Source organism: Lynx rufus, unplaced genomic scaffold (assembly GCF_022079265.1).
Source record: "Lynx rufus isolate CCGP_SWC_20201006 ecotype Redwood Valley unplaced genomic scaffold, mLynRuf1.p SCAF_3, whole genome shotgun sequence".
Taxonomy (NCBI): Eukaryota; Metazoa; Chordata; class Mammalia; order Carnivora; family Felidae; genus Lynx; species Lynx rufus.
Genome location: NW_025814845.1, coordinates 62359601 through 63513033, shown reverse-complemented (window position 1 = coordinate 63513033; position 1153433 = coordinate 62359601). Strand labels below are relative to the sequence as shown.

At 37.9% G+C, this 1153433-nt stretch overlaps 6 protein-coding genes and 1 pseudogene across 9 annotated transcripts; 2 read left to right on the top strand and 5 right to left on the bottom strand.

The window, feature by feature from the left end:
- Positions 1 to 24540: 24540 nt before the first annotated feature.
- Positions 24541 to 24675, bottom strand: LOC124521307 (thymosin beta-4-like). The gene has a single exon (XM_047092407.1). The coding sequence runs from the start codon at positions 24673 to 24675 to the stop codon at positions 24541 to 24543; it is 135 nt and encodes a 44-aa protein (XP_046948363.1).
- Positions 24676 to 129908: 105233 nt separating this feature from the next.
- PRKG2 (protein kinase cGMP-dependent 2) lies at positions 129909 to 222121 on the top strand. Of its 2 annotated transcripts, none has more exons than XM_047091930.1 (18): positions 129909 to 130369; positions 152671 to 152837; positions 157379 to 157492; positions 159118 to 159223; positions 162702 to 162765; positions 170473 to 170550; positions 172058 to 172152; positions 175639 to 175707; positions 180367 to 180465; positions 182143 to 182209; positions 184258 to 184394; positions 186501 to 186590; positions 188898 to 189039; positions 205645 to 205808; positions 210181 to 210303; positions 211481 to 211543; positions 219165 to 219231; positions 222026 to 222121. In XM_047091930.1, exons 1-18 carry the CDS (start codon positions 129909 to 129911, stop codon positions 222119 to 222121), a joined length of 2202 nt encoding a protein of 733 aa, XP_046947886.1. The 2 variants fall into 2 exon arrangements, with proteins under 2 accessions (XP_046947886.1, XP_046947885.1); XM_047091929.1 differs by having other exon boundaries at positions 182143 to 182296.
- Positions 222122 to 256627: 34506 nt separating this feature from the next.
- Positions 256628 to 280753, bottom strand: BMP3 (bone morphogenetic protein 3). The gene is made up of 3 exons (XM_047090715.1): positions 280429 to 280753; positions 264016 to 264926; positions 256628 to 256819 (listed from the first exon to the last, which is right to left on the bottom strand). Exons 1-3 carry the CDS (start codon positions 280751 to 280753, stop codon positions 256628 to 256630), a joined length of 1428 nt encoding a protein of 475 aa, XP_046946671.1.
- A 60637-nt stretch (positions 280754 to 341390) lies between these two features.
- On the bottom strand, positions 341391 to 928232 carry CFAP299 (cilia and flagella associated protein 299). 2 transcript variants are annotated; one of them, XM_047090627.1, is made up of 7 exons: positions 928122 to 928232; positions 915250 to 915380; positions 699248 to 699338; positions 660030 to 660089; positions 419389 to 419531; positions 357724 to 357853; positions 341391 to 341486 (listed from the first exon to the last, which is right to left on the bottom strand). In XM_047090627.1, the coding sequence occupies exons 1-7, from the start codon at positions 928230 to 928232 to the stop codon at positions 341391 to 341393; spliced, it is 762 nt and encodes a 253-aa protein (XP_046946583.1). The 2 variants fall into 2 exon arrangements, with proteins under 2 accessions (XP_046946583.1, XP_046946584.1); XM_047090628.1 differs by lacking the exon at positions 660030 to 660089.
- A 44682-nt stretch (positions 928233 to 972914) lies between these two features.
- On the bottom strand, positions 972915 to 993769 carry FGF5 (fibroblast growth factor 5). 2 transcript variants are annotated; one of them, XM_047090430.1, is made up of 3 exons: positions 993366 to 993769; positions 985389 to 985492; positions 972915 to 973516 (listed from the first exon to the last, which is right to left on the bottom strand). In XM_047090430.1, exons 1-3 carry the CDS (start codon positions 993724 to 993726, stop codon positions 973169 to 973171), a joined length of 813 nt encoding a protein of 270 aa, XP_046946386.1. In that variant the 5' UTR covers positions 993727 to 993769; the 3' UTR covers positions 972915 to 973168. The 2 variants fall into 2 exon arrangements, with proteins under 2 accessions (XP_046946386.1, XP_046946387.1); XM_047090431.1 differs by lacking the exon at positions 985389 to 985492.
- Positions 993770 to 1051475: 57706 nt separating this feature from the next.
- On the bottom strand, positions 1051476 to 1055641 carry PRDM8 (PR/SET domain 8). The gene is made up of 3 exons (XM_047092081.1): positions 1055423 to 1055641; positions 1054192 to 1054423; positions 1051476 to 1053779 (listed from the first exon to the last, which is right to left on the bottom strand). Exons 1-3 carry the CDS (start codon positions 1055639 to 1055641, stop codon positions 1052173 to 1052175), a joined length of 2058 nt encoding a protein of 685 aa, XP_046948037.1. The 3' UTR covers positions 1051476 to 1052172.
- A 57931-nt stretch (positions 1055642 to 1113572) lies between these two features.
- Positions 1113573 to 1114803, top strand: LOC124521096 (keratin, type I cytoskeletal 19-like; annotated as a pseudogene).
- The last annotated feature ends 38630 nt before the right edge of the window (positions 1114804 to 1153433 follow it).

Here is a 1153433-nt window from a genome sequence, read left to right as displayed (position 1 = left end):
TATACATCAATACTGGCATTTTGTGGCACTCTGTAAATTATAACACTGGAGATTTGTTTTGTTTTCTGATCAATATTTAAATTTGTGTTAGCCAAACAACACTCATGTGATTACGATGAGATTGGGAAAGGAAACAAAAAACTGAGACACTTTGGAGCACGTACAGGATTGTCATATTTAATTCCCAAAAGATCAATATATAGAAGATTGAGTGAGTGGAATCAGTGGGTATTACATAAGCTTCACTGGAAACTTAATGTAAACAAAAAAACTCCAAATATTAAATAGTCGTCTGGATAGTTTCTCCAGTTTTTTGTTTTGCTTTGTTAGTAAAAAGGGCCCCATTTATACAATACTTGCATTTTAGAGCTGGAAAGGACTTAAGAAATTATTTCATTCAACTTTTCAAGGATGACAGCAAATGACACATTATCTATGTTGATTTCTCAATTCTATGGTGAAAATTAATCTGAAAAAACCTTATTGTTGATTATAAAACTCTAAGATGCTCACTAAAGAAAATATGGTAAATACAGACAGTCTTACTTAAATCTGGTCGATTTCCTTTCAGAATTTTCCTATATACCTATTGCGTAATATCTGATCACAAAATCCTTAACAAATGTTTTTAAAATTTTGGCATGGCATTTCATTAGTTGGATGAATCATAATCAATTTAATAGTTTTATAACATTTTTGGACATTTTGATATTTTCTGAAATTTTATAATGATAAATAAAGATGTACTTACTTTTCTTTGTGTGTGCCTCTGATTATATTTCAGGATTAATTTCTAGAGATGGAATTTTTGTCACAAGGTAGGGATTGTTCACCTGCTTTTCAGAAAGTATATTCAATAGCAGCATTAAGGAGTCTGGTTTATCTTTCTTGACTACAGAACTTTGTACTTTCCTGAACTTTCCTAATCATGTTGTTTCAGGTGCTGTAATCAGCTGAGGATTTGCCTATATCATTTTGGAGACAAGGGAACCAAGATCTAGACTGTGCAGTTGAGTGAAACCAAGATCCGCCGTGTAGTTGAGTTGCCCAAGTTCATACCATTAACGTCAGGACTAAAGTTAGAACCAGACTCCTTGACTTCCAATCTGGTGCTCTTTTGCTATGATTCTTTACCTACTCCTTAACCAGCTATGTTTATCATTATGGCTCTCCATTTCCTAATCTGTTTTCTTTTCTTTTTTTCAAGTTTATTTACTTAAGCAATCTCTTCACCCCACTTGGGGCTCGAACTCACAACCCTGAGATCAAGAGCTGCATGTCCCACCAACTAGGCCAGCCAGGCACCCCTGTCCATTTTCTTTTAAGACATTTCTTGATGGCTACTAAGATGCCAAGGTGCTCAATATTTTATGATGTGCCTTTTCATTTACTGAGGAAATTTCTTTTCCCTCTATGCATCCAAGTACCAGGGTTTCTAATAGCTTGCAACAGCAGTATCATCTTGTTACCTTGCTAGAAATGCAAAATTTCGGGTCCTATCTGAATCTAATGAAACAGCATTTTAACATTTTAAAATCCCAGGGTGGTTTACAGGCACACTAATATTTGAGAACTATTGTTCTAAAACATTTGGGTCATCTTTCCTACAACATGATACCCGCTGATTTTTTTTTTTTTTTGGACTGTCACGTCAGAGGGAAATAAAAACATGTATTTAACACCCTGAGTTGAATTGATGGATGATAACACTTTTCCCAAAAACATGACTACATAGTTCCTGGGCAGCCATTATAAGTTGGTCCAGAAGTAAAACAATAATATGCTTATGGATTTTTTTTTTTTTTGTCTCTGGAAACCCATTTCTACCACAAAAGCCACAAATTTGCTCAGAAAATAAAGGAACACAATATGAAACAGAAATAAAGAATTTTTAGGTTATTAGGAAAAAAAATTATTTGGTAAAACCAAACATCTTTTATTGTCTTTTGAGGATATTTCTGTAGGGACTGTGTTGAAAATATATCCTAAAACACACATCCAGTGAAGTTAAGAACATAATACAGATTTCCCCCCTCCCCGCCTCCTAGCAAATCTTTGTTTTATGAACAGAATTATTCTTTAACGCTTCAGATTCTAAATTTTATTAAAAATTACGGCATTTGCTCTTTAAAAAGTTGTCAATTTGATGATACGAATGTTGGAGAAAATCTTTGAATGGAGAGCTGGAATCTTTTGTTATTTTGCTGTGCCTTCCTTGTTCCACCATTGATTACTCTTTTTTTTTAAAACAAATTTTTTTTTCAACGTTTATTTATTTTTGGGACAGAGAGAGACAGAGCATGAACGGGGGAGGGGCAGAGAGAGAGGGAGACACAGAATCGGAAACAGGCTCCAGGCTCCGAGCCATCAGCCCAGAGCCTGACGCGGGGCTCGAACTCACGGACCGCGAGATCGTGACCTGGCTGAAGTCGGACGCTTAACCGACTGCGCCACCCAGGCACCCCTCACCATTGATCACTCTTTAAGGTGAGTTTTGTTTTTCCTTCAATGGCTTGTGTGTAATAGGGAAACTTATAAATGGTTCATGGGGTTTTTAATAGGTCCAGATCTCTATTTTGACCTACCTCTAAGTGAGGTCCAATGCCCATTGATTTCACAGGGAGTTCTCTGAGAAAGACTGATCTTCCGGCTGCAGTAGAGAGAAAGGTAGAGTGTACCAATCCATCGACTAAATTTTTTTCAAGGCTTACAAGGAGTCAGAAGAAGCTCTAAGTTCAAAGCTTTTGACTTTTAAAACATTGGTGTAAAAAGACCCTTGAAATTTCAATAATAAAACACAACCTTGTGAAACAAATTATAGCGACTCCCAACATTTAAGAAAAGTTTTTTTTCTGTTTTTTTTTAAGTATAAAGTCACTTTATAAGATTTAATGAAAATTTCTGTACAGTAAAAGATATGTAGTTGAAAAAATTGTTTTCTAAATATGAGATCCACTGATTTGAAGTGATGAAATCAAATAACTCATATCATGGTCATGAGTTTATTCTCCCCACCCATCTCCCCATTCCCACCTCCAACAGATATACCCTGGACATTGATTCAATCATAACTTCTAGAGAAAAGCAAGTTAAACTCTTTACTCACAAAAACTATCAATTCCATTGCAGCCCAAACTTCTTTAACTTACAGAATAATATTTCTAGTTTCCCAAATGCTCACAGAGAAAGGAGAATAATTCTAACATAACTTTTTTTTATTAGAGCCAAAGGGAATTTTTCTCCCTCAATCCCACTCTTTGTAAAAATTGATTTCTTCTTTACAATGTTGATAATCAATAAAAGCCTTTACTCAAACTCCCCAAAGTGCGTGGTAACCCAGCCTTTTGATAAATCTAGGGACTCTCTCAGGGGTTTCCAGGCCAAACCACCCCACCACTTTTATGATGATATATGAGGGTCATATACGGGGACTTACCCAACATCCTCTAAATTAAAAGTCATTGGAGCAGGTAGTTTAAGGAATAGATTTATAACAAGTTTCAAATGAAACAAAGGTATTCCTCACAGCTGTGAGCCATCTGCAACCAATTTGCTCATACTTAGAGTATATTGAAGATAAATATTATCCCCATACCCCCTTCACCCCCTCAGCACATACAGAGACTCATATAATATGCCACCCAGAGGAACCTTAATGTTTCCAAAGCATACAGCTGTTCAGCCTCTCTTTGGCCTTTCTCTTGTAGTTCATATCAATTTCAAATCATTACTACACTTATTATGCAGACCCATACATTGTTGTTTAGCCTGAAAATTCTGGTTAAAAAATTAAGGATAATTTAATTGCCGTGCGTTTCACAGCTATGACTGATTATTCAATGTGGTCACAAGTAATGTTAGAATCGTAGTCTGGATAATTTCCCAGAAGGATGCAGAGAGAAATATGAATACAGAGCAATGTATCCTAGTGGTCCAGAGCAGGGCTTGGATCTGACAGACAAGGCTTTCTACTTTATTTTCTCAACTATAATCTGAGGATATAAATATAGTTTAACAACTGCTCAGGTCCACTTCTATACAGACTTTTTTCAATAAATATATTGGAAACTCTTTTTTGGAGATTTGAAACAATTTGAAAAAACTTGCAGGTGAACTGCTATAGTTTAGCTTAGAGATCTCCCAAATATTGAGTAGAAGGTATTGTTGTAAGAACAGAGCATATAATACATAAACATCTAAAATATCTTCATTGTTTATGTTATTGAGAAGGCTTCCAGTCAGTAGTAGACTATTTATAGTTAAGTTTTTGGGTGGTCAGAAGTTATATGTGGATTTTTGACCATACAGGGGTTACTGCCTCTCATCCCAAGTTGTTCAAGGACCAACTAGAGGACCTACCTCATGGGGTTCTTGAAAAGATTCAACATGATAATGCAAGGAAAATCTTCAGTAAAATCTCCAGGAGGTATTTCGCACACTCAATAAAGATAAGTTATTATTATTATCTTTGTGAATGAGAATACATTCAATGTTACTTTTATCAACCATGGTAATAGTATATAGTATGATTTTATTATTAATATATATATTTATAATATACAATAATATGTTATGAATAATATATAATGTAACATATAATCAAATGTTAAGAAGTGAGTAACTTTTTTATCTGTTGCCTCACAGCACTGCATCCTACTCTACACAACACAGACTGACATTTATCCCAGCATTCATTTCCCATGCTTCATCTTCTATAGAACATTAGCATCTAGTAAAATGTAACAGGTCACACACACACACACACGTCTCTCTTGTTCTCTCTGTATAAACAAGAGAGAGAAATGCTAGGTTGAATATAACTAGTCTTTCCTGCAGAGCTTCCCAGAGTCTTTAGTGTGCTGACCATCACTGTCAATTTCAGCATGGTAGCGGGGATTGTGGCAGGGAAAGTGGTGGTGGTGATGTGGGCTTAGTTTCCATTATTTCTCAATCTTATTTGACCAAAGGACCCTTTTTATTTTCCCTTCACAAAAATTCCCTATATATGTGGCACATTAAATGGTCTGAAGTTGGTCTTAGTCAGTTTGGCTGCTATAACAAAAGTACCACAGACAGGGGTGGCTTAAACCACAGAAATTTATTTCTGACAGTTCTGGAGGCTGGGAAGTCCCAGATGAAAGCAGCAGCAGATTCAGTGCCTGGTGAGGGTTTGTTTTCTGGTTTACAGATGGCCATCTTCTCGCTATGTCCTCATAGGGAGGAAAGGGTGAGGAATTCTCTGAAGTTGCTTTTACAAGGGCACTTATCCCATTCACGAGCACTCCACCCTCATGACCTAATCGCTTCCAAAAGGCCCACCTTCAAATACCATTGTGTTGGGTATTAGGTTTCAACATATGAATTCTGGGAGGACACAAACATCCAGCCTATAGCAGTGAGGTATAAACATGGGATACTTAATTATTGTAGTTTCCTCCTTCAAGTGCACACTTCATGCCCTAATGATATAGTCAGATCCCACAGCTTTCTGGCCATCCTAGCCCAATCTGATCCGCTTTAAAACTTCAGTCTCATATCCAGTGCAGTACCATTTTCTTCCCCAGCACAGACATTTGAAGTCGGGAGGGGGTGGGCTGCCTTTTCACCTCTCTTTCTGGGTTCGATTTTATCTGTGTTGGGACTGGAAAAAATGAAAGGCTACAAAGAGCACATGTCCCCCCCTTTTTTTTTGTAGAAATGGAAGTGCAATTTTTGGGGGGACAAGGTTAACAGTGCTGCCCTATCTGTGACTTGACATGACAGGCATTCAAATGTTCATTCTCCCAGAAGGCTCTTGTTTACATTCTCTGAGATGTGGATCTTCATGACATAATGCATCAATGAGATCTTGAATTGATTTCTTTCAACGTTCCTAAGTTCCCACCTGCATGGCAGACCCTGCAGCCTCTCCCTTCTGGGAACCCCTTGTCAACTAGCTGCCCTCTTCGATGGGGCACTATGGCTCAGTTCAATGATCTTCTATAGGAGCAAAGTTTGTTCCACTGCCCTCCTCTCCACCCTGCTTCCCCTCTCCAGTGCTCCTCAACCTAGCCCAGATAGCCACAGATGGCCATCCAGCAAGTTCTCCACATAGGTAGACATTTCATTAGGGGATTATAAATCTATCTCTCCTGCTTAAAAGCATTACCAACCTCAAAGGGAGTCTTAACCATTACTTCCTTTACCTGGCTTCACAGAGAGGAGAACGAAGAGCTAGGGTACTGTAGTGAGAACTTGTTACTTTAGGTCCTTGAGCCCGTGTCTTCCCTCTTCTTCTCCTTCCCTCCCTATTCTTCATGCATAGAAAATGGGATTGGGCTTGGATGATGATGCCAGTTATTGGAGGTGGTTCACATGCCACTTACTAAGCCCTAGAGATGGTAGGAATCTGGTCTCAAATTGCTTACAATTCTCTTTATTCTTGACAAGGTGGATTATTCCTGGCTTTGGGTTCTGTTGAACAGAAAAGTTTGCTCAACATTTTGTAACAACTGTTAAATTCTTACAGGACACTGTGGGGGTCTGTGAGACACAGTTTAGTAAATGTTACATTCTAAGTTTCATGAAGACAGGGACTGTGATTGTCTTGTTCATGTTGGTATCTTCCAGAACTTAACAGTAAATGTTTGTTGAATAAACACATAGATAAATAAAGGATCAAACTTAGCCATTCTTTAAATTTTAGCATGAATAAAAATTACTTAGGGAACTTGTTTTTAAATATAGATGTCCAGGCTTCAGTGGCAGAGATTCTCACTTAATACATCTGAGGAGGTAGGATGTACTTTGAGAAATACTGACTAGTCCATGGGTAGGTTAATTTTGTATGGTTCTACACCTACTGGTTAATGATTGCTTAAATACACATTTGTAATGCTCCTTCCAGACACTCTCTCTTGACTGCATATGAAAAATATATGTACAGACAGGCAGGTACAAATGCATACATCACTCATAGGTAAGAGGGAGAGGAAATGAGGCACAGGACTGACGTCTGAATCAATACTTTAAGACTCATGAATGTATAACTTCATGGAAAATGACATTGGTAAGTCCTATAACCATTTCTGACTTTCACATACAGGTAAAAGTTCCTTTCCTTGTTGCGATGAAATCACATGTTTGAATGCTGCAAGTCAAGATTCCTTAATTCCCAGGGTCCTTGTCTGTGGTGAAACCCAGGAAGGAGCCATGGGTGGGGCTGTGGGGCTTCCACTTCGCAGGTGGTACCAGTTATAAGAATAAATTATGGATTTGACTCTCTAGAGTTTTCAGTACAATATATTTCACGAGCGCAGAATAAAAATTGTAACCCCAATACTTCCAAAAAGTGGTCATCATCACTGCAGATGAAGAAAAATCTGTTTAAACTATACACCAGGGGTATGTGAACCCCAAAGAGTCTGAGTTAATTTGGAAAGATTTGAATAACAAGGATAATATTTTTAACAGAAATGAACTCAATAGCTACAACTTGTCATATTTCATAGATTTATTTAAAAGATGTTTTTATTGAAATATACATAAAGCAAAGTGCACTTCCTATATTTATTTTTATTCTCAGTTGTATAACTGAAATTCTTTTAAAAAGACAGAATAAATATTCTAAGATATATTTGTTATTTGAAACAACGTTTCCATCATAACCATGTAATACATCCTTGTAGAGGTGAATTTCACCAGAGTACATTATTTTGTAAGTCATGCTGTTTTCAGGTGTTCTTTAGATAGTTAGGGGACATATGATATTTTGCTATCAGATAAAACTCAGTCTCAGGGAACCATCAGGCAAAATATAAGTAAAGGAGGGCACGATTTCAAGGGTTTAAAGTTATGAACTTTCCAGAGCAAGAGTCAGAAAGAACCTATAGTCTTCAAGCTTATGAGTTATGAAACAGTTCTGATAGTCCCTTTGCATCAAAACTACTGCTTAGCATTGGAGCTATGACTATAAGAAATAAATTCAGGAGGATAGATACCAAAGCTTTCTTAGATACAAGCAGAGATGCACAAATGTATGGCATGATGTAAATTATGTGATTAAAAAATAGGTCTTCCTACATCAAAATAAAAAGCTTCTTCACAGCAAAGGAAAAGACTAACAAAACTAAAAGACAACCTATGGAAAATAGGGGGAAGATATTTGCAAATGACATATCCATTGAGGGTTAGTATCCAAAATATAAAAGGAACTTATACAACTCAACACCAAAAAACCAAATAATCCAATTAAAAAGTGAGCAGAAGATAAGAATAGACATTTCTCCAAAGAGGACATACAGATGGCCAATAGACACATGAAAAGATGCTCAACATCACTCATCATCAGGGAAATGCAAATCAAAACCACAATGAGATATCACCTCACATCTGTTAGAATGGATAAAATAAAAAATTCAAGAAACAGCAAGTATTAGCGAGGATGTAGAGAAAAAGGAACCTTTGTGCACTGTTGGTGGAAATGCAAACTGGTGCAGATACATTGGAAAACAGTATGGAAGTTCTCCGAAAAATTAAAAATAGAACTATCCTATGATCCAATAATCACACTCCTGGGTTTTTATCCAAAGAATACGAAACACTAATTTGAAGGGATATGTGCAACCTTATGTTTATTGCAGCATTATTTACAACAGCCAAGACATGGAAGTAGCCCAAGTGTCTGTCAATAGATAAATGGATAAAGAAGACATGATATATATATATATATATATACACACACCCATATATGTATATATATATATATAATAGAATAGATATATGATAGAATATGTATGATATATATATATGATAGAATAGATATATGATGGAATATGTATGATATATATGATAGAATAGATATATGATGGAATATATATGATATATATATATCATATATATATATATGGATAATACACGATAGAATGTTATTCAGCCATAAAAAAGAATGAAACCTTACCATTTACAATATGGATGAATCAAGACAGTATAATGCTAAGTGAAATAAGCCAGCCAGAGAAAGACAAATACCATATTATTTCACTCACATGTGGAATTTAAGAAAGAAACAGATAAGCAAAGGAAAAGAGAGAGAGAGAGAGAGAGAGAGAGAGAAGCCAAAAGCCAGACTCTTAACTACAGAGAACAGATGGTTACCAGAGGGGAAATGGGGGGATGGGTGAAATAGGTGATGGAGATTAAGAGCACACGTATCCTGATGAGCACTGAGTGATATATGGAAGTGTTGAATCACTATATTGAACATCTGGAACTAACATAACACTGTATGTTAACTACACTAGAATTAAAATTTAAATATTTTTAAATAGAAATATTTTACATAAAAATGTTTTTCTACCAAGAAATAAATGGACAAAATTAAAATCTTCTATTATGAAATGAAATAAGTCATTTGTGGCTGCATCTTCTACTTTGTCTCCTCTCCTCCCCAACCATTCCCTCTTCCCCCACCTTCCTTCCTTCCTTCCTTTTTTTTTTTTTTGTGCAATTTCAGATTATTAATTTCTATTTGGACAGCCTTAAGCCACTTATAGAGGAGACACTATAGTTTGGATAATAAACATGAACTGCTACTTAATTACTAAGTCCCTAAGTCCTATAAAAGAGGTCTTTTTTTGTAGAGAGGCTATATTAATATCTTTGATCCCTTGGGGATGTATCTTGGAGTGGGTGGGGAAAGAGAGAACTTGGGGAAAGGGATGAGGCCAGCCATTTCAATCACTTGTGAAATCTACTTAAGGTAGGTAAATTTATATGTTCAAAGGGTTCCTAAAATTCTAATTCCTTTCAACATAGAGCTGTGAATACTTTCAGAGTGGCTACAGAAAACCCAGAAAACCTAGTTTGATCTAGGACCTAAGGATAGCCTTCAAACATCAACAGGACATTTGGATAATCTCTCTGATGTGCCAGATAAAGAGTTGGGGCAAAGAAAGGGTATCAGAGTCCCCAGAGGGCGGGACATGACTTCTGGGGGGTCACTTAACTGTGACTGTAAACCCCAGTGGCTTGCTAGCATTGTCCAAAGCTTAGAATTATTTATTGGCTGTAGGGAGTGGCGTTTGGCACAACTTTGTGGTATATTTTATATTTTGACCCAACTGCTTCCCAAATATTTTATGGTAAAGATTGGTGAATTTTGCCTTTGTTTTTGTTGTTTTACTTTTTCAAAAAGAATGTGACATACATGTTGTCAATGTAAAAAAAAAATCAATCTGTCTGCCTGGACATAATTTCTAACACTGAAACTAGACATATTCCCCACTTCATTACCTTACATTGTGTTCAAATCCCTGCCGGGATCCCAGCTGGAACTGCAGAAAGGTGTTAGCTTACTGAGTAAGGATAAAACTAACCTCTTGTGAGCTATAAACCCATAGTGTACAAACGTAGGGGATTTTTATATAATGCCAAGTGATTTATGAATGTGAAAGGGAAATTTTAAAATGTATTCTATCTCTAGAGCTCTCTGTAACCGTTAGGATGAAAAAAATTCAGGAGTCCAATGAAATCTTTTAAAATGTTTATATTGCTTATTTTTTCTTTGACTCTTCAGTAGAAGTACTCATGCAACAGAAAACATAAAGACACATAATGATGGAAGGAATAATTATGACCTAAAATTCCAATTGTGAATCACTATTAGGCATACATTTATGTGTCCCATATGAAGCTAATAGCTTTCTCTCAATCATACCCAAATACTTTTCTGCTGAATTAACATAAGGACATCTTGCATTTTACTGTCAAATTTATTTCTCAACTGTACTTCCCCAATCCATTCCTTTATAAATTTTCATTAATTTACAGTTTTAGGTCTGTTCTTAATGATCCAGTGTAAATTGACGACTTTATAAGTATTCACAGCCTGGATTGTTCTTCCTCCTGATTCCTAAAATGAATCTGTGTCAATAAGAAATAGAGAGGAGCCAGAAATAGGCTGGATACTAAAATGAAGTGAGTAAATTAAGATTTTAAAAGTCTGCCCATGTGTGTCTTTTTTTAAACTGATGTAAGTCTCTAAAGTTGATTGCCAAAAATAGATTATTTTTTGTTTATTCATAACCTGACTCCAACAAAGAGACAAAGTTAAATTTTATGCATCAAATAATTAAATAAATATACTTTATCGAACTGTTTTCTAACTCCTTAAGTGGGCATGACCTAGTAAGATAAATTTTACCAAGTTTTCAAACGAGTCAAATGCTAACCTTTGATTCTTGGCCCCAAGTATAGCCTTATCTTTGTACTAGCTCTGTATACTATGACTTGGAGGTCAGCTGTGTATATCCCAAGCGAAAGCACAGGGCAGTTAAAGGATACTGGTAAACTTCTATAGCCTGTATTTTGATTTATAGATGTATCTTGTTATGGGCTGAATGTTTGTATTCCCTCCAAAATTCATGTTGATTTCCTAGCCCCCATGGTGATCATATTTGAAGGTGGGGACTTCGGAAGTGAGTATGTTTGGATTATATCCTGAGGGTGGGACCCTCATGATTTGATTAGTGACCTTCTAAGAAGAGAGGGTGAAATCTCATTGTCTCTCCACCAGCATGTACTGAGCAAAGGCCATGTGCAGACACAAGTAAAAACGTGGCCTTCTGCAAGGCCTGTCTGCAAGGTCTGTCTTCTCACCAGACACCAAATCTGTTGGTGCCTTGATCTTGGGACTTCCCAGCCTCCAGAACTGTTGAAGCCACCTAGTCTATGGTATTTTGTTATGGCAAGCTGGGCAGTCTAAGAAAGTCTGTTAGGAATGTATTATTCTGTTGTAACAAACAGAAAACTCCAGGAGAGTGACATAGTGTAAGGGTCTGACATTAAGCTTTTGATGGCCTTGCCTGGGCATCCATTTCAAAGATATCTATCTTTAAAAAAACATATTGTTAGCTGTAAAACACAGCTATTAGCAAAACAACAGATAAGGAACTGGGCCACCCCACCCATGAAATTTCCCTTTCAGAAAACCCTGGTGACTAAGATAACTGACTACTTGGGTTACCTTGCCTCTACTCTCCTGTGCCCTCATTTCCGCTCTTATTCTTCAAATTAGCCAATAATGGGTGACCTGGGGGAAACCCCAGACACTCCACCCTTGACCCTCATTAAGGCAGACTCCCACCTCACTGCAGACCCCACACCTCTCTGTGTGGCCCTTAGTCATGCTGTGTACCCTCCAGGACTTGTGAGTAATAAATCCTGTTCCATAAAGTATCCTGATGGTTTTTGCTGAAGTGTGGTCATTATAGGAACCCAGCCCAGCCACAGCATTGGCCCCAGTGAGGGAACAGTCTGTTGGGGCTCTCTAGGAGTCATACAGGCCCAGGTACGTGTATCAGACATTCTGAGCTGAGAGTGTTACCGTCAACAGCCTAGGACCCATAAGTGGCTTCAACATTAGGGTTTATTTGTCTCACACACACACACACACACACACACACACACAAAAGCAGAGAGAGGTTGCCACTCCCTTGCAGGTATGATGGCTCAGCAGTGCCGTCAGCGAGCCACTCCACCATCTTTAACATTTAAGCTCTCATTTCCATGCTCGTTGCTTCATAGTCACAAGATGGCTACAGCACCTCCAAGCCTCCTCTTTGTGTTCCAGGTGTGAGCAAAAGGGTAAAATATGGTTGCAGTCTATCTTGTCTTCCTAATGAGGCCTTGCCTTTTCGTTCCGGAAAGATTGCCCTCACCTGGGATTTCTGTCTCTCGTTGGCTAGAACTAGGTCACATGACCACTGTAATCTGAAAAAAAAAAAAAAAGCTGTGTCCATCTATAGATTCAGGGATCCTTTAGTAGAAAAAATATATTTTATTTCTAGTGCCCCTTGGACAATCTGCATCCATCTATGCCCTTCTACACATAAATACACTCTATATTGAATGCATTTATTCCCTCTCCAAAAAACCCTACCCCCTGCTATGGCATTCTTTTTGAAGTCCAGAATGCTCAGGGGGTATATAGATCAGTCAGATCTGTGTGTGACTCCACTGTCCTGGGGGGCTCATCACCCCACATGGGCTGCGTTGACCACTGAACTTTGGATGTGCCTTGGGGATGAACACGTGAGATATCAGCAAGCTATACCTACCCATTCGTATCCTTGATGTCATCTACAACCCTTGCACTGTTGTTTGCCGTTTTGGTAATAAAACTGAAGTGAAAGCGACCTTGAACCGAGTCCAAGTTAGAATTCTTGCAAACTTAGATCAGACTTTGTGGTGTGGCCTAACTCATTGGCTTGGTTTTGCCGTGTCTATGAGTTGTCAAGACAACTGCTGGATTCAGTGAAGAAAATAATCAGTTAAACCTGTTTGAACTATGTGTGAATGCAGACAGCCTGGTCAATCTCGTAATAGACGCAACTTCAGAGTTTTTGTTTTTTTGACACACGAACTCTAAACAAGCCATGACAGACAAGTAAATAAACAAATACTATCTTGAATCTACTCACAGCTTTCACTCGTACTTGCTTCGAACATGAGACTTTTTAAAGAAGTGTTACCAGCCTCTCTATTTCTCTTGCAAAGCCCCCACTTTTTCCCTTAGATTCAGAAGAAAATGCAAGAATTCCAAAGAAGTGGGCCGTATCCCACATTTTTATATTTCATTGTGAAAACAGTGTCGTCTGATTTATGTTCCCTCTGTGACATGTAAAAGAAAGGCCCTGCTTGTAGAGCACGAGTTCATTGCCACCTCTGTCTTCTCTGTGCACTTTACTGCCTTGACCTAGTTTCTGATCAATGGGAAGAGAAACAATAAGAAATGCTTTTGCATCAGAAGCTGATGAAATGAAACTTGTCTCATAAGTGTCTCTCTCAGTCATTTCGAACCCATATTCGAACCCTAGGCTGTGCCTGTGGGTTACTAGGCACAGATAGTGTATGGTTGCCCCTATTCAATTCAGTAAATGCAGGAAAATTCTTTTAAAGAATCCGTTGAGTATAGGTGTGGCCCTACATTTGCTTATCTCTGGGCACTATAAGAAGATGTGGCTTCTGGGCTCTTAGGAAGCGCTGCTGGAGCAGAAGCTGCATTTACTTTCACCACTAGGGGGCAGCACGGCACAGAAAGTGTGGAGCAGGTCGATGACGCTTGTCTGGTTAAAAGGATGCAAAGTTTTCTGGGGGCCTAGGGAGGGCAAGGAAGGAGTCCTCAAAAAGCAAACAGTCAAAAAAATAACCTCTACAATTAACCCTGTGAACAAATTAAACAGATGTGCAAAGATCGCCACATGCCTTTGGAATTCATGTGGCTAACTATAGAGAAAAGTAGATGACTGTATTTAGATACTTATCCCCCTTACCAGCAATAGAAGAAGATACCGACTACTTGGTTAAACTGAGAGCAAGGTACCAAAGACAGGAAGAAAGTTTAAAATCTACCCCTGGACACTTTGGACCCTTAGAGCATTTAGAACCTTTGGAGCTAGGTTTTTAGGCCCGTTCTATCATTTACGAGCTTTGTGATGCTGGCCAGCTTGTTTAATTCAATAAGCTTCAGTTCGTTCATCTGGGAAATGGGTATAATAGCTTCCTCATAGAGGGGTTGTGCGTTTAAATGGATTAATGCATAAGAAGAGATTAACTCAGCTAGTTAGCCCTCTTCAATGTAGGCTCTGACTGTGCTTAAGGTGATCCCCACAGCTCATTGTGGGGAATAAACTTGGCCCTGCCAAAGTCTGTTCAATTCCGGAATCAGGATCTGAAGGAAGATACTGGCAGGAATAAATGGGCACAGCAGGAGAAGGAAGGAGAGGTGACCGAGCAAGCTCTGTGGCCAACATTCCCTTCCTCCCCGAGCTCCTGGGCTGTGGCAAGCTGCCAAGCTCCTGGCAGGACGCTGCGGCCGCTGATTGGTTGGCGGTGTCCTCTGGGCCACTTGCGGAGAATGGGCAGGCTGGGAGCCCCGTGCAGAGGCAACCTGAGGGCGCCAGAGCGGCTGAGCCTTACTCCTCATCCTTTTGCCTTTATAATGTTCTATTGAAACAAAAAAACCATTTAGTTCCTCTGCCTATTTTTTAATTGGATTTTGTGTGGTTTTTGTGATTGGATTGTATGAGTTCTTTATAAATGTTGGATATTAACCCCCCATTGGATACCTTATCGGATTTATTCTTGAAAATGTTCTCTCCCATTCTGTAGGTTGCCTTTTTATTTTGTTAATTGTTTCTTTTGCACTGCAGAAAATTTTAAGTCTGATATAGAGGTGAAGTAAGCCAGACAGAGAAAGACAAATACTGTATGATATTCCTTATATATTGAACTTAAAAAAAAAAACAACACTCAAAAAACAGCAGAGAGTCGAAAGGTCATTTCTAAAGGCTGGGGGAATAGGAGAGATGTGGCTTAAAGGTTCATACTTGCAACCAGCAGAGAGATACATCCTGGGGACCTAAAACACAGGACAGTAACCATGGACAAAACCATATTGTGAACATTAAGCTGGCTAAGAGAGTAGATCTTAATTGTTCCCACCACCGGAAGAAATGATAATTGTGTGATGATGGGGTGTTAGCTATTTCTACAATGGCAATCAGATTGCAATATGAATGTATCAGATCAGTATGTTGTGCGCCTTCCGTTTACCACAACGTTCTGTAAATTTTATCACAACATTTTAAAAAGGTAGAAATACGTTCTGCTGAGTGTGAAGCTTCAGTGACAGACGGGAAAGGCGAGAGCGGGCAGTTGAGCAGGGCTGCCCTGCCTCCTATTTTTATTATCACCTCCCTGGGGACTCTTCTTCCCAGCTCCTTTCTCTCCTGCTACTTTCAGTCTTGCTTCTGAGCTTGTCAAACTCCCCATCTTGCTGACAAGCCTTTCTGTACGCCATATATTGGGAATACAGTGACGAAGGGAGGTCAGAGCCCTGTGCTAATGAAACATACTTTCTAGTGGTTACGTTGCAGGTAAAGGCAGAGGTTGAGTGCATAAGATGGGGCCATCAGGGAAGGCTTCTCTGAGAAGGTGACCTTAGTGCTGAGACCCAAATGGTAAACGTAAGCCATCTTCTTGCAGGTCACAGTGTTCCAGGCAAGTGCAAAGACCTCGAAGTGGGCTTGTTACATTTGAGGGGCAGAAACAAAGCCCAAGGGGGTGAGTGGGGGGAACACGGCAAGAGATGATGTCAGAGACTGGCTAACCCTCTGGCTAATTCATTAGGCCAGGATAATGAGTTCGAATTTGCTTCTAAAGCAAAAGAGGAGCTGGGGAGCCTGGGTGGCTCAGTTAGTTAAGCACCTGACTTTTGATTTCAGCTCAGGTCACGGTCTCATGGTTTGCGAGTTGGAGCCCCACATAGGACTCTGCACTGACAGCATGGACCCTGCTTGGGACTCTCTCTCTCTCTCTCTCTCTCTCTCTGTCCCTCCCCTGTTCTCTCTCTCTTAAGGTAAATAAGTAAGCTTACAATTTTTTATATATAAAAAAGAGGAGTGCTTTTTTATGCCTTAAGAAAATGTTCCCTCTTTCAATGTCATAGATAGTATCTTATGTTTTCCATCTGTTTTGCAGTTTGGGTTTCTACTCTGAGGGCCCTACTAGATACGTGACTCCTTTCTGTCCGTGCTGTACGGAACCCTTGCAAGAGGCAGGACCCCGGGTGGGTAGAGTTCGTGCTCTGCAGCTGGAGCATCTGGGTCAGGAACACTCTGATGTCAGCGGGGCCTGGCTGAAGCGCTGGCAGACAAGTTTCCCTGCTTGTGGTGGCTCCTGGGATCCCACTCGGAGCACAGGGAAACATAAGAAAGCAAGGACCTTCTGTAAAAATAAAGCAAAGCCACATCCTTTCTCTGTTACCAGTAAGATTTATTTCAAAAACAATTAAATTAAATATTTTTTATTAGTTGAGCCGTACTAATAGCTACAGCAGGGGCTCCGAGAGGAAGATAGAGGGAGACATCTGAATTTCCTGACATCTGGAGCCACAGCAAATGACTTGCTCAAATCTCAAGGGGTGACATTTTTTTTACAAAGTGCAGTAGGTCACTTTTCCCTCATTAATAATGTATTATGTGACCCGGAAGGAGGAAGCTTTCCAGAGTCTCTGTCAATAAACTCAGCCCATAGTCACTTTGGCCCCCCTCCCTGCCCCCCACCCCCAGCATGGTGCTGGTAGCTTAAGTCCAGTGTCAAGGCAGGGGGCATGTAAGACCATACCACCCTGAACGTGCCTGGTTTCAAATGATCTCAGAGTCAAGGCAGGGCTGTAAGTTATGCAAAGTTATTGGTGACTAGGGCGTAATATCCTCCCGTTCTAGCAGAAATAGGATTCTTATAGCCAAGTATCTTATCTTGCAAAAGACTAGATTTATTCTTCCTTTTATTCATTTAGCTCATATTCATTGAGCACTTACCATATGACAGGTGTGGAATGAACAACGGTAGACAAACATATTTTCTTGGTGAAACTTCCAGTCTGTATAAGGATTTTAGTCTTCAGGGGCTTGGCAGCTCATACAAATGCATGTGGGTGGTTGAGTGCTATTGTAAGCACAGTGGTAATGACACTGGGCCCCAGTGTTGGTTATCAGTAGAGTGGTGGGGTGTGTGGCAAGCTGCAGAGTACTTACCCCGTCTGAAGGAGTAGATGTTACTCGCTCTAGCATATGGTACCCATGTAATGAAGGCTCACGGTTGCTGAAACTTTACCCTGCAAAACAAGAAGGAAAATCCATATTGCTACATAAAATATGCTCTTTTATTTTATTTTGTTAGTGTTGATTTATTTTTGAGAGAGAGAAAGAGAGAGCTAGAGAGTGAGTGGGAGCACAAGGGGAGGGGCAGAGAGAGAAGGAGAGAGAGAATCCCAAGTAGGCTCCTCACTGTCAGCACAGAGGGATGTGGGGCTCCATCCCATGACATGAGCTGAGATCAAGAGTCGGATGCTCAACCAACTGAGCCACCCAGGTGCCTCTAAAATATGCTATTTTAAAAATGTAGGCAGTTAATTTAAATTTTTGTGAGGAACAAACAAAATAATTTTATTTAGTTGCTTATATTCAAAATTAGTGTAATTTACATAATAACATATATTTCTCACCTATATCTACAAACATAATTCAGATTTTTGTCAAGACGGAATAAAACATATCCATATGTATATACATATACATATGGACTTATATAAAGATATATATAAAACATTTATATATATATAAATCCTTTTTATATATATCTTTATATATTTTTTATTTTCACATATCATTTTAAAGATATCTTTATACCTGTATCTGTAGAGTAAATTTGACCATTAAGCTTTTAGTTGCATCCTCTGATTTAGAGGAATAAATTTTTTCCCTGACATACATATATAATATAACATAAAATATAGATGCATATATTTAGTATACAGGAATAAGATGTAATATCACAGTCAACTTCAATGAAAACACACTGTAATTTATCTTTGACTGACTGCCTATATAAGCTTGAAGGGCTTAGAGGAAAAGTACAGGGCAACTTGTGGCAAAGCAAAAAAAGAACAGATCAATAGACAAATTCATTAGGAAAAACGTGGGAAGTGTCTCTAGTGTGAAAATGACATAAAGAAAAAATCCCATCTACTTCCGTCATTATGCATGGGATTATCACAAATACGAGTCTCAAAACCACAGCCTATTTCCTCTAGGTGAAACAGTCTAGAAAGAAGATCACCTCCTATGGGGGAGGAATGATATGCATTTGTAAACTAGATAGATTTATATAAACCAAAGAAATATAGCCAAAATAATTGGAACCTCCCCCCCCAGGCCACTTCCTGAGTAAGGATTAAATCATTGCTTTCGCTTTAGTCTAGAGCATCTTTGTCGGAACTCATTAGCTGCCTTGCAGTCTCCTTGACTTCCAAAGAGAGTGCATGTGGAGGCTAGCAGCTGAAAGGTCATCTGGGCAGCCCTGAGGCCGCCTTAGATACGAGGTGAAGCAACTCGAAAGAAGGAACGTTAGCAGGTACAAAACCAACACGCATGTAACCCCCGGCAATTCCAGGGCAGCCCTTCTCAGACAACAATAGCCAGTGTCTTAATGGAATCAAAGATAGCCCTGAAGCTTTGATGCACCAGCTACTGCACGGTGACATGGGTCCCTCTGGCTCTGGCCAGTGATGTCAGGAAAGTACACATCTGGAAGTGACATCACGAGGACTCCAAACGTTAATTCTTTCAGTGAGAAGAAGTTGCTTTCTTCAGAAAAAGATGAAATAGGGCAGGTTTCTCAGGCAGATTCTCCACCTCCAAGAAAGGTAAGGAGTTTCCTTGTATAATCTAAAACAACAAAACAGAGAATAAGTCATAAAGAACCAGCTGGAAATTCTCATATGCTGAAGTTCTTAGCCTCCTCTATTTTGACGAAGCCAGAGCACAGATGTGAGATCTGACATGTTGTGAGTGTATTCTCCTCGTAACTTCTTGTATGGCTTACTGCTTCCATGCACACCAGCCTGATTGACAATGGCCAGTCCCTGCTTTGAGGCTGCTGAACCCCATTTTGCCTAAAGAAGTGCCTGGGAAGTGATGACTCCATCAGGGGTCATCTTTTCTTCCTTATGAAATTACTTAAGAGGGTAGGGATCTAAATATCTCAGCTCCCTCACCTCTTGACAGGATAATTCTGATGTATATGTGTTTACACCTTTCCCAGAATGTCTCAGTTGGAATAAACTCTTGTTTCCCATTGAGGTAGCCGGCTTAATTATGTGCCCCTATTGCCTGCCTTATTTCTTTTATTTCATCTATCCCTGAACTCACCAAGAAATTGTGTGCTTCTCAGAGGAACCCAACTGATACACACCCCTACTGAAATCATTTCCCTCTCCTTAACATTATATGGAAAGGAAGCACATCTTCTCACAAGGGAGGGGAACTGCAGATAAAAGCCACCTAAATTTTCCTATCAGCTATGAAGCTGCATGCTGGCTACCTACCTATGCTGACTTTAGGATTATCAGCCCTACCCTTGCTTAGTTTCTTGTACCCTCTCTTGGGCTCTGCTCTGCTTGCCGTGTAGGAGGGATTCAAGTTTAGGACAAACCACTTAACACTGTCCCTTCCCATCTAATGGAGGATGGTGGTTGCGGATATTACAAAATACTCCCAGCTAAAAAAACACCGGGGAAACGGAGTTTTTATGTCTAAATGAGAGGTTCTAAGATGATACAGAAATCAAATTTTGCTCTGCTTAAGAAAAATTTGAGGTGTTTACTAAAAATACATTCCTAGTCTCAAGCCTCAGAAATATTGATTCAGAGGGTCGACGGTGAAATCCAAGTATTTGCATTTTTAATAAGTGTAGCAGTTTTTAAACATGGCCGTGTATTTTTTGACACTTCTTACACTAACACCTGCTTTTTTATGTCCCCTCTGTTTGACTCTGGGCATAGTCACTGCTTGACCGAAAGCATATACTGAAAGGGATGCGGTGCAGTTTCTGGGCCCAGGACTTAAGAAACCAGTAGCTTTCACTTCCTGTCTCTTGGGATGCTTATTGTTGAAACCAGGCCACTGTGCTGTAAGGAAGCCAAGCAGCTGTGTGGTGAGGCCCTTTATAGGTGTTCCAACCAAGAGCCACAGCTGAGGGATGAGTCAACACGCAGCCACAAACCCAACACACGGGGATGAGCAAGTTTCCAGAAGGTTCCAGTACCTATATGCGGGGAACCTTCAGGCAGCACTTACTGCCATCTCATGGAGCAGAGGTGAACCAAGCCTGACATGTCCTGTCCACAAATTGATGAATGACTGCCGTTGTTTTAAGTCACTGTTTCAAGGTGGTTTGCTAAAATGCAATACTAACAAAAACAATAAATTCTCCAGGTGATGCTTAAGTAAATGGCTCATGGACTTTGAAAAATATTCTTTCTGATAATCAGGTGTGTACAAAATTATGGGGTAAAAGCTGTTAAAGAAAAAAGATGGTCAGTAGTGAAACATAGAGGAAAGGTATTTTTATATGAGGTCTCCATCGATAATGTGGAGTCTACGTATTCAGATACACTGGAAAAAAATGTTTTTTGAAACGTGAAAACACAACTTAATTGGTTCCTTTCCTCAATCCATCCTTTTGTGATGCTGAGACAACGGGGGCTTTTGATCTTGCCCATCATATATTTGTTCTTTGGTATCTACGGACACCTCCTTGGTCCCACGTCTGAAAACACAACCCACTGCTTAGGGTTTCCAGTGACCACAACTACCAGGCCCCTTCGTGTGCACCCTTCTGAGCTGCTTCTGTCTCTCCTTAGGATGGTGCCGCGACATCCTGTCTAAGCCTGTGGTCACGCTTTGCAGCTACTTCTACTCTGCATTCCTGCCGCCTTCCTGGGGCTCCACTGAGAGAGGAAATAAGGGACGTGGACCAGTTTTAAGACAAAAGAGGCATCTGCTGTTTGCTGTGGCTAATGGTTGCCATGAGGGAATATGTGAGGTGCCAGACACCCTGATATTTCCAAGAGGCTCCTGAAGTGAGACTTGTTACGTAGACGCTCCTGATATTAACCGTGTGGAACAAAGGCAGAATTTTACAATATATTATAAAGGTTAAGCAGAATGTATCTGTTGGGCTGGCCTTACAGCCTGCCGATTTGTTATGTTCTGACTTTGCTAATTTGATTTATGTGGGGAGTGTGTGGGGCAGTCACAAAGGGAAAACAGAACAAAGAATTAAAAAAAAAATTTTTTTTGGAACCGTAAGCCTATCTGTGAGGTTTATGGTGTGTTTTTTTTTTTTTTTAATACTATCCCAGTAAAGAAAAAGGAATAAGGAGCAATATAAAACTTGAAGAAAAAAAGATTTAAATCTAGTTTTAAAGAGGGAAGTTTCTCTCTGTGTGGAAAATAATCAGCCATGCAATGAAGCCCAGAGCCCAGAGTCCAGGGCTTAAAGCATCATGCCCGAAAAAGAGGGGGAATTGGAAAGAGAACTCAGTAGGAGAGGCCTATGAAGCTCAGATAAGTCAATTTATAGAGATTTAAGCAAGCAGGCTTTCTTTTTTTGAGGTTTATTTATTTAGGGAGAGAGAGAACGAGAGTGTCAGCAGGGGCGGGGCAGAGAGAGGGAGAGAGAGACAATCCCAAGCAGGTTCCACACAGTCAGTGTATAGTCCAACAGAGGGCTTGATCTCATGAAACTTGAGATCCTGACTTGAGCGGAAATCAAGAGTTGGAAGCTTACTGAGCCACCCACATGCCCCCGGCAAGCAAGCTTTCTGATGACCATTTTGAATTTTAAGTTCATCCTCAGACTCAAAAGCAGAAGCAACTGAAATTCACAATCAGCTCTTCACTTTGCTGTTTTTTGTTTCATTTTTTTTTAACGTTTATTCATTTTTGAGAGACACAGAGAGACAGAGCATGAATGGGGGAAGGGCAGAGAGAGAGGGAGACACAGAATCCGAAGCAAGATCCAGGCTCTGAGCTGTCAGCACAGAACCCGACGTGGGGCTCGAACTCACAAACCGTGAGATTATGACCTGAGCCAAAGTCGGACGCTCAACTGACTGGGCCACCCAGGCACCCCAAGCTCTTCACTTTGACTATAATTCCATTGCAGAGTAATCATGAACCCTCCTACTCAGACATAATCACAGCTCTCTAAGACTTTAGCTCCTAAAATGTTAATTAAAACCATATATTAAACTTAGGGCTACAAAAAATGAACAAGGGACAGAGAAATGCAAAGATTTGCTAGATGAATATAGGTCAACAGGGATCCAATGAAGACGAAGAATTCAATGCAGATGTCCTATGTGCAGTCAGGTCCCTGGATCAATGCTGTTGCTTTATTAGGAAAGGCTCATTTGCAAATTGAGAAATAGACCAGAGAACTGGTCTGACATTTTCCATAATATGAAGTATACCTTTCCTTTGGAAGGTACAAATGAGGGCATTTAGGGGATGCAATAGAGTGAGGAAGTATTTATAGTTAGGAATTCCATTGAAGGTGACAAAACAAAACCATCTTTAATTGGTCTAAAGCAAAGAGAGAAATATTTGTTCACAGAACCAACCAGTCCAGGGATAGGACTAGTGCAGCTCTCTTTAGGGCTTCAAATTATGTTATTAGGACTTAGTTACCCTCCTCTCTTGGCTCCGACTAGACTCCAGCCTGGAAGCCCCAGGTTCAAGTCCAGTGGGAAGGAAAGCATCTCACTTCGGGTCAGGCATGATTTCATGGTTCATGTGGTCAAGCCCCAGCCCCAGGTCAGTGCAGAGCCTGCTTGGGATTCTCGCTCTCTGCCCCTCCCCCACTCACACTGTCTGTCTGTCTGTCTCTCTCAAAATAAATAAATAAAAACTAAGAAAAGTGAATGGATAAGTAAATTGTGTCATATTCATAGAATAGGATACCATAGAGTAGTGAAATTAGTGAACTCCAACTACATCCCGAATCATGAGTAAAACTGAAAACATAAAAATAAGGTAAAGAAGTCAGATGTAAACTAATGTGTGATTACATTTATATAAAGTTCAAAAACAGGGTACACTATAGTAGTTATGGGTTAATATTTGGGTGGTTAAAAGTATAAATAAAGGCAAGGAAATAATTACTAACAAAACCAGTATATGTTCTTTTGGGTAGATGCGTTGTATTTTGCAACAGAGTATAAGATTAAAGAAAGAGATAACCATAGGTTTCGGGAAACTCAGGAGAGCATAAGCAGTTTTCCTCTCCCCTTGGCCTGTATAGTCATCCTCTCCTGCTGTCTCTTTTCAATACCATCACAAACTTTCCACAGTGATGACCTGAGCTTCTGTCCTAGAAAAGTGGCAAATAACATTATCTCCAGAAGTCGTCTGTTAAATTATGTTATCTAGTGAGTTAGAAACGAAGTCAGTGTGTACTCTACAGAGCGTTATATCACCTGGCTCTATCAATACGATAGGTTGTAGGTTTCAAGAGCAAACGTGAGACAAACTTCAGCTGCAAGGAAAGTGGAAATAAGTGACAGGAGACTGCACCCTGAGAGTTTAACCCTAAAATCCAATAATGAACTAAAGCAGAGATTTGCAAATTTCTTACAACTAATAGTGAAGATTTATTTAGTATTCATTAAGGCTAATGTGCTAAAAGCCTTACAAGCACTATCTTTATAACAACGCTGCAAATTAAATGGGATTATTTTCTCTCTCTTTTTTCCCCCATATTTTAAAGCTTTTTATTTGCATACTGAAAAATTGTGCATTCCAGTAATTAAAGTCATTTGAAGAAAAAAATGGTATTCTGATTAAGCTGCATTTTACAGCCTGCAGGACATCTTGGACCAGCTTGGGTTTTACTCTAGATTTCGTCCCCAACTTCCTCCTTCACCAAGCTGGAAGGTCTTTTCCTTCTCTGCCAGTCAGACAGGCGGCTGGGAGAGGCAGGGGTGGCCTTCACTGTCAGCGGTTCTGGGTTCTTTGATGTGAAAGGGGCAGCATGGCCATTTAAACTTGATCCAACCCCTTTGCATCTTACCAAGTTAAACAGCTAAAAGAAATAAAATAAGAAGACGATGCTTGTGGAATGTACAGTGCGTATCTGGCAGTGCGTGCCTCACTATGATTTGCCTGCTTGCTTCTCCTGTCCTATCATTTCTTTTGAAAGGGGTGGATTTTTCTCTTGAGACTCTATCTTCTTCAATTTCAATTTACCGAACTTCTCAATCTCAGCCATATTGGGTTCGCCAGACATGGTTGCAGAGGAAGCAGTGAGGTGCACGAACGAGCGAAGTCCAGTCTCCAGAGTCGTCGTGACCAAGTGCCTACGTGGGATTATTTTCCTAATATCGCAATGGAGGGATGGTGTGGAGGGCATTTTCGATCAAGCCCTCCATGTCACATGGCCAAGAAGTGGCAGAACTAAGATTCAAAATGAGACCACCTGGCTCTTGAGCTCCTGCTCTGAGCTCCCACATTATAATCCCTATACTAAAGGGGTACAATGGCTCCCAGACCTGAGCAAGACTGGAGGGTTCCACGGTACATGGTGTTATTTAGCAACAGAGGTGTGGAAAAGCAGAGTAACTTGGGAAGGCCACTTTGGGCACTATTCAGGGAGAGGAAGACCTACCCATAGATTCTGGTTTTCATAGTCCCTTTGGTTTAAGGCTATTTCTACATGGAGGCTGGATATATCAGGTTTTCTTAACCTCATGATATTAAACATTTTCATCATGCAAATTATCTCTTGTCTTTTGAATTTTTAGTTAGCAGGCAGCTTTCTGATTATAACTTGGCTCTCCAAAAAGAACTCCTTAGAATTTGTAGTCTGTGCTACTGAGGGTATTCTAGTGTGTATGTGACAGCTCTATATTTGTCATTGTCTACTGAAGTATCAGAATTCTTATTTATACATTAGCTTCTTGAGCTATGTGATTGTGATTTTTTTTATAAGTTGAGCTTTCAAAGGTGCATTTACAAAAATCTGCTTTCTGAGCCTGAAAGACTGAGGACCAATCTCTAAATATTGGCAAATTCATCAGGTAAAGTTTTCATATGAAATCTTTTGGGCAAATAACGCATTGACCTTTTTTCATTCAGATCTTAAACTTGCTGTGGGGTTTAACTTTTTTACATAACTTCCGTAAGCATAACAATTCACTTTATCTGGTGAGTAATTGTCACACCAGTTAAATACCAAATAAACCACAATGCCATTAAATTTAGTGAAGTGATATGGTAAGAGGTTTGGAGGAGAGCTGTGGACTGAATTGTGCCCCCCCCTCCCCGCCCCAATTCATATGTTGATGTCCTAACCCCCAATGTGATGGTGTTTGCAGATGGGATCTTTGGGAGGTAAATAGATGGGGTCATGAAGGTAGGGTTCTCATGATGGGACTAGTGTCCTTATAAGAGGAGATACCAGAGAGCTTTCTGTCAATGTCTCTCTCCTTCTCTCTTCTCTCTCTCTCTCTCCCCATGTACACAAAGAAGTCATATAAGCACAAAGACGGCAGCTGCCAACAAGCCAGGAAGAGAGCTCTCATCAGAACTAGACCATGCTGGCACCCTGATCATGGAATTTTAGATTGCAGACTGTGAGGAAATAAATGTCAATTGTTTAAGTCACCCAGTCTATGGCATTTGGTTATGGCAGTCTGAATGGACTAATACAAGGAGTCAGTGGAAGGCACCCCTTCTTTGAATGAGTGAGAGATGCTTTGGCTGGGGTAGCCAGGCTCAACGAAACTCAAAGGCTATCCCAAGAAAATGAACAATCCACATAACATCATCTTAAAGAGAAGAAGTCTGAAACACTGCCTTTGTTTCTTTTAACACTGCCTTACACCTGGCTTTCCCTATTAGACTTTTTGTTTTGTTTCGTTTTGTTTTGTTTTTGTTTGTTTGTTTTCTGCATGTGTTCTATTCAATGAAAGAGTGGCACTGGTATCATCAGCAGTTAGAACAATTTTAGAAAGTAAAAAATTCAACTCACTAAAAATGTTTCATTACATAGTATTCCTTTCATAGATCATTCTTTCCTTTCTGGAAAAGGATCAGGCTATAAAAGCTTGGGAATGCAGTTAGCAGGACTTTTAAATGGTGTTTGATTTTTTTTAAAAAGCCCAAGCATCTGACCATGGTTTTTCCAAGTCAAACAGCAGTTTAAAATCTAAGAGACTTTGAAGTCAGAGGTCTGTAATGCTGTGGGCTACTTCTCTCTCTCCTGAAATAGTAAGTGAGATCAGATGAGAAAATTGGTACAGATACTGTTTGTGTTTCTCTGCATTTCTTAAGAGTCTGCCCTATAAACCTTACTTAGGTATATAATACTCTGAGCCACTCTTTTGAAATGTATAAGAAGAATGTGTAGGAGGAAAACTTATTTAACCACAGTTATTACTTTTAAATATGAAAAAGTATCATTTTCTTTTTGCTTTTCAAATAATGAATGGAAAGACCCAGAGTTTCAGAAGGCCACATAGCAAGCCACGACAAATCTTGATTTTAAACGCACAACGAAAGAGGTCTTTTGAAAGGATACAAAAGTCTCAATAATACTAGCTATCCTTTACATGGTACTTAAACCATTCATAATCTTTGCTATGTTGCACTATTTTTTGTTATTGCAGGACACCAGATGAAGATATTTGCAATGGATGAAGAAAGTTACTCAGAGTGGTTGAGTAACTGAACAAAGCTATATTACTTATAAAAGGCTGGGTCAGGGGTGCCTGGGTGGCTCAGTCGGTTGAGCGTCCGACTTTGGCTCAGGTCATGATCTCGCCGTCCATGAGTTCGAGCCCCATGTCGGGCTCTGTGCTGACAGCTCGGAGCCTGGAGCCTGCTTTAGATTCTGTGTCCCCCTCTCTCTCTGCCCCTCCCCCACTCATGCTCTGTCTCTCTCTCTCTGTCAAAAATAAATAAACATTAAAAAAATTTAAAAAAAGTGGCTGTGTCAGAACTCTCCAACCCCCTGTCTCCATATCCACATTCTTTCCGCTATTATGCCACATGACACCCATAATGATATCTGCATTTCTGGGAAGACCTGATAAATCTATCAATAATTAATGATTTATTCTGGAATAGTACAAAACTCTCATTTGTCTATTACTGAAATTCTTTACTTTTTAAAAAAAAGTTTGAGAGAGAGACTGTGAGCATGAGTCAGGGAAGGGCAGAGAGAGGGAAGGAGAGAGAGAGAGAGAGAGAGAGAGACAGAGAGAGAGAATCCCAAGCGGGATCTGCACCATCAGCACGGGGCCTGATGCAGGGCTTGAACTCACACTGTGAAATCATGACCTGAGCTGAAGTCCAGCACTTAACCAACTGAGCCATCCAGGCACCCCTTGAAATTCTTTCAAAGCAAAGCTGATTTTAAATAAAAACTGATGGTCAGTGTGTGCAGGGAAGGAAGGAAGGCCAGAGGGACCGAGGACTGTTTTATCATCAGGTTCTAATCATGTCATGATCACCAACCATCACGGTTTTGATCTGCAGAGCTTATAGTAATCACAATAATTCACATTTGTAGAGAACTCTACTTTTTAGGTCTGATATAAATTGTTTGGAAGAAAACAAGATAACTGACTGGATCAGAAAGGAAGTCATACCATGTAAGTTAGATCAGGCTTCTCTGGTCAACCTTGACTGAACCAAAGTTTCTATAGAAGTGGGAACTTGTATGTCATGAATGGTCACCATGGAAGCAGTCAACCTGCAAAATATGATAAATACAAAAGAAGTTTGAAATTGGGAATTGGTTCATTGTAACAATGCATGAAATACAGAGGGTGATGAATTTGAAGTAGTTATAAATACCTTGAATAGGAGGAGGATTACCTGAAAAACTAGGGGGGAAAAGCATTCATGAGCAGTTTCCTGCTCTAAAGAAGGAAGACTGTTAGTCTGCCTGAACAAATGTATCCCTGTAGAGAAGGAAGGAGACTCATTAGTTTGCCATATCTTCATGAAAATGCTCCCAGGATAATCCAACTCCCCGAGGTCTGATTCTGTATTCTCTGAGCAACCTCCCAATGGTAATTGAGTTTCTCAAATAGATTTCTCTCCTGGAAAGGAAATGAGTGGACAGACTGACATGCCCATCCAATCTGCTTGACAGTGTAATTTTTCACTGTTAATTAAGACCCTGGCTCCTGCATATGATGTAGTTGGGTGATGTGAGTCAGGGCTCTTTGGGCCTGACTTCTTGTGGGAAAGTAAAAATCAACGTCCTGGGTCTGTAGAACTGATAACAGCAACCATTTACATTTATACAGGATGTACAGTTTACAAAGTCTTTTGACCCATGCCATCTCCTTTATCTCTCACAGTGTCTGTGAGGTAGTTATTTTGATTTCTATTTTATTAAGATTTAGAAAGATTGGGTGAAATTTTCAAGGCCATATAGCTAGAGGAATATGGGACACAAAGCTTTGGGTTTCTGACATTAAATCCAGAACTTCTCCACCTCCAGGGGCAGGTGAGTACATAAATGCACAGAGACTCATAAGATGGAGTTTCCAACAAGTTGCAGCTCACTGGCATCTTGAAACAACAGAACCTGGTGGATAGGGGATGGATCTTTAAAAAAAAACTTACTTAGCCATCATCCCCAATCTCCCCATCACCTCCAGCCCTAGAAAACCACAAATCTACTTTCTATCTCCACAGAGTTGACTATTCTCGAAAGTCCACACAAATAGAATAATACAATATGTGGTACTTTGTGACTGTCTTCTCTTATTTAGTATGTTTTCAAGGTTCATCCATGTTGTAGCGTGTATCAGTATTTTGTTCTTTTTTATTGCCAAATAATATTCCATTGTATGGGCATACCACATTTGGTTATCCATTTATCGGTTGATGGACACTTTGGGTCGTTTCCACTTCTTGACTATTGCGAATACGCTGCTGGGAACGTTTGTATACAAGTGTTTGTGTGAAAATCGCTTTACGTTTCTCGTGGGTATATAACGATGAGTAGAATCACTGGATCATAGGCTAACTGTGTGTGTAACTATTTGAAAAAGAGATTACTTTTCCAAGCAGCTGCGTCAGTTGATATTATCACTAGCAATGTATGAGTGCTCTGATTTCTCCCCATCCTTACCTGCATTTGTTATGTCTGACTTTTTTGAGTATAGTCATTCTAGTGAGTATGAAATAGTGTCTCACTGTGGTCTTGGATTACAGTTCCCTGATGACTAATGATGTTGAACACCTTTTCATTTGTTTGTTAGTCATTGGTATATCCTCCTTGGAGAAATATCTATTCAAACCCTTTGTCCATTTTTTTAATTGGGTTATTTGTCTCTTTATTACTGAGTTGTAACAGTTCTTTATGTAATCTAAATGCAAGTCCCTTACTGATAATTATATAAAATTATGTAATTTTCAAATTGTATAAGCTGAAAAAATGTGTGTTGCCTTTCTTCCGATTACGTCCTTTAGAGCACAGAACTTTTCAATTTTGATGATATCTACTGTATCTAGTTTTCTATTTTTGTGTTTTTGTTTTTGTTTTTGTTTTTCTGTAGCTTATACTTTCAGGGTACACATCAATCTTTTTGTTTTGTTTTGTTTTGTTTAATTTTTTTTTCAACGTTTATTTATTTTTGGGACAGAGAGAGACAGAGCATGAACGGGGGAGGGGCAGAGAGAGAGGGAGACACAGAATCAGAAACAGGCTCCAGGCTCTGAGCCATCAGCCCAGAGCCTGACGCGGGGCTTGAACTCACGCACTGCAAGATCGTGACCTGGCTGAAGTCGGACGCTTAACTGACTGCGCCACCCAGGCGCCCCCACATCAATCTTTTTGAATGACAGGATAATCTGATTAGATGATATTGTTGCTGTGAGGAGATAAAGTATAAAAGTGTCAGAGGATAAGTATTTGCTTTCATGAAATTTGCATTGTGATGAAAAGAAAAACTAAAAAGGTAGAAACCAATAAAGGAAGGATAGATTAAGGGTTGGTAAGGGATAAACATTGAAACTGAAACTTCAACAAAACAACAGCTTGTAGCTAGCAATGTTTATCGTCCTTTGTCTTTGTAGTACAAACGTAATATCAGCAAAGTACATCCACAAGACAATATGCTTCGTTTTTATTTTATTTTTAAATTTTTTAAATATTTATTTATTTATTTAAAAAAAATTTTAAATATTTATTTTTGAGAGAGAGAGAGAGAGAGAGAGAGAGAGAGTGTGTGAGCTGGGGAGGGGCAGAGAGACAGGGGAACACAGAATCTGAAGCAGCCTCTGTCCAGGCTCCGAGCTGTCAGCACAGAGCCCGAAGTGGGGCTCAAACTCACAAACTGTTAGATCATGACTTGAGCTGAAGTCGGATGGTCAACTGATTGAGCCACCCAGGTGCCCCTAATCTTTATTTTTGAGACAGAGATAGAGAACAAGTGGGGGAGCAACAGAGAGAGAAGGAAACATAGGATCAGAAACAGGCTCCAGGCTCTGAGCTGTTAGCACGAGGCCCGATGTGGGGCTCAAACTCATGATCCTTAGCTGAAGTTGGATGTTCAACCGACTGAGCCACCCAGGTGCCCTGTATAAGACAATATACTTTAAATCTATTTAAAAAAAAATTTTTAGAGATGGAAATAATCATCGCTGTTTTATACACTTGTTTTCAAAACCAGTTTAGATCAAATGAGTTGTCCCTATAGATTTGTATAAGATTTAACTATTTATTTTAAACTAATTTACTTGTGTTTATATATCATTACTAAGATAACACCTTGGTTTATACATAAGTCTTAAACTTCCTCTGAAGTTTTCATTTAACATAATATAGTCTCTTTATACAAACCAAGATACCTGTAGCTTCGACATATTACACAATTCGATTTCCTTTCTGGTCTGCTGACAGGTATTTTACGAGTAGCAACTGCAATATCCAGTAATCTGCTGCAAGAAATAGTGTTGATTTCATTAGAAAATAATTTGCTTTTCAAAACATTTTTTTTCATATACTCTAAGCACTCTCTAATAATATAACTTAATAATAGAGCATCAAGGATAGTTCTGGTTACAGTAAAGAAAAAATAAGTCAGTTCAGGGTGGGAAGGAAAGTGAGTGGAGAAGCTTGCTTCCCTGGGCTTTTGCATATGTATAGACAGCTATGATGTGCTGGCTACTCTGTAGTTAGCTTTGTATCTGGGTTTATGTTTATTTACTCATCAAAATTAAATTTGAAGTGCTGGTGGGCTGCAAACTCCAGGAATGCTATGGGCATAGAATTCAAACAACAAGTGTTTAATTAAAGGTCCAACTGAACTGTTATTTTGAAAAAAGAAATCTCTTTATTAAGTCACTTAAGCCTAGGTAGTATTAAGCAGACACTGTATTTAAGAGTGAAGTTTGAGGCTAACTTTGAAATAAATTAAGTGCAGGTTAGGACTTCTTGCCTTCCCCATTTATTTTCAGTTTTTCTCTTTCAACCGATGCCAATTTTATTCTTATGCACAAATGTTTACCAGAAAGTTCATCTATGGTTGATCCTGTCTGTTAATATGAAATCCAAATCGTCCTAGCATTTGGGCCATTTTCCCAGATTTTAGGATATTTTTGTAACAAAGTGACTTTAGGGTATTTTTGGTCTCACATCCAACTGATTAAGTTTTTTAAAGGTAACTTTGCTGCCAGAGCCAGGCGCGCGCGTGCGTGCACACACACACTGAACAGAAAGATTCAGGTTCTTCTGTTCACTGATTTTCAGTGTTTTGTTTCGCTTCTGAAGAGCAGAAGGCAAAGCTTATGAGGCCGGAGAGGGCCATTATGCCTTCAAAAGCATCCTGCAGGCAAACTAAGACAGCCTGATGCAAGGAAGTCAGAGCTCTCTTAGCGACCTTCACTTAAAGTAGCTGGCTACTCGCTTGGGTACATAAAACACACTGACTCAAGTGCCCTGCATGATGAGTGTTTACTGCCCACGGGCCACTTTCTAATTCTCTCCCTCACTTCTGCTTCCACTATGGAGTTGAATGGTTCCCGAGAGCAAATCATTTTCAACCTTAAGCCTATCATGCCAGTTGCACTTGTTCTTATCACTATTTTTTTTTTTAACGTTTATTTATTTTTGATACAGAGAGAGACAGAGCATGAACGGGGGAGGGGCAGAGAGAGAGGGAGACACAGAATCGGAAACAGGCTCCAGGCTCCGAGCCATCAGCCCAGAGCCCGACGCGGGGCTCGAACTCACGGACCGCGAGATCGTGACCTGGCTGAAGTCGGACGCTTAACCGACTGAGCCACCCAGGCGCCCCCTTATAACTAATTTAATTTAATTTAATTTAATTTAATTTATATTTATTTATTTATATCTTATTTATTATTTATAACTATTTTAATGTAATTGAATTGAATACTAGGTAAACCAAAGAAGAAAAGAGTACAAAAAGAAAAAAAAAGGTTTTGTTTTTATGAAAATAAAGTGAAATATTTTTGAAAAAAATCTAAAATAAAGTCACTTCGAAAAATTGCTGTGGGGCACCTGGGTGGCTCAGTCGGTTAAGCATCTGACTCTTGATTTCGGCTCAGGTCATGATCTCACAGGTTCCTGAGTTCAAGCCCCATATTGGGCTGTGCTCTGACAGTTCAGTTCAGAGCCTAGTTGAAGTTTTCTCTCTCCCTCTCTCTCTTCCCCTCCTTGTCCCCACCAAAGTAAATAAATAAACTTAAAAAAATTGCTATTGAATTAGTATGTAAAATGAACCATAATTTTCTTTTTAGAAAAAGGTGACAAAAAATTAAACAGAGTTATTTAACTAAAGTCTGAACTAGAAGGTGGCCTAATTGCATTCATTCATAAATTTACCCATTTATCCTATGAACATTTATTGCTTACTATGTGTGCTAGATAGCTGAGTAGCCAGGAATATCAAAACAAGTGTCACAGATCTTAAGAAAATAATGTCTAGTGGGGGGAAAGGCGCTATAAAAACACATATATTGCAAGAAAATGTGACGACTGTATAAAGGAGTATTCTGCAAGCCTAGAAATGTTTAAGCAAACATGTGCCATCTTACGGTTGCCAAGGGACATTTAAAAATAATTTTCTCTCTTGATAATGTGAAATGTGTTATCAACATAGAACGGTTGGAAAACAGATAAAATGTAAAGAAGAAAATGAGAATCATCTCTAATGCTACTACTCAGAGAATTATTGTAGTTTTTTTGGTGAAATTTTTTCAAATCTTTCTGTCTCTATACATGTACCTGCACACATATATCTGATATTATTTTCATTGTATTATATTATTTAACACTAATATTATGTAATATATATGGACTCATACATAAATATGAGTTCTTTTTTAAAACTAAGGTTGAAAAACAAGTTTTTGTTTTTGTTTTTGTTTTTGTTTTTAAGTAAGTTTTAAAGGGCCACAAGTGTGGCTCAGTTGGTTAAGCGTCCAACTTCAGCTCAGGTCATGATCTCACAGCTGGTGACTTTGAGCCCTACCTTGGGCTCTGTGCTGACAGCTCAGAACCTGTACCCTGCTTTGGATTCTGTGTCTCCCTCTCTCTCTGCCCCTCTCGCTAGCACTTTGTCTCTCTCTCTCTCAAAAATAAATAAGCATTAATTTTTTTTAATAAGGTTTAAAAGCAGTGACTACACAGTGTTCGATATTAAAGTACCTTTTCTGATGTTTCAAATATCTACAATGAGGATAATAAGTAAACAATAGCAGACTTACCAGAAGCCAGCCTAGGAGAAAACGAAAGAAATGGGCTGTCATGTCTTACATTCTCAGTTATAAGTACCAACTGTTTGAACCACTTGGTAGAAAGGACTGATATTTTTTCACATCAGTTGACCCCTTTGAAGTCACCTGAACCACAATGGCATTGCAGGATACTGTAGATCGAAACCACTCACAGCATTTTAGGATTTGGGAAGGTGATTTCACTTCTACAAAACAGATAAACTCTCCTACTGAGGGAAGATACTGCGAATCCCCAAATGCCCACAGATTAGTGTCCTCCCTCTCCCTCACCTTCCTCACCCCCCTCATCCCCCCCCCCCAGGAATGGCAATGGGAGGAGGGGAGGGAGGCTGCTCCCGGGGCAGATTCAAGGCTGGTGAAGTGATGGTGACCGATGGCCAGTCTTCTCTCACTTTGTCTCTCAGAAAGGGGGCTCTGGCTGTGCCCACCTACAAGCGGTGTGCTACCTGAAACTCAGCCTCATGATTCTGTGGGCACAGTACCATGTCTGTGAAATGACGGACGCAGAATTGCTTGAAGAAGTTTGAGGCCCTCTGTGTTTTACTCCCAGTTTGCTTTCTGGGGACCTTCCTGTCTGTGCTTCTTCATCAGTGTCAGCGTTCCATTTCCTTGGTTAACACTGCTTTCCTCCACAAGGGAGGCTCCCTAGGGCTTTGCTCGGGAGCACTGTGCCCACAAGGAAGGCCAGGAAGGCTGCTGCTCATTGGGCACCTGGGTGCCTGGAGCTCACCTGATGCCTGCGTGTGGGGGTTTAGGATACCATGACGAATTAGTGGGAATCTGTCTGTAAAAGGCCTGCTTTCAGCTTCTCTGCTCTGGACTTTGTTCTCAGGCTCCACCCTTGCCTGGAAACAGAAGCTCTAGTTCTCCTGATTTCCTGTCCCACTTCATCCTGGATTCGTTCTGTGATCGGAGCCAGCTTCATGGGCGTGTGATCTGTGCAGTTGCACGTGGCCGTGTGCTCAGAAGAGCCTTGCTCTTCACATAATGTTCTGCTGTTAATAAGTTTTGAGGAAGGATCCTGCACTTCCATTTTGCACAGGACCCTACAAGTTATGTAGCCTGTCTTGTCCGTGACACACGGTGATGGTCCAAGGTAGCCCATTCCCATGGTCTCCCCTGACACAGTAGCATGGCCCGAGACCCTGTGCAGAGGGAGGCCAGCCCGGTGTGGGGGAGCGGGTGGTGAGACTATGCCCCTTCTTGCCAAAATGGACACAAGTCACCCATAGCTAGAGGGAGATCAGTGACTCCAGCTGAGGCTGCCATCGAGATGGCAGGATTTGAGAAGTAATTCAATAAACTAATTCGAATAGAGCTGTTGGGAGCGAGGACTGACTTCATCATTTCTTCTCCCAGACAATGTTTAATTAAGAACAAGGACAGAAGTAGAGACCCAAGCAGTGCCCATCCTCTGCTTCTGCATTCTTGGCAAACCTAAAGCAGACCTAAGATGGTCCGGGGAAGATTTAAATTGAATGTGACTTTGGAGTTATGAGGCTATTGGATAAGATGAAGTTTTTACTTATTTGAGAGTGATTTATTATTTCGTAGTGACCTGGAAAGCTATGACAACTGCCCAGCATTCATCCAGGGTAGAGAAAAAACAAGTCTCAAGAGCGGGTTCAAAGAGAGAGTGGCAAAAAGGAAAAAGCTGCCTTTTGTTTGCACTCTATTGAATCCAGCGTGTTTAATAGATTAGACATAAAAGCCTCATTGCCTTAAGGCCAGTGGGGGGATGAGCAAGTGAGCGGATCATGAGGGCATAACTCATATTAAATCATGACGCCTGCTCTTTTTGTTCACGAAGCTAGCTTCCAAATCATGTAAGGACTTATATAGTCCCTACTAAGGTAATAACTACCAATTTTGTACCAAGCAAAGTACTTGGACTTTGCTTTGATAATCGTCACTAAACATTGATAGAGAAACGTAGTGGAATGAGCGCTTGGTAGTTCACTCATTATATTTTCCATCCCCAAAGACTCGACCTGTGTTTTCTTTACTCTGGTTCCTTCTACAAAGTTTCCATTTTCTTGGCTCTTAATATCCTGTGTAAAACACCCTCTCCGCCTGCCACTCTAACCACCGCCCCCCCCGCCCCCGCCTCCCTCCTCCAGGGAGACCGAAGGGCTTCTGAGAGTCTGAGTTTGGGCAATATCACTTCCCACTCACCCTGAAAAGTGTCCCCTTTTGAGAATTAAGTGGGTGGGGAGAGAATAAGCAAAAAGTTGAAGGATGATCTCCCTCAGCGAGGATCCCAATGCCAGCCGCCTCACCTCACCACACAACCTCTGCCCGTGTAGTGATGGCCTCTTCTCCCTGGCTACTGGTTAGAGAAACCCCACGATGACCTAACTCCATCCAACCACGTGTGAAAGACTGAAATCCACACAAGAAAGGAGCTTTGTGAAAATTGATGCAGAAAGTGTAAAAGTACAAGGTATATGAACACCAAACCTATAATGGTCAAAATTTATTTGAACACAGAGGACATTCCCTGAGAACATACCCTGGGATAACATAGATTCACCCAACACCCAGTTAGCATCCCCTTGTCCTGGATCAGCTCTGCCCTCATTTCATTGACTTTGTCATAATAACACATTTTACATGTGTGAAAGTTTTACACATTTTCAAGTTTTGGGAGCTCATTTCTCAATATCATCAGTGGGGTTGTTTGTTGATTTGTTAATTTTGTGGCCACCAAGTAAGATTCATGTATCATTGTTGTGTTTTCTCTGACATAACGCAATTCTAAGCAATGCGTTTGAATTTAGAGATCGTTTTTCCCAAAGACTTCAAAATATGAAGGATGGAATGAACTGAAGGGGAAAAGCTTGTGCTGCTATGAACTGGGCAGCTGGGTTCTGTGCTCTGTCTGGCCCCTAACCAGCGGTGCGATCTTGGACCAGTCAAATAATCTCTTGGGATTTTTATGTCCTTACTTGTAAAATAAGAGGATTAAACTACGATCTAAGATTCTTTTACTACACTCATTTCATTACCATGGCTGTGTGCTTTTTTCCCTATTTGAATGCATAGCTTGATATATGAATTCAAAGTTCACATTTTATGGCATTGGTTGCAACAGAATACAATGTTTCCTCAGTTGATTCTAGTCTTTCCCGTAACTCTTTCCTCTTGGAGCAACATCCAACGTGGTTTATAGGATTGTTAATGAATTTATACGGTAATGGATGATTTAAACTCATTCCTATCCTGATGTTTATATTATGCTTACATCATCAACTTTCAAACTGTTTTATGGATGTCTGCACAAAAAAGAGTTAACACAGCAGGCCTGACTACTGTCTTATGAATGGTTTGGTTGGCCTCTGGGAACTTGCCTTTGGGGAGGGTTCCGGCCATCCTGACTGGTAAGAGTAACTCACTGTGTTTAAATTGTTTCTATAAACAATTTGGTTGACATTGATGCCTAGTATTTCTTCTGGAAAGTCTGGAATCTTGGCAGCACGAGGCAGAGGATGCTTGAGTAACTATCTGCCAGCAAAAATCCTGGACACTGAGTCTCTACTGAGCTTTCCAGGTAGACATCTCACACGTGTTGCTGGGTGACTCCCCTGGGAGAGGACTCTTGAGAACCTGCTCCTGGTTTCCTTCAGGTTCTATTCCATGTGCCTTTTACTTTTGTTGATTTTTCTTTGTATCATTTAGCCATAATAATTAATTATAACTGTGAGTATGTCTACGTGCTGATCCTGAGGGATCATCAAACCTGAGGATGGTCCTGGGAACCCTCACCCTTGGATCCTTGATTCATTTTCCCTCTATCACTTCAGGGACTGGTTCATTTCAGAGCCGTTTCTGGTAGGAGCACTTCTGGTAGGAACAGTTTCCAGCCCTGCATAGACTAAATGAATGAGCTGGCCCTTGTAATTGACCCAGGATGTAGGAATCCTGTTGCCTTTTTATCCAAGTGGTCTCATGAACATGAATATTACAGGAAAGTGGTTTTCAAACTTACTTCCTCTGTCATGGAATCCTTTGTGTAGAGGCAGAACTTATGGGAAAGGCAATGTGTAAAACATTTCAAAGTAAAGGCTTCTCTGCCTGTGGGAAGCTCTCAGAGCTTTGCCTACTTGGCATTCTACCCTCTTCCTGACATCAAGCTAGAAACTATGACTCGGAATTTCCTTTTTTCTTTTTTTAAATCTATACCATAACTATGAGCATTCTACATGTTTATTGCCTTGCGGAGGGAGGGAGAGAGATGGTGATGTACTTTTATTATTCACCAGTCAACTTGTAAATGACATAAATGGAGTGACGATATTAGGTTATGACAACATCGTATTTATGCCTTTAACCAGCAAGCCTTATAGGAGTGCTGGGGGAGTCATAGATGCCACAGTGAGAGGCACAGCTGAAATCCCACCTCTGTACCTGACTGTTTTCCTGCACTACATCAAAGAGAGTAGGGAGCCATTTTCAAAATGCCTATCATGAGCACACTATATTATTTCATTTAATTCTTAAAAAAAACATGAGAGGTACTTTCTCTTCGTTTTATGCACCAGGAAGCAAATTCTCACATTGTTGGCAGAGTTGAATCTACCCTTGACTCTTTTTGCCATAGCACATTTCATCCCCGGTTGTCAGCCTGTCGGATCATGTACTGTTTGACCTAACAGTCCCGCTCACTAACCTCATGTACTGTGTTCCTTTCTCTTGTGGCTGCTGAAATCCTTTTATCTGAATGAAGAGTGACTGGAAGGCCTTACTTATGGATGCCAGGTGAAATAGACAGGGCGATTAGGAGCGAGGCATATGGTCATACCTCCTCAGAGAGGCAACGTTGAAATCTGGATGAGCATGTAGCCAAAAATACCCTCACTGGTCCGTCAGTCCTTGCTAAACTGGGTGCACAGGAAATGTGCTTTAATTACCACTGGCCATAGCTCTCTGAAAGATACTTTGCTGTTTGTGGCTGCTTCCTGGTCAGCCAACTGCCTTTATTTAAAAAGGAAAGCTGTGTTCCTGATAGCTGCTTGTCAGCCTGAGTTTCCTAATTGTCTCCAGTTTCTCCCTTCCTTGAAGTTGTGCTTCAGTGAATCCATAAAGCATTATCCCACTTCAGCCTGCCATACACCAGCTGTCTGGGATGCAGCTGTCACCCTCCAGTGCACGTGAGCGGTCCAGCAGAACGACATTACTGTGTGCCCTGGCTTCGCTCCAAGACTGTGGGAGGACATCAGCCCCCTTGGATGATGGAGAATTGAAGAATGAAGGAGGTTAGGACAAAATTCATGGTTGTAAACACCCAATCCATCAGCAAGGTGTGGTCATAGCAGGTGATGTGTATTTGAACTGGAGGGGTAACTTGGATCCTTATTTTTCTTTATTCACTCCCCCAGGGCTTAAAGACAGCAGTGAGATAGGACATGCTTCTCAACACTAGCTACGAAGAGTGCTGGTATTAGGGGAATTCAGCTCTGGATAAGAGGCGAGAGAGACACTACAAAACCAGCCAGCATGGCAGGAAGGGTGCGGTTGTAGGCAACAGAGGGAAGTGCACCGTTCATTGGCATAGACCAAAACTAAGCAGAAGCAAAAGGATTTAGTTTGGGCTTGGGGAGGTGTGTGGAGAGATTATTAAAAGAATTACACATCTAGGTACTATTGTACATTTAAACCTTACCATTTATGAGGTATGTATCATCAACTTTTCCCTTTCTTTCTTTCTTTCTTTCTTTCTTTCTTTCTTTCTTTCTTTCAGATGAGTAAGTCATAGCTCTGGAGAGTTTAAGAAATTTGCCTGAGATAATATGATTAGCGCCAGCATCATTAGAAGCAGGATATGAACCTGGTTCAGCTGAAGTGCAAGTCAGTACCTATCAACTATGACACACTGATCAAAACCAGGGCAGCAATATCAAGGTGAAATTACAAAACTGAATTCTCTATCTTCTCCCTCGAATGAGTCTTCCTTTATTCATTCCGTATCTTGGTTAATGACGCCATGATTCATGAGCTTGCTGAGTCTAAAACCCACCTTTAAGCCTCCTGTAACACATTTTTGCATATTTTTCTCCTCGATCACTGTAACTGGGCATCCCTAGAGTGTAGGGACTGTGCTCCACACATTTGTATATCCTAGTGCCTAGCACATGGCTGTCACATAGTCGGTACTTTAAATGAATAATAGAACGAATAAATGAAAACCAGAATATCGTGGCGGTTCCATAGTGTAATGGTTAGCACTCTGAACTCTGAAAACCAGAATATCAATGAAAATGTGTTTCTTTTTATTTGTAATTTTCTCCCCTTTTAGAACTAATTGATGGAGAATTTTTCACTCAGGAGTATCTATTATGGTGGTCATGGTCTTTTGTGGCAGTTTACAGGATGTGCAGGAGGGAAATGACAAATGCACAATATGTGTATGGTTTTAATAGTCACTAATTAAGCACTGTGGATGGGCATAAGCCACTGGATATTATTAAAGAAAATTGCTTCTCCAAGATACTTAAAGAAGCATTTGATTATAAGGGCACCTGGGTGGCTCAATTGGTTAAGCGTCCAACTTCGGCTCAGGTCATGATCTCATGGTTCGTGGGTTCAAGCCCTGCGTGGAGACTCTGTGCCGACAGGTCAGAGCCTGGAGCCTGCTTCGGCTTCTGTGTCTCCCTCTCTCTCTGTTCCTCCCCTGCTCTCACTCTGTCTCTCTCTCACTCTCTCGAAACTCAATAAAGATTTTAAAAAATTAAAAAAAAAAGAAGCATTTGATTATGGAAAGCTGCTTTGGGCATTAAAACAGGATGCCAAAATTCATACTGAACATGAACTTTTTAAAAAAATTTATTTTATTTTTTTTTGCCTGACATAGATGCTGGGTAAATGTGCATCCTGGCTTATTTCCCTTCATCTGTACGTAGTTTAGCAGAAATCAACAGGCAAGTTTAGAGCTGTGTGGCTGATCAATTCCACCTGTTGGATCGCAGTGCCATACCCGAGTCCTGTGTATTTGTTTCTCACCATTCCACAAGCCTGGGAATAACTATGGGCACATCTCTTGCATTTTTCCAAGCAGTCGTTTGAGAAGACCACTTTTCTGATTAACAGGAAGTCTGGAATCCCTCTCTGAATGCCTTCTCCACCCCATTAAATTGTCCAGCAATCATGAGGGTTCAACTAATTTGGGGAGAAGAGCTGGGATTAACCGTGCTTCCAAAAGCCGAGTACAAGGAAAATCAGCAAAGTGGATGAGTTCGCTTCTGCCATAGTTCTTGGCTGATGCAGTTCAATGTCAGATGGTTGGTGAGTGGCTTGCTATCTGTCCAGGACCCACTGGTACCATCTGCTTAGAATCCTAGGCTAGAGCTCTTTCAGTTTATACACATGTGGCCAGTGGCTGTTACTCAAAGCACAGCCACGGGCTGAGCTGTAGAGTACTTTCTGGCTTCAGTTACCTCTATGTTGGTACCAGTCCTCTCCCCAGTTTCTCTTAGGAATTTCTTTACACTCTTGTGTAGAGTGAAGGCCATTAAAATGAACTGCGCTTGAACAATGTAGAGTCTCTGATGATATTTGCTGCCAGTAAACTCTAGTTGAAGCCACTCGGCCCACTGGTTTCTCTAGCTTGCGCATTCAGATAACTACAGGTTCAGTCTTCCTCCCTCCTCACCCCCAAATCCGTAGGCTTATTAAGCAAATAAATTCCACTTTTTCCCCAAAAATCAGTTATGCTTTTCAGAATGTTTTGAGGAGGAGCTTATGCTGCTCCCTCCTCCCAGAGCAGTGGGTGTTTCACAACGAGAAGGCCAACTCCAGCGCTATAAATAAATATGTATTTAAAAAATCATTCTGGGGTGCCTGGCTCAGTCAGTTAAGTGTCTGACTTTTGGTTTCAGCTTAGGTCAGATCCAAGATCATGGGATCGAGCCCGTGTTGGGCTCCATGCTAGGCATGGAGCCTGTTTAGGGTTTCTCTCTCTCTCTCTCTCTCTCTGTCTCTCTGTCTCTCTCTCTCTCCCTCTGCCTCTCCTCTGCTTGTATGCACACTCTTTCTCTTTCTCTAAAAAAAAAATCATTATATTTTCCTCCCTATCTCTCTTTATCATGTATAACCTCATAGAAACAATTCTCCATTACTCACAGTGGGAAAAATCACTAGAAGCATCCATCAGCACCACTGTTCTTCACAACAGATTCTATCATCAGCATCATTGGCCACAGAAGGAATGGCACCAGGTGTGTGAGGATGGGCTGATCCATGTTCTTATGATTAAAGAAGCCTGTTAAACTGATTAAACATCAGGTCTACTGTTGATGAGCTGAGCATCCCTGAGAAGAAAATCTCTCAGACATTTGTATGTGGTAAGAATTACATTTCTCCTCAATTGATTATTGTTTATCTTATGGATATTATGAATGTAAAGTTTGGCTGTATCCTCCTTGGCTTGAAAATTCAGAAATGAATGGATAGGACTTTATGGTATGTCTGTATTTCTTCTATTATATCCTCTGATTTACAAGGAATAGTTTACCTATACCTAGCAAATTGACTCTGCTTTCTTTATTCTGTTGAGTGGACACATTTCCTTAATGTAACTTTAAACCTCTAAACATATTTGAATAGAGATTATGTTAAAAAAAACTCAGGATGGGTTTGTAGTATCTTCTCCCTACACAAGGGCAATTATTAGTACTGTCTAGTTCAGATGCACTTCCAAAAATTAATCAGTGTCATTTATAACCTGTGCTGAATTTTATTATATAGTATGATAATATACCTTAATGGACAAAATCCCATTGACAAGATAATAAACTTTTGTTTTTTTACATCTCAGAGGGAAACAAACAAGGCCATTTGGATTTAAATACAGAGATACATTTTGCATCCACTAAAGAATATATTTTTAGTCTATTTAAAATATATTCATGTATTCATCAGAAGATGACACCTCATATGTAATGAAGTTCATTTGCTTATGCACTTCCTAGAACTGGTCATGAAGTCATGTCTATGTACGGACAAAATTAAGAACCATGGTATTCTATCTGCAACTACTTAGGCAATGTTAAATAAAGAACTGAGAAAGTGCCCAGATAATTCAATACAAATTTCCCTTCCGATCCATATACTAAACTCTGGTTAGCTCATTTGGTTAGAATATGGCTTATTTAATGTCAAAACCAGGCTCAATCACTTCAAGCAAGGGCCAGATAATCGTATGAAAAGAAACATTTGATGCTTCAGCCACAGGCTGTATGCCCAAAGCCAACAAGCAATCTCCCAAATACGTGCTCTGAATCTGGAATGAGAAAAGCAGGCTCAGATTTCCCTGGCATGGGCCTGTGGTAACCGGATCATATCTGAAGGACAGGATATTGCCTATGCTGATCATTGAAGTGCACACCCAAGAACCAGGGTTTGCTTATACTACATCTAAACTTTATTCTGTTTCCTGAGGGGTTCATCTCACCAGCCTGATCATGTCTCCTATTCTTTCTCTTAGGTGCATTATTGGTCGTTCCCAACTTTGTGCCATACAAAAATGCAATAAGTAGATCTCTTCTATCTTCCCTTTTGTCAGATGGCCAAACAGCCCAGGGCCAAGTAGAAATCCGTAGGCCTGGCACTAGGGATCTCCCTCTGGGTTGACTGGGCACTTTCCCCTTAGCTATAAACCGTCCTGTCTCCATCTCCTTTGCAAACATATCTTGCATGGAAAGAACACATTGAAGGCTTCTCCCATTCCCCACTGCCCCCACTCCAGGCTGAACTGCTATCACACGTAGCGTTTCTCCTTACTATAACTCTTGCCACTTCATTTTTTACTATGTTTCTAGAAGAGGAAATTCTCTAAAACAGTGTGTTTGTGGAGGGTCTTCTACACGGGGATTGGACTCCCCAGTGGAATATAGACCTCAGTCTGGTCACAGTGAACAATGTAAACACATCAACCACCAGAGAAACAGGGCACATATTAGCCCTGTTAATTGCATCTCTGGGTTTTCCAAAGGAAACTTTACAGAGGATGGTTATTTCCCTGACGAGGGAGGGCTGGTCAGGGGGATTGTATTCCAACAGCCTAAAAAGGCTGAGGTGAGAATCCCAATGGTATTTCCGTATGTTAATACTATAATCATAACTAATTATGATCATAATTAAAACTTCATTGAGCACGTATCCTATGTGCCAAGCACTGTACCAGGCACTTTATATACATCATTGTATCCCTCCGTGGACTCAGAAAGGAAATATTAGAGGTCAGGGTAGTATGGACAAGGTGAACTATAGGAACTTCTGTGAACTTTTATAACTTCCTCGTGTGCTCATCTGATTTCTGTTTACCTTTGCAATAGACTTAATTCTTTAACATGGTAGGGTTTTTTTGTTTTTGTTTTTGTATCGTTTTTGTTTGTTTGCTTGCTTGCTTGCTTGCATTTTGTGTTTAGGGGACACAGAAAGGTGTAGGAAGCCTTCCGTTTGCTGCAGAGCCCATTTTGTGGAGAAGAATGCGGGGTTGGGGGAAAGAGTGGCAACGAGAGAATCCCGGAGGCAGAGGTCTGCTGGAAGATGTGTGAAAACTGGCTGTGGGGATGGGAAAAGTCCTGGGGTGGTGCGTTCCAGCCCTCCTGGTGTAAGTTTTCCCACCACGGCCAATATCAATATACCGGCATGATGTCCCTGGACATGGGGAACCGGGAAGAGATGCATGCACGTGTCTTCTGTGAGCTGGCTGAGAGCCAGCTTCTGCACAACCCCACGAAGAAAAGTTCCAGGAACTCCCTTGGGTCCAGAGATCCTAGCCATCTGGGGTCCATTTAATGTCCCTGACTTAGCTTTGAGCTTCTAAAGCTAAGCAGTGAATATTCATCTTTATGTCCTCAACTTCTAACACAGCATCTGACACATAGCGTGCTTGTGGGCCGTATGGGAGACGGGAGCCCAGATTTTGAGTTTGGCCTCTATAGTCGATTGAGTGCTTGACCTTGAGGATGTCACAATCTCTCTAAGCCTCGTTTTCTTCACTTTAAATATTGGAATTTAAGGCGGTTCTTCTCTCCCACCATTTTGGGCTCTGAGATGCTGTGAAAAACACTATTACTTTTCTTCAATCAAGATACATGTTTATAGTTTTCTGATTTCTCATATATTTTGTAAACTTAATTTAATGGAAGTTATTCTTTGTGAATTCATGTGGGCTCTTATAAATGCTTCTTTTTTAAAGAATTTAAAAGACAGTGGTAAATTGATCAGGTAAGAATTTATAGAATTTATACAGCTTCACTGTACAAAAGCAGAACATTAGTTTTTGAAAACCAAGTTTCACTTCCTTTTTTGAATTCCCATTCTGCTCTCTAGGAGAAGATATAAAATCAAGGAAAAGTATACATATAAAATCAAAATCAAAGAAAACCCCACTGAATTCTGCAATTTCTCACGCAATTCATGACATTTCCCCCTATCTGGGTACATGGAAGTTTGTGGCCTACTATTTTTACCTCTGCAGAGGGAGGATCATTCAGAATTCATAGAGGCAGCATAAATTTGTCCCAAAGGCTGTTTACAAACACATATTGGAACGGAGCAGGTTATCCTGAAATAATCAAGTTAGCAACTCATGTGGTCTCTCCAAGAGCTGTTGGGCCTTGGGCTTATCTCAGGCTGAAATTGACCATCTCCAGCCATGTGGACCAATGAGGGTGCTACTGGGGAGTACAGTGTTTATTCTTTGCCCCCGAGGATCTTCTGAGATGATGGATATGTGGAACAGGAGGCTCACATAGGAAGTCAGCAGATAGAGCAAACTCAAAATATAATCGCTCCCTCCCTAAAAGAAAGGAGACAACGTAGCCATTTTTAAAGGCCCTCTAGGGCTTAGAATCAACCTAAAGGAGGAATGGGAAACAAACAAACAAACAAACCCTGAGAGAGGGTTAAACTCAAGGGTTTAACTCTTCTTGAGTTGTAAACCTGAACGATTGAGAAGATAGCTGAGTTTCATGGAGTTTAACTTAGAAATGAATAGATTGTTTTCTTTATGAGCTAGAATTATGGCTGGTAGCCAGAAATCAAATTTTGATTATTGAGCTGCGAATTGTTAAATTCCTACTTAATAGAATAATAGTCTATTTTCGCATTTTGTTAGAAATTGACGTCAAGATCCTCAGTCTTATGTTTTTCAAATACATCTATCTTCTCTTTTTTGGAGTGGACATCTTTTCCACTTTTAGATTCTCAGCATCTCTGTTTTCTGTAATTATGCAAAAATGAGCAATGTTCACATTTGCAAATCCTCTCAGTACTTTGGGAAGGAATTCATCTCTGTCTGGAGATTTTTGTTTATTTAAAGCCACTAAAAGCTTTATTTCCAACTGCTTTCCACTTATGCTGGGTTTCCATTCCCTTGCCATCATGTTTGTTCAAGCCTTTTTAGCTTGAGGATGACTGCTCTTTGTGGATTATGATAGCTTTATACTGAATAGATAGATAACCCTTATTTACTGTTAGCATCAGTTGTGGTTGATAAATGAAGGGTTGTGCTATAATTAATGCAGCCCTTTAGATCATATAATCCAAGTGAAGTGGAGACTTAATATAAATATGCAAATGAAGTTAGCCAAGAACACTTTTTAATTGATCTAGATAAAGTAGTTTTGCAGCTTAAATAATTTGGATACTCTAAGTGCCCCAGTTAGTTCCTTTACAGACCAGTGTAGATCAAGTTCCCCCTGAGAGATATCCCGGTCAAGATAGAAGTCCTCTCGTGTCTGGAATACACTTGACAATGCAGGATGTACAATTATCGCCTCCAGTGCTGTTGACAGGAACTGATGAAATAGAATTTTCAGAGTTTGTTTGCTTGTAGGAAATACACCTGTAGTCATTCTACAAATAGGGAGAAAGCCTGTGTGTGAGGACATGTGTTTTAGTTCTCTCAACTGTCAATACTAAAAATAGATTACAATCAGGCATGTTAAAGAATAAGTTATCTTTCTATTCTCTTTTTAGAATGTTATTTTTAAAAATCATTGTCATGTAAAGATATGATACAGGAGCATGCAACCAAAAGCTATTACAGAGCTATGTTAGTTATTTCATAAAAATATTTCTGTTATTCTGGATTTTTGGATGTTGAAGGTAATTTTCAGCTTAAAATTTGTAATTTATGGTGATCTGTTTTCTCATTCTGAACAAATATTCACTTTGGTACCTAATTTTAGATCTGTAATCTTTCATTTTTTTTTTTTTTTGCTTAAAAATATCTCCCACAAAACCAAGATCTCTCCTCACAAGGTACCATATTTCCAACTGATATTTTCCTTATTATTCCCACAAAAGAACACATTTCAATCATTATCTATTGAGAAGTTGTGATGTACAGAAGCGTTTCATAGCTATGGTTTTACCTGGGGAAATTTGCTCAGCCTCCCTGAGCTGAAGATTCTTTATCTCTAAAGGAAAAATAACAGGTTGGCTCACAGCTTCACTTTCTGGACCCAGTAAAGTTAAACAATGCACATGGAGGTATGTTTTAAACTATCGAGAACAATTTAGATAGTTGGCCTGACATGCAGGCTTTGAGTAGACCACCCTCTGTTTTATTTTGGCCCCATCTTACTCATGATGTGTCTTTGGGCCTATTTCTTTCTTCAGCTATAAAATGGCGGGGGGTATGTACCCAGTTCATTACATGGGTAACTGCTATTTTTATTATTGATTTATACTGTTATTCATTATCAAGATTTATGCTAAATAATGTCTCTAAATAACTATGTATGGGAAGGGACACCTGGGTGGCTCAGTCAGTAAAGCATCCAATTCTTGGTTTGACTCAGGACATGATCCCAGGGTCATGGGATCGAGCCTTGTGTTGGGCTTTGCACTGAGTGTGGAGCCTGCTTGTGATTCTCTCTCTCCCTCTGCCCTTCTCCCCTGCTCATGATGTCTCCTTTTCTCTCTAAAACAACAACAACAACAAAACGATGGGGAATTACAGAGACTTTTTAAAATTAGCTTTTGCTTTTAATTGAAAGGTACTAATTATTATTTTTGTATTTTCATTTGCACGAGATTTATTTTGCAGCCATGAGTACTATGCTGGTGTTTAGTTTTGTAATTGATAGCATTTTGATTTTTTAGCTTAAGTAGTATGAATAAAAAATACAGCATATAGCAAAGTCTTAAGTACTGTGTCACATAACTAATACTGTGAAGAAATGTCAGCTCAAAGATACAATAGCAGGAACTATTAAATGTCTAGGACCTTGTAGGCATCACAAGATGCTGTGCATGATTTGACAAGACAAATTAATAAAATATTTTTCTTTTCTTCCAGGTTTTAAAAAAATATTATTATTTTTTTCTTTTCGACATCTATTTATTTCAAAAGAATAGAATTTAAGAGTAATCTTTCGAGGGGCGCCTGGGTTGCTTAGTAGTTTAAGTGTCTGACTCTTGATTTTGGTTGAGGTCATGACCTCATGGTTGTAAGATCAAGCCCCATGCTGCGCTCTGTGCTGGCATGGAGACTGCTTAAGATTTTCTCTCCCCCCCCCCGCCCGCTCCTCCTTTGCTCATGCTCTCTCTTTCTCTCCCTCTTTCTCTCTCAAAAAAAGTAACCTTTAGAAAAAGAGCTTTCCCCAATTTATGCTCTTTCCCTTCCTTACCCCAGTAGGAGAGATTTCTCCTCTTATATTTAAAAGATGCCTTCCACATATAGCTGCATCATATATATATATATATATATATATATATATATATACAGGCATCAGGGAAATTATCTTGGTGTCTATGTTTTGGGGTGTCTAGTGTGGCAAGATGTGGGCAGAGGATTAGGATGAAGGTAAGAACATTCGCTAGCACTAAAAAAATAAAGATAAGAGATGCTATCTACCTGTATAATAAGTTCTTGAGTCTAGTTTTCCGGCAACATTTCTTACGTGTTTTTTTTTTTTTTTCTTTCCCCTGTGAATTTCCACCCCTATGGCTTCCCTTGTGGTTCATGGTAAATATTCCAGTTACTACTGTTTCATAACAAACCACCCTCAATTGAATGGTATAGAACAATACCATTTGATTGTGTTCACAGACTCTGGGGGCCAGGAATTCTGACAGAGAACAGCAAATATTCTTTTCTTTGCCCATTAGTCTGAGGCCTCCATTGGGAAGAGTGGAAAAGCTAGTGGCAACTTGAATGACTGAGAGCTGGAATCATCTGGAAGCTTCTCCACTCACACATTTGACTCCTGGGCTGGGTTTACTCAAGTTTAGCTTCATCTGGAACCATTGACCAGAATGTCTATTTCTGGCCTCTGTATACAGCTTGCGCTTTCTCTTAACAAGGCGTTTCCTGGCAGCTCAGGACTCCACGAGCAAGTGCTACAGGAAACAAGGTGGAAGATTCAAAGCCTTTCACGAACTAGCCTCAGGGTAAAATAGTGTCACTTCTGTCGTAGTCCATTGGTCAAAGCAGTTATAAGTTCACCCAGAGTCCAAGAAAGTAAACACAGACCCCACTTCTCAATTGAAAAGGTGTCAAAGAATTTTCAAGTCTCTTTTAAGACTGCCTCTGGATACAATTTCACTTCAGCAACCAAAGATCGGGAGTGAATGCATGTAATTGATCTCTCTGGACCACACATCTCAAGATAGAAATCTTGGTGAGAAAAGTGAGACGAAATATGATGTAATCTAAGAGAGGCAAGATTCTGTAGTAGGAAGGGCTTTGGGTGGTGAGGACCAATGAGCCCAAATCCTGTAATTTTCGCTTGAGCTTTCTGACTTCAAGCATCAGCTTTCCTGTGAGGATAAATAAAACTTGTTAATCCCCACAGTTGGCATGAAGAACCACTGAGATAAGAAGATCAGTATGTGGCTTTTATTAGCATGGCAGATTTCCAAGGCAAACCCAAGGCAGAAAAAGATAAAAATTCAATAATCTTTTAATATTCAGTCTTGATTCAGATAAATGAATCACAGGTATATCTAGAAGGGAAACTATAACAATCTGATCGATGTCAAAGTTCAGTTTTATCATAAGCCTTGTGGTTGACAATTGGGCCTATATTTTACTGTTTTAAACACCTATGCCACCTCCTTTGGCCAATCATGTATTTTGACCACATATCAGAATTACCTATGAGATAAAGGTATAATAATACAGCAGCAAACATTTATTGAAAGCTTACTATGTGCAAGATATTATTTTAAGCACTTTACCTGGATTTAATCCTAAAACCATATAATTATTACCTACCTATTAGGATAGAGAAACTGAGGTTTATGGGATTAAGTACTTGATGAAGTTCCGGAAGTTTGTAAGAGATGAAGCTAGAATTTGAATTCATCTAGTATATATTATGCTAATTAATGATCCGAAGACTTGCCTATTTGATAGCCTTTTTTTGGATCATGCCAATATGACATTAAATTGAGTTCTGATTCAATCTAGTTCATTTAACTCAGTGAATATTTAATAGACAACTCTTCAGTCTAACTGAACTAATATTTGGTAAGAAGTTAATATCAACCAGGCACTGTCATATAGTTGACAAGATAAAATTTCATTTTCAATATACTTATAGTCTATTAGAAGAGAACACATAAATAGATCATTGCAATACTGGTGGTAAATTCCTACCTAGTTGTAAACATGGTGTGAGTGTTATGGAGGTTAGAAAAACAAGCCAGACACAGTATGTGCCCTCAGATACTTGTAAATTTCTTGAAGAACTGAATTCTATTAACACAGTTAGACTCATCAAATAACCCAGGCAATATCCATTCTGGGTCTTGATATATGGTTTCCGATGATTCTTGATAGTTTCTTTACATTTCAAGATGGTGCTACTTGATGAAACATTCCATTTTTTTAATGAATGTAGCTAAAACTGTCAGAAAATAAGCAATGATGCCTTTAATAACAGAACAGCTAACTATAGCCATCACACAGGATGACTGTCTTGTGGATACACTGCCTTTTATTTTCAAAGGGTTTATTGCAAAAGAAGAAAGCTATCCCTGAGAATCACCTCTTGGATGGTTAGTGTTTTCAGTTAGTTATGTTTTGATCTGTCCATCCATCTAACAACCGTTCAACTCCATGGAGTATGATAACTTGTTCACATTGACTGTCAGTTGTGCACTCAAGCTGACTCAAACTGGTCTGCAAGTGACAATCGTTAAATTTCTAGGAATTTGCATGTTTTAAATACAGTCATTTAAAAATTAAGTGATATAAACCTACAACTAAATGAATTAAAAATAAATAAATAAATAATTTAATTAAAATGTTCAAATTAACAAGTTAATTAATTAATGCTCAAACTTCGTCATTTCATAATTATTTTATGACATTTCAATATTACCTATGCTCTTAAAGTTATTTAAGATTATTGTGTCTGCATAGTAGGAATCCTACATAATGATGAGTTAATTTGCATCTTTTTCCAACTCCACATTCAGTGACATCATGTTGGTAGCTTGAAATCAACCATAATGGGAATATTTACATTTTAGGAATTAGAAAAAGTACTTTGGTATATGTCATAGAGTAAAAATGGGTGTGGTCAGTGTTTTAAGTAATAGTGAGTTCTGAATGTGTTTGTTCTTCATTTGTTTTGTAATGAATATCTTTTATTAACCATTTAGAACAAGCTAAATATATTTGATAGTTTTCAAAAAGCGAACCATTCTTGGAGACTTCATAATTAAAAAAAAAAAACCCGCAAAACCAGTCTAATACAGAGTCTCACTGTATGCGGCAACCACTTTTAATTCTTGTTTCTTCTGGTAAAGCTATTTTCATATTAAGAAACAATATTTTTTAAGACTAAGGTGCATAATGTAACATTTAAAAAAGTTTAGATATAATTGTCATATATCATTGTATGAGTTTAAGGTTCGTAGTTGATTTGCACCTTATATGTTGTGATATATAGTGTTTTATATACACATATATATGTATATAAAACAGTGTAAGCTAACACCTCCAACCTCAAGTCACATAATTATAATTTATTTTTTGTGGTAAAGACATCTAAGATCCAGTCTCTTTCTTTTTAAATAAACTTTTTAATGTTTTTATTTATTTTTGAGACAGAGAGAGACAGAGCATGAGCAGGGAAGGGGCAGAGAGAGAGGGAGACACAGAATCCGAAGCAGGCTCCAGGCTCTGAGCTGTCAGCACAGAGCCCGATGCGGGGCTCGAACTCACAGCCTGTGAGATCATGACCTGAGCTGAAGTCAGATGCTCAACCAACTGAACCACCCAGGCGCCCCTGATCCGGTCTCTTTGTTAGCAACTTTGGAGTATACAACACTATCCTGCTCAGCTGTAATCACCATGCTGTGCACTGGGTCTGCAGAACTCACACTCATCTTCTTGTTGCAAGTTTGTGCCCTTTGACCAACAATCCATATAAGAAACAATATTCTTTTTTTTTTCTTCTTAAATGTTTATTTTTGAGAGAGAAAGAGCGCATGTGCCTGGGCATGAGCAGGGTAGGGGCAGGGAGGAGACAGAGGATGCAAAGCGGGCTCTGTGCTGACAACTGAGAGACTGATATGAGGCTGGAACTCATGAACAGTGAGACCATGACCGGAGCCAATGTAGGAAACTTAATTGACTGAGCCACCCAGGGGAGCCAAAAGAATATTCTTAAAACGCATATGGCAAAATGATTGCTTTTAGACACCAAGATGCCAATATTATATCATATTTTGACTGCTTGAAAGTGATTAAACAATTTTCATTTAAATTATTATTTTTTTTCAAATAGAGAGGCGCCTGGGTGGCTCAGTCGGTTGAACTTCCGACTTCAGCGCAGGTCATAGTCTCAGAGTTCGTGAGTTCAAGCCCCGCATCAGACTCTATGCTAACAAACAGCTTAGAGCCTGGAGCTTGCTTCGGATTCTGTGTCTCTCTCTGTCTCCCCCTCCCCTGCTCATGCTCTGCCTCTCTCTGTCTCTCAAAAACAAATGTTAAATTTTTTTTTAAATAGAAAATAACTTCTTTTGGGGAGTCTGGGTGGCTTAGTTTGTTAGGCTTCCGACTTCGGCTTGGGTCACAATCTCACAGTTCATGGGTTTGAGCCCCACATCAGGCTCTACACTGACAGCTCAGAGCCTGGAGCCTGCTTCGGATTCTGTGTCTCCCTCTCTCTCTTCCTATCCTCCACCTGTTCTCTCTGTCTCTCTCAAAAATAAATATTTAAAAAAGGAAAATAACTTCTTTTAACTTAATTTTACTTAATATTCATAACTAATCATGATTTTGTGAACTTGCTTTTAAAAGTATGTCCCTTCAAATCTACAAAGCAAAGGTTTTACTGCAATGAGCACTTGAAATTCCACAGACTACCTCCATCCAATTTGATTCTAGAATTTGGAGCTGGTATTATTTTCTCTTAGAATTTTGAAGGCACTTCTCCATTGTCTTCTAGTAGCCCATGCCACTGTTGGGATGTCTGCTGTCTTGTACCTTTGTACTTGACCTTCTTCTCCTCCCAGTTTTTCAGATCTCCTGTTTATTTTTGACTTCTAAAATTTCAAAGAAAAAAACAAAACACCTCCTTTGTATATTTGTTTTCAATTCCACAGGCTGGGAATTCATTAACTTTTCATTTTCTTTTAGCTTTGTTACAATTTTTTGACTTCACTTTCCAACCAAGTTGCTTATTATTATTATTTTTAAATTTCAGGAAACATATTTTAAATTTTCTGAAATGTGTTTCCAAATCACTTTGTTTTAAATATACTATATGCAACATTTACTTGGATTTTACTCTATTTCCAGTCTGAGAAACTTCTTGTCACAATAGATGCCTTTTATACCATTTATTCATTGATATAACGTATATATTCAGCCTTAAAATTGTCCTTTTATGTTATGCTCTTTGCTTTTCGTTTATTTTGCTGGGTCCTTGATGGGATTCTTCAAGCTGCAAACCAGTGCCTCATAGAAAAATATAGCATGGTATTGAGATTTGTTAATCTCATAACCCATAGACTAAATCATCTTTTGTTTCTATGTACCTTTCACACCAACCCTACAGTCCTAGAATAATGCTGAGTTTATATTGTGTATTTAATAGATGTTGTTTATTTGACATTCCACTATATGTTTGCTGTATAGAGACTGTCAGGGACCTAATTTATTTAATTCCCTCCAGTTCTTGGTGTTGTTAGGCATTACTGAATGAATAAGTGGTAAGATTAACTCACCTAAAAAATAATTTTTTAAAAAATAAATTGTTGCCCCAAATTAACTTGTATTTGTTGCCCCAAGTTAACATATGGTGCAAATACATCAGAAAACCTAACCTCTTAGCCTGTAACACCATGATCTACAGGATATGAGAAAAGCATTTGTGGGCATTTCTTGGGTTACTTTCTTTGGAAGGAACTGCTATTCTCACTTACTATTACAGTATTATTTTTCTCTGGGAATACCAATCTATAATAGAAGTCAGTAAGGGAAATTTCCTTTATAAAAACTTACTTTATGATCAAAGTTCATAGAGCCTATCTCTTCCATAAATAATGCAATATCTATAAAAAATAACAAAAATAACCATTACGCAATTTTCATACTTATTACTTTATTAGATTTATTTATTTATTTATTTATTTATTTATTCATTTATTTTAATATAATTTATTGTCAAATTGGCTTCCATACAACACCCAGTGCTCATCTCAACAAGTGATTAGGTCTCTTTTAAATACGAGAGACATTTAAATAGTTAAATGACACAGGTTAAAGTATAGCCTAAGATTTTCCCAATTTAGTCCCATTTTATTTATTTATTTTTTTGACTCTCCCTTAATTAACCTGGTGAGATGAGTTTGAAATCTTCAGTCTCATGTGAGCCTGAGCCAAGTTCCCAGGTCATTAACGTCTCAGTACTTCTGGTTTCTCAAAATTTTCTCTTTAAAAGTAATAGGTATCAAACTCTTTAGAGGAAGAGATCTAAGACGATTCAGATTTAACTTTTGTGGATCCAAAACAGTATGCTCAGTGAGTTCCTACAGGCTTTTTTTTTTTTTTAATATTTTTTTTTCAACGTTTATTTATTTTTGGGGGGACAGAGAGAGACAGAGCATGGACGGGGGAGGGGCAGAGAGAGAGGGAGACACAGAATCGGAAACAGGCTCCAGGCTCCGAGCCATCAGCCCAGAGCCTGACGCGGGGCTCGAACTCCCGGACGGCGAGATCGTGACCTGGCCGAAGTCGGACGCCCAACCGACTGTGCCACCCAGGCGCCCCTCCTACAGGCTTTTTAGGTGAAAGTTGATTCGCACTTGTAACTATGCAGATTCTGGGCAAATTTTCACTCACGTTGCCTCCAATGGATCTAGAGAATTTGCTCAGCTGTCTATCTTGTATTCCTTCTTTCATACTGCCTTCTTTCCTTCATATTTAGATGGGAAAGGACAAATTAACTCCTATCTTAGTCTTTGACAATATTCCCATCAACCTTTCCTGGTTCTTTTTTTTTTTTTTTTTTTTTTAATTTTTTTTTCAACATTTATTTATTTTTGGGACAGAGAGAGACAGAGCATGAACGGGGGAGGGGCAGAGAGAGAGGGAGACACAGAATCGGAAACAGGCTCCAGGCTCTGAGCCATCAGCCCAGAGCCCGACGCGGGGCTCGAACTCCCGGACCGCGAGATCACGACCTGGCTGAAGTCGGACGCTTAACCGACTGCGCCACCCAGGCGCCCCTCCTGGTTCTTTTGACATTTGCATTGTCTGATGGAGTAATAAGGAGGGGCATGGAAGTTGGCCAGGAGGTAAGAATGATGTGAGTGGGTTGTGTGTATGACACCCTCAAAAGGATCATCAATAGCTTGTGTCAGTCCTGGCATACAGTTATTAGGAACTGGAGTGGACATTTCAGTGTTGGAATTGCCATCAGACCCAACACTAGACTAAAAGGGTTTTGAGGAGATCACACAGCAAACCAGCCCATCTGCCTTCCCTTCCTCCCCTCCAACATTACTCTGTGCCAGACATCATTATGGTAAACAAAACAGAAGTGAAGGAGAATGACAAAGAGAAAATATACATTCCAGATAATTTACTTATCTCCTGTCTTAAGAGGTAGTAAGTGCTGTGAAGAAAAGTAAAGCAGGGAAGATGATCAAATGCACTGGAAAGAGGGAATAGACTATAAGCTCTATCTAAACCTGCTGATTTAGAATATACAAGGGTGTGAGAAGCCAGTATCTGAATTATGAATAAACTTCCTGCGGGCTCATGATGCATTCCAAAATTTGATCTAAATAAAATTCCTTGGGCTGCCCTGTATCTCTTAAGTAAAGAATGAGGGTTACCATTCTTCCCCAAAAGTTTCAAAGATTTTGTTGTTCATTGAAGCTGTCTTTCTCCATTTGCTTTTCCTATGAGCAAATACTGAAAACTTCGTAGCATCTTCATGCTCTTTTCTATGGCTTTTATGCTGCTATCTGAGGGTTGGCATTTAGAGGAGATGGCGAAGGCAAGAAATTTCAGTCTGTAAGGAAGATGCACTGATTGGTTTCAATAAAATAACCCAGAGAAGATGAGTTATCATAACAAAATAATTAACTGTCATATTACTTTATTCAATTACATTGCAGTGCTTTTGTTTGGACTTGAGGGTGCAATTCAATTTCTTTTTGCTAAACACGCATGGTTGTAAATTTTTATTATCTTTATCTATAGAACCAGACTACTCAGGATGGCTCTAACATCACATGACCTGTTGATTAAACATTTGGACAGAGCAATAAATCTGGATGGACTTTGTCCAGTGCTCTTATGAGTGAAAGATTAGAAACCGAGATATGAAGCAAATGATTTAATGAGTAACCCCTCCTCTTCCGAGGAAGTGGGATTGTGGCTTGCTCTGGAGAAATGCAATGGAAGCACAATTCTTTCTTTTTAGCTTCCCTTAGACACTTCAGTTTTCTGTCCTAGTGGAGCCTACAGTCCTCACATGAGCTAGATGTTTGTGCAGGACACAAGAGTATGCTTTTCTTCCGATCTCTATCTGAACCAAGGTTAATAGGATAGAAATGAGGGCAGGAAACGAGTAGGACATTTCCCATTACTTTTACAGGAAGCGTGGGTTATTAGTTTAACTGTCTTTAAAAAATTACTGAACACCAACATTATTTTTATATTTTAAGCATGCAACTTGAATACACTTCAGTTTAACTTTGGCTACAAGCAAAGAGGACATACTGGGATTTAAACTGATGAAGTAAATATATTCTCTTTTCTGTCTAGAGAGCCCCATCCTTTATTGAATGGTACTTAACTTTGAAACTGATGGTATTTTGTTGTAGAGTTTGGGGAGCTAAGTAAATGAGAGACACCTTGACATTGTTTTGAAAATTCTGAAGTTATGTTCAGAAGACCTGAATTCGAATTCATACTACTACCCATTACCTATGTAGCCTCCATTTTTCTTGGCAAAAGTTGGAGTAATACATAAATCCCAGGATTGTTGGGAGGATTAAATAAAAATAATTTGCAAAAGCCTAGGCATACTACCTAGAACAAGCTCAGTGATGCTAATTCATATAACGGGGCATGACGTTTTGTCCAAGAATCAGTGCATATTATTGACTTGGTGAAGCTTCCTATGTCTGTAAGAGGCCTTTCCAATGGAAAACAACAGACAATTTATTATCAGTTATTTTAGTAGAAATTTTACACTTACTGGGCTGCATTTGCTGGAGGTAACCATACCAACCAAATGCCAAGACCTTTGGGGCAACACGCCATAAAAGAGCATCCATGCATTTGAATAATGCTCTTTATGAAATGAAAATCTGCTTCAAAGGACAATCTAAGACTTGCTTGATTCTGTGGGGTCTCAAGATAAAAGAAAATGATGGTCAGTGTGTGTGGGTAGATAGTGAAAGAGGCTGGCGTGTGTGTGTGTGTGTGTGTGTGTGTGTGTGTAAGAGGTGGAGTGTTTATCAGGACTCTGGGCTTAAAAGTTTCTGCATATGTGAAAAGCCAGAGCAAGATCACATGCTGACCATGAGAATGTAATTGCCTTGCGTTAACTTAACATCTTCAAGCCTGGGAGGCTCTTAGTAAACTGAGGCCCTGTTTTAGGCAGCAGCAGATTAACTGTCGTTAGATTCTTTCAGTCTCTGGCTGCCACAATGTGTGACAGCAGCACTGACATTCATCTCCATCCTCGCAGGCAAAGGCTAGCCTTAACAGCTCTACCCAGGAGTTGGAGAGAATGTAGGAGAACGTAGGATGTAGGACGGACGTGCTCTCTTGTTTCTCCTCACAATTCAGGAATATACTTATTCCTGGGGCAGAGCCCTCGCATGCTTGTGTGGCTCACCTTCCAGACCAGCTGCAGCCAGGAGGCACTATGACTACCCAGGCACGGTGCGTGCCTTTCCATATGCTGTCTGTCACTAAACTTGGCACCACGCATCAGACCAAGGAGACAGAGAGTTTGTAGTATGTGGTCAATTTACAAATGGTTTCCTAATAAAAAGGACAGTCTCAGTGGGTCTTTTATAAAATATAATTCCTGGGACGCCTGAGTGGCTCTGTTGGTTAAACGTTCGAGGCCCGCGTCGGGCGGGCTCTGTGCTGACAGCTCAGAGCCCGGAGCCTGTTTTGGATTCTGTGCCTCCCTCTTTCTCTGCCCCTCCCCCGCTTGCACTATCTTTCTCTTTCTCAAAAATAAATAAACATTTAAAAATAATTAAATAGAATACAATTCCTTGTTTTTAGATCCTATCTTTACATAGAACTGAGTCAGCAAAGCTTTTTTATTTTTTTTTTTTTAATTTTTTTTTTTTTCAACGTTTATTTATTTTTGGGACAGAGAGAGACAGAGCATGAACGGGGGAGGGGCAGAGAGAGAGGGAGACACAGAATCGGAAACAGGCTCCAGGCTCTGAGCCATCAGCCCAGAGCCCGACGCGGGGCTCGAACTCACGGACCGCGAGATCGTGACCTGGCTGAAGTCGGACGCTTAACCGACTGCGCCACCCAGGCGCCCCAGCAAAGCTTTTTTAAAATTCGTCTTTGCTTATTAAACATTTCATCAACCCTTTACAAATGAGGGATATAAACTAAATGATTAGAAGTGGGAAATAAAGTAGTACCATCCAAAATGATAATATTATTCCCATGTCAAACAATTTTAGAAATACCACCATTGTGTTTTCTTTAGCCCATTAGTGAGACAGTGTGGTCTGTTTACATTTGGTTTTTCAATTGCTCCTTGAAGGAAATGTTTGTTACGGTGTGGACTCTTTTCGAAAAATTTGCCCATGGGGCTAGAATGTAACATTCTGGTGTCACAGAACCAGTTTGTCTTCAGGCATTTTTCCCTATAAAGGAATACAGTCCTATTCAATACAGTGGTTTGTTTCACAGCAATGCACTTGAAATGTAGGACGGGGGGGGGGGGGTTGGGGGAAGTATCAACATAATCCAACGTCTGGCTCCACACTTGTCAGTGTCTCAGACTCACTGGGGAAGGTAATGAGTAAATAAGATACAAGTAAATGGTTAAGCAAGGCAGCACTGCAGCACTCTGTGCTAGATGAATCGCGCAGACGGAGAGTTTTAGGAATGAAAGACCAGCCAGTCAGATCAGGCTCATGTGTGGGTGGAGCTTAAATCTCTCTCTCTCAGGTCTTTGGACATTACTTGAAAGTACAGAAGGATGGGGCGCCTGGGTGGCCCAGGTGGTTAAGCGTTCAATTTCGGCTCAGGTCATGAGCTCACGGTTCATGGGTTCAAGCCCTGCGAGAGGCTCTGTGCTGACAGCGCGGAGCCTGGAACCTGCTTCTGATTCTGTGTCTCCCTCTCTCACTGCCCCTCCCCTGCTCACGCTCTGTCTCTGTATCTCTCTCTGTCTCTCTGTCTCAAAAATGAATAAATGTTAAAAAAAATTAAAAAGGACAGTACAGAAGCATGGACTGAAGTGGGTGGAAAGTGGTGCAAGCTTGATAAACTTGGCATAGCAACAGTTCTAGGGTTCATAGACCTAAAATGCCATGGCCGAAGTTTTTTCTGAAGCGGTGCTTAACACTCCTGAGTCTTCCAGGTGGGGACTCAGGCCCTTCATATGCCCAAGTGAGGATCTCTAACTAAAGTCAAGTCTGTATCAGTGATGAACTGAATAGTACAGTGACTTTGTTTTTCTGCCTCATACCACTACACAGGTGAACTTAATTCTGAGTCCAGGTCATGAAAGCAAGCTACATTAGGCCGGACAGACTTTTTTTCTATCCCAGTGAAGGATTTGGGACGTGATGTGGACTCTGCCATGATCGTTACAGTCTGCGATGCAATCTATATTTTCTCTTTGCAGAGATAATATTCATTACTGGAACCAAAGCCCGCCCTGAAGACTTGTGTCTGGCCCCGGGACTCGTTATAACAAAGTGTTATAGTGTTTGGTGTAGAGGTTGGGTTAGATCTAAGGATGATATGCGTTGAAGAGCATTCTTAGAGCAAGCAGTGCGAGTAAAGTCATTCAATCTCAACCACTTTCACTAAGGCTCCCCTTTACCTTCAAAGTCCCCGTTTAAAAAAAAAAAAACACAAGTTTTTAACTACAAAGTATGGAAATGATTCCTTGGCGTGTTCTCCCTGATGCCAGCCATCTGGCAGGACTATTTTTAGTAACAGAAGCATATTTTAGATATTATTTGTTAATGTCGGGGCCACATGTCACCATCTTCCAGCATTCTGGGGAATGCCAGGGCAAGATAACAGGGCTGATTCTCATTTTCTTCCACCCCAGGCCTTAAAAAGCAAATATTTGAAGGCTTACATGGCCATACAATGTGAAGTAGGAAAAGTTGTGTTCTGACAGAACCCTTTAAGAATAAACAGGGTAACCCCAAGTATTCTCAAGATAAAATTGAAACCTCACTTACTTCATCTCTTATTAAAAGAGGTTTCCTCAGACCAAACCTGGAAGGAATGTTTCATTTTCTTCCACTCTAGAGTCAGTGAAAGATCTACTGTTAGGTCCATTTCAGACATCGTCAGAAATTCTAAACATCTATGAAGCACATGGGATCTGAACAAATTCAGGATTGTGTGGCTCAAACACGCAGTGGCTCCTAGTAGCGCCGTTGTGGCATGAGTCCTTCATCAAGTCGGATTTATTTTTGAAGCTTTTGGGAGTTTATTTCTCTTAGTGTGACTGCCTACATCTCAGAGCTCAGGGAGAAAACGGCAGAACCCAAAACATTTCACCGGCTAGAGTCAGGTCAGATTATGTCTTTCTGCGTGACTGAGGCATACTCTATGGAGGTTGATGGCCATTTCATAGATGAGATGTGAGTATGCCACACAACCCATACTCAGTGATTGAAAGAGCTGCATTTTTACTAATGCTTCCTGACATTTTTCTCACTAGTTCTCAGTCCGCGGTCTGTGTTCCATAGATGGCAAGCCATCTTACCTGATGTTTTTGATAAGAAAATGTATTGATTGTTGATATCCCATCAATCTCGAAAAATTTTTCAGATGGTTTTGTGATTCTCGATATTTATAAAGATGGTTTCAGCTGAAAGAAATGAGCAATAATCCTTCCCCCCCCCCCCCCCCCCCACCGCCTAAAGTGATGTGGCTTGCCTGGACCTTGATCTGGGAAAAAGGCCACAGTTTTGTTGTTGTTTGTTTTTTAAGGTAAGGGAACATGTAGTGACACCATTCTGGAATGACAGAGCAAGGTGACAATGCTCATAGTCGTTACATAGTAGCTGAAACTAATGGAAAGTCATTTCTCATAAGCCACCTCCTGCATTAACACACACCTTTTAAACACAGAGGTCACTATTCTAACAGACTAAGATGCTTTGCTGTTGTTTTGCATGCAGACCTTTATTGTAAGCTTTCCTCCTTTCAGACAAGTTTCTGCTATTACAAAAACAGCCATCTCTGATTTATATTTATGTAGTACTTAGTATGTGGTAAAAACAATGTATTACTTTCCTGTGTTTAAATAGAGATTTTCCTCCCAAAAGAAGAAAACTGAATGGAATTCAGTGTTCTATTGGATTGAAATGGAAAAACAAAACCCAAAAAAACAAACAAACAAAAAGTTTATTGGAATTTAGAAAGAGGTGGCCTACCAGTAAATTCCATTGCTAAGCTGTAGATAGATGCTTTATTTTGCTCACAAGATTTTGGGTAACCAAGAGAAATTTGAAAGAAGACAAAACAAAGGAGACAGAGAGAGACAGAGAGAGAGAGAGAGAGAGAGAGAGAGAGAGTCTATCACTTAGTAAATTTCCAAAAGAAAAACCCATATTTCACATCTAGTTATGTGAAAAAACACCTATTCTCCCCTGTGGCCCATTGAAACAAATTGTTGGAAACAGGACCTTTCCTTTGTATGAGAAAATATGCATTCCACACTTTAGGTAGAAACGGAACATGATAAATAATGTGTCTGGGGAAGATGTGGGAAAGATTTGCTGCTTGAATATGAAGGGAATGCATATCCATGCCATGGTAGATTGGGGTTGGGGGAGGGGGAAGACATGAAAGAAAAGCAATTCCCCTGTATCAGGGGCAAGGGAGCACACAGGGTCGGGGGTATTCCTTGGGTCTCTCTCTAAAGATGTCTATCGACACACCTAATGAAGATGAATATGTTGACTCTATGAACTATGCTTCTTGTGGAGCACAGTGGAGGTAGTTGTTCTCTGTGCCTTTGTCACGAAATTTCTGGAAAGTTTATATCCAGACAGTAATGATTTATCACATAATCTGTCAGATCCATAGATCTTTTTTAAAGACTTGCTAGTTGAGGCTGATTTAAGTCTTCTACCTAACAACCTGGTTCACAGCATTAGTTTGATGATTAGGATACGCCCACTGCATCCCCAAATGGCTTCCCTGGCAGTCTCCATCGAGAAGGCCCGTAGGATTCTTTGTCCTTTCTCTGCTTCTGTGTCTCCTGATACCTCCTGAGTGTTCTAGCCAGGCCTACCCAGGACCGATTCTCTCTTGCAATGATATACACTTCAAGGGGCTGTGGCTCTTCCGTGTGAAACCCTGTGCTACTTCAAACCCTTACCTGTCTTATTATATTAGTAACATATTAGAATTATCAGTAGATTAAAATTATAAGTAATTCTATATTATTAGTAATTCTACTTGGTAATTACTAGTATTACTAGTAACTCTACCATAGTATATTAGAATTAAAGGTGGTGGACATATTAGAATTAGTAGTGATAGGGGCGCCTGGGTGGCTCAGTCCGTTAAGCACCTGACTCTCGGTTTCAGCTCAGGTCATGATCTTAAGGTTCATGAATTCAAGCTCTGCTTCAGGCTCTGCACTGGCAGCATGGACCCTGCTTAAGATCTCTTTCTCCCTCTCTCCCTTCCCCTCCCCCACTCACTCTGTCTCTCTCTCTCTGTCTCTCTCTCTCAAAATAGACAAACTTTAAAAAATATTTAAAGAAAGAATTAGTAGTGACATATTACTAACATATTAATATATAGTATATAACATAACATTAATATATTTGTATATATTAGCAATAGATCAGTCAGTCATTCAGTAAATAATCTTTGAATGCTCATTATTTGCCCGATACTCCTTTAGATCTATGAACAAATCTGTTAATAAAACAAGCACAAATCCTTGTGAATGCAGAGAGTTACATTCTACTGTGGGAAAACAAAATGGACAATAACCATAAAAAATAAGTAAATGAAATAGTTGATGACTGCAATGGAAAAATTAAAAATATAGCAAGACAAGGAAAATTTCAGTAGTGCTGAGGAGGGAATGGGAGAGAAGTTGCAATTTTATTTTTTTAATTTTTTTTAAGTTTTTATTTAAATTCCAGTTAGCATACAATGTAATATTAGTTTCAGTTGTACAATACAGTGATTGAATCCTTCCATATATCACCTGGTGTTCATCACAAGTACACTCCTTAATCCCCATTACCTATTTAACCCATCCCTATACCCCCATCAGTTTGTTCTCTATAGTTAAGAGCCTGTTCCTTGCTTTGCTCCCTTCCTTCCTCTTTTTTTTCCCTTTGATTGTTTGCTTTGTTTCTTAAATTTCACATGTGAGTGAAATCATATGGCATTTGTCTTTCTCTGACTGACTTATTTTGCTTAGCATAATACTTTAGCTCCATCTATATCATTGGAAATGGCAACTTCTTCTTTATCCATTCATCAGCCTATGGATACGGGCTGTTTCCATAATTTGGCTACTGTAGATAATGCTGCTATAAACATAGGGGTGCATGTATCCCTTTGAATTAGTATTTTTGTATTCTTTGGGTCAGTGTGATTGCTGGATTATAGGGTAATTCTATTTTAACTTTTTTGAGAACCTCCATACTGCTTTCCACAGTGGCTGCACAAGTTTGCATTTCCATCGACAGTGCAAGAGGGTTCCCCTTTCTCCACATCCTTGCCAACACCTGTTGTTTCTTGTGTTGTTGATTTTAGCCATTCTGACAGATGTGAGGTGGTACCTCATTGTAGTTTTGATTTGCATTTCCCTGATGATGAGTGATGTTGAGCATCTTTTCATGTGTCTGTTGGCCATCCCTCTGTCTTCTCAGGAAAAATGTCTATTCATATCTTCTGCCCATTTTTTAACTGGAGTATTTGTTTTTTGGGTGCTTAATTTGATAAGTTCTGTATAAGTTTTGGATACTAACCCTTTATTGCATATGTCATTTGCAAATACCTTCTTCCATTCTGTAGGCTGCCTTTTAGTTTTATTGATTGTTTTCTTTGTTGTGCAGAAGCTTTTTATTTTGATGTAGTCCCAATAGTTAATTTTTGTTTTTGTTTCAATAGGTTGCAATTTTAAATGAGGTAAGCATCATTGAGAAGTTGAATTTCGAGCAAAGGCTTGAAGGAGAAGAGGGAGTTATCTGGTGACAATAGATCCAGGTAGGGAACAGTGAGTGCAAGAGTCTTAAGGCAAAGAGCTACTTGATACGTTCAACAAACAGCAAGGAGGCTACTGGAGCTGCCACAGAGGGGGAGAGTGAAAGGCTATGAGGTCAGGAACCAAAAAGACCCTCCCTGCAGGGTCAGGGAGCCGATTATGAGTGTCCCTAAAACATTACAAGGCTGTCATTACAATGAGTGAAATTGTAAACTGTGATAGGGTTTTAATCAGCAGAGTGACATGATCTGATGCACATCATAAGACAATTACAATGGCAGGGCACCTGGGTGGCTCTGTCAGTTAAGCATGTGACTTTGGCTCACAGTTCATGAGTTCGAGCCCTACATCAGGGTCTGTGCTGACAGTGTGGAGGCTGGAGCCTGCTTTGAATGCTGTGTCCTCTCTCTCTGCCCCTTCCCCGCTCACACACTCTCTCTCTCTCTCTCAAAAATAAATAAACATCAGGGGTGCCTGGGTGGCTCAGTCGGTTAAGCATCTGCCTTCAGCTCAGGTCATGGTCTCACAGTTCGAGCCCCAAGTCTGACTCTGTGCTGACAGCCCAGAGCCTAGAGCCTGCTTCAGATACTGTCTCCCTCTCTCCCTCCCCCTCCCTCACTCCCCCTCCGTCTCTCTGTCCTTCAAAAAGAAATAAACATTAAATATAAACAAACAAACATTAAAAATTAAACAACAACAACAAAAAGAATTACTCTGGCTACCTGGGAACAGAGTATAGGGGACAAGGGGAGAGGGTGAAAAACCAGATGCAAGGCTGCCTCAGCAATCCAGGACAATATAAGGTAGCAGTAATGGTGGGCAGAGCTATTCTATTCTGGTTACCGCCAACAGGATTTCCTCCTGGGTTCAGTCACGTCAGACCCTGCAAGACTCCTGAGTGGCATCCTTTGGGGACCACTCCTCTAGAGCTATTTGACTGTGGGTATGTATGTCTGTAGCTCAGGTTAGATAAGATGATGCCCCTATTCCTTTGCTTTCCCTTTCATTTTCCTAATTACACATCTGTTGTGCATGTTCTTCCTTGTTGATGATCTCCTTCCTTTGACACTTATGGAAAAAATAAAAAATTATTTTCTTAGCAACTGCACAAATCAGACCCAGTATTGGGCACTTTAAATATGTATAATGAATTAAATAACGTTTACCATGTGCTTACTAAATGTCATGCATTGTGTTAAACACTTGTATGTGGCTAATCTTATTTAATGCTCTCAATAATCATGTGAAGCTACTGGTATCATCTCTTCCTGCGGATATTGTGTCTGCCCAAGACAATCTCATAAGCAGCGGAGCAGAGAATCAAACCCAAGTTTTTCTGGAGCTTTTAAGTATTTTGCTTTCCATTTACTCCTCACTCATGACCCCCAAAAAGCTGTGAGGTAAGAACTATTGTCTTCATGTAAGGCTAACACATTTCCAGTCAACATATAGTTATTTTTCATTGCTAACATGTATGTATGTGCAGACTTTGTCCAATTGGTTTATTCATTCCTTGCATATAGAAAAATTGAGCATATGCCGCAGCATCAAGTATGATGCCTCAAGCACGGTTAGGGTTGAGTAAATACAAGTTGATTGATTTTGTGCTGTGTTGTTTCATGACATCATCTTACACCACATGCAGGGTCAGATTCTACTTCGTTATGCTCCCCAGAGTACACATTGCATAGTGTGTGTTCCACAAATGTTATTCACAGCATATGTTTGTTACTTAATCTATTTCTATCTTTGTGATTCTGCAATGACTCTTTCAGCTCTCACCCAGCTATTTTGTCTGCTATGACTCTTATGAGAAGAAACAAACAATATTTTTTTTTCCAGAACATTTTTATTGTACTCCCACTTGGGCAGATAAAAATGAAACTGACATCAGGCCTCAAACAACAGCAGTGTTCACATGGACTTACTTTTCCTATCTTTACCCAATCTCCTGAGATCTGTACATTTACAGCGTTCTTAACTCCTTCAACAGGTCCTGCAGGGGAATTGGAAAGGGATAGATAGTAATTTTAGCCGGGTCATGGAAACATGGGCAGGTATCACTGGCTGATATAAAGAAGAATATAAACTTATTTGCTAAGCTAAAGGTCACAAGCTCAGGTTTGGCTCCTGAAGAAATATACGAAATCCTACAAAGGATTATATGCCAAGGACACCCTAGCTTTTTGCCCTTCATTGAATAAACCGTTCTCCAACCATGTTGGATATCTCCACTTCTGAGAAACAAACAAGCAAACAATAACTGCAAAAAGACACTAAAAAGCACATTACCCATCACCTAATGAAGTATTCTTCCCTTATCCTACCTTATAAACATTGAATTTCTTCTCCCAACATATGTCTAAGTTAGTCAGGACTGGTTGCCATAATGAAATGCTGTAGACTTGATGGCTTAAACTATAGAAACATTTCTCATGTTTCTGGAGGCTGGAAGTCCAAGATCAAGGCGCTGTTTGATTCATTTTTGGTGAGAACTCTTTTCCTGATAGACAAACACCTTCTTGCTGTGTCTTCACATGACAGAGAGAGATCTGACTTCCCTTCCTCTTCTACAAGTGTGCTAATCCTATGTGATCATGACACTACTCTTATGACCACATTTAACCTTAATTACTTCAGTAAAGACCCTATCTCCAAATGCAGTTTCACTGAAGGTTAGGATTTCAAGATATGAATTTTGTAAGGGAGGCAGAATTTAGTTCATAGTAGAATCTGTCTTTGCAATTTATCTTAAGACTGGGATTTATTTATTGAATTGTTGAATATAAATTCTTCTTATATTGTCCTCACTAGTGGTTATTTAGGAGTGATCTTCATCTGGAATAACTGAGTGCTACATTATTCCTACTTTAAGATGAAATGAACAATAACTTTAACAGTGGAAACACATACTTAAAACCAGGCTTGGGGGTCCAACTGCTACTGTTATGAGTGTGACATGGGAAAAATTTCATTAAAGATTTAGAAAGACCCTAAAACAATGAGACAAATCTGTTATACTATTAGCTCTAATAATAGTATAGACTAATACTGTCTATCATTAGTCAGATCATCCTTTTCAGGTCTACTAATTTCTTTCATTTAGCAAAGATCTTATAATAATAACATTCCAAGCTAAATTTTAATATCCATATTTTTAAAAAACCATCATATCTTTGTTTTATAATTTAGTCAGAATAAAATCATGGCATTAAACCAGCAATGGCAGGAGAAAAAAGAATATTGTTGATTTCTCCCTCATCTATATCTTCCTGACTTTCTAAATGCCAGGTTTTGATCAGTTTATGGAAATAGCTGGCCAATACAATGAAAGAAAATAAGGGTAGTCAAACTATTTTTTTTTTGTTATCAAATGTAAGTAGTAATGACTGTACTGCTTATTATTCTTCTTGAGCCAAACATATAAATTGTTTTCAAAGGCACGTCTAGAATATGGGCTGCCAAATGCAGATCCTTTTGATAAACCTCTGAAGGAGGAGGGGGTTTGAGAGATCTTTCAGCTTAACCATTTTTTGGTGGCTGAAGCAATTACAGCAGAGGAAGGTAGGAAGGTAAGAAGGAACCCACGCCCCGCAGAACCTGCACTAGAATTGGAAACCCGGTTTTATCAAGTTGTAATAAACTTATCACCAATATCTCCCCATTCTAGATTTACATTATTTCCAAAATACACCTCCATGTTCTTTCTCTAGGCAATAAAACATACCAAAACCACTAACACTGGAAACATTTCATGATGAAAAGTGTTTGAAATCCATGTAGTACTCTTAAAAGGGCATGAAACGTGGCCTTTCTTACTATCCTAAGAACCATATGATCATGATGTCTGTCAATTGCTACATTAGGGTTTTTTTCTTATAAATATGCAGTTTTTAAAAAGTGTCTTAATGTTTATTTATTTTTGAGAGAGAGAGAAAGAGAGAGTATGAACAGGGGAGGGGCAGAGACAGAGAAGGAGACACAGAATTCGGTGCAGGCTCCAGGCTGTGAGCTGTCAGCACAGAGCCTGACCTGGGGCTTGAACTCACGAACTATGAGATCATGACCTGAGCCAAAGTTGGATGCTTAACCCACTGAGTCACCCAGGCGCCCCATAAATATATAGTTTTTTTAAAAAAACAATAATTTTTTAGATTTAAAGAATTTTCTTGAAAGATTGTTTTAAGTTTTTGTTTACCAGTTCTGTTCCTCCAACTCAACTATTTTACTTTAGATTCCTTTCCCCAATTTGTGAAACTTGGCTCCTTTGTTCACTAGCTCTGAAGAATCTATTCTTACTAGCTAGATTTGGTGATTAGTGTAGGTGAGACAATGGCATGAGCCTACATACATATCTTCAGCAAAGAATTGGTGGATTGCCGCCAGTTTTTTCTAAAGGCTTGTATTCTTGCATTTATAGAATTATAAGAATATATCTGCATATCATATTTTCAAAAACATATTGCAATAATTTCCTATTTCTAAGTGGCATGTGATATGAAACAGCTGAAATGTTTCAAAAAATGTGGCAGATATATTAGAAAACACATGTACGTGAAAGACTTAAATTTTGTATTGGGTTTGATAAATAGCATGAGACGCTCAGAGAGTCTGAATATTTTCCAATGTGTGATATGCTGAGAGTGCTGTCATATTTATGTGGCTGTATGGTCAGACTCAAGCATGAGAAATGGCTTGGTTTTCTCATGCAGAGTAGACAGAGTCAGATCCACTCTGCTATTGAATTGAGTTCAGATACGGTAGATGCAATATATACATATATAATATTCATATATGTGCCTTATGTAACTGTAAATGTAAGTATAAACCCAGATCCACATATAAATATATAAATGATTAGGGCTCTGACAAGAGATGGGCAGACTTTAGACTTCAGGTGAAGGAGCTCTGGAAAAGGGAAGGAGGCATTGAGAAAAATGTCTCCGAAACAATAAATGAACAAATCCAGCACAAAAACAAACAAACAAACAAAAATGAAGACAAATCCACTTTGCCTCCCTCACAGTTGCTTTCTAGGACCCTTGATGAACCTGGGTGAAGTCAACTGGTAGGAGGTTCGATTTCCAGAACCAGGTTGCATAGGATCAAATCTCTGTTCCATCTCTTACTAACTGTGATTTGGGAAAAATTACTTAACTTCTTTGTGCTTTTGTTTCTTCATCTTTAAAACGCAGATGATGATAGTGCATTCCACAAGGATTGTCATGAGGACTAAGCCACTAAAAGTATGTAAAATGCTCAAAAACATGGAAGTGACCTATCTCAGGGGGTGGGCCTAGGCCCAAATACAGGTGATAGGGAGGATGGGGCAGGGGGAAAGGAAGTGTTTTTTCTTGCTGTTCCCAAAGTTGATATATTTTCTAGCTTTGAAGCCTGAAAAAAACAAAAACAAAAACAAAAAACAAAAGCAGTAGAAAATACTACATTGGTAAAACGTTAAGTTTGCAACCTCAAAACGAAAAGCCCTGAGAAGTGGGGGCTCCGTGGACCTCATTGTCATAGTCATTTCACAGAGGCTCCAAGTTTGTTTTATTGAAGATGGAAAATCAATCATTTCCCAATCAAATTACAGAGGAACAGATGAGTTAACATTGTTTGTAGACCTTTCACTTCCTGACATTTGGGTCACAAAAGAGAAAAAGCACTCAGCCTTTACTTTATATGTTACTTTCTCCCCTTTATCTGAGAACAACAATCTTCCTTCCCCAAGTCAGTAGGGATCTCTGAGAGTGCAAACTGTTCCCTGTGCTATTGGGTACTTTTTAGAAGAGCATTTGGGTCATTATAGCAAGACATGATGAGATGAAAACAAAACAAAACAGACAAAACAAACGTGTTTTATAAGTAACTGTCATAAAAGTCCTATTAAAATACTTTCTCTTTAAGATGTAAATTAGACATCTTGGGGTCTTTTCCTTTCAAGATCTTTCTAGAAAGCACTTTGAAAGACACAACAAAAACAATCACAAACCCTCTCAATGATTTCCAAGTAAATGCCTCCAATAATGTTTATGTTTAGGCTTTTGAGGCCTTGTCATTATACTGGGAACTCTTTTCTCCTTCAAAGATGCTAGAAATTTCTCTCTCTCACTCTTTCATTAACATTTTGGAGTAAAGCAATAGAGAGCTTTATGTCCTTAAGGTATTGAAAAGGGCATAAATTGTTTCTTTCCCCAAGAGCACGTATTTTGTTTTTCATTGATTAATATTTCCCTGGAAGAAGTCTTAGAGGAAAGCAAGGTGGGGTGGACATTTATACTTTAAATATTGACTGAAATGTAGTAGTTAATGTGAATAAGCAGTGTTATCTCTCTAAAGTCACAGGACACATAACATCATTGATTTCACCAGGAAAAAACAAACAAACAAGATTTGAAGTAAAGGTTTCAATTTTTAGTTGTGTACAAAGAAATGGGAATTCAGAGGTTTTACATATTGGACTTACAAAAGTGATCGCCTGATGTTTCATAGCAAGAAAGTGATTTATAATTAAAGCAAATATGAAAAGGAAAGGTTTGTGCATACTTAGGTGGCTGGAATACCTTTCTTCTTTGATCAATTACCAAATGGTTGGTAAATGCGACCAAGTGAATTAATCGAATAGCCCACTGGGGAAACAGTTTGCAATGTCATTTTCAAAGTAGCTACCTAGTTGCTACTAATGGTTATTCGCATATGTATGTTGGTGAAGGAACTAAATTTCCACAAGCAATCTTCCATATCAAATCAGTTGCACTCCAGAATCCCAAGAGTTAGAGAGGGTAAGAAAGGACTGTGGAGGGGAGTGAGCAGAGGAAGGAGAAGTGCAGGAAAATTTGCTTGAAAGATCAGGCAGACAGCTGAGCCTCAGGCTGTTCTAGAAGGAGGTATTCAATGATTTAGAAGGATTATAGGGGTTAAGGAGTGTTTGTATAGATAAAGGTGAAAGTGAGAGCCATCTGGAAAGACAGAAATTGAGTTTGTGATAGAAAGGTCACCATTTCTATACCTCCAGGCCTGACTTCTAACTGTTAGCATCATAGATTCTTTGCCTGAAGGCTTTCTGACTGCCAGGGGAGGCGGGAAGTAAAGGGGAGTTCCTGCCCCTGGGAAAGGGGAATTAATTGCCTTCCACCAGTCACTGACAGGAGCTGCTGGAAAAAACACCCAGCCCCCTCAAGGGATAATTGTGGTAAGCGTCCTACAGTGATTCCCAGGGCTTCCAGTGGGAATAAGCCCCAGCTGCTTACCACAGAAACTGGCTTGATCGTGCCCTTGTAATTGGCTTTCTTCTCTCCTGGTCTCTCTTCTTTACGCTCTGCGAGGGTTTCCTAACTGATCTATTTACACTTGAATATTGTCCCAGAGTCAACTTCAGGAAGAACCTCAAACGAGGACTATCAACCCAGTAATACACTTGGACAAGAGGAAGACATTTTTTGTCAGAAGATAGAAATTGGCAATGCCCATAAATTTCCTTCTTTTTCCTCACAAAGGCCACCTATGTATACAGATAAGGGCAAATTAATGCCGTAATAATTCTTTTGAGCCATAGTAGTTCTTCCCAGTCTCTCCCTTTGGCACCAAAGGACTGATGGTCTCAGGTGTCATTCACCTTCCTCCTCCTGTGTTTAGTTGGTGAAGATGAGCCTCAGGAGATACGCCACCAGTGAGGAAACTCAAACCTTGCTGCCTCTGCTCCTGTTACTGGCTGCATGGCCAAGTGCCAACTTCTGCTGCCTTGAGCGAGAACTAGGCACTAGGCAGGTTCCGTCCGGGGTTGTGCAGCCCTCCTTCTCACATCCAAGCCCACCACTGCTCACCAGATGTTCACTGATACCCCGGAAGCTGGAGATGGCTTGTGCTGCTGGAATCGAACAGCAGAGACCTCACAGTCCTTCCTCTCACAGCTCCTAGAAACAGCTCCTACAAGGCAGGCGGGCCTTCACATGCTTGTTCTTAGGCTGCAGTCGGCTGCAGCTTCCTCCCAGGCCTGGATAAAAGCTTACTCCCTCTACTTCTCCCCAGGGTACCTGCTGCCTGGCCATAAGCACAGCATGACTTCACTATTCAGAAGACACAGATCACTCATGCAATGTCAATTGGTCCCATCATCTCACTGGGTATTGACATTGTCACAGCACAGAAAGAACTAGTCTATACTACCTGATTTCACGTAACTTGACAATTGAGCCTTCCTTTGATCAGGGGAGGAAACATTTCCCTTCTTTTGGAACACTGGGTGGGCAGGGGTAAAGAAGGCGGTGCTCTTTTCCCTTCACTGTACTGGAGTCACAAGCCACTCCGTGCTGCACCCCCTCATCTTTCTTCCTGGGGGAAATGCTCCAGACTGCTCTTCATCCATCCACGCTTTCCTTTTGGAGTCCCCGGCGAGGCGGAGATCTCCTAGCCACGTGTGACGCTCAGGATTCAGAGTGCCACCAGGGGCTGAGCAGATAGCCGAGGGCATGACCGGGGTCGCAGCGTTGCCCCATAAGAGAAGGGAGTAACGTGCCCAGACTAAGGCACTGAGGGGGCTGGGGATAACCAGGTGCAAGCATGGCAGGGCACCAAGTGAGACAGGACCCTAAGCGAGAAGATTCCCCAAGTGTAAGAGGACAGTCGTTCCAAAGTGTTGAGAGTCTCCAAGGGGCCCTAGGAAATATCCCTCTGTTTCCTGCCTGCATCCTAAACAAGTACAGAAGTAAACGAGAAATGAGACCAAAATACCACTTTTATTTCTGATAGAATTAGATGACTGTCTTCCTTGCTACCTTAAAGCCTCCAAGGTGGAGATCCCAGGTGGAGACATCATATAGGGATAGAGAAGGAGACTGGCCCAGATGTGTGAGTGAGGAAGACTATAGTTCTTTCCAGTCTTAGAACTTATCTGACCATAGCAGGGCAAGTTGCTAAAATAGAACCACCTACCCAAGCCCTCTCCACATTCTTGACCCACAGAAACTGTGAATGATGTTAAATGATTGTTACTTTAACCCACCAAATTTTCCAAGTTTTTTGTTACTGTTGTTGAGAAATAAGTAAAAGCCCACTTTCTCATTTTGGAAAACAATTTGATAACATCATTAATGGACAACGCATGTTACAATTGCTATTAGCAGCCGTATGTGTATGCATGTGTGTGTTTAGGTATTCCCCAGCTTAGTGCATCTTTACAAATTTCCAGTATTATCAGTTTCATAGTCCAGCTAACCAGTGGTATTCCCAATGGGCCTGAACTTCTACATTTGTATCAATCTCCCAGAAGACGCCAATGCTGTTGAGGCAGGGACTACACTCTGAGCAGCAATGCACTACGCTATATTGTTTCTCATACCAGTTGCTGGCCTAGAATTCTGCCAGTAGGTTGTGGTTGTACCACTCTGGGGAGAATGAATTCTCACCGCCTCATTGGACTACACTACAGGTTTTCCAATGGGATCAGCACCTGCCAGTAACCACGTGCTGACACTGCACAGGAAGGCTTTTCAGATCTTCCTTCTCCAGGTCTGTTCTGTTACTGTCAACCCTCAGGCCAGGCCCTGTTATAAGAAATGAATTTCTAATGTGATGTGGCTCTGAACTGTGGCCAATATGTTCTCCTATCCTTATGGATGGGATATATTTAAAATAAATAGAAGGGTTCATGTTTATTAGAGTTTTCCAGGCTTCTGGTAATTCTCAGGAATCTCCATCAGATAAAAACTTGTAGGAAACTTTAATTAGGTTTTCCATAACCTTCATTAATGGGGGAATAACTATGTTATCAACATCCAAACAACCAATAACCACATTGGGTTGATATCTATTCTTTTTTTTCCCTCTTATTTTGATTTTAATTTTGTTGTTGTTGTTTTCTTAAAGTGGACATTGAAATACTCATGCATTCCTGTTTTAGGTGTCAGTTAACAGTGGAGGGAAGTTAGGCAAGATTTTAAAATATGGTAGCAATTCAATGCTTAAAGAATGACTCCCCCATGCACCCAGGTTTGCAATGGATTATAGCGAAAAAGCAGGCGAGGCAGATTTCCAGGACAGCAGGTCAGGCAGGGCTCTCGATATTCACTCAAATGTACAAAAAGGCCAAGACTGGAATTCATCTCTCTGTTAGTCCACTGTGGATGATGTTGCGAACCTCCTGATTTTAGCAGCCCTGAAATGCAATTGGAACAGCATTTCTTGAAGTTTCCATGGTGTGATGAGAGCTTTATGCAATAAAGGATGGAAGGTGCAAGAGAAGAAAGGGTAACTCCATTTTGGGAAATGCTAGACTAAAGACAGCTAAACAGAATGTTTTCCTGAAGGATGTCCTACAGCCTTTAAGATGGCCACGTGAGTGAGTCTTCAAGTGGGAGTTAACTACTGTATGCCTTTCTTTTCCCCAACGGTTTTTTAAAATAGCAAAACCTCTTTTTTTTTTTTTTTTTTTGGCATGAGTTAAAAAAAAAGAGAAAAAAACATGGCTTGGGGCAATTCTCTAAAATACCCAACTCTCTTTGAATATCTGGTGAGAGTCTTTTAGGTGTTTTCCGTTCAAATGCCTTTATGAACTGCATAAAAGCCGAGGGTAGGTAGTGGTAGAGTCTGTGACAAAGTGAAAGATTTTTCCCAATCTAAACACTTTGAATTATTTTTTTAAGATTTAATTTTTAAGTAATCTCTACACTCAAGATGGGGCTCGAACTTATAATCCTGAGATCAAGTGTTGCATGCTCTACTGACTGAGCCAGCCAAATGCCCCTCTAAAAACATTTAAATTCAAATTTCTAAAAACATTATTCTGGCCAGGTATGTTAGTTGGCTACTTCTGTGTAATAAATTGTCCTAAAGAAACTAGCATTTTAATCTTTATTTATTTTTGAGAGACAGAGCACAATTGGGGGAAGGGTAGATAGAGAAGGAGACAAAGAATCCGAAGCAGGCTCCAGGCTCTGAGCTGTCCGCTCAGAGCCCGATGTGGGGCTTGAACCCACGAACAGTGAAATCATGATCTGAGCTGAAGTTGGATGCTTAGCCAACTGAGTCACACAGGGGTCCCAGAAACTAGCATTTTAAAACAAACCTGTATTAGCTCACAGTTTTTGTGGTTCAGGAACTTGGGAATAGCTTAGCTGGGTATTCTGGCTGAGGTTCTCTCTCTCATAGCATTGCAGTCCCAGAGTTGCCGTTACTTGAAAGCCTCACTGGGGCTACAGGGTCCCTTCCGAGCCCATTCATATGGCTATTGGCTGGAGGCCTCAGTTCCTTGCCACATAGGCCTTTCCATGGGACTGCTCACCACTCTAGCTTTCTCCAGGAGTGATCTAATAGAGACAAAGAACAAAAAGAAAGCTGTGGTGCTTTTACGTTGTTTCTAGTTTCTTGCAATCATAAACTAGATTGCAGTTAACATCTTTACAATTAACTATTTCAGACATGCACATTCATTTTTTCATTTTCTTAGCATATGTTTACTGCCATCATGACTCAGATGTTATCTCTTCTGAGAGGCCTTCCCCAATCTGTTTGAATAGACCTCTCTCTGTAACTTCTCATCCAATTATCCTGTTTTACTTTCTATAGGATTATCATTGTCTGAAATTAATCATTTATGAATTTCATTTCTCTGACAGAATATAAGCTCCACGAAGACAAAGATTTTGCTTGATTTGACCATTACTACATTTCTGGCATCTGGAATAGTCCTTGGCATGTGTTATGTGCTCAGTAAATATTTAATGCATCCATTAATGCACAAGAGTGTCTGTTTTCCTGCCATTGGCCCTACACTATCATTAAGAAAAAAATTCTTCAAATAGGTGAACATTGACATCTTGTTAATGGTATCTTTTGTGTCTTTGCTCACTGTTTGGGTTGACCTTTATTTTTTTCATATGTTTACTGATGACTATAGTTCTACTTTTAAAAATTGCTCTTAACGCCTGGGTGGCTCAGTCGGTTAAGTGTCCGACTTTGGCTCAGGTCATGATCTCACGGTTCATGGGTTTGAGCCCCATGTCAGGCTCTGTGCTGACAGCTCAGAGCCTGGAGTCTGCTTCAGAGTCCGTGTCTCCCTCTCTATCTTCCCCTCCCCTGTTCGTGCTCTGTCTCTCTCTGAAAAATAAATAAATGTTCATTTTTTAAAAATTGCTCTTGGGGCACCCAGGTGCCCCAGTTGATTAAACGTCTGACTTAGGCTCAGGTCACGATCTCACAGTTTGTGACTTCGAGCCCCACATCATGCTCTCTGCTCTCTGCACAGGCCCCACTTCAGATCCTCTGTCCCCCTCTCTCTCTGCCCCTCCCCTGCTTGCACGCTCTGTCTCACTCAAAAAAATAAACTTAAAAAAATAAAAATAAATAAAAGTTGCTCTTTCACGTTCTCTTGGGTAGCCATATCATAGCGTGTAGAGTTATCAAATCCCTATCATGCACCTGAAACTAATGTAACATTGTCAAGTCCATGTCAATAAAAAAAATTGCTCTTTCACATTCTTTTCCCAGTTAAAACAATCAGGGCATCCGTTCCTTTTCCTATTGATCTGTAACAGTTCTTGATATATTGACTCATTGCTTGCCACTAACCTTGCCGAGGCAAGTTATTCAAAATTAATTTCTCTCTGCAGGCCAGATCCTTGCAGGCAAAGACTTTTCAATTCCAAAAGGACATTGACAGGCTGATAGTTTGAATAAGAATGGCTGAAAGGATTCACTCTGTTCCTAGAAGTGTGCTTCCAGCTGCTATTTGCAGAATCCAAGCCCTTTGTTTGCTCTGCCTGGGTTTTTTCTGCCAAAGGTCTTTAAAAGTACTTCTTTATCAGACCAATGTGACAAAGCTGGGCCTCATCATTTGAAGCTGTGCTTCAGGGAGTCCTTAAAATAGTCCTCCTGCCCGGTCCTGCTTGGGGCTGCCCTATTTTAGCTGACAATTATGGAAGTTCCTTGAGTGTCTGGTGGTCATCCCTTCCCCAAACGGGGTCAGTTCCATAGAGCTAGGCCAAGATGAATGTCACTTTACCATTGGAGTCCCCGGCTGCTCATTTGCTGTTTAACAGGTTCACACGGGATGTTGTTGGAAATGCTCGAGCAGAAAGTGACTTCCAAGGTAGATACAACTCTCAACATGTTCACAGTTGGGCCCTAAGTTTTGAAGTCACCTTCTGCCTGCTGGCATCTCAAAGGGGTTAGCTTCCCTGGTCCAGGGAAAGGTTTCTTCTTTGTCAATCTGTGCAACATCGGATTAACAATTTGCGGACACACATTGGGGATTGCTTCCAGCTGGTCTGCATGCCTGAAGAAACTCTTTAAATAGGAGTGTATTCCCCTGAGCCAGGTTGGCGTATCTTGATACTTTCTTTTTCTGTTTCTCTCTCTCTTCCCATCTTTCTATGAGAAAGAGGAGCGTGGATTATGACACATGACAAAATATGAGTAACTATGTATGGTACTATATAACTCTGACCTATCCTTTTAGTGATGAGAGACTATATTATATATACCGAGAATGGATTTTAAATTAAACTATTATAATAGCCGTTTCCTCTTTTTAATATAGCAGGAAAATAGTGAGACTTTTAAACTTCAGCTCTAAACTAAGTTTCTAGTTATTACAAGATGGGATCATTGCAGCTGGGCAGGCATGGGCCAGTGAGTGAAAGGTCTTCGTGTTGCCAGTTAATTGGGTTGAACTCATGCTGCTCACTGAACTTTATACGGGTGTAATTGGGACGTGTAAATGTAGCACATCAAAATCAAAGCGAGTCTTCTATAAAAGTTCCATGTGAAAAATCAGAAACTCTTTGCTGTGTTTATTATTATTATTATTATTATTGGCCTGGCCTCTGTTCAACATGTAATTGAATTGGGCCAGTGACAAAATCTTCTACTAATAGATGATTGCAAAATTGTTCTTCTTGAATTGTTAATGCAGATATGAAATTGAGGTCACGCTGTTAATTCTTTTCTTGTTTTTGTTTTTGATTGAAAACAGTATGATTTTTGGATGCTTTTCTCCAAGAAAGAACAGTGCTAGTCATAATCTTTTATTTCATTTTCTGAAAGAGCACCTTAACTGGGCCATGGTCATTTTTATCTCCACTTGGGCTACAGCTGAGAATTTGAGTGTATGCAGAGTATAAATTTCAGAGGCCCTGGTAAAAATCTTGTTTTGGAAACGACTAGCAGTAAAAGATCCCTGGGCTTCTGTGGCTTGCTGCTAGCACACCCTTCTTCCATCAGCTTGATGGACACAACTCCTTCTTTAGAAAATAAACTCTACCAACTTTGCAAGTCTGTTTTTTCTCCTTTTTTCTTAAAGAATGTTAATTTGTTTTTGAGAATGAGAGAGAGAGAGAGTGAGTGGAGAAGGGGCAGAGAGAGGGAGACACAGAACCTGAAGCAGGCTCCAAGCTGTCAGCACAAAGCCCGACACAGGGCTTGAACTCACTAACTGTGAGATCATGACCTGAGGCAAAGTCCGCTGCTTAACTGACTGAGCCACCCAGGCTGCCCTGGTTCTACTTACTTTACCAAGGGTAAAGAACCACGTCTCTGGGCGGGGCTGGGGTGCTAACTCCTAGTACGAAGGAAGAGCAAGTTCTACAAATACCCTATAGGGTTGAGGTACTTTATAAGCTGCAGTGGCAAATGCACCCAAAGGCTTGTGCTTTAAGACATGCTGTAGTAGGGACCATTATGGTCTTCACCTGCCCGGACTTCTTTGGAAAGCTACCATTTTTCATTTTCTATATTTCCTTTTCATTCCCATTCTTGCTTGTACTTGAGTACTATATTTGTTCTTTGTATACTATCTGCAACTGTTTGAGGAAGGACACTTCACATAAAATAACAATTAATAGCACGGCAACATTTTCAGCCAACTAGCGCAGGTTGAGTAGATCTTACTAGCACATTTACCTGTCCAGTGGTGTGTTGGAGATGACTCACACTGGCTCCTGAGAGCTGATCTGCTCATCTCTTCCCAACCCCACATTTAGTGGTGTCACATTGGTAGTTTGAAATTAGCCATGGGACTAGTCAGGTGTGATCACACCTTCACAAATCAGTTGTGCCCTCCTGCCCCCCAAACCCAGTTGTTAAACATTTCTCAACACATCGCTGCCTCTGGTCAATAAATGAAAGCAAGAGGGCAAAAGGGAATCATGAAAATCCACCATTGGAAGACTTTATGACTGGTGGAGCAGTTACATAGACAGCTACTTCAGTCACCTGACAATCCATGTAAACTGAGACTATAAAGGATGAGAGCAATTCTTTTGAACAGTGCAACAAGATAGGTATATCTAAGTGGGTTTTCTTTCAGAATGATCACCATAAAAAATGATGCATTGATCCTACTTAGTTGTCCTTACTGAAGTTATTTTGGAATTAGCCTCTTCTGGAAACCGGTTCTAGAGGAATGTTCACGAAGCATGTACATGTTTTATTACTACATAGTCTAACGTGTAACATACAAACTGCTTAAGTATCCTATATATATGTATCATAATATATAATTATATAATAATAGATCCTAATCCTTTATATCATAAATAAGGATATTTAGGAATCTGTATTCCGACATGCAGCAGGTGACATCAGCTAGCATTTCTCTTTTAGGTTCTCTTTGGCCTGATGCTGCTGTGGTTCTCAGCAAGGCTCCCAGTGGTCCATTTTCTTTGCTTGAGTGGCCTTGGGCAGATGAGCCAGCCTCATTCCTAAGCAGCTATGTAACAAAAACAAACAAACAAAAAACATCAATCTCCTCTTCCAGCAATCACCCTAAATCTCACAGGATTCTTATGGGGCTCCCTTCCTCAGGAAAAGTCCTTTCTTCCCAGTAGAGGGAGCTGAAGGAAGAGAGGAAATCGGTTCTTTTCGTAACACACTCTAATCCCCCAAAAGATTGTCTTTCTGGCTCCCATTTCTCCTCTTACATGGTTGAGGGGTGAGAGGGGGAGGAACAATGCCTTGTCCTGACACTTCAAGACTTGGAGAGGTGACTGGACCCAAAATCTGACAGGTCTCTAGGAACTTGTCACCTTTTCCCTCAGGGCCATAATTGTTTTAAAACAGAGTCTCATCCAGAACCTAATACAGGAATCCTGTTGCAAAAAAAGATTTTTTTTTTTTACAGCTTTTATGCTTGGGAATTCAATGTGTGAAACATGGAGGCCACACATGCAATTTCTGAAGAGTAACAGAAGAGTAAACAGGGAGGTGTGTGTGCGTGTGTGTGTGTGTGTGTGTGTGTGTCTGTGCGCGCATGCCCCCAGGCACAAGCTTGCACACAGGAATCAGAACCTTACTCTGTTTTAGCAGCTCACAGAAATCTCCTCAGGGCTGCTCATATTTCTATTCATTCATTTTTTTTGATCTCTGATTTTATCTTTACTCCCTAATCTTTTGAGGAACGCTCTATCATATTTTAGAAACTTATCTTTTAGTAGTCTTCTTGCCACTTGGAAAGAAAATGTGTAAGGTCAAGTCGAGAAGAAAAGCTTTGAGGAATTGTGTGATAAGTAACATCTACTCATTTTTATCCTGTTGGGAGAATCGCGTTCACTTAATAGATGCCATTGACTCAAAACAGCTGGACACAATTTTAGAAAAATGGTAGGAATGCTTGAAATTTGTTTCTCATCACTATTTCTCCCTCTCTCTCTGTGGGGTCAGTATCAACACGTGAGGAGATAGATGCATTTCACTTAGAACTGGCTTGAATTTGGGGCTGGGATCAGAGCTTCCCTGCAGAAAGACTGGTGTCAGGAAAGACTGGGGAAGCAGGGAGATGGGACCAGAATGGATTCTGAGGATGGCAGTGGCTCAAGCAGGGGCAGGTTAGGTGGACTTGAGAGTCACCTGGATATAAAGCAGGATGAGTGGGAGAAAGGGCATTTATGGAAGGAAAGCATTTAATTAAACTCAATTTGCCCACAGCCAGCCCCTGGGAAGCACTGATGCAGGCTGAGGGATGATTGGCTCCCGGATGTAAGCCACTGTATAAATTTTATTAAATGAATAACACATGGGAAAGGGCTTAGATGCGTACCTGACACATAATGGAAATTCAATTAGTATTAGTTTTCCTTCCCTTCCTGCTCTTGATGGTGCTACCAGGTGGCACATAAAACACATTGTGTGAGTTGGGTCAAAGCATCACTGTGACAATATTGTTTCGGCAGCATTTCCAGTGCAGGTAAAAGTTGAACTCAATGTGTGAAACGGCTGAGTGAGAAAAATAGCAGTCACAGATCAGGTGAGAAATAAAACTATACCCTTAGCTGGAGTTAAGAGAGAAATAATAGGGGTCTAGTTTCCCTCGGGGAAAGCAGAAGTATCTGTAGGCTCAAAGCTAATATCCCTAGGGGCCAGTCCATGAGCCAGTGGCCATGACAGTGAGATGTACACGGAGACTAAGGAAGAATATTAGGAAGTCATAAAAAAAATCAGGTGATGTGCGAGTCCGTGGATAATGAACCTTAGCATTTGGAATGCATTCAGGAATTAAGTCCAATTTCTATCTAAGGAGGTCAGGATGCATAAAGCAATAAAAAGCGCAGAGATTGGCAGCTGTCTGCTTCTGTGTGTCCTCTGGTTGGGGCTTGGAAATAGGGGTTGGGTTTTGGAAGTCTTTCACTAGCTCACTGGGTCTGTTGTGTGTCCATTGTTTGCATTATCTTTTAGGGTTTCCTCCCCATTACAATATTTACAACTATTTGAGAAAAACTAAAAACCAAAACTTTCCTCTTTACTATTTAACCAACCCCTCAATCTTTAAAATAATTTTCTTAATGTTTTTATTCATTTTTGAGACACAGAGAGAGACAGAGTGCAAGCGGGGGAGGGGCAGAGAGAGAGGGAGACACAGGATCTGAAGCAGGCTCCAGGCTCTGAGCTGTCAGCACAGAGCCCAGTGAGGGGCTTGAGTCACAAACCTCAAGATCATGACCTGGGCTGAAGTTGGCCGCTTAACCGACTGAGCCATCCAGGCGCCCCAACCCCTCAATCATTATTTACATATTGCAAACCCCCACACAATAAGATAAAATTAAATTAATAAATTTAATGAAATGTATTAAGTAATCTGGGAGCACCTGGCTCAGTTGGTTAAGCGTTCAACGTCAGCTCAGGTCATGATCTTGAGGTTCGTGAGTTCAAGCCCCATGTTAGGCTCTCTGCTCTCAGTGCACAGCCCACTTAGGATACCCTCCATCTCTCTTTCTCTCTGCCCTTCCCCACTCCCAAAATAAATAAACATTAAAAAGAATTTATTAAATAATCAATAAATTATAATTAAATTATTAATTAATTTCCCACAACCTATAAAGCCCTTCTTCTCCACTTGAACCTTAAGACCTAAATCAGATGTCACTTTATGACACCATCTCTGACCCTTTCCCTCACGAAAGTTAAGTTTTTCATAATGCACTGTAACATTTCAGGACTTCCAAAAACCTTGGTTTGTGTAGTGAGTCTGCAATACTCTCTTGAAGCAATGTTGACTTGACTATCTTTGTATTTATTTGCAGGACAGTTGTTTTCTGCTGTTCACAATTCATCACCACCTCCCCTTTTTGTGATAAAGGTAACTTATGTTCCCCTGGGAGAATTATTCCTCTTGCATATACAATTTTGTTGGGGATACCACTCAACATGTCTCGCCTTCCCCTAGTCCAGAGGTGGGTATGTGAACCACAACGGTCAATTGGACTCTAATGGAATGTGCTGTAGCTGTTTAAGCAGAAAGGAATTTATTACAGAGAACTGTACTTCCAGGAATTACTGGCTGTATAAGACTAGGCTACAAACAAAAGTGACTACCATCAGAAAGCTGAGGAATTAGGAAGCCATGATGCCAACTTTGACTTCCCATGGCAACTGTTGACTCTAGGAATGTTCCACCTTAGCTGTGACCTTGAGAGTAGAAGCCACTGCTAGATTGTTGTCTCCAGATCCATGTCGTGTCTGCTGGGACTGCACCAACAAAATGGATGATCATGTCTTGCCTCTCAACACCTATTAGGCTAGTGGCTGGATATTGGGACCTCGGTTGGAGCTTTTGTAGAAAAGTCAAACACCTTGACCTCCATGCTCTGGAAGAGAAACCACAGAAGCAGTGCATATGTGGTATCCACCTCACTCCTGCCTTTCCAGTCTCACACAAACGCATGGGACTGGCTAAAGAGTAAATATCTTCTGGAATACCAGCTGCAAGGGAGACTGCAAATAGATTTTTTAGTTTTTAAGCCTTTATAGTGAGCAAAGGGACCCGGGAATAAGGCAGAAGGGATAGTGAACATCAATCCATCATCTGAGCAACCGTCCCTCCCCCCACTCTTTGACTCTTGAGCCTATGAAGAAAAATGGTTGGAGCCAACTGGTCCTAGTGCAGTGGTTTGAAGATCTGCCACTTAGATCCCAAAGTGGCCCTGCTTCCTGTCCTTTTAGGCTTCTGCAACTGCCAGTTTCCTTTTGGGTTTATGAGCCTCACCATGACCTTATGATGATTTCCGTTTCACTTGTAGTTCGCCAGAGTTGAATTCTGTTATTTACAATCAAATGCCTTAACGGATACATTTATAATCACAGTTTCACAATGTCAAAAATTCTCAAATTCTAAAAGAATGAATATATTAACTCTGCATTTAGGGCTGGCTACAACTCACAGGTTTGAGCAGCATTCTTGGAATTCTGGTTTCCTGGAACTCAAAACGGAAGAAGTCCCCAGAGAGCATCTAATCCAATCCCTTTCCCCCTTTTTCAATGTGAAGAATTTGAAGCACAGAGAGCTAAATTCATTTCTTTTCTTGTCAGATACATTGCTTTATTATTGACATTATAAGAATTCTTCCTGAAATAGTTCACCTATGTAACAAGCACAGCCCTTTTAACAGCATGGAATTATCCTTGGAAGCAAAGGTAGATAAACAAAACAAAACAAACAAACAACAACAACAACAACACTTTTTTTTTTTTTTTTTTTTTAAGTAACAGGTTTGGGAGCCTGGGTGGTTCAGTCAGTTAAGTGTCTGACTCTTGGTTTCAGCTCAAGTCATGACCTCAAGGTTCTTGAACTGGAGCCCTGCCTTGGGCTCCATGCTGACAGCACGGAGCCTGCTTGGGATTCTCTCTCTCCCTTTCTCTCTCCCTCTCTCTCTCTGCCTCTCCCCCTGCTCATGTGTGTGCGTGTTCTCTCTAAATAAATAAATAAAAATAAATAAATAAACATTTAAAAGATCACACCTCTTCTGAAGAAAAAAAGTAACATGTTGTAAGTTGTTCTTGTCATCAGCTAAGAATTTTATTGTAGAATTTGTAATCATACTTGTGAAAATCCATAAACATCTTTTAGAAGTTTCTTTGATAGGAGACAGTGGAATGCTTTTGGGGTTTTTAATGCAGCTATTGATCTCCATCCACTTCTTAAATTTTAAAACTACAATGAGCCCACCTGTCAAAGCATACTGAAATATAAACTTTGCAAATGATCCGGCCGCAGTCTTACATCCTATGAAGATTTCAAGACACTCCATGTCCTCCCCACAAAAATAGTTTCTGATGAAGAATGTTCAACTATATTTTTTTATAGTAGTGGCCCAAAGACTTTGAAAAACATCCTCAAGAAGCTACTACAGGAACTTCTAATTTAATGATTTTTAACAGCTGTTTCTGCCTCTGGGCCTGTAAGCGGAATTTGATTTCCCTTGAGGCAATTCCATTAATTTGTTTGTATTATTTTAGGATGGCCAATATACTTTAGCTGGCTGGGTCCTGACACTGAGAGCTGTGTGGGTGGCATGGCGATTCTGGTCCTAATCAGTACTCCTCTGAGGGCGTCCGGGCAAGACCACCCAGACGAGTGGGTGGTGTCAGCAGGGTCATGCGCCCAGCCCCTCCCCCCCTCCCCCCCCCTCCCCCGTGCACTTAGCATTGGAGCACTTCTGCCAAGCACCCTGGAGAAGTTCTCAGGATGGGAGGACATTTGGCAGTTTCCTGAGGTGACAGAGAAATATAATCTCCTTCAGTTTGTAATGTGCAGACCAGCCCTCAGGTGTTTAAGCCCACGCCTGTTGGGATGCCCTTGCAACGCAAGTCAGGATCGCTGTGCTCACGACGTCGCTTGGCTTTAAGAGGACTTCATCGTGGCTTCAGATTCTACATCAGAAAAATAAGGATAATAGTACCTGCCCTCTGATTTCTCAGTGCTATTATATGTATAAGATGTGGGAATCAAGATGAACACGTTTAAAAAAATATTGTGTTGGGGCCAAGTGTGGCCCCCCACCCCTAACTATTCTGCTTTGGCATAAAGATTATTTTAAGTTCAGAAGCAGTCAAAACTCAGCAAATTCGGGAAAAGCTCTTTTCCTTCCATACAACTGCCTAAAAAGAATTTAGAGGACCTGCTCCAGGAAAAGAGCTATGACCATAGATAACTACTGTAGGATATGAACTAGGCTTGGTAGATGCGGAGGAACCTAGCAAGACCTGTTGGATCGAAGCCCTCCATGTCCCATTGTTTCTCAGTGACCCAGCAAGCATTTGTTTACAAAACATTTATTCTTTATCAACTTCTTGTGAGTTGCATTCCTTCCCTTTGAATTCCCATACCCCTTACCCACTTCTCCTCAGTTCAGGAAGACATATATACATACATATACCTCAGGTTGCCTGACTGTCGTTGCAATTTCCATACCTGTGTGGATTCCCTGTATATACAGTATTAAATCTGATTTTCTCTTGTTAATGTCGGTTTGATTCTTAGTCTGGCTAGAAGAACCTTGGGTGACAGAATATTCTTGTTCCCCGACAACTGCTATGCACTTACCGAAAGTTTTCTTTCTTTCTTCTTTCTTTCTTTCTTTCTTTCTTTCTTTCTTTCTTTCTTTCTTCTTTCATCTATCTTTTTAAGTTTATTTATTTATTTTGAGAGAGAGAGAGAGAGCATGTGCCAGCAGGGGAAGGGCAGAGAGAAAGGGAGAGAGAGAATCCCAAGCAGGTTCCATGCTGTCAGTGCACAGCCTGACGCGGGATTCAAACTCACAAACCATGAGATGATGATATGAACCGAAGTCAAGAGTCAGACACTTAACCAACTGAGCCACCCAGGTGCCCTCCCTACCTCAAAAATTTTCTTTTAGACAAGAATCTAATATTATTCTTAATGAAAAATTCTGTGACTTATAGATAATTCCCTCTCCATACAGTGAGGTTAAGGTCAGGTTTCTTTTTTTTATAATTTGATTGCCAAAGGAGAATTTCAAATTGAAAAAATTAGTTCCTTGAAGAATCTGAGCAGTTTGGTCAATCTGAGTGATTTATTTCTGATTTAACAATTTTAGTCCATTTAAAAAATAGTGATGCAAGGCATAGTATGGTCAGTTTAGTTCTTGTAGCCAAATTAACTTGTTACTTTCCAACATAATCAAACTAAAAATGATGCATCTGAATTACTAACAACATGTTCAAATGATTGATTTGGTGCATTTTGTCACAAGGACATAGGCTTTGTATGAAAAAGGAATTAAGAAATGAATCAAATTGTACAAGTGAATGGGCTCTCAGTGGTTTGTGTTGGGTTACATTTCTATCATAACAAGTCATTACGCAGGTTTGCCTGACTCAGAAGATCAAGCTTTCAGAAGCAGATTACTCAGCAATTGATTGAATTGTAAATGACTCTCAAATGACCAAAACAACTGTTATAATCTTTTTTATTCCCCTGTATGTAAATCTACATTTTTATTTGATTATTGTTGCTGATTTTTGGAGTAGGCAGGACTGGAAAGATGTGGGTGTGACTAGAGGCTTTAAAAAATATATTTGTTTTCTTGTTTCAAAAATTGTACATATCCATTGTAGAAAATGTGGAAAGTTGGGGCTCCTGGCTGGCTCAGTTGGTGGAGCATGCAACTCTTGATTGCGGGGTTGTGAGTTCGAGCCCCACATTGGGTATAGAGATTATTTAAATAAATAATAAAAACATAAACTTAAAAGTAAAAACATGGAAAATCATCAAAGAATGAAGAAAGGAAAAGAAACCACCTTAAATGGCACTATTCAGAGCCGGTCATATCTAACATTTTGGTACAATTTTTTTCTGTTTTTTGTTTCCTACATACATATATATTGCATTTTAAAAAATATACTTTACTCTGTGATCTACTTTTCCTCAACATTAAACATTATTTATTTGTTCATTTGATGCATATTTGTTGAGTATCTTCAATTATATGTTTTTAAATGCTATAAAATATTTAACACGGTCCACATTTTATTAACTTGTAATCATCAAAAAATGGAAAAGATGTGGCTTTTTTATATCTATTGTGTGTCCTTCCCTGGTTCGACTCAGTGATATATCTGAATCATTCTCAGTTGAATTTCTAAAGACTAAAGTTTGAAGAACTCATGAAAATCGTAAGTATTGTCACTATCAATGAGTATATGAGCCATTTTTTAGGTTAATCTCTTTCCAATTAAAGAACTGCTAGCCATTATCATTGAATATGGCAAGAATCTATAGTACATTGAATAAATACCTTAGCAACAAACTCTTTTCTACAATTTTAATAATCTTAAATCATTAAATATTTTTATTGAAAATGATGAAAAGTCATGATGTCTGCATTTTCCTTTACATTCAAATAAATTCAATAAACATTTTATAGATCTTGTAACACACAAGACATTGAGAAAAAGGATACAGGGATGGATATGACATGATCACTACTCACAAGTAACTCACATTCTAGTTGAGGACCCACTTATGAATGTAATTATCATTTACTTGGTGTTATACTAGAAATACAAATAAAGTGCCATGGCAGCTCATAGGACTTTGAAATTAATTTTGATTGGAGACTGGGAGTATTTAAATTGTGGCAAAATACTCATGACAAAATGTACCATTTTGGCCATTTTTACGTGTACATACAGTTTGGTAGCGTTAAATTTAGTCCCGTTGATGTTCAACCAATTTTCTGAAACTCTGGATCCATTAGACAGCAATTCCTTATCCACCTGCCCCCACTCTTTGGCAATCATCATTCTACTTTCTCTTTCTATGAATTTGAGTACTCTAGATTTTTCATGTAAGTAGAGTTATGCAGTATTTGTCTCCTTGTGACTGGGGTTTATTTCACTTAGCTTAATACCCTCATGGCTTATCTGTGTTGTAGCATGTGACAGGATTTCCTTCCTTTTTAAGGCTGAATAATAGTCCACTATAAGAATAGGCTGAGTATCATTCCCTTGTATGTATATACCACATTTTGTTTATGCAGTCGTCTGTTGATAGATACTTGGGTTCCATCTTGTAGCTATTATGAATAGCACTGCTATGTACATAAATCATGTGTTTACAAGTAGATATTTTAGAATATTGACTTAGTGTAGTACAAGCATAATCTTCTTCAACATCACTTAAGATATATATATTTAATAATCTAATGGAATCTGAAAACATACCAAGACATTTAAAACCATTGAAAGCATTTTTTGGGAGGTAGGATTCCTTATAAATAATTTCCTTATTTATATTCTATTTCCCAGACCCTAGAGTCATAGTGATTACAGATTCAGAAGGATATTTTTAAAGATATTTAATATATCACTCTGCTTTCAGGTTACCATTATTTAAGAATAATTAAATTACAGTCAGTATACTATGATTTCAAAGGCAGAGAAATAGTCTAATGCCTATTAGCATGGTTTTCAAGAAATAAACACTGAAAAAAAATTGATTATGGGTAACACTTTACCCAACTAGAATATTCACTTTATCAGAACACAATGAGTGTTCCAATGCTTTTTGACTATACTGCAACTATAAAGAATTGTGCTTCAAAGGATGTGAACCCTTGTTTTCATCAAATGTTGAAAGACTAAAAACGGCATTTGTGTGTGGTTAATTTGGGGTAGAATGTCCTCAGCCAGATGCAAGAACAGCATGATTTCAAATAGGCCCTTTCAGGGCTGAACTCAACCCCAATACAGGAGGCAAATCTTTTTAGAAAGATGAAGAATTCCTCAGCCAATGCAGCCAAGTTTCACCAACCATAATTTTTACTGTTATGAATGCCTTCTCTCAGGATTTTTGTTCCTTTTTTTGGAATCTGTTAAATTGCATGGTGAGGTCTTTTTTCACCACACACTAACTTGTGGTCCCAAGCCGACGAAAGGCCTCGTAGCGCATCTGTGTAGCTGATAAACAAGCTCACAAAACAGTCACAGTTAACAGCAGAAAGTCCTGATTTTCTAAGTGACAGAGGTCCTTTTAGTGTGGGAGGAGGGATGCGCGGTATCAGATGAAACAGCAAATATCCAGGCATTTAGATGCATTACCTGGGGAAAGAAATTTAATGAATCCTGTTAGTTTCACTAACCAAAAGCGAATCTTTGTATCCTTGATGCACAATGTTATTTCTTTGGTCCTTTTCGGTTTGTTAAGGAATTTATATTCGACCTGTAACCCCCCCTTATTTGTTCTCCCTCCAGGAGTAAGTGGCTGTTATCATAGCCTGATCTTGTACCTCTCTGTTTAGACTTCTGTATGTGAAAATCAGCAGGATTGCCTTCTTGGATAAAAAAAGACTTGGTTTTATATTTTCTGTATCTCAGCACTCTTTAAAAAGGAGCATGACAGATACGAGAGGCCGGAATGCAAAAGTCAGAGCCTATTGGCAAAGCTGGTGATCATGGCCAGCTAGCGTCCATGGCTTCCTATGCTAAACCCCATCCCTGAGTGGGTAATATCTGTCCTCTTTCATTCCAGCTCCTTTCCGAGGGATATAATTTTGTCACATGGGCACTGTCCACCAAACCAGCCTGAACAGGCAATGAGTTGTACGATTGTATACACGGGCAAGGGCCTCAGGCGGAATTGGAGGCTGTGGTACACAGTGACCCCAAATGGGGAGAGATTTCCTGGAAACTGAACTTTAGCCCAAACCCAGGAGTTTAAAAAAGGTAAGAAAGTAAATGTCAGCTTCTACCACTGGAATAAGTTATTGACAGTGGATTAGGGCAAAAAAAAAAAAAAATCGTAGTAATTATCTACACATCCCTATCAACTGTCTTTTTCTTCATTTAATACTATTTCTACTGGGTTTTGAAATGGTTTCTCAATGTTCTCATTTGTGTGTGTATGAAAACTATATACTTTAAAAAATAAATGAAAACATAAAATATAAAAACTTTGATTATCTGCTCATTTGATTTACCTGTTTTTGGGCTCGAAGATCTCTGTAACTAGAGACTAATGGGGACTCTGTAAACTAATTTGTCATAGAACTTTTACTGCCTGGAGAACTACAAATAGAAGATATTAACAAGAGATGAGGCATATCATCATTTCTTTCTTCTTTACTCTGAAACTAGTGCTTTTAGGAAAGACTTTATTTCTTTGTTTCACTTTGATCAATGCAACATATTTGGTGGAGGCATATATAACTCCTGGCCTACATATCCTTAAAAAATTCTTCTGAACACATTCCGAAGATAGTAAGGGAACATGAAAAACTAGTACAGAAGCCTTTACTCAGGAGAAGAACTGGATTCAAGTTCTAGCTCAATTACTTAGCAACTTTGTGACCTTGGGTAAATCTCTCTGCTTTTCTCTGCAATCTAAGAGTAATGACACCTGCCTTACAAAGTTGTTTTACGGATTAAATAAATAGATGTGAAGCACTGAATGAGCTAAAACACACCATACAGATTTAATACCTTATCAACATAAGATCTAAGTGGGTAAATTAAAAAAGATACCAAGCAAAGGAATTCCTATTCTGGGTTTAACATACTGAACTGATATGTCGAATACATATACAAATAATATTTCTTGAGAGCCTCTAAATACTGTTCAAATCATGGTGTTATTAATCTCCTCTGTAATCCTGTGAGGTAATCAGTATTCTCCCCTTATGCAGATATGAACCCAGGTTCATATAGAACCTGGGTTACCCTGGTTCTATTTTTATTAGGTGGTAGAATGAGGGTTCAAACCTTGGTCCATAGAAACAGACGACTTGATGGCCTGCTGTCTCAACCACTGCTTTCTACTGGCTTTCTACTGGGTGTTTCTGATGTAATTGTATTCCTAAGAATGCTGTGAAATATCTTGGGAACTCCTAAGAGAGTCTAACGATATAACCTTCGGTTCTGATGGCTAAGGTTTTATAGAATTTATAGTATTCAAGTATTTATAGAATTTTTGTGATTCAAAAATAAGAAAATAAGAAGCAGAATGCATTAAGTACTTACTGTTTATGTGTTACTCATTTCACCCTTTTGACCCCAAAAGATAAGCTGTTCTTTGAAACCATCTCCACTTTATGAATGAGGAAACTCTAGCACAGGAGGCCAACTAACTTCCCTGTAGCTACACTCTGGTGAGAGGAAGGAGGGGCCTCGTCCATGGACAGTTTGACTCCAGAGGCACATGTTATTAACCACTACATTGTGTCTCTGATGGTCTGTGGAGACGAAAGCATAACCTCAGAGTCCTTGATTCATATTACTTGATCCTAAGCAATATGCTTTCACTCTGATGTTATTCTTTTCAGTCATCATTTACATGTGCGAAAAACATAAACTCAGTATCTCCACATTCATGATTTGCTGTCTTACGCAACACATACATTATTCTCCCAGGGCCCTGGAACACAGGGAATATAAATCACGGAAATATGATTTAGATAGATCAGTCCTATCTCCTTGCCTTTTCTCTTTACTTCTGCTTCTTAGGAAGATATGTGAATGGATGGGAGTAAGCATCATCTTTGGACCAAGACCTGGCTGCATTCTGGCTCCCACATACCGGCATACTAGCCAGGGCATAATGTGACCTTAGGCAGGTAGCTTCATATCTGCAGGCCTTGGTTTCCCCATTTACAAAATAGCTATATAATACTTACTTGAAAGATTATTGTGAGGAGCAAAGGGATCACTTTGTAAAGCACCTTCCCTAAAGTAAATGCCTAATAAATATTGCTCACTGAGCAATATCCTTCCATTTTTGGCTCTATTGGAATACACACTAGTCATCCAAGTATTTTTACCTCCGGCTTGTTAAAAATCCCCAAACCACCAATTTGTCTGAATTTCTCGGAATATCTGATACCTAAAAAGGGTTTTAGGATAGTCATATATTTATTGCTTTTCACATTGCTAATGATACTGGCAGTCACAGATGGTATCTGATGGCCCAGAGGATGACCCCATGACAAAACCTACTTTAAGACTGTTCTGCCATCTCAGGACACCTGGGTGGCTCAGTCGGTTAAGCATCTGGCTTCAGCTCGGGTCATGATCTTGCAGTTCACGAGTTCGAGCCCCGTGTTGGGCTCTGTGCTGACAGCTCAGAGCCTGGAGCCTGCTTTGGGTTTTGTGTCTCTCTCTCTCTCTTTGCCCCTCCCCCGCTCATTCTTTCTCTCTCTCTCTCTCTCTCTCTCAAAAATAAATAAGCATTAAAAAAAAAAGATTGTTCTGCCATCTCAATGACCAATGAGTTTAGCTGACATGAGTTGCATTTATCACTTAAAAACTGTCAAAATCATTTATTGGGACTAGCATTCTGTGCTCTGGTTCCCAGAGTCATAGTGATACCAAACTCAGAAGGCTATTTTTGCGATAACAAAGTGGGGGAATGTAAAGGAACATTTCTGGCTGCTGTCTCTGGATATGCGTTTTGTTTGTCTGTTTTTTTTTTTGTTTTGTTTTGTTTTTTTTTTTTTTTTTTTTAGCAAACTGATATTCCTGGACAGAGAAACATTTCTTTGCAGATCTCTGGAAAATTTGTTGAGTGTGAAGAAATATTTTATGAATAGAAGAGACTGCCAGAAGCCTTGAAAAGAGGAATTCCAATGGTAATTTTTGCAAGAATATAGACATCAATGTCTTTCCAAGTTAGAAAAACCTGGGGGGAAATTGTCTAATATGGTCTGGCACATAGACTTCCTAGTTTAGGAAATGCTTCCTTGTTGGTTCTGGCAAAGTCAAGGAAATTAAACGATGAAAGAGACCCCTGAGGGAACTAGAGCATGTCCAAAGTGAGAAAGAAAGCAACGTGAAACTGAAGAACTCTCATGCCCTCCAACTTGTGAAGATAAAAAGAAATTTAAGAAAGAAGAAAGCAAGCAAGCAAGCAAGAAGGAAAGAAAGAAAGCAGGGAAGGAAGGAAGGAAGGAAGGAAGGAAGAAAATAGAAGACAGGTTATTACACTGCCAGAGGTAAAAGACAGAAAGAGGCCCTGAACCAAATAAGTGATGATTATATGCCAAACCAACTTTCCCCAGCTGCAGACCATGAAAATGAAAAGTCAGAGCACCAAAGGGCTTCCAGGCAGCCTAATATGGACGTTAGGCTCTTATCTGGTATAGTCAATTTGCAAACACAGATGAAATCATCTAAGACTTAACCTATGTCCAGAAACCAGATAAACTTTGCATATTAACAAACTGAACTAGAGATCAGGGAAAGCAGTAGGCTTCCTGGAACTTAGGAAATGGCAGACACCCAGTTACAGCCAATGCAAAAAGGAAAGCAGTGTGAATTTCAAGGAGTGGCAAGACCTAGCCATCTCCCCAGACAACCACAAGGAAAATGTTGACACTTTGCAGAACAGTAACTACCCCTCAATACAGTGAGAACCTGTGGCAGTGGGAGCACAGTGGTACTTCTGAGAGTAGGATCGCCTGTGATTTTTGGTGAAGAATCCCAAAGAAACTAAGTTAAAATTTTTTTTTTCAAAATAAAAATGAAATTGCATATAACATTGACTTGAGTTTAAACTGCATTTTAGAGCACGAGTAATGCTCCTTCAAAAGCAAAACACATCAGTTCTCAGCATTTTCCATATATGGTTGTTAAATTCTGTATGAAATTGGGCAATTAGATGTGTGATGTGCATGGTAGGATTTTAATCCAGTTAAAATTAGAACAATAAATTATCAGTTCCCCAACATGAGAGTAATAAGGCTACTTAACCAGGTAGGATGTCTAGAATGTTCCTTGGTATCAATTTTAGCTGTGTTTAAATATGTAGGAAAAATTAAAGGAGGAAAATATGGGATTCTAAGGTGAATTAACTAGAAAATTTTCCTGCTAGGTAAAGAAACTGCCCTCCTAAGTAACCGTTGGCTAGGAGATTCATAAGAGCTTTGAGACATTGCCAAAAATATTAGGATATCGTTTGGAATACAAAGTCAAATCTGACGACCAAATACATTTAACACTCTCTGTCAAAAAGTAGACTTGCTCATTTCAATATTTATTCAATCGGGGAAACATTTCTGATGTGCATGAAATTTAACTTTGCAAGACTAAATTTATTCTGGTGAAAATATTGGTATTTAGCAATGCAACATTACACATAAAAGTAAATAAACTATGGTATCTACCTATGGGAGGGTGCTATGAGGTGCACTTGATTTGATTTTTCAGAAAATAGATCAGGTTAAACTTGGACAAGAATGTACTTTGGAGAACATATTTTGGCAGAGATATTGACTGGAAAGTACTACATCTGAGTTTGATGTGATAATGTGATCACTGCTGTTGGACTTCCCAAAGGATAATCTGAGAGAAAAATAAGTAAATAAATAGCTGTGGTAAATGACATCTAGCTCATCCTTGTAGTGCTAGAGAGACGAAGTATGTTTTCAGCGAATGTTTATTTTTGCAAGTACTCCACGTAACCGGCACAGCTCTTATAATTCACTTAGTAATATCTGGACAGCCTGCTGCTATAGACTGAATGTTTGCATCTCTCCCAAAATCTACATGTTGAAACCTAATCTCCAAGTGATAGTATTAGGAGGTAGGATTTTTGGGACATTAATAGATTAGAGAGGGGAGACCTCGTGAATGGGATTAGTTCCCTTATAAAAGACACCACAGAAAGCTCTCTCATCCTTTTGTCATGTGAGGACATAGGGAGAGGACAGCCATCTTAAGAACTAGGAAGCAGGCTCTCATTGGACTCCCAAAATGGCAGGGTCTTGCTTTTGAACTTGCCAGCCTCCAGAACTTTTTGCTATGTAAACTACCCATCTATGGTATTTTGTTAGATCAGCCCAAATGGACTACAATAGTCTGCAGTCATAAAAACAGGTAGTAAAAACACTTAAATTCAGTTAAGTATGGCTGTATCAGTCAGTTAACTTTGCTGTGTAACAAACTGAAACCTAGCGACTTAGAACAACAGCTATTTATTTAGTTCTCTGTTTTGTAGGTCACCAGTTTGGACTGGGCAGATTTGAGCTTGGCAGTCCTCCCTGTGTTTGCTGATATCGGCTGGTGGTATAAGCTGAATTGTGCCACCCTTTCCTTGACCCCTCAAATCCATATGTTGATGCCCTAACCCCCCAGTACCTCAGAATGTTACTAAATTTGGAGATAGGATCTTTACAGTGTAATTAAGGTAAAATGAGGTCATTAGGGTGGTATCCATGATTGGTGTCCTTACAAGAAGAGGAAATTTGAACACAGACATGGAAAGAGAGAAGATGATGCAGAGATATAGGAAGAACACCTTGTGAACATGAAGACAGCTATCTATAAGCCAAGGAGGGAAGCCTGGAATGACAGATCTTTCCCTGATAGCCCTCAAAAGGAGCCAACTCTGCTAATACTTTGATCTCAGGCTTTTAGCTTCCAGAACTTTGAGCAAATAAATCTGTACTGCTTAAGCCAGCCAGTCTGTGGTATTTTCTTATAGCAGCCCTAGCAAACTAATACGACTGGGCTCCCTTATGCATCTGTAGGCAGCTGGTGTTTTGGCCTAGCTGGCTGATTATGATGGCTTCAGCTGGGATATCTTGAACAACTGGGGTCTCTCTCCATGTGTTTGTTCATCCTCCAGCAGACTACCAAGCTATTTCACATGGCATTTGCAGATTTCTAAGAATCAAGAGCAGAAGGTATAAGACCTTTTGAGGCTGAGACTTAGAACTGGCACAGTATCACTTTTGCCATATTTTATTGATCAAAACAAGTCTCAGGGCTAAAAGAGATTCAACAACTAGGAAAATAGACTCCTTTTCATAGTGGAAGGAGATACTGGGTACTTCAGCCATTTTGATACTATCTACATACCATAATAGACATTCGACACTATGGCACTAAAACTTCTACAGAGTAGAAGTGTGGGTCAAGATTATGCTTCAATATCAATTCTGGAAATCTCTTTGATGAAACTTTCCATCAAAATTATACTGACTAGGTTGTCATACAAATAACAGGGAGTAGGTTGTTATATATCACAGACGCTTTTGAGTACATTCTATCCCCATAAATGAATAGTCTGTTTCAGGTAGATGCTAACATACAAGACTGGATCACTGATTTAAAAAAGAAAGTGAAATCTCTATCCAACAGTCTGGTTATTAGACCTTAATTTTTAAGATTATTATTGACAGCAGAGTTCATCTGTGGGGGTTTTTTTTGAATAAATTTTTAAAAATGTTTATTCACTTTTTGAGAGACAGAGCATAAGTGAGGGACGGGCAGAGAAAGAGAGGGAGACACAGAATCCAAGGCAGGCTCCAGGCTCTGAGCCTGCGACTTGAACCCACAAACTGCAAGATCATGATGTGAGGTGAAGTCAGATGCTTAACCCAGTGAGTCACCCAGACACCCCTCATCTGTGTTGTTTTAACACAATGAATTATCTGGACACTTTTTTGGGTATTTTAATATTACCTTTTTTAAGTGTCGTCCATTGTTTGGTAATTGTTTAATATATTCATTTATTGAATAAATATATGTTGAGGACCTTATACCTGCAAGGTGCCAGTAATACATCAGCGAACAAAATGGACTTGATCTTTACTTTCCTAAAATTTTAGTAAAGAAGATGATATTAAATCACTAAAAAGCACCCATAAAATATAATGAAAATTGTAAAAATTTCTTTGAATATAACATAAAATGTACAATAAAGGATCGCTTGTTCAATAAACATGTATTGAGTGGCTTATTATGAGCCAGTTAATGTGCTAGGCTCTGGAAATACCAAAATGAATGAGTCAGAGATGTCCCTTTCTTGATAGAGCTCCCTTTCTAGCGTGAGAAAGAGCCCAAAAGACCAATTAGCTAATTTATTTAAAATAAACAAAGACTGGGGCGCCTGGGTGGCGCAGTCGGTTAAGCGTCCGACTTTAGCCAGGTCACGATATCACGGTCCGTGAGTTCGAGCCCCGCGTCAGACTCTGGGCTGATGGCTCAGAGCCTGGAGCCTGTTTCCGATTCTGTGTCTCCCTCTCTCTCTGCCCCTCCCCCGTTCATACTCTGTCTCTCTCTGTCCCAAAAATAAATAAACGTTGAAAAAAAAATTAAAAAAAATAAAATAAACAAAGACTAATTAAAAATAAAACAAAATTAATGCTATAAAAACAAATGAACAAAGAAAAGGACAAACGTAGGACTATCTGTAAAGGGCTGAGAGCTGATAAGGTCTCCAAGAGAAGGTGATATTTAAGCTGAGATCTAAAGATGAAAGAAGCTGTCATTTTAAGAAGAGGTAGAAAATTTCCAGGCAAAGGAAACAGGAAGAGAAGAGCGGTGGGGGTGAAAGATCTTGACATGACAAGACAGACATCTTAATGGAAGTCCAGTGATTATCGCTATTGCAAAGTAATGAGCCCCACGAGCTGGAAGCCAGATCTTGCAGGCCTTCATGGGAGGGAGAGAAATCTGGATTTTATTCTGATGAAGTGGGAAGCCATTGAAGGATGTTAAGCAGAAAAGGAAACATGTATTCTAAGAAGAGTCTACTGCTGTGTGGAGAATGGAGTAAGAGGGTTATACTTCCTTGGAGAGCAAGAGAGGAGTAGGGGAGTTCACTTTGGACATGACTATACTAACCCCATTGAGAAATGAATGTGGTTGGATTGCAAGTGTGGATGGCAATGGGCAAAAGTTGCCATGAATCAGAAGCCAAATCAGATGTTTCAGGAGGTCAGTTCTGATCAGAAAATGAATAGCTTACCTACTCTACTATTTTTTAAAATACATTTATTTTTATACCATTTCTCTATTTTGACTGGAGAAAAGCAGAGTTGAGAGTTACTTTAGTTGGTGCAAATAAAATGTCAAAAGCAATGTATCGGTCCACTGACTTCTTCAAAAGAACTAAAAAATGTCATCATTTTTATATTTGGAAATTCACTCTCACTTTGTTCTGTTTTGATCTGTATGGTTTGCTTTAAAGATAATACTGTAGCTACTCTGGCCTATATGTCTTGCAGTAGCTTTTAACTAAACACATTAAAATTCTGACCTGTAATAATTCATTTTTGACTATAGCGACTTATTTTTTCTTTTTACATTTTCGTTTACCTTGGCTCTCCTGTTAGCCTATAAGCTCCTTTTCAATGTTTGAACAATCAAATTCTTTGGTCCACAGGTTTCATAAACTTAAGAAGAGTAACCCATTCATCTTTCGATCTTGAGCAAAAGCATAGTGCATGAAATAAAATAGATGCTCTGTCTGCTTGTAGGATGGAATTTGGGTGTCCTGCCCTCAAGGAGTTTGCTGGTGACTTGGCGGGGGGGGGGGAGTCAGTTGCATCAAAGATGACACAGAGTGTAGGGGCGCCTGGGTGGCTCAGTCAGTTGGGCGTCTGGCTTCGGCTCAGGTCCTGATCTTGTGGTCGCGAGTTCAAGCCCCGTGTCAGGCTCTGTGCTGACCGCTCAGAGCCTGGAGCCTGTTTCAGATTCTGTGTCTCCCTCTCTCTGACCCTCCCCCCGTTCATGCTCTGTTTCTCTCTGTCTGAAAAATAAATAAACATTTAAAAAAACTTAAAAAAAAAGATGACACAGAGTGTTAATAAGCATGATAGGGGAAGTATGTTGTGCTACAGAGGTAAGAGAGAGAAAGGAGGAGTATTTGCTCATGGAAGTATCAGGGATATCATGAAAGGGGATTTAATTCCAAGGGAGCAGCTTCATGACAAGAAGAAGCAAGGGGTGTTCAGAAGTTATAAAGTTCCAAAAATCCTTAAATGCGCTAAAATGTACTGAGAAGATGGGCATTATAGAAAGAGACAGAGTCTAGAGATAATCAGGGTCAAAAACACAAGATTTTTAGGTCATGTTATGGAGTTTGGACTTTATCTGGAAGGCAGTAAAGCAGGGGGCAGGGATAGGCCTTAGCATGGATAAGCTGTCTCAAGACAATATGATCAGACTTCCATTGTGCAAAGAGCACTTTGGCATTATAGTTGGAATGAGTTCAAGTACACTGGGAGGTTGAATTTGTAACATACTCCGGCAATAGAACAGATGAGAGAAGGCTAGAACCTTCAATAAAGCAGAGACCATGGAAATGGAGAAGCAGGGTTGATTCAAGAGATTTATAAGATGGAATAGAAAAGACTTGATGGCTAGATACAAGAGTTTGAGGAGAAGAGCCATTGGGAAGATTCCAGATTTATTACTCAAAAGACAGGTAAATCATAGCAAAGAATCAAGGTAGAGAATATAGGACTGGTTGTGGGGGAGTGGAGCAAGTTGACAGTAAAGATGAAAAATCAGTCCTTTGTGACATTTTGAGTGTGGGGTAACTGTAGGCCTTTAGAGTAGAGGACTGCCTCTTAGTGTCCTATATAACAAACAAAGGCAGTTTTTCCTAAATGTGTTCAATAACATTTATATCTTTATTATCTCTGTATAGCATCTTCTGTATTGTATTGTTATTTTTTTCACCCCTTAGAAAAATATTCATTTTTTTCCCTGCACTTTCCATCCCAATTAATGGTGACATGTTCTACCCACTTAACCAAGCTCATCACCCAGAGTCAATATCAATTCCTCTGTTTTTCTTACCAGTCAGATACAATAGATCACTCAGAATTTTCTTAACCCTTCCCCTTCCTTCCTCCTTATGGTCACTGTTTTGTCCAGTATACCTGCCTACTGCCTTATGCACACATATCTCCAGCCCTTGCCAGATAGTTTCTTTCTCTAGACTCTTATGTTGACATTCTAATGCTATTTCTGCCTTTACATTTTCCTGGACTACTTGTCACTCACACTATTGCCAGATTAACTTTTCTATAATGCAGTTTGAATCCTATCACTTTGTTAGTTAGAAACATCAATGACACCTCATTGCTTGAATGGTCATGTAGAAATACCTTCATAATTCATACTTCAAATTATTTCTCACTTCACAAATGATACCTACATTGTGATTCAAAGCCTCTCTGATATATTAGTTTTATGACTTTGAGTTATTTCAGGTAGGTTTTGGACAGGGGAAAAGGCTACCACCACTAGCCCACGTGCTTGCCCGCACACACACACACACACACACACACACGTTAGATTCAGTTCCAAAATTAATTAGCCAAGGATATTGTTATGAGTTGAACTGTGTTTCACCAAAACATATGTTAAATATGTTAAATATGTTGAAGTTGTAACCCTTGTTACCTGTGAGTGTGACCTTATTTGCAAATTGGTCTTTGCAGATGGGATTAATTTAAAACGAGGTCATTAGGGTGGATCTAATCCAGTGGTTGTCGTCCTTATGAAGAGGGGACATTTGGACAATAGTCACACAGGAAGAATGCTAGGTGATAAGAGAGGCAGAGATTGAAAAGCTGTAGACAAGACAAGGAATACCAAGGATTGATGGCCGTCCCCAGAAGAGGCAAAGAGGGATCCTCCCTTTCAGGTTTCGGAGGGAGGTGGAACTGCCGACCTTTTGACTTCAAACTTCTAGCCTCCAGAACTGTGAGACAATACATTTCTGTTGTTTTAAACACTGAGTCTGTGGTGTTTTTTCCCAGCAGCCCTGGGAAGGTGATAGAGATGCCATACCTCACGAGATTCAAAGTGGCCACAGCGCGTGGCTTCTCGCAGCCTCCAGTATTTCCGGTGGATGAAGCCGCTCTGGTAGCACTGTGCCAGCGATGGCACAGATCTAGAAAAAGTACCACCGCTGCACTTCAGTGAGTAAACTTGCAATAGCATCCCTGAAGAATTTACAATCTTTGACCTTCCGTTCAAGAGAATGCTTGACAATTGTTGCATTCTTCTGGTTCTTGATCCAGATTCCAAGTTGACAAAGCCACAACTTCATCCAAAGGAAGAAACAACAGTGGGTCAGGCATCTTTGAGTCATATCTTTGCCTCCATCTCACTGCAATGCCCATTTCCATGCAGACTCCCTTTTCAGTAACAACTGTAAAACGTTCCCTAGGCTTATATTCAGAAGGTTACTCGTCTTCGTCTTTTCTTCCACATTGTGGTTTACTTTATCAAAGTCTTTATATCTTACTTTTTTCTCTGCAGGTATTTCAGAGAGTTCGAACAAAAGCAGTAAAATTCTGGTCATGGGGCACCTGGGTGGCTCAGCTGGGTGAGTATCTGACTTCAGTTCAGGTCATGATCTCTTGGTTCATGAGTTCGTTTTGAACTGTTGGTTCAAACGGTTTTTTGGCCCCTTCCTAAGCTAGAGTTCTCCCTTAACTTCCCTAGCCAAATATTCATTTTCTCCTCCAATTTCCTAGAGAGTTTTGCACTCTTATTGTGACTTTGTATATTTTAGTTACTTATTCATGTTTGTGGCCCCAGTTGGTTGAATTCCACAAGACAAGAAATAGTTCTTCTTTCCACCTGTTTCAATAATGGCACATAGTAGGTGCCCAATAAATATTTATTGAGATGATTAGTGGATGATGAATAAGTGCATGCATGGATTATAGAATCACAGCATTTCCTATTTGTGTTCTAGAAGACAGAGACCTTGGCTTTTGAAATTTTGGATCCCCAGGGTTGAATAAGTCTGTTGGTTGAAAGAATGATTGACCAATGAATGAATACTTGAATGGATTATTATAGTCGATGAGAAGGCCAACATGTGGCAGTTGGGTTGGGAGCAAGTGATGAAAGATCATGCCAAAAGCCAAGTTTGTCTAATCTCTGTTAACCTCAGATTGAATGCGACTGATCCAGCTTCGTGGAAGGGACTATAATTTCAAGATTGAGTAAATGAAAATATTAAAATTGAGGAACAGTTCAATTTTTTCATTCATTTATTTATTCACTTACTTATTTACTTACACTTTATTTATTTATTTATTTATTTATCTATTTATTTTTGCCATTGTTGGAAGCCTATGGTTGGGGAAGCCAATCAAGCCACTGGGCTAAATCCCAAAGTCAGTCACTATGGTAGATGGGACCGCTTATGACATATGAAGTAGTATGGAGCTGTATTCACAGCAGTAGTTCTCAAAGTGTGGTGCAGGGACCCCTGGGAGTGCCCAAGGTCTTTTCAGGGAGTCACAGAGGAAAACATTTATTATGACAATACTGAGACCTTATTTGCCTTTTTTGGTTCTTATTCAGTGGAATTTCCCAGGCATTATGTGATATGTGATATAACACAAGATAGAATGCAAAAGTCAATGTGCAAATCCAGTTATCTTCTCCTAAGCCAAACATTAAAAACATTTGCAAAAACATAAAACGATACTTCTCTTTCAAATTTTTGGGGAAATAGTTATTTTTCGTAAAATGATATCATTTGTTGTTCATATTTAATGGTTTTACACTAGTTATTTTAAAATAAATAAAGATTTACAAAAGTTCTTGGTTTTAATTTTGAGCATGATAAATATTGATAGATATGGCCCACATAAATATAGTATGTTGGGGTCCTCAAGAATTTTAAGAATGTAAAAGTCTTCTGAGAGACCAAAAAAATATGAGAATCACTGAATTAGCCAAACGTGGACTACCAAGAAATTTCAAAACACACTGACCCCTCAGTTGGCGTGTAAGTTGGGTATAGAGGCAGAAGGCCCATCACTTACATAGTTTAGGAACTCTGCCCTCCTTCTTACTTTATTCCTTTGAACCTACTCCCTCCACAAGGTCAACTCAAGTCTGTTTCTCTAAGAATCTGCAATTAGAACTGGATATTTAATCTCTGGGCTGAACCCAAACTCTGTCGTCCATTCTCCCAACTGCAAATCCCTCAAAACATTCTTCTCTCGGCACCGTGGAGCCTCAACTCCTACATAAAGTCTGTTCAAGGAAAAATCATTACAATTAGCTTCTGGAGAGTGTGCTAATTATGTAGTTTCTGAAATGTTCTCTCAATAAAGGAGCCATTCACTAATGGGGAAAAATAAAATAACTCCATCACTGTTGCAGAATTTCTAATAATATATTTTTATTAAATTTTATATTTTTATTAATTAAAAAATGGATCTTCAAGCATTTAATTTTTATTAAATTGTCAAAAACAATGTGGTGTTCACCTCTGTTCTTATAGCTAAGTAGCCCAGCAACATTTGCACATTTGCTCAGGAAATATTTATTGATCATCCACTCTGTGTTAGGTACATTCTGTGAATGTTTGTAAACATCCAGCCTGGAAGATGTTGTGTATCCTGTGGCTGGTCCCTGATGAATAGTCACCAAACGTTGGCTTTCATAATATAGAATGACTAGAGATCAGAACAAACTCTGTGTAACATTTTTATTACGCTTCATTAACATAGGTGTCTGTTTCAAATGGACCGCACTGACAATTAAATTGGTAGCCTACTCTTTTTTTATTTAATTTTTTTTAATGTTTGTTTATTTTTGAGACAGAGGGAGACAGAACATGAGTTGGGGAGGGGCATAGAGAGAAGGAGACACAGATTCTGAAACAGGCTCTGGGCTCTGAGCTGTCAGCACAGAGCCAGATGCGGGGCTCGAACCCACGAACCGTGAGATCATGACCCGAGCCGAAGTCGGACGCTTAACCGACTGAGCCACCCAGGCGCCCCGGTAGCCTACTCTTAATTGGGTCTTCAAAGGGAAACAAAACGTGTAAATTGCAAAGTCAGTAACAAAGTGGTCAGAGAAAAGGAGAAGGTTAGGTAGTTTAGGTTAATTCATGGTTATCCCCACCGGCAAGATCATAAAATGGAAATAAACAGTGACATCTGACAATGTGCTAAGATGGAAGGCCACTGAGTTGTGTTTTACTGGCTTCTTCATGCAACATTCTGGCTATAGATACAGGCCCAGATTTGATTTATTATTTGCTGTCTTTGAGCAGATGGTTCTGCCTGGCATTGTGGCATTAAATGGGCTCCCTTAGTGGTACACTGTTTACATAGACTGAACAAAATCTGGAAAACAATTTGCCCCATTGAAGTACTGAAACAAAACAGGATTTTCAATTACTCTTATTTCAGGGAGATATTGCCGACTGATTAAATGAAATCTGTGGAGTCTGGAGGACTTTCTGGGAGGAAGAATCAGTTACAGACCATCCGGGTTTGAGAAATAGACAAGTTTATCTCTCTGGTAAGGTAGTAATGAATTTAGTTTCCCTTGAATGGTTATTTGAAAAGATAATTGTAATACAGTTCAAGCCAGGTTTCTGCTTTCAAGGGCCAGGATGGCAAATAATAGCCCATATCTACATGGCATAATAGTCTAAGCGCCAAGTGAAACAAAACACAACACAACACAACAAAACACTCAAGTTATTTTCATTTATCTTTCATTACTTTGGAGGTAAAGTTGTCACTATTTGTAGTACAAATTAGTATATTAGTATATTTGTAATACAAATTAGTATTAGTATATATTAGTATACAGCATCAACAGCAGGCAAAAGAAACCAACAAATAAAACCCAGCCACTATTAACAAACAGCTTATGTTACCCTAGCTATTGCTAGATGGGCATGGGTGTTCTTTTAAAATTTATAGCTAGGGCTGCCATTTATAGAGCTGTTGCTATGTGATATTTCCATGTGTTGGGTACACGGCATCTGAAAGCCAAAACAGCTAACCCATCTCTAGTTACTGTACACAGGTTGTCCTGTGAGAAGAAATTATCTCCCGGCATTCCAGAACAATGTTGCCTTCTGGCTGGAAGTTATACTTGAATCGGTATTGACATTATTCTTTTATTAATTACTATCCACTGAATGACTATCACGGAGAAGAGCTCACCTCGACTGCATATGAGTTTACAGTTTAATCCTAAAACAGGTACATGAACACATGATTATAAACTTGCTTGATAAATGCTGTGATCCAGGCAAAGCCTCAGCCAGATTCTGACATTAGGGAAACAGGTTTGCGGTGGGGCGGGGGGGGGGGGGGGGGCGGCCCAAGTCTGGGTGAGCCTATGTCAGAGTGCAAGCACAGGTAAAAGTGAATGTATTCGTTTGCCTCTTTTTCTGTCTCACCCCTGTACTCAGTCTCAATACTGATTATAGGAGAGCATCATGTTCTCTCACCTTCCGAATCCTCAAAATCATCTTTTTCTCTCATGAAGACTTGCCATCAGACTACAAGTACCTCCTAGTCATTGAACCTCCAGGCCAGTCTAGACCCTACGGAGCTCTCAGCATTTCTGGAGTGGCCAATGGAAAGAGGCATGGAGGGCTGCCCTCTGAGGTTTGCCACCAGATTTGTGGGCCAGCATCAGTAGTATCACCTGGGAGCGTATGAAAAATGCATTACAGCATCTCAGCCCCCTCCCAGGCCTGTTGAATCAGCACCTACATTTTACCAAGCTCTCCAGGTGTTCAGATGCACACTAAAGTTTAAAACACACTGGTCTAGGGCCTCCTAGGAGGCCAGTGTATTTCTCCGGCATGGACACAACCCAAGGCAGGCTACAACATGTAGCCATGACATGCTAGAAAGCCACATTAAATATTTGGGAGTTTACCGGAAAAGCAGCAAGAAGGCCTTGGAGGCCGAACTGCTTTAGGATTTTTACGGGTCCTATACATTCTGACTTCTGGAAGCCCCACCTCTTACAACATATAAGCACATTCAAATATATTGGCATCCCATTCAACATGCAGACATAATTTTTTTTAAAGAGTGAAAGTTTTGTACAATTTAAAGAGTTGAGTTTTTATACGACTAAATTATTCCTTTTGTTTTCTGATTTAAAATTGATTACAGGGGTGCCTGGGTAGCTCGGTCGATTGAGTGTCTGAGTTTTGATTTTGGTGCAGGTCATGATTTCATGGTTGTGAGATCAAGCCTTGTGTTGGGCTCCCCAGCGGGCGCGGATCTTGCTTAAGAGTATCTCTCTCCATCTCCCTCTGCTCCTCCCCTGCTCTCTCTCTCTTTCCTAAAAAAAGAAAAAAGAAAAGAAAAACATTAAAAAAGTACGATATATATGTATATACATATAAATATAAATATACATGGGCACTTGAGTTGCTATTTGGCATAGTATCAAGCTTTATAGATATTTAATTAAACGTTTTGTAAGTTTTTCTTTTGTAGTATGGAGACAATAATTTTTTCCAGGTCCCACGTAATTTTACAGGTCCTTGGCAACCGATGGCCCTATGCATCATGGCTATATGCTTGTTAGATTAATGGGCTTTGATCAGAGAAGTGACAAAGTCAGCTTACTGTTCAAACGAGATCACTCAGCAGTGTGGAGAGTGCGCTGGGGCCGGACGGGAGCAGGAGTGGCTGCAGGGAGACAGTGAAGGGACTGTCACAGCAGCTCAGGCAAGAGATGAGGCTGATGGTGGTGATGGAGAGAGTCCCGTGGATATTAGCGATACACGTGTGGCAGAATTGTCAGGGCTTTGGGATGAAGTCTTCGTGGAGAGCGAGGGAGAGGAGATAAGGATGACTCCCCGAAATCCAAACAGAGAAATCTAACCGGAAAATGGCTTATTCATATGAACGACTCCGAAGGAAGAGTTAGTTCTTGGGGAAAAGATGTTCCTTTACTTTTGGACATGTTGTTATTGAGTGGCTTGCATTTGGTCCCTGAGTGGAAATATTAAAAAAAAAAAAAAAAAAGGCAGATGAACAGTCTGTTCTGGGATCACAGAAGAGAAGTCTGACCTGGAAACATCAACTTGGGAGGTGCAGATGGAGGTTGAAACGAGTGTCTCTATGCTCCTCCTTCTTTATTGCAGAACCAAAAGGGGGCACTACCTTCAAGAGAATGGTCACCCGCAGAGAGGAAGGACAACCTTTTTTTTACAGCAAGGACTTTCTTTTTTTTACAAAAAAAAAGTTTTTAATGTTTTATTTATTTTTGAGAGAGAGACAGAGAGAGAGGGGGACAGAGCATGAGTGGGGGAGGGGCAGGGAGAGAGGGTGACAGAATCTGAAGCAGGCTCCAGGCTCTGAGCTGTCAGCACAGAGCCCGACACAGGGCTGGAACTCTGCAGCCATGAGATCATGACCTGAGCCAAAGTCAGATGCTTAACCAACTGAGCCACGCAGGCGCCCTGAGGACTTTCAACACCTATGTTTAGAAGCAGACTCATGGGAAAAAGGAGCTTGAGAAGGAACAGCTAGTGAAGAAGCAGAGAAACTCTAGAGAATAAAGCTACTCCCATACGGAACAAGTAATAGTATTCAGTACTGTTGAGATGTCGACCAAAACAGACATATTTCTAAAGAAATTAGAAATATGGAGTTCATCAGTAATCTTGGGGAAAGTATTTTTGGCAGAGTGGTGGGAAACCAGATTACCGAGTGTGGTAGACAGAATAACAGCCTCCCCCAAAAGTCCATGTCCTAATTTCCAGAAACCGTGAAGTTGTTACATAAATGGCAAAAAGGACTTTGCAGATGGAATTAAGGATTTTGAGATGAGGGGATATCTTGGAATATCTGGATGGGCCAAGTGTAGTCAAAAGAGTCCTTAAAAGTAAAAGAAGGAGGCAGGAGGATCAGAGTCAAAGAGAGCTTTGAAGATGCCAAGCTGTTGGGTTTGAAGATGGAAGGGGACCATGAGCTAAGAAATGTGGACAACCTCCAGAAGCTGGAAAAGGCAAGGCAAGAGATTTTCCCTTAGAGCCTCCAAAAAGAATGCAGTCCTGATGACACTTCAATTTTAGCCCAGTAAGACCCATCTTAGAGTTCTGACCTCAAGAACGCTAAGAAAATAAAGTGTCTGTTGTTAGTTGCTTCAAGCCCCTAACTTTGTGGTAATTTGTTAAGGCAGCATTAAGAAACCGATATGCTGAGGGATGCCTGGGTGGCTCAGTCGGTTGAGCATCCAATTTTGGCTCAGGTCACGGTCTCACAGGTTGTGAGTTTGAGCCCTGCATTGGGCCCTGTGCTGACAGCTCAGAGCCTGAAGGCTGCTTCCGATTCTGTGTCTCCTTCTCTCTCTGTCCCTCTCCCACTCCTGCTCTGTCTCTCTCAGTCTCTCAAAAATAAATAAAACGCTAAAAAAAAAAAAAGGAATGGATACACTGAAAATCAAAGGAATGACAGAGGAAATGAAGACAGTGAGTATAGGTGTTGGGAAATTTGAGGAGAAGCTGTATAAGATATAATGGAAGGCATTGCTTAAGGTGGGCGAAACTTAAATACATATACATATATATGCTATAAGGTGGGAGAAACTTAATTTTCTAAGATATACATTAGCACACAGACACACATATGCTAATGGGAAGATATCAGTAGGAACAGGTAGATGAAAGATTCAGAAATAGAATCAGGAGGTTAAGGAGCAAGTGGGGCAGGGAGGGACGGAGAGCACAGACAGGACGAGGGCTATAACATCCTAGGGGGCAGTGAGAGATGAAAGAACGTTTCTTGCTTCAGATGACTTTCTAGATTTGGTGTGGGGATACTCAGGTATCCCTTACAGGTAGTTCCTTACAGATGAGTTCTACCTACATTCTCTGTGCTCTAATTTCCGTGTTTAAAATAAAAGTAGGGGCGCCTGGGTGGCGCAGTCGGTTAAGCGTCCGACTTCAGCCAGGTCACGATCTCGCGGTCCGTGAGTTCGAGCCCCGCATCAGGCTCTGGGCTCATGGCTCAGAGCCTGGAGCCTGTTTCCGATTCTGTGTCTCCCTCTCTCTCTGCCCCTCGCCCGTTCATGCTCTGTCTCTCTCTGTCCCAAAAATAAATAAACATTGAAAAAAAAATTTAAAATAAAAGTAATAATAGTGATAATAATTATATTATCTCATAGGGTCAAGGGGTTAACTGCATGAATGCATGTCCAGAGAGGTGTTCACGTGCAGTGTATGCACTCAACACACATAGCCATCATTATTACTATGTTCATTTTCTAGAGCTGTTGTAACAACGTACCAAACCCTGGGCGGTTTACCAAAGAACTTTACTGTCTCAGAGTTCTGGAGGGTGGAAATCCGGAATTGAGGTGTTAGCAGGCTTGCTTCCTTCCAGGGCTGTGAGGGAAGTGTCTGTCCCAGGCTTCTGTCTTTGGCTTGTAGGTGGCCACCTTTTGGTCACCTCCCACCACCTCTCCTCTATGTGTGTCTGTCTTTATGTCCAAATGCCAGTCATATTGGATTAGGGCCCACGCTATTGTCCTCCTCTTAATTACACCTGCAGTAACCCTATATCCAAATAAGGTCATATTCTGAGGTATCGGGAGTTAGGGCTTCAGTGTATGAATTTGGAGAAGGTGGACACAAGTCATTCCATGGCCACCATTATTGTTTTCTCTCTGAAGAGTCAGTAAGGCCAACTACCACAAATAAGGGTGGCAAGATAAGGGTTTAAAGAAAGAGGAAAAGATATACTGTTTTTATTATAGGAGAAAGAAGGCTCACCAGGTAAATTGAGCATGATTATCAGGGAGTATTTAGTAACCCAGACGAGATTGGTATCGAGAATATATAATGGCATAAAACTCAACTCCTCATTATTGCCTATGGGGCCCTGTGTAATCTGAGCCCAAATTCATCCTCACTGACCTATCTGGTGTCAAGTTCATCCATGCTCACACATTCTAGCCACAATGGCCTTCCTCTGTCCCTAAAACTCACCAAGCTCCATCTGTCCTCCTGGCCATTGCACTCTCTGCCTGGTGTTTCGTTCCCCTAGATCTTTCTGTGGTGGGTTTTGCTTCATCATTTAGGCTTTCCTCAAATGCTTCCCGTTCAGAGAGGTCTTCTCTGACCAAGTCTCAGAAGTAGTCCTACAAGTCCAACCTACATCACTTTGTCTTATAGTCATTATAATACCTGCTATTGGTGAAAAATGTCTCTCAAATTTGTTTCTTTTCTACCTCTCCTTTCCCAGAGTCATTCCTTTTTCCCCTTATTAATTCCTTTATTCAAATGTTCCACTCCCCTTCTCCTTCTCCCATGGAGGCACATATTCCAACGTGCTAATTTTGTGTCTTTTTATTTGTATGTTGTTTTATAAAATGTGCATTATTGTATTTTATGCATAATTTTAATTTATGCAAAAGGTATTGTTATATATGTACATCTCACTATATTCCTTCCATTTTTACTAGACACCATATCTTTAAGGTATATTGTTTTGCTTTGTCAATATCAACTCTGTAGTTTCTAAGTGTAGTGCTTTGGCACATATCCACCAATAATTTACATATTAATCCTCCCAGAGATGGACATCTACCTATCCTCTAGCCCCTAACCATAACAACACAAAAGAAGCTCAGTAAATATCCTTGAACATGTCCCTATATGGATCTGTGTCAGAATTTCTCTGGAATAAATAGTATACTCAGAAGTGGAATTATCACTGAGCTATACATATTCTTAATTAGAGTAAATTGTGCAAGGTATCTCTCTAGAATGGCTCTGCCAACTTAAGCTCCTACCATGGACCTAGAATTTAAATTCCATGAGAACAAAGCCTATATTTTCCTTGCTCCACTAGTACTCACTATCCAAGTATACGGAAGAGAAGGTCAGAAATGAGTTTCCTCTAGGACGGGAGTTTTGTCCAGCTTTTGAAAGATACAATGTTGGGGAAGGTACCAAGAGTGTGAAATAATGCGCTGAATACTTTTCAAAATATATAGATATAGACATACCTGCTGGATCAAAAAAATACAGTGAGATTGCATTTGTTTAAAATTTTATTTCTCCCAGTCCCTACCCTATCACCTCTGGAAACCACCCATGTATTCTCTTTATCTATGAGTTTTCTTTTTTTCTTTCTTCTTCTTTTCTTTTTTTGTTTTTTTTTTTTACTTTTTTTTGTTTTTTGCCTTTTTGTTAGATTCCATACAAAAGAGTGATCACATAGTATTTAAATGTCTTTCTCTGTCTGACTTATTTCACTTCGCATAATGCCCTTGAGGTCCATTATTGTTATTGCAAAAGCAAGATTCCATCTTTTCTATGACTGAATAATATTCCACTGTGTGTGTGTGTGTGTGTGTGTGTGTGTGTGTACACACACATCACAGTCTCCTTGTCCATTCACCCATTGGTAGATACTTAGGCTGTTTCTGTATCTTGGTTATTGTACATAATGCTGCAGTGAACATGGCAGGGCATGCGTGTATCTTTTCAAGTTAGTGTTTTCATTTTCTTTGGACAAATTCCTAGAAGTGAGATTGTTGGATCATATGCTAGTTCTATTTTTAATCTTTTAAGGAACCTTCATACTCTGTTCCATAGTGGCTCCACCAATTTGCATTCCCATCAACAGTGCACAAGAATTCTCTTTTCTCCATATCCTTGCCAACATTCGTTATTTCTTGTCTTGTTGATAACAGGCATTCCAACAGGTATGAGGTGTTACCTTATGGTGGTTTTAATTTGCCTTTCTCTGATGATTAATGATGTGAAGCATATTTTTATGTACCTGTTGGCTATGCGTATGTGTTCTTTGGAAAAACGTCTATTCAGATTTTTTGCCCATTTATTAATGAGCCTGTTTGGTTTTTTGCATTTGAGTTGTATGAGTTCTTTATATATTTTGGATATTAGCCCCTTACCAGATATATGATTTACAAATATTTCCCATTAGGTAGGTGGTCTTTTCATTTTGCTGATGGTTTTCTTTTGCTGTGAAGTAGCTTTTTAATATGATATAGCCCACTTGTTTATTTTTGCTTTTGTTGCTTTTGTTTTTGGTGTCAGATTCAAAAGCCATTGATATGACCTACGTCAAGGAACTTATTGCTTATGTTTTCTTCTGGGAATTTTATGTTTCAAGACTTATGTTCAAGCCTTTAATCCATTTTGAGTTAATTTTTGTGTATGGTGTAAAATAGCATTTGAAGTTCATCCTTTTGCATGTAGCTGTCCAGTTTTCCCAGCATCATTTACTGAAGAGACTATCCTTTCCCCATTGTATATTCTTGGCTCCTTTGTCATAAATTAATTGACCTTATAAGCATAGGTTTATTTCTGGGCTATTTGTTCCATCAATTTATGTGTCTATTTTTGTGTCATCACCATACTGTTTAAATTACTATAACTTTATGATATAATTTGAAATACAGTAACATTTAGTATATATTCGGTATATAGCACTTCATATAAACTGAGAAAGAAGCTGGGCAAGGACAGAAGGAAAGGAAATAGAGAGTCAAGGAATTAGAGGGCACTTTAAAGTCAAAAACACATGAAAAGACAGTAACTGAGCAAATAAACTTGAAGGATGGAAGGCTGTAGTCATAGAGTGTACCATCTTATCTTAGCCTGGCTTGTCTAGATAACAGGGCCTGAGGCCAAGCTCACATGCTAACTCTTCATTACGGGGTGCTATCCTAAGGAAGCAGGAGTAAGGGAAACGGGAAATGAGGAGAGAAGGAGAAAAAGAAGATTCAAGGTGGTACGTTACCACTTTGTTCACAGATTCTAGAAAACAAATCTGTTTGCTGAGTCATACTAGAGCAGCCAGAATACAGAACCATTACATCTTTGAACAGCTTCAGGGTGGGCAGAAGAGGCAAGCAATTATCTGCTGGCTTCTTCCTGGTTCCTGTCTCTCAATGGTCAAAGTTGACTCCAGAGGGCATTAATTCTAGTGTATCTCTAGGATATGTTTTAGGCCCCCTCTAGGTAGCAGCTGGGGAAGCTGGAGCTTTGGTTCCAGACAGGTGAAACGTGGGAGTTGGAATAGCTGAAGCTACCTCTACAGTGGGTGTTACAGAGGCTATGCTGGTCTGTTCCTCACTTCAGAGGAGGCTGAAGTCAGTGGCAGTATTAGCCTAGGCTGTACATCGATGGGAAAGGCATGAGGCACCGTTATGACCATTTGTGTCTGAGAAGCAAGGCAAGGGGCTGAAGCCTTGGGGGCGGGGAGGGCTGAGCTGATCTGGGGTGCACATATACTATCTGAATCAGTGATTTTATTTATTTATTCACATTTATTTTTTAATGTTTATTATTTTGAGAAAGAGAGAGAGAGAGAGAGAGAGAGAGAGAGAGAGAATGCGTAGGGGAAGAGTATAGAGAGAGGGAGACACAGAATCCAAAGCAGGCTCCAGGCTCTGAGCTGTCAGCACAGAGCCCCACATGAGGCTCAAACTCATGAACAGTGAGATCATGACCTGAGCCAAATTCAGACACTTAACCAACTGAGCCACCCAGGTGTCCCTGAATCAGTGATTTTAGAGGAGATTCCAGATGTGACTATGGTAGTGAATGGCTGAAGCTGAATGGAGATGAAGGGTATTGGATATGAGGACTAAGGAATTGTGAGGTCAAAGCTTTGAATGGAAAGTCTACGTTGACTTTGAAATAGCATAGGATGGTGGGATTCCAAACACCGTGAGTTAATGTATAGTTAATATACATTGGCTGTATTATTGAATGAGCCTCCATAGCCAGAAAAAAAATCACTGTTTAGGAAAGTCAACACACTATGGACTGAAATTAAGTATATGTAGATAAAACTAAAATGGAATGTATTTATATGTTAGTCTTTTATAGTAAAACTTACTATTATCTGATTGTTAATTAAGCAGATTATTAACCTGTAAGTTAATTGTGTCATTATTCCACACAACTGTTCTTATTCCAGAGGGAAAATCAAGAACATATCTCAAATTCTTTCTACAGAACTTTGGAAACCTAAGTACAGTTCTTCTGGGTAATAAGTCATAGCTCACTCTATCCTGAGGATTTGGGCCTGCCGTGGGTGCTGTGGGAGACACAGCAAAGATGAACCAGATGAACCATGCCCTCCAGGTATTTACAGTCAAGCAGGGGTGATAAGAAATGTAGATAGATAACAATAATATAAAGTAGAAAGTGACAAATAGCATAAAAAAGGCTGAGATAAAGTGCAGTGCTATGGGAGTTCTGAAGGCATGTACCTAGAAGCAATGAGGGAGGCCTTGGAAAGAGAGAGAGAGAGAAGGATGGGAGGGAGGGAGAGAGGGAGGAAGGCAGGAAGGACAAGATCTTGGGGAAATTTAGAATGAGTGGAAATAGGATGGAGGAGGGAAGACTCTCAAGGAGAGCATGGGCAGGACACTGGTCAGTTCCAAATGGGGGACACATGTAGGCCCTGGCTGCTGCCTAAAGGGACTGGGAAACCAGTCAAATGTACTCTGGACTTAATGTGCATGGGGTTCATTCTCCTCTCCTTCAGGAATCAGCAGGGAGGGATTTGGGAAATGAGAGGTCATTGTCCCCCCTGAAGAGACAAGGGTGGAATGGAGGATTGTGCTCCCGGAGCTGGGCCGGAAGATTGTGTGATGTTGGTAGTGTGTTTCCACAGAGGAAATAGAGACACCGACTGCAGGGGGCTCTCTCTCAAGTCTCTAGTGTCTTTGTAAGCGAAAAAAAAAAAAAAAAAAAATATATATATATATATATATACACACACACACATATATAACATTATATAATATAACGTATTATATATTATATGTATATATTGTATATACATTATATATATTACATTAGGTATATAAACTTGCACATATGTATAAATTCATGTTTTTATTTATAAAATAGAAGGAGGAGATAGTGAAGGGGAATTTTTGATTCTTTTCTACATATTAAAAAGATTTCAGCTATGTATGTATGTACTGAACATGTAAGAATTGCTATAACAAAGTCCCTGCTCTGAGGTCTGATAGAAGAGAGGCAGACAGTTAACAAGCATTTGTGACTTGAGGCAGCACGCTGCTTTGGGATCCTAGAGGACAGAGACACTATCCTGCAGAATCAGTGAAACATCATGGAAGAAATAAGTGGCTTTGAGGCAAATAAATGGATTGTTGGCTGCAGGGAGGTAGGAGACTGAAAGACTGTGGTGGAATCATTTGGCCCTGTTTTATGACCATATCGAGTGATGCTGGCATCTGGAGAGGAGGAGCACCAAAGGCAAACGGTTTTTTCCCTGGGTCAGGGTTTGGCAAAGCTAATATGGAAGAAGGGCACAGTGACCTAAGGTTCTAGTCTTAGCAATGGAAATGGCTGCCCGCAGGGTCAGTGCAGTAAGATAAACAAGACAGAAGACAAAAGAAGAGGAAAGGAAGGAAGGGAGTAAAATCAAAGAGATGGTGAGAAACTGGAGGGTGGTTTTGACCCTCTCACATCCTCAGATCTCCTGGTGATTCTTAAGAGAGAGCTCAGCTTGAGCCTGGGGATGCTCTGAGCTGGGGCTTAAATGCAGTGAGCACGAGGCTGAGCTGATGGGGTGGCCTGACAGAAGTCTGTGTGCAAGGGCAACTAGGGAGTCTCCCATGAGGCAATTTATCCCAAGATAACAGGATTCAGGCTGGATGAGCTTGAACCAGAACTTAGTCATGCAGGGGCTTGGGAGTCTGACTTCAGCACGGAAGCATTACTGTCCCCTCGGATGCAGGTCCCTGTGAGAAAGAGAAAGTGGGAACAATCTAGAGATTTTGTAAATTCAAGGCTGCCTGATACTTCCCCGAACTGCATGTAACACAAAGACGTGTATTTTACCCCCCAAATCTCCATGGGCCACCTCTGAGCTTTGACACCATGAAAGCCCTAGTGCTCCGGCGATAGTGTTTGGCAGAGACCATGACTCCCAGGGGAACAGAGGCATACCCAGTGGAAGAGGGTTTATTCATGAATCCAGGTCCTGCACCACCAGTAGGCCCAGAGAAACCTTGTGGAGGTGACCTGGAGGAGGCTGTGCTCCACTGTCAATGACCAGGGAAGCAAGTGGATTTCGGTCTTCTTACTCTCTCAATAGAGGCAGAAGCCAAGACTTTAGGCTCTGGAATTAGATCACTTCTGCAATGTATTAGTTCTATGAACTTGATCAAGTTATTTAACTCTTTGAGCTTGCTTCCTGAGGTTGGCTTCCCTCTTCGAATTGACATAGTAAATGAGAAATTGCACGTATGCCTTTAACACATGGCACAGAGTCAGACCACGAGCACAGTTCCCTCTGTCTGAAGGCTCTTCCTCCTCACCCCTTGCTGACTCTTAATCATCGTAAGTTTAAATGTTATTGTTTTCAGAGAAGTCATTGAAGAGCCCTCATAGCAGACTCTAGATTGCCTACCCAACATCCATTGCCACTTTATCCTCTTTGTTTGGGTATCGGCTCCTCAAAAAGTACAATTCTGAAAAGTTCAAGGGCAGATTCCGAACAGCCCAAGCCAGTTTTGGTAATCCTCCTTCCACGCCCAGAATTTAAGTGTGGGCACGTGATTCAGTCTGAACTAATGACAGGTGAGAGGAAGTCTGCTTGGAGGTTCTAAGAAAGATGTGTCCACTCTTGAAAAGAGACAGACTTTGTTACTATTGGGCATTGTCAGGATTACCTCTCATAACAGGGGCTGGCCCAGCCATCCTGGGACCATGGTGGGAGGTGGAGGCCGACCCAGGTACAAAGTTGGCGTGCTGGAAATGGCAGGGAGAATAACAGAAACAGCCCAGGTCTACCCTGACATCACTGCTGAATTTACTCAGCCAGAGCCTCTCAACTTTGGGATGTCTAGTCACATGAAACGGTAAATTCCCTTGTTATTTAAGACATTTTAAACTCGGTTAGTTATTGATTGTAGTCTTCTGCATCTGAATTATAACCCCATATTTTTTGCTCTCATATCATTTTCTTTCATAGCATTTTTTTTTAACATATATGCTGCTTTTGTGCTTATTGATTTGATACCTATTTCCCCCACTGGGCTGTAGATTCTAAATTACCAAGATAATGTGTTAATTTTGAATTCCCAAATTTTAGCATCTGGCCTGAGGCATGGGAGCTGCTTAAGCACATTTGTTGAAGTAATGGATAACACCTCAAACACAGTCACTTTTCTCCTCCTCCTCCTCACCATCCTAGGATTGCTGGGAGGGAGTTTAAGATCCCCCTCCAGCTCTGACTAGCTGGGTGACCCCTGGCAGGACCCCATCAGTGGTTTTCAAGCTTTTGCCTCCAGGAATGGTAAGAAAATACATATTACATGGTTGATCAAATATACATATATACACATATTTAACCGAAAAGAAAGATATACAGAGCATATTTACTCTTATTACGCATGATGTATTCTGATATTTTTATTCTATTTCCTTAAAAATGTGGACCCATTAATTAGCAATCTACTATTTCTCCCCAAAGTGAGGTAAATGAAATGTAAGGACTTTGAAAATGCAATTTTCTTCTTTTTGTTGTTAAACGGTTCATAAAGATCCACTCTGTTGACTTAGAAGTTCATTATTACAGTGACTTCACAAAGACTTAATTATTTTTCCTTTTCCTGTAGAATCCTTCCCCAGACCATCTCTAGTTGGTCTATTTTGAAGGCCTGCATAAAATGGAAAGTCTCTGGCATGTGTTCATGAAAAAGTACTTTGTACTTTTGCTTATTTTTTTTTTCAGTTAGTACAAAAACAAACAAGACTACATTCTTCCTCCTCTGAAATTTAATGGTCCCATTCAACATATTTTACATCGGCCTCGTTTCTATATAAGTTTATATATGTACCAGTGCAGGCCAGTGTTACATGAGTCCCACCGCCGCCATGTGGTTTGAAACCCAAGAGAGTTGGGTTCTGACATTCTCTAGAGGCACAGTGAAGAATAAAAACTCACTGTACTTCCCATTCCTCAACACAGAAACTGCCCTTGTCCACGGTGGATTTGCCAGTGAAATTCCTCTGGGGGCAGGAGGAAAGGGGAAAGCCACACGAAGATCTCACAACTCCAGAGCACAGCAAATAATGCGGTATATATATATTTAGAAAACCATAATGCAAGCCTGGGGGGTGGGGAACCCCCCAAAACAAAAAAACCATGTAATCAAAAGCCCATACCAGCCTGGGTGATCCCTGCTAAAGGACCTACAGATTCCGAAGGTATAATCTCTGCCCCTTAAAACTCGATTCAAACCACGACCCCCAGCAACATGCGACATGGCAAACTGGATGCGAGTTATGGCTCCAGAGTCCCGGAAGAGCGCATCTCCAAGCTGCTCCGAGGTCACGTGTCTTCTAGAAGGGCATTGGTGTGACCCAGGAGAGCCCGTCCAGGATACGTGCGCCTGTTTGCGCTCTGGGAGGGAAGGCGAGGTGGGATGGAGCTTGGCCGGGAAAACAGACCAGAGAGGGGTGGGAGGAGAGGGAGGGGAAGGAAAAGATGAACACGTCCCTGAACTTTCCTCTCCCCTCGTCCCACACACTTGAAATAGAAATAATAATAACAACATAAAAAACGCTTTACAACCACGATGTTATCTCCCTACTTAAGTTGCCTCACTCTGGAGGGTATGGGGTATAAAGTGCAGACTGCGGCTACCGCCGCTAGCTTGTCTCGGGAGTAAAGGTTCTGGCCGGTGTGGGTGCGCGCGCGGGTGACCCCACCTTTTGGGAAGCCGGCTCCCGGCTCTTCCACGCAGTAGCCCCGGCTGACCCTCCCCCCTCCCCTTCCTCCTCTCCTCCCTCCTTCCCTCCCTCCTTGCGCGTCTGCTCTGCACCGGCCCCCGCGGAGGAGGCAGGCGGCAGCACCCAAGCCGCCGCAGCTCCTGCCCGCAGCGCGCTCGCCCGCGCCCGCGGATCCCACGTAGCCCGAGCGGCGGCAGAGGCGGCCCCGGGCCCGCGCCGCGCGCCCTGCGCACGGCCCGGGCTCGCTGAGCTGCCCAGCGCCGCAGGCGGCTGGGGAGGGAGGCGCGGGAGACGACGCGGAGACGCAGGGGCGGCGGCGCCAAGGTGACAAGCTGCGCACCTGGAAAGTTACCCGGCTGTCTGGTGAGGTTCGCGGGCGGAAGGTTTGGGCGCCCGGGGCAGCGCAGGCGGGGGACGGGGTCGGGGCGCGCGCGTGTGCCTGCCGTGCGTGCACTGCGAGCTGTGCGCTTCCGTTCCACACCCCGCCGGTCTCGTGCATGTGCTGTTTGTGTGTGGACGTGTGCACGCGTTGCGTTTGCTTGGTGTGGCAGCCTTCCGTGAGCTCCCGGAGGCGAGGGAAGGCTACTTGATTTTAAGAAGCTTGGCTGGGGGCGGCAGGGGAGAGCTCAGCCCCAGTGGGGATTCCTCAGGGTTGTCAAGCCTTGAGCTCCGAGCAGAACGGCGGTGGAGACTGTCGCTCCGGGCGGGGGGCGGGCGTGCGCTCCAAGCGTCGCCTAGCCCTGGGTAGCTGCTAGGAGACAAGTACTCGGGCAAGGACTTTATGAGTCCTTGTAAACTTGTGTGGGTGTTCTGTGGCACTCCCAGCACCGTGAGGCGCTTTCACATCGCTTGCTCTGTATTTCCCAGTGATGAAAAACCAAGAGCAGACAAACAGAAAACAATAAACCAGCCACTTAGGGGATGAGAGAGAAAGCAGTGGGTTCAAGTTGAAGAACTAGGGTGCGAACGCATGGCAGTTGAGGCCAGAGATGAGACTGGAAAGAAACAACTCGGGCAGAATTAACAAGTAGAAAGGTCTGATAGGAGCCTTGGTGTCCTGATCTTCACCTTGTTCTCAAAGTTCCTAGGGGCTTTTTTATTATAAAGGAAGAGAGCAGCATACAGCGTCCCCCCCCCCCCCCCCCGCAGTTCCTTACAAATTATTGTCTCTTTTCTTTGCAAGTTTCTATTTAACTACAGGACAAGGTGCTCATCCCACATAGAATACAGTATCTGTTGCCAGCAGTCCTGTTTAGTGTGACACGGGAAGAGTATGAACTAATACGGTGGAGATTTCTCTTTGGAGAATTAGAGGCCATCCTCCCTACTGAAATGTGTAACTGAGAATAAAATATACGAAACGATGGTACTCAGAGATCTCTCTCTTCCGTGTGAAATCGTTAACTCCAGTCCTCTGGAATCCTTGCAGAATCCTTACAAGTGAGGCTAATTCACCACACAGTGAAGGCGTATGTTGCTTGGATGTTGCCCAAATCTTTTGATCTCATAGTGTCTTGCTTCCTCTGGGCCGTTTTCCTATCAATTATTTCCTCTTCTATGTTTTCACCTACTCTATCTATCTTCACTGCTTCATTATTCCAGGCTTACAAAGACTCTCAAGTTTCCACTGTTCTAAAAATCCATTTCATGAACCAAGATACCATCTTGAAATCCCTACTCTTAGCATTAGCTCTTGTCAGCTCCTTTGTCATTGGCTTTCTATCCCAACTCTTGTGTGAAAGGCTAAATCCAGTGCTTTTCCCTCTGGTATAATTTGTTTTGATGTATCTGTGGGATGTGAACCGCAGCCTGCTTACCTCTTGAAAACCTTATCTTCATGGCCTCTGTGATACTTCTCCTCGATCTCTTACTTGTACTAGCATTCCTTCCCTGTCTTTGTTATTTGCTTCTCCTGCACTTCTATAAATAATATCCACAGGTATTTTCTAGATGTATTTATAGAATAACAGAGGCGTTCCTTTCTTTTCTCCCTTAGTGATCTCATCTGCTAATGGGACTTCAACCTCTCACCTCTGTAAAGCAGTCTCTTGCCTTGAGCTCTTTTTTTTTGCTACTATCTGCTACACATTTCTACCTTGATGAAATTCAGGCACCTTGCACTCAACATGTATAAATTCAGCCTGATTACTGTCTCATAAAGTGCACTCATTCCTCTGAATTAAGACAGTGTCACAATACTCAGCCCATAGTTGGTGCTCTATTCAGTTTTGAATGAATGAATGAGTTAATAGTAGTGCCTTCCTCCAAGCCTTCTAAGATAAAAATATTGGAATTATTTTTTTTTAACCTCCCTCTGTGTGCACCCATTTAATCACCACATTGAGGGATTCAACCCCTGCAGGATTCCTCCCACCTTTGCCATATTTTACCGTGAATCCACTCACACCCTTTTCCACTTTTGCCAAAACAATAGCTTCTTCTTACTTAGCATATCTCTAGTTTTTCTTTCAAATGTCATATAGGCCTAGACACTTTCTCTCCTCATGGCCAGTCTCCTGGGACCTTTCATCCACTACTTCAGCTTCAGCCTCTACTTAGGTATCAAAGATTGCTACATATTTTCAGCTCCCCCCTTCTGGGTTTCTAGTCCCTCATATCTTACTGTCTACCGAACTCCTCCACACCAAAGTTTCCATGGGTCCTTCAAACTGAGTGTGTCCAGGGGCGCCTGGGTGGCTCAGTCGGTTAAGCAGCCGACTTCAGCTCAGGTCATGATCTCACGGTCCGTGAGTTCAAGCCCCGCGTTGGGCTCTGTGCTGACAGCTCAGAGCCTGGAGCCTGTTTCGGATTCTGTGTCTCCCTCTCTCTGACCCTCCCCCATTCATGCTCTGTCTCTCTCTGTCTCAAAAATAAATAAGTGTTAAAAAAACATTAAAAAAAAAAAAGCTGAGTGTGTCCAAAGTTAAACTCACTGTCTTAGGCCTCCAAGATGCTCCTCATTTTGGTTAATGACATCACCTCTTACCCAGTTGCCACAATGGAAATTTCCAAATCTTTGTTCTCTTTCTTCTTATCACCACTCAAATTCCATCAGTTATAATCTCTTGACCTACCCATATAGAATTACATTTCTCTGTCTTGGCCTGTCTATATGATACTTCAGCACCCCAAAATAGCTGAATGGAACGCCACCACATTTGGCAGTGAACATATAGGATATGTGGCATTTGTAAAATTCACTATGAACATTCTGTTGGGTGGAGAGGCACTTCGAAGAGAATCAACCTCAGGAGTAGCTGAAACTGTAGCTCATATGACTGCCTGACAAGGGAAGATTACTCTCCAAACTAATATGTTGTGGATAGAGAAAAATATCAGTAGATTAAAAACTGAGCCCCAGGTCATCAGTTACAAGGTCAGATGGGCAGATGCTTTTAATTGTGGCATTGATAGAATTGAGCTGTTCTCACAAGGGCAGCTCTGTGTGCTTTCCTTCAGGGAGAAGAAGCAGGGATTTACATACTTAGTGATGGTTAATTATTTTCTAAAAGAACTTTGTTGAAACAAAGTTAAGGATAACACCAAATGCATCAGTTTCATATAGACTTAGAAGACCGTGTAATTCACTCCTCTGATTTCAGGGTAAAGTACCCTTATCTTGGAAAAGAATCTGTTCTGTGTTTCATTATTTATTAAAGGGAAGCAAATTGCAGCCTTACCTATGGCCACAACTTTTACCAAATCCCTGATGATCATGGTTTTCTCTTCTGGCTACCATGGAGATGATCCATTTTTATCTTGAGTTCAAGAAGTTCAAGACACTAGAATAGGGTTGGGGCTATGGCCTTATCCTGTCCTGAGCACCTTTTACTTGGGTTGGTGCAATAACCTCTTACTGTTTCTCTTCCTCTATGCTCTTTTCACTCCATTCTATATTTATAGCCAATAAAATTATTTTATTTTTCTCAAGGGCACATCTGACCACATAACTTGAAAAACACTTGACCTCCACTAAAATCCAGATACCATCACATGGTATATGAAGTTCTTCTGCATCTTATTCCTGCATCGGACTTTTCATTTCTCATGACTCTCTTTCTCCTGTCATGCATTTCAGCTATTTCCTGGATATGCCGTCAGCCTTTTTGCATTCACTCCTTAATACATGTTCTTTTTTTTTTTTTTAATTAATAGACTTTAGTTTTTAGAGCAGTTTTAGGTTTATAGAAAAATTAGGTGAAAAGTACAGTTTGCATATATTCCCCTGCCCCCCCATCCTCTATTCTTAACATCTTATATCAATGTAGTACATTTATTATAATTGATGAACCAGAATTGATACGTGATTATTAACTAAAGTACCTAGTCTGCAAAAGGGTTCATTCTTTGTGTTGTACCTTCAGTGGGGTTGGACAAATGTATAAGACATGTATCCACCATTACAGCATCACACAGAGTAGTTTCACTACCCTGAGATTCCCCCATACTCCGCGTATTCATTCCTCCCTCTCTCTCGCCAAGTCCCTGCAATCACGGATCTTTTTACTGTCTCTAAGTTTTGTCTTTTCCAGAATGTCATATAGTTGGAATCATGCAGTATGTAGATTTTTCAGATTGACTAATTTCATTTAGTAATATGTATTTAAAGTATTTAAATATTTAAAGTATTAAAGTATTTAAAGTGCCTTCATGTCTTTTCATACTTACTACTTTTCAGCCCTGAATAATATTCCATTGTCTAGATATACCATAGTTCGGTATATCTAGATATACCTTCCGTCTGTTCATTGAAGGACATCTTGATTGCTTCCAGGTTGTGACAGTTATGGATAAAGTTACTATAAATATCTATGTGCAGGTTTTGGTGTGGACATACATTTCCATATCAGTCAAATTAACACCAAGGAGCATGATTGCTGGATTATCTGATTATTTAGCTTTGTAAGAAACTCCCAAACTGCCTTCTAAAGTGACTATGATTTCACATTCTTATTAGCAATGAATGAGAATCCTTGCTGCTCCATGTTATCCCCAGAATTTGGGGTTGTCAGGGCTTGGATTTTGGTCATTCTGATAAGTGTGTAGTGGCATCTTACTGTTGGTTTAATTTGAGATTCTCTCATGACATATAACGTTGAACACCTTTTCATATGCTTACTTTCCACGTGTGTATCTTCTGTGGTGAGGTATCTGTGTATATTTTTGCCCGTTTTTCAACTAGATTGTTTGCTTTCTTATTGTTGAGTGCTAAGAGTTCTTTGTATATTTTGGATCCTTGTCCTTTATTAGATATGTGCTCTGCAAATGCTTCCTCCCAGTCTGTGGCTTGTCATTGCATCCTCTCAACAGTGTCTTTGCAGAGCAGATGTTTTAAATGCTAATGAAGTTCACCTTATAATTTTTTTCCTTTCATGGATTGTGCTTTTGGTGTTTTATCTAAAAAGTCATCACCAAGCCCACTTAGAGTTTTGCCTATATTGTCTACTAGCAGTTTTATGGTTTTGTGTTTTACATTTAGGTCTTTGAAATATTTGAGGATTATTTTTGTGAAAGATGTAAGGTCCTTGTCTAGATTAATGTGTGCACACGAGTATGGGTGGTTGTCCAATTTGTTAAAAAACCATCCTTTTCCCATTGAACTACTTTTGTTCTTTGTCAAAGGTCAGTTAACTATATTTGTCCGAGTCTATTTCTGAGCTCTAGTATGTACCATTAACCTATTGGTCTATTCTTTAACTGATATCACACTGTCTTGATTACTGCAAGCTTTATAGTACTTCTTTCTTTCTTTCTTTCTTTCTTTCTTTCTTTCTTTCACTCTTTCTTTCTTAATAATAAGTCTTAAAGTCTGGAGGTATCACCACTGACTTTGTTCTCCTATAATATTGTGTTTATTTAGTACGTACTCTTTGATCAATAAGTTTTTCTACTGAGTTATTTTGTTGGGTAATGTTAACAAGTAATAATAGCAATGTTTGATATGGTTTATCTCATTTGACCCTCTAATAAGTCTAAATGATATGTATAGTCATTGTATCTGCCTGTAGCTCTATGTGTCTGTCTATCTCTTCTATTATTGACACTTGAGCCCCACGTCATGCCCAAGGGCATAGATATACTAAGTGAAAATGCTCGGATTGAGACTCTGGCTGTGTAACTTTAGCCAGCACTATACCATCTCCCATATTTACAGATATATGTATTTATATCAGACTCCAGATGGGGGAGAGAGAGAAATAGATATTATCTAGATCAGAGCCAAGATTTTGGTTTCAAACTACTGTAGAGCTGGAGGAAAAACAGACAACAAAACCTAATTCCTCCCACGCTGGCTGTCAGGTGTTAATCCACCTGCAAGAGCCTTCAGGGTTTTGCTTTTCCTGTGTCTTTTCTAGTTACTTCTCGTAATGACATTTCCGAAGTAGTTATCACATTAACGTAATAATAATTAAAAAAATTATGTAGGTTTCCTCTCTTCCTGCCAAATGCCACAATGCATTCTATTCCTCTTGCCTGTTTCTGGGTACAGAAGAATACTGCATTCACAGTGAGTCATGTTTTTTTATTGTCTTCAAAAACAGTTAGGCAGGCCCCTTTGGTTTCAGGATTACACTGCAATATGTGAAAACAGGTAGGGACAGTAGGAGGGAATTATGAAGCTTAAGGAGTCCTTGCAATCCTGTAACCTGGGCTGGGTCATTTGTGATGCTTTCTGGTCTCCATGTTTTGGTGGAGTTTCCCTTATCAGGGTAGATTTCCCTAAGATATTCCAGAATGACTTCTTTTCTTCATGGAAGAGATAAACCAGGTCGAGTTTAGGTTCCCCTAACCCCAGGGAGTAATTGGCATCTTTAAAGACTTCTTGTCTGGAAGGCATGCAGCATGCTAGACTTTGTCCCATCCAGCAATGATTTCTTCTGGAAGTTTCCTTGCACCAAGACACTCGATGCCTTGTCTCCAGCCACACACTGTGAGAGCTCCCCGGTGCCTGCTGTGTGCCAAATATTGTACAGGATACCTAACAAACGTAATCTTCATAATAATCCTATGAGCTGGGTATGACTTTCTAGATGGGGAAACCAATCTAGGATTCTAAGGCGTTTGTAGAAGGCTACGCAGCTGGGAAAGGGCAGATTGTTTTCCTACCCCGGCTGGCTTGACTCCATTACTTATGTTAAATTCTGATCTTCGTCTCCAGGCTCATTTCCTTTTACATCATGTCTTGCCCCCTGATTCTAAGAATGACTCTATTAACCCACAGTTTCTGGATCGATGGAGAAACAGCTTCTGTTGCCAGCAATACATTCTCCTTGTGGCTAGCAATACATTTTTGAGAAATAGATTACCTATCTTAGTGACGAATATAGGAAACAGAATGAATCTAATTAGGTTTTGTGAAACCAAACACTTGTCTTGGCTTGAGGGACAAGAACATTTAAATGAGTGAACTAAGTAAGAAATCAGACTTAGTGTTGAGCCATTGGGGAACTTACTTATATATCTTAAATTAGTTACTTGAAAGATGAGCTAGGTACTCTCGTTTCACCCCTCTTTGGAATTCTAAATAGCTTGAAAGATTTACACAGTTTCTAAACTGTCTTCATGAAAACCAGAGAATGGTTAGTGTTTGGGGAGAATTTAACACCTACCTAATTGTGTTTCAGGTTTGTAAAATTATTGGATCAGGACAGAATATTTTGAACACCATACATACAGCAAAAATGTTTCTAAAGCTTTTCATGTTTAGAATGCTAGCCCTGTTTTCTCTGTCAAATTTATTGCAAATTCATGGAGTTATGCCCCTGATATAATACATGACAGTTAGGTTTTAGTAAACAATTGTTCTATGAATAAAGATTGAGTTAGTTTGGGGAGCCTGGGTGATTTAGTCAGTTAAGTGTCCGACTTCGGCTCAAGTCACGATCTCATGGTTCATGGGTATAAGCCCAACTTGGGGCTTTGTGCTGACAGCTCCGACCCCCTCCTCCACAAGCTCACACACTTTCTCTTTCTCTCTCAAAAATAAATAAACATTGAAAAAATTTAAAAAAAAGATTGAGTTAGTTTAATATTACATTTGAAGGTTTTTATGCTCATTTTTCTTTATAAAGCAGCTCCTTTTCCTCTGACCATTCCCCTCCTTCCATCCTGCCGTGGTTAGGAATGCTTGTCCATGGACCCAAAAAGCATGTCTGGAAGATGCTCACTGCTGCGTGTTAAAAACTTGTGCACACATTAATTTAAGAAACCTCTGGGGGCACCCATCTCATGCCTGTCATTCAGAATCTCATTCAAGTTCATTCCTAGGTCCCAATCTAACATCTTCTTTATTGCTTATTTGGGATACAGGGGTGTCCAGGGCCATGACTATGAATTCTAGTCTCCTCAACCTTTTTATATATTCTTAATGTATAAGAATAATAAATGCTGCCAAGTCAAGAGAAACTTAGAGATTAAACCTGCCACATCTCTGCTACATAGTAAGGCAATTCTCTGGAGGCCAATGTTTATTAATGACTACTTGGAACCTGAATTCTATGAGGACTATCTGGGTATTGCAAGATTACTTTTACAAGTACATTTATTTTCTGTTTGTACCATCCATCTTAGGTGATATGCATTGGCTACTTGGTTGCATCTGTTTGAGGCTTAGAGGCTGTCTTACATCTTTCCATGTATGCCTTTATTGTTTTAGAGATCACGACTATTCTGGGAGAGCTAGCAATATCAGTCTAAGCATTTCATTTCTCCTTGAGTTTGAAATTTGGAGGGAGAGAGGGGCAAGAATGTGTGGCTTATATAACTACAAAGTTTCGTCTAGCTCTTTGGATATTATATAATGAGAGGTAATTTAAGCTTAGTTTACAAGTGTTATTATGCTTCTTGATTAAGGCTGTCAAAAATTGCACATGCACAAGTATGAAGTTTAAATAGGTAGCCTAAAAAGACTTAAACCTTATGGTAATTAATCAAAGCAGTATTTTCCAAACTCACCGTTTCAAGTTCTCTTTTGTGGTCTTGCTCAGGTCTGCTTAGTATCTGCAGATGATTTTTATTTTTATTATTTATTTTTTAAGAACTTTTAAAGGGTTTATTTGTTTTTGAGAGAGAAAGAGTCAGAGAGAGAGAGACAGAGAGACAGACAGAGAGACAGAGAGAGAGACAGGGTGTGAGCGGGGGAAGGGGCAGAGACACAGGGAGACACAGAATCCGAAGCAGGCTCCAGGCTCTGAGCTGTCAGCACAGAGCCCCACTCTGGGCTCCAACCTGCAAACTGTGAGATCATGACCTGCACCAAAGTTGGATGCTTAACTGACTGAGCCACCCAGGCGTCCCTCTGTAGATGATTTTTAAGAAATTTTCATTGAACTGACTCAGTAAATCTAAATGCCTAGTTTATCTTTCACTTAAGCAATAATGTCAATGAAATCGCAACTTTGTGGGGGCAATTATTTATATTTCTAATGAATGTTAAAATAAACACATAGCTTTGAACTAAAAAACAACAACAACAACAACAAAACATTCTGAATCAACTAAAATCACCCTGATGATCCTGATTTGTGTATCACATTCTGAGATTTGCTGGATTAGTGACCATTTTGGGGACTTCACTGAGCATATTCTTAATAGGAAAAGAATGAGCTCTGCGCTCATACCTCATCATATTTTGGACAACCTTGGCTTTAGGATATAAAGTAAAAGAAGTCAAAGAATCCGCATGCCTCTGTTTTACTTTCTAGTAACTGCCACCCAGCACTTTTTAACAGCGAGCCCTATCCGAAATGCAAAACATACTCGGTCCATAGAGCGGGAGCAAAGTGTTAATAAAGCAGTATCGACTCAGTCTCCTTCTCCAGAGGAGTGCAGATGTGCTGCTTTCTAACTCGGGCGTAGTTTCTCGCTGTAGCTGCACAGAGCGCTGACAGAGCGGTGACATTTCCAAGCCTCTGCTTCTGTGGCTGCTCATTTGTGTTGCATCTTTGCCATGCTGACTTCCAAATTGCAGTCTTGTTGTGATGCTTTTGACAGCTGTCCAAGGAGAACGACCAGAGAGAACAGCAGGTAACTCAGGCCACTTGTGCAAAATGCTTAGGTGTGACACCTGTGCCATCAAAGGGACAGGGAAGAATGAATCCAAGGCCAACTCATGGAGAGATCAGGGAAATCAGTCAATAGCTTTGCTTCCGGAAGCAAAGGGAATTTATTGCTTATCAAATAATGATGGCCGCTGTGTTTCTATTTATGAACCAGATCGGAATGAGGAGTGGTGGGGGCTGTGGGGTGGTGAAGTTCCACTATGTAATTGCCGGTTCTCTGCCCTCTCTCAGGTCCTTGAGCAAAATGGGAAATGGTTCAGTGAAACCCAAACATTCTAAGCATCCAGATGGCCACTCCGGGAACCTCACCACCCATGCGCTGCGGAGCAAGGTGACAGAGCTGGAGAGGGAGCTGAGGAGGAAGGATGCTGAGATCCAGGAGCGGGAATACCATTTGAAGGAGCTGCGGGAACAGCTGTCGAAGCAGACCGTGGCCATTGCTGAGCTCACGGAGGAGCTCCAGAGCAAGTGCATCCAGCTGAACAAGCTTCAGGATGTGGTGCATATGCAGGGAGGAAGCCCGCTTCAGGCCTCTCCAGATAAAGTGCCTCTTGAGGTCCACCGGAAGGCCTCGGGATTGGTCTCCCTCCATAGCAGGAGGGGAGCAAAAGCAGGGGTATCTGCTGAACCCACCACCCGAACCTATGACCTCAATAAACCCCCTGAATTTTCTTTTGAGAAAGCAAGGGTCAGAAAGGACTCCAGGTAAGAAGTTCCCACACCCTTTTGACTCCAGTAGCTTTAAGATTATGAAAGACTAGGGTGATATTTTTTAGGCCACCTCAGTGGAAAAGAGATAATAACCCTTTCAGATTTGGGGATAGAGGGACTTCTAAACTTGGTTTGGTTTGGATAAGCAAAACTTTTCTTTAAATCAGGAATTGCGTGTTAGCCAGACTTTGGTTTGTGGTGCGTATAACTGAGGAGCTGAGTTTATGAAAGTCATTTCCATTATCTCGAAAACCCTAGGGGAGTGAAGAGGTAGTCTTAGGGATTCTCCCCTTCTCTCTGTCTATAGGAGGGGATTTAAAGGTGTACACAAATCACAGTGAACTATGAATACGTATAGCAAAACCTGCTTGCTAGCACTTAGTCAGCCAGCGTCATGAAGAAGGAGTAAGTTGGATCCTCCAAGGAGGAGGAGTCCATTCATTCGTCTCATAGGTGAAGCTGAGTACTACCACCTGCCAGCCACTGTGTTAGATGCTAAGTGTATATTAGTGAATAATAGGCACAGAGCCTTTCTCGGGGGGGAGATAGACAGTATACACAAAAACAGGGAGATGCTGTGTAATTATTAATTGGGATACATGATATGATGGAAAACAACAGGATAGTGCGGGTGTCTGCGATTAGGGAGAGAGAAAATCAATGGAAAGTATTACCATCCAATTTTCTTTTCAACTTCTGTTCTTGAATATCTCTTACTTAACTCTTCCTTCTCAACTGCAGTTTTTCTGCAGACAGAATTGGGATTCTCATGGAGGCCTGGCTGAGGAGGTGACTTTTATCTGGGACCTGAAAGAGGGAAAAAAGCATAGAGGAGGTGGAAAGGGCATTTCAGAGAGAGGGAACAATGGAAAGTTAGAATTAAGTTTGAAAATAAAGATTTTTTACAAGAACTTATGAAAGTTTATAATAGCATTCTTGCACGTGTGTGTGCACACATGTATGTGTGCATGAGTGTGCGTGCATGTGTACATTTTCTAACTGAAGGTTGAATTTCTTAAACAGGAAAGATGAACTAGAAACATCCCAAGTTAGGGTCTCATTTCTGCATTATTTTTATTTTATTTTTTAATTTTTTTAATACTTATTTATTTTTGAGAGAGAGAGAGAGAGAGCGGGAAGCAACAGAGAGAGAAGGAGACACAGGATCCAAAGCAGGCTCCAGGCTCTGAACTGTCAGTACAAAGCCCTATGAGGGGCTCGAACTCATGATCAGTGAGTTCACGACCTGAGCCAAAGTCGAACGCTCAACCAACTGAGCCACCCAGGCGCCCCTGCATTATTTTTAAGTGAATGAATATTTATTAGATAAAATTAAATCTTGTGCCTTGATAATGTCTTGGCTGAGCCTGAATTTCTCTCGGAAAATGCAGTATTTGTGAATTTAAAACAAATTTTAACTTACTCATAAACATGAGTCATATAAATCAACGTAAAACATCCGACTTAAACAAATAAATGATTAATTTTGACAACAGAATTACAAAGGGAGGTTTAATTCATCAATTTGTTGACAGTCACATAGTGAGTGATCAATAAATATTTGCTAAGGAAACAAGTCATGCTGGATTATTAATCATAATACTCTGTGGCTGAAAGAAATCTGATTAATGTTAGAGTTCAGAAGAATTTGTTGTAAGTCAACAGTTTTATTATTAGTTGGTTTAGAAAGGTCTTATCTATTCCCTTTGCAAAAGTAACATTTATTTTTAATGGTGTGATTTCAGAAATTATAAATGTTACAAACTTGTGCTTCAAAAATTGGATATCATCTAGTGTTCTCTGTTGATATAACAGATATAAGCATATATAGTAATATATATGATATTACACATTGTGCGTTATATTGTATTATATTGCTATTTCTGTTTAAGCACAATATATTATTATTTATCCACAAAAATCTTTCAAATAGGAATGTTATTGTATATCTGAGAGAAGCATGAAAGAATTTGATAGTCAATCATCTGCTTTGACCTTCTCCCTACATACTCTACCAGGTTTCTCTTGAGCAAAAATCATGTTCAATTATTTTGTTCCAGAGACTTGACCATCTTGAGACAGAACACCATTCTCCTAGTGTTAAGTGACTGAACAATCCAATATAAACATGTTCCTTTGTGTTTCTTTATTAGCTCCATTATAACCAGGAAAAGAAAATCAGTAGTTAGGTACAATTTCTAGAAAAGAAAATCAGTAGTTAAGTACAACCACCTATCTTAGTGAGAGGGACAAGGGAGGGAAGATATTAGAGCTCTTGAATAAGCATTGGCAGTGATTCCCCTCATCATAAAGGGAAGCCAGATGGGTACAAGTCTACATTGAGGTCATGATGAAGAAATAGGCTAATGATTTTTAATGATTAAGTCCTGAAGAGATCAGACTAGATCATCCCTGCCCTCATATTCCACATATACTTTCATAGAGCCTTGTGCTTCTGAATTGAAAAATTAATTAGAATTTGGGAATCACTCTTTTTCATTGATTGGTTTGTGCCTCAGGTTCTACAAGTAATGCCGTGCTCACCGCAAGTGTAGCTGCCATCTGTCACCATACGATGCTATTACAATACCATTGACTGTATTCCCTATGCTGTACCTTTCATTCCTGCGACTTACACATTCCATAACTGGAAGCCTGTACTTCCCACTCTCCTTCACCTATCCCCCAGCCCCCTCCTTTCTGGCAACTAACTACCAGTTTGTTCTTTGTATTTGTGGGTCTTATTCAGTTTGTTTGTTTGTTCTGCTTTGTATTTTAGGTTCTACATATAACTGAAATTATACGATATTTATCTTTCTGTTGACTTATTTTACTTAGTACCATACCCTCTAGTTTCCACCCATGTTATCACAAATGACAAAATCTCATTCTTTTTTATGGTTGATATTCCACTGCATACACACACACACACACACACACACCCCACATCTTCTTTATTCATTCATCTATTGATGGACACTTGGGTTGCTTCCAATCTTGGCTATTGTAAATAATGCTACAGTAAACATAAGGGTGTACATACCTTTTCAAATTAGTGTTTTCATTTCCTTTGGGTAAATACCCAGCCGTGCAATACTGGATTGTAGGGATTTCTATTTTAATTGTTTGAGGAACCTCCGTACTGTTTTCCATAGTGGTTGCACTGATTTACATTCCCACGAACAGTGTCTGGGGGTTCCCTTTTCTCTGCATGCTCACTAACTCTTGTTATTTATTGTCTTTTTGATAATAGCCATTCTGACTGGCATGAGGTGATCTCATTTTGGTTTTGATTTATATTTCTCTGATGATTAGTGATGTTGAGCGTCTTTTCTTGTGTCTGTTAGCCATTTGCATATCTTCTTTGGAAATAGATTATGTGTTTCTGACTGGAACTCCTATCTTCTGAGATGGGGATTATGACCTAGAGAAGTTTGGGAAAACTATGTAGACAACACAGGACCTGTGTTCAGTTTTAGGGCAAGGCCACAGAAAATGAGAATGTGCCTGTCAGATTGAAGTGGGCACAATAGGGTCACTCTTAAACCGCACTGAACCAACAGTATATCATAGTCTTTTGTAGTGACTTGGCTTTGTACCTACTGACCATTTTTGAGCTTCTGAAGCATGCAATTATGTGGGCACATAGACTGTTTCTATAACAGGTACTCAGCCTTATTGAAGCATCATAAATCATGATGAGTCAGAGCACTCCAGTATGTCAAATGCTCTGATCTCTGATTTAAATTTATTATGGTAAACAGCAGAGGATTTAGAGCTGGAAGAACCTTAGAGATTGTTTCACGCTACCCCTTTTCTTGGAGAAGGGGGGAAGCAGGTGCAGGAGAGTTGCTGGTTATGCCATGGTAAGTGGCAGAACTAAGATTAGAATCCAAGATTCTTGACCTTGAAACCAGTTATTTTCATTTACAATCCTAGTACTTAGAACTCCCCACAAAAATCAAAGGCCTCAAGTCAGGCCAGTTTAGGTACCAGCCTGATTTATTTTGACATGCCACACTGCTTGGTGGGAAGAACAGTGGTGCTTCCTGGCTTCTTCCAAGCATAGCTGAGCAGAACTTATCCATTGCATCAATTCACCACGTGCTGGATCCTCAGAGATCGGGCCTGTGTGAAGAGGATACAGGGAATGGACTTGATCCACCTGATAGCATAGACTGTGGTATCCTTGGGGGGAGCATGAGTGGGTTCCCAAATGAGTACAGTGCTTCTCAAGACTGAGAACTGAATGTCACTGGCAAAGGAGGGTGAGGAAGAGTTCAGATAGCATTTCTGTCCATGTCTGACCTGCCTTGAGTACCAAGACAACCATGTATTCAGAGGTCAGGCCTTTCACTGAAATTGAATTTTCTGTTTATGTAGACATTGTTTAGCAAACTTCAGCATTGGCAGAGCAAAATTACAAGCTCATGCTGAATGTCTGGTGGAACACAGGCAAATTAATCAGAGACATCTGGCAAGTTGCTAGTATGACTGCCTTTCGCTAAGAATGCAAAAACTATCATTTGAAACCATTGTTCTTCCCTGAAAAGGAAAGATAAAACAAAGACTTGCCATCTGACTTCAGACGTTGACTCTAGTTTTAGGAAGGACAATTAGTTTCATTTGTCACTCCCATCCCAGGAGCAGAATAGGTAAAAGTGGAAAATGCTAGTGAGTCATCCATTTAAATAAGATCTACATCAAGGGATTGAGGAAGAGTATGGTTGTTATTATTTGTGTTTCCTTTGTAAAGCAGGGCTGAGTATTTGAATGTGCAGTATAGAAATGTAGCTCCTTTATTGGGCAGGAGTGTTTGTATGGAATGACTAAGAATAGTACTAATAATACCATTTTTATATCACTAATTATGTGCTGGGCACCATTCTGAATGCTTCACAAATACTGGATTATTTAATTCTCGCAACAAACCTATACGATAGATATGATTATTTTCACCCTGTTCAATACATGAGGAAACTAGGACATGCAAAGTTTAATTACTTGCCCAAGATTACACAGCTTTTAATATCAGAACCAGTATTCAAATCCAGAACATCTGCTGTCTCAAGTCTGTTCTAACGACTCCTCTATACCACTTTTCCAAGATGAAAATTACATTTTAGTTGGGAAGCCTTGTAAAAATTCAAATATATAATTAGAAATAGATGCTTTTCTAATGCTTTTTTTTTTGTATGATTACAAACTGCTTCTGGCTATTGTTATTTCTCCCGGAAAATTATGCTTCCAGAAAGTGCTGCCCTGTTCTCAGTTCGCAGTAGAGGAAAATCTTGCTGCCTATGGAAGGGAAAGAAACTTTTTTTTTTTTTACTTCCACGAAATAGCAACTTAGATGCTGCTTTTTCAGAAGTTCCATGTCTAGATTTCACATCAATAGATTATTAAATATTTTAAAGAACATATGTACAGACTTTTAATAATCAGTTGGATAGTTAAAAAATTTGTGCATATGCTTATAAATACTATTGCCTTAACTTGAGTCTTCTGAAAAGCAGAAAATGAAACTCCCTATGTAAGGAAAGAAAGAAGAGAAAAGTGTAGTTGTGGGGTGATCTGATAACAAGAAGCTGTGGGTGATGGCAGCGGGGTGATGTATCTGATGAAAGTTGTCAGAATGTTTGAAAACAGAGGTTCTGTTCTACAGAAATGGTGTGCATTTAGACACCCCAATCAGACCTACCTACTCAAGGATGAAGTAGGAAAACCGTTACTGTTTAACTGCTAGATGTCTGTTGTTTTCTCAATGTTATCTCATGGAGGTAGGACACTTGCCTAATGAGGTGAGTGTTGCCTTTCCATTGCGTCAAAGAAGATGAAATGAAAGTTCAGAGTCATTCAGCAATTTGCTCAAGGTCCTGGTGTTGGTAGTTCCTTGAACCAGGTTTTAAATCTGTGTCTGCCTGATGCCCAGTGTGTGTTCTCTACCACGATGTGCACAGCTCATACAGAAAGTGCAGCCTGCAGTGTGAATGGCTGCCCTTGGGGGTGTGTGTGGAGGGGAAGTGGGGGAGGGTGGTGCTGTTTAAAAAAAAAAAAGAGAGGTAAAGAGTGCAGGCAAGTTGAGGAACCTGCCTAGAATTAGGTGGCAGTTGCCTGGACGTCTTGGTGAAGTTAAGTAGGTTTTGGCAGACTTTCTGAGTCCTGGCCCCAGTCCCTCTCACTTCCTGCCTCTGACTTTCCTTCTTTCTGTCTAAGAGCCAAAGGCCCTGGGCTCCTTCTCACTGCGCACCCACACTCGGGCCCTCTCGCAGCTTCTGTGATGATCTTCTGCTTGGTTCATAGCCCCTCTTTGTTCCTTCTCACTTGATCCTCAAATCTGTCAGTCTGCCAGTTGCCAGGTGTTAGGAAAAATGTTTCCTTAAGCCTCAGAACACGCTGGGCACTCAAGGACTCATTGCTGCGAACAGTCAAGAGTCCAAGTGCTTGTGTAAGTTCCCAGCGGACTCCAAGCCACCCCTCACCTTGTGGTCTACGTGCCTGAGAGTCCTAGCAGGTACTGTGATGTTCTCATACCACCCAAAGACCAGTAGCCTTGGCTCGCAGCTATGTAACGTCCAAGATTTCCTTTAGTCCTCAGGTTAGCACATTCGATTCAGCAAATATTTATTGAATATTGAATTTCTTAATCATAGAAGCTCATTCTTTAATTTTGTTTTTCTTTCTCTTTTGCTTCCCTTTTCTGTATGTCTTTCTGTCTCCTCTCTCCCATTTCTTTCATGTATACTTTTATAAATTTTTTTAATGTTTATTTATTTTTGAGATAGAGATCATGAGCAAGGAATGGGCAGAGAGAGAGGGAGACAGAATCTGAAGCAGCTCTGAGCTGTCAGCACAGAGCCTGACATAGGGCCTGAACCCATGAACCGTGAGATCATGACCTGAGCTGAAGCCGGATGCTTAACCGACTGAGCCACCCAAGTGCCCTTCATGTAGACTTTTATTTTGTTCCCTCCAAATTTTCCTCCATTCTATGAGAGTAGTCAGTGGCCACCAGTACCAATCTCAAGTAGCCATCACAAGCCAGGCACACTGCACTATGACTGAAGTTAGAATTAACCTCATTTATTTTCACAGTAAACCTGCCACCTAAGTATCCTTGTCTGCAGCTTAGCAGGCATAAGTAACTAGCCCATGGCCACCATTTGTAGTGTAAAGCTGTTTAGCCTCACCTCGTTGTCAGGACATCTGCTACTTAATTAGAGCCACTCTGAAACCTATACTCATTTTATTTTGCTTGCTATCATGTTAATTTATACAATATTTGTAGTAGTTTGTGGGTCTGCTTGGCTACAAATAAGTTCCTCCAGATGAATTTAGCAGTGCTTGCCCTGAACCACTGTCCTGAAAGCCTGAGCAGTAGCCTCCAGCGCCCCTCATTTACATCTTCAAAGTGCCTTCTAACTCGGTTTTTTCTTACAGACATTGCATGCCTTTCTGGACACTACCCATTTCCTTGCTAGATTCACAGGAAGAGTGTAGTAGAAATAGTAGAGTCAAGAAAACAGTGAATTTTTTTTTTTTTTTTTTTATCCTCGGGGCTTGTTGGATCAGAGGGAAGCATTGCCATTGACCTTTGCCTCCTAATGAGCACTGCAGCTTCCAGAGGAGCCTCCCTTTTCTTTCTGGAAGCCTGAGCAGCTCTGCTCCTGTCACCTTGTTTTTCTAGGGTTTGAATTGCAATAGAATTCTCAGGAAAGGGAAAATATGTGAAGCCCAGGATGAAGCTTTTCAGTTTTTAGACTCTTTTTGGAAGTACCTTCTCTGTGAAGATACATTTCTTGTATTTATCTTTTGATTAAAACTGTTTCCTTTTCTTAAAATCTCATTTTAAAATTATTTGTCTCCTCCCCTCCTTGACTCTCCTTTGAATTATTTTTTAGTTATAGACATTTTAGTGCAGTCTTGTTTGACAGGATTTTTGTTTGTTTGTTTGTTTTTATTTTGTTTTGTTTTGAGACCTATAGCCAGGAATGGACAGAGGATATTATGTATATAATTCATAGTAAAATGTGAGTGATCAAGAACTCTCAATTTCCATTCAGTCCTTCCAGGAGTAGATGTTTGTCATGTCAAATTAATTTTAATTGGTAAATTTCAGGCAGCAGTTTTTATCATCTTTCTGGGGTTTATAGATCAAGCTCTGGGAAATATGAAAGAAAGAAAGATCTGTAGCTTTGAGTTCCCTTTTTCTAGACTGGATGAGGAAAAGGGGGGTAAAAAGTGAATAGGTAATAGAAACTAGGGAAACCAAGGTATATTAGTTTTCTATTGCTGTGTGATAACCTACCACAAACCTGGCAGCTTAAAACAACACATATTTGTGTCTCAGAGTTTCCATGGGTCAGGCATTTAGGCACAGCAATTAGGTCATCTGCTCAGGGTTTCACAAGACTGTAGTCAAAGAGTCAGCTGGCTGTGTCCCTTTCTAGAGCTTTCTAGTGGAAGAAGCCCTCCTCCAAGCTCACATGACTGTTGGCAGAATTCAGTTCCTTGTAGTTGTAGGACTGAGGTCCCCATTTTCTTGCTGGCTGTCACCAGAGGCTTCTCTCAGCTCCTAGTGGCTGCCCAGAGTTCCTAGCCATATTCTTTTCCCCAAGCCCATTCACAGCGTGGCATGCTTCTTCAGGGGAAGTTGGAGAATCTCTTTACAGTTGACTAAGATGAAATCTTATGTTACACATATGGGCTGACCCTCCCATCACTGTTGCCATATAATGTTGGCAAGGAGCAAATCACTGGTTCCATATCACTCAAGGTTGAGGATTATACAAGGCTTGACACCAGGGGGTGGAGATCATGGGGCCATCTTAGAATTCTGCATACTACACTAGGCCCTTGTGTTTCCCTGCTGTGAGATTCTCTGGCCAAGAATGTTGGCCATGCTGGGTATGTAAAGCTATGTATAAAAAGTCCAGAGTCTTGTACATGTGTGTTCCTAGCAGTATGTTGTGAGCTATTTATAGCAGCCAAAATGTGGAGACAACCCAAATGTCCACTGATGGATGAATGGATAAACAAAATTCCTTCTTGTTTCATGCTACAACATGAATGAACCTTGGAGACGTTATGCAAAGTGAGTAAGTCAGACCCAAAAAGACAAATATTGTATTAATCCACTTCTATGGCATACCTAGAGTAATCAAATTTGTATAGACATAAAATAGAGTTGGAAGTTGCCAGGGGCTGGGAAGAGCAGAGAATGGGAGTTATTGTCTCATGGGTACAGAGTTTTAGTTTCGGAAGATGAGAAATTCTAGGGTGGTGATGAATGGTGATGATAATTGCAAAACAATGAGAATATACTTAATGCCACTGCACTATGCCCTTGAAATGGTTAAAATGGTACAGTTTATATACAATATATAATGTATATTTTGCCACAGTTAAAACAAAAGTCCAGAGTCTTGGGGCTGACTTGACAGCATTGCCCCAGTGGCCTGGCTAGGACATGTTTCAGGTTCTGTATGGTTTCCTGGGAGAAGGGACAGGGGAGTAATGATTTTCTCATTTCTGTATTTATTTGTAATATTGCGGCAGAGAATAAGATATGGAAAAGTCCTGTGACAAACGTTAATTGATTATTGTTAATCAATCATTGTTAATTATTTGATAGTAAATGATTCATTGCACAATGAACCTTCAATGGAGTCGTGTTCCCAGTGCAGTGGGAATAGAGGGAAAAGACAGTTTCAAGCTCCCTTGCATCTTCTTGTTTACAGCTGTAATTCTTAACCTTAAGTGCACATTGTGATCACCTGGGGAGTGGTAAAAAATACTGATGCTTGAGGTTCAGCCACCAGGGAGTCCTATTAAATTGGTTTGAGGTGAGCGCCCTGGGTATTAGGATTTGTAAAATCTCCCCAGACGGTCGTAACGTGCAGTGACAATTGGGAGCCAGTATTTGTTATAGGAACAGGCCTCCCTGCAGCTGACTCCTGAAATGTTCAGTTTGATGATTTAAGAGCAATACTCATTACAGACTTTTAAGGGAACTATTTACCATTTCTACCTAATTACCATGCAGCACAATGATGATTATGCATATCATTGAGTGTGTCAGATTAACTTCCTTGTAAATTTTAGTTGTTTTCAACATTTCGTTACTAACCTCTGTTGGCTGATGCTCATGGGAATAGGACCATCTGCACACATTTAAGAAAGGGAGAGAGAAATCTTTGTTGTGAGCATGAAGTAACAGTGAACATGATTAGATTACAACCGTATTTAATTACATGGGCAATAGGGTAAGAAAGTTGACCGGAGAGTCATGCCCATTTTCTGATTACACATGGAATGACCTCATCTTTCACATGCTAGTTTCTCAAATAATAAACTTGTGCACTTATTTTTGTTTTCTTGTTGGTTTATTACTCAAAAGATATTTGGAAGAAGGAATTAAAGAGATGCTTCTATGCTTATTATCTGTGTCTTGTTTGGTAAGGTACTGACATTTCTTGTCTCCATCCTTGTCTCTGTACCCATAATTTTTAAACTAGGAGAAAGAAATTTTTTAAATGTATATTTATTTTTGAGAGAGAGAGAGAGAGAGAGAAGGAGAGAGCGAGAGAGCGTGCACAAGCGGGGGGGGGGGGCGCAGAGAGAGAGAGAGAGAGAGAGAGGGAGACCGAGAATCCGAAGCAGGCTCTGCACCGTCAGCATGGAGCCCGATGCAAGGCTTGAACTTCAGGAACCTTGAGACCGTGACCTGAGCCAAAGTCCGATGCTCAGCTGCCTGAGCCACCCAAAGAGGAAGAATTGGAATGTGCTTTAGCTTTCTTAATCTTGTTGAGTTCCTACTGTTTGCCAGGTGCGCTTATAGGTTTAGATAAATAAAAAGATGTTCAAGAAAGCATAGTCACAGCATCGGAGATTGCAGTCTCTTTGGGGAAACTAAAATGTATTGCAGTCTTGTGTGGTTCATATTCTAAGAGGTGGGTGTACAAAGAAAGGAGGGAAGGTACTATGCCTCGTGGGATCGGGGAAAGTTTCATGGACAAGAGGATCTTGAGATGGATTTGATTGGAGGAATGGCTGGCAGGGAGACAAGGGGCTTGGCCCATTTGGGGACCTGCGAGTAGTTCAGTGGGCCAAGGGTGCTCTGAGCATGGGGAGGCCGAACAGGAGGACCGCCAGCAGTTTGACCGACATTGTGTAGGGTCTCCCTTAAATAAAGGCAGTCTTCAGTATAGTTTTTAGGGCTGTTTTGACTCGAAGGTTTTTATATTGCTGGTAACTTGCTGACTTATAAGAGTAATAGCTGTCCCTTAGGTAATATATTTTATGTGTAGGGCGCTGTTCTTAGAGGTTTACATTGTGAACACATTAAACTGTCATGGAAATCCTATGCCCTGTGGACTGTGTTTATTATCATTTTACAGCTGAGAAAACTGGAGATTAAATGACTTGCCCAGGGTTCTACAGTTCATAAGGGGCAGAATTAGGAATCAAACCCTGGCATTACAGCTTCAGATCTAGTGCCCTTGATAAATATGCTTTACAATATGCTTTCTATTTGTATATGTAATTAAGCTATGAAACACCACATGGGTTGTATGGCCTCAGCTTCTATGCTCACAAGAAATTCTTGAGAGATGACAGAGAAGGCAGAGGCCACTGGCCCCTGCTTTGCACTGAGCCTTATGCAAAGAAGGTTGCAGGGTTACGTGCTATGACCCAACAAAAGCAAACAGTGGGAACAGAGGCCTCTAATATTCAGGACCAGGGAAAGAAGATGGAGCACCCTATATACCAAGAACTGTTGGTGGACTTTGACAAGTTAAACTTCCCGAAGCAGCTTAGAGAACAGAAATGTATTGCTTCCAAGAATGTCGGTTATGAAAGTGGGGGATGTAAAAGGATTACAGGAAAGATCACCAATGCTGCCGCCAATGTGCACGAACTGGAGATCCAGACCTGCTGGAGGAACTTTGAACTGAACTGAGCCTCTTTGTTTCTCCCTGGTTTCTTTTCCCATTCCACTCTTGCCCTCCAAAAACGTGCCATGAGTACTGCCATTACCAGCTTCTACTGCTGCCATTTTTAAAGTATTTACTGGCAGCTTATCTTAGTGTGCATGATATTCCTAAAAAGTAGATCTGATTACCATGCTCTGTTCATGGAGGACAAGTGGGAAATTTGGAAAGGTTCAGTGACTTGTCCAAGGTTATACAGCTAGGATGTGGCAGAGCAGAGATTCGAACCTAGGATTATATATTTAATGTTTTATTTTTAGTTTTAGTTTTGAGACAGAGAGACAGCACGAGTGAGGGAGGGGCTGAGAGAGAGACACACATACAGAATCCAAAGCAGGCTCCAGGCTCTCAGCTGTCAGCACAAAGCCTGATGCGGGGCTCGAACCCACAAACTGTGAGTTCATGACCTGAGCTGAAGTTGGAAGCCCAACCGACTGAGCCACCAAGGCGCCCCAAAGCCATATATTTTTTTAATATTTTATTTTTTAAGGGGTGCCTGTGTAGCTCAGTCGGTTAAGCGTCTGACTCTTGGTTTCAGCTCAGGTCATGATCTCATGGTTTCATGGGTTCGAGCCCCGCTTCGGGCTCTGTGCTGATTGGCGTTCTCTCTCTCCCTCTATCTCTCTGCTCCTCTCCTGCTCATGCTGTCTCTGTCTCTCTCAAAAGTAAATAAACAAGCCCTAAATTTTTTTTTGCTGTTTTTTAAAATTAACTTTTCAGTGAAGTACACAGATCATGAAGTGAACAAGCACAGGTAACCAACAAACAGATCAGGTAATAGAACATTCCCAGCACCACAGCCCCTCTTTCTCCCTTCTACTCTATACCCATTAAGTACCTCAAAGGCAGCCATTGTCTGTACTAGTATTATTATAGGTAACTTTTTGCCTATTTTTGAATTGTATTTTAATGGATTTAAAGAGTATGTACTCTACAGAATCTAGCTTGTTTGGTTTACATAGCTAGATTCATTTATGTTAATGTATGTAGCCGTAATTCATTAATTATACCACAGTTTATCAATTCTACTATTGTTGGGCATTTGGTTAATTTTGGTATTTAGCAATTTTGAGTGTGACTTCCATGAACATTTTTCCATGTCTCTCTCTCTGTATATGTTTACCTATATCTATATCTCTCTATATATACACATTATGTCATGTATATATATGATTTATGATGGGTATATATCTAGGAGTGGAATTGCTGGGTAGTACAAGGTGTCTAAGTTCACATTTAATATAGATTGTCAAGCAATTTTCCCAAGTGGTTGAACAAATATATACTCCCACCAGTAACCTATGAGTATTAAGTTACTCTGCATCCTCAATGGCATTTAGCATTGTCAGTCTTTTTCATTTTAGCCATTCTGGTGGGTATGTTGTGGTATCTTGCTATGGTTTGGGTTATCTTTTCCTTGATAATTAACAAGGGAGGGGCATCTGGGTGACTCAGTGGGTTGAGTATCCAATTTCGGTTCAGGTCATGATCTCATGGTTCGTGAATTTGAGCCCCACGTCCGCCTGACAGTGTTAAGCCTGTGTGGGATTCTTTCTCTCTCTCTGACCCTCCCCCACTTGTGCTGTCTCTCTTTCTCAAAATAAGTAAAGGAAAAAAAAAACAAACACACAAACAAGGTGAGCCCTTTTTAGAAGTATGTATTTTCCATTGATGTCTGTTTTTCCCCATAGCTCTGCAGTATAACTGTTGTCTTAAATTAGGTATCTATGGGGGCACCTGGGTGGCTCAGTCGGTTAAGCATCCGACTTTGGCTCGGGTCATGATTTCACGGCTTGTGAGTTCAAGCCCCGCATCAGGCTCTGTGCTGACAGCTCAGAGCCTGGAGCCTGCTTCAGATTCTGTGTCTCCCTCTCCCTCTGCCCCTCCCTGCTTGTTCTCTGTCTCTCTGCCTCTCAAAGATAAGTAAACATTGAAAAAAAGTATAAAAAAAATAAATTAAGTATCTATGTATGTGTAGCTGGGTTTTTTTGACTTTCAATTCTGTTCCCAAGGTCTTTATTGTACATTCTGGTGCCAAGAGTATCTTCTCTTAATAATTTTGATTTATAATAATTCTTGGTACCCATTATTTTAAGTCTGCCAACTTTGTTGTTGTCCTTCAGTGTTGTAATGGCTATTCTTCGGCCTTTATGACTAAGAATTTTAGAATCAGCTTGTTAATTTTCATAAATTTTTTTTTCAGAATGTCAATTGGGATTTAATAGACCTTGATCAATTTTAGTAAAATTGATACCATTAAAAAATTGAGTCTTCTCATCCACATCTATGATATATGCTTCCATTTGTTTCTTTTTCATTTCTCTCAATATTTTGTACTTCTCTGTGGGGGTCTCACACACTTTTGTTACATGCAACCCTGTATAGTTGATTTTTTTATCTTGTTAAAATGATGTAATTTTTAAACTTTCATTTTTAATTATTTGATGCTGGGATATAGAAATATAATTGAATTGTTTGGAGAGCTTGTATCCAGTGAGATTGTTGAAATAACTTGTTAATTTTGATAGTTTACTTGTACATCCTTTTGAATCTCTCACTTATGCAACGTGTCTTTAGAAGGAATGGCAATTTTATTTCTTTTCCGATGCTTACATCTTTTATATTTTTCTTTTTTTTTCTTTGTAATTATTTTTCCCACTCACCTTATTAAATTTGCTCAGACTTCTGGTTTAGGGTCAAATTGAAACAGCCCATTTCTGATATCTGGAGGGAAACTTTCAGTATTTTACCGTGTGAGATAATGATTTCTGTTTTTTGTTTTGTTTTGTAGATAATGTTTTATAATTTTGTAGATAATGTTCAGATTAAGGACATTCCATTCTAGTCTATTCCTAATTTGCTAAGGGCTTTTTTAAAATTTAGAAACCGGGTGGCCTGGCAGGCTCAGTCAGAGGAGCATGTGACACTTGATCTTGGGGTCATGAGTTTGAGCCCCACATGGGGTGTAGAGATTACTTAAATAAAACTTAAAAAAATAAAATTAGGAATCATATATAGGTGTTTAATTTTATCAAATACTTTTTCTGCATCCAATAATATTTTGCAGTTTTTTAATCCTTTATTCTTTTTGTGTGGTTAATTACATCAGTTAATTTTCAGTGTGATTTAGAATACTTACTTTACATACTTGTTTTGTTTTCTGACTTTGCACTTACCATCATTAGGGATATTAGCCTTTAATTTTTCTTTCTTGTGATGTGGGTTTTGTTCTCAGGCTATTCTCATACTATAAAGTAAATTGGGAAAAATTATTCTTTTTTATTTTCTGGAAAAGATTATATAAGATTAATGTTATTTTTCCTTAAGTGTCTGGAAAACTTAGTGGTAGTGTCATCTGGGTCTAGAATTCCTTTTGTGAGATATTTTTATCTTTTATTTAATTTTTTAATTGCTAATTTTTACTTCTTCTTGTGTCAGATATGGTTTGTTGCATTTTTCTTGGAAGTTTTTCATTTCATCTAAATTTTCAAGAATTGGTTACACTATCCATTCATTTTTTTCATATCTATAATATCTATAGGGATGTCTCCCTTCTTATATTTGATATTGATAATTATATGTTAATATATATGTTTATATGTTAAATTATATGTTATTTATATGTTAAATTATATGTGAATATTAATAATTATCAACACATAAATTGTATGTGTTGGTTCTCTTTATTGTACTTTTTTTTCTGTTTTACTATTTTCTGCTTCCATTTCATTGTTTATTTCCTTCTCCCTTTTCTGAGTTCACCTTTTTTTCTAGCGCTTTTAGGTGGACACTTAAGTTATTCAATTTTATCTTTCTTCTTTTCTAATGTATCTCTTTAATACTGTAAGTTTCTTAGCGCGATTTATGTGCTCCTCACAATTTTTGGCATGTCACATATTTATCATTTATTTCAAAATATTATCTGATTTTCCTTCTAATTTAATCATTGATCAGAGGGCTATTTAGAAATAAATTGCTCAAAAAATGTTCAATTTTCAATTCACACTCAATTCTCAAACATTTGAGAATTTTTTGATTATGCTTTGTTATTGATTTCCCTAGCTTAATTGTACTGTATTCAAAGAACATATTTTGTATTTTTGAGACTTGCTTTATGGCCCACCATATGGTCAACATTGATGAAGGTTTTTGTGCACTTGAAAAGAATGTGTGTTCTGAATTTGTTGAATGCAATCTTTTGAAATATCAGTGAGGTCAAGAAATTAAGTTTGATAGTCAATTGTTTAGAACTATGTTCTAACTAATTTTCATCAACTTTTTCCATTGGTTACTCAGAGGGATGTGTTAAAATCTCCTAATTGTGGATTCATTTATTTCTTCTTTTATTTTTGTCAATTTTTTTCTATATTTTGAGGCTATTTAATTAATTGCATACACATTTAGAAATATTTATATCTTCCTGATCATACCAATATGAAATATCCCTCTCTATTTCTGGAAATGTAATTTTTTTGCACTCTACTTTCCAGTATCAAGAAACATTTTCTTCATAATTGGTGTTTACATAGTATAAACATCTCTTTCTACCTTCTTACGTTCAGCCTTTCTATGTCATTATGTTTAAAGCATACTTCTTATAAGTAATACACATTTTGTGTTTCCTTTTTACTTTATTTCATTTTTCAGTCTGACAGTCTTTAGTGTTTAGTGTTTTTGTCTCTAAGTAAATACAAGTATTTGCATTTAACTCTAACATAATACTATTTGTTTCTTATATGTTATACTTCTTTGGTTTCTTTTTAAATTAGATGTATTATTAATTTTTTTAAGAGAGAGAGAGAGCAAGTGGAGAGGGAGAGGGAGAGAGAGAGAGAGAGAGAGAATCTTAAGCACCTGATGCTGAGCTCAATCCCACCACCCTGGGATCATGACCTGAGCTGAATTCAAGAGTCAGATACTCAACTTACTGAGCCACCCAGGATCCCTGAATTAAATATATTATTATTCCATTTTCTTTTCTGTTAGCTTCCATTGAAACATTATTTGGCTGATCTTGTAGGGGTTACCCTAAATTATAACATCTTCTGTAATTTATTAAATTTCTAATGTAGATTCGTACTTGCATCACTTCCTGTACCTTAAATTATGTTTACTGCCACCCTTCCCCCTCCTCACAACTTGGCTGTGGTTCTCAAACATTGTATTTATCATACATTTTATTTTATTTTATTATTTTTTATTTTTTATATGAAATTTATTGTCAACTTGGTTTCCAAACAACACCCAGTGCTCATCCCACCAGGTGCCCTCCTCAATACCCATCACCCACTTTCCCCTCTTCCCCACCACCTATCAACCCTCAGTTTGTTCTCAGTATTTAAGAGTCTCTTATGGTTTGCCTCCTTCCCTCTCTGTAACTTTTTTTCCCCCTTTCCCCTCCCCCCTGGTCTTCTGTTGAGTTTCTCAGGATCCACATATGAGTGAAAACATATGGTATCTGTCTTATTTCACTTGACTTATTTCACTTAGCATAACACTCTCCAGTTCCATCCACGTTGCTACACATGGCCAGATTTTATTCTTTCTCATTGTCAAGTAGTATTCCATTGTATATATAAACCACAATTTCTTTATCTGTTCATCAGTTGATGGACATTTAGGCTCTTTCCATAATTTCACTGCTATAAACATTGGGGTACAAGTGCCCCTATGCATCAGCACTCCTGTATCCCTTGGGTAAATTCCTAGCAGTGCTATTGCTGGGTCATAGGGTAGATCTATTTTTAATTTTTTGAGGAACCTCCACACTGTTTTCCAGAGTGACTGTACCACTTAAACACGGCATTGCTATTATGCTATTACTTCTTTATAAAGACAAGCTTTCTTTAGTCATCCACATTATTACTTTTTCCATTGCTTCTTTCTAACGTCTATTAGTTTCCATCTGGGATCATTTTGTTTGTGTGGAGCTCTCCACTATTATGAGTCTGTTGCCAATGGAATGACATTCTAAAGTGTATTCATTTCACTTGTATTTTTAAAGGCAATTTTCACTGGGTAAAGATACTGGAAATAGGCATTTTAAAGCTTTTTGGAGATATTCCAAATATCTGGCTTTCATTATTTCAGTTGAGGAGTAAGTCAGTTATATTGTTGGTTATTTGAGGTAATGTATCTCTTCTTTATCTGCATTGTAGATTTTTCTCTTTTTATTTGGTTTTCAGCAATTTGACTATGATGATCCTAGGTATGGTTTTTTTAAAGATATGTTTTGTTTGGAGTTCATAGTGTATCTTGTCTGTGATTCAATATCTTTTCATGGATTTAAGAAGATTCTTAAATATGATCCCTATATATATTGTTTCAATCCAATTCTTTCCTTTTCTTCAGGGAAGAAATTACACCTATGTCCAAATTCTCTGTGATGACTCATACGTCTTCTATGTTTTGTACTGTTTTTGTTCTTGTTGCACTATTTTCCATCCTATATTCTCTCTAACTGCCTATGTAGATATATTCTACCTGCTTATAGTATTCAGTTTCTAATCCTTTTCAGCTGTGTCTTGCAGATTTTAAATTCATCTGTCGAATTTCAAGCTTCAGATGATGTATTTTTCAGTTCTGGAATTTCCATTTGATTAAAGCAAAAAAAATTGTGTTCTCCACTGATAGTCTCCATTTTGTTTTTGATTTTATTAAAAATAATTAAATACAATTCTATTAAAGTCTGTCTGACACCTACAATATCTTGGTCTGTTAGGTCTGTTTCTGTTGTCTTTTTTCTCTTGGTCTTCAGTCATTTGGTCTTTTCTCCTGCTATGTCTGGTAACTTTTGATATTTTGCCAGATACTCTTTAGAGAAAAACTCTAGAGAAAATTTGAGTCTCTAGATTTTGTGAACATCCTATGGAAAACACTTACCTTTGCTTTTGGAAGGCAGGCTAGGGGCAAATCATTTTAACCAAAATAGGAATTTGTCATTTTGAAGTTGGTTTTCAGTCTTTTCCTGAGCTAGCCTCTTTTGGGCTGCTGTATTTACTCATAGGTTACAGCCTTGCACTTGTCCCATCTGAAATCTTGGATGTTTACCAGGATTCTTCCTTCATGGGGTGCCTTGAATATTGACTCTGGTCTTCCCGATCCTTTGAGACTGCCAAAATTCTGCTCAGCGCTGACTACAAATCAGCAAATGCCTTGAAGGGAAAAGCAGATACGAATGTCAAGCTCATATTATCTCTCTCTCTCTCTCTCTCTTTTTAATGTTTATTCATTTAGAATAATAGAGAGAGAGAGAGAGAGAGAGAGATAACACGAGTTGGGGAGGGGAAGAGAGAGAGGGAGACAGAATCTGAAGCAGGCTGCAGGCTCTGAGCTGTCATCAGAGCCCCATGTGGGTCTTGAGCTGGTGAACCGCCAAGATCGTGACCTGAGCTAAAGTCAGATGCCCAACTGTCTGAGCCACCCAGGTGCCCCTATATTCTCTAGTGGATCATGGCTTTTCAAGCTGTTATGTTGATAGGTCTCCAGTGCTTTCAAAGCAGGTTTGCAGTATATTAATTTAATTAGTTTTTGTAGTTGTGTGAGTAGGGAGAGTTGTTCTGATAATAGCTTGCCTATCATAGTTGTAGAAGGAGCAGTAAAGTTCATACTTGTAGGCACTGCTATCTGTTGCCTCTTAAACAGATAATTCAAGAGAAGACCCAGTCCTTCAAAGATTTATAATCTGGTTTGGAGGAAAAGTCATAGAGACAATTCTTTTCTAATAATACAATATTATAATATGGTTATTCAGTAAATTAAGTTTAAAGAATTTGAGGCCATGGACCATGTTTAATAAATTTTTATATCCAAAGTAAATGTTTGATAAAATTTTTGAATTTAATAGACATGAATATAATACTCTAAGAGTTTAGAGTAGAGTTAGAAGATTGTGTAAACTACAGCATCCTTGCCTGGATCATAATGGGATAATTATAAGGTTTGGGCTGGTTGAGGGGAGAAGAAATTAAGTTAAACTGGAGGAGAAAACAGAGGCTAAGCCTAAAGATAAAGCTGGCAGGCATAGGAGACAATGAAGATACCAGCCTGTCTGTAGCAAAGGGTTTGTTTTATGAAGTGAGTACTAGATGGATGGAGTAGAGCCATGTGGTGGGAAATGGTGAATACCAGATTGTGGGATATTGATTTTCTTCTATGGGCAAAAGGGTTTTCAGACTACTTCCATGGAATGTTCGTAGAAGTTAAGCCAAAAGAAGAAGTAAATATAACAGACATTGAGGTTTGGGAAACATTGGTTTAACAGATTTGTTTACTGAAATATTTCTTTGAACTCTGAAAGTATGCATTGTAAATTTCCAAAATTGTTCAAACTCAGCACACTCTTGCTTATAAAAGAAGAGCCCTTCCTGGAACATATTTTGGGAAATTAGGATATGTGGGCATTGATGAAACACTAGCTGGAATGTTACAAGATCATGGAAGGCCCATGAAAGATGGGGCTTTCTTGGTACTGTTCACAGGTCTACTGCTTGCTCTGAGAACATGTAGCAAAAGTATTTTCTCAGTATATATTAAATGAATGATTTTTTGGCTTTAGAGGATAAAGAAAAAATGAGATCAGAATTAAATCAGTTTTTTTTAGCAAGATTAATCTGATAATATAGTATAGAATAGAATATGAGGGAAAGAGGCTAGAAGCTGAAATGTTAAAAAAGAACGTATTAAAAGTTTTCCCGACCTAAGATTTTTTTTTTCTTGGACTGTGGCGACATCTTTGAAAATGGAAACTAAAATGGATAACAATATTTTGTAAAGAGAAATGACAAGATTTGGTGATAAATTAGTTGCAGGAAGAAGTAAGTTTTCAAGGTACTCAAAAGAGTTTGTATGGCTCTGAGTCACTATAGGGCAGAAGGAATTTCTTCATTGTTTTCTAAATGTAGCCTAATGATCTGATGGATGCGGTTTTGAAGGAAGTATCCAATCCCATGAAAGTTTACTTTATGTCTACTTTATGTTTGAGAACTTTCTGTGTAGAAAAATAGCACAAGTTTTGAAACAGTAAAGCTAGTGATGGGAAAGAGTTTGAATGAAAGATGCAGAAAAAAAAAAACCCTGTTTTTAAAAATCATGCTGAATTTGGGGCACCTGGATGGCTTAGTCAGGTAAGCGGCCAACTCTTGATTTCAGCTCAGGTCATGATCTTACAGTTTATGAGATCAAGCCCTGCATCAGGCTCTGAGCTGACAGCAAGGGGCCTGCTTGGGATTCTCTCTGTCCATCTCTCTGTCCTTTCCCTGCTTGTGCTAACTCATGCTCTCTCTCTCTCTGAAAAATAAACTTAAAAAAAAAAAAAACTACATAAAAAAATCATGCTGAGTTTGACTGAAAGCAAGTATGTTGTGCAGAGTCTAACTTAGCCCACAAATTCACTTTTCTGCCAGCTCAATAATTCTATAACAGCTGCATATAAAGTATGTTGATTAAAACATTTGAAAGTTATGGTAATTAAGATTGGGTAATTATTTGAAGCTACTTCTCTTCCCAAAGAAAAGAGTATTTCAGGATTATCAACAAGAGGGCCTTGGATTTGAGGAATGAACAGGTTATGAGACTGGAAATACATATTCTGTGTAGTCTAGATATGCTAAGAGTCAAAGTCTAGGAAAACCCAGACTACTACCATCACCTTCTGTGTCTGATCTAACCTAGTGAGTCCCAAGGGAACTGACTGCCTTGGCTCAGAAGAGGCAGGGGATGGAATGGAAGCCATACAGGCTTCAGACTCACAGACTTGGATTTAAATCCTAGAGGGAATAAGTTGCTTGCTTTTTAGGTTACTTATCCGTAAAGTAATAATAGTGATTATTTCACAGGATGGTGGTAAAGATTAAATAAGATATAAAATAGCTAGTACTATAGGCACTATGCATGCAAATATACATGAATAAATGAAAATAAAAATGAGTACTGTGTTGTAGTTTCTTAAATACACCTTCTACCAACCAACCAGATTTTCTTTCCACCTAAAAAAAAAAAATCATGTATCATGTTATTAACATTAATCTAGGGATCTTGAGAGATGCTACACTTGTGATGATGGCAGCCAGGAGTGATAATAAAATTGATGTAATACCAATTACAGAAAACTATTCAAAAATACTTTCAAAGGTTTTACATGTAAAGTAGGGCAGTTACATGGGTCAAGTGTTGGTGGGACTAGAAGAACAATTTGTCCTTGCTGGAAAAGTTGTAAGTACTAGAATCTAAATGAGGTAAATCTAAATAGCAAAACATGGTTTTCATTAATTGTAACGTAATCTCTTTTTGCCATTACACCAGCGAGAAGAAGCTCATTACAGATGCCCTTAATAGAAATCAGTTTCTGAAGAGACTGGATCCTCAGCAGATCAAAGACATGGTGGAATGCATGTATGGTAGAAACTACCAGCAAGGGAGTTACATTATTAAGCAAGGAGAACCAGGAAACCATATCTTTGTGCTAGCAGGTGGGTTTCACAGGTTTTTCCAGTTCCAGTTCTTACATAACAAATATTTTGCCTATTGCCTTATGATTTTTTGCAAACATTTATAAAAATGCAAAACCGGTTGCTCTGTTTGTATGAAACCATAACAGAACGAGCTCATGAAATAGTAACATTGTTGACCTAATCGTAATGGTGATAATAATATTTACTGAGTGCATTTTATGTGTCAAGCATCCTACTGAGCACTTTATAGAGAGATCTCATTTCATCTTCTCACCAACTCTGTTAGGTAAGTGCTGTTATCACCTTATTACTAATGTGGACTTTGCCACAGAAAAGTTATGTAACTTACGCAAGGCCACAAAGCTCATAAATGGTGGAGGTAGAATGCAGATGTAGATAATCTGACTCGTGTCCGTACTTCTAATCACAATGCCACCTACCCAGCAACTGCAAAAAAGGTGTTTCTATTTAAAATACTGCTGCTTATGTTGACATTTTTAGGTTGTTGTAGCCGGATAAAGAAAACAATTGTTTTTGTGGTTCTGTAAAATATTTGGGTTATATACGAATGCTTTCAGAAGATAATTTAGGTACATGTAACCAACATGTGAATCAAATGGAATGCATTAAGATTAAAACTGGTGTCTTTAGAACCATTTAAATGGTTTTCTCCATATACAATTATAAGAACAGGTTTACATGCTGGGTAGATTTTAATAATCAGATAGGCAAAGGATTTCTTAAATGCATACCAAATGCATGCCTTATAGTAGTACTCAAAAATGATTTTTGTTAGATATAGAGACAAGAAATTATATGAACAGGGTGTATGTTTAGTGAACACCTTCTCAAATTCTGAATTGCCCCAACTTTTTGAGTTTTAGGGAAAAAGTTAAGGTGGCTTACCCAGATGGAGTGGTAAATTGAGACATGCTGTGGCCTTTTATTTTATACTGTAGTTCCTGGCAACCTAGGAATGCTTTCATGATTCTTGTTTCCTAGGGGGCCTTAGGTGTAGGGCAGAAGTCGCCATTCCAAACAAATTAATAAATATGTATTGTTGTATTTATACCATATAAAAGATTGTTTTCATATGCTCTGATTCCTTAGACATGCTATTTTCATAAATATTGGTGTTTATTTGCCATAAACGTCTCTGTAGACACCCCTAAAATTATACAGTCATTCTCAAGAAATTATTCTCCCAAGAATTATTCTAATTCTATGGTCTGAATTTAGCCAACCTTCAAGTTTTTGGGGAAGATAATCCAGGGCAGTTTCCCCATCTTTCAACTTTTCTCTTGGCCATTTCATTTCTACTTTAGCAACACCAGAAACTCTGGCATGAAAAAATAGATCATTAACTCAACAAATTTTTATGGAAGCTGTTAGGAAAAGATGAGAAACTCATGTCAGCCCATCTTGTTCCTTGCCGATAACTCCAATGAAAGACTAGGGAAGAGAAGAGTTAGAACAGAAGCCAGCATCAGTACAGTCATTGACATCAGGGTTACAGCACACATGGAAATGAAAATTGGACAGTTTTTTATTTGAATAAATTATGGTGTTATCTCAGGACTGACTTGCCTGATTTAACTGATTGGGCAAATTAGTTAATTAAAAATCTCCCTTTTATAATATATGGCATGAATAGCAAATATTAAAAGCATATTTAGCTTAAACTTTGATATTCCATATAATTCTTTAGTATTTCCCAAGTCCCATGGGTCATACTCAAATAGAAAAAAAAACTTTAAATGCACTGAGACCCATGATACAAACTTGATGGTACCACTAAGTGGTTTCAGTGGAGTGGAATTTAGTTGTAATGAGAAATTATTAAATTTTGTATTATATCTGTAGGATTTGGAGCCAATGCAGCTTTTTTTCTTACTATAATGTAAGTTCTATCAGAATAAGTAATTTAAAAAATTTCCTCAACATTTTTATTCATTTTTTGAGAGACAGAGAGACACAGAGTGTGTGGGGGGGAGGGGCAGAGAGAGAGGGAGACACAGAATCCGAAGCAGGCTCTAGGCTCTGAGCCATCAGCACAGAGCCCAACGCGGGGCTCCAACCCACAAACCCGCGAGATCATGATCTGAGCCGAAGTAGGCTGCTTACTGACTGACCTGCCCAGGCGCCCCCAGAATAAGTATCTTTTGTGTCTCTTTGGCAGTTGTACCAGTTCCTGCTACAACATAGGTACTCAAATCAGATTTGGTGAATGAATGGCTGGGCAGAGATGATTCAGAGCTGCTTAGTGGTGAACTAGGAGAAGGAAAGATGAACTCTTCAAGGGAAAGAGAATAACCTACCATTTTTTCCCCCTCAAAGAATGGAGGTCTCTTTTGCATGTAGCTTTTTGTTAGGTAAGGTTTTATTTACACTCATTTTCAAAAGGAAACGAGAAGAGAATCACTGGGGCCAAATAATTGTGAGGAGGTGGCCTCAAATACTGCCTCTCCCTTTCCTTGATAGGCACTCTTCTTTCTCATTTTTATAAGACTTTATTTTTTCTAGAGCAGTTTTAGGTATGCAACAAAATTTGGAAGGAAATACAGAAAATTTTCCATATACCCCTTGTCCCCACACAGCCATGGCCTCCACCATTATCAACATCACTCACCAGAATGGCGCCTTTTTTTTTTTTTAAATCAAGGATGAGCCTATATTGATATATCATCAAAGTTTACCATAAGTTGCTGTTGTACCTTCTATGGGTTTAGAGAAATGTATAATGACATTTATCCATCATTATAAAATCATGCAGAGTATTTTCACCATCCTAAAAATTCTCTGTGCTCTGCCTGTTCATCTCCCCTGACCCTATCCCTGGCAACCACTGATCTTTTTATTTTCTCCATAGTTTCCCCTTTTCCAGAATGTCATATTGCTGGAATTATACAGTATGTAGCTTTTTTAAATTGAATTCTTTCACTTAGTTGTATATGCACTTGAGGTTCCTCCTTGTCTTTTTGTGGCCTAATAGCATCTTCCTTCCTTCCTTTCTTTCTTTCTTTCTTTCTTTCTTTCTTTCTTTCTTTCTTTCTTCTTTTTCTTTTTTTCTTTTCTTTTCTTTTTTTTTTTGAGCAGCAGGCAAAAGTTTATTAGAATACAAGATTAGAAAGGAAGACTAGTAGGAAAGCTCTCACTCTCTTTCCAGAGAGGGGACATTTGAAAGTGAATGCCCCTAAAGCTCATTTCTTTTGAGTACTGAATAATATTCCATTGGCTGGATGTACCACAGTTTCTCTGTTCATCCATTAAAGGACATCTTTGCCATTTCTAATTTTTGGCAGTTTATAAATAAATCTGCTGTAAATATCTGTGTGCAGGTTTTTGTGTGGATCAGAGGTTTGAACTCCTTTGGGTAAAATGCTAAGGAGGGCAATGGCTGCATTGTATGGTAAGATTATGTTTAATAGAAGAAAGTGCCAAACTGTCTTCCAAAGTGACTGTCCCGTTTTACATTCCCATCGGCAATGTAGGAGAGTTCCCCTTGTTCCATGTGCTCACTAACATTGGGTGTTGTCAGTGTTCCAGGTTTTTGTCATTTTACTAGGTGTGTGGTGGTATTTTACTGTTGTTTTAATCTGCATTTCTCTGATGACGCATGATGTGGGGCATCATTTCACATGCTTATTTACCATCTGTCTATCTTCTTTGGTGAGCATCTGTTAAAGCTCTTTGGCCCATTTTTTAATCAGATTGTTTGTTTTCTTGCTGTTGAGTTGTTAGGGGTTTTTGTATATTTTGCCAAACATACTTTTATCACGTGTGTCTTTTTGCAAAAATATTTTCTTACAGTCTGTGGCTTGTCTTCTAATTCTCTTGATACTGTTTTTCTCATGCACTTTTCTTAGCAACTGTCATTTATTACTTCATGTCAGTGATTGAGGGTTTAGACAACAATGCAGGCATGGTGAAGTTACTTACCCAAGGTTACACAGCCAATGATTGGACAGAGCCAGGCTGTCTGACTCCAGGGCCCATGCAATTCTAATTATGACAAGTTAGTCCTTCTGTTAGTGTGGACAGCTAGGATGTGTTTTCAAGACATACAGTAATTGTTGTGTTCCTTGGACAAAAGAAATAGTTTTATGTGCTACATTTTCTTGGGGTAGAATGAATTTTAAATACAACACTTGCCATCCACTGCTTCTGGAGAAGAACTTTGTAGCAATGATAATAACATTAACAATAGCTAACATTAACATAGCATTTTCTGTGTGTTAGCCATTGTTCTAAGTTCCCTACCTATGTTAACTAATTTAATTCTCACAGCAACTGTCTGAGGTGAATATTATTATTGTTATTATTATTATTATCCCCATTACCGACAAAGAACCCCAGGCAGAGTAGGGAACCCCTTTCTTTCAAAGTGATCAGCTAATAGAGAGTAAGTGGGACAGCTGCTTTTAGTCTACACTGTCAACCACTATATTATAATGAGAATCATAAGAGATCTTGCCTGTATGCTTTGTGTACTTTCTGATTGTCTTACTTTTGTAATTTATTTGGATTATTTGTGTTTTTTCTTAAATTCTGCTTGACAGAGGGTCGACTAGAGGTGTTCCAAGGGGAGAGATTGCTGTCATCCATCCCTATGTGGACCACGTTTGGGGAGCTAGCCATTTTATACAACTGTACAAGAACTGCCTCTGTGAAAGGTAACGGGATGAAAGGCTCTATTTTTGAATCGTTACACAATGTTTATGGCAATCTAAGTCACTACTATTGCCTGCTGAGTATTTCTGTCTCCCATTGTGCCCCATGTGCTCTTGTTAACAGAAATGCTATGCTTACAAAAGAATTTATTTTGAAGCACTTGTCTAAATAATTCAAATTTAAGAGAACTTTTCCTTCAGGTACCTGCATATGAAATATGAAAATGGCTTTATATTACTGAATTATTCCAATATTTGCTTTAATTACCACTTCGCTTTTTTTTCTGTGTAAACATCTGCCTTTGGTTCATCCAGAATGTTAGCTTTTCATTCTCTGTGATGTTCTGAACATATTATAAACCAGAAAAATTAATGAAACCAATGAAAATATATAAATAGCCAAAGGGAGGTGAATTAATTAATGAGAGTTTTCCTGAGTGACTCCTGGGATTAGTTTAAGGCTTCTTGTTTTTATTGACATTATTCATGGTTATCTTGGGCATGAATACTTAGATGTGTTTCTCAGTGTTTAGGACTGGGTTAAGTGTCTCAGAATTGCTGCAGTTTTGATTAAAAAATGCAGATTCTGGGGCTTCACTCCAAACACAAATCAGAATCTCTGGCAATGGAGCTTAGGGATCTGAATTCTTTTTAAAGTTTTTTTTAATGTTTATTTATTTTTTAGGAGGGGAGGGACAGAGAGGGAGGGGAACAAAAATCTGAAGCAGGCTCCAGGCTCCAAGCTATCAGCACAGAGCCCAATGCAGGGCTTGAACTCACAAACTGTGAGATCATGACCTGAGCCGAAGTCAGGTGCTTAACCTATTGAGCCACCCAGGTGCCCTGTATGGATTTGTATTTTTAACAAGAATGTCAAGATAAATCTAATTCATTCCAAAATTTAGTAAACCAAAGCTTTGGATTTTGATTAATTTTATAGGCCCTCATTACTTTTTTTTTTTTAAATACAATTGTAACTTCATCTAGATTTTTTAGAGCTGCTACTTCTGCTCTTCTTCCTGTTTAGATTTTATTCTTGCTTTCTATGTCTTTCCTATAAAAAAATTGTCTCAAACACTGTTTTGCATAATTTCTATGAAAATGATTTGTATGTACTTTATACAAAAGTAACCATAGAGATCCTTAAAAATGTATTGGCTCTCATTAGCTACAATGTCTGAACAGCATAAAAATACATAAAAACATACTCATACACTCAGATCTTTAACTTTCAATTATCTACTTGTGAATTCTTCACTTTCTGGATTAGCTACAGGCTGGCTGGTTTTCTCTTGTATCACAGCACAAATCTGAAATACATCCTGATGATGTAGTATGTAATTAGGAATTGCAAACTAATTTTGATATCATCCTAAGCAAAACATAATTAGAAAGGAAATCTTTTGCTACTCACTTCCAAATCATGGTTCATTTCAAAGCCAAAGATGATTTTATAAAATTACCCACTATTTATATCACTGCTTCCTTCCATTTGCATGTTAAATAATGCAATTTCCAAGAAATATCATTTGATGAGAATATATGAAAAATTTATCAATTAACATTTTGGACTGTTTTCTTAATGTGGGGCTAAACAATATTTTATTATTTTCTTGATTTTTCTAAAGCTATTACCAATGTTAAAACTTGGGCACTAGATCGAGAGGTATTCCAGAATATAATGAGAAGGACAGCTCAAGCTAGAGATGAACAGTACAGAAACTTCCTCAGAAGGTAAGAATAACACATTGTTGGAAAGAGTAGAAGATGGTGTAGTTATATTGTGGATATGTTGGTTTTATCACAATAATTACTTTACTAGAGCTTTCCTCATTTAAGCAATTTCCACATGACTAAACCAAAGGAACAAAAGTATTCCCTTGCAGTAAAGGCCACTATATTAAAAAAATATATACTTAATTCCAATTAGCCTTGCACACTGATTTATTTATCTTTCACTAATTTTGCCCTTGTATTGATGGAGTCCTTGTATATAGTATAGAAAAATGTGTAAAAAGTCTTAAAATATTCATCTGGGTTGCTCAGTTGACTTTGAAAGATAGCCTGTAATTTGGAAGTGGATAGCAAAAGATCATCTTTCTAATAATGCTTTGCTTAGACTAATATTAAAATTAATTTATTTTGCTATCTTTAATTGCTTTACCTGAGACATTATTGTTCTCATTTATATAACCACACCATCTTCCAAATTACTATTATTTGTAACAAATTAACTTGCCAGAAATGTCACTGTGTGTGTCTTGATGACACAGATCCTTGGAACATATTTTGTGACCTGTTCTGTGCCCCCAACAACTTGGGTACATCAATTTAGAAAGAAACAAATACCTATCTAACTGAAAAAGTCAGTTATGCGTATACAAAGTTTGTTTGTTTTTTTTGGAGAATATACATTCTTTTTTTTATTAAATTTTTTAATGTTTTTTATTTATTTTTGAGACAGAGAGAGATAGAGCATGAACGGGGAGGGGCAGAGAGAGAGGGAGACACAGAATCGGAAGTAGGCTCCAGGCTCTGAGCCATCAGCCCAGAGCCCGACGCGGGGCTTGAACTCACAGACCGCGAGATCGTGACCTGAGTGAAGTTGGACGCTTAACCGACTGAGCCACCCAGGCGCCCCTGGAGAATATACATTCTTTAAACTATTTCTGTGTTATTTTTTTGGGGGGGGGTTGACAATCTCTAAAGCTTCAATACATACTGTAATGAAATGTTACCCATGCTAAGTGGTAATAATAATAAAATATCCCACAATTTCCAAAAATAAATTCTAAGCTCTTTTTAATATTAGTGATTTTACTTTGCATAACTAGCCTAGTATATAGCAAGGACTCAATAAATATTGATCGGATGTCTTTTTAATCATCAGTAGAACATTGTAGGCGTTGAGGGTTTTCCTACAGAATCTTGCTGATTTGCCCTCCCCAGAGATAATATTGACTCCCGGCAGAGAACTGCAATAATGATAAGTAAGTGCCTTACCTATATGCCAACCAATGCCTTAGCTATCATGTTGTGGGCTCTACCTGAGTATAGGTAATCTAAATATCCAGTAACTGAGCAATACAGGTCAGCATTTAAAGCTAATGAACTACACTCATGCAAAGGCCAAAGGGGGATAAATAACTCAACCAGTCCTTGTGGGTTGCCTCTGAATGTGTGAGATAAAACTTGAATTACTAGGGATAGCGTTTCATTCCCTTGGAGTCTAGAGTGTTCTGTCTCAGTAGAAGGACCGTGGAGAATTTACTAGTACATAAACCTTCTTTCCTTTTGTCTTCCTTTTGTTATCTGATTCATCTATTCATTTAACAAATACTTATTGCTAGGCGCTAAATATTGTGGATTCAGTGGTGATCCAGATAAACCTTATTGTTTTTTTTATATATATATGAAATTTATTGACAAATTGGTTTCCATACAACACCCAGTGCTCATCCCAAAAGGTGCCCTCCTCAATACCCATCACCCACCCTCCCCTCCCTCCCACCCCCCATCAACCCTCAGTTTGTTCTCAGTTTTTAACAGTCTCTTATGCTTTGGCTCTCTCCCACTCTAACGTCCTTTTTTTTTTTTTTTTTTCCTTCCCCTCCTTTTTTTATAGTGGGGAGACAGACAAAAGAGTTTTCCTCATATCAATTTCCTCACTAATCCCCAAAAGTGATAGTTTATAGAAGAGAATTTTCACTAACATTATAGACTCCCATTTGGACCAGAAGTAGAACTTTCACAATGAAGAGTATGTTAATCAATGACAAGTTCTGGTTACCATTTTACCTTTTCATTCATAGGAAGGTAGATTAGAAACTCTCTTTGTTTCATAATATACAATGAGCTCTTTCGTTTTCCATTTACATCTTTTCATTTTGAAGTATGTGATATCTAGAAAAGTTACATAGTACATATGTAAGTTTTAAAACATAATAACAAAAATGCCCAATCTAAGAAGTGGAGCATTGGCAAAATGGAAAGTTCTTTTCCTGTGGTCCCCATTCATTTCCCGGCCTCCTACATGCGTCTCCATGGAGTGGCCTGTATTTTGAAGTTTAGAAATCATTCCTTGGTAGTCTTTATTACTTTGTCTCTAGCTTGATTTAATTAACCTATTTTTCAACTTTAAAAAGTGTTATTTTTGCAACTCAACTTTTTATTCAATCTTTTTTTCTATTTTTTTTCTATTTCATCCATCTGGTTAAGTTCAGTCATTCCTCCTGTTTTAGAGTTTGGTTATCTGACTCTACTACAGTGTATTTATCTGTTCTCCAATTGGGGCATGTTCTGCAGTTACAAATGATTCTGATACAAACATTCTTAGCCACGTGTCCTGGCCACGTGCCTCCCTGTGAACATGCCCAAGGATCAACTAGAGCTATTATTTTAAAAAATTGGATCCAATTATGTATTTTTGGAGTAGCATCATTTTTTCTTTAGGAGTGTCAAATTTTAGATGGTAGGAAATATGTTTTTATCTTACAGTAATTATGTCAACGGTCCCGAGTAAAAATGGGTAAAGTAGAGGAGAAATTTCTCCAAAGGAACAATTTAATCATTTGATTGGCTAATCATACTGAGTGGAATTTCTGATGTTTTTTCTCAAGTAATAACTTTCAGTAATCCATTTCATTCCTGATATTATTACTATATGTAAAAATGTTCCTATTACGTGCCCCTGGCTACCATTAATTTTAAAAGTTGGTACAGTATGATTAATAATCAAGATGATTTCCATGCTAATTCCTACATTCCCCCTGGATTCAGCCTTTACTTAATTACACAGATTTAGATGAAAATCATATCCTCCTCTGAAAGCAGAGCTCCTCACCCATGCTAATAAAAGACATACTGAGATGTGGCAAGAAACACATTTCTGGGTGTAATTCACTCTGAAAACCAACAACAAATATAAAGTGTTTTTTTCCTTCCAAACAGACAAAATAAGATTTTTTTCCCTTTTTAGTATCTTACTGTCTTTACTTATTTGCCTGTGATAAATATCTGTGATTACACGTGGTTATATAATTTCAATGTATTTGAAATTCAGTTGTTTATGTGTGATATATTTTGGAGGTTTACTTTGGAAAAATTAAAGTGCATTATATATTTTTTAGATGCAGGTAAAGGTTTTTTGAACTACATAGAAGTGCATATTTAATTCAGGAAGATAATCAAAGGTTTCTTTTTAATTTTGAAGTGTATCCTTGCTGAAGAATTTACCTGAAGATAAATTAACCAAGATCATTGACTGCTTGGAAGTGGTAAGAAATTTTAAAGGAAAAAATACATTTTATTAAACGACTTTATTTAAAAAAATTTTTTTCTTAATGTTTTTATTTTTGACAGAGAGAGACAGAGTGTGAGTGGGGGAGGGACAGAGAGAGAGGGAGACACAGAATCTGAAGCAGGCTCCAGGCTTTGAGCTGTCAGCCCAGAGGCCAACGCAGGGCTTGAACCCACAAACTGTGAGATCATAACCTGAGCTAAAGTCAGATGCTCAACTGACTGAGCCACCCAGGCATCCCTTATTTAAAGACTTTATAATTTAGTTGTTATTAGCACTGTAAATGAAAAAAAGGAAAGGATGGTAGGTGGCCTGTCTGCAGAGACCAGGAGCCTTTTTCTATTGTGTAAAACCTTAGACCAACTCACAGGGAATTAAGGGGCTGGGATGGGTTTAGGCCACTCTTCTGAAATGTATAAAAGGAAATTGGATTTGCATGTGTAAAATGACACTTGATTTACATACTCTAACCTTTTTAGTATATTTTGTGAAACTAATCTGCCTTACTCAAGAGGCATTTGATTTTCTGCAGTTAACATCACAATCCCCTGTAGAGTTTTCCTAGTATAAAGGAGTCAATGATGTTTCATTAGGTAATGGTGTAGAGGAGGATATATTGGAGCTTTAGGGGACAGCTTTCTGAATCAGGCTATGAAACAAGTCCATACTTGAAAACTCTACACCATGAAAAGACATTTTAAAACCCTCTGCATTTAAGAAGCACTTTACCTATTTTAACATCTAGGGGAAAACAGCATAATGGAATGTGTTCAAAAACTCATATGAGGCATCACCCAGATGGTTGGTTCTAGTCCAAGACTAGCCAAGTTTTTTTGTGAATAAATCTTTTATAACATGTACCTTGGATTCTAATGATATGCATTATATGAAAACCTCTTCAGATTTCAGAGATTAAAATTCAAAGCAAGAAATTTCTCTCTGATTTTTGGTGTGTGTGTGCGGGGAGGGGGGGCGGGGGGGGTCAATTTCATTGAAACCAAAATGGCTTTAATGGAATTTGAAGGAGGTAAGGAATAATAAAGAAGTCACATGTTGACTTTAAGTGTTTATAAAGCTGTTCGCAGTGGGAGATATAAAAGTCTCTGCAAGACTGATTGTTGACAGATTCATGCCTCTGTCAATCACAGTATACAATGCAAACTAATATCTGTTGAGAAGGGAGCACTGACCATTTTATCCTTAAGTGTAAGTGACACCAGTAATGTTTCCATTTACAATTCATGGAACCTGTCCAGCAGTTTATCAAGGACAGGCCGTGATGACACAGTGCCTGGCCTTGTGTCCCCAGAGTGTTCAGAAATGAAGTCATTTTCAAGAGGACTGCTTGCCCTGCATCTCTTGGGATTTTCCCAATGTAACATAACCCAATCACAGATGTTACAAATTAATAATTCATCCTAATTTCTGAGAGTATGTGTTTTTTTTAAAACTGGAGTAGACCTATATTTTTTTGGTTAACTGAGAAAATCTGTTTTTAATATAATACTAATAGAGTAGATTCACCAGAGGGGGATTCCATGCTGACAGCAAATATTAAAATTTAGTATCATTAAAAATAAATGGTAAATTAGTCATATTTATAGCAGCCACAGGCAATAGCTGCAGAATATATAGATGGGGCACAAGTCCAGTATTAATTAACACACAATTTGAGTTTGAAAGTTCTCATCTTTTAAAACACCCTAGAAAGGCTTTATTATATCTCTGCATTTGCAGACAGCAGCACAGTTTATAAAGGGCTCTTTATTCGTACCTGGCAAACAAATGTGTCTCTATAGCGTGTGAAAATTCTCAAATGCAAAAGTGATTAGCAAGGGAGTAATGGGATCTATTTAGCACTAAGAAAAGCACATAATTTACCAGCATAGCTTGGACTAATGACCCGTCAACGGGGTCCTGACAACAGCCAATCACTAATGCATTGGAGTTATAACAGAATGCCTGCTGAGTTCCAGGACCAGCTGTCCCACAAACTGGCTCCGTGATCTTTGACAAAAACAGCCTGAATCTGGCTTGAAGTTTAGGAATTGATTTGGGAGGGTTTTAACTTTTGTGTGGGGGCAGGAAAGGGGTATTGGAATTTCCCACCACGACGCAGTTGATCTGAAGTGTTTGTTAAGACTTTGACTATTGAACATGTAGACCAATGGCTCCAATTATTCAGTGTTCCAATTACATATCTTGCTTTAGCTTAAATCACCCAGCCCTTTCAATTCTAGAGGCAGACATCCCCTTTAAGCCTCCTCTTGTGTTCTGATGGGAAAATAGTACCAACATATTTGAGAATTAACTGATGAACATCACGAAGCATGATACAGATTTTGAATGCACTGAAAGTGTTAATGGTAATGAAAATGATAATGTGAATTCTGCACCCACCAGTTGTGCAATATGGAGCACAAGAGTGGAAGGAGTCTCTGTTCACACATACAGGAAGCATGGGATTTGACTGTGGTTGATTGAAATGTCACTTCACTCTTTGTTGCAGAGCTGTGGTATGTGACCCTGTGGCCCCCTGTACTGAGACTCTGACATGCCATCTTTCATGAAACTGGGGGTGTAGTAGGAGTGGGGTAGGGGTGGGGTCATGTAGAATGTTGTTGCCCTTCCTTACTCACATCACCTGTGGCGCTGCTTAAAAGGCAGATTTCCAGGTACCACCCGTACTTACCGAATCAGAAACTCCGGGATATTGGCCCAGAAATGCACACTTAATACGTTACTTGATTCTTATGCTTATTAAAGAGAATATTTGAGAACCACTAGTTTAAAGTTATGAATAGAATACATATATTTAGAGCCTTGCCATCTCTTCATTCAGGAATTTTCCATTTTTCATAATTTAAAAAAATCTGGTTTTCTTTCTTATAGTTCCTGCTAATACCTACAAAACCAGAGGGTTTTCTCATTTTAATGATTACATCTGGAGTCATAAAGAAAGTTGAGATAATTGTGGATTTTGCCTGTTTATGGACCAGTTAGCTAGAGGTGGGGCAGCTAGGTGCAATAGAAAGTCCACTAGTCCGAAGTCTGGGGATTAGTGTTTATGGTCACGCTTCTTACACTAATAGCTGTCAATTAATTGTGGTAAGCATTAGAGTTTTCTCATCTACAAAATAAGGGTGAGTAGTCCATATCTCTAAGGGCTCTTTCAGTGTTTCAGTTACAGAATTCTAAACAGTTGGCTCACCCAAGTTGGAGGAATTTCTGTTGGTTTTCATTTTGTGGGCTCTAGTTCCTTGGAAAGAAGCAATCTGCTGCTAAATTTTGCCTGAGTGGTTGATGAGGGCCCACCTGGTCCAATTGTATTTGCTTTAAAATTTCTAAAGTGTTTTAACTGTTGTACTTGGGTGAACAAAAAAATGTCGGTAACGACCCAAATAACTGTATCCAGTTTTTTAAACAACCAACATGGGTTCATAGTCATATGATGTGGGGAGTGTGTGTGTGTGTGTGTGTGTTTGTGTGTGTGATACATCTGATTGTGCATCATCAATACTTCTTTGTAATGAAGATTTCTGGCCACACACTAAAGACTCTAAGGAAGTCTTAGGCTTGCGTTTTGGTCTTTGTTCTCCATCACCTTTGGTTTTTCTTCTGGTTTTCTGTATACTGTTTATAGGCATTCAAGTTCTAGCATTTCCTAGATATCACAGAATGAGCATTTTCTTTACAGTGAAAACCTCTTTGCATCGTTCATTAGCTATTGCTTTTGTATAGTTTTCTTCTGACCTTTACCTCTTAGTCTGCCCTGGTATTGATTTCCTTATTTTTCCCTCTTGTTATACACTCAGTAACTACTCTTAGGGTTTCCTGCACATCTTTTTTAAAAACATCTTTTTCAGGGGTGCCTGGGTGGCTCAGTCGGTTAAGGCTTTGACTCGTGATTTTAGCTCAGGTCCTGCATGATCTCACGGTTCGTGGGATTGGGCCCTGAGTCTGGCTCTGTGCTGACAGAGAGGAGTTTGCTTGGGATATTCTCTCTTTCTCTCTCTCTCCTCTGCCCCTTTCCCACTCGTGCTGTCTCTCTCTCTCTCAAAAATAAATAAATAAACGTAAAAAAACATCTTTTTCAGACTCTGGGTCATAGCTCATTAGTAGATCATGAAATTAATTTGTAGGAACATTTTTTAAAAGTATCAGAGTAGTAAGTATAAGTATTATTTGAATATGTTTTAATTTTATATAAATGTCTATATGTGTGCATACTCCCGTACGTGTGTTTGGGTGTACAGGTAAAATGTATTTCTTACTGTAGGTCACAGTAAAAAATGCTTGAAAATCATTGCTCCCCCAGATAGGATCTATGGCTTCTTGGTCCTATAAGGGACCCCTTTGCAGTGTAACCACAGGACAATAACCACACTGTTTGCATTTCTCTTTTTGGTCTTGGTGACCACCCTGGCTAGACTGGCTGCACTCCCCAGTTGGCAAACACTGGCCAGTCTAGCATCATAGCCAGTGCTTACCACTATATATTTTTGGTCTGACCTACATCCACAGCCTTTTCTGATCTATGAAGTTACTGTCAACACACTGGGAGGTATTATTTATCTTCCTCCCAAGGTTTTGGGTGACAAAGAATCATCCCTAGGAAAAATACCACTAGGAAGGTTGCCCCTTAAGAAACAATAAAGCTCTTTCTCAGTGTTCCCTTTTAAGCTTCCCATTAGCTTCTCTGACTGACAGGAATTAAAGCCTCACATCTGCACACACCACACGCTTTATAATAACTGAAGGACAACCTACCAGCACTTCAGAAATTCTCCATGCTCTCGAGGTGCCTGGGTGGCTCAGTCGGTTAAGCGTCTGACTTTGGCTCAGGTCATGGTCTCATGGCGCGTGAGTTCGAACCCTGTGTCAGGCTCTGTGCTGACAGCTCAGAGCCTGGACCCTGCTTCCGGTTCTGTGTCTCCCTCTGTCTCTGCCCCTCCCCCACAGGTACTCTGTCTCTCTATCTCAAAAGGAAATAAACATAAAAAAAAAAAGAAAGAAATTATCCATGTTCCTTCTGTTCCATGTTCTGAAGGGACTAGGAGAGACTATAGAGCAGACTCTCTGAAACAAGGACATCTAACACGACGCCAACCTTCCTAGGGAAGAGGAATGAACATTAGCTGCATAACAGATGCTGAGCTGCAGTGGCATGGTCACTCACTCAAACACCAAGGCTCATGGCCATCTCAACTGCAAAATTGAGCTTGGAGGTGGTGAAGGTTTGTGATAAAGCTAAAATAAGAAGGAATGAAGAGTTGGAGTAAGCACACTGTGATGCAAAAGACTCAAAATCTCATTTTGCAAATAAAGTAGAGGTTTGTCTCTTGCTCACATAACAGTCCAAGGAGGATAGTCCCAGTTGGCTATACAGAGTCATTCAGGAACTCAAGCTAAAGGCCTTACGATCCTCTCCCAAGATCTCTCTGTGAAGACACATGCCTGATACGGCTCATAGACCTGGCACGGGGGGGTGGCACACATCACTTCTGTTCAGGTTCCTTTAGCTAGAAGTTAATCACATGGCCACAGCTACCAGGGAGGCATTTTACCTGGACAGCCACGTATACTGTGGAAGGCTTGGACAACTGGCTCCCAGCCTCTTTCACAGGGATTAACCATCAACGGGTGCCTAGCATGTACCAAGTATGCTATCAGGTGCTTTAAATACCCTCTTTCAAAGTTAGGTGTGGTAGGTCATACGGTTTTAATTTTATAGCAAAGTAAACTGAGGTTCAGAAGATTGAAGTGACAGCCTAGCAAACCATTATCATCTTCCTCCTCAACATGGCAGTTATTAATTATTTACTATGTTTCAGGTGCTTTCAATGCATCAAAACATTGTCTTTTATTGGCTTATTGTGGTAAGGCAGAATGGACTCCCCCCCCCCCCCGCTCCCCCCCCCCCAGTGTCCCAGACCGCAATCCTTGGAATGCGTGAATATGTTATGTCACCTGGCAAAAGTGACTGGGCAGGTGTAATTAAGGTTCAGGACCTTAAAATAAGGAGATTATCTAGATGGGATGACTATAATTACATGAACCCTTAAAAGCAGAGAATTTTCCCTGGCTGGAGTCAGATTTAGCATAAGTGGAAGTCAGAGAGATTTCAAGTCTAAGAAGAATTTGATGAGCCATTGCTGGTTATGAAACGCAGGGGGCTCTGTGCATGGACTTAAGAGAGATCTTCAGAAACTAAGAGGCCAACAGCCAGTACAGAAATGAGACCTTATCCTATAACCTCAAGAAACTGAATTCTGCCAACAACCTGATTAAACTTGAAAGTGGATTTCCCCCCAGAGCCTCCAGAAAGGAACACAGCCTGACACTTTTGAGTTCAGTCTTGAGAGACCCTTGACAGAAAAATCCAGGTGAGCCATGCTGTGCCTGGACTCCTTGACCCACAGAAACTGTGAGATGATAATGAGTATTTTCTTTAAGCCACTAAGAAATGTGTGGTTATTTGTAACAGCAGCAATAGAAAACTAATGTGCTTCTCTAAATCTTTGAAGGTAAATGTTCTTATTTGAACTTTATGCATTGTTTTTTCCCTAAGATATGCATCTTTCCATATGTTGAAATATCTTGTAAGATGTATGTAGTGCTATGTAAATAAAAGATAGGTTTAGTCATATTAGAAGTAACATTTATTTCCAAAATATAAGTAGATTTTATTAGTCAGTGACCAAAATAGATACTGAAATACAGCAGACATAAAAGTGGCTTTGTCTGGATTTTGTTTTTAAATCTAAAAGAAAAATAAGAGAGAGCTATGATGTTAATTATGCCTTTTTAAATAAATGAAACAGGCCCATTTTTGTAGAAATAATTAAGAGTTCCATTTTGGTTCTATGACTTTGAGACAATGTTAAAGTGGAGTAGAGGTGGACAGTCTAATCCATCTTTCGTTTTCTAAGAGACTGTATTGCTCTATCGGTCTGACATATGGATGAATGGCTTTTCCCTGCCCAAGAATTCTCTGATTACACACACACACACACACACACACACACACACACACACACACGAGGGAAACAAAGAAATATGTGACAGTTTGAGATTCATGAGGATAAACCTACCTTGAAGAAGAGAATTTACATGTGAAAAATTCTAATGTTGATATTTTATGATGACACATCTTTGAAAAGAATCCATAGGAAAGAGCTACTTCCTCTGTCTGTAGAATTTTCCTAGCCTTTGCCCTTCAAGGAATTAGAAGTTGACGCTGATATTCCTAATGTCCGCTGGGGATAATATTTTCAATTTCTTAGATATTCTTTTTCTAAACACTAGGCCCGGTTTCAGGCTGTTACAGATCACTGAACAGTTTGTAGTTAGATTCTTTCAGTGAAAGCCCACCTGGATGTCAGTGATTAGTGTTTTGCTTTTGTTTCTCTGCATGTTCTTTAGTCTCCATGCCTGAAAATCAGTCTTTCTGGTGAGTTCTGTGAAAGACAAAAAGAAATGCAGGTAATAAGGCAAAAGTCTCTTTACTTGTCTACAGTTTATGACTGCAATGTTTAAGAAGATTACAGTGACAATAGGCAACAAAGAAAAGCAGCAGGCATGGGATGCTCATTTCAAAGACATGGGGAGTTCTGTTACATTTATGCCTTCATCTGGATGTCGCCACTGGATTTAACATTTTCTTTTTCTCTTATCCCAATAGGAATACTATGACAAAGGAGATTACATTATTAGAGAGGGCGAGGAAGGAAGTACCTTCTTCATTTTAGCAAAAGGAAAGGTAAATATGAATTAAAGCTTACTTAAAGTAAATCATGGAAGTCTTTTCACATTAGTTTGCCCTGCACCACAGCACTGGAAAGTCTCTGTATTGAACAGGTAAAGGAACTTCTGCTCAGAAGAGTTCCTTGGGGTTTGGTCTTAGCCCTGGGTTTGGGGGCATAGGAGAGCTGTTCTGGGTTCTGGCTGAGACAGTAACTTCTTAGTGACCTTAGGCAGGTCCCTTGACTTTCGTTGTGTTTAAAATGACTAGATTCTTTCTCAGATCCCTTTTGTCTGTGATTCCCAATCAAATCAATGATCCAGGATCAGGGCTGGAAATTTTTTCCATCCAGCAGGGGTGACAAGCAGCACGTGGAGGAGAATGAACTTGTCAGTGGAGGACAGCAATGGCTGGGCATAAAGCTGTAGAGAGGGCTCGGAACTTCAGTTCATATACCATAGCTCAAGTTGGTTTGGGTGCTGATGAAAAATTTATGCTAGTATATGCAGTAGATTTTTCTCTTCACTTAAACTGTGAGTGGATAACATGTTGCCAGTTGTTCCTATGTTGACTCTTTACAATGTTGCTGAGAGATAAAAGGCATTTGTGAAAGACTGAAAAAAAAAGAGTGAAACCTTGAGCAACTGCATCCATAACCTGTCCGGTTTTTACAAGTATTCTTTCTTCCATGGAAGTGTTTATCATCAGGCACTGCCCTTTGTAAACTGGTTGGTTGTCGAACCTTGAACTGGGCCCCCAGTGAAAGAAAAAAAAATAACAAAATGGTTTCAAACCTCAGAAACTCTTCAACACTCAGAACATTTTTTTTTTTTTATCATTCCTCTTCCACCTGGACCCGATGCTTTCAGAATTTCTAATCAACAGGAAGCAACCCTTGTGATTATGTTGAATTGGCATAAGACTAGCCACATACAAGGAATATTGAAGTTTTTGTTTGGTTCTGCTGTGGGACTTCTTAAACCTTCCTGGGCCATGGATCACAGTGAGACACCCATGAAAGTTATGACCCTTCTCCATATCCACATTTTACACCTAGGTTTAGGGGGTAAAACAGAGGATTCAACAAATCAGTCATGGACACTAGATTCAGAATTCCTGACACTTAGCCTTATTCTTGATTAGTTTTGTCAACTCTTTGGCTTTTTGCCATAATAAAAGTTCCCACAGGAACATTAGGATTTGCTTTGAATATTCCTAGGAAGGAATTGCTAGATTCACATAAAATTTTTTTTAACTTTGGGAGGTGGGATTTGAATGGAGAATCTTTCTCTTACAGATGGGGAGTCGTTTGGTCATGTTAAGTCACAGGATTTCTCAGTCCCTCCAAGTGAATTGCCTGTAGTAAGATCGTCCTAAGTGCCGCAAAGTTAGAGCAAAGGCTCTTCTATTTCCTTCTTTCAGTCAAGTTTATATAGATTTGGAGGGTCTGGTTGAATGAATACGTGCTCAGATTTTCTTTTTTTCCCCCTTCTCTTTATCTTTTTAATTGTTTAACATCATGTAGGTAAAAGTCACCCAGAGCACAGAGGGCCACGATCAGCCACAACTGATAAAAACACTGCAGAAAGGAGAATACTTTGGAGAAAAAGCTCTTATCAGGTGAATCCACAAAGTCTATACCATACTTAAAGAATTCTTTTGTTGTTTTGCATGTGTAATTACTCATTCAGAGTTGTCAAATTGAGCTGCCAAATTAATGTCAGCAAATATCCAGGAATTAAGAAAAAAAATAAATTGAATTCTGAAAAAAATTCATTCTCATGCAGGAAATAAGTACACTAACTGCACAGAAAAGAAATGGGAAAGGCTTAAATTTGCTAGTGAAAATAAAATTGGTATCCCATTCGAATCTTTAGTTTAAAAGAGAGTCACAGAGGGGCGCCTGGGTGGCTCAGTTGGTTAAGTGTCCGATTTAGGCTCAGGTCGTGATCTCATGGTTTGTGAGTTTGAGCCCCATGTTGGGGTCTGTGCTGACAACTTGGAGCCTGGAACCTGCTTTGGATTCTGTGTCTTTGTCTCTCTGTGCCCTTCCCCTGCTCACGCTCTGTCTCTGTCTCTCTCAAAAATAAACATTAAAAAAAAGTTAAAAATTTAGTCAGAGAGATTAAAGACATGAGAATTACAATTTTTTTAAGAATGAATTTTTATATTTCCAAGGTTTGAAATGTTGCTGTTCCCCCTTTAAAAATTATCAAATAATAACTTTCCATGTTTTTTGTGCTTTTAAATTACTATGTTAAAAGCAATATTTTCTTAAGGATTTTTATCAGCTCATTTTGCAAGTTTCAGAAACAATCAAAATAGTGTGTAGGAAACTTCTACCTGACCCTTAGGTCTTTGGAAATATGAGTTTATCTACTGTTGATCTAACTTATGGAAGAAATATTTATAAAGATAAATCAAATGTCTCAGGAGATGCTATGTACTTCCTGGAATTCAGAAAACAACTTCAAGTCTAAAAACACCACATTTTAAAAAATATAAATCACTTTGTAAAAGATCAAATTAGAGTTTTGAGCAATACTGTTTGGAGTTACATATGTTTTTAAATGAATACTTGAAATTAGTTAAGACATCCCTTAAACTTTATATTATTCCTAAATGGTTGTTATTTCAAATGTATGCTTATAGAAAATGAGTATTATTTCTATTCATTTTCTTCCTTTTTAATTTTTGTCATGAAGTCCTAGTTCTGCTGATTTGTTTGTCATGATAATATTAAGTACAGAGCAAAGAAAACATGTTCATAAATTACTACAAGACAAATTTGATTATTTAAAAATTATAAAGCTCTTATTTTCAAAGGAAAAACACATAAACTTAGTAAGTTAAATTATGACTACTTTGTAAACATTTTAAAAATGGAATTTAAATGCAAGTAAAATTTTTTCTTTCTCGTTTTCTAGCTAGTAATTAACTTGTTTCAATAACATGGAAATTGTCCTTTGTAAAATTTTTTTGTTTGTGACTGAATACAGATACATTCATGTAATATAATTATGTAATTTTATTATTCAAAACTTCAGTGTATTTGTTTTTAACATTACTAGATTACTTTTTTCATACCTCCCAGCGAAACAATTAAAGTTTGAAAGTGCAGAGAACTTTATAAATGTACTACAGCGTCAAAATAGCTGTTGAAAGGAAGTATATTGTCTGATTTTGCCGGATCTGCAATGATTTACTCTGTATGTCACAGCTAGCCAATTACAGTGTTTTCCACTGAGAAACATGGGAATTCATATTTACTACAGATACCCAACTCCCTAGGCATTTGAAAGCATGAAGCTAAAATCAGTGAACAGGAGCACTGAATACAAATGCTTCTACATTTTTGTGCATTTTTATGCTATCAGTTTTTAGGGCCACTGACTGTGACTCTATATTCCTTATATTCTGTATATTTCCGTGACTTGACATTAAATAGTCCCAGGAGTTCTTTCAGCATTTTATGTACAACAGTAAATCCATGGCACTTACACAGTTATTATGAAAGAAACATGTGTATTTATAAACACCTAATATTTATAAAGTGTTTGCAGAGAATATTCCTAGTCAGTCTTGACACTCACAAGTGAAAGGGAGGCCGCATCATTCCTTTTTTTGAACTCACAAATCAAATTGGCTCATATCCTAGATCATATGTGTATGTATATGTACATATATATGTACACGTATATATGTATATATGTGTATATAGATAGATAGATATAGATGTCTCCACACATACACATTGAGTAGTGACTGCTCAGCTCCCAACTCAAAAGCTCATCAACCCGGAATGTTTTTGCTGATGTCTTCTGGCAAGGACCCTGTAGACATGTCAGGAGCTGTGTTATGTCAGAAGGACTCTGGATGTCACCTATGTGAATAGGGGACTTCTTTGGAATGAGAGATGGGCCACCGAAGTTTTCCTGTCCTATCACCAAAGGAAGATGAAGGAACTGTATATACCATGTGGTTTGCATGTTTGATGAAATCGCTCAGAGCAGGCCCAATATGTTTGTTCCTCCCAGTTACCTTAAATGAATCTCACAGCACTGGGTACCATATGGGGGTACCATTTTTCAGCGTCTTATTTTGTAACTAATAGAGGGAGGAAACTCATATAAATAAAGGTCTCTAAAGAAATACTTTACCTAATGTTTGGCCTATGGTATTCATTAGGTAATTAAATTTGCCGTCACTAGATCATATGCTGTAATTCACTGAATCTAGGATATCGATTTTGAGAGGCACCATTATATAATGTACCCCTGAGAAAGAAAGACAATGCTATTGATTACATTATGATTCATCATCAATTGTAGGACATGCTCTAATTTCAGAGATTCTAGTGAAAAATGTACATCTTAGGCTTTATGCAATTAAAGTATTTTAGTGTTTACTTAATCTTTGGGTGATACGGCACTAAAACCACTTTGTTTGGGTTTTATTCTTTTTTTAAGTTTATTTATTTTGAGAGAGGGTGAGAGAGAGAGAGAGAGCAAGTTGGGGGAGGGGCAGAGAGAGAGACTCTCAAGCAGGCTCTCTGCTGTCAGCATGGATTCTGATGCGGGGCTGGATGCAGGGCTGGAACTCATGAACCCTGAGATCATGACCTGAGCCGAAATGAAGAGTTGGACACTCAACCAACTGAGCCACTGGTTGCCCCTGGGTTGTATTCTTGATTGGCTTTTTTATTGTATATTGATTACTTGAATGTTTTTCCAATAAATTTGTTTGATTAGTTAATTTCAGGTTTTGGCTGCTTATTAATTAGCAATTTCCATTTGATCAGAGGAGAGTTATTTTATTTTGCTGACACAAAGCACAGAATGAGATTTCATATGCATTTGTAGTCACCAGTTCCTCTCTATTCCTGTGCAATTTGCCTTCTTCTCTGAATTCCTTATTGAGATAACCTTTATTGGGACACATTTCAAATCCTTTTTTGGAAAGGGGTGGAGTATGTTATGATTAAAAAAAGCAGTCTTTGGAAGGTTTAAATGATGGTGTTTCATAAAAAAAGTAGCAGATCCTCTAATAAAAATGGATGTGTAATTTCTAACCGTAGAAAATTGACTTTCCTGGTTTTGTCTGCAGTGAGGATGTCAGATCAGCTAACATCATCGCCGAAGAAAATGATGTCGCATGCCTGGTTATAGATCGAGAGTGAGTATGCGGATACTGTCTGGGAAGGCAGGCTATTGCCACCTTTGAAGACTTGGCCTTCTGTTACTCCGAGGGCCCATCTGTCTTCTCATTCATCAGCACTTAGAAATGCTGGCCAATCCTCAGCTGCGAGTATATTCTATTAAAATTCATGGGGAGGAACTGGGCCTTCTGATCTGAATCTGTCTGTGGCAGTGGCAGATGCTGGCAGGCTAAATATTTTGTGTGCAAAGTTTGTACATAAATATCAGCAATAGACCGATTTAAATTCTGCATCTTCCAGAGAAATAAGCTTATTAGTACTCTTATAGATTTTCTCCCATACGATATAGTGAACCATTCCATAATTTATTTCTAAAATGCTGTAAGCAGTCAAAAATTTTTTTTGAACAAAACCTCTGTCTCGGACATGATGTAAAATACTCATTATTAGCTATACATGTATTTCCAGAGAAGGTTTAACATTTGCAGTAACTTGCAAGTGACGGCTGTTAATACTAATTTCTAAATGTCTCAGGTTATTTTTCAGAAAAAAGTCTTACTATGTGTCCTTCACTCACTTCAGATCATATTTGAATCTGGCCCTTTGAATCTCTCACTAATGAGTTGAATCTTGATCAGTTATCCAGATATCATAAAAGGAAATGCAAATATACCAAAGCTAGGCCGTTGTCTAAGAAAACTCATAGTAAAGGGCACCTGGGTGGCTCAGTGGGTTGGGCTTCAGACTTTGGCTTAAGTCATGATCTCCCAGTTTGTGGGTTCGAGCCCCACATCGGGCTCTGTGCTGACAGCTCAGAGCCTGGAGCCTGCTTCCAATTCTGTGTATCCTCTCTCTCTGCCCCTACCCCGCTCTTGCTTAGTCTCTCTCTCTCTCTCTCTCAAAAATAAATAAACATAAAAGAAATTAAAAAAAAGAAAACTCATAGTAAAGTCAAAGAAATAGGGTATACCCATATGAAATATTAGCAAAAAATAGTAAAATGAAGAAGTATCACAAGGGAGTATGTAGTTGATTGAACATAACATTCATTGAATCAGGGGTTTAGAACTGTAATGAACTTTAGAACACTTTTTAAAATGTTTATTTGTTTTTGAGAGAGAGAGAGCAAGGGAGGGGCAGAGAGGGAAGGAGACGGAGGTCCCCAAGTGGGCTCTGTGCTGAAAGCTGAGAGCCTGATGCGGGGCTCGAACTCACGAAACCGTGAGATCATGACCTGAGACATAGCAGACACTTAACTGACGGAGCCTCCCCGGTGCCCCAGAACTTTAGAACATTTAAAAAAATCTTTTTATTGTGGAAAATTTCACACATATTAAAAAGCAGACAGGATGGTATTATGAACCCCATAATGCAAGTCCAGAAATTATCAATGAATGCCTTATCTGGATCCCTTTGCCACCCTCTCTCTGCCTTCTCCATACTATTTTCAAACAAATTGCCAACATAAAATGATTTCATCTATAAACTTTAGCAGCATTTCTAAAGGATAAATGTTATTTATAAGGCATGACCACAATAACATTAACATACCTAAAAAGTTAGCAATATTCCTTTTTTATTTATTATTTTTAAACGAGGCATAATCAACACATATTTAGGTGTACAACATAGTGCTTGAATATATGTATATATTGCAAAATGACCACCACAGTAAGTCTAGTTAACATCCATCACCACAGATAGAACAATAATCCTTAATATCACTGAATTATTTTAATCTCTGTTTTATGGATAAGAAAAGAAGTCCCAGATCGGTAAAGGGTTGTCCCAGTGATGCTGTCCTGTGTTGGACCTGGAGCTACTGACCGGGTGTCCTGACTTCCTTTTGGAGTTCTTTCCACTGTGCCATTTGACTCCCATAGCATGTATTCAGAAAGAGGGGAAATCACGACGTGGTAAAGTGGGCAAGGTTTAATTTTGTTAAGTGTGGACATGGGGCTTAAAAATTAATAGGCAAATAGGAAATATAGAAGTCACTCCAGGTGAAGTAAAACTTAGAAACGAAGGCATAGGGCTAGAAAGTGCACAATAGGTTCAGATAAAGGTAATCTTTGGATGCCAGCTCAGAAATGGAAAATACATGAGTGCGGTATGGTCCTGATAATGCATTGCTTCGTATATGAGTTCATTAAAAATATATGCATGCACTGAATAGCATTAGCTGTGTGGTAGAATCTTATAAATTGCTCTGAAATGCTAGGACTAAAAATACGAGAGAAAGGAAGAATTCCTTTCCTTTTTCTTCATTGTAATCACACAAGCAGATGTTTATACAATGTCTCATATATTCATAATCCCTGAAAAGGATGCAATTATTTTATAGAGTTAATATATTATTTGGAAGTTTATAATTTTAAAATGTTCAACTTACATGTTGATTCTCTAATAAACAAAGTATTGTATTAGGCTCGATGAGACTTAAAAAGTTACATGCATTTCTTCTATCAGTGAGAGAAGCTGAGTCTCAGCTGTAACTGGGTTGACCTACATCCTGGATTTCCTGGACAGTTCTGGTTGGCCCAGCGTATTTGTTATTGGCACCACCTTTCAGTCAGAAAAGTATTCAGTCTGAATCGAAAATGATACGATCCTGGTAGCTATGACTAGTAGACTAAGTTAAGATCCCATGATAATCATCCCATAGTACCTTATCTACACTTATATCATCATTCACATTTTATTGAATTGCTTTATTTAACATCTGTCATCTCACTGTTCTATAAACTTCATGAGTCCGGAAACACTGACTTGTTCACTGCTGTTGCAGTGCCAGCAAATGACATAGTCCTTGGCAGACGGCAAGTGCTCCACATGTTGGCTGAATAAAGGACACCATCCTTGCAATGAAATACAGTGACTGAAAGCCTTTCTCTCTTTATTTCTTCTTTCCTAATGCGTTCTTTCAAAAATGCTTAGAATGAATACACTGCAAGGAGGAGAGTTCAAGTTTTCCTATTTTTAGGTATAATGAAATGTGCAAAATGGCAGTATCTCTAAATATGTGGAAAGTGTTATTTGTGACATCTTCATCATTCTTTGGTTGTTGGGAAAGATCTCAAGGAGCTGATTATGTCAGAATGAACCATCAGTACCATCAAAATGATTACAGGCTGTTTGTCACAGCTAGAATGTTGTAGCTGTTTACATTTACTTTAACTCTAAGTTGTGGAGAATTTCTCGGAGCCTGTGATACCAGTATCAACTATCTTTAAAAGAACGAGATTTGTTTACGATACTTTAATTAGTTTAACAGCAAGCAAAATAATGGTGATGTATAGAATAAATAAAAGCAAAACAAAGTGAGGTGCCTGGGTGGCTCGGTCGGTTGAATGTCTGACTTTGGCTCAGGTTGTGATATCACGAACCACGAGATTGAGCCCTGCATCAGGTTCTGTGCTGACAGCTCAGAGCCTGGAGCCTGCTTCAGATTCTGTGTCTCCCTCTCTCTGCCCCTCCCCTGCTCACGCTCTCTCTCTCTCTCTCTCTCTGTCTCTATCTCTCAAGAGTAAACATTAATTTTTTTTTTAAAAAGCAAAACAAAGTACAAGAAGTATTTCCCTTTTGCTTGCAAATTTCACCCGTTGGATATTTGAAATTTCGTGGCAGTGCTCTTTGTTTCTCACTATTCTATCAGTCCATGGAGCAGGATAGAAAAGAGTGGAGAGTAGATCTGAAAAGAAAAATGGAAAATACCAGCACAGTATATAAGATATACTTAATCATGTGAATGTATATTGGGGTCAGTTCAACATGGGGAGAGGTCTTCAGGGCTAGGAAAGCAATAAATGGCAACAGTACAGTAATGAGATGGCTCTGGTTTATTAGTTTTAGTTGTTTTGAGGTAAATTTTCATTCCTTTAATTTTTTATGCCCAAGTGCTTAAGATTTACCAAGAAGATTAAAGCATAGTTTCTAGAAGGATACTATATTGCAGTAGGTAAGAGAAGCACCCTAAAAAGTCACAAATCAAGGTAGATTGTCAAGTGTAAGGGCGGAGAAACATTGAAAAGATAGTCGAGAAAATATGTTTCACTGGTGAGGAAGGGGATTCTTTATTTTTCACGTGCAGTGCTTTGTATGAGTTCCCGCAGATAGTTTGGCGGGGATGGGGAAAGTAGATGGGGCAAGGTCAAGTCTGATCTGTGAAGGGCGAGAGAGGGCAAGGGAAGATATTGGTGGGGCCTCAGAAAACTACCAAGATAAAGTAAAACATGTAGATTTAATTATGAAGGAATGTGAAATGAGGAGCATTATCGAGGGAAAAGAAAAGATAAATTTTTTCCTTGATTTTTAAAATAAATAGCTTAATTTGATGAAGCAAAGTTAGGAAAATCTGCAGTCCATGTAACCTGTTGACTCAGTAAACAGATTATGTAGACTACTTCCTGTCCACTGTCCTCTGGGGGGAAAAAAAATTGCTGGTAAACCTGAACCACAAGACAGAAAACTCCAGAAATATTTTCTCTTTTCTTTGTTTTCATAAACTCACAGGATAAATTGTATAACTTCTCCATTTATGGCAACTTTAATGTAATATAAATTATTGAAATTATTGAGAAACCATTTACAAAGCCATGAATAACCATACAGATGGTCTTTTATGAGCTTGAGAAAATGTCAGGTTACAATAGTAACTGTTTATTTTATTCACTTAGGACATTCAACCAAACAGTCGGGACTTTTGAAGAACTCCAAAAATACCTTGAAGGGTATGTGGCAAACCTAAACCGTGATGATGAGAAAAGACATGCAAAGTAAGTGGAGGAACGTTTTCTTAAGCCTCATAGGACTTCCAGCAGTAGATGAAAGAGCACAGGAGTGTGATTCGCCATGTACTAATAACTTTCTGTGTGCCATCACTAGAAAATTTGGGGGAGTTCTTTTAAATTGATCTTCTACAAAGAGGATGCTACTTAACACTACTAGTGTAGATATTATTTTAGTCTGCAAGTAGTCAGCTTTGAGTAGTAATGTTAGGGAGACATTTCCTGATAGGCGGCCTTGGGATGGGAGTCTATGTCTGATGACTTAGCTCAAAAGGAGATTAATTCAGAAATGGAAATGGAAACCACACAAGAATGCCAACGGACTAGTGTAAGCCATTCATTCTGATTCCAGGTAGACAGCTGGGGTAGCATCAGCATTATTTCAGAATATAAAGGAGTTATTGCCCAGGGGTGTGTGTGTATGTGTGTGTGTGTGTGTGTGTGTGTGTGTGTACAGGAAGGAGTTGGGTAATAATAATAGTAATAATAACAATAATAATGATATGGTAATATTGATGAAGAATTTTGTGCTTAATAGAAAAACTACTTTGTAAAATTAAAATTTGAAAATCCTTTACATTTTATAGAGTAAATACTTAAGAATATATTCACTTAAGAAGCTGGAGTCAAAAGTTCTAGAAAACTAACATTTGAAGTAAATGAGAACATTCAATCAGAACCTCAGAATTTTTTTTTTTAATTTTTTTTTCAACGTTTTTATTTTATTTTTGGGACAGAGAGAGACAGAGCATGAACGGGGGAGGGGCAGAGAGAGAGGGAGACACAGAATCGGAAACAGGCTCCAGGCTCCGAGCCATCAGCCCAGAGCCCGACGCGGGGCTCGAACTCCCAGACCGCAAGATCGTGACCTGGCTGAAGTCGGACGCCTAACCGACTGCGCCACCCAGGCGCCCCAGAACCTCAGAATTTTTTTGCTATGTGGTGTTTTTTTGTTTCTGTTTTTGTTTTGTTTTGTTTTTGTTTGTTTCCTTTTGGCAAGGAATGTATTTGCAGTTTTTATGTCAAAGGCCTTTTGTAGTAAGAACAATTTATGAATATGTAATCCAGAGCAGTAAACCTTAATTAAAAGAGAAAAATGAGTATTTCCAAATAATGATACTTAGCTACAAAGTAGGAATGTATTTTTCATGTTTGACTAAGCAGTTATTCTGGTTCACCCATGGAAAGCTTCGAAACCTGACAAAAATAGCAAAACACAGCAAAGATTCTCAGCGTGGCATTCTCCTGTATGTGTAGCAAAGGAATGGCTCACTGGTTTTATTTCCTCTCGTTGATTCTTCAGAAACAACAATAACAACAACAACAACAACAACAACAGATTTATTGAGATATATTTTAAATACTACACAATTCAGCTCTTTTTACCTCTCATTGATTCAGTTTGACATTTGTCTATTAATGTGTGTGTGTGTGTGTGTGTGTGTGTGTGTGTGTGCGTGTGCAAGTTTTTTGTTTGTATGTTCTATTGTTTTTCTCCCCAGACATAACTGAATCTGATCCTCTACAAGTTGAGACAGCTTTTGTAGCAAGCATGGGTAGTAATTACTGGCAGAAATAATACTATTGTTAAGAGTGGGATTTAGGTGTGGCATGACCCTGGCCTGACTAAAGGAGTGTATGCAAAGTTTCGCTTTTCTTATGCAGGAGATCCATGTCTAACTGGAAGCTGTCCAAAGCACTCTCTCTGGAGATGATTCAGCTGAAGGAGAAGGTGGCCAGATTTTCCTCATCATCCCCATTCCAGAACCTTGAGATTATTGCAACACTGGGCGTTGGTGGGTTCGGAAGAGTTGAGCTTGTAAGGGGTTTACGTTTCAAGCATCTGAGAGAAGCCTTTTGACTTTTTTTGTTTTATATTCCAGGGTATCTTGGAGGAATATATGAATTGTTATTGCTATCTTAAATGTTGCTTTGAGCTGAAATTGAGAAAGTAATTTTTCACTCTGTGTGTTGTATAGTAGCAGGTCTGTGCTAATAAGTAACTTGTAATCATATAGGTCGTATTTCAAGCTTCTTGCATCACATCCTTTTGTGATTTTTTTTCTTGATTATAATTTTTGGAGAATGTACCAAGTGAGCACTCCCAGAGGCTATAAAACATTAAAAATGTATTTTCTAACAGCAAAATGTATACACACACACACACACTTATGACCCGTTAACTATATACTAAAGAAAAGAAGAATGTGTCCAGGGGAAGTGCTATAGAAATAAAATCTTTAATATTGTAGTTTACACAACTCTACCGCCATGTCTGTATTTGGCTTTCATTATCTTATTTTGGGATTGCTCAAGATTTTCCATCAGAAACGAAGAAAAGAAGATGAATTTAAAGAAATATTTAAAGAGCAGCCTTCTGTAGTGGTGATCAGGACACCTGGGAACTTATCCTGATTTGGGCTATATTTTCCACATCACCACCTCTCTGAGCTTTATAACTGGCTTCCAAGGAGTAACAGAGTGGTATTGTCAGATCAAGTGCTCTGAGGAAACTGTAGAATGGAGATCTGTGACCTTACTGGGTACAGATGGCTCTGAACCCTTGGCAATTACCAAGTCCTTCTTCGTCCAGCAGATTTTTCACGATTCACTGTACATTAACCTCCGGGAACCAGGCTGACACCTTCATCTGCTGGATGGCCCTAGACATGAGCAGATCTGACATGCTGCCAGGAGACCTGGATAGTACGCTCCATACCCAGTCAGTACTTCCTCTCTGATGGGTGAGGGGGAAAGAAACTATTTCTTGATAAGCCAAAGAATATTTGGCTTTTTTTTTTATGCCATACGGAGAGACAAGGGCACTATCCATCTGCAGTGGTATTTTTCACCGAAGATCCTGGCAAAAGGATTGAGTTAACAATCCTGAGATCTGGTTTTTTTTTTAATATAGTTAGATGATAATAATTGAAACAATAATTCCAATAATTGAATAACCCAATAACAAGCCATAGTTGAAACAATAATTCCACCACTGATTTAAAAGTCCCAGGCAGCACCAGCGGCAAATGTGTGCAAAGTATGGGGTGCAGCCATTTCTGCACAGTTTCGTTTCTTGTCAAATATAGTCTGCTTATGGAGTCTTAAGCCTATCTGAATAAACATCTCTTAAATTTTTTTTTATTTCCTTTCAAGGGAAAATTTTGTTTGTCCATCTAAAGCAGCAGGCTTCAAAAGAACTCCCTGCACCGATGGAAATGTTCTATCCCTCTGCTATCCGGAGGGTAGTGACTAGCTGGATGTGGCTGGCAAGCTTTTGAAATGTGCCTAGTGCAACTGAGGAACTGGATTTCTAGTTTTAATTAATTTTACATTAAATAACCCCATGCGACTACTTGCTGTTGTATTGGATAGCACAGATACGGGTTTTGATTGAATATGTTTTGTTTGGAAAATCAAAGAAGTGAATCTTCAGACAGAACAATTCTTGGCAGTTCTGGTCAACGTTTTTTAGATCACACACTCAAAAGTGAATAGATTTCTAACCATTAAATCTAAGTAGAGGGTTTTTTTTTCTTGTGTTAATGCAAAGATTTTAGGGCCATGTTCCAGATACGTAAACTCTTCTGGAAATTACAATGAAAGGGAAGGGTATACACCTGAATAAAACTTAGTGCCCCGAGGGATGAGTGGTTGAAAGGTCACATACCATTTAAATATGAAAGAATTTTAACTCTCACTGGTTACTATTGTTTTATACAGACGTTACAAATCTTTCTTACTAAGTTAGTTTTGACGGATCTTTCTCTTCTTACTTAGGTTAAAGTGAAAAATGAGAATGTGGCTTTTGCTATGAAGTGTATAAGGAAGAAGCACATCGTTGACACTAAGCAACAGGAGCACGTTTACTCAGAAAAGAGGATTCTAGAAGAGTTGTGTTCTCCCTTCATCGTGAAGTAAGTGAGCATTTGGCCCCCGGAATTTGGACTGTAGGCTCTTTTGAATGTTTTCATGCAAGAGAACAGAAGAGGGAGAGAAGACCCCACTCTGAATTCTCCATCCCTGTCACAGCAACAACACACAAAATGTTAGAACTTTGAGGTTTGGAGTCAGGAGTTTGGATTTTTTTATTCTTAAGTAAATCTCAGGAAAATTGTGTGTGTGTGTGTGTGTGTGTGTGTGTGTGTGTGTGAATATAAAATTATTGTGGAATAATTTCAACTGATTATTTAATCCATACCTACGGCAGAACTTAGGAAGCAAAGAATTCACATGAAGCCCTCAGAGGACATGCTGTTGGTGAATTTCTGCAAGAGGTGGCATTTGGGCAAATGGAGGCTGCCAGTGAGCAACAGAGCGCAGTCCTAGCAATGCCTAGATGCTGAAAGATCCATCTCCTTCCTAATAGTCACTGTTCTTTCTGTGGTTATGCCCAGAGTTTAGAAGAGATATGTTATTCTAGACCACAGCTCTCTTTACTTGTGATTCATCAGTTGGTGGTGTAGGCCAGTCAAGACATTTATTTTCATACATGTCCTGACCTCAGAGTGTAGCTTTAGTGATTCCTGGGTGATATAAAGTGCCCCTATAACGAATAGAATTTATGTCTTTTGATCAAATGTCTTGAGAGAATCTTCCTGCCTACCCGTATTCCCACACCCATTTTCTTTCAAGACAAAAAGGTTTGAACCCAGGCAATGCTGGCAATAGAGTCATCCAATATTTTTGATGTTAACTATGTTTCCAGAATGCCCCCCCCCCACCTTTGATCAATAATTCATTAACAAACTATCGTGAACAGCTTTGGGGCATGGATTGGATTTTATTCCTGTTCTCATTTCTAGCTCTTTGCAGAATGCCTGGCATATAGTAGGGCAATAATAACATAATAATCAATGTTAATAACACTTATTCAGAAATTAACATGTGCTAGACACTCTTCTTAGCAAACTATGTGGTTATATATATATATATCTCACATATATAATATGTGATATATATATTTAAAATATTTTTATTTATTTTATATATTATGTATGCAGATATATAACCTACATTAAATTAATGTATAATTAATTTATAATCAAATGAATATACATATATTCATCTGACCTTTATGATATGAGGTAAACGTAATGGTTGTCCTCAAGAGCAATAAGAAAGCTGGGTTGCACAACTAATAAATGGTGGGTCAGGGATTCAGACCTAGGCATCTTGGATCCAGAGCCAACACTGAACCACTTTATTAGATTGCTTCTGCTGTCTGCACATGATCGGGCCACTAAGCCTTCACCCACTATTGAAATATGGCACCCTACCCAGGTGCCACATCGGGATTGAGGCTGTCGTTCCTACACCGTCTGGGAGTGTCGCCAGCTGAGGACTCTAGCTCTAGCTCAGTCCTTTCCTGGCCATTGCTTTAAGGTAGAGAGAGCCACCTTGCCCAAGATTCTACTCTGTCTCCAGATACATCCTGCATCCAATTATGGCAGAGCTCCTTGAGGCTGAGGCTTTTGTTGAAATAAGAAACTAGAATAGCCCAAGTCTCCTGCTGCCCAAGTGTGTCTTATTCCTCCCCCGTGGATGTTGTTCCCAAGTACACTTCCCACTAAACTTACTGCTTACAGGTCTCTGTCTCACAGTCTAGTTTTTGAGACCAACCAGAGGACATAAGAGACATAAGACATGGGCATGAAGGCAGCTCATAAGGAGACATATGCAGAGGTCTCTGGGCTTCTGGAGAAAAGACAGACTGTATTTGGTAGGTGGGATGATGAGCTTGGTCTTGAGGAAGGGATAACACTATTGCAGTGAAACTGAGATGAAGAAGGTTACTCTGTGTGGAGAGGGAGGGCAGTCTGAAGAAAGGGGTTAACATGTGCAAAACAACACAGGAAGAAAGATCAAGGAGGATTTGGAGGGAAGTCCCATGTAGCTGTAGGATGTTTGGAATGAGATGAGCACCAGTGTTCTAAATGTTATTGGTGATGTTCTTAAGCAACTTTAAAAAGCTTTCAAAAATAGATTTTTAACGATAAACATGTTTTTATGTGTCTTCACAGATTATATCGTACTTTCAAGGACAATAAGTATGTGTACATGCTTCTGGAGGCCTGCTTAGGTGGGGAGCTATGGAGTATATTAAGGGACAGGTAATGGAAAAGGATTATAAACAATAACCTGTGTTCTCACATCTGATCTAAGGGATGATCTACTTTATTCATGATCTATATCTGATCTACTTTATTCATGATCATTTAAAGAGATAGAAGGTCATTACGAAATGGTTCTAAGAGAATATTATGACTTGATAAAATAGTAGTGGGGGTATTTTCTTAGCTAACATTATAATTATGCAATAGACACCCTGTAAAGCAGTCACTGTCATTTCCATATTAGGGATCGAAGAATCCCAGGCTTCAACAGGGTGTGAACTCTCCACAATCACATGGTTAGTGTGAGGCAGGGTGGCTATAAGCCGAAATGTTACTGATTCTGAATCTCTCCCAGGGAAATGAAGAAAGGGGGTGGGGAACATGAAGCCCCCACTAAAAGCAGAGTAAGATTCCTGCGAAGATTCAGTTTTACAGAAGGGGTGATTCCTACATAATTGAAACCACACATATTTATTGAGTACCACCAATGGGGCAAGGCTCCATTGTGGGCAGTGTGGACATTTTCTAGACAATGTAGACTTTTCTAACCAGAAGGATAAAAACTATAAATTTTTCTCCAATAAAGTTTAGATTTTATTTGGGGAGATAACATAATGCGAAGTTTTAAAACGTTCCATTATTGCTTTTAAAGTTTATGTATTAATTTTGAGAGAGAGAGCACATACACGCATGCACAGGCAGGAGGGGGGCAGAGAGAGAGGGAGAGAGAATATCCCAAGCAGGCTCTGCACTGCCAGCACAGAGCCTGACGCGGGGCTCGATCTCGCAAACTGCAAGATCAGGACCCAAGCCTAGATCAAGAGTCTGAGGCTTAACTGACTGTGCCACCCAGGTGCCCCAAAACATTTTATTATTTAGTGTGTACACTACATATGACAGAAGAGTTGGCAATTTGTAATTAAATGCCAAATGAGTGTTGACGATTGTAAGCTCAGAGGAGAGGAAAGATATAAAAATGTGATGACAAAGGAAAGACTGGAACTAAATTCTAAAGGTGAACAAAATTTGGGAAGGCAGAGGGGAAGGAAAACCAATGTAAAATACGACAGGAAGGCAGAAATAGAATTATGTCTCTTTGTGGATAATTTGGAGCAGAATTATCCCAGCAAAACGGGATGGGAAGGTAGTTTGCATGAGATTGTGGAGGTTAATTCCAGGCCACACATTTGGACAGGTATTACTTGGGCCTGTGGGTCTTAACTCTGGCTTCTTGTTACAATCAAGTGGAGAGCTTTACAAAGTCACAATGCTGGGCGTTAGTGCCAGAGGTTATGATTTGCTTCATCTTGGATGGAGTCCAGTAAATGATTTTTAACTGTCTCTCAGGCAATTCTAATGTGCATTCATAGTGGAGAATTACAGACCGAGGTAATAGGAGACTTTTGAGTATCTGAGAAGAGATAGATGTGTTTGTGTTAGGAACATATTTTTGGATGGATCCCAATGGGGAAAACCTGGAAGGGTGCAAAGACTTGTGCATGATACCTACAAAAACATTTGCGTCCTCCATCATTGCTTCCACTGGCAAATCTGCTTAGGAAGGGAGTTGCTATCTGTTAGGCACTGTGTCTGATTCTCAAAACAAACCGTGATGAGTAGTAAACCCATTTGACAGAAAGGGACCTGAAGCTAGGACAGTCACACAACTTGCCTGAGGAGATGGTGATGGAAGACGCCGGAGTCAAAACCAGTTTCTCTTATTCCAAAGCCATACCCTTCTCTTACTGCGTGCAGCAAATTACTGACACATTTTAATAACTAAGTGTGTAAACCCACGGATAGTGCTGCCACAGGGCAACTCTAATATCACTGAGCTACACTAAACAGGAAAGAGTTACGACCCTGTTCCTACATGGGTTATTGTTAAGTGCTATACCAACAGGAAATGAAAATGATCACTTGAGTCATTTTTAAGTCAAGCAATAAATTACAGAAATCTGCTTTAAGCTGCCCGTTAAAGTAGTTGCATTTCCTCCAGAGTTTGCCAGAAATGTCTAAAAAAGGCTAATTTTTCTTACGTTTCTATTTTGTATGTTCATATATGATTACCAGAATGGTGTTTGGTTGTAGACACTTTAATTTTAACTAAGTACTTCTCGCTTGCACCAAGTATCCCCCTAAATTTCTTTAGTGTAATTCATTGGTGGTACAAAATGCTACTCAGTGTTGATACCCTACAAAGCATTCATGTTGTATACATTTACCAAAGCAATAATTGACATGTAGAATAGATAATAAATATGTGTGTCTAGAGCATTAAGAGGGAAAATGATTTCATTGCAGAGGCAGCTTTGATGAGCCCACCTCCAAGTTCTGCGTGGCTTGTGTGACAGAAGCATTTGATTACCTGCACCGACTAGGTATTATCTACAGAGACCTGAAACCAGAAAACTTAATTCTAGATGCTGAGGGTTATCTTAAATTGGTAAGACAAATTCTGTAACTTACAGTATCATAAGAGCTATTTTCTAAACACAGAGTTGTGTCATAATTGCAAATTTGTTTATATTTTGGTACACTGGTTATTTTTACCATGGGGGATATGCCCTGTGGCATTGGCACCATTAACACAGAAGTGTTACGAGTACATTCTTTTTGGCTTAGAAATTTTATATTTCAACCATATTTGTGATTGCTACAAAGGATTCACTTAATAGAATGCCTATAAATTGGATTCTGTTAATATTTTTGTTTAATAAATTGAAGTAGGTTTTAATACATTCCTGCTGTATATAGGGACTGGTTCTAAGGAATAAGGAAAGAAAATGATTGTCTTTCTTCTGTCCCGAGATAGCCACTGTCTGTATAGGGAGAAAAGATACACATGACAGGCTTTCTTTTTTTTTTTTTTTAATCTTTCTAGGTGATTCTAAAGTACAACCAGGACTGAGAATCACGACACTAGACTCTAGGCTTCTTAAGAACAGAGACTTTCCTTGATATCCGTCTTTATAATCTCTAATGCCTCACATAAATCCCCTGGCAGGTCACACTACAAAAAAAAAAAAAAATGCTACCAATCACATAAACTGCTTTCAGTGTGAAACTATAAGAGAACTGGGCAGTCATAAGTGAGGAGAAACCAGGGCACTTCGGACCTCAGGAGAGAACCCCATCAGGATGGGGAGCCCAGGCTGAGTTTTCCTGAGTTTATTTTGTCAGTTTGTCGGGAACATTAAACCATCTCTGAATGTAACATTTGCAAAGATACTAAAAGTTTCTCACGTCAAAACTTTTATATATGGAAATAATAGCTACCATTTTATAAGCAGTTTAGTGTGTTATGTGTAAAGAATTGTGCGAAACATTTTGCAATTAATATATTTCACAATTGATGAGATGGGTTTTATCACCCACATGTTACATAGAATAACATGTAATTTAGCTTATTCCTATTTAGCCTCAGGAATTAAATTTATTATGTGTAATTGCTAAGTGATTCCCCTCCATAGTAAAGGAGTAAAATAAGTCCTTTCATGTGAAATCTGGTGTATTTCCAAGAAACATTTTGATCCATTCAAGCTTTATTTTGTCTGTGAAAGACAGCTTTGAGAACTGGTGAGGTACTAACACAGGCCTCAATCACTCCTCTTTCTTCACAATTCCTTCGTTGGCTATGCCTCTTGCAGCTATTTAGGGAAACTCTTTGGAACATTCTAGAACTAAAGCCATCATGAGTTGTGCAGACTATCCATTCAATTCATTCCTTTTTTTTTGTAGTTGTTTTTTTTTTTAAATCTATCATTTAAAATATGATAGCATATGGGGCGCCTGGGTGGCTCAGTCGGTTAAGTGGCCGACTTCGGCTCAGGTCATGATCTCGCGGTCCGTGAGTTCGAGCCCCGCGTCGGGCTCTGGGCTGACAGCTCAGAGCCTGGAGCCTGTTTCGGATTCTGTGTCTCCCTCTCTCTGATCTTCCCCCGTTCATGCTCTGTCTCTCTCTGTCTCAAAAATAAATAAACGTTAAAAAATTAAAAAAAATAAATAAAATATGATAGCATATTCATTATTCACAGACATGGAGGTCAGTAAATATTTCTCCTGTTTGCCATTGTTATCCATCTAGCTAACTCATTTGCCAACTAGTTACATGAAGAATGACAGCTAAAGCTAAAGCCTTTAGAGATTAAGACATAAATTTTCAATATTTCCATTTCTGGCTATATATCAAACTCAATGTACTGAAATCCTGTCACTACCAAGTGTCTAAAAATGTGGATAAAACATGAAAAACAGTATTATGTGCATGGCTGACTTTATCAGACAGCACTAGGATTCCCCTGAGGTGGGAACCAGGCTTGAGCAGGAGTATAGCAGAGAACTCAAACAAGGAAGCTGCTGTCTTGTGGGCACCCAGCAGTCTAGATGACCTAGAAGTTGGATTTTAGTAGCTGCACCTTCTGAGAACAGGAGACTAGGTTTTGGACCTAGGAAGTGTGGGAAGTTGAATCACAGAACGTTTATAAGAGGCAGAGATCACACAGATTACACTCTTAGAAAATTAGAAAACAAGGAAAAAAGGATTTAATTTATAAAGACAGAGTGCATGCAAGAAAACATGCTTTTCTCATTATTGAGCATTTGGTAGAAGAACAGAAGAGTCCCCTTTAGGAATTCTTGGCTATAGGCTCGTCTTCATGGAGGTTGGGTGCTCAGTCTTCAAAGATAGAAAAACCTATGCAAGAATTTGAAAATGGATTCATGTTGGTAGCATGCTCAGCTTTTCAAGAATCAGTGGACATTCTCTTTGGATGAAGGTACTCTTAACTCAGAATACAAAGAACTCCCAGAGATAAAATCCTAGAGAATATGAGCTCACATTTAAAAAAAGACAAAACAAAAAGTATATATGATGGAAGAAAGTACCATGAGCATTCCTTGGCAGACATATAAGTGCCTCATATATTGGAGTAATCAGACGCAGAATGTAAAATTGATACATCAAATGCCTTTTAAAACATAAGACAGAGAATTGCAAGTGAGTAAGGAACAGAGAAAAAATCCAACAGGTTTAGAAAAAAAACTAATCGATAAAAATTCTATTAAGGACTTAAGAATATATAATTAAAATTATATATCCAAGGAAGTTTCATTAATGGTGGAGTTGCATGCATTGGACTAATCTTCTTGTTGAGATTAATTATAATATACATGTAAAAATGTGTGAATGACAGCAACAAAAAGTAAATATTCAGAGCTTAAAAAAAGGGAACCATGCTGGGTGAAAAAAATCCACATTGCTACAGCTGTTTCCAGCTATTCATTTCAGGACACACTTCGCTGTATAACGCATGAGGTATAAATCTTTAGTTAACATCATACCTAACAGTGAAATAGTGAACAGTTTTACATTAGACTGTGAACAAGATAGGAATATGTCTCCTACATTTTTTTTTCAACATCATAACAGAGGTCTTAGCAAATGTCATAAACCAAGAAAAAGGAATGAAAGGCCAACGATGAGAAAGGAAGAAGTTACCTGTCTTTATTTTCAAACAACATGATTGTTTATGTAGAAAAGCCTAAAGAATCTACCAAAAAGGACTAGAAATATTAAGCGTGATTATCAGTTCAAAGTCAATATATAAATAAAATAAGTCAAGTAAGTCAATTAAACCAATTATATAAATAAAAACTGTATTTAATATACTAACTTCAAAAATTTATAAATGAAATAAAATACCATTTACAATAACATCAAAAGTTATAAAATAAATTTGAATACACTTAACGTGTAAAACTGTGTAAGACCTCCACACTGAAAACCACAAACTATTGCTGAGAAAAAAAATATAACTAAATGGTAAGGTATAAATGTTCATAGATTGGATAACTCAATATTTGGCAAGATGTCCATTCTTTCCAAATTACAAATTCAAGGCCATTGTGATATAAATTGGAGTAGGTGCCTTTTTAGAAACTGAGCCATTTACTTGAAAATTTACATAGAAACACAGAGTTTAGAAAAATTAATAATCACTTTGAAAAAAGAACAAAATTGAAGAATTTATATCTGACACTATAAAGCTACAGTAATCAAGAGAGTGTCATGATACAGGATAGACAAATAGCTTAATCTAACAGAATAAAGTCCAGAAATAGACATATAAAGTCAGCTGATTTTTAGCAAAAAGAGAAAAGCCAAGCTTCTCAACAGACAATGCTGAAACAACTGGATATGCATATGTGGAAAAAAAAAATGAACCTGACTCCCACTTCACACAATACAGAAAAATGAATTCAAAATGGATCAAAATAGACCTATAAAGGTCTATCAAAATAGACCTATAAAGCATCCAAAAGTAAACACACAATAGTATCTTCACAACATGAGGTAGGCAGAGATTTCTTAGAATACAAATAATAGTAATCTTAAAAATTTTGTGCTGTTATAATAAAAATTCATAGACTGGATGACTTAAATAACAGGCATTTATTTCTCATAGTTAAAGGCTGGGAAGTAACAAGATCAAAGTGCTGGCAGATCTGGTATCTGACTCGTCAGAAACCACTTCTAGACTGAAAGGTGACTTCTCATTCCTTCAATGAGAGAGAGAGAGAGAGAGAGAGAGAGAGAGAGAGAGAAAGAGAGAGAGAGAGGTAGACACACACAAACAGGGCATGGGGTTGGGAGGCTCTTTTCTTATAAGGGTCCTAATTGCATCATGAAGGCTTTACCCTCATGACTTGATTACCTCCTAAAGGCCCTACCTCTAAATACCATCATATTGGGGATTAGGGTTTCAACATGCAAATTCTGGGGAGACACAAACATGCAGTCCATAATAATTTGACTTTATCAAAATTAAAAACTTCTGATAATTAAAAGACACTAAAAAATGAGTAGGCATGCCATAGACTGAGAGAAAGTATTTGCAATACATATTTAAATGACAAAGGACTTGATTGTATTGGAAAATATATAAATAACTCCTACACCTCAATAATAAAAACACAACCCAATTTTTAAAAAATATTTATTTATTTATTTTTGAGAGAGAGAGAGAGGAAGAGAGAGGGAGAGAGAGTTTTCCAAGAAGGCTCTGCATCATCAGCACAGAGCCTGAGGTGCGGCACAAACTCACAAACTAAGATCCATGACCTGAGCTGAAATCAAGAGTTGGATGTGTAACCAACTGAGCCACCCAGGCACCCTGAGACAATCTAAAAAAAAAAAAAAAAAAAAAAAGGTCAAAGATCTTGAAAAATTACTCCACAAAGGAAGACACTGGAATGATTAATGAGCCATATCAGTTGTCAACAAGGAAATGCAAATTCAAACCACAAAGAAGGACCATTTCATATCCACTAAAATGACTATAATTTAAAAGACTGACAATACCAAGTGTTGGTGAGGACTTTCTCCTAAATCTCTAGTGGAGAAAGACTGAAGAATAATTTGTCAGTTTTATAGAGTCAAGCATACACCTTATCTATGACAAAAAAAAATTGACTTATGGGTGGAAACTTCACTCGTTGGTATTTATCTAGAAAAACTGAAATCATGTCTTCAAAAATCTTGGGCAAGAATATTCATAACAGCTTTATTTCTAAAAGTCCCCAAGTCAGAAACAGCCAAAATGTCCATAACCAATTAAATGTATAAAGGTAAAGGGATAGAACATTAAGGAAAGGAATGCTCTTCAGTGACATAAAAGAATGAATTACTATAAGCAACAATGTAAGATGTAACAATGTAACAATGAATTTTAAAAACCATGTTGACCAGAGGGAGTCAGATACAAAAGAGTATCTTCTGTATGATTACATTTATTGATATTCTAGAATAGATGGTATGAATCAATACAATGAGTGCTTCTGGGAGAGGCATTTGACTGGAAAGAGGCATCCTTCTGACCTATTGGGTGTCTATATCTTGACTATATGGTAGTTGTGGTTACATATATAAGCTACATAAAAATTAAATGGACTATATGCCAAAAATCTATGCATATTATCGTTTGTAAATGATACGTTAATTTGAAAAATGTAATAGGTTAAATGTCAGATGATTAACAAAGAGAAAAACAGTTCACTGAAAGATAAATTTAAATAATTTTCACAGAATGTTGCATAGAGAGACAAAAAAAGATGAAAAATAAGAAAATGCAATGAGAAGTTCTTAAAGTTTTGAACTGGAGTCCAAGATAAATGTAATATAGAAAGTGAGGGAAAAGCAATATTTAAAGAAACAACATCTGAGAACTTTTCAGAAATTATGAAAAACACTAATCATCAGGTAAAGGAGCCCCAACAAATCCCATCTGGGACAAATTGTATATGCTGTAGCTCTATCTTTGTGTAACAAATCACTCCAAAATGTAATGGCTTAAACCAACAAGTCTTGTTTATGATCTCTCACAGTTTGTGTGGGTCAGAATTTGGGGAGTGGTTCAGCTGGGTGGTTGTGACCTAAGCTCTCTCATGAATTTTCAGTCAAATGTTGGCTGGGGATTCAGTCACCTGGAAGCTTGTGTAGGACTTGACCAGGGCATCCAAATCCAAGGTGACTTACTCATATGGCTGGGAAATTGATGTTGGCTGTCAGTTGGGGGCATTATGGGCCTCAGTAATGGTTGAATGTCTTCACAGCATGGCAGCTGGCTTGCCTCAGAATGAGTCATCCAAGGAAAAGCTACGATGCCTTTTAAGACCTACTCTCAGAGTCACATCTCAGCACTTCCACTATATTCTGTTGGTCACACTGGGCCAGCCCTGATTTACTGTGAGATTTATTGTGGCAGAGGACAGCAAAAACAAAAAGAGTATTAAAAGCTATCAAAGAGAAAAGACAGTTTACATATAAAGTAGTAAAAATTAGGCTTTCAGTTGACAACGCAATTGCGACAAGAGAATCCATAACACAGTGAGAATTTTTTAAATTCTGACAGAAAATAACTGATAAACTTGAATTGTAAATCCAAGTCTTTCAAAAGGGTGAAATAAGGGCATTTTTAGTCAAAGATGAAGGGTGTTTACCACCTTTATACAAAGGATGTGCTTTAAGGGAGATGAAAAGTGATCCCTGATGAAGGGTCTGAGATGTCACCTTAGAAAGATGGTAAACATGTTAAGTCCTTTAAAATTATGGTGTAAAGTAATCATTCTCATTCTGCTATATACTCTTGAAAATGAGAAAATGCCAAATAACTGAACAACAGCAGCATGAAAACTGAGTGTAGGTATAATTGGAATTAAAGTAGGAGACAATGTCAGTCATTTTAAAAGAAGACAGCAAGAGAGAACCAGGAAACCCAGGAACCAATCCAAAAGAAAGTACAAAAACTGAGAGTAGAAAGAAATCTAATATGTGTAGCCTGCTCTCCAGATTAAAAAAAATAAAGATCATCAAATAGGTTTAAAAATAAAAATCAGTTCCATCAGGTTTATAAGGGACAGACATGAAGCATGAGGATACAGAAGGCTGGAAGTTAAAAGGATAAAAAAAAATGATGTCTGGAAAATAGTCAACAAATGTAAATGCAGATTTCATTGTTAGGAAAGAAGTGATGCTAGAGATAAAATCTTTACCCTTTGATGATATGAAAGATAATATGAAAGTCCCGATCTTTTATTTGCCCACCAAAATGCTTCAAAAATAAGCAGAATTTGAAAGACATAATAAGGAGAATTGAACAACTGTAGGAAATTTTAATATACCTCTCAGAAATTGATGGAACATTCAGACCGAAAGTCATTAAAGCTTTAGAAGAGGTGCACAGCACAATTAATAAACTTGATCTACTGGCCTTATAGAATATTGTTCCCAAGAGTTGAAGAATACGAATTAATGAAATTTGAGCATACACTAGGCCATTAGCAAGTTTCAGCAAATATGAAAAATAGGAATTAGGTTGTCGGCTGGCAGCCCAGCTGAGCTGTCCCACTGAGGGTTCCTGAGGGGACTGCAATAGAGGTGTGTGTGTGTGGCGGGGGGGGGGGGGGGGGGGTGTGTGCCTGGTGACAGCACAGCAAGAATGCACATCTGGGTAATGGACACTAGGCGGTCTAGCCTTGGACATCAAATACTCCTTGTAAGGCTGACCTTGACCTCATTCTACAAATTTTGATTAAATGGTGTTTCTCGTCTTCCTACATCATTTCTTGGCAATATCTGTGAGGAATCAGGTATCTAAGGACAGCAAGAAAGGAATGGCCTTTTATTTTTTCCAGCAAAGCACAACCAATTAAAGCCTGGAAAATAAGGACCTACGTAAGAGAAAGGTCTGGGTTTTAGAAGTGTCTCTGTAGAGGATGTAGGGATGTGCCTTTCTGTGATAATTACAGAGGATGAATTTGTAGGATGTGAGGCATGAAGACTTCATTCTACTCTTCTTCCCCAAGAGGAAGAGATTGGCTTCTGCCTGAGATTGCCAGCCAGATTTGTTCCCAAATGAATCCTACCTGGGCCAAGCTGTCTCTCAGTAAATACACTGAAAGGAAATTAAGGATTAGCAGATATTACTAAAAGAACATGAAGAATCTCACATCACCATCTCTGACCCGTCCATCCAGTAATTTCCTGTATCTTTCTCTACTTTCAAGGCCAAAGAAAGCTGATGAAGGCAATAATGGTTAAGGGTCTTACTTCTGGTTATCATGAATGAATCAAGGACAATGTTAAGATGCAGGACAGTAGTTAAAGAAAAGCCCACCTGTTCTCAGTCCAAGCAGAATTAGTGTAGTAGTTAGCCTTCTTGGGTTTGCTCAGGAGAAAACTTGGTAGTCATCCAGAAAATCAATAAACATTCTCTATGGTTGTGCTATTAACTCATCACTCATCAGTAAATGTTGTATATGGTCGTGCTATTAACTCATGTGAGTAATGCTTCTCATGTGGTAATAGAGCAACTTAATCTTATAGTGAGTATTATATAGGAAAATACAATGTAGAGCATATTACACATTGATACTGTTGCCTGCTTCTTTATGACCTGTCTTCCCCTCTATTCTAGTAGCCCCATGAGGATAGAAACTTGTGCTCTGGTGCTTACTGCCAGACTTAGCACATTGCTAAGCATATAGGAATGAATGAAAGATTCCAAAATAGGAGCATAAAAGTTTTGTTCACTGATATCAATGTATTTAAGGTAGAAATTAAAAGCAAACAAAAAACAGGAAGAAACCGACAACAAAAATCATAAATCATCTCACTGGAATTTTAGGGATATTTCAAAATAAGTGAAGAAGACACTTTAATGAATATTATAAAACAGAGTTGCACAATAGATACTACATATCAACGCATGTGGGTTGTAACTAAAATGATAGAGTGATATTTATAGTCTTAAATGTTCCAACTAGGAAACAAGAAAGGCTAAAAAATTAATGAGTTCAGCATTCAACTTAAGAAGATGGAAACGGGAAAAACAAAATAAAGCCAAAGAAAGGAAGGGAAAAAATAAGCATATGACTCAATAAAATATGAAATAAAAGGGATACAGAGCCAAGGTTGATGTTTTGAGAAGACTAATAAAATTAACCAACTGGAAGTATTGATCAAAAGAAAACAGAAGAGATACAAATACCATTATGAATGGACATAATTTCAGTTAAAGCAGAGATTTATGTGGTTTAGAAAGTATTTGGGCAACTTTACTACTGCATATGAAATATGTATTTATTTATGTAAATGCTGTATATATATGAAGAGTTGGGTTCTGGTGAGAGCTCTTTCTGGTTTGCAGATGGCTATCTTCTCACTGTGTCCTCACGTGGCAGAGAGAGAGAGAATCTTTCTTGTGTCTCTTTTCATAAGGGCACTAATCCCATTCATGATAACTGGCCTAATTTGTGGCCTACTTACCTCCCAAAGGCCCCACCTCCAAATGTCATTATATTGGGGTTTAGAGCTTCTACATAGGAATTTTGTAGAGACCTAGATATTCAGTCTATAGCACACCACATCCAGAAGATTCACTTCAAGGACTTATAATTCTAATCATATGTGAATTCTTTCAGAAAGGAGTAAGAGATAATTTCCATCTTGTTCTGTGAGGCTAGTATGAACTTGGTTCTCCAAAGGAAGCTCCTTGGGAAGGCAAATGAATGTCCCATCTAGCCATCCAGCTCGTAAATTTAGTGTAAAAATCAAAAGTAAAATATTAGCAAACTGAATACAAATTATAACAAGACATCATAACAAAACTGGATATATCTCAGGAACTCAAGCATAGTTTAACATTAAAAAAAATCTATTAAAGGGGCACCTGGGTGGCTCAGCCTGTTAAGCATCGGACTCTGGCTCAGGTCACCATCTCTCAGTTTGTGAGCACGAGCCCCGTTTCAGGCTCTGTGCTGCCAGCTTGGATCCTGGTGCTTTGGATTCTGTGTCTCCCTCTCTCTCTGCTCCTCCCCCCCTCTCAAAAACAAGTAAACATTAAAAAATTTAAAAAAAAATTCTGTTAAACCAAATCACCATTTTAATATATTAACAAAGAAAAACAACGATATAAACATCTCTGTAGATGCAGAGAATTTTTTGATATGTTTCTACATTCACCTATGATAAAATCTTAGCCATTAGGAATAGAAATAAATTGTATTAACCCAATGGAAGATAGGTAACAAAAATTTGGAGCAAACACCACGCATAATGATGAAACAGTAGAAGTATGCTTTTAAAAGTCAGTGAAATAAGAGCTTCTGTGTTTTACTGGAGGTTCTAACCCAATGCAGGAAGATATAAATAAAATGGAAAGATTGAGGGGCGCCTGGGTGGCGCAGTCGGTTAAGCGTCTGACTTCAGCCAGGTCACGATCTCGTGGTCCGTGAGTTCGAGCCCCGCGTCAGGCTCTGGGCTCATGGCTCAGAGCCTGGAGCCTGTTTCCGATTCTGTGTCTCCCTCCCTCTCTGCCCCTCCCCCGTTCATGCTCTGTCTCTCTCTGTCCCAAAAATAAATAAACGTTGAAAAAAAAATTAAAAAAAAAATAATAAAAATAAAATGGAAAGATTGAGACATAAACAACAAAACCTATTTTCCTATGTGACAGGATTATATAGAAATCCAGAGTGTAACAATAAATTATTAAAATTAAGTGAAGAGTTTAGTATGATTCTGATACATGATTAGTAATATGAGAACTAAGTGTGTTTTTAATTATCAAAACCACAGTTGATAAATACAAATACAAATACCATTTTTAAAAAACATGTGAACATATATATTTTACATGATAGAAATAAAAATATAAGTCTAGGACTAAGTCTAACAAAAACGTGTAAGAGCTTTGTTGAGGAACTTAGATGAATTCATAGAAAGACGTTAAAATATGTAAATTAATAGGCTCATTCTCTTTCTTCTGGGCACAGAGCTAGACAAGGCACCCCATCCTTCCTTGTGGCCAGGTGTGGCCCTGGGGCACAGTTCTAGCTAATGAAGTGTGAGCTGACATGCTGTGTACCATTATCAGACCTAGGCTGATAGTGATCCCTGCACACGATCTTGATGCAGTCTTTCTGCCTTGCGGCCAACAAATGCCGAGATTTGAAGTTGGCAGAGCCATAACATGGAAAGAGCCCGTGTCCCTGTCCCAGTGCTTGAAGGTCCCCCTACTGCTCAAGAAAACTCATTATGAAAAGAGAAATAAATTAATGTCGAGCTTTAAGCTCTTATACTTTCTTAGATATGTTTGTTACGGTAGCTAGAGCATTAATTACTGTAACTCAGAAAGAGGTACTAGGTTTAAAAATAACAAGACTCGGGGCGCCTGGGTGGCGCAGTCGGTTAAGCGTCCGACTTCAGCCAGGTCACGATCTTGCGGTGCGTGAGTTCGAGCCCCGCGTCGGGCTCTGGGCTGATGGCTCAGAGCCTGGAGCCTGTTTCCGATTCTGTGTCTCCCTCTCTCTCTGCCCCTCCCCCGTTCATGCTCTGTCTCTCTCTGTCCCAAAAATAAATAAACGTTGAAAAAAAAAAAAAAAACAAGACTTGACATCACAAAGATACGAATAGCCTCCGAAATGATCTACAGATTAGATACACTTCCAGTGGAATTCCAGAGAACCTTTCCTTGAAGTTTGGAAAACTGATGCTAAAGTTTATCTAGAATAACCAAGGGCCGAGAATAGGCAAGACATTTCTGAAGACAAATAAGAACAGGGTGGGAGGAAACTCTCTCAGATATCAGAACTAATTATAATGCTGTAGTTCAAACTAATTACTAATGTGGGGGGAATGCGAATTGAAACCACAGTGATTCGATGCTTAAAAATGGCAAAAATAAAAGTCGATATCGCTAAAGGATGGCAAGGATGCTGAGCAACAGGAATGCTACACATGCTGCTGGTGAAGGGAGTGCTAATACAGTAGGATCCCTAATGAAAGTAATTTGACAATATGTCGTAAAATTGAAGACACCGCATCTTTGGCCTTGTACTTCTCCCGTTTTTCATCTACATCTGCTAGGTAACATGGAAGATGATGCTAATAGAAGCATTTCTATGATAGCACACAATAAGGTTTAAGACAAATGCCTGTCAGCAGCGTAACAGACCAAAAAACCATTGCATGTTAATTCAGTGGTGTATGATACAGCAGTGAAAATAAACACACGCCAATATCAATCGAATTCACAAGTATAATTTTAAGTGAAAATGGGCATTTTGTGCAAACTAAATATAGGGTTTTTCTAAAATTTTTAGAAACAAGAATTTATTTTACTTAAGGATTCTATGCGGTATAATTAGAAACGAATACGAGTACCTGACCAACACAAAAGTCAGGATAGTGGTGGCCTCTTGGTAACACGCAGGAGGACACCAAGCGAGGAGCACACAGGGCTTCTGCATTGGTTCTACTTTGTTAACCTGGTGGTGGGTACAAGGGTGCTTTTATGCCCATGCTTTATAACCTGCGTGTATGTCACCTTATTTTATATGTATTGAGTTTTTCCTAACTTGAAAAATAAAAGGAATCATCAGGTTCAGCTATATTCCTTTTCCCAGACCATTATCAGCTGGATTTATTAAGTAACAACTCAGCTTTTCCCACCAATGTGCTTAAAATATGCTGCTTCCTTGCCCTTAAAAGTTGTCTGCTTCCTCATCAATTTATGTAAAATGGGAAGGCTCCCTTTGAAACCTGGTTCAAGTCTCACCTCAAGTATCCATGACCTTCCAATACTTTAATTTTTTCATCTTTAACATTGAGGTGATAGTCCCTAGCTCACAAAACTGTTGTAAAGATCATACATATACATTTACATATCTTACTGAAACCAGTGTTAACAGTTATCTCTCCATGCAGCTTTTTTCACCAAACAGGTGTTGAACATATGCTGTGTTATAAATGCTGTAGGGGCTACAAAATGAATAGGACATAATGCTTCTCTTCAAGGAGCTAGATGTACTCACACACAACTAGATGATGCTGCATGAGGGATGTAACTGTGGAGTATAAACAATGTTAAAGAACTTCATAGGAGAAGAGAATTAGTTCTGTAAATGCAAGAAAAGCTTCAAAGAGGTGGTGGCATATAAGATGAGCCTCAAAAGATTTTTTTTCAGTTTGTGCTCGTGCACGCAGAGCTCCTCTTGACCTTGCCCACTTACTAGTAAATGCTCTAAGTATTTCAGGTGAGTCACAACACCCCCATAAAAATGGGCTGTTGCCATGAAAGACTCATCCATTCCATACCCTAGCCTCCCTCACTCCCTGTTCCATACAGTGGAAGCCATCCACTGTTGCCTGTTTTAGTGGATGGACGTTAGTATCGCAAGGACGTGAAATCATCTTTGGTTATTGCAGACAGGATAAACAGATTCCATTTTACCCTTGTCTAGACTTGGGCAAAGTAAGTGACCTGAAAATTCCACATAAATATTTTTTTGGAATGTTATGTCCCCATGAATCATTTGGCTTAATTAGACTGGTCATTTTGTATCCACTTTTTATGTGACCAAGAGAACCAATATCTGACAAATTTACTGACCCGGAGAGAAACTTCTGGGAAAGAAGCTAATACTTACTGGACACAGGTCCAGCAAGCCACAATGCTAATTTTTCTACTTCTGAATGATGCAATCACCGCTACAGGTTTAGAAGCATCTTAAAACCTTCTAGTTCATTAAAATCTTTGGAGACTTAATGCTTTTGAATTCCCAGCATAATGTAAGCTGTTTTTAATAATAGAAATTTAATAGAGACAAGGGAAAGCCTGTGTGTAGCTTCTCTGGATATTCTTCTTGAAAGCCCAGTTTTGTTAGAATTTCTTTTCTGAACAGTGGGGGGTCTGTTTTCTTGCCTTCTAGAATGATTGTTTTAAGACATTAGGACATGCATCACCCTTCTTTATCCTCCAGCAGTCTCTTAGACAAAAAACAAATCTGAAGCTCTTTCTGGGGCTTGCCAGACCAACACATAATCTGCCCTCATCCACTGTCTCTCTTCCCCTCATGCAGGGACCCAGCCACACTGGCCGTCTTGCTGATCCTTGAACTTACTATGCATGTTCCCAAATTCTGGGGCCTTTACACTCCTCTTTCTCTGTCAGAATTAGTCTTGCTTAGATTTTTATAGAGCTCTTTTTCTTATTTCACACAGATTCCTGCTGAAATCTGCTCAAATGCTACATCTTCAAAGAGCCTTTTTGTAGTCATCCTATTTAAAGTAAAATTCCTATTGATCTCCATACCTAACTCTGCCAGATGTTTCTTCACAGGATATGTCACTATCTGGCATTATTATATGTGATCTTCTATTTTTATGCATATTCTCTTCTTTCTCTTGAATGTAATCTCTGGGAGAAATGGGGCTTTGTATCCTGGTGTTTGGTACATATTGGTATTCAGTAGATACTCATTGACTGAATGAAGGAAGAAGCTTACATTTCTGTTGCCCAGAAGAGATAGTGTTAAAAGAAGACTGAGGCTTCATGGTGGAATCCAGAGTGGTACAAGACAGAGGTGGTATGAATGTCTATAGAGAATACACAGAACTTGACGTCAGAAGATCTGGGGCCTTCTTTATTAGGCACGTGACTTTGGATGGGTCTGAGTGTGGATTTCCTCTGACCAAATGGATTAAAATAAAGTTGATGGGATCAAAGGAGAGAAGTGGTAAGTTTTCATAAACCTTAAAATCTTAATACAATTATTGCCATCTCTGTGGGCCAATATTCAAATATTACAAAAGCAAACCCAGCTGTTCGAATTAAAATTCCCCACTTTCAGGGCTGGAAAACTCTCCTAAACATCTAACGACCTTCCAGTCATTTTGAAATGGAAAACTTAAATACAATGAAACAAAAAATGAGTTGAAAGGCTATTACGAAACAACAAAATGTAATATTTCCATATGTGCATGCACACAAATGCAATTATAAGCATTGCTTTCTTGTCTCTTAAATTTCAGTCTTTATAAAATTAGCTAGGATTTTCATATCAGTTCTTTCTCTGAGGAATAAGTAGATAAGCTAATCTCAGCTGGTTACAGATTTTAATTTCATAATATACTCAGTCATCCCTTAGATATCATCTTTATGAGTCATTTTGTATAGATAAAACAGTAAAAGCCAGCTTCAAATTAGGCTGTTTAAATTCCCTTTTTCTAATAAGGAAATCCTTGCTGTTGTATGATAAGTACTAAAAAGCATTAGTAAAAAGCTAAATTCCTAAGAGATTTAGGGTAAAACAAAGACTTTAAGTATTAATAGTCAAATAAATAAACGAGGGCTGGATTTTCTAGTTCACTGACATACTCTTTTAGGTGAGGGCCTCTTTTGATATATTCGCTTTATTTTCTTTTGGCCGATATTATTGCCATGTTATTGGGATAGTCCATGTATAATGAAACTATTAACATGTGCATGTTGAGGCCCAGGTATAATTTGTGTCTCTGTTTACTTCAGAGAGGTGGAGGGTGGTTTTATTAAAATAATATCTGTATGTATTAGAGATGAAAAGTACATGCTAAATAGCCCCTGTGGACAGAAACCAACTGTTTGTTTTGCAGGGCAGGATGTCAGTCATATACACTGCCTCCATTCAGTGAGAGAGCCTTCTGTTGCTCCGGCCTTCTTTCCTGTCTCTATTCTGTGCACAGAGTTAGTTCGTTGAATAGAGTCTCAGAGAAGTGGAGGGCCCTATTCGGAAAGGATGGATGAGGGTAGCACTAATTCATTACCCTAGGAGAGTTCCTGATCCTTAGTCAGGGCCAGGCTCAGATATTACCTCCTAATGACATCTTCCCTAGTGGTCTTCTCCCTTATGTTCCAGAAGTCTGTGTTTCTGTCCCTCTGTACAATTGTCTACTGTGTCATGTAGCACATATAATAATATTAATTACATATGTATAAGTATTCCCAATACTCTGAGTTTCTCCTAGTCAGCTCTGTATCTGTAAGCCTAGCACAGAGCCTGGCCGATAGTGGGTGCTGACTGTGTCTTTCCAGAACAAATAATTTCGTGCAGGTGCTATTCACCACTGACCTCCCTGAGAAGGACTGAAAGTGTACACAGTCTGGCCAAAGTTGAGATGAGATGATCCCAGCTTTTTCTTTGGAATGCCAAAATGTAAAGGGGTGTGGACATTGTTCATAATGGTTTTTAAAGATTGATCAGAATTTTAAGACCCCCTTTCTTTTTTTCAATAATGTTCCCTTTCCCAAACTCTGAATTCTGTTAGTATTTTTCTTTTTATGATGGAGCTTGAAGTGCACTAGGGCCGATCTCTTCCCCTTTCTTTTCTCTTCCTGATGAATATACCACCACTGATTGGAAAATTATTTGTCTGCTTGCTCTGAGCTTCACATTTGTTGTAATCGTCTACTCTTGCTAGCCATTCCTCTTATCCTCTAGGGGTCTTGGGCATAGAGGGTGTGTGCATGGAACTTTCTCCAGTGTAACTAGATTCATACCTGGACCTACAAAAGAATACATGAGAGTGTCTGGTGTGTGTGTGTGTGTGTGTGTGTGTGTGTGTGTGTGTGAAGGGGAGGATGGAGGTATAGACAGAAGATAGGAAAAGTCAGAGGGAGACTTAAAGAACATGAGTTTTATGGTCTCTGAAAATGTCTTCGACATTCTTTCCCAGGTTGACTTTGGATTTGCTAAGAAAATAGGATCTGGACAGAAAACGTGGACATTCTGTGGAACGCCAGAGTATGTAGCTCCTGAAGTCATTCTCAACAAAGGACATGACTTCAGTGTGGATTTTTGGTCCCTGGGAATTCTAGTGTATGAGCTCCTCACTGGCAAGTAAGTACATTCAAGTTCACAGAAGTGCCAAAATAGTTTACTAATGATAAAAATATATAATTTAAGAGTTTAACATTTTATAAATGTTTTTGATTCGATGTGATGACTCTCCCCGTATGTATGTTTTACATGTAGCATGCTTGCTGGTTTGTAACGTGGAGAACACATTCAGGAAGGTACGAGAAAAGGAATACAGAATTTCTATGGTCTACCTAAAATGGCAAGGCCTCTTTTCATGGATAACATACTAAGGGTGTGAAGATTTTGGTAATCCTGTTTTAAGAATAAGAAAAGGAATTTCAGTTGTGGGCTGTTATTATTTCCTCTTGTATATATTTTTTGTAGTTGAGAAAATAGTAATCATATTTCAATTAAATCTGTTAAAGAATGAAACTGCCTTTAGCCATGCTTTTCCATCTTCCAATAAATCATTAATGAGAAAAGCTAAGAGAAAGGAAAATTACTGGATTTAAATTTTAATCTCCTTGTCATCTGCTTTCTAGAGGTGCTAATGAACAGACACCAGACACAGCAGGAAGTTTAGCAGTGAAAATTGAATTATCGTTCCTGGAGGGATTAAAGGGCTATGTTAATGAATCCAAGATCCCAAATATTCAACACACATGCACACGTACACATACATGCACATGCATTTATACCCACACGTGCACACACACATATATAGGCTTTATGTAATACTACTTCACGTTGTGAAACACTTTGCAAGTTTACAAAGCACTTACATGTGTGTTATCTAGTTTTGCTTTCATAAATCTATGTGGAAGTTAAAGAATTTTTATTATTTTATAATTTAAATCTTTATTATGATTATCTTATGATTTAAATTTTATGGATTAGAAAGCCAGGACCGATGGCTGCCTGCTTAATATCAGGGATTTGATCCCAGATCTTCTAACCCTAAATGTGACACACTTTCCATTCCATGCCCATGCCTTATACATATGTTTTTCTATTTTTTTAATGTCTATTTGTTTTTGAGAGAGAGAGAGAGAGAGAGCATGTGCATGGGGGAGGGGGAGGGGCAGAAGGAGAGGGGGAGGGGACAGAGGATCTGAAGTGGGCTCTGTGCTGACAGCAACCAGTCTGATGCAGGGCTGGAACTCACGAACTGAATGGTGAGATCCTGACCTGAGCCGAAGTTGGACATTTAATGGACTGAGCCACCCAGGTGCCTCCATATGTGTTTTTAATGTAATGCATGGACATACACACATGATTCAGTTCAATTTTCTGCCTCTGTTTCAAACTGTTTCGATCATCCCTATAAACTTTTATAAACAAATGTTGTCAGTCTTATATTCAGGGAGGATTTGCATATGGAGTGACATAGGAAATACTGGAGTGAGTTTGTTGACGGGGATTCACGTCTCTACACATACTTAACGAGTTTCATATGGGGCGTCTGGGTGGCTCAGTCAGTTGAGTGCCAGACTTCGGCTCAGGTCATGATCTCATGGGTTGTGGGTTCAAGCCCCACGTCGGGCTCTGTGCTGACAGCTCAGAGCCTGGAGCCTGTTTTAGATTCTGTGTCTCCCTCTCTGTCTGCCCCTTCTCAGCTCACACTCTCTCTCAAAAATAAATAAACGTTATGTTTATTTATTTTTGAGACAGGGAGAGACAGAGCATGAATGGGGGAGGGTCAGAGAGAGAGGGAGACACAGAATCTGAAACAGGCTCCAGGCTCTGAACTGTCAGCACAGAGCCCGACGTGGGACTCGAACTCACGGACCGCAAGATCATGACCTGAGCTGAAGTCAGACACTTAACTGACTGAGCCACCCAGGCGTCCCCCCCAAAAAAAATTTTTTTTTAATTTTTTTTTAACATTTATTTATTTTTGGGACAGAGAGAGACAGAGCATGAACAGGGGAGGGGCAGAGAGAGAGGGAGACACAGAATCTGAAACAGGCTCCAGCCTCTGAGCGGTCAGCGCAGAGCCCGACGCGGGGCTCGAACTCACGGACCGTGAGATCATGACCTGAGCCGAAGTCGGACGCTTAACCGACCAAGCCACCCAGGCGCCCCCCAAAAAAATTTTTTTAAGAAGAGTTTCTTAGGGGCACCTGGGTGGCTCAGTTGGTTGAGCATCCGACTTCAGCTGAGGTCATGATCTCATAGTTTGTGGATTTGAGCCCCAAATCGGGCTCTGTACTGACAGCTCAGAGCCTGGACCCTGCTTCGGGTTCTGTGGCTCCTTCTCTCTCTGCCCCTCCCCCACTCACACTCTTTCTCTCCCTCTCTCTCTGTCTCTCTCTCAAAAATAAACAAACATTAAAAAACAAGTTTCATAAAATCTTGAACTTTTACACTAAAGATTCCAATGTTAGATTACCTGTGGGCTATAGTCACCTCAGTGTCCACATACATTAAGCACACAGATACAGAAGATTATATTATCTGTATTCATTTTCCAATATTAGTTGCTTAAGATTTTGAAGAAAAGAAGAGAAAATTGTCCAGACTGTCATTCAGAGAGAAAGTTTCTTAAAGTCTTGGGACACAAGGAGTTCTGTCTCAAGAATTTGTTCCTCATCCCTCAGAAATTTGCCAGCTGCATTTCTAAGAGACACACGTGGTTCTTGTAGGTAACTAGAGAATATACATCTCAGTCTTTATCAGCTGGAATAAACGGCTGCAAGGAGTAGGGAAATCAAGGGAGCGAATAAGGAAGAGGGGAACCTCAATAATGTGGATTTGCTAAAGTGGCTTTGAGCTGTCAAAAAGAAGTTGAGAAATTATTTTTGTAAAGTTTTCAGGGTAGGGCAAGAGAAATGTTCATTTTAAGTGACCCGAACCCTAGAGTCAGAAGGTAAATGAAAATGAGAAAAGAACTGAAACAAACCAAAACACAACAGACACAACATAGCTGTAAATATGTAAGTATTGAAAATATAGCGATACCTTTTGTTTCATCCCTCATTTTCTTTATAAGCAAAACACAGACTTCTGTTTCACACTTGGTGCACCAACCTAACTTCAGGTTTATTACTAAGAGTGGGAACTCTTAGCAGCAAAAGTTCTCAAGCATGTCCAAGATATTGGCAGGGTAGTTCATGAAAGTCATCTTTGCTTTTCTGTTATCCAAATTCAATGGCCAATTCTCAATGCTTTCTTACTCACCTCAGGAACACTTTCCTTGAAATATTCTCTTCACGTGGCTTCTGGGACCTCCCTTTCTCTCATTTCTTTTCTCACACTGGTGGCTCTACCTCAGTCTTCATTGCTGGACCCTTCTCATCCTCCAGCCCTCTCAGCATCAGGCCGCTTCAGTCCTTGATCCCTTTTCTGTCTACTCACTCCTCAGTTGGTATCATCAAGCCGGAAATATCATCTGATGATGCCCCAGAATCATACCTCCAGCTCTGACCTGTTTCCTGAATGCCAGACTCCTAAATTCAGCTGCCTGCTTAGCCTATTTGGACATCTACAACATAACTCTATTTGGATATTTCATAACCTGCTCTGTACCCCTGCACCCCCACCTCTGGCCCCCACTCCAGCTTTTCTCCTCTTGGTGAACGCTAGCTCCATTCCATAGGTCAAAACACTAGCATCATTCTTGAATCCTTTTTTTCTCCCACACACCACACTCACCCCATTAGCAATTCCTGTTGGCTTTACCATCTAAATAGATCCAGAATCCAACCACATCTCATCACCTTCACTTCTACAATCCTTAGTTCAGGCTACTGGGCCTTACTTCCCCTACCACCAGCGCTGTCACGGGTCATTTTTGACACTTTTTTTTTTTTTTTTAAAGCTTACTCTGACTGCTGTAAACTCCATCATCTGACTCAGAACGTATCCCTAGGCCCTTACCATCATCCACTAGCTTCACATGATACGGCCCCCATCTCTTCTACTCCCCACCTCCTTGCTTACTCATTCTGCCAGCAACCCTGCCCTCACTGTTCCCAGAACATCCCAGGTCCCGCCTAACTCACGGCCTTTGTACCTGTTATCCTGCAGTCTTTTGCCTGCAGATAACAAGTGTGGCTCATTCCTCCCTCTCTCCACTGATACCGCCGCTCAATTGTCAACTTATGAAAGAGGCTTTTCCTATCCACTGGGTCTAAGAAAATCACACCTCTCTCTGTCACTCTGTCTCCTCCTTTATTTTTCTTTTTAGTGATTATCATCACCACCTGACAAATTATCTCTTGTGTATGTGTGTAATTTGTTAAGTGATGTGAAACTAATGAAACTATTTTCCTGCATATATACATATACTTTTTATTCAATGTCAAAGGAGAAAGAATGGGGGAGGGTGGAAGGGAGGAAAAGAAAAGAAACTCAGTTGTAAATGGATCTGAGAAGTTGGTCCTAGTGTCGTGTTTTGGCTTTTCTTCAGCCCTCCCTTTTCCGGGATTGACCAAATGATGACCTACAATTTGATTCTCAAAGGAATTGAAAAAATGGATTTTCCCAGAAAGATAACAAGAAGGCCTGAGGATTTGATTCGCAGGCTTTGCAGGTGAGAATGAAAATTAAAAGCCCTAGTTCCTGGGGAAGGTGTGAAGTGTTCTCATTTCTGTTTCCATGCATTTTAAAATTAGGTATAGGTTTACTTTTTGTACTTTTCTATGTAGCTAAATCATATTTAAAGAAAGTCATTTTCTGTTTTGTACTGGGAATTTGAGTTTACTTCATGTTTCAGAATCATAGTACCTACTTACAGTTTAAAAGAGATCCACATTTTTCAGCTCATCTTTGAGAATCGCCTTTATCTGTTAGAGGGCAAAATGAACCTAAGTTTAATAAAGGATTATCAACTTACCACCTTGTTATTTTGAGAGAAAATCAGTGGTGATGATCAAATGTTCCTAAAAGCCCTCTCAGCCTTCATTTTAAAAAACAGTACTTCTCGGGGCGCCTGGGTGGCGCAGTCGGTTAAGCGTCCGACTTCAGCCAGGTCACGATCTCACGGTCCGTGAGTTCGAGCCCCGCGTCAGGCTCTGGGCTGATGGCTCAGAGCCTGGAGCCTGTTTCCGATTCTGTGTCTCCCTCTCTCTCTGCCCCTCCCCCGTTCATGCTCTGTCTCTCTCTGTCCCAAAAATAAATAAACGTTGAAAAAAAATTAAAAAAAAAAAACAAAAAAAAAACAATACTTCTCTAGCCTTATTTTAAATTATTCTAAATTTCTGTTTACCCTTAAAAATAATTTATTGGAGAACAGAAGACTTCTGGACTTTGTGTTTTAACTTTATTTTGTCACTGTTTTCTTTTTTTTTCATATTTGAACTTTTTTTTTTTAATCATTACCATTGAGTAAATTTAGGATGTGAAACCTAACTGTGGGCTGCTGACAAATTTCTGCATGTTTCTAAGATTCCAGCTCAGATGTAAATGATTCTTGAAAGCTTTCTCTGGTTTCTTAGCAAAGTTGGTAAGATAGCATCCTCCTGTTCTTTTAAGCATTTATTCATAGCTCATTTAAAGCACTGGGGTATGTACGTCTATATACATACACACATGCCAGAAAGGGGCGTGTGGTTTTCATCTCCCTTTACTCAGCTGCCTGGTCTGTGGATATTGTTGAATAATGAATGAACAAATATATATATAAAAAATGTTAAATTTTAATTTAAAATTCACTGAGGCATAATTACTATAAATTGCCTTTTCAAAAAACAATTTTTTTTTTTTTTTAGGCAAAATCCAACGGAGAGACTTGGAAATCTGAAGAATGGAATCAATGACATTAAGAGACACAGGTACGTAGCTAATTCTCTGCCAGAAAAAAAAAAAAAGAAATTTATAGAAAAAAAATGAAGCTTCTCTCAGTAGGTCACAAGGGTCCCTTTACGGATGCTCAGTTTCTCCTTTTTGGTGGTTTTCTTTTTAATTTGTGTTTTACTAGTGCAGTTACAATAATCAGTCTCATTTCTTTACTGTTGGAAATTCACATCAAGAATGTGAATCACGTCTTTAAGTTATAGTGACTTAGCTTTTTATACACTGCTATTCTTATTTTTTAGTATCAACTTGGATTCTATAGACGAATTAATTTTTAATTTTGACCTTTGATTTATGAGTAAAGTACAATATAGTCTCTGTTGTCAATATTAAAGAGAAATCAACTGTTAAATAGTGTTCTTTTTTAGTTTTAGTAATAATATGTATTTATTTTAAATATAATTTTCCTCTGACTAGCTCTCCAAATTTTGAAGCCTAGTGTTGTATTTCACTTTTGGGGTAAAGTACATTGATTTCCACAAAACCTCAAACAGTGTTTTAGCCTTATACAATAATCTAATATGCATCTCTTTGGCTCTGTGGATTTCTAAAGCTGGTCTTTAGAACCATTGGTGACTTGCATGAGTTATCCTCTTTGATGTGGTTGCATATGAGGAGTTAAAGCCTTTCAGATTTTTTTTTTTTTTTAGAGAGAGAACGCAAGCAGGGGAGAGGGCAGAGGGAGACAGAGAAAGAGAGAAAGAAGAGAGAGAGAGACAGAGAGAGAGAGAATCTTAAGCAGTCTCTGTGCTTAGCGTGGAGCCCCATTTGGGGCTCAATTCCATGACCCTGGGATCATAACCTGAACTGAAATCAAGAGTCAAACGCTCAACTGACTGAGCCACCCATGTGCCCCCAGATTTTTTTTTAAATTGATGCCTAGCTAAATCCTGCAGTCCTCAAGATGTTTTAATTTTCCTCATGGTATACAGATATAAAATATCGCCTGTTGATAGTACTATTGATAAAAGAAAAACTAAATTTGAGAATTTCATCATTGAAAACGTGTGAACCCGCTAAAGTGTTTTCTGTTCAGAAATGAAAACACCTCTCAGTATTTCATTCCTATCTGGATTTTTTTTTTTTTTTTTTTGTACTGAAGAAGCAGAGGCATATAAATGCAGCATGGAAATAAAGGGAGAGAAGCTTCTGAATAGAAACACTATTCATTTTGCTTTAACAGTAGTGGTGCAGCTTCAAAAAAAAAAAAAAAAAATCCCCTGCTGCCAGCCCTGCTCCATCTATTCATGAACTTACTTGAAATAAAGCCATGTATTCAACATTGTAAATTCATATTGGGCCTTGCCTTAAGGGTGTGTTAGGAGGGAGGGAGGATGATACAGACTCCTCTGCGCATTTAGAGACATCAAAATGCTTTTGGTATTTTATTGTTCTTTGTGATCCTTTGGATTGCCCTCAGTGTCAAGCTCCTTATTTGTCTTAGATTCCAATTTATCTTTCTTTCTCCATGCTGTTATCACAATTTCTGTTCTCATTATAAAATGACACATAAGCCCACTATTCATATTAGGCAAACAAGTGTCCTGTCAGTTAAAGTCATTCTTCCAGTATTATTGTCCTCCTTTCTCTCATTAAAGAAGCGTCTTCAGTTTTGCTCTGGGATGGTTGGGTTAACAGGCTCTGGTTTTATCTTTTATTTCTTATTTACCTGAGGCTCATTTAAATGTGGCTGTCAAATTGTGATTGGGTGCACATACAAATTGATACTAAAGGCTTTTCTCACGTCAGCGTGGTAATGAAGAATTTTGAATTTCCTTCCCTGTGGGGATTAATTTACCCACTCTTCTTAACAGGCAGGATGTTCTTTGCCGCATTAGGGTACAGAGTGCCGCACATGAGATAGAGGTCAGTAATGAGATGTACCAAATTTACACAGTGCCGTTCAGTGAGCCCCAGGAGCTCAAAGACATCATTTCATCTGATTTTTGTAGTGCTTCTTATGATACAAAGCTGAGGCAGGGGGGACCTGAAAAAGAGATCTCTCCCTGCCTTCAAGTAGGAGGGTTCTAAAACCTTCCACATGTCTCCAAGGCTTAGAGCTTCCCTACTCAGTATATTCTTGGACTTAAAAAGAATATCTTTCTGAAATTTGCCATCAGATTTTCCCACTCTTCTCTAAAGTAAAACATATGCTTTTTTCTTAGAGAACCATTCATTTTAAGTTTGTATTTAAAAACAATACAGTTTAACATGGCCTGTTGTTGGTTGTCCATTCTGAGTTGTCACCTGAACTAAAAATAATCAGAGCGCCTCCCTCCCCTATTTCTGAGCTAACTTATAAACTAGGCACCGATCACGTCTCCCAACACCTATCTGAAAAGAGGGATAATATATTTGTAGGGTGCAATTAAATCTTTCCTGCTAGATAGGGGAATAATTTGTTTCAGGTATCTTAATGTTACCCTTAATAGGTCTAGCCACTAAAATTACTTTCAAAGAATAGCTTCTACAGGGCTTCTAAAAATGAAGAAGCAATTTATGTGCCATTGCTGCTAATATTTTTTTGGTGAATATTTTTCCCACATGAATGCATGCTGGCACTGGCATTACTTAAAATGTGGTTGGTGTCAAAAGGCCAAGTGTTAAGTGAATGGCCACTCATGTTAAGTAAATATTGCCATAAGTCAAATTGTAACAAGTACTCAGCGAAGAATGTATAGGCTCTTTGATTCGGTAGAGTAACAGCAGTGATTTTTATTAATATTTATGGAGTAGCTTCTGGGTAGAGAGCACTGTAAAATATGTTAAAAGAAATTGTGGCGATATCTGGTGGCAAAAGAAAAGAATCCACATAACTGTGCACCTAGAAATCCCTAAAAATGGAGCCTCAGTCTATGCAAAGAAGCTGATGGGTGGATCAGGGAGAGGACTTCTGTGGTTTTGTAGCAAGAACAGAGGAAGCCATACAGTTGGGGCTGCTGTCTGACTTTCACTCTTTGATTAGTGTCTCAACAGCTTTCACTAAAATGGCCCTTTTGGTTAAGAATGCCATCTGAAATGGAATGTACTAGAGCCTTCCCTCTGTTTATAGTACTTTTTGTCTTGCTAAGCTTAGACTTGGAATGGGGAAGCCAGAGACTGAATGAAGACCAACTCCAGGGGTGGGAAGAGATTAGAAAAGATGGAAGAGTGTAGGGAGCCTGGGTGGCTTAGTCAGTTAAACATCCCACTCTTGATTTTGGCTCAGGTCATGATCTCACCATTTGTGAGTTCTAGCCCCGTGTCAGGCTCTGTGCTGTCAGTGAAGCCTGCTTGGGATTCTCTGTCTCCCTCCATCTCTGCCCCTCCCCAGTTCACATTCTCTCTCACTGAAAAATAAATAAATGAACATTAAAAAAAAAAGATGGAACAACATAACTTCTGGCGTGGCTCACAGACAGGAGTGGGACAGCCTCCCAAAATCACCCAGCCTTCAGCCTCCCATCTCTACCAAGGCCCTGCCGCATCACGGCCCCCTGTGGTCATGCTCCACACAGCAGCCAGAATTATCCTTTGGAAGTGTGCTTAGATTCCGTCATTTCCTTAGAACTTTCTTTATTTTCTTCTTCCTTTTTTAAATCTTTTTTTAAGTTTATTTATTCAGAGAGAGAGAGAGAGAGAGACAGAGAGAGGCACGAGCGGGGGAGTGACATAGAGTAAAGGAGCAAGAGAATCCCAAGCAGGCTTCTCACTGACAGTGTGATGTCACTGAGAGTGACTTTTTTCCTCTTCCTACTTCGATTTGACACATTTTATTAAGTTTGCTTTTTTAATTTATTCTGAGAGAGAAAGCAAGTGGGGATCGGGAGCAGAGAGAGAGGTAGAGAGAGAATCCCAGGCAGGCTCTGTACTGTCGGTGCATGGGGCCTGATGCAGGGCCGAAACTCACAAACCATGAGATCATGACCTGAGCCAAGATCAAGAGTCGGACGCTTCACTGACTGGGCCATCCAGGTGCCCCTTGCTTAGAACTTTCTAATGGCTTCCCATTAAGCATAAAATCCTGATTCCATACTATGTTCTACAAGGCTTACGTGGCCTGGCCTCTGGCCAATTCTCAGATACCTTATTTTTTGTTCTAGTTTCCTCTCCATTCACCACCCTTCAGCTCATTTCCGTCACTTCCTTTCATTTAGGGCCTTGCCACGAGTTTTCCCATGGATCTCCCCTCTCTTCATTCCAGCCGGTCCTAACGTCCTATCTCAGTCACCCCCCACCATGTTATTCCCTTTTATCTTCCTAGTACTTACTAGTATCTGAAATTAAGTATTAGTATTGTTTATTTGTTTTGTTTATTTCCTTGTAAACTCCTGTAAAAATATAAATATCCTAAAAGCAGGACCTTTGTTTGTTTGTTTGTTTGTTTGTTTGTTTGTTTTTGATGCCTGGGACCAAACTGATTTTCCATAAATTGTGCTGGCGAGCTTTTCAATAGAAAAGATCAGTGGGTATAGAAGAGTATTATTACATGTTCCTTATAAGATTCCGAGAGACAGGATACATTATTTACATCCAAGAGAAGCAAGGCCTCCTTACTTCTACTGTTGCATTTCCAACCCACCAAGTTTGATATGTGTCCTAAAGACCAGATCATTACATTTATTTATTTATTTATTTATTTATTTATTTATTTTCTTCTTTTTTTTTTTTTAAATGTTTTTATTTACTTTTGAGAAAGAGAGATTGGGAGAGAGCAAAAGCAGGGGAGGGGAAGAGTGAGAGGGAGGCAGAGGATCTGGAGAGGGAGGCTGACAGCACAGAGCCTGATGCAGGGCTCGAACTCATGAACCATGAGATCATGACCTGAGCCAAAGTTGTACACTTAACTGACTGAGCCACCCAGGCACCCCCAGATAATTTTATTTTTAGATTAATGATGTGGAAGCAATAAATAAAAAGAAACTTCATCTGGCTATCAGCTTAACCTCATTACAGATTATTGTAAAATACCTTTTTATCTTGGAGCTTTTTGTATACAAATCACCAAGAGCACCACCAAGGTGGAATGATATTCTAAGACATGATAGGAAGAGGTTATGCATAAGTGTCTTCTCTTGAAGAGTCATTCAGTTATTCAACAAACATTTATTGGGGCGCCTGGGTGGCGCAGTCGGCAAGCGTCCAACTTCAGCCAGGTCACGATCTCGCGGTCCGGGAGTTCGAGCCCCGCGTCAGGATCTGGGCTGATGGCTCAGAGCCTGGAGCCTGTTTCCGATTCTGTGTCTCCCTCTCTCTCTGCCCCTCCCCCGTTCATGCTCTGTCTCTCTCTGTCCCAAAAATAAATAAACGTTGAAAAAAAATTAAAAAAACAAACAAACAAACATTTATTGAGCCTGGTTTGATGACTAGTCTTGCTCCTAGTGTCAGGGACACAGAAGGAAAGCAAACAGATGAAAATTCTTGTCCTCATGGAGCTAGCATTCTAGCGGGGAAGATAGGATGAACAGGATAACTAAGTAAAGTATATGGCAGATACATCAAATAGCAGAGAACTAAAGCAGGAAGGAGGATAAGAAGTGGGGTGGGGGGGTATGGAAGTGAGATGTTACATTGGATGGTCAAAGAAGACCTCACCAAGAAAATGATCTTTGAGAAAAGACCTGACAGTATTGAGGGAACAAACCACATGCAAATCTGGGGAGAGAACCATCTAGCTTTGAGTGCAAAGGTCTGCAAGTGGGAGCATCTCTGCCTTGTTGGAAGAACGAGGAAGAAGAGAGGAAGGAAAGTAGGACGGTGGTGAGGTGGGGTATGGGGTGGTGGTGGAAAGGGTGGTGTGCAAGGCCTTAGGGGTTACAGTGAAATCTTGGCCTTTCACACTGAGCAAAGTGGGAAGCATTGGAGGGGGGGTGTTGAACAAAGGTCTGACGTGATCTGACTTATGTTTTAAATGATCACACTTGCTGCTCAGTGATTTCCTGTGGACAAAAGCAGAAAGACCTCTTGGGAAGTTATTGCAATAATACAGGTGAGGAATAGTAGTGGCTTGGCCCATGCTGGTAGAGTGAAGGTGATGAGAATTTTTCACATTCTGAATTCAGATAGATTTTGAAGGTAACACTGACAAGATTTGCATTTGGACTGAGGTAGAGATGAGAGAAAGGATAACTCCAAGGTCTTTGGTTGGAGCAACTGGAAGAGTTGAGGCCAGCTCGTTGGGGGAACATTTGGACCTCCAGTGTGGGCCTGCTACATGCTCGATGCAGGTTAGACACCTACTTAGGAGATGGGGAATAGCAGCTGTAACTATTAGCCTGGGAAGCAATGGAGAGCTCTTGATTGGAAATAGAAATGGTTAACCAGTGTATAAATGCTATCCAAAGCTATAAGACTGAATGAGTTTACCCAGGAAATGAGGGTAGTTGAAAAAAGAAGGTTCAAGGACTGAGCCCTGAAGCATACCAATTTCCTTTGGAAATAGCAGTGGGAAAGGAGCTACAGCACCCAAAAAGGTAGGAGAATAACATGTCTTGGAAGCCAAGTGAAAACAGTATTTCAGGAAGCCTGAGTGATGAACCATGGCAAATGCTCATAGGTTAAGTAAGACAAAAACTGAGATTTGAAGACTTCACAGGAGTGAAGGGGGTGAATGCTGATTGCATTCAGGAGAAATACAGGTGCAGTCAGGAGAATATTGGTAAGTAGAGGGATTAGATCATTCTTCCAAGGAGTTTTCCTGTGGTGGGGGGAGAAAAATAAAGTGAAAGTTGGATGGGCACTCAGGTCAAGGGAGGGCATTTTGGGGGTGCCTGGGTGGCTCAGTTGGTTAAGCGTCTGACTCTTGATATTGGCTCAGGTCATTATTTCAGGATTCGTGAGTTTGAGCCCCACGTTGGGCTCTATGCTGACAGTGTGGAGCCTGCTTAGGACTCTCTCTCTATTTCTCTCTCTCTCTCTCTCTCTCTCTGCCCCTCCTGTGCTCTCTCTGTCTCTCTCTCTCTCTCTCTGTCTCAAAATAAATAAATAAAATTTAAAAACAAAGGGAAGGTGTTTTTGTGGTTGGAAGAAATAAAATGCCCCCATACTGATGGGAACGATCTAGCAGGTAGACATTAAAGATTCAAGAGAGAGGACAATGGCAGATACATGTCTCTGAATAGAGACGTCTCCAGATCAAGTACCCGGTGGAGGAGCTGAGCTGAGCTTACCGAGTTAACCCTGGTGCACCAGGGATGCAAGCACACGGATGTGGGCAGGCAGGCAGATATGCTGGTAGGGGATTGTAGCAACTCAGTTTTTTTCAGTGAAACAGGAAGCCAGGTCACCATTTGGGAGTGAGGATGGAGGTGGGGAAGGTTTCTGGAAGTTTGAGGAGGGAGGACCAAGTATGAATTATGAGTCTAGGGGAGTGTGACAATGGGTGGGACAACAGGGAAATCTAGACCAATTGCTGGGCAGCATTAACTGCCCCCTTGAGGTTAGTGGGCATGGATTTAATGTGACAGCAGACAACCAGACAGACATGCATTTTTCCACCGGCCACTTGCAGCTGCACTGTCGTGGGTGGGGAGAGGGCAACAGAATGGACTGACAGACACCTTGATGTGTTAAGAGTTGATCTGGCGAGTAATATTCCTCTGTACTGTTTTTACTTCTCAGGTGGTTAAATGGTTTTAATTGGGAGGGACTGAAAGCGCGGAACCTTCCATCACCTTTACAAAGAGAGGTATGGTATCTACTCTACTCCATTTGTTCTAGTTTCTGTTTTTATAAGCAGAATATGGGTGTCTTTGTGTGTGCCACAGTTTAGATTTTTTAATCGGTTTTTAAAAGTCAGTGAAAATGTCACAGCAGTTGTGATTATAGGGACTAAATAGCATTTCTTATTTGATGGCGATTAGCTCAATTCTCAGGAACCAGTTACATATAAATCTAAGTCCCCATGTCGTTGGTGTTGGTCAGACTGACAAAGGGCTCTAGAAGTATATAATATGAATCATACGTATTATTTAAAATTTTCTAGTTAGCCATAGGAAAATGAAACGGGTGAAATTAATTTTAATCACTACAGCGTATTAAAAACTTGCCGTTTTGATGTGTCATCGATATAAAATTTTAATGAGATGTCATGTTCATTTTTCCATACTGTTTTTGAAATCCCAAGTGGATTTTACAGTTACAGCAATCTCACTTTGAACTAGCCACCTTTCACGTGCTCAGTCACCACCTGTTGCTGGTTGGACAGCCCAGCTCTAGAGAAAGCAGATCATCTGCTAACTTGCAAGGGGAAGAATGACTCAGGAATGATCTAGGTCAACACCCTACAGACTCTATGCAGTGTTCTCGTTACTGGAATTTTAAAGATCTGTGACTCCCTCGTACATTTTTAGATTGACATCTCAGTGTTTTCATCACATGCTTAAATTATTGTGAAGGATGTGATTTCTAGTTTGTTGTAAATATTGACATTTTGAAGTAAAACATTCCTCCTTTAAATATATGCAATGTGATCTAAATACCAGTGAGATTTGATGCCCATCAGCCACTTAAAAAATACAGACAGCGGGGCTCCTGGGTGGCTCAGTGGGTTAAACATCTGACTCTTGATTTTGGCTCAGGTCATGATCTCATGGTTCCTGAGATGGAGCCCCACCTTGGGCTCTGCGCTGACAGCTCAGAACCAGCTTGGGATTCTCTATTTCTTCCCCTCTCCCCCCCACCCCACCTTATGCTCTTTCTCTCTCTCTCTCTCTCTCTCTCTCTGTCTCTGTCTCTGTCTCTCAAAGTAAAAAAATATACTTAAAAAATAAAAAATACTGACAGCAATATTACATAATTCTTTTTTCTCCTTGAATTTATATTTTTATATTCCCATCCTATTTTCCCTAAAAAAATTATTTATGTAAAAGTATTCCTATGCTTGCCAGTATTTGAGTATTCTTTAAATGGCTTCGAACTATAGTTTTCTAAATTTTAAAATCCCTGTGAAAAAACAGAAATTTCTGTGACAACATAAATATTTCTTCTGGATTCAGTTATAATTACATTTTTATAGCATTGAGTATCAATCAACAGAAATATGTTATAAAATTTTAAAGTAAGTATTTAACAAATATTTCCTGAAAAGAGAGAAATGTCACTTATTAAAAAAATGGGATCAGGGGGTGCCTGCATGGTTCAGTAGGTTGAGCGTCCAACTCTTGATTTTGCCCGAGTCATGGGATCGGGCTCACTGGGCTCAAGATTCTCTCTCTCTCTCTCTGCCCCTCTCTCCCACTCATGCTGTGTCTCTCTCTCTGAAATTAAATAATAATAATAACAATAAAATAACAATAAAAGAATGGGAATGGGTTCAGGGTCCACATCAATTCTATTCCTTTTTAAAATTATATTGGGTGGCTCATTGGTTAAACGTCTGACTTTGGCTCAGGTCATGATCTCACTGCTCATGAGTTCAAGCCCCGCATGAGGTTCTGTGCTGACAGCTCAGAGCCTGGAGCCTGTTTTGGATTCTGTGTCTCCCTCTCTGCCCGTCCCCTGCTTGTGCTCTCTCTCTCTCTCTCTATTTATCTCTTTCTCAAAAATAAATAAATACAAAAAATATTTAAAATTATATGGATATAAATGCTAAGAGCTGTGTTCACATAGGTAAGTGGGAATGGAAGGTTTTATATTAGCAGTGTTGCTTTGAATACCTTATGAGTGATCTCCAACCTCCTCTAAAAACACATTATGACCTTCCATAAGTAGTATTTGTACTGATTTATCAGCTGAGAGTCCAGTTGTGTACTTTTAAATTTTGTTTGCAAGCAAATAATTGAAAACCATCTGATTTGTAAAATAGGTTAATTCCAGAATCATTTCACTCTTTGAACAGGGTCAGTGATATTTTAAATTGACCCTTTGGCATTCTGGAAACTTTATATGGGTCAATTAACCGTATAAAAATCCACTTTTATAAAGTGGAAAAAGTATTTAAAAGTGGCAAATTTTGATTTTTTAAAAATATTTGCTGTTAAAATGTTTTTCAATCTGAAAAAAAAAAAGATATAATTTCTACCACTTTTTCTTTTGGATGTACCTCCTCAGGCCAGGAAGCTTCTATTGAATGTAATGCAGTGACCAGATCCATTGAGGCTCAAAAACGATAATTGGTAGGGGCGCCTGGGTGGCTCAGTTGGGTGAATGTCCAACTTCGGCTCAGGTCACGATCTCGTGGTTCATGGGTTTGAGCCCCGCATCGGGCTCTGTGCTGACAGCTCAGAGCCTGGAGCCTGCTTCGGACTCTGTGTCTCCTTCTCTGTCTGTGCCTCCCCCACTTGTGCTCTGTCTCTCTCTATCAAAAATAAATAAATGTAAAAAAAAATTTTTTAATGATAAATGGTCATCTTTTCCTTACATGTAACTTACCACTGGTTGCAGTATAAAATCGTTGTTCAAATATAAGAAGAATTACCTGTATATAATAGCTTGCTCAGTCAACGTTCTCCTCACCTTTGGTTTAATTCTTCCTCTATTAGCTCAGTGGACCCACAGACCACAGCTACTTTGACAAGTATCCCCCTGAAAAGGGTGTGCCTCCAGATGAACTGTCAGGCTGGGATAAAGACTTCTGACAGAAGAAAAGATGATTACTGCCGATACATACAGAAGAAGAGTGTAAGGACCAATAACCCAGTAGTGATCATTTCTCTCTTTGGAGTATTATAATATCTTTTGGAAGACCATTAGGGAAGAGGAATCCCTGGCCATGAGCTGGGTGGACGATGTGGCTATGAAGGTGGTTCTGAATTATAATGTCTCATTTAGATGCTGTGAATTATTCATGTATTCTATTCTTCGCTTTTCTCAAATGCTGAAGGCTATCCTATTCCCCTCTCCACAGTCTGAACCAGTTGTGCTGATGGGGCACCATTTTGTCTGCAATCTGTTGCTCCATCCCAATCATACTTGTCTCCTTTGAATCCTAATAAGGTTTAAAAAGTGTCTTGCCTTTGAGCAACTAAGTCACGCAAATGGAAGGAAGAACAGGGGTGAGCTTTAGAAGGCTTCCCCTGTGACAGCAATTCCAAGTAAGCATTACGGCATCTCAAAGTCGTGGTTTGCAGAAATCTTTGTAGTCCATACAAGCTCTTGATTTTCACCTGCATTCCACCTAAAAACATGTTAACATGTTTCTGGTGCTGGTCTGGGAAAGGCAAGTTTAAGTATTAGTGGTACCACTTCCTAACATAAATGAGTTAATTCATCCAGCCAGTAATTATATTCCATTGGGGAACTTGGAAAAAATAAAGCAAAAAATATTTTTCATTCTCCTGTGACCAGCTGTGATACCTCAGAGACTTTTCAAAAGCCTTGTTAAAAGTAGTTATAATGTGTGATCAGGTGATGGGCCTTTGGAAAGGTTTTATCTTATATGCTAAATATTTTCCCAATCAAAGTAGAAAACGCGCAGGCACAAAATCGTGAAGGCTTTTTCTTCTCATTAAATATGGAGGAGAATAATTTCTAATGGGTCAGGTTGCTGACTCTGAAACCCTGAGATATTTTGGCCAGTTCTATGAATGTTGCTGTTAATCAATCAAGAGTATAGAATAACCACAGTTAATTTTTAATGAAAGTCCCATTGACTAATGTTGATGCACTGTAATCACTGTTGCATCAATAACTTTTTAAGGAGATTTGAGTCATGGATGTGTTTATAATTTTAGATTTTTGAGGTAGGCAAGCACCTCGAGAAGTCATAGGACTTAAGTAAAAGGGACATCCAGGATGTGCCCTTCTGTCTTCTCACAACCTTCCAGATGATGAATAGACTAGTTTCAATGGCATTGGATGCCAGTGCCTAAGAAGTTTACTAGAGAATGTTTTTATGTATCGACCAAAATCCTACCAAATGGATGGGAAGCAGACTTTCTCTGTATCTTTTTGATCTGGCAGAGTAAAAATAACATCTAAGTTCCTGCATTATTCAAGCTTCTGGTTATATTTTCACATGCTAATGTTCTATGGGAAAAGCAACCTCTACCCACTCTCCACCCATATTTTCAGCATTCAGAAAGAGTCAGCTATATGCTTCCTGAAAAGTCAAACCAGTTAAGTGAGGCCCAACCCAAGAAGGTGCATCCTTAACAAACTGAATTTCCACATTTAGAGAATCCTTTTGCTGAACCAAAGAATTTTTGTTTCCTGGAGTAGTATTTTTAAAGATTATGTATTGTACATAGACAAAGCATTTTTAATAGGATCAACATAACCTGCTTAATGAATTTCTAAGATTTTTAAGAGATTTTTATTTGCATTTGGTTTGTAAGCATTGTATGTTTTTCATGTATATATTTTTAAATTGCCCACCTATAAATGTAGAAAATTTATGCATTCGATGGATATTAGAATTATATAGTTATAATAATAATTAATATTCTCGAAGGAGATCAATAGTGGTAATTCAAAAAAGACTTACATACATACAATAAAAACCAACTGAGAGTACTACAGTTTTATTTTGCCTGTGATTGGCCATATCAGTATACAATCTCCACATTTGATTTTATTTTGTTTCCTTTACAGTACTTAATAAAGATGAAGAAATGAACCATCATATAATCCCAATAATTCCACTGTTTCCTAGCTGGGTGACCTTGGGAAACTGAGTTCACTACTTTGAGTAGAGCACTAGCTTTCTCACCCGTAGAAGAAGGCATGGTAAAGTGGTACCTACTATAGAGGCCTGTTAAAGGCCTTAACAAAGACACCCAAAGAGTCCTTTGCTGATATCTGTGAAATAATCAATGCTGCATAGGTGGGAGCTACTGTTACCATCTCTGGTAGAATCAAAGGGGACTTAATAACCATTTAGTCTTGAACCTATGTATCATTGATATCTGTATGTACAGTTGTTCCAATTAAAATCAGTATTTATCTTCTTCTTTTAAATCATGAAGTAAAGAAGAATTCTCACCAAAATGAAGTGCTTTATTAACAGCTCACCTACATTTCTAAACTCTAATTTTTAATGAATTAAGGACATATATGTGTATATATATTCTTAGAAAATACAGCCCATCGTATTCCTGATCATTAAATCATTCTTGTCCTCTCTTTTCCAAATGCAAGGTTAAGTTTTCATTCTTGAGGCTCTTCTCTTTGGGGCCAACTTTTCACAATTGTAGTTTCTGAATATTTTCTCTAAATATGAAAATGTCTGGAGAGAGAAGAATATAATGATGAAAAGTAAGAGTTTTGAAGTTAAAAAGATCTGGGTTTGAATTCTAGCTCTGCCCAGATTTGTGTGAACAGTAAACCATATCTTTATTCATCTGTAACTCAGAGAGATATACATGTACAGCTTTGGAGTATTGGGCCAGAATATTAATACTTGTAGGTCACTGATAATAACCATTTGCAAATAAATATATACATATATTTCTTTTGGCATAATAATAAATCCTTGTTCTTTATTGCTAGGCATTGTGCTAGGGGTATTTACATCTTTTATCTGATTCACACAAGATTCTAAAGTAATCATAAACGTGCTGACTGTTGATTGCCCTCAAAGCTAGACATTGGCTTCCATATACATTTCATTCACAATTTCACTGTTGTGGTTTTTCATAGCTTAGTCCCAGTTATTATGACTATATAACAACCACAATTTAGTTGCTTAGAACAACGGTCTTATTATTATCCTAGATTCTGTGGGTCAGGAATTCAAACACACAGAGAAGATGGCTTGTCTCTGCACCACAGTATCTGGGACATCGGGGGGAAAGACTCATAGACTGGGGTAACTTCAATAGCCGGAACCTAGAATCACCTAAAGCCTTGTTACTCACTATCTGGAGCCTAGGCTGAGGACACTCAAGACTAGGACTTCTGACCAGAGTGCCTGCACATGTCCTCTCCACAGCTTGGATTCCTCACATTGTGGTGTTCTTAAACTAGTCAGACTCCTTTCATGGAATCTTAGCGTTTCAAGAGCAAGCATTCCAGGAAACAAGGGAGAAGCTGTATATTTTTTTATGAACCATCCCTGGAGTCACATATTCTGTTGGTGGAAACACTCAAAGCCCACTCAGATTTGATGAGAGGGAACATAGACTTCACTTCTTAATGAAGAGAGTTTTAAAGAATTTGCAAGCAATTTTAAAACCTGACACAATCCACTTTCTGGTCCCAGGTGAGTTATACTATTATATACGCAAAATAAACACATTCCCTCCCAAGAGCCTCCCTAAAGATATAATTTCATTACAGCATCAGGCACAGGCTTAAGATCTAGGATCTTGTCATCTAAATCCATTCCGGTATGGATAAGGCTCCTCAGGTGTAATTCCTTGGATATATTCTTTTAGGTCAAAAAGTATGTGAACTAAGTAAACAAACCGTCTATCAGCACACTTCCAACATTGAATACTAAGACCATCAAAGGATAAGCCAACAGATACTTGCATTCAGAGAGAAGACGGGAGGCACAAAGCAGTTACTGGTCCATCCAATTCTGAAATCTGGTCTGACACATGGTACCTTTTCTCTGCTTAGGGCTCAGCCAATACTCCTGGTGAGTTGTTCTCCATGGCTCTTGGCCTCATCTTGTAGAATCCTGGTTCTGCCTTTTGAGTCATCCTTCCTTTTGCATAAAATATGGCTGGTATTTGCAACTGAGCAGACTTCTTAGCTTGCTTGCAACTGTTTGGTGGTAGACTTGAGTTTTTTTTCAATTTGTCTGTCTCTGTCTCTTTATTCCAAGCTGATATGTTTCCTTTAAAAATTTTGTGAGTTTCCTCTGTATAGATCTTTGATTCACTCCATTAGACAAATGCTATATTCACAAATCTTTCCTGTGAAGATGCTACAGGGAAAATAATTCTTAAAAGTTCTCTTTTAAAAGAGGGGGTGTGCACAGCATATACTTAATATGCTCAGAAGGCCTTTGATCCATTTGAAAGGGCCAGGTAGATAGCTTCAAAGATGGCTTTTAGTGATCACCACTATGGCATTCATATCCTTTTATAGTCCTCTCCTCTTGAGTGTTAACTGAGCCTACTGACTTCTTTCTAACAAAAAGAATAAAATAAAAAATCACTTCTAAAATCTGATTAGAGAGTGACTCTACTTCTATCCTGTTCACTGCCTCTTGCTCTCCCATTTGCTTGCTCTGACAGAAACCAGCTGCCATGACCTGAGCTTCTTTATGGAAAGGTCCATGTGGCCAACAGCCAGTGAGAAAATGAGGCCCTCAGTCCCACAACCCACGATGAACTGAATCCTGCCAAAGACCACAGGAGTGAAATTGGAAGCAGATTCTCCTCCAGATGAGACTGTAACCCTGACCTACACCTTGATGTTAGCCTAGTGAGAGTCCATGAGTCAGAGTAGCCAGATAAACAACTCCCATATTCCTAACTCACAGAAACTGTGAGTTAAGAAGTGTTTGTTGTTGTTGTTGTTCTTAATATTTTATTTATTTATTTTGAGAGAGAGAGAGTGCATGAGTGGGGGAAGGGGCAAAGAGAGAGAATCCCAAGCAAGCTCTGTGCTGTTAGCTCAGAGCCCTATTCCGGGCTTGAACCCACAAACTGTGAGATCATGACCTGAGCCAAAATCAAGAGTTGGATGCTTAACCAACTGAGCCACCCAGGCGCCCCAGTGTTTGTTGTTTTAAACTACTAAGTTGGGAAGGAAAAATGGTCCTAAAGTGGGGAAAACAAGAACTACATGGACATCAGAAGACAAACTCAGATCCCTAAGGAAAAACTACAATTTGTAGTGACGAACCAGAACTCATGAGGACAAACTGGAACCCATGTCTGTCTTTCATGGTTGCCAATTTTGTCATATGGGTGGCCTACAGGATAAGCTGCAACCTTATACCATATACCTGGCTTGGGATTTGCAGATGTTGAAGGCTCAATCTGGCTGGAGCTGGAGGAACCAGAGACTGGCTCCTGCCTTTCACAAGTAGGTGACAGGCAGATCAGCAACAGTGCACGAGCTGCCAAAGTGGCTTGGTCTTACATGACCTCCAGAGTATAAATACGGCTGCTACTCACTTTTGCGTTTCAGATCTTCGGCTGCTTTCTTCTGTGGCAAAGTCTATCTCAGAACCATACAGAGAAGGTAATCCTGGGAAACACTTTGTTTCTGGCTTAGCTATCTTGACACAGTACAAAGTCACTCATTTTCATACCTAGTAAAATATATGGTATATAATTGTTATTATTATCGGATATATTTAGTTTGAATTTTTAAGTTACGAGATTTTCTTCCTCTCTTTCGACCCAGTTGAGTTATCAAAGTGTACATAGAGACAGGACACACGACCCAGTTGAAACCAGCAAAAACAATTTGTCTTCAGATGATTTATAGGGAAATTCTAAATTGAAGAAGAGCTGGAGTATTTTCAATTTTGAAAGACTTAAAACCAAGATTTTTTGTTTACTTAATTGTTGGTTACTACATTAAAAATGGTATAATGAAAAGTAACATGAATTTGTTTTGATACATAAAACTTCCTCAGTAAGGAAGTAGATATGCATTGAGAAAAGGAAGAAAAAAGGCAGAAGAAAATATGACGTGATGGAGGAAAAACACCAGCAATGCATCAATCCTGGAAACCACGTAGAGCAAATGGGGCTTCTCTCAAGGGGGATGGGAGAAAGCCAGGCGTCACACCAGAAGACAAGCTGACTATGAGTCAACTATCCAACCCTACTATTTAAAATTCAGGAGGATGCTCAGATTGCTAAATGGATCATAAAACGCAAGATCTGGAAAGTTGCCCTTTTCTATATTCTGCTTGGCCTGTCTCTTTCAAAGTCTGTGCTCAGTTTTGCATTTAGGAAGGATAGTCGAAAGATTAAAGTATGCCTAGAAATATTAAAAATTCAATCCACGAGTCAAGGCCAAAGAAAGTAAAGAAAGACTAATGAAAATACACAAATGAATATTTTTCTTTTTGAGAGTCCATAAGGATCAAAGGGAGTAAGGGAGATCCTCTTATTCTAATGGATAGTGACTGTGAAGAAAAATATTTCCTATATATCTTAGTTAACTCATTCATCAAATATTTATTGGGCACTGTTCCAGGCACTCCTAGATGTTGAGGATACAGCACAGAGACAAAAATCACGATCCTAATATAAACTCATACTTACTAATAATTAGGTTAACAGTGATGATCTCTAGGTGGTATGATCGTGGATATTTTTCTTCGATGTTTTCTGTTATGTATTAGATTTATACTTTATAGTAAGGGACAAAATTTACTTTAAAAAATAAATTTGAATCAGATAAGCTAGATATCAGAAAGGTCATTGAAGAAAAGGACTGTTGAACACCAACTACACATTTCACTGTGTCACATCACTTTACAGGAAGCTGACTGACATACCATGTCAGGCCTCTCCAGCATTAAGCGCCTACTTACTTAATTCTTTGAGTCAAATTTTTACAGACTCCCTGTGTTCCTTACCTCTCAATTCTGATGTATTTCCACATGTTGGGATGCAAAGTAAGCCTTCCAGTTGAGAGGGGCAGGTAATTTACTTCTTTCGATGGTTTTAGCTGTTTTTGAAAAATACAGTAAAACCTTGGATTGGGAGTAACTTGTTCTGCGAGTGTTCCGCAAGACGAGCAAACGTTTCTAATAAATGTTAACATGATAAATGAGTAATGTCTTGCAACACGAGTAGTGCGTGATGTCAGATGTCACATGATCACAACTGAGCCAATGGTTCTTGAAATTTGCTTTGATATATGAGTGCTTTGGATTCCAAGCGTGTTTCCAGAACCAGTTATGCTCACAAACCAAGGTTTTACTGCTTTTGCGCCTTGTTTCTCTACCTTCTTCCTTATCCATAGATAAGGCATCTCCTGACACAAAATTCTCTCTGTTAAATGCCTATGTGTGAATCAGTTAATTAATCAACTGATTGATTCTCAACAAATATCTGACTGACTACTTTCTGCTAGACACTGGTGTTCAGCAGTAAACAAGATAGGATCCCTTCCATCATGAAGCATGTATTCTCATTGCAAGAGGATAACAGTAATTTATTAAACAAATGGAGCACATTACATAATTGAACTCAACATAAAGTTTGGATGTACGTGGAAAAAGTGTAAATTAAAAAAAAATGCATCTGTAGCTGATCTCATCTCCTTTGAGCTTCCACCTACTGGTTAGTGGGAGGGACGTTTCAAAAGTCTCATCTAGTTTAAAGTTAATCCAAACAAATAATGTGAACAGTCTCTCCAGGACAGTGGTTCTAAAATTTTGGTGGGTATCAGACTGTGATAGGAAATGATACAAAGCCTAGGCTCCATTCCACTTCCAGAAGCCTGTGCCTCTGTGGGCTTTAGTAGCTCCCAGATGGTTCTGATAAACCAATCACCAAGTATGAGAACCATTGCTCTATAAAATGCTCAGTCTCTCTTCGGCTAAAATGCTCAAATTCTCATTTAGCCTCTCTCCTAATTTTATCCCTGGCCAAAATGGAGGATGAGTCAAAGCTCTAGGGCCAGATAACTACTTGGTTGCTATTTGCTTGTTGTTTGGGGCAGAAGTGTATGGCGGGGGAAGGTCATTATCTGTCCTCTCTTAGGGCTGAGACAGGCCCTAAGTCCTCCGTCGATGCTTCAGGTTCCTCTTGGTTACTGCTGGCACTAGGGGCTTTTGGGGTTTGACGATGATCCCTTCCATGTGTAGCTAAGACCTGCTTTTCAGAACTCAGTACAAAGCCACCTGCTTCCTACTAAGGTAATTCCCTCTGATAAGCTTCCCTGGCCAGACCTACAGAGTTCTAGGTCCTGTTTTTACATGGCACCCTTGTAGAAGGCAAAGGGTCTCAGGATAACTATATAGTTCTGGGCCTCATACAGTGGGCTATGCTGTGCCCCCATGGTTACTATCTGTGTTTAGCTTGTGATGAGACCCGAGTGGGGGAAAGAGGGGCTTCCTCTCCTCCCTCTTTCCTTCTACAGTCCCCACCGGGTAGAAAAGGGCAGGCTTCCTGGTCTTTCTCTTCTTTCTGAACTTCCCTATGTACATAAAATTCTCTGATCTCTTCCACAAAAACCTGGTCTTTTATAAGCTAAAAGAGATAGAAGAATTTAGATAATCCATTTTCAGGACCAAGCTTGCCTTTTGAATTTCAAAAGCTTAATGTTACCTAAGACTTTCTTAGTGCAACCCTAACTGGCATTAATCCTAATCAGCAGGTGGATGATTCTAGAAAGGGGCCAAGATTTATTCGCAGAAAGGCAAAAATAAGATCACATTAATAACTTAAAAGGAGAATTATTTTCCCTTTGTGAAAATGAACAGGAAACTTTCATGACAGTGATAAACTCTATTAATATAATTAAACAGGCTTCTTTGACAGAGTGGGGCTGAGAAGAGGTGAGAACAGCTTTGCGGCTTTGAGTAAGTGGCAAGGAAATGCTTTCCTGGGTAGGTGACATTTGAGCTGAGACTTGAATGGTGAAAGGAAACCGCCTTGAGACAGTCTAGGAAAAAGTGTTCCAGGCAGAAAAATCAAATGCAAAAGCCATGAGGTATTAATGAATTTGGCATGGTTGAGAAAAGAAAGAAGTCTTGTAAGTTTCCAGTATAGTGAGTGCTCAGGGAGGTAGGCAGGACCAGATTGTGAGAACCTCATAGGCCACAGTAAAGAGTTGGGTTTTTATCCCAAATGAAATATGAAGCCATTTGATTTTTTTTTTTTCTTTTGGAGCAGGGGAGTGACTTGATCTGATTTATGTTTTCAAAAGATCACTATGGTGGCTGTGCCATGATGGAGCGTAGACTGGGGAATAAAGGAAACAGGCAGACATGTGAGCAGGCAGTTGAATTATTCAATTCAGGGGAAAACAAATGGAAGCTGGCTTGGACCAGACTGTCACCTGGGTCAAGTACAAGGAGCAAAGGGTGGGACTTCTGGAGAGAGGTGACAGGATTGGATGTGAGGCATGAGAGAAAGAGAAGAAGCAAGCACGGATGATTCTTGGGGTTTTCAAGGTTCTAGGTGAGTAAATATACATACACAGGTATATGTATGTGTGCATATATGTATATGTACATTTAAGTCTATATATGTGTCTAGATATATAATGTAATTAAAAAATATCCTTTCCTCTAAGAACAGTTTTCAGACTGTGGTCTCAATTATTTTTAGGTAGGGTTGCTACATATTGATGATCACACTGTTTGTTCAAGGCAGAAAGAAAGGATTGACATTTTAATCACTTCCATGAAAGGTGGTGTGCCAAGTACTTGATACATGTTATCTCACTTGAAGTTTATGCCTGGGCTTTATGAAGTCATTATTTCTACTACTTTATTCGTGAGGAAACTTTTCCCTGGAGGGAAAAGAAACTAACAGACTTCAAACATTTGTTCAATGAACATTTTTAAATGACCTACCCGTGTGTGTTATATTCCTAGTTGAGGATAAGAATGGGTATCCTCATTGCCGTATACTATGGCATTAAGACCATTCACTGGAAAAATAAGTTTTAAACCCTCCTTGTTGTGTGGTCTATTTTCTTGGTGCAAAACTAGCCTTTCATTCATTAAGTTCAATCAGATATAGCACCTGTGGCCAAATATCTTCTCAAGCATACACTATATCAATAGGGTGTCAGTGAAAAGTAGTTAAAATATATCATGTACAAATAATGTTATTATGGTTTTAGATGGTAGAGTGTGACCAGGGTGGGGGTATTTAAACTTAGTTTTTTCTCTCTCTTCATGCCAAGTTCAACTTCTGCTGCCTTTGTGTTTTTCTTTGTAACAAAGCAGAGCTGGGGATGCCAGCTCTTCTATGCAGCTGCTCTAATAATGGCCTACAGTTGTTAGTTACATCACATCTTTCTTCTGCAAGAGTCTAAAATATCTCCCTTCTATGGGTAGACCCAACCCACAGACTCCAATGCGGCTTTCATAGCACTCCTCGGTTAGCTTTTCTGCACTTTTTTCAAACTTAAGTTCACTTCTGGGTATCCCTAGAAGGATTGGGCTATCAAATTTATCTCCTATTTTCACATAGGTCTTATTGGCACTTTTTTTTTGCTTCTATTCCTTGCATTCATGGTGTGCAAGTAAGAAAATAAATGCACAAGATAATTTTTAATGATAGCAAATATATATTCAAAAGATTTCTGACTATTCAGGAAAGTTGCCTACAGAATCATGTTTATTCTTTCCTCCAACTTCTCTATAGATGAAAAGGGCAACCTAAGGATATGTGGAAACAAATTGGAAATGCACACAAGCCAAGTCTGAAAATACAGACCAGAAGGAATGACAAGCAATATCATTTTGGTTCAAAATGATGTACCGGTATTAAGAGAAGAAATTTATTTTCTTGTAAACTGGGGATGAGGGATAATGCCAAAAATTTGGGAATACGTGTGTAACCTCCCCCCAAAATTACTTTAGGCACTGAGGGCAGCACACATTCAGAAGAGTAAAATCTAGTATGCTTGCTAGATATTGGGTCATATCTCACACCTTCCTCTTCCACCTCCACTTGCCAGATTCTATTTATCTGCTGTTTTTTTCTACCTGAATTAAAACTCACTGCTCCTATAACTCTTTAATCAAACTCTGGGCATTCATATTTTCAACTTCTACTATATTAGAAGCTTTGGTACTTTCCACTAAACTTGTCTAAAACACTGGTCCTCATCCTTCATCCTCCAAATCTTGCTTCTCGTGTCATTTCCCTATGGAGGGGGCAAAGAGCTGTTAAACTCAACCTCCGTGGCTATAGAGGCCAACTAGCTTATATAAAGGCTCAAGTATAAATTCAGCACTTCCAATTTAATACTCTGTTCGGGACTTCCGTATTCTATCTCCCTTCATTCTTCGCAGGTGGTCTATACAATCAAACCTTGACCACTCCATTCCTTTGGCCCATCAATTCTTTTTATTTTTTTAATTTTATTTATTTATTTATTTATTTATTTATTTATTTATTTTTAAATATGAAATTTATTGTCAAACTGGTTTCCATACAACACCCAGTGCTCATCCCAACAGGTGCCCTCCTCAATGCCCATCACCTACTTTCCCCTCCCTCCCACCCCCCATCAACCCTCATTTTATTCTCAGTTTTTAAGAGTCGCTTATGGTTTTGGCCCATCACTTCTTACAGATGACTTTGCCTCCTACTTGATGTTAAATATCACCTGTATCACTGTAACTGCAAGTCCCTACCTTCAGACCAGACCTTCCTGCTGAATTCCTGACCAGTAGGCCTCTGATGGTATTCACCTAAATTTTCTAGTAGCGACAAACTCAGTTCAAAACTGAATGCATCCTCATGCATCTCCATCTCTGTTCAGGTTAACGCCATTTCTTGCAGGATTATTTGAGCTCTTCAGCATTGTTCCTCTTGCCTCTGGCCTAGATTTCTGTTGGTTAGCATTTGTATTTTTGTTTCATTTAAATTTGTCTAATTTCATTTTGCTTAAAAGTGCTTCATCCAAATTAAAACTAACTTTGATGTTGAGTTAAATTTTAGATAAAGGGTCTTAAGAGTCATCCAAGAAGTGCTTATTGTGTTCAAAGTAGATTAGAAAAAAAAATTAAGCACACAATGCAATAGAACTAGAACCAATAGTAGAGTAACCCCCAACTATTCAGTAGGAAGTAAGATTTGTTTTCAAAATGACTCTATAGTTTTAAAAATAATGGGCAGCCTGAGTGGTTCAGTTGGTTAAGCGTCCGACTTCAGCTCAGGTCATGATCTCACGGTTTGTGGGTTCGAGCCCTGTGTCAGGCTCTGTACTGACAGCTCAGAGCCTAGAGCCTGCTTCAGGTTCAGTGTCTCCCTCTCTCTCTCTGCCCCTCCCCCACTCTCTCTCTCTCTCTCTCTCTCTCTCTCTGTATCTCTTTCTCAAAAATAAAATTAAAACATTAAAAAAAATTAAAATGACTTCAAAATATAAGATTTCATGGGGGCACCTGGGTGGCTCAGTCAGTTAAGCATCTGACTCTTGATTGCAGCTCAGGTCATAATCTCATAGTTCGTGAGTTTGAGCCCCACATCAGGCTCTGTGCTGATGGCACAGAGCCTCACAGAGCCTGCTTGGGAGCTTGGGATTCTCTCTCTCTCTCTTTCTTTCTCTTTCTCTCTCTCTGCCCCACCCCTGCTCATGCTCACTCTCTCTCAAAATAAATAAATAAATAAACATTTAAAAAATATATATGATTTCATGGTAGAAATTAATAAGAGCATGATCAATACATTTGAAACACCTGTGGGATATAGTTAAATAGTACCTAGAGAAAAATGGTTATTCTTACGTGGACTTATTAAAACACTATAAGAATTGAAAATAAGTGAACTCCATATTCACCTCAAGAGGCTAGAAAAATAAAAAAAAAATCCTACCGATTACAAGAAATTATTTTATTGATTAAAGCATTACTTAACACAAGAAAAAAAAAACCTTATTCCTTATTACAGGCAAAAGTTAATTTTCTTAAAAAGATCGTCATAACAGGGGCACCTGGGTGGCTCAGTCAGTTAGGCTTCTGACTTCGGCTTATGATCTCGCGGTTCGTGAGTTCGAGTAAAATAAATAAATAAATAAATAAATGATCATCATAACAGGAAACAAATATGTAAGATTGACCTAGGAAGAAAAAGAAAACATAAATAATGATGCCAGGACTAAGAACAGGAATAACAGATTTGGGTTAATGTAAATGAGAAAATAAATTACAAAGGTAATTTCCAAGAGCATGTAAATTACTAAAAGTCAATTCCTGTAGAATTAGAATATCTGAGTAGTCGAAAATTAAATGGTAACCACTTATCTCCACAAGTCAATCAGCTTAGATAATTTAATAGTGTTCAATAGACAATTCCGATGACACTGAAATCTTTCTGTACAAAGAATTTCTCAATTCACTCTCTATAACCATGATAGCCAACTACACAACTGTTTTGTATATAACAACAAAAATGTGCACCAATTTTATTTATAAAAATGGATGCAAAGTCCTAAATAAGATATCATAATTCAAATCCCAAACTATATTACAAGATTCACTGTACAAGGTAGAGTTTAGCTCGTAACTATTTAGGAACGTTTTAACGGAATTTGTAAGATAAATGTATTAATGGAAAAATATATAATCATATTGATAGGCAATTTTTAAAAGATAAAATTTAGGATCCAATTGGGAAAAATCTCTTTGTAGAAGATCAGTATTTTTCAAATGAAACTGAAAAATTGTTTCTAAAGTTGATCTGAAATAGTATATGCAAAAGAAAAGTAAAAAAATTTATAACTAAGAACCTTATTAATAATCTCATCCTTGTGAAGAATTTACAACTTCCAAGTCATTCTCATCTGAATTATTAAATTTGATTTGAAATGTAGATGGGACCCATACTGCTGCTCCTTAGATCAAGCCGCCATTATCTTTTATGTTGAGTATTGAAATCGGTGCCTCACAGTCTCACAGCTTCTACTTCTGGCCCCATTCATCTATTCTCAATACAATAGCCCAAGTGATCTGTTAAATATAAGCAAGATTACTTCTCTCTACAGAACTATAATTCCCATCTCTTTCAGAGAAAAAGCCAAAATCATTCTTTCCCTATAGCCTAACCCATTCTACCTCCACCTCTGTTAATTCCCTCACTTCCTGTTCCAATTATTTCTCCTGCTCTCCTCCAACCACACTGGGCTTCTCACTCTTCCTCACATATGGAGGTTATACTCCAATCTCAGGCTTTTTTCCCTGGCTCCTGCCTCTGATCCATGCCTTTTCCTCATACATTTACCTTCTTTAGACTTTGACTGACTTTTGATTTTGATTTCTCACCTCTTCAGTGTGGTTTTTCTTGATGACTCTCTTTAGAATTGCAAGCGCCTTGGTTCTCTTTATCCTTCTTCCCCTTGCCACTTTCTTCCACAGCATTTCTTGCTCTCTAATATGATACACATTTTATATATTTGCCTTACACGCATTGCCTATTTTCTGTCTTACTCCAGTACAATGTAACCTTGATGAAGACAGGCTGCTCTATCCCCAGTGTCTAGAACAGTGCTGAGCAGATGTGAACTCACAAGAATTTCCTAGATAAATGTCTGAGTTACAGATGAGGTAACCGATCCCAGCATGGTTAGATAACTTCACCTATGGTAGCCAGACTTCATTAGAACATCCATCTTTCTACTCTCTAATCCAGTATATTTTTCCAACTCCTTTTTTATCACTATGATATCCATATCATAAATTTGAATTAAGTGTGAATTTGTTTAGGTTGTTTGTTACTTTTAGATACTTTCAAGTGAACAGATTTCGTGTTTTTTTTTTTACACAAAAACCACAGAATTTAGAGTATAGCTTTAATCTGTTCATTTCTCACAAATAATTCCTTTTTAGAATTTTACTGCTTTGTTTTTTTTTTTTTTTAATCGAAGTTACAACCTAAAGAAGACCCAAGAATGTTCAAATTAGTATATTGAATAGAGGAGCACAGTAGACCAAGTCGTGTATAGATACACAAATGCTATTTTTATGAATGTAATGAGATGTATAAAGGTTCTCTAGAAATGCCATGATTTGCAGAAAATTCAGGGGATGTCATCTTTAAATATTTATATGAAACCCTCAATATTATCCAACATTCTGACTTTCACATCAAGCTGCAAGACCCAGGCTGTCCTTGTACATTTTTGCCGAAGACTCATTATTTATCAGGGAACTAAAAGAAAATAAGGGTATTAGATTAGTTTTCAGCTGGAACTGTATACATTAAAAGGACATCTGTAGGGATAGGTGATATTACATATTTTTAAAGTATTGAAAATATACCTGGGACTTTTGTTTAACCTGAAATTTTCCCTAGTCCTGGAGGTCACGCATAAGGCATTCCTTTACTGTTCAGTTAAATAAGTGATTATTTTCCCAAGTTTGTCTTTTAAATGTCTCAGTCATTCTCAAGCTTAATAATATAAAGGTTGACGGAACTGGAGGGTATTATGCTAAGTGAAATTAGTCAGAGAAAAACAAAAATCATATGACTTCACTCATATGAGGACTTTAGGAGACAAAACAGATGAACATAATGGAAGGGAAACAAAAATAATATAAAAACAGGGAGGGGGACAAAACAGAAGAGACTCATAAACATGGAGAACAAACTGAGGGTTGCTGGAGGGCTTGTGGGAGGGGAGGATGGACTAAATGAGTAAGGGGCATTAAGGAATATACTCCTGAAATCACTGTTGCACTATATGCTAATTTGGACATAAATTTAAAAAAATTCAAAATAAAATTAAAAAAATAAAAATAAATACATGAATAAATAAATAAATAAAAATAATATAAAGGTTGATGCAGGGGAGCCCTGTCATATTTGTTACAAACTTGAGCTGTTTAGAGGGGAACAATAGTATTTATACTAATACTAACATATTAGTATAAATCTGTGCGGTGATATTTTCTCTGTTTCCAAATGAGGATTAGGTTGACTTGACTGATGGGAAGCCTCCTGGGGAAGCTGGGGTGATTCATTTTGTACAAGTAAAGCGAATGATCTTGAATTTTAAAAAATGGGAGTGCTCGGGTTATAGCTGCCATTCTTTGTTCTATTTGTCTTATGTTTAGCCGTGTCTCATTTGTGTTTCTATCTGATGGCTCAAGGAAATGCAAGTCACTGCTAAAAACTGCACATTAAAAAATAAAGCATAAAAAAGAAGGGCAATTGCAAAATTTGCCACATTCTCTGTGAAAACTGACTGAAAAAATAAATAACGTGACAAAAGCACTCTTGAATATTATTTCCTGAGAAGGTTTGAATTGAGCAAGAGATGAAGAAGAATTCCATTCTGGATCCATCTGGCATTTAATCCTTTAGATAACATTAAGAGGTAAACCTATGTCTTGATTTTTTTTTTTTTTTTCCTATCTCCTTTGGGCAGAAATATCTGACTAAGAACAGAGATGCAGAGAATATTCTTTGTCTTTAAAAATAATAAAGAGAGATAGAGAGACAGAGAGAGAGAGAGAGAGACAGGAGAGAATAGGAGGGGGAGAGGGAGAAGGGGGTCCAGGAACACCTAAAATGCAATTTCAAATGTTTACTGAAGAGCCTCACAAATGGATAATTAGTTCACAACAAAAGAGACAGACAAAATCCTTTGATCTCCAGTCTTGTCTAGAATTGACCCCACTGGAAGCAAGGGCCACCTAAGAGCCGGTTCTGCACAGTGGCGGCGCCATATTCTGCTTAACCCGAGGGTCACGGGGTACGCATAGAGGCTAGGATGCACTTTAGCATGCCTTCTTCTCTGCAGGCTAATAGCTGGACTCCATCTAGTGGTCAGAGTAACAAACTGGGATTTAGCTGCTTACGTAGACCAAACCAAAGCAAAAAGATGGATGCTGTTCTTGAGATTTGACTGTTGCTGTTGTCCGAGGGTCTGAGGTGACTAAATAAAAGAACAAAACACAGAGCCTCTGGGTCCTGGTATCAGATACTCTGATACCTCCTTTTATAGGTAGGAGCCTGTAGTGGCTGAAGCCCTGTAGGCCATGCAGGGTTTTTGCTCACTCTGATGGTTTTCTGAGATGCATTTTCTTGTGTGACACAAGGAAGAGGGCAGAAACAGTAGTGGATGGAGTGTCGGAGAATTGTTTCTGCTGTGTGACTCTGGGCGGGTCTCTGGAGCTAAATATCTGTGGGACAGTTTCCTGGTATCTAAGAGGTAAGACACAGAGCTTTCCTCCATTCATCTACTTAATAATACCTGCCAGTCCCGCGCCTGGGTGCTTTGGGGGCTCAAGGAGCTTACAATTGAAGAGCATAGATAGATAAAAGTTTAACGTATGCATCAAAAATACATTATAGAAGGTGCAAAGTTCGGTACTGGAAGACCACAAGAGAGCTCCAGACAGAGTTGTCTAACTCCTTATAGGTGGTAGGAGTGAGAGGTGACAGAGAAAGTGAATGATGCCTGTGTCTGTGACTGTCCATGTCTATATCCATATCCATACCTACTCTCAATGTGTGCTTTCATATAAAACATTTATACATATACTCATACTTGCAAAAGCCAATTTTAAATTTTCAAAATCAATAAAAGACAAATGACCACCTGGAGAAAACATTTGGAACATGAACAGCAGATAAAAATTTCATATTGCTCATGTATTCTTACAAACGAACAATTTAAAAAACAAACTCCTGGGGCGTCTGGGTGGCTCAGTCGGTTAAGCATTCGTCTTCAGCTCAGGTGATGATCTCATGGCTCATGGGTTTAAGCCCCACACTGGGCTCTGTGCTGACAGCTCAGAGCCTGGGGCCTGTTTTGGATTCCATGTCTCCCTCTCTCTTTGCCCCTCCCCACTTGCACTCTGTCTCTGTCTCTCTCAAAAATAAGTAAACATTAAAAAAAATTAAAAAAACACAGAAAAACAAACTCCTTAGTCACAAAGTGAACAAAGGACACGAACAGGTCACTCTCAAAAAACAACTACACATGTTTAAAAAATCCATGAAAACTGTATTTAAGCTTACCAACAATTAGATAGATTAGTTCAGCCTTTAAATAATTCAATTAGTGGGGTACCTGAATGGCTCAGTTGGTTAAACGTCAGGCTCTTGGTTTCAGCTCAGGTCATGATCTCACATGATCTCTATCTCTCTCAAAATAAGTAAATAAACATTAAAAATAAATAAATAATTAAATTAGCTTGCATTACTGATTAATTAACTAAAGTTAATTGTTAATAACAATAAGTTAAAATTTCTTATTAGAGCAGCAAAGTTTAAGATGGTTGAGAGTCCCTAATATTGAATGTGCTGTGGGGAGAGCAGGCTTTTATGCACCGATGACGGAAATGTACTCATTGATCTGAGTAAAGCTTAGTAATGTGAATCAACATAAAAAGATTCAATTGTCGGGGTGTATCTAAAAGAAACAACTGAATAGGCAACTACACAGAAATGTATTTGTAATAATCTTCATTGTAGGATATTATATAATAGCAAAAAAGAAAAAAAAACACAGCAAATACCAACCATAATAAATAGTTTGCTATTTAGGAGTGAAAAATAATTGAGGTATAGCCACAAAGTACGCTGCTAAATTGTAATGAAAATTTGTGCAGATCTGCATTTATACTGTAAAAAATATTTATACTATGCTAAGGAGAAAATAGCTTACAAAAAATGTGTACAGTGTGCCACAATTTTACTGAAATAATAAACTGCATATGTACATGAATTAGCATGGGGAAATATCCAGAAAGATATAAATTAAAACATTACTAGTGATTATCTCTCAGTAGTGAAATTATATATTCCACTTTCTTTTTATACCTTTCTCTATAGTCTGTGTGTATCCCACAATTATGATAGATTACTTTTATTATCGGATAAACCAATTAAGAAATTTTTATTGAAGATGAGAATAAAGCCTGAGCAACTGGGACAAATTTCCGTGAAAATCTCTAACTGTGCTTTCTACAATGTTTCCTAATCTGAAAGTATAATTTCCTGCTTCGGTTTATAGTACTGCAGAGGTAAATAAAGGGACTAACAAAAGAGATGTATCTTTCACAAGCCATAAAAGTTCCATTTCACTGGTGAAAAATTCTCTCTTCTCATATCCCTTAGGCACTATATTAAGTCTCCATATGGAAGGAGGTAAAAGGGAAACTTGCAAAGACACAAAGACTGTCTCTGAAGGAGGCAGACTAACCAAGAGGGCTTGCATGGTCGGGACACACACCCCCTGCCTGCAGTCATCTGCCCACGTGCTGGTGCATGTGCTGTCGCCGGGTTCCCATGGGCTCAGTGACATCTGTAGGCCTCCTATCTCTATACTCAAGGTTCAGGTCCTGAGTGTCTCTGACCAGTAGAATGATTTCCACGGCTTCTCTGAGGACAGTCTTTCCTGGTCTTTACTATTGTTGTCAAACTTACTGTCTGCTGCTGCAAGGAGCGAGACATACTTGAGTTTGATTCATAGCATTACCATTTCATGTATTTGTGATCCCTGTGCCAGTAACTGAACTCTCTAAAATTTCAATTTCCTCATCTCTGGAGCAGGGATGATACCCTTGCATCTGACTCTTGGGAAGGGTGACGTGACAATAGCACCCGGCACTAGGCTTGGCACATAGTCAGGTTTCTAGAAATGAACATTAAGCCGTTCCTGTATGTTCAAGCAAAGCAGATATTAACCCCCATTCAATATAAGTTGGATGACCGTCCAGTCTATCAAACAAGTAAGATCATTCCTGAGAGTGAAAGGCGGGGGAGTTCTTCAGTTATGCTGATGCGAGATGTGATCTGGGAGCTGACCTGGGCAAATTAAGATGGATGGCCATTCTGGTTCTTAATTTGATTCCCTTGAACTGTACAACATTCAGGATGGTTAGTGCATTATTATCAGCACTAAATGTGAGTGAGTGCCTTATGGGATGGGGGCCAGGAGAATCTGATGATGCCCTGACCACATATCTATGGTGCACTTAGGTTGCATTACCGTTATTTGCTTGCGTGTCAGCGTCCCCATGGTGTGTTGTGTGACTTTACATCCCTGGTGCCTAGCATATTGTATGTGCTCAATAAATGTTGATTGAATTTATGACCAGATGCCCTGGAACTATTAGTGTCAGATGCCAGGAAATGGCTCCTACACTATCCGGGTGGTTCCTGGCTGTAAGCCCAGCTTCCTAGCAGTTGGATAATTGCACCCTGATGGTCAGCCAGAGGCAGCAACAATCATCTCCACTACCTGTTGGGTCAAGAATAAAGGTTGCGACTGCTGCTCTCCTGATGCTGTACTGGGACTTTCTGAAGGGGAAGGACCCTGGCTTTTTTGGCATTGTGTTGTCTCTCTCTGCTTTACCTGCTGAATCACCTGTTGAGTCCATTAGACTGTGAGCCCTTTGAGAGCAAGCAGCAAGATGACCTTGCTTATACTTGTATTCTCAGCTCTATAAGAGGGCACAGGGCCCAATAAATATTTGTGGGATGAAAAAATTTTGAAATGGTAATAGTTAAATAGTTATGAAATAAAGAACCAAAAATTAAAAAAAAATTGGAAAGAGTATTGTAATTTGCATATAAATTTGGAAAGTTCATTTATCTTTGGGCCTCATTTCCAATATCTACAGAATGGGAATAAAACCCTCACAGTGTGAAAAAAATATCTCACAGTGTGGCCTCAGGTATGCCAGTTGTCACCAAAATGTATAAAGTGTAAGTAATATTAATAGCGCAAGTCTGTAGATCATAGTGGCAATGCTAATAGCTTTGGATTCAAATGCATCAGAGTTCAAATGGAATCTATCTACCTATAATTAACTATTAGAGTTCGAACATTTTAAAATATAATTTATTGTCAAGTTGGCTAACATACAGTGTATATAATGTGCTCTTGGTTTTGGGGGTAGATTCCCCTGATTTATTGCTTACATACAATACCCAGTGCTCATCCCAACAAGTGCCCTCCTCAATGCCCATCACCCATTTTCCCCTCTCCCCTGCTGTCCCCCACCCATTCAGCAATAGCCAAATTATGGAAAGAGCCTAAATGTCTATCAACTGATGAATGGGTAAAGAAGATGTGGTTTATATATACAATGGAATGCTACTTGGCAATGAGAGAGAATGAAATCCTGCCATCTGCAGCAATGTGAATGGAAATGGAGGGTATTATGCTAAGTGAAATAAGTCAGTCAGAGAAAGACAAATATATATTTTCACTCATATGTGGAACTTGAGAAACTTAACAGAAGACCATGGGTGAAGGGAAGGGGAAAAAATAGTTACAAACAGAAAGGGAGGGAGGCAAACCACAAGAGACTCTTAAATACAGAAAATGGAGTTTGAACATTAACTTGGCTTATCCAAGTCTCAATTTCCACTGCTGTAGAGATAAAACTAGATTTTTAAAAAATGTTTATTTTTGAGAGAGAAAGACAGCATGTGCGTGAGGGAGGGGCAAAGAGAGAGAAGGGACAGAGGATCTGAAGCGGGCTCAGTGCTGACAGCAGAAAGCCCAATACAGGGTTCAAACTCACAAACTGTGAGACCATGACCTGAGCCGAAGTCAGACGTTTAACCTACTGAGCCACCCAGGCACCCCCAGATTAAGCTATATGTTGTGAAAGGAAATTAGTATTTTCTATTGCTTAATAAAGATATTATTACCAATATTACTATTCATATCAAAGGTTACTTTACAGTCTTAGAATTTTATGAATTTGTTTCCATTATCTACATATCTATTATCTGTAAAGCAAAAGAGTATTTTTTATTTATAAAATATTTAACATTCTTATTCACAATTAGAAAGCCAGGAAGGTTTATTAGATTTGTATAATTGGGGATTGAGGATAAATTGATAGATACAATGTATAGAACCCAATAAATACTGAAAGTTCTTATACAGTACACAAAATACTTCCACAAGATTCATAATGTTGGACTAAACTATGAACTGTGGGTAAGTTTTCATGCATTACTGTGGATTGCATTTATTCCTCACCATATTATTTGGGGGTTCCCATGGATGCTAAAAACCATATGTAACTCATTTACCTGGCTGATTTAAGAGGAGTTTGATAGCTTCCAAAAGTTTCCACTCTCTCTTTTTTAGCCAGAAAATCAGAATGCAGGTGCATCAGAGAGACTGGAAAGAGTTTAATGTAGATTTGTTGGGTGGGGGAGAATACTGGAAGAAACACTTTCTGTAAATGTGTGTGTGTGTGTGTGTGTGTGTGTGTGTGTGTGTATGAACTCACAAGCATCTCTGTCTACACACCACACATAAGAAAGAGGTAATAGAATAGTGCCCTTCCTGCATTCAATGAAAAGACTCTGACAAAGAATCTTAACAACTTACTCTGAGCCATGGAATAGTTTCAAAGCAGGTGCTTAGACCTCTTTACTCTCTGGTCCTTAGAAATCTCTCATTTGCAAAGTCTACTTAGTTTACTAATAAGTCCAGTTACTTACTAGTTTCTCAACCAGAACTTGTGAACACTTCTCAAACTTAACACTTTATATATCCACATGGTATTATATTATCATCTTTATTACTTATCACTGCTCACAGTTTCCACTTATAAAATCTTACTTCAGTTATTACATTTTTACTCAAAACTGGTTGTAAGCAAGAATGAATAATTCAGCACTCATTTTCATTTATCCATTCATGTCTGGAGATGGGATACTGGGAAAAAACCCCAGGGCTACGTACACATTTTGGAAACATAACTAAGATGTATTTCACACATACGATCCCATCCTCAGTCCAGAAACATTAACACTTTCAGTCTGTTGACACAGGCTTTTGTACGCTGGAAAGTTAAGAAATGCTTTTTAGAAAGGTTTTAGAAGAAAATAAGTGCCCCAGAAAACAGAAAGCAAGAATGTTGTCTGGGTTGTAGAGACCGAAGTTTTCCCTTCTAAAACAGAGACTCTGGACAAACACTCAACATTATGTGGAGAAGCAACAAGACTTGAAATTGATGCCTTTGTCTAGTTTATACCCACAACTTTCTTTTTCAGCCTTGAGAATGGCTGCCTTTCTGACGTAATTATTTTTAACTGTTTATTACCTATTTTGATAGCAATCTATCTCAAAGGAAGGAGGACTGGTGATATATCTGTATCTTATAAAAGGGACTGTCACCTTTTTGTAAGATACAAATATATAATTTTAATAATATTACGCTTTTTTTTCCAGAACATTTACATGGTTTTAATCAGCGCCTTTCATTTGGAAAGTCATTTGCTTGTAGAAAACATATTGAACAGAGTTATTGTCAAAAAGGAATTGAGATAACTTGATGGAAAACAGGATAAAATGGTTTAACAGTATTTAACTTCACCTTTCTATCTATTATAATCATTATCATTATCATCAGCACCATCATCTATTAGGTACATGTATTCCAAATGTTCAGAAAGGGCAAAGGACCAGTTTCATGCAAAAGTGGACTTAATGAGTTAGGAATAACTGTGGAAAAACTTAATGTTATCATACAAAGTTGTTTAGAGTCAACAGAAAGGCAAGTTACAAGTGTCCTGCCAGGTAGGGCAGCCCAGCTGGGTTTGAATGGTAATTAACATCTGTATTACAAATAGCAAGTGAGTAAAACCTGTACCTTGGGCCAGGACTAATGACTTGAGGCAGCTTTTAGGTCACAGAGTGATTAACATGTAATTTTAAAGAAGTATGGATTCTAAATTACAGTTTATAATAACTTTTCACTTTTATTAGTCACAAGGGCCCTCGCATCTTTCATTGATATTCAAAGCCTACATATTGGATAAGAATCTACTTATTTGATAGTACACCTTGTTCAGATAATGGATATAAAATAGAAAACATTTTCCTGAAGACTCAGTGAAACTGCTTCCGTTTATCCCTTAGATCAGCACTGTCCGGGAGAAGGTTCTATGATGATGGAAATGTCCTATATCTGCCTTGTCCAATCAGATAGCCACTGGCCATGTATGGCTATTGAGCATTTGAAATGTGGTTTGTTGGACTGCGGAACTGAATTTTTATTTTTATTCCAATATTAATTAATTTAAAGTTAAATAGCTCCATATGGCTAATGGCTACAGTATTCGTGAAGCTTTAGATTCAAGCTCTCTTAACTCTTTTGTTGCTAAGGGCATTTTTCTGAATGGTTTCACGCTATCAGATGCTGGACCTTTAAAACCTTGGCCAAAACTAAAACTCAAGCTTCCTGTCCTCCAAACTACTGAAGAATTTCTTATTTAGATTCCCTCCACTTGCAGCCACCAGTGTTTTGGTCCATTAATGAATAAGTTACCATCTAGGACCTCTTGTCTCTAGCAGTAGTCATGATAACAGTCTACCGATTCTCAGGGGTTCAAAACAAGCATCTTTTCTCTTTTCTCTTTCCTTTCCTTCCCTCTTTTTTTGTTTTAAGCGGATTTACAATCAAGCTAATTATTTTTCATCAGTTGTAAATATCTAGCATGTGGCTCTGTTTTTGCATGAAGTCAATAAACTTAAAAGAAGACCTTTTCAGTAAGTACATGTTCAATGTGTAGGTTCAATCATTTCATTTTTCTTTGTATCCTAATTCATATGTGTTTTCCATCATCTGTATATGCCTGATAACCACTCTGGAGGCTATTCGACCTTCTCACAAATTCAAACCATTATTCCAGAAAGCTGCAAGAGACCCGGGAAAGAATAATAATGAAGTCTAAGATTCATTAAGATCTTTTAAATTTAAAATACGATATTTTAATTTAACTCAGCAGACTCACGTTTATGTGATTTGTCCCTTGTTCTCAAAGCACTGGGTCATTTTCTTATGTGTCTCAGGTGATTCGAAGCAGAATTCAGTAGAGGAGTCTGCCTGCTACTAGACAGAAATATCTCATCTTAACAGTGAGCCCTAGATATTGGTTTTCTAACTAGAGAGACTGGCGTAGGATTTTAATATAACCTCTAAAATGCTCTGCTAGGGGAAATGGGAACTGCTGACGACATTACAGGCAACTATAACTTCAAAATGCTCTCATCCCAATGTATCACAGCTGAAATTTCTCCTCGCAACATGTGGCTATCCCTTGGAAGTATTATAAAGTGAGTTTCATATTAAAGGCAGTAGAAAGCACAGCTCCAAAGGGCTCAGTTATCTCTTGCCGCACACCCCTGGCCAGGCGGGCCATCCTCTCCGGCATTATAAAATCATCCGAACGTTACTAACACCTCTGGGGTTTCTGATTCATGTTACCGACACCAGAGTGTAGGCTCTAGATTCCACACAGCGTTTTTCTTACTGGTTCAATTGGCAGAATTTTGATATTGTGTCATTAATTTCTTCCATTTCTAACAAGATAATTTAATGAAATAACATATGTTGGACCCAATGTTGAAAGTATGTTCATGCACACGTATGTCAGTGTTTATAGCGATGGAAAATCTCCAGAAAGCAGGGCTGAAGTCCTAAAAACACCAAGATGTTTCTCTTAAGTAATTCCATTTTGGGAAAAGCTCTGTCACATGGTTCTTGCACATAATTGCCTCACCTCTGGACTGCTGCATTCACATCTGGCCTGAGCCCTCATGAGGTGGGGGTTGGTTTTGACTGTAACCTGATGGCAGTTTGCCCATGTTTTGAGTCTGAAAATGTAGTTGGTTAATATTTTGAGTCAAGGGGTTGGAACATAACCATACCTCGCTCCCTGCTTCAGTGACATTGCAGTGGAGCCAGTGTGTGTGTGAGATATTGGGTATGGGCTGGGATGAAGGGAATGTGGGGGAGGAAAACACCTGCTACTCTTGGATTTTAACTTCTTCAGGGCTGGATTTCTTATTGCCCTCAGAGCAGCATTTCAATGTCCCAGAAGGAAATGAGAACAAAATGAAAATCAAGTTGTTGCAAACTAAAATGGACAACATTGAGGGTGGGGGGGGAGGAGTGGGCTTCATATTTTAACCTTGTTAGTTACAGCAGCCTCCTATCGTTTCACAGAATAGACTTCTCTCTCCTATAGGCTGCAGCTCAAATACCCAGACCACTATGGGCTTGGACTCAAGGAAGACCAAAGTTGGATTATTTTTTGCCACATCTTCTGAGGGTCCAGGAGGAAACAAGAATAATAAACAGGGCAGAGGAATTCTTACAAAATAGCTAACTGAAATGATCAGTGTATGTCATATTTGCTCCTTTTAGATTTATAATAAATGTTCATTATAATCAAAAATGTGATAGGAGACAGTTCATATAACAATTTATGTTAAGGGAGTCACTTTTACCTCATTCCCCACCTTTCCATAGTGGGGCTCCATTTCTACCCCACTTGCTAAGAAGGTACAGTGGTCGAAGACATGCCCTGCTCCATCCTCCTCTGGGGCTTCTCCCCCATGGGAAAGGAGCAGCTACCCCAAATAGTGAAAGAGTGAAAACTGGCCATCCACCAGGTGGCTCATATTTCTCAGTAGGGCCAGGGTAAGATTTAAGATTATAATAAAAGATTATAGTCTTGTTCTTTTGGGCTCTTCACACTTAAAGGGATGTAGGGAAGAGCGTAATTTCCCATTATGATAGCACTGTAGGAGTTGGAGGAGGAGGCTTTTAGTGATACCTGACTTCCAGTTTCCCCATACAGGGAACAAGAGTCCTGTGTACTCCCTTCTAGGAAAGTATCGAAGCAATATTTTCGGTTCCTGTCTCCATCCTTTCTTTTTAAGGCAGACAGCTTACCCGACTGATGATGGGGAAAATGGCAACATTTTCTGGGAAGAAAAATGGCAACAGTTCAGTCCCTACTTGACTTTTCCCTTTTCAGAATTATCTACTCAAAACACACCTGTTCCATCTTCCAGGACCTTAGCTCATCAGTCTCCACATCCCCTGGGACTGGCCTACAATTGGGCAGGAAGTTGAACTCAGGCAAACAGCCTCAGATCTAAACACTAACCAAATATTGCCATTATTAAAATTTATTTTTTTTGTTCCCTGATACCTTTGCCTACTTCCTCAGTATTTCTCAGAACTCTCAGAATATTTACTTTGATGGCTTTCTTTAGGAAGAGGCATCTGAAGGAAAGTGGAAGAGAACAGGACAATCAGAACAAGTCTACTACTACTGCTGGAACCCCAGCTGTGACACCAGTATGGCTCTTACCTTGGTTAAATCAATTATTCTTGATGGATAAACTGGGGATAATGCTGAGACCATCCTTCTGAGTTCAAATGAGGACTCATTCGTAAAAGTGTATAAAGTACATTTAAGATACCAAAAAAGCTAATGTTATAGAACATTTACTCTGCATTATGAATAGTTATAAGTGTTTCACATGTAATAAGTAATCCTTTCAACTCTGCAAGGTAGGCTCCGTGTTTCATTCTTATTGTACACACGAGGACACTGAAGTATGGAGACGTTTTATAACTTCTGTAAGTCCACACAGCTAGTACTGACAGAGTTGAGATTCTGATGCAAACAATCTGGCTCCAATCCTGAGCTCGTAACTTCCGTGATGCATTCTCTTTACAAATAGTGGTAGATAAATTTGGTTTTTGTTTGTGTTTTAATTTTATTTGAATACTGTTGACACGCGATGTCACATTAGTTTTGGGTATACATCATAACAATTCGATGAGACTATACATTATGCTATGCTCACCACTGGTGCGGCTATCATTTGCCACCACACAATGCTATTACAATTCCATTGACTGTATTCTCTGTGCTGGACCTTTCCTCCCTGTGACTTATTCATTACATAACTGGAAGCCCATGTCTCCCACTGCCCTTCACTCATTTTGTCCATTCCCTCTGTCCTTCTGACAACCACCAGTCTATTCTCTGTATTTGTAAGTCTGGTTCTGCTTTTTCTGTGTTTGTTTGCTTTGTTTTTTAGATGAATCCAGCTCTTAAAAATTATTTTTTGCTGTTAAAATGAGAAGAGGAATGCTTCAAGTATGTTTATGAAAGAGACAAGAGTCTGGCAGACACCCATCACACAACAGAAGTGAGACAGAATCTGTGACCTCCTTCCAAGTTGAGGGATGGTGACCTATTTCCTCAGTTCTTTCTGATGTTCTTCCCACTTCCCCTTTCATTATTGCTCTTGTTGCTGTTTTTTCCTAAGACATAATCAGGACTGAAATGCTTAGGAGTTGTGATTAATTAAGGATGTTTGGATCCTAGAATCTAAGGTACTAGAGCAAGAAGTGATTTTAAAGACCACCTTAGAGAAAGCTGAGGCCACCAGGAGGTGAAGAAACATAGCAAAGCACACAAGCCCAGAGCTGAGCAATGCCAGGGCTAAAGTCCGGGGTTACAGCGAGTGCAACTGGAAAATACAAATATTAGAACCCAAATTAAATTTTAAAAAGTCATACTATGAGAACATCTATTTGTATGTGTGTGTGAACAAAAGAGCATGAAGAAAAGATTCGTGGATTCTTAATTTTGTGTGTTGTGAATCTAAATGTATAACCCTGTGGCATTGTGCTTTTTCTTATTGTATACTCTGGTTTTATTGGTTGATATTCACTTGAGGATAGTTACATATAGCTAACCTCCAGTTTTGAGACTGTGTACAATTTAGATACTGATGCTCTGTATCAACAAGCACATCTCCACCAACCGTGACAGTTTTGTGCAATGTGAGCTAATCCTGGGTGATACTAAATAATTTTTAGGAGGATGCGGATTTGTGCTCAAAGTTCTTATTCTCTACCCCAATCTCCACCACATCTAATAGCCACAAAGACCAATCGTAAGAGATTTTTCAAGGCAATCCTCTGGCACAAATACCGAGTCAACCTATTACAATAGCAACTCCTTTGCAAGCCCCTCTTAGTCACAGAACTGACCACCTTGATGGTATGATAACCCAGTCAATATTCCTCAAAGGCATTTGTCATCCTGGTAATAACTAGCAGTGCCAGGATCACACTGGAAGTCAGTTTGATCTCAAAGACCATGTTCTCTCCATAATGTTACAAAGGGCTCTAAATACCAATTTTTCCAGTAGTTTGTTGTACGGCCCCGGGAATTCTCAGAAGCTCAGTATATTGTCTTCACGATTCTTTTTGGTTACAATTTACAGACACTGGCTCAGTTCTGCTTCAGAAGAGTGAGCATTTTATGGAGTTTGTAGGAATATCTCATATAATCCAAGGACAGGAAGTACAGTTTATGAGAGACAAGAACAGAAGCCATAATATCATCAGGAAACAAGGCAGCTACTCTCCTTACTCTGTGAAACTCCATGCTTAATCTGTGCCCATTTTTTTTCTCTGAACACTGGTTTTTAAACTTTTTCACATACCTGGTGCAAAAGAGTTACAACCCTCTTCGGCAGCATTGCTGCTAAATATCCTCCCAGCTTTACCAATATTGTTTCAGCTTTTGTTCCATGGCCATATTTGTCGTGTGTCAAGGAACCCATCCTTGTTGATGGCAGCCAGATTTTAAAGGAGGGCATAATCAGCAGACATCCAAATAGGTATAAACTATAGTATATCTATATTTCCCTCTTTGGGAAATGAGAAGACTCGATTTGATAATAATAATAATAGTAATAATTGATAGTAACTAAGTCTTTATTCTATTTCAGGCACTTGGCAAAATAATTTACACATCTTATTGCACCTTGTAACAACCTTATGGGGCAGGAAGTTTATGCCCCATTTTAAAGGTTTATTATTTTTGAGAAAGAGAGAGAGAGGGCACGAGCAGTGGCAGAGCAGAGACGGGGGCACAGAGGATCTAAACCAAGCTCTGCACTGACATCAGACAGCCCAACACGGGGCTCAAATACACGAACTGTGAGATCATGACCTGACCAGAACAGGATGCTTAACCCTCTGAGCCACCCAGGTGCCCCATAGATAAGTTAAATGGGGCACAGATAGGTTAAGAAATTTGCTCAACATGACCTCTAAAGTGCCTTCTAATTCCAAAATGCTATAGATTTTAGTTAAATATCACAGTCTGAATAAATCTGATATACATTAAGTGAGTGAAAATAATATGAAAATATATTTTACTTCTTGATCTCAGGTCATTCTTTTTCTTAAAGACAAAGCTAGTACGTACACAAAAATAATGCAATATAGTTTGATGATCAGATTAATTAATTTAAATACTTATCATCCCAAAATGTACCTAGAACATGGTGATAATAAATGATGAAATACCAGGGGATCAGGCACCCAGAAAAAATATCTCCAATGAAGAAATGGGGACTTTGTGGTTAAAGAAGAAATATAAAACCAAACGCAAAAGAATTCAAATTGAGTTACTCCAGTTTGGAAGACATGTTTTCACCTCCCGGGTGTGTTTCTGTATTGTTCCACAATGTAATCATGCTTTGTTGACCATGGGTTATGACGCTCCATTCATGGCACCATTTGTAAATATTTAACTCTGTGCCCAACCTTTGTAACCTCTTTTCAAATGCAGCACAGTTGAAAAAGTTTTACAAATGCAGTCTTTTCCAATTGTAGTAGAAAAGAATGGGGAAACATTCAATTAAGTAATTTTTATTTTCATACTGTATAATGAAAAGCTCTCCATTACTGGAAGAAAATGATACAAAGTCAGCAAAGCTTATACATCAGTAGTGAAGTGCTCTGCACAGTTTCACTGCAATGTGCCCCTTTAGTGGATTTGACTAAAGAACCAAATTTCATTTTGCATGTAATAACTATAGTAAAAAGAATTTTTCTCACCATTTAAGGATGAAAATTACCATTATAGAAAGACAACAGTCATTAAATAAATTAAAAGCATCTTTAAAGTTTTCCATATATATATATAATATATATTTTAAATCGCCATTAACTGTACAAGCATTAAATTCTGGACTAAGACATTTACAGAAACTAGTGTGAAAAGCTGAAAAGAAGGCTGGGTTTTTAGAAAAGGGGTGGTCATTTAATCGCCTATATACTACATTAAAATACAATTCTCCAGGGGAAAAAAAGCTATACAGAGCAGTCAGATTTATCCCACATTTCTTATTTAATTTTAGACCTAATCTTATACATCAGGCGTGCATAGCTATTCTTTAAACCAACCTTGATTCAACAAGAAGTCAATATCCAGATACTAGTTATTTGTTAGCGCAGAGAAAAGTGAAAGGAGAAAGACTAAACTGAATAATGTAATTATAGAAAGAAATTATGGAAGACTGATAATTGTATTATACACATAGAATTGTCTATAAAAATATTAAACAGGCGACAAGAGGCTTTTTTTTCAGAAATAAAAACATCTATCTTAAGTGAATAAATGATCATCAGTTAATATATAGCTAGGTGAATGTAAAAATGTATCTGGAGTATTACAGTCCTGACATCTGGGGAGTCCAACCTTCAAGTTTAAATTCCACAACCCCAAATCCTGTAAATTGTATACATTATCTACACAGCTTACAATAAGATACTTTGAAAATACTATATTGACATCAGCAGCCCCTGAATTTGAGTTCAAGAGAACAGTTATTGAAAAAAATTTCGTTTTTAAGTGACTCTGTGTGTGTGTGTGTGTGTGTGTGTGTGTGTCACATCTAGGAGTGGGGGTGGAATGTCAGTTTGGAAAGAGAAGCGGGGAACAGGAGAGAAGAGGGAGAGATAGGCAAAGATGCATGATTTAGGAAATGGCATTTCTAAACATAATTTCTTTTCTTACACCATTGCCATTTTTATATCAGGAGATTTATAAAAAGTCTATGTAAAAATTATGCATATACCAGTACCTAAGAAATTGTGAAATAGTCACTTAATTTTCCAACTATTTCAAGTAAATTTTTATTAGTTAAAATATTTCATTTATTTCAACCCCCTCGACTGAAAAGAAATCTTCCTTTATTTTTGGGGAATAAAACTTTCCCTGTTTATGTCCTCAGTGTGGTAGTGAAATGATGGTTATGAGGCCACACAGCCATAATGACTGGTCAAAAAATATTTTGATTGCTAAGAGACTCCCAAGATGATTCATTGTGTTGCAATTTTGTTATATAAGTTGCTAATTAAAATAAAATCTTAGTTATTACTCAGAAAGTTTTATTATTGAGAGACTTTCCTGGCCATTGTAGGATTTAATCTGTAGTAAGTAGGCATCAGTTAAAATTAAGAAAGGTAACAAACAGATATCTAGATAGAAGACTGAAAAGTAATGCTGGGAATAGCTAGAGATGTTGGTTGATATATATCTAGAGAAAAAAGCTAAATTAAGAATTTCCTCATATCTACGAACAAAAAAGAGGTTTCTTTATTGAAAGATGGTATGACTAGGATAAGATGGCCACACACTGGCTCACTTCTATTACATAGTTTTGCTTTCAAATTTTTGATAAAGTTTGTTTGTTTGTTTGTTTTTAAATGTTTATTTTTGAGAGAAAGAGAGAAGAAGAGAGACAGAGAGAGAGAGATGGGTGGGAGAGGGAGGGCAGAGAGGGAGACACAAAATCTGAAGCAGGCTCCAGGCTCTGAGTTGTCAGCACAGCGCCTGACGTGGGACTCGAACTCACGAACCATGAGATCATGACCTGAGTCAATGTCGGACACTTAGCCAACTGAGCCACCCAGGCACCGCTCAAATTTTTGATAAAGTTTATTAAGAGTAAGTCCCTTACCTATCTCAGTTTGAATATTTAAAATAATGCTACCAGAAAAAAAAAATTAACTCTAAGAAACCATAGTAACTCAGGCACCAGAACTTAATTTATTAGTTCTAACTAGTGTGTCTCATTCATCGAGTTCATATATACTCACACCAACCTCTGTGTCCTCCAAAAGTGTCAAAGCGCTTCTTTCATGGTAATCATCTTCAAATGGATCTCCAAAAATAAGTTAGAAATTTAGAAATATGACTTAAACCACGGGGAATTCCATACTCACCCCCAAAGGCTGAAGACTAGAATGTTCTTGCCTTTGGTTTATGAACAGAGATATTTGTAGTATTTTTAGATCTATTGGTATCATCCATTTAAGGAAGATGTGTACAAAGTAGCTCATATTCTAAAACCCAAACTTTTAGGGTCAGAAAGTTCTTCTGGCTCAACTAGCCAACCTGTTCATTTTACCAGTGAAGATGCTAAGACACACAGTTAACACAGTGCCTTTTACAAAATAAATGCTCAATAAATATTTATTACATGATGGACCACAATAGGTAGCTATAGGTAGAGACAGAACAAAACCCCACGCCTTCTGATACTTCACAGCCTCTGAAATGGCTTAGTTGTCTCTCATCAGCGGAGACTCAACCAAGAGGAGGGTTGGCCACAGATAGGACATCAACAACAACCCATGGTCTGAAAACATCGTTGTCACACATGCGAATTTGGAGAAAGAGAGATTTTTGAAACATGTTTTCTAGGGCAAGGTGTAAGAGGATAGTTGTGACAAATGGAAGTGGGGAAAAAAACAAAGTGTCTATATTTGACTTCCTTTTTTTGGTGAATAATTTTTAGTGAGCTTTGCTAAAGTAGATTTCATGGCTGAACCTTGATCCATGTGAAAAGGTGCCTGGACCTGGACGTGGCTGAAGAATGATATTCAACACGTGATGGTGATTAATTTGGTCATTTCAAGAAACCTCCAATATTCCATCCATTTTTGAGCCTCAGGTATTTATGGATTGCTTCATAAGAAGTAAAAGCATATCAAGAGAACCCAAATTTTTATTTAATTTAAAAAATTTAATTGAATTTTTGAATTCAATTTAAAAGAACAAATGAAGGTATTTGTGAAAAAGAAGAGGAAGTACATGTGGGTTTTTGAAAAGTGGGCTGCAGGTTCCCTTTTCTAGGAGGCAATGAAATGAAAACAACTGTATTTCAAATTAAATGGCTGGGCCAAGTGGTAACTCTCTGCATATGCTCTTGGATCACTCTGTCCTTTTTGGTAAAGTTCTTATAATTGAATGGTGCTTGCCAAAACATGAAATGGAAAACACAAAGAATCCTGTGTAGATTGAACTATAAAACCATGTTAAGCAAACCTTCCTAGAGAGGGGACAGGCACCTGGCAATGTACACACATACATATACTCTTAACACTCAGCCCACACTCTCCACTCACCTATTCATACAATTACACATGGAGGAAAAACACAGGTAAACAAGAGTCTTAACAGATTTGAAGATAAACATAAAAGTTGGTTGGGTTATTTAGCACTTGCTGAGTCGCTCAGGAATCTATGGCAATAAATCTACTTCAAAATATGAAAAATTTCTATTCTCTATGAGTAGAGATAAGTGATAAGCTATTGGTGTTTTTCCAACCTATTTTCAAAGCTCCTTACAAAAATAAATCAGTGTGTCCTCTAATAGCTCTGAAAAAGAGTTTGAGTGATCATTTTTCCTTTGTGAATTTTTTAAAAAAAGAAATAAATGTCCATAGTTATGAAAATCTTGCATTTAGTTACATTCAGAGACAAACACAGTCCAGTTCTCCTTGATGGAAATCGGCAGTCTGTCTGCTCATTCTCTTTGACTATAAAAAATCTTTTGGGATGAAATGCATTGGCAGTGCAAAACAAGGGTGGGGGGGAGAGTCCATTAAATAAAGTAATGATTGAATTAAGCACCCAGATGAGTTCTTTGCCAGGTTATCTGCAAGCACAAGACTCTACTGTCATATTAGGATACACTTTAAGTACCACGTTCTTATTCTCATCAAAGAATAAGATACTGAGTGAGGACATCTTTTCTGGCACACAGCAAGGCTCAGGGATTCCAGGAACGACGCCCACAGCTCTCACTATACTCTGGATGGTAGCATGGTTTGATGGCTTCAAAGACTAGAAAAGAAATGGGAGAACATATAAGTTAGGTGGAACTCCTTTCCCACTCTTCACTGTTCATCCCTAAGGTACGTACGCAACGAATTCGTTTCAACAACTTTATAACGCTCTGGCATCATTACCCGTTCAGCACGATCTCCTATACCCTCATCACCAACATGGTTATCATTTATTAAGTACCTGCTACGTGCCAGGCATGTTATATATAGTATCTGTGATCCTTATAACAAAACTACCATTTTTAAATATTTTACAAATAAAGAAATAGTCTCAAAAAGCTTAAATGACATGTCTAAGGTCAAATAACTAGTAAGTGGTAGAGTGGGTATGTGAATCCAGTTATCTAAGCCGGAATCGCTTAACTAAAAACAATTTAGTTGCCAAACAGGGGATTAACACACTCTAGGGTGTTTTCAACAACAGGACTGCAACAAAAACCATTTGTTCTTGATTCTACGCTAATCATAATGAACCCTAGCAAACACCCTATTTAATTAACATAGACATATTATTACCACTGCTATAGCGATAGTTATACTTTGTTGTTAAAATACAACCAAGCACATCAAGGAGCACTGATTTATTTAGTAGTCGCCACCAGGATGAACTGGACGGTAATCACTCCACTGTAATTATTCACCTCTTCTTCGGAGCACAAATCCTGGGGTTAAGAAGATCACCCCATTGGCCACTGGGGGTCACTGTTGCTTCATGGGTTCAGACTTCAAGGCAGTCATGTTAGAAGTGTTCCAAGTGTGGGCCATATATATCTTCTGGGAATATTCTAGGGGGCCGAAGGTTATCTCATGGATATCAGAAGTTTGACCAAGGAAGAAAAATTTGTTCCTGAGAAAATGCCAAATGGAACCATTAACATCCATGTGAGGCAAGTGGTTTTCTTTAGAGTGCCAAACAGCTCTGCTCAGCCTTAAAGGACAGTCACTTTTCCAAGCCCAGAATGTTCGGGTATTGCCAGAGTGGCATGAACTTCTTCAGGAGAGATGCCACGCTTTTCAGCATTAGTGTTCCCCAATGTCTCTCTAAGGCAGGTGAAACAAGTTTTGTTTTAAATATATTTAGAACCAGAAATTTGGTAACTTGCCAGAGATCACATGTCAATTCAGAAGTGGGATTTAGGCCAAAACTCTGGGTTTTTAATTTCAAGACTTCAAGCCATGTTTCTCATGTCTCAGAGGCACCTCTGAGTTGATATTTTAATTTCATACCCCTAAACCTCCCAGTACGGGAAACTGGAACAAGTTAAAAGGTTAAGGTACATACAAATCAAGGGAGAAGCAAATAATATAGAAAGCTGGCATACCACTAAAAAAAAAAAGAAAGAAAGAAAGAAAAGAAAATGGATTATTTTTGTTAGACAAAGGGCAAATCCGATTTGCCTCATCCCATCTTTTAACTTTAATTAAAGAAATTATCTATACATTAGACTTTAAATTTATTGTGAAGGGCCATAAATCATTTAAAAAATGGTCTTGATGAGGTGCAACTTTTTTTTTTTTACTCTTTCTTCCTAGAAACTTTAAGTATATGTTGAAAAGAGTTGTTAACTTTCACTCAATTAGCTTTGCAAAGCAAGGTATTCTCCCTTTAAGAAAAGGAAGTCTATGTTGTTCTATTTCAGGTATCTTGTGCCTTGCAGCATCGCCAAAATCTGTGTAACTGACACAAACTGTAATTGGTATTGTACCGTAGAGATCAATAACCACTGTCGTTATTTCATCAGTATTGGTAATTTCCAAAGAAAATTTTTGCAGCCATCCACTTTTCTCTATTGATTTATTCCTAAGACTCAGTGATCCAAACAGCTTATAATAATGTCCCAAAGGATTTTTTTTAACCATAGATTTTCTGACATTATTCTGTGACTTTTTATGTCTTAATGACTCCTATAATATTTAAATTTCATAAGAAGTGCATCTATTTAAGTAGAAGAGGTCTCGAAGGATAAATACTGCTCTGCATTGCTATTCTCCAGTGCCTGGAACAGTATATGCTCTGGGCACTGAATATTTACTAAATGGATGAACTACTTCTAAGAAATATCTTACCCTCCATCATACCTATTTCTGTGGAAATAATTCCCATCAACAAAAATAAAAGTTTCTGTGCAAATGACCCAGAGTAGATACGGAAAATATTCATGGGTGTTTCCTAGGAACATTCCTGTCCTTTTTTTTTTTTTTTTTTCTTAAGCTCTAACTCACAAATGATAGATTCAGAAACTATGAACAGTCTCTGGTGGGCTCGCTGGAATTCAGGAATGGGCCCTTGATTCTGAGTTGGTGTGTCTTATCAGACAACTTCAATTTTCTAGGGAGTTTCCCCATTTGACTCACTATGGAATCCTCTGATCAGGCTGCCATTACCAGGAATCATTATGTCATGCACAAAAGATTCATGCACTAATTGCTCATTTGAAGCACGCTGCCAGTCTATAATTTGTTTGTTTTTGAGTTCAGATCATGCTTCTCATGACTCTCTTGATATAGCTTAATAAATTTGTCCATCCCAACTGCAGTCTGTGTTATTTCCCTCCCTAGTATCTGTTTTTAATGCAAGTACAACATGACTTTAACATCAGTTGAGGTGATTTTTGCTTAGGTAACTCAGTGCATCAAAATTTAGGATTTTTGGGTCATCTTTTCATGACCAGGGATTGGAATTGGAAACTCAGGAAAGTAATTTGAGGGTCTATCACTTTGAAGTCATTACATGTGAATTTCTTCTTGATATAGGATATTTGGCTCAACGTGTTTAGATTCTTTGCTGCCCAATTCTATTGTCTTTGCTATCCTTAGCTTCCGCACGATTAACTCCATTCCTCTAATCCTTCTTGGTTCTCTCGCATCTCGGTCAGCAACAATGGCTCAATCATTTTCATTTCATTTGAAAGCTCTGTTTTCCATCTCCGCTAAGGTGGTGAGGGGGAAGCAAAGGCATACGACTTGGCCTTAGCTATATGGGTATTTTTCATCTCATGGCAGAATTCCAAGGGTCTCTCCCTGGGAGAACAGATTGGCTGTAGGGGCTAGAAATCAGAAAAATCCATGCGGCCGTGTCTGTGAATGAAATCTGCAGTGGTCCGGCCCGCACCTGCCAAGCGGCGCCTGATGTCCTCGAGTTGAATTTGATTACAAATGCATTAGCAAGGGAGAGTGTGTCATCAGCTAAGAGCCTTCATTCCTGACCTGGGCCATGGGGTTTTGCTCCACACTCTCCCAGTCCAGCCCACATGGGTGTGATAGCCCAGAAACTATCTAATTGGAATCAGTGAAAGGGCAAAGCCTGGAATTTGGGAAAGGCAGCACACAGCTGTTCTGAATTACAGAACAGGTTGTCGACTTTTGCAGACGGAGAGCCCCGCCATATAGAGCAGGCTTTCGAGAAGGAGGCCAAAAGGAAGGAGGGCCAGCAGAGGAGTCTGGCCTGGGAGAACTTTTCTCTGGGGCAAAATGTATATCTAAAGTCTGAAAGTTCTTTGGCGCCTCAGTTATTCCACATGTGTTTGTACTGATCTGGTCAGAGACCTTATTTTCCTCTGTTGCTTCGACTGTATTTTTCTCTTAATAGCTCGCTCTGGTTACCATGTTGGAAGCTGTACTGATAATAGCAATGCTTATTAATTACCCCTAACATAGCAGCTTCGTATTACTTCATGTTACCCATCCTTTTGGTTATCACACCACCTGAAAGCCACAGAGCCTGGAAGGCCGAAAGTGAACCACTAGAAAGCCTTAAAAGTTAAGCCGATTCTCACAAGGTGATGAGAGACGGAGAACTCCATGTAACAGCCAAACTTCCACTCTCAACTTGGCAAAAGGAAATCTCAGGCTCAGAGAGAAAACTCCACACTTCTCCCTGTTATGTCTCCCTGGAGTTCTGATGCCATTCCAAGTTTTGACAAATATTATGATGAGTTCAGTTGTTGCAACCAATGCTGTCCTGATTCTATTACTCTCCAAAGAAACGTTACTGGAAGAGCTTATAGGCTGTTGAACCTGCAGGGAGAGTCCTATTTTAGGCTTTGTGATGTTTGAAAAGGGAGTAGAAACATTTGTAAAACTTTTCCTTGTCTTACATCTTTTATTCTCTTGATCCCTTTCCCCATTTGGTCTTCCTTCAGCCCCCTACATTGAATTTTCTGTTCTCCTCGGTCTCAACAATGACCTTTAATACAAATATTAATAGCAAATACTTATGGAGTGCCTACCATGTACACGGTGTTCTACTGTTTTGTTTACCCACTGTTGTTATTATGTAGAAACTATTGTTTTTATCATGTACTATTGTACCCATTTCAAAGTTGAGAACACTAACATACAGCTGACCCTTGAACAATGTAGGTTTGAACTGCATGGGTCCACATATATGTAGATTTTCTTTTGGATAAATTCAGTAATGCAAATGTATTTTCCCTTCCTTATGATTTTCTGAATATTTTCTTTTTTCTAGCTTACTTTATTGTTAAGAATACAATATAGAATACATGTAACATAGTAAATCCATGTTAATCTACTGTTTATGTTATTGATAAGGCTTCCGATCAACAGGTGGCTATTAGTAGTTAAGTTTTAGGGGAGTTAGGACTTACTGATGGATTTTTGACTGTGCGAGACATCAGTGCTCCAAACCCCCGTGTTGTTGTTCAAGGGTCAACTGTATGAGTTCTCCCCCAAACCACATTTAGCCCTCAATTTTGCTACTCAAAGTGGGATTTGTGGTCTAGCAGCATCAGCAACACCTAGGAGCTGCATTGGATACGCAGAATATTAGACTATATGCCCGGAACCACTGGATCAGAACCTCCGTGTTCCCAGGCAAACTGCAGCCGCATTACAGTTAAGAAGTCCTGCTACAACCAAGCATGTACATTTAATCATTCTGCTGCATTAACACACTTCCCTCCTTAAACTTATCTGTTACTCTTAACTTATCCCTATAAGTTTTATTTTTAATTTTAATGTTTATTTATTTTCCCCCAGAGAGAGAGCGCAAGTGGGGGAGGGGCAGAGAGAGAGGGGGACACAGAATCTGAACCAGGCTCCAGGCTCTGAGCTGTCAGCACAGAGCCCGACGTGGGGCCCAAACCCACGGACCAAGAAGTCCTGAAGCTGAAGTCAGAGGCTTAATCGACCGAGCCACCCAGGCGCTCCCCCCCCCCTTAAGGCTTTTAAATAATTATTCTTTGCATCACTGAGAACCATCATGAAGAACTACCAAAGCAATGGCAGGGTTTTGCATAGTCAGAGCAAGATGGAAGGGGTAAGACGGGGTAACTGTGGCAGAGCGGAGACCAGACCAGGTCTCCAGAGTGGGTAGTTGAAAACTCACTGAATAGCTCCATATTGTCATGGCTCCCTGGGTATGAAAATTTGGAGTCAGGAAGAAAAATTATTTCCCCAGGCTACATAGAAGAAACTACAGTTTACGAGTGTGAGAGATTATTTGGAAAACTCACAGACCCACTTAAAATCAGTCATCCTGGATTCAGAGACAGATTGTGAATTCATTTTGTCTCTCAATGCCACAAAGCAACCCACACTATAAAGATTCATCACTGTTAACATTCTGCATCTTTGTGGCCTGCTTTTCAATGCTATCCCGGGGCGTCTGGGTGGCTCAGTTGGTTAAGTGTCCAACTTTAGCTCGGGTCAGGATCTCATGGTTTGTGAGCTTGAGCCCCGTGTCAGGATCTGTGCTGACAGCTCAGAGCCTGGAGCCTGCTCGGATTCTGTCTCCCTCTCTCTCTGTCCCTCCCCCACTCATGGCTTTGTCTTTCTCTCTCTCAAAAATAACTAAACATTAAAGAAAATTAAAAAAAAATAAATGCTGTCCCAATTGGCAAAAGTTTTGTTTGACAGTGATATACCCTTTATGAATACTTAGACAAGATAAGGCTGTTTATATCATAGCAAATGTATATAATTCTTATTTTGTGTTTAGATTTAAAGAACATGGAGTCGACAAAAATCCTTGGGAGAGACAAGTCTTAGAAGATGTAGAAAACTTTTTCTTCTGAGACATTCTAAGAAGAAAACGCGATTCCAATCAAGTTACTGGCCCGGAGGCTGACCTGCTTTTGTTCGGCCAGACCTTTATGCATGTGTTCCATTAAACATCCCAATGAGCATGACACTAGAACATGAACATGATAATTTAAAGATCTATAAGTAGAAGTTGCTCACTCTTTGAGGCAAAAGATTTTTTTTCTCTGTTATTATGCAACAGCAAAAGTTGATTCCCCTCAAGTTTTGAGAAAAAGAACAAAAAAACCCCATCTCTATTCTTTCTCTGAATTCTATTCCTACAGCCCCTTTTCATTGTATGTCAGAGATTCAAACTGTTATAAGCTAAGAATAGAGGTTCAGAGATAAGCCTAACTGAAGGCCAGAGGGCACCACTGTACTTTACTAACTCTAAATTCAAAGAAAATAGTCACTTGGATTTGCTGTGCAAGGCAGTGGTGGGATTGGGGAAGCTTCTGAGAATATATTCGTCAGGATACTGAGTACTGATACGATACAGTACAGTTTCCACTGATTTTGGAAGAGACACAGGTAAGCTCTGACCGGATGAAGTAAATTTTGGAAGAAGCTTATAGAGTCCACGTACCCTATGTTACCTTTGTTTTTGATGTTTATTAGGGAAGCAAATGAAATAAGCATCTGGTGGATTTCATGAGGTGAGTTTACCTGGCCCAACCCTGATCCTGACTCTGGTGGGGCCAGTTCATCTCATGAGAAACTATTTGTCAAAAAATTCTGCACAGGGCATCGATGCAATTAGTCCTTTCCCTTCCTCTTCCCCATGACATCTAGTCATTCTCTGAATATCCTCTCCAATATCAGCCTTCTGTCGTTTGCGGCTTGCTTATTGTGGGCAGATACAGATTTGCCCCCAGCTGAGTAGACCACATGGCTGATTGCACTGTGTTTGGAAGAAGCACAAAACACATATTTTACATTTTTTCTCATATCCTTCCTCATACCGATACTGACTTCATATCACCTTAGCAACCATTAAAGAAAAACCAAGCGTAACCATTCTTGCCTAGTACATGTCAGAAGGCAATAAATAAGTGTCCAGATGGATTTCGTAAATGAAAACACACTCTCGGTCAGTGTGTCTTTCTCCTCTACGGAAACAGGAAGTATAGGACAGAGAACAACGGCTACCTTTGGCATGGGGAACTGGCATGCTCCGGAGCAATAATAGGCATCGAAGGATTTGGGGGAGATGATCCATTCACTCCAGCCAATATCCGCAAAGTCCACTTTAAGGTACCGCCTGGCACAATTGCGCGGTTCAATCCATTGCTTTCTTCTGGCCTTCTTCAGGGTCTGCTCATCAAACTGGAGAGTCTGGCTCTTCTGGGGGGGTCCCTTTCTCTGTTTCTTTTTGTTTTTAGTCTTCTCTGGGGCCTGAGTCTGAAGGGTCTTGTAAGGCTTTCTCTCCTCCCATACCCCGTCCTCCCTATACTGATATTCTGCCCCAGGAAGCTCGTTGTTCTGCAGAGGCAGCAGGACCCCAGCCGAGCGCTTCCTTCTCCGTTCAGTAGAAAGGGCAGCCTTGATATGGCCGTCCGGTCTAGGCACAGCTCCAATGGGGAAATTCCGGTGCCTCTGCAAGCTTGATACCACACTCTCCGGCTCAGAAATGGCAGCATCGTTGGCATACACCAAGATATAAGGCTCGGGGAAGGGCAACATCTTCTTTGGCAGCTGGTGTCCTTTGGAGGTAATGTTAAATCCTATGAGGAACTCTTCATTTTCCTTGGCCCTTCTCAAGAGCTGAGTGATGTCTTTAGACAGCCAGGACCCAAGGTCTCGATGAGATTTGGCTACGTCTACTGAAAGGTGACCGAGGTGTTGACTTTGGTTTCTGTCAGATTTGAGGATCCACGCAGAGAGATCAATCAGAACGTGTTTCCTCTGAGCATGAGGTGAGCATCCTCGGGATGCTGGACAACTCAGGCTGATGTTTATTAGCTCTCCAATATAGAAATAGAGTGTGGCAGATAAAATGTTTTCAGACTTGGTTAGAGAAGTCAGGTTAAAGATGTGTAGTCCTTTGCTTCCAAGGGTTCCTAGGAAGGGAAAAAAAAAAGAAGAGTAAACAAGAGTAAGCAGGAACCCTACCTGCCACCACATACAAAAAGAAACTCAAAATGAGTTAATGGCCTAAATATAAGAGCTAGAGCCATCAAATTCTTAGAAGAAAATATACAGGTAAAATCTGCCTGGCCTTAAATCTGGCGATGGATTCTTAGATAATGACACCCTGGATATGAGCAGCAAAAGAAAAATGGATGAAGAAAATATTTTCAAATCATACACCTGACAAAATGCGGTATCCAGAACATGTAAATAACTCTTACAACTCAACATCAGAAAGTCAAAGAAACCAATACAAAATGGCCGAGAACATCAGATAGACATTTCTCTAAAAAAGATATTTAAAGGGCCAACATGCACATGAAAAGATGCTCAACATTAGTAATCACTGGGGAAATGTAAACAAAAATCACACTGTGGTACCATTTGACATACACCAGCCTAGCTATAAGAATGAAAAACAAAATAAGTATTAGCAAGGATGTGGAGAAACAGGAACACTTTACATTGCTGGTTGAAATGTAAAATGCTTCAGCTGATGTGGAAAAGTTTGACAGTTCCTCCAAAAGTTAAACATAGAGATATCATGTGAGCCCACAACTCTATTCCTTTATAGACAAAGGTAGTGAAAACAAGTATTCAAACAAGTACATGTACATGCATGTTTACAGTAACACTATTCACAATAGCCAAAGGTGGAGACAGCTCAAACCTCCATCAACGAATGAATGGAAAAACAGTGTTCTATCCATGCAGTGGAATATTATTTAGCCATAAAAAGTAATGAAGTGATACCTGCCACAATGTGGAGGAAGCTTGGAAACATTGTTAAATGAAAAAAGCCAGCTACAAAAGGTCACATATTGTATGACTCCGTTTACATGAAATGTTCCAGAACAGCTAAATCCGTAGAGACAGGATGCAGACTGATGTTTTCCGGGGGCTGGAGGCATGCAGAATGGGGAGAAACCTCTTATTGGGTAGGGGGTTTTATTCCAGAATTATAGAAATATTTTGGAATTAGGTAGACTTGGTGGTTACACAACCTTGTGAAGATATCGAATGTTGCTGAATTGTTCACTTAAAACATAGTTTATTTCACGTTATGTGAATTTCACCTCAGTTAAACAAACAAAAATGATAATAGGAGTAATTTTAAAAGCTAGAGAAAGATTAAAGCAAGGATTCACCGTTTTTACTGATTTGCTTTTTCCTTTCCTGAAGCACTACAAATGTGTGTAAGTTGTAACACAACAGTAAACTTACTGGTATGAGAGCTGAGAGCTCTGGCTTTTCATTACGAAACTACCAAGAACTAGTCCTGTAAATCTGGCACAGGATTGGAATATCTTCTTATTAGTAGGAGTGTATAGCCTACTGGTTACAAGCATTGATGAGATTAGATTCACCTTGATTCAAGTCCTGACTCAGCCACTTTGGGCAAGCTAGTGTTCTCATTCATAACATGGAGATTGTGTCTATATCTACTGCCATCGGCATTAAACTAGATGTGTGTAAAGCAGTTCATAAAGCACCCAGAAAGGGTTTCTCTAACTATAATTCATTATTGTTATTAGTGTATTATGGGATTATATCTTCTTCTACCTGCCTCACAAAGTTTACGGTGCAGAATGGGGGTAGGTGAGCAAGACCATCTAACTCAATATTCAGGTAACATGTGCGGAACAATGAGCCACACATTCAAACGTGTCATAAAGAATTAACACTGTTGCGGAGCTTGCCTGGAGTTTATGACCTCTCAATAATTCAAGAGTTGAATAATTTCTTCTTTCGATGAAATTACTGACCTGGGTCAAATTGTGTTCCAAGTCTTCAGAAATGAGAGTAACAGAACAAGAGATTGATTAGGAAGGGAAGAGGTTGGTTCCTTCTCTTCAGATCATCTACCAAATTAGTGGTAAGGCTGAGGTTAGACTCAAGAATGCCCAGTCCTGGGACCAGCCACCAGAGCCCGAGTCCCCCTCCGTGCACTTGTTCCATATACATACTGGTTTCAGAAACATATGCGCACTTGTGAGATTATGTTCTTGATCAAAAACATATTTCAGTAAAAACAAAACATTTCTACAAAGACGTGGAAACTTAGAATGAGTTCCCTAGGTCCGCAAGCACAAGGGAAGTGCAATGGGAAACATATTTTACTCATTTTTAACACCGTGTGAAGGAAAAGGAGGAAGCTGCCATTTGTGCCCATTTGTATAATCCATGAGACCAGGATAATATTTTACAGACCTTTACAACAAAGCCATGGCATCAGGGTTGTTCAGAGACTCTAGCCTTAATTCGTACCAGTCACTGTAGCATATACTTTTACCCAAACTTCTTGTAGCAGATGCAAGTTTAAAATGGAAGGAAGAAAAGTCTCTGTTCTAAGTATGTGGCAATCGAATGGTTGCCAAACAGACATCCTGGCAGGGAAAAAATGAACTACATGGGATCTGGGTGGTAGTGTCTTAATGGGTAAAGTAATAGTGCTCCTTCGCCCAACAGTTTGCTTCAAAATGTATCCTCCTCCTGGAAAAAAAAAAAAAAAGTTCCCTCTTTCAAACTGTTTCCAGACACCTTGTGACCTGCTGTTAAGCAGCCTCCACCCCTGTGTCTAATCTTCAATATCCTCTCGTAAATGCTTCAGAATCTGTCAGGCTGCCTCTTGTGATGGCTCTCATTTTAGTTCAGTACACTATTTTGAAGTCAAAGCCCCATGGCCCAGGCCCAGCTCCACCACACCCACTAGCTGTCCTCAGGCAAATAATCTAAGCTCTTTAAGCCTCAGTTGGCTTTGTTATTATTTATTTATTTATTTATTGACAGAGAAAGACAGGGGAAGAGAGCGAGAGACAGAGAGAGAGAGAGAGAGAGACAAGAGAGAGAATCCGAAGCAGGTGCCACGCTCAGCGCGGAGCCCGACCCCCCGGCTTGATCCTACGACCCTGGGATCATGACCTGAGCCAGAATCAATAGTCTACGCTCATCCTGATTGAACCACCCAAGCGCCCTTCAGTTTGCTTATTTGTAAAAAGAGTCCAACAGCATCGACTGCAGAGGTGTGCAAATTAATTGACAAAATGCAGGCAGAGCTTGCAGCACACAGAAAATCTCAATGAATGTTAGCTAACTAGAACGGTCTGTCCGATATGGTGGTGACTGGCTATTTAAGGTTGAACGGCAATGTGCTGTTCAATGTAAAATGCACGCTGGATTTCAAAGACTTAGTACAAACATGAATGTAAAATATGACATGAATGTAAGTTTACATCGATTGCATATTAAAGGATAATATTTGGATGGATGGGGTTAAATACTGTGATAGATACTGTGATTTAAAATAAGAAATACATATATTTGGTCTTTGTCCTGTGTCTGTCACAGAGCTCCTAAAACCCTTGGAATTTCCTAGGTGATGAGAACTATACAGGTGCCTTTTGTTATGTTAACAAGGTGAATTTAGAGGACTGGTGGGGATGGGGCTGGTTGCAGGGGAACCAACCCACTGATTAGAGGGTTGGCATTTTTAGTCCTATCTCTGATTCACAAGGAAAGAGGAGCCAGAGGTTGAAGCCATCACCAAAGGCCAATGATTCAATCAATCATGCCTATATGATGAAGCCTCCATAAAAACCCAAAAGAATGGCGTTCGGAATGCTTCCAGGTTGGTGAATACATGGAGATTTGGGGAAAAGCAGCGCGCCTGGGCAAGACATGGGATCTCCACACCCTTTCCCCCTACCTTGCCCAATGCATCTTTTCCATCTGGCTGTTTCTGAGTTGCATCCTTTTATAATAAACTGGTAATCTGGTAAACAAATACATTTCCTGAGTTCGGTGAGCTGCTCTTGCAAATTAATCGGACCCAAGGAGGGGGTCATGGGAACCTCTAATATGTATGTAGCCAGTTGGTCAGAAGCACAGGTAACAACCTTGGCTTGTGACTGGCATCAGAAGTGGAGGGTGGTCTTGTGGGCTGAGCCCTTCGCCTGTGGGATCTGATGCCATCTTCAGGGAGACCAAATTGAATTCTCAGATACCCTGCTGGTGTCTGAGAATTGCTTGCTGGTACGGGGAACTTCCTCCCCTCTCACCCACACCAGAAACTGGGTACTGAACATTTTCAATATAATCGTATGTTATTAAAATTAATTTCACTTGTTGCTTCTCATATTTTTAAGTGTGGCCACTAGAAATTTAAAATTACATATGTGGCTCACATTTGTGGCTCAAATGAAAATTTCTGCTGGACCATGGCAGTCGAGGATAACCACCACTTTTGTAGTCACATATAGTCCAAAAGGGAAGAAAAAAGGCATTTATTTCTTTCCAAGTGCAGAGAAGAACTAGGATTTTGCTAAACATGAATCCTTAAACCAAAAAGTGAACCGGGCAAAAGATTCCCTTCTTGGAATGCGACATACTTTCCTTTACCAAGAACATTAGATAAAGATAATTTTGTTGATTACTTTTTAATTTTCCCTCCAGCTGTAGCTAATTGGTTCAATCTGCAGTCAAAAGTCTAAGGTTAACAAACTGCTCCAAAATAGAGTTAAAAGAGTTAAATGGGCAGTTTAGCGACAGTGCTTTACGGCATAGCGATTCTACACATAGCTTCAGTTGTGTTATTTGGGTATCTCACATGGTCATCCACTACAGCCAACAAAGAACCAGAAGCAAAGCAAAACCAATGTTTCGGTTTAACAAACATGAGGGTGTCGAACACCTCCTAGGGACTGGACCCTGCCCTGGGTCTCAGGGCTGCACAAATGGCCGCTGCTGTCCACACTGTGGCAGGGGGGAAAAGACCGATAAGCAATAAGCAGGTAGTTAGGCCATGATGATGCCACTTGCTGTCAGAGGTGTGCACTACATTCTTGGAGTAGCACCAAGGGGGGAGCAAGTAACTTTGCGCACGTAAGGGGAAGAAGGATACACCGGGAAGAGTTAACCTTTGAACTAGACTTTTAAGAATGAAGGGAAAAGAGGAAGTTGGGGGTGGGAAAACGGAAGGAGCACGTTCTGGCAGTATGCAATACCGGAGGTATTTGCATAGCGATATTTCCAATGTTTTAAGTAGACATTTATAAAATATCCCAAATTAATCTAGATTTTTGAAGCCCTAACAGACATCTAAGCTGCTGAAATTCAGAAAAGGGATGGCCAATTCTAACTACAGGATGGCCAGCTCCTAACTACAGGTGCTGTATTATGCCCAGCACTCAATGTCTTTGCCATTTCTACCAGGCCAGGGGGCGCATTAGCCCTGGCTGTTCGAGATGACCTCGACTCCCTCTTTGTTCTAATAATAAGCTACAAGTCTCAGCCATTTCGCCAGAACATTTTTTGACTTCTCCAACCCATACTTTATTTTTGCCTTCTTTAACCTTAAAACATTTAATTTCTGTGCAAGTTAATGCTCCTTCCCTCCAAACGCCCCATCAAATGCTTAGTATTTACAATGGATGAAAACAGGAATAAGAGAGTCGTGCAGAATTGCATGGAGTTGAGTGGAGAGGAATAACTAAGGAGATAAATACCTCCCTGAAAGTGGAAATAAGTGATAATATGTATTCAACCACTCTCATGCTTTTTATCTGATGGAGTTTTAAAATTAATTTAACTTTTCCAAATGAGAGTCTTCACATACTTAAGAACAGGGGTTTCGCAGTAGGCGTCTTGCTCTTCTCCCTGGGTAGTTGAGTCTTATCTACAGACACAGGTATATATGTTCAAATACCAGTAAATGAAAAATGCTAGAGTGCTCGCTTTTTCTTTTCTTCTGAACTATTCTGATACTTAGCTATCTGGAATTATTGAATTAGAACCCCAAGGTACACTTTCTGATTAATAAGAACAAACTGACACACTAATAATATAAAAACAATGGTGGGTTTTATCAGGTGAAAAAAAAACAATAGTTAACGAATTTTCAGGCTGTCTGTAGTCTTCAGGTACCAGGAAGCATTAACTGCCACACCAATCTAACTATATCTAGAGTTGCATGCTTAATTCTGGGTGTTCTCTTTTTAACCAATTTATTGATACAGAAGAGAGTAACCAAGATGTTGACGGGTCTGGAAACTGTGTCTTACAAGTTTGAGTTGAATAAATAGAGAATACATGGTCTGAAGGAAGAAAAAAAAATAGTTTACCACCGTTATGAAAATTGTTTGCAAATAAGGGGCTGAAGAGAGATTGGGGTTTTTCTTTCCAGGGTCAAAGATGAGAATGAGGTCTAAAGGTGAGAGTTGAATGGAGGCAGTATCCAGACCAATATGTAATGACTTTCTAAGTGTCTAGTACGATAGGGAGACCCTTCTGTGGGACTGAGCAAACATAAGATAGTCCTAATTCAAGACTATTGCAGGAGGATCTTTTTCTGATATGGAGGGTGTGGGAGGTGCACTAGATAACCTCTCAGATCCCTTGCAAGGAACTGCAACAGGCTTTATTTTCAGCTCTTCCTAAGGAAACGTTTTTGACGCCAAAATATAACTACCAATAGGTGGTGCTGTTTTCTTACTGTTTTCTGGCACTGGCACAAGCTTGGATTTTCCTTGCTTGGGAACACATCAACTGCAGTCTAGTTAGGATTTGCCATTGGCATTATAATTTTTTGAATTTTCTAAAATCATCATGTCTGTGAATTTAAAAAGCCTCCAGAAGTCAGGTGAGTTTCAGCCACACGCCTATTCGAACACCTGTCAGGGTTTTGCACCTGCTGCTGTTTCTTCCTAGAATGCCTTCATCTGCCCTGCTGTCCTTGATAATCCAGACCTGCTTTGTTAAGGCAGAGAAGCGGCCCCACTCTTGAGGCACGCTTATCATGACAACCCACTCCTTCGGTTGGAATCCCGCTTCTAATGCGATTTTCATCATACTGTCACTCCTTCCTAAGACCAAGAACTCCTTAAAGGCAAGGTCACCTGTAGTAACTTTTATCAGATTCGTCAGCCCCAAGCATAGGGCTTAACTCTAAAGCAGTACTCAGTAAATGCTGCTCTCATGAATAAACAGACTGAGTCCAGCCTATTCATTGTAGAAATTCAAAAAACGAAGCACCAGCTAGGTAACATTGATTTTGGAGAGAAGCCCAGGTCTTCTATTAACTATATAGAATTTTTTAGGGAGTTTGATTAATAGATAAAGGCAGAGGATTTATTTCTGTTTTTATCTGAAGACAAAGCATCTAAGCCTAATAAAACCAAGGACTCAGTAGGAACCTGTAACTTAGGACAGGCCGTGCTATGGCAAGGTTCAGCTCCTGTCAAGGAGTAGCTGAGGCGGTGCCCAGGGAGTGGTAAGTTCACCTTCGTGCTGGCCCATGCAGAATGTTTTCAGAGGGAATTAGGACATATAATGGAAAGCTTTCTATGTAAAGTCTGATTTTAAAACAAATAGCCTAAATGAAATCTTGATGATTAGTTAAATCCCCAGAAAGCAGGAAAAACATTGTAGTCATACAGAAAATACGTAACTAAGGACAAGTTTTTTTCCCCCCACTTCTTTCTCCAAAGTACAACTGCTAGAAATGCCGGGGTGCCTAGGAAAGAGTCGCATACACCTGCAGCCACTGGCTGAGTGCTTGTGGATTACTGACTCCAGACTGCTGCTTCTCTCTGCCACCTTCAGCTCTCAGGCAAAGGCAAGATGGAGACTTTCTAAATAGAACAGAAAGTCACAGAATTTTGTTTTTCTTGCAGAGTGCCGTCAAACGACTGAGTTTTATGGGATTCCAAGACAACCATTCTCTATGTCCAAAGTAAAACATGGCCAAAGATGATATAATGTAGGTTTCTCTAGAACAGCAAAATGTTCATTAATCAGTTTATCTACTCTTAGCCTCTGCCCAAGGGCATTCCTAGACTGTGAGCTCTCAGAGGGCAGACCCGTGTCCTAATAAATCTTTGAACTCTTAGTACTTTGCACAGTCTGGAGTATTTATATCCTGAAAAATATTTGTCAGATGTGTTGAATGAACAACTGTGTAAACTCACCAGATTCAAAAATGTTTCCTACTTAACACCAAAATGAAAAAAAACCAACTTTCAAGTAGTTTCAACTTCCCAAAGTCAGCAGAAGCCCTTCTTGGGCTTACGTACCATATGGCGTTATGGCGTTTCCTTTCAGCTCATTAGGAAAAAAGCATTATTAGAACAGTTGTATATAAAGTAGAATAGCATTGCCATTTGACACGTACATAGTAAAATGCCTCATGGAAACTTCTCTCATGGCAAGTTTATTTTTAAAGGATCTTTTGCCTGGCTAATAGCTTTTCTACTATCTCTTCTTATCTAGTCCCCTGAACATCTAATTCAGCTCAACTGAAATATTTACTGAGTGCCTGCTATGTGGCAAACTACACCAGATCCTCAGAACACAAGAGTGAAATGAGATATGCTCTTTGCACTTCAGAGACTTGCTTTACACATTCCTCTTCCATATCCCCCTTCTAGCAGGTCTATTAGGCTCCAAACTCTCTGAAACTATGACAGAAGGGTAAGAAGTCTTTATTAACTTACTTGAAAGCCCACTCCAGAGAAAAGACTACCTTAAAGATGCTAATATACCTTCTAAAGTGAAAGAAGCCTGGTATTATATAAATTAATAAACCATTTGTCCACAGAAAGGTCCACTGAAAGCACCAGATGAGATCAAGTCTCACACGTGAATCAATCCTGGATTTTAGAAGCTGGTTATAAGATACTCAAAACCTTAGGGACATGAGGTTAGACAAGTATGTCTCGAACATGCATCAGAATCACCTTGATGGCTTGTTAAAATAGAGATTTCTGCGTCCCACCCGCAGAATTTAATTCAGATGGTCTTGGGTGGGCTGGAGAATATCCAACAAGTTCCCTGGTGACACTGACACAGCTAATACAGAGACCATCCTTTAGAACATTTAACCTCACTACAACAAAGTGTAGCCATGCTCACTCAGCCATCAAGGCCAGGACAGAAATAGTACCTTCTTGAATGTGGGTTTGGGGTATTATGGATTGTATTACAAGAGGACTATCACCTGTTTATATTTACATTGTTGTTGTGTGTTACAAACAATTGCACGTGAGCCCCATTTTATGTATGTTTATGGCTTTGTGGGAAGCTAGAGAGAGACACCTTTTAAAATATTAAAATATCTCATTTATACAGAGCTTCTAAACTTTTAATGCATTTTCCCAATTGAGTTTTACCGTCTGTCTTTGAGACTGGCACAGTAGGTATGACTTAACCATTTGATAGTTAAAGAAACTGAGACTGGCAATGTTAGATAACTTGATTAATTAGCAATTCAAGCAAGGTTAGCCTTTAGATCTCTTAACTCAGCCTCAGGTAATAGAAAAATTAAAGTACCAGGAATCTCTTCTTTGCTTGAAAACCATTTACCGTAACCCATGCCTAAGTGTAGCCGTTACACTTAATTCAAATAGTCTTTAGTTTAATTCCATGCAATATTTTAATTTTAAATTTTCTTTGAAGGAAAAGCAAATAAGATCGTATTGGGTCTCAGTTGATTTACCTGTAAAATCAGATGATTGGACAAAGAATCTTGCATTTCTACAACTATTGGATGCCTTTACTTTATAAAAGGAATATTTAAAAGAACTCACTCAGTAGAGTAAGAAATACTTACTGAAGATGGTAACCGCGTAGCATCAGTTTGTCCCCAAATTTTATTCCTAGTGGGCCCAAATAAAACCTAGGCACTGCATTTACTGTGGTTCTGTTGCCAAGAAAAGATGGTCTGAAAGGTAAGTCCATCACTGAAGGACTCAATAAACACACTGCTCAATTAGCTCTATGACTTACATGCATAGGTGTTTGAAATAAATAAAGAGGCATCTATGCCTTTAAACATATCATCCCGGGGCGCCTGGGTGGCGCAGTCGGTTAAGCGTCCGACTTAGCCAGGTCACGATCTCGCGGTCCGGGAGTTCGAGCCCCGCGTCAGGCTCTGGGCTGATGGCTCAGAGCCTGGAGCCTGTTTCCGATTCTGTGTCTCCCTCTCTCTCTGCCCCTCCCCCGTTCATGCTCGGTCTCTCTCTGTCCCAAAAATAAATAAACGTTGAAAAAAAAAAACATATCATCCCTAAAAAGTGTTTTACCGAAAGTACTGTTTCAGGTACCAATATGCTAGGACACAACCACTACTAATATGTGGTAGACCAGCAACTTCATGCATTTCTAAACAGTCCATATATGAGCGCTCTTCAGTTACACTGTCATCATTTAGTACTGTCTAAAGTAGATATTATCCTGGTATACTCGTGTCACTTGGTTAATACTATGTCAGTGTTTCCATTACATAATTCTATGTTCATGGGCTCATAACCATAACAATGCACTCTGAACTGAAACTTGGCATAGGAAGTTCAAGCTGAAACTGTGATGCTAAACTTATTTCCACTACCACCACTAAAATCAAGTTAGTAAGTTACTAATTACTAGGATATACACACTGAATAGATGGGAAAACCATCCAAATTTGGAGAGAAAACTTCTGATGTTGTAGCAAAATTTCCTGGGTAGCAAATAGAAAGTATATGCAAAGTTGCTCAGTATTTTTCACTAGGCTTTTTGATAGGTACGATTTTTATTATGTCTAATAAATACAGCAAACATTGGTGATTATATAAGGGATTTGATAGGTGTCTTGAGTGTATCTGTTTTTTTTTTTTTTAGTGTCTTTCATCAAGATACTACTGGCGATACAGTTAAACAAAGTTGTGTGTGTAATCTCCAGTGAATTTTTCCACAAATAAAGTAGCTTTTCTTTTAAAAGCATCATACTAGCTGTGAACTAATGCAGATCAAGTCCAGAGAAGACAACAATGGAGGAGAATTCATAAAGAAACTGGGAAAATGGGAATTTAATAACAGAGAGATTCTATGATTACATTCAGAGAAGTTTAAACCATGAAAGCAGGAAGATGATATGGTGCCAGTTGGACCCAAGTCCAAAAAGTAAAAATGGAAGTTGCCATCCTGACATAGGTATTAAATGGGAAATGAGAAACGAGACCATTTCAGTTGTGATATTTACTTGCATTTTGCATATCTTCCTTTCCTGGGGAATTAGGAAGTGTCCGAACCAGTGTTTCCCCAACTAGATATCTTAGAACCATAATTCTCTAAAATGCTCTCTCAGAGGGAAAATGATCCACTCTTAGGAGGACTCACTATCATTTAAAGGCCCTGAGATTCCCATAGCAAATAAGAATGATCGTTTTTTTCCCCAAACTTATTTGACCATGGGACCCAATTTTATGTAACACCTGTTAACATCTTCCAAAGACACCTTTAATAAAATTTTCTCCTAGAAAATTAGACTGGAATATTAGAAATAATAGGTTTTGAGCTGAGCTCACTCAGTATGTTTGAAAAATTGTCTGGTAAATACAGTGTGACATCCATGTCTTCTTCCATGTAAGGGGGGTTGAACTTGCTCTCTTTAAGGCCTCTTCTACATATAAACTTGTATAATTCCAAAATGCCTAAGAGCAGATTTGACATTCATGTCCCTATTTAATTTTTAGAGAGATCTAAACTGGGTCACTCAAGTGCTCATAAATATCATTGCTTGCATAAGATATATGTGACCACCTTAATATATTCTTAATTATGTATATATTTTTAATGTATAAATATTTCCTGAGTGAATTACCTACGTAGGGGATGTTTTTCCCACTGACCCTCATGGTCTCTTGGCTTCTTTGAGTGTGTCTAACTATACTGAAAAGCCAGATTTAAATAAATTTTTTTCATGTAACTCATTCTCTTTCTCTTTTCCATTAGTATGGATAATCAAGAATTCATGGTATTATGGATTTTTAAATGTCAGAGATTGTAAAGCTGTCTTGCCCATTACAGTAAAAACTTCATTAAGGGCTGTCATGTATTCAAAGTAGTATGTAATTCACAGCAGCCATGTATACACCTCCCTTCTCCAGATGTACTGTTGTCTTTTGAATACAAACGTTAGATAACCCGAGTGCTCTTTAATTTCAAGCCTAGTTTCTAGGTGCCAGAAATTTTAAGGTAACTACGTTTTAATAACGTTATTATATTCCCTTGCCATTAAACCCATTAAAAGTGATGTTCTACCACTGGCCCGTGCATTTTACAAGGATGGCCCTACTGGAATGCTCGATTTGCCCTTAACTCTATCTTTTCCAAAGGCTTACATTTTAGCCTCGCACTTCAAAATCACATCAAATGATAATCCTTTATTTTTAAATAGTTTTGGTCACAGTAGGAAAGACGCTCCCTTTCTCATTGAAGGAAAATATTCACTTTTGGGTCCGGATTACCTCAATTTTCCAGTCTGTGTGATTTTTTTTAAAAAGGTGACACACATTCACCGAAATGTCATCTTTTTGTAGGTACATTTCATGAATTAAAGTAATGATACTTTCCTAATAAGAACATGTGTGATTTAATCACTTTTCCTAAAGAAGTTAAATTTGTGAAGAGGAAATATAAGAGTAAGTAGCTATGGGAATAATGAGAAACTAATGAGCACAAAGCATGTACCCTAAAAAATCAGGCCAGGAGAAAACCTTCTGTGAAATATTCTTCTTTTTACACACAGTAGCCACGGACAACCTAGACTAAGATTAAAATAAAAGCTGATTTCATATGCCTCTAGTGTTCCTACAAGACGGTGTGTTTTTATAAATCTAAACTGCTCTGTCGTCAATAGTTTTGTAAATTACTTCTTACAAAGGAAAAGATAAAACCTATCTTTATGTAAACCCTTACACATCACAAAAAGACTTATGAGTGTTCCAAACTTACGGTTTTGGCACACCCACTGCATAGCATTGAGGGAGGAGAAAAGGGGTTAGCAGAAAGTGTATTTAGGATGAATGCCACCCACCATCAAGTAATGGTTTAAGTAGAAAGTAATCAGAGGGATACCACAGCAGCTACATTTCAACCAAAGATATTCTAGGTTTAGAACAATAAATAATTTTAATCAGGTATGTTCCAAGGAGCAAATAGGGCTCTAAGGCTATAACTCAGCCTGAATAAGCACTTGGAAAGTCTGCCTGATCAGCAGCCACTCCACATACACAGCACACCATCTGACCTTCCACTAAAATTTGTAACATCGTTGCTATAGAGAAGCCCATGTGCTGTGAAACCTAAACACCATGGGCTAGAAAACATATCTGGTTTATTAAAGCAGACAGCATCTTTCACCTATATCAGAACATACGTCGCAAGACAAAGAGAGTTATGGAAACGCTGATATGGACAGAGGAGAGGGGCACACAAAAAAAGCCTTAGCACCTTCCCCAAATCGTGCCTTCTTAGAGCCAGAACTGCCTTATAATAAGGTCTTTTTAGTGTGTTAGTAACTAAACACTCTTGGAAGGGGTCCAACATGAACCACCTCTCCAGGAGTCTCCGATGCGGTAACATGACACTTAAGCTTCCACAAAAACCAGTGTCTACGTTTGATGAATAAGTCATTAAGACAGTCTCTAGGATGCTAAAGGGATTACCTTCCTTATCAGGGCACACAGCCTTGTATATATGCTTCAAGCTGCAATTCATCATTTCAAGGGAACTTCTGGCCTCCGTATCAGAGTTTATCATTTGATGGTATGAGACCAGTGAGACTGATAAGGGACACTGAAATTATAATGCACAGAATGAGCGGAAGCCCAAAAGTCCAAGGGGCCTGAGTTATTCAAATCCTTATCCATCTCCCACACATGGTTCACTCAACCTAAAACAAACATACAAACAACTATGCAATAGGTGTGAATGAAGCAAACTCACAATCCACTTCCAAACCCTGTGATTCATACTAAAAAATGAAACTTGTTGATAAAAAAAAAAAACATACTATATGTCTCTTGGGTGCTTTGGCTACTCCCTAGGAATATCACACACACACACACACACACACACACACACACACACTATCAAGGTAAGAGCGACTTGAGTATCTTCATTTACTGCCACCTGCCTTGCCCACCCAACTTCTTTCCAATTCCTGTTGTTCCCACGCTGCTCCTTCACTGAGCTCTGCTCTCAGAGTTGCACTGAAATAAACAAGGCATTCGCTGGTCTAGTCAGCTGTGAGGATAGGCTCAAGTGGCTGGCATACCAGGGAGAGGGCAGCCCTTTACACAGTATGTTCATGGTTTTAAGAAGAAGGTGAAATCTGGTTCAGCTCAGACTCTAGCTAAAGACTCTGCATTAGAAAGCATAATTCACATTTATTGTAAATGTCATCATGCCTAGGAGCTCTAGAGTGTATTTACAGTGTCAACCTAGGGCTTTCCTTGATGGATGCTTTGGTTTTCCTTTTTTTCCAGGAGTCCTACATATCAAAGCTTCAGGAGATTTCTTTCTAGTGATTCTGACAGAATGGATAGAGCATGAGGCCAGGCCTCCTTACTTGAAGATTCTTGGCTATTTTTCACCGGTTCACTGAAGACAGGCTTTGCAAGTTACATTTCCCTTTATCGTGAATGTAGTGAACAAAAAAGCCTGATGCGTCTTCAAAGCATATAAACCGAGTCAGTGTCCAGGAAACTTTCCCTCAAGCTGTTAGCACAAGGGAGGCAGGCTGTTAGCATAAGTTATTCGCTTCACCACAGGGGACAGGAGAAACCTTGTTAAACCATGAATCTCAGTCCGCAGTGATCTGTGTGTTGAAAAATGGGATGAGCAGATTTTCATCGGCGGATTCCAAGAGGTGTTTACATCCACGCTGTCCACCCCCGCCCCCCTCAACTCCTCCCAGGGTGGAATAGGTACAACCCCTATTTGCCCAGATGGGTTTTAAATAATCAGAACACCAGACCACCTGGGTTCGTTTGTGTGTTTGCCACCAAGGGACTATCAGATAGAAAGTGTCAAATACAGTAAACACAGAGAACTGTGCAAGTCAAGAGGGGGTGCAAGGTCTGGAGAAGCGACTGTCTAAAGGGCGAGGGGAAGGCGTCTAGTTCCAGTGTGACTTTTCTCTCTGGTGCCTCGGGTTGGCATAAAATGACAGCTGCCTTTAGGTAGACATGGCTAAAGCCCAGTCCAAGGGAATTTCCGCTGGCTGGCTTAAGAAACATCAGCACGAGGGACCCCGAGAGTGCTTCAGACACCCAGCGCCGGAGGGCTCCGCTGGGCAAGGGATAGCCCCTCACCCTTTTCCAGGCAGTTCCTCCAACCCACCCCTACCTACCGGGCTGCTCAGCGCCTTTCTTCTCTCCAGATCTCCCTCTCAATTCAGGCTCTAAAACTGGGATTACTCGCTGGCGAAACGCGGGGTGTGACGGGACCGAGGGGCTCGGTGGGCGGCTGCACAGGGTGAGGGAAGGTCTCTAGGTCGCATCAGAGAGAGGAGAGCAGACAAAGAAGCTGTGTGTAAGTGTGTGTGTGTGTGTGGGGGGGTCCCAGGAGAAACCTGCGGCGGGACCGCGGAAAGGGGGCGTCTCGGGCACTCACCTGATGCTCCGGCTCGAAAGCTGCGAACCGTGTTGCCTTCGCGCAGGGGTGGGGGGCGCAGGGGCTGAGAGCCCCGCTCGGAGGACCGCTGCGCCCGTTCCGCCTCGGCCCTGCCGCCGCCGCTGTACCTGTCATAGAGCCGCAGCATGTGCTCCGACACCTTGTCGTGTGGCTGCAGCACGGGGCCGGGGCCACCACCTGCCGTGCGGTCTCCTGGCACAGCCCTGTGCGGCTCCGGGACATTGCGCGTCAGTCCCTCTCCCCGCGCCAGGCTCACGCAGAAGCAGCCTAGCCACAGGCACAGCAGCCGGAGCGCCCCAGCCATAGCGACGTCCCGGCGCCGCGCGTCCGCTCCCCGCGTGGCGGGGGGACACGCCGAGGGCGCGAGGGGCCCGCGACAGAGCCGAGGGTTGAACTTCAAATTAGCCGGGACGAGGGCGCCGGGGGCTCCAGGCACTGCTTGAGCAGGACACCGGCAAGTCGCGCTTTTTGCCCTGGCCGATCTCGGACCGGCAGGTGGGCTCTTCCCGGGCAGCCGCGCGGACCTCCCCGGGGCAGGGCGCTGCTGGAGCCGTCCTCACTGGTACGCCGAGAAAGAGCTTCAGTCGCGGCGTGTGTGGCCGGGGTGTTTTCAGGATCTGTCTCTATCCTCCCTCCCCTCTTTATCTTCCAGAAGAGCCAGCCTAAGCGGTGACGCTGGGGAAAGCACCAGCGCTGCGTCCGGCGCACTGCCGGAGCCCGGGTGCGCGCAGCGGTCCGGAGGGCGCTCGATTGCCTTTTCCAGGGATTGGAGCGGCCGTGGTGCGGCAGGTCCGAGTTTTGAGTGTGTGTGTGTGTGTGTGTGTGTGTGTGTGTGTGTGTGTGTGAGAGAGAGAGAGAGAGAGAGAGAGAGAGAGAGAGAGAGAGAGAGAGAGAGACTACTTCGTTCTTTGGCTGATCCGTACAGTCCGCAGCCAATCTCGCCCCGTCCCTCGCAGGCAGCTTGGACCCTGCTATAGCCGGGAGAGAAGGGAAGGGGGAAGTAACCAGCAAACCAGCAGGGGGAGAGAGAGAAGAGGAAGTAGGGGTGGGGTGGTCGGGAGAGGAGGAAGAAAAGGTAGGAGGGACAGAGTATTTTTTAATCCCCTCAAGAATATTGGTTGTGTCCCGGCCTTCAAGAGGGCAGAGGAAAGCAAACTTCCTCCTGGCTTGTTTCGCCTCTGATACCAGACAAAATCAAGATGGGAACAGCATCCTTGCCTCCTTTCCTGAGCCTCTCCTTATCTAAGTTGTGGACCCTACACCTGTGCCCGGTGGCCACCTCTTCCGGTCTCTCTGAGGGCTTACCCATCTACCCTTTGCATCTCTCCCCAGGAGATGAGTATGTGTGAGTCAGTGCATCTCAAAAACTAACAAGTAAACACACCACAACACACACAGTTCACCACTTCATTCCCCTTTAAAGGGGTTTCTCTGCAGGAAGGTGGGTGAGGATGAAACACAAGTACCTCTGGGGGATCCAGGAATCCAGAGCAAGCTGTTAGGGTTGCTAATTCTGAGACCTTTACTCACTCTCTCTTTTCTTGGCTGTAAAATGGAGGTTGCACTATTAGTTAACATTTTACCCCATACTTCTCATGCCCTAAGCACTCGTTGTTCTTTATATTGCACCTGTATTTTTTTAAAGCACTCTCTACCCCCAATGCGAGGCTCGAACCCACAACCCTAGGATCGAGAGCTGCAAGCTCTACCAACTGAACCAACCAGGCGCCCCTCACCTGCATTATCTTTAAAGAATTTTCACAAGGAAGTCCATTTTACAGATGAGGAAACTGAGGGAAAAGGACACTCCTAGATGGCACAGCTGAGCTCCAAACTCAGGGAGTCTGACTCCTGGCCCTTACTGTTAATAATGAAATTAGCATTTAAATTGACTATTCAGGGACACCTTGGTGGCTCAGTAGGTTAAGCGTCAGACTCTTGGTTTCAGCTCAGGTCATGATCTCACAGTTTGTGAGTTCAAGCCCCGCATTGGGCTCCATGCTGACCGGTGAGTGTTGATAACTTGGAGCCTGCTTGGGATCCTCTCTCTCCCTCTCTCTCTGCCCTTCCTTTGCTCTCTCTCTCTCTCTCTCTCTCTCAAAATAAATAAACTTGAAATAAATAAATTGGCTTTTCAATGTGACAATTCTGTAAATATTCTTAGCAGGGAGCCTGGCCTGGTGGAGTAAAGCCAGCAGCCAGTGTCTGTTGCAGCTATCTGTCCCCTCCTTTGTAGCAGAGTCAGGCTTATCGAAAGGAAGATAGGCTCCTGGATCATACTGGCCTTCCAAATCCCAGTTTTTTTTCTTTGAAGGGGAATAAGGACACATCCTTTTTAGACTTTTGTTCGGATGAAATTGGAAAGCAGTGCTGAAGTGGCCAGCACGCTGACTAGCCTTTAACAAGGGCTCAATCTCTTTTTATCCCAAACTTATCCCAAAGGCAGAAGACTACATTCTCCCCTCTCTGTCGCTTCTCAGCCCCTTGCGGTTTGGATTTTGCCCCCAGCCATCCCCAGAACTGTTCTGCAGATAATAACACACACTTCAAGGGTGGTTGGGAGGATGGAATGGGATCGTGTGTGATCTTTGCTTGGCATAAAGAACATAATAGCTTTTGTGATTAATAATAAAGACCCAATTGCAAAATTTCAATAGGCCCTGGGAGCTCTCTTCTGCGGATTTTTCCCTGAGAATCTCTGGTTCTTTTCCTCTCCTTTCTGCTTTCCCTCAGCTCTGTGAGTTGCCTCTTCCTTCCTCCTCTTTCCATTGTTCCTCACATCCTCATATTCTTCCCTGGAAGATGCCAAATTGAGAAGAAAAATCTTCTTCTGCCTTGATGGTCCCCTCTGATCTTTAAATACATAGTCCTGGGTCTCCACCAGCCCCACTCTGCATCATCAAAATTTCATCCCTCTCCCTTTTGTAACCATCCCTGAAACTTCTCTTCCATTAGCTTTTGTGTATATATCTATGGCAACCTTTGTTACTCTGCACTTGACATAATTCTTCATTTGTAGAAGCTATGCTGTGGGGTGCTCGGCTTGACAGCCTGTCTCCAATGCCTACCCTTCCACTTCTTCCTAGATGCATGTACTTTCCCTTTCTTGTGCTTCCATTTTCTTATTTGAGCCATAAGTACGAAATAATAGTTCCTGTCTCACAAGGCTGTTGTAGAGAATCATCGGGCAGTCCATGTCAGGAGATTAGTACAGGGCCCACCACATAGCTAAGGCTTCAGAAACTTCAGCCATAAGCTAAGATAATTGCTTGTATGTTTCCGTGTAAAGCCGAGGCCAAGCCACATCCATCTTTATATTTCAGTGACCAGCCGTCACATTCAGCATAAACAAAGTAACAAGGAGATGATAAGTAGGTAGAATAACCCCTAGCTGGGACTCTCAGCTGTAATTGCAAGGTTGGAAAGGAAAGTGTAGATGAAAGCCAGCAAGCTGAAAAACACTGGTGGCAACCAAATCCTGGACCGAGAGAGGCTGATTTGCAGGTAGCCTACACCCAAGGAGACAGAGCAAGGGACGAAACAGATGAAGCCCGCAGCCTCATGTCCGGCAATGACAAATAAATGGCATCCATGCCAGACCCTCTGAGTGACCTGCTGGGGAACTGAGAGCAAACTGATTTGGAATTCATAGTTCCTTCATCAGAACATCTGGAGATGCCATCTTGTGATACTTCAAGATCATAGCACAGTGTTTCTTTTATCAAAGGCTACAGAATCTTAGGTCTGGATGGATTAACTAGTCTCTGCATGCTGGCATCTTTAGATGCCTTCTCCCCGAAGGAACAAATCCTAGGACTCCTAATTCTGGGTGAGCATCTGGCTTACTTGATGTATGGAGGATTTAGAGCTATTCAGAAACAGGAACTTCAGAATTGAATATAATGGTGGTACAAGTGCCTGTGTCTGATTTTTTTTTTAATTGAGTCTAATTAATTTAAATTTGTTTTATATTTCAGTAATAAGAATTTCCCTATTTCATGCTGGAGAATAAGTGTTACCACTTCAGTCAACCAGTGAATCAGAGGACACTTATCAGCCCTTTTTCCTAAAAAGAAAGGTGAAGTAAAGAAAGGCGTTTTTATAATTAAAAATCACAGCAAACACTAATTTGGAATTTTAGTGGATTCCATTGAATTGGGCTCTATTTGAGACCACAAAATCCTGTGTGTGTGTGCTTATGTGTATTATGTGTGTCTTTCAGTTCCCTTAAGCACTTTATGCCTTTATTTCCTAAAAATTCCATCAAAAGGCTGCATTAGCAGTTGGGAGAATATGGAAGGAGAATGTGTCTTAGGTTTGGAGGAGTTTACCTTCTAGTAGGTGAACCAAAGAAGCCCACACGGGACAATTAACAACTAGTGGGAGAGGGATTAATCCAGTGTTCAACCATGTTTTGTAGACCATGTGGCAATTTGCTATGTCAGTAAGAGGAGGAGATGAGAGGGAGATGGAGTAGCCAAGGAAGATTTCCTGGCAAAGTTGGGGCCTTATTCAGCCTTGGAAAATGGGTAACATTTTAGAGTCAAACATAAAGGACTTGCAGTTTAGGAAAGAATAGCAGTAAGAGAGGAGCCGTAGAAGTGAGAATGAGCTGGCCATGTTACGAAAGCCATGTCCCTTGGGACAAAGGCTGGCCTGACTTTACAGAGTATATACCCTGGGCCGCACAGGAAAATAGGGATGGGATGCAGTGTGGAATGAGTTTATGGAGGACCTGGAATGCTTGACCAGGGGGAAAGAGGGAACTTTAGAATGTTTTTGAGAAGAGAAGGCTTCCTAATGTCAAATTCTCCAAAATGGTCTGGAAAGTTTTAGTAACTAATGAATGTCCTGCCTCTGGAAGTATATACACATAAGGCAGATGACAACTTAAAGACAGTTTAGGGCTGATTCAGATATCAGCAGGCTGATTGAAGATATTTAATGTCTTATTAGCTGCAAGCTTATTTGGGGGGGGTCAATAAAATATATACCTATATACAAAATTTGTATCTGTATCTCTCTGTCCATTTGTATATATCTCATTGACAGCGGCTTAAACGCACAAGAGTTTATTTTTCCTCCTGTTGTAAGAAGTCTGTAGTGAAGGAGCTGTTGGTATCTGTTCAGTGGCTTGACAAAAGCCATTTGTAGTGTTTAAAGGACTCAGGTACCATTTCTCTCTTTCTTGCTGCCTCAGGGTCGCCAGATGCCTCTTGCAACTCAGCCATCAAATGCTTGCTCAAGGAAGAAAGGAGAAGGAAAGGGGAGGTACCAGCTATATCTTTTCCTTTTCATCAGGAGAAGCAAAAGCTCTCTCAGAGCCCTGGCAGGTATCTCTTGTATCTCACTGGTCAAAATTCTATCACATTTGTCACCTCTACCTGCAAGACGCTTGATTTCCCAGTCCCCCTTTCCTCCTGTCTGCACAATGCCACTGCAGGTAGGATCTGCGTTCAGTCTCCAAGGAGGAAGGAGCAATGAAAACTGCGAAGTAACTAACAGAGTCTTGCATAAGGACCCTTCCAACGTGAACAGTCTATATATCTTATAACCCATTTATGAGTCATTTCCTATTCTGCTTGTAAACTTGTTTAGTTTTTCTCCAGTCCCAAGCCAAAAACACACATCAAAACTTTTTTCCTTATCTATTTCACAGACTATCATCCTATCACTTTCCTTTCCTTGATCTTTGAACTTCTTTAAAAAGTTGTCTACACCTAACATTTCACTTTCTCGCTACCTCTATCACATCGCTTCATCTGATTCCAAACCATTGGTAATTTGATCGTTGTACTCACACTGTTCTTGTGTTTGGCACTACACTTCTAATCACTAAACCAACAGCTCCCCACCACCAAGTCTTCATCCTCATTTATCTTGAAGGGTTTGACACTATTTACCACCCTTTTTTGGAAACTCTCTTCCTTTTTATCTTATGTATGTGACGCTATTCTGGTTCCTTCCTATCTTTTTGATTATTCCTATCTTTGGTTCATTCACTCAACAAATACTTAGTGTCTGCTGTATTCTTGACACTTGACTTGGTGTTGAGAATGCAAAAATTAAATAAAATGGCCCCCGTCTTCTGAAAACTTAGCTGGGGGGATAGGAATACTGTCACTTAAGAAACCTTAAGATAATATTGATAGGTTGCAAAAGGCAGAGGTGCTAGGAGGAGGGGATGATGCTTGAACTGAGATTTGAAAGTTAAGTTGGTGGTTTTCCAGGGTTATTTCAGCTAGGATATTCCAGGAAGAGGAAGTTTCAAGAGCACAGAAATGGGAGAAGCCTTTCCTCTGAGATCCTCATTCAACTTCATACCAATCATTTTCTCCAATTATTCTTCAGCTAACTCACTGTAGCCATGCATTTTTACTTATTTACTAGGAACTCCAAAAATGACTTTCCTAATCTAAACTTCTCTATGAAATTTCAGACTCCCGTTTTTTATAGACTTGTGGCTATGCTGTTGGCATCACAAATTCTGCGCATCGGAGATGAAACTGATCATCCCCCCACCCCCACCTTATTCTGGGTTTCCATTCTTCTATGAAGGTGGCATTATTGTTTCAGCCATCCAGGTTTCCCATCTCACCTCTCTCTGACCACTGTGTCTAATCCACTGCTAAGTCACATAGAGATTATTTCTTTGATCACTCTTCCATCTGCCCTCCTTATTTTTATTGCAAGCTCTTTCATTAAGTTACTCATTTATTCTAATCTAGACTAGTTTGATAGTCTCCCAAATGGCTCCCAGTTCCTCTTCATTCCACCTGTATTTGATGTTTTTTTTGTTTGTTTGCTTTTGTTTTTGCTATATAACAGGTTAGCACAAACTTAGGGACTTAAAACAACACCCATTTATTATCTCACAGTTCTGTGAGTCAGAAGTCCAGGTGGGATCACCTGGCTTCTCTGTTCAGGGTCTCACATTCAAGATGTTGGGTAGGTGGTGTTCCTATTTGAACGCTCTAAGAAAGAATTCTCTTCCAAGCTCATTCACATGTTAGCAGAATTCAGTTTGTTACAGTTTCATCATCTTGCTGGTTATTACCAGGGCTTGTTACCAGCTTTCAGAGGCCACCTGCCATTTCTGCCATGTGGTCCCCTCTATCTTCAAGCCACCAGTGGATAGGATCTTACATGGTACATATAGTACTTCTAATCTCTTTCTCCAGAAAGATATCCCATCCTTTTAAGGGACCTGCCTGAGCTCAGGCCCACTGGGGATAACCCCCCTTCCTCAAACTCAATTTTGCCACATCACATAAGCTAATTACCAGAGTGACAGTCCATCATGTCCATAGTTTCCTCGTGCAGAAGATGGAGGCAATTATGCAAATGACTAAGAGTCATTTTAGACTCCTGCCTGCCATAGCAATCATGTAAATACTGCCACTAGATTTATCTTCCTAAAACTTAGTTCGGTGGTATTTTAAGCTTTCTGAAAAAGCAATAAGTAGTTACTCATTACCAATTAGATTTAAACAAGACAAAATCTCCGTTTAGTATTCGTAGCCTTCCATGATCTGTCCTCAACCTAGTTTTCTTGTGTATCTCTACTCTTTCCCAATACTAGATGGTCCTTTATTACCTTCCCCACTTGTTATTTTCCTATGCCTGGTTTGTGCTCCTCAAGACCCATCTGAAAATGCCACCTTCTTTTATGAAGTGAGTCCTAATCAGTCCAATGTCTTGTGAACTGCATTTAGTACTTCTCATAGCACTTGAGAGACTCTGTCATGTGCTACTATTGTTTACTTTATAAAGAAATGGCTGCTTCTCTAGTAAAACCCAGCTCCTTCAGGGTTGGCAGTAATGGGAGAACATCCACCTGGGAAGAAGGGCTGGACTCTTATCTAACTCTTCATCCTCGGAGATTTTCCATCTGTCTGAGCCTTCTGTGGCTGATTCCATTTTTTCCTACCGCGCTTCACTAAAGGATTCTGCTACTCTTTTCTCACTTATTTTGGCTAAGTTTTTGCACACAGCTCATCCTTACTTTTTGATTTTTGTCACATAGCTGAGGCAAGCCTAGAGCTTGCAAACAACAATTGAATAAAGGTTCATGGAAATCGACATGAGGAAATCAACACACAACCCCACAGTCTGGCTTACACTACATTTTTGCTCTCGGTTTTCTGCTTTTTGGGTCTTTTTCTTCCTGGCTCCTGTCCTATCATTATTTTGCTAACAGTTTTTTAACTGAACATCCTCTATGGACCAGAAATTCTTTCAGGTGCTGGAGATAAAGCTGGGAACAAAGTGAATGCTTGTGTTGTTTGTTTGTTTGTTTGTTTGTTTTTTAAAGAAAATCTAGGGTTAATACAGTAAGACCCAGAGAGGGAGAGGCAGGTGTTTTCTCTGTCATTTGTTCATAAATATTCACTGAGTGTACACCATAAGTCATTCACTATTCTAGAAGCTGGAGATATAGCCATCCAAAAGACTTTGAAATCCCTACCCTTGTGGAGTTTCTATTCCAAGAGAAATGGACAATAAACCCAAACCAAAAAATATATAAGAATTTCACAGAATTACCATGAAGATAATAAAACAAAGTGGTAGGATCAAGAATGGTGTGGATATGGGGAAGGGAATGTTGGCAGAGGTGGTGTTCCAGGATGGTGAGGTGGTCAAGAGAGGCCTGAGGATCCAACATTTGAACTGAGACCTGAATGATAGCAAAGTCAGCTTTAAGATGGACTGGAAGAAAAATGTTCCAGATCCTAGGAAAAAAATGAAACTGAGAGCCTGCTGAGCCCTGTCCTGTGATTGAGGATCTCCCACTTTCTTAATTGAAAATAATTAGACACTCAAAGGGTTTTACTCAAAGCCTTGGCCCTGTTCTCTATCCTAAATAAGAAAATCAGACCGGAATCTAGGGCATAGACTTGGGGTTAGGAAGAGGTGGAAGCAACACATTGATCTAATTTCTTATTGGATGCAAGAACCTGGGAAACAGGGACAATCATTTATCTACCCCCATTGCCTTCCCCTAATATCCTTATACCTCATTATATGCTTAACAAATAATTGTGGGACCGAATCCAATTGAATAGCGAGTGATAAGATGGAGGGGTGTTATATCAAATATCTCCCACCAAGAAGATTTGTAGTCCTATGTAAATATACAGACTAAAAAATATGTTTATCTTCCTATAATATGAAATGATTTGACTTTAGTCTTCACTTCCTTCCTTTTTTTCTGTATTCTTTTAACTGTTTCTCAACTTTTCAAGACATTTTTTTAAAACTTTAATGATATTAAAATTAAAGATGACTAAACAAATATAATAAGGAATAAGAATTAGCTCCTTGAGGGCAGAAACTGTATTTTATGTATTTTCATATTAGCTGTAATCATAACAAATAAATAAACAAAACCAAAATTGGTATCTGGGGTATATCTTCTCAGCCTTCCTTTTTCTATGCCTAGAGCGTAGAATATTTGCCTATGTTAATTATATCTCTATAATCATGCAGTATTTTGACCTTTCCTGTTTAATTGAAAAGGAATTCTATTGTGAGCGACTGGATTTCTTTTTTATGCTATTTTATACTCTGCCTCCTAATTAACATATCAGAACACACACACACACACACACACACACACACACACACAGATTATATAACTAAATGACATGCCTAGTCATATATCCCCTTGTGTTACTCAATGCCACCTATACTGAAAATTTGTACTGATAATGGTGCTGTGAGAATTTACAACTACACCTACCCTGCCCCCATCCCAACCCACCAAAATGAAAAGGATTTTTAGGGATTGTACCTATAACAACTGCTATTCTTCTCCTGGTAGAACGTTTTGTGTCTTGCTTACATGACAGCATGAGAAATTTTGCAAGCCCACCTTGCAGGCTGTTCTTCCACTGACTGTTAATTTAGCCCTTGTGATTTGATGGCTGCAGCGTCTCCCCAGGTGATGTTCAGATGTTCTCCCCATGTTGTCAGATTCTTGTCTTTTGGGAAAAAATTATTACTTTAAAAAAGTCTTTTCTTCTTACAATTCATCTCTCCTTTCTGTCCCGCTGTTTTGGCGATCCCTTCCTGAGTTGGGTTTCTAAAAGCCTAACACTGAAATTATTCTGTGACGAAGCAATTGTGCCATACATAATTCCACTCCTATTTCCATAGCATTTTTCCAGGTAATCATGTCTCCCAACTCCATTAAATGCAATGTTGAAGTACATGTGGTTCCCTGTTTTCCTCTCTCTGCCTTTTGCTGTCAAGGTCAAACCCCTCTCTACCTTCTCCCGCTTTCCTATTCTACTTCCTTTTGTTCCTCTTCCTTCCCACCAACGCTTCCCCTAAATACAGCCCAGGAGATGGCTGGCAATGGGACTGTGGACTGAAGAGGTTACTGACCATCCAGTAACCTGGAACTGAAAGGCACAAGAGGGAGGTGATCTCATTTGTTACCTCAGCAACCCGGGGACCCAATCATTGCCATGGTTGCAAGCATCTGCCTTTTCACCCTGAAGGTTTCCAGGTGTAGCTGCTCAGACGACCCATGTAAAACCTTAACAAGATCAATTCAAGTTGTTTAGGCATGGTGACGAGTGCTTTAAAAATATGGACACATGGGGGTGTAGAAATGATAAATATCACCACTGGGAACTAATTTTATTCTTTACTTTTGCTTCAGGATTTCCAGGTGTTTTTCTGTCGTTTCTTCCTTGAGGGAAGTCATTTTAAACTGCCCCTGGATATCTGCCCACAGAAAAGCAAACAGCTTGCTCTGACCACAAATGATCACCACCAACTCCTCCACCCTGTTTTTCAATTTTTGAACTCTAGGGTAAATACTTGCCTTATAAAATTAAGAGCTAGATAACTCTGGCAAGGAGCCAGGTCCTGCGAACCAAATCTTTTACTGGCAATGAAGAGTGATTGCATCAATGCTATGTAAATATTTCAAGTATCTGTGTTGTCAATCCTAGTAACTACTGCTGAGCTGTGAACAGAGCAGGAGTATCTGGACGGTGCTAGGTGACCCGAGTAGAATTTGGCTGAGCAGGAATTCAGATTGAATGGAAGCTGACAGACCCTAAGCTCTGCGAGACCAAGGGTGACTGGTTTTCCAGTTTTGTAATCCCCACATTTACGCTAAGTATGCGACACATTTTCAGCGAAGTACATATTTTGGAGGAAATGCACATAATTAAAAAGGGATTTGTGATTACCTTTGCAGCTAGGTCAGTATATATCTTTGAATTCTAAGGAACTGACGAGGAACAGCCTCAAGAATCTGTTGCTGTCCTGTGGTGGTTGTTCTTGCTTCAAACGACTGGTGCAAATTTCCTCCTAAAATGACACACAACTAAAACCCAATGTTTATTCTCTTCAGATCAGTAAATTCCAGATTTTAATGTTTTCATAAAGCCTTCCTAAATGACTCAAGACCATTATTACTTGATACATAAACACATGAGAAGTGAACTGACCACATAAAGTGGGCATTTGTGTACATTTGCATCTCTATGTCAAACATAGCTTCTTACGGCTGGGATAACTCTGTGCCTACAGTAGGTATTCATTAAATATCCTTTAGAAGAGCGGCTGAAAGAAGAACACATAGAATCAGTGACATCCTAATGCTGTCACCTAGGATGGCAGAAAGATGCAAAGAGAGGCTTCCTTTTTTTTTTTTTTTTTAAACCCGGGCATAGTCTATTATTATGTCTCTGCAGCCTCAGCAGAGTTGTACAGAGGAACTTCAAGTTGATAGAAATTTGTTTCCTTTTTGGGGTGCCTGGGTGGCTCAGTCGGTTAATGGTCCAACTTCAGCTCAGGTCATGATCTCGTGGTTCGTGAGTCGGAGCCCCACGTCGGGCTCTGTGCTGGCAGCTCAGAGCCTGGAGCCTGCTTCGGATTCTGTGTCTCCTTCTCTCTCTGCCCCTCCTCTGCTCATGCTCTGTTTTTCTCTCTCAAAAGTAAACATTAAAAAGATAAAAAACGAGGGGCGCCTGGGTGGCGCAGTCGGTTAAGCGTCCGACTTCAGCCAGGTCACGATCTCGCGGTCCGTGAGTTCGAGCCCCGCGTCAGGCTCTGGGCTGATGGCTCAGAACCTGGAGCCTGCTTCCGATTCTGTGTCTCCCTCTCTCTCTGCCCCTCCGCCGTTCATGCTCTGTCTCTCTCTGTCCCCAAAAAAATAAATAAATGTTGAAAAAAAAATTAAAAAAAAAAAGATAAAAAACGAAGAAATTTGTTTCTGTTTTTGATAGTGGAAACACGGTACTAATTATCTTTCAGTGGTGTAATTGGGAGGGGAAAAACGTTCAATATTTTTCTCTGTGCATTCAGACCTTATACATAATGTGTGGTTGCCTTCTCCAGAGCTTTGAAATGATGCATGCCATAAAATACAGGCAAGTGATTATATAGCAAACCTCATGGCCTAAGTTCCTAGTTCCCGCTTTCCTCTTGAGTCACGTGTAATAGACTGGCTATGTGAAATTACAGAAAATCAGATTAAGTCCTAATGAAGAGCAATGGCAACCAGGAATTTGCTGGTGGTTTCAGATTGTTCCCTTTCCCCACTTCAGGTTGGAAGAGATCTTGAGTGTTGTTGAACTTGGAAATGCTGTGGAAAATGTCATCCTGCTAGGTGAAAGAGATCCCACCTGGTGGCAGTTTGGATTGTATTCTCAGCACATTTCAGGAGACAATACACTTGCTAACAATACTTGGGCACAAAGAATGTAGTTATAAAATGCTCAGGCAGGACCCCCTCGGTCCTGATGTCAGGTAGTTTTGGGCACCAAGATGACTCTTTCGTTTTTATTTCTGTCCTTATGACAAAGTAAAACCTCAGTGTACTGGTTGATGTAGTAGGACAGGAGGCTTCTCTCTGGGGATGGAGAGTACAGGGGGAAACGGCCCCCCCAGTAGTCGGCTTTGTGAGCTCTGAGAAGAGAACAGACTCTTCATCAGCGAGTTAAAGAGCTCCTTTCTTTGGACTCTTGACATTCAGCCAGTTTTCAGGATCCCCCTAATAAAAGGTAGATATTCCTGGGAAGGCTAACACCTTGAGCATTATCAACTGGTGTCAGTTAACACTTTGAGGGAGACTTTGGAGAATTGCTCAAAGTTGGTAGAGAAAGAAAGAGAAAATGGAACCAGCACCTGGGATGAAGTATTGCCTCCCTGACTCTGTCATCCAGGATCAGCCCTGCTTTAGTCTCCAGAACAAGTGGACTTCTGTCTTACCTCAGTGGCCTTGGGGAAGTCATTCAACCAAGCTAGTTTCTAGTTTAACTGTTAATTGGAGAGAGTGATTATTCTTTATCTCATGAAGGGTGTTTGGAGAATTTATGGTCTATAAAACATTTGCCATTTTCAGTGTGAGGAAGTTCATAAGTACAAAGTGTTATTATTAGTTTTATTATAGGATTGGAAAGGAGAGCCAAGTAGCACCTCAGAGTAATATTCTGTGGAAATATTTCTCTTTACTTCTGCAGACAGGAGGCCTTTTGTATCTATTTTCCATGTCATGGTAGAAGTCCTGCTAAATACTGAGTGTAGATTAGGTCCTGATCTAGAGGAGATGTTGTTGGCATTTATTACCTAACACAGGTGTTTTATGGTGTTTCTTATCAGGGAGTAATAATGGCCAAATGTATTACTGAGCCCTGCTCAAAGTCAGTCTTGATAGGAGTTTTTAAAAATCCTCTGAAAAAAGTGGGAAGGCCTTCTCTTCCACACCCACAGTCATACGATTATCCTAGTGCACAATGGCAGGCCTCACTCATATTCCTGCCAGTTTAGAACAATCGCTTGCTTACATTCTCTAGCTCTTTCCACACACAGAAATAGGACAACAATATCCAAGGATGGCCTGGGGTCTTCAAGCTCCAGGAATCTATAGTGACTGTTCAGAGCCTAACATCTTTAACATTTGAACTCTTCAGTCCAGAATTTCAGGGCCTCTTTCAACAGCATCATTTCTATTTACATTTTTCCATAAACTCAACACACCTAACCATTTTCTAGCAAATGGCCTGCCTTTGTGTAAACTCTATGACTGTAAGGACAGTTATGGCCTCAGAACCATGAAAAGCATCTGGTTCACAGTAGCTGTTCAGTAAAGAGTTATTGAATGCATGAATAAATGATTTAAATCCTGAAATACTTTTCCTCATTCTCTCTCGTAATCTGTGTTCCTTGAATTGTCAGAATCTGGCTCAAAACCTAATTCCTTCAGGCAACCTTTTAACTCCGTGTGATACATCTTTGGACATGCACTGTATGTATAATACTATGACCTCCTTGATTGAGCCCACCTGATTATAGATGCCATTCTACTTATTTATTTTTCACTTTTTTATTTATGAAACATGTTTATTTATTTATTTTGAGAGAGGGAATGAGAGCACACCCACTTGTGCGCAAGCAGGGGAGGGGCAGAGAGGGAGAGGGAGAGGGAGAATCCCAAGCAGGCTCCACACTGTCAGCGCAGAGCCTGACAAATGATGAGATCATGATCTGAGCCAAAGCCAAGAGTCAGATGCTTAACCGACTGGGCCACCCAGGCACCCCAGTTTGTCCTCCTATTTCGACTCCATACTTAAGTTTGAATTTAATTCCCCCAAGCTGCTGTTTTATAAACGCGAGTGTTTTATTTATATGTAAGGAATTCCTTATATGTAAGAGAATGGGCCTCAGTGTCAGAAGCCAGCCTTGTTCTTTTGCCTCTCCAATTGGGATTTTGAGGTAATTTGCTGAACCTCCCTAAGCCTTAGTTCCTCTATATATTACACATACACACATTTGTACGTAATATTACTAAAATACTTGGAGGATTAAATTAATAAAACCATTCTCTCAAATCTCTACCGTTCCTTGGGAGTGGAAGCGGGTTGCTAAGTGATTTCTGCAAAGATTTGTGCATAGAGGGTATAGTATTATCGGGGAGAAACAAGGTTAGGAGAGGATCTTTGCAAAATTTATCTTGTGGTCCTGAATGAAAACTTTAAAGAATGCCTTAATGTTTTCTTTTTGTTTTAATTCTTGTTTTGTGGACTCTTTTACAAAACCTGGTGTCCTTAGCATAGTGTTTTCGAGGCATATATATGGCATAGCATGTATTCAGTACTTCATTCTTTTTCATTGCCAGGTAAGATCCCTTACATGGATATACCACATTTTGTGTATTCCTTCACTTGCTGATGGACATTTGGGCTGTTTTTATATTTTCATTATTACAAAATAGAACTGCTGTGAACATTTGTGTACCAGTCTTACCTTGCATTTTATGATTTCCATTTATAGGAAGTACCTAAACAGGCATGTCCATGGAGACAGAAAGCAGATTAAGGGTTGTCAGGGCTTGGGAAGAGTGATGGCTTAATGCGTATGGGATTCTGTTTGGGGCGACACAAAGATACCGCAAGTAGCTAGTGGTGATGATTGCACAGTGGTGTATAACTTTAGATTGGTTTAAGCGGTAAATTTTATGTTATGTGTACTTCACCATACATAACCACAGCCTAGTGTAGTGCAAAGTTAACATAGTTTGACTTGTTATTGACTGGATAACTTATGCCAACAATAATTGGAAGGATCCTGTAAATCTGTGTAACACTAATATTCCCTTTCACCATGCAATCTGCTGCAGGGAAGAGATACTTTAGTTAGGGTGACCAACTTGTGTTGGTTGGCTCAAGTCTATCCTGACTTTAGGGCTGAAATGTCCATGTCCCACACAATCTCTCTGTCCTGAGCAAACCAGGGTGGTTGGTCACCGGATTAGAGTTCTCTAGAGAAATACAACCAATAGCACGCACACGCACACACACATACCGATAGATATCGTCTGTAGATCTATCAAGAGATTGATCTATCGAGAGACTTCTCTTAAGCTTCATACCTGGTTCAGTGTAGGACTCAGCGTTTAGTATATGGTGGCTACAGAGACGGTAACAGCGTCTAAGAAATTACCACGCACTGAGCACTTTCACAGGCTAAGTATCGCGCTAGTCACTTTGATCCCCATAACCACCTGATTATGTTGTGATTGTTAGTGCCCCCACTTAATCAGTGAGGTAACCAGACTTGGGGAGGTGGTTAACTGAGATTCCAAGGTCAAACAACTAGTAAATGGAAGAACCCATTGATTTGAACCCATGGTTTGAACCCGGCCACTATGTTCCTAATCCTTCTAGCGCATTGGCTATATGGAAAAATGAGTAGAGGTTAAAGTCTCTAGATGAAGCTCATTTTGAATAATTATTGAACCTGTTATTCCCTAACTGGAAGGCCTTGGTCAAATTATTTAAGTTTGCTAGGTTTCTATTTCCCTATATAATGACTGAGTAACAGTCATTATAGTCAATCCTCATCATTTGCAGATTCTGTATGTGCAAATTCACCTGCTTGCTAATATTTATTTGTATCCTTAAAATCATTTTTTGGCACCTGTGAAGTCATTCATGGACGTGTGCAGAGTGGTGACAAATGTGATGTGTCCAGTGTGCACATTTCCAGCTGAAGTGGGACAAGGAGACACTCTGCCTTCTCATTTCGGCTTTCATACTGAAAACAGGTGTCCTTTTCAGTCTGTTTGATGCCACGTTCTTTTCACATTTTTATGCTTCTTTGTTGGTGATTTTGCCTCTACTATGGCCCCCAAGCATAGTGCTCAAGTGCTGTCTAGTGTTCTTCAGCATAAGAAGGCTTGAGGTGACTTATGAAGGAAATACATGAGTTATATAAACTTTATCAGGCATGAGTTATGCTTGATTGTTGGCCATGAGTTCAGTGTTAATAAATCAACAATTTATAGAAGATAAGGTGTCTTTAAATAGAAATATACATAAAACACGGCTATGTATCGATTGGTTAATGAAAATAACTGAACAGAAGCTTGCAGGAACATAACCTTATGTTTCTTTCCCCAGGAGCATTGGTTTTCTGTCCTCCAATACAGTGTTTGTGGTGACTTTACAGAAGGTGACTATTGTATAACAAAGAATTGACTCTATTTCTTAAGATTATTTATAGATTAAATAAGATAATCTAATGTGCTTGACACAAAGTAGAAACTCAGCAAATTGTAATTAGATTTCTCGCTCTTTCAAGCTACTGTATCACTTCGTTTTATGTTTTTTAAGTTTATTTATTTATTTTGAGAGAGAGAGAGAGAGTAAGAGCAGGGAAGGGACAGAGAGAGAGGGCAAGAGAGAATAACAAGCAGGCTCTGCACTGTTAGCACGGAGCCTGATTGTGAGGTTTAAACCCACGAACCGTGAGATCACGACCTGAGCCAAAATTAAGCGTCTGATGCTTAACCGACTGAGCCACTCAGGCGCCCCTCGCTTCATTCTATTTTAAAGATCATTTAGTGCAAATCTTACTAGGTTGTTCCTATACGTCATTTCTAAAAGGTACCTTTGAAAGTACATGGTATAAATGAATACATAAAATAGGTGAAGGCTATTAAGAAGCACAAACTTCCAGTTATAATACAACTAAGACATGGGGATGAAAAGTACAGCAAAGGGAATGCAGTCAATGATATTGTAATAACTTTGTATGGTGTCTACCTACACTTACTGTGGTGAGCATTACCTAATGTATATAATTGTCAGATCACTATGCTGCACACCTGAAACTAATATAATATTTACATCAACTATACCTCGATAAAAAACAAAAATTGAAAGGAAAAATACATGCTATAAACTGTATCTCAAAGAAAGAGAAGAAAACATTTTTTAGAATGCTATAGTTGGAGGATATATGGCAAAAACTGTTGCCTCTTAGACCTACTGTAAATCCTCATGTGTAGATAAATAGTACCTCATTTTCTTCTTGGTCATCCCCGTGGATCGTGAACAGCATTTAGTACAAAAAGGAGGTTTAATAAAGTGAATGAGTGAATGAATGAATGAATGAATGACTGCTACCCAGGTTCTCAGAGGGGTGTGTGCGTGTGTATTTAGATAAAGCACATTGCTCTTTTTATTCAAGGTACATAGCTAGTGGGTGGAGGGGCAGGTTAGGAAAATACTGTTCTTTCAGATCCAAAGTTATTTACATTTTATCCTTAATCTTTAGCCTCTAACATTAAATGCGGGATCCTTGAGACCTAGTGTGTTCTGACAAGGAGATCTGCTTTATGAAAGGTGGTGAGTCTGTCCGTAAGTCGATGTCCTTAAGAATAAATAAGGGGTCATTCTCAAATGTGTTTTTCTTCCTCCAACACTTACTTGTTTTTGGTGTAATGAAGGATATCTCCACGAATTGTAAAACAAACCGTTGGCTCTAATGCAGCCTATGTTAACATTAAGGATCTTACTGATGAATTTAAGATAAGTAACACGGAAGCCTAAGAACTACTCTTGACCCCAGTGCCTGGAAAGCTGTGAGTGTTCTGACATGTCTTATCAGTTACCACCGGTTTGAGGAAGAGTTACTGATTTCTTGGTTTTCTGTAGTTCTTAGAACGACTTAGGTCATTTACATTAAGAAACTATTCTCTATCACGTGGGCTTTCTTAACTGAAAATGTCTCATCATTTTACAATCTTTCCTTCCTCTTTTATCCTCTGTCTCTAATTATTTCCAAGTTCTTCCAGTTCTGTTAAAGGTCTCATCCATTTAAAAATAGTCTCATTGACATCGCTCTAATTCACATTTCTTTGGAGAACAATGTCAATGCAGCTCAGGAAACTCAGGAAACAGTTTCCCAACCTTTCCAATTCTTGATTTTCCTTCTCTTCCATCCAGTTTGTATAGACCTAATCCACAGTCTTTCTGCAGTATGAATTGATTCTGCCTTTCCTCTGATAAAAACACATTTAATGGTTCCTTGTCATCCATTTGATGAAGGATGAAAGGTCCAGGTAACTCAGGGTATAACCTTTAGGGGAGTCTCATGAACACGTTTCTACGAGCTGGCCATAAAGCTTACGCTCTATCCCTTCTTTGCTCATGGCTCTATCCCAGGATCCAGCAGGGCCTGGGGCATAAGGAAACACTCATGCACTGGTTTTGATTGAACAAATCAATTAAAAAACAGATTTTTAAATTCTATTTGACTTGGGTTTAACTTCTAAATGAAATATGTAGTTCTAGGACACTTCATGTCAAGGTACTGGAGTCACATACGGAGGTACTTTAAAGGAGACAGGAAGGTAGGAATTTAGATCCAGCTCTGCTTCCCGGACAACCTACAACACAGTCAAGTTTCCTGAACTTTTTGCCTTCATACATTAAGTTGTCCCGAAATAGCAATGGTGCATGGATGACTGAGTCCATGAATATATCTAGTTTTTTGTTTGGTTGCTTTTAGTTGTTGTTTTTATTTATATTCCAGTATGGCTGAAGTGGGGAAAGGCTGAAACAATGGGAGTATGACTATTTGGTTTCCTCCTATTTCTTCCAGGCCCAGTCCTAGTGAGTCTCCAGTTTTCTCTCCTAACACCATTCAGTGGACACAAAAGGTGAGTGGAAGTCTCTCCACTAAGTATTTCATAAACTCAGCTTTTTCTGCCTCATCTCCATTGCATCTCTAGTGATTCTGCTATTCTGCCCTGTATGTGGGTGCTCTAAGACTTTTATTTCTAAGCCAACTTTTACTATTAGGGGAAGGAGTAGTGGGTGCCTGTCTCACCAGGTGCAGTATCATTTCACATTATGAAGGCGGAATAGATCAGCTTTTCCATATTTGCTTCTATTGGGAAAAGTCTTTCAATCCTCATCAGTTGACTTCTCTACCAGTTAAATCTTGTGAATCCTTCCTTGGGTTTGACAAAGGCTGGGCTCAGCTGTGACTTTTTAAATCGGCTCTCTCGAGATGTCCATGCTGCCCTTTTCTACTTCTTTCTGACCCTTTTGTCCCTGCCCCTCTTCCTTTCCTCCTGTCCTCTCTGCGTGTTTGTGTTCTTGCCCAACATCTGCCCTTGGACCACAGGGCAAGTTCCGCTCTGGGTATTGTCTATTTTTTTTCTTTCTTTCTTTCTTTTTTTTTTTTTGCAACATCTCCCTCAGGGCAATAAACACAAATTTGCATTTCAATAGCAACTCCTGGTTATGTTTAAGAAGTACCACCCACAAATAATTAATATCTTAACACAAGAAACTCTGTGGTTCCCCTTTCTGATCAGTCTTTCCTCTGCATTCAGAAGTGGCGCTACATCTCTCACACATTGCTTGCCATGAGTGCAAGTGAAGCTTGAAATAGCCATGTTTGACTGTGCTTTTCACACACCTTGACCTTGTGATGAAGGTTCTTTAGCTCCTGGTTGAAACTGCTCTCTCTCACCTTTTTCCTCAGAGACCACACCTTGTTCCACATAAACCACCTATTGCTTAACTTACACAGGGAAGCAATGCTGACTCCCTTCTCTCACTTCACATCTGCAGACAATCCCTGGAAACCATCAGAAGGAAAGATAATTGAAGATTCTCCAACTTCCTTCTGTAGGAATGTTTACATCTCCTTTTTTTCATTCTCCCCTTAACTTCATGCCCACACCTCTAGATACGTAAAGGTAGACTGAGAGGGACAAATTCTGTGTAAACATACCTGTGGCTTTTCACTTTTTTCAAGGAAGTGAAATAAAACTTACTTGTGTACATCATTTGTAAATTCCACAGTACTCCCATTTGAAATTTATAATAGCCCTTTGGGGTAGGAAGGGACATTAAATTATAATATTATGTCTCTCTATATTTCCTGAAGGAAGAAACTGAGGTTTAGAGAGGTAAGGTAATAATTGCCAATTTGCCAAAAACCAAAAAATTAAAAAGCACACATAACACATATGATTTTGTAATGTCTATCTTTTTATAGCTCAGGATCAAACTCATTATTTATTCATCCGGCTCACATTTCTTGAATTCCTACTATGAGTGAGGCTTGGTGTTGGGGTTGGTTGGGGTGTGCTTATGTTAGATCGTGTGGCTTAAAGTTGTTCTGCACATGTCTGAATAAACCTGTCTTCCTCCCCCCTGCCCCCCCTTAATGCTTTGACTCTACTTAAGCACCACACAGTTGGTTCCTGCATCCTATGCCATCTGTCCTTCCATAACTGGAGAACTAGTTTTCTTTTTATTTATTTATTTATTTATTTTTTTTTTCAACGTTTATTTATTTTTGGGACAGAGAGAGACAGAGCATGAACGGGGGAGGGGCAGAGAGAGAGGGAGACACAGAATCAGAAACAGGCTCCAGGCTCTGAGCCATCACCCCAGAGCCCGACGCGGGGCTCGAACTCACGGACCGCGAGATCGTGACCTGGCTGAAGTCGGACGCTTAACCCACTGCGCCACCCAGGCGCCCCAGGAGAACTAGTTTTCTAACAAGTGTCAGTTATGATCTTTGTAGCTGTTTACTGTAACGATTCCTTCTCAACAATTAATGGGTTCTTATTTGTTGGACTCAGATTTTCTTGCTCACACACTTTTCCAGATTATTCCTTGTATTTAGGTTGTCTTTTGGGGAAAAGAAGAAGTCATGCATAATTATTTCCTATCCCATTAAAAATATGGCATATTGACATTTCATTTGCCAACATTTTATTAGACATTAAAAATAGGAAATAAGATACTAAATAAGTATCAATACTTAATAGACAAACCAAAGAAGAGAATAGCAAACATGTCGTTGTTTGTTTGTAATTCTTGAAATACTTGAAATGTATTACTTGTACATGTAATACTTGAAGCAATTTGGTCCTGGTGTAACAGGCAGTTTCATTCATTTAAAAATATTGGAAGGGGCGCCTGGGTGGCTCAGTCGGTTGAGCGTCTGACTTTGGCTCAGGTCACGATCTTGAGGTTTGTGGGTTCAAGCCCCGCATCGGCTCTGTGCTGACAGCTTGGAGCCTGAAGCCTGCTTCAGGTTCTGTGTCTCCCCCTCTGTCTGCCCCTCTCATGCTCATGCTCTGTCTCTCTCTGTCTCTCAATAATAAATAAACGTTAAAAAAATAAAAAAAAATACTGGAGACAAAGGGTGCCTGGGTGGCTTAGTTGGTTGAATATCCTACTCTTGATTTTGGCTCAGGTCATGATCTCGAGGTTATGGTTTATGGGCTCCAGTCCTATGTCAGGCTCTGCACTGGAGCCTGCTTGGGATTCTCTCTCTCCCTCTCTCTCTCTCTCTGCCCCTTCCCGGCTCGTGCTCTCTCTCTCTAAATAAATAAATAAATAAACTTAAAAAAAAAAAGAGAGAAAAAAATTATATATATGGAGATAGGTAACGAGGAAGATGTGATAATGCCGTCCGGAAGGGTTTTCCTTTAAATGAGCAATTAAAGTTATAAAATATTGGCAACAAGAAATTGATAAGAATGTGTTCTTGTTAAGTTTCTTATACAGCAATACAGTAGTTATACATTATAAATTAAAAGGTAGAAGGTAAGATAATTTTCTAGGAATGGGTTAAATTACATCAATAAATCCATAGTTCAAATATAAATTGTATACCCTTCTTATAGTATAGAGCCATTTTTGAAGTAAAATGGCAATATCTCTGTATTGGTCTCATCTAATGGTCAACTAAATTGTTTAATAGTCAGCTTAGATAAAATACTGAATTAATTTTTAAAACATTTTTTTTTTTATTTTTGAGAGAGACAGAGAGAGAGACAGAGCAGAGCATGAGCAGGGGAGGGGCAGAGAGAGAGGGAAACACAGAAAATGAAGCAGGCTCCAGGCTCTGAGCCATCAGCACAGAGCCTAATGCAGGGCTCGAACTCACAAACTGTGAGATCATGACCTGAGCTGCAGTCAGATGCTTAATCTACTCAGTCACCCAGGTATCCCACTGAAATAATTTTTTATTTTTATTTTTTTTTTTAATTTTTTTTTTCAACGTTTATTTATTTTTGGGACAGAGAGAGACAGAGCATGAACGGGCGAGGGGCAGAGAGAGAGGGAGACACAGAATCGGAAACAGGCTCCAGGCTCTGAGCCATCAGCCCAGAGCCCGACGCGGGGCTCGAACTCACGGACCGCGAGACCACTGAATTAATTTTTATTGAGAACTTAGTATGTGCTAAGGGCTATCCTAAGAACTTTACATTTGTTGCCTTTCTAAATTATTTTAAAAACCTAATACAAGACCTACTATTAGTCTTCATTTTATAGCTGAGGAAACTATGGCTCTGTGGGGCTAGATTGCATTCCCTGGTTCACACAGCAAGTAAATAGCAAATAGGGACTGTGTCAAGAACCCCAGGCAATCTGGTTTCAGAAACATTAACTCTTGCAAGTCCAAGTTCTGTGAAACACATTTTGAAAGGAAACCCTCACAAAGCCCACTGATGGTAGATGAAGCAAAAACTTATTCTAACCATGTTTTCTAACAAAAAACTAGGATACGTAGTTTGACAAATACTGTGGCACATGGGGACTACTACTCAGTAGAGTAATTGCCTGAGGTGAATAGGACAGGATGTTTGAAGTCAAGGTTGTCTCGGAAAACCTTGGGAGATGTGGTATCATATATATGCTCTTCAAGATGTTAACCATAGACCTTATGCATTAGGTGCAGATTTGACATTGCTCCTCTAGAATGGAATACTATTTGATACTCTGTTTCAAGGCGGTGTCAGTGTTCATCTAGTCCTTCACCTAGAACTGAGTCACTTAATCTGTTGACTTGGTTGTAATATTTAAACTCTTGATAACACGTGAATTGATAGAATGTTACTTACCTGGTAGAGCAGGAAACTTAAAATGGTTGTTGTATTATTTATCATTAACTTTAATCTAGACTTGATGCAGCATTATGGTATATTTTCCCTGGTCAAATGGAATGTTTGCTGAAGATTTTCTTAAAAATGAAATATTGTAGGGGCGCCTGGGTGGCTCCGTTGGTTGAGTGTCGGACTTCAGCTCGGGTCATGATCTCACCGCTCCTGAATTCAAACCCCACGTTGGGCTCTGCGCTGATGGCTCGGAGCCCGGAGCCTGCTTCAGATTCTGTATCTCCCTGTCTCTCTGACACTTCCCCCGCTTGCGCTCGGTCTCCCAATCTCTCTCAAAAATAAATAAACATTAAACAATTTTTTTTAAATGAAATATTGTACACTGGTTGTTATTTAGCAATTAAACATAAAATCAAGGCAAGGCGAATGGGGAGAAAAGAGACATTCTTGCTCTTTTGTTTACAAAAAAAAGAAAAACATTTCCGAAAGAAACATTGCCCAGTTCCATACTCCAATAGAGGTTACAGCTTCCTAAATCACTTTTTTTGGAAAATTCAAATAAATCTGTCTCTATTTGAAATTTCAGGATGTTGTGTAAGTCAAGTCTTCACACAGAAGAGAAGCAGCAGCAGAAACAGAGCTTGAATGTGGCCCATTGTCATTCTTGCAGGCCCTAATCTCCTGCCGTCACTGATATTTTTTTTAATTTTTTTTAACATTTATTTATTTTTGAGACAGAGACAGAGCATGAACGGGGGAGGGGCAGAGAGAGAGGGAGACACAGAATCAGAAGCAGGCTCCAGGCTCTGAGCCATCAGCCCAGAGCCCAACGTGGGATCGTGACCTGAGCTGAAGTCGGACGCTCAACCGACTGAGCCACCCAGGCGCCCCGTGCCGTCACTGATCTTTAAAGGAATCTTTTTAAAATAAATGTGAAAAGTATAAACTAGTTCAGCTTACTTGAAAGGCATCTCCAGCATCACCAGTGATACAGTAAAATACCATGAAATAGAAAGTCTAGATTCACTTAGGTTCTGGTGATTCTGAAAAAATGTATCAGTAAAAAAAACCCATCCAGACACACCTCAGGAGGGATGAGATAACTAGGCAGAAAATGTTATATGCTTACATCACACTGTTTTATCCAGTTGGTTGTATATGTATTCCCAGTGATAATTTATGTGTAGAATTTAGAGTATGTAATTTTAAGATAATCAGCGAATGAGGGTGAATGCTATACTTATGGAAATATGACAAGTGGATATTATAAAGACAATTTCTTTTTTTTTTCAGCTCACTCTCCTATGTATGTGACAAATACAATGTAGAGCCAGTTGTACCTTTAATTGTTACATTCACAATCTTTTCTTTCAAATGTCACCCCCCCAAAAAAATGAAATGAAATGAAATAAAATAAAATGCCACCTGAATGTGAAGGTCTTTGTTCCACCAAAAAAATAAAAGTAGCAAAAGTAATCACATGAAATATTCTTAGAAGCAATGGCAGGGTAGATAAGAGCGTGATCTGGGGCCCCAGGGCGCGTGCTCAAACCCCAGTCCTGCTGCCTGTCATCATGTGACTCTGAGAAATTTACATGGCCCTCGTGTGCCTCAGTTTCTGCATCTGTAAAATGAGGACAATTAACAGCACTTCCTTCAAAGGGCTGCTGTGAAGATTAATTAAAATAACACAAGTTCTTAGAACAGTGTAAGTGCTACCTGTTCAAATTATCTGCAAAACTATTCCCTGATGAAGCAGATTGCAGGTGTGCAGTCACAAAAGTGTCTCGTTTTCTTTTCTTTTTTTTTTTTCTTACAAATTTTCACAGAGCGTGAATAGGGGAGGGGCACTGAGAGAGGGAGACACAGAATATGAGATGGGCTCCAGACTCTGAGCTGTCAGCCCAGAGCCTGACATAGGGATCGAACTCACAAACTGCAAGATCATGACCTGAGCAGAAGTCGGGCACTGAACCGACTGAGCTACCCAGGTGCCCCAAAAGTGTCTCATTCTAATTGAGGTATGTAAGCTGTTTCTCCAGAAGCTAAAAACAAGAACCATAGCCTCGTCAACGTTATTGCACCTGATGGATGAAGAATATATCAACAGGTATATTTGGTATTGGCCAGGGGAGGCAAAGAACAATTTATTGGTGCAAAATTCGACCTGGCTGCCATAAATGGTGCTGAGCAAACTGGTTCTCCTTGTCAGGTTGAGTCCCACTGTGGAGACAGACTAACATGACTCCCGAGTTAATCCGAACCCCTTTGAGCTTACTCCATGCTCACTCACTAGGCCCCTTGCTGAGAGGAGTTTGGTTTCTTCTGTGCTGGGAAGGGAATAGCCTGGCCAGCCAACTTGAGTATTACAATGTTCTTGGCATCGAGATTTCTTGTTATAATTCTTTCTATGATTGCATTCTGGGTCATATCGAGTTCTTGTGAGTTTTACTTAGAAAGACCGTATAATGTGCAAACATTTTCAAATTTGAATGTATGAAACTATCATTCAAGAAATTTTGTTTTGAAACATACTAGATTCTTGTCCCTTTTGCTTCCACAACACACACACACACACACACACACACACACACACAACAGGATTTGGCTGGAAGGTCTGGCCTGAGGTTGAGGAACCTATGTTATTTATTAATAGACACCCCAAGTGATTCTGATGCAGGTAATCTTAGACCCCACTTTGTACTGGATTATTGAGGAATGTAACTTTACAGAGAGATCAGGGTTTGAAACAAGCTCTACCTTCTTCTAAAGTCTTTGGATTTGGGAGCAAGTTATTCAACATTCCTGCGCTTCAGGTCCTCGGCTTGTGAGATGGGGTATATTGCAGGGAAAGTACCTAACATGGTCCTCGAGTGGCAGTTCTTATGACTTTATCAATGTGTGGTGGACTTTCAGAACTTATTCATCTCAAGGAGAAGCAAAGGATCTATCAAAATGCTCCAGGGGCAGCTGGGTGGTTCAGTTGGTTAAGTGTCCAACTTCAGCTCAGGTCATGATCTCACAGTTTGTGGGTTCGAGCCCCACTGTCAGGCTCTGGGCTGGCAATAGGGAGCCTGCTTGGGATTATCTCTCACCCTTTCTCTCTGCCCCTCCTCTGGTCATGCACTCTCTCTCAAAAATAAATAAATAAACATTTAAAAAAATGCTCCGAGGGGCGCCTGGGTGGCTCAGTCGGTTGAGCGTCCGACTTCAGCTCAGGTCACGATCTCGCGGTCCGTGAGTTCGAGCCCCGCGCCGGGCTCCATGCTGACAGCTCGAAGCCTGGAGCCTGCTTCCGATTCTGTGTCTCCCTCTCTCTCTGCCCCTCCCCCGTTCATGCTCTGTCTCTCTCTGTCTCAAAAATAAATAAAATGTTAAAAAATAAAAAATAAAAAAATGCTCCGAACTATGAATGCTCAAGACTAGAGCTCAGAAGAGAGTGACCCCACCAAGAAGCCTGCCCCCTTCAGAGGTCCTGTCTTTTCTATGCACTTATTTTAAGCATCTAACCCACAGTGAGTGCTAAATGGATATCAAGTTCCTTCTCTCAGGCATGGGCAGTAGCATCCTTCCTGAGACCTTTTACTACGTATCCCTTTATTTCAGAATTTGCAACTTGACCAAGTAAAGTTCCAAAGCACACGGTGGTACCTCACACTTTTGTTCTGTTTAGGGGAAACAGCTCTCAAATTAAAGTTAAAAAAAAATTGTCTATTTTTCAATCTTACCTCTGCAGCTAAAAAAGTAAACCACAGCCTGGTGATGCTTTTATTTATATTATGGAGTTTTTCAGCTGGAAATAAACTTAAAATCATCTGGCCTTTGTCTAATGTAAAGATGAAGACACTTAGAACTGTGTCTTGATTCCTGTTTCTTGTCCTTTCTGTTACTCTATTTTTTTAATGGTCCTCTGGATAGATGTGTCACAGCTACTCAGAGCGCTTTGAGCTGTGAGCATGGGTCGGGAGTGGCAGGTTACACATTGACTGGGTTCTGTCCACGGTAAGGAGTGGCCGTGTGAGTGACTTTAGACAGCTTTGCTGTGCTTCCCAGATGAGAATCTGACAAAGTCCAGGCACTTTGGATACCACAGCATGCTGACAAATGGCTTGACAAATGGGAGATGTAAAGAGGGTGCTGGTGGGTGGGACAGGAGGCTAATTCTCCCCTTGGGAATATTGTAGACAAAAGCTAAGGGCTACAAAATGATTCCTGAGTATGTGACTTTTTAAAAGCTTCATTTGACTTAACTGGAATGCCTCTTTTTGTCATGGGTTATTTTGTGTTTCATTTGATATGCGTTGGCAACTATCAGAGGATTGGTCCTTTCTATTATGAAGGCTAAGTTAGAAATTCATTTTAGTTTTAGATGGTGAATTCATTATGGAAATAAGAGGAAGTGTGCTTTGTCTATTCCTTATAGCATTATAATTTTTTTCTCTGTAAGGTATTGGGAACTGAGAATTATATGCATAAGCGTTTAGACCTTAAACTTGGTTTGTACACACTGAGAAGAACCAAGGTTCAGCTTGATACCCCAGAAATCAATTTTTCACTCCAAGCTTTTCTTTAACGTTTATTTATTATTGAGAGAGAGAAAGAGAGAGAGAGGGAGAGAGCATGAGCAGGGGAGGGGCAGAGCACAAGAGAGACATCGAATCCAAAGCAGGCTGCAGGCTCTGAGCTGTCAGCATAGATCTCGATGCAGGGTATGAACTCATGAACCGTGAGATCATGACCTGAGCTGAAGTCGGACGCCCAACCTTCTGAGCCACCCAGGTGCCCCATCACCCCAAACTTTTAATAGGAGTATTAAAAATCCATTTCACCCTCACAACACACTTTTGTCTACTCCTGATTAACGGATCCTGATTCTGTGACTAATTTTTTATATCCTATTTGGCCAAACTACTTTCCAGAGAATGAGGGATGAATTATGTGTGATCTGTAACATTGGCAAACAGTGCCATGTATTATTTCAGAGCCTTGATGGAAGGACAACAATAAGATAGTAGTGGGGACGGGGAAGACATGAGAAGGGAGGAAGGATAGAAGAAAGGATAGGAAGGCAGATAGGAAGTCAGAAAGGAAGGAGAGATTGAAGTAAGAGGGATAAAAGAGAGAGGGAGAAAAAAAGACAAACGCCAAGGAGAATGAATAGTTTGGCTACATTAAGGGCTAATGGGAAATGGTGGTTTCTGGGAGAGTGAGGGCTTAGGTTAAGTAGGGGGAAGATCATGGGAGAGGCAAAAACTCTGTTCCTGCTCATCTCTATCTTTCTAGGAGTAGGGGCGCCTGGGTGGCTCAGTCGGTTGAGCATCCGACTTCAGCTCAGGTCATGATCTCCCGGTCTGTGAGTTCAAGCCCCACGTTGGGCTGTGTGCTGACAGCTCAGAGCCTGGAGCCTGCTTCGGATTCTGTGTCTCCCTCTCTCTCTGCCCCTCCCCTGTTCATGCTCTGTCTCTCTCTGTCTCAAAAATAAACAAACATTAAAAAATAATTTATCTTTCTAGGAGTCAGTACAGATGCTACCAGACATGTCTCCCCGATTGACATATTTATTGACACCTGTCTACCACATGACTATTCCTTTGTGTTCTGCTCACCTACTCCCGGTAGAAGCATCAGGGGACTCAAGAACGTCTATGTTTGATTTCCTTAACTCAGTCTCTTGACACCATTCAGTGTGCTCTAGCAGAAAAAAAGTAGGATTTGCAATGTAACATATCAAACTAATGGCACACGTCTTCCATATGTCTACAATGTGATCTTGCACAAATTATAAAACCTCTGACTCAGTTTCCTCATCTGCTGAATAGGGATAATAATTGGCTCTTAGAGTGGGGTGCTGGAGGGGGCTTGTACCAACTCATGAGAGACCAGAGTGCCCATCTGGTCCTACGTTAGTAGATTGAGACTGAAATATCAGTAATGAAAATATTCACGCTAGAGACGTTGGCAAAGACTACAGATTGAGACCCTGCTTCTTTCCAGGGAACCTATTGTTAAACATGTATTAGTACATCTCTGCTTATGGTAAGATAATAAATAGTTTCTCATCAATTGCAGGGATGCAATATTAATTTTCCTTTACCTGAGCAATATCTATAGAATAATGTATCTGAAAACTTTTGATCTCAACACCCCTAGATAAAACAGAATGACCATAAATTGTTATTTGGAAACACCCTTTCATATTATTATCTCCATACTTAGTTTATGGAATTTTATGTATAATTCTGTTGTTTTCTGTCTGTTTCTCTTTCAAGACAGCTCAAAAGAGATTAGAACAAATTCACCTCTTTCCTCTAATACTCCTTACACGATGAATAATACAATGTTCTGTGGAGATCATTATAATATTGCATTTTAGTGATGATTTTAAATGTGAGCATACATAGTTCAACATCTTTTTGTTTGGTTTTTGTTTTATTTATTATTTTTTAAGTTTATTTATTTTTGTGAAAGAGAGAGCACAAGATGGGGAGGGACAGAGAGAGAGAGAGAGAGAGAGAGAGAGAATCTGAAGCAGGCTCCAGGCTCTGAGCTGTCAGCACAGAGCTGGATGCAGGGCTGGAACCCACTAAGTGTGAGATCATGACCTGAGCCAAAGTTGGATGCTTAACCGACTGAGCCACCCAGGTGCCCTGTTTTTGTTTTTATTTTTGAGAGACTGGGGGGTGGGGGTAAACATGTGAGTGGGGGAGGGGCAGAGAGACAGGGAGACAGAAGATCCAAAGCTGGTTCTGAGCTGACAGCAGAGAGTGTGATGCAGGGCTCAAACTCATTAATCGAGAGATCATGACTCCAGCCAAAGTCAGACGCTTAACTGACTGAGCCACCTGGGCTCTCAGTTCAATGTCATCTTTAATGGGTTTTGATGAGTTACAAGCGTAACATGGTAAGTTGTATGGGTTTAACATATATAAAAGGCAGGAAAAAAGTTTCTTGAGAGAGATGGCCTTTGTGATCTGTAAAATAGGGTCAGATCTCCCTGGAAGGAGGTAAGAATAAAGTATAAGATAGATGGGTCAGAGAAGTCTTAACTGCATGAGGAAGGGCAGAAACCTGGGATACAGCTGGAGAGATTTGTGTGGGTAAGGAGTTTAAAATACAGTTGGAAGGTCAGGCTGAGACTACATCTTAAAAGGCAGACAGAGGAGTTTGTACTTCATTCGCTGCAGGAGAAGGGCACTGGAGTAAAAGTCATCAGAACTCTACTTAGGAAGACTGACTAGGTAGTGTGAAAGATGCAATGGGGAGAGAGCAGACCGGAGAGTAGTATAGGTCTCCCCTAGCCTTAGCTGACTTGTCTGCCCCGTGCGGACAATAAATAATGTTCTCCTTTAGGGGTTATTGCCATGATCAGAGGCAGTCATGGTTGTAAAAGAAGCACATGAGCCTGGCATCAGATAGATACCTAAAGGACCCTCCCTTCCTTCCAACTCTGTCTTCCTATAGTTGACTTTTTACATTCCCCATAATAATAGCATACTTCAGACACAATTGGGAGCTGATAACATACAACTGGGTGGAAAAGATGCCAGTAATCTGTAAAGACACAGATGGAAACTGTTTTCCTTTAAAACACTTAAGGGCAAGAGAGAGATGTGTGGGAGGCAGACCTGCCATAGAAATACTGTTCTAGTATGTAGGCTCTGATTCTCAGCACTCACGTAATTAGCACATCTTGACAGGGTGAAAGCGGCCACCCAGCCTCTCTCTTTGAAGGGGCAGAGGTCAATGACAGCTGCTGCTCGGGCCTTTGTGGGGGGTGGGGGTGGGGATATGCTGCTTGAGACCAGCTGGGGGAAATAGATCCGCGGGAAGAGTGGTCACTCAGTGATGAGAGCTCCGTTCCTTTTTCTTGTAAACAGTGAACACCCTTGAAGGCCCATCTGCACTGTTCCAATACATTCTGCACCTGGGTTTTTGTTTTCTTTGCTGAGGAACAGTTGCCTGGTATGCACCAGGAGTCCCCATCTGCCTCACAGATAGTCATGGAGCTCTTGACTGTGTGCATTTTATCTGAGAATGAGTTACTCAGTTCATCCCCACTCCAAACAAAAGTCTCCCCCTGGCCCCAAATCGCAATTCTATGAATGTTTCAGTGGCAGAATTCTATTGTAGTGTCCGGTAAAAAATTATGTACCTGCACACGATGTAGAAATGATACACTTCTTGCCTGGTCATTTAATTAAAGTCTCCTACTTTTTCAGACTTCAACTTCAGATTTTTTGGCAAACTTCAGTGTCTGCAAAAACACTGTTCCTCCGAAAATTCCAAAACACTTTACATTTGTCACTTGGTGAGAAATACTGAAATTTGTATTTTGTGAGTTCAAAAAGCAGGAAACCAAAGAGTCAAATACTTGCCAGCACCCTTTTGGAAAGCCAGAGGAACAGAGGGGCAGATAATTTATGAATCCGTAAGCGCCCCAATTCTAATTCAGCCTACTAAATTCTTTACAATGTCTTTTTGTGGATTGTTCCTTCCTGCCCAGTTATTGTTGCATACAGAGTATATGCCTTTCTTAAAAGGCAGCAGCATCTGATGGAGGGGTGCTCTTTTGCTCTTTCCTCAAGGAAGGGAGAACCAAAGAGATTTCCTGTCATACCTAGAAATTCCGTCTATTAACTTATTATTCTGAAAACATGTCTGCCTAGATCACTGGAAGTGGCTGAGCAGAGCTGGGACCCCAGTCTAGAGCTAAGGAAAGTAGTCTTTTAAAGAGAGTGGACTTAATGGACAACAATTTTTGCTACACTGTACCACTAGGTGGCAAATCCTCTAGCTAAGTGTAGGCTGATTCCTGTTCCCCATTCTGGGTCCTAACAGCACTGGCAGTGCGATGTGGAAATCGAATTGAACTCTCTCAGCCACTCCTGGCGACTCCGAAGTGCCTTTCCACAGTGAAGAGGGCACCACTGAAAAGCAGTTCACAACAGGTTTTGACGTTTACTGCCCAGTGTGCTTAAATGAACACACCAATTCCATGAAGACACGGGTGACAGAAAGCTTGTGTATGCTTTTGACAGAATTTTATTTGGTTTGTCCCTGTCCAAGTATCTTTACCCTTAAAACGAGGGCTATTATGTACCTTACAGAGTTGTGGTGAGAGTTAAGTGAAATAACCCTGGAGAGTTACCTGGTGAGTACTAGCTTGTCAATTAATGTTTGTTCAAAGAGTGACTGAATCAGTCAGCAACCAAAATACAGAGAGTTTCCCTGAAATGCCATGACTTGAACATTGCCTTGCCCCAAAAGGGAGAACTTAAAAAATTTTAAATTATTTTACAAGAAAGTAGACAAAATTGTTTTATAAAATATGTGTGTGTGTGTGTGTGTGTGTGTGTGTATGCACAAAACTTTCTTCCAAAACTTTCTGATGAAAGGTGACTCACCTTTTGGAAATACTCTAAGAGTGGATTATCATTGTAGGTCCTGGATACAGGTCTATTATGAATGCAAGAGGCCACAGTAATTCAGTCTAATTATATATATTTTTCCCTTTGAGCAAGGACTAGGTGGGTTTTTTGTTTGGTTTTGTTTTAGAGATAGTGAGCATGAGTAGGGAAGAGGGGAAGCAGGAGAGAGAGGAAATCTTAAGCAAGCTCCACACTCAGCAATGAGTCTGATGCAGGGCTTGATCCCACGACCCCGGGATCATGAGCTGAGTTGAAATCAAGAGTCAGATGCTCAATCAACTGAGCCACCCAGGGGTCCCTGATGACTAGGTTTTTTGAGAACTCTGTAGTTGTAGATGATGAGACATAAAGTGTACAGACTGCTCAGTGTTCCTTAGATGTTTAAAAATAAAAATGTGGATAATAATGTAAATTTACCCCTGAGTATTTTGAATAATTAAATAGTCCATTCCATGTTTAAGATTGCTTCCAGGATTTACAAGGTGGGAAACTTCATTCCATCATTAAAAAAAAAAGCTGTATAAGTGGAAACAGTTAGGATATATGATGAACATACAGTCTTTTAAAAACAAATTCTCCAAACTCTATCTGTCATGGTCAGATACTTATATTTCACCAACAAAATTCATTAGAAGACAAAATAAACTTCTGTATAGTATAGCCCAGCCAGCCCAGCTCTGTGATATAATTCATTTTGTAGATGGCACAATTACAGAACAACTTTTCATGTGTTTCAAAACAAAGACTCCTAAAACAGCTCCCGATTTAGTCCAATTAGGCATGTTTTTGGTTTATTTGTTCCTTTGATGATAATGTTCCTTGCGTTTCACTGTGCATCTTATACATCATTTTCACTACGTTTCTCTCTTCTACATCCCTGTGAAGTGGGTTCGTTATGAAGAGGGAGACTCCGAGACTCTGAGAGGCTGTTTGTTCTCACCTACGTGCCTGCTGTGACTTGGCAAAATCAGGGTTAGAACCCAGGTCTCCTGACTATGAGTTCAATGCTCACTCACTCTGCAAGTCTGTAGGTCTCTCTGTGGCTTTAAGAAACTGGCTTCGGATACGGATTAAGTGAGTTTTAGCTATAAAGAGGAGGCACCGCTCAAGCCCTGTATCAATTCAATTGCAGAAATAGTAGAGGAACAGGTACTAAGCAGGTTGGGGCAAGAAAAATAAAGGAAAAGATATATCTGGAGTAAGACGAGAAAGAGGAAAAAAAGAAAAACGGAGGAGAAAATGGATGGAGGAGGGGGAAGAGAGGGCCACTTATCAATTTTCAGATCACTTCTTTGGATTCTGTTGCCTTCCACACCCACAGCTCTTATGACACCTTCAGGTGCTTCAGCCATGTTCTTCCATAGAACACTGTTCCTCTTTCATTGCGGTATTTACCACACTACATTACATTACTTGTTTAACCATTTCCTTACTTTTTGTTAAGCCCCGTAGAGACAGGTGATGTCTTTCACACCATTAATATGGATATGCAATATGTGCTTACTATATATATTTTGAATGCATTTATAAATAGGGAATAGTATCATACCTTGCACGGCTTGGATGCCACTAAATTTTGGTCATGTCTCTTCTACAGGCAAAAGATCTTGAAGCTAGGATGCTTGCTTGAAAGTGAATCTGAAATGGTTGGATCTTCAAGGAGTTGCCACTTACATTAATGAAATATTTGCTATTATTCAGAAAATGTAATGGATATTAAAGACTTTAAATGAGACTAGAGGACAAGTTCCTCTCTGTTGAGGTGTAATTGTTTTTTTAATTTTTTTTAACGTTTATTTATTTTTGAGACAGAGAGAGACAGAGCATGAACGGGGGAGGGGCAGAGAGAGAGGGAGACACAGAATTGGAAGCAGGCTCCAGGCTCTGAGCCATCAGCCCAGAGCCCGATGCGGGGCTCGAACTCACAGACCGCGAGATCGTGACCTGAGCTGAAGTCGGACGCTTAACCGACTGAGCCACCCAGGCGCCCCTAGGTGTAATTTTTTTTTAAATGAATGATTGCTGATTCTACTCCATTTCTTTATAGTAAGTTTTCAAATTACATAATTGGCCATGATTTGCATTACAGCCATCTTAGAAAGTGAGTTTATTTCATAATACTGAATCTGTTTGGTAGTGGAAAGTTTATTTCTTTTTCTTCACTAATTTGATTAGGAAGCCCATTTCATTCTCTTATGATAATAATGGCTCTAATGCTTTTGATCTGTGCCCAAGGTCATTTATACCTCAAGAGCCTTTATGCATCTTTTCTATCTTGTTTCACTTCCTGAGTTTAAAGACGATCTTTATTAAAATATCAGGTATTTGAATAAGAAAACAGGTAAGGAAAAAAAAGGTCTTCCTGAGAAAGAGTTTCTTTAATTGAGTTTTATGTTAGAACTTGTAAGAAGTATTTGAACTCTATAGAACCCTAGGGCAATTCTTTAAGGGCTTCTCTGTCTCCCTACTATTTAAATCTTACTTAAACTGGAGGATAGGCACATGTTTTTAGAAGATGGAAAATCATAAACTGCAACTCTTCAGCTTACTCTGTATGTGAATTTCTTTCACTAAATTGTATAATATGAATCATATTATTAACATCAGACTCAAGTAGCTGTTTTGTTTTTCTGAAGCTTAGGACCCATTTAAAATTCTGACTTTTTGGGATAGTAATCCCAGTTCACTTGGTGAATAGTCCAGAAACGTTTCTAGCTAATGAATAAGTCTTGAAATCATATGAAATTTGAAAGACAGCTGTGTGTATGTCTGTGACAATGCATTTTGAATTGTAAAAAATTTCTTTTAATGGACATCTTCTGATTGTGCATGTTAATATGGAGCCCTCTACACAGAGGCTAGACAATTGCTAGGCTGGTATAGGGTCTGGAATTTCTGAAAAGAAAACACAGTTTTAGCCTAGCCACTGTCCTACCTCCATGTAGAGGGCTCCATATTCGCTTACACAATCAGAAGACACCCACTGAAGGACATTTTTGTAACTCAAAATGTATTTACATTGTTCAAACTTCAAACAATGTAAACAAATATACATTGAAAAGTGTTATTCCAATTCCCACCTATCTCATACAGATGCACTATAGGTAACCACTTCTGTTAGGCCCTGTTTTTCGGTTTCTAATGTGTGCTTTAAGAAAGAGCATCTACTATTGGGGTGCGAGAGTGGCTCAGCTGGTTAAGCCTCCAACTCCTGGTTTCGGCCCAGGTCATGTTCTCACTGTTTGCGAGGTAGAGCTCCACATCGGGCTCTGCACTGATAGCACAGAGCCTGCTTGGGATTCTTGCTCTCGCTCTCTCTCTGCCCCTCCCCTGCTCTCTCCCTGTCTCTCTCTCTTAAAATAAATAAATCCATTAAAAAAAAAGAAAGAAAGAAAGAGCATCTACTAACTGCTTAGTGTCAGGGATGCACTAGTAACAAATTACAGTCTAGAGAGTGAGGCAGACAGCAAAAACTCACACAAATAGTAGAATTATTACAAATTGCCTTACATTTCTTAAATAAAATAATGGGTATTGAGAGGTCAGTGGTTCTCAAACCTGAATGGGGAGCAGAATCACTTTTTTTTTAAAGAGTACTAATAGATCTACACTGTAAAAATAAACTATACACTATAGAAAACTATACAGTAAAAACACATATATTCCCCAAGTGCTTTTCCCCAAAGGTTAAGTTGTAATATGTATAGGTATTGTTCAAGATATTTTATATATAAATTCAAACAGACTTATAGATACATATATAATGTTAAATATGACTTGTTATCTCAGAATTTCTGCTGAGGCTCCAAAAGTCTAGAACAATAAAATAGGTACCAAGTTCTCCCTTCATAGTAAAGCAAGATACTAGATTGTCTATATAGGGTGTACTCAGAAGCCTTAAAGTTTTGTGTGGCCACTGTTGGCTCATTATCCATTACAAGGCTATATACAAAAAGAAGCTTGGGAGAACATTTCTGGAACATTGTGTTTCTGTTTATGGATTCCTTTCCTCACTGGGGTGGGGGGGGAGTGGATTTGGGGGATCTTTCCTCTTCATATTAGCCCAAGTGGGAAAGCATGTTTTGTGAGACTTACTGACAGATTGTGACCTGTGTCATCTGGAGTTTGGAGGGCACAGGAATCCTGACTTGTGTTTGCCAAGTCAAGGGCAGTAGACTCTTGAGGGACAGAGATGAAGAGATGATAGAGGGTTGCAAGTGCCTATTTTCTGAGGGAGGAGATGTGGACAGAGGACAAATGTGGGCGGGTGAGAGAAATCCTATCAGGAATCATCTTAAAATGATCTCATCTAAGGGGACTGCTTGGAAGGACCATGTAACCTCAATAGAAGATTGGACCCTCTGAGTCCAAAGGCTGAGGGAATGACCTAAGCAACCAGCCAGGGAAGTATCCAGAGACCAGCAGTTGGAGGTCCCCAGCCTGGACACTCTGATCTCAAAAGAAGAAGAGTATAGTGATTGTGCAGCCGCCACAGCCAGTGGGGACCAATGCCAGATTATAACTGCACAGCCACCTACAGCTGTGTCCCTTCCCCTTAATCATGTCTCCTTTAAAGCTCAACCTTAGAAAGATCAGAAACAGTGGTATTAAGTGGTGAGAGGAAGACGATTATAGCAAGGAGACTAGAGAAGGAGCTAGTCACTTTCTTCTGTTCCTCTCCCCCATTCTAGGCTTCTAAGCCTCAAGCCAGCTATAGTCTTGGGGTTCGGGAAATGGGGTGTTATTTTATTTTAACGTTTTTACTATTTTACTTTTTACTTAAAAACTATTTTATTAACACCTATTTTATGCAAAATTCATACTTCCAGTGCTCAGATTTTAGGGAGGGGATAATTTTAAGTTAAATGTTTCATTGTTACCCTCAACTAGTGTTGGTAAAACTGGATCTCACCTCCAAAAAAACCCCTGATTTTTGGCATTGGTCAATTTTGTGGTGTAAATACTTCCATTATGTCTAATATCAAGCTACCAAAGCTTTAACAACCAGTGTGAAAAACCTCTGAATAGTAGACAAATTTAAAACGAAACTGAGCTGGTGCGAGCTCAGTTGACATTGTTTTTGAATAAGCAGAGAAGAGAAAAACTATAGGATAAGTTTATCATTATGGAGTCTTGGGTGGGGATTGGTGGGAGCAAGAGAACAGGCCCAGAGAATGAAGTTAGCAGGGAGTGATAAGAAATAATTACATATCTGTATTAGGGTTCTCCAGAGAAACAGAAACAATCAGGACATCTCTTTCTCTCTCTCTCCCTCTCCCCCTATCTATTATAACGAATTAGCTCATACAGTTATGGAGGCCTAAAATCTGTGGCTGGCAAGATAGAGACACAGGAGAGCCAATGGTATGCTTCCAGCCTGAGTCTAAAAGTGTGAGAACCTAGAGAGCCAATGATGTAAGTTTAAATCTAAGTCCAAGTCAGAAGACAATAGAAGACCTATGTCCCAGCTTGAAGACAGCCATGCAGAGAGAAATTATTCTTTCTTATCCAGCCTTTTTGTTCTACTTAGGCCTTCATTGGATTGGCCGAGACCCCCACACATTAGGAAAGGCCAATCTGCTTTACTCAGTCTACTGATTCTGATAGCAATTTTATTCAGAAACACTCTCATGGACACATCAGAAATAACGTTTAACCAAATATCCGGACACCCCTGTGGCTAGTCAAAGTTGACACATAAAATTAACCATTACAGTCTTTTTATTATTGAACTCAGCTCACTGAGTTTAAGTATCTATGGAACAGGATATTAAAAGTGACATCCCGAATGTTGGCTAAAGCTGAAAGCTGAAAACAATAAGAGATAAGTATTCCCATATTCTAAAGAGAATTGCTAAATTGATCTCCTCTTTTTGCATGGTAAATGAACTTGTCTCCTCAAGTAGCAGGATTTATATCCAGCATATAGAGGGATAAATTATAATTTAGAGAGATCAAGTTTCTAAAGAAATGTAGAGAAGTAGAAAATATTTTGACTTTTCTTTTCCCAGAGAGAAGAAGAGGCTGTTTCTTTTCTCAGCCAAATAACAGCCTCTAAGTCAAGAAACATTTAGGAGGCTGGGCAGGCATGTATTGGAATTGACTGGGCTACAGGATTATGCGCTGAAGTAGCCATGGGCCCTGACCAAAGCATCAGGTATGACCTCAGTGCATGTTCCCTAGTGGTGGGGAGTCTAGGTTACAATAGGGATTAGTGATCACTTCGCACCTTGAAGATCCTGAAAGTGGGAAGCTAGCAGGTTGAGGAAAGAAGGCCACAGTTGGGTAAACTGCCCATTAGCAGGGAAGTAAAGCATGTTATTTCTTGAAGATAAAGGAGCATGTAGGATGGTGGCTAGGTCTAGGCTGTCTTGAAAGGAGAGTACCCCAGTGGGCTGCCTGCTGGGCCAGGGCACTCCAACTAAAAGGGGCTCTCTCATAATTTTTAATGACAGTGTCCCAGTCTAAAGGTTTTGAAGCATAGAGCTAGGATGTAGCTCAGCATATGTATTTTTAAAAAGATTTTCCAATTATGGCTAATATATTAGGCCAAGGTTAGATGCTATCGGATTTGTAGATGGTAACCTGTTTGAACATTCCTCTACAACAACCTGCCTCATCACTGCCTCTCTACAAAAATAAACAATCTAGAAATAGTACACTTTTTCAAGCTTCTTGGAGACCACATATATAAAAATGCAAATGAGAATATACATGCAATTATAGACATGATTTCTTATTTCCCTTACTGCTCGAACAAGCGCATACTCTGTGACTTCCAAATATAATCTTTTTCTTTAGCATATTGGTGTTAAATTGCTGTATTCCTGGGAACTGACAATCAGCTACTCAGAGAAGTTGTAACTGTCCTCACTTCCACCCTTGTTTCAGAAATTAGAGGGATTGAAGTGCAATCACATATAGTTGTTTTCTGATATTTTCTTCCTAAGTTTTAAGTTGATTTCACTCTAACATTTCAGCATCTTCTCTCCTTTTCAGTGGTCTCAGTTCAACACACACAGCAATCATGTCGCAAAGCAGAATATAACATATAAATGGTGTACACGCATACTTTTCTCAGGGGAAAAGTATACGTGTTTTAAGGTATAATTCTTTTTCCTGCATTTCAAAATATCACTCATACTATAAAGAGAACGGCAGTAGGGTTTAGCAGAGCAAGCTGTTACAGATGAGAATAAATCCTCTCTGGCCTGAGTACACATCCTCACTGAAGCCAGCTCAGTTCTGACAGCCGTCTGGAGAGCTGAGCTTCCCTAGGTGCTTTGGGGTGAATGTAATTCCTGACATTGCTTTTCCTTATTACCATTTTGAGATACTGCCCAGGGAGATGGCCAAGATCCGTGCTTTTAGGACACACGGCTGGCTTCGGTCATTTATTTATTAGCTTTGATTTTGAATCTATTGTCAAGGTCTATCTCTGAAAAGTTGGAGGAAGTGAGGAGCTTTCTTAGAGGTTAGCCCATGTGACTGCCCAGAGATCTGGAGCAGGACTTTCCGGAACTGTACAAAGTCTGGTTGCAAGTTCTTTTCTCCAAAAAGAAATCAAGCAATAAAAACCATTAAAATACACACAGATCTATATCTCTGTATTGCTTCTTTTGAATAAGGGAACGTCTTAGTTTGTTTGTTTTTGTTTTTGTTTTTTCACAAGAAGAGATAGATAAAGATCCCTATTCCCTTAGTTCCACATGCCATCCTTTCCCTTCTGTCTTGAAACCAAATTCCAGGCTGCTGACACTGTTCTCCTCATTTCTTCCCCCTCAGATTCCTAATCTGGTGTCGTGATTTCACAAACAGTCCAACATAATAAAAGATTCCACTGATTTCCCAATATGGGGACAGTGACACATATTCACGCCCAGACCACATCCAGTTCAGAGTGTGATGATCATATGTGTGTGGATCCTGCAGAATTTTTGGTGTTCACATTTTGTACTGGAACAGAAATATTTGAATGCGTTCAGATTCTTAATTTCGCTCTAAGAAAATTTAGCCCTTGGCCTTCTGGAGTTAATTTACTACACGTATTGTTTCCATCATTAAGGGTAATATGACTGACCTATTGCAAGTGTTTGGATGGACAAACTGGCAGGTTTTGCCAAACTGCCTTTTCTACTTTCTATTGGCAAAACACTATACAAGTCTCAGAAAGCCAGAGACTAAATAAGATTTCAGAAATGAAGCTTTGTTATGCAGACCCTATGTAATGCTGGCCCCAACACAGGGAACTAGACATGAGCCTATTTAGAATATTGCCATCCAGTGTCCAAAAGATATATTACAGTTCTAGCTTATCACCTGCCACTAGACCAAATGGATTGCCATGTTCTCGAACATGTGCAAAGCTAAGTGCCCTTAAAGTATAACTCTGTCTATGGCCTACATTTGGACTCAGAAATGAAGAGCATTTGCTAGTCTATGACCTTGGGCACAATAGCCAGTTACTTACAAAGCTAAGGGTTAGGCTATGGATGTAGTCAGAGATGACTGCCTCAAAGTTTCCTGAACTTTCCCGGATGTCATCTTCTTCAAGTTTTGTGAGTATTAGAGCACATAGTATACAAAAATACTCTAAAACAGTGCCTGGACATCGTAGGTACTCAGTAATATTAATATCTTTTCCTTTTGCCAAATAAAAATATGTAGAAATCATTCTAAGGGGGTGATACAGAGGTCACTTGCATGCACCTTGTTCTATGTATTAATGACATGTTTGGGCAAAATTTTAGAAAACATTTTAAATGACCCATCATATTAAATTATAAAGTTTTAGCCCTTGGAAAACTTAAAGCTAATAAAGGCACTGTGTTAATACATGTGCATCAACACAACAAAACATATTTTTCTCCCGGGTCCCCTGTGAACTCTGTGCCACTTTCAGCAGGTTTGACGTTGTTTAATGGATGCCACCATCACTCTCCTAGTTTCCCAGGCTGGAGGTCACTGGGGCATCTATAGTTTCTTCCCACCTCACTCCCAACAGGTCTCTCAATCATGTTAATACTGCTTCCAAAATACGGCTAGCATTTGTTTCCTTCCTTCCAGACCTCTGTCACTGCCTTATGATTCTTGCAGGATTACTGCGGTTGCCTCCTAGGTGACTCCCCTGCCTCTCATCTCTCCAGTCCAGTCTACCCATGACATTGAGCAATCCAATTACACCCCTGCAGAAGCTTAAACACTAACCAAGCCTCTCATTTTTTTTTCCGTCTAACCCCATGTGATCTAATCTAGACACAAAAATGTTCTTCCTTCCATTTTATCTTACCTCAATCCTATTGATTATCCAAAAGTTTCCACACGGTTCTCCTGGGTTTGTCAAAAGATAATACAAATGCATGGGTAGAGTGTGTGAGACCTTTTGTGATCTGACTTCTGTTTATCTCTCCTTCTTCATGCTTCACGCTTCGCATCCTGCTTCAGATATTTTGTGTCAGCAGGTCTAATCCCTTAGAGTTTCTCAAACTCATCCTGTCCTCTCTTAAATCCTTTTATTGTAGATGCCTCACTTTTGCCTGGATGTTTCCTTCTTCAGGACTTATCTCAGCCATCACCTTATCTATCCAGCCTTCTAGATGTTTCTTCTGTAGACTATCAAATAATCTGGTGAAAACTTCTGTCATACTTTTTATCCCACTTAATTCAAATAATTTAATTATTTATTCCTACTATGATATTCTCAGTTCTCAGAAATTCTTGGAAGTTCTCAGAGTCAAGTCAATTGACCACAAGTCAGATCACTGGAAACAAATCATCAAAAGTCAGTTAGCTCCTTAGTGAACTAACCAAGTTTGAAATGGCTTAGAATTTCGGCTTCTTAAGGGCAAAGCCTTATATTATTAATTTAGGTGTACTCAATTCCTATTCTAGTGCCCAGCAGAGCTCGCATTCAATAAATGATCTCCCTAATATAATTTAATTACTAGTCTCTTTATGTCTCCAAACATTGTTAGTTCCAATGGCAGTGATTTTATTTTTTTCATGAAAAAACCATTTCCCAACAGTCCCATTTTAGAAGCAAAGTCAATATTCTGTAAGAATAATGAAGACATTTTCATGTCAACAAGTGATTCTCTTTTCCAAAAATATTGAGCCAGTTTCCTTATCCTTTTTCTTTTTATATGATTCCCACTTCAGCCCATATAATTTGCATTTTCTTTGGCTAAAAAGTCCCGCAGCCCAGGAGGACATTCTGAGAACTTTCATGTGGTTATCATTTCTTGGAAAATCATTCCCCTGCATACATATGTTTGTCACGTTTGTCTTTCTCTGTCTGCCTAGGGCTCTGGGTTGACATTGTTTAGAGACTACAATGTTGTCATTTTCAAAATCAGAAAAAATAAGCAAATCAGAGGATGGGGAAACAAACATTGGAACATCCTTAAGGATCCATATCAACCATAGGAAAGCTATCAAGACTACAAGTATTTCATGGCCTAAAGATTATCTATAGCATTTATTGCATTGTATGTCATTGATAGACCCAGATGATACTGTTGCATCAGAAGATTTTTATGATAGCTGTCTTTCTATGACCATAACATGATATTTAGTCATTAGTACCATAAAGATAATTCAATAAAATTTGTTTCAAAAGTCTGAAGCACTCTTTTTAAAGAAGATCAGGTATATTATACTAGGCCCTCTTTAAACTGGTCAAGAGGAGATGACATAAAATGAGTGTGTTTTCTACACTTATTTATTCATTCCTCTAATGTTCCTCTGTTCCAACAAAAGAATTCTTGAGTATTTATTTAGTGCAATGACCTGGACTCATTCAAAGATAAAAGTCAAGATTCTTGTTGTTGAAAAACTAATAGATGTAATAAGGACAAGGCAACATTTTTGCATAAAGAAGATAGAAACTAAAACAAAATGAAGAGATAAATGGTAAAGAAAGCACAGAAGAGAAAAATGACTCATTTCTAGCCACAGAAATCAGAGAAGGCCACTTGGAGGAGATGGAGACGGATTTCAAATTTGAAGGACGACCAGAATTTCAGCAAGTGGAGATGAAGGGGATGCACATTTCAGAAAAAGATGTGCCTAAGCACAATGGTGGGCAAGTAAGGCTCTGATTTGGGGAATGGCTTATAGACATTTCTTAGGTGTGTAATGGTGAAGGAAAATGGTGGAAGATGTCTGCAATGAAAGTATAAAGTCTTTTGTATGTAAGGTAGAGTCATTTGAATTATACTTGGCAGGTGAAGGGTGGCTACAAAGTCTTGAGTTGGAATAAGGGAGTAGGGATGTTCTTAAATTGATTAACCTAGCAGCGCATGCGTATTCACTTTCATTTGCTGCTGCACCAAATTACCACAAACTTAGTGGCTTAAAACAGTACAAATTATAGGTCTGTAAGGCGGAATTTGAGGCAGGTCTTGCTGGGCTAAAATCAAAGCGTCGGCAGGACTGCATTCCTTTCTGGAGGCATCAGGGGGGAATGTTTCCCTGTCTTTGCTTTTTCCAACTTCTAGAGGCTCCTTGCATTCCTTTGTCTCATGGCCCCCTTGTTCCATCTTAAAAACTATGCCCTTCTGATCCTTTTTATTTAGTCACATGACTAGTCTCTGATCACATGGCAAAAAATTTCTTGATTTTAAGAATCTATGATTAAGGTGGGCTCAGTTGAAATCCATGATAATCTCCCTATCTCAGGGCCCTTAGCCTTAATAACATCTGCAAAGTTCCCTTTTGCTTTGTCAGGTGACCATCACGGGTTCTGGGGATTAGGACATGAACATCTTTGGAGGCCAGTATTCTGTCTTCCACAACGTAGATGGGTCGATGCTAGGAGGAAACTTGTCCTGAGTAACTAATGAGGCTGCATTTGATCTAGCCTAGGCAAGGGATAGTACAGAACTGAACTAGGGTAGTGGTAGTGAGAATAGGAGACAAAGAAAGTGTTGATACAGGGATCAAAGATTTAATAGATGATCTCTGAAATGAAGTGATAGTTCCTGGGTATTGACAGGAATAGAAATGTCAGGAGAAAGACAAGTTTAAGAAAAAAAACAATTATGAATTCCATTTTGAATTTGTTGAGCTTGATGTGCTAGTGAATTATTCAGGCAGAAAAATTCAACAGGCAGTTGGAAACATGCATCTGAATCTTGGGAGACAGGTTGAGGCATATAAATATTATGGTAAAGATGTAGGCCCCTATAACATGGGACTACATATACCTCGCTTGACTATGTGATACATCAACTTAGATATAACATCCTTACATAATGTTTATCATAAAAATAAAAAAAAACAGATTGCATCTTGTCACGTGAATGCAATTAATGGAGCAAAATTGGTAGTTCCCATATCAACTTATAATTTACAACATACTCTTATTTTATGTTCTTAGCTTTCACACTGATATGTAAAAATATGACTTGGCCTTTAATATTTTTGCGCTAAATTTCACTAGATTTAGTCAATTTCTTTGGCATTTTAAAAAAGTAGTTACTTTTATTTCAAAGAAACATTTGAAAATCTCAAAGATTGCTATCTCAATGTAAGATCAGGGTATTGAGGTTTGCCTCTCGAAAATGCTAACAGTGGAGATAGGATCATCTGAATTTAATTTGGGGGTTTAGTCACCTCTTTCCTGGCCTTCTGCCTGTGCTGTTCTGCCATTGCTTACTGATGTTCCACCGAAATGAACAGAACATTAGGACATGTTTTATATTGGGCAATAGGAAGAATTCTGCACTTTGGGGTGTTTTGAATTGTTCAGTATCCATAAAAACGACAGCTGGAAAAAGACATTAGTGCTAGAAAAAGAATGTATCGTTTGAAGATGACTTTAACCTTATAAATATTTTCTTCTTTCAATATTTAATTGCAAGGGATTGTTTCAGGTATTCTATGAGTTAATTTAGCAAGGATGGATAGTATCCCTCTTCTTCATGTGAGGAAGCTGAAGCTTGGAAAATTAAATTATGATTTACTTAAAATAATTCTGCTAACATGGCACATGAATGCAGGTCTCCTGAGTCCACAGTCATTGCTTTTTATATTATACTATAGCTGTCTCTCAATCTTAGAAGCACTGTTCAAGATTAGAGAATAATGCTGCTCGTGGCTGTTTGTTTGTTGTTTGTTGTCTGTTCCTCACTGGAAGGTAAGATCCCGGGGTTAGGGACTTTGACCATATTGTTTGCCACTCCAGTATCAGGGTGTAAGAAGATTGCCTGGCACATAATAAGTGCTTAAAAAGTAAGTATTTGCTTTCAGGGCACTTGGGTGGTTCAGTCGGTTAAGTGTCCAACTCTCTATTTCAGTCTTGGCTCAGGTCATGATCTCACAGTTCATGAGTTCCAGCCCTTCCCTGGGTTCTATCTACACTGATGGCATGAAGCCTGTTTGGGATTCTATCTATTCTTCTCTCTGCCCCTCCCCCACTTGTGTGCTCTGTCTAAACAAACAAACAAACAAACAAACTTTAAAACTTTAAGCAAAAAGTATTTGTTCTCTGGCACTTCATGTTCTAGGACAGTTTCAGATGTAGGCCTTCAGGTGTGATGAGCTGCGCACTGACCTTCGTCAAGGGGATGACTGAAGGAGGGCTCACAAACTAGTCCTCAGCCTATGAGTGCGGTACTCTGGTACGATACTCAAAACTATGTGACGTTAGCCAGAGAATGATGAAAGAGACGTGCCACTAAAAAGCAGCTCAGAGTAGTTAAAGAGCTTACGTAAACTGCAGGGGGTATATTATCAGAAGATGAGGTTGGGTCTTCTAAGGCTAAGGTCAGTGAAGGTTTCTGGAATGTGTTGGCATCTATGGTGGTGGAGAACGAAGGCATATGGTACCTTCTTGCTTGCATTTTTATAGCTATGGCTGGGCAGAGCTATGGTTAGCAATAACAGTTGCAGAATAATTTGGAAAATGTGTCTTTAGGTGCAGGTATCCAAAATCATAAGTTTTTATTACTTACATTTCCAAGAGCCCCTTGAAGTTTTTTATTTGCTTGATCTGCTTCCCCTACCACCCCAGTGTATGTATATATGACTTTCTAAGTTTTCAGCTTCCTTAGTACACTTTTGAACTTACACCAGAATTCCTCATTATAACAGTTAATGCTTCTTAGAGTGATAATTTGAAAGGAACACTTACCAATTTAAAAATAATTGACAAATTAGGGGCACCTGGATGGCTTAGTCAGTTAAGTGTCCAACTGTTGATGTAGGCGCAGGTTGATCGTGATCTCCAGGTCTGTGAGTTTGAGCAGGTCTGTGGGATCTGCGCTGAGAGGGGGAGTCTTCTTGGGATTTTCTCTCCCTCTCTCTCTGCCCCTCCCCCATTCGTACTCTAAATCTCCCTCTCCAAAATAAACATTTAAAAAACAAAATAAAAAATAAAAATAACTGGCAAGTTAAAAACTAAGAATTTGTTTCATAAGTTCACTGATCTTTTAACTTTGACTAGTGCAATTTTTTTTTTCATTTTTACATGCCAGCTATGGAATAAATACACTGCCAAGAAAAAAGACAGAAATTATTTTTCACTTTTAAACATTACTTATTACATAATCAGATTAGCAAACACCTACTTATTTGATTTCCTGAAAGAAGTAACCACAACATATTACTGGCTGAATGTTTATATTTCTTCAGCAGGAAATTATTTCTGAGAAAAGGAAATCTTTCAAATGTTGGGGTTTGTTGTTGTTGTTAAAAGCCACTTCAAAATTAAATGACATATTATGCTTCCTTAGAAAGTGACAGTTGTGATCTGTAAAAAATAGTCATTATTAAAATAAGATAATATTAAAATCAGTGATAAGGATTGGGAGAGCCAAATCTGGTAGTATCCATGGATCCATTTTCCAAAGGGTACAGATAGAGCACATGAAATGTTAGAGAAATTAAGAGTCCAAACTAGCCAGGTAGAGAAAAGTAAAACTAAAAGCAGAGACTGAATGACGTGTAACATCACAGTGACCAGGTACCCACTTCTCAGGCTTCTGGAGGCTGAAACCCATCAATGAGGAGACACTGCTTGATTGCTTTATGTTTATTTGCTGATCATCCTTAACTGATAAACAGGTTCCATATTACTCTGCCAGTAACTTACAATTTAAAGCCTTCAAGGAGGCTGCTATGAAATGCTCTCACACTAACAGGACCTGCCACAGGTTTTCTAACCCCATAAACACGAAAACACTAAACCTAATAGAGTCTGGAGGGAACTACTGATCAAAGGCTGGTGAAGTGGGTTGAGAAACATAATTTGTCCTCAAAAGCAAACTTGTCAAACTGAAGGCAGATCTGGAGGTGGTTCATGAATCTACTCTCGTGGCCTCACTACACAAAAGCCTGACTTATACCAGTAGTTCTCCATTGTGACAGTTTTGCCAACCATGTGATTTTAGGCAGACATTTTCACTTGGCATAATTGTGGAGGAACTGCGACTAGCTAGAGGCTAGGGATATTGCTGAACATCCTACAATTCACAGGATATTCCCACTACAATAAAGAATTATCCAGCCCAAAACATCAGTAGTGCTGATGTTGAGAAACCCTGATCTATACTAACTAGAGAATTGGACAGGGGTCTCTCTACTGTATTGTCCTCTCCTTTCCCACCTTTATTTATCCTTTTTAAAGTTTATTTATTTATTTTGAGACAGAGAGAGAGAGGGAGAGAAAGCCAGTGTGAATGGGGGAGGGGCAGAGAGAGAGGGAGATCGAGAATCCCAAGCAGGCTCCATGCTGTCAGTGCAGAGCCCGACATGGAGCCCCGACTCACAAACCGTGAGACCATGACCCGAGCTGAAATCAAGAGTTGGATGCTTAACTGATTGAGCACCCCGGCACCCCCTACCCACCTTTATTTTAAAAATAATGTCATCGTTTGTCCAAATAAAGTATTTCTTGAAACAGAAAGCTGAAAATGCACAGAAGTCTTGGAACATCACTAGCACTGGCTCCTATTATTACTCTTTGAGATGGCTCTTAAGGCTTTTAAACATAACTTTAAGACTCTGAAGAATACAATTTAAAAAACACTGCTCTCTGACATGGCTACCACTGTTCTAGCACCCCTAAATAACTGGAAAAGAAGAAGAGGGGCTCCTTATAGTGGTATTTTTGTGGGCCCCATGTATAATACCCTTGGGAAGAGATAGGAATAATTTTGGTAAAACTGTCTGCCAGGAATATCAATTGTCATGGTATCCTTTGGTGTTTGGCATCATGAGCATATGAGAAAGTCCCACCTCAGTGAAGGAGAGCTACGCTATAGACATGATTTCTAAGGACAGCTGCATGCATTCTGGTGTGGTTGAGGAACAGTTGGGAATAGAAAATCCAAGCAACATCCAAGTGCAGAGTGAGTGGAGACAATGGACATTTCACCTGCTGTGGTAGCAAGCACAAGGTTTAGATAGACTTTACTTTATTGGAGAATTAATTAAAGAGCTAAAATTTATTAAGTATTTAGTATGTGACAGGTGTTAGTAAAATTCTTACCTTAATTGCCTTTTAATCCTTATATGCTCCTGAAATTTGAAAAATTATATTAAAGATGATGTAAAAAAAAATCATTGTCAACCGTAAAAAAAAGGAATGAAGATGAGCTTGCCCTAAATATATTAAAAGCTGTAAGAATAAAGAAATTAAAGCATGCAGTGACCCAGGAATACATAATATAGAGACACTAGAAATAAGCTAAAAAAAAGGAGTGAATTTATAATGATAAATTTGGGATTTAAAGTTAGTCAAGAAAAAATGGATTATTTTGAAAAATACTGGGGCAAATGAATAGTTACTTGAGAAAAATTTTTACTAAATTTCTGTATCATTCTTTATATCAAAGTAAATCTCAAATGGACAAAAACGTACATCTAAAAAATGACCACAATCGTGTCAGAAGAAAATTTAAAAGTAATTACTATCTTGAAGTGGGGAAGTCTTTCTGTCATGAAGTACAACAGCTATGAATAAAAGCACCATTGAACTTGACTACTCAACATTTAAGTCCTTTTGCACAAGAAAACTTACCGTAGAAAACCAAATCACAATAAACTGGGAAAAACATTTGCATCACATATATCAGAAAAAAAAAATGAGTTCTTCAGTATATCCCAAACTTTTCCAAATCAATTAGAAAATAAAGAACATAAAAAAATAACATCAAGCTAATAGGCAAAACCTAAAAAGATAGTAAAGGTATTAGATAAATATACAAAAATAAGCTTAAACTCACTTAAAATGAAAGAAATACAACTTAAAATTGCAATGGAATACAAATATTTACCTATCAGAGAAGCAGATATTGAAAAGATTGCTAATACCTATTATCAATGGGGGGGAAGATGCACTTCGGTGTTCACTTTAGGGTTATGAACTGGTGCAACATTTTGGAATGTCAATTGGATAATATCTCTCAATGTTTAGACACACCTGCCTTTTGATCCAACAGTTCCATTTTCAGGAATTCCTCCTACATATATGTTCACTTCATTGCACATAATACATGGAAAAAAATGTTAACAAAATCATAGTTGGTGACAACAGATACTTAAACATCATCAATACCAGAGTGGTTGAAACATCATGGTACATCCATACACTGGAAAAACATGCAGTTTTCAGAAAGACTGAAATATGTTCACGCCCATTGAATCTTCATTTTGTTTAAATGCCTAAAACAATAGGTACCCAGAAGGCTCTTAGTAAATATTTGTTGAAGCGAGTGGATGACCCTATTCTATGTGTGGAGCAACAGGGAACTACATAGAGTGATGATCCCAAGTATTATAAAAAAAAAAAAAGCCACATATGCATGCATGCATCCATGCATGCACGCTTGCACGCACGCACAGAGTTTTCTGGAGAAACAAACTGTCAGCAGTAATATCTTTTCTGCAGTGGAATAAGTATCAGGAAGCAGGGCTGGACGTAGGGTGAGGTGAATAAGGTACCCAGGGTACAAATTTGAAGAAGTAGCCTGAGATGGTCTCCTTAAATTGTGTGTTATCTCACTTGTCTTACCCTATCCCTGACCTGTGAGGAAGGAACTTCACTTTTATCTATGTTTTCAATTCTGTTTGAATTATTTCCTATGTGAATGCAACTGTAATTTTGTAATTAACAAGAGGAATAAACAAGAAAAAAAAGCTTCACAAAATTAGAATTAATTGGGATTTCATGGTATAAGAGGACAGAGGGTGATATTGAAACATTTTAAAAATAGAGCTAAGAATAATTGTCATAAATGTTGCTACAAAACTAACTTTAATTTTAAATGAATATTATTAATAATAACGAAGCTTTATGCCACCAGATTACACTAATAAACACTGAAAAATGTTGGGAGTGGTAATGAGATGGCTACTCGTTTATCAGACAAATAAAAACAGAAATAAAGCAGGGTTGATATTTTGAGTTTCAGGGAAGAAAAATAGGATTCAAGTTTTAAGAAAAAGGAAGTCGAAGGTTCTTTTCCTTTAGTAAAGGTACAATCCATGCTGACAATACCCATGGAGAATAGCAAAAGAGGAATTTCAAAATCAATTAAGCAAAAATGGTTAGATTTACAAGCATTAAAACTGTTTTTGGTAAAAAAAAAAAAATCTTGGTCACATCTTTGTTAGCCTTTGATGCTCCAAAACACATGCATTCATACATATGTACATACATACATGAATTTATATATAAAACAAGAAATACAGGTCTTGGATAATATGTTATTAAAGCTTAAATACATATTAAAATAAACAACATGCAGGTTTTTTTCAACCATCTGTGGAACATTAAATTAAAAAAAAAATAAAGCTAACTGTAAGCTAAGTTACAAGAAAATAAGAATAAAATCCTCAAAATAGGGACTGTAAAGGCAAGGTTCTTTGGCAATAATGCAATAAAATTAGAAAACATGCTCAAAGCATAGATAAAAATAAATATGTTTACTTTGAAATTACAACAAAAACCAGCAAAAATTTTAGGCTAGAGGCAAATGCAAATAGTGCAAATATGGAATATGTATAAAATAAGAAAAATGAGAACAATAATTCTCAAAATTTGTCTATTGTGGCCAATGGTGTTCTCAGAAGGAAAAATTTTGTGTTAACGGGTTTTGTCGTTTTTAAGAAGCAGAAATAAAAATAAATGACTAATTACATTTCAAAATTTGGGGAAAAACAATAAAACACGCATTGAAAAAGGCATGAAGAAGGATCTGATGAAAAATAAAAATAGAAACAAAATTAATGCAAAACAGAATCTGAATCAATTCAAAAGCAAATGGTAGGTACTTTAAAACCAAATCTCTTATAATTAAGAGAAAAGGTATAATTAAGATAAAAGGTATTTTAAAAATAGGAATTAGACATTTGATATCACAAAAAAGTAAGTACACAGGGAATATATTATAAATTCTGTACCATTCTATGAAAACATATGAAAAGATTTCAATGAGGTAGATTATTTTTCTGAGAAAAACTTAACATTCAAAATTGGCTCAATAAATAGAAAACAGTAATTTCTCTAATAAAAAGTAATCAAAATTTTGTCTTCTGAAAAGCTTTGAGCCATGTGGTTTTACTGTTGAGAGTTATGTCAAACTTTAATAAAAAGATAACCCAGATATTTACATAAAAACTTTTCTGAGATATGGAAAAATCCAAATTAACTTTGTTTTTTTTTAAATCTGTTAAAGATAGTATTTTTTAAAAAAGTATATTACTTTAAGAGAATGAAGACAGAAGCCATAGACTGGGAAGAAATATATGCAGAACAAATATCTGATAAAGGCCTCGTGTCCATAATTTAGAAGGAACTCTTAAAACTCAATAATAAGAAAACAGGAGGAAAAAGAGAAGAGAGGGAAATAAACCACAAAAGACTCTTAAAGATAGAGAACAAACTGAGGGCTGATGGAAGTTGGCGGGTGGGGGATGGGCTAAATGGGTGACGGGTACTAAGGAGGGCACTTGTGATGAGCTCTGGGTGTTGTATGTAAGTGATGAATTACTGAATTCTACTTCTGAAACCAATATTGCACTATATGTTAACTAAATAAAATATAAATAAAAAATAAATTAAAAAAAGACAAAAAAAACTGCAAAATATCTGAACAGATAGTTTACCAAAAAGATATACAGATGGAAAATAAGCATGTGAAAAGATGCTCGACATCAGATGTTGTTAGGGAATTTCAGATTAAAACAACAATAAGATAACATTACACACCTAGTACAATGGCTAAATTTCAAAACACTGACACCACCAAATGTTGTGAAGTATGTAGGACAATAGGAGCTGTCATTCACTGCTGGTTGTGTAGCCACTTCGGGAGACAGTTTGACAGTTTCTCACAAAGCTAAACAGTCTTAAAACCATATGATCCAGCAATCATATTCCTAGATATTTACTCAAATGAGTTGAAAACCTACATTCACACAAAAACCTGAGCATGGATGCTTATAGAAGTTTTACTCAAAATTGTCAAAACTTGGGAGCAGCTAAGGTATCCTTTGATTGGTGTATTGATAAACTGTGGTACATCCATCCAATGGGATATTTTCAGTGATAAAAAAAAACATGAGCTATCAGGTCATCAAAAGAATGGAGGAAACTTAAATGCATATTGCTAAGTTAGAGAAGCCAATCTGAAAAAGCTGTATGCTGTATGATTCCATAAATGACATTCTGGAAAAGGCAAAACTACAGACAGTAAAAAGGTAGGTGGTTGTCAGAGATTAAAGGAGGTAGAGGGGGAGAGATGAGTAAGTGGGGGGCACAGAGGATATTTAGGGCTTCTGGTAGACACAAAATAGTATGTATCTATCAAAACACATAGAACTGAACAACACAAAGAGTGATCCCTAATGTAAACCATGGACTCCAGTTAGTAATTTTGCAATATTGATTAATCAATTGTAATTCATATAGCACACTAATGCAGGATACCAATAACAGTGGAAACTAAGTGTGGAGAAAGGAGGTATATGGAAACTATATTTTTCAGGTCAAATTTTCTGTAAATCTAAAACATCTAAGAAAATAAAGTCTATTAATTTCAAAAAAAATTTATAAAATTCAATAGCCAATGTCCATAAATAAATTAGAAAAGAAGGAAAAATAAAACAACTATATATATAGAAAGCATTTTCATAAACAGAATTGCAAAAGTCTCAAATAATAAATGAGTAAACCAATTTGGACAGTTTATTGAAGAAGCCACTCAAGAAGCATTTTTTTACCTGGAATGTATCTCAAAATTTATACATGCAGCATATCATCTAATTTTATTTCATTTTATTTATAAAAATAATTTCAATTAATGGCAAAACTTCGTTTGGAAGGAAACACTGACGTCCATTTCTGGTTAAGTCTCAAAACAAAATTGGGAATAGGAGTATATTTCCATCCAATATTAAAATATTAATATTAAATCGAGTCAACATCATACTTAATGGTTTCTAATAAAGTGTGTTTATAGTACGAGTTTCAAGAGATTTAATAGTACATATTTCTTCCCAGCTCATAATCCCTCTTTCTCTAGAAACAGGCCCTTGAGGAACAGGGATGGACCTCTAGGTGTTATGACTACCTTCTGACCTTGACCACTGCTGATTGATCCAGAGATAGACACCTGACCTTCCTGAGGCTGATTAAGTTTGCTCTCCTGACAGACAGAGACTGGGAAGTAGTTGTAACTCAGCTTTATAACTGGAAGTGTGTGCTAGTTAGACTTCCAGAATTCCTTTTTATTTTTCTTTCCTGAGTCTTGATTTTCAACTCTGTTGGATTCTAGTACATTCTTCTTTCTGTTTAAATGTGTGAGATGTTTTTGTGTGTGCGTGGCTTGCAAACAACAAAAAACCTCAAGTAATACAGACACTAATAGGTGTTTTATGGTGAAAATGGGGGGATGTTGATTAGTGGACAATTTGGGAACTTAGATTATTAAACAAACTGAAATCTCTTTATTTTGGAACTTCTCAGAGTCAATAATAGGTCACTTATTCAATCACAGAATTTTTCTTGGAAGAAGATACTTTTAAAAGACTAGTATGCTATGGAACATACTTAGGACAATACTTCCCAAGTGGTATTCCCAATAAATCAGCAGCAGCATCTCATGACAGTATGATTCCAGAAAGGCTTGGCCAATTCATGTAGCATCTACAACAATCTATTGGTAGCTGAGGGGAAAATCCATTCACAATAGCAGCTGCAACAGGAACAATAAAATCATAAGATCCCTCAGATTCCTTTTTATTCCAAACTAATGGATTTCTTGAGGGAAGCACTTATTTGTTGTTATGCCCCTAGAAATGTATCTGGGCCGCACTTGGTCCTTCATAAATAAATGAGTATATATTTCCTTTTAATTTCCTTGAGATTAAGAAAGTTTATGGTTACTATCTGTGGTTGAAAGCATATTATTCTGGGAGCTACAATAACATTGAAGAAGTTGGTCATATATCAGGTAGCTTTGATTATGTAATTGTTTATCCCAGACAATTGTGTTATAAAACAGGAAGCATACAAAGAGAATATTCATCCTATTGCTACTGCTGCTTTGTCTTCTGTTGTCACCACCAGTGAAAAGGGGAGAAATGAATTGCTGCTCTATGATTGAGTACCTGAGCATCCCAGACTTCTCCCTTTCCTCTCTCCCACACTCTCTGCTCCATTCAACTGGATGGATTGCTGTGTCCCAGAATTACCTGCTTTTCTGAAGATTCTCATTCATTCACAAGGTTACATAGTGGCTGTAATTGTGGGGAATATATTCTGTACAGTCTGACCATTTTAGATTTTAAATTTTTAATAGGGGCTGGGCTCCTGAGTAAAGCTGGGTCAAGTGTCCCTTCTCTGGGATTCTGGACTTGGGGAAAAGAGAGAGGAGAAGGGAGGGAAGGGATGAGGGAGGGAGAGAAGGAGACAGGGAGGAAAAGAGGGAGACAAATGAAGGAAAGGAGGGAGGAAGGAGAAGAGAGGAGAGGAGAGAAGAGGAGAGGAGAAGGGAGGGGAGGGGAGGGGAGGGGAGGGGAGGGGAGGGGAGGGAAGGGAAGGGAAGGGAAGGGAAGGGAAGGGAAGGGAAGGAAAGATGGAAGGAAGGAAGTTGTGTGTCTGTTGAAAGGCAGTTCTGTTGGAAGAGAAAAATGATGCACTGAGGAACACAATAATGAGATAGAGCAGTAGTTCCCATAGTGTTCAACTTTGATTATGATTATATGATTTTTCCTAGGATTCAGACATATTCCTTTCTTTAGCTCTGGGAGACACCTCCATGTTTTTATAATAAAGATTCAAATTGGATTTCTGTCACTTGCAAGCAGAGTCTTGGATAATACACTTAAACTGTCATTTGGAGAAAATTACACTTAACTTACAAAGCTATTCTATTCAGCTGAGGGAGTCTATAAATAGATTAGAAAAACAGCAAGGGAAATCATAGATGTTTTGGATTTTGAAGAGACCTTCAAGAGCCAGAATCTGGAGAGATAAAGTGATTTGGCCAATTACCATCATCAGTTTGCCAAATAGTCTGGTTCTTAATGCTCTTTACTTTTTATTGCATTGCTCAATTTCTTGTTTCATTTCCTTTTGGTCGGCTTGCTCATTCTTTGGTCCTGTGTCTTTGGCGCACTGCTCTTCTGCTGATTCTCACATACATTTCACATATTCCCTTTCTTTGGCCCTGCATTTCACTGTTAGTATCAGGTTAAATTACTTTCTTAGTGTATCCTGTACTCAAACATAACAGTTCTCTAATTGCTCTCTATTCTTTACTGGGTTTAAGTCACCTTAATGAGCTTCCATGAAGGGAATTTCTAGTCTCCAATAATTGCATTAGTTTGACGTTAGAACTGTGACCTCAGAGCAAAATAAGACATGAGAAATATACTCGATACAGTCAGATGCCACTTAAATATTTATAGGTGTTGTGACTCTGCTGATAGAAATATGAAAACAATGCAAAAACAGAATGAAACCTTACATAGATTCACTGAATTTCAGTTGGTCTGGGTGGATACTACAAACTCAAAGCAGACTGTAAAATCAGGTACAACAATATGTGAATCCAAGGCTCTTATACAGCAAGGCAACCCACATTTGAAAGGCATGACATTGGAATCCTCAGAGGTCTAGATGTGGCTTAGCATTGGCTGAAAGGGTCTAATCATGAGAAAAATATCCTGGATATTTTTGGTCTACATCCCAAGGTAAGGGGTGAATCGTATCCCTACAGAATTCATGGTTGAGGTCTTATCCCCCAGTCCCTCAGAATGTGACTGTACTTTGAGACAGCCTTTGAAAGAGATAAATTAAGATGGGGTCATTAGGGTGGACTCTAATCCAATCTGGTGTTCTCATAAGACGAAATTTTGCTATGTGAACAGACACCAGAGATACCTACACAGATGAGACCATGAGAAGAAATAGCAAGAAAGATGCCATCTGCAAGTAAAGAGAGAGGCCTCAGCATAAATCAAACCTGCTGACACCTTAATCTTGGTTCCAGTCTCTGGAAATTTAAGAAAATAAATTTATGTTGTTTCAACCACCCAATCTCTGGTATTTTGTTAAGGCAGCCCTAGCAAATGAACACATCCCATAATCCAACTCAAATCTCCATGCAGTACTTACTAGAAGTAAATTCAGTTCAGAAGCTAATGTAAAAAATTATTTGTGATGAAATAATTGATTTTTTAGAGTCTTAGACCTTGGGATTAATGATAGGAATAGTCTGTAAATATATTAAGTATTTTAAATATTTTATAAATACCCATACTTAAAAATATTTAAAATAGTTAAAACATTTATGAAACACTGGCATATACTCTCCAATTTAAATTGTGATATTTGAATAATTAATTTAGACATGATTTCAATTAAGTTTTATAAATTTACAAACCATACTGAAACTTTTAAGAGAACATGAGTCTTTATATTTATACATTTAAATTATTAAACTTACAAAAGTTATGTATATGTATATGAAGGCTTATTTGCTAGTTACATTTTGAAATAATTAGAAAATTGAATGTAATGGAGATCACAAATAAAATTTAAAATATTTAAAGAAATTTAATTAAACTATAAAAGAACTCATAAAATGACAGTAAAAAATTTCACTGTCTATAGATAGAACAATAAAATTTATGCAAATACTTAGAATATAAGTAACTAGAGTTTTGAATTTATAAATGTAATAAATCAAATACTTACTTTATTTCAAAATAATCTCAGAATTACAGAAATAGTATAGCACAAAGACCTTTTCCCCCCGAAATATTTATAAATAATTTGCTGACATGATGCCTGTTGACTCCCAAATGCTTTAGTGTAATTTCCCAAAATCAAGGATATTTTCTCATATAACCACAACATAATCATCAAAAGTAGGACATAGACATTTTACATTACTACATTTTACATTACTCATCTTCAAAAAAATTCAAATTTCACCAATTGTCCCCAAATCCCCTTTATAGGATAAGAATGTAATTCAGAATCATGGGTTGCATTTGATGATCACGTGTCTCTAGTTTCCTTCAATCTGAGACAGTTTCTCAGTCTTCTGTTTTCAAGAACTTGACTCCTTGAAGATCTCAGGCCAGTTATTTTGCATAATGTCCACAGATTTTTTTTTCCTGAGTTTTCTCTTGGTTATATTCAGGTTATGTAAATTTGGCAGGATTATTACAAAAGTGATGAGGAGTTCCTGTGTTCATATTACTTGGTGGGGAACAAATTCAGTTTGCCTCATTACTAAACACATTCTCTTTGATCACTTTTTGAAATTTACCCAAGGGATACAGGAGTACTGATGCATAGGGGCACGTGTACCCCAATGTTCATAGCAGCACTCTCAACAATAGCCAAATTATGGATAGAGCCTAAATGTCCATCAACTGATGAATGGATAAAGAAATTGTGGTTTATATACACAATGGAATACTACGTGGCAATGAGAAAAAATGAAATATGGCCTTTTGTAGCAACGTGGATGGAACTGGAGAGTGTGATGCTAAGTGAAATAAGCCATACAGAGAAAGACAGATACCATATTGTTTCACTCTTATGTGGATCCTGAGAAACTTAACAGGAACCCATGGGGGAGGGGAAGGAAAAAAAAAAAGACGTTAGAGTGGGAGAGAGCCAAAGCATAAGAGACTGTTAAAAACTGAGAACAAACTGAGGGTTGATGGGGGGTGGGAGGGAGGGGAGAGTGGGTGATGGGTATTGAGGAGGGCACCTTTTGGGATGAGCACTGGGTGTTGTATGGAAACCAATTTGTCAATAAATTTCATATATATAAAAAAAATAAATTAAATAAAATAAAGACCTATTGAATAAAAAAAAAAAAAAGAAAGTGGTGTCTTCCAGGTTTTTCCATCATTCCCTCTATAACTAATACATGTTTTGTGGGAGATACTATGTAAATATCCTGTTCTTCATCAAACTTTGCTTTTATTCCTTTCTGTGGATCCTTATGGGCTCATAATTTCCTGCTTTCTGTTGTTTTCATTATTTTGATGCCCAACCTTTCTCAGGTTTGGCCAATGGGAACGTTTCCAAGGTAGATTCATTATTCTTTTGACAAATCCCCTTCATTTTTCAAGAACTTCTTTGATTTCTGGTACAAAAAAAAATATTCTAGCCTTTGTATTTTCCCTGTCTCAGCCCAGGACATTTTCCCAAGGATTGCTATTTCCTTTTGGTAGAAAATGGTGGTGACAAACTAAGATCTGGGTGCTATATGTGCTCATCCATATAGGGTGTTGTTGCTTTGAGGCCCTCTCTTTGAACTGAGTGAGGGAAGATGTATATGTACATACATTAACATACATTCTGTATCTGTTGTATATATTGAAAATGATAAGATCACACCAAAATATCCCATTCTAATTTAACACCACTCTACTCATTCTGAGTAGATCTACCATCTCATGTCGGGCCATCAGTTTCCTGCTGAATACACCTTGCTCACCCCATTGGAACTCTGACACTCTGCTCTGGGCTTTCCCATTCCCACATAGTGAGCAGATTTCTACCTTGCTTGGCCCAGCTGATTGCCTTAGTACTAGGTTGTTTAGAATGGGAAGAGAATAGAAAGAAGAGGAAGAAACTAATATTAATTGTTAAACCACAAGTGACCTCTGAATAATATCTTTTCTGCACAAAAGCCACCTGCAAGGGCACATTAGGAAAGCATGCTTTTCTCTAATGAAGTCCTCACTTCTCTAAAATTTTTCAGTTTCTCTTAGATTTCATTGTCATGGGGTTCATATTGTCCAGGCACATAAACATATCAAACACTTCATTCATTTTATACATCATGTCATGGGACATTTCAGAATTTATTTACTCATTTAGGTCTATTGAAAACTTTGTATTTATATTTTTTTACTCTTGTTCTTCAATTTCAGACCTCTTATCGATATTCAACAAATTTAGTAGACAGCACTGCCACATGGTATGGGTTTTGGTCCACTATATTTGGCAACAGTAGGACCTGGAACATTTTTGTTTTGGAAGATCTGAGTTACAATATAGTCACTAATTACTATATCTTTAAAGTAGCAAGAAGATTCTCTCCCATGAACTGTTGCAGTCAGCTTCAGTATTTAGGGTAAAAAATTAAAAAAAAAAACTCAAATGGGATTAATATCTATACCACACAAAGACAGTCAAGATTATGGTTTTCTTTCTAATTTCTTTATCAACTTTTATTATTCTAATTTGCCTTCCAGCTACAGAGCTCATTTATTATTCTAATTTGCTTCTGGTTACAGCATTCATTTAAATTTAGCAAGCCCATTAGGGGGGCCATCTAGCATGTTGGTAGTTAAGTCTTTCTTCTGGAAATGTGGTCAAAAATGACAGCTTGAATGTAGAGGTCTGTCTGGATAGGGATTCTAGTAGAGTTGTCACCTGGGGGAACCTAAAATATATAAATCATATTGTCAATCAGTCCAGTCCATACAGATGATGGGCAGTAAATGAATTTTCTTCTTGCTTCAATGTTATAGTAAACAGAACAAAAAGTGCTATGGCCATGGAGACATTTTTGTGTTTCCTCTCAGATTCTTTTTCTTGAGAGTAGTGATAATTCCAATCAGAAGCTTTAAGTCCCTGGGCTGTGACATTGCTGAAAATATCTAGGGTCAAAACAGTCTCCAAGGCTCATGCTTGTCTAGACTCTACTAAACCCCAAGGGTCACTAACTCTGTAGAATTTCCAGTGAAGGACTTTGTAAACGCATGTGATCACAAGTTAATAAAACTAAAAGAATTCTATCCTAATTTCAAAAATTATCCAATAAAAAATGAACTCAAGTTTGGAATTGATTCAGACTAGTGGAAGTACCTGACCATAGTGGGTTTAATGAAAAGCTTCTGCTCTGTTTTAAAAACTATCTGAACTGCTTTTCCCCACCTTCAAATTATAATCTGTGAAAAAAGATTTGCTCCTTTTACCTTATTCAGGATAGTCTGATAGTCAGGCTTCTACAGGGCTCCTGTGGGAACGAGTATTCACTATGTGGTATTGATAAGAGAGTAGAGAGAGATTCTGAAAGAGTTGGTAATATCTACAATTAGCAAATATTATTCAATGCACAAAAGAATGAAGTTACTTGCTCTTTCTTCTTATAGGAAGAGATGATAAGACATTTAGATGTGGGACTGGAGGAAAGTTTTGGTCCTGCCTTGTTCTTGTGGTACTAATTTCTTATGCTAGAGAAAAAATATATTGGACCCATCTCTTATTAAGTAGAGTCAGCAAAACTGTAAAGACTGAAATGGGCAAATAAAAATAGTGGGTGTCCTGAGTGACTCACCCAGCCAAGTTTTTTCTGCCTTTCATTATTTTTTGTGTTATTTTACAACTCTTTAAGATGTGGAAAACTTGATATAATGCAAAATATTCTTGTCTAAAAAGATGCAAATTAATTGTACCCAGTAGAATTCAATTAAGTAGTCCCCTGCATTCAGTCCTATTTTGCATCTATTTGTAAATTAACTTCAGTTTTTCTTATTCCCTATATATGTTTTGCTCTTAGAATTCTCCTCTGAATTGCTTGCAACTTCCTACTGGTTCCCTCTGTAATTAGTAAATTAAATAAAATAGTTGGCATATTCATTTCATATCTGTATGAGAGTCATATCATTTTTACATGAGAGTTATATCCTTTTAAGAAAAATTATTTCGGAAACTACAATGCCCAGTGGATTCACCTGATGGCTGAGGAACCTGTATTGTTGGAGGAGTGCTGTACCTCATGCATGACATAAGTCAGGGCATTTCTTGGCTCCAAGAGGTAAATTCTCTGTTGTAACAGAACTTTCACTTTGCTGATCCTCTATTTCTTTACATATTTTCCATTTTACTACTTTTGTGTTTTGTTTTTGTTTTTGGAACTTTTACAATCAATAAATTATTCCCTACTGGTGACAGTAGTGATTCAGAATTGGGATTTGTGGCCAAAATTTTGTGATCTCTGTAAATGGAGTAATAGATTATAGAGATTTATTCTTTCTTGGATGTAAGACAACAGAGAATCTGATTTATTAGTATTTTATTTTATTTGTCTACTTGTGTATTTTGAGCTCAAATTAAGAATCTGGTGCTTATCAGGAAAGGAAACAACTTTTTGATATATGGACTGATAATTTCTTTGTTTACTTTTGGCCTGTGGCTAAATGTTAAAATTCCAGGAAAATGAGGAAATCAAAGTTTTGATACTTGATATATGCTATATGTAAAAGGTTATTCTTATAGAAACTCAGAAATATTTCAGACATTTAAGTTCATGCAGTTAAGGTAAATTTTTGGCAAATTAGACGAGTCTAATGATTTTGGTATAAAAAAAATCTTATAGTCTGATTTATCAGTGTTGGGTGTAATATAAGCTTACATTCTATTCTGCTTGGGTTTGCTTTTCTTAAATTTATTCAGGTATACTGATCAAATAAGCTAACATTATTCCTACACAATATTTAAGATAATGAAAAATGTAAATTTGTATTCAACAAAATCAAATCATTATTCTGATAACTTTATTTCAATGGTAATTAGGTTTTATTTTTAGTATGTCAACTAGAAATTAATTCCCAAGATCTTTATAGATAACATAAAACCTTGGCCTGCTATCAAGTTGAATTATATAATGAATATTCATTTGATATCTAGATAATTTCTAAGATAGAATACTGATCATTTAATGCCTAATTATTAGGCATCATTTTAAATTTATATACTTTTGCTTATATCTCATGAAACATTCCCATTTTGTCTCTTTAAAAAGGTATGTATGTGGCTGAAGAAAGTTGCAACATAAACTTGGCTTTCTGTTAAAATGCTTTTGGAAGAGAGATCATTGTTAACTTTCTGCCTCTAGTTTTTTCTATGAAATAGAAGTTACTTTACACTATATATTAACTAACTTGAATTTAAATTAAAAAAAGATGTTCTACACACACAATATTGCCATTGACAAATATATAATTTTATTATTTCCTTTCAAAAAAAAAACCCAACAAATAAAGCTGATAGGAATAACAGAAGAAATAGAAGTTACTTTGGTTAAGTTTCAATTAATATGAATGACTGAGTTTACACTAAGTAATAGGGACAGACTAATACCACTGTTTATGGGCTTTTGTATTCCAAAGAGAAAGTAGTTTTGTCTTATAGAGGAGGTTTTAAAGTAGTGGTTTTATATATACTTATACACTGTATAAATATATACAGTAGTGTTTTTCAGGCCTTATTTTTTTTTTCTTTTGCTCCTTTTCAGAACCCCTATACAATCTTGAGACTTACTGGGGACTCCAAAGAACTTTTATGTGGGTTATAACCAACATATTGGAAGTTGAAATTGAGAAATTTTAAAATACTTACTGATTCACTTGATGAGAGCAATGATGAATGTGAATTAAAATGTTAACAGAAATAACATCTTAATATTAATATAAAAATTATTTTGAACTACTGGATACACTGAGAATTGCTTTGATAGAAAAATCAAAATAAAGGGAAAATTTGGAGATAAAATTTACTTGCCTTGGTTTATAGTCCTTGAGTTTGTAAAGAAGTGATGAAATGTACTAAAATTTTAGTAATGCTTGCCTTATCTTGGTGGGCTTGCTTTCTTTATTTACTGGTTCATTCCTTTGCCTACTATACAAAAGATTTTTTTTTTTCTTTTTGACCTTCTGTGTAATCTCTAGATAGCAAATATTCTGCATCTTATAAGAATATTTTCCTGTGCTTTATATTGAATTTATTACATTCTTGATTAAGAAAAAGAAAGAAAAGAGCAAAGAACAAAAATTCCTCACTTATAAAAAATAAGGTCTTTACAATCATTTTAATGTCCATATTTATTTAAAATGTTTTATTATTTTAAATGTTTATTTAATTAAATATATAACTCTGTATTATATGATCCTATCTTAATAAATGTCCAAATATCCTCTGACAATTTTTTTTTCTAATTTTTGCTTTCCCATCATTGGATTCTAAGTATAGAAAAAATTAAACGAAACTTTACACCTACTTTATACTTACTTTCCATGACCATTTAGTTATTTGCATAGGTTCCATTAGAAGCTGTTAATTTTTTTTTTTTTAATCAGGGTGTAATTATACAAATGGAAAAACCAAGGTTTTGCTCGCAATGTCGCATTTGAAAATAATGCTCACTTAATCAGGTAGGAACAGCCATTCTTCAGGGATTAAGTTTGACTTCACTTATGGAAGCAATGCCTACAAAGCCCTGGCCTACTTCTTGGCTTAGAAAGTCTAAGAATATTATATATTAAATAGATGTAACCTTAGTATATTTGGGGGACCTTGAGAAAATAGGAATTTACCCAAATTTATAGGTATTTCAGGTGAAATACGGTGGAGAGCATTTCTTGGGCTTGGTTTCCTAGCCTCAGGTCAACAAATAATAGAGGGTTTTAAAAACCCAATTTGAGATTCCTTATGAAAATTTCCAGACACAATTTAATTTAGTATTTGTTCAAAGTTGTATGGTTTTAGAGTTTACAAAGGAAACTTAAGGTGTCCTATATGGTAAAATAACACTTTCACTGCATTTATGTAAACAACCAGGCAAATCTAATGGCACCAGTCTTATTTTATAAGAATAATCATTCTTTGAATTTATTATGCTAAAAAGAGGAAAGGAGACTGTCAGAAAAAAATTGAGAGAGACTCCGAAATGGGAAAAAAACAAATAGCAGCTATCATGACTACTCACTCATGTAGGTTTTCTCATCTTTAACTGGTATTACAAACCTGTAAGTTGTAGAAATCTGATAATAATGCAAATAATTCATGTCCATATAAATGCAAAGTAGTGTTCCTTAGAATGCACCTGATTTTTGCATTGATGTTGACAGGCCAGTTTTGTGTCTATTTGTAAATTCATTTCAGAATTTCTTATTCCCTTTTCACATCACTGCCCTTTGAATTCTTCTTCACACCAATCATAACATTTTACTGGTCGCCATTAATTAATGAGTTAAAAATCTTTGACACATGTTTATTTTATGTCTATATGAGAATCACGATTCTACCTTCTTTTAAAAATTATTCCTTAACAACACATAATAAGAGTTCTAAAAACAATTTTACATATACAACAACAATAAATGATGCCATTGGTTGAGAAAATTCAGTACTTAGGAAAAACTCTGATTTCAAATTCACAGCACTTTAAGGAGCTGCTAAAAGACTTCTACTTGAAGGTCATTACTAGTTCCCAAGAGAGATGGGACTCCTAGCCAAATATAAAATAGAAGTAAAACAAGTTATTGGGATAAGATCAATAGGTATAAATTACTGAGAAATAATACTTGATGGAACAAAGTAAAAAGATTCCAATATTACTTCATAAAATCCTAGAAAAATTACAGATTTAAACAACATATCAAGGAAACCATAAACTAATCTAGAAGGAAATATAGGTCAATATTTGTTTCAGTCTTATGTAGAAATCTTTTTAAATATAGAAACGCAGAAGAAATCAGAGAGGGAAATTAATGGTTTGAACTATAAAGTTTAAAGTAAAAAAAAAAAAGTTAAAAGTAAAGTTTATAAAAAACTTTATAAAAAAGTAAAAAAACTTTATTAAAAAAAGTAAAAAAAAGTTTATAAAGTTTAAAGTAAAAAAAAACCATTAAGTTAAAAAATAGATAGCTAAAATATAATATGTCACTAAAAAGTATGATAGCCAAAGGTTTACTACCTTTTATATATAGAATACTTAAAATTCGATTAAAAAAAAAACCTTACTAAAACTCTATATAAAAGTGTGTAGAGGACAATAACAATTACAGAAGAAATATAATGTGCTAACATGCATATGAAAATGTTCATCCCTAATAACAATAAAAAAGAAAATGAAAATGACTCCAAATAAAGGTGAACTATAAAATCAACAAGCTTAAAAAGTATGCAGAATAAATAGGGCATGGTGAATGGTCAGCCTTCAATAGTTTAGTAAACTGATATTGACTCATGCAAAGTAGTTTGCCAGTATCTCTATAAGGCTTTACTATATATGTATCTATCTTTTCATGAAACATTTTCCAAGTTAAGAATCCATCTTAAAGATTAAATCAGAAACTTAGTAATAGACAGTTGTTATTTAAACTTGGAGAGAAAAACAGAAACCAACCTAAATGTCCATAAATGAGAAATTCCTATGTAAATTATGACTACTTCATAGGAGAGAATATTATTTACATTGGTTTACAGCTTGTTTTTTCACTTAATGTATCTTGAACATTTACTCATACTAGGACCTCAACCTCACTAAATACAGCTTTATTCTTTTTTAAGACTCAGGTATATTATTTCACTGAGCTGATGTACCATAATTTATGTAACCATTGCCCAGTCATGGGCATATAGATTATTTCCAGCTTTGAACTATTGCAGGGAAAAATGATATTCTTTTAGGACGTCCACTGTTTCTAAGTTGATACACAAGGAAGCAATATTCATTCACTGAACACCTTATTCATTGGCACATTAAACACATTTTCTTATTTAATCTCCACAACAACCCTTTGTGAAACGGTTGTTTTTATGGATTTTACAGATGAGAAAATAGAGGTAGAAAAGTGCTCAGAGAGATTGAGCAATTTGCCCTAATCACAAAACTGATAAGACCTATTTAAGTCTTACTCATTTTCCCTATTTAGGCCCCTCTCAAAGGGCCTTTCCCTGCTTGAGTCCTGGTAGTTATTCCTGTCCCTTTCCTACTCCTCCTCTTGTTCTACCAGCCCCTTCCAACTGCTTCCATGTATTTTGGAGAGTCCTCAGGTCTTCAATTTTTAAGTGGAATTCATTAAAAGATTTATGATTTCAATATCCTAAACTATTATTATGCTACTTGGTGTGTATGACCATATGTGTTTTTTTGTTTGTTTGTGTTTGTTTTTTTAGCCAAATACATGAAATTTGTCAGACTTTTGAAATAAGTTGTATTTCCCAAAAGATTAAGAACCTATCCTCTGGAGCAGTGTCATGTGCTCGTAAGGTAGTTTTCTGGGGTACCAAGTTGGGGCTACCATTTGTTTGATTGTGTTTTACACTGAGATATCCCAGCCAGCAAAAACAATTGAGAAGTTGTCAAGATATTTTCCACTCTTGCCAATGGCCTTGATCACTGTTCATGCTATGTGTTCCATGTTCCAATAAACTTCGACATCCCTTACTCTGCTTTGGGATTTCAGTGCCTCAGAAACTCTAAGCATCTGCTGGGGTGGAGAATGGTTAAGAAGGAGCCGTGGGAGTTGACGACTGGTTCAACTGTTGAGACCCAGAAGAAATCATGCTCCCTTTGAATTAGAAATAATCCCTTAACTGTGGTTTTGCACCTGCAATGACTCCATGCCTGACTCATGGGTTTTCTGGTGTCTGTTTCTTTGTCATTAACTATCAGGTCTTTGAAATCATGGAGGACACAATTCTTTTGTTCTTATTTATTCATTTCATTCAGCCAGGAACCTAACCTTCCACTCTTTCTAAGGCTTCTCATTCTAATTTGTGACAATAAATTTTGCAAAAAAGTGAGCGTGAATTGGGACTAAACCTCTCGTTCAAATTTCTCCTTTCTCACTTCCTTGTTGGTCTTATACCTTTGGTATAATGTTTGATTAGGCTGCCATTCTAGTTCGAAGCTTAAAGCAGCATTTTTTTCTTTGTCATGTATGTTTTATTGGGATATGTTCTTTTCACTGAAGATATTCAACTTGGAAGTGTTATCATTTATACTCTTATTACTAAGCACTAATATACAAACAATAATTCAAAATTTTATATTTAACCTTTTTCTTTCCTCCAGCTCACCTTTCTTGTCCCACACTTCATATATGAGTTCATACATTGGACACTTAACAACAATGTGCTTATCTCTGGGGGTTGTTCTGTAATACTGCATATAAAATTAAAATCAGTTTTTCAGGTCAAGAGGAGGGCATAGCATTTAAGTTTTAGGAGTTCTAATTCATAAAAGCTAAGCTCTGTTATGTAATTTTTAATGTATTCCTCAAGGCCATTGATTTTAGCAGCAGTTTGTTGAGTAAATACTTAATTTATATGTGGTAGACTTTCAGTTCAGGTATACCAGGTGATTGCCCAGGGGAGAAAATGTTTAAAAGCTTCTTAGTATGTGGGTGTTTTAGGGCTATAATCAACCAAACATTCAGTAATTTGGGCAGCAAAACCAGAAAGTTGGCAAGGCCTCAGCTTTACTTAATAACTGTGCCTGTGCCACAGTTAAAAAGGAACATTTACAAGAGGCCCCGGAGGAAAATCTAGGAGCCAGAAGAGTGGTGTTGGTAATTCAGTGTCCCTTGCTCTATTAATTCAAGTTTGCGTGGGGTTTGAGGGAACACTGTTGGAGACTTTGAGGAAACCATACCTTTGCTTAAACATATTCTATTCAGTATGGGTTGTTTGTTTGTTTGTTTTCCCTAAATATCCAACAGGAAATATATCTGAACTCTGTAAAAAGACAGATTGTAAAATTGCGAACCTTCACTAGGAGGGTGGAGCCTCAAGAGATTAACTTCGAATCATCTGCGGACAGCCTGTAGAAATGTTATGGGCCTCCATTTTGAGAGGAAGAATTTCAATCCTGTGACAGGCTCCCTCTCATTTTAATGCAGTCAGTGAACTGGGAGGGAGCATTAAGGAGGCAATTAACACCTTTCTTACTAACAGCAGCAAATACTTGGGTGGGTGTTGCTGGGAGGAACAGAACAGAGCAGAGCTGTGATAAAATACCACTATAATCTTCCTCTAGATTGACCAAACAAAAATATGTTTTTATTGGTAGGAGTTATTTTTAATCTTAAACTTTGTTCATATAGATATTATTTTGCTCATAGAAAAAGAAAGAGAATGTCTTTTTTAATCTGAATTAACATACCATGATGACCATACATTTACTTTAAAAAAATAATAAAAATAATAAAAATATTTTTCTCGTTCACCCATGGACGTAACATATCACCACTGCCCTGACGCCCAATGTCACCACTCCAAAGTTCAGCGAAGAGCCCCCAGGTTTAATTCACCTACCAAGGAGGGAAAAGCACCAGAGTCAATTACTCTGGTAATTGCTAAAAATAGCAGATTAGCTCTACATATGTTTCTAGTGCCTAAGATCCTAAAATATTTTAAAGTTAACCTCAAAAGTTTCCAGGATTATTTTTGGCCCTACTATTCATTTCTTTAGCAAATATTTAATATTCAATTTATTCATTCCACAGATGTTTACTGAGCATCTACCATATGCTAGCACTGGAGATACAACGGTAAAGTGACCAGAAATGTTCCTGCCCCATGTTTCAGTTTATGCTTTATGAGTTTCTGTAGCATATATTGATTCATTTGAGTTTCTGAACAAACCTACCTGACAAAGTGATTCTTGGTGAGCTAGTGATGGCAGCAGTTTATCCATGGAAGCATCTAGTGTGGTCAGTCATATTACCATGGAGGTTATCCAGAAGTCTTTGGTATATGGTCTATACTTTCTAGTCTGCAGTCTCAGGAATGTGTAATTTGGGCTACTTAAAATTAAGACTGTTGAATTAAAACTTGTTTTAGAGGAGCAAAGTTTGATTACTTTAGGGGCATACAGTAAGGTGAAACCAACAGCTCACAAAGTATTACTAATTTACTAATAAAAGAACAATGGATATGGAATCCAGCTAATCTGTAGGATCACCTGAGGAAACATTTAAAAGTACGGATTCCTGAACCTTCCCACAGATCAGTTCAGTTTGAATCATTTGGGGTGGAGTCTAGGGCTCTAATTGGTCAGTGTGCGGAGAGGGAAAGGGGAAATCCTTTAATGAAGTGACAGAAATCGCTCCTAATGAAGCCATCGTGGGTTGGACACTGATGAGGAGCACTTACGATAATAGTTTGCATTTATTATCACATTTTATGTTTGAGCAATTACAGTTTTCAAAAGGACAGGTCTGGATTAGGGGTGTCCTGTTGTACAGTGAGGAGTATTGATGTATAAAGAGAAAATAAATACATTCTGCTAAGTCAATGTACAGTCTGCATTGCACGTGCCTTTCAAGTTCTGTGACACTCAGGATGGATCCAGAAAGGTTTATTCTATAACAATGTCTTTTGTTTTGCCAATATCCTACATCAAATAGAAGCCACACATTTCTAAGATATCTTAACATGTTTTTTGTTTGTTTGATTGTTTACCAGCCATTTATCAAGTGACTACACTCAAGTGTACTTTATTAGACATTAAACAAAAATAATTAAAGGAGACTCTGTCCTATGAAATTTCATATTTTTCATACTGATTTTGTTTTGCACACCAAGGGAATTTAGCCCGCAGAAGAATAACATCCCCTCCTTTAAAAATTGTTTAATCATTTTCATACTCAGAAATTCTGATTCTAAGTCATGACTCAAATGGTACAGATTCTCACTGAACCGTGTAAAATGACAAACAAACAAACAAACAACAATCCCCCCCCCCAAAAAAAAACCCTATTGGATTTGGCTTCTACTTAGAGTTCCATTTTCTCTCAGATTTTCTCTGCTATTACTCTCCTTCCTGCACCTTGATCTCAACCCTGGTTGCACATTAGAATCATCTGGGGAGCTTCTGAAAGGTAGAGATGCCCAAGCCTTCCACTTGGACCAGTTAAATTAGAATCTTTGGAGGTGAGATCAGATGTTATGTATTCTAAAATTTCCTTGGTGATTCTGACAGCTGGTGCATGCTCACAACTCCTCTTTAACCCAAAGGGGCTCCTCTCCCTTCTCATGCAGCCCATGCCTGGTCCTTCCCCACCCATGTATATGAGGCTCCCTCCTATTAGAATATCCCTTCTATTCCAATCCTCACGTCCTCACCATACCTATCCCTTAAGATCCATTTCAGATGCTATCTCTTTCATTAACTCATTCTTGAATGCCTTAGAGCGAAAGTAAATTGTGCCTCTTCTCAACTCCTTAGAACTTTTTCTGTCCCTCTCAGCTCATTTGTTAGGTTGCCATTTCTGTGCATATTATATTTTCCCACCTACCCATCAATGAACCTGTAAGCTTTTTAAGGGCAAGAAACCCACCTTTCTGATTCATTTTTGAATCTTACAGTGCCCAGCAGTTACTCAGTAAACATAAGATTAGGAAAAGGAGGATGAATGGAAGGGATGCCTGGGTGGCTCAGTTGCATAAGCATCTGATTCTTGATTTTGGCTCAGGTCATGGTCTCGTATTTTGTGAGGTCAAGCCCTGCATCAGGCTCTGTGCTGACAGCACAGAGCTTGCTTGGGATTCTCTCTCTCTTCTTTTCTCTGCCCCTCCCCTGCACATTCTCTTCTCTCAAAATTAATAAATATATTTAAAAAAAGGAGGATGGAAGGAAAATTGAAAAGACAACAGACTTACCAATGTTCATTAAGCTCACATTTTTCTCTATACTTGTCCAGCACTAGCTCATATTCTCTCTCTTTCCTGAAGGTTGGGGTGAAGTGAGACTTCTCAACTACTTTTTCCAAACATATGCATTCTCTAAGTTTTTTCTTTGCCTGAATGATCAGGTAGTTGCAATATTAAAAACTTCAACTCAGAAACTTACTAACCACAGCAGGACCCCTACTCTAGGCCTCTTGGCTTTCACCTGGATTGTTGTTATGCTGGCACCTTCTTTAGTTTGTCCTCCTTAGTCTGTCCTAGTGTACACCCTCTCCTCCCTTTAAAACATAACTTTCATCCTGTTATTTTCCTATAAGAGCTTTGATGTATCCTCATTTCCTACCAAGTCCAGTCTGAGATTCTCATCAGCACTGCATTCAAGTCTTTCTATGCTTCATTCCCATGACAATCCTTCTTCAAGCCAATACATCAGCCAAATCGAACCAGTGAGGTTTTCCTCTGTCAACCTTATCTTTGCTAACTGGGGTCACTCCTGGTATTGCCTGCCTCACCATCTCTATGAGTTCAACTCCTAATCATTCTTCAAGTCCAATTAAAAGATTACCTCCTCTATTATCATCTAACCATCCCCAACCCTGTCCTCTATCATGCCCTCTCTAACCGGCTCCTACCCCGGATCAATAATCATCTCTTCTTCCGTAGAATTCCCAGAGTATTCCTCTTTTTGCAAGATATCACTTTCTGCCTTATGCTTATATTTTTTAAAAGCATGTATTATTTTTCATATGTCTGTTTCCCTAAAAATGTTATAAGCTTAATAAAGGGCAAGGGTTGAACTCTTGCTCATCTTTAGATCCCCTATGGTGTCTCATAATATTTACATTTAAGCTCCATTACTAGTTTCTGCTAATAATGAACTATGTGACTTTGAGTAAGTAATTAAACATGTTTGAGGCAATTTACTCATAAATTAAAAGCATGTTCTAATTCAACAGTCTTAATTTGAGATAGTTTAAATTATATATTCCTGGGTTTGCACAAGAAAACTTGAAAACACATACCAAAATTAAAATTTCTGTATAACCTTTACAAAACCTAAAACTACGGTTGCAAGAACTGTTTCTGCTGACAAACTCCTGCAGTTGTGTTTTCCCAGCTTATTTGGATTAACATAGAACGAGGTGGCTATTCCCATTCTGGCTATCATTGCTATCTGAAGTATCAGAGAGAGAATCTGCTTCCCAACTTTTAATTAGCGTAGGATTATTTTTGTGTGTTTGAGGGAATCATTCAACCATTTATTCCATGAATACTTATTAAGTGTCTATTAACCAGGCATTTTTCCAGGTGATGGGCTCTCACATTTAGTGAATGGAAGAGGGGAGAGGAGAAAAGCTGGTGACATTAAGGAAGATTTTTCTTTTCTTTTTTTTTTTAAATATTTATTTTTGAGACAGAGAGAGACAGAGCATGAACGGGGGAGGGGCAGAGAGAGAGGGAGACACAGAATCCGAAGCAGGATCCGGGCTCTGAGCTGTCAGCACAGAGCCCGACGCTGGGCTCGAACTCACAGACCGTGAGATCATGACCTGAGCCGAAGTCGGAAGCTCAACCTACTGAGCCACCCAGGCACCCCAAGGAAGATTTTTCTTATTTTTAATTGTTTTATACAATCTGTCTCTCCAATTAGTAGATCAGGAAGGCTTTAGACCACCTAGGTTATTCTAAGACTCAAGGAAACTCTCCCATGGTTGATGCTTCCTAAAAGGAAAAGAAAAATGCCTATTTTTTTTCATTTGTCCAGATAATGTAGGGAGTGAGTGCAAAGTGCTTCCACTCAATCCTTCTAAAGATAATACACTGGAAACATTTTGGTGGGTGTGAATCACTCAGACAAGCATTCTTCATTCAAAAATAGAAACTAACTTTATTTGTTCCAGATGTTATACAGCTGCAGGGAAGTTAAAGCCAGTGGTCCTGTTTTCAATGCAACCAAACTCTTATTGCATTTGGAATTTCTTAACCAATGAACTCATATTACTTGTTCTAAGATCTGCACAATTTTCTTTTTTCCACTGTTACCGTTCACAAACAACTATGTTTCGTGGGAACCACTTTTCAGAATTAATGAGTGTACATCTGTCTTGTGCAAAGACATCCTGTTTATCACAATTTCCACCTTTCATTTATCTTGACCTTTAAAAATTTTAAGCATAAAATATTGCAAAGAGATCATCTGAAGGAAAGGAAAAGGAGAGTTGAGTTGTATTGTTCTTACAATATTTTAGAGTACATTTTGGAGTTATAAGTTATGGTGTTTATTTTAGCAAGAATTTCAAATAAAATTATTCATAACAATGTTGAGTATAAAAATGTATCTTATCATTGTGCATTTGTAATTTAAAAAACTTGACAACTTATTTTTTGATTCTCCTGTAGGCGTGTCTACAACAGATACTGTATGGGTGCACGTAGGAGAGGTACATGATAATTTCATATCTAATCCATAAAAATCAAAATATATTTGAGAACGCTTATGTTTGAAAACAAGGGTGCTAGATCTCTTGAGATTATTGTCTTTTTATGGAGAAGCTTTTCTCAAATTGTGGTTCATAGATCATCTGTAGCAGAATTTCACTGGCTGCCTGTGAAAATATGTATGTCTGGGACCAGTGGAGTCAGAATCTCCAAGAACTGGGGCTGTAGAGGGACCCTAGAAATCAGGGAAGAGCAACAACAACACTCACATCTTCCATTATGAACTAGAAAACCCTGAGAAGTTAAGTGAATTTCTCAAGGTCAGTCAGTTAACAGTAAAGTAAGGCATAGAATTTTGCTTATTGATGCTGAAACCAGCATTCTTTTCCATTAGGTCATCTATTAGTTTTATCTTCAAAGAGATAAAATCAATATAAAAATTAAATACATATAAGTATCTAAATATTATCAGGTGTCCCACCAATAATTTTTTTATAATTAATTCTCTTAGTAATTCCTTCTTCTCATCACTAATTAACTAAACCCTTGTTCTTTCTCCAGGATTTGGAAATACCTTTCCTTCAGACTCATCATGAATCTTTTGAATTATAGTCAAATTATAATCAAAACCTTCCTCCCCCAAAGAGGAAAATGTTGTATTTCATGTATTGCTGACTAAATCTTTGAAGTATCATGATTAATTATTTAGGAAATGAGTGTTTTAAATTATTTAAACCATGTTCAAATAACAATTTGTATTCAATAATGATTCCACAAAGACTATAAAAACTATAATTCATGACATACATTCTTGAAGTATATATATGCTGTTAGTTAAAACAGAGCCTTAAAGCTTAAAGTAGTTTAAGTGTGATATCATTCAAAACTGATTCAAAAATTTACTTCACACATCTTAATGAAGCTGTTAATAATTTTATATCTTTAGCCCTCTCAAAGTCTCTGCAGATGTAATTTATTAAGTTTCCTGTACTTTGCCTCAATTTTGACACTCATTTGTGATAAGGAAAGGGGCACCACTAGAGAGAAGATGTGTTGGTATTCATAAATTCATACTAAATATGGCCCCAATGATTTTCAAGTTCAGTTCTTCATTTTACTAATGAGAAACCTGAGACCAAAGGGGAAAAGAAAAAAAGGAGTAGTGTTCTTTTTTTTTTTACTTTTATTTATTTAAGTAATCCCTACATCCCATGTGGGGTCTGAACTCACAACCCGAAGATCAAATGTTTTATGCTCCTCCTATTGAGACAGCCAGGCACCACAAGAGAAGTGTTCTCTTGAAGGAGATAGTGTTGTGTCAGAAATGCTAGCTGTCTACCCAAACCTCTTTTCTCCCTTTTCCAGAACTTCTGATTTCAGCTAAGTGTTTGACCACCCAAATAAAGATTCCATATCCCAGCCTTCCATGCAGATAGATATGGCCATGTGACTAAGCTCTTGCCATGGAACATAAGTGACCCTTTGTGAAGTAGCTTTTGGAAAACTTCCTTAAAAGGTACTGCGGGGGTGGGGGGGAAGGGGGGATGTCCTTTGTACCTTTAAACTCCTTCCATGAATTCTGTCTGGGATGTGGTTGTTTTGGCTGGATTTCTGTTTTGGCCCATGAGGATGAGGTCCACTTTGCCTATAGACTGTGGAGCTGCCATTTTAGATTTGGAGTCACACTATCTAGACTCACACTTAAGAGAGAAAGAAGCTTCTATTCTGTTTAAGTCACTGTGTTGGGGTTTCTGTTATTTGGAGCTATATCTGATTGCAGACAACAATCCATTTCTTACTACAAAATTTCATTTATTCATTTTTTGAGCAATTTTTTTAACATTCTTTGAGTTATTGGGCAATATTTATGAGCAAGAAATTACACTAAGTAGATATGAAACAAAAATCATTTTGTTTTTTCAATTTTAAATTTCTAAGAAGTCTTGGAAAAGTTTTTAGAACCAGACTCCCACTTTCCTTTGGTCCATCCTTGCCCTTATCCTAGGCATATCATACAATTCCTATTTCTTTCACTATAAGGATTATTTTTCTTGACTTGGATTTTAGACTGATGCTGTCATGTGAATAACATGTTTTCCAGAAGTTACAAATAAGATGCCTAAGCAACTCAAGCACAAATGACTTTAAGTTTTAACCTTCACCTCCAAACATATGACAAGCCATGATTAAAAGTCATGATGCAAACAGTCTTTGAAAATATATAAATATTTGTCCTTGAACAAATTCAAAATACCATGGGACATGTCTTTAAAATATTCAAATAAAATATATTTTCTAAGTTACCACTTAGAAATACACTAAGGGCAATACTGTTTTCAGTGTTAGTCACATACAAAAAGGGACGTTAAAATTCTGGGAACATTTGTGAGGTGAGAGTCTCCCTTCTGTAAATGATTCATCTATCCACTTAGAGCAAAAAGTACTAGACATCCCCAGGATCAGAGCACACAAATGCATTGCTCACTGGCTCCCTGATCTAATTTTGCTGGTAGGCACAAAGAAGCATTCTCACTTGTGAGTTCTATTTAAATTCTCTCAAACTCTTCCTTATTGATTTTCAAAAATTTGTTAAATTTGAAGGTTTTTTTCTTTAAGAATAATGCATGCTCTACATTTCAACATAGTCTTTTATTTCTAGATTCAAATACTGAAGAATGTCAAATATTTAATAGATTTTTTAATAATGGAAGAAATGCAACAAAATTTGGAGAGATATATAAATGTAAAAGCAGTCTTACCTTTGGATCCACATTGAGAATTTTTCTGTCTCTTTTGTATTTGAAAAGTAAGCCTTCTAGATTATCAGCAATCACTTGATAATTGGGAGTTGAATTCCAAACAGCAATATGACTGTCCCAGTTGTAAAAGCTAGAAAAATAAATATCTATTAGAAATGTATATGTATGATACAATAAATTGACAAATATATTTGAGAAAATATTTGAGGCAATTCAGTTTCAAGATAAATGAACTGCATCATAGTTTGTAAAGCCATGGAAGACACATGTGTCATTAAAATTCTTGCAGAAGAGGGGGGCCTGGTAGCTCAGTTGGTTAAGCATCTGACTCTTGATCTTGGCTCAGGCCATGTTCTCACAGTGTGTGGGATTGAGCCCCACATCGGGCTCTGCACTGACAGTGTGGAGCCTGCCTAGGATTCTCTCTTCCTCTCCCTCTGCCCCTCCCCTGCTTACACTCTCTGTCTCAAAAATAAATAAATTAAAAAGATAAAATTCTTGCAGAAAAGATTAGGCTGGGCTATTCTCAAATTCTTTGAATACATATTTATGACTATTTTGTATAATATCCTCATTTGGACACTCTAGGCATTAGGTTCCTATTCCAGTATTCTATTCCCTAGGAAGTCGTGGAGAAAATTGACGCATTCTGAATCTACTTCTTCCAGCTCAGATTCTTCAGGGTCTTAAGAGTATTCAGGGTATTAAGAGACTGTTTACTGGAAAGAAAGGCAGGCTAAGTCACCTCTTTTCATTCAAAACAAATTAATTCATTTCTTTCAGGCTTTATTTTTTAATAATATGTTTCCCAGGGAGCGAGGAAACTCTGCGAGTTTGAGAGGTTACCATAGGCCAGACATGATGTGATGTATTCTATCATAACACCCATATGAAGCTGCTCTCATTTCACAGACAAGGCAAATAGACTAGGAGGTCAGCTGGCATGGCTGAAGCCCTGTAACGAATACATCATAGGACTAATATTTCAACCCAGATCTGTGTTTCAAAGCACATGTGTGTTCTTTCTACTGCTCAACATTGCATACATTTTATCCTATTCCTATTTTTTGTGCTTGATCTATGGAAACCTCCCACTTTTTTTTTATGTCTTGCTTTATACCTATTTGTCAAAAATTAATATGTTACTTAAGATGAGTTGTAAGAATTCTCAATATATTAATTTCACAGATCTTATTCCTATTAACACAATTCTAACAGTATGTTAGTATGTTCAAATGTTAACATGTTTCTCATATGTCTAATATTATCCTGTATCTGTGTTGTTTTGCCCTTTGTTATTCCCTTTACTCATTGATTAAATGCACTCTGAATGAGTGTTTTCTGAGGCATTAATTTTTGTGCTATCACCTGAAAACGTAATGTTTACCCTCAAAGTTTTCACTACTTAGAAAGGATTCACTACATCGATCATATATTTATATGATTGAGTGCATATTAATTAGAACCATTTTCTCTCTCCCCCTACTACTTTTTCTATGGTCAAGACACAGGAATACCTGCTCCTTCTGAAGCACAGAGTTAGGAAAAGTGGTTTTCTAACTATCTTTGTGTGCTCAGTCTGTCCTCCCCAAGAGAGCAAGAATGACTATTTGATTAGTAAATAGAGGAAAGATGCTGAGTACCCATGACTTTCTACATCCTTACTTTACCTACCCTTCAAAAGTGAAGTTTATCATGGCAGGCTCAGCCCTCAATAGGTTGATATTAAGGTAGCAGCCTACAGCACTGGTGATAAATTCAATACAGTGGTGAAGGTATTAGGAGCCAATCTGACTATGCACCCAGGCTATATTCTCAAATTCTGTTTAATCCATAATTAAGATAATTTGACCTCCACCTAACTGGCTATTCAGTTAAAAGATTGCTAAATTGGAATAGGGGACATGGGTGTGATTCAAAATCTCATATATGTCTCTCTAAATAATTATTTATGAGACATATAGATAGGGATAATCCCAGTAAAATGCTTGAGTCATAGCTGTGTTTAGAGTGGCATGATTTATATCACACATTCCTGTCTTCTTGCTCTGATCTCAAATTAAAAATCTTATTAAAGTCCAGGCAGATTTTATATATATATATATATATATATATATATATATATATATATATATAAAATATATATATTTAGATTTTATATATATTACATATATATGTATATGCATATGTATGTATATGTATATAATACATATATATGTATGTGTAATATATATATATGTGTGTGTGTGTGTATATATATATATATATATATATTTATATGTTCTTTATACAAAAACTTAATTTGGGGGTTGCTTAGTTAGTTAAGCCTCCAACTCTTACTTTCAGCTGAGGTCATGATCTCACGGTTATCACATAGTGAAAAGAATTTCCTTCTTGTTTTAAGGCTGAATAAATATTCCATTGTATGTATAGACCACATTTTCTTTAAAAAAATTTTTTTTAATGCTTTATTTATTTTTGAGACAGAGAGAGACAGAGTGTGAGCAGGGGAGGGGCAGAGAGAGAGCAAGACACAGAATCCGAAGCAGGCTCCAGGCTCTGAGCTGTCAGCACAGAGCCCGACGCAGGGCTCGAACTCACAAACCGGAGATCATGACCTGAGCTGAAGTCGGACGCTTAACCGACTGAGCCACCCAGGTGCACTTACATTTTCTTTATACATTGATCTGTGCATATACATTTAGGAAGTTGCCACATCTTTGAATAGTTTCTTCTGGACTGCATATAGTTGAGTTTTTGTTTGTTTGTTTGTTTGTTTTTGTTTTTAGATGCATTCAGCCACTCTGTGTCTTTTTACTGACATTTTAATCCATTTACACTTAAATTATCAATAGGAAAAAATTACTTGTGTCATTTTATTAATTGTTTTCTGATGGTCTTAGAGTCTTTTACCTGTCTTCTCTCTTGCTGTCTTCCTTTGTGTTTTGTTGATTTTTTTTATTGATGCGGTTTGAATACCTTTTTTTTCCCTTTTGTGTATCTTCTATAAGTATTATTTTGTAGTTACCTTGGGGTTCACATAATATCTTATAGTTGTAATAGTCAATTTTAAACTGATAATAACTTAAGTTCAATCACATACATAAAATCTACATTTTAACCTCTCCCCTTCATGAACTTTGTATTATTGTTGTCATGGTTTACATCTATTCATAATGTGTTATCTTTTAATGTTATTTTTAGTTCTATTTTAACTTTTAACTTTTATAGTAGAATTAGGAGTGATTTGCCCACCACCATGACAGTATGTATTACATAAAATAGTTTCCTACTAAACAAAATGCTTTTGTATTTTGTTTAGCATCCTTTCATTTCAACCCGAAGGACTCCCTTTAGCATTTCTTGTAAGCAGAGTGATGAACTCTCTCAGCTTTTCTCTGGATAAATCTTTGTCTCCCTTCATTTTGAATGACAGATTTTCTGAGTATGCTTTACTAGGTAGCTTTTTTATTTTCTTTCAGCACTGTGAATATATCTTCCCACTCCCTTCTGGCCTACGGGGGCTTCTGCTGAAAATGTGCTGATTGTTTATGGGAAAGGGGGTTTCTTGGAGGTGACAAGTCATGTTTCTCTTGCTTCTTTCGAAATTTTCTTTGACTTTTGACGATCTGATTATAATGTGTCTTGATATGGATTTATTTGGATTTCTCTAATTGGCATTCTTTCAGCTTTTTGGATCTGGATGTCCATTTCCTTCCCCAGATTTAGAAAGTTTTCAGCCATTATTTCTTGAATAAATTTTCAGATCTTTTATCTCTCTCTTCTTCTGGGAATCCAAAAATTTATATATTGGTCCCTTGATGGTATCCACAAACACCCTAAAGCTTTCTTCATTCTTTTATATTCTGTTTTCTTTTTAATCCTCTGACTTAATTATTTCCAATGATCTGTCTTTGAGTTCACAGATCCTTTCTTCTCTTTGATCTAATGTAATGTTGGGCAAGCAGACACAACCCACAGCTGCCTACTTCTTTCTGGGAAAAGAAATGTTGGAAGAGGACTTGTAGAAGTCAAATGGCCTTTTTTTTCTTTTTCTTTTTGGTACAATTAATATGTTCTTTACCTCCATGGTTTCTGTATCATACTTTTTAATATTTTCTATCTCTTTGTTGAATCTCTCACTTTGTTCATGCATTGTTCTCTTGACCCTAGTGATCATCTTTATGACAATTATTTTGAATTTTCTTTCAGGCAAATCGTGTTACTCCATTTCTTTAGAATGGAGATTTATTTTCTGGAGATTTATTTTCCTTTTTATTTTTATTTTTTGGAACATCTTTGCTTGACTCTTGATTTTCTTTGACTCTCTCCATTGATGTCTATATGTTAAACAAAGCAGGCACCTCTCCAAATCTTCATGGACTGGCCTCATACAGGAGAAAACTGTTACCAAGAAGCCAGGCTACAACTTCTAGAGTCCTCTTCCAACATTTCTTTCCCCAGAGAGAAGCAGGCAGCTATGGGTTTTGTCTGCTTGCCCTGTAATGAGCAGGGGGGCATTATTCTATGGTGCTTACTAGCCCAAGTCACTGCCTCCCTTCTTCCCTAGGTAGATAGGCTGTGCTGGTCTTGAGCTCAAAGACTGGCAAGATAGAAGTCAGTCCTCTGGAGAGCCCTCTCAGAAAAGTTGGGGGTTTGGATATACAAACCAACTCCTTCCTCCCTTGGGAGAAACTGAGAATTAGGAGTTTCTTTTTGATCATAAGGTGCTGTGTCAACAGTAAGAATTCTGGTAGAGGGTATCCCAAACCTCTCTACTGGGTTTGGTCAGTCTGGTTTTGCATTTTTCTGGGGTGCAGGGCATTTTATTAGTTCCTGGATTTTTCACAAATTGTTGCTGAATCTGTATTTGCAAGGGGAGAGAGGGTTCAGAGTTTCTTACTCTGCTATCTTGCTGATGTCACTAATCCAATTATGTATTATTCCTGAATTATTTTTAAGTGGCAAAGTACTTGTCAATGAAGAATGGGTTAATGCATATCTCAAACTTAATTCCACTCCCTTTAAGACACCTATATCCAGATCCACACTCTAAATGTTGTCATAACTCCTAACTCTTATTGAATTTTTATTGTCTGTTATTATTCTTTGTTAGTTAATCTACAATGCTATTTTTACCTCATTGAAGCCTTGAGTTCCTTGGCTCACTCTTTTTATTCTAATTTACAACAACTAATTTCTTTACTTATTCATGATTCACTTGCCAATAATCACAACTTTATTGCTCAATTGACCCTATTTATATTGAAAAATACCAGCTCAAAATTGATTCAAATGTTTGTCTTCTCTGTTTCTCCATATGGTCTTCTGACAACTCTTGCTGAAACAACTCTATCACTGATGTAATTCTAAATTCCAAATTTCTAACCCCAGTTGGATTTCAGGTGCTGCAGAGCAATTTTTTTTACATGTCTCTAGTTATCTTTCTCTATCATTCATTATATTGTTCCTGTCTCCTATTCCTCCACTTTCTTCCTTAGTCTCAGAAGATGAGTTATCTCTTACTTCACTAGAAAAATAAAGAACATCAATGGAAACATGATCAATATCCTGTTCCATCAGTAGCAAATTTGTTTATATTGACAATGTCCCCTACCTCCTTCCATTCAACTCAGAGGAATAGGTGCACCTCTTCCTTTCCAAAGAAAAAATCATATCCATCTATATTCTAAATTCCATCCCTTAATCCCTCTTTAGTTACTTCAAATAATTATCTAAAATTTTTCTGATATAATCAAATTCAGTTCATCATAAATTTTTCCCCAGAACCAACAAACACACGCCAATGATCCCAAGTAAACAAGAAAAGAAAGAAGGAAGGAAAGAAAGGAAGAAAAAAAAGAAAAGAATGGAAAAGAGAAGAAAAGAAAAGAAGTAGAAAGAAGAGGAATAAGAGAAAGGGAAGAAGAGAAAAGAGATTTAAAAATTTCTCCAAACTCAGATTTTCTCCAGGCTGTCACATTTTTCTCCTAATACTTATAATTAAACCCACCTCCCTTATACCAATTTACCCCACCCTCTGCTCCATCTCAGTTTTCCCATCTGAGTTGCTAATCCACATCACCTGCTTAATTGTATTTACTGGGATAAACCACAGACTTCTCAATCTCAACATATCAAAAACTGAATTTTACTCTCTCACCTTCCAAACTTATTTATCCTTGCTGTACTCTTTCTATTTTTTTAAAGATTTTCTTAATGTTTATTTATATTTGAGAGAGAGAGACAGACAGAGACAGGGTGCGAGTGGGGGAGGGGCAGAGAGAGAGGGAGACCCAGAATACGAAGCAGGTTCCAGGCTCTGAGCTGTCAGCACAGAGCCTGACATGAGTTCAAACTCAAGAACTGCAAAATCATGACCTGAGCCGAAGTCAGACACTTAACCTACTGAGCCACCCAAATGTACTTTCTATATTATTAAGTGGCACTCAATAAATGTTTATGGATTAAATAAATCATATATACCCATCTCTACTATTATTATTTATGACCCAATTAATAATATTAATTTCAGTTATTACAGAATTAAAACAAAGATGAAGCAAGAAAAAATTATTTTAAAAGGAAATTAAGAGAATTGATCTAGAACACTGACCCAGTACTTAGGAAATCTGAACCCTGATGCAATGATTTCAATTTTCTCTCATCTGAAGTCAGAAGTTGAACTGCATATTTCAAAGACTCTTTACAATGTTATGATTATAAAAGCCTCTTTTGATTCAGTGAGTTCTTACACATTATTTTGATTTATGTCTCAGTCAGTGTTTACAACTTAAAAATACAGAACAAACATAGTATATCCATAATAGATAGAAGAAATTCTGAGGTAACGTATATAAAATTATTTAAGCTTTTGGAATAAAAGAACAATTTTCCATTTACTGCTTATGATAAATATATTGGAAATTGGGTATTCTAGTATACAGGTATGAGTGTACTTATACACAACTTATACAAGTAAACTGTGATAATAAAGTGATAAGGGGACCTCATGTATATTTTTTGAAACAATTACCTGTTTGTCATTTATTTTGCATGATACTTGTTGATACCAGAGAAAATATTCTAATGACATCACAGGGCAACAGGGCTTTGGACCACCAGGGGGAGTAAATTTCAAAGTCATTGTCCAGAATACCTTTTTTGGCCTAGTTTTGTTCACTACCTTCCTTTGAATGAATGGAAGGGACATAGTTATAGAAATTATGAAAACACAAAATGCACAATGTTATTAAAGATTTTAAAAATTGCATTAGAATATATTTAGAGGCAAGCTAAGGTCTTCGGGGTGAATACAGAATAAACATAATGATTGTGACAATTCCAGTCACCAGTATGTAAAGCACAGAGAAAAAATGAAATCACTACCATGTAAACATGAGATTTGACATCACAGAGAACATATCACTGGAATCGAAGCTATTCTTGTCTAAGAGATTTTTCCTATGAATACAATCAACAGTTTATAAAAATTAGAAAGGAGTTTTGTTTCAATCTCTATTAATAATGGACTCTTTCTGGATTTTATATAGTTGGACCAATAGAGTTTTACAGTGCCTAAGACTTGCATATGGTTATAAAATTAAAACACATTCCATTTGAGATAAAAGGAAAGAAGGTATATTGATAAAATATAATTTGTAGGACAGAGAAATACTCCTATTTAAAGGAAATTTGTAAAAACAGAAAGTTAAAATCCTACCAAACTAGTTTTTGTTAAATCAAAAGATTTTATCAAAACCTAAAAAAATCAGGAGATTTCATATCAACCATGGGGACACTTAAGGGTTAAACACTATTGTTTCCTTTTTTTTAAATCTCTGTATAGACAGCCTATATGTAAGATTGCCTGATAATTTTACTGTCCAAACTAAGATCCTCTTGGAGAAGGTAGGGGTTGCTACTAATAATTGTGCCAAGACAATAAGAATAAGCTCAGATGATGCTGGACAAGCCAAGATGTATGGTCTCCACACCTACAAATCTAAAAATTTAAATGTTGCTGTTTTAGGGGCACCTGGGTGACTCAGTCGGTTGAGCGACCAATGTCGGCTCAGGTCATGATCTCATGGTTTGTGAGTTTGAGCCTGTCGTTGGGCTCTGTGCTGACAGCTCAGAGCCTGGAGCCTGCTTCTGATTCTGTGTCTCCCTCTCTCTCTCCCCCTCCTCCACTCATGCTCTGTCTCTCTCGGTCTCAGAAATAAATAAGCATTAAAAAAATTTAATAAATATTGCTGTTTTAGAGCTGATCCACCCAATGTTCATGTAAAATGTTTCCAAAGTTCTGCCACAGATTTGCCAAAAATATGATAAAGATGTTTAAACAATGCTAAAACATGTTTTCTTATGGTTGATTTTTAAAAAAATGTATTGCTGTGGAAAAATTACATTACATGGAATCGCAATTGTGGCATAGAGACATGAATTTTAATCTAGAATAATAAATATTCTTGTTATTTTTTATTTCCCATATAAAGCAAAGTAGTAAAACATTCTATAATACCTAATTTCTGAAATATCATGTTCCATGTAAAAATATATGTTTGATCAATTATTTTGGTTGGTGAGAATATGAAATCTAAAGTTTAGTTTTTCCATAAGTTAGTTTACTTGGTTAATGTTCATGGCTATACATTGCATCTCTAAATTCAATAAGCTATGTAATAAATGCTCATGCCAGTTGGGAAAATATAGATAATTGTTGAACAACACACTGTAACTATTAAGATAATTGGGAACATTAAAAGCCCCAGTGACAGATAGTCAGAAGGGTCATTCAATTCCATTCAACACAATTTCAAGCATCTATTTTGTGCCAGGAATGGTCCTCAGTATTTAACAATAAGAAACAAAAAAATAAAAAACAAAAGAACAGTTCTTACTTTCAAGGAACTCATAGTCTATGGGACATCAAAAGGTAAACAAAAGATTATAGGAGAGTATGAAAAATCATACAGTAGAAATTTATGTAAGGCACTTTTGGACTGTAAGGGTCAGAAAAGAATATATGTATTGGTCAAATGTATTTCTAGTGAGCGTTTCCTGACAGAAGGCAGTAGAGCCAAGCATTCTAGGTAGAAAGGATAGTAAAAGGTAGATTTTATAAGAACTGAAAAATGTGCATACCTCAGTATTCACCATTATGAGAAATTTTTAGTCGTACACTGGAAGGTAAGGCAGAAGGTAAATTGCTGTGGGTTTAAAATTAAATATGAAATATGATTCTTAACTGTCTCCTACTAAAAGGCAGAAACTGTGTGTGCCTTCCCTTTGGGGACACAGTGTGCTCAGTGAAGCATGGAGAGCTAGTGAGGTTGGCTCTCCTATCATTTTAAGGCACAGGGGTACAAGGGGGAGCTCACTGCCGGTAAGCCACCATTTTTAATTTTCACTTGTGCAAGAAGACAGATTAGCACCTGTCTGGCATGCTCACCATAGCGCTTTGAACCAAAAGTATTGTGTCAAGTGGATGGACTGGTGGTAGAAAGCACCGAGGGAGAGGTGAATGGAATATAATACCTGATACCTGACTAATTGTAATAGATTCCCTAGGGTAGAGAATAATGTAGCCAATATATTTCTTAGGTCACCACCAGGGAGCAGCTTGTTCTGAGGGACCCTTCTTATAGGCAAAGGTTCTGAGGAAGGATTTCATACCTCTTTCCATAATCCTAAACTGTAAGCTGGCCTCCTCACTGGGGACCCCAGCCCTCTGGCGGGGCATCTCGAATGCTTTATTGCCAGCCCCACGCAGTGGGAACACAGTGGGTGATAGTAACAGATGAACACATCATCAGATTTCCCCCATAATAGGACTACGGAAATAGATTTACAAGTTATACAAACTCTTTCTGATTTGTCAATCAGAGCAAGTATAAAAACATTCTGGAGCGCCTCTCAGTTACAAAACCTAGAGTGAGAACCTCAAGCTCAAGCAAGAATGCCAGCAGGTAGTCCCATAGCAATTGGCCTATATGGCCATTTGTGGTAAAGAGACTGAAGAGGAAACACTTTTCCAAAGCAGAAATTTGAAGGGATGGTGCAGGGATGGAGTGAGGTTCATAGTGAGCCCTCCCTTAATCTCATTCTCTTTCTGATATTATTGAAACAATAGCTGCTAATTTTGCATTGATGTAGTGCTTTATCACTTACAAAGAGCTTTAACTTTATACTCTTGTTTAACGTCCAAAACAATCACGTGAAATAGGGTATATATGTATGTACGTATTATAATAATAATTATTATTAAATTATTACTTTATAGAAAATAAAATTAGAGCTACAGAATGTTCTAGATATTATGTAGCAAAATCAGCATTCAGCCAGTGATTTTAAGATGATTATTTCATTGTTTGTCTTTACTAACTATTACTCTATGTCAGGTTTATCAGGCTAGGCAACATGCTTATATCCCATGCAAGCAGTACAGATTCTCCCCTGGGAGCAAACCATGAGGAGGAAGGCAAGGAATAAACTCCAAATAGGGAGCTTTTTGAGCCAAATTGTCCCTTTAGGGTAAAAAAGCAGCTAAAAAGGAGTTATTTCATCTCATGGGGTGTGAAGAGGCACTCTTCTCAAAAAATTGGGCCTAATTCACCACGCGCATTAGAGTAGGATTAGAAACCTCCGAGCTTTGCTTGAGTTCACCAGGCTGGGTGTATGTAGGGTGTGTGTATTAAAATGCAGCGTAGGTTTTCTGACCAAGCCATGGTGATAACTGAAATAAAGCCTTTCTGTGCAGTCTATTTATGTTTGAGAGTCCCCTCTTGGCACACTATAGATATTGTAATGGGTGGATCTTGTAGGAACAATTGCTTATATCACGGTTATCACCTGAGTGAGACAAAGTGTTCTCTGAAATGAACAGAATCAGAGATCTGGTCTAGGACATCTCTAAATATGTGGCATCATTCATGGAAATTTTGCAATCTGGATTAAAAAGGTGCTCCCCATGTTAGGTACCATCTGCTGTCTTCCTCCCACCCAATTAGGCCATCTAAGGGGTTCTACTAGGTAAATATTTAAGAAAATAAGGCTTTTGGAGGGTTTCTCACTCAAAGTCCTTTGTCCAATTTTTCCTGCAGGTTAAGAGAGAAATGCCACATGCTCTAGCAAGGCAAGGAGGTGAGAGAAGTATCTGTGAAGTCACGTTAATTAATTCACCAATTCATTCATTCATTTTTTAAGAGAATAATAATGGAGAAGATATACTATATATATGTATATGTAGCAAAATCAGCATTAATCCAATAAAATCAGATATACTATATATCTATATATACAAGATATGCTATATATATATATATATATATATATATATATATACTATCTACATATATGTACATATATATATTTCAAGCATATGTATATATATATATTTTTTTTTACACGTTTTTACATGTTTGGGATAGAATGAGGAATAACATACAGTTCCTGCCTTATAAGTTCACTAACAGGAGAAAGCAGATAATTCAAGCAATACAAATATGCCTGAAATTCGATGGGAAGACAGAGGAGAGAAACCTTACTCTGACTGAGAGAAGTTCAAAATAGCTCCCTAGATGAAGTGACACGAGGCCTGAATCTTAAATAAGTGATAGGAATTAGCCAGGCAGAGGGATGGCATCAGGGATAGAAAAATGGCCCTCCAACTAGATAAGACATCATGAGGAATCATGCTGTGAGAAGTGTAATGGAGAATGCTGGGGGTAGGGTGGCCAACAATTCAATATCAATTGAACAGAAAGTTCAAGTAGGTGGGTGAGAAACGAGACTGAAGACATACCCAGGAAACAGGTCACTGAAGGCCTTATTTATCACACCAAACAATACTATCTTCATCCTGTAAGCAATGGGAATATCTGAGGATTATAAATAAGAAAGTGGCAGGGAAAGATATGCAGTTTAGATAGACTATCCTGGCAGTGAATGAAGAATGGATTTAAGGAGATGGCAGTAAAGAATGCTAGAATCCAGGTGACCAGTTTAAAGTATGTTTCATTAATCCAGGCTAGAACTGAAAAGTATTATAGGTTATGGGGTTGCAGAAACATAGACACAATTAGGGTATATATAGCAGACAGCAATTCTAGAAGTCATTACTAAGAAGCATTACAGATGACTCTTAGGTTCCCAGCTTGAGGAATCAGATGGGTAGTGATACTAGAGCTTAGGAATATTAGAAAAAATGCTTTTTCTGCAAGCCTCCATGACGAAAAAGAATTTACTTAAATACACCTAGCTTTTTGCTCTACTGATTCGGTGAGAACAAGAATAGTGGACTGTGAATAGTCCTTATGAACTTACACATATCCTAAATGTTTACAAATGCTATATTTTCTTTCTGTATTGGCCCTTATATCATTATATAATGATCTCTTTTTGCATCTTTTTATAATCTATATTTTAAACCCCATTTTGTCTGATGTAAGTATAGCTGCCTCTGCTTTCTTTTAATTTCCATTTGCATGGAGTATCTTTTTCTATTCCTTCACTTTCAGTCTGTGTGTGTCCTCAAAGCTGAAGTGAATCATTTCTAGGAAACATATAGTTGGGTCTTGTTTTATTTATTTATTTGTTTGTTTATTTATTTAATTTATTTATTATCTTGTATTCATTCAGACACTCTAAGTCTTTTATTGGAGAATTTAGTCCATTTACACTTAATTATTGATAGGTTTGGACTTACTAGTGCCATTTTGTTTTCTGCCTGTTTGCAATTCCCCTGTTCTTTTATTGTTTTCTTACTCTCTTCCTTTGTCATTTGAAGATATTCTGTAGTGGTATGTTTAAATTTCTTCCTCTTTATAATTTTTGTATTTGTTATAGGTTTTTGTTTTGTAGTTACCATGAGGCTTACATAAAACATCTTTTTATAGAGTTTATTTTAAGTTGATAAGAACTTAACTTTGAATGCATACAAAATGTTCACATTTACACACTCTCCCCTGTCTCATTTTATGTTTCTGATGTCACAATTTACATTGGATATACATAAGTGAAAATCCCAAGAAGGAGACAGAGAATTGCATACAGCTGTAGGAGGGGTTAGGATAGGACAGTACCATAAGGACAAAGGGAAATAGAAGGTGTGAAAAAACATAACAAGTAGATCCTTATTACCAAATGCAAGCAAGGAATAAGAAAATGAAGCCAAAACATGATGGTTATTATTGCTAACTTTCCTTAGGGGAAAGGGGGTAGCATGCATTCAAATTGTAAGATTAAAATTCTGTTCTTTAAAAATAACAAATGTTCTTTGATTTATCATATTCTCTCTATCCTAGAAGGTCTTGGAAACTCAAATTTTGTGAATATAAAATATATGGAGCTATTCCATCAACAAACTCTTCATTCATTTTTACATTTTGAATATTAAGATGCTTTTTCAGCTTATTGGCCTTCCTATGAATAGTCACAAAGTCTACATTGTAATTACCATACTTTTCTTTCATATCTGTAGATAGGCTTTTGGAATTATAATTTTTTATTCATGTGATGGGTAAAGACTTTCATTAAAAGGCATGTTAGCATATTGGAAAAGGGAATCTTGGTTCCTAGAGATCAGGTAGAGAAGTTGGGAAGAATACACAGGGGGTAGGTATGTTGTGAGGAATACTGACCACTCCTTCAGGCTCAGGCTGTGTAATTGTGCTTTGAGGTGAAATGGCTCTGAATGTGTATAAGCCAAAAGAGATGTGCAATTAGAGAATCATATTATAATGAGTATTGTGAAACAAAGTTTAGCAATGTGGAGCTGTGACGGAGCAGCATGTCCCTGGAGGTGAGAATATGGAGATATATTAGCTCCAGGTCATTAAAATGCCTCTCTTAAGTGGACAGGAGTTTTACTAGGCAGATTCATTATCAAGTTTTGATGGTAGTGCTTATCTAGGAAACAGGATCATTTGGTAGATAAGGAAGATGATTTTGAGAAGGTTGAAGTTCGCTGGTAGGTGCCTGGGTTTCAACAGGGATAACTTGCTACGTCAGAAAGGGGATTTCTTGGTAATTGAAAATGGTTTTGTGAGTTTGTGTCCCTCAAAGGATAGTAACTAAGACTTATCTCTTGGTAACAGGTAGACGTGGTTGGCAGAATTAAATATATCTACTGTGATCTCTACCCTCTGCTGTTGTATCTGCAAATATGTTACATTCTGTGTTAAAAGGGACTTTGCAGATACAACCAAGTATATAAATTAAAATAGGAGAAAATCCTGGATTATCCAGGAGGGCACAATGTAATCACAAGAGCCCTTAAAAACAGAACAGGGAGGTAGAAGAAGTCAGAGTAATCCAAGGCATGTGAAAGATTTGATGCTCTGTCGCTGGCTGTAAGTTGAAGGCGCAATAGGGACTTCGGTTCTATAATTAGAAGGAACTGGATTCTGGCAACAATCAAAATGGGCTTGGGAGAGTCTTCTTCCCCAGAACATCCAGAAAGGAATCTAGTCTGCTGACAAATTAATCTCAGCCTTGTGAGACCCTGAACTGAGAATCCAGCCATACCATGCTAGACTTCTGACCTGCTAACTATGACAAAATGAATGAGTGTTATTTTAAGCTGCTAAATTTGTGGTAATTTGTTACTCAGCAATAATAAGCGAATATATTAGACATCATGGAAGCTTTGGAGTTACCTTAAGGGAGCGAGCTGAAGAGGAAATAAACATTTATGACAGGATACTGGGATGGACCACAGGGTCAAAATTTATTTTGAATGTTAAAAGGAATGTGACCTCATTTTGTACTCAAGATTGGGGAAGCAGGAATATAAGATATAATTAGAATGTGATCAAGGAGAAATAACAAAAATAACACTGAAACAACATAGACTAAAAGCATTGAGAGTCCACATAATAGAAAAACAACCTGAGGCAGAAAGAGAAGCTTAAATGATTCACAGCCTTCTCTGGAAATTTGGTATTTCTGTACATAATGTGGAAAACTATCTCTAAAAAATGTCTGTCTACTTCAACTGTACAGAGCTAAGCCAAGGAAAGAGGTGTTGTTTCTTCTGAGCCAGAACTAAATGGGGGGCAGCTATTTGTTGGGGTCCGTCGTGGTGAGGGTGGGAAGAATCAAAGAGGGAAAACATTAAGGAGAAAGAATTAGAACCGCTCATCCAGCTATCCCTCTTTAGCTGACACGTCTCTGTCTGAAGGTCTTCTTCATTTAAATAGTAAGTGAGATCATTAACTTATACTTGTTCCATAAATTCTTACACCAAAACCCTTTGCACTACACTACAATGCTATGCCATCTTTTCCTTTGCAACTGATTCTGCTTCCCCTTCCTTTGCCAGTTTTTAAGAGTGAAACAGTAGAAACAATGTCTTATCATGTTTATGAATCATGATTTGATGGGTATGAGTCATCAGCAAGTGATACCACTATCCACCTAGTCACCTAAGCTGGGAATGTGGGTCATCTCAAGCTTTTCCCTCTCCCTCACCATGCATCCTGTCTTTCATCAAGTCTTAGAGATTCTACCTCCTAATCTCTCATGTTTATCTGCTTCCCTCCAAATGCTGCATCATACACCAATTCATACCTGAATTAATACAATAGCTTTGCAATCAGCTCCCCCTTTTGTCTTCATCCCCTCTCAGCCTTCATCCCCTTGCAATTACGATTATCTTTTAAAATATCAGATATTACATCCTTGTTTAAAATATTTCCCTAACACCAGTGGCTTTCTAAACACATTCTGTAGCTCAGCATACAAATTCTCCAAAACCTGGAAGCTGCCTCTCAGGCCACCCCGTGCATTCCCAACCCCAGATTTCTCTTGGGCTTTCCCCCGCTACGTGCTGGAGGCGAGGTGGATGGGGGGGATGGGTTAAATGGGTGATAGGCATTAAGGAGGGCACTTTTCGCGATGAGCATTGGGTGTCCCGTGTAAGAGATAAATCACTAGGTTCTACTCCTGAAGGCAAGACGACACTGTATGTTAACTAACTTGAATTTAAATAAAACAAAAACATAAACAAAAATAACACGTCATTTCAGGCCCTGCCAGGGTCTCCCTGTAAGACATCCTGTTTTCTTTGCCTAGATTGCCCTCTCCACATTTTTTTTTTCTATCTAGCCAAGTCCTACTCAGTCTTCAAATCTCATATCACACATTATCTCCCATGGGAACCTGTGACCCTCAGCTAGCCTAATTTACATTCCAGTGTCTGGGATGAATAGATATTCTACCATAGAAACTGAAGCTCTGTCCTGTAAGAATTGATGTACTATTCTGCTTCTCAGCTGAGTTAAGGGTAGAAACCAGGCCTTATCTGATTATTCCTAGAGCAGTACCTGGCACTTGTTTAGTTCTAACAAATGTTCAGATTATTCCTCTGCTATCCTGAGACTGCCATGAGGGGTGTGACTTGATATTCATCTTCAGAATCAGCTTCTCTCCTGCTCTTGTGTCTGCTTTCACCTTCTTTCTCCTCTAGTCTTCTGCCGTGCTAAAAGCTTGGGGTGAGGACACTTACATCAGTACAAAATAGTTTGTCTCTTCTTCCATTTGCCAACACCATGTATCTCTAATTGTGGGGTATCTGCTCTGTCACTATAAGAGGAGATATTTTTGAGTAGACAGTGAGACAGTTTCTTGAATCTCCTTCAACCATATCATATACTCAGCAACCTCTTGTTTGTACAAAGCATAACTCCCTTGACAGTATGATGGACAGATTAAACACACCACTGGAAGTGGAATAGCAGAGAACACACTGCACTTAAAAATCCATTGTTTCATCCTTAAGAACCTGGTAAGATATGCCAGCTTGATAATACATGATAACAAACATAAAAAGGTAAACCAGCAATATTTTGTTCGGGACTAACAGAGGAAGAAGTTTAAGAGAGAATATGTGCCATAAAAAACCTTCAATTATAAAATTCTCTTATAAAGTAATTTAAAAAATTTCAATGGTCCTAATTAAGTATGGGGAGAGGACAGAAATAGATAGACCACAGAAAATAAATAATAGCCAACAAATAATTGAAATGAGGATAAGCTTTGCTAATGGTAAAAGAAATTTGAGTAGGGGCACCTTGGTGGCTCATTTGGTTATGGGCCCCACTTCAGCTCAGGACATGATCTCACAGTTCGTGAGTTTGAGCCCCTCGTCGGGCTCTGTGCTGACAGCTCAGAGCCTGGAGCCTACTTTTGATTCTGTGTTTCCCTCTCTCTTTGCCCCTCCCCCACTCTGTCTCTTTGTCTCCCCAAAATAAATAAATAAACATTAAAAAAAAAGCAATCTGAGTAAAATGAAATGTTTTTGTCTTTCAAAGTGAGGAACAATTAAAAAGCCTAGGGGCGCTTGGGTGGCTCAGTTGGTTAAGTGGCCCGCGTAGGCTCAGGTCATGATCTCATGGTCCATGAGTTTGAGTTCCAGCCCCGCGCGCGACAGGTTCTGTGCTGACAGCTCAGAGCCTGGAGCCTGCTTCTGACTCTGTGTCTCCCTCTCTCTTTGCCCCTTCCCCACTCACATTTTCTCTCTCTCTCTCTCTCTCTCTCAATAAATAAATAAACACAAATAAATAAACATTAAAAAATATATTAAAAAAAAAGCCTACCAGCTAGGGAACCATAAGATAAGCATGCTCATTGATAGCTCATGGGAGTGCAACTTACTCATTTTTGGAAAGCAATTTGACAACATGCATAACAAGCCTGATAACTATTCCTATTACTTGACCCTGCAATCCCACTTGCAAGAATTATAGACAGGGATATACACACATAGAGACTCTTCACAGGATCATTTATAATGGTGATGGTTTGAAATTCGCCAAACTCCCATTCTAGGCAATCAGAAGTCAGGATTCTGATTTAAATTGGGTCTGTAACAAGCAGTAGCAACGACGAGTTAGTAGTGGGAAAAGGCTGACTGGGAGGTGGAACTTGGGGAGAATACTCATTTTTAAACAGCGGATGTTGTGTTCCTTTCTTGAATTGCAAAATCAAATTTGTGGGCCACAGCCAGAATGAAAGTATGGAATAGCATAGAATACAATGGAAAATATCAGAAGGCACTTCACTGGGAAGGTGAACAAAAGTTTCACAAAATACTTATTTAGTGTATTTATTTAGAGACTCAGTTCACCCCTTATTCCCCTTTTAAAAAATGTATTGTGGAATATTTCAAACATACCTAAAAGAAGAGAGACTAATGAATCCCCATGGGCCCATTTGCAGCTTCAACAATTCTTCACAAAGGGCCCATTGGAATCATCTCTTTCCTCCCACAAACTCACTCCCATCAACTAGATTATTTTATGTCAAGTCTCAGACATCATATCTTTTCATCCAAAAAAGAACTTCAGTGTGGATTGTGTGGTTTTGTGATATAATAAGAAATATATATCTGGTCTTCATCCTGTTCGAGGCACCGAGCTCCTAAAACCCTTGTAATTTCCTGAGTGACAGGCTGAGAGGAGCGTCTGTTCTTCACAATGAGCTCCTTCCAACCACGCCTGAGTTTATGCCAATGAGGCGACTCTTGGTGGGGCCTCAGATAGCTTCAGGATAGGAGCTGGTTGTCAGAGGAAACAACCATGTGATTAGCGAGTTAGAACCTTCAGCCTGACCCTCCCATCTCTGTAGAGGGGAGAGGGGCTAGAGGGCTAGAGATGGAGTTAATCGCCAATCTTTCATAGGTATGTAACGAGACCTCTATAAAAACCTGAAACAATTGGGTTTGGAGAGATTCTGGGCCAGTGAACACATTTGCATTTCATGAAGATGGTGTACCCCAAATTCCATGGGAACAGAAGCTCCTGTGGTCACAGCCTCCCAGACATCACCCTATGAACCTCTTTCTTGGCTGTTAATCTGTATTTTTATAATATTTTTTTTTTATAAAAGCCCTGTAAGCATAAGTAAATCTGTCCTTGAGTTTTGTGGGCTGTTCAAGCAAATCATCAAACCCGAGGGTGGTGGTGGTGTGGGAACTCTTGACTTTGTAGCCACTGGACAGAAGAGTGGGCATCCCTGAGATCCATTGCTTGCAATTGGCATCTGAAGTAAGGGCAGAGTTGTGGGACTGAGCCTTTCAGAAGTGTCGTGAGCAGAGTCAACAATCTTCCTTTAATCTTTCAAAGATCACTTTTAAAACTGTAACCACATTTTATTATCATGCCCTAAAATTATAATTCTGTAGTATCACCAAGTACCCAGTTGGTATTCAAAGTTCACCAACTGTCCCATTTATTTCTTTTCAAGTGTGGTTTGCTCAACTCAGAATCTAAACAAGATCCGTATTTTGTAGGAGTCCTGAGATGTCAATCAATGGAGGACAAAGAGCCCTCGCATGCACTAAGATGATTTCGAACCAATGTGAGGTAAATGACCAAAGAACAGCATAAAAATAAGATACTGACAGCTCTTGTAATTGATGTTCATGTAGAATTTTCAGAGAGAAGATAAAGTGCTTAGACTATAATAAGATTCAGAGTTGCATATATACAGTAAGAGAGCAAATGCATTCATGAACACACCTACATGTGCAGTTGATCACTTGCCAGTCCTTGTCACTTTTGAAGGAACTTCTCCCTTCTTATAATATCACAGAGAAAAGGGGCAAAGATGTTCCTGAATCTTGGTTTCCTGGCACTGAGAGCAGCATATATACACTATATGCTGTTTTCTGTATATCCTGAGAGCAAAAGTAAAGGGTGAAAAAAGACAGTGGTCAGTGTGGTGACAGGGTCACAGCTTGGGACTCAGTTGGATGCAACTCCAACTCCCCAAACTGGGGGGAAGCCTGAGAGTGTCGGTAAGCCCCCATTCCTACCTGGCTGGGGTCAAACTGTTCTTTAGCAAAAGTTCTTTGAAGGCAAAGCCCACAGCAACCATGAAGGAAACCCTCCTTGAGTTAGTGATTTGTTTTTTCCTTAGGAGAAGGTTTTTTTAAGGAAAATGTAAATGTTTTGCAGCTTTTGTCTTTGTTTAGAAAGTAGCAGGCAAGCAGCTGATTAGACAACCTACATCTGACCTACAGTCACTGACCTGGTGAGCACACAATTTTGCCCAATAGCCAATCTCCTATCTCTTTAATATATATTTGTGTGTATGTGTGTATGTTACATATATGTATATTATATATGCTATATTTATATACCTATGAAATTTATATTTATAATATTTAAAATATACTTATAAAATTTTATAATCATAATATTTCTTTACAGTTTTTTTTTCTTTTTGAGAGAGAGAGAGAGAGAGAGAGGGAGAGAGAGAGAGAGAGAGGGAGAATGAGTAGGAAGGGGGCAGAGAGAAGGAAAGAGAGAATCCCAAGCAGGTTCTACACTTACAGTGTGGGTTCGACGCAGGCAGGGCTGAATCTCACAAACCGTGAGATCATGACCTGAGCCCAAATCAAGAGCTACCCAGGAGCCCCTATATTCATAATATTTTAACATTTATAACACTTTAAGATTTTGAGTTGGGAACTTAGGAGGGATTTCAATTTTCTCTCTTATACTTCATACTCTTCTACAGTTTACATATTTTCCACAAGAGTAGGCATAACTTTTAAATCCAAAAAGAGCAAAAGTGTTTCTTTTATTTATTTATTTTTTTTAAATGTTTTTTTTTTTATCTATTTTTGAGACAGAAAGAGACAGAGCATGAACAGCAGAGGGGCAGAGAGAGAGGGAGACACAGAATCCAAAGCAGGCTCCAGGTTCTGAGCTGTCCGCACAGAGCCCGACGCGGGGCTCGAACTCATGGAGTATGAGATCATGACCTGAGCTGAAGTCGGACGCTTAACTGACTGAGCCACCCAGGCGCCCCAAAAGTGTTTCTTTTTAAATGGAGGAACTAGAAAATCCTTTGTTATAAGATGTGTATTGAGTAGATAAATAAAATACTAGGTTTTCTTTTGGCTCTAAACATCTGTCTGTGATATGCTTTGTAAGATTACATGAAAAACCTTGGGGTAGAAACTGGGGTCAATTTTGAGAAACAGTAACCTTTAGGTTTTTATCTAGGATAGTAAGAATACACATGAAATCCACCTATGAATAGTTAAGCTATTGTGCTTTCAAGAACAATATTTACAATTACCCCTCAAGTTTTTAGTCATGAAATCATAAAAAAAAAAACAATTGTGTCTGTTTCCTTACCTTTTATAATTCACAAGTAAAACTGAGAGTGTATCTGCCAACTGTATATCTCAAAAAATCTGTGCTATTCACAAGTATATAAAATAATAAGTCACTCTTCAAAAATAGTAAGCAAAGCTGGCTATCTTGTAAAAAGAACGTCATCACTGCTAATGTTAGAAAAAATGACCTCCTTGAAAAATATCATCTTTTCTTGTTGTTTAAGTTACTGTTTATACGTTGAAAGTTCCATATATATTTCCCTGCCCAGTCATCTCAGAGATTCAGACGTACCATGGTGTACCATCCATGGTGTTCTAGATATTCCACACCATTTTAAATGCAACCTGCGCAGAACTGATCTTGATCTTCTCCCTGAGCTACCATCACCTTGAATTTTCTATCTCATGTTTGCCAATTCCTGTTTATTGAGACACCCCTGACTTTGACTTGGAATCATGTTCACTTCTTCCCTGTCCTTATAGCCCATTTACATACAGTGCTGCCAATTTCCCTCCGTAAGTATTTGTCCCATCGGGCAGGCCCCTTGTCACTTGTCCCTCCGCCACGGCCCTAATCCAGGTCCTGAGCAGCAGCTTGTTTGTCTCCTTGCCTCCTGTTTTATATCTATTCAATCCATCTTCCTCACAGCCTCCAGGGGTGTTTCTCACACATGGATTTAACCATGCAAATCCCTTTCAATGACTCATTATCACTTAGAGCAGAAATTCCAACCTTCTTAATTTGGTTTGCATGGCCCTTCATGTTCTACTGCTTTGTGTTTGAGGTTTATGCTGTAGCAACCCTGAACTGCTAATAGTTGCTTTTTTATAGATCACGTTATTTATTTATTTATTTTTTTCAGTTTTATGCCTTTGTTCATGCTGTCCCCTTGGCTTAAATCCTATTTCCCTATCGTCCATGCTTGGAAATGCCTACACATTCCATACGAATAAGTTCTGTCAGCACCTCTTCTGGTTAGTCTTGCCTTTCTCCCACCCAAATTCCCTCTACAGTTTCCTTTATACTTGGATATGCCCTGGGTAAATCTAGATCACCGTATTTCCAAATTTTTTTATGATTATCTCTCTATGTTGATTATCTCTCTATGTTCCTTGAAGAAAGGAATTGAGTCCTATTTTAGCTTTCATAGAATCACCTAACACTATGCCCAATGCATAACAGGTTTACAAATAGAAATTTAGAAAATAAAGTAATAAATCACGTGTGGGAGGGTATACTCACTTCCTGGGGATTAAGGATATGATTTTGGGTTTGGTGCTTGTCTTTGTCAATTAACAGAGGGGGAAACTGTCACAAATATTTAGACTCAAGGGAGGCAAATATACCTACAGGAAATAAGAAAATGGTTGTTAATTCATGGGGAACAGAATTAGTTAATAGAAGCAATTTGTATTTTTCATAAGGATTTGGTCGAGTACCCTTCAATAAGAAAATAATATTTTATTGGTAAATTGGATTTTTAATTTCAGTCGTATTTAGAAAATCAGCCACAGGCCAAAATAGAAGTCTTCATCCTTATTTAACAACATCTCAGACCTTCCTTTCTTGAATCCCCCCAAGTGCCCCCTGCCAAAGTAGTAGAAAATGAGGTGAGAGTTCACCCCCTGCTGCAGAGAGAAGTCATAGGCATTCAGAAGACTTCTTGAGATCATTAGTAAGCAACAAAAAGAAACTGGAGGTTGAGGCATCACTATTTTGTAGTAAAAGGTCACATGTCAAAGGACAGTCTGGCTCAGAGACATCACATGGAAAGGAGCTAAAAGGAGGATGTAATACAGGAAGCAAAAGTAGGAGAAAAGGTTAGAATTTGAGGATAAGAGAGCGTCCATGTGGCATACCCTCTCGAGACCTAAGGACATGGTGTGAAGACTTCAGTCATGGGTCTTGGCCCCTTCTGTGGTTCAAAGAAGCAGGTTAGGTGATGGCAGTACAATCTAGCTAGAACCCTTCATGACCCCACTCCCATTGCTTAGTTTAGCTTTGGTTCAATTTGGTTCAGCCAGGAAATGCTTCCATCTCCAACAGGATCCAGTATGTATTCAATGGAAGGAAGATAGATGAGTCATGGGTAACTGAAGAGCTAGTTACCTGGCTCCATATTAGTCTCTGGGTATTTACCAATCCTCATGATGAACTTTTTCTCAGGAAAGATTTCTGATCGGGATTATTTGTCTTGCTCCATAGATGTGAAGGAAAACATAAAAGAGTAGAAGTAACTTTGATGCAAGATCCGAAGGTGGCGATATGGGTGAGAAAACACATTGTATAAGAGTAATACTTTGAGGATAATAGATACAGCACAGGGAATATAATAATCAATGGTGTTGTAATAGTGTCACATAGTGACAGATGGTAGCTACACTTGTGAGCTCAGCAGAACATATAGCTTGTGGAATCCCCATGTTGTACACCTGACATTGCAGGACACTTATACTTCCAAATAGATTAATGGACTACAATGCAAACTATAAAACAATGGAAAATATATAAATGATGTATAACGACAAAAAAGAGTAGTGTTTTTCGTAAAAGGAGGTTCTGCATGTCTAAATTTTTCAGAATTTTAATTTTAATTTATTTACATTAATTTTTTTTTTTTGGTCATATAACGTATTTTTTATTTAAATTCAAGTTAGTTAACACACAGTGTAGTCTTGGCTTCAGGAGTAGAACCCAGTGATTGATCTCTTACATATGACACCCAGTGCTCATCCAGAAAAGTGCCCTCTTTAATACCCATCACCCATTTAACCCACCCCCATCAACCACCTCCCCTCCAACGACAGTTTGTTTTCCGTAAAGAATTTTTTAAAACAGTTCAGATAATTCTCTAAGATAGAAATTATGTTTGTGGCCCACATTGTGAAGCTGGGTGAAGTATGCTAGCGGGCCCACAGATAGGAAGAGCACATCAAAACCCTGACCGTGTGAGTGATCTGGGGTAGGCATCCAATTTTTGGCACCTGAGGCACTTGGGTTCATGTAAGAAAACTACAGTCACCTTAATTCTATCTGTATGGTGATCTTTGTAATAGTAGAACCTAACATTGGTCTGTAATTAATAGAAATTACTACATTTTCCTCAAATGAATTCAATGTGCTGAGAGTATGTGTACCAGATAAATTTGGCCTGAAACAATAGAAAATGATGTCCACCTAGTAATGAAATAATTCAAACATTGAATTGGTGAGTCACGGACTCAGAAGAAAAACATTTTCTTGTGTAGCTTTGAAAATGGAAAAACTGCTTAACTTTTAAGTAATGGATAATTCAACTTTACCTGAGGATCTCATACTGATGGTGGAAAATGGAAAACACTGCAATAGCCTGAAACTATAATAGAAAATTCTACCCATTTGAATTATAATGTGCTGAGAACTGCAGATGACTGCATTTTTGCTTAGACAGGATTGTGACCAGGGGCTAAATTCTTGAACTTCATGTACCACATTTGTCCAATAAGTTGAATTAGAGAGTTGTATGGTAATTCAACATGGTTATTAAAACATATAGAGGCTAAAATACTGATATAATATATTGGATTAGAACCTGCATTGTGGAATCTAGAAACCATCTAACTAGGAATATTCTCCTTGGCAATTTGCTCAACTTGGAGCATGCTTTAGGAACTAATATTTAGAACTAAATTCAGGTCCTCAGGGTTTTGGGTTTAGTGCCAAACTGTGTAAACTACAGACAGTCCTTGGCTTTTGCCCAATCACGTTAAAAAAAAATTTTTTTTTTTAAATATTTATTTATTTTGGAGAGGTGGGAGGGGCAAAGAGAGAGGGAGCCACAGAATCCTGAAGCAGGCTCCAGGCTCTGAGCTGTGAGCACAGAGCCCAATGTGGGGCTTGAACTCACAAAGTTGAGATCAGGACCTGAGCTGAAGTCAGAGGCCTAGCCAACTGAGCCACCCAGGCACTCCTTGACTATTCACGTTATAACTAATAGTTACATGTTCTGTTCTGTGGGGCTCTCCCCTCACTAGCTTGATTGAAAGAGGGGCTGCTATTGCGGCTAGACACCTCAACTACCATCACAGTCTACAGATCTTTTACTTTCATGTACCTTACTTACAGATGGACCCTGTAAATAAAACTTCCATCCTCTGAGACAGTTCCCTGAACCTAGAGCTTCCCTGATTTAGCAGCTGCCCCTGAAACAACCCAAACACCAAACCGTTAGATTTGTAAGATTCCATCATCCTCTCCTCCCTCCTTCCCTCTGCCCTTCTTCCTCTATTGGAGCTGCAATTGTGCAGCCTAAGTAGGGTGGAAAAGTATCCTTTTGTTTTGGGGTGGGGGAATATGTATTATTGGCAGCAAAACATGTAAATTTATAAAAACATGTTTTACAAACCATTATTATAAATTAAAGATAGTTATCAGTTTGTCATTGAGAGTTTAGGCGTGCCTGGGTAGTTCAGTTGGTTGAGCGTCTGACTTTGGTTCAGGCCATGATCTCACGGTTAGTGAGTTTGAGCCCCGCATCAGGCTCTCTGCTGTCAGCATGGAGCCTGCTTTGGATCCGCTGTTTCCCTCTCTCTCTGCCCCTCCCTGCTTGCACTACCTCTCTCAAAAATAAACATTAAAAAAAAGTTCACACACACACACACACACACACACACACCAGAAGTAATACTATCAATGAATTTACCTAAGTGCAATATATAACACTGTTGGGGAAAGTATAGTAAATGTTTCTAATAGCCAGTTTGCTAACTTCTGGAAAACAAATCTTATGTAAAGTGGGGTCTACAAGGATAAGCTAGATATGATTAAGTCATAAATCACAATCTATTATTTATTAGCTTTTCCTTCACTTTAAAGTGGGGAGAAGGGTGCCTGGTGGCTCAGTTGGTAAAGTACATGACTCTTGATCTTGGGTCATGAGTTCAAGCCCCACATTGGGTGTAGAGATTGCAAAAATAAATAAATAAATAGATAAATAAAGTGGGGAGGAAATTTGCTTTGTTATTCATAGCCTTGGAAACCAGAAATTTATCTCCTAATTGGAGTCAAGGCATGTAGTAACAAAAGAGAGGTAAGCAAAGTACTTGTTTTAGGTTTATTGTGAAATCAACTGAATCATTATAGGCCAATTACTGGGAGATTACCCAGTGTTACCCAGCTGCTTTATCCATGAGTGGAATAGAAAACTAGGACATAATAAGAGACTGACATTTAAGGTGAATGAATCAAGAAAATCATGTTTGATTTGCATCTTCTTAAGAAGCTTTTCAAAAATGTTTGCAAGTTAGCAGAGTTAATGGTGCAGTGTATAGCACTGGGCAGAATAGCAAGAAATTTAATTTTACTTCTAACTGTGCCGTAAATCTGAGCTATACCTTTCCCAACAACAATTTTTACATCTACTCAATAAGGGATCTGGTGATTTCTAAAGTGCCCTAGAATGCCATAATTTATGTTTTCATCTAATTAATTCAGAGTAGTACTGGTGAATGGGTTGCTACCTCAGAAAATTGTGTGTAGAGAAAATTGTGTGATGTGTTCTGGAAATTGCCTGTATCATGGAACAAACAAAATCATAATGTGTTGTGTTTCTAAAGCCTATTTCTGCTGTATGAAATCTTTCCTCAAAATGCAAAAGGCCCAGATTCTTTGGGAAATGTGCCATGAAAAGGAAATGAAAGCATTAGCCTGGCAACTGCTGGTGGGGACTATTGAACTATTTGGAGGCTTGTTTATGTGAAGGTTAGCCAAAATCCTGGTAAAGAATATGGGCTGGAGTCCCCTCAAACACAACAGTTTATGCGAGGCTTCCAATACTTGTGTAAGTAATTACACAAGAATAGCTTCCCTTGCATTATTATGATATTTCTAATTCCTTTTCAAATCTAGAAACCAAAAGGCATTCAAAATCTAAAACAGAGAAAATATTATTAGTTTTTCTTTTATTAAAGTAAGATTGACACGAGGATAGAGTTTTGAACAGTAACACGTTTAAAAAGCAACTAAACTTATCCATATTAACCATGTCTCTTTTTGTCCAGACTTAGGTCTCCTGCTCAGATCTGCTGTTTGTGAAACTGTATGTTATTTTTCAACAGCCTCCAGGACATTGTTACTTGGACGTGCCACCTTCATCATAAAACAGAAGTCCAAAACTTACTCATCATCTCCCCTTGAAAGCTTTTTTCCTTGTCCATTTCTTTTAGTATCATCTTGGATAGGAATCTTGGTAGTCATCAACCCTTCCCTTTCCATTTCTAATATCATTTTATCCAGTTTGTCACCATGCTTTTTCTGTCTAATAACTTCTTCCTTGCAAATGCTGTTCATATGAACCATTTTCTCTCTTCTTGCTGCTCTATGCTCATCACTATTGAGCAACACCTGGATTAAATTGACTTCCTAGCTGTTCTCCCTATTTCTAGCCTTTATTTTCTTGAAAGAACATATTACTTCATCCCAGAATTTATTTCCTTATATTGTATCATTTATCTTCTCAAAAATCAGTAATAGCTCCATCTTTACTCTTAAATTAAGTTGGAACTTGGCTGTTCAGCTTGACTGTCAGTCAGTGTCTTTTATAGTTTATATTCCCTTATTTATATAATCCAAACAACCATTATTCTCCTTTCAGCTAGAATTTTCTGGAACCTGCTCTGACTACATTGAAAAAAAAAAAGAGTTTATTAAAAATATCAAAGGAAGAGTTCCCAGAACTCACACAGGATTGGAAGCAGTTCATGTTCTCCCCAGCCAGCAGGCAGAGACCACATAATACATAGATTATTGGGAAGAATCACTGGAACAGCCTCGACCTAGATTTGAGGCTATTTGGACATGCCCAAACAGTTTAACAAGATCTCATTGATTCCGAATAACTTAGTTACATTTTAAGACAAAGTGCAACATTCTTTAAAGGAATAAAGTATCCAGAACCCAAAAATGTAGAATCCACAGTGCCCACTATCCACTATCCAGTAGGAGACAATTATAAAATGCCTAGTCTATATTTTATAAATATGCTCAAAATTTACATGGTAAGAAAAGAATATTGAAGGTATGAAAATAACCAAATAAAATCTTAGAGAGGAAAAATATATCTGAAATAACAAATACATTTCAGGGGGTTAAGATTAAGATTAGACACTGCATAAAGTAAAAAAAAAAAATAGTGAATTTGAAGACATGTCAATAGAAACTACCACCCCATCCCATACACACACAAAATAACAGAAGCTTAGTGAGCTAACATATATATAATTGGTGTCCTACAAGGAGAGAGGAGAGAGAGATGGAGAATCCAGGAAGGTAGTAGAAAGGGAGTTCTGAAAAAAATACTTGAAGAAATGAAGGCTTAAATTTTTCCAATTTAATGAAAACTACAAACCCACAGATTTACAGTTCAATGAACTTCAAGTAGAACAAATACCAAAAAAAAAAATACACCAAGGTACCAGTGTACCCCAAATTATGAAAAATATATCAAAGTGTGGAAAATCAATTACAAAAAGAAAAAAAAATATTTGAAACCAGATAAGAGATACATGGTGTGCATATATAAAAAAGGGTAAGGATGATAGACAATATCTCATCAGAAACTATGTAAGCTGGAAAAGCAATGGACTGACATCTTCAAAGTACTTAAAAAATCGTGTCACCTTAGAATTCTATCTATATTTATCAAAAATAAAGGTGAAATAAAGACACTTAAGAAAAAAGATAATTGAGAGAAACCTCCAAGCCTTTTTAAATAATTTAAATAAATGGATCAAAGCAAAAATTGCAAGAACATTTAGAAGATATTTGAAATAAATGAAAACGAAAAGAAATATATAGAAATTTGTAGGAGGATACTACAGCAGTGCTTAGAGAAAGATTATGGCAATAAATGCTTATATTAGAAAAAAAATCCTCCAATAAGTGATCTAAGAAAAAAGGAAATGATAAAGATAAACGTATGCATCAATAAACTTGAGGGCAGAACACAACAGAGAAAATCTATGAAATTAAAAAGCTTGTTCCTTGAAAAGATCAATAAAATTGAAAAGCCTCCAGTTGGTTTGATCGAGAAAAAAGTGAGAAGATATATCCTACAGATAGTAAAAAGGGTAATGAGGAAATATTATGAGCAAATTTATGTTAATAAAATTGACAACCTAGATGAGACCTGACAAGCTCTTTGAAAGGCACAAACTATCAAAGCTTAACTGAGGAAGTAGATAACCTGAAGAACTCTATATAAGTTCATGCAAAGATGTTCACTGCAAGAGTGCCTGCATGGTTCAGTTGGATAAGCATCTGACTCTTGATATTATTGGCTCAGGTCATGATCTGACAGTTTGTGAGATCAAGCCCTTCATGGGGCTGTGCTGACAGCGTGGTGCTTGCTTGGGATTCTCTCTCTCCCTCTCTCTTTGTCCCTTCCCACTTGCACTCTCTCTCTCTCAAAATAAATAAATAAAAATAAATGTTTTTTTCCTCGGGGCTCCTGGGTGGCTCAATCAGTTGAGCGTTGGACTCTTGATCTCAGCTCAGATCATGATTTCAAGGTTCTTGGGTTTGAGCCCCATGTAGGGCTCTGTGCTGACAGCGCAGAGCCTGCTTGGGATTCTCTCTCCCCCTCTTTCTCTGTCCCTCCCTTGTTTGAGTGCATGCTCTCTGTCTCAAAATACGTGAACTTAAAAAATAAAAAGATGTTCACTGTCATTTGTCATTAGAGAAATGTAAATTAAATCTACAATATGCTACTACATTAGTGGTTCTCAGTAAGGAGGAGTGTATTTACCCCCAGGGGACTTTTGGCAACGTCTGGAGACAATTTTGATCATTACAACTGGAGGGGTGCTACTGGCATCCTGTAGGTAGAGGACACCTTACAATGAACAGAACAAAAATTCTCTGTCTCCAAATGTCAATAGTGCCGAGCTTATGAAAACTGATACACACACACACACACACACACACACACACACACACACACACACTAAAATAGCTAAAATTAAAAAGACTTAAAATACCAATGTTGGCAAGGATGTGGAGCAAAAGCAACTCATAAAATGATGATAGAGGGGAACCTAGGTGGCTCAGTCAGTTAAGTGTCAGACTTCAGCTCAGGTCATGATCTCTCGGTTTCAAGCCCCACATAGGACTCTGTGCTGACAGCTCAGAGCCTGGAGCCTGCTTCAGATTCTGTGTCTCCCTCTCTCTCTCTACCCCTTCCACACTAGTGCTCTGTCTCTCTCTCTCTCTCTCTTAAAAATAAAAAAAACATTAAAAAATTAAAAAAAAAGTAAAATGCTGATAGAAGTGAAAAATGTTGCACTGTCTTTGGACAAAAGTTTGGCAGTTTCTTATAATGTTAAATATGAACGTACTGTATTCGATGATCCCACTGATAGGTATTTACCCAAGAAGAATGAAAACTTACATCCACACAAAGATTATCTGTTTTATTCAGATGTATCTATTTTATTCAGATTTTCTACAAACTGGGAAGAACTCAAATGTCCATCAACTGGTAAATGAATAAACAGACTATAGATTAGATACAGATATAGATGATATAGATATAGATAGATAGATATATAGGAACACTACTAAGAAATGAAAAGGAATAAACTATTGATACATGTAACAGCATGGATGACTCTCAAAAGCATTAATCTAAGTGAAATGAGTCATAAACCAAAAACAACTTGCTGTTTAATTTCATTTATATGAAATTCAAGAGAAAGACATACTATAGGACCCAAAAAGCAGATCAATGGGGCTAGAGTGGAGTTGGTGACTGACTATATAAAGGGGTAAAAGATCATATCTCAAAATAAACTGATTAAATTTAAAAAAGAAAGAAGAAAGAAAGAAAGAAAGAAAGAAGAACGAAAGAAAGAAAGAACGAAAGAAAGAATGAAAGAAAGAACGAAAGAAAGAACGAAAGAAAGAACGAAAGAAAGAAAGAAAGAAAGAAAGAAAGAAAGAAAGAAAAAAGGAAAGAAAGAGAACCTGTATGCCAAACACGGGAAACTCCTCTTACAGCTAGGAGTTTCAGAACCACTTAGCCTCTGTCAAAATCAGGAACCCTCCTTCCCAGGTAGGAAGCTGCATCTATAATTTCAGCTCTCTCTGCCTCTTCAGCCATAGTGCACACCACCAAATTAGATGCTCACCACCTGCCTCTTCTCCACAAAATCACTTCCACATTGCAGTAGGGAAGCCTATCATTTAGTGAGAATCCCAGCGGTCTGAAGTGTGAGCAATGTCTTTTGTTAGCTATCCAAATTCCACAGTACATTAAGGCATGTTAAATAGAAGTTGGAACTGAAAACAAATGAGCCATTCCAAAGTATCCACCACAATTCCTTAGCTCACCTTCAAGCAGTGACTAGCTCGTCTCTGCCCCACTTCACATGTAAACTATTTATTTTCTTCTTTGTCATCTGGGATTTCTCCCTTGCTGCCTCCCAAACTTTCCCTATTCGATTACTGTTATGTCCTTCTTTCTTTTTCTCTGGATCCTTACTATCTTTCCAAGTCTACTCCCAGCCTTTCTTTCTGACAGTACTGTCCTTAGGGCAGGGAAGCAGAGCTAATATCTCAGGGGCCCCCATGCTTTGGAGTGCCTTTCTAAAAAAATCTCTAAGTTCCCTTTCAGTGGTACCTAGTGATGGGAACCAACTGTGGTAGTTAGCCCTATATGGGTGGAGAATCAGACTGCAACGAGACCTGTATTCTCCCTGGTCCTTGTTTTTCCCTTCCTGGTGCTCTCTGACCCTTTATCCCTGGCTCCTGCTTGTGGAGTCTACCAGAAGACTCAAAGAATCTCCAGAACCCCCACCTCTGGGGTCTTCAAAACCCTCTAGCTGGGCCCCTATTCCAGGAGGGTGGTTTGGTTAATGGATGGCTCCCACTGGCTGTCACAGCATTTCCTTCATAGGATCACAGGAGATTGTGCTGCCAGAGGCTGAAGTTGGATTTTGAGTGATTCTCACTTATGTCAGACACAAGAAGTGTTCAGGACAACAGGTACGTCAGCTGTCCCCGGTGTTGGGACTGCACCTTAATCAGGTCTGTAGCACCCCACACCCTCTACAGGTCCCAGGCAACGAAGGAGGCAGTGTTCCAGGGGTGGCCAGGCCTGTCTCTTCCATGGGCTTTCGACACTGTTGCTCAGTCAGGCCAGTTGGTTTTTCCAGTTGAAGTCCTCTCTGGGCTCTGATAGACATGATGACATTGTGTTCTCCTGGGTCTGTCTGAGGTCATGTGGGCCTAGGAAAGCACGAGGTCCTCACTCGCTCTGCCCATGAGCCCCCCACTGTTCTCCTGGTGTGAAAGTCAGGGTGTGACGATAATTTGATGCTTAAACATTCTTTAACTGCACCCTAAATATGAATTTTGCAGTGGAGACAGAATAAGATCTTGGAGAAGAGGCACTGTATCTTAAGTATCTTTTGCATCTTTTGCTGCATCTAGCTTTCTATTAGGCACAAACATGTGCTTATTGTTTGTTTTTTCTCTGACAGATTGATTGAAAGGCCCACAGAATACTCAATATTCTCAATAAATCAAACATTCCATTTAAGGGATCAGATGCTTAATATTTCCTCACTAAATAAAAGAAGCTATTAAATAATGTTGACTTATTACCCTAAGGTCAGTATTCCTCAAAAAAAGAAAATAAAATATACATTTTTTTTTCCTTTTAGCAATTGCAGACAAATTTTGCCCTTGAGATTGGGCTCTAAGTCTTTTATAATGTCAAAGACTAAAACATTTTTTGCGTCGTCTGAAAAAAAACCAGAACAGTAAGTGAATGGGTTTCTTGAATGTAAGATAAGCGCCTCTTCCTTTTTTGTAAATCATTGGCCCCTTGAAGTACTTATTATAGCATTGTGCTGATCCTGACAGAAATAATTCTGACTTCCTTTCTCTGATATGCGGTATGGTTTTGGAGGTTGGTGTGACGTACTTTAGAAGGACATGAAAGTCATCATGAATTAATAGGATTGACCAGAATGTTATTGCAGTCAAGTTTTTTCCTAACAACCCTAAGCCTGACATCAATTTGGATGATGAATGCACTCAATTTAAATTTCCTCTTAGCATATAGACAAATTAATGGTAAAAAAAAAAATGGAATAGTTACCTGGTTCCAAATCTATCAAAATACTGTTAGTAGTAAAACTAAACCAAAAAAAAGTTTTGATTCTCTTTCTTTAGTCAACACATTCACTTGTATGTTTGATGTGAAAGTTTTTGTAAACTGATTTGTTGTTATGTCAGAATAATGTCTTTGAATGTGAGTTTTGCAGAATACATTGGGAGGAATGTATGAGTGAAGAAGGTGGGGAAGGGGAGAAAAAGTAATGATAATAGGGAAAAAAAGATATAGAAGATGGATTAAAAAACCCAAAATCAAACAAAAATAAGAAAAAACCTTGAAATAATCAAATAGACCAGAAATACAAGAACACAGAATGAGACAAACAACTTGTGTTTTATTTTATTTAAAGATTTTGAAGTGTTCAATTGTAAATACCTATTTTAAATAGAAATATTTTAAGAGTAAAGTGTTAAATTTGAAATGAGTCAAGAAATTGAAAGTTAAAGATTAGGAAAAGTTTATGAAGATAGAGGGCTCTTGAACATGTTGTTGAATTATCCAAATTGCTTTTTTTTTTTTTTTTTTAATTTGGAAGTGCTTCTGATAATCTGTCTTGAGAACTAGAGAGGATGGGAGAAATGTTGCAGAGAACTCTGAGTTCATATTTCCCAGGTTATTCTACTTACAGAGTAGCCAATAATAACAATGACCTGTTTTAATGAACGTAATAACTTCTATAAAATAAACTCTCTATTTGGAGATAAAGTTCAGATGTAAACTTTGATGTACCAACTTGCTAGTCTAAGAGGACTTTCTATGATCAACTGTATATTTCATGTATTAAACCTTTTCTTTGCATATTTAATTTTGATATAAATATCAATCTGTGAACTTTTTCAAGCATGGATTAATTCAAGCAATTATTATTTAAATTATACTCAGTAAAAAATAGGTTGTTTTATTTCCAAGTATGGTTTTTAAAAAATTCAATTATTTTACTATATTGAGCCATTAAAAAAACTGTTATTGTTGCAAGCCTGTTTCAGGAAAATACTGAAATTATATAAAGGGTTTAAAGCATACTGTTTTCTATATCTTACATAGTCCATTCTTCCCTTTTAGAATCACAGAGGCTTTATAGTTTTAGAATAGTAAAATATTTCAATCTGTGAAAGAGAATAAGAATTTTAAAAAATATGGTAACTTCTTTTTCCACTTGGATTTTAAGAGAGGCAAGGTGTAATGAAAAAAAAAACTTTCTCTGAATGAAAAATTTCAAACTGCAAAGCATACACTGCATATTAAATTTCTAGTTTAAATGTTTTCTGGGACTCCAACATGGCATAGTATTGATACTATTCCTTTGGAACATTAGGCCATCATATAGATTCATTTCTCACATCTGTTTAGAATAGCAAATTATGAATTTATCATTAAAATTGTTATAATAATTAAATTACAAATTTTAATCTGGTGCAACAGCTGAAAACTGAATCTTGTAACAAATGTCCAGATAAACTTTTCTAGGAAATATTGAACTCTTTTTTTTTTTACTACAATTATGAACCACCCTGGACACCTATTGACATCTGGTGCCTGTTGAACTTAATATAGTTAACTTTTAGTATTCAGGTAGGAGAAAAAATAAAAGCAATTGATAAGATACACTTGGATTCAAATCAAGAACTGTCACTGCAGATGTGAATTTTAAGTAAGTGATGACAGGTTTTGCATTTGTAAAATGGGGGGAGAATTGTGAGAATGACAGAAAGTTGTGTAGGTAGTTTGGAGAGCACAAAGGCCTTAGCATGCTGTGAAACTACCCAGAGTTTGGGGGGTGCATAAGGTCAGTGTTAGCATATGACTCTCATTACCTGAGGGTTCATATCAGGTGGAACTAAGGCAGAACGTGCACGTGTGTATGTGTGTTTGTGTGCCCACAGGCACATGAATGTGTGTACATTTAAAATGCATTTCCAAACATTTGGATTAAATCCAGAGCTGTGATTTTGGTATAGATCCAACACAAGAGTAAAGCAGTAATGAGACAGGTGAGCATTAATACCTTAGGGTAACATTAACCAACCCATTTTAGCATTTGTATCTATTGACAATGAAACAACCTTAGCAATATTACCCAAGGCATGGTGCACTCAAACCAACAAGGCAATGTGGCTTGCACGATTACTTCCAAAGGACATTTTGATCTGGAGATGTAATGAGAAGCAGCACTTCGGGAAATGCTTTCTCTCTGGTGACTCTAATGTGTAGGGGCAGGGGCATCACCAAAGCAGAGTAGGCAAGAATAAAATTCTGGCACAGAAGCGACTCTATCTTGGATCCGCTCTCCACTAATTTTTTCCTAGCCTTGTTACTTAAGCAGGTAGGAATGTCATGCTAAATCCATATTCTTAAAAATATTAAAGAAGAAGTGGGGGAGAACAAAACCTGGACCCAAAAAAATACTTTTTGAAGTTTAAACACTGTGGCACATCCTATAAGCAAAATAAAGTGAGCACTGTTGACTTTGTTTTGCAGCAAGTTACACAACTTTGATAAATGCGACCCACAGATCTGTCCACCACTTACATTCAAGCTGTCATTGGATACAGATGTAAAATGTCTGAACCACAACACTACAGTTCATTACACACTAACTTAGTGGCTATCGTGGACCATTGAGCCAACAGAAGGGTTCGTCAGTTGAGAAATTCAAATACCCATGAAGAAGACACTTCAGGCTTCCTGAGGAAAGTTTGAAAACACTTTGCATTTGCTTGTTAATCTTGAGATTAAAAAAAAAACACATACACATAATGAAAATCACAGGGATGAGCACTTTGCCATAGAGAGACTGCACTGAAAGCCAACGGGAACTAACAGAACTATTCTTCCATTTGCTACAAGGTGCTGGGACACAGAGTCCCGTCAGCTTCCTGGCAGATTTCTCTAGGTGGACTTGATGCTTTTTTGGCACACATGTAGGTGAGGGAGACGCAGATTGAAAACACCGTTAGATTTTCTTTGAGATCTTACTGCCGTGCACATCCAAGTCTTTAGAATTCTACTCTTTTTAGAACAGTTATACTTTCTGGTTAAAACTATTTTAATGATTAGAAGGAACAATGGAAATCAGCCCAACAGAAGGAGCAGGAATTAGATGGTAGTCCATATTTATGGGCAAACTCCCCGGTAAGTTTGGTATAACAGCTGTTTTCTTTTTCTCCTAGCTTTTACTTTTTTAAATTTTTGTAATGTTTATTTATTTTTCAGAGAGAGAGAAAGAGCATGAGAGTGGGAGGGGCAGAGAGGGAGACACAGAATCCGAAGCAGGCTCCAGGCTCTGAGCTGTCAGCACAGAGCCTGACGTGGGGCTCAAACTCACAAGCCATGAGATCATGACCTGACCTGAAGTCAGATGCTAACCAACTGATCCACCCAGGCGCCCCCTTTTTTCCTAGCTTTCTGCCTGAATGGACTAGATGCAAATATATTGCCCATTAACTTGATGGGTTAAAATGATTCAGTGGTTGAAACAGAAAAGTTGGCAGTCAAGTAATACGTAGATTTGCACTGCAACCAAAGATAATTGTTAGTTTAATTAAGCTTTTCCAGTTTTGTTTAATCTCAAGAAATAGGGACCTTACTATAAAAACTATAGGGGTGGGGATACCGTGTCTTTTCAAAAGTGTTTAACTTAAAAAATTTGGATATTTTCATTACAAACTTTTCTCATGCAAAATTTCATTAGCTCACACGTACTTTTAGATATCATAAAGCTTGGTATTCAAACAAAAGCTTATCATATTGCAAAAACACTTTTTATTCGTCTCCCAAAGTAAAATATTTCTTTCCTCATACTTAGCACGTGCTTTTTATTGCCTGTGACAAAGGCTTAAGATACTCATGTTTGCTTCTTATGACACATATCACAGGGTTCCCTGTGGATCAGTATCAGTTTCACTGCATACCAAAAGGTTCAGTTCTTCTCTCTAGGATGTATACATGCATGCTTTTTTATTATTAGGCTTTTGTTTCAAATCTCAATGTGTTCTCTTGAGAGCTAGGCTGACCCACAGGGAATCACCAAGGATGGCTCTCCTTGGAGCAGGTTGACCTGAGGCCTAAAGAAAACATGCTGACCACCTCCCCTGTCCTTTTCATCTGGGTCCATCTCTAATATTGGTCCCTCCAGACCTTATCACACCAATTGTGAGGAAAGTCAAACCTCAAGGAAAAGTCCTTCAAGGAAAATGTCGGGGGAAACAGCATTTCCTTTGCTAGGGTATGAAACAAAAAGGTGAAATTATCCAACTTAGAGTTTCTTTAAAAAATTTTTTTAATGTTTATTTATTTTTGAGAGAGAGAGAGAGAGAGAGAGAGAGAGAGAGAGAGAGAGAGAGAGAGAGAGAATGAGCAGAGGAGGGGCAGAGAGAGAGGGAGACACAGAATCTGAAGTAGGCTCCAGGCTCTAAACTGTCAGCATAGAGCCTGGTACGGGGCTCAAACCCACAAACCATGAGATCATGACCTGAGCTGAAGTCGGATGCTTAACTGACTGAGCCACCCAGGTGCCCCCAGCTTAGAGTTCCATAGCATCCAAGCAAAAGGGACATGCCTGCCAATTTGACCAGGACCTTGAGGTGGGGTGGGGAAAGGCAGATGTCCTTATGTCTTTGTCTTTACTCCAGCAAGCCTCACTCACTGACTTGCTAATATGTACTCCAAACTCTTTTAAAAAGCTGAAACTGTTTCCAGTCTGTCTCAGAAGCACTGTTTGGATCCAGTGTTCCTCAGACAAAAACTGTTCATACTTCCAATCAGATCACAGCATTAAACCAGGTAACACTTAGCATCATGCTTCACAGACAGAAATAAATGTAACATTTCTAAACACAATATATTCAAAACTTGGAAGCTATTCTACGTTACTTTAAGTTCATAGACAATTAGATAATTGCACCTCACATTTGTTGCTCTAAATAGAATCTAAAGCATACACATACATAATTATGAGAATTATTTTAAAATAACATTACCTTCATGAAGTGTGTCATCAAACAGTGATAGATTTTTTTAGTGTATATGTCTTTGAGCAGTTCAAAGAATGCTTCTCCATGCTCCTTATCAAGTATGAATTTAATTTTAATCTTATTTTCTATGAATCTCTATATAAACGAAGGAAATAAAAGTTTCTTGAGACCAATGACTATGTGTTACATTATTGAGTCTGTTATAGATAATCAACATTACTTAATGGATTTCATTGGGAACTGACTGACAGGTACCTCTCAGATATATGTTTGAGGGACTTCCTTGAAATAATTATTGTAAACAAGACTTTCTCAGAGCAATTGAAATTATTTTGTATAATAGCATGATTAAATATTTGAAAAAAGCTATATTAGGATCTACATATTTTATCTATTTATTTTTACATTGATATCAGCTTAAATACTGCTAATATTTACATCAATTCTATACATCTCAATATCTATATCTCAGTATCTATTCCTATATATATCTATGTACCATTAGTAGTATATATCTATATGTCAATATACCTATATTTACCTCTATATTGACACCAATTTGATATTGGTAATTACATACCTCCTCACATGATTTGATTTCTAAGCTCAGGGTGTCCCCGAGTGGCAACAGTCATCAAAACAGAAGATGCTTTGTAACACTGTATTGCTTACCCTACCCGAAAATATAGGAAACCTTCCAATATCACTTCACCAAAGATTTAGGTTTTCTCACTTTGTCTTAGCCCATAAATTCATTTAAAAGGCTCATCTCTGTGGCGCCTGGGTGGCCCAGTCGGTTAAGCATCCAAGTCTTAGTTCTGGTTTGAGTTAATGGTCTCATGGTTCATGGATTCAAGCCCTGCATTGCGCTCTGCATTGACAGCACAGAGCCTGCTTGCGATTCTCTCTCTCCCCCTCTTTTTCTGCCCTTCCCCTGCTGCTGCTCTCTCTCTCTCTCTCTTAAAATAAATAAACTAAAAAAAAGTATATTAAAAAGAGACTCACCTTTGAGGATTTCTAAGAATCTAGTAAGTTATAAATAATGACCTGGTTTTACTGTAATCCTTTATAAGAAATTATACTAAGACATTTAAATAGCCTTAATTTCTTTCCAACATAATAATATTCCTTGACAGATATTTATAATACACATACTTACATAGCATTTTTATGTATACATATAAGTCAATAAGCCACTGCCCTAATGTCCTACATATTCCATTTTACTCTGTAGAAATAATTTATTCTCTGATATGAACAGTTATAAAATCAAATCGGAGGTAAAAAGCAGTGTATCGTCTTCTTCAAAAATAACTTCCCAAAGCGTGCATTTATACAGGGCGATATTCTCTTGAATAATTTCTTCCGTGGTTAGCAAACCGACCATTTCTTTTTTACCAAAGACCGATGATATATGCCAGTCCTAACTAGAGATCCCCTAAATCTATTAAAAAATAAATTACTAAACTGCATCCTCTGCCACGAATTTACTACAGGTGTGTAGACGGTTGGGCTAGATCTTATCATCCTGTCCCCAGAGAAATAAAAGGCTCTGGGTTCGTGTCCTTCTGCTCCCCCTGCCTTAGGAAAAATATTCAAACTTTCCCACAGAAGAAATGGGACTTGAGGGAGGCACCTGAACTCAGATGAAAAATATCACAATTTTACTATCTAAAAGCATGGCTCTTGAATGTCACTTTTTAAGAAAGGCTGTATATACACGCAGAAGTGTATAATTTTAGAGATAGGTGGGAAGAACAGAGGAGGGGCAGAGGGAAAACAAACATCAGCCTAAGCTAAAAGCTAGCTGGCTAACTCAGGAGGGAGGGGAAGAATTCAATGGGCAATTCTTAAAAAGGAAACATGAAAATTATTCTGAAACTTTAAAAGAAGAATTAATTTAGAGTTCTCTTTGGACATTAGGCCTCTGGCCATAGTCAAGATAAATTAGGTATCTATGTGTGAACGAAATGAGAGAGTTGGACAAAAACCTGGAAATGGTCAGGCCAAGAGGACAAAACATGAATAATCAATAAATCTATTGTCCAGTAACCTGTTATTCTAGACAGTGGGACCAGATGAAAATTCACACAGTGACACAATTTCCATGGGTTTTTACAGTTCCAACTAGATAAAACAAGCTTTCATATACCTGTGGCAATATTTAAGGGTCATGACAAAGTGAAGCCACACATCTTTCTTAAAAAAAACGTTTACTACCTTGGATGATAGAACAAACTCCTGCCACTCTTTTTTTTTTTTTTTTTTTTTTTTTTTTACTTTTAGAAATACCCAGAATGTCTAAGAAGAGTATCTTGTAACACCCATTACATCATTATACTGCTTCATCCAGAGAAGAGAATGTTTCTAGCAGATCCTGAGAGCTGCCAAAAAAATCAACGCTTTGATAAAGCAATGGATTTCAAAAATGATAACTGCTTAAGATGTGATGTGCTTATGTGTGTATGTGTCTATGCATGTTCTAGTCTGATTCTACAAAAATAGATCCTATACCTGAAATTTTGTTTTATAATATTGAACTGGGTATATTTTGTTTACCTTTCCACATCCCTTTCCCACCTTTATTTGTGCCCCCTAGGGAGAGTCCTGCCTCAGTAGCAACCTTGCCATCTGATTTGTGCATAGCTGCTTACTATGGCGAGGATTTGTGATTTTACTTACACTGTTCCACAGCTGAACAATGTCCAGTTTTAGGGCCAAAATTATCCTGTACTTCACAGTTTTTTTCTCAAAATATAGTTCATATTATAGATGGTCTATGAAAATTTACATTTGTGCCGGCCTTTGTAAAATTTTTATCCTACTTTTTTTAAAATACCATCTTTACCACTCACTGATAGTCAATACTCCTTAATAAAAAATTTTAACAATGCCTTAATATATAGATGCCTATATATAAATATAGATGCCTTAAGCATCTTCTATTATAGGTTGGTTTTCATGCTAGGTACTTTACATGCAATACTATATTGGTCATATGATCCTCAGCCAATTGAGGAAGGTATTATCAATTTGTATAAAGATGTAGATAGTACATAGAGGTCAAGATACTTGACCAGGATGATAAAACCAGAATTAGAAATGAGGTTTGAGTGATTCCAAACCCCAGGATTTTCAAACATAAGGTGTGCTACCAGATTAGGGTGTTGTTATTTCAATATTTCCCCCTATTATATTCATTATGCAGTTATAGAATGTGATAATAAGAGAACAACATAAAATAATTGATTTACAATGCCGCAGCATGAAATGATTTGATTGCTTTCCAATTCTTTTTTGCTCTTACATCTCTTATCCTAAAAAAAAAGCTTTTTCTTACTTCCCATATCTTTCTTCCATAATTGACTGCTGTTTTCATCTACCACATGAATGCACACACTGACTGTAAATACACACACACACACACACACACACACACACACACACATTTCTTTCATTTTCATTTATTTCTTTTCTCATCAAATTTCTACAGTTTTCTACCTATGTTGTTTCTCTTTTTCCATCTCCAAGTCACCTTTTAATCCACTACAATATAGTTTTCTCCTGACCCAGTTCCACCGGCACATGACAGAAACAGTTCTTATAAAAGTCACTGATGTTCTCCACATATCCATATATAACGGATATTATTAAATGCTCATCTTAATCAACAGATGGCACTTCTTCACCTTTCCCCTGCTTTATTGAGCTGTAACTGACATGTAACACTGTATAAGTTTAAGGTGTATAGTATGTTGATTTAACATAGTTTTGTATTGCAAAATGATTACCAACCATAGTGTTGGCTAAGACTTGCATAACATGATACAATTAATATTTCATTTTTGTGATGATAAAACTGAAGAGCTACCCTCTTTTGAACTTTCAAGTATATCATACAGTATTCTTAACTATAATCATTAGGCTGTACATCAGATCCTCAAGACTTACTCATCTTATAGCTGGAAGGTTTTACCCTTGACCAACAGTTCCCCTTTACTCCTCACCACCACCCCAGCCCCTGGTAACCACCATTCTAGTCTCTGTTTCTGTGCATTCACTTTTTTAGATTCCACCTATAAGTGATCTCATGCAGTATTTGTTCTTATCTGATTTATTTCACTTATATAACACACTCAATGTCCATCCATGTTGCCACGAATGGCAGGATGTCTTTCTTTCTCATGACTGAATTCCACTGTGTATACATACCACACCTTCTTTATCCATTCATCTGTTCATGGACTCTTACGCTGTTTCCCTATCTTGGCTATTATGAATAATTCTGCAGTGAACATAGGAGTGCATATAACTCTTTGTTATCCTGTTTTAATTTCCTATGGATATATACTCAGAAGTGGGATTGCTGGATCATAGGACAGTTCTGTTTAGTTTTTAATTTTTTGAGGAAACTTCTACTGTTTTCCATTACTTCTTCATTCCTGAAATACTTCTCTCTCTTGAATTCCATGATATGACAGTGTTCTGCTTTTCCTCCTATACCATTGTGCCTCCCTTCTCAGTTCAGTTTGTTGGGTTCTATCTGTCTTCCAAACATCTAAAATTTGGGATTCTCACATTCTGCCTCTTCCTAGTTACTAACATTCCTTCCCAGAGATTTAAGCCCTACATTTCTTTTGAATTACTTTCAAATTTGTTATCTCCGGACTTTCCAACTCAAGACATATCTCATAGATAACTCAAACTTAACATATTTGTAAGATTAGTGACAATAAAAAACATGTCTATTGCATGTACTATATTCTAGTCACTGTTATAAGTTCTTTAAATCCACAAACTCTAATAATCCTCAAGTAACCTTCTTGGGTAGGTATAATTACTAGCCCCAATTTATAAACAAGGTCATATGATAAGTTAAAGGGTTTGAGTGATTTCCCTAAGATCATAAAGAGAAGCAAAGGGTTTTTTTTGAATTAATTTATTTATTTTGAAAGAGAGAGAGAGCGTGCACACAAGTGGTGGCGGGGGGGGGGCAGAAAAAGAGGGAGAGAGAGAGAATCCCAAGCAGGCTCCACACTGTCAGCACAGAGCCTGACACGGGGCTCGAACCCACAAACCATGAGATCATGATGTGAGCAGAACTCAGACACTTAGCCGACTGAGCCACCCAGGCACCCCAGGAGCAACAAAAGTTTTAGTCCAGTTCGGTTCCAGAGATCTTGCTCTTTAACTACTAGACACTGTATGATCTCTTTGCCTAAAATCAGATTTTCCTTTCTCTTCTTGTGAGAAGTTATGAAGCACTCTCATCTTTTATAAATAAGCCTAAATTTTACCTATCAAGGGAAGATGCTGCCCTTGATCATCTTGTCTACAGCAGCTCCTACCTGATGATGCTCAGTCTTAGCCCCCCACCCCCCGTTCACTTCCTTGAAATCATTTATTAAAAGTTGTAAGTCACGCAATTTACTCATCACTTTTGTCAGATACCATGGACTGTTATGCTCAATACTCTGACCACTTTCTGGTGTGCCTTCCAAAACGCAAAGGTGAGAGAGCTATGACGTACTTTTCTAAGGTTACCTCACAAGTGGGTTTTCATGTGATTTATTTTTCACCAATCAGAAGCTCTCATGGGAGCATTTGATTTGGAACTAAGTTATGTGGGGGAGACACAGAACACGAGGAACAATTTTGCTCAAACAGATCGTGGCAGAAAAAGCACAATTCTAGAGAAGTCAGGTGTGGCAGAAGATTCCAGACGGTGCGGCTCCTGATTGTTGCATGAGCAGCATGCTCCTGGAGCTGTCAGCAGTGGTGGAAGCTTCCTGATTGTGGTGGAGTCTGTACCTTTGCCAGCTCAGACACTGCAGTGTGGCTTACTCAATGTGGGTGTGCAAATTCAATCCAGAGGCTGTTTCCTCAGTCCTCCAAGTGATTCTGTGAGCTATTTATAGCCGTATTAAATCTCTGCGTGTTTACACCAGCTTGCGTAGACTCTGTTGTCCGCAACTCAGAACGCTGATTAACACACCTAATAACTCTTGGGGTCTCTGTTATCTACCAGAATATAAGCACTCCAAGAGAAGTTATACTTTTGCTGTCAATTGCTGAGGTCTCGACGCCAGGGACAGCTTAACTTGTGGTAGGTGTTAATATATAATCACCGGATTTCATGGCAAAGTTTTAGAAAGACATAGCTTCCCTTCCAATGATAGAAACTGCTTTAATATACCTTCTAAAGAACTTTCTGCCAGCCTCCTTTGCTCTTTCTCTATGTGTATTATATTTCATTTCAGCCTGGTCCTAGAATATGACATATATAGCGATTTGAGAGAGCTGAATATCAGTTACTCGCTGTTTCTAAATTTGTCATGTTTCTGCTCATATTTAGAATTCCCCTTTAGAATACCTCCACTTTTCTATTGGGCAGATTCCTACTCATTTTTCAGGGACAAACTGAATTATTTTCTTGCAGCAGCCTTTCTTGCGCTTCCCCAAATATTTAATTAATTGCACCTTAATCTGTGTTCCTATAATACTTTGTAGATTTTTTATAGCATTTCTAGAATAATAGGTGACATTTTATTATTCTCAGTCACTGTGTTATAAATACTAGGTGAAATAAATGTATGGGTAAAGATCCTGAAAAAAACATAATGCTTGTGAAGATGTGCTATGAACTCACAAATGTAAGTTATTATCTTTAGTATTACATGCAGAAGCAGAGAAAAATTATTGCTTAATTTTATTTATTTCTCTTCCCAGGTAGATAGACTTCCAATTTATTGCATTTATCTTTTTTTTTTTTTTTTTTGCAGACTTATTTGCCTTACACGTGACCTGACTTTTGAACAGACTAGCCACGTACTAGCCAGGAGGCCACGTATTAACTGCATGGCTGACTTGAGGAGTAGATGAATAGCAATATTCAATCAGGGTAGTTCCTCAGGAAATTGAGGAAAAATTCATTTGGAACTAGTTTATTCCTGCACACAAACATTACAGGGGCACCTGGGTGGCTCAGTGGGTTGAGTATCTGACTCTTGGTTTCAGCTCAGGTCATGATCCCAGGGTCACAGGATCAAGCCATGCATCAAGCTCCTCACTGAGAGTGAAGCCTGCTTAATACTCCCCCCCACCCCATCTCTCTCACCCTCTGTGCCTCTCTCCTACCTGTGCACACACTCTCTCTCAAGTTAAAAAAAATTATGATACTATCCTCAATCAAACATAACTACATCATTTTTACTTCCTTTTTTTCTTTTAAATGAATTATACCCACTTTGAAAATCATACTGTATTCCAAGTACCAGAAAATAATTACTCTGGTCATTTGGAGAGTTTTTTTCATAGTAGTTAATATATTAGGTGACTCATATTCAAACAACATAAATGTTTATTACTTCCAATATTTTCACTTTCTTTAGAGACTTCGTTAGCATATGTTAGAGAGCAGGTAATATTTTGAATTTTGAATATTTTGTTTGAAATATTTAGCATCTGTAATATTAATACCACATCTCCCCACTGATTTCTATTTTATCTTTGTTAACAAACCAACATTTACATCAAAAATAAAATTAAAAAATGAAAGAAGTAATATTTACAATATTAAACATAAGCCAGATGTGGAAGCATGCTTTTCCAGATTAAACATTTACTGTGTTGGCAGGAAAAGGCTTTCTTCCTCATTCATCCAAGTAAGTTTTGTTTGAATGGATTCTAGTCTCTTATTCCTTTACCCTTTTCACCATCTTTCTGTTGCTTTGTTTACCTAATAGTGGTTTTTCCTTACCACATTGCCTTCCATAGTTCTGCACAGCTGCTTCCCAGATGAGCTAAATAACTCATTTTCATCTTTAGAAGAGTTTAAACTACGGGCTAATCCTAGATGGCTTGTACAGAAATAGTGACTGAAATCTCTTTGTGACAGTTCTCATTAATACCTTTTTTTAAAAGAGAGCATTCAAGGATATTGACTATAGAAAGACACCAAGAATAATAATCTGGTTCTATATCCTTCAAGTCATAGGTATTCCTTGAAAACTAGTGAGGATGAACCTAAATTTATGAAGAACATAAAGTATGCATTTGGAAAATAAAGCAAACAAACCTTTCCAGCAAAATGAGAAAGTTTCTAATTTTGTTCTTATCTATTACAGGTAGATTAACCAACTTCTATGGAGTATTTTACCCAAATGCCTTTAAAGTGGCTTTAATCGGGGCGCCTGGGTGGCGCAGTCGGTTAAGCGTCCGACTTCAGCCAGGTCACGATCTCCCGGTCCGTGAGTTCGAGCCCCGCGTCAGGCTCTGGGCTGATGGCTCAGAGCCTGGAGCCTGTTTCCGATTCTGTGTCTCCCTCTCTCTCTGCCCCTCCCCCGTTCATGCTCTGTCTCTCTCTGTCCCAAAAAAAATAAATAAACGTTGAAAAAAAAAGTGGCTTTAATCAACATGAATTGAAGAACCAAGGCAAAAATTCTTGCTTGATGGACTCTCTTTATGTATTCACACATGAAATGAAAATATTCAAGATTTTTCAAGTTAGGTACCTCAATATAAATGTCAAGCTTTTCTTTTTTCCTTCTTTCCTTCCTCCCTCTTCCTCCCTTTCTTCTTTCTTTCTTTTCCTTCCTCCCTCCTATCTCCCTTCCTTCCCCCGCCCCCGCCACTTTCTCTCTTATTTCCTTTTCCCTTTCCTTTCATTTTGTTTCCTTTCTCTTCCACATTCATTTTTCTGCACTTTCTTGATAGTGCGTCATAGTCAAAGGACTTAGGCACCCAGCACACCCTATGATTTAAACAGGAAACTCACAAAGGTTTGGCATTGCAGACTTCCAGTCAGATGGAAAATAATGAACAGAGATTATGGGAGTTAATAAGAAGGGACGTTGGCATTCCCAACGAACTGCCTTTTCGTGTTGGGCTTGTTTTTTTCCTTTCTTTATTAGAAGGTGGGAAAGGGAAACAAGAGGTTGAATTCTGGGTTAGGACTAAATAAGCTACACTGCTTAAGAAAGTGCCATAATTCCATTTCATTACATTTTGGCACAGGTGCGTGCACGCGTTACCGGGCTGTAAGGTTGGTCATGAATAGAATTACACAGCTGAAGGGTTTATCTCCTATTCTTTCTTTAAAAAATTGTTATGCAAAAATCAACCATAAATAGTGGTAGGAAATAAACATGCTTGAGAGTTAAAAGAAGAGCAGTGTTGGCAGAGGGGTTTTAAATCCATGTAACCAAATTATTTTTTTAATGTTTTATTTATTTTTGAGAAAGACAGACAGAGTGTGAGCAGGGGAGGGGCAGAGAGACAGGGAGACACAGAATCCGAAGCAGGCTCCAGGCTCTGAGCTGTCAGCACAGAGCCGGACGTGGGGCTCGAATTCACGAACCGTGAGATCATGACCTGAGCTGAAGTCGAATGCTCAACAGAGCCACCCAAGCGCCCCAAGTCCATGTTACCAAATTAGCTTTCCTTCTGCTGTGCCTTTATAGATGTATGGGTGATTGAATATTAATGACTCAGAATATTAATGTCTTAATAAGCCTTTACTATTTGTGTGTGTGTGTGTGTGTGTGTGTATGTGTGTGTGTGTAAGAGTTTAAATGAATACATTATACTGCTGTTTCTACAGCTAAGTAACATCTAATTTTGCTAACGTGGGAAAATCGGGCAAAGAATTATGTTAATCGCTCCTGAATTCAAATGCTCAGGAGAACTGCAGTTAGGTTTGACTACTTCAGGTGAACACGGTTAGGACTGGGTGTGAAATCTTCAAATGTTCCTGGATTTTCCTATAGAGATAATCAAAGATCAAGCATAATTGACTCAGGGTTTCTGTTTCATTCTTCTCAAGTTAGTCGATGGATACAAATTGAGAGATCATCAAATTGAACTGAATTATTTAGTTCTTTAAAATGACTCATTTTTACTCCTAAAAGTAGGGGTAGGGGAATTGCAAAATAATATACGGATCGTTCTTTTCACAAGAGAATCCTTAACATCAATTTGATTTTCCAAAATGTCCTGGTTTTGAAATTTATGTGACATTTTGTAATATTAAAAAGGAAATTCTATATTGTTTGAAGAAGCTGGTTTACCATTTTGCCTTTCAATTTCTTAAAATTGGAGACAAATTTAATAATGAATTTTATAAGTAATTTGGCAGTTGAAGTTTTAAAGTTCAAGCATAAGCTTCGTGTCTCATTGCCCAATGCGTTCCTTTTACATAACAAACTGGAACCAGGAAATTCAATAAAATAAAGAAAATCATTTCTATACTAACGACAGCAGGAAATTCAGAGACTCTGTACATATCACACATGATACTCTTGGATACTTAGGAAAACAATAAAAGCAAGCTTATACTCAAATTTTAATTACTCTCTAACTTTCACTTCATGCTGTGAGACCGAATTTGATTTGGAAAACACCTATGAAAGGATTACCATGTTATCTGACAGTTTCAAATCTAGTAAAAACTCTGTCCTACCACCAAAGCAAATTCTGTGAGTCAATGGCAAATAACCAGACTTAACATACAATATAATAAAATCATATAATACTCTTTTGACAGAATTGCTATAGTATTAACAACCAGTTCAGTTTCAAAATTACTGTGCCAGATACCCAGGGTTATTAAAAAATAAATATCAACTCCAAGTACAAGGAATATACAACTTTTCTCTCGTATTGGAATTGTCTTTCACAATGCTGTTTAAGTAAATATTGTAAGTGAAAACTTCATTCCTGAAAGTTTTCAAAATTGGGTTAAAGATTTCCTTAGTAAAAATCACTCGTTTCATTACACTTGTTCGTGTAATGAAGTTTTAGTAAGTCCCTGCCATGTGCCAGGCCTTAGATAGGCATGAGAGGTACAACTGTAATATAAACAGGAACATATTGCCCCACATTTCCACAGAAGAAGGCTTCTGTAGGAGGGGTAACTGATTTGAGGTGTGGCAATCTGACTTCCTTTGAGCCAAATATTCCCAGGGGTAAGGGTTGCTACACTGAAAAGTCAGCACAGAGCTACTTGGAACTTGTTTTCTTTTGTGCAATGCCTTCAGATGGCGGCCTGTTAATGAGATAGGGCTGCTGGGAGTGGGGCCCAGAAATCTGGTTTTAACAAGCACTTCAGGTGATTCAGGGGTGTGGTGAAGTGTGACGACCACAGCTCAGAGCAACTTGGTCAGGACACTCAGTGCTTGAAATTATTGGACCGCCACTGACAGATCTGATACTTTCGGCTCCAGCAGCCTCTATTTTTCCCTACTTCTCTCTCTGCTCTCTCATTTATGCAGACAGCATGATTGTGTAAACATTTAATGCACATCACACCATTCCACTGGTAAAAATTCTCCAGTGAGTTGCTTCCTATTTTACTCGGAATAAAAATGAAGTCCTGGGGCACCTGGGTGGCTCAGTCAGTTAAGTGCTTGACTCTTGATTTCAGTTCAGGTCATGCTCTCCGGTTTGTGAGTTCAAGCCCTGTGTTGCCTTCTGCACTGACAGTGTGGAGCCTGCTCAGGATTCTCTCTCTCTCCCTTTCTCTCTGCCCCTTCTTCTTTCTCTCTCTCTCTCTCTCTCTCTCTCTCTCTCTCTCTCTCTCTCAAAATAAATAAATAAACTTAAAATAAAATGAAATCCTTACAATCTGTAAGGCTCTATGTGATTGGGATTCTGTTACCTCCTTGACCTTGTTACCTAAACTGTTTCCCATGGCCACTCCACTGCAGCCACACTGCGTGGCCTCCCTGATGTTTCCCACACAGACAGATTCAGGGCCTTATGTCCTCCGCCTACAAAATCCTTCTGTCTGGTCTCTCCGTGGCTCAATTTTTCAGGTCTCTGTGCAAATGCCAGCTTAACAGTGCAGTGAGGCCTTCTATGGCCACCTTAATTTAAAATGGCAACCAGAAATCTCCTTCCCTGTTTTATTTTCCTGCACAGCACTTATCTTGCTCTAGCATTTCATATCGATGTTGAATTTGCTAAACTACTTAACATAAATCTATATAATATATATGTATTTGTATGCATACATATAGATGAAGAGATATATTTGTCATTGGTTTATTTTCTGTCTCCTACTACTGACAATAAGCTCCATGAGAAAATGTTTACTTTTTTTCTGGCAATTGTTGTAACCTCAGCCCTAGAACTTGGTAGGTGTTCAGTAACCATCTGTTGAATAACTCCCCATGGGGATTATTGTGTTAGTTACTTGCCAGTTATAGCTATGAGAAGAGAGGAGGTACAGATATTTGGCACCCAGAACCTCCAGCATCATGGTTGTTCCTGTGTTGAAGAGCTTACAGTAAACGTGCCAAAATCAAGTTGTATCTGATACAAAGGAAAAGAGGTGGACACAGTGATATGGAATCATATTGGTGAAATCAGTCCAGAGAATTGAAGAGTTTGGAAAAGAAGGTCACACTTGAATTGTGTCTTCAAGAAAAGGTTTGCTCAGGGGGACCTGGGTGGCTCAGTTGGTTAAGCATCTGACTTCAGTTCAGGTCATGATCTCACAGCTCGTGACTTTGAGCCCCACCTTGGGCTCTGTGCTGACAGCTCAGAGCCTGGAGCCTGCTTTGGATTCTGTGTCTCCCTCTCTCTCTGCCCCTCCCCTGCTCACACTCTGTCTTTCTATGTCCCTCAAAAATAAATAAACATTAAAAAATTTAAAAACACACACACACAAGAAGAAAAGGGGTTTGCTCAGTGGAGAATGTGGGTACAGGTATTTCTGGTAGAGGGTCATGTAAGAGCATGATGTATCTAGAAAATGGTGAGTAGTAGTTCTTTGTAATTAAAGCATGAGGAGAGGTGGGTAGACCCATGAAAACAGACAGGGAAGTTGATGGGAGTTTTTAATTTAACTTTGGAAGGTTTTGATTGTCTTGAATCTTAAAAGAAGTTTAAGTAGAATTCTATCTTACTGAATGCTAATCTCTACTCCTGAAGTTTGAGATGATTCTTCTAAAGTGAAGAGTAGAATTTCTGGGGGAAGTGGAAAACAGGGTGGGAAGAGAGCCATAAATCTCTCTGTTAAGTTCAATTTCAGAATGGCTCCACAATTTCCCCTACAGGAAGTACTGTAGATAGACCCCACTCTCCATTTTCTTTGCATGTTAACTCAGCCACCGACCAGAGACAATGGTATAGTTTGATATGTGATTAAGATAATTATTTCAAGCAAGTGGACTAGTTTTGCTTGTCACTGGTTAAGCTAGTGCTGCTTTTAAAATAAAATGAAGCAAAGCAAAATACAGACACTCAAGTCATATGTACAGATAGATAAATATACAGCATGCTGGACTCTTAAAAGAATCTGGACTACGGATTAAGAGACCTAGGACCTAATAACCTTTCTATTACATCCACTCTTTTGTGCTTAAGCAAGCCATGAATCTTCTTCTCATTTGTGAGATTTACACTCAAGCATCCTTACATTTCTAGATTTCCAATCATCAGTATATTTCTAGTATTCTCCAAGCTTCAAGTGTTGGGCTTTTGAACAGAATCTACCTGGAATGTATTGACTCACATGTATTTTAAAATTAGAAACTGATCTTGCCTACTACTCCAGAGAGCAAGGTGTATTCCCTGAGGCATCACGTTATCTTACTTTTTGATTTTGTGATGGTCACAGTTACAGCATCTGAATGAACGTGATCATGGTGAGTCCCTACTTATTTTATTAACTCAGTGAGATGGCTGTCATATAGCTGGAACAGCAAAGGTACAGGAGGGTGGAGACATCTCTTTGATGTCCTCAAGTTTCTTTTTGTTACATACAACAGAATTAATTTTTCAATAGAAATAATGGGTTTGACATTTTGTGGAATGGCCCAGTTTCTCTAGGAAAATGGTTCTGAGTTTCAAGCAATAAGCAAGTGTAATTTTGGTGCACACTGGAAGTTGTCTGTGATCCCTGATAACACTACACTAAAACTTTAACTCCATTTGATGAATTCTGTTATAACAAATACCATCTTTTCTCCTAATTTAGAAAATTAAATGAAAAAATTCTGGATATGAAGGTTAATTTGCTAATAACCTTTCTTTTAAAAATGTAGATTTTAAACAGGAAATAGACAAACAAATAAGTTTGTACAAACACATAAATGTTAGTTCATATTAGGTTAGCTGCTATAAAAATTTTGCCAACAAAGGAAAATAAATATTTTCAGAGGAGATATTTAACAATTCTTCTTTAGCTTGGGGTCAAACTGAGCATTACTAATAATGGGACAAGTTGACATTAGGTATCTCATGATATGATGCAATATATAGTTACTCACCACTGAAACTCCTTGGTGAAAAAATATTTACACTTAATACAATCACTCTTTTAGACATATCTTCCAGTTTCAAGAAAATACAGAGACAAGAGAAACAAGTTAAAAGATACCACAAGGAAAGAATCAGACAAATACATAATGTGAGACAATGTAAAAAGCAACTGGCTTTATCTCATTAAAAAGTCAATGTCATGACCAAGGGGAAAAAAAATCTTGTTGGGATGTGCAGGGGAAGTGGCTTAGATTAAAAGACAGTCAAGAGCCATAAGCGATGCAATTTTTGTACACTGATTGGATGATGCATCACAAAACCACTTATAAAACACATTTTGAAACAATTAAGACAATTTGAATTTGAGCTGATGATAATAGGAAATAATTACTAATTTTCTCATGTATGATAACGGTGATGTTGTGTAGGAGGATATTCTTATTCTTAGGAGATTCACGGTGAAATATTTAGGGGTGAAATCTGCAAGCTATTTTAAAATGGTATACACACACAGCAACATACTAAAGAGAGTAGAAGCAAATTTGGAAAAATGTTAACAACTGTTTAGTCTAGGTTGTGAGTATATTGGTATTTATTGTACTGTTGTTTGAACATTTCCAAAGTTAAGATAATTTTTATAATAAACGGGAAGTGTTGCATGACGATTTAAATGTATTTAGTGCCACTGGACAGTGCACTTAAAAATAGTTAAAATGGTAAATTTTATGTTACATATGTTTTACCAAAATTTTTAAATGTTGGAAAATATCTTGCATAAAGAATAATCCTGTCCTAATCACAGTATTGTTGACAATAAACTAGAGGTTGTCTCAGCTCTGTAATTATTCACTTAAGATTTACCCAGAGCATAATTTTTTGGGAAGCACATTCCAGACAATTAAAGAGACTATCAAATGATAGCTCTGATAGTTTGATTTTTTTTTTTTTTAACAATGAACCAAACAGGGTCTGGATAAAATTCTACAATAGAACAATGCAGGCAGATATTTCAGTGGGTGTTTGGTAGGAACAGTTAGTTCTAGTATATTTGGGTTTTATATAGACAGGCAGGAGGAGGTCCATCTGAATCTAACTTTGGGGACCTCTCTTCTTCATCCTTGAGGTTTCCATGAGAGATAGGACTTAATGTTTAGCTTGGGATAAAGAGAAACTGAAATGAGTTAAGTACTGGAAAATTAAATTTATTTGTATAAGAATTCCAAGTAAATATTACAAAAATTATGTGAACCACAGTTCAGAGGATATGAATAGATTCTAAAAGTATCCTGGGACATAACTGAGGTTCAACAAGTCAGGGCCAATTTTTCCCTAAAGACTTTTAGGCTGAAGCCACAATTAAAGGCCACTTTTAGTTCTGTCCAGAGCTCTTCCACACACAAAGCTGTGGGACGCTGTAATTCTTACTCATAGTGACTGAAAATAAAAGCCTGGTTAAGTACAAAGGGCTGTTTTCTGCCAAGCTCAATGAAAGGAGGAAGTGGCAAGGGTGGGTACAGGATGGCTGAAATTCCCCAGTCTTAACTGTGGATAGCGGGATTGCTTCAAGTTCTGCAAAACAATCCCAAATTAGGTCTTGTCAAGTCAGATACACATCTGCAAAAGAAATATACAACCTGACAATGACTAGGATATAGAGATGAGACCAAAGGGAAAATGATATCTTTTCATGACAGAGTCCTAAAGTAGAATCATGTACTGATTAAAAAAAAAAAAAATCATGGCATTTGGGGTTCCACAGATCTCTGTTTGGTGCTGGATTTCTAGTTGTGAAAGCAAATGTATCTGTGTGGAACTTTGGGTTAAGCCAATTAACACCTCTACGATGCACATTGTTTGAGGTTAGAAGATGAAAAAAAAAAATCCCTAAGCCATAAGGCTGCAGTGAAGAGTAAGTGAAATAATGCATATAAATTATTTGTATATTTTTATGAGTTCCCTATACACAGTAAGTGCTCAGTTAACTTTTATCAGCATCATAATTATCTCTGACTTTGAGTACAGCCTCGTACAGTGGCATGGAGGAACCTGAGTGGGTCTAAGGGCTGGAATTCAACTCATCCAGAGTGGTAGAGCAACACAGGGCATGACTGGACTGATGGCAAATATGACTCCTAAAATCTGAGAAGTTAATTTAGGCCAGGAGTCAGAAACTCAAATGCCTGCAAGAATCCAGGCGGTACTAGAAATAGGTAACTTAAGGGGGATAGTGCAGATGCCAGTTTGTGTGAGTGGTCAAGTCCACGACTTTGTTAACCTGGTGAGAACATACCCCATCTCAGGAGGCAGCGGCTATTTAATTCTAGATCATGTTGAAATGAGAGAATACGGGCTCAGTGTGGGAAGACCTTAATTAGTTTTTAAGAGAATCTGAATCCAATATACTTTATGTGACGTTTCCTGTTTCTAAAACACTGAAACAATTATTTAAATACATTGTATAGGCCAAACAAAACATGTCTGCAGCCAGACACTAACTGGATCTTTGGTCTATGGCTTCTTACATCACGCCTATCTAAGATTAATATTGGTTCTAAAATCAGGATGGGATTAAACCTCTGGGTTGAGGACAAGTAGACAGATATACAGATACCCACATACAGAGAAAGAGGTGGGGGGGGGGGGAGAGAGAAAGAGAGAGAGAGAGAGAGAATTGAACCAAAACAAGAGCCACATATGTCACTGTAAATTTTCTAGCAGTCACACTAAGGAAAAGTAAAAAAAAAAAAAAAAAGGAAATAATTTTAATAATATATCTCATTTAACCCAACATATCATTTTAGCATGCAATTAATGCATATCTATTATTCAGATAGTTAATATTTTTATAAAAAAATCTTCAAAATCAGGTATGCATTTTACACCTGGCATATTTTATTTCAGAGTTAGTTACATTTAAAGAGCTCAACAGCCACAGCACAGGTCTCGAATATGCTTCTCAAACTTTAATATGCATATTGAAATTTGGGGGATCATGTTAAAGGCTAATTGTGATTCACTGGTTAGCGTAGAGCCTCAAATGCTTTATTGTTGATGCTACTGGTCCATGGACTACACTTTGGACATCAAGGAGCTAGAGGGTTGTGGAAAGTCTCCTTCAGTCAGAATTCTTTTTCACTTAAAGTATTCCCTCTCTTTCAAATTCAGTAAATATCTGTTAAAGAGACTAAACTGATATTCTACTAGTTAGTCACCATATTTAGATGTGGAACAACATTAATAACTTTAAAAATAGGCAATATTTTACATACCTCTTGCAGAAGAACTGAGTCATTTACTCCTTTTTCTTTTAAACATGAGAACCTGCTAATCTATTACCAGATGGTTTCATGAGAACGCACTTAGGCACACGGTAAGCACAACTTTAAATTCTAACTTCAGAAGTTTGGCATGTTAAATATTTTCATAAAACAGACAATGGGATTTCAAGGGAAATTTGATAAATAATATCTCAAAGCTTGAGTATTTAGGGGCATTCCTCGGTCAAGGGTATGAATATTTCATAGACTCTCCAAAGAGAAACACGAAGAAAACTTTTTCATTTCCTCCTGACCATTCAACTTGAGAAATAGGTAGTGCTCTCTAGGCAGACCTTAGATCTTTGTGGACATGATGTGGATACATAAATATGGAAACATAAGCAGCTAAATGTGGAACAGAATAGAAATCAAGGATTCTACATAGTGCAGTTATGCTCAGAATACAAAAGCTTTTAAAGCCAAAATAGTGTTCTGGAGGTGAGCAGTGAATTACAGTTGCTAAGAACTTGCTCTCACTCACCATTGTTTCTCTCGTGAACTTTACCAAGTGGTTTACCTATTCTCTCCTCTCTCAGATGGTAAGAATACTGTGTGTTGAACAACTAAGTTATTCACATATGCTGACCGGAAGGTATTGAATCTTAAACACGTGGTCAGGATGGACTGACAAAACGTCAAGTTCCCAGGGCCCTTTCTTCTGCTGCATTTCATAATAGCCTCAGCTATGATATTTATATTTTCCACAACACAGGATTCCAATCATAGAACTAATGTCTCTTCCTACACAGAATAAAATAGCATGTCAAAAGGTAAGTAAATATAAAGGGACTTTTATGAAATCTTCAATTTTAAAGTCTTTGTTTTAGTTCTGAATTGAACTAAGTATGGAACTACATATACCAAATATACCCCCCCACACACTGGTAACAACTGTTTAGTCATTTTTTTTGGCATGAAATCTGTTGAGTTAAACATCTAAAGTTTGATTGTGATAGATGGCTTAAGTTAAGTTCATGTGGTAAAAATTATTCAGTGGGATCATTAGAATAGAGATAACTTTTTTAAAAAGTCAGAAATTATCTAGCACTGAGGAGGAAAAAAATGATAAAACTCACTAATATGTTAAAAGAAATTTTAAAAGGCATAAATAAGTTAAGTAGATAAATGGAAGATTTAATATCATAGAGATGCCAATTAATTGTACATTGGTGACAACTCAAAAGCAATTCCAATCAAAATTACAACTTTTTTGTGTGTGAACTTCACAAACCAATTCTAGAATTTCTATGTTAGAGTAAGGGACAAGCGTAACCTAAATGCTTCTGAAGAAGAAAAAACCTACCTTGCTTCATGCCAAGAATTATTCCTAAAATATACTAAATGAGCAAGATCCTATTATTTCAAGGAAAGACCAATAAAACTAAAGAGTGAGCCCAGAAACAAGCTAACATGTACAGAACCTAACTTATGCCACAAATGGTGTAGCAGATGTGAGAGAGATGATAGTGAACATTTCAATAAATGTTCTAGGACAAACTATGAGTCATACAGGAAAACAATAATAAAAAGTAGACCCTTGCCCAATAGCCATATATAATATTAAATCTGTCTGGGTTAAAGATGTAAAAAAAATAAAAGCAAAACCATACTCTATAGGACAATATCATTGTGTCTTCCATAAGGACAAGGATGGTTAAACAAAACACAAGAAAGTGCAAACTTCAGATGAAAAGAAATATATTAATGAAATATATTAATCTGACTATCAAAACCTCTGACTTCTGACCATCAAAAGTTAATGTAAAGGAAGTGAAAAGAGAGTTGCACATGGGAGGGTGGGATTTCTCAATACATACAAGAGACAAAGGATTAATCAATGTCCAAAAGATAAAAAGAATTCACAATCTATAAGAAAAAGAGGAATAAATAACTAATAGAAAAGATGAGGAAAAGTCTTGATAATTCACAGAAAGGAAATTTGAACAACCAATAAAAGATACCCAGCCTGATCAGTAATTACAGAAATGAAAGTTAAAAACCACAATGAGAGATCTTTTATAATTCACTACAGGGGGAGGAAAAATGTGTGTTAACTATACAGCACTTCTGGTGGGTACAGATGAGTATAACCACTTTGAAAACAATTTAGAATTCTCTGTGTACTCTTTCGTGTTTTTGATTTTGCATTTTTTTCATAAGTGTAGGAAAATAATCAAATATTTATTTTGTTTTTCTGCATGAACTGAATTCTATTTTAGGATAACCAAATAAGTGATGAGGAAAAATTATTCTCTGTGGAAGAATTCTAGCTAAAAATGAGGAACAAATGACAGTAGTAGAGAATTGCCATTATACAATCCTTGGTAAAAATATTTAGATACATTTCATTATTATATGCTAAAACCATTTGGGTGAAATGATGGGGAACTTTATTGTGCAGTGATCAGACTGATACCACCTGAACCCACTCATCAAGCTCACAGAGCTTCACATATTAAAAATTTTTACCTAAAATAAAAAAAATTGAGCCTGGATTTCATCAAGCTGGCTGACAGGAAATAGAGGGATAGAGGTGGGATGTAAAACAACAGCGTAGAGTGATCAGTCACATTTAGAATACGAGACATTTCTTAGGATAAATGATGTGGTTTCTCCAACAAATCAACGGCATAAAAAATAAAAAGAAGGAGGGGATTGTTACATAGGAAAAGAATTGCAGAAGATAGAATAAGAAAACACAAAATTATTTGGATTTCGATGTGGTTAAACCAACTGTGAAAAAATAACTTTAAGACAATCAATGAATTTTGAGTAAGAACTAACTATGTATTAGATGATATTAAAGAATTATTAGTTAGTATGACAACATCTTGATGTTTTCTGTTAAAATGTTATCAGATAAAGATTCATACTGAAATATTAGTATGAGCAACTCATATAGGTGAAATGACACATTTTACATTTGCTTTAATATAAACAAAGATGTTTAGGTTATAGAATCTAGTATTTTTGGTAAGTTATTAGTTATGGAGTGGTGGTGGAGAGGAAGAGGTCTAGGATAACATCTGGATATGCCATGGGTTGCAAGGGCAATGCCATTATCCAAGGCAGGGGATACAGAAGCAACAGCACACTTCAGAGATTAAAACAAGTTTAATTTTGAAAATAAATTTTAGGTGCTAATGAGATACACAGAAGGTTCTCTGAAGTAAGCAGTAGGATACATGAATATGAAATAAGAAGAGAGATCTGTGTTAGGGTTGTAGCTGTGAACACAACTCAACTCTAGAAAAGTGATCAAATTACCCAGGAGAATGTACATTATAAGAAAAGAAGCCTAAGGATGATCTCTGGTGAATGCCAACATGTATGAAATAAACAAGGGGACAGCTCAATGAGGGATTCTGAAAATAAAAAGGGTATTTGAATAGTGTTGAGAAGAAAGGCTGATTAATCAGCATAATGATTAATCAACACTAACCAAATAAGGTAGAGAAGTTAAGTAAGAGAAGAACTGAAAATAATCCACAGGGTGTTGAAGTTGGCAGTCATTGGTGCTGTTTGCAGGAGTCATTCCATTTGAATAATGGTGGCAGAGAACTAATTACTGTGGGTTAGCACCTACCTGAGGAGTGAGAAATGGAGACACTTGTTATTTTGAGGAGCTCAGATAAAAACTGAAAGAGAGGGAGTGAAATAGTTCGAGTGCAAGGAAGATTTCCTTATTTGTTTATTTTTTATATTTTTAGTTTATTTTTTATTTATTTTGAGAGAGCGAGAAAGTCAGGGAGGGGCAGAGGGAGAGGGATAGAGAATCCCAAGCAGGCCTTGTGCTGTCAGCACAGAGCCCTGATGCGGAGCTTGATCTCATAACAGTGAGATCATGACCTCAGCCAAAATCAAGAATCAGATGCTCACCCGACTGAGCCACTCAGGTGCCCCAAGATGATTTCCTTTTTTAATATAGAAATGGCTTCAGCATGTTTAGAGGCAAGATAAAGGGGCTAGTTGAGAGAGTCAGTTTGAGAATTTTTAAAAACAGGGAGAACAGATGAAGTGTAGCTTCAGTGGAAAGATGGATGGAAAGCATCAAAAACATGTTGAATAAATTAGCTCTAAACAGAACAAGTTGGTATTTTTTCTCTGGATTCGTAAAAATGTTGTGAGACTAGATATATGTATAAAGGAATATTTCACTTGGTAAGAATAAACTATCAATTCTTCTTCAAGAAATAAATCTATTTCTAAAAGTAGAGTGTGCAGCCACCTAAGGTCAGACGTATTTTGCTTCAGAACTGTCACCAGAAAAAACGCCTGAGTCATTCCTAGGGCATATATCCCTTATAGTTCTTGGGGAAGCATAGGTCTCGCTGTGTTGGAAGAATGTGCACAGGTTTGCAGCAAATTGGCCCTCTGAGAACTGGGCGAATGGACAAGACAGCATGGTTGTAGGCCAAGAGTCAGGAGAAGTCATATTCTGAATGTAGATGGCAGGCCCAGGGGCCAAAGGCTGCCGGAATGGAATTGTGAGTGAAAATAATCAGAAGGGTACTCTGAGGGGAACACTGACTAGTGAGGAAGTCTATTTTGGTTGACAAAGAGAAAGAATCAGTTCGTAGTCTCTATGTTTAGACTGAACGTAATATGTGAAAAGTGAGGCAAATCATATATTGAGAGGAGTCAGTGTCAACAGTTGGCAACAAAGGTCTTGAGGGTGGGGTGGAGGTTTAGAATATTTCTGGATATTTTTTAGAATATTTCTGGATATCCACACCTCGGTGAAATTTCCTAAAATTTCCCCTAGGAGAATCCAGGAATTTGGCTACAGGTGCATTAAAAAAAAAAAAAAAAAGTCCGTATCAATCTACTTTTGATGTTAGCAGGATAGATACAGCCAAAGCACAAAAAGATTGGAAGAGAGGAGTTAAATGACTTGTAGGTGAGATAAGAAAAGGTGGGTCCATTAAGGTGATGATGAGTTAAGAAGTCTTTAGAAAATAGCAATAGGATGCATAAAAATGGCAGGAATGTCAGAGGAGCAGAGTGTTATTTATTGTAAGTGTCAAATAATCTGGATACAGTGGAGAGTTCAAGTAGAATACTGCTACCACTTTTGAATTCTATGGAAAGTAAGAGAATTAAAAAGTTAGCTTGAGAGCTATTCAGAAGAAGATAGAAGGGCTGATCTGTGAATAAACTGACGGTATAAAGCAGATCATCTGTGATAGGTTGAGGTCTCCAGAGGAAAGGGCAGGGGTCAACAGTAAAAAGAATGTGGGTGGGGAGGAATCCCAGAATAGGCCAGTGATGAGAATAAATGAGGGTGAGCTAGTCAAAGGCTTGTACTTTGGTTGGTGGCCAAAGAAAAGAGGGAGGAGAATGTGTTAGATGGACTGTTCCCGAGGCCCCTAAGCAGACCAAGTCCCCAGTGGGCAAGAGCTTATGAGATTAGCCATTTTTAGGCTCTACTTATCATTTAAAAGGAATGTCACTGAAAATTTACTTACCTCATCTCTGAAAAGTTCTCTTCCTCAGACTGTTAATGGAAAAAGTACATCTATGATCATTCCCCACTTAATTTTTTTTATTTTGTATTCAAACCAACTTATCATATTCCAAATGCATATGTATATGCATATTGACACAGATATATATATATATATATATATATATATATATATATATATATACTTTAGAGACAGAGAGAGAGAGAGAGAGATACATACACACATATCTATATAGATATATATAGATATCTCTACTCCAGGCACGATGTAGAACATAAAATAAAGATCTTTTACCATGCCACTGAGGAGCTTGTTCTCTTATTGAAAGTGTGAAGAGTGCATATAATTTACCTCATATCTGTGGGTTTTGGAAGAAGTCTTCTTTTTCCACTAAAATAGACTTCAAAATCTTCAATCTTTAGTCTGTGGGCATAGTCAATGTATCCTGACACTTCCTGCCCATGCGAGTTTTTGTCACGAATAAAGATCACGGTCTGGTAGAACACACAAAAGATGGAGAATAGAAAGAGTAAATGAACAAAAGTTATTTGAATACATTGCATATGATAATGAAAGCTAGAGATTTGGGGCGTTACATGTATCAGACCCTATTCTTAAATGCTTTACATTTCAGCCTCGCCATGATCCTAGGAAGTCGGTATGATTATTTACTCCTGACAAATGAAGAAATTCATTACAAGTTAACTTCACATTCATATAATGTGCATTTACAATAATTTTATATGACAATATCAGTAAATAATTTACAGAGGTCTTCTAAAGGGCAGACATTAAGTATTTGTAGTATATTATTTACTTGTCCCCCAATCCTATGGTCTTCTTGATGTCATAATTTTTTTAAGTTTATTTGTTTATTTTGAGAGAAAGAATGGAAAAGAGAGAGAGAAAGCATGCACAGGAGTGGGGAAGGGGCAGGGAGAGAGACAGAACCCCAAGCAGGTTCTGCACTGCCAGTGTAGAGCCTGATGTGGGGCTCGAACACAAAACCATCAGATGGTGACCTGAGCTGAAATCAAGAGCTGGATGCTTAACCAACTGAACCACCCACAAGCCTCTTGTCATACTATTTTTTAGATGGGAAAACTGAGGAACAGAGAGGTTGAGTACTTCACTCATGTTCTCACAGCTAGAAATGGAAAATTGAGATTAAAACTCTGGCTCATGTGATTGTCTTTCTAATCACTACATCATTTTTCCATCTGAATGCTTATATATTTTCTGTTATACAGATATAAATATCTGGTTCCATCTCATGACCATGAAAGTCAAAAAATCTCTTTATAAATTAAAGTCACCTTACAAATTAATTCCATAAGTCAAAATAAACAGCAAGTACATATTTCTCATTCATCTTAATTCTTGAACAATATTGTTATTCACCTACTACATGTTAGGTTCCACTGTAAGTGCCAAGGACACAAGACAGTAAGTATCCTGGCCTCTCAGAACTTATGTTCTGGTGAGGGGAGACAGATGAGATATGGAAAGGAAAAAGTACTTCTGGAGAGTGATAAATGCCATATAAATAAAGCAAATAAAGAAGCAAATAAAGCAAATAAATAAACAAAGCAAATAAAGAAGATGGTTGACTGGAGAATGAGTTGCTTGTGGTGAAGCTTACTTCAAGTAATCAGAAAAGACCTTGGGGAGGTTAATTTAAACCATGACTTGAAGTCTGAAGGATGAGAAAAAGTTAGCCATGTAAAGATCTAGAACAGAAGCCTCTCAGGCAAAGGGAATACCTGATGGCAAGGTCCTTAAGTGGGAACAAGCTCACGCAAATAAAAGAACTGTAATCTTTTCTCTATCGAGCCAACGGACATTGATCTCAAGTTCTAAGAGAAAAACAAAACAAACAAGTGAGGAAACAAAAAAATACAACTGTAACTGGAAGAGTTCTTGATGTATTTATTTCCAAATTGAATTCAAACTGCAGAATTTTATGGCAAAGTTCTACATTTGGAAGAAACAATAAAGAATCTTCCTTTTCCTCTCCAGCAATCATTAGATGGTTCCTTGTTGTATCTTTGTGTAGTCAATTATAGGAAGTACTAACATGGGTTACCTTAGACAGCAGAGCTTCCAGAAAACTAAAAGAATTTTTTCCCTGCTGAACCTGAGGAAACACGTTGCTAACAGTTTCCCAGTTGAAAAGCAGAAGAATAAGCCATGGTTTACTGCTAGTTGCTAGTTTGCTAAATTTCACCTGCCTGCTGTGGTTGTTTGGCATTGAGTGCTAAGGATACTGTGTTGAGAAGGATTCTGAGGCATATTCTTGGCTTAAGGACAGGAAGTATGGTGACGGATTAGTACCATTTCCCATAGATATGGCAGAAAGAGCTAGCATTGTCATTCCTGTGCTCAGACTTACATAGATTCAATCCCTAGTCCTTTTCATTTTCACCATATAACTCCAGTTAAATTTAGATTTCTCCATGCTTTTAGCCACACAGTTTTTAGCTTTTGCAGCACAAATTCTTAAATGGATGGTATCTCAATGAGACTTCCTGGGACTATTACACTATTAAACCCATACCTAACATTGCTTTCCCTGCTTAAACAACACTATGTGCTGTAACTATCGATGTTTCCTATGCAGTCCTAAAGGTGCTTGGAATCTTTATGCCATCAAGGTTGCTCCTGATGTTAGGCAAGTCATACAGGCACACACAGACACACACACACACACACACACACACAGAGAGAGAGAGAGAGAGAGAGAGAGAGAGAGAGAGGGAAATAAAAAGTCCCAAATAAGTCCTCTACTTTAAAATGGAACTCTATTAACAGGGGGAAAAAAGACTCCTCTGTCTGCCTCTGTCTTTGTCCCTGTCTCTCTTTTTAAATGAGATGGGCCAGCCTTATTTTTTCAGCAGGATGGCATACCAAATATTGCAACAGACCTTCCTGCTGAAAAATACAAATTCTGGGTAATATCTAAAAAGCAACTTGTAACATGCGTTGATGCACGGGCAAGAAAACGAGGAATACTAGAGTCAAACACTTAGTGAAACCAGACCCCCAGAAAGGAAAGCAGAGCCCTAAAGTCATCTTTGGCCTGCAGGCATGTGCCCAACCCCAGGGAATCTCAGCAAGAATTTCATGATTTGGGTGGTTGGAGGTGACCGGAAACAAAATCCAGCCTTTCAGGTAGAGAGACTAATAGGACTTATTGCCTCAACATAGCGCAGAGAAATAAAAGGATGAAAACAATCTTCCATGTGTCCAGAGAAAAGAAGAATCATTCCAGAAGTATACATCCAGAGAAAGTATCTTTCTAGTGAGCAAAATATAGACATTTTCAGACCAAAGAATGAGACTTTTCTTTGATTGACAAAAGACTCTTGCTCAGAGAAATCCTAGAGGATGTCCAGCTGACCCTTGAACAACGTGGGTTTGAATGACACAACTCCACTTGTATGTGGATTTTTTTTTCAATAACTACAGTACAGTACTGTAAATGTATTTTTCCTTCCTTATGATTTTCTTAATATTTTCTTTTCTCTAGCTTACTTTATTGTAATAATACAGTATATAATACATACAACATACATGATATGTGTTAGTTAACTGTGTCATCAGTAAGGTTTCCAATGAACAGTAGGCTATTAGTTAAGTTTTTGAGGAGTTAAAGTTGTATGCAGATATTTGACTGCGTGGTGGGGTTGGCACATTTAACTCCTATGTTGCTCAAGAGTCAACTGTACTTCATGCAAAAGAAAGTGACTCTAACTGAAAGGTCAGAGATAAAGAATAGAATGATAATCAAAAAAAATAGTACATATATGGAAAAAATATAAACAAATACTGACTGTGTAAAAGAATAATAGTAATGTCTTCTGTAATATAAAAAACAATAATATGTCTAAAATTTTAAAACAAACATATATGTTAAAATGTTGGAATGTCCTTGGATTTTTAAGAATAAAGGCAGTTATATTGATTAATTCTAGAATTTGATAAATATACATGTATAAATCTAGGACCACCATCAACAAATAGAAAATACTGTATATGATCTTTAAATTATTAAAGGAAGAAAAAAATGAGGAGAAAGTGATCAATCAATGAAACAGAGGGCAAGAAGGTAGATGAAAAATATGGGAGAGGCAGGAAAAATCCACATACAAGTGGAGCTGTGTCATTCAAACCCACGTTGTTCAAGGGTCAACTGGACATCCTCTAGGATTTCTCTGAGCAAGAGTCTTTTGTCAACCAAAGAAAAGTCTCATTCTTTGGTGTGAAAATGTCTATATTTTGCTCAAAATGTAATGATAGTGGTATGGGCTGAATTGTGTCCCCTCAAAATCCACATGTTGAAACCCTATCCCTCAGTACCTCAGAGAATGTATTTGGCCATATGGCCTTTAAAGAAGTTATTAAATTTAAGTGAGCCCATGAGGGTAGTCCCTAATCCAATCTAACTTTATAAGAAGAGGATATTTGGACCTATAGACATCAGGGGTTTGTATGCAGGGGAAAGACCATGTGAAGACTTAGTAGGAAAGGGGTACTGGCAAGCCAAGGAGGAAGGCTTCAGAAGAAACCAGCCCTGATGACATCTTGATCAATCTTTGACTCCTAGCTTCAAGGACTGTGAGAAAATAAATTTCTGTTGTTTAACCACCCAGTATGTGGTATTTTGTTATGGCAGCCCTAGCTAACTTATATATATGGTAGTAAATTAAAATAGTTAAGTAATGACAATGTAAATGTCTAAATGTTTAAGTTAAAAAACAAAGGTTCTTAGAATGGATAAAAAATATGATATAAAATGTACAGTTGAAAGTTAACTGTTTAAAGAATATGCATACGAAGATGTCCAAAAGAGGGTTGGTATTAGCATATTAGTATGAGACAAATGAGTTTGAAGACAAAAACTGTTCCTAGAGATGGAGAGTCACTAGACAATGATAAAAGATTCAATACAGAAAGATAGAACAATTATAACCTTGAACGAACCTTTGAAAACATAGTTTCAAAATATGGAAAGCAAAAATGGATAGAACTACAAAGATAAATACACAAGTCATCAGCATCGTGGTTAATTTATCTCTCACCTTAGGTTTCAGATCAACCCATAAATTCCATAATCATTCTAAAATTAATATAGATTATAAAGAATTAAAAACACAAGCTTGAGTGCTCGGTTTTTACCTTAGCCAAATACCTAAACATCTCAATGTTTTGCGGATAAAATGACTGATGGTCTAAAATTATATATATATATTTAGCCACGATTTCACTATTTTATATTATTATATAAGACCTTCCCATGTGAGTTAAAGACCGTTGTTCATGGGAATCTGAAGTAAATTATTTCAAATCCCACTTCTCCAGCCTCGTGAGAGTTAAGTGGATGCTCTGTGATTTTTGTGACTCCTGGGATTTTTCTGGAGCTAGAGAACTTAAGTCAGGCCAAACTGAGTGTAAGTGAGGGTTCCTCCAGGTTCACTGTATGTCTTTGAGTGGGTTGTTCAAACTCTTAACACCTCTCTATATTCATAAGGCTTATGCCCTAGGTTGGTTCCCGCAAAATCTACGGAGCTTCTACCAAACAGAACTAAATACCTCCAAAACAAATAGAGAAACAAACAAACAAAACCAAAATAAACAAAAGACAAAAATCCTGTTTGGACCTAAGCATTTAGTCAGCTAAGCCTTCTTTAGCCTCTTCCTTCTTCCTGTTTCTCCTTCAGCTCTATAGAGCAACAAAATAATCTCTTTCGTTTTGCATGGAATTGCTCAGCTCACAAATCAGGTGCTGTCAGAGGCTTACCTTCTGCCCTATGCATTCAATTTGTTAGCAACATGCAAATATTGCTTCTTTTTCAATGGGGGATTTCTAGTGATCATTGTATCTATAATTTCTTTTCTTTTCCATAGAAACAAATCAGTTCACTGATGACTTTCCAAGTATGGCTACATAGGTGTAAAAGTATATTTTGAAAGACTTTTTAGTAAAGTAAAAAAAAAAACTGCTAAAATAAAAAAAAATCCTAATGAAGATGCTTCATGAAATCATTTTTAAAAGTTGATTAAAGCTATTGATGTGTAGTAATTGGTGACAGATTGTCAGGAAATTACAACTTAACATTTAACTACAGAATTACATCATTATAAAAGCACAGTGCAGATAACAGGAAAAAATAATAAAACAGAAGAGGTAAGAGAGAGGTGTAGTATTTGACAGCTGGTTGAAATGTTATTGTCTCATTTATTTTTTATTATATGAATTGTCCAAGAATTAGAATTCAGTTAACTAACACTCTTGGCTAATACATTTAATGTATTCATCTACGAAATGTGTATTTTCCCCTAAAGTGGACACTAATTACTCCTACTATTAGTACCACTAGGTATCATTTCTTAAGAAGACACTATGCTCTGAGCAAATAGTAAAAGCTTTATATTCATTATCTTTTTTAATTCTCTCAAACATGTATAATGGCTAGATAGCATTGTTTTCCTCATTTTGTAAATGTAGGAGTTAAAACATTGAGAAGATTCCCTTCAAAGACCTGCAACCAGAGAATGAGGTACCCACATCATACCCAGGAGGCCTTCTCATGAAGTCCATGTTTTTAACCACTCCATGGTGGACACACAGACTGGGATCCAAACATGGCCTTGCCATCTACTTACTTCGTGACACTGATAAAGTCGTTATCCTTTTTTAAGATTCAGTGTCACCTATTACAAAATGAACATAACAGCTGCTTCTCAGAGTCGCTGTGTGAACTAAAACCATTTTTGCTAAGCGATGAACAATGCTTGGCACACGGTAAACATTCTGAATATTGTCTATTGCTTTTTAAAATTTTTATTATTACCATTACTATTGCATTTATACTATGCTAAGAGTTTTATCAGTTCCTTAGGGATAAGGAAATGGAATATTTTTATCAGAATTCCATTGCCTGGGTGTGTATAATTATGTTGCAGGACATGGTTCAATTCATTTGTTACGTTCAGTCATTCTCAGTTAAAGCTTTGGATGTATTTGGAAGTTAAAATTTAAACAATTTTTCCGGATACTATTATATGCAAACAGGATGGACCCAATTGACAATAAAATCATAATGCTGGCATCCAGAATGGGCAGAATAGGCTAAGGGAACTTTTTTTGAAGAATTAGCTTAAATCAGCTTGACTGTGATGCCTTTTAGTAGTTGCAAGCTTTCTTATTTGGAGCCTTGTATTGTTTCACTAGGAATTATCAAACGTTATAAATAATTGGGGCACTTGGGTAGCTCAGTCGGGTAAGTATCGGACTCTTGATTTTGGCTCAGGCCATGATCTCACGGTTTGTGAGTTCAGGCCCCGCATCAGACTCCGTGCTGACAGTGTCTGCTTGGGATTCTCTCTCTCCCTCTCTCTCTCTGTTCCTCCCCGACTTGTGTTCTCTCTGTGTCTTTCAAAATAAATACATAAGCTTTAAAAAATATTATAAATGTTTTAAGTTTCTCTAATAACACTTTCCTTTAAAAAAATAACAGCTTTATTGAGGTATAGTTTACATAACATAAAATTCACCCTAAAGTTTTAAATGCACAGATCAATGATTTTCAGTAAATTTGAAGGGCCATGCAACACAGTCCAGTTTCTAGAATATTTGCATCACCGCAAAGAGATCCCTTGTGCCCATTTGCAGTCATCTCTGTTCCCACCCCCATCCCCCGGCAACCACTAATCTACTTTCTGCCTCTATAGATTTGCCTTTTCCGTATTTTTCATATAAATGGAATCATACAATATATGGTCTTTTTCATTCTAATATTTTTTTTTATCACAGTTAATTTCCCAAAAGACACATGAAAACTATAAGGGCTCTTTTAAATGATGATGTTATGTTTATAAAAAGGCAAACTTCCAAAATGCTCACTGTCCGTAGATAAAACCGTTCAGTCCTCTTTAGAACAAGTCAAAGTATAACCAACACAAATACCTCAGTCAATCAAATGATATTCATTTGAAGCCATGAACACTGGTTTACATTTATTTGCAACCTAAGCAGAAAACACTAGTTTTTGTAACAATGACAGAAACTACAAGAACAAGCCTTTGATAAATATTAAGATACAAGTATTCCTGATTTTGAAAAGGGTTCTGACACCAAGGAGAATAGGAAATCTGAGATTTTATGAAGAAGGTCTGTGACCTCAAGTGTGAGTCAGTGTTAGTTGAAAAGACTTATGGAATGCCTAGTCAGGTCCTCATTACTTCTCATGTGTTAGGAAAAGATGAATTAAAGTACAATTTAGACCATTAATATATCATTTGGATCTTTGGCTGCTTGTCTTTTCCCAGAAGTGGATTAAAATACAAATTCATAAACTTGTTATGAGTTGAGTACATGTGTTGCCTGATTTTTCTTGCCAAACGCTAATGAGGAGACATAAACCTGATACACTGAAACGGGACTTTTTCAACAGTGAAGCCAAAGTCACTTGGAAAAAAAAGAAAAAAACATTGCAAGCAGTTTGTTGCTAAAACTGAAACACCCATTTCAGGGTATGAAAGCTGTCAAGCAAGCTAAGTTCTTGTACTGCCCCTCTGGGATGGTCAGTATGCTCCCTGAAGGAGAACAAGTGAAGAAAGAATTTGTATCTCCTGTAATTTTAAAACTCTTGGAATGCTTTCATGAATCATTAGTTTTAGGGAATCTTCTCCTTTCAGAAGAGAAATGACTCTGCAAAGGGAGTCTAAGTTCTGACAATCTTTTGTAACATTTCAAAATGTCTGTCCTTACATACATTTCTCTAAAACAAGCTCCTTTCTGAAATTTATACCGATAATTATTTTAAAATTCTATATCCTCTTACGTGATCGCAATTGGACACATTTCTTTTTACTTACACACACAATTCTCGTGGGTATGTTTAAGAGAGTTCTTTGTTCTTCCTGTTGGGAGACTTAGGCTCGGAACCAGCACACTTTTGTTTCTATATCCTATTGGCCAGAGCAGGTCAGAGGCCAGCCCAGATTCCAGAAGCCGGGAGAGGAACTTCTTGATGGGCGGAGCTACAAAAGTGTCATTGCAAAGGGGCGTGGATAAAGGACAAAGTGGAGGATTGTGGCCCCTTTTTAATCTATAGTTATATACCGTAAAGAACCTAGGAGTCGGGCATGTAGCAGGTTTACTCATTTTGCAACAGTTGGAGATTCGATTTCTGAGAGGAATCATGGACTCATAACTTTTTTCACTCCCACATTATATAACAGATCCATATCTGAAAAGGTTTTTTGCATTACCAGTGAGGTTAAGAATAATTTAGGAATATTTGGCCCCACTGCTAGTATCCAAAATGTTCTGGAAATTCTAGTGAATGAAAATAATACTAAAAGTACATATAAGCTCTAAATACATGAAAGGAGAATAGGAAGTTATTATATTTTGTATTAAAGGGTAATGACTTAGAAAATCCAAGACAGCTAACTAAAACACTTCTAAGACCACTCAGTAAGTTAATCCAATTCAAAATATCTATGCAAAAATAAAAAATAATAGCATGGTTTAACACTAGCAATAACCTACTAGCTACTGTGCTATCAATATCTATTTAAATGATGCTTTTTAAAAAATTATAACATTTGGGGTGCCTGGGTGGCTCATTTGATTAAGCGTCCTGCCGACTCTTGATTTTGGTTCAGGTCATGATCCCATGGTTCGTGGGGTCGAGCCCCGTGTGGGGTTCTGCACTCCAGGCTCCATGCTGACAGTGCAGAGCCTGCTTGGGTTTTCTCTCTCCCCTCTCTATGCTCCTCCCCTGCTCAAGCACATGAACTCTCTCTCTCGAGAATAAATAAATAAATACATTTTTTAAACAAATTTAAAATATTGTAACATTCCTCCAAATATTTTTCACAGTTTTTTTTTCTAAAAAAATAATAAAAATTAAACAAAGAGGCTACACTGCTGAAAGGAAAGTTATTATTATACAATAAATGTACTGAAATTCTAAGCAAAACACCAATGGAGCATTTCCGATTACTTAAAGCTCTACCTTAAAGAGTAAGTGGTTAACACTATCTAAGATAATTTTTAAAAGGAAAAATAAACAGCAGAACTTGTACTACTAGATATAATGCTATTGTAACTAAATCTTGTATCATTGGTAAAGTGATAGATGCATAATGGAAAGTAATAACTTCAGAAATACCCCCATACATACAAATGCACACAGTATATATGTTTTTCTATAGGGTGATATTTTTAAATGTTCTACAATGAATATCTATTCTTCCTTTAACAACATGATCCCCAAATCTTGTCTTCAAACATACCACTCTCTGACCTCCATCTCCTGTCTTTGTAGCTCACACACTCTGGAAGCTCCATTTCCACAGTGCTTTCAGATCTTTGGAGCTGCTAATCCATTAAACCGCCATGTTTCATTGTTTATTACCCTCTTCACATACCCCCCTGTTTATCCAGCTTACGTTCCACAGTGCAGCATCATAATTGTTCACTTGCACACCCTTTCAAATTCCTTTCACACATCCTTTCGGTATGCTCACTGAAAAAAAGCCCAACATTGTTTCAGACCACCTTCCCTCTCAGTTTGCTTTTGCATAGCAACAACGGAGTTTGGCTGGAGAAAAAGAAAACTATGATGACTAGTCTCACAAATATTAACACTAGCAGCATGAGCTCCCTGCAGCATTTGACTATAAACTCTATTGGCCCTATATAGTCCTTGCATATTGACTGACTATGGTAATTTTCTTCCTCCTGCAACCTGATTTTTTTTTATATTCTTTCCTCAAACTTTCAAAAGTATCCTTTTTCACACTCAACAGTTCTCTCTTTGAAAATAGAAGAAATCAGAGCAGGGCCCCTCATCTTCCTTCAATCAAATCAATCTACGCAAGTTAGATTGAGGATCTACGTGAGGATTTGTGTTCTTCCGTTTGTCCTGTTGTGAGAGCTGGAGTATCCAGGCTTCTATCCAAGGCCAGCCTGTTGTTTTCCACATTGAACCACAATGAGTAACCTCTCTTGTTACTCTTTAATCATTGATTTTTTTTACCTTCTGTAATATCATCACTACTGACATATAAATATACTGTATCATCTATTATTTGAAAAAAAAAAAAAACCCAGCTAGTTGCAGTCCCAAGGTTTTGCTTTTCTTTACAATTCTTATGATCTCCTTAGCCATTGCAAACAGGTTTTCCTGGAGCACCCTGATAAATAGTTCTGTCTCTCACATCTACTATTCCATCTTGCCAAATCCCATGGTCAATTCTCATTTTTAATTTCACTTGAACTCCCTGCAACATTTGACGTAATTGTTCACCTTCCTCTTTCCTGAAACATTTTTTTTTCATGTAGTTTCAGGGACATCATATATTCCCAAGTTTTTCTTTTGCTTCACCAATTTTTTCTTTATTGGATCCTTCTTTTCTTTCTAATGTCCAAGTTTTATAGCTCTCCAAGGCTCAATCTTCATCTTTTCTCTGTCTGCATTCACTCACCAATTGATCTTATCCGGTGTTCCATAGCTTTAAGTATCAGTCTTAGTCTCTCATGAGCTTTAGACTCATGTGGATAATTTTTATAAAAATCTTTATCTCCAGCCTTGAGGTTTTCCCTGAATCTCAATCAACGTTGTATGTGTTTTTGTCTACCACATCATTCTAACTGGATGCAATCTGGACATCTTGGTTTGCAGAACCATACCATCATTCTGTAAATCTGCTTTTAATTATGCCTCCTACAAAAGCAAGTAGCTTCAACATCAAAATGTAGATGTCTCTGCATTAACCCTGATTTCTCTTCTACTTCCCACATCTAATAAATCACCAAGTTCTCTTGATCATACCTTTAAATTATATTTCAAACTATGCCTTCGTTTTCCATAACCATTGCTAATATCAAATCAGATATCTGAAATAACAAACCTTATTGTTTTTCTGCTGACCTGTCATAACTACCTTCTGGGACATCGTTTTTCACTCCAACCACCTTCAAAAATATCCCAGAATTTCTGCTGTAGCACAGAAATCTGAATCTATTTCTCCTTGTTTTGGTAGTTATTTGGAGTCTGAACTGCTAACCTCTTTAATATTGTAGATTGTCCATGATCTGATGCCAAACTACCAATCCAAGCCCACTCTCACCTCCTCTTTCATGTAACCCCTTTTGTGCAAGATATTTGCTTAATTTCACACTTACTATTTCTTTGTATTTAATAATGCATTTACATATTTTCAAAGACTCAAATACTACCTCAAAGCTTATCTAGAAATACAATTTTATCTTCATCACTCCTCCTTGATCTTGGTACCTGTTCCTCACAAGAACCCCATTTACTTTTTCAACTGTTTCTAAATAACATATTAATACAGATACTTCTTACTTTTTTTTCTTTTTTTACCTACTTCCTACTGTGGAAGATGATTTATCTCTATTACCTGTCTCCTTTTTCCTCTCAAACCACTTCTAAATCTTTCTTCTATTCAGCCCACCAGTAGAGCAATATTATAATTTTCGGTTAAGTGATTATGTATTGTTTACAATTTTAGTACCATTTAAACATTACCACAACTAAGCCACAGAGTTAGAGAGGTCAAGGTGTTTATTCCCCCAGCTATGATTACTTTCCTTTCTTCAAAACTTTTTATTTTCCAGAAGTTTAATGACCTTGGCTTCCCACCCCCGAAGTTTTCTATGAACCTATCACTAATCCATTCGAAAATTTTCAACACAACTACCACTGTCTCCTCAATGCATTCATAATGCAACCATTTTATTTTTTCTCGGAGACTTACTTTTTGGAGTTCAATCTTCTTTCACCTATATTTAATTTCTTTCTAGTCTTCCACCAGAATTAACTACCATTTTTGGGAATTCTCTTCACAATTATTTTAGGAATCGCCTCTGCTTCTCACATGAGCTCCCATAACATTTTTTCATTTATTTCTTTATTTAGAGAGAGAGAGAGAGACAGAGAAAGCAAACAGGGGAGAGGCAGAGAGAATTGGGGGCAGGGAGAGAGAATCTCAAGTAGGCTCTGTGCTATCAGTACGGTGGCCAACACTGGGCTGGAACTCATGAACTGTGAGATCCTGACCTGAGCAGAAAGCAAGAGTCCGACTCTTAACTGACTGCGCCACCCAGGCGCTCCAACCATAACAGTTTTTAAAATGTTTCTATTTTGTACCTACTACTTTATATTGTAGTATTTGAGGTCCTTGTAGGCTGGAGACTGTATCTAATTAACTTAGTATGCTTTATCTAACTTTGCATGCTTCATATCTCTCCTGGTTCTTAGTTTATGGTAGGTTTCCAACCAGCAGGTTGGAATTCAGTTGATTAAATAAAGTCCAGCAAGATCATCTGCCAATGTACTATTGATTTAATTATTCTTCACAGAAAGTGTCCCCATGCAACAGAATAATTGTGGTGCTAAAAGCTAACTTTTTATGAGTGTTTACTGTATGCCAAGGTCTTCTCTCGTTTAATCCTAACAAAAGTTCCGTAATATAGGTAATAATAATTATTAATTATATTGTTCACTATCTATAATATTATTCATTATTTATATTATTTATTATTTATATAATTTATTATTATAGTTATTATAGATACTATAAATATTATGTTTTATTATTGATAATATTATTATATTATTAATTATTATTAATTATACATACTTATCATGAATTCTATTTTATAGATTAGAAAACTAAAGCACCAGGAGGTGTTTGGGCCTAGGTTCATATAGTTAGTGTGTCATCAGAATTCCAACAGAAAACAATGGCAACACTTGTTTATTAACAAAGGAACTAATGGATGATGTACTGGGTCACCTCAAGGAATACTGCATGTAGCTGGGACTACTAGTAGTGAAACTGACACCATCCCTGCCACTGGCCTTCTCCTTATTCCTTCAAGTAGGAAAGCTTACCAGAATCCCAAATGGAGAGAGAGATACACAGATTGAGAGCATCCTGGAGAAGAGAAGAGACCTTATATCAAGTGACAAAGAGCTGGAGGAAATTCTGCAAAAGGAGGGCCAAGGGAATAAATCCTTCCTGCAGGAGCTCCATGCTGGCTAAATCTAACTGGGGCCAGATCCCTGATACCACATATGTACTTCCATAGAAGCAGCCTCCCTGGGTAGAGAGTAGATTGGAGAAAAATGGAAGAGAATCTGAAGTAGCAAAACAAAGGTACTAGGAATTGTAATGGTAATGCTGGGATTTGTACCCAAGTATTTGGTTTTTTGCCTATGCTCTTACTACTGTGCTATGCTTGTGGGGTGGCAGGCAGGAAGAGAGGATCTGTCTTCAATTCAGATTTCAGAAACAAAGTGATTCTTATGAACAAAGGAATTCTTATTTCCTTTTCAAAATCAACATCCATCTTGCAAGGAAAATGCAACTGTTTAGGAGAATAAGAGACATCTTGGAACCTAACACAAAAATGACTACAACATTGCATTGGCATTCTCATTAGCAAGCAGATAGGCCCTGGGTACATTGCAGAGTGTATTGCTTTGTTTGGATCAAAGGGCTCACGCACAAGCAAAGACTAAGCAACCAGGAATAAGAAAAGCTTCTCTCAATGGGATACTAGCATCCTATGACATGCAACAAAGGATATGACCAGGCCAGAATAGAGTCTCATCAATTAACAGGTCTAATTATGGGCTAAAACCACTTCCTTGGTAGGGAGCAACTATATATTGATATCTGAATCCACTTTGTAGGCTTTATAATTGATTGAATATGAATTTGTAGTAAATTATTTATCATTGTCATTATGGACTGACATTTGTCCATCTCAAGAAATCCTTTCATTGTCTCCGTACAATTCTCAATTAAAAAAAACCCTCATTTTTCTCTTTTAATACAGACTTCTGAAGAGTGTAAATTATACTATGCTTTAGAGGGGATAATTCAAATACAGTAAGGCCTTGGTTTGTAAGCATAATTTATTCCAGAAACATGCTTGTAATCCAAAGCAATTGTATATCAGAGAATTTCCCCATAAGAAATAATGGAAACTCAGATGATTCATTCCACAACCCAAAAATATTCATATTAAAATTATCACAATATTGTAACATAATACAAAATAATAAAGAAAATACAAAAGAAAAAGAAAAATAAACAAATTAACCTGCATTTATCTTTGAAAACCTTTGTGGCTGGAAGCAGGGAGACAAGAGAGAGGAGGGTTATTGCATAGGACAACTTTCACTATCACTAAAGGAATCACTGCTATCTATTGGCTCGATGGAATCTTTTTCTTTTTGTTCAACTTTAACAAGGGACCTATCCAATGACGCTCGCTTTTGCCTCTTTTTGGGCATTTCGCAGAAATGTGACATTGCATTACGATCATCCACAATCTCGCAACAAGCGAGCAAGCGCACGCGCGAGAGAAGAACCATTGGCTCAGTTGTGATCATGATCATTGATCATGTGATGTTTGGCATCACACACTACTCGTATTGCAAGACATCACTTGTTTATCAAGTTAAAATTTGTTAGAAATGTCTGCTGGTTTTGTGGAACACTCGCAGAACAAGTTACTTGCAATCCAAGGTTTTACTGTATACTTAAAGAGAGATCAGGAGGCACCAGGTGCTGTCCTCGGTCCTGGAGATATAATGTTGAACAAAATAAGACCTTGACCTCATGGAGTTCACAGTCTAGTGAGAAAGACAGACAACTTCTCCATTCTGGAAATCTGGAATAAACTTCCTCTCCTTTACCGCTTGAGCATTTTCTCCTATCCTTTGAAACTCATCTTGGAATATTTTGTGGACAAATCCATCTCTCTCTTACAGTGTCCCCACACAAGCCATTTCTTATGTCCTCCTTAAATGATCACACTGTATCTTACTGGTCTCTTGACTGATTTGTCTCCCTATTAGATTGTGAGCTGCTTTGTGATCAGGGATGCTATAATGTGTTTTGGTTCTTCTATAGCCAAGCCTCATGCCCAACACAGAGAAGACACACAATAATGTTAACTGATTAAATGCATAAACAAACAAAAGAAACAAGATAATAAAAATATCTTTCTTCTACCCACTTCCGATACGTTAATCTCAAAATGGGCATGAGTCATCTACATGATTGATGGTGAAAAGTATAAAGGTCACACATTATTGAAAATCCTCTATGTGACAGGGACTTTACTTGTATGTATGTTAAGTAAGGTGGTCATTTTTATTTCCATTTTTTAAAATCATATACGAAAAACATTAAATATTTTGCCCAAGGACTCACAGTTAGTTAGTCGCCGAGTTGGAGCTTTGAATGACAGTTTATTAACTTACATCTTTGATCCCTCCATTATACCAGTCTGCATTCCAGCAAGCATGGAAGAACGTCTATAAATTAATTGTGAATTGTTGCTATGACAACGAGCACGTTCTCTACGAGGATGTCATCAACCTTATTTATAAATTAAAAACATAGCAGGGTTTGAAAACTCACACTGTCCTAACCTCCTCTTCTATATACGATTGTGCAAGATCTAAGGAAATGACTCAAATTCTTATTTCACTTTCTTTGTTTAATCACTGAGGGCTTCCACTTGAATTCAGGGTGACTTTTTTTCTTTCACCTATAGATACAATATCAAGCTCTTTAGTTGATGGAATAAACTTTTAAAAACCTGTAATGTAACTAGAGTAAAGATCAAAGGAAGTGACTATTTTTCCCATAGCCTTAAATAGACTTCTAAAATGTTTAGGTTTAGGAAAAAAGACTTTTTAAGTGATATGCATACATTTAAATTTAAAAATAACATGTGGTTGTTTGGGGTTGGGGGGAGGCACAATGGAAGAACTTTGAACAGACCAGCATAAGACACATAATAGGCACTCAATAAATATTTGTTGAGTAAATAGATGAATGGCTACTTGAATTAAAGAAAGTAGGCATGACAGAAAGTCATGCTGATTGCTATCTCTTCTTGCTTAAATTATTGGGGGGGGGTCCCATAAGGGGCATAGAAAATGCAAATGAAAGTGGGAAAGTTAAGAGGAATGGCATGATAATGAACAAATAAAGAATGTACAGATAAAACAATGCGAAAAAACAGTTGTGGTTTGGAATTGCTTAAAGGGCACTGGTGAAACTCAAAGAATATAAAGAAGTCTTCATGTTTTCTGGGACCAAATATCTTCAAGTGACACTGCCTGGAAATGATGCCTTTCTGGTGGGAACTCTAGGGTCCATCCGAGGGTTTTAATAAGCGTCTCTGGGGGCCCTGGGTGATTTAATCGGTTAAGCTTCCCACTTAGGCCCAGGTCATGATCTCGTGGTTCATGAGATTGAGCCCTAAGTAGAGTTCTGCAATGATAGCTTGCAGCCTGGAGCCTGCTTCAGATTCTGTTTCCCTTTCTCTCTGCCCCTGTCCCACTTGCCCTCTGTCTCTCTCAAAAATAAACATTAAACATTAAAAAAATTTTTGATAGGTGTCTCATCTCTCCTTCCCTCACCCAAAACAGAGGTGGTGGTGCCTCACCCAGCAAACAGTGAGGAAATGCACAAGGGGAGACTGTAGTATTACCAGGAAGGTAAAATGCAGGGTGATCATGTAGGGAGTAAAAGGGTTATATAAAAGATAGTTGCTATGAAGGTAGCAAAGTTCTACATATTATTACTCAGTGCTGAATTAATTTCAGAGATATTGAAAGGAGAGTAGGTAGTGACCAGTTTACTATTAAAGGAAGATACCAGGCCATTCATTTATTCTCACATTTAATAAATACTTATTGAGAGTCCATGAGCAAGTCATTGTTCTATAAACTGGTGATAAATGGTGAATAAAATAAGACTTCTGCTCTCAATACATTGCTTTTTTAGTAGAAAAAGAAAAAAATGCATATGTAAGCAAATAATTATAAGTAGAGCTATTGTACTGTGAGAGCAATAAAATTGATATTAGTTAGAAAGGGCTTAGCTGCTTTAGACAGGAGATTAAATCAAGCCTCTTGGAGAAAAAAATGTGTTTTGTTGTTGTTGTTGATTTATTTTGAGAGACAGAGATGGAGAGAGAGAGTGCACATGTGAGCAGGGGAGGGGTAGAGAGAGAGAGAGAGAGAGAGAGAGAGAGAGAGAAGGAGAGAGAGAGAATCCCAAACAGGCTCCATGCTCAGCCCGGAGCCTAACGTGGAGCTTGATGAGGGCTCTGTCCCACGAACCATGAGATATGACCTGAACTAAAATCAAGAGTTGGTCAGTTAATGGACTGAGTCACCCAGGAACTCTGGAGAAGAAAATATTTTAACTGAAACTTGAATAACGAGAAAGACGTAAGAAATTGCAAGGGAAGAACATTCTAGGCAGAAGGAAAAGCAGGTGCGATGGCCCTCATACAGGAAATAGCCTGGTTTGTTCAAGAAACAGAAAAAAAAAAAAAAAGTCAACGTGGTTGGATTACAGTGAGAGCAAAGAAGGAGTTAGGGAAGGAATGACCTGAGATAAATTTTGGGATCAGGAAGTAGCCCAATTCTGCAGGCCAAATGGGCTCAAAGAATGGCTTTCGATTTGATATAATTGCAATGGGAAGACATCAAGTAGCTTTATGATATCCCATGGTCAGATTTTCAAGCTCACTGGAGATTTTGAAAAGTGTCTTAAAGAAGGCAGTGTGGGGTTTGAGCAGATGATGCTGTGATGGGAATGAAGGATAAAACAGAAGGGATGACTGAGATGTGCAAATAGGGTGAAGCTGTGGCCCAAGCCCTTCAGGGTGAGAGGGCTGCTACAGCAAACAGGAACACAGGAGACATATAAATTCTATATGTTTTTGTTTTAAGCAGTGTGTTGACATTCAACCTACATGACGGCTAAAGAAATGATAGTAAAAGTGTATTTAGCTAGAATACCCCAGGGTCTCAAACCTTATCCACTACCCACTCCTGCAAAGAATCTGAAGGAAATAAACTTCATGACCACTTGGAGGCTTTGTTGTCAATGCCTGGTGTCACATCGTAAGGACTTAGGCTCAATCACATGAAAAGACCCTGTTATTTAGGTGTCTGAACTAACCTACAGTCGAAGATCATATCTGGCTGAAAAGCTTCTTCTTCCCTCATTCCCTTTATGCTCACACCCAACCTTTGGCTCTTGTTATTAAAATCTAATATTTACTGAATGATGAAACGGGGTCATGCACTGTGTTAAACACCTTATGTGCATTATTTCATCTAATAGTGAACTTACTAAGCAAGCACACTTATCACATCCATTTTACTGATTAGAAAACTGTGACCTAAGAGAAGTAATTTTCCAAAGTTATGTGACAGAGCTGGAATTAGAAGCCAAATGTGTCTGATTCCTGAGCCCACTTTCTTCACCATTACACACTCCTGCCACTCTGTCATCCTCAGGGCAAAGAAAGCCAGTGATAGGAGAAAGGAAAGAGATGCCAACTGCTCCTTTGTGGCTGGGATAGAACTGGTAAATATTTCACTTGGCCAAGTTCACCATACAGTAGGTGGTGGCACCAGGATTGGAACTCAGTAATCCATGGATATCACCCAAGAGCACGCTGCAGCCTCTTCTCATCTATGTATTATCTATGCTTCGGTCTAGAGGAAGATTCAGCCAAAGTCGCCTAACTTTCCCTCACCAGCAGTCACCTCCCTCATACCACTCCCAAGAGGAAGTGATGGGTCAGGTTCAAGGATGAGTGTCTACCAGAAGAGCCATGGGCTGCTGTTCCTTCTCCTTGCTTGCACACTGAGAAAGACTGGGGTGAATAGACTAGGCTAGTTCCCTCTTGTCCTATGAAAGAAATTCTGGCTTGTATTCTTGCCCAGACTTTCTCATCAGACTGGCAAGCAGAGATTTTGGAGAGCTTGGTTGAAAAGGAGACAAGATGTCTTCTTAATCTACTTCAAGCATCTTAGGTTACTTAGGATAAAATCTAGTATAGGCAAAAAGGCACCCTCTATGTGGTTAGCTTAGCTCATGATGGGTCTACTTTGGGATTTGAAACAAAAGTCTTATTTTAAAAGAAAGTACCCATTTGCCTGGATTATTACCTTAGAGTCCTATTGGGGAATGTTGTCACACTAGTTTTAGTTGTCTGGTATTTAGATCAAAATATTTGGATTTAGATCACAATATTATCATAATACTGCCTTAGAATTAACTTACATTTTCATTTGGTAAATTTTCAACTACTTACTTGGTTTCTTAAAAATCTTATTAAAGGACTCTATTGTGACAGAAATTGCTGAACCTGTGAGGGCCTGTCTGCTCATCTAGGCAGCATAACCATATAGTCAGGGCTGTGTTAGAATATCAACTTAAGGGGTTGTGTATCTGTATAGGGACCTTTGTATGGTCACTTTGAACATCAGGATTTTTGAGACAAGTGCTCTCGAGGTGGTTATTTCCTCTGAGACAGGAAGAGTTCATGACCTTTATGCCAGTGAGACCACAAAATGAAGGCTAATTGAACAGCTAGGTTTCAATTAAGATGTTTAACTCAGTCAAAGATGATGCACTGATTCCTATGGCATGTAATAGAGTTAAATGAGCACTGGTCAGCAGCTCAATTATTCAACATATATTTATGAAGTGTTTATTGTTACTGAATGCTGGGCACATGAATGAACAAAACACCAACCTTGCCCCCAATATTCCTACATTCTAATGCATAATTACATATTTCTCCTTCTCGGAAACATTTCATTGCCACGAGTGGCAGTTTGGTATAGTGGAAAGAATCTAGACTGGGTGGGACTGAAAACATCAGTGTCTACTCCCAGTTCTGCAATTAGCCAGCTCTATGACCACAGATAAACAACTTGAGTTCTTCGTGACTCAATTTCTTCTTCTGTAAAAGGAAGGTGGAAGGATTGGTTAGACATCTGAATCTAAAAATCTAAAAGGCAAACACATTTTCTGAGGCTATTTTAGTTTGGTATTTTCCAAAAACTCTGGAATAACTTGTGTGCTTAATAAATATTAAATAAAAATAAAATCATCTTAATCCTCTTCTTCCTTTGCTCATAAATCCAGAGAATCTTTAAAGAACTCAAAACTTTTATGTATCATGCTAGGGAAAAAAAAATCAAACAAACTCTGAGAATAAGCATTAGATAAAAAGAACTTCCCTTAATCCTAAACTCTCTGAAATCCAAAACATGCAGGATGTGGTTTAAGGGTAATGTGCAAATACAAAATTGTGATCTCTAGACTTAAAAAAAATGATAAGTGTGTGTTTGTCTTTGTTATCTGCCCATGTAAAATCCTTCTGTTCTTAACCATAATAATTATGCCAAAATAGCATTTAAGACAAAACATCAACTTGTTTTACTTATATTGATGTCAATTTAAAATAGCAAAATCATCCAGATCCTTTCTGCCTGCATGATTTGTTTAAGCATTTTTAAAGTTCATCAAAACGGTAAACAGCTTTGATAGACTTAGCCATACAAGCCATACAAGTAGGCTGTATTGCATTAATTAATGAAGATTGGAACATACCACATACCATCTAGTTAAGGTTACATATTTTGATTATGAGAAATATTAATTTGCATGTGGATCATTCAAATCTGAAAGGTCAAATTTGTGAATTTTTCATAAGCTATGTACTTCCTGTTAACATCAACAAAAAATAGATTAAGGGATGAGCATTTTCAATTTTCCTGAGTTAAACACTTAAAACCAATAAGCTTTTGCATAAAGATTTTCACAAAAGTTATCTTCTTTGCAACTCGCGACAATCCTGTGAGGCAGTTTTGTCATCTGTACGGTGGGGACAAGGATAACAAGACACGTGAAGCTTCAGAGTGAGTCTGGTTTTTCCTTGCTGAGATCCTGATCATTCCTGAGTGTTTCCCAGGGACATCAAAGTCTCAGAAGCAAGGAAGGCAAATGAGTTGCTCTAGCGTAGCACTGCAAAGCAAAATAGCAGCTTTTATTACCTTGAAACACATTCGAGGGAATTTTTATCATTGTGGGCTGGGATGATCAGGATAGGCTTGTTAGAAGATAGGAATTTAGTGAGTTTTGATGAATTTGTGAATTTGAGACAAGTGTCCACATACCTAAGAAAATTAGCAGATGGGAGTCTGCTAATTTTCTCCAACACGTAGGCAACATATACAGCTAAGATGTTAAAAATGAATCAATAAATTGGTGACAATAAAATTTAAAGAAGTGCAAAAAATTATAGGTAAAATATTTCCTACCTCTAATTTTGGCTGTTTTCCCCTTTGGACAGGTATTGATAAAACCAATCTCTCCATCTCAGCTTGCTAATTTATAAAACAAAGTAATTCTTTTTATTCACCTCAAAAGAGATCATCTAACAAGTTACTAAACCATACATTTTAAAATAGTACTATTAAAAATGATATGTACCCTACAAGCTACAAGAAAGAAAAATGAACGCATGTGTCCATTGATAGATGAATAGATAAAGAAGATGTAGTACACACACACACACACACACACACACACACACACACACACACTGGAATATTACTCAGCCACAAAAAAGAATGAACTTGCCATGCAACAATGTAGATGAAGCTAGAGTGTATTATGCTAAGTGAAATAAGTCAGTCAGAGAAAGACAAATACCATATGACTTAATTCATATGTGGAATTTAAGAAACAACAAAAAAAATGAGGAAGGATAAAAAGAGACAAACAAACAAACAAAAACCAGACTCCTAAATACAAAGAATAAACTGGTGGTTGCCAGAGGGGAGGTGGGTTGGTAGATGAGTGAAACACACAAAGGGGATTAAAAGTACACTTATCTTGATGAACACTGAAAATGTACAGAACTGTTGAATCACTATATTGTACCCCTGAAACTAATATAACACTGTATGTTAATTATACTGGAATTGAAAAATTAATTAATTTTCAAAAAAGAAAAAAAATGAAGTAAACAGTCCCATTTACAATTGCATCAAAAGGAATAAAATACCTAAGAATAATATTAACCAAGGAAGTGAAAGATCTGTAGACTGAAAAGAATAAGATATTGATGAAAAAATATGAAGAAGATACAAATACATTGAAATATATTCATACTCATGGTTTGTAAGAATTAAAATTGTTAAATTGTTCATTGTACCTAAAGCAATCTACAGATTCAGTATAATCCTTATCAAAATCCCAATAAGTTTTTCACAGATATAGAGAAAAAACCCTAAAATTTGTATGGAACCACAAAAGACCCCAAATAACCAAACCAAACTGAAGAAACAAGAACAAAGTTTGAAAGCATCAAATATTATGATTTCACGCTGTAATACAAAGCTAGAGTACTCAAAGCAGTATGGCATTGTCATAAAAATAGACATATAGAGCAATGGCATAGAGTAAAGAGCCCAGAAATAAAACCATGTATCAATTAATTTATGATGTAGGAGTCAAACATATACAATGGGAAATGACAGACTCTTCAACAAATGGTGTTGGGAAAACTGAACAGCCACACGCAGAGGAAGAAATTGGACACTTATATTACATACACATACATACACACATACATAACTCAAAATGGATTAAAGATTTGAAAGTAAGACCTGAAACCATAAAACTCAGAAGGAAATGTAGGAGGTAAGCTCTTTGACATAGGTCTTGGCAGTTATTTTTTGGATTAGACTCCAAAAGCAAAGGCAAAAAAAGCAGAAATAAACAAGTGAGACTACATCAAACTAAAAAACTTCTGCACAGCAGAGGAAATTGTCAACAAAATGAAAAGGCAACCTACGGAATGGGAGAAAATAGTTGCAAACTATTCATCTGATAATATTCATATTCATATTCAAATTATATTAATATTCATAACATATAAAAACTCATACAACTCAATTGCAAAACAAACAAAAAGCTCCCCAAAAACAAAATCCCTGAAATCCAATTAAAAAATGAACAGAGAAACTGAAAAGACATTTCCAAAGAAGACATACAAGTGGTCACTGGACACCTGAAAATGTACTCAGCATCACTATTCATCAGGGATATACAAATCAAAACCACAATGAGATATCACCTCATACGTAGTCCAATGGCTATTATCAAAAGGACAAGAGATAACATGTATTGGTGTGGGTATGGATAAAAGAGAATCCTTGTGTACTGTTGGTAGGAATCTAAACTGATGCAGTCACTATGGAAAACTGTATGGAGTTTCCATAGATTAAAAATATAATTGTGATATGACCCAACAATTCCACTTCTGGGCATTTGTCTGAGGAAACATAATCACTATCTTGAAAAGATATTTGCACTGTAATGTTCTTTGCAGCATTATTCACAACAGTCAAGATGTGGAAACAACCTAAGTGCCTAAGTGTCCATTGATAGATTAAAGAATAAAAAACATCATATATGGTCGCTTAATTTATATAAATATATAATTTATATGTATATAATGAAACATCGTCAGCCACAAAAAAGAAGGAAATCCTGCCATTTGTAAGAACATGCACAGACACTAAGGGCATTATGCTAATTGAAATAAGTGAGACAGACAGAAGCTAATACTGTTTGTTCTCTCTTATATATGTAATCTAAAACAACCCAAAAATTATAAAACAGAACAGATTGGTGGTTACCAGAAGCAAGGGGTTGGGAATGGGCAAAATGGGTAAAGGTGGTCCAAAGGTACAAACTTCCAGTTACAAACAAGTTTTGGGGATGTAATGTACAACATGATGGCTATAAGTTTTAAAATTATTAGGTATCCCTTCTTTAGGAAAACAACAATTCCAGTATAAAAATTACCATAACAATAATGATTCTTAAAATAGTTGAAAGCTTAGAACTGTATTTAGCAGCATTTTACAAAGGTAAAATAGTTGGATAAGTAATGCTTTAAGGACTCTTTGAAACATATAAACTACTAAAACTGAAACAGGAAGAAATGGAAAACTTGAACAGATCTATAACCAGCAAAGAAAATAACTCAGTAATCAAAAATCTCCAAACAAAAGTCCAGGGCCAGATGGCTTCCCAGGGGAATTCTATCAAACATTTAAAAAAGGATTAATACCTATTCTTCTCAAACTATTACAAATAATAGAAATGGAAGAAAAACTTCCAAACTCATTCTATGAGGCCAGCATTACCTTGACTCTAAAACCAGACAAAGACCTCACTAAAAAAGAGAATTACAGGCCAGTATCCCTGATGAACATGGATGCAAAAATTCTCAACAAAATACTAGCAAATCCAATCCAACAGTACATTTAAAAAAAATCATTCACCACAATCAAATGGGATTTATTCTTGGGATAAAGCGTGTTTCAATATTCACAAATCTATCAATGTGATACACCACATTAAAAAAGAAAGGATCAGAACCATATGATTCTAATCATATGATCCTCTCAATAGATGCACAGAAAGCATTTCACAAAGTAAAATATCCATTCTAGCTAAAAGCCTTTAACAAAGTAGGGATAGAGGGAACATACCCTGACCTCATAAAGGCCATATACAAAAGACCCACAGCTAATATAAGTCTCAATGGGGAAAACTGAGAGCTTTTCCTCCATGGTCAGGAACAAGACAGGGATGTCCACTCTCACCGTTGTTATTTTACACAGTACTAGAAGTCCTAGCCTTAGCAGTCAGACAACAAAATAAATAAAAGGCATCCAAATCAGCAAGGAAGAAGTCAAACTTTCACTATTCACAGACAACATGATGTTTTATGTAGAAAACTGGTAAGACTACACTAAAAATTTGCTAGAACTGATACACAAATTCAGTAAAGCCACAGGATACAAAAATCAACGCACAGAAACCCGTTGTGTTTCTGTACACCAATAATGAAGCAGCAGAAAGAGAAATCGAAGAATCAATCCCATTTACAACTGCACCAAAAAACATAAGACACCTATGAATAAATGTGACCAAAGAGGTAAAAAGATCTGTATGCTGAAAACTATATAAAACTTATGGAAAAAAAATGGAAGATTTCACAAAGAAATGGAAAAACATTCCATGCTCATGGACTGGAAGAACAAATATTGTTAAAATGCCTATACTATTCAAAGCAATCTATACATTTAAAGCAATCCCTATTAAAATATCACCAGCATTTTTCACAGAGCTAGAACAAACAATCCTAAAATTTGTTTGGAACCACAAAAGACTCTGAGTAGCCAAAGCAGTCTTGAAAAAGAAAAGCAAAGCTGGAGGCATCACAATTCTGGACCCTTCTAATTCTATTGCATAGCTGTAGTAATCAAGATAGTATGGTACTGGCACAAAAACAGACACATAGATGAATGAAAAAGAGTAGAAAATGGAGAAATGAACCCATAACTATATGGTCAACTAATCTTCAACAAAGCAGGAAAGAATACCCAATGGAAAAAAAGACAGTCTTTTCAACAAATGGTGGTGGGAAAACTGGACAGCAATGTGCAAAAGAATGAAACTGGACCACTTTCTACACCATATACAAAAATTCAGAATGAATGAAAGACTTAAATGTGAGACAGGAAACTATCAACATTCTAGAGGAGAACACAGACAGCAGCCTCTTTGACCTTAGCCACAGCAACTTCTTACTAGACATGTCTCCAACAGCAAAGGAAACAAAAGGAAAAATGAGCTATTGGGATTTCATCAAAATAAAAAGCTTTTGCACAACCAAGGAAACAATCAACAAAAGTAAAAGGCAACCTTCGGAATTGGAGAAGGTATTTGCAAATGACATATCTGATAAAGTGTTAATGTGCAAAATATATAAAGAACTTATCAAACTAAACACCCCCAAAACAAATAATCTAGTTAAAAGTGGGCAGAAGATGTGAGTAGACATTTTTCCAAAGAAGACATAGAGATGGCTAACAGACATACGAAAAGATGCTCAACATCACTCATTAGGAAGGAAATACAAATCAAGACTACAATGAGATATCACTTCACACCTGTCAGAATGGCTAAAATTAACAGCACAAGAAACAACAGATGTTGGTGAGAAGGGAGAGAAACAGGAACCCTCTCACACTGTCGGTGGGAACGCAAACTGGTGCAATCTCTGTGGGAAACAGTATGGAGGTTCCTCAAAAAGTTAAAAATAGAATGATCCTACCATCCAGCAATCACACTACTGGGTATTTACTCAAAGGATACAAAAATACTGATTTGAAGGGACAGCTGCACCCTGATGTTTATAGCAGCACTATCAACAATAACCAAATTATAGAAAGAGTCCAAATGTCCACTGACTGATGAATGGATATATTACATTTTCTTTATCCATTCATCAGTCAATGGACACACACACACATGTATGTATATGTGTATCTATGCATATATCCCATTATAAGTATTCCATTATATGGAATATATAAATATAATGGAATATTACTCAGCCATCAAAAAAATAAAATCTTGCCTTTTGCAACAATCTGGGTGGAGTTAGAGTGTTATGCTAAGCAAAAGAAGTCAGTCAGAGAAAGATAAATACCATATGGTTTCATTCATATGTGGGATTTAAGAACAAAACAGATGAAAATAGGGGGAAAAAAAGAGAGGTAAACCATAAAATAGACTCTTAGCTATAGAGAACAAACTGAGGGTTGCTGGAGGGGGTGCCAAAGGGGGGGGTGAATTAAATGGGTGATGGGTATTAAGAGGGGCACTTGCTGGGATGAGCACTGGGTATTGTATGTAAGTGGAGAATCACTAAATTTTACTCATGAAACTAATGTTATACTATATGTTAATTAATGTATTTAAGTTAACATTTTGGGGAAAAAAGAACTCTTGTTTTAATTGAGTAACTTTAGAAAATACAGTTAAGATAAAAAAAATCAAAAAGGCTGTTTTCTAACAGCAATGTGAAATATTAAAGCCTCCATCACCAGAATTAGGTTGTAGGTTTTTATATAGAAAGACTATGTAACAAGTACGGTAGGCAAATAATGGCCTCCCAAAGATGTCCACATCTGAATCTCTGAAATCTGTGAATATGACACCTTACACGGCAAAGGGACTCTGAGTTTGTGATTAAAGTTAAGGACCCAGAAATGGAGAGATTATCCTGGATTGTCTGGGTCAGCCCAGTATAATCACAAGGATTCTTAAACACTGTCATCAGGGAGGGAGATTCGACTACCGAAGAAGGGTCGGGAACATGTAACATTACTGCTTTGACTATAGAGGAAGGGGACCCTGAACCAAGGAAGGTGGGCCACCTCTGGAAGCAAGAAGAGGGATGAAAAGTGATTCTCTCCATGAGTCTGTAGACAGGAACTCGGTCCCTCTGGCACTTTGATTTCAATTCAAGACTCAGGGAAGATTTCTGACCTACACAAGGGAAGATAATAAATTGTGTTGTTTTAAGCTTCTTTGTGGTAATTTGTTGTAAGCAGCATAGAAAACAATGCAGCAAGAAATTTAGATTACTTAACTTACTTTTGTATTAGAAGGGGTCAATTAAATATTTGTTACAACCAGGGATTAGAAGAATGAAATGCTATGATTAATTATATCTAGGCTTAGTGCAAAACGTGCTGAGCCAATTTCAGAGTTGCAAGAGTTAATGAATTAAGTAAATGGGCTGACTCATTGAGGGACAGCAATGTCTCTGCTGCTAAATATATGTGTTTCTAAAACTGAAAAGTAAAATGAGAAAAATAAGCAAAAGTTATATCATGCAGTTATGTGAGATCATACAAGGGAGTTTTCCCCATCAACTTCAGGTTCCTAAAAAGTGTTCTCAGAAAAGGGTACAAATTTTAATGACACTAAAGGATGAGGAGTATTTTATTTAAAAAGGAATTAGAGCTGGCATATTTGTTTCCTAATGCTGCTGTGAAAACTTTCATAGATCCTGAGGCGTCAGGCAACACAAGTTTATTCTCCCTCAGTTCTGGAGTCTGGAAACCCCAGATCAAGGTGTTGGCAGGTCTACACTTCCATTGCAGGCTTTAGGGGGACAATCCATTCCTCCCCTCTTCCAGCTCTGGTAGTGGCATTCCTTGGCTTGTAGCTATATCCCTTGGACTTCTGTTCCATCTTCACATGGTCTTCTTTGTGTGTGTGTCTGATCTCACTTTGTCTAACACTTGGGTTTAGGACCCACCTGAATAATTCAGGAAAACCTTTTCAAGACCCTAATATAATTATATCTACAAAACCTTTGCAATATGAGGTGATATTCAGAAGTTTCAGTGCTTAGGACCTAATATCTTGGGGGGCCACTATTCATCCAACACTATAATTGATTCCTGGAGTGCTGGTAACTGCCTTTTTAAAAAATATGGATACCATACTCAGTTGTATTTACTTTATAAAATGTGTCTGACTCCAGACCTGCTGAAAGAGAAACTGCGCTTTAACAAGATCCCAAAGGGACTTCTGTGTATATTAAAATTTGAGAAGCACTAGTCAAGAAATATTTTAAGGTAACATTGTCTTAACGTACGAGTGGTCCAATGTGGTGCCTGGAAGTGAAGGAAGATTTGGCTCCTGCTCTGTGTGAAATGTGATAAGGGGCTGGTCTGTGACTTGAACACCAAGATTAGTAATACTTTGTTAGTCCAATATAATGGGCATGAAGTTGTCACACCCTTATTCTGAGTATCTGTGTCACAGCAAGCCCAAATGGAGACTAGTCCAAGAAAGCCACTGAATTGTTTGGCTGAAATGTGCACAATCTGATTGGATGCTCAGTGGAAATTCTCTTAGTCAAAATTCGGAGCTCCCAAAACTCTTGGCCTCTCATAAGGCATTAGCCGTTGCAGCATAGGTAACAGCATATTAACCCTGGCAACCATCAAGAGTTTTTTGTTGCTGGACACCCTCTCCTAAAGAGCTTTAGGGTCTGCAGCAATCCTTACAACAACCCAGGAGGTAGGGAGGCACTTCACAGATGAGGGGACCATGGCCTTCCTTTGCACATCTGGCCCTCATCACTTCTTCCTCAGTAGGACCCTGGCTCGTGCAACACTGTCCAGTGCCTTTAATCACAGAGAGTCTTAGAAATCCTCATGGGCATATCCATTTGGTAAATATTTATTGAATACTATGTAATGTGAATGAACTGGGAATACACATCCACTTTGAGGAAAACCAAAGGCAAAACAAAGCCCAAAAGCCAAAAAACTGAGTATTCTCCTTTAGATACACATACAGTTAGCAAACAACTATTTCCCATCTGAAATGACTGAAGGAGCTTTACTTTAGTGCTTCTCTCTTCTTGTGGATCTAATTTGTGAACTTACCACTTCCATGTACTTTGTAATGTGCTACTGATTTGGGATCTTCTCTACCAGCTTCCATTTCTTACTCTATTTTGTGCTAAGTATTAAATCTTTATTTCATCAAGAAGGTTGAATTGGAGTTGTCTTGTTTATCACTGAGCAGTAATGTCAGTGCTAGGGGAGAAAAATGTTTTGTTTTGTTTTTTTCCCACCTCTACACAGGCAGCTTTTCCCTTTGTTAGAATAGGTATATTCCACCAGAGATTTAGTCTACTAGAAATCTAGGTACAGATTTTCTCTACAGGGTATGTCCCACCGTCTGCTCGTATTTGAAATTCCATATTCGTGAAAATATCTCCAATAATCAAGCAGTCATTCCTATCGGGGGAGAATCATAATGAATGCATGAAACATTGAGAGAAATCCCCAAACACACCTTTAATCAACACGCCGTATGTTTCCTTCAGCTTATTAGAGTCGCCAAGTGGTAACAAAATTGTTCCATTTATGTTTTGCCTCTTCTCTTTCCCCTCCTGATTTCATCATAGTAGGTTCAGTACATGGTATTTCTCTCCCCATTCACAAAACGATTGATAATGTAAAAGTTACAATGAAGCATCGATCTGGAAAGGGCAAAATGAGTGTATGTGTGTGGGAGTAGGGGGCGCATTACATGGGCTCATAGCTCCCAAATAAGTGTTAATTTTAACTATCAATGTTTAATATATTTTAGGTCCAAAAACATTAACGTGTTTGTCTTCACTACAACACTCTGAAATTAAAATGATAGTACTTCATAAAATGGAAGTTTATGGGCTTGTAAATTGTGCCCTTTATTATCTGAAATGTTTGACCCAGTTTCGGTTACTATGTTCAGTAAATACTGCAAATTCTGTTCTGCATAACCATGTGCTAATTGGGTAAAATAAAATATTGTTGCAATATATGGCAAAGAAAATATAATTGACAAAAGTTATAAACTGACAAAAGTTAAAATGTAGTACTGTCTTCCAGTTATGAATATTTCACATTTAAACTCTTTTATTTAGAAGACTCTTGGAATTAGAAGAATAAAAAAAAGCAAAACAAGTCAAAAGTCAAAGAGAAACACCTGATTTTTTAAAAAATTAGAATTTTTAACTAGATATTTCTAAATGGTAATAATATGCCAAATTTCTTGAAACAGTTGAGACATACAATCTTGTTACAATGTAAACATAAAATGGTGACTTTTTTTTTTTTTTTAATTTTTGTGAGAGAGAGAGACAGAGCAGGAGCAGGGGAGTGGCAGAGAGAGAGACACAGAATGAGAAGCAGGTTCCAGGCTCCAAGCTGTGAACTGTCAGCACAGAGCCCTAGATGGGCTTCAACCCACGAGCCTTGAGATCATGACTTGAGCTGCAGTTGGATGCTCAAACGACTGAGCCACCTAGCTGTCCCAAAATGGTGATTTTTATGGTGGAATCTCTTTGATAAAAATGTTTACTTAATCTCACAACAGATATCTGTAACAGAAAACATTCTCTAGGTAGGATCTCAACTTTTATGATACTGAACATTGTTCTGGAAGTGAATTAAAAATCATCTACTTAACACTTAAACAGTCAAGATTAAAATAAACAATCTTAAGTTTTTACATTATAAATTAAAGCAAATTAAGAAAAAATTAGAACTTTATATTTGCTTTAAAATGGAATATTTTTGAAAATTGTATATAATTTTTTTGTGATCAGGAGCCACAGTCTTTATCACTTTTTTTTTCCTGAGCCAAAATTCATTTTGGTAAATACATGTCTTGCTTTTCTTTTATTTACCAATGTGCTTTTATTTTGGTCAACAAGTTTACATGTACCGTGTTAAGTAATGCAAATACTTCCAATGCGATATATATATTAGGAAATGGTAAAGCAAGACATAATTTAGATTTTAAAAATTCCCTTGGGGTATACTTATTGCCTCTGAGAACTGACATCAGGGTGCACATCATAGACCACAATATGAATGGTGCCCCCTGGAGTTATGCAGTGAATATCCTGCATCACTGTATATGACAGCCTTAACTAATGGACACATGGGAGGCCAACACCAGTGGGGGGACTTAAAAGTCCATGAGCATTAACCAACAAATATTTTGGAGCATCAAAGGAGTAGAAATCCATTCATATTGTGCTCACTGTTCTGACACAGAAAAACAAATCTGACACATGTTCTCTGTGCAAGCCTTATTTGGAAAGAGATCCTGTAATCTTGCCATGGCCTAGATTTATTATGAATGGGCATAGTATCATTCTGACATGCAAAATTGTTTGGAACACTATTAATGAGTACCAGTTCCTGCTGATTCAAGGAATTGTGTTCTCTCTTTCATTCAATAGTAACTAATTCAGGAATGATGAGAAATGAAGTATTATGTTTTTAAACAGTTAACAAGAAGGAACAGAAAACTATTTGATGTTAAAATGGTATATACTCAATGGGTAGTATCAGTGTTACACATTTGGAAGAGTAATGATATAGTTTTTATTATTAAAATATCTATAATATGAATGGAGATAAATACCATAGACTAATAGTTGTGAAAGTTTATTGTATAGAAATACCATTTGGGAAGCCAGCTCAAATGAGGTTTCTGGGCCACACTCCCAGATACTCTGATTTAGAAGCATGGGAATGGACCAAAAATTTGCATTTTAATAAGCTCTCCCAGATTCCTAATGCCAGCAATTTTGCTCACCCATTTTGAAAAACAATGCCATAAATTGTATATAATGGTGGCTCATAGCCCTAGCATCTCTGAGAAGTTTAAGAAAAATACAGATACTTCTCCCTGTATTTACTTCACGGAATGAAGTCCAGGCATGCCTAGATTTTTTTTTAAATTCTACAGGTGATTTTGGTTTGCAGCTATACTGAGAAACACTAGTCAATAGAATTAACTTTCATTTGCTGTTTATTATTATTATTATTTTTCTTATTTTTTTAACTTGTTTTATTTTTTATTTTTTTTAATTTACATCCAAATTAGTTAGCATATAGCCAACAATGATTTCAGGAGTAGATTCCTTAGTGCCCCTTACCCATTTAGCCCATCCCCCCTCCCACAATCCCTCTCATAACCTCAGTTTGTTCCCATATTTATTGTTTTAAATGTTTATTTATTTTGAGAGAGACAGAATGAGTGTGAGCAGGGGAAGCACAGAGAGAGAGACAGAGAGACAGAGAGAGTCCCAAGCAGGCTCCGCACTGTCACCACAGAGCCCAGTGCGGAGCCCGATCTCATGAACTGTGAGATCATGACCTGAGCCAAAAGCAAGAGTTGGCTGCTTAATCAACTGAGCCACCCAAGTGCTCTTTTTTTTTTTTTTTGCTGTTTATTACTAAATGCTTTTAATAGTTGACTTATTTAACCTAAGAGAAATAGTAAAACTTCTTTCAACATTTAGATAATGAAACTAATAAATTAGATAAAACATCCATTTCCACTAAAGTGGTTTACAAATATTTTCATTATCTTGATCTTCTTCCCAATCCATCCTCTCCTATTTTTCTTCGGTAAATGCCCATACCTACCCAGGTAAAGAGAAATTTCCTCAGTACTAGATATGCGCATGGATTTGGGAACGAACAGCCTTTGATTGCAGCCTCATTTTTGCTATTTCCTATCCACATATTCCCTAGCATTTCTAAAATAGTAAATATCTAATTATTGTGATAATTACATGAAATGACTTACATTACATGTAACATGTTAAATGCAATCCCTTGGCGGTGAAGAGCCTTTTAATAAGTTAGCCATTGTCATCTTCTTAACTCCGTGCTCTTCCCATAGATGGTCACCATTTTCTGACTCTTCCACTTGTTAATTAGCTGAAGTTACCGCCCACTTGTATCCATTCTTCTTTTCACTACCTTACTCCAGCCAAATCACCCCTTACCTGGATTACTACAATTTTCAGGCATACTCCTTCTAGTTGTAGCCAGGGACATCTAACAGACCAAATCCCCACTAAAGTCCTTCAGTGGCTGACTTTTACCCTACAGAGAGTCTGATCTTCCTAACGTGACTTAGTAGATACTCCTCATTCTAGTTCCTTCCCAAACCTCCAGTCTTGCCTCTTCTTCTGTGCCACACTTTAATTTCAGACTATATTGAACATTTTTCATTCCCCAAAATGACAGACTCTCTTTCTAGACTCTCTTTTGTTTCTGGGTCTATGTACAAATATTCCCTCTGCCTAAAACCACATATCCATTTCTCCTCATCTTCTTTACTTTTTTCTGGAAGGTTATCCTGTCCTTAGGCTAGGCTTGATCATTCTTCTATGGACTTGTCTCCATTTAATACACGCCAAATTTTCTTATGTTTATTCACTTGAGTTCTTCTCATACTATACTATGGGGGTCTGGATAGTTCTCACAAACATTATTTGACAACTGAGACTCTTATAACATTTTTTAAAAATTTGATACTTTACAAAAAAAGCAAATATATTCTGGAATAGCTGGATGACTGTACATTTTATCATCTGTATTTTTAATATTTTATTGTAAAATATACATAACATAAAATTTGCTATCTTAACAATTTTAAGTGTGCAGTTCAATGGTATTATGTATACTTATATTGTTGTAAGCCTTCACTGCCCTCCATCTCCAGAACTTTTAACCTAGCAGAACTGAAACTTTATATGCATTAAACAATAACTTCCCATTTTCTCCTTCTTCAGCCTCTGATAACTATTATTCTACTTTCTGTCTCTATGATTTTCATTACTCTAGGTACCTCGTATAAGAGGAATGGTACAACATCTGTATTTTTGTGGTTTAGTTCACATACTGCTTTCAATGTTCCCCATGTTGTAGCATATGTCAGAATCTCCTTCCTTTTTAAGAATAATAATATTCTGTTATAAGTATCAACCACATTTTGCTTATCCATTCATCCATTGATGGACACTTCCGTTGCTTCCATGTTTTAGCTACTGTGAAAAAATGCTGCTATGGACATGGGTATACAAGTATCTACTTGAGATCCTGCTTTTAATTCTTTGGGGTATATATTCAGAGGTAGAATTGTTAGATCATATTGTAATTCTATTTTTAGTTTTTTCAAGAACTGTCACTTTATGGTCTACAACGGCTGTACCATTTCAATTCCCATTGACAGTGCACAAGGGTTCCAATTTCTCTACACCTGTTAACATGTTATTTTCTGGTTTTGTTCGTTTGTTTTTTTGATAGTAGCTATTCTAATGGGTGTGAGGTTGTATCTCATTGTATTTTTTTACCTTTATTTATTTATTTATTTTGAGAGAGAGAGAGAAAGCACATGAGCAGGGGAGGGGCAGGGAGAAATAGGGAGAGAAAGAATCCCAAGCAGGGCTTGGAGTAGGGCTTGATCTCACAAACTGTGAGATCATGACCTGAGTCTAAATCAAGAGCCAGATGCTCAACCAACTGAGCCACCCAGGCACCCTTATCTTATTGCAGTTTTGATTTGTATTTCCCTAATGATTAGTGATGTTGAACACTGTTCATGTCCTTATTGGCCATTTGTATATCTATTTTGTAGAAATATCTGTTCGATTCCTTTGCTGATTTCTGAATTTATTTGTTATTTTTTGGTGAGTTTTAGGAATTCTGTATATATTCAGGATATTAGTCCCTTATCAGATATGTGACTTGCAAATACTTTCTCCCATTCTATAGGTTACCTTTTTATTCTACTTATAGTGTCTTTCAATGAACTAAATTTTTAAATTTTTCCAATTTGTCTATTTTTTCTTTTGTTACCTATGCCTTTAGGGTCATATCCAAGAAATCATTAACAAATTTAATGCCATGAAGATTTTGTCCTATGCTTTCTACTGAGAGTTTTATAGTCTCAGCTCTAACATTTAGGTCTCTAGTCCATTTTGAGTTAACTTTTGTATATGGTGGTAGGTAAGGGTCCAATTTCATTCTTTTACACGAATATCCAGTTTCCAGTACCATTTGTTGAAAAATCAAACAAACTATCCTTTCCCCCATTGAATGGTCTTACCATCCTTGCTGAAAATCATTTGACTATATGTGTGAAGGGTTAGTCTGGGCTCTTTATTCTATTCCATTAGCATCTATGTCTGTCTTTGTACCACACTATTTCTATTACTATAACTTTGTAGTAAGTTTTGAAATCAGAAAGTTCCAACTTTGTTCCTTTTCTAGGTTTTTTTTTTTAAATTTGACATTATATAATGAATTTTAGGATGGACTTTTCTATTTCTTCAAAAAAACATCATTGTGACTTTGATAGGGATTGCATAAAGTCTGTAGATCACTTTTGGTACAATGGACATTTTAACACTAAGTTTTCCAACCCATGAACATGGAATGTGTTTCCATTTACTTATGTTTTCTTTAATTTTTTTCTGCAATGTTTTATAGTTTTAGTGTACAAATTTTTTACAAGTTAATTCCTAAGAATTTCATTCTTTGTGATGTTATTGCAAATGGAACTGTTTTCTTATATTCCTTTTCAAATTGCTAATTATTAGAGCATAGAAGTATAATCAATTTTTGTGTATTGACTTTGTATCCTGATATTTGGCTGAATTCATTTATTAGTTCTCAGAGATTTTTGTGGAATCTTTAAGGTTTTCTACATATAAGATCATTATCACCTGAAAGCAAAGATAATTTTAGCTCTTTGTTTCCAATTTGGATGACTTTTATTTTTTGCCAAACTGTTCTTACTAGGACTTCTAGTACTATATATTTTTTTGTCCCATTGAATAAAAATAACATTTAATTTTTGAACATTGATGTTTCTTTCAAATTTATACCATTATCAAAATTACATAATAATCATCTTTCTATGTAAACTGTTACCTGTTTTTTGAGTATTTTTTAAGTTTTTATTCAAATTCCAGTTAGTTAACATACAGTGTCATATTAGTTTCAGGTTTACAAATATAGTGATTCAACACTTCCATACATCACCTGGTGCTTATCAAAGTACACTCCTTAATCTCCATCATCTATTTGACCCATCCTCCATCCACCTCCCCTCTGGTAACCATCAGTTTGTTCTCTATAGTTAAGAATATGTTTCTTGGTTTACTTCTCCCTCTCTTTTTATCCCTTTGCTCATTTGTTTTGTTTCTTAAATTCCACATATGAGTAAAATCATATGATATTTTTCTTTCTCTGACTTATTTCTTAAATTCCACATACGAGTGAAATCATACGGTATTTGTTTTTCTCTGACTTATTTTGCTTAGTATAATTCTCTGTAGCTCCATCTATGTCATTGCAAATCATATGATCTTATTCTTTTCTTACAAGTAAGTAATATTCCTTGTATATATGTACCACATCTTCTTATGCATCCATCAGTCAATGGACATTTGGGCTCTTTCCATAATTTGCCTATTGTTGATAGTGTTGCTATAAACACAGGGTGCATGTATCGCTTTCAATTAGTACTTTTATATTCTTTGGGTAAATACCTAGTAGCGCAATTGCTGGATTATAGAGTAGTTCAATTTTTAACTGTTTGAGGAGCCTCCAAGCTGCTCTCCACAATGGCTGTACCAGTTTGCATTTCCACAATAGTGCAAGAGGGTTCCCCTTTCTCCACATCTTTGCCAACACCTGTTATTTCTTGTGTTGTTGATTTTAGCTATTCTGACATGTGTGGTGATATCTCATTGTAGCTTTGGTTTGTATTTACCTGATTATCTGGGATGTTGAGTATCTTCCCATGTGTCTGTTGGCCATGTGGATGTCTTCTTTGGACAAATTTCTATTCATGTTGTCTGCCCATTTATGAAAATTTATAAACAAGCAGAAAAATTCCAAGAATTATACAGTGAACCCTCAGACACCTGGTGTGTAGGTCCTAAAACTAACATTTTTGGAAGAGACTATCCAAATTTAATTATATCACTTGGTAGCTGGGTAACCGTGGGCACCTTACTTAACCTCTCTGAACCTCAGTTTCCTCTTCTGTAAAAGAAGGATAATGAAAGGACTTACTCTATGCAATGTTGTAAAGCTTAAATGATATAATCAATGCAAAGTACTTAATCCACTACCAGACACAAGACTGATATATTCAGTCAGTGTAAGCTATGGTAATCAATATTTGTTGAAAGAAAGAATGGAAAAAATACATATAATAAAGTTCCTGAATTTTCTAAAGGAAATTTAACATCTATATTTCAGCTGTTGGATATAGAACAGAGGCATCTTTACTTAAGGACAAGCATTCAGAAGAATATGAAAACAGAAAATTTTCTTAATCGCTGAACCAATATGCCTATATAAGAATTGTACCAACCCAGTTATTTGCCACTTAAATTGTTCTGGTTACATGCAGTAAAACAAGGTCTCCAATATGTCCCTTGGATTTCTTTCATAAAAAAAACATAAAAGGACAAAATGGGGGAAATACTCTAGTCTCTGATTCACTAATATGTAGCAGAGACTAATGGCCAAACTGATTTCAATTGTCTGTTGCAGCAAAGAGGGGAGGTATGGGAGGCAGATGAAGACCCGAACTAGGGTGAAACAGGCAACAGAAAGGTCTTGGAACAACCCAAACTAAGACCCAAGCCTCTTGCTCTCTCCAGGTTCCATCCCAGTCCCTCAGGAGTCCTAAGGGCATGTGTTTAGGGTTAGGGCGAGGGGGGAGGTGCTAAGTAGGTCCAGGTGGGATTCTTTAAGGCAAATTCGCTTTTCTCCAGCTTCAGTTTTCACATAGTTTCTGCAGCTGCATTGCTGCGTAAACCACAGCTGGTATATTCTCTCCTGCTCAAGAGTGGTTTGGACGACAGGTTTTCCCTGCTATCTGAAAGTAAGGTGTTCCTACGAAAGCCCTGTAAGCTGATACGGCCTAAAGTGAACAAGCAGTTACCATTACTTTATAGAGAAACATTTTGAGCCTTCCCAGACCCCCCAAACATAACCTCTGTTACGCTTTTCTCATCTTGCTAACGGATGCAGAAAACAAATCGAGATAAAGCACAGGTGCTCACAGACACAGTCCAAAGACATGATGGTTTGATGCTGAGACTCTGAGCGTAGTTGGGGGGAGGAGATTGGCAGGACCACTCTCCTACTCAGGGGGGAACACTGCCTCTATAACTTGCTGCAAAACAAACGCTGAATACTATTTGCACTTTTCACCTTTTTAGGAAAAGTGAAAACTCAAACAATTGTCTTTAGATTTCCTTTGATTAGCGCAAACAGGTACTGATGTAGGTCTTTCCTAAAGGCGAAGCAATGTAATACGAACTTTCAGAAAGCAGGGGATACCTGAATTCGTAAGACTTGATGCAAGTGATTTTAAGGAACATCAGAAAGATGCATTTTGCCAAGGAGAAAAAAATGAGATAAAAGATTTTAATATGCTAGGATCACTAAACCACAAATTCAGAGGTAGTACCCAAATTTTTAGCCATTTTTCTCACTGAAGATTAGTGTATCATTGACAAATTCATAAGGAAGACGTATACAAGATAGGTTGCACAATTTTGTAGAAAGAGCATACTGTAGTAGAGGTTTGGAATCTAGTATCCATCTTTACTCTGTCCCTATTATATGGCCCTTACTTATATTATGTTACATCTGTGGGTTCAGCACTTTTCTATTGTTATGCCCTCTCCTACGTCTTACACAGTTCAAAGATATTGCGAATTTAGTCTCATGTTTTCGAACCTGCACAATTGTAAAGATCAGCTTTCCTTTATTTCTTCTATCGTGAATAAGCATTAGTCAAAAACACTGGGTGTACTGAATATTTTAAATCCCAAGCAGGCTCCTTAAAAAAGTTAATTATTGTATTTGAATATATTTGAAATAACTTAACTTTCATAACATGGTGCATGTTATTATATATACTCCTACTGACCCATTACCAACTTCAATCGTATTTTCTGAATTATTTAGAAAACTATTTCAGACTTGAATTCATGGAAGAAAAAAAGACCTGTGTTGTCAATTCCAAGAAACCCAGTTCTGAAAAGTTTTCAAATGTTAGTGAAGGCTTTTTAGGTGACTTGAATGCACCTGCTTGATCAGACCTTCAACAAAGTATTTTCGTTGGCAAATATGTAATTTGTGAATAAATAAGAAGTTGGATCCTAAGAAACTGTAATAATAAGCTCCATGCCTTAAAGTCTTTGCGCAAAGGCTTGCTTGCAGTTTCCACCAAACTTTTGCAAAATTAATTGCAGCAAGTCCAAGCGCTTGGGATACAAGGGGATGAGTGCATACAGAGGCCTTTTCACACGTTGCTCCCCACAGTGAGCGGTTCTTTTCTTTTAGCACTCTTGGCAGTCCAGCAGGCCCTCAGGAGGGTCCTTGGTAAACTTTGTTCGTGTGCGTGCGTGTGTGTGTGTGTGTGTGTGTGTGTGTGTGTACTGAACCGGTGGATGGCTACCCATCCAGCCCCAGTCAAAACATTTCCCCTTGGATGAACAATCCCGCACTGTGAGTGTTCTGCAGGTGTTTGTGGGTGTCAGCTGGCCTCTGTTTATTATTGGTGTGCTGTGTACAGGGAGGCTGAGCCGGCCATCAGTAACAACTCTCTGCAAATGGGTCAAGGAAATGAAAATAAAGCCTGTGCAGCGGGAACTTTTAGGGTCTGGGGTTTTGCTGGCCAACTCTGCCTGAGTTCCTCTTAAGGTGCTACTTTAAAATTGCTGCTTGTTTGACTTGGATGAGACTTCACATGGCAAGGCACTGTGAGATATGTGAAGGGGGTGCAGCTGGAAGCAGGTGTGCTTGCTCCCTCTTCATTTCAGCTTTTACCAGAAGAACACATCCCCTGCTTGGTTTTGAGGCATTTCTCTTCCTCAGAAGTTCGTTTGTATAATTTGTTTTCCAAAAATGGGGGAGGGGTCCTATTTAAAGGAGTTAGGAATCATTCGCATGATTTTGAAGTATTGTGTATTTCAGATCTATTGCTCATAGTTGAACAAAAAGAAACAAACATCTTTTAAAATTTGAAATCTTTTCCTTTGCAGCTTACATTTTCAGCAACCCAAGAATAGGAATGGAGCTTCCTTATCAAGATTGCTCTAGGGGTGCCTGGGTGGCTCAGTCAGTTAAGCATCTGACTTCGGCTCAGGTCATGATCTCAAGGTTCGTGAGTTCAAGCCCCGTATCAGGATCTGGGCTGACAGTTCAGAGCCTGGAGCCTGCTTCGGATTCTGTGTCTCCCTTTCTCTCTTCCCCTCTCCCACTCACACTCTGTCTCTCTGTCTCTGTCTCTCTCAAAAGTAAATAAACATTAAAAAAAAAAAAGGTTGTTCTGTGATGCATTTCCAAATACCACTTAATCCAAGGGAAGATCACTGGTTTACCTACAAGGCTGACTCACAGTCACGTATGTAAAGTTTAACATCTTAACTACAATATTCAAAAACAATTTCTGCTCAAGGAATTACTCATTCATAGAAGTCACAATTGTTTTATACTAAATCAGTTCTGTCATCTTTTATTGCCATCTTTTCCTACGATTACTAATACTCGGGACTCTATTCACTACACTTAAAGAGATGTGATAAAGTTAAAAGTGGTTCAGAATTATTAGTTTGCAAATCTTTTAACTGGCTCTCAGGGCTTAAATATTTTCTGTCTAGTAACATATGTTACCCCAAATCATGGAATATATCACTTGAGAAGTTGCTCTTTATTATGTTCATAAAATCTATAGTCAGTCATAAACATCTTCATTCATTCATTTATCCACTCATTCACTAGGCATTTATTGAACCACTAATCTGTGCCAGGCAATGTGCAAGGCAAGGCAGTGGGGACACAGTGGGAATGATACCACACTTGTACTTCCACACTGACCCACTACAGCTAGAGGGACGCTTTTAAAACATGAGTTGACCACATGGCCCTCTGCTTCAAACTGCTCCAACCACCACGAAGGCTGGCTCCTCACTCCCTCCCCACTCTCATGTCTTACTCCACCCCTCCACTCACTCTGCTTCAGCAACACTGGCCTTCCTCCCTCAAACACACCAAATATCCATCCTTAGCTTCCTGTTCTACAGACTTTGTACATTTCTCTGTTATCTCCATGGGTTTATCTCCTGATCTGATTCACTTCTCCCTGATCTCTACTTTGGTCTGAACTCCTAATTATGTTAAGTTTCATGAGGGCTGAGTTTCTCATTTCAATTTACTCTCTTCTATTCCCTTTGTCTGGAATAGTCCTTCATATAGTAGAGATTCAGTACATACTTGTTCAATGACTGAAGGGACGCATGAATATCTGGTCTTTAGTCCAGTTAGAAAGAGTGATATGTGAGTAAATAATCATATCACCGTAAATCATTAGGGTGTTATGTTATAACATGTTACAGTGATCATATAATTGTCTATATTTCTTAAAATGCAAATTTACTAAAAGGTAAATCCACATGATATTAAAGATATGTTGAGAAGTCAAGGAAAACATTTTTTTCAAGTTTTCTCATGTTACTAATATTTCTTTTGGCTACTGTGATACAGCCACTTCCATCTGTAATTCTCTGATCACTTAAACTGTCTGGAGTCCAAAGGAAAAAAAAAGGAAAAGAAAGAAAGAAAGAAAGAAAGAAAGAAAGAAAGAAAGAAAGAAAGAAAGAGAAAGATGAAGGAAGGGAAGGTGGGGAGGGAAGAAAGAGAGAGGAAGAGAGAAAGAAGGAAGAAAAAGAAGGAAAGAAAAGAAAAAAATGAATAATAGGGAGAACAACAGGGAGAAAGAAAAAAAAGGAAAGGGAAAGGGAAAAGGAAGAGGAAGAGGAAGAGGGAAAGGAAAGGAAAGGAAAGGAAAGGAAAGGAAAGGAAAGGAAAGGAAAGGAAAGGAAAGAAGCAACAGTTTTTCAAGAATTTTCAGCTTCTTCTCAAGAACTCTGGCTACAAGTTTGGAGTTAATCTCAGGAACACTCCTCCTCAGGCTTTGACTATCTATGAGAATGGAGCCTTTTTAAAAGTCTCTAAATAGTAGGAGCATGATGTTGACAACATTGTTGTATTTGTGTTTCACTTTTATATTAAGACTCTCATAGTACTTACTTAAGCTAAAAGCTTTTTTGGATTTTACAAATTGGGATGTTTCCCAATAGATTTTCCAGTTTAGGAAAACAGAAATGATTAAGGTCAGTGTTCATACAAATCGTTCTTGTAGCCTGGAAATGAATAATTCTATTGCTCCCCTACTTATTCTTATTGAGATCATAAGTTATGTAATTTCCTCCTTCACACCATAAGCGATTATTTTTTCTTTTGACTTGTCTAGACATCAAGTTAATTTTGACCACCTACCTGGCTCATTCAACCTGAAAACTTACTTGTTTCTAGTGGATGTGTTTAAGTGATTAATGTAGCTTTTGTCTGACTCCATTCTCTTGACAGTCTCCAAAACCAGTTGATTTGATCTCTTCTTTCAACCAACTCATTCTTGACACTCGTACCCAGAAGTCCTAGGTCACCTGCACTCCACTGCTGAGGCTTGCCTTTAGTCGGTATTTTTATACTGAAGCTGTTCTAGAAACCTCCTGTGACTTCTCTGAAGCCCGCAGTTTGTTTTCACTCTGAATTCTTTGTTGCCTACTTGAAGCCTTCATAAATCCCACACAGCTTCTTCTCCTGAGGATTGATTGCTCAAATTTTATCATTTTCAGCATTTTCTTGCCACACATTATATCAATTTTATACACAATGACTTCCTAATACACCTAAATCAAAGAAAATTACAGCCTTCCAGTTCTTACGCTACATGTGCCCATCAGGGTTTGTAAGCAGTCTGAGTTACATGTACACACGTCCCAAGCATAGCTTACGACATAGTGAGGTTCAAGCATTTCCTTCCTCTCCCAGGCCATTTCCTCTGAGAGACAACCTCTCAGTTCACCCCCCTTCAATGTGTGTCAGTAATTCAGGTATTTCTTTCTTCCCTTTTTTTTTAAGAACTTTAGTCAGTGATTTTTATTTAATTCAACTGAAATAATACCAAGATGACTTAATAAGTCAACATTTAAAAGGGTGGGTAAAAGGACAACATTTCAAAAGGGGGGAATGTGAAGCCGGAGAGAGGAGAGAGGAGAGAGGGGGTGGCTTGTCGTCCAGTATTTGCCATGACAGTATATACAATCCTGCTTAATTTACTGGCACAGACTTTTTTATGGGTAATATATTTTCCAATTCCAAATCAAGGGCTACTAGGTAATATTTTTAAATAAAATTGTATATATTTAAGATGTACGTGATATACATACACATAGTGAAATGATTATACTAGAGTCAAGCTAATTAATATGTTATCTCCTCACATATTTACCTTTTTTTTTTGTGATGACAGCACTGAAAATCTACTTTCTTAGCATATCTCCAGTATTCAATACAGTATTATGAACTATAGTCATCATGCCTGTACATGACATCTCTAGACTTATCCTATGTAACTTCAGCTTTGTACCCTTTGACCAAACTCCCTGTTTCCTCTACCCTCTCCACCCCCAGTCCCTAATAACCACCCTGTTGTACTCTCCGCTTCTCTGGCGTTTTTGTTTGTTTTGTTTTAAGATTTCACATATAAGTGAGATCATACACTATTTGTCTTTCTCTGGCTGACTTAAAATTTAGTTGTTTCTGATTTTCAAGGTTAGGATTCTGTTTGGAGAACACTAAAATCATTTCAAGGAAAATGGTACATTTCTATGGTCCTAGGTGACATTAATATGATAATTCACTATTTTTAGTTCCTTATGTCAAAGTGTTATCAAGGCTATCCAAATCTCTGTTTTGATATGTCTCTTTGATCGATCTACCTTTTCCAATTTCAGCAAATTAGTGTGCATCTAGATTTATTGTCTTTTCTTAATGAGTGTAGGGGATTTTATATTACCTGGAAAGAATGTGAGAGAACCTAATGATATGTTAAAGAGAAGACTAAGGAAGCATGTGTGGATGACTAGGTATAAAGAACAGGATAAAGCTATAATAACTTTATTATTCTATTGATAGCCAAGATACTGTTTGAGCAAGAGAAACAAATATAATACACGCAAGTACGTATAAAATAATTTTGCAACTGAAAAAGTAGTATTTCTTTTTTTTAATTTTTTTAATTCATTACAATGTTTATTTTTTTCAATATATGAAATTTATTGTCAAATTGGTTTCCATACAACACCCAGTGCTCATCCCAAAAGATGCCCTCTTCAATACCCATCACCCACCCTCCCCTCCCTCCCACCCCCCATCAACCCTCAGTTTGTTCTCAGTTTTTAACAGTCTCTTATGCTTTGGCTCTCTCCCACTCTAACCTCTTTTTTTTTTTTTCTTCCCCTCCCCCATGGGTTCCTGTTAAGTTTCTCAGGATCCACATAAGAGTGAAAACATATGGTATCTGTCTTTCCCTGTATGGCTTATTTCACTTAGCATCACACTCTCCAGTTCCATCCACGTTGCTACAAAGGGCCATATTTCATTCTTTCTCCTTGCCATGTAGTACTCCATTGTGTACATAAACCACAATTTCTTTATCCATTCATCAGTTGATGGACATTTAGGCTCTTTCCATAATTTGGTATTGTTGAGAGTGCTGCTATAAACATTGGGGTACAAGTGCCCCTATGCATCAGTACTCCTGTATCCCTTGGGTAAATTCCTAGCAGTGCTATGGCTGGGTCATAGGGTAGGTCTATTTTTAATTTTCTGAGGAACCTCCACACTGCTTTCCAGAGTGGCTGCACCAATTTGCATTCCCACCAACAGTGCAAGAGGGTTCCTGTTTCTCCACATCCTCTCCAGCATCTATAGTCTCCTGATTTGTTCATTTTGGCCACTCTGACTGGCGTGAGGTGATATCTGAGTGTGGTTTTGATTTGTATTTCCCTGATGAGGAGCGACGTTGAGCATCTTTTCATGTGCCTGTTGGCCATCCGGATGTCTTCTTTAGAGAAGAAGTGTCTATTCATGTTTTCTGCCCATTTCTTCACTGGATTATTTGTTTTTCGGGTGTGGAGTTTGGTGAGCTCTTTATAGATTTTGGATACTAGCCCTTTGTCCGATATGTCATTTGCAAATATCTTTTCCCATTCCATTGGTTGCCTTTTAGTTTTGTTGATTGTTTCCTTTGCTGTGCAGAAGCTTTTAATCTTCATAAGGTCCCAGTAATTCATTTTTGCTTTTAATTCCCTTGCCTTTGGGGATGTGTCGAGTAAGAGATTGCTACGGCTGAGGTCAGAGGGGTCTTTTCCTGCTTTCTCCTCTAGGGTTTTGATGGTTTCCTGTCTCACATTCAGGAAAAAGTAGTATTTCAAAGGAGTTGTAATATGATGGTTTGTTCAATAAAAGCCCTTGCAAAAAACAGAAACAAAAACAAAAAAGTGGCAAACTATTTGGGCCCAAACAAAAGAAAATCAAAAACAAAATAGTTATCCTGTAAAATTGTACATGGGCTATACACAGATTAAAGATGATCAAAATATAAAAGGAAAACTATAAAACACTAGAAGAAAATAATGGCACTAGAAGAAATCTGGGATGGTAATGCATATACTGAGCGTGCCACCAAAGTCATAAATGGGAAAATCATTTTATTATAAAATTTTTTCTTAAAAACTTGATTTCCAAACATAGATAAAATTAAGAGGCAATGAAAAGTTTGGAAAAATATATTTTGGACCTACCTACAAAAATATTTTTGAATAATAAATCATTCTAATTATAAACTGTGTGCCAGATTTGTCCTAAATGCAAATCATTGATTGCCTCTTCTCTCATAACGCTTCTAGTCCAGTAAAATTAAATAAGATTTTTATTTTATTAAGCAAATATTCACACAGATGAATATATAGTTAGAATAGTGTGAGGAAAAATTGCATGATGATATAAGAAATAATACCAAGGGGCACCTGGGTGGCTCAGTCAGTTAAGCGTCTGACTTTGGCTCAGGTCATGATTTCATGGTTCGTGAGTTTGAGCCCCACGTCAGGCTCTGTGCTGACAGCTCAGAACCTGGAGCCCGTTTTGGATTCTGTGTCTCCCTCTCTTTGCCCCTTCCCCGTTAGCGCTTTGTCTCTCTTTCAAAAATAAATAAACATTAAAAAAATTAAAAAAAAAGAAATAATACCAAGGGAATCTAATTTGTCTTTGGGGATCTAGAAGACCATGTTAAGGTAGCTGCATTTGCAATGCAATTTTAGCATATTTATACTAATATAGAACCACTTAATTTTAATTCATATATATATACTTACAAAACATAGAATATGAACATTTCCATATTTCATATTATCACTTATGTCAATCCTTACATTAAATATCCTGTCATATTCCTAATATATAGGGAAACCTTCTGTGTAATAAGAAAACTACGTTTAACCTGACTGAAAAAAATGGGCCAGCAAATATGAATATGTAGCTCATCAGAGAAATTTACAAATACCTAATGTAAACAATTCTACACCAAGAAACATATCCTAAGGAAATTATCATGAGTCTGCACTAACATGTATTATGCACAAAGATATTTTCTGTAGGATCATTTTAATAGCTGAATTTTTACAACCAAAAGTCTATAAGTAAATACATCCTGTACTGTTTCACTGAACCATCATATGCAGCAATTCAAAAAGATATAAAGATAGATAAGATGGAAAATATTCATAATCTATTAAGCACTTTTGGTCAATGATTTTATTTTTGAAATAAATATATAGAAAATGTTTTAAAAAGTTACTTTTAATGAAAACATTTATATAAAGGAAGAAAACTGGAAGAAAGTATACAATACTTTGGACTTAGAATGGATTAGAAAGCTCATTGTCTTAGGGGCTCCTGAGTGGCTCAGTCAGTTAAGCATCTGACTCTTGGTTTTGGGTCAGGTCCTGATGTCACGGTTTGGTTCGAGAGATGGAGCCCTGTGTTGGGCTCTGTGCTATCAGCAATATTTGTGATTCTCTCTCCCCTCTCGCTCTGCCCCTCCCCGCTCTTGCTCTCTCTTTCAAAACAAACAAACAAACTTTAAAAGAAAAAAAAAAAGCCAATTGTCTTAGATTGGATTCCCCAGTAAGCAGATTCTGAGATGAACATTTGCAGGGAGGAGATTTTGGAGGGTGTGTTCTAGAGATCGCCACTTGGGAAGAGTGAGGGATGCAAGACTGGGCAGAGAGAAGTTGAACTATAATGCAACTGTAACAGATGCCTAAATTAATCCTCTGGAGTGCTCTGGAGCTGGGATGGTCTGCAGAGAAGCCTTGATTGAGGTAAAGGGGACAGGCCTTTTTAACCCTCATTCCTAACATGGCCACTGGCTATGGGCTGCTCCCAGGGACAGGGTGTAACCTGGTACAAAGTAGCTTCTTTTGGTTGAGGGCACTCTTGGGAAGGGACTCAGTTGCTGGTAGTTGGGGAAGTGATGCCCTGGACCTGAAGGAGAATGGAGAGAATACCACAGCATCTGTTATACTGATTGCTTCTTGTTGAGAATTACATGGTATCTGTACAGAGTTATCCAAGGTCTAGAATCATATTCATTATTGAATTTATCAATTTCTCCCTTAACTATGAGAAAAAGGGAATGGATTTACATTAACACAATCTGTAAGAGAGTCATATACACGTCAAAACTCCAATTTATTAATTTTCACTGAGATATATAGCTGCCACAGGGACCAACTTTCTCTGCTAAGTTGGAAAAAAAAAATCTCCTTTGAAATCTACTTGATATTAAAAGGTTTCTTGGTTTGTATTGTTTCAGGAAAAATGATGGTATTAAAAGATATCTGCTTTCAAATGGAGACAGTCCCATTATGCCATTTTTTATATTAGAAAAGTTCATTTTTCTTTCCTGCTCAAGATACACTGATAATTCCTTTTCATCAAAATTTTTTTCCAGACTTAATGTAGATTCTACAATTTATCTTTCTTATTGTTTACATTGTTTACATTGTTACATTGTTACAATGTTTACATTTACATTGTTACATTGTTTACATGGAAGAATCTTATTCACAACCATTTATAAATCATCTGCAGGGTGAATTGTTCTTGGGGAAATTTTTCATATATTTTATATGAATTGTTATTCCAAAGAGGGTGTTTTTTCTGTAAATGTATTTATTTATTTTGAGAGAGAGTGTGTGTGAGGGGGAGAGGGGCTAAGAGAGAGGGAGAGAGAAAACCCCAAGCAGGCGTCATGCTGTTAGTGCAGAACCCCATGCAGGGCTTGAACTCATGAACCATGAGATCATGACCTGAACCGAAATCAAGAGTGCGTCGCTTAACTGACTGAACTACCCAGGTGCCTCAAAGAGGCTGTCTAAAAAAAAAAAAAACAAAAAAAAAACCTACTCTCAAATTCTGACATACTCTAATTCATGACTTTCCAAGTTGTTTTGTATGAAATTTTTTGTCACATAGGAGTTTTATGATCACATACGCAATAATTTTCTGAGTTCAAAATATTTTTCATTGATACATTATCTTTGGAAAGTAGCAACATCTTTCTCATTTTAATGTTACAAGTATTAAAAAGTATTTTATTGGGAAAATTATTCACTGTGTTTCTTTATTCCTACTCTCAATTCTAGTTCAATTACGACTCCAGAGGGAAACATTGTTAAAAATGTGATGTACACCTTTCTAGTCCTTTACCTCTACATTCACATTTATACATATACACAATGATCAAACATAAGTGTGACCATAATTTACAAATAATTCTACTTGATATATTTTATTTTTAAGACTGGAGAACTTCTCAGGGCTCCAGAGTATGCTTATGGCAAATTCAAGGATAGAGCATCTATTTTAATAGATAAATTTAATCAATTCATGTTTCTTATGATTGACAATATGTTTGCTACTTTATTTTTCCTGTCATCTTATTAATTTTAAACCAATGCCTCATCAGGCCATGCCACCACTTATTTAATATTATGTTTTCCTCTTTCTTAAATTCATTTCATGTTGTTGGTATGCAAACTTCTTACCACAGTAATTTTAAGTAATTACAATAGAAATAGTTTTTACTTAGTGACTTTCTGACACCTGACTCTGAACACTGTTTTCAACTTTGGGAATTTCTTCTTTTTATTTCTTTGTTAATTTCTTTGCCTGCATTTTCTCAGTCCTATCCTTCCAGAACTCCTATTAGACTCCTGCAAGAACATGTGAATTTCTATTTTGTCTTTTGATTTCTCTTTTATATTTTCCATATTTGGATCTTTTTGTGTCACATTTTAGAGATTAGTTTGATCTTTCAGCTCATTAATTCAATCTCCAAATATATCTGTTTTGTGCTTCAACCTTTATATAGGAAGCTGTATTATTTAGATGACCACATATTTCAATCAGGGTTCAACTGCACTCTGGCTCGTTAAAGCAGACAACATTTAATAGATAGATAGAATTCGATGTTTACAAAATGATCTGAAAGTTGGGATGAGGAGTCTGTAATTGAGAACTCCAAAAACAATTCCCAGACATGATAGAACTGGCCAGGGAAGGGGCAGACGCTTTTGCTATGGTGGAGAATCTTCCACCACCATTGCTGGCTCCATGTCCAAATGCCTCAGCCACAACCCAGAGATAAGGTGCCATTACATGATATCTCTGCTGGCTACAAGACTACGCAGCCTCAGCCCTGACATGGACCAGGAAAAAGAGGTCACATGCTGTCTCTGAATGCCCTTAAAGCCAGAGAATAGACACCTGGACATCTGCTGGAGCTGCTGCAGGAAAGTCGAATGCCTCCTACTTGCATTTGCCAGTAGATACAACAAAAGCAGCAAAAGTGTGGCCTCCACCTCAGCACGTTCTCCTCTGCCTTCCAAACCTCGCACATTGTGCTCTCCTTGTAAGAAGCTAGCTAGGTCCCACACAGAACCCAAGTGGTAAAGGAGTTTGAGAAACACAAACTTCCCAGTCCTAGCATGCAATAGAGTGTGCTCCAAAGGAGTTGGAAGAGAGTCACAAGAAAAGATCTGCAACATTGGCCACATCGTATTTTTAATTTTACAGACTTTTCTTTCTCTCTCATAGTAGCTTAACTTTATTTTATAGATGCAATATCCTCTCAACTCTAAGTACATTAAATGCCAATTTTAAAGTTTTTCTCGGTTTTCACTATGAACTCTTTCTGGTTGCTAAATCTTCCATTTGTTGAGTTTGGCACTTCTCTGGGGCTATTGGTTTTCATCAAATTTTGGCAAGTTTGGTTTATTTGCTTCTATTTGTACTTGATAACTCCAGTTTGCCTTTGGTGAATGTGTGGGGGCAGATTATGTATCCATTTGAGATGTATGTTTGGCATGTCTACTGGATTTTATATCCCTTGGGGTCACTACCTTCATACCTGGGTAAGAATTTTCAATGCAGACTTTAACCTAGAACAGTCTTGTTCCTTAATATTTTTCTCTTTGACTGTCCTTATGGAGATAAGAGGTTACCTCAAGTTTTGCCCTGCTTATTTTTCTAGGGTCAATATTCACTTGGGAGTTCCTCTCAGCCAAACTGTTTAATTTATTAAGAAAGGAAACCAAGATTTTTTTAACTTCCATTTTAAATGAATAGCTGAAAGCAAGTAAAAATCACTAATTTTGCTAAATACTCCAAGGAAGTTTTTTAAATCACATACTTAAGAGTTTAAACAAGTTGGAGACATTAAATTATTCCCAAATTACAAAGAATCTCAGGGAAAAAAAAATCATACGAACACAAAACTCACTGGGGAGTTGATTTCTTACATATTTTTCTATGGAATGTGTGTTCTGGCTCAAGTATTCATCTTTCATTGAAACTCTCCAAAGGCCTTCAAAATCCACTATAAATATGGAAAAACCTCTCTCTTATGGGTTTACTAATGACATGATGACACTCATGTCCATCTGTGTTTGATACCAAGTGCCAACATCAAGTGCACTTCCAAAGCATGAAATAGGCACGTGCTTTTAACAAGTTCGGGGGGTCGCTGAGGAGCATGTGTGGATGTCTCAATACACATTTTAAAAGGAAAGGACATCATTAGCTCACTTGTTTAAGGGAAGTGATGAAGTGTAATAGAGTTCAACCCATTCAAACATACTTTACAAAGCTTTGAGCAGCAGAGTTCTTCTTACAGTTCTGGGAGAGAGCAATGACAGAAGACAGAAGAAAAAATAATTATGCTAAAAAGAAGTTTGCAGTACTTTTGAGAGGTAGCTAATATATATTCAAGCACCATAGATTGGAATATGTAGAACAAAGTGCCCTAACTTCTCCAAACACAATTAACTAGAAAAGAGAAAATAAACAAAATCAATTGTAGCCTATCTTTATTTAGTAATACCAATAAATTTAGACAAATTGATTAATTTCATAATAAGCTAAGGACTTTTCAAATACTTCTTCAAATTTGCTGGGCTTTCTTTTTCTTTTTTCTATTCTGGATAAGAATTATACCAAATATTTGCCTGCATTGGGTTTGGCCTCCAATTTATATTTACACTTGTATCAATGATTTGATGGTGTTATTTTTATTTGTCTTATTGGTTTGTCTTATAATACCTATTATGAATGCTCACATATCTACTTCCCCCAACCCCCAAAAGAGATGTTTAAATGAACTCCAGTTTCTAGACTTCTGAATTCTCTGTGAATTAATCAAAGTGTTAAGCCATGTAAATTCTGTCTTATTTGGCACAGATATAGTTGATGAGCCATAGGTTTTATTTACAAGCTCAGAAGGCTTATTATTTGGACAAGAGACCTACCTCTAATAAACACATTAGGAGAAACAGAAGATATTCTTTCTATAAATACATAAGGAGAACTACGTGACCCCCTTGCTTACTACCCTATATGCAACTCTCCTTGATTTTCACAAAAATTCTTTAAATGAGAACAGTTTTAAAAATAAACTTGTACAGTCCACAAAAATTCCTTTATTCACGGAAATCTGCCTTTCATAAATCTAGCTGTTGAATGATAGAAAATTGCTTCTTAATTTTTTATGTCAGAGACCCAAGATAATCATTATTCTCATATATTTAATGACAGTCTAAAATTTGATGATATAAGTTTTTTGTTGTTGTTGTTCTAACAAGTATGCTTTAATTAAGTACATAGATTCTTATATGCATGTCAACACTTGGGCATACTGGAAGAATAAGCATTTTATATGCCTGTTAGATGCAATAGCTTAACAGGTGATGAGGGTTTTTCACATTACTCTTATATCATGAAGTATTCAGTTAAAATGTGTTTTAAAGCAACGCAATTTCTCCTCTAACATTTTCTGAACGTCGACTAATAGAACACTGTGATAGAAAATAACTCTTCATGAGAAATGTCAATAATCTTTTAAAGAAATGTTCATAGGCTTCAATGAGTATGCCTATAAATAAATATATTTATTAGTGATGGTGTTAGACTCAAATGTGAAATATGAAAACAACATACACTGTAATAATTAAGACATAATTCACAAGCATATTTTAGCTAGTCTTTAGGATACAGTGATCTGAAACTTATTTATGTAAATTATGATCAACTAAAGTATTTTCTCTTGTAACCATTCCATTCTTAATATGAATGCTCTATTTTTCCTAGGTGAAAGTTTTTATGAGTTTGAAAACAATATAACAACTATTCCTGCTAATCTAACCATATTGATTGCCCATACTGTACCGGAAGGTCCAGATTAGATTGTAAATCTCTGGAGGTTTTTCAAGCCCTCTGTAGTGCCGTGAGAATGGATGGCTTGAGAAATACTTGGTAAGTAAAGAAACAGAGCAAGTGCAGGTTTTAGGGCTTCCACCACTTTTCAGAGCCTCCTTTTTCAGTTTAAGTGACATCTCATCTGGGAAGCCTTCCTTGTTCAATTTCAGGATAAAGGAGGGAATTCTCTTAGGTAATATGCAACCCCTCTGCATACAAGACTCTATCAAAACACTTGTCATCCAGGGGCATCTGGGTGGCTCAGTCGGTTCAGCGTCCGACTTCTGCTCAGGTCATGAACTCGGCGTTTCATGAGTTCGACCCGCGTCGGGCTCTGTGCTGACAGCTCAGAGCCTGGAGCCTGCTTTGGATTCCGTGTCTGCCTCTCTCTCTCTGCCCTTCCTCTGCTCATGCTCTGTCTCTGTCTCTCTCTCAAAAATAAATAAAAATTTAAAAAATTAAAAACAAACAAACAAACTTGTGACCTGCCCTTCAACAGTATCAGCGCATCCACACACCTCTGCAGTCTCGTGGGAGGTAGGGACTATGTGTCTAGAGAAGTTTTTGGCACGTACCAGGTGATCAGTAAGTGTTGAGGGGAAAAAAAAAATCAAGGCAGTGGAAAAACAATTCCTGCAGCTGTGGCCCAAGTTATCTTACTGGGCACAGATGATAGACCTATTTTTACAAGCTTGGTGTTTGCAATTTTGGGATATGGGAATACATTACTCTCCGTCTCATTAAAAAGAGACTTCATCTCCCACTGTTGAAACCTTGTGGCTGCTCTTGTAATTCCCTTTCATATAATTGTTTTGTTTTTCTGCTACTTCGCATATTGCATTTTTATGTATTGATTACCTCCTATAATCCTACTTTATTCCAGATCTGTTAAATTCCCTGATTCTTTCCAAATTTCTGTCTTTGTATTTTGTTACGCTTCTACATCTGCTCTCCTTTTCATCCATTTCTGACCCCAGGCCTACAGCTTACACCAAGATCAACCTCTTAAGTATGAAGTGCCAGATGCCTTATCTTCAATCTTTGAAGTCCCTTAAGTCAGCTCTCCGACAGTGCAGCTTCTCAGCTCGCTGCCCTTTGAGCAGAAAGCAGACACGGTGGACCCCGTGTTGGCAGGTCACTTCCCTTAGTGACCACAAATTTGCAAGTCAGCCAGGTGTGGTAAAGGGGACAGTCTGTAGCTGCAAAACTGACGAGGCCATAAGGAAATGAAACCCCTGGCCTTAGTCAGGTCCTTGAAACACTAATTATTAACAATTCAATGAAACAGTCACCAATGCAGCCATCATATTAACTAGATGGCAAATTTAGGTTATCCATTTTCAAGCACGCATTTTTACCTAATGAATAAAAAGTTTACATGAGAAACAAATGATGATCAGACCTGAAAACAATTTATACAACTAAGTCGTGTTTTAAAGAAGAGCTGTACTGCGATGGCCACATATTACATATAATGTTTAATTGGGGAATATGTTATGTTTTTGCAATTGGTGTTGGATATACATGCTTCTGGCTATCAGTGTGACATGATATCACTGAAAAGGTATTTAAGTATACATTTTGTATATGTTAAACCTAGAATTTGCATGCTAACAATAGCTTGGTAAAAGATGGTTGCAACTTGAATAGTTTTTTGGCAGATTTTTCAACAGATGTAGAGAACCATATTTTTCATACAGTTCACAGGCGATTTGGATCAATCAATTAACATTTATCATAGCTTAGGGTATTAAAATTACCATCAGGGGCATAAAAATGTGTCGGGGATCAGTTTTCATCCTTATGAAGTTGAGAGTCCGGCTGTGGAACCAAGGCATACACACGTGTAAAAGCAACGAGGTAAGTACCAAATGCATGGGGCAGATGGCTCATTTCAACAAAGGTTCAGCACAGGGTGTGTTCGTTGTCAGGCTGGAGTGATTTAAGCAGTGAAGGTTTCACCACATAGGTGGGAATGGAGCAGAGACTTGAACGATGGGTACAATGATGTTCACATATTAGTTTCCAGAGGCTGTCATAACAAATTGTCACAAACTGGTGGCTTATAACAACAGGAATTTTCCCCCTCGTAGTTCTGGAGGCCTAAAGTCTGAAATCCAGATGTGGGCAGGTTGGATCTTTCTGGAGGCTTTAAGTGAGAAACTGTCCCATGCTGCTCTCCAAGCCTCTTGCTAGGATTCTTATGTTGCAATGATCCTTGGTGTCCCGTGGCTTGTAGAGGCAACCCTCTAATCTCTCTTCTGTCTTCACACGGTCTTCTCTGTGCCTTTCCGTGTCCTGTCTTCTTTTTAGAAGGACATCTGTCAACAGACTTACGACCCACCATAAATCCGGCATGATTTCATCTCAAGATTCTTAATTAATTACATCCTCAAGGCTGCTATTTCCAAATAACATCACATTTTGAGGTTCAGGATGAATGTGAATTTTTTCATAGGTGGCACTGTTTAACCCACTGTAGATGGGCAGACTAGTGCTCACAGAAGCAGAGGACTCTGATTAAGTTCCTTCAAGAACCAGGTACACAACAAGTATGTTATCAGAAAGTAAGATCAGTCTAAAGAGTATGAAAATTCAAAGAAGTAATTAAACCTGCTTGCCAGATAGCATACTTCCGGAGGAAAGGTTCAACGAGAGGATGCACAGTATGTGTACTCCAATAAACAACAGCAATAAAATAGCTATCAATGTGTGATTACTTATTTGTGCCAGGCACTGTTTTACATATAATATTAATATGTTAAATTTTCACCAAAACCCTGAAATGTGGGTGCAATTATTAAAGTCACTTTATAGATGAAGGTATTGAGCCCCAGGGTTGTTAAACCACTGGTTGCCAGTCACATAACTGGTGAGTGAGGTGACTGGACCTCAAACCTGGACAATCTGAATTTAAGGACCCATGGGCAATTCCCAACAGGATACTGATATGGTACAATAGGAAGGGACACAGCTAGAAGAGGAGTTTGGAGACACTTTCTGAGGTTTGTGAAAGCCAGGTAAGGGAATCTGCAAGGAGCGGGAGTCACTGAAGTATTTGAAAGGATGTGTGACATGATAAAAACAGGAAGGTGGGAGGATTGTGCTAATGGTTTGTGTCCAGGAGAGACTGAAGAATGGGGACCTTGATGCAGTCTGTTAGGAGACATTTTCACTAAGAAGCTTCTGCAATAAATAGTCCAGAGGTGATAAAAGCCTGAACTAGGGCAGCGGCAATTATGACTCATTGCAAACATATGCTGGAGGGAATAATCCTGGTAGTCTAGAGATACCTCTTTCCCCTTTTCTTTCTTTCATAGAATTTAAAGAGTCTCTCTATGCAGCCTTTAAGACAAAATATGAAACATTATCCTAGACCACCTGTATGGTTCATTCTGTGGACAATTTTATTTCCCTAAAAGTTTCACTTCTTGTCACCTCGATCGAAACAATGCAATCCTCCCGTTCCCACCCAAAGGATTTAGCTATAATACACTATCAACAAAATCATGAGTGATCCCTTCCCATGTAATTACAGGGTGTGCCACTGTACAGATGTCTCCATGCAAAGCAGGAATAGCCTGCAATTAGCCAGAAGAATTCTGCAGCAAATGTGGTTACAGGCAAAAGGTTTACTCTAAATTTGACAGCTTGAGCTATAGCTATAAATAGTTGGTTGGTTTTATGTTTTTTGTTTTCTTTTGTGTGTGTGTGTGTGTGTGTGTGTGTGTGTGTGTTGGTCTTTGTCAAGGATACTTTTGCTTCATCCGAGCGTTTTCTGCAAAATAGTGTTACAGCTATAGATGCCATATGTAAAAGCTGTTTTTGCTTTGGATTGGTTTCTCCCCACTCAAAATGGTCTGAATAATCCATTATAAAAAGGTCTCTGCATTTTCCCTGCATCTGGAAGGTATGCATATGAATTTATAACGCTTATGTGAGGCATAAGTCAGTGGCTAATCCATCTGATTGTAAATCATGCGACTATGTACCATGACCACATTAAACTTAACCACAAATAAAAAGGGAGAATGGGCTCTAACCTATAATTGTGGCTCTTAGAATCAAGACGCTCACAAGCATTTAGTCCTCAATGTGTCGCATGTAAGAGATGCTTGAAAAATCACATTAGTTAATGTTTAACATGTGCAGCACATGGACTGTCAGGTTAGCAGCATCTAAATGCTTATTTTACGGAAAGACAGAAAGGATCACTCTATGCTCGGTGCAAAGGCATTAGGGCCGGCTAACGTATACTGAAATCAAGATGTTTACTTCACGCAACTCTGTGAATTCCCTGCACATCAGAATTAAGGGTGTATTTTAGAGCATTACAAAGCATGCATTTGAATTCAGAATTAAGTTCGATATTTCTGTTCATGAAATTATGGGGCTATTCTGGCGGAAAATAACTTAAAATACACATCGACAACACATAACTATGTTTGGTACTTCCAACCCTTTTGTGCACAAACGCTTTCACAAAGGTCATCCAGGGTAGCAGCAGATTATGATCGCTGAATGCCAAATTCCTTCTTCGAATGTAATTTTGATTAGTAACCAAAAGGACTCTGAACGAATATGGTTTTGTCATAATGGTAAACATATGCACTTAGAAAATGTTAACAGCCAAATTAATTAGCTTAACTCAATATTTCAGCATTTCAGTATCAAAATGGAAAAAAATTAAAATATAATTTTATGAACTTTAAATATTTCCATATAAAATCCTTTAATTTATGTCTAGCAGTTTTTAAAGTTCCATATTATAAAATGTACTGCTTTCCCCCCCACCCCCACTGCCCAGCTTTGTTTTCTTTGTTCCTCACTAGCTGTTTAAATTGCACAGGGTCCATGGGCAGGTTCGCTTCTTGGTCTTCCTTGTTTGCGACATCTGCATGCAAATTTTAGAAATAGTGACTCAACCAAGGAGTTCCCCTCACCTCCCCTGCAACACCCCTGACTTTTAATTATGACCCACAGTGAAATGGAGTATGTTTTCATTTTAACTGCACGATACATCGATACTGAACTGAGGCTCCCTAGCATATAAGCTTTGAAATGTTTGAAAAATGTCATCCATCAGGGGAATGCAGAAAATTACTACCAGAATGATTTTTTTTTAATGAATGCTTTCTGTCATGTTTATTCAGGGTGAAAGTCTTTCTTTAAACAGATAGAGCAAAACAACAACTTTTCAGTACATTGCCATGACCTACTGTTAATACCAGGGCACCTTTATTAAAGATCAGATTTTAAGTGTGTATTTTCTTCCTAAAGCCTCTTTACTAAAAATTGACTCAATTTTTGTATTCAAGTCATTGAATTTTTGAAAGCATTAAATAAATGTCCCTAAATAATTTCTGATTTTCCTCTGGTATTTCTTTGTGATAAATGAGTACAACCTAAACTGTGTATGGTAAGGCATAGTGCACTATCTATTAATCACATCACAGCTGGCAAATGTGTGTATTAATTCTGAATCTAAACTAACACCAAAGTCATAATGTATTCCTGTGTTGTGATTCTTGAAATGGTTGCACATTTGCAACATACATAACGTTTCATTGCAAAGATAATTCTTTATTTAAAATATTGCTTTGCCCCCCCCCCCCCCGGGGCGGCTCAGTCAGTTAAGTGTCTGACTTTCAGTTTCAGCTCAGGCCATGATTTCATGATTTGTGAGTTTGCGCCCCTCATAGGGCTCTATGCTGACAGTGCAGAGGCTGCTTGGGATTCTCTCTCCCCCTCTTTCTCTGCCTTTCCTCTATTCATGCTTGCTCGCTCGCTCTCTCTTCTCCCTCTCTCTCAAAATAAATAAATAAGCTTAAAAAAAATTGTAGGGGCACCTGGGTAGCTCAGTCAGTTAAGCATCGACTTTGGCCTAATGATAACATATGCAGTATGGTCATCCTACAGCACATAGAATGTATTCAATAAGTCACCAAATTCAAACATTAAATCAGGCAGCACGAATAGTTGATTACCTTCTTCTTTAAGAATGCACAGAGAAAAGTGAGTCCATAACCTCCCTTAGTTGGTATTTAGTATTTTATCGTTCTGGTGCTTAAGCTGCCCTCCTTCTATCTAATTTATTATTATTTCACATGTTATTCACTACTATAATTCCCCCAAATATGTCATAGGATCCTGTGCTCAGATTATTATATCTGCTTATGCTCTCAGAGCTTTTAGCATACTACCGTGCTCTGGATAGGTATTCAAAAACTAATTGCCACTTCATTCGCTAAAAGCGTGTTTGCTTTAACTTAGTTTATGTTATTAATTAAAGAGATGTGGAATCTACTTTCATGAAGCATTATAATTCAATGCAAAGGTCCTATTCATATCACCTTCCTCTGAGAATTTGTGGTTCTTTTCTTTTTTTAAATGTGTCGTGACAAAAAACTGTACTCTGACAAAAGAGTTACAAAGAGTACAGCAAACGTTTGTGATTTTGTATTTCTCAATATTATCCAAAACCACCCAGTCTCAAAATTTCTTTTTTTTTTTGAGACCTAAATATTACAACCTAAATATTACACCTAAATATTACAACCTGAAGCTTATGTTTGTATTCTTAAAATGAAAATTCCATTAATGATAATGAATAGTTTAGCTTCTGTGTGCTTTAGATCCCTTATCTGTAAAATGGGAATGATGGTAGTGGGATTAGTACAAAGATTAAGTGATACTACAGTAAACTCTCAAACATAGTAGCAATCTTCTTTTTTTTTTAATCATATTTTCTATAAGTTTGGAAAATGTTCAATTTGTCAAGGTCCTTTGGAATTTCATAGTACTCTAAGACATCATTGTTCCTTGAACTGATCTACAGATAAGTTATGTGAATAAAAATAGATAAGGAACACGCATAATAAAAACAACTCAGTAGAAATAATATCTAGAGAGTAGAAATGAATGGGAGAGGCAATGATGAAATGGTCAGTTAAATTTATGCATCATCTGCATGAAAATTTCACAAACCACAACAGAGGGCTGTGTAACTGCTGTTGACCCTTGAACAAGGCAGAGGTCAGGGGTACTGAGTCCCTGCACATTTGAAAATCCATGGATAAACCCAGACTCCCCCAAACTTAACTACTAATTGCCTACCGTTGACCAGAAGCCTTACTAATAACATAGAAAGTCTATTAATACATATTTTGCATGTTACTTGTATTTCATACTGTATTATTACAATAAAGTAAGCTAGAGAAAATGTTATAAAACTCACTAGGGAAATACAAAAAATGCAAATACAAAAAATACAAAAAAAAATTGTAAAAAAATCATTTATAAGTGGATCCAGTGTACTTCAAACTCATATTGTTCAAGGGCCAACTATATATGGATAAGAGTAATGTAAGTTTTCTTTTGGAAATTTTATTTATCTATTTTGAGAGAGAGAGAAAGAGAGACAGAGGGAATATGCATGCACACTCATGCTAGAGAGAGCTGGGTAGAGGCAGAGAGGGAGAGAGAGTATCCCAAGCAGTCTCTGTGCTGTGAGTGTGGAGCCCAACGATGCAAGGCTTGAAGCCACAAACTGTGAGATCGTGACCTGAGCCAAAATCAAGAGTTGGATGCTTAACTGACTGAGCCACCCAGGCACCTCAAGAGTAATGTAAATTTTCCCAAGTTCAATCATGTTTGCTAATACACTGACAAAACGTATGCTTCCATTATACGCACAAAATGATTTACAAACCCTTAAAAAAATTTTAATCTTTATTTTTGAGAGAGAGAGAGAGAGACAGACAGACAGACAGACAGACAGACAGACAGAATCCAAAGCAGGCTCCAGGCTCTGAGCTGTCAGCACAAAGCCCGATGCCGGGCTTGAACTCACCAACCGCGAGATCATGACCTAAGCAGAGATCGAGGCTCAACGGACTGAGTCACCCAAGTGCCCCTACAATATCATTTTAAAGGTATTTTTCCTAATGTTTCAAATGATTCCACTATTAGATGTAAAGGTAAAAAAGAGGTCAGCGAATTCTCATTCATGTAGGTGGGTTGTGGGTGCTCTAGGTAACTGAATATTTTAGTTACTGGAGCGTTGTTATTTCATAATTTATGCATTAATGATCAATTGTCATGTGATTAAAGTTATAGCTAGCACTCATATCATTTAATAGTATGCCAAGCACTGCTCCACTGCTTTATATTTATTAACTGTATCCTCACAACAACCATGTGAGAAAGGTAAGCTATTATTATCTCAATTTTACAGAAAGGAAAACTAAAGCACAGAGAGGTTAAGTAAGTTGCTCAAGGACTCACTGCTAGTAAGTAGAGACAAGATTCAAACCCAAGAAGACTGACACCAAAATCACCGCTCTTACCCTCTACACTGTGTTTCACAGAGTCAGAGTCAAAGTCAAGCATAAAATACCTGGGTTAATGAGACAACCAACTTAAACCTGTTCCCATCGGAAACTACGCATCATCCTCGGGACCTCCTACTCCCTCAGACCGACTTGAAAGTGATCCGTAGTGTCCACTCAGCTCTACTGTCAATCCACCTTTCAATGCCACCTGCATGATCACTACTTTAGTTCAAGTCCTTATCGTTACGTGGATGGCTGCAAAAACCTCTCAGCCGGTCTCTCTGCCTCCAATCTGTCCACTTTTGATTCACCTTCCAAACTGTCAGCTCAATGGCATGGACTGGCTGTATTATTCCCCTGCTTAAAATATTTGCGATTTTCTGTAGCCAAATCATTCTGGATAGTAGCCACTAGACCAGTGTGCCTATTAAGCACCTGAAATGTGGTTAGTTCTAATTAAGAAGTGCCATGAGTGGAAAATACACATGAGAATTTAGTATAAAAAATGCAATATGGCTTAGTAAGAATTTTTGTTTTGTTAAATATTGAAACAATATATTAGATGTATTGAGTTAAATGCAGTGTATTATACTCTGCATATTAAATATTATTAACATTAATTTTACAAACTTTTTTTTTAATATGCCTACTAGAAAATTTTAAATTACATGTGTAACTGATGTTCTGTTTTTATTGGACAGAATTGATCCATAGGATAAGTGTAAGCTTCCTCTTCTCTGGTTTCTACCTTTCTTTTCAACCTGTACCTGATCAGTGAATCAGCCTATGTTCTGGTCTGTGATCCAGCTTGGTATATACTTCATGACCCGGCCCGTGATACTCTTAACATACGTTCAGATTTCTAAGTACTCTAATCTCTAATCTCTAAAAGGACAGAGATCCTTTTAACCTCTGATTTCCTTGGTGAAATCCTAGTAATGTTGCAAAACTTATTTCAATATTTTACTCCATGAGATCTGCTCTGACCTATCCAGACAGCATCGGACACTCCACTGATGATGTTCCCACATCTAGATGCAGGTTAACGACTTCCCTTACTGCACTTTACCGTAATCACTGGTGCACACTTACTCCTACAACAGACTTGAGTTTTCCTACAAACTGCAAACACACTTAATAAGTGTTTATACAACAAAATAACATAAATGGAATTTGAAGTCAAACAGATTTGCTTTCAATTATGTCTCCATCACTGATTAAACATGTAAATTTGAAAAATGTATTCAGACTCTAATATGCAAATGATATAAGATACTGGGCTGAATCTGTGTTTATTCTATTACATGCCATTTGATACTCCTTTTTAAAAATATATCCTTTATATTAGCTTCCTTGCCATTTATTTAACCTTTTGTCAATTAGAGATGTTTCCAGGATTTACAAATAAAGATGTCTCCAGGTTTTGGCTTAAGGTTAATGAGAAATTTCAGTAAAAGTTACATGAAGGAGGGTTTAGTCGGTTAAGCGGCTGACTCTCAATTTCGGTGCAGGTCATAATCTCACGGTTCATGAGTTTGAGCCCCATGTTGGGCTCTACGCTGGCAGTGCAGAGCCTGCTTGAGATTCTCTCTCCCTCTCTCTCTGTCCTTCCCTGCTCGCTCGCTCTCTTTCTCTCTCTCAAAATAAATAAATAAACTTAAAATTTTTTAAAGAAAAGTTACTGAAATTATACAAATTAATAATCAGGTGCCATAATTTAAAATGGCAACTTCTTGCATATTATTTTAAATTATGCAATTTTTCTAAATGTATGAAATTCATTATAGTTAAATGGTCATGGAATGCTTATACTAAAGAAAGGCTAAGTGAAAGGCAGTATAATCTTTGCAAATTATACTTAGGGAGGGAGATGGAAAGAAATGAAAAGAAGGCATGGTGGGGCTCATTTCAAATATTGATCATATTCCCAGAATTTCTTCTAAATACTGGTGGTTTCAAATATCAAAGACTGTTTTTGATGGCAGAAAGAGTGGAGTGCATCTGGGAATTTCTAAGATGGTGGAGGGAAAGACAAATGCTCATAGATGACCACTAATGAACCGACATCATAGCAGCTAATAATGAAACCATATTAAAGGCAAGAATTAAAGGACCCATAATTCTATTATTATTTTAAAATGAAATATGATAGAATAAGAATAAGAAATGAAAAATAAACAATACCATAATTATATATACCACAACTCAAAGCACTCACCCACTTCTAAAAACATATATTTTGAGTAAAGCCAGGCCTCAAAATGGATAAAGCATAAGTGTTGTAAAACCTCTGTTCCATTGCATTCAAAATATATTTAAAATTATTTACTCCTTCTTCCATTCCTATAATCTCTGCGTCTTGTCTTTCTGTGGTAAAATAAGCCACGTGTTTGACATAGGAATGTTTTCAAATTCTTTAATTAAAATGATGAGTGAAACAATCATAGTTTGATAAGTTTTAAGCTAATTCATTTTGAAAGTTTAAATCATGTTTTTAAAAATATAGTGTTTTGCTCTTTATGCTAATTTGTAACTTCCTGTTTCAACAACAAAAAATGGCTTTAGAGAGACAACACAACATGTTTCTCTGACATCAAAAAGTGCTTGCAAAACACTGTGCTGAATTAGTTGAAAATGAATCAGAAACATAAGGATTGCATTTCTATTGAACTTCACAGAAGCTTGAATGTGAGAAACCAGAGTGCTTTGGGCAGAATGGGATTTGAGATTTTACTTAACCCATTCTTGTGAAAGTTAGAGGCACCTCTTTCTGCACAAAGGTTTGCTTACTTCAATTTGATCAACAATTTCTTTTGCTCTCCTTTGTCCTTCTTCCCAGTTGATGTTCTAACTATACAGAAGTTGAGAAGAATCCGCAAGCAACTTACAGGTGATAACTAGAGCATGACTGACTCCCTCCCCCTTCATGGTCTCTTCTGCTCACCATGCTTCAGAAGAAGCAAGAGATTCTGGTTTAATAATTCATAAAACTGACTTGGAATGAATATTTTAAAATATAGCCTTTATTCTCTCTTACATATGTGAATTTAATAAACAGCCTATCAATATCTTGTCAACCACTTATTTAGTTTTGGCTGACAATGCATTTTTATTTGAATTTTACTTCATAGAAGATTTATTTTCAGAATAAAGTGATAAAGATACATATTTTATTGATAAAATCAACCCAGTAATAACATTTGTTATTATTCACAGATTCGATTTCATAATGTCTTTTTGGTGGGTACAGGGAGATAATCATTGCAAGTAGAAAATTCTCAAAACCATAGTTTCCAAAACTAGTTACTCATTTAGAAAAATGAAAATCATTTTTGAAGGTCAAAATTCATTGTTTTGTTGTTGAACAAGAAACAAGTATCATTCAATTAAACAGTAAAAAAAATAAACAAATTGTTTATCATTAGATCCCTACTATTACATAAACATTATGGAAGGACCAAGTTCAGAATCTCCTTCTGATGCACAGCTAAACGTATGCAAAACATCAGATGAGCAAGTTTTCAAGACCCAAGAGTTGTACATGGATATATGTTGATCTTACAAAATTCAAATAGCCTACACACTGGGTTGTGGAAGGAATACATGCAGAAAACCTATTTGAATAAATATTTCTCAATGCAGGCTTTGTTTCTGTAGGGATGTAAAGAAAAGTAATTTCAGGTATGATTTACTTAACAACCCTTGACTCTTTGCTTATCAATACTGTCTCGGGGGGTGGGGGGCTGGATGGCTGAGTCTGTTGAGTGTCTGATTCTTGGTTTCAGCTCAGGTCATGATCTCACAGTTTGTGAGTTCAAGCCCTCCATGGGGCTCTGCACTGGCAGCACAGAACCTGCTTGGGATTCTCTGTCTCCCTCTCTCTCTGCCCCTCCCCCACTTGTACTGTCTCTGTCTCTCAAAAGAAATAAACTTCGAAACAAAAGCATACTGTCAAGCACTGTAAAAATAACATTTAAATGAAGCTTAAAACTCATAATCACTGTAATGACAGCATCAAATATTGACACTATGGTTTCACTCAGAATTTTTTCACTTCCTACTCATTTCTAACTTCTCTAAAGGTTGCTCAATTCTTTCACTATCTCTGGGAGTTTTTCTTTTATATTTACTTGGGTTGTCTATAACTCATGGTTTAGAAATTAAATCCAAAAGTATAATAAATCCTACTGCAACTCAGTCAGATAACTCAAATTACTTATGAGACCAAATTAACCTAGATATAATTGTGTTTTAAAGTTCTATCTGATGCCTACAAAGGCTTTACTGTCAATAGGGTGGAACAGAGATCATGGTCTTTTTAAAAATGTTATTACAGATCCAACTCAGTGCTACCAAGGAGCTAGATTTTTAATTAAATTTAACTAATTAAATTTTAATCGTAATATTCACATGTAGTTAGTACTGTCATATTGTCTAATAAAAATTTCAAGCCCCACATACAAAATTATATATGCTAACATGATAACACTAAATAATAAATTCCAGATACAATTTATTGTGACATCAGGTTATTAATTTAAACTGATTTGGTGTGTTTTTCATTTAGTAGCCCTTTGCTGAAGTTGTTTATGTTTTTGATAACTCTGCTCTTCAGTGTTGTCTGCCATGCTTACGCTTCCAGGAACACACGGGAATAACTAAGATTTTATGCATTTCAAACATATATTCTCTGAGGGAATATGGTCTCAATTTCCTTTTTCAGGGAGATTCTACAGTTTTTATGAATTATTTATGTAGGTAGTAATACAGCTAAGCTCCTTGGATCTTCAATAATTGGTTTTTATTCCGGACTTATTTTATTTCTTTCTTTAAAAAAATTAATGTTTATTTTTTATTTTTGAGAGAGAGAGAGAGAGAGAGAGAGCGCAGGGGAGGGAAACACAGAATCCAAAGCAGGCTGCAGGCTGCAGGCTCCAGGCTCCAAGCTGTGAGCATAGAGCCCAACATGGGGCTCAAACCCATGAACCACGAGATCATGATCTGAGCTGAAGTCGGACACTTAACCGACTAAGCCACCCAGTACCCCCAAGACTTGTTTTCTTTCTAAAGTCAGCTTACATATATTGAAGGTTTTGTAAAAGTAGTAAATCATGTGTTCCTTTCAATTTATCACCAATAACATTTTCATTCCCTGATTTCAATTTTAAGTTCTAATATGCATGGAGGGCTTATTTATACCTTATCAAAATACATAATATGCCTCAGTAATTGCTACAATTGCTAATACATATTGAAGATCTTCTATGTACAAGAATGGTAATAAATACTTTACATTGGTTATCTCACCTAATTCTCATTACTGCTTTTGAAAGTGTCATTATCACCATGGGTATCCCTTGACTAGGAGTCAAGGAGGTTAAATATTTGCCCAAGTTCACACAGCTAGGAAATAACAGAGCTAGGATTCAAATCCAGTCTCTCTGACTTGAAAGCCCACAGATTTAAATATTTTTATCCATGAAACTCTCATCATTAATAAGAAAATTTTATCTCTATATTCATGAAATAAAAGACTGTCTCAGTAACACATTTCCTTTCTCTAGAGTTATAATAAAACTTTGAGTCAGTCAAAAAATTCAACTTAAAACTTTGTTCATGTTTCCTTTAAGCCAATCACTGAAAACTTAAGAGAGTTTCCCTCCTGCAACCCGCCCCCCCCGCCCCAGGTAGGATGAGTATATGTTCAACATTATAAATTAGAAAACTGCAAAGCCTCAGTTACATAGTGTGTGGCTTAGGATATATTCAAAAACAAGTGTCCCATTAGAACTTTATCATAAGGACAATTTCTGCTATTTAAGATTTGGGTGAAATATTTCTAATCTCATCATTAAATAAATGTTCCTTCCTCATATGTAATGGTTGTTATACTTTTAGCAAAAAATGTCAGTACATCACGGGTGTTCTGATTGTGGTTCAAGATGGGTCTCAGTGTTTAAGAAAAAGGAATTCATGCTGTGACCATTAAGACAGAGAGTTTCAAATCCTTTAGAGTTTGTGAAATCTGTGTTATGCTGTGGCCATGAAACTTCAAGATAGGGTGTGAACTAGAAGACGGTACAGAAGTTTCATGTGACTTTGCAATTGGTAAACATATCTCAAGGAAATCTATGCAATTAAAATGGAACCTAGTGATTTTTAAACTCTGAAATAGTAAATAAATTATAGTAATGCTTCAATAGAAATAATACTTGCTCTTACTTTATGGACATAAAGAACTGTAACAAGAATCCACATGCAGAGGCAAGGAAATTTGGATTTGGGGGGAGAGAATATAGTAATATAGAGTCTGACTTTTTTGTTGGATAATCTTGAGCAAGTCTCCTACTAATTCCTACAAAGGAGATAAAATGCTAGTAGATATATTAATACTTACTTTTATCTGCTCATTACAAGTTGAATATGTAAAGGTGGAAGGTACATTTTTATTCTTAAAAGGCATATCAACCCTTGGGCAAGTGGTCTACACCAGCAAAATAATTGGATGAATAACATACAGAAAGAGTTAAGGTAGCTTTAACATATGGGAACAGATGAATAGATTACCATGCCTCATGAAAAAGACTTTGCTGAAATGTAGTAAGTTCTACATTTTAAGTAAGAATTGTCCCTAAATCTGCTTACTCAGAGTTATTTTCTTGGGCAAATCTCTCTTATTTAGAGTTTCTGTTTGCTTATCTTTAAGGTCATGATAAAAAATGTATGTTCGAGAGCCTGAAACATAGCACATGCTTAATAATGTTTGATTTTTTCATTCATAGATGGTAAAAAGTAACTGAACATTGGTCTATGGGTGTGTTTAGGACATATTACTTTATCAGAGTATTAATAAACTCATCCCCTAATAATCCTATATCAGATAACTTCCTGTCAGTATTCACTTACGAGGTTATCTAAAGTAAGTTGAATAGGTTCTAATTTAAATCAATTGCCATTTCTTTTTTTTTTTAATGTTTTTATTTATTTTTGAGACAGAGAGAGACAGAGCACGAGCAGGGGAGGGGCAGAGAAAGAGGGAGACACAGAAACCGAAGCAGGCTCCAGGCTCTGAGCTGTCAGCACAGAGCCCGACGTGGGGCTTGAGCTCACGGACCATGAGATCATGACCTGAGCTGAAGTCAGACGCTTAACCGACTGAGCCACCCAGGTGCCCCTCATTTGCCATTTCTGAATGTTTATTATGCTTTCCTCCCTAACTCCCCACCTAAATACACTTAAAATATCTGTTTATTCTTGGTACCTAAGTCACTCCAACATAGGAGTAAGATACTTCCAAAGGTATGCCCAGTTTCCAAGATTTCAGTGGCAAGCATTACCTCAATGACATCCTAACCACCTGACAGCCTGAATCACCTTCCTTACCATCCAACACTGGTCAGAACAGAGCCAATTGTATATTTCTATTGGAAGATAGGTGTTCACCTGTATTTCCTAGAATTGAAGACTTTTTTTGTAGTAAAATCCCTCAGTATTTTAGTGTGCACATATGTAAAACCTCCAGATGGAAAACTAACCTCATACTATATGTTAATCATTATTCAAGAACTGTACTTCAGCCGCCCTCAAGTGACTCGGCAACGTGCCGAGGAGAGCAGATACAGGAGATGAAGAAAGTATTAGACGTTTATGTTAAGTCAACCACATTTAATTTAAAGGCTTACCCATTCCAATGAAAACCAAAGCTTTGAAAATTCAAGAACATATTGTCTAACCCTAAACCACTTTTAATAAACAAGGACTTTCCAGTTATGGCAAATCATGTTTCAGAGGCCTATTATGTGTCCTCTTGTCTTCTACATAGCGGCTTTTCTCTTCCTCCTGCTTCTCCTGCTCCCCACCCCCTACAGAAACTGGCCAGTATAAACTGTGTGGTCAATATGGTTATAACATAAACAGGAGAGACTTTTCAAACAAATTTCTTCATAATTCTAATAAGACACCACTTACTAAGTACTTAAGATGTACTAGCCAATAAGCTCATCATTACACCTACACACACACCAAAACCCAGAGAGGATTATATCAAACACATATGTATATATGTAATATATATGTCATTACATTTAATTTAATCTTTTCAAAATAAGCAGATATGGTGGGTACTAGTTTTTTTTAATTTTTTTTTAAATTTTTTTTAACGTTTACTTATCTTTGAGAGGTAGGGTGAAAGCAGGGGAGGGACACAGAGAGAGGAAGACACAGAATCCAAAGCAGGCTCCAGGCTCCAAGCTGTCAGCCCAGAGCCCAATGCAGGGCTCGAACCCACAAACTGTGAGATCATGACCTGAGCCAAAGTCGGACGCTTAACTGACTGAGCCACCCACCTAGCCCCTGGTGGGTTCTAGTTTTTAATCCTTAAAGGGAGATGAGGAAACTGAAAGACCGTGACAGTTAGAATTAGTTACCCAATGGCTAGTTCATGTCCTTTGTGCACAGTTCCTGTGCATCTCCCAGGTCTGTTAGCTTTGATTTTTTTAGCACCAATTGCTTACTGAGTATCAGGCGCTGTGCTCAAGTACTGAAAGTACATATAAAGACCTGAGACCAAGTCGTTTCCCTTCAAGGAGTACACAGTCGAGTTGGGGAAATTCTACCCTGTCTTACATTTCCTATGTTTAATTAAAACCTGAAACAGTGATTCTCACAGTGTCATGCCTCGATTATCAGTACCAGCTTCTCCTAGGGACTATTAGAAATGCAAACTCTCAGGTCCACTGAATTATAAATTTAGGAATCTGTGTTTTAACAAGCCCTCCAAGTTATTTTGGTGCATAGTAAAGTTTGGGACCAGTGGTCTAAATAGACAGGTTGGAGATACACATATTGCCTAACTTGGAGATGTGGGAGAAGGCTTCCACAGGAACTGACACTTGGGTGAAGTGTTTCTAATCTCTCTCCCTGTGCCAGGGAGGATTTATACATCTTATTTCCAGGCAGAAGGGACAAAATTAACAAAAGCAGAAAGGGAAGAACGCCATGTGTTTGACATCCCTAGAAATTGAAAGTCATGGGGCGCCTGGGTGGCGCAGTCGGTTAAGCGTCCGACTTCAGCCAGGTCACGATCTCGCGGTCCGTGAGTTCGAGCCCCGCGTCGGGCTCTGGGCTGATGGCTCAGAGCCTGGAGCCTGTTTCCGATTCTGTGTCTCCCTCTCTCTCTGCCCCTCCCCCGTTCATGCTCTGTCTCTCTCTGTCCCAGAAATAAATAAACGTTGAAAAAAAAATTTAAAAAAAAAAAAAAAAAAAAAAAAGAAAGAGGCAGGGATGGCAACAGAGAAACAAAGAGTAGACTGAGTCCAGAGTCTATGTGTACACCTTGAATATTTTAGGCCTTGTCTCATAACAGCGCTTGAAATAAGGGCCGTAGCAAATAACTTCAGCAACCCAATGTGAAAAGGAGCTGGAATTAGGCTCCTGATGGTCCCATGGGCTAACTCTTACTGACCATGGCTCCCTGGAGCAATCTAATTAACAGATCATTGTCCAATCAGGGAGTGCCAGGAGAGAAGGAGGGAATCAGAAGGAAGCCCCAGACTTGAGTGCTTTTGGGTAGGGCTGAAATGTCTGGGACCTAGCTGGACTTCGACAAATTTGACCAAAGGTGACGGAGTTGGAGTAAAGGGAAGGAAGAGAGGTGGAAAGATGGAAAAGGTGATTTTAACTAAAATTCTGGTTAACTCTATTGTAAATGAACGACACACACAACAACAACAAAAGAGAAAATTAAGATTAACCACATGGATACATATGGCTATCATATAGTTATTATACTCAATTCACAGACCGGGAGGTAGGACATTCTCTTTTCTTCATCATGATCTAAGATACTTGTGACAATGACAGGGTCAGGGATCAGCTCTGCACACTGTTCTAGCTCTTCGTGTATCCTCACAGCAATCTGTTATTTACGAGGTTGGGAGAGTTATTTTATAATCATCAAACCCATTTTATAGGGACAATCTCTGAACAGCCTACTTGTCTATTTTATTGATCAACTGTGTCAGAAGGACAACCTTCTTTGCACAAATAGAATAAACATTTTGAAGAGCGAAGGACTGCACTTGAAGTAAATATTTTGTATTAATCACTGGGGAATCTGGGTTACAGAATGTGGCCGCCTTTGAGAATCGGTAGCACTGTAGCAACCAAAAAACACTTTCGAACTCTGGGGCCTCCAGTGGCTGAGGTACAGCTACAAATTTAGCATTCCCTCATTTTAAGCATTCCAAAATATTTTAGTGATTGTCTTGATAGGATTCCAGTAAAAAACAGCTGTCAAAATGTATCATATATTTGCAAACCTCCTACACAGCACTGTTACTATAATTGGTTGAGGTTTGTTTTTTTTTCATTTGACTTTAAAAAGGTTGTGGAAAGCATAATTTCGGTTTGGTCAAACTTTTATTAATGTTCACAGGAGAAATACAGTCCATAATTAGACTTCAGTTTTTAAAGTATTTCATATTTGAAAAACAAGCAAGCGCATAGGTGGCCATTTTTCTTTACAGCTTCATTAATCTGAAAGTCAAACCCTTGTGGACTGGAGTTTGCGCATAGTATTGCAAATCACCACTTTTTAATCTGTTGTATCTGCTCCATCAAATAGCCAAAGTAATTTGGTCAGCAGTGTTTTCATTGGTTTTAATAGCTCCTTCCCCACCTCCTTTCCACTCCAAACTATGACTTAATTGCACTAGGGTTATCCTTTTAAAGCCATGACACTAAAATAGCCTGGGGCACTATAGTTCTTTCTGCAGAAACCATAGTCCACTAAACAGAGGGTCTATTTCACTACCCACACGTCTATCATGAGTGTCTTAGAATTCAGGATAACTAGTTTACTGGTTAAAACAGAGCCAAAAACAATAGCAATTCCAAACGGCAAGATTTCTAGAAAATATGTGGAGGTCCTTTCTGACATTAGAAAAGAAAAAAAAAAAAAAAGCAAAAACTTATGAGGTTTTTTTTTTTTTTTTCATTATTCTGTTCTGCTTGGCCCTGAACATTAAATTTTGTTGCCAGGCTCAAGACGGGTACCTCAAAAAATATTATTTTACTTCTCTGAATTACTTTAACTGTGTTTTCAAGCAAGGCACTTTCCTATATTGATGAATCCAATTATAGACTCTTCCAATTAAAAAAAAAAAAGTTACACTGTGGAAAATATTAACTCCAGTAATCGCCAGGGAAAATATCTGTTCATATGGCTTTAATAGGCAGCTCTATATGCCTCATAGATCAGAACTTCTATCCTGACCCTTTGCCCTCCATACAGCCAAATGATTCTTAAGATCTATCAGACATTGCCATCTCCTTGTTATCCAAAACATGGTTGTCTACATAAGCATCCACAATTCCATATTTTCACTATTTTTAGTAAACAAATATTTGTGGTACTGAATACATGGGCCTAGCAGGGAGTTGCCAAGGTGATTATAATGTGAATTGAAATTTTGGCCATGGAAATGGAGAGGAAATAGTGGATCCCAGAGATGCTCTGCAAGAATTCTAGACTTGATGGGTAAGAGAACATCTTAGCTCAAGGACAGTGGAAAATGGGAAAGTACAAGGTCATATACAGATATCCATGAAAGAATAACCTTACATTTTCAGCAGGGAAATTTTAACACATATAAAATAAGAATCTTAGATTAAGGCAAAAAGAAAAATAATTCACAGATAAGAAGCAAACATAAAATGCTAAACCTCAATAATAAGGAAAATATTTAAGACTTTTCTTTTGGGTGGTCCCACATAGTTTCTCACTGAAAGTTAACACTGAAATTGGTAGACTGTATCAGCCAATCTGATTCTGCTAAAATAATCTTTTAAATAAAGTGATTTGATACAACTTGTCTTCTTAATCACAAAGCATTTACCTATTCTGTAATATGGAATCTGCCATGTGAACAGCAAGGCCTAAACACACTTAAACAGCTATTAAACTCTTGACTTTATGAACTAAGCAAAGCCTTCTAAATATTATGTTGGTCTCCCCACCAAAAATCAATATGAGAGGATGAAAAAATACAGGCTGATTGGGGTACTTGGGTGGCTCAGTTGGTTGCGTGTCCGACTTTGGCTCAGGTCATGATCTCTCGCAGTTCATGAGTTCAAGCCCCACATCAGGCTCTGTGCTGAGACCTCAGAGCCTGGAGCCTACTTCAGATTCTTTGTCTCCCTCTCTCTCTGCCCCTCTCCTGTTTGTGCTCTCTCTCTCTCTCAAAAATAAATAAACATTAAAAAAATGAAAAAAGAAATATAGGCTGATCAAAGCAAGAAAAAGGAAGACAAAGGATGAAATATTAAGTATTCAGGGTATTTTGGTGAGCTATTTTTTTTAATCCCATTAAAAATGTGCTCTGCATAAGATTATTTTTCACTTTGCTTATAATTTGCTTCTGTCCAAATAAGTTGGTTACTAACTACAAGTGTAGGGATACTGAGTTTGTATTTGCCTCTATGAAACTTCTTTGCCCTTCTCTGCCTGGCTGTGCTCCCTGAAGGCTGGCCCTGATTGGTTTTGGCCAATGAAGATGCCAGGGATGTTGTTCCATATGTCATAATATACACAGAATCGCTATGAAAAAGTCTTTGCAAAGAGATGCTGCTTTAAGCCTTACTAATATTTGTTGAAAACAAAGACATATTTCAGTGTAAAGTGGTAGAGGGAAACACTAAATGAGTTTTATGTTTTATGGTTTTATATCCATTTATAAAGAAAAATGAGTTGCTGAATATGTTATAATTAAGTAATAATGTGTAACTTTTACTGAGTTAACAAAAAAGCACTGCACTGTGGTTAAGAGAACATGTTCTGGAAGAAGACTGGCTAGGTCCCAAATCTTGTTTCATCATTTAGTAATGTAACCTTAAATAAAGTACTTAAATATTCTAAGCCTTAATTTCTCCATCTATAAAATGGATATAGTAATATACTCTGTGTGGTTAGTGTCCAATATGGTCCAATGGTCCCTGCCTCCTGATATTCCCATCCTTGAGTAATTACCTCCTACACTGAATCCAGCTAATTTATGTGACCAGTAGGGTGTTATGTAAGTGACATAGTATCACATAAAATACATTGAAACTTTTGTCTGTATTGAATCATTCACTCCTCCATCTTGACAGTAGATTCTCCAGCCCCAGTCAAGTGTTCATATATCTGCAATTCTAAATGACATTTTAACTGAAACTTCATGGGAGATGATGAGCCAGAATCAATCAAGCCGCTCCCAAATACCTGACTTAGAGAAACTAGGAAATAATAAATCTAAGCATTCATATAATTTGTTATGCAGCAATAGATAATTAATATCCCCTGACTGATGAGGTTGTAAGGATTAAATAGAATAATTGTGTGAGGCTCATAGAACAATATCTAGACTATAATGAATACACAAGAAGTATCAGTTATATTCCTGAGGGATATAATATCTATCTCTATATATAATAGATTATATAATATATATATTATACATAGATATATAATATATAATCTAAATAATTTAATTTTGTCATAATTGATGTAAAATTTAAATATACATAAAGCACATAATTTTATTATAATTTATATAACATCTGTATTATAATTTATATAACTTAAACCTCATATAGTTAACATTCTTTATGTTTCAGGTGTCAGAAAACCTAACTCAAACTGGTTTAAGCTGAACCCCCTTCTAGCACCCCCAAAATAAGGAATTCGTTGGTTCAAGTAACCGGAAGTACAGGGGGAGAGCTTGTCTCGCAAAGTGCTAGGTTCAGGGGCTTAAGCAATATTCCCCTGGTCTTCAGATTTTGCTCTCCTCTTATGTTATTTTAGTTCTCATGCTCCTCACAGACAGATGACTTTCAGCAGCTTCAGGCTTACCTTTTCTAGTTTCTAGTCCAGTGGGAAAGAAGTGACTTTTCTTCCCAATAATCCCAGAAAATTCTCACTGTATCAATTTTGCTCTGATTGGACACCAAATGTCTCTGACCCAATCGCAGAGCCAGGGTAAGGAGAAAATAGTTGGCCAGGTTAAATCACACACTTCCTCTTATGAATGCATAAGCTAAAAGGGAAGGAGGAGGTGGCTACCAGAGAAAACCAGGGTCTTGGGATCTTCTGGTTAGAAGGGCAAAATGGGTGCTGGGCAAAAATAATAGATATCTGCCATGCCTCATATCAATTATATGCAGTATATGATAAAATGATCATATTCCATAGAGGACAATAAAGCACAGAGCTTGAGTGGCTTGCCTGCAATTGCACAGCTACATGTGGAAGATTCCAGAGACCTTGTGCTACACCACATTACGGTATTACCTCTCTAAGCAATCCTGTGAGTCATTGTTTTATTGTGACTTGGAAATTTGAGTTTTTACACATTTCATCTGTTCCACTCTCTCTATCCTAAATTATACTCCTGTTCTGTATAATCTGATCAATTTCTTCAATTATCCTATCTCCTCAACTATGGAACCTAAATGTGTGAATCAGATAAAACACCTCAAACTGGCTAGGCTGTCGAAAATCAATGTGGAATCTTGTTATCTAAGCCTTTCACTACAGTTATTGGATGAATAGTGAGTCTTAATAAATTCCCTTCAGTCCTTTAAGATAGTCCTGTTCTAGCTCCTAGCAGACTAGATTGAGGGCTGTGACAGGCAAGTTTTTGTTGGCTATCCCTTCTGCTTTTATGAAATCTATTCCTTGAAGATTAGATCTCCAAAACAAAATGATCTATAGTCCTAAACTATTACACAAATATATCAGTGATTACCTACTCTTCATTTAATATATCAATATCACATATCTCTCTTTTGAAATTTACTCTCCCAGGCTCTTTTGAAGTACTACTTAAAAATTGTTAGCAATCATTAAAACCACTTTGTTAAAAGCAATCCTAAAATTTGTATGGAACCACCAAAGACCCTGAATAGCCAAACTAATATTAAAGAAGAAAACCAAAGCGGGAGGCACCACAACCCCAGACTTTAGCTTGTACTGCAAAGCTGTAATCATCAAGACAGCACGGTATTGGCACAAAAACAGACACATAGACCAATGGAATAGAATAGAGACTCCAGAATTGGACCCACAAATGTATGGCTAACTAATCTTTGACAAAGCAGGAAAGAATATATAATGGAAAAAAGACCACCTCTTTAACAAATGGTGCTGGGAGAACGGGAAAGCTACATGCAGAAGAATGAAACTAGACCACTTTCTTACACCATTCACAAAAATAAACTGAAAATGGATGAAGGACCTGAATGTGAGACAGGAAACCATCAAAACCCTAGAGGAGAAAGCAGGAAAAAAAACTCTCTGACCTCAGCCACAGCAATTTTGTTACTTGACACATCTCCAAAGGTGAGGGAATTACAAGCAAAAATGAACTTTTGGGACTTCATGAAGATAAAAATCTTCTGCACTGCAAAGGAAACAATCAACAAAACTAAAAGGCAACCAAAGAACGGGAAAAGATATTTGCAAATGACATATCGGACAAAGGGCTAGTATCCAAAATCTATAAAGAACTCACCAAACTCCACACCCAAAAAACAAATAATCAAGTGAAGAAATGGGCTGAAGACATGAATTGACACTTTTCTAAAGAAGACATCCAGATGGCCAACAGGCACATGAAAAGATGCTCAATGTCACTCCTCATCAGGGAAATACAAATCAAAATCACACTGAGATACCACCTCACACTGGTCAGAGTGGCTAACGTGAACAAATCAGGAGACTATAGATGCTGGAGAGGATGTGGAGAAACGGGAACCCTCTTGCACTGTTGGTGGGAATGCAAACTGGAGCAGCCGCTCTGGAAAACAGTGTGGAGGTTCCTCAAAAAATTAAAAATAGATCTACCCTATGACCCAGCAATAGCACTGCTAGGAATTTACCCAAGGGATACAGGAGTCCTGATGCATAGGGGCACTTATACCCCAATGTTTATAGCAGCACTTTCAACAATAGCTATATTATGGAAAGAGCCTAAATGTCCATCAACTGATGAATGGATAAAGAAGTTGTGGTTTATATATACAATGGAATACTACTTGGCAATGAGAAAGAATGAAATATGGCCTTTTTAGCAATGTGGATGGAACTGGAGAGTGTTTTGCTAAGTGAAATAAGTCATACAGAGAAAGACATATACCATATGTTTTCACTCTTACGTGGATCCTGAGAAACTTAACAGAAGACCATGGTGGGAAGGGAAGGGAAAAAATAAGTTAGAGAGAGAGAGAGCCAAACCATAAGAGACTCTTAAAAACTGAGAATAAACTGAGGGTTGATGGGGTGGGAGGGAGGGGAAAGTGGATGATGGGCATTGAGGAGGGCACCTGTTGGGAGGAGCACTGGGTGTTGTATGGAAACCAACTTGACAATAAATTTCATTAAAAAAAAGAAAATTTTGAAAAATGGAAAAAAAAATAAAGACTTTTACTAAGGCTTCCCCCCCCAAAAAAACCCCCACTTTTTTAAGTTATTCAAAATCAAAAATACTAAAATGGTTCTGATGATAATGAAATAATTTCCCTCTATGTCACTTTCCCTGAAACAAAGAGAATGGTATTACTTTTCCCTCAAAACAGCATTCTTGGTTCATCAACAATAGAAGATATTCAGGGGCATCTGAATTTCACTCTTCTCTTCCTAGTATCTCATACTAGGGCTTCTTGAACTTAATTAAATATAAATCTTCTTGAAAGAAAAAAATGTGGTGTGATAATATTATCTAAACATAAAAAAACATATAATTATGTATGTGACAATTATGTAATGCACATTTTATATAAATCTCTTATGGAAGAAGGCTGTCACAAAGAACCAGCATGAGCATAAAATAACATGACTTTGGCGGACAATTCATAGGCATAACATACTTAGCAAAAATAACAACATATCAACTCGTTTTTTTCTTTAGATTTTTATTTAGACCAACTACATATTTATTTCTACCATAAATATAGACTGCATCCACCTCATCACTGCCTGTGTAATCACTGATAGGCTTAGATAATTACTTTTATATTTGTTTCTTTTCCAGATTCAGTTCTATAGGCATATATAGGGTCGACTATTGAATTTCCATTAGCAGAAGTCATTAGCAATAACTATGCATATGATCAAAGAGACACATTTTTCTAACTGAAAGTCTGTTTTTTTTTTAAATTTTTTTTTAATGTTTATTTATTTTTGAGACAGAGAGAGACAGAACATGAACGAGGGAGGGTCAGAGAGAGAGAGGGAGACACAGAATCTGAAACAGGCTCCAGGCTCTGAGCTGTCAGCACAGAGCCTGACACGGGGCTTGAACTCACGAACCGCAGGATCATGACCTGAGCTGAAGTCGGACGCTTAACCAACTGAGCCACCCAGGCACCCCCTGAAAGTTTGTTTTAACACGTATGAGGGGGATTACTGATTTCAAGAAAACTATGAAGTCTGTAAGAATCATTTGCTTGTTTCTAAAGCTACCCAGAATTCAAATGATGTTTCCCTTGAACACGGAACATATCACATAATTTTTAGGCCTCATGCTGCAATGCTGTAAACATTTAAGTTATTCATTCAACAAAAACGATGGGGTGGGCCATATATGTAGTATGCTGTGCCACTTGCTGTGGGTGGGATACAAAAAGAATTTTGCCTAATATTATGTAGAGGCAAAGATGAGACTGAGCAATTGGCATTGCCGTTCAAGAGCTGTGATGGCACAAAGAGACCATCAGCAGTGATAAATCTCAATACAAGGGAACATATTATTATATGCCCAAATGATGTACTGATGTAGGCGACAGCTGCCAGAGATGTTGGTGAGAAAAACAAGGGGTTTGGGTGAAGTTAGGGAAGAAGGTGGTTTCTTAAAAAAACCTTTTAGTGGGGCGCCTGGGTGGCGCAGTCGGTTAAGCGTCCGACTTCAGCCAGGTCACGATCTCGCCGTCCGTGAGTTCGAGCCCCGCGTCAGGCTCTGGGCTGATGGCTCAGAGCCTGGAGCCTGTTTCCGATTCTGTGTCTCCCTCTCTCTCTGCCCCTCCCCCGTTCATGCTCTGTCTCTCTCTGTCCCAAAAATAAATAAACTTTGAAAAAAAAAAAATTAAAAAAAAAAAAAAAAAACCTTTTAGAGTCTTTTTGTTTGTTTGTTTTTTAATGTTTATTCACTCTTGAGAGAGAGACAGAGAGAGAGTGAGAGCAGGGGAGAGGCAAAGAAAGAGAGAGGGAGACACAGAATCCAAAGCAGGCTCCAGGCTCCGAGCTGTCAGCACAGAGCCCAACGCGGGGCTCGAACTCACAAACCGTGAGATCGTGACCCCAGCCGAAGCCAGCCACTCAACTGACTGGGCCACCCAGGAGCCCCTAGACTTTGTTTTAAAAGTGAATAGTATATTAACTAACTAAAATTTAAATTTTAAAAAAAGTGAATAGGAAATGCAAATGTGGAGGAGCGGTAGATGAAAATTCCAGGTAAGAACAAAATGTCAGAAGCAAAGCACAAAACAAAAAATCATGACAACAAAAATGGAAATAGGGGGAGGAGGAAAGGAGGGCCCAGAGGGGTGGAACAAGGAAGAAATAATGTAAAAGTGGAGTAAATGGAAGAAGTGTTTTCAAGCTCTGTTCCACAGAGCCTGGAACTGAGTCTTGGGATTCTGGGCTTTTTTTTCAATATTTATTTTTTTTCAATATTTATTTTTATTTTTGAGAAAGAGAGAGAGAACACATGTGGGGGAGGGGCAAAGAGCAGGAGACAGGGAATCCAAAGTGGGCTCCATAGTGACAGCAGTGAGCCAGCCCGATGTGAGCTGGAACCCAGGAACTGCAAGATCATAACCAGAGTCAAAGTGGGACACTCAACCAACTGAGCCACTCAGGTGTCCTCAGACTATTTTTTTTTAATACCTCTTATACACTGGGCTTTTGCATATGCTCTCTTCAATAAAGAGAATTACTGTTTTATACACAAATAAGTAAATGAGTAAGTAAACAAACAAGCAAACAAATAAATAAAAGCCAAAGATTGAGAAGATGCTATAATGCTGAGTAAGGAGTGACAAGAAGTGGGAAATGGTGTGCCAGGGGACCAGAAAGGAGGGTATGCGTCATTGGGGGTTTGGGAGGGGAGGCGGGTCTGGGAAAAGCTAGAAGATAAAAAGATATGTGTACTCTGTTATAGCACATATAGAAACAGTATCTGAATATAGACATTTATTATCTTGAAGGGATTCAGGTGTGCGGTGACAGGGTCTGGACCTACCTATGGTGACACAGAGAAGCAATGATAGATTCAAGGGGAAGAGAAGGCAAGTAACTCTTATTATCCCTCCAACATGGTGCTAGACAGCTGATGTGCCTGGGTTCCTTTAATTGTCATACAAGTCCAGTAAAGTAGGATATAAAGCTGGCTAGGAACTGGCCAAGTTGTGACCTGAATTTAGAGTCGCCAAAAAAATAGATATTCTGTGACAGAACTAGATAACAAATTAAACAGAGATGTTGACTCAAAAATTCCCATTGAGTGCCCACTTAGAAAATATGGAAAAGCTGAAAAAAGGAAGATATTTGTCAGGATATGCAGCGCATATTTTAAGAGCATAGACACTGGGTCAGAATGCCTAGCTCAAGTTTCACCTTTGCCCCTGGTTTGCTATGTGACACGGGGTGAGATACTTAACCTCTCTGTGCCTCAGTATTTTCATCTTTAAAATGGAGATAATAAACAGTGTCTACTTTCTAATCATGTTCTGAGTACTAAGCGAGTTAATATATGTGAGATGCTTATGACACTGGGTATATATTAACTACTACGTGTTAGCTATTATTTTTATAAACAGTTCATTTAAGACATAGCATCTGTACAAAAGCATAAATGCATGGGTTAACCTATACATGTGGCAAAACTGCATTGACCTAAATACACGTACGACGATGAATGCAAGTAAAATTGAGGAAATCTGAGGAAGACTGATGAGTTACATCAATGTCAATATACTGGTTGTGATATTGCAATATAGTTTGTAAGATGTTAGCATTAGAGAAGAGTGTAAAGGGTAATATTTCTTATAACTGCATGTGAATCTCTATCCCTTTATAAATCTGTGGAAGAAATGTGTGTTGCAATGCACTGGTTTATGTGAATGGAAGGATTTCACGTGATGTGAAGAGAAGAGTGATCTATTATGGCCTTAAAAGCAATTTGTACCATCAATGTGTGAAGAAAGGAGGGAGAAGTAAAGTATTGGGAGAAAGAGGGGGGAGTAAATAAGTCATTTTCTATGACAAAAAAAATCAGGTTAACTGCTAGTGGAGACTGGAAAATGGAGAAAAGATTCCATAGTCCCAAAAGCTGGTATAATCTGTTCAGTGCACAATTGCACCCAAATGAGGGATCAGCAAAGGCTGGAACTCGGACCCCAAACATGTGGCCTCCACTAGAGGAAAGGGCCTTTTTGCCTATTGATACAAAGTAGCAGTTAGAGCTAGTACAGGGACAGAGTAAGACTCCTCCTGTCCAAACTGGGGTACAAAGCACCGTCTCTGTTGGACCTCAGCTAGGAAGCCTTGGACAGTTTCTACAGCACAGATAAAGAGGAAATTAAGAAAAAAAACAAAAGAGAGAGAAAAATCTTGATCCTTTACAAAGGGACTGAAACTCTAGAATCTAGAAATATTGTTTTGACTTTCCATGTTTCTGAGGAAATACATGGACTTAGGGCTAATAAAAGAATGCCAGAAATGCCTTTTTTGGTATGAATTGTAAGCTCATTTTGTTCAACTCAAGAAGCTAAAAGCATTTTTTTGTCTTTTTAAAATTTTGGCTTTTTTTATTATTATTATTTTGTATGTATGTATGTATGTATGTATGTATTTATTTATTTATTTATTTATTTATTTTAATGTTTATTTTTCTTTTTGACAGAGAGAGACAGAGGCAGAGCATAAGTGGGGGAAGGGCAGAGAGAGGGAGACACAGAATCTGAAGCAGGTTCCAGGCTCCGAGCTGTCAGCACAGAGCCCAACGCGGGCTCGAACTCACAGACCACGAGATCATGACCTGAGCCGAAGTCGGAGGCTTAACTGACTGAGCCACCCAGGCGCCCTGGAATTTTGGCTTCTTTAATATAGAAATGTTCTAAAACACAAGTATAAATATAGTTGTATAATGGATTTCCTATATCCATTGACCAGCTTCAAAAATTATCAAATGGCAAATCTTATTTATCCATACAACCACACCTCCACTGAATTCTGTAAAAAGAAATCATAAATGTCATATTATTTTTTTTTAATTTTTTTTCAACGTTTATTTATTTTTGGGACAGAGAGAGACAGAGCATGAACGGGGAAGGGGCAGAGAGAGAGGGAGACACAGAATCGGAAACAGGCTCCAGGCTCTGAGCCATCAGCCCAGAGCCTGACGCGGGGCTCGAACTCACGGACCGCGAGATCGTGACCTGGCTGAAGTCGGACGCTTAACCGACTGCGCCACCCAGGCGCCCCATAAATGTCATATTATTAATGTGTGTATCATTCAGTTTATGTCTCTAAAAATTAAAGTTTTTTTCTAAAAGTTTTTAATGTTTATTTATTTTTGAGAGAGAGAGAGAGAGAGAATGGGAGAGGGGCAGAGAGAGAGAGGGAGACACAGAATCTGAAGCAGGCTCCAGGTTCTGAACTGTCAGCACAGAGCTGGATGCAGGGCTTGAACCCACAAGCCATGAGATAATGACCTGAGCCAAAGTCGGATGCTTAACCTATTGAGCCACCGAGGCACACCTCTATTGCATTCTTAATGTCATTACAATTGTATTTATCAACTTTAGAATTTTCAATTTTTTCATCCATTATACTTCCGTGGTGAGTTATCAATACTGTCATCTCTTTTCTTACATATATTAATCAGTTATTTAAAGGTATATACCTGGTGGGGAGCCTAGGTGGCTCAGTGGGTTAAGTGTCCAACTTCGGCTCAGGTCATGATCTCACAGTTTGTGGGTTCGAGCCCTGCATTGGGCTCTGTGCTGACAGCTCAGAGCCTGAAGCCTGCTTCGGATTCTGTGTCTCCCTCTCTCTTGGACTCTTCCCAACTTGTGCTCTGTCTCTGTCTCAAAAGTAAATAAACATTAGAAAAATTTAAAGTATATGCTTGGTAACTTTAATATCTTAACCACTTTAGGGTCCCTTTCTATTATTTGGTTTCTTTTCTTGCTTTTCTGTCATTTGTTCCCATCTCTCAACATTTCTGGTAGTTATTGGTTAAATGTTAGGTGTTGAGTATAAAAAGATGTAAAAGTTCTGGATAAAAGTTATTTTCTTCCAGAGAGGATTTACTTTTGTCAAGGTGTCAGTAAAAACTGATATAAATCAATGACTTTTATCTCATCAAAGACTGAGATGAATTGGGCTGCGTGTTACTTTTATAGAGGCATGTCTCTTTTGAGTTTTCCCTTGGAGCACATAGCACAGCTTTTCAGAGGTGTCAACTGAAACAGAGTTTTCTGGGGCCCTTTCTCACTGGTAGCTCTAAAATCCAATATTTATCCTTCCAGCTCCATGAGAGGGGCATCAGTTCGGCTTCACATGCTAGACAGTCTCTGATAAAACTGGTCCACTCTGCCATTGGTTATGTAAACCAATGAGCATGTTGTGCACAGCAAGTCAGATTCGGCAACTGATTCCTGCATTAGGCCATCACTTTCTGTGCTATGCCTGAAATCTGGTTAGTACTTCATGGGGGGGAAATGTCCGAGAAAGGTGGCTCATCTAAATTTTTTTCTCGAGTGTGAGGCCCTCGGAAGCTGGCTGCTTTGGTTGCTGGTTGATTACCTTTCAAACAATGTATTTACTTACTTACTTACTTACTTATTTATTTATTTGCCTTTTAAAATATTCTGCCCTTATAATTTAACTCAGTAGAATAGATGGTCTGATATAGATTATTCCATATTAGCCAGAAATAAAAGTTTCATCTACATGTCATTCCTCCTTGTGATTATGGAACCTGTCTTCAACATAACCTCAAGATTCTTTGATAGCTTCCTTGATTTCTAAACATGTCAGGATATTCTATGTTTATCTCCTGTGTTCAGAGGGAAACAGGTGTTGCATCTTGATGGACTTAGACTGGCTTTACTTGAAAAATAAAGACATGAAGGAGAGGAAATGCTTATTTATTTATTTATTTTTAATTGAGTAAGGGTAGAAGGAAGCAGGCAACAATCCAGGTAAAGTAAACAGCAAATATCAAGCTTTGAAATGGGAGTTTGTGTAAGATGTTTTAAGGAACAGCAAGAAAGGCAGGATGGCTAAAGCAGAAGAGTAAAGGGGCCAGTAGAAAAATAAGTTCAAGTATAGACCTATGCATATGGTGTCAGACCTAAGAATTTACTAAGCATTCCTCAGTTTTCTGTGTATATGATACCATACAAATATAAACACTGCTAAAAATTGAATGTGGGGGAGAAGTAAGGATTAAAGCTATCCTAGAAGATTATGTATAGATTATCTTTTCCAATTCTTACAACACTGTAAATTAGATAGTATTTCCCTTTTATAGATGAAGAACTTGATGCTCTGAGCTGTTAACTAAACTGTATCACAACTGTTACACAACTGTATCACAACTGTTTATTTAGCTGTTAACTAAACTGTATCACAACTAATAAGTGATAGAAGTAAAATCTGAATTTTAAGTGTTTTACATCTATATGACTTGGTAGAGATTGTCATTTTAATACCATTTTTGGTTTTTTGATTATTTGAGCTGTCTGAAAATGCAATCACCTATTTCTACAGTGGTTCTTAATTTTTTTGAGGTCACTGACACTTTTGGGAATTTGATTCAGTATAGACACTAACCCATATATTCAAAAATTCAACTATAATTTCGGGTGTTATCTGATCCCTGAACCTCATTTAGGTACCCTTATGGCATCTATTACCTCAAGTTAAGAACTTGGGAGAGACTGAGAGTTTTCTGGTTCTATAAACATTCAAGTAGAGGCTGGACAACCAGTATAGCCTGCAATTGTAGAGAAAATGGAAGCATGGATTGATGAACTTCTGGTGATGATCCTAAAATAACTGTGAAAATTGCCAAATTAGCATGATATATTTGTATGTTCCCTCTCTTGATCACCTGTACAAGTATACCCTTGTATCTTACACAGTCGTAAAAGCCTCCATCGCCTTGAAGCATTTCATCCAGTGCAACTTTTAAATTATTTCCATGGTGTTAGAGTTGGCAAGAGAGTGCTTTGAACCTGGTGGCAAGGATCTCCATCCAGGGGGAAAAAAGGAGAAAAGAGATGCAATCTGAGCCAGAACCAACCACCATCTACTCTACGAGACAATTTCTTTTATAAAATGCCAATATCCTCAAATGGCATCGAATTGTCATATTTATTTTGTTGACTCAGTTGGTTCCTAAATTGCAATTCAAATCACTTACTGGAATATTTCGATGTGTTAAAAATAATATCGAGGCAAACAAAGACTCATGCCTTTCTCACTTCATATAACCATTTTGTTTATGAATTTGCATCCCAGACAAACTTGCTTTATTTGGATGGCCAGTCTTTCAAAAATATTCTCCAAAAGTCTCACAGGCCCAAGATTTTAAACTTTTGTACAAACATATTTGTACTGATTTTTTTCACTTTTAGTGTTCCGTTGCTTCTTTTAGTTCATTTTCAAATTATTTCTTATTTTGAAGTGAAGTCTAGGGTGAAGGATATTTGGTTGGAATCTGAAGGAATATATTCTAATTTTATTCCCCAAACTGATCAACTAGACTATCTAAAAACACAGCAACTAAACAGAGCCAAATATCAAGAAAAAAAATACGGTATGTTACACACAGAAAAGGCCTCATCAGAAATTAGTAAATACGATGAATGAATACACAACACTCAATATCCATTATTTTTATTATTAAATTTTAAATCACTTTTTGTTTATGATTATTAAGATAATGCCTACTCACTGAGAAAAACCTGAATATACAGAGAAGCATAAGGAAAACCTATTTAAGAGTCTATAATTCTACTACCCTAAAATATCAAAATTATAATACTTTCCTGTCTTCACTTATACCCTGCAAATATATCTCTATAGTACTTTATTTGAAGCATGTTTATGTAAGTTTTTTATAGGTCATGTATATATGTTTATATAAATATATATGTTTCTATCTTAGTTTGTAATAAGCATGTCTCTATGACATTACTCTTTAGAACAAAGTTTTGAAATGTCTACATCATAGTTCACCAAATATAAACACTATTTTTCAATAAATCCTCACTTTGGATATTTATTCAAATATTTTATAAGCATAACTATGGGAAATACCCTTGTCCATAAATATCTAGAATCACTAGGTCAAAAACCATGGATATGCTAAGCTATTTGACACGTATCACTAATGTCTCTGACTCTTTTCCAGAAGCATTTTCCATGTATGCAAGTGCTCACTTCACATCACTAATTTTCCAACCGTGCTTGTTAAATAATTGCCAAAATGAAATATGAAAATCATGGAGTTATCTTAATATATATTTAATTGCAGGTGAATTGGAGCATTTTTCACATATTTTTTTGGCCATCTGTAATATTTTTGAGAATTGGTTTTTTAAGATTTTTGTCCAAAGAAATGTATTTTTTAAATATGTATTTATTTTTAAGAGAGAGAGAGAGAGAGAGAGAGAGAGAGCAAGAAGGGGAGAGGTAGAGAGAGAGAGAGAGGGAGACACAGAATTTGATGAAGGCTCCAGGCTCCGAGCTATCAGCATAGAGCCGGACGCGGGGCTCGAACTCACGAACCGTGAGATCATGACTTGAGCTGAAGTCAGACACTTAATCAAATGAACCACCCAAGCGCCCCAAAGAAATGTATTTTTTTTTAAAGAAAGAATGTAAATTTTTACTATGTTTATAGATATATATGTATATATTTATATTAGCAGAGAAAAAAGTTTGAAAGGATACATGCCACTGAAAGGGGGTGCTTGCAAGTGCAGAAAATTTTTTAGTTTTATAAGTACCTTTGTTTTGTCTAAATAAGTTATTACTTTTGTTTTTAAAAATATAAAGTATTATATATACTTACCTGTGTATTTATCTGTGTAAAATTTTGGTGATCCTGAGGGTAACTTTTGTGCCTGGAGAAATTATAACCATTTGGATTTCTGAAATTAATATTAAATTTGATAAAATCACAAATACAGATTTACTCAAGGTTTTAAGTTCAAATTTTAGGTTATGTTGTATTTTTCATTATTCTTTTTATAAATCGAGTAAAATTTACAAAATCTTTCAAGAAATTTTCTGATTAATGTAAACTGGAAAATTTTTAATCTTTACCATTTACAAACTTGGTTAATTCTTTGACACTATTGACTATGACTCAAGTATAAATTTAATATATTGTCTCTTTTGAGTTGACCCTTAAGCAATGTGATGGTTAAATAGGGCACTGACCCTCACAACACACGCAGCTGAAAATCTGCATATAACTTCTGACTACTTCCAAACTTAACTACTAATAGTTTACAGTTGACTGGAAGTGATAACAGTTGATAAACACATATTTTGCATGTTATGTTTATTATGTACTGAATTTTCATAATAAGGTAAGCTAGAAGAAAGAAAATGTTACTAAGAAATCATAAGGAAGAGAGAATATATTTATTTATGGTGCTGTACTGTATTTATTGAAAAAAATCCAGTGTAATTGGACCCACACAGTTCAAACCCATGTTGTTCAAGGGTCAACGCTAATTCAGTTACTCCCAGTTAGTAATTTGCTAAAGTACTTAAATAACTTTAGTAATCCTAATATATTAAAACTCTCAAATACAGTGACACCTAAGACTTGAAAAATTATTTTATAAGTTTTGACTTAGAAATTGTAAGTCCTAAAAAACTGCTCAGATACACATTTAATTGGAATCTAAGGCTATCCTGCCAAATGCTCTACTATCCCCAAATGCCTTATTAAAATAGTTAAAATATCAAATAAAACTAGTTGACCAAATTACTACCAAAAAAATCTCCATTTCTAGATTTAACAGAAACATAGTAAGGCTATGATGATAATTTACACTTTATCATCTATATTTTCAATTCTAATATTTCCAGAGATTGAAAGAAAATTATCCACCAAAGAAAAAAAAGAAAATTGGGTCACCATTTTTTTAATTTAATTTTTTTTTATTTTCTTAATTTACATTCAGGTTAGTTAGCATATAGGGCAACAATGATTTCAGGAGTAGATTCCTTAATGTCCCTTACCCATTTTGGGATGACCATTTCTGTGAAATGAAGGAAAAAATGGATTGCAAATATCCAGATGTATTTTTTTTCCCTTGTCACTGAGGGACACATTGGGCTATTTTTTCAAGTCACTGTAACATCCATGACTTCAAATCCATATCTTCCAGATAGATTTGGTCAGCCTTATATCCTGGTCACTTTACCACTTGCTAGGATTGAATGAATCTATTCCCTCCTTCATACTATTCTGAATTTGTTTCATGTTCTTACAGTATAGCCAAGACACAATTCTTAGGATATTTCAGTGATAAATGATTATATTCCTTAATCTCTCAGAGCTATGCTGATTCAGCAATTATATCATTTAAGTCATCCTAATGACAATTATTAAGAAAATAGTGCATATTAGGAAAATGTACTTTTTCATGCAGTAACAAATATTAACCTAATTATACATGGGATTTTAGTTTAATTATTTGCTTAGAGTCACTATTCTACTTAGCATAAGGGATGAGTTCCCTAAAATGGAAGCAACATTTAATTCAGAGCTAAATAAAATCAACAGTACCTGTTCCCCTCACAACTGTGTTCCTATGTCTATATGTGGTCAATCATACCCTCCTTTCTTTATATGCCCTGAAGCAATCTTGTGCCTGAAATACACTTTTTTTCTGGCAACTCTTGACATTTTTTTTTTTGAAACTTTTCTTCAGGTACCACTGATGTTCATATTTCCTCCATAAAGCAAAGAACTTCTACTAATTTCTTATTGGCCACTTATCTGTACCATCTGTGTGTTTGGTTGGTACCTTAGGTGCTTCTCTCTGTTCCAAGCCAGTAAAACTTTAGATTTTCATAACTTGTGTCATTCTTCTGCACTATAATTTTCCTACCTTTGATTAGCCAGAAATGATAGGTCAAAACTGGTCATGACAATTTCAAGGACTGGCCAATCATTGGTAGCAATTATAAAACATGTGGCAGTCATTGCTAATGGTCCTCAAATCTCCACTGCTCCTTTTTCCCATATTAAGAAAAATTTTGGCTGGATCTGTCATTGTTCACCAAAGACTAAACTTGTTAGAGTCCTTTGCAGGTAGGAATTGCCATTTGACTAGGTTCTAATAAAAATGAGATGTGAGAGGGAGCTAGTTATCTTCTTAAACAGAAATGCCCATGCCTCTCTGTTCTTCTCCTTGTCCATGTTGGCTAGAATTTTGGCAGGGGCCAGAGGAGTCATCTCAGAGTACATAATGGAAGACATGAATTTAATATGGCTGAGCAACAACATGGAAAGAGCATGGGTCCCCAGTGCCACAGGGCCACCATGTCAAAACTAGATCCTTATAGTGAGCCTGTTATGTAAGGGAGGGGAAAAAAAGTATATCCTGTACTCTACCATTTATTACCAGTTGAATAGACTTCTAACAAGTAATATAAGCTAAGAAGATGCAGTGATGTGCCACACAAATTTTCTTTGGTTGAGAACACATAATCGATTTTATTAAATTGAATTGACTGGATAGGAGAAAGAAAAATAGTTATATTAACTGCACCATTAACTACTGCAGTGAATGTTTATATATGTAAAATGTTTCTCTATCAAATACCTATCTTTCTGAGTAAATATGGATTTATCTCTTCATTGGTGAGAGGTAAATAAATTTGGCCTGTGCCTAATACTTTGAAAAAGTATGTACCTCTATGCAGGCTTTAATATGCTTATTATATTAAGAAATATGCTTCAAAATAAGCCTAAGAGATGGTGGTAGAGCATAATACAAAGGGAAGAAACTTTAGAGCAAAAAGAGATCTGGATTTGGGTGATAGCTATGCCACTGTGGCAGGCAGAATTCCGAATGATCCACAGGATTCCCACCTCCTGATTTGCCTACCTATTGTCGTCTCCTTTCTTTGAATGTAGATAGAACCTGAGACTATAATAAGATACCATTTCTATAAATAGCTATTTATCAGTTGACTCTGAGTTAATCAAAAGGGAGAAAATCAAGGTGAACCTGACCTAATTAGCCAAGCCCTTAAAAAAAAAAAGCAAAAAATGACAGACCATTTCTAAAGTCAGAAGGAATGGAAGTGTGAGAGTTCATATGGTGAAGGGTCATGTGGCAAGGACCAAAAAGCAGACTCTAGGAGCTGACAGTGGTCCCCAATTGACATGTAGTAAGACAACTCCTCTAATCCTACTCCCACAAACAAAGGAACTGAATTTGGCAAACAACCGAGGGCAGTCAGAAGCAAAAATGTCCTTAGTTGAGCCTTCAAATGAAAAGGTGGCTGGCTAACACTTTGATTTCAAAGAAACACATTTTTGAAAGAAAAGAAAAAACAAATATTAAATATGTCTGTATGTATTTGTATACATTTATATTAGCAGGTAAAAAGTGTGAAAGGGCACACACCTTTAGAGGAGATGTTTGGAAGTAAAGAAATATTAGTTTTTATATGTTCCCCATCTTGTCTTAACAGGAGGAAGAGAGATTCTTGTAATGGCAGAATGCTTAGCAAAACTCTTTCCAATTAGGTGGAAAACTGAGCTTTTAATCAATAAACTTGGGCATAAAGTTGAGATTTCCAAGCAAAACACTGGAGGTGTTGCCTGGGTGCTTCTCGCTGCTTATAGTAAAATGTCAAATAATTAATTCAGTCATACAAAGGTTATTTCAAGAGATTAGGATTTGCCTCACACATCTCAAGCAAACCAGAGGACCTCTAAGAAAAGGGGCAAAAATGAAAGAAGGGGTTATCTTGAAAGGATCTGGTATGCCTTTGGTAAAATGGAGTTAATGCCATGAAAATCCATGGAAGGCCTACACAGTCCATAAAAATATTGTATCAGCAAAAACCTCTCAATCTTGGCCTAAAAAGGACAGAGGAAGTACAAATGAAAGACTTTGTCAGACATCACCCTCTCCCATTGTACTGGCAAGAAGCAGGCTGATAAATTAGTCAACTGCAAATGTGGGCTACTTTTCACAAAAAAAGGAAGGATGAATCAGAAGGTAAAACCAAGAACCCAGGGAGTAGAACCAGGAGCCACAGAGAACTATTCACAATCTTTAAAAACTAATCAAGAAACTCCCATTTACTGTATGGATTACAGAAGTGCTTTGGACCGGTGACTCCTTTTTACCTTCCATTTCCACTTTTTAAAATCAGAATGTTTATAGCTATCATCCCAAATGCCTGTCTTACCACTGCATGTTGGGAATGTTGTACACAACTAACTTCTCTTTACTTTTTATAGGTCCACAGATGGAGAGGAATTGTGCCCCAGGAGCTGTATTAATGGATTATAGTAGGGCCTCATCTGCCCCTCATGAGGACGATTTAGATGATGAGACTTTTTTTACTTGAAGCTAAGGAAATTTAGATACAATTTTGGACTTCACCTGATGAAATTATGAAATTTATAATTAGGTGACGAGATTTTGGACTACAGCTGACGATGTAATGGGATGAGTCTTTTCGGGATCTTGGGAGTGAATATATTTTGCATTAGGAAGGGCATAGCATGACAAACAGAACTGTATGAGGGCCACCATGACTTCTGCCCCCTGGTGTACACACCCTAGATAGTCACCTCCCTTCAAATATGGGTGGTTACTGTGCATATGAATATGATAGGATAGTTATTCATTTTTAGGTTAAGTTTTATGCCAAGTGGTGATGGGATTGTCATTCAGTGATTACCTGCCATCATATGAGACTCCAGCACAGCAGTCAGTAGAATTATTTAGAAGTCAGAGGGATCAGCTCCTGTTGGCTTGGAAGAAAACCAACATTCACACTGTGAACTTCCCATGGGAGTCTGCTAGAAGGGGACTGTGGGCAAACTCTAGAAGCTAAGAGTGGTCCCCCACCAAGAGCCAGAAGACCTTAGTTGCAGGGACCTTAGTTGCAGCCATAAGGAAATATATCATGTCAACAACAAATGAGCTTAGAAGAGGTCCCCAAGCCTCAGGTAAGAATCACAGCCCTGGTTAACATGTTGATTTCAGTTTAGCAAGACCCTGAGCAGTGGACTCAGCTAACCTGTACTTGTATTTCTGACCCACAGGCCTGTGAGATAATAAATAGGAACTGTTATAAACCACTAAGATCATGGTAATTTGCTGTACAAGAATATTAATCGGGGGCACCAGGGTGGCTCAGTCGGTTGAGCCTCCGACTTCAGCTCAGGTCATGATCTCATGGCTTGTGAGTTCGAGCCCCACGTTGGGCTCTGTGCTGACAGCTCAGAGCCTGGAGCCTGCTTCGGATTCTGTGTCTCCCTCTCTCTCTGCCCCTCCCCCGCTTACTCTGTCTCTCTCTCTTTCTCTCTTTCTAAAAAATAAATAAAAACATTAAAAAAAGAAATTAATCAAGTATAGCTACTAATAAGCTATGTCACTCTCAGAAAAATTGTGTAACACACTCACTAAACCTCAGTCTCTGCACCAGTTAAATAGCATAGTTAGTAACACCTATGTCATACCATAGTGTGCTAAATAAAATCATTCTTACCAAGCGGAAGTAAAATGTCAGGCTTAGTAAGTGCTTAACAACACGTATATACCATTATTTCTAAGAAAAGTATAAAAACCATAAATACCCTTCCTTCAACTATCTTGACATTTATCAAAGGTTTAACCTAAAGTAATCTAATGTGCTCTAATCTGTCACCCACCTGCTCTCCATCTTTGAAATACACTCCTGCACTTCACCTTCAAATGTCTCTTCCTGCCTAAAGCTTTACTTGAATCTCTCTGAAAGCCTTAATCAATCTGTTTTCGGAGTGACCACAGTATCTGCTATGTAGTTTTATTTAAGGCATACTTTATTCTACCCTATATCTGGTGGTTTGCATGGCTGCATTCTCTTCGAATGGCAGGATGTTTTAAGCCAGTTTTATTCTTCTTGGTATCTATGCCTTGGACCTTTGACTCCAGAATCTAACAAAGTGCCTGATACAGAGTAGAAACCTAATCAATATGCACCAAATTGCAATGAAACACCAGAGGGGAATTCTACATACTATACTCAGGTAATGCCACACTTTCAATTTCCTATGACCAAAAAAACAAAAACAAAAACAAAACAAAAAAACAAATGTTTTCCTGTGTATTTTGTAATGGCTAAAAATTGGACTAACTTAGGCAAGTCAACATAGAGAAGGCGTGGTAAATTATAAATCTATTTTCATGCTTCAAATATGACTCTATCTTTAACACTGAACCAATTACATACTAGTACTTATGTAGTATGCAACACTCATATTTATAAATCTCAATTAAAAATCATGTTTTGCTCAGTATATATGAGTATAATATCTGCTTGATAGACCAGGTTTTTCATATTTCCACTGATGTTTTTCTTGCTACTGCTGAACAGTCTCTTTGACTTTAGGCTTTAGGGTAAGACATTTATACTCAAAATAGTAAACGGATTTAAGTTAGTATTAGGGGAAGCCTTCTTACTTTTCAGGTATATCATGCAACTTCTTGAGAACATCTGTGGAAGCTTCTGTGCTTTCCAAAAGTTGCGTTTTAGAATGGTGTCATTATTAAAGTTTGGTTAATGATGATTCATCCTTCCTGAAGCAAAGAAAATGGGTGCCAGTAATGTTGATGGCACTCTAGACCTTGCTTACTAAAAGGCTCTGACTTGCAAAACTGAAAGCATTAAGTATATTTTTATATCCAAGGCAAACAAATTGTGCACAACCATAAATACCCCATTTTATTAAAAATTACAGCGTTGTTTTTTAAAAAAATCAATGCAAATATTAATTTCTTTGGCAAAGATGCATATAGATGCAACTAAAAGAAAATGATGATTAACTAGTGAAACAAATAAAAAACCCTAGAGTCTATTTTGATAAAGGAGAATTATGTTTGATAAATAGTAAAGGAAAAATCAAGTTTTCAAAATAATGAAAGTTATCTGATAAGAGAGCAATAAATCAAGTGACGAAAAGAAAGAAGGATACAATTGAATACTGAAAATAATACTAAATAAAACTAAACTAAATAATTATTGTCATTATTATGTTATTCAGGGCTTATGGAAATACACCATGACTTATATCTCCTTAAAACTGAAATTTATTCTTTTAAAACACACACATGCACACACATAATTTTAACAAATTGACTCTCCACTTAAGAGCCTTAAATCAGAGAGTTAAATAAGAATGAAGCAATGGCATCAGAGTAAAAGAAAAGAACAAAGCAATGGCGTCACAGCAATTTGCAAAGCAAAATTTGATGAGATCTTGTAAAATTTCAGTTGCGCAGACTTCAAACACAAAACGTCATTTCTAGCATGAAATAATATTCCTGTCCAGGGTAACTCTGTGTGTGTGTGGTGTATGTCTGAAACTTACATAGAAATGTTAAAGTGGCATATTAGCTACAAAGACCCCAAAAATGTTACAAAACTAGTCTTTGGCCATTGCCAATGATTTCTTATTATAACTACACAGAGAGGATAAAATTCAATTGTCTTAAGCACTTAAAAATGAGTAAGTTATTTCCTGTATCTATTCTATATCTGCATGAGTAGAATCTTAAACAACAATTTAGCGGAGTCCAGAATTCTAGTGGAACATTATTATCCTTATGGAAGTTGACCCTATTTTCTCCTTGTCTTTTGATCTCTATTTTGTTGGCATTTTAGACTATTGCAAACATTTTAACTTCTTAGCCAAATTGTTTTCACTTGGCAAGCAGGCTATCTGAGTTTTTTCTACAGTTGCTTTGAAGATTTTCTCTTTGTCTTCAGTGTTATACATTTTCACTAAGTTGTGTCCAGGTGATGGTTAATTTTTATTTATCCTGCTATTAACTTGTGCTTCTCAAGTCTTAGGATTCCTGCCTTTCATCTATTCCAAATTTTCTTCAGCTACTGTTTTTCAAATATTGCCTCACTGCCATTCTATTTTGTCTTTCAGAAACTTACAGGTGATGTGTTGCACTATCTCATTATATTGTCTGTGTGTCAAAACCGCGTTCATAATTTTCAAGTTTTATATCTCTGTACTGCACTTGGGGAAATTTTTTCAATTCTATATCCCAAATTACTAATTTTTTCTTTGGTTTCTTTTTTAATTATTTTTTTTCAACGTTTATTTATTTTTGGGACAGAGAGAGACAGAGCATGAACGGGGGAGGGGCAGAGAGAGAGGGAGACACAGAATCGGAAACAGGCTCCAGGCTCTGAGCCATCAGCCCAGAGCCTGATGCGGGGCTTGAACTCACGGACCACGAGATCGTGACCTGGCTGAAGTCGGACGCTTAACTGACTGCGCCACCCAGGCGCCCCTGGTTTCTTTAATCTATCCACTGAGATTTTTTTTTCTCCTTTCATCACAATGTCTATTTCATTTTATTTATTTTATTTTTGTTTGTTTAAAAAATTATTTATTTTAAGAGATGTACACATGCACATGTGAGCGAGGGAGGGGCAAAGAGAGAGACAGAGAGAGAGAATCCCAAGCAGGTTCCGTGTTGACAGCACAGAGCCTGACATTGGGCTTGATCCCACAAACCGTGAGATCATGACCTGAGCCCAAATCAAAAGTCTGGTGCCCAACTGACTGAGCCACCCAGGTGCCCTGCAATGTTTGCATTTCATTTTAGAAGTTCACATTAGTTCTGTTAAAATTTTAAAATTACCATTTCATAGTGTCTTGTTTCTAAAAGCCTAATTATTTTCTTTTTAAATCTATTCATTAAATTACCAATTAAAAATTTTAATCTAGTTATCTTGAAAATTCTTGAAACTAAGAACTCAATATACTAAGAATATACCATAAGAATATGGTATAATACGAATGCCTTAGTATATTTATGTCTACCAATTAATCCATATTGAATTTTCTTGATTTGTTTTGTAAATTTTTGTTGTGAGCTATTTCTTTTTTGGTAGAGGAATCATTTCCAGCCCAGGAGGTGTTTCGCACTTCTCTTTTATGACAGTGAAGTCAAGTGCTATCTCTGACTAAAGATGGATTTTATAATTTTTCAGCATGAGGCTTACACAGAGCACATTTGGACCTCAACATGGGCAAGTCCACATCTATCACTTAGCTTGTCCAAGAGTCTTTTGTCCCCTCCCTACTCAGAATCTTGGGAAAAATAGGCAGCCGTTCTGTGCCATGAGGTGGGTTATCTCTAGATCACTCTTTCACCAAGCATACAAGTCAGACTGAGTTCTCTGGAAGGGAGACTGAAGAAAAGTTGAGAGTTCAAGCTATTCGTTGGGAAGTGTCCTTTAGATGAACACCCATGCCAGGAAAGGGAAGGAAATACAGTTAGATGGTGGAAGAAGTGGAGCTGAAATGCAGTTCCATTAAATGCATCTGCTTACTCTTTGTGTGGCTTTCGAGCTGGTGTGGACTTCTGTAGTTGTTTCCCACCAAGGAAACCGAGCCAGGCCTCTGTACCCCTGTCAGTCATTGGACGCTGACCGCCCTGAGAAAGGGGTATGGCTTTACTGAGACAGTTCTCTTTAGCTAGCTGAAATAATTTCTAGAGTGGGATGGCAACAAAAGGCTGTTTGCCAGGCATTCCTCACAACTGGGGTCATAAATCCTTTATTCCTGAAAGGGGATCCAGCAACATTTTATTAACCACAGAGGACTTCAAGGGTCCCAACTCCTCCTTAGGTGAACTCCAAACGTTACCTCCTGTTCCCATGTGAACATGAAACTTACGCTCTAACTCACTGACATCAAAATTAAAAACTCCATTCCTACCACACTCCATCTCCTACACCAGGACCAGGTGCATTAATAGTTCATGAGCTTCTAGTTCCTGTTTATAATTACTGGAGTCATCTAAACCAAGACATTTTTGGAAGTCCAATTACACTGGAGACAAGACTGTCCCAGGCAAAATGGGAAGTATATTATTTATTTCAAGTATCTTTCTTTCTTGTGCTTTTATACAGGGGGTCATTTTTTTGCTTTTTATATTCTCCCTACCCCTGGAATTTCTTCATATATATGTGGGAAGTTTTCCATTTTATTTTAGCCCATCAATTTGCAGGAAAGGAAATGGATGTGGTCAATTTTTACAACTTAACCTGAATTTATCAGAATTGTATCAAAGGTAATAGATGCCTATTTCATTATATTTTACAGCAAATTAATATCCAGCACCATTTATGAAATAATTATTTACCCATTGATTTAAAATGATACTTTTATTATACTTGAGTCCCTGACACATATAAACATGCACCCAGATATTCAAACACTGAAATCTATTCTCATATTTTTCCGTCACCTCCATTAATCTTCTTATCCATGCATTCTTTTTTATAATTTTATCTTCAATAATTAACCTGTGTCACATAGATTTGATATTTGTGGATTCGTGATTCATTTTTCTATACACGGTCCTTCTATGCTCTGCTAACATAGGCTGTAACTATTACTTAAAACAAATGTTGACATTGCCTTTAAAACTGCACAAAACTCCCGCCAGAAATTTGAAACTTCACTACATAATTAGACCTGAATATTTTTGTTATTTTTCTAATTTGTCTAGACATTTTATATTTATTATTGAATTTTTTCCCTGTTGATTATTGTAGATAGGGAGGAAAACATTTGCTTTCTTTCTTTATACATTGTGCAGCTACCTACTTCATTGAATATACCTTTGGATTTTACAGCTTGGGTAATTGAATCTAAGATGAAACATTCTCTCTTTCCTCCCCCCGTACAAATATGTCATTTTTTGAATTTTGAATAGTACAGCATATCATTGTAACTAGAGATTAACCAGGCTGATAACAACCACAGGAAGTAATGCATGATTGTGGTTAGCAGTCTAATTCTCAGCAAAATTCCACTGTAGTTAGTTTACAGGAGAATCCTCCTATATTTTCCTTTGTATAAAAACAAAGACCACAATAGTGACCACCCAGAAGTAAAGGACTTGCTGCTAGAAGGATACGGAGAGAGAGAAAAAACTTTGCTTAAACACATGTTCTTGTTTATATTTTACTTAGACAAATTTAAATTGAGATTTTAAAATAAAATGCAATGTCTATCTGACTTACATATTTCTAAAACATCTGCTGCGAGATAATAATAGCAATTAAACACATCAGAGGTACTTTTAAAATGACAATCCTCAGATAAATGAGTTACTCTCGAAATAAGTATGGAACCAGGAAAAAAATATATATATTTATAACAGTTTACCAAAGAAACATCAATTTGTCCATTACAAGTTACCTGTTTCTTTTGAGAACTCAGTATCCGAGTTCCTCTGAACTTGTCTCAGTTCTCCCAAGACCCCATACTCTCTCTTGATTCTGGGGCATTTCATGCCAGTCTCCTTCCCCTTCTTCCTTCCCCATTCATCACATCTGCCTATCCATCCGTTTCCATGTCTTATTGCCTAGGAAGGTTTCACTGGTGAACTCTTCTCAAAGGACCTCAACTATTGTCTCCCACTTTTTACCTGTACTTCTTCCTACATTTTTATTCTAATACTTCTTATCTTTTGCACCTGAAAAAAAATTGAATTTTGAGGAAAGGGGGCATTCTCTCTTGTAACTTTATCTTCAATAATTAACAAGGAGCTGGACAAGTAGTCAATGCTTATTAAATAGCTGTAGACTAAATGAATGAATATGTAAATGATTCTTCAAAATAGCAGTGTGGTAGTTTTGCATTATGTCAACTTGGCTAAGCTGAAAACTGTTTCTCAGAATCACCTTTCCTATATAATTCCTGGTTAAAGTTAGGGAAGAGAGAAATGAGCACATTTAGAAACTGGAAATTAAACAGCAGTCATTGCATTTTGAATGTCATTGTGGTTCAATATGGCGGAAGTAGCTGCAAAGTGGGTGATAGGTCTCACTTTGTCCTTGCCCTCCCTCACTCTGCTCCAGGTCTCCTTCCTTCCAGACCCCTAGTTACTCCTCAGCTTCTTCCAGAGTTACATGAGGTCTTATAAGGAGTCCTTTATTCCATAATTCTCACACTAGTCCTGCTTTTCTGATAAAACTGTGAGACACAGAGTAATAACCACAATTTCTCTCTTTCAGATTTTGTCATGCTTTGTTAAAAATGTTGAAGATAAAAAAATTAAGGTTATGGATTTCCTATGAGATTTTCATTGCAGAAAAAAAAATTGAACCAATTTGGAAATTAAAAAAAAAAAACTCACAACAGCCTATCCTTATGAAGAGTTTATAAAATCCATAAAATAGACTAAATCAGGGTAAGCTAAATAAACAAAGATTTTTCTCTGGCCTTGGACACATTTCTTAGGCTTGTGAAGAGGCTCTCTGCAGCTGTGTGCAAACCTACCCATAACATAATCCCAAATAATAAAATATAAATATAAAACATAGAAATATAAATGTGAATCCAGATATATATATGTATAATATATTAATATATTATATGTAAAGCTGAAGAAGACTAGGTCCACATCGAGGTGAGGCAAGTTATGGGAAAATCAGGAATAAAATATGGAATGAAGTCATGGAATTAATTAAGTTACTAAATAAATGTTATGTAAATCATTGTTATTTCTATTTTTGTTAAATCCCTGTAAAACTGACTTCAAATAATTCCAGTGTGTCATGTTTACTGGAAAATCTTTCTCTAACAATAAGAACAATAAAACAATTCCATAAAGACATGAAATAATGGTGGTGTAAAATTGCCACGGATATACAATAGTCAATATTATTAATTTGATATTTTTTCTCCCTATTTCTAAATATCTATGAGAAAAGTGGTTGAAAGGAGAAAAATAAAACAAAACCAAACAAATAAAACAAAAGACAACTTTGCTCATTCTTCCCCTCTATAGCATTTTAAACATAACCATAATCATAATTGCCCTCAGTTCAGAAGTTTTCAATGAGTATGGAATAATGTTCTAACTATAATGATGGCATCCACAGTTTTCTCTTTAATCAAGATTGCAAACTATTACTTTAAAATTTTGTTCTCATAATCGTAGGTACTGTCTACATTCTACATCAACTGTTGGGACAATAAGTATCTTGAGAACCAGGCCTACACATTCACCAACTCTGTATGCTCTTCTGAGCCTAACATGGGTCCTGGAACATAAAGGGCATTTGAAAAGATTTACTGAATTAAAGCGATTTGAACCATGCTGGAAAAAAAAAAAAGCCTAGGAAGCTTTAGGCATGGATATGACACAAATCAATTTGTGTCTTTTTGTAGTCATGACTCTTATTTTTTTTTAATATAAATATATTTCTCAAAATAATTTGAGTTAGCTTCACTATTTTTTTTCCATAGTTAATTTTAAGAATAAGAACTGAGGACAGGACAAAAAAATATAATAATGTTTTTCTGCTGTTTTAATATTTAGAAGATTATAAGAATTCTTTTTGGCTAATATAATTTGCCCTGATTTTATCCATACTTGAGAAAGTTTACCTCTGTTTTCTGGTTATCTTTGACATATAATTTTCTCTATTTTTCTACCCTTAGAAAACACATTATGTTCACATGACTGACATGCATTGTTTTTTGGCAATCAAATTAAAATACTTTGGGAGGGGCGCCTGGGTGGCGCAGTCGGTTAAGCGTCCGACTTCAGCCAGGTCACGATCTCGCGGTCCGAGTTCGAGCCCCGTGTCAGGCTCTGGGCTGATGGCTCAGAGCCTGGAGCCTGTTTCCGATTCTGTGTCTCCCTCTCTCTCTGCCCCTCCCCCGTTCATGCTCTGTCTCTCTCTGTCCCAAAAATAAATAAAAACGTTGAAAAAAATTTTTTCAAAAATAAAATACTTTGGGAAGGGCAATGGTGTTATACCTGTATCAATCATGCAGGTCTACAAACTTCTGTCATTTGGATATCCTTTATTATCTCTGTTGGTTTATAGTATGAATATGTTATAAATCATAGGTCCATGAGTCCTCAGTTTACTACAACTGAGTTTGGGAAAATATGAAACTGATGCCATGAAAAAGTTAGAACTACTGTTTAACAGTGAAATAATGCTGACATTAATCTGCTAATATCTGATACTAGATTAGCAAACCAAAATAAAAGGAATCAGCTCTGGTAAGAAAATATAGAAGCTTTTGGGATAGAAGTATTGTCTTGATATTAGAAAGGCTGTAAAAGAATATTTGGTATAAGTAGGTGAGCTGTCAGTATATGCTTTGAAAAAATCAATATAAATTAAAATAACATAAATTTTCTACTGAAATTATCTGTGAAACATTGCTATTCTCATTGGTGATAAACTCAATTGTTTGTAGTCATGGGAAAAATAATTTTAAAATTATTTTTAAACGAACTTTTGAACATTAAACAACCTTTTGGGTAATAAGATATTTTAAAAACTGAACTTTTAGTAAATATCTGATATTTTGTTTCTAGTTATAATTTTGCTTTTTAAAAAAGTTCCTTCCAATGCCTCTTAAGTGAGATAATGAAGAGAGAGCTTATTAGAAATGACTTACTAGAACACAGGAACCACCAAACATGGATAGGTTGTGAGAATAGAAATATGGTATTAATTTCTATGTGTGATTTGAGTAATCATTCTCATTATTTTAAAACTGCTCTTCACATGAAATGATTAAATGATTAAAAGTCCACCCATGTGTGCATCTTGGGGAGGTATCAGTATTAATGTCAAATAATGTCAAATAATGTCAAAATAATGTCAAATACATTATTTTGTAAATATCCGGTATATCTTAGGAAGCCATGAATTCTAGGATAAAGTTGACAATATCCAGCCCTTTGCATCATCTACTGTTAAGCCCACTTCTTTCCCTTTGAAATATTATAGATCTTGATCAATCTAGACACTTTATATACAGCAGAAGTCAGCAAACCTTTTCTTTAAATTGGCAGGTTATAAATATTTTAGGGTTTGTGGGCCATATAGTTCTCTGGCAACTACTTGACTCTGCCATTGTAGCAGAAGGCAGTCATAAATAATTCAAAAAACAAATGAGTGTGGCTGTGTTCCAATAAAACTTTATTTATGGGCACTGAATTGTAAATGCCATATCATTTTCATGTGTCATGAATATTATTCTTCTTTGGATGTTTTTTAAAAAAACATTCAATACATGTAAAAAATCATTCCTAGCTCCTGCGTATACATAAAACAAGTGGTGGGCTGGATTTGGCATATGGGCCATAGTTTGCCAACTCCTGATATAGGGTATAAGGTGCCTGTCAACTGATTCCATAACAATCTTGATTGATAACAATCTTGAGCTTACTGATGGTGGTCAGACATAAAAAATTAGCTTAAATACATTTTTATACTTAAAGAATAAACCATGGTAAGTTTATATAAAGACAAGTAGAAGGAGTGACATTATGTGAAGGCAACCAGACAAATATCTGAACTGTACCTCCTTCACAGAAAAAAGAAAAAAATGGAAAAAAACCTGGGGCACAGAAAATAAAAAATAAAATTAACAAAGTCACACAGATGAATCTATCATGCTATTTGATTTTCTGTTGGAGAACTATTACAATTTATCCAAGATTAGCATACATAATATTTTCTATATTAAAACTATCCAAACAACAAAGCAGAGGCATATCAGTTCCCTTTAAAAACATAAAATTGTGGTGGACAACAAGGGGTATAATAGAGAACATGTGTTTTCCCTTCATTCCACAAGCTTGGGTAACTGATATTTTCTTGAAGGTGGAGAGAGCCGAGTTCACACAATTCAGCTCTTAGAAATGCCTAATGAGAGAGACCATGGGCAGGATGGTAAAACTGCCCTACAACTAGACTAGTCATCTGTTACCAAAAGTACCAAAGGAAAGAGAAAGACCCCTCTGAGCCAGTGTTTTTAATTTATTCATGTTAAAGTACAAAAATACTTACCAGTAAAGTGAATGGAGTGGATGTTTCTGCTAGCCACAAAATCCTAATAAAGCTCACACTGCTTATTACACAACAATTACATCTTAGGAAGGGAGACTTTAACTTTCTTGAGCAATGGCAGAGATCTATCTAGGATTTACCATTAATTGTATTACGTTGGATTTACACTTCCCACTCAGTTTGATTTCTTTTATTATCCACTTATCATCCTACAGAGGAAAGGGTGAATTTCATAATTCAGTGGTAAAGTCTTCTAAACAGTCTTCTAAGTATTTGTTCTACATTATTTATGGCCCTTTAATTTAATTCCCAGGATACTTTGTCATAATATATAATTGAGAAAATACTGAAGAATGGCTTCAAAATCCATTAAATGAAGTGGAAAGAAGTACTAAATTTTAATGTCTTACCAAGAGCTTAACACTGCTCACCCATGATTTTTGTTTGGTTGTTTCTTTTCTTTGTTTCAGCTCACCCCAAAGTAGCCATTTTTGCATTTAACCTAATGCTTATGGTTGCATTTATCTCTCTCAAAGAGCAGATTAAATAACATCCCATTTTGATTCTTTCCATAAAGTAATCACACAAAAATTATAGGGAAATAACATCACTGCCCACTTATCTACCTATTCCATCTTTGAACTATTATAGACTCTACTCTATCTCATTTGATGATCATTGACCTAGAAAAATCTCAGAATGCCCTGATCCCTAGGACTAAGATTCTTGTTGTCTCTTGATAATAAAAGACTTAAAAATAAATATCTGGTTCCACACAGAAAATAGAAAGAAGGAAAGAGCATTGTTGCTACCCCTATAACAACAACAGGTACCAATGAACATATAGAAGAACTCAGTTGAAAGTTTTAACAAATTGCTGCAGGCTAAATGTGGGACAGCAATAGAAAATAGAATGGTTGGGAACCATAGACACAAGGAAAATTCATACCATCTCTCAAGCTCTTTTCTCAAATAAGACCAATGAGAGTCATGAGAAAGCCTCCTATAAGGTACAAGCCTATTAGTATCTACGAATAACCACTTTTAGAAATGGCACAGACTGCCCAGATCGTTCCCCTCATTTATTCATGGGGAGAAAAAAAAGTCTTAAAATGGTGGTGGAATGGCAACAAACAGTATCACTCAGAGGGACCTTAAGAAAACTCATTGCAACAGGTGAAGGGAAATAAACACGCACACACACACACACACACACGCACATGCACACACACACACACCCGCAAATGCACACACACACAGACACAGACACACACAGACACACACACACACACACACACACACTCCTTGGAGGAGAAGGAGAGTACATGCATGGCACAGACCTAAATCTGGGTTTGGGATAAGTCCACCAGATGGTCCTACTTCAATACCCATTGAAGAAGTGTTTGCCTAAGACTAGGTCTTAATCAGTTCAACAAAGAATGCCCCTGTCCCCCTCCTGTGGGTGGGTGAGAATCAGCAGTCTTTCTACTTTTGAGAAAGGGACAGAAGCTTGTAGGAAGACACTCTAAGGCACCATGCAAAGAGAAGACCTAAAGCTAAGGGTGGAGCATCCTAAAATACATACATTAGAGCAGAAAAAAAAAAATGGAAATCAACAGTCCTAAGCATTCATCTAAGAGAGACAGAAAACAACAGTAATATATATGAATAAAAATATAATGAAAGGAATATAAAAGATAAAACAATAGAGAGTAACATGGAAACAAATGTGAATCTTTGATTATAACAAAAATTATCCCCTGGTGATACTGATAAAAAAAGAATTAAAGCATAAAAAATCTAATAACAAGGTTGAAAAGGAACTGTACCTCAGATCACATAGACTTTAAAAAGATCGTATAATAAAAAGATCAAAATCATTTTACAAATAAGTTTATGCCACTAAATTAGAAAATATGTGAAGATATAAAATTCTCAGAAAAGCACAGTCTGCTAAATTGACATAAGAAGAAAATAATTTCCTTGAATCCATAATATTTTTATTCAAATCAGTAGATACAAATCTTGTGAAGCTATTAGAACAAATAAGTGAATTCAGTAAAGTTGCAGGATTCAAAATTAATGTACAGATCTCTTGTGTTTCTATACACTCATAATCAATTAGCAGAAGGAGACATTAGGAAAACAATCCTATTTACAATTGCATCAAAAAAGATTAAATACCAAGGAGTAACTTTAACCAGGGAGGCGAAGGCCTGTACTTTGATGAAAAAAGCTGAGGGAGACACAAATAAATTGAACGATATACCATGCTCATGATTGGCAGGATTTTGTTAAAATGTCCATACCACCCAAAGCAATGTGCAGATTTAATATAATCCTTATCAAAATGCCAATAGCATTTTCCATAGAACAACAATAGATAATCCTAAAACTTGTATTAAACCACAGAAGACCCCAAATAGCCAAAACAATCTTGAGAAACAAGAACAAAGCTGAAGGTATCACAATCCCAGACTTCAAAACATACTACAAAGCTATATTAATCAAAGCAGTATGGTACTGGTACAAAGACAGACAGATCAATGGAACAGGATAGAGAGCCCAGAAATAAACCCACATTTATATGGTCAATTACTCTATGACAAAGGGGGTAAGGATATGCACTGGAGAAAAACAGTCTCTTCAACAAATGGTATTAGGAAAACTGGTCAACTACATGCAAAAGAATGAAACTGGACCACTTTATTATACCACACGTGCACATGCACACACAGACACACACGCACACACACACCTTCAAAATGTATTAAAGACCTAAATGTAAGACTTTAAAGTATAAAAGTCCTAAAAGAAAACAGAGACAGTAAACTCTTGGACATCAGTTTTACTAATATTTTTCTGTATCTGTCTCCTCAGGCAAGGGAAACAAATGCAAAAATAAACAAATGAAACTACATTAAACTAAAAATATTTGCACAGCAAGCAAACCATACAAAACAAGAAGGCAACTTACTGAATGGGAGGAGATAAATGCAAGTGATAAATCCAATAAGGATATATTATCCAATTAATACCCAAAATATATAAAGAACTCATACAACTCAACACAAAATCAATCAACAAACAATCCAATTAAAATCTAGGCAGAAGACCTGAACAGACATTTTTCCAAAGACATACAGATGGCCAACAGATACATAAAGAGATTCTCAACATCACTAATTATGGGGGAAATGCAAATCAAAATAGATAATTATCTCATACCAGTTATGATCACTAGTATAAAAAATACAAGAAATAATAAGCAAGGATGTAGAGAAAAGGGAACCCTTATGCATTGTTGGTGGGAATGTAAATTGGTACAACCACTCCGGAAAACAGTATGAATTTTCCTCAAAAAATTAAAAATTGAAATACTATGTAATCCAGTAATTTCACGCCTAAAGAAAATAAAAACACTAATTTGAAAAGATATATGAACTTCTATGATTGTTGCAGCATTATTTATAATAACCAAAATATGGGAGATACCTATTGTCCACTGATAGATGAATGGATTAAAAAGATGTGGTATATTGGGGCGCCTGGGTGGCGCAGTCGGTTAAGCGTCCGACTTCAGCCAGGTCACGATCTCGCGGTCCGTGAGTTCGAGCCCCGCGTCGGGCTCTGGGCTGATGGCTCAGAGCCTGGAGCCTGTTTCCGATTCTGTGTCTCCCTCTCTCTCTGCCCCTCCCCCGTTCATGCTCTGTCTCTCTCGGTCCCAAAAATAAATAAACGTTGAAAAAAAAAAAAAAAAAGATGTGGTATACACACACACACACGCGCGCACACACACACACACACACACACACACAATGGAAAAATTACTTGGTCATAAGAAAATGAAATCTTGCCATTTGAAACAACATGGATGGAACTAGAGATTATTATGCCAAGTGAAATAAGTCAGAGAAAGACAAATACCATATGATTTCACTTATATGTGGAACCCAAGAAAACAAAACAAATGAACAAACTAACAGAAACCAGAAACAGACTCATAAATACAGAGAATAAGCTTGTGGTTGCCAGAGGGGAGAGAGGTGGGGGGATGGGTAAAGAAAAAAAATCCCAAAACTTTTATACAACAAAACTCTGCCTCAGATAGTTTCATCAATAAACTTTATCAATTAATTTAAGGAAGAAATAAGGTCAGTCTTGTAAGAACTCGTTCCTAATATGGAGAAGAAGAAAATACATCCAAACTTGTTTTATGGAGCTAAAATAATCTTGATGCCAAAATCTGAAGAGAATATTATAGGAAGAGAACATTACAGGCTGATTTCATTGATAAATATAGCTGAAAATATTCATATTCAAAGTATTGACAAACCAAATCTAGTCATATATAAAAGGAATAAAATGTCATTACCAGGTTATATTTATTAACAATAGAAAATCAATTGATGTAATTCAGGACATTAACAGAATAAAGGGAAAGGGAATCAAATTCTTGTCTCAACATCTAGAACAAAACATACATACATTTTTGGTTAAATAAATAAATAAATAAATAAGTAAATATTTAAAAAGTAAAATAGAGATTAGAAGGGAATATATATATATATATATATATATACCTCTTTTTGGATCAGGTCAATTTTATTGATTTGAGTCCACTAGAAACATCTGTGCTTAGAAGGGAATATTCTTAATCTGATAAAGAAGATCAACAAAAAAATCTAAGTAAATCCTGGGGTGCCTGGGTAGCTCAGTTGGTTGAGCATCTAACTTTGGCTCAGGTTAAGATCTCACGGTTTGTGGGTTCATGTCCCATGCCAGTTTCTGTGCTAACCCCTCAGAGCCTGGAGCCTGCTTCAGATTCTGTGTCTCCCTCTCTCTGCCCTTCCCCTACTCACACTCTGTCTCTATCTCTCAAAAATAAGTAAACATTAACAAATTTTTTTTAATCTAAGTAAATCTCATACTTAATGGCAAATCTTTCCCTCTGATATTAGGAACAAGAAATGGATGTCCACTATTAGCACTATATTCAAACTGTAGTGGAGAGCCTCATGAATAAAATTTTTTTTTAAAAAGAAAAAAAAAACAGAAGAAAGAAAGCAACAACTATGAATCTTAGAATGAACAAAATATATAATTTATTTGTACATGACTGTGTATATAGAAAATGCAAATGAAAACTTTTTTATAGTAAATAAGTGAGTTTACCCATCTGGCCCGATAATCAGTATTTTCAAAAAAATAAATTCATATTCCTATTTATCAGATACACAGAGTTAAGAAAATTTTCAAGTCACCATTTGTAATAAATAATAACACATCAAACATTTAGAAATACATTTAATAAACATTTTAAAGCATTATCTTGAGACACTAAATAAATCTTAAATAAATGGAAGGAAATATCGTATTTATGAATTGAAAGGCTCACTTTTAAATGCCCCCAATTTTCTCCAAATTGTTGTGTATAGTCAATAAAATTCAAAATCCCATCAGATTTTTTTTTGGTGTGAAAATTGACCAAATGATTACAAGATGGTTATTGATATGCATAGGTTAAATAGCCAAGACAACTTTGAAGAACAAGACTGGAGAATTTACTCTTCTTAATATCAGGACTTATTATAAGACAAAATTAATTCAGACATGTGTGTTTGTGCAAGGACAAATAGATCAATGGAATAGAGAGGGAAGCAGAGAAATAGATCTATAACATACAATAATCTCATTTACAAGAAAGGTGCCTCCAGTATCAAGGAAAAAGTGCAGTTATCTTAATAAATGGTCCCCAATTCAAAGGAAATCTGTTAAGGGGAAAAAATAAAACCTAACTTCCATACCTCATATTATATATAAAAATCCATTCTAGGTGGTTGATAAACATAAAGATGAAAGGTAACACAAGATAACATGGGAGAATATCTTCATGTCATTAGGAGAGGGAAACATTGCTTAAACATGGTGGGAAAAAGGCACTAACCATAAGAAAGAGATCATAAATTGTACTACAATCATATTGGGGGCTTTTTTAGATCAAAGACACCATTAGGAGAATGAAAACATAAGCTATACAGTAGAGATGAGAATTTTCTTTTTTTATGTTTATTTATTTATTTTGAGAAAGAGAGAGAGAAGGAGTGGGGCAGAGAGAGATGGAGAGAAAGAATCCGAAGCAGGCTCCATGCTGTCAGTGCAGAGCCTGATCCAGGGCTTGATCTCACCAATCGTGAGATCATGATCTAAGCTGAAATCAAGAGTGGGATGCTTAGCCACTGAGCCACCCAGGTGCCCCAAGATGAGAATTTTCTTAAAGCTCTAACTGATTACCACAAACCTATTGAATTAAGACAACAGAAAGATATTCTTTCAGAGTTCTGGATGACTAGAGTCTAAAATCAGTATCATTGGACTAAAATCAAAGTGTCAGCAGGCCCTAACTGAGAAACTGCTCTTTGCCTCTTCCAGTTCCTGATGACTGCATCAATTGTGGCTCTAAGTCCTGTGCCCGTGCCAAATCTCCCTCTGCCTCCCTCTTAAAATGATGCATGTGATTGTATATTTGGTCTACCAAGATAAACCAATGTAATCTCTCCTTCTCAAAATCCTTAATTTTATCACATCCAAAAATATTTATCATATTAGGTAACATTTACAGATTCCAGGGATTAAGACCAGATACAGTTAGGTGGCCATGATTCAGCGTACTGCACAATGTAACCAACTATGGACTCAAATCTAAATTATATAAAGAACTCTAATAAATTAACAAGATAAAGGCAATCCAAGAAACATAAAAGATACAACTTCATAAAGGAGAATATCCAAATGGTGAACAGATGAAAAAATGGCCAACTCTATTAGAAATCGTAAATGGAAACTCAAAATAGAATGGCTAAAAAGGAAGCTGACAGACCTCAAATTTTGCTGAGACTAGAGAACTGCAAGTCTCACACTCTCCAGATGGAAGTAGGAACTATTTAACTGCTATGGAGAACTGCTGGTATCTTCCACTAAATGAGAAGCTAAGAGCAATACATACACAAGTCCACCAAAAGACAAGCGAAAGAATGTTCACAGCATCATTATTCATAAGAGCCCAAGGCTGGAAATCAACTCAAATGTCTTTCAATAGTATCATGAATAAGTAAATCATGGTGTATTTAATACAAAGGTATTCTATTTGTAACAGGTCTTATAATGCTCCACCCATATCTCCTTGTATCACTTTGCCATTTTCGTGCATGTGCTTTCATTTTCAACAGCCAACACTTGCATCTCTAGATCAGAAGGCTGTGCACAGAGAGTGCACATAAATCTTCATGTACCCTATAGGCGACCCTAAACTAATGAGTGACAGATTCAAGAGTACGTTTCCCAGCTCCTTTACCCCTGATCCAGACACCTCTGACTTGAAGTTACACTCTGCCCAGAGCTCCCCTGTGAGATGGACAAGCACCCCTCCTGAGAATTTTGCTTTCTATTGTACTCATGCCCTCCAACCTTCCCAAACCCACGTCCACTGTCCCCTACCATTTGTTTCCTGAAATTTTATCAGGAATGATAAAATCTCTTTAACACAAACTGTGGTCTCGGGTTTTGCTTCCGGGAGCATAGTTTAAGACATTTTCAAACATGAAAATTAACACACTACTGGTACACAACGACACACACGGAGCTGAAAATAATAATATTGAGCAAAACAAGAAAAGAATACATACAGAATGGTTTATTTGTGTAAAGTTCAATACCAGCAAAATTACCCTATACAGTTAGAAGTCAGGTTATTGGTTTGCTTTGTGGAAGAGGTTTAAAAAGAAGAATACTGCATCAATGATGAAATGGGTAAAAGGAGTGTTTCTGGGATACGGACAGTGTTTTATTTCTTGATCTTGGTATTATTTATGGTGGTATGTTCACTTTGTGGTACCCTGAGACACAGACTGGGGACTTGTGCATTTTCTAGATTTAATAGTATATATATAAAGGTTTAAAAAATTAACAGCCACATAATTGCATAATAGCCATAGCATAGCCAAAGCTATAAATCTGTCCATGGATCCTCTGTTTTCTTATTTATGTTACAGAAAATATAAATTTAAATTTTAAGACTGTATAAATATATATTTAATATATGATCAAGTAATTAGGTCATACCTCAATCATAACTAATTATTCACAACAAAACCATAAGCTAGATGCACATATAAACTCTGAGATAAAAGATCAACTTTAGGCAATAGTGTAACTTAGATGCACTTACTTTGGTAGCCTGCCATTTTGCCTAAAATTAACCCTAATGACATTTTTAGAAAATTCTGAATGTCAACTTCCACTGCACTAAGAATTATTACCTTGGTAGTATAACAGAATTGAGAGATGGATAATACACTTAGATACAGGAGATATTATAGCTGTTGGAAAGCCAAGTTTTAGAGATAACGAGCTTCCAAAAGTGTTTAGAGTTGCCTGGCCCCTCTGGACCAGAAGTGATAAAGAGGAAGCAAAGACAATTTCCAGCTACTTAATCATCTTGATTAATGAAACTACAGCTTCACCATCACCAGTATTAGCATTCTTGTTGCAATCTTCAACTTTGTCATCATCAGTATAAACCAGTTAAGTACTGCAAATTCTTAAGTAAAGCCTCTAGATTAAATCACAGTGTGTGTGACTTATAAAAAACTATTAGATTTTATCTTTTGCGATTTACTTATTTAAGGTGTCTAAGGTGGCTCTTTCCCTCTAATGACAGATGGAATTCTTCAAGTTGTTCTTGATATCCAAATTTACAGAGACGTCGTCTGTAATACAAGAGACTGGGTGGCTCATGAACAACATGAATTTATTTTTCACAGTTCTGGATCTGAAGTCCAAGATCAAGTCACTGGCAGATTCAGTGTCTGGTCAGTCCCTGCTTCCTGGTTCACATACGCTGTCTTCTCACTGTGTCTTCTTGGGTGGCAGAAGGGAGAAGGGAACGCTCTGGGCTCTCTTTTATAAAGGCACTTATCCCATTCATGAGGTCTCTGCCCTCAGGATCTAATCCTCTCCCAAAGGCTTCACCTCCAACTACCATCAATTTGGGGATTAGGTTTCAACATGAATTTGGGGGGTATACAGATATTCAGTCTACGGTAGACGTGTTACATTAGTATGCAGGAAAAAGAAACAGTAATTACATTGTAAATAGAATGCTTTATCTTCTCAGTATAGAAAGAGTTGTAGACAATAGAAATGTAGTCTGAACTTAAACCCGTCTGATTACAAAACTGTAACAGCATTCCTTCTTTAAAAAAAGATTTAACATGTAACAAATAGGAGACAACTCAATTTAGAATGCTTGCATACCTTTCTAGTTTTTCATTTCTGGGTTTATAACGTGTTAATGTTTTAAAAACTTGAGCATATAAATAATGGACTTTTGTTTTCATTTTAAACTAAACCTATCTAACTCTTGTGTATTTCAGGTTCTTATCCCAGAGTGGTAGCAAAGAAATAAAACTACAGGGAAATGTATTAGGGTACATACATTTGGAAATAATTTTGGGAAACAACCTATGTATATGCTTATAACTAAAACATTCTTTAGTACAAAATATTTCTTTGAATTGAATGTTAATGCAAAGAGTTTGTCATGTTTCAATATTCCTCTCACATAAATAGTAGCTAAAGACATCATATATAGCTTCCCTCCTCCAAAATTAATCCTACTTATACATATGACATTACATATTCAATATATTAAAAATTGATTGAAAATCCCCAGAGCTCTAAAACTCAAACCTACCATTCTGTAATGACATGTATATGAATTTAAGAATATATACTCCCTCTATCAGAACCTATCCTAAATTTCTCTGGCTGGAATTAAATGTTCTACTCTTTGTATTCTCATTTGCTCAAAAATCCATTATAGAAATTTGAATGTGCCCCCCGCCCCCCAATTCTTATGTTGAAATCCTAACTCCAGTACCTCAAATTCAATGGTATTTAGAGATAGGGACTTTAAAGAGGTGATTAAGTAAAAGTGAGGTCATGTGGGTGAGCCCTAAGTCAATATGACTAGTGTCCTCATAAGAAGAGGAAATTAGGACACAAATACACAGAAGGAAGATGATGTGAAGACACCAGAGGAAGAAGGCCATCTACAAGCCAAGCTTGAGAGAGGCCCAAGAAGAAATCAACCCTGCTGACACCTTGATCTTGGACTCCTAGCCTCCAGAGTTGTGAAAAAAGAAATTTTTGTTGTTTGAAGCCATCCAGTCTTTGGCACTTTGTTACGGCAACCCTAACAGAGTACACAATACACTGTCTCTAGCCAGAGACCATTACACATGGGAATATTTTAGACACTGGAAAGTAGGGATCTCATCCTTTTCCTTCTGTAATACCTCTTCCTGTCTTTTTCTTTTGCCCTTTCTTTTTTGACCATTTTTTTCTCTTCTTCTACTCCTTCCTCATGGTGTCTCTCACAGTCCCTGTGTATTTGTCAATAAAGTTTTTAATGAACAAAAATATGTCAACAGCAACTCTAATATTTAGAGAAGGCAAAGGAGAGAAAATAGTGGAGATACGACGGGGAAAATAAAAGTAATAATATAACCTAATATTTGCCAATGAACACATTTTAAAGGATAAGAAAATTAGAAAGGGAATGATCTCTCTTTTGAACAAAGCTCCCCACATACTTCAACTTTCTCTACTTTCTCTTACTCTACTCAAGTCTACTTGATAGACTTTTTGCTGGAAATTTATTATGCTACCTGGAATCCTGGCTTTCTTTTTTCCTCCCTTCTACTTTCTCAGGGCTCTATGATAAGTTGTCAAGTTAAAGGTGCACCAAACTCCTGGAAGTCTGAACATAGTATTAACTTGCAACATTCTTTATGATTTTGTCTTTCTTAAAGAATAGTTTAAGCATAGCCTAGCATAATCCAAAACACGTTTTGTTTCTGATGTCTTCACTACATGATCAAACCGTGATATTGCCAAAGCAACTCACACATGGGCTGCAGCTTTCAGCATGACTTAAATCAAACACAAAGTCTGTCCTATAAATAACACTAATGGTTCCAAGCCCATGAGATAATGAAAGAAAGAATATAATTAATGACCACTGTGTGTTCTTATCTGAGAGACAGGTGCACTTTCATTGGTGTTGAAAAATTATGGCTGAGTTCCAAGATCATAAAGCCACAGGTGGATCCCTCTTATACAAGATTTATGATTCTCATTCACAGATTTCATTGTTACCATGCATGTAGTGAGCTTGATAATGGCATTATTTCACACATGAACTCAACAATTATACTTTCTTGTACATCAGAATGTTACAAAACCTAACTATGACTTGAGTATTAAGAGTAGAATACTCTTCCCACTTAAGTATGTAAGGTACTCAGCAATTTTTATGATCTAAATGTGTCAAACATGTTATAAATACTGTAAAGTGTTATTATTTAAAAAATATTACTAGTTTCAAATGTAATTCTACAAGGGTGGTGGAGATACTTTTTATTATAATACCATTTTGCAGTTTGAATGATTTAATATTTATATACCCTACTTATACAATGTCAGAAATATTAAATTTGAAAAAATAAGTCTTGATATATCAGATTTAAATATTTTATAGTACAAGCAAAAATTTCAAATGATTTATCTTCCTAAGTTTTACTTTAGTAATTGCTAAGATTTATTAATTGCTTACTACGTGCAAGGTACTATGAGTGCTTTCTTTCTTTGTCCTCACAATAGTTCTATAAAGTAAAGTATTTTTTTATTTCTATGTTATACACAAGGAAACAGAAAACAAGGAGCTTGAATAGCTTTCATGTGGTGCAATGAAGATTCAAAACCAGACTGTAGATTCCAAAGCCTTCTACCGAATAGTCAGCACTGTCTCACAGGCATTGAACAGCATGTAGCATTATTATTCACGATTCTCTAACTATTCAATAAATATCTTAAAATAAATGGATGAATGTTCTCTACCTATTTAATGACATATAAATAGATCTCAAGCATATATGTCTGTAGAAATGTTGCCTATTAAGTAGTGAAGGTGAAATGGTTAAAGAGAAAAAAAAATCATATTCTATAGAGAAAGAGGAAGCTAAAATAGTTAAATAGTAAGTATTATGGTAATCATAGTGCCGCATCATGTATGTGGACAGAAGTTTATTTGTAATATTGCACCCCAAATTTTTGCTAAAAAAAAGAAAGAGAAGGAAAGAAACCTGCAATTGTTGCCGTATGGCTCAGAATGTATAGGCTAACCACATGGGCAAATGATCAGAACATATAACCCTTCTAAGAGGGCAAAGCTAGTCCCAAGGTCTATAAGCAAATAGTGGCAGAAATTCTGCACAGCGTATTGATGAGAGGAGATCTCTTTGGGGATATGATAAAGTAAAATGTTGTACTTAAAATGAAGTTGAACAGATTCATAAATAATATTAAACATCTAATACCAAAATAGTGACAGTTCCATATAAATATGAAAAGAATATCATGATACATTTTATCCATTCAATAAAAATATATTGAACGGCTACTAAGTGCCAAAACAAGTGTTTTTCATGGAGTTTAAATCTGATAGAGAAGACAGACATTTACTTAGCAGAGTGAAAAGAGATGAAGCTGAAGAAGTCAGCAAGACTAAATTATGCCTGATGGTTTAAGCTATTTTAAAGCATTAAGGAATTTTTATTACCCAAAATGCATGGGAAATCATTGAAGGGGGTTACACAAGGGAATGACAAGTTAATATTTGCATTCTAAATAGGTAACTCTTCAATGTGAAGGAAGGGATGGAGTTATAGAGTAAATGCAAGGGGGCTAATTAAAGACTTGTTGGTATCTGTCAATGGCTTGATAGTGGCTTGAAAAAGGAAAATATTTAATAACAAAAAAAAGAGGCAGGATTACATACCCTGGTAAATAAGGGATGATAAAGAAAAGATGGGTACAAAGGATGATTCCCTCTGACTTGTACTTGAGGATGTATGGTGGTATGATTTACCTAGTTAGAGAACACTAGAGAGTGGTAGAAAGATTATGAGTTCATTTTTGGACATATCTGATTTCAAGTGACTGTAAGACATCCAGGTAGAATTATTATTTGGGTCTATAAATCAGAAATTTGGAAAGGATGTTTGATCCAAGGATATAAATGTGTAAGTCATCTAATATGGGAAGAATACCTGAGAAGGAATACATTGTGAGAAAAGAGGAAAATCTAGGAGAGGGAACTTTATGAATTTAATCATTTCAAGTCAGATATCATAGAGTTTAGAAAAGACAAAAACGGGGATTCTGGGAAGATGGCGGCTAGGGGGACGCTGGGCTCACCGCGCGTCCTGCTGATCACTTAGATTCCACCTACACCTGCCTAAATAACCCAGAAAACCGCCAGAGGATTAGCAGAACAGAGTCACCGGACCCAAGTGCAGACGAGAGGCCCACGGAAGAGGGTAGGAAGGGCGGCGAGGCGGTGCGCGCTCCACGGACTGGCGGGAGGGAGCCGGGGCGGAGGGGCGGCTCGCCGGCCAAGCAGAGCCCCCGAGTCCGGCTTGCAAAAGCGGAGGGGCCTGACGGACTGTGTTCCGACAGCAAGCGCGACTTAGCGTCTGGGAGGTCATAAGTTAACAGCTCTGCTCGGAAAGCGGGAAGGCTGGAGGACAAAAGGAGGGTGAGCTGCGGAGCCCCCGGACGACAGAGCTCAGTTTGGCGGGGAACAAAGGCGCTAGCCAGCGCCATCTCCCTCGCCCATCCCCCAGCCAAAATCCCAAAGGGAACCGGCTCCGGCCAGGGAAATTGCTCGCTCCGTGAGAACACCCAACTCTGTGCTTCTGCGGAGCCAAACCTCCGGCAGCGATCTGACTCCCTCCGGCTGCCACAGGGCCCCTCCTGAAGTGGATCACCTAAGGAGAAGCGAGCTAAGCCTGCCCCCCCTGCCGCCGTGCACCTTGCCTTCCCACCCCAGCTAATACGCCAGATCCCCAGCATCACAAGCCTGGCAGTGTGCAAGTAGCCCAGACGGGCCACGCCACCCCACAGTGAATCCCGCCCCTAGGAGAGGGGAAGAGAAGGCACACACCAGTCTGACTGTGGCCCCAGCGGTGGGCTGGGGGCAGACATCAGGTCGGACTGCGGCCCCGCCCACCAACTCCAGTTATACACCACAGCACAGGGGAAGTGCCCTGCAGGCCCTCACCACACCAGGGACTATCCAAAATGACCAAGCGGAAGAATTCCCCTCAGAAGAATCTCCAGGAAATAACAACAGCTAATGAGCTGATCAAAAAGGATTTAAATAATATAACAGAAAGTGAATTTAGAATAATAGTCATAAAATTAATCGCTGGGCTGGAAAACAGCATACAGGACAGCAGAGAATCTCTTGCTACAGACATCAGGGGACTAAGGAACAGTCACGAGGAGCTGAAAAACGCTTTAAAGGAAATGGAAAACAAAATGCAAACCACCACGGCTCGGATGGAAGAGGCAGAGGAGAGAATAGGTGAACTAGAAGATAAAGTTATGGAAAAAGAGGAAGCTGAGAAAAAGAGAGATAAAAAAATCCAGGAGTATGAGGGGAAAATTAGAGAACTAAGTGATACACTAAAAAGAAATAATATACGCATAATTGGTATCCCAGAGGAGGAAGAGAGAGGGAAAGGTGCTGAAGGGGTACTTGAAGAAATAATAGCTGAGAACTTCCCTGAACTGGGGAAGGAAAAAGGCATTGAAATCCAAGAGGCACAGAGAACTCCCTTCAGACGTAACTTGAATCGATCTTCTGCACGACATATCATAGTGAAACTGGCAAAATACAAGGATAAAGAGAAAATTCTGAAAGCAGCAAGGGGTAAACGTGCCCTCACATATAAAGGGAGACCTATAAGACTCGTGACTGATCTCTCTTTTGAAACTTGGCAGGCCAGAAAGAATTGGCACGAGATTTTCAGGGTGCTAGACAGCAAAAATATGCAGCCGAGAATCCTTTATCCAGCAAGTCTGTCATTTAGAATAGAAGGAGAGATAAAGGTCTTCCCAAACAAACAAAAACTGAAGGAATTTGTCACCACTAAACCAGCCCTACAAGAGATCCTAAGGGGGACCCTGTGAGACAAAGTACCAGAGACATCACTACAAGCATAAAACATGCAGACATCACAATGACTCTAAACCCGTATCTTTCTATAATAACACTGAATGTAAATGGATTAAATGCGCCAACCAAAAGACATAGGGTATCAGAATGGATAAAAAAACAAGACCCATCTATTTGCTGTCTACAAGAGACTCATTTTAGACCTGAGGACACCTGTAGATTCAGAGTGAGGGGATGGAGAACTATTTATCATGCTACTGGAAGCCAGAAGAAAGCTGGAGTAGCCATACTTATATCAGACAAACTAGACTTTAAATTAAAGGCTGTAACAAGAGATGAAGAAGGACATTATATAATAGTTGCAGGGTCTATCCATCAGGAAGAGCTAACAATTATAAATGTCTATGCGCCGAATACCGGAGCCCCCAAATATATAAAACAATTACTCATAAACAGAAGCAACCTTATTGATAAGAATGTGGTAATTGCTGGGGACTTTAACACCCCACTTACAGAAATGGATAGATCATCTAGACACACGGTCAATAAAGAAACAAGGGCCCTGAATGAGACACTGGATCAGATGGACTTGACAGATATATTTAGAACTCTGCATCCCAAAGCAACAGAATATACTTTCTTCTCGAGTGCACATGGAACATTCTCCAAGATAGATAACATACTGGGCCAGAAAACAGCCCTTCATAAGTTTACAAGAATTGAAATTATACCATGCATACTTTCAGACCACAATGCTATGAAGCTTGAAATCAACCACAGGAAAAAGTCTGGAAAACCTCCAAAAGCATGGAGGTTAAAGAACACCCTACTAACGAATGAGTGGGTCAACCAGGCAATTAGAGAAGAAATCAAAAAATATATGGAAACAAACGAAAATGAAAATACAACAATCCAAACGCTTTGGGACGCAGCGAAGGCAGTCCTGAGAGGAAAATACATTGCAATCCAGGCCTATCTCAAGAAACAAGAAAAATCCCAAATACAAAATCTAACAGCACACCTAAAGGAAATAGAAGCAGAACAGCAAAGGCAGCCTAAACCCAGCAGAAGAAGAGAAATAATAAAGATCAGAGCAGAAATAAACAATATAGAATCTAAAAAAACTGTAGAGCAGATCAACGAAACCAAGAGTTGGTTTTTTGAAAAAATAAACAAAATTGACAAACCTCTAGCCAGGCTTCTCAAAAAGAAAAGGGAGATGACCCAAATAGATAAAATCATGAATGAAAATGGAATTATGACAACCAATCCCTCAGAGATACAAACAATTATCAGGGAATACTATGAAAAATTATATGCCAACAAATTGGACAACCTGGAAGAAATGGACAAATTCCTGAACACCCACACTCTTCCAAAACTCAATCAGGAGGAAATAGAAAGCTTGAACAGACCCATAACCAGCGAAGAAATTGAATCGGTTATCAAAAATCTCCCAACAAATAAGAGTCCAGGACCAGATGGCTTCCCAGGGGAGTTCTACCAGACGTTTAAAGCAGAGATAATACCTATCCTTCTCAAGCTATTCCAAGAAATAGAAAGGGAAGGAAAACTTCCAGACTCATTCTATGAAGCCAGTATTACTTTGATTCCTAAACCAGACAGAGACCCAGTAAAAAAAGAGAACTACAGGCCAATATCCCTGATGAATATGGATGCCAAAATTCTCAATAAGATACTAGCAAATCGAATTCAACAGCATATAAAAAGAATTATTCACCATGATCAAGTGGGATTCATTCCTGGGATGCAGGGCTGGTTCAACATTCGCAAATCAATCAACGTGATACATCACATTAACAAAAAAAAAGAGAAGAACCATATGATCCTGTCAATCGATGCAGAAAAGGCCTTTGACAAAATCCAGCACCCTTTCTTAATAAAAACCCTTGAGAAAGTCGGGATAGAAGGAACATACTTTACGATCATAAAAGCCATTTATGAAAAGCCCACAGCTAACATCATCCTCAACGGGGAAAAACTGAGAGCTTTTCCCCTGAGATCAGGAACACGACAGGGATGCCCACTCTCACCGTTGCTGTTTAACATAGTGCTGGAAGTGCTAGCATCAGCAATCAGACAACAAAAGGAAATCAAAGGCATCCAAATTGGCAAAGATGAAGTCAAGCTTTCGCTTTTTGCAGATGACATGATATTATACATGGAAAATCCGATAGACTCCACCAAAAGTCTGCTAGAACTGATACATGAATTCAGCAAAGTTGCAGGATACAAAATCAATGTACAGAAATCAGTTGCATTCTTATACACTAACAATGAAGCAACAGAAAGACAAAGAAACTGATCCCATTCACAATTGCACCAAGAAGCATAAAATACCTAGGAATAAATCTAACCAAAGATGTAAAGGATCTGTATGCTGAAAACTATAGAAAGCTTATGAAGGTAATTGAAGAAGATTTAAAGAAATGGAAAGACATTCCCTGCTCATGGATTGGAAAAATAAATATTGTCAAAATGTCAATACTACCCAAAGCTATCTACACATTCAATGCAATCCCAATCAAAATTGCACCAGCATTCTTCTCGAAACTAGAACAAGCAATCCTAAAATTCATATGGAACCACAAAAGGCCCCGAATAGCCAAAGGAATTTTGAAGAAGAAGACCAAAGCAGGAGGCATCACAATCCCAGACTTCAGCCTCTACTACAAAGCTGTCATCATCAAGACAGCATGGTATTGGCACAAAAACAGACACACAGACCAATGGAATAGAATAGAAACCCCAGAACTAGACCCACAAACATATGGCCAACTCATCTTTGACAAAGCAGGAAAGCACATCCAATGGAAAAAAGACAGCCTCTTTAACAAATGGTGCTGGGAGAACTGGACAGCAACATGCAGAAGGTTGAAACTAGACCACTTTCTCACACCATTTACAAAAATAAACTCAAAATGGATAAAGGACCTAAATGTGAGACAGGAAACCATCAGAACCTTAGAGGAGAAAGCAGGAAAAGACCTCTCTGACCTCAGCCGTAGCAATCTCTTACTCGACACATCCCCAAAGGCAAGGGAATGAAAAGCAAAAGTGAATTACTGGGACCTTATGAAGATAAAAAGCTTCTGCACAGCAAAGGAAACAACCAACAAAACTAAAAGGCAACCAACGGAATGGGAAAAGATATTTGCAAATGACATATCGGACAAATGGCTAGTATCTAAAATCTATAAAGAGCTCACCAAACTCCACACCCGAAAAACAAATAACCCAGTGAAGAAATGGGCAGAAAACATGAATAGACACTTCTCTAAAGAAGACATCCAGATGGCCAACAGGCACATGAAAAGATGTTCAGCGTCGCTCCTTATCAGAGAAATACAAATCAAAACCACACTCAGGTATCACCTCACGCCAGTCAGAGTGGCCAAAATGAACAAATCAGGAGACTATAGATGCTGGAGAGGATGTGGAGAAACGGGAACCCTCTTGCACTGTTGGTGGGAATGCAAATTGGTGCAGCCGCTCTGGAAAGCAGTGTGGAGGTTCCTCAGAAAATTAAAAATAGACCTACCCTATGACCCAGCAATAGCACTGCTAGGAATTTACCCAAGGGATACAGGAGTACTGATGCATAGGGGCACTTGTACCCCAATGTTCATAGCAGCACTCTCAACAATAGCCAAATTATGGAAAGAGCCTAAATGTCCATCAACTGATGAATGGATAAAGAAATTGTGGTTTATATACACAATGGAGTACTACGTGGCAATGAGAAAAAATGAAATCTGGCCTTTTGTAGCAACGTGGATGGAACTGGAGAGTGTGATGCTAAGTGAAATAAGCCATACAGAGAAAGACAGATACCGTATGGTTTCACTCTTATGTGGATCCTGAGAAACTTAACAGGAACCCATGGGGGAGGGGAAGGAAAAAAAAAAAAAAAAAAAAAAAAAAGGACGTTAGAGTGGGAGAGAGCCAAAGCATAAGAGACTGTTAAAAACTGAGAACAAACTGAGGGTTGATGGGGGGTGGGAGGGAGGGGCGGGTGGGTGATGGGTATTGAGGAGGGCACCTTTTGGGATGAGCACTGGGTGTTGTATGGAAACCAATTTGTCAATAAACTTCATATAAAAAAAAAAAAAAAGAAAAGACAAAAACGCAACCGACAAATAAAATCAGTCAAGAGCTAGCTATGTCATGGAAGATAAGGGAAATAATAATTGAGTAATTAGTATATAGTCAACTATGCAGAATTCTACCAAGACATTATAGAAGTTGAGAATGTAAATAATGCAAAAAAGAAACCATAGCCAAGATTATTCTTATCATTGTCTATGGCTGCTCACTGCCCACAGATCTTCAGGGAGGATAAAGATAAAATTTAATTCAGAACTCTATTATATAACTATCAGATACAGATATCTCTCTATCATCAGTCTATCTATCTATCATCTATATATCTATTTCTTTATCTATCTCCAATAAGAGAAAAGATTAACAAATTGGATACATTCATTTTGAGAGCTTCTGTTCATTGAGACATCATTAAAGAAATGTAAGCACAAGCGATAGAGTGAGAAATGACATTTACAATCCATATAACTAACAAAAAGCTAAAATACAAAGTATGTAAAGACCACTTAAAAATCAACAAGCAAAAGAGAATTGAATAAACAAAATAACAACAACAACAACAACAAAAAAACTGGCAATCACCTCCACAACCTCACAAAAGATATATCCAAGTGGCCAGTAAACATATGAAAACATTGTCAACCCCATTAGAAATCAGAAAAATGCACATTAATACCATAATGCGGTACCTCTACAAACTCGCCAGAACAACTAAGAAAGAGATCAACAATTGCCAGTTTGGGTGAGATTATAAAGCAACTTGAAGTCTCACGCACTTGCAGTGGGCATTTAAACTGTTACAACTATTACAGAGAACTGTTAATATTTTCTACTGAATGTGAAACCACCCATGGCCTAGAAATTCTTCTGCTGGTTATATTTCCTGTAGTAATGTATGGTCCACCATAAAAGAAATGTTCATGGCAGCATTATTCATAATGGCGAAAACTGGAAACAACTCAAATGCCTGGAGTTTCCCTATCTCTTCCTGATCCTAATATTTCTCTTACAAAATCCTGCCCAATTTTAAATCATATTTCGTAAGAATTATGTCATCTCTTATATACATCACATTAAATCACTGAAATTAAGGCATTCCTCCCTATCCAAATCAGAAATAATTTTAAGTAGGTGAAGTTTATGTCAGAGTGGAACAGGCATATGTTAAGTAACACACACATGGAAACAAAATCGTCACTGGTTGGTTCATAGCTTACTCTTTGCTACCCCAAGACCAACTACAGGGCTCATACCTGTGGAAATCTGGAAAGTGTCATTATGAGAATGAATCAAAAAGATGTGGATGAAGGACAAAGAGAAAGAAAATTGGCATCAAACTTTGCTTGGAATTTTGACTTTTTTGTGTGTTTTTTTTAGGGCTCCAGATGAGTGCCATCTATAGGGCAGCGACTCTATTCAGTGAGAGAAGTCTCTATTGTTTTATCACTGTGATAAACGTGTACCTAATAGCTACTGGGTACTAAAGGATAGTGCCCTCAAACCACTGATAATCCCAGTGGGCAGATGAGTAAGCCCTCAGCTAACAGATGCATAGCAATAAAGGCATACCACTGTGCGGTTAAGTGCCAACTCTTTGCACTCTTGTTTTTTTTCTTTCCTTTTCTTTTCATTCTTTTTTTTTTTTAAGCGACTGTTCCTTGTCAAAGTAATTTGATTAGTAGTAAAATCACAGACTCTTGACTGTTTAGAACTATTGCCTTGGCAATGTATGTATGAAGGCTGTTTTCGGGAAACAAAGCTGCATGCTTGGGATATTGTCTATAGATATGCTGACGTCATGGCACCTGGATTGGAAACAGAACATGTGCTCATCTGTAAGCCAGTTGGACTTCAAACATAAGGCTGCCATTTGGTTGCCTGCTCATTGAATAATTTCACTGAGGCTTTCTAGTTTCACTATGCCCCTCCTAAAATAAGTAAATAAATAAATAAATAAGTAAAATTAAATAAAGGAGGCTTCGATCCAAGAATACTTGTCTTTCTTGTGCATGTAGCCATTTTTCCCCACCTTTTCAAAATTTGTTTAGGAATATTGGCTATATTGAAAGCCTCAAGGCTTATTAATGTTGACCCTATTTTGTTCCTATGAAGCAGTAAACAATGAGACTACCAAACGAGTCCATATTTTCTATGATTATAATTACAATTGTTATCTAGAATATGTTCAAGTTTAAGTCTCAGTTGAAATTTTCTAACTTGGGAAGAGCACATTCCTTTAACGGAGACATCAGTAAATAATACTTGATTGTCATGCCACTTCATAATTTTCTAAGTATTTGATTTCGAGTCTATACTAGATTCAATGACTCCACACAACATTCTTTATGGATGAAACAATTCTAGCTTATAGATGGTCCCAACATGAAATGTTTGCTCAAAATAATACAGATTTTAAGCAACAATCTAGCTAGAACTCAGGATTCTGGTCAAAATAACTTTTGCTCAATTTTTAATTTTTATTTTATATTAATAGTTACATTTTAATGTGCCAACCTACATTCTTTAGGCCTTAATTATAAAAGGGCATAATAGGATATATAGGATTTAATAAGTACTATTTTGCATCACTTGATTATTTGGTTCATTAATTGCACATCTTCTTTGTTATTTTTGGTTCCTCTTATTCTAATTGTGGGATCTCTTCTACTAAAACATGGCAACCTTAATTCCTAGAGCTGAAAAGGAAGTATTATGTGTATTTTATAATTTCATTAATTACTGATTTCTGGCAATTGTTTAAATTAATTTATTTCTGAGTTCATCTTAGAGTTCAGTGTCAAGAATTGATGTGATCATTAATATGCCCTTACACTTGAAATAAAATTTGAATAAGTTTAGTAAAAATAAAATCACTATCAAACTAGTATTGCATTTATTTTTTTAAGTTATTTATTTATTTTGAGAGAGAGAATCCCAAGCAGGATCCATGCTGAAAGCGTGGAGCCCCACAGGGCTCGAATTCACAAACCATGAGATCATGACCTAAGCCGAAATCAAAAGTCGGACACTTAACCAACTGAGCCACCCAGGTGCCCCTAGTATTACATTATTGAAAATTAAAGAGATTTAAGGGAATTTCATTTTTAAATTTCCTAGTCATATACTCTGTGTATATTAAATTTTAACATTCTTTCCATACCTGATATTTTCTGAAACTTTAGTAAAATCTTAAAGAAGGCTATAATATACACATACAAAGAACTGTTACATATTGTTTGGAGCAAATAAATTTTTATTCTTATTGTATGTATTAGTTATTTCTTTTCCTCTCACAATAAATATTTATTCCCATTTGAATTTTCAGATCACTACCCATTTCTTTATATTCATAGCCTTAGAAAATAAGGTTGAGCTTCAACCAAAATGAAATAAGTCCTCTTTATATTTAGATATACTTTATGAATATATGGAAACTGCTTCAGTGAAAATGTCTAGAAAATCAAACTATTCCAGTTCTTTTTTTGAGATTATTATGACTCTATTACAATCGTGGAGAACAGGTTAGCTAAACTATGAAACAAAGCAATCAAATATTCAGTTCATCCAAGCAAAAGATATAAATCCCCTTTACCATTACAGGAGGATCAAATTATAACTGCAAAGATTTCCACAGTCTTTCTAACATGTACCAGTGCTGTCCTCACCTTTTTTTCTATATCTTTATTTACATTTCCATCTCAGAGGACTTAAACCATCATTCACCTGCTTCAGATAAACTTAAAATTGTCTTAGAAATAGGGATTTCTTCCAAAACCAAATTAAATGGAAAACAGGAAGAAGAAGCAGAGAACATTAAATTTCCTTTAGGCCCCCTGCCTAATTCTTCTTGGGCTCAGAGCCCAATTTCCATTGAGCCCATTCTGGTTTCTTTAAAACCATGGACACAAAGGCCAGTCCTTATTATCATGATCACTCAATCTTATTTAGCTTGTCATATTCCATAGACCATTTCCTAGTTTTTAGTTTTTAGTTTTTTTTGTTTTTTGTTTTTTGTTTTTCCTAATGGCCTTATTTTGCACGCAGGATTTGAATGGGCTTGATTAGGTTACTTTTCACAGGCTAACTGAAAAATGCATTACAAATAAGACTACATATTATCTCTTGCTATTTTTACTATCCATTTGAATAGAAGTCTGTGCAAACAGCTGTCTGTCCCAATACTAGATTATTTTCACTATAGAATTAACTATTGTTTGACTATGAATGTAATTTTAATCATTAGTTACTCAAAGATGATCACCTGACCATTCTCTGCTCCTGAAAGAAGTCATGTCAACCTGACTGATACCAATCTCTCAATTGATGAACAAACTTTAGCACTCTAAAAACTGACTAGATTTTTTACTCAGAGAAAGGGCTATGGTGTCATCCTAGTGAAACTATATGCAAAAATGTTACTTCCCTTATGACCATACATATTTTCAAATTAAATATTTTCACAAATTAAGTGGGCTTACTTCTGAAATCCCTCATTTTAAATACATTTTTATAAAAACCTATTCTATGCTCAACTCTTCTTATGTAGTACGTAATACTATTTTAAAGCTACTATTTATTAATAGCTTACTATGTCCAGAAATTACTATATCAGAAAGTAAGCATGCTTCTTTCTTTTAATTCTCACAACACCCTCTAATGTGGAAAGTGGCCCTTTACTGATGAGTAAACTGGTTCTAGGAGGTGAATTTACTTGGCTATGTACAAAAATCTAATAAATGAATCAACCTGGCTCAGGTATAGGTCCTTTTTACCTTCAGTGACATTCCCAATTCTTTGCATTCAGAAAAGCTCCAGGTCCTAACTTGTATCTCAGGGTCTTTACTCCATGATTACTTGAGCCCAGATAGAATTGATAGCCACAAGACTGTAGAAAATTGGAATAAAATTTTGATTCCTTGGGAAATATCTTAGTTTAAGACACATACATCAAATGAAAACATATCAGACAAATCTTTACTGAGGGATGTTCTAACCAGTACTCCTCAAAATTGTCACGTATTCAAAAGCAGGGAAGCCAACAGAAGCCTAAGAAACATGATGACTAGGAGCACCTGGGTAGCTCAGTCAGTTAAGTATCTGACTCAGCTTGGGTCCTGATCTCATGGTTTGTGAGTTCGAGTCCCGCATCAGGCTCTGTGCTGATAGCTCAGAGCCTGGAGCCCGCTTCAATTCAAATTCTGTGTCTCTCTCTCTCTCTCTCTCTCTTTCTCTCTCTCAAAAATAAATAAATATTTTGTTTTTAAAGAAAGAAACATGATGACTAAAAGTCTGTTTCCTTACGGGTGAAATGGGAGTAACAATAGGTGATTTATAGATCGAGGTTAGGGTGAAATGAGAGAATGGTATCAAGTCTAGAGGAAGATCTTCATATATGTAAGTTCTTAAAATAGATTGTTACCCTATTCAAACATGATTTTTGGGTACAGAACATCAAATTTTGCTTCCCTGCCTATAACCATCTGAAAACTTCCAGAGGGTATGTGGAACAAGGTAGAAATAGCTCTTTAATATGTCTCTACAAGATGGGCCGAGGCTCGTCCGGATGAATTAGCAAACACGGGTAGTGAGGTTAAAGTTACAGCACAATTACATGCAGTCACCATTTCTGAAGACTTGCCGTCTCACTGCTTCAAGGTCATGTTGTTCCCTGTGACTTAATTAATGCCTAACTCCACTGTGGAGTTGGCTTCAACACTTAGCATGTTTATGATCTTTATTTTAAAGTCAGTTTTTATCTGTCTTTTTCAATAGTTTTTAGCCAAATGAGCTGTTTGTCTTCATCTTGGTTGAAATGAACAACGCACTGGGAAACTCCTCTTCGCTGGTGTAAGCCTTAGTTCAGAATGCTTTTATTTCTCTATCAGAAATGTTTTGTTATCCTTCAGGAATACACACTGCCATATATGAGGTGATCAACCCAACTCCCCAACCAGTCAAGTAGCATTTTACATAATATTTTTTAAAGAAAGTGATATGCATCTGAGATGATTTGGGTTCTTCTCAATCATGGAACTCACTTTCACAAGATGGGGAGAAATTTGAGGCTTATTAGTATTTAAAAGGTTGGTCGCATTCTTAACAAATCAATGTACTTCTGTCAACTATATAAATGACTCGTAAGGAATAATTTACGTGCTGGGTGTATCTTGTCTGTTAATAAAGATTAACAAAGTGAGAAGACATTAGAAAGAAAAGAAAAGGAAGACCATAACTGGTAGGGGAGAGGCAGTGTTCATATGTAGAGAAGCAGGTCTATTTGCCAAAAACAGTGCCCTAATATGCAAATGTTAGGCTGGCCTGCAGTGGCAAAATGGGTACGTCATTTTTTTCAAAAATGGAGATGAGTGTCTATCCATTCATTCACTATTTTTTCCCAGTTCTTTGAACCACAGTAAATACCTCTGAGCTGGCTGCCACAAATCAAGATACAGAATATAGCAAGGATTCTAACCAGGACCTGAATGAGTCATGCTATCCTCGGATTCTTCCTGGGACATCAAGACAATGGAAAGATAGAAAGACCACCTCTGTTAAGGTCACTATATTGCTTTCTTTAAAATGAGATATCTCTATTATGAAGAAACTGCCATATTATTTTATTACCCTTTTCTCTTATTATCTTCTTTTATAGAAAATTATGAACATTCAGTCCTCATATGAATTACATAAGTAAAGTTATACATATCTTTGAGACATAAATGAAATAATCTAATCTACAGTTTGTAGCAAAGTACAAAGATATTATCTTTATGGAAAACTCACATCTGTTAAGAGTTGCAAACAGACTGAACCAAATTTCCCGAGGAACAGCCTGGGTCCATATTTACAATCTGGCAACAATCATATTTACTATAAATGATGAAAAAGACCACTTGTGTTGTACATGTAGTCATGAAAGACCTTTAGATACATTTGCTTTTATGGCTTCTGACATGTGGCAAATGAAGTCATATTTTATAGATTTCAATTCTACTCATTCTCAAATACCACCGAACAGCTGAATAGTCTCTTTTTAAGATCCCTACTTAGGCTAAGCCCAAAACTAGTTGGTAAAAACCAAGTCATTATATACTGTGGACTCCAAATTCAATTTACTGTTATTTTGCATTTAAAATCATTTATCTACATATATTAGTGGCCATCATCAAATGCTATTCCTATTTTATCAGAGGTAAAAAACGAACTGCAGGATCAGATAAATCTATCTGTGTGTGTGTGGAGGGGGGGCAGTGTTTATAGAAAATACAAATTTATATACAAAATAAGTTGACTTATGATATTTCAAATTTTCCTTCCTCTTAATTTTTGGTCATTTCTAACAACAAGTTATATGTCTATTAAGTAATAGCTCTACAAATACTTTTTGGTGAATGTTTTCATGCTGGTTTGAAATGGCTCCTTTAGCGTTTACATGCTGGGTTACGGGATTAGTGGGGGATATTCAAATGACGTGCCTGGGGTGCCTGGGTGGCTCCGTTGGTTAAGCTTCTGACTCTTGATTTTGGCTCAGGTCATGATCTCATGGTTCATGAGTTCGAGCCCTGCATGGGGCTCAGCACTCCACGCCCTGTGCTGACAGCATGGAACCTGCTTGGGATTCTCTCCCTCTCTCTCTCTGCCCCTCCTTCATTCTTTCTCTCTCTCTCAAAATAAATAAACTTAAAAAAAAAAGAATGATGTACCAAAAGTGAGCATTACTACTGTGGAGTGAAACCTAGTTATGTCCACAATATATTAATTAACTCTTTGAAGTCAAGTGTACTCATAAATTTAAATGCATACTTAATAGTTATTTTTATGAGGTTTGGGGCAAAGATGTAGATCTTCTCTATAAGGAAGAATTGGCAATTATTTTATTTACCTAGATACATGTTTTCAAGAACTAATATTTATTATTTCTTTGTGCTTTTTTTAAAATAAAAACTCACTAAATAGAAGTGTAAGAGTTTGATTTAGTTTTAGGGACAACATATCCTCTCAAATCCAACTCTTTTCTGCTGGTGAAGTGAACACAGTTCTATCTTGTTTGAAAATATTACCCACCTCCTGAACTTGAGAGAGACACCTGATGACTGAAATCCAACTTCATCCTAAAAATTAAAAATAATACACTACTGTTTGCCATTAACTGGTTGCTTGCTAATCTACTCCGGAGAAATCCAAATACTTTAATGATCATTAATAAAATAATGTTTGAAAACTGGCCTGAACCTCTCTATAAATGAAACACATTATTATCTAACTTAAATGCATCACGCATGTAAATACACACACATATACTTATATAACTCCAATGACACATACAATAAATATTTAAATTTGACAACAAGCTACACAATCAGGTTGAGTCAACCACACAATTAGTTAGATGCCACCATGTCAACTGACTTCACACTTTCTGGGTGAAATTTTTAAATACATTATCGATAAATATTTTCCAAAACAGTACTGTCTACACATCTATCTGAATCACCTTTTCATAAACGAAGAACCAAGACAACTGAATTGCCATAAATGAGTCACATTTCCTGTAAGATGAAATATTGCCTCTGTTTCTGACATAAAATTGTCCTGCTTCGAGCTTTTAAATACAGAACACCGAGGCTGTCTACATGTCAAATTAAATTAAAACAAATATTTTTTGGCTTCCTGGGCATCCACAGTTGGTCTCCTATATCTCACTCTTATCTACAGCATTATCATCTTTAAAATTACCTCACTTGTAGAAAACATGTTCCGATCTTGATATCATTCTGATTGATTTTTCCCCTTACCAACTTCTAAAATAGCCCACTCAGTCTTTGACCCTTTTTTCTTCTTAGCACTTATAAAACACTGATATTATTCTTTCTTTTTTTCTTTTTACCCACATCACATGAGTGTTGCTTTATTATGAACTAAATTAGGTTCTAGGACAGAAAATTAGAGAATTTTTTAACTCCTATTATATCTTGATAGCCAGGCAATAAAAAATTGAGAAATACAAATTCATACTAGTTACATATGTTTATAGCTTGAATTAATTTGTCATTTGCCTTTTTTCATTTCATTTTTTTTAACTGTTGCTCAATGTTTTTACATAAACTTTACAATAACCATTTTAGTGGTGCATATTACAGGTAGGTTCTAAATTTACTTAACAATCCACTAAAACTGATTAAACTGTCTTCCATTTTCCACAAATGTAAATAATGCTAAAATAAACATTTCCTGATGACACATTTCTCCATATTTGTATATTTATCTGTCAACATAGGTATTCATAGGCTAATGGGTAAAGTGTCTGCATGTTTTTTGTCTTCTTTTTATTATTGAAATAGAGTTCACACAGTTACACTAGTTTCAGTGTTCAACATAGTGACTCCACAACTCCATACATTGTGCTATGTTCAGTAGCCATGACTTTATTCTATCCACCCAACTGTTTGTCTATGTTCATGTGTGTCTGTTTATCATCAGGCTATGACAGATTTTTTATGATCTGTCTTCACAAATAGAATTTCACCCTCCTTGAGGGCAGGGAATTTGTTTTACCTCTTGCAGCAGCCTTTAGAAACTCAATAATTATTTCTTGAGTGAAAAAAAAGGAAATTAATAAATAAATGTAATGCCTTTCATTAGAAAATGCCTTATTTTCAGGGTGGCTGGGTGGCTCAGTTGGTTAAGCAGCCGACTTCAGCTCAGGTCTGATCTCACTGTTTGTGAGTTCAAGCCCCTCATAGGGCTCTGTGCTGATAGCTCAGAGCCTGGAGCCCACTTTGGATTCTGTGTCTCCCCCTCTCTTTCTCTGTGACCCTCTCTTGCTCTCTCTCTCTCTCTCTCTCTCTCAAAAATAAATTAACATTAAAAGAAAACAAGAAAATGCCTTATTTTCATAAAATTCATAAAAGTAGCTATGTACTTTCTTTTATCCCCTGTTATAGTCCTGTGTTAAGCTGTGAGAATATTAGCTGCTCATTAAGACTGGTGTAAGTTCAGGGGCACCTGGGTAGCTCAGTCATTTAAGCGTCCAACTTCGGCTCAAGTCATGATCTCGTGGTTTGTGAGTTTGAGCCCTGCGTCGGACTCTGTGCTGACAGCTCAGAGCCTGGAGCCTGCTTTGGATTCTGTGTCTCCCTCTCTTTCTGACCCTCCCCAGCTTGCACTCTGTTTCTCTCTCAAAAATAAATAAACATAAAAAAAAATGTAAAGACTGGTGTAAGTTCAGAGTAAATTAGTGGTTCATTAGAAGTTTATTTGCATGTCTTTACAAGTTTTAATTTACATTCAATACCCATTCATAGATTTCCAGTTATAGTTCAGACTGGTAGATTTATGTAGACCTCAAAATTATTATATGCAGAATTTATTATATTATTGTCTCAAAGTTACAGCCACATACAGATGATAAGCAACCACAGTCACAATACTGATTAGTATTCCTGGGGTTTTGAAGATAACCCATACCAAACACTTGAATGAAGCTTTTAATTTATCAAGAGTTAGAAAACAAAGTTAAAATTACTGCACGGGGCAGAAAATGATAAATTTATATTGAAGCTCTTCCTTCTTGCTTCCTTTCCTCAAAACATTTATTGAAAGTCTATTAAATAGCAGACTTTTTTCTCACAAAGGAATATGGAGAGGAATGAGCTCAAAGTCTAGAGGGATACAAAAAAGTGAACAGAAAATAAGAATGCAGAGTGATAACTACTCAGTGTGGGGACCCGAAAGCAGTATCAAAGAAGACTTTTCTTAAGGATTTTGACCTCGCTCTTGAAGTATAGAAGGGGAATTTGTCAGGAAAAAAGAGAAGAATAAAAGTTTCTAAAACTTTCTGAAAGTTGAAAAGCAACAGTAAGAATTAAAGATTATGTAATGTTTCAAAAGAATTTTTGTCCAGTTGCTGTTTCTTTATTGGATAAGTAGATTAAAAACTCAGATGCATTTTCTAGCTAACTCTTGTGTATGATCTCACTGTCTTCTGTACTTTCAGTCAATAATGAAGATAATTTCCTAATTATTAAAGAGCTGAGGAATCAAGGTTAATGTGTAACAGAGGAACAGGTAGCAGGTCATTCTATGCATCGGGAAACAGTGAGCAGAACTCATAGTACAAGGTGTGTGATTCTTAAAGCAAACTTCCAGAGTATCTATGGCTTTTATCCAAGTGGCCAACAAGATTTGTGGAGGAAAATCATGAAATTGAATAATTTCTTTCAAATATTCCACCCTTTCTGGCACACTTCCAATCAGGTTGGTTCTTTTCCTGCTTAGAGTGTCTATACTCAAAACACGCAATTCTGTTTGTTTTACTCCAGGGAAATCTTTGCACAGCATTTTTAAAGACAGATCACCTATAATAAAGAGAAAAGCTTATGGAAGCTTTAATTAATGAGACAGTTAAGATAGCAAACACATGACAAGCTGATAAGTTAAAAATTATAAATTATAAAAATAAATCAGGGCCACACTGAGGGCTGATAGAACTAAAAAAAGGTCAGGGATTTTTTTAGAATTCTATGCCTAGGAAATGAACAGGTAATAATCGCGACATCATGAGGAAGGCAGGAGTAGCTGATGAAAATAAACTCGGCCAAAAGCTTCCATCGTTCTAGGCCAATGAACTTAAGAATAGGAGATCACTCACTGTTTGATCTTGGTGACATCAAGGAATTTTTTTTTCTTTCCATGGGCAAATTGAGCTGGCCATGGCAGTGCTAAGAGTGATGAGGGTAGGCAGATGGAGCAGGTAGTAGGGGAACAGTGAGTGATAACCGGGATCAAGTGAAAACAAAAACAGAGTAAGAAACAGCTGCACCTGCACCCATTAAAGGCTGGTAATGGCCCCTGGGCCTCGACAGAAACCAGAGGCTCAACTCCTTGTAATTTGAAAGTTATTTTACAAGCCATTATTGTGCATTTCCTCATGCATGCCTTCCTTTTTATTGTCAGTGGAGGTTTCAAGGAAAATTGCCACAGGGCTTTTTTAAAACGCAGAAGATCTGGTGATTTTACTGTGCCTGCCTTTGTTTACCCACGTATTCCAAGGTAACATTTATTTTAGCAATGTGGAACCACCTTGTACCTACTTCCACATGGGACTTGATTGGCATTCTAAAGCTTTCAGAAGTTAAAAATAAATAAATAAACCAGGCACCTACCACTCTCACAAAGATTTTCCTTTATATTTTTTTAAGAGGGAAAGCAGGTGTCCTCTTAGAATACACACACACAGACAAGAGAGGCATGCAGAATTCGATGGTATACTCGCGAGTCAGCATATGTCATTACAATAGAATGTGAGTGGTAGGTACAAAGCACAGAAGTAATGCAAGGGGGAGTGCTTGCACCTCAGGAAATCTCAGAGAGAAACTGAAGAACAATCAGAGATGAAGGGGTGGGCCAGGAAGAAGAAAGGCATATGAAAAGGCTGGAGGAAATGAAACATGGTGTGTTTGGGAATAGCTAAGTATTTCAATATTTTATCAGTGCAATTAAACTAATGGTAGCCAATGAATTGCATGGAGGTGCGTGAAGAATGTTGCAGGTCTTATCTATGGCCCAAATTACCCCCCAAATTGAGCTGCTTCAAACAAAGTTTTATTATTTCACAGTTGCTGCAAGTCAAGAATCTGGGTCCAGCTTAGCTGCGTGCTGGCTCAGGGTCTGTCATGAGGCCGTAGTCAAGCTGTTACCCAGGGATGCAGTCATCTCAAGGCTTGGCCAGGTCTGAAGGATCTACTTCAAAGCTTGCTCAAGTGGGCCACTCTCCACAGGTCACTCACTGGTCAGCTTGTTTGCCCTCAATCCCTTCCAGTGAGTGATCTAAGAGAAAGTGCCCAAGAAGGAAGCCACAGGCTTTTTATAACCTGATCGCAAGATGGCATACCATTATGTCTGCTGTATCCCATTTATTAAAAGTGAGCCACAAAGCCCGGCCCACTCACAGGGAGAAAATTGTCTGTGTGCATGAGTATTACTAGGGGAGGATCACTGGGAGTCATCTAAGAGGCTGCCTACCACAAACACATGTGTATTTACTTCCAGGCATGGGTTAAGGTAACATTGCTCAGGCTGAGGACTTAGCAACCAGAAGAGTATTGAATTGGCCTTGGTGTAAGCCAAAGCCTTCACACAGAACCTTTTCTGTTGTTCCATGAGACCAAATTGGTGGTCTCAACTCCGCATATGGCTAGGAAATCGCTGAAAGCTTTGGAGCAGTACCCAGAGCTACAGACAGGGTAAAGATGCATCTACCTTCCATTTTTTATAATGTCAACCTCATCACTGAAGGGCGACAAGCCAACAATATCAACTAGCGATCTTTTTTATATAAGAAACTTGTCTTGGTTAATCAAAGTCATTTTTCCTTATCACAGGAAAAAGGAGTTGATCTTGTTTGGTTGTATATGGGTTGGGGGAAGCTTTTAGGCTGTGCATCTTTTAGAAACTGAGTTTACTATTGGTGCAAAAGGCAAAGCAAGACATTGGACAAATAAGCAGAAACTAGGAAAGACAGACTGTCTCTCACACTAAAGAGCTTAGATTTATGCTGTTGGAAACATCTGATCTCTGAAGGGGATTACATTTTACAGAGAGCACATTGACAGCTACGTGGAAAGAATGATCATTTCTCCAAAAGTCCTCATATTAGGGACTAGGGCAGCAACTATGATAGGGGCAGAAAATTCAGAAAGAGTAGAATTGAGAAATTTTTAAGAAGCAAAATTCATGGCACTTAGCAAATGACTAAATGTAGAGTATATGAAAGAAGAAAGGGTTTAGGTTACTTCTTGGTCTCCTATTTTTGTTGATGAGATCAACTAGGAATGCGGAAGGAAATCTAAGTCTGAAAGAAATGATAATAGGAAAGGATAAACAAAGGATATGGCTCTGAATAGTTTTATAAATTTAAGGTCAAAGTGAAATGAAAAAAAACTAAAATAACAATTGTGTTACTGGAAAAAAGTATTTATTATTATTACCATTTTTATTTTTATTTTTTAAATAAATTCCATAGCTCCATGCTGACGGTGTGGAGCCTGTTTGGGATTCTCTCTCTTTTCCCCTCTCTCTGCCCCTCTCCCTCTCCAAAATAAATAAATAAACTCTTTAAATAAATAAACAAACAAATAAATCAATAAAATCCATAGTAACATCCTCAGTCTACCGTTTTTTTGGTTTTTCCACAATACCTTTTAGTCTATTACTCCTTTGTTGTTGGAATATGTGTAAAGTGTTAAGCCAAAGTTTTATGGACTTGAAATTAAAGAAAAAAAAAAAGCTCTAAGTTTTGAGAAAATAATAAGTCTACAGGTTTGGAAACATAAGGGGATAAAAAAGGATTTTACTATTGTTCAGTAAGTCATATCAGTTGGAAAGTTACTTACTGGGATTTGAATATGGAAATATTAAAGATAGTTTTCTTTCCAAAACCACCTGGAATTTTTTCTTGCTATTAATTTTTAAATTGTAATAGATCTGGAGGAAAATTCCTGACATTCATGGTTTTAGACATAGAAATTTTTGTTATTCATTAAATTAAATGCATAATTGATTTGAGCTTTCCTTAGGTTGCAAATTAACTATGACAAACAGATTTTTCTATTTATACATTTATTAATATTGCTATCACTTCAAAATAGTACAAGGAATTTCCTAACATATTTTATAAAATTTTCCAGACTGTTTATCAAACATATTTTCTAGACTGTTTTCTAAATATATTTTGCTTGTCAGTGAAAGCCTAGGAGGTCAGGAATCAAGACCTAAGGTGTCTGTCCCAAATCTAACAATAGAATGTACTTGGGCAATATTTTGAAATAAGCTTCTTCTATTCAGTAATAAAAATAATAGTTTATGATAATGACAATTAGTACATAATATTTACGGAGTTCTTCCTAAGTAACTGACACTATCTTATGCTCTTTATGTCTGTTACCTTTATTTCTTTTTTTTTAAAGTTTATTTATTTATTTTGAGAGAGAGAAAAAGCATGAGTCAGGGAGGAAGAAGAGAGAATCCCAAGTGGGTCCCAACACAGGGTTCAAACCCACAAACCATGAGATCATGACCTGAGCCAAAGTCAGATGCTTAACCGACTGAGCCACCCAGATACCCCTGTGTGCTACCTTTCTTTAAGTTACTTAACATTTCTATGTGAGAAATTACTAGCCATATTTAAAAAATGAGGAAACCAAGGGCCATGCTTCCATAAGACAGTGGTGGAATCCAGATTTGAACTCAGGCAGTCTGGCTCAAGAGTCCATTACTCCTAACTGCCTCTACATATTTTTTTAAGCATTTTTGTTATTGTTGTTGTTGTCCTTAAAGCAAAAACATATAACAGTAGCATGTAAGTTAATACAATTAGTGTTCCACAATCTTTATCTTTTGGAAGAGTAAAATGAAGTACAAGCTGGTTAAATATTTTTCTGAAGATATTCTAGCTATTTTAAACTATTATAGTAGTAAAACAGTAAATAAAATATTCTAGAAGAAAAGTAAGAACATGTAGATACTTTCCTTAAATGACCTGGAATTCTGAGCTATGTCATATTTTACTAGTGATCAAATAAAAATATTTTTTTCTAGAAAGGATACATAGGTGTTCTTTCACATGGAAAGTAAATATTTTTCTTAAAATATTGAAATGTTATCTTGGAACATATAGGACATTGCTCTAACTCATGAAGACCTGTTTTCTTTTATTTATTTTTTACTTTATTTTTGTTGGAAGGCTGGGGGAGAAGTGTGGAAAGAGGAAAACAAGATTTTTTTTCCCCTGAACTAAATTACCAAACTGAAAGAAAAACAATACAATCATGAAAAGTATTCCTACATGAGAAAAGACCAATTGATAAACACATACCTGCATCCAACTGCTTATATAATACCCCATGGGTGCTGTGGTAACACTGTAAAAACATGGTTTATATCTTTGAAATATCAGATTTAATTTAAATCAATTTCAAGCCAACTACTTTATTCCACAACTGGTGAGTAACACAGCCAGTCCCCACAATGTTTAAGTTAGTGAAGAAATGGAAAATCAGGGAAAGAACATATGCTAGTCTTGATCTGCTATGAATGTGAAATGCCAAAAGCATTACAAAGAAAGATAGCTCATAACACATTTCAGCACTAGTGAAGTATGGGGGAAAAAAAAGTTAATCTCTTCTTGATACATTTTGTTTTTTCTTTTCCTTTTCATTCTCATTATTTGATGGTTACTTATCCAACTGTTAACACAGGTTGAACAAATATACTTGTTTTAATTTAAGTAAATTTAAAAGAAGTATAGCATAAAATAAATATGAGATAAATATATTTGGACGCTTTTAAACAGACATTTTATTCTCTTTTCAAATACAAGTTACATTTATCAAGTATAAATGATCCCATCACATTTATGGGTTAAAAGTTTTTAAAAGTCAAAAGAAAACCCATGCAAATACTTGAAATGTACAGGCCTCTTCAATATATAAAATTTAATGTTATCATCCTAGTTATGTCATAGGGGAAAAATCCAAGCTTCCAGTTAAATATGATAGATTGAACACATACTGTACTTATGCTCCCACTGGAAAGCCTAATGAAATAACAGTAAAGGCATACAAATTGTATAAATTCCTAAGGGCAGTCAGAACTAGGAGGAAACGAATGAAGAAGAGAGAAATCCACAAAACTGTAGAAGATGAAAAGCAGATTGTTAAGCCATAGTTAATACAACAGAAGAGGTTAATACCCCAATGTTCTCTTCAGAGGGGAAAGAAAATTAAAGGCACTAGGTAGTTGAAGGCATGAGTAGATGTGGGGCCAAAATCAGAATTATGGGAAAGCCTGTATAAGGACCAGTTAGAACTACCTTTCATATCCTCCCTAACTTTGGCAGCAAGGAAAGTATCCTTCCTTCCCCAATTGTACAAAAGTTTTGAGAAGTTGAAAAATACAGGGTCTCTGGAACTCAGAAATCAAGCAGGAGCATCAGAAGCCATATTGAAAACAGGATCATGAAATGAAAGTCAACAAACCTGAAGGTCTGAATAAGAAGACCCTGGTTGGTCCCTGGTTCCTTTTTTCTTTTCTTTTTTTTTTTTTTTAACTCTCAGGTTGGCAGTGAGGTCTATATTTGTCACCTTTTTATCTCCATTATGGGCAGAAGATTAGAGAAGTCTTTGCTGGTGAAACTGACCTCTGAAAAGAAAGAATAAAACTTGGGGAAGGTCTTCCCTAACTAATCAATGGCTTCTTCACTGGATACCTCCATGGTGAGGTACTGGTACCTTTGTACTTTTAGGAAAAGCCAGCCACAGGGATAAAACTTTCCAAATGGTTTTTAGTGCTTTTTTTAAAAAATATAAATTAACCAAGGGTTCTAGATATTGGAGGGTGGCTTCTAACATGAAACAAAGATTATAAAGAAATCAAACAGAAAAGAAGATTCGGAGAAAATACAGTCAATGAAAACAAAATAAAAACCTAAATATAAATATGTAAAATTAATATATTCAAAGAGTTAAGAGAAAGTAGTTCATCCACGATATGAAAAAGAAACATATCAGAGAATGAGGCAAAACTTTGGGAAATTAGAAAAATGATGGAAATAAAATATTCAATAGCAAATATTCAGAAAGTACTTGGAGGAAGTGGTGTATCTAGGATGGGGCAACGAGAATGATCTTACCAGGGTGCAGGCAAGAAGGAGGTACACTCTGTGCAAAAAATTTAACAATAATGAAATGACTAAAAGTAGGATGTCTTTTTTTTTTTCTTTTAAGTAGGCTCCACACCCAGAACAGAGTCCAATGGGCTGCTTGAACTCATGACCCTAACTGAGATCAGGACCTGAGCAGAGATCAAGAGTCGGACCCTTAACCAAGTGAGCCATCCAGCAACCCCTAGTATGCTTTTTATTATTTTCCTGAACCAACAATTCTAAATAATGTCAATGATAAAGTATTAGTCACCAGTTTATGTGCAGGCAGCTTTTAGACATTTGTGGAAGTTGCTGTTGGGTCTAAGAAATAAACCCAAGGAGACAAAGATATGGATGATATTAAAATGTCTGAAATTCACTGTGTAATGAAATTTTTATGTTTTGTTATTTATGTCATCATTTCTTTGTATAATTTTGCTTCCTTTCCCCTTTTTCTTTATTAAATTAGCTGGTCTAATTTGTCAATTTTTTTCATAGCAACAGATTTTGATATATTAGTTAGATGGCTATTTTTCCACTGTCTACCTCATTGATTGCTACTTTTATATTTACTAACTTTTCCTTAAGGGCTTCTTTGGTTTATTTTGTTGTTTTTTATCTAGGCTTTTTTTTAAAGGGGGTGAGTATTTAATCCATTTATGCATTTTATAATTTTTAACAGGTACCACTGACTTACATTAAAATATGCACATATTTAAAATGTACTACTTATGTTTTATCTGAGTAAAACCCATAAATCATCCTGACAGTATGGATAATCAATATCGTATCACCCAGTTAATTTTTTTTTTTTACCTTCTGTAACTTTCTTCCTTTCTCTCCCAACCCCTCATCCCAAGAGAATCACAGATCTGTTTTCTTTCAACGTAAATTAGTTTGCAGTTGTAGAATTTTGCATAAATGGAATCACCTGTGGACTCTTTTATCTGACTTCTTTCACTCAGTGTAATCATTTTGGGATTCATCCATGTTGTCACATGTATCAGCAATTCATTTGCCCTTTGCTAAGCAGTATTCCCTTGGATGTCTACACCACTGCTTCTTTATCTTTCAGCCTGTGAGTGGACATTTGGGTTGTTTCCAGTTTGGGGCTGTTATGAATCATGCTCCAATGACCATTCATGTACAAGTTTTTGTATGGGCATATCTCTTTCATGACTAACTAGGAAAATGGCTCAGTCATATGTTAGGTGTATGTTTAACCTTTAAGAAACTGTACAAAATTTCTCCAAAGTGATTGTATATTTTACATTTTAGCACTTCCTTAGTGAGACTAGTAATGTTGAACATCTGTTCAAATAGTTCTTTGCCACCCATATGTTTTCTTTGGTAAACTGTCTCAAAAATTTTGCCTGCTTTTATTAGTGCATTGTTTATTTCCTAAGCATTGAATTTTGAGAATTCTTTATATATTCTGGATACTAGTGTTGATTCAGATATGTTTTGACTGTGTTATCTCTCAGTAGGTGATTTGCCTTTCATTCTACTAAATATCATTTGAAGAACAGACATTCTTAATTTTCATAAAGTACAATCGATCAATTTTTCTTTTATGGATTATGGATCTACATGTGTTAGAAAATCAATAATTCATCATTATTTTTGCTTTAAAGTTTATTCTATTTTAAAGATATTTAAAAAATTTTTAAAAATCTTTCAATTTACCAATGTACTTATCATTTATGTCTTTTCTTTCTTTCTTTCTTTCTTTCTTTCTTTCTTTCTTTCTTTTTCTTTCTTTCTTTCAGAGAGAGAGAGAGAGAGAGAGAGAGAGAGCGCGTGCATGAGTTGGGGAGGGGCAGAGAGAGAGAATCCCAAGCAGGCTCCGTGCTGCCAGTGCAAAGCCTGATGCAGGGCTCAATCCCACACACCACAATATCACAACTTGAACCAAATTCAAGAGTCGTATACTTAACCAACTGAACCACCCAGGCACTCCTGATTTCTTATATTCTTTATTCCTTTGTGTAGATCCAGGTTTCTATCTGGTCTTATATTCCTTCTGTTTGAATGACTTCTTTTAACGTTTGTTGTAGTGCAGATCTGCTGGTGATGAATTATTTCAGCTTTTCTATGCTTGACAAAGTATCTTGCCTTCATTTTTTGAATGACAGCTTTGTTGGGTAAAAAAAATTCTAGGGGGACAGGTTTTTCCTTCAGTTCTTTAAAGATGTTTCTTCACCATCTTCCCATTTACATTGTTTCCTACCATAAATACACTCTCCTTTATCTTTGTTTCTCTGTATATAAAGCATTTATTTTCTCTCTCCTTGCTGCTGCTGCTGCTTTTAAAATATTCTGTTACCGGTTTCAAGGAATTTGATTTTGATGTCCATGATGTAATCTTCTTTATATTTCTTACACTTCAGGATCATCGAGTTTCTTGAATCTGTGGGTTAACAGATGCCATCATATTTGGAAATTTTCAGCCATAATCTCCTCTCATACTTTTTTTCTCTCCTTTGTGAATTCAAATTACATGTGTATTAAGCTGTTTGAAGTTATCCTGCAGCTCACAGAATTGCTATAGACTTTTTCATTCTTTTTCCCCCTGGGCTTAATTTTGGTTAGATTCTATTGTTAATTCTTTAAGTTCAGTAAATGGAAGAAGTCCCAGTCGCCTAATGGATAAGGCATTGGCCTCCTAAGTTCACTAAATGGAAAAGTTCATTTTTTTCCTAAATGTCTAATCTAATGTCTAATCTGCTATTAATCCTATTCAGTGTATTTTTCATTACAAACACTGTAGTTCTTATCACTAGAAGTTCAATTGGGGTAGTTTAAAAAACATCTTCCAACTCTTTACTTAATATGTTCAGTCTTCCTTCTAAGTTCTTAAACAGATGGAATACAGTTATGATAACTATTTTAATATCATTGACCATTTATTCTATCATTTGTATGAATTCTGAGTCAGTTTTGTTGATTTTTCTCCTCATTCAATAGAAACTATTATGTGTAGTATTTTTCTGTTTCCTTGTATTTTGGATAATTTCTCTTTTCTAATTTCTTATTTTCTAATTTCTCTTAAATGCCAGATATTGTGAATTTTACCTTTTGGGGTAAATTTGGATATTTTTGTATTCCTATAAAAACTCTTGAGCTCTATTATGGAAAGTGGTCAAATTACTTGGAATTAGTTTTATCCATTCAATTGTTGTTTTTACGTTTTGTTAGGTGGGGCCAGAGCAACATTTAACTACAAGTTAATTTTCCTTACTACTGAGGCAAAACCCCTTTGAGTACTCTACCTGATGCTGAGTCATGAGATTTTCCACTCAAGGTAGTGGTCTTGTGTTGGCTTTCAAACTTGTTCCTTTTTATCCATTCAGATAATCCACTCCCCTTACTCCAGATAAACTGCACATTGCATCCCTGATACTGGGCTCAGTGCTTGAGGGGGACCCTCTACAGATATCAGATGTTGTCTCTCTGTGCAGATCACTCTTTTCCAGTCTACTGGCCAGTGAACCACAGCTGCCTTGGCCTCTTGAACCCACCAGCTTTATCTGTTCAACTCATGGAGACTTCCAGGCTCTACCTGGTTTCTTTCTCTCTGCACTGCAACCAAGACACTTTCTCTCGGCAGTAATTTGGAGAAATTGTAGGACACACCTCATTTACTTCCCATTTCCCAGGGATTACTGACCTTTTCCCCTGATATCCAATGTTATAACAATCATTGTTTCATATTTTTTTAGACATTCATTTAGTTGTTTCATGAGGGAGGTAAATGTGGTTTCATGAGGTAAATAAAAACATTTACTTAGTTGTTTCATGAGGGAGGTAAATCTGGTTACAGTCACATGTGAAAATCCCCTAACTATTTTATAAACCACCCAGAGCTGGTGTTCCCTTCACCTGCTTCTCCTTCCAATTCTCCACCTGTGCATTAAGACAGCAGCAGCAAAAGTGCTCATTGATTTTTTTATTCCTTCATTTTTTTGTGTGATAAAAACATTGAGTGCTTTGAAGTTTCTTCTGATTACCATTTAAATTTATGCCTTTGCTCCTGGTATGTAGTATCTTTAAGTATTATTACTGCTTATAAATTCTATTATTTCAGTTTATTTTTCTCTTTTCATCTAAGAACTGTTTAATAGAAGATTTTATTTTTAATTTATAGATGAAACGATCTTTTTGTCTTCATTATGTCAGTAATTTCTAATTTTATTGCCCTGTGATTTAAGTGTTTTTGTTTTTTGTTTTTGGTAATATTTTCACTTCAGGAAAATAACTGATGTTTTATTTGTGACCTAATATATGGTTAATCATTTGAATAGTAATCTGTATTCAAGTTCTTCAATACTTTTCAAACCTCCTTTCTGACTTCCATTAAATTCCCTAATAGTTCCCCTACCATCGTTGACTCTTGACAACTGTTCCAAAATAGTATATAGAGACATGTCTCCTATATGTTCCTACTGATGGAAAGAACTGTTTTAAGCACATTCCTTACTGAAGAAGTCCTTTCCCTGCCACCTATATATTCTTCAATTCACCAAAAATTTATTGATCTTAATGTGGGTACCATAGATACCATGCTAAAGACCTAGGTTTTTGTCCCAGAGGAAGCATGGTAATCTGTCTTGTTTTTGTCTCCTTGAGTTTTACTAGAATCTCTTATGGTTTTGTTTTCATAGTTTCACACAGAATGTTCCAAGGACTTACTACTGCCATAGGCTGTTACCAAAATTAATGTAGACCTTATTTAGAAAAACTATACTGATGATCACCAATAACAAGATTGTATATCTTCGTCTTTTCATGTTCTCTCCTCCCTTTCCTGGAATTACAAAAACTCAGGCTTTAATAATTAGTAGGGCACTACTATTACCAACTTTAAAATAAAGGAAAAGCCAGAGAAAAATAATGTATATCAGCAAATTAACATATCATTATAATTTTAAAACTAAAAATGGTAAAAAAAAAAAACTACAGTGATTAAAAATGAAAAGGTATTTGTGAAATGGGGAAGTCAAATGTTTCAACTGGAAGATAGCTGTGCTCCTAATATTTTATAAAAGTAAAACTTCATGATTAATAGAATTAAGTGAGATTCGGACTAACTTTACCTCAGTTTTTACTTGTACAAAATGGTGATGAAAAATATCAATCTTATGGGGTTGTTGATAAGATGAGAATTAGTGAGTACAAAAGCTTTCCTGACACATAGCAAGCACTGGAAACATGGTAGTTCTTCTTTTCATTATTATTAATTCATTCTTTTATAAATATGGGAATGAAAAAAATTAAACATGATCCTAAGACATAAATAACGTATAGGCCTTTCCAGAATACATTTTAGGGGAATTGAGATGTTTTGTCTACCAGTAGTTGGAAAGAAAGAGTAGTAGTCATATGTGATTTCTGCTGACCTGAGTTTATTTCCAGTAACACACAGTGGTCACAACAAAGCATTCAAATATGACTTTGTATATCTCAAATGTCATGGGAGAAGCTGGAACTACACAGGAGAAAATCATTGCCAGACGTTCTGCTTCTCTTCTCTTACTTAAAAACAGCTAACTCAACTCATCCTTCAATTTTCTGCTTAAACATGCTCACTTCCTCAGTGAGGCCATCATTCCCTTTAGGCTGGACTCCTCTAAATGGTCCCATGCCCTAATCTCAATTTCCTCTTATCATAATATTCATCACATTTTTTCATAGTTATTTTTTAGTTGCACTTTTTCCCAGTATGTTGCAAACTCCATAAAAAGATAAGACATGTCTGTTTATTCAGTGTAGCCCCACCACCAAGCAGATAGTTTGACATAAGGTTGACAACTCAGTAAATATTTATTGAATAGATGAATGGGTAAATGAATAAATTCTCTAACAGAATGTAAATTTATGTCCAAATTTAAATTTAGGGCCAAAAGTAGTTCTAGAATCTGGTTCTGAAGCAGTCACCAAAGAACATGGAAACATACTTTTCCAAGGATTTTGATGGAATGAAAAAATGTTACTGGCATTCCCAGAGCAACCTCTTTATCATTGGTAATCATCATAGACACTTAGAGATCTTCTGGATAGTATCGCTTTGGAAACAGCTAGGACTCCTTCATCCATAGCTACACATTGAATGTATATCTATTCAGACTCAAATACTACTTTGTAGAGAACTATGTACCAGACTAAGGGCTCTGTGTCTCATCTTATGATTTCACTCAATAGCACAAACTTTAATGGGGCAGGATAATCATTTCTATTACAAATAAGAAAAGTGGCTACAAAAGGTATCATAACCTGAACAAAGTCATTTAGCTTGTTAGAAGAACCAAGATGCGTATACAAGATGGAAGCTTCCATGGCGGGAGCGGATGTTTTAGGGTAAGATGCAGTAATGTGATTATGCTCCACTTGTTTTTGCATATGGGAGTAGGCAGGTCTGAGCGTGTCATCAGTGAACTCAGCTGAAGCCCAAATGAACTGCTTATCTTAGGAATCAGATTAGAGCTATTCTTACTGACAGTCACACTTGCTGTCAGCCATTAGATATTTAAGCATCTAAGCTTAACTTTCCTCATCTGCAAAGTGAAAATACTATGTGTCTTGTTTCTTTCACATGGCAATTGGGAGGAACCATAAGATAACCATATAGAAGTCACATTGTAGTAATATAGCACTTGAGAGTTTTAAATGCTTTATGAGCACAGCTATTATCTCGATTCTCTTACTCTGTTCCTATTCCACCAAGTAAGGTTTGTTCTCTTTCTTATTTTCATTTAGAGTTTTATGGACTTACAGGTTACTACTCCTGCATTCCTTCAGCGCTATGAACATTATCCCAGAATGTTTAAAAAAAAGATAATTATTTTCAGATTCTGACATAATGAAAATCAAATCAGGTTCCCATAAAAATAACAACTGCTTACATTAAAGATTTGCTATTTCATGGTTATCATTAAAATGAATGCAACTTCAAGAAACTTTGATAGAAATAACATTGGGCTTGACGTTTAAATATAGCTCTGCCTTTATTACCATCACGGCTTTCAGTTTGAAATCCTCATCAATAAAATGGAAGTAATAAACTCAAGCCTTAAAATCATCAAATTCCATCAACTTGGGAATGGCAAAGTGATGAAGAGTTTAGGCTGTACTCACATAGTTCATACTTAAGCAAGACATACATCCAAAGGAAAATATGTAGTTTCTATATTTGAAACCAATTTTTCTTTTTAAAAACATTTTTTTATTCTGAAAAGCACTTGCCCATAATTGATGATTGACTAAATTGATGAGCAATTTCTCTGACAACACACTGTAGACTCATTTTGACTTTTCATTAAGTGCAATGTTTATGACAACCCTCAGGATTTTCAAAGGTATGCCATTTCCACATCAGAAACAACAACAACAAAAATAATTTACGCCATCACAGAACAGAAAACAAACCTTTTTGTAGAATAAACTGCCTGATCTTAATAGATCTACAAAAAGGTTTGTTTCCTATAGTAATCTATCAGTAGCAAACACACCTACGTATTGCCAGGATTTGCAGGGAGATCAAAATATATCTGAGGTAAGCCAACTTGTCACTTTTTCTCCTCTTAAAGGCTGGGTCATCTAGAGGCAGCAAAATGCTTTGTGTTTCTTTTACTGTGTTCCACCCAAACCACATAGCCAAGTTTCAGTTCCATGGTGTTTACATAGCGAACTTCAAACACCTATTTCCTAATTTGGATTGATCAGAACATCTTCAAAACATCTGCCCAACTTGGTACACTGCCCAGGAGGCCTAATAACTTTTGAGAAGAGAAAATGTGATTTATTGGCTTGGACAGGGAACTACCTGGAAAATTATGAGGTTTTAGCACGACTATCAGGACTCGTTACTTTGCCAAGAGTAAGCCATGTGGAATGCAGTAAGAACTCTAGGCAGCTTTAAAATAAACTCTTTGATTAAATGCAATTATAAGAAATTGTCAGCTGTCAGAATTGATATGTTTCCTTGGAATATGTAAAAAAGTCATCAATGTCGGAAGTATGATTAGTAGATTTCCAAACCTGACTTCATTTTCCTACATGGTATGTTCTGGAAGTAATGGGAAAGACTGCTTTCTCAAAACTCTATCTGCCTTCCAAGTTCTGGGATACTTACAACCTGATTTTCTCAACAGGTCTTATAAGACTTTCTAAAGGGAAGGGGAACATACCAAGGTAAGGGGATAACATAGGAAAACAAATTGGATTACTGCCAACAGCATTAAAGGAGAGCATTTTCCTTGGTGGGTTCACCATAACTCCAGACCTATCCTTGGTGTCTTAAACTTAGAAATTTGATTTGTGAGCATTCTGGAACCATTTGTGGAACTAACTCACATTAACCAAAGTTACAGATATGTAATGGATAAAACTAGATTCTTTTTTAAGGATTAAAATGGAGAACTATAACTACCCATGTATCCAGGTACTTCAACTTTTATCCTGAGAATTCTCTTCAGGAAGTCTAACCACATGGAAGTCGAATTATAATCAGAAGTCTCCTTTGAAGGATAGAATCTGGAAAGGATTATTTATTATGTGACTTGAATGTTTAAATTCATCATACCAAATGACTATTTAAAAATTAGAAACTAGAGGGGCACCTGGGTGGCTCAGTCAGTTAAGTGTCCGATTTTGGTTCAGGTCATGATCTCACAGCTCGTGAGTTCAAGCCCTGCATCTGGCTCTGTGCTGACAGTTCACAGCCTGGAGCCTGCTTCCGATTCTGTGCCTCCCTCTCTCTGCCCCTCCCCTGCTCTCACTCTGTGCCTCTGTCTCTCAAAAAATAAACAAACATTAAAAAAATTAAAAAAAATAAAACTTAAAATCTTGAAACCAAAAAATCCATTGGTCAGTCAATCAATCAATCAACAAATAAATAAAAATCAGAGTTAGTCACTTTAGGAAACCACCCTTTCCAAATACTCCTGAAACCTCTCTTTTCCCCTCTCTCACTCCCTCTCTCTAGCCCTCCAGGGGGAATATACCACTGAGTCACTAAAAAGTACAGCTTTTCAAATCAGTTTCTCAGATAACTTTTATTCCAAGAACTCAAGAAGACAACATTAGATCACAGATAACCTAGGGACAAGGATAAAAGGCAACAGGAAATAGGGTCAAGAGGTAAGAAATTCTGGAGATATATTTTACTACTTCAGAAGTCTTGTTTATTTGTTTGTTGTGTTTGTGTTTTTATAACTTCCTAAGTTTACTAGGGTCTGCTTTGTGGCTTACTTCTATTTGGGTATGAGCAATTTCCTTCCCTGGAGTTCAGGCACCCATCAAAATGACTGCAAACTTGGAAATGAAGTGCGTCTTTGAAGCAAGGGCAAAAGTCACAACACCCATTTACTTTGATTACTTCAAAAGAGAAATTTACTCAGTTTTTATTCTGAAAAGCATTGTTTTATTATTTTATGAAAACTTGGTTATAAATTGAATAAGCTTAATTGTATACCATAGTCATTAAGACCATAGCTCTAAAAAAGATCTGGCTTTTGGAGTCTCAGCTCACCCATTTCCTGGTTCTCAAAACAAGGTAATAAAGAGAGTACCTAACTCACAAAGTTGTAGTAAGGAATGCACTGGAGCATGCCATCTCGGCAGAGTGCCTGGCACATGGTAAGTGCTCCATAAATTCTGGTGGCTACTAATGTTATCATTGTTGCTATTGGTGATGCCTTTGTGGGATTCTTCTCATATCCTCGAATTCTTCCCATAGTATAGAAAATAATTTATTCTCTATGGAGTAAGCACAGCCTCATTCAGACTGTTGGATCATCTCTTGCCTGGCCTCTTGCCTTAAAATCTAATAATTTTCTTCCCAAAATTGTGCATAACTGCCTATTGCACAACTGAACACGCAATTCTCCTGACTTCAACTCCTCAATGATCCCCTACATAGGATCAAGCCCATTAACAGGATCCTTATAGCCAAGCTCTTGCCCAACCCTCCAGTCTCTTCTTTTTTAGTTTATGACCCATCAACACCATTAACCTTTAGTCTTTTACATATTGTTCTGTCTCTCACCTCCATGCATTTGCTCCAGTCTCTCTGCTCTCCTCGAATACTCTCTCATCCCCTATCTATCAGGTTAGCTCCTACATATCCTTGAAGAGTCAGTTCTTACATCCTCTCCGAGCCCCCAACTCAATGGCTGGCTCACTACTACCCCATGGCATGCTTCAGTGCTTGGCACACTGTAGGCTCTCAAAGAATAAATGGATGAAACGATATCCCCTTTGATAGGATACCTAGGTACAGAAAGATGAGGAAATGGAGACACAAGAAATTTTCCACTTGCATGTTTGAAATACAACATCAGTCAGACTGTGAAAAACAGTCTTCATATATATAAACATAGCAGAACTTTTGGTACCATTTTTCTAAAGTTAATTTTATTTATTTTGTGTGTGTGTGTGTGTATGAGAGAGAGAGAGAGAGAGAGAGAGAGAGAGAGCGAGCAGGGTAGGGGCAGAGAGAGAGAGAGAGAAAATCCCAAGCAGACTCCATGCTGTCAACATGGAGCCCAGAACAGGGCTCGATCTCACAAACATGAGATCATGACCTGAGTCAAAATCAAGAGTCGGACGCTTAACTGACAGAGCCACTCAGGTGCCCCTCAGTGCCATTTTTTGAATGGTCAGTGGATCATTTTAGGACAAACTATTCACTGATTTGTTAAATTAATCCAGTTATTATAGAAGCACAAATCATTCCAAACCATTTCTATATCTGATTTTTAAAAAGTCTTTGGACTTTTTTAAATACAGTTGTTCCTAATTTGAAAGTTTAGAGTACACTCATTTTAGTAAAGAAAGTAATTAGAAAATTTTTAAGTATGGATCTCATAGTCAGTCACCTCTACTGACTTACACATTTAATATGCTCAAGTCAAAATAAGACTTTTTCACACTGCCAAGACCAAAAGCCCAAGCTAGTCGCTAAGAAATGAAGATTGCCATTGTTAGTTGGTGTTCATCATACTTTTTATTATTACATATAACCTAGATTTGGGACTTAGCACCTACTGAAGTTTTTGTTGATACATAGGGCTAAATGTGGTTAACCTATTCTATCTCAGCTGTGCTGGTTTTGGAATATTAACAGTTGCATGAATGCAGGGTGTTTTTCTCAGTATGCTAAACAGCCATAATTCTAACAGTACTTAAGAAGCAGACGTTGGAAGATAATGGTATGAAGGACAGCATGGCTATTAACAAATAACCAAGTGCCTTAAATACATAAGTGGGGCGTGTTGCCAGAGATTTTTACCTTTAATATGTGAGAAGTGTGGTTATCTCATAACCATAGCTTCTACATATGTGAACCTCCCAGAAATTTGGCTTAATGAAGCTCAGGAGAAGTTTTTGAATGACATTTTGAACTAGGTAACTATTGCTTCCTCATTACTGACATTAGAATTTAACCACAGAGGATCCTATATTTTAGGAATGCAAGCAAAGGACGTAATTCGAAGCATTTAGGTGAAAACTCCGACTTGTTAATGTTAATTAACATTAATCTGCTTTGGGGTGCCTGGGTGGCTTAGCCAGTTATGTGTCCAACTTCGGCTCAGGTCGTGATCTCACGGTCCGTGAGTTCGAGCCCCGCGTCCGGCTCTATGCTGACAGCTCAGAACCTGGAACCTGCTTCTGATTCTGTGTCTCCCTCTCTGTCTGCCCCTCCCCCTATTCATGCTCTGTCTCTCTCTGTCTCAAAAATAAACGTTAAAAAATTTTTTTAATAAAAAAAAACCCATTAATCTGCTTTAAGAAAACAGAATTCACGGACCTTGTGTTCTATAACGTCTGGGTGAAAAAATATCTGTTAAGACTACTAGAAGGGTCCAGTCTTGAAGCAGCTTCATCTTGATAAAAGGTAGCAACTAATTTTTCTGGCATAATTAGAAAAAATGTTAGTCTAGATGAGGACATCTCCCAGATGACTAAATATTTCTACTTTTTAGGTCTATACTTTTTAAAATAGCAATAGTAAACAAGGGTTGAAGGAAGTATAGTATAATGGGAAAGACCTTCACCCTGGGTTCCAGTTAGGTGAAAATTAGGACCTGGGCCTGGCTACTCACAAGCTGTGTAGCTTTAGACAAACCATTTGGCTTCTTTCAGCCTCGCTTTCATCATTTGTAAAATAAACATAATGTTATATAATTACCTTGTATGGTTATTCTGAGGGTTAGTGTCAGGCACATAAAAGGAGCTCAATAATAATCAGTATTATTGTTCATTCTATCATTATATGTAGAGACTGATTATACATTATATGTAGAGACTGGAATTTTAGAGCCAAGGAGAAGGAGAAGGAGAAGGAGAAGGAGAAGAAGGCGACAATACTAGAAAGAGAGGTACAGAGGCCTTAAATCCAAATGCTACCAGAGGCAAGCTAATTCATAAGTAAGGGGGACAAAGGGTGGAGTAGTGGAGCCCTGGTAGAATCAGGGAACATATAAATGCCTCTTTTTAAAATTTTTTTAAAATGTTTATTTATTTTTGAGAGAGAGAGAGAGACAGACAGACAGAGCACAATTGGGGAGGGGCAGAGAGAAGGAGACACAGAACCCGAAGCAGGGTCCAGGCTCTGAGCTGTCAGTACAGGGCCCAATGCGGGGCTCGAACTCATAAACCACGAGATCGTGACCTAAGCAAAGTCGGGCGCTTAACCGACTGAGCCACCCAGGTGCCCCCATATAAGTGCCTCTTTAAGGCTTTTATTCAAAATCTGTTAAGACACTATGCACACACACACACACACACACACACACACACACACACAAACTCACTTCAGCTCTTCAAATTTGTTCCCAGGTCATCAGTCCATATATGGTCCAGCTTGATATTTCAACATGATTGTTTTAAAAGTGTGAAAGTCACTGCTGAGAGAGACTGTTACTTGTCCTAATCACTCAGCAGCTGAGTGGAAAAGCTGGAATCAGCATCTGCTTCTCCAGTGTGTTTACTCGAGCTTCTTTCTTTCAGCCCCAAGTTTGTCTCTTTATGGAATCCCTAAGAAATCTAATTTCCTTTTCCGGTTTCTGCATCTTGCTTTCTTTGGACAAAGTTAAATCCATTTTCCTCAACCATCCTGGCCGATGAGAACACAACTTCATCTACCTCCACATTGGGCCTCAAATAATGAGGCTCAGATAAAATGTTCTCCCAGCTCACATTCTTCTGATTTTTCAACCTTGAAGATAGAACTGAGTTTTCTTCCCTGTTGAAGCCTCAATTTCTAAATCCTCCAAATTTCTTTCAGCTACACTATTATTACCACTGCCTTATGTAATGCAATCTTGATTTATCTTTCTCATTGTTTTGAGGTCAATATCTCTAGCTGGCATTGAGATGAATCTGATACTTGCCTAATAGCCACTGATTTTTATTGCTTATCAGAGATATGAGGAAGTCAGACATTTGTGTACTACTTATTATATATGGATAGCTGTAAAGAATAAGTATACAGGTTCTAGTATGCCCTGGCTAAATAACAGCTGTGATCGTTGCAAACATTCATTATGTACTTCATAACTGTCATAGGGAATTTCCATGTATTAATTCATTGAATTTCTACATTAGAAAGCAGGTGTGAATGGGCACCTGGGTGGCTCAGTCAGTTAAGTGTCTGACTTCGGCTCAGGTAATGATCTCGCGGTCCATGAGTTCGAGCCTCACATTGGGCTCTGTGCTGACAGCTCAGAGCCTGGAGCCTGCTTGGGATTCTGTGTCTCCCTCTCTCTCTGCCCCTCCCTCACTCACACTCTGTTTCTCTCTTTCTCTCAAAAATGAATAAATGTTTAAAAAAAATAAAAAGTAAAGAAAGTAGGTGCTAGGATTATTCCCACTTTACAGATGAGGAAGTTGAGGCATACAGACATTTAGCGACTGGTCTGAGGTCACACAGCTGTAAAACATGGAAGCCTGCTCCAGAGCACATGCCATTAATTATTACACTCATCTCTATCCTGAAACATATTTGTATTATTTAAACAAAAGTTTTATTAGGCTAAAAGAATTTTAATAAGATGAGAGTCCCCGTTACACATTGGCCCAAACTCTGTCTTTCTGTTTTCGTCAGATATGCCCTGAGCTAATACAATATTGAAACAATATAGCAAGACGTTGCACATTGCCACCAACATGAGTGAAACCTGGATCACCTTAAGAAATGTTGACTTCACAAACAAACTTCTTGATCAACCAGTCTGTTCAACCCTATGCCTAATGACCCCAAGAACCCAGTCTGTGTTTGTGTTCCATTTTATCTAGCTTGTAGATGACAGAACACCATGGGCCCTTTGCTGAATCGGACTGTCCAGCGTCTACAATACCAGGGGCAGGTGAAACAGACCCATTCAGATGAAGGAAGCGTTTTAACTTGGGAAGAAACTTGCTCAATAAATTTTCTTAATCATAGAAGTAGAGATCTATATCAAACTATGAATGAGAAGGGCAGCAATATGTAACAGTGCTTCTGATATTTAACCCAGATTATTTATATGTATTACAGACTTATACTTGTTTGCAAATCTGGCAACATTTTTTTTTGTCTTTATGCTTTACAACAGCATCATTTGCTTTCATTTACCCGTACAACAGAGAGGCTGTAAGTCAAAATGTCTTTCCAAGAAGCCACATCCTTTAACAAATGTAAAACATGTGGAGGACTAAAACAGTTAAACTCTAAAAAGAAAAATAAGTTTTTCTAGCTACTGATGGATATCTAAATGCAAAAAGATTTGGCTATAGGAATGTATTCATTTTAGTTAAAACATTTATTGGGCTCATTTTGGTTTAGCATATTTTTTTCCAGCTATTGAAAAAAAAAAGTAAAAGTGTTAATAGCCATAGTATTTATAATAGTAAAAACAGAGTTGATATTTATTTTGTGTGGCTTTTACTGTTTTAAGGCTGATATTCTACAGATCAGATGGCAAATTAAACCATACGCTGGGTTCCTATATTAATCTTTAAAAATGTTTTTCTTTATATTTGAAAACAATGCCTATAGTCAATTATTTCAATATTTTTATGTTGTGAGTTTGTTTTTGGTAACTGAATGCTTAAATTCAAGGGCACTTTCTCATGATGTATCAGTGTTAAGTATTACTTGTTTTTAACCATACTATTATTTAGATTGTTTCTGTGAGTGAGTGATCATACAGAAAAAGCTTATACTATCACAATTTTGAAACTTGCCTAAATGACTCTCTCCATTGAAAGAAAGCTATTTGGACAGGTCCATATGTCCTGTTCTCAGCAGGTTAAAAATGCTAACATAAAAGGTATTTTATTCATAAATATTTTCACTACTTTAAAATAGAATCCTTACAAACCTTATAAGAAAAATACCTACCACCAGTCTTTCCCAGTTGAATTTCTCTATGAAGAATATAATTTGCACTGTAAATAATACATTGAATCTAATAAAGAAAATGCCAGGAATTATGTGGAATGTTGGACACATTTTTACTTACATTAAGTAAAGCAGAATGAATTTAGAATACATTCACATAAAGAACAAAAAGACAAAGGACAAATTTGTTTCCTACTAGGATTAAACTCTTAACCTTGGAGATCTGCAAAGGGAACACAAATGTAAAAGCATAAAGCAAAGATAGATCAGTCCTTTCTTTCTAGCCAGTTCAAAAAGAGAATTTATTAAAAATCTAACAGGAGAACCTTGTGTATACATCTAACACCCAAATTGAAAATCACAACAAATGAAGCAACTTAAACTGAAAAACTTGCCAAGAGTTGGGTTTGCGGGTGAGTAGCTGCTACCTGGATATATACTAATAAATTTACCATTCCTAACTGCTATCAATACGGAGTCTGGATTTCCTGATTTGGAACCAATAGTCCCAAGCTTCAACTACCTGTTCCTCAAGGATGATGACAATAGATAGTTCCTGATTTGTGTTATGTGGACCATCAGCAAATCCCATCTCAGATTCCTAAAATTTTCTTGCCTCCAAAGACCACTCAGTCTAATTCATCCCAGCAAGAGTAGCTGTGGCAAATAACTACATGTCCAATCATACTTTCTCAAACTAGAAGAGATTACTCTTTTACTCCAATTTTGTATTTGCTACATAGATAACTATAATTGAGCAAGATGTGTGACTCAATCAATATTCAAAGTTGGAAATCATGGGATCACTATGCAGACGAGAGACAGAAATAACGTTGAATGAGTCATCTGGGGCTCTAGAATTTATTTTCTACGCCTAGGACCAGAAGAGTGGGAACTAAGAAGCATTGTGAAATAAATCAATAGTAGGCAAGCTGAGCTATTGCTTTGTAGTAATGGTGAGGTTGTGTATACCCTAGATATTACACAATTATAATGGTCCAAATAAATGATAGCTAGGGCATGGCCTAAAGTAAATGTCAAAGTGAAGAAAGTAGATTATTGGTGATAATCAAGATTATCATTATAAAAAGATGAGATAAAGGACACCAGGTATGTTAATGAAGAGCATTGTTTTAAAAAGATATTAGAGGTATTGGAGATGAAGCAGTTTTGCATGACACACAGAGCAGCCTTATAACTGGGTAACTGCCATAGTTGTTGGGGAACCTAAATGAGTCGGGAAGGAAAAGAAATTATGAGATCAGCACATTAAGGTTGTCATATAAATGTCAAAGTTACTGAAAGCAAACATAACTGATGAGTGAAGAGAAAAACAGTGTTTGCTATTAATTTACTTGAAGAGGACAGATTCAGTCACTCTTTCATTCAACCATCTAATAGTTAGTGTAACTGTTAAGTTCCTTCTATTTTTCAAGGTCATTAAGTTTATGCAAATTTAGATATAAATGTGAGGACCAAATTTATATGTGGATATTATGGGTATCAGAAGCAGCTCACAAAAACTTAATTCTTAGAACTCTGTTTGACATAGAATTTTATTTTATAATATCACCTCTTTTTACTTGCTTTTTACTGTAAAATAAATAGAGCAGATATATAGCACCCTAGTCCTTGGCCTTTACTGAATACCTCTTCATGCACAGCAGAATTGCAGAACTGATTAAGTATTTTTTTAAAAATTAATCTGAATTGGAATCAGTTGTTGGAATCTAAACTCATTTTTTTTTCCTTTTTCTAGCCAAATTTACTTATCCAAATTATTCTGCTTCCAACAGTGCAAGTGATTAATTTTTGTAAATCCACCAGAAAGTCTCCTGGAAATCACGGTGACTATTAAAAAGTAATAATAAATAAATCTTATATAAGGGGATAAAATGTTTCATGGTTTTCTTTATTCAGTCAACATTTTCTAAATAACTATGTTCCAAGCATAGTGAAAGGAGTCTGTGCTTGGAAAATTCATGTTCAAGTCGTTGGACACAAATGTAAGCATGTAATATGAAGTAGAATGGAATAAAATAATATCAGAGCTATCTGGAACCTGTTGCGTAGGAGCAACTAAATCTGTTAGGAGAGTGAGGGAAGGCTTCATAGAAGAATTAATAACAGAAATGTTTTTTTTTTAATTTTTTTAATTTTTATTTACTTTTGAGACGGAGAGAGAGACAAAGTGTGGCAGGAGAGAGGCAGAGAGAGAGGGAGACGCGGAATCCAAAGCAGGCTCCAGGCTCTGAGCTGTCAGCACAGAGCCCCACGTGGGGCTTGAACTCAGACTGCGAGATCATGACCTGAGCCAAAGTCAGGCTCTCAACAGACTGAGCCACCCACGTGCCCCAATAATGGAACTGGGTCTTAAAGGGTACAAGAAAAGATTGCAAAACATGTAAGAATCTCCTAGGTAAGAGAATGGTACAGGCATGGAATGCTGACAGGCATGTAATGTTTAGAGAATGATACAAAGTAGTTACAGCACTGAACTGCATGGGTGGTGGATTGGTATTGATGCAGAAAAAGACCTTCTCAAAACATAAATCTATAATGTTTTCCAACAGTTAAGACTCAATAGCTTATCCTTTCAGTTAGAATTAATCTAACTTCCTTTAAATTGTGCAATGCCTTGAATAATATGTCTTTTCCTCCTCATCTTGTGTCTCTCTTTTCCTCACATGCTATACTACACTTTAAAAAGGGCAGGCTGCAGGGGTCCCTGGGTGGCTCAGTTGGTTAAACTTCTGACTTTAGCTCAGGTCATGATCTCACACTTTGTGAGTTTGAGCCCCACGTTGGTCTCTGTGCTGTCGGATCAGAGCCTGGAGCCTGCTTTGGATTCTGTGTCTCCTTCCCTCTCTCTGCCCCTCCCCTGTTTATTCTCTGTCTCTCAAAAAGTGAATAAATGTTAATTTTTTTTTAAAGGGGATGCTGCAGTAGGCAAAACAGGTCTTGCCTCAGGATCTGTGCACACATTGCTCCCTTAATTAGAGCATTCCATTCTTTGTATGAACAGATTTTCTTATCATTTAGGTCTAAGCTTTGTGTTCATTATAGGTATGGATTCCCTATGCATTCAATATAACGGAGACCTTGATCATTCACTTTTGCAATTCTTGACTGTTTCTTCCCACTAGAATGTAAACTCCATTAGGAAAAAAAGATTTTTGACTGCATGGTTTACTGCTGTATCTACAAAGCCTAGAATAGTGCCTGGCTTAGAGAAGGTACCTTGGTAAATATTTTGAATGAAGCAATGAATGAATAGTATTAGCTATAACTGATAAATATATTACATAGTTGAGAGGATTTTTTTTTACTTTTTATTTTATTTTTGTTCTGCTTCCCAAACTAGAATGAAAACTCATAGAGCAGGAACTAAGTCTACCTTGTTCACCCTGTATCTCCTCATGATGACTAACACAGTTCTTGGCACCTAAAAGATGGTAAATATTTAGTAGTCAATGAAAAGAAATGGAGTTGTTGAGGAGGTAGGGAGAATGAAGGATACCAAAATAAAAATTCAGGGAGAAGAGTGGGGCCATTTTGCTGGTTCGTTTTATTCTGGAGAAATGAAAAACTGATTTAGATTAGACATGCTAATTAGACAGGCCTTCACCATAAAAGTTTAGAATATGAAACTTAAGTCTAGAATTCTTTAAGGAATATATATGGAATGTTCTGTGGCCAAAAACAAACCAAAGGAGCGAATAAGATGATTTTAGGAAATCAAGAATTATGCCCTTTTCAAATTGGAGGTCAGAAATGGAAATACACAAAAGGTAGATTGATTTATTTTATTGAAGGATACTTAGCTGTACCTTGATCTTATGAGATTTAATCTTTCTTAGGGGAATGATTAGTGTCTTAATTTCAGTAATATACACAGAACTATTATACAAGCATTCCACAGGTTTCATTTTCAACTCCAAGTTTTTACAATAGGCTAAAAAGAGCTTATTGATGGAAACTCCCACTAATAAACTGCCCTTTTCACAAACCTAGGCCAGTTCTGGCCTATATATGTATATGCACACACCATTATATAGCTTCTAAACCCACTAGGAGATTTATCGATAGAAAACCCTACATTAAAATTTCCAGAGCATGAAATTTATAATAAATAAATAATAAAAAACAAAGCTTTTAAATAATAACACTTAATCAACCTGAAAGCTAAAGATGTAGAGATATGTAATGGTCAAAAGAGAACTGCAAAGATGGAATTCATAGAGATATTCTTGATGAGGGTGCTGTATATCTAGCCCTATTTAGGACATCACAAAATCTATAGACCATCACTATCAACATGGTGCCACAGCAAACTGCATGATTCTAAAGCAACAGGTGGCAAATTTTTCCTTTAAAATAACAGAGAGTAAATATTTTAGGCTTTGTAGATCAAGACACAAAATTGAGGAAATTATGGAGGTAATTATGTAACAATAAAAAATTTTTATTGATGAAATTCAAACACTAAACATAGAGTTCAATTTTTATAAAATAGTTCTGTTACTAAGAATGGGATTCCTTGTTCTTTTCAATAATATTTCGCTTAATTGGGGTTCAAATATATTGTTCCCTATCATCAAAATCAAATGCAAATGTTCATCTGTTAATAGTGACCTGCAATAAGATTTTATATATTTTATATTTGAAAATGTCTTTTCACTCAGATACTGCCAAATACTGGTATCAATACACAAAAATATGATTTTAATTGAGTGCACTCATTACTTGGAAGGCATTTATAAAATTCCATTATATGGTTTTGATATTTCCCTTTTAACATGCTATTACATTGCAGATTAATCACTTTCAGTTGGAAGTTATGTGGAAGCTTCTCAATAGCACAGTTAAATGGATTTTTAAGTATGAAAATTTCCTCTGTTCTTACATAGAAGCCTAAAAACCACTACTGGATCTGGAGTTTGAGTTCCTAAAATATAGCTGCTGCAAATTTGTGTGGAAATAAAGACCTCACTTTTCATTTTGCCTTCTGACAGCACAGGAAGTACATAAAGCAGCCTGACATCACTTCTATGTGGTAGGCAGGATTCCAAGATGACTCCCAAGATCCTCACCTTCTGGTATATACATCCTGTATAATCTCTGGGATGGCGAATAGGTTGGATTTTACTCTCGTGATCAGGCCTGACCACAGGAGCCCTTTACACTTGGTCCAGAGGTCAGAGATAGAGGAAGTCTGAGATTCCAAGGCTGAGAAGGATTTGATGCACCACTGCTGGCTTGAAGGTGGAGAGGCCATGTAGCAAGGAACTTGGGCAGCCCCCTCATGCAGTGCTTCTTGGCTGAAATCATCAAGGATGCTTGATTTTCTGTCCTCTAACTGAAAGGAACTGAATTCTGCTAAGGGCAAGAGTGAACTTGGAAGTGGGTTTTCCTCTAGAGCCTCCAGAGGAGAACTCAGCCCAGCAGACACCTTGATTCCAGCACACAGACTGTGAATTGATAAATGGGTTTTGTTTTAAGCTGCCTAGTTGCTATTAATCTGTCACACAGCAATGAGAAAATAAAATACTGCATTCAAACAATGTAAGTTATTGTAGAAATGACTTTACTGCAGTACAATTTCACAAAGAAGCACTGTTTTGGTTGTAAATTTAAGTTGAATCCATTAAGAAACATTATCAAATGTGGGGCGCCTGGGTGGCTCAGTCAGTTAAGCAACCAACTCTTGGTTTCACCTCAGCTCATGATCTCATGGTCTATGAGTTCGAGCCCCACATCAGGCTCTGTGCTGACAGTATGGAGCCTCTTTGGGATTCTCTCTCTCCCCCTCTCTGTCCCTCCCCTCTGCTCACTCATGCTCTCTCTCTCTCTTTCAAAATAAATAAATAGGGGTGCCTAGGTGGCTCAGTCAGTTAAGCATCTGACTTCAGCTCCTGACTCACAGTTTAGGAGTTCAAGCCCTGCGTCGGGCTCTGTGCTGAGAGCTCAGAGCCTGGAGCCAGCTTTGGATTCTGTGTCTCCCTCTCTCTCTCTCTGCTCCTCCCCTGCTCACTCTCTGTCTCTATCTCTCAAAAAAAATTTTTTTTATTTTTTTTTATTTTATTTATTTATTTTTAAAAGTATAAGTTTAATGAGTTTATATAAATACATATATAGTCTAATAAATTCTTTTTTTTCCCACTGTCCAGATTTTTATTAAGATGATCTGTGTCTTCTTTTTTTTTTCACTATATGAAATTTATTGTCAAATTGGTTTCCATACAACACCCAGTGCTCATCCCAAAAGGTGCCCTCCTCAATACCCATCCCCCACCCTCCCTTCCCTCCCACCCCCCATCAACCCTCAGTTTGTTCTCAGTTTTTAACAGTCTCCTATGCTTTGGCTCTCTCCCACTCTTTTTTTTTTTTTTCCTTTCCCTCCCCCATGGGTTTCTGTTAAGTTTCTCAGGATCCTTATAAGAGTGAAACCATATGGTATCTGTCTTTCTCTGTATGGCTTATTTCACTTAGCATCTATCTCTCAAAATTAAATAAGCATTAAAATAAATAAATAAATAAATAAATAAATAAATAAATAAACAAACAAACAAACAAACATTTAAAACATTCTTTTTTTTTTAATTTTTTTTCAACGTTTTTTATTTATTTTGGGGACAGAGAGAGACAGAGCATGAACGGGGGAGGGGCAGAGAGAGAGGGAGACACAGAATCGGAAACAGGCTCCAGGCTCTGAGCCGTCAGCCCAGAGCCCGACGCGGGGCTCGAACTCACGGACCGCGAGATTGTTACCTGGCTGAAGTCGGACGCTTAACCGACTGCGCCACCCAGGCGCCCCTAAAACATTCTTTAAAAAAAGAGAAACATTTATCAAGTTTGAAGCAAAGCTGATATCTAAAATCATTTCATATTTGAAATAGTGGTTCAAAGTTATTCTTCCCATCTGTTAAACCATTCAACTGCTTCATGGTGGGGCAACTCAGAATATTCAGTTTTTATTTCTGACAAAAATTTATGGAACTGACAACGGGTAAAACCACACAGTGAGAGAAGTTCATCATTGACACTATTGGTCCAATAATACACTATAGATTCAAATATCTTCCACCAGGTATCTAGTAATGAATAATACCTTAAACACATTTTCATTTTCACAAACTATAAAGCTGCACAACTAATCCTTTCTCTGCTCTATACATATTTTCAACACCATTAGTTATAATATCTTGGCCGATTCCTCCTCAGGGTGTACTGTATTAGTGTTTTCTAAACTTCTTTAAAAATCTCTTGCCTTGGCCATGGTTGTTCCATGCAGACTATTCACAGGAGCAAATTCTTCAGCTGCTTAACACCTGGCATTGACCCCACCAGTAACAATACTGAGCAGTACTGGTAACATCTGCTGGTTGATCAATAGTCTTGGAAACCACTCAAAATCATTTGCTTTTGTTTTTCAGTTGACTGTTACGTTGCTTCCAACATCCTTAATTCTTTCAGCAACTGTTCTTGCAAAAAGGTCTTAAGCAAGTTTATTTTCTCTGGATAAATTTCCTCAGCTATTTCAAACACAATTTAATTAACTCAATAGCAGCAACTTCCCTTGCTTGACTAATAAATGAGTGACTCAGAAATTTACTTTGGTTGCAGGTTCATTTTCATTTTTTACTTTTGTGCATGAACTCTGCTATGATGAGATATTCCATTGTAATTTTCTAATTCTGTTGTCTTCTTATGAGTTGGGAATACTGTTGATGAGTACTTAGTTTAGTGATGTTGACATATGTTGTATTACTTCAGGACAACTATAGAACCACTGCATATTAAAGACAATGCTTTATCAATGTTTCCTATGACCATACCATAGAACTTGAAAGACTACAGCATTACAACTCTGTCACTGTGATTAGTAGTACACTGAACAACAAAGCAAAGTGATGAAAGCACAATATATGGTCTCTGTGATGGCTACACAATTTTGTCACTGTAGTGCATCAACAGCCATAGTAAATATATAAACAGATGAGCGTGGCTATATTCTAAAAAAGCTTTATTTATGCACACTGCAATTTGAATACAGTTTTCACGTGTCATGAAATATTCTTTTCTTTTGATTTTTTTCAACCATTTCACAATGTAAAAACTATTAATTCGTAGGCCTACCAAAAAGAGGCAGCAGGCCTGATTTCGCATGCAGGCCATAGTTTACCAGTCCTTGTTCCCAAGCTTAGATGTTTCATGCTCAAAAGCAAAACATGGTGAGCTATGGATCAGGGTCTCCATGTGTCACTACAGGATTCAGATTAAATGTGAATCTCAAGGGCACGAAATATTTGTTTCAGAAACATCACTTGCTTAAACCCTGATATAAGATGCATGATAAAAGAGTCCACCATTGAAACATCTCTTGATGTATCCCTGTAAGGCAGTGTTCTTTGACATGTGATCAACAGATCAAGCACCTTGAGGGGAGTACTTGTTTTAAAGGCATATTCATGCTCCTCCTCTCATTTTATTTCATTAGAAATTTACATTTTGATAAGTTGTCCAGTTAATTTTTGTGTATACTAAAGTTCAAGCACAACTTCTTTAGGATGGATATATTTTGGTAAATATTATTAAAGTGACCAAATCAATGTTTCACACTCCTACATGAAACCATGTGTGTATCTAGTGGTCTATAGACATATTATTAAAAAAAGAGAAATGTTATCAAAACTGTCTACAGCATAAACCCATTCAGTGAATATCCCCCAAAAAACTGGTACTAGGACAAAGGGAAACTAGGAAACTCAGTCTTACATGTATGCTAAACATACACACATAGTACACACATACAATCTTCTGTCCCTCCTTAGGAGACAACTTAATGTATCTATAAAATTTTTATAGCTCTCTTATAGTTATTCAGGCTAGAATTTCATTATTGATATCTATGATTATAGGAAGTTTGTATTTTTATATGTTGGGAAGGTATTAGGAAAGAGTAATAATTTTAAATCTGATTTCAATTCTTATTTTATTCCAGAAAACCTTTCCCTTTGGCAAAACCCTTACTCTTTGAAATTGTGAATCTTGTGTTAATGGATAAGGCCAAGACTTAATATAAATGATTTTTCATTTAGTCCTTAGAAAATATAGAGGTTCTGGAATATTCTCATGTGTCTTAACTAAAATTTTCAATGTTTCAAGGATGTTCACACAAACTCAACTCTCAAATATGAGAAGAACTAAGTTAAGACATAGCATAGGGGCGCCTGGGTGGCTCAGTCAGTTAAGTGTCTGATTTTGGCTCAGGTCAGATCTCACCATTGGTAGATTCAAGCCCTGCATCAGGCTCTGTGCTGACAGCTCAGAACCTGGATTTGGCTTCAGATTCTGTCTCCCTCTCTCTCTGCCCTTCCCCCACTTGCACTCTGTCTCTCTTGCTCTCTCAAAAATAAATAAAAACATTAAAAAAAACTTAAAAAAAAGGCATAGCATAGACCACATAGTAACAAAGGCCAATAATGATGATAATTTTTTAAAGGAATGTATCTGGATATACTGGCTTATAAGAGCCCACATTCAAAGTCAAGTTAGGGTTATAAGGAAAGTTTAATCTGAATTTAGAAGACTCTATAGCAGCCATTTAAAGATAACATATACATTAGTATATCTTCACATATGCACTTAACATATTTGAGAAATTAGTACTCATCATTTCAAACGTAACTTTTTCTTTATTGCATAAATAATATTACAGCAATAGCAGACATTTTACTTTTGTGTTTTTTTTTCAGGCATTTTATTTATATTTTACTTTCTTCAGACATTTTAAAATATTTTCAAAACTCATACAAAATTCCACTACCTTAACAGATCAATATTCTCCTTCTCCCTAGTCAAAATGCACTCATTTTTATAGTTGCCAATCATAGTAGGAATAAATCTTCGCATCCTTGGAAAAACAAGAATTTCCCATGCTGCCTCATTATCATCATTAAGGGTCATTTATAATAATGACATAGAGTAGGTGAATTCTAATTATATTCAACAATCTCTAAATGTGAGATAATAAGGTTAATTGCTGATTTCTTCATTTTAATATGTCTTCATACAAGAACTAACTATGAGAAAACCAGCCGAGTGTTCCCAAACATGAAGTGGAGATTGGGGTTGGGTAGGACATAGCCTTCCCTATTAGGTCAATATAGTAGTTGTTCCCACACCTCTTACTCAGCAGTTAGTATGGCACCAAGTATGAAACTGAGTTCTTCCACACCTCTTTTTCTGGGCACACAACTAGATTACATTCTCAGTTCCTCTTGCAAATAGGTTTGGCCATACGACAGAGTTCCGGATAATGAAAACATTAGCATAATCAATGCACAACACTTCCGACTGGCCTCTCAAACTTCCCATAGCCAACCTCCATGATCTTTCTCATTTGCCTCTTGAAAGGAGAGAACTCTACAACCTTGGAAGCCACATCTTGAAGATGAAAGAGATTCCATCAACCTGGGTCCCTGAATGACTAAGTGGAATAGAGTATCCCCTACTTTCCAGTAACCGGGAATAGCTCAGGGCTGTTTTGTGAGCAAGAAATGACCTTGTAGTTGATTAAGCAATTATAAATGTTGTGGTCAATTTTTTGTAGCAATTACTATCACTCTATAATTATGTAACTGGGGAGATAGGCGAAGAAGAGGTTGTAGAGATTCTGGTCCCTGCAATGCCTGTACCACTTCTGAGTTCAGTGTCATCACCCCACCTCTAGTCTCTCCTTACACCTATAGTAGCTGTATGGAACCGTTGAATCACTACATTGTAAACCTGACACTAATATTATGCTGTATGTTAACTAACTGCGATTTAAATAAAAATGAGAAAAAAATAAAGACAATAGTTCTATGCTCTCCCGTCTATAACAAAGACTGGGTGAGCCTTATCCAATGTCTATCAGCACATCTAAAAACTGGTATGATAACTATTTAATCCTGTAGTCTTAGTTCTTCTTAACTGACAACTCCATGTATAAAACCACGTATATCAATATCTTACAAAACAGACTAAGTTAGAATTGACTGAAATCTCCAAAACTGCTTAGCACATCTGCAGATATAGTTCTATCTAGGACAGGCAGGTCTGGTATTACATTAGATAGTTTTGGCAACCGATATTTATCCTTTTTATTAAAATGAAAGGCTTGAAGAAAGGCATGCTGCTTCTGCAATTTCAGGAATGTTTGATCTTTTGCCAACAATAACACTGACATCTAATTAGGCCTGTTATCTGCTATATCTATCATGAACCCAGCCAGAGAATGTACCTACACAGCATTATGCCTTATTCTTAGAAACGAACAAAATAGGAGATTCCTTAAGTGCCACTTGCACCATCTCTATATGTATCTAATCTCAACCAGGTCTTCCATTTAACTTCGCATTCCTTAAATGCAGCTGACAACCTATCTTATTTCCTATGATAGCTCTTCCAGAACCTTTCTACTCTTTTAAGGGTCCAACCCCAACCCTGCATTTCTCATTTTCAGGAGTTATGTTACTGAGAAGATGCAGACCATCCTAATGAGTTCGCTCAAATTCTTCACCTTTCCTCCATCTGTATACCCTCATCTCTAGGTTCCTCCTTACTTCACACAGCAGAGGAATAACTTTCCTGTATCTCTCTGAAGCCTTATCGTCTACCTCCTGGACTCTAGATACACACCCACCCTTACCCTTGATTCAGTTTATTTCTACTTCCTCCAGATCTCCTCTCTCAAACTTTCTCATTTTCCTAGTACATACAATTTTTTCTCCCTCTCTATTAACTTATTTTTCTCAGTCTAAAGCAAAGTTCTACATATCCATAAAGATAAAAAAAAAAGATAAAGGAAATCTTCCTTGAGGACTCTCAATGTTATTCCATCTTTTTTTTTAAACTAACCTACTTCTAAAAGAATAATCTATATTTTCTGCTTCCTTTCTTTCTCCAGCCACTGGTTTCTTAACTTCTTAATCTAGATTTATGAGGAAGTGAGCTGGATATTGTCAGCCGAAGATAGGCTAAGACAGCCATAGAAATAGAAGAACAAAGGCAAGACAAAAAGGCATGTTTGGAGGGGAATATAGTTGCTGGGTGGTAGAATTGTACAGTTACAGGGGGAGAATAGGGGAAAGAACTGGGAGAGTAGAATATGACAGAATGTAGAGGGCTCTGAATATAAAGGTCCATGTAGACTATTCAACGGTTTCACTGTAGTTATTTTTAAGCAAATAAATATGTGACAACCTCTAAAACCACCACAATACAAAATATACTTTAAATTGAGGGAAATAGGTAAGTAAGGGATCTTAGCTAATGTTCTTAGTGCCTGCTGAAGCAGTGTCCATGGGCTGACCTTGCATAACTATCTACAGGAAATGAAAGCTGACACAGATGTTCTAGATACTGTTCTATATGCTTTATGTCTATTAACTTATTTAATTCTTAAAATAAGAAAAGTTGCTCAGAGAAGGTTTTTTTTTAAATTTTTTTAATGTTTATTTCTTTTTGAGACAGAGAGAGAGAGAGACAGAGCACAAGCAGGGGAGGGGCAGAGAGAGAGGGAGACACAGAATCTGAAGCAGGCTCCAGGCTCTGAGCTGTCAGCACAGAGCCTGACACGGGGCTCAAACCCACAAACTGCGAGATCATGACCTGAGCTGAAGTCGGATGCTTAAGCGACTGAGCCACCTCAGCACTCCGAGAAGGGTTTGAACTAAAATGGAAGAGGCAGTATGTGCCCAGACAGATGAGTACCTGGCTCATGCTCCTACCATCACACAATTTGGGCATTTCCTATGGCACCAAAATCTGCCACTTATATATACAACCTATCCTAAGTCTGTTAAATTTAGTAATAGTGTGCAGACAACAGAGGCAAGGAGTATTTTCACAAAAATGCTACATTTTAAGGAAAAGTGACCTGAGAAAAGATGCTATATTTTTTCAATAGCAAACAAATGTGCATGGGTCAGTTTCTGGTTTTCCAGATCAGAAAGCAGATGGTATTGTTCTGTAATAGCTAACTAGAAATTAGATTGTTTTTCTGGATGGGAGGATAGGGCCAAGATTACACACTGATGATTACAGAGGGACAGATGGACAGCAACGGGGCATCAGTCTTCTAGATGTCAGAGAATTGAGGGGAACAAATGAACAGGGAAGAGAGGAGCAGAGACCAGAGAAGATTCTGTAGATATTTGTACAAATTTCTATAGATATTTCAATTAGTTGATGAGCCATACTTTCTCAGAATTTAATTTAAATTCTTATTTCTTAAAATTTTCATCCTTGGTCATAAGAAAGATGCTATTCTTCTGCACAGGCCTAAAGTTATGCTGATTACCATTGTCATTTCAATAATCTAAGGGCTATATTAGCACTTCACTGTCTTTAAGAAGATATAGAGGACAAGCTAAATTATTATTTACTTAGGTCTTTCAGACACTGACCTTTCCTCCAAGATAACAGACTACTAGTTATAGATGGCAGTAGGTCAACAGATCCAGGTCCATCAGACAGTCTTTGGTCAGAAAGATTTCAGTTTTGGGGCGCCTGAGTGGCTCAGTCGGTTAAGTGTCCGACTTCAGCTCAGGTCATGATCTCACAGTTTGTGGGTTCGAGCCCCACGTCGGGCTCTGTGCTGACAGCTCAGAGCCTGGAGCCTGCTTGGAATTCTGTATCTGCCTCTCTCTCTGCCCCTCCCTTTCTTGTGCTCTGTCTCTATCTCTCAAAAATGAATAAACGTTAAAGAAATTAAAAAAAAAGAAAGATTTCAGTTTAATAAAGAAGAAAACTATAGATGTTAACTGGAGTTATTAACCTGTAGCAAACAAGACCTTTTAACTTCTTTATTAGGTAGACATAGACTATGTTTATGTTACGGGTAGGTGTAGATTCCTCTCCAGTTCCACTAACTCAAGACAGGAAATGGAAGGTAAAATAGGCTTAAGTAGAAAAAAGACAGCTGAGTATATGTAGAGCCAAAGGTTGATTTAACTATGAAGGATGGCCTTAGCACAGTTTATTTCCATGGTATCTTTCCAAAGAGTTAAGCATTTTTTTTTCTCCTACTATGTAAATTTTTCCAAGGCTAGTACAGAAATACTCCATGAATCAGAATACAGAGTCAATTGGAATAGTTTTTGAGTTTTTCTGATGAGGCTTATTTGTTATATGACACAAGACTTGAAAACTCACTAGCAATTAACTAGGATAAAACACTTAATATAGGCAAATTGAATTTAAATTTCAAAGGTTTACTTTTCACAATACAAAATAAAAAATACTTGCAGGGATGCATTTGCTTCTTACTTAACAGAAATGGTGAGGCAAGATAGCCAGGAAAAATAAAACAAAACACAAACAACAAAACATTCAGTAACATTCCAGAATCTACCCAAATGGCAATAATTTTAAAAGGGATAAGTAAAAGTAGTTGTATGTTCTTATCTGGGTACAGTTTTCTAGAATGACCTAATCACCAAAGACATGCAGATTAGCCTGCACTCAGACATTTGCCAACACCTCAGACATTTGTTAAGGTATTTATCTCCATTCCACTTAAACAGCACAGCGCTGTATATTAAAGCAGAGAAATAATTTATCTCTTCAGCATTTCCAAGAGAAATTTTCTGTGCCATAAGTTTCTCTAATTGATAAATGTCTTTTTAACAGAAAGGGAAAAAAATGAATAAACCAAGTATGGATTTATGAAATGTATATAAAAGTGTTTCTAAGAAAAGAAAATTTACAAACGTTGGAAGATGGCCTCTCCATTGTGTAAAGCAAAAGAAAATACGAAGTATGTAATGAGAGCCTCCTAACCTTGTGATTCACTTGAGTAAATGAAAAAGGCTGAGGAGATTTTTGAAAGTATATTATAAAAATAAAGCTATTTACGTATGCATCTCTTCAAGCACCACTGTAGAGTTGTTCTACTCCACCTCATTCTCCCACCTGTTTGGAAAGACATGTCCTGGCAGTGTGTCCAGGACCTCATATCATTCCTAACCATATACAAAGTGAATTCCAGCTTCATAGCATCAAATCTCTGGGGAATAAAATCTAGCCACATACAAAGAACACAAACTGTTCCTTAACAAGATGGCAGGTCTTTGGCACATGATTTGGGTTTTGTTTAAACAAGCTGATTAGCAGTATCACATTGGCAAGTTCATTGTTTATAATCATTCTATTTCATTTGCCTATAAAACGTAGAAGCACATATTCTGCTTTATAAGCCTGGTATGAATCAATAAGAATTCTTTTTTTTTCTCCCGAGTAAATACTGCATAGCTAAAAACAAGGGGAGGGGGGAGATAATTTAAGTGCAAAAGATTTTAAAGCCCACCAACACTGCCATAAGAAAAAAGTTTCTGCTAACAATTACCCCATTAACCACACTCAAATTTTTGTGGGAAAAAAAAGACACACCAGTAAATCTCACTCTATTTTCTGCCTAAAATCAGTGTAGATAAATGGACTCACATCTAGGAATATTACTTTTAATGTTTATTTATTTTTCAGAGAGACAGAGTGTGAGCGGGAAAGGGGCAGAGAGAGAGGGAGACACAGAATCCAAAGCAGGCTCCAGGCTCTGGGCTGTCAGCACAGAGCCTGATGCAGGGCTCGAACTCACTGACCGCGAGATCATGAGCCATAGTCAGACGCTTAATGGACTGAGCCACCCAGGCGCCCCTAGGATAATTATTTTTAAATATCACTTTTAAATCCTTCTTGCCGAAGGAGCTTTAGCACTTTCTCAAGAGAATGAACACATTTAGGTACTTTTGAAAAGCAATAGCTTGTTAAATTCGCTTGATGACTGGATGTTTGACAACTAAATATTAGGATTCAGACACTTAATACAAATAGTGTTTTTTTTTTTCTATTTTCACAGAGGCAGAGCTATGGGAAATCTATTTTCTATAACCTCTTACTCATTCCTTTGTAACCCAACCCAAAGATTCCTAAAACATATCGCCAACTATTTGATGCACTTTATTTTCCCATTCATGCTCTCAATCCTAATCTCATCTGCCATTTTTAGGATCATTGTCTATGGTCCCTTTTATTTCAAGTATAGTAAGCAGAACAGTACAGTGTTTAGAGACATGAGTACTTGAGTACCAGGTAGTCCTGGGTTCGAGGCCACACACTCCACACTAGCCTTTCAAGTACTCATCCAGTACCCATCTTGCTTGGTTCTGAGGCTCCAGGAGAATAGTGCATATACATTCTTAGAACAGTGGCTGGCACAAAATAAGCACATCTTTCTATTTACTATGATTAATATTAGTTGTCATAATGATTTTTAAGTATTTTCCTTTCCTTTCCTTCTTCTGGCTTTGTATAAATTCAGTCTATACATATATTAAATCTATTCCGTTTTTATTTAAAATATTTTAAAATTGTATTTAAAAAGTCTTTTAAAAAGGTTCTCCCTCTCTCTGTTGACTTCCATACTCTCTTTTTCCCCTTCTCATATATAACTTCTTGAAAGAATGTGTTAGACATCCTTTCATCACATTCTCATTTCATTTATTCCTGAACACATTAGTTTCTGTTTAGTACCTCAACCCCAGCTCTTTTTTTTTTTTTTTTTTTGATTTTTTTTTTAAGAAGGCAATCTTACCTACTCATGTTCTTCTAGCCAGAACCCTTGCGAGAACTGCAGACTCATCTTCTGGCTACACATTGCTACCTGGATTAATGACTGGCATGTCAGGCTCAATAAATCTTAATCAAACACCACCTCAGTTTTCAAATTTGCTTTGCCTCTTGTATTGCCCATTCTGGTTTATGACACCACTATCATCCATTTGATAGTATTAAAATCATAAGCATTATATTCACTACAAACTCTAATGGAAGTCACTAAAACTATCTGGATGTTTACTGTGTGCCAAGCATTGTTCTAAGTTCACAAATATTAACTCACTTAATGCTCACCAAAATCCTATGAAGTAATTACCACCATTATCTGGTGAAGAGCCAGCTTATGTAACTTGTCCAAGGTCACACAGCTAGTAAGTAGTAAAACCAGGTGTCCTGCCTGGAGCCTGTATATTTAACTACTTTACTGACTTTAGCTTGGAAGCCAGAGGGATGCTTCAGTTTCTCAATTCACTTCACTTCTTTTATTGAGTTAGTACCAAATTTTACTCATTTTAGCTCCACTATACATAGTAAATGGATCGCTTCAGATTCTCCTTTTATCTCACCTATATGATTGCCACATTCTTTGCTTCCAGTTCTTTCCAATCCATCTACCCTAATCCTGCCAAAAGGATCTAATATTAAATTCTGATGAGTTACTTTCCTGCTTCAATGGTTCCCGATAGCTTGGAGGATAAAAAGTAAGTTTCACTATACAAACACTGCCTATCTCTTCAATGCCAACTCCTGTCACTTTTATCCCCTCATATAATGTTCCAGGAGAATAGGAATCACAAATTGAGTCTAGGCTGTCTCCAGGGCTGAAGTTCAGTCATGTGTGATAACCTATCAGAGGCTATTGAGCAGGAGACTTTAGAACTTCCTGGGAATATTAAAGCCTAGGGGGGAAAAAAAAATAAATCAAGAACTGGGCAAAAAAAAAAATGGGATAAGAGATTAGGAGTCAGGGTAAATTTGAAAGATAACATTATGAAATAAACTTCAGAAATATTAAATTTGAAGAGCCAGTGGTAAATCCATATGACAATATACAACAAATAAACTTGCACCAGTCACAAAGCCCTAGTTATCACAGATCAGGAATTGTTTCAAACATAGTACATTGACCATCTCTTCAACTCTGCTCTGTAACTTGACCACTTGTAACAATTGAAGAAACTGTAAAATATTAGCTAAACAGCATTTCTTATAACTCTCTAATGAAATGTAAGTCAGAAGAAAGAAGGTCACCTTCCCCTTGCCCATTTTGCCACAGTTTATTTCCCATCTTGATACTTGGTACCAAGTTCTCTCTGGTACTGCCTAGTGGAATAGTAATTGAGGTCTCTGCATCTGGAAGAAATGTGACAACTGATGGCGAATTCTTAAGTTTGGAAAAGCAGCTGTAGATAACATGGTATCTGTTGGAACAGCAATGAAATGCAGAGCAAAATGCTGACAGGCCACCCACTGCCCACCAGAGCAAATACAAAACTTATTTAGAACAAAGTTTTTATAAACACATTTGAGATAATACTGACTAATCTCAAATATAACTGTGTTGCTGGGAGTTGGGGGGGCACATAATCAATTATACCCCTCTGGGGTCTGGGAGCCTAGGGCACCTACTATAAAGAAGAGGCAGAATTTAAGTGCCACTGTTAAATTAATTACTTCTTTGGTATCAATAAGCTTATGGGGACTAGGAAAATTCAAATTATGCCAGAGATATTACTTAGTAATTTCTCAAATACACTTGACATGCTTACTTTCTAACCCTTATCTGTGTTGGAATTATTTTGTAGTATATGTTGTGAAGTCTTGAAGGCGATGACCACCTCACCTAACAGAATGATTAGTACATAGTCAGCACCTAAAAATAATTTACTGTACTGGGTTGAATAAAAGTTGAGACAAATCCAATTAATTTAACTTATTAAGAAATTCAAATTCAGTAAACATTCATTTATTCATCCATTCTTTTATTCATTCTGAAATGTAACTGTATGAAAGATACAGTTGTGCCCTCAAGGAATCCACAGTGATAGAAAACAGGAATGGCAACTGCTAATTTGGGTACTTGCTGTAGACAGACATTATGTTCGTGTCTACAAATTAATCATCTCATTTTATTACCACAAAATAATGATGGAATTTGTGTTATTTCCCCCATTTTATTAAGAAATGTTCACTCAAAGGAGGCGCCTGGGTGGCTCAGTCAGTTAAGCGTCTGACTTCGGCTCAGGTCATGATCTCGCGGTTTGTGAGTTCAAGCCCCGCGTTGGGCTCTGTGCTGACAGCTCAAAGCCTGGAGCCTGCTTCAGATTCTGTGTTTCCTTCTTCTCTCTGCCCCTCCCCTACTCACACTCTGTCTCTCTCTGTCTCAAAAATAAATAAAACATTAAAAAAATTTTTTAATAAAATTTAAAAGAAATATTCACTCAAAGATTAAAGTGATTGGCCAAAGTCACAGAGCTAAGAAGTTACAGAGTCTGAATTTCAACTTTGGGGTCTATGTTAGGTTAATGCTAGCATTCCTCAGCCTTCCATCATTTATCTATGACACTGACGATTTTTGTCATAGTAGGGACTATTTCCATTTAAATAGATTCGCTTGGACGTTGCTACATTAATAATGTCTATGAACTTATTAGTTTGAGTTGTTTATTTGTTATAATATACCCTAAAGTACATAAATCTCTATCAAAATAAAAAGTTTGTCCTCCTATGATCCTAAATTATCTTGAGTGCCACTTTGTATGGACACATCTTGGGACACACCGCCTTACGTCATGCTACCTGATGCGAAATAGGAAGAAGGTCAAAGTGAAACCGGGTGTAGCAGCCATAAATCCTCCTTTTTGGTCTGCTATCATTTTGAGAAATCTAACAGTTACAATCACTCTTGCCCTCCACTATGGTTGTCCAAAGCCACTATTCAGCACTAAGAGGTATCCATGACCCATCCCAGGGAGTGGTACCCACTACTGCCATCCAAGGTCATTGCTAAGGTTTAGCCTAAATTTTTTAGGTTCATAACATCAACTCCAAAATGCCAGGAACCACTTGATTCTTATTTCAGTCTATCTCTTGCTGTTATTGCTTTGTTTTGTTGACGTGTTTTGCTTCAGAAATGGGGGTAGTTGTGGCTCTGGCGTCTGTTCGAAAGTTGAGACAATATAGTTCTATTATGAGAGTAGCAGGGATTAAACAACAGCAAAACCAGTGATTGTGCAAACATATTTGCTTCCAGAATAACCTGCAAACCTTAGACTATCCTACAAAGAAGTTCATCCTCTTCAAGGCCTCATTAAACCAGGATCTCCAATTTTGAGTTCTTTCACATAGATCATTTTTCTGAGAACTAGAAACAACTGCTTCAAGGAGTGCCTAATTTTTAAAGATTTAAATACTTTGATTAAAATCTTTATGAAAACAGTAGTCCTTTACATGTCTCAAGTGTACTAAACTTCGCTTCATCTTTTCCATGGACACAACAGAATGGAACTCAAATTTCTTCTCTGTATAAATGGTCACATATGACTTGTGTCTGGCTACCTCCCCACACTCATCTCCTACTACTCTTCCCCATGCTCATAGTCCAAATACACTGAACTTCTCACTGTTCTTCATACGCATTAAGCTCATTTGTGCCTCAGGTCTTCACACTCTCTGTTCCTTCTGCCCAGAACACTTTCATCTGTTCTTCCCATTGCTCTTTGCCATTCAGACTCCCCTCAAACATCACCATCTCGGGGAAGCCTTTCATAACCACCCTTTGAAAGTTATCCCCCATTCTTTACCATGTCCCTCAATTTTATTCCCTTTTGCATTTATCACATGATAAACATAATTTAAAAAAATGAAAATAAGTTTATTTTTTATTTATGTGTTTATTGTCTCTCTGAATAGAACATAAGTTTTATAGGAAGAGGGACTTCTACTCTGCTCTACATCATCAGTATCTGCAATCTTCACCGTTTTATTTCCTTGCTATCTAGACATAACAGACAATAATTAATAATGAAAGAAGCATTTTAGAAACCAGGTGGTGAAGTTTGTAGATTCACCATAACTTCATAGGTCTTATGTGCCTTCTTTATCTTTCTGGCTCTTATACTGGTATTTGATTGTCATTTGTCACTTTTGACTGGACTGGACCAGAATGTTTTCCTCTCGCATGGTGTGGTAGGACCACGCTATCCCTCATAAATTCAGCTTCTTCTCCTTCCTGTATGCCCACTAAACAAATGAGTCATTTGAAATCAGTATATTTAGGACGTAGTGAAACAAGTTTTCCTTCTCCCTTTTTAAACGTTCTCTCTCTATATAAGGCTTTTATCTGCTTATGTCCGAGCTTTTGTAAAATTTAAGATAAGAATAAGACCTTCTATATTTTCTACTGCAGTACAGCATGTGTGTTCTGCATTGCTTGATTTCTGGTGTAGTCAACTCTAACTCTCCGAAAGGAGAGGATCATTTGAGGATATAGTGGTGGGAAATAACACAAACTCACATCCATTTGGGACACGTTCTAATTCTGAAAAAGAGCATGTTGATGAATAGAATACAGCTTGTCCCTTCTGAGTAGTGAAGGTGTCTGCTGAAGATGGCGGTTGGACCTCACTTGCATGTGAGGAAGCTATCCTGGAATAAGGTAAGAGGGAAGCATCTAGGAGGTGAAAAAACAACGAAACCAGAAGGTCTAGCAGTCCGTAGATTATCACTAGACTTTACCCAGAAGACACGCTAATGGAACTGATTTTCTACTGTATCTGAAATTACCCATAATACTCCTCCCCACACTCATCTCCTACTACCGAAATATTTCCCTAAACAAATAATGGGCTATGGATGTGCTACAGAAATATCACCCTGTGTCCAAATATGGACACCATCTGCATATTTGTATTAACTTAACTCTCATCGCATCTAAGTGTATACTTGGTTTGTTTTAATGATGCTACTATGAGACATTTCCAAATACTATAGAGTGCATAGGGTTTGTCAGCAAACCTCAGTGATCTGGTCACCACTGGAACAATTTTAGCCCCCAAAATCTGATTCCTGCATCTAACACAAGGCCAAGTTATGGTGACTCATCTAAGCTATTGCAAATGAAGTTTTTGTTTCTGCATGGAACTCTAAAACTTACAATGTATTTATTCTGCACAATTCAACCAGAGTAGTTTTTTCACCTTATTTTAAAAAGGATCAAATTCAAGACACAATGAAAATAATTTCATCTAAATATGTGTTGCAAATAATCAGAGATATCTTAAAAAGAGTATACATGCTTTCTACCCCCAACTGACATTTATAAATAATGAAGACAAGGATTTCTACTGAAAGCTGAAACTTTTCAAAGGGCTATTGCCAAGTTAGAATTCAACATATTAATTAAAAACCATTTTATCTGGCAAGTAATAATTGAGTGCACAAACACTGTGTGGAAATTGGCAACTCTTCTGCACACCTGTTATTACATATTACAAGGAAATTTAAATATTCTGAGTATTTGGCTGGTTATCAAAGTTCAGAGCAGCGTATCAGTATATACTATTCTTTCCTACTAAGAAAAGTATATAAAACCACTGGAAATCAGCATTTGGCCTTGCAAAATAAAAATAAAAAAATACAGACTCCTCCACTCCCAGTCAGGTGGCACGAATGGTGAGATTTTTGCTTTTCATTAGAATCTGCTGGAAAAGAGCTGAAGAACGCCTGTCTTGTGAGACGTATGCATTGACCTCAAAGGGTGAAATGCAGGGCACTATTTATTCAGGTGAAAAAATACAAAGCTTTGTGTGTTGTTCAGCAGTGATCAAACAAAGAAGATTCCAAAGAATGTACTCCATGTGTGACTTTCAGAACTCAACTGTTGTATTTCCAATAGTAAGTAGTAAGGTAGAAACACCACTGCTATTAAGGCAGTGACAATTTTTATCCATAATAAATTTTCAAATAGAAGGTTTTAATAGTTTTTGTGTATAATCAGAGAAATACCAGGAATGATTTCTTCTATAACTAAATTTAACTGTTTATGACAGCTATGAGGGAAATAATCTACTAAATTGAATGAATTAATTTACAAATTGTTTTTGCTAAAAAGTTTCTAATGATGGAAGGTAATAATTCTACATTTTGGATAGCCTATAGATTACTAACAATACTCTCCATATTCTGTCATGTATATTTGATCAGGATGTCATTGTCAAGTTATTTACAAAGAATCTATTACATACTTGTTAGGTGATGGGTATAAGACCCAAACCCTGATCAAAGAATTTACAATCATAATGCCTTAAGTCAGGGTAAATCACCCCTCTGTATATCCTTAAAGATTTCCGCAATCACAAGCTAGTGATTTCATCCTTCATGGGTCTCAGTATGAGGATATTGGGGTGCCTGGGTGGCTCAGTCACTTGAGTTCCGAATTCAGCTCAGATCATGATCTCACAGTTCACGGGTTCAAGCCCCACATCGGGTTCTGTGCTGATAGGTCAGAGTCTGGAGCCTGCTTCAGATTCTGTGTCTCCCTCTCTCTCTGTCCCTCTCCTGCTGGTGCTCTCTCTCTCAAAAAATAAACCTTAAAAACATTTTTAAATGAGGATATTAAGACAGATCATTTACAAAACTCTGTTTAGGTATGAAAATTCTGAGATTCTACAATAACCAATTTCAAGAGTCCTAAAGCTGAAGAGATCATAGGCAGTGGAGCTGGGGTTTAAGATAGGAATGTGGAATCTGGGGCTTTAATAAATAGGTAGGTGGGGAGCACATTCCAGGGAAATTGAATTGGGCAAGCACAGGTTACAGGAGAGCTAACAAACGAGTATCAGAAATCCAGTAATGGACAGACTTGCTCAAGTGGAGATGTACTAGGAGGGGAAGCAGGAGAGAGAGTTGACTGTACGTTAGGATATATGGTGGAATGACCTGATTATCCAGCCAGAGCTTCAGATTTTATTATAGAGGCGAGAGTATTTTCTAAGGCAAGGGTAAATTTTTTAAAGTATGCTTCATGGAGATTTATGGGACAGATACGTACAGGATGTAGGGACATAGGAACAGGTATATAACATGTATCATTACTCAGGTGGTTTCAGGTGGAAGTGTAAAGGAAGAAAGAAACAGAAGAAGTGTTATACCATGCACATGGTCTCCAAATCACTCCATTATAGGGTGAAGATCTGTGTTGCAAATGTATCTTTGGAGAAAATCTGTCCATATTTCACTTGGCCGGGCAGATACTTTATATCACAGCAGAAATCCAGGCCCAGGAAAGGCTATATCCTGGATCAGTGGGTGACACAAAGATATGATCAGTAATTACATTTTCTGGAAATTTTCATACTCCTAAGAATTTGGGATGGTATCTATGTGCTGCCATTGCACCATGAACCCCACTGTTGCCAAACAACAGCAGTAAAATACATAAAATAGTGAAAGCTGGGGCAGCATTTCTGAAGCCAATAGGGTGACACAATTTTCCTTCACGCTTATATGATTAATGATGAACTACAGAATTACTTAGCCCTGATAATTTTTTAAGAAAGAGAATAATGTTTGCAATGAAAATAAATAATTTTTATAACAGCCTCGGAAAGGAGCAAAAGGAAAGTACAGAAAGCTAGGGAAGCCTAAGAGTAACTAGAGCGCAGAAGGTTGCAAAATGTGGATTTCATGAGATAGGGAAAAAAATCTAAAAAGGTTCTCTTAGGGGTTGACTCCAATAGCATTCAAACAAAATTTTCATCAAAGTTCTCATGGATTTATTTAATCCTCAACACACAGACTATATTTGGTTGGTTAGTGCAATTTGCAATTAAATGGTGAAAATGGTTCTTAGCATGTTACCTCTGGGGTCCTTTTTTCTAACTTAGTTCCCACAAGAAGATGAAAAATATTAAGAACCTGAATCATTCAGTATTACTTGTGCCAGACACACTATGTAGATCCCATGGCAGGCATATTTAATGAGGGAGTCAATTGCAGCCTCAGTTTTAATTTAGCCTTTCCCAGTGTCCAATATGTTTCTCTCAGATGAACTGGTCCACAGGGAGCTTCAAAAAGTCAGGGTGTGTGAAGAAAAGGAACAGGAAAATTTTCAGCATTATGACAGTTCTCTAAAAGCTTTATTTTTTATAAAATTATGTCAACTGACTTCCATGGATTAAATTAAGCAGAGCACAGGCACTTTAATTAATCAAAAAATTCCCCTTAATATTGACTCACACAAATGCTACCACTCCACTGTGGAGTAACATATTTCTGCGTTGTCCTACATATGGTCCAAATTAGCACCTGCATAGTTCAGTTATTAAATGAAAAACAGCTCTTTACTTGACCTGTGGAGTTCTTGTATACAAGAACCTATCCAATAGCGTTATGTCTTCCCTTATCAGATGTGTGTGGTATGACATAATGAATGTAACACTTCAGTGCAATTGGCAAGATTTCAATTCCCAAGCATGGGGTCACATTTCCCGGCTCATTGTTTTGGAAGCAGACGTTATGCATTGGGTAGCTAATGGTGAAGCTCTGGGTTTTTTCCCTAAGAGATCTCAAACCAAATCTGAGAAACTAGTAACCTAAATTTAATAACAGTCCGAAAACTCATTTGCTGAACAAGAGCTTCTTAGAATAAGTGATGAAAACTCCAGAGAAATGTTAGGTGAATGCGTGGGGCCAGGCCAAAAGTCTCTTTTATCTAAAAAGTTATAAAAGACAATAGCATTACATAGAGTGTTTAATTTTGGTTTGGCGGATAATTTTCCTATTTGTTACCATGATAAAGCAACATCCAGCCCCAAATTTTAAATAATTTTATATATTTTTTAAATTAAATATAAATGTGCAAATAATACACGTCAATATCATTGTACTATTAATGTGAACTTCAGTATTTTACCATTTCTATTTATTTACATTTTTTTTCTGGACTCTAAATTGGGACAAATTAATATACATATATGTCTAAGGTGCCTAGGCTTCAGCAGAAGAAAACAGAGTTTTGAAACTGTGTAACAGACATAACAGAATCTACAGAAAAGTGTTGATCTATTTACTCAGAAAAAGAAAAAAAAGCACGAAGGTGGTTGTAATGAGTTTTTAATGGTGTAAAACACTAGTGGTCTTGTCAAATAGTGGCTAAATCCTATCCACTGAGTCAAGAATAAGAAAAGTGGACTTCATTAGGAAACAGAATAAGTCTAGTTTAGATAATATTAATGACTTCCTGATTCTAAAGATTTAAATCAGCATATAGTAATTAGAAAAATTTAAACAAGATACCTCAGTGTAAATGACAGAAATAAAAGACAAACAAAAAAGTCTTCAGATGCCTTTGAACAATGAACAATGGCCATGTATACCATTGGAAGCTTACATTCTGATTAATCAGTTGTAGAAAAGAAAAGATATAACCAATTTGACATGATTCAAGTGTGGACAATGGCAATTAACAAGGATGTCACATAGCTCCCATACAGAACTGTATTGGAAACAACTGGAACTCCAACTTAGAAAATAAAATTCAAAAATAGATAGGATTATGAGATTCTGTGTTATAAAAGACAGACTTATCTGCCAAATAACAAGGCACTGGAACTAACGTGCATTCCTTGACACTTAAAGAAAAAAACAGTTTTATAATTCAAAAGAGGAAATGCATTAGATTTCCACAATAACACAAGAGTCCTCCAAACAAAAGTTTACTGAGCATCTGTGTAAGGCACTGTGTAAACAGTACATTAGCTCAATATCTCACAACTTTTGTGCTATTCCTACTTTCTGAAACTAAAGATATAAAAAAGTTCTAAAACACCTACCTTAATCAGTTAAGCAGGAAGCATATGGAACTCATTAATTTTAAAAGTTAAGCTAAAAATACAAATATGACCAGGAGATATTTCATTAAATTCAATGTTGATGGATCCATATTAGGTAACTTGAAACAAAGTAGAGACCTTCCATGTCTACCTGTAAGTTTTATGTTATAAAATAAATATCAGTTTCCCCTATTACACATCTCTTGACAATGACAGAATCAGAAAATGTATGTTGAGAAATGAAGGGGAACTTCTGTAGGGCTTCTGACCTTATCAAAATTTAGATATCGGTCACTGACTGATGAAGACCCATAGAGATTTAAAAATTGAATGATATAAATATTAATTTGTCAGTACAGAGGTAGATGTATTCAGAGACTCTTTGAGATACTTTCCACTTTTGTGAATCTATGTAAACAACAGTTCATAGAAGCTTTACATTTACATTGCATGCCTCCCACCATAATCATCACCACATCAGTGGTGCTATAGGGTAGCAAATTAGTTCTGATATTATCTTTGAGATAGGTGCTATACTAGAGGAGGAGAAATAATTTGACAAAATCTGTGGAGCAGATGAAGAAAAATGGGAAAAAAGATTTACAACCTGTAAATCAGCAGCCCTCATTGAATGAAGGATGAACTGATACATCGTAGGGAGGGCTGTCTGGCCGAGGATCTCAGGGCTCTGTGCTTGGTACAAACCTGTTCAACATTCTTATCAACAACTGGGATGATGACAGTGGAGGCATTTTCTAATGGCAGGCTTCAAGAGCTAAGAGATTGGTGTGGGATGGCTGAAGTAAGATTAGAGGGATTCCAATAGGCCATAATTGATAGGGTGAAACTTGAAAACTGAAATCAAATCTAGGTAATATGCATAAAATGCTGCTTTGGAGTCTTAAAATAAAGGATAGGGAAGATCTAGCCAAAAAAACAGTGCCAGAGTGACCTTTGAGGAATGGACTTAATCTTCTAACTCTCAGTTCCCTCAGCTATGTGATGAGGTAATACTAAGATGGGTACAAAGAATAAATGTGCTATGAATATAGAATACATAGTAGTTAGCAGTTAGTAAGGGCTTAATAAAGTTTAGCTTTACTGTTCTTCTCATGAAATATTTTGTAGAGGGTAATTAGAATCTTCAAACGTCTGACTCCATGACAAACTATCAAAATAAAACACAATGATGGGATACTAGGGTAATTCAATCAGTTGAGTGTCTGACTCTTGATTTCAGCTCCGGTCATGATTTCATGGTCATGGGTCAAGCCCCATGTTGGGCTTTGTGCTGGGTGTGGAGCCTGCTTAAGATTCTCTCTTCCTTTCCCTCTGCCCTTCCCCTACTCATGCTCCCTCTGTCTCTCTAGAAAAAAACAAAACAAAACAAAACATAATGACAAATATCATGTGCTATTCAATAGAACACACTACTTTTCTCTAGTCATTAAAACTGTATTACTTTTAAAAATACAGAATGTTAGTAGTATTTCAGATCTTTTAAGGTAAAAGTGTTAAGCAAAATTTAGGGAGTAGAAACATGGACTTTGCAATGCAACTGACCAGCTGTGTCACCAAATACCAGTGTGATTATGGGCATGTTACTTTAGGTCTCTGTGCCTCAGTGTTCTCATGTGTCAGCACAAGTCTGGCTCACAGGAAGCACTCAGTAAATATTAGCTATTGTTACTGTTAACAATGTGTACTTATCATCTGAATTAAACAATTCCAACTCAAAGAGAATGGAAAGGCCTTTAGCAATACTTTGCATGTCTTCACAATAAGTCTTGCTTTATTTTTTTTTATTTTTATTTTTTTTAATTTTTTTTTCAACGTTTTTATTTATTTTTGGGAACAGAGAGAAACAGAGCATGAACGGGCGAGGGGCAGAGAGAGAGGGAGACACAGAATCGGAAACAGGCTCCAGGCTCTGAGCCATCAGCCCAGAGTCCGACGCGGGGCTCGAACCCACGGACCACGAGAGCGTGACCTGGCTGAAGTCGGACGCTTAACCGACTGCGCCACCCAGGCGCCCCAATAAGTCTTGCTTTAAACACAAAGAAACCAGATACAAGTGAGAAAATAATGTATTCTGCAAAGCAATTTAATGAAGTTAAACTTTCATTATCTATCAGATAGTAACTATAAAGAAACTTAATTAGTTCCATATTTTGATGATCTTATTATTAATACTTGCTACTGATTAAAAACTTATTTTATGAAAAATCCTATACTTGAGACCTTCATTGGATATTCATTAAATACTAACTTCATGTCAGGGCTGGTGTCTAGAAAATTGGAAAGAAAGTGGTAGTTCTCCAGAATTGAGCTTTCCCCAGCCTTCCTTTTCTGCTAACCTGTCTTCTCCACAATGTTTTCCCTTATGTTTTTTTTATTTGAAATAAAAAGTTATATGTTGTTAAACTGTTAACATCTGACAAAGCTATAATACTTCATCTCACATGTATTTACTTTTATCAAGAACTGAAATCTTAAAACATGTGACTGGATCCATCAACTCAGGTTATCTGTCCAGTTGTCCAAAAATCATCCCCCCTGCCGTCGTGTACACCTTATCTACATGTGTTGGTCATGTATGTTTGTTTCCTAACAAAAAGATGTTAGGAAGAGGGAATCAAAACCAATGCATTTTCAAGGGCAAGTCAAGATATTCACTCTTTAAGCTCACAAATCAAAATAAAAAGAGCTTGAGGATTATTGGACCTTAAAAGTGATAATGCTCCTTTCCCCTAATTCTCCTTGCAATTAGGCAAGAAGAAAATCAGAAAGTTGGATAGACTAAATCTGTTCAATAGATGGAGTATAATTAATATACCTAACTATCCTTTGTTTATGTGGAATAAACAAAGAACACTAACAATTTGAAAATAACCTTCTTCAAGACAGGGAAGTCAATTTGCTTCCATTTTTAAGTGGTTTTGTTTTAAAATAAAACTGAATCTATGTGTTTCTGAAACTTTCAGACTTGCATATTGACAACTAGTTTTTAAATGATTTGAGTACCTTTAAAAAATATTTGGAGACAGAGAAAGAGCACGAGTTGGGGAGAGATACAGAGGGGAAAAGAGAGACTGAGAGAGAGAAGACATCTTAAGCAGGCTCCATGCTAGGTGCAGAGTCCAATATGGGGCTTGACCCCATGACTCCAGGATCATGACCTGAACCAATATCAAGAGTTAGATACTCAACCAACTGAGCCACACAGACACCCCATGATTTGGGTATCTTTTAAAAATTTCTCTGATGGCTTTGAAAATGTGGGGGAAATGTCTAGGAAATAATCCATTTCCTTTCCTCCCTGCTTTTCAACAATGTCTGCAAACAAACCAAATGCATGGAGTTGAATATTAAAATAAGCATTTTGTAAGTACAATAATGAGATTTATAACTTTAGAATGAAAAATGAAACCTTCAAGAATCAACCTGCTGCTTGTGACAGAACTGAGGGATTAGTTAGTTGGATAGTTGCTACTACGCAAGGATTAACATGGCTTCCTCTGTGTTCTATAATTTCTGTTCTGGAAATTTTGCTAATAGAATGTTAAATAAAATTTTCTATCTGTGTCTCAGAATTTGGCTAACGACTTGACAGTGAAGATAATAGTTGACAAGTATTCCCACATTATAAGAGGGATGCTAGAAAATAGGATTTACTGGGTAGCTGGACAGATTCCCCTATCAAAGAGTCTCTCTTCTCTGCCCTAGGCCAAGAGAAGGTTGGAGAGTTATGAGGAGTTCTAGGGACTCAAGCTTTCAGGTGGAAGGTTTGAGATCTGCCCTCTCTTCTTGCCTAGGATAGGAGGACTGCTTATTGGGACAAGAGGAACTGAGCCCTAACAATAATAGACAATATTATATAACATGTGCCAGGTATTGTTCTAAACACTTTATACATCTTTAGTTATTGTATCTAAGTGGAGAGTACAATTCCAACTCTACAAATGAAAAGCTGAGATATTTAATAACTTGCCCAGTGGCACAGTGCTTGTTAATAGCCCGTATTTATTTTTCTTTATGGCTGGTAGATTGTATAGTTGGAGAAAGAAACTGAACTGCAGAGATTAACCAGAAACTGCATCACTTGTATCAGGATGCTGTATAGAAGGTACCCCATGGTTGGGGTGAATGGGGGAGGTCCTCCAAAGAGCCCACCAGCAAAATCTATGAGATAATCTTTTTTACACCATCCATGACCAAAGAATTAGTTGAAATTGATGCTGAATACAAGAGCATCAATCACATAGGACCATTCTCCCCTCTGTCTCCAATCTCTCTTCTCGTTCTCTAAACATGAGGAATCAGATGAAGGTAAAGACAGGTTCAAAAGAATATGAAATAACAAAACAGATCATGGCTTCATACCACAAATGAAAGGTAAGACTTTATCAGATAATAATCGACATTAAAGATTTGATTTAGACTGAACTGAATTTTTAAAAACTGAAAGAGAGTTTGAGTTACCATGAGACTATTTTTAATGGGTTAAAAAAATAAGGAAAGTTATGACTACAGTATTGTCCAGGGAAAAGGAAGGCATATTCCACAGAAGACATTTGAAAGCAGTAGATGGAGAAAAATAAAATTAAACTTGTTTGTATATTGCACTGAATTACACACATTCAACCAGCTAACTGCTACTTTTTTATATGTATTCTGATATCACCTTGTATCCCTATTCTCCACCAGTTCCTGACATTGTAAATTTCCAAGGGCTTTCCCAAAGCTCTGGAAGTTTCTGGTATGCTAATGTTCTCCAGGTTCTTGAATTCTCCAGGGCTGCCTCTGCATTGGGCTACATGTATACAGGTATGAAAATTTAAAAATAAGCTCTTTGTCATTTTCCACACACAAAAATATTTCTCACACAAAGCATTCATGACCTTAGGGGACTTTACTGAATATTGGTAGCTACTGGTCAGGATCACATTATGCATCTCACACATTTTATCTTCTGTGAAATTACTTTTGGCTAATCCTACGCTACATTATATTACATTTTCTTTCTAATTTCATCCTATTTTTATGCTTCCTTCTTCCCTTTCAACACCTCAAGAATATTTCTCTTTTTCTCTACTTCTGTATCTCTAGGTCCCTGGGCAACTAAAGAAGTAGCCATCTCTAATTCTAGTCCAGATACTTGAGTAGAAGGGTCCTCTGCTGCCCAAGTTTCCAGCATTCTAGTTGTAAACTTTCCACTTCTCTACACTTTCCACTTCCTTTACTTCACTGGCCACTCACAATTTTTTGCCTCTAGTATTAACACTTTGTGATAGCTCTTGTTTACCTGACTCATTCCTTTCTGCACACCTGGATACAACTTGTCCTTCATCCTTTGTTAAAGTTCCATCTCATCAATCTCCTGGTTGATGGAACATTCATAAACATATGCATGTACAGAATCCACAAGACAGATTTACCTCTGTCACAGGACAGGATACACATAATACACATTCAATAGAGAGAAGGGCTATTTTTTCATAGTCATAACATTAACTAGGTTTAGGTAGGAAAAAGGAACTAAAACACTATCATGCAGAGTTTCCAAAGATTATATTCTCCATACAGTTTTAGAGTCAGAACACATCTTAAAGATAATCCATTCCAATACCCTCAGTGTAAGAATGAGGAAACCAAGGCCCAGAAGGATTAAATAGCTTGTTGATGACCACACAGTTAGTTTGAGGTTAGAACCAGAGTCTCTCAACTTCTCAGACGTTATTCATGATTGTTTGCATTACACATTACTGTCTTTGTAATCTAATGGTTCAGATATTATTAACATCAAAAATATGCAATATTCTCCAGCACTAAAAAAATGATAAAATACTAATTGCTTTTATTCTTATGGCAATTTGTGTGGCTAAGCAAGAAGAGGCCAAAAAATGTGGTTGAAACTAAAATTTATATGGCATCTCAAGGGACCCAGCATAGCCAAAATAGTCTTGAAAAAGAACAAAGTTGGAGGTTTCATATTTCCTGATTTCAAAATTTACTAGAAAGTAGCCAAACAATGTGGTACCAGCATAAAGAGAGACGTATAGACCAATGGAATGAATACAGAGCCCAGAAATAAACCCTCACATGTATGGTCAAATGATTTTCAAGAAGGGTGCCAAGACCATTCAGTGGGGGAAAGGATATTCTTTTCAACAGATGGTGTTGAGAAAACTGGTTATCCCTTACCTTATAACATATACAAAAATGAACTCAAAATGGATCAAAAACCTAAACATAAGATCTCTTAGAAAAGAAACAATAGGGAAAACTCTTAGAGGAAACAAAAGAGGAAAAGCTTCATGATACTAGATTTGGCAATGATTTCTTAGATATGAGACCAAAAACACAGGCAACAAAAGAAACATAGATAAATTGTATTTTTCCAAAAGTACAAATTTTGTGTATCAAAGGACATTTGAAACAGAATGAAAAGGCAGCCCACAGACTGGAAGAAAATATTTTCAAATCATATGTGTGATAAGGGATTAATATCCAGAATACATAAGAGAATGTCTACAGCTCAATAACAATAACAACAGTGACAACAACGAAACCTATTAACAAGTAAGGCAAAGGACTTGAATAAATTTTTCTCCAAAGAAGAAATACAAATGGCCAATGAAAAGATGCTCCATATCCTTAATCATTAGGGGAATGTAAATCAAAAACACAAGGAGATACTACTTTATACCCACAAGGATGGTCACCATCAAAAAGGAACAAACAGAAAATACATGTTGGCAAGGATGTGATTAAATTCGTGCATTGCTCGTAGGAACTTAAAATAGTATAGTCACCGTGGAAAACAATATAATAGGTCTTCAAAAAGTTAAACCTAGAATTATCATATGATCCCGCAATTCCACTTCTGGGCATATACCCAAAGTAATTGAAAGCAGGAACTTCAACAGGTATGCGTACACTTATGTTCACAGCCACATATTCACAATAGCCAAAAGATGGAAGCAACCCCAGTGTTATTGACAGATAAATGGATAAATGAAATGTGATATGTACATCCAATAGTACATTCAGCCTTAAAAAGTAATGAAATTCTGTGACATGTGACAACCTCAATGAACCTGTGCTAAGAGAAACAAGCCAGTCACAAAAGGACAACTATGACATGATTCCACTTATATGAGGTACCTGGAGTAGTCAATTTCAGAGGTAGAAAGTAGAACGATAGTTTGCTGGGGCTAGTTATTGTGAAAGGGAAAGTTTTGTTTAACGGGTAGAAAGTTTTAGTTCCGGAAGATAAAAAAATTCCTAGAGATGGGTGGTAGTGAGAGTTGCACAACAACATGAAAGTAATTAATGCCATTAAACTGTACCCTTAACAATGGTTGAAATGGCAAATTTTATGTTATATGTATTTTACCACACTACAAAATATTACCACAAAATAAAATAATTCCATTCGTGTCTTAGTAATCCTTAACCAAAACCATTCATTCGTTCAAGTTACTTACATATTCAAGGTCTCAAAGCTCCTGCTAAAAGCTGTGGGGGTACAAAGAAAATATAAACTGTACCTTAAAAAGTTATAAAATAGTAGAACAGAAAAAAATCATCATATAAATAAATGAATTTCAGTGTAGCAAATGATATGAGAAATAATAGAAGATGAGTATCTAGGAACAGTAAGACTATACTTGCAGGGGTGAGGTTAGGACACTATATGAGGAAGAAATGCAGAGGAAAGACATGATCACAGGAAATTATGGTTTAAGTATGAGTATGGCTCAAGTATGGGGAGCTCTGTTTATGCATAGTACACCTCAGTGCAAGGGTGGAAAGAACATAAAGGTAGATGGGCTGATAGTGGAGAGCCTTGAATACTGGACTATGGAAATTATAGGCAACTCAGTCAGGAGAAATGTTGAATCATTCTTCATCCCTTGGCACCTTTGATGTGAGGGACTCCGCTTCAGCTGTCCAGAAAATCAGATGATATCCTTAAGGCTCAACAGAAGGTATGATGCTTGCTGAGTGTGATTACTACTTCTTTTTGTTCAGCTCCTCCCTATTTGGTGGATTTACATCACATGTAAAAACCTAGTTGCTAGAGAGACAGGAAGTATATAATTTTGTTATTTTCCAGCTTTAGAATATGAGAAGTCAAGATCAAAGTGGGCTGGAATGGATGCTGAAAGAGACAATCTGCAGTAGGTTTTGAAAAGCTAAATTTGATAAGCCTCGGTGAATGTTGTGAGAGGTAAGGTGAGAAGGAAAAGCGTGTCTATAGGATGATGTCCATGGTCCTAGCTTTTTCAAATGGTGGTGTGCAAATATGGGACGGGGTTCAAGTTGGAATAGGGAAAAATGAAAAATGATAAGTTTCATTTTGGATAAGCTGAGGTTAAAGTATTTGAAGACAACTCAGTGGAGATTTCCAGTAGCACTTGATGATGGTTTTGGAGTTCAGGGGAGAAAGCTGAGATGAGGTGAGATCTGTGAGCCTTGGGCATGAGGTGAAAACTTGAGGAGAAAAAGTACTCGGGGTAGAGTAAGCTTAGTAAGAAAGGCATTCACACAAATATGAATAAAACACTGAGATACATTTAAAAGAGGCCAGTAGGGACATGAGAAATAGTACTAGGTCTAGGGGTGGGAGAAAGAGTTTGAAAGAGAAAAAAGCATACATGACTGATACTGGTAAATGCTACAAAAAGAATCCAATGAATAAACTCCTAGAAGGGAACAACAGATTTAGCCACACTAAACAATTCTAACTCCAGATATCTCATGCTTTTGAGACATACAAGTAATATAGTTTTTAATTTAACAAATGTTTTACATTATATTTAGAAAATATTTTTGAAATATTGATAAAAATTCAAAATCATTTGCCACTTCAAAATTCATAACAATGAGTACCAAAATAATGCTCACACTTTAAATATTCACTTTCCTTCCAAGGCATCCTGCAGCATTTAGAATCCACAAGGCATAAACAAGGTAACTGTAGATGATAGATATGTTTTTAGCATTATTTTAAATAATAGATGCTGAGTGCAAAAGCAAGAGATAACTAATAGTTTTCTTTTTGTTTGGAAATTTTTTATTAAAAACTCCAAAGCTACATATTACAGTTGAAAGCATACTACAAAAAATTAGTAAAATTTAAGGCAATAATAAAGTACATTCAGAGTGGTAATATTTTCAAATGTTAAAGTAATAATTTCAAAATAACAAGGAATGATTAAAAATTGAATATATAGGTAGACAGACACAAGAATTGAATAAAACAAGGAAAACTAATGAGAAGTCACAAAGTTCTAGCACTGTCCTAATAAGGAATATGTGGGAAGGAGCACCAAATTTTCAAGGCTTTGACAAGCACAAGTGACTATCATCAAAAGTAGGATTAATAATTCCAAGGGGTGGCATAAAAAAAACTAAATAGAATTTTTTAGAAACTTTGAAAAACAAACTTTTTTCTAGCTTTTGTCAGAAGCCGCTAAGAGTTTCCAAAGCATACAGGAAGTGACTTAAAATATATCTCAAAAGTCCCATAACATTTTGAACAGTATCAAACTGCAACAATAGCTGTTCTGCATCGATTTTTTTTTTAATTTTTTTTCAACGTTTATTTATTTTTGGGACAGAGAGAGACAGAGCATGAACGGGGGAGGGGCAGAGAGAGAGGGAGACACAGAATCGGAAACAGGCTCCAGGCTCTGAGCCATCAGCCCAGAGCCCGACGCGGGGCTCGAACTCACGGACCGCGAGATCGTCACCTGGCTGAAGTCGGACGCCTAACCGACTGTGCCACCCAGGCGCCCCTGCATCGATTTTTTTTTAAAAAATGCCTTAAAAATGTTCAGTGTGAACACTGAAAAAGCCAAGGCGATAAAGTTACACTTTCCTTTTAATCTGAGCTGAGCACTGGCCTACGTGTATTCAAAATGATGTTGTGCAGTTTAGTGCAGCTGTTCATAATGAGCAGATAAGAGGAAATCATTACAGCAACTTCCAACCACCTGACTTCTACCTTCAATTGTAAGAGATTAGTGGTAGAGAGCGCAAAGATGGTTTGCATGCCCCTAATTGGAAGGGGTTAACAAAATGTAAATTTCTTTGTGATGTATGTGAATGTTGTCATAAAAGGCAGTTGGTTGGCAGCTTGCCAAGATTTCCTTGGGGGACCCCATATTTATGAATCCAGTAGCTAAAATTCACATAATTACAATTTCAATTTCACTTTGTGAACATTGTTGGGCTTCTTTTGTGCCTGATCAACTGAACAGCTGTGTGTTCAAGCTGAAGTGTCTACTCACGGTTTCAAACATTTTAAGAAAACAAAATGAGGATCATATTTGGGACTACTATTAAGAGGAAGAAAAAATATCCCATGCCCTTGGAAGATGAGGGGATTGCTCTTTCATTTGCTATGCAAGAACACATGCAAAGCATTTATGAAGCCAACACAGCTGCAGGACCCACTTACCATATCCATTGTCTACACAGTATCCTTTCTAGCTTTTACAGATTCACATTTAAGACACATAACATGTATTTCCTGCCATGATCCTAGAATATTTGATTTCAAGATCAGTATTTCAGTGATACTGTACAAGACACCAATGGAAGATAGCTTATCATAATATTTTTCAGCGTCACCTGTACTTCGGTAAAATCTTTCTTTATTCATCATGCTAGAGAGACAATTTGGCAAAAGTTAGGTTACTGGAAATGATAAATGCACAACTGATATGCCATTAATAATTTAATGAACAAAATATATTCTAGTAAATCAGTTTCATTGAAAATCTTGACTGTCTTTCACTAATTCTGAACAGAGGACAAACTCCTGGGGCATTATTTTTAAATAAAAGTAGTAAGTGAATATTGATAATTAGGTGGCATCACCTAAAATTCACACTTAATGTGTTTTATAAAAATATTCTATTTTTTGGGGCGCCTGGGTGGCGCAGTCGGTTAGGCGTCCGACTTCAGCCAGGTCACGATCTCGCGGTCCGTGAGTTCGAGCCCCGCGTCGGGCTCTGGGCGGATGGCTCAGAGCCTGGAGCCTGTTTCCGATTCTGTGTCTCCCTCTCTCTCTGCCCCTCCCCCGTTCATGCTCTGTCTCTCTCTGTCGCAAAAATAAATAAACGTTGAAAAAAAAATTAAAAAAAAAATTCTATTTTGGGGATCGGACTAAAGGACTAGGAAACCGAAGTCTTAGAGTAGCTCTTACTAAAATAAATATCTATTATTCTTTTTTTTAATTTTTATTTTTGAGAGAGAGACAGAGCATGACTGGGGGAGGGGCAAAGAGAGGGGGGACACAGAATCTGAAGCAGGCTCCAAGCTCTGAGCTGTCAGCACAGAGCCCCATGTGGGGCTCAAACTCATTAACCATTAGATCATGACCTGAACTGGAGTCAGATGCTTAACCAACTGAGCCACCTGGGCGCCCATGTATTATTCTTTAAAAATAGTAACTCAATTCTCAACAAGATAATAGCAAATCGAATTCAACAGCATATAAAAAGAATTATTCACCATGATCAAGTGGGATTCATTCCTGGGCTACAGAGCTGGTTCAATATTTGCAAATCAATCAATGTGATACATCATATTAATAAAAGAAAAGATAAGAACCATATGATCTTTTCAATCGATGCAGAAAAAGCATTTGACAAAATTCAGCATCCTTCCTTAATAAAAACCCTCGAGAAAGTCGGGATGGAAGGAACATACTTAAACATCATAAAAGCCATTTATGAAAAGCCCACAGCCAATATAATATCATCCTCAATGGGGAAAAACAGAGCTTTCCCCGAGATCAGGAACACGACAGGGATGTCCACTCTCACCTCTGTTGTTTAAGATAGCGTTGGAAGTTCTAGCATCAGCAATCAGACAACAAAAGGAAATCAAAGGCATCAAAATTGGCAAAGATGAAGTCAAGCTTTCACTTTTTGCAGATGACATGATACTATACACGGAAAACCTGATAGACTCCACCAAAAGTCTGCTAGAACTGATACATGAATTCAGCAAAGTCGCAGGGTATAAAATTAATGTACAGAAATCAGTTGCATTCTTATACACTAATAATGAAGCAACAGAAATAGAAATAAAGAAACTGATCCCATTCACAATTGTACCAAGAATCAAAAAATACCTAGGAATAAACCTAACCAAAGATGTAACAGATCTGTATGCTGAAAACTATAGAAAGTTTAAGAAAGAAATTGAAGAAGATATAAAGAAATGGAAAAACATTCCATGTTCATGGATTGGAAAAATAAATATTGTTAAAATGTCAATACTACCCAAAGCAATCTATACATTCAATGCAATCCCAATCAAAATTGCACCAGTATTCTTCTCAAAGCTAGAAGAAGCAATCCAAAAATTTGTATGGAACCACAAAAGACCCTGAATAGCCAAAGTAATAATATTGAAGAAGACCAAAGCAGGAGGCATCACAATCCCAGACTTCAGCCTCTACTACAAAGCTGTAATCATCAAGACAGCATGGTATTGGCACAAAAACAGACACATAGACCAATGGAATAGAATAGAGACTCCAGAATTGGACCCACAAATGTATGGCTAACTAATCTTTGACAAAGCAGGAAAGAATATCCAATGGAAAAAAGACAGTCTCTTTAACAAATGGGGTTGGGAGAACTGGACAGCAACATGCAGAAGAATGAAACTAGACCACTTTCTTACACCATTCACAAAAATAAAGTCAAAATGGATGAAGGACCTGAATGTGAGACAGGAAACCATCAAAACCCTAGAGGAGAAAGCAGGAAAAAAATCTCTCTGACTTCAGCTGCAGCAATTTCTTACTTGACACATCTCCCAAGGCAAGGGAATTACAAGCAAAAATGAACTACTGGGACCTCATCAAGATAAAAAGCTTCTGCACTGCAAAGGAATCAATCAACAAAACTAAAAGGCAACCAATGGGATGGGAAAAGATATTTGCAAATGACATATCAGACAAAGGGCTAGTATCCAAAATCTATAAAGAACTCACCAAACTCCACACCTGAAAAACAAATAATCCAGTGAAGAAATGGACAGAAGACATGAATAGACACTTCTCTAAAGAAGACATCCAGATGGCCAACAGGCACATGAAAAGATGCTCAATGTCACTCCTCATCAGGGAAATACAAGTCAAAACCAGACTGAGATACCACCTCATGCCAGTCAGAGTGGCTAAAGTGAACAAATCAGGAGACTACAGATGCTGGAGAGGATGTGGAGAAACAGAAACCCTCTTGCACTGATGGTGGGAATGCAAACTGGTGCAGCCACTCTGGAAAACAGTGTGGAGGGTCCTCAAAAAATTAAAAATAGATCTACCCTATGATCCAGCAATAGCACTGCTAGGAATTTACCCAAGGGATACAGGAGTGCTGATGCATAGGGACACTTGTACCCCAATGTTTATAGCAGCACTGTCAACAATAGCCAAATTATGGAAACAGCCTAAATGTCCATCAACTGACAAATGGATAAAGAAGATGTGGTTTATATACACAATGGAATACTACTTGGCAATGAGAAAGAATGAAATATGGCCATTTGTAGCAATGTGGATGGAACTGGAGAGTGTTATGCTAAGTGAAATAAGTCAGGCAGAGGAAGACAGATACCATAAGTTTTCACTCATATGTGGATCCTGAGAAACTCAACAGACCAGTGGGGAGGGGAGGGTGGAAAAAAAAAAAAGCTACAGAGAGGGAAGGAGGCAAACCATAAGAGACTCTTAAATACTGAGAACAAACTGAGGGTTGATGGGGGTGGGGGAGAGGGGAAAGTGGGTGATGGGCATTGAGGAGGGCACCTGTTGTGATGAGCACTGGGTGTTGTTTGGAAACCAATTTGACAATAAATTACATATAAGAAAAATAAAAAATAGGGGCGCCTGGGTGGCTCAGTCCGTTAAGCGGCCGACTTCAGCTCAGGTCATGATCTCGCGGTCCGTGAGTTCAAGCCCCGCGTCGGGCTCTGTGCTGACAGCTCAGAGCCTGGAGCCTGTTTCAGATTCTGTGTCTCCCTCTCTCTCTGACCCTCCCCCGTTCATGCTCTGTCTCTCTCTGTCTCAAAAATAAATAAACATTAAAAAAAATAAAAAAAAGAAATATATCAATGCATTAAATCAGCCCAATGTACACCTTTAACTTACACAATGTTATATGTCAAGAATATCTCAATAAAAATTTTATTTAAAAAAACCAAATGTAAGTGCTAATGTTTTCTTTATGAACTCTACTGGCTTCATATTGCCCACCCCTAAGGTTTGTGCTTTGGAGACCGCTGATATGGATGCTGAAGGCACATTATGATTTCTGAACAGGAGGATGGTATCAACAGATCAATATCCTACAATGTTCACTCCGCATCAAAAATAAATTTAAGTTGGCAAAATGACAGATCAATAAGGAGGCCATTCGCTATTGTTAAAATAATTTTTACTACATGAATAATCTAGCTGAATAAGAACGAAGCCCTAAATTACAGCAGTGAGTGGGAAGGAGTAAAGGAAACAGCTGATAAAGATGCGGTCACTGGAAAAGGAGGGGTAAGGGAGGGAAGGATTTTATGGGTACCTCCTATGTGTCCTACTTATACTACTTGGCAGTAGCCCTGCAATTTATCAAGGCAGCACAGGAGGAGGAGGTTTGGGGTAAGTAGGAAAATTATTCATTCAGTTTTTAATATATGGTTGATACACAAGTAGAGCATGCATCTGAATGCAGAGATGTGGGGTGGAGAGAAGCGGTTGGGGTAAAAATTAAACATCACCTCCCAGTTTTAAGTAGACAGCAAAGGCATGGGGCATTGTCTCTGAAGGCTATCGATAATACGAAACAAGGAGAGAAGAGGCTCTGTGTCTTATATTAATTACTTTCATATACAGCAAAACCTTGGATTGCAAGTAACTTGTTCTGTGAGTGTTCTGCAAGACAAGCAAACATTTCTAATATATTTTAACTTGATAAATGGGCAAAGTCTTGCGATATGAGTAAAACTGTCACTGGATGTCACAGGACCACAATTGAGCCAATGATTCTTCTCTCTCTTTCTCTCTCTCTCTCACTGTGGGATTGTGGGTGATCAGAGTGATCGTCTCCCATGCTCAGATGCTCAGTCTCATGCTGTGGTGTTTGGCAGAAATCAGTGATTTTCCAGAACATTGGAAGGTGCCCACAATTGGCACTAGTGTATTTTTTTGTCACTTCAAAGCACCTATGGACAGTCTTTTGCTTTTCCATACAAGAGTAAGCTTAGAGATGTTTTGCTTCATTCTAGGTCAGGCTCCTGCAGATACAGACCCTTTTCTCTGCTGCCTTATTGCCAGTTACAATAAACAGAGTATACGACAAGAGTTCATGAATATGGTATTGTAGTCGACATCCACGCAAGCATATACAATGGCCTCCATGCAGAAAAAGGTTGAAAAGAAAAGCAGTAAGAGAAGGAGATGATTACAGTGGAAGTTAAGAAGGAAGTCATGGGGAAGTACAAACGAGGTATGCAAGTGGCCGAAATTGCAAGATTTTATATGAAGTCTATGTCTGCATCTCGTCTGCAGAGGAGGGGGAGAAAAGGCAGAGGAATCCCTCACTTCAAATGAGATTAGGGAGATGTGGGAAATGTGGGAAACAGTGCAAACTTTGGTAGCAAAGCACCACCCGAATAAGGCTGTAGCAGAGTGAATTATGAATCTGTTTAATGACAACGCAATGTCCCATTTCCATGAAATCCTCAAAAGGAGGCAAAAGCAAGTGTCATTGGATGGGTTCCTTGTTAAAGTTGCATGAAAAGAAAAAGATTCCATGGAGTCGATAGATAGCGGTGATTCTGTTAGTGATGGTGAAAGTTGTCCTATACAATGACCCTTCTCTCTTGTCTGCCGCACACCAACCCTGAAGGGTTTCAAAGGTAAGTGCATGTTAATTTATTTTTCTTTATATTTTGTATTTTATTTATTATTTTGTATTATATTACAGTATTGTAATCATTTTTATATGAATATTTTGGGGCTGTGGAATGAATCATCTGAGTCTCTATTTTTTCTGATGGAGAAATTCACTTTGATATACAAGTACTTTGGATTACAAGCATGTTTCTGGAATGAATTATGCTCGCAAGCCAAGGTTTCACTGTATTAATTTCTTAGACACACTGATTCTCCACTTGGAAAACATGGGGGCATGTATCTGAGACTCTATGGCAATAGGGCACAGGTAAGGCAAGGAAATTGGAGGTGAGTCAAGGTGAGAGGCTCAAATTCATTTGTATGCTGTTTGGAGAGAACTCTCCCAGAATATTTCTGCAGAGAAAACTCTGGGAAGCCAAATAAGGCAGACAGCCACCAAGAGGAGTAAGGGAAGACCAGAGACAGAACTGAGACACAAGGCAGGTGGGAGGTCAGTACAGTGTGGGAACGTGACGGGGAAAGAGGAACCACAATGTGAAGGGAGTGCCTGGAACACAGGACACATCCAGTAAGTCCTGACAGTTATTGTATTCACTTCGAACATTTTCATGATTTTTTAAATTAAATATAAAATATTTTAACACTCATTCAAATATAGCCTGTGCATAATGTATAAATAAGGAATGACATTTAAAACAAAAACCAAAACTGTGTAACTGCCACTTATTAAACATTTTCAGTGCCATTGCTGCCCCTTAATTACCCTCCCTGATCACATCCCATTCCCTCTCTCCCTGAGGTTACTATGAACCTGAAATTTATGTTTGTAATTTCTTGCTTTTCTCTATAGTTTGGCCAAATGTATAAATACATATTTTATATAATATTGCTCATAAAATTTTTATACCTGGTGAAATTTTACCCCATGCAGAGAATCCACTTGTTGAAATATTTTTGGCCCTGTTGAAGTCCTACATCCACTAACAACAGTATTTCATCATGTAAAATGTACAGTGTCATTTCTAATGGGAAACATTTATTGGCAGCCATGGAGTCAGTTTTAAGCTCTCATCAGATAAAAATGCAGTTGTGACAATCACAGCCTAATTTGCCTTTAGTGTTTTCAGAGACTCATTTATAGCAGTGATTTTTATCTGGTAGCATTAAATGAATGGCTTTTCATCTTCCTAGGAATTCTCTCCTCTGTATTTTCAAAACCACCCAAGTACATTGATTTTGAGCAGCATTCATTGTGGCTTTTGATTGTGAAAGTAATCCATTTCTTTTGGAGAGAATTCATTAGCCCCACAGTATTTTAAGGCTCAACCTTGCAACTTAAATGACTCTTCAAGCCCATAAATACATAGACTATTTACATAGGCTCTCTGACTTTATCCTGAATGAAACTGAATAATATGTAACGGGTTAATATTTCAAAATTTACCCGAATGCCTTTCCCTTATAAATGCCACTTACTACAGCCCCCTATCACAAGCACACAACTCCACACACAGCCCCACCACCACTCCGCAAGCACATGTAAATGCACCTAACAGCCCAGACAGGGTAGTGTAATCTTTAGATTAGACTCAACAAATTATAAATATCTGCATTTCAAAAATGCCTGAAAGAACATATCAAAGCAAAGGCCAAGAGAAAAATACTTGTAACCTAAATGCCAAAGGCATCCATATAAGTTTGTAGAAAAGTGTGTAAGTGTGCAATTCACAAACATACACACAAACACAAGTAGCCAATGAGTGTAAAATATGTTCAATATCAAAGAAATTATTTTTAAGTAGAAAACTATAAAAATTAAAAAAAAAACAACAAACACAAAAATTGAACAATGGTAGTGCCCAGAATGGGAGAGTTTAGAGAAGGCAGACATATACACTGGATAGCTATTTCATAATATGAATCAAAAAGCCTGTATACCTGTCCCCTAAGACATGGGGACAAATATTTAGATCTCTGAAAATCCACACCCATGGTTACATTAGAGATAATCTGAACAGTGCAAATGCCAACCACAGATGACTGGCTAAACAAAATATGATACATCAATCTGATAATATTTGCATGAGTCATTAAGATCACATTCTTGAAAAATATTTAGAATATTGAAAGATAATGCAGGGATATTCTGAGTAAAGAAGTGATGTATTAAGGCAATTTTTATAAGAAAATAGTAAAAAAAAGTAATTTATAGAGTTTTATGTATACAGAAAAGGTATATGTTACAAAGTATTTCAGGGGGGTGGTAAAATATAAGTATTTTTTTACCTTACCAATGTTTCTAAAATATTTTTCTTTAAGTATGAATTCAAAATTGTTTTTAAAAATAAGTATCCTAATACACAAAAATTACAGCTCTTACTATATGCATGCTGATTTCTGCAAACTCTTGCAAGTATTAACCTTCCCAACATACTTCAAAATTATTCTGTATATATGATCTGTGTTCATGTTTTCTTATACCATACGTATTATATAAGGCACTTCTGAACTATGAAGCTATTTTGTTGCAAATTTGCTTATTTACAAGCTAACTTCTCCACTGAAAGCCAGTACAGGACTAAAGAAAAGATAATTGCACTGTTTTTCCCTATTAGTATTTTCCCTTTTACTCATATATAAAACTGAAAGTCCATTTTGTAAGAAACATTCTTCAGTGATTTATGGAAGGAAACCCCTAAATGCCTAAAGACATTTTTCTTCAATGTACATGAAACTGAACCATATGACAACAATTAGGAATCTTTCAAAATATTTAAAAATCCAATTTCGGTGGCCTTTTAAGAATAATACAATCTGAGCAAACATTTCCTTTCTCTACACAACAAAATTGCATCTTTAGTTTCCCCTTCATTTTATTCAAGAATAATGATCCAGTTTTGATCTAAGACTTTTTAAATTAATCTTTCACTTTAAATTAGTCAACTGCTTCCAAGATACTAACTTAATGGTGGAATTTCTGAATATAAGTAAAAAGGAACAATGAGGTCGAAGAAAATAAAATTTCCTTAATTTAAATTCCACCAACTTGAAATTTATTTTTGAAAATCAACAGTAATTGCTTTTAAAAGAAGGAGAACTGTTTTACTAAGTTTGTGAATTATTTTACATTGCACTGTATCAGTATTGATGTATCTACCTCTGGTCTCTTCCCTCTTGAAACAGTGCCTTGTAACCAGTCCCAAAATGTGTAACCATCAAGTCAAAATGAAATGCCACTTTCTCCATCAGGAAGCTTCTCTACAAGTAGAATTAGTCATTGGTTGTTACAGGCTCTCTCCTAATATTTTACACCATCTTAACGGATGTTCCATTTCAGACTCAGGCCAACGTCAGTGGCTCAAGTAAGTCATTTGAACTTTAACGTTTCAATGCCTTGGAGCCTCAGGAGGCCCTCCTTCACCTGACTTCAGAACCAATAGCTCCTTCCCTTCTCCAGAGATATTTTCTGCTTCTCTTGTATTGCCCTTTGCTGGTCATTTCCTCTCTGTGATCCTTTCCCTCTGGCTATTTGTCAGAAAACTGCTTTATTTTTTTGAGGCCATGTTTAAACCCCACCTCATAGGAGAAGTCTCCTTCATCCCCTTAGTTCTGTGGATGTGGTGCTGTCCTTACTCTTATTTCTTGGGAGCCCAGACCGGGTCTGAATTGCATTTGTACATAGAGCATTTGACATATCTTTTGAAAAATAAACACTTGCCAGATGAAAATGTACATAGATCTCCCAATATATTAAAATGTGCTTTAGAATTTCTTACTTAGGTTTGCATTTATGATCTTTACTAATTTTGTAGTTAATCAGTGAAAACAATGAGGCTGTTTGGGGAATTTGAAAGTAGGAAATCTGAATAACATTTATTTTCATGTCTATTAGCTGTACTTTCCCACTTAGTGTTGAATTTTCTTTAGGTTATACAATATTAAAAATCATGACTCAATTAAGTTGCAAATGTTAATAGATTTTAACACCTTGTCTTTCAGTCTCAAAATCTTTCAATCATTTTGCTGCATATGCACAAAAGAGGAATGGAAGGAAATGTCACAGTTGAATTATAGTAGATGTCCTCTTTTTTAAATTTTCTTTTGTTTTCAATTTTTTTAATTTAAATTCTGGCTAGTTAACATATAGTGCAATATTGGTTTCAGGAGTAGAATTCAGTGATTCATCATTTACTTATAATACCCAGTGCTCAACACAAGTACCCTTCCTGATACCCATCACCCATCTAGCCCATCCCCCTACCCACCTCCCCTCCAGCAACCCTCAGTTTGTTCTCTATTGTTAATAGTCTGTTTTATGTTTCCCTTCCTTTTTTCCCCCTATGTTCATGTTTCATTTCTCAGACTCCACATATCAGTGAAATTATATGGTATTTCTCTTTCTTTGACTGACTTATTTCTAAAATTCCACACATAAGTCAAATCCTATGTATTTGTCTTGCTCTGACTTATTTCACTTAGGATAATATACTCGATCTCCATCCACGTCATTGCAAAAGGCAAGATTTCATCATTTTTGATGGCTCAGTAATATTCCATTGTATATACATACCACATCTTCTTTATTCATTTATCAGTTGGTGGGCATTTGGGCCATTTCCATACTTTGGCTATTATTGATAATGCTGCTATAAACAGCAGGGTGTGTGTGCCCCTTCAAATCAGTATTTTTGTGAATTATAGTAGATATCCTCTTAACGGACATAATTAGACTGTTGAAAAAACAGTTGAGAGGATCATGAAAGATTATAAATTTAATTTTTAAGTAAAACATACAAAGGTTCACACAGTTACTATTTTTAAACTATAGATAAGTCCTTTTCTATGTAAGCGATTGCTCCTTAGTGCTAGTTAACATCTTTTTTACACACAGTATTCCAAAGCATCATCTATAAAGTTTAATATTAATTTCCTTAAGACATAACAGGAATTTAAGGATATCTAAAATATAAGCAACTTGCTCATGAAAATCATCCAGATTTTTGACTTTTGTTTCCAATAATTTATAATTGGTTTTTCTAATTTAGCTATGATTTTAACCAAAACATTCCAAAGCATTTAGTGTACTCTTCTTAGAAACACTTCCTTTTGCTCCTGTATTTTACCTTTTTATGTAATAAGCAATTCAATTCCATGAACAATTACGTATTAAATTTAATGTAATAGTAAACCTGAGAACAACTAGCATAAACAGGTTTGGAACAAAAATAACTAGCCCTTCATTAGCATACAGCACATGTAGAGGGGGCTGGTGTGCAAGGGCATGCACCCAACTATTTCACTAACTTTGAACATCTATCCTGCCATCGGCTTTCAGAGGAAATGGGTTATTTTATAGTCTAGTGAGTCACACAGTGTAGATTTAGAGGGTTCTGTTGTACTGATTACTTAACAATATTTGAACTCCCTATTAGAAATATAAAATGTAGAGAAAACATTAAATGTATATAAAAGATAATCTATAATATTATTTTACTACTTGCCATTAAAATATTAGTTGCTACTGTTAGACTATAAAGACAAGAGCATATACTAAACAGACATGACTAAGGTTTGTCTGGCATGTGTTTGAGCTCTATTCAAGTGAGTGAAGTTATAATTAATTAATTTAATTAATAATATTTGACTCCCAAAATATGCAATAAACTGTGCATATTCTAGAAGCACACTAATAAAAAGATCCTTTTTATTTCCTTTTTTGAACTTCTATTTTCGAGTTGCAGTCTCCAAACTCTTTCTTCACACATTTCTACCAATACAAATATCTGAGGATTACCTATATATGCTTATCTATTTATAGGCATATAATTATGTATATGCTTATATGTGTATACACACATGCGTCTAGTTGTAAATTACATTTATGTACATCTGTACGTATTATGCTTTATGAAATATGCACAATTTTGGATTCAACAGTTCTTTTACTTCCACCATTTTATATCAGGGAACATGTGTAAAAGTGAGTTTTTCTTTATAACATGACAAGTGTAAAGATACAATCATCCATTTGATTTAAAAAAATTGAAAGATGAGCCATATGCACAGTGATTGAAAGAGACAGTTTATTGCATGGCTTACACCAAAAACAAATATACCTATCTGCGTAAGTCAATAAACTGGTGGACACAAAATGTTTTATAACACATGTGAGAATGTTTTAAACTATATTTTAAGGAAGTTTTGTAGAGCCTTGGCAAAATCCTAGCATTTGAAGACCATTGCTCTCTGGTCTGAAGCATCAGTACAGTGTGTGCCCAGATGCTGTCTGTGATATTTATTACTTGACAAATGTTATTTTAAGGAGAATTATTCATACACTCAAGCAACAAACTATATTTTTACACTTTGCTTTCTAGTGACTTAGAAATATCTCTAGATTGAAAAAATTTGAAAAACTTAATTGAAATCCAGTTTCATATTTTTTTTAACTTTATATGCTTCCAAATCATAGTGTCAGATTGGAGAATACATTATAAAGCTGAAAAAATTCATTAATCAATTCTGCATTTATGTTACCTTATTAGCGTAACTAAAAATGGCTTAGGGTTTGGAAAGAAAGAGAAAAAAGGGAGGAGGGAAGAGAGAAAGGGCAAGAAAAAGGAGAAAGGGGAAGGTGGAAAGAACAAACACAATATCAAGAGTTCTCATGTTATCTGGTGTCTACGATTCAGAGAACAGTGGAAATCATTGTATGTAATTTTTGAGAAACAAATACCATAAAGTTGTGGCATGTAACCTTGTTTTTGATAAAACCTTAAAAATTGTTTGGATTCTTTTTTTTTTCTAACCTTTTAAAGACACTCAAAAGTTAAAGTGGCCCACACAGAAGATAATAAAATGTATAATTTGTAAACATGCAACTGAGAATAAACCTTCTCTTGGAATAAATTGAAGCACTCTTGTTCTGCACAGTAGATCTATTGTAATCAGCTGATTAAAAATCAGGATAATCAGTCACCAGCCATCGTCAGTTTAAATTGAGTACTGGCTCCATACTGTTCTGTGACAATAAAGCCACAGGCATGGTGAAAGAATTTCCAGGCTAACTAAATATCACATCTGGGTAAAGCATGTCTACTCTTTCCTTTTTTTTTTTTTTTATTTTTTTTTTATTTAACAAATATTGCATGGGATGAAGGAATGTCAAGGCTAAATTCTCTAATACAGATGTAGAACACATGCATTTGTGCCAGCTCAAAGCAAGATTACAGACACTGGAGGCACTGTTGTGGTTTGGCAGTTAAAATCATCCATTTCATTAACTTGTGGTTCAAAGATACTACCGCATTTAGGAAAGGAGGCTGCCTTTTCGGTGACTAGTGTGTTAAAAGCAAAGTCCTAAATGCTCAAGAGTGGAAAGAACCACATGTTTGGAGATCATGCTAAATTTCAAATATTTCAACTGAGAGCAATTCAGTCACAGCACTGTGTTTTTCCAAACAAAAATTCTTTGCAGATAATGCTGACAAAGCGCTACCTTCATTTTTACTTGTTATTGTTTGTGAGGAAAGGTACAACTGGCACTTGACCTTCCAAGTCATTGAAGGACTTTAAAACTATGCCAAGTTAAAAGAAAGGGCCCCACACGACAGAAGTCAAATATCCCTTCCCTGACTCAAAAATAATTCAAGTGATGAGAAATCATTCCAATTACCCAGACAGCTGTTGGCTCTTCCTTTTTTTTTTCCTAGTTATTTTACATCCCAAATTGAAATGGCACACAACCCAAAAGTCCCGAGTTCTGTAGCTATTTTCCCAACTGACTGCTGCATGGGGGTAGAGGGGTCCTTTAAAAATTAATTCAGCTTCTAAATACAATATTACTTACTTTAAACCAGCTATAAATCTAGTTACTTGCATTGTATAAAGTCAAACCTCCTGCTCTCGATATTCACATCATTTATTTGAATGATGATATTTCATCTATGCTTTCAAGACAAAATAGAAGTTACCTCGACAATATAGAGGAAAGTCTGTCCTAGCAGTATGATTTTGGGCTAGCATTGACCATAAAAATCACAGTTTTGGAGATGGATGAGAATTGTTCATTTTCTACATGGGGACATGGGTTATAAAATGCCCATGAAAAGGAGTTGATTAAAGGTGGGGATTGGGTTGGCATCCAGTGCCACTCTGCTACAGGCTGCTTCCTATCTGCACAGCTTTAGCCACACTGAACAGGTGTGGCATCAGGAGATTCACTATCACAAGTAGCCTACACATAAGGGCAAAGCACTAATTATCTCCAGTGGCCAATTGATTTTATTCTCTTGGTCTACTGAGTTTCCAAACTCATAAGTTCCTATAAACTCGTTGCACAAGTGTGGTTATATGGCAACATCTAAGAACACATCAGAGGAAGGGATGTACCTGACTCTGTAGCCACTCATGCTATTCATACCACGGCTGCTCTCACATTCTCTCTAACGGCTTTATAAATATTTGACACCCTAATGCCACTGTCCCTTTGTTATGTGTGTGTTCATGTGTGGGAAGGTATAATTTGCATACATTGTCTAGGGTGAAGTCATGTGTTAGGTAGAATAGTGGCTCCCAAAGATGTTTACATCCTAACCTCTAGAACCTGAGAAGCTGTTGGTTACATGGCAACGGGGAAATCAAGTTATAGGTGGAATTAAGTTTGCTAATCAGCTGACTCTGAGAGTGGGAAGATAATCCTGGATTACTGGGATGAGTCTAATGTAATATTAAGAGTCCTTACATGTGGAGGAGAGAGACATAACGGGGGTGGGGGGGGGGAATGGAAGCATGAGGAAGATTCAGCCCAACATTGCAAGAGGGATCAAAAGCTGAGGAATGCACATGGCCCCCGATAGCTGGAGATGGCAAGGAAACAGATCCTTTCCTTGCACCTCCAGAAGGAATGCAGCTCTGCCAATACGTGCATTTTATCCCAGTGAGCCCTGTCCTACCTGCAGAATCTTAGGATAATAAATTTGGGTTGTTTTATGTCATCAAGTTTGTGGTAATTTGTTACAGAAGCAATAGGAATCTAATATGGGCTGTAAGGAAACAGGTAAAATCAAAGCGGATCAAGGATGCTAATTATCAGACTGTCTGAAGGCTCACTGGAGGACAACTGGCTTCTGAACTCATTCTCAGGGCTATTGGCAGAATCAAGTACTTCATGGGCTAGTGGACTGCAGGCCTCATTTCTTTGCTAGCTGTTAAAATGTATCTTCACAACTGGATGAGTGACAGTTATCTCTCTGGTTCTCTCTTCTGCCTCTCTGTTCCACTTATAAGAACTATAAGGATTTACAAATTCATTGGGATGGCAAATGCTGGAGAATAATGATGGAAAAGATGGGGTGTTCAGCTTGAACAATGTCATGTTTGAGGTGTTTTGATCTAATGAAGAGGATCCGTAACTTAGTCTGGAACTCAGGGAGGAAGTCTGAGCTGGAAGACAAAAATGCAGGTAAGATTTCTGTGGGAGAACGTTGCGTGACAGATGCAATAGTCTTATAAGAAGGAAGACTTGATTAAAAGTGACAAACATTGATGAAAGATCAAAAAGAAGCTGAAAAATATTTCTGCATCTAATATCCCTTTTTTGCTCATATATTTTCTTTTTTTTTTTTTTTAATTTTTTTTTCAACGTTTTTATTTATTTTTGGGACAGAGAGAGACAGAGCATGAATTGGGGAGGGGCAGAGAGAGAGGGAGACACAGAATCGGAAACAGGCTCCAGGCTCTGAGCCATCAGCCCAGAGCCTGACGCGGGGCTCGAACTCACGGACCGCGAGATCGTGACCTGGCTGAAGTCGGACGCTTAACCGACTGCGCCACCCAGGCGCCCCTTTGCTCATATATTTTCTATGAATTAGGCATTCAAAAATTATTTCCTTTCATATCGAAGCATGAGAAATACTACACTATGAGACTAGGCAACTGGCCCAACATCACGCACTGACCCACTACAGGGACAGCTGCTGCCTCTGGCATAAAATTCTTCTAAATAATAGGGTGCAATATGTACTCCAGGAACAGAAGTTGGCATTCTCTAAACATTCTGCTTATCTGAATTAGCCATCATAAAACACTCAGACTAATACTTGTCTTCTTCACCCCAATTACCAATTGATCTGTAATTCCATGGGTATGTAGAAAGAAGAAGAGAGTAGTATAAAAAGTCCAAAATATTCAAAAAGTCAACATTTTTATTTTTTTTTTTATTTTTATTTTTTTTATTTTTATTTTTTTTTTTTCAACGTTTTTTATTTATTTTTGGGACAGAGAGAGACAGAGCATGAACGGGGGAGGGGCAGAGAGAGAGGGAGACACAGAATCGGAAACAGGCTCCAGGCTCCGAGCCATCAGCCCAGAGCCTGACGCGGGGCTCGAACTCACGGACCGCGAGATCGTGACCTGGCTGAAGTCGGACGCTTAACCGACTGCGCCACCCAGGCGCCCCAACATTTTTATTTTTTTATGAAAATACCCATAAAATTGAATTGTTAAGTCTGTTCATTTAGTTTTTAAATTACATATATATATATATATATGTAATTAAAAATATATATATATACACATATATTCATTATATCATCAGTGAAATGGTGAGAAGATCTATAAAACTAAAGCTGTTAATTTCCCCATTGCCTTTTGTTCTCAGCCCCCCAAAAGGCAACTAATGCTAATTAGCCTACTATGTATCCTTCTGCATTGTCTATTCCTAGTAATAACATGACACATAAAAATACACACAGGACACACATTTTGTTTGTTTCTGTAAAATCTGAGATCAAAATGAGCACATTTGTAACTGCTTTGCTCACTTGACAAAGACCTATTGGAAATCCTTCTAGTCCAATAGCTACAGACCTAACTTAAGTTTATTTTCTAATGGCTATATTATATAGCCATATATAATGCCATACATAGATGCACCATAATATATTCCGTTACTTCCCTAATTATGCACGTTAGAAATACCGAAACTTTATCTTAGAATTCACATGATGCAAAAATCAGTATCTCACACAGATACTAAAGAGCCCTGTGCTGTCCAATGTTATAAATATCTTTCTTTAAAAAATTTTTATGTTTATTATTTAGAGAGAGAAAGAGAGAGAGAGTGCGTGTGTGCAGGGGAGGGGCAGAGAGAGACGGAGAAAGAATCCCAAGCAGACTCCATGCTGTCAGTGCAGAGGTTGCAGATCTCATGAAGTGAGATCACGACCTGAGCCAAAATCAAGAGTCAGATGCTTCACCAACTGAGCCACCCAGGCGCCCCACAGATATCTTTCAAAAAGATATTACATTATAACATGAAATTATTCTGGTTTCTTTTTTCTTTTAAATATATAATAAAATCCTGTTTTCCCGATCATTGATGAAAGGTATATAAACACCTCCTCATTCTTGGCTAATTTCCTCGATTCTTATTTTTCTGGAGTGAAGGAAAACCAAAGCAGTAAGAACAGAATTTCCACAAGTTTCCCCACTCAAATCTATCAATCCCTGCATCTACACTCTAAAACTCTGCTCCCTCCTTATCCTGCAGGATTAACCATCCACATTACTATCCAAGAGCTGACTCTCCAATTTGTAAGCTGAATGCCATTGCCTCTCACCTACTCGAAGACATTATTCTAGAATTCTTCCCTTTACTTACTCTATCGTCACTTTTCCTTTCTCTAGTGGATTCTTCCATCAATATTCAAATATCCTGCAATGTCATCCACTTCAAAACAGAGAAGCCAACAACCCTACGACCCTTCTTTCCCCTCACCACTGGCCTATTTCTCTATTCTCCTTTGTAGAAAACTCTTCTAACCAGTGGAATAATTGTCTATACTCATTCCCTCTTTTTTTTCTTGGCCCCATTCCACTCAGGCTTCTATCCTCACCTCTCTCTAAAACAGGTCTTAACAAAGTCACCAACAACTCCCATTTTGCCAAATCTAAAGACTGTTTGTCTTCCTCTTAATCCACCAACAGCATGTGGCCCCATAGATCCCTTTCTCCTTCTTTAAACAATTCCTGTACTTCTACTTCAGTTTAGCATCTCTCTGGATTTTTCCTCCTGTTTCACTCAGTCCTTTGCTGTTTCTCCACCAATGAAATGTAGGTTCCATGAGGGGAGGGTTTCTGTTTTTGTCTGTTTTGTTAACTGCTTAATATCCCAGCAGTTAAAAGTAGGGTCTGACATGCAGCGCCCCATATAGTAGATCCACAGAATGCTGGAAAAATTATTGACTTTTCACTGAATTACAAGCTACATCTAAAATTGGCATTATGGACCTCAAGAGTTTCTATTAATTTGTGAAATGCCTAGACAAAATTGATTATCTTCTTTCATAACCCAACATTCCTCCTGACTTTCCCTAGTTCAATTAGTAATGCCACCATTTATTTCCCTGGCCAACTAGATTATGCAGAACAGTGCTTAAATCCAAATTTAGTTACTTGTTAACTCTTATATGTTTACTATATCCCTTCCAGCTAGATTCCTCGGCCTCTATCCTTTCATAGCTCAAATTATTCTTCACATTGTTAACAGGTTAATCTCTCCTAAACAGAAGATTGAGATAATTTGGAATTTGTAAATGTTCTCAGTGCCCTAAAAGCAGCAGGTTAAATACAAACTCCTCAGAATGGCCTCCCCAGCCCGATAAAATGAACAACCACCGCCCTTCATTAGCTTCACATAGTTACCCCTAAATATCCATGAAACTGAACCATCTCTTCTTTCCTGAAGTAAATAATGCTTGAATCCAGCAGTGTCACTGATTTTACAGGTTCCTCTCCACCCCGAATGACCCCTTCATTAAGTACTTATCAAACTGTGCTTTGCTTGACTTCAGCTCAAACAGATTCTCTCTGTCCCATTTGTCTTATCTGACACCTCTTCCCTGTTCAGCTCAATGATACATGCACATCTCCCGCTGTGTGGCCATATCCACGTGGCGCTGGTTTTCTCTTGGCTTTCTTGTTAACAACATTTGTACGCTTGCATAAAATGGAAGCTGTGGCTAGATTTCTTACTCATATAGCACCTAGCACAATACCTTGCACAGAATATATGCATACTTATAATTTAAGGTGACAAACAGGGCAAACGTTGTGTCATATCCCGATAAATACAATTTTGAAATGAGATTTAGAAGAGAAACTATTTAGTGTCTACACTTACCATGGTGAGCACTGAATAATGTGTAGATGTGTCGAATCATTATGTTGGCCACCCAAAACTAATACTATATTATTGTGTGGCAACTAAGCTTCAATAATAAAAAGAAAAAAAAAGGAAACTTTATGTAGCTAAATATGCTGATGGATACATTTCACAGAAATGACTGTTAAGTAATAGATATCATACTATAATTATACAGCAATTCCCTAGATGTAAAGATTTAGTTGTAAAAATACGCTCTGATGATCCAGAAAACAGGAAGTCTTGCAAAACAAATCTCTGTATAACAAAATTACTCAAATTCATGCAATTCATCTGATGCCCTATTTAGCAAATATTAAAATTTATACCTCTGGTAACAAAATCACTCAGAAAAATTTAATTCAAGGACAGAGCCTATTTGTTTACATATTACTTTAATAATTGCACTGAAATGTAAAATATTTTCATCTGGATTTTGTAGAGGAAAGTAATTGATGATATTCCCCAATGATAAACTGCAGAACTTGTCATTTTATATACACAGGAGAGAACTAATTAATCGTGCGTAACCCTCTGAGACACAGAATATAAGCAATGCGCACATGGGAAGAAAATAATAATTTACTGGAAAACAGACACAGAGAAAAAACAGAGTACAGTTAGACAAATGCAGTGAGTATTATAGGTGATATCTAGTGTCACCATTGGAATTCATTTTGGGGAATTATGCAATTCCCAGGGCTAATCCTGAAACTTAGTTACATGTTTCCCAGTACTCCATGGGGAAAAAAAATACATGAAGACAAATTTGGGGCTGCTGCTAAACTAACGACTGGCAATGGTAACACTCTGAATACTACTCTGTTTTCATAGGCTACTCAGTATTAATCCTGTGAGATAGCATTACCTTGCCCAAGGAAACTACCTGAACAAAACAGGTGGCTTATTAGGAAAGAAGGGTAAACCTGGTTGGATAGGCAAACAACACTGTCTACTAAAATGACCTGGTCTCAGCCTACGGTTCCAGCTCTCATCTCCTGCCATCCTTGATATACTCACAAAAATGTCACTGGTATATTCCAGCCAGATCTAAGCACTTAACCATTTCCTGAGCTTGCTGCCAAACAGAGGATGGATTCACGGGCATACCTCCTAACAGCCATATAGCACCCTGGACTCAGAAGGGCCCACACTTGTTTTATTTATTTCTTATTGTGGTAAAATATACATAACATAAAGTTTACCATTTCAATCATTTTGTAAGTGTACAATCCAGTGGCATGAAGTACGTTTACACTGTTGTGCGACCATCACCAACATCCATTGCTGGAACTTTTTCATCATCCCAAGATGAAACTCTGTACCCCTTAAAAATCACTCTCTATTTCCCCTCAGCCCCTGGTAACCACTAGTCCACTTTTTGCCTCTTTGAATTTGAGTATCCTAGGTACTTCACATAAGTAGAATCATGCAACAGTTGTCCTTCTGCCCATACTTGCTTTAATGCTCTACCATCACTTCCTTGAAATTCTTAATAATTTTAGAACAAGTGCCCTTCCATTTTCATTTTGCCATAGTTCTCTCAGAAATTGTATAGCTGGTCCTCCTGTAATACTTGTAATTCCCTACCTACATCTTCTCCACACCAAAAACATCTCCATGTCCTTCTGAGCTCTACTTAAATTTCATCTCTTCTGTGAGATGAGCAGATGCTTCTTAAGAATGTCTCTTTTTTATATTTATTTATTTATTTATTTATTTATTTATTTATTTTGCAGAGACAGAGAGCACATGAGTGAGGGAAGGGCAGGGAGAGAGGGACAGAGAACTTGATGCAGGCTCTGCGCTGACAGCACAATGCCAACGTGGGGATTGAACTCACAAACCATGAGATTGTGGCCTGAGCTGAATCTTGGATGCTCAACCACCTGAGCCATCCAGGTGCCCCTCTTCAGAGTGTTTCTATTTTGCTTGTTAGTTAATGGCATTCTTCCCCTGGATCCCTTCTTTTTCAATCTGTCATCCCAGCTAGAGGTAATGTCTGTGTCTTATTTATCTTTGTATCTTTCAGGTCTGCTATAGCACCTGTGCAGTGGACTAAATTGTGTCCCTCCAAAACGCGTATGTTGAAGTCCCAATCGCTATTGTGCTGAAATTTGGAGATGGAGCCTTTGGGAAGTCATCAGGTTTAGAAGGGTCATGTTGGAGGTGGGGTCTGGTTCATGATGAGTTTAGTGTAGTTATACTAAGAAAAACCAAAAAGCTTGCTCTTATTCTTTCTGCTATGTGAAGGCACACTGAGAAGGCGGCCACCTATCGACCATACCAGCACCTTGATCTTAGTTTTTCAGTCTCCAGAAAAATGTGAGAATATAAATTTCTGTTATTTAAGACACCTAGTCTACGATACAGCAACCTGAGCAGAATAAGACAACCTGATGGAAAAGGAACGATTTGATATGTGCCCTGAATATAAGAATGGCTGCATACACCCATAGATGATTACCTCTGGCATCACTATTGGACTTTAAATTTAAGATCTTCAAAAGAACATCAAGAATTGTGATCCATAAATTCTAGTCATAACTGGAGCCAGTCACTGAAACTGTGAACTGTAACCCGGTGCTTATATTCTCAGGAAAGTGCTTTAAATTATCCAATAGGCGTGTACTAGTGTTTCTGATTCTGGAAGTCTCCAGCTCCTTTTCTTTGAAATAAGAATATGGCTACCTTACTTGTTTGTATCTTTCATGTAAATCTTATATTTTCATCTGAGGACCTGGGACTAGACCCAGGTGGGATGGCTAAGTAGCCTTCATAGCTTACAGTACACAAACACACATATCAGTAAGCCCTTTATTATAACTTAACCCTTGTCACACCTCAACAAGTTAACTGAATCAAGGTTCTCCAAGAGAAATTAGAGGGGTACTGTGCAAAGAAAGATTCCGTGACAGGAAGCCAGGGCCATTTGTTTCTGGTCTACCAGCCACGCTCCTACCCATTGCATAACTCTGATGAGGTTCCCGGAGCCTGTTTCCTCAGCTATCAACACAAGAGGATTTGGTGAGGTGAACATAACAAAAGTGAAAAACTTCCCTCCCATCTAAATGCTAAGGCAAGTAGAAAGTAAATCAAAAAGGAATTTTCTTCATTGCTAGAAATCAACCATGATATTTTAAATTAAATATTTTAAGATAGTCACCTATATGTGACGAAAGACAATACACACTGTACTGACTTTCTAACAGTGGCCTCTCCAGGGAAGACTAGGAAGTAAGGCACTATGACCTTTAGTTGAACTACTGCTTGGACATGTTATTTTTTAAAGGACATGATTGAGATTATACACTTTCGTTAATTATTCCTTTTGCTATTCTTTTAAGTCATCTAATAAGCTTGTTCTAGTGTTTTTCTTAGCTCTTTTCCTATGGAATGAAACTACCTTACTTGTTTCTGTCTTTCCTTTCAACCCTGTATTTTCATTTGGGGACCAATGACAAGTAAACGAGCCTGGCTGGTGAAGAGCTTTACATAAAATGAAATGCTATAGTGCTGGGAATTCTTTAATTTTAACTTTAAACTTGATCTTTTGGTTGCTTGACTGACCACCTTATTATTACCTGTACTGAAAAAGGTCCCATAGATACTGAATGTCTTAGGTCCACAGACCAAAGACAAATGTTGCCATTGTGTAGCATGGTATAATTTGTCAGGTAAATGCACAGGCATTGACAACCATTTCTTTCCGAAATAAGAGAGTTTCACAAGAATGAAAATGCATGTCTATCACTTTTTACTGTACATTATATCTATTATACCTTGCTGACAATTATACTTTTTTCAAATTTTCCCTCTATTTTATTGGAATACAATTTAGAGAATGTTATCTGTAATTTTTTATTGACTTTCCATACTAACATTTTATTCTTTATTAAACATAATATAATATAATGGGTCTTAGCTTCTTGATCTTTAAAAAATGAACAGAAGTAATTTATGAGGGAACTACAGCATCCACGAATGGCCATAATCTTTATTGTTCATTGGAGATTTAGAGCAAAGTTTAAACTGTTTCTTTGATAGGCACATTGTATAAGACTTTTTTTTTAACTTTAATTTTTCTTTTTTTCTGGCATATACTCATACCTAATGTAATGAGTCAGATAGTATATATATTTTGTGAGCTATACAGTCTCTCTTACAATTAATCAACTTTGCTATCGGGTGCAAAAGCAGCCATAGACAATGTGTAAATGAGTGGCAATGGTTATACTCCAATAAAACTTTATTTACAAAAACAAACAGCAGGCTGGATTTGGCCAACAGACTATAGTTTGCCAACTCTAGCTCTATCTTATTCTATAAGTGATGTTGTGCAAAACAAATACAAGATGTCAAGATGTGTTGATTTAGAACAACCTTTTCCATCAACTATGTCACTTTGGGCATGACTCTTAATCTATCTGAGCTTTTGTACTGATAATTTGAAGATGTTTGTTCTAAGTGAATGTTATCAAACCCTAATATTTCTTTGAGTATGTTACTTGAGCATGTCCTGACTACTCATGAACAAATACTAAGAAGCTAAATGCTAAAACATATAAACTTTTTTTTTTTAATTTTTTTTTTCAACGTTTATTTATTTTTGGGACAGAGAGAGACAGAGCATGAACGGGGGAGGGGCAGAGAGAGAGGGAGACACAGAATCGGAAACAGGCTCCAGGCTCTGAGCCATCAGCCCAGAGCCCGACGCGGGGCTCGAACTCACGGACTGCGAGATCGTGACCTGGCTGAAGTCGGACGCTTAACCGACTGCGCCACCCAGGCGCCCCTAAAACATATAAACTTTTTTAAAAAAATGTCTTTTTAACATTTATTCATTTTTGAGAGGCAAAGCACAAGTGGGGGAGGGGCAGAGAGAGAGGGAGACACAGAATCCGAAGCAGGCTCCAGGCTCTGAGCTGTCAGCACAGAGCCCGATGCGGGGCTCGAACCCTCAGACTGCGAGATCATGACCAGAGCCAAAATCAAGAGTTGGATGCTTAACTGACTGAGCCACCCAGGGACCCCAAACATATAACCTTTTTTTAATCTTACAAGGTGTCTTTTGCAAAATATTTTTTTATTGCTGTCTTTTGAGAAGTGAACTTGTAGAATCACTCAATAAAATTTCTGAGTGGTTATAAATGAAATACTCCATTCATCCACAGCTAAACTTTTAATATTGAAAATAGTCTGCGTATGATCTGCCCGTGATGTCTGATACCACTTGAACAGCCAAAATTAAGTCAGTTATTCTGCCCAGCCAGGCAGACACTCATTTTTGCCTTCCCTAATTCCTATTTGTACCTCTGAAAAAGAGAGTGAACTTTCAGGAAAAAAAAAAAAAAAATGGGCCTTCATTTTCTGACCCTTCTGAGAAATATTAGTGAACATGGTACATGATGATTGAGGTAGAACTCAAAACGTTTGTCATTTTGGTAATACTAAAGAACTCCAATTAGCAGAAATGCAGGTAACATTTGTTTTTTTCGTGGTACATTTCCTTTGGGTGTTAGCAAATTTATGTGAAATTTCTGCCACACAATATATAATTTCTATTCCACGGAATGTGAAACTACCCAATCATCAGTAGGGTCATATTGGAAAGAAGATCTAAGATCTCTAAGTTTGCTGCAGCTGCCTACGGTAGTAAAGTTGAATAAATGAGGGCCCACGGTTGTTAGAATACCACCAACGGGCAAATGAATGCTTGCCGCTACTTTCAATACTAATATTGGTCATAAATATCTGCGTTCCAGCAAATTACTACTATATTACATGAGAGGAAACAGAGGACAACTGCAAAAATGTAAATAAGTATGTAAAATACTGAAATAACCTGTTTACTGTATATTTAAATTTCTCTCATTAATTTAATTATAAGAATAAGTCACAGAGGACAGTATTGAACTCATGATCAATTTTGTTTGAGTATTTATCTTAGCTTTTAATAAAATGCTGAATTTTGACAAAATTTTAAAAGGTAAATATATTTTCTTTGAGCATTATTTACCTTTGGCTATACATAAATAAAGTAGAAAAGTAAAAGCGGTTATTAGTTATAGGATACTTGTTAGTAGTAGGGTGAAAAAAGGGGGAAGGAAAGAGCAAATTCTAGATCTTTAACTTATGGTAGGAAGATGTCATTCCAGATTCAATGAATCTGTTTCATGAAATGCACTTTTTGCAGGGAAAGCTGCATATGACAATCACTATTTTACTTGTTTTCAGCTTAGTGCTATTTATATTAAACATCAATATGAGTTGGAATGTCATACATAAAAATTTTTCATAAACTCACAAAATTCATTTACTATTTTATAATTCTGAATTATAACATTTTGTAAAGCTAGATTACTCTAAGGATGCTTATATTAAGAAAAGTACAATTTATACAATTAATCAATTCATATAATAAATTCCTTTGGGGGATAGCACAATAAATAATTTACAATGACCTCAGTGAGATACATAATATTAACAGTATTTCACTCTACACATTTTGTTCATTTCAAGTTAAACAAAGGGCATCCTGCATCTTTTATATTTTAGTCATTCTAATTTAACTGGAATTCACTAAATGGAACTCTTTGTCAACCATAACTTTAATATGACTGCCTTAAATGATAGTACGTAATGTTCATAATGCTGTCTCCAAAGAACTGAAAAAAAATCCCTAAATGCTTTTAGAATCTTAGAAAATTCAACTTAGGAGGTCTGATCTGGGTGTACTTTTAAGCACAATTTAATAATTCAATTACAGTAGTCTACTAAACAAAAAAGTGTATTTTGTCACACATATTCAACCTGCATGCTCTAAGACTATGCTGCTTTATAATAATTTAAATCAAAGTAGAATGCTTTCAACAGTTAAGTGGGAAATGTTAAAAATAAGAGCTAACATTAATATAGTATTTATAAAATGAGGAGCCACATTCTTTTAAATATGCCATTGTATATATAACGAAAATAATACTCTGACGGAGATATCTTCTTTATTTTACCCATGAGAACACTGAGGACCAAAGAGATTAAGTGACTTGCTTGAGACTGGCCACAGGACTGATGTGAACTGAGCTCCATCCAGCACTAGCACTTAGACCCCCTACTCTTAACCATTATGCTGTTTTGTTTCAAGCATTTTCCTCTCAGTGAGCAAGAATTTACATTCAATTTTTTTTTGTTTTATTAGCTCCATAGTTTGCCATTCTGTTCTCCACATTATTAAAAATGTTTAAAAATAGAAACTATCAAACGATGAAGAAAAAAACCCTGTACTTAAGATAATTATTTTCAGGAAATACTGCATATAATACATTAATATACCTGGTATTACTGTACAAATTTGGTCTCTGTGTAAAGTATATAATCATTACAGTTAAAAAGTAATTATTCTCCCTTGAAATTCATAAGAAAGTGAAGGAGCAAGATTTTATTATTTTAATGGCCAGTTTAGTTGTGATCTTAATTAGGTGAAAAGAAAATTCAGAAGGGAAAGTATCTACATTCCTGACAGTATCTTGCCATGTATAAAACCTTAAAATCATGGCATAATCTAGTAAAATGTGTCAAAGAATGGAAAATTAAATCAAGTCATAAGGTTTATTAAAATTAGCATGGTAATTTTTCAACTGTAATTTAAAAAGGTAAGCAGGCATGTTCACATTTTCTTGAGAAAAGAGAAGTCTACTAACAATGCATATGATTTACACATTTTTCAATTTTAAGAGAAAGAACAGTGTTAAGATAGACACTTAAAATTTCTTTTGAAAACAGCATTTTAAATGAAAAAAAATGATATTTAGCATATATATCCTTTCAGTAAATGTTTATAATATCTTAATTGTGATATCCAATAAAAGTCACTCATATAAATTATCCACTCATTATAGTGAGTTTCCAACATGATACAGACTGTACTTATTGAAGTTATATTATTCACAAAGTAGATAATCTTCAAACTCTTCTCTCTCTTTTGTTTTTTTCACAAATCAAATCAATGGGTTAAAAAATTCTATCAGTGATATTTTAGAAAATATTTAAATTTCTTTACTTAAAAATACAATTTTTAGTTCTACTATCTTTAAGTGTTGAATGTATGCAAAGAAACTTCCAAAAAGGTATTTCCTCATCAAAAAACTATTTTATTTCTCATTATATGCATGAAAAGTGATAAGTGTATATATTCTCATGTGTAGGTCTATGTAAATTAGTCTGCTCACACAGCCATTATTATTGATCTCTATTTCTTTCATACTATTGTAGTTATCACCATATTTCAACCATTTGTTCACTTCTTTATTGTCCATCTCTCCTATGGAGAATTAATTTCCATGATGTCGAGACTTGTAGATACTGTCCAATATTTCATTACCAGCAGCTAGCTGATGCTTTATAGCTAGGCACATAATAGATGCTGAATAAATGTAGATTCATTGAGTCAATAAGTTAATAAACTAATATGGAAACGGGGTAATAAATAATTAAGGTTTCATAATAACAAGGCATACTTGGCCTTTGTGAAGGGAAAACTGTGTTGTTTTAAAAATAATTTTGATACAAGAAGATGATTTTTATAAAAAATTGTTTACATTGTAGAGGTACCTGGGTGGCTCAGTATGTTAAGTGTCCAACTCTTGATTTCAGGGCAGGTTGTGTTCTCACAGTTGGGAAATTGAGCCCTGCATCAGGCTCCCACTGAGTATGGAGCCTGCTTGAGATTCTCTCTCTCCCTTTTCCTCTGCCTCTCCCCTGCTTTCTCTCTCCCTCTCTCTCTCTCTCTCTCTTTCTCTCTAAAAAACAAAAAAAGTTTGTATTGTAATGAAATAATTTTTTAAAAATGAACTACAACAAGAAACTATAGAGAAAATGGTCTGAATAACTCCCAGTTTCCCAAAATGATTTTACTATTGTTAACATGACTTAAAAAAATCATAATCCATGATGAAATGCATTAAAAGAAAAAAATACATAGGGCACCTGGGTGGCTCAGTCATTTATGCATCTGACTTTGGCTCACGTCATGATCTCATGATTCATGAGTTGGAGCCCCAATCTGGGCTCTGTGCTGACAGCTTGGAGCCGGGAGCCTGCTTTGGATTCTGTGTCTCCCTCTCTCTTTGCCCCTCTTCCACTCACATTCTGTCTCTCTCTCAAAAATAAATAAACATCAAAAAAATTTTTTAAAGAAAAAAAAGAGAAAAAATTGTTGAAAGAAAATTTATAAAAATTGACTAACCAGAAGTCAATATGTTCATACAAGACAGAATTATGATTACTTGTTGGAAGAAGGCAAAGGGAAGTATCTCCTCATTTTCAAAATGAAACATATATACCTGAACATCTGAGCTACTAGGATTTTATATACCAAACAACATAAGGAAAGGATGCTTGCTTCATGGCAAATCATTAAAAGGGGAAAAAGGCTTATAGCTAGGAATCCACCATATATTTTTCTTTTTCATATTAAATTTTATCAACTATTTATTTCTAGCTCTATACTTAAATTCATAGTTTACTCTTCATATTTATGAGAGCATCTATTTGAAGTATTTGCATTGAAACTCATGAAATGTATATAATTTATTAGCCAACAATACAGATGTAAATAAAACTTGAAAGACATATTAAAAACTATATCAATAAATATTTGACATAAAATATAGAATAACAACAGAGTTTACTATTTTATCTGCTAATCTGGCAACTTTCAATAACCACAAAATCAATACTTTTATTCTTGAAATTAAAGTTAAAAAGATAAGCCTATTGACTATGATAATCATTTAACGTAACAAAGGCTAAGCTAATTGATGTGCAAATGTTGTTTTATAATTAATTTAAACAAGACTACTTTAATACAGGAAGCAACTATATTTTATGAATAGCCCTACAACCTATCATACTTCTTTTATGCTTTCTAATTTTAATATTTTAGCAGCCTAAATGGCATCTTCCTGTCATTAATGGGAATTGGTGAGGGTCTATTCTCATTTTAAACATAATTAATCTTTAAAGTATTCTGTGCTAAAGTAATATGCTAACATAATTCTTAAGTATATTTGGGTAAAAAAAAATTGAAAAAATAATTTACAAGTCTTCCTATTCCTGTCATTTATTTAATGGAAAACCTACCACTAATCAAGTAATTTCATTTAAGTACTTATAAAAATACCATGCAGGTATGATCAATATGTTACTTAATGATAGATGGATCATATTTCCCTCTATAGTAATAATAAAAAATGAATAAATAATTTAAATTCCATGTACTAAATAATTAAATATATATGCTGAAAACTTCATCATTTTATCTTTGTCCTTTAAATAAGTCCCATGGCCTTAATGAAATTCATTTTCCAAGTCTCTCTCAAATTTTTGACAAGTTTATCCAGGTAGGAAAAAAATTAAAGATTTTAAAGGAGGAAAAGCAAAATATAGAATCCAGTTTCCAAAATATGAGGACAATTCATATTTTCAAATACAGTGCAAAGAAAACTATTTTGTAAGTTGTAAGGTTTGAGGAAACTAAAAAAGTTACATTTATAAGCAAACTCTTAGAAGGTAATACGAATTCTTAGACTGATTTATAGTTGTGATGTACTGTGCTTGTATATCATATGTCTTAGCAAATCAAGTACTTCTACAATTGCAGTATTAAAATATCCCTAAAATTTTCAACATATTGCATGACCCAATTTAATTTTTTTTAAATTATCCTAAGAAATTGTGTAATTTGGTATGTGTTTAGAGTCAGGATTATGATTGTCAACCATCACTAAACTGTAGATCTGTTGGAGTGGTTATCAGAGCTTTTGCTGTTAATTTTACGTCTTTTATTAGCTTTGTAATGAACAAAATATGATTATATAAATAATATAAACATTACCATTGTCACTGAAGTCTTTTCTAAAGTATCCTAAAACATAACATTTCTTAAAAATTCATCGTTTCATAATTCATTTAAAGTTTGCACTCTCCTTAATTTAGTCATCACTCAACTTAGAGCTTTCTAAAATTATGCTACTTGCCAGTTTATAAAGTAGAAGACAAATTTAGAGTGAGTTGTGAATTTTCCTTTTAAGACATCTTTAAAGATGTTTCTGGTAAGAGCTAAAATAAGCTGGGCATATACAACTTTCACAAACGTAGAGTGATGAAGATGAATCTGCAATGATCTTACTCTAACATTAATCAGTGTTTTCTTTTTCTCTGCCACAAAGAAAAAGCAAACAGGCGCATACACAAATGTTGATTTTGTACCGCTACTTCCCTTGGCTTCTAGAAGTCAAAATTGGTTGGAGCCTCCCAATCTATCCTTTACATCTCATGATTGTTTTATTATGTTTTATTATATCTCCCATCTCTCCTGTCTGTGCTGCTTTTGGAATGAGTTCCTCAGTTCTATTACCCAGTTCCCTAATTTTCTCTTAGTCAATGCTCAGTCTAGAATTTATTCCATCTGGAAGTTTTATTAATTTCAATAAAAACAGTTGTCACTCCAAAAGTTTCACTTGGTTCTCTTCTTGCCTAATTATTTTTATTTCCTTTCTCCCTTTTTTTTTTGTTTTATAACTTTTGTTCTTTTTTCATAAGTACCATTATCAAATATTCCCTAGAATTAATTTCATCCTGGATGCATTCTTGTGAACATTCACCTAGTCTATTGGCTGTGTTTCTTAACATTACTTTGGAATGTACTTAACATGTACTTTGGAATTTTGGTTTGCAACCTCATTTGAATGAAAGGGATATCCCTTCTCCTCCTTCCTTTCCCTCTCTCTTTTTTATTATAAGCCTTCCAATTCCTCTGTGTTTTAGTTCCTTCCACTTAACCCCTAATGAGCTAAGTCCACAGCCAAACCATAAAATAGTTCCTTCTTTATCTGACCAGGGATAACAGATTCAGTCACTACACCAATGGGCAACCTTAATCACTTCCAATTTAAAAAAAAAAAAAAAAAAGATGTATTGGTGATTTTACCTACTTTGGCTTACAGTGTCTTACAAAGCCATCATTCCAGGTTCGTAATTACAATCATAATCTTAACTGCCTTTTCTCAATGGAAGTGGATTAGGCAAGAGTCACTCCCATCTCAGACAAAGCAGAAAGCTCACAGTCTCTAGTTTCAATTATTGCATAGAAATTTTTTAGACCATATGATTCAGTAGCTGAACCCTAGCAGACCATAATTTTAGACTTACTCCAAACTTTATATTTCTGAAGTAAAGAGAGACTGATATTGCTTTTTAGCCAGCTATATCTTTTAACAATTTTTTTAAATGTTTATTTTGAGAGGGACAGAGAAAGTGCAAGCAGGGGAGAGGCACACAGAGAGAGAGAGAGAGAGAGAATCCCAAGCAGGCTCTGCACTGACAGAGGGGCTCAATCTCATGAACTGTGAGATCATGACCTGAGCCAAAATTAGGAGTGGATGCTTAATTGACTAAGCCACCCAGGCACCCACGCCAGTTATATCTTTTAGATTTCTCTATTTTCATCTTTCACTGTTGTTGCTTGAAGCAGAGTTGGTGCTTTAAATATGAACTCTTGTGCTATTCCAACCAGAAATGCAAGCTATTTTTTAAAATATATTGATAAAGAAAAATTGAAGGCCAATGAAGTTAACATAGTAATGAATGAGATAGTTTTAGAGAATATATCCATATAAGTATCATTATCTAAGAAAGAAAATTTTGGCACAGACTGCTTATCAATATTATTTCATCTAACTCATTTGTGGATGGCCTGATCCAGATAACAGGACCACAGGGCAAGGGAAATCATTCTGTGTTGATCTGAAAAGGAAAACAGCAGCCTACTGTGTAGTTCACGCTACACCTGAAATATTATATTCCTATTCAATGCTACTGCCCTTTATTCATCGTAAGTCCTCTCTCGCCTGGACTTTTGCAAAAGTCTCCAAATTGGTTTCCCATTATCAGTTGTTCTTCTTCCATAACCAGAAAAATTATCAGTCTAATAAAAATTATCATGACAGATCTTTGCATTAAAGGATCCAACTCAGAGCACCTGGGTGGCTCCGTTGGTTAAACATCTGACTCTTGATTTCTGCTCAGGTCATGATCTCACAGTTCTTAGGATCAAACTCTGCATCAGGCTCTGTGCTGATAGCATGGAGCCTGCTTGGGATTCTCTCTCTCCTTCGCTCTCTACTCCTCCCTGGTGCTTGTGCATGCACATGCTTTCTCTCTCTTTCTCTCAAAATAAATAAATAAACTTAAAAAAAAAAAAAAGATTCCAACTGTTTTCTTAGAGGAAAGGATCTGACTTCCCAAGCACAGCACTGGTACTCTAGGCCTTTGCCATCTGATCTCAACTTACCTCTACAGTGTTAGCTTACAGTACTGACCTCAAGTGCCTTCTTTGTTCACAAAACATTCTTTTTTAAAACATTTATTTATTTTTGAGAGAGAGAGTGTGAGTAGGGGAGGAGCAGAAAGAGACAGGGACAGAAGATCTGAAGTGGGCTCTATGCTATTGAGACCCTGCTAATTGAGCCTCTGTCAGCCAAAACATTCTTAACACAATGTTTCACTCTAAAACTCTAGATCTTTCTCCCTATTGGCTCCTCTACCTGAAATATTTTCTCTTTTCCCCAATACATTCCTCTCAGAAGCCCCCAGCTCTCCTAATGGCCTAGAAAATTCATAATTCCCTAAAAAAGGAGACCAAATGTCTTCCTTTTCTGAATGCCCAGCACTTGATTAACACCTCATTTGAAGAATTTATCATGTTGTATTAATTATTTGTTAACACATAATGATCACTAAGATCTTCTAGTGAAAATCCTTGTCTCATTCACTCCAGGATACTCATGTTAATTATTAGTTAAGCTTTTTATTCGGTGAGTCCAAAATAATTTTTAATGGAAATGATATTTAATATTTCATAAGTTTTCATAATGTAACTCCTCTCTTAAGGGGTGTTCAATAGTCCAAGCCTACTCCTGGGGAAAAGGAAAGATGTAATCTTCATATGGCGACATTCACAGCACACATTTCAAAGCATCTAAGAAAAAAGTCAGCATGGCTTCACAACTGTAACTGGATCCTCGAGAAAAATATTTTTCATGATATACCAAATATTTAAGACAATAATTAAAGGAGGGAAGCACTTTACTGGAAGTACTCACTGGGGACCAGTAGAAAAGGGTGTCAATGACTTTGCTAAAGGTCACTCACTTGGTGATGAAGTAGACGGAGCTGTTGAGAGAGTGCAGAGCCTGAAAGTAGCAGCCACAGAAATAGTAGCTTCAACTTATTTAAATATTCATTGTAGGCCAGGTGCTCGGCATACTTGTATCATTTAGTTTTTGTTACAGACAACCCCCAAAGGCAGATATTATTTCTCTCGTTTATACACCACGAAAATACAGCTAATACAGGATAAACAGCCAAACAATCACACAGCCAGAAAGTGGGTAAGCCAAAATTGGAATCCAGGCCTACTGTATTCCAAAGTCAGTAATCTCACTTCCTGCAGGGAACAGATTTAAGAAGGCAAAAGACACAGGAGACGTTATCGGTCGGTCAGTATAAAGCTGATTAAACATGACCTTGAAGAGCTAATTAAGTCAAGCAATGAGAATGATGACAGGAAAAAAGAGACCAAACTGAATTTATCAGGTTGGCATCAGGAATCAAGCCGTCACCTTGAACCAACAGTAACATAGCTTAAATTCACTCAATTGTAGATCAAACACTAAATACAGAATACAAATGAAAGATTTGTTAAATTCATTTGTTAAATTCATGGACATCTTTGGAAAAAATCACAGTGACTCTCAATCACAAAGCCTTTTCAGAAATCTTCATTGCGATTTCTGGGAATAGAACAACATCTCCTTCATCACCATGACATCCCCGGCACCTCCACAGTCATCCCTTTTCAACAAATTGTTCTTTTCATTCTTCTCCAGAGTCACCCACTGATGAGCCAACCATAAATGAAGTTATTCATTGTATTATTGTTCTTACCAAAAAGTAAGGGTAATGGGAAACATTCAATCCTAAAGATTCTTGTTCATAAATTCCCTGCACAGCCTTGATCACTGTGCTCTGTTTTCAGGTGTTAAGTCAGGTAGGTACTAATGGGAGCATTTTTTTTTTGCATCACTTTCCATAAATGTGACTCAAAATATATAGCATTTAATATAGAAGCAGTATGAACAAATACAATCAGTATGAACAAATGCAATGAAGTAAATAAACATCACATGCATAAAAATTGTTTCCACAACTCTATGTTATTCTCTCCATGCCTCTGATCGTTGATGATATTTTTCAATAACATATCAATATGTTCCTATGAAATTAGAAAATAGTAATCTTAAAGATTATTCATTTTTACAGTAAAAATGCACAGCTAACAGCATGATGGCAAATCTCAATATTGCCCCTTGCAATAAAGAGATATTACACAATCACTGGATGAGACACAATCACCCTGGAATATATGCCTCGATATAAAATGGATGTGTGAACAGATATTTAAAAAGGGAAGTCAAATCAATTGTCACAGCCAGTGATAGGAGTCTGGAAAGCAAGAGTTTTAATAGGTGCTTAGTAAATACCTATTTGCAGTGAGTTTTGAGATGAGGGAAAATACACTACTCTTCAAGAATATTAAATAACTACTGAACATTTAATTACATTCTAGACACATAATATATGTAAGGCATCTAGTTAGGTCACTGGAGCATAATCTATCATAAATACATGCCCCCCTCCCCGCCCCCATTGGTTTCTTTTTTTCTTCTTTTGGAATCGAAGAGTGTAAAAAGTTCATGGAAATGAGTCACTATATGTTTTTCAACACTAAATGTATTCAGAAAATCCCATGCGTCTTCAGCAGGAAGTTCAATTACCAAAAAATGTAAGAAGGAAACAGAATATCAAATCTAAAGAGAAGAGCCTTCAGTGCCCTCTGAAAGGGCCCCACCTTGAGCAGGCCACTGCCACCTTGTGGCATTTTGATTCAATGAGTTTTGATAGGTGATCCATCCCTAACTTATCAAAAAAAAAAAAAAAGTGTGAACTGGAAGGTAATCTTTGGCAAATATTTACTTTGAGAGTAAACAAATTCTATCTGGACTTTTCATGCTGTCAAAATAATTTTTTTTTCTATATCTTAGTTTGTGTTTTCACATGTTCACAGAAGTCAACTAATTACCTTCCAATAAATAAAATATTCAACCACTTAAAATTGTCCCCGATTTCTGAATGGCTTGAAAAGTGGTAGGTAACTAAAGATCATTTTAGTCATTGTGTTATTGTGATTTATAAGAAATATATATATTTGGTCATTCAGATGACCAAAATAAATTTCTCTTACATATTTGGTCTTCACCCACAGTTCCTGGCTCACAGTTCCCAAAAGCCTTGGAATTTCCTGAGCTAGAAGAGCAATGGGAGCATCTTTTATTATAATATTTATTGGTCATCTGTCCTCTTCTTGAATATGCCTCAGGTCCATCAAGCTGAAATGGATGTCATGTCATTCACACAAGTCCCTTTTCCACCATAACTGAGTTTATGTTAATGAAGTGATTATGTTAATGAAGCTGCCTGGGGAACCAACCACAACCAGAGGACTAGAACTTTCAGTTCCACCCTAGATTTCTGGAGAGGTAGAGAGGCTAGAGGTTGAGTCAATCACTAATAGCCAATAAGTTAATCAGTCAAGCCCATGTAATGACACCTCCATAAAAACCCAAAAGGAGAGATTTCTGAGAGCTTCCAGGCAGAGGAACCAGAATGCTTCCAGATGCCATCAAGCCAGGTCCCAAGCCCCCAGAAGACAGAAGCCTCTTTGTTCAGAGCTTCACCCTATGTATCTTTTCATCTGGCTGTTGATTTGCATTCTTTAACATCCTTTATAATAAATCAGTAATCTAGTGAATAAATAGGTTTTCCTGAGTTCTGTGAGTCATTTTAGCAAATTAACTGAACATCAGGAGGAGGTCATGGGAACCACTGATTTAAAGTCAGTCGGTCAGAAGTACAGGTAATAACCTGGGCTTATGATTGGCATCTAAGGTGGAAGGCAGTCTGTGGGATTGCCCTTTGCCTGTGGAATCTGATGCTATCTCTAGGTAGACAGTGTCAAAATTGAGTTGAATTCTTGGACATTCTGTTGATGTCCAAGGATTGCTTGTTGGTATGGGGAAATCTACTCATGCACACACACACACACACACACACACACACACACATACACACACATTGGAATTGGGTCTGGGAACCCAAAAGAGTAGTAAATATTATACACTTAGATGTCACACTTCCTCTCTTTTTTAATGAATAATTTTAGTATGGCTTCACATGTGCTTTAAATTAAAATTTTATTTCCTTTCTACTATTGGAGTATATTTATTTTGAGTCTTTAATAGCCTGTTTTATTCATAATATAGTATACTTTACTCTGATTACACTAAGTAAAAGTCCACTTGTTATAGCTACCTCCTCCTCAATCAGATTGGACAAAAAATTGATTCAATGATTTTTTTTAGTTTATTAGTAATAAAAGCCATGGAAATAATGAGAGTTAATGTGGCTGATTTGGCTGCAAGACCCTTCAAAAAGTACTCCTTCCTTTCTTCCTCAATTATTTTCATATGATTTAGATTTGTGTTTCCATTTTATCTCCTAAGACTTCATTGGTATTTACTTCATATCATCTTACCTCTAAGTTATTTTTATTTCTATTTATCTCTATTTTTTTTATTTTTTAATGATATTTTTAAGTTTATTTATTTGAGAGGGAGAGAGTTACATGAGCAGGGAAGGGGTAAAGACAGAGGGAGAGAGAGAATCCCAAGCAGGCCCCATAGAGCCCAACATGGGGGCTCACCTCAGAACCTTGAGATCATGACCTAAACGAAATCAAGAGTCAGACACTTGACTGACTGAGCCACCTAGGTGCCCTACCATATTTCTTTTTTCCAGTAAAGGCCCTCACCTTTTTTGTATCATGGTAAGCCTTTGAATATAGGAATATTTGACCACAAACTCGAAACAATTATATTGAAGAATCATAAAATTACTCACTTGGTTGTTCTCAAGTGTCATGTATCTGTTTGAAAAAAACTGTTCACTCTCTTTACTTACATGGCATGAGATGAAATTTTTGTATGTTGTAGATATTTTTTTCTTTAAAAAGAGATTGAATTCATTAAATACCTCGTACTTCTTAATTCTAAGAAGTTTACCTTGCTCCTCCACCTTTTATTTTTTCTTCAAAGATCTGAAAAACTAAAGCTTATTTCTTCCAGACTTGACTTTCATCCATGACCATGAGATGCTTCATATGTAATCAGAGATTCTTAACCCTTCATCATCACTTTGTATGTATGAGGACGGCCAGAAGGCCTGGGCCCATAAAGGATGACTCTTGTCTGGTTTCAAGCTTGGCATCCAAAATGCACAGATGAAAAAAAAAATTAAATTCAAAATGCACAGATGAAAGCTTACAGTTTACTTGGGAGAACACACAAAAAAAAACCTGACATGGACATGGGATTTGATACACAATACAATATGACATTTTAAAATAATTTTATGTGAGGTTAAGATGTGAAATAACTGAGGTTGTATTGACCAGTTAAAGGAAATAGCTCCCCTTTCATGGAGAGGGTTAGTAACTAAGTAGTGGATAATTAAGGCTAATTACCAGCTCCTTAACAGCTGAAGAAATGGAGTTGAGAGTGACCCCGAGGGTGCTAAACTCTGAAGAAGGTACTGAGGGTCCAGATATCCACAAAGCTAAACTCACCCAGCTAAACCTACTCTACTCCATGATCACAAGCAATACTGTGGTTTCTTCCAATAGTACCCTAAAGGTCTTGAAGAGGTTGCTGAGTGAAATATGGAAGGCATAAGTCACTTCTAAGCTATTTTTGCTAGAAGTTTCAAAAATTCCACCTCAGGAGGAATCAGTGGTGTCATTTTTCTATTTCAAAGTAGACACATTGCAGTTGGGTATTAAAATATTCCCAAAGCTTTACTTTGTGAAAAAGTTTGACTTCCAATAGCCCATAATACTTTGGTAAAAATAGATGGAAATATTAGAAAAAGTAAACACGCTGTTTACTTTGCACTTGTACAAGTTTGATTTCATATCACTATTTACCTAGCCAATGAACAATATTTGCCTGGTAAATAGCCAGTAATTTCCAAATTCTGCACTGTTTTTGCAGTTCCCTAATCTCAAATCAGAGTTCCCAAAGCCGGGTAAGCTAATTTGCTCATATTAATAAATATTAGGAGCTTTGGTCCTCAGTATTAGCCAAACTTTACTGGCTATACAGAGGACAGGAAAGTGTTAATGCAATAAAAATATAGAAATTTTCAAATATATTATTAAAATACAAATGAAGTTTGAATACTCCTTACCACTGAAGAAATCCATAATATAACATAGGATTTAAAATAGAATTAGTTGAGGGGCACCTGTATGGCTCAGTCAGTTAAGTGTCCAACTTCAGGTCAGGTCATGATCTCGTGTTTTGTGAGTTTGAGCCCCACATCAGGCTCTGTGATGAAAGCTCAGAGTCTGGAGCCTGCTTCGGATTCTGTGTCTCCCTCTCTTTCTGCCCTCCCTCACTCATGCTTTCTCTCTCTCTCTCTCTCTCTCTCTCTCTCTCTCTCTCTCTCAAAAATAAATAAGCATTAAAAAAAGTTTTAAATATAATTAGTTGACAAACATTTATATGTATCAATGAAGTAATGGGAAAGTTGAGGCTACAATTATACTGAAAAGGATTTGGTATAAATGCAACAAAGGAGTATCCTGAACGTTGACATAAAAATTATGTTTTTCTCTTCTGATCAGAAATCATTTCAAAACACTTCAACTTCAAAAAACACTTTAATAGTATGTGTATGCAGTGCTTTTATATAATTCTTGGTAAATGGGATTCATTGAAATTCAGTGCTTATAAGCACATTTAGAAAGAGCCACATTGCCAGTAACTGTCAGCATTTAATTTTCCAAGTTCAGACAAACGAAAGCATTGTCCACATCTTCTAATTTCTCTGTTAAACAAACTATACTAACCTTGCCTCCTAAAATTTCCTTAGTGTAGTCAGACTTCCAAGAACACAGAGAACACATGCTTCTCCAGCAGAAGACCTGGTCCCCATTCTTCCCAATTACCCACATCAAATCAAAGCCGCCATCTCTAATTAGACTATCTGTGATGTCTATTACAACAATATCTTCTTTTGAATAGTAGTCCCTTAATTGAGAGTCGGTGCCTCACCATTGGCATGAACTGTCTGTCATCCCTATTAAATATACGGCCACTGGGATCAGGTCATTATGAGTCACACAAATGTACCTCTTAGGACATCTTCTTCAGGAACACACTTTTCATTTGTTTTGAATGACCCTTAAGATTTAAAACATTCTAAGGTAGCAGTTAATTTTAATCAAAATTCTTCCCATTAAGATAGAAAAAATAGCATAGTTTCAATGCACTCTGACATTTACATTCCTTTGGGGTGAATTTAATTTGTAAGTGAATATGTTATATACATAAGAGAAGAAAAACTGAATACAAATTACAAATGTATTTAACAACTAAGACAGGGACCCATGAACAATAGCATCAGTTAACAAAACCCAACTCCATATTAATTGGGAAACAACTATAATACTTAGAATAATGGGAGAGAATGAATCAAACACGTGCCTGCCTGCTTTTCTGCGGCAAAGGTATAGGGAAGCACAGCCAAAATGATCCTTTACAAGCTGAAGACAGACTTGTTTTCCCCATCATTTTTGTCTCCATCAACAGTATTTTGGTCAAGCATTAATCTTTGCAGGTGCAGATCGATTGTAAAATGCAGTCACCTGCAAAGCGCCATCCTCTTACAGTACAAAGGGAAATGATGTTGAACTGAAAGGCAGTGGTTCTCAGACTCTGTGCTCTTAAGCCCCAATCCCTGATGACTTCATTCAGCTTTCTACAAAAGCAATACGGGTGATTCTCATGCCGGTGATGTGTAGGTTGCTTTTGTAAAATACTGCAATGTGGTATGTGTGAATATCAGTAAAACATAAAAGCCAGCTGAAATTTGGGGGCCGGGGGTGGGAGATGGACAAGTGGTATTATTTGCCCTATTATGTAGGTGACACCTACATAATGTGACTGACACCTACATAATATCGGAGAGAAAAATGAAAAAAAAAAAGGAATGTGGACTTATTATAAATTGAGTTGAATGAATCATTTACACTTATTTAAGACATCATAGGTGCCACATCCATTTCAGAGGTAAATAATTCAAGCAAGGACAATAAAATATGTAAAATAGTTATCTTTAATTATCTTTAGAAAATGAGAAGTTCCACAAAAGACATGATGTCAATAACTTCAAAGATCTGTATATTTTAACCATTTCTATGGATCTTCCTAAAATGAACTCTCTACTTCTTGTTCCAACAAATATGCAAGACGTTTAAACTTGTATAGGTGACTTACGTCATCTCTGTGAACATTCACCACTGACTTAAGGTAAAATACCCTGAATTAATATCTCATATCTGCTTGTTATTTACTAGCCTTGGGGAAGTTGCCTGCCACATGTCCTATGCCTTAGCATACTTATTTGTGAAATAGTAATGTACCTCATGAAGGGTTTGAGGAATTAAAATATGATAACACATGCACAAGAGCCTAATAACATATCCAGCATGTCACTGTTACTTTTCCCTTTTCTCCTTAGCTGTTAGTCTTTCTTTTATAACTACTGCATATAATTCTTCTAATTTGATGCTTCTTACCTTCTAAAGGTAAATAAAACAGGTAAATAAGCTTGTTAAGAACCATGTATTAAAGAGAAGTCTTGGAGTGAGCGCCCAAGGCCACAGTATTAGGACTTGGGAAGATCAGAGGCATTTCATATTCAATTCAGAGGACTGAGAGTATTCAGTTCAACCTCTATTTAAGTGGAAGTATTAGTTGACACTTTAAATTAAACTACAAATGATAAGGAGAGCCTGGATGGCTCAATTGGTTAAGCTATCAACTCTTGATTTCAGCTCAGGTCATGATCTCATGGTTTGTGAGTTCAAGCCCCACATCGGGCTCCATGCTACAGAGCCTGCTTGGGATTCTCTCCTTCTCTCTCTGCCACTCCCCTGCTCTCACTTTCTCTCTCTCTCTCTGCATCTCTCTTTGTCTCTCAAAATAAATAAATAAACTATAGAAGATCACTTAGTATAAAGATGATTTGGGTAACAAATAGAGATAATTCAAATTTCACAAAGTATTTATACAGATACAGATATTTGACAAAACATAATATTAAATAATAGCAATTTATTTTTAGCCCTACATGTGGATGAAGTTGTTTTATAAATAAGGATATTACTTGATTAGGCTTGATAGACACTTTAGTTTTTTTCTTATCAAACCCTAATGTAATCATTTCTGAAGAAATTAAATTCACATTGTGCTTTTGAGATAAATTATTTTTTTTAATTTTTTTACCATTTATTCATTTTTGAGAGACAGAGAGAGACAGAGCATGAGTGGGGAAGGGGCAGAGAGAGGGAGACACAGAATCCGAAACAGGCTCCAGGCTCCGAGCTGTCGGCACAGAGCCCGACGCGGGGCTGGAACTCACGAACTGTGAGATGATGACCTGAGCCGAAGTCGGATGCTCAACCGACTAAGCCACCCAGGCACCCCTGAGATAAATTCTTTAATAACAAGCTGGGTTAATCCATCCTTTTTACCAAGTTTTATGCTCTTTTAGTTTACTGTGTTTGTTTTCTCTTTATGGGAAATAAGAAAAGGGAAGACAGGGTAAAAAACAAGATATAGAAATAGAGGAGTTAAATACTTCCTGTATGCTCTGTTAAAATAAAAAATGTTTTACTAGCAATTGTGGGTAGCTAATTGTAGTCATGTATTCTTAGTTGTATCACTAATCTAAAAACAACTGGCATATACTTTCTCCTTGAGAGATATCAACACCAACAGCAACAAACCATTAGAGCATGACCATCGTCAGTGATCTGTGAAATTCACACAATATTCATTTGTTCTCTAGTTCAGTTTTAGGGCATTGATGAAAACTTCTCCCCTCACACTCAGGTATATGAAGCCACATACATTTGTTTTTAAAGCACTCTCTTTACATACCACCTGGGACAGTGTATGGCTATGGATAGTAATGACACAATTAAGTTATTTTCATTGTTTAAGGCAAGATCTACCATCATGAGTTGTAGCATTATGGGTAAGACATTTAGTCATCTGGCTTTCCTCCTTTGGCTAATGGGGAGTTAAGAGACCAAGTCCTCAAAACTTTCAAGAGAACTCAAGAGAGTTTGCTCAGTGGAGTTCAAATATCAGGCTAAGAACAAATTGCAACTTTGATTTGAACTCTGCTTCCTACTAATGTCTCAACCCAGGTGTGGCCTGCATTTGATAAAACATTAACTTTGTTCTCAATGTAAATAAAATAGTGGCTGCCCAGGTGCACCTGCTGTATGGTATTACAGGCAACCACAAAGTTATCAGAGCGTAATGTAGAAAAAATAAACAGAACAAGTGTGCTAAGGGGCACATTTAGATTGCCGTTGTAGATTATGTATACAGCTAAATCTTTCTGTCAAATAAGTTTAATGTAGTTACTGAAAATAATGTATAACTCGCACGGAAGCTAATTCCCGCCCCCCCTCCCGCAACATTTTGATACCATTCCTCAAATTAGGTGGATATTTTAAAAATATTCTCAACAATTACATAACTGGAAGGTATTTAAAAGTACTACCGAGAAAGGAAAACAAAGTGTTGCTAAGTAAATATGGAATAAGCTATGCTTCCTTTTAATTTCTTTTGTGCAATGACAGAATGATAGAGAGTACTGGGAACATTTATTACTGACAGGTGTAATTTCACCCCTACTTGAAAGGCCATGACTTTAAAAGGAGATGAAAGCCTCCAGCTGATGAATGAGGGAAGAAAAGTCTGACAGGAATAACATGACTGTCTCAAGGGAATTGAGTCATGTGGTCCTGCGGTTTACCATTTGGCCATGAAGTTACAAAGATTTACAGTGTGTTCTGAAGGGGTTTGGAACCCGTTTATTTGCATTGACTTCTGGAGAGCTGATAGAACAACTTAGTGAAATTACAAACAGTGTGACCAGCTCATCCTGCAATTGATAATGACATAATGGTTATAGGCCACCCAGAGTAAATTTAACCATGACTGATAAAACCCATGTGCCAGCAAGTTTCTGGGCTAATAACAAGATTTAGATAGTAATCTGGGTATAAAAGCCTTTATAATTTTAACAAAAACCATAGGTTTACATTTAGAAAGGGGCTTATATCACTTTTGTAGATTTTGTAGTAGCAAAAATAAGGTCCCAAAGGACTTTTTAGCTTTAAGCCCATTCTGACAAAACATGAAGATCAAATGTCTTTAAGTTATATTGACTAATTAAGCCAACGGACATTCTGTACGATTATTTTTAAGCTGATGGGCTTAGAAACTGAGTCAAGGAATATTAAAATTGTAAAGGAGATAGATATTAAGTATTAATTACTATAATGTAAGGAAAAATGGATGAGAGTCATAGGAAATAAACAAGATAGAACAAGAGATAAAAACAAGAAGTGGCTATTGGTCTGCAGGCCTTAAAGTAGCATAACATTTTGTTAGAATTTACTCACTTTTGGGAGAAAATATTTGAAGACCATGTACCTGATAAGACATTAACATCCAAATTATATAAGGAATTCATACAACTCAATAGCAAATAAATAACCTAGTTAAAAAGTAGGCAAAGGCACTGAATAGGCATTTTTCCAAAGAAAACATACAGATGGAGAACAGGTACATAAAGATGTGTTCAACATGACTAATCATCAGGAAAACGCAAATCAAATTACAATGAGATATTACCTCACACCTGTTAGAATGGTATTACCCAAAAGTCAAGAGATGATAAGTGTTGGTGTGGAGTAAAGGGAATCCTCGTACAGCTGTTGGTAGGAATGTAAATCAGTACAGTCATTATGAAAAAAAAAGTATGGAAATTCCTCAAAAAATTAAAGGTAGAACTACCATATGATCCAGCAGTCCCATTTCTGAGTATATATCCAAAGAAAATGAAACCTGGATGTGAAAGAGATATCAGCACTCTCATTTTCATTGCAGCATTATTCATAATAGCCAAGATACGGAAACAACTGAAGTGTCCATCAACAGTTGAATGGATAAAGAATATATGGTATATGTGTCCCATTGTATGTATGTAATTTACATATATTATTCATCCATAAAAACATTACTATATTATTATATCATTCGCCCCCTAAAAAAGAAGAAAATCCTGCCATTTGTGACAATATGAATGAATCTCACTGGCATTACGCTGAGTAAAATAAGCCAGACACAGAAAGACAAGTGCTGCATGCTCCCATTTATGTATGGAATCTAAAAACAATCAAACACACAGAAGCAAAGAGAAAATGGTGGTTTCCAGGGGCTGGGGGTAGGGGGAACGGGAAGATGGTCAAAGAGCACAAACTTAGTCATACAATGAATAGGTTCTACGGCTCTGATGTACAGCCTAGTAACTGGAGTTGATAATACAAGTAGTGCAACTTGATAATGCTTCCTAAGGGTAAATCTTGTGTGTTCTCTCTCTCTCTCTCTCTCTCTCTCTCTCTCTCTCTCTCTCACACACACACACACACACACACACACACACACACACACACACAGTCACACACAAAGCAACTATGTGAAATGATGGATGTGTTAATTAGCTTGTTAATTACCTTACTATAGCAATCATTTCACAACGTATATTATATCAAACCATCACATTGTATACCTTAAATATATACAATTTGTCAACTGTATCTCAATAAAGCTGGAAAAAGTTTGCTCTCTTTTCCTTAAATGTGTATCTTTCACTACTTTAGTACTATGCCCAGTTGGGGAAACTGAGGGTTCAGATGAGTTCGGGGCCATTCATGCCAGTGAAACCTGGGTAATGTCTTCTATAAACAGAAACCAGACCCTCATTTCCTTCTACACCTTACTGGTATTTATTTTTACTGGAGCATCTATTAAATTTAAAAAGTTGTTAATGTGATCAGAAAGTGGGGCTATAGAGAAAGGAAAACCAGAATCTCCTCAATTAATAAATTACTTAGAACTGCCTCACAAACAATAAGATTAAATAAGTATGCAAATTGTCTGAAAATCCATAGGTACTAATGAGTATTATTCAGTCTTTTGAACTTCTTAAGAAATTTCCCATGAGCAAAATGGTGCCCATATAGGACTAACAGAAGGATAGAACTACTAAAATGCATTTGGTTTGTTCAAACACTGCTTAGAATTTTTGGCTTTGTTTCACCTTATCATTTCGAGGGTCATTTATGGACTGTTCAAACAAAGTTATTTTACCAAACTGTATTAGTAGGTACAGGGACACAAAAACTCATAGAATGTAGCATACAAACATGCAAATATATAGATAGGTTAGCTGTCATTGGAAAGCTACCAAAACATAGTTACACATAAAATAGAAATTATAAAAAAAACTCCAGAGGTACCAAGTAAAAAAAGAAAGCACTGCAAAATTAAATGCATCATGAAAAAATCATTACAGCATTGTTTGATATTTACCTAAAGTTGAAAACTTATGTCCACGTAAAAACCTGCACAGAGATGTGCTTTATTCATAATTTTCCAAAACCTGGAAGCAACCAAGATATCCTTCAGTAGGTGACTGGATAAGTAAATTATGGGACAAGCAGACAATGAAATATTCAGAACTTAAAAGGAATGAGCTATCAAGCCACACAAAGACATGGAGGAAACTCAAATGCATATTATTAAGTGAAAGAAGCCAACCTGAAAAGGCTACATACTGAATGACTGTATGACTACCTTTTAGCTATATGTCATTCTGTAAAAGGCAAAACTATGGAAACAGTAAAAAAATCAGAGGTTGCCAGAGATTAAGGGGAATGGATGAACAGGCATAGCACAGGGGATGTGGGGGCAACGAAAATACTTTGTATGATACTATATATGTTATTGTATATTTGTTAAAATCTGTAGAATGTACAACACCAAGAGGGGGTGGTAATGCAAAACTATGGACTTTGGGTGTATAACAAATATACCACTCTGGTTAGGGGGGATGTTGATAATGGGAAGGCTGTACGCGTGTGGGGGCAAGAGGTATATAGGAAATCTCTAAACCTTCCTCTTAATTTTGCTGTAAAACTAAAACTGCTCTAAAAAACTATTGTATATTTCATTATTACTGTGGCCCACTTTGAAAGAGAAAAAAAAACAAGAGATTTATTTAAAAATAAAATTAGCACTTATTACTCTGGATTGCTTAAAATTAATCTAATATTAATGAACTATCCTATTGAAATAATCCAACATTAAGAAAAGTAAAAATCTTTACACTTTAAACCCTATAAACCAAACTGTGGAACATGTCTAAAAGGATATTCTCCAAAGTAACTTTCTTCTCTCACTACATAGCTTCCTGACCTTGGAAATATTTGCATACACAGCATGACAAAGTTCTTAAGATTCTTTAATACAGTTAAATGAGATCACAGAAAATAGTACTTTGATAGCTGTGGATATCATTCAGATTTCACACTAAAGTTTTGCAGTGTGAATAATTATACACAAGGCAAGAGTCCTATTTCTTTACAAAGTCACATTAACATAATGCAAATCATTTTTTTTTCCTAACATGACCTTAAGTTTCTGGACCTAATAAGGTACTCAAATAGCAAATAGGTTTAGTATTACAAAAGCAAATGTATGTATTTTAAAAGCCTTGGAAAGTTTTCCAGGAAATTTATCCATGCATTTCTTTATATTGAATTATAAGCCCTGATTTAAAAGTCTCTCACACTATGTGAACTTCAAATATATAACTAAAATAAATTTAAAATGTTGGTAAATCCCAAGTTATATGAGAATTGAATTTTATCATGCAACATTTTCACCCAAAATTTCCTTTTTCTCTCTCCTTTTCAGCATCCTCTCTCTTTCCCTCTTTCTATCTCTCTATATAGACATATATGTAATATCTATGTGTATATATATTCATATATGTATGTATATTCATACATACACACATACAAACACACAAACTCTGTTAGCTGTATCTAGTTTTATATAAAAATTCTAACCCATTTCTGACCTCAACATGATTATTCTATTTCTAACTATTATTACTCATTAAATCTCTGGCTACATCCCATTAGGTAACATCTGCTTTCTATCAATGCCAAGGAAGACAGGTTCTTTAAATAAACTTTCTTAAAAAATAAGAATAAGAATGTAGGACCTGTATGGATCTTTAAAAAGTGGAAATGTAAGTTCTTTTATTACAACCAAAATGAGGTTTTTCAATATGAAAGCTTTCCATTTACTCCAAGAAAATTGTGGAAAATATCAACATCTGTACATTGCAATAAAAGCCCTACTTGTAACTGCCATTCATCAAGCCAGTGAGTAATTCGGAAAACAGTAGCAACAGACCTTGGAGTGCAGTATATGTAGGATGAAGCCAAAATGTTTTTCTAACTTCTAAAGGAAACTTCCATGAGCACTACTTTCTGCCCGTTGCTTCTTCAAGGTATGAACAGCATTGAACCCCTGTTGATTTAACTCCAATAAATTGAAAGGAAATCCAAGTGAGGCATGTCCCATATGTTAACAAATCCTCCTATTAAAATATAATTTGAGCCTCATTCTCTCGTATTACAGGAATCAGTCACTGGTTGGCCACAAATATATATATGCGTGAGTGTAAGTAGGAGAATATTGATAAAGTAAATGAACAACCTGCTATTAATTATTTGAATACTTGATTTATTTTCCTTTCATGAACTCACTTTCTAATGTTGGTGAAGAGAGACATATGACCCAAGAAAGAAGTTACTGAGAGATAGGCAGAAGAAGCAAGAAGCTTACAAACTGAATAAACTATTTTCTAATTATTTAGATTTAACATTTGTGAATGGTATAAAATTTAAGATAGTTCATTTCTTTAATGTGAGTGTCTCAATCGATTGGAATTATGAAAACATATGTGTGAATGTATGTGTGTGTATATATATATGTATATATGTATACATATATATATACACACACATACAGAAATATTGACACAGTTACAAAATATTAGAATCAAAAAGAAATTTTAACTGGAAAATGTTTTATAAATGTCTCTGCTACATTACATGCTAATCTAAAATAAAAATAGGCAAATCTGCTTCATAAAACCATTACATTGTTATATTACATGGGCTCCTAGTTCAATGTAATTTCCAAGCTTCCGCCACTATGATGGATTGATGACTGTAATTACATTTCCATTCCTACGGCAGCAGGTAATAGAAAGTAGGTATTCACCGTCACTTGCTCAGTTCTCTCTGCACAACTTAAATTACAAGACAAGCCCTTGAAACAATTTTGATCTAGACACTCATAGCTTTAACCCTGCACTTAGAAGCCCAGCTATATACATGAGCCTGGGTTTTCTGGAACATGATCCAAAGTTTCCTGATTCTGAAGTCAAAAGTACTGAGATTCTTGTAGCTCAGTGCCTTTTTTCCTTTCTTATCATTCATCTTAACATATTTCTCCTATATTTATACCTCTAAACTTCTTGTTCCCATCCTGCCTCCCCTCTCTCCATCCCTCCTTCTCTTCCTTACTTCCCCCCCCTCCCTATCTCTTTCTCTAGATCTACCCTGTGTGTGTGTGGGGGGGGGCACTCCCTCTAATTCTCTTCCTCCGCTTTTTGCTTTTAACAAATGCCAAGCACCCAGACAAAGTAGAGAATATAGTGACAAATAAGATAGGCATGGTCTCTATCCTTATGGTGCTCCTTGCTTCTTGTCTATCTGAGAGAAAGACTGAAAAAAATGCAAGTGTGATTAAAAAAAAAAAGTTGAAGGTAAGACAGGACCATACAATAAAAACATTTAACATTCTATTTGTTATATTCTTTCTGATACTTGTTATATCCTTCTATAACATTCAAGCTGGCCTCTAAAAGATATAAAAAGTCCGTAATATTTTAAAAAGTACAGAAATAAAAAGATTCAAAAGCACAACAGAAAATTAGTAAGTAAAGGCAATCACAATCTTCACTGGGAGGTCCCTGTTCTCTTTCACTTAAGTAAAGGAAACTGTCCCCAAAAGACCAGCCTTCCTGACTTCCTTCCCTTTTTTCCTCAGTCCTTTCTTCTTTCCTTCTACATTTATTCAATGCATACTATGTGCCAAAGACACAAAATTTCAAACAGTGATTATAAACATTATGTAAAAATTATTATCACAATTTACATGCACAAATAACCCTGCTAGAATTTTTTTTACAGGAGACCTTACATAAGAAATATACATGTAAGTGATGAGTCACTAAATTCTACAACTAAAAGTAATTTTACCATATATGTTAAGTAACTAGAATTTAAATAAAAATTGAAATATATTTAAAAAAAAAAGAAGGGCACCTGGGTGGCTGAGACAGTTAAGCAGCCAACTCTTGATTTTGGCTCAGGTCATGATCTCATGGTGGTGGGATTGAGCCCCGCATCAGGCTCTGCACTGACAGCACAGAACCTGCTTGGGATTCTCTCTCTCTCTCCCTCTCTCTCTGCCCCTCCCCTGCATTCTCTCTCTCCCTCTCTCTCTCCCTCTCCCTCTCTCTCTCAAATAAATAAACATTAAAAGAAAAAGAAATAGATATATACAGCAAATGTTTTTTATGTTAATTTTTAAGCTTATTTACTTATTTATGAGATAGAAAGGCAGGGAGGAGCAGAGAGAGAGGGAAAGTCAGAGAATCCAAGCAGGCTCCACACTGTCAGCGCAGAGCCTGATGTGGGGCTTGAACTCACGAGCCATAAGACCGTGACCTGAGCTGAAATCAAGAGTTGGCCTCTTAACTGACTGAGTGACTCAGACACCCCAGCAAATGATTGTTACTTTTGTAACAGCAAAAAGTAAAAAGGAAAAAAATGCTTATTGCTTGGGATACAGATTAAACAATTAAAGTGTATCCACCCATAATATCTATAATGCAATATTATATACTTTTAAAAAGACTGAGGCAGAGCTACATGAATTAATACCACAAGCTAGTTCAGGTATATTGCTATGTGGAAAGAGCAAGCTGCAGAAGAATGCAGATAGTAGAACCACATTAGGCAAAATACAGAAAAGCATGTTTAAACCTGTATCTGTAATTTTATTGACAGGTGTATTTACACTTCCTTATCTGTCTATAACTTTATACCTATCAGTATAGCAATGGCTATATATCATATATAAATATATATGTTATAATACACATATATGTGTGTGTATTTCTAGAAAGATTTATAAGATAGTGTTAGTTGCAGAAGAAATGGTGAGGTTGAAGAATGAAACTCCCATGTTTGAAATATACACCTATTATTAAGACATTTATTTGCTTACATACTCATTTGTTTGTTGTTTTTTTGTTTATTCATTAGCTGGAATAGTTGGAAGCTTCCTAGACTCTTCTTTGAACCAGTGGAGTGGTCCTTCTTAGGATTACAAAAGAATGATCTGGCCACTACTGCCCTAAGGCGATTTCTGTGGACTGGTAAAAAATTGTCCTTCCCTGAAAACCATGGTAAACAGGGATACTGTCTATGAAATACACAAAAGAATGCAGCATGACTTTTGCTTCAGCACTCAATATGTTAAATATTTTGAAAAGTGCCATTAAAAATTATAGATAACAAGGGTGGATCTGGGTGGTAAAGGATATACAGATATTTTCAGTGTTATTCTTGTGTCTTTTTTTTTAGTTTGAAATTATTTCTAAGTAAAAAGATTCAAAAACAAAAAACAAAACAAAACAAAAAGCTAATGATACACTATCAAGTAGGAAACAACAAACTGGTGTTGTTGTTTTTAATATAAAAACAAATGTCCTCTTTTCATTTCGTTTGCAGGTTATATTTAGAGCCAGAAAAAATACCACAAGTAGAAAGCTCATTCCTGAAAACACATTCCTGACATTTGTTTCTATTTCTTTCACTTAAAAGGTGATGTAGTAATATCAGTAAGAGTATTTCATAATGTTATTTCCTCTTGGGTATACAATCTAGTTTTTCAGTTTTCCAGTCTGTATTCAAAGTAAGATATATTAGTGTAACTTCCTTTATGTTTAAGGAAAAACGATTATTATGAAAACACTTTAGGAAAATCATTTTGGTATTTTCCTTCTCCTCCCATTAGGCCACCTTTTACCTTTGGAAAATAAAGTCATAGACATGCTTATTAAGCATTTGGTTGAAAAGTAAATGTTCAAAAGAAAATATATTTGCGCAGAAGTATCTCTTCAATGAAAATCATCTGAGTCCCACTTTCTAAAATATGAATAAATTATTTTAACATGACCTCAAGGAGAATTATAAACAACCATCTCTCTTTTAATTGAGGTATGAATTTTACATAACTCAGGCATGAAAAATGTAGCTTTTAAAGTTTTTCTCTATAACTGAACTTAATTTACCTTGTGAGCCCCCATTTTCACTGGTGGCAAAACATGTGATCTTGCCAATGTAAAATAAATGCAGTTATTTTTTTCTAGTTTAAACACATCTCTGAGGGAAGTATTTGGTTGGCTCAGAATTCTCGCCCCCATTCTCCTCCTCACCCTCCTAGGGTTAACATTTTTCCTTTTGATATTGCTGGTCAGATTTCAGGGCACAGGCATCCAATCCAAACTCACTGACATCTTTCCATCCTGCCTTTCTATGTGATACACAATTCACACTTTTGTGTAATTCATACTCTGGTTTTTGAGTGTTGTCCATGCATTCACCTTGAAACATGGGTATTTCTCTTTGCTCTCCAGTTGCCAAGCCCACCCAGCTCATTGTCAAATGATATTTCCTCCCCATAAAAATCTAGCTTTTGAAATATAAGCTTTTTTAACATTGTGAGTCTGTCCAATTTTTCTTTAGATTGGGTCCTCCCCTTCTCTAGGACAAGCCCTTGAAAGAATTAAGTATGGTGAGGATGATTACAATGGCCTTAGTAAGTGAAATCCTTGGTTTAAATCTCTAAATTTAGTAATTTTACACACATGTTCCTTTTGAAGCAATCACTTTATTTTTGTGACCACATCAAGTAATGTATTGCTAGAAATTTTGAAAATAAATGCACAAAGAACTGAAGAAAGACAAATTAAAGCCCCATAACCACCACCTGGAGATGATCAGACTTTTGTGAATAGCCTTCTTAGGTGATATAATAAGATAGATGGGGCTTTTTGTTCTTGAATTACATATCGACACCATTTTTAAGCCATTGTGTATTTTCCTGAAGCCTCATTAATAGTTATATAATATTCCATCGTATGGCTGAATCATTATTTAAGCAATTCTCAACTGTTAGAATTTAGGGTGCTATCAATTTATTTTTTCTAAATTAAAAAAACAATGCACTGAGACTTCCAGGGAAGATGGTGGGGTAAGAGGACCCTAAGGTCACCTCATCCTATGGGTACAACTAAATAAAATCCACATCAGTGTAAATAAACCAGAAAACGACCCAAAGACTGGCAAAACAGACTTCTCCACAGCTAAATGTAGAGAAGAAGCCACATAGAACAAGGTAGGAAGGGCAGAAACAGGTCCAGAGCTAAAAAAAAAAAAAAAAAAAAATCATAGGACTGTCTAAGAGAAGGAGGGATGCTTCAGGCTCAGAAAAGAAAGAGGAATGGACCCCACACTAGGCACCCCAGTCATGGGAACCCACAGAGGGTAGACAAATCCCCAGAACATCTGGCTTTGAAAACCAGAGGGGCCAACTACAATCAGTGGGACATAACACCAACACCTGGAACTTTAAAAATCAGTGGGCTCTGCTCTGGGAGAGCCAGGAGGGTAATAAGAAGCCGAGTCCCTGCCCTTAAAGAGACAGCACAACAAACAGCTACACAGAGATACCAGCATAGAAGCAGTTTGAAAAATGCCTAAGGCGTCTACAGGATGGTCTACAGGATGAAGATTTCTTTACTAATCTCAGAGCCTTGCTGGAGGGACAAGGATTTGGGGGAGATTTCTCTTAGAACAAAAGAGCCCATGGCCACCATTTTCCCTCCCACCCCAGCCTAGAAACACAGACACTTTAGAGAACCAGGGTGATACAAATGCTCTCTACCTAGCTTGCTAACAGCACATCCTGCCCCTGTGCCCTTTTGTGGATATGCCTCCTCCATCCTGGCCTGGGAAGAAAGTTCCCCTGGTGGCTGCAGGTCCCCTCCCACAGTGGACTGGCATGAACCTTGTTGGCACAGCATGTCCTGTCACGCTCTCCTGCAGATGGCCCTGAGACAGAAGGTTTCTAAAGGTGCTCCAGCCGCCCCCACCCCCACCCACAGAGACCTGTGCAAACTTTACTCCCTGCCCTCTTCTACAGACCTGCCCCCTCCAATATACCTTTGGCTACAACCTATCCAAAGCACTGACACAGGCCTGGCAGTGTGCAAGCAGCCCCAACAGGGGACAGCGCAACTCGAAAGTGACTCCTGCCCAAGGGTGAGGGGAAGATAAACACACAACAGTTTGACTGTAGCTTTAGCAGTGGGCTGGGGGCAGATACCTGGTCTGAGTGCAGATTCTGCCTGGTAATTAAATCTGTTCATGGGACACCACAGGGAAAGCTCCCTGAAGTTCAATGCTACTGTATTTTTGGCAAATGCCTGGTCTGACTCAACTCAAGCCCAAGGTGGCCCCAGACTGGCCCACTAACAATACAGGAACTAAATCCTGCCTGCAACAGGCAAAGAGAGCCAACTGCAGACAATTGGACTGAAGGAAAAAAAGCTCAGCCACAACAGTAGGACATAAGCAACACACACAGGAGACATACCCAAAGTGGTGGGCTCTGATGAACAGGGGATGTGCACTGCTGGGCCTGACAGGACCTCTTCTTCATAAATCCACTACTTTCAAGAGCAGGAGAGGTAGCTGAATTTTCTAACACATAGAAACAAATAGAGAGTTAGACAAAATGAGGAGATAGAAGAATATGCTCCAAATGAAAGAACAGGACAAAATCTTAGCAATAGAACTAACTGAAACATAGGTAAATAATATGACTGATACAAAATTTAAAGTAATGGTCATAAAGATATTCACTGGACTTGAAAAAAGAATGAAGGACCTCAGTGACACCCTCAACAAAGAGACAGAAAACATTTTAAAAAATAACCAAAGATGAAGAACTCTATAACTTCATCTTCATTTAATAAGAAATTAAAAACACAGTAGAGAGAATAAATGTAGGCTAGAGGAAGGAGAATGGATCAGTGACCTGGAGGACAGAGCAATGGAAAGCAATCGAAGTGAACAGGAGAAAAAAATAATAATAAATAAAAATAGACTTAAGGAATTCAGCAACACCATGAAGTGTAATAACAGTCACATTATAAGGATCCCAGGAACAGAAGAGAGGAAAAAGGGGGCAAAATATTTACTTGAAGAAATAAGAGCTGAAAAGTTCCCAAATCTGGAGAAAGAAATAGAAATCCAGATTGAGGTGGCACAGAGAACCCCCAACAAAATCAACCCAAGAAGGTCCACACCAAGACACATAGTAATTAAAATGGCAAAATGGAGTGATAGAGAATTTTAAAAACAACAAGAGAAAATAGCACAGTTACATACAAGGTGAACCTCATAAAGCTATCAGTGAATTTTTCAGCACTTTGAATGCTAGAGAGGAATGGCATGATATATTCAAAGTGCTGAAAGAAAAATACTTACAAGAATTCTCTATCCAGCAAGGTTAACATTCAGAACAGAAGAGATAAAGGTTTTCCCAGACAAACAAAAGTGAATGGAATTCATGACCACTAAACAAGCCCTATAAGAAATGTTAAAGGGGACTCTCTGAGTGGAAAGAAAAGACCATAAGTAGGAGTAAGAAAAGTTGGAAGCACACAAAAGCAGTGAGATTAAGTGTAACTATAAAAATCAGTCAAGGGATTCACAAAGTAAAAGGAGGCAAATTTTGACACCATGTACCTAACACATTGTGGGCAGAAGAATAAAGAATGAGTTCGAACTTAAGGAACCATCAACTTAATATAGACTGCTATATACAAAAGATGTTATATGTAAACTTAACGGTAACCACAAATCAAAAAACAGTACTAGATATGCAAAAAAAAAAAAAAGAAAAAAAGGAAGAAAGAAAGAAAGAAAGAAAGAAAGAAAGAAGAGAATTCAATTATATCACTAAAGTAAACCAGGAAACCATGAAAGAAGAGAGTAAGAGAAGAAAGGAACAGAGAAGAACTACAAAAACAACCACAAAATAAGGAACAAAATGACAATCAGTACATACCTAACAATGTTTACTTTGAATGAAAGTGGACACTCCAATCAAAAGACATAGGGTAACAGAAGGTATAAAAAAGCAAGACCCATCTATATGCTGCCTAACTAAACTGAGTACGGAGCCTGCTTAAGATTCTCTCTCTCTCTCTCTCTCTCTCTCTCTCTCTCTCTCTCTCTCTGCTCCTCTCTCCCACTTGCATGCTCTTTCTCTCTCTCTCTAAAATAAAATTTTAAAAACCCTATGAGGTGCCTAGGTGCCTCATTCATTTAAGCCTCTGACTCTCGATTTTAGCTCAGGTCATGATCTCACAGTTTGTGAGTTCAAGCCCCACATCAGTTCAAGCTGCACCATCAGCAGATTCTCTCTCTCTCTCCCTCCCTCCCTCTCTACTCCTTCCCCCACCAACATAAAAAAAACTAAAAAAAAAGTAAAAATAAATAAAAATAAATAAAATCATGAAGATTGCACCAAAAAAATAATAGAACTCATAAACAAATTCAATAAGATCATAAGATACAAAGTCAATATACAAAAATCCATTGTATTTCTATACACTAATAATGAAACAACAGAAAGAGAATTTACAAAATACAGTAAAACCTTGGTTTGTGAACATAATTCATTCTGTAAACATTCCTGTAACCCAAAGAACTTATATTTCAAAGTAAATTTCAAGAACCAATGGCTCAGTTGTGAACATGTGACATTCAGCATCATGTACAACTCATAATGCAAGACATCGCTCGTTTACCAAATTAAAATTTATTAGAAATGTTTGCTCATCTTTGGAACACTCGCAGAACAAGTTACTTGCAATTCAGGGTTTTAACTGTAGTCCTATTTACAAGTGCATCAAAAATAATAAAATACATAGGCATGAACTGAATGAAGAAGGTGAAAGACCTGTACTCTGAAAACTATAAAACACTGATGAAACAAACTGAAAAGAACACAAACAAATGGAAAGATATTCCATGCTCATAGATTGGAAGAACATCTTGCTAAAATGTCCATACTACCCAAAGCAAGCTACAAAATTAATGCCGCAAAAGACCCCAAATAGCCAAAAAAATCTTGAAAAAGAAGAACAAAACTGGAGGTATCACAATGCCAGATTTCAAGTTATACTACAAAGCTGTCATAATCAAAACAGTATGTTACTGGCACAAAAATAGACAATGGAACAGAAGAGAAACCCCAGAAACAAACCCACAATTATATGATCAATTAATATTTCACAAAATAGGCAAAAATATACAGTGGGAAAAGGTAAGTCTCTTTAACAAATGGTGTTGGGAAAACGGGACAGCAGCATTCAATGAATGAAACTGGACCACTTTTTCACACCATATACAAAAGTAAATCCAAAATGGATTAAGGACCTAAATATGAGACCTGAAACTATAAAAATCCTACAAGAGAGCACAGGCATCAGCTTCTCTGACATCCGTTGTAGCAACATTTTTCTAGATACGTCTCCCAAGGCATAGACAACAGAAGCAAAAATAAACTATTAAGACTACATCAAAATAAAAATCTTCTGCACAGTGAAGGAAACAATCAACAAAACTAAAAGACAACCTACTGAATTGGAGAAGACATTTGCAAATGTCATATCTGATAAAGGGTTAGTATCCAAAAAATAAAGAGGTATATGACTCAACACCAAATAATAATAATAATAATAATAATAATCCAATTAAAAATGATAAGACATGAATAGACATTTCTCCAAAGACATCCAGATGGCCAACAGACACATGAAAAGGTGCTCAACATCACTCATCACCAGGGAAATGCAAATTAAAACCACAATGAGATATCACCTCACATCTGTGTTTTATGGCTAAAACCAAAACCACAAGAAACAAGTGTTGGCAGGGATGTGGAGAAGAACGAACCCTGGTGCACTGTTGGTGAGAATGCAAACTAGTGCAGCTGCTGTGAAAAAAGTATGGAGGTTCATTAAAAAATGAAAACTATAATTACCATATGATACAGTAATCACACTACTGGATATTTACCCAATGAAGATGAAAACACTAATTCAAAGGTATATTGCACCCCTATATTTATAACAGCATTAGTTACAATAGCCAAGTTACATAAGCAGCCTAAGTGTTAGACTGATAGATGAATGGATAAAGGATGTGGTGTATGTATGTGTGTGTGTGTGTATATATATATATATATATATATATATATATATATATATACAATTATTACTCAACCTTAAAAAAGAATGAAATCTTGACATTTGTAACAACGTGGATGAATCTAGAGAGTATAATGCCAAGTGAAATAAGTCAGCCAGAGAAAGGCAAATACCATATGATTACAGACATGTATAGAATTTAAGAAACAAAACAAGCAAAGAAAAAAAAAAAAGAGAGACAAACCAAAAAACAGACTCTTAACTATAGAGAACAAGCATGAGCACCAGAGGGGAGGCGGGGTGGAGGGGATGGGTGAAATATGTGAAGGAGATTAAAGAGTATGTTTATCATGATGAGCACTAAGGAATATATAGAATTTTGAATCATTATATTGTACACCTAAAACTAATATAATACTATATGTTAATTATACTGGGATTGAAATATAAAAATTATAATATATACAAGCAGGATATATACAGGAATTGTTTTTAAGGAAATATTTAAAAAGGTAATATAAAAATATAAAAAATATATAATCAGTATCAACCTAAAAAAATGCACTAATACTCCAATAGCTAATTCCTTAAATACATTTTTAAATATTTCCTTGAAAACAATTCCTATAAGTGGTTAAAGGATATACATATTTTCTATTTATAGCCATGTGTTGCCAAAATGCTCCTATCAATAGTAATACGTGACCATCTCTGACTCTCAACATTAAATGATAGTTATTATCATATAGATGTCCAATTTGAGAAGCAAACATTGTGTCTCATTATTGTTTTAACTTACATATTCTGCATCATGCATTTATACAGTGCTCACCGGACATCTGAGGATTTTTTATGCCCACGTATTCCTCCACATTCCTAAATCTTCTATTAAGAAATACAACTTTTTAAAATTGATATGTAAAAGATGCTACATACAATTTTCACATTTGTCCTCTTGCATATTAATTTTTCATATAGAGACTTTTAATATACCAAAGCCTGATTTTTCCTCAAATTATAATTCCTTGCCTCCAACATTGCTGGCGTTTGTGCCATCCTTACAGATCTTTTTTACCCTAAAGGCATAAAACATTAGCTTACACTTTTGTGAGCACAGGGGTCATTGGCGCATGCCACCAGCACTTCACAGTGCAGACAGAAATGGGGGTTATCAAGGGAAAGCTGATAAGCAGAGAAGCAGTAGACCACACACCATCTCCAGCCCTCAATTCTCATTGCCCACGGCCCAGGTCTGTGTGCACACGGCCAACATTCCAGCAGACAGGAAACCTGAGTTAGCAATACTTCACATATTTATGAGTCTAAGGGGCACAGGGATCTATTTGATCTGTAACAGTGGAGGCCACCTCGTCAGGGGAGGGCTTTGGTGGAAAGGGGCAGTCTCGGGTCCCCAGCAACTATTCTTTTCTTCTACGCTAACTCAGACTTGGCTGAGCCAGCTCTCCGTGAAGCAACTGAATCAGAAAGAGATTAGCCATCAGAGCCACTGGATTTGTCTCTCCTCAACCTAAATCTAATGGTTGATTATTTTTATATTTAAACTTTTATCCTGGTATTCTCTGGCAGAAGGCAAAATCTGATGATATTTGGTCTCCCTACCAAATTTTCTTAGTAGTTTTACTGATTTTTCACTGAGTTCTCCTGAACTTTGGAAGAAATGACATCAATGTCCACTGCTGACACTTTGGATTCTTCCTTTCCATGTTTATATATTTTTATGTATTTTGTTATGTTGCTTCTTAGGCTTGCACCTCTAGGATAATCTTACACATCCACAGTGATTGCCGATGTTCTTACCAAGTATTTTAACTTTAATAAGCACACATCTAGGGTTCATTCCTGCCTTCCCCTCATTTACATTTACTTAGAACTTCTTGACTAAAAACAAAAAACTGTGTTGTGGTACCCATATTCCTTTCCTCAGACATGGAAAATTTAGTGGTGCATTAGTCTCTTGACTAGGTGGAGCCAATCAAGCAAAAGCTGTAAGTATGAAGTGGAATAGTGAGTCTATGTAAAAGTCCACTCTGCAGAACAGAATTTCCTTTAGGCTAATTTAATTGCTCCAAATTCTAGGCTGGGAAAAACAAACAACAATGGAAAACCCATTTGCTTCCATCATACATCTGATATGATTTTTTTCTTTTTGAAAGTAAATGTAATTTTCTTATTCCATCTGACTTTCGAGTCTTCTCTCAATCAGTTCCAAATTTAAGCGAGGAACAGAGACGTTATATATAATGTCCTCAAACTCCAACATTATTTATTGTTTATTTACCCATATGCCATTTACACTCTAAAGTGTACAAAACATTGTTATGTTTTCTATCAAGAAAAATTCACCAAATGAAAAATTTCAGCAAGTATCCAAACCCGATAAACTTAAAATGTAGGCAAAAATAAGTCATAGTAGCACATTAAATAATGCTGTATGAGAAAACAGTGAGATTAGAAGCTTAACCTGATTTATGTTATTATATCATTGAGATGGCTATAGTAAGCTGTCACCTCTTTGAGTCTCAATTTTATCATCTGTACACTAAAAAGAATAGAACCTTGTAAGCTTTTCCTGGTGGTTCCTCCAATCAAACATCTGAAAAGGTTGCTACTTGACATAATAATGTCATGTGTAAATCTTATTTTTTTTAATTTTTTAAAAGTTTATTTACTTTTTGAGAGAGAGAGAGAGAGACACGGGTGTGAGCGGGGGAGGGGCAGAGAGAGAGAGGGAGACACAGAACCTAAAGCAGGCTCTAGGCTCTGAGCTGTCAGCACAAAGCCTGATGCGGGGCTCGAACCCACGAACTGTGAGATCATGACCTGAGCTGAAGTAGGATGTTTAACCGACTGAGCCATTAAACCTTAAAAGTAACTAATATTTATTAAGCACTAACTACAGATACCATACTAAGCACATCACATATTTCATCTCATTTAAAGCAACCCATAACTCCATGAGTGGGAGCCATTGTTACCCACATTCCACAGCGCAGGGAACTGAGGTCCTGAAAGGGCATATTATTTTCCCAAAGTGCTCCAACTAGTGAATATCAGAGCTCAACTATGAACCTAAAATTCTGACTCTAGAGCTTACCATCTTCACCACAGAGTAAGCCTAAATCATTTATAGAAACTGTCCTCCTTATATCTTGGACACTCCCAACCCTTTAGGTGTTTTCCATTCCTATTTTTAAAAATGGGAATTTTTTTAGTGGTGAAAGCATAATAGACAATCACAGCATGCAATAGTAGTCATGAGAACTATCATACAGACTTGATGAAACATTATTAATTTTGTCATATTTTACAGATATAAAGACTGAGACAAAGCTTGTTTTTCATTTCATAATAGCACAGGGAACCCAGTCTGTATTATCATATATTTGTAAAATAAATTTGCACTGTCAAGGGAGAAAACTGACTTAAACAGAAGGTGATTAAATGTTTGAAAATAATTCAAGGCACTCTACCATTGAAGTGATTCCAAAAGGTGACATGGATGTAATATAAGAACTACATTAGAGCTCCAGGATTTAGCAAAAGGGTAAGAGCGGAGTTCATTCACGTAGAGGAAGAGAAAATTTTCTTTGGACTAGTTATATCAGATAATATGTTTGTTTAAGGAAAAATAAACAGGTGGGAAAAAGTTCTGCATGCCTAACGTGGAAGGAAAGCATATTTGTGCGTAATACATTGCAGAAACTGTTTTAATACAGCTCATTCTTTCAAAAATATTGCCCTCTACAGTGGCCAAGGTCAGTTTGAATTTAGGTAATCTGCTGTATATAAGCGCAGATCATATATGTTAAACTGATCTCAGAGGTATTTGACACCCTACCTTTTGAAAATATTTTCTCTGTTTATTATTCATGGATTACTAATTTTTCCCTTTGAGATGTGGTAATCTTTAGCTTTTTGTTTTGTTTTGTATCCCAATTTCAAGTGTATAACATCCAAGTTTCCTACTGATAATCAACAACCTTCATTCCTTATTGCTAAAGGCACATGTTATGATTTGGTCACATGCCTTATAAAAGCACTACTGTAAATGTTTCAGGAATAAACGATCCCTTACAACCTAAACACAAGTTTCAGACCTCAAAGACTTCCTGGGAGTGTAACAGTAGTAGCTTGCAAGAACAGGAGCAGCAGAACCTTATTTTACGTGAAATTCATAACAACGCCATCATGAGGTGCACCTAAGAGAGTTTTGAGTCTGTATTCATTGTTAACAGGGGTCTTTCAATCCAATACCTCTGCAATTTTGAAGTCAAACTTTGTGAACTAGCGGGGGGGAAATAGGACCAGAGATAAGGGAATTTATTTCTAGACCTGTCTGGACCACTAACTGCATGGCTTATCCTCTAAAAGACCTAGTGTTCTTATCTCTCATTACCAATTCTCTGTATAAAAGCAGAGTATCAAAGGTGGTTCACAGGGCATAAATGTTAGTTAGGCACACGCTTGTAAAAAGCCAAATATCATCACTGCTAGTTAAGAACTTAGAAAAGTGTCTTGCAACAACGTATAGTGGTATCTTTTAAGAAACAGTGAGATCGCAGGATATAATTTAGGAACAAATTCTTAAGGAAGTTAAGATTATAGTGCCGTGGTTCAACAGCAATGTAAGGGACAGACCTAGAGATGATATACAAGGTGAGTTGGCAGGGATCCATAATTCATTTTATGCTCTTCATAACATCTAAAACAGTGCACTGCATAAAATAGGCACTTTGTAAATGTCGCAACTGAAATGAACACATGCTCAGAGATGTTTCCTTCTTAAATTTGGCTGAATAAAAACTACTGTGCACCAAGTTTGTACTTTCACACCGTGGAGCTGGCTAGAGGTCAAGTGTGACATCTGGGCATGGATCATAACATTTTGTGGATAGTGCTTTTTGCATAAGTGAAATAAATTGATACTGGAAGTAATTTACTCTGACAAGAATGAGGCCAAGGTTCCAGTATTAGGTGCCCCACTACAGACTATATGAGGTGAGAATTCAAAGAGAAATGGCTTTTCTCAAGATTTCCTTCCTAGAAACACTGAGGAAATACGACCTGGATGACTGAAGTTTAGATGTAATTGAACAGCGTTTCTCAAACAAGGTTTGAAACTGGGAGCAGTGTCAGCTAAAGGAGGAAGGTCCCTGGTGTACCAGTCACAGATTTCTGGACATGATCCTGTAGGATCCAACATTTGCTATCAGCCACTTGCCTATCAAATGTACAAACGTTGAATGTGTGGATGTATGAGAGATAGCAAGCATGGTACATTAATTACCTAGGATTCCAAAATATTAGGAGAGGCTGGGACAAATGACCTGAATAACATGAAAGCATCATAGAGTGTTTTAAAAAAAAAAATGTAAACTGCTGTTTTTATAAGCAAACTCATGAATTCTTTTAGTGCAGAATGAAGGGCTTGGCTTAATGATAATTCAAATTAAAAATATGATGTTCTGGCTTACCATAACATTTTAGTTAAGTTTATATCCTGACTTGATGGTGGCATAAGACAATACAATCGGGATACACTACTACAGGTAGTGTCTAGATGACAGAAATCTACAGTATACTGTGCTCCGTGTTACTATATTGTAGTCTACACTATCATGTAGCAAAGTAATGAGCCTAGTTTCAGGTCACATATTGGAGCTCCAATATGGGCTAATATTAGACCCATATTGGGTCTAATATGGGCTAATATTAGACCCATATTGGAGCTCTAATATGGGCTCTCCCCTCAAGTTATTCTCAACCTGTGCTCATGTATTTAGCAATAGTATACAATCTCATAGCTTTAACGAACATCTGTACACTCAACAAGCCCCAAACTTCAACTTTGATGGAGACTCCCACTCCGAAGTCCAAATTTTTACATCGATGCCTATTTAACATGTTTGCTGAGACGTACAATAAGTATCTCAATGGAATTTGACCTCTATTTCACGCCACACACGCAAAAAAGTAAATGCAGGTAAAAAATACATCTAAATATAAATAATACAACTTCTAGAGGATATCATAAGAGTATATATTTGTGACTTGGGGATAGCAAAGATATCATAAACAGGACAGAAAAACTCCACCTATAAAGGAAAAACAAACTAATAAATTGTACCACATTAAAATTAGGAACTTTCATTAATAGATTGAGTCAAAGTAGAGCTAGAGAAAATATTCCTAAGCCAAATAATCAACAAAGAGTTTTAATCCTGAACATATGGAAAATATCTTAAATTGTTAAAAATGAAAAAACACAGTAGAAAAATGGACAAGAGTCTTGAATAGACATTTTTCAAAAGAGGATATCCAAATGGCCAATGAACATATGAAGACCTCATCAATAATCAGAGATATGCAAATTTAAACCACAATGAGATAACATCACGGAGATATTTAAAATCTCTAAAATAAAAAACTAAAATACTAGGGGCACCTGGGTAGCTCAGTAGGTTAAGCATCTGACTTCTGCTAAGGTCATGATCTTGTGGTCTGTGAGTCTGAGTCCCTAGTAGGACTCTGTGCTGACAGCTCAGAGCCTGGAGCCTGCTTGGGATTCTGTGTCTCCCTTCTTCTCTGCCTCTCCCCAACTTGTGCTCTGTCTCTGTCTCTCTGTCTCTGTCTCTCTCTCAAAAATAAACAAACATTAATTTTAAACATTTTTTTGAATATTTATTTTTGAGGGGGGGGCGAGGGGTAGAGAGAGAGAAAGACACAGAATCCGAAGAAGGCCCCAGCTCCAAGCTGTCAGCACAGAGCCCGACGCAGGGTTCCAACTCACAAACCATGAGATCATGACCTGAGTTGAAGTCAGGCGCTTAACTGACTTAGCTACCCAGGCACCCCTAAAAAAATATTTTTAACAGAAGTACCAAATGTTAAAGAGACTATGAAGTAATAGGAGATCTCATACATGGTTGCTGGGAATATAAATTGCTCAGTTATTTTGAAAAGTGACATTATCTACTAGAGTTGAACATAAACATATTTTATGACCTAACAATTTCACCTGTAAATGTACATCCAATAGAAAATCATATATCTATGTGCACAAGGACATGTACAAGAATGTTCACAGTGCCATTACTCATAGCAGCCCCAAACTATACACAATCCACTGTCCAGAAATAGAAAAAAAAAAAAAGAGAAAAATAAATTGGATTACATACAATGGAAAACCACAGAGATGAAATAGTATATACTACAATACACACAATAACATGGGTGACTCTTACAAACAAAATATTGAGTTAAAGGAGTCAGACAATATGGTTCTATTTATATAAAATTTCTAAAGTGACAAAACTATTCAATGGCATTAGAAATTAGAATAGTGATTATGTTTGGGGTTAGGGAAGTAGTGACTAAATGGGCTGGAAGGGGCTTATATGATCACCTGTAATGTTCTTTTTTTTAATTTGGGGGTACTGATAAATGGTTTGTTCATTTTATGGTAATTTATGCAGCTGCTCATTTATGAGTCATGTATTTGTATCTGTATGCTATACTTTGATTTTTTTGAGTTTTAAGGGATATTGAAAATGGGGGAGCAACAAGAAAAATTTAATGAGAATACTGAAAGCTTAAACAGTGATTGAAGGAATTAGAAAATTTAACTTTAAAAAGCCCAGAAAATTCAAAAGAAAAAAAAATGAAAGTTCTCTTCAAACATTACACTGTGGCAACAGCATTATTTTATATTGCTCAAGAAGAGGAATATAAAAGAAGGTAGATATTCCCAGCACTATCAATGATTAGAACTCTCTGAAATAGAAATAACCTGCAAAGAACTGAGCTACCTATCATTGAAAATATTTAAATTATTGAAACAGAGGCTGCATAGCCATCTGCCAGAAAAGCTGAAAAAGTTATTCCCAGTTGAAAGAGAAGCTGAACAAGATAAACTCCACTTTCTTCATTTCTAAGATGCTATGGCTCATGATGAAATCGGCATTAAAGGTATTTGTCCCTCTCTCCTTTCCATATTCACTCCCTTTCTCCCTCTCCCAACTCCAAAAAGATAATAATAGAAAATGAGATTTTTTTTATTTTCTCAATTCTATGCCATCCAGGTGAATCACACCAAGACCTGCAAGTATGACGGGAACCCTCGCCTGGGGCCAGGTATCGAATGCTAAGTATTTCATTCCCTGCCAACACTTCCCCCAAAGAGGAAAGTGTTTTGGAACTGGATGTTCTTCCTCCTCAAATATTTTTCCAAGAATCTTGGAGAACTCCGTCATCTCAGAAAACACACAGGAAAATATGTGCATAATTTCCCTTGCTAGATAATTTAACTATTTCATACCTGATCACAGATGCCAAAGTGGCGTGCAATTTCCTTTCAATGACACACCTTCATTGCTTAGGTCTATACCCCCGTAAACAACATCACTTTATTGAATTTTATATTTATTTTGACATATTAGTTTTAAATACTTAAGAGATAATTTTATTTAATCACTCTTTTTCCCATCCAATAAGGTACAGAAAGCATTTGCATCAAAAAGTCACCTTTGTAATGGCTTATCAAGTAGCATCTATTGCCAAGCCACCCAGACATAATACCCAAAGAGTTCCTATATCATTTGATACAGATATTACTTCTCCTGTTATTCCTAAAAATCTTTTAACAATGGGAACATCTGCTTTACCAAAAAATTCCATTAATAAATGAACAAAACTTTTTATATAGGTATATGCAAATTACATATATACATGAACATATTATGCTTATATCAAACATTAGATTCTTGGTAGAAAGCAGATAGTGACATAATTCTACTTTAAAAAATAAAGAACTGTAATTGTTGAGAATTAAAATGTATCTAGCATTATTAATAAAAGACGTACAGGCATAGTTGAGCTTATTCATGGAGGAATAAAGGAAGGACAAGAGAAAACACTGCATCCAATAAGAAAATCAGTTTTATCAGCTAATCCATGGAGAAGCTCAGAACTCAGAAATTATAGTTACACAGAAGTCAAGGAGTGAGAAGTGGGGTCGAGAAGGTCAAACAAAAATACACTCCACCTGCATGAACAGAATTATCAATAGCCCGACAGCCATGCCCCTTAAATGCCCAGAAAAAAGACTGAAGATTACGACCTAGAGAAACTGAACAAAACCCCTGGAGAGAATGTGAGCAGGCACTGGGTGTCACAGAACAAAGTCTTCCACGTTTAAGAAAGTCTCTGTCTAATGGCAAGTTTCCTGACCAATCATACATAGGTTAATGCAAAAGCTGTCAGAGCTCACAGTCAACTTTTAAGTTGCCCTTTTCTTAAATATGAATGAATAACCAAGGATCACTGGACATTTGAGGAAAATCTTGCAACAAATAACATACAAGAAAAGATTTAGCCTGGAAGACACAGAAGTAATTTAGGAAACAGAAAATTAATAAGCAAAACAAAACAAAAAACTCTAGTCTCCTCAGAGATCACTTAAGAACAAATACTAGAGTGAAGGCACATCCGCTAACAGTGATATGTCTTTCAGCCTGTTCATCTCAAATGATAAGATCAGGACGAAAAAGGAGTAAGAGGAATAGGTAATCAAAGTTAATAAATTAATCACAGACACTGAGGCAATTTTGGAAACTGAAAAATACCCAAATACTTAAAAATGAACAAATTTTAGATAATTTATGGGTCAAAATAATCAAAGGAGAAATTAGAAAGTAATTTGTACTGCATAAAAAAATAAATAGCATGGAAATGAAAACGTGACATATCAAAATATCTTGTGGACTAAAACAGTGCTTAGAGGGCAGGGTATAGCACGAAAACACCCATGTTAGAAAATAAGTCTCAAATCAAAAACCTAAACTTTCATCTTAAGAAACTAGAAAAAGAAGATCAAGTTAAACCCAAAGTAAGCAGCAGAAAAGAAATAATAAAGAGCAAATATCAATGATATAAACAACACAAAATCAATAAAGATCAATGAAGCTAATAGTTGGTTCTATGAGAAAATCAATAAAAGTGATAAACCTAGGCCAGACAGCTCAGAAAAAAGGAGAAAACAGAAGTCACTAGTATCAGGAAAGAAGGTGGATAGCAGTATTTCCCTTCAGACATTAAAATTATAAAGGGAATACTATGAATGACTTTATGCCAAGAAACATGACAAAATATGAGTAATAACACAAAATAGGCATTCAACAAAAGACAACTATCTTTATAATTGTAATTGTTAACACTGCAAAAGTTGGTTAAACATGAAGAGAAATAGAGATTTAAAAAAAAAAAAGAATGAAAGATAAACTGACCCTTCTGAGATTTTCTGCCCATCTCTCAAGATCTAAAGAAGAATGTAAATGTATTTGGCCCTTATGCTAAATGAAGCAGTTATTCTTGCTATCCTGACTGCAATGAAGACATTGGTTCAAATCTAGTCCCTTCCCTTAAACATCTCTACTCAGGATGAGTAAAAATACAGACCCGTAATGGTCAGATATGTAGAACTGGTCCAATGAAAATCACATACCAACATATTTACTGTTTGGGGAATTTTTTTTTTCATCTAAAGGAACACAACCTTGTGAAGACCCAGTTGTAAAATATACCATTCCCCGGGGACTCAAGAGTAGGCGACAGGAATGGGAAAGGCCGACTCTGGTTCCTTTTAGCTATCACATCTAAACAGAATACTACTTCAAAAGCTTAGCTGTCAAGAGCATTGAATTAATTCATAGCATACTGGAGTTAAGGAGGAAAGGAGAAATCAACATGATTGCTAAATTTGTGTTGGTGACCCAAACCTTGCTGAGATCATACATACCAATGTCTTAAAGTTTGTAAAATTAATAGGAAAATCCTTTGAATATGATGTAATACAATTTTCTCTTAATACTAAAAACATTAAATTACAATTGTTAGGTATTACAATTTTCTGCCAAGGTCACCATCACGTTCTGCAAATTAGATTTTGCCATAATGCTCATAAATAAAGAGTAATGAACTACTCATAAAGAGTGATCACAAGTTGTATTCCTCTTATTGCTCTGAAGGTCAGCTCTGTTATTTATTATAGTACAGTCAACATCTCCTCTGACAGCTGATTTTCACTAGAATCTTCCTTATGAGGACCACTGTTAGTTTTAAGAAGTGAAACTATTTGTTGACAGAAGAGCTATTTAATTCATTCATTTCTAATAAAATATTGCATTTTATTAGAAAAAAGAATTTTTCTTTTTCATTGCTGTTTTGAATCATTCACAATTTGAAAGCCATTGTGTTTGTTAACATTAGGCAGCCAGAAGTTTTTAGTTTTTAAATTTATGCATTTGAAGAAAAAAATATTACTATCATGCTGCATCAAGGATCAAATACTTTCATGAATATACTTGGCTCTCACTACACATATCCAAACCCAAAACAATCTATAAATGTTTCTACAGTTATCTAGGGAAGCAGATTTTACAATTTCATTAACAAGACATTTCAAAAATAAAAGCCCTTACCATATCAGCACATACAATAATTTTACATTTTATTGGAGCCACTCTATTTTGATTTTCTCTTTCCAAAATTTGTAGCGATTTTTCAATAGTTCTTAGTTAACCTTTAAATTGCTGTGTGAAAACACGGTATATAGAAGTGGACTGAGAGGAAATGATAGCTTTCTTAGATGCCCATAGAGCATGAATGCATAGACTCCAACTTAACCAATGCTTTTTGTGGTTTCCTCTGGATGGATGGAACTGGAAGCTACTGTTCTCACAAAAGGATTCTGTGTTAGAGATAAACCTTACTAATTTTAAGATTGTAGTCAAGGTTCCTTGGCTGTAAACCAAAAATTGGACTGTAAGCAAAATGAAGAATTTTTGGAATGGTCCTGCAATATATCTCTCCCAGATTTATAATTTGTTTAATGTTTCTTTATTTCTGAGAGAGAGAGAGAGAGAGAGAGAGAGAGACAGAGAGACAGAGCGTGAGTGGGGGAGGGGCAGAGAGAGGGAGACAGAATCTGAAGCAGGCTCCAGGCTCTGAGCTGTCAGCACAGAGTGGGGCTCTTACCCACTAACCGTGAGACCATGATTTGGGCCGAAGTCGAACGCTCAACCAGTTGAGCCACCCAGGTGCCTCTATCTCTCCCAGATTCAAAGGCAGTGTTGAATAATTCATACATAGGAGTAGATCAGGGACTTCAGCAGCTGTTGGTCATGAACCATGTCTTTAAAGGGGTTAGTGTCAATGATTCCTTGGCTCTCTAACTCACCATTTCTAATGTTCCTTCCCAATCAACAGAATCCAATTGGCCTAGGATAAATCAGTTATCTAAGAGGACAGGAATAGGCAGGACACACATGGCCTCTAGAGGGCCTCTTCTGAATCTGAGTTCCATTCCCAGAGAAAAAAAGAATTCTAAGTTGCCACCCCAAGATTTGCCCTTTTGGCTACATTTTTTATTTATTCTTTATAAACATTTTACTTGACATAATAAATTCACTGGTAATTACTCATTTAAATTTTTTCCAAAAATAGTTCCCTGCTTCCATTTATGACTATGAAATACTTCATGCATAAAGAAAATTATAAAAGAGGCTAACACACCTAACACTTATTAACATAACTACCATAATTAATACTCAGGTATCCAACATCCAACTAAGCAGATTACTCAAATCTTTCTATTCTCCCATACTGGCACCATAATTTGTGTAGAAATAAGACACATAAGAGCCTATTTTCATTTCTACTTCCCCGTTACCCTTCTAACCACCTCCTATCTTACACAATGGAACGACTTTCCAAAATTCAGTGTGTATTATCCTTATGTAGTTTTTAAAAAAATTTTTTAATGCTTACTTATTTTTGAGAGAGAGAGGGAGAGAGAGACAGAGCGTGAGTTGGGGAGGGGTAGAGAGAGAAGGAGACACAGACTCTTAAGGAGGCTCTGGGCTCTGAGCTGTCAGCACAGAGCCCGACCCAAGGCTTGAACTCAGGAACTGTGAGATCATGACCTGTGTCTAAGTCACAGGTTTAACGCGTTTAACTGACTCAGCCACCCAGATGCCCCAATCCTCATATAGCTTTTATGATTAGAACATGAGATTATCTATAAAAAAAGACTGTCAATTATTTTGTATGGTTTTTAAATTTTTAATTTTAAGTAATGACTTTTGTTGTTTACTGTATTCTAAAAATGTTCTAAGCACTTTGCCAGCAGTAGTTCCTTTAATTTTTGTCCATTTTACTAACTTGTTATTGTCACTAATCCAATGGGCAGATAAGGAAACTGAGATATAGAAAGGAACAGCACTTGTCAGTGACTGAGGGAGGGTCATCCTGCACATATCATTCAGAAACATGCCTTTTTTTTCTCTTACATGATGTTTTTAAGACAATCCACACTGATATACAGAGTACACCTACTTTTCACATTGATTTCTGTGTAATGTCCCATTTTATAAATGGGCCACAACTTGTTCTCATGTCTATGAACACTTAGGTTCTTTTGCTATATTCTAAGTAATGCTACAATGCATGTGCTTGGAATTACCTTCTCATACATGATTGACAGTTTCTCACAGATACATATCTACTAGTTTAAAGATTATGCACATCTTTCTCTTTATCAGACCTTATTAAACTGGTCTCTGAACTCTGCCTAACAATGTATGAAATGTTGAATCACTGAACGTGATTTCTTACTTCTTCACATCCTCACCCGCATTTGGCAAGATCTGCCATTTTATTTTGTTTCTTATCTGTGTATGTAAAATATATAACTCACTTTAATTTTCATTTATCTGATTACGAGTACAGTAGAGCATGAATCGATTCATGTTCCTGTGCCATATTGTCTTAGCAAGGGTAGCTTTTTAATATGTTATTATATGATAAGACTAGTTATCTACAACATTACTCCTATTTTTCAGTTTTCCCATTATTTTTAGAAAGCGTAGCATATTCATTTATTAAAGATAACTAATGGCCTTAATTATGAAATAATTTTTCTGTAATTAAGTCCTTTGCTTTGAGAATAGGACGTAGCAATAATATACACATACATATATGTGGCAGGTACCATGACCAATAACATGTTGCTTTCCTTCTGCCACTCAGATGGACCATATTTCCCAGTCTTCCCAAATAAGTGTGACCATATGACTGAGTCCAGGACAGAATACTATAAACCAGATTTCTAGTTCTGGCCTGTAAAGAATCTTCTGAATGATTCTTCTTTCTCTCTCCCTTGAGTGGTTCTCAATATCCAGAGCATTTTCAGAAGCTAAGGAATAAAGATAATGGAGCTTATCTACAATACAGGTCCCTGAATAAGTACATGAAACAGAAAAAGCCCTACTGTGAGTTTAACATGGATAAGCAACTGAGCTAAAGTGAGAAAGCAATAAATTTTTATTATATTAGACCATTAAGATGTTGTTTTCTTATGTAGCTCATTTTACCATAATTAATACTTCACGTGTATATTATATATAATATATACATGATTATATATATAATTATATATATAAAGAATTATACATATAATATAGAGAGAATTATATATTAAAGAAGAATTATATGTGTGTGTGTGTGTATATATATATATATATATATATATATATATAATCTTTTATCTGAAAACTCTGGAGCTAGAATTGTTTTAAAACTCAGAATATTTTTCTTTTAGCAAGGTAATATGGTAGGTATACATATACAAATCAACATTCCCAGGTAAGCCTAGGACAGCATCCAATAACCAAACACATTACTTTTTCTGCAATGAACCAAAGGGACACCACACTAAATGAGATAAAATCTATAAATAGTCTCATTTCAGATCAGGTTTCATTGCCAAATTACTCGGTTCCAAATTTTAAAAATTTCTTTGGTTTTCAGAACTTTAAGGATTTTAGATTGGTAGTCAAAAGGAATGTGGACTTAAATGTCACATAAACTTTATTGGAGCATTTGCTATGAGTAAATCAGCAGGACTTTTACCATTTTTGCCCTTATTTTTGTTTACAAAGAGGAGCAATGCATTCTTAGGTTATTCATACTTCTATTAATGTCTAAACAATCCTATTACATTTCATTATTAGACAAATAGCTAAAGTCACTTGTTTGCGTAGAACTTTGGGAATTATAGCAACTCAATAATGTGACCAAGCAATTCATTTTTCAAATTTTAGCGACTTATGTCAATTTTCTTCTTTTTTCTATTCCACAAGTGCCCAAAAGCATTCAGATAGACAAATGCCATATGATTTCACTCATATGTGGAATTTAAGAAACAAAACAAATGGGTAAAGAGGGGAAAAAAGAAACAGAGAACAGCAAACCAAGAAACAGACTCTTAACTATAAAGAACAAACTGATGGTTACCAGAAGGGAGGTAGATGGGAGGATGGGTTAAATAGGTGATGAGGATTAAGGAGTGCACTTTTTGTGATGAGCACTAGGTGATGTATGGATGTGTTGAATCACTATGTTGTATGCCTGAAACTAATATTACAGTGCATGTTAACTAAATGGAATTTAAATTAAAACTTTGAAAAAAAGATTGCACTAACTTTGAAAATGCTCAGTGTTTAGAAAGTAGTAAACTATATTCCCACTCCTATGACCACAGCTTTAATATCCACAAACATGTCTTTCATGAATGCATTCTGACATGATGCTGGTTCTGAATCATGAGTAGATTCGCTGCCTTGATTCTGTCAGTCCAACAAAACAGCACCCATTACATATGGGAACATGTACTAGTGGGTATAAGATTTAAATGGAAAAGTTTATTATATATGCAAAATTTCTGGACCCAAAAACCATGTTTGCACTTATGATTATTTGTAAACGAAGAGGACTTTGCAGTAAAATACGTTTTATTTTAATTCAAATAGCTGTTCTCATTTTAGAAATGGGACGCTAAAGAAGCAATTAAAGCTTCATATAAAAATGATTGATAAATTTAAATATCTTAAACAAAAATACTTTTTTGCGTATATACAATTACATTATTGAAAGAGTAGCATTCTTTTCTTTCAAAAATGGCTAAAACTAACCTTTTGCATCTGCAGTGCATGTTGGCAGTGTCCCTCCCAGATCCCCTTTCCCAGGCTGGTGCACCCAGCTCCAGATGCTGCAGGTGTTAATGGCTAATGGTTCACACCTGCTCTCTCCTCAAAAAGAACTGCCCTTATCTGACCTGAGCCACTTTACTCCCTCCTTCCCCAACCCTCTCGGCAGCTGATGATTAATTGATAGACACAGGAAGGGGGAAGGAGAATGTATATATAGCACACTGCCCCTCTTGCCTCCAGGAAAAGCAAACTCTGAAACAATTCATGCGCTGGTGCTTCCTGTGTGATCAGAGTGAAGCTAGATTTCCACTGAAATCACATCTCTGCCCACTTTTGTCTTCTATACTATCATGCTTCCATCATGCCCTTAACGGGTTTCATGTGAGAGACCTTTCTCATTGAACTCCTTCCACTAAAATCTGCATCTTAGGCTCTACTTCTAGGGAACCAGAAGTAACAAAACACATATTACAATTTATTTTTTACAGAATACATATTCCTTATATTTTATTAAACACCTACTAAGTATTAGTTTATTTGTGCCTTAAACATTATACAATTTTTTCTAGAAATATCTCAACTGTATGAAAATGATTGCCTCCATATTGTGGGTAGGAACACTCAGGCTCTGTACAGTTGAAATAGTGTTTAGTGTTTAGAAAGTAATGGTTAGCCTGTAATAAGTGGGAAATCCAAGAATCAACCCAGATTAACATGGCTCTATAACATCTGCTCTTTCCAAAATTTCTCACTATCTCTATATCATATTTTTTTTTATCTAGGAACTAAAGAATTAAAGATCTATTCAACTATACTCTTTTCAGTAAAATGTAAGTTGATGTGCATTTTATTTGCCAAACACTGATGTCATTTGTTTAAAATGAAGGTACCATTGAATGAGTCATATAATTTCCATAAGGGTTTATTAATGGACAGGCATGGATTCAATTAAAAAGGAAATAAACATCTGTATAGTACCTTCATTTTCTTGAAAGGGAACATTTTATAGAAGTTGGAAAATAGCAAGGAGGGAAAAGATCATGTCAGCACAATGTTACTGGTCATATACAACGCAATCTTATGTTTCATAGAGATTTCAACACAGGAAATGGGTATATTAGGAACTGCCTAATTCATAGGTTTTCCTTACCCATGTACAGTGGTTTCTTTGAATGACTCTGAAGGAAAAGTTGTAAGCAGTGCTTTTATACCAGCTTCAATAATGCATATTTCAAAGTCCAAACTAGTCAGCCATGTAACTGTTTACACAGTCAACATTCAGTGGGAAAATAAGTGTCAACAGGTTCCACTTTCTCAGCCCGGAACAGCATGTGACCTTTCATTACAATCCTCATGAGTCTCTGATTAGGAAGGGCATATTTTATTTTTGTTTTTTTTTCCATTCAATAAATTCAGGATTCTTAGTTTACTACCATCTGAAAAAGGATAACTCACCCCAACCCATCCCCACTCTGCCACTTAGCCACTTAAAAGAGTTACATAATCCCTATTACATTAGAAATAGTGTAGGGAGGGTCAATGTCTTTTCCATCTTTGTTTATGGCAAATGGCAAAGTGGTTTGCAGAGAGTAGAAAAGTAATAAAGTAGACTGTGGTTTCCTATAACATAAAACAAAATCCATTACATAAAGTATTTGTTTTAATATTCTGATTTCTATAATATCTTGCTAATGGCCACCAATCTTTAGATCTCTAACAAAATCTATATCTGATTGTCTTAAGGAAACCTTTCAACCATCTTTTCTAAAAGGAGATGCAAAACCATTCAGTGCTTCCCTTGAAAACTATTGCATGTTTTCTACAATTTCTTTTTTATTCACTATTGTAGCTCTAGCAACACTATAATTTTCTTTTACTGCAGAAATCACATTTGTTACATATTTGTCATGTATCATGTAGTGTACCAATTTTCTTTTCTGAATTTTCTCTTCAATAATCAATATTATGATGAGGGTATTCTTTCACTCCCTATACTATAGAACAGGGTATTTGGCTTGGAAAACTTAGCACAGACCTTTTGTGATCTGTAATACTGGGTAAGCAATAAATCTAGACCTTGAATCTAGTTCCTATCCACCTCTAACTTGTATGCTCTTAACCACTCGAATACAGTAAATCTTCTAATGCTAGGATCACACTTGTCTCCCCATTAAAAATTATCAACTGCTCATGCCCTACTGAATCCCCCAAATAGAAACGCAAGAATAGTACTCAACCCCCATTTCCTACATCAAAACAAATAACATGCTTTGCAGTTATCTCCAAAATTACTGAACTCCATCTTTATCCACTATTCATTCTGTCATTTCTTTATCCCAGCCTTTTATTATCTATTATCTAAAATGTTATAGTGGCCTTTCAGTTGGCCTCCCTTCTCTTATCTTGTTCCCCACTCCTACAGAGATATTTATTCCCACCTACTGCTGCCAGTGTATTCTTAAAATGCATGTCTGATCACATCAACCATTTGTCTAAATTCTTTGAGTGTTACTCATCATCTACAGAGCACTGTCTATGCTACTGAGCACAGCACAACAGAGCCCTTAGAGATGGCTGTTGCCTATCTCTTTGGCTTCCTGACCTTTTACCCCACATTAATTTGAGACATATTTACAAGGTAGAATTGACTGGGCTTGGTGACCAAGTGGATGTAAGATCTGAGGAGTAGAGGAGGAAAAGAAAATTAACTTCAATGCATACAAATGTAAGCATCTGAGGCATAGCGATGTGTAGATAAACACTGGAGTAGATTTTAGGAGATCTTCTTTCTTCATATAGAAGACTATGAAACTATAGAAGACTATAGAAACTATCTTTCTTCAGATAGTTTAGTTATATACTTAACATTTCAACAACTTCTTTTGTCATAACAACTCAAACTCAATATACCCAAAAGCAGATCCATGATCTCTTTTTGCCCCATTCCTGATCTTTGAGTGCACCATATTTACCCATCCATCTCTCCAGCTGCAGAGGCCAGTTATCCATGTCCACGCCCTTTGCTTCAACCCTGGTCTTAATTATATCTTGTCACCACATCCTTTTCAATATTACCTTCTAAATATCTCTCAAATCAGTTCTTTTTGTCTTCCCTCTCATCTTCCTGATCCAAGCTATTATTTCATCTTTTCTAATCTGATCTTGCATGTATTGGCATGTATCTTGCATGTTTTATTCTCTCTGTAGTTCATTCTCCATACGAAAATGTCCTAATTATTTTGTCTGAAAATCTGATATCATCTCCTGATCCATTTATATGCAATGAGAGATTTTTGTGTTTTTCCTTCATAGCACCTGTCACAGTTGTAATTTTGATTTTTTGTATGCTTACTTGATTATTGACTTTCTTTCCCAAGCAACTTTTAGCTTCATAAGGCACTTGAAATCCATTTGTTTCTCCAGAAGTCAGTATAATGCCTAGTATAGAATAGCTATCACCATTTAATGAATAATTGAATAAATTAATTAATAGACGTACAGCAGTGGATCCATGGGGCTGGACGTATAGGATCTGGATGATTCCAAGGAAAAATGTGCACAGTGGAAAGGATGCAGCTTCAAGTAGAGTTATAAGGTAGTCAGCCCAAGAAAGAGAATGAAATCAAAAGTCAGAAGAAAGTAAGAAAACTAAAAGATAATTATATCATAGATACCAAAATAGGAGATAAACCTATTGATAAACCATGTAAAGAAAGCTCAGAGTAATCTAGAAGGAAATAGAAAACTATTGTCTCACACTGACCCATTTTACTTCTTCATTCTAATTTCCACCTAGTATTTTCTTCACACAATCATCACATTTTGACCATTAAAATTTTCTTTAGTCTCTATCATAGACATGAAATGTTCTCAAGATATTACATCTTCATTCAAGCAACCTCTATAATTTTACCATTTCTGTAAAGGTATTTTTGGACATTGCAAGGGAAAAAAGAACACTCTTAATCTCAGCTTCATTTAAATATTTAACTTATTTAACACTTTCACTGATTTTTCTAAGAAAATGATTTCTCAGAAATCATTGTGTGACTATTTCACATGAATATCTCACGTATTCACACAATACGCTTAGTTATCTGATTTTTTAAAGTTTTTATTTAAATTCCAGTTGGTTAACATACAGTGTAATATTAGTTTCAGGTGTACAATATAGTGACTCTACACTTCCACACAATATCCAGTGCTCATCATAGCAAATGCACTCCTTAAGCCACATCACCTTTTTAACCCATACTCCCTACCCACCTCCCTTCTCATAACCATCAGTTTATCCTCTATAGTTAAGAATCTTTTTCATGGTTTGCTTCTCTCTTTCTCTTTTTTCCCGCCTTTGCTCTTTTGTCTCTTAAATACCACATACGAGTGAAACTATATGTTACCTGTCTTTCTCTGACTTATTTCCCTTAGTGTAATACTTTCTAGCTCCATCCATATCATTGCAGATGACAAGATTTCATTCTTTTTTATTGCTGAGTAATATTCCATTATATATATATATATATTTTCCATAATAATATTCCGATATGTATATATATACATATATACATGTATATACATATTCTTTATCCATTCATCAATTGATGGGCATGTGAGCTATTTCCATAATTTGACTATTGTAGATAATGCTGCTATAAACATCAGGGTGCATGTATCTCTTGGAATTACTACTTTTGTATTCTTTGGGTAAATACCTAGTAGTACAATTGCTGGATTGTAGGGTAGGTCTATTTTAACTTTTTGAGGAAACTCCATACTGTTTTCCAGAATGGCTGCATCAGTTTGCATTCCCACCAACAGTGCAAGAGGGTTCCTCTTTCTCCACATCCTTGCCAACACCTGTTGTTTCTTATGTCATTGATTTTAGCTATTTTGACAAGTGAGAAATGATATCTCATTGTAGTTTTGATTTTATTTCCCTTATGATAAGTGATATTGAGCATCTTTTCATGTGTCTATTGCCATCTATATGTCTTCTTTGGAAAAATGTCTATTCATGTCCTCTGCCCATTGTTTAATTAGATTATTCACTTTGGGGGAGTTGCATTTTATAGATTCTTTGTATATATTGGATACTAACCTTTTTTTTAAAAGAGAGAGAAAGTGCACAAGTTGGGGAGAAGACAGAGGGGGAGTGAGAAATAATCATAAGCAGGCTCCACACTCAGCATGGAGCCTGACACGGGTTTCTATCCCAGGACCCTGGGATCATGACCTAAGCCAAAATCAACAGATGGACGCTCAACTGACTGAGACACCCAGGCTCCCCTGACTACAAACCCTTTATCAGATATATCATTTGCAAACATTCTCTTCCATTCTGTAGGTTGCCTTTTAGTTTTGTTGATTGTTTCCTTCACTGTGCAGAAGTTTTTTTTATTTTTATGTAGTCCCAATATTTTATATTTGCTTTTGTTGCCCTTGCCTCAGGAGACATATCTAGAAAGAAGGTACTAAAGCTGATGTCAAAGAAGTGACCACCTTCTCTTCCAGGATTTTTATGGTTTCAGGTCTCACATTTAGGTCTTTAATCCATTTTGAGTTTATTTTTGTGTATGCTATAAGAAAGTGATCCAGTTTCATTCTTCTGCATGTAGCTGTCCAGTTTTCCCAACACCATTTGTTGAAGAGACTGTTGTTTTCCCATTGGATATTCTTTCCTGCTTTGTCGAAGATTAATTGACCATATAGTGGTAGGTTCATTTCTGGGTTCTCTTTTCTCTTCCATTGATCTATGTGTCTGTTTTTGTGCCAGTACCATACTGTCTTGATGACTACAGCTTTGTAATACCGCTTGAACTCTGGAATTGTGATGTTTCCAGCTTTGATTTCTTTTTCAGGATTGCTTTGGCTATTCAAGGTCTTTTGTGGTACCATACAATTTTACGATTGTTTGTTCTAGCTCTGTGAAAAATGCTGGTGGCATTTTGATAGGGATTGCATTAAACGTATAGATTACTTTGGGTGGTGTAGACATTTTAACAATATTTGTTCTTCCAATATATGAGTATGGAATGTCTTTCCATTTTTTGTGTCATTTTCAATTTCTTTCATCAGTGTTTTACAGTTTTCAGAATAGAGGTCTTTCATCTCCTTAGTTTATTCCTAGCATCTTATTGTTTTTGGTGCAACTGTAAATGGTATTGATTCCTTAATTTTTCTTTCTGCTGCTTCATTATTGGTGTATAGAAATGCAACAGATTTCTGTACATTGGTTTTTGTATCCTGTAAATTTACTGAATTCATTTATCAGTTACAGAAGTTTTTTGGTGGAGCCTTTCAGGTTTTCTGTATATAGTATCATGTCATAGAAGGAACATACCTCAACATAATAAAAGCCATATATGAAAAATCTCACACCTAATATCACCCTAAATGGGGAAAAACTGAGAGCTTTTCCTCCATGGTCAGGAACAAGCCAGGGATGTCCACTCTTACCACTTTTATTTAACATGGTACTGGAAGTTCTAGCCACAGAACTAAGACAACAAAAATAAATAAAAGGCATCCAAATTGACAAGGAAGAAGTAAAACTCTCACTATTTGCAGATGACATGATACTGTATACAGAAAACCTGAAAGACCACCAAAAATCCATAAATTTATGTCCATCTACACATCAGTGTGATTTGCCTCAGAGTTTCTGGATATCTAGAACCAAACTTACTTAATTTTTTTTCCAAGCATTTATCATAAACATGCACTTAATGAATGCCTCACTGTGGTGGTAGTGTTAAAAACTTCATTAGCATAAGCAATTAGAAAATTACACTTTCTCAGGAAACAATAAATCTCCTTATAAATGAGAAAGAAATGGTTAATTATTTTAATTTTTAAAGAATTTTTAAATCTTTAATATAAGAATCATGAGGTAGAAACATTTTCATACATGCATGGAACACATTAAAAATAAATTTAGGGGCATCTGGGTAGCTCAGTCAGTTAAGCATCCAACTTTTGATCTTGGGTCAGGTCATGATCTTACAGTTCATGAGATTGAGCCCCACATCAGTCTCTGGGCTGACAGAGCAGAGCCTACTTAGGATTCTCTCTCTCCCTCTCTCTCTGCCCCTCCCCACCTCAAAATAAACTTAAAAAATTTAATTTAATTTAGTTTAAGCTAAATTAAATTAGTTATTTTAGTAGGAAAACATTGTATCTGTCATATGAAGCACTACATACTTAATAAAAATCCTTTTAACATTTTGTATATGAATTGTACATAAGTCTCAATGTTTTGTCTAATCTAAAACAAGAGTATTTGCGGGCAAATGTAAGGAAAGGATGTGTGTGTTTTTGTATAAAGTATTTATATATGTATATATATGCATATTCACAAATTATACATACACTTATATGCAGTATATACTACATATGAAATTCAGAGACATTCATAATATTGATTATTGAATTAAATCAAGTAATCTTCAGATTAATACAAGCTTTACTTAAAAATGATTTATCTAGGGGCGCCTGGGTGGCGCAGTCGGTTGGGCGTCCGACTTCAGCCAGGTCACGATCTCGCGGTCCGTGAGCTCGAGCCCCGCGTCGGGCTCTGGGCTGATGGCTCAGAGCCTGGAGCCTGTTTCCGATTCTGTGTCTCCCTCTCTCTCTGCCCCTCCCCCGTTCATGCTCTGTCTCTCTCTGTCCCAAAAATAAATAAACGTTGAAAAAAAAAAAAAAAAAGATTTATCTAAACAATATTTAAGTCCATAGCATCTGACCCACTGATTCACTGAAATCTTTATTTATTGTTTTACATGTTTATTTATTCTTAAAGAGAGGGAAAGGGAGAGAGTGAACACACAAGAGCAGGGGAGAGGCAGAGAGAGAGGGAGAGAAAATCCCAAGCAGGGTCCGCACTGTCAGCATGGAGCCCAACGTGGGACTCAATCTCATGAACCATGAGATCAAGACCTGAGCCAAAATCAAGAGTCAGGCACTTAACTGACTGAGCCAACCAGTTGCCCCTCCACTGAAATCTTTAAAGGAATTCTATTTCCAAGAATTTGTATTCTTTTAGTAACAGTTATACAAACTTTTAATTGTCATAAAACGCTGTTCCTTCCCAGGTCATAAAGCTAAGACTACATGTCTATGCAGTAGGTCTGTAGAAATGGTATGAGTGTATATAATAAGCAAGTAATCCTATAACTTTAGCATTGAAAGTATTAGGGTGGAGGCCCACTGGGAAGTGGGGACAGAGAAGAATGACGTTTCCCCAAGCTCTAGGCTCTATAGCAGAGTAAATTCAAGGCCTAAATGGAGAAAACTAGAAAATCAATTTTGCAATTAGTTGACCAGAGAGAGAAAGAGAACACCCAGAACAAGATTCAATTACACCAAATAGCATTTGAAACCTGGGATCACCCAACTTAACAATAAAATAAAAAGTTGTGAGTGTGGGAAAGTAAATCCAATCTTTTTCTAATTTCCTAGATGCATTTAACAAAAATTACCTAAGAAAATTGCTATGGAATTAGCCCTTCAAGCCTTATTAGGCCATGCAGATCAATTATGTCAGTTCTAAAACTATATCATAATTTTTCCAGCATGTACTTTCATTAAAATGAAACAAAAAGAGTAGCAAGTGAGCCTCTGGGTTGAAATTCTCCATTTATTTTGTACTCACTATGTAGAGAAATACTAATGCTTAGGAAATAGTCATGTCCCTTGGAGAGTTCAGACCTCATAAAATTCACATATAATTTCTGCTGACAGCAAATTAATATAGATTCAAATCTCATGAATATTGTATACTTTATAGGACTACTTTTTAAAAAGCATATCCATTTACTAAATGGCTTTTAAATAAGCTTGTGATCGTCATAATTAGCTTTGTCTAAAACATGTTGTATTCTCTTATAGTTTTCTATAAACCCATTTGGAGTCTGCTTTAAGCCTAGAGTAGGAAATAGAAAATTAAGCCTTAAATGCCACTCTTGATATAATGATATGTATTCTGCTGATTACAATAATACCACAAATTCAAAGGCCCAAATAAATGACCATGTTATTTTTGTGTCAGCAAACTATGAGTCTGATAAGATTCCAATTTCAAAATCAGTGACCACCCATCCAACATACAATGTTAACTCTTTAGCATACTCAATAAAAGTTAAATCTGAGGCCTTCTCTAGGGAAAAGACAAATCCATAATGACGTAATTAAAGATCATTCAGAGCAATAATGCAGAAAAAATAGATACACTCATAGCAGAGCTGTCTCATCTTCCCAAACTCAAATTCACCAACCAACTTAGCTGGTGTGCCTATAGATCTTTCTTCCCTCCTGCTATAACTTTACAAATGGTTTCTGCCCCTCTCAAAGACAAACCCTTCCCTAGTGTTCTGGACCCGATCTTCCTTTTAAGGACTTCTTTTCATCAATCATTTCCTTTTTCTCCTACACCATCAATACCCCTCTCTCTACTGGATCATTCCTATTAACATAAAACATGGGTTAATATTATCCATCTAAAATTAAAACACAACAAAACAAACTACTTGGACTCCAAGCCTTATTCCAGTGACAGTGCAAAAATCAATAAAACAGTTGTTTCTCCCTGTATTACACACTTTTTTCTTTTTTCTACCTACTCCAATGAGACATTTACCCATTCCCATCACTGAAACAGCCCTTGCCAATGTAACCATATTTACCTAGCCAAAAACAATGCCAAACTATTTATCATTTGTTGTGGGTTGAATCATGCCCCCTAGCTGTCCAAAAAAGATATGTTGAAGGTTTAACCCTTGGTACTTATGAATGTGACCTTATTTGGAAATAAGGTCTTTGTATGTATAATAAAATTAAGATTAGATCATATTCAATTGGGGAGGAGGATCCAATATGATCGGTGTTTTTATGAAAACAGAAGACAGAAACACAGGTGCAGGAGAATTGTGTGATAATGGAGGCATAGATTAGAGTGATAGGTCTACAAACCAAAGAACACCAGTGATTTCCAGAAACACCAGTAGTTAAGAAAAGGCATAGAAGAGATTCTCCCCTAGATCTTTGGAGAGAACTTGGTTCTGCCAACATCTTCATTTCAGACTTCTGTGAAATAAGACTTTCTGTGAGAAAATAAGTTTCTGTTGTGTTCAACCCCCCAGTTTGTAGTAACTTGTTACAACAGCCAGGGGAAACTTAGGCATCATCTTATTTGACCTCTTGGCAGCATCTGACATGGTGAGCATTCTTTCCTTTAAAATTGCTTCTTCTCCCATGTTTGTAGCATTGCTCCCACTTGACTTTTCTTCTACTTTTCTCCTACTTGCTACTTCTCAGTATTGTTTGCTGGCTCTTTCACACATTCCAGATCTCTAAATGTTGGGGTTTCATAAAGATCTATCATTGGACTTCACTTTTCTTTACCTATACTCTCCGCCTAGTAAATATCTGCAAGTCCATGACTTTCCATACCATTTAGATATAGGTATCTTTCAGATTTATATTCTAGCCAAGACTTCTCCTCTAAGTTCTAAATCCCTATATGTAAAAGACCAATCAACTTCTCCACTTGAGTACCTAAGAGGCATTACAAAATTAACACTGCCAGCACGGCACAATTTCATTATTGATTCTGGAAACCAGCATTCCTCAAGAGTTCTCCTGCCACAGTGAGTAGCAACATCGTCTACCTACTGTTCAAGCCAAAAACCTAGTAGTCATCTTGCTTTCCTTTCTTTAATATTCTACATCAAACACATCAATGAGTCCTTTCTGTTCTGCCACCAAAACACAGACAGGATTCAGTAATTTCCCTCTATCTCTAATAGTACCACCTTGTAAGAGTTTCACCTCTTGCTGGTTGATTACAAAAGCTCCCTATCTTACCTCCTTGCCTCTGTGCTAGGCCTCCTTTGCACATTTTCCACCCCACACAGCAGCAGTGAGATCAATCTTTCTAAAGTGTAAACCAGATTAGGGTTACTTCTTTAAGTTGCCTATCAACTTTCTAGTTCAAAAATAGAAGAATATAAAAATTAAAATTAAAGAACAAAATCAAAATTCCTTAAAACCTTTATGTTCTGGCTGTGACTTCCACTCTGACCTCATCTGTCTCTACAATCCCTTTCAATAAATATATTCCAGCCATTCTGGTCTTCTTACCGTCTTTGAATATGTCACAATTGCTATTATCTCAGGAACTTTTAATATGCTGTACCTTTTTCTTGGGCTATCTCTCCCTCTCAAATCATTATCTGTTTGGGGTGTCTCTCCCTTCAAATTCTGTGGCTATCTTCTTCACTTCATTCAAGTCCAACAGATGTCACCTCCTCAAAGTGATTTTCCTATATACTGTAGCTAAAGCAACCAACTACTCTCTACTCAATATCTTTTTATTCAATTTTATTGTTTTATGTTTTCCATAGTACCTATCCAGAGCTGAAATTAATTGTGCCACTTTTATTTTGCTTACTTATTTTCTATCTCCTTCTCTCAACTATAAACCCTTTAAGGTCATGGATTCTGCAGTAACTCAGTGTCCCAGGGACTAGAACAGTTCCAGGCATGAGCAGGTGCACAAGAAAATGTATTGAGTGACTGGCAAATGGATGGGAGGTGGGTAAGAAAATACATAAGTGTATCGTTTAGGAGGCTATGATAGCAATTTACTTAAAATAGAATGGTAGTTTGAATCAAAGTAAATGATAGTTGAGAGGGTGAAAAGTGAAGTGACTTGATTTATATTTAGGAGAAATTAGTGGTTCGTTCAACATGAGTGAGAGAGAGAGTAGGGAATCCATAGTGACTGACATGCTTCTATCTGGGTAAATGAGCGGATAAGTCTGCACTCATTATTAAAGGAAATTGCAATAGGAGAGAAAGACTTAAAAAGATATTTTTGAGAGGAAGTATGCCACTTTGGTTAAAAATGTGGGTTTTGGGTCTCTAAAGCTATTTGTGTTTGTTGGTCTAATGTCTAACCATGGCCATTTTTTCCAACCTTATGGAATCAAATTTCCATCCTTACTATAGATGGAATTTTTCTTGTCAAAAAAAAAATATATATATATATATATATATTAATATATTAATATATATATATATATATTAATCTGTATGGCTGTTTTTTAATCCCTGTCTTGTTTGATCACTAATGATCATTTGTTCCTTCTTGTAAGTCCTTATGATGGATTCCTGTGCTATCACATTCTTTTGCCTTTATTCCCATCTTTTTAGCTGCTCTTTCTATTTAGAGTCAGGTAAATTTCAAACTTTTCTGTTGTAATTTACAAGGCCTATCAGAGTTTACTCTTTATCCATATTTCCAACTTCACCTCTTAAACTTCACTTGTCCAACTCCTCCAAGAATCTCTCTAATTTCAAGTCCAGGTTAATTCTATTCAATTGGCTGACCAAAATATGATCTTTTCTCTCTCTAAAGTATAGTGAGGATTTTGTCCGCATGTAAAATTTTCAAGGGCCCTGACAGTGAGAAAAATTCCAACTACTTTTTGAGAAAACTTTAGTAAAATAGACCTCCTTATACACATATTTTTCTGTTGCTATAAATTTTTCATCACACTACTTCTGAAGATTTTTCTGTAAGTCACATTTGCCTTTTTTCATCCTTGACTTGGAACATTTTAAGACTGATATTACTACAGAAGACTGATATTACTAGTATTATATTAACAAAAGGTGAAAGTAAATATGTATTCCAAAAATATTAACACTTTTACATATATTATCTAGCATACATTTTAATATAGTAATAATATATTATCCATGGTGATTAAAAATTATGCTTCATCATGTGGTTTGTATCACATCTCCAAATGTAGGACTACAAGGCAGACTACAGGACTATCTTCTGAAGGCAGTATGAAATCAGGTAGGCATAGGGCAAAACTTGGGGGACAGTAGATGATGTGACTTGGTAGAGCATACCAGGAGGCTGAGCTAGAGCAGGTATTTTCAGCATAAGACCAGCACAAAGAGTCGTGCATTTTCTCTACAATAGATGTATAGGATTCTATTTTTTATTCACCATTTGGGTACTTCCACAGTTGTAAGTGGGAATAAATTTTTTTTCTATATAAATTGTATAATATATAAAACAAAGAGCCTTATTATATCCCTCATGAATTACTTCTCAGGGAAGATATTAAAATGTATATTATTGACACCAACTGTGCCTTTAATGTATACATTTTTAGGATGTAGGTACTCACGCTCACTTTTCCATTGTGATTGTCTTCTTCTCTCACTGCCAGAGCCTTCAGGAAATTATCTTGCAGGTCTTTACCAGCACTTGTTAATGTCCTGCAAAATGCAGGTCTTCAGTTATAATATATTAGAAAACAAATATATTAAAGGCACTCAGGGACCAACAACCGCACTTCTTTATTCCAAGTGACAATTCCTTATAACACAAAAACTACACACAGAATCATTATAAATCATACACAATTATTATAATTTACTACATTCCTCGATATAATTTTATACAGTTATAGAATCTTTACAAATAATTGGAATCAAGTGCGTAAATAATATATACGTCTATATCAATACTCAAGCCAGAAACAGTTAATTTCATTTACATGCCCATTTTATTCTTTTTATCATACCATGCAAATTCAATGTATTTATACCTCTCATTACCCACAATAATTTTAGATTGCCTACAATTTACATATAATTTATTTACTTAATATAAGAAAATTAGAACACTAGAAACCTAATCCAATTCCCTTACTGGGATAAAGCATTAATCTTAGCTCTATGAGGATATAAACAAAGCAAAAAAAAAAAGGAAACTAAGTTGAGTTATCTTTGTCAGATAAAAAGAAACAGGGGTGCCTCTGGCTCAGTTAGTGGAACATACGTCTCTTGATCTCAGGACTGTGAATTCAATCCCCACATTGGGTGTAAAGATGACTTAAAAAAAATAAAATCTTTAAAAAAAAGAATTCAAGAGAAGTAATAAAATGAGTAAGGTGGGATGTAATATACAACACGGTGTAACTATATTAACTATAATTAATAATACTGTATTGTATATTTGGAAGTTGATAAGAGTAGATCTTAGAAGTTTTCACCACACAAAAAAAGAATTTATAACTATGTGTGGCAATGGATGTTAACTAGACTTACTGGGGTGATCATTTATATACACATATATACACATATTGAATCATTATGTTGTACATCTGAAACTAATATTATATGTCAATTTTGTCTTGATAAAATAAATTTTAAGAATTCAGGAAAGAGGGGCGCCTGGGTGGCGCAGTCGGTTAAGCGTCCGACTTCAGCCAGGTCACGATCTCGCGGTCCGTGAGTTCGAGCCCCGCGTCAGGCTCTGGGCTGATGGCTCGGAGCCTGGAGCCTGTTTCCGATTCTGTGTCTCCCTCTCTCTCTGCCCCTCCCCCGTTCATGCTCTGTCTCTCTCTGTCCCAAAAATAAATAAACGTTGAAAAAAAAATTAAAAAAAAAAAGAATTCAGGAAAGAAATGGCTATTCCTGGAACAATTTTTTTTTTTAAATATTGATGATATCAGGGCACCTGGGTGGCTCAGTCGGTTAAGCATCTGACCCTTGATTTCGCCTCAGGTCAAGATCTCATAGTCATGAGATCAAGCCCTGTGTCAGGCTCCACGCTGAGTGGAGCCTGCTTAAGATTCTCTCTCTCCCTCTCTCCCTTCCCTCTTCACTTGTGCCTCAAGCTTGACCAATGCCATTTCACCTCATGAGACTGTATGCCATAAACAGAGAGACACAAGAATAAAAATCAGTTGGGGTTATAGTGTCTGTTTTTAATTCCTACTACATAGCTACATTCCTACTACATTCAGCCTTTTCTTCCTATCCATGATAATAGGTATCGGTACTCCTCCAATAAATTCATTTTTTTGTTTAGTTCATTAGAATTAGTTTCTATTGGGGCGCCTGAGTGACTCAGTCGGTTAAGCGTCTGCCTCTTACTTTCGTCTCAGGTCATAATCTCATGGTTGTGAATTCAAGCCCTGCATCAGGCTCTGTGCTGACAGCATGGAGCCTGCTTCACATTCTCTCTCTCCTTCTCTCTCTGCCCCTCCCCTGCTCACTCTGTCTCTCTTTCAAAAATAAATACATAAAGTTAAAAAAAATAAGAATCATTGATATATATCATTGATCAATTATATAAATGATATAAGGTTGTGAGCAACCAAAACCAACTATCTTAATTAGACAGCCATTGTATTCCAATTAAGATAAGCTATTCAATTAAGATACTCTAGAGTCTTAAAGGTTTCCACATAGTAAGTCTCCCCACACCTCCCACCCCAAACACACCTCATTTTGTTGTAAATCCTCGGATTATTACAGATAAATTATAGTCAAATTTGATTACCAACCTCAATCCCACAACAACCAAGGTAACATATCATTATCCATTTTGCATGCTTCCTTTAAATTTATCTTCTATAGTTTATGTATACACTTGTATAATCATAAAAACATACATAATATCATTTGGTGAGTTGTTCAATCTATTATATATTTTGCACTTATTGTTTTATTCCTATTGTTGTTATTGTTCCTGGGAACAGATGCTTATGAGAGTGCCGAGGAAGATCAAAATTATTCCCAGGTATATCAGACATGAAAAGCTGGGAGAACAGTATTTAGGTACTATCTGTTAATGAGAAAAGAACTCCTGATATTCTGCCAGGCCTGGCTCTCTTGTTAATGACTGAGGTTTTTAACAGACATCTAGGCCAGACAGGAAAAAGAAATAGTAAGAAGTAGAATTCTTGCTGCCCCTGGGCACTCACTATAACAACACTGACCTCCCTTTTCCATAAAAATTAAGCCCTAGATTTTAGCTGGGCATGAAGCTTCCTGGAATAAAGACTGCATTTCCTAGCTCCTCTTGAAGCTAGGTAGGTCTGTATGACTAACTTTTGCACAATGGATTCCAAATGAAAATTATATAAAACTTCTTAGAGGAGGGAAGGTACACTTTCTCCTGTAGCTGGAGAGCAATATAATGACTGTTGCTTGCTCCAACTGCTATCTTGACTTAAATTGGAGGCCACCATTATGGAGAAACAAGAGAAAGAAGCAGCGACCCTGACACCCAGGAGCATCAGTCAGCCTAGATGGGTAATATCTCCACTGCTGAAATATGAGACTGAATTTACATTTTGTTTCAGATACTGTTTGGGGGGGGGGGTTCTATTATTTTTCACTAAACCTAATCCAAAATAATATATTCACCACATGAAATTTGCTCACCCTTCTGAAGAAAGATGCTGTGGAATTGGCCTGGTGATCAAATTGGACTTTAACCTTATTTGCAACAGTCTAAAGATTTCCCAGGGGACTGTATTATTATGTAATTAAATTATTTTTTAAAGAGTCAGAAAGTTAAGTCTTTTAAATGGAAGCATGAGGTAATGACAATTAAGCTGATATGTAAGATGGGACATCAGTCTTTAATTCCCACTCACCAACTGATTAGTCCAAGTCACCACATTTTTCTGAACCTAGGTTTCATAATGGACTAAATAATCGCTAAGCCTCTAAGTACCTGTAAAACTTGTGATTTAAAATGATCATACTTGGGGCACCTGGGTGGCTCAGTTGGTTGAGTGTTCCACTTTGGCTTAGGTCAGGATCTCACAGGGAATCAGGAGTTTAAACCCTGCATCAGGCTCTCTGCTGTCAGCACAGAGCCCGCTTCAGATCCTCTGTCTCCCTCTCTCTGCCCCTTCCCTGATTGCACTCTTTCTCTTTCTCTCTCCAAAATAAACATTTAAAATAAATAAATAAATAAGATGATCATACTCTATCATCAGTTAGCATATATCCTTAATTTGCAATTAGTCTAAAAGTGACCATTATACTGACATTATATTAAGATCATGCTGCTCTTTTTTTTTATTTTTAAGTCTTACATAGACTCGTATCATTTCCTATAACCTCTATGAGAAATATAAAAGTATTTTTGTTACATAAACTGGGAACAGAAAGGATAAGATCTAAAGCTCCTAAGCTATATGCACCAGAGTAAAAACGTTATATAAATAATCGATTATTATACCATGCTACATCTGAGAACCGGAAACTTCTCAGCAAGGGGAATTATTGAGCAAGAAAGTTAATGCAGTGTGTGGTAAGGAATCCTTACATCTTTAACCTGCATTACTCTTACTTAACTAGATTTATTTAACAGTCAGTGACCTGAGACAACTTGCTTAAGTAAATATTACAAAAGGAGTCACTTCCTCAAGAAGTGAAGTAGGTCTGTTACAAAATATTAGGGTTATAAGTTTTATAAAGGCAAATACTTCATCTTTGTCATTTACACTCCACTATACTTTGAAAATGGATTAAAAGATCTATAGATGATTTAATTTACCAGCCTTTTTTAATCATTAGCTAATGAATTTTATATAATCACACAAGAGTGAATCTAAATATATTCTTAATCCTCAACAATTAGGCTACTGTTTTTATGATTTAGTTATATTGTTTGTGTTATCACACATATTCGTATTACTAGATTAACACTCAGAGTAAATTTTAAAAAGAGGAAAAAAATAGAAAACTGTTAAAATATAGTATTTCCATAAGTTATTTTCTTGAGTTCGCTTATTTTAAAGATTATAAATTCTTTCAGTAAATATTCATGAGCTATTAATCATCTTAAAATTTTAAATGTAAAATTAAAAGTTTTCTAATAAGCAAAGTTTGAAGGATCACTGGAATGTGTTGTAATGAGCAGTTTCTGAATAAGCACTGAATAAAATTTGAGATTAAATCGGTCTTAATAGAAATACTTTTTTTTATCTATTGGGAGTCTTTGTACTAGTCTCTATGCTACGTATTTTGCAAATACTTTCAATTACCTTCAAATCAAGCCCTAAGGGAGGACATGTTTATTTCTACTTTAGCAATAAACTTGATTGTAATCAGGTGGCATCAGTTTATAACTTGAATATCACTAACTCCAAAGTTTTATTCTACTATACTGAAGCCTCACAATATATCAAAACATCATATTGATATCATAATATTTTGACAGAAAACAATGAGAATTCACTGGTGAGATGAAACCTAAATTAACAGGAATGGGGATTGACCTTCATCAGAAGGTGCCCCTAGGAATTATCAGGGGCTGGTGGTCTTGAAACCTCTGTGGAAAGCTAATCAGCCATAATCATCATTCCAATCTAGCCTAGAATTCTGATCAACCACTTGTTCAGAGGTAGCTTTGATTTTTTTTTTTAATCAGTAAAATCTAGCATAGCCCTATATTCAATAATTCTAGAATTTACTAGAATTCAGTAATTCAGCTCATCTGCACTTGTTTGAATATGTGATTCAACTTCTCTATGCATCAGTTGCTTTGTAATGATGTTTTTGTATACTTATTTTGGAAAAATTTAGTGGAGAGTAAAGTCATCTCACCAAATATTATCTTTGTAGGAAAGTAGCACACATCTATGAAAATCAGTTTTCAGAAATACCTTTATTTCCATGGATAAGGTTACCGACCAAGCTATTTGTATTTGTAGGGCCTCAAACAATATAAATTTTGGTTTTAGAGGCCAAAATGGAAAATTGTTTGCAACTTTGATTAAAGATATGATTTGATTTATCAGTGTGTATATTTGTAGACAATTTATTTGAGTATTAAATATGGGAGCTATATTTCTTTTTATTTTTTTAAAATATTTATTTATGGGGCGCCTGGGTGGCGCAGTCGGTTAAGCGTCCGACTTCAGCCAGGTCACGATCTCGCGGTCCGTGAGCTCGAGCCCCGCGTCAGGCTCTGGGCTGATGGCTCGGAGCCTGGAGCCTGTTTCCGGTTCTGTGTCTCTCTCTCTCTCTGCCCCTCCCCCGTTCATGCTCTGTCTCTCTCTGTCCCAAAAATAAATAAAAACGTTGAAAAAAAATTTAAAAAAAATATTTATTTAATTTTGAGACAGAGAGACAGAGAGAGTGCAACAGGGGAGGGGCAGAGAGAAAGGGAGACACAGAATCCAAAGCAGAGTCCAGGCTCTGAGCTGTGAGCACACAGCCTGACACAGGGTTTGAACCCATGAACCATGAGATCATGACCTGAGCTGAAGTCAGATGCTTAACTGACTGAGCCACCCAGGCGCCCTTGGGAACTATATTTCTATTGCACTTTTATGTAGATCACCTGTTGCTTTGTCTTGTACATTTTCCCTAGGACAATACTTTTTTTTTTTTTTTTGCTTTGCTTTTACATAAATTAGGAGGAAAGAAAATCCTACTTTTCCTCAAATCATGTTTTATAAATGTTTCTAACATTGATAAACATCTTCACATTCCTCCTCTCAATGTATTATTGTATACTTTGCTATGTATAATCAAGCTGGGCTGCTATAACAAAATACCATCGATTGGGGGTCTTAAACAATAGAAATTTATTTTCTCACAGATCTGGAGGCTGAAAGTCCAAGGAGAGGGTACCAGCATGGTCTCCTTCTGGTAACTGCTCTCTTAAGCAACTCACTGTGTTTGTACTAGTATCTCATTGTGCTTTTATTTATGTATTTATTTGTTTATTTTGAGAGAGAGAGAGAGAGCGCATGAGCAAGTGGGGGAGGGGTAGAGAGAGAGGGAAAGAGAGAATCCCAAGCTCCATGTCACAAACTATGAGATCATGACCTGAGCCAAAATCAAGAGTTGGACACTTAATCAACTGAGCCACCCAGGTGCCTCTCTCACTGTGCTTTTAATCTGCATTAATCTGATTACTTTTGTTTTGTTATATATATACTTTTTTTCTAAATTGTGTATCCTCCAAAAGCTGCATGGATACCAACATTTGTAGAGAAGGACTAAAAGCAACTAATGAACAATTTCAAGTCATTTCCTTTGAGCATTAATTTAACAAAAGAATCTACCTTTGATATCTAAGGGATTATTTTTTAAAGATCTAAAAGGGAAAAATAGTTGAGCTAAATCCAATGTGTGGTTTTGAGTCTCTTGTATTTTCTTGTAAACTATTCTTAGTGGCTCTTTCTTTCTTTCTTTCTTTCTTTCTTTCTTCCTTTATTTTTTTTAATTTAATTGAAACAAGCTTCCTTAGGAGTCAGGTGTATCAGGATTACATTTAGAGAGATTTATAGTTTAGGAATTTTTATACTACATACTGTGATCTCCATGGAATTTCCAGGAGGTCATCAATATATATTCTAATAACTTTCAGAGAAGAAAAAAAGGACAACTTGACAAATGAGATTCATTCATTGGTAAGAAGGAATGAGAATCAAATTTCCATTAAGATAAATGGTACCACTTGTCCCCTGCCCCTTTTCTATATGAAAGAGTTTATAAATTACCAAATGTAAAGCTATCAGAATCTCCGGGAAGAAGTTTCAACTATTAGAAACACACAGAAGAAAAATAAGAAGTGCTAACATGCACACTAGACAGCTGTTTCTTTTCATATGCTATTTTGAGGAAAAACTAAGTGGGAGTCCTGAAAACTGTGCTATCTTACATCAGTCAAACTCTACTCCCCTGGATAGAAACTGGTGCTCTTCTTTGAAGGGAAAAAAATGGCCTGGCTTCTGTCTGAGAAAGTATCCCTGAACTCCTCTTCTTTTGGTATATCTGGCAAGTTTGTCTAGTTAATTCCTAAACATGGTAGGTTAAGATGTTCTCACACTTTAAGAGGGATTAAAAAAAAAAAAAAAGGTTGCTTAGACAGTACATCAATGTTATTAGTCTCTAAATGTGATTTTATTCTGAAAACACATTCAAATATAACTTTATTTTTACTCTCTTCTGGGAGGTATCTAAACCTTTTATCTGACTTGAAATATACTTCCAGATCTTCTGGCTATACAGTGAAAGCCAATAAGAAAGCAAATAAAGTAAGCTCTTATTTGCTATCCCTGCGTCCAGACTCTTCTTTACCTGTGGGAATCCTGCCTCATCATTCCATAGAACACTGAGCAAGTAGGCTTTAGAAAGATGAAGGCCTTCAGGCTCAGCATCTTTAGACTCTACATGCCTAATCTCAATGTGTGTGTCTCTAGTTAATAATATTTCTAAGATATTATATAAAGAGGTGTAGAATTTGATACAATGGAAGAGGGCCTGTCATAAATGAGGGTGGTGGGCTCCCATCAGAAAAGCATACAGATAAGGGGAGGGACTGTAGGGAAGAAGAGATGTGTCGATGTGAGACTTTGGGAAGAAAGATACCTGAAGAAGACTGTTAGGAAGGCTTGCTGCGTTATGCCCTCTGTATAAACTCCTGTGTTTCCTCTCTAATAAAACTGGCAGAAGCTCTTAACTAAGAGGTTAAGTCTGACCTCTAGGGATAAAGAGAGTTTAGAAACGAGACAATATTAGAATGAGAGACAGAAACAGAGGCAGAAGGGGAAAGGGGGGTGGATGGAAGTATCCCAGACTATGGTGTCATCTAAGGAAGGTTCAGCAAGGCCATATCCATATCTTGAACCAAAGTCAGCCAATACAGATTCATGGGTCCACCTTACTATCCTGGTCACACTCAGTCATTGGGAGAAAGCAGCCCAGGGTGGGGAGGTGTGGTTTTGGTGCAAATGCACAACAGGTTTCAAAGAGCAGCATCCGAAGGGTTACACTTGCTATATAAGATGTATTCTTATCACAACCACAATCTCTCATCCAAACCCAAACTCTCCAGGTTCAAAAACACCAACATAATAACTTCATTTGTTTTATCATAAATATAGTCTCAAAATAAAATTGCCAATATTATCATCAACATTATGCCTACTGAAAACACTTTAAGACTTTTTGCAGATCTTTTTCTCCTTAGGGTATATACTTCTAGGGATAAATGGCCAGATTACTGTGCTTTAAATACACTTCACATAGAGAAGTTTCTTACTTTATGCTATGATACCAGCTAGATACACAATTAGGTTCATTTGTTGATTTTGTTTTAATTTGAAAGATATTTCCAATTCAGCCTTATAGTTACATAAAAATATTCATAATTCTAAAACCAAATCTATAATATATAGTTTTAGAAGTCTAGTTTCCATCTCCCCCAGTTCCATCTACCCTATTCCATTCTCTCCCTTCAAAATAGAGCATCATTTTCTTTTAATTCCAGTTAACATGCAGTGTATAACATAGTGATTCAACACTTCCATGCATCACCTGGTGCTCACCACATGTGCCCTCTTTAATCCCCATCACCCATCCACCCATCTCCTTACTAACCTCCCCTCTGGTGACCATCAGCTTGTTCTCTATAGTTAAGATTCTGTTTCTTGATTTCTCTCTCTCTCTCTCTCTCTCTTTCTCTCTCTCTCTCTGCCCTTTGTAGAGCATCATTCTTTAATTTTTTTTTTTTGAGAAAAAGAGAGAAAGTGGGGGAAGAGCAGAGGGAGGGAGACAGAGAATCTTAAGTAGGTTCTGTGCCCAGCGCAGAGCCAGATGGGGGGCTCAATCCCACTACCGTGAGATCATCACCTTACCTGAAGTCAAAAGTCGGATGCTTAACCAAATGAGCCACCCAGGTGCCCCTAGAGCATCATTTTTAAAAATATCCTCAAATTGCTTTTTTAACTGTTATTATTTTTAACATAAGCATATCTATTTGTCATCTAGCTAGCTATGTATTTACTTCTATAAATAGTAGTCTCCTACACATTTTCCCCAACATTGCTGTTTCACTTAGCATTATATTCAGGGAACTATACCATAGGAATAAGAGACATTTATAACTACTTTTTTTAGTTGCATAGTGCTCCACTGTAGGAATATATAACAGTTTAGTCACTTAGCTACTGACGGTCATTGGTTTGCTTCCTGTTATTTGCTATGATAAATATTGCTTCAGTGTTTAGCTTTATGCATACGTCATTTCATATTTTTGTCACTATATTTTTGGGATAAATTCCTAGAAACAGGATTACTGGTCAAAGACTACATGAATATTTTATTTAGTTAAACACTCCCAAATTACCCTTCAATGGGGTTGGGGCACTTTGCAGTCCTCCCTACAATTTACAGGAAAGCTACTTTCTGCACAGCCTTATTAACAAAGTAGTCTGTAAAGCTTTTAGATTTTTGCTGATCTAATACATGAGAAGCTATCTCAGCATAACTGTGTATTTATCTTATCATAGACAAAAGTGAACATATTTTCACACATTGAGAGACCATTTGCACTTCTTCTTTAAGCTGTATGTTTATACCTCATTTTTTCTATAGTATTATTGGCCTCTCCTCTATTTTCTTCTTTCAACATGAAGAATTTTAGCTCTTCTCTGTGATATAAGTTGCAAATATTATCACCAGCTTTTCGTTTGTCATTCTACTTAACTTGTGCTGCATTTTACCATGAAAATGTTTTATTTTATATTATTAATATGATCTGTAAATGGTATAAAGCATTCCCTTATTATAGATTTTGAATCACTTACCAATTTTCCATCATGTTTTCTTCTAGATCTTGAAAGTTTTCTTTTTTTATTAATTTGGTATAACATTTATGTCTCTAATTCCTTGGCAATTACCCTGATGCACTGTGTGATAAATTAATCCTATTTTAACTTTTCCATTTGGGTATTCAATTATCCCAACACCAATTATTTAAAACTCTATTTTTACCACTCACTTTGAGATGATGTCTTCTCATATACATTTGAGTCTATTTCTGTGTTTTCAATTTTGTTTCATTGCTTTGTCTGTTTGTGTATCAGTACCACATTAGCTTGATAACAGAAGTTACATGTTTTAATATCTGGTAAAGGTAACCCTTCTCGTTGTTCTTTTTCAGGGTGTTTTGTTTTGTTCTGTTGTGGATATTCTTGCTTATTTGCTTTTTCCAAATGGATTCAATAATTAAATTATCTAGGTCATGAAAAAACAAACAAACAAACAAAAAACCCCTCAAACACTGATGACGATTTTTCAGGATTATTTTAAATTTCTAAATGTCATAGTTTGTGATTTTAAAGATGGTTGCCTTGACTAGAATGCTATGAAAGACTGGAATGAAACTGGAGTTGCAGCTTCTCTGTGTCATGGTAATCCATGTGTACACTGGCTCCCGTGGATGTGAACTTGATATTGCCATACTTCTCAAAAACAGGAACATATTCTTCTTGCTATACCTCCAGTCCTATGTTTAATTGATTCATTAATTTAATTAATTAAATGTTGTCTTAGATTAAAACGACAAGTTTGATGAGTGTGATCATCAAATTGATCTCATAAAAACTATCATACTTTGTACCACTTACTCTGTTTTTGTCTATAATGACAGTGAACCTCTACTGTGGCCTATTTTGGATAGTTGCATTTATCTATAAAATTTATATACTTCGTCTAATAATATACAAATTTACTCTCATAGTGTTGCATAATCTCTACTGATTTTTTTGAAGTCTTGTTTTAATAACTATACCCCATCCTAGTCATTTCTCATTCTATGTATTTTCAATGTTTTCCTTTTGTCTTAGTTGAGTTAGCTAGTAGTTTGACTATTTTGTTGATTTTTTTCCCTAACGAACTAGCTTTTGGATTTATTTGACATTTTTTATCTTACTCATTTATTCAGATTTTTAAATTAATGTCTTCTTTTTCTTTTCCAGGATACTCTGTAGTCTTTTCCTACTTTTTGAATTGGGTGCTTAATTCATTTGTTTTTATTTTTTTCATTTTTATTTATATAGATATTTAGTGCTATATATTTTTCTCTGAAAACTGCTTTAACTATATCCCATAGATTCTGACAGTTGTATTTCCACTATTCTTATTTTTAAGAAATTCTATTTATTTGCTTCCCCTTTGACTGAATAGTTATTTAATTAGATGTTTTTTTTTAATGTCCCACTTTAAAAGACTTTTTCATTGTTGTTGTTATTGATGTTGTTTTATTGAATTGTGGTCTCTTTGTAGTTATGGGAAGGGGAGTAGTTAAGGGGATTTTTTTTTTTTTTTTTTTGGTGTCACTGTATGTCAAGAGATAGTCCAATTTGGAGAATGTTCCATGTGGACTTCAAAAGGGAAAGTCTTTGTTATCAGAATTTAGATTTGATTATATATTTATAAAAATACCTAATTAATTGTATTGTCTTTTATTTCTTTAGTAAATATTTGTCGATTACTCTGTTTGGATTGAGTGAATGTATTAAATCTCCTATTACTGTTTCTGCTATTTATCATTTCCTCTACTGTGGTTTCTACTTTATAAACCTGTGTTATTAGGTTGGGTAATTATTAAAACTCTTATTTCTACAATTGTGAACTATAACTTGAAGCCTTATAATTTGTCCTTCATTGTCTGTTAATGCCTTTTTGACCTCAACACTAATTTGTTGGATATCAAAATTGTAACTCTTACTCTTTTCTTTGTGTTTATCAGGAATATTGTGTTCTTCTATTTTTTATTTTTTATTTCTGTGTTTCTTTAAGTTAGATTTCTCTGTATAAAATATAAACTACTTTGTGTTCATGGTTCAATTAAAATCATTTACACATATTGATGTGATCAATAAATGAGGCCTCAGTTTTCATATTGCTATATATATATATATATACACATATACACATATATATGGATATGGATTTCTATTGTATCATAAACATTCATGCACACAGTTTTTCACTAAGAAGTCTATGTTGTTACATCTTTATATATTTCGTGGCATAAACGGGTTTGTATGTTATGCAAATGATTATATGAAACTCTTGTCCTCTCTCCCCTTTTTTAGCTAATATTCATTGTTTCTACTATGAAAATATTTAATTTCAGTACCAGTATTTATTCTTCCATTCTTTCCTATTGCTAAATATCTAATTTGAAATACTACGCCTTTTACTCTCAGTTAACACCTATACCGCAATTAGTAAACTTACTCTATTTTTCACATACTTTCCCTTATTTTCGATAGTTTCTGTATTATCAGTGCACATATCATTTTTATACTATGCTGTCTCCCTTATATCTAATTTAGTCTTAGTTTTACAGATAAATATGTATTTAATGTTTACACAAGTCCTTTGGAAGGTGTCTTCCCAGTCATTTTGGGGGTCTGAAATACATTCTCCAATTCTTCAGGAAGGGTTCATGGGAACAATACTTCCCAAGTTCCCACATGCTCATGATAGCATGTTTACAGCCTTTATACATGAAGTTTAGTTTGGCTGGATATAGAACCTTTGGCTCATATTTTCTTTTCTTGAGTCTCTTAAATGTTACTACACTATTTGTGGGCATAAAACATTGAAAAATCTGATGACAACCTGAGTGTCTTTCCCAGTAAGTCTTGGCCTTTTTGCCTTTATTCCTAGGGGCTTTTTTTTTTCTTTATCCTTAAATTCCATTTTTCTAGACCATGTCTTGTTGTTGGCTACTCTGTGTTTTTTCCCAGAAAGTTAATGTTCCCTTCCAATGTGTAATTTCAAGTCTTTTATTTCAGAAAGTTTCCTTAAGGTATAATGCCTACTTTTAATTCCTTTGCTTTGCTTTTTCTTCTCCAGGGACTTGTTATACATGTTCATTATCATTTCATCTAGTCTTAAATATCTATTAATTCCCTTCAAGCCCTTTTAAACTCTTCATTCTGAATAATATTTTTTTTCTCCTTTTTGTCTACTACCCCTCCTAAAGCACTGTGTGTGGTATTTATTCACACCTATTTTCCTTTTAGTTTATTCTTTACTTAACAAATGTATTTTTTCTTTCTAAATTTTCCTATGTTCTGTTAGTGCTCTAGCTTTTATAATAATGGGAATCCAACTTTTTTTAAAACTTATTAACACTGTCTACGAGATAGAACTATATACAAGGTGATGTCACTCTGACTGATGTCAAATGCAAGCGTAAAACAAACAAAAAAGCACTAGACAAATTCAACATTGATGAAAATGTCTAATTGCTGCCTTTGACCAATTCTTGGCAACCCAGAATGAACCAGAATGAAAAAAAAAAAAGAAATAACAGTATATAATGTAATATGATTGCTGTGGGGTTTGAGATAATTCATGCAAGGCCCTTTTCACTTCACAGGGCACATGGAAGGTGCTCAGTAAATGAAACTATTTTTGTTATCATTATCACTACCATCATATGATGGAGGAGCAAACAGAGATAGCTGAGGTGGTAAATTTTGGGTTATGTACTTTAACACTTAAATTCTGAGTCTCTTGCTGGGCTTCTGGGAAGATGGCAACACAGGAGGACGCTGGGCTCACCACGTCCTGCGAATCACTTAGATTCCACCCACACCTGCCTAAATAACCCAGAAAATCGCCAGAAGATTAGCAGACCGGATTCTCCGGAGACAAGCGTAGACAAGAGGTCCACCGAAGAGGGGCCACTCCTGAAGCAGATCACCAAAGGAAAAGCAAGCTGAGCCTGCCCCTCCCGCCCCTGTGCACCTTGCCGATCCACCCCAGATAACACGCCAGATCCCTAGCACCACAAGCCTGGCAGTGTGCAAGTAGCCCGGAGGGGCCACGCCACCCCACAGTGAATCCCGCCCCTAGGAGAGCGGAAGAGAAGGTACACACCAGTCTGACTGTGGCCCCAGCGGTGGGCTGGGGGCAGACATCAGGTCTGAATGCGGCCCCGCCCACCAACGCAAGTTATTCAAGACAGCACGGGGGAAATGCCCTGCAGGTCCGCACCACTCCAGGGACTATACAAAATGACGAAACGTAAGGATTCCCCGCAAAAAAAAAAAAAAAATGAGGAAATAACGACAGCTAACGAACTTACCAAAAACGATTTAAACAATATAACAGAAAGTGAATTTAGAATAATAGTCATAAAATTAATCGCTGGGCTTGAAAACAGTATAAAGGACAGCAGAGAATCTATTGCTACAGAGATCAAGGGACTAAGGAACAGCCAGGAAAAGCTAAAAAAATGCTATTAATGAGCTGCAAAATAAAATGGATATGACCACAGCTCACATTGAAGAGGCAAAGGAGAGAATAGGTGAACTAGAAGTTAAAATTATGGAAAAAGAAGCTGAGAAAAAGAGAGATAAAAGAATCCAGGAGTATGAGGGGAAAATTAGAGAACTAAGTGATGCACTAAAGAGAAATAATCTACGCATAATTGGTATTCCAGAGGAAGAAGAGAGAGGGAAAGGGGCTGAAGGGGTACTTGAAGAAATAATAGCTGAGAACTTCCCTGGTCTGGGGAAGGAAAAAGGCATTGAAATCCAAGAGGCACAGAGAACTCCCTTCAGAAGTAACTTGAATCAATCTTCTGCATGACATATCATAGTGAAACTGGCAAAATACAAGGATAAAGAGAAAATTCTGAAAGCAGCTAGGGATAAACATGCTCTAACATATAAAGAGAGACCTATAAGACTCGTGACAGATCTCTCTACTGAAACTTGGCAGGCCAGAAAGGAATGGCAGGAGATCTTCAATGTGATGAACAGAAAAAATATGCAGCCAAGAATCCTTTATCCAGCAAGTCTGTCATTTAGAATAGAAGGAGAGATAAAGGTCTTCCCATACAAACAAAAACTGAAGGAATTCATCACCACTAAACCAGCCCTACAAGAGATCCTAAGGGAGATCCTGTGAGGCAAAGTACCAGAGACATCACTACAAGCATGAAACCTACAGACATCACACTAAACACATATCACTCTAAACCCATATCTTTCTATAATAACACTGAATGTAAATGGACTAAATGCAACAACCAAAACACATAGGGTATCAGAATGGATAAAAAAAAAAAACAAGACCCATCTATTTGCTACCTACAAGAGACTCATTTTAGACCTGAGGACACCTTCAGATTGAAAGTGAGGGGATGGAGAACTATTTATCATGCTACTGGAAGTCAAAAGAAAGCTGGAATAGCCATACTTATATCAGACAAACTAGACTTTAAATTAAAGGCTGTAACAAGAGATGAAGAAGGACATTATATAATAATCACAGGGTCTATCCATCAGGAAGAGATAACAATTATAAATATCTATGCACCGAATATGGGAGCCCCCAAATATATAAAACAATTACTCACAAACATAAGGAACCTTATTGACAAGAATGTGGTAATTTCAGGGGACTTTAATACCCCACTTACAAAAAGGATAGGTCATCTAGACACACAGTCAATAAAGAAACAAGGGCCCTGAATGAGACATTGGATCAGATGGACTTGACAGATATATTTAGAACTCTGCATCCCAAAGCAACAGAATATACTTTCTTCTCAAGTGCACATGGAACATTCTCCAAGATAGATAACATACTGGGCCAGAAAACAGCCCTTCATAAGTATACAAAAATTGAGATCATACCATGCATACTTTTGGACTACAATGCTATGAAGCTTGAAATCAACCACAGGAAAAAGTCTGGAAAACCTCCAAAAGCATGGAGGTTAAAGAACACCCTACTAAAGAATGAATGGGTCAACCAGGCAATTAGAGAAGAAATTAAAAAATATATGGAAACAAACAAAAATGAAAATACAACAATCCAAATGCTTTGGGACGCAGCGAAGGCAGTCGTGAGAGGAAAATACATTGCAATCCAGGCCTATCTCAAGAAACAAGAAAAATCCCAAATACAAAATCTAACAGCACACATAAAGGAAATAGAAGCTGAGCAGCAAAGACACCCCAAAACCAGCAGAAGAAGAGAAATAATAAAGATCAGAGCAGAAATAAACAATATAGAATCTAAAAAAACTGTAGAGCAGATCAACGAAACCAAGAGTTGTTTTTTTGAAAAAATAAACAAAATTAATAAACCTCTAGACATGCTTCTCAAAAAGAAAAGGGAGATGACCCAAATAGATAAAATCATGAATGAAAATGGAATTATTACAACCAATCCCTGAGACATACAAGCAATTATCAGGGAATACTATGAAAAATTATATGCCAACAAACTGGACAACCTGGAAGAAATGGACAAATTCCTGAACACCCACACACTTCCAAAACTCAAACAGGAGGAAATAGAAAGCTTGAACAGACCCATAACCAGGGAAGAAATTGAATCAGTTATCAAAAATCTCCCAACAAATAAGAGTCCAGGACCAGATGGCTTCCCTGGGGAATTCTACCAGACATTTAAAGCAGAGATAATACCTATCCTTCTGAAGCTATTCTAAAATATAGAAAGGGAAGGAAAACTTCCAGACTCATTCTATGAAGCCAGTATTACTTTGATTCCTAAACCAGACAGAGACCCAGTAAAAAAAGAGAACTACAGGCCAATATCCCTGATGAATATGGATGCAAAAATTCTCAATAAGATACTAGCAAATAGAATTCAACAGCTTATAAAAAGAATTATTCACCATGATCAAGTGGGATTCATTCCTGGGCTGCAGGGCTGGTTCAACATTCGCAAATCAATCAATGTGATACATCACATTAATAAAAGAAAAGATAAGAACCCATATGATCCTGTCAATCGATGCAGAAAAAGCATTTGACAAAATTCAGCATCCTTTCTTAATAAAAACCCTTGAGAAAGTCGGAATAGAAGGAACATACTTACACATCATAAAAGCCATTTATGAAAAGCCCACAGCTAATATCATCCTCAATGGGGAAACACTGAGAGCTTTCCCCCTGAGATCAGGAACACAACAGGGATGTCCACTCTCATCGCTGTTGTTTAACACAGTGTTGGAGGTGCTAGCATCAGCAATCAGACAACAAAAGGAAATCAAAGGTATCAAAATTGGCAAAGATGAAGTCAAGCTTTCGCTTTTTGCAGATGACATACATGGAAAATCCGATAGACTCCACCAAAAGTCTGCTAGAACTGATACGTGAATTCAGCAAAGTTGCAGGATACAAAATCAATGTACAGAAATCGGTTGTATTCTTATATACTAATAATGAAGCAACAGAAAAAGAAACTGATCCCACTCACAATTGCACCAAGAAGCATAAAATACCTAGGAATAAATCTAACCAAAGATGTAAAAGATCTGTATGCTGAAAACTATAGAAAGCTTAAGAAGAAATTGAAGAAGATACAAAGAAATGGAAAAACATTCCGTGCTCATGGGTTGGAAGAATAAATATTGTTAAAATGTCAATACTACCCAAAGCTATCTACACATTCAATGTAATCCCAATCAAATTTGCACCAGCATTCTTCTCGAAGCTAGAACAAGCAATCCTAAAATTCATATGGAACCACAAAGGCCCCGAATAGCCAAAGTAATTTTGAAGAAGAACACCAAAGCAGGAGGCATCACAATCCCAGACTTCAGCCTCTACTACAAAGCTGTCATCATCAAGACAGCATGGTATTGGTACAAAAACAGACACATAGACCAATGGAATAGAATAGAAATCCCAGAACTAGACCCACAAAAGTATGGCCAACTAATCTTTGACAAAGCAGGAAAGAATATCCAATGGAAAAAAGACAGTCTCTTTAACAAATGGTGCTGGGAGAACTGGACACCAACATGCGGAAGGATGAAACTAGACCACTTTCTTACACCATTCACAAAAATAAACTCAAAATGGATAAAGGACCTGAATGTGAGACAGGAAACCATCAAAACCCTAGAGGAGAAAGCAGGAAAAAAACCTCTCTGACCTCAGCTGCAGCAATTTCTTACTTGACACATCTCCAAAGGCAAGGGAATTCAAAGCAAAAATGAACTATTGGGACCTCATGAAGATAAAAAGCTTCTGCACTGTAAAGGAAACAATCAACAAAACTAAAAGGCAACCAACGGGATGGGAAAAGATAATTGTAAATGACATATCGGACAAAGGGCTAGTATCCAAAATCTATAAAGAGCTCACCAAACTCCAAACCCAAAAAACAGATAATCCAGTGAAGAAATGGGCAGAAAACATGAATAGACACTTCTCTAAAGAAGACATCCAGATCGCCAACAGGCACATGAAAAGATGCGCAACGTTGCTCTTCATCAGGGAAATACAAATCAAAACCACACTCAGATATCACCTCACACCAGTCAGAGTGGCCAAAATGAACAAATCAGGAGACTATAGATGCTGGAGAGGATGTGGAGAAATGGGAACCCTCTTGTACTGTTGGTGGGAATGCAAATTGGTGCAGCCACTCTGGAAAACAGTGTGGAGGGTCCTCAAAAAATTAACAATAGACCTACCCTATGACCCAGCAGTAGCACTGCTAGCAATTTACCCAAGGGATACAGGAGTGCTGGTGCATAGGGGCACTTGTACCCCGATGTTTATATCAGCACTCTCAACAATAGCCAAATGTGGAAAAAGCCTAAATGTCCATCAAGTGATAAATGGGTAAAGAAATTGTGGTTTATATACACAATGGAGTACTACGTGGCAATGAGAAAGAATGAAATATGGCCCTCTGTAGCAACATGGATGGAACTGGAGAGTGTAATGCTAAGTGAAATAAGCCATACAGAGAAAGACAGATACCATATGTTTTCACTCTTATGTGGATCCTGAGAAACTTAACAGAAACCCATGGGAGAGGGGAAGGAAAAAAAAAAAGAGGTTAGAGTGGGAGAGAGCCAAAGCAAAAGAGACTCTTAAAAACTGAGAACTGAGGGTTGATGGGGGGTGGGAGGGAGAGGTGGGTAGGTGATGGGCATTGAAGAGGGCATCTTTTGGAATGAGCACTGGGTGTTGTATGGAAACCAATTTGACAATAAATTTCATATATTAAAAATAAATAAATAAATAAATAAATAAATAAATAAATAAAATAAAACAACAACAAAATTCTGAGTCTCTTTTGTCTTCACCTGTCTCTCCCTGTGCACAGATCAAGAACATATGTAAGCATCCCAAGTAGGCTAATCATAAAGTGTCCATATAGAGCAATGCTTTTTAAAAGATTTAGTGGACATTGTGTTAGATTGTAATTTCCAAAGGGAAGCAATATTATCTCCCACTCTACATGCTCTTAAGCATTGTTCCTATGCCGTCCTTCCTAGCATGAGGAGTAGTCTTTTTTCCTCTACCTCCTTAAGTCTGATTACTTTGAACAATAGAATACAGGGAAATAACATTGTGACAGTTCTTATAAGCCAGCCATGCTGGGAAATGTCCAAGCTATATGAAGAGATCCTGGAGAATGAGCTGCCAGTTGGGGAGAGAAAGACAGGCAAACAGAGAGAGAAAGAGAGAAAGAGAAAGACTTGTAGAGAGATCACTCAGGCCCACATATAAGTGAAGACGCCATCTTGGAAGGGACCCTCGAGCTCCAGCCCCATCAGATGTTACCAAATGAGTTGATACCAGCTGTCCAGCCAAGCCCTTCCTGAAGTCCTAAACCAAGAAATGTGAGCAAAACAAAATAGATATTTAAAGCTGTGGTGTGTTTTGCAGAAGCAGAAAACCACAACAAATATTTATTTAGAAGGTGTAGAATAAAATTTATTTCCTGTGAAAAAAGGTATCAACCTTTATTTTATGCTCAAAATAAATGATTTTTACATACAATAGATAGAAAGCCACATTTTGTTTTAATTTATCTTTCATTTCATAAATTTGTCTATCATTCATAACTAGCTATTCATTCATACATAGTCTAAGAATAAAACTGCTGGATACAGTAATAAACTCTTATTAAAAATGTATTTAAATATTTAAAATCAGCTTTCATGTTAGCAAAATGTTTCCCTTTTTTATGACTCTTTTCCTCTCTGCAGTTTCCTCTGTAATATTCTAGACCATACAAATACTTAGACATAGTAGAAAACTCTAAAGCCTAGAAAATAAAATAAACCACTCATTTCTAACAAAAAAGCATTATGGGCCATGACATGCTGGTTGAGAATTTCACCCAACTGGATCAGAGTTGGTGGCACGATTATATACATATGCCATGGAAACATTTTACAGATGAGGGCCAGGAAAAATGTATTTTTCATTTCCATTTTAGGACACTCTCTACTTCAGTGAAAGCAGAATCTATTTATATTTTCCCAACTATAAAATCAATCAAGTGTGGTAATCTGAATTAATAGCACCATATTTCTAATTCAAGCCAGTAATATTTTAATATCCTTTTGATGTCCCAAGCAGTATTGTTATGTTGCCTCAATAAAGAAAACCAACTAGATTCTATTATTTTAATGACTATTTGTACCTACAGACTTCCTCAAAAGGCACAAAATGTCATTATGTTTTTATCCCTAATTAATGATTTCAGCTCCTTTAAAAACATTACTAGACACATTACTTACGTGAAAAGCTTTTATATATAAAAATTCTAGTTATAGTCATGTGAAGAAATGTGAGGTTTAATATTGGAAGAATTGTACACATGAATTTCCATGTATAAAACTAAAAATCATTCCAAGAAAAAAAATTTTAACACAGGATATTATTTATAGTACAGTTAGTTAATATCTCGACATAGAATATACATAAATTAGAAATAACAATGTATATGTTATCAGAATAAATATATTTTATTTATGTATATCTTATCTTTCTATCGTATTTTTAAATTTGAAATTAAAGATTTTTAAAATGTGCTTTCCTTTATAAGAAATAATTGGATTAGGAAGTCATTTTTTAAAAGCTCAGACTTAGTCATTTTGACATTGTTGGCATGTTGTCAGCTAAAAAATCTACTATAAAAATTTGATTGCTACTTACATAATCTAATGTACAGGAAATGCCTTTGTAAGAACCTTAATACCACATATTTTATTGTTTAATAAAATGAACAAGTAATTGTAAAAACTACACTTACTCTAAGATATTTGAACCTCCACAGAGTAAATGATTTAAAAAAAAATATTATTATTGCTCACATACTTCAGTTGAACAGTTTCCATGGCTATCAGAATTTTGGCTTACACTGGAAGTCCACACCTGACCAAATATTGGCACGAATGTTTCAAACAGTTAACAGAGCTACCAGCAGCGTGGCCCATGTCACTTATCCAGCATTAACTGTGTGTATATATATATATATATACACTGTATGTGTATATATATATACATATACACAGTATGTGTATATATATATACATATACACAGTATGTGTATATATATATACATATACACACATATACATATGTATAAATATATGTATATATTTTTTAAAATTTCTTTATCAGCTTTCTGCTAAGTTTATAAAACCCACCACTTCCAAAAAGGGGGAAAAATTTTTAACTGAGAAGCTCTCCTTAAGTGGTTATAGCATAGTTCAGCATAAAAGAAGAGGTAATTTCTGTCCTTCATATTTCCTATTTTTAGAAATGTGTGTGATACTTTTCAATATGTAGAAAATCCAAATGATATACTTTGCTACGATTCTGAATCATATGGAAAGTTAAGTTAGGGACAGTGTCCATATTAGAGTAAGAATGGTAGGGATTAAAAGAAGAGGGATGGAGCCAAACTCCAACATTTGTGATATGACTAATTAATAATAGTAAATAATAAAAGGGAATCTATTTTTAAGCCACTTAAGAAAATATTACCAAACCAAAGGTCAAAAGATATTTGAGCATTAAATTGAGACTTGACTAGGGGAGCCTGGGTGCCTCAGTAGGTTGAATGTCTGACTCTTGGTTTTGAGCTGAGGTCATTATCTCTTGGTTTCATGAGTTGGAGCCCTGCATCTGGCTCTGTGCTGACAGTGCTGAATCTGCTTGGGATTCTCTCTCTCCTTCTCTCTCTGCCCCTCCTCTGCTCACACTGTCTCTGTCTCTCTCAAAAATAAATAAGTTAACTTGAAAGAAAGAAAGAAAGAAAGAAAGAAAGAAAGAAAGAAAGAAAGAAAGAAAGAAAGAAAGAAAGAAAGAAAGAAAGAAAGACAGACTTCACTATAAAAAAAGTACAATCTGCCTATATCAAATCAGCCAAACATATGTAGATAAATGTATATTTAAACGTAGGAAGGAAAGAATTGTATATGGTGACTCAGGATTCAGTGATCAATCAAAACATAAGGTGATAACGTGCACTTAATATCAAGCAATATGTATTAATATTGGCTAAATATTTACTAGATATAACATAATTGTCATGTCTTTCATAATTTTATATGCCACACATGCCTAGTATAGGCTTAACCTCAATAAATTATTGTTGAATAAATAAAACCTAATGTGATGGACAGATTAGGGTAGAGTGTGTGAAACTTTAAGTAGCTTCATTTGTTTTATCCTATCATATACAGTCATTATAATATACTAAAATTATAATGGCACTTTATAGACTTAAATTCTGCATAACATAAAAATGAATATGTTATTTAATGAACCAGTAATGTGTAAGGAGTTTGAATGGACAGAGAAAAATTTCACAAAGAATAATATGTACAGATAAATTTTCTTTATTTTACTTTACAGCAATTAGAAAGTGGACTTTATAATATACAATTTTTTTACTGTTTAATAAAGTTATTAAAAATTATATTGTGCTTCCAATGTTTTTTTCCCAAATCCCTTCTTCTCTCAATTCCTGCAACACATAAATACACACCTTCATGTTCTTACACCAGATAGTAATATGAGGAGAAGAATGAATTAAGTAAATCATCATATCCTTATCAGAATCCTAATGCATACAAATCCACAAAGAGAGATGGTAGGGTTCTCCTTGTGACAATGAGACAAAAACACATTATAGTCATAAAACCTGAGCCTTTCATATCTTTCTATAATGATGTAGATGGATATTTTTAGAGCCTAGCTCTCATGTTTGCTAATGGATTTGAAAATTATTATTTTCCTTATGAATATGCCTTCTGTCCTTGATTCCCTTTTTCTTCATTGGCCAATGGCTCAGTAGTGGCCTAGTACCATGACAATATCTAAACTACCTAGAGTGCTTACCACATTATTTTAGAGTTCCCATAAATTCACACAGAATCCCTTTATTTTTTCTTTATAGCACTTACATTTATTTTTGAGTTTAATTGTTAAATGTCTATTATCCTCACTGGGCTGAATCTAGTGAGACCAAGAACCTTATCTATTTTGCTTAACTCTGTCTACCGAAAGAGTAGCAGAGTGCTTCAATAAATGTCTGTGAACTGAATGAATTATATGAATTACCTAATGCATCAGTTACTCTGGTAAAGGCTAGAAGAAGAAATGTGATAATGTCTAGTTCCTCCCCTTAAAAAGTTATAAATGTAATGGAGGAAGACAGAACATTAAACAGATAATTAGAGTTTGATAAAAAGCTATGAGGCATAGTGAATACCAAATAAACCTGTAGAAATGGTGTATAATACTACATCAAAAATATTCTAAGGTTCTCTTAACTAACATAATGCTAAAAAGGAAAATACTCATATATATCTTTAACACATTTACAAATTTGATTGAACTACCCTATTTGTTTCTTTGAAAAAATGTTTAATCCTCATAATGGTCAGAACAACCACAATGAAGCAACATGGAAACAATGAATTCAAATAAACTTAATCATGTTTGTATGGAGTACACATAAACAGAGAAACTATAGCTCTACATTGTATAAGGAAAGTTAGGGGAAAACTGCATGTATATTATTTCTCACAATTATATTTTATGTCATGTGAAATAGTTATTTTCCATTCATATTATGTCTACATCACATAAAATAATATATGCATCATGTTTTTTTTTTTGAAAAGGCAAAATATATTACTAAATGTCTTAGAGGAGCAAATTTCTCTTTTATAACAAGGTTTTAATTTGACTAGGACATAAAGATCAGAGCAAGAATTGAATCATCTGATTTTCTGATCCTTCTCTGTGGTTAGCAGCTGTGATAATTACCAAGTATAAAAATCCCCATCAGAGGAACATATGAGAGCTTTGCAAAAGTTGAAAGGGTTTTTTAAATAGTTCCCTGCTAATCACTACAAAGGTTTCTTATATGGCACTGAAAAAAAATCACTTGGAGCCATTTGTTGTGTATTAAGAACTCTTCATTATTTCTGTCTCAAGTATATAATATTTACTTTACATCATGGAAATAAAATCTACATACAGAGAACATATATACTCCAACCCTCTTATTTGAACCAGAGGTTTTTTAGTTTGCTTTCCGTGTGTAGGGTAGTGCTGGATATCCCGATGTATGATCACCAACTCTGTCTCTTCTCTCTTTATTACACACAAACAGACTTTGTTTGGTTTCCAGCTAAAGTTGCTCATTAGAGAGTCATTTTCTTCTAATCTCTTTGTGTCATCAAAATAGTCACAAAAGTCTACATTTATAATTGCAGTGTACAAGTTAGGTTGCCAACTATTATTTCTGTCCTTGTTTGGGATATTGGAATTATACAGTCCTGTATTATTTACTTAACCTGCTTCTCCATTTCCTCATAGGGTACAGTAGCTACTTATACTCAAACCAGAATTATTTTATTGATATTCTCACCTAATTAGCATAATTAAATATATCTTCAACTATTTTTGTTGACATTCTCTATTTATTAAAAGAAAATTCAGGAAAACATAGACTACTATAAATTCACCATATTCCTCAATGTTCTTAGTTGCATACAACATAATCCATTCTGGATAGCTTAGCATAAGTGTAATTTATCAAAGGATCTTAAGGAGCATACAGTACTTCAAAGGTCAAAAATCCAGACTCAGAAACTATTGTTAAAAAAAAAAAAAAGAAAGAAACTATTGGAAAATGCTCAATCACAATGAACTGACTGCCTTCGCGAAAAATAATATTGGCTTGTATCATAGCTTATATCAAAAATACTAAGACTAAATTCCAGAACATTCTCCACTGTTGCCCCAAGAAATAGATGCTTTACTTATCAAAAGAGATATTCCCAGTGTTCTTGCTTCCATCACTTTGGACCCTTCCAAATCCAAATCTCTTGCAAAGCACTGATTCATCAAGCTGAAGTCACATGTTTATGCCCTAACAGCAACAGAAGCTAGGAATATGATCTCTGGCTTCTATTATAGGGAAGTGTTCTGTGTTTTCTTAAATTTTGTATTTGCCTATTGGCACCAATTAACCACAGAGCCAAATTAACAGCCAAAATTGTTTACATCTCCTCCATGATCTAGTTTTCATGGGCATATAAAGATTATAGTACAAAAAAAAAAAAAAAAGATAGTACAAACCCTCCACAACCAACTGGAACTGTATACTCCCAACCAACTCCTTTATCTAACTCTTACATGTCAAGCCAATATTTCTCCTGTCCTAAATCATCCAAACCCACATACTGAACAACTAGAGACCACCTGTGTTTCCCAGAGCCTGCTGATGTTATTCAAACTAGTCAATCCTAAACATTTCCTTTGCCCTGCCTTGTCTTTCCCATGGAAAACACAATAAAGGCTCTGGCTCATGCTCTCCCCCTCACTCTTTCTTCTGCTTGCTGACAAAACCTGGTGCTTCTCCGTGTGGCCCTGCACAGCATGTCATGCTCCCTTCCCTTCAGAAAAGTAAGTAATCAATTTGTCTTTCAAAGGCAGTTATTTGTGTGTCTGTTACCTATCATACCAAATTGAAACAAAATCCAGAGTACAAATTTTAGAACAGAAGTCCAAGGCATATAAGTCTGACGAACCGTCCAAATACAGGACAGGTGTTCTAAAGATGTTGTATAGCCACAAATATGATAAATGACCAGTAGATCTCATTTGTAAAGGAGACCATTTTATTAGTGTAAAGTTTTCCATTGTTAAATTTAGCAAGAGAAATTGTAGACACATACCAATTAAGGATACTTCCCTCGAAAACCACCAATATGTCCTTTCAAGTTATCCTTGATTTGAAGATATCTACAGAGTTGTGAAGCTGACTAAAAACCTACTAAGAAATTCCCAGTGGAGAAATGTAAACTCTACTGCATATGCAACAGGTTTTAAAGTACCTTAATCTAAGAGTTGTGGAAGATACAGCATTGTTCTATTAGTCTTTGTTAATAAAATACTATTCAACTGGTGAATATATATATATATATATATACACAGAACATATACAATGATTCAGAATTGCCTGGTGGGATAATTATGCAGATTTGCTTAAGTAGAACAAAACTACAGAATCATAAAATCAGAGGATCTAAGGATTCCTACTCAGTATAGGAATCCACTTAGTGACATTTTGAAAGGCAGTACTTCATATTCTGCTGCAATATTTTCAATGGCAGAGAATTTTTGAAGGCAATTTATCCCACTGTTGAACGGTTCTGATTAGAAAATGGTCCTAACACTGAGTTTAAATTTTCCTTTCTTTAAATACCACCTACTGCTTCTAGTTTTGTGTTCCCAAACCCTATAATTATGTCTGTCCATCAGGCACATCTTCAACTATTTGAAAATAGCTTTTATGTGATCACCTTAGGCCTTAATTTTTTATGCTAAATATCAACAGTTCCTTAACACCTTCAACACCCACAATGGTTCTAGAGCTCTTATTAGTTTTATGACCTTCCTTGGAATGCCCTCTAATTTGTAAGTGTTTCCTACCAAATTAAATTCTCACAATTCAGAATTACATTCTTCAGGTAATCAATTGAGGGTATGGGAAACCATTTGTGTTCTATATTTGTAAGCACTAACATCATGCTGTTGACACATATAGATCTTAAACCCTGAAGTCACTTTTAACTAATTACCCAAGGTATCTGTGAGGTTCAGTCACATCCCATTAAAGCACAAGGCTAAATGGAGGACAACCAAGCTAGCAAATTTATCAAAACAGGAAAAGAGTTTTTAAGTTTCTTGTCCCTGAGAATCGAGCATTAATTTCTCCCCTTCACTCATTTACCTAAAATCGGTGGTTTATATCCCAAAACACAGCTAAGGACTTAACTGAAACTCCTCAATCTAGAGTTGCTGAAATTGAACTCTTCTTCCCATTTGGAAAACTGGGACAGGGTCCTCTGTCAGGTCTCACATTCTTCGAAAGGACTCCTAAAGCAGAATGACTGTTCTGTTCCATCTTCTAATATATGTGAGTTGTGGGGGATGAGAAATGAGAATTAGAAAATGTTTCACTCCTAACTTTTTATATTTTTATGATGTGTATTTTGCCCTACCCAGCTTGAAGATGTTTCTCCTTAAAGGGAAAGGCACATACACAAAGTGGCTAAACTATGAGTCTCTTTCCTCTGTCTTGTAGTTATCTCACATCATCTCATCCAGGACTGGCACAGGAATGGGATGAAAGTTCTCTTTCAATCCTTATTATTTTTATTACTCAGAAATGAAGTGAAAACCCCTGCTGAATCTAGAATTCTAAAAAGACTTCTTGATATTCTTATAAATTTATCTCTATTCCTATTGTCCAATGGTTTTAATCATTCTTATATTAAAAAGGGGGTACTTCATAGTGAACTAAAAATGGTGATCAAGAAATTCATTTATTTTTTTGTAAACTAGAGGATGCCATTCATAATTTTTCTTAAAGTATCTTTGACCCATAACTGTGTCAGTAAAAGAAAATGTCTTTAGTGACATTTGTTTTACATGAGCCCATGGTTAACTTTCTGAAATAAGAAGAAAATGTCTTTTTATTGTAAACATAAAAATAAAAAAGTATTATTTTTTTGTAGTCAACTGATGGCTGCTGCTAAAACAACTAAATTAGGCCTAAGCTAGAGTTTTCATGCTAAGCCCCATGTTAGCAAATCAAAACTTAATTAAGTTTCTATGCTTGGCTCTCGCAGAAAAGGAAGGACTACATTAACCATTCAGCACCTACCTGCTTAGTACATGTTACCTGACCTTGCCCTAAGACTTCCCTTCTCTCCACAAAAGGGAAGTAACCTTGCCTTAATCAATCAGCAAATGCCCCATATAAACTTCTTTGTCCCTGCTCACTTTCAACTATAAAATCCTCTCACCTTATACAACTCTTTGAAACTCCTTTCTGTTTTCTAGACTAGATGATTCCTGACTCATTGATCACTCAGTAAAAGCCAACTAGATCGGTAAATTGTGGAAAATTTAAACAATACACTAAATCATCTATATTTCTATAGATAAAAATAAGGAAAGTAAATTTGTTAAACTCTAAAAAAATCATTAAAATCTTAGATAATTTTCTAATTATCAAGATTAGCTGTGCATTGTACTTTTTAACTACCTAAGACCAATCCAGCATAAACTACAAAAGCTAGATGAGATGAAATCATCTTACACAGAAATGTTATAAAAGTAATCTGAACTTTCTAAACCTTAATAAAATAAGAAAACTTTGGTTGATGTCTTTACAAAATTAGTTGTTTGTTTAACTTGTGGATAATTTATGCTTTTAAGGAAAATTTCTTAACAATACTTTATTTGGTTATTTCTGATGTTATAAAAATAACAAACTCATTTTCTCAAAGGTTTGAAAACCAGAAATAAACAAAAATAGAAAAATAAAATGCCCTTTAATCCCACCTCCAAGAAATGTTCATTTTTTACTGCTTTGGGCAATACTTTTAAATACATAGCATTCAGATGTTAACACCTTTTCTTTTACCCATGACAGATACCAATAATTAATCATGGCATTTTATCGCAGTGATCATACTATTTGTCTATGTAAAGTAACCAATCCAATTAATATTTATATATATTTCCATTGTCATTGTTGCTGTTGTTGCTGTTGTTTTTATTTCTTACTTGTGATGTCAAGAATATATTCCCAGGTCATGAAACAGTTTTTTATAACACCACTTCAGAAGACAGCTTAATATTCAACTCTACATTTTATTGTGGAAAGCTTCCCAAGTATTTTATATTATAAAAGTCTATGAGGAATAGGAATTCATTTGCCTTAAAACACTTCTAATATGTATTGCTTAATTGTTGTTAGGTTTTTTGAAATATTGAAAGTCTGTGAGAAATGATTTTATCTTACATATTCAGTCCCTACACTTCTCTAATCCTCTTATGAGGTTTCTCTGAGGCAGGAAACCCAGTAGCTTTGTTTTGACAACAGTTAATGCTCTTCTATAATTAAAATTGCAAAAGGTATCCACCCTAAAAAGAAAAAAAAAAGTAGTGGCAAAAACTTCCTTTCTAGCTTGAAGAGTCAAAAATAAAGTTTAAAGAAGAGTCTGGGACATTCCTGTAAAAGAATTTATAAACAGGAATCCTAGAATTCCACACCTGTGCATACTAATAAATGTTAACAATATTCATTCAGCTTTGTAAAGAGTAAAAGGCAGACAGACTTAGGGAACCATACTCGAATAGTGTTTTAATCTTTTGTTTAGCCAGGTAACCACTGACAGCTTAAATTACCCAGCTCCTATTATGCAAATGAAACTGAAGCCAGAAGTTGTGCACCTGTGCTTGCCTCTGGATTTAATATTTCTAATGAGTTCCTAAATCCTGTTCTACAGACAAACCTGTGAGATTGCTCAACTCAGATTACAGTAGAGCAGGTGAAAAGCTTTTCAAATGGAGACAATACTTTCAAGGAATTCAATACGGCATAGTATACGTAAGATTTAGACACTGTCAGATGGGAAAGAGACACAACAAAAGTATAATAAATTATTAAGATGTTTGTTAGTACTGAGATGCTTGGCCCAGTGACATTAAAGTAATGAGAAGAAAAAGGGAAAGAATAGTACTTAGCTATTCACAAAGTTTCTCTTTGTGGGAGGTCCTTTGTATCTCTCCGCAGCTGCCCTTGGTGTAGCCCTGTCAGATCTGTGGTCCCCTCTAGCTCTATGTTCTTCCTGTTTCATAAGCAGTGTGTTCAACTCCCACTTTATTTGCAAAATTGCTCACTGTGTTAGTCAAACATAAGAGCCTCTGAATATCAATGGAAATAATAGCAACAACAATGATAAAAGCGGTTAACATGTAATTAGCTCTTACCACCTACCAGACATAGGCTACAGGATTTCAGGGCATGTACAAAATCTACCTATGTCATTTATTCTTGAAAAGAAACTAGTGAGAAAAAAATTATCATTAATCTTATTTTATAAATGAGGAAACTGAGGCTTAGCTGGATTAGCCAACTGACCCAAGACCACATAATGACTAAGGCACACAAGCAAGAGACAATCCTAACTCTACCAGACACTACTGAAAAGTGAGCGAGCAAGATGAACATGCCTTTCCAATCACACAAGCCAGAATGTTGCAAAGAAGTGAACAAAAGCCAAGAAGTTTACAATGGACCAATTTCTATTTTTAATACCATGTCCCCTTCTGTCAAATCTTTTCCCAACACTTACCAATAAGTATCCAGAAAAGAGTCTCATTTTTCTTTATGCTGATTTCTGTCATTTAACAAACACAAGTATTTAACTATACAGAACAAATTGATGGTTACTAGAAGGGAGGCTGGTGGGGGGGGGATGGGTGAAATAGGTGATGGGGATTAAAAAGTACATTTATCAAGATGAGCACTGAGTAATGGATAGAATTAGGTGAATCACTATATTGTGCACCTGAAACTAATAGAAGACTGTATGTTAATTATATTGGAATTAAAATGAAAATCTTTTAAAAAATAAATGCAGGTATTAAACAGTGATAAGATATTCTCTAAATAACCAGATCTCTGACATTAAATACTCAATGAGATTTTAAAATGTCTCAAGGGGCACCAGGGTGGCTCAGTCAGTTGAGCATCTGACTCTTGGTTTCGGCTCAGGTCATGATCTTGTGGTTCATAAGCTTGAGCCCTGCGTTGGGCTCCACACACTGACAAGCACGGAGACTGATTGGGATTCTCTCTTTCTTCTTCTCTGTCTGCTCAAGATCCCTGCTTGCTCTCTCTCTCTCTCTCTCAAAATAAATAAATAAAACTTAAAAAGTAAAACATGTCTCAAGTCTAAGCAAAAAGAGAAAAAAAGTCAGTAAGAGAAAGTGTTATGTCACCTTTGTCTCAAAAAGTCTTTCTTAGAGCCTTATCAGGGACTTTGTGTACCTGTGCTTGCTTCTCACATCATAATAGCCAGAACTGAGTCACATGGCCACATTAAATTGCAAGAGAGGCTAGGAACATATTTTTAGCTGGGCGCACTGTCACCTTGAATCACATCAGAAATGTATTTTTAATGACAAAGAGAATTGATATTAAATAGGTCACTATCAGTTGCTTCTCATAGACTGGTCTTTATCATTTTTCTCTGTAGATTTTGAAAGATGACAAAACACAATAATTTAGTATTATAATTATAAACTTGAAAAGTATATCAGCTGCAGGTGGTGCCTATTATCCTGGGGTGGCAGTTGAAAACAAATATTTGAGCCATGAGCTAAAATACTAAAAACTAGTAAAATTAACAAGCACTTAGTTTCATACTTTAAGAAACATTTAAAATTATGCTCTAAGCATTAAAAAATGTATAACATGAGGTATAAAGGTAAAACTTTTAAATAATTCATGATATCTTTCTTTCCATCACATTTCACATCCATTTTTTGAAAGCTACCTTCAAACTACGTCTAGAATCTGGCCATCGCTTTCCATATCCACCCATTTACCATCATGGTCCACGCTGTCCTCATCTCTTGCCTACATTATAAAACTAGTCTTCTAACTGGTCTCTCCAACTCCCCTTTGTCTCTCAACACAGCAACCACAGCCATACTTTCAAAATGTAAATCATTTATTCACCTCTACTTTAAACTATCTAAAGGATCCCAATCTTTTTCAGAACCAAATCCCAAGTTTATATATTGACATACAAGGCTCAATGTGATCTGTGCTGTCATGCCACTGATCTTGATTCTCATTTCCTATCAGCTCTCTCACTTATCCACTCTAGCCACTCCTTGAAACACCTGTCCCCACCCCAGGGTTGCATGGGTGGCTCAGTTGGTTAAGCATCCGACTTCGGCTCAGGTCATGATCTCACGGTTCAGAGTTCCAGCTCCCATCGGGCTCTGTGCTGACAGCTCAGAGCCTGGAGCCTACTTCGGACTCTGTGTCTCCTTCTCTCTGCCCTCCCCACTCACTCTCTCTCAAAAATGAATAAATATATTTTTTTTTTTTTTTTAATTTAAGAAACTCCTGTCCCTCTCATGTTCTCTGCTCATGCTTCCACTCTGCCTGGAGCACTTTCTTCCCAAATGTGCTTTGCTTTCTTCTTCACTTCTTCCTAACCGTATCCATTAGGCACTGCCTGACATGCTTTGGTGAGTGACAGTGCACCCCTTCTTCTCTAGCACTCCTTACCTACCCCTCCTCCTTCCTTTTCCTCCAGTGCATTTATCATCATGTAATATACAATACATGGTCTTGTCACTCATGTATTGTCTCTCTTCTCTCCACAGAGTAACCTCCATGAAACCAGGGACTTAATTTTTTGTTCACTGGTGAATCCTTGTCCCTGGAACATTGTTGGCACACAGGAGGCACTGAATATTTTTTGAATGACTTTATAGACATCAGTATTCAAATAGAAAGATAAAAAGCTTAATTAAATGATTTCTTGGGGTGCCTGGGTGGCTCAGTGGATTAAGAGTCTGACTCTTATTTTCAGCTCAGGTCATGATCTCAAGGTCATGAGTTCAAGCCCCACATCCGGCTCCACACGGAGCATGGAGCCTGCTTAAGATTCTCTCTCTCCCTCTATTTCTGCCCCCCCCACTGTTTTCTCTTTCTCGAAAGAAAGAAAGAAAGAAAGAAAGAAAGAAAGAAAGAAAGAAAGAAAGAAAGACTTCCTCTTTTGTATGTGATTTCTACAAATGATACTCTCTAGAAAATACCATCTTGGTAGCAGGGCACCCAAATTATTTTTAAAGTACCCTAAAATCATTTCACTTGACTGTTTCGGAAGTACCTTATACAAAAATACAGACAGTCTCCACCTTATAATGGTTGGACTTACTATTTTCAACGTTACAAGGTACAAAACCAATTCAATAGAAACCATACTTTGAATTTTGAATTTGGATCCTTTCCCAGGCTAGCAATATGTGGTACAATACTCTGGTGATACTGGGCATCAGCAGTGAGCAACAGCCATGTGATCACCAGGGTAAACAATGGATACCTATACAACCATTCTGTTTTTCACATTCAGGACACTATTCTACAAATTACATGAAACATACAACACTTTAGTAAAAAAAAAAATAGGCTTTGTATTAGATGATTCTGAACAATTGTAGGCTGATGGAAGCGTTCTGAGCACATTTAAGGTAGACTAGGCTAAACTTTGATGTTCAGCAGGTGTATTAAATTCATTTGGATTCACTATATTTTCAATTTACAGTGGGTTTATCTGGACATAACCCCATAATAAGTCAGGAAGATCTGCATGTACTATTTCTGAAAGGAATCTCCGATATTTACATGGCATTTTTGCTGCTCTGCATTTCAAATTTTGAAACACTGTGATCATAGGTACAGATATATTTTCAAATATTTTTGTGATGTCATTAAAATCACATTCCAAAGCAAACATCTGGAAGTTCCAATTCCTTGTGTACTTCATATAAATATTTTCACCACACTGGTGAATGTGTGATCTGCTCTGCTAACCCACATGCGTTTAAAAAATTAGTATTATAGTCTATGGGGGAAAATATCTCAACTTGGTGATCTATACAATCTCTTCCCTCAGGCCACATTTATTTTTCCCTTAACATCTTCAGATACTGTTTTCAAACCAAGAAGTTAGGTGTTATAAATTTTGTACCATATTACAAAAAGGAAAATCTTCTATCTTTTTAATATAGTTAATTTGTGTACAATTCACTTTCCTTCCTCTGGGCCCAGAGGTCTGCTCTATTATCTCCTGTACATGGAGGTCAGCGCTATGATCCCTTTGCCCTCTAAGTTTTTCTTATAATCTATCTGGTTGCCAGGAAAAGGAAGGCATTGTATCCAAACAGTACCAAGCACAGGTAAACAAGGAGTTGTTACCTTCACACTAGGCACACAGAAAAGAAAAGAATTAAACACAGCCATTCCAAAATAGCTCTTTAAAACAATTCTCTTGTAAAATTCAGGATAAAAATGTGTTCATGGAAGCCACTGGAAGGACTGCATTTCAACAATGATTAACGTGTCAGTGAAACCAAAAAGCCAGCTAACCCTACTTTAAATAAGCAAAACTATCATCACAGGCTGAGAGGAAATGAACAAGCTGACACAGACATACAATACCATTTAGTACTTTTTTTTTTGAAAGTTCACAGTATGCTAGCTAATGTTTAGAAATAATAATGTTTAGAAATGTTTAGAAAATAAGGACACAGTCCTTATATGATGCAGGACATTCTAAAAATGAATCAGTGAAGGCTTCTCAAACTGTTTATATGACTAAGCTGAGACCTGAGACCTGAGTCATATTTATTCCCAGGAAGGGAACTGGGACAGAGTCTCTGAGGCAGAGAAAACAGCACACACAAAGGACCAGACAAAAAAATATGGTCAGAGAGAGGGGCAAGTGACTGACTGCAGCCTGAAGAATTAAGCAAAAGAGAAGAAGAAAAGCAAGCTGCCAGCAGATCTTGGAGTGTCTAGGGGTCACCGAAATGTTTCATTGAGTTTTAGGAAGATTGTTTTGGTTACATGTGGAGAATAGATGGTGATGGAGATATTCTGAAGGCAAGTGAAAACGCCTGTGGGAGTAACCCACACAAGGTGGCTCCACAACCTGAAATAAGACAGTGGATGAAGAGATGTGAATGCATTTGAGATCAAAAAGGTAGTAAAAATGGTGGGACTTAGGAATTGTTTGGGTAGACAAGGAAAGAAAAAATGGTAAAAATAAGGGAGGGATATTGCTCTCTTTCATGGGATACTGGGCAGATGGTGATACCATTCACTGAAATTTAAATACCAGAAGAGTGAGACCTGGAAAGAATTGAATTTAGTTTACAATATATTGACTTTGAGGCTCCTGTAGGATATTCAAGGCTAAAATCCAGGAAGAATTCTGGTCTCTTCTCATCCAGTCCATGAGCAAATCCTATTGGCTCTTACTTCAAAATATATCCAGAATCCAACCTGACCACTTCTCATCATTTCCTCTGCTCTGATCCTGGTCCAAGCCACCACATCTGTCTCTGGGATTCCTGCATAGTCTCTTAAATTGGGCTTCTTGCTTTCTCCCTTGTCCTTTCACAATTGATTTTCAATATAGCAGTCAGAGTGATCCTTTTAAATTTAAATCAGATTGCGTCACTGCTTGGCTCAAAGCCCTCCAATGACTTCCGACCTCATACAGAATAAAATCCAAAGGCCTTAGCATGGTAAGGTCATCCCTGCTCCCCCATTCCTGCATCTGACTTTGCCCCCCTCACTGTGCTCCTTCCCATGCCTGACAAAAGCCAAGCATGCTCCCATCCAGGGCTCTGTACATGTTCCTCCTTCAGTCTGGAACACTTTGTGTAGGATATCTGCATAGTCTGTTCCTGTATTGAGAGTCACTTTATAAGGGAGGTCTTCCCTGATAAACCTACTTTGAACCTATCTAAAATATCACCCTGCCCCTTTCTATCTGTTTAATCAACCTTACTTTCTTTATATACTTATTACTACCTGAAATTATATTATGTGTTTATTTATGTATTGATTGCCTTTATGGAATGGAATGGAATGGAATGGAATGGAATGGAATGGAATGGAATGGAATGGAATGGAATGAAAAATTATGAAAAAATTGGTCTCTATGATCACTATTCCTATCACTTGGAAAAACACCTGAGACACAGTAGTTGCTCAAAAAATATGGTCTGAATGACTTTAAGAGGAGATATTCAATAGACAGTTGGATATATGAGTATGAAAAGATCCTAGCCATGGATAGGGTGAAATATAGATTTGGTGGTCCCCAGCTACAGTAATTAAGAACATGAAAGCAAATGTTTCTCTAGCATTTAAGTGCCCAATAACAACAGAAGAAAGGCACAAATACAGAGAAGTCTCTAAAATCTGGATGTTGGGATTCCACCTTTCTCTTCCAGGTTTCATTCTCATATTTGTTAATTCTTCTAGATATCTCTACCTATCACAAAAGTGTCCCTGCTAGATTGCTCCTCTTCTTATCACACCCCCCATAGTTATGATGCTTTATCAAATCTAGTACCTAAATTCTCTCTTTACATCTTCATCACCTCTGCCAGTGCATTCATTCAATTATTCGTCCAACAAACATTCATTAGCTATCTATTACACTATACTAAGATATGGGAATGCCAAGATAAATAAATCAACAAACACATAGTTTAGTGAAGACAGGAATGTAAATAACTAGAATGCAATGTGATGCACTGCAATTGTAAACACAACGTTGCACAAGAGAGGGTGTGAATTCACATTTTGGAAAGGAGGGTTGGTAGCGATTTGTGAATGTCTTCAAGGTAAGGAGAATTGCAACACAGTATGGGGGGGACACAGAGTATTTCTGAGGGGGAAAAAAACGTCAGCTTCAAAGACAAGGGGGGGGGAGGTACAAAACAGTACAGTATCTTGTGCTTCTGGAAGTACAGATAACTGGATATGTATGGCTCTAGCATACAGTGTAAAGAGGTAGAGTGGCAGAAGCACCAGAACTTAGTAATTGTCAGCAATAAAACAAGAAAGATTTTCTTTTTCCTAGAGAAAGGGAATGTTGTCAAGGATAGTAGGTTGAATTCTCTGAAAACCGGACTTGCGATTCTGAACTTGAGGTGTAGGAGGCTTACTGGTGAGTGCTCTCGTAACTGCTGTAAAGCAATGAGAAAACAGGATTGGGCAAAGGGAAAATTAACCATAGTGTGGTTGCAACAGGGGTCTCACAGAGCTAGTACACAGGTCTTCAGAGTGGTACAATTTGACACGAGGAGACCGGACATTTATATGCTGTCATCAACTGGTTATTGGATGTAGGCTGCACCCAAGGTATGGGTAGTAGGGCTGGGAGGTGGCAGTTAACCTTGAGCCAGGCAGTTTCCTTCTGCAAGGGCAATTTCTGGAAAGAACTCCACTGTAAGGCTATAGCAGCCATTACTCTCCTCGCAGCTGGAGAATAATGGCCTTGATCTTAAGGGGGACTGCTATAAACTGAATGTTTGTGCCTATCCCCCACCCATGTTCCTTTGTTGAAATCTCATCCCCATTGTGGTGGTGTTTGGAGATGGGACTTTGGGGATGATTAAATCGTAATGGTGGTGTCCTCATGAATGATATTAGTCTCCTTATGAAAGAGACCCCATAGAGCTCCCTCACTTCTTTTGCTATGTGAGTACAAAATGAGAAAACAGCCATTTATGAACCAGGTGGCTGTCCAACCTAACACTGAACCAAACACTGAGTCTGCCACTGCCTTAACCTTGGACTTCCCAGATTCCAGAGCTGTAAGAAATAAATTTCTGTTTATAAGCCACTCAGTCTATATTACTTTTATTATAACAGCCTGAACAGACAAAGATGGGGATCTGACCATGTCTCCATGATGTCTACTACAAATTGAGGCACTAAGACATTAGATATAGAATATTCCACAAGCCATGACTATAAAGGATATGGGCTAGAGGTGGACACAAGAAAGACCCCATAAACACAATAAGGTTGCAAATATAGGAGAGAGGATCCAGGGCTCAAAACAGGACTAGGAGCTCTAAGAACTGGATTTAAGTACAAAGATTAAAGGACTTCTAGTATAAGATGAAAACTATTTAGCAGTTTCTCATCTATCCTCCCCTCCCCCCGCTGCCACTCCCATTAACTTATGAGAATAATACACAACAAAGTGGAAAATACATCTATACTAGAAACCAGGAATCTTAATCAAAACCTATCAGACTCCAAAAACTGTCTATTAACCACAATGTGGATAGGGCTCTGAATCAGGAAACAGGATCAAACAGGAATTTGGGGTGGTATCTACCTACTGCAACTTGTAAGCCTAATGCGGACATTAGTGATATGTCCATCAGGAAATTAGTGATGTGTCCAGCAGTCATTCCCTTCTTCATGGTCTGGATGACTCTTCAATCACTCTTCACCCATCAATCTTCTTCCTTAGGTAACAACAGCATTGAGTGTCCCTTCTTTTCAAGTTGACACATACTGTTGACAAAAGCAATCATAAGAAGCCACAGAGACCTAATATCTTCTGAAACAGAGGGGTGACACTAGGCAAGTAGAAAGGTGTGGCTGGAAGGGCAGAGGTGAGACTGGTCATGTGGTGTGAGTGAAAAAGAAAGCCAATCAGTCCAGGCCTGCTGGGGCAGTGTGGATAAGGGGAGTAATAATTATTCTGTGAAAGATGTGGGGAATGGCCTAATAATTCTTCAAACTTCACCCTCTATTCTAACTTTGCATGCTGTCCTCTAACCAACAGAAAGTCATCAAAGGCTTTTGAAAAAGGTGGTCAATGATGAAAGTGGTATTTTAGGAAGACTAATAAGGCCCTGTGGCCCTTCTTTTGCTTCTTCATTTCCAATACCTACAGATACACAAACATTGTAAGGAAAGATGCAAAAAATAGAAAAAGGTCTCAGATAAATTCTTATAATACTCTCCTGTCTCTTTCTACCTTAATTTGTCATGAAAACTGCTTCCAATATGAGTAGGATATTTTTTTTTATAGAAACAAATGTTACTATTAAAATTAAAAAATCTTACTATCAAGTCCTCAGTGAATTTTAGGACAAGAAAGCATGATTTAGCACTGAGGAGCATATTTCTGAACAATGATGATGAGCTTATGTAAATATAGGACAAACGGGGCAAAGTCCTCCAGTATAGGACAAAGATATAGGAAATAGCAGAAAGCTACTTTCACAGGAAGGAAAGACCAAATTAGGTAAACAGGAAAATAGGGCTGTAGACCACTGTAGGGTAAAGTTGCCCAGAGTGGAGCTAATTAGCAAAAGAAAGATGTCTTGTTGACCCTGAGATAGCATGTTCTGTCTTCTGGTACCCTAGGCCACTTTAGATAAACACAGGTGGGGCCTCATGTTTGCTGTAAACAACTTTCCACCCAGCGCCAGAATCTTGTTTTGTATTGACCCAAAGCCCTAACAGGCATATCTCCGAAACCCCCTTTTCCCCACACCCATGAGTTAATGTTTTCATGATTTCCTTGTCTCTTTGTGTACACCTATTTTGCTTCTAAGCCTTCTGATCCTAATAAAAATGGAGCAAGGACCCTTACTGGGGGCTCTTGTCTCCTCCCAGACATTAGGTTCTCTAGAATTTTCAATCTGGCATCCTGCTCCCTTGCTGGACAAGAGAGAACTCCAGACCCAGAGTCTACGACATGTAACAAGCAAATAATAATTACTAATATTTCCTGAATATGCTTAGCATAATCTAGGTACTCTGATAAAGCACTTGGGTGCATTATCCCATTTTATCCTCACACAATAGATGATGTAGGTACTAAATGAACAAAATGTAACTTGAAAAATTTATGTACCTGTGCCAAGGTCACAGAGCTGACATCTTATCCTTATACACTATACTTCAGAAAGAGATTGGAAAAGTTCAAAATACTCTTTTTGCTTAATTAATTGTAACATCTTAAAATGAAAGCCTTATATATGTGTTTATTTAAGAACTAGATATTAGGCTCTTAGAATGTGTACAGTGCTAAACTGAGAACTAAAAAAGATATAAGATGGGATGCAATAGAAGAGCTAAGTTAAATCCATTCTGCTTATATGTCAGTGTGTTTATGTTTATTGATTAGTTTACATTAGAATCATAGTATATGCCTTATGACATAAGGTTATAGAATAACCTTATAACAGAAATAACACAGGACTAAATGCAGCAATTAAATAATGGAAATAACTCATTTTATTTTAACTTATAATTTGAAAATATAGGGTGGGTACAGATATAAAAAGAATCTTTAGAATATTCAGAAGGTTTCACTTCCTTTTTAATTGCTAAGACAAAATGATATTAAAAATGATGTATAGATTTTTAAATTTAAATTTGTTCCTTAATAAGTATATATTAGAGACTATGACACTAGTCTCTAGAGATTTATGACTTTGATTTAATATGTATTAGTAGAATTTGCATAAAATATTCATTTTAACTGGGTAGTAGAAAGATTTGGGGTCCTAAGGGAATAAGGAATTATTTTTCACTTTGAACTCTGTTCTTTTTTTATATAATGAACTTTCTGCTTTCTGTGTCAAAAAGTAAGACTACTTTTCAAGCCACTTTCCAAATGAATATATTTTCTTTGTTCCTTTTTTTTTAAAGTTTATTTACTTATTTTGAGAGAGAGAGAGAGAGAGAGAGAGAGAGAGAGCAAGCATGAACAGAGGAGAGGGAGAGAGAGAATCCCAAGCAGACTCAGCACTGACAGCAAAGAGTCTGATGCCCCAATGTGGGACTCAAACTCATGAACCATGAGATCATGACCTGAGCCAAGAACAAGAGTTCAACACTTAACCAACTGAGCTACCCAGCTACCCCTAATGAATACATTTTCTTAAACTCTTGATCAAAATTGATGTTATTCATCTCAGTTGAAATTTTCTGAGCATTTAACTGCAGCCTTGTTGAGACTCTGTCTTAGTCTGTTTTGGGGGCTATCACAAAATACCATAGACTGGGTACCTTATAAATAAAACTCATGTATTTTTCACAGCTCTGGATGCTGGAAATCCAAGATCAAGTCACCAGCATTGGACCCTCTTCCTGTTTCATAGGTGGTGTCTTCTCTCTGTATCCTCACATGGTGAAAGGGGCCTTGGGATCTCTCTGGAACCTCACTTATGAGGCACTAACTCCATTCATGAGGACTCCACCCTCATCACTTAAGCACCTCCCAAAGTCCCCACCTCCTAATAATATCATCTTTGGGTTTTTAGGACTTCAGCATATGAATTGTGAGGGCACAGTATCCAAACCATAATAGACCCCAAGCAGAGCACTCAGCTAAGCTATACCCAGACTCCTGACCCACAGAAATTGTGCACAGTACATAACTGTTAAGTAGTGAACGTATGTACTATTCTTATTTTAAAATCAGTCAATATTAAAAACCAAACTTAATGTACCCATATCTCCTTTATGACTACAATTTTCTGAATTATCTCTGTGATCAATTATTACCTAAGATGATAGACAGATAGATAGATAATTATGTGCTAGGCATAGTGCTTCATGATGAGGCCAAATAGTAAGCAAAACCAAAAAGAGTCCCTGCCTTCATAAAGCTTGCTGTCTAGTGGAGGAGAGAGAAATTATTCATTTAATCATATACTCACTAATAACATGGGGACCACTATAAATTCTAAGAGGAGAAATTTGTCATAAGTGGAACTCATAGAGGTCAAAAAGTGTCTCTGAAGAGGAAGTTGGATGAAGATGGAGGTTAAGATATTTTTTAGTTTGGAAGGAAATGCCTACAGAGACCCTGGGCAAGAGGAAGCAAAGGATCTGAAAGAAGCCAAAATGACTGTAGCAGAGACATTAAAAGGGAACAGTGAGGGAAGAAACCAGTGATCTAGTTGGAAGTGATTAGGTTATATAGAGGTCTTGTAAGTTTTGATAAGAAGTTTTATCACATTGCAAGGAACTTTTGAAAGACTTTGAAAAGATTTAATTGAGAGTGGGACATGAACATATTTGCATTCAAGGAAATCACCTTGGCTATGTGGTAGAGAGTTGATTAGAGAAGGCCACATTAAATACACACAAACTCATTAAAGAAGATACTGCAATAGTTGAGGTAAATGATGATGACAGGTTTTAATAAGTTCGTGATAAAGACTGAAGAGGTGACAGAAGGTGATATATATGAATAAACATGCTAAGATGAAATTCACAGATATTGGTGATGTGTTGATTTTCTAGTGGGGCAATAACATGCTAAGATGACCCCCAATAAGTCATGCTTTTAGATAATCTTCTTTCCTTGAGTATGGGTAGAACTTATGACTTGCTTCTAACCAACCGAATATGCCAAAAGGAATAGGATTTTACTCCCTTGATTACATTATATCATAGAAGATAGTCCTAACACACTGGAAAAGAGAGATTCTCTTGATGACCTTGAAGAAGCAAATGCCATAATATGAAGTGTTTATGGAGAGGGCTAGCTGGTAGGGAACTGTGGCCAACGTCTAGGACCTGAAGACAACTTCCACCCAATAGCCAGTGAATAGTCAGGGCCTTCAGTCATATAGCGACAGGAAATGAATTTTACCAGCAACCAAAAAGAGCCTAAGGTAGATTTTTTCTCTAGTCAAACCCTCAACTGAGAATAAAGCACTGCTGACACCTTGACTGCAGCCTTGGGGGCATAGCCTCGGCAGATCAACCAGCTAAGCTGTGTCCAGACTCCTGCCCCACAAAAACCGTGACACAATAAATGTGTGCTGTTCTAAGCTGCTAAATTTGTGGTAATTTGCTATATGGCAATAGGGATCTGGATTGCATAGCCAGAGTATAAGGATAAATGAATGAACAAGCAATGGTAAACACCCAGATTTATAGGCAGGAATTCCACAAGGCATTTTGCTTTGGGCATGTTGAATTTGAAGTTCCTTGAGACACTGAAAAGGCAGGCCAGTTAGACAATTGTATATATGGGGCTGGAGTTCATGAGAAGCCTCGGGCTAGATCAGTAGTGACTTTGCACCTCAGGAACATTTGACAATGTCTGGAAACATTTTTTATTGTCACAACTGGGGGTTATTACTGGGGTTGAGTGGGAGAAGCCAAGAATTTGAAAAACATCCTATAATCCACAGGACAGATCTCCATGATTCCCTGAAACTCTGGGCTACATAATTTACACATTTATATATCGATGACGTATGTATGAGTCAGTGGGCATGGATGAAACTATCTAGAAAAATCATACAGTAAAACATCAAGACAGTTTAGGATTGAACCTTCAGGAAGGTCAACATTTTATGGCTGGATAGAGAAATATTAATCTGCAAAGGAAACAAAGATGGAATTGCAAGAAAAGTAGAAGAGAGAGTACTATATTACACAAAGGTTTGAGTTCTTCCAGAACTTGTCCTAGGTATCTTCTCTTCTAGGCTGTACTTTCCTTCAATGATCTCATCCACTATTGAGTTGCAAAAGAAGTGAGTGTTCCAGGGTTAATCCCAAGCCTTGGCTGTTATAAAACTCAGTGGTGCATGATTTGATTCCCATTACCATGTTCTCAGATATCTGTGGATTAGTATGAAAAAAAATCACCCACGTTGATTTCAATCTTTAACTAATAAGCCGGGCCAATAAAAGCACTCACCCAATAAGGAACACATTACAGCATTTCATCATTAGTGAATAAGTTTATGTTTAATTTATCAGAGTCCCCATGGTCTCAGAAATTTAAATCAATTCTTCTCTTGGTCTTTACTTGTCCAATATAAATCCAAAATATTTCATCCATTTCAAAGAGAAACCTACAAATGACTCTTTAACTCTTCTTTCACGTCATAGAGGGGTACTCAAACAGGATCCTCAGGCAAAATAAAAATGAAGTCTCCTGGAGGCCAAAAGACACCCCTGAATTTTACTGATCTTAATGACTGCAGTAATTTAAAAAATGGCTGATCAATTGTCTTGTTGTAAATAAATATGTAAAAAGGTGTTCAACAGCAAGTCTGGAGGCGGGAAATTCAGTTAGGTGCTGTTATGGGTTGAACGGTGTCTCCCCGTCCCCTGCCAAAAGATATGATGAAGTCCTAATCCTAGTACCTCAGAATGTGACCTTATTTTGGAAACAGGGTCATTTCAGATATAACTAGTTAAGATGAAGTCATATTGGAGTAACCCAGTGTGACTGGTGTCCTTATAAAAGTGAGAAAGAATGCCATATGAAGGTGGAGGCAGAGATTAACATAATGCATCTATGAGCCACAGAACACCAAAGGATTGCCGGCCACCATCAGAAGCTATTGGAGAGGCATAGAACAGGTTGTCCCTCATAATCCTCAGAAGGAACTAACTCTGCCAACACTTTATTTTCAGCTTTCTAGCCTTTGGAACTGTGAGAGAATAAATTTGTTTTAAGTCACCCAACTTAGGGTACTTTGTTAAGGCAGCTCTAAGGAAACAAATAAAGGAGGTCAGAGCAGTAATATAGAAGAGTGGAATTAGGGAAATGGTATTAAAGGTGAATAGGAGAAAATACATTCCAGAAATATTTATGATGTAAAATTGGCAGATGTTAGCAAATTGACCAGAAATTGGGAGCAGCGCTGTGGAAAGGGTCCAGGATGACTCCCCGTTTGTATGAGAGATGTGGTGAATCCAAATGACATAATGAATATTGAGGTATCTACTTCAAGGGGGGCATGTGTTCATTTTTCAATGGATTTAAATGTTAAGGTAAAGGAAAAGTTAGGGGATTCAAAAAATAAATTTTAGGAACACTGGGCAGGTGGTAGGTGTCCAGTGAAGTCACCCATCCTGGGGCAAGTGATCATCAATGAGGATCTTAGTGTCACCAAGTTCTGGGAAGACAGACAGGCAACCGTTTCTAGTGGGAAAGCTTAATATGTTCTGGTAAGCAACAAGGCTGAAGAATCAGGGTTCCAGGACTATCTATGTCTAGACATAGACAATCAAGGTCTCATCCTTTCATATACAAGACTGACCTCAGTCCAGCCTTAAGAATCATGGTTCTTTGGCCACATGAAGTAGAACTTCAAGTTGGGAGAAATGAGAACTGAAAAGAAATCAGCATAGGACTTTAGCTTTTAGAATCTACTCTGTTCTTCTTCTTCTCTATTCTTCCTCCCATGACCCCACGACTGTTCACTTGCCAGGTACAATAAGTAAATACTACTATAGAAAAAGCATTGAATCTGGAGATGTTGAATTTCCAAGACGTTTGTCTTTAATTATTAAACTGACATTTGAGTTTTATATAAAAGCCTTTGAAACCTAAAGTGACAGTGAGGGGAGAGATTTTTGAATAAGAGTTGGTATGACTTGGCAGTCTTTAGCTCATATACTACAAGTTAAAACTTACCTTATCTACTTAAAAAGCCCTTCGTATATTCCTCTTTCTCCAACTCCTATTAATTTCTGTGCTGGCTTTAGGTCTCATTTTAATACATTTGTATTAGTCTAATTTCTACTATTGGACTAAAAACTCATCATCTATACTTTATTTATTTATAGATACATCATCTATAACTTTATTTTTGGCTCCAAAAATAGCACAGTGCTTTGAGGAAGCTGATGTTTATTAAATGTTTGTTAAATGACTGGATTGGTTTTCAAGGTTACCCAGCCTAATAAGTAAAAGACTGGGTCAGGAAATTATCTGGTGTCTTACTCATTTTGGATGAATTTCAGCTGCTTCAACAGTGACTTGGGGCATTCCTTGCAGTTTGCTCAAAATGATAAATAGTCTCTAGTTTAAATACCATAACTAGTATTTTTGTCATTCTCTATTTTGAAAATATCATGTCAGGCAAGATAGATTTCCATCTGAATGAGCATAAATTACAGTACTGATAGTACGGATTTGTTCAAGTGTATACTGTGATAAAAAACAGAACTGAGAATGAGATTTAAAACCTTAGGTCCATGTCCTGCAACCACTAGATTATGAAATTTTTCCCCCTGAATTTATTGTACCACTTATTTGTTGTATTTACCTTTTATTTCAGGAAGTTTTACAAGTGGTAAAATAACTTCAATATTTTATTTAAGCAATTTACCATTTTAAGAAAAGCATATAAAATATTTGGCACAGGGCAAGAAATTTTATGCATGTGAAAATAAAACCTGCTTTTGTCACAGCCAAAGATTATATGTCATAAAACTAATTTCAAGTATAAAAACATTAGTTTCATTTAACAGAAATAGAAACCATTGCAATTTAAATCAATAGTAAATTATTCAAGTGAACATCAATTTTGTGATAGTCATACAAGAATTAAAATAAAATTTATCTTTTATTGTATCTAAGTAAGATCTGTACCAAATCTGATATCATTTGGTAAAAGTTTTACTTACAACAACATATACAAGAGACTTTTTTGTCAGGGTAATCCCTCAGGAACGAAGCTAAAACCTCCATTATTTCAGTTCCTAATCTGTAACTTTTTGTACTATTTTTAAGTTTTTAAGTGATCCTAATATATTTTTTTAATCTACATATTTGGTGTTATGGCAAAAAGTTTCTCTCCGTTTCTTTCTTTACTTGCAGAGTTCCTTTTTTCATTAACTGATAAAAAAACTTAAGTTGGTGCCCCACAATTCATGTGCATAGCCCTTTGTGGTATATATTTTCATACGAGTCACAGATCCATTTTGGATTTTTTTTATTCATTTTCTTTCTTGTTTCTAATATATCCTTACTTGCTATACGGGCCTCAAATCATTCGTGGAATAAGTTAGAATATAATTAATTTATAATTTTTAAAAGCCAGCAGAAAGTCTTCTTAAATGTGCATGGTTATAGCCCTAGTTTTCATATTTTAAAAGTTGTGCTGTTATACTATCTATTAAGTTACTTTTTAAAAGTAGTATGATTAGGGAATTTTATGCTAGCCTAACCACATATCGCTGAGTAGACCCACACAACTGAAGTCTCATCTTCTCATATAGAAGGCTGACCTCAGTCCCTTGTGAGCTTGCATGCCACTGGGGCATGATTTGGTGAAGCTATTGCCTGGGGGGAATGTTTAATAATGATACCTCAGATTTTTTTCCCCATTTTATTGGAATATAATTGTCATATTACATTGTATAAGTTTAAGATGTGAAAGGTGTTGATTTGATATGCTTATACATTGTAAAAATGATCAATGCTGTAGCAGTAACTAAGACCCCCCCCCAACACTTCACATAATTACTATTTCCTTTTTGTAATGAAAACATTTAAGATTTAGTCTCTTAGCAACTTTAAAGTATATAATACAGCATTATTAACTATAGTCATCGGGATGTACATTAGATTCCCAAAATTGATTCATCTTTTAACTGTAAGTCCATGCCCTTTGACCAATATCTCCCCATATCCTCCACCTTCCAGCCTCTGGTAACCACCATTTTACTCACTGTTACTATGAGTCTGGCATTTTAAAATTATACATATACGTGATGCCATACAGTATTCACCTTCTATGCCTGACTTATTTCACTTAACATAATGCCTTCAAGATCTATCCATGTTGTCCCAAATAACAGAACTTCCTTCTTTTTCATGGCTGAATAATATTCCATTATTCGTTCCATATATATATACCACAACTTCTTTATCCATTCATCTGCTGATGGCCACTTAGGTTATTTCTGTATCTTTGGCTATTGTGAATAATGCCACAATAAATGTGGGAGTACAGATATCTCATTGAAATCCTGCTTTCATATCCTTTGGATATATACACAGAAATGGGATTGCTGCATCATACAGTGGTTCTATTTTTAATTGTTTGAGTAACCTTTATATTGCTTTCCATGGTAGATGCAACAGTTAACATTCCCATCAACATTGCATAAGGGTTCACTTTGCTCCACATTCTTGTTAACACTTATTATTTCTTGTCTTTGATAACAGCCATTCTAATAGGTCTAAAGTGATATCATTATGGTTTGATTTGCATTTCCCTGATGATTAGTAATGCTGAGAACCTTTTCATGTACATTTTGGCCATTTGAATATCTTCTTTGGAAAAATGTCTATTTAAATTTTTTTTTCAACGTTTATTTATTTTTGGGACAGAGAGAGACAGAGCATGAACGGGGGAGGGGCAGAGAGAGAGGGAGACACAGAATCGGAAACAGGCTCCAGGCTCTGAGCCATCAGCCCAGAGCCCGACGCGGGGCTCGAACTCACGGACCGCGAGATCGTGACCTGGCTGAAGTCGGACGCTTAACCGACTGCGCCATCCAGGCGCCCCTGGAAAAATGTCTATTTAGAACTTGTCTGCCCATTTTTAAAAATCAGATTGTTTAGTTGTTTTTATTTTATTATCATTAGTAGTAGTAGTAGTAGTAGTAAAGGTGTTTAATTTCTTTATACATTTTGAATATTTCCCCTTTATCAGATATATGGCTGGCAAATAATTTCTTCCATTCCAACTCATATATTTTTTTCTGCTTCAACAGAGTGCTGAAACTTCCCTGGAAACTTGGACTTCCAGAAAGTTTTTCTTGTCTCTCTGAAAAGGACTACCCAAGTCATTGTTCTCCAGGTGCTCCAGATCACTACCAAAAGGGGCTGGACCTGGTTCACAGACTACTTCAGGCTTCACAGCTGGTACTGAGGTCTGTCAGGCTATTACCTGACGCACAGATGGGCAAGACTCTTTCTGGGTCCCTTGGCATATGTTGCTGGATCCCACCACTTCCCCAGAGGCACTTCTTTCCATGGATGAATGGCAAATTTTTGTTGTTATGGGGGGAGAGGACAAAAAGGAGGGACATCTTATGTGGGCATGATGCTGATATCACTATCTTCTTGAGAAATGTTTGGACATTTTTATGTTAAAGGCAAAAGAGAGTATTTTAAGGGAAAAAAAAAAGAATCTTAAACAGTAAGTACATTATTTAGACCAGTCTTAGTAAAACATAACCCTCCCTAGAATGTCAAAGAAGGTTATCACAGAAAAATGCCGATGGAGAACAGGACTTGGTGAACTCTAAAATTCTGCTGCTGGATATACCCCACCTGGCTGGTACAGTCAATATTTTGGTGCTCAGAGAAGATAAAATGAGATAAGGAATGCCCCTCCCAGAACATTCTTTTAACCAGGTTTACTCCTGTCTGGTTGTGCTACATAATGCAATTAAACAATTAAACATATTAGGTTCTCCAAAGAGAGTAAACACATAGGTTTAATAAAGAACATTTAAAGAGCTTTAGAAGTCAACATGTGCGTCTTTCATGATGTCTCCAAATACCTGTTGCTGGCTCTCCAATGAGACCACAAACTAGTGATTGCCTAAAATGGAGACATGGAGGCAGGGAAGGAGTAGAAAATCTCTCTTGTATGCCTCTCTGTCCTGGCCCATCCCAACACTCACTAACTATAGTTCTGTCACAAAACTATGTGCTCAGGACTCAAAGTGAGTCTCCAGGAGCAGACTGACATGTAGGTTATAGGGTTCTTAACCCACTCTGCTGTTTCAACTTCTAGTATGCAAACACATTTGTAGGCCCATGATGTTTGGCACTTCTGCGACAGTGTTAACACGTGTTTGCCTATGATCAACTAAAACCCCTACATTGTCTAGTCCTGAACTGTTCTTCAGATGTCTCATACCAAATCACCACTCTCACTGTGCACTTAGGTGGTTGACTTTCAGAACATGAGGCTAAGATTGCAAATTAGGCCATATATTAATTATATCTCAGTGTTTGGGGCCCATTCCAGTCTGTCTTCAAGTCTTCTGAATTCTAATTCAAGCGTGTTAATTAATCCTCAAGGTTGACCGTCACTGCAAATATATTTGTTCAACAATTATCAACACAGTGCTCTTTATGTACTAGTAACTATACAAAGGAGTGGCATTACAGAGATGAAAAAACACAATTGATTTTTATTGAAACACCAGCACTGACAAAACTTTTTACTCCTTTACAATCAAGGTATTTATGTTCTATTACTACTCTAGCCCACATAGCCTGTTGCTTTATCCACATTGGACTTTTCAGCATTCACTTTCTTGACAGGTATTTTTATACTTGTATGTAAATCTTTGTGCATGCTACTTTTTTATGCTTATTATAACCTCCCTTCCATCTTTTCTAAGTAAAATCCTACTCATTTTGTCAGGACCTAGCTTAAATCTAACCTAGGCCATAGATGACTAATTCTGAACTACCTGAGGGTCTCATATTCTCATTCACCTGGGTGGGAAAACGCAATGGCCATATTAAGCCAGCTTGCCTCACAGAGTGCCATTATCTCTCCTTGATCACCACCCAAGGTACAAGCTTCTTCAGTCATTTTCTCTCTCTTAAATTCATATCTATACTATTCTGTAATTTTTTTCACCTGACCAGGCACTTTAGTGTTGTCCTTCTTCTTAAAAAAAGTATACTACTAGAAAAAAAAAATGTTTTCATGAATAATAAACTGACCTGCATTCTGAACATCTTCATTGAATATTTTCTCTATGTCTTTACTTTAAATTCAAATGTCGTTCTCCCATATAAAACTCACAAGTAAAATCTATTCATTTTCTCATATTCTGTTTTATGTTGGAGTCAAGATTGTCATCATTGTCCTAAATCCTCAATGATGCCTCCAGATCTTTATACCTACAAAATTCTCTGAGAACCTTTGATTTTTATGGGCTTACGAAGCACTCCAGCTGTCTACCCTCTATCTCTCATCACTGTTTATCTACCAATCTCTTGGTCATGCCCCCACATTCCCCAAAGGCTTCTACACTTCTCTCAGCATCATTTCCGGTATACCAACTGCTAATGTCATCTTGGGCGTCTCCAAGTCCAAAAGGACAATCTTGATTTCTTAGTTCCTCCACTTCTTCACCTTCAGCGAACCTCACTTCAACTCCATGTTACCATCTAGTTCTCATGTCCATGACCTGGGTCTTGTAATCACCCATAAATGATATACCACCAAACTCTGAAATTCAAACAACCACAGTACAGCTGTCCATTACTCTAGCTCCACGTTTCAACTTTTCTCTCTCTTTTACTAGGTGTTAGATCTCAGCAAGGCAACCAGTTCCTAAATGCTTCTGCATTCTCCCTAGCAAATAGCCTACTCACATCTCTACTTGATTTCTTCTCATATTCAACTCTCTAGCGCAGTACATCAATCACTCTTACCACGTCCTCAACTCCCTCACTTGTCCCTATACCACACACCCACTGATTTAAGCTGAATGTCTGCCTCCTCTACCTGGACAGTTGAACTGTGCCAGAGAAAAGAAGTAGTACAAGTCAGTGTCAGTATAGGTCTGTGGCTCCAACACCAACACTCCAACACTGTTGTCTAGAAATATTTCCAGGTTTCACTTGTGAATGTTCCCTTCCCATTCCCCATGTGGCCACTTCAAAATATCTCCACTCATCTCAAAGCTCTGGGTACATCCTTGTTAAATATCAAATAATAACCTGAATATCCCACATCAAAAATTAAAGCCAATAAGATTTACAGATCTACAAACAGTGGCATCTACATGCATGTTTTCTGTCTTCCCTCTTGTTACCGTGGAAAGGGGATCTGGCCACCTTGAAACATGTCATTGATCTTCTCATGGTATGGGTCACACCTCTGACAGCTTTTCATGGAATGAACTCTGTTAATTCCATTGTCTATTTTCAGGAGGCTTTCCACCAGCATTTCAACATATTCTGATCTTTCTCATCTGCAACAGAAACCCTTATTCAAGCTAGTTTCCTTCCCACTCCAAAATTAAAATTTTGAAAGTTTGCGGCTCACAGGCTTATGTTTAGATACCTCTCATTTAGTCCTCAACACATTGTGAAACCAGACATTTCACTCAAATACCAGATCTCACCAAAGTCACAAATAGTTTCTGGTTGCTAAATCCAATGGAAATTTACCTGTCTTTCTCTTAACCTACTCACTCATTCAATAAATATTTACTGAACCCTTATTTCATCAAAGCCATGAACTAGGTACTGAAATAGAATTATAATAAATAAACACAATTGCTGCCCTTGTGAATATGAATTCTGATAGGTTACTCTGATAATATGCTAACCACACACTGAAAGGTGGACTTCCTAAAAAAACATCTTTACACTCCCCTCCTCGCTGACTTTTAAACCTTGTAAACAGATCCCTAACAAGTTTTAAGATGGCAGCTATTTTCTTGAAGGTCAGAGATGACCAAATTTCCTGTTTTTCCATTAAGCATCAGATCTTGCTCCCCTATAGCCATGCACAGACTTTTGACTTTATATTCTTTCTTGTATTATGACCCTATACATTATCTGACTCATTCTTAACCATAAGCTCCCTCGGCACAGGTTTTATGTTAAATTATCCTTTTGTTCTTCCAGAGCCTTACACATATAAAGATTTCCAAAATATTGTTAAGTAAACAGATTATCAGATAAATGGATATGTGTGTCAGCACAAGAAAATGACTTAGCATTAAATACACAATCACCACCCTCCCCCCAAAAAAGAAAGGCAGTTTTCTTCAGTTCTATAGATTCTATGAGGCAAAGGAATCATTTATTTATTTACTTACTTACTTACTTATTTTTCAATATATGAAAAGGAATCATTGAAACAATTTATGTTTTCACATCTTGTTTCCCTAACTTCCTGTGACACTAAATTTTCTTTTTATTCTAATTATAAAGTTAAGCAGAAATAAATTTAAACCTCTTCTGTCTTAATTGTTGGCACATAAACTAATCGTAAGCATTCTGAAGAGGAAAATAGTACAAAACTGTAAACTTTTCAAAGACTGAGGCAGGGTATTCAGAATGCTGCTAAGTTTTTGCCAATGTTTTAAATAGAAGGATTGTGGCTATAGAGACAAAATGAGCTGAAGAGCATAGTAATTATCTAGAAAATCAATTAAGACAGACAACTTAGATAATAATGTTAGACTTTTCTGCAACAATATAGTGTAGAGGATCATTTGTATCAACAACAATCTCTGTTTTTATCATAATTTCATGTTTTAATAGTCTCTACATACAAATATATTTCTAGATGTTTTTATCCCTCAGGAAATCTTGTTTTATGAAAAAGCAACAAAGGGAAATTGCAACAACTGATGTCTGGTTTAAAAACATCTCTCTGGATTTTAAAGTTAAAAAATGGTTCAAAAGAAAATACATTTAGATCATTTTCTTACTCTGTAGAATAAACTGCTAAAATTACTGCATGCAGTCTTTGATGTTTGAGTGTTACATTAAGAGACATTTAAGCAAAGAAGTTTTTGCAGAACTTTTCCCTTTCTTTTAGAATAGACATAGTCCTGAGTAGGCTGAGGCAATTCATTAATATTTTGTGTCTTTCATATCACAAAAACTGTTCTGTTTAACTTAAATTTGGAAACAAGATAAATTATTCTTTAATACAACAATGTGAGATATTACATTGCTGGGTTTTTTCCTTTATTCCATCAATCTCAGTAGTTATTGACTTTGAAGTGGCCATGCTTTTATTTCCACTAGACTCCTTTTGTCCTAAAAGGCTATAATTTGATACCCTTTTTTAACAACTAGAATCTATTCAAAGAAGTAGATCAAACCAAGAGAAAAGAGTGAGAAAGGCAGGGAAAGTATCACCAAAGATGTGGTTAGGAATGACAAGAAGCCTTAAAGTTTAAGGCTTTGATGTGATTCAGCTGTAGCCTTAAGGGACTAGGGGGCTTTAAACAATCATTTTAATTTAGTAGAGGCTTGCCAGTCCCCTTTTGGTAATTCACCTGAATTAGTCCATTTTAATGCCAATAATTCTCTTCCTATTGACTTAAAGAGTTAAAGACTTTTAAAATTCTGATCCACTCTATTGTCCTTCTCTTTCCCCGTGATGCTATTATGGACACTTAAAGTTTATTATAGCTATTGGTTACCTCTTAGTTAAATTATAAAATTGGCTTAAGTGTTATTAAATTCCTGAGAGATTAATAACATGATCAAAGAGCAAAACCCATCCCTTAAAACATAGTTTTCAAACTTTGGTTTTAAATTATCATCTGAAAAGTTCATGGTCTACTGGTGTCCTAAGCTCTCCTCCTCTATAACATGGTGTATTTTTTGACTGATATTAGGTTAAAATCACAAGCCATGTCTCTGACCATGAATGGAATTTGTAAACATAATATGGAAAGTATATTTTTAAGGAGCTCCAGAATGATTGATAGGTTTTCAACAGTAATTCTATAGTAGAAATTCATTGGAAAGCCATTCAACATGACAAGAAATTCAGTTTTTTCATGGTATTTTCCTCTCCATGTTGTCTCTTTTTCTCCTTCATATTTAAACCTATATGGGTTAAAGTTTCTTAGATAGTATCTTACAGAGGGTAATTTAGGTACCCTCCTTTAGGGTACAATTCTCCTTTAGGTACATATGTATTGTGTTTAACCTAATAAATGTGGATAGTGGTGATCAGATATGCCTCAAGCAAGAATATTATTATTCTCATTGTGGCTTGAATAACTTTTTAAAAATGCTGTTGACTTATAATAAATTTTCTTTTAAGTTAAGAAAACTTAATTGCTCCCCGCTCATTCAATAAATGTCTATTAGGAACTATTGCATAGCAGGGATTATGTTACATCCAGGGGACCTTTCTGGAAGCCAAGGGTTTTTACTTGGGGATGAAACTATCTAACAATGGTATAGCTTCTAGAAGATACTTCTTCAGGTCTACCAAATCCCAATACAAACTCTTTGCATACTGCTCACATTAAAATCAACAAAAATAAAATATTAGAAAAACATGAACTTACATTTTAGACTGTCGTTTGAATAAAATGTGCTACTAAGCAGTAATATGTTTTTACTTTAAAGAGTATGGACTGCAAAATATTTGGCGGAATGCATCACAAAGGGGCACCAGTAAGAATGAGCAGGCAGAAGAACTGACACTTGCTAACTGAATCTAATTTTTGGCACTACTTGTGGTTCATAGCTGTTCCCTGAAATGTTCCAGAATGTTTTAGGTTATCACAACACTTCACAAGCAAGTTCCTTGCACTGGGTAGAATGTGAATATGCTTTATTTAAACTAAAACACGGTATTTGTGAAAATCACAGAAAATGTTGTGGCTTATTATGCTGAGACAACTGATATAATCTGAGACTATCCAAAGCCACATGCATGTGGTCTCCTGAATATCAAGGGAAATAATAATGTGTAAGTCTTCCACAATTTCAAAGTTCTAAAATTTGAACACAGCTTAGGTTATAATTGGAAATATTCTTGATCTACTATTTATTTTATGTTTTCAATTAATTACTTCAAAAACATGCTATATATAATTTATTTTAATCATTATCACTAATCATTCAGATAGAGATAGCAAGAGAAAAAGAGAAAAATTAGAAAAATGCCAAACGTGGAACCACAGGTCATTGAAGTTTATCTTGTAGAAGCAAGTACAAAGCATTGTTTTGCTCAATATCATTATCGGTTAACATCAAATGCATTTTGCTCAACTTTCTTGGTCTTGATATCCAGAGATTGACTGACTGATTTTTTTACTTGCACAAAGGCTCTACTCTAATTTCTCTGCAGCTGTATGTTAGTTAACATATTGGTTGAGAATTAACGGTGCTTATCAGAAGGTTACATTACAACGCCTGCCCAAACTTGTTTATTTAAATCTTATGGCCCAACTACTTCTCCCTAAAATAGCTCTTGCGAGGCTATATTCTGAGTACTCTTCAGAGTTTCTGTGGGCATTTTCTAGGCCTGGCTTTCCCAGAGAATGTCAGTGGAACACCTCTGAGAGAGGAAAACTGGTTACAAAGCATGTATATTGCTCTGGCTTTACTCTCAGTTATAGCTGTGTTAGCATCCTCTTTGGCCTCAGGAATAATGTAAATGCAATTGGTGCACATGTGTATTGCAGTTGTGTTAAAAATGCAGAAGCTGAGTTTGAACAAATTTTGAAAATCTCTCTACTCAGTATCAATTCTGTTTAAAATTCACAAAACTTCAACTTTTATAAAACAAAACCAAAACCAAAACAAAACAAAACAAAAAAACCTGTGTTGAAGACAGCCAAAAAGAAGTCAAAATGAAATAGGTACACTTCTATTTCTTGTATTCACCTTGCATTTATTTAGCACATACCCTGGGAGATACAGTGGATAAAGACAGCCCACAAGATCTCTGTCCACATGTCTCCTGTCCCCAAACAATACTCAAACATGCAAGATAATTTTAGATACTGGTTTAGGAAAGAAACAATAGGAAATAAATAGTAACTCAGAGGCAGTGACCCTAAATAAAAATCACTGGTGTTTACCCTAGTTTCTAGATTCTTCTCTTTATCATTCAACGATACTCATGTTCACTATTAGCTCTAAGACTATCACCTCTTTATAGTCAGTGTCACCCAAGAAGGTGTCAAGTCCCGTCTTCTATTACTCATGCCTATTAAAACCAATCAAAAAGGACAACTCAAATTTCACTACTTCAGAGTAAAGGGGCAGGTTTTTTCCATCAAAGGAAGGGAGTCCCAGGTACAGCTTAGTCAATCACACCGTAGTGTGTATTTGTTTATGGCGTGTGGTCCTAAGTGCTAGCCAGCAAAGAAAAAGGAATTTGAAACTGATTGTGAGGGTAAGAGCAGGCAAGAGGTTAAGAAGTTCTTATTTTAGCACCTTGAGACAGGACACACAGAGGAAAGTGCTAGTGAGAAGGGCTTTAAACAGTGTAGGCAGCTTAAAGGTACCATACTGACAAGAGTGACTGAAAGCAGAGAGTATCAATACAGGAAGAGACAAGAGTGCAGAAAGAGAGATGGGATACGACAAAAGGCAAACATCAGCAGCTGCACTATTTTTACCAGTCCATGCCTGTGAAGGTATTACTGAACGGTGTGGTCTGCCTTCTCTCCCCTTATCCATTGAGAAAGGGGCAAGAGTAGCAATGGTTTTGGAGGAAACCACATACGAGGATGTGGATATTCTTCACATGTGCATGCTGTGTGTGTATACGGGTGTGTGCGTGTGTGTGTATCTTTAACCGTCACATAAACCCTATGAAGTTAGTACTACCATAATTTGTTTCATAGATGAGAAAACTGAGGCATAGAGAGAATGGATAATTTTCCCCAACATCAAACTCACACAACCAGCAAGTAGGTGAGCTGGAATGTGAACTTATGCAGTCTGGCCTTGGTGTCTGAGCCCTCAAACTATAATACACTATAGATATGAGTACTGGGGTTGGTGGTGGAGACTGTGAGAAAGGTACAAATATTTACTACCTGCTAACATTTAAGTCTAAAGTGTAATTTTCAAATTTGTACATTAAAACTATAAGTTCAAATATTCCATGGCTGAATTTAATAAAAATTTTAATTACACTCTTTGACTTCATGTAAGCATGCAATTTTTAAAATAAAAACATGCAATTCAAACCAACAAGTTTTGTGCTTTATTTTCACTAGCAAGTTTTTGGCATGCTTTTAAATACTGGAAGGTGTTAGAATGTGAATGTGGCCTTAATTCTGTGCTATCGTGCCATTACAGTAGTTCTGGAGAGCTAAATATTTGTGATTGTATTTAAATTAGAAAATCTGTTCATTTTTCTTGTACAATGACTTTGAAGCTACATGTTAAAGACTCGTAGCAGCTGGTTCCTGATAATTTTTCAGTCTTCCAAGATACATTAATGAGACATAATGAGGTAAACTGGATTTTTACATAGTTATGCTTATGAACATATATTTTACCTGACCTATTCACAAAATACTATATCTAAAAACTATAAGCATTACAAAATATTTCAAATTCCATATTTAAAAAAATGTTTATTTTTGAGAGAGAGACAAAGTATGAGTGGGGGAGGGGCAGAGAGAGGGAGACACAGAATCTGAAGCAGGCTCCAGGCTTTGAGCTGTCAGCACAGAGTCCAACATAGCACTCAAACCCATGAATGGTGAGATCATGACCTGAGCCAAAGTTGGGTACTTAACCAACTGAGCCACCAAGGTGTCCCGACAAATTCCATATTTTTAAATAACAGCACAAAAGGGCAAGAAATCCCAAAACATTTTAACAATACTAGCTACTCCACAGTACAAACCAAAATAGAAACATTTTTTTCTTGAATTTTGTACAGAGTTTGGTAATAAATTACCAAATAGTAAAATTCAGAATAGTCAACAGTGGCGTGCCTGAGTGGCTCAGTCGGTTAAGCATCGACTCTTGGTTTCGGCTCAGATCATGATCTCATGGTTCGTGGGATTAAGTCCCACACTCTGCACTAACAGTGTGGAGCCTGCTTGGGATCCTCTCTCTCCATCTCTCTGCCCCCTCCCCGACTCTCTCTCTCTCTCTCTCAAAATAAATAAACATTTAAAAAACAGTCAACAGTTTTGAGTGGTCTCTAAGTGCTAGGCATTGTTCTAAGTATAATAATCAACTTAATCTTTGTAACAGCCCCATCAGGTAGTTCTTATTTTACCCATGTTTCAGATGAGAATACAGAGACTGCATGGCTGGTACATGGTAGAACTGGCATTTGAACCCAGGCAGTGTGACTTCTTCAGCTTCACAGCTAGTTCCCTTCCTATGGTGCCTCACTACTAAGTGGCTCTTGTTGTCTCACACACGTAATGCAACTTCTTCATTAAAAGCCTTGAGGATTGCATCTTTATCTGGATCCATAACATGGTGCTATACTGAGTACTACGACTTAGAGCTGTTTTTTTGTGTGCTCCCTAAACGTGTTGCTCCACAAGTCGTTCTCTGTAAGCTGGGTATGATTTTTCTTTTGCAGGACACAACACTTATTAGTATAACATGTTGTGTCACCCTCTCTCACTTTCTTCAACCTAGAGGATATTTAGGTAATCAATATCAATCAGGGAGATGGCTGATGGAAAGGTGTGGCTTTCATATATATATATATATATATATATATATATATATATATGCATATATATACGTGTATACACACGTATATATATGCATATATGACATATATATTATACATGTATTATAATACACACACACACATACACATACACTAGTGTATGCAGTGTAAAATGTGTGCCTGCCATCATTATCAAGTAAAGTCGAACTTATTATTATTTTCCACTTCCGTGGTTGCAATTACCTTTGTTTAAATCTGACTTCCCACATATAAAAGGGTTAGGAGTTGAAGCTGAATAATTTGACTTATCCCATTTCCTGAAAACTCTTATGGGGTGGGAAGAGGTTTTTTTTATCTTAAAAAAAAGTCTACTATAAAAGTTGATCAATAATTTCCTAAACTTAAGAAATATTAAAAACTCCACACCTAGGCCTCTATGAATCGCTAAGATTTCATATGAAATCTTTAGCCTTAGTAAAGCAATTTCTATAATGATCCCAAGAAAAATTAGATTAAAGTGATTCCTGAGTTAATATAACTTTAAAGAGAAGAGGACCTGTTATTTTATGCTTGGTTTGACTACAATGATTGAACATACCATCAAGATCTATAAAGATTCTCTTTGCTCAACATTTAGGTCACATGATGGGCTTGAAGGTCACTAGTTTTATAAATGCCATATATGATTTGTTTGAAGATTCTGGTTTTTAATACCATCCAAAGGAAAGAAGCACAACTTAGTGCTGTACAATAAACAATTTCATTATCACATCCATAGCCACTACCTTCATTATTAGTAACCACTGACCTACAAAAAAATAGACATCAAAGTATCAGTTGTATTCACTTTAGTGGAAAAGATGAACAAGTACTTTTGAATACTTCAATACACTATAGTTACATTAAACCATGATTTCATTCCCTCAAAGAAAAGATTAGCCCTATTAATATATATGTAATCACTTTATATATTCAGAAAATGTTACGTACACATCAGCACTGATTACAGATATAATGCACACAAACATAAATTATTACATGCTATGGACTCCTCCTATTTTGTATGTCAACAGTAACAACCACCAATATCAACATAATGTTTCCTATGTGTCCACAGCTCTAATCTTTTCACATATACTAAGTTTATTCATGAAGTAGGCAGGTACTTTTACTATGGATAAGAAAAGACAGAGATTAAATAGATTGCCCCCAGGTGATATACAGATAAGTGAAGTGGGATTTGAACTCAGATAGTCTAACTTTAGCATCCCTGATCATAACCACCACATTATAGTGCTTCTCCAACAAACAGATATATTAAAGATTAGGCCAAAATATTATACAGATGGGTAATATTGAAAATTCCTATTAGATCTGAAAAAGGTCCCTCTCAAAGAAGTACTAAATCCATCTCCCCTCCACTGGTTAAAAAGGGGCCAGAAGGTTGGAAAGTTATCCATTATCCATCAGACAGAATACAGTGTTGAATGCCTATTTTTCTTTCCTTCTTTTTTTACGTCTATGTATTTTGAGAGCTAGAGAGAGAGCACCAGCAGGGAATGGGCAGAGAGAGAGAGAGAGAGAGAGAGAGAGAGAGAGAGAGAGAGAATCCCAAACAGGCTCTGTGCCATTAGTGCAGAGCCTGATGCAGGGCTCGATCCCATGAACCATGAGATCATGACCTGAACAGAAATCAAGAGTCAAACACTTAAACAACTGAGCCACCCAGGTGCCCCTGAATGCCTGTTTTCCTAAGACAGCACTAAAAAGGACAGGATTCTAGCAATCAGTGATTAAGCTAATACAGAGTTTTGAATCTACCATTATACACACTACAAAGAATAAACAGTTGGAGTGTTACACATTTTGCAAGCCTTGATTAATTCACCTTTTGTTTCCACAGATTTATTATGAAATCACACTTACACTATCTTGAATAATCTTTCTACCTAGAATATATTAATGTTATTTTAAGATTGCAAGCTTTTTATCTTTTTTCGTTATGGTGTTATACATCTTAAAAAAAAGAAAAAAGAAAAATATCTTGGTAACAGCACCAAGTTAAAAAGAACTGAAACACACACAATGTGGTATCATAGAAAGATACTTGGTCTTTGTCTCTGATTCCTGGCAAGGAGCATCTAAAACCTTGTACTTCCTGAGTAGTAGGGTTGAGAGGACTGTCTTCTTTTGTACACAACAGCCACTTTCAAACACATCTGAGTTTATGCCAATGAGCTGGCTTTGTGGGCCCCTATTCAGGGGGGAGCTGGTTGCCAGAGGAATCAAGCACCTATTTAAAGGCTTGGAACTTCCTCACCCCAGATCACTAGGGAGGGGAGAGGGGCCTGGAGGTTGTTTTACAGCCAATGGCCAGTGATTTAATCAATCATGCCTACATAGAACCTGCATAAAAACGCCCAAATGACATAGTTCAGAGAGCTCCTGAGCTGGTGAACATGGAGGTGCTCGGGGGATGGGGTGCCCTGAGAGGGCGTGGAAGCTCTGCACACACCCTACACCCTCAACAAACCTTGCCCTGTGTATGTCTTCTATCTGGCTGTTCCCGAGTTGTACTCTTTATAGTTAGGCAGTAGTTATATAAAGAACTTTCCTGAGTTCTGTGAATTATTCTAGTGAATTACTGAACCTGAAGTAAGTAATCAGAATCCCTGAATCTGTACCCAACTAGGGAAAAATGTGGGCAGCCTGGTATCTGAAGTGGGAGAAGGCTTACGGAGTTGACCCCTTAAACTTGAAGTCTCACTCAAATTCCAGGTAGTTAGTGCAAGAATTATGTTAAATTAAATTGTAGGACATTGAGGGTCAGAATTGATCAAGAGGGGAAACACAATTGGACACACACACACACAAATATCAGCAGTTCCTTTTCATCGAGGAATTTTATCATTATAAAAATGTCTGATAGCTTTTATATCTTGCAGCTGGCTGTACACAAGAAATGTCTGATAATTGTCAACATCCAGCTCCCATGTGAAAAATAAACTCTGTACTTAATAAATTAGATATTAATGCTGCCCTATATATCAAATAAGACTTTAAAAAATATTTAGATTTACAATTATACCATCACTCTGAATTTCTTCTGGCATATTACCGAGATAACTTTTTTATCCATTTTTTTTTTGAGCAAATTATAGACTCCCATGCAGTTAAGAGAAATAATACAGAAAAATCCAGATTACATTTTACCCACTTTCCCTGAGGGAGTACTATCTACAACTACAGTATAATATCACAATCCAAATATTAACATTGTACATCACACCAATGTTATTCAGCTTTTCCCAGTTTTGTATTCAGATGTATTGGTACATATGTACGTGTGTGTATTTAGTTCTATACAGGTTTATCAGAGGTATCTCCCTGTATGCATCACCTATTCAAGATACTGAATAGTTCCATCACTGTTAAGAATCCCTCCTGTTACCCTTTTATAAACATACTATGGCCCTCCTGCCCTCAACCCTTCCCTTGTCCCCAACCTCTGATACTCACTAATTCATTAGCTAATGCATTTTGTCATTTCAAAAAAGCTCCATAAATGGAATCAAAGCATGTAACCTTTGGTGATTGGCGGTCTTTCATTCAGCCTAATTCCCTGGAGATTCACCCAACTTGTTGTATGAATCAATAGGTCTTTTCTGTTTTATTGCAGAATGGCATTTTATTGCAGAATAGTATATAAGTATGTACTACAGTTTGTTTAACCATTTACCTGTTGTTGAAAGACATCTGGACTAATTTCAGTTTAAAGCTATTACAAAGAAAGCTGCTATGAACATTAGTGCATAGGAGTTTATGTGACTATAAATTTTCATTTCTCTGGGATAAATGTCTCAGAATGAAATTACTGGACTGTATGGCAACTATGTACTCATTATATAAGAAACTGTCAACTTGCTTTCCAGAGTGGCAGTACAATATTACACCCCCACCAGTAGTAGTGTGAGTGGTCTAGTTTCTCCATATCCTCACCAGGATATGGTGCTGTGGTTTTTTTAATTTGCCATTCGGATAGATGTGCACTAATATCTCACGGAGATTTTAATTTGCATCTCTTTGATTACTAATAATGTTGAACATTTTTCCATCTGTATCGTCTCTTCATTGAAATGTCTCTTCATGTTTTTGTCCATTTTCTCTTTAGACTATTTTTTTAACTGTTGAGTTTTGGAAGTTCTTTATACGTTATGTATTTTCTATGACTAGCAGCTTGCAAATATTTTTTTCCCAACCAGTATCTTTTTTACATGGGCTTTTCCATAGCAAAAGTTTTTAAATTTGAGAAAGTCCAATTTATCCAGTGTCCTTTTTATGGATCACATTTTTTATGTCATATCTAATAACTTTTGAATAGTCCTAAATCCTAAATATTTTCTCTAAAAGTTTCATACTTTTACATTTTACATTTAATTCTATGATCAACTTTGAGTTAAGTTTGGTAGAAGATGTGAAGTTTAGTTGAGATTATTTTCTTTTTGTTTTTTTTTACATTTTTATTAATGTTTTAAGCCCATGGATATATTCAATTACTCCAACCCTAGTTGCTAAGAAATTACCCTTCCTACATTGAAATTTTTTGCATGTTCATCAAAAATCATATTGAAAGAATTAAACCTGTACCTCCTTCACAGGAATCTTGTATGCCAACTGGCACACCTTCTTATTCCTGTGAACCAGTTGAAGACCTCAAATTTCTCTTTAAAATTTTTTTTTTTTTTTTAATGTTTATTTATTTTTGGGACAGAGAGAGACAGAGCATGAATGGGGGAGGGGCAGAGAGAGAGGGAGACACAGAATCGGAAACAGGCTCCAGGCTCTGAGCCATCAGCCCAGAGCCTGACGCGGGGCTCGAACTCACGGACCGCGAGATCGTGACCTGGCTGAAGCCGGACGCTTAACCGACTGCGCCACCCAGGCGCCCCTCAAATTTCTCTTTAAATGACAATAAAACACTGTAGGAAAGTTAACAAAGGCTTTTTATTCAGGCTTTTTCTTAATCTTTGACAAAGCAGGAGAGCATGTCCAATGGAAAAGACAGTCTCTTCAGCAAATGGTGCTGGAAAAACTGGACAGCAATATACAGAATGAACCTGGACCACTTTCTTATACCATGCACAAAAATAAACTCAAAATGGATGAAAGACCTAAACATAAGACAAGAAGTCATCAAAATCCTCGAGAATAAAACAGGCAACAACCTCTTTGACCTCGGCCGCAGCAATTTCTTACTCAACACATCTCCAGAGGCAAGGGAAACAAAAGCAAAAATGATCTATTGGGGCCTCATCAAGATAAAAAAAAAAACCAAAAAACAAAAACTTCTGCACAATGAAGGAAACAATCAGCAAAACTAAAGGGAAACCGACAGAATGCGAGATGACGTTATCAGATAAATGGTTAGTATCCAAAATGTATAAAGAACTAACCAAACTCAACACCCAAAAAAAACCCCAAAAAACAAACAAACAAAAACCCCCAAATAATCCAGTGAAGAAATGGGCAAAAGACATGAATAGAAACTTTTCCAAATAAGAACATCCAGATGGCTAACAGACACATGAAAGATGCTCAACGTCACTCATCATCAGGGAAATACAAATCAAAACCATAATGAGCTACCACCTCACCCCTGTCAGAATGGCTAAAATGAACAACTTAGGCAACAACATATATTGGCGAGGATGCAGAGAAACCCTTTGCACTGCTGGTGGGCTGGTGGACTGCAAGCTGGTGCAGCCGCTCTGGAAAACAGTATGGAGATTCCTCAAAAAATTAAAAATAGAACTACCCCACAACCAGCAATTGCACTACTAGGTATTTATCTAAAGGATACAGGAGTGCTGATTCAAAGGGGCACATTCACCCCAATGTTTATAGCAGCATTATCAACAATAGCCAAAGTATGGAAAGAGCCCAAATGTCCATCGATGGATGAATGGATAAAGAAGATGTGGTGTATACACACACACACACACACACACACACACACACACACACACACACACAATGGAATATTAGTGATTAAAAAGAATGAAATCTTGCCATTTGCAAAAATGTGAATAGAACTAGAGTGTATTATGCTAAGTGGAATAAGTCACTCAGAGAAAGACAAATATCATATGACTTCACTCATATGAGGACTTTAAGATACAAAACAGATTAACGTAAAGAAGGGAAGCAAAAATAATATAAAAATGGGAGGGAGACAAACTATAAGAGACCCTTAAATACAGAGAACTAACTGAGGGTTGCTGGAGGGGTTTTGGGTAGGGGAGATGGGCTAAATGGGCAAGGGGCATTAAGGAGGACACTTGTTGGGATGAGCACTGGGTGTTATATGTAAATCATAAGTCACTTAATTCTGTTCCTGAAATCATTATTACACTATATGTTAACTAACTTGGATGTAAATTCAAAAATAATAATAATAATAAAATTTTAATACATATAAAAAATAACATAAAGCATATTTTTGTGGGTCTATTTCTGGGTTCCCTATGCTATTCTGATCAATATGCCCTTCTACCCATAGCAAACTGTCTCCATTACTTATCTACATAGTAAACGTTAATATTGGATAGAATGGCTCTACCCACTTTATTCTTCCTTGTCAAGATTGTGCTAGCTGTTCTAGCTTCTGGGCCTTATATATAAATTTTAGAATAAGCTTATCCTTATCTAAAACAAACCTTGATAGGATTTTGACATGTTTATTATGTTGAGCCTCTCAACCCATGAACCCAGTTTTGCATCCATTTATTTACATCTTTCTTTCATCAGCAGTTTTTTTTTTAAGTTCATTTATTTATTTTTGACACAGGAAGAGAGAGAGAGAGAGACAGATAAGACCACAAGCAGGGGAGGGGCAGAGAGAGAGAGAGAGACAGAGAGACAGAGAGACAGAGAGAATCCCAAGCAGACTCTGCACTTCAGTGCAGAGCTCAATGGGGGGCACAAACCCATGAACAGCAAGATCATGACCTGAGCCGAAATCAAGAGTCAGATTCTTAACCAACTAAGCTACGTAGGCACCCTTTTGTCAGCAGTTTTAAACACTTCCAGCATCCAGATCCCTAGCATGCTTTACTTAGCGTATAACATTCTTTTTTTTTCTTTTTTTAATTTACATTCAAGTTAGTTATCATAAAATGCAACAATGATTTCAAGAGTAGATTCCTTAATGCCCCTTACCCATTTAGCCCCTCCTTCCTCCCACAACCCCTCCAGTAACCCTCTGTTTATTCTCCATATTTAAGAGTCTCTTACGTTTTGTCCCCCTCCCTGTTTTTACATTATTTTTGGTTCTCTTCCCTTATGTTCATCTGTTTTGTGTCTTAAAGTCCTCATATGAGTGAATTCATATTTGTCTTTCTCTAATTTTGCTTAGCATAATACCCTCTAGTTCCATTCACGTAGTTGCAAATGGCAAGATTTCATTCTTTTTGATTGCCGAGTAATACTCCATTGTATATATATACCACATCTTCTTTATCCATTCATCCATCGATGAACATGTGGGCTCTTTCCAAACTTTGGCTATTGTTGATAGTGCTGCTATAAACATTGGGGTGCATGTGCCCCTTCAAAACAGCATACTTGTATCCCTTGGATAAATACCTAGTAGTACAATTGCTGGGTCATAGGGTAGTTCTATTTTTAATTTTTTGAGGAATCTGCATACTGTTTTCCAGAGTGGCTGCACCAGTTTGGATTCCCACCAACAGTGCGAAAGAGATCCTTTCTCTGCATCCTCGCCAACATGTGTTGTTGCCTGAGTTGTTAATGTTAGCCATTCTGACAGGTGTGAGGTGGTATCTCATTGTGGTTTTGATTTGTTTTTCCCTAATGATGGGTGATGTTGAGCATTTTTTCATGTGTCAGTTGGCCATCTGGATGCCTTCTTTGGAGAAGTGTCTATTCATGTCTTTGGCCCATTTGTTGACTGGATTATTTGGTTTTTGGGTGTTGAGTTTGACAAGTTCTTTACAGATTTTGGATACTAACCATTTATCTGATACGTCGTTTGCAAATAACTTCTCTCATTCCATCGGTTGCCTTTTAGTTTTGCTGATTGTTTCCTTTGCTGTGCAGAAGCTTTTTATTTTGATGTGGTCCCAATAGTTCATTTTTGCTTTTGTTTCCCTTGCCTCTGGAGACACGTTGGGTAAAAAGTTGCTGTGGCCAAGGTCAAAGAGGTTTATAAAATCAATGAACAGAAATCAGTTGCATTCCTATACACCAATAATGAAGTAACAGAAAGAGAAATGAAGGAATCTATCCCATTTACAATTGCACCAAAAACCATAAAATACTTAAGAATAAATCTAACCAAAGAGGTGAAAAGTCTACACACTGAAAAACTACAGAAAGCTTATGAAAGAAACTGAAGAAGACATAAAAAATGGAAAAATACTCCATGCTCCTGGATAGGAAGAACAAATATTGTTAAACTGTCAATACTACCCAAAGCAATCTATATATTCAATGCAATCCCTACTAAAATTGCATATATCATCTTAACTTGCCAAAAGTTTTTAATCATAAAAAGATGTTGGATTTTTTACTTGAATAGTTTTTAGTCTGCCATCTTGATTTACTTTTAGTGCTTCTGAGTATATCTCTTTATATGGTTTTTGTAGTGTTGCTCTCAGCATTACAGTCTATACATGTGATTTATAATAATTTGCTGGTATCAACATTTTTCTACTATCAGTTAAGTGTGGACATCTCACTTCAAGTCCCTTTACCTTCATCACTTTTAAATATTATTGCCTTGTGTGTCAAATGGTGCTCTAATTTTGTTACAGTCTTTAAAACATTATTTATAAAACCCATGAGGAAAAGGATAGTCCATTATATGTAATCATACTTCTGATATTTCCATTGTTTCCTTTCTTCGTGCTTCCTGAGGCTCCAATATTTTTTTCTTTTACCAGTTCCTTCCCAAATATTCTCTAAGGTGCCTCTCATTCTAATATTCTACAAAACCTTTCAAGAAAACAGTGAGTTAAAAGTTGGGCACTCAGAGAAATACACATTTTTAGAAGTCTGAGAGAGGAGACCAAGCTGGTCTGAAGCTGAGGTCCTGACTGGAAAGACCACACTAGGAAGCTGAAGAGAACAGAGTATCTATGAAAAAAGAGTAATGGAGCAAATTTTATACCCTGCAGAATTATGTATTGGACAAAACAATTTAGTTTTGTTTAAATTTATAAAGAACTTTACCATTAAAATGAACTATCCTAGAAAGTCTTTTATTCAAACATTATAGGACACCTACAACATTCCAGGAGCTATGCTGGGTGATGGAGATGCAGAGATAAGAAATACATGGTCCTTGTCCTAATTCATGATTGGCTCAGACAGGAGTACCTAGAAGCAAAGCCTAAGATGGGGATTCTGGTAATTGTGTACTGTTAAAAGAATGTTCAGAGGAAAACAATAGTGAGGGGAGTGAGAGGACAGGCCAGAGGTGAAGTAAGACAAGGATGTGGGCTCAGCTATAGTCTACATTAGTCTGATTGAAAGAAGACCAGAAAGAGCTCTGCAGTATGAATGACATCACAGAGCCCACCTTAAGGCAAAGACTGAACTTTTGTACCTCTGTAACAGCACAATTGTAGGGAGAAGGCCAACTGTGGGCCATTAGCAGCCAGCATTCATAGCAACCAGAAGATTGGCAAATTGTCTGGGAATAAAGATCTGAGTGGGTACCAACAGTATCCACTGCAATGGTCTGAGATAGCAAGTAGATGGTAATCAAATAATAGTGGAATTTGGTATCATGGTTCAGACAGGTACCAAAATAACCATAAGAACAAAGAGGAGGAGGGGTGTCCAGCTGGCTCAGTCAGAAGAGCATGTGACCCTTGATCTCAGGGTCATGAGTTTGAGCTCCATATAGGGTGTAGACATTATTTAAATAAATAAAACCTGGGGTGCCTGGGGTCTCAGTCGGTTAAGCATCTGACTTTGACTCAGGTCATGATCTCATTGTTCGTGGGTTCGAGCTTCACGTCCGGCTCTGTGCTGACAGCTCACTGCCTGGCACCTGCTTCAGATTCTGTCTCCCTCTTTCTCTGTCCCTCCCCTACTCATGCTCTGTCTCTGTCTCTCAAAAATAAATCAACATTAAAAATAAATAAATAAATAAATAAATAAATAAATAAATAAATAAATCTATCTTAAGGAAAAAAAATAACAAAGAGGAGGAAAGAATAAATTCTGTCTGGGGCAGCTGAAGAAGGTTTCCCACATAGTTTATGGGAACCAGTGGAAAATGAAAATGTGGGACACTTTGTTCAAAATCATTAATCACTTCAAAATGATGACATGGCACTAAACCAAGAACAGAGCCCTTCTAAATGTGGGGCTCTGTGCAACTGCATAGTTCACTCACCCATGAAGCTGGCTCTGATGAGGAGCAATCTGTGAACAATGAGGAATCAACAGGGTTGTGAAGGAGATGAGTTATAAGTTCCAATCTGTATTTCTCAAAACAGTTTCCAGAAGCAGGGCAGAGGATGATTAGGGAATCATCTTTGTGATAAATTCATGATGTTTTCTAGGCCATTTAAATGCCTCATCACTGGTCTCAATGAAACAAAATGTTCAATCTTCATCATGTATGGTGATTTTGTTGCTGATTAGTTAATACTAACGTCTGTAATAGTCAATTCTATGTGAAGAAATAATTATATATCCTTAATGAATAACGTTCTAATGAACAATGTTCTTCAAATTATTTATGACCTGATAAATTCTGTACCTAGAGACGAATTTTCAGAAATAGGCAACTTTGTAAGAGCACAGCACAGAGTTCCAACATTCGCACTCAGAGGTCAAGATTGAAGATATATCTAAGGAAAATTGTGAGCATATGTAACAATCTATTTTTGACTATAAGCCACACTCACATGTCAAGAGAACAAAAATTTTTTTTGTATTTTTTCAGTTTTCATTTCATTCTAAGTAAAAGCCTACTTCAGATAAAAGCAAATCGATCTTAAAACTTTATTTCCTCTGTTGTTAATAGATACATTTAATTCTGCCTTCTTGACTCAAGTTTTTTCTAAAATGCTTTCACATAAATCCGAGATTTAACAATGTATTTTAGCATGCCATAAGCTAATAAAATACAGAATGTGATGCTATTACTTTTATAATAAGGTATTTCAAACTAAAATTATATAATTTCACATCTTTGGAGTACATGGGCAAATATGTTTAATATTTAATTTACATCAGCAATTTTTAGGCAGCTATTTCCAACCACACTATATCCTGTGGTTTAAACATCTTCCCTCATTCCCTTTATTAGTCACCAAGATCAGCATGAAAACATCTGGGGTCAGGAAGTTATCTTCAGGATTTACATTCATAAAACGCTAGAGCTGACATCTAACTCTGGAAGTTTGTGGTTCTCTTTTTAAAAATTACTCCCAATCATGTCCCATATTTCACTGTTAGAAATTTGTCACTTGGCCTGTTCTGGTGTCTAGAGAACTGTGTTCCAGAGTAAACCTACAAACATTGAGGGGAGGAGACAATTTCCCATGAACTTGGGAATTACCCAGTGTTAGATCTGAAAGCCTAAAAATCTGAGTGTGGCTTTTATCTACTTACTCTAAGGCACAACAGATGGGAACTTATTTACTCATGGTGCTTTTGTGTATATGATGAAGAGTATCTAGATTCTCCTCTTGTACTGATCTCAAATGACTCCAAGGTCAGGCAAATCCCAATTCTAGAATTCCTGTAGACATTATTTTTGCCAATTAGAGCCTTACAAAGTTCTCCATATGCCAGCCAAGTGGTCCCTGGAATGTAGCTAAGTAAGCAATGATCACCTATTATCATGTGATTATGGTGTCTAATGAGTCAAGTCAAGGGTATATATTAGTTAAAATTTTGAAAAAAAAAAAAGAAATAAATGTGTGGAACAGGTATGCATCTCCACACACAAATTAAGTTGTGGGGGAAAAACTTTATGTAACAATTTCATTTGTAAACCCATTCAAAATCCAGCTATTTTTGCTTAGGACTGAATCTAAGTGCCAAGGGTCTTGTGTAGTGTTAAAAAATAGGTTTGGGAATACTCCTTGGCATGATTTGTCCATGTTAACATTCTCTGAATCTTATCTCTTCTGTGGTCCGGTCCTTGTAAGATAGTCTGTTGAGGTTACAATTCAGTCAAACCTAGTAATTTTCATCCATAAGGTCCAGTCCAGAAACTCACTCTGCTATTTTCATAACCCCACCAGATGCCTGAAAATTTTTCATCACTTCAGAGCAAGATAGTCCACGGGAAAGCTGTGGGTCAGCCTTGGGCCATTCTGCTCAGAGATGTTATGTAGCCCTTTCTACTATGAAGATTAGCCCCTCCTCCACAGGTCTTGGGCCCTTCCACAAAGGTAAGCTCTAGGTCTCCTCTGCTCTGGAATCTCAAAATCCTCTCTGGGATCTCTATTGCTCTTTACCTGGGCTCAACTATTAGAAGGAGATAGTCAGGGGACATGAGTCCTTTCTCTATTATCTCCCAGACTGGATCAAAGCCCTCATTACTTCTCCTTTGACTTCCTCCCATCTCCATCACCATACCCTCCTGAAGTAAATATTCTCTTGCTTTTCACTTTATTCTCAACATTTTTGAGTAATCCCTTCTCCGGAGAAATGAACAAAGACTTCCTAGCATACTGAATAGTGGAGGAACCAAGAGCTACCAGACAATCTTGGGGGGAAAAATAGGTTATACTTTAAAATATTATCAACTAAGAGCAAAAGAAACTTGGTCAGCTGGGAAAATGGTGGAGTAGGAGGACCCTAAGCTCCCCTCATCCCACAGATACAACTAGAACACTCACATCAGTGGGAATAACCCAAAAAACTATCCAAAGACTGGCAGAACAAACCCCACAACTAAAAGTAGAGAAGAGGCCACATCAAAGAAGGTAGGAAGGGCAAAAGTATGGTTTGGGAGCAAAACAATCTGTGGCTTATGGCAGTGGGGAGGAAGCTGGTGGTGCAGAGAAGGGCAAAAAGCAGACTTTCACACTGGGGAGTCCACGAATGGGGTGAATGCCTATGACATTTGCCTTTGAAAGTGAGAGGGGCTGAATTTCTTGAGTTCTTACAACCAGCAGGACTTAGAGCCTGGAATTTTAAAAATCGGAGAGCCCAGCTATGGGAGAGACTGGAGGGCACTAGGAAACAAAGTCTCCACCCTTAAATAGTCAGCACAACAAACAGTCCATGATGTGACAGTGTAGAACTAACAGTTTGAAAAACGCCAAGGGGCAAATGAGACGAAAAGTGATTTGCTCATCCCAAAGCTGGTCTGGAGAGACAGGGGTCACAAGGAGACCCTTCCAGAAACAAAAGAGCTGGCAGGCACCATTTCCCTCCCCTAGGCCCCAGCATAAACAACAGCCACCTGTGGGAATCAGCCAGGCACCAACTCTCGTTACCTAACTTGCTTGTACTAAGCCTACCCCTCCCCATGCTTCTGGGGATCTACCCTTCCCCGTCACTCTTGCTGTAGTCCCAGAACTGTGGGGCCCCTCCTCCAGAAGACCTGAGCAAACTGCCAACACCACATCTCCCCACCTGCACATTTGTGGGACTTCAGTTCCAGTGGTGGCAGGGGCAGGTCTCATTTCACAAACAGACCACAACACCTTGCTTAAAACATGCCTCATCCCTGCTAGGGACCAAATACTGCCCACAATAGGCAAAAAAAGCCTCTGAAGACAGCTAGACTGAAGGAAAAAGAGGCCAGATCTGAACAGCAAGGCACACACGACACACATAGGAGACACTTACTGAAGGGACAGGCCCTGGGGAACAAAGGACCTCTTCTTCATAAGGCTATTATTCTTAAGAACAACAACAACAAGGGGCGCCTGGGTGGCGCAGTCGGTTGGGCGTCCGACTTCAGCCAGGTCACGATCTCACGGTCGGTGAGTTCGAGCCCCGCGTCAGGCTCTGGGCTGATGGCTCAGAGCCTGGAGCCTGTTTCCGATTCTGTGTCTCCCTCTCTCTCTGCCCCTCCCCCGTTCATGCTCTGTCTCTCTGTGTCCCCAAAAAATAAATAAACGTTGAAAAAAAAAAAAAAAAAAAAAAAAGAACAACAACAACAAAATAGCGGATTTTCCTAACACAGATAGAAAGCAGAACAAAGTGAGGATACAGTGAAATATGTCCCAAATGAAAAAAACTAAACCAAACCACAGCAACATACCTAAGGAAAACAGATATAATTAATACGCCTAATAGAGAATTTAAAGTTATGATCATAAAGATATTCACTGGATTTGAGAAAAGAGTGGAGAACATCAGTGAGACCCTTTACATAGAGATAAAAAAAGTGAATCACAAATCAAGAACACAATACATGAAATTAAAAATGCTCTTAATAGAATAAATAAGTTAGATGAAGCAAAGTAATAAATTAATGACTTAGAAGACATAGTAATGGAAAGTAACCAAGCTGAGCAAAGGAGAGGAAAGAAAATTATGCAAATTGAGAATAGTCTTAGGAAACCCAGTGATTCCATCAAATATAATAATATTTGCATTATAGGGATCTCAGAAGAAGAGAGAGAAAAGTGGGCAGAAAATTTATTCAAAAAAATAAGACCTGAAAACTTCCCTATTTAGGGAAGGAAACAGATATCCTGGTCCAGAAGGCACAGTAATTCCCCCCAAAAATTCAACCCAAGGAGGTCCACACCAAGACATGTAGTAATTAAAATGGGGGGAAAGTAGTTATAAAGAAAAAAAAATTAAGCAGCAAGAGAAAAGAAGACAGTTACATACAAGGAAAACCTCATGAGTCTATCAGTGGAATTTTTAGCAGAAACTGCAGGCCAGAGGATACATTTGTAGTGCTGAAAGGAGAAAATCTGCAGCCAAAAATATTCTATACAGCAAGGTTATCATTCAGAATAGAAAAAGAGATAAAGAGTGTCTCAGAAAAAAAAAATCTAAAAAAGTTCATACCAGTAAACCAGCCCTACAAGAAACATTAGAGGGGATATTTTAAGTGGAAAGGAAAGACCATAAGTGAGAGTATTAGAAGTAAAAAACACAAAGCCATTAAAAATAAGTATTTCTATAAAAATAAGTCAAGAGTTTCATAAAGTATATATCTAAAGCATGGTGGGAGAGTAGTAAAGAATAGGTATGAACTAAGCAACCATCAACTTAATATAATCTGTTATCTGCAGAAGATGTTATATACCAACTTAACAGTAACCACAAATCATAAACTAGTGTGTGTGTGTCTGTGTGTGTATACGTGTGTGTGTGTGTGTGTGTGTATAAAACTAGTTATGATTACTTAGTTTATTATATATACACATATATATTATATACATATACACACACACACACACACACAAAGAATAAAGAGAAAGGAATCAAGTATATCACTAATGAAAGCCAACAAACACTATGAAACAGAACAAGAGAAGAAAGGATTAGAGAAATTGTAGAGAAACAACCACAAGACAATTAACAAATAGGCAATAAATACATATATTTCAAAAATTACTTTGAATGTAAATGGACTAAAGACTTTAATCAAAAGAAATAGGGTGACAGAGTGGATTAAAAAACAAGACCCATCTATATGCTGCCTACAAAAACTTATTTCAGGCCAAAAGACACCTGCAGATTGAAAATGCAGGAATGAAGAAATATTTACCATGCAAATGGTTGTTTAAAAAAAAAGCCAGGGTAGCAATATTTAAATTGGGCAAAACTGACTTTAAAACAAAGATTATAACAAAAGACAAAGGAGAACACTATATAACAATAAAGGGGACAAGCCAACAAGAGGATATAACAATTGTAAATATTGATGCATACAACATGAAAACACCTAAATACATATAGCAGCTAATAACAAACATAAAGGAAATAATCGACAGTAATAAAACAATAGTAGGGGATTTTAACACCACATTTACATCAATGGACAATCATCCAAACAGAAAATCTATAAGGAAACAGTGGCTATGAATGACACACAAGACCAGATGGATTTAACAGACATATTCAGAACATTACATCCTAAAATGGCAGAATATACAGTCTTTTCATGTGCATACAGAACATTCTCCAGAATAGATCACATATTAGGCCACAAAACAAGTCTCAACAAATTCAAAAATATCAAAGTCATACTATGCATCTTTTCTGACCACAATGCTATGAAAGTAGAAATCAACCACAAGAAAAAACCTGGGAAGGCACAAATACATGAAGGTTAAATTACATGCTACTAAAAAATAAATGGGTCAACCAAGAAATTAAAGAAGATATAAAAAATTACGGGGCACCTGGGTGGCTCAGTCGGTTAAGCGTCCGACTTCAGCTCAGGTCACGATCTCACGGTCTATGAGTTCGAGCCCCGAGTCGGGCTCTGGGCTGATGGCTCGGAGCCTGGAGGCTGCTTCCAATTCTGTGTCTCCCTCTCTCTTTGCCCCTCCCTCATTCATGCTTTGTCTCTCTCTGTCTCAAAAATAAATAAACGTTAAAAAAAATTAAAAAAAAATTACATGGAAACAAATGAAATGAAAACACAATGGTCCAAAATTCTTGGGATGTAGCAAAAGTGATTCTAAGAGGGAAGTTTATAGCAATACAGGCCTACATCAATAAGCAAGAAAATTTTCAAACAATCTAAAGTTACACATAAAAGAGCTAGAAAAAAAAGAAAAAACAAAACCTAAACCCAACAAAAATAAGGAAATAATAAATATTAGAGCTGAAATAAATGATATAGAAACCAAACCAAAACAAAACAAAATAGAACAGATCAACAAAACTGGAACCTGGCTCTTTGAAAAGATCTACCACATTGATAAACCTCCAAAAAAGAGGTTAACAGAGAGAGAGAGAGAGAGAGACCCATTAAAAGAGAAAGAGAGAGAGAGAACTCAAATAAACAAAATTACTAATGAAAGAGGAGAAATAACTACCAGCACCACAGAAATACAAACAATCATAACAGAATGTTATGAAAACCTATATGCCAACAAACTGGACAACTCAGAAGAAATGGATAAATTCTTAGAAACATATAAACCACCAAAACTAAAGCAGAAGAAATAGAAAATCTGAACAGAGTAATCACCAGCAATGAATATGAATCAGTAATCAAAAAACTTCCAACAAACAAAAAGTTCAAAACCAGATGGCTTCACAAGGAAAATATTTAAATTCTACCAAATTCTACCAAATATATAAAGAAGAGTCGAATCTTATTCTTCTAAAACTATTCCAAAAAATAGAAGAGAAAGGAAAATGTCCAGATTCATTCTATGAGGACAGTATCACCCTGATACCAAAACGAAATAAAGACATCACAAAAAAAGAGAACTACAAGCCAATATTTTTCATGAATATAGATGTAAAAATCCTCAACAAAATATTAGCAAACTGAATCCAATAATATACTTAAAAAGTAGGAAAGCACAATCAAGTGGGATTTATTCCTGGGATGCAAGGGTGGTTCAATATTCACAAAACAACCAATGTGTGACATCACATCAATAAGTGAAAGGATAAAAACCATATGATCATTTCAATAGATGCAGAAAAAGCACTGAACAAAGTACAACACCCCTTTATGATAAAAAGCCTTTGCAAAGTAGGTCTAGACAGAAAATACCTTAACATAACAAAAGCCTTACATGAAGAAGCCATAGCCAACATCATGCTCAATGGCAAAAAACAGAGCTTTTCCCCAAAGGTCAGAAACAAGATAAGAATATCCACTCTCACCACTTTTTTTTTCAACTTAGTACTGGAAGTCCTAGCCACATCAATTAGAAAACATACAGAAATAGAAGGCACCCATTGGGGCGCCTGGTGGTTCAGTCTGTTAAGCATCCCCAACTTCAGCTTGGTCATAATCTCATGGTCTGTGGGTTTTAGCCCCACATGGGGCTCTGTGCTGACAGCTCAGAGCCTGAAGCCTGCTTCAGATTCTGTGTTTCCCTCTCTCTCTACCCCTCCCCTGCTCACGCTCTTGTCTCTGTCTCTCTCAAAAATAAATAAACATTAAAGAAAATTAAAAAAAAAGAAAAAGAAAAAGAGAAAGAGAAAGAAATAAAAGGCACCCAAATTGGTAAGGAAGAAGGAAAACTCTCACTATTTGCAGATAACAGAATACTATGTATAGGAAATCTAAAGATTCCACAAAGAACTGATAAATGAATTCAGTAAAGTCAGAGGATACAAAATCAGTGTACAGAAATCTGTTGCATTCCTATACACTAATGATGAAGCAGTAGAAACTGAAATTAGGAAAACAATTCCATTTACAATTGCACCAAAAACAATAAAACATCTTAGAATAAACTTAAGAAAGAGGTGAAAGTCCTGTACTCTGAAAACAATAAAACACTGATGAAAGAAATTGAAGATGACACAAAGAAATGGAAAGACATTTCATTCTCATGGGTTGGAAGAACAAATATTGTTAAAATGTCTATACTACCCAAAGCAATGTACACATTTAATGCAATCCCTATCAAAATGCCAACAGCATTTCTGATAGAGTTAGAGCAAACAATCTTAAAATTTAAGAGAACCACAAAAGATCTCAAAAAGCCAAAGCAGTTTCTAGTTTTGGTTTCTTTAAAAAAGAAAATAAAAACTAGAAGAATCATAATTCCAGACTTCAAGTCATATTATAAAGTGGTAGTAATTAAAACAGTATGGTATTGGCATAAAAACAGACACAGAGACCAACAGAATAGAACAGAAAACCCAGAAATAAATCCACAATTATATACTCAATTAATCTGCTACAAAGGAGGAATGAATATCCAATGAGACAAAGACAGTTTCTTTAACAAATGGTGTTGGGAAAAACTGGACAGTTGCCTGCCAAAGAATGACACTGCACCACTTTTTTCACCCTACACAAAAATAAACTCAAAATGGATTAAAGACCTAAATATGAGACCTGAAATCATAAAAATCCTAGAAGAGAACACAGGCAGCAATTTCTCTGACATCAGTTGTAGCAACATTTTTCTAGATATGTCTCCTGAGGCAAGGGAAATAAAAGCAAAATTAAACTATTGGAACTACATCAGAGTAAAATGATTCTGTACAACAAAGGAAACAATCAACAAAACTAAAAGGCAACCTAGTGAATGGGAGAAGATATTTGCAAATTATATATCTGATAACGGATTAGTATCCAAAATATATAAAGAATTTATACAACTCAACACACACACAAAAAATAACCAATTTAAAAGTGGGCAGAAGACATGAACAGACACTTCTCGAAAGAAGACATACAAATGGCCAGCAGACACATGAAATCATCAGGAAAATGTAAACCAAAACCACAGTTAGATATCATCTCACACCTGTTAGAATGGCTAAAATTAAAAGTACAAGAAACAACAAGTGTTGGCGAGGATGTGGAGAAAAACAAACCCTCTTGCATTGCTGGTAGGAGTGCAAACTGGTACAGCCACTGTGACAAAAACAGTATGGAGGTTTCTCAAAAAATTAAAAATAGAACTATCCTACTATATAGTAATTGCACTACTGGGTATTTACCAAAAGAATTCAAAACCACTAATTCAAAAGGATACGTGAACCCCTATGTTTACTAGAGCCAAGATATGGAAGCAGCCCGTGTCCATCAGCAGATGAATAAAGGATATTATTCAGCATAAAAAAGGATAAAATCTTGCCATTTGCAATAAGATAGAGCTAGAAAGTATAATGCTAAGTGAAGTCAGTCAGAGAAAGACAAATACCATATGATCTCATTTATACGTGGAATTTAGAAACAAAACAAGCATGCAAAGGGAGAAGAGAGAAAAAAATAACATAAAATAAAATATTATCAACTACAAATGATTTCATGTAATGTTTATGAGCTAGTCAGTCAACTTTATATGAACACACTTATTTATACACATTTTTAATAAAATACTGCTGAGCCTGAGATAACTTACTAAATGGTTAAAATGTGCATATAATACTTTTTAAAAGAATTACTTTTGTGTTAATTTTTTCATGTGTATTATATAACTAATTAGAATGAAACTATGCAATGGCATTTTCTATCCCCAACATTATCAAGAAATGGTAGCGCCACACATTTTTCAGATAGCCAAAGTGACCATAAGCATTTACAAACCAAGTTTACCTTAGCAATTTTATCAAGGTCTTCTAACATACATTACCCCTTTTTCCTTCTCGTTAAATAAGGAAATAAGAGTAGACATGAAGACATGCCCCCTAAAATATTTTCCAAATACCCGTGTTGCTTCAAAGACTTTTAAATCTTGGTAATTTATTATAAAGTTTAATCTCTGAACAATACATATAGTGCTGACTGCACTATATGTAACTAACATTCTTTCACAACTAACATTCTTTCACAAGCCATCAAAGTGCCAATAAATGTACACAATGTGTGGTGATCTATCTGGAGACATCATGAGACTTTCAAAATATATGAAAATGTGAAACAACTGGACTATGTTAAAATGATATTCTGTTGTATATGTTTTCAGGAATAAATGAAAAGTAATTTTTACTTTGCTTTTGATTTTACCACATGGATAGTCAGCGTTTGGTTTTCATCATTACACTTAAGTTCTATGTGAAGCCAGCTGGTACTTAAGGGAATATAAGAAGTTAGATTCATCTAAAACAACTTACTTGACCTCTTTTCTCAAAAGAGAAGCAAGATGGGAAAATACAGATCATAATACTAATAAATACTATTGAAGATATTGAACTTGAATATCATCTAGGATTTCAATCTGATAACGGGCAACCAATCAACAATTAATTCCCTGAGATACAGAAAATATGGTCTGAAAATTCATCAAACTGTAATGAGAATATTATTACAAACATTTACTAATTGATAATAATCAAGTTGCCAAGATTGCCAATTTTAATCCACAGAGAACTAGTATACTATTACACCATGCATTTGAGAAGAGCTTTGAAAGCATTAAACAAATCTTAACTTCCAACAAAGATAGTCTTCAAGAATTGGATGAATAAAAAATATTATTCCTTTGATTCTGGGGGAATTCCAACAAGTATATGTGATTTATTTATTCAATAAATAATTATTTGAATACCTATTATGATGCAGGCACTGAAGGTATGGTGGTAAACACTCGGTCTTTGCCCTTCATGAGGGCCCATTTAAAAATACAGGGATAAGGTACAAAAATACGGGTTAGTCTAGAATGCAATGACTGCAACTAAGAGGTGCAGCTAATTCACTCTTGATTTGGGGGCAGGAGGAGAGAGACACCTTCCTGAAGATGTAAAGTGTAAAATGGGACTGGAAGAATAAAAAAAGATTACACGGTGAAAAGGAGAACATTTGCATTTTGTTTTATGTTCATTAATTTAATAAGCACTGTCATAGCCCCAGCACTGTTCCAGGCACTGGAAAACCAACAGGGAAAAAAACTAGACTAAATCCCTGTCCTTGAGGAGCTTTCACTCAATGTGGAGATAAACTATGAACATATCAGCAAGTAAAAACACTAAGTCATATGGCAGGTGGTCAAGGTCAGCCTAAATGAGAAGATGAAATATAAGCAAAGATGCAAAAGAGGTAAGAGGATGATCCATGACGAAGGGTATGATCTGGAGGAAGAGTGATCTAGGCAGCAGGAACAGCAAGAGCAAAGTCCTTCAGGTGGAAGTGTATGTGATATATTCAAGGTCAGTGTGGCTGCACTGAAGTAAGTAATGGGGAGGACTAATAAGGTCCAAAAGGTAAAGAGAAGCCAGTTTAGGTAAGGCTTTTGTAAAGCCATTGTGAGGATTCTGACTTTTATAATGAAGGAGATACATTGCGAGGTTTGGGTGGAGAAATGAATTAATCTGATTTAATATGATCAATCTGGCTGTTAAGAAATGAAAGTGGTGGGGAAACCAGTAAGGGCACAGAATCAGGCAGAATAGTTCAGAATCTATATATCGTATATAATGTTGCAAATTAGAAATGATAGTATACAGAACAGGGATGTAGCAGTGGAGGTGGGGCATAATGACTCAATTCTGGGTGTGTGTGTGTGTGTGTGTGTGTGTGTGTGTGTATAAAGTTTTTATGTACTTATTTTTTAGAGGGGTGGAAGGGGCAGAGAAGAGAATCTCAAGTAGGCGCCAAACTGTCAGCAGGGAGCCCAACACTGGGCTGATGCAGGCCTCGAACTCACAAACCATGAGATCATGACCTGAGCCGAAATCAAGAGTCAGATGCCTAACCAACTGAGCCCCCCAGGCCCCCCAGGATATATTATAGGGGTAGATCGTACATGATTTGCTGACAGATTTGATTTGGCATAAGATAAAGATGGATCAAGGTAACTCCAAGATAACTTGGTCTGAGCAACTGGATAGATGGATTTTCCATTTTCTAATATTGGCAAACCTGTGGGAGAAGGTTTGGAAATGGGGGAAAAGGTCAGAAGTTCAATTTTAGACATGGTAGGTTTGAGTTGCCTGGTAGGTAACTGAGTGGAGATGTCCAATAGGCATTTGAATATAAAATTCTGGAGTGAAGGGGAGAAGTCTGGGTTGAAGGTATAAATTTGGAGGTAACACCTTGTAGTTGGATATGAAGAGGTCAAGGTCTTAGCTCTAGAGTTACCAGGCATTTATAAGTATGGAATAGAGGAAGTAACCAGTCAACAAGACTGAGCAGGAATGACCAATAAGGTAGAGCAGAAACTAGAGGGAATGTGGTTTTCTGGAACAGTCTTGGGAAATAAGTAAGATATTATTTCAAAAAATAAAAAATAAAGTGATTGTCTCCAGAAGTGCCTGAGTGGCTCAGTAGGTTAAGCATCATACTCTTGATTTCAGTTCAGGTCATAAACTCAAGGTCCTGAGATTGGGTCCTGCATCAGGCTCCATGCCTAGCATTGGAGCCTGCTTAAGATTCTCTCTCTCTCTGTCTCTCTGTCTCTTTCTCAAAAACAAAACAAAACAAAAAAAAAAGTGATTGCCTCCAGCTGACCAAAACTACAGATCAGCCATTGGGAAAACAACATGGAGATCAATGGTGAATGGAACAAAAGCAGATTTGGTGAAGAGGTGGGGATGGAAGGAAGCTTGATTAGAATGGGTTCAAGAAAACCACTGCAACTTTATGATAGGAAAAGCAATGGCATGTGTCTCTAGTCACAGTATCTTGCATTAAGACCATACCAGAAAACATTGTTAAGAAACTACGTCTCCTGCTAGTAAAATATAGCCAACTCCAAGATAAAATGGTAATTCTCATTGTCACAAATCCAGCTACAAAATGCCTCATGAATTTTTTAACAAGTGAAATGTCACATTTCAGTATCCTTTCATTGGGAATTTAGTAAAGGGAGGCTTTCTTTAGGAACCATGCTTTTAATAACTTAAATGAAAACATTGGTGGGGCGCCTGGGTGGCTCAGTCGGTTAAGCGTCTGACTTCAGCTCAGGTTATGATCTCGCAGTCCATGAGTTCGAGCCCTGCGTCGGGCTCTGTGCTGACAGCTCAGAGCCTGGAGCCTGCTTCGGATTCTGTGTCTCCCTCTCTCTCTGCCCCTTCCCCGTTCATTCTCTGTCTCTCTCTGTCTCAAAAATAAATAAACGTTAAAAAAAAAAAACATTGGATAAAACTCATTAGTTCAAGGAATCATAAAAACAAAACATCTTGTGTACTACATGGTGCTTATTAATAAATTTGAATATAATTTTTTCTAGCGTGAGAAATAATGAGAGGAGTTGAATGCAGAAAGTATAACTATCTCAAGTACTTTGCTGTAAAGGGTAATAGTGAATTGAGATGAGATCAAAAGTGAAATATGGGCTCAAGATAGTAATTTATAAGATGAGAAAAATTACACCATATTTTTCCACTAGTGTGAATGACCTAACAGTGAGAGAAAGTTTATGTTGAAAGTAGAGAGTGAGCCTACAGCAATGCCCTTGAGTTGGCAAGAGAGGATGATATCTAGTATATCAGCAGAAAGATTAGCTTTAGTGAGTTCACTGATCAAAACAGGAGAAAAATAAAAATATACGGGTTCAAATGTAGATGGAATGTTTTAGAGGTAGTAGCTGTTATAATTTCTATTTTGATTGTTTCTATTTTCTCATTAAGATGGGAAGAAAGGTCATCAGCTGAGAGTGAGGATCATGGAGGAGGGTAGATTGAACAAATGAAGAAGATATGAAAAAATATATCTATCTAGGAGAGTAGAAGAGCAAATGGATTAGGTAAATGTAACAGACCTGCCAGGAAGCACTAACAAGACATCTGGCTTAGTGATCATGAAATTAGAGTGAATTTCAACATAGCATGCATTTTCTTGGCATGCTCAGCTCCATAGGTACAGGTACCTATTAAGCAGAAAACTGGGTTTTACCAAGTCTGGGATTTTACCAGGTGACTATGAAAGTGAGAAAGGGGCAAAAAATAATAAACTGAGGAAAGGAAGATATTGAAATCACCTAGAAATGTTTTATAGAAACTGATATAAACCACAAACTTCTGTCTGCAAGCCCTATCAAAGTATAGATGATGTCCAGCTACTATCTACTGAATTAACAGCAGCTGAAATAAAATTTTATTATAGAAGAAAGCTCAGAATTTAATGGTAATCCACATCAGCCTTAGTTTCCCACTTTCTTTCATTCTTTTTTTTCTATCTCTGTCTCACTCTGCCTCTCCGTCCCCCACTACATCCTCCTTCCTCTCTCCCTCTCTGTCTTTGTGTGCATGGATGTGTGTGGAGAGGCAAAGAGAGAGTATTGTTCTTCCAGTAAATTTACTTTAGTCGAATGAGCTGATCAGTGTTAAAAAGATGAAGAGAGTCTGAAGAGAAGATTCCCTTGATACTGCAGGACAGGGGCATTACAAGGTTTATAAAACTAAGTTCTTACTGCAACATTTCCTTCCTTATTTTTTACTACATTTGACATAAAACAAATCAAAACAGAAAAATTGCTTATACTGGACCATCCATTTCATAGAATTGGTTGTCATAAAAAAAAAAAAAGAATCTCTTTCACCCACACTACAGAAAAATGACTGTATAGGTATCACGAAATGGTATCGTTATACAGCCCTTCTCTTGTGAAGCAATGTATTGAATAGATAAGAAATTTATTTGGATATTAATACTAAAAAGGCAGAAATGTGGCAAATTTCAGAATGCAGGTAAATGAGTAAGAAAAAATCAAACTGATAGTAACTTCTTTCCCCTAGAGAAATAACACCTTTTTCTGTACAATCTAAATATATATTTTTTTTATTTTGTTTCTTCCTGGTGTGCTGTAGACATGACATAATTTTTAAGGTCTCAATTATGGATTATTCTTGTATACCAGCTGAGACCTATTTTAAAAATGTATCTAGCTAGTATAATTAAAGTTATTTTTGGTCTAATTATAGTGTATAGTATGAAGACAAAACTGTTATTTAAAAGTGTCATCTATCTTTACATGGAAATCAGTTGTAATATATTACTTTTTAATCAAGGATATGCAACATAAATCTCTAATAAGAGAAGCATCTGGAACCTAAGAGTCCAGAAAAAAAAAAAGGTCGTTACAAAGGTTCCTGAGGTTTGGAGTTTGGCACTCATAATACGCTTCTGTTGTAAAAGCATCACATGGTGGGCTTGTGAGGAAGAGCAGAAGTATAAGCACCCAGTCCAAATAGGAGGCCAAGGTGGTGGCTGTCTATGGAGGAAATGAGGTGACTGAACCATAGCAGTAGCAGTGAAAATGGGTAGATGTCAATGAATTTAAAATCGCTTTTTGAAGTGAAATCAACATGATTTTGTGATAGCTTAGATTTCAATTTAAAGTGACTCTTCCAAAAGAAGACTGAAAAGAACCAAGAAAGCAATGTTTCTAAAGCTAGTATGATAAAATTGATGCAACACTCTGTACTACGTGGAAAAATTGCTTCAATTCTTTTTACAGGATTTGGTTCTAAAGGCTCTTAAATACACTAGTAACATTTTCAAGTGAGTATTTTTTTAAAATATTTATACTTTAGGAGCAAATGGGGTAGGAAGACCATGTGATGCCCCTAAGAATGCTGCTCCCACCCTAGTGCCCAAAATTTGTTCTTCTGAAATTTCACTATGAACAATACCTTCAGGCATCGGTGGCAATGTGAGAACCTGAGCTTATGCGCAGCTCCTGTCCCATACTCAAACACATTATCTGTGTAAACAGAAGAGATAAACTTCCATGAAAGAATGTGTGTAGATATAAGATGCAGGAGTGTCAAAATCTCTAGAACCAGGAAAAATAGAAAAATCTGAAATTGGGTTTAAAGTGATTCCATTTAACCTGAGAGTAAATTCAGTTCTCAGTGAAAATGCAAATAACCTTGGAAAGCATAATATATTTATCATCTAAAAATGGAAAATATTGTTAGATAGACTTTAGTTCATAGAATTGGAATAATCACCATTGGCCATGCATGGCCACCTTTTCCCTTTTCCTTCCTTCCTTCCTTCCTTCCTTCCTTCCTTCCTTCCTTCCTTCCTTCCTTCCTCCCTCCCTCCCTCCCTCCTGCCCTGCCCTGCCCTTCCCTTTCCTTACATTACACTGAACCTACATTAACTAAACAATTAACTCTAGAACAGAAACACTGAGAATAATTCACACTTACCTATGTGTTATTTTCTTATCCCATTGTCTTTAATTTACTTATCAGATAACTGAGAGTTAAAGTTTATGAGATTGAGATAAAGAATAGCTGGGTTTAGAAACAAAAGAAGAGATTTGGGGAAATAATGAAGGAGAAAGAGGAGAAAAAAGCCAAGTTTTATCTGCTTCACAATTCAGTTAAGGACTTCCTGGATACTGTATATAAAAACACATCAGTTAATATGTTGACAACTAATTCAAATGACAGAGAAATTAAAATTCATTCCCCAAATTTTCTTTTCCTGCAAAATCATCAGTAGAAAATAAAATAAGGCTGGTAATAAAATTTTCATTCAATGTATTACTTAGAAATAGTAAACCATAGACTTTCATTTAACTAGCCTAGTCCCAATGAGATTTCCCCTCCTTCAAGAACACTATCTCAACTACGGTATTTTTCCATGCATGCAACCCGCACTGATTCCAGTAATAATCATCTGACTATAAAAAATAAGATTTCACACATCCAGGAATCTCTTTATAAAGATATGGATTTTAAATAGTCTCACCTGGATTTAGCATGGGCAAAAATTCTTAAAATAAGAACTGATGTTAAAATATATGTATATCCCATTACTCAGTCTGGAGATTCACAAATGGCAGTGCTTTTACATTCAAAGTCACAATCAGTTAAATGCCATTTTTTATCACTTACATCTAAAAAGCATCTCCTCTACTGACTTGGTAAAAAAAAAAAATCATAAAATGAGTACATTCAAATTTATCCACTAGTAGAAACCACTAGGCAGACTTTTTTTTTAAGAACACAAATGTATGACCCCTAGGATTTCCTCCTGAGGTAATAGAAAAATATTTTTTCTCCACATAGTATAAACCTTAACCCTTGAGATAAAGTATCTTCTAAGATTTCACATTAAAAGAGGGCTATTTTCAGTTCACATATATAACCACACATGGTTTTACTTTAATAGGCACCTTCTTTTATTGCTTAGTATCCAAGTGTTTTGGCTGGAAAATATGACATGGTAGTTGAGCCTATTTTTGCCATTATTTGTAACAATTTTCACATTTTATAAAATGACTTCAACTTTAAAATTTTTTTACAGTAATAGCCAATTTTGCATTGTGAGTTTTAACAGTTTTATTCTATCATTCCTGGCCTCTGTTAAAACAAGTGCAACTGCACATGACAGAAGGTGATGAAAGTTCATGTCCCACCCCTATAACAATAGGATACTATTTCACACATCTATTAGCACCTACACAAGTAAATTAATAGAGAAAAGAACATTACTTTAACAGGTACCAAGTTAATTCCTCCACTCAGAAAAGAACTAGATTATGTTTTGGTCACTACCCATATAACCCAGAAGTTACAAGGCAGTATTTTTCAAGGAGTATGAAAGAAACAGAAGTTGCAAATTCTAACTACCTAGTCTATTACTGCTCTAGGAAAAATTATGAAAAAGATAAGATGTATTTCCATCACTTTTTATGTATTTCCTCATCATATACATATATATATATATGTATACATACATATATATCCTAACATCATATACATCTTTTATACACACACACACACACATATATATCATTTCGTATATATTACAGACATCCCTTCCTCATCTTCCTCTTCACTTCCTTTTAGATCCCATACAACCCTTTCTAAACCTACTTAACTTGACCTTGACAAAAAATGCTCCATGATCCCTCACTTCTACAGTGCCTTCTTATCCCCTATTCTCCACAAACTTCCAAAAATCTCAGAAATCAAGGTCTTAATAAACTAAAACTATAATAGTTTCATGTTCTGCCTCTCTAGTGATGCACATGTTTTAAAAACAGAAGCTTCATTTTATTCTCCCAATGGCATTTTAAGAAGAGATGAGTCATTCCATTCTTCTAAAAAACAAAAACAAAAAAAAACAAAAAAAAACAAAACAAAAAACTATAATGGTGATATTTTAAGTAAAATTTAAGTAAATATTTAGGTAAAAATTAAAAGTAAATAAGTAAGTGAAAAAGTATTAACAGTAAAGCACAAAATTTAAGTAAAAATGCTGGGCAGCTGTCTACTTTGTATGTTTTTAAGGCTTTCCCTGGATATAAGCTCTAGGAAGGAACTTCCATATGTCCAATGTGATACATCCTGTTGTTTTTTTTTTCTTTTAATCCACCCAAGTCTAGTCATCTTTCTAACTTTACCTAACCATCATCAAACTACTAGATTTCATCATCTTCCCAAGATATCAATTTATATCCTTTCCAGGCATATCCATCTGCTCTCCACACTGCATGCATAGAATGATCTTTTTTTCCAAGTGCAAAACTGATAACATCCAATACTTAAAATGATTTCCCTTATTCTTACAATATAAAACATCCTTCTGATCTACAAAGACCTACTTCTACTGCCCCATCTCCTCTCATGTTCTCTCTTCCTCTCTCCATCCTGATCACACCAGCATCTTTCCCTCAAGTTCACCAGGTTCTCCCCACCATCTGGTTAATATTTACTCATCTGTCTCATCACAAAGCATCTATCACTTCCTCAGGGATGCCATTCATAAATTCTCAAACCAAATCAACCTCTTCCCCATGGTAAGCACAAAAAAATGCCACATGCCACTCCTTCGTAGCACTAGGCATTGTTTGAATTATACAGCTATTTGCATGGCTATCTGATTAACATCTTTCTTATCCACCATTCTTTGTGTAAAAATCACAAGAGCACAAGCCTTATTTCTTTGCTCACCAATTTCTCACTAGTTCCTAGCATTGTGCCTAGCACAGAGTAGGTACTCACCGAATATCTGTTGAATGATAAATGGTTCTGATGCATAATATGAAATGCCATCCCCATCCATTAACTAAAGCCTAAACTGTAACACTTAGGCATCTCTTTCACCTCAACCTAACAATATCTATTTTTTTTTTCATTTATCTTGTGGTCAGGAGAAAGGTGAATAGCACAACTTCTGCTCCCAAGAGGCTTGTAGTCTGAAAGTGCTGGAAGATGTATAATAAAAAAGTGACTACAACAACTAAGAAATTAACTGCTTAATAGAACTTAGTCACTGTTCTAAGAAATAAATATATATGACCCTTACAACAAGCCTATGAGGGAAGTACTATCATTAACTCATATAATATCACATAGGTAATAAACAGAAGAATCAGGATCCTGACTTTGGGTGGGTCAGAGCCACTGCTTTTAGCATCTCTACAACACTGCTTTTTTGTAAGAATGCTATGATAAAAACATAACAAAGTCATATCAAAAGTTCTTGAAAACCCATGGGGTATAAATTTCGCAGAGATACAATAATATTTCACTGGGCCTTGCACTCACCAGGACAAAGAAAATGTGCAACAAGGAGGACAACCCAAAGCAAAGAGAATAGTAGAAAACAAACAACAAAGTCTTAAAATGTGCACTTATCTTTTGGGACTAACAAATTATATCAGAGGGAGTTCTAGAAATAAAATGAAAATTTTAAAAAGAAAAGAAAAGAGATGAGATGAGAAGAGATGAGAAAAGAAGAGAGGAGAGGGGAGGGGAGGGGAGGAGAGGAGAGGGGAGGGGAGGGGAGGGGAGGGGAGGGGAGGGGACAGGAGAGGAGAGGAGAGGAGAGGAGAGGAGAGGAGAGGAGAGGGGAGGGGAGGGGAGAGGGGAGGGGAGGGGAGGGGAGGGGAGGGGAGAGGAGAGGAGAGGAGAGGAGAGGAGAGGAGAGGAGAGGAGAGGAGAGGAGAGGGGAGAAGAAGAAAGAAACAAGGAAAGGAAAGGAAAGGAAAGGAAAGGAAAGGAAAGGAAAGGAAAGGAAAGGAAAGGAAAGGAAAGGAAATTAACTTAAGGCCAAGATATGAAGAACTTTGAGCCCTAGACTAAAGATTTTAACTTTATTTTGTAAATGATGAGATAGCACTGAAGGATTTTAATCAGAGATAGCTACTATAAGAATGATGTTTGCCAAATTCAGTTTCAGACAAGTATAAGAATCTTGCTTGCGCCTCTTCATGACATCATATCCATCACTGCCTTCAAATTCCACTTCAACTATCAGTTCCTGCAGGAAGCCTTCCCTAACAATCTTTTCCAAAAATTTTAGATTCTCCCTTTTATTTTTTTAAATTATTTTTTTATTCCCATAGCTCCTCTAATGCCTACCACAATTCATAATGATCTTTCATGGATGATCCAGGGTCATGAGCTAAGGAAGAGTAACGTATGCATACAAAACTGAGAGTCATTAGTAGTTGAAGCTGTAGAAATAAATGAGAGACAAAGAAAAACAGACCAAATAGATGCAAAAAAATGGATGTGAGATACCAGCAGAATACCATCAGAATAAAGTTAGGCAAAAGTAGATCCAGGGGAAATAGCCCCCAGAAGGATCCACGGAGGCAAAAGGAAAGCTAGGAGAGAAGTACAACGTGGTAGGCAGGAATTGAGACAGTATCAAGGAGGCATCAGACTCAAGTGATAAATGCTATACTGATATCAGGCAAAATAAAGAAGGTGGCCGACAGCTTTGGTTTTTCAGTATGAGAGAAAATTCATTAAGGCAGGTGATTTTCATCTCCTATTTATGAAAATATAAAGCATAATGCTCTATTTTCCTCTTATTTTAGTTAACAAATTACCTGCTAAATGGATATCTGCAAAACCTCAAAACAAGTTCCCAATGTTGATAAAATTAGATTCTGGCCCATAATGGTCTTGAATTAAGTTGTGGTTTGCCAACACCACACAAATGTGACTCATTCGTCTAAGAATTTCATAATATAAAAATAATGGGAGAGGGATTATATCATGGCCTTTTATAAAGTCAGTCATTCTTGATCGAGAATAATTACAATGGACCACCCAAAACATTCAAGTATTTCAAATTATTTGCCATGTAGTAAAATATGGGGCAGTTGAGCAGAATCAAGACAATGAATTTTAACTGTATCAAAATGATCAGAATAATTAAAATCTATCCTGCAAAATAAATAGATGAAATAGGTGAAGGGGATTCAGAGGTACAAACTTCCAGTTATAAAATAAATAAGTTGCAGAATTGAAAAGTACAGTGTAGGGAATATAGTCAATGATAGTGTAATAATGTTGTAAGGTGACAGATGGTAACCACACTTTTTGTGGTGAACAGTGTATGACATAGAATTATCAGATCATTGTGTTGTACACCTGAAAATAGTAAAACACTGTGTGTCAACTATACTTCAACAATAAAAGTAAAAAATAAACTAAAAAATATTTTCCAAACTTCATAATCATATGAAGTACACTTCATATACTTTGTTTTTTCCATTATGTTATAAACAATAAAAAATAAAGGAGATAAATATTACATAAAAATAATGCCAATCTGGGGCTCTTGGGTGGCTCAGTGGGTTAAGCATTTGACTTCAGCTTAGGGCATGATCTCGAGACCCACATTGGATGAGCTCAAGCCCCATTTCAGGTGAGCTCGTGCCCCACTTCAGGGGAATCCTTCATGGGATTCTCTCTCTCTCTCTCTCCTGCTCTCTCTCTGCCCCTCACTCACTCGCACCCTCTTTTTCTCTCTCAAAAAATAAAAAATGAATGAAAATAATGCCATCTTTGAACACTGTAGAAATTTTTTTCTGTGATTAAAAATATTGAGACAAGTTCAAACTCAGAACCCTATCCAAAGTCATATGAATAGATACCCCTTTAATGTTTACTTAATTTTAATAAATTTACATGCACTTATATTTACTTATTTATACTTCTATATTGAAATTAATTAGGAACACAGTACTTTAATTATGAAAAGTAGGTACCTACTGAGAAAAACTGAACCCACTATTAATTCCATTTTTAGTAACTTTGTTCCCATTTAAAATAATTTGAAATTCAATAAGCAATAACTCATGTTGTAAATACAAATGTCCAAGGGCAGTGATAAGATAAGCTAGACTTATTAGGGCTTAGGCTATGTTATAAATTAACAGAAAGGTAGAATTTGAATGCACTGATCTGTACTTGCTGTGACCACATAATTTAGAAGCTTCAATGAGCTTTATTAGAAACCTATTTTTAAAACAATCAGGTTTAGCTCACTGTGCTTTTACTTATTTGTCCACATTTTATTTAAGTAAATAAGATCACGTTCCATTTGTTTATTCCAGTAATTTTAGAGTACTTAGAAGATTCAGGAAATCTAAAATGCCATGGTGAGCACGTAGACAGCCTGATGGAGGGAAAAAGTATTTTAAAAAAAGAACTAAAACCACTTCCTGTGGTTAACATTTTAGAACCTAGTCCAGAAGAGTCAGTACCAATATAGTGGGTTTGTTGTATCTTCTTTATGAGCATCAGAAACAGACTTGCACTGGTGCCACGTTTTGAGTAGGACACATGTGTGAGACAGATGAAGCTTGTAGATCAGATATAATTAAAAACTCATTGAATACACCACAAAATACCACAAATATTAAACTATTTTGGAATTAATTTACTATTGCTTTGATAGTAGTTTCAAATAAATAGCTGGTTAATCTAACAAATGAGAAATTCAGTATATTGAACTAGGAGAATTACTGGAATTTAAAATATGGCTTGGTGTAGTCTAGTTTTATCAATACTATAGTACAACCTACACATATTCAAACTTAAGGATTTTATTATAATAAAATACATCAGGTTCTTGTCCATGAAAGTTAGGAAACAGCTTTTAAATGAGCTCTCCCAAGATGAAATTAAGAAGTCAGAAGAGAATGGAGTCAAAGATTGAATACTGAATGAAACTACTAGACATTCCCTGCAGTGAAAGAAGACCACCTAAAGGAGACTGCCCATTAGGACACCACTCTCTCATAGTTTCCCACCATATTCTTCTGGGAATCCATTCTCAATAATGCCAAAGGCTTCAGAGAGATTAGCTAGAATAGCAGTATTAAATGACCAAATGGATTGATTAGCTAGAAGTCACAGGTGATGATGGCAGGAGCAGTTTTAGTTGAGATGGGAATTCAACCCAGACAGCAGTGGTTTTAGGACTAAACAGAAGTTTAAATAAGAGCTCCCCCACACCAAAATAAATTCTGAACTTATTTCAAAACACAAATGCATAAGCTACTCATTCAAACAATAAAAATAAAGAAATGAAATTACTAAAATAAATTATGTAGATCAAGGTTGGCTATTAATAGCTATTATACATCCATAAAATATGAGATGTAAAATGGTATGGTTTAAGGAGAAGTGTATGATATGTTAGCACCATACTCTAGAATGGGGATTTTAATCAAATAAATATTGATTGTAGCTTATTATTTACCTTCAAAAAAAAAAAGAGCTATCAAGAAAGGATAGAGAGAACAACCTAAGGGTCCCTGTGGCCATCATATATAATATATATGTACACATCATGTATAATATATATGTGTATATATAATAAATATATAATATATATGAAATATATTATTCAGACTTAAAAAAGAATGAAATCTTGCCATTTGTGATAACATGGAAGGACGTCGAGGGCATTATAAAAAGAGAAAGACAAATACCATGGAAGGACGTTGAGGGCATTATAAAAAGAGAAAGACAAATACCATGTGATCTCACTTACATGTAGACTCTAAAACACCACCACCACCAACACCAATAGCTCATAGATACAGAGAACAGATTGCGGTGGTTACGGCAGTTAGAGTTGAGGAGTGGGTAAAATGGATGAAAGGGATAAAAAGATAAACTTTCAGTTATAAAATAAATAAGCGATGGTAATGTAAGTTACAGCATGCCAAATACAGTTAATAGTACTGTAATGCATATTTGAAAGTTGCTAAGAGAGTGATTCTTAAAAGTTCTCATCATAAGGAAAATTCTGAAACTACATACGGTGGTGGGTGCTAATTAGACTTACTGTGGTTATCATTTTGCAATATATGAAAATATTGAATTATGATATTGTATAATACACAGCATAACATATATTGGATAGTGGATAATATACACTATAACATATATTGTATATTGTATACAATATATACAATATATTATTGTATATTGTATATTATTGTATATTGTACACATGAAAATAATGTCAATTACATTTTAATTTTACAGAAAGAGATAGAATTAAAATGGCCAAAGCAGCTCATGTACCTAAACTCTTTCATGAACCCACCCACTAAAATTAATACAAATTAAACAAAAAATACTGTAAATGGGCTAAATTCCCTTAACTATCAGAGATTTCCAAATAGATGGATATGTAAAAAGAAAAAAACCCACATACATATACAATTAATAAGAGACATATCTAAATCAAAATACAAAAGGTAAAAATTAAAGGGATAAAAAAAGTACATGAGATAAATGTTAGTGATATGTGCAGTAACGTAGAAATGTGAATGTCTGAAATATTAGATTCAAGGGTTAAACATTACATGATAAAAATAATCTCTGAGTGGTCTAGAAAGCAAATTCAAGTCTGAAGTATATTACCATTATTATATATATTATAGGAAGAAAATAGTATCCCTAATGAAATACAAAGTGCAATAACAATCCTAAATGAAACATGGTATGTCTATATTATGATAGTGCCATTAAAAATTATCTTACATGAAATCACTTTCTTGAAGAGTTATCCATACTATGTTCACTGACACATTCTTCACAATACCCAAGGTATGGAAACAACTCAAGTGTCGTTCAACAGATGAATGGACAAAGAAAATGTGACTTATACATACAATGGAATATTATTCAGTCTTACAAAAGGAAGGAAATCCTGACATTTGCAACAACATGAATGAACCTAGAAACCATTACGCTAAGAGAAATAAGCCAGAAAGACAAAACATATACCATATGGAGTTACTTACATGTGGAACAAAAAGAGAAAAGAAAAGAAAGGAACAAACAAACAGTCAAACTTGTAGAAACAGAGAGGAGAACTGGTATTGGTGGCTGCCAGGGCCAGGCATGTGGGAAAAATAGAGAGAATATGGTAAAAGGGTAAAAACCTTTTGTTATAAGATACATTTATAAAATGGTGACATAGTGGATAATATTGTATTATTTAATGGAAATTTGCTAAGAGAGTAGAACTTAACTGTTCTTCAAAAAAAAAAAAAGGCATATATGTGAAGTAATGGACATGTTTTTTTGTTTCTTTCAAAATTGTTATTTAAATTGTAGTTAATTAACATACAGAATAATATTGCCTTCAGGAATAGAATTCAGAGATTCATCATTTACATATAACACCCAGTGCTCTTTCCAACAAGTGCCCTCCTTAATGCCCATCACCCACTTAGCTCATCCCCCACCCACCTTTCCTCCAGCAACCCTCAGTTTGTTCTCTGTATTTAACAGTCTCCTTTGGTTGGCCTCCCTCTCTGTTTTTATCTTACTTTTCCTTCCCTTCCCCTATGTTCATCTGTTTCTTAAATTCCACATGAGTGAAATCATATGATATTTGTCTTTGACGGACTTATTTCACTTAGCATAATACACTCTAGTTCCATCCACATTGTTACAAAAGGCAAGATTTCATTCTTCTTGATTGCCAAGTAATATTCCAGTGTGTGTGTGTGTGTGTACATACATATACCACATCTTCTTTATCCATTCATCAGTTGATGGACATTTGGGCTCTTTCCATAATTTGACTATTGTTGATAGCGCTGCTATAAACACTGTGGTGCCTGTGTCCCTTGAATCAGATTTTTGTATCCTTTGGGTAAATAGCTAGTAGTACAATTGCTGGGTTGTAGGCCAGTTCTATTTTTAATTTTTTGAGAAATCTCCACACTGTTTTCCAGGCTGGCTGCCCCAGTTTGGACTCCCACCAACAGTGTAAGAGGGTTCCCCTTTCTCTGCATCCTTGCCAACATCTGTTGTTTTCTGAGTTGTTGATTTTAGCCATTCTGACAGGTGTGAGGTGGTATCTCACTGTGGTTTTGATTTGTATTTCCCTGATGGTGAGTGATGAGTGATGTTGAGCATCTTTTCATGTGCCTGTTGGCCATCTGGATGTCTTCTTTGGAAAAGTGTCTATTCATGTCTTCTGCCCATTTCTTCACTGGATTATTTGTTTTCTGGGTGTTGAGTTTGAATAGTTCTTTATAGATTTTGGATACTAACCCTTTATCCGTTCTGTCATTTGCAAATATTTTCTCCCATTCCGTTGGTTGCCTTTTAGTTTTGTCGATTATTTTCTTTGCTGTGCAGAAGCTTTTTATCTTGATGAGGTCCCATTAGTTCATTTTTGCTTTTGTTTCCCTTGCCTCCAGAGATTTGTCTAGGAAGAAGTTGCTCTGGCCGAGGTCAAAGAGGTTGCTGCCTGTGTTCTCCTCTAGGATTTTGATGGTTTCCTCTCTCACATTTAGGTCTCATATCCGTTTTGAATTTATTTTTGTGTATGGTGTAAGAAAGTGGTCCAGTTTCATTCTTTTGCATGTCGCCATCCAGTTTTCCCAACACCGTTTGTTGAAGAGACTGTCTTTTTTCCATTGGATATTCTTTCCTGCTTTGTCAAAGATTAGTTAACCATAGCGCTGTGGGCCCATTTCTGGGTTTTTTACTCTGTTACCCTGACCTATGTATCTGTTCTTGTGCCAGTACCATACTGTCTTGAGGACTACGGCTTTGTAGTAAGCTTTGAGTCTGGAATTGTGATGCCTCCAGCTTTGTTTTGCTTTTTCAAGGCTGCTTTGGCTCTTCAGGGTCTTTTGTGATACCATACAAATTTTAGGTTTGTTTGTTCTAGTCCTGCGAAAAACGCCGGTGGTATTTTGATAAGGATTGCAATAAATGCGTACATTGCTTTGGGTAGTATAGACATTTTAACAAACGTTTGTTCTTCCAATCCATGAACATGGAATTTTTTCCCATTTCTTTGTGTCCTCTTCAATTTCTTTCATAAGTGTTCTATACTTTTCAGAGTACAGATCTGTTTTCTCTTTGCTTAGATTTATACCTAGATATACCTAGATTTATACCTAGATATACCTTAGATTTGTATGTAGATATACCTAGATATCTTCGGAAAGATATCTGAGCGAAACACTCAGGTTTAACTTTTGAGGATAATATTAGCTGTGGATTGTTCATATATGGCTTTTCTGATGCTGAGGTATATTCCATCTATACCCACTTTTTGAGGGTTTTTATCAGGAATGGATGCTGTATTTTGTCAAATGCTTTTTCTGCATCTACTGAGAGAATCACATAGTTGCTATCCTTTCTTTTATTAATGTTGTATATCATGTTGTTTGATTTTTGAATATTGAACCACCCCTCTGGACATGTTAATTAACTTAAGAGTTGAACTTTTTTAATAACATAACATATACATGTATAAAATTACTGCCTTTGTAATGACATAATTTCATTTGTAACTTTTTATTATTTAAATTTAATTTTCTATGGTATTTTTATAAAGAGGATGTTTTTCCTGGTTAATTAATTGTGCTTATGTCTCCATTTTAGGAAAGACAAATTATTAGTTTTTATAGTGCCTGAGTAGTTTGTCAGTCTCCTAGCAAAAAGTTAATTTGGATATTTACAATGTTTTTCCACAGTAAAATATTCAGACATGAAATGCTTTGTGTAATACGCTTAATTTTGTCTACTATGGATGTTATTAAGCTGTGGATCAAAATTATTCAACTTTAATAAAAATAATTGCAATATGCTTTTCAGGAAGGACCACACATTTAATGTAATGATTTTAATGAGAAAGACTTTAAAAAAAAATTCTAAGGATAATTTTGCGGTTTAAAAATAGAATTAATATAGGCTGGACACCAGGTTTTCTATATATTTATATGTTCATAAAAATAGCAGTAGTAAATGGACTTAGAATTCTGAATATTATTTGATAAATATAGTCAAACAATAATGAGCTTTGCTCAGTTTTTAAAAAAGAACTCATCTGGAAAATGTATTATGCAAAACAACACATATAATATGCATACAAATATAACAGTTAACATTGATAAATAGTACATAAGGTTAATAAAGCCATTTTCTTTCTCTATTTGAAGAAATGTTTTAGTGTATTCAAATAAACACAACATAACATAGCCCATATATTTGCATAATTACTTTGAGGAACTTTTACTTTTCTCTAATTCTCACCAAATTTCACTGGTTAATATCTTTGACAATCCATTGTCAAGAAGAATTAATGATAGGGATGTTTGTGAAAATTACATAAGCATATAGTGCCTCATGATAAACTAATTCCTTGGAATATCCAGGGAAATCATTATAACCGGTAGGAAATGAAAGGTGGAGAGTTTTATGTAGGGGGAAGCAGAGGGACTTGGAAGTATGTGTAAGGAGCCAGAAAGCAATACAGTTTGGTGTAGTATAACACTGGTTGCTAGTCTGAATAGTTTCACTGGGCTCTGGAATAAAGTGCTCTCTGTAGTTGTCTGGTACCTGCTGGAGTGATTAAGGCAGGAGGATAGTACCCCAGAGTGTGAGAGCCCTGTGAGAGCCTAATAAAAGAGGTGGTTGAGAGGATAGTCTTTGAATCTCTAATTTTTAAAATTTTTTAATGTTTGTTTATTTTTGAGAGCGAGAGGGAGACACAGAATCCAAAGCAGTTATTCACGTATTTGTTATTGTCTTTCATTTCCCTGAAATGAAATTTTCAGGAGGATTATCACTTAGCCTGTCTCTCTTTCTCTTTCCCATTGTTCTAATCCCACCCTATGTTCTAGTGACTACAATATATACAGTCAATATTTGTGGAATAAATGAATATATTAATGTGTATGGTAGGCTTAGAAACATCAAAATGATCATCCAAGGCAACTAAGAGTCTTAATTCCACTATATCTGATTCCAAGTCCACCAATTTTCTCTGGTATAATCTGAAGAGAGATGAGTATCTGCTTCACCTCATACTTTAAAAAAAAAAAGATCACAGTTTTATGCAGTAAATTTTATTATATGTTGTTAAGGCATATAAAGGTAGGCTAGAATTTATGGATGTGGTGTTCCTCCACACTGGTAAAATTCAGTGTTAATTTATGTTTTAAGATGAAGGTAGCAAGAGGAAGGAGAAGAAACAACTATTTCCTTTGCTGAAACCCCAATTTTCTTCCTGAAATATATACATATACATATATATATGTGTATGTAGCTTACTATCATTGTGAAATTTTTAATGTGGGTAAAAAAAAGCAAATTATAGTCAATTTCTTTTCATTTATAGGAAAATGTCTTTATTTTGTATTTAAGTAATCATATGATTCATATCAATTTTTCCTTTTGTTAATTTTCTCAAAGCAGTAAGGAAATTTTTGTTAGTAACAAGTGACTTTTGTAGATTTCCTTACTAGACTTTGACAAATAAGGCAAGTGAAATAAAACAAAATATGCTAGTTTTAAAGTTGAATAGAGTATCAAATGAGATAAGTAAATACTCATTATTCTAAAAGTAACCATTTTATAAATAATATATATTCATTATGGAAAGTAAAAAGTAAGTGAAAGACTCCACCAAAAAATTGCTTTAACTAATACACAAATTTAGCACTAAGTTGCAGGGTATAAAATCAACATAGAAAAATCAGTTGAATTTTTTTTAAGAGTTTATTTATTTATTTTGAGACAGAGAGTGCAAGAGGCTGGGGGCAGAGAGAGAGAGAGAAAGAGAGAGAGAGAATCCTAAGCAGGCTTCACATTGTCAGCACAGAACCTGACGTGGGGCTCAATCCCACAAATGGTGAGATCATGACCTGAGCAGAGATCGACAGATGTTTAACCAACTGAGCCACCAGGCGCCCCGTTGCATTTCTATACACCAAAAATAAAGCAGCAGAAAAAGAAATCAAGGAATCCATTTCTTGGAATCAATTTGGTATGTTTACAATTATACCAAAATCAATAAGATATCTAGGTATAAATCTAAGCAAAGAGAAAACAGATCTGTACTCTGAAAAGTATAGAACACTTATGAAAGAAATTGAAGAGGACACAAAGAAATGGGAAAAAATTCCATGTTCATGGATTGGAAGAACAAACGTTTGTTAAAATGTCTATACTACCCAAAGCAATGTACGCATTTATTGCAATCCTTATCAAAATACCACCGGCGTTTTTCGCAGGACTAGAACAAACAAACCTAAAATTTGTATGGTATCACAAAAGACCCTGAAGAGCCAAAGCAGCCTTGAAAAAGCAAAACAAAGCTGGAGGCATCACAATTCCAGACTCAAAGCTTACTACAAAGCCGTAGTCCTCAAGACAGTATGGTACTGGCACAAGAACAGATACATAGGTCAGGGTAACAGAGTAAAAAACCCAGAAATGGGCCCACAGCGCTATGGTTAACTAATCTTTGACAAAGCAGGAAAGAATATCCAATGGAAAAAAGACAGTCTCTTCAACAAACGGTGTTGGGAAAACTGGATGGCGACATGCAAAAGAATGAAACTGGACCACTTTCTTACACCATACACAAAAATAAATTCAAAACGGATATGAGACCTAAATGTGAGAGAGGAAACCATCAAAATCCTAGAGGAGAACACAGGCAGCAACCTCTTTGACCTCGGCCAGAGCAACTTCTTCCTAGACAAATCTCTGGAGGCAAGGGAAACAAAAGCAAAAATGAACTAATGGGACCTCATCAAGATAAAAAGCTTCTGCACAGCAAAGAAAATAATCGACAAAACTAAAAGGCAACCAACGGAATGGGAGAAAATATTTGCAAATGACAGAACGGATAAAGGGTTAGTATCCAAAATCTATAAAGAACTATTCAAACTCAACACCCAGAAAACAAATAATCCAGTGAAGAAATGGGCAGAAGACATGAATAGACACTTTTCCAAAGAAGACATCCAGATGGCCAACAGGCACATGAAAAGATGCTCAACATCACTCATCACTCACCATCAGGGAAATACAAATCAAAACCACAGTGAGATACCACCTCACACCTGTCAGAATGGCTAAAATCAACAACTCAGAAAACAACAGATGTTGGCAAGGATGCAGAGAAAGGGGAACCCTCTTACACTGTTGGTGGGAGTCCAAACTGGGGCAGCCAGCCTGGAAAACAGTGTGGAGATTTCTCAAAAAATTAAAAATAGAACTGGCCTACAACCCAGCAATTGTACTACTAGCTATTTACCCAAAGGATACAAAAATCTGATTCAAGGGACACAGGCACCACAGTGTTTATAGCAGCGCTATCAACAATAGTCAAATTATGGAAAGAGCCCAAATGTCCATCAACTGATGAATGGATAAAGAAGATGTGGTATATGTATGTACACACACACACACACACTGGAATATTACTTGGCAATCAAGAAGAATGAAATCTTGCCTTTTGTAACAATGTGGATGGAACTAGAGTGTATTATGCTAAGTGAAATAAGTCCGTCAAAGACAAATATCATATGATTTCACTCATGTGGAATTTAAGAAACAGATGAACATAGGGGAAGGGAAGGAAAAGTAAGATAAAAACAGAGAGGGAGGCCAACCAAAGGAGACTGTTAAATACAGAGAACAAACTGAGGGTTGCTGGAGGAAAGGTGGGTGGGGGATGAGCTAAGTGGGTGATGGGCATTAAGGAGGGCACTTGTTGGAAAGAGCACTGGGTGTTATATGTAAATGATGAATCACTGAATTCTACTCTTGAAACTACTACACTATATGCTAACTAACTTGAATCTAAATTTTAAAAAAGGAAAAAAAAACTAATGCTTTTTCTCTAAGAGAATAATGGCACTACAACCTGGAGGTTTGGCAAAGAATGCGTACAGGTCTTAGAAGGTGGGATACAAAGCCAGATATTAGAGCTAGAGCTTCCTCCTTCAGTAGTCAAAACTGGACAGGGGTTCTCTGGATCCTTCTGGTTGAAGAATAAAATCTGCTTCTATAGAATTTGCATCTCAGAAGTATGATCTAGAGAACACAGCTAGAATTTTGCCCTAAGGAAGACATCCTTGGGGGTTGAAGCCACTGGCATTAAAGGCTTCATCTAGAAACCAAAGGTAGGGAGAGGACTTTTTGGAGAGGAAACCACATACATTGTTCCCATTCTCACTAATAGCTTGTGTACACAAAGTATCTAAATATTATTTACACCAAGGAAGCACAAGTTATTTAGTAGTATGTTATGAATTCATTTTTAGTAAACACACATACATTTATAAGTACACAAATGTGTGTGCCTGTACTATATATATATATATATATATACACACTGTATATATAATATATACACACTGTATATATAATATATACACACTGTATATATATATATACACACTGTATATATAATACACACTGTATATATATATATACACACTGTATATATAATATATACACACACACTATATATATATACAGTGTATATATTATATATATATATTATATATACACACACTATATATATATACAGTGTGTATATATATATATATATATATATATAGTGTGTGTGTATATAATATATATATATATATATATATAGTAACTAATCTGCCTAGGTTAGAACTCAGTGGCTATGTTCCAATAATGATACTTTACCATGAAAAATTAAATTTAGCTCATTAGTGTCTAAAGTATTATCACATGTACCAAACATTGTAAGAAATGAAATTTTAAAAAGAAAATAAATTAAAAAGGCTTTTACTATATTATATAGAAGTGAATATTATTGATGCTAAAATATATTGGGCTAAAGGTTAAAAATTATCAATATTTTGCCATATTTGCTTCATCTATCTTTTTGTATTTTTTTATCTCCCTCTTTTTGTGATATTATTTTAAAGCAAGTTATTCAAATAATGTCAATGTTCCCCTTTATATTTCCATAGGTATCATAGAAAAAGACATTTTCTTACATAATTACAATGACTACACCTAACAAAATTATCAAAATTCTATTGTATCAATAGAAATTCTATTGTATAAATTAATATCAAGCCTATAATCAAATTTCTCCCAATTATCTTCAATAATATCTTAATAATCGGCTTATTAAAGTGAAGACGCCAACAAAATCCACCCATTTGATTTTCAAATTCTATTTTAATCAAGAACCATCCACTCCATTCTCACCCACCCATCCATGATACTGACTTGGACAAATTGGATTGGTTGTCCTAAGGATACTTCATATTCTGAATTTTTCTGCTTACTGTCTTTTTTAATTCAGTTTGTGCCTTTATCCCCTACATATTATAAAAGCTATAGAGTTAAAGGCTCTGTTAGAGTCAGGTTTGACTTCTTTAGCAAAATTACTTCATAGGCAGTTCTGAGAAATCCTTACAGCATCATATGAGGGGCACATAATGCCTAATTATCTCCCTTTAGTGATACTATGCCTGGTTATTATAGCCTGGTGGTTCCACTATAAATCTACTTGTCACTCTTTCCCTTAATGGTTTCAGCTTTCAGTGAAACTACTGACTAATTAAATTCTCCAAAGTGATTGCAAATGTGACTTGCTAATGTTGTCATTCTTTCTATATTTCTTAACTGAGATTTTTGTATAAAGCCTATTCTCCAATAAACTGAAACCATTTCTACTCTGAAATACATTTTTCAAAGGATAAACAAGGCAAATATTCATTTTCCTTTATGTCAGCTATACAAAAATATATGCACTAAAAGAGCGAAACACTTATCAGTGAGTAGATTAGCATATGCTGAAATTTATAACTTTTCTTTTTATTAAATTTTCTATAATAAAATTGTATTCAAAATGGAAAGCTAAAAATAAAATTTGTTATATAAACTTTCTGACAAGGCAGAAAATCTTACAAGGAAAAGTTTCAGCTTATAGCACTGTAGTTTAAACAATTCTGGCCATCAATATTCATTTATACTCATTCAGATAAAAGTATTAAGTTACATTTATAAAACACATTTATTAACACAACAATGCATCTTATTAGCTATCGTTAGTGAATATGATTCAGATGATCTTAGTAGAAATCAATTTTCATTATTTATTTATTATTAAATGTTTATTATTTATTTTGAAGAGTGGGGGAAACAGAGGGAAAGAGAGACTCCCAAGCAGGCTCTGCTCTGTCAGTGCAGAGCCTGACATGAAGTTTGATACCACAGCATTATTTACAATAGCCAAGATATGGAAGCAGCCCAGGTGTCCACCAATGGATGAATGGATAAAGATGGTGTGGTGTGGTGTGGTGTGGTGTGGTGTGGTGTGGTGTGGTGTGGTGTGGTGTGTGTGTGATGGGATATTACTCAGCCACAAAAAAAGATAAGATCTTACCACTTGTGACAATGTGGATGGAGCTAGTGGGTACTATGCCAGGAGAAACACATCAGACATAGGAAGACAAATACCATATGATTTCATGTATATGCAGAATCTAAAAAATGAAATAAATGAATAAACATACATACAAAAAGCAGAAACAGACTAAACACGGAGTATAAACTGATGGTTGCCAGAGGGAAGAGAATGGGTTGATGGGCAAAGTGGATGAAGGGGAGATACAGGTTTCTAGTTACAGAATGAGTAAGTCACAGGAATAAAAGGCATAGCATAGGGAATATTGTCAATGATATTGTAATAACATTGTAGAGTGGCAGATGATAATTATACTTGTGACCATAGGATAACACAGACTTGTCAAATCACAATGTTGTACATTAGAAACTAATGCAACATGTGTGTCAACAACACTTCAATAAAAAAATCACTATACTATTTTAATACCTCTTCCGTATTTGAATAAAGAATTTGTTCCTTTAAAGAAAACTTTTCAGACTGTTATAAAAACTAATGCTTTAGGGGCACCTGGGTGGCTCAATTGGTTAGGCATCTGACTTCGGCTCAGGTCATGATCTTGTGGTTCGTGAGTTCAAGCCCCATGTCGGGCTCTATGCTGACAGCTCAGAGCCTAGAGCCTGCTTCAGATTCTGTGTCTCCCTCTCTCTCTGTCCCTCCCCTGCTCACACTCTGTCTCTCTCTTGAGAGAGATCTCAAAAATATGTTGAAAAATAAATAAATGCTAGAAAATTGAAAAAAAACTGTTTTCAATACTACTGCCAAAAAAACATATATTATAAATGGTACTGAACAAAACAGCACTTTGAATATTCAATTGTCCTAATTATTTAAGTATAAAAGAAAATGTTTTTACAGGAGATTCAAAATTTACTTAAGTAATTAACAACAACAATAACAGGGGTCTTTGATCACAAAAGTATATGTTTGGGATAAAAGGAACAAATAAGGGGGAAAGTTTTAAGAATGCTGCTTTTTAAATATGGTCAACATTTGATGTATATTCTTTAGATCAGACTACTACAAATGACCCTTTTTGTATTTTTAAAAACTGACCTCATATTTCATCTAGTTATAACCTACGCTTTCATCTCGCTTAAAGACACATCATAAAAATTTACAGAGAAACTTCATATATGATGAAGACAAAATTAAGAATGATGAAGAGATTTTAGTATTTTACCCATAATCCAATGATGAGAATGAAGAATAAGAAATCATCAATGCAACTCACCTAAAACATAGTTAAAAAGAAAGAGAATACTAAAATTGCACCTGCTATATTAGTTTGCTATTGCTGCTCTGACAAATTACCAGAAACATGTGATGTAAACTAACATAAATTTATCATTTTACAGTTCTGTAAACTAGGGCCTAAGAGAGAATCCATTGCCTTGCCTTTTACTCATTCTAGGTCATTCGTATTCCTAGGCTTCTGGTTTCCTTCAATCTTCAAAGCTCGAAAGGGTAAGTTGAATCCTTCACACACAGCATCATCAGGACTTCGTGTTCTGCCTCTCTTCCATTTTCCAAGACCCCTGTGATTACACTGGAAACTCAGGGATAATCCAGGATAATCTCCCTACTTTAATGTCAGTGATTAGCAATCTTACTTCTATCTACACCTTCATTTCCCCTTTGCCATATAGGTAACATGTTTACAGGTTCCAGGGATTAGAACATAGATGTCTTTGAAGCTCCTGCTTTGCATTTTACATACACACTACTAAATATACTTAAAAGACAAAAGTCAAAGTGATATTATCATTCACTGAGAGCTAGTGTTCAGAGAGAAACCTGGTTCAAATTTCAGCTTTGGCACTTACTGGCTATTTGATTTAGTATATTTTTGAAATTATCTGGGCAATGTTTTCCTCATCTAAGAAAGGGAGACAAAAATACCTCATAAAGATTATTGTGAAAATAAAAGTAAGTCAGGTAAAAGAGTGTACACAATGCTCAACTTAGAAGTCCTTCAAAGAAAACACGAGTTAATGTTATTAGACTATTAAAAAATATATACTATTTGGTATCTCTTCAAACTTCTGCCCAGGGTTAAGACTGTTTTCCTTCATAATATTCTTTTCCTTTTTTTTTTCCAATTTTTAATGTTTATTTACTTTTGAGAGAGAGACAGAGCACGAGTGGGGGAGGGGCAGAGAGACAGGGAGACACAGAATCAGAAGCAGGCTCCAGGCTCTGAGATGTCAGCACAGAGCCCCACATGGGGCTCGAACTGATGGAACTGCGAGATCATGGCCTAAACTGAAGTCGGACGCTTAACCAACTGAGCCACCCAGGCGCCCCTCCTTCATTATTTTATACAACTTTATTCCTTACTGTTTGACTATCTTGAACAATTGCTAAAATGCATATGTCACTATAGCCTGCAACCAAGATATTTTATTAACTTTATGTGCTTAAACGTTCTCATTTCTTGGATGATTTAATAAGAGATCTCTTAAGGGTATTATAATCTTGAATGGTATTTTAATCTTTCCCGAAATAACATTTTATAGGTAATATTATTATTAGACACATGACAGAAATATCACCTAAAAAAAAAGTGGCAGTCCATGGGATTTTACTCTGAAATTCCTCTCATTCTCTGCTATCTGTTCATGGTCAGAGAAAAGGCAGCTAGAGCCAGTGCTGGTATTACTGAGTTTAATATGTACTTATTTATTGATCTAGTACACATTTCTGGTAAAAGAATTTCAAGCATCATAAAATCTTTCCTTAAATTCTGTATTCCCAGATAGTTGCCACCTGGGCCGTTATAGAGCCATTTTACAAGATTCTCTGATTCTTCCACATCTTTTATTACTGTCCAGCTTTAAACAGTAATCCTCTCTCATACAATCACTCAGAACATGTGTGTTCCCAGATCTTCAAATCATTTTCAAACATAAATATTCTGTCTTTTCACTTCTTGGAATGGGATCTCTAAATTAAATGCTTGATATTGAATATTAGCCATGACTTAGATCCTAAATATAAACCAGGATTATACTGGAAATTTCTTAGTTGAACAGAATAAGTCGGGGGTGGGGGGCAGAATACATGGTAACAGAATTATCGTTGTATAATAACTGGTAACAATAAATATATAATCATTCAAATATATTTTCTATTTTCAGGTTTGGAAGCAGGAACACCTACATTTTAGCTGCAGCTCTGCCAGTAAATAGCATGTAGTTTTTAAACAAGTCACTGTTAGGTTTTGGGGTCATGCCTGGTTTCCTCAATCTGTAAAATAAGAGAAGAAAGGCTAGGTCTCCAAGTTTCCTTCCAGTTTTAAATTTTTATCCGCACTGAGCGGCTGCAGTCAGTAATCACAATTCTCTCAAGAAAAAAAGAATTCATATTCATAAAATGATTCCTGGGTACTTTGAAGAGTCAGTAAAATAGATGAATTTGCTCTTTCAACTGAGTTCTTTAAAAATGCCTTAAACTGAGCACAATATCTGTAGTAAGTTTAAATTGTGTTAATTAAAAATTCAACAGGCCTCGGGCACGTGGGTGGCTCAGTGGGTTAAGCATCCAACTTTGGCCCAGGTCATGATATCCTGGTTTGTGAATTCGAGCCCTACATCAGGCTCTGTGCTAATAGCTCAGAGCCTAGAGCCTGCTTTGGATTCTGTGTCTCCCTCTCTCTCTGCCCCTGCCTCTCTCTCTCAAAATTAAAAATTCAGCATTAAAAATTATTTAATAAATAAAAATCCAATAATCCCTAATATAGACAGATAGATATACACATAAATAGGTATTAAAATATTATGTTATTGCTATGAGTTTTGAGGTATTTAACTGGTGGGAATTTACAATTTTAGCACATTATTTTGTTTTTGTGGCATATAGATATTTTCCAGAAACAATCAGCCATGAACTTCACCAGAGCATCCTCATTTCACTGAAGTACTGACATCTGTGTCTGGACTATTTGTCTTTACAACTCAAGCCTAAAATCCTCAGAAGATCTGCTGGCTGCCTTTACTGATATTAAGCTTTTTCAACAAAGTGTTGCCTCTCGTTAGAAGTATCTAGGACCGTGCTTTTCCAGCTGCCATACATGACAATGTCATTATCTTAGAACATGCCATTTCTGCTTACATGGCTTAAAAGGACCAAGAGTCTAAATATGTCTCTTGGGCATTTTGATACTTTCCCAGACATAATGAACACATTTGTGGCCGTCAGTCGATCTTTAACGAGAGCATTTATTTATTTAGAAGAATTATGAACTGAATTAATATAGCATAATTTTGAAAAATACCTCATGGACAAATGTATCTGATATTGCACTCTTTGTAGGTTAAGTTGAGCTACAAATAATGAGAACAAATCCAATACCAGAATTTCACAAGTTTTTCTGCATATACTGTAATTGGGAATTCATTTGAATAGGAATATGGTATCTTTGGAATATAATTTTTTTGAAACAATCAATCCAATAAACAACAGCTAGCAACATCTTCACTTATCCACCTAAACACCTTTATCCTTGAAGTACTATGTAGTCCATAAGAAAGCATGGGGATAATTTTTGTAGAAAGAATGCTGTTAAAAGGCATGTGCACATACGTATGTACAAATATATATATGTGTGTGTGTGTGTATTTAAGAAAAATGCCCTACTACATAAATAAAAGATCAACCAGGTATTGCCCAGATCTATATTAAATCGCTACAGCTGAGTATAACCATACACACACACACACAAAAATTTGGATCCAGCCATTAGCAGATACTTGGCCAGCATAAATCAGAACATATGTTTTAGCTTTATGGCAAGGGGCTGCTAGTCTTTTGTCACTTGGTTCTCTTAAGGCTTCCCAAAATGTGTTAATGTTCCAGGTGTCCACTTAATTCAGTTAGTACCAATATAAAGATTTTTCAAGATGTAGTCTAACTTTATTGAACTAAACAAGTTTATTGGACTGAAGTGATATAGCTCTCTATTATGTTGCAACAAGTTCTACGTGACTACTTACCATTAAAATATCTAGTTCAAATTTATTTAGTTAATGATTAGTTTACAATGTTCTCTATTATTCAAAATAGACCAATTTTCAAAACAAATAATTCATTAATTTATCAGTCCACAGCAAATGTTTGTGCTTTTGACCAGGAATGTGTCCTGATCTTACCTGAAAGTTGAAAAGACCCATTATGATAGAAACATTTACTTAAAAGTGAATTTTAATTCCACAAAATATGAAAGCATTTTATCTGCTTTTCTTATGCACATTAGCATATTAAATTGTCTGAGAAATCTTGCAATAAAGAAATCAGTTTCATTTTCTTTAACTCAGCATTTCCCAAATTCATTTGACTATGGAATCCTTGTATCCCATAAAAGATATTAACCTCATGCAGAAAGTACTTGCCTTGGGGTGAAAAAGATACCTCCAAGTCTTCCTTGTATACTTCATTTCTAATTATTAAATAATTTGTTTTCAAAATTTTCAAATCTGTATTTTTTTTATTCTAAGCTCTCTATGTCTCATTCTTCCCCGTCCTCCTTTTAACAGAGGCTATTGATGAACTGGTAACTTTAACATCAACTTTTATATAATCCAATTCAATGCAATAAATATTCACTAAGGAACTGTGTTTGGCATTATGAAAATGTTATACTGTCATTTACTTTTCACTTTGGTAGACTAAATAGACTGAAGCCCCACTATTGGGTTTTCCTTTATAAATCACAATTTATACTCATCTGATCATCCTTCTGGAATCTAACCTTTTCAAAAGCATCTATAATCATTTTGAATTATAATAATCAACACTAGGCATATTAGTCTAATTAATGAATCCTACTTCATGAATTAGGAGCCACCTTAATCATCAAGATTTGTCTGATATTACTGCTGTACACTTTCTTGTAACAGAAGTCGAGTTCACTATATCAACACCCTCCCCTGTCCCATCAAAAACTATATGGGTTTTTTTGAGTTTTTTTGTTTTTTTGTTTTTTGGTTTTTTTTGTCTTATTTTTCCCAGGACACTCCACTATAGCAGTGTCTTTTTAAGCAAAGTATTTTAAACTCCGTAAGTAAGTAAGTAAGTAAGTAAGTAAGTAAGTAAATGACAACAAATTGAGACAAAGGGTTAAACCCACATCTAAGGAACATATAAAGAAATAGAATCAACTCATACCCAACTCATACCTATTGCATTACAAAACAAAATGGGGAAGATGGCGGCATAGGATGACTCTGGGCTCACCTCGTCCTGCTGATCACTTAGATTCCACCCACATCTGCCTAAATAACCCAGAAAACCGCCAGAAGACTGGCAGAATGTGCTCTCCAGAGCCAAAAGTAGATGAGAGGCCCATGGAAGAGGGTAGGAAGGGCGGAGAGGCGGTGTGCACTACATGGACTGGCAGGAGAGAGCCGGGGCGTTGGAGGGGCAGGCCACCTGGCAAGGCAGAGCCCCGAGTCCGGCTTGCAAAAGAAGAGGGGACAGACGGAGTGTGTTCTGACAGCCAGTGGGACTTAACATCTGGAATGTTAAAAGTCAACAGCTCTGCTTGGAGACTGGAAGGGTGAAAGGACACCGGGAGGGAGAGTTGTTGAGCCCAGGAGGACAGAGCTCAGCTCAGTAGGGAAACAAAGGCGCTAGCAAGCGCCATTTCCCTCTCCCTTCCCCCAGCCAAAATCCCAAACGGAACCAGTCACCGAACTTGCTTACACCGAGCAAACACCCAAAGCTTTGTTTCTGTGGATGCAACACTCTGATGGGTCTGCCTCCCTTCTGGTGCTGTAGGGCCCCTCCCGGAGGGGACCACTGATGCAAAGCGAGCTAAGCCTGCCACTCCCGTCCCTGTGCACCTCCTGGATCCACCCCAGCTGATATGCCAGATCCCATGGAAGCAGCACCACAAGCCTGGCAGTGTGCAAGTAGCCCACACAGGGGCCACACTGCTCCACAGTGAGTCCTACCCCTGGGAGAGGGGAAGATAAGACACACACCAGTCTGACTGTAGCCCCAGTGGGCTGGGGGCAGACATCAGGTATGACTGCTGCCTGCCCACCAACATAAGTTACCCCCTAATGCACAGGGGAAGTGCCCTGCAATTTGGAGCCACTGCAGGGACTACCCAAAATGACGAAATGGAAGAATTCTCCTCAAAAGAAACTCCAGGAAGCAGCGACAGCTAACAAATTGATCAAAAACGATTTAAGCAATATAATGGAACAAGAATTTAGAATAATACTCATAAAATTAATCACTGGGCCTGAAAAAAGCATAGAGGACAGCAGGGAATCTATTGCTACAGAGATCAAAGGACTAAGAAATACTCATGAGGAGCTAAAAAATGCTGTAAATGAGATGCAAAATAAAATGGAGGCAGCCATAGCACAGATTGAAGAGGCAGAGGAGAGAATAGGTGAATTAGAAGATAAAATTACGGGAAAAGAGGAAGCTGAGAAAAAGAGAGATAAGAGAATCCAGGAGTATGAGGGGAGAATTAGAGAACTAAGTGATGCAATCAAATGGAACAATTTCCGTATCATAGGAATTCCAGATTAAGAAGAGAGACAGAAAGGGGCTGAAGGTGTACTTGAACAAATCATAGTTGAGAACTTCCCTGATCTGGGGAAGGAAACATGTATTGAAAGCCAAGAGGCAGAGAACTCCCTTCAGAAGTAACTTGAATCTATCTTCTGCATGGCATATCATAGTGAAACTGGCAAAATACAAGGATAAAGAGAAAATTCTGAAAGCAGCTAGGGATAAATGTGCTCTAACATATAAAGGGAGACCAATAAGACTCGTGACAGATCTCTCTACTGAAACTTGGCAGGCCAGAAAGAAATGGCAGGAAATCTTCAGTGTGATGGACAGAAAGAATACGCAGCTGAGAATCCTTTATCCAGCAAGTCTGTCTTTCAGAGTAGGAGAGATAAAGGTCTTCGCAAACAAACAAAAACTGAAGGAATTCATCACCACTAAACCAGCCCTACAAGAGATCCTAAGGGGGACTCTGTGAGTGAAATGTTGCAAGGACCACAAAGTACCAGAGACATCGCTACAAGCATGAAACCTACAGACATCACAGTGACTCTAAACCCATATCTTTCAATAATAACACTGAATGTAAATGGACTAAATGCTCCAACCAAAAGACATAGGGTTTCAGAATGGATAAAAAAACAAGACCCATCTATTTGCTGTCTACAAGAGACTCATTTTAGACCTGAGGACACCTTCAGATTGAAAGTGAGAGGATGGAGAACTATCTATCATGCTACTGGAAGTCAAAAGAAAGCTGGAATAGCCATACTCATATCAGACAAACTAGACGTTAAAGGCTGTAACAAAAGATGAAGAAGGGCATTATATAATAATTACAGGGTCTATCCATCAGGAAGAGATAACAATTATAAATGTCTATGTGCCAAATACGGGAGCCCCCAAATATATAAAACAATTACCCACAAACATTAGCAACCTTATTGATAAGAATGTGGTAATTGCAGGGGACTTTAATACCCCACTTACAACAAGGATAGATCATCTAGACACAGGATCAATAAAGAAACAAGGGCCCTGAAGGATACATTGGATCAGATGCACTTGACAGATATATTTAGAACTCTGCATCCCAAAGCAACAGAACATACTTTCTTTATCGGGTGCACATGGAACATTCTCCAAGACAGAGCACATATTGGGTCACAAAACAGCCTTAAGAAGTATAAAAGAATTGAGATCATACCATGCACACTTTCAGACCACAATGCCATGAAACTTGAAATCAACCACAGGAAAAAGTCTGGAAAACCTCCAAAAGCATGGATGTTAAAGAACACCCTACTAAAGAATAAATGGGTCAACCAGACAATTAGAGAAGAAATTAAAAAATATATGGAAACAAATGAAAATGAAAATACAACAATCCAAACGCTTTGGAATGCAGTGAAGGCAGTCCTGAGAGGAAAATACATTGCAATCCGGGCTGATCTCAAGAAACAAGAAAAATCCCAACTAAAAAACAGCACACCTAAAGGAAATTGAAGCATAACAGCAAAGACACCCCAAATCCATCAGAAGAAGAGAAATAATAAAGATCAGAGCAGAAATAAACAATATAGGATCTAAAAAAAACTGTAGAGCAAACCAATGAAACCAAGAGTTGGTTTTTTGAAAAAATAAACAAAATTGATAAACTTCTAGCCAGGCTTCTCAAAGAGAAAAGGGAGATCAGGGTGCCTGGGTGGCTCAGTCAGTTAAGCATCCATCTTCGGCTCAGGTCATGATCTTGCAGTTCGTGAGTTCAAGCCTCGCGTCAGGCTCTGTGCTGACAGCTCAGAGCCTGCAGCCTGTTTCAGATTCTGTGTCTCCCTCTCTCGCTCTGACCCTCCCCCGTTCATGTTCTGTCTCTCTCTGTCTCAAAAACAAATAAACATTAATTTTTTTTTTTAAAAAGAGCAAAATGTTTAAAAAAAAAAAAGGGAGATGACCCAAATAGATAAAATCATGAATGAAACCGGAACTACTACAAGCAATCCCTCAGAAATACAAGCAATTATCAAGGAATACTATGAAAAATTATGTGCCAACAAACTGAACAACCTGGAAGAAATGGACAAATTCCTAAGCACACACACACTTCCAAAACTCAAACAGGAAGAAATAGAAAACTTGAACACACCCATAACCAGCGGAGAAATTGAATCAGTTATCAAAAATCTCCCACAAATAAGAGTCCAGAACCAGATGGCTTCCCTGGGGAATTCTACCAGGCATTTAAAGCAGAGATAATACCTATCCTTCTCAAGCTGTTTCAAAAAATAGAAAGGGAAAGAAAACTTCCAGACTCATAAGCCAGCATTACTTTGATTCCCAACTCAGACAGAGACCCAGCAAAAAAAGAGAACTACAGGCCAATATCCCTGATGAATATGGATGCAAAAATTCTCAATAAGATACTAGCAAATCTAATTCAACAGCATATAAAAAGAATTATACACCATGATCAAGTGGGATTCATTCCTGTGCTGCAGGGCTGGTTCAACATTCGCAAATCAATCAATGTGATACATCACATTAATAAAAGGAAAGATAAGATTAAGAAAGGATGCTGAATTTTGTCAAATGCTTTTGCTGCATCCTGTCAACTGATGCAGAAAAAGCATTTGACAAAATTCAGCATCCTTTCTTAATAAAAATGCTCAAGAAAGTTGGGATAGAAGGAACATACTTAAACATCATAAAAGCCATTTATGAAAAGCCCACAACCAATATCATCCTCATTGGGGAAAAACTGAGCTCATTGGAGCTCTCCCCCTGAGATCAGGAACATGACAGGGATGACCACTCTCACCACTGTTGTTTAACATAGTGTTGGAAGTTCTAGCATCAGCAATCAGACAACAAAAAGAAATTAAAGGCATCAAAATTGGCAAAGGTGAGTAAAGCTTTCACTTTTTGCAGATGACATAATATTATACATGGAAAACCCGATAGACTCCACCAAAAGTCTGCTAGAACTGATACATGAATTCAGCAAAGTCACAGGATACAAAATCAATGTACAGAAATCAGTTGCATTCTCATACATTAATAATGAAGCAACAGAAAGACAAAGAAACTCATCCCATTCACAACTGCACCAAGAATCATAAAATACCTAGGAATAAACCTAACCAAAGATGTCAAAGATCTGTATGCTGAAAACTATAGAAAGCTTAAGAAGAAATTGAAGAAGATACAAAGAAATGGAAAAACATTCTGTGCTCATGGAATGGAAGAATAAATACTGTTAAAATGTCAATACTACCCAAAGCTATCTACACATTCAATGCAATCCCAATCAAATTTGCACCAGCATTCTTCTCGAAGCTAGAACAAGCAATCCTCAAATTCATATGGAACCACAAAAGGCCCCGAATAGCCAAAGTAATTTTGAAGAAGAGCACCAAAGCAGGAGGCATCACAATCACAGACTTTAGCCTCTACTACAAAGCTGTCATCATCAAGACAGCATGGTATTGGCACAAAAACAGACACATAGACCAATGGAATAGAATAGAAACCCCAGAACTAGACCCACAAAAGTATGACCATCTAATCTTTGACAAAGCAGGAAAGAATATCCAATGGAAAAAAGTCTCTTTAACAAATGGTGCTGGGAGAACTGGACAGCAACATGCAGAAGGTTGAAACTACACCACTTTCTCACACCATTCACAAAAACAAACTCAAAATGGATAAAGGACCTGATTGTGAGACAGGAAACCATCAAAACCCTAGAGGAGAAAGCAGGAAAAAACCTCTCTGACCTCAGCCGCAGCAATTTCTTACTTGACACATCCCCAAAGGCGAGGGAATTACAAGCAAAAATGAACTTTTGGGACCTCATCAAGATAAAAAGCTTCTGCACTGTAAAGGAAACAATCAACAAAACTAAAAGGCAACCAACGGAATGGGAAAAGATATTTGTAAATGGCATATCGGACAAAGGGCTAGTATCCAAAATCTATAATGAGCTCACCAAACTCCACACCCAAAAAACAATCCAGTGAAGAAATGGGCAGAAAACATGAATAGACACTTCTCTAAAGAAGACATCCGGATGGCCAACAGGCACATGAAAAGATGCTCAACGTCGCTCCTCATCAGGGAAATACAAATCAAAACCACAGAGATACCACCTCATGCCAGTCAGAGTGGCTAAAATGAACAAATCGGAGACTATAGATGCTGACGAGGATGTGGAGAAACGGGAACCCTCCTGCACTGTTGGTGGGAATGCAAACTGGTGCAGCCGCTCTGGAAAACAGTGTGGAGGTTCCTCAAAAAATTAAAAATAGACCTCCCCTATGACCCAGCAGTAGCACTGCTAGGAATTTACCCAAGGGATACTGGAGTGCTGATGCATAGGGGTACTTGTACCCCTATGTGTATAGCAGCACTTTCAACAATAACCAAATTATGGAAAGAGCCTAAATGTCCATCAAGTGATGAATGGGTAAAGAAATTGTGGTTATATACACAATGGAATATATGTGGCAATGAGAAAGAATGAAATATGGCCCTTTGTAGCAACGTGGATGGAACTGGAGAGTGTTATGCTAAGTGAAATAAGTCATATATAGGAAGACAGATACCATATGTTTTCATTCTTATGTGGATCCTGAGAAACTTAACAGAAGACCGTGGAGGAGGGGAAGGAAAAAAAAAGTTAGGGAGAGAGCCAAAGCATAACAGACTCTTAAAAACTGAGAACACACTGAGGGCTGATTGGGGGTGGGAGGGAGGGGCGGGTGGGTGATGGACATTGAGGACAGCACCTGTTTGGATGAGCACTGGGTGTTGTATGGAAACCAATTTGACAATAAATTTCATATTTAAAAGAAAGTATCAAAAAAAACCCACAAATATAATATCAAGATCCAGTGGAAAAAAAAAATGGTTTCATTAGGTCCACATATTTATCAGAACTTAAAAATTAAGTCAGTCTTCTTTTGACACTGAATTTCCAGTAATTTTTTAGGCTTAATATTGTTTTTCAAAATATGTAACAGATTTTTATTTGATCAAATGCTTACTAAAAATATTTGTACTGATAATAATTCATTATTTAATTGCTAGAGGATTATGCTGACAGAAATAAAGAATTTTTAAACTTTGATTTATGTGCATTTTTATTCCAGATAAGTATGACAGAATAATAAAAGGAAGACTACCAAACAAACAAACAAGCAAATACATTAGAATAAAATAAAATTCTGTGGGGTAAGTGGACTGAAAATGGAGTCAAGAAGAAAAATGAATGATAAATATTTTCAATTGTTATAGAACAGTCTGTCTGGGTATTTAAATGGAAAACAGTGGATATCACCTTCTATAGCATTTAGTTTCCATTGGATAGATTTTAAAAGGTGACACACATACATCAGGTGTGACATCCTTTATAATAATTTAAATTAGGGTGAAAATATTAGACATAAACTTTAAAAATATATGAAGAGGTATATAGTTTTTTTCAAGATTCTTCAAGGAGGCAAATGAATGATATGTTTGAAGACCACCGACTTAGAAAAGTGGGAGAATAAATAAATGCACTAGAAAAATGTATCAGGGTTTCTGGAGCACTAAGGGTCCACAAAGTCTAGTTTAAAATGAGGCCAGTCACTTTTGCTGGTTTTTCTCCAGCCATGCTCAGGTCTACAAGTGCAGGTGTGGAGAAAAAGGAGGGTTGGATTTAACCAGAGTTGGAGTTTCACCAGACAACAATAATAAAGCAAAAAAATAAAAGGAAGTGAGCTGATAGTGTTGGGAAGGCAGTGATTATAATGATAGCCCATGGAATCTAAACTAAGTAGGGAGGGAAATGGGAGAGTGGAGACCAAAGGGATAGTTTAAAAAGGTGACAGGAACAGTGGGCTATCAGGCTCATGGGAGTCAGAGAATAAATCTAGAGAACTAAGAGCTGTGGAAAGCTCAGTGGTAGTGCTGTGAAAGTGAGCTGCTTGAAGTTGAGATTCTGGAGGGTTTGCAGATATCAGTAATATAAGATCCAAGGTCTAAGGATGGAACGAGATGCATACCGTTGGTTGGTGGACAAGCTCATTGGAAGAGAGTGAGTGCCACACACGTGGTTCCTGGACCAGTTTTGAAAGTAAAAGCAGCACTATGGTTCTATTAGTTATATTATTAACTAAGCTCCATGTTCTGTTCTGTTCCCTACTCAATTAGGTTTTAGGCACCTCTAAAGCCCTGTGCATGATTAACCATAAACTTTGCCCCTTTCACTCTACACCTTGTTTGAAAACTACATGACTTACCAGGTCCCAGATTAGCCCCTCACTGTCTGAAAGAATGCAAAGCTTCAGATTGTTTCAGGCTCCCGCTCCACGGGGTTTCAAGAAACTCATCACCCTCCTTTCATGGATTCACCTCCTTCTCCAATAGACTGTACCTAGGCTCAACAGGCCAAGGCAGCTTTGGGATCAATCCCCTGACTTCTCATTGGACTTCTGGGTATAAAGCTTTCTTTCCTTCAAAACTTGTGCCTCAGACATTGGCTTACCAAGCATCAAGTGTAAGTTTGACAAGTTTGAGTTCGGTAACAAGAGGAGGGCTAGAATCTGAGTAGACAGACTGGAAGGTTTATATCCATGCCTACTGAATCCGGAGAGTTAGAACAAGCATTGGGATTGTTAAATTAATTAACAGGTCATCGGACTGAGATGAGTGTAATGCCATGAAGGCCTACACAAGTAAGCAAACCAAAATCTAACCTATGAATGCCTCAAGATTACAAAACCTAGGGACAACCAATCACAAACTGCCAATTAGGCTTTAAGCTTACAGTCAGTCAATAATTTCCTTCTTTGCTTCTGCCTTCTCTATAGAAGAGTCTGTCTCCAAACTCCTGTTGATGGAGCACTTTTAATCACTTCCGATTTGGCACTAACCAATTAAAATTGATCTTTGCTCAAAAACTTGAAATTTTTTTAATGTTTATTAAAACATTTTTGACAGAGAGAGAGAGAGAGAGAGAGAGAGACAGAGCATGAGCAGGAGAGGAGTGGAGAGAGGGAGACAGGCTCTGAGGTGTCAGCACAGAACCCAACGCAAGACTCAAACTCACTAACGGTCAGATCATGACCTGAGCCGAAGTTGGATGCTGATCCAACTGAAATGTCCAGGCGCCCCCAAAACTTGAAAATTTTAATATTCCTCAGTTTAACTTTCAACAATAGGAAGAGACTGACAGATCCAGGAGACCAAACCCAAGTCTAAAGATAACATCAAGACATATGGTGGTGGATGGTATGGTCTGAAGACATGACCTTCAGAGCTGGGAGTTTGAGTGAGACAGAGGAAAAGTATCTGGAGACAGCAGTCCCAGGGGTATAAAGGTATAAAACTCACCACACTCAAGAGGGTTGAGGGGAAGATAGTGTCCTTGATGAAGAGCCAGCTGGCAGTGAAGAGAGAGATCAGAAAAGAGCTTCAGAGAACACAGTGGATGGGACCCAGAACTTGGAAAGAAACAAGAAATACAGCCAGAAAGAGGGATACATAAATGAAGTGAAATTCCAGGGAATAAGGAATCCTGGAAATCCTGAGTTCCTGTATAACTGACACAGTGAAACAGAACAAAAGGAGATTAATCTTGGTGTTATTGTGGGGGACTATTTGGACCCCCAGAGTTGGTATATAGATTATTTTAAAATGAAAACATTTGAACCAAAGAAGATATGGAAAGAAATCTTATCTGAAATTCACTTACATAATTAAAGTACAGCCTCCCTTGGGGCGCCTGGGTGGCACAGTCGGTTAAGCGTCCGACTTCAGCCAGGTCACGATCTCGCGGTCCGTGAGTTCGAGCCCCGCGTCGGGCTCTGGGCTGATGGCTCAGAGCCTGGAGCCTGCTTCCGATTCTGTGTCTCCCTCTCTCTCTGCGCCTCCCCCGTTCATGCTCTGTCTCTCTCTGTCCCAAAAATAAATAAACGTTGAAAAAAAATTAAAAAAATAAAAAATAAAAAATAAAGTACAGCCTCCCCAAAATAGAACTACCTTTAACACGCCTCCAAAGGAGTTTCCTATATATTCAGCTGCCAAGAAGACAGACTGCCCATTCTTATCAGCATCAAAAAGTCCAGCAGAAATTCCCACACGTTCCCATGGAAGCTCTAAACCAATTCTCCCCTTGGGAAATTGGGTATGTAAATCTTTTCCCTGTGGCTATTGAGTTGTTCCTCACTGGCATGTCTTCCTATGCCTGTGAACACATACATAAACCTTGTCTTTTCTCCTCTTAATCTACTATCAATTAATTTGCAGGCCCCCAACCACTGGACCCGAGTTGGAAGTGAAAAGTTTTCATCCCAACACTATCAGGGCAGAGAGCGGAGGGTGGTGAAGTCATGAATGTGAAGGGGGAAGAGGGAATAGGGAAGGAGGGATCTTTCCACCAGCTTGGAGAGTTCAAGAATTCCTTTGTTACTCCTGCCATTGATGCTTTAGAGGCTGGAGGAGAGACAGCTTATTAGAGCACTATGTGGGTCTCATTTTATATAATTCATCCATTAAAACACAGACCACTTGGTCTCACCAGGAACTACAGACAGTTTAGCACCCTCTTTCTTTTCTGACCTCTAGAGGATCTTACTCTCTTGGCTTCCACCTTGCCACAATGGCCCTCTTTCTCAGGCTCTTTTCTAGATCAGCACCCTCTCCAGGTGCCTAAATTTTGGAGTGGTCTAGTGCTCTGAACTTGGTCCTCCTTCCTTCCGTCTCTATCCCGGGGGCCTCTCAACTAGTACTTTCGCTTTAAACACCAAATATTCATTGTCGAGGTTTATCTGTTACTAAATGTACAACTCTAATCCTGACTTCATCCTGAGTCCAAAACTTCGTCTTGACCGAACATCTTCACTTGGACTATAGAAGGTATCTCAATTTTAACCAGTTCAAAAGATACTCATTCCCTGCATGTCCCCAGAACTACCTTTCTCAGCTTTCCACATCTCCCCATCTCAGCAAATGGCACTACAATTTACCCAGTTGCTCAGGCCAAAAGTAAACTAGGTATTTCAGGATTCTCCTCTTTCATTCACTCTGCATATCAAATCCATGAGTATAACCTGCCATTCTATTTCCAAAACAATAGTCCCTGATCCTGTCAGCCTCTACCACCTCCTGGTCATTTCTTGCCTGGGGTACCGCAATACCTATTAACTGCCTGCTTCTGTTTTTCCCTACAAAGTTCCCTCCACACAACAGTCAGTGGCTTGGGGGCACCTGGGTGGCTCAGTTGGTTAAGTATCAGCTCAGGTTGTGATCTTGCGGTCAGTGAGTTTGAGGCCCGCTCGGATCCTGTGTCTCCCTCTCTCTCTCTGCCCCTCCCCCACTCACACTCTGTCTCTTTCTCAGAAATAAACATTAATTTTTTTTTTTTTAAAGTCCGTGGTTTTGTAAGATGCAAAGGTGTTCACAACTAGTACCCTGATTTAGCTCTAAGTTAAGTACTTTGCAAAGTCTTCACAGGGCCTCCAAGTCTTAGAACACAGAGGCACCTAGTATGTCTTGAGTTTCCCCTCCTCTTATGGGCCCTCTGACCCTCTGCTCCAGCCCTGCAGGCCTTCTCCCATTGTGTCACCCTAGGCCCCTCCCAGCTTTGGTCTCTTCTGCCAGGACCCTCCAGGACCGTTGCAGGGCTCAGCTCTGTCCAAATTTCAAGCCTCTGATGGACCTTCCCTGAGCACACGAAGTAAAATAACCTGCACCCCACTCAAGTCAACATCATCACCTCATTCTGCTTCATCGTCTTCATAGCATCAATCACTGCTTGAAACTGCATTTCCAAAATTGATTTCTTTACTCACCCGTTACCTGTCTTCCTCACTAGAATATAAGCCCCATGAACATGGGCACCATATCTTTTCCATCCCTGTATCCCAAAAATCTAGGATAACTGCTCCATCAACAAATGATGTTGTTGAAGAAATAGATAAAAAAAAATCATCGATTTATAAATATGGTCTGCATTTTCATTCCTTTTTGTTGCTTTAAATACTAAATCTCAACGTCTACTTAATTACACAACTCAATTTAATTCTTCTCTGCATACTGCAAAAAATTTCTACTTGACCTGTCTTCTGGCCCCATTATATAATATAAAACCATATTTATTATTTTTAATTTTTTTAACATTTATTTATTTTTGAGAGACAGAGCTTGAGCGGGGGAGGGTAGGAGAGAGAGGGAAACACAGAATCCGAAGAAGGCTCCAGGCTCTGAGCTATCATCACAGAGTCTGACTCCAGGCTTGAACCCACCAACTATGAGATCATGACCTGAGCCGAAGTTGGATGCTTAACTGAGCTACCCACTATGCCACTAGGCACCTGCACCTATAAAACCATATTTAAATAATGATCATTGTATACTGACAGTGAGATGCAGAAAATTGTTTCAAAGTCAAATCTGAACATACGTGTTATCCATTCCGTCCACCATGTCAAAGAAGAAAAATTGAATTTGTCTTAAATTGTTTGTTTTTGATAGATGAATAGGGCAATTATTTAGTACCTTATTAAGCTTCAGAAACTGACTTTAAATTTGCGGTGCCATCCAGGAAATTTCCAAGTAGAAGAAACAGATTCTAATTATAATCACTTTCTCATATCCATTTTAAAAATAAAGAACATTATTTGTCATGTAGGTAACCTCACTTCTCAGCTTTTTGAAAAGATTCATAATTCAGTAAGTTAAAATATATACAAAATCATATTTATCAGAGAAAATGCGTAACCAAACATTATTGTTCCAAATAAAAACATTATTTTTCTTGCTCTTACTACTCAGCCTGTTCTTTTGCCAAGATGTGAGATAGTCCTCCTCCCTAGAAGAGTTCCATGTTGGAATTTATTTTTTATTAATGTTTTTATTTTATTTTATTTTGAAAGAGAGAGAGAGAGACAAAGCATGAGCAGGGGAGGGGCAGAGAGAGAGAGAGAGGGAGACAGAATCTGAAGCAGGCTCCAGGCCCTGAGCTGTCACCACGACGTAGGGCTTGAACTCACAAACCATGAGATCATGACCTGAGACGAAGTTGGACACTTAACTGACTGAGCCACCCTGGCGCCCCTGGATTTTTTTTTAAGCATGGGACCATTTAAACATACCAAAACTATAAAATTTAAAGTTAAACTTCAGAGCCACTTGGAAGGAATAATGGTACTGGCCCTCGGCCTCATTTTATTCTGTTTTACAAAAATATGTTTTTGGTTTGGGAAATTCACATATGCTCTACCTTCTGCCTAGAATATTCTTTATTTATCCTGATCCTTACCTGGCTGGCCCCTGCTCACCTGTCAGGTCTCAGCTTGGCCGGATGTCCCCCTCTGTGCAAGCTTTCCTGGCCCCACAGCCCCTGGGTTAGGGGTCCCTCCTGTGGATTTCCAGAGTACTTTGAACTTCCCCTTCTCATATTTATTTCTTGTTGTAGAGATTGATTTCCTTGCCTCTAACCCCTAATCAATTTTAAGCTCCTTTGGGGGCAAGAGCTGATGTTCTTCTTCAGTAACATATCTGTTGAAAAGCATAGTCGTTTTTTCATAATCAGTGAATTGTGTACCAATTAATCACTTGAGTCACACTAACTGTTCGTGAAAATATCCACAGTATTCGTTATTTCCCAAGAAATCAAGAGGTGAATGCATTCCACTATTTATTCATCAGGTTCTGACAGCAATGGTATATACTTTGAGGAACAGATTCATTTTGCATCAAATTTTTCATGAAAAAGGTAGCAGCCAAAAACTTTACCACTGCAAAGGTGTGCTATTATAGATTTCTTCCGCTTCACTATATTGCACATGAAATCCAAGAAACCTAAAAAAAAAAAAAAAAAAAAAACCATCATCCCCCCCACCTTTCCGGTTTGCTATCTGCTTTACTAAATAACTCATTTTCAGTCTATGATTCCTATTTTCCAAGGGATGCAAATGGGGGAAAATATCTTAAGTCCATATGAAAGCAGCAAGCTACATGAAAACAAACCCCCCTACTCCACCCCCTTTTTAAAGTTCAACGGTATTTACAAGACATAATCGATTCCAGTTTGGGATTTAAGAAAATGTCTGTGTAATGTTCTCAAGTGAGTGAGATTCAACAAACTGATTTATAGTAAATTCCAAGCCTCGGACTCCTAAGTCAACATTCTAACAGTGCTAGCTAGTGAAAGTGCAGGGGCAGCGCGGCTTGCCATGGCTGAAAGCAAACCGAAAGCCGTGAGTGAGGGATGGCTGCGGGGTCATGTGCTGCCAAGGCCTCAATGTAAACACAGGTGTGTGGGAAGGAGCGCGCGGGCTCTCCCATCGAGCAGCTAAAGAAACACTGGCAGTCACGCTGTGGAGCCTGAATGCTACATTTTGAAAATAGATCATTTTTGTGAAACGGACCCCTCTTATTTCACATGTTAATACATCCTCAACTTAAATGGGTCATGAAGCACACCGGAACCTCCTATCATTGTTTTCTATTGAAAAATTAAGAGATTGGAAAGCCGATCTTTTTTTTCCCCTGCTGAGCATCTCCCTGCTGAGTCAAGTAGTTTGAAGTTATTACCACCTCATTTGCTGGCATTTTGCAAGGATTCTTTTTACTGTTGCGTGGAATTAATGCCGCAGGAGGATTTTTCCTGCCAGAGTCTGCTAAATGGCATAGCAGTGCTTCTTAAAGATATATTATGAATATGTCATACATTATCAATAAGTTTATAAATATTAATAATAACATTTATCAACAGATTTGGGTTTGGGGGCATTTGTTTTTATTTTTAGGGTTTTTTGTAGTTGTTGTTTTGGGATTCTTTTTTTTTTTTTTTTCTGGAGGGGTAAGAGGTTGGTTTAGTTTTCTGATATAGCTGTCTATTGTTATCAAGAATAGAGTTAAAATAGTGTACGATAACCTTTAGGGTAGCCAATGGTTATGGACATAGGTTTCGAAAGCAGACAGTCTGGATTAAATGAGTCAATACACAGAAAGCACTTAGCAGAGTACTTGTTAATCGTGTAAAGTAACTATTACTATCACTATTACCTTTTTGTTATTAGTATCAGCTTATTTCATTTAGAATTCCACTTCATTTGACATGGTTTCCAAACTGATTGTATGAAATGACTGACTAAAAAATGCAAATAAATTTATTTGTAATTAGTTTCTCTACTAAAATATAGTATTTCCCCTAATCCTTTCTTCTCAGTTTTAAATTTTTTTAATGTTGATTTATTTTTGAGAGAGAGAGAGAGAAAGAGACAGAGTATGAGCGGGGGAGGGGCAGAGAGCGGAGAAGACACAGAATCCAAAGCAGGCTCCAGGCTCTGAGCTGTAAGCACAGAGCCCGATGCGGGGCTCGAACCCACGAACTGTGAGATAATGACCTGAGCCAAAGTTGGTCAGTCAACCAACTGAGCCACACAGGTGCCCACAGCTTCTCAGTTTTAAACATTTCTCTTGAGGCAATGTTCTGCTGGATGAAAGGTGGCACTTTGATAAAAACTGTCACAATGCATTCTTGGGCCTCATTAATAACATGCCATGCTATCATTCCTGATTCACAAAATAACGACAAATATTAAGTCAACATAATGTTCTCATAAAATCAAAAGAACTGTCATATGCCCAACTGAAGCTGAAGAAAACAAAAAGAAGCATGGGCCATTAAGTGACATCAAGCGATTCAGTAATAATACATCCAACAATGATTACACTTGAAAAAGGTATTTAAAAGGATCTCATTTCCATTTGTGGTAATATCTACATGAAATGAATACCACATACTGAATGACAAAATGAACTTGATTTCTTAAAACACTACCCTAAATGTTGTTCTGGAAGCCAATATATTCAGAAAGAACACTAGCAAGACAGGGAAAGAGAAGGTAGACTCAGAATCTATTTATTCCCTGTTTACTTATTTATTCAACAAATACTATCTACGTGGCCAAAATTTTATGTACGTAAGCTTCAATTTGCAGAGTGCTTTGTTGTGTACCATGCATTTTAACATACGTTTTCTTATTTGGTCTTCATAAGCTATTTGAGAAATGAGGGAACCAAATACATGGTAGGTCCAAGGTGGCAGAGGATTTGTGGTTGGCTTTCTTAAACACTATCTAGTGCTCTTTTCACTACGTGGTCCTGGAGAAGCATTTTTTCAAAGGAGAGGCTCAGCCTGAGTGAGTTCGTGACCACAGAAAAAACACAGAGACATCTGTACAGCATGGAGACTTTCCTGATATTCCTAGCATTCTTAAACAAAGTTATTTTGTTAAATCACATGATACTCCTAGACTTTCTTCTCTCTTTCATTTTTTACTAAGACAAAAAAAAAAAAAAACGGCATGAGGCAGCTTATAATTAGGGACTTATATAAAATAAAGTTAATTTTTAAAAAATAGGTGACAAGAAGCATGCAAGGAAGGAAGTAAATATATTATACAAGAAGCCTAACATAACTGATATGTCTAAATATCAAATTTGGCCCTGAGTATCCTAGCAGCCAAAGTAAAAATGAACACATGAAAAATTATACAACTGACAAAAATGAATAAGAGCATTTGTTTCTTGAGGAAAAATAAGAGCTCTTTACTGACATTAAATTTTTAAAAGGAAACATCTCGCCTAATCTCTTTGGTTGGAGACTCACGGACAATGCATTAAATGATGCCCTTTCCTAACATTGCAAACCAGTGTCCTTCCATATACCGTCAACATTGTCAGCATAATTATTATTGTTTTATGCAAAACAGTGCAAAGTTTTTATGCATTTTCACACAGACTGTCTTTTGCACTACATGCTCTTATTAAGTTGTGGACTTATAATTACATGCTTTTTCTCACTTAAAGATGAGAAAATGTTTATACAAATGAGAAAACAGTAGCTTGCCCTAGGTCACATCAATAGTAAATAATTATGCATTTTATTCAGAAATATTCATGCACAACTTATTATCCAACACCCACGTTATTTTTCAGATAAAATGATAGCACTGAACTGGCAGTCACCTCTATGCCCAAGGCCCAGAACAGTTATTCTCAAAATGTCAGCAGGCATCAGAGTCACGCAGAGGGCTTGTGAAAACAAAGATCTCAAGGCCCCTCCCTCAATCGGAATTTCTGATTCAGTAGATCTGAGTGTAGCCCCAGAATCTGCATTTGTAACAAGTCCCTATGGGATACTGATGCTGCTGGTCAGGGACCACATATTGAGAACCACTAAGTCTAAAATTTGAGAGCTTCTAAATATATACCACACTGAATTCGCTGATTGCTTTTTCTCAGTCATCCAATTTATTTGGTGAAGTCCCTGAGATAAAGAATAATGGAAGGGGAGCTCCAGGTGATATCTAGAAATACCATCCCTTCCTAAACCACACTTACCAACGAGTTTTCTAGAGCTAACAAAGGAACCAAGGCTCACTTTGGTTCTCACTGCCTTCTTTTAATAAGACGTTGACAATGTCCACATACTTCCTTTCTTCAATCTTATTTTGTAAGTGAAAAGTCTGGATTACATAGAAGAGCTTAAAAAAAAAAAGGAAAAAAAAAGAAGAAAACCCAAACAGGTAACATTATGCCTATGTGGTACCCACTTTTTCTTTCTGTGCGTTGGCTCTCATTCACATCTGTATCATATCACTTGGCATTAAGATATGCATTATTTAGTCTGTGTTACATATTCCAGAGCTGGAGGGCACATGAGAAAAAAGCGTTCTCCCACACGTTGAGCAAGAGGGAGGATGCAGGTACAGAAGTTGTGGACTTACAAGCTTGCCAGGTTGAGACTAGGCAAGGAACTGGGGACAGCTTTCTGGGAAGAGATTGGGGAGGCAGATGAGTTTACGATAAAGGTAGGGAGGGACAAGTTGGAGATGGGGAGGGTGGGTTAGTCCAGACAGGAAATCTGGAGGAAATGAAATGAGAGAAAAGGAGAAAAACAGAGGCAAGGTTTGCATTTTAGGAAGTGGTTGAGTGATACCACCGAAGTATTGGCTTAGAGTGGCCTTAGCTGCTCTACTCCAGGTACCATCAACGTGCCCAAATCCGGCTGGGTGGCGCAGGGAGGAGAGAGAGGCCCTGATGGTCCTCGTTTGCCCGTGTCCATGGTGTAAATGTGGAAACACTCCCACCTTGACCAACTTCAAGCTGTCAACAAATGGCCTATCTGGGAAGAGAGAGTCCTAGTCGACTTGCCGGCTTGTAAAAGCTAGCTCCAGCATACCCAAACCCACCTCAAATAAAAATACAACCTACGAGACAAAATAACGGGCTTGCTTTTCAAACACAGCTCCAAGACAATAACTCTACAGACTTCTTCACAGCTTTCAGCCAGAATGTTGATGCTAAGGTCCTCCTGAGTCGAATGGAGAGCCATCTCTCCTCTGTAACTGATAGAAGCATAGGATTAAATTCATTCAAGTTCCTTTGTTTAGAAAGCCTGAGCATGCAGTTGTTTCTTCTTTTGGTCTTGACAGACATCTCTAGCTGGTCTCATTGTACATATACCCTGCAGCTCAGGGGCTGGGGTGATATAAAACTGCAGTAGCCTGGGATGCGAGAGCATTTGGTGGGGTGGTAACGATTACTTGCTGTCAGCTACAGGGGGCCAGATCAGCAAAAACAGAATTCAGGAGCTGAGAGATTAAAAAAAAAAAAAAAAAAAAAAAAGCTGCCTTGGGCTGACTCCCCAGGGTTTGGGCTGGGCTGGTGAGGAAGATAAGCCTCTCTACCTCAGTTGAATTCAAGGAACTAATATTAAAAGCAATGGCTCCAGGAGCAGAAAGCCCTCATGACCAGGTACCAGATTTCCAGTGCTGGTAAACACTCCAGAAAAGGATCATACCTCAAAACTGAGCCCTCAGTTTAACATTTTGCATTATGGTTCTAGATACCTTGCACCTATTTGAGACAGTTATGACTATTCTTGAAAAAATACTTTTGAGTGAAATCTTCAAATTTCCTTTCTTCAAACATTTATAAGCAATTCACGTAGAAGCTTTAGAACCTTTAAATACTTGGTTCCTTTGCTTTGAAAGAACGTAACAATGAATATTTATGGTGGGATTTCCCTGACTTCCACTTGTTATTTCTTTCCACAAAAAAAGGTTTCAGAAAGATTTTGTCTCAAAAAAAGCTTCTAATTTGTACTTTGACTCATTTTTCCCCCCCACTTATGTAGACGCCATTCAGGTCTTGGATGATATTCCATAAAAAGCAGATTATTTTTTGTGTAATTATTAGCTCATATGCATTTTTAGTGACCAGAAAATGATTCAGGTTTTTTGAGGCACTCTGAATTATTTTCAGGTATCATCATTTAAGTTTAAAAAATTACAGCTGGGGACCTCAAAATTTGGAAGTTTTGAGCCCTCCTCTGGACCTCTGAGAGAATCTGTTTCTTCCCAGAAATTGTGGCTGCTGAATGAAAGAGTTTACATTCGTCTGTGTGTGAAATACAGCTTGACTTGCCTGGCTGCAATCCTCAGGGTTGTGAATGTTAATCATATGAAGTGTTTATTCATTAGGCATTCCTTTTTTGTTTTCTTTGGGGCTGCCTGTTTCAGAAGCCCTGCTCATGTATGTTGAAGGGAAGAACAGGCTACAGAGGGTTAAAACACTGAGGAAAAGTTCCAAAACGTGTGTGGGAAGGCTGTGATTTGTTGGTTTGTGCGTTGGTTTGTGGTATTATTATTATTATTATTATTATTATTATTATGTATCATTCTATTTCTTCCCTTACTTTTCCTTCTCTTTCACTCTCCCAAGAAGTGGGGGGAGGAGCACAGGAATCTATTTAAATTTCCTCATTAAATAGCAATACTCTTTACAGTGTAGAAGAGATGGGGGGGCGGGATGTGAAAGGATATGGAAAGTTGAAGAACCCAATTCCCTCAGCCCCTTCCCTGGGATGTGTGGGGGTATTTGGGGATTTTTCTTTCTGCAACCCTTTACCGCCTCTTTTCTAATGCAGTACATTTGCCCCTTACTGACTCTCCCTTCATGGGAACTATGGCCTGTCAACACCATCACCCTCCTCACCTGTCAGCTTAGTCTATACCTCCAGCAATTCTACCTGAGTTATCTAAACCAGGGTATCAGATAAGACAGAAACACCAGATTCTACTTTTGTCTTTTCTTGAATTGCATCTGCTGGAAAATAATGTCCAGTGTATAAGTGGTAGTAGTTTAACAAAATAATCCGGACCCTGAGGTTCCACACACAGTCAGGAATTACAACTTTTATTCTGCTATTGACTGTAAATAAAATTTGATCAGTACTGGAAAACAGCTTAGTGATGAGAAAGTAATTTTTAATTGGAATTATGAATGATTTATAATTTTAATACTATTTTTAACAAAACGATTAGCCTCATCACAGAAGAGGAAAAAAAAAATACTTGTCTGTTTTATCTTGCCAGAGTCGAAAATTAAATAACTGGAAACATAAAATACAGACACATTCTGTGCAGTTCACAGAGTCCTTGTTTTTCTGTTAATCAGTAATATCCCAGGTACCTTTTTAATACAAAGATCACGAGAAGATGTCAAAATATTATGACAAGGTGGAAGAAACTATAAAATTTCTGGAGTTTACAGTTTTTATGCCATTTGGTCCAACTCACAGAAAGCTTAGCATTAGAATTGATTAAAAATGAACTATTTTAGTATTACTAACTTTATCTGAAAATGGCAAATGCACCAAAAAAAAAAGTGTGTTTAAAAGGAAAGGTTAGAAAAATAACAGAAGTAAAACACAAATGAAAAGTTTGCTAGTTTGCAGTTTATTTTTTAAGTCTTTGAAGTTTGGAATCCTGGACGATATACCTCATCTGTAAAGCTCTGAAATGTTGGGAGCAAAGTTTTCAAATATTGGGAAATTGAAAGGCACTCGTTGTTTTTAAGGTCCTGCATCACACACTGTGAGTGCAACATTTAGCATTGCCATGTTTTGAGTGGCCAATGAGTGTCACCTTTTTTCTTTTTTTTTTACCTCTAGGTAAAAATCATCCATTTTCTCAGTAAATGCTGAACAGAGTAAAATGCATAGAAAATACATTCACATAGTTTTGTGTATCTTGAAGCATGCAGCTGCATTCAGTTTCCTTTAGCTTAAGTGCTAGTAACATAAGTAAATATTACAGTAAGCAATTTGCAGCACAGTGATGTGAAGGATCTCACAACCTCCCACATTTTAGGGAGTTATAATTTGGTCTTAATATTGGCTCCAGGCCTAAACTTGGCAAAGAAATTCTTGACTGGAGTGAGCTATTTTATTTTATTTGATATTATTTTATATTATATTTTTATTTCATTTTATTTTTTGTAGTTTACAAAATAAAGTCAAAATTAATTTTCTCGTTATTTAGTCAAAAGTGGCCAAAACTAACATGGTATAGGGAGTATTTAGATATTAGACACTTTTTTGCCTGTCTAATTTAAAATCAGTTTTAACTTGAAAAATGAAATATTGCAGACATTTATAGAGAATGAAGACCAGGTCTGACTGGCAGAGCTTTAATGGATGTGCATGTGAGCCGACACATAGAGTAATAATGCTACCTACTAAGCAAAACATCACTTCAATGAACCTCTACTCTGTTTCGTATAATGTTATTTACTGAACTGTGGCCCCTCAAGATTCATATGTTGAAGCCCTAATGCCCAGTGTGACTGCATTTGGAGATACAGCCTTTAGGGAAGTAATTAAGATTAAATTAGGTCATGGGGTGCCTGGGTGGCTCAATTGGTTGAGTGTGCAACTTCCGCTCTGGTCATGATCTCACGGTTCGTCAGTTTGAGCCCTGCGTCGGGCTCTGTGCTGACAGCTTGGAGCCTGGAGCCTGCTTCAGATTCTGTGTCTCCTTCTCTCTCTGCCCCTCCCCTGCTTGCTCTCTCTCTCTCTCTCTCTCTCTCTTTCTCTCTCAAAAATAAACAAACAAAAACGATTAAAAAGATTAAATGAGGTCATATGTGTGGGGCCTTAACCTGAGAGGACTAGTGATCTTTTAAAAAGAGAAAGGGACACCAGATGGATCTCTCTCTCTCTCTCTCTCTCTCTCTCTCTCTCTCTCTGTCTCTCTTTCTGCGTGTGCACTGAGAGAAGGATGTGTGAGGACACAGTCAGAAGGCAGCCATCTACAAGCCAGGAAGAGAGGCCTTACCAGAAACAACCCTGATGGCACTTTGTTCCTGGACTTCTAGACTCTAGAACTGGGAGAAAATAAATTTCTGTTGTTTAAGCTACCCAGGCTGTGGTATTTTTTTTTTTTTTTTTTTTTTATGGCAGGCTGGGTAAACTAAGATGTGTAAGATATGAAAAAAATAGAAGGACCTAGGATTATTTCAACTAAATATCTATATTTCACCTAAGGTCATTTTCCTTTTGTTTGTGAAATTCTTCAGAAAGTTTCCTCTGATCATATCTCATGTTCTTTCTTCATATAATTTTATAGCATTCATTCTTGATTGATTCATTCCACCTATAGCAATAGTTATTTGCTATAGGTGATTTTCAAAGTTTTGTATTTCTTCTGAGTGCTTCATCTGGTGTTTCTTTTCCTCTGTTTTATAAAGTTGTAATAAGTCTTACATTAAAAAGTTGTGTTTTTTTAAATGTTTTAGTCTTTTTATTCCAACTCAGTGTTGCCAAACGATAGATTTTGAAGATTGTTCCTGTCCCACTCACCATTTGGGGAAGAGCAGGTGATTTCTTTCCTCAGATCTACAACTTGAAAATAACCTGATATGCGTAGGTCCTATTCTACTTCCAATGTGGCTCAGATATTCACCTTGTCCTATTCTGTTGTCCTCAGGAATTACCATCTCCCGCCCTCATTACCATATTCTCTAGTACTCTAGATTTAAGTGGGATGTTGAAGAAAAAAACTAAACTAAAATTTTTGGCATATGCTGTTATTAAGATTTTGCTTTCCATTGAAAAGAAAAAAGTTAGGAAAAGGAGGAAGTTTCCTTGGTGATAGGCTGATGAGCACACTTTGGACATGTTGAGTTTGAAGCATCTATGGATCATTCAGAGGCATCCCAAGAATAGTTGAATACACAGATCTGAAACTGGGCAGACATGGGGGCTGTTGTAAATTGGAAACCCGGGGTGGAATGAGATCACTTAGAGTCTATAGAGAAGAGAGCAAATAAGTACTTGGTAGCATTTGATAAATTGATAGTGCGAGGGGAATTTCAGAAAGGTAAGGAGAAAACCAAAACAATGTGCCAAAAAAATATGTTGGGGTGGGGATGGGGGAATGACAATAGTGTGACATTCAGCAGGGAAATCAAGAAAACTAAGTCCTGAAGAATGCTGATGTAATTTTAAGAACTACAAAGTCTTTGCAACTTCAGCACAAACAGCTTAGTGGAGTGACTGGGACAGAAGTCTAGTGAGAGCAGGTTGAGAAGAAGAGTGCATATAGACAACTTCTCAAGTTATTCATGAATAGAAGAGAAATGGAGAAGGAGGCTGAGGAGCTTAAAGGTTGAGGAAGTTTTATTTACTTGATCTGTTCTTCATTGGAACAGAATTGACTATATACTAAGGAGAAAAAGTGTCAGCAGAGAGGATGATGTTGGAAATGTTGGAACTATAAGAAAGGAAATGCATTTATCTTCTCATCCAAGTAACTTGTTTTGAATACCCACTGTGTGTTATGCACTGTGCTTCATATTGGGGATCCAAGGAAGGGTTAAATGAGCACAAATGCTGCTCTGTTGAGAATCCCAGATGGGCCAAAGTTTTTATGAAGGTAAATGAAGTGAGGATCTAAACGGAATCATTAGCCTCAGGGAGAGAGAGAAATCTGTTCTTTCATAGAAATGAGGTAAAGTGAACATGATGAATGCAGACATGTTTGTAGATAGAGGGAAGGGGACAGGAGTTTGAAGAAGTTCATGCTTCAAGGTCTTTCTAATTCTATGGCATAGGATAAAATCATATGCCCAAATGAAGATGTTCATAGTAAAGACTCAATTATTGAAGGAAATGAAAAAAAGAAGCAACATGATACACAGCATGATTGCCAAGCACAACTAATAATCCAGCTAAAGCTGAAGATGGTAGATTTGAGTACAAATCCACATGATGATGTAAATTCCTCCAGCAGCACTCAGTGGTGGACCAAAAATGGGAAGAGAAAAGGCAGAGATGTAGATTTATCTTTGGGTTATGAGAACACTCAGATAACACTATGCTGTACCATGTTAACAGAAATTGCAATGATTTAACACAATAGAAGCTTATTTCTCATTGATTTGAAATGCTTCAGAATAGGAGTAGGGATTTATTCATAAATTTACTTAGGGAGTCAAACTAGTAAAGAATCACCCAATCTTCAGCCTGCAACCCCCAAGAATACCGTGGGTGTTGTCATCCCACCAGCATATGGGAATGAGAGAGAAGGTCATAGCAGAGATTTATATAGGCCAGACCTAAAGTGGCACACATCATTTCTACTCACAGCCCATTGGTCAGGCCTCAAATACATTCCAAAACCTAATGTAAGCCTGTGTGCTAAGAAGAAAGAAAATAGGTTTTGGTGAACAGTGAGCCAGTTTCTTTCTGAGACAGGGTGGTTTCATGAAGATAAATGGATAGATAGACAGATGGGGGAAGGAAAGAAGGAAGGAAACAAGGAAGGAAGGAAGGAAGGAAGGAAGGAAGGAAGGAAACGAACGAATGAACAGGGGTAAAGAAAAGAGACAGACTAAGAAGTTGAGAACACAGGCAAAGGAAGATTAAAGTAGTAATAGAAAATGAAGCCAGAAGGGGAAGAAGAGACTTGAAGCAGTTAAGGGACTGAGATTAAGATTGATGAGTAGGGGTGAGAAAACTGAAAAATACTGGAGATTATAACCAGAGGTTAAGACAGTAGAATTTTGGAGTCCAAAGACAAAGGAATGTTTGGAATGAGGGTCCAGGATGCAGCCACTAGCAGGTTACTGTAAGAACTGTGAACTTTCAGAGCTGTGTGAACCACAGCAAGTAATGATGAAAAATGACAGCACTTGGCCTGAAAAGTAAAATTGGGACCCAAGTGCCAAAGTTCTTGACAAACACCAGAGATGAATTAATGTGCCAGAGAAGGATGAATGGATGTCAGGAATAAGTCTCAAAGTAGAAGGAGGATTTTTACTGGAAGATGCAGGAAATGATCCAGAAAATCAATAGGGAGTTACAAGCCCTGTGAAACGTGGGATGGATAAGTAGTCTCTGTTGTAGATGGTTGCCAGAAAAATCATGTCCTCAGCAGGGGGCCTAGTTTCAGTTAGGGCAAAGATGTTGCATGAAGCATTTCATGAAAAATGAGTGTTATGGTAGAATGTGGTTACAAGAGGCCATGGAAGACACCTGAAAATGACCCATGGGGCAAAGAAGAATTAGCAAAATCGTGTTGGCTCAGAAGAAAAAGTAGAACTATAAAACCTTGGGTTTGGGGAAAGTAGCCTAGGAATCAAGAGCAAGGATGAGAGGTATGATGGTCCTACATAAAACTCTCGCACATAAACTTAATCCAGTGCCTCCTGGAAGTCACAAAAGAATGGCATTTGTTGTCTCCAGCCACATGGACCCAGGAAGCTAAAGGCAACCAGCCCCTGCGTCACACCTGCAGTACAAAATCTGTAGTGTGGGACTCTCCATTCTAAGGGCCCAGGCTCCCTAGGCCCACTGTGCCCAGTACTACTGAAAGGGCGGGCCTACGCCGGCCGACTCCATCTTGTTCTGTGTCCTTCACCTAGACTACGCCTCCTCCCCTTGAGTAACCTTCCGCTCACCCGGTCAAACTTCCTGATCAAAACACGCCCAGCGACCTGTGTAACAGGACTCCAACCCTTCCCCAGCCAATCGGCCGAGGCCACTACCCTTCCCCAGCCAATCAGCTGAGGCCACAGCCATTACCTCACCAACTGCCCCTAGGCCCCAATAAAACCTTTGTGCTTTCGAAACCCGCTCTCTCTCCCTGGTATCTCACCGCTGCGACGGTGCAGGTGGGGGATTGAGCTCAAGCTAGCTCGAATAAAGGCTCTTTTGCTTTTCCATCGGACTCAGCTCCCTGGTGGTCTTTGGGGATCACGAATTCTGGGCATAACACTACTCCAAAGTGGGGATAGATCCCTTCCTACTCAAAAGATCTCACAACCTCTATCCTACTAAATTGAGAATAAATTCTGTTATGCATCTTTCCTTATTTTCAAAATAAGAAGAGCTCTCTCTTTCCCCTTGAGGACTCCAAGCAGAAGCCCTAGGAAAATAAATGACACAAGGAAATGCAAGGACCAACAGATAATATCTTAATAAGTTAACTTACCACATATTGATATATTTATAGCAAATGAAGTATTGACAGCACTCTAGGTACTCAAGAATATATTAAAAGTAAGAATATTTCCTGCTCCTCCAACAATTCAACCAAGCCAAAGGAATTCAGCGGGTAAACATCTGTCACCCATTCAATTTTGCTTAAGTGTGAAAACTCAAAAGAATATGTTTTTAAATACCACCAACACGGAAACCTCTTTGACTCCCTTCCCCTAACTAGGGAAATTACCAAAAAACAACTTTCCAACATACCCCAATAATGATTTTGGTTTTCAGAGATGCTATTAGGACATAGGCAAATAACAAAGAGAGTTACTCAATTTTCCATGTGACTTTTGGCCGGGGTGGGGTCAGGGGGCAATGCTGCCTGTGGATCATCAAACAGTACGACCCTTGCCTTTCAATTCAGTGGTTAACTGAATAATTTATTTCTACTCTGCTTACTTCAAAGTTGTATTTGAAGTGGCTACATTTTGGTAATGCAAACTACTTGTGCAGAACTTTTCCATTTTCATACACTCTCATAGGCTCATAAAATAATAAGAGTACTACCACTACCCATTTGCAGATGGAAACATTTTTATAAAAGCCTGTGGAATGGCTGATAACTGCCTCCTCCTCAAAATACTTTCCTCTCCTGGTATCCAGAACACCATATCCCCTTTGTTCTCTTTCTGGCTCTAACCCTTCTTTGCCTCTGCAAAGAACGTTCTTCCTTATCACCCAAACCTCTCTGTGTTCAGGTGTGCTGCAGGGCTCATTCCCTGTACCTCTTCTCTATCTTACCAATTCACGTGATTTTAAATACCACTGTATTTGTATGCCTCACACATCAATCTCTCTAACCTAGAACTCTCCACGGAACTCCAAAATGCTTATCGCACCACCCTCTCCATCACCACTTGGGATTTCTACACGGCACCCCTAACTTGACAGGTCTGAAACACAAACTTCAAATTGCAACTCTCCATAAAATCCTCCTCCTTCTGTCTTCCCTAATGGAAGACTTCAGGAAAACACCCGGACTCATCCTGGAGTCTTTCTCCTCTTCACACCTTACATTTGATCGTCAGAAAAGCTTATTTTTTCCACTTTCAAAATACATCCAGAACCCAGAGACACCTTACCACCTTCATCGTTACCGTCCTGGTGCTTGTGGCATTATCCCTTGCTTGGCTTCTTACAATAGCCTCTCCCTGAGATCCCCGTTTCCATCTTGATCCCTTCTGAAATCTAATCATATTACAGCCAGAGAGAGATCCCTTACATGAGTTTTTGTCACTCCTCTGAGCAAAGCCCTTCAATGGTTTCATATCTCAAAAGGGAAAGCCACAGTCTACATTATGGCCTGTCATGAATCTGTCCCATTAGCTTATTCCCTGGCCTCATTTGCTTTTAAATCACTCCACATGCCAGATTAAGCAGCCTCCTCCTGATGTCCCAAACACACCAGGTTTGCTATTGCATTAAGGTATTGGCTTGTTTCTCCATTTGCATGGAAGTATCTTTCTCTGTATCTATCCTTTCGGCTTGCAACCTTGGTTCCTTTTCGCCCAAATGTCATCTTCTAAATGAGGTCTTGCCTGTGGATCATCAAATAGTACAATCCTTGCCTTTCAATTTAGTGGTTAACTGAATAATTTATTTCTACTCCGCTTAGTTCAAAGTTGTATTTGAAGTGGCTACGTTTTGGTATGATGCAAACTACTTGTGCAGTAAAACTCTTCCATTTTCATACACTCTCATAGGCTCATAAAATAATAAGAGTACTACCACTACCCATTTGCAGATGGGAACTTTTTTATAAAAGCATTTTTAAAACTACAACTCCATATCCAGCACCTTATCTCCTTTACATGCTCCCCCCACCCCCGGAAAGCACTTATGACCATGTATTCTGTATTTTGGGTTTTTTGTTTGTTTGTTTACTGTCTATCTTCCCCAGCTAAAACATGAACTCTGTGAACATAGAGATTTGCATATTTTTATCATTGTTTTAACTGCTACTTGGTGCTTAGAGTAATGATGGACACAGAGTTGATGCTTGATCAATACTTGATAATGAATGAATAAACCATAATTCATTGACATGTTCATCACTGAATATTATATACTAGTGACTGCCAAAGTTATATCTGAAAAAAAATTAACTAAAAAACTTAAACCCATTTCAAGGAAGTGCGTATTCCCTGGGGCTGCATGTTACAAAATGAAATAGATCACTCGATATATTTTTTTTTCAACTCTCTAGGACTTTTTCACTACTTTACTGGTCCTACTTTTGAAATCTATTACACTACCTTTAATTTTTTTTTTTTTTTTGGTTCTCCAAGTGTTGCTATTGCATGCATAGCATTGTATCATTGCTTTTAAGAATACTGAATAAAGGGGCACTGGGGTGACAGCTCGTTAAGCATCCAACTCTTGATCTCAGCTCAGGTCATGACCTCACAGTTCATGAGATCAAGACCCATCGGGCTCTGTACTGTTAGCACAGAGCCTACTTGGGATTCTCTCTCTCCCTCTCTCTGCCCCCCCACCCCCGGCTCTCAAAATAAATAATAAATAAACCTAAAAATAAAAGAATACTGAATGAAGTGTAAAGTACATATGAGTACATGGTGGAAGATTTCACTAAAATGCCCATATAATTTGAATAAATATCAAAAATTTCTATGTAATTTGAATAAGTATCTGGTTCATTTGTACCCATGTGTGCATCTATGGGCATGTTTACACATTTTTCTTAGTTTTTTCCTTATGTTTCAAGCTTCCCTGAATACCTACTGAACCATAGTTGTCTTTAGGAATGTGTGCATGGGTGATGGTAGGATTTTTTGGGTGATGAGCAGGTTCTAAGGCTTGAGAATGCCTATATCCCAGAATGCTGAGATATTTGACCTGGGCACCAACCCCCAATCCAGACTTCTGAAGGGAAGAACTCTCCAGTATTCTGCCTAAGGGGGTAGATACTCATTGTTAAGTATTCTACCCATCATGTGAAGTATAAGATTATTGTGACCTTTCACATATAGATGTCTGAAGCTCTTATTTTCCAACTCACTCTTCACTCCTGTGACTCATCAGACGTGGTGTTCCTGAGCCTTGAATATGTTCAGGATTCACCAGGACAGATAACTCCTTCCTGAGCTCTGGCCCCTCTATTCTGTTTCTTCTGATACCTCTTTCCAAATTGTTTTCTGTCTGCCAGAGAATTGTTGAAAATGGTCAACCATTAACACTCACCTCCTGTTATCTTCATGACGATGTGTTTAGATGTTTTAATCCCTTTAACGGAGGTGTCTGAGATGGTAAAGGACACAGCACCTGTGATTAGTGTGCCATCAGGAACCAAAAATCTTCTCTGACCTTTAAAGCTGCTATAAAGCCAAAATGCTAGGAAAATAGCTAGGTTGGTAAAAATGAACCTCAGGGATACAGGATTATTTTTAAGAGATAATTTGAGGAATAAGTATATGGGAATTGTTTAAATCACTCTTCAGAGCATTTGGAAACTTGGTTAAAAATTTAGATTATTGGGCCATGCCACTGACTAATTAAATAAAGATTTATAGGACACATGCACATGAAAATCTGAGGGCAAATGATATATGAGAACTCACCTCTTAGTCTGCATACTCTTAAAGGAGTTTAATTGCTCCTGTCTGAATGTGCAGAAAATATGCCATTGCCTCTCAAAAATTGGAATTTTTCTCTTATGCAAGGTTCAGTAGACCAAACATGATCTGTTCTAACAGTCTTTATGTTTTTAAAACTTTTCCTTGGATATAAATAAAGAAAATGGATTGAACTCTCACTGCTTCCTCCAAAACCCTGCAGACTAGTAGGTGAGTGCATGTTACGTCAATCACATGAAACCTGGTAAGACTACAGTTTCTATGAGACCTACTCAGGGTTTACACTGACTCTCTGTGTCAGGCATTTTAATAATTTGTGCCAATTTTAGTTTCTCCTCTGTTCTCAAGCCCTATGGAAACACCAAGGGCTGCTTTAATGTAAACATTCTAAGTACCAAATGTATCACACAGCCATCTGTTTTTACTACCCTTTCTCATGGTGTCTCTGACTTCAACTAATAATGCAAACATCATTTTGAAATTAATCAACAGAGTAGTGTGAATTGTTTTAAGTTAAATTAACATCTCTGAAGATGACTAATGGAAAACACCAACGTGGACAGATGTTTTCATTTGGGGAAATGTGTTATATCCCTTCAAACAAATCCCATAATCTACCCCCACAACTTCTACTGCTTAACAAGTAATCAAGTAAAATGTAATAATTTAATTACATTATTTTGCAAATGTATTGTTGTACCACATTGTTCTCATTCAGCTTAGTTTTATGGCCCTTTTAATGTTAACAATATTAACAATAATAGCTCCAGCTCCAAAAGGCATTAAATTTCTGTCTTCTAGAATAACCAACTATCAAATATATTTTACAACAGTCTTTTACCCAAAGAGCAGCATGTTAACATAACTCAGCTAGTTCCATACAGGATACCTGTGGCCTTTACAAACCTAGGAGCCCAAAAAATTCTCAAAAGAGATTCTAAAAGGAATTTTATCCTCTTTGCTTTCCCCAAAATGGCAGTAGCCAGAAAAACAACTAATTTGGAATCACATATCCTATCATTTATTCTGTTGGGTGTTTGAATAAGATGATTAGCTAAGGGCCTGTTTGCCCTAACAGTATGATGTAATTGACAGAAAGATACCCACAGAGCCACATGAAGGCTACATCTTCCTTTAATGTAAGGAAACGATCCAGGTTACAACATACGGCTACTATATACATGGAGGGTGACATGGTAGAATTTCCAAGCACAGGGCAGCCTTCCCAGCCTCAAGGCCCTGCAAAACATCTATCATCGGGATAATGTCTCTGTGGGGTAAAAATGTGCTAAGGCCTTCTAGAAATTACTTTTATATTTCTTCCGGTGGGTTTATACTTTCTATCTCCATCAAATCTTCTTGGGCCACTAGGCACAAATGGATAGGTAACATCCCTACCACACTCCTGAGTGTTTACTGAAAGGCCTGGTGGAAAGTCAGTTTCCTAAGAATAGTTTTCCAAACACGAGGTCTGATGAGATTTAATCTTTCACTGATTCTATCAGATCAAAGCAGTCAGTCTTAAACTCCATCTTCTCAATAGTATAGTGTGTTTAGAGACATGGGTGAAGGTAAGAGAGAAACTAAATTAATCTAAGCTATCTATCACTGGAACTTTCTATCGTTTAATCGTGTAAAAGAGTCCAAAGAGGAAAGGAATCAAATATGTTGTCAAAGATTGAAAACTAACTCTAAATCAAGCATGTTAAAAAGTTGGTTTAAATGAAAGTAGTTATTTCTGTAGATAATTAGAGAACAGTGTACCAGACGGAACTATGTGTTCTTTATCATTACTGAATAACATAAAATCCATTACTTCACAAAATATAAACTCAACTAAATATTTGAGAATGAGCTCTTGACAATAGTCTCAATTGTATTGACCCCTATGAAGGGCTGAATTATATCCCCCAAAACTCCTATTTTGAAGTCCTATTCTCCAATATCCCAGAATGTGACTCTACTTGGAGACAGGGCATTTACAGAGGTAATCAAAGTTAAAGAAGTTATATGGGTGGGCCCTATTCCAATCTAACTGGTGTCCTTATAACAGGAGGACATTTAGACACACAAAGAAATGCCAAGAATGCTTGTGCACAGGCAAGAAGGCAGCCATCTATGAGCCAAGGAGAGAATCCTCAGAAGAAACTAACACTGCTGGGGTCACCTGGATGGCTCAGTCAGTTAAGTTTCCGACTTCCACGCAGGTCATGATCTTGTGGTTCGTGAGTTCAAGCCCCACATTGGTCTCTGCGCTGACAGTTCAGAGCCTGGAGCCTGCTTGGGATTCTGTGTCTCCCTCTCTTTCTGCCCCCCACCCAACCCTGCTAAGGCTCTGTCTCTCTCTCAAAAATGAATAAATATTTTAAAAATAATAATAAAGAAAAGTAACACTGCCAACATTGTGATCTCAGACTTCTAGCCACCCAAACTACGACAAAATAAATTCCTGTTGTTTAAACCACTCAGTCCGTGTTACTCTGTTTTGGCAGTCTGAGCAAATTCATACAATCCCCATTTACTCAACAAATATTACCTAGGCAAGAAATTGGCTGAGCAGGTGCTAGGTGTTGGGGTGGGTGCAGCTTTTGGAGATAGCTCCCCTTCCAGCTGGTTGGTGTATTATAGAAACACTTTCAACATGTTTCTCGATTAAAAATTATATAAAAATCGACGAGGCTTTTTCAACTGCCCACCAAGAAGTTATCATCCTTTAATCTATTTTAGATTCACCTCATCTGTTTTTATTCAGATGAAAAATTATCCAGCTCATTTAGTCTAACTTTCTGTTGCCTCTTCACCTGACTAGTTTGAAACATGCTGCGTTTTTAATCCTTATAATTCCACAAATTATTGATTCACTCTCCTCCCCCACTGAATTGTATAGAAGTGACTCACTACTTTTTTAATGACACACATAAAAATAAAATTTTCATGATAGTGAATTTGGCAGTGTCTATATGGGGCTTGGTGCAAAAGTACTGTATTTTCATTGTATTTTTATAATTAAAATATAAATAAAATTCAAAGTATTAGAGAAGATTTTAAATATTGAATATCAATAAATTTTCCAAATTGTTTTCAAAATTTTAATAAAAAAATATGAAATTTCTTCTACAGACATAATGCTTTAGTATATGGTTTTATGTTTGAAATGGCTATACCAAATCCTTACCAAGCCGTTCTAATGATAATCGCCTTCATTTTTTATAATAATATCAGTGATAAATTTTGTTCACACAAGTAAGTGGTAGCAAATGAATATATATTGCCTGTATTTCAATTGTTGAAAATGGCTCTTTTACAGAATTACCACAATTTAGGGGCACCTGGGTGGCTCAGTCAGTTAAGCATGTGACTTCAGCTCAGGTCATGATCTCAGGGCTCGTGAGTTCGAGCCCCACATTGGGATCTGCACTGCTTTAGAGTCTCTCTCATTCTCTCTCAAAAATAAATAAACATTAATACAAAAAAAAAAAAAGAATTACCACAATTCAGACAGTTCTATCAGGGTACAATCACTCCTTGAAAATGTCTTTCTTCTATTTTCATGACAAGTATAAGAGTGAACATTCTTGTGGTAATACTGATCCTTAAACTTCAAGTGTTTTAAAATATTAAAGATTCTCCTCAAGCCACACAATTGCCTTGCCCCTCTTAGTTCTTTAGGATTCAAACTTCTTCACTGACTCGATCAGTACCCATTAAAATATTTAGATTAAGCTTCTCAGAAGCTGAAAAAAACCGTCAGTCAGTGCCACTATTTTGAAAGCCAAAGACAGTCCCCTTAAAAAATGTGCAAAGTGAGACACTAGTCCTTCCTCTTCTTTCCACTTCTCTTTCACTCCCTCTCTTTCTCAAACATGCACATACAAAATTAGTCAATTATTTTATAACCCTTGCCTAACTCTCCTTGGGCAACCAATGCACTTTGGTATGAAGTACTGCTCTGATCAAATTTCTTTGAGTCAAGTTAAAAACAGTACTTTAACAGCTTGGATTTTATTATACTCACCGGTTTTATAAGATCTTTCAATATGTACTGTAGATCTATAGACAAACATTTATGTGAGCATCTCTAATGTTAATTAAATAATAACATTATTTAATGTTAATATTGAAACGAACTCTTGGTGTAAATCACCTATAGCTTCCTGCAACCAAACGTAACCTTCAGTGCCCAAAGATCTAGTGTTTTCCAAGTATTTTATTCACTTCAAGTGTCCCTTTGCCACTTTGAACATTTTATTCTCAGTAGTTGAATACACAGTTTCTTGAAACAAATAACATTCTTCCAACCATTCATCTGCAGAGATTCTAAACAGTATGACATTAGGTATAGTTACCACTTGTATGGAATCACACATTTGCAATGAAATTTTGATGTACTAATTTTCTGAATTCATGTTTTGTCTCTTATGTTTGATACAAATGTCAGTGTACTTACTAATAGCAATTATTTAAAAGGAAACATTTCTATTCCCTTCTTTGATAGTATTGATTAGTTTTTATTAAACCAAAATTTGTAGAAGAAAAAAAAAACAAAATTAAATTTATATTGTCAGAGTTAGGATGACCTTTGGAAGCTGGACATAAAACAGATAAGCAACAGTGCCTTTCTACCATTCCTCAGACACACAGGGCCAAGTCCAGTCTCAAGGCCTCATGCTTCCTGTTGGCTTTTCGTAGACTTCTTCCATCCAAGATACCCCAAATAGTGTCAAGATTTGCTCTCTTCCTTCAAATTTTTATTCAAATGTTATCTTCTCAGTTTTTGTTCTCAGATTGCAAACCCCCTTAGTCTCACTACTCCCGTCTTCCTTTCCCCTGCATTAATTTTCTCCTTAGCAGTTGCCACCATCTAACATAGATTATTTCATTTATTTATCTTATTTATTATCTAATTCACCAATTCACCGGAAAGCAAAGCTGTTTTTTCTGGATTGTTCACTTCTCAGTACCTACAAGACTACCTGGAACTTATTACATGCTCAAAACTTAGTTGATAAATAAAGGGAAGAATGAATACAAAGTCAAAGAAGTGAGAAGAAAATACAGAGAAAATGGTGTCATTTGAGCCAGAATGGGGACAATGACAATAGTGCTGGAAACTGTAAGAGACCAAGTCAGATACGTGGACAAAAAATTAGAATGTTACTAAAGACTTTGGCAAGAGTTGTTTGGGAGACCATTCTCCACAGGTCTCTCATTTCTGCAGGTACTGATAGCAAAGATACTGACTGTCCTTTATTCCAGAATATATTTTCAAGCATGTTTGTATAGCGAACAGCCTTGGAAGAACTCTGGAGTAAAAGGCAGGTTTGCTTCCAACTTTGTAAGATCTAGTGTCTCCCCTCTGGAGCAAAAGGCAGGCATCCTTACTGCCCATTACACAAAAATTGGGGTTCTCTGCACTCAGGATTCTTCTCCTGTAATGCAACTCACTGAATGTGCAGATATCAACTCACCCTCTTTGTACAGTTCCCTTATGGGAACTGGGACACAGAGAACAGGTGGGAAAAAAATGCTAATACTCTGCTGCTAACGTAAATAATAAACTGCCCTTCATCTCTGATTCAGGAATCTTGTTCCCCGTAAGCATCTATAAAACTACAGCAGGCTAACTTACAGTGTGCAAGTAGGGTAAAATGGCAAACCTTTTACAGTTTTAGAGAGATGGCAGAATGACAGGATTTTGTTTAGGTACTAGCATTAGCAATGATATAGTCATTTACTTCCATTCAATATGATACCAAATCGCACCTTAGAAACGTCACTCAACTTCTCCTTTACCTAAATGATATTCATAAACACATAACATCTGTGTAGGATAGCTCACTATAGTCATTTATCTGGCATTCATAATTCATGGCTACAGCAATATACCCACTGTGGGTAGCCATATGATCCCAGGAGAAGAGAGATAATGAAGCAGATTTTCCCAGACAGCCTGAAATATGAAAGAAAGTTGTTCTAACCAATCCTTAAAATCAAGAGCAAGAAATAAATGCTTATTTTTATATGCCACTGAGATTTTTATATTGTTACATGGCAGTAACTACATAATACAAGACCCAAAATATCAACACTCTCAATGTAATAAAAGTTTATTTCTCCCTTGTCCAATAGTCTTGAGGTAGGCAATACAGGGCTAGTAAGGTGGCTCTCCCATACAAAGTTACCCCCAGGACAAAAGCTCCTATCGTGTTGCACCTCCACAAAAGAGAATTCTGAAGTCCCATTGGTTAATGCACCCAGTTAAAAGTGTCTCCTCCCTGGATGATGTCTAGGCCATTCCACTGAACAAGGATGTTGAGCCTGATGACTTGGCAAACTGTAAACTAAGACACAAGTTTATCTGTCCCCAACACAGTCCATACTCAAGGCTTGTGTAGAAAGTGGATATGGCAGGGGCGCCTGGGTGGTTCAGTCCGTTAAGCGACCGACTTCAGCTCAGGTCATGAGCTGGTGGTTCATGAGTCTGAGCTCTGCGCTGGGCTCTGTGCTGACAGCTTGGAGCCTGGAGCCTGTTTTGGATTCTGTGTCTCCCTCTCTCTGCCCCTCCCCCACTCTTATTGTGTGTGTCTCTCTCTCAAAAATAAATACACATTTGGGGCGCCTGGGTGGCGCAGTCGGTTAAGCGTCCGACTTCAGCCAGGTCACGATCTCGCGGTCCGTGAGTTCGAGCCCCGCGTCAGGCTCTGGGCTGATGGCTCAGAGCCTGGAGCCTGTTTCCGATTCTGTGTCTCCCTGTCTCTCTGCCCCTCCCCCGTTCATGCTCTGTCTCTCTCTGTCCCAAAAATAAATAAAAATGTTAAAAAAAAAAATAAATAAATAAATAAATAAATAAATACACATTTAAAAACATTAAAAAAAAAAAAAAAGAAAGAAAGTGGATACGGCAAACTAAACTGTTCCTGTTGAGTAAAGGGGGATTGAGAAACACATAGCAGTCATTGGGCTGTGGTGATAATCAAATCCTGCTATGTAGGAGTTAAAAATATTCCAAGTCAACAATGGAGTAAATCCCTTGGTTAGTCTCATCTGAAAGTCCCTGATTCTGCTTTCTGGGAGGAAATGTCCATTTTCCTCCAAAACCCTAGGTGCTACCCTCTAGAAGGTGCTTCCTATCTTTTGTCTTCCCTTGTCATGAATCAAGTAGGTATTAACAAAAATTGCTCTTCTTGGAGACTGCAATGTTTTTGTAACCTGATCCTTGTTGGTCCAGATTGGGCAGCCCAGGGATTTCCTAAGGAGTTGAACAATTACAGGTTTTTGCAGGCCATGTTGTTGTTCTTTAGCCATACAATTCCCTCAAAACCCTAGCAAGCTTCCAGGCAATTTGTTTTGGATTAGTTCCATATGTAACTATAGCCAAAGATCTAATCTAGATGTAGTTTTTAAGCCTAAAGATGCTTGTCTTTTTCTTATTACTTCGTGTGCTTTGATTACCCCCTCTCTGGATGGAAGCTACATCCAGGCTATCTGAAAGATTTTGTTTGGGTGGAAAAGCAATACCCTTAATTTGATTTCACCTCTGGACAGGCTCCCAGATCTGGCAGGGCACTGAGCTTATCTTCTACTAAGGCAGTTGCTTTGAAGCTACCAATTATAACTTTGGTTTGGAGTAGTACTGATGGAGTTGACTTTCTCAACCCTTAAAGACCTCAAATTATAGGACTCTCAGTGAAATTATTTTGTTAACCTGGCACAAAGAACCTTTCTTAACAGAACTGTATTTCTTTTCACCTCTGCTTACAGACTGGCTAACTCTTGAGTTCATCTCTGTCACAAGATTTTGCTGGGACAGCAAGAAGCAGCCAACACACATCAAGATTCTGCAGCTTTCCTATGATTTCCCCTAATGTTATTTATAGCTTCAGTTACCATTTAGTCTGCCTTCTAAAATATTGCAAGCAACAGTTATATCAATGCTCTGCCTCAGCATATCAGCACTTAATCCGCTTTCCAATATATGTCTCTGCCTCCTGCTTCCCAATTGCCAAACATACTATACCATTCATATCTAGCTTATGTCACTTTATGTGCCTCACTTCTGTTACCAAATCCCATCTTAGTTAGGATGTAGGTTTGAAATGTGTAACGGGAATGTAGTCACTCCATAGCCACAGGTCCTGCTACAAAACAAGAGTCCTTTCTTTAAAAAAAAAAAAAAAAAAAAGTTTATTTTTGAGAGAGAGAGAGAGAGAGAGAGAGAGAGAGAGAGCTCAAGTGGGGGAGGGCAGAGAGAAAGGGAGACACAGAATCCAAAGCAGGCTCCAGGTTCCGAGCTGTCAGCACAGAACCTGATGTGGGGCTCAAACCCACGAACCGTGAGATCATGACCTTAACTGACTGAGCCACCCAGGTGCCCCAAGAGTCCTTTCATTATAGGAGAAGGGGAGCATGGATTTCAGGGAACAAAAAACAGTACTTGCTATAACCTTAAAACAAGTGACATTATTTATTTGGATCTGAGATATTGGTGTATTGTGAACAAATATTTATAACATAAGAACTCAGTTGACTGGAACATTATTTTAAGAGTAGCTGCTGGTCAAGAGTGCCTGTGTGGCTCAGTCGGTTAAGCCGACTCAGGTCATGATCTCACAGTTCGTGGGTTAGAGCCCTGCGTTGAGCTCTGTGCTGACAGCGCAGAGCCTAGAGCCTGCTTCAGATTCCGCGTCTCCCTCTCCCTCTGCCCCCCACCCACTCATTCACTGTCTCTCGAAAAATGAATAAAAACATTGAAAAAAAATTTTTAAAAAAGAGTAGCTGTTAGTCTAATGATATTTATATTTCACCAGATGTAACATCCAAAATATAAATTTGGGGAAAAATAGGTGTAAATTTACAGTTTACCTTTTACATTAAATGCCTGATACATAATAGACATTTGATAAATAATTAAGTTAAAGGATTAATGAACTGACCAATTAACAAATATTGATTGACCACTTGCTATAAGGGCCACATAACTGTGTTAAGGCACCAAAAAGATTTAAAAAAACAAAAAAGTACAATATATGGTCCTATAATAGAAGTTGGCAGGATTTTACTTGATACTGACAATGCAAAGTAATGGATATATCTAATAAAAGTAAAAAAATAATACATACATAAATAATAAATATAATAGTATAACATATAAATGATAAATATAATCATAAAGACATTGTCAACAAAAAAGCCTTTCTAAACTAAATATTTTTTCTGAAAATAATTTTGTAATTTCAAAAAATATATAAAAGTTATCTTCTTTTTAACTTGATCTGAATAAGAAAGTCACTCCTAGGGCAAATGAATTAATTTGTATTTATTTACCAAATTGGTAATCAAATACTCCATACTTAATATTTTAGTAAAAAGTAATTACACATTTAGCATGAAATTGTGACATGCAATTATTTTGCTTAAAATTAGGATGTTTCTCAAGTAAACTAAATCAATAACAAACAAGTGGACTATTTATTTACAACCATCAAAACCATTTGTGCTTTTACATGAAGAATAAAATAGTTCATTTATAGTTTTGAGAAACTGAGAAAATCAGAAATTGAAGCAGTACTTTTTAAAGATATTCTTCTCACTTTATTTCTCTTTTCTACTCTTCCATTTCCACAAATACTTCTCTTTTCTACTCTTCCATTTCTAGAATCAGTATTTAGCTATCACCACAGATCATTTTTAGGAATACAAAACCAGAGACATTGGGATATATTAGTTAGAAGGCTATCCATGCATTAAGTGAAAAGATTTGTCTACCCACATATAAGATGCTTGTTTTAATCACTCAGGTACAGGACACATCCATATCATTTCCATGAAATAATACCTGAGGAAAAATTACTCGCCCTTCTTCAGCCTTTTATAATTCTTTATTTCTCTATAGTTTTGCAGGGAACTAACAGATGAACAGAATAAATTCAGGACAATGGGTGCAGGAAAACAACAGCTCAGTCTTTGCCATGCCACATCAAGAACAGGTATTTTTTAAAGTCTCCTTGATAAGCATAGATTTTTGTTCCTTGAGTTGCACAAGGTCATGCAGTGCTTTACCAGACACATGAGTAAAAAAGCTGAGAAACATTTTTATTAAAACTAAACATTGATCAAAATATTCTGGCAAAGATGGCAAGCTAGACATACTCATCCCCCTCCATCCCACTGCTGATTCCCATTAACCTGAACAAAAGTATATTTTAGAAAATGGGGTGGACATTGTGTAAGAACCAGAAACTTTGTGCCAAAAACTACAAAGACTCTTTCAGAAACATCACAGATGTAACAAATGAAAAAGAAGAACTAGGTGCTAATTTCTAACATTTTTTTTAAGTTTATTTATTTATTTTGAGTGAGAGAGAGAAAGAGAGAGGGAAGGGCAGAGAGACGGCAGAGAGAGAATCCCAAGCAGGTTCTTCGGTGTCAGCATGGAGCCTGACGTGGGGTTTGAGCCCACAAATTGTGAGATCATGACCCGAGCTGAAGTCAGGAGTCAGATGCTTAACTGACTGAGCCACCCAGGTACTCCAGCTAATTCCCAACATTTTATTATCGTAAAATAGTTTCTATCTTTATTTGCTTTTAGATTTTCATATATATATATATATATATATATATATATATATATACACATACATATGTGAGATTTGGACATTCCTTCATTCAACAAATATTTATTGTGTTCTTTTCGTGAACTGGGCTGTGCTCCAGGCCTTGACATTCAGGAAACGTCCTTATCCACATATGGCTTACAATTTACCATCACGGAGAACAAGGAATGATTCTGTGAATGTAGCACAGTATCACGGGAAGTAAAGGAGGGCCATTCAGACCCACGTGGGTAGGCAGCAGCGGAATACTCACTATAGGAAGGAGACCGTTCCCAAAATGGAAGAACTTCCGCAGCCACAGATGAATGGCATTCAATGGCTACTGCACTGCCAGCAGCAAAACTCAAACTGCAGGGCTAATGGGCAGTGACCTTAGAAGTAAAGAGGCTTTTCTTGGATGTCCAGGCATCCAACACCTCAGGAAGACTAGACACAGACTTTCCCCATAACCAAGTGGCCACCAATCTAAATAGAGAGCTAGGAAAAAAAAAAAAAAATATATATATATATATATAGCCCTAACTCAGTGGCTTCTCCAAGCCTGTTAAGAAAAATGCAGAAGAGGAGGAGGAGAGAAGAAAGAAGGAAGGAAAGAAGGCGGTAGGAGGGAGGAAGGAAAAGGGAAGGAAAGTACTAAGGAAGAAGGGAGGGCAAAAACCCTGCAGGGATGTGGTTCCTCTGCTACCAGAGCCCCACATCGCATTTGGGACACACTGTGTGCCAGGTAAGATTCCAGGTTCTGAACAAAACAGATGAACATTCCTGCCCATGGAGTTCACATTCTAGTGAGAGACGAGCTTGCAATAAGTATGGAATAAGTAAAACATATAGTACGTTAGGGATAAAAGCAGTGAAGAAAAACTTAGCAAGGAACATAAATAAGGAAGAGATAGCTGTTGTGGGGGGAAGGGGGTGTATTTTTTAAATGGATTGGTCAGGGATGGTCTCACTGAGGTGAGTTTGGAAACAAATATGAAAAATGTGAGGGAGTGAGCCATGAGAATATCTGGGAGGTGAGATTTCCTGCAAAAGGCCCTAAGGCTGGATCCTACCTGGAGCATTGGAGAAACAGCAAGGAGGCTGGAGTGGCTGAGTTGGGGAAACCAGGGGTAATGACATTAAAAAGGCTATGGATTAGAGATGGGTTAGTAGAAGAGGAAGAGAAGTGAATGATAACTCTTAGACACTGGGCTACAGTTAGCATTTACTGAAATGGAAAAGCGTGCAGGACAAGCTGATTTGGGAAGGACAACCAGGAGATTATGTCTATCAGATATGCAAGAAGACATATGGAGTAGGCTGGAGATCCGGGGAGAGTTCCGAGTTGGAGACTGATGAGCAGGCAGTTGTCAGAGCAGAGAGTGGACATAAAGCCATGCTAATAAATGCAACCACCAAGGATGCAAAGAACACAAACAGGAAAAATTCAAGGACGGCCTTGGAGCACTTCAACAGTAAAATCTGAAAAGATGAGAAGGAACCAGCAAAGGAAATAGAGAATGAACAGCCAGAGAAGAAAACCTGGGAAAATTCCACAGCTGAGTGAAGCCAGTGTTGTAAGGTAGAGAGAAGGATCAGCTGAGTATGCTGTTGTTGGAAGTCAAGTAAGAGGAGGACTGAGAATTGGCCCTTGGATTTGCTTGTTTTCTTTACTGTCTTCTCTCCTGCTGTAATGTAAACACCATTGTGGCAGGAATTTTTTTCTATCTTAATCATTAACAAATTCTGAAGGGCTGGAACAGTGACTGGTACATAATTCGTGTTCAATAAATTTATGTTAATAAATGAATGAATCTCAGTTATGCCTATAAAGATAAAAATCTAAGATAAAATAAAAGGAAAAACATTTTCTGATGGTAGATGAAAAAAATGTACAACTTTGCTATAAAGCTTCAGTCTCTAGGTGGCACCAATTTGAATACAAAATTCAGAGAGTGATAGTATGTAGGAAAGAAAAACTTGAAAATAAACATAAAAATTTGCATTCCTAATTTGTTTTAGCATCCAGATTATTTCTTTTGCCTATCTACACCTTGAACGTTTACAAATGGCCACTTTACATCATGCTTTACAATGACACATTACAAATTATAACTCTTAATCCCAAATCAACTTCTTTCAAAATGCTGTATTTAAATTTTATTAAAAGCCACTGAAGAAGTCCACTAGAATCACATTAGGTATTCAGCATTCCATAGCCTGCTCACACTCCTAAGATCAAATTTCAGACGCCCACTCATAATCAATCCGAGTTTATCCTATCTGAAGGTGGTATAAAATTTCCATAAAGCAGAGTTTGTAGTTCAAAACGACATAAAATTTCAACATCAGAGCTGCCAAAATAAATGAACAACTGAAGAATGTTGATGGCAGGGGCGCCTGGGTGGCTCGGTCAGTTGAGTGTCTGATTCTTGATTTCGGCTCAGGTCATGATCTCGCAGTTTCGTGAGTTCCAGCCCAAAGTCAGACTTTGTGCTGGCAGCTGGCAGTGCAGAGCCTACTGGGGATTCTCTCTCTCTCTCTCTCTCTCTCTCTCTCTGCCTCCCCTACTCACACTATCTCTGTTTCTCTCATATAAATAAAGTTTTAAAAAAAAAAGTTAAAATTAGAATGTTGATGCATAGTAAGAATGCAACAGTATCATGTCATTAAATGACATCAAAGCAAAAATATTTCTAGGAAGTTCCTACTTAGGTTTTATACTGAGATAATGTAATAAGGTATTTCTATACCAATATCTTACAAATATTGTAATTATTATATAAATAATATAAAGATATTTCAAATTCTCAAAGATACAAATTTAGCATGTATAATTTCACACCAATTTCCTTTTAACTTTTTTAATGTTTATATACTTGAGAGAGAGAGAGCAGAGGCGGGACAGAGAGAGAGACACACACACAGAATCCAAAGCAGGCTCCAGGCTCTGAGCTGTCAGCACAGAGCCCGACCTGGGGCTTGAACTCACAGACCGCGAGATCAGACACTCAACAGACTGAGCCATCCAGGCGCCCCAATTTCACACCAATTTTTATACAAAAAACTACTGAAGTCTTTCAATTAAATGTGCCCTATTGCTTCAACAAAGCTACTGAAGAGTCATCTTATTCAGATAAATGACTCTAGAGCAATTGGTTAGTCCTAGCTGATGACTGATTTTATAATATTAGTTGAATATTGGGTGGGATACATGGAAACCTACCAGAATTTTCCTAGGCGATGTGCCAGAGAGAATTCTTGTCAAGAAAAACAGCACTGTGATTTCAACTCTGAACTCTGAACTGTACATTGTGTGAACTTGTCAAATACTCATCCCACAAATAACCTCATGCTCTTTCTGAAAATCTTGCCAAATGCAATGAATCTGATTTAGTAGGAAAAAAAAATGTTTAAGGCCAAGAAAAATACATGCATTGTGTATAGAATGTCAATAATTCTGGAAATATTAGTTTACCTCTATACATGATTTCACTTTAAAAGAATGTAGTATTGTTTCTGTTGAAATATTTTTACCATAATTAGTTCATTTTTCTCCCAAGAAAACATTTTCTTCATATGTTACTACATTGGCACGTTGTTTTCTTAGAATAACTAGTTCATTTGGTGAAAATATGATGCTACTAAGGTCAAGATTTCAGATTCTGCAGCCCCAGCCATGCCCCATTCCCATGCAGATTACTTAAATTACTAAAATTATACCCTGTGACCTAAATTCTGCCTACATCACTTTAAAGAATACAGAAAAGGACAGTCCCTACCTGTTTTCAATGTACAATAGACCTTTTATAACAAGATATTGGCTGGATAGGAATGGTAGCAGAATGAAAGTAGAATTTTCGTGGAATTAAAAATCAAACTACAGATAAAAGAACAGTCATTAAATGAAGGGAAGTGTAATACAGAGCCAAGGAACAGCATCAGAATAGATATCAGAAGTAATAAGAACAGGGGTAACTCGTAGGGCTTCTCAATAAACTGCCAAAATTTCATCTCTTTAATTTGTTATGTTTATTGGGCCACTGGCTTCTGCAGTAGATTGTTGTCTAGCACATTAACTTTACTAACTATCTTTTGAGAAATGTAAAGTTCAAATTAAGAGCTATCCCTTAAAAATCACCTGATGGACTTTTTTTTATGGTATCTAATATATGGCAAATAGTCACTACTTAATAACCATTTGTGAATTAATATAAATAGATTTTAAAACAAACACATCAGGAATCTGAAGCATTAATGAAAAAATAAAGTTTGAATCTGCTAATATAAAAAAATAAACAGTATGACTTCCCCTCCCCTTTAATACAAATTCTAAGCATTATGGGTAATTGGAATAAAAAAATAAATAAAATGTACTAAATGCCTTCATCAGTATATTATAATATATCTTCCTATCTTGTTTAAATTCCTAAATTGCCATTGAACACAGCACCTTGATTTGGGAAAGGAAAAACAAAATGGTAGCAACCTCCTGTAGAGGAGTGGGCCTTAATCTTTTATGGGTCACATAACTCTTTGAAGATCTAATTTTAAAACAATGAGCCCTTACCATAGAAATGTGCACATCTTACGCAAAATGCCATACTCAATTTTGGGACTATTCATGCCATTCATTAAAACCTGAAAAGGTCCATGGGATCCAGGTTAAGAAAACCTCCTTTAAAGGAGATGAACAGTAAAGTTAAAGATTTGTTATTATCTCTAAAAAGCTTGGAAGATTAATTACATCAGTGCATACTATAATACACTATCCAATGTAGACACCAAATAAATTACTTTTAATTTTTATTTCCCAAGATAAAATTGGCTTCAATAGGTATTAATAGACTAAGAGTTATTAATTGGTGATATGCATAAAACACGGGAAAGGAATTATGAATTTCAATAAACTTAAAGTATTAAATTATGTAGAATTATATGATTACGTGCTAAATCAAAGTTAAGCAAGTATTTCTTCACCTCAAAAATTATGAGAGCTTTTATTATATAAACATGCAAAAATAGCATTTTCTTGACTTCTTTGACCGTAAAGTCTCCCTTTCTTCAAAATACCTATTACCTCTTGTTGAAAATTACTATGATAAGCGTGGTTAGGAGCTACAGTTGCTTTTATTAATACTGAATTTTGAATGGAAATAAATGTACATTTAATCTACATTTTATTCCTCTGGAAAGAAACCAAGCTATAAAAATAAATAAAAGAAAAGTGATGTATCTGAACATTTGCCTTAGAAAGTTTCTTTAGAACAAAAAAGACAATTTTGCATACTCCTACATAAAGAAGGATTAGCTCTGAATTACCTGAGAGAATTCGGAGAGCAAGGTAGGGTCACAGGTAACACTGAGGCAGTTTGAGCCCAGCAAAAAAGGATCCTGCTGAGGATGAGGGTGGAAAACTCATCCCACATATGGTAGACTGTAACAACACTGAGAGATGGCACCAGGTTTTACAATTCTTCCCCCTAATTGTCCTTTAATTTCCTCTACTTTTTTGCAGACGCTATTTAGCAGGAAACTTGAAGCAAGGGTACAAATATTGAAAAACAGAAACTAATTTTTAAAACATTATATTTATTTTTGGAACACATTTCATACATTTTTGAGAAAGAATGCCAAATCTCTCACGGTTCATAACCCACACAAAATGAGAAAGCTATCTTATGAGAGAAAAAATGACAAGAACTAAAATATTGCCCTGATCCTCACTGAACTAACCCTACTCCTATACCCCAGCTCTACCAAGAACACTAACTATTTTATATTCCTGAACTCAGCTAAATGGCATTGGTATTACCCCATCTATAGCACTTTACCTGCGATTTATATTTTATAAGTAGTACATAGGGTAGTTCAGTGGTAGTTATGCTAGAATGAAGCAAGGAAGAGGTAAATCTGCTTTTAAGTAACTGATGGTTGAAGCAAAAATTGTAACACTGTCTGACGGATTTAAATGTATATAGAGAAGATAAATAAGACAAAAACATTATAAAAAAAAAGGAGAGTAAAAGGATTAAGAAGTAAGGCTCCCATATTTCACTCAAACTAGAAAAATGATTACACCAGTACATTGTGATAAATTGTGCATATATAGGATACGTATATACATGTATAATATTGAGAGCAACTACTAAAAAGCTATCTAAAAAGACACGCTCAAAAACAATACAGATATGGGGCACCTGGGTGGATCAGTCGGTTAAGCATCAGACTCTTGATTTCGGCTCAGATCATAATCTCACAGTTGTGATTGAGCCCTGCATCAAGCTCTGTGCAGGGCATGGACCCTGCTTGTGATTCTCTGTCTCACTCCCTCTACACACCCCCTCAAAATAAAATAATTAACTTAAAAAAACAGTACAAATAAATCAAAATGAAATTCCAAAAAATGTTCAAGAAATACACAGGACACAGGAAAATGAATACAAGAAACAAAACCACAAACAAAACAAAAAGTAAAATGGCTGACTTAAACCATAACATCAATGTATACATTTTATGTAAATGTATGAAACATATCACTTAAAAGACAAAGACTGGAAAAGTGAAATAAACACTGTGGACTCACTATAAGCAATCTACAATAAACTTACTTCAACCATAACAATATAGGCCAGCTAGAAGTAAAAGAATGGAAAAAGATATATCATGCAAACATTAACCAAAAGAAAACAGTAGTGACTATATTAATATCAGATAAAACAAACTCCAGAGCAAAGATGACCAGAAGCAGAGAAACACATTTTATAGTGATAAAAGGGTAAATTGACCAAGAAGACATAACAATTCTAAATGAGTGTGCACCTGACAACACAGCAGCAAATTATGTGAACCCCAAACAACCGAAAGGAAAAATTAGTAAATTCACAGGTATATTTGTATACTCCAGCATCCCTTTTATGAACAACTGAGAGGAAAGAAAAACAAAAAACAAAAACAGAAAATCAAAGACAAGAATTTAACAACACTATCAACCAATAGAATCTCAATGTTTATAGAACATTCCTCCCAACAACAGCAGAATACACATTTTTCAAATGCTTAAAAAATATATACCAAGAAAGACTATATTATGAGCCATAAAAAAAAATCTCAACAATTGAAAAGAATTTTAATCATATGCAGTGTGTTCTCCAACAAAAGAATTAAACTAGAAATCAATAAGAAAGACAACTGGAATATCTACAAACACCTACAACTAACCAACACACTTCTAAGTAGTAAATGGATAAAAAAGGAAGTCTCAAGGGAAATTAAAAAATACACTGAACTAGGGGCGCTTGGGTTACTCGGTTGGTTAAGTGTCTGACTCTTGATTCCAGCTCAGGTCATGATCTCACTGGTTCATGAGACTGAGCCCCGTGTCAGGTTCTGCACTGACAGCGTGGAGCCTGCTTGGGATTCTTTCTCTCCCTCTTTCTCTGTCTCTCCTCTGCTCACATGTCTACTTTCTCAAAATAAATAAACTTAAAAGTATTTTTTACATACATTGAACTAAGTGTAAATGAAAATACAACATATCAATTTGTGGGAGACTGCTAATATAGTGCTGTGAGAGAAATTTATAGCATGAAATGAATACAGTGGAAAACAGAAAAATCCTGAAATCAATAATTTGAACTACCACTTCAAGAACCTAGAAAAAGAACAAAATACACCCTAAGAAAGCAGAAGAATGGAAAAAGTAGAGAGCATACATCAATGAAATTGGAATAGAATAAAAAGCCCAGAACAGGCCCACACAAATACGTGTAAATAATTTTTGACACAAATGTAAAAAGCAATTTGATGTGAAAAAAATCACCTTTTCAATAAATGATGCCAATTAGATATCCATAAGCCAAAAAATGACACTCAACCTAAGTCTCATTCTTTATACAAAAATTAGTTCAAAATGGATCACAGATTAAAATGTAAAGTATAAAGCTATAAAAGTTTTAGAAAAAAAACAGGAGAAAATCCTGGGGATCTAGGATTAAGCATTGTGTTCTCAGACTTGACACCAAAAGTATAGTCCATTAGAAGGAAAAAATAACAAATAGGAATTTATCAAAATTAAAAACTTTTGTTCTGCAAAAAACTATGTGATAAGCATGAAAAGACAAGCTATAGTCCAAGAGAAAACATTTATAAACCAGGTATCTGACAAAGGACTAGTATCTAGAATATATTTAAAAAAAAATTCTCAAAACTCACAATTAAAAAAAAAACTAAACTAAACTAAAAAAATCAAATTAGAAAATTGGCAAGACATGGGGTGCCTGGGTAGTGCCGTCAGATGAGTGTCTGATTTCAGCTCAGGTCATGATCTCATGGTTTCTGAGTTCGAGCCCCACATCAGGCTCTGTGCTGACAGCTCAGATCCTGGAGCCTGCTTCAGATTCTGTCTCCATCTCTCTGCCCCTCCCCTGCTCATGCTCTGTCTCTGTCTTTCTCTCTTAAATATAAAACTTAAAAAGAAAAAGAAAAAAAAAGAAAATTGGCAAGAGACATGCCAATGAAGAGGATATACAGGTAGCAAATAAGTACATGAAAAGACATCCAGGATCATTAGTCAGTTGGAACGCCTGAAAGCCACAATGAGAGATCATTGTATACCTACAAAAATGGCTAAGATAAATACTTGTAATACCACCACATGCTGTCGACTATGCAGACTCTGGATCACTCATACTTTCCTAGCAGAAATGTAAAATGGTACAGGCACTCTAAAACGTTTGGTACATTCTTTCAAAAACTGAAATGTAATGACCATATGACTCAGAGATCGCACTCCTGGGCATTTATCCCAGAGAAGTAAAAACCTACATTCACAAAACAACCTGGACACCAATGTTTATAACAGATTTGTTCATTATAGCCAAAACAACCCAGATATCCTTCAGTGGGTAAGTGATTAAATAAACTGTGAAACATCCATACCATGAATAACTACTAAGGAATAAAAAGAAATGAACTTTTGATGTACACAATAACCTCAGTGAAGCTCTAGAGAATTATGCTGAATTAAAAGAGATTTAAAGAAGAGACAATAAGACCAAAAGGGAGTCACTTGTGCTAAGTCTTATGTCACCAAACTGAGAATGAAAAAAAGTAATCCCAAAAGTTACATATTGCATTCTCTCATTCCTATAACACTCTTGAAATGACAAAATCACAAAAATGAAGAACACATTAATAGTTGCCTACAGTCATTATGGAGGGAGTTGTGGTGAGGAGAGGGTGTGGCTATAAGAGGGCATCAGGAGGGATCCTGGTGGCGATGGAACTGTTTTAGATCTTGACTGCATCAATGTCATTATCATGGCTATGATGTATTACTTTTGTTAGTTACTACTGACAGAGATGAGTAAAGGGCGTATGAGATCTTTGTATGATTTGTTACAACTGCAAGTGTAAACATCTCAAAATAAAAATTTTAATTCAAGAACATTCACCTGAAGAACACTAAGGATGTTACCAGTCTTTATCCACAGAAACTTAAGAGATGCTTGTGGAAATCAATACATGAACCCTAGTTTCTATACTCAGCTCCATCACTTATCTCAGTTATCTCGGTTTTCTCTCTGAGTTCTGTTTCAACCAACCTATTCTGCCAAATGCTCAGTCCAATTCTGTGCTTTTACTTTACTGTATTTCACATCTTCTTCCAACAATGCAGTGCAGTCCAGAAAGCAAGCAAGAAATGTAGGTTTTGTTTTGTTTTTTTTAAGCATTTGCTAATCCTTCATCTTCTACTGCAAGTTTTCTGTTCTAAATACATTTTAAAATCCAGGGAGTCATGAAGACAGACCTGTCAAAATAAACACCAGACCATGAAAAGCCAGTACTTTCTAATAGGTGTGGTGTGCTGGTACATATCTACCAAAAAGCTCTGGGGGGAATGGTGGAGGATTTTGTCGAATTTGTCAACTTGTGAATATTCCTGCCATGTTCTATTTCAAGGTACCAATGAACTTGGGAAAAGATAGGCACAATTGGCTCTTGTGATACCAAAGACCAAACAATGAACAGTAAACTTCCTAAGATTTTGACCTTCAAGCCTTAAAATTTGTGATGAAACTAGCAGGTTTTAATGAATTGAAGTAAACTTATGTGTTTTTTGTTTTTTTAAGTTTATTTATGTGTTTTGAGAGAGAGAGCAAGAGTGAGAGGCTCTACCCTGTCAGCAGAGTCTGACATGGGGCTCAATCCCAGGAATCATGAGATCGAGATCATGACCTGAGCTAAAATCAAGAGTTGGACACAACCGACTGAGGCACCCCAACTTATGTGGTATTAAATTAATTAATCAAGAAGGCCATTACACCAAGGTGGTGCTAATGCCAGGATAGCCTGCATAAACAAACCAAAACCTAAACCTGTAAAAGCCTCATGGTTACAAGACAATACACTAAGGACAACCAAACACAAACAGCCAAAGTAGGCTTTAAGCTATAGCCTATCAAATAATTTCCTTTCTCTGCATCTGCACCTTCTCTATGTAAGTCTTTCCCCTGGCTCCTGTCCAAGAAGTGTTTCTAAGCACTTCTAGTTTGGCACTGCTGGATTCAAATTGATTTTTGTTCAAGTAAACTCAAAATTTTGTATATGCCTCAGTTTATATTTGAACAGTGGTCACTCAAAATTGGTCATTTTTTTCTAAACATCTCTTGCTTAGTAGCCTCTAATGATTAAAGGTAAGTCAATGCTAAGACTCACTATCAAAATACATGGAAAACAAAATTAGCTTCATAATGAATTCAGCCACATGTATAAACACCTACATCAAGGAGGCACAAACCCAGTTATTTAAGCTGAATCAAGTCCACACTTGTCCTTGGGTTTTCCAACCAGGGCCTCATATTAAATGAAGATGGATTAAGAGATAAACATAGCATTCTAGAGGCAGGATTAGCTGAGTGTCTAGCTGAATCATGAAATAAATGAAATGCCCCCTCCTTTAAGTGGTAGGATAAAGGACTGAAGGAAGGTCTACATATCTGTAGTAGTCCAAAGGAATTACGCTGCTGGATGCTCCTAATTTTTCTGCCCCAGAAATGCAAAAGTGGTGATGCTTATACAGTTTCTACCCAACCCACATAGCTTGAAAGCTTCTATTTCATCAATGAAAAATTACATCTAACATCACTTGTATTAGTTAAAAAAAACCCTCTCTTGCAGATTCAGATAATTGTCTCTCTCAATGCTAACTTCCCTTAGCCTGTGGATTCCTTATTAGATCATTTCAAGTGTTAACAGATGTAGATTAAAAATAACTTACATATACATAAATAATACACTTTCTATGCATATGTATTTAAAAGAGTTTAAAAAAAGAGACAAAACCAAAAGGGAGTCACTTGTGCTAAGTGTCAGGTCACCAAACTGAGACTTAACACCTAACTTAATTAGTCTCAATCTTCCCCATGAATGGACCCTTAAACCAGTCAATCTGGAATTTCCTGGTCAGCACTCATGAGGTAATCTGCTTAACAGATCCCTCCCATCCCCCAATGAAGGTGACCTTGCCCCAATCAGCCCTTTGCTAGTATGACTTTTATGTCACATCTCCTTCTCTATAAGCCTTTCATTGTCTATAGCTCTTCTAAGTTCCTTTCTTTTTTTTTATTTAATTTTTTTTTTAACATTTATTTATTTTTGAGATAGGGGGAGACAGCATGAACAGGGGAGGGTCAGAGAGAGAGAGGGAGACACAGAATCTGAAACAGGCTCCAGGCTCTGAGCTGTCAGCACAGAGCCTGACTCGGGGCTCAAACTCACAGACCGCGAGATCATGACCTGAGCCGAAGTTGGACGCTTAACCTACTGAGCCACCCAGGCGCCCCCTAAGTTCCTTTCTATTTGCTAGATGGGCTGCTGCTAGATTCATAAATCAAAGAATAAAGCCAAATAATAAAGCCAATAAAATAAAGCCAATAACATCTTTAAAATTTACTCAATTAAATTTTGTTTTTTAACAAAGGAACTTATAGACAGTATAACAAAAATCACCTTTTAGATCTGTTGCACTATTTTACTTCAGGAAAATATATATATATATTTATATATATATTATATAATATATATGTAATATAATATAAATTATATTATATATATACACACACACACACACACACACACACACACACACACACACGAACAACCGTGAAATCATGACCTGAGCCAAAATCAGATGCTTAACTACTGAGCCACCCAGGTACCCTGTTATATATTTGTTTAAATACTGGAATATATCTGGTAGAAATGTGCCTTTTCTTTAGGAAAAAGCTCAGGAGACGCTGGATTAGCTTCAAGGAACTGAAAATAGCATGCTGGTTTATTTGATTCACACATTAAATAATTCCCAACCTACTTAAACAAATTACTGGATTTTGATGAGAGACCATAAGGCAAACTGAGGGCCAAGCACAAGCTGGCACAACTCCCCTACCCACCCCCCCACCCCTGGCCAGGTGGGATATGTGTGATATTCCTCAGGCACTCCTGGCTGCCCAAGAACAAAGGACAGAAAAGAAATGGTTAACTGATAGTCTCCATCAGTTTACAAATACCTTAGTAATATTACAAGAAAAAGGCAATCATCAATAGCCTAATCTCCAGAAACCTATAGACTCAGTTTCCTGGAGCCCCAACATCCCCCTCCCCTCCACAGTGATGTGGGGAACAAAGGCAAGAAGGAAATGGCAGGTAAAATTAAATTTCCTATAACCTGCAGCCCATTGACAAACACTTGAGGCAAATTCAGAATGTAACATTTCTCCCTGAACCCTCTACCATCTTAATGTTAAAGCCTTACTAGAGGAAAACAACCTTAGACAATGGCAAGGCCTCAGGTATCTTAAGAGGCCTCTTTAGCATATCAAAGTCCTTCTGGAGGCCACCCTTTTGCCTTTACCTCCCCCAACTCACTCTACAACCCCAGTGCTGAGTCCTGTCTCCATGCTTAAATAAAATCACCTTACTTGCACCAAAGATGTTTCAACAATTCTTTCTTGGCCGTCAGCTCCAAACCCCCACGATTCCAAAATCTCATCATTCTCCACAGCTATCCTGTTAAGAAGTGGTAAAGTCAAGGTTCTAACTCAGATATTCTAGTCCCTAACTCGACTCTTAACTACTACCTACTATTTCTATGATTAACAAGCCCTTCAGGCCCATCTCCGTGGAAATTCAGATTTAATAGGGCTGGGGCCCCCAAAATCTACTTTAGTAAGGGGCCCTGCCAGGTGATTAAGAACAGGCAAGTTTGGAAAATTCCACATTATGCTGAATCTCTGAAATTTCTAACATATATGTAACCAAAACTCTAACATATATGTAACCTAAACTCATATTCTGGCTTAGATTCACTTTTTTTTTTTTCTCCTATGAAGATAAAAAAAGCAGATACTCTCTCATCTTATATTCTCCACCTTTTGGAAAACTGTCAGAGAACTCCATACCCTAATAGAAAGAAAATATCCACAGCTTTCTAGAAAATATAGCAAAACATAATATAATGTATTTAAATATACAGCAAAACATGCAGTAAAAATAAATGAATAGGAATAAAATATTTTTTCCTCTCATAATTCACTTCAAAAAGATAACTGAAATAATCATTATTAAATAAACATTGCATATGTTCAGGTAAACAATTGTGGAAACAGTTAATATGTTAAATGTCAGACTACTGTTTTTAAAAAATCAAATTTAAAAAAAGCTAAAAGCTCTAGAAACTGTTAAACTGTCTTTGGTAGTATAAGGGAGAAACGATAATTTTCCCTCTACCCCTCTAGGTTCTTGGTTGAGATCCCACTATAATAAAAGAAAAATTAACAGGAGAAAAACAAGTACAAGTTTAGTATCATGTATAATCTCTATTTACTTGGGAGATACCCAGGAAAACTGAGTAAATTCCCAAAATGGCCCAAGCCACCACATTAAATACCACCTCCAGCTAAACACAAAAAGGTGTTGGACATGGGGGAAGCCAGTTATGGTAGGTTATCAGGCAAAATACAGTAAACAAGAATAAGGTTTGTTATGTAGATTTAGGTCAGAGCCTTCTCCTGTGATAAGTTTTTTGAGGTTTAGCAACCTCCTCTTCTCATTACAAAGAGGGAGACAGCTTTACAAATGGAAATTTCCCTTAGAAATGTAAAAGTCCCTAATACAAGAGTAATTTCTACTTGGTTCTCAGAGTTTTTTGTCTGCTGTTCTGTAAAACTGAACCAGGTCAATATAATCCTTATTCCAAAATGGCATATTTTGAGTGGCAAATTCTGTTCCCCTATAGTGGTCAATTTTATTAAACATACTAATGTTATCAAATATTAGTATACATAGCTGTTGACTAAATAATCCCTTTCTTGTGCTTGGACAAAAATCCAATTTCATCTATAAATTTAAACACACACACACACACACACACACACACACACACACACAGCATTTCTAGTGAGAACAACTTTCATCCACATTGTTAACCAGACTTTTTCACTTTAACCTGAGAGTCTGCTATTTTTATACAAAACTATAATCATTCCCCAGTGTAAAATCACCCCCCCCAGGCCATTCAGTGGCTTAATTGGCAACACTACCTTTTTACTAACAACTGCACAATAAAGGAAATGTTTTTAAACAGTGAATACGTAACAAGGCAACATGTGATTAAAATTCAATATATTATCTCTCTCGAATTTTATTACTGCAGGTGCAGAACACAACTGTTCAGAGGCTTCCTAAGGCCAAGGTTCCCTTTCATTGAAAACAATTCTATTTATACACCTGTGTTTACAAAGATTCTAAGTGAAAAGATCTAGGAACAGAAAATGAAACAAGAAAGTACCACTAAACATTGTCTTCAGGAAGCCTGAATCAGTCCTTCTCGAAGGAAAATGTAAAAGGAGATTTCAAGATGGAACAAGCAAGCCTAGCTAAGAGAGTTTCCTTTAAAAAAAAAAAAAGGGTTGGGAAGCCATAAAGGAGTAGGAATTTATGCTCGTCCTCATTGAAGGAACTATGAACTTTTTGAACTTGCAAGCTAGCAACAAAGCCCCCAGCCTGGATTTAGCATCTCCCTCACCATGGCAACTGAATCATCTGCATTCTTCACTTCCAAAGGAACCAATTCAGTTAACAAGCTTCAATGCATCATTTGCATATTAACCCAACCAATCCCAACTAACTTAATTTCAAACCCTGTTTCGTAAAGGACCTAAATGACAGCTGCACTAGCAGAGGTTCACTCTGCCCCCTCTCCGCCTTCCTCAGAACCCAATTGGCATTTCTACTGAAATCTGTGTTTCCTGAATTGCAATTCTAACTACCCCCCAAAAATGCCTCCTTCCTTAAATTTCAGGGAATCCTTTCTTGATTGATAAAAGGAAAAGGTGAGAATAATCGACTTAGCGAAGCTATCCCCAGAACTACACATGCTCTCAGAAATGTATATGTACAAATAAATGTGTTAGATTATATGGGGAAAATGTTTTTTTATCATTCCCCCAGGGGAGAAATAGTTACGGGGAGCAAGAGCTAAGAGTTTACACCATGTCATGTCTAACACAGTTCAGGTATGTAAGAAGTATCTATTATACATTTAACAAATATTTGTTGAATGCCTAGTAGATGTGCTGAGTATACAAGATGAAAACGATGTGAGAAATTATGGGCGTGGCTGTGCAAGAGATTAAATAAATAAATAAACAAATAAATGACTAATAGATAGGAATACTAAGTAGAGCTTACAATCCAAATACTATTAGAAAGCATACTGTACTTTGACTATCTAAAGTAACAAAAAGTGCTATAAGAATTCAAAGATGAGGAGAAGGAGAGGTACACTGTGATGCGGTGAAGACTTTTAGAGTGTCTTCCCTATTCCTGACCTCAATTCACTTGCTTAAATCTTTTTTTTTTTAACTTAGAAATTTAAACACGTAGGGAGAGTAGTGTATTAAGTCCCCAAGCATCCTTCACTTAGCTTCCACCATTATCAATGCTTTTTGTCAATCGTTTTATCTACCATCTCCCATTCTTGCCCACCCCTCCATTATTTTATTTTTTAAAACGGTTTTTAATTTTATTTATCTATTTTGAGACAGAGGGTGGAGAGAGAGAGAGAGAGAGAGAGAGAGAGGCAAGCAAGAAGAGGAGGGGCAGAGAGAGAGGGAGAGAGAGAATCTCATGCAGGCCCCATGTTGTCAGCACAGCACCAGACACAGGACTTGATCCCACGAACCTCAAGATCATGACCTGAGCAGAAACCAAGAGTCGGACACTCAGCTGACTGAGCCACCCAGGTACCCCTCCCCACTCCTCAAGTATTTTAAAGGGAATCCCACACATCTTATGATTTCATACTTATCTGAAACAGATACAGACATAGAACACATGTTGATCCATATACATATAATACTATTATTACCCATAACAATTTATTATAAAACTGAAATTCTTAAACAAATTTCAAATAAAATTCCTTTGAACCATACAATCCAATCTTCCTGCAAATGATTTTTAGCTACTTAGTTTATATGGACTTTGTTATAGAATTTAGTTTACTTTTCAGTGTCTCAAAAATCGTTTCAATCTTTATGCAACCGTGAGTGTTGACACAAGAGTGTCCCAGATCTGGCAGAGAGATTTCCAAGTGGTTTAATTTTGTTTAGTTCTCCACAGAAGAGGGGGCATTCTTCCCCATACCTCCACCACCTTTTTAGGTGTCCATGTCCATACGCAGTGTCTTGGGTAGCTTACAAGTCCTCAGACCATTAAGAGAGGTCCTGTCCCTCACCAGGAGATGGGTATTGAACAATCTCAAGGAACAGATGGCACCATTCCTTTCTGGACAATCCCTGGACAAAGTGCTCGCTCTGACTGGGCTGCCCCTAGAGTATACAACACCCCTGTCATGTAAACTATCTGATTATATAATGTATTAAAAAATGCATGAGGCTGTATGATGTTTAGTGATTGATGACAATTTAGTATAATGGGTAGAGAAGAGGTGCTTTAAGTTTTTTTGTTGTTTTTGTTTTTTTTTTTTTAATTGGCCAATTAGTGCAGTACAATTCTCCGAAGTCTAGGTATCATGTCTCCTTGAACAGATCCAGCAACTATCTTTTCATCTTCTTTGTTATTAAGTACGCTATTCTTGGTTCATTTCCTTTTACCATTCCCTTCAGCAAAGGAAAGGTGGGAATTATTACTTCCAATGCCATGGCTCTTTGAAAGTTGTTTGCATTGGGACGCTATATGCATTGTTTGCATTGGGATCTTCTTGTCTCTGCATTAACCATAATTTAACATAGTACCAGTCCTTTCATGCTGATTACTGCATTTCCTAAGAAGCTGCCTCCTCCCTGGTGCTAACCATGAATGCTGCCAATCACCGACCCTCAAGAGATAACACTGTGCTTTACTGCTGATAACCACAAAAACAAGTCTTACCCAGAGCATGCAGAGAAGTGTGAATGATAATGCCTTTTCTGGTCATGTCAAATTTACCTTTGGAATTTTATAACACAGAACAAACATCTAATAGTGCCTCTTTATGAACTCTTTTTTTTTTTTTAATTTTTTTTCAACGTTTATTTATTTTTGGGACAGAGAGAGACAGAGCATGAACGGGGGGAGGGGCAGAGAGAGAGGGAGACACAGAATCAGAAACAGGCTCCAGGCTCTGAGCCATCAGCCCAGAGCCTGACGCGGGGCTCGAACTCACGGACCGCGAGATCGTGACCTGGCTGAAGTCGGACGCTTAACCGACTGCGCCACCCAGGCGCCCCTTTATGAACTCTTTAAGCTATAATCACTGCATTGCTAGCATGAGATCACAGAGGTTAGGAGAAGAGCCATAGGCAGAGAGAGAAGAATCCCACTGGAGCAAGGAATGTCCCTCTCTCTTCCAACCTGCCACAAAACGAATTAGGAGAACAGGCGCCCACATAGAGGGTATCATTGGGAAAAACCAGTGGTGTCCAAAATAGTTTCAAAAGTCCACAGAAGGCATGGGCATGGCCACTCAGAAGACTGCCTGTAGAGGGGTGGGTGGACACCCTAGACGTCAGCAATTGCGGGGGACTGTTACCTGACATTAGGGTGCAGTAGCCTGGAGGCAGCACCACAGTTGCAACACGCTGACAAGTAACCTGCACAATCAGTTCCAACCCACAGCTCAGTCTCCCATAGCCCTAAATTCATAGGGCCAACTATCGTTAACTATAGTCACCACACAGTACATTACATCCCCAGTACTTATTTATCTTAGAACTGTAAGTTTCTATCTTTTGACAAACTTTCTCCAATCATTCCTCCCTTAACCCCTGCCTCAGGTAACTACAAATCTGATCTCTTTTTCAATTGGTTTCATTTTTTAAATTTCTTTCCTTTTCTTTAGATTCCACATATAAGTGAGATCATGCAGCATTTGTGTTTCCCTGTCTGACTTATTTCACCTAGCTAAGTTCCCTTGAGATCCATCCATATTCTTGTAAGAGGCAAGATTTTCTTTTTTATGGCTGATTATTATTCCATCGTGTGTGTGCGCACGCACGTGTGTGTAGATGTGCGTGCATGTGTGCGTGAGCACATATACACATATATATGTAGGGTATATATACCACCTTTCTTTACCCACTTATCTGTTGATGGACACTTAGGTTGTTTCCATGTCTTGTCTACTGTAAATAATGCTGCTATAAACATGGAAGTACTATTCTTTCTTCAACACAGTGTTTTCATTTTCTTTGGATATATTCTTAGAAATAGAATTATTGGATCATATGGTGGTTTTTTTTTGTTTTTTTTTTACTTTTTTGAGGAACTTCCACATTGTTGTTCATAGGGGCTGTACCAATTTACATTCCCACTAACAATGCATAAGAGTTGCCTTTTCTCCACATCCTCATCAACATTTGTTATCTCTTGTCATTTTGATGATAGGCATTCTAACAGGTATGAGGTGATATCACATTGTGGTTTTGATTTGCATTTCCCTGATGATTTGTGAGGTTGAGTACCTTTTCATGTACCTGTTGGCCATTTGAATATCTTCTCTGGAAAAATGCCTATTCAGGTACTTTGCCCATTTTTTTTTAAAGTAAGCTCTATGTCCAGGATGCCTGGGTGGCTCAGTCAGTTAAACACCTGACTTTGGCTCCAGTCATGATCTCACAGTTCGTGAGTTCAAGCCCCCAGTCAGGCTCTGTGCTCACAGCTCAGAGCCTGGAGCCTGCTTCAGATTCTGTGTCTCACTCTCTCTGCCCCTTCCCTGTGCTCATGCTCTCTCTCTCTCTCTCTCTCTCCCTCTAAGATAAATAAACATTAAAAAAAATTTTTTTAAGTAAGCTCTAGGCTCAACAAGGGGCTTGTACTCACAACCCCAAGATCAAGAATCACATGCTCTACCAATTGACCCATCCAGACACCCCTTCTTTGCCTGTTTTTAACTGGATTATTTGTGGGGGTTCTTTTTGCAATTGAGTTGTATAAGTTTCTTATACTTTATGGATATCAATCCTTTGTCAGATATATGATCTGCAAATATTTTTTCCCATTCTGTAGGCTGTGTTTTCATTTTGTTGATCATTTCCATTTCTGTGAAGAAGCTTTTTAGCTTAATGTATCCCCACTTGTTTTTATTTTGTTGCTTGTGCTTTATGTGCCTTATCATTGCCAACACCCATGTCAAGAAGCTTTTTTCTTATATTTTCTTCCAGGAATTTTATGGTTTCTGGTTTTACATTTAAGTCTTTAATCGATTTCAAGTTCATTTTCGTGAGTGGTGTAAGATAGAGTCTGGTTTCATGCGTTTACATGTGAATATCCAATTTTCCCAGAACCATTTATTTTTTAAATATTTTTTAGACTTTATTTACTTGTTTTAAGAGAGAGAGGGCACGCGCAAGAGAGAGAGATCATGGGGGAGGAGCAGAGAGAGAGGGATAGAGTCCCAAGCAGGCTCTCTGCTATTAGCAGGAAGCCCAATACAGGGGCTCAGTCTCACCAACCACAAGATGATAACCTGAGCCGAAACCAAGAGTCAGACACTTAACCAACTGAGCCACCCAGGTGCCCCCAGCACCATTTACTAAAGCGACTATCTTTTCTCCACTGAGTATTCTTGGCTTCCTGGTCAAGTATTAGCTGACTGTATAGAATACTTCCTAAAATCATGTTTTCAAGAAGGGCACACGGGTAAGAATGTTTTCCAAACTTTGGCACATGTGCATACTTATACTGGTCTTTACATACAGATGACAGTATGGGTTTCACAGAAATGACTATGAGGCCTATCTTATATCCACTCTTAATAGAAAACCTATCTTTCTGGCCTGGATACTTGTACTGTACATGCATGCCAGACAAACATATCTATCACCTACTAATATTTTATTCTACTTAATTATTTACATGGCCACCGCAGGGTATTGGCTGCCTGAAGGCTATGTCTTCCTCATTATTGAATCCACAGTGCTCAGTCCTGGCACAGGATACTTACTCAATAAAAAGTGGTCAGATAAATAATTGAGTTAGTGAATTCCACTTAAAGACAAAAAAATAACACAATGGAGAAAAGCAGACAGTTGAAAAAGTGCAAGACCCTGGAAGTAATCTCGTCTGTAAGGAACTTAGGATCTCTATATGAATGTGCTGGGAGATGCACTTAGAGATGCAACTCACTACCATGGTGTGGGGAGTTGACGATTTTTTTTTTTTAATTTGGGTAGCACTGGAAAAAGCAATGCTTTTAGATTACTAAAGGAAAAAATTATTTATTTCTTAAAATAAAGAGGCCTATTTCCCACCAGGTATATTATACCAACAACTTTACAGGACACTGAATCAGCTCAGGTCAACAGTATAGATTCAGGGAAATGAGTATCATTCCAGAGTCACTGCATTCTCTGGTTCCTCAAGCCTTGGACAGGTGTAAGGAAGGCAGCATTTTTTTCCCCACTCTCTTAGTATTTAGGGAACAAATCATATGCTCTTCCATAATTGCACACCAGCCCTTGGGACCACTGCCTTCACATTTTTGTATTTTATCTAAAATAGGGGGGGAAAAATCTTTGACATTCATTTCTCTGAGTTCTACTAATGAATGATCTCTTAGAAGACTATTCTAAATGATTGTTTCTATGGCATGGAGCTTTGCTGAAAATCATAACCTCTAAAATTAATTTATATGTAGAATTAATACCCTTCCATATATAGTGACATTCTTTCAAATGCCAGGATAAAGTAGAAAGATGAGAAGAGTGGATTTGTTTTTTGTTTTGTGTTGTTTCTGTGTAAGAGATGCCCTCAAGAACTGGATACAAACTACCGACTCACCCACCACAGGATCTGCATATGATATCAAGGACTTCCCAGACCCTGGAATGTCAATTCGCAGAGTAGCCTCTCCAAGGAGTATAGGGAATCCAGGCACAAAACTTGATTTGGTCTATATTAAATTATTTCCTATTTTTTTTTCCTCCTACTTATCTTTCTTTTCTGAACATCTTAAATATGGGGAAGATAAGACAGAAATAAAAATTCCAGGGGCTACAAGTAATCAATAAGTGCTAATTTAGAAAGCTCTGGACCAAGACCACAAAATGTCCTAAAGTACATATATTGGTTTACTAATTTCTCAACAAGAAACCAGTTTGAATTCAAACTGGTTTAAAATCTAATTTTAGTTATTTATTCCACAAATGTTTATGACAATCTACAAAGTATCATGCTAGGGATTAGTGGGAAAGCAGAAGAACTAAAATAGAGTCTAGGTCCTCAAGGACACCATAATCTAATAAAAGCTCCAAAAGCCTGATATAAGTAATGATAATCAAAACTGAATGTGATTTATCATGTGAAAAATACAGATAATACACTGTCATGAGATCCCAGAAGAAAAAGAAAATAGGGCTATCTTGGGATATCAAGAAAGACTTCATAAAGGGCACCTGGGTGGCTCAGTTTCAACTCTTGATTTCAGCTCAGGTCACAATCTCACAATTTGTGAGATCAAGCCCCATGTGGGGCATGGTGGGGGAGGGATTCTCTCTCTCTCTCTCTCTCTCTCTCTCTCTCTCTCTCTCTCTGTGTTCCTCCCTCCCTCCCTCCCTCTGTCCCTCCCTCCACTGCTTGCTCGCACTCTCTCTCTCCAAATAAATACACTTGGGAAAAAAAAAAAAAAAGACTTCATGAAGTATTTTAACTGGGCCTTGAATGATGGATAGGATTATATATGAGGAGATTAAGAAAATGGCCATCTTAATGAGTGGAACAAGAGTGCCTAGCACAGAGAAGGCCCCAACACAGAGGTATTCAGCAAATGAACAAATAAAGGAATAAGCAAAGGCAAAAATAAAACAGGGAAGTCCAAGGCCTGGTGGGGCACAAGGAGTAGTTTATTTTGGTGAAAATAAATATGAAGAGGTGTTGGGGTGGAATTAGATAGAAAAATGGGCTGGAGCAGTGAGTGAGAGGAAGCTATTAAAGGGTTTTGAGCTAGAGAGAAACAAAAGTAGAGCTGCATTTGGGGACAACAGGACACAAAATCTAAGGGCACGGCCATGGAATCGTGGGGCACATCATAACCACTCTGACAAAACTTCCCTCCATCACAACATATTACCGAATCTTGAGTACAAAACACTGGGAACACTCTCAATGTAATGGAACATGAAATATGATTGGATTTCAAATTGCCAGCAATTATGAATCTAATCCTTCTGTAATAATAAAAATGACTTAGGGGCGCCTGGGTGGCGCAGTCGGTTAAGCGTCCGACTTCAGCCAGGTCACGATCTCACAGTCCGTGAGTTCGAGCCCCGCGTCAGGCTCTGGGCTGATGGCTCGGAGCCTGGAGCCTGTTTCCAATTCTGTGTCTCCCTCTCTCTCTGCCCCTCCCCTGTTCATGCTCTGTCTCTCTCTGTCCCAAAAATAAATAAACGTTGAAAAAAAAAAAATTTAAAAAAAAAAAAAAATGACTTATTCTTGTCAAAATATAATCAGAATATGCTGAGTACCTCCCCCAGGAAAGAGCTACCACTATAATATCAGAGCATTTATCTCCTTAAACTCACATCCCAGAAAGGGGCTAGTTTACTGTTGGTGAGCTCTTGTGATAGAACTTCTGCCCCAGTGCCTTCTTTTCTTGAATGTTAATGTTATGGGCCTTTACCAAATCTCCAGGCTTCAACATCTAGACACAGGAGATCAATACAAGTTAATTTTTAAGTCAGTAATTATAAAACAATGATGCAATTTATAAAATATCTTTACATACTATATGGTTTGCTCATTATAATAATATCACCTAAGTTACTAGTGGCAGAATGAAATTTATGGAAACATCTTGAAATGTTATAAAGAAACCTGCTATATTTCTTTTATTTCTGATGGGAAGATATATATATGTAGATTTACAATTCCAGACAAATAAGTAGCCCTGTGGTTTACACATATGGTGAGATTTCTGTGTTATCTCTGTCTGCTTTTAACACATTTTCAGCCAAATGTCCTAAATTATAAACTTTCAAGAAAAGAACAGTAGGCCCTTTGTCAAAACAAAACCTAACAAAAATAAAATAATGTGAAAATAAAAATAATAAAATATGTATGAGGTAAATTACAATCAGAACACAGAGTCTTAACAAATCTGTGATGTAACAAAACCACAATTTTAAATGGCTAAGTCAAACAGACCATTATAAAGACATTCCATAATTAAGATTCTTCTAATAGAACTTTTTAATAACCCCGGGGTGCTAGGGCTCCTAAACCATGGGTATCAACTGGTTTTCTAACATTTATACTAATGACAATTTATACTTGCTTTCAGCAACTTTTTGAGAAAGAAATGTTTTTCGAAAAGCCAATGGAGAATGAGAGGCAGGACACAGACTAGGAGAAAATATTTGCAAAAGACACATCTGATAAAGGACTGTTTTCCAAAACGTATACAGTAAAACCTTGGATTGTGAGTAACTTGTTCTGCAAGTATACTGCAAGATGAGCAAACATTTCTAATAAATTTTAATTTGATAAAGGAATGATGTCTTACAATACAAGTAGTACATAACGCTGAATGTCACATGATCACAACTAAGCCAATGGTTCTCCTCCCTCTCTCCCTCCCTCCCTCCCTCTTTCTCTCTCTCTCTCTCTTTCTCTCTCTCCTCTATCTCTCCTCTCTCTCCTCTCTCTCCTCTCTCCCTCCCTCTCAGTGTAGGATTGGGGGTGATCATCTCCCATGCTCAGCTGCTCCATCTCAGGCCACAGTGTTTGGCAGAAATCAGTGATCTTTCAGAACGTTGGAAGGTGCCCACAACTGGCACTCGTGTATTTTTTGTCATTTCAAAGCACCTATGGACAGTCCTTTGCTTTTCCATATAAGAGTGAGCTTAGGAATGCTTTGCTTCATTCTAGATTAGGCTGACTGCAGATATAGACCCTTTCCTCTGCTACCTTATTGCCAGTTACATTAAATACAGTACATAAGAGTTTATTAATACCATACTGTAGTTAACATCCATGCGAGCATATACAATGGCCCCATGCAGAAAAGTATTCCATTGAGCCAATAGATAGCAGTGATTCTGTTAGTGATAGTGAAAGTCCTACACAATAACCCACCTCTCTCTTATCTCTCTCCCACCAGTCACAAAGGTTTTCAAAGGTAAGTGCAAGTTAACTTGATTATTTTTCTTTATATTTTGTATTTTCTTTGTAATTTTATATTATATTACAGTATTGTAATCATTTTTATATGAATATTTTTGGGTTGTGGAATAAATCATCTGAGTTTCCATTATTTCATGGTTTTTTTGTAAAGTTTTTTAAATGTTTTAATTTTTTTTTGAGAGATGGGGAGACAGAGCATGAGCTGGGGAGGGACAGAGAGACAGGGAGACACAGAATCTGACACAGGCCCCAGGGTCCGAGCTGTCAGCACAGAGCCCAATGTGGGGCTTGAACTTGTGAATCATGAGATCACGACCTGGGCCGAAGTAGGACACGCAACCGAATGAGCCACCCAGGCCCTCCATGAGTTTCCATTATTTCTTATGGGGAAATTCACTTTGATATACAAGTGCTTTGGATTACAAGCATGTTTCTGGAACAAATTATGCTCACAAACCAAGCTTTTACTGTACACAGCTCTTATAACTAAACTCAAGAAAACAAATGGCCTGATTTATAAAATAAGCCACAGACCTCAACGGATATCTCATTAAAAAAGACATAGAGATGGAAAATAAACATATGAAAAGATGTTCCACATCATGTCATCAGGGAAATCCACGTTAAAATAATGAGATACCACTCTACACTTACTAAAATAGCCAAAACCCAAAACACTGACAACACTAAATGCTGAAGAGGATGTGGAGCAAAAGGAACTCTCATTCATTGCTAGTAAGAATGCAAAATGTCACAGCTACTTTGAAAGAGTTTGGCAGTTTTTTTACAAAACTTAACATATCCTCACCCTGTGACCCATCAGTTGCACTCCTTGTTATTTACACAAAGGAGCTGAAAAGTTTGGTCCACCCAAAAACATGCGCGTAGATATTTATAAATGCTTTATTCGCAACTGTCAAAACTTGGAAATAACTAAGATGTCATTTAGTAGATGACTGGATCAACAAACAAGCTGGTACATCTAGAAAATGGAATGAAAAGACACAGTGGAAACTTAAATGCATATTACTAGGTGAAAGAAGCCAATCTGAAAAGGCTACATACTGCATGATTATAATGATGTGATGTTCTGTAAATGGTAAAACTATAGAGACAGTAAAAAGATCAGTGGTGGCCAGGACCTTAGGGGAGAAGAATGAATAGGCAGAACACAAAGGTTTTTAGGTAAGTGAAAATATTCTATAAGATACTATAATAATGGATACATGGCATTATATTTTTGTCCAAACCCATAGGATGCATGACATCAAAAGCGAACCATAATGTAAACTATGAGTTTAGCGTGATTATGATGTTGTCAGTATAGGTTCACCAATTGTCCATTTCTTCTAGGATGTCCAACTCATAATATCCTCTTACAATCCTTTGTATTTGTATTTTTGTGGTATCAGCTGGTACTTCTACTCCTTTATATCTGATTTTATTTATTGAGTCCTCTCTTTTTATCTGGATAAGTCTGACTAAAGGTTTATTAATTTTATCTTTTCAAAGAACAGCCCCTGATTTCATTGATTTGTTCTATGGTTTGGGGGGCTTTTTTTAGTCTCTATTTCATTTATTTCTGCTCCAATCTTTATTATTTCCTTTCTTCTACTGGCTTTGGGATATGTTTGTTCTTCTTTTTCTAGCTCCTTTAGGTGTAAAGTTAAATTGTTTGAGATTTTTTTTTTTTGATGTAGGTCTCTATTACTATAATTTTCCTTCTTGGAACATCTTTTGCTACATTCAGATTTTGGACTGCTGTGTTTTCATTTGTCTTCATGTATTTTTGTTTTGTTTTCCTGCATGATTTCTCAGTTGACCCATTCATTGTTTAGTAACATTTTATTTAGCCTCCATATATTTTATTCTTTCCAGACTTTTTCTTGCGATTGATTTCTACTTTCATATTGTTGTGGTCAAAAAAAAATTGTGTAATATAATTTCAATCTTTTTGAATCTGTTGAGACTTACTTTGTGGCCTAATGTGATCTATTCTAGGGAATATTCTATGTACACTTGAAAAACATGTATATTATGCTGTTTGGGGATGGAATGTTCTGAATATATCTGTTAGGTCCATCTGGTTCAGTGTATCATTCAAAGCCACTGTCTCTTTAATAGTTTTGTCTTATGATCCATCCATTGATATAAGCAGGGTGTTAAAGTTCTCTACTATTAGTATTACTGTCAATTTCTCTCTTTATGTTTATTAATAGTTGCTTTATGTATTTTAAGAGCTCCCATGTTGGATGCATAAATATCTGCAATTGCTATATCCTTCTGTTGGATTACTCCCCTTTTCATTATGTAGTATCCCTCTTAGTCTCTTGTTAGCCTTTGTTTTAAGGTCTATTTGGTCTGGTATTAGCATCACTACCCCAGCTTTCTTTTTACTTCCATTTGCTTGGCGAATGTTTTTCCTTCCCTTCATTTTTAATCTGCATGTGTCATTGGGTCTGAAGTGAGTCTCTTGTAGGTAGCATATAGATGAGCCTTACATTTTTTATCCAGTCACCCTATCTCTTTCGGTTGGAGCATTTATTCCATTTGCATTTAAAGTAATTTTTGATAGGTATGTACCATTTGCCATCCTGTTACTTGTTTAGGGTTATTTTTGTAGTTCTCTGTTCCCTTCTTGTCTTACTCTCTTCCCTTGTAGTTTGATAGCTTTCTTTAGTGTTATGCCTGCATTCCTTTCTCTTTATTTTCTGTTTATCTATTATAGATTTTTAATTTGTGGTTATGATTAGGTTCACAAATATCTTATGTGCATAACAGTCTATATAGAGTTGATGGTTGCTTAAGTTTGAATCTATTCAGAAAGCACTAAATGTTTACATCCACCCATGTTTTGTATATCATACTTTACACCCTTTTATTTTGTGTCCCTTGACTGATTTTTATAGGTATAACTGATTATACTGCTTTTGTGCTTTAACCTCCACATTGGTTTATAAATGACTAATCTACTATTTCTATTATATATTGGCATTTACTAGTGAAATTTTTTCTTTTCCTAATTTTCTTACTCCTGATTAGGGCCTTTTCTTTCCACTCAAAGAATTCCCTTTAATTTTTTTTTTTTAATGTTTATTTATTCTGAGAGAGACCATGTGTGCATGGGGAAAGGCAACAAGAGAGGGAGAGAGAGAATCCCAAGCCGGTTGTGCACTGTCAGCACAGAGCCTGATGCCAAGCTTGATCTCACGGACTATGAGATCATGACCTGAGCTGAAATCAAGAGCTAGACCCTTAACCATGGGAAATTTCTATATCTCCCTCTCAATTTAGCTATGAACCTAAAACTTTTCTAAAAAATAGTCTTTCTGTGTGTGTGTGTGTGTGTGTGTGTGTAAAAACTAAATTCAAGAATTTATTGCACTTTTACTCAGCCATAAAAAAAAAAAAATTGAAATCTTGCCATTTGCAACGACATGGATGGAGCTAGATAGTATTATGCTGAGCGAAATAAGTCAGTCAGAGAAAGACAAACACCATATGATTTCACTCATGTGAAATTTAAGAAACCAAACCGTCAAAAGGGCAAAAATGAGAGAGAGAGAAGAGACAAACCAAGAAACAGACTGTTAACTATAGAGAACAAACTGATGGTTACCAGAGGGGAGGTGGGTGGGTAGGTGGATGAATAGGTGATGAGGATTAAGGAGTGCACTTGTTGTGATGAGCACCAGATGTTGTATGCAAGTGTTGAATCGCTATGTTGTATGCCTGAAACTAATATTACAGTGCATGTTAACTAACTGGAATTTGAATAAAAACTAAAAAAAAAAAAAAAAGAATTTATTGCACTCTACTTCAATGAGTTGAGATAGGATTATACACAAATTAATAATCTACTACACAATTGGCAGTAGTTTTATGCAAGTGGTAAATGTTTATAAGAGGATTTCTTTATCTCATTTGCAGTATACATTTGTTTGGGGGGAAACTGAGAAACAGAAAAATAGTAGCAACTTCTATGTCTCTTTAAGTCGTGTTTTAAACCTGAATTTCACATTAGCTAATCCAGAAAAACTGCAAAATTTTCATTAGGTGTTGTCATAGCCACAACTGTAATATTACCAAGTAATATTAGTGATAGAGGTTATATTTTCATTCTTAAGTTGACTTAAGTCATCAAATACTTATTGCACAACCACTAGACTTTTGTTAGGGGAGTTTGTTTGTTTGAGGAGTGCAATTTTATTTTAGTTTTTTTATATTAATTCCAGTGAGGTTAACATATAAGTTTCAGGTGGACAATATAGTGATTCAACAGTTCCATTTATTACTCAGTCCTCATCAAAATAAATGTATTCTTAATCCCCTTCACTTATTTCACCCATCCCCCGACCCACCTCCACTCCTGTAACATCTGTTTGTTCTCTGCAGTTAAGAGTCTGTTTTTTGGTTTGTCTTTTTTCCCCTTTGTTCGTTTGTTTTGTTTCTTAAATTCTACATATGACTGAAATCATCTGGTATTTGTCTTTCTCTGACTTGCTTATTTCACCTAGCATTATAGACTCTAGGTCCATCCACATTGTTGCAAATGACAAGATCTCATTCTTTTTATGGCTGAGTAATATTCCATTATATATATGTATACACCACACCTTCTTTATCTTTTCACCTATCGATGGAACTTGGTCTGCTTCCACAGTTGGCTATTGTAAATAATGCTGCAATAAACATAGGAATGCCTATGTTTCTTTGATTTAAGTGTTTTTGTATTCTTTGGGTAAATACCCAGTAGTGCTATTACTGGATTGTAGTTCTATTTTTGATGTTTTCAGGAACCTCCATACTGTTTTCCAAAGTGGCTGTACCAATTTGCATCCCCACCAACAGTACTCAAAGGTTCCTTTTTCTCCATATTTTCTCCAACACTTGCTGTTTCTTTGGTTTTTGATTTTAGTCACTTTGACAGGTGAGAGGTGATATCTCATTATAGTTTTGATTTGCATTTCCCTGATGATGAGTGAGGTTGGCCATCTTTTCGTGTGTCTGTTTGCTACCTGTATGTCTTCTTTGGAGATATGTCTTTTCATGTCTTTTGCCCGCTTTTAATTGGGTTACTTTTAGGGGGTGTTGAGTTGTACAACTTCTTTATATATTTTGGATATGAACCCTTTATCAGATATGCCATTTGCAAATACTTTCTCCTGTTCAGTAGGTTGTCTTTTAGTTTTGTTGGTTGTTTCCCTTGTTGTGCAGAAGCTTTTTATTTTGATGTAGTCCCAATAGTTTATTTTTGCTTTTGTTTCCCTTGCCTCAGGAGACCTATCTAGAAAGATGTTGCTACAACCAATGTCAAAGAAATTAACTGCCCGTGTTCTTTCTAGGATTTTTATGGTTTCAGGTGTCACATTTACATACTTAACCCAGTCTGACTTTATTTTTGTGTATGGTTTAAGAAAGTAGTCCGGTTTCATTCTTTTGCATGTTGCTGTCCAGTTTTCCTATCACCATTTGTTGAAGAGACTGTCTTTTCCCCATTGTATATTCTTGCCTCCTATGTTGAAGATTAATTAACCAAAAAAGTATGGGTTTATTTCTGGATTTTCTATTCTGTTCCATTTTTCTATGTGTCAGATTTTGTGCCAGTACCATACAGTTTGGATTACTACAGCTTTGTAATATAACTTGAAATCTGGACTTATGATACCTCCAGTTTTGTTTTTCTTTGTCAAAGTTGTTTTGGCTATTCAGGATCTTCTGTGATCACAAATTTTTGGAATGCTTATTCTAGTTCTGTGAAAAATGCTGTTGGTATTTTGACAGGGATTACATTAAGTCTGTAGACTGGGTAGTATAGATATTGTAACAATATTTGTTCTTCCGATCCATGAGCATAATATGTCTTTCCATTTCTGTTAGGTGAGTTTTATAAAAGTTTGACATGGTCCCTGTCTTTATAAGTTTACTGATGTATTCAGATTCATTTAATACAACTATTACTGCAGCAAATCTGTGTTCCAGCCAACAGTCTGGGTTGGAAGGGTCATATGGCGAACCCAACAGACCAAGATTCACCCTTCATAATCCTTAACCCAAACATACATGAAACTATTCACATGAAATATATATGCCAAGATGAAGAGAATTAATTAAAATAAATATGTTGAGAAAATGAAACTCCTGTAAGGCACCCCATGAAGAATTTCATGTGGATATTGGGGGTGAAGAGAAGACTAGAAATAGAAGTGGAAGATGCAACTTTTTAGGATATCATAAATATCCTTCAGAGGATGGGTTAAGAAGGGTTCCATGACACAGCATTCCATGTATATCTGTTTTATCTTGTGGAGTTACACATAAGATTTCATTTGCAAAAAAGATTCTGCTGAAGGAAAAAAAAAAAAACTTCGAAAATCATTGACCTAATTACTGTGCTTCATTTTATTCCTTACACTTGAAAAACTACTTTAGAACTACATAAAAATCCTTTGGTATTGTGGGAGAAGTATTAAACCGGTTTCTATTTAAAAATTAAATTTGTAATAATATTCTTCTCTAGTTGCATTTTCCAGACCCATCCCACGACACTAGAAATGCCCAATCTTTTCTTTCATTCTCTTCACACCCCACTCCAAGAAGGCCACTGGGTCTGCCTGTCGGAGAAGATACTCATGCTCATTAAGAAGACAGTGGACCAAAGACTACTTCCTTAGCTGGAAGTGACTGGATCTGGGTCAATCACATTCCACTACCACCACCACCACCCTGGACATTTGCAATTGCATTCACTCACACCTTTTATCCATTTCTGGTTGCTTGAACAGAAAAACACATAAGGCTGCAACAGTCATTTTATGGCATCGACACAGAGTAACAGAGAAGCAGTTTGTAGTTAAAGACAGAAAAGAATAGCACAGACATGTATACAAAAGCAGAAATGAGTGACTGTGAGACTCTGGAGAAAAAAAGGAAGGGAAAGTAAACTTCATTTCTGACTTCCGAGATCCTGGGTTCTGATGCCTCATGTGACCTAACTCTAAAACGGGCTTCTGTTCCTTTTATCCAGAATTTCTAAGGCATCCACTCTCTGGAGTTCTCCAGTATCTTAGTCCCCCAGATTTTCCTCCCTCTTGTTTCACTCCTGTAGAGTGAGTTTCAGCCTCAGGAGTCTGTGAGTACAAACAGGGCTTTACTAAATTAGTAATAGGCTACATTTGCAGGTATTATCCCATGTCTGTATAGCTACAAATATCTCTAGCTCCTGAATCCCACCCTGGGAGGTGTCACAGATAAGCTCACACACAGCCTTTTTTTTTTTTAATATGAATTTCATATTTTTACTGAAAAATGTAATAACACAATAGTAGATTTAAAATGCATACCTGAAACAACAAAGAGCAAATCTGTTAGAAGAAAATGACATTAGTGTTGTGGAGGAACTTAAAGAAATCTTCCAGCATTTTTTAAAAATGTTTCAAGTTTTTGTTTAAATTCTAGATAGGTAATATATAGTATAGTATCCATTCCAGGAATAGAATTTAGTGATTCATCACTTTCATATTAACACCCAGTGCTCATCACAAATGCCCTCCTTAATACCCATCACCCATCTAGCCCATCCCCCAACCACTTCCTTCCATGAACCCTTAGTTTGCTCTCTATAGTTAAGAGTCTCTTATGGTTTGCCTCCCTCTCTTTTTTTTTTCTTTCCCCTATGCTCATCTGTTTTGTTTCTTAAATTCCACCTATGAAAGAAATCATATGGTATTTGTCTTTCTCTGACTAACTTATTTCACTTAGCATAATATTCTCTAGCTCTATCCATGTCATTGCAAACGGCAAGATTTCATTATTTTTGAAGACTGGATAATATTCCACTGTATGTATATGCTACATCTTCTTTACCCACTCATCAGTCAATGGACATTCGGGTTCTTTCCACAGTTTGACTATTGTTGATAATACTGCTATAAACATCAGGTGCATGTGCCCCTTTGAATCATTATTTTTTATCCTATGGGTAAATACCTAGTAGCACAATTGCTGGGTTACTATTTTTAACTTTTGGAGGAGCCTCCATACTATTCTCCAGAGTGGCTGCAACAGTGTGCATTCCCACCAACAGTGTAAGAAGGTTCCCCTTTCTCCACATCCTCGCCAATCACAAGAGTCTTTTTATCTTCCCCCATTCTGGTCCCTCTTGAGAATGCCTACTGCTTGCATAATAATCTAAGGGTAAGACTTTAGAGTCTGGCCAGTAGCATAGTCAATACCCAAGTAATGACACTAATGTCTGGATCTGTACTTGGGTCTATGCTTGCTGCCAATTCTGCTCTTCCCATTCTCTCTTCAACCCATTCCAATTAGACTTTTAGCCATATTACTGATGTCAGTGTATACAAGGCTTTGGGATGAAACAAGATTATTCAAATTCAAACTACCTTCTTCTCTAGCCTTCTAAAATCTGCTGATAAATCTTAGTTATAAGCCTAGAAATGTTTAAGGGTCTATTCAGCAGTCTTAAACATACTATAATGCACTCATCAGTTCAATATACTTAATTTCCTGTTTAAATACGTCAATTGTTTTATTGGGTAAAAAACTTTCCCAAGTATGTAAATAATTTTTATATAGTTAGTATGTTAAACATATAAAGGTCAATATTAACTCCTCTTAAGTGTTCCAATACAGTAGATAAATTTAGAAACATACATAAAAATCACAAATTGAAACCCATTTCTTTATTATGCACTTTAATTTGAAGTTACTAGGCTATCATTCCAAAAGGATGAAATTTGCTCATTTTAAGCAAATACAATACTAAATATGAGAAGATTCTTCCCTAACACACGAATATTAATGCTGTAATTTTGAGTCTTAAACACTTTCACACTCTATTTTAAATATTCTTGAGGTTGACAAATGCATACCTATTAAAGAAGACAATCACAATAAATTAACTGAGATTAGGCAGAGGTTTGATAAGGGTGAATAGACACATGGGTGGACATGTGTGTGTCAAGGTGCCATTTCCCAGTGTTCACAATCCAGCAAATAATTAAGATATACATCTACACATTTCTGCATTCTCCAGAATTCTCAGTAGTCAAAAGCGGCTGAAAAGAATGCCCCTATTTCCTATGCTGCACATTGTGTCCACCCACATGTCTCACAGGCATTCTGTTTAATACAAATCTTTTAGGTCTCTTTCCTAAAGCAAGGTCCACGGCATCAAACTTGCCAAAGAGAATGAATCTCTCCCTCCTCTGTGCTTCTGGAATATGTTGTTTATACTTCTGTACCAGTTAGCACCTTCTGTTTCAAGCAACATATTTAGTTCAATTTATGTATTACTCTCCTCTCTGAACTGCAAATTCTTTAATGAAAGGGGCTGTTTCATGCTTAACTTTTATCCCAAAATGTATCATGCAAAGCACAGTTTGTAGTAGCTTATAACAAATCTATATTTATTTGAATTACAAAGATTTTATGATTACTGTTTAATTAGTGAAAAATAAGAACTGTATGTTGATTCAGACCAATAATCAGAAATAAAGTGCAAAGAGCTTCCGACAGTTGAAATGACCATTACATGATTTTGCACAGGCAAGCGGTCTCAAATAGAGAGGCAGCACAGTACAAGGCTAAAAGCATGGTCATTAGATTTCTCTGGGCATAAATTCTGACTCTTCCATTTACTAACTGAGTGGCCTGGGTAAGCTATTTAACCTCTCTGTGATTCACTTTCTTATTCCATACAGGGCCTAATAAAAGCCCCTAGATGAGATATGGTTATGAGGATTAGATGAGATAACTGTAGAGCATCTCCATTAATACATCATAGTGGGCACCTGGGTGGCTCAGCCAGTTGAGCATATGACTCTTGATTTCAGTTCAGGTCATGATCTCACGGTTGTGAGATCCAGCCCTGCATCAAGCCCTGCGTTGGGCTCCATGCTGGGAGTGGAGCCTGCTTAACATTCTCTCTCCCTCTTCCTCTGCCCTGCCCACTCACACTCACATGTTCTCTTTCTCTCTCTCTCAATCAAAAACAAACAAACAACAAATAAATGTCATAGAGAAAGCAACCCACTGCACAGAACACACCAGAGATGATGCCCTCTGTAGGCAGATAGCAAGTGTTCAATAAATGTTATCCACTATTATCATATCAGTATAAAACTGTTCTCTCAGGGGCACCTGGGTGGCTCAGTCGGTTAAGTGCTGGACTTCAGCTCAGGTCATGATCTCACAGTACATGGGTTCGAGCCCCGGGTTGGGCTCTGTGCTGACAGCTCAGATCTTGGAGCCTGCTTCAGATTCTTTGTCTCCCTCTCTCTCTGCCCCTTCTCAACTCATATACACTCACTCACTCTCTCTCTCTCTCTCTCTCTCTTTCTCTCTCTCAAAAATAAACGTTAGAAATTTAAAAAAAAAACTGTTCTCTCACTTTACTTTTACAAAGTAAAAGAAGTCTAAATTATGGAATGCAAAATAGAAATTGGGTAAAAGGGAATCTTATCCCAGAAAACAATTTTCAAGGACTCTTAACATCTATTTGCTTAATACACTTCCAAGGATTAGATCAGGATCAGATGGTATTATAGCAACAAAACAGTAACAAAAAATGGTGAAAGAATTCACATTTCTACTACCCTAACAAATTAAGAGGGCACAGTACACAGCCTCGGGTTCTTAAAATTTTTCTCCATTAGCCTGCTTCAGATTCTGCATCTCCCTCTCTCCCTGCCCCACTCGCACTCTGTCTCTCTCTCTCTCTCAAAAATAAACATTAAAAAATAAAAATCATTAAAATTTTCTCCATTAGAGTACTATTTTTCTAAAAAGAAAATCAACACCCTAGTATATTAATTGCTCATTTTTAAATTTTAAAAATAGATTGTTTATATCCCTTTTATGTATCTAGATTTTCCCAGGATTATTTTTTACTAGAAATAACAAAGATTCGTAGTGGATTAACTGTAAACAAACTTTAATAAGTGATAAAATTAAATAAAATAATGAGTGAGGACAATTAAGAATGAGTAAATTAAGCATGAATTATATGTATAAATTGCTATTTATTTAAATTTCCTCCAAAGTAGTTATATTATATTATCATTCTGTGTTTAACTCAATTGTGGAAGTTTGCAACATCCCATGTATTTCATGCTTTCACAATATTTCATGCTTTACAATTATAATTGCAAAGTGCTTACAGTTCATGGGATCACCGTTCAAATGTCCTAATTATGGATCAAATGGCCAAAGGAAAGAATCAACCTTGGAGACACACATTGCTGATTTGATGGAGGGGAGCAATTTATTCTTTTTAAGTTTTCATTTTAATTCCAGTTAGTGGGGAGCCTGGCTGGCTTAGCTGGTAGAGCATCCGACTCTTGATCCCAGGGTTGTGAGTTCAAGCCCCACGTTGGGCATGGAGACTACATAAATAATAATAATAATAATAATGATGATGATGATGATAATTCCAGTTAGTTAACATACTGTGTTATGTTAGTTTCAGGTACAGTGATGCAACACTTCCATACATCACCCAGTGCTCATCACAAGCTCCTTAATCCAGAGGGGTGCAATTTAATTATGACACATATCACAAAACATCACCAAATTTACCTCAAACCTAAGTCTTGGTCCTCATTCATTCAACACATATTTTCTGATGTTCTCCTAATTGAGATATTGCTTTTTGGAGCCCATTCCAATTCTTAAAATAACAAAAGCTGCCAGTATCAATAGACGATGCTTCTAAATGTGTGTAACTTCTCCTCAGAATAGAAAAAAGAGACAAGAAGGCCAAGGTTTGAATTCTGCCTTTCTCACTGACTCACTAAAGGACCTTAAATTAATGACTAAATTCTCTAAATTCCATTCTCCTTATCTGCAAAAGGAGAAAGACACCACCTCCCTGTGACTAAAATAATTTAGTGCAATGCCTGACTTCCTATATAACGGTGACTAGTATAATTTCCTGAATGATCACTGCAGGTTCAGAAAACTCCAGGAAGAAAGACACCATATACTACAGTTTTTCAAATAAACGAGTGAGAAATACTTCCTCATCTCTGGTCTAACCACTAGTATCTACAGAGTTGGGAGGAGATCAGATACTTAAAGGCAACACCAGATAGATCTTTGAGCTCTGCCTCTGCTGAATTCTAGTCTAGTTTCTATCCTTGCATAAATACTCCTATAAGACTATCTTCCAGGTAACTCTTCAAGATTGGAAACAACATGAATAGAATCTCAGAGCTGGACAAGTTTCAAAAAGAGATATAGGGTAGCTCCCCACTGAGGTGGAAGGAGACTTAAACCATCCAAGGCAGATGGCTATCTATTCCTAGTTTTAAAGATCTCTAAGGATCAAATTTCCCATTCCTTGGTTACCTGTTTCAATGTTTAAACCCTTCTTTATAGTTATGTGCATCTTTATGACCAACTGAACTTTTTCTCTTGCTTGAATTTAAAAGTATTTCCTTTTATTTGGTCTCCTGTGGAAGTAAAGAACATCTGTTCTGCATCTTCCATATAATGACCTTTCAAATACTTGAAGACAGTTAAATCACTCCTTAGTCTTCCCTTCTCCAAGTCAAACAGTCCTGATCCCACTGAGCCCTCTCTTAGGAGCTAGTCCCCGTTCCTTACATCACTTTTGCTGATCTTCGCTGGACCTTCTCCAGAGTCTCCATATTCTTTGCCAAATGCAAAGACCAAAATCGAACACAGCAATAATGCCAAATAAAGCAGAAGGATTACTTTTCACTTCGGTATCCCTCTCTTGATAAAACATTCCAAGTGGTATGCTTGCCCTTTTTTCCAAAATATATTGCTGTTTCTAATTCTCTTTGCTTTGTAATCATGTATACTCTCATGGTACCTTCCTCCAAGGCTTATATCAGATCTCAGGTGCTTCCAATAATTACTCCCTGTCAATAAGAACCAAATTTGGAAGAGCACATCTTCAGAACATTTTTTACCTTCTATAAAAGATAAAAGAGAAAAGCTGTGAAAACAAAATCCAAGTGCAGACAATTCATGAAATAACCATCAACATTTACATCTTGATGACATTTTAGGAACATGTTTTCTTCACATGTTCATAGAAATCCATCTTCTTTTAATTTAAGAATGATTCAACTGACAGACTTTGTACGAATATCTTGTAAACAAATAATAAAACAAATAAAGAGACTAAAGTTTACGGAAGGCTTTGTCAATAAATTTCTGAAAATGGTGAGTCCCCAGTGTATTTTAAATCTGGTTTAAATTTTATGATTTTAATCTACACACTATAATAAAATACACTGTGACAGATGGTAGCTTTACTCATGGTGAGTATTGCATAATGTATTAAAAAATACACATTAAACATACATTTTCTGACACCTGTAACATTTAAATGTTTCAATGTATTTATTAAGAGATCGGTTTCTGAGGGCTTTAGGGTTGCCAATAACTAACTTTGTTTATGTTGAGCTTTTATAAATAACTATATTTGAAATCACCTGAAATGTCTCATTTTTTCCCTCTTTCTGTTCATCATCATGAAGATACCTGTGTTCAAATTCTCATTTCATAAGCATGTTAAGCCAAAATTACATAGTGCCGTAACACATATATTTATCACCTGTTTATATTTTTAAGCCATTGCTTAACCATTTTATTGCCTAGGAATGCTGAAATTGAAAGATGTAAAAAGAGAAGTATCACAATGATTAGAAGAGAAACAGTAAAAGCGTGTAGTCATTTTAGAAATTCAATTTTTTCTTTTAAGTAGGGTATTTTCTTTCCAATTTCTTCGATCTCTTCAGAGCCTCTTCTGGGTGTTGCCATTCTTCACCATTCTCTCAAAGAGCACTGCACAATCTAGGGAATGTGTGGAGGAGAGGACAATATCCTTTTCGGCTGTAAACATGTGTAACTTACTCTATGAATCCTAATAACTTCATACTCAAGTTAATTTCACATTCTGTCAAAAGACATGTTATGTTAAGGAAGAAGGCAAATTACAAACTGGGAGAAACTACTCAAGTACATGAAACTGAAACAAGTTTAAATAAAATATTCCTGGGATAGGGGCGCCTGGGTGGCGCAGTCGGTTAAGCGTCCGACTTCAGCCAGGTCATGATCTCGCGGTCCGGGAGTTCGAGCCCCGCATCAGGCTCTGGGCTGATGGCTCAGAGCCTGGAGCTTGTTTCTGATTCGGTGTCTCCCTCTCTCTCTGCCCCTCCCCCGTTCATGCTCTGTCTCTCTCTGTCCTAAAAATAAATAAACGTTGAAAAAAAATTAAAAAAAAAAATATATTCCTGGGATATTACTCAGCCATTTTAAGAGAATGAAATCTTACCATTTGCAATGACGTGGATGGAGCTAGAGCGCATTATGCTAAGTGAAATAAGTCAAAGAAAGACAAATATCATATGATTGCACTCATATGTGGAATTTAAGAAACAAAACAGATGAACATAGGGGAAGGGAAGCAAAAATAAGATAAAAACAGAGAGGGAGGCAAACCATAAGAGACAAACTGAGGGTTGCTGGAGGGGAGGAGGGGATGAGTGAGATAGGTGATGGACATTAAGCAGGGCACTTGTGATGAGCACTGGATGTTATACGTAAGTGATGAATCATTAAATTCTAGTCCTGAAACTCACATTACACTACATGTTAACTAACCAGAATTTAAATAAAAACTTGAAATATTAAAAAATTAAATAGGGGTGCCTGGGTGGCTCAGTTAAGCATCCAACTTCAGGCCATCATCTCACAGTTCATGGGTTCAAGCCCTATGTCAGGCTCTGTGCTGACAGCTCACAGCCAGGAGCCTGATTCAGATTCTCTGTCTCCCTCTCTCTCTGCCCCTTCCCTGCTCATTCTCTTTCTCTCTCTCTCAAAAATAAATAAACATTTAAAAATTTTAATAAATAAAAATTAAATAATTAAATAAAATATTCCTACAAATAAATCAGAAAAACATAAATAACCCAATAACCTTTGATTAGGGAACACAAATCAAGACTACAATGAGAAACTAATTATAAAATACTCAAATGGTAAAAATAAAACAAATTCTGACCATACAAGCATCAGACAGGATGTAAATTCAAAAAATATTTTACTAACTGGTAGTAGGAGGGCAAATTAATGCAACCACTTTGGAACTAAGGTGAAACATTAACACACCCTACAACTGCTACATTCTACTGTATGGCCAGGAGATACTTTTGCATACGTGCATTAGGAGACATGGTCTCTTCATAACAGTTCTGTTCACAATAACAAAACCTTTGAGCAACTTGAACCCCACTAACAAGAATGTTTAAAAGACTCATTGGTACATACTCAACAAAATAATACGCCGAAGCCAAAAACTATAGCAACACACAACAACGTGAATGATTCTCAGTAATAAAATAATGGGGCGCCTGGGTGGCTCAGTCGGTTAAGCAGCTGACTTCCGCTCAGGTCATGATCTCACGGTCCGTGAGTTCGAGCCCCGCGTCGGGCTCTGTGCTGACCGCTCAGAGCCTGGAGCCTGTTTCAGATTCTGTGTCTCCCTCTCTCTCTGACCCTCCCCCGTTCATGCTCTCTCTCTGTCTCAAAAATAAATAAACGTTAAAAAAATTTTTTTAATAAAAAAAAAGTAATAAAATATTATGTGAACCTAGGTCCCAAAAGTGTATATCTAACAATATAATCTCTTTGTAAAGTCAAGACAACTGAAATTTAAGATTTACTTTGTAAGAACACATATAGATATAAAATTATATAAAAAGGAAAGCAAGGGGATGAGAATGTGGAATTCAGGATGCTGGTTAATTTCTGATTTCAAAAATGATTCCAATTATTACAAAAACTGGGCTAATCTTTCATACACCATCTCTCTACAATCTTGCACCTTCTTTCATCAAGAGGTCCATTTATCCACCCGTTGAACCTGGACTGGCCTCATGACTTGCTTTAGTGAACAGAATACAGAAATGAGAGTGTGCCAGTTACAGGTCTCGGTCTCTCTCCCTTAAATCCCTGCCTCCGTCAGGAGAACATGCCCAGGACCAGCACTTACTGACCCACAACCCTGGAGGTTAAGAGGTCATGTGGAACAGAGTTGGGTCATCCTAGCCAAGGCCATCCAAAACCAGACAGTCCCAGACAACTCACCAACTCACCAGAGACTCAAGAATAAGCCCAACTAAGGTCATCTGAGCCAGTACCATAGCAGCAGGACTGAGCCCAGCCAACCCATACACTTGTGAGCTGAATAATTTATTGTTGTTTTAAGCCACTTAGTTTTGAGGTGGTTTTTAATGCAGCATTTTCATGATTCATAACACATATACTGCAGTTGGAAGAGTCAGGGCTCTACTCTGTATGTTTTTATTGTTTTGTGTTCTATTCATTGTTTTAAGCTACATTTCTGTTTATTGACATTATATATGTACCGACAATTTTAACTGTTCTGTTGTATTTCATCTTAATGATCTATCAATTTACTTAGCCTCATTATTCTATCATGAGGCAGCACTGCAAAAGTCACTCTGATTTTCAAAATAATAACTTCAAGTAATACAAAATTTTACTATCGTTATGTTTTCCACTGTAAAACCTTAACCTCATGGATGTGGTATAGCAACAGACTTTAGAAATATTCAGACCCCTCCCACTAACCAGCTATTTGATCTTGGGAAAGTAACTTAACTTGTCCACACCTCATTTTCGTCACCTATATGATGGACATGAGTACACTTATCTTTCAAGGTTGTTGTGGGAACCACATGAGATGCTGGTCCACCGTTTTTATATAGTAGGTAATCAACAAATACAGTCATGTTGTGGGGGGTTTCACAAGTATTGACTTAGAAAAGTCTTTTCCAAAAAAAAGTTTTTCCTTTCACATTCTGATAAATGTGAACGATACCTAACAGTTTCATTTAGTAATGAATGGAGTATGATCTGACCTCCACTGGGAAATCAACACCACATGCCTTTACCTGAGGTTTAAGAATCTATTAAGCTAGGTTTTTTGACATTTTGGAAGAAAATTTACAAGATCCATTAAATAACCTGTGTACTGACATCCCTATGTTTATCCAAAATAATTTCTCTTGAGGCACCTGGGTGGCTCAGTCAGTTAAGCATACAACTTCGGCTCAGGTCATGACTTCATGGTTTGTGAGTTCAAGCCCCGCATCAAGCTATGCACTGACGGTGCACAGCCTGCCTGGGATTCTCTCTCACTCCCTCTCTCTCTGCCCCTCCCCAATATGCACATGCATGCATGCCCATTCTCCCCCTCTCAAAATAAATAAACTTTTTAAAAAAAATAATAAATAAAATAAAATCATTCCTCTTGGGTCTGGTATGTGGTTACCTTCTTTATTTTTCAGTTCAGACATGACATAGCCTGATGGGTAGGTATAATTTTAAACAATCACTCATAATGCCATAGTTTTGGATCAGCTAAAAAAAAATGACATGAGTTGATATCATTAATAACTACTGTCAAAATATATACCATTATTATATCAAACTTATAATTAGTACTTTTTCAGGAGCTGAAAAAAGGCTCTAAAATGAAGAAAAATAATATGCTATTCAGGAAATCACAAAGGAAATTCTGAAATGTGCTACAAAAGAATGAACTTTGAGGATATTATGTTAATGAAATAAACCAATCACAAAATAGACGATACTGTATGATTCTACTTCTGTGAGACATCTAGAGTAGTCAAAGAGAATTGAGGTAGAAAGGTGGGTACCAGGGACTGGGGGAGGGGGAAATAGGAAGTTTTGTTAACTAGGTATAGAATTTCAATTTCGCAAGATGAAAAAGTTCTAGAGATTGGAAGCACAATAATGTGAATATACTTAACACTACTGAACACTTAAGATGGTTAAGATGGTATATTTTGTATAATGTATATTTATACTACAAATACAAAATTTATATTATACATACACATATATGTGACATAACCATTAACCGGCAATCTAACTTAGAAGCAGTTTGCCTAGGGGCATCTGGGTGGCTCAGCTGGTTAAGCGTCTGACTCTTAGTTTTGGCTCAGGTCATGATCTCATGGTTCATGAGTTTGAGTCCCAAGTAGGGCTCTGTGCTGACAGTACAGAGCCTGCTTGAGATTCTCCCTCTCTCTCTCTCTGCCCCTCCCCTGCTCTCTCTCTCAAAAAATAACTAAACTTGAAAAAAAAAAAAGCTTATAAAAAAAGAAAAAGCAATTTGCCTAAGAACATAATTATACATAGAAGTAAGTTTTTAAAAGATATATGTGGGTGTAGGTTGTGGTAATATGATTTTTAAATTTTTTTATTTAAAAAGAGTTGACGGGGCGCCTGGGTGGCGCAGTCGGTTAAGCGTCCGACTTCAGCCAGGTCACGATCTCGCGGTCCGTGAGTTCGAGCCCCGCGTCGGGCTCTGGGCTGATGGCTCAGAGCCTGGAGCCTGTTTCCGATTCTGTGTCTCCCTCTCTCTCTGCCCCTCCCCCGTTCATGCTCTGTCTCTCTCTGTCCCAAAAATAAATAAACGTTGAAAAAAAAAAAATTAAAAAGAGTTGACATACAATGTGACATTAGTTTCAGGTATACCACATAGTGATTCAACTTCTCTATATGTTATGTTGTGCTCACCACACATGTAACTGCCATCTGTCATCATATAGTGCTATTGCAACACCATTGACTATATTCCGTATGCTGTACCTTTTAATCCCATGATTTATTCATTCCATAACTGGAAAACTATCTCCCACCCACCTTCACCCATTTTGCCAAACCCCCCCACTCACATCCCCTCTGGCAACCATCAGTTTTCTCTCTGTATTGATAGCTCTGATTCTGCTTTTTGTTTATTAATTCATTTGTTTTTCAAATTCCACATAAGTGAAATCATATGGCATTTGTCTTTCTCAGTCTGACTTATTTCACTTAGCATAATACCCTCCAAGTCCAACCATTTTGTCATATACACACATTTTGTATATACACACACACACACACACACACACACACACACACACCCCACATCTTCCTTATCCATCCATCCCCTGATGGACAGTTAGGTTGCTGTTATACCTTCGCTATTGTAAATAATGCTACAATAAGAACAGAGATGCATACAGCTTTTCAAATTAGTATTTTTATTTTCTTTGGATAGATATCCAGTAGTAGGATTACTGAATCATATAATAGCTGTACCGATTTACATTCCCATCAACAGTGAACAAGGCCCGATGTATTATGGACTATGTATTGTGATTTGTCAAGACATTGGTCAAGATGATTTGAACAAGAGAATAAAGATCCCTGCTCATAGGGAGCTTCCCTGTAGCGGAGGAGAAAGATTGCATATATTAATCAATCAATACAGACAAAAACATACTAGGTGTAAGAGCTCAGAGAAAAATAAAATAAGCAATGCTGTAGTAAGTAACTGGGTGGCTGATTTAGACAGACAGTCTGAGGAGACTTCTACTGAGAGGTGACATATGGACTGAGATCTGAATGACAAAAAGGAGCCAGCCATGCAATGATCAACTAGACAGAAGGTTTTCCCAAAGAGACCAACCAGTGCAAAGTCTATGTCAGGAACAAGCTTCACGTTCACAAAGGAGAAAAAATCAGAAATATTTTTAGAAAAATATTTCTTGAGAAAAAGGAAAAGGATTAAAAACAGCAGAATCATTTTAAACCTTTTCATAACAGTCCTGGACTCCACAAATTATCACCTCTGGCCCTTGTGCTTGTTATAAACAACAATCCTCATCGAAAGGAAATGTTTTGTTGCACCTACATAAACAAATTTTATTTACTGCTGTGGGCTTTTCCAAAACTATTTAGAAATAGAATATTATAAAATTACAGAAAAAAAAATTTAAGAGTCCAAATTATTCTTAGGCTGAGAAAGTTTGTTATCATTGTCCAAATCCAGGTGCAAAAACATTTTTTGCTAATGTTACCAATACACTACTTAGAGAGAAAAGCTACCCAAACACACCTGCAGCTTTTCAAAACTGATTTAATACGGTGTTAAAGTAAACATATTAAGGACATGAATGTTAGTCATCAAAAAGCTCTATTGCCCAATTTGCTACCTAGAGTGAATGCAAGCTACTCCATTTCCGATAAGGATAAACCTGCATTTTGTGACTTCTTTTCCAAAGTCTTAGTGCTTGTAATGTCACTTTAAAATTGGTTTGGTCTTATGACTTACACGATTGAGAACACAGAGAATAATGTACAAGGAGGAGGCTATGTTCTGAAGATATGGCATTAATGCCATATTTCATTATATGAGGCGACAGAGTGCAGGGATAAGAATCCAGGCTCTTAACACCACACTGCTAGGGCTCTCATTCTACTCCTGTCACTTACTGGTTGCTTAAACTTGTATGTAAACTCTATACTCAAAGTTTTTCTATCTGGAAGATTGAACAAGTTAAAACATACAAAATGCTCTACAGTGCCTGACACACAGCAGCAAATGATAGTTATAATGATACTAATTATTATTATACACAAAATACACTCAGATCAGTCTACTGTCAAACTATTCACTCCCATCAAAGTTTACATATCTAAATATATATATCAACATATGGACATAAAGAGAATATATAAAGTAAGTGAAGGACAAAATGAAAAAGTCAGCATTACTTCAAAAAACATGAAATTTTAATTTTTAAAATCAAGTAATTCTATGATGATAATTAATTTCAAGGATGTGCCATGCATTCCTGTAATCTTATGGCAAAAACAAACAAATGAACAAATCCCTCCGGTTTAAAAGAAAATCTGTTTTTTTAGAATGGATAAGTTATGCCAAGTCAAGAAATGAGCTCACATCTGGAAACTGTTTCAACATTTAAATTAAAAAGGGGAATCATACTAAACAGATCATTTGTAATCACTTTGATTTGGATAATCCTACTAGTATATACATTAGAAAGAACTTACTGCATATTACCCATCTCTAAAATTAATACTGATGCTAATAAAACTCATAGTACAAATTTTTAGACCTCATTATCTAAATGTTATAGACATGAAACATTACATATATAAAACACATTTTATTTTCTCAGTGGGTGTTTACAATTACCCTTGAAAACATGTTTGAGGCAAAGAGGGGTATTTGATGTTACGATGTAGTGAACTTTTTCTCATGAGAAACTGGAAGAAATCCTGTTTACTCAAGCCCTGACACCTATCCATAGTACTGATTACTGAGTACTGATAAATGGACATCTCTAACTCCAAATGGAGCAAAGGACCATTGTGGTGGGCTTGTGACATCCTCCTCTTAGATCAAACACATGGTTTTCTGATTATATTTTAAAGACATTTCCCATTAAATAAAAATTAAACAAGAAAAATAACTTGGCAACTAAGCAAATTAATAATTGAATATGCTTTAAAAATTGAGAGCAAAATGTATTATCTTGGCAAATATCTACTGCTGTATTTACTTATTTTCCTCTCAGTAGTGGCTCTAAACACATTAAAAAAAGAGAGGGAAAGGAAGAGAAGGGAAAGAGAAAGAGTTGTGCGTGTGTGTGTGTCTGTGTGTGTGTTGTGTGTGTGTGTGCCTGTGCATGCATGCCAGGACATGTGTGCAAGCATGCACATAAACCTGTGTGTATGTAGAACATAAACGTTTTTTTCCAGGCTATATCATATACCATTTCCATGTTCACTGATTGTAATGATTACAGTAACCAGGAGTTAAAGGAAGTTATAGATTGTTAACAGTAATTATTACTACAGTACTAAACCAATGACTTGATAAAAATGAAGTTTGAGGGGCGCCTGGGTGGCTCAGTCGGTTGGGCGGCCGACTTCGGCTCAGGTCATGATCTCGCGGTCCGTGAGTTCGAGCCCCGCATCGGGCTCTGTGCTGACAGCTCAGAGCCTGGAGCCTGTTTCAGATTCTGTGTCTCCCTCTCTCTCTGACCCTCCCCCGTTCATGCTCTGTCTCTCTCTGTCTCAAAAATAAATAAACGTTAAAAAAATTAAAAAAAAAAATGAAGTTTGATAGGACTGAATTTACTTTTCAATCTTCATTCAACTTGGTAAAAATGGCAAAAAAAACTACATCCCACAGGTTTATTTAAATCACTCCATTTCTTTTGTAAGATGTCTTCTCTGTTAATTTGTAATAAGTTAAGATTCATTAAACACAAACTATAAGATTCTCACTTAAGGCATGATCCTCAGAAAAAAAATTAAATCTGATTTAAATCTCTGATAATATATTGTTAAAGTAGAAAATCACTGTAGGCTGGGAGCCACTCTGCCTGGATTTTACTCTTCAGCTAGGTTCTAGCACATTTCTTTGTGCCTCAATTTTATCATTCATGAAATCACTTTAGAAACTAAATAAATACTAATAAAATTATTTTAGTACTCTCTGAATTTTAGTATGTGTTCAATAATGTCAGCTATTTATATTATCAATTAAACAATGGAGGCATAAATTAAAAATGCTTTAACTGAGTTAGTCAATGTAGTACCAGAATATGAGTTACCCAAGCAATAGATCTTGATCTCTCAGTGACGAAAACAAGCCTTTGTCCTCCAATAACCATTTTCTGCCAAAGCCTTATCATTCCAGTCATCCCTGCTACCCTCTCACAGCTAAAACCAAACTGCATTCCACTTATCCTTCCTCCATCATATACCATTGAGTTTTTGCTCTGGTTTTTGTCCACTCTTGCTTGGCCTATAGGTCTAGTAAGGTAAGGATTGTTCTGTTTTTTAGTTCCATGAGTGTAGGACCATAGATATGATAATTGAGTGTGTTTTAATAAATCCTTAGACTCTTTAAAGGAGCTTATAAAAGATTTATTTAACCCCAGAGGTGAAGCAGGGTAGTGGGACAGGGAGCTGGTTAGAAGGTGAAGCCCTGAACAGAAGAGCTGTTTGTTTTACGATGATACCAGGTAAAAGTGATTAGCAGATGATATTGGTAGAAAAATCCAAGAGACAATCCAGATAATTTGTCATCTAACTGAATCCAACAATGAATAATAAAAATGATAAACATGACCAAGTTGAGTTCATCCCAGGAATGCAAAAATAGTTTAGTATTAGAATATTCCTCAAATACTTTGTACTACTTTAATAAAGGGAAAATACCATATGATCATCTATCTCCATTAACTGCTTATAGAAGGGAACTTTCCATGTCAAACACACACACACACACACACACACACACACACACACACACACACATATGCCTGCACACCACTATAAACAGAAAAACAGCAGACACTATCCCTTTAAAACCAGGAACAAAAGGAGAAAGCCCACTATCAACAGTTCCATTCACCCGTGTACTGAAGTACATTATAACTACAATAAAAAAGAAGAAATTAAGCAAGTGATTGGAAGAAAGTCAATATAACATCATTTGCAAATGATATGACTACCTACATTGAAGCCCCACTGTCCTAAACAATCTAGTAACAAATTATAAGAAATATAGTATATAAAGTGCAATTCACATTACTGTAAAAATTTAAACATTTTACTAAAAAGTATATATTTAAATAAATGTACTAAAGGAAGAAAGCAAGGGAAATACATATTCTAGGATAGGTGTGTACAGGGACCAAATGTAGGCCACCCCAAAATGGGCCACTTTGGTATGAACATTATTTTGAGTTAAACAATCCCAACCCAGCAGATTCAGGGAAAAAACTCTTACCTCAACTGTCTGCTTTACCAGGAAGACAGCTATTAGAAGAGATTCCTCTTTAAGAAAATTGTCTGCATAATAGGGCAACCTTTGTTTTCCAAACATCTCTGTTCACCTTCCTGCAACAGTCTTTCTCCCCTTTGCGTCCTCAGGCCCCTCCCCCTCTCCTTAGCTCATATAAGCATCATGTTGCCTCACTGTCTAGAATTTCCATGTTTTTGTGGATTCCCCATACACACACTATCAAATCTGATTTACTCCTATTAATCTGTCTCAGGTCAATTTGGTTCTTAGTCCAGCTAGAAGGACCTTGAAGGATAGAGGAAATTCTTGCTCCCCAACATATGTGAGGAGGAAGAGAAATGGGATTAAAAATGGGAGTTGTAGAAGGAAAACACTTAAATTTTTTTTCACTAAAGAGGAGCCTAGCAGGGACTCATGGTAATAGTGTGCTATGAAATGAGAAGCACAATCAAATCAATTCTATGTTCCTGAGGTCCTTAAATTAAAAAGGGAGTAAGAGACTTGACATCAACTTTGCTTTCTGAAACAAATACTTTCAATGTTCTGGACTCATGTGCTAATTTTTTCTGAACAATTTCCTTCCCTCCCTCTATTCACATCTCCTAAACCATGTATGAAACTTTTGTCCTGATTGACTACTAGATAAGTATTTTTCCTCTCATCTCTTGAGATGGGTACCACAGCCAGTGCATTTCTTTCAAGTTCACTCCAGCACCCAAGAAATCACAGTAGTCAAATATGCAGACAAAATAAGTTCTGAGGCACCAATAGTAACAACTGACAGTTTCATTCATAGATTGTGAATGAAACATTGCTAGTTTAATGCCAGTCTTTATACAGATTGATTTTCTAATAACAACATCATTAGAATACTTACGAGTAATATAGAATCTACTGAATAATTTTGCTGTGAATCCTAAAAATAATCTTCACCATAAAAATAGAATATATAGGGCGCCTGGATGGCTCAGTCATTAAGCATCTGACTTTGGCACAGTTGGTGAGTTTGATTCCCACATGGGGTGAGCATGAGCCCTGCTTCTGGTGAGCATGAGTCCTGCTTTAAGTGTGCTTGAGCCCCACTTTGGGTGAGCCAGTGCCCTGCTTTGGGTAAAAACACAAGCCTCAGATGAGCCCCACTTCTCTCTCTCTCTCTCTCTCTCTCCACCCCCCCTTCTCTCTCTCTCACTCTCCACCCCCCCTTCTCTCTCTCTCTCTCTCTCCCTGCCCCTCCCTTACTTGCTCTCTCTCTCTCTCTCTCCTAAAAAAAAAAAAAAAAAAAAAGAATATAGGCCCCTATGCCTATGTCTAGCAGGCACCTTTTATATTCTGAGTTAAGTGTCCTGGTCCTCTGGTTAGTAGAAAAAATGAGTAAGCAGGTAGGAGAACAGATTGATGTGTTTGGGGTGTGTGTGTGTGTGTGTGTGTGTGTGTGTGTGTGTGTGTTTACTTGAGGTAGGGAGATTATAAGTAATGAGTAAGGGAATACGTAAAAAACAGAAAACAATTCCTGGGAGGAAAAGAGTACTAGCTAGGTAAGACATTTTTAATAAAAGTCAAAGTCAAGCAGAGTCAACGTCTCTTGAGCCTTAATAGCCTAACAATACTATGAAAACCTTCCTAATCTCCCACCATATCATACTGAATGTCTCAGCAGATCAGCCTCAACTGGATATCCAAAGCAGCACAAGAACAATGTCAATTTTTGAGAATCTATGTCTTCTTGAATTCTAATGAGGAAAAGAAAGCCAGGAAAAACAGAACAATTTGGATAAAGAGAAATAAAAACAGCAACATTTCTGATGACTAACATTAAGTTAAGACAATTGCTCAGCATATTTGCTTATAAGTAGTAATAAAAGAAAATTTCTGGTAGGTGAAATCAGGTAATTTAGTAGGATTTTAAGAAATGTAAGGGATAAGAATTCCTACTGATCCTTTGGGGCAAGAGTGAATCGCTTTTTCCTGTAAAACTTGGTATTATTACAACTATAAAACGTTGATGGTGGCATGGTTCACTCTGTCATCCTAGGTTGCCATTATCTAACTCCTTAGAGGGTAAAAGCAGCTCAGCTGTGATGGGGCTCAGGACACACTACCCCAAAATACAGCACCTTGGCATTCTGAAAATTTTAGGCGGAAGTGGAAGGTCACTCTGACCTCCTCCCTCCTCATTCTTCTTCCTTGAAGCGGTCATAACACCCTCATGTTAGAGGCTCCCTCCCTATACCCAAAGGAAAGGAGCATAGTTTTCTCTGAAGGCAAAGGACTGCCACAAAGAATCCCAACAAACAAGCCTCACTAAGTATCCCCCAGTTTACTACAATTAGCTCATACTCCATAACCTATCACTTTCCTCCACTACCATCCATTTTTTGTCAGACCTAGCACAAAATATTCCAGTGTGCTTCTTTGGGTCTTTCTTCCCTCTTGAAGGCTCCTGTGTCACATAAAACATATTAAATAAATTTTAATCTTTTCTCCTGTTAATCTGTGTTTATCAGCTTAATTTTCAGACCCATCCAGGGACCCTAAGAGGATCAAGGAAAATTCTGCCTCCCCTACACTTCTTAGAACCAGGAATATCTACATTTATGGTCAATGGTTTTGTTGTTCCAGGTGGAATTATATAATGTAAATATTTTCCCCTTGGAATTATCTTCCCAAATCTAGCATACGTTTCAGGCCCTAACCTCAACCTCAGCTTCATTGCATTTTTTCAACGTTCATATTTTATTCTCTCCACCTTTCAAAATCTTATTGCCAAGAGATTCATATTTCCCATGCAAACCACCTCAAATTCTTTTTGTAGGAATGCAGATTTAGATAGCTGATAGATAAAGGAATGTAAAAGGGTAGGGATGAGAAGATGTTGTGAAAGCCATTTCACAGAAGCATGATGTGGCAACACAGTAATAGAAAATGAGGAAAACTGAAGTTGAGCAATGTGGTGAGACATTGCAATACACCAAGTCAGTCTAAAGAAAAACTGAATTAGCAATGTACAAAAGGAGGGGCAAATGTATGAATGTGGGAGCAAGTATAAACAAGAGTCAACCGTATCCATCGTTAACTGCTTTTTAAAATTGCTTATCAAGTAGACTTAAAATGTAAAGCTTCTAGATTAAAAAAAAATGGTATTTGTGTATGGGGAGCAGGCAGACCTGTAAGAGAACAAGAATGGGAGGGTTTTTTTTTTTTTATTTTATTATTGGTTTGACAACATAATATTAAAGGACAGATATGGAGCTAAAATCCCCGAAGAGAAATCAGGACTGCAGATCTGACTCAGGATAACTGAAAACCTAAAGGTGGTTGAGATGAAAAATAGTGAAATACAAGTGAGGTGAAAATACCAAAGAACTGTCCTTGGGGAGAGATCCAAGGTGGTGAGAAGAAGGAAGCAGAGACTGACTGCAGAGATAGCAGACAACAGCAAACACAGAAGAAAAATGGTAGGTTATAAGGTAATAAAAGTCAAAGGAAGGGAACATTTCAAGAAATCCCAAACCGCTGTTAAAGGCATCTGCAGAGCTCAAGCAAATCCACTCAATCTGAGAAGAGAACCTTAAAACTACTTACAAAGGGATTACGAATGACTACTGAATGCATTAACAAAATTTAAGCCAATAGCTAAATTAAGAACAACCACAAAAACAGAATCTAAATAATACTCTGAAGAAAAGGGCTATGACTTTTTTAAACATGCCAATTTTACTTGCTTTTTAATTTATCATTAGCTGATCTATCATCAGTATTGCATTTTGTCTACATGGTTTTCTCTGTGACTCTATTTAGGTTTATTTTAAGCTCAAAGAGGCTAAGATGTACAACTAAATGTGGCAATAGTGACAATACATCAAATACAAAAATAATCAGTTCATCTAAGCAATGGGTCTATTTACTCCCTGAGTTAAAACTAATTGCACTTATGAATATGTTCATATGTGTATTCACCAAAAAAGTAGTAATATACATTTGTTGATAGATAAATAGATAGCTATGATGTTTCTTGAAAAGATCAACAACATCTATAATTACTTGCTTGTTGGAGAGAGGAAGAGAATGAAAAAAGAGGGAGAGAGGGTGAGGGGATGAGAGAGGAAGAGAGGAAAAATTCAGTGTGTAGGTCTCAGTAATTTAAAATATCCAATTAATTGGGGCACCTGGGTGGCTCAGTCGGTTAAGCATCTAACTTCGGCTGAGGTCATGATCTCACAGTCCATGAGTTCAAGCCCTGTGTCGGGCTCTGTGCTGACAGCTTAGAGCCTGAAGCCTGCTTCGGATTCTGTGTCTCCCTCTCTCTCTGCCCCTCCCTGCTCACACTCTGTCGCTCCCTCTCTTAAAAATAAAATAAATATTAAAAAAATATTTTTAAACAATAAAATATCCAACTAATTGATAGTGAGAATTTATTGATATCACATAATTTGTAGTCTCAGCTAATGTCTGTGAAATAATCTTTTGATTTAGTCACACCTTAATTACATGAGAGAAGAGCTCTATCCATTATTTTTGCCATAGATATTAGGAAAATGTTGCATTTGAAATGGTTTCTCAATAACAAGTTCCATACAAGCATTTATTCAGAAGAATTATAATTCTACAATTGTAATTCTAATAAAACTTGAAGCAAAGTCAATTATCTCATAAAAATAAATAAAAAGAATTTAAGAAGAATTTCTGACAGTATTCATGGTTATGTAATTAGATATAGGAATTTAATGAGAAATTGGAAGATATTGCTCTTATAATTAGTAATAAAATATAACATACTGTAATTAATTACACTGTACTTTATGTGCATAAAGTAACAAGGTATCACTTACAGTACTTACTCCTTACAAATCTAAGAGATAGAAATGATCCATCTTTTTTACTTATTTTTTATTTTTTAATGTTTATTTACTTTTGAGAGAGAGAGAGAGAGAGAGAGAGATGAGAGAGGAGAGAGAGAGGGAGACACAGAATGTGAAGCAGGCTCCAGGCTCTGAGCTGTCAGCACAGAGCCTGATGGGGTGGGAAGCTTGAACTCATGAACCATGAGATCTTGACCTGAGCCAAAGTTGGATCCTTAACCGACTGAGCCACCCAGGTGCCCCATGATCCATCTTTTAGGTGAAAGCATTGACGATGATCACTTGATCAAGCTCATAATGCAGAAAATGGTAACTGTCAGAACGAAAGCTAAGCCAACAGACTATTAAATGTTAAATTTCAGTCATACGGCAGACACAGAGATGCACTGCTGCTAGAAAAAGAGCAAAAGCATGGGAGAGAGAAAGTGAACCTGACCACCTGGGCACAGATGTGCAGAGATTGCTGACACATTGCATGTGAATCTGAAAACTGAACTCTATACCCAGCAACAAATGTCTTCCAAAAGCAAAGGAAAAATACTTTTCTCAACAAATGATAGGGGAGGAAAATTCACTGCTAGCAGACCTGTACAATAAGGAAGCTTAAAAGAAGTTATCGAGTTAAAACTTCCCTCTCAAATAGAAGTTGTGAGGCACACAAAGAAATGAAAAGTACCAAAAATGATCAAATGAGGATAAATGTAAAAGAATGCATTTCAGGGGTACCTGGGTAGCTCAGTTGGTTAAGCAGCAGAATTTCGTTCAGGTCATGATCTTGCAGTCTGTGAGTTCAAGCCCTGCATCAGGCTCTGTGCTGACAGCTCAGAGCCTGGAGCCTGCTTCGGATTCTGTGTCTCCCCCTCTCTCTGCCCCTCCCCTGCTTATGCTCTCACTCTTGCACACTCGCTCACTCTCTCTCTCTCTCTCTCTGAAATAAACATTAAAAAAAGAATACATTTCATTTTGAATCACTTAAAAAGATCACAGTCTTATTAACAATGTACTATAGAATTTGCAATGCACTTAGAAGTAAAAACGTATGGCAAAAATAGAACATACATGCGAAGAATGAATGGAACCCGGGCAAAGATCTTTCACACTATGTAAAGGAGTCATAACATTATTTGAATGTAGACTATTAAAAGCTAAAGCTGAATGCTACCAACTCCAGCAAACACTAATTTTTAAAAGATCAATCACTAAAAAAAGAAAGCTTAAAGAGGTATAAATAAGTCAAGTATGAGGTTAAATGGAATCATTTTTGAAAACTATATTTAAAGGAAGGCCGGAAAAGGTAAAAATCTGACACAGAAACAGCAAGATGATAGATTTAAAACATATATATAATTATGAAAACATAAATCACCCAAATATACCAATTAAAGGCAGTGCTTGAAGACTGAGTTTAAAAAAGCAAGATTCAAATATATGCTGTCCATAAGAAATCCATCTTAAATATATAAATATTGGTAAAAGTAAAAGTAGAAAAATATACCATGCAAATACTATTTAAAAACTCAAGTAACTCTGTAAGTATCAGACGATGCAAACTTCAGATAAAGGAATTACTATCAGGGATAGAAAGAATAGTAAAAAAGAAATGCTATGGGAGTCATTTCTTGACTTTTATGTCAAGAAAACATAAAAACCATGAAGTGTATGCATCAACACACATAAAGCAAAAACAGATAAAACTGAAAAAATATACAGAAAAATCCATTATTATAGTTGGAGTCGGCAACACTCATTTCTTATTAATTGACAGAGCAAGTAGACGGAAAATCAGTAAGAATACAGAAAGCCTGAAAACACAGTCAAGCAAATTGACCTGTCTTTTGTAGAATTTTCCACCTACAACAGCAAAATGTTTTCAAGCGAACCTGGAACAGTCACTGACATAACCCATATTCTGGGGCAAAATAACATATCTCAGTACATTTTAAAAGAATAAAACCATACAGAATATATATTCTCCTTTTATAATAGAATTTAACTAGAAATCAATATCAAAAAGATATTAGAGGGGCACCTGAGTAGCTCAGGTGGTTAAGCGTCTGACTCTTGATTTTCGGTCAGGTCATGATCTCAAGCTTTGTGAGACTGAGCCCCAGTTTGGGCTCTGCATTGACAGAATGGAGCCTGTTTGGGATTCTCTCTCTCCCTCTCTCTCTGCCTGTGCCCTGCTTGCACGCATGTGCTCCCTCTCTCTCTCAAAATGAATAAATAAACTTAGAAAAAAAAAGATACTTAGAAAAGCTATAATATTTGGAAGTTAAACAAATTCAAAATAACTGGGTTGCAAAGGAAATTTTAAAATCTTTTGAATTGAATGAAAATCAAAACAAACATCAAAATTGTTGAAATGTAGCTGAAATAGTAACAAGAAGAAAATATATAGCATTAAACTTTACATTAGAAAAGAAGAAAGGCCTAACATCAATATCTAAGATTCCACCTAAGACCCGAGAAAAAGAAAAAAACTAAACCGAATGCAATCTGAGGTAATACAGAGCAGAAACCAATGAAATAGAAAAGAGAAAAATACTAGAGAAAATCATTCAAGTTCAAAAGTTAGTTCTTTGAAAAAATTAGTAAACTTCCATATAGTTAAATTAGGATCAACTTACTAACATGAGGAATGAAAGAGGGAACATCCTTACAGATTCTACATATATTAAAATGATATAACAAAAATGATATAAAAATATGAAATTTTTGTGCCTGTATGTCTGATACACAAATGTGGTGAAAAATTTACGTGAAAAATACAAACTACAAAATCTTACTCCAAAAGAAATAAGTAACCAGAACTTCCTTATTATCTACAAGAAATTAAATTTGTAGTTAACAGGCTTCTCATAAAGAAAATGTCAGGGATAGGTTTCACTGGTAACTGCTATCAAACAATTAAGGAAGAAATAATATCAGCTCTACATATTATTTCCAGAATATTTGAAAGATAAGTAAAACTTCCCAAGGCACTTTATGGGACCAAAACTACCTCAATACAAAATGAAGAAAACACATTTACAAGGGGAAAAAAAAGAAAACTGAAGACAATCATCCTTCACAAAAATGGAAGCAAACATCCTATTGGCAAGTAGAATCCAACAATACATACATGGTATGGTAAATTTAACCCAGAAATGCAAGGGTAATTAAACCATAAAATTAATCAATGTAATTGACTTTAGCAACAGACTAAAAGTGAAAGCCATAATATCATTTCAATAAATAGAAAAACATCACTTGAAAAAATCTGACTTTTGTTTATCATAAAAAAAAACCCTCTTAGCAAAGTAGAAGTAGAATTTCTTCACCCTAATAAATATCATCTACAAAAAACCTACAGCCAACATAATAGTTAATAATGAAAGAGAAAATGTTTTTTAGGGTTGGGGAAAAAGTAAAGATGTCTATTCTTTCTACTTTTATTAAGCATTATCTTCCAGCCTTTACGTAGTACATGAAGGAGAGGGGAAAAAAGCATACAAAAAGAGAAGTAAAAGTTTTTATTGATGTTCTTCTACAAAAAAAAATCACACACACAAAAAAATGCTACTAGACGTAGTAAGTTGAAGAAAGTTATGACACAAGGTCACTACAGAAAATCCATTTCACTTTTATATATTATATATAGCCAATTGGAAACTAACATTTAAAAGACAATACCATTTAAAATAGCATGACAGGGGCGCCTGGGTGGCGCAGTCGGTTAAGCGTCCGACTTCAGCCAGGTCACGATCTCGCGGTCCGTGAGTTCGAGCCCCGCGTCAGGCTCTGGGCTGATGGCTCAGAGCCTGGAGCCTGTTTCCGATTCTGTGTCTCCCTCTCTCTCTGCCCCTCCCCCGTTCATGCTCTGTCTCTCTCTGTCGCAAAAATAAATAAACGTTGAAAAAAAAATTTAAAAAAAATAAAATAGCATGACAAAGATGAAATTCGAAGGATTAAATCTAATAAAACATGTACAAGATTTATACATAGAAAACTACAGAATACTTCAGAGAGAAATAACCAAGATCTGAATAAATGGAAGTTATACAGTGTTCATATGTCAGAAAACCCAATATGTTAACATATTATTCTCCCCAAATTTATCTACAGATTCAGATAATATATTGGTTGGTCTATTTGTACAATTTGACAAGATTATTCTAAACTTTACATGGAAACCCAAAGGACCTAGAATTCAAAACAAGTGTGTTTTTTTTTTTATATATTTTTATTTATTTTTGAGAGAGAGAGTGAGGGAGAGGCAGGCAGAGGATCTGAAGCAGGCTCTGTACTGATAGCAGAGAGCCTGACACGGGGCTCGAACTCATGAACCACGAGATCATGACTTGAGCTGAACTCAGACACTGAACAAATGAGCCACCCAGGCACCCCACAAAACAAGTTTTAAAAAGAAGAACCAGAGGGGCGCCTGGGTGACTCAGTCCATCGAGCGTCTGACTCTTGATTCTGGCTTAGGTTACGATCCCAACGTCATGGGATTGAACCCTGCATTGGGCTCCATGCTGACTGTGGGGCTTGCTTGAGATATATTCTTTCTCTCCCTCTCCCTTTCTCTCTCTCTCTCTCTCTAAAGAAAAACAAAAAAGAACAAGATTGGAGGACTCGTATTACCTGATGCAACATGATAATGTGTTATTTGCACAATGATGGACACATATAGGTCCACGGAATAGGATAGAAAATCCATTAGAAATAGACTCATACATACAGTCAATTGATTATTGGCAAAGGTGTCTTCAAAATCCAATGGAGAAAGGATAGCCTTTCAACAAATACTGCTGACAACTGGAAATCCAAATTTAAAAACAAAACAAACAAAAATCTTTGACTCTTACCTTGCAAAACATACCAAAAAAAAAAAATCGCAATGAATTATATACCTAAAGGTAACACCTAAAATTCTAAGAGTCCTAGAATAAAATAAAGGAAAATATTTATGACCTTATAATATGCAAGTAATTCTTCGGGCATACAAAATAAAACTGAATGATTAAAAAAACGGTAAGTTGCACTTAATCAAAATTAAAATCTTCTACTGTTTGCAAAATACCATTAAGGAAAAATATGCACAAAAAGATAAAAGAAAACATTTACAAAATGTATATTTGCCAAAGAACTTATAACCAGAATATATAAAGAGCAATTATAATCAATAATAAGAAGACATTTCACCCAAGAAGAGATATGTACGGCAAAGGAGCACATGGAAAGATGTGCAACACTCTTAGTAAGGAACAATACCCCAAAACTGTAATCAGAAACCATTACACCCACTACTTATTAAACTGACAATACCACGTGTGTTATCAAAGAAGTGGGACAAGTGGAGCTCTCAGACATTGCTAGTGGGAACATAAAATGATACTTTGGAAAGTAGTTTGAAAGTTTTTTATAAAATTAAATAGACACCTGCCATATGAATCAGCCATTCCACTCTTGGGCACTTACCTAAGATAAATGGAAATATGTGTTCTTACAAAGACCTATTTGTGAATATTTACAGCAGGTTTGTCAGAAAAGCCTAAAACTAGAAACAACTAACTATCCATCACTGGAGAATGGATGGATACACATATTGTTGTCCATCCATAAAAAAGAATACTACTTATTAATAAACAAAAAGAAAGATACATGCAACTCCCTGGTCTCAAAAACCTTAGTGAAAAAAAAAATGGCTACATACTATATGATTCTATTTGATATGACATTCTGGAAAAGGCAAAACTCTAAGGATAGAAATCAGAGGAGCAGCTGTCAGGGACTGGGAGGAGGGCATAAATACAAAGGGGTATGAGGAAACTTTTGGGGGTGATGAAGACTGTCGTGAGAGTCTCACTACTGTATATGTTTGTTACAACTCATCACATTAAAAAATGTAAAAACACCAATACATCCAACTTTCACAAATGAATTGTAAAATTAAAGGACTTGCTTCCTGAAAGGAATTCAAGAAATATGGATAGCTGATTGCTTCCAGTTAATTTTTTTGGTTAGCCTCAACAAATAAGTAGATGTCATGCTGTTCTCAGGGTGGCCTCCACAGACAATGGTTCGAAGATCAAACAGTCTCCACCAAATGTGGGACCTCTCTAACAGGTGATCTGCTGGGCAAACATTCCACTGATGTGACAGAGTCTCTGCCAGGTGAGCATTAAGGTCTAACACCTCTCTGGTCTAATCTTGCTTCCACCTTTTCTTTTTATTACCTCCCAGTTAACCTTTTGAATTCTTAACTCCACCTTTGGGCCTGCTTCCTACAAAGATAAGTCTCTGTCAGACTTTACCTGGAATAGCCTGAGGAAGCAGGCAGTGAGATGGGGAATGGGGACCATATCTCTCACCATGAGCCCTTTAACAAGGAGGTCCACAGCCCTGGAGGTATTTTCAGACAACCCCAGCACAAGGTAGTGATCCAACTGTTAAAAAGTTCATTCACATGTGGAAAACGGGGATGCTGTATAATTTAAGTGGAATGCCCTAGCCAACGGGATGATTCAGGTATCTGACATGTATGGGGAATGATAAATATGAAAATAATGCAATTACAAATACTTGTTGCTAAATTGCATTGATGCCCTAAAGGTTGATAATGCAAAGTGGAGGGCAATTAACCAACAACTGTAACAAAATAAAAAAAGCCACAGAGTTTCTTTGCTAGCTTACAAAGAAGTCCTCACCTCAGGCAGGGGGCAAGCAGAACATGAATCAAGCAGGGGATTTGATAGTCACAATGGCTCAAGTCCAAAGACAGTGGGACATTTAGCAGGGGCAGGTCTATACACCAAAATCAGAGTTCTGATTGAGTAACCCAGGATTCTGACACATGGGATGCGAACAACTGAGTAGAGGTTCCTGAAGATTCCGACCTCCCCAGACCTCTTCTGAGCCTGAAGAAGTGATCTCAACCTCTCCATTAAGAGCTATCACACTCCTACCACCAGCAGCAGCAAAGTAAAAGGAAAATACAGAGGTCTTTCTCCCATGGAACAACGTGTGTCTACCTCAGGAAGTGTCTCCAATTCTGCTTCTGGTCACCAGGTCTATAAAAGATTAGGTCACAGCCAGGGACATGTTAGGTCTGATAAGAGAGGAAAGGGGAATTACCTGAAAGGAGCCACAAGACCTAGATAGCACCTACAAGCAGGACTGGGGAGAGGAATCTAGACCAGAAAAGCCAGAAATAAAACTGAATATATCAGCATTTGTTGACTTGTGGCACTCTCTCAGACCACAGGACATGGCATTTTGACAAGGACCCCAGAAAATGGTGCAAACTCACTGGCTCCAAAAAAACTAGAAACAAGCAATGACCTACACTGACTATGGTTGAAATGCCCACATTGCATAGAGAATTCTGAGGAAAGGTTAAAGGCTCAGGAAAGTGAGCATGCTAGAATAGACATATTATCTGAGGCCAGAAGATGCATCAAAGGATTATGGTCCATGGAAGGATTCAGTCACCAAGGTCATCAGAAATACACTGGTCAGAATAGAACCAAACTCACTAAAAAAGAGATTCAGTGGCTCTCCTCTGCGGGCCAGGGTGAATGTAAAGAGCCTGTCATAAATGTTGACTTGCTAAAAGGAGTGGGAATAACAGTGCCTTAAGCTACTAAATATACCCCAAGAGCCCAATACTCAACCTGTGTTGCAAACAGTTAAGGTCCGTCTCTCCATCACCTGTGGAAATAAACTGACCTTCTCTGGGCACCTGGGTGGCTCAGTCGGTGTAGGGTCCAACTCTTGATTTCGGCTCAGGTCATGATCTCATGGTTAGTGAGGTCAAGCCCCATGTCAGGCTCTGTGTTGCCAGTGAGGAGCCTCCTGGGGATATTCTCTCTCTCCCTCTCTCTCTCTCTCCCCTGTGTCCTTTCCCCACTTGTGCGTGCCCATGTGCACTCTCTGTCTCAAAATAGATATTTATTTCAATAAAAAATAAATAAACTAAACTTCTCACTACAAATGGAAATTCTCCAGAACTTATGATGGGAATGCCTCATTAATATACCATGGCCACACCCTGGAGAGCAGAACATTCAGTCTCGACAAAAAGTTCACCAACTAAACTATACCCATTCCTTCTTCACAACATTTAAAGCCTCTGCCTTATGGCCACTATACCAGCTGCCATGAATCTCAGTGCAGGACAGATGAGAGACGATGTTTACATGATAATAAAGCAGAGATGGTTTTGAAGCAAAGATTGTGGGAACCAGGCAGAATGAAAAACCCACTCACTACCACACCACCCCAGAAAGTGTAGAAACAAGTGGCCTCTAGCTGGCAGGGCTTTAGGGGGAAAAGTCTCAGCAAGAGAACAGATGCATGTTAAGACAAAGAGGTAGAGAGAAAGATCTGTGAAGAACGGGAGTTTGTCACCAGATTGAGTTTGTCACAGGATGTGTCCATCTCCACATACTTCTTTGCCTGGTTAATTCCTACTTATCCTTTAAGAGTGAAGTTAGCCGTCATGCCTTCCGAAGAGCTTGCCCTGTTCTTCCCATCCACCAAATCTTGACTTAGTGCCGCTTCAGGGTGTCACCACAGCCCCTTGACGGAATGCATTATTTTCTGTCCTATTTGTTTTTATTGAGCCACAATTCACATGCCATAAAATTCAAACTTTTAAGGTGTACAATTCAATGTCTTTAGTGCATTTACAAAGCTGTGCAATCATCTCCAGTATCTAAGTCTGGAACATTTTATCAACCCCAAAAGAAAACTCATACCTATTAGCAGTCATTTCCCATTCACCCTTCCTTCCAGCCCTTGGCAACTACAAGTCTCCCTCTGTCTATGCATTTTATGCAATTACCTACTTTGGACACTTTATGTAAATGGAACTACACAGTATATAGTCTTTTTCTCTCACTTCTTTCACTTAGCCTGATGTCTTCAAGGTTTATCTTTGTTGTAGCATGTAACAATATGTACTTCGCTCCTTTGTATGGCTGAATAATATCCCATTGTATCTATATGCCAATTTTTTTTTTTTTTTACCCATTGATCAGGTGATGGACATTCGGATTATTTCCACTATTTTTTAAATTTTTTTTTGTAACTTCTATTTATTTTTGAGAGACAGAGCATGCATGAATGGGGGAGAAGCAGAAAGAGGAGGAGACACAGAATCCAAAGCAGGCTCCAGGCTCCAGGCTCCAAGCTGTTAGCACAGAGCCCAAAATGGGACTCGAACCCATAAACTGTGAGATCGTGACCTGAGCCGAAGTCGGACGCTTAACCACCTGAGCCACCCAGGCGTCCCAGGATTATTTCCACTTTATGGTGACTATGACTAATGCTGCTATGAACATTAGTGAACAAGTTTTTAAGTGGACCTAGGTTTTCAATCCCCTTGGGGAGACGCCTAGGAAAGGAATTGCTGGGTCATATGGTAACTCTGTGTGTAACATTTTAAAGAGCCCCCAAACTGTTTTCTGTTTCACAGTCCCACCAGCGATGTAATCATCTCTCATTTATCTAGTGCTCAAATTTCTTAAGGGCAGGGATTGTCCTATGTTCTATCATATCCCCAGCATTTAGCACAGTGCCTAATGCAATATAGTTGTGTTATGAGTATTTATAAAGTGAATGAGTAAATAAAAAGCCCAGAATAATTTTTTTTTTTTACCTTATGCCCTCTTTTGGAGAAATCCTTATCAAAATACCCCTGCATCACAGTGCTCCCTCCCAATATCTAACTTTCTTCTCTCTAGACTCCCCCTCTGAAACTAATCAAAGTAAATAACTTACTTTTAGGTGCCATCACTTGTTTTTTTTTTTTGTTTTGTTTTGAGAGAAAGTGTGTAAGTGAGGGAGAGGGACAGAGAGAGAGGAAATAGAATCCCAATTAGGCTCCATACTGACAGCATGACCCCATGACCCCAAGATCATGACCTGAACTGAAATCAAGAGTAGGACACTCAACCAACTGAGCCACCCAGGTACCCCACCATGGGTGCTCTATGATTACCAGACCAGAGGATTGGGATCTACGTGGGACTCCTCACCTGCACATTAGATAAGTTAATATAAGGTAATCTGATAGTAGAATCAAGCGTTTCCATGTTGGCACCAATTGGCAGACGGTCAGATGTTCATGTGTATTTTTCAAAGTGATTCTCCAGCAAATCTAGGCCCAGGGCATATTTGGCTCTAGGTCACCCTCTGCTGGCCCTGCTGTCAAGAAACTACAATAGACCTGGGAGGGAAAGGAGCAAAGTGACTCCCAGATGGGGCAAGAGGCAACATATGGGGCCCATCCCATTACAAAATCACTCAGAGAAGATTTGCAGATGAAAGGCCTTGGGATTCTAGCAACACTGGGTGGGGATTAGCCTCCCATGGTGGGTACTTAAGCAGCCTGATGACTTCCAGTTCTGGCCAGTTAAAGAGACTATTGCATGGAGTAAATACTCACTTTGATCCTCAAACACAAAATGGACATGTACACTTGCACTTTAACCGTGGCCACTCCTCTTACTATGAAATAGGGCACAACTCTAATAAAATATGAATATATTTTAATTCCTTATAAAATCTCACAAAACTCTGTCCACTTTTGCTCCTGATAAACATTTACTGATACAGAAAGAGAAGACTCCCCTGGTAGTCTATATAAGACACATCACATTGTACACAAATACTTGGCATCATTTCAAATTTTTAAGAATAGAAGTCCTGCGTAACGATGTTGAATAAATTATCGAACTTTTATGTAAATTACCTGTGGTAAACAGAATGCCCACCTCCCAGGATGCCCATGCCCTAATTCCTAAAGACTGTGAACATGTTACATTACATGGAAAAAGGGACTTTGCAGAGGTAATGAAGGTTATAGACCCTAAAACAGGGATATTATCAGGATAATCTAGATGAACCCAGTATGACCACATAAGCCCCTAAAAGGAGAGATCTTTCTCTGGTTGCAATAAGGAAAGATGCTGCAGAAGGAGAACTCAGAGAGATTTGAAGGGCAAGAGAATCTTGACCTCCTCTTGCTGGAAGGGGACCATACAGAAAGCATGAGGAGGAATGTGGGCAGCCTGTAGGACCCCACAGCCCAGCCCCCAAAAGACCAGCCCCCAGAATGACAGCTGACAAAGAATTGGGGGTCTCAGGGTTCCACAGTCACAAGGAACTGAATTCGGCCAACAACCTGAATGCGTCTGGAAGCAGATTCATCTTCAGAGCCTCCAGAAGAGGGCTCAGTCCAGCAAACACCAGGATTTCAACCGTGTGATGTACTGACCAGAGAACCCAGCTGAGCCACTGTACTCTTGACTTCTGACCCACAGAACACTATGAATAAAAACATTTGTGTTGTTTCAAGCCACTAAGCTTGTAGTAATGTGTTATGGCAGCATCAGATAACTAATACATTACCAAATGTCGATATATTAAATCCCAATATTCTATGGTAATGAAACACAGTAACTACTAGAACAATCAATTAAAATTGCACACTCCTGGAACTAGTTCATGTTCCACTCCCAAACGTTATGTGCTATAATAAACACATGAGAAATTTCTACTCATAATTTTGGGGTAGTTTAAAATTATACTTAAGAATAATACACCAATTCCTAAGTAATTGTCCTCTCCAACATTTACAACATTAGCATTCATTTTTAAAAGGTAAATAGATAATTGCTTTGTCACATCTTTTTTGTTTATTTTATTCTTTTTTTGAGAGAGAGGGAGAGAGAGAGAACTTGTGTTCTCTCTTTTTTTGAGAGAGAGGGAGAGAGAGAGAACATGTGCGCAGAGGAGGGAGGGAGGGAGGGAGGAAGGGAGAGAGAGAGAGAGAGAGAGAGAAAGAGAGAGAGAGGGAATCTTATGCAGGCTCCACACCCAGCACAGAGGCCCACATGGGACTCAATCTCATGACCCTGAGATCATGACCTGAGCCAAAATCAAGAGTCGAACGCTTAACCAACTGAGGCACCCAGGTGTCCTGCTTTGTCACATCTTTCAAATTAGCTATCAGTTGATATAGTTCACTTTAGGTGTACATCTCTTTTATAATATGTTTAATATACTTAATTAGATTCCTATTTTATGTAACTATATATTAGTCACATTAACAAAAGCCAGAGACCGTTAATAAAGTTGAATGAATCAATGTTCACAAAAATGTAACAACATAAATGATGCCAAAGATGTAAAGGTCTCAAAAGTACAAAGAATTCTAAAAGAAAAGTCACTCATATTCTTTACCATATAAATACATAAAGCCTATAACACTGCCTTACTTTTTAACAAGACTTTCAGTATAATGACTGTATTTTGGGACTTCTATTTCTTAAGTTAGTAGCTCAAAGCTACATGTGGCTTCCTGCAAGCATGTCACAGTTCCTTCAGTCCCTGGTCTGCAGAGCACATGCTGAGGATATTCTAAGTTCTACCTGCTCCGGCCCATGTTCCTAAATGACAACAATGCCAGCGAGATTGGGCTTTTCAGAGACTCTACAATATTATATAAAACCCAGGTTGGAAACACAGACACTTACTTTTTCTGAGTTCTTTCAGCCAGCCTTGCAATCTCTATAGCTGCCTTCCTTGCTTCAAAATCTTCCCTTTTCACCACCTCTCCGGTCCCCCGGTAGCCTAGCTCCACCAACTGGCGAGCCAGGCCTTCATCCTAAAGAGAAAAATCAGTTGTAAGATTTGTGCACGAATTAGACATCTTATTTTATTCGATATATGCTGAATAAAGGAAAAAATCAGAATTATTTTAAATGAGACATATTAGATATGAAAACTCAGAATCCTTTCTAACAATACTTTCATAAACATCTGATTTGTCATCCTTTTCCCACAGATGTAAGATGAAGAGGAAAAAAAAAGGAAATAACATCAGTCACTAGATTTTCTCTAAGGGATTGGAGGACAAAAGTCTGTTGTGTTTTTAATCCATTTACAAGAGCAGCTGTAGGTAATTAATAGAGTATCTTTAAAACAATAAAACTGGAGACAATAGTACTCATACAAGAAAGACTTTTTTAATAACCAATTGCACAAAAAGAGAATTGGGTTGCTCTCATAAAGTTCAACATTTTAGAGACTTCCTTCCTTGAGGTCAATGAACTGATGACACAGAGCATTAAAACTTCAAATACAAAATAAAGAGCAGATGAATTTCCTATTTAACTGGAAAGATATTGTTTCCATATAATGTTGGTACCAATAAAAACAGAAAACTAGAAACCCAAGAAGATGGCAACAAAAAAGCTTCACGCTGAAAAAAGTTTCCCCACAATCCTTTAGGCCTTTTATATTACAGCTACTTGAAAAAACGTTCCACACATTTGTGTCACTTGCATAGCATTTTCAAAAACGAATAAATATTATTTCCCTATTATCTGAAGAGGTGTCATCTTACATTAGGTTGCTGATATAAGGACTAAAGTATTACATTTCAATATGTATACATTAATAATGTTCTTTATATCGGGGCACCTGGGTGGCTCAGTCGGTTGAGCGTCTGACTTCAGCTTGGGATATGATCTCAGGGTTCATGAGTTCGAGCACCATGTCGGGCTCTGTGCTGACAGCTCAGAGTCTGGAGCCTGCTCCGGATTCTGTGTCTCCCTCTCTCTCTCTGCCCCTCTCCCACTTACTCTGTCTCTCTTTCTCTCAAAAATAAATAAAAACATTGAAAATTTAAAAAAAAATAATGTTCCTTATATCATCTTAGTTAAATGTGACATAGCTGAACTATAGTGAAAACAGCATAGATAGATAGATAGATAGATATGTATGTATCTTTTTGTAACAGACACTTATTGAATACATCACTGTTGAATGAAAGAACCATCTGACAGGATTAAATGAGAAAACTTAAGATGCCTGGTTAATAATCTGTTCACCCCTCAGGGGCTGTTTTAAAGTTCCAACTATTGGGAAGAAAAAATTTAGACACTACCAACCTAGAAAACTTGCTACTGTCCTTTGCTAAACATTAAAAGCAAATACAGTTGACCCTCAAACAACAAAGGATGAACTGTGCAGGTTCACTTATACACATATTTTTTTCAATAAATATATTGGAAAATTCTTTGTAGATCTGCAATAATTTGAAAAAATTCACAAATGAATCATGTAGACTAGAAATAATGAAAGAATCAAGAAAAAGTTACATGTGTCATAAATGCATAAAATATAGCGACATACTGGTCTATTTTATCATTTACTACCATAAAACATACACAAATCTATTGCTAAAAGCTAAAATGTATCAACACTTACAGACTGTACACTATCTTCTCATTTGTCATGTCTGGTGTTAGTAACACATATCAACAGTGTTCTGTATTCTGTAAGACAATATTGATGTAGGTACCAACAGACAATTCATCTTGTAAACAGTTGAGGTAAACTTATGGTTTGGATACATACCATGCTGTAAGTGTATTTTCTCTTCTCTGCTGTTCTTGACATTCTTTTCTCTAACTTACTTGATTGTAAAAATAAAGCATATGATACATATGACATACAAAATATGTACATGTGTATGTATGTTTAAGTTCTCTGTTCAACTGTTTATGTTCTCAGTAAGGCTTCCAGTCAACAGTAGGCTATTGGTAACGTTTTGGGGGACTCAAAAGTTATATACAGATTTTCGACCGCACGGAGTTTGGTGCCTCTAACCTTTTTGCTGTTCAAAGGTCAACTGTAGTGAACTCTGTGTAGTAATGAAGATACGTCTGCCAAGCTAATATAGCCCAAAGCACCAGATCTTGGGAGGGTTATTTGTCTTTTTTCTGACTTGTTCCCTGCTTATTATATGTGTTATTTTTAAGCTCTTTAGTGTGAACCACAAAAACTAAGCAAATGTCTCCACCTAGTGGAATTAATATTTAATAGAAACAAAAAAAGCCAATGATTTTAGATGTGATTTACAAAAGAGATGATTTGAGTATAAGTTTGCATAAATCTGTTACTAAACGTGGGCATATGGGAAGAATTCTCAGCTAAACTCTGTGAGACTGTGGGGGTTTTCCAGAAGAATATCAATGGCTTGTGATCAACACAGTATTTTACATAATAAAGACCATTAAAAAGTTGTTGTATTAATTTCATATATTGGAGTGAATTGTGCATTTCTGTGTGCCTTACCTGGGCCACACAAAATGATCTGGGTAGTTCTACACTCATCTATGTTAATTTATATTGTAACAAGAAACAAGATCTACTGAGAAAAAAAGGAGAAAGCTCAAGTTGGTTGCCTCACCAACCATTACCACTAGTAGAATCATAAGTCATCTGTCCACTTTATTTTTTTAAATGTTTATTTTTGAGAAAGAGAGAGACAGTGTGAGTGTGGAGGAGCAGAGAGAAGGAAACACAGAATCTGAAGCAGGTTCCAGACTCTGAGCTGTCAGCACAGAGCCCCACACAGGGCTCAAACCCACAAACCGCGAAATCATGACCTGAACCAGTCTGACGCTCAACCGACTGAGCCACCACCCAGACGCCCCCATCTGTCCACTTTAAATGGTCAATTATCTTTAAAGAGACAAAATACTAAAATATTTTTAACTTATTCACATATTAAGCGTTTCTGGTGCTTTTCATTCCTTTGTGTAGATCCAAGTTTCTTACTGATATGATTTTCCTTCTACCTAAAAAACTTTGACATTTTTTGCAGTGTGGGTCTGCTAACAAATTATCTTGACTATTGTTTGACTGAAAAAAATATATTTCACCTTCATTTTTGAAAGAAATTTTTGCTAGATTAGTGTTCCAGGTTGACTTTTGACTTTTCAACACTTTAAAGATGTCATCCCATTGTCCCAAGCCTTGTATTACCTCTGAGAGGTACTTTATTTTACATAACGTATCCCTTCATTTTAAATTGCTTTAAGATCTCTTTATCACTGGTTTTCAACAATTAAGATAGCCCTTAGATTGGTTTCTCTGTGTTTATTCCACTTGGAACGCATCATCTTCCTTGGCTCTATGGATTTACACTTTTCACAAAATTTGGAAACTTTTTAGCCATTATTTTTCCAAATATAGTTTATCCCCTACTTCCCTCTGATTCCTCTGGGATTCCACTTACATTTATTTGGAAGGGCAAAAAGATGATAATTTTTTATAAAACTCTAATGGTTTTGACTATAACAGTTCATCTTAGTAAAAATACGTGATTAGCCATGATAATCCAAGTATATAAATATGGCAATAATCTTTTTTTAAGTTTATTTATTTTGAGAGAGATAAAGTATGAGTGGGGGAGGGGCAGAGAGAGAGAGGGAGACAGAGGGAGAGACAGGGAGAGAGAGAGAATCCCAAGCAGACTCTGTAGTGTCAGTGCAGAGCCCGCTGCCTTGAACTTACCAACCATGAAGTCATAACCTGAGCTGAAGTCAGATGCTTAACCAACTGAGCCACCCAGGTGCCTCAAGGCAGTGATCTTTTATTAATTGTCAATGTTCTTTGCTCATGTGATCATAAGTCATTATTTCTGGATGCTAGCAGTTTGGAGAGAGCTAGCTATGAGGAGGCGTAGTGCAAAACAGAATCCAGAGATGGCTTGCCCTTACGGAGAAGGCTTCCTTACTATACATGAACTGCAAAACAACTTGTGGCAGAGCAGAGGGCAGCAATTAAGTCTGTGGAAGACTTAATTCTGACTGGATGACTATTCTCCTGGAACAAATTTTAGACATCTCTCAGCTGCTGGGAGGGACACCTGGTCCCGAGGACGTACAATGGAATGGTGCCTTCCAGCTGATGCTGTGGCCTTGGACCTTGGCAGAGTTGGACTGGGACGGCAGGGTTCCATCCACCCCAGAAGCCCACAATACTGCTCAGGGTCCTACCTATTCCTAGAAGGCTAAAGATGTGTGGCCTGGCATGCACAATTCACTACTGTAAGAGCCTTGGGGCTGTACTGTCCCCAGTCTTGGGCCAGAGCCCACTGCCACCCCCAGCCTGGCTGTCCCCCTGAGGCAAAGCACCTCTTATACTGTTCCTCTAGTGGGGTGAGGGGTAGATGAAGACTGGGATTTGGTGTCAGGTGGCAAGAGCTAGACTCTGAACAGGTGAGTCTGGAACAAGGGGGAGCTGGCGTCTGGGGTGCCGAGGTGTTTCTCATCCAAGAAAGGAAGGAGGACGGGAAGGAGGAAAAAGAAAGGAAAGAAAAGGAAGGGAAAAGAAGAAAGGAGGAAGGGAGGGGAGGAGGAAGAAAGAAAAGGAAGGGAAGGAAGGGAAGGGAGAGGAGAGGAGAGAAGGGAAGGGAAGGGGAGGGGAGGGGAGGGGAGGGGAGGGGAGGGGAGGGAGGGAAGGGAAAGGAAAGGAGGGGAGAGAGGAAGGGGGGTAGGCAATGAGGGAGGCAGGAAGAAAGGAATGCAGGAAGGGAGGGAGGGTGGCTTGGTTTATGGCCACCCTTGACATTGTCCTGAGAGTACTGAGGCTCCCTTCACTTTTGTGTCTTTTGTTATTATGTTATTTACTGCTGGAGAAAAGAGTTATTATTGTAGTTCAATCTTAGATTTCTTCACTAAACTCACTGACTTGTTCTAATAGGGTTCCAGTTAATTTTCTTGTATTTTTTGTATCATGGCAGATAATCATACTACCTTTATAATAATAATATTCTGACTCCTTCTTCCAAGTATTTATGATACTTTCCTTTCATTGTAGCATTGCCACAGCCACATCACCAATAAAAAGTTAAGAGTACTCGCAACCATTTTTATCATGTTTCTATTCCCATGCTAAACTTTGAAATGTTTAACCACTGAATATGAGGTTTACAAGTGTTTGCTGTATACTCTTCATCAAGTTATGAGGAAGTTTGAAATTTTATCCTATGCTTTTTATGCATCTATAGAAGTTATAGTTTTTCTTTTTAATGTCATGAGCTCATCCTTGCACTCCTATGATAAATCACACTAATCTTACTCTGATCTATTATTTCTTAACATATTCTTGGATTCATTTTATATTGCTTTTCATCCAGTTTATAAGGGAAATTAGTCTTTAGCTTTCTACTTTGTGCTATCCTTTCTGAATTGATGTCAGTATAATGCAAGTCCTAAACAATTATTTAAGAAAAGTACATCCTTGGGACACTTGGGTGGCTTAGTCAATTAAGCATCCATCTCTTGGTTTCAGCTCAGGTCATGATCTCATGGTTCGTGAGATCGAGCTCTGCGTCAGGCTCTGCCATCAGAGCCCGGAGCCTCCTTGGGATTCTCTCTCTCCCTCTCTCTCTCTGCCCCTCCTCCACTCATGCATGCTCATGCTTTCTCGATAGACAAATTTAAAAAAAAAAAGAAAGAAAATTATATCCCTCACTTTTTTAGTGTTAATTATACAAGTCAGATATAAATACATTCTCCCTGTGAAAAGTTAAAAGTAGCAGATGCAGTGAATTTGTATTCTGTCAACTTGGCTAAGCAGAAACTCAGTTTCCCATAATTTCCTCTCCTTTGGTTATGTACAGGTTAGTTTGGGCCATAAAAGACGTCTGCAATAGATTTGGAAGGCACAAGAAGCAACCGTGTTGTTCTAGTTCCCACAAGCTCTTCTTCAGCTTCTCCAACTCCTGGGCCATGTTTAGCTCCATAACTGAAGATGCCAGCCTCTCCTGTAGGTCACCCCCACACCACAACTGACGGCCTGCTACAAGTTCTAGTTCATCCTTGCAGGTCTCTCCGTTTGCCCCTGTTCCCCCACCCCCCCCCCCCGTTTCTCATGTGCCTTTCCTTCCGGGCTGTGTGTCCTAGTGATTTCAGGCTTCAGCACCAGACACCAAAGAAACAGCCCTTCACTCACCGTTTGAACAGTTCTCTTAACTGTATAAGGTCAAATCTCGGCACAAAATCATCTATGTGAACACACACACACCTATACGTATATGTATTGTGTAAGTGTGCATGCATGCGTGCCTGTGCGTGTGTTCTGCTTCTCTGACTGAACCCTGAACCACAATCAGCTGCTGGCAATGATTCCAGAGGAAGAAGAATTGAAGGATGGGCTTTCTGATTAGTTCTGGGTGATCCGGCACAGGATCTCTGATCTCATTAAAGGCATTAAAGGCCCTGTTCCCAGTGTGAAGGAGTCCAATGCAGTCCCTGGGATGCAGAGGCAAAAAGATACCTGCCATGAAGACGAGGCTTTGGGTAACCAAGTGTTTGCTGCCATCTCTGCTGCCGGAGGACATTTTAGTGGCAATAAGAAACACGACGGGGTTGGTTGCCTCTCAGTTTGCTGAGGGCATTGGGGAAAAATGAGCTCAGGACTTGGGATTAGCCAGACACTTGGTAGCAAGTCAGTTAAGGGGGAAACATTTGGTATAGTTTCATGATTAAAAAAAAAAAAATTCCCATAAGTGACAGTCTGCTATATATATGCAACTTTTCATATAATTATTACGCTTAGTATCTATATAAGAATTCTCTCTGTTAAATTTGCTCATTGTTCTGTAAGATTTTATCTATTTCTTATTGATTCACGGGCCTTTACTCTAGATAGTAGGTCCTGGTTGATTATACATTTTGCAAATACTTATTTGCAAGTAATTGCTTGCCTTTTGACTTATTTATGACATATTTTGTCATGGAGTTTTAAATTTTTGGCAAGGAAATTATATAACAAACCTTAATAAAATATAGAGAAAATAATTCCATCCATGTATTTACTAGGGAAAAAACAAGTTTGAAAATGAACAGCTAACCATTCTACTTCAAGAAAGTAGAGAAAGAATAGCAAAGGCAACTAAATAATATAGAAGTAAAGAATTAACAAAAACGACAGGAAAAATAAAATTGAAATTAAAATATATAAATCCAGTAAGCTTTGATTGCTTAATGAAAGTCAAGAGCCTATCCTTTTAAAAGACTAATAACATGGATAACATTTGGCAAGATTGATGGTAGAAATAAAGAACATGCAAACAATTTTAAAAATCAGAAAAGATGGGGCGCCAGGGTGGCTCAGTCGGTTGAGTGTCTGACTTCAGCTCAGGTCATGATCTCACAGCTCATGAGTTCGAGCCCCGCATAGGGCTCTGTGCTGACAGCTTGGAGCCTGTAGCCTGCTTTGGATTCTGTGTCTCACCCTCTCTCTGCCCCTCCCCCGCTCATGCTCTGTCTCTGTCTCTCTCTCTGTCTCTCTCTCTCTGTCAAAAATAAACATTCAAAAAGAATTTTAAGAAAATCAGAAAAGAGCCATAAAACAGACAAAGGAAAACTATACAAATTTATAGCAATAAATTTGAAAAATTATTTGAAAATATATGAAGTATTTGCTCAAGTTACAAATTCAGAAAAGACCAGCAGGTCGTTTTAGAAGTCCCTCATTTCCGCCCCAAAAAGTCTTTCCTTTGCACTTCCATTTGAATGCTAAATAACTTATTTAGTCAGTCCAGGCAGGAAACAGATGACACATTTAAATGTAGTAATTGAAGGAAATTGAGTGGCTGAGTTAATTAACAAAGGTATAGACCGGGTTAAGAGAAATCCTAGAGAGATAATGAAGCACCCTGCAGCTAGCAACAGCAACAAGCTATTAACGGCCACTAACTAACTAGTCCAATGAGGTAAGAGGAGGGAACAGTTAATAGAGCCCAGGGAAACAGCCGTAGGGGTAGGGCCCGAAACTAAATTGTGGCTTTTTGTAAGAAAATATCCACTCCTAACCTACAGCACAGTATGGAAGGAGTCTGGGGGTGGGGGTGGGGGGAATGCCTAACTTCTCTCTTCTGCTGGCTTCTAATTTCTTGCTGGTGCCTCTTATTGGCTAAACCCAACTGGCCAAAGGGAAAGGGGGCCCAGTTGAAACAGGCAACAGAAATCAATCTCTGGGGCACAGAACAAGGTAGGGTATGACAGCATGTCAATCTCAAGGGCCAAACGGAAAATATCTAACACAGCCAGGGAAAGAATTCTAGGTCCAAAATAAAATTTTCTAGAAGTTTAAAGATATTTACTCCTTTTTCCTTTTAGGAATCGCTACTGGGAATGCAAAGTCTAAGATCAAGCTGATTTATAGGTACTCTGTAGACACTCTGAATTATTTTTTCAATTTGTATAAAATATACAAAATACAAAATTAACCATTCTAAGTATATAGTCCTGTGGCATTAAGTACATTCATACTGTTGTGCCATCATCATCCCCATCATCACCAGAACTCTTTCATCTTACAAAACTGAAACTCTGTACCAGTTAAACAATAACTCCCATTCTCCCTTTCCTGCAGACCTGGCAATGACCTTTCTACTTTCTGTCTCTGTGAATCTGACTACCCTAGGTACCCCATAAAAGTGCAATGACACAGTATTTGTCTTCTTGTGGCTAGATTATTTCACTCAGGATAATGTCAAGGTTCAACTATGTCGTAGCATGTGTCAGAATTTCCTTCCTTTTAAAGGTTGAATAATATTTCATTGTAGATGTAGCACATTTTGTTTATGTATTGATCCATCAATAGATACTTGAGTTGCTTCCACCTTCTGGTTATTGTGAATAATGCTGCCATAAACATAAGTATACAGGGGTGCCTGGGTGGCTCAGTCGGTTGGGCGTCCGACTTCGGCTCAGGTCATGATCTCATGCTCTCGGGGTTCGAGCCTCGTGTTGGGCTCTGTGCTGATAGCTCGGAGCTTGGAGCCTGCTTCGGATTCTGTGTTCCCTCTTTCTGCCCTTCCCATGCTCACGCCTCTGTCTCTCTCTCAAAAGTAAATAAACATTTAAAAAAACAAACAAAAAAAAAACATAGGTATACAAATATCTATTCTAGTCTCTGCTCTCAATTCTTTTGGCTGTATACCCACGAGTGAACTTGCTAGATCATATAGTAATTCTAACTTCAATTTTTTGAGGAGCTGCCATACTGTCTCTACAATAAGTGCACCATTTTACACTGCCACCAGTGGTGCAGAGTTCCAGTTTTCCATATCCTTGCTAACATTTATTACTTTCTGGGTTTTTAATATATTTTTTTAAGTCTTATTTATTTTGAGAGGGGTGGGGGGGAGAGCACGAGCAGGGTGAGGGACAGAGAGAGAGGGAGAGAGAAAATCCCAAGCAGGCTCTGCACTGTCAATGCGGAGCCCGATGCAGGGCTCAAACTCACAAACTGCGAGATCATGACCTGAGCGGAAATCAGGAGTCGGACGCTTAACCGACTGAGCCACCCAGATGCCCTATTTTCTGGGTTTTTTAAATGGCTATCCTGAAAGAGGTGAAATGGTATATCATTGTGGGGTGAGTTCTTTTAGTTGACAATGTTACATTAGTTTCAGGTGTACAACTTAGTGATTTTACAAGTTTATACATTATGCTATGTTCACCACAAGTGTGTCCCATTGCATCTACCCCATTATACCATGATAATATCATTGATTATATTCCTTATGCTGTGCCTTGTATTCTCACATGACTTATTCCATAACTGGAAGCCTGTATCTCCCACTCTCTTTTACCCATTCTACTCACCCCCCACCCCCCTTCCCTCTGGTAACCATCAGTTTATTCTCTGTATTTATCTGTCTGATTCTGCTTTTTGTTCACTTTTTTTAAAAACTCTACTTATGAGTGGAATCATGTTATTGGTCTTTCTCAGTATGACTTTTTTCACTTAGCATAATACCCTCTAGGTCCATCCATGTTGTTACAAATGGCACAATCTCATCCTTTTTCATGGCTGTGTAATACTCCTGTGTGTGTGTGTGTGTGTGTGTGTGTGTGTGCGCGCGCGCGCACACGCACGCCACATTTTCTAGATATTAACCCCTTATTAGATATATAATCTGCAAATATTTCCTCCCATTCTATGGGTTGCCTTTTCACTCTATTGATAGTGTACTTTGGTGCACAAAAGTTTTTAATTTTGATGTCATACAAGCCAATTTGAATTATTTTTGAATTACCATTTTATTCTCAGAATTATAAAATTCTACCACTATCTACCTAGGGATGAATCTTTTTCATTTATCCTGCTTAACAGCTAATGTGCTTATCTGCAACACAGAAAAATTTTTTCATTATTCAATTGATTATCACCTTCATTTTCTGTATAATTTCTTTCTGGTAAGTTTATTAGATAGATATTGACCATCATGAAACTATTCTTTCATATTTTCTTTCATAGAATTCTTTCTTATTTTCCTCTTTTTTTTTTTTTTTTACTATATTCTGGGTAACTATATCACCTTTAAACTTCCAGATAATTAATTTGTCCTTTAAAAAGGATTTATTCTGTTAGCCATTTCAAAAATGCTATCAATTATATTTTTAAATTCTAAGAATTCATTCTTGCTCTCTGCTCCCTTTTCATAGCAGTCTATTATTTTGCTTATAGATTTGATAGATATTTAAATGCCTCTGAGATAGAAAATTAGAATTTATTTAAAGTTCTCTCTGAGTTTTAAGTGTTTTGTTTGACATTAGTTACCCTCCTTACTCACCTTGGGCTATCTCTTTCGTGCTATTAGGTTTGCTCAAACATCTGTAGACACACATGAACAGAGGACTAGATTAACTGATATGGACATAAGTGTGGATTCCCTCTAGTTGTACAGACCTAGTTCCCTAATTGGACTCACCTCGGAATAGGTGAGCTTCGGCAGTTATGTGTAAAAGAGACTCCACTTGAAGATATGTGGGCATGAAGAAGGAAGCAAAGGTGGGTTATATCCCACCCTCTCCAACCTAACTGCTGAAATAAGAAGGGCTTGGCAAGGGGCACCTGGGTGGCTCAGCCAATTAGGCATCCTACTCTTGATTTTGGCTCAAGTCCTGATCTCAAGGTTTGCAAGATTGGTTTGCGAGATCGAACACTGCATTGGGCTCTGCACTGACAGTGAGGAGCCGGCTTGAGATTCTCTCTCTCCCCGTCTCTCTCTCTGTCTCTCTGTCCCTCCCCCCCAAATTAAATCAATAAATAAACCTAAAAAAAGGTCTTGGCAATAATAAGTGTAACTCTTCCCAGATTTTGTTTTTCTCTTCAGCACCTAGTCTGAACTTCTAGCACTATTTAGTTACTCCGAGCTCAGTTCTGATTATCTCTCAGGCCCCTTTACTCCCTCCAGGTCCCCTTATTAGACATGTATTTCACTTTCTTTGGAGAACAGTTCTCTCATTTATTCTTGGGTTAAATACTGCCAAACGTATACGCTACGTATAGCGTGTACCTCTGCCTTAGCTATGTAGAATTAACGTTCATATCTAGCACATGAATGCATTTCAAAGAATAAGCACTTTTCAAACCTTGCAATCAATATTTAAGTAAGCATGTAAGAAAAATCTTGCTAACATGATCTCTGGAGCCCAAAAATCCACCACAATGCAGAATTATGCTGTTGCAGACACGGGGTTTGGGGAGTTGGCTACAAGATGCAAACCCTTCAGAGATTCGGCTGTGGTTTGGCACCACCCAGTGGCGCCTGTTCTGCCTGGCCTAAATAGGAAGGAGGCATTCTGGGGCTGAGTCTTGGCTCCCCGCCAGCAGAGTCTCCAGGGCAGTGCACCTTTAGTCGGCCTGGTCTGGCAAGATCCCAGGGCTATAGGGATCCACCGTTCACCTCCTGCCTCTCAGGACCTCTCAGCCTGTTATTTTCCAGCCCATCCTGGTTCGCCTCCCCGAAGACAAGAACTCTCTGCCGCCCCCACTCCATTATCTCCCCCACCCCATCAAACACACACCTTTAAAGACGAGGGGAGGAAGATGGTTGCTGAGTGGAAGACAGTGGCCAACCCCATGACGTCTAACTTTGCAGTATAGCAGGATCTTTTTTTTTTTTACTTTCAATATTAGTTGTGATTCGCAGCTCGATAAACATCAATCAGGAATATGCCTACATATTCCTGTAGTGCCTACCCATAATTAAGGGTACGAGAGTGGGGTGGAGGTTTATGGGCCCAGATGCCCTATATGACACCAGATACACCAGGTTGGTGTCGCACCTTGCCCTGGAAGGCTACTCTCTTCTGTTCTTTAATACAAAGTGGCAAAGCAAAGAGAAACAGCGTGCCAGACCTGCATTACAGCCCAGCGCAAGGGTCTCCGCAGGTCTCCGCATCCAGCCACCTCCTCGCAGGCAATGACTTTGGAAAGAATGGGCCGGGAGGCCTCATGTGAGAGGGAAAGACAGATTTTGAAGACTCCCTGCGGGCGTGCGGGCGCACCCGCATGTTTCCACATGGGCCGCCACCTCCAGGGACCCGAATTCTGGCCGGACTGAGGCCGTACGGGGCGGGTTCAGGACCCGGTGATTCAGCTCCCCGCCCCTCTGGCGCCGCCGTCGGGATACTGCGGCGCCTGACGTCGCCGGAGTCCACCGCCAGGGGGCGACCACTACATGAATGGGGGATCGGGAAGGACTAAAAGGAAAACGGGGTCCACTCTGCGGTGCCGCAGTTCTTACCTCCAGGTAGTACAGGTCGACGGAAGTGATCTGCGAGTCGAGGAAATCTTCATAGGTGTTGAACTGAGTGACTATGTTGTCCACGGCCGTCAGCCTCTCTTCCTGGTCCATCTTGTTGCCTTAGCCGAAGCGTCCCTAGCGACAGAGGCGCCAGCGTCAGGTCAGGAAGTTCCACCCCCTTCGTGTCTTCTTCCCGATCAGTTGGGAACCGGTGCGGAGCCTCGGAAGTTAACCCCACCCCGACCCCCACGCCCCGTGTTCGTTACTGAGTTTCGTGTTTCCCCGTGTAACTCGTAGGAACGCGGTCTCAAATTACCCGCTTCAAATTCAAGCCTGACACCCGTCAGCTGATTCAAACCTTGGTGAAACGTGGAGCCACGTGAGAGATGCAAATTGCAATCCAAAATTAAATATTATGAGACTGCCAGCATGTGTCGACAAAATATTCTAGATCAGCACTCTTAATCTCATTCTAACGCAATGTTATGCGGACAAAAATACCGAGGTTAGCACTCAAGAAAGTGAAGGTCTATTTTTGCAAGAAGTGTATCTCAAAATTGAAGCCTTTGGAAATGGTCTTGTATCCAAAAACAATAATAAAATATTTAATGATTTGTTACATTATTTTAAAAAATAAAACTTAAAGGCAAATTATTGCTAATGTTTGGATATGAGGAAGAATTTATGAATTTCCCAAATGAAAGAAATTCAGTGAGAATATCTTTGAAAACCTCTTTTGGCCCCAATTGCTTGTTTTTTAAACTTATTTTTTTTTTTAACTTTCAATAAGCACACAATGAAAGACCTTGCCTTTGTTGAAGCTGCCTTTTTTAAAGGGTAAGTAAGATATCTGTGGAAAATTAAAAAGTAAATGTTCTTACTAAAGACATTCCCCTTAGAACAAAGTTGCATTTTTTAAAATGGATTTAAAGTAATCTAAAGTGGCAGCTGGTGAAACCTCAGAATTCTTATTTGGATTTTAGTATTTTACAAATCATATTTGCAAATTAACACACAGTACAATACTGAGCCTCTGGTAGTTGCTCTTTAAGTACTTACATAATTGATTCTGAAGATTTTCAGGTGTGCTAAAAAGATTTCTTTTAATGAAGATATCTGGTAAGATACTTGGCAGTCAGCTTTCCCAATTTAAAAAGGTCATCTCAAAAATCACGGTGTCACAAATGTACAAATTTTAAGTGATGTGGGCACAATAATCTCTAAGATATTACCGACTTATTTTTTTTTAAGTTTACTTATTTATTTTAGAGAGGGAGAGAGTAGAGGTGTGTGGGGAAGAGGGACAGAGAGAGAGTACCAAGCGGCCTCTCCGCTCAGCACGGAGCCCAATGAGGCTCAATCCCACGACCATGAGTTCATAATCTGAGCTGAAATCAAGAGTCGGACACTTAAGGGACTGGGCCACCCACGCACGCAGAATCACTGATTTGTTTTTTAATTAATGAATTATCTCTTGAAATATTTTAAAAGGCATTTTGGACATTTTTTTAATGCAATTTAATCATTGCATTCAGGAGACCAGAAAGGATAGAGAAACCCTGAGCACTCAAAATACAACAAAAAAAGAGGGATGCCTGGTACAATGTGCCTACTGTACTGAGTAGAGCATGCAACTCCTGATTTCAGGGTCATGAGTTGAAGCCCCATGCAGGGCATGGAGCCTCTTTAAAAAAAAAAAAAAGACAAAAGTACAACAAAAACAACAATAATAGCAACATTTATTGAACACTCCCTGCACCGTCAAGCACTGTGGTAAGTGCCAACAATGAGTTACATCCTTAACTACTATTTGTGCTACAATTAACAACCACCACCAACTTAACATCATCTAATATCTGAAAAGATATGAAAATTCAAATAGCCCAAGAATGAAAAGAAATCATTCTTGCAACTTAAGACATTCTAATAAGGGGCATAACTTTCAATATTCTCTATCGTCTAGAGAAATTCTATAAGTCACTCCTGAAAGAAGCATTATTTAGTGTGAATTGAGCACAAGCAAAGGCCTGGAAAAGTTTCAGCCACTTACTGTATACAGAAAATACAAGTATTTGCTTTCTTGTAATATTACTAAGACCTTACGATGTGCCAGTTCTGTTCTAAATACTTTCTACGCATCAACTTGTTTAATCATGACAACAAATCCACTAGAAAAAATAGCGCTAGCATGATTCACAACATAGAGTGAATCTAAATGAATTGGTTTGAAATCTTAAAGATAAAAATAGCAACACAACTTATGAATCCTGATTTCCCACAAAGGGAAGCTAAGGTAAGTACAGGTTTGAAGAGCCACATGGAATTCATTACGAAAGTTGTTTTTTTGTTGTTTTTTAGAAAAAAATATATATATGTTTTTTAGAAAAAAATATATGTATATATTTATATATATCCAATTGAGAAAGGCAACATGAACTTAGCACAAATAACAGGAGCAAAAGGGATGCATATTCTAAGATGTGGAGGAAAGAAAGATCAGGTTCTGCGTAGGGGAAAGCTGCACATTGTTTTGATGTTATGAGGGGTCCCCTAAGAAGTGTAGAGGAAAAGAAGGTTCCCGGAGGAAGAAACTTGGTCGGGAGGCTTTGAGTGCTAGGTTGAAGAGTTTGCAAAAGGTAGTAATCATGTCCTTGAAAAAGGCTAGGCTACAATAACAATGGCTTTGAGTGATGATCATGCACTACTGAAAAAATTCTGTCTTCCTGTCAAAGTGTCTGGGTGCCTATATTTATATTGATTATATTTGCTTTAAGGTCCTCCTCCATCAAGATTTCATCACTTTCAAGCAGCAGTAAAGCATCTAGAAAATCTCAGGTTCGTTAAACTATAGCACTTTGATTACAAAGGCCTGTATTTTAGTAAAGTGTGCGGTCTTTGTTTGAATATTATACTATTATGATCCATTGGGACTGTGCATTTTCAGTGGAAACCTCATTAAATTTACTATTTGGTAAACAAGTCTTTGATGAGGTAAGCTCTAAAGCACCCAAATTTAAACAATTATGCAAATACTTTCAGCCAATGAGTCTAGCTGTGTCTCCTAACTCAAAACATTTAGGGTGATTTTCAACAAATAGGTTTCTCTATGAATATTTAAAGAGAAAAAGAAAGTTTAGAAGTTTAGCCTTGTTCCTTACAGAAAGGCTTGAATTATTGTAGGTTTAATTCAATTGTCTTTTGTTTAACTTTCAATTTAAGTTCAAAACTACTTTTTGACAAGTGCCTGAGAAAAAGACAGTAAGAGAGAAATTAATGAGCTTCAGCAAGTCCCTATTTCCAACTGCAAAGTCTTTGTTATGATTGGGAAATACTTTATTTTGGAAAACAATGCATTCCTACTTAAAGTCTGGGATTTTTAAAGATTGAAACCTGGAATTTAGCCACAAATCCCAGCAATTTCATTCCTTGCAAAAGGACCAGCAAGGAAAAAATTTTTAAAAAATTAAAAAATAAAAATTTAAAAAAAAAGGACCAGCAAGGATTATGTATATTCACAGTAAAACTCCAAAATGTAAATGAGAATAAATATGTGCTATGTGAGAATAACAGGATATATGCCATATTTAGGTTGGTGTTGAGTAGGAAAAAAAAAAGCACAAGGGTAAAACAAAGGTCAGGAATGTAGGAAAAATCTAAGTATAAGTGTGTCTTTAAAATAAACAGGCATTGGTACTGTACTTACCCGGTAGAACTATGTAAAAGAATTTCAGGGGTGCCTGGGTGGCTCCGTCAGTTAAGCAGCTGACTTCAGCTCAGGTCATGATCTCACAGTTCAGGAGTTCAAGCCCCACATTGGGCTCTGTGCTGACAGCTCAGAGCCTGAAGCCTGCTTGGGATTCTGTTTCTCTCTGTCACTCCTCTGTTCAAATTCTGTCTCTCTCTCTCTCTTTCTCTCTCTCTCTCTCAAAAATAAACATTAAAAAATAAATAAAAAGTAAAAGAATTTCAAATTAAACTCTACAGTTTTCTATTTCCAGCTGTTCAGCAATATACTATGGTGTCTGGGAAAATGAATAGAAAACATACTTTTGGTAGGTTGACAAGATCGGAAGCGGAATGCCTTGCTTATTATGTCGATGGGATGCTAAACACTCTGAGTAAGAACTTGAGGCTCTATTAAGATGGACTTAACACATTATCATCACTTAAGAAAGAAAAACATATGCTTGCTCTAATAAGATAAGAAATTTGTGTGTGTTGTTGCCCAATTGCTTATTAAGTTTCTGTTGATTGCAAATGAGCACTATTGCTTAATCATGAACCAAGGAGAGCTCTTTTGTGCTTTGTAGTAATGATGACATTGAATTTATTTAAGATATTTCTTGTGATGAGATCACTGGACCTTCACACCGTCTCAGTTATTCTAACGTGCTGGAGTTCTGGTTCCACAGCTTCTCCGTCTGGAGACACAATGTTTTCCTATGCCATAAGTCCCAAGTTTTCTCTTCTCTTGACTGTATCTAACAGTGTGTAAGGAAGGATCCAGAAGAGAGAAAGACAAGTCCCAGGAGCAGGGTTGACGGGTCTTAGCAGCTGATAAAAGTTGAAAATTACTACTGTGCTATGAGATAGATGAGAGATGTCCTAGCTACAATCATCTCTTTGGAACAGAGGAAAACTTGGCCTCTCAATGGCTCTTAGAAGGTTCGTCTAACAATTTCACTGAAAAGTCCCTCAACTTGTTTGTCTATATGGGAATTAGGATCTACTTATAACAAAACTTCCCTTGAGTGGCCAGTCTCAGAACACATCACGTGGAAATAGAGGGCCACCGCTGCCGATGCAAAGCTGCCTATTTCAAGTGGGGGTACTCAGCAATGACACCACAGTCCTAACTGTTTTGTCCCTTCGATTCACTCTTGTTTTTCTACTGTGCCTTTCCCTATTTTCTCTTCTGTCTTTAATCCTGCATCCTCCTGTTTCAAAGCAAGTAATCTTGACTTCTATTCCACAAAGGAATAAAGTAAAAGCCATCAGATTAGATATCCTTCATTCAGATACACAAGCTTACTCACACCTCGGTTCTTCTTCCCTTTTGTTTCAAAGGAAGAGATTTACATCCTCTTAGGCCTCTCCTTCTGCCTTCCCAGGATTTCTTATTTTGATTATCCCCTCTATCATTACTTTCTCTCTCTTCTCCTTCCTTTCACTTCTCTCAAAATCCACCCCCCCCCCGCCTCTCCCCAGCCTCTTTCCCATTTTAAAACCAACCAAAGGAAATTAAAAACAAGCCTCTCAACTCCACCGCCCACTTCAGCTATGGACTCTCCCACCTTTCATAGCAAAGCTTCTTGAAAGAGTTAGCTTCAATCACTCGCTCCCTTTTCTTACCTTCCACTTTCTGCCCAACACATTTCATCTAGTTTTACACACAGTTCCACTGAAATTTGTTACCAGTCAGTTATGACTTCCTTGCCCTTGAGGGTCAATGGACATTTTTTTTTTTCCTGTCCTCATACTACTTTGATTCTCAGGTGCACTGGGTCTTGTGAGCACTCCTTTTTCTTCAAAAGTTTCTTAACTTCCTCGCATTACTTAGCCTTGAGACTAGTTGGTTGGTTTTCCGTCAGCTTTTTTTTGTTTGTTCATTTTTTAGGGTTTCTTTTTGCTGGCTCCCCTTCCCCTTAACTACTTTTTAAATTTTTTTTTTAATGTTGTTTTTTTTTTTTTTGAGACAGAGAGAGACAGAGCATGAACAGGGGAGGGTCAGAGAGAGAGGGAGACAGAATCGGAAGCAGGCTCCAGGCTCTGAGCTGTCAGCACAGAGCCCCACGCGGGGCTCGAACTCACGGACCGCGAGATCATGACCTGAGCCGAAGTCAGACGCTTAACTGACTGAACCACCCAGGCGCCCCCCTTAACTACTTTTTAAAAATTTAGAATGTCTCAGGGTTCTCTCCTAGGCCTTTTTCCTGCCTCTTTACCGTCTCACTTTGAGATCACACCCAGGTCCATAACTTTACTTCTGGCCTACACGCATATGGTTCCCAAATCTAGAGAACTAGCCGGGTTACCTTCTTGAGCTCCAATGAAACATCCAACTTCTTACCAGATACCACTGGATGTATAACGTGTATAAAATTGGCTTGTTTCTCTTCCCCTGCTCCTCATCTTGCTCCTACCCCAGGGTTCCCTCTGTCACCATACAGCCTCCCCTTCTTTTGGTGGTTCTTGGAAAAAATCTGGAAGACAGTCATGACCCTTGCCTCTCCTTCACCCCTGAAATACTCAGCCTATTATTTTACTCTCCCAAGTATATCTCTTGTAGGCTTCGATTTCTTCCCAGTCCCGTTGCCATTGCTTCCTTGACTAAGCCAGAGACTGACACCAACACTCCCAAAATAGCCTCTTTCCTGGTTTCCTTATACCCCACTGGCTCCATGCTACTCGTCCCAGTGTAATCAGTGATTGTTTAAAAACACTGATGTTATTTCATCATGTTCCTCTGACAACTTCCATTGTCTTCCCATTGCCCTTAGAATAATATTTTTTTAAAACATGGCTTACGAGGCCCTCCACATTCTGACTCTCCTCTGACCCCTCCGTCTCACCCATGACATGTTCCAACTACACTGGACTGCCTTCAGTTTTTAAAGAAGCCACAATTTCTTTTGTCACTGGATCTTTAAATATGCTGTTGGCCACTACCTAGAACATTCTTTCAAAGTACACATTCTTTTAACTATTAGTTCCATTTTACAGATATTGGTATAGACAGAAGTATAGAGATGTAGTAATTGATCTTCTCTTATATATTCCCAGAGCAGTTTCTACTCCCCTCATTGTTATGAACATCTCACTTATAAGGTATTTGCAAAATGTCTGTACTCCTTGTTAGAATCTATACACATGAGGGGCGCCTGGGTGGCTCAGTTGGTTGAGCATCCGACTTCAGCTCAGGTCATGATCTCACAGTCCGTGAGTTCGAGCCCCGAGTCAGGCTCTGTGCTGTCAGTTTGGAGCAAGGAACCTGCTTCCGATTCTGTGTCTCCCTCTCTCTCTGCCCCTCCCCCACTCACACTCTGTCTCTATCAAAAAATGAATAAACGTTAAAAAAATAAAATATTTACAAAAAAGAATCTATACACATGAAGGCAAAGATTTTATCATCCCTGTTCACCTCCATTTTCTCAGCATCTGATATCGCACCTGCAATATACTGGGTCTTCAAAACATTCGCTGAATAGGGGCACCTGGGTGGCTTAGTTGGTTAAGCATCCGACTTTGGCTCAGGTCATGATCTCACAGTTTGTGAGTTTGAGCACCATGTTGGACTCTGTGCTGACAGCTCAGAGCCTGGAGCCTGCTTCAAAGTCTGTGTCTTCCTATCTCTCTGCCCCCTCCCCCACTAGCGCTGTCTCTCTCTCCTTCAAAAATAAATAAACATTAAAAAAATTTTTTTAAGTTGCATAAAAAACCATTTGCTGAATAAAAGTTTCCTGTATGTTTTACTCATTCACTTCTGGAAACTACCAAGTAAAAGGCAATACACTCAGTGTGAGAACTATAAACAACCTAAATGTTAGCACCCAAGTTTTAGAAAGGTGCTTTACATTACTAGCATAATAATAACATAAGACAAATGATATTTTTGAAGCACTATGCAAATCCAGAGCAGCTAAAAGTCACTTCTAACTGGAAGATTCAACAAAAGTTTAAAGCATAACATGGCCTTTGTAGTAAATTTGAAGTATTGAGATAGGAATATGGGACTCTGAATAAATGTGACATGGTCAGAAGCTGACCATGGTGAGATTTGTCAATTTAATAAACTCCAACTGTATTGTCCAAGTAAAGGAGAATCAAAAGAAATGTTTGGAAAGAAATGCTAATCAGGGGCGCCTGGGTGGCGCAGTCGGTTAAGCGTCCGACTTCAGCCAGGTCACGATCTCGCGGTCCGGGAGTTCGAGCCCCGCGTCAGGCTCTGGGCTGATGGCTCAGAGCCTGGAGCCTGTTTCCGATTCTGTGTCTCCCTCTCTCTCTGCCCCTCCCCCGTTCATGCTCTGTCTCTCTCTGTCCCAAAAATAAATAAACATTGAAATGCTAATCAGAATTGTACTTTGGAAAGATTATCCTGACAGCAGCAAATGACTGGAAGGTTGGCAGAAAGACCTCTTAGATCTAGAAGAGAGGAAGGAAGGGAGTCAGAGTTGGAAAGTAAGTGTAGGAAAGACAGATTCGAAAACTTGGGGGAAGGAATTCTATAGAGCAGTGACTGAGTTCAAGTTTAATACCTACTTTTTACACCTGAGTAAGATTAAAAAAGATTTTCATTTTCAATCAAATTTACACCGGCTTAAAATAAGAAATACATCAATGTGGTTGGTTTTTAATGAAAACTTGCTGATACTTAATAAATTCAAATAATGAGGCACCGACTTGAAGATAAAAAATTCAGATGAAATTTCAGAAGAAAATAAAAAGTGACATCTTTAAAACCCCAGATACAAGGTGGAAACAGGCTGCCTCTCTGAGGAGTATATTTAGCCCCTCTAAAATTCGCAGTGACCTCTATAGAATTCCTAAGAGGAGAGGCTGGATCTATTTTAAACCACTGTCTTCTTTCTAGCCTCTGAGTACAATGTCAGAGCTCATTAGATATTCAAGTATTTTTGCAGCCATGGTAATAACACAACCTGTTACAACTAAGCCAATATAAAAAGGGTCTGGAAGGAAGATCACTATACTTCACTAGCCTCTCTAGAAGAAGCATTAAAGGAAGAGACGCCAATTCCATTAAGAGCTAATTAACTCATTGTCCTTGGCTTTGCTTCTCCAGGATCTCAAACATTCTCTGACTGCAGATAAATTAAGCACAATAATCACAATAAAAGACATTTTGAGGGGCGCCTGGGTGGCGCAGTCGGTTAAGCGTCCGACTTCAGCCAGGTCACGATCTCGCGGTCCGGGAGTTCGAGCCCCGCGTCAGGCTCTGGGCTGATGGCTCGGAGCCTGGAGCCTGTTTCTGATTCTGTGTCTCCCTCTCTCTCTGACCCTCCCCCGTTCATGCTCTGTCTCTCTCTGTCCCAAAAATAAATTTAAAAAGTTGAAAAAAAATTAAAAAAAAAAAGACATTTTGAGCCATCTCTCCCACTGACTCTTACTTATCAAAGCAAAGGTAAAACTTACTCACCCAGCAATAATTTAACATAACCAAATCAAGCTCTGTGCTACTCTAGGCCCTGAAAGTACAATCAAAAATAAAGTCTGGTCCTTTTTATCTTCAAGGATATTGACATTTTGGGACAGGAGACACAAAAGGCGTGAACTGGTAGTTGATTGAGTGAAGAAAAATAAGACAAACTAAGCAGGTTTGGGGAAACAACTTTGTAAATAAATGAGAAAATAAAACTTTATAGAAGTTATGATAAAAATGTTTGCAAGGTACATGGGATGGGGTAAAAAAAAAAAAGTTTTCTATGTGGGAAGTACAGACTTAACAGAAAGAATGCAAGCATGTTTCATCTTAAGAAATCAGAAAATCATTTTGTCTTCTCTAAAAGAATGAGTTTAGGTTGGATGATCTCTGCGATCACATCTAGCTTCAAAATTCTGTGATATTCTGTTATAACGTATGCGTTCATTAAGCGTTTACGTCTAACCTGGAGGAAGTCTCTGAGAAGAAAGGGAAACAGTGGAGTCATTATCCTATAGTGCACTTTGATGGAAGAAAACACAGACTGTATTAAATGACTACAAATAACAACGTGCTTGGCAAGATGACCATATTGTCTCAGTGTGTCTGATCTCTTGTTCGAAAAAAACAAATGTCTATTTCACATCTTTTTTCCATTCAAAATTGTCACCTTCCTCTCCCTGTCTTTCCAACCCCTTGACACTCTCCCCATCTGCCCATTTATCTATCTCTACCTAGCAGTTTCACTTTTAAATATAAAAACAGGTAAAATGAATATTATTTTTAGGAAAATGCAGATATCACTAGAGCTAACCCTCGCCAAGTAATCTGAATAGTCAATATTTTACTATCTTAGAATATGTTTTTGAAGAAAAGTTAAAAGATTTTATAAATGGGCACTAGTGTCATTTGCCAAAATGATGTTAACATTAGCCAAAGGAACACAAAAGTATTGATTTCAATAACCAAGAGTGAATATTTCTGGCAACTACAGTGTTTCAGCAGTAAATATTTTAAATGCACACTTAATTTAACGGACAGAACACAAATGTGTACTTATGTGACCATACTAAAGCATCCCCCCCGTGTTGTCTTTTCTATCAGGACCTCATTAAGATTTTTACTTATCAGATTTTTTTTAACTTTCTCCGAAAACTTCTCCTTTTCCATGTCCATGCAGAATATCTACTATCATGTGAATATTCTAATATATAATTACTGGCCCACATCTGTGGGGAAATAGGTGCAACTTACATAAATGGGTTAGAAAAAAGCTTAGGGTGGAAAGTCGCCACCAAGAGGCAAAAGTACTGGAGCTTAGCTAGCAAGATACTGTAATAGGATCACAACTAACTTGTTATATCACCTGCAGGAAATTAATTTCCATGTGATGCCAATATCACAAACTCCAGTTGCCCCCCACCCCCAGACCCTTTGCTTCTTACACACACAAGTTAATGATTACTGTCTGATTGTTTTCTCCACGTTCATGTGTGTAAGATCTTGTTTTCTTCACATGGGTAATATCTTGAGAGCTCATTAAATATGGAGACAAAACCCCTCTTTGGGTCTCTTGTCTCCTCCCAGACATTAGCCTCTTTTGCATTCAATTCTGCATCTGCCCTCTTGCTGGACAAGAGAGAACTCTAGACTCACAGTCTGCGACACACATCTTTTTTATTTTTTCAAAATTGTTGCTATCCTCAGAATTTCAAATTTCTTTGAAAATTGTTTTCTCCCAGGGCACATCAGTGTTAATGTCTCTGATCTGCATTATAGAACATCGAAACAGAGGAGGTAATGATAGCAACACAACTGAAATGGCTGTGACTGAGTCTGATAAAATTAAAGTTTTCGTAAAGACCAAAACGTGAGGGGCACCTGGGTGGCTCAGTCAGTTAAGCATCTGACTCTTGATTTCACCTCAGGTAATGAACACATACATGGTCACGGGACTGAGCCCTGATTGGGATTCTCTCTCTCTCTTTCCCTCTGCCCCTCCCTTCTCCTGCTCCTGCTCTAATATGCACTCTCTCTTTCTCTCTCTCTCTCTCAAAAAAAAAAAAGTTAAAAAAAATCAAAACTTGAAAATGTGGCTCTATGTGCATGCTTATCCATAACCAAATGCATTAATCATAATTCAGGCCTCTGCTTTTGATGCCATGCATAATGAACCATGCTTCTTAATGTTTCCTCTTTCCATTTACTATTTGGTTTATGAGTCAATTATTGGATTTTGAGGGGTTTTATAAAGGACTGATAATAAAAATTGATTGCAAAGTACTCTGAAAGCCTCTCATGATAACTGTTCTAGAGAGAAAAACAGGTTTTTACTCTTCATAACGTTTCCCAGTAGATTGTGTATTCCAGAAAGAGTGTACATGTAACATAAATTCCTAAATTTTCTTAAAATGTATTTTAAGGATATTGTCCTTTACTTCAATTAAAAATCTAGTATTTGCCTTGAAGCATTACTGCACTGGGAGCTATCAAGAACAATAACAGTATTGGTAATTATTTTGATTAAATTAAATCACTCAAAGTTTCCAAATAGTTACTAATACACAGAAGGGGATCTAATTTCTAATTTAGAAGAGACTAAAAATAACCTAAGTAATTTCAAAATAAAATTTAAACTCCTACTGATTTCTGGAAGTTTGGCCTGCATAATTATTCAAGAGTAAACTGTTATTTTTATAAAATACTTGAACACTGTTTATTAAAGACCTATATAATTTATTGACCATTATAGTATACATGATTACATAACCAATTTGTTCCTCCACATGTTAATCAACCTTAATTAATAGCTTTTTTAGGCTGATGCAATTTTTATATAGGTCTTTGGATACTAACAGAAAAAGAGTAATTAAGCCATTTGATAGGTCAAGAAAAACTATTTAAGACAATTTTCCTGAGAAGCCAACACATAATAACACAATGCTGATTTGGATTTTAGAAAAGTCAAGGTCTGGTTGTGTCTATTTAATTGGGAACCATTATCAAATCCTGTAACTCCTTTGTATCTTACTGTATCTATTGAGAGACGCTGGTAATAAATTCTAGCTTCCTTCAAGTCATACTAAACAGGGAAGTTAATTGAGAGGTATCAGCTACATAAAACAGGGACCATGTTTTCTACTTTTCATTTTAAATCATGAGCCCTTAAATCCATGAGGCACTGAAGACATCAGATGACAGCTGCTTCCAATCACTGTTCAGGTTCTTGGTCCAGAACCAATTGCCCTGATTTATACACTATGTTCCGATCAGTTTCTAACCTTTTTATTACTGATGACATTTGTCATTCTTCAATTTATAATCTAACTTGGCCTTTCTGCCAGATATTTTATCCTGTTTTTCCAGTACGACCTTGACCATCGCTTCCGGCCTGGATTTTTCTTCTACGTTGCTTCATCTTTCCCAGAGTTATGCATTTAGCCCAACCTCCTGTGGGTGGCGCTCCTGCCTGAGTCTCCCCAGCCTGAAAGCAGGATCCAAGCGCTGCTTCTTCGTCTGCCAGCAGTGCCCTGAAGAAACAACTTTCCCCACAGGCAAAGGCCATGATATGGTGTGGTGGGAAGGGCATCAGGCCTGCCAGACAAGAACTCCCCTGGCAGCCTACCTGAGATTCCAGCCAAGGATCATAAGTGTTGCTCTTTAAGATAACTTTGTTTTCAGAATCCGTATCCTCCTAACTGCCATTCCTACCTTTTTCTATTGAAATAATTGTTTTCCTATGTGATTATTGAGAACTCAAGGTTTCTTAAGATTTCAACAATTGTGTTATAGCAGAACAGATGGTGATCGGTAAACAAGATTTTTATGTTTCTTGTAATCTGTCTCCCCTTTATTCTGTTTTAGTACTGAGAAAGAAGTAAGTATGTACGAAAGTTTTCCTCTCACTAACAAGAGACTGTACGTGCACCAGGGGAGAGTGGCCCAGGGGTGATGGTAACAGAAGTGATAGAAACTAAGCAGAATGAGAAAAATCCAAATGGACCCAGGGAACAGTATCAAGACTGATCCGTACCAGATGATTCGAATTCCTAAAATCTGGGACGTACTGAGTTTTTGTTTCACTGTGGAGGTTGCTTTCCTTACACATGCCTTCTGAGCAGAAGTAGATTTTAACAAGATTAAGCCTTCTGTTGCCTGGAAAAAAGAATACATTAATTGGTAAATAAATCATCAAAATACGTTTAATTAAGTACGTAAGCTACTTACAGAAGCACAGCACTTTCTGGAATAAAGGGAGTCCTAGCCATGTTGATTTGGGGTCAGCAGGGATGAGGTGCATCGAAGGAGAGGGTCCGGTCCCTCTCCTTGAGGTAGCCCATGGTTGCTGGAGGACTAAGAACGGCCTGTAATAAACATGGGGATATACTGGGAAGAAATCACCAATATTAAGAGATGAATAAAGGAGAGGTTAAGGGGAGATCTTCATCAACTTTACCATTTTGGCAAGGTTTACAGTTCATTTGTTCTAAAGATGTGTGTTCCTTGCAGAACACAGGAAGAAACCATGGAAATATACACATAGGAGGATGTCTTATAAAGAATACTTAATATGTACTCCCAGTCCCAGCCTCAAAATTCGGATGGCCTGGAGTCCACTCTCCCTTCTCCTCATATTCCTGATGCACACACATGAGGACACCCCAACCTGAAGGTTTCATCTGGCTCCAAGACCAGCCTGACCACCCCATACACCTGCAGTGTGGGGACCCTGTTAACAGGAAATTCTGGAATCCTAGGTAGCTAAAAAGAAGGGATCCAGGTCTGGATGAACATGTTCTTTTGGCCACTTAACTCCTCAAATTGGGAGGGGCAGGGCAAGAAAAGGCAGGTACCCTTAAAAGTATGGAAATATAGCCTCTTCCTTCCCATCCCCCCACCAGTGACATTACCCTAGTGTTATAAATACATGTGCACAATGTTCATTTAGAGTGACTTTCAATTTAGTTCAAGACATGTACAAGATTTTATTAACACCACCTAGAAAAATAGGGAACATCTCAGTGAATGAGAAAGCACTGTATTAAGTGTGTAAGTATTGGTAAAAATTGAGATTTCTTTAGAAGAAAGGTCAAATGTGTTCACCTCTGCTCTTTGGATCATAGAATAATCAAGTTTACAGCTTAAAGATCATGTTTCATTTTGCAGAGAAGAGTGAAATTGAATGAGTTTCAATATCTAGATAGTATCTTGTACCTAGTAGCAGTGTATAAATATTTACTGAATGATGAAATTATTACCCAAAACTAAAGAAAGTGAGAGAGCCAGGAGACTCCTGATTCCCCGTAAGTTGTTTTGCAGTACCTATCCCTGTGTTTTCCCCAGCCATATTCAACAATGCATTAAGACGTAATCCATAGCCTCATAGGTCCAAAAGCCAATATGTGAAGGGACAGGGGAAAGCAAAAAGACTCTTCTCCCAATCACAGGAATATGTCTTTGTGCACTTCTAGTTAAGAAGAACACCATAGTTCCAATCCTTTTAAAGGGTATAACAAAATGACCCTGGCAAAAAGGAAGCCATGCTAACCGTCTGCTTAAAAGGGGCTAGAAGAAGTATTTTAGCTTCTTTAGCCCAAACACACACAAAAAAGATACTGAAGCATACCCAAGTGTACCTAAAACCTCTTTCTTCTAGCGAATTATTGGACAAAAATCTGGCCTACTATCACTTCCTGGTTCCCTCAGCAAATGGCCTGTGCCGATTTTATTTTATAGTATCAAACATTTTATCTAAATACAGTAGTTACTTGAGACAGAGGACTGGATTCAGTAAGTCTTTTATTAGCAGTCCATTGTTTAAAAAAAAGAATACAACTACAGATCGGCTAAAAGCATGGAGTCATTCTCTACGAAACCAGTGTTCCAAATGTAATTCCATCTGCTTGATACTTTGACATTTTAGGTCTGGAAAAGCACAGGGTGAAAGATGGCAGAGAGCAGGGAAATTTTAGTTCGGAAGTGCAACAGCTCACTTAGAGCTTCACGAAAGCAGAACACAAAACCACTGTGACTAATACATTTTTCAGATGTATTAAGTAGAAAGGCTCAGAGGCAAAAGAGAGACAAGAGGCAAACACAACTGGCTCCTGCACCAGCTCTTCAGGATTCTGGTGTGATGCCCTAAGATTATTTTCATAGCTGGGCAAGAATGATAGGTTGTAAATGTATAACTCACTGGCAAGACAATACTTTCTGAAAATAGTATTTTCTACTGAGATATCAACAACAAAAAAATGGATATAAGGGTTACAGCAACTGTTTCTCTAGATAGGGTGCACCTGTTTAAGAAAGAAAAATGTCTAAAGAATTTGTTCTCCAATTTCACATCCCTTGACCTTTGCGACCATTCACTTCACAGTGCTAATAAGGGACAGCCCAAAGTTTAAATCAATCTGTACTTGGAAAGTATATTGGATGTTTATTCATCCAAACCAGATAAAGTTCTCTTCGAAAAGCAGTCAAAACTTTTCCTTATTTTGCACAAATATAACTGGAAAATCCATATTGAAAGGGCTAGATACGTACTATTAAAAGTATGTGATTGTTGCTTACAAAATAATACCTTCTTTTTTGGTAACAGCTTTACTGAAATACAATTCATGTATCATACAATTCACAAACTTAGAGTGTATACCAATGGATTTTAGTATATTCACAGAGTTGTACAACCAATCAACACAATCAGTTTCAAAGCATCATTATCACTCCCAAAAGAAATCCTATAGCCTTTAGTTATCACCCCACCCACCTAGACTCTGAGCCCTGTCATAGCAAACTACTAATTTACTTTCTATCTCTGTAAATTTACTCATTCTGAATATTTTATATGAATGGAATCTCATAATATGTGGTATTTTGTAGTTTTTCTCTTAGCATAAAATTATTATGGTTCATTTATGTTATAGCATGTATCAGTAATTCATATTTATTATTGACTGAATAATATTCCACTATATGTATTAAATCACATTTTGTTTATCCACTCATTAGTTGATGGACATTTGGGTTGTTTTCACCCTTTGGCTATTATGAATAATGCTTCTATGAAAATTAGTGTACGTATCTTTACATGTATATGTCTTTATTTCTCCTGAATATATACCTAGGTGTGGAATTCTTGGGTCAAATGACAGCCCCATGTTTAACTTTTTGAAGAATTGCCACGTTGCTTCCCAAAATGGTTGTACCATTTCACATTCCTACCACCTATGTAATGAGGATTCAAATTTCTTTACATTCACACCAAGATTTGTCATTATCTGACTGTTTGCCCATTTCGTAAATGGTTTATCTTTTCAGTATTGAACTGTAGGAGTCCTTCCTATATTCTAGATACCATTCCCTTAGCAGATGTATGATTTGTAGGTAATTTCTTTTATTAACAAGAGTTGTCTTTTCACCCTTTTGAGACTGTCTTCTGAAGCACAAAACAATTTAATTTTGGTAAAGTCTATTTAATATTTTTCTTTTGTTGCTTATGTTTTTGAAGTGTATCTAAAAAACCATTGTCAAATCCAAGATCATGAAGATTTATCCCTATGTTTTCTTCTAAGAGTTTTATAGTTTTAGCTTTTTTTTAAATATATTTGAGAAAGAGAGAAAGAGAAAGCACACGCATGAGTGGAGGAGAGGGGCAAAGGGAGGGAGAGAGAGAGAGAGAGAGAGAGAGAGAGAGAGAGAGAGACTCTTAAGCAGGCTCCACACTCAGCACAGAGCCTGACATGGGGCTCAGTTCCATGATCCTGGGGTCGTGACCTGAGCTGAAATCAAGAGTCAAATGCTCAACCAACTGAACCACCCATGCACCCCGGTTTTAGCTTTTATACTTTGGTCTTTAATATATTTCAAATTAATTTTCACATGCAATATTGAAGTAGTAGTCCAACTTCATTCTGTTCAAGGTGGATATAGAGTTGTTTTAGTGCCATTTAGCAAAAATACTCTTTTTCCCATATTGAATAGTGTTGGAACACTCACTGGAAAACAATTGACCAGAGATACCTGGGCTGATTTCTAGACTTTCAATTCTATTGATAGATCTATATGCCTATCTTTATGCCAATACAATGTTGTCGTGATTACTTTCATTTTGTAGTTGGTTTTAAAATTGAGAAATGTAAGTCCTGCAACTTTTTCTTTCCCTAATATGCCTTGGCTATTTTGGATACTTGGCTTTTATATATGCATTTAGGGATCAGAATGTCAGTTTCTACAAAGAAGCCAGCTGGGATTCTGATAGGGATTGTGTTGAATTTATAGATCAGTTAGGGAAGTATTGCCATATTAGTAATATTAACTTTTCCAGTTCATGAACACAAGATATCTTTCTCTTTACTTAATTTATTAGTTTCTTTTTAGAATATTTTATAGTTTTCAGAGTATTAGTTTTTCATATATTTTGTTAAACTTATTCCTAAGCATTTTATTCTTCTTAAATTTTTTTTATTATTTATTTATTTATTTGAGAGAGAGAGAGAGAGGGAGAGAGAAAATATCTTAAGCAAGCTCCATGGTCACCAAGGAGCCCGATGCAGGGCTCAATCACATGACCCTGAGATCATGACCTGAGCCAAAATCGAGTTGGACACTCAAGCGACTGAGCCACCCAGGCGCCCCAGGATCTTATTATTATTTTTTTTTCAACGTTTTTTTTTTTTTATTTTTGGGACAGAGAGAGACAGAGCATGAACGGGGGAGGGGCAGAGAGAGAGGGAGACACAGAATCGGAAACAGGCTCCAGGCTCCGAGCCATCAGCCCAGAGCCTGACGCGGGGCTCGAACTCACGGACCACGAGATCTTGACCTGGCTGAAGTCGGACGCTTAACCGACTGCGCCACCCAGGCACCCCAGGATCTTATTGAATGAAACTGTTTTCTTGACCTTATTTTTGAATTGGTCACTGCAAGAGTATATATAGTAGAATATAAACTCTTATATATGCATACAATATCTTGATCTTGTTGCCACAACCTGGCGGAATTTGTTCATTAGTTCTAATAGTTCCTTGGTGGATTCCTTAGTGTTTTCTGTATACAATATCATGTCATCTCAAATAAAAATAGTTTTACTTCTTAGTAATGCTTTTTAAATACTAATTCACAATATTTTAGCATTAAATGAAACAGCTGAATGTATTATGACCAGATGTAAGAACTTAGACAAGTATCTGGATTTTTCCTTTTTATCAAAATCTACTTTCTACTAATGTATAATCATCTCTGATAAAACATTCCTTTTCTCTTCTTTTTGTTTTCTGTTCTTTAATATAGATTAGACAATTGTTTCTTCTGCCCACTTTACTTCTTTACAATAAAACTATTGCCTTGCTGCAAAAATAGAGATGTAATACCATTTATTTTGAAACGATTATATTATTTAATCAGTTGCAGGGTCACTAGTCTTTTTTTTAATATTTATTTATTTTGGGGAGAGCTCAAGCAAGGAAGGTGCAGAGAGAGAGAGGGACAAGGATCGGAAGTGGGCTCTGTGCTGACAGGCTAACAGCAGTCAGCTTGAACTCACAAACCCCCAGCTCATGACCTGAGTCCAAGTCAGACCAACTGAGCCACCCAGGTGTCCCAGGTCAGTAGTCTTTGATTCAGTAAAATAAACTTCTTTATAAAATGACTTTACACAGAAATCAAAAGTACAGAAAAGCGGGGCGCCTGGGTGGCGCAGTCGGTTAAGCGTCCGACTTCAGCCAGGTCACGATCTCGCGGTCCGTGAGTTCGAGCCCCGCGTCGGGCTCTGGGCTGATGGCTCAGAGCCTGGAGCCTGTTTCTGATTCTGTGTCTCCCTCTCTCTCTGCCCCTCCCCTGTTCATGCTCTGTCTCTCTCTGTCCCAAAAATAAATAAACGTTGAAAAAAAAATTTAAAAAAAAAGTACAGAAAAGCAACATCATATCACTGTGCAGTAAATTTGTACCAATATAAGTAAAACAATAGAACATCCGTCCACAAAAGACCAATGAAATGTTTGATGTACGTATCCCCCGTATCACAAAATGTAAGTAACTGCCACATACGGCACCTTTTCCCGTCCACGTAGAAAACTGCTTCGGTCATCACTTTGCAACACATTGAGTAGAAAACTACAGCATCTGGCACAAGACTGATACAAAGCAATAAAACTTAGTGAAGAATTATTTAACGGATTCTGTAGATACTGAGGCTTTCAACACGTCTCTCTGTCTCTGTACAAAATGCATCTATCATTCCCATATGGCTCTCTTTATTAGGATTACGTTTCTGAGGCACTCATTAAAGAGTTTAGCTGATGTGTTACCCCAGAGGGGATTGAGGTCAGGGGCAACCTCTTGACCCCAGGATGCGGTCTCCAGAGCCAAGGAATATTTCAAGGAGGGAGACCATGAAGTTTCCCTAAGAAAATATTATCTCTTTTAAGGAGTTTTATCTAGAAGTTAGAAGACACACAGAGATGCTGCAGTTAGGGCAAGGTTAAAATCTCTCATCAGAGACAAATAGATTAACCTGCGACACAACTTTAGTGCTGTGCTATTTTGTATTATGTGCTTGTATAAAGGAACTATATATAATTGCAGGAAAAGTTTAAGCAATTAGTCTTCTAGTCTGGCTGGCTGTATTTAATATTTTTGACAATTACCCACTCACATTTTTTCAAGACAAAGGTTTAACTGTTATAAAAACAGTTATTGAATGTATATTAAAATTTGGCAGGGCTGATAGCCTATGTTATCACTGATTCATAATAAAGCAAACCACAAGAATGCTTACTTACAAGTGACTTATCCGAACATGCCCCCATAAACTATATTGAAATGCTGTTGATTTTAATCTCGATGGAGCACTGGAGCATCCTTATTAGTAAGAAGGTAGGGAAATCAATCTAGAATTGAGTTAGCTATTATGCAGAATGATCTGAATTTTAATCTTGATCTGACTTTTAAGCTGAGATCTACCCTTTTGTGACTGTCATATTGGATAAATCACAGAATCTCTCTTAAAGCCTGTTTTTGTTTGTTTGTTTGTTTTACTGGTAAGCTAAAAGTAATGAAAAGTACTTAGTTTATGAAGTATTTTCAGGATAAGATGAGAAAGTGCACAATAGAAAAATTCAGTACAATGCTTGCCACGGGGTTCTCAAATAGACTTTGCTTCTTAATCCTGTTCTTAGCCTATCCGAAAATCTAAATAATTTATGTCTTATATTCACATCTACTTAAGATTAAGAGCTAATAATACACTACAGTTTCCTCATTTACAATATATGCATTGATACTGTCTACTAGTAATGGAAATGAAACACTTTAAATTAAAAAAAAATAGGGGCGCCTCAGTAGCTCAGTCAGTTAAGCGTCTGACTTCCGTTCAGGTCATGATCTCATGGTTCTCGAGCTCGAGCCCCATGTCACACTCAACTGCGCAGAGCCAGATCCTCTGTCTCCCTCTTATTGCCCCTCCCCCACCCCAATCCCCCATGAGCTCTCTCTCAAAAATAAATAAACAGGTTTTTTTTTTTTTTAATTTAAAAGATAAATATACAGGGGCGCCTCGGTGGCTCAGTTGGTTAAGTGTCCAACTTCGGCTCACGTCATGATCTCACAGCTGGTGAGTTCTAGCCCGGCTTCAGGCTCTGTGCTGACAGCTCAGAGCCTGGACCCTGCTTCAGATTCTGTCTCCCTCTCTCTCTGCCCCTCCCTTGCTTGCGCTCGGTCTCTCTCTCTCTCTCAAATATAAGTAAACGTTAAATTGTTTTTAAAGATAAATATGTAATAGGGATTATATTTTATATATACTATATAGCTATAAAGTACATATATATTATGCTATATATATAGCTATATATATTTATATATATAAATACATATTTATATATATAGCTATATATTGTAGTATATCTATTTAATGCATATACATTTTATGCATATATATAATAAAATTTCCAACTTTTATACCTTAGCATTTGGATGAAGGACTAGTAGGTAACAAACCACAGCCTGCATTGAACCATATGCCCCATTAATTCAAAAATTGCTATTCTGGCTAGGGTATGTCTTTTTCACAGGCACTAGGAACACACTAGATGAGACAGGACAAGTCCATTTTATCTATGTATCACCTAGAGCTCTTAGCATAGTACCTAGGAAGTCGTAAGAGCTTGAAAATGTTCAGTAAACAAAAATTACATCTCACACCTGATGAAAGATAGGGAAAGATGATAAGATAGATTAAAATGCTAAAAATACAAGGGAATGTCACATTGGATATGCTATAAACATAAAAATATTTTACTTTAGTAAGTATTATTGAAAACTATATATTGGTACAATAGTAACTTTACAGAATTTATAAATAAAGATATAATATCATGGATATGGGCTCAAATAAGTTTTTATTAATAGGGTTGGTTTCAAAGGGTATGGAGACTTTGGTGGGGGTGTTCAAGTATTTCTCAACCATATACCTATATTTCTATCTACCTATTGATTCATTTTTGTCTTTAGCTTGAAATTTCTCTCACTTGAAATTTTTTGTTTATATTTAGATATGATGGAAGAAGAGAGCAAGAGGTATGATTGAGTGTCAGTGGGCATAAAATGAAATTTTAGAAGTCTCCTAGGTATCTAATTCCCCAAGTCTCATAGAGACCACACACATTATATCATAAAGGAACTCTCTATTTGTCAAACTCTTCATATGTATTTGAAATACTTCAAAACTCATAGTTGGAGAATTTATCTTGATATGCCCTTTGCATCTCTCTTGCTGAATGAAAGCAATCACCTTCTTATAAGTCTTCAATAAGATTTGTAGAGGTTTTGGTTTGTCAGTTTTCAAAAAAGGATAACTGCCTTTACTTGTAGGTAAGCCCAATACCCTAATTCATCTACTTAGGGATCTTTTTGTTATTACTTTTCTGTCACAGATTGTCCCCTACATAGATGGTCTTTCATTATCAACATGAAATATCAATAGATTTATATATAATTATAATGTAAATATATTATTTATATATGTATACATAATACAATAGATTATATAATGTATACTTACATACAATATGTATTATCTAATTATATATAACATGTATTATAAGTATATATGAATAGGAAATTGAAAAAAGATAAAATGTAACTTACAATGTGTTAAATAATTGTTATTTATCACTGCTTCAAATAATTTTGATCTCACTGATATTATTTTACTTTTTTGTTAAAGTCTTGATTAAAAAAAAACTTATTTTGAAAGAGAGAGACAGATTGGACATGAACAGGGGAGGGGCAGAGAAAAAGGGAGAGAGAGAATCCTGAGCAGGCTCCATGCTCAGCACAGAGCCCAACATGGGGCTCTATCTCAAAATGCAGAGATCATGACCTGAGCCAAAATCAAGAGTCTGACGCTTAACTGACTGAGCCACCCAGGTGCCCTACTGGTATTATTTTAATTGAAAGCAACATGATTATTTTTTTTAACTTGATTTGAACCTTTGAGGTACAGCAATTCAAGACTATGGCTTTAAATGCAGTGCGTTTTTTGGGGCGCCTGGGTGGCACAGTCGGTTAAGCGTCCGAGTTCAGCCAGGTCAGGATCTCACGGTCCGGGAGTTCGAGCCCCGCGTCAGGCTCTGGGCTGATGGCTCGGAGCCTGGAGCCTGTTTCCGATTCTGTGTCTCCCTCTCTCTCTGCCCCTCCCCCGTTCATGCTCTGTCTCTCTCTGTCCCAAAAATAAATTAAAAAAATAATAAATAAAATAAATGCAGCGCATTTTAAAATATGATTTTAATGAAAAATATTCTTTGCAAGCCGCATAGATCCAAATGAGAGAGGTGCAACATAGGCTCTGCTTATTGAATCACAATATCATTTTTCAATCCCAATTATATAAAAGATTTTTTTAATCCAGCATTATATCTCTATCTTCTCTGAAAACAATTGGTTATTTTTTCAATGCTAGTTAGAAGGTACTGTGCATCTTTAACTAGAGGAGGTCTTGTTTCCTCCAGCCCAGGACTTCCTACTTCACCCTCTAGTCCTGGAGCACCTGACTACCTCCAAGATCATCTGTCAGTGAAAGAGAAGAGAATGGTTTTTCTCTCGAGGCTGCAAAAGTGGGGAGGGGGTACATACGTATGTATGTGTGTGCATGTACATGTGCATATGTGTATTGATAGACATATATGTGTATCAAGGTTTGTTTAAAGAATATGATCGAAAACTGGCATTTATTGGTTGACCTGTGCCTCAAAATGAAAGTTTATATGAAACTCTCCAATGAACTTTTCTGAGTTAATAGTTCTCGGAGATATGCTAGAGTAAGAGGGAAAGAGGGAGGGTAGGAGGGATGGGAGAGAGATGGGAAAAGAGAGATGTTTTATGCTACAGCGGAAGAAATATTTACAACATTAAAATGCAAAAAGGATAGACTGCAGGAGCAATAAAGGTAGAGGCCATATCTATCTCCTTCCTAAGTACTCCATTTAGAATCTGATCCTTGTATGGTTTCCAAATCCAGCTGTTGAAACCAACCATGATGAATGGACCGTAATAATTGTGTGATACGCTTCATATGGTACCTCTCAGAATTGCATACGATCTGGAGCATCATTTATAAGAGGAAAAGAATGTGCTTTAGCCAAGCCCTTCTCAGCGTATAAGTTGGCTTCAAGAATAAAAAGTAAAAAAGAATCATGAAATCAAACATAAACACCTCGAACAGTAGTTGAAAATAAAGGCAGCCAGGGAAGCTTCTTACTTTCCATGGCCAATTCCATTTCTTTCATCAAAACTTGACTTTCCAGGTAACTTAACAGATTGTACCTGGTGTCATTTGTGATTTTTCAGTTGGAAGAGGTAAAGTGGACATTCTCAGTTCATAGTGTGAGCATAATCTGGCAACTTCTGCATTTCCCTTAGAACATCCATAAAGGTATCGGAAAGTGAAAGGTTAACTTTAATTTTAAAAAAAGTCAAAGGAATAACACTCAAAGGTTGAGATCTGTGGTGCATTGAACTAGGTTGTCTCTTAACAATATATAAATGTAAAAAATGCCCACTTTTCCTGAAACAAAAGAAACCATGAGTAAAGCTTTTATTTTTAAGCCGGAAGGAAACTTACTGGGTGGAACAGATAAAGAAACAAGTGCGGAGCATTTAAGTTATTCGACCTAGCGGTATAGCTTGTTAGTGGCAAGGCAGGTGCTCCAGTGCGAATTTCCTCACTCTGAGACCAAAGTTTCTTCCCTGAGCTTCACTACTTTCCCCTCACACAGAGGATAGTTGTAAAGGGGCCACGGGCTCAGTTTAAAGGTATACACCCCTACTGTCTATGGGCCCAGCAGACCTTTAAAGGCTGCTAACAGGTCACAGTAGGAACAATGGCAGTAGCGTTGCAATGTACATCGTCTCCTCATCATGACAGGTCTGGTAACTCAGCTAAATGACAGCTGTTATCATCCAGCCCTTAATTAAATTTAGAAAATTTAAGAAAATGTGACTAACTTTCTGTCATGGTATTTTAAGTTTTGCAGTGTTCCAGACTTCAAGTCTCTACAACAGTAATTGTCAACACAGGGGCGCCTGGGTGGCTCAGGCAGTTGAGCTTCCAACTTTGGCTCAGGTCATGAGTCCACAGTTCATGAGTTTGAGCCCCACATCCAGCTCGCTGGTGGAGCCTGCTTCGGATCCTCTGACCTCCCCCCTCTCTGCTCCTCCCCCCCTCAAAAATAAATAAAAACATTAAAAATAACAATAATAATTCTCAACACGGGCCACCACACTAGAGTCATCTGACGAACTGTTAAAAATTTGGAACTCTGAGGCCCCACCTCAGGACAATGAAATAAGAATGGCTAGGAGGTAGCACAGGGTGGGGGGTTTTGTGTGTCTTTTTGGGTATTTGGTTTTCTGCTGTTTTCAGCATAAGCCATTTTGGAACAGCATTTTTTTTTTTTTAACGTTTATTTATTTTTGAGACAGGGAGAGACAGAGCATGAACGGGGGAGGGTCAGAGAGACAGGGAGACACAGAATCTGAAACAGGCTCCAGGCTCTGAGCTGTCAGCACAGAGCCCGACGCGGGGTCCGAACTCATGGACCGCGAGATCATGACCTGAGCCGAAGTCGGACACTTAACCGACTGAGCCACCCAGGCGCCCCTGGAACAGCATTTTTTAAGTGCCTCCAGTGATTCCAATGTGCAGCCAGGGTTGAGAATCATCTGGACTTCTGTCCTCCTGTTGCTTTTCATTGTCCTTATGAAAGACTCTGGTGGCAGTGACAGACCAGTCATAACTAAAATCTCAGGTCAATGTACTTTCTACCCTTTTTCGTCCTTTCTTGAAAAATTTGCTCGAGGCCAGTGTTGTCAAACTTTCTGATTCATCAGAATCCCGTGGAGGGCTTGCTAACACACATATTTCTAGGCCCCATGCCCAGAGTTTCTGATTCAGGAGGTTTGGGGTGAGACCAGAGAATATGCGTTCTGTCAAGATCTCAGTGGGAATCACACTTTGAGAACCACTACTCTGAGCAGTAGGTAAAAATCTACCAGGTTCCTTCTTCCCTAGTGGTCTTTTCCCACCAAAAGCAAGATTCTTCGACTACTAGGTCTCCCGAGTCCATCCCTGCTTCCCTTCTGATCAGTGCCTAACCTCTAGCAAATGCATTTGGCTCTCAGTAGCTATAGAAAGCTTCTAGCAGATTTTACCAGCTGGACTCTTCCATTTGCTTTTAGTTCTTAAAAAGCAACTCTCTTTTCCTTGAAACATTTCAAAAACATTTGAACTGAGTGACTTTCTTAAGAAATGATATTTTCCCATAAACGATGCGCAATTGTGGTTATGCTACAACGTCTTTAGTGCATGCCATGCAGACATGAGAGGACACAAGTATGTACATTTGCTTTTTCATACAGTACAAATAAAGGGGTGAACACCCCCCCCCCCCCGCCGTGACTTTCCTTCCTCCTTCTGAATGCATTAATTTAAGGAACTCACTGCTGGTAAGTAGAAACTGATGCCCAAAGCCCGTGGAACGCCGAGATAAACTTAAATCAGGAAAAACTCAAAATTTAAAATAGAAAAGGAAGACATTTACCAAGCACATATTATTGGCCTGAGCATTAAGCATTTTTAATTCACAAGACAGCAATAGTTAGTAAGCCCTCCAAGTGATTCTCAGGCAGGCTAACATTTTGAGAACCACTGACCTGAGGAAATATTTGAATGCTGGCATTTGCGCAGAAAAAATAAAAAGCACTTTGGGGCTTTAACAGGTCTGGGGGAGGTCTCCTCTGAAAGAGAAACACCTGACGAGGGAAACGAGGTAGCTGGGAACTTGGGGAGAATAACCGTTGGGGGGCTGAAGCAATGAATAGAGGAGAAATGCACGGCAGTCACCTGCTTTGGGTGAGCTGCGTGCATTGCCCTCTTGTGGGTTGTTAGGGCAGAGTATGGTAAGAGACCCCTCCCGGAGAGGTAGAGGAGGGATGTTTTAGTCATCGCCTTACTGGTGACTTTCAGGCTGCCTTCTTACCCCTGGGACTCCACCATTGTGAATGGTCCTCACAAATGTCAAAAATCTGAATGAATTTATAGATGGGGTTAAGAATAAATCAGGTTTGGGAGGAGAGGTGGGTGTGGCAAAGCAGGGGATGATGGAGGGAGGGTGTTGCCTGAGTCAGATTCAGACTTCATTCTGATAGTCCCTTCCTAGCTGGTGATCTCAGGCAAATTACTTAATCTAACTCAGGTTTTGTCCTTATCTATAAAAGGGGATAATCATACCTACCTCAGAGAATTGTTGTGAGGATTAAAAGAGATAATGACCTGCTTGGCACCCAGTAGGAACTCAATTGTCCAAAGGCAGCTGGCAGACCCAGCTCTCCCTCCGGCATAATGGAAGCAGTCCTACCTTTTTCTTAAGTAGAAGCTTTTCTCCATGGGTTTTGCTTTTCATTATCTGCTTTGTCTTGTGTGAATAGAAATGACCAGAGAGAAAGAGCTGTGTCCTCCCCTGAGAGTAGGTGGGAACTGGTTGCATATCAGCTTGTTCTCTCATCCTGCTCCCCAACCTTCCCAGGCTCTCCCCTCCAGCTCTTGTGTGGGTGGGGGTGGGGATGTTGCCACAGGCATGTTTATGTACTCCTCCAACACTCAGCTCTGCTGGAGGAGAATCGGTCTTAATTACTCATTTACCTAGCATAACTCAGCAAATCTGTGTTTTAAGGAGAATTATTCTATAAAGACCTTCATGTCTCCATTTCCCATTTGGCCTCAGAAAGGTGACATGGACTATTCAGGATAGAGGAGGTTAGGTCACATTTTTGTTTCTTCCATCCTGTTTTGGATTTGTGAATTTTAAAAGTAAACGCTTACAATGCATGGATGAATTCTGCATGCCAGCTACCTGTCAAGTGTAGCAAGAACTCAGGCAGCTACTGCATTAGGTTTTGGTTTAAAGCCACTCTAAATGATTTATTGTTTTTAAATTATTTATGTGGCATTATTCCTTTCTTGTAAAATGCAAAAGTGCTGTCAGGAACAGCACGGCAGCAAGGTTATGAATGGTACTACAAGTAAATCAAGGTAATTAGAGGCTTCAAGTTGCAAATACTGACAAGTTCTCCACCAGCCACCACTTCACTGATGATAATAAAATTTGCATGATTTCCTGACATTACACTCACCACATATTTTCACTGCACGCTCACCGTAATTACTTAGGGCATGATCTCACACTCATGGCAAGCAGAACTCTCACTGAACCCAGCTGTGACTATTACAGATGCTTAGAAATGAAGCGGGTGGAATTAAGGGAAGAGTTCCCTACATAGCTTTAGGGATCTGTGATGTATCAACTGAATTTTGACAGCTCAGAAAAAGGAAAATAATCTCCACTAGTCCTAAATCACAATCAGGTCAAATTATAGTGAGAATAAAGGATCTCAAAGACAGGATTTGGGTCCTGGGTTTTGTGACTATTAATTTCTACAGTTTGGGTTCTTTGTTTGTTTCTGGGTGTTTTTGTTGTTGTTGTTGTTGTTGTTGTTGTTTTGCTGTAATAAAAAAAAATCAAAGGTTATTTTAATCCCTGATATGACAGGACATATAGGCAGGACTCTAGGTGTGATTATGGAAAGAAAACTTCTGTGTTCTTCATCAAGGGTCAGAATGGACAAGTCATAGGAATTCAATACACTAAAGATCACACGGACACCTCTTAAGGTATGAGGTAATTAAAGCAGGTCAATTCAATACCTGTAATCCATATCTAACCTCTCATTTTGTCCAGTTATTCCCCAGGGTTCAGTGCACCCCTCATATATGCCAGCACATGAATCCTTATATTCTCCGTGCTCAGGCTCAGAGAAACAAACTTACATCTGACCATTTGCTCTTTTCTAAGCCCCAATAGAGAAGGGAACATTTAGGTTTTGAACCATGCAATATATAACAGAGTTCCGAGGATGAATATACCGTGTAAGCTAAAGCTAGGAATACAAACAAAGAAACCAAAGCTGATTTGATTCTCATCTTTGCCTTGTGATCTGAGGAGATTGATATAATCCCTCTGCCTCTGATTTCATCAACCTGAAACGTGGGAAATCACTCATTCACGTGAAGTAGTTGTGAGGGCTGAAGAGATAGGGCAAAAGCACTGGGCACAACACCTGGCCTGTAAGAAGTAATGGTCAATTATGAAAGAAAAGACTATCAATTATCCAGAAGTGTCCTATTTCACAGAGTTTTTAGTAAGTCCACAGAGACTAGAAAACCTTACTGTGGAAAGTTAGTGTCCGAGTTAAAATTAGGAAATAGCAAGGAAAGGCACTGTTTTCTAGATTTTAATAAAACTCTCTCAGGTGTGAAAAGAAGGAGGCTTTTAGGACTGAACCACCTCTCCCCACACCATGGAAAGCAGCAAGTGTCATGGCAATATAAAGCAGCCTCATTGAGACAATTAGATCTTAGACTTTGGAAGTTACTGCTCCAAATCATAGTACTCCTAAACCCAGAGTACCCATTTATCTACTGGTAAATCCTTAAAGTAATGAAATTCATGAAAGATTCCTCTATCTTCTCCTGGCGCTGGTCAAAGTTACAACCGTTGTTACTGATGTTACCTCCTGTAGAACAGTTACAATGCAGGTATCTTTTCTTTGCAGGAGCACGTTATGGGGGGCGGGGGGAGGGTCACTTTTGTAATGGTAAGCCATATGAACTTGTAGTAACATATATGCAATCTTTAGAAAAGTAGAATAAAAGTCCATTGTAAATAGTTTGTGTTAATTACCCTAAAAGATTACATCAGCCTCTGCGGTAGGTTTACTCGTCTTTAATTATATCCATTTTTAGACCAGTAGTAACTTATGAGATTTCTGGAATGTGTTTAGTAATCCACTGAGGAGACTGACTCAGAGTCACAGAAGAAAGATACTCAGAATGTCCAATTGCCGTGACTGTTGACCTCTATCATTTGTTACCCACACTTTAACATGAATAGAGAATGCATCAAAAGTACAGTTCACTTAGCACAATAGCAAGCATGAAGCTATTATGTAGATATGACATATTTTATGTTGAATCACATGAGTGGTCGTAACTTCTGCTAAAAATATGCATGTCATTTTTCTTAAAGTGCCCTTTCCTTTGCCCCCTACTGTATTTTGAAGACAAAACAGACCATCTTTTGTAGAATTCAACAGTTTACTCATTTTGTTGTTGTTGTCCTTAACAATAGTGTTCTCATTTCCTCAACTCAAGATCTGTGGAAAATGAATCCTAACAGCCCTCCCGGAGACAAGATCACAAGCTTTCTGAATGAGTACCTCACTATTGAATGTATGGCTTATCACTGCAGTATTTAAGCACATCGTAAGGTCATTTCCTGTGAGTGTTATTACCATGGTTTTCCACTTCTGTGAGATTTTGAACAAATGACACAAATTCCAATTAATGTGGCAGCCAATCAATCAACATGTTTACAACTAGTAAGTTTTACGTATTTTTTTAAAAGCTTACATTTGGATAGTGCCTTAGAGGCAATTTAATCCAACTTGCTGTACCTCAGTGTATACATTTATTTTTTGCCTTTTTTTTGATCATTTTTGTGTTTATAACTGTTAGATTTTTTTTCTCCCTTTCTTTTCATTTGGAAAGAATTCACTCTCAGAAGGAATAAAAGAGTCTTAGAAATGAGCTTAGGGGCGCCTGGGGGCTCCCGACTCTTGATTTCAGCCCAGGTCATGATCTTGTGGTTCATGATTTCAAGCCCCATGATGGACTCTGTACTGACAGTGTGGAGCCTCCTTGCAATTCTCTCTCTGCTTCTCTCTATGTCTCTCCCCGACTTGTGCTTTCTCTGTCTTGCTCTCTCTCAAAATAAATAGAGAGAGAGAGAGAGAGAGAGAGAGAGAGAGATGAGCTTATATATCAGTAGATTAATGGTAGCTCAGCTAAGATATGTGACCTATTTTGCGAGTCACATTGAAAAAAAATTTTTTTTAATCTACTGGGAGAGTTTAAAGGTTTTGCTTATCTCTACCTTGCAATGATCTCATCCGCTCCTTCTACTCCGGAGTGGAATGAGGTTGAAAGACCTTTGACAGTTGGCCTATAGCAGCAAAGGAAGAAATGTTTGTCCATTTTTTTTCATTCACTCAATTAACATTACTGATCAAATTAACCATGTATTATTGTCATCCTCTCCTCCCTTGTCAGTAGTCTGTAACTATTAGATTGTTCGTTCCTACGTGCACCACATTCAAAAGTTTCAAGAACTGTGTATTCTTACAAAAGACTTTTTCTTGTGCCTCTCTGTCCACTAGGACCTTTCTTACTTTCTTTCTTTGGTTTTCATGCTTTTTTATTTTCTTTTTTGAGAGACAGAGAGAGACAGAGTGTGAGCAGAGGAGGGGCAGAGAGAGAGAGGAAGACACAGAACCTGAAGCAGGTTTGAGGCTCTGAGCTGACAGCTCAGAGCCCCATGCAGGGCTCGAACCCATGAATGCAAGATCCCGACCTGAGTCGAACTCGGACACTCAACTGACTAAGCCACCAGACAGCACCCCCACTAGGGCCTTTCTAAAGGGAGCTTGCAGAAGTCTCAGAAGTTTTGGTGAAAGAACAGAGTTCTCCACGATTTACAATCTGAACAGAGGACAGCTCTACATGCAGCCAATCTGGAAAGTGAGCTGAAGGGGAAGCAGCAGAAAACCTAGCTGAGATGGTTAATTTTATCTGGAAATTAGACTGGGCTAAGGGATGCCCAGATAACTGATAAAACATTATTTCTGAGTGTATCTGTGACAATGTTTCTGGAAGAAAGTAGCATTTGAGTTGGTAGACCAAGTAAAGAAGATAGCCCTACCCAATTGGATGGGGCATCATACAATCCATCGGGGGCCCACAAAGAACAAGAAGATTGAGAGAGTATGAATTCAATCTCTCTGTTTGAGCTGGGGTACTTCTGCTTACAGATAGCAGATTATGGGATTTCGAGGCCTTCATAATTACATGAGCCAATTCCTATAATAAATCTCTTAGATAGATAGAGATATATATCTTTGGATATAGACAAAAATAGACATAGACATAGACATAAATATAAATATAAATATCCCGTTTCTCTGGAGAGCCCTAATACACCTGCTCACTTTGCAGAGGAACCTTACAAATCATCAAGTTAAGCCCCATTAACAAGTTCAAACCCTTCTAGTGAATTCATGGAAGTGCTGAGGTCAGGACACAGACCTCCATCTGCCAGTCTCAGTTCTTCCCATTATAGAGCAGTGATGCCAAATGGCTCCCAGTTTTGGCAACAATATACACGAAACAACCAAAGGAAGAATTAAGTCATCCTCAGTCATTTTTACATATCTGCGTGTAGTACATGTTTGAAAAATATTATCTAATAATAAAATGTGTGGTTCCTTAAAATAATAATAAAATGGGTTTTTTATATATAAATCTATTTTTATTTGCGGCTGACCTATATGATTTGAAACTGATATTATTTAATAATGAATCTATATTTGACCTACAAAATGAAATAAAGCATGGAGATTAGGCAATTGTCAGCCCAGTTTGCTGAGTCCAGTAATAAGGAAATACCGCTGAAAATTTGAATCCTTACTGCATTGTTAGTGGTAGACATCAGACCTAAATTATCTAAGTCATATCCTCACTTCTTTTGCCACAGCAAATATTACACAGCAAGACGACTTCATTTGAACACGATCAGATTAAAGATGGTTGCCAGAGGTGAAAACTAAGGATGAATATCAGAAGATACAAGACAGAAGTGTGCCTGGCACAGTAAATAAGAACACGTTGCGGCTTACGCATAATGCTTCAATCTTTTTGCTTTATCTGTAAAATCAACTTTTCTAACTCTGATTTTCTGGGAGGATAAAAGAGCCATTTCTGATATAACCCAGCATATGCAATTTCTAAAACTCACTGCAATATGCAGAATTGTGCAGTAAAGACCCCGGGACCCATGAGAAAATGGGGCTGGGAACACAGCGCTCAAAACTTCACGAGAAACGCGTAAACGAGGATAGAAACCTAATAAAAAAATGACAGTACAGTTCATGCATGTTACATAGTTAAAAAATACATAAATACTATAATAAATGTGGCATTTTACCTTCACGAAGATCTTATGTTTGTTGTTGTTTACTTAAGCTCCCAATGTAACAGAGAAAAAGAAAGGGAAAAAAAGTAAGACAAAACTTTTATCACCAAAGAGACGATGAAAAAAGAATAGAGAACAGAGAGGATGAGCGAGAAAAAGGCAGAAGGGAAAGAGGAGAAAAAAAATTAAAAGGAGGGAGGGTGCTGGCTGCGGGAAGAGTTGTAGCTTGTGAGTTATCGTCAAGCGGTTTGCCTTAGTGGGCTAGTGCTGTCATAACAAAATAATGCAGAGTCAGTAGCTTAAACAACAGAAATTCATTTTCTCACAGATCTAGAGGCTGAAAGTCCTAGATCAAGGTTCTAACAGATTTGGTTTCTGGAGAAATTCTCTTCCTGGCTTCCATGTTGTTGAAAAACTGACCTCTGTGCTCAGGAGCTGAAATATGTAACATGAGGAAGCAGAGTTTGTGGATAAAGAAGGAAGATAGTTTATTGCTTTGCTGGGCAAAGGAGGCTGCAGCAAGCTAAGGCCTTCAAAACTGCATACCCGCCAGGAGGAACGGGCTGGGGGCATTTATAGGGAATTACAGGACCTAGCCGGTTTCGACAGGAATTGCATATGTGTGGCCAGCCTCCTGGCTTGTTTTCAGGGTGGTACAGGGGTTCCAGAAACAAAAGGCTCAGAAAGGAGCAGGAGAGGTTGGCGGAAGAGAGGAAAAAAGTTAGTGTAAAATCAAACCTGGCTGAATCATCAGTGCAGCCATTTTGATTTTTAACTTTATGCTTTTAAGTGGTTTCACACAGACAAGTGCCTTCTTACTTTGTCTTCACATGGCCTTTCTTCTTGTGTGGGGGGGAGAGGCAGGAGCATGAACTCTGGTGGCTCTGCCTCTTACAAGGATACCAGTCCTATGAGATTAGGGCCCCACTCTTATGACCTCATTTAACCTTAATTATCTCCTTGAAAGCTCTATCTCCAAATATAGTCACATTGGGAGTTAGGGCTTTGATATATGAATGAGGAGGGGGGGTGGCACACAATTCAGTCCATGACATGGTTGAAAGAAATCAGGTGGAAAGTCGTAAAACCAGACGAGGGCAGGTGTGGCTCACTGACCTCATGACACAGGTGTAGTATATGTTGTGTATCCCTATGCTGCCTAATTCAGCTGAAATGCCTAGTATTTCTGACAGAAGAAATCACATAAGCAAACCAAAAATTCACATCATGCTCACATTGCTCCATTACATAGCAATCGCGTGAGAACAAATTAATATGCTCAAAGCAAATGCTATAACACAGCTGGCTGCATTCATTCAATCAATAAATATCGAGTATTCAAGGTACTTACATTCTACTGAGGGCATGACTCACATTCCCCTGGGGAAACCAGTAAACACAGGGAATACAAGATTATTAAGGAGTGTGAAAAATGACCTAAAGAGAATAAGATGGGGACGGAACCGAATAACTTGGGGAAGAGACTCTATAGACAGAGTGGTTAAGGAAAGCATCTCCAAGGAGAGGAGTCAGTGAAGAGCTGGAGGGACAGCAGCCCAGTCCGGTGTGGTTCGAACCCTGAGGTGCACAGAGAGCAGGAGATGTGATAGGAGAGCGAAGGAGGGACCAGATCCAGTCTAGTGGGCTGGGAAGCTACTGGAGTGTTCTCAGCCAAAGAATGACATGATTTATGTTTTACAAATTTCATTCTGACTTCTCTATAAAATCTACGCCAGTGGGAAGAAGAGAGACCAGTTGGGAGGCTGTAGCATTGGATCAAGGTAGAGAAGAGGGTAGCTTGGACTGAGGTATAGAACAGAGAGAAGTGGTGAGATTTAGAATTCATTCTGAAGGTTTAGGCAAAGGAGTCACTGGGGGCTTGGATGAGGGTTATGAGGAAAAGAGAAGGCACAAGAATGATTCCTAGATTTTTGGCTCAAGGCACTGAATAAATAAATCATCATGCTGTTTAACCTGTGGAAGTCAGGAAGATTAACCGGTTTGGGAACAAGAGTTGAGTTCTGGACATGCTAGGTTTGAGATTCTTGTTAGACACACAAGTGGTAATGTGGAGTAGGCAGCGAGCTTGTGAACCTGGAATTCTGGGGGAAGTGGAGGCTGGGGATTTAGATTTGGGGAGTCATTAGCACAGAGAGAGCGCTTAGAGCAGAGGTGAGGTCACATAGGGAGTGAGTTCAGAGAAAGAGAACAGAAAAGAGCCAGAAACAGCCCTGGGGTCCTGCATGGTTTAGAGACCAGGTGGAAGCAGAGTTAGACGAAGACACAAGGACAGAACAGCCACGGAGCTACCAAAAGACGAGGAGCTTGTGGCACTTTGGAAAACTTGTAAAAAAAAATATGTTCCCTGAAGGAGGAAGTGATCGACTCTCAGAGACTTTCAGACTGGTTAGTCACAAACTGATTACGTGCCCTGTATTATTTTAGGACATATAGTCCACGTGCTTTGGTATAATACATATACACACACACACAGACTCATAGCTAATATCTTGTGCGGTAGAGCCAAGAGTTAAAGCCTCGAGATCACACGTGGAATAAATAACATTTTAGGGTCTGTATAGCCACTGACACTTCTGAATTTGTCATTGCTTAGAACAGGAGAGTCTTGAAATGTGTCCCCCCGAAATGTGAAAGATCTTTCCAGATCCTCTTCTTGTTCCCCTCTGAGTTTTCCTTTTCGTCCGGGGTTCCCCGTGGTGCTTATCGACCAGAATAACTTTTCCTAGAGAATGAATTTCCTGTAAACAATCTGTGGTGGAGAATAGCGCTCAGGTTATCTGGGGAGGGCTCTTGCGTTATACCTGTAAATAGAGTGGCCAAATGTAATCAGTAAAAATACAGGATGCCCGTGCAATATTTAAATATATCACACTAAAACAGCATTCGCTTTTTAGCTAGTTTATTACCTTTTCACTTTTTAACGGAGCCTGTTGTATTTTGTCTGCATCCTCACCGATTCCAAAGTGGAGAAGGCAGGGTAGAGGGAGAAGGTGATCCTGTGCACAGTTACGACAGAGACTTCAGCTGATCCTAGCAGTGCTTTGAAGCTAGGATGGCCCTATATGTGTTACAGACTGCGGTAAGTGGGCCAGGCCATTGTATCTCTGAATCAGCCAGTCATTGGTGTCAGGGTGCCTCTGGAAATAGGAGTAACCTGGGACAGGACAGGGTGGTTCCGCAAGGTCCAGGGACACAGCCTCCGGCAGCTGGGAATGAGTGTCCCGGAACTGAAGAGAAAACCTGCACAGAGCACCGCAGTATCCAAAGTTCAATGCTAACGCTTCAGAAGCTATTCATTTCTCTTTATTTTTTTTTAAAGTTTTTATTTATTTTTTTTTTTATTTTAGAGAGAAAGAGAGAATGAGAGAGAGAGAATCTTAGGCAGGCTCCATGCTCAGTGCAGAGCCCAATGTGGGGCTGTGTCCCATGACCCTGGGATCATGACCTAAGCCAAAATCAAGAGTCGGCTTAACCAACTGAGCCACCCAAGCACCTCTCATTTCTTTTTAGATGATTTCCTTCTATATCTAAATAGATAAGGTAGTTAAATACATTCTGCAAACAAAAAGTGCTAAACTGGAATGTGCTGTTCAAACATAAGGTGGTCGTAGTAGTTATTATAGTCACGTCACTAACACTAATACTATTGCCTGCTGAGCCCAGCCCCTCCACCATAGGATGTATGGGGCTTATTTCTTTAACTGTACATCTTCCCATTTAGACTTTAAGCTTCTTCTTCTTTTTCTTTTTCTTCTTTCTTCTTCTTCTTCTTCTTCTTCTTCTTCTTCTCCTTCTTTCTCCTTCTCCTTCTCCTTCTCCTTCTCCTTCTTCTTCTTCTTTTTTCCTAAGTAAGCTCCATGACCCATGTGAAGCTTGAACTCATAATCCTGAGATTAAGAGTCACGTGCTAGGGGTGCCTTGGTGGCCCAGTCTGTTGAGTGTCTGACTTTGCTCGGGTCCTAATCTCGCAGTTGACAAGTTTGAGCCCCGCGTCAGGTTTGTGCCGACAGCTCAGAGCCTGGAGCCTGCTTCAGATTCGGTGTCTCCCTCTCTCCCTCAGTTCGGTGCACCCCCCCCCCCGAACTCATACTCTGTCTCTCTCTGTCTCAAAAGTAGATAAACGTTAAGAAATTAAAAACGAGAGTCACATGCTCTACCTACTGAGCCAGCCAGGCACCCCTACACTTTAAGCTTCTTGAAGGAAGAAACCATGCCTTATTTCTCTCTGGTTACCCAACCCTTTGTACAATATTAAGTGTACAGTAGGTACTCATCCAATGTCCATAGAAAACAAGCAGGAAATAAATACGTAAGCCATCCAAATGATAATTTATAACAGCTAGACCCACCCTCCATTAGCTGACATGTCATTGTCACTTTTCCTCTTATTCTCTCTAGTGATACAAAACTGGCTCTACTTTCTCTGGCCTTTGGGTGTCTTTATTAAGCAGTTAGAAATTTGAGCAAACCCTGAATCATGCAGCTCATCAGATATTTACTTGGTGCTCTATTGTTTTGATGCCCAACTCATGACATGTTTTAGAGAGTTAAGGAGGCATGGATCCCTTCCCACTTCGGTCCTCCCTTTTTGGGAACTTTGAGGACCCTTCCTACAGGGCAGACAACATTGTAGTTGCCTTAACCATGAAAGCCTGGTGAGGAGTACAAGAGGCCTCTATTTCTCTCTTAACCTGCAACCTCACCTCTTATGAATGCTTCCTTCCATTAACCCTTGAGTGAGTCACGCTGATGCCTGACGATAACCCACTGGTGGACATGCTTCTCCTCCCAGAATGAGTGTTGACATGAAGAAGTCTCCAGATCCCCTACAGCCAGACCAGTGATCCCAAATTTTAACCACATTGGATCCTGCCTGTACATCCTGCCTCTGGCTCAACACCCACCTTTCCGCCCACGGCACGGAGCTGTGACCACAGAGGCAGATACTTGCAGGGTGGTCCCTGAACACACCCTCGGGTCAAGAGACATGAAATATTTATTGACTGCAGGCCAACGTTACAGGCACGCTGTCTGAAACCACTGCAGGGATGCCTCTATAACACCCAAGGTAGACAGGGCAACATTTGCCAACTCCCTCAAATGTCCTGGGGGAGGTTCGTTTGCACTAATCCTAGCAGCGCAAAAAGCAGCAGCTGTTCTCAAGGGGAGTCTGATACAATCCTTTGTTCAAGACAAACAGTGGGAGGTAGGGTGTTATTATTATTTTTTTTAAGGGCTAAATTGTTAACAATTTTCCAGCAAACAGGTAAAAAGAGAGCTGAAAATTTAGGGGAGACCCAGGGCCACATTTACCCCTTCATTTTTTAATACACGCACTTGTTTCTATCCTGTGTATGTCTCTGTCTTCGGAAATAAATCAGACTCTGGCAAATACAAATCAGTTTTTCCCATTTCTGAGAAATATTAAAACTAGATGGTCACTGATCTTCCCATCATAGCTATCAGGCCAAGGTTGGTCATAACCGATGGAATTTGAAGTCTCTCAAAAAGCCTACATTCCATTTTCCTATGTTCTATCAGACCCCCAATTATCTCTTAATGAACACAGAATAATCTTACATCTTTGTCAATAATCAGTGGAAAACATGCTATAAATTCTAATAGGTGAGCCAAAGAAATTGGTGAATACTCCCAAAGCGCATACTGTCACCTACAGCTTAAGCTTTTGAGTCTACCATGGGAAGTCGTATCCTGACTTATTAAATTCCTTTGACAAGAAGTGTCATTTTCAACTCACTGAGAACTGGATGTAACACACAGAAGATATGATCCATTGCCCTGATAATAGAAGCCAGAGTATAAGTTTTCTCCCACACGGGTCCTTTATTTAGTTTTATTCCTAGAATTCAGCACAATGGCAGTGTACTTTAAAGGGTTAAATGAACATTGAATGTTTTCATTAGAAATGTATTAGAGATTCCTGCCATAAATTGTTAGCAACCAAGAAACCATTATTCATTTAGTTGGGGCAGGCTCCTTTGGACTGGGGAGTTTGCTAGACTGAGTTGATTTCACATCATTAAACATTAAACTCCCTTGACCAGTAGAGAGATCTTGTGGTTTGTGCTCTGGGCCAGCAAGCTGGGATGTGTGTCTCTTTCCCATTTAGTATCTCGCTGTCCAGATGGTAAAGGCTGAGAATCTCAGACAACAGGATTTCTTTTTCTTTTTTAATGTTTGTTTATTTATTTTGAGAGAGAGAGACAGAGAGAGAGAGAGAGAGAGAAAGTGAGCATGAACACGCAGGGGAGGGGCAGAGAGAAAGGGAGAAAAAGAATCCCAAGCAGGTGCCATGCTCAGCGCAAAGTCCCATGCCGGGTTGGATCTCATGAACCATGAGATCATGACCTGAGCTGAAACCAAGAGTTGGATGCTTAACTGACTGAGCCACCCAGGTGCCCCTCAAACAACATGATTGCTAAGGTGAAAACTGACTCTCTTTTAGCCGATCCAATTTTATTATCCAGAGATATGACTAACGTGGCAACACATATGGGTGTGACTTTCTTTCCTAATCATAACTGACAAGAGCTGCAGGCCTCGAAGGGGAGTTATAGGGGTCATCGACGTGACTTCTATTCTGTCACTACTTCAACAGAAAACATATTTCTACCTCTTTGCAATGCATCCTTATATGCATAAAAAAGGCTAGGCTGAGAACGTACAGCTTGTACGCTGCTATTCCTTTCTAAAATGTAAACTTATTCTGTCCCATGCTCCATTAGGATGTGACTGTTAGGGAGGTCTTGCTATATCCTTTTGGTCCATTTAACATTCTAGCATGCAGTTACACTTACTCTCAGGGGCCCTTTACTGGGGAAAATGTAGGACAACCAGCAAACTTTAAAAATGTAAATATGTAACCTGTGTCAAAGTATGGAAAGGGGTTATGGAATACATGCATCCTTCAAAGAGAGCCCTATGGTAAAATGAAGTGTTGCTGTGGAAGCAGAGACATAATTGCACTCCAGAGAGTAAAAGACATTGTGTTGCCTCCTCAGCAGAAATTCACCTCCGTTTATGAAAATCTGATAAATTTTCCAGTTTCCCACAGAGAAGATGACGGAGAATTTAATGAGAAACACATTGGAACCAGACCTGTCACCTTGTGATTATGTATTCACTAATCTCTCGGTAGGGTACAGCAAACGTCGGTCTTCTCTGAGAGAGTTTATCTGAGTTGAGGGGAAAAAACACTTCTAGAAATAAATTACCAAAAAGAAACGTCTTCACTCTCCCACTGATACCTACTGACATCCCACTGGACTGCTTGTTTGGCCTGCAAAAGCAAAAGCATCAGGATTTGCACAGTAACCTATTTTTATGATTACCAACGACATTGAAGTTTCATACAATGAGTACTTTCTTCATACTTAAATGCAGCTTGCATGTGCCTGGCATTTTTAGTTTGGACTCAGGATTTGTGTTTGAGAAGTCCAAGTACAGTGAGAGGGGTAGCAGGTGTTCCTTTTCTTGCAGGAGCCATTTCCTCTGTCATATGAACTTCTGTTATCATTATCTTCATCAAATCTTACTCAGCACTATATCCATTCCATAAGCATTTTTGAGCACCTGTGCTCATATGCTAGGGACCTATACATAAATATATGCTAGGGACCTATGCTAGGTCATATGCTAGGGACCTATACATAAATATAATTATATACCAAGTTCTGGAATAAGTAGAATATCCCATAGGCTCCACGGAGTCTTTAAGTCAGAGAGACATGTCATTCAAAATTGCTATCCTCTAAGAGTGTTTCTGAAGTTCTTTTTATCAGCCTGAACTTGGGTTGGGTAATGTACAATGAAGGCAGATATACTCGTTCCAGAAATTCAAACTCTGAGCGTACATTGATGTTAATATCCACAAGGAACATGCTGAACAAGTATTGAGCAAATAAAGAAATGTTTCACTAGTTGAATAACAAGTATTGAGCAAATAAAGAAATGTTTCACTAGTTGAGATCCTGTATAAAGCAGGATCTCAGAAAATACTAAATACTAAAGTAAGGGAATGAGGAGGAGATTTATGTCACAAGCTATACTTATTTGGAGGAGTGGCATCAGGACGAGATTACTCATATTCCTTTATGCATTTCTAGGAGGCTTCATGGAGAAAGTGGGATTTCACTCAGAACAGAGATGTTGAAAAATTGTATGTTTGACAAGGTCTTAGAACTATTAATTATCGACAAGGATACTACTCTGACCATTCCCCTCTGGATTCATTCAAACTTGCAAAGTCCTTCATAAAGCTACGCCCAGAGTTGATCCCCATTTTGTAAATCTCTTGATCCAATCTCATGCTTAGTTTATTTTTTTTAATCCAAGGCAGATATCTCTTATAAAAATATCTCTGTTTATCACCTCATTGACAATTTTTTTTCATGTGGTTATCCAGTGTAATCTGCACATCAATTTTTAGTTTTATCCGAGAAGGAACCATGTCCTTTCTTCAGTACCTCGACATTTTAAGACTTGTACGATCATTGATGACAAAGCAGGAAATGACATTAAAGATCATATGATAGATGATAAAACAAGGCCTAGAGAGTAATGTGGGGTAGATATACGGCAGAGCCAGAAAAAAAAGGATAATTTAACAAAATAAAAAGTATGTAAGAGCTCTTGATCTCTGATCTACTCTTTTATTACATAAAATTGCTTAAATATGGATGCATGATTTGTAGCTCAATTGTCTCATAGTGTTTCTGAATGTTGTTTGTGATTCTTACATGTAAGAGTGTCTCCATGACTCAGCTAAGGCTGGGTTCTCCTCCCTTCTCTCTCCTGAGACTTTCCAATAGGTAGAGTTAGATGGAGAGCTAACTCTTTTCTTCAACTAATATCTACTTATATGATAATCATATCTCAAAAACTGGTTAGTACAATTGGACTACTAAAAGAAAAATTAGATGAGTCATGTCTCAAAGCTTCTCTCAAAACCCTTTAAAAAGATTATTGGCTTAAAAATAGATTTCACATGATCAACATTTAGATATAGCAATGAAAGAAATCTTAAAGGAGGTATAGAATCTCTTCAACAAGTGATTTTCATTTGCTTCTCATTGTAGCAATGCCAGCACAGTGCCAGAATTCAAGGTTTTGGTTAGTGCAATATTTTCATTTTGTTACTGAAAATGTGGGAAGTCATAGTTGGTTCCTCCATCCTATGGAAGGGCAAACATGTCAAGGTAAGAAAATTATTCAGTTTTCTAGTTCGAGATCAATTTTATAAAAAATTTACCTGGCAGATGGTTTTGTTTTCAGTCATAAGAAATAAAAGCATCTAAAGCAATATAATTATTATATTCAGAAATAACTTTTGTTGGTATCCTTTATTATCATCACATAATTTTGAACCTCTGGCTACTATAACTCAGCAAATGAACTAAGATAATTTATATACATCCACCCTCTCAAATTAGTTTTGTCAGAAACAAGTGATGGTATTATTTGTGAAATAAAACCACAGTATTATTACATCTTATTGGAACCCTCTATTTACTTCTATAGATGTTCTAAATAAAGAATATCTTAAATTAAACATAATATAATTAATAAAACTGAATTCTCAATAGGAAGGTATTTACTGTCTCCTAGGCAAATTAGGTTCCTAAATTTTAATGTCAAATTCATTGACGTTTTTAGGTAAATGTAACCATGATTAAACAACTGTATTTGATGTTAGACGGGCCAAGTTACTTAAAAATTGTCGAAAACGACGTAAGCAAGGACCCCCTTCAAATGTTCTAGGTATTAGTAAGGAGTTACATTTATACGTGTTTTCTGTACGTGAGTTCATTCAATTAATTAATTTAGGTAACTTTAAGCTTCAGTGAGCATTAATTAAATGTAATTGTGTATGGCCAGTAAACTGAAGATAAGTGTAATTTAATTTTTTTTTTAATTTTAGCTTGGCTTTAAATTTTGAAATTAATGAGTCCTGACTTGCATGATATATATTTAGTAACTATCCTACTTTAACTTTCATGTACTAATCAAATCAAACTAGAGTACAAGATAAGCTATTATTTTGCAGTTTAACCTAAACTACCAGCAGCATCAGCCTAATGTAATATATGCATTAATTTAGTTTGTTGTTAATCATCATTAATATCATCTTTTCCTTGCCCATTTAGGAACACATGTCTACTGTTCTGTTTTACAATTTTAATTTTTCATGTGTACTAAGAATTTGATACACGGTGTACAATTCTTAACAATATATGAGAGTAAACTAGAGGGTTGTTTTCAGCTTTGTACTGTGTATATAAGGTGATATGCCAGCTGGATGAGAGTTGGACATATTTTGTTTCCAAAACCCTGTTTCATTTAACCCAAGAGAATTTTAATTTATAAATTAAATAAAAATTTTGTAGTATCTCATTTGATATGTTTTAAATCATGTATTAAATGCAAACAATGTCTAATCAGACTATTGGCTTTATAATAAAACACAATACTAGAGTATAGGCATGATGATTTCATTGATGGGTGATTTCATATATATTATATGTGTATAGTTTATTTCTATTTAAATAAGGCAATCTACTTAAGTAGTAGTAAGTTCAATTGTGATAAATTGCTACTTTGCATTTGTGTGCCAAAATAAACAAAACTTTAGAAAAGTTTGTTAGTATCCTTTAAAAGAAAAGAAGCATGCTTAAACATACAACAGAAACTTTCTGTGAATTCTTCTGCTCTTCCTGTGAAAGACATACTTCTGAGAATTAGCTGTACCTTTTTTACAGGCACATTTCTGATATAAACACTTATATTTTATAGAACTCCATAGAAATGATTACCCAGGAAAGTAAATAAATTACATAAATTCTCTTAAGTCAAATTTTCTGTGATTTATGCCCAACATTCAGTATGCAGGTTGAGAATTAAAGTGCTATTTTCAATCATCAAATTCCCAAATTAAATTTCCCCTATTGCACGGCCACCTTTTTTAAAATATACATCAGAGAGTATCTATTCTAAAGGGCAATCTATTCATTGGAATGGTTACCTTTAGGACAGCAAACTCAAAGGGTGTTTGGCTGAGTAATAAGAATATTTTTGACAACAGAACTTGACGTGCATAACTGTTACACGATTCATCTTCTTCGATTTTCCATGTTTTTCTGCTAAGTGGGTTGCTCCCCGTGGATCTATACAGTGGGGATAGCAGAGGGTCATAGAAGAGGTATTTTTAAGCACTCTGGTTTCATAGTGTGTGCTTGATGGACAGAATAAAATGTATTCCTCCAGCTGTTCAAGAATGAGGGCAGGGGAGTAGATAAAAGGAGAAATGAAGGCAAGACAGAATCAGATCCCAGTAAATGCTTCAGACTTAGTGTAGTTGTGCCTCAAATCCTTTTCCTTACCTCCAGTGTATAATACCATCAAAAAAATCCTTAATTTTCTCCTTACTCCTAAGCCATTATAGCCCAGCCACCAAAGGGGTAGGATTCCACATACTGTCATGAATTTACATGCAAACACACACACACACACACACACACACACACACACACAAATCTAAGCTGAGCTTTTGGTGCTATTGAAGAGAATTTAAGCATTGTAAGAGGATGGACTAAACTTACATTATCTGAGGTATGGTAAAAAATAAAAATAAAAAATGAAAGTGCGATGAATAAGAAAAATGAAAAAATCCACATGTTACAAATGGGCTATAAACACATTTATATTCATAAACTGCATTCAAATGGTTATGTCATATTAATTAAAATAAAAGTAAGAAAATATGCTCAATGCAGAGGTACTTTTTTTAAAAAAAACAACAAAAAACAAAAAACAAAAGTTAATAAAATATTTTATCTGCATCAAAATATTCTTTGGAAACCAAAAATAAAAATGTATCATGTATGTTCTTTCAGGTTGATCTGTAAAAGTCAGAAAAATACATAGTCCACGCTGTTTAACTTTCTCAAAATACAGAGTATGCACGAAGCATAAAGCAAAAGGCTTTATGTCGTCCTGACTGAAGCAGTGTGCTCCCTATGTTGGACAAAGAATTCCAGTTCAGTTCCTATCAGAAAACAGTTTTGTTTCAGTCGCGCTGAAACAAGTGACTGGACTTCACTACGGTGGAGTGTAGCTGCAGGTGTATCCGAACGTTTTTCTTCAGAGCCGTTAAGACACCCGTGGAAACTCCTGAGGCGAAGGCATGGTTTCTCACAAGGCCAAGAAGAATATTATCCAAAGCGAAATTTGAGTCTGTACTTCACGGTGTTGGGACTTTTCCGAGGTGCAGAAAGGGGAACCTTTGGCTTGACAGGACTGGGTGGCTTTTTCTTCTCAGGAACAGTGACTGTGAAAGAAAGTTCTGGCTGCTCTAGCTGCTTGAATCTTGGCAGAAAGTGGGTAGAGATGTGCTGGGGTTTAACCCGCGGGCTGCAGCCTCGCTTAGCTTTCCCTCTCTTGTTGAGGGCCACATACCATTCCCGGCCTGCTGGCTCAGTTCTGTGTATTGCTGAGGCATAGGTATTATAGCTGTTTTCTTGGAATCGCTCCCTGAACTTGCAGTCATCGGTAAATTTGGCCTGGTGGGGGGAAAGAAGAAAAACTTGTAAATAGTAATAATATTTTCAGCATGTAATAAAATGAGGTCTTATACTGTAAAGGAAAACCAAAATTTCCACTGACGGAAAGCTTCCTCCTCCATTCTCTCTTGTAAAGACATATTGGCCTCTTTTTTTTTAAGTTTTTTTTTTTTTTTATTTAGTTTGAGAGAGACAGAGAGAATGTGAGTGGAGGAGGGGCAGAGAGAGAGGGAGAATCTCAAGCAGGCTCAGCACTGTCAGTGCAGAGCCCAATGTAGGGCTTGAACTCAGGAAACTGTGAGATCATGACCTGAGCTGAAATCAAGAGTCAGACAAATGCTTAACTGACTGAGCCACCCAGGTGCCCGAAGACATATTGGCTTCTTTTAAAAAGTTGCTTTAAATTACTATTTTCATTTCTATCTTCCTACTTTATTCATCTTTGTAATGCTGATTTCTGTTTACTGTATACTTAGTGAAATAACATCAATGTATCTAAAAATGATAACAGGAACCCTTAATATGTTGAAATTCTGTTATGGTTTTTAAATTACTTTGAGATTTGCAGTAAAAAAATAACTTCTAATATTTTAATATTTTTCCCCTCTTAAGCCATCAAGAAAATAAATAGAACTGAATTACTAAGGAACAATTGCCTGATAAAACATGAATGCATGTTTCGAGAAATGGGGTCATATTATTCCTTTGAAATAAGAATACATTTTTCAATGTTATCAGTGTGATTCATGGTGCTGAGAGAGGGGTAGCATATGGCCCTATTAATATTGCATGTGTTAGAGTTCTTTAGGAAAAAATATATCTTCACACAGTGATACAGGAGAGAATATTTGATGCCAAGAAGAAAAAATTACTTTTGGAGTCACGAGCAATACTTCATCCAGATCTCTCTCTCTCTCTCTCTCTCTTTCTCTCTCTTCCCCTCCACAGACACAGACATAGACACACACACACACACACACACACACACACACACACACACATAATGTCTGCCCTTGAAATGTTCCCAGAATAGTGGCAAAAGCAGACAAGTAGACATCCGTCATGGCACAGCTTGATACAGGGAATGAGGACAGCGATATGCAGAGGGAACAATGACAGCATAGCGGAAGGGAATCTAAGAGGATGGAGGCGGCTGGCAGAGGGCAAGGAAGTTTTCCTAGAAAAGGTGACATCTGAGCTGAGTCTTCAAGTACAAGATATTAGCAAGGTGACATGAGAAATGATTCTCAGGGAGCAGGAACAGTGTGTTCACAGGTCAACATGACACTTACTATAGGTAGTAAGTAATTCAGTATGACTTCCAGGTAGGATTCATGGTAGAAGGAACAAGAGATAAGGCTGACAAAGTAGGCCAGTAAAAGCTCGGAAAATGCTTAGTTTGCTCTGGTTGTAATGCTGATGACTTCTGCTTACTGTGTACATAGTGAAATAATATCAATGTATATTTAAAAAATAGGAACTCTTAATATATTTCAATTATGTTACTGTCTTTAAATTACTTTGAAATTTCTAGTTAAAAAGTTAAGTTTTAACAGAAGATTCTGTTAAGGAATTAAAAGAAGATGGTCTGGGGGTGTAGAGCATAAGCGTGCAGACAGATCTGTGATCAGATACCAATTCTGCCAATCAATGTCTTAGTGTCAGGCTCCTTATCCACAGGTCTTATCCACAGGGTTATTGTGAATACCAAAATGTTTTTCTAGGAAAAATATTGGTAGCTTTCATCAAACCCAAAAGAGGCCATAACTCTCAAAGGATAAGAATTCCTATCCTAGATCATTGGGTTTCACAATTTCAGGGAGCACCATTGTATAGAATTCCTCGGCTTGCAAATACCAAATACACTGATGTCTATATAGAAAAACACTAAATATATATATGATACACTTTCCATATCAGACCAAGAGATACTATACTAGAATTAAAAGTTATTTTTTCTTACTTTTTCTAATAATGCCAAGCTTTCCTCTGCAATACAGATCACAACGCTATTATCTGAAAGTCAGAACTGCAGAAGGGAATCTACCTAGATCTACTGTTGACGGTCATATGAATATTTTGACTTGTGCGAAGTAGAGACAATATTGGAAGACAACCGATTTCAGAGCACTTCCAACAGAGCATTTATGTTACATACGACGGTTAACCCCAGTTCCTTACATTCAAGTAGAGTTCAATCAATAAAGCTCTTTATTTGAGAACTATGAAGCTATATATCTAGAATCTCCACAAGTCTACTGGTGATTCCCTGGATTTGATCTCTAGCTTCTGGAAACAGATGTTTTAAAGAACTATCGCTTATGGTATTCCTGTCATCTTGTCATACCCTACCAGCCTATGTCTAGGCCAAGGGAGCTATGCTGACATCACTGTCCTATTTTTCTTTTTTTTTTTAATTTTTTTTTAACGTTTATTTATTTTTGAGACAGGGAGAGACAGAGCATGAACAGGGGAGGGTCAGAGAGAGAGGGAGACACAGAATCTGAAACAGGCTCCAGGCTCTTAGCGGTCAGCACAGAGCCCGACGCGGGGCTTGAACTCACGGAGTGCGAGATCATGACCTGAGCTGAAGTCAGACACTTAACCGACTGAGCCACCCAGGCGCCCCATATTTTTCTTTTTATTAAAAAGACTTTCTTACAAGTCAAATGTAGATTTTCTTATAGTTACTTAGCTCTTAAAAGGACTTAAATGCTTTCCCATTTCATTAGATAATCCTAAAGTTTTATTTAAAATAAATGCCATATGGGGCGCCTGGGTGGCTCAGTAGGTTAAGCGTCCGACTTCGGCTCAGGTCATGATCTCGTGGTCCGTGGGTTCGAGCCCCGTGTCGGGCTCTGTGCTGCCAGCTCAGAGCCTGGAGCCTGTTTCAGATTCTGTGTCTCCCTCTCTCTGACCCTCCCCCATTCATGCTCTGTTTCTCTCTGTCTCAAAATAAATAAACATTAAAAAAAATTTTTTTTAATAAAAAAAAATGCCATAGCCATTTGTAATGTTTTCTGCTACATAAAAGGATAAGCATTTTAGGAAGGTATAGGGGGCTTAATCAAACAGAGTAGCAGGTATATTTACCCTGCCTCATTTTTTTCTTCAAATGTATTTGAAAAACATTTTTAAAGACATATAATACATTATACCCAAAACCTGACTTCTAGTCCTATTTTGCAAAAGTCTATTTTCTGAAATAGAAATAGCAGTGACCACTTTATCCAATTTTGACAGGTTTTTTAAAGTGTACTGCATTATTTAACCTTTTCTTTACTGGCACAAACACACACACACACACACACACACACACACACCATGGTGAATTAAACCTATAGCAATTCCATCTTAGAATCTTCAGATGAGTGAAAGCTCACCGACTCCACCTGCTAAAATCATTTCATCTAAAACCATTCTCTTTTCCTCCTTAAGATTCACGTCCATAGTTCTTTCTTAACACAAAGGAAGGCTATTTGGGCTCTAGATTTTCAAGAGCTACTTAACTGTCACCCAGGGCAGAGATGTTCAGAACCTAAGGACCCACACACCACGTGTAACCCCACAGCCTTTCCAAAATCCCGCATTAGAATAGGAGTAAAGGCGGTCAGACTGTTTTGGATTTCTTAATTGACTTCTAAATTAATGTTTTGTCTGAAAAATTCTTCCAGCTGTGATGGAACAGCACCATTTGAAACAAAGATTTCAGCAAATTTTTTTCACCAAGAGATCTGGTTTCTTCTTGAGGGGATTGACTGTTCCTGCCACTATTCCTGGCTTTGTTCATTCAGACAAGACGGTGACCCTAAACAATGAATTTCAGCTTCTAGTATCATGCGTGAACCAGTTTTATAGCAAAGAGTCACTAAGCAATATAGTTCTTAGCTACAGGTGTTTGAACATATAGATGTTTACCATTACACAGTTTTGTATAATAAATCTTCCAGGCTACTTTTAACTTTTTAAATCCCCTTTGAATTATCAGAAGTCCTTTGGCAAAATATATACTTTAAAAAACTTTTTTAATGTTTGTTTATTTTTGAGAGAGAGAGAGAGAGGGAGAGAGAGAGAGAGAGAGAGAGACAGAGCGTGCATGGGGAAAGGGCAGAGAGAGAGAGGGAGACACAGAATCTGAAGAAGACTCCAGGTGCTGAGCTGTCAGCACAGAGTCAGATGAGGGGCTTGAACCCACAAGCCGTGATATCATGACCTGAACAGAAGTCGGTCGCTTAACCGACTGAGCCACCCATGTGCCCCTGGCAAACTATATACTTTTAAAACAATAGAACTACATTGTTTCCCTAGAAAGAGTGACATTGACATAAAGACTTTTTCTATAGTTGAGGTGGGAGATAGAGAGGTGAATGAAATTTCAAAGAAGCTATTGAAAGCAGGATCCCCGTTGCCTCATCGTGCTAGCACCATCATCCACAAGACCGAACATAAAGAACCAGTATCTTGGTTTCAAATTCATTTTTTACCAGTCTATTCCACAGATCTTTCTGACTATGTATCACAGGCCAGGCACTGTGCTAGTTGCCACTTTTATGATGAGAAACAATACAGACATGGTCCTGTCCATGTTCCTTGTTGAGCTACCTTATATGTTTTGCTCCTTAATTTTCTTTTGATGTTTATTTATTTGGGAGAGAACATGCACACATGCAAACACACATGTGCGAGTGTGAGCAGGGGAGGGGGAGAGAGAGGGAGAGAGAGAGAATCCCAAGCAGGCTCTGTGCTGAGAGCCTGAGGTGGGGCTTGATCCCATGACCTTGAGATCATGACCTGAGCCGAAATCAAGAGTCTGATGCTTACCCAACACTCAGTCACCCCTCTCCTTAATTTCTCCTTGATCTTGCAAGTGTAAAAACAAGTTACATTCAACAAATCAAAACTGCAAAGTTAAAATGAAATGTTCAAGCCAGCTAATTCTTATGTAATTTAATATAGTCCTAATGGACAAAACAAATAAACCTTAAACAAATTTAACTTTTTGCTTGGATAGCCTAATAACTCAGAGTAAGGGAAAGAGTGCAGTTAAGGAAAACATGAATTTTGGATTAGAAGGGTGCCGTGCCTTGATTCTATTCACCTCTTCACACGGTGAGAACACACAATGGATGTTTAGAAGAAAGGTCAAATTCAGTTCAAAGAAGGTAAAATTTTGGTTAACCGGGATATTTTAAAAAAGACTAATTCTGCGTTGTTGAAATCTGAGTGTCAGGTAAGCCAAACAAAAAATTCTTTCTGAAACAATATTTTTCAAAAAGCTTTCTGAAACCTCTCAACATAGTTTTGTTCCTTAGTACATATCGTGTTGTATGATGAGTGAGGATCCTGCAGTGAATGAGTTGAGTCTATGCAAACAAGTACCAATTCTCACTACGCGCAACAACACAAGTAAATACGTAACATGTGAAAGACGTATGGAGAGAGGAGTGAATGTGCACCAACGTGAGTATAATCCTTGGAGTTTGTGGGGGTATTAATCAAGTTTACTTCTTTATTTCACTTCGTTTTCTTTGATTTGCCTCCCTCTTTTGAAAAACCTTATGAAGAAAATAATTAACCAAATACAAATAATTAAAATGTCATTGTGGGCTGCAATATTATTAAATAATTAAAATATTATTATAGACTGCGATAAAAACAATTATAAGCCAAGTTGTACTGTAAGCAAAGTTTCCGGACTGCATGCATCCCTGCTTCTGGCTCCCTACCTCCTTTTAGTGCTTCTTGGTTCCTGTCCCTACTCCCACCTACGGGGCTGCCCGGCCAGGTGCCCTTAGCCGAGGCTGTTTTGTGTGGTTGTGATTAAAGCTCCCTGAATGAAGGAACCCACCTTTGGTGGTGATTAAAGGCTGAAAGGCAGCCCCTGCTCCCATCGCTTCCAAGCGGAAGAGCCCAGTGCCGGGCGACATGCACCCAAAGGGCTGCCTTTTACTCTTTACTACATAGGCTTTGTATAGGTCAGTTGCAACCATACTATGCTATCTCCAGGGCATGGCCTATTTCCTGCTTGGCACTGGACATCTTTCCATTATATATCTCAGTTCTTCATCCCGAGTGACTGAGGGAATACACAAGTTGGATTTCACAATAAACCAGCCTGAAGTAATGTAACGAAGAATCACAACCACAGGATTTGTTCCCCTCCAAACTTTACGAACTGACTTAAAATTAGTTGGGGAGCCAGTTCAAAATGCAAATTCCCCAGGCCCTATCTCCAGAGGTTATGTCTTTAGCAAATCTAAGGTGAGACCCTGGAATTGCATCATTAACCAGCACCCCGTGTGATTTGATGCAGGTGAAGTAAGAGTTTTCCCTCTGATGCTTTTAACAGCTCAAAAAGAGGGGCTATTGAGGGCTACTGTATGCACCAGGGGTTTTGCATCTATTAGTTCACCTTCACAATAATCTCATGACTAGTAGGATGCTATTGTCTAATCCTCCAGTCAGAGAAATAAAGACAAAGATTCATCTAAAGCCCCATGGTTACCAAATGCCAGGGTCAGCACCTGTGACTTAAATCTCCCATCTTCTGATTCTTCGATTCCAGCTCCTTCACACTATTGAGACCCAAGGGCATCTCCTAGATTTCTGTATAGTCCTACTTGTCTTGAAGTTGCCGATACTGACAAAAATGCTGATAAAACACAAAGCCATTCCCCCAACCATTGGAGAAATAGAACACCCTCTCTCGCTGTAGGCTGAAATGAAGCTGCAAGTTAATTCATGGCACCCAGATTTTTGCAACAAAATAGGCTCTCTAGCTCGGTCAACATAGTGTGAAATTACGGGAAAACCGGCATTTACTGTAAAGGCAGCACCCTGACCCCAGTTTTGAGACTGAATAACTGGACACTCAGTTTTACTACGTAAATTGAAAGCCTTTAGAGGGCAAGAGAAGTTTCTATTCAAATGCCTTTAAAGAGCTCATGGTCTTGACTGGGAGAGTGGAGTGCTTAATAGGTTATTTTTTTATGATAATGATGGTAACTATTGCTCAAGCGTCCATTTCCCCTTTCAGTTAACATGCCCAGCTCTCCGGGCTGCTGACTCCTGCTCACACTGCCCCCAGCGCAGGAAGTCCAGTCCAGACTCCCATCCCGGGCAAGCCAGCTGGCACCCTCCGAAACCAGGAAAGGAAGACGTTCTAGTCCTTGCTTAGGGCTGATCAAGCACACATTCCATGCCTGTTTCGTAAACTCTGCAATTAGCTTTCCTTCCAAACATGATCCCCTAAAACCCTGAGAAACAAAAATAATTCTACCACATGCTTTTCTCTGGACCTTTAAAATAAGCTAAAATGTTTCTTCCCCAATAGGTAATGTGCTATCATCCATGCTTTACGAAAAGGCAAAAAAAAAAAAAAATACATTACAACCACCTTTTCCAAGATTTACATTTTCTTTAGGAAAAGAACAAGATGCAACAGGGGTCTAAAAGTGTTATGAGATTATGATCATTAAGAAATCCTTGCCTCTTTAAGACCTTGAGCCTGGGAATTTTGCTTTCAAATTAGGTTTCTTGCAAAAAAGGAAACTCTGGAGATAAGGGGCTCTTGTAGGCACAAAAAGTGCCTAAAAGTGGACCTAAAGGAAAAAAAAAAAAAAAGGTCAGTGATAAACAGGATTTGGGGCTGGTCTAAATATCTGAAGGGTGACAGCTGCCTGACCCCCAAATCAGAAAGTTGTCTTCTAAGAGAGGAGACAGGATCATCAAACAGCTGCCTGAGAGCAAATTAAGGAAGATCTTTTCTAAATTAAATGCTGAATACTTCCCAGGCACTATTCTAAGTATTTTATATGTATTATCTCATTTAAACTGCGCAACTATCACAATAGATCATGATTTTAGTCTTTGTCCCTTTACAATTCATAAAACCACAGAAGCGAAAGATTAAGTAAAATGACTAGTTTAAATTTAACTAGAATGACACAATCTAACTATGCTTGTAACCACCACACTTGAGGTCTCTCACTCCTACATCCGCACCCACCTCATATAAATCCAGAAAGGTGCTCTATGGGGATTTCCATAGAGATAACAAACCTGAGGAGAGAGCAGGAACAGAGTGAGGAGGGAACAGGAACAGACGAGCAGTCAGAGACAGAGACAGAAAGAGAAGGGTGCTCTTTTCCACAAGGTACCTCAGCCTGGAATGAGTTCAAAAGGACAGTGGAGGTCTCAGTGAAGGCTCTGACTCACCCTCATGGCTCTTTGGGAAGCAGTCACCTACTCCCACTCTCGAAGATTCCCAACACATCTTGAAGAAGGAGAAGACCATATATCTTCACCCTTGTAAAGAATGCTGAAAAAACCTGCATGGTAGGAATCTGGCTGCACTGTGTATTTGAAGTATACTAGTAAAGATTTTAAGGAGAGCTGCATATAGATTGCGACATGTGTAGGTTGAATGAGTCAGGAAGCCATGCACACTGAATTAACAAACTTAGCACACGCAAAAAAAATCAGTACCAATATTGCCTAAGTGTACCCATTCTGGGCTCATACTTTGGTTTGCCATTTTTGCGTCTACTGATAATGAAGCATTTTATAAATGAAATTTTTCAGTGAGCAAAATATAGCTCTCTTCTGCTTTGAAAGTTCATTTTGAGAGGCGTTTCCTATGTGGCGCATCATCACATTGAACCACCAATGTGTGCAAAACTCTGTGATAGGTTCTGTGGCAGACACAGAAACTAAAGACACAGAAATAGATGGGAAAAAAAGAGTCCGAACAGAGCTTGCGTAAGATGGGGAGGCGACGCGCGAGCAAAATATTGTAAGGATGTGCCACAATATTTATTCTTTGACATGTAGTATAAAAATATTACTAAACTGTGCGATTGTTAATTCCTATAAAATAATAGGTGAAAACAATGTAATTGGTTCCAAACAAAATTTAGTATCTTCTCTCAACTAAATTTTACCTACAAAGCATTGTAGCATTTGCAGAGAAACAGGATGTTAAAAGGATTGTTCTGGTTCAATCACTTGTTAACTGTGTTAACTTAACAAAATTATTTAACATCTCTAAGACTCTTTCCTCACCTAATCATGTAATGAGATAATGTGAGTGAAAGAACTTGTAAAGAACTATGCAAATGCGTTGTCTGTGCCCAGCAACTAATTTTTAATATTCTAATTGTTACTATAAAAACTAAGCTGAGAATCTATAATTATCCATGAATATTTCTTAATACAGTATGGAAATTACTTCCCCCAGAATTATATGAATGCTTCATATTTTTGGTTCATATTTATTTTATATATAAAACCTTAAAAGTACTCTATTAACTTAAAATTTTTTCCAGTTTTATTGAGGTATAATTGACATGTAACATTGTGTAAGTTTAAGATGTACAATATGATGTAAATATACACATATATATAGAAAAATGATTATAAAGGTAGGCTTTAAATGCCTCTGCACAGTTACTAGTTTAAAGCAACTCACAAATTATACATTTAATCCTAAAAATATAAAGGTTTTTAGCGGTTTTAGTGACCATGCAATTTTGTGAAAATCAAGACTAAATCAAATGATTATATCTAAAGTTACAAGAATAATTTTTCAACGTGTTTAACTAGAAGAAAACAGGAAGAAACCATCTGGGCATAAAACTGATAATTGCTAGGATTAATACTATTTCCAAATTCAACTTCCTTAAAAATAAATCACGTTATAATTTAATTAGGTTTCCATCTAGAGAAAAAGTGCTAATAAAAGCTCAGATAAGAGAAAGCAGGCTTGGACAATAGGTTTAAGAAGAATCCACATAATCATAGGGCTTAATTTTTTTATCTACAATTCAGCTCAAAGTCATTAGAACGACTTTAATATCAAAGAGCTTCAGTGAGTGACAAGAGCAAGACTTGCTTTGTACTGTTTAAAAGTCATTATTCCATGAAATAACTTTAGCCTGCCAAGATGAGAAAGAATAACAGATGCTGTTTTTGCATTATCTGCATTATTTCAGCCAGCCAGCCTTAGACATTTGGGTCAAATTTCTGGAAATTTGTTTCTTGCATTTGACAGAGGAATCATGTATCCTCACCTCTCAGTGTGACCTTTCTAATTGGCATCCATTTGTAATGCTTCGAGTTCTGTGGCAATTACCCTGAAGCTGGCCCAAGTTTGGTCTATTTTTTGCATGTACTAGGGCATAAGTCAGAACAATTAAAAAATTAAGGTGCTTACCCAAAACAAAGCAATAAGAGAAAGTTTCTTTACATGCACCACACTTTATTATGATGCTTAGATTCCAAAAGTGTTTCAATTTTTTAACAATCTTAAAGTAGACTGGGGGAAAGGATTGTGTTCAGATGCGTTTGGTCATTGTTTTCTATTCTGCATGCGGATTTTTTAAAATCAATTTTTTTTTTTATAAAATGGCATGTCCTACTTTTCCACAGTGATGCAGAAGTTTGCCTCTTAAGATAAATAATCAAAGAGTGATTACTTGATGAAAACTATAGTAGAGCTTGCTAGAATACAATAACCACCTCAGAAAATGAAGTAGGTAAACCTTTTTATAATTCTTGCAATGGGTGATTAAAGAGATTAGCAAAGGTTTTCCATTTATCTCAACCAACTGAGTTTTAGAATCTATTATATTTAGTTTACTATATAACAGATAGTATTTCTTGAGCACTTACAGTGTACCAAATACTGTTTTAAAAGCTTTAAATGTATTATCTCATTTAATCCACAAATAACTACACAAATAGCTTGAATTCTGCTACCCCCTCCAAGAGGTATTAAAAAATCACCTTGAGATGCTAGAAAAAAGAAAACTGAAATTCTTACAAATTGAACCAAGTGAAATTCTCACTGAATTTTTTAAAGTTCTATAGGTAAAAAATCATAGATAGTAAGTTTCAATTGATTACACTCCTAGCTGAAAGTTCCTACATACTTCAAACACTAGAAAAGTGATATTTCTCCAACTCATTCAGTAGGAATTAAAGAAAATAAGAAGTGGAGGACTAACGCTAAATGATAACTACTTTGTACAAATGACCTAACATGACAAAGCTACAGAAAGAGCCTAAGTCACCTTTAAGTGCTGTGCATATGGACCTAATACAAGTAAACCAAACCTGTGAGTAGAAAAACGAAGTTAAACATATCTGTTATCTTTAAAAAGTTTTGATGCTTCCCAAGTAATCAGCATTTTTGGAAAAAAAAAACATAGAAATCTTTAATTTGTAAATCAGTTACAACACATATATGTGGCTTGTAGAAATTTTTGAATACAAAATTAGTCTTCATAATTTTGAGAAGTATTCTATTTAATGCAACAAACATACAAAATGAGAGTTCCTCAAATGAATAAATTCAATTTCTCCAAGAAACAAAAATCTTCTCATTATTGGTTTCTCTCCATAATTACTGATGTGAAAATAGGTTATATTACTTTGGCCTAATTTTTGACATCATGAATAGCTTGTAAAATTGAATAAGAACCTAATCTACTAAAAATGCACACACAGCCACCATAAACATGTACATTTTAAATGTTCTATATTATTTCCATGATATTTCTCCTCAGTTGGGCCAATTTCAATAAATGAAAAATGGCAATCAATTTGAGAGTGCTATTTTCAAATACATTCATCCTTAAAAATTTTTGTGGACTGTATATTATCGTTTCAAGTAAATAAAATATAAAAATGGTTACTTGCAACAACATGTACAATCACCTTGGTTAAATGTACATATAATTAAAAAACACACACACATATTAAGTCCTCTGAGCAAACTGTCCCTCTACCAATGTAGAAAATCACTTCATTCCATTCTACAAATGTGAAATCTCCGTAACACCTTGAACAAACATAAAGTGGTTCTACTTACACTTGCATGGAGTTTTCCTTTTTTTGACATCGCTAAAAATTTGTTGCTGAAAACTCCTCGTATTCCTACAATCCCCTGAGACACAGCAAATATTTCCAAAATACCTAGGACGACAGAAATCCCAAAATAAAACACAGACTCCTCTATATACCATTGTGAAGAATTAAATTTCTACACAGATTCTTTTCATTCTTTATAGTTTTGATTTAAAAAAAACCCAGTATTTAACATCCTTATTTTCCATAACATTCATTATGTTAAAAAAGAAAAGCCTAGCAGTCAAGTGTTCATTTAAAATAACAAATTTTAATATTCAAAAATTTAGTCCTGGTTCATTAATAATTCTTTTTTCCCTTACAAATAATAAGTCATTTTTAGTAAACAATGTTTAACAATAGAAGTAATCTTCTCAAGTTGTAAAGGAATCAGAAATTTCTTTAAATGTTTTTCAAAAGAATTCCCATCCATTGTTTTCTATCAAAGATAATATAATGCTTTTAATATTGAAGCTCATAAAGTTTGGACCCAATACTAATAGAAACTTGAAAGCCAGAGACAAATAATACTTACTTACATGAACTAAATCTCTCTTCTCAAATTGTAATAACTATACAAGTACAAATCAATATATACCATATTCAATCATTCAGTGAGTAGTTCATTTAAAGACTACACATAAAAAGTTGTTGAAAGCATTATAAATAATTTGGGATTATTGGCTCAATGAGTGTTTAATGCATTATGGTTTGAGACATCTTGTATTTTAAATGGCTTTTCTGGCAAAAAAAATTAATAAGGTATTTTATTACATTATTGTTTATATTTAGTATTTCATAGTTAGCATTATCAAGTCAACATCCCTCTGTCTCCTATAATAATTTGAAAGTCCAGGGGCGCCTGGGTGGCTCAGTCGGTTGAGCGTCCGACTCCGGCTCAGGTCATGATCTCGCGGTCCGTGAGTTCGAGCCCTGCGTCAGGCTCTGTGCCAACAGCTTGGAGCTGGAGCCTGTTTCGGATTCTGTGTCTCCCTCTCGCTCTGACCCTCCCCCATTCATGCTCTGTCTCTCTCTGTCTCAAAAAAAATAAATAAACGTTAAAAAAATTTTTTAAAAAAAAAGAAAGTCCACATCCACTGTGTCAAGAGAATCACATACCACAGTTTATAGAGTATTTTAGAAGATGAAATTTATAGTCTGTATATAACTGGAATTCCTGCCTGTTTGTCGTAAACTCATACATAATGTTATATGAACATGAGAAAATGGTAGTGCTTTTTGTTAATTGCCTACATCAAATTGCAAAAAATTGGGGGGGGGGACAAAATAATATGGTTCACTATAGCTAAAAAGAGACCTGTCCTAGGAAGAAAGGAAGGAAAGAAAAAAGGATGGAAAGGAGAAGGGAAGAAAATCTCAATCTTTCAATCTATTATATTCTGAACATATATACTAATTAGGATATCTTTTTTTTTTTTTTTAATTTTTTTTTCAACGTTTATTTATTTTTTTTGGGACAGAGAGAGACAGAGCATGAACGGGGTAGGGGCAGAGAGAGAGGGAGACACAGAATCGGAAACAGGCTCCAGGCTCCGAGCCATCAGCCCAGAGCCCGACGCGGGGCTCGAACTCACGGACCGCGAGATCGTGACCTGGCTGAAGTCGGACGCTTAACCGACTGCGCCACCCAGGCGCCCCTAATTAGGATATCTTAACAGTATTCTGCTGAACAGATAAATTCACCAGATTTTCTTAAAATAGCAACCTCCCCTGCAGTATTGGAAGTACATATAAAATTATTTCATTTATTAAAAACGTAGTATTGAGAATAACCATATATATAAGATATATAAATACATATATATGAATATATTCATTGGGTACTTTTTTGCACAGTGTGAGCTTATACTTATAAATATAGCAAATACTGCTGCTTATTTATTTATTCAACTTGACTTCTTACAAGCACTTGATTAGAAAGTTCATGGGGGAAAAGGGTAGCAGAAGAACTATTGTTTCTGTTAGAAGAGTAGTTAGTCCAGAGTAAATAAAGCACATCTCAAGAAAACTGCCACTACCACTTTTATTAGTAGATGTTTCTTAAAAAAAAAAAAATTATTAGGAAGGAACTAGTTTTGCTTTTAGGAAGAAATTCCGAAAGAAACTGTCATCTCATAAATTATTTTCTTCAAAATGTTTTCAAAATGCTCTTTTCAATAGATGTTGCCATATAAGTTATTTGTGATGCGCACCCAAAGATTTTGAAGCATTGCCATTTTATCAAATAGTGACAAAGCACACATAATGCTTTGTAAAGTTAGATACAATGTACAATGCAATATACTGTAATAATATAATTAATAAAGCATAAATAGAACATGATACAAAGTTATATATATACAATTACAGAATGATATTAAACACAGCATTGATGATTTTAGATATTTGGAAGATGGGGGTTATGATTGTGAATGCTGTGTAAACATGTGTTAAAAAGCAAGAAATGGAAACCTGATGAGTTGTCTAAGTGTGGAACAATAGAAACAAAAGAGACAATATGGGATTGGTGGAAAAGGAGAGTCGGTTGTATGTTTTCCCCCAATTTACTCATGGTTCTACATTGTTAGAGCATTTTTATTCCATTCTACAGAAAAGCATTTGACTTTGTAAATGCAAACCTGCGTGTTAGTGAAAAAATACACCATAGCATAAAAGATAAAATTCTTATTGGATACATATGTTTATAGGTTAATATTTGAAAGATCAAGACAAAGGCTCTAGAAATACTTGTTTAATGGGAGCATTAATGCTTTGTCTATGTGAGCTACAACTTCTGACCATAACATATTCTATTTTTAGAAAAACCTATTTTGAGTCATTTAACTTGTTTCCTAACACACTGTACATTCTGTGTGTATATGTTGTGTAAACTTTCCATTGTGATAAATTAGATGGGAGAGATAAGATAATATATGTAAAATGTTCTTATTTTATTATATACTGCATGGTTTCTTTTCTTGCAAGTTCTACTATAAAAATGATATTTGTCTGAGAATGAATGGATTTTATAATTTTTTTAAAGTTATATTTAATTGAAAGCTTAAAAATATACCTTCACATATATTATTCTATTTAAAATTATAAAGAATGCAGGAAAGATAAAAGATGAGATCAGATAAAATAACACATAAGGCAACTTTGGGATGATCTTCTAAATCTTAACATAACTATGATGTAATATTGGGAATGCTATTAAGATCATAATTTCCAAAGTAATTTCAACAGTAATTTCACAATGTCTTTTTTACTAGAATGTTGGAGCAGATTCTACAAGCCCTACAATTCAGCTTCCTCACCCCACCTCCAAGAGATCACACAATTATTGATTTTACTATGCCAAATCTCAGTAACTCACTAAAGAGTCCTAAATATTTTAAACCCATATGCATTAAATCACACATACAGAAATCCCAGAAAACATTTCTCTAAAACTAAATTTTTCTCAATTTCAGTAATTTCCTGACTTTTACTAGGATTCAATAACAATAAATTTTATCGGAATTTACAATTCACATTATGGATACCAGGATGGTATCCCTAAAGCAAAATTCTGGAAGGCTAAGTGTATCTCACAGACCATAGATAGCCAATACATGTTTGCCAAATTGCATTGTTTTCTTTGACCTTGTCACTACCTCTCTTTCCTTTCTCAGGACACCTGCACATACACACAGACACATATGAGCATTCGTACGGACACAGGTTTTACTTTCCTGCAATTCTGGTCCTCTCCTACTTAGGAAGTGGGGCAAGGAGAGAGGATCAGTATAATTATTTCACATTAAGGTGCTAGAGACAATGTGTTATCTTTCCGAGGGAGTTCACATGTAAGAGGATCAAAAGAAAAAAGCAGTGCTGAACAGAAGGAACCATTTTTCTCTTGGTGTAATTTGGGGGTTGACATCTAGATTGAAGGAGGCAAGAATTTATACACACATTGTTTAATCCACTTACTTGCAAGCATGGGCATATATTACCAAGTAAGTTTATTTCAAGAAGAAAATATATGTCTACATTTTTACCTTAGTCCCCTCCAGAGTTTTTAATACAACAGGACTCTATTAATGGTGGTTGATAAAATTACGCAGATTTCTCACTTTCCCCATTTCTTAGTAAATAACATACTAGAATGACATAGATATCCCATGTTCAGAAGCCCATTTGAAAATCCTCAAAGAAAAATCATTTAAAATGGAAGTTTCTCTACTTGTGTTCACATAGACACAGATGTCTGGGTATCATTATCAAATCTGAGTCTTAAAATGCCCAGTGTAGCAGACCTTGATGATTAAATCAGCAATAGAAAATTTCCATTTGAGTTTTTCTATTCAGTAGATATAGATTCTGGGGGACTATAGAAAGGTTGATTCTATAGGACACTAAAATTGATAGTGAACTTCAATGTTTAAAAATTAGTAAAATTGAGGATTCAGTTTAGTCAGAATATATGATTGTAATTTTCCTATTTTGTGTGAACTTTGGCTTTGTGCAGCCATAACCTTCAACTTTTACTCCCTGAATTGAGAATTACTTGACTGCCTATTCTTCAATGGCCCACCATAAGTCAACAGAAGCATTGAAACTAAACTTGAAAGCTCATGAATTAAAGCAAACCCTTTGTTTCTATTCAATAATTGGATTTTATCATCTGTCTTGTCTTGTCCATCTTTCTTCATTCTTCCCTCGTATTTCTTCATAATAAGAATGTTATGAGCTTGATTATTTTTTTCTGTGTCCAAAACTTGGGCTAACTACTGTATAAGAGAAGGTAAGGACATATTAAGTGGTATGCCTTAACCAAATAAACTGTGTTTCAAACTTTATGGCCTGAGTGTACTTCTGATGGTGAAACTAGAAAACATTCACAGTTTGCCGAAATTTTAACATCAAATGATAGTTGTAAAACATATGTATATGTACAGATATATGTATCTGTCCTAACAAACATTACAGAAAATTACTGAGTTTAAAAGAACCATTTAGACTGCAGTTTGGTGGCAAAGTTTTGAGTCTTTCTGAAGTAGCATGCTGTGACCAAAAAAAGAAAGAAAAAAAAAACCTGTAAGTTCTCTATCATTGCCAACTCACAGACAGTAAAATGAGATGATGAGGTACCTCTATGGTCCTTTTTGGTCCAGCTCTCAGTGTCTCTTGTGAGACTTACACAATTGTTTCCTTGTGTACTCTAACCAACAGTCCATGACCAATGCTTTAGTTTATGTATGTGTCAGGAAACTGTCAAGTGCTGCTTTCAAAGAAGTAGATGACCAGCCAACAATTAGCAGGCTTCTGATTCTCTTTCACAGATATTGAGGGCAGAAACTCATTTGAAATTTCCAAATTACGTGCTCCCCCACTACACATGACATATTTCATAAATTCCTCATCCACCAGTGGTAGAAAAATCATAGTTAGTAGTGTTGGACACTCCAGACATCACAAAGCAGAAAATCGCTGTGATTTAAACACTTAAGTTATGGTTTTCTCTGCGTAAAACAGCTATGGAAGGCAAAAACAAATTTTAAAAAATCCTCCAACTCCCAAAAGCAGTCGAAATATCGAATGAGTGAAGAATGATGGCAAACCATATGAAAGATACAGACTAAACCCTGAAAGCCTATTCTAACCTGGAATGAATTAGGAAAAGTATTAAATTAAGGAAGTTTTATTTAGGCACTGTTTTGTAAACATCCCTGTTCTTTTTAAGTATCTTTCAAAGTGGATTTTAAAATAAATTGTACCTTGGAAAGAAAAGATATTGGTCAATGCCTTCTTTAGCTGAATGTATTCTTTGCTGGTGGGTTCTGAATTTCCTTTCTCTGCTTTTCTAGAACTTCCCCTCTGGCAAGGCCTAAGGTGCAGAATCTTTGTCTTTTCCAAGGGAAGAGAGAAATATCTTGGGAATGAATCTGGTTTCCAGAGATCCCTACTACACCAAAACCCACCAAAGACACATTCTTTTATTCCCCTGAGCCCCAACCTGCAGCGTGGTGCATGCTAACTTTGTGTCTTCCCTTGGGAACACAGAAGTTATCTACTGCTGGTGCTAATTTCCTGGGTAAACTACAAGAGCAGAACAGAAAAAGGTTTCCTGAAAAAGAGAGGTGGAAAGATTACTAGAAGCGGGGAATGAGCTCTGGTGTCTGATGGACTCAAGAGTTGGGTGTGGGGAAATGAGAGAGACAAAGGGAAATACTGAAATTAACGTGACTCTCCCTGCCCCTGAAATCTTGGAAAATTCCCCTTCACCCTAACAGACCTTGCCCTTTATCTCCAAAGACGGTGAGTTGTTTCATAAAAGTGAAATGAACCTTGAAACGTAGAAACAGCCTCCTCCACGGGGCGCGTGGGAGGCCCCGGGACGCGCTGGGGCACACTTGGAGGAGCCCCCTCTCTGGTTCAGGGGGTTACCACGTGTAACACCTACCACGTGTAACACCGCCAGCTGGAGCAGCATAGCTCAAAAGACGGGTGTGGGGCAGGGGCGGGCGCGAACCGGCAGGTCTTCCACATCCCGCTTCCTGTCCCCTCCGGAGGAGGCTTGCCAGCGGGGTACCCCGTGGACGCGACACCTCCAGCCCCGCTTGGCAAGCGGCTCCCAGATTGCCTGCCCTGCTGGGGCTCCCGCGCTCCTCTGCAGCTCGGGTAGTCAGAAGCCCACTGAATGGCCCGTAGGGCTGGGGGTTTGAAAGGAAGCAAGCTAAGTACACCTGGGAGCTACCAGGCGGCCACACGGAGCCAGGTGACCGTACGCAGCGCGATCTCCTGGCCCGGTTCCCGCTCTTCCTGATTATCTCGCAGGCCCCTGCTGTGTCTATCTGTTGGATTAACCCCTGCTGGATGAGCGATCTGGCCCTACCGAGGAAAAGCCTCAAAGAGATCGCCCCGGTCTCGCACACACCCCCAAATCATCTCTCCCCTTGGCTACCTAGAGGCGGTGAGAGGAATCAGAGGCGGGGCAGCCAGCGAAGGTCTGGAAACACAGATGGCGTGGAAGGAAAGAGGCAATAGGAAGAGGGGGAAAGACAGCTAAAGAGAAAACTCAGAAAGAGAATGTAAAACTTAGCTTAAAAAAAAAAAAAACAGCTTAACACGATGTACACCTGTACGGAATTGAACCTCCTCTGACCTTCTTCCAAAATAAAGAACTTTTCCTTAATCGTCCTTGGGGACCAAAGGCTGGCCGCTTCCTAACAAGGTGTTGTCATGGTCTCAACATACTTAAACGTTGCTAAACCCAACTCTGGAATTAATAATTCGAATGTCTATCACGTATCCCACTCTAAACGTGTCCAGTTTTCCAGATCGCTGTCTTCTTCCAACCAGGGGATGTCTGATCTCTCCTATATTCTATATGTATATAATGTACAAATATGCATATACAAGAGACATAGACGGATACATGGATGTATCATGTACCTTACTTTGGGGTTTATGGTGGCAGTTGGGGGGACCGGCATGTGAGATCTGATTCTTCTTTTGAAAAATAACTGTTCAGTTATAGGCAAGGAAAGGGGATGCACTTTGATGCCTCATGAAAAATGTTAGCCTAGTGAACAGAAGCAGAAGGTAAACAGAAACTAAAGGAGCAAAAGATTTTTGTCTTCTTCTCCAGGCACCGGCTGGAGGCTTCTCTTTGGGACCCGGGCAAACTGGAAACCAGGTACCTGTCTTGTGCGCCAGACTCTGGTAGCCTACACCTCAGGAATCGCCATTCCTCATACCCACAAGAGGGGTGCGCGTGTGCGCGCCATGTAGATGCACCTTCACCCAACCCGCCCCGCGGTTCCGAGGGACAGCTGAATCCCAGGAGCCAGGGCTCCGGAAGGTGCGCCTGTGGGCCAGGGAATAGCCTCTGTCCCTCCCGAATCCCCCCATCGCCCGCTTAGGACGCGCTTTGCCAGGAGGGCGAGCAACTTACTTAACATATTGGCTTCATGGGAGCCATTGACTTTGCCATCCGGGTAGATCTGCAGATGGAAACCGATGCCCACTCTGCAGTAGAGGCTGCCGGTCCGGCGCCCCGAGGGGCTCCACTGGAAACTGCTCTGCTCCAAGCCGCTTCCTTGGTTGCCCAGAGAAGCCGAGGGGGAGGAGGAGACGGAGGAAGAAGAGGAAGACGTCGTGCCCCTGCTGCTCCTACTGCTGCTGGCGCCCGCCGGGTTCCGACCGGTGGCTGCGGGTCCGGGTTGCCCTTTGGGGGCGAGGTGCTTCTCCCCGTGAGCCCAGGCGCTGAGGATTAGGTGGCTGAGGAAGAGGAGGAGGAGGAAGGACAAGCTCATTCTTCCAGCCGCGGGGGTTCTAAGTGCATCTTGTAGGGTTGGTTCTGGGCTCCGTAGCCCCCGCGCGGCTGCGTGCCTCTGGCGCTGCCCCCCTCGCCGCACCGGGTGGACATAGCCTCGGGGAAGAGAGGGAGGGAGAGAGAGAGAGGCCACTCGAATGGATCTCGGCGCAGGAACTGGGATATTTATAACGCCAGTGATCTCACTGCTTGGTGCACGCCTGCGAAGCTTCCCCTCACCCGCCGCTTTGTGTACTCTCTGGCCGGTGCGGTCCCGGGGGCGGGGGGTGTGGAGGAGGGAGGAGATGGGAGCGAGTGAGTGGGAGGAGAAGCCGGGCGGAGAGGAGCTGTACCCCGACGCTGGGCACGCGCAGACCGGGGCCACGCACCCCAGCAGTTCTCACGCGCCGCACGGCCACCCTCCCACCGGAGCCAACGGCGCGGAATTCACCTCCGCGCGAGCATGGGAGTCTTCCAGGGGGCAGCAGCCGAAACGGGGGGGGGAGTGGTTTAAACGTGGAAGTGAGTTCCTGGACTCTCCCACCTCTGCTGCACGCCTGCGTCCCCGGAACTCACTCTCGCCTACCCAAGACCCGATTTCCAGGTTCCCTTCCCGTTGCCCCGCAGACCCCGCTAGCACAATCCTGGCCCCGGGAATCTCTCCGGAACAAAGTCCGGCCGTGAGAATCCCAGCGCTTCGAAGTGCTTGCGGTGGGGAACCAAACCAAGATTCGCAGTCCAACTTGGGAAGCCTTTGGTGTGGCGCGGCTGGAGGAGAAGGCTGTTGTTGCCTCTAATGTATTTAACGGGTTTATTTGGTACTTAGAGAGCCGCCCTGAGCCATTAGGCCACAATTCGAGTTGCTTTTCTATTGGAAACTCTGGGTCACGCTAAACATTATGCCGAATTTGTTTTTCCGTATGGGAAGTTTTCGGTCTGTGTCCGAGAGGGTGAGCGCACATGCACACCCGCGCTCACAGCAGGGCAAGAGGGGCAGGTCTGGGCACCAGCACATGTGGCTGACTGTCCAGTTGTCCTCTCTCACCCCAGGATCCCCTTGGCAGGAAGGATTAGCTAAGGGCTCGCTGCGGCTTACTCAGAGCTGCAGTTGACTGAAAGATCGACCCCAATGAATGATTAATGATGCGCGCTCTGGGTTTCAGGAAACCTGAGAACCGAGAATTTCCATGTATGCAATGCCCCTTCTGTCATTTATCTGAGAAATATACCTGACTTGCATTCTTGGGATATTTCTGTACGAAAACATATTTGGAGCTTTAAACTACACTCTGATACATTATTCATTGGTCATTTTAATGAAAAGGCCGTGATTTTGACCTAGAAGGTCAATTCACATAAGCCAAGGTTGATGTGAAGATACGGCCTTATCCATTATTGAACACCCATTTAAAGGTTCCTATCTGGATAATGAAAAGCTTATAAAACGCATGTAGATTTTTCAGGATTGGAAATATTCCATGACTAGAATACTTAACATCAAGGCAGCTGTGACACAGGAAGTCACCTGTGCAGTACAGTGAAGCCACTGTGGGGAAAAAAAGGTCATATCACAAATGGTTATGCATAACTTGAACACATGCCACTGACACACTATGAAAGATGCTGTTCGGGGCTGAACGCCCTTTCTCTTTCCACTGTCCTAGTCTCAACCTCTGTGCTTCCGGCTTTAACTACTGTGGGCAGGCAGACATTGGGAACAGGCGTGGAGTCCCTCAGAACGGTGTACTTTACTGAAGTAGTCTCTTTCCTGAGTGAATGATTATGGGATGCTAACCTGAGCACTGTGCCTTCTGCAAGGTGATGCCCTTGGTTCTGTGACAAGCTGTCAATTAAAGGCCCATAGTGGCGCTGGATGCCATCAGTAAGTTCCCTTTCCTGTCACACAGTCTATCCCATGCTTCAAGGGGCGAAGATTTTCCAAACAAATCCAGTTGCTTGTTTCTCCTCCTCCTCTTCCCTAGGAGTCTGCTGGAAGAGCTGGAGTATCTCCTGCCCCGGACTCACTGCTATAAGCCTCTTCCCCAAACCTGGGGAGCCAAAAACCACTCGGCTGAGCTTCTGGAGACTGAGATTTGGCCTCTTGTCTGTCTTTCTTTCTTTCTTTCTTTCTTTCTTTCTTTCTTTTTCTTTCTGCTTCTCAAGTTACACCCCCATGGAAACAACCGTTCTTGTATCCATCCCTCTCTTCAGCTGCAAGATTCCGGGAGAAGATCAAACTTTTGCGTAGGGATGACCCAGGAAAGCCAAGACACTTGCTTGAGCCTCAGTCCACCTAAACCTGGTGGCTGGCAAGTTTCACTTAGACTTCCTCTGGGGTCCGAGGGGAAGACTTTAGGAAGAGCCAAGCGTTTACGACAGAAGTGACCGACTCTTGAGGGCAGGGATTGAATTTGGCAGCCAGAGTCGGTTCTTTTCAACTCTCCTGGATACTGGGGCAGAAGTAGTTCTTTTTTTTGGGGGGGGGGATGGCGGAGAAGGGGGGAGTAGTGCGGGCTTAAAACCGAATCCTCGTGGCGTGCGCAAGAAAGCAGGGTGGAGGCCACTGAACGTTTAAAATCTATAAAACAGGATTAAACGTGTATTTGAGTCGTTAAAAAAAAAAAAAAAACACCTGCAGGAGCTGAACAGTGAAAGAAGACTGACAATGCACGTGATCGGGGCGCGAAACCGGCAAGCCGCCTCCTCCACAGCTTGGCAGAGGCAGGAACCATCACCCTGCGCTCCTGGGCTGCGCCGGCCCTGACCCGCGCCTTGCCTAACCCGCGCGCGGTTCGTCCCGCTGCGCGTCTGCTCACAGCAACTGTGCGGTCGGAAAAATGCTCATTTCACCTTCTCGACTACTCCGGGCTATATACTCCTCTAAACTCCACTCAAAGAGAGTGCGAGTCACTTTTTCTCTGGTTACTTCCGGGATCATCGAAAGCCCCCTGGCTGGAGACATCCCTGTGGTCCACGCACTAGCCTCGGAGCCTGGTCAAGGTCTCCTGGGCGCTGGCAGACGCGCGCCCACGGCCAGTACACGGTGCTGTCCTTAATTCCCCCATTCTCCAGGCCCCGAACGCGAGGACCAGGAGAAGGTGTATGCCGCTGGCTACCTGCAGAGGTAAAGCAAACGGTCCTCAAAGCCTAGTTTCCACTCATCGCCACCCGACGTGGAACCGAAAAACGAATCCACAGGTTAGTGGGTCCCACCACTTATGCGCCGGGTTTTCAGTGCGCCGGCGTCAGCTAAGTCCTCCACCCCTTTCCGGGTTACCTGCCACTGCCCCCATCAACCGGAAGTCACTTTCTGCAGCTCTTAAATCCTTCAGCTTCATGGTCGGTGGCCCCGCCACCTCAGGACCACCTCTTGTAGCCCCAGCACCTGAGCTTTCTTTCTAGGCCTTTCCTAGTTGTGTCTGGGAAACCAGGTGGTGAATTTCTCTTACGTCTTCTGCAGCTCTAGATATGAACCAGTCACTCGAGACAGGAATCATAAGCTGTCTCCTCAGGCTGACAACCAAAAGCCTGAGAGAGAGAGATCAGGGCAAGAAAGTCAATGCCTAAGCTTCCCTTCACCAGAGGGACATGCTCACTATTTACAACCTTCCTCTGGTTGTAAACAGAGGCCAGAGTTTCCAGTGGCCAGCACTGGGAGGTAAGGCAGTGCCTGGTCCATACTACCTGTATGGTGCTGAGACAGGGGAAGGGCAAGAGGTAAATACTGGGATAGGGTGCCAGCTCGAGTCCTGCGATGCTTTCCAATCTGGGAACCAGAATGCCACCCTGCCACCAGACCTGCACAGGCTTTTGTTCAGAGAGCCTCAGTGGCACCAAATCTCTGTTCTGGAGGTACCACACTCTGTGAGATTTGCCTCGTCTGAGGTTTGTTACACTGGCAAGCAAGGATGGATTTTCTTTGTTTGATCCAAGGACACAAGAGCCCAGACGTTTTCAGAACGTTTTCATGAGTAAGCTGCTTGAACCTGGCCCTAAAGCACCCTGTGGCCCTCCCTCTCCATTCCTGCCACCCTTCCACACACTGAGAGACTGTATCCAGATAGATAGCAGGACCACTTTTTGCTAACCAGGTCCCCGATGACCCTGCAGTGACTTCTAGTTCCATACAATGTTTAATGGAGGCACAGTGGTATTGTGGGAGGAGTCAGGAGTTGACCCTGTTGGAGCCTTCAGTCTATGCTCATGCCAGGACCCTCTCTTTCCTCCAGGCCTGGCTTCTCACCAGCCAAGTTGGCAGCAACTACATAACAAATAGCCTGTGGCTGAAGGAGCAGGGAGCAGGCTGAGAAGGGTGGGAAGGCACTGTGTGGGAAGGAAACAAAGACAGAGTGCACAGACAGGGTGGCAATGGTGTGGTCAGAAATTCTGCAGGTCCTGAGATTAGAGCTCTTCCTCTGTCTCCAGCATCTATTACTTCCCTCTGAGGAGGCAGTTGTTTTGAAATGGCCACAGGCAGCTGGTCTTTTCTATTTCATGTGGAGTCAGAAAGCAAAGCAACTTTTGCCAGTAGAAGTGGGTCTTTTGTGATCTGAATTGACTCAATGAAATCAGTTACCTTTCCTAAAAAAAAAGAAAAAAAAAAAAAGAAAAGCTCAACTATAAAGCTCAATTCAGGTGCCCTCCAACTAACCTAGTGACTCTTTTGGTTTTAGCTTCTGATAAATCCCTGCGCTGAATCCCAAAGCACTTCCGGGGACCCAGGTCCCTTAGCATGTAATATCCAATTGCAGGGAAATCACTGCCCCTCTTCCTGTTGGAAAATGCCCCTAGCTACAGAAGATGAAACATGTGGTTCCTTGTGCTTATTACACAGGAGTACAAAAAAATATGTATATTTTTAAAGATCACGTCACCATCCCTTCCCCAAACAGGGCCCATTCTGCCCTTTGTAACAGGTTTTGTTCCTGGCACATTCTGCATTTAATCATGTTTACAGAGGCCATTCTGAGCACATTTGGAGACACGCGATTCCTCAGTCTTATTTCCCCACGCAAAGTGTGTTTGGTGGTAAGAAGAGTGGGGAATCAGAGACTTCTCATCTATGAGAGGAAAAATGGTGAAGCAGCATTCCTGCTCTTGGAATCACCCTCGCATTCTGGATGTTTGGTTTGTATCCAGAGAGACAGGCCATAAGCAAATGGGCACTCATTCAAGAAAAATGAGGGCGGGGGATCGAGAGAAAGGAAGCACAGTGTCCTCTTCTAGGACATCCTTCTTGTGCCAAATGAGACAGGAGGGAAGAGAACAGAAGTGAGACCAAGCCTGGTACCAGTGATAAACAGATAAGAAGCTGCTGAAACCCAGAGCGCATGGTCTATCCATTCACCAGCCCAGTCAAAGGCCATTTGTTCGGAAAATAATTTGATCAAAACTGATTTCTCAGACTAAGTCTGAAAACAGTCCACACAGACTAAGTTTTTTTCTCCAATAATAAGATGCTTTTTTCCCCCCGAGTGTTAAAGGGATAAGGGGACCAAAATCGGAGATGAGACTTTTTGACTGAGAAGTACGCGGAGTTGTAAAAATATCTTCAGCAATAGCAGGTGGATGTTTTGATTTTTAGTTTTTTTCCAAGAAAAGTTTAGGTATCATATTCTAGAAGAATACTCCTTGCATACTTTTCTAAAATCTGGAATTTTCTGAGAAGTCCCAAACCAAAAGCTGTTTAAAACAAACAAAAAAAGCAAATAAATAATAAATAAATTAAAATTAAAAAACAAAACCATGACAATGACAAAAAAGCACAAAGAAAGTATCCCATTCCTGTGACCTTTAAGAGAATTATTTGTGAACGGCCCTTTTTGTTTCTTCCTCTCCCCACTCCCCCCACTGCCCTCTACATTGCAAGACTGCTAACTCAAAAATCCTGGACCATTCTTTTGATAATCACAGTATAAAAGCATTCAATAATCACAGTATATAACAGCTAAAATTGTACCCTCAGCACCCACGTAAATGTATACAAATGAGATTTAAAATGAAACAGAAGGCCCTGACACATATAATTTATTTTGAATATTGTGATTGTGTATGCATAATATAAAAGTCATGTTGATAAAGTCCATGAGAAAAAGTGTCTTTGCTGTTGGCCCATACCAGATTAAAGCAGTGACAGGATCTTTAGCTCCTGAAAAGAAATGACATACTTACAGATTTAAAAAAATTTTTTTTCTTAATGTTTATTTATTTTTGAGAAACAGAGACATAGAGCACGAGGGGGGCAGGCAGAGATAGAAGGAGACACAGAAAGCAGGTTCCAGGCTCTGAGCTGTCACCACAGAGCCCAACGCGGGGCTCGGACCCACGAACATCAGGATCATGACCTGAGCCAAAGTCGGACGCTTAACTGACTGAGCCATCCAGGCGCCCCACTCACAGATTTTTTGTTTTAAAGAAAGATATACTTTATGCAAACCACTCTAGTATCTGCCCTATCTGTGAAGCTCCTGTGTAGTCCTTAAGTGAGGAGTTGAGGAACATACACGGTATTGTGATCAAGACTTTTCTTGGTTGTAGATGAGGCAATTTCCTGATGGGAGGCCAGAGGGGCACACAGCGGAAGTTGGTGCTATAAGAAAGGTCACAACTAAATGTATTGTGATTCAGTTATGCTTAGCTGTGTTTCACTTTTCTTATGGGTATGTATGGTCTCCAATTAATTATAAATTCCTCAAAGGCAGCCTCTTTTCAGCACACATTGCCTTGTAATCCCCCAAATACACAATAATGTGAATCCTACATGAGGATCCTTATCAAGAAAATTTCTCCCCAAAAGAGATAAGAATGTTAGCATTTAAAAGTACATTGCGCATTCATTTGTTTTGTTTTTTAGATTCCGTATATAGGTGAAATCATGTGCTATTTGTCTTTCACTTAGCATAATACTCTCCAGGTCCATCCATATGGTTGTGTATGGCTAAATTTTGTTCTTTTTTATGGCTGAGTAATATTCCACTGAGCATATATACCACATTTTCTTTATTCATCAATCTGTGGACTTTTCTGGGTTGCTTCCGTATGTTGGCTGTTGCAGATAACACTGCAATCAATATACAGGTGCATATATCTTTCCAAATTAGTGTTTTCCTTTTCTTTGGAAGCAGAAGCAGAAGCAGAATTACTGGATTGTTTGGTATTTTTATTTTTAGTTTGTTAGGGAGCTTCCATACTGTTTTCCCTACTGGCTGCACTAATTTACTTTCCCACCAGCAATGCACAGGGATTCCCCTTTCTCTACATTCTCAACAATAGTTGTTGTTTCTTATCTTGAGACTAACTGTTCTGACTGGCTTCGGATATGTCATTTGCAAATATTTTCTCCCATTCAGTAGGTTGCCTTTTTGTTTTGTTGGTGGTTTCCTTCACTGTGCAAAAGCTTTTTAGTTTGATGTAGTCCCAATTGTTTGTTTTTACTCTTGTTTCCCTTGTCTGCAGAGATAGATCCAGAAAAATGTTGCCAAGGTTGATGTCCAAGAGATTTACTGCCTGTGTTTTCTTTTAGGAGTTTTATGCTTTCAAACGAAAAACAACAGAGAGAAACAAGGCCTACAGATATGGAAAACAAAATCATGGTTGTGAAAGGGGAGAAAGGTGGGAGGATGGGCAAAATGGGTGAGGGGGATTAAGAGATACAAACTTCCAATTATAAGATCAATAAATCACAGGGATGACAAGTACAGCCTGGGGAATATGGTCGATAATATTGTAATACACTCATTGTGGTGAGCATTTCATAATGTATATAATCGTTGGATCACTAAATTGTACCCCTGAAACTAATTTAACATTGGTTGTCCACTATCACTTCAATTAAAATATTTTTTAGAAAATTTAAAGAAAGAAAAAGCATCAGACAAGAAATAAATGAAGCTATTTTTTTTTAAGTACATCGCAATGCTGGAGGATTTGTAGTCTGTGATTTCCTCTACCAGGGGGATGAAGGACTCCAGAGAGTGTGAGTGTGGGTGTGTGTGCATTTTCATCGTTTGCATTACCATAGCTCTTAATTACAGTAATCATTTTCACAAATGGGCTTTGTTTTCTACTCTGGCTCCTTGGCCTTTGGCAGGCGGCACCAGGCAAACACCTGTTGTCTGGTTATATAGAGAAACACCTGTCAGTGGAGCCACTAAGTACTGACATAGGGGTTGTCATCCAGAGTCTTGGGAACCTTTGCTATTAGTCGGCAGAAAGGAAGGAGCACCTGCTTAGGGCCCAGGAGGGCTGAATGATTGCTCATTGACTTCTGACAGAAGATGTCAATGAATCCAGTCCTCTTCCCAGCCTACTCCCAAGAGATGCAGCCACAGCTGCAACATCTGTTAATTAGTAAAGGAAGGTGGTCAGATTCAAGGAAAATTCCTTTTTAAAGGAAGCTGTAATTTAACAGATATGAGGACGTTGAGGCATCAAACTCTAAATGGCTTCCAAGGATGAATATCCAGTCGATAAGAGTAGAGGAAGGAAAGCAAGAAGAAAAAAGAGACAATGGAAAGAAAAAATGGGACAAAGAAGAAGTTTTCCATATGATACTCTCCTTCAGAAAATCACCATTGTGAGTACATGGGGGTCATGAGCCTGCTTCTATGTAGAGATAGATATATCCAGTCTAATAGGCATCACTAGAAAAGTCAGTGTCAGTTCCTGAAGCAATCAATTGTTCTTTGACAGTTTACATATTTAGATATGGCTTATACCCAAACATGGAGAATGAAGAGAAAAAAGTGATGGAAAGGTCTGGGAAGAGGGGAGGGAGGAGATACGAAGCCTACATTTTACAAAGATAGATTTTTAAAAATGTTTATTTATTTTGAGAGAAAAGAGATAGAGAGCAAGCCGGGGAGGGGCAGAGAGGGAGGGGGACAGAGAATCCCAAGCAGGCTCCGCAGCTGTCAGCACAGAGCTCGATGTGGGGCTCGAACCCACAAACCGTGGGATCATGCCCTGAGCCGAAACCAAAAGTCAGATACTTAACCGACTGAGCCACCCAGGTGCCCCTCAAAGATAGATTTTTAGCACCAGTATTTATTTATCAATTTCCTAACCTTCTGTTCCCCGTGTCCCAGATATAGAGAAATCCATTCCAGCTCAGAGAGATATCTTGAACCTGACTCATCTCATAAAAGATTACCCACAGAGCTGGGCATTGTAAGGATGGGGCTGTTGTGCCTCTCCATTTGTATCTGTCTCCAGCTGGGACTGTTCGCCAGGATATTCTGTGGGAGGAGCTGCCAGCCCGAAATCCTCCTCCAGACGGAGTTTTCTTTTCTCTTCTGCTGTGTTGTCTCTCACAAAACCACTCTCCTTTCCTTACATTATGATTTTTTCTGGACTTGGGAGCTCTCGTGGCATTAGATAAGTAATGCCAAAGAGAAAAACAGAGGAGGGGGATGGGTACAACTGGTAGGAAGGAAAGCAGACAGGAGAAATGATTAAGAGGACTTTTAATTTTGTATTCATTTGTGACTTTTCTCTGTTCTGCACCCACTATATGCAATTCACCAGGAACTCCTTTTGGCTTTAGCTTCACCAGGCATGTAGAATCCAAACATTTCTTAGGATCTCCATTGCAACCACCCAGGTTTAAGGCGTCATCACCTCTCTCCTGAGTGGCTGGTCTCCCTGCTTTTGGCCTTGCCTCCCTACAGTTTATTTCCAATGCAGCATTGTAATCTTCCTAAAGATTAAAGTCAGTTTGTGCTACTCTTCTTCTTAGAGCTACCAGTCGCTTTTGATTTCACACTTAAAATAAAAGCTAAAATCCTCCCAGTGGATTTTAAGCCACTCCCTGATCTCCAGGCTTACTCTCTTCAGACCCTACTGGCTTCCTTGGAGTTCTCCCAACTCAACAGCTACATGCTTACCTTAGGACATTCACAAAGGTTACTTCCTCTGTTGGGATTGCTCTTCCCCAGCATATTTGTCTGACTAACTCCTTCAAGATTTTGCTCGTATATTTCCTTCCTTCTCAAATGTCACCTGACTATGTATAGTACGACACCGTCCACCCACGCTGCTTTTCTTTTCATTTTTTTCACAGCAGTTATTTAAGAAATAGCTCTATAGCTCTTACTCTGGGTCAGCCATTCTTGCCAGGTATTAATTCATCTAATGCACATAGCAACCTAATGGAGTAGGCACTATTGTCTTGTCATCAGAAAACAGAGGCACAGAGAGGGTCAACAGCTGACCCAAGTCACACAGGCAGGAAGTGGCAGAGGTAAGGTTTGAACTCAGTCTGTCTAGGAGCAGTACCTCAGCAAGCATGCTTTCTGTCCTCCTCATTTTCTAACATACGGTAGGATATACTCTGCATTATGTTTATTGTTTACTGTTTTACCCTGCTAGCATGGAAGCTCCATGAAGCGAAAGATCTTTCTTCTGTTCACAAATATTTACCAAACACCTAGAATGACGCTTGACATACTGACGCCCAACAAATATACACTGAATGAATAAATGAACTTGATAATTGAGAGTCTGCTCCTCAGTTTGAGACACCTTATTTCAGACTTATTACTGAAATACCCACTTCTCAGGCACCTCACTTTATCCTCTATGAGCCTTCATGTAGAGCAGAACAAGGAGAAAGGACATTCTAGTTCAGGTATCTTATTTAACTCTACAATTTGTATGTATGTATGTATGTATGTATGTGTGTATTTAGAGAGGGAGCACAGAGGAGAGCCAGAGAGAGAGGGAAAGAGAGAATTCTAAGCAGGCTCTGCACTGTCAGCACAGAGCCCGATGCAGATCATGACCTGAGCCGAAATCAAAAGTCAGACCCTTAACTGACTGAGCCACCCAGGCACCCCTCACTCTACAATCTGTGAATGAGTGACTGCCTCAGAGATGCTGCTTTCATTTCCCTCTTAATTTTTTTCCACCCGAAGTTCCCCTTCCAATTCCACCTACCCTCTCCATTTCCAGTTAGGGGCAGGTAGATGTGAGAGGGCATTAGTGCAGAAAGGAGCAGGGGGCTCACTCTCTTTCTTACACATACGTACTAAATACCAGTTCACCTTTCCAACCTTATTTCCTGTAAGAACTTTGTAGGAAGGACAACACACAGAGAGAAGTGTTTGGAGCCAGAAAATGAGGGCTATGTGGCAGAAATGCCGCTGGTGCTTTGTGGTGCCCACACTTAACAAGACAAAACAATCTTTATACAGCCAAATTTCTTAAAACTTCAGCACCATAGAGCGGAAGACTGCAGTGCCTCAAAACTTAGTTCATTTAGTAAAGACACCAGGGGGAGCGGTGGAAAAGACCCCCCAATGAGAACCAATATCCCTGAATTCCAATTCTGGGGCTCACCTCTGCACATACACACACACACAGAGAATAACAAGGAAGCCTTAGTTAAACCTGACAGGCTCATTTTCGTTCTCTGTAAAAACAGGGGTAATAACTTCTGTTCTGATGTCCTTTGTTCTGAGAAGTAAGTAAGAACACAGGTATGACTATGAATGTGAAATCATTACACAAATTTAATTTATAATTATTATTACACAAATTTAACTTATAAATAAAATTATGTAATTATAAAAATTATAATTTTTATGTTAAATTTGTCAAAATAATGCATTTCCTTAATATACAAAAAGTCTAACTCATGTATGAGTATAAAAATATAGATTTTTTTTTTGAGAGAGAGAGAACGTGCATGAGTAAGGGAGAGGGACAGAGGAGAGAGACAGAGAAAGAGAAAGAGCATCTTAAGCTGAAATCAAGAGGTGGACGCTCAACAAACTGAGCCACCCAGGTGCCCATAGTATAAAAATATTTAAATCAGTTCATCTTGCCTTCAGAAAAATGCAGATAGTAAAGAAAGTAAAATGAATGCTCCTCTATGTCATAATTTGTGGCAGGAGAATTTGGTTCAGTCTCTGTTTACAAGTTCGGGTTGTGACTTTCTACAGGTATTTCAGCAGCTGAAAGGCAATTCCAATGCACATTCGTGAATGATAGAATAAATGAGATTTATCTGCCTTATTCAGAAGAACTCTAAAGGAAAGGAAGATAATGAAAATAAAGAAGCCTATCTGCATTTTCAACTGTTTTCTTCAAATAGTGATCCTTTTTCTTGCTAGAATTATATTTACATGAAGCCAGCAAGAGTCAATGGTGTGCCATCTTTTCTGACCCTGAAGCCTCTGGCAGGTGCAATGGTTTGCAGGGTGTAAGGATCTGTTCAGATGATTTGTCCACCCTTTAAAAGAAAGCGATTTTCCTTTGGATTTCCATATCAGAATACCTTTGTAGCAGCCACCTGATGTCATGGTGGTTAAAGCTATGTGTCTTAAAAATCAAACAAATAATCTCACATTGACTGAATTGAGTAACTTCACACAAGCTGAGGTGCTAGAGATCACTTAAAACTAACTTGAACCTGTTTTCATCTCTTTTTCTCCATTTCTAAAACTGAGATACAAACCTGTTAGCTTTAAGTGTGTTTCTTACACATGATTAAATTTTAAAGTTTAAAAAAGTATTTTAGAGCCTCAATTCCATTAAGTTTCATCTGTAATGTGCTTTGATTTGTTGGAGAAAGATGAGCAACAGGATTGTATGTTTAATATAACAACATTAAAATGAAAGCTTTGGGACATGTCTAAGATTAAAAATGTTAAAGGTCAGTGTATTGTAAGGAAAATAGAATCATAAAGGAATCATCTATTTCAACAGCAAAGTTTATGTTCGTTTGTTACCAAGGTAGAGCATTTTGAAACATTTGAAATTGTAATTTAAAATATTGGCTTTGTATTAATTAATAAAGGGAAGGAAATCTCGCACATCCCATTGCAATTGCTTCATCCCTAATCTTATTGTCATTGAAAACGGGATTCATAATGAACCAAAACCCTGGGGGAGGATGATAGCTTCTTAAAGGGAATCACAAGAAACTACCTTCTATGTAAATGCTGGGAATCAGGTCTGAGATCTCAATAAGAATTGACACAAGACACAGGCATCCAACAGTAAGAAATCAGCATGCACCTAAACATCAGAATTAGAAGATGCTTGGGTGAATTCCTCACCATTACTCCTCTCCACAAGCACAGCTGACCTTGACACATAAAACACACAATCAGTCCTCTCCAACCTGAACAAGGCTCAGAACACTTCCTAGCTCTGCAACCTGGAGCAAGTTTCTTTCTTTCTTTCTTTCTTTCTTTCTTTCTTTCTTTCTTTCTTTCTTTCTTTCCTTTCTTTCCTTCCTTCCTTCCTTCCTTCCTTCCTTCCTTCCTTCCTTCCTTCCTTCCTTCTTTCCTTCCTTCCTTCCTTCCTTCCATTTATTTGTTTATTTTGAGAGAGGGAGAGAGACCACAAGCGCACCTGGGAGCGCACACAGTAGGGGGAGGGGCAAAGAGAGAGAGGTGGAGAGAATCCTAAGCAGAGAGTGCAGAGCCCAATGTGGGTGGGGCTGGATCCCAAGAACTGTGAGAGATCACGACCTAGCCCAAAGTCTGACGCTTAACTGACTGAGCCACCCAGATGCCCCTGGAGCAAATTTCTCAACCTCTCTGGTCCTCACTCTCCTCATTTGTAAAACAGAGTCAGTAATAACCTCTGCTTTTTTGATTATCATTGTGAGAACCAAGGAGCTAATGCATATAAATAGGGCAGTATTATTCTTTTCTGGCACATTGGGTTCCTCAGTACCATTAACCACCATGCAATCCCTTTTTTTCTTAGAGAGTTTAGAGAAAAATCATTTTGGAGGAGAGGGGGCATTCACATTTGGATGCAAGTCAACAAATGCATCTAAGTGGATTTTTCTAAGTCCGATTTCTTCAATTCTGTAAAAGGTAGAGAAAATGTTATTTAATCTGAGTGGTAAAAATCCCAAGGGATTTCCTTTGTCATAAATATCAGAGACAATGTCATCAGATGACACATAGAGAAACGACAGGCCTCCAATTTAACAGCAATGCTACACAAGTTTTGCAGGGTATGCAATAATTATCTTTCATATCTTCCCATAACTGCAGTGATGACATTCAGGCACTTATATCATGTGTTCTACCAGTGAGTATTGCCATATCTCTTCTAGATAACAAAGACACCTGTCATGGAATGCCAGAATAAAGCCTTCAAATAGCACTACATTTGTCAAATCAGTATGTTACAAAACATATTTTTCTTCTAGGGATTTTCCTAGCCTGTCTAAATATTAAAGTCATACTAAAGAGTCCTTCTTGTGTTAGAAACCTAGAATATTCAGACAAAGACAAACAAAAGCAAACTTTCTATTCACAAGGGGAAGATTAGAATTTCCAGGAAGCACACATAATCCTGTGCACACTTACATTACTTTTGCTTTTCAACATGAAGACAAAGAAGCAATTGGACAACAGCAGTCAATACTCTATTTAATTTATATTTTGTTTTCATTTCATTTAAAAAAATTATAAATGGTAAAATTCATTATTTTTGGTGTACTGATCTAAGTTTTGACGAATGCATAGACACACAACTATCACCACAATCAATATCGTAATTGGGTTGTAGTTGGCCCTAAGATGTCATGCCATATAAATGATAAGGTGTAAGTGATTCTGTCCTTTAAATGAAAAACATGAAGAAGGGGAGGGGAGTGTTCCCCCCACTTCCCACAATTTTCCTTGACTTATTTCTTCTTTTTTATTCCTTTATTTATTTTAAAAAATAGCTTCAAAGCTGCTTTCTCCTAACAGCCTTCCCTGACTTATCTCCCACCTCAAATCCAGATTAGGTCCTTCCATGATGCATTTTCAAAGTATTCCATTTATTTTAAAGTATCTCTACTTATCACAACTGTGCCTATACAGTTTTTTTCTACATAGCTTTTTATGGGATAATTAGTCTAATGTCTGTCTCCTACACTATGTAAGCTAAAAAAGGAGCGAGTGTGTGACTGGTCCTGCTAGTCTCTCCAAAAACAGCATGTGTTTCAATCATTTTTTCAACTAGGTTAAAATAAGCCTAGTTATTTTACCAAAGTTTAAACGACACTGCACCAGCCTTCCCCTAAGGGTTAGATAAGAGCTGTGTGAAAGTAAAGATCAGTGTGTACAACTAAAAACCAGCAGTATGATTTACAAAGTACATAAATAAAGTTAAATGTGGAAGCCTTGTTTCCAACCAGCAAATGGCATAAGACCTGCCACCTGTTATACTCCTCCTAGGATTAGACTCTATACTTAGCTACATTTTTGAGTAGCTTTCACTGGACAATAAACTCTAAACCAGGTTAGTCCACTAAAGTTGATATGGGTTCAAATACTGGCAAGAAAGGCAATCTAGATGCTAGCAAAGGCTGCTTTCACTTTGCTCTCCTACAAAGCAAGGAATCAAGAGGTGTCAAGGTTATACACCACAAGAGTTTATAAGGGAATGTATGTGATCATTTCTTCTTAGTTCCTCATGCTACTGTGTGTAAAGTGGGTTGGTTTATTCAGTCCCTTAAAGAACCAATCAGGTAAGAGAACCCAAAAAATCATAAGGCTTCTGCCTTTTATACTTTTAGGCCAGGGGTATAGGCCACATAAGCAGCCAAGATCCTATCAACTGGGAACAATTAAATGTTCCCAAGTTCTCTTTCTTATGTCATCATCAGATATACAGCAACCCAGCTATGGCCTACCATGAACTCCATGAGAGCAGGAACTGTGTTTATTGTAGTCACTTTTTGAATTTGTATTCCCTAGCATTATGACTGCAACCAAAAATGCACTCAGGAAATATTTATTGCATGAGTGAAGAAATGAATGAATGAATGAATGAATGAATGAATGGGTTCTGGTTCTACCTCTGCCATTGATTAACCACGTGGTTAGCTAAATTACTTAGTTTATCAATGTATCAGGCTTTCACTGTAAGATGTAAAATCTATAAAAGCGATTAGATAATCACTAGGATTCTTTTAAAAACAAGACAGATGTCATAAACAAGATCAAAAAAAAAAGTCACTTATTTCTACTGTTAATCTTGGGTATTACTGACCATACTGCAGCTTATTTCAACTAAATTTCATTAAAAGACAGAAAGAGTAAGTTTTAGTCCTGGCAATGCTGATTATTGGAATGTGGCTCTGAACATATCACTTAAACTTCATGGACCTTCATTTTCTTATATATAAACTTAGGAGAAGAATGAGAATACTTCTGACCTTGTTTTTATCAACATTTGATTACTCTGGTTTATTTCAGATGTTTTATTTAAAGTTGCTCTTTTTTTGGTGAAAATCCTTGAATTAATGTCTTTTAAATGCTCTATTTCCAATGATTCTCTTTAAACTTAAGTCAAATTAACAAGTCCTCTAAACCTTGTGAAGAGGATAAATATCATGGGGAAAAGTTACTTCCAAAAAAGACAATAGAGAGTAGGTGTAGAAGTGGGAGAAACCAAGCAGAGGGGGGAAAATGATATCCTAGGAGATGGGGATCACCATGCCTGCAGAAGGATTAGGGTAAAGAAACATGATCACAATATCCTTGTGACAGGAAGAGAAAGAGTGCTCTAACTTACAAGGGTGGATTAATCATCATTTCATCTCTCAAACTTTCCATTTTTTTATTCTCTTTGAGACAATTTTGATTCAAGCAGAACAATTTTACTTCTCCTAGGACAAATTGCTTTCATTTCTGCGAACATTTCTTTTAGCCTTTGGAAGAGTGCCAGAGATCCAGGATTTCTCCAGATTTCAACCACATTTCTGACACTGTGCATCCAATAAGATATGACACATGGACATAATGGGTTCCTAGAGGTATATTTTTAAAAAGGAAGAAAATGAAACATCTTTGTTACAACTCTTGTAGACTGACAAAATCAGGCAGGATCAAAATACCATTTATTGTATCTTTCACATTAAAAAAAAATACTATTTTGCATTTGATGAAATAAAGGCACAGAGAAAGTAGAAAACATGCCCGTATTCAGTGCATTAGATTAGGGAAAAGATTAGATGTGACTTTATGGCTAGAAACTCAAGAAGGTCAGAGATTCCCTGAAAAGAAACTAAACCTGTATATGGTCGCATATAATTCATTTGAGGAAGAAAAAAGTGAGGCATTTTAAACAAACTTTCTCTTAAATTAACTTTCTTAGATCTCAGGCTTAAAAACAAAACACAGTGAAATAGGAGAAGGGGCACAGAACAATACAAAATGTCAATGAGTGACAGAAAGAACAATTTTTGGAAAGATAAAAAGCAAAGTAAATCAAGACAATGGAAAAGACGTTATTTTTGAAATGACACTAATTTCTAGCTTTCTAATGGACATCTTCAGCTAATCTTTCAAATAATTCTAAACTTTACTTGTCCTGTCAATCATTATCTTTATCTTGGTTTTGATCAGAGCCTGAGACAAGGATTGAGTGTAGATAGTTTATTTGGAAGATGATTCTACAAAGCAGAAAAGAGGGAATTGAGAGAATGAAACCAGATATGGGGAAAAGGCCAAAATAAAGGGGGGTGGGGGTAGATTACTGAACTGGTTACCAGCATCACTAGCTGGGGTTCAGACCCAGTGGGGACATGCTGGGCACCCTGTAGAATCTGCATCAAAACTGTCTCACAAAAGCATGGGAAGATGGAGCTCTTACTCCCTGATTCCTCTTCCTCTTCCTTCCAGGATGCATCTGTGTGCTGATTGAGGGTGCTCCTGCCTTAGAAGAAAGCCCTGAGGTAGAAAAGCAGAGAGAGATATAAATAGTTCCCATTTGAGATGGGACCCTGGCAATGCACGAGGAACTGCTTCATCTAGCACTGCCGAAATCATTTGGGCAAAGAAAAGATGGTACAAAGTATCACAGTATCTGTTGTTCCTCCTCATATATATTGGCTTTTTCCTTTAATGCAGTCACACTCTACCAAGTTATCCAAGGCAGAATGCTTTGAGGGATAATATACTTCCCCATCTACCCTACCTAGTATTGAGAAGTTTTGCTCTTTCCACACTTTAAAAAGTTTATGATAAAACACATGTAACATACAACTTACCATCTTAATCATTTGGAAGTGATGTTAGTTCAGTAGTGTGAAGTACAGTCCCACTGTTGTGAAACAGACTTTCCGAAATTTTTTATCTTGCAAAACTGAAACTTTATACCCACAAAACAACAACTCCACTTTTTCCTTTGCCTTTTGTACTAAAGTTGGGGGAACAGGCCACATCAACAGCCAAGATCCTATAAACAGGAATTCTTGCTACTCTGCAACTAGATGTTTCTAAGTTCTCTTTCTTATATCATTTTTGAATACACGGCGGTTTGTTCAAACAGGATGAAGGTCATTTTAATTTTTTTCCAGTTTTATCGAGAAACAATTGGCATACATTGTTGCATTAGTTTAATGCATATAGCTTGATGGTTTGATTTACGTATATCGTGAAATGATTACTATAATAGGTGCAGGTAACACCCATCTTTTCACATAAATATTAAATGAAAAAAGGAAACAAAATTTTCTCCCTGTGATGGGAACACTTAGAATTTACTTTCTTAACAACTTTCCTATGTATAATAGAGCAGTGTTAGCTGTTGTCAAGTTGTACAGTACATCCCCAGTACTGACTGGTATGGGGACGCTTGTACCTTTTGACCACCTTCCTCCAATTCCCCCTCCACCAACTCCCACGCCACCCCACTCCTCCACCTCTGATAACTACAGTCTGATCTCTTTTTCTATGAATTTAGTTTTCTTTTTCCTAAAGGTTACACATATAAGTGAGATAATGCAATATTTGTTTTTCTCTGCCTGACTTATTTCACCAAGCATCATGCCTTCAGGATACTTCCATGTTGTCACAAAGAGCAGGATTCCTTTTTTTAATGGCTGAATAATATTCTTGTGTGTGTGGGTGTGTGTGTGTGTGTGTGTGCACATCACAACGTCTTTATCCATTCATCCTTTGATGGACACTTAGGTTGTTTCCGTGCCGTGGCTATTGTGAATAATGCTGCTAAGAAGATTGGAAGTACAGATAATTTTCTGAGTTAGTGTTTTTCCTACCTTTGAATATATTGCCAGAAGTAGAATGTCTGGATCATATATGGTAGTTCGGTTTCCATACCGTTTTCCGTAGTGGCTGTGCCAATGTATAATTCCAGGGGGAAATCCCGCTTGATCGTGATGAATGATTCTTTCAATGTGCTGCTGAATATGGTTTGCTGGTATTTTATTGAGAATTTTTGCATCTATTCATTAGTGATATTGGCCTATGATCTTCTCTTCTGGTAGTGTTCTTTTCTGGTTTTGGTATCAAGATAATTGTAGCCTCATAAAATGAGTTTGGGAGTATTTCCTCTTCTTTAATTGTTTTGGAATAGTTTGAGAAGGATTGATGTGAATTCTTTAAGTGTTTGGTAAAATTCACCTGTGGGCTGGTCCTGGACTTGTCTTTACTGGGAGATTTTTTTAATTACTGATTCAATATCCTTACTCCTAATTGGTCTATTCAGATTTTCTATTTCTTCTTGACTTAATCTTGATAAGTTGTATATTTCTGAGAGTTTTCCATTTCTTGTAAGTTACCCAGTTTGTTGGCAATATAGTTGTTCATAGCAGCCTTTTACAATCTTTTGAATTTCTATGGTGTCATTTTAATGTCTCATTTTTCATTGTTAATTTTGTTGATGTAGGTTCTTTTTTTTTCCCCTTTGGTTGGACTGGCTAAGAGTTTGTTAATTTTGTTTCTTTTCAAAGAACCAACTCTAAGTTTGGCTAATCTTTTCTATGGTTTTTCTATTCTCTCTATGGCATTTATTTCTGCTCTAACCTTTATTTGTTTCTTTTGTTCTTAACTTTGATCTCAGTTTCTTCTTCTTTTTCTAGTTCATGATGGCATAAAGTTAGGTTGCTTATTTGGGATCCTTTTTGCTTTTTAATGTAGGTATTTATTTCAATGAATTTCCCTTTTAGAACTGTTTTTGCTGCATCCTACAAGTTCTGGTATGTCGTGCTTCATTTTTGTCTCCAAAAACATTTTTACTTCTCCTTTAAGTTCTTCTTTGTTCATTGATTATTCAGGAGAATGTTGTTTAACTTCCATGTGTTCATGAATTTTCCACTTTTCCTCTTGTTTTTTATTTCTAATCTCATACCAGTGTGGTCAGAGAATTTACTTGATTTCAATTATTTCAGTCTTCTTAAATTTGCTAAGACTTGTTTTGTGGCCTAACATAAGGTCTATCCTAGAAAATGTTCCATGTACATTTGAGAAAAATGTGTATGTTGCTTTTGTTGGATAGAATGTCCTGTTTATGTCCATTAGATCCATTTGGTCTATAGTGTTGTTCAAATTTGCAGCTTCCTTATTGACTCTTTGTCTACATAATCTATCCATCGTTGAGGTATTAAAAGTATTATTGGGGTATTAAATCCTTCAGTATTGTTATAAAGTCCAGAAATATTGTTATATTTCTGTTTGTTTCTTCTTTTAGCTCTGTTACTTTTTGCCTTATAGATTTAGGTGCTCCAATGTTGTGTGCATAAATATTTACAATTATTACAGCTTCTTGATGTATTTACTCCCTTTATCTCTATATCCTTATCTCTTTTTACCATTTTTACTCTAAAGTCTATATTGTCTAATAAAAGTATAGCCACCCTTGCTAGTTTTGGGTTACCATTTGCTTGAAAGGCCTTTTTCCACCCCTTCATTCTCAGTCTACGTGTGTCTCTAAGGCTAAAATGAGTCTCTTGCAGGCAACATATTGTTGAATTTTGGGTTTTTTTATTCATTCAGTCATTCTATGTGTTTTGATTGGTGAATTTAATCTGTATATGCTTAAAGTTGTTATTACTATGGCCATTTTGTTCATTGTTTTTTTAGCTTTTGTAGATCAGATCCATTGTGCCTCATTTCTTTTTCTGCTATCTCTTTTTGTGTTTTGATGTCTTTGGGGATCAGTATGCTTCAACTTTATCATGTTCTTTTGTATAATGACTGCAAGATTTATCTTGTGGTTACCATGAAGCTTACATGAAATACCTTAAGTTTATAATACCTTATTTTAAACTGATAACAACTTAAATTCAATACAATTAATATGCTTTACACTCTTACTTCTTCTCCTCCACACATTTTAGGTTATTGCTATTACATGTTTTTATATTGTGTAATTAATAACAGATTATTGTATTTATGGGGTTTTTTTGCTACATTCTTTTTTTTAACTTTTCAACTAGAGTTGTGACTTACACACCACTGTTACCATAGTGCAGAATCTATGACTATATATTTACCATTGTCAGTGAGATTTACACTATTTTTTGTGTGCTTCTATAATGTTATTTAGCATTCTTTTACTTTCACTCAAAGAACTGCCTTTCACATTTCTTGTAAGGTAGGTGTGGTGTTAATGAATGCCCTCAGCTTTTGTTTGTTTGGGAAAGTCTTTATTCCTCCTTTGTTTCTGAAGAACAGCTTTGCTGGGTATAGAGTTCTTGGTTGACAGTTATTTCATTTCCATATTTTGAATATGTCATTTCATTTTCTCCTGGCCTGGAAAGTTTCTTTTGAGAAATCTGCTGTTAGCCTTACAAGGGTTCCCTTGTATGTAACTTCTCTCTTTTCTCTTGCTGTTCTTAAAATTATTTCTTTGTATTTGACTTTTGACAATTTAGTTACAACACATCTCCATTTTAGCCCTATGAGGGTTCAACTTGTTTGGGATCCTTGGGGCCTCCTGAATCTGGATATCCATTTCCCTCCCAGGGTTCAGAAAATTTGCAGCCACTATTATGTTAAATATACTTTCTGTCTCATTCTATTTCTCTTCTTCTGGAATTCCCATATTGTGAATATTGTTTCTTTTTGTTGTGTCCCATAATTCCTATAGTTTTCCCAGGGCTTTCTTTACTCTTTTTCATTTTTTCTTTTTGCTTTTCTGACTGGGTAATTTTCAATGCCCTATCCTCCATGCCACTGATCCTTTCTTCTCCACGGTCTAGTCTACTTTTGAAACTATCTATTGGATTCTTCAGTATAGTTGTTTTATTTTACAACTCTAGGATGGTTGCTATTGTCCTGTCAAACATCTTGTTTTGTTAAAGCATTGCTTTCCTATTTTCATTTGGTTGTTGGTCTGTGTTTTCTTGTAGTTCAGTAAACTTGTTTAAGAACATTATTCTGAATTCTTTGTCTAACAGTTCATAGATCTCCATTTCTTTAAGGTCAGTTATAAGAACTTTATTATTTTATTTTGATGATGAAATATTTACCTGATTTTTCATGATCCTTGATTCCTTAAACAGGTATCTGTGCATTTGAGTAATAGAACTTCTCTTCCAATCCTTATATGTCTGCTTTGACGGAGGCAGTTCTTCACCACTCAGCTAGTTTAGGTTTTGGAGTATGGCCACTGATCATGTCACTGGGTAGGTGTGGCCTGCTAGTATGGTCTATTTGGGGGTAAAGTAGCTCTGAGGACAGAGATGGAGGAGATAAGCCACTGGCTGCATAGAATTGCTTGCTTGGTTCCCTACCCAAGTGAAGCTGTGGTATGAGCTCTAGGGTTGCCTGGATTCTCTGGTCAGGCTTACTAGACAGTCGCGACTGAATACTGTATTCAGTAGTAGGTGGAGCTATGGGTCCCCTGGCAGCAATAGGCCAAGGCCCAGAAACTGTACAGGTCATTGTTTGGGAGGCTAAATCAGGCTTGAGTGTGCACTGAATTCCTTGGTCAGGTGAGGCCACCAATTTTGTTTTACAGATGGGGGAAGCCACGGACAATGCTCTCTGTTCAAGCAGCACTGTAGGTAGAGCTGTTGAATGGGCAACATGGCTTCCCATGTGCTTCAGTTAGGTTCCCTGGTCAGGCTGGCTATTCATTTTTTTAATAGATGCTTATTTATTTATTTTTTATTTTTTTTAATTATTATTATTTTTTTTAACGTTTATTTATTTTTGAGACAGAGAGAGACAGAGCATGAACGGGGGAGGGGCAGAGAGAGAGGGAGACACAGAACTGGAAGCAGGCTCCAGGCTCTGAGCCATCAGCCCAGAGCCCGACGCGGGGCTTGAACTCACGGACTGTGAGATCGTGACCTGAGCTGAAGTCGGACGCTCAACCGACTGAGCCACCCAGGCGCCCCGAGATGCTTATTTATTTTTGAGAGAGAGTGACAGAGACAGAGCACCAGCGGGGAAAGGGTGGAGAGAGAATGAAAAGCGGATTCTGAAGCAGGCTCCCAGGCTCTGAGCTGTCAGCACAGAGCCCAACACAGGGCTCAAACTTGTGAACTGCAAAATCATGACCTGCACAGCACTTAACCAACTGAGCCATCCAGGTGCCCCTAAAGGTTGTATTCAGTAATCAGAGGGCTATGAATTAGATTTCTTCCCTGAGTGCAGTGGAAGAAGCAGCTCTAAAACTGGTAAAGCTCTTTGTTGTCTCAACTCAGGCTGACCTACACCCCAAGTTCTCTGGCCACACAGAGCCACTGGCTTTGCTCTACAAACCATCACTCTGTTGGCCCTTCTATTGGCTTGTGTTCTGGTGGGCTGCATAGCTTCTAGGAGCTGGTCAAATGGGGCTGGAAGATTTTTCCACAACAGGTGAAATTATGTTTCAGCCCCTTGCCTGGACAGGCCATAGAAGGGGTGTTCCAGGCTGGTCTCAATTTCTCAAACAGACTTCCTATTTAGAAGGGGCTAGGATCTACCCTCAGCTTTGGCTATGAATTAATCCCAGCCTGTGCAGAGCATGGGGAAACCACCATGCTCAATACTAGTTTTGCTTGGGATGGAGGGTTGGGGGGAGGCAATCTTTTCTGCTTGTCTGCCTCTTGGCTTAAGCACTGCTGGGCCACACGACTTCCAGTTGTTGCCAGCCACTCTGGTCAGATGGAGCAAGAAAACACTGTCCACGGCAGATAGGGCTGTGATTTAGCATCTTGGCTAGGCCTGGGCAAACTGGGCTCTTGAGGCAGCCAAACTCCTTGTTTGAGGAGTGAAATCAGGCAGATCTGCAACCCACTGAGTTGCCTAGTCAGAAGGTGCCCCCAGTCTGTTTCTGCAGATAAACAAAACTGCTGGTGGGGATTACTATGTGGGCACCACATGTATCAACTCAGTCTGCCAAGATCCATGTGCAGGTTGTTGCAAGCCCCTCCTCTCTTCTCTGTCACAGTTAGGTTCCCAGTGGTTGAGCCCTGCAGATTCCTCTGCAGTCCTCATGGTGTGAGGTCAGAGGTTCTGCGAAGTGACCCAGAGTGCTGGGGGAGACTGGTTGTCTTTCCTCACTGTAGGAAATGGAGGCTCAGGGGAGACCTCTCTGAGTAGCGCTACACTGGTGTGGGGAAGGGACAATAGGGTCGATATACAGCAGCTTCTCTTACCCTTCTAATACAGTCTGTCTGGTTTCCTGAGGTATGGGGGGATGGGGACTACTTCAGCCTCACCCCTGTGTTCTAGGAGTCCTTCAGTGGTGTCTTGTTTAGTAGTTGTTACTTGTTCTTCTTGTGAGAAGGAGAAAAGTCAGGAAAAGCCTCTGTCACCATCTTGGTGATGTCACTCTCCCTTCTTTTAATTTTTTCTTTAAAATAATATAACTTTGCACTTAAATATAATTAAAGAAACTATCAAAAAGTGGGGGAGGGGAAATCACTTATGATTCTGACGCCTAGCCACATTCATAGTCAATAATTGTGCTCTGTTTATTTTGTTATTTCTTTTAACAAGTAGGTTTATTTTCCGCATGATTATAATCACACTTTATGTATGATATAGTGCCTTTTTTATTTTAACATGGCAACCACAATCAAATTAAAAATAGATAATGATAACGTCCTACAGGTAGACAAAAAAAAAAAGATCAACTGCTCAAGTACAATTGATAGAGGATCTATGTAGTTTCTATTAAAGCATTCATGAACACAACACACAAGGAAGAGATGTGGGGCTGTTAGTTTGCCACGACTTCAAGGTAAATCTCTATTGAAATAAGCTGTCTAATATCAATTGCAATATTGGGACACTTTAAGAAATAAATGGATAAATGTTTCCAAGGCAGGATAACATATTTTAAGATAGAAACAGAGAATTACAGCCAATGTGGTGTAAAAGATTTCAGAATATTATCATTTGATTGAAAGATCTGGGGATGGTTAGCATAGAAAATAGAACTGGGAGGACTATATCTTTTTTGGAGTTATAATTTTTTGACAATGTTTATCTGGATGCGTTTCCAATTTCAACTCAAATATAAAAATGACTACTTAAAAAAACAATAGTGGCCTCATTGACTTAACTTTGTTAGAGTTAATTCTTACTAAGATTCTTAATGATTCTTGTATGAAATCCAGGTACGTTTGTCACTGTGACTGGGAAAATGAGTGTAATTTCCAAATCAAAGAAACCCTAGAAGCACATACTGTTATAGAACAGCATAGATTGAACTTTACAAAAAAATATGTTTTGTGTTTTTAGCTATTAGATCTTTTACATTGAAAGAGAAATGCAAATATATTCAAGCAAAAGAGATGTATATGTTTTTAATATATATAATCAATATTGATGTGAAGTATGTTCTTCCATGTTTTTTAAATCGTATTTCAAACATATATCTTCAGATATATATTTGAGTTGCTCCTTGTTTGTTTTAAGAAATGAGACCTTATAATACACATGGTTGTGCTTCCCTCACATAAAAATATACCAAGGGCAGCCTTCTTGGATTACGTAGAGATCAATACATATAGATCTAATTAATTTTTTAAATATTTGCTTTATGTTCCATGGGATATATACAATTAATATGTTTTTATGGCTATTTCAGTTATTTCTAGTATTTTTTTTTACCATAACTACTCACAATGCAAAACATCCAAGTGTACTTCTGAGTTTATGTCTATGAGATAGACCCCCAAAACTGGAATAGGTTTAGATCAAACGTGAAGTGCAATTTCTGTTTGAGTAAATATTGATTACTTTTCAAAAGGTAATATTGCTCCCCACAGACCCCTCTAATAATGCATGAAACTCTTGAGTCTCCAGTTCTACAGAAACATGGCTATTCTGGATCTTACCTTTTTGTAAAGTTGTCTTCAATTATTTAAAGGGATTTCCTAATGAGATAGAACTATTTTGTGTAATTCTAGAGTGATAGAATTAGTATAAGTGAAATTAGTTGTTAGCCTGGTATAATTTTTCCAGCAGTTTGAGCTGTTCATAAATGCAAAAGGCTGCCTTACTGAGAAATCAGGTTACTGTTTCTGGAAGCTGTGCTTTGGAAATAACCTGGTTAAATATAATCCTTATAATAGTTTATAGTTTACATAGCACATTTGTATCTTTTGATTTCTTTTAATCTTTGGAACTCCCTTAATCCATTCTATGCATATACAATTTTTTTTAAATCTTGTTTTCTGAAAATTTTTATTGTTCTCAAATATATTATTTCATTGACCTTTTCTCTCTCCCAGCCCCAATTTTTCTCTTTGGCATTTTGGGAAAACAGAATATCATGGGGCCCGTCATTTATCCAGAAGTATGTCGTATATCATCACTATCCTAACTGTATATCTTTTATAGATTATATACCAAATCAACCTTCACTATAAAATCTGAAAGTTTAGTTCAGACTTACTCAGAAGCATACTAGATATCTTTGATTTAAACTTATTTCTATGCCCTAGCTAATGTCAGAGATACCGGAACCAAACTTTTGCAATATATATCTCCCTCCCTCTCCCCATAACTAAATTTTGATATGAAAATCAGGGAGAAGCCTTTAAAAATAAGCTTACTAGAGTACTCTCAATTAACAGATTTTATTTTGGCAGAAGTTGCCGTTCTTAGAAAGCCAGGGAAAGAAAACATTCTTAGAACGGTAAACATCACAGATCCCAGAATTTGGTGGTTAAATATCTTGGCAGCAATGATACGAGTACACCATCTCAAGGACAGGTGACGTGATATTTCCCAGATGTCACTGTTTAGTTGTGTCACTGTCCAGCAGCAGCCACTGATTAGGAAAAAAACGCCTTCCTCCCCCTGAAGGAGCATGGCCAGCACTGAAGGCAGTAGGGGAGATGTTGGCAAAGTACCGGAACAGGTGGCAGCAGCAGGTGTGATAGGCGAGAGATGACAAGGGCACAGAGTGTGCTGTTGGCAAGCTGTCGGTAGCCAGAGTTCAGGAACTACTGATAGCAGAGAAAGAGCAGAGATGGTGGCATGGGGCTAGAGGAGCAGGGCAGAACAGACTGTCATAGCAGGATGACAGGTACCCCCGGAACAAGCACAAACAGGGAACGTGATGAGAGTGGAAGCGGGGGCCTGCAGCCCCAAACTGGCTAGGGAGGATCACACCACGATGACAGGGAAGCCTGCGGTCCTCCAGCAGACGTGAGAGTCACTCGAGCTCACGTGCCAGAAGGCAGCCCGCACACTGCAGCCACCGCGGAGAGAAGAAAACAAAGAGAGAGGAAACTTAGGGATATTTTATTTTCTATTTATTGATGATGCTGCTTTTTTTTTCCACGCAAGGAACAATGATGTGAGGGGAGCATCTGGGTGTCCCCAAATAGTCTAAGAACCCAGAGTTCTTAGCTTCAGAACCAGAGATTAAACATCTTGTGACGGCCCCAATTCTATAGCCATTGGAGACCACATATCATGATGGCTAATTATAGATGATTGTAAAATGCTTTCTCATACGATTTAATTGAATAAATATTACTGATGTCAGATTACTGCATAAAAGTTCTGTACAATAGGGAGCCACTGAGGACTGCTACCTTGCTGGACTGGGATACTGCTTTGACACTATGTGACTACACAGTGTGAAGACATTTAATTCAATGTGATAGAACTCCATCAATAGTTTACTATGTTCGCTTTGACAAAGAGTCTCACAAAAGAAGATATTCCTGGAGAAAGATAGTATTCCAAAGTGTCAGTTCTGCTCAAGGAAGAGTTGAGTTGCAAAGCAAAGTTAAGCTCCAGTAGCTATAGTATAGTACGTTTTCTGATACACTTAATGATAATTTTAAAGGTAATGGTTTTTTAAAATTCACGATCTAGCAATGACAAAATTGGTTTATTCATTCAGAAAAATTTCCTTAGTGCTTACTTTGTGCCAGGTGTTATTCTGGTTGCTGGAGATGTCATAATAAATAACAACAAAACGGCCATGACCTTCGTGGAACTTTCGCTGCAGTGAAAGGAGGCAAATGATAAATAAATACACCACGAAAAAATATTAAACACAGCAGGATGGGGATATTAGGTTGGAGAATAGAATGTTGTTATTTTATGTAGAGTGGTCAAGTGCAGCATTTCTTTTTTGACAAATTGTCATTGGTCAGAGACATAAAGTGAGCAAGCCATGCAGATATGAAGAGAAAAAAATATTCTGGAAAAGACAGGCTTGGTGCAATTCATTCAGGAAGAACAAAGAGGTCAATGTGATGGAAACAGTGAGAGAGAATTAAGAGCAGTAAAGAGAAAAGGTCCAAGGGGAGCAGGATGCTTATCCCATGTGACCTTGCAGATGATGATAAGGATTATGAATTTTATTCCGAGAGCTAAGGGAAACCGTTGAAGGGTTCTGAGCAAAACCATGTGGTCTGAATGAATTTTCCAAAGGCTCACTCTGGCTGTTAGATAGAGGATAGTCTGTAAGGGACACAAAGGTCAAAGCTGGAAGTTCTACTAGGAGGCTAATTGAACTCATACGGTGCCGGGGTGATATGTCTGATGATGTGCGTTGGACTAATGTCTTTTCAGTGGATGGAATTGAAGTGGTTGGGGGCTGGCTACATTTTGAAGATAAAGCAACGGGAGTGGCTGATGGATAGAATGTGTGGATTACACGGGAAACAGAGGGAGCCAGAGAGCATACCAAGATTTTTGAACCAAGCAATTTAACAGAATGGATATGCCATTAGCAGAGATAGGGAACACTTGACTGACAGAGCAGATTTTTTTTGAGGAGAAAATCAGGAGTTCTGTTTTGTTTATTGATTGGGTAACCATGTGAAGATGTTAGGTGTTGATTGTAAAAGTCTGGAGTTAGAGAGAAATCAGCGCTAGAGATATAAATTCAAGAGCCATGTGCATAAAGATGAAATTTAAAGTCCTGGGACCAGATGAGGTCACCTAGGAAACTAGTGTAGACAGAAGAGAAGTGTGAAGACTTCAACGTGAAGCTGTGAGTAAAAAAAAAAAGAGCAAAAGAGACAGACAACCACCACCCAGTGAGGTCAAGGAAACACTGAGATAGGGGCGAAAATCCCAGGGAAGAAATTTCAAGAAGCAGGCAGTGATCAGTCATGTTAAATGTTGCTGGTTACATCAGATGAAAAGTAGGAATTGACCATTAAATTTGACCACATGATGTTCAACAGCAGATGGGGAGAAAGCAAGCTTGATTACAATGGGGTCAAGAGACAATGAGAAAAGAGGACTCTGGAGACCTACACTCATTCATGAATTTTGTTGCTCAGGGAACCAGAGAGTTAAGGAGGTGGCTGGAAGAGAAAAAAAGTTTTTTCAGATGAGCACTGTTAATGGTATGATGGGAACAATCAGGTAAGAGGAAAAACTTGGAGATATGAAAGAGGGAGGGGAGAGGTTACTATTCACAGCAGGAGAGGGAGTGAGTGAAGTAACAGCAGGAAAGTAACCCAAAGGTATAGGATGTGAATATGCTTCCTCTTTCTCCTTTTTGTAAACTGACAACTCCCGGTCGGCTATACCAACTGGAATGAGTGAAGAGGGGAGAGTATGGAAGGGACCGAGAGTAGGGAAACTGAACACCTGAGAAAGGAAAAGGAAGGAAAGTGAAACCACTGAGGGAGGAAGTGTGAATGTGAAAAGGTATTCCAAGCATTGGCGTGTCCCCACTGAAGGAATGGAAAGTGAGCAGAAGGAAAAGAAATTGGATTTAAAATAGAAACTGGTCATCAGAATAAAATTTAAGGAAGGCAGCAAGCACTGAGACCTTTGTTAAAACTTACCTAAGAATAGATAGCTTAGAAGCTCTATCAAAATCGTACAAATATAATCACAGAGATATTTTTAAATATTAGATATCATATAACCATAATACCATATAATATATATGTAAATAATTTCCAAGAAAAAAAATAATTTCCAAGAAAGTTAAACAGGTGATATATTCAAAAATGGAATACATTTAGGATACTACTATGCTGCTGTGTGAATGGGAAATGATTCATTTGGCCAGCTGTTCAGCTTGAATGGCTTTCCAAATTCTTTTTTTTTTTAATGTTTATTTACTTTTGAGAGAAAGGGAGAGAGGAAAACAGAGAGTCTGAAGCAGGCTCCAGGGTCTGAGCTGCCAGCACAGAGCCCGAAGTGGGCCCCGAACCCACAAACCATGAGATCATGACCAGAGCCAAAGTCAGATGCTCAACTGACTGAGCCACCCAGGCACGCCCGACTTTCCAGATTCTTATATGTTGCCATGACCAGAAAGAATATCTGGCAGCGGTTCTGATTTCAAGAATGAATATGTGCAACTTAAATTTGGGGGGAGAAAATTTATTCAGCATTTTCAAGGAAATCGGGGGCTTGGGGTTGGTTTCATGATGTTTGCACCCATGTTTTGTAACAGTGAAATGCTGAGTTCTGCTTGACAACAGAGGCCACTGCAAAAGGGCCAGGCCTGATCACTCAGCCCCCTCTTTCACTACCCTCCACACTTGACATGGAAAACAAGCACCTGCAATTTTAAAATGTACAGGAATAAAGAATAATTTATTAAAATTTTTTTAAACGTTTATTTATTACTGAGAGACAGAGAGACACAGAGTGTGAGCAAGGGAGGGGCAGAGAGAGGGGAGACACAGAATCTGAGGTAGGCTCCAGGCTCCCAGCTGTCAGCACAGAGCCTGACATGGGGCTCGAACTCACGAACTGTGAGATCATGACCTGAGCTGAAGTCAGTCACCTAACCGACTGAGCCACCCAGGTGCCCCAAAAATACTTTATTTTAAAGTTATTCTATTGTGATTTTATGTTTTTAAAGTTTATTTATTTTGAGAGAGAGAAGGGGGGAGGGAGAGAAGGAGAGAGAGAATCCCAGGCAGGCTCCACACTGTGAGCATAGAGCCCAGTGTGGGGCTCGAACCCTGAAGCAGAAGATGATGACCTGAGCTGAATCAGGAGTCACTGCTTAAAGGACTGAGCCGCCCAGGTGCCCCAATTCTATTGTGATTTTAATGGTATGTAACTGTAATAGGCTACAAACCCAAATGACTGTAATAGCTGCAAAATGGCTATTTTATTTGTTTGTAATGAAGGCCTGATATTCCCTCAATTATAGACTTGGCAGGGGCAGGGTGGGGAAGGCTAATGTATAATTTCTAGAGAAATTCTTAGAAAAGTTTAAAACGAAGAAGAGGGGAATTGTATGTATTAAATATGTGCTATTTAATGTATTATTTGTTAATTTCTGTACATTGGTAGATTGTTCCCAGGGTTGCCATGAAGATGAAGTGAAAAGTATGTGAAATGCTTTGGTAAATATAAATACTAAAGACGGTTTAGCTCTATTATTATTCATAGTGCTCCTGAAATAAGTCATTGTAAATATGCATTACTGATAGTTCAACTAAATGAAAACATTAAGTGATAAAATACATCTGAAGAAAGATAATTCGGTTCCTGCACATTTAGAGACAAATGAAGTTTGGAAGACACTACAAATACTTAAGGAAGAAAACCAAGGAATGTTGACCAATGTTTAACTAGTGAAAATATTTACTACTAATACTCTTGTAAGGGGATAATGGCCATCCCAACACAGAAACTTACGATGTTTACTCATGAGGAAAAATTTGTGTGGAAATGCCTTGTATTTGTAGAACATATTTCAGAAAGAACAAGAAAAATAGACACACAATAGTTTTGTTAGAATGTGCAATGTTGATAAATGATTTTGTAAAGACGGGGTAGTGTGGTAAATAGGCGTAGTGTCTCAGATAATTTATATGACTGACATACGGCGATGTGAACTATAAATGAAATGAAAACAAAACAATGTAAAATAAAATAAGAGGCCAGTTGGCAACTGAAACTGTACAAGACGAGTGTAAACGGTGAAGGAAGATTTTCTGAAAAAAATTTCCTTGGAAGATTGAGGGAAAAGGGGAAAGAGGTGACGCAAAGCAGAACAGATTGGTCCCACTGTGTATGTAAGCCAGGTGTCTGCCTGACTGATTTCAGGAACATTTCAAATAGGGTCACTTTCACGGGCATGACCTGTGCAGTTGCACAGGGCTCAAGACTCAGAAGTGACCCACTTGGTTTAAAGCTCTGCTGTTGCCATCCTGAAAGTCTTAATTTTATCTTTAAAATTATGTTTTGGAAATGAAGTCTGACACAACATTGGAACATGTGAGAGAGCAGAGGAGATATCCCCGACACGAGCGTCCACCTCTGTTCCTTGCTGCATCAATCACATATTGTATTTGTGATGCCCGTGAGCATGCGATTCTGGTGGCCCCATGATGCAGGGGAGTTCCACGAGGCTCAGAGCCAGTGAGTTTGTTATGTCTAAGACTAAGTAAAGATGGGGATGAGGGCAAGTTGCTGACAGTCCTGGGAAGCTTTCTGGTTGAACTAGAACTTACTTTGAATGCAGAAAGAAGGCAATGTTAGTGTGTTACCTTCCTGTATTAGCTGACCACTTATGGTGAAAATAATGACATAGAAGAAAAAGGAAAGATGGGGCCATCCGCAATTCTTCTGGCTTTCAGTCTTCCTTACTTAGCAGTAAGCCAAATGTCGCAAGTATGGGCAGAATGTGTGCCTCAAGAAAGGAAATAAAAACACTTAATTTTGTGCAGATTTCCACTATTCTGGTAGGAACAAAATACACACACACATGTACATGGGGCACAAAATAGAGTTGTATAATTTTGGTGCTTCTATTTATAAGTTAAATGTCCTTATATTTACATTTAAAACAGGCATTGTATAATCCAAAGACTAATAATAATATTTCTGCAGTGATTTAAAATTTTAATTTCCTTGGATCGCCTAGTTAAGCGTCCGACTCTTGATTTTGGCTCAGGTCATGACATCACGGTTCATGAGTTCAACCCCTGCATCAGGCTCTGCACTGTCAGTGCAGAGCCTGCTTGCTATGATCTCTCTCTCTCCCTCTCTCTCTCTGTTCCTCCCCTGCTGTGCGCTCTCCCTCTCTCTGTCAAAACAAGTAAAATAAAACTTAAAATTTTTAAAAATTTTCTTTACTTAAAACATTAAATGAACATTAAATAGTCATGACAGTGTTGAGAAGAGAAGCAGAAGGAAAGGGAAACATTTATATTTCGGTACCTTTAATGGCATTTTTTTCCTGCGTTTTGAACAGGAGACCCAACACTTTCACTTTGCACTAGGCCCTCACATTATGTAGGCAGTCCTATCCCGACGTCTGGGCCACATCCCTCCCATCACCCTAAATCCCCCTCCACTTACTGGGGCCTTAAGTTCTGCTAAAATAACACAAGAATTGGCCTTCTACAATGACAAAGAAGCTTACAATGCACAAAGAAGTATAACAGGGAGAGCAGTGGACTTCACTGGAAAAGAGGAATCCCCTCCCAGCACTGTTACCACATATATTTGGGGAAGTTACATGTTTGGCCCCTAATTTCCTCAACTGTAAAATGAGCTGAATTATCTATCTGTAAAGCCACTTCAAGCTCAAGGGCATCCATAATTAAATCCATATAAAGCATGTGTAAATGGCTAACTTGTAGAACTCGGCAGATCTTGAGATCACTTGAAAAAGACCCTGATGGCTGAAAGAAGGAAGCAAGGCTCTAAGCATGAACTGCTGCATTCTTTGTGAGACCAGCCCTGCGAACGAAACACTCAAGTAGAGGTTTTATGATGAAGTCAGTGAAGAATGGAAAACTCTGTGTATAAAACACCTGCTGTGCCAAGTGCTTTTCACGTTGTTCCTACATTGTTAGGAAAGGGATAAGGTCTTGAACCTAGGCTTGGGTGCTAACAAATACCATACTCTTTCCACTGTAGCAGAAAAAATGTTTTTTGGTTAGACAATGAAATGATAAGAAATAAAATGTTCAAAGGTTAAGTATGCAAGTAACTTGGGGAATGAAACTTACGTGTTCATTCCACTTTAGCCTCAATAGGGGTTAAATCAGGAGTTGAAGAAGGACATTCATGATGATGGAAGTAACATAATTTTTAATGTTTTGAATAACAATAGAAAGGAAATATATAAAAATCAGAGTAAAAGATATAAAATCTGTATATATTTCCAGATATTTCATTGTACTCACTTTATGTACATTTTCATATTACCTTAGAAGCTGTCTTAAAATTTAGAGTTAATTAGAGCAATGGCTATGGTCCTTTTGAATTCATTAAACAGTGTTAAAACACCATGATTGTGTTGATATTCTTTTCTAATATAAAAGAAACTTTCTAATCCTACAATTCTTTTGTAAATATATCTAAAATATGTTCTTTGTAAACCAGCCTGAATTAATTCTGCTTATTCCTAAGTCAATTTCTTTAGAACGTTGTTTAATGGAGGTTTTTTTCTTTTTCCTCCTACCCTCTCGATCCTACAATCAATGCAAAATATAACTGGAAAAGTTAAACTTTCATCTTAAAAACATCCATAATTTCTTCATTTTGTCTGGTGGAGAACTGAAGACAGAGGTCACTGCTTGCCTACATTCTCAAAGCAAGTTAGGAACACACTTCCAAGTTGTATACTTCTTACATTATACTGGAATAATTATTTCTGCTTGCTCATTTCCACCCCAGCTAGCTATATAACTTGTGACCCAATCCTGGCAAGTTGATACTCAGAATATTCAGGTGAGCCAAATTAGCAAAGATTATGTGATGTTGCACATACATATCCTTTGACTCATTCATTCCTCATTGTCCAGAGCAACACCACTGTGAACATTGGCAATGCAATACTTATTTATGGCTAACAGCCCTCCTTATGAGCAATAACTTTTGAAGACTGTGAAAGAAAACCATTTTTGGTTCCCTCATTTGTAATATAGAGCAATGTTACTTAACTGGAATAACTCACTGTGTTGTTCTGAGGTTTGAATGAGGTAATATGTGAGGCAGATTTGCAAATTCCAAAAGAATCACTTACATGCAAAGTAATATTATGGAAAATAAAATCACAAAGCTTATAGTTACATATGAGACTGCTGGAAATTATAACGTGTCTGTATTTCAGTGGCGTATGGGAATAAAATAAAATCTGGTGTTTTGGGATGTTTTCGGAAAAATAAACTTGGATAAACATCTCATTGTATTATTTCTTGTGGTCAATGAGTGATGTGTATTACTCTTCGACATTCTTTCTCTCTGTATTACAGCTAAAAATCTCCCAATCAAGAAATATTTTATTTTTAAATCTTCAACTGAACTATTTAATCTCTTCAAGCTAGAATCTCTGTTGTCTTTCCTTTCTTTCATCTTCTAAATCCACTCTCTCCAGGATAAGACAGAAGAATTCCAGCTAATAATTGAAGAAGAAATGTTAGAATTAGAATGGCACCATTTTTCAACATTTAATGAAATAATGGATCAAGGCAATACCCATCAATGATCATTATCATTCCTAAATAAATCAGCCTGATAAATGACTCCTGACGCAAGTTTACAATGCCACCTATGAAGAATTCTGGTCAAGTCTATAGATTTAACTGCCAGTTTACAGGAAATCAAAATGGCAGAGAAACATAATTTACTGACACCACAATAATACAACCAGAAAAATCTGGAGTGTATGAAATTTTATAGGACAAATGGCCCAATTTCCTCACAAAATCAGGTGTGAGAAAAAGAAAATGAAGAATTTGTACATATTAAAAGCTTTAAGGGGCATATAAATCAGGTGCAGTTTAGATCTTAACTCAAACAGATTGTAATATTAGTAAGAGACAATTAGGGAAACTTGAAAATTGATTTTGGTACTCGATGATGTCAAGAAATTATTCCTAATTTTTAAAATATAGTACTGTTTCTGTTTGTTTTAAAAAGATCTATATCTTTTAGAATTACATACGGAAATATTTATGGATGAAATTATTTCCCATCTGGGACTTGCTTCAAAATAATCTATTCAAGGAGAGAGTAGAAAGTTGTAGATGAAAAAGAATTGGTCGTGTGGTAACCATCGTTGAAGTTGGGAGATAGTTACATATGGGTTCCTTATTCTATTTCCCATATGTTTGAAGTTTCCCATAATGGAAAATGCCCCAAATTTAATAATTTGCTGCCACTATTTCTACCACCACTAGCCCAGTAAGAGCTACACTCACCTCGTACCTGAATGATTGCAGTGTCTCCTAACTGGTCACACGGATCCCACTTTTGCCCCACTTTACAGTCCATACTTAGCCCAGCTGCTAGAGTAATTACTTTGGAATTTAAGTCAGAATCAAGTCACTGAAGCCAGAAAAGAGTTTCAGTAAAGAGAAACCTTGGGAGGTTATTATAATAATCCAAGCCTGAAATCATCATGACTTGGACCAGGCAATTTGGTAATAGAAATGATGAGAGGTACCTTGCATTCTGATAAGTGTTGATGTAGAGCCAACAGGATTTGTTGATAGATTACATGTGGAATAGGAGAAAAAGAGAGGAATTGAGGATAACTCCAAGGTTTTTAGTATGATAGATTGTGATAATAGAATTGCAAATATTTTATGAAGAATAATTACATTTTCCAAAACCAAAAGTAATTTAGTAGGCAGAAAAGCATTGTTTTACATTTTTAAAGATCTCTTTACTCCCTGGATTAAAAGAGAGCTGGATTCTCATATCTGCGTTTGGTCGGTCGAGATAGTGCATGTCCCATAGCCTCTGAAACACTCCAATCCAGTATAAGAAAGTGACATCTGAGATAGTGTTGACGTTGCAGCCTCCTGAAAAGTGTCTCGGCATCTCTGAACTTTCAGAATTGCCATTGTACACCACTGATCAATTTTTAAGTTCAAATATCTGTTTCTACCTCTAGAATATGGGAATGACAGTTGAATCAATTCCTCAGATTTTCAGAGGCATGATCTCCCTCCAAATTTCAATATTCATTTTCTATGCCTGAAACAGAATAAGCAGTCTTTAACTGTTTTGTTGATTAAATTTCAAGCTCCCTATACTCTCATTGGTTATAAATATTCATTATAAAAATGTCAAGACCAATATCAGACTGCCTCTTAGCTGGTAAATCTTAAGCACCAGCGTTCTTACGAAAAGACTTGACAACGTATTTATTATGTAGTTTAAAATTGTTCTGTACTTGTTATTTTAATCAACACCAGTGATATATTCTTTATATCTTTGGCAACAGATTTCACTGACAAGCAACCTCCGAAAAAAGGACTTCGATGAAGAGAAAATCTAAAGGTTAGCTGTTTCAGCTGCCTCCAAATATTTTTCTGGGATTAGCCCCAGCTTCACTTACATTGAATGTCTAATAGACTAATTTATATTGGTATATAATTTATTTGGAGTACTGGGCAACAGAATAACCCATTATAGCTCAACACTTAGAAAATAGTGATTTTTCTATATAACAAGAACAATATTTTACTATGTTATATCCAAATTTAAAATTAATGCTGTGTTCCCTAACTTAATGAAGGGTGACTGTTAAAACACCTTAGCAAAATCATAATGATAACATATTAAAAAATTTCCCATTAAAGCCAATAAAAGACATAGATGCCCAATATTCCTTCCATTCAACATTTTCAAGATCCTGGTTAATGCAATAAACTGGGAAAATAAATAAATAAATAAATAAATAAATAAATAAATAAATATCTCAGGAAGGAAAAAATAAAACTGTTATTATTGGATGATGATATAATCACTAATGTAAAAATCACCCAGGAGGATTACCTGAAAAAATATTAGAATTTATCATTAGAATTAATCCACTGAGGTAGACAGACACAAAATCAATCTTTAAAAACATGTAGCTTTCAGCCCTAGGTGCTGTATATAAGTGATGAATCACTAAATTCTAAACATGAAACTACTATTACACTGTATGCTAAGTAACTGGAATTTAAATAAAAACTTAAAGAAAAACAAATAAATATCTGTAGCCTCCTTTTATATAAGCAATCATCAGAAATGGCAAATGAGTAAAACGCTCCGTTTATAATATCAATAATTATACCATGACTGAGATTAAACCTGGAAAGACCAGTCTATTAGAAAAATAAGTTAACTGAAGGACATTTATGACATAAAGATTTCAGCGATATTCATTGATGAAAGGAGTCAATATGCCATTTCTCTTCAGATTAATATGCAAATTCAGTGCAATTCTTGCTTTCAATAGAATTTTTCAATAATTGTAATAAACCAATTTTCAAATTAACACGAAAGAGTAAATGAGCAAGAATAGCAAAGATAATTTTGACAAAAAATGAAGAAAGAAAAATTTTGATATGCCAGTTAGCAAAACATGTGTTAATTTTTTAAATGTGGTGTTACCCAGGAATACACTAATAATAATAATTAATAATAATAATTAATAGCAAAGTGCCAAGAAATAACTCTGTGAACATAAGGAAATTTACATTATCATATAAGTAGCATTTTAAGTCAGTCGGAAAATATGAACTACTCATCAAATGGTTTCAGGATTGTTTGTTATTCATTTGGGGAAAAAATGCAATGAGATATGTACCTCACACATGAAAATAATCCTTAGAAAATCTGACTACTTAAATAATAATTATAACAACAAAACCAAAAAAGAATCAGAAGAAAATACAAGGTATAAGATAAATGTATAAGATATACCATTGTTTTGAGGGTAAGAGCAGTCTTCTTAAGCAAGATACCGAAATTAAAGTCACACGAGAAAGAATTGATGAATGAACAGTATCAAAATAAAAAAATCCTTCATGACAGAGAAATCATAAGCAAAACTAAAAATCAAGAGATGGACTGGAAAAATATTTGCATGAATATAGCCAACAAGCATTTGATATTCAAAATATATAAAAATCTCCTAGAGATTGGTAAGAAAAAGCAAATCAAAAAATGGGCAAAAATTATAAATAAGAAGTTCACAGAAGAAATTACAAATACCCAGTAAATGTATGGAAAGACGAGGAACCTAAATAATGGTAACAAGGAGGCAAACACAACTTCAAACAGGAGATACCATAGAAATGACGAAAACTGGAAAGCCTGATCCTGAATGCTGACCAAAGTGCAGAGAACCTACTATTCTCCAATTGTTGCTATTTGAGAGGACATTTTTTAGGACTCTGGGAGAGCTAGTTGGCAGTGTCTACTAAAATGTTCAATGCCTCCTTTTAATGATTTAGCAATGCTCTTCACAATACCCACCGGAGTGGAACGCTTGATCACGTGCAGATGGATAAACACAGACACATTGCTTCTAAGAGAGACAAGATAGAAACAAACAGTAGTTCCCTAGGAAGATGAGTAGTTAAATTATGGATATGTACATTTTCAAAGACATTGTCCCCTAGTTCAAAAGAATGACACAGATTTATAGAAGCTGACATACAAATAACTTCAACATCTATTATTGAATAAAAATCAAACGTCTAAATGACAGAAACAATTGTTCAATGTTTCACGACATTTATTTTAAAAAGTGTATATAAAGCAAAATGGTATGGTATATATTCTAGGTGTACTCACATTTGAATGTAATGTAAATTTCTATCAAAAGATCTGGAAAAATACACAGGAGTTACCTTTGGGAAGGTTGGGAGATTAGGGCTAGTAAACATTGCAGCTTGCAGCTTATCTGCAATATTTCAGTATTTCACACGAGAAAACTATTTACGAATTATATTCAAGCATGAAAATAACTTTAACAAGTAATCCTATTAAAATTATGTGTATTATATGTATAATGATTTAAAGCATACCTGGTGTTTTCACCCTCTTGTTTTGTTTTCAGATTTCAAAGATTTTCTTCCATAAGAGCTTTTCATAAGTGGTAGAAATTATGTTAAAGTGACCTCTGTTCTAGTGTGTGTTTAGATAAGTTAGCAGTACATGAATGATATAAAGAGATAGACATGCTTTTAGAAGGCAAGAATAAATCTCTATGTGATTTCCTTATAAATGTCTCCATTTCATAGAGAAATGAGATATTGCCGAGTTTTAAAACTGCTGATTTGGGGTAAATTTTAAGAATAGCTAAACAATGTTTTAAAACAATACAGTTACAGATATAGGAGAGATATAGTGGGCATGTTTTTCAATAGGAAATGGGGAAATTGTAACCTTATACCAGGTGTCTTAGTAGAAAATACACAAAACTATAAATACACAAAGATATAGATAGATAGATAGATAGATAATGTCGTAATGTTACTTCTTGCACAAGTAGTGACACTAACAATGTAATAGCAGCCTGTGAACATGTTTATGCTATTCAAACCCTTAAGCAAAGGAATAAAAGATAAAGTATATCAAATATCACATTGTAAAGTCATTGCTTTTTAAATTTTTTTTTCAACGTTTATTTATTTTTGGGACAGAGAGAGACAGAGCATGAACAGGGGAGGGGCAGAGAGAGAGGGAGACACAGAATCGGAAACAGGCTCCAGGCTCTGAGCCATCAGCCCAGAGCCCGACGCGGGGCTCAAACTCACGGACCGCGAGATCATGACCTGGCTGAAGTCGGACGCTTAACCAACTGCACCACCCAGGCGCCCCAAGTCATTGCTTTTTAAAAAGTAGTTCAAAACATACCTCTCATGGATTACAAGAGAAATTAAATCAAGAAAGATGAAACTCAGAGATATGTCAACAGGTGTTAATATTGGATATTTTTCTTCAGCACTAGGGTTTGTGGCAAGAAGCAGAAATTGAATGGCTGCTTCTAAGTCCTAAGAAGGCTGGACATCTCCAATTCTTTCATTCTAATACAGCATTGTGGGTTTGAGCCCCACGTAGGGCTCTTTGCTGACAGCTCAGAGCCTAGAGCCTGGTTCAGATTCTGTGTCTCCCTCTCTCTCTCTGCCCCTCCCCTTCTTGCTCTCTCTCTCTCTCTCTCTCTCTCAAAAATAAATAAACATTTTAAAAGTTTTTTAAAAAAAGCTTGGGAAATAGACACATGTTGCTAGTGTTCAAATAGTGACATTGAAAAAATAATATAGATTCAATTAGGTATCCAAGAAAATCATTTAAAAAGTCACAGTAGAAAATATATTTGATATATAAGAATATATGACCCCAGTGTCAGAAAGATTTCTGAAAAAAACAACTTTGAGGAATAGCAGAAATTTTTTCTGGGAAGAAACGAAATTTCCAACAGTGGAAACAGAGACATGAAAGATTCAATGACGGGAATCAAAGCTAAATTTTTCTGTTTTTAAGGGAAGTAAGTTGAAAAGTGACCTCTAGTGGACTAGCCTTCTATATAAAGCTGGCTTTTTTTATTTTGAAAAAAAAAAAAAAAACTAAAAGTTTTTATTATGAATGTAAGTTGCTGAGGACATGGAATCTGGATGGTGTATTTAAAAACACTGCAACATTGTATTTATTGTGATTGCTTCCAAAGTTTTAAAAGCATTATTACAAAAGTTCACGAATTCCCCTGATATGTTATATATTTAAAATAACATAAAGTTTAAAAAGTGCTTTTCACATATGGAATAGCACTTATGGGCCAAAAAAGCATCTTCAGTATGATTAGGACAGTTTAGATTCAGGACACGTGATTGGTGAGATCTCATTAGCCCATGCATTTGTGGGCCTGATATTTCCTTTCTTTTACCTCCCACATTGCTGGTCAATGGCACACCTCCGCAAGACTGACCCCACGGCATACGCTGGTTTCTTACATTCTAAAATAAGGCTAATCCTCTCCAGGAGCCCAGATCCTCTGCTGAATAAGTGCCATAAACCAGCACCCCTTGTTTTCCAACTTCAAGATCTTGAAGGAAATTTGTTAAAAAGCACAGATTGGAAACGAAATAGTGATTTATAGTACTCTGATGAAATAGTAAAAGTAGAAGAGATCCTCACCACATTAAAGATGAGATTTCTCTTTGAAAAGCACAATAAAATAGTTCTTTAAAAAAGAAGGAGAATCATTTCTTAGACAGCAAAATAAGATGAAATTCATTGAGTAAAAAGAAAGTGTACTCAGAAACCATGTTTCCAAGTAAACATAGAAATTCTGTGCAAGTTCCAAAGAGCATAGAAAATTCCCTGAATAAATCCTTTTACTTTTTCTAAACCCAAGAAAATTGTCAAATCAGTAATCACCTTGAGATTAGATTTTTAGAAGGAGAACTTGATAGGTCTTCCTCAACTAATATAACATAATTTTATAGGACTACTGAGATTTCTGTAACTGTTGAAAATCTCTGCTAGTTCAACCCCACACCCATTCAAAGAAATATTAAATGGAATGAAGTGTCTAAGCTTAGTATTACTTTCACTTACTTTTCATATACAACTTCCAATTTAATTCGGGCTGAAACTAAATTAAACAAGGATTGAATTTTACCCTCTGATCCCGTGTTTTGTTCTTTCTCTTTCCTCAACTCTCTTAGAATGGAAACTACAGAACCTTGAGTTTTCTATCCTTACTGGTTCAAATTCTTCTGGCACCTAGGTAATCTAGAAATAAGGAGACTCGAAAGGCTATTTAAAGAGATAGCATAATTCTTTTCCAAAGTCAAACATAGATACTTGAAAATATCCTCTATAGAATCATTTTTAGAGCTCCAAAATGATAATATGTTAATAAAATCCATGCTTTCATTATTTTTGAATACAGACTTTGTAGCGACCACTTGGTAATTTGTCTCACCAGTGTGTACAAATGCTCAGAATGTATTTTACGTCCTTAAGTAGCCAGCTTATCAGGACCTCCCACGCTGCTCGCTCTGAGCATGAGTGAGCAAACAGGTCTGGTGCTGTGCCCTACAGGCCAGCATTCCTGGGCTCCACCAGACCACCAGGGAAGGGAGCTCCCTCGAGTGGTGAGCTTCCAAAGGAGTCTGGGGAGTGGATTTTTCCCCAAGATATTTAGGGGAGATAGGGAATCTATGCTGACAAGTGGAGGAACCCTTGGTTCAGACTCTGACTTCTTTTGTCTTACTTTCTCACCTGCAGTTCTCAGGAAATGAAACAGTTTATATCCCAGGATATCTCCTTTCATAGTTTCCCAACAACATCCTCTTCTTACAGAAAGAAAGGAGATGCCTCCCTTTATTCACAAAAGGCAGAAAAGAGTTGACAGCCGTAAAGTTGAGAAACCACAAGAAAATGGAAAATTCAGAAAGGCCTATAAAGGGGAATTACGAAAATAACAATTTTCATGTATCTAGTGCCTACTATGTAGACCTCCATGCTTTTATCTGCAATCTTGATAACAACCCCGTATGGTGGTCAATATTCTAGCTTACAGGGGAGAAAACAAGTTCAGAAAAGTAAGCTGGCTTGCCAACAGGACACATCGCAACAGAACACTACTGAGTGGTAAGGCCAAGGCCTTTCTGACCCCACGACTCCTTGTTTTTGCTGTTCATCCCAACATAGCCCAGAAAAGCAAGGAAGGGGGGTGGTCATTCCTTAAGTCACCAGTAATCTCAATGTCTGAATGATCATTTTTATTAGCTGCCTAGCCAATAATTCTAGACCCTGACTTCAGTTTCGTTCCATCTGTGATCTAAAAAAAAAAAAAAAAAAAAAAAAAAAAATCAATAACAAAACAAACTAAAATGAAGACTTGTGACTTTTCTCAAGCCACCTAGAAACCAAATGCATCCACTTAAGCACACAGAGATAGTAAAGATATCAGATATGAACCCCAAATGAAGGCTCTATCTCTAAGGCAGATATGGAAGGCATTCAGGTACCTGATGTAGCCTGTCAATTAATATACGTTTTAGAGTGCAGCAATAAGAGGTCAAAAAAATTGTCCTGATTTGAGATTTTAAGAAAGAAATGAAGACTTTGAATCTCTGAGGCATTTAACTCTTAGAACACTAGAATATTCTACGCTGCTTGCCAAATGGATGTTTGGCTGAATACAAATAAGTTTGTTATCATACATATGCATAAACGTGTACAACAGAATTGAGGGTTAATAAGACATTTTACACCTAAACAGACCAATATTTTGTCTGAAACAATCATTGTCAGTTTTGCCTATATTTCTGGGACATTTTACCATCTTAGCACTCTGAATTCTAAATACCAGCCATATTTCCAAATTATTTCATTATATTGCAAACTCTTTCAATTATGAGCCAGAGAAAATGCTTAGAATTTAACATGTATGACTTCAGAAATCTCTTCTCATTTAATGTGACAAAACCTTTAACTTTCTTTTTTTATGTTTATTTATTTATTTTTGAGAGAGAGAAAGAGAGAGCATGAATGGGGCAGGGGCAAAGACAGAGGGAGACAGAGAATCCCAAGCAGGTTCCCCTGAGCTCCACGCAGGGCTCGAACTCACCAACCGTGAGATCATGACCTGAGCCGAAAACAAGTGTTGGAAGCTTAACTGACTAAGCCCCCCAGGTGCCCAAACCTTTAACTTTCTTAACTCCACTTCCTTGGAATGTGTATCAGATGAATGGGCATTTAGATAATAAAAAGAAAAAAAAATCAGTGTAGTCAAAACAAAGTTACCCTATAGAGAATCCTTTCATGAGGCTGCACTTAGGATTCCTTCATTAACTGAAATGGAATATTTTAATTTTAGATTACTAGAGAGGGGATATCTCACCATTACATATGCTATTTAGTACTGTTGCAGTACAATACAAGGAAAATGCTATCTTTTTTTTTTTTAATTAATGTTTATTTATTTTTGAGAGACAGAGATAGAGACAGAGCGTGAGCAGGGGAGGGACAGAGAGAGAGGGAGACACAGAATCCAAAGCAGGTTTCAGGCTCTGAGCTGTCAGCACACAGCCTGAAGCGGGGCTCAAACCCACCAGCTGTGAGATCATGACTTGAGCTGAAGTCAGATGCTTAACCAACTAAGCCACCCAGGCATCCTGGGAAAATGCTATCTTTAAGAAAATAATAATAGTAATCAGTTGACAAATGTATGTGGCAAAAAAAAAACAGATATATTAAATTATGCTGAAATTTAAGTGGTAGATCAATCTTAGAGGGTTTTTTTCAAACCTACTGAAATTGCTTCCTTAATGACATGTGTCATGATCTTTAATTTGTCCTTTTCCATCCAACTGTTATTTCAGGCATACAGTATCCTCTTCCAGATTTTATTGCTAAAGCTACCTACCTAAGGAATTACAAGACACATAATAAGCTGGCAACATTGATAATGAAAGTGATGTGAGGCAGCCATATAATCTGATAGAATAAAGAATGTTTCACTTTATTCACTGATTTTTTTACCTCTGAAATTAGGTAGATCTGGTTACTAAACTATTTGTATTAAAAAAGCAATAGAGTAGAGACAGTTGTTCATTCTAAGAAGGCAGGTAGTTTCCAGCTTGGTGTTTGAGACTTAGAACATTATTTTTCTGCTGTGTTGCTTGTTTAAAAAGGAAGTAAATAGATAAATGGGCAACAAATACTACAAAATGAATCTGAGAATAAATATTACTAAAGAGAACATACAAAGAGTTTCTAGGAAGCAAAAATGAGACACTAGAAGTCTTCTCTGTTCCTCCTAGTTGTTAAAAGCAACTTTCCCAGACTTTATTCAAAATAAATGTGCTCTGGGAAATTAACTTTCATTCTTACTTTCTTCCTTCCTTCCTTCCTCTCTTTCTTTCTTTCTTTCTCTTCCTTCCTTCCTTCCTTCCTTTCTTTCTTTCTTTCTTTCTTTTCTTCCTTCTTTTTCTTCTCCCCCCTCCCCCACCCCCTTTCTTCTTCTTCTTCTTCTTCTTCTTCTTCTTCTTCTTCTTCTTCAATGGGATAAAAGAAGGAAGAAAGAAAGGAATTTACTAGAAATCATATAATTAGCTTTCTTGAGTACCTTATCTCTGGACAAAGTCTCAAACAGAAGTTTGATATCAATCTTTCCTATGTCCTCTATTTTATTAGTGCTTGTATAAATGCAGTTTTTCACATCTAATTATTTAAAAGTTGAGTGAATCTAACAACCTACCTTCCTATAGTATTTCATGACACCTGCTAGTTTAGCATACTTCCTTATGTCCCATAGACATATTGACATTTTCACATGAAGCCCCTCCTGTTTGAAAGGGAAAGACTTCTGTGTTTATGCTGTAGAGAACAAGATTGTATCCAAGAATTTAAGTTAATAATGTGATAAATTAAGCTCCCAAAATCACATCATTTGAAATACGACCTTTCCAGAGGGCATACACATAGTAGGGTTAACTACTTAAGGCTTGTGACATTCTTGGAACATACCAAGGGCTATTAAAAGGGAAGTGTCCTTAAATTCTCCTTTCCTTTCCTGGCCTATGGCAAGAAAGACTTATAGAATTACCAAGTGGTTAATGCCATCCTTCATGGTTATTAAAGGTCAGCAACAGTAAATCAGTTAATAGCAACCTTCTAAAAGTTTAGGACAGGAAACAATAAAGGATGCTATAACCAAATAGAAGCTGCAAGGATAACTTAGCTGGGTAGAATGTAATTGCAGAAATTAAAATTAGCCAGGTCACCTTACTCTTAGGGGGGAAAAAAAACAACCCTGGGAACCTGGCAACCAAATAAATAGATGGGAACTTCCTTTCCATTAACAAGCTTCTTTTAGTTCTGTGCTGCAATGTTATTCCAAAGACACACACCTATTAACTCACCAACACTGTTCCCTAAACTAAGTTGGGTACTCACATAATTCTTAAAAAGACCCTGAGCTTAATAACTATAAGCATGTACTATAGATATATGATCTGATCATATTATAATTGAAAATATCTGATCAGTTATGTAGTTCAATACCATTTTTTCTCCGATAAGGAAACAGGTCCAGAGCTGTGGCTCGTCCAAGTTTAATCATATAGTCGTTTGCTATACTCCTAACCTTCTGTGCATAGTAAATATTCATTATATTTGCCTGTAAATACCTTTGTCATTTTAGCTAATTGTCCTTGAGAAAGATTATGCTCAACTTAACCACTCATCATATAACAGTAGCATTTGTATATGAGTAGTTGCTAAATAAAAATAAAGAATACATATAACTTAAAAGTTAAAAATAATATAGCAGCTAAATGTGGAAGACATCATTTAATTAACAAAGTGTAGTTATTCAAGATCAAAGAACATTTTTAAACATTTCTTGTACTAAGCATTTTGTGGTTTAAAAACTGAATGACAACCAAATGATTCAGCCTATTTTCCACTAGGTGGCAATATATCTTTTTCTTTATAGTCTAAATATGTTTTTCCAGGGTATGTTGAAAATACTTGAGTAGTTTCTCTTTGAGTAGACCCAATTGAAAATTAAGACTAAGGAAATATTAAGAAAGAGGCATGAGAAATTAGGGATATATTGGATAGGTGACAGGGTTGTCTTATAAAACGCAGAATTAAAATTAAAATAATAAATTCTGTTTCATGTATACTCATAATTAAAATTTACACTAAATTTACATGACCACATTAAAAATTTGGTAGTAATTTATTGTTTAATTAAAATCAGGCTTGCTATTTATGATTAGTAGCCAAAAGCCCTGGAAATTTTCTTAGTGCTGTCAACTTAAAACAGCATCCTCAAAATTAGGTCATAGTATTTTAAATTGCGTTACTTATTTCACAGCTTATCTTTAATCAGGACTGTGAAAAAATACTCATTAAATCATTTTCTTTTTAGTTTATTTGTATCCGTGCAAGAGATAAATTGGTTCTGAACAATAATAAGACAAACTATTTTCTTTAAAGTCAGTTAGGTTTCTGAAAACTATTCAACTAATGTATTTGTTGCTGGGGCCATCATAGCACAACACCACAAACTGGGGGACTTAAACAATAGAAATTTATTCTCTTACAATTCCAGAAGCATAAAAGTCCAAGGTCAAGATGCTGACAGTGTTGGCTTCTTTTGAGGCTTCTCTTTTTGGAGCAGATTGCAGCCTTCTCCTTGTATCCTTACATGGTTGTTCCTGTCTTGTCTATGTCCTAATCTCCTCTTCTAAGGACAGCAGTTATACTGGATTATGGTCCAACCTTATGGCCCTCTTTTACCTTAATTACTCCTCTAAAGTCCTCATCTCCAAATACAGTCACATTCTGAGGTACTAGGGGCCTAGGACTTTCACATATGAATTTGAGGAGTATGAATATGAATATGAATATCAGTCCATATTTCTAAACAGAGGTATTGTGGTATAGAACCAAGAATCCCAGATTAAAAGTCAGAGTTCTAGACCTAAGGAAATACCTTAAAGATTATCTAATCCACTGATTCTCAACCCCTGCTGCACAAAAGAACTTTTAAAGCACAGCTGCACCTGGTACCCCATCAGATATTCTGATAAACTGATTTGGAGTGGGACCAGTCAAGAGTATTTTTTAAAACTTTCCTTGTGTTTCTAACAGAAGACTAGAGTGGAGAACCACTGGTTCAGATATTTCCCAAATGTGGACAGTGAATCACACAGAGAGTTTATTAAAATGCAAATTCTTATACATAGGCCACTGTTGCCTTCATTCTGAATCTCCAGAAATGGAGCCAAATCCATTTATCAAGTGCCCTAGTAATTATTATAACCCAAACGTCTGAGAAGCTCTGATCTAACTCTCATTTTACAGGTGAGAAGACCGGAGCTTGCAGAAGTTAGTTCATGCAAGGTCACGCAGCTGGGGAATGGCAGAGCCAGAAGCAGATTAGACGTTCCATCTCCTGCAATTTAATCGAATTATTTCAGCAGGATTCTCTGTGCTAATGAAGAACTGTAGGGACCTAAAATCATCTTGTAGCTCTGGCTCAGTTTCAGGTTGTACCTATCTTTCAATTTAGGCATATCCTGACAAATCTAGAAGCCCAGTAGGCTAGGACAAGATTCTTATAGCTACGTTTACATTTTAAAAATGCATTTCAGGAGCCCATAACCTGGTCAGGGATAACAGGCAACATCAGGGCTGATGGGTTACTGTGGGTGCTGCACTACATCTGGTGCTACGAGGCTCTTCTGGTCCCACCCCCTCGGATTTGGATCTGAGTCTCTAATGGCGATGGTAGTACAAGTTAGCAAACTCAGTGAGATGAAGCCAGCAGAGGAGGGGTCTATTTCCGGGGCACCAGTAGCTTCTGTAGTCCGAGCTGGTGGCTGGTGGCTTAGACTCACTCACCATCAGAAAATAGCAGTCTCTGTGCAGGCATGGGCTGTCAGAGAAGCAGCAGTGGTTGACTGGGAGTTGGAACAGGGAGCAAACTGTTAGTTTAAGAGATTGTCAATTCTGTTGCTAATATCCATTCAAAATCCATGGGTAGAGAGAGTCCTTAGGAGTTTAGTGTCAGAGCCTGATGGGTGAAGGCCATGAACGGACATCTACAAATAAGTTGTAACACAATTTTAGAAAACCCCAAATTATTGAAAACCCCCCAAATAAAAAGCAAACCCCTCAAGGGGTGATGATCCACGAACATTTAAAAATCTTTCCATAGAGGCAGCTGGGTGGCTCAGTTGTAAGCATCTGACTTTGGCTCAGGTCATGATCTCACAGTTCGTGAGTTCGAGTCCCACATCAGGTGAGCTTGAGCCCTGCTTCTGGTGAGGAGGAGCCCTTCTTTGGGTTAGCCCTGCTTCTCTCTCTCTGCCACTACTGGGATTCTCTCTCTCTGTGCTCCTCACTCATTTGCACCCTCTCTCTCTCAAAAAATAAGTAAAAATAAAATAAAATAAAATAAAATAAAATAAAATAAAATAAAAATTGTCCATAAAGATTGAGCTTAAAAGTTTTCTTAAACAGAGCCTTTCTTATGAATTTACGCATGTTTTGTTGTTGTTTATACAAATGACCCAGGCCTGAACGGGAAAGAAAGAGCAAAATGTTGACATGTTATCAATCACCAGGAATTAAAAATTGATCTGAAACAAAGACAGAGCATCACTGAAGATTGAAAAAAAAACAACAACAAAAAAACTTTTACTGTATATTTATAACACTGTAATTCAATTTAGGCTCAGTATTTCAGAAACATAGCAAGGTTCTAGACTGAGGTACTCATATATTTTAATTTGTTTCCATAGGGCTAATTATAGCTTAAACCCTTTGCAGTGTTTCTCAAAGTGTGGATCAAGAACCACCTGTTCTGGGGGTGTCTGGGTGGCTCAGTCAACTGAGTGTCTGACTTCTGCTCAGGTCATGATCTCACAATTTGTGAGTTCAGGCCCCACTTTGGGCTCACTGCTATTAGCACACAGCCTTCTCCTTCAGATCCTCTGTCCCCCTCTCTCTGCCCCTTCCCCACACTCTCTCTCTTTCTAAAGTAAATAAACATTTAGAAAAATCTTTTAAAAAAGAAAAAAAAGAACCACTGCTCTAGAATCACCTAGGATGATTACTTAAAACACAAGATTCTGGGACCCTAATGAGATCTATCCGATTTCTGGAAGTTCATCTGGGAATCTGCATTTTTAACAGTTAGTAGATGATTTACAGAGACCTCTTACCCAAGGAATATATTCCTCTATAATGTCCTATAGACATTATTGCTTTTCTGGGAAATATTACTTTTCTATTATCACTACTCTGTGAGCTCTTAATATCTATCATTTCCAACGAAAATTTCTGAGAATGGGAGTTTTGGGGAAATTACCTTCTATTGGAGTTGTTTCCTTAGGGCTAAGGAAATTGTGAAGTCATTATCAGAGGTCCTCTCTCTTCAGTATCTTTATCTGTCTTCCAGTTGACCATGCTCTTGGATCCCTGAGCAGGCTGTTGTAAAGAGTTATGACAGCGACTCAGAAACTGTACATATTAAGCTTTAAATTCTTTCTCCTGAAATGTGTTCAAAGGAAAGCCACCAACCCAGAGAAGAGAGAAATCTGTGGTATCTGAAATCCCAAGTCCTTCTTTCTGAACTGTCAAAAAATTGGCTTAATACTGGGTCACCTGGCTGGCTCAGTCAGTAGAGTACATGACTCTACATCTTGGAGTTGTGAGTTCGGGCCCTATGTTGGGCGTGGAACTTACTTAAAAAAAAATTGGCCTAATATCAAAATAAATGTATTTTGAATATTTAAAGGATTTAAGAAATTCAGATGTGAGCTGCTGGCAATCATGTAACTTGATGAAACTTGTTTTACTATGCTATTATCTTCACTATGCATGGAATTCAATTTTTGAGAGGTAAGTTTTCTAAATATCTCTCTGGTTTTATGTTTAGGCATGTTTGGAAGCTTAATAAATACTTTCAAGTGCAGCCTCAAAATTAAAAAAAAACTTCTGATTTGGAAGTCGTTTTAAGCATTATCACCCCAGGAAGAGAAGTTCTGCTGCATAACAATGCCTCGTTCTTCTTTAGACAGTTCTAAAATTAGAAATGAAGCTCAAAGTAAACTAATGGAGGGAAAAATACCTTCATGTAAATTCAAACGTTTTTTCTTTGCTATTTACTCATACCAGTGGGAATTTGGTATGCCACCCTTTTGCTGGAGGGGAAAGGACTAAGGGGGAACTAATAAAGCCTAAAGGCAGAGGCAGAGGAAGAAGGAAGTTCTGAGCTGGAACTCAGAGAGCAGATTACATGTCTATGGGGATAAGCTTCAAGGCAGTCACTATTTACCTCTACCAACTCTGCTAAAGTAAATAGTTTTACCTGTACTCTCTCCAGCAGCATTTTAATGAGAACTTCTAATTTACCCCTCTTTCTAAGAGTGACTCTGCAATAATAGTTCCTTTATTTTCTTTCCTCCATCCTCATTTGGCTCCCACACTGAACCCCTGAGCCTACAGAAGCTTAGGGATATTAAGAGTTTTTAACTGAATGATTTGCATCGATTTCTGGGCTGGGTGTCGCTGTTAGGCTATGTTTGTCTTTCTCAAAGACCCAGTGAAATCTTGCCAGAGGGGAAAACAGATCTTAATTCATTTGTTTGTCTGGGAGAAAAGAAGTCATCAAAAGCTTTTTTTAAAAAAAAGTTTCACACTTCACAAAAAAGTAACTAAACGCAGAAAAAGCTACTCTGAGTTCTACAAGGGATGGTGTAACCCTGGCACACCCATCCAGAGATGAATCCCCAGACAAGAGTGTAATCATGCTACATTTCTCCAGATTTCAACCCCCAGAGCAGATGTGCTCTGGGATCCCGGTCAAGGTTGAGACCGTTTTCTGGATTCCTCCCCTGAAACCCACACTTCTGCTTTTCTCCAGAGGCGGGGAGAAGGATGAGAAGTATGTGGAATTGGTAGCTGGACATCTGCAGACAAGTGAAGGGATAAAGAACTGATAGTTATGTTTGTCCCATGGCTTTTTCTTCCAAATGTAATTCCTTTTCTTGGTTCACACACACACACACACACACACACACACACAAAATCTTAATATTTCTCTGAAGAGTTTATTTCTTGAAGAATTTGGGAAAAAGAAAAAGATATTGTATGTATCCTTCAAATCTCTTTAAAAGCCAGGAAATGTATAATGAAATAATGCACTGTCGCTTAAGATCCATTTAAAAACACTAGGAAACTTGAGCTGGAGTCAGGGGTCCCTGCCAGATCAAAACTCAAAATCAGACCAGCTGTTACTCCCACTTCTGCTTAAAAACGAGCAAAGATCACTAAAGGAAATTAAAATCACAAAAGATTTCTTATGGAGGTAATAAAGCATCCTAACCACCTAAGGAAAGTAAGTTAAGGCTAAAAGCATATCTCTTTCACCAACAGGGAAGACAGTCATATATAATAAATGAAAAGCTTCTACGTGAATGATTTGGTTTGCTATTCAAGACACAGTTGTGTGATAAGACCAGAGGTGGTATTATTCACAAGTTCAAGTAAAATAAACTGAGACGCATGCATGGAAAGGCCACAAATTTTGGAGCAGGCCGTCTGACTTAGAAGTCATTATTCTTTCCATTACCATGTATTAGATTCATCTTTTTGTTCCAAGATGACAGCCATACTCACCACACAATCCTAAAACACGAAGGAGTGGAGCCCTTAGCAGGCTTCTTCTTGGGTAGGTTGTGAGAATTAATACAAATAGACAAATGAAAAGTACTGAAAACAATGCCTGCCTGTTGTGTGCCTGTGTATGTGTGTACTAAATTGGATATGTACACTGGTATATGTAAGTATATATGTGTGTATATAATATATATATGCCATGTGTAAAAACATGCATACATATATATTTCAGTACACACACACATACACACATAGCTTGAAAAGGGATAAGTAAATAATAATGAGTATAACCAGGTTAGCTATTTACATAGGACACTTTACCAGACCTCTAATCCTACAGATTTTAAAAAAAGAATTTCTTTATGGAACTTTTTCTTCAGTTTCCTCATCTACCACCACTGGAGAATAGATGTGTTTCTGAAAAGTTTTAAGTTCTTTTTTTTTTTTTTTGATTTATTAATGTTTATTTATTTTTGAGAGAGAGAGAGTGAGCAAGGGAGGGGCAGAAAGAGAGGGAGACACAGAATCCGAAGCAGACTCTAGGCTCTGAGCTGTCAGCACAGAGCCCAACTTGGGGCCTGAAGCCACCAACCGCGAGATTGTGACCTGAGCCAAAGTAGGACACTTAACCAACTGAGCCACCCAGGCACTCCTGAAAAGTTTTAAGTTCTAATTTAAAGTAAGAAAAACTAAAGTTCCCTTAGGGATGGGATCTGTGAAGTAGAGAGTCAAAATGTCTGTTCTCCCTGCCCCACCAGATTACAAAGTCAGGGGGCATTCAAGCCCACTAGTCTAAGAGATAGCTTCCGGCCTCAACATTCTAGGCCTCATGGCCGACCTGTCAACCAAAATGCATGTGGAAGAGAAAAAGGAGGTGGCCCAGCTTCTCATTCCATTTCCAGTTCATAAAACTTCTGGGCAGGCTAAAATTATTACACCTGGCGAGGTGTTTTTGCGCCTCCAAGGGAAGACAATGACATTTCCAAGCAAGGCCAAAAGCATATCAATTCAAAAGCCAGGCAAACTGCTTCTTCTCCTAGGAAGAACTTGTTGTAGAAGTGTGTGTGTGTGTGTGTGTGTGTGTGTGTGTGTGTGTGTGTCTAGGGGGAACTGGCACGTGTCCATCCCTTTGAATCCCCAGATCAGGTGTGGGGGAGTCCTCAATACCCAGTAAGTTGACAGTAAAGTCTCCTGTTGGGCTGGTGCTGCTCCCAGAAAAGTCGGTTGCCTGGATGGCTGAGAATCAGCAAGGGCAGGCTTCTATGAAAAACTCCAGGAATGTCTCAAATCTTCAGAAATGCTTGAGACATGGAGGTGAGGAGGGATTGAGGTAAGGGGAGACAGAACACACCACGGTAGGAGCCAATAATGATTTCAGAACACGGGACTGGGCAAGGAGAAAAAAGAAAGAAAATCTAAATCAAACCCCCCGCCCCCCGCCCCCCGCCCCCCGCCTCCGACCCCACCTCCCGGGGCCGGATCCTTGCTCGCGCGTTGGCCCCAAGCTCCGTGAGTCGGCAGTGGTCTGCCCCAGGGGACCGGTCTCTGGCTCTCCGCAAGGTCTTGGCTGTCAAAGGGGTGTGCACGGATAGTGGGTGGAAAGAGAGCGAGAGGTAGGAACCTCCGGATCCACCCGGCTAGGCCGCTCTAGGGCTCGGGTCCTCGGAATCGGGATGGGTGGGGGAGTACTTCCTGGACGGTTACTGGTCACGGCGCCTAAGGGAGAAGCTGCGGGGAGGGAACTAGGGCTCCCTAGTTGAACCCTAGCCCTGCAGAACTAGGGCTAGAACACCTGTCCCCCACCCCCACCCCGTCCACCTCGGCGCGGAACTGCGGCGGCAGACGGGTGCTTGGAACTGGAGCGATTGGCGGCCACTGCAAAACTCGAGACTCTGGGCCTCCAAGAGCCGAATAACCTAGAAGTGGGCCCGGGACCTTGGGAACTTTTCTCGGGCGGGTCGGGTTTCGGTCTCCCCTCTGAAACGCCTTGGAACAGGTGCAGGATCTGCGTGTCTTCTGGGGCCCTTCAGTTGCCCAGCCTATGGGCGTAAACTATACCCTGCAAGCAGATCCTGGGAAATACAGGCGTCCCCCCACCTCTCCCCGCCCTTAGCCTACCCCACTGACAAAAACCAAAAGAGGAGAGGGATTCGGAATCTGCTCAGAGAGCACGCTTGGAGATCGAAGGCCCTAGGCACCCGGCATTCTGCCCCCGACTGGGACAGAGCAGATCCTGGAGCAGCAACCGGTCTATTTCCCTTTCCCCGGTGTTTAGAACCTTCGGTCTCAGGGCTGTGACCTCAGGCCACCTGCCTGAACTTCCGCTGACCAATACAGCTGCAAGCCTGCATGACCTTGTGACCTTGTTACCTTTGCAGCTGTGAGCAGACATCTATGCCCCTGGCCTCAGTGACCTCGGCTAGCTGGGCAGATGGGTGAGGCTATGGAATCTTAGAAAGTCTCATCTGAGAAAATTCAGACGTGGAGAGAGTTAACATACATCAGAAAGCTTGAAAATGCAGCATTAAAATGAAACATTTCTCAGTTTGCCTTGGCTGAAGGCAGACTAGCTCTGAGCACCCTTCCCCTAATAATTCCCGCCAAAAAGATCTCATGGGCAAATTGATCAGCACAGGAGCCCAGCCCTCAAGTATCTGCTGTGAACACACCTACCTGCATTGCCTGGGCCGTAGCTCAGCCAAGATTGAGCATTATTCCTGATAGTGTGACTAAATTAACGATCATACAAAAGAAAACACAAGGGAAATCTACACATATCCTTCAAACTACATGTTTCCAGACTTTACAAAAAGCAGCATCTACTTACCTTTTTCTAGACCTAAGTTCATCTCTGAATCCCCAATAGGTAACAAAGCCAGCTGATGAAGAGGAGATTCTGGACGACTGGAACAGAAACATAGGGGCATTTAAGTTTTGGGGGGGGGTTGTTTTGGAAAGTAAGGCCCCAAGCAACCTGTGTTGTTTGTTGGTGGGCTGGTTTTAAAGATATTTTGCTCGAAAGATCCACTAGCATCTCAGATATGGACAATTTAGTTAGCCTCTCAAGCATTGTGATTTAAGGATCTCCTGAGGCCCATGTTTCATTTGTCTCCAAATACCTTTCTCACTTCTTGCCATTGAATTTGCTTCATGACCATTCTTGGTCTTTTCTCTACACATTCCCCTTTAGATTTCATTGGGACCCGATTAGCCCATTAGCAAAAATAATTCCCCATTGCTAGAAGTAGTTTAACCTGCCTCACTCATTGTGTAGATGAGAAAACCAAGATGCAGCTAAATCAAAGGATGCCAGTAATGATGCAGAGTCATGTTAGTCACGAATAACAGTTAGAACTGAAATTTTGGTCTGTTCTCATTCCACTTTACTGGGGATTAGTGTTTCACATCGTCCAACTGTTGCCTGTGAAAACTGAGAACAGGCCTCAGAGTAATGTGGCACAGAACAGTACTTAGATGATAAGAAAGTCAACCTACTTTTCTGCCAAACAGGGTTCACACTGTGGATACAATTCTTTGCCCTACCCCTGGTCTTTGCTTGATCCCTGCCCTAATCATAACTTTTTCTGTGGTCACCTTAAGATAATGAAGGCTTTGAAATCTTTTTAGAGGGGGAACCATTGAATGCCTTCAGTGAGACAATATGCAATTTTCATTCTTCAGACTTTTTCACAGATGTCCTTCTGACATAGGGGAAGGCTGGCAAGATGTGAAGAAAGAAAAAATAGGAAAGAATACCTCCTGTGATAGATAAACCAGTGTAGTATTTGTTAGGGGAGTGTTTGTGGATTAATGGATTAAATGCATGCTACTGTAAGAACTAAAGGTTCATCATTTATTTGGTTTTGCACCTAATGGTTGCTGAAGAACTTAACTAAGAATTATCCATATGTGAAGAGTACAGAGAGACTTTTCATAAGAGGAGGAGCAGAAAGAGGAGGAGAATTCTCAGATTCCTCTGTATGGTAATTCTCCAGGACTGGTCCCCCCCCCCCCCAACTACCACCCCACAAAGGCTGTGCAGTGCAGCTGCTCAAGCCTTTAGAGGGAAAGCTGAGCCCGGCAATACATAGACTATCATGGTCATTTCACCTTGGTTTCTAAAGAAACTCCCCCATTGGGCCTCCTAATAGGTAGTGACAGAATGCTGAAGGACTCTAGAGGACAAGATACTCCTCCATGTAGGCATCACTTAGTAGAATTAAAGTGGCCCTTTCATCTGGCTTCTCTGATCCAGGCCTGAAAATTGTCTCTGGCCACTCGTGAAGATGCTAATTACCCTACTGCTGAAAAGAATGCTGACATCCCACTGACAGGCTAGCTTCATGGCAGACATCTTTGTCTAAATGATTTGTCCTTATATGAAGAAGACCACCACTTTCCAGCTAAAGATGTTCCCAACAGTAATCAAGCTTTGTCTTCTCCCTTTTAGGCTCAGTATCAGCTTAGGGTGAATAAATATAAGTGGGACGGGATTAATTATCCCTCTTTTGCTACCATCTCCTCCTTCAGAGACTCAATGAAAATAGGTGGTCTCTACTCAAAGTGTAGCCCTGAGCTACAAAACAAGTATTTAAAAACACTTTCCAAATAATTGCTTTGAAGAAAATAGTCATTTATTGTCAAAGCATCCAACATACCTGGATAATCTATAAAGTTTAATAAATCTTTCCAGGGATAAAAGAAACACATAACTATTCAGACTCCATTTCACTGGCACAAAATTACACTTTGTATTAAAAGGAAATACATATTTACATAATGATGACATTCTTCATTGAAGTCCATAATCATTTCATGATACATGCACTTCCCCCTGGAAACTTAAATTGAATGGTGACCCCTTTTTATTTATTTTATTTTTTTTGTAAGAACACAAACTGTCATCAAGAAATGCAGAAAGCATCTCACCCTCCTCCTTTACTTTATATCTAAAATAAATTTTGCCCTTACATATAATTATTACATCTAAACCGTAAGTGCTTAATAATTTAAGTAGAAACGTATGACAAATGCATCAATATGTTGCAATATATGACATTTTTAAAAATGTACCTTTGTTTTTGGAAAGTGAAAATGCGTGCATTCAAAAGAAAACCCCTCGAACAACCCACCCAATCAAAAATCCACCATCCTGTCTTGTATGCGTGCGTGCGTGTGTGTGCGTGCGTGCGTGTGTGTGTCTGCGTGTATAATGCAGGTCTCGGGTAAACAGGTCAATGAGAAGGTTGGGGTGGCACGTGTATGTGTGTGTGTGTGTGTCTTTGGGTGCAGTGTTTCAGGTCACAAGGAGGTGGTGGATGTCCTCGTGTGTTTTTCCTGTAGGTGGCTTGACTGTGACTGTGCGCGCGTGGAAAGCTAGGGTCCTTTCCGTGTCAATTATGCGAGGTCATGTGCCTGGAGAGGTGGTGGCGCTCCCTGAAGGACTCATTGCAAATGGGGCACTTGAGTTTCTCCTCCCGCCGCCGCTTCACCAAGGGCTCCATCGCGTACTCCTTTTTGTGATGCGACCGCATGTGGTACACCAGGTCGGAGGTCATGCGGAAGGAGGCATTGCACTTGGCACACCAGTTCTGCGCGGGCAGACACAGCGAGGTGAAGGAAGGCGGCAGCAGAGTGAGCGCCGAGGGCAGCTGCAACTGCAGGGGCCCCGCGGCCGCCGCGGCCGCCGCCGCGGCGGCAGCGGAGCTCTTGGGCCAGAAGGCGGTGGCGTAGAGGAAGGGGTTCTGTTTGGGCAGGCCGCCGCCGCCACCGCTCGGCAGGGCCCCGCAACCTCCGTTCAGGTCCGCGGCCCCCTGGAGCTTCACGGCCAGAGGGTCGGAGGCGGCGGGGTAGAGTCTGGTGGGGCCCACGCCGTCCCCGGGGTGGCACGGCTCGAGCGCGCTCAGCTTCTGGCCCAGCACCAGCGGGGACAGCTGGGAGAAGGAGCGCGCCGGCTGCGAGAAGGCGCTCTTGCGCTCGTCCGACGCGGCGCCCTGGCCGCCGCCCGCTCCGCCGGAGGCCCCGGCGCCCGCGCCGCCGCCCGCCCCGTTGCCGCCCGCGCCGCCCAGCTGCGGCACCGAGGTGAAGGCGCTGCCCCGCGCCGGGCTGCCGCCCTCCAGCCGGCCGGGCAGCGGGCCCCCAGGCCGCGGGGCCAGCAGCTTGTCGGCGCCTGCCGGCGAAGCGGCCACGGGCGTGGAGGAGCCGCCGCCGCCGCCGCCCGCGTCCTGGTCTTCGGCGGCCGCGCCCCCGCCGTCGGCGGCCGCGTCCTCCTGCAGACCTGCCGCTCGAGCCGCCTTCTTCACCTCCACGAAGGCGCTGCGCTTGGCCTCGCCCGTCTCGGGGCTGGGCGGCGCGAAGAGGCGGCCGTTCTCTTCCAGGCTGAAGTAGCTGCCCGAGGCGCGGTACTGCTGCGGGGTGCACACCAAGTCCTCCTTGGAGGCGGTCAAGGGCCGCTCGGCGAAGCGGCCCCGGCCCCCCGCCAGCCCCACGCCGCCGCCCCCCTCCGCCGCCTCCTCCGGGAATTTCCTCTTCCCCTTGCCGCCGCCTGTGGCGTTGCCGTCGGGACTCAGCTCCGCCTCCTGGTGGCCGCCGCCGCCGCCGCCACCGAGGCCCCGGACGGGGGAGCAGCTGTTGCCTCCCCCCGAGTTTTCGAGCTCCCGGGCCAGGTTGTGAAAGTCCGTGGAGGGCTTGGCGCCGCCGCCGCCGCCTGCCGCGGGCTGGTTACTGCCCTCGGGGGAGGGGGCCGGGTAGTGGTGGATAGGTCCGGCTTTGCCGAACTTGGGGCCGGGGCCCAAGGGCGCTTCCTGTTGCTGCGGCTGCTGGTCTTTGCCACCGCCCCCGCCCCCGTGATCCTTGGTGCCCACGCCGCCGCCTTGCTCTTCTTGGGGGCTGGCATCAGCGCTGTGAAGTCTCTTGGGGCAGCGGAAGCGCAGATGCGCCACATAGGGGAACTCAAACTGGAAACGTTGGCTGCATTCCAGGCATGTGTAAGGGGACGACCCTGCTTAGTGAGAAAACACCACACACACACACACGCACGCACGCACACACACACACGTGCGCGCGCGCACACACACAGGCACACCACAGGATTACTAAGCATCGTCTCCAGACCAGTTTGCCATCACCCTTTTCACAAATCCGCCTTCATCTCTCAGGACCTGAGTGCCTGAGAAAAGAGTATCCTGTCCGACCTGATCTAACTTTCCCTCCTGATTTGGGGCGCGGGGGAGGAGTGCAGTCTTCAAGCCTAGTGTCCCCGATTCATCCTCACCTATCTGTCCCAGCTCGAAGTTTCCCTGCCCAGTCGCCCTAAGGGAGGAAAGACGCCAGTGCGCCCGAGGGAGCCCCCGCCTCTCCCTGCGTCTTCCCCGCTAGCGAAGGGCCCCGTCGCAGGTCGCGAGCCAACCTACCATTCATTTTGCTGTGGGATCTAGAGGGGCAGAGCAAGAGTAACTCAGTCAGTTCTTTCCCGTACCAAACTAGTAACTCCTCGTCTTTGGCAATCCTGCGGAGAGAGCGGTAAAACAGCTGTCCGTTTTTTATATAGGCTTCAAGGTTCTGTTCCTCTTTATCTCTGGCTGATTGGACGAGACGCAGCCACATGAGACCTTCCGAAGAACCATTTGCTGCTGAGGTGTCTACCTACAGTTTGGAAAAAAGAAAGAATACAAGGAGGTAGAGGATGGGGGTGGGGGGTGGGGGAGACTCCTGTGAGAGAATGAAGCCAGAGGAACCGGACCATTTCCTCTATGTTATTCTTTTCCAGAGAATTATCTGAGCTCAAGCTTAACCAAGACCCAGGTCGGCACCCATCTTCGTTTTTGTAACCAGGAGGCAAGATAACCGTCCTTTGAAACACTGTATCAATCATATAGATGAAACTGTAGTTTTCATATATTGGTGAGGAAATTTTTCCTTACAATTTAAATTAGTATTAACCACTTGAGAATGCACTTCTCAATTATCTCACATTACACAAGTGTGAGGGATTTTGTCTGTTTCTGGAAGTTAAAAAAGCAAGTTTAGATCTTAGAAATTATTCTGTGGCATTGATTCATCCTCCTAATTTTGCCTTAAACAATTAATAGTTTTTCTTTGGAAAGACAGAATGAGAGAGGAATTATATCTTGAAACTCATACAAATTTAATGCTGTTTTATTGTCAAGCCATTAACATCTTTATTAAATACAAATTCTGGGTACTAGCTAGCTTACTAGAAAGAGTAACATTTAGGAGAAAACTAGGCCTCCTAGGTTGGAACACAAATGCAGCCGATGCTTATAATAAAAGAACTTACAGAGAGTAGTTATTATGCAAACAGCTTCAACCCTGGTTGAAATCTGCCCCAAAGTTAAGGAAGTTGTGTTTATCACCAGGAAAGCCTAGGACTGAGGCAGCAATTTAGATATACCTGGTACTCCGAATCAAATTTTTGTCATTTATTCCAGAAATCAGTTGCCAATAATTTGAGTTTAATTTTTGTTTTTCTGTTTTTAATGTTTTGATCTGTTAAATAGGATGTCTCACATTATTTCACTTTATACATTCAGAACCTATCTCAGCTTGTCATTTGAATGATTCTTAGTCAGTTTTCAACAGGGCATTACCCTCATACCCTGTGCACCACTGGCCAAGACTTACCCGGAAGATATAGGGGACTGTTCTCTTGTCTGTGGACTTGAGCGCAATGAAAGCTATGCTGTCATACAGGGAAGTATGGCTCAGGATGCAGGGACCGAATATAGCATTCTCAGGGATGTCGCAGGTGGTGTAAACGCTGGTAAAAATATCTGTGAGACATTGCTGGACAGCCTTGGCATCTCCATCCCAGATGCCCCTCTGGATGCCTGAATCCTCCATCACTGGAGACAGATAACACAGGACAAGGAAACAATTTATATTACTCCTTTTGCCTCTATGAATCCAGGCAGAACATTTCAACTCTTAGACAAAATATTCTTGAATTTGCCTGATTTTTGCATAGCCTTTATTTCCAAAATAAAGCCAGTGGCAGATTAAGTCTGGAGCATTTTGAAAATGACAACTAAGGAGTACTTTCCTCTCCTTCCCACCCCTCACTCGCTTTTTAAGATAATTGGAAGAGTGGGAGCTCAGAGTGCACTGCTCTCCAGAAGGAAAACAGGGCTAGGAAAGAGAGATTGGGTTTTTGCATCAGCTTGGGGGAGGATGGGCCAGGATTTGGGACCAGATTGGGGAGAACAATAGGATTTTTTCTTTTTTCTTTCTTTCTTTTTTCTTTTTTTCTTTTTCTTTCTTTTTTTTTTTTTTACTAGCATATAGTTTCCTGACTGAAAATAACTTTCAACCCTTGGGAGAAAGCTCTTCTTCTCTCCTCTTGTTTATTGAACTGAGTGGCCAGGAGTTGATTTGTTTTGTTTTGTTTTTTTTCTTCCAAAGAGGGGAGCAGCCTTAGTGAGCAAGCAGAGACAGCCGAGCATGGCGAATGGATTTCAAGTGGAGTGTCTGGGCCACTGATTCTGTGTCAGCTAACCTTTCTCTGCAGCCTACAAGAGGGGACGTATGTCTGCTCATTACCATAATCCAACACTGTCCCTCCGAGGCTTTAATTAAAAGCAGCAAGCAGAGGTAATTATTTTTTTCTCGACATGCTTATTTATGGATGAGGGTGAATCCCAGTTACCTTGTTATACAAGGGGGTGGATTGAGTTGCATGTACCTCATGAAGTAGCACGTATAGGGCAGGCCTGAAGTGTCCCCTGGTTGAAATATTGTGTGTGCAGTGACTGGTGAAATCTCCCTTCCCCAGATATGACCCTGTCTGGGCAAGAGGGGGCAGCCCCACTTGTGTAGACCTCTGTGGGCTCTCCGACTAATCCACAGCAATTTAGAGAGTAATGCCCTGATGGAGGGCTCTGTATTAAACTGTCATAAAGAGACATTTTCCTTCCTTGGCCACGGGACACCCTTCCAAAACTTGTCATTTTTAAACAAAAACAAAGCAGGAATTTAAATTTTAAACTGGCCTTGAACTAACTGCCTTCTTAACTCTGACTGATTAAAAGACTCCCCCAAGTTGGTTTTTCCCTAACAACGTCGAGATAGGCAATAATTTATGTATGCTTTGTATAATTTAAGTAGCAGGAAAGAGTAGACCTAATTCTTTTCCTGAGTAGCTGTTCATTATGGAATAATATTAGTAATGTCCATTTTTATCCTAATGTCTATTAACCAATTAATCTTGCAAATGTGATTACAAGGTAGAGCTTTTTTTTTTTTTTTCCTTTCCAGCTAACAGAGCATGAAACTTTGGTCAGCCTCTTTTTCCATTCACTCCGCTACATCCGGCAAATGTCAAGTATTGGGCTGTATCTGCCAGACAGAAATAAGAGAAAATATCCATAAAGTAGAAACTTACTTTATCACAGCATCTATCTCTGGGCATCTTTTACCCCACACACGTAGCCTTTCTGACCTCTAACTGCAAATTTAAATACGTTAAAAAATAAAAAGCCTGCAGAACCTCTCATCTCCTTTTCAACGGAATCCTATTCTCTCCTTTTCAGTTTCCTCAATTCAGCGTTTTATGCCTCAATTTCTCTCCTCCTTTTAAAAGTCTCTTTCACACAAGCGTTTCATTGTGCCGGGAGGTCGCCCCGTCACTTCGGGCAACAGCAGGGACGCAATCATTAAAATGCAGTTCTACCTAACAATATGGTGAAAAGATCCTCGCTACGCCGCGCTAATAGGGGTTCGCGTCGCCGCGGCGGCCGCCACGAGCCTCGAGCCGGCCACAATAACCGCTGGGCGAGAGCCCGGGCTCGCCGGCCGGCGTGCGGTCGCCCGTGCACCCAGCCGCTCGGAGCTCCGCCGCCGGCTCCAGGCCCCGCGCTCAGCGTCCGGGGGGGAGGGTCCTCCCCAGAGCCCGCGGGGCTCGCGGAGCGCCCGCGGCTGCCGCCGGCCGCTCGCCCTCCCGATAGGCAGGCATTGTCTGGCAGCCGCGCGTTCCCCAGTCGCTCGCTTCTCCCGCAAAGTGCTCCCCACCCGCTCCTCCCTTTGTATAACCGTGTTGCCGGGAGAGATCCCTTCTCTTCTGGTAGATGACGAGCCGGACGGCAAAATTTTCCACTCTCCCCTAGCAAACCTGCCTTCCTCCCCATCCCCCTCCCACATCAAAGCACGGACACTTACCAGGAATAAGGTCAGGAACGAATCGCCCAAATAAGGCCACCTGGAACCGGGAGAGGCAATCGAGTGCTTCTTTTGCCTATTGTATCAGTGCATTTCCATGTCAAGAGGTGTTGATATTGCTGTCTCGTAGGCTGTGCCTAAAGAGAGGAGAGAGAGAGGGAGAGAGGGAGAGAGAGAGAGAGAGAGAGATGGAGAGATGGGGTGAAAGAGATGAGGAGAGAGTAAGAGGGGTGAGAGCGAGAGAGCGAGAGCGAGACAGCGAGAGCGCGCGGAGAGAGTTGTACAGATGGACCCGATGCAGTGACTGACTGGCACGCAGACACACACTTTTTGTTTGCCGCACATAATCTGCCCAATGACGCGTGACAGCCCACGTCCCCTCCCTTTAACTCTTTGCTGGGCTGGGCGCTCCCTCCGGCGCCGCCTGCCTCGAAGCGGTCTCTCTGGCCTGCCTGCGCCCCGCAGGTCCTGAGCTCCCCAAGTGGCAAAGCCTCTCTGGGCGCAGCCTGGCCCGCATCCTCCTAAAGCTTCGGCCTTCTGGGACTGTGAGGAGGGGGAAATCAGTGTCGAGGTCAGAAAGGGGAGTACCAAAAGACCTGGAGCGGGCCTTTCTCCGTTTCTCTTGGCACTTGGAGGACCTCTGGCAGAGAGCTGGCCACCCAGCGCGCGCACGGACCCCGCGCGCCTTTCCCGAGTCTGAGTTTGGCGAAGGGGAGGAGGGTTACGGATTAGCCCCGCGGGATTCTCTGGCCACTGAGCCACCGCTGATTTGCGCAGCTAGTTGCCTGGGGGTGATAAAACGGCGCCAGCTCTCCCTTGGAGCGCTCACCCTACCATGCCCTTCCGAGCAAGATTCAGAAAGGATGCGCTTTGGTGAGAACTTGGCTCTGTCTCCCCCCGGATCCAGAGATGGGGTGAGGATGCTGGAGCGCGGACGCCACCAGATCGCAGCAGGGGACTTACTGGGGTCTTCTGGTCCCAGAACTCGAGTACCCGGGCGGGGGGGAGAGGTGAGGGGGAGAAGGGTGGGAAGAATCCAGGTTACTAGGCTCAAGCAGTCCCAGCTCTTCCGCTGCCTGGCGAGCTCTTCGTTGTCCCGGAGGGGGTCCCATGTTGGGGGCGGCCCGTGTTCTAAGACCTCGGAGGGGGGTAGTCAAAGTAAAAATTATTACCGAGATGGGCTCCGGAGAGCAATTCACGTGCAGCCGGTGGTGGAAGAGCGGATGGGGTTGCCGCGGCCGTCTCGGGAGCCTCGTTTGTGCGCTAAGCCACTTAGAGGCGCTGGCTTGCCCCTTTAGTGCAGCAGCTGAAGCTAATGACTTGAGGACTTTAACAGCCTGAAAGTTGACTCCTTCCACAGGGGCCGCAACACATTTTCGCTGGGGGATCTCAGGGTTCTCTTTCACCTTTCAACTACCAAATCCTAAGGGAAGAAAGACCTTTAGTGTATAGACAGCTCCACTCTCTCAGCCCCACCCACAACACCACCGCTTTGAAGGGGGGCAGTATGTTAGCTTTAGGATGAATCAGATTGTGTAGCCGGCTTAAGTGGACCGAACAGAACCACGACTTAGGAAGGACACAGCCTCGGTTTTTTGTTTTTTGTTTTTTGTTTTTGTTTTTTTTTTTTATCCAGGCTGCAATAAGGTAAGTGGTTTGGGGGTTGTCAGAGAGTACCTTAAAAGGAAAGGGTGCATACAGTGTCTGACCCTCTCTCAACTTCGAGACCTCCCTCTGGCTCCCAGTGGGACAGCGAAGAACGTGCCCTTCCTCGCCGCACCCGCAGTCCAAGGAGGCCAGGGAAGGTTTTTGCCGAGGAGAAATAAAAATGTGGGAGTAATTTCCGACTACGTGAGTTCTCTTCTTAAAGTCTATCTCTCCCCTACCCACCCACCGCCATTTCCACCCAGTCTTGGTTAGCCCCCTTCCCCGCCCCCTCCCCCCACCCCGACACAAGTTCCGAGTTCTTCTGATCAGACCGGGCACCTGCATCGGTGTAAACTGGGACTCCGGCAAAGAAGGGTTGCAAAAGCCCTATATATTAGGCAAAACCCTATACATTAGGGGGGATGAGGGGAATTTCCAGGTTAGCTACTGAGTTTCAAAGCTTCTTAAACGGGAATTGTCTTTCATCTTAACCTATCATTTCTTTTATGCATGTATGAACACTTTTAAACATTGTGGTAAAGGGCAACTCTGACCAAAGCTCAATGTTGAGGGCTTTCACAAGTCCATATAAAAGAATCTGAGTGTTTTAGCCACTAGTTGTCTTATGACTGGATGCTTCATTCATATATCCTTTCTCTCTCTCTCTCTCTCTCTCTCTCTCTCTCTCTGCCTCTCTGTCAAGAAAGCATCTCTCCTTCCCCTATCACTTGTTTTAAAAAAGGGTGGAAGAATTAGAAATGTCAAAAAAAAATGCTTCAAACATCTGGAAGAAAACCTGCAGGGATGAAGAATAGTGGCCAGACACTTAAGTGAATTCAGAGAAAAAAAGGAAAAAGAAAGGGCAGGAGGGGCACAGATGTTAACAACAGCAAGTTAAGATAAAGAAGTAGCCAAAAGAGAGTTGTGGTCTCTTAGAGAGGTGTTCCAGCCTGACAAAGTGACAGAGTGTGTGTGTGTCTGTGTGTGTGTGTGTGTGTGTGTGTGTGTGTGTGTGTGTGCAGTGCCCAAGACCCTTATTCCATTAAACTGTTGATCAGAACACTCCTTGGAGCCTCCTTTTGCTGTTATACAGAGTACAGAAAGTGTTCCTTTCCCAGGAAGAGTCATCTCTCCATTCAATTCCATTAAAAAAATTCTCCTACATATTGTAAATATAAAAGCATCCACTTCAGTGTGTGGGCACTTAGATAACCTTAAACTCTAAGTGGAAAACATTTTTCTTTCCGTTGGCCTTTCTTTTCTTAAATATACAGGACACTTAGACTATGTCTCCTCTGAAGTTCTGAAACCTAAACTCCAGTTTGTATAAAAATTTAAAAAAAAAATGCTTCTGACACTTAAGTTGGGTGTGGGGAGCTTGACTGTCCAAATCCCAAGCTAGAAAATAGCTAAGATTCTATATATCAGTGAGGGGAGAGATGTATTGAGAATCTGGTCATCAGATACTTGTTCTCAATTCCACTTTTCTGACCCCTAATTAAGATTTCCCCTACTGATTTCAAATTAAAATCCCCAAATAAAAGAATTGCTAACATTCTATGAATCCAACCAACTCTCTATCTTATGTATTGAATGACTGCTATAGCAAAAAACAACTATGGGTAAGATTAAGCTCAGCATTCCTACTTTGAGGGTTTTCCAGTATTTTAAGTGGTGCACATTTTGCCTGGTAATATAAATGGTCTTAATGACAATTATTAATAGGATGTAAAGAAAATGTAGAAATTACTTTTATTTCCCTAGAAATTTATGGGCTAAAATGGTGCATAAACTACTTTGAAATCACTCTGCGTTATTACTTCCTGGAATCGCTGATACTAAATGAAGGATTGAGGCATTTATTCAGTTGCAAACAGTATTATAAAAATGCATCTCAGTCAATAGTTTGATCTAATTCACATGGAACAATGGGTTTATATTTGGAGCTCTTTTCCCTGGGATTTTATTTCCAATTAAATAATTAGAGAGACAACAATGAAGAGTGAAGGTATGTTCACCTTGCTCTGCCTTAGCAAGGCTTCCTGCAATTATGGTACACACACACACACACACACACACACACACACACACACACGTAGACAACTGCAGTATTGTTTTGGAAGAGAAGGCTGGAGAGATGTTGATGAATGATTCCGGAGGTGGTGCCTTTTATGAACTAAGTGAGAGGGTGGAGAAAGTGTAAGAAAGGAAATCTGATTCTTAGAGAATATTAGATGGAAATGCCCTTTCTCCTTCCAGGGTAGAGAAATGGGGCCCCCAAATACCTCAACTTCAGTTGATAGGAGGCTGGTGAAGTCTCCAAGAATAACTCACTCAGGAGGATTATTACCCTTTAAGAATGAAAGCACATTATTTTGCTTTCTCTCTTCCTTTCCAAGTCCTGATCCATCCCCCTCTAATCCTATTTCCAAAGCACTCCACCAGCAAGTCTCAGTTGCCAAAAAAAGAAAAAAAAATGCAATTCATGGTGAGAGGGAAAATGCACTGGGAGACAAGAGGATGGTCAATGAAACAGACTGTGGAGACTTTTTCCTACACTTACTAATTTCACACAGGGAAGTCTCTGGATGGGGCTGTGAGTGTTGGGGGGAGGTACAGAATGGAACTTCATGGAGGGGTATTGCATTGCACAGCCTTATCTTGGAGAATAAGAAATGTTCTAAGGGATAACTCAGAGACAAGAAGAGGCATACTTGCTGACTGGGTAAAAGTTTACAGGGATGGGGGCACTTTGTTTTGTATAAGTGTACATGGCAATCTTAGTTTGGGTCTATTCCTTGCCTAAGTACTATAGATGGTTCATTGGGGATAAAGGAGTGAATGTTTGCCAGGCTGGTCCAGGGACAGCCAGACTCTCAAAGGATGGATAATCCTGTAGCCTGGGAGGAGGGACTCCAGTCTCTCAAGTTCAGAGATCATTACTCCTGACTCACACTTTTCTTGCTTCATCCTGTTTCTCAATACATGGTAGTTGTTTTTTAATGCTGCTGCTCTACTACAACTATTCTCATTATGATTATAACCTACCTTTCTCAAGCTTATAACTCTGAGGGATCTCAAGTTCCCCTTCCCCTTCTTTTGGGAGTTCAGCTCTGAGCTGGATAGCCTTTGAGGACTTTGTGTAATTCATTTCCTCTCCTGGATCTGAGTCCTAGTTAACTGGCTTACTAGCTTCTGAGTATGACTTTTAGCAGGGCTGACAAACTGAGATAATATTGGAGACAACTACCACAAATCTGAAATCAGTGCCTCATGCTCATCTGTGTGACTGTGACCTGTGAACCAAATCCAATATCCAGCATCTGACCCGTTAGGTTCTCCCAGCTTTTATACCACTCCCCATATAATATCTAGAGAGCTGGCAAGGACTATCCCAGTTTTGTCAAATCTGTAGGTTACAATGTCCTTCCTAGACTCAGACACCACAGTGCTTGAATAGGTCTCAGCAGGAGGAGAAGGGTGGACAGAAGGAACTATAAGTAGGGCCACAGTCACCACTCCAAGCTTCCTCACTCCCTGATCCCAGCTTTCCAGGCAGACTGGGGACCAAGGGCTGTGGAGTGGTCTCAAATGGGAGAGAGCATCAGATTTTAAGAAGACTGACTCTAGGCCTTAGGAATGTCACCACGTTGAGAGGTCCTACATCAAATTTCTTTACGCAGCCAGGAGAAGGGACATTATCCCAACACTCAGTACTTGAATCTCACCTCTTTATCTCTCTATTTTAGGCTGTGTATGATTCCTGAGTTAAAAAGACAGGTGCTGATTGACTTACACTGGGTTAATACTAGGAGAAATACCTAGCATCTGATCCCAGCTAGTTCTCTGAGGTATGGACTTTGATTTTAAATTGGGCTGCTGGGGGATGAGCAGCATAAACATTCCTCTCCTGGGAAGGGGGTCCAGGAAGAATGCACACATGCCCAGGACTTTCTAGCTTGGAATCTGTCCATGGCATACTTTCCTGAAGGCTAAAGAGAGAGGCAGACATCTGATTTTCTCTGAGGAAAAGGGAGGCAAATAAAGGGGAAAAAACTGAAAAAGATTTGGGGGAATAGATATCAGTCAGTAGCCACACAGCACCAAATCATATTGCTTTGCTACAGCTTTGGAAATATAGTTTGATTTCTTCACAAACTATGCTCTCATACCTAAACTGCTCCCCTGGTCATATAACATATTGGACTGTTTGAGTGAAAACCATCTTTCATGATTTTGATTCAAGCATCATAGGCACTTAAAAACTACCAATGTAAGTCTTTCTTCAATTCTAATACTTGGAGAAGTGGTATCTCAGAGAATTCAAAGATCAACTTGCCACAAACAACAGTAACTGCATGACTACTATAAACAATACTGTAGATACATTACCAAATATTAGAAATAACATGCAAGGAGATTGAAAGTCATATTTGTTCTCTTGCTGATTGAAAGGCCAGTTCCCAGACTGATTTGATAGTCTTCTGGTAATATAATATAAACATAACCAAGATATAATTCGTAATATCTTCTAAAGTTTTGAGGAAAATTCATATTTTAAAAATAAATAATATCCAGAAATATCAAATAAATTATTCACAAAATCCTAAGAAAAATAGATATATTGAATATAAAGACCTGGATGTTGAGGTTTCCCAAAGGCCTAGAATTCAGTTTAGGTCTGAACAATTTTTATATCTAATCAGATATGGTTCTCTAGCATGTGTGTGTGTGTGTGTGTGTGTGTGTGTGTGTGTGTGTGTGTGTTTAAGCTGGTTGGGAGTGAATATTGTTGAGGGTAGCAATTAAAAAAAAACATTCAGGACTATCATTTTTCTTGGCTCCAAGTTCACAAAGTAGGCAGGTGCTCCTTGTTGTATGTTTTCACGTAGGATAGTTCTGGAGAAGATAGTTTGTGTGAAGTCATATAGAAGAGCAATTGTTCCGGGAGAAGCCAAATTGAATAGAGTTCTAAAGAATAGATTTCCCACGTATGGTTTTAGTATCTAGTGCCTTGTGTGTGTGATCAGATGCCTCATAGCATTATCTACATTGCAGAATCAGTTTACCCGGGGTTCTAGGAAGTTAATGTCTCAGACAAGTGGGGATCATCTGAATGTGTGAAAATATCTTGGGGAAAGTCAATGTACTGAGAGTGTGGCTGGTTCCATGCTTTATGCCTGCTACACGCAGACAATTTCTGATGTCTGGAGTCCCTGGTGTCCATGTCTTAGTAAAGAGCACAGCGACAAAGCTGAGCGCAGAGAAGGCCAATGACAGACATGGGGTTCGATGTGGGCTAACAAGGTCACCCTGGGAGAGACTCAGAAGATTACCCTGACAGTATCATGAAGGGAAGACACGGCTCCCACTATGTTTGGGATGAGTCACCAAAGAGTATGGAGCCTCACACTAGACAGGACCTGAACAGAACAAGACTTGCCACCTTCAACAGGGGATCTCTCTTTTAGAAGCAGCTCACGTAAACCATGAACGTGAGGGAGGGGGTGGGAGGGAGAAGAGGCCACGAGGTGAGCTGGGTGTGCTCCAGACACGCCCTGGACTGAGCAGGGAGGAAGCGCCATGTTTTCCATAGTCTCCAGTCTCCTGCTGCCTCCTTGGAATTATTGCCAACCCTTGTCTCCTGCTAGGCGCCACTTGCCTCGCAGAAAGGCGTCCTGAGGGCTGGGCGTGAGGGAACAGCAATGCTCTTTTTACCACCACCCTCCTCCCAGCCCGCTTCGCACGTGCTTTGGTAGGCAGTGTCCGCCCCCCCCCCCCCCCCCGCCATGCACCCACCCCCTTTCCAGAGGCACGGGTCTGCATTCTTATCTCATATATGCAGGGTTGCCGGTGACCTCTCTCAGCCTTGGTTTTCCTCCTCAGCAAACTAAATCTGCAAAGAGCTGCCTCCTGGGTCGCGGTGAGGACAGAAAACCAGGGCGAACGACTTTTGGAAAGCCAGTTTCTGAGCAGATGGTAAGGGATAACTTCCAAGAGCCGGGGTTAGTTTCATTTCAGTCTTGGACATCCCAGAGAGGTCGCAATACCTTTATTAGGGAGCATTCTTTTGACTCACAAGTCTGGAGAACTGACCCAAGAAGGACCAACAACTCAGGTTCAGGCCCCAGCTCCACTAGGGGAGCTAAACTCTCTGGGTTCGAATCCTGGCCCCTGACCCCGGGCAGGTAATTTAACCGGTCTGTGCTTCAGGCCTCCATCTGAGAACCGAGAGTGGTAAAGGAAATTGTATTCATAAAGTTATCGAGAGGGGTGAGGTGATACTTAGCGAGTGCGGAGAACAACACCTGGCGCATATTAAATACTTATTTCAGTGCGGGTTAATGCCACTGTTAGTAACACTGCCTGCGTTTCCTTTTTAAAAAATTTGGGACTTGTGCACCCGCTTTTAAAGCCGCTCAGCGAAGGCTACAGGAATTCTCGAAGTTTCTAGGGAACCCGGAAGGAGGTACTGGAGGATAGAGGCAGGAAGAATCTGTTCAGGTATTCAGGGATCGCTGCTACTGAAGGAAGGGCCCGAATGTTAAAAGCAGGGGCGGCAATCCCCATTCCCTCCTCCCCTTTACAGAAGAGGCAGCACTTTTGTGCCAGGAGGCTGATTAGACTTCCATCCCTCAGTCGTCAGGGGGTCCTTTCCTTAGAACTGATAGCGGCGCCACGTTAGAAACGCAGGGATGTGAGGGCAGCAAAGGCTGAGGCAGTTCCACCCCGCACGTAGGACAAGCAGCACGGGATGCCTCGCGGGTTAACTCCAGAGCTGCAGCCAGAAAGCCAAAGTGTGGGTGGGCAGAGAAGCCCGGGGCACCAAGCCGCCGGTCTGATCGGGGCCCAGGGCCTCTGAGCGACGCTGCCCCTTCTCTGCCTCGAAGGGCGGCGGCTCAGCAGCGGGCGAGCTCTGGAGCGTGCAGGGCAGCCGCGGAGCTCCCCTCCACACCCAAGTCTGGGGAGCGAGGTGGGCCGCTGCCCGGGGGACTTCGAGCACAGCGAGTTCTCTCACTCCCACTGCCTCTGGCCCCGCCCCGGACGCCCGCACGCGGGCTGCGCGCGGAGCATTATGGGCCTCAAGGCCGACGGAGCCCCTGTCGGGGCCGGGGCTGCGGTGCTGAGCTTCCTCCCCGGGCCGCCCGCCGCTTTCGCGCAGCCGCGGCCCGGAGCAGGCGCGTTGTCCACCCCCACGCCTGTAGCCTCGAGCTCTGGGAAATCTCCCGCCCAGGCCGGGGCCCGGTGACAGAGGTCAGTTGTGGGCTCCTTATTGCTCTTTCTTGTGAAGGATCCCAGGGGTGGTGGTTAAGAGCTCCAAATTTGGCTTCCCAAACACTCCTATTAGGAATCTACTAGCTCTGTGTCTTTGAGCGAATCACCTAACCTCTCTGAATTTGAGTGCCCGCATGTGTAAAATAGCAAAAACAACATTTATCTCACAGGGTGGCAAGAGGAAGCCGGGGTTCAGATCCCAGCTGGACTTCTTGCTCGGGCTAGTTAGCCTCTCTGTGCGTCTGTTTCCTGTGAAGGAAGGGGATCTGTGAACTAGAGAGAATAGCGTTTGACTCAAGAGGGTTATAATTAAATGTAATAAGCCTGGCAGAGCATTCGGCCTAGCATGCAGCAGGAGCCCAAACAGTTAATTACTTAAAGTATCTAAGTGCGTGCCACTTTGAAATCTAGATAAATGTAATTTTTAAATCTTGCTTTTCCTGCTTCACTTTCCCTCATTTCAGAGAGAAACAGTGCACAAAGGTGTGTGTGGGTATTTGGGGTGATAGTACCCACAGAATTGGGAAGAATTAGCTTGTGGCCGGAAGCTGCATGCCTTTCCTTCCTCCTAGCTTCTCCTCTTCAGTTTCTAGGGACAAGGTAAAATAATAGGAAAGGCAGAGAAAAGGAGCTTGGAACACGAAAGATTCTCAACAAATGTTTCTTGAGTAGAAAATGTCGTTTCAAATGTTAAGAAGATAAGGGGTCTGATGTGGAATGGGAGACCCACGATTGGATGTGGCTTCCATGTCTCTGTGCCCAACTGCCAGTAGGCAAGTTGGGAGCATTTCTGTCTTTAGTCGTGGCCCCTGGGAGGGGGAGACCTAAAGGAGGGGTAGAAGAGAGGGTGGCACTGCTCTAGGGAACAGGTTTGGGGGGCAAGAGGAGTAAAGGTGCAGCCTACTGCATACGGAGAAGGGCTGCATTCCTGCAACAGACAGAGAGCATACCTGACTCAAGAGAGGTAAAACTCAGGTGAGGGGAAGAAAAGAGAAAAGACGCAAGGGTCAGTCATCCTGGGGTGCGTTAGACCTTCAGCGGAGTGTTGGAATCTCTATATTCCCCAAAGCTTGAAAATTCGAGGAGGAGCCCCAAAACTGTCATTCCCAGACATCCCTTAATCATCCTCGCAGCTCAGACCCTTTCAGAGTGGGGAGCATACCTACATCACCATATGCCTCATCAGGGCCCCACTCCTTCAATACCAGTGACCTCCTCTGATTTTTCGGATGGGAGCACTTACATCCTTTTTTGTTCCCTATAGAGAATAGCATAATGGAGGATGATGTTTTACCCAGGAACTAACAGGACGTCCGGGAAAACCTGGCCCCAGACAGCGTTCAAGACCATTCCCTTCTGCTTTTTTCCTGAGGGCAGAGAATGCTGATGCAGCAACAGTCACCTAAGGTATTTCATAACCTTCTGGCTCTTAGTCTCCTCTCCTCTCAGACTGACTAAGAAGTGATGTTAGCAGAAAAGAGAATACAATAAAATAAAACCAATTCCTCAGTGTTTTGACCCCCCCTCCCACCACCAGCAAAAGAGACAACTGGTGAGAAGGAGCCACAACTTGGAAAAGATTTATTTTTCCTGGCCATAAATCTCACCCCCTTGTTCCTCTGCCCAGCGAAGCATGATAAAGTCCTTTTCCATAAAGTATTCAGTATTAGAGCCACAAAGCTCCCCCAATCAGTAGCCATCTGCTTCTACCATAACTGCTGCTCCCGAAGCAGGGAAAGCAGCAGCAGAGAAAGGGCACCACTGTTAGGCTGCTGGACAAATGAGGAGACTGAATAGCTTTGGTTTTCCTTGTGTATCTGTATCTATAGAGACAGGAGAAGAAAGGCCGCATTATATTGATACAACAATTGTAAAACAAAACACGGAAGAGGCATCTAAAGGGCAGTATCGCATGCATCAGGGGTCCCCAGATAAAAGGGGAGCTAACAGATTTATAGAAACCTTTAATTGGTTTTCAATTGAAAGCTAAAGAGGCTGGGGCGAAGCTGTGAAGAGTGGCAAAGTGCCCTCCTTCAGCCGTCTGGGAGGCGTGATCGATTTCATGGAGGGAGAAAAGAATAAGGAACCGTCCTGCGCCTCTGCGAGAGCAGGGAGCCACGCCGTGTTACAAGCTTTTCTCTTTGGCTAGGGAGTTATGATATGATCATAAGAACAGAGTCTCTCAGTCTCTTTTTCTTCCTTCCCCTCCCTTCCACCTTCCCTTCCTCTCACTTTCCCTCAGACTGGCAGACAAGTGGAGAGGGAAGGAAAGGATGCACAAGTAAATCTATTGATCTTCAGAAGAAATAGATCCCAGCCTAAAAACACCCAGCTTTAAATCTGTTCATCTGCCAGGAGGGAGGCCCCTTTGACAGGAATAGGAATCCCACCCTCACCCCACCCAAATCCTCTCCTCTCTCTTTTTCTAGACTCAAACAGGAAAAGCAAAGAATCTCAGGAGACTCTCCACTGCGGTAGTACAGTGAGAAGTCTTTGCTTGTGCCCACTGGGGTTATTTCAGAGCAGACGCTCCACTCAGCCCGCCACGAGTGCCTTAACCCCTTCCGGCGCAGCCCATCGCGGCTCCAACCGGGCTCGGTTGGCAGTGCCCCACCCACACAGTACCCCCCACCCAACCGTCTGTCCATCCGTCTGTCCCTACGGCTGATTTTTTGACCCGACCCTCCGTTATCTTCTTCGATTTCCTAATTAATCGCAGATAAAAGGCAATGGTGCAAATTACAATGATGAAGGGCTGGAAGATGGTTTTGATCAAAATGGGAGAAGGGAGATATGATTAATTGGACATGAGAATGAAATCTCAAGTGCCAGGAACAGGCCTCAGGGGGTCAAACCCTGACCCCTGAATGTTGTGGGTGAGCCCTTCTGCCTGCTTTAGCGCCTTCATGAGGAGGTAGTCCCTCAGATTAGGTCACTTGGGTCCCAAGCCTGTGGAGGAGAGAGAACTGGGGTTCCTCTGGGGCTTCCAAACTCTCTAGGTGCCTGCTGCCCAGCCCACTCTCCCCCCTCCCCGGACATACTCTGCTGCTGCCCCTGCAGAATTTCGGGATCCCTGGCCAGTGATTCCACTGTCCAACAGGTATGCCTTTTGGCTGAAGTGCACCCCGTTATTGCATAAATGCCTGGCAAGTCTCTCACAGTTCTCCTATCTTTGAACATTCCTCTAGTGAGTGGGGCTAACTCTTTGTGAAACTGCAGGAAAACAAGTCTAGTAGGTCAGAGATGGTATTTGTTCGTGTAAGGGATTAATAGAGCCCCTTTCTGATGCTGCTTTCCAGAATTACATTCGGGATTAAAAAGCAGACACGGCACGGGCACACATTTTGCATTCACTGGTGGCTGTGATTAATGTTTCCGAGGGGATTTGTGCTGGGAGCTTACGGAACGTGCTCTCGGGGGTCTAATGCCCATCGGCCGCGGTGCCGGGGTGAGAGGAGGGTCTGCGGGCACGCGCCAGAGCACGGGGGATTAGAGAGGACCTCAGATGGGCACAGGCGCCCGGTGCGGTGGCCTTTTAGTGCCGCCCCGGCACCCGGCAAAACTGCTTAGGAGGAGGAAGCTGTGAGAACTGTCCCGGGGGACGGACTTGGGGTTTTTAGGGATATGTGTAAAGGGAAGATGCCCTCGAGTGGCCTGACTTTTGGGTGGGAGAAAGGGGCTCAGTACCAAGCCTCTGAACTTCATACATCTGTCCTGTGAGAGGAGTTCGTTCCCCACTCCCGGTTCAGGGGAAGCGCTGCTCCCGGACGCGTCACTCACCGGCAAATAAAGAGTCGCCCGGCCCTGGCCCGTGAGAGAATGACCTCAACCCCTGCCGCCAGTCTCAGGGCTGCTGTGTCGGGCACTCAGAGGAGCATCTGTGGAGAGGAGCCGGAGTCTAGGCTTGAAATGCATCCCCTTCCCCAGCATCCCCCCGCGGGCAGCCAAACCCTTCCCCGAGCGTGTGCAGGGACGAAGGAAGGAGAGGAAAGTTCCAGAATGGAAGGAGGGACACGGAGGGTAGGAACGGAACCTGGCAGGCAAAGTAAAAAGAGAAGCAAATAGGAAGCGAGAGCGGGTGGTAGGAAGAAGAGGAGAAAATGGGGAAGGGGGCGGCCGCAGCTGCTGGACATTACCGCTCTCCGGCAGAAGGGGGCACTCCGCCCGCCGAGACAGCCTCCCACTGGGCTGCGGCGGGATCCCCAGCAAAGCCCGCCCTCCAGCCCCGGCTCAGGGGAGTTGGGCGCCCCCTCCTGGCAGCTGCACGGTCGCTCCCCGCGGTCTTGCGGGTGCTCCGGTCCAGCTACTGCTCGGCCAGGACTGGGAGGTGGTGCGAGGAGGAAGGCCAGGGAGGGAGAGTGGGTGTGAGGGCGCCACGAGAGTGGCCCGGCTTTCCCGTCTTTTCCTGCCCCCTCGGCCGCGGCTTCCTCACCTGGGGCCTGCAAAGCTGCTTCCCCGTGAGCGCGGCTCCCGCGTGCCCCTCCGCGGCGGGGCTCCCGTCCCAATCAGAGCCTGTGCAGCAGCCTGCCCTCCTCTCAAAGCAGTCCATCCTGGTCTCTGCCGCAGCAGCTGGGAGGGAGGGAGGGAACGACCGCCGGCTGCTGCTGGGCGGCGTCTGGGGGCCTCGAGCCCGACGCGAGGAGCCGCCATCTGGAGCCTCGGCAGCGGGAGGGGTGCGGGTGCGAGGGAAGGGGCCTGGCGGCCGGGGCTCGGGCCGAGGCGGGCAAAGGACGGGAGTCTGCGGCTCGGGAGCGGCCTGAGTGCTTGCGTGTGTGGCGGAGAAGGAGAGAGGGGTTTGGCCCTTGGGGAGGAGGAGCAGAGGCCTGCCCCTGCCAAGGCCCCCGAATTTCGGGGCGGTTTCGATTGGCAGGTCTAGCGAAAGAGCGGGGGACCCAGTAGGCAGTTCCTCCGATCCCCGTTCCCAGCCGTTTCCCCCGGGAAGGGAGTGTGGAGAGCTGGGCGGGGTGGGGGTGGGTGGGGTGGGGAGCCAAAACACACCCGCTGTCCGTCAGAAGTGTTTTTCTCATTTCCCTTCCCTCCCACTTTGTTCATCCCACTTCAGGAAACATTCCTCTCCAACGGCGTGGATTTTTGGACACCTACACATTGAGACAACTACTCAGCCAGGACGTGGGATAGTCACTGATAGGATATCACCCTTGGGGACAAATACATTCTAGTTTCCAGTGGACGGTGGAAGAGGAAGGGGATGAGGTGAAGAAAACTCTTCTTGGACATTTAGCATGGGGAAGGAGAGAATGGGGTAGGGGTAGGAAGTGTGGTTCCTCCCCTTTCATTTCAGATCCTTCCAGTGTTTTTATATCTTCAACTTAAAAAAAAAATTCCCGAGTTTGAATGGGAGAGGCGAGCAAACTCAAGGAAGGAAAAAGGTGTGATGAGTATAGGAGAGAGCCAAGGGATCTGTTCAGGGAACTCCAGCTCTCCAGAGATGCCCTCAGCCATAGGTTTTAGCCTAGTGTAAGGGGAGCTGATTGGGTACATCTGCTGTGGCGGGAGATCTGAATTAAAAAAAAAAAAAAAGACTCCATGGCATTAAAACATTAAAATATACTCCCCTCCCCCAGCTGTCTCCTGTCCGGCAGAATGGCATTATGTAAAAGATCTGGCATGTCACCCAGTGGCACATCTGGTAGGTGTAGATGGCATTCATTAGCACAGGGCTTCTACTCTGCAGCATGCCAAAGCCCTGACAGAGATACCCGCTGCCAATCATTCATTCGCTGCCAATCCCTGAGCGCGGCCGGGCGGGATGGCTCCCTTCCACCCTGGCACCAGGACTGGAGGAAACAATGTGTTGAGATATGAAGAGATGAAAGCGGAGCTGAGGATGCAAGGCACCCAACAGATGTATCCCGTGAGGAGATAACGGTGCGAAGAGTCATTTAGCAAGGAAGCATATGCAGGATCTCAGGAGGGAGGCTCGGCCAGGGGTCCGCCTGACTAGGACTGAGCGGAGGGAGGGGCCGGGGAACCCCTTCAGAAACCTCAAAGTTGAAGTTTCTTCTCTGAATACAAAGACCACCCCCCCAACCCTAACTGTAAGACCCTCTCCCCATCCTGTGTGTGCTCTGTTCATCTAACCAGCTCTGAAAAGATGAACTCAGTCCTCCCTAAGGCTTTTGGTTACCAACATAAAGAGAACCTTTAAAACCTGCTGTTTTTAATGTTGCACCATTCTCTTTGCCTTGTAATTTGAGAGGGGAGGGAAGCTGTCAGGCTGTCTACTGAATTTTAAAACATATAGTGTGTTGGGGGGCACCTGGGTGGCTCAGTCGGTTAAGCGTCCGACTTCAGGTCATGTCTCTCAGTCTGTGAGTTTAAGCCCCACGTTGGGCTCTGGGCTGACAGCTCAGAGCCTGGAGCCTGCTTCAGATTCTGCGTCTCCCTCTCTCTCTCTGCCTCTCCCCCATTCTCTCTCTCTCTCTCTCTCAAAAAACAAATAAACATTAAAATTTAAAACATACAGTGTGTTGGGACCAAAGTGTTTCATATATTAGCAACATGGATGAAGAAAGAACTCTAAAGGTCTTGATTCCTAGCCTTTCAAAGGGGATAAAGATGAACAAAAGAAAGCATAAGGGATTATTAAAATGGCAAAAGATAGATAAACATAAAATCTAGGATAAAGCTGGCCTCTGAGGTTGTCCTTTTTCTTAGTCTGAGTGCCGATTACCTAGCTGGTCAGTGTATTGTTTTTCTTTATGACATGTATTATTTTATGAATATTCTTTTCATCTACCCAATATTTAATAAAGCAACAACAAGAGTCAGAGGTTTGAGGGTTTGTGGAATGAAATTTTTTAAGTTAAGTCTAACAGTTCTTTATTGCATATGTACTTGTATATAATATATAAAATTATAGTACTCTTTTTAGTGTAAGTATATACTATGAAATGTTTGGGGCATTCTTATACTGGTTCATGGTCACAACATGATTGCTATAATTATCCAGACATCACACCATTGTTCTAAGCATGAAGAAAGGGACGGGGCAGAGAAGAATAGTTCTTTCCTTTTATCAGTAAAGGAAAAACTTTCATTTTTCATTAGCCAGACCTGTGTCACTTGCCTACAGATACCTGCAAAGGAGTCTGGGGAAATTAGCCTCTAAAGTGCAGAAAGATAGGGATAAGGGAACTAGGAATGGTAATGGAGTTGTAACGCAGGGTGTCTGCCAAAAAGTCAAAGGCAAAGAAGACTTAAAATTAGCACCAGGCAAAAGCAGATTATCAGGTTTTATCATTGTTTTAAATAAGAGTCTTTTGTTCTCATTATAGTTATTAAAGTTTATCAGGGATACTGTACTTGAATTAGTGATTTGTGAACTTAAATTATGCTTCAGAATAAGGGCTCAAGCTTAATTGATATATTCGTAAAACAGTTGATATAAAACCTTGTTTATATTTAAATAAAATTAATCTTTGGAAAAAAACATAAATAGAATTTGTTTACAAACTTAAATGGAAAAAGGAACATGGATTTTGTTAGGACTAGAGTTTTAATACCAACTCTGATACTAGATGTGTGACTTTGGGCATTTTACTTGTCTAAATCATATGTCCTAATCTATAAATGGGAAATAATAGTATCTTGCAGGGTTATGGTGAGGCTTAGATAGGCTTTATTTATTATTTTATTTTATTTTATTTTATTTATTTCATGAGAGAGAGCACATGAGTGGGGGAGAGGGGCAGAGGGAGAGAGAGAATCTTAAGCAAACTCTATGCTCAACATGGAGTTCAACATGGGGCCAGATCCCTGAGACATGGGATCCCTGGGACATGGGATCTCTGGGACACTGGGATCATGACTTGAGCTGAAATCAGGAGTCAGATGCTCAAGTGACTGAGCCACCCAGACACCCCAATAGGTTTTAAAATGTAGTAATTGTTAGGGACCCAGCAGGAAACAGAATTCAGTCCAAATGAAGAGACTATTTAAAAAGATGTGGGCAAAGTTATGGGAGTAAATGAGATGATGAAGCATACAGAAACAGCTTAGTAAGAAACTCTTTGGAGAGAAATTAGTGTTTCTGGACTGCAACTGTGAAGGAGTGGCCCAGTGAAATAGAGATACAGTTACTGCCAGAGAGCAAGTGGTATAGCAAAAAGGAAGCAGGAAAGAATGCCAGTCTCTCTCTTCTCAAACATTCCAGTTTCATGTTGATATCTTCCATTGGCCAAACCCAACAGGAGACTAGGTGGCAAGGTGTTGGAACATGGTGATGAGTCTGCATGGCTCAGCTTCTGAGGACTTCGAGCTAGGCATAGAAGGATGCAGACTGAATCTCAAGGAGACAAATGGAGAATAATCAGCACACAGTTGTTATTAGTCATAAATAAGATTCTCGGAGAACCCTCTCCGCAAACATTTTTTCAACTGAGAGTAAAAACAGGCTTTGCAAACGTAAGCATCCAAGTTTTTAAGAATCATCTTTCACAGCACTTTGGCTGAAAGGTTCCTACTGGCACTCATGAAAGATTTCCTGAGGTCTTGGCAGACTTTGCAAGCCAAGACCTAGAGTAATTGGAGAGTACGCCCTATGAACTTCCTTTGGGCATCCCCAGGTCTCTCATCATTTTGTGGCTTCCTGTGTCAGGATCAGTCTTGCTAGGCCTGGTTAGTCACTTGCTGACTGTTACTTTCAAGGAAGCCAGCCAGGCTTCAGCAAAAGGTGACTACCTCATAACGTATCAACCTCACAGCAACAGGAAGTCCTACTAACTTCTCCCCATGAGTTCAGAGTCTTTGTGGACTTCAGACTGTAGTAACTTTTCCTCTTTCCAACTTTGCCATCCCTATCCTTTCCTCCTAAACCTGAATTAACCAACCCAGAGATAAAATGATAAAAGAGGACAGTGGTAGAGACACCTATTTTCTTCCCTAATTTTAGATAAATATTATAACTAGTATCACAGTCTTCAGTATTCACTCTGGATATTAACAAACAAAAGCCTCATTTCTGAATTTCTAGAAGCTAAGAGTTTGAGAAATTGAGAGTACTGATAATAAAACTAGCAGTCACTGAATGCAAACTGATGCAGGCACTCTGGAAAACAGTATGGAGGTTCCTCAAAAAATTAAAAATTGAGCTACATATGACCCAGCAGTTGCATTGCTAGATATTTATCCAAAGGATACAAAAATGCTGAATAAAAGGGGTACATGCACCCCAATGTTGTAGCAGCTCTATTAACAATAGCCAAATTATGGAAAGAGCCCAAGTGTCCATTGACTGATGAATGAATAAAGAAGATGTGGTATAAATATTACTTGGTGACTAAAAAGAATGAAATCTTGCCATTTGCAACAATGTGGATGGAACTACAGTGTATTATAAGTTTTGAAATAAGAGAAAGACAAATTTCATATGATTTCACTCATATGTGGAATTTAAGAAACAAAACGGATGAACATAGGGGAAGTGAAGGAAAAATACGATAAAAAACAGGGAGGCAAACCATAAGAGACTCTTAAATACAGAGAACAAACTGAGGGTTACTGGAGTGGAGGTAGGTGGAGGGATGGGTTAAATGGGTGATGGGCATTAAGGAGGGCATTTGGTGGCATGAGCACTAGGTGTTATATGTAAGTGATGAATCACTGGGTTCTACTCCTGAAACCAGTACTACGTGGTATGTTAATGAACTTGAATTTAAATTATTAAATTTAAAAAAATACATTACTTAGGAAAAAAATTAGCAGTCATTATTTCAGTGGAGAGAAACAAATTAACTCTAGAAAAGTTAGTGAGAAGCAAGCATGAATACTTTAATAAGTACCATATACAACTAAACAATGCAGGTAACTGAAATAGACCAACTTCTGACATGACAGAATGGGGAGCTCTATTGAACCATCCCCCAGTGAAACTAGTGAAAATTATATATATACAAAAAATAGTCCTTTAAAGGACTGCCTGAAGGCAAATAGCAAATGAAGAAAGGTCTATTCAAGAAAATCTATGAAAATTTGGTAGGATCAATTAAAGTCTGTGGTATTTGAACCAAGAGCACTTCCTACCTGCCTCTTACCAACTCAGTGGGGCATAGACTCAACTGCAGACTGCTGCAACCAAGAACATAGAGCTCACTTTATCCTCCAGATCCGAACTGGAGGATTTCTTTTTGTTTTTGCTTGTTTGTTTGTTTGTTTGTTTGTTTGTTTTTTCAATTAAGAGCAAGATTTCTGCTTTTCTAATCTTGCCCCTAGCTTACCTGTCTCAGGTGAGTGTGGTCAGAAGGTCAGAACTTCCTTCTTCTGCCTAAGCCTTACTTGCGGAATAGAGGTTCTACTTTGGGTATGGTGCTTTGGGAATCGTGGGGCCCTGGTGTCACTCAGAAGCTTGTCATTGGCCCTACCCCAGGAGACCTAGTTCAGAAATTTTGCCTGTGGGTGGAGGGGGGGAACCAGTCATGAAGCAGATAGCTACTTATCTCTTCCTGAAAGAATTGATTTCATTTGTAATAGTAGTGAAGTTTAAACCTAAGGGTGACTTTCAAGAACTGTATAGGTTGTGAGGTGTCTCTCTGGCTCAGCAAGTAGAACAGGTGACTCATGATCTCAGGATTGTGAGTTTGAGCCACATGTTGGGCACAGAGATGGCTTAAAAACAACAATAACAACAGTATAAGTTGTGACAAAAGGTAATTGGAGGGGATTTAGTATAGCCAAGACTGTAAGCCAGCTAGTTTGTATGAATGAACTTGGGAATAAGAGTTGGGAGGAGTCTTCCTGGGTTTGGCACAGAGATCAAACACTGAACTCAGAAACTATTCTTTCCAAGGAGCTATAATATGATTGAATTAGTTTGTAGAGGAATTCTGCTCCTGTTTTTTTCCCTTTATTTCCAGCTTTATTGAGTTTTAATTGATAAATGAAATTCTATATATTTATGCCATGTAAGGTGGTGATTTGACATACATATACAGTGTGAAATGATTACCATAATCAAGTTAATTAATACATCTATCACCTTATATACTTACTTAATTAGGTGAGAATGTTTATTAAGATGTACTCTCCTTACAAATTCCAAGTATACAATGCAGTATTATTAGCTGTAGTCACCATGCTGTACAATACATCCTCAAAACCTATACATCTTATAAGTTTGTATCCTTTGATTAACATTTCCCTATTTCCTTATTCTCACCTACTTGCAACACCCGCCCTCCCCACCCCTGCTGCCAACAGCCCCTGGCAACCACCATTGTAGTCTCTGATTTTATGAGTTTGGCCTTAATTTTTTTATTTTTTAATTTTTTTTAGTTTTTAAAAGATTTTATTTTAAAGTAATCTCTGCACCCAACATGGGGCTCAAACTCACAACCCTGAGATCAAGAGTCATACACTCCACTGGTTGACCCAGGCAGGTGCCTCAAGTTTGATCTTTTTAAAATTATCTAAGTGAAATTATACAGTATTTGTCTTTCTCTTCTGGTTTATTTCACTTAGCATAATATCCTCCAGGTTCATCATGTCAAAAATGGCAGGATTTCCTTCTTTTTGATGGATGAATAATATTCCTTTTTTTTCTTTTTTGTCTGTGTGTGTACCACATTTTCTTGATCCATTCATCCATTGACAGAGACTCTAGTTGTTTCCATATCTTGGTTATTGTAAGTAAGACTGCAGTGAACATGGGAGTGCAGATATCTTGCAAGATACTGATGGTTTCCTTTGGATATTTACTTAGAGGTATGATTGCTGGATGTTATAGTAGTTCTATTTTCAATTTTTTGAGGAATCTCCATACTGTTTTCCATTATGGATATACCAATTTACATTCCCACCAAGAGCATACAAAGGTTCCTTTTCTTCACATCCTTGCCAACACTTGTTATTTCTTCTTTTTGGATAATGGCCATGCTAACGGGTGTGAGGTGATATCTCATTGTGGTTTTTTTTTTTTTTTAATTTTTTTTTTCAACGTTTTTTATTTATTTTTGGGACAGAGAGAGACAGAGCATGAACGGGGGAGGGGCAGAGAGAGAGGGAGACACAGAATTGGAAACAGGCTCCAGGCTCCGAGCCATCAGCCCAGAGCCCGACGTGGGGCTCGAACTCACGGACCGCGAGATCGTGACCTGGCTGAAGTCGGACGCTTAACCGACTGCGCCACCCAGGCGCCCCTCTCATTGTGGTTTTGATTTGAATTTCTCTGATGATTAGTGATGTTGAGCATCTTTTCATATGTTTGCCTCTTAAGCATCTTTTTTTTGTGTACCTATCGTCTCAGGTCTTTTCTTCATTTTTAAATCGGATTATTAATTTTTTTGCTACTAAGTTGGATGAATTCCTTCTCTTTTTGGTTATTGATCAAATATCAGCTAGATGGTTTGCAAATATTTTCTCCCACTTCGTAAGATGCCTTTTAATTTATCTTTTCATTTTCTATACAGAAGATTTTTAGTTTGATATAGCCCTAGTGTTTATTTTTGCTTTTCTTGCCTTTGTTTTTAGTATCATATCCAAAAAATCACTGCCAAGACTGATGTTAGGAAGCTTTTTACCTGTTTTCTTCAAGTGGTTTTAAGGTTTCAGGTCTTACAGTTAAGCCTTTAATCCATTTTGAAATTGTGAATGGTGTAAGTTTGTGGTCCATTTCATTCTTTTGCATGTGGATACCCAGTTTTGCCAAAATCATTTATTGAAGTGACTGTCTTTCATTGTGTGTTCTTGGCACCTTATCAAAGGTTAGATGAAGTATATGCATGGGTTTATATTCTGTTCTATTGGTTTATAAGTCTGTTTTTATGCCGTTGCTATACTGTTTTGATCATTATAGCTTGGTAATAGAGTTTGAAATCAAGAAGTGTGATGCCTCCTGCTTTGTTCTTCTTTCTCAGGATGGTTTTGGCTATTCAGGATCTTTTGTGGTTTCAGACAAATTTTAGGACTGTTTTTTTTTAATTTCTAGAAAATGTGAGGGCGCTATTGAAAACATTAGGGCAGGGGCGCCTGGGTGACGCAGTCAGTTAAGCGTCCGACTTCAGCCAGGTCACGATCTCGCGGTCCGTGAGTTTGAGCCCCGCATCAGGCTCTGGGCTGATGGCTCAGAGCCTGGAGCCTGTTTCCGATTCTGTGTCTCCCTCTCTCTCTGACCCTCCCCCGTTCATGCTCTGTCTCTCTCTGTCCCAAAAATAAATAAACGTTGAAAAAAAAATAAAAAGAAAAGAAAAGAAAAGAAAACATTAGGGCAATACTCCAGGAATTATTAGAATTTAGCACCTGGATGTGGTCAGGAAAAGAGAATCTTACTTGTACCACTGTCATTCCAGAGTAACTATAGGCCGTGCCACCCTAATCACAGAACATCAGAGGCTTAATATTGTATGTGTGTGTCTGTGTGTATGTTTGGGAGGGAGGATAATAACAACAAACCTGAGGCAGGGAACTAATTCCCAGAGTTGCTACAATGAGGTGTCTAAACTGTTTAGTTCCCATTAAAACACTACAAGGCATGAAAAGGAACAGGTAAGTATGACCCATATACTGGATAAAAAGTAGGCAACTGAAAATGCCTGTGAAAATGACCAGATGTCAGATTGAACAGAAAAATATTTAAAATGTTTAAATATTTAAAGTACCCATTACAACTATGTTCAAAGAACTGAAGGAAACCATGACTAATGTAAAGGGAGGTATAATGACAATGTTATATCAAATAATATAAGGAAAGAGATAGAAATTTTCTTAAAAAAGAAATGGAGGGGCGCCTGGGTGGCGCAGTCGGTTAAGCGTCCGACTTCAGCCAGGTCACGATCTCGCGGTCCGTGAGTTCGAGCCCCGCGTCAGGCTCTGGGCTGATGGCTCGGAGCCTGGAGCCTGTTTCCGATTCTGTGTCTCCCTCTCTCTCTGCCCCTCCCCCGTTCATGCTCTGTCTCTCTCTGTCCCAGAGATGAATAAACGTTGAAAAAAAAAATTAAAAAAAAAAAAAAGAAATGGAAACTTTGTAGTTCAAAAGTGAAATAACAGAGATAAAAAAATTCACTGGAAAGGCCTAACTGTAGATTTGAACTGGCAGAAGAAATAATTAGTAGACTTCAGTATAAATTCATAGAGAGTGTATAAGCTGATGAACAGAGAGAAAAAAAGAAGGGAGAAAAATTAACAGAGCCTGAGAAAAGTATGGGACACCATACTTAAGTGTACCAAAGTGTGTATAGTAGTAGTAATATCACCAGAAGGAAAAAGAAAGAGGAAGAAAAATAAGAAATAATAGCTGAAGAATCCCTAAATTTGTTGAAAATCAATAACCTACACATCCAGGAACTCAATGAATTTCAGTAGGATAGATGAAAAGAGACCCATAATAGGCACATCATAGTAAATACGGTGAAAGTCAAAGGAAAGGAGAAAATCTTGTAGGCAGAAAGAGGAAAATGACATGTCACTTATCAGAGAACCTCAATAAGATTAAGAGCTGACTTCCCAGCAGAAATAGTGGAGGCCAGAAGGTTATGGGGTACCATATTCCATGTGTTCAGAGAAAAATACAAGCCTGCTTGGTTAAACCAGCTCTCTGGGAGCTATTCCCACATAGCCCCCTGAGTGGTGTGCCATGTCTTTCTCTTATCACTCACTGTTTTGTGAGTATAAGAAATATCTTTAAAGTATATACGTCTCTCTATGCTTTTATTTTGTGTCCGTACCTGACTGATCACCAGAAAAACTCATTTTAAGTAATATAATTATTCCTTATAATGTAACACCATATACAAAATTTAACTCAAACTAGATCAAATACCTAAATGTAAGAGCAAAAATTGGAAAACTGTTAGAAAAAAACATAGGGGTAAAATCTTCATGACCTTGGATTTGGGAAAGGTTTCTATGACATGGCACCAAAATCACAAACAACAGAGGAAAAAAAATAGATAAGTTGCGAATTGGCAAATCGTATATCTGATAAGGGTCTTATATCTAGCATATAGAAAGAACTCTTACTACTCAGTGTAAAAAATTAAATAACCCAATGAAAAATTGACCAAAGGATTTAAATAGACATTTTTCTAAGGAAGATAGAAAGTGGCCAATAATCATATGGAAAGATGCTAAACATTATTATTCATTGGGGAAATGCAAAGGAAAACTTAAATGAAATGCTACATCACACACACTAGTGTGGCTCTAGTAAAAAAAGACAGACAATAACAAGTATTAACAAATATGTGACAGTTTCTCAGAAAGTTAAACATAGAGTTATGTCATCCAGCAGCATTATTCATCACAGCTAAAAAGTGGGAACAATCCAAATGTTCATCAACTGATAAATGGATACATTATTTTATATTCAGAGAATGGAATAATATTTAGCCCTAAAAAGTAATGATGTACTGATATAAGCTGCAACCTGGATGAATCTTGCAAACTTATGCTGAGGGAAATAAACCAGACATAAAAGAACAAATATGCTAGGACTCTATTTATATGAGTTAATTAGAGCAAATTCATGAAGAAATGTAGAATAGTTGGGGGAGAAGGTAGGGAAGTTACAGTTTAATGGGTATAGAGTTTCATTTGGGGGTGATGAAAAAGTTCTGATGATAGATAAAGATTGCACAATAATGTGAATAAACTTAATTCCACAGAATGGTACACTTAAAAAGGGTTGAGATGGTAAACTTTATGTATATCTTACCACAACTCAACACACTGAAAGTGAGGAAACATTTTCTGATGGAATTTTCATTGTGGGAGAGACTAAAGAGACACCTGTGGTGGTAATATATCTATATTTTGCTTCAACTGGTGAAATATTCATTCTAAGTAGACTGTGAAAAGATGACTAGTTATCTTATATCCTTAGAGCAGTTGCTAAAAACGCTATGCAAAGAGAGATAGTCAGAAACATAATAGATAAATTGAAATGAATACCCAAAAACGTTTACATAACCCAAAAGAAGTCAGTAAAGGGAAAACAGAGTAACAAAAAAACAGATAAATGAACAAAAAGAAATAATAAAGTGGTAGACCTGAATGCAAACATATCACTAATCACGTTAAATGCAAATGGCCTAAACACATCAATAGAAAATACAAACATGGTCAGAATGGATAAGAAAAAAAAAAAAAAACATTAACCAAATTTATGCTATCACAAAGCAATCATTGCAAATATAATGACATAGATTGAAATTAAAAAGATAAAAAATAATACCTGAAAACATTAATCAATAGAAAGCTACAGTGACTATGTGAATAGCTCACATAGATTTCATAGCTAAAAAGTACCAGGGATAAAAAATGATCATTTATCATAATGATAAAAGGGACACATTATCAATAATTCATACAGTCTTAAATCTGTATCTACCTAATAACAGTGCTTTATATTACATATGACAAAAGTGAAAGCAATTACACAGTTATATTGCAGATTAAAAAACTCCTCTCACAGTAATAGTTGAATGAATAGAAAGAAAATAAACAAAGGTGTAGAATAATTGAACATCACCATCAAACAGTGGGACTTAATTTTAACTTCTAGAACACTCATCCAAACAACAGTAGAAATACTTCTTTCCATATGTACATGGTTACTAAGGAAAAACCAGATATCAGAAAGATAGTAAGCAAGAAACAAATAGGAAAATTTCCAGACACTTATAATTTAAACACATTTCTAAATAGTCCATGCATCAAATTGGGAATTTTAAGAGAAATTAGAAAATATTTTGAAATGAAGGAAAATAAAAATGCATAACAAGATTTATGGGACAGAGTTAAAGTACTTAGGAGGAAATTTATAACATTAGATGCTTACATTAAAAAAGATTAAAGTCTCAAATCAATAGTCTAAGCTTCTACTTTAAACTAGAAAAGGGAAAATAAACCCAAAAGAAGGAGAAGAAAATAAGAAAGATAAGAATAGAAATAAAAGAAATTTAAAAAATAAATAGAAATTATAATCAATGAAAACACAAGCTGGTTCTTTGAAAAGATTAATAAAATTGAGAAGCCTCTAGCAAGACTGAGAAGGAAAAGGCTGACTATAAAACGATGGACAAATCTATGAGATTAGATGAATGCCAATTCTGTGACAACCACAAACTACCAAAACTCACCCAAGATGGAATAGATAGCCTGAACAGTACTATAACTATTAAAGAAGCTGAAATCATAGTAACAAACAAAAACAATCTTTCTGAAAAAGAAATCTCCATGCTTACATGGCTTAACTGGTGAATGTGCTAAATGTTTAAAGGAGACTTAACAGTAATTCTACACAATTTATTTCAGAAAATAAAGGAGAGGGAAATATATCACAATTAATTTTATGAGACAATGTTCTGAAACCAAGACAAATATAGGAAAGAACCAAACCAAAATATTTCACAGATCAATAGGTCTCAAGAACATAGACACAAAGTCCCCAGTAAAATATTAATACGTTGAATCCAACCATCCAGAAAATGAAAGTGACACTAAAGAAAAATGGGATTTATCCAAGAAATGCAAGGCTGGTTCAATATTTGAAAGTTAATCAACTTAATGTACCCTATTAACAATTTCACAAAGAAAAATCCACATAATTGTGTCACTTGATCCTTACATAGTATTTGATAAAATTCAACATCCATTTTTGATAAAAATTCTTTGCAAGCTGGAAATAGAGAACTTTTCATAAAAGACAACTACAAAGAATCTGCAGCTAATATTGTACTTGCTGGTGATAGAATGTTTCCTATGATTTTTTTTTCTTTTTTTTTTTGGTACAAAAAAGGTAGTTTTATTAAAGTACAAGGACAGGACCCCTGGACAGAAAGAGCAGCACTGGGATTGTGAGGAGTGATTGGTTTTATATTTTTAAGTTGGGAGGGGTAGAGATAAAGGAAGTTTCCAAAAAGATTTTCATATGTTAAAGAAGACTTATAGTATAGCTGACTATTGTCAAGTTAAGGTGTTTTTTTTTTGTTGTTTTTTTTTTGTTTGTTTGTTTGTTTTTTCCCTCTAGGAAGGCATTGAGATAGTTGGGAGTTCCTGGAGGAATGTCATACTCTGCCTGTCTCAAGTATTTGTCAATGGGCTGCAAGTTGTAAGGAGATTTCATTTTATCTACATTTTCTTTTGCCTTTGTTCTCCACATCAGTCCCCTCTGAACAATTTTGACTCTTAAATTTCAAGGTTGTTGAGAGTGGAAAGTCTTATCTTCTCTAACTTCTTCCTGCTGAGTAGGGGCATGGAGTTGTCCCTACCTATGGCTCAACATTGGTCAGTTGGGGAATTTTTATATATAGGAGTTACCAAATGCAGTGAAGTAGTCTAGGCACCAGGCAGGGAGACACTGGAAAAGAAAACAATATAAGGTTAATATTATTATTATTCCTCATAATATTATGAGGAAAATAAAGCCCAATAAAAAAAAAGCCTTTCATCATTGACTAAAATTTTCCTCCACTCCAGGAGTTTAACTAATCACTAAAGAACAGAGACAGAGACAGACAGAGAGGGAGAGAGAGAGACAGATCGATCATATAAAGCACCAATTGGAGTATTTATATCTTTTAACAATCCTGTTACATTTTTGTGATAATCTGGAATATATACACAGCATTCTGTTTTTATGATAGCACATGTTCCACCTTGTGCAGCAGTTAAAATATCTAATGCCATTTTATTTTATAAAAACTGCATTAAGCATTTGTGTTACTTTAGTATTTAATAGGGAAGTGCTATTTTGAGTGTAATTTGGGTCTTTGAGTGTGTACTTATTAAGAGCTTCCATGTGCCAAGTGACGTGCTCTAGTCCTTCATTGTCATTTGAAGAGAAGTTTGAGGTCTTCCACAGATTCATGGCAATGAGAAGGCATGTTAGCAGTCACACTATATTCCAAGTTTGCACTGAGGGTCGGAGTCCAGATGAGAAGACTCAGGCTGCATGTTGGGCACCAAAATAATGTGATTTGATGTAGCTTAGGGTCTGGAAATGAACTGTCAAGAAAGAATTGTTGAGATATTTTTGGTGCAAAAAGAATGGCTTTATTAAAGTACAGGAACAGGACCCATGGGAAGATAGAGCTGCGCTTAAATATTTCCTATGACTGGTAAAAGGCAGAAATGTCCACTTTCATTATTATTATTGAAAATCATCCTGGCAGTCCTAGCCATTTCACTAAGGCAGGCAAAAGAAATTAAAGATGTTTGGGGTGGAAAGGAAGAAATAAACTGTCCCTGTTTGTAGGTGACATTATTTCCAACGTAAATGATTTCCAGGAATTTGTTTTTAAAATTTTAGGACAAATGTATGAGTCAAGCAAGGTCACTGAACACAACTTCATAAGGTCAGTACACAAAACAATCATTGTGCATGTTGCCAATGAACTATTAGATACCAATTTTTTTAAACTTAAAGAAGTTTCTGACAAAAAGGGGAAATGCCTATGAATAAATCTAACCAAACTGTGTAGTATTTATATGCTAAAAACAAAAATGCTGACCAAAAAAATCAGAGAAAATTAAAATAATAGAGAGATATGTCTTACTTATAGATTGAAATACTCAATATAAGAAAATTGTCAATTGTTCCTAAATGTATGTATAGATATAACACAGTTATGAAAATTACAGGGGGATATTTTGTAGATATAGACTAGATTACAAAATTTATATGGAAAGACAAAGGGAATAGAGTAGCTAAAACAATTTTGAAAAAGAAGAATAAATTTAGAGAATTTATATTACCTGAATTCTAGACTTACTATGAAGCTACAGCAATCAAGACAGTGTGGTATTGGCAAAAGAACAGACAAAAAGAACGGGATAGAGAATACAGAAATAGACCCATAGAAATAAAACCATTTGATTTTTGGCAAAAGTATAAAATTTATTAAATAGGGAAAGAACAGTTGTATCGACAAATAGCGTTGGAACAATTGGATGTTCATATCCCAAAAAAAAATACCAAAAAAACAAAAAAAAAAAACCCAGAAACCTTTCCAAAAGAAAACAACTAAATTTCACACTTTATACCAATATTCATGAAAATAGATCAGCTCTACATGTAAAGCCAAAAACTATAAAACTTGTAGAAGAAATATAGAAGCAAATCCTCATGATGTGGCATTTAGCAAAGTGTTCTTAATCATAATGTCAAAAGCATGCTTGATAAAAGAAAAAATATAACTTGGATTAATAAACAGCCTTTATTTGGGCAACACTTTGGTGAGTTTGAGCATGAGACTGTCCAGAGGCCACAGGTGGGGGCCATCACTTGGAAGAGGGCAAGGGAACTTGTAAGGGTTGGCAAGTAGGAGAGGTGAGGTCATTCAGCAGCCCAACAGAAGGATTCTCTAGGTCAGAGAGTTCTGAAGAGTTTCAGCACTTTAGGGTCTTTATCTTGTCTGTGGCTAATACATGTATGTAATTGTATGGGGTAGCAAAGCAGGCAAGCTATTCATGGCTAAAAAATCTGCTTATTTGGGGTAAGTTTAGAACAGTTGGTTGTGTGAAAATTTGAGTTTGACACTGGTGGGATTTTGAGTTAATGAGTCACAGTCTGCTGTTAAGAAGTAAACAACATAGAAGACAATGCACAGAGGCCATCTCTGGGTATATAACAACTGGGTAATGGGTAGTGGCTAGAAGAAATTTGAGCACATGGTAGAAAAATCTAGATTGCCTTGAGGAGACAGTTGGTCGAAAAGGCAATTCTGGTTAAGATTCAGAAGGAAAAGAGGAACACATTATTGGAAACTGAAGGAATTTTATTTATTTTTTTATTTTTAAATTTTTTTTTTTCAACGTTTATTTATTTTTGGGACAGAGAGAGACAGAGCATGAACGGGGGAGGGGCAGAGAGAGAGGGAGACACAGAATCGGAAGCAGGCTCCAGGCTCTGAGCCATCAGCCCAGAGCCCGACGCGGGGCTGGAACTCACGGACCGCGAGATCGTGACCTGGCTGAAGTCGGACGCTTAACCGACTGCGCCACCCAGGCGCCCCTGAAGGAATTTTATATATAACTGGAGGAATTGTTATATAGTGGTATAAAACTTGGCTGCATTGTGCTCTACAGTTGTGGAGAAAACAGAAATTGTAAATGATGTAATTGAATATGTTGCAGAAGAGTTTCCAAGCAAAGTACTGAAGATGCAGGCTGGTATTTTCTTTCTGCTTAGTATAATGCTAGAGGAAAGAGATAAATTAAGGAAGAAGCTGTGAGGAAAAAGGAGCCAGCACTTGATTTTGGAAGTTCTTGGTCTATCCAGATTTCAAAGGATGCTAACATTAGGAAATTCACTATCAAGAAAGTGTGTTCTGGAGAGAGAAGACCGAGTGTATGGCTGGATTAACTTGCTGAAACAATTAGGGTGTAACTCATGGATCCACTCAATCATCTGAGTAGAAGGCAGGAGTGATGGGGTTATCCAGGAAATATCTAATACTGTAGACCCTGTGACATACATGAGAGACCCACATGTCTTTTGAGAATCTTATATCAGCAGGAACACTGCTAACTTGGACTGAAAGGGACAGAAACAGGACATAATGAGAGAAAGCTGTTGGGCTTCCAAAATTACTCAAGCAGGAAATTGCAACTGCAAACATATGCTACCCTTCAGGAAAAAGTAATAATGATTCCAAGGGTAGAGCCACTGCAGGTTGGTTGTACAGAAGCCTATGGAGTCTTAGTGGGCAGAGCATTAAGACAGGGTATTATTCACAGCCCTTAAAACTTAACAGAATTTTTCATTATGTATTTCAAACTTACCTGGGACTAGTGACCCCTTTATTCCTTGCAATGACTCTCTTACTCCCTTAGGGAATGGGAATGTCTATCCTGTCTATGTCTAATGTTTATGCCTATCCCACCATTTTATTTTATTTTATTTTATTTTATTTTGTTTTATTTTAATTTTATTATTTTATAAGTTTATTTATTTATCTTGGGGGGAGAGAGAGCCTCATATGTGTGAGGACAGGCAGAGAGAGAGTGCAAGAGAGAGAATCTCAAGCAGGCCCCACGCTGTAGCACAGAGCCCAGGTCAGGCCTTGATCCCATGAACTGTGAGATCATGAGCTGAAATCAAGAGTCAGAGACTTAACCAGCTTAGCCACCCAGGTTCCCCCCACCATTGTATTTTAAAATAGAAATAACTTCTTCTCTTGTTTTACATGTCCACAGAAAGAAATTTTGTCCCAGGATGGATCATATTCAGAATGTAACTCATACTTGATGTAGATGATGAGATTTGGGACTTTTGAGCTGATGATATTTAGATGAGGTTTGGGACTTATAATTGATGCTATAATGAGTTGAGACTTTGGAGGATGTTGGGATAGAGTGAATATATTTTACATGTGAGACAGATGTGAATTTTAGGTGGCAGAGAACGGGTTGTATTGGGTTGAATGCTGCTGCTCTCCAAAAAATATGTCCACATTCTAGTCCCTAGAATCTGTGAATGTGATCTTACTTGGAAAAAGAGATTTTCAGATGTAATTAAGGATTTGAAGATGAAATCATCCACATTATGTGAATGGGCTCTAAATCCAGTGTCAAGGGTCCCTTTTATAAGAGACACACAGAAGAGAGACATGATCAAAGGTGAGGAGAAGGGCATGGAAAAAGGGAGGCAGAGATTGGAGTTATGTAGCCACAAGCTAAGGGATTCTTGGATCCATTAGAAGTTGGAAGAGACCAAGAAGTTTTCTCCCTTAGAGCCTTCAGAGAGAACACCACCTTGATTTTGGACTTCTAGCCCCCAGAACAGTGAAATAACTAATTTCTGTTGTTTTGCTACAGAGTTTGTAGTAATTTGTCATGGAAGCCCTAGGAAACACATATATGGTTTTAGGTTTAGAGCTCTGTCAAGGGAATCATGCTAGCATTACAGAATAGTCCTGATGTACATTTAGTTTTTTTGGGTAGGTGTGGGATCCTGGGATTCTTGGTTCTGGAATAATTAGGACATGAAAAATACAGCCCTTAGTTTACATAGATCTCTTCATAGACCCCATACAGAACAAACTCTTAGGAAAAGCTTAAGATTCTATGTCACATACAATTATGCATCTTATTGGGCAACATACAATACTTCTGAAAGAGGTATCTTGTTACCAGACTTCCAATTTGGGGTGGGATTGTTTCTAGAATACAGGAATACCTGGAGATAGCATCAGATTCCACAGGTAAAGGGCTCAGTCCCACAAGATGCCTTCCACTTTAGACGCCATTTGCAAACCCACGTTGTTACCTGTACTTCCAAACAACCGGCTATAAATCAGAGGTTCCCATAACCCATTCCTTGGGTTTTGATGATTTTCTAGAACAGTTCACAGAAGCCAGAAAAACATTTTATTTACCTGATTACTAATTTATTACAAAAGATATTAAAGTATATGAATCAACAACCAGGTGAAGAGATACATGGGTGAGTCCTGAGCAACGGAGCTTCTGTCTTGGAGCTTGTCTCCTGGCATTGATGGCATGTGGACTCATTCTGGCTCCCGAACTTGGAAACTCTCTGAATTCCCTTCTTTTGGGTTTTTATGGAGGCTTCGTTACATGGTCATGATTGATAACTCATTGGCTGTTCATGATTGATTCAGCCTTTAGCCCTTCCACCTCTGCAGAAATCAGGGGGGAACTAAAAGTTCCACCCCTCTGGCCATAATTGGTTCCCTTGGCAACAGTTCCAGTCTTAGGTGCTCCAGAAGTCACCTTTATTAACATAAATTGTGGTAAAATAGGAGTTTGTGTTAATAACAAGATACCTTTTTCAGCTTTATGGCTCTGAAGCAATTTCAGGGCCTGAGAATAAGAGACCAAATATTATAACAAAAGATGCTCCCATTACTCTTACAGCTCAGGGAATTCCAGGGTTTTGGGAACTGTGAGCCAGGAACTGTGAATGAAGACCAAATATATATGAGAAATACATTTTGGCCATCTGAAGGATCAAATATATATATTTTTTATAAATCACAATATCACAGTTGGCTATGAGATTTTGTTTGTTTCTCTGTTTTGAGAGAGCTAAGTATTCAATTATGTTGATTTTAACTTTAGAGTCTTTCTGTGTCTAAGAACAAAAACAAAAAATCCCTAGATGCTAGCTGAAAAATCTCAATCAAAAATCTAAATAAGTATTGCAAAATAATTCCTAATATTTGAATTTTCTGTTTTAACCTAGATTTTAGATGTCGCTGACTATAACCTTCATGTTAATTAATTTCAATCAAATGGAGATTATGATTTTAACAAGAAATGTCAGAAAGAATAAGAAAAATATGTCAACTCTCACTATTCACGTTGCAGCCTTTAGCTCCAAAATAATAGAATGAAAGGCTATCTAAATTTATTCATACAAAACAATTACTTCCCATATCTGATTCATTACCATATAGCCATGTTAAGTCATGGTAGATTCACTTCCTTTATTTGCTTTCTCTGAAGGCATTTTTTTTCACTTTACTGTTTACTGCTTGTCCAATATTTTGTTTTTTCTACTATTCTTTGTTCAAACTGCAAAAATCTGAAATAGAAATATAATATAGAAGTATAGGCATCAGCTAACATTTTCTATGGCATATGGTACTTCAGATGCCATATGTACCAGTGTTTAGTGATTCTGGCAAAGAGGCATAGAATGGTGAAGTCCAACTGCCAGGATTGCTGAAAACAAATATGTAAATGCTCCAGGGCTTTTGTTATTCATAACATACCTCTAACACAGCACATACAATATGCTGTTCATTCTGTAACTAGTATAACTAATAAACCACATTTTCCTCTCTAATTTTTTAAGGCTTCTCCAAGTTTGTGTGGTCTTCTGCCTCTAACCTTGAACCCCATTATTGAACTCTGCCTTTCATGAAGCTCATATTAATGAAAGAAGCCTAGGAGAGTGCATCCGTCCTTTTCAAGGGCATTTATTTATTTTTCAAATTAAAATCCAAAGTCTTCTGCGGCTTCTTCTGTGGAACAAAGAAAATGCACTGGGCATGTTCTCTAGACAGTCATTAGGAGAAAGCAGCTAACACCAGGAAAGGCAAATTTGGGCAGAAGAACAGGAAAAGTTTCTTTACTGTGAGGCTGTTTCATGATCTTCCCAACAGTGACATTCTCTACAGGATGTAATGTGAGAGGAGGTCTGTGGATATAATTATTTTGAAAAAGGGATATAGCAATAATTTTAATAATTTTTAAGCTGCTACATGCATTCAAGTCCATGTAAGATGATCACAATTTAGAGAATAAAAGCTGACCTTGTTTTGTTTTGTTGGTTTATTTCTGCTGATTTAGACTTGGCTAATGGGAGGCACACCTAATCTCCTTTTTTCTGTTTCATAGATAGGCAATCCACACAAAGTGGAAAGAATAGCAGACTAGCAGCTAGAATCCTTAGAGGTCATTACTTTCCATTTGTCATCAGACAAGCTGTTTAACCTCTTTGAGCCTGTTTCCATATGTACGATGAGGATAATATCTTCCCTGGGGATATTAGTGTGAGGATAATATGATATAATCTTTGTGGAAGTGCACTTATCTAGTATTATTATTATTAAAAAGAAAACATCTGTAGATTTGCTGGTAGTTTAGAGGCCTAAGGAGGCTTGTACTACTTACCACTGCGTGTTTTTCTATGGACACAAAACCTAGAAGGAAATTGGAAATAGAAAGTTGTGAACATGCCAGTAAGATGGGAAGCAATGCAAATGACTTTTGCTGGGTTTACTTTTTTGGGTTGAATCAAGTGAAATTGCCATTTTTTTAGGTCAAAGTGGTCTTAATATAGGAAATTTCACTTGGTTCTTCCTAGCTGTTTTGATGGATTCCCGATGATAACAAATGTGCATAAACACACACACGCACGCACACACACACACACACACACACACACACACCCTGGCACCCTTTCCTTTCAAGCAGTAACTAATAACTAGAAGAGCTATCTGATTTCCATTTCTGCTTAATATCTTCTTCCCTTTCTATCACCCCCTCCTCCCCAATTAGGCATCAATTTTTCAAAAGCGTATTTATTTATTTTGAGAGAGAGAGAATGCACGTGAGCACAAGCAGGGAAAGAGCAGAGAGAGAATCTCAAGCAGGTGCTGCACTGCCAGCACGGAGCCTGATGTGGGGCTTGAACTCATGAACCATAAGATTATGACCTGAGTGGAAAACAAAAGTCAGATGCTTAACCAACTGAGCCACCAGGTGCCCCAGCACCAAATTATTTTGATTGTAACTCTGAACTGTCTTGCAAATGTGAACCTCTCATTTCTACTGCCACGCCTCAGTCCATGTCTTCATTTCTTGTCTAGATTACTGAAATCTTTCTATTCAGTATTCAACCTAGCAATTCTCTGTGGCAGCAGCAATGGTAATTTGAGGGCATATGGAAGGTGCGTGAGAATGACATGCAGGATCAGGAAACTGTCTCTAGATTTAGTCTGAGATTCAAGATATAATTATGATGAGATGTTAAGGACATTAACAGAAGGTGGGAGGAGAAACAGAATGCTGAGGAGTGGGTGCTAAGAGCTCTTCAAGAGGAAGATAAGATCAGGAATCAGGAAGCTCTAGGACAAGGTAGCAAAATCTGTATTAGAACAGTTACCCAAATTGCCCGTTCTGTAATCTCATTGTCAGCCATTGGGATTGGGGGATAAACCTCTTCTTACTTCTAGGTAAAGATTGGAAGGATTGTTTCTCCAGAAAACTTGAGAACTTGATTTTTCTACTGGAAAAATAGATGGAGTTATGTTAAAGAGGACCCTATGGAAAAATTCTCAAATGGGGCTTGAGGTCCCTGGAATGCTAACATGTAATAATAACTTTTCTTTCTCATGGGTCTACAGTTAAGACCGGTAAATTCTATTTTTGTTAAACAACATGGATCAAAGTTGCTGAGCTCTTTTTTTGAAATGTTCCATCACTGAATTGAAAGAAAAATGAATAAAATTCCTTTTTTCAAAGCTCCTTTTGTTAGGAGTTATACTCGATTAGTATTTTACACTTGATCTTAGCCAAAAGGCCAAGAAGCGATTACTCGATTAGTATTTTGATATGTATATATCCAGATATAAGATAAGGAAAGACTTCTCTTTGCTTTCCACACAAAACAAAGAGAAATTACAATTGAGTTTTATTACAGGAGAAATAGTTCCAAATTTCAGCCTGGAAAAAATAATAAAAAATACTAAGTATAAGAGCACTTTCTCTCCTTCCAGATAGGGCATATTGGACAAACATGCAGAGAATCAGCAATTAGCAATCCCTCTATCATTGGGCCCTGATTACTGAGAAAATAATGTTAATTCTGGAACCATTAACAGTTAAAAAGTCTTATCTTCAGAGATGCCTGGCTTAGAAAAGAAAGCATCTTCAAGTTCAACAGCAACCGTGACAAATAGTTATCATGATTTTATTATTGGCCTAGGACTTGTTAGAGATATATGCTCTTCTAGACAAGTCCTTCAGTTAGAAAATAAAGGTATGAGTGGTGATGAAAGCTTTCAAAATAATTTGTCTCTGATCATTCAAGGGAACCAATATAATGCAGACATACTCCAGGGAATGGTGTCATCTACCATTGATGATAACAATTCTCAAGTGAGACTAGATCATGATGCCTGCTTAGATCTTAGGTAAAAAAGACAGACTTCAAAAGAAATACAAAGTAACCTCAGGAAGTTTTAATAAATACATTTTGAAAAATTCAGAAAGGACAGAGACAAATGCTTCATAATAAAGTAGAGCTCCTGAGTAGAGAACCTAGGACAGACATGTGAATCAATGGATCAATTAGTTAATCAATTCAATACCCTAGAACCAGAATCTATAAGAGACACTGAAGATGGAATATAAATATGACACAGTCTCAACTCTTAAGGAGTTTGTAGTCTAATAGAAGAGGAAGAAGAGAAAGACCAAAGACTATAATGTGACCCATTATAGCCTAGGTAAGAGGTAGAGAGTGATTCTGCCTGGGTGGTCAGAGAAGGATTCCCAGAAGGAGAATTATCTGAGCTTGGTCTTCAGAGATGAATAGTAGCCTGCCAGAAAGGGAGGGAAGACATTACAGTCAGAGGGAACAGCATGAAGCAGAGTTAGAAAGCCTGGAAGAGTTACACTGGAAAGAGCAAGAAATAAAATGTTGGGATTTATAGAAAATATGGATTATAGAAAAAAAAACTAGGGAGATGAAGAAAAAAATAGAGATTTGGAAAATATAGTAATTAGATTTGATTAGTAATTTTTTTTAATTTTTTTTCAATGTTTATTTATTTTTGGGACAGAGAGAGACAGAGCATGAACGGGGTAGGGGCAGAGAGAGAGGGAGACACAGAATCGGAAACAGGCTTCAGGCTCCGAGCCATCAGCCCAGAGCCTGACGCGGGGCTCGAACTCACGGACCGCGAGATCGTGACCTGGCTGAAGTCGGACGCTTAACGACTGCGCCACCCAGGCGCCCCGATTAGTAATTTTTAAAGTAAGGAAATTATCAATGGCACAGTTTTTGTGCTCCCTCAGCTAATAGGTACAAAGCATAAATTGGCTTAAAATTGGGATAAATTGGGTATGCTCCCCAATGACAACAGGTAGTCATATATCTGTAATTCTGATTTTCCCCCACCTTCTTTATCCCTTCACTCCCTTCATCACCTGACCCTCACTTGACTAAATAAATCTGTGGTTAATTTATATGGCATTCTGGCATGGTTAAACAGCTGGGAGTTTCAGGAGCATCTAATTTTATCACAGACTGCTATGCATGATTCCATGAGTTATACCAGGGACCTTTCTTGGATGCCCCTACATTGTTGATCATGCCCTTAACTCCAGACTGATTTTGCCCATTCTTGAAATGACCAAAGTAAGGAAATATGCAGGTGAATTCTGGTCAAGAAAAAAAAATTAAGAGGAGGGGCAATGGTATCATTTTTCCATCATATGCAGAGGGAAATGAGTGGGGTAAAACTTTTGACTACCTACTGGAAAAATAGAAGCTTATCAGTATTCTTGTATTTTATTTTATTTTTTTAACGTTTATTCATTTTTAAGAGACAGAGGGAGACAGAGCACAAGGGGGGAGGGACACAGAGAGAGGGAGACACAAATCTGAAGCAGGCGCCAGGCTCTGAGCAGTCAGCACAGAGCCTGACATGGGACTCGAACCCATGGACCGCAAGATCATGACCTGAGCTGAAGTCGGACACTTAAGTTATTGAGCCACCCAGGTGCCCCAATATTCTTGTATTTTAAAACATACTTTCTGTTTTCACTATGACTATAGTGGATCACTTTCTACGACATGCAAAAGTGATGCTGGAAAATACATTTTAAATAGAGATAAATACCATAGTAAGGAGGTAGTATTTTAGCATTATTCCATCAACATAATGTATTTTCTAAGTAAATAATTATTGATCATTATAATAGCTCAGGTAAAAATGTTGCCATTAAAGAATTAAGAAAATATTTTCTATATATACATTTATGTCTATATATTTTATAGAATATTGACATATATGTGCACATGTGTGCACACACACACATGCACAAATGCACACAAACATACACAATGTAGTTTAGGAAAGCGTCAAGCCCCTTTCTGACAAATTTGCCAGCAGAATAAACAATCTTGAATATAATGAAAAGCTTGCCAAGTCCTGTCAGAAAACTCTTGTGGTTCAATGCAATTCTCGGATAGTAAAGAACCACTAAAATAACCCCTTCACTCAGACTCCTGTGATTCGCTGCAGGGAGCCTTCATTGCAGTTGTCACTGAAAAAGCAATCAAATTTAACATATATATACAGGGAGTGGAAGCATGTGAGTGTGTGTTATGTTCTTGTGCATGTATGTGTTAATGTATGTGTACAGAGGAACAGCTGAGGTCTTTGCTCTAGAACAATGTATGTGAATAAAAAATGTAGATGAATAATTGGCAGAAGAGGTCTGTTAGGATTTCGGTGTCTTTTTTTTCACTCGATAGAGTTTGAACTTTATTAAATCTAATGGAGGTTTTCATTCAGGTTATATTAATGGATTTTTAAGTCCACACTTAATAGGACAAAATAGTCACATAGAATAGTATTTTTCAAATGACAGGTTGTGATCATTAGGAGGTTGTAAAATCAATTAATAGGGCTGTGACCAGAATTTTACAAAATGAACTTGAATAGAAAACAATGAGAGTATATATAACATATTGAAAGTGTAAGTATTGTGTGTGTGTGAAATGTGTGCATGCATGTGTGCATTTGGTCATGATCTCCACTTTTAAAATGTGGCTTATAATTTTAAAAAACCCTGATATTTGCTAACTGTATTGGTCTGTCCAGGCTGTCTTGACAAAATACCATAGACTGGGTGGCTTAAACAGTAGAATTTATTTTCTCATAGTTCTGGGGGCTGGTAGCCTGAGATCAGGGTGCCATCATAGTTGTATTCTGGTGAGGACTGTCTTCTTGGCTTGTAGTCAGTTGTCTTCCTCCCATGGTGGAGAAAAGGACGGAGAGAACAAACTTTCTGGTGTCTCTTATAGTGATATTAAACCTGTATCATGAGAGCCCACAAGACCTCATCTAAATCTAATTACTCTCCCAAGGGCTTCATCTCCAAATACCATCATATTGGGGGTTGAAACTTCAACATACGCATTTTGAGGGGAGGAGCACAATTTAGTTCTTAGCACTGACATAGAGTTTGTATCTTAATTTTATGCTCAGTTTACAGTATTCTCATGCTGGAGACTATGAACTCTGTGAAGGCGAGCATTAGATATATTTCATCTTTATACCCTCCACTGCCTCAGGAATGTCATGCATTTACTAGCAGATAAAAAATAGTTATCAAACAAATGTTGAGAGCTCCAGATACTTGTATTTAAAAGGATAATAAGATAATAATTTGCACTGATATGGCTTTTACTACCTTTCAGAGTGCTTTACATCAATGATATCGCTGATAATTCAGAACTATTCTGTTAGAAGGAAGCAAACAGAATGTTGTGTTAATAAGTTTAATTATTTTTTAAGTGTGCTCCACGTTACAGTGGTACACAATAAGATATTATTTAAGTAGGGGTAGGTTAAGTGTCTCACTCTTTGTTTTGGCTCAGATCATGATCTCACAGTTCGTGAGTTCGAGCCCCACATGGGGCTCTGCGCTGACAGTGCACAGTCTGCTTGGGATTCTCTGTCTCCCTCTCTCTCTGCTCCTCCCCTGCTCTCTCTCTATCTCTATCTCTCTCTCAAAATAAATAAATAAATATTTTAAAAGGGTCTATTTAAGTAGACCCTAAAATTTGTGTTTGTGAGGGACCCATGTTTTGTGTTGTCTGAAGCTTGTATAATTTTGGAAAACTTCACTAAAAACAAGAATAAAAAATAATGAATAAAAAATTAGGTTACAAGAGTGAATATTTGTTAGAAGGAAAAAATAAATTGCAAAAATTATAAAAGTTGACAGATACCATGAACCTCCTCAGATCCAGGAAGATATAAGTAATATGAGTTTTTATCGGTGGCTGGCACCTCTATAATACTTTCTGCTTTTTTGGTTGCATATGCTTTGATTGCCTCTCTTCTAAAAACATTTTTAAGACCCTTTCTAGTAAGAGAATAGATAATTTCTTTAGCATAACTGATTGATTTTTCTCTTTATTATTGATAAGTAAGATTCACAGAGTGCCTGATTTCACACACAGTTAAACTTAGTATTTGGAGTACTGCTACAGACTTCTGTCCTTCAAATACATGGATTCTTATATGTTATATGAAGTATAATTCCATTAAAAAGACAAAAAAGTTATTATGGGTTTATAATTGTATAAATTGCACTAGTCAATGCACATCTGAATGGAGATAACTTCTGTTTTAAGTACTCATGATAACTAAATCCTGTTTATGATGTTACATAGCTGATGTTAGTAGAGCTTTCCACAGGTTAGTTTCTTGCTGAATACATTTTAAACTCATAAATTGTATATATTAAATATGTCCAGCTACTTACATATTATTATTTTTTTTTACAAATTTTACAAAATACATCACTAGAGGAATATATTTCTAAAGGATCCCTCAGGAGCTTGGAAAGGGTTCATGCAGAGGGGGGATCTTGAAGCTTAACATTCATTATCTTCATAGTAAATCCAACTCTACTTTTATTAGATATAGAAAAGGACCATTCTTTCTTTTAGTGTATTTGGTATAATCGGTTCTATGACTGCTTAATTGTATGTCCATTTCCTATTGTAGCAGGATAGAATCTTTGTTCATTAAGGTCTACATAGTCATAATCTATCTTATCCCATATAAAGAGGGTGTCTGAGATGGCTAACTGTCCACCAAAGATCCATGCTCCCTTTTGTACTAATTATTTGCCTATTTGTTCGTCCTTGCTATGGTCTGTGTTTCAGGGGCTCTATTCCTTATCCACTGAAAAATGCATGCATATAACATCTCATTTTAATCCTCTCAACTACTGTATGATGTAAATGTCATCATATTTTCCATTTTATATATGAAGAAACCAGGTAATGGTGAGTAACTTGATTAAAGTAAGAATAATGTGTCCAAGTAAATAGTGAAATTAGGATTTAATCACAATTTGACTCTACATCTTGTTCTCTTAATCATAATACTCTTCACTAAATATTAATTCTCTTATAATAAAAGTTATTTAAAAATTATATGTAAATGTCAGAATTATTAAGAAACTCTGACAGAATATACAAACTCAACATTAGTTTGCAGTCTAAGCATTTCTAATTAAGCCAGTATCAATTATAAGCTATGCATTTTCTGGAGTTGAACGACTCACTTAGGATGAATAATCACTGAAAAGAATTTTCAGGCATTCTCAGAAGATTGCTACACAAGTTTCTTACCAGACCTTATGTAGAATACTTTCTCTCTGCTACAGAGGTTTTTTTTTTTTCCTCAAAATTATTTCGGTTATTCTAGTTCCTTTGCGTGAGTACATACATTCAGTTAGAATTAGAAATTGTCAATTTAAACAGAGAAGACTTCTGAGCTATTGATTGGGATTCAATTGAATATTTTAATCAATTTGAGAAAAATTGACATCTGAACAATAATTGAATGTTCCTGTCTATGAATATGGTATATCTCTCTAATTATTTAAGTCTTTTAAAACTTCTCTCAGCAGTGTTTCATAGTTTCCTGTATATAGGCTTTGCCCATTTTTTTTTGGTCACGTTTATCCCTAAATATTTCCTACCTCTGGTTACTATTGTAAGGGTATTGTTTTCCTAATTTCAATTTCCGAATATGTATTGCTAGAATATAGAAATAAAATTGATATATATATAGATTGATCTTGTATCTTGTGACTTTGCTTTATCTCACTTATTGGAACTAATAGTTTTTTTTTTGTAGATTCCTTAGGATTTTTCACATAGAGCATATATCTTCTATAATTTTTTTTTTAAATTTCTTCCTTTCCAACATGAGTGACATTTATTTATTTATTTATTTATTTATGTATGTATGTATGTTTATTTTATTAATTTTGAGAGAAAGAGGGAGAGAGAGAGAAAGAGAGAGAGAGAGAATCCTAAGCAGGTTCCACATTGCCAGCACAGAGCCTGATGCAGTGCTAGAACTCATGAACCACGAGATCATGACCTGAGCTGAAATCAAGAGTCATTTAACCAACTGAGCTACCCAGATGCCCCAACTTTTATCTATTTTTATTGCTTTATTTCACTGGCTTGAATCTCCAACAGAATGTTGAGTTAAAGTGCTAAGAGTGATCATCCTTTACAAGTTTTATTACAGGTAAAGTAACTGGTCATTCACCACTAAGTTTTAAATTGGTGATAGATTTTTCATAAATATCTTTTAGGTTGAGGAAGTTCCTTTCTACCTATAATTTATAGAGAGTTTTATTGTAAGTCAGGGTTGAATTTAGTCAACCAGATTTTTTTTTGCATCTATTTAAATGATCATTTCAGCAATTTGATTATTATGTTTTGGCATGTTTTTGTTCATTTGTTCTGCTTTGGGTTCATTAAGTTTGTTAGGTTTGGGGTTCTCTATTTTAGTCCAATTTGGAAAAAATTTTTCCACTGTTTTTCAAATACTGTTTTGTCTCCACCTCCTTCTCTCTTTTTGGGGACTCTAATCACTTGTGTGTTTGATCAGATTACAAATGCTCTGTGAATTTATTTTTTCATTTTCTTTTCCTTTTGTATTTCATTTTAGAAAGTTAATATTGTTATGGCTTTGAATTCACTGATATTTTCTTCTCCAGTGTCTAATCAGCTGTTGATCGCTTTCCATCTTTGTTTTTTCTTTTCAGATATCATATTTTAACATGTCTAGAAATACAGTTTTTTAATAGATACCCACTATTTCTCTCATCATGGCTATCTTTTTCCTTACTTTTAAAAATATGTGTAACTTACTTATATTAACAGTTTTAGTATTCTTGTCTGCTAGTTCCATTATTTATGTCATTTTTATGTGTGTTTCATTTTTATTCTGGTTATGTGTCATGTTTTCTTGTTTGTGTGCATGCCTTGTAATCTCTTTGTGTGCATGCCTTGTAATTTTTTTTTAATTTTTAAAGTTTATTTATTTATTTATTTTGAGAGAGAGGGGAGGGGAGGGACAGAGAGAGAGGGGGAGAGACAGAATCCCAAGCAGGCTCCACGCTATGGCACAGAGTCTGATGCAGGGACCAGTCTCACGAAGTGCGAGACCATGACCTGAGCCGAAATCAAGAGTTGGGTGCTTAACCAACTGAGCCACCCAGGTGCCCCATGCCTTGTAATTTAGATTAGAGGCCAGGCATTATGAATTTGTATTGTTGGTTGATGGATTTTGATTTATTTTTTTAAGTAATGTTAGATTTTATGCAGGTACACAGTTAATTAGTTGTATCCTTTCAAGGTTAATCTTTGTAAGTATAGAGAAGAGAACCTGTTAGTCTGGGACTAATTTAGTCCCACTACTAAGATGATACCCTACTGAGAATTCTTTTTGAAGACCATATATTGTGAAATCTGTTCACTCTGGTGAGAAGGCAGACTTTTCCAGTCTTGTGTGAACTCTGGAATTGTTTTGCCTCTTCCTCTTTGGTAGTTTTTCCTCCTGACCTTACATAGTTTTCTCTTATACATTTGCAGATCAATACTCAGCCAAAGACTCAGTGGGATCCATCTGCAAATCTATGGAGCTCTTTCTATACAGAGCTTCCTTATCTTCGTTACTTTGTCCAGCAAATTATATAGTTGCTTTAATCTCTATTCCTGTCTCCTCAACTAGGCAATAGTGATGATCTTTGTTTGGGTTCTAACTTCCTGCTTTGTGGGCTGGAAACTGCCTCTAAGCAATAAGCTGGTGAAAATGCAGGACTCAGCTTGTTTGCTTTCCACAGTCCTGTGTTGCTTGTTGTCCCATCTGAAAATTGTTTCTTCTATTTGTCTGTGTTTTTACTTGTTAAAGTGGGAGAGTAAATCTGGTTTGTATTTCATCTGGTCAGAATTTGAAGTCTACAACATTGTTTATAATGTCTGCATAGTATTCCATTTTAAGGGTGTACTACAATTTAACTAGCTATCTATTTTGGATATTTACATTTTCTAATCATAAAAATTCTTATGTATAAATATTATGAAAATAATTATTCATACATGTTCCAGACTTCTTTAATTTTTTTTGGATAAAATTTATGAGTCAAAGAATATAAAAGCCAAACTTTTTTGTAAACTGAATGGATATTACTTAACCCCTCTTAAGTGCTGGAATTCCTTAGGAACTCACTAAATAGCAGTCTTCTTCACTACCTAATTTGTTTTTATTTTATTATTTTTTAAAAGTTTATTTATTTATTTTTGAGAGAGAGAGAGAGAAGGAGGGAGACAGAAGGAGGGCAGAGAGAGAGGTGGGGAGAGAGAATCCCAAGCAGGTTCCACACTGTCAGTACAGGGCCTGGTGCAGGGCTTGATCTCACAAAGTGTGAGATCATGACCTGAGCTGAAATCAAGTCAGATGATTAACTGACTGAGCTACCAAGCTGCCCCTTCACTCCCTAATTTTTTAATAAACATGCTATTGCAAAGGTGTAGGTGTAAGCCAAAAGAGCACCTCTGTTGCCTAGGTAAGGTAGCTCATGTGACGTCTAAGTAGGCCAACCTACTATACTCAAGTTGAGTAGAATTGCCCAAGAACAAATAATGCTGGAGTATAAGGAGCTTCACTATATGGACAGAGTTTGTCTCTTAGGGAGTAATGGGTGGCATGTTCCCAGCAGAAGGGTATTAGTAACAGGTTTCCAGGAGGAAGCAAGAAGGAACTGAACTGAAAACACTCCAGTTTATTCTTCCCAAATCTATCAATCAGGTGAGTTTTTTCACCCCCTGGGGCAGATGGAGTGAAGTTTTATAAAAGACAACAGCAGTTACAGTAATTAAGGTCTTATAATACGGAAAAAAAAGTATCGGGAATGAGTAAGAAATGTTTCTCTGCTAAGAACATGTAATAGTCATTGATAATGTACTATATGCCAAGTTAGCAAGTATTATTTCATTCAATTCTTACCTTAACTCTATGAAGTAGTATTATTTTATAGGACAGCCTGAAGATCTGTAAAGGGATTTACTCAGTAGAGTTCACAGTATTTCTCAAAGTGTGGTTTGCAGGCCACCTGTGTCAGAAGTACCTAAGTAGCTTTTAAAACTCTGGTAAGTAATACAATTTCCAGAATATGTGGAAAATATGACTTTTATAAAATTTTCATACAGCTAAATTTATGCCTAGAGCTATTATTCCCAATAGATGACAGAAATATTAATTTAATGACATTTAGTTAAAACCAGGAATTCATGGGGCTGCCTGGATGGCTCAATTGGTTAAGCATCCATCTTCTGCTCAGGTCATGATGTCCCGGTTTGTGAGTTCGAGCCCCAGGTTGAGGCTGTGCTGACAGCTCAGAGCCTGGAGCCTGCTTCAGAGTCTGTGTCTTCCTCTCTCTGCCCCTCCCCTGCTCACACTCTGTCTCTCTTTCTCAAACTAAACATTAAAAAAAAAATTAAAAAAAAAACAGGAATTCATGGATTATTCAATCATTGTAGGTTTAAATTTATTCAGATTCAGAGTTATGCTCTACCCCTTTTCCTCAAGCTGTATCTAAGTTCCAAAGTTATTTTTTAAAATTTTTTAAGTGTGTATTTATTTTAGAGACAGAGCACAAGCTGGGGAGGGGCAGAGAGAGACAGAGACAGAATCTGGAACAGGCTGCAGACTCCATGCAGGGCTCGAACCCATGAACTGTGAGATCATGACCTGAGCTGAAGTCAGATACTTAACCAACTGAACCACCCAGGCGCCCCCAAAGTTATTTTTTAATGATTCCACCAGAGGTTTGGTCTTAATTGTCCATTAAAGTTCTTGATATTTGCCTGCCAGGAATTTCACATTCACAGATAATTCTATTCTCCTTCTTCAAGGTTTCTGTTCTTCTAATGGGCAGATTTCATCTACTCTTGGGCTGGGGTGGGTGGGGAGGGCTGACTCTTATCCAAACTCCATGGTCTATGTTATAATACTTGGATTTTACTGTTCAAAATAGCACTTTTTTCCCCTTTCAAAGTTGTGGGCCCTGTGGAATTAAAATTTTTGTCAAACACTGATAGATCCTTGTTCTCGTTAATTTTTTTGTCCTGAGAAAATGCTGCCTGACTGAATAGGGGAAGAACAACAAGAAAATTTGGTGATGGGAGTGATAAATGGGGAGAGAAACACCTCAGTTGTTATCTCAAAATATTAACTTCTTTTGTGAAAATGCAGAAGGATATTTTGAATCACAACTTCAGGGCCTGGGGCCTGGGAACAAGCATTTTGGCAGGGTCCCCAGTTTGGATACTGATCTCACATGGACTCCAGAAGATGTTGAGGAGGCAGGAGATGACCTAGTGGGTGTCATAATGATGTGAATATTTGGCTGCTCAGACTGGACATAAACATTTACTCAGATTTATCGGAATGTGTGTGCTGCAAAGCCTTCTGTATGGTATTTTAGCTTTCAGTCCTTTTTCTGTTCTTTTCCCTGGATCTCTGCTTCTTCCCTCTCTATGTTCAGTATTATTTACCTAAGGTTCTACTTCTTCCCTCTCCTAGTTGTGGGAAGTGGGTTTGAATGGGGTAGGAAGATTAATAGTTATTGGGCATCTATGATGTTCCAGAAACGTTATATGATCTCACTTAATCTGCACAACATTCAGTTAATTCTCAGAAAGGTTAAATAAATAAATTGTTCAAGATTGCACAGGTAGCAGGTGGCAGAGCTAGGATTAAAACCCAAGCCCATCTGGTGTCAAAACTGGGCTTTAATTACTTTATGTTGCTTCTGTCCTTGACAGAGGCGGTAGTGATACCTCTGATTCCCTCCTTCTCAACATTTCCCCTACTTCCTTGCCATATGGAAGGCCACATACTCACTTTTTATTTTTCCCATACTCATTATCATATTGAGTCTGTAAAATAAATTTTATGTTATATTGTCTTTTCCGTTTTAGATTTCCAGTGATAGTACTGTTGTTTATATGGCACTTTACAGAGTACTCTATAGTTGTGATTTAAGGCATCTTTATACTGACATGGCTTTGGAACTCAGGCTAACAGTTGTGTGGACAAGTTAACCCCTGAGATCTCCACATTCTTCTTTCAGTTTCTGCATTATTATCTATGGAGGTTTACAAAAATATGTGTGTGTGTGTGTATATATATATAGGCACCTGGATGGCTTAGTTGGTTGATTGTCTGACTTTGGCTCAGGTCATAACCTCCTGGTTTGTGAGTTCAAACCCCATGTTGGGCTCTGCACTGACAGTGCAGAGCCTGCTTCAGATTCTCTGTATCCCTCTCTCTCTGCCCCTCCCCCACTCTCTCTCTTTCTGAAAAATAAATGTTAAAAAATTAATATATATATATACATATATTTAAAATGTAAGAAAGTAAATAAATAAATATAAACATATTTCTTCCTCTGAATGAACTTCTTCAGATCTAAGGAATGTAAAGATTTCCTTTGTGTTAGATTATCTTTCTTAGTAGTATTTTGGTTCACAGTGGCTGAATTATGAATTGTTAAGAGAAGACATAGGGCAACTATAGGGGAGGTGAGAGAACAAGAGTTTGCAGAAAGAAGGAGAAGGGACAGGGATAGCTATTATTCGTTTTTTGGCCTGTTGGCCTTTTCAGTTTCCCTGAGGTCCAGCATCCTTTAGTCCACAGTGTCGCCTCTTTCCTGGGCTCAGGTGGATGTGACTGGCTACATCTAAGGACTCTCCTGTCTGTGCAGCCTGCTGAGCTGATGTGTGGACCTTCCTCTTTATATCTCTAGAAAGTGTGAGTGTATTCATAGACTTCTTGATGTGCTTGAGAAATTAGATACTGAAAGCATTCTTCCCTTAATGCATGAGGTTAAGTGTGGATTGAGTTAAATCTATATAGTTGAAGTGACATTATCGTAAAAATTTTCCTCTTGAGCCCTGCTTTGCTGGATACTATGGATTATGCCAGAGCAGAATCTAAACAAGCCAGTTAAAACTGTCTCAGTTTCTTGGTTTAAAAGTCTCATTTTGTGTAATTATTCGGACATTCCAAAATTCAGCTTTTTCTGAGGACTCCTCCTCTCCTATCCTATTGGAAGGATGATACCTGGATTCAGGAGAAAATGTCATCATGGTCATGGAAAATGAGAAGATTTAGCTTTGTGGGGCTTTGGGTTTTCCCGGGGTTCTGAGCAGAGCCCCTTGTCCCTCCTCATCATTGGCACCCTCATGGAATTGCCTGCAGAAGTCTGAGGCTAATGAAACCTGTGGTCTGGCCTCTTGGTGTGGTCAGGGCACAGTGATCTTCCACTTGTAGAAGTGCTCTGCCTTAACTCTCTTGGTGGAATTGCTGACCCCCAACAGCTTCAACAATGATGATACTTACTTCTCATCTCCATCTAGTAGGCCTTCTGGCTCTCAACTTTACTTTACATCACAGTTTCTGAATTCCTTATGCATTCCACAGAAAAAGACTCAAAAATGCTACACCTTGCCCCTTTACAGTCCCCAAGTATTGCACCACAATTTTTAATGTCCCTCAGTTATCCTGTGTTGATTATGGGCATCTTAGCTGGTGATCTGCTAGACTTTTGAATGAGAAAGGAAGAAATTTCTTGCTTCCCATTCTGCTTATTTGTATATCTCATATGCATTCCTCCCCAGTAGCAGGTCCAGAAACAAATATTTGAGTCCACATATTTGGGAGAGGATACATGGAAACATCAGTAGGGGACAGAGGAAATGAGACCAGGAAGGGAAGAAAGCTGTTGAAGAGTACATTATCCAGCGACTTATGATGTGATTTTAAACAGAGTAGAAATAAGGCTCAGAGTTGTCCCAGCCAAGGTAGGAGGGGGTTGGGATATTTATATACTATGTGCACCAGTCATTGATTGAGGGTTGATCTTGTGGGACATTCATTCTCAAGAAGTTTGTGTTCACTGTGTGTGGAGGCAGAGCAGGCTTTGATGGCCTGAGAAAGCCATCAGGCAAAGAGATGGAAATGCCGCAGCTAGAATTCAGGCTGGCGTTATCGGGTACGGGCATCACTCCTGGACCTTCTTGATAACACTCATGACCCAAGATGAGTTTACTGGGTTCTGCTGCCGATTCTTCAAATTTGTGGCTCTGGTCACAGCTTCAAAAAACCAAAATAATACTAAAACCCCAAGTAAAGTAGTTGACATAAAAGGGCTAGTGGAACAAACTACAGACCCCATTTCTGTATTTAATGCTGTGGTTGTAACTGAAATTTATCTATTTTCCTCCTCTGTTACACATTGTAGATTCTTCTCGCCTATGGACAGCACTTTGCTCATCTAGATTGCTCTCTCAAGTATTCCAAACCTTCATTTGTGGGGAGTCTGAGCTCCTAGTCACTCTACCTTTGTGTGGCTGTGGTTGCTGTAATTTTTCTGTTTGTGGTTACCATCAGGCATCTAGACACTAAGAGGTGCATCAGTGAGTGCCCTGAATTCCAGACATATTTTCCCTATTTGATGTCAGCCAGTATAGTGCTGGAGAATGATGATCAGGTAGTGTAGTAACTTTTCTGTCAGAAACAGCTACGTGGCAGGTGGAGCTTTAGGTTTATAGGAAAACTTACTATATACCCTGGTAGAAAAATTCACCCCCCAGGGAATCATGAACTCTATTTCTGCAGAACTTAAATTGTGCAATGGGAAGCACAAATTCCCTCAAATGGCATGAGGGGCCATTCCCACTGCCATGGATTCAGCACCATATAATGGCCATTGTTTCAAAGTGTATGGCTCACCTTGAAGGATAGCCACTAGTGCGCAGGGCATCAATCCTATCTAGCAATTGGCTTCAACTTAAGAGGTCATTCCTGTATTCTGTGAGGTTTGCAGCTTCTGGAGGATGCTGTATGTGGTAGAATAGGGGATCCACTAGTTATGTCTTAGTTACTTCATTATAAAAAGTTTGCATTGCGTTAGTATTATCTCAGTTTTTATAGCCCTGTAAATTTGGTGTATTCCACCTTAATCATTGTAAAATTTCTCTCATGAGTGGTTATTAAGTCACTCTGGTGAAGTATAAGGGGGGTTACTCTTATATACGCTTGTAGTGTGCAGGCTCCTTCCTCAAGGAGTTTGGCCTCCGCTTTGATCAATGGGCTCTGGGTCTAAGAACCGGCCTGGATCTGGAAGCAGGGTGAAGGATCATGACATTTAATTGCAGTGGCTGACAGCAACCTTCTGCTTATTTTCTCTTGATCTTTTTTGGTTATACAGATGAAGCAATACCCATATTATCTGTCAAGTTTGCCTCTTGGAACTCCAAGGTCTATTCCCTGTTGCCATATGTTCTTTGTGGGCAAGGACCCCTCATTGTCATCCCAGCTTCACTGCTTATGTCTATCTTGCTTCAGGAAATTAAGTGCTACCGCCTGGCCTCTCCTATTTTAGAATCCTGTCTTCTCCTCTGAAACTAGGGGACCCAGTTCTATTAGAGCATGCACGGTTTTCATTTCTGACTTAAAAAAGAGCAGCCATCTCTACTCAGTGATGCCAGTGCCTTCCTTATTGCTTTAATGAAAGAAGTATCCGTTAGGCCCTTATGAGGAACACAGCTAATGGGTTCTGTGGTCATATATATATAGTAAATCCATTTTAATGTCCATTTCTCTGAGCCTTTTGACTCCAAAATTAATACTTTACCAAGGTAATTCTATCTGACTTAGTATAGGTTACTATCATCTCCACATTTCAAGAAGCTGTCCCAGCAGTATTAGGATTGGCTCAAAGCATTTTTGTGCCTAGTGTCCTGAGTCGCAGGAGAATGTCTGCAGATCAACAAACTTAAAACTGCTTTATATCTGCTCCTCTCACACCTTAGCCTTCACATCCATTTTGGGGCATCCAAAATGGCCCCCAAATGCCCCCATTTTCACATCCATTTTGTTCGTTTCTACAGGTATACATTAGTCAGGCTCTTTGGCCTTTTTTGGTAAACAACATCTTTCTTCCCAACAGAGATAGTACTTCCCAGTGGAAGTTCTTTATAGACTTCTTTCTACACTTAAAAGCAGTTTTAAATAGGCAGGGTTTAGAATACAAAGACTTTGCACAATAGATCACTGAAAAGCTGCTAAATCACGGAGAATATGAGATGCAAAAAATTATGAGAAACAGAGAGGATGCACAAAAAGATTGCTTAATAATTTTTATTGACCAGATATGAGTTTGAATTCTTACAGTTTTGTAGACCTGAGCTGCTTAGGCTAAATCAGGAAGTTTTTCATTTCCTCTTTAGAAAACTAAATGGTGAGGTTTACTTACCTGATTGCCTTTCATAATAGCAAAAATTCTTAGTGGTTTACAGAACTTCATTTTTAAAAAGTAAGAGAGTATTAAATTAAAATTTTGAAACTTGATTCTAAAAAGGATTTATTTTTCCATATGTTTCGCTAAAATTTAACAGTATCAGCACTCTGTCCTACAAGAGCACAAATGTGCATATTCCTAATGCTAAGAATTTTGTGTGTGGTTTTTTTTTTGGTTTTCTTTGTTTTTTTTTTTTAAGTTTATTTACTTGAGAGAGAGAGTTTGCATGTACGTGTGCATGGGGGAGGGGCAGAGAGAAGGAGAGAGAGAATCCTAAGCAGGCCCTGCGCCATCAGTGCAAAGCCTGATTAGGGGCTCGAACCCACAAACTGTGAGATCATGACCTGAGCCGATATCAAGATTCAGACGCTTAAGCGACTGCACCACCCAGATGCCCCTGAGAATTTTGTTTCTGACACTATTTTCCACTAAAAGAATCACATCTGCTTAGAGGGCATCTATTTCCATGTCATAGAATAGGAGAAAATTAGGATTGGGAACAGCAGTTCTGAAACATACCATACAGTTTTTTTGGTGAGAGAGCAAAGACATTTTTAAGAATGTCAGGGGATAGGGGCACCTGGATGACTCAGCCCATTAAGCATCCAACTCTTGATTTCCACTTAGGTCATGATTCATGGGTTCGTGAGATCAAGTCCCACATTGGGCTCTGTACTGACAGTGCAGAGCCTGCTTGAGATTCTCTCTCTCCCTCTCTCTCTTTCCTGTCCTCTGCTTCTGTGTGCATATGCACTCTCTCTCCCTCCCTCCCTCTCTCTCTCTCAAAGTAAATAAATAAACTTAAAAAAATTTCAAGGATAAAGACTAAAATGATAAAGAAGCAATGTAATGACATTCAAATCATGAAAATTTGAGCATCAAAACACAATAGGGGCACCTGGGTGGCTCAGTCAGTTAAGCATCCGACTTCAGCCTCAGGTCATGATCTTGCAGTTTGTGAGTTCGAGTCCTGTATCTGGCTCTGTGCTGACAGCTCAGAGCCCAGAGCCTCCTTCGGGTTCTGTGTCCCTCTCTCTCTGTCCCTCCCCTGCTTGCACTCTGTCTCTCTCTCTCTCAAAAATAAATAAACATTAAAAAAATGTAAAAAAAGACCACAATAAAAATTATTGTTAATTGACATAAATTGAATGTGTGAAAGCCTGTGAGTTCATAATGATATTCCATAAAAAGCTATAACAATGAAAAGTTTGAAAACCAAAAAGGAAGACAATGTAGTAGAATAGGATTATTTTTTTTTAATTTATTTTAGTATGTAGAGGAAAGCTTTATTCTTTCTACTAAGCATATGAGTTTTCAATATAGAGAACAGTGAGTAAAACAAATGATGAGTACTGATTATGGTTACCCATAATACTGGTGTATGATCCATGGTCATACACAATAACCAGGTAGAAAGTAGAAAAAATTACCTGTGTATCCTGAGATGACAGATTAACCAAGTGTCCTACAAAGGAGATTTACCTTCACATTTCACAAAAGAAGATTTACCTTCTTGAGCTAGGTGATGAGACTTCTAGATGGCTCTAGTGATTATAGTGAGATACAGATATCAGTAAATTTCCAATTGTAAGTGTCTTTGAAGATGATCCTCATCTTCTAGTATTCACGTCTTTGTGTAATCTGACCCTGCCAAGTCACTCACATCTAATGAATAGATTAAAACAAAAGTGATGAGGTATCATTCCCTAGACTAGGTTTTTTATTCTTTTTTCTTTTTTAGATTAGGTTTTGAAAAGACTTGCTTTCATCATTCACTGTCTCTCTCTGGCTTTTTTGGCTTTTTTTTTTTTTTCTCTGATGAAGCCAACTGCCAAGTTGTGAGCTGCTCTATAGCATTCCCAACAGCCAGTAAATACAGAGATCCTCTATTCTACAGTCCAGGAAGAACTGAATTCTACCAACAGCCAAATGAATAACTTTGAGAGGTCATTCAGTTGAGCCTTGTGATGACTGCATTCCTGGATGATACCTTGATTACAGCTATGTGAGAGACCCTGAACCACAGGACCCAGCTAAGCCAAGCCCAGAATCCTGACCCACAGTGACTGTGAGATAACAAATGGTGTTGTAAGCCACTAAATTTCAGAGTGATTTGTTGCTTGCTAATGAATAATTAATACACCAACAATGATAATGCCAAAGAAATGAAGTTTAGGTGCATCCTTGTCCCATGTCCAATCAGGATTGATCGGCAGATGATTCAGAATTTGTGACCTGGGCTAGAGACAACACTTTTTCAGTTGTGTCTGTTGAGGTTTCTACTAGGAAGATATGTATGCTAACTAAACTCACTGTTAACCATGTCTAAGAATAAGAACATGCATTAGGATGGGAATAAAGCTAACAAAGAAAAAAATGTAAGAATTTTAAATACCAGAAAAAGTTTAACTGGTTTTAGTGTATGCATTTTTTCTATTTCTTAAAAAGTTTAAGGCATTAAGGGATTCTTATATAGTAGATTCTAATATAATGGTATATGAGATTCTAATGGGAATAGACTTAAATTGAGTTTTAGAATGGTTTGAATAAATAAGTTTATAGTCAAGGTTCAGCGAATATAGTGTAGATGTTTATAAGAATGTTAATCTTTAATTTTTGAAGGGTTATTACATATTTAATATTTCCATTGGATAAATAATTTGGATGTTAGGAATATTTTTTTGATATATTAAAGCTCCTTGAACGTTAAAAAAATCTATCAATATTAGTTATTAACTGAGGATTTCTAAAATTTTAAATGCCTATGAAATGTCAATGCCTCTTTAAGCTTTCTTCACCTATTATAAATGGGAGTGAATTCTAATGACTTCCAGTGTTATACTTTCATTTCAAAGTAACTCACATTCATATCTAAGAGAATTTCTCAATTACCTTTTAATGGTAGTTATTGAAAGTAGATGACATTAACTACTGGTCAAAAATCAAAGGTGAGCATCTTGAATATTAGCTACGTTACTGAACTGGATATTGTTATGTGGGAAAGCCAGCCCTCTAGCAGAATCACACAGAAAACACATAAACTTTTCTTTCCAGAGAACAGAAAGCAAATGCTTTCATCCAATGACTGTGTCATTTGGGTGAGTGTTGCCTTCTGAGTGTCTAGACTGTATCTGGACTGTGTCCATTTGGGTGAGTGTTGCCTTCTGAGTGCCTTTTGGGTGAGTTTGCATTTCTGACTGTCTAGGAACCCCAATCCAAATGTATGCAAGGAACTCTAATTCAAATGAAAGAATTCAGATTAACTCATTCTTGAGTCATTTTTTAGGTAGCTAATAGAGGGCCGTATTTACTTTGTAATCTCTCATGTTATCCTCAAATTCACCCTAACAAGTACTTTCTTTTTTTCATAGAAACTAATTGTAGACAGTGGTGAGGTTTGTAGGAGATTGTGTGATATTTCAGAGAGTGACAGATCCAGAGAAACTTCTTCCCAGTCTATTGGGGGTGTGTAGTTTTGCTTTGACCCCACTCCTAAAGTCTCCTTCTACATGGAAGGTATAGGCATACCTCAGAGCTATTGTGGGTTTGGTTCTAGACCACTGTAATTAAAAGCAAATATCACAATAAAGTGAGTCAAACGATTCTTTTGGTTTTCCAGTGCATATAAAAGTTATGTTTACACTACACTATCACCTACTAAGTATACAATAGCATATGTCTAAAAAACCCCAACATACCTATCTTAATTAAAAAATACTTTATTGCTGACTCCTCCCACCAACCACTTCTCCTCCAACCAGTGTCACCCTCCTCCTCCTCCTTCTCCATGACTTCCTTCAGTTATTGCCACTTGTCCACCACCTCGACCTTGGGGGCCTGCACAGTGGCTCCCTACGCTTGGGGCAGGAGGTGCCTTCTGCATGCCCAGCTGCCCCATGGGCTCAGACGGCCTTGGCGTGTGTCTGTGTTCTTCGCCAGCTTGATGTGCTTATCCTTTGGGGCTACGGCGACAGCTTTGTTGGAGGCTGGCCGGGTCCTGCGGGCTGCTGGTGGGCAATGAGATCACCAGACACAAGCTCAACAGCCACCTGGCCTCCTGCCTGGACATGGTGTGCCCCCTGGAGAAGACCAATGGCAATCTGGAGGTGAAGATCCACCACTGGTACCAGAAGCAGGTGCTTAGGCCGCCCACCACTGCAGCTACTACCTCAAGACCATCAAGGACCTGCGGGACAAGATTCTTGGTGCTACCATTGAGAACTCTTAAGATTGTCTTGCAGACTGACAGTGCCTTTCTGCCTGTGGATGACTTCCCAACCAACTTAGAGACAGAGCAGACCAGTCCATGAGAGCTGAGGCTGACATGAACGGCCTGAGCAGGGTGCATGCTGAGCTGACTCTGGCCAGCTCCTGGAGATGCAGACTGAAGGCCTGAAGGAGAAGCTGGCCTACTTGAAAGAGAACCACGACGAGGAAATCAGTGCCCTTCGGGGCCAGGTAACTGGCCAGGTTAGTGTGGAGGTGGATTCCGCTTTGGTCATGGACCTTGCCAAGACCCTGAGTGACATGAGAAGCCAATATGAGCTCATGGCTGAGAATAGCCAAAAGGGTTCTGAAGCCTAGTTCACCAGCCAGACCCAGGAGCTGAATTGGGAGGTGACTGGCCATACAGAGCAGTTACAGCTAGGCAAGGCAGAGGTCACTGAGCTGTGGCTCACCCTCTAGGCTCTAGAGATTGAGCTGCAGGCTCAGCTAAGCATGAAAGCTGCCCTGGAAGACACACTGGCAGAAACAGAGGCCTGCTTTGGAGCATGGCTGGCCCAGACCCAGGCTATGATCAGCAGTATTGAAGCCTAGCTGAGTGATGTGCAGGCAGACACTGAGTGGCAGAACCAGAAGTACTAGCAGCTCATGGACATCAAGTCGGGGCTGGAGCAGTAGATTGCCACCTGGAAGGCCAGGATGCCCACTCTGACAACCTGCCCACCCCCAAGGCTCTCGAAGTCTGGCAGCCTGGTGGGCTTCCTGTTCTTCTGCAGAGGGGCTCCCCTGGGTAGGGACATGGGAGAGGAGGAACCCTATATCTGGATGTTCCCTTGACCTGCCAGTAAAGCTTTTTGGTTCAAAAACACCACACCAACTTTATTGCTAAAAAAGTGGCAAACATTATCTGAGCTTTCAGTGAGTCATAATCACTGATCACAGATCACAATAATAAATATAATAATAATTTGAAAAAAAAAGTTTGAAATATTATGAAAATTACCGAACTGTGACACAGAGACATAAAGTGAGCAAATGCTGTTGGGAAAATGGCACCAGTAGACTTACTCAGTGCAGGGTTGCCACAGGTGTTTAGTTTCTGTGAGGTGCAATAAAGTAAAGCACAGTAAAAGGGATACGCCTGTATTTAATTCATGAGCTATTCATGGCCTCTGCCCATGCCCTTACTCCTCCATTAGAGAAGAAAAAGGAATTTATTTGGAAGTTGAGTTTGGAAGGAGAAACTAGGCAAGCATGGTTTATTCCTCTTGACTCCCATTTTTCTTGGGATCTAGCTTTACAGAGAAAATGCACTTGTGGTTTGACTCCTCCTGCCTTAAGTTTTATGGTGGTAGAGCCTTCCCCTCAAGGTGCTTGTGGTGATAAGTTGTTCCCTGTGATTGAATGAGTATGAGGAAAGCTCCTGGCCTGTGAGCCAGTGTAAGTAGTAATGGAGATATTTTGATTTCTGTCTGTTTGATTCCTCTTTGTTTTTCCCTTAATTGGAACAAATTATGGTTATGAAAAGAAGGGTGTTCTCTATTATTCCTAACCCAACATTGTCTGACCTTTAAGTCACAGAAGTGGTTTGAAATTTCCTCACAGACTTTCCCCTTTTGTGTATACTTACAAATATTAGTGAATGTAGTGTTATGTAACTTCCTAATGAATGTAGTTCCTTTTCCACAAATCTCATATCTACAGTTAGATTTGCATTTTTTTCCAAATCAGACATACATTTCCACAACTTTGGTAGGATTGTGACATACTTTTTGTCATTCTTCTATGATTTTACTTCCTGACAAAATCATTATTTTTAAAATTTATTTTTTTATTATTTGTGTGTGTGTGTGTGTGTGTGTGCGTGTGTGTGTGTGTGTGTGTGTGAGAGAGAGAGAGAGAGAGAGAGAGAGAGAGGGAATCCCAAGCAGGCTCTGTGCTGACAGATGCACAGATGCACCATACAGATGCACGGCTGTATATCCCAAATCTGTGGGATCATGACCTGAACTGAAATCAAGAGTTGAATGCTTAACTGGCTGAACCACCAAGGTGCCCCCTCACAAAATCATTCTTTTTTTTCTTTATTTTTCAAGTTTATTTGTTTATCTTGAGAGAGAGAGAGAGAGAGAGTGAGAGAAAGAGGGGCAGAAAGAGGAGAGAGAGAATCCACACTGTCAATGCAGAGCCCAACGTGGGGATTGAACTCACAAATTGTGAGATCATGACCTGAGCAGGAATCAAGAGTCAGATGCTTAACCGACTGAGCCACCCAGGCACCCGGTCACAATATCATTCTCAATGGACAAAAGTTGTTTTTGTTTTATTTGTTAATGACGTTCATGTTCCCTGTGGTTAACTTTACTGACTGTTAATATGACAAATTGCCCTTTTTTCGGGTATTAAAATGGACTGTTCAATGACAAGTATTTTGGTAAGTCTGATATACAGATACTGCGCTAATTTGGGTTCCCTGAAAGCTGAGGCTGACAGAAGTGCTTCGGCTGCTGCTAGTTTATTTGGCTGGGGCTGGAGAGGGTGTTGTGGTTAGAGGTTAGGAGAGTGAGGCAGGAAAGAAAAGCCTATGAAGTTTGTCTTATTGAGTTGGTTTCTGCCGTGTGTACCTGGAGCTCAGTTCTTCCAGAGGTCCTCTGAGGAACCATATAGAATGCACTTAGAATTGTCCCTCCAGGCCAGGCCATTTGTCTAGTGAAATTTCCTGCTCAATTGATGAGGGTCACCCTTGGGAGAATTAACTCTCCCCAACTTCTGGGCTGCCTCCAGGCAAGCAGAATGAAGAAAGGTGGAGTGATGCAGCAGGGACTTGAGGAGGGTGGGGACACTTGCAGATTGCTCCAGATCTATCTACCACAGCTACAGCTAAAACCCCAGATGGACTGAGGAGATGTGGCACAGGGCTCTATAAGCAGCTGCTTCCAGTGTTATTCAGAAAATATCTGAAACCATTCACTCCATTCATCCCATCAATCAGTACCTTGACTGTTGAGCTGATATGACTAAACAATTGTTTGCTTTTTCATAAATTAAAATTAACATGCTTTAAGTCCTTCAAAATTCCAGTCAGATACATCTGCATCTTTATGTCTGTTTATATTTCTCTCTAATGACCTAGTCAAGACTTCCTATATATTTCACTGACTTTAAGAATGTATATTACTTGACTAACAATTGTGTGTTGATATTGACTAAAAGTAACATCAATTCAATTGATTCTTATAAGAAAACTGCTCCTCCTTTAGCCTTGTAAGTGTGTACCTCTGGTACAAAAGTTGGGCTTGTCTTTTGATTTCAAGATGATGACTATCCTACTGTGACTTACTTCACAAGAGTAAAGTCATGGCTGCGTAGGTCACAAAGTACATTTCCTCTTAAATGGTGCTATTGACAGGGAAAGAGGACTATCTCCAGGGAGGGAAATGAATTAGAAAGTTTGGGTTATTGAGTGGTAGGTGGTGAAGAGAACCTCTTGGAAGCCAGGCAATCTGGATAAGATGAACAACTTAAGCTCCAGAAAAAGAAAATCATTATTTATGGTCCAGATTCTCTATATTCAAGTTCTTTTCTTTGTATCTTTTTTCTTTTGTTGTTTTCCTGCATTAAATACAACCTTGTTGAAATGTTTTAGTTTATTCTCCATCATGCTTATGACTATTAAATAAAGATTTGGTGTTCACAATTGGCCCTTAGTGTTAAGGGATAATAGTGTTTACATCTGGTGTACTGGTGGTGGTTTATGAGCAAGTTAATCTCCAGGAAGAATCTCCAGTTCACACTGTGGCGATTTCCCCTTCTTTGTGTTTGGTTAAAGAACAAAGTACCTGCTACCTACTACCTTTGGGTCTCACTATAAATAATTAAGGGTCTCCTTATTTATTGTTTTACTTCTACACCAGTTGATTTAATTAATGTCTTCAAGCAAATCTTTTGTATTGTTATAACAAATGTAGAGTTTAATTTTTTTCCACAAATTGTTTTATTTTAGTGATCTATTTAACCATTTAGTATTAGGGATTAGTTCAGAGGCTGGTCTTATTAACATCTTTATAAATGATGTAGAAAAGGAAGTATACACAATGAAATTTCTAAGCTCTTCTGGTTAATGAAATGACAAACTGATGGGGATAAACTGCTGGAAGACCTCATGAAGCTACATTAGTGGACAGAATATTGATAGATGGAGCTCAGAAAGGACAAAGATAAAATAATGAGCAAGTGCATTTAGGAAGAAAATAGTCCAAAGTATACTTTCAAGGTGATGGGCTTGGAGTTATCCATTACAACTCAGGGTTCATTGTAGACTCTTCTCTGAGAACAGTGGGGAGTTTGTTAAAGACTGATAAAATTCTGACAATCACCAGGAAGGGAAGAGAAAAAAAGAAACGTAGTATCCTCTTCTTACAGAAAATCGTGGTGTAGATGTACCTGTTATTCATAGTTCTGACCACTATATTCAAGAATATAATAAAAAAGAAAGCACTAAAGGGTAAGACATCTAAAACAACCAGGAAGAATGGCAAGGTTGCCATGTGAATGTAGACTAAAAAGATATAAACTCTAATATAGAATGGCATAGTTTGAGAGAAAATAGAGCCAAAACCTTCAAAATATTTAACGATTCTATTTTGTATATGAAAACTGGTTAACTCTCTTAAAGGAAACAAAGCAAAGACAAAAACTAAAGGAATTTTTAATTGATAGATTCAACAGAAAGTGGATTTCTGAAACTCATTTTCTGGAGAGAGAGTTCTTGATGAAAGAAGAATTTCCAAAAAGATTTTGATAAACTCTTGTAGTATGCATTTAAGTTGTTATTTAAGGGGGGAAATGATGATTGTGGATTCATTTCTAGCTTTTAAGCTGCATATTAGTATCTATATATGCATTCTTACTACCTATCCTTTGGTATCCATCAAAGGCAGGAAAGAAAAAGGCAGCTGCTAAGAGCCAATAGTTTCATGAGTTGAGAAGTTAAAAATGGAGACATATAATTAGTACATGAGTTTCTCACACATCTGTCACATCATATTGTTTAGTTACTATTGAGACAAGGCAGTGAACATCTAACAGATTTAATCTTTGTAAAACAGAAACATTTCTCAACATTTTTCTTTCTTAACCAAATCAATGAATTCTCATCTGGGGGGAGATTAGCCAATATTAGCAAAATCTCTGCTGAAACAACCTGAAAACTCAGAAATTTATTTATGATTTGAGTTTACGTGTTTAAAATTACTGGACCACAACCATGACTGTTTCAGTACTGTTGATTTGCAATACCTAATTAAGAGTACTCTGGTGTAGAATCAGTCTACACAGTGTGACTGGCACTTTGTAATATTCAAAGACAATATAAATGGTTAATTTGATAGCCATCCATAGATGGAGTCTACTTCTAAGAAAATTATACGTTGCTAGCTACAGTCTATTCTCATTTGTCTACTAGATTTTTAAGGATGAACAATAGTAAAGAATGATGTAAAAATGATGTAAAGCGGGGTCAACAAACATTTTTTGAAAAGGTCCAGATAAAAAACATTTTAGGCTTTCCGGATCACATGCACTTAAGCTTTGCAGAGCAGTTTGTTAAAGTCTGTTTGCTTAAGAATACCCTGATTTTGCTCTTTTTTTTTTTTAATGCAAGTACTCAACCCCCCTGTGGTAGCACTAAGACATCTCTAGACAATACATAAAAAGATAGGTGAGGCTACTTGTTCCAATAAAACTTTAGCTCCAAAAGCAGGCACCAGGCCAAATCTGACCTTTGAATTAGCTGACATCTAAACTAAGGGGAAGCTGAGAATAATGAAACATAACTTATGCAAGCTTTCCAAAGTAAAGGCATGAAATAGAAGTATCTATTTCATAGGTATCCCCTTAATTTAGCTTATGTATATGGTATACCTTTACTTTTAAAACTTGTTCTGCTCTGCCCAGCGTTTTATGTTGACAAGAATCTGGGATTTGCAGAGAGATGGCCTGGGCTCAGGCCCTGTTCTTACACTTGCCACCTGTGTGACCTTGAGCAAGGGGCTTAACTTTTCTAAGTCCTGGTTGTTTCTTCATAAAATGGAGCTATAATAATGATTAGCTATGAGAATTAAACGAGATAATATGAATGTGAAGGATTTTGTAAAATTTACCTACAAATACTTAAATACAGTAACAGTTACTATGATTACTGTCCAGGGTTGCTGGCCATTTTTCTCTTTGTATATCTTCATAAGTTTATTATCTCCATGCGCTTTCCCTAAGTGAGAAAAAGCCTATCCCACAGAGGGTCTTTCAATATAATATACTTTATGAAAATAATTAAATTATCCATTAATAATAAGCTTTTTAAGAAATGTACATTTGTAGAGAAAAAGAAACCCCACAGTTTATAAAAACAAGAAATAAGAGGAGTTATAGTAGCTGACATAAATGATAATAGGAATTCAAGAAGAAAAGAATATTAGAAGGTGACCAGTTAGAGCAAATAAGTGGAAGAGGAAAGATAAGTCAAGGGGGCAAAGCCAAAAGAGGGCTAACAGTGGGGGTTTAGGAGGGAAAGGAATTTGAAAGGCAAAGTTAAGCCAAGTAGGTTTTGTTCAAGGCAAGTATTAGAGTCTGCAGGCGAAGCACTGTTTAGGAAGTGTGTAGCTCTGGGCTTATTTGTCCCTATGACCAGTGTGACCATTTGACTTCTACACTCTGTTCTAGTTATTACACTTAGGACCTTTCCATTTGTATCTGTATTTACTGACAGGCATCCAAAGATAGGAACCAGGGAAGCATTTAAAATAATAGTCCACAGTTCTGTTGGTTCTGTATTTCTAATCAGAGAAAGCTTCCTTGAGAAAAATGACACCCGTGTGCCCTGACTACAAAATGAGTTAAGGTAAATGAAGATTAAACAGCAGACTTGTTAATCAGGATTTGGGGTAGACTTAAATTTTCACAGTCCATTTTCTCGCTCTCACTTTCTCGCTCTCTCAAGCCTGTATTCCTGCTTATACATTCTCACAACACACATCCACACCCACGCACGCCTGTCATACTTTCTCTACCCAGATGGATGAAATGGACTGAAGTTGGGTGCACCAATGTGTCTTTTATAATCAGTATTCACTGTCTCAGAGTCAGACAAATGAGGAGAAAATAAAGAACATACTTTTTTTGAAAACAGAGAAATGACATTCCTATTTTTCTTCCTGATATGACTCAAACTAACCTATCCAGCCAGGTACCACGTTCACATTAAGTGGATAGTCAGTTGTACCATCTGGCAAACAGAAGGTTAAAAGTATGACTGTTTAAGGAGAAACAAACAATTCAAGAGCGTTTTATTTTCATTTCAAAAAAGAAGTATTTGAAATATGTCTCCTCGTCCCCAAACATAGTTATTTTCATTCATTGGATTATATGTGGATTTGGCTATACCAGCAAAAATATAAAAACACACTGAAGAACTGTATCTTATCTTTTGTTAATTTGGATTTTTAGTGGATTTGGAAGTTTGGGCTTACTGGAAAAAGAAGAACAATTAAATAGTGGGAACAAGAAGATTAGGAGTACTTTGATATGTGAGAGAAAGGAATTAATTGCCTTGTTGGAAAAATGTTGAAAATTCTATGAAATACTATCTAGGGTTCCCAAAGATAGGAAACCTCAGAAAAAAAAATTAAGATCAAAGTATTAATGACATTTTCATATTTTTTTTTCTGAGTTTAGGAATGGAAGAGGATATGTTCTGGATACTTCCTAAATATCCAGGGGGATAGTGCATGTTCCAGTGGCAGTAACATCTCTGTTTGATTTTAAGCAATTTAGGTTTCACTCTGTAATGAAAAGCAGATTGAATAGGACTCTCCTCCAGGCCCCAGATCCCCCATCTTAATAAGATAAATCATTCTGTTTTGTTCTTTTACAGAACTTCTTCCCCCCCTCCCTGCCCTGATTCCAAGCTTATTTAAACCCCTTCTATGCAAAGGAAAAAGATTCCTAGGACTATGCTTCCAGTATATGTTCTTCCAAAAAAGAGCAAAATAGTCCATATAAGTTTCATTATTTTTAACCCAATTGATAGAGAAATCAAGAAGAAAAGACATAAGGGTTAAAGGTTTCCCCCAGAACTCTCCTCACCCTAGGAGGACAGGTATATAATCTGACGTTGTAATTCTATTTTTATAATAGGTTCACGTCTTATCCCCATCACCCCACCTCACTTGTAGAACAGTAGTTTCCAAACATAGCAAGACCCTTATTTTAACCAGCAACTAAAGTGAAGACTTGAAGGTGTGACCTGAATTGGATTGAAATTGCTTCTCTCTAGCTTGCCTTTTAGATAATTATAGATACCTGAAGTAATCAAACACATGCACTTAAGCTTTGCAGAGCAGCTTGTCAAAGTCTGTTTGCTTAAGAATACCCTGCTTTTGCTCATTTTTTTTTAATGTATTACAGAAGAAACACTCTACTGTGGTAACATATGATGAAAGTGACTCTGATTTCGAATGTAAATATATGCAGGGTGTTTTAAACCGACAGCATTTTGTATGAAAAAGTACTTTTAAAAATATATACTGTATTTGAAATTCAATCGACAGAGAATAAAACAATAACAATCATTCTATTGTAAATTTTAACATGTACATTGAAAGGATATTCACTCAAGGATGTAATTTTTTACTTTGGAAGAAAAGAGTGAATATGTTACCCAGTTATTTTTAAATACTTGGCCATGAAGTGAAGCTGGTTGAAAAATTGGCTTTTCATTAGGTGGAATCATATGAAATTGCTGATTTTCAAGTTTTCTAACCTACATATAGAATAATTCCACATGGTTCAACCTAAAATATAAGGCTTCCTCAAAGTAACAATGTCTCTTCGAAAAAGGGATATTCTTTAAAGCAGTAACCCTTTCATGTTTTTTTTTTTTGTATTTTGAATGGCATCTAAAGACTTAGATGACTTACAATTTATCAGAGATATATTTATTCCTGCAATTCCCCAGGGCTATTTTTTGGAAATTGTATGGAAAATTAAAAATCCACATGGATTTAAGACTCTAAGCTCACATTTTTTAAAGTCTTGAATATACACATTGGTTTTCTGGGACAATTTAAAACGTTTTGTTACATTTACACACCCATAAATCCACCACCACAATCCAAATGTTAAACATTTCCTTCACCCTACTTTATGCTCCTTTATAGCCAAAGCGTCGCATCCCTAGCCAACCACTGATTTGACTTCTATCATTATAGATTGATTTTACTTTTTTTTAAAGTTTATTTACTTATTTTGAGATAGAACCAGTGGGGAAGGGGCAGAGAGGTAGTGGGGGCAGTTTCCAAAGCGGGCTCTGCACTGACAGCAGAGAGCCGGATGTGGGGCTCGAACCCATGAACCGTGAGATCATGACCTGAGCCAAAGTCAGATGCTTAACCTACTGAGCCACCCAGGCACCCCAACTTCACCTTTTTTTTTCAAAGTTTATTGATTTATTTTGAGAGAAAGAAGAAAGTGTGTGTGTGTGTGTGTGTGTGTGTGAGCAGGTGGGGGTTAGGGGGGAGGGAGAGAGAGAGAATACTAAGCAGGCTCTGCACTGTCAGCCCAGAGTCCAACTTGGGCTAGATCCCACAAACTGTGAGATTAAAACCTGAGTCGAAATCAAGAGTCGGATGCTTAACAGACTGAGGTTGGTTCGGTGCCCCTAACACCGAACCCTTTTGTTCTAGGCTTCATTCAGCATAATGCTTTAGAGATTCATCCATGTTGTTGTGAATATCAATGGTTCATTTCTTTTTATTGCTATGTTGTAGTCTTTTATATGAATATATCATAATTTTGTTTATACATTTACTTGTCGATGGGCTGTTATTAGTTTTTTGGCTATTGTTAAAGATGCTGTGAATACTTGTGTATAAGACTGCATGTTTTTATATTTCTTGAGCAAGTACCCAGGAGTAGACTTGTTGGATTATATAGTAAATGTATGTTTACCTTGTAATAAATTACCAAATTATTTTTCAAGGTGGTAATGCCATCATCTTTGTTTCATAGCTTCTTTGTTAACTTTCTTATTGCTGCTACAACAAATTATCATAAATTTAGTGGTCTAAAACAATACATATTTGTTATATTACAGTCCCGGAGATCAGAAGCACTAAATTAGTCTTCTGGCGCTAAAGTCAAGGTGTCAGTAGGGCTGATTCCTTGTGGAGGCTCTGAGGGGAGAATCCATTTCCTTGCCTTTTTTATATTTACTTGAATAATCCAGGATAATCTCTTATCTCAAGATCCTTAAGTAAATCACATATGTAAAATTGCTTTTCACAAATACATTAATAGTCATAAATTCTGGAGATTATACCCTGGCCATTTTGGTGGGCCATTATTCAGCCTACCATACTTGTAATACTTGTAATCAAGTAATTTCAACTAAAATTACTCATTCAGCCAAAACTCTAAGGTGTGTAAACATTTTTTGTATAAATTCCCAGGCTTAATAGCTACTTGCAATTGATGATTACTGTGTGCCAAACACTGTTGCATAGAGTTTGCAAAATCACAGGATGATGGAGGATCAGACTTTTTGTTTTTTTTGTTTTTTGTTTTTTTGTGTTTTTTTTGTCATTTAAAAGAGATGAAAGTGTAATCAGCTGGTGGAAGATGGAAATCTAAGATGGCCCCAGTGGTAAGCTTTAGTGGTGCCAGAAAGGGCCCTACTTACTTACATTTTGGGGAGTCTAAACCTCAAATGGAAGGCAAAAGTCTGATGAGGTATGTGGGGACCTCAGAGCAGATTGGATCATGGTGGAGTTCCATGGGGCTCAGCCTCCAGTCTGCAAAGTTTAGAGAAGCCCCAAATCCAGCATCATGCCTGAGTGGTAGATTGGCAATGCTGGAAAAGATATCTGATCAACAGGTTCAAAGACAGCCTCTCAGAGCCCTGTGACACGCTAGTGAGAGAGGCGAGAGCGGAATGTAGGTTCGTAATCCCAAAAGGGGCAGATGGTTTATCTACTAATGACCGGAGGCTATGACAGGACATGTTTGTCAAAGACAGGACAGGCATCAAAACAGAGTGAGCGAAACACTCACCATTGGGGAAGTGAAGACTGAGCCTGGCACACTTCATAGATATTCCTGGCCTGATACTGGAGACATAATGTAAGCCTCATAGAACTTAAATTATCCGTGGTGGGGAGGGGAAACAAGAAAATCATGAAATAATAGATTTTTAGATCCAAAGAGATCGAGGCATATCTGGGGGTGACTGAGCCCCCTTGAATTGGGAAGATTAAATTTCCCATTAAAGCACATGTGAGAGTTAAGTGAAAATCATTTATAGAGAAGCAAAGGTTACGTTTTAGCAAGGCTGACATGTTGCTTGAGAGCTTCATGCTTCTTAAATAGAAGGTATATAAAAACACTTTAACAAAGATGATGCAATTGCCAGGCGTGATGACGATTACTTGATCATAAATATTGTTCCTTGAGATTTCAGATTCTTTGTTCTTAGGATCATCAGGAGTGTTGGCTTTAGAGATTTTTTTTTTAGAGGTTAATCTTAGATTAACCTCCCTTAAGATCACTGGGAGGATTGTAAGCGGTAGTATGTGTGAAAAACCCATGAAAAGTCCTATTCTCATATGAAAGACCATTGTTTTCATTTTTTAAATGGCAAAGCCGTGTTCTCTTAACTGCACGGTCTCTTTCCTTTTCTATAATATCAGATACGTTATCTTTCTAGTCATAAATTCTCCTTTCCTGCCCCAACTACTATAGGATGACAACATCACATGATGTTGAAAAGGAAAGCGCTCAGGTTCTTCTGTCTTCAAGCCACACAAAGCCAGGGAATATTAGGTGTCTGACTAGTTGTTAATAACAGCTTGAAAATGTGAGTGTCTCTGGGCTATGAGTATTTTCTAAAGTTCATCATTTTGGCAATTTAATGTGAGATATTTCATAGGGGAGGGGTGGATATAAGAAGATGCAGTTTTAGCCTCCATTTCTTGTTGATTGTAATCACGTTTGTCACTCACCTGCTTGAACTGCTAAAACCCTTTAGGAGCCTGATTGTAGAAGCCTCCTGTTAAGTGGAAAAAAGTCTCCCCTGCCTCTTAGCAAATCATGGTAAACATGTCAACACGTTATGGGATGTGGTAAACTTTGGAATATGTGAACATCTGATGAGAAGATCTTTTTGATCGGAACTTTTATGTTGGTTCAATAGGCAGGACTAGTTATCCACTTTGTTTACTTTCAGGTATCTGAGACAGTTATACACACATGCTGCGACTTGGGGTCACCTCTCTGCGAAATGTATGGAAACACATTTAACACATGGGCTTTTGAATCTCCCCGTCAAACCCGGCACCTCTCCTAGTATTTTAAATGGGAGGTCCTGCCTCTAAGATGGTGCCTAGATATTTTAAAATAGACACATTAAATCAAGTACAAAATGTGGTTAGATTTTTTTTTCCCCTGGGTGTTTGCAGCACATTTGTAAAAGTTGTTAAAAGACTTGTTTTGCTGAATTTTCATTAGCACATTCTTAGTGAGATAGTAACATTCAATATCACTGACAAATGTATTGGGCATCTCTAGTAAGATTTTTTCTAATTATTGGATTTGTAGTGATTCAGGAGTTGGCAGAAATTCTAAATACTAATAATTTAAGGAATCTAACAATTACTGTGATGACCCTAATATTCTAAATAGTAATAACCACAGCTACACTCATTGAACATTTATTATGTTCCAGGCATTATTTACAGTGCTTTCCATGTGTTGCCTTACTAATCACAACAACCCTCAGAGGTAGGTACCACTATTATTCCCATTTTGAAAGTGAGGAAACAGACTTTGTTAAACACTTCTCTAACTTACAAAGCTAGTGAGTGGTAAGCTATAATATGAACAGAGTCAGTCCAGTATTCTTAATCACCATCCTAATTAAATTCAACTTCCTTTAGTCTTTATTTAATATTTTTAATTAAGACTATTTTTTCACAGCAGTTTTAGGTTCACAGAAAAATTGAAGGAAAGGTACAGAGGTTTCCCACATACCTTTGCCCCCCCAGGTATACCCTCACACTTTATCAATATCTCTCACCAGAGTGGTACGTTTGTTACAACTGATGAACCTACATTGACACATCATAATTACCCAAAGTCCATAGTTTAAATTAAGGTTCACTCTTGGTATTGTACATACAAGGGGTTTAGACAAATGTGTAATGACATGTTTCCATCATAATGATATCAGAATATGATACCCTGAAAATTCTCTGTATTCTACCTATTCATCCCTTTTCCTCAACCCTGGTAACACTGATCTTTTTGTTGTTTCATAGTTTTGCCTTTTCCAGAATGTTATTTATTCAAATTGTATAGTATATATATCCGCTTTTTAGATTTGCTTTTTCACTTAGTAATATGCATATAAGGGTCCTCTATATCTTTCCATGGTAGGATCACTCATTTATTTTTAGCACTAAGTAATATTCCATTGTTTGGGTTTACCGCAGTTTATTTACCCATTCATCTACTGAAGGAAACGACTTGGTTGCTTCCAAGTTTTGGCAGTTATGAATAAAGCTACTATATAAACATCCACATGCATTTTTTTTGTCTGGATGTAGTTTTCAATTCCCTTGGGTAAATACCAGGAAGCACTATTGATGAATCTTATGATAAAAGCGCATTTAGTTTCATAAGAAATTACCAGATTGTCTTGCTAAGTGGCTGTACCACCTTGAGTTTTCACCAGTAGTGAGTTCCTATTATTCCACCTCCTTGCCAACATTTGGCATTGTCAGTGTTCTGGATTCTGGCCATTCTAATAGGCAGGTAATGGTACCTCATTATTGTTTTAATTTGCATTTTCCTGATGACAAATGATACGAAGCATCTTTTCATCTGTTTATTTGCCATCTGTATATCTTTTTTGGTGAGGTGTCCGGTAAGATCTTTGGCCCATTTTTTAATTGGGTTGTTTTTTTATTGTTGAATTTTAAGCATTCTTTGTATATTTTAGATAATAGTCCCTAACCAAATATGTTCCCTCTCACTCTGTAGCTTGTCTTCTCATTCCCTTGGCATTGCCTTTTGCAGAGTTCAAGTTTTTAATTTTAATAAAGTCCAGCTTATCAATTATTTCTTTCATGGATTATGTCTTTGGTCTTGTATCTAAAAAGTCATTGCCCCCACCCAAGGGCATGTAGGTTTTCTCCCATGTTGTCTTCTAGGATTTTTATAGTTTTAGATGTCCAATTAGGTCTGTGATCCATTTTGAATTAATATTTTGTGAAGGGTGTAAGGGGACTCATTTTTTTTTTAATGTGGATGTGTAGTAGTTTCAGCACCTTTTTCTTTTTCTTTTTTGCAGTTTTATACCTTTGTTTGACAATCAGTGGTTAGTTCTCATCCCCATGAACTGTCTGTGGATTTTTGAAAGTGGTGACGGGTACATAGGTAACCAACGTATAGAGCTTATTTGGTGAATCTTCATCCTCGTTAAATTTTCTGGACAACTGCACATGGAAAAGGTAGGGAACATTCCTTATTCCTTTGGCCCACACAGCTTTGTTGAGTGTGGTGTCATTGCCTACAGCTGGAGTTCCCATCTCCTTCATGGCAAATTTTCATACCTCTTTAAGTGACTGAGGGGCCGCTTCTTGAAACCCACTCCATGGATGCACTTGTGAACATTGATGGTGTATTCTCTGGTGGCAGAATGGCTCTTCTTCTCACCAGGCTTCTTTGTGGGAACCATTCTGCCAGCCTGGTTGGAAAGCTCAGCACCAATTTGTTGAAGACACTATCTTTGCTCCATGTATTGCCTTTTCTCCTTTGTCAAAGATCAGATGACTATTTATGAGGGCCTATTTCTGGGCTCTCTATTCTGTTCCATTGATCTATTTGTTCTTTCACCAATACTACACTGTCTTGATTACTGTAGCTTTATTTATTTTTTAATGTGTTTTTACTTTAATTAATTATATTTTGTAGAGAGAGAGAGAGAGCATGTGCACAACAAGTGGGGGAGAGGGGCAGAGGGAGAGAGAGAGAGAGAGAGAGAGACAGAGAGAGAGAGAGAGAATGAATCTTAAATAGGTTCCATGCCTGGTGTGGAGCCCAGTGTGGGACTTGACATGAGGCTTGATCCCATGACCCAGGATCATGACATGAGCTGAAATCAAGAATTGGTGCAACCAACTGAGCCACCCAGGTACTCTTTCTTTCTTTCTTTCTTTCTTTCTTTCTTTCTTTCTTTCTTTCCATGTAAGTTTTATCTTTGTTCCTCTATATGTAAAATGTTTTTCTCCTCTGGATTTTTCAGCACTTTTTTCTTTATCTTTTTAAAAATTTTGTTTTGTTTTTCTTTATCTTTGATTTTATGTAGTTTTAAAATGATATGCCTAGGTACAGCTTTTTGGTATTTATCTTGCTTGATGTTCTCTGAGCTTCCTGGATCTCTGGTTTGTGTTCTGATATTAATGTGAGGAAATGGTTATTATTGTTTCAATATTTCTTCTAGTCCTTTCTCTCTGTATTCTCCTTCTGGTGTTCCTGTTGCATGTATGATACACCTTTTGTAGCTGTCTCACAGTCTTGGATTTTCTGTTCTACTTTCTTTTTGTCTTTATTTTCTGTGCTTTTTTATTTTCACAGATTCTACTGATATCTTCTAGATCAGAGAGTCTTTCCTCTGCTGTGCCCAGTCTACCAATAAGCTTGTCAAAGGTGTTCTTTATTTATGTTACAATGTATTTTATCTCTAGCATTTTTTTTTGTTTTTTTCTTAGTATTTCATCTCTGCTTGCTCATCTGTTTTCACATGCTGTCTACATTATCCATTACAGATCTCAGAATATTAATCATGGTCATTTTAAATTCTTGGTCTGGTAATTCCAACATACTTGCCATGTCTGGTTCTGATGGTTGCTCTGTCTGTTTAAATTTGGGGTTAATTTTTGCCTTTTGATATGCCTTGTCTTTTTTTTTTTAAATAACCAGACATGTTGAGTACTGCTATAAGTAACCTTTGTATAACAAGTGCTTTGCAGTCTATGAGTAAGCCCCAGTCTTTTAGTGTGCCTGTGCCTCTGAACTGTGAACCCCACAAGTGTTTCTCAGTCTTTTCTCTCCCTTGGTTGGGATGGGATGTCTAGAGTGGGCTAAGGTTGGGTATTAACCCTGTTTTCATGTGGAAGGCTGAAGCTGGCTAGAGTTCGGTATTTCCCAACTTTTCCCAGAGCCAGTCAGGCTGTGACAATATCCCAATAGGGTAGGCTCTGGTTAACTAGTTTCCCCAAAAGGAAGAGTGCTCTGGCATATTTCCAAATGATTTATTTTCTTCTTCCCTTGCTGGAAGTGCAAGAGGATTTTTCTCTGATATTTACTATGGGAACCTGGCCAAGTTCCTACAGGTAAACCTCAGAGTATTTTGGGGTCCCCCTTATCACTGAGGCCCCCTGGAGTTTTCACTCTCAGTCTTGTCCTCACTGACCCTCTAGCAATTTGTTCAGTTACAGTTCTTTCTTCCTTGGTGGTTTCCTCTTAAGAGTCTGTCCTCTGATAAGCCACAACTCCCTGTATTCATCTGCTTGTCTCTCCAATCTTGGGGACCACTGCCCTGTGTCTTCCCTGTGTCTTCCCCTTTCTTCTGGATCCAATGAGAGTTGTTGATTTTTCAGTCTGTTTAACTTTTTACTTGTTAGAATGGAATGGTGCCTTATGCATGCATAAGGGGCTAGTTATACATAGAACCAAAAATCACAAGTCTAAACTCTATTTTTTGTTTTCCTTTCTTTTTTTTCCAATTTCCCCTAATTCTATTTCTTGTTCTTCCTTTCTTTTTCCCTATATCTTTACCACCTCCTTTCCTCATTTTTACTTCCTCATTTTACTTGTCCCTCCTATTCCCTTTCTCTTTCTCTCTTTTTTCTCTTCACCTTACTTCTTCTAGGGTTACATTTTCCAAGGTGTTCTAAATGTAGAAAATGTATCACTAAACAAGCATAAATGTTGGTTAAACTCAAGGTTTAAATTAGGGGCTCTTAAAGAAGAGAACAGATTGGAATCATGAGTTCTAACATTGAGAGAAGTGAGGGGGGAGATATTTCACCATTTGGGTTGAAGCTTCATCCAAAGGTATTTAAGACATTGAATTTCCATTGGTACTCAATGTTCTGATCCCAAATATCATTTTTTCTTCTCCGTTTTGTTTCTACAGGGGAGTTAGTAGGGGAAAAATGCAAATGATAAGGCAGTATGTAGATGTGATTCATTAACCAGAGACTGGTTTAAAATGTGAACAAACCTGAGAGTGGGAAATGACTCACCCAGGGAAATTCTCTCATGAAAGAAGGAAAAACATTAGCTGAAAGATAGGTGGCCTTTGGAAAAGTTGTTAAAGATCTTCAATAGGCAGAATACCTGGGAGGTTTGAACCAAAGTTCTCTTGTTCATACCTAAAGTTTGTTTATAATTCTCTTCCCTATTTTAAAATACAAAAATAAACTATAAACAGGTAATAGTCATACAGAGCATCTTGTGTAGCTATGAATTACTTTATCTTCATAGTAACCCCATGAAGCAGACACAGATATTATCTGCATTTTTAAGATAAGAAATCTGGGAAATTAAGTATCTTGTCTAAGAATACACAGCAAGGATGTGACAGAGCCAGCATTAAACAGAGGTCATCTAGCTGTAGAACCCAAGTCTTAGTTCATTGGGCTGCTATAACAGAATAGCATAAATTTGGTGGCTTAAACAACAAAGATTTGTTTCTCATAGTTCTAGAGGCTGGGAAGTTCAAGATCAAGGCACCAGCACCTGGGTCATAGACAGCCTGTTCTCCATGTTTGAGCTCACCTCCTGGCTGCTCTCCATGTGAGGACATAGTAGAAGTGACAAGAGAGCTCTGTGGGGTCTCTTTTATAAGGGCATTGATCCCATTTTTGAGGGCTTTAGCCTCATGACCTAATAATTTTCCAAAGTCCCCACCTCTAAATACCATCACCTTGGAGATTAAGGTTCAACATTAATTTGGTGAGAGGGCACAAATATTTAGTCTTTATGAGCCCACCAGCATGCACACTTTTTAAATATTGCTTTAATTTAATTTAATTTTTAATATTGCTTCCCATTATCAGTAAATGACTAACTTTTATCAATAAATGACTAACCTCTAAATACCATCACCTTGGAGATTAAAGTTCAAGTTTGTGTGAGAGGACACAAACATTTAGTCTTTTTTTTTTTTTTTTTCGGTGTCTTACTCATTTTTTAAAATTTATTTATTTATTTATTTATTTATTTTTTATTTTTTAATTTAATTTTTTATTTTTTTAAATTTACATCCAAATTAGTTAGCATATAGTACAACAATGGTTTCAGTAGTAGATTCCTTAGTGCCCCTTACCCATTTAGCCCATTCCCCCTCCCACAACCCCTCTAGCAACCCTCTGTTTGTTCTCCATATTTATGAGTCTCTTCTGTTTTGTACCCCTCCCTGTTTTTGTATTATTTTTGCTTCCCTTCCCTTATGTTCATCTGTTTTGTCTCTTAAAGTCCTCATATGAGTGAAGTCATATGATTTTTGTCTCTCTCTGACTGACTAATTTCACTTAGCATAATACCCTCCAGTTCTATCCACATAGTTGCAACAGGCAAGATTTCGTTCTTTTTGATTGCCGAGTAATACTCCACTGTTTATATATATACCACTTCTTCTTTATCCATTCATCCATCAAGGGACAATAGCCTCCATGGCTATTGTTGATAGTGCTGCTATAAACATGGGGGTGCATGTGTCCCTTCGAAACAGCACACCTGTATCCCATGGATAAATGCCTAGTAGTGCAATTGCTGGGTCGTAGGGTAGTTCTATTTTTAGTTTTTTGAGGAACCTCCATACTGTTTTCCAGAGTGGCTGCACCAGCTTGCATTCCCACCAACAATGAAAAAGAGATCCTCTTTCTCCTCATCCTCGCCAACATCTGTTGTTGCCTGAGTTGTTAATGTTAGCCATTCTGACAGGTGTAGGGTGATATCTCACTGTGGTTTTGATTTGTATTTCCCTGATGATGAGTGATGTTGAGCATTTTTTCATGTGTCGGTTGGCCATCTGGATGTCTTCTTTGGAGATATGTCTATTCATTTCTTTTGCCCATTTCTTCACTGGATTATTTGGTTTTGGGGTGTTGAGTTTGATAAGTTCTTTGTAGATTTTGGATACTAACCCTTTATCTGATATGTCATTTGCAAATATCTTCTCCCATTCTGTTGGTTGCCTTTTAGTTTTGCTGATTGTTTCCTTCACTGTGCAGAAGCTTTTTATTTTGATGAGGTCCCAGTAGTTCATTTTGCTTTTGTTTCCCTTGCCTCCAGAGACGTGTTAAGTAAGAAGTTGGTGGGGCCAAGATCGAAGAGGTTTTTGCCTGCTTTCTCCTCGAGGATTTTGATGGCTTCCTGTCTTACATTGAGGTCTTTAATCCATTTTTAGTTTATTTTTGTGTATGGTGTAAGAAAGTGGTCCAGGTTCATTCTTCTGCATGTCGCTGTCCAGTTTTCCCAGCACCACTTGCTGAAGAGACTGTCTTTATTACATTGGATATTCTTTCCTGCTTTGTCAAAGATTAGTTGGCCATACATTTGTGGGTTCATTTCTGGGTTCTCTATTCTGTTCCATTGATCTGAGTGTCTGTTCTTGTGCCAGTGCCATACTGTCTTGATGATTACAGCTTTGTAATATAGCTTGAAGTCTGGGATTGTGATGCCTCCTGCATTGGTTTTCTTTTTCAACATTGCTTTGGCTATTCTGGGTCTTTTCTGGTTCCATACAAATTTTAGGATTATTTGTTCTAGCTCTGTGAAGAATGCTGGTGTTATTTTGATAGGGATTGCCTTGAATATGTAGACTGCTTTGGATAGTATTGACATTTTAACAATATTTATTCTTCCTATCTAGGAGCATGGAATCTTTTTCCATTTTTTTGTGTCTTCTTCAATTTCTTTTGTAAGCTTTCTATAGTTTTCAGTGTATAGATTTTTCATCTCTTTGGTTAGATTTATTCCTAGGTATTTTATGGTTTTTTTGTGCAACTGTAAATGGGATCGATTCCTTGATTTCTCTTTCTGTCGCTTCATTGTTGGTGAATAGGAAAGCAACCGTATTTCTGTGTGTTGATTTTATATCCTGCAACTTTGCTGAATTCATGAATCAATCCTTGCAGTTTTTTGGTGGAATCTTTTGGGTTTCCCATATAGAGTACCATGTCATCTGCGAAGAGTGAAAGTTTGACCTCCTCCTGGCTGATTTGGATGCCTTTTATTTCTTTGTGTTGTCTGATTGCAGGGGCTAAGGCTTCCAATACTATGTTGAACAACAGTGGTGAGAATGGACATCCCTGTCTCATTCCTGACCTTAGGGGGAAAGGGTTCAGTTTTTCCCCATTGAAGATGATATTAGCATTGGGTAGTTCATATATGACTTTTATGACCTCGAGGTATGCTCCTTCTATCACTACTTTCTTGAGGGTTTTTATCAAGAAAGGATGCTGTAATTTGTCAAATGCTTTCTTTGCATCTATTGAGAGGATCATATGGTTCTTGTCCTTTCTTTTATTGATGTGATGAATCAATTGTTAATTGTTTTGCGGATGTTGAACCAGCCCTGCATCCCAGGTACAAATCCCACTTGGTCGTGGTGAATAATTTTTTTAATGTATTGTTGGAGCCGGTTGGCTAATATCTTGTTGAGGATTTTTGCATCCATGTTCATCAGGGAAATTGGTCTATAGTTCTCCTTTTTATTGAGGTCTTTATCTGGTTTTGGATTGATGTAATGCTGGCTTCATAGAAAGAGTTTGGAAGTTTTCCTCCCATTTCAATTTTTTTTGGAACAGCTTCAAGAGAATAGGTGTTAACTCTTCCTTAAATGTTTGGTAGAATTCCCCTGGAAAGCCATCTGTCCCTGGACTCTTGTTTTTTGGCAGATTTTTGATTACTAATTTGATTTCCTTACTGGTTATGGGTCAGTTCAAGTTTTCTATTTCTTCCTGTTTCAGTTTTGGTAGCGTATATGTTTCTAGGAATTTGTCCATTTCTTTCAAATTGCCCATTTTATTGGCATATAATTGCTCATAATATTCTCTTATTATTGTTTTTATTTCTGCTGTGTTGGTTGTGATCTCTCCTCTTTCATTCTTGATTTTATTTATTTGGGTCCTTTCCTTTTTCTTTTTGATCAAACTGGCTAGTGGTTTATCAATTTTGTTAATTCTTTCAAAGAACCAGCTTCTGGTTTCATTGATCTGTTCTACTGTTTTTTTGGTTTCAATAGCATTAATTTCTGCTCTAATCTTTATTATTTCCTGTCTTCTGCTGGTTTTGGGTTTTATTTGCTGTTCTTCCTCCAGCTCCTTAAGGCATAAGGTTAGGTTGTGTATCTGAGATCTTTCTTCCTTCTTTAGGAAGGCCTGGATTGCTATATACTTTCCTCTTATGATGCCTTGCTGTGTCCCAGAGGTTTTGGGTTGTGGTGTTATCATTTTCATTGACTTCCACATACTTTTTAATTTCCTCTTTAACCTCTTGGTTAGCCCATTCATTCTTTAGTAGGATGTTCTTCAGTCTCCAAGTATTTGTTACCTTTCCAAATTTTCCTTGTGGTTGATTTCGAATTTCATAGTGTTGTGGTCTGAAAATATGCACAGTATGATCTTGATCTTTTTGTACTTACTTAGGGCTGATTTGTGTCCCAGTATATGGTCTATTCTGGAGAACGTTCCATGTGCACTGGAGAAGAATGTATATTCTGCTGCTTTAGGATGAAATGTTCTGGATATATCTGTTAAGTCCATCTGGTCCGGTGTGTCATTCAAAGCCATTGTTTCCTTGTTGATTTTTTGATTAGATGATCTGTCCATTGTTGTGAGTGGGGTGTTGAAGTCTCCTACTATTATGGTATTACTATTGATGAGTTTCTTTATGTTTGTGATTAATTGATTTATATATTTGGGTGCTGCCACATTTGGCGCATAAATGTTTACAGTTGTTAGGTCTTCTTGGTGGGTAGACCACTTGATTATGATACAATGCCCTTCTCATCTCTTGATACAGTCTTTATTTTAATGTCTAGATTGTGTGATAAACGTATGGCTACTCTGGCTTTCTTTTGTTGACCATTAGCATGATAGATGGTCTCCATCCCCTTATTTTCAATCTGAAGGTGTCTTTAGGTCTAAAGTGGGTCTCTTGTAAATAGCATATAGATGGATCTTGTTTTCTTATCCATTCTGTTACCCTATGTCTTTTGATTGGAGCATTGAGTCCATTGACGTTTAGAGTGAGTATTGAAAGATATGAATATTGACATTATGATGCTTGTAGAGTTGGAGTTTCTGGTAGTGCTCTCTGGTCCTTTCTAATCTTTGTTGCTTTTGGTATTTATTTGTACTGTCTTTATACACTCCTTTCTGGCCTGCCAAGTTTCTGTGGATAGGTCTGCTGCAAACCTGATCTGTCTTCCCTTGTAGGTTAGGGACTTTTTTTCCCTTGGTGCTTACATGATTCTCTCCTTGCCTGAGTATTTTGTGAATTTGACTGTGATATGCCTTGTTGATGGTCGGTTTTTGTTGAATTAGTGGGGGTCCTCTGTGCTTCCTGGATTTTGATGTCTGTGTCTTTCCCCAGGTTAGGAAAGTTTTCCCCTATGATTTGCTCACATAACGCTTCTACCCCTATTTCTCTCTCTTCCTCTTCTGGGACCCATATGATTCTGATGTTCCTTTTTAATGAGTCACTGATTTCTCTAATTCTTAAATCGTGCTCTTTTGCCTTCATCTCCCTCTTTTTTTCTGCTTCATTATTCTCTATGTTTGTCCTCTATATCGCTGATTCTCCTCGCCCCATCCATCCTTGCTGCTGCTGCATCCATCTGTGATTGCAGCTCAGTTATAGCATTTTTAATTTCATTCTGGCTATTTTTCACTTCTTTGATCTCTGCAGAAAAGGATTCTAATCTATTTTCAACTCCAGCTAGTATTCTTATTATCATGATTCTGAATTCTGGTTCAGACATCTTGCTTGTATCTGTGTTGGTTAAATACCTGGCTGTCATTTCTTCATGCTCTTTCTTTTGGGGTGAATTCCTTGGTTTTGTCATTTTGAAGGGAGAAAAGGAATTAATCAGGTAGAAAAATTAAAATTAAAAAAATTAAAGTTAAAGAAATATTAAAATTAAAAAACTAAAAACACACACACAAATCAAATAAATGATGCTAGATTTTAGGTGTGTTTTGTCTGGGTGTTGAAAGTGGTTTGACAGATTAGAGAAAGAAAAGGGGGGGAGAAAAAAATTTAAAAAATTAAAAAATTAAAAAAAGAAATCGTTTGAGACATTGACAAATGAATACACTGAAGTAGACTAAAATGAGATGATAGGAGTAAAATATAATTTGAAAAAAATATGCACTAAAGTAAAGAATAAAGTAGAAAAAAATTAAATACAATTAATAAAAAATAAAAATAAATATGAATCTTTTCCTTTTCTGTATTCAAGAAAAAGAAACGAAAAAGAGAAAAAAGATAAAAAAGAAAAAAAAAGAAATCATTTGACAATTTGAAAAAGTGAATACACTGTAGTAGACTAAAATAAAATGATGGAAGTAAATAGAATTTGAAAAAATTTACATAAAAGCAAAAAATATAGTAAGAAAAATGAAGGAAAATATTTTTAATAGAAATTGAAGGTAAAAATGAAGTTTTTTTGTTTCTGCATTCAAGAAAAAGAAAAGAAACAGAAAAGAGAAAGAAGAAAAAGAAAAAAAGGAAATTGTTTGAAAATTTGAAAAGGTGAATACACTGAAGCGGACTAAAATAAAATGGTGGAATAAAATAGAATTTGAAAAAATTACACAAAAGTAAAAAATATAGTAATAAAAATTAAAGAAATGACATTTTTAATAAAAATTGAAAATAAAAATGAGTTTTTTTCTCTTTCTGTATTCAAGAAAAAGAAGTGTAAAAGAGAAAAAAGAGAGTAAGAAAGAAAATTGAGTAGATGGACCTGTTAACAGATTGAAGTAGGACTGAAATTATTTCGTTTTCCCCTAGAAGTCAGTCTATGTAGTGGTTTATAGTCCATAAACTAAGCCGGTGGTGAGACTTGTGTTCTTGAGAGCAAAGTTGGCCCAGTTGGGCGGGGTTCATGTAACAGCTCCATTCTTCACTAGATGGCACTTGTAGCCTACTGGGGTGGATTGTTGTGGTGCTCGTAGGTGCCAATGGGCATGTGTGGGAGCAGTGAAAATGGTGCCAACCAACTACCCAGTCTGTTCTCCTGGATCAGCAATCGCGCACCGTTGTCTGTCTTCATCTTTCGTCCACTCCCCGCTTTTTCACTCTGTGACCAGGCCCCAGGCAGTATCTCTCTCCTGAGTTTTGTCTCAGATGTGGCTGTTTTCCCTGGCCCCTTACTTCTGAAGGACTGCAGCTTTGACCTGTTCTGCCACTCTGCAGGACGGTCTCACCGAGCAATGGCTGAATGAGCAATGGCTGAATGTCAGCTGCACCCAGGAATGCTTGATAGATCCTGCTGGTGCCAGTGCCCCAAGACTATGGCCAGATGCCAGCTGCCCCAGAAAAAGTTCATGAAATAGTGTAGCAGCAGCATTTCAGGAATTATGGAAAATCACAACACACATCTGACACCAGGCTTCACCCTTAACGACCTTGTTCCAGCACCAGCAAATGTGGCCATTTTCTGGGGTCTGCTGGGACCAGGTGGCTTCAACAGTCTCTGCCAAATGTCCTTCCAACAGTGTAACCACTTTTCCCCACGTGGCCAGAGAACCTCCTGGACCCTACTTAGCTCCTGGGGATTTGCCCTTCCCATCAGAGCACCGCCAGATATCAAGCTGCAGAGTTGCAGCCTTTGCGCTTCCCTTGTTTACACTCTTGATGGAATTTAAATCCTCTCCTTTCTTCTTTCTCCCTTTTTAGTTTAGATTCTACAGCTGTTTCCAATTTTCCACTTTCTCTCCAGCTGCTTTTGGGGAGGGGTGCTTTTCCCATATTCTGCCCCACCCCCCCAGTCTCCATCCTCTCTCTACTAATAAAAGCACCTCCTAGGGGCGCCTGGGTGGCGCAGTCGGTTGAGCGTCCGACTTCAGCCAGGTCACGATCTCGCGGTCCGTGAGTTCGAGCCCCGCGTCAGGCTCTGGGCTGACGGCTCGGAGCCTGGAGCCTGTTTCTGATTCTGTGTCTCCCTCTCTCTCTGCCCCTCCCCCGTTCATGCTCTGTCTCTCTCTGTCCCAAAAATAAATAAAAAACGTTGGAAAAAAATTAAAAAAAAAAAAAGCACCTCCCTTCCTGCACCTTCTCGTTCCCCAAGTTCTCTTCTCCGTGCCGCGTACCTGCTGAATTCTGTGGTTCAGGTTGTGCAGATTGTTGTGTTAATCCTCCAGTCCATTTTCTAGGTGTGTAGGATCATTTAGTGTTGGTCTGGCTGTATTTTGTGGAAGGGAGACACACAAAAAACTTCCATGCTGTTCCACCATCTTGGCTCCCCGCCTGACAAACAGTTAGTCTTTAAGAGCCCACCAGCATGCACACTTTTTAGTATTGCTTCCCATTATCAATAAATGACTAACTTTTTAGTTAAGAGATGAGAAGATAATAATGTCTTTTACTCTGATAGGAAAGCTATGAGAAAGGATAAGAGAGATTGAGTGACTAGAAGGGAAGAAAAGGGAAGGTGAGATATAGTGACAATTGAACAGAGGAAAAGGGTGATAATTAGGGGTGCCTGGGTGGCTCAGTCAGTTAAGCTTCTGACTTCAGCTCAGGTCATGATCTCACAGTTTGTGAGTTAGAGCCCTGCATCGGGCTCTGTGCTGACAGCTCAGAGCCTGGAGTCTGCTTTGGATTCTGTGTCTCCATCTCTCTGCCCATCCCTCACTCACACTCTTGTCTCTCTCTCTCCCTCTCTCTCTCTCTCTCTCTCTCTCAAAAATAAAATAAAATTAAAATTAAAGTAATTAATAATACAATTTAACACCAAGAAAATAAATAATCTGATTAAGAGATGAGTAGAGGACCTGAATAGACGTTTTCCCAAAGAAGACATACAGATGGCCAACAGACATATGAAAAGGTGCTCAATATTACTAATCATCACAGAAATTCAAATTAAAACTGCAATGAGATATCACTTTACACTCAACAGAATGGATAAAATAAAAAACAAGAAATAATAGGTGGTAGGATGTGAAAAAAGGAACCCTGGTGCACTATTTGGATTGCAAATTGGTGCAGCCACTGGAAAGCAGGCAGTATGAATGTTCCTCAAAAATTTTTAAATAGAATTACCATTTGATCCAGTAATTCTACTATTGAGTATGCACTCAAAGAAAGTGAAAACACTAATTTGAAAAGATGTATGCACCCCTGTGTTTATAGCAGCATTATCTACAATAGCCAAAATATGGAAGCAACCCAAGTGTCCATTGAAGATGAATGGATAAAAAAGATGTTTTACACACACACACACACACACAGAACTTGGACTATTACTCAGCCATAAAAAAGAATGAAATCTTGTCATTTGCAACAACATGGATGGATCTAAAGGGTATCATGCTAAGTGAAATAACTCAGAGAAAGACAAATACCATATGATCTCAGATGTAGAATTTAAGAAATGAAGACCATGGGGGAAGGCAAGGGGAAAAAAATAGTTACAAACAGAGAGGGAGGGAGGCAAACCATAAGAGACTCTTAAATATAGAGAACAAACTGAGGGTTGATAGTGGGGAGGGTTAGGGGAGAGGGGAAAATGGGTGGTGGGCACTGAGGAGGGCAGTTGTTGGAATGAGCACTGGGTGTTGTATGTAAGCAATGAATCATGGGAATCTACCCACCAAACCAAGAGCACATTATATACACTGTATGTTAGCCAATTTGACAATAAATTATATTAAAAAAAAATAAACCTGCAAAAAAAAAAGAAAAAAGAAAACAAATGGACAAACAAAACAGAGACAAACAAGCAATACATACATACATACATACATACATACATACATACATACAACACCAGACTCTTAAATACAGAGAACAAACTAATGGTTGCCAGAGGGGAGATGCGGGGGGAGGGGGGGCTGGTGGTGGATGAAATAGATAAAGGGGATTAACAGCACATTTATCTCGACAAGCATTGAGAAATGTATTGAATTGTAGGTTTATTATATTTCAGATCTGAAGTTAATATAACATTTTGTTAATTATATTGCAATAAAAATTATACTTAATAATGTTTCTTATGGTTTTTTTCTGTTATAGGAACTTGGTTAGGCAGTTTGTATATATATATTACTTCATTAAATCCTCAAAAATACCTTATAGCAGGTGCTTTTATTTTGGTTATTTATATAGGAAGAAACAGGCATAGAGAAGATAAGCAACTTGCCCAACATTGCACAGCTAATACATTGCAGAGCTAGAATTTGAACTCAAGCCTAGATGTCATTTTTCTTCAACAACTTTACTAGGCGGCTTAAAAAATACCCTCATAATGATAATTTGGAGGTAAGTCTATCGGTGTGTAAAAGCACCAAAATAATTATCTTTTGGGGTCTCTGACATTTTACTTACAATTTAATAGTTATAGTCTAAATAATCTGTACCCCTCCCAAGATTTGTTATTGAGAATCATGAGATCAAACAGAGATTAGGACGCTCATATGGGGATAGCTGTCTTAAAATTTTAACAGCGGGGCAATAATTTATAATATTCTGTCAGTCTTAATGACCATTCTCCCTTCTCCCTGCCTGGTGAACATGTAGTTATAAATGAATGAATGAGGCCTGTGTTGCTGAGTCAGGATGGATGCTCAGCTGGAGAGTGGACAGTATGACCCAGTATAACATAACAGAAGGACTTGTTGGAGGGAAGAGATTATGGAAACACAAGAGTTTCAAAGCCAAGAGAGAGAAAAAGCCTGGACCTGGAAGGCAGGATATAGGTTGTGCTAGAGGTGGGTATAGTATCACTGTGGCTTCTGCTCAAGTTAGCTCTTCGTGATTTTAGATAGATGAAAGGATCTTGGTCTTTCAGAGACCCAGAGGACTAGAGGCCAAAGGCAATATATATTATACAAGATGGGTTGAAGCAGAGTCTGAGTTCAAACTTCATGGTTTAGACTAAAGCCTATTTGTTGAAAGAGCAATACCCCCTGGTGGGGACTACAGAATTCTCTGAGTCCTCTAAGAAACTTGGGTCATGTGGAGTGGTTTGCTTGTGGAGTGGTTGACTACTCAGGATCCCAATTATGAATACCTTCAGGAAATGTTATTCTTATGTGTCAGCAACATTCATTTGTTTACTCAACAAACATTTGTGTTATCATACTGGCAATAATGAGGTGGAAAGATAGACTGAAGGAGGTTAGACCAAAAACAAGAGGACAAAATATCAAGATTATAAATCACCTTTATCAAGGTGAAGATAGAGATCATGTTTTTGTCAGCATTGTAGGTCATTTAAAGATAAAACGTTTATCAGGGGTGCCTGGTGGCTCAGTCAGTTAAGCCTCCAACTTCAGCTCAGGTCATGATCTCATGGTTTGTGGATTTGAGCCCCGCATTGGGTTCTGTGCTGACAACTGGGAGCCTGGAGCCTGCTTCGGATTCTATATCTCCTCTCTCTCTCTCTCCCCCTCCCCTGCTCATTCTCTGCCTCTCTCTGTCTTTCAAAAATAAATGTTAAAACAATATTAAAAAATAAATAAAGATAAAGAGTTTTTCTCCAATTTTCTAACTTAGGCTGTTTGATGAATTTGTGCTTGAATATTTTTTTCAATATATGAAATTTATTGTCAAATTGGTTTCCATATAACACCCAGTGCTCATCCCAAAAGGTGCCCTCCACAATACCGATCACCCACCCTTCCCTCCCTCCCACCCCCCATCAAACCTCAGTTTGTTCTCAGTTTTTAAGAGTCTCTTATGCTTTGGCTCTCTCCCACTCTAACCTCTTTTTTTTTTTCCTTCCCCTCCCACATGGGTTCCTGTTAAGTTTCTCAGGATCCACATAAGAGTGAAAACATATGGTATCTGTCTTTCTCTGTATGGCTTATTTCACTTAGCATCACACTCTCCAGTTCCATCCACGTTGCTACAAAGGGCTATATTTCATTCTTTCTCATTGCCACGTAGTACTCCATTGTGTATATAAACCACAATTTCTTTATCCATTCATCAGTTGATGGACATTTAGGCTCTTTCCATAATTTGGCTATTGTTGAGAGTGCTGCTATAAACATTGGGGTACAAGTGCCCCTATGCATCAGCACTCCTGTATCCCTTGGGTAAATTCCTAGCAGTGCTATTGCTGGGTCATAGGGTAGGTCTATTTTTAATTTTTTGAGGAACCTCCACACTGCTTTCCAGAGTGGCTGCACCAATTTGCATTCCCACCAACAGTGCAAGAGGGTTCCCGTTTCTCCACATCCTCTCCAGCATCTATAGTCTCCTGATTTGTTCATTTTGGCCACTCTGACTGGCGTGAGGTGATACCTGAGTGTGATTTTGATTTGTATTTCCCTGATAAGGAGCGATGCTGAACATCTTTTCATGTGCCTGTTGGCCATCCGGATGTCTTCTTTAGAGAAGTGTCTATTCATGTTTTCTGCCCATTTCTTCACTGGGTTATTTGTTTTTTGGGTGTGGAGTTTGGTGAGTTCTTTATAGATTTTGGATACTAGCCCTTTGATATGTCATTTACAAATATCTTTTCCCATTCCTTTGGTTGCCTTTTAGTTTTGTTGGTTGTTTCCTTTGCTGTGCAGAAGCTTTTAATCTTCATAAGGTCCCAGTAGTTCATTTTTGCTTTTAATTCCCTTGCCTTTGGGGATGTGTCAACTAAGAAATTGCTACAGCTGAGGTCAGAGAGGTCTTTTCCTGCTTTCTCCTCTAGGGTTTTGATGGTTTCCTGTCTCACATTCAGGTCCTTTATCCATTTTGAGTTTATTTTTGTGAATGGTGTGAGAAAGTGGTCTAGTTTCAACCTTCTGCATGTTGCTGTCCAGTTCTCCCAGCACCATTTGTTAAAGAGACTGTCTTTTTTCCATTGGATGTTCTTTCCTGCTTTGTCAAAGATGAGTTGGCCATACGTTTGTGGGTCTAGTTCTGGGGTTTCTATTCTATTCCATTGGTCTATGTGTCTGTTTTTGTACCAATACCATGCTGTCTTGATGATGACAGCTTTGTAGTAGAGGTTAAAGTCTGGGATTGTGATGCCTCCTGCTTTGGTCTTCTTCAAAATTACTTTGGCTATTCGGGGCCTTTTGTGGTTCCATATGAATTTTAGGATTGCTTGTTCTAGTTTCGAGAAGAATGCTGGTGCAATTTTGATTGGGATTGCATTGAATGTGTAGATAGCTTTAGGTAGTATTGACATTTTGACAATATTTATTCTTCCAACCCATGAGCACGGAATGTTTTTCCATTTCTTTATATCTTCTTCAATTTCCTTCATAAGCTTTCTATAGTTTTCAGCATACAGATCTTTTACATCTTTGGTTAGATTTATCCCTAGGTATTTTATGCTTCTTGGTGCAATCGTGAATGGGATCAGTTTCTTTATTTGTCTTTCTGTTGCTTCGTTATTAGTGTATAAGAATGCAACTGATTTCTGTACATTGATTTTGTATCCTGCAACTTTGCTAAATTCATGTATCAGTTCTAGCAGACTTTTGGTGGAGTCTATCGGGTTTTCCATGTATAATATCATGTCATCTGCAAAAAGTGAAAGCTTAACTTCATCTTTGCCAATTTTGATGCCTTTGATTTCCTTTTGTTGTCTGATTACTGATGCTAGAACTTCCAACACTATGTTAAACAACAGCAGTGAGAGTGGACATCCCTGTCGTGTTCCTGATCTCAGGGGGAAAGCTCTCAGTTTTTCCCCATTGAGGATGATGTAAGCTGTGGGCTTTTCATAAATGGCTTTTATGATGTTTAAGTATGTTCCTTCTATCCCGACTTTCTCGGGGGTTTTTATTTAGAAAGGTTGCTGGATTTTGTCAAAGGCCTTTTCTGCATCGATTGACAGGATCATATGGTTCTTATCTTTTCTTTTATTAATGTGATGTATTGCATTGATTGATTTGCGAATGTTGAACCAGCCCTGCATCCCAGGAATGAATCTCACTTGATCATGGTGAATAATTCTTTTTATATGCTGTTGAATTCGATTTGCTAGTATCTTATTGAGAATTTTTGCATCCATATTCATCAGGGATATTGGCCTGTAGTTCTCTTTTATTAATGGGTCTCTGTCTGGTTTAGGAATCAAAGTAACACTGGCTTCATAGAATGAGTCTGGAAGTTTTCCTTCCCTTTCTATTTTTTGGAATAGCTTGAGAAGGATAGGTATTATCTCTGCTTTAAACGTCTGGTAGAACTCCCCTGGGAAGCCATTTGGTCCTGGACTCTTATTTGTTGGGAGATTTTTGATGACTGATTCAATTTCTTCACTGGTTATGGGTCTGTTCAAGCTTTCTATTTCCTCCTGATTGAGTTTTGGAAGCGTGTGGGTGTTTAGGAATTTGTCCATTTCTTCCAGGTTGTCCAGTTGGCATATAATTTTTCATAGTATTCCCTGATAATTGCTTGTATGTCTGAGGGATTGGTTGTAATAATTCCATTTTCGTTCATGATTTTATCTATTTGGGTCATCTCCCTTTTCGTTTTGAGAAGCCTGGCTAGAGGTTTATCAATTTTGTTCATTTTTTCAAAAAACCAACTCTTGGTTTTGTTGATCTGCTCTACAGTTTTTTTAGATTCTATATTGTTTATTTCTGCTCTGATCTTTATTATTTCTCTTCTTCTGCTGGGTTTAGGCTGTCTTTGCTGTTCTGCTTCTGTTTCCTTTAGGTGTGCTGTTAGATTTTGTATTTGGGATTTTTCTTGTTTCTTGAGATAGGCCTGGATTGCAATGTATTTTCCTCTCAGGACTGCCTTCGCTGCATCCCAAAGCGTTTGGATTGTTGTATTTTCATTTTCGTTTGTTTCCATAATTTTTTAATTTCTTCTCTAATTTCCTGGTTGACCCATTCATTCTTTAGTAGGGTGTTCTTTAACCTCCATGCTTTTGGAGGTTTTCCAGACTTTTTCCTGTGGTTGATTTCAAGCTTCATAGCATTGTGGTCTGAAAGTATGCATGGTATGATTTCAATTCTTGTATACTTATGAAGGGCTATTTTGTGACCCAGTATGTGATCTATCTTGGAAAATGTTCCATGTGCACTTGAGAAGAAAGTCTATTCTGTTGCTTTGGGATGCAGAGTTCTAAATATATCTGTCAAGTCCATCTGATCCAATGTCTCATTCAGGGCCCTTGTTTCTTTATTGGCCGTGTGTCTAGATGATCTATCCATTTCTGTAAGTGGAGTGTTAAAGTCCCCTGCAATTACCACATTCTTATCAATAAGGTTGCTTATGTTTGTGAGTAATTGTTTTATATATTTGGGGGCTCCTGTATTCAGCGCATAGACATTTATAATTGTTAGCTCTTCCTGATGGATAGACCCTGTAATTATTATATAATGCCCTTGTTCATCTCTTGTTACAGCCTGTAATTTAGTCTAGTTTGTCTGATATAAGTATGGCTACTCCAGCTTTCTTTTGACTTCCAGTGGCATGATAAATAGTTCTCCATCCCCTCACTCTCAATCTGAAGGTGTCCTCAGGTCTAAAATGAGTCTCTTGTAGACAGCAAATAGATGGGTCTTGTTTTTTTATCCATTCTGATACCCTATGTCTTTTGGTTGGAGCATTTAGTCCATTTACATTCAGTGTTATTATAGAAAGATATGGGTTTAGAGTCATTGTGATGTCCGTAGGTTTCATGCTTGTAGCGATGTCTCTGGTACTTTGTCTCACAGGATCCCCCCTTAGGATCTCTTGTAGGGCTGGTTTAGTGGTGACGAATTCCTTCAGTTTTTGTTTGTTTGGGAAGACCTTTATCTCTCCTTCTATTCTAAATGCCAGACTTGCTGGATAAAGGATTCTCGGCTGCATATTTTTTCTGTTCATCACATTGAAGATGTCCTGCCATTCCTTTCTGGCCTGCCAAGTTTCAGTAGAGAGACCGGTCATGAGTCTTATAGGTCTCCCTTTATATGTTAGAGGATGTTTATCTCTAGCTGCTTTCAGATTTTCTCTTTATCCTTGTATTTTGCCAGTTTCACTATGATATGTCATGCAGAAGATCGATTCAAGTTACGTCTGAAGGGAGTTCTCTGTGCCTCTTGGATTTCAATGCTTTTTTCCTTCCCCAGATCAGGGAAGTTCTCAGCTATTATTTCTTCAAGTACCCCTTCAGCATCTTTCCCTCTCTCTTCCTCCTCTGGAATACCAATTATGGGTATATTATTTCTCTTTAGTGCATCACTTAGTTCTCTAATTTTCCCCTCATACTCCTTGATTTTTTTATCTCTCTTTTTCTCAGCTTCTTCTTTTTCCATAATTTTATCTTCTAGTTCACCTATTCTCTCCTCTGCCTCTTCAATCTGAGCCGTAGTTGTCTCCATTTTATTTTGCAACTCGTTGATAGCATTTTTTAGCTCCTCCTGGCTGTTTCTTAGTCCCTTGATGTCTGTAGCAAGAGATTCTCTGCTGTCCTTTATACTGTTTTCAAGCCCAGTGATTAATTTTATGACTATTATTCTAAATTCACTTTCTGTTATATTGTTTAAATCATTTTTGATCAGTTCGTTAGCCATTGTTATTTCCTGGACGTTTTTCTTAGGGGAATTATTCCGTTTCATCATTTTGGATAGTCCCTGGAGTGGTGCGGAACTGCAGGGCATTTCCCCTGTGCTGTCTTGAATAACTTTTGTTGGTGGGCGGGGCCGCAGTCAGACCTGATGTCTGCCCCCAGTCCACTGCTGGGGCCACAGTCAGACTGGTGTGTGCCTTCTCTTCCCCTCTCCTAGGGGGGGATTCACTGTGGGGTGGCATGGTCGGTCTGGGCTACTTGCACACTTCCAGGGTTGTAGTGCTGGGGATCTGGTGTATTAGCTCGGGTGGATCGGCAAGGTGCATGGGAGCGGGAGGGGCAGGCTCAGCTCGCTTTTCCTTAAGAGATCCGCTTCAGGAGGGACCCTTCGGCACAGGGAGGGAGTCAGACCCGCTGAAAGGATGGATCCGCAGAAGCACAGCGTTCGGTTTGCGAGATGCAAGCCAGTTCCCTGGCAGGAACCAGTTTCTTTGGGATTTTGGCTGGGGGATGGGCGAGGGAGATGGTGCTGGTGAGCGCCTTTGTTCCCCTCCAAGCTGCACTCTGTTGTCCGGGGCTCAACAACTCTCCCTCCCGTTATCCTCCAGCCCTCCCGTTCTCTGAGCAGAGCTGTTAGCTTATAACCTTCCAGATGTTAAGTCCCGCTTGCTGTCAGAACACACTCTGTCCGCCCCTCTGCTTTTGCCAGCCAGACTCGGGGGCTTTTCTTTGCCGGCAGCTGCCCCTCTGCCCCGGCTCCCTCCTGCCAGTCCGTGTTGCACGCACTGCCTCTCCGCCCTCCTACCCTCTTCCGTAGACCTCTCATCTACACTTGGCTCTGGAGAATCCGTTCTGCTAGTCTTTCAGATTCAAGACTAATTCAAGAATCTTTCAGATTCTTTCAAATCCGTTCTGCTAGTCCGCAGGACGTGGTGAGCTCAACGTCCTCCTACACCACCATCTTCGCTTGATTTTTTTTTAATGTTTATTTATTTTTGACAGAGAGAGAGAGAGAGAGACAGAGCATGAGCGGGGGAGGGGCAGAGAGAGAGGGAGACACAGAATCCAAAGCAGGCTACAGGCTCTGAGCTATCAGCACAGAGCCCAATGCGGGGCTCAAACTCACAGACCGAGAAATCATGATCTGAGCTGAAGTTGGACGCTCAACTGACTGAACCACCCAGGTGCCCCTGTGCTTGATTTTTAAGGAACAAACTTTTGACTTGACTGATCCTCTTATTGTATGTTTATTTTTATTGTATTAATTTTTTCTTACATGTTTTTTCTTCTCCCCACCCCGTTATTTATATAGGCTGTTCTTTTCCTCTATAGGAATAGGAAAGGGATGCTTAAATAATTGAATTTAGCCTTGCTTTCTTTTAAGGTCATAATCTCATATTTAACTGTATCCATGAAGTTTGATAAGTAGTATTTTTACTGTTACTCATTTAAAATATTTTCTTAAAATTTTTTTAATGTTTATTTATTTTTGACAGAAAGAGAGAAACAGAGTGTGAGTGGGGGAGGGACAGAGAGAGGGAGAGACAGAATCTGGAGCAGGCTCCATGCTCTGAGCTGTCAGAACAGAGCCTGATGCAGGGATTGAACTCAAGAGCTGTGAGATCATGACCTGAACCAAAGTTGGACCTTAACCTACTGAGCCACCCAGACTCCCCTCATTTAAAATATTTTCTAACTTTAAGATTCTGATTTCTTTTTTAGCCTTCAATTGTTTAGAAATGTATTTATTATTTTCAAACACACACATACATATATATATATATATATATATATATATATATATATATATTTTATTATTGGTTTTTGGTTTTAGTTTCTTTCCATTGTGGTCACATTTATACATAGTTAGTGCACAATTTCTGTTTATGGCCCTGCATATGGTCACTTTTTGTCAGTGTTCTATGGGCATCCAAACAGATTGTGTATTTTATAATTGGTGAATACAGTGTCTATTTTTATTTGACAATAAGTCTATTTGTTAACCATGTTGATGAAATCTTCTATATCTTTCCTAATCTTTTGTCTGCTCATTCTGTTAGTTGCTGAGAGAAGAATGTTATAATATCCTACTATAGGTATTGACTGATTGATTTTTCTCAGTTCTATCAATTGTTTTCGTGTTTAGAATTATTGTATCTTCCTGATAAATTGACCCTTTTATGAAGTGTTCTCATAACTCTTGAGCCCTAGTAATATTTTTTTTCTGAAAAGTGTTTTTGGTTTGATATAAATAGGCTATACCAGCTTTCTTTTGGTTAATGTTCACAGCATATATCTTCCTTGTTTTATCCTGTTACCTTCAATATTTTCATATCTTTAAATTTGTTTCTCTGTAGGCAGCAAATGGTTGACTTTTTTTTTTTAATTTCACTTTGACAATCTTTGTCTTCTGGGGGAACATTTAAGCCATTTACATTTAATACAATTACAGATGTATTTGGATTTAAATCTGCCATATTTCTGTGTAATTTCTATTCATCCCAACTCATCTATTTTTTTATCTCATTTTTTTCCTTCTTTGGATTGATTCCATATTTTTTCTATTTTTCTAATTTCTCTGTTATATTAGTAGTCACACATTCTTTTACTATTCTTTTAATGATTACACTAGAGATTAAGGTATGCATCTTTAAATTATCAAAGTAATCTAAATTAGTACTCTTTTCTTTTTTCTGCCTGATACAAGAGCCTTAGCACACTTGAATTCCATTTATCCTCCCTCACGATTTTTATGCTATTGTTGCCATCTATTTTCTTTTATTTTTTTAAATGTTTATTTATTTATTTTTGAGAGAGAGAGTGTGAGTGGGGGGAATGGCAGAAAGGGAGGGAGACAGAGAATCCCAAGCAGGCTCTGTGACACCAGCTCAGAGCCCAATGTGGTGCTTGAACTCATGAACCATGAGATCATGACCTGAACCAAAATCAAGAATTGGATGCTTAACTGACTGAACCACCCAGGCCCCTGCCATCTGTTTTAATTATTAACAAATATTAAAGTTTACAAAGTATTGTTTTTGTTTAAACAGTCAAAACATGTTTAGAATTAACCACCTAATTACCTTTTTTTTTTTGGTTCACTGAAATGCTATCTAAGATCATATCCTCTCCTCATCCTCAATACTTTCTAGAATTTTCTTCAGTGTGGATTTGAAATAAACTAATTCTCTGTTTATATTTGTCTTAAAATAATTTATTTCTCATTAGTTTTTGGATGTTTTCTCTCAGTGGCAAATTCCAAGTTGGCAGTTACTTTCTTTGAAACTATTCCATGGTCTCTGGTTTCTATTATTTCTATTCATCCTTCTCAATTTTCTCTCTTCTTGCCTTCTTGGTTCTCCAGTTATACATGTGTTAGATTTTTCTTCGATGGATCTTTTATGCCTTTAATGTATTTTCTTTATTTTTCTACTTTTGTCTCTCTTTGAATCGTTTCCTCTGACTCACCTTCAAGTTCATTAATGATCTCTTTACCTTATCTGCTTATAAACCCCTACATAAAGTTTCTAATTTTGGTTAGTGTATTCTTCCTTTCTAAAATGTGCTTTATTTGTTTCTCTGTCAAAATTATTTTATTTTCTTTAACATATCAAGCATAGTTATTTTAAATATTTGACATCTCTGTGACTCTCTTTTTATTTTCTCATGTTTTTCTTGAATTTGATCAGATTGCTGTTTTGTCTCCTTTTTTCCTCTTTAATTCAAATTGCATGTCTGACATTACATATGGAATATTGTAGAGATAACTTCAGGCCTAAGAGATAGTGTCTTTCTCCAGAGAGATTTTACATTTACTTCTCAGATATAGGGACACTTTCCTATCCCTTTAAGTCAGTCAGAGATCAGGATAATTTGAAGCTTGACTACAAAAGACTTATTTTCCCTTCAGCTATCACTGATATTTTTCTAATATTCTGAAAACAGTGCCTTAACTCTTGCTGTACCATCTGTCCCAAATCTTCAATGGCATCCAGTGTCCAGAATTTACAATGTCAAATTACATGGTTGGTATTCATAATTCTCTTAAATATGACCGTTATTGACCTTTCCAGTCTTCCATTTTTCCCCAGAATGTACTTTCACTTTGTGAAAACAATTTCTCTAGTGCCCTAGGGATATAGTCACCCACTGTCTTATTTCTGTGCCAGCATCCTGTTGACTGGAAAACTCTTCTTCTTCCAGATTTATCCTTTGCACTTAGAAGTCCTACTCCAAATTTCATCATGTTTGTGAAGTCACTTTTTGTAATCAAGCTCATAGCATTGTTGCCTCCTGTGGATTATTCCCTCACCTTTTATTTGGCAAGTATAATGCCTTGGTTATAGGGCTAGTACAACGAGTGACTTATTTTCCCAGCTAGTTGCAGTATGAATTCCTTAGAGCAGGTACTTTGATTCTCTCACCTAATTACTTCTGTAGCATCTAAAGATTTAATGTGTGATAGTTATGAATATAATAGTTGCTTCTATAGTACAACTGTATTTAAAATTTTTTGTTGCCGTTGAATGCTTATTTATTTTTGAGAGAGAAAGACAGAGCACAAGCTGGGGAGGAAAAGAGAGAGAGAGGGAGACACAGAATCTGAAGAAGGCTCAGGGCTCTGAGCTGTCAGCACAGAGCCTGACTGGGGCTCAAACTTGGGAATGGCAAGATCTTGACCTGAACCGACGTCAGACGCTTAACCAACTGTGTCCCCCAAGTGCCCCAATACAAATGTATTCTAAGCCTCCATGGTTTTCTTAATATCTGATAAGGTTGTTTGGTCCTGAGTGTATATTATATCCTGAGTCAATTTTTTTCAATTTAAGTAAGGTGAGAATTCCTTCTAAAAGTGTTCTTATGGACCCTGAGAGATGAACTAAACTATTTTATCATAATGATTCTTTAATTAAAACAAAAATATTGGGCATAAATATATAATGTGTATATAATACGCAGTATAATAGTATATATATTATGTATATATTATACATATACAATTAGTATACTATATTATATTCTACATATAACATATACCTACTATATACTATTGTATGTGTACATTCTTCAAACCTAAAAATCCCCCCAAAACTTGTCATCAGACTTTGAGGAGTTATATCTACAGATTCAGCTTGACAAACACTTTCTTACTTGTTCCTTTATTATCAATTTTTTTTAATGTTTATTTATTTTTAAGAGTGACAGAGTGTGAGCCTGGGAGGGGCAGAGAGAAAGGCAGACAGAATCCGGACCAGCCTCCAAGCTCTGAGCAAGTTGTCAGCACAAAGCCCTACGCTGGCTCTAACTCACAAACCTTGAGATCCTGACCTGAGTTGAAGTTAGATGTTTAACCTACTGAGCCACCCAGGCACTCCTTGTTCCTTTATTATTAAAATGTCACGCATTCTCAATCCTTTATAAAAAGCTGTTCTTTTTTTTTTTTGTAATGTTTATTTTATTTTTGAGAGAGAGAGAGAGAGAGAGAGAGAGAGAGAGCATGAAGGGGGAAGGGCAGAATGAGAGAGAGAAAGGGGAACAGAGGATCTGAAGCGGGCACTGTGCTGACAGCAGTGAGCCTGATGTGGGGTTCGAACCCATTAGCTAAAGTTGGAC

Excerpts from the sequence above, each read along its gene's own strand:
- LOC124521307 (XM_047092407.1), bottom strand. The coding sequence starts at position 24,675 with ATGTCTGGCGAACCCAATATGGCTGAGATTGAGAAGTTCGGTAAATTG.
- PRKG2 (XM_047091929.1), top strand. The coding sequence starts at position 129,909 with ATGGGAAATGGTTCAGTGAAACCCAAACATTCTAAGCATCCAGATGGC. Across the intron at positions 170,551-172,057 it reads TCATTTTAGCAAAAGGAAAG|GTAAAAGTCACCCAGAGCAC; the intron begins GTAAATATGAAT and ends AACATCATGTAG. Across the intron at positions 186,591-188,897 it reads TGGAGTATATTAAGGGACAG|AGGCAGCTTTGATGAGCCCA; the intron begins GTAATGGAAAAG and ends ATTTCATTGCAG.
- BMP3 (XM_047090715.1), bottom strand. The coding sequence starts at position 280,753 with ATGGCTGGGGCGCTCCGGCTGCTGTGCCTGTGGCTAGGCTGCTTCTGC. Across the intron at positions 264,927-280,428 it reads CTTTCGAGCCGGAGCATCAG|GAACCCTTGGAAGCAAAGGA; the intron begins GTGAGTGCCCGA and ends TTCCCTTCCTAG. Across the intron at positions 256,820-264,015 it reads GCCAGTTCCCCATGCCAAAG|TCTTTGAAGCCATCAAACCA; the intron begins GTAGCCGTTGTT and ends TTTCTTTTCTAG.
- CFAP299 (XM_047090627.1), bottom strand. The coding sequence starts at position 928,232 with ATGGACCAGGAAGAGAGGCTGACGGCCGTGGACAACATAGTCACTCAG. Across the intron at positions 660,090-699,247 it reads ATCACAATGGAAAAGTGAGC|TTAAATCAACAGGGGTTCAA; the intron begins GTGAGTACCTAC and ends AATTTATTGGAG. Across the intron at positions 341,487-357,723 it reads TTCTCAATGTGGATCCAAAG|GTTCCCCCAGGTGACAACTC; the intron begins GTAAGACTGCTT and ends TATATATTTTAG.
- FGF5 (XM_047090430.1), bottom strand. The coding sequence starts at position 993,726 with ATGAGCTTGTCCTTCCTCCTCCTCCTCTTCCTCAGCCACCTAATCCTC. Across the intron at positions 985,493-993,365 it reads CCATGAAGCCAATATGTTAA|GTATTTTGGAAATATTTGCT; the intron begins GTAAGTTGCTCG and ends CTGTCGTCCTAG. Across the intron at positions 973,517-985,388 it reads AAGGAAAACTCCATGCAAGT|GCCAAATTTACCGATGACTG; the intron begins GTAAGTAGAACC and ends TCCCCCCACCAG.
- PRDM8 (XM_047092081.1), bottom strand. The coding sequence starts at position 1,055,641 with ATGGAGGATTCAGGCATCCAGAGGGGCATCTGGGATGGAGATGCCAAG. Across the intron at positions 1,054,424-1,055,422 it reads CAGTCCCCTATATCTTCCGG|GTAGACACCTCAGCAGCAAA; the intron begins GTAAGTCTTGGC and ends TCCAAACTGTAG. Across the intron at positions 1,053,780-1,054,191 it reads ATCCCACAGCAAAATGAATG|GGTCGTCCCCTTACACATGC; the intron begins GTAGGTTGGCTC and ends CTCACTAAGCAG.